This window comes from Alosa sapidissima, chromosome 4 (assembly GCF_018492685.1).
Source record: "Alosa sapidissima isolate fAloSap1 chromosome 4, fAloSap1.pri, whole genome shotgun sequence".
Classification (NCBI taxonomy): domain Eukaryota; kingdom Metazoa; phylum Chordata; class Actinopteri; order Clupeiformes; family Clupeidae; genus Alosa; species Alosa sapidissima.
This window is the reverse complement of record NC_055960.1, coordinates 527,808-1,681,240: the sequence shown is the minus strand read 5'-3', so window position 1 is coordinate 1,681,240 and position 1,153,433 is coordinate 527,808. Positions and strand designations below refer to the sequence as shown.

The following is a 1,153,433-nucleotide window of genomic DNA, read 5'->3' as shown; positions in this document are numbered from 1 at the left end:
AATGCTTTATTTCTTCCTTCCTGTTTTTGTTAACTTATCAACCTATCCTTGTGAAATAGTGGAATATTGGTAGCATATAATAAAAACTACAGGATAGTAAGAGCTGAAATGTTGCCTTATTTATCCAATTTCCACCACCACTAAAAAAGTGGGCCGGTCTTGGGCCTGAAACTCCCGGGCTGAAAAGTGGCCCCACTCCGGCTCTGGTGACAGGTGACAAGTCTGAGAATGCGTGCGCTACACAAGTGGTATGAAGGACGGAAGATGATGAATAAATGAATAAATAGCTTAAATGAATGAAGAGTAAGACAAAACAAAAAGCCTAGTAGCCATCTAGGTATCTAGTATCTTAGCAATTTTGTTGAAATTAATCTGTAGAGGAGAAACAATTTAATTTGATTTAGGCCTACAATAAAAATGTTACATTTAGTTTAGCCTACACATTGAAAATGAATGGTTTTGGTTGTTGTAGGTGGCGTTATTGCATGAGTTACAATGCAGAATTATTCCCTCGCGATTGAGAGCTCCTGTAGCTGCCTGTGCATTTCAAAACATTGCGACAGGAGGGCTCATTTGTTTCCTATGGAGCCAGGTGTGTTTGAACCTGCTGAAAAAACTAATGCAGACGTTTTAGAAAAAATTCCACTTACGCTTGCCACATTCCTGACTCCGGATGTACAGTGGCGATCCTAGACATCTGTGCTGAAAAAAACAGCTAGAAACCAGCTCATGCTGGTAGCTGGTTTTAGCTAGTCTTTGGTTTGGTTTTGCTGGTTTTCTTCCAGCTCTTGCTGGTCTTTGCTGGTGTAGCTGGTTGGGCCACCAGTTGGATATGCTGGCGTGACCATCTGAGGAAGCTGGTCATGCTGGTGTGACAAGCCTGTCTTGTGGGATACAGCTGGTGCAAGATGGTCATGCTGGTGACCAGTCTGTTAAGCTGGCCATGCTGGTTTGCTAGAATGACTAACATTAAGCTGGTGTGTCCAGTTAAACCAGCACTGTAGACCAGCAACACCAGCTAAAATGACCAGCTTGAGGTGGTACAACAAGCAAAACCAGCTGAATTACCATCATAAGCTGGGAAAACCAGCTGAATGTATGTTTTCGCAAGAGTTTTGCTGGTCTAGCAGGTCAACCATCATAGGGTGGTCAAACAAGCTGGTTAACAAGCTGGTCAACCAGCAAACCACCTTTAGCTGGTCAGGCTGTTTTTTTCAGCAGGGATTTTTAACAAGGGTGGCACTAGTGAGGCACTGATAAATTCAAGGGTGGCATGAAACAGGCTCAAGATGTGAAATTAGCATAAATACATTAGGGAAACCAGGCACCAAACACCATACTCAAATTGAAGGACAAAAAAAACACAAATACCTTACTCTCACATAAAATTTATTTGTATTTTAATAAAATGCAAATACATAAACAAACTTATTAAAGTTAATTATCTAAGTTGTCTGTCACTGGGCTATGCTGTGCTAAAACAAATTCCATCATGGGGATATTAAAGGTGCCCTGCCACACAAAACCGTTTTTACTTGTATTTTTTTAAACATGTTAGGTCCATATGTGTTTGTGCTATGTCGTGAATGTGAAAATGAACAGCTAACTCCTCTGTCAGCTCTAGCCACTGAAACGAAATAAGCAGAGAAATTAGGCCAATTGCAAAAGCTCTTCAGATTGACGTGGAATTGATGAGCTCATTACTATTCATGAGCTCACCCAGTTGAGACCTTGCCCACAAAATTCGTTTAGCTCTGTGACAGTTTTCATAGGCCTATGCAAGGATGGCTGAATGTCAACGGACTTGTGCGCTATGCACAAATAGAACTTCAACAATGCATTTTGCCCAAGAACCCAGACTTGAGGATCAAATGGCTTCAGTTTATTTTTTGGAACAATGCCACAGGCTTTGCAAAAAGGTTGCTGTTGAAGCCTGGAGCAGGCTACCATCGCAGTCTACGACCAGTGCCTGTAAGTAAAACGTAATTGTCAACTCAAGGAAGTGCTATGTAATACAGGTTTAATGAACTCGCTAGCCTAGCAGGTTTTATTTATGCACATTTGGACAATGCTAGCACTCGCTAGCCAAGCTAAGTTCATGCCATTAAGCTAAAATGAGTTGATAATGGCATGTTATGTTATGGACGAAACCTAGCTGTTAGCCAATCAGAGTCAAGCAGCTTAGCTCTTTGAATATTAATGAGAACTTGCGCAAATCGAGCTGAGTCTTCATGCAGGCTTTCAATACCACACTATAATGGCTTGAAACAAGGTAACCAAGGCATGGTTTCCACAAAAAATGTTAGAGTTCATGGTAGAACTTCAGACATTACCACAAAGTAATGAAATACGTGTGGCAGGGCATCTTTAAAATATATTCCATTCTATTAAATGAAGATATACAAATATACTCATCCAAGACATTTCCCCCCCACAATAACTTATGCTATCTATGGCCATCTATTTTTGTAGCTGTTAAAATAACTTGACCTGCTTTTTGTCTATTTGTTTATTTTTTTTATTATTATTGATATTTAATATTATTTTGATATTATTGTTATTATTACTATTTTGATTAATATTGAGGATCATATTGGCCTATGAGGCTCCAGGGGTGCTGTTAAACATACCATTTTAACGACGTTTGGTTTGGGAGGGACAGAAATCCCTTAACAGAGCAAGCAGGGCTCGCCTTCTGTCTAACTCAGCTACAGTAGATGACTTACAGTAAACATTGGCTACGTGCATATCACTTCACTACTTGACAGTACACTTCATCAGGGCCAGCCCTAGGTAGCCCTGCAGCCAACAGAGTGTAGCACTGTAGCTGCCTGGCTCATCTAGCTGTTGGCAGGGATGGGCAAAAATACATCAAAATGTATTTTAAAATAAAATATCAAATATACCCTAATTTTAAATGTATCAAAATAAACTATAAAATACATAGCCACACCATGTATCAAAATCAACTGTATTTTTCTATTTTGAAAATACCAAAAATACTCTTTAAAAGTATACTTTTATTATTTATTAAATAATTATTAAATAAAATGTTCAACGTTTTGCTTTAGGCAATACATGGGGCAACTTGTTGCAGGGCAACCACATAACCAGTTCCATGTGTTCGAATCGGTTGACTTTCCAATTTACGCTGCATATCATAGACAGAGAAAGCTCTGGGAACAGAATGCAGGCTGTTTTCTTGTCACGCGCTACTATGAACTTAAAGACCGGCTCGACCAAAAAAGAAAAAAGTATACCAGATGGCCAGTCCAGCTCTGCGTTCAGGAATTATTTAAGCAAAAATGGAATGTGCGCAATGTTTCATTATTCCCTCCTGATCGGGGCGAATAAAACAGGCTTGGGGGACAAAAGAAACATACAGTTTAGCCTAAGCTATGTAAACTTTCCATAATTTCAATATTTTACAACAAATGCTTGACTGTTTGAATGGTCATACATGTCATCAGAATATCGCTACCTGTAGCCTAGATGCGGCGAGTGTTTATGAGTAAGCTTGACGAACCATAAATTAAAAGTTTTCATAACATTAGATTAGGACATGATTGTCATTAAACGCTTTTACAAAAGTATATACAGTTAACACTTAATGACCTAGCAAATGTCGGCGACTTAGGTGTATGGTTAGATAAATAGGCACTGGCAGGTGCAATAGGTAAATAGATATCTTTGCCTGTTAGAACAAGCAACATTTCTAACGTCTGACACTTCAAACTGCTGCAAGTGCATGAAGAAAGGTCCCGCCTTAGATCATGTTAATGGCCAATCGTAGACTAGGATTTGGGGGTGCCACCTGGGGTGGCCAATCGAATCTCAAGGGTGGCCTGTGCCACCCGGAGCCACCCCTCTGGCTCCGCCCCTGAGGATGTATTAGAAGGCCCTTTTCTTAACCCAGCTGAGGTCGACCTTTCTCTGCTTTTACCTCATAGGCCTAAAAAAAGATAATGGCAAACTATTCTGGCAACGTCTTGTTTCATAACTTGATTGCATTTTTGTCTGCTTTTCATCACATTATTATGACCATTAAATGTAGGCTATGCTATTTTGCACGTTAAAATCTGATTCATCACAAATAAACACAATAAAGAATGGGAACGTAAGTTGGATTATGTATTCTAAGTTGTAATTACTCTGTATGTCCTGTTTGGGACCTCAGTGAGAAGTACTGTTAAGACGTTCTTAGCCGGTAACGAGAACTCTGGAGCACTCGTAGATCTACGAGTGTTTTCACGACGTTCTTAAGCTACGATGGTTTCGGGAAACAGTTGGCAAATCTTAAGACGTTCGTAAGACCCACTTCAAAGACAGCAGGAACGCACAAAGCCTATGGCAGGGCATTCAGGCCCTCACGGACTACAAGCCCGCGCCACAGAGCTGTGAGAGCAACATCCCTCTGCTCAACAACCTGAACCGCTTCTTTGCTCGCTTTGAAGCACAAAACAGCACCTGCCCACAGAAGACCCATCCCCCTCTACATGAGCAGCCCCTGTGCCTCTCTGCCGACAGCGTGAAGAGGACACTTGCTGCTATCAACACCCGTAAGGCAACAGGTCCAGACAACATCCCAGGTCGTGCGCTGAAGGACTGCGCAGGGGAGCTTAAGGATGTCTTCACAGACATCTTTAACACTTCCCTGAAGCAAGCCATCGTCCCATCATGTTTCAAAGCTGCCACCATCATACCTGTGCCGAAGAAAACTGCTCCATCCTGCTTCAATGACTACCGCCCTGTGGCACTGACACCCATCATCATGAAGTGCTTTGAGCGGCTTGTCATGTCACATATCAAAGCCATTCTCCCCCCCACCCTGGACCCCTTCCAGTTTGCATACCGAGCCAAGCGGTCTACAGAGGATGCAATCTGCTCTGCCCTCCACCCAGCCCTCACCCACCTGGAAAAAAGAGACTCATATGTGAGATTGCTGTTTATAGACTTCAGTTCTGCATTCAACACCATAATACCACAACAACTCATCTGCAAACTTGACAAACTGGGTCTCAGTACCTACCTCTGCAACTGGCTACTGGACTTCCTCTGTCAGAGGCCCCAAGTAGTACGTGTTGGCAACAATACCTCAAGCAGCATCACACTGAGCACAGGGGCCCCCCAAGGCTGCGTGCTCAGTCCGCTGCTCTTCACCCTGCTGACGCATGACTGCACTGCAACCTACAGCAACAATCATATAGTGAAATTTGCTGACGACACAACTCTGGTGGGTCTCATCACCAAGGGCGACGAGACTCAATACAGGTTGGAGGTCGACCATCTGACCACGTGGTGCAGGGACAACAACCTCCTGCTGAACGTCAGCAAGACCAAAGAGATTGTTGTTGACTTCCGGAGTGGTCACACCCAACACCTGCCACTGACCATCGACGGTGCTGTGGTGGAGAGAGCGAGCAGCACCAAATTCCTGGGGGTGCACATCAGTGAAGACCTCTCCTGGACCACCAACACTGCATCACTGGCGAAGAGAGCTCAGCGCCGCCTGTACTTCCTGCGGAAACTCAGGCGAGCAAGTGCTCCACCAGCCATCATGACCACATTCTACCGAGGCACCATTGAGAGCATCCTCTCCAGCTGTATCGCTGTGTGGGGCGGAAGCTGCACTGAATACAACAGGAAAGCCCTGCAGCGCATAGTGAACACAGCTGGAAGGATCATTGGTGCTTCACTCCCCTCCCTGAAGGACATTTACACCACCCACCTCACCCGCAAGGCGACCAAAATTGTGAGTGATGCAAGTCACCCCGCTCACAATCTGTTTGATCTACTGCCCTCTGGGAAGAGGTACAGAAGCCTGCGCTCCCGCACTACCAGACTCACCAATAGCTTCATACACCAAGCTGTAAGGATGCTGAACTCTCTCCCTCCTCTCCCCCCTCCACCCTCAGCTACATAACATCCTGGACATTGGACCCACAATGGCCGCCTGCACTACTCCACTTGCACACTTGCACACTTGCACACTTGTACACTTTACAACTTGGTGTTGTTGTCCTGAAAACACAACACTTCTGCTGCTCTTACATAACTTGCACCACTATGCCACTTTCTTTATTACTTAGGTCAAACAGAACTACCCAAGCCTTTTATTGGCCTGACTTTGCACTAGTATTTTATTGACTGTCTATGCACAATTTCAACAAAATTTTGCTGCTCTTATTTTTTCATTATTATATGTGCCCTCTTATTTACTTATTTACTTACTTTTTTGTTTACTTGAATGTTATGTTTGTCTGTGGACTTAAATTGGAAAAATATGTCTTGTCTTCACCGTGGGATAGTGAGAAACGTAATTTCGATCTCTTTGTATGTCTGGAACATGTGAAGAAATTGACAATAAAGCTGACTTTGACTTTGACTTTGAAGTAAGAGGGACTTTACGATGCTCTTAGGCTTAAGATGCTTTCGGGAAACTGGGCCCTACAGTAAACACATGGACTTATCAGCTTTTGTACTGTTTTCTTCACCAAATAGGCAATACTATACAGTACTTTCTCTAAATGTGCCTTAGATCAATACTTGCAAATAGCAACACAGAACAGACATATCTCTTATGGATAATGTATGATTGCTGAATGAAGAATTGTGCAAAAGAGATTCACACAGGCATATCAGAGATTCAGACTTACCGGTATGCAAGAAATATCTACCACCTGTGAATAGATGTTTTACTTTTGTTTAGCACAGGGAGACCAATAGTTTTAACTGTTTTGCAAAAGGGTGTGAGAAATGTGTGAACCCAATGAAAACGTGTGAGCACATTTGCAACATTCTGCTGTGCAAAGAAGGTTAATGAAGACCAAGTGGATCCCAGTTTCTTTAAGCAGGTCAAAGCAATCGAGCAAAACTGTTACTCCTATCCTGTAGGGGCCCAGTGGTTTATAATCTGTCCATGGTGGATACATTTGAGCTTTTTCCATGAGGTTAGAACTCCATGTTGTGAGAGACACTTTTTTCCACCCCTGCCCTTCAATAAGTCTGTGCACACCAGTGCTAATCAGTGTGATCAGAATGGCACATGAAAAGGTGATAAACACATTAAGCAGAGCTACATAACATTATTAGATATTATTGTAAAACCAAAAACACCCATGTGTCAATGAATGTAATAGAGTTAACTGACTGAACTGACATCATACAGGTTTGATGTAGATTCCATGCTAGATTATGACATGCCAGGAAATAAGCCATTCCTGACTAGCCTAATTAATTAGCCTACAAGTGGCTTAAGTTGCTGAATAACTGGGACTTTGATTGGATTTGTGTTTTATGATCAGATTAACTGAAAATTGATCTTTTTGGCAACACTCAAGGTGGGATTGGTAGGCTATGAAAAATTATAGGCTGTAACCAACCCCATGCCAAAGGATAAGCCTATGTTGGAGGGTTTTTGATGTTGTGGGAATCTCATAGCCTACATTTCATAGACTAGTGTAAGGATAATTACCAGGCTGATGATAATCCTCTCAATCATATATGGATTCTTGATCAACTACTGTGTGGGCCTATTGTGGGCCTACTGTCACATTTCCAAAGGAACAGTTAACTATAGGGACATGAAATGTAATGGAATGTATACCTTGTCATGTCTTGAGTGATTCACTCTCACTACAACAATGGTCTCAAGTCTCATCAAAGTACTCCTCATGTGATCTCAAATCAGCTGACCTCCAACCATGTGATCCCAAATCAGCTGACCTCCAATCATGTGATCCATATCAATGTAACCAACCACAAACTAGGTAGCCTATTTAAGTGAAGTTCACAGAGCATTCTGGGAGCTATTCTGTAGTCAGAATCTCCCGCACCACCTTGGTGTGTAGCCATCATCCTCTGAGCTGGTATGTTCATTCTCTGATTGTTTCATATGGTTTCCTAAATGTTACTTTAACCTGTTTTCGTAACTTTCACATTATTCATTTAGATGTACTTTCTAAAATGTATTGGATGAGTAACTTATACCTGACAAATAAATTTATGCTCTGATCCGCATAGCCTTTCCGAGTACTTAATGACCATAGTCGTAGTCTAAGGTAACGGTGTTGCCACAATTATGACTGGGATTAGTTATCGCCGCCGTAGAAGCTAATTTCTAACAGTTTGTCAGCGATGGTATAGACAAGACGGCGAAACCTTGGCTCAACCTGAACCCTCTGTAGCACAGGTGACTGCTAGCGCGCTGATGAGTTTAGCAGTCCGAGTCAGCACTGTAGCCTCTGTCCTCCTCCAGAAGCAGTGCATGTTTTTTGTGGGAACCGCCCGAATTAAACGGCCGAGGAGGAGTTAGACCAAAGATGTCTAGACCTACGTAACATTATTCCTAGAAGTAACGCGTATCATAAGAAAACAAGTTAGGCATTCTCCTTGACAGTCTATATTGTGGGTTTACCAACCTATATGGATATTGTTTTTACATTGAACTGAAACTTTCCATATTTAGCGGATTCAGATTTATTAGGTTAACAGGGGTTCTATAATCAATTGTTATTTCCAACAGCGCGCGGAAGCTTCACGATTTCCTTCGACCACTCCCAGTTCCCTCATTGGTCCTGACGAGTGACGTCTTATAGGTGCAGTGCCTGTTCAAACATGCTATTCCTGTAGCCCAATTACATGCCTGCAGGTAGGCCTGCTTTAAAAATAGGATGATGGGGAAAAACATAACTCCAGGTAAGCATTCAATAATGAATACAGATAATATAATAATATAATAAATGTGAAGTGAGCAGAATTTAAGCATGGCTGCATGTGACATTTTGTACAAATCAAAATGATATAATCCTAACAGCTGTTTTGAATCAAGGCTATATGCTTAGCCTATTGAATAACTTGATGATGGAGAAAACAAACCATTTTGTGAAATGATGCATCATATGAAATTTGCAACGGTGTGACTCAAAATCAGTCTCTGGTGGCCTATAAGTGACATCACACTCTGTCTGCCACTCGTTATGCTTTGCATGTGTGGCATTCTGAGACGTTCTTTAATTCGGGACCATTATCGCTCATTTCAATTTAGGACCTTGCAGTTGGAATTGTCGTTTGCTTATTCGAAGTCTAAAGACAGTCCAAAGTAGCCTAGGCTATTCATATAAGTGACATCACACTCTGTCTGCCACTCGTTGCTTGTCGCTGGTTATGCTTTGCATGTGTGGCATTCTGAGACGTTCTTTAATTCGGCACCATTATCGCTCGTTTGAATTTAGGACCTTGCAGTTGGAATTGCCGTTTGCTTATTCAAAGTTGAAGTCTAAAGACAGTCCAAAGTAGCCTGTAGCCAAAGCCTGCAGACAGTCCAAAGTAGCCTGTAGCCAAAGTAGACAGTCCAAAGTAGCCTGGGCTATTCAAAGTGTCCGTTTATTGCACATCATTTCTTACGTCATTTTGAAGAGCCACTGCATACCTGTGTGTGTTGGCGTGTTGTTGCAAAATCCGCGGAGTTCACTTTATTGTTGAGGTCAGACATGTTACGTTTTTACCCGTGTAACCTACACTGATCCAGTTCTGCCAAAGCCCTGCTTCTATCCTCACTGGTAGCTTACAGTACAGTGGTGTGTGGGAGGGGGAGTGGCTAGCCAATAGCGAAAGCCAATGTGCTTCTTTTACCGATATATTTGTACCGATATATTATTTTACCGATATATTATATATAACTTGAATTTCTCCTGGGGATCAATAAAGTATCTATTAGGGGTGTAACGGTTCATGTATTCATATTGAACCGAAACGGTACGGGCGTCACGGTTCGGTGCATGAATTTACACAGAGAATACACGGTATAAAAAAAACATAAAACTCGCGTGCGTATTAATTAATGTCATGCGCAATTACTGTTAAGTAGCGAGAGTTACGTGAGTTCTTTAGCGACACCTAACGCTAATCTGTAGCCTCGCCTTAGCTCTGATTTGCGCCTATGTTTTTTTTGTCAGGTCGTTGGTCGAGTCAGTCAGTCAGAGATAGTAGCACTAAGGTGGCGACTATGGCAAGCGATTTTAACATTTACCCGCTAAGTTTGACTATCTGGAATTAACATTGTAGATATCAACAACGTCTTTCTGACTAGTCGCAATTACATTTTGGATAGTTGGAATTGTCATTCAAGATATCTGTAACGTAATTGTGACTAGTCGAAACGTCAGATAGAGATATCTGTAATTTAGTTTTGACTAGGCAAAACTGAATTACAGATATCTGTCATCACGTCATTGAAAACAACATTCAACTCGTCACACATCTTAAATGGCAATTGCAGATATCTTTAATTCAGTTTTGACTAGGCAGAATGAAAGGTGAAGATATCTCAAACGTCATTATGACTAGTGCAAATTATTGTGCAAGACGTTGCTCTTCAGTTCAGAGCCCATCTACTTAGGCCTATTAGACATTCTCTGTCAGCTAATTTCCCCTCCCCAACATAATCGAAGAAAAAGTGGGTTTATTTCCTTATTTCTATGAATGGAAGAAGAATAAGCAGTCATGGCTGTAATGTCTTGTTGACATCTAAAATAACTAAAACTCAGGGACCCCGTGTGGTTTATTAGACTCTCACGTTATCAACTGGCTTGATCTCTGTTTCGTAGCCTACATAAATTAGTAGGCCTATACTACTAAATGCACCAGCACCATCTACAGGAAACTCCATTTATAATAGTGTTGGCTGTAATCGAAAAAATGAAAGCAACATTGAATCATACATTTTTGCTGCCAGCTCCTGTCTTGCATAGGCTGCAGCATTAAAAAGACGATTAAAAACTCCTTCGCCCTCTGGCTGCTCTGACATGGTGCTAATTAGTGCTAATTACAAAGTTAACAGTTAACAGGTGCTATGTGATTTGATGATTTGAACAACAACACGCTCTTCTCCGCCTAAAGTGGGATGCGGGCCTAATTTGCATTGCAATACAGATATCTCTAACGTCATTTCGCCTAGTCAAAACTCTAATTCAAGATATCTATAATTACATTTTGAATAGGCAGAATGAAAGTTATAGATATCTCCAATTTCAGATATCTCTAATCAAAACTCATTCAAGATATCTATAACTTGATAATAGATATCTACAATCAAATTATGACTATCCCTAACTCCAGTTTGAGATATCTACAACGTCATTTTGAATAGTCAAAATTCCATTTACAGATATCTACAATGTCATTTCGCCTAGTCAAAACTTAATTCAAGATATCTGAAAAGGAACATGTAGATATCTTGAATTGAGGTGAATTAAAGATATCTTCAACTGGAGTTATGACTAGTCAGAATCAAATTGTAGATATCTCTAACTGGAATTACAGATATCTACAATTCAATTGCAGATATCCGTAATTCACATAGTGGATATCTGCAACTGAATTGTAGATATCCGTAATGATAAACCCCATAGAAATGAATGACAAATGTGGCGTCATTTGTCCTAGGAAGAATGTCTTTGTGGATATCTGAAATGACAATTATGGATAGGAATAATTCAATTGCGGATATCTAAAATGTTCGTTTTGACTAGGCAAAACTGAATTACAGATATCTGCAATCCATATCCAGTCTAGCGAGAAAATGTTAAAATCGCTTGCCATAGGCGACACACATTAGAGGATCCGCTGGTCTCTTCGCAAGTTTGAGAACTTAAGTTACAGTAGTAGGCTACAGGCAAGAGAGTGGTGGATAAGAAACTGTGTGTTTATAGCTGATTGTCTTATTTTGTTTACAACTTACAGATGGAGTCTGGGTACTTATTGTACTGTTTAGCCTACATCTTACACACTTCAGGCTGTTGCAGATAGCTCAGGGAAGAGACTGTATGACACTAGGTGGTACAGCCTGATACATGCACAATAAAAAGAATTGCTTGCATTTTTGGTTTTGCTTTTCCCTCCATTGTACCGAACTCGTACCGAACCGTGATGTCCGAACCGAGGTATGAACCGAACCGTGACTTCTGTGTATCGTTACACCCCTAGTATCTATCTATCTATCTATCTATCTATCTATTTACCGATATCTTTTGAATTTCTTATTCAAACAACGTCAAATTTGGCACTGCACTTACTCATGCCCGTAGCAAGACACCTGCCAAGTTTGAAATCAGTCTGACAAACGGTCAGTGAGATATGCTTGCCACAGACACACACATGATTTGCATATCAATGAACAAAAACACAATCAACACAAAAATTGTGATAGGAGTGGTGTTGTGCACGTGTGCTAACCTGCCCCATGCATGGGGTTGGTTGGCACATGTAGTCGGGGTTGGTTGGAACACCTATGTTATAGTCCTTTGCAGTACTCCTTTTGCTTTTGTTTGAAGTGCTCACTGCCTGTAGGGCTTTGCTGATGTCTTTCCTGTGTGTTTTTCTTCAGTAGGGCCCACCGTCAAGACCAAATTGGTCCCTACCGATTTTTTTTTTTTACTTGAAATGTTTAAAAATGTCTGAAATGCTTCCAAATGTAAAACTATGGTCAGTAATTACAATAACAATGTTAAAATAAAGATTGATGATGTTTTTATGTGTAAAAGTTTATAGATTTGTCACAAAATAGCCATATGGAATGTATGTGCCAACCAACCCAAAAATCAGTGTGCCAACCTGCCCCGCCCACATTAGGTCAAACGTTTTTGCACAAATGCTGTTAGCCTGCTAATATCAGTCACCTCAGGTTTTCAAACTTCATTTTAAATTATAGATGAGTCCCCTAGCAATCAATTATAATGAATATTTTTTTTATATCCCTAACTATTACCCTTCTAGGATGTATTTAGTGGGAGGTGCATATTCTAAGTTTTGACACTACAAAATTAAAAAGTTGTTCTCACCTAAAGGGTTAATGACCTGGAGACCAGTTACATACATGAGTTTACTCTACTCAATAAGGCCGTCAGTTTAGTGTTGGAATGTTGCAGCTCCCACTAGTAACCTGGATATTAATAGTGTGCCAACCTGCCCCTGTTCCAACCAGCCCCGGTCTCCCCTACACCGGTAGGCCTATACTGTTTAGAAAGGTAGCCTATAGTCATAGGGGGTTTGGGGGGCAGGGGTCCAAAAATTAAAATTGAACCTATAATCTTCCAATAGACTACTGTTTTACCTCAAGCTTCATGCAGGGAAGTCTACATTACATGACATATGGGACCACACTAACATCTTAGTTATGAGATCAGTTTGCTTATTAGGCATAGGCTATAGCCCTAAGGTGTCTGGGTGGGAGGAAAGGACGCCCCCGACAGATACTCTGAATGTTGCCATGGAAATAAGAGTATACAAATAGGCCTTGTTTCGAAGTCTGTCGTTGTAGCTAAAGAAGAGTGATCACCCCAGGCCTATAGTGTACCATAAGTAGTTCATAATTATTAATTACCATCTATCGTCGTCACTGCGCAATCCACGAAATGTTTGCGTTGTGCATGCGACAAACCCTAAATTTTCGTATCAACTCTCACTTTGGGCAAAGCAGAGTCGACACGAGTTAGGCTACTCCGCTTGAACGTTTGGACGGATTCTGAAAGATGGCCAAAGTGAGCCAAGACGAACTTGTACAACACCTGTCAAAAGTGTTCGCCGTTATCTGTGTGGTGGTGACTCTCAAGCCTGCCAGCGCCATTGAGACAGGTAGGAGTGATATATGGGTTGTCTCCAAGATGTCTAGGAAATGTCCACAGCTTATCCTGTTGAGTAGCCTAGGCCTACGGTCACATATGTGATTAGAATGTTCGCTAACCGAGAATTCCGCACTATGATGCTGCGACAATACCCTCCCCACAGACTGTATCGATATAAAGAACACTGAAACTGTAGAACGCTATAGATCGTTTGCGTAGAATTCTAGAAGGAACCTGGAAAATAATTCACTCCTCAACAGGTTAACACATAGCGTTCCATTTAGATTAGTTGTATTTAGGCTTAGGCTTCATAAAAAAGAAAAAACAGACTGTCAGATATTTAAAGTCTAGTAATGAATTGTGAATCCTCCTTGTCGTGTGTGGGTAGTGGGGCACTTTCTAAACGAATGTTCGCTCAGGCGTCCAAAACGCGATGAAATGGACATTATGATTAAGCTATGTGCCAACCTTGATTGTTTAGCCTAGCCTATGGTATAGACCAGAGCCATATCTATCTATATGGCAGACGCCTTTGTCCAAAGCGACATACAAATAACAATAAAATAGTTAAATTGAACAGTAAACAATTTAAAAATGGGTAGGCCCAAAGACTACATTAAGGAGAATAGAAATAATAAACAACAATGTAAATTCAATCAATAGCCTAATGAAATTAACAAATAGGCCTACTATAATATACAAACCATAACGCACAAGAAGTAGGCCCTACTAATAAACTAAGTGCATATTGAACAGATATGCCTTTAGTCCCCTCTTGAAAGACCCAAAACACAGAACGGAGAGCACCACATGTGCACTGTAAGAATGCTGTAAAATTACAGGAACATACTGGCAACAATTTCGCCAATACCAGTGTTACCAGTGTTGGGAAAGTTCACTTTTTACATGAACTAGTTCAAAGTTCAGTTCACAAATTTTAAAATGAACTAGTTCAGCTAATTTAGCCTATTATTCATTTATTTATTAATTTATACTAGTTCATAATTAAAAATGTTGAACTAAGTTCACAGTTCCAAAATGATTGCCACAGCCCATATCGAACCACAGACAGCAATTATTTTATCTTAATTAAGTTTATGAAAGCTGGGCTTTCCACTTTACTCAAAGGCTGCAGGTCTCCGACAATATACTGCACCACTAGGTTGTCCAGCTGCGGCTGGGAGATGACAATGGAGCCGCTATACGCAGTTAATGGGATTTGGGTCGAGGATCTGTCTTGACTGTCTTTTGATTTTTTATTTGCTTGCATACCTTGAAAGGCTAGCCGCGTGCTTCAGTTCAATGTGCCGTTTCAGGTTTGCTGTGGATGTGACTAAGTGCGGATTTTCTTTTTGAAAGCCGGCAGGCAAAGTTTATACAGACAGTAGAAGATTTTTTCCATCCTTACCGACCTGGGCCCAGTTTCCCGAAAGCATCTTAAGCCTAAGAGCGTCGTAAAGTCCCTCTTACGAACGTCTTAAGATTTGCCGACTGTTTCCCGAAACCATAGCTTAAGAGCGTCGTGAAAACACTCGTAGAGTGCTCCAGAGTTCTCGTTACCGGCTAAGAGCGTCTTAACAGTAGGCCTACTTCTCACTGAGGTTACCAACAGGACAGAGGAATTACAATTTAGAATACATAATCCAATTTATGTTCCCATTCTTTATTGTGTTTACCTGATAAATCAGATTTTAGCGTGCAAAATAGTAGCCTATAGCCTACATTTAATGGTCATAATAATGTGATGAAAAGCGGACAAAAATGCAATCCAGTTATGAAACGAGACGTTGCCAGAATAGTTTGCCATTATCTTTGCTAAGTGAGGGATATATTTTATTAGGCCTATGAGGTAAAAGCAGAGAAAGGAACATGGTTGTAGGCCTAGTAGCCTACTGCATCAAAATCTAAGCCTATACATTTCCTCACTTTCTTACTCGACTTCTTTCTTCAAACATGTTCTTAAGTGACACAGCGAAAAATTATTGCATCTAATCTTAAACAATCTAATCTTAAATAATTACAATTATTTATGTCTGTGTATGGTAGGCCTATATAACCTACTTGGGATGCTTACATGCAGATGTCAAAGTGTTTCTATTTTCGTATTGATGTGAATTAATGTGTAGGCCTAGATCCGAAGTTTAAACGGTAGGCCAGACATACTCAACTGGCGGATCTCGGTCCGGGGACGGAACCCAAATACAATGTCGTCCGGACCGAGAGCAAAGCTGTATTTAAGATGCTTTCGCGGAACTAGGCCCTGGTCATAAACTCGTCTAACTGATCATAGGCTACGCCTCCTTGCATGCTGCTTTTTGTTTTGATGACACATGCAGCGGTGCGACACTGGTGGCTGATGTTGCCAGATTGTGTGTTTTTTCCGCTGTTTACGATGTGTTTTAGCCCGGTTTTCGCCTGGAAGACTCTATAGAAATCTGGCACCTTATTGAACGAAGTTAAACTGAGAGAGCGTGCTGTTCACAGACACCAATGAACAAGTTCACAGTAACGTTCATCAGTCAGTAACACACTACGTTCAGTTCACGTTCGCCAAAAATATGAATGAGTTCATGAACTATCGTTCAATGAACGCGTTCAGGCACAACGCTGATTATTACAGTATTTATACTGTACAATATAATTACAGTAAATAGCTGTGAGCTATATCCCAGTAGTTAGCTGTACAATTGCAGTATGGCTTTGTGAAATTATAGCATATCTTTTCCTGTAAAATATCAGCATGATACTGTCTTTTTATAGTACTGTTGCTGGAATCTAAATCACAGTACAACTCTGTTTCTGTAAATTACATCAGGTTATGTTTGTGCCATATACTAAAAGTATGTGTACCACATTTAAACAATTATAAAATTATGTAGGCCTATACAATTATTTATCAAAATAACAGTTGCAATGTGCAATTTTAACAAACAAACACTATACAAAATATACAACACTATACAAAATATTTGTATTAAAAAGTGCTAAACAACAACTGAAACAAGAAATGAATGTGTGCAATTTTAACAAACACTATACAAACTATACAACACTCAAGTGCAAAAGAAAGTGCAAAACAACAAGGGCCCTTTGGTAATTGCACTCTTTTACAAATGCGGACCATTTATGCTTATTTTCATGCAGGCTGTCAGACTGTTGGCCTGCAGCCTGTCCCGCAAGTCTGTCTTGATCTACTGTATACACGGAGAGTGAATGAAGTTTAAATTATTTCATACTTTTGTGTAAGATTTACAGTTTTGAATTAGAATGTTTGGCAAACGATGATAGATAAGACATGACATTCAACCACCAGATGCTGCTGTTCAGACGCATCACACAATTCGGCATATCCTACCCGTAAATCCTCAAATTATGGCCGGGATGATAATATAGCTGGTAAATCCCGCCCTTTCTGCTATCCCCGCTGGACCTCTAGATTGAAAAATCGTTAATGCAAGTGAATGTGAGAAAATAATTATTTTCTGGTCCCGTTTGAATTTTGCCATGAATGTGAACATATGTTGTCTGAGAATTTTTAATATAAATTTTCGTGTAAAGAATGCTACAATTGAGCGGGTAGAAGTTTGATGGGGTTAAACTTTGTGTGAGAGCACTTTGTGGACTACAACTTTCCGCTAGACGACAGATCACTAGTTTCCCATAACAACCATCAGTTGGTCGAGATGTAGAGGGTTATTAAGATCGACTTTGAACACAGTGAACCATACAACTTTACAATCACACTGTATCGTAGTGTTAATGTGTTGAGTGAAGCTAGACATGTTTCAAATATTTTTGTTACCATGTGTGTTTATTCCTGCCGTTACAAAAACTAGCATCTCAGCTAATGTTAGCGATTAGCTCACGTCACAGGCGACATGTAGTCTTTCTCGTTATGTCTTTTCCACAACTGATAGCCGAAGAATCATATAATATACTGTCAAACTCGTAACATGAAAAATTATATTAAAAATTCACAGACGACATATGTTCACATTCATGGCACAAATCAAACGGGACTAGAAAATAATTATTTTCTCACATTCACTTGCATTGACGATTTTTCAATCTAGAGGTCCACTGGGGGTTTAGCGGATGGGCGGGACTTACCAGCTCTATTGTCAGTAGCCTCCCAGATAGCAAGGACCACTGTCAGTCCATTGGGGGCATAGCTGGCGGTCTGCTGGCATTTTGCTCATCGGTTCTCTGGCGGTCTGCTGACAGATCGCAGACAAATTGCCCAATATTTTGCCACTATTGGTCTAAAATATTTGTTCATTTGTTCAGTTATACTCCATATATCATTTTATTAACTTTTCTTAATATTCATTACAAGTTAAATTTAAAGAGATGGTGATCCAACGGTGGACCACAAGTGGCACGCCACTGGCGGCATACCACCAGCGGTCTGCTATCTGCCAATCTGATTTTGCTATCTGGGTTATGGCTATCAGTCCACGAGCACTAAAAGACATTGTTTCGATTTAACTCAATGAAATTAAAGAGCTCTTCTTAATATTTTATATTGTTGGTTACTGTTGCCAATGAAAAGTCGTTGTCCTATGATTTATAAAGTCCACAGATGGTCCTTTCATGTGCAGAAAGAATTTTGAAAAAAGGAGGTTGCTCATCGGAGATACTCAGGTCTGAATATTGCTATTTTGGTATTTTTTGGGCAGGCATGTGACATAGTGGATATGTGCAGTCCTGGACTGACACCAGTCACACCTTACGCCTTGTAACTCCAGTTTAAAACTAACATTGGATGCATCTTTGATGGCATGGATTGTTACTTTGCTGTGGTTACATCTGACAGCAGAGGGGATGGCAACATTTTATGCAATTTTGGGCCTTTTTTTGAGGTTTTACTCCCCCTGGTGAGTTGCACAGTTTTGAAAACGAACGTTAAGGGTTGTTTTAGGACATGTTTGAGTATGCCTGTTGGCAGCCACTCTGAGTAGTCAAAGGCGATTCAAAACGAGTCAGAAAAGTCGAGACAGGACCAATCGTCAAAATTTCGGTGTCCACCACTCTAGTTCATCCAAAACAAACCAGAAAACGGACTCAAAGTGCTAAATACCGGAATTTTCCTTTAAATAGCATTGAATGTAGACATGTGGCATCATTTCTAGCTAATACATTGTTTTAAATGTAGGCTATAGCCATTTAAACATGAGAACACATAATAGAAAGAAACAAAATTCCAGTGGATATTTCACGGGTTCTCAAATACTGGCCTGATGAATTAACCCCGTTAGCCAAACTTGACACATGTACAGGATAAGAGACATAAAGACATGGATGGCAAACAATTTCCTGCTTTTTATCCACAAGTGTTAAAAACCTAGGAGTTATAATTGACCAGGACCTATCACTAAATAATCACATAAAACAGATCACCAAAACTTCATTTTACCATTTAAGAAACATTTCAAAGATAAGGAAGTCCTTATCCTTACCAGATGCCGAGAAATGAATCCATGCTTTTGTCACCTCAAGGATAGACTATTGCAATGCTCTATACGCTCGATGCAATAATACCTGTCTAAAGAGCTTAGGCTACAGTTTATACAAAATTCAGCTGCTCGCACACTCACTAGAACTAAACTATTAGAACTATTTCCCCCATCCTAGCATCTCTACACTGGCTACCTGTTAAAAGTCGCATTGACTTCAAAATATTACTTCTAACATACAAAGCCATAAATGGCCGGGCACCTGAATATATTAAAGATCTCCTAGTCCCATACAACCCATCTAGACCGCTTCGATCACAAAATACTGAACTTCTTGTAATCCCAAGAATCTCAAAAACTACAGTAGGAGGCAGAGCTTTCTGCACCGCGCACCCGTCCTCTGAAATAATCTCCCTCCCTTAATTCGATTAGCAGACACCCTCCCTATTTTTAAGTCTAGACTTAAAACATACCTCTTTAGTGCCTCCCATAGTTAGGTATGGTGCAGTGTGGAACTTCAACCACCTCAGGGTTTTTTGGAATGGACCACCCTGCTGTTTCCTCGTGTGACTGGCACCCCAGTCATGCGTGCAATGGTGGTCACTGACCATACCTGCGCTGGTGTCGACTACCCTTCACCATGCCTTAGTTATGCTGCTATAGCATAGTGCTGTCATGGACTTTTCATCTGTCACACCGTACAACCCCCGCTCTCTCCTCTCTCCCCTTCCCTCTCTTTCTCTCTCTCAACTCTCCCTCTCTTGCCTATTATTTCTATGGTATAACACTATATAGTACCATTCATATATTTATTGATATTAACCATTTTGATCTATAGTAATAATAACCCACTCTATATCTATCTCCCCCCCCCCCCCCCTTTACCTCACTTGTGAGGTATACCATTACCAGTCATCAGCCATCCTTGTGTTTGGCCCTCATCTCACTCATCTCACCTGAATCCCATCCCTACGACTGCCCTATCATCGCCTATTGCTGTCCTCCTGCCCGGATTCCTGGCCCGCGCAGCCTGGCGACCCACTACTTGCCCTATGATAACTCCTTATCCCCCTGGACAATTATATTTCCTACAGTGGACTATTTGAACTTTCTGGCACTAAATAGGATTACTGCATTATCATACAGGATATCTAACCATCCCACCTCTTGTAATATACACCTCAGGTGGCTTTAAACACCATGTTCTATTCTCTACATCTAACTAACTTTTGCATTTATCATGTACTGTTCTGTAGCTGACCCAAGGCAGATAGGTCAGGCCCTTGGGTTATGGATCTGCTCAAGGTTTCTTCCTATATGTATCTCCAATTCTAGGGAGTTTTTCCTCGCCCCTGTTACTCATGGGCCTTCTTTTCTTTTCTCTGATTGTCTAACATTCTGTAAAGCGCCATGAGACAAGTGTAATGTTTTGGTGCTCTATAAGTGAGATTAAATTGAAATTGAAAATTGTCGATGCAAAGCCTATTTTTTTTATAGACATTACTCAATAAAACCACCAACAACCACCAACAAGCACAATTTTGTTGCTTCATCTCTGGCATGGAAAATTAGTTTGTCTTTCAAGTTTATACATAATGATTGATTATGTATGGGCAGCCAGAAGGAAGCTCTACTGTGAGCTCCACAAATGCTCTGGAAAATGTAGCTTCTGTAAATGCTACTGCACTACATGGTCAAAAAAACAGCTAAGCTATTGAAAAGCTATCTGCTTCAGAAAAATAGCTACGCTACCACCAAGCTACTGAGAAATGTAGTTAAGCTACTGCCCATCACTGACTAAATGCATTCAAAAAGGTGTAAACTGTCAAAACCTGTCAGATTTTGGGAGATTCTGAAATGACTATAGCAAGAAGATAATACGCATATATTATCGCATTGTATCACTTAAAGGAAACGCTGACCATTCGCAATTGTGCTTTGTTGGACTTCGACAATTATTGCTTTTACATTGTTGCTTGCTATCTAGAGCATGTATGCTCAGCTTTGTTTGTTTGTTTACTGGTGCCGTCATCAATTGTCCTTAATTAAATGTCCTGCACTTCCATCCAGTTCTCCTCGCAATTAAATACACTGTGGAGCAGTGGCCTTCTACTTAAGCCTTGTTTTCTGCTGCTCTCGCCAAAATTTGCGCTTATGTCCAGGGCTGGACTGGCCATCTGGCATACTGGGCATTTTCCCGGTGGGCCTACACACTTCTGGGCCAAATCGCCAATGTAATTATAATTTAAGCTAGTCCGACCAATATATTTTTTTGTTTGTGTTTGATGACAGTGCTGGCCCTCAAAGGGCCGACAACAGTCCACTGGTTAATTTTCCATAGTGACACTGGCATAGCCTAATCAAATCTCTTAATTTTTTGGCTGCGGCGCTTTTAAAGAGCTGCAGCGACCCTTTGGTTCATTTTCCATACTCGCGCTAATACAACGCCGGCTGTGACAACAAAATCATACCTGCGTTCTGTTCCCAGAGTTTTCTCTGTCTATGATCTGCAGCGTTTCTCAAACTATGAGCCTCCTCAACGAGTAGGCCTAGATTGCGGAGCCACAAATTTAATTTACGCCCGGCTTCTTTCTGTTTGCAGCACAATTGAATTTTGGAACCGCGGAACGAAAGAAAGAAAAATAGCCTAACTAATAGTTTCCCCAATCAGGAAATACTTCTTAATTTGGTTTCATCAAATAATAGAGGCATAAAATTAGGTTGTATTGGTAGGAGTGCACATTCAACTAACCACTGTAACATGGGTAGGTTAGAAACAGCAATATATATATATTTATTTTATAAAAACAAATGAAGTGGACTCTTGTAACTGTCCATGAAAACACAGCATTAACATTGCAGCAACTGCGCGAAAATCAGAGGTAGCAGGAGTGAACGCAGAATGTGGGCTGTTGTTGCGCAAAGAAATGAATGAGGGAAATTATATGCATCTCTGTTATTAACATGAAATATGTCTGCATGCAGGGTAGTATCAAGCAGTGAAGTGATAACCATATGCAGGTAACCAATGTTCACGTCACCTAGCTTGACAGAAGACTAGCCTTGCTTGCTCTGTTAAGGTGCTGTCCCTCCCAAACTGCGTTAAAATGAAGAATTAAAAAAAATCCCGGGGGAACAACCCCCCAGACCACCACTTAGGCCTATATGATCCACAATATTAAGCAAAATAGTAACAATGTCAATCAAATATCAATAATAAAAAATAAACAAAAAACATAAATATACAAATCATAACTCTAGGAATTAATTAATTATTTAAGTGTAAGCTGATCCAAAACTATCACAGGAACACAGAACACTAGGCAACTCATGGCATGAAATGCATGCATATTTTAGGTGGACTGTCTGCAGGGAATGTGTCTGACCAATCATGGTACAGTAGGTGTGGGCCGCCTGGGCCAAAAATGCCAGGGCCGATGTTTTGTCCCAATCCAGCCCTGCCTACAGCTTCCACAGGTGACTTATACAGTATATATATATATATATATATATATATATATATATATATATAGTTTTTACAGTGCATGAAAATGCACTGTACTGTTCTTCCAAAGCTTTTTACAGTGCATGAAAATGCACTGTACTGTTATTCCAAGGCTTTTTCTTCTTCTTCTTCTGATTACAGTGCATGAAAATGCACTGTACTGTTCTTCCTAGGCTTCTTATTACAGTGCATGAAAATGCACTGTACTGTTCTTCCAAGGCTTTTTACAGTGCATGAAAATGCACTGTACTGTTCTTCCTAGGCTTCTTCTTATTACAGTGCATGAAAATGCACTGTACTGTTATTCCAAGGCTATACTGTTCTTCCAAATCTTTTTACAGTGCATGAAAATGCACTGTACTGTTCTTCCTAGGCAACTTCAACAACTTATTCTTCCGCTTACCACTTTTTCCGTACGCAATTTCTCTTGAACAGTTTAACTTATTTAGCATTGCAATAACCATGTATATCCAAGCAAAACCATTGTAACAATTTCTACATTATCTGTTTTAACACTGTATATTTTACATCATATATTTTGCATTTTTATGCACTGGTAATTCCTCGGAATTACATTTTCTAGTTATTATTCTTCTAACCAAAATTTCTGCTTCTAATTCAGCTTCAACTGTTTAACGTAGAAACTTCGTTCAAACTTTGTAACGTAGGTCTTGAAAAGGACACTTGAGCAATATATTTTTCACCTTTGTAAACTTTATACTTTTTGAGATATTAACAAAAAACAAGCTTATTTTTCCATCCGCTCCTCTCACTAGCTCTGATCTGTTGTTTACAATCGCTCATCCACTCGTCACTTTGTGTCAGAAATTAGCGGAGGATAAACTCGCCCTTACGCATCTGTCTGTCTCAAGGCATGTGGGCTATCTTATTACACACGGCATCTCGCCAGAATTTGAAAGAAATCTGTCCGACAAACTTAAGAATAACATGTTTAAACTAGATGTACCGCATAGCGGTACAAAATATGACCGCCGCTCAGTCCTGTACATCCGTTCCGCGAAAATAAATCACACTTCAATTTGTCTCCATATTTTACTCCATCCCCCACTCTTGAAACTTTTGTGTATGCTTGTTTGGCCTGCGTGAGTGTGTGTGTGTGTGCGGCTGCACAGAAAGTAGCCTACTGGTGCTGAAAAGGTGAATAGATTGTAGAATAGCCAAAGAAGATGTAGCATTGTTATAAAACCTTTAAAATCTCTAAACAATCACAAGTAGGGTAGTTCATCACAGTTCATCCATTGCAACTAGATTGATGAAAGGTCACTTACACCTGTAGGCTACATTGTATTTGGGAAAAGCAAAAGGTATCAGCTCTCTCCTGGTTTGAATCCTACCTCACAGGACGCTCGTTTAACGTATCATGGCTTGGTCAGCTATCCGCACCTCACCATCTCACCACAGGGGTCCCCCAGGGCTCAGTGCTGGGCCCCCTCCTCTTTGCTATCTACACCACCTCCTTGGGACAGATTATCCGTTCGCACGGCTTCTCATACCACTGCTATGCAGACGACACACAGCTCTATCTGTCCTTTCCACCTGACGACCCCCTGGTTTCAGCACGGATCTCGGATTGCCTTTCAGACATAGCTACATGGATGAAGGCACACCACCTCCAGCTGAACCTCTCAAAGACTGAACTGCTGGTCATCCCAGCTAAACCTACCATACACCACGACATCAACATCAAATTTGACTCCCTGTCTGTTTCACCGACCAGGACTGCAAGAAATCTAGGAGTTGTTCTTGACAACCAACTAAACTTCTCAGATCATGTTGCCTCAGTCGCCCGGTCATGCCGTTTTGCACTCTACAACATACGGAAAATCAGGACTTACTTGACTCAAGATGCTACCCAACTTCTGGTTCAGGCAATAGTCATCTCACGACTCGACTACTGCAATGCCCTCCTGACAGGTCTCCCAGCCTGCGCAGTGAAACCACTTCAGATGATCCAGAACGCGGCGGCGCGCCTGGTCTACAACCAACCCAAAAGGGCACATGTTACCCCGCTGCTCATCCAGCTACACTGGCTACCTATGGCGGCCCGCATCAAATTCAAGTCTCTAACGCTTGCCTACAAAGTAGTCTCCGGTTCTGCTCCCACCTACTTGAATGCCCTCATACAGACTTACACTACCTCCAGACCGCTGCGCTCCTCTGACGAACGACGTCTAGCTCTACCATCGGTACGCTCAAGCCAAACCAAACTTTTCTCATCTGTTGTTCCTCGTTGGTGGAACACACTGCCAGTTCCTACAAGGGCAGGGACATCCTTTTCCACTTTCAAAAAACTCCTGAAGACCCAGCTCTTTAGAGAACATCTACTCTCATAGCAACACTTACAACAAGTCTTACTGATCCTAGCACTCACCAGCCGTTTTAAACTGACAAGTAACTGTTAAAAACAGCACTCACCGACGCACTTATTCTTACTGTACTCTAATGTTTTTTTTTTAAACTGTCCTAAAATTGTGAGAATTGTTCTAAAAACTTACTGTTTACCATGTTGTTAGTCGCTTTGGTTAAAAAGCGTCAGCCAAATGTAATGTAATGTAATGTAATGTAATGTAATAATGTTATTTATTTATTTATTTATTTATAAACAAAAACATCTTTGTCAGTTCCATGCCGTTTTCAACAGCTATCAAAAACAAAGGTCATTTTTGGATGGATGGATTTTTTTTCGTGAATGTTTCTTCTTCTACATAAGATTTTAGTCATCTTTAGTTCATGTAATACTTTATTGTCAATGCACAAATTAAGTAACAGTAGTCTGAAACGTTATTGTTAATGCACAAATTAAGTAACAGTAGTCTGAAACGAAATGCTGTTTTACATCTAACCAGTGGTGCAAATAACTGACATGTCCAAATGGGCCTTGATGAAATGCGTCGCTAGACTGTTCATACACATTTTAACGGGCCAAAGTTGAAGAGCTGTTGTCCGTTATTGTTCGTGCAAATATAGGCTGATTCATGTTCCCTTGCATTGTGTAACTGAGGTCCATGGCTAGTCTGGCTTTCACCAGACCAAGCTCAATCTTTTAAGAAATAAAAAAATAAATAGGGGGCAGATTAGGCTGGGTTCACCCAGCCTAGTCCATAGGCACCCGATATTGTTTAATTTTCCGATTGAGATATCCACGCTCTGGCTATTCTAAATGCAAAAATGCATCAGGGAGTTATGACAAAACTGTAACTAACAAACTAGATCCTAATAGAAAGCTGTTAGTTTCCCTAAGCTACAGGTAGGCTTATAAGGTAGGCCTATTTACAACATAAATTGTCAATAGGCTATGCTGGCGACACAAATAAAATCTCCTTTGGAAACCAATGGCTTACGCCTTACAGTATCAAGCGAACTTAAACTGCCTTATCGTGGCGAAAAGTAGTAATAAAATTCACGCAGCTCCATGAGTCAAGGAAAGCGCGAATGAAGTAGCCACTTCTAAATGGGACCCACTACACAGTTAAGGTGTGTTGCTAAAGCAGCCATAATAAAAATGAAGGTGTCATTGTTTGGATACTTCACACACTTGCTTTTTAATTTCACAGACTACAACTACCAAGCTGGAATCAAAGCACATCGATTCCCCTCTCTCTCACACCCTGCACGCACTTAAAACAAAATAAACAGGCGTCTCAGTCTCACGCATGTATAGGCAAAACTGTATCAGACCGGTGTAACGTTGGTAAATCTTCCATTGCACAGAATGATTTTAGTAGCACGTGCAACAAATGACAGTCGAAAGATACAATTACAGTGCTGCTATCAATTTGCTTGGTATAACCGCATTTATAGTTTTCTACAAATGCAATCAATCAAATTGGCCTCCATCACTCAACCAACGCTAACGGTAACATTACCTAGGTCCTTATTGATATTATAAGATTAACGTACCTGCAGTAAAAACCAAGCATGTCCGATAAACATCCTCAGATTTATTTTGGCTTCAAGAAGAAATGGGAATTACATTTCATGTGAACATTGTACTATCCTTATTAGACGTTCTCTGCGGTAAACTAGCCTACAGTCCTTAGGAAGCGTCCATTGTTTTTCCAACCCACTTTTAACGTCCAACAAAATTACGTCTCACTGCAACGATGCGCCATCTAGTGGACAAACGACTACTTATCGCCAATACTGGAAATGCAGCCATGATGATGATGATGAATATTAGGCTTTCTTTTAATCCTACTGAATTTGTAATTATGTATCGGCCGTTCTAATACCGATAGTATGTGGGTGCCTGTGTGTGTGTGCATGTGTATATGTGTGCACCGCCATCTACAGGCCAATGAGTGTACAGTCACTAAATGTACACATAACCTAATTTTTTTAGACCCCCCCCATGGATGAAATTCTACGAAACTTGGCATACCGCCAGAGAATGCCAGGTCAAGCATACACATAAAATGTGGTGCAGTTCTGAACATCTTAACTGAAGATAGGGGCGATTTAAGCAGAATAATATTGCATTTTCATTTTTTACTGGGGGGGGTGCAAATCACAAATGAGTGATTATGGGCCAGGTTGATGTGGGCCCTTGAGACCAACATACCATAAAAGATTCTTCATCCTCAGTGCCACGGTTCAGGTAGTTATTTAGGAAAAACTGCTTTTTTTGCGGTTTGGGGGGCCCAGCACGGGGGGGGGGGGGGGGAGCCCCCGGGGACGAAACGAAATTTTTCCGTAAAAGTCTAGTGGGGCTACATACCCACCAAATTTCATGTGGCCCGGTGGTTCAGTGTCCTGGGTATCGTTGACCAAAAATTCAGGAAGTAGATGACGGGGAAAAAAAAAAAAAAAAAACTTTGACAATCCCTATATGACCGCTTTGCTAGCGGCGGTCATAATAAATGGTGCATATTTTGCAGAAAAATGAATGTCTCCTTGTTCATGCCCTTTAGTCAATGGTTAGGCTACTACTAATCAATTCCTACCCAGATAGCAAACATACACTGGGACGGAACTGGGCCACACCTACCACAACGTCCGGCACGGATCTGCATAATGGACCTGATCCGGCGTCCAAACGCACATCGGTCCAAAATTGGTCTGGATCCGTTTGACGGATCTGGTACCAATAAGGGCTAAGACTGGCCCAGTTCCGTATGGTAGTCTGTGTTACTGACGTGTTCCAGATCTGTTTATCATATGCAATACGGGTCCGCTTATTGTGTGTGGTACGGACCCGTTTATCAGACATCAGCCGGCTTTATTTGACATGTGAAATGTGATTGGTAATTAGGGCTAATTATCCTGAAAAATCTGTTTGCTACACATTTGCTAACAGGTTCGTTATAGGTTCACCCAGGCTAAAGTTCGTAACGTTTTCCCAACAGCTCAACTGATAAACATAAGCTAGGCTACAAACACAAGGGGGGTAAAAAAAACTTTACACATAAGTGTCTTATTATTTTTTTTTATTCAACAACCTGGCTGTAGAAGTGCAATCCCAGACAAAGTTTAAGTCGTGTTAATTCTACATTTATTCCTTTTTGCAAATAGGCTAAGTCACAATTACACTCGTTTTTTATCATCAGTGATCCTGTTAGCGTTATCACTGTTTTTTCCAAAATAGTTATTGTGATAGCTGTTTTGCTTAAGTTAAGCTAGTTGTTGTTGCTGGAAAATAATAGTAAAGTTATCAATCGCTCGGTTGCTTGTTGTTGTCTCTGAATAAACCAACAGAGATAAAAAGCAGATACTACCTTGAAAAGTTGGGCTGTCCTAGTCCAACCCCAGGCTGGCAAATCATGTCAAAAGATTGATAGTGAGCAAACCAAAGATCCTTGATTAACATTAGGCTACTGCTTGGACTTCTGCATGCGTGGCAAGAATATGGGGTTGTTTCATAGCACTGTTAGATCTGACACAAACAACAATTGACTACTTTTACCACTGCTAGGTAATAATAAAAATAATGAAATGAACATATGATCAATATTGAGCCAACTATATCTTCTTTTCCAGCCTTACTGTAGAAATGAAGTGGCCATGAGAACATAGTGCACCCCCATGGTTTCTAAATTTGTGCCATTCCAAAATACCTTTTTTTTTCTTTAGCAGCCAGTTGACAATTAAGTAGGGAAAGGACAGTCAATTTAGAATCAGCACCTTAATTAATATCATTACCACCTGGGTCTGCTGTGAAAAAATGGTCCTTCGGCTCATATCCGTATCACAGGTTTGGGCCAAATCAGTGTTTTGTATTTTAAACGCATCTCCTGACTTCCAGTTGAGTTGCGGAAATTGGACCTGGGACAAATCTGTAAACCGGTCATAAAACAGCATTGCTAGCAGAGCTGAAACCTGTATCGGGAGTAGACCTGGCCCACAGTCAGATACCGTATGTCCGCTACAGGCGGATCTAAAGGCTTTTATGCGGATCCGGCCCAAAGGAAATTGCTATCTGGGTAGTTTACTTTTGAGTATTATAATTGCCACCCACTGACCTTTCTTGGTATGGCTGTTGTATTTGTAGTCTCAGTATGCTATACAAGCAATAAGTATGCAGGTAAGTGACTAGTTAAAAGCAGGGATGGATTAATGAACAGACCTAACAGGCCCAGGGTCCTAGGAGCTCTGGTGCTCTACACAAATATGCTACTGTACTATAGGCTTGTATTGGGTTTGTTCATCTCATGACTGAATGATGTGCATTTATATCCACAAACGTCACCAGAATCTATCATCTAAGGCAGTGGTTTTCAAAGTGGGGGCCGCGAGGTGGTGCCAGAGAGGCCTCAGCAAGTTGAATGGAAAAATAAAAGCAACAAATAAATACATTTGAAAAATACAATGCCATTATAATAATTTGTCGCATATCTGAACATTATATTTTCCATGATAATACCTGGAAATAATAGTAGAGTGATAGCTCTCATATAGCAGAAAGCCCCAAATGCAATTTTTACACACTGTAGCCTATGCTCCATCGCGAAGTGCTTGTGTCTAAAATAATTATTAGGATTAGCTTAATGTATTTTTACATTTGCCGTAGTATTGTCGATGGGTTTAGTAACACATCAAGGGGGTCCTTGTCCAGAACATAGTGGTATTTGGGGGGCCTTGTTGTGGGAAAGTTTGGGATCCCCTGATCTAAGGGACTAAGGGACTATTTATCAAAATCATCTCCCGGGGGAGCACACCCCTTGACCCCGCTTGACAATTATGTTGATCAGGGCATATCTTGGTTTAGGGGATTTTTTTCTACTATCACCCCTGCATTATACTATCTACATGCAACTTTTAAACTATATATTCTGTCTCAGGCTTTAAGTATACAGTCTGTTTCTCTTAAGACTACAGATCCTGATCAACTAGTTCCTCTGCCCACAACTGTTTCAAAATAAATGTCCTCACTACAATAATTCACTATTAAATAATATAACTATTTAAACTAACTATTTAACTGTTCAGCCATTCCAACTGTCAGTTGCCATCAACTATGACTCCCACCAACTGTAGCTAGTTAGCACTGTTAGCATAGTTAACATTGATAACATAAATGCTAGCAAACATTAAGCTAAGTTAGCTAAGTAACATGGTTAGCATAGTTAACATTGGTAGCATAATTGCTAGTAGACATTAGTTAAGTAAGCTAAGTAACATGGTTAAAATAGCTAGCATTGTTAGCATTGCTACCATAGTTATTGTTGTTAACATAACTGCTAGCAACTATTAGCTAAGTTAGCTAAGTAACATGGTCAACATATTTAGCATTGCTAACATTGTTATCACAACAGCTAGCACACATTATCTAAGTTATCTCCTTTAACACTATTTTACATCATATGTTTTGCATTTTCATGCACTGGTAATTCCTTGGAATTGCATTTCTAGTTTTATTTTATTATTTTTATTAAAGAGGAGAGGTCTGTCTGCCTCTCCACCACTTCCACTACCTCCTACAACAATGTTTGTGTACTGACTGTCCACTGGCCCACTGTTTACTGCTTACACTCTTCACCCTGTTTACTGGGTATATTAGCCCATATGCACAACCCCTCCCTCCTTACCCCAGCCTGGACTGAGGCCAAACTTAATTTTTGACCAATGACTGTAACCTTACTTCAAACGTCTAATATTGACTGTTGGTTTGTGTCTCACTTTCTACTAAACTTTATCCTATATGCACTGCTATCCTTGCACTGCTAGTTTTTATACTACTATGTCTACGTTATTCTCTGATATTGTCCATATTTAATGCTAAGGTCTATAGACTTTATCTTTGCACTGTTGGACTTATTTACACTATCACCATGACACACACTCTCATAGAGCACCTTACATTCCCCATTCCCTATCAGTCCCTACCCTGTCACTGCAAGCGTCTCATGCTTAGCCCTTAGTACATTCATGTGGATTTTTGATTTAGTGTCTTTTAATGTCCATATTATTTATTTTGATTTGTTATTATATCATACTGTTTATGTTGTAAGTGTATGTTGAGTGTGATACCTTTAAGTTACTGGGACCTTGAATTTCCCCTTGGGGATCAATAAAGTATAATAAAGTATATTCTTTGGCTAATGCGCTATGTACAGCACTTTGGTCAATGCGAGCTGTGTTTAAATGTGCTCTAAAAATAAACTTTATTTACTTACTTAATTAACAAAGCCCTGAGGCAGAGAATTTGCCTCAATCATTTTTTTGTAATCAATTTATCCGAGTTACTCGAGTAATCATTTCAGCCCTAATACAATGTAATGTTTCTGTGTAACTAATGACTGTGTGAGATTACATATTAGAGTGGTTTATTAAGGCACTGTTTCTCTACAATATTTAGGATTTGATGAAGGCAGGATCAAGGGTCCAGTCAGACAGCATAGTTGCACATTGTACCCACCAAATACAATATTAAGTGATTAAATAAGCAAATAAACACCTTTTTTAACCTTTCCACTTCTCTTTCCATCAGTGAATGTTGTTGATTTATGTGGCCAAACTATCCATGGGGATGGGTTGATCATCAACTCCCACCAGGAATCTAAGAAATACTACTTTGTCACCATGGGAACAGACTGCCAATTGACCATACAAGCCAACATGCTGCAAGACAGGGTACTGTTCCATTTCCGCTTCTTCCTGGTTTACAGCCTTCTACGGGTGGCCCCCCTTAGCCCTTCACCCTTTTTCCCAGAGTCTGCCAGTAAACCCTCACTTTCTCGCCCTGCCTGGCCTGACCAGCATGTGGAGTCAACTTCTAAGGATGGCCAGGAGGACCCCTGCTATGCCGGCTCTTACATACAGTTCTATGATGGCCCTAATATGAACTCACCCCCCATAGGGCTCCCACTTTGTGGAAAAAGTCTACCACGACCTGTAATTTCCACAGGAAATTACCTGACTTTGAGACTGGTTACGAGGGGCACACAGCCCAGGGTTGATTTTGTTGGAGACTTCACTTCTTTCAGATTGGGTGAGCTATATGGCTGTATTTATTTTTAGGACATTTGAATCGTTAAATCACAATGTCTTTGCATTACAATATACTTATTACACCTTTACAACATTTTTGAAAATTATCTCACAAAAAATGTTTTAACTTTGCAGGTTCCAACCAATCAGAATGTGGTAATGTACTTTACTTTAGCTGTTGGAATGGGAAGTGCATTCCAATGAGTTTGGTTTGTGATGACGACAAAGACATTGACAACTGTGGAGACGGCAGTGATTTAAGAAGTCATCATGAGGCTAAATGCACAAGTCAGTAACAATTTTAATTTACAACAAAAAAGAGGGGTAGAGGAGCGCTTCCTGGACTCAAAAGTTTGGTTAAGTTAGAGGTGCTCTTTGGATAGGAAACTAAATGCCAAGAATCAAAAAAACTTGGCTTAACTCCCAGAAGAAGGCATGTAGCCGAAACACTTTGGAGTTTTTTAGAAGGTTTACTTGACCAAGCCATAATAATAACGGCTTTTTAACTTTTTCAATGGAGAGTGCCTTGGAATTTTAATTGACAATTGGCTCACTGCCAAAAAAAAGGTGGGCGCTGTGTAAAATGTAAATAAAAACAGAAGGCAACAATTTACATATCGTATTTACCCTATTAAGACAAAATCCCTGTGCACTGGCTGTTTTTGGATCCCAGGTGCTGGCGATACACAGGGATATCAGTTTACCCTATGTTTCATTGACAATAGGTCAAAACAGAAATGTTATTGTTTTATTTATTTATTTTTAAATAAATCTTATGAATTTGAATTTGAGACATGTTAACCATTGCTTCCCTCCTTCATTTAACAACATTCTGTAAATGTTTGGAAACTGGGGAGACCAGCAGCTGAGAATTAAATTATTTTTAAATAGCAAGGTTTATAATGAGCAGCCTTCAGGAAGGGATGGGGGGCCTGTCCCCTCTGGAATTTCAGCCTACAGTATGTATTTATTAGTATATATACCCAGAAGTGTAAAAATCTGGCTTCAGAAAGTAAAATTGATGTCACAATTAAGCTCTCTCACCACAGCGGCCTCCCTTGCAACGTGAACTGCATTTACTGTATATAGCGCTTTTTTCAACTTCTGCAAGCACCCAAAGCGCTTTACATTGTCATGCCTTACATTCACCTATTCACACACCCACTCACACACAAATGGTGGAGGCTGCCATGCAAGGCCCCAACCTGCTCACTGGGGTTAAGTGTCTTCCTCAAGGACACTTCCACAGGTTCAGGAGGAGTTGGGCTCCAACCAGCAACCTTCCAGTTGCTGGATGATGACTCTACCTCTTGAGCCACTGCCGCCCACAGTATTGTGACAAGTCCCATCTGCTACTGTAATTACTGAGCGAGTGTGTCTACAAACACACAAAAGGCGAATCTCACTTTTGTTACAAATAGGCAAGGTAATTTATCACTAAATTAAAACTATGCATAGAAACATTTGCATTTTCCTTCTTGCTCAACCATAGTAAGCAGTTCTAATAACCTATGTGTTTCTAAAACGCAATCCTGCTACTGGGGGATCCATATTTGTTTTCTGAGCTGATCTTATGAACACACTTTTTTGAAGGTTGGGATTTTTAAAATTGGTGCCTCTGAGCTTGTGATTATCATGAAGGCAGTATTAACATGTGGCAGGACCTTTACTTTCTGAAGCCGGACTAAAACACCTCTGTTTATACCTCATGCCCTCATACCCACTTCCTGCTCTGTTTCCAAGGTCATCAGTCTGTGAAACTGTCTCCACAGTTTACCCTTCCAACTTCAACTATCCTCACAAAGAATTGTGGCACACCTGAAATCCCCATGAACACCAACACAGTTGCAGGTGAGTGGCTCAGCTACTCTATTACAAATAAAAGCCTTTTAGGTAAACCCTATTTTTTGTTTATAGACACACATGTTCACTCAGTAATTACAGTAGCAGATGGGGCTTGCCACAATACTGTTCTCTCTCTCTAGCTGTTTTTTGTATCTTCTATGGAGTGCAACTTCTAGCAATTTGCACATGATTTTGATGTGACGTTTATGGTCCTAGTAGCCTGTATCATTGATGTATACAGTTTTGAAAATGCTCAACACGACATGCCAACAATAAATGTTGAATATATCCACAACCACAAGGACCATATACATAAAAAAGGTGTCAAATGAAAGCTAACACTCATGGGCTGTCTGCAGAAGTGTCGGAATGGACATTTATTGTACAGTGTAAGAGACAACAGAACTAGAACATGAAAAAAACAATATCCGCCTAAAGAGAACCAGTTGTCAAAGTGAATATCAGCTTGGAAACATAACATAGTATCCCAAAACCTCTTTCAACCAGTACCCCTATCTATGGGAATGAGTCAAGCCAAGTTTAAAGCTTGTAGGGAGAGACAGTGCAATGCTGCACATGTTATAATTCTTTAATGTCAAGGCGGAAATGTAGATGTTGGTCTATGGGGCTACTGTATTTGACTTCATTAACTCATTGAATGCCAAGCTTCGGGAGATTTGTCTTAGAGTGCCAGCAATCTAGACCATTGTTGATGATATTTGTACAGCCAAAGCATATTCTGTGTTATAGCTATGAACACATACAATGGCTCGTTTAAAAGGTGAGACTTTAAGCTCTCGGTGGGTGCAAACCGTGTATTTCTACACGCCTCTGTTCCTGAGAAATCCCAAGCTAAACAGTGGCTAGTTTTCATCAAAATCGCTGTTTTTTTCTAGAAATGGAGATATAACGTCTTTCATGAAATATAAAGTGTTGCCTGTTACTTCCTTGTGTAAACTTTCCGGGAAGTGATCAGCGAGACCTGGCGAGACTGCCACCTAGTGATAGACCCACGAAAATGGCCTGGTTTTGACCTGACGTGCATGAGTCACTGATTCGACCCAAAGCGGCAACCGAGTTATGATAAAATGTCCAGATAAAATGTCCAGATTGTGCGTTTTCATGAGTTTTTCATCGTCATATATTTCATTTCCATTCATCACAGAGTTCCCAAAATCACATATAAGGTGTGTTAGAGTGTTTAGTTTCGTAATTTAAAAAAAAAGCTAAAAACGTAATATTACGTTTTTGGCACTCAATGCATGGGAAGGAAAAACGTAACATTACATTTTTGGCACTCAATGAGTTAATGTACCAGGTTGTAACACAAATATTTTTAATTGACATATCACTATAGTTATTAATTCCATCCTAACATAATTGCTCTCTCACTTCTTTAGGGTTAGGGGTTAGTAACTAGTTAGTAGTAATAACTATAGTAATAGTCGTATGGCAAAGGTATGTTTTTCCTCATCCAAGCAGTGACACTCAGGTAGGCAGCCAACAGAAGGCACCCAGGGACCATGTCCATGTGCTCAGTCTGAGTCCTGGTCAGGGACACAAAAGAAGAGTTTACTGTTTTGATAATGAATACCTTCCCAATACAAGACATGCATGCATGCATCCAAGGGCACAATATAAATCTAATCCACAAAACAGGAAAAACAATACCATGCCAAATAATCTGAAACAATATAGTTGCATATAATGTGACAAAACTCAATAATAATGATATGAGTACCTGAGTATTCTTGCACCAAACTGTACAGGCACACCCACATGCCCCACTACAAAATAATCCACTTTTTCGACATCGACACTGCCTGGTACTGCACTGACTTCCACTTTCCTTGCATCCACATATCGTCAGCTCCAAGCACCTGGCCTGTACAGGTTCTTTGGTTAAAAGCTGGGAGACAAGCATTCCATCCTTCCAACCATAACTGGTTGGTGAGGGCAACTGTGGATGGGAGACTAGTGACTGTTTCCAAACCTTTGTTTGATAGTGGGCCCTTGTGAGGTGCAGAGACAAGGCATCCTTAGTTGGTGGTAAAGTATCAACATTGGCTTTCACTTTCCAAAACAGGACACAGCGAACATCATGGATTGAAGTGCTGGTCATTTTTGGATTATACAGTTTGCAGACAAACTGTTCTGCTGAGGATAGAATAGCTGGACTTAGTACTTCATCCTCACCAAAGTTGTGGAGAAGATGAAGGCACAATCTCATGATGCCACAACCAAAGGGTATGAGAGGCTCATCATTCAGTGCAGAGACACAGATGTACTGTTGTTGCATCTTGTGTTTGCAACCTGCTGAGCCCAGAAATTTGGATGAAAGCAGGAACTGCCAAGAAACCACGCTACATTAAAGTGTATGATATTAAAATGTCAAATGAGATTCTGGGTGGTCTGTTGGCATTTCATGCCATCACTGGATGTGACACTACCAGTCAGTTCACTGGAATAGGAAAAAGGACGGTGTGGAAATGTGGACGGTGTTCTATCTTTGAGGTGTAAAAGTGGAAAATGTTGTTTGACCTATTACTGTACATTTCCCAAAATTGGACTCTCAATCAAAACGAGTGATAAACATAGGAAAACAAGTGCCTGATCCTAAGGGACTATTTCATCATTCTTCAGACTGCAGACGGATTACGACTTTCCCTAATCAGAAGCCATGGATGAATAGTGAGGTCAGACTCCTGCTGAAGGCACGAGACATCGCATTCAGATCAGGTGATGCTCAAGCCTATAGCTCATCCAGGGACAATCTGAAAAGGGGCATCAAAAAGAACAACTCTGACCCCCGACGCATGTGGCAAGGCATCCAGGCCATCACAGATGACAAAACTCCACCACCCCCCCCCCCCGCCCGTCACGACACCTCCTTGCCTGATGAGCTGAACCACTTCTATGGCCGCTTTGATAGGGACAATAAGGAGGTGGCCATCAAGGCTGTGGTCTCTGCAGATCACCAGCCGCTCACACTCTCCACCACCGATGTGTGTGCGGCACTGAGCAGGACTAATGCACGTAAGGCTGCTGATCCTGATGGTATCCCTGGACGCGTACTCTTACGACTACTATAATGGTACTGCCATTACATTGCACATATCTGTACATGTTGTTCATATATTGTTCATACTACATCCATATGTATTCTGCTCTTATATGGTAACTGCTAATACACTGCACATACAGTATTTATATTTTATTTATACTACTCTAAACCACCTTCTGTAAACCAACTGTATACACCTTGTTCCAAATTATTATGCAAATTGGATTTAAGTGTCATAAACATTTATTTTTTTGTTTTTCAATTAAATTCATGGATGGTATTGTGTCTCAGGGCTCTTTTGATCATTGAAATCAATCTCAGTCTCAATAGGGTTGAGGTCAGGGGGAAGATGGGGGCTACACCATGAGTTTCTCTCCTTTTATGCCCATAGCAGCCAATGACCCAGAGGTATTCTTTGCAGCATGAGATGGTGCATTGTCATTCGTAATTAAGCAATAACCCTGGCTGCTATGGACATAAAAGGAGAGAAATTCATGGTGTGGCCCCCATCTTCTCCTGACCTCAACCCTATTAAGAACTTTTGGATCATCATCATGCAAAAGATCTATGAGGGTGGGAGGCAGGTCACATCCAAGCAGCAGCTCTGGGAGGCTATTCTGACATCCTGCAAAGACATTAAAGCAGAAACTCTCCAATAACTCACAAGTTCAATGGATGCAATAATTGTGAAGGTGATATCAATGAAGGGGTCCTATGTAACTTGGCCTGTTTTTGTTTTTGATTGAAATAACTTTTGATTTCATTTATATGACCTCCTAATGCTGCAAATTGGAAAAAAAAATCACATTGCACTTTTCTGTTTTTTTTGCACTTCTGGTTAGACACAAACTGCATTTTGTTGTCTTTGTACTTGTACTCTAGCCTATTAATCTAGACGCACCCTAGTGGCAGAAATTAGCAGAAATTAGATTTGCTGTGGCAGTGGCAGAAATTAGATTCTAGCAACTCTCCGTTGGCTTGTGAGCTCGAAAAATTAAACTTCTATCAGGCCAATCAAATCGTGTATAATATAAATCGAGTCGTTAGGCGGGCTTAACATAATGATTGATGGCAGAGTTGCAACGGTTTGGCTTGAATTCCCTGCTACTTGAAAACAAAGAAGATGGATGTTGCTGTTGGCGAACAGTGTGACATGAGTTAAGCTTTTATTAAGTTGGCAAAAGTTTGAACTAGCCAACTAGCTCCGCTGGTGGGAAACGCATGGGACTCGCGCTGTCCTATTGCGTGCAGAGGGAATTTGAAAGACAACCGATTATCCCACCCCTCGGACTGAGCAAACTTGGCAGGTGTCTTTCTACGGGCATGAGTAAGTGCAGTGCCAAATTTGACGTTGTTTGAATAACAAATGCAAAAGATATTGTCAAATATATTGGTAAAAGAAGCACATTGGATTTCGCCGCTAGCCACTTCCCCTCCCACACAGCACTGTACTGTAAGCTACCAGTGAGGATATAAGCAGGGCTTTGGCAGAACTGGATCAGTGTAGGTTACACGGGTAAAAAACTTAAGTGCAAGATAACCCGCGGATTTTGCAACAACACGCCAACATGCCAACACACACAGGTAGGCTATGCAGTGGCTCCTCAAAATGACGTAAAAAATGATGTGCAATAAACGGACACTTCGAATAGCCCAGGCTACTTTGGACTGTCTTTAGACTTTGAATAAGCAAACAACAATTCCAACTGCAAGGTCCTAAATTGAAACGAGCGATAATGGTCCCGAATTAAATAACGTCTCAGAATGCCACACATGCAAAGCATAACCAGCAACAAGCAACGAGTGGCAGGCAGAGTGTGATGTCACTTAGGCCTATATGAATAGCCCAGGCTACTTTGGACTGTCTTTAGACTTTGAATAAGCAAACGACAATTCCAACTGCAAGGTCCTAAATTGAAACGAGCGACAATGGTCCCGATTTAAAGAATGTCTCAGAATGCCACACATGCAAAGCATAACCAGCGACAAGCAACGAGTGGTAGACAGAGTCACCAGAGACTGTTTTTGAGTCACACCGTTGCAAATTCCATATGATGCATCATTCCACAAAATTGTTTGTTTTCTCTATCTTCAAGTTATTCAATAGGCTAAGCATATAGCCTTGACTCAAAACAGCTGTTAGGATTATGTCATTTTGATTTGTGAAAAATGTCACATGCAGCCATGCTTAAATTCTGCTCACTTCACATTTATTATATTATTATATTATCTGTAGGCCTATTCATTATTCAATGCTTACCTGGAATTATGTTTTTCCCTATCATCCTATTTTTAAAGCAGACCTACCTGCAGGCATGTAATTGGGCTACAGGAATAGCATTTTTGAACAGGCACTGCACTAGTAATTACAAATAAGTAAGACCATCCATTAGCTAATTTTCATTTTATGTTGAATGAGTGACGGTCGTGCACTGTTCGACTTCATCCAGTCAGAGCCTCTCCAAAATGTCAAAACTTTAATGTCATTGTCTGTTTAAGGTTTTCACACTAATTTAACAGTTACATGTAACAAAATAAACCCAAAGTCTGGTGCACACATAGGTCATTGAGTATGTTTCCAAGCACACCACATTCCGATTTAGGACCATATTCTGGTTATGGCAATATTCAGAATAAGATTTTTCCATGTGAATCAGAAACGGAATATTCTTGTTTACAGGTTAATCAGCATAATAAAGCAGTGACGTGCAGTAGTAGTGTCTGTGTCATGATGTCTCAACGGTCTCTGTCCCTGAATTTCATTTATGACCACAAAATAGGCCAGATTAGAGCCACTATTGTTTTGCATTTTAGCCTTATAATAGGCCGCTTTGATTGAGGGGTTTCTTCATGTCAGCAGTGCACGCAAAACCTACGTCTTGGAGCATTACGATACTTTCACCCATCAATAAATTCCATTTTGACATTTAAACTTTCAGGTTTTAATACATAAATTGACCTTGTCTTCACTTAAGAAGTGCAAACTTTTGCCACGCTTTTTTGCTATGTTTGCAAAGTGTCAGGGCATCAAAGCAAGCTACCAAAATTCCTTGCACAAACATGCACAGATGGAATTTAATATTCCGAAAGGGCCATTTGCCAATTAATGTGTTTCCATGCCACAATATTCCGGTTAAAAGAGGCATATGCTAAGGGTGTTATTCCGGTTTTTAGTATTCCGAACATCTGGAACAAGGTGTTTACATGACTCATGCACAGTCGGAATATTGCCATTATTCCAAATGAAACCGGAATATGGTGTGCATGGAAACGTAACCATTGTTCATGGTCTGGATTGAACACTCACATTTTAGTTATTCTTAAAGGAAAATTCCGGTATTTAGCACTTTGAGTCCCTTTTCTGGTTTGTTTTGGATGAACTAGAGTGGTGGACACCGAAATTTTGACGATTGGTCCTGTCTCGACTTTTCTGACTCGTTTTGAATCACCTTTACTGCTTCAGAGTGGCTGCAACAGGCATGCACAAACATGTCCTAAAACAACCCTTAACATTCGTTTTCAAAACTGTGCAACTCACCGAGTGGTTAGTGGTGTTCGTTGATTATTAAAATCAAATATATCAGCGCAATGTATGATTTCCAGCTGTCTTATTTGCTATTGTGGAACTATTTTTTCAGACACCTCACAACCGCGTATAAACTTCCGCTCAATATTTGAGCCTGAAGCATAGACGGTGGCGCAGTAATATCAACGTGCAATGAGTCTTCCAACAGAAATCAATGGGATTTTACAAAATGCCAAATAAAACACGACATAAACTGTATTTTGCTATGCTACTTGTTTTGGAACATCAACGAACACCACTAACCACTCGGTGAGTTGCACAGTTTTGAAAACGAACGTTAAGGGTTGTTTTAGGACATGTTTGTGCAGCCACTCTGAAGTAGTCAAAGGCGATAAAAAAACGTCAAAATTTCAGTGTCCACCACTCTAGTTCATCCAAAACAAACCAGAAAAGGGACTCAAAGTGCTAAATATCGGAATTTAAAGTCTTACTGACAACTGAATGCCGATGTGTCATACCAATCATAGAAATGTGCCCCTTTGTTTAATAATAAAAACATTCTGCTTGCATGCAGGACATTTACAGTATTGTGGACAGTATATGTATTGATGGATACATGTAGCAAATACTTCTCTGGCCTTCCTGGTTGTATTCATTGTTTATTTGATCTCCAGACTCCCCTGTGCCCCCTTTGGCTTTGTATGTGTTACTTGGGCTTATGGTGGGGATAGTGCTGCTTTGCTGGTGCTGCTGGTCCCCCGGTTGGTTCTTGTGGAGGGTGAGTGTTTGCCGCCTCCTGCCCTGCTGCAATTCCTTTTGTGCATCCTGCCAGCTCTGTGCCTGCAGCTGCTCTCCGAACAAGGATCACCGCCTGTCCACAGTCTCACCTCAGAGCTCCCTGACTAATGCTGCCACCAACAGCATTAGTACTACAACTGTAACTGTGTAGCTTTTACACTGACTCAAAGACCAAACACATTTATCTGAGTCATCTGCATGTATGTGCTTAGACCAGAAAAACCTGATATTATTACCTAGCTACTTTTTCTGTTACCTTTTACTGTCATCTCATCATGTTTTAATATTGCATTCTTTTAAACTTCTTATTATTTCTCTTAATATTAATAATTGTACAGTTTTGTGACTTTAAAGCATATTTCTAGTTTAGTCATAACTGTTTTGTAGAAGTTCAAGTACAAAGTGTGTTATTGTATAACTGGGGAAGAAATAAAATTAAGGGACTTTTCTGTTTATAGCAATACACTCGTCTTGCTTCCTGATGATTTATTTCTCCATCTCATCCAAAGTCTCCTTCAATGATAATAAGATGGGTACAACCTGCAGTATGGCAACCTGAAAGGTCGGTCATCTGTCAACCTAATCCTGTGGCAGAACTCATGCACACCATGGTTACAGTGATGCTAAGAAAATACACCTTCATATTACTATGTCGAATCAATTGACTTCTCTTCTCTCTGAGGTACAGTAAAGCGCTTCTTTTGACTTCGTCGGGCGGGGGAAAATAAGCTTTAGGCGGGCAAATAAAATGGTAACGCTTTAGAATAACATGTGCTTTTTAGGTATTAACAGTGCATAATAAGCAATTAACAATTCATTGTTAACAGTTAGTTAACTGTTGTTATCCTTTAATAACATTAACTAACTGTTAACATGCACATTTTTAGTTGAATGGTTCTCTATGACAAAATCGTTGTTGGGGCGGTTTTTTGCTATTGAGGGCGGGTTTTTGAGCGTGATTGGGCGGAAATCACTCAACCCAATCTGGCAACACTGTCAGCACCCCCTGAGGATGGTGTCCTAGGAGACCGCTAAGGTTGCTTATGCCTAAAAACACCCCAGATGGAATCCATACATCTCTATAACTGTCACATACACCCAGAGGACTAGTCTGCTTTCCCTCCAAAGCCTATCAAGCATGGGCATAGATTTAGGGTGGGACGCTAAGGACTAGTCCTAATCAGTATTTTAAGATGACAAAATTGTCCCCACCAACAGCATTAGTACTACAACTGTAACTGTGTAGCTTTTACACTGACTCAAAGACCAAACACATTTTAATATCACAACACAACACAATTTAAATATCAATATGATGTAATCAAATTACTAAATATGTTTAGCTATTAGTAATCATGCAGATCATAAAATACTATAAATAATGATCAATATACATTTATAGTTTATATGAATTCCAAAATATGAAAAAGAAACCTATGGCAACCATCACTTTCTATGTGTGTGTGTGTGTGTGGAGGGTCAATCAAATTCTATGATTGCCACTGATGTGAATGATCTCACAAATCACATAAACAAATCAAATATGAAAAAATTGCAATAGTATCGAAATCGAGATTCTTCACTTGCCGTTGTATTGAAACAATAATGTTGGTATCGTGACAACAGGAGTTATGGATGTGTCCCCACCAAAGCTGAGACCAAACCTACGCCCTTTGCTATCAAGCAGATCATCTGGCAACACCCCTACTTCCCTTAGACACATCACAAAGTTTGCATACACCACACCAAGCATGGCTTTCATTATCTCTCAAACCATTAGTCCGACTGATTTGAAACTTGGCAGGTGTTTCAGTAAGGGCACGAATGTGTGCAGTGGCAAATTTGAGGTTTGGATAAGAAACGCAAGTGTCTTTCATTTTCCAAAACGATCAAAATTGTTGGTGAAGGAAATTAGCTCACATCTTGGCAACACTTTCATGTATCAAAACCAAACTTGGTACATAGACTTTGGACCTCATTGTGAGGGCACAAAAGAAATGTGGTTCCCTTTGATCTCTAGATGGCGCTGCAGTTAGCAAAAATACTGTTGTAACTGTTGATGTGTTTGGATTTAAAACTTAATAGTGGCAGGGCTGCCAACTTTTCAAAAAACCTTGGAGTGAGATTTGTTTTGAGCCAAACAAAATTTTTGTTTGGCTCATTCAGCATTATACCGTACAGTAAAAAAAACGTACATCAGTGGTTCTCAGGTGTAGGGACCAGGCATGGACGGATTATGAACTTTCGGGCCCCTGGGCCCACATGTATTAAAGGCTCCCCACTAATTGTCGCATATGTGGAAGGGGGGTTTGGGGGTCCTACCCTGGATTTTTTTTCATTTGTTTGATGTGATTTCCTGTATTCTGGTGCATTTTGGTAGCTTAGAAATCTAGACACACCCTAGCAGCAGCAAATTACATTTGCTTCCAGGGCTAGTCTAGCAACTCTCCATTGGCTTGTGAGCTCGAAAAATTAAACTTCTATCAGGCCAATTAAATCATCTATAGAGTCGTTAGGGGGGCATAACATAATGATTGATGGCAGAGTTGCAACGGTTTGGCTTGAATTCCCTGCTACTTGAAAACAAAGAAGATGGATATTGCTGTTGGACAACAGTGTGACACAAGTTAAGCTTGTTTTGAGATAGCAAAAGTTTGAACTAGCCAACTAGCTCCGCTGGTGGGAAAACGCATGGGACTCAGTGCTGTCCTATTGCGTGCAGAGGGAATTTGAAAGACAACCGATTATCCCGCCCCTCGGACTGAGCACTGCGAACGGTGAGTGCCCAGACCCTACATTTTAATGTGGGTCTGGCTCGTCAGGCTAGCATTTTGGGGATGGCCAATACTAAATTCAATCAGATTCATAGCCTACATCCTGATGTGTTGATATTGAGGCAATGATTCCATGCAAAGGCTTGGGCTTCAGTGCCCCCTGACACCTTGGGCCCCTGGTTCTGGGCTCGGAAGGCCCGTGCAGTAATCCATCCCTGGGACCAGGGTCCCAGAGTTAAATGAACATTGGTATTAAAGGGATTTAGCCTACTACAAGGACCATGGGCGTCGGAGGCATTGTGAAAGTGGGTGGGACAATTCAGAGGGGGGGTATAATGGGGGTCCTCCCCCAGAAATTTTTTTTTTGGACGGACTAGATGCAATTTCTTGAATTCTGGTACATTTTAACAGGTTATTTAGATACTTCTATAAAACAAAATAAAGCCAGCCTACGAAATTAATAAAAAGTAAATCATGCATAATTTAAAAATAACTCAATAGGCTACTTGGCTACGCAATAAGGTTTCCATTACAGCACCACAGACGTTCAATGAACGCATGAAAGCGGATGGTTTGTTTGAAATCCCAACACGCTTTCAACTACATGGAACGTACTAGTGATCATCAAATACCTCCCCAGAGTTCAGAGCCCATCAGTTCAAACATTTAACAATATAATCAAACAGTCCAAAAGTAAATTAAATATCAAACTAAACTGAAAATGTCATGCTTTTGAAGGCCTACCAGTATGCCGCTCCAAGAAACGCATGTCTCAAAATAAAACGTGCATAAGAAATAAAGGGCTGTCTCGAATACAATCCTGCCCCTAAAGGCCTGTACTTTGTCTTAAGACCCCGGCCATAATTTGAGGATTTACAGTATCTAAGTAGACAAACTGGCTTCAGATAGCCAACAGAGTGAATAGAGATTGTGCAATCTTAGCTGTGGTTAGTGACGTGATGCTGTTAATGGGGAGTTTTACATAGCCTAGCGTAAACCTATAGGTTATTATTTATTTGGCGTACATATAAGGCTTTTTACCTTATCAAAAGTGAGGGGGATGACTGATCTCTCCAACACTGCGGGGGATTTGGCGCTTGTCACTGTGTGTGTGACAGAAGAGGAATGGGAGAATGCGTGTAACAAAAAAAAAAGTTTATGAGCGATTTACGCGCAAATGGGAGAATCTAATGAAAATGACAATGAAGCACTAAACAGATGCTGAAAACAGCACTGGTATTTCGCAAGGCAAAAGTGGGGGGGTCCAAACTAACAATTTTAAAAAGTGGGTGGGTGTTTTGTAAGAATTTAAGAAATGTTTGTATATTTTAACTTTTAAATGCATCAATCAGGTGCACTTTCAAAATAAATTCAGAGGTCAGACTTATTTTTATGGAAATATTTGTGCTGTAGCCTAAGCTATTTTGCACTTCAGAATTATAACCATGCACACACAGGTGGAATAGTTATGGTGATATTGCAATAAGTTCACAACCACAAAAACATACATTTCACAGTTCAGAAATGTTCAACAATGTGTGTACATTTCAGCACTCCATGAAATTATGCAGAAGTGGTCACCTGTGTTATTCAGCTAGTTTATTTAAGATAATATATTGGTCATTGTAATGTGTTGCAATTTCAAAACCGGATTACTCAGGAACCACTTATTGCACAGAGGCATGCTTTATATCCTCATATTCGGTACAGTTTGCTGTTTATTGTGATATTGGGTTTGCCACGTGTTGTGTGAAGGGTTAGTGAAATATTAAACCGAGAGTAATGGGTGCTGTGTGCAAAATGCAAATATGATTAGCCTAAATTGCACGTCGGTTCAATGTTAATTTTCTCGCGAACCATTCATCACAACAACTTGGCGCTAATATCACTGGAAAGCTTAGATTCCGCACGTTCACCTGATGTGTGATATCATATGTATAGGTTTAGTTTAGTTGAACCTCATCTGCCAGGTATTTGACCTACCAGGTTGACACTTCAGCGTGAAAAATACTCAAAGCACAATACAAAGCATACCTGAAGCCGGGGAAATGCGGGGGAATGCGCCTGGGACGGCTTCTGAAGTAGCATCACAAATGAGAGAAAATTTAGAAAATTCCACAGAGAGGGGGTGCTCTTGAACCCTCTCACCGTCTCTGAAAGCATAACCGTGGCTCAACAGGTAGATCTATAGATAGGCTAAACTCATTTTTCAGGCATCTGACCGACCGGGTTGACACTTCAGCGTGAGAAATCGGGGGTGTGGCGTGTGAGTGTGTGAAACTAATCAAATGCGTGTGTCTCACGGCCAATGCGTGAGAGTTGGCACCTATGGTACTATTGGTTGTATTTTGTATTTTCGAACAATGTGGCCTGTATCATACCTACATGTATGACCTTTGCAGCAAAAAAAACCGCGTGAAAATCTGTTCGGTATTCAGTGAGATATGATTAATTAAGTGTGCTGACAGCTCATTGCACCGGCCAAACAGATTACACTGAGTGGAGTGGATGACCGGTCCAAGATGGCGGCTCCAAATCTCGTCAGCGCTAGTAGGGAGCAGCGGTCGATGCGGCGTCTATGTATATTATGTCTATGGTGAAGCCCCTTTAAAAATCATAGGTTTACAGGCCACGGTGGCCTTGGTGCCCCCTTCTTTCAATATTCTGCTTTGTGTCCTACTAATAGCGATTTTTATTTAGCCTGCGGCCAGTCAAAATAATCTTAGCATTCACAACGCAAATTAATTTAGTCTTTTACGCAGTGGAGAAAGTGACATCGCAAGAAAGTGCGTCCAAATTCACCCATTCTTCTCAGTTGAACTACTCGCGAAGTAGCCTATTCATCACACAGACATCACAAGTGATGTCACATGAAAGAGCTTTTTCTCAGCTTTTAAACGATGTTAGCCGATAATTGCTGTGTTGAACGGTTCGCGAGAAAAGTAAATAATATAATTCAATTTAATCATACATTCTACTGAAGGTTTTGCGTCCATGATCTCCCTACCCATTCATCTCGGTGGAATACTTTACGAACCCTTCTTTTAACACATGACAAACCACATATCAGAATAAACAGCAGACCTTACCGAACATAAAGGTGTAAAGCAGTCCCCTGTACAGTTAGCCGTTCCAGAGTAATCCAGTTTTGAATTTGCAGTAAATTTCGACATGCATTGATGTCTCCAAATTTGGGCTTTAAGTTTTACAATGTGTTTAAATTGTTCCACATGATTTCATAACGGGCCAAATACAAAATAAATGTTACAAATATCGCCTAGATATTGGTAAATCAGAGGACAGCTGACTAAGAGTTTGTGAAAGTAGCCTGATCACAAAATGCTAAGCATGCATCTAGGCTTTTTGAGTTTCTTAAAGATGAGCTGTGCTTAAATTTAAATTGTTCAATACATGATTTCATAGCAGGCCAAATATAAAATAAATGTTATATATAGCCTAGATATCTGTTTTTATTAGATGATCAGATGATTTACAGTTATATGTAATATGTCATGTTTCATGTTTTTGTAATGTTTCATACAATGATACAGGTCTACTGCAGTGAATAGACTAAATACAACTTTGATAATTTTTATAGCCTACTACTGTATAGTTAACTTTGGCCTTGGTGCCCATGTGGCCTTTGTGCCCCCCACCAAATATGCCCAACTGAAGGCCAAGTGGCCTTGCCCCCAGAATGGTGAAATTCCAAGCCTGGTCACTGGCATGTTATATTTGGTGCTTGGTTAGATGTAGAAATTATAAGTAAAGGTAGAAAGTGATCCAATGGTATACACATTGTAGGAAATCCATGGATGTAACTTAGCTAACCTCACTTCACTAGTAACATTAGCAGCTGCTGTAAGGCACATACCGGAGTAAGCTACGTACTACAGTACATACAGCAAAATAATTTGTTTTTCGTAGGATTACGGTACATTCAATGAGCTAGGGAAAAGTGGGTTAAACATTTTTCCACCACGAAAGTCCAGAACGACACCTGGACCATTATTTCTTACTTTTGCTAACCGTTTCCCAGTTGTACACTACCTACCAGTAAGAAACCTGCATCATTATCATCACATCATTATTCCCAAACCCCCATAAAGACAAATGTGCTATGTCATGATGTAATACCATATAATACCATTATGATAATACATGAAATAGCAGGTACCAACAACAAGGCACATTTCTCTAAATAAGTTAAGATAACATCTCATATCAAATGAATTCAACAACGCTGCAGTTATTGTCCCCTGGGGATTACATTTCAAGTACCTGTCTATCTTTATGTCTGTCTATTATTATTGTGCAATGACAATGACAACTGCTAACGTTTTATAATGGTATTATATGGTATTACATCATGGCATAGCACATTTGTCTTTATTTAATACTTAATACTTTTCTGAGACCTGATTTTCTGAGACCTGACTCCACTTTTTCTGACAGCGTTTTTTCTGAGACCTGACTCCACTTTTTCTGACAGCGTTTTTTCTGAGACCTGACTCCTTAGAGATGTTTTTCTGAGGCAGATTGGTTTGAAGCAGTTTTATCTGAGGATGACAGAGGTTTTTCTTACGCCGAGGCAGTTTTGTCTGAAGATGACAGAAGTTTTTCTGAAGCTGAGGCAGTTTTGTCTGAAAATGACAGATGTTTTTCTGAGTCTGACACCTGAGTCTGGTTTTTCTGACGCTGAGGCAGTTTTGTCTGAAGATGACAGAGGTTTTTCTGACGCTGATGCAGTTTTGTCTGAAGATGACAGAGGTTTTTCTGACGCTGAGGCAGTTTTGTCTGAAGATGACCGATGTTTTTCTGAGTCTGACACCTGAGTCTGAGGATGTCCTAAAATGAACACCGTATACTATGCAGATAATCAGTGAAGGACAAGGAAACACCAGGGCTCTCTTTTCTACTGTTAATGGTCTCCTTAAGCCACCTGATAACATCACCCACCAGGAACTCTCTGATGAACGCTGCTCCGCCTTCCTGAACTTTTTCAATACCAAAATTGAGGCAATCCACCAACAATTAGAATGTTCCATTACTCAGTTGAAACAATCATACTCACTGAGCACTCTGGGCTCACCTTCCATCAATGAACTCCGTGAATTCAGTCTCCCTGCTGAAAGTACCATCTGTGGCCTCATCAAAAAGTGCAATTCCTCCACCTGTCAGCTGGACCCTCTTCCAACAAGCCTGGTTAAGAGCTGCCTGCCATCTATTGCTCTGATGATTACATCAATATTTCACACCTCTCTTCTCTCTGGCACTGTACCACCATCCTTTAAAACTGCTATTGTCAGACCAACACTGAAAAAACTTGGATTGGATTCTGACAACTTCAACAATTACAGGCCTATTTCCAACTTGCCTTTTCTCTCCAAAGTTCTTGAGAAGATAGTGGCAACTCAACTCCAGGATCACCTGAAGGACAATGACCTCTTCGAGCCATTCCAGTCTGGATTTCGTCCTATGCACAGTACTAAAACGGCCATAATTAAGATTACTAATGACCTCCTCTGTGCAGCTGATGATAGACTTACCTACTTACCCACCTACCTCACTGACCTCCTAGAAGTCTACACTCCTGCCCGCTCACTGAGATCCTCCTCAGCAGGCCTACTGCATGTCCCTAATGTGAACCTCAGCACCCAGGGAGAGAGGGCTTTCAGCTACATAGCCCCCAAGCTGTGGAATTCACTGCCAGACTACAAATCCCAGAGGATTTCCGGTTCCGGTCGGCGTGCTCCGTATGTAACTACCTAAACTTCCAAACTTCCAAACGTATCTATCTTAAATCTCCTTGTTACCATCTACTTTCTACGGATTTACTGGCTACCGATTATATCTCGTGAACAAACTGTTGCATAAACTGTTGTTGCTCGAGGCTTTGGATTATCGGACTAACCTTGATCGCCAAACTTTTCTGTCAAACGTTAACGTTAAACGTTAAGCCAGTATCAAGGGCTGCAAAAAATACCGGGCCAAGGAAACGCTATCTGGAAGAAGAAAGCATCAAATTCCTTCTAACGTCTCTCAAAACTAGTGACTCAATATAAAAGTGAGATCTTCTCAGATTACTTACCCGCTACCTGTGTTCGAGTTATCAAGGAACTGCATGATATCGCTGTTGTTAGCCAACTAGCAAACAAACGTTTAAAGCCTGTGGTGCAGGGTTTTTTTTTTTGTCTTTCCTGGCAATTTTCTAGTTGGTAATAAACATTTAAACAATTATCCATTGTATTTGATGTTGTAAAGTATCACAAAAAAGAAATATAATAAGGAAAAGTAGGTTATATTTTAGCGGTTAGCAACAGGTTTGCGATCATTCTTATTTCTCCCACAATGCATTCCATGACGTCACATGAGGTACTCGTTGTGGGACGACAGAGGAAAGGCCGCCTTGATACCATTGAGAGAGACGACGATTAACTTAGTGAGAGAGTAACAGTGTCAGATATATAAGTAAATATAAAGATAGAGATAGCCTAGATAGATAGATATATAGAGGTAGATAGAGATATAGATAGATAGATAGATAGATAGTGAGAGAGACAGAGATAGCATAGATAGATAGTAGTGAGAGATAGCATAGCATCATAACATAGATAGCTGATGGAGAGAGGGAGAGAGTAGATATATAAATAAATAGATAACATGGTTTACTACTGTGTTTGTGCCGGGTGCAAGAACTCCAGCAAAACTGGACTTAGGTTCCATTGCTTCCCCAAGGACAAAGGGATCTTCCGAAGCTAGGTGTAATTTGTCAAGGTTAGGTGGGCAGATTTTTCAGCTAGCGGCTAGCTCTGTCACCGCCTTCTCGAGAATATGCAGCGCGCATTTCAAGGAGGAGGATTACCACTCAGGGGATGTCAAGATGGTCTCACTTGGTTTAAAGAGTGAGAGGATGACGAAGTTCATTCCTACCGCTGTGCCGTCTGTGCATGCAAACCTCTCTGACTGCCCTGTCCCGAGGTCCAGAGACACCGTCTGCCGCAAGCGAGATATTGTCACGGTAAGCATCATGCTAATGTTCAAAAGCTGCGCGTTAGCTAGCGCTGTGTGTATTTTGCATACCGTGTTCCCTTTGACACAGCCTCCACTACAATCATGATCAGTCTGACATTAGAGGATATTTCGTGATTCACGAAAGTAAATGTCCATATCGTCATGAAAACATCATGGCTAGCGTTGGGATCAGTGATCATCAAGCAGCTTTCACAACTAAACAGTGTGTTTGCGTTTTGTGTTAGACTGCTACGGTTCTCTTTCACATATATTTGGCCATGACCGTGTCACCAGGGCTGTAGTGGAGGCTAACGCAAGTAAACACAGTTTACCCACCTCTGACATTTCAGAAATCAGAGTTTATCCACTTCTCACTTCAGAGTTTAGCTACCTCCCAATACAGTAAATGCACTACCTCATAGAGTTTATGCACCACATGCACTCTAGACATTTATTACCACTAGTATTGATGTAAACATTTAACAGTAACCTTCAACATCATCAAATATGTTCTGAATGTCTTTCATGTATTTTTTAAAACATCGAGTAGCGCATATCAGGGTCCACTGTACTGTAATCTTTTTTCTCTTGTATACCCTCTTTGCTGACCTTTTTTATATTTGTTTTCACAAGATGTTGACAGACGCCTCACAGCAGGAGACCATGGACAGTGTGATACTGGGGATCAGCCCTTGCCCACCTCCACTTCTGATGCTGGGACACAGGTGTACCAGGCTGGCTTTAGTCTGTTGGTTTGTGATGTCATCATATTTGAGTGTTATACTGTATTGGTCATGTGTGTTTCATTCAAGTTTCTTTTTTTACATATCTAGGTCTGTGTATCTTTCTTTCTGTCCCTTTCATCTCATTTGGTGGTGGTTCCCTGCATGTTGCATGTTTTGTTTTGTCTTTGTGTGCTGTTGCTTTGTTTTATACTTTGAACAAAATCATTACTTTTTCTCGTCTTTGTAAGTGGTAATAATTGTCGCTGTACCCCATTCAAGGGGTGCTGCATGTCTGCTCCTCTGTCTGTGTGCTTGGATTTTCTTTTTTGTTGTTATTTGCATGAAATTTCTTGTATGTAATTCAAAATAATTTACCAATCATTTTACCTGTGCCTTGTCAACCTCTGTGTGCGGTGTTATCTGGGCTCACTGTGTTTCTGCTTGATGTGCTTTTGCATGTATCACTGCATGTATGCATGCATGAAATATCATGGGTTTGTGTGTGAGAAAGAGAACCATCAGCTGACCCTCAGGTAAGACCACAATATTGCACACGTTTCGCGTCTAGCCCTTCATCAGTGTTCCTTGTATGTTTTGTGCCTAACCATTTTTTTTTATAGAGATTTGTTTACTTCCAACCTGTGTCTTTGTCCTTGTTCAGTAAATGTTTAAATGTTCAGTAACCATTACAAGCAATGCCAATAAACTGTTTTTTTTTTTTTAATCAAAATTCATGTGTTCTGTGTACTTTATAACATTTTAAGGGCAATGGAGCGATCACAACAGGATAAGCATAACAATTCTTTTTATTCATTTTCATCTAAACGAGGCCATTGAAAGCCCTGATAGGTCTGGTCACCACTTTGGAATTGTTGTCTGATGGTTGAAACCACACAAGAGGGTAGAGGCTTCCTTATACTCCTGCCTAAAACCCCATAAGCCCAGCGTATAGCCTGCCTGTACACAGTGTACCGGTATTGCATAGGGATAAGTAGGAAAGATTGTTCAGTTTAAAACTCTGTGAGTAGGTTGAAGACGTCATTTTAAGCCTGTGTCTTATGCATGTTTATTATGTATGCAACACATCTCCTCTCTCCTAAACTGTTGGTTCAAAGAACTCAGTGTAAAAAGATTGGTAAAGTAAACATAAACCATGAACATACTCGTGCGTGCTGGCTTGAAGGGGACCATGATCTTGCCTGAAGTGTGAGTATGCTATGTGTAGCACAAACGGATTCAGGCAGCATGCCTCAAATCCAGGACGCTATGTTAGGCACGTTATTTGCTGGCCGCGGGGTGAGCTCCTCGACCAGCGACCAAAACGCGCCCTCCCTACAACACAAGCTCTTCACCACAGTTTCCATGGGACGACACCGCCCACACAGACACCAATTTGCTAAACACAGCGACACAGACACGCTTATTACTCTCTCCCGGTAAGCGGTACCCAATCACGGGGAAAACGAGCACTATAATCACACTGAAGACACGACCAGCCTACTCGGCGTCGGCCACGTTTGCAAACAACATTTTCACCGGAGAAAGAGTAGCCTGAAAGCTTAGAAATAAACACTAGGGGTTCACAGGTGGGTCAAGCTACATCTAGCATAGCTTCTATTTCTAGATCTTCTGACTAAGTTTAGGGTACTTATCTGAGCCAACGACATAATCACTGTCACTAGATATAAAGAAAACATTGACTTTCACTCGACAGTAAAAAAAATTGTTATTGTAGGCCTACCCACTGCTATTCATAGACTAGCTCCAGCGCTCGTTGCTGCTAGCAACTCACCAGGACACTTCACCAACTGTGATTCTCCTCTGACCATGCATTAATTTCTCTTTGATGGCCATCAGCTCTCGGTATTTCCCCATTCGCCCTCTCACATCTAACAGGTTCCAAATTATATGGGCCATCATAAATGTTAACTGTGGGTCTTGCCTAATCTTCCTCATCCCAGTTAGACGCCAGTGCTAGTAGTAGCTGCTATAAGGCTGAGGCTACTTCCACCAAAGATCTTTTTTTTTTTAAGTATAGGCCTATTTTTTGGGCTTTTTGCCTTTATTTGTATAGGACAGTGAATAATGAGACAGTAAGTAAGTGGGAGAGAGAGATGGGGTGGGACAGGGATATGACCGCAGGTCGGATTCCTTCTTATCTCTGCTTCCACCCATAAAAAATAGCTTCCACCACGTCTACCTCATATGACGTCATCGCCGAATAAATAAAAAATAACCGTTACTAACCAAAAACTACAAAAACTGGACTTTAACACCATTTTGGAGACATATCTAACTTTATATACATATCTTGAGTGCTTAATGTACCCATTAATTGAAAGTGTTGTTTAACCTGCACCACAGCCTTTAAAAGACAGTTGACACCGACGAGCCCTCGCCGCGACACGATGCCTCCCCTCAGCTGTGCACCAGGCTGCGACTCATGCGTCCTTCTCAGCGAAAAGATAGTGGAACTCGAAGCCAGAATAGCGATCCTCCATCAGATTGAGAAGGATGAACAGTTCCTCGACACCATTCTCTCCATAAGTAACGTTACCTCTCTTACACACACAAATGCCAGATGCCCTGATTTCACTCTGTCCTCCAATACTTTAACCATGCCATGCACTAATGTAACTTCTGTCCCTGTTGCCTCTCCCCGGCCTCTGCTGAGAACCAAGCCTGCTCTGCTGGCCAGCTCCACTCCACACCAGCCTGAGCCATGGTGTAGAAGCAAGCATCACAAGCACGGCAGACGGTCCGGACGGCACTCAGGCCCAGCCCAACCTATACGACTGGAAAATCGCTATGCCATTCTGACCGAGGATGAGGAGCCCCTCCTGCCCCGAGACAACCATCCTGGTCCCTCCTCAAAGTCGGCGCCCCCCCGACCCCCTCCTCCCCGGACCTCATCAACCTCCACCCTGGTCATCGGCAGTTCCATGGTTAGGGACCTCTGCATTCCCCCATCATGTAGCGGTCCCTCCAAGGTCTACTGCTTCCCTGGTGCCAAGGTCCTTGACATCCAGCAGAAACTCCCAAGCATCCTGGCCTGCCACACCAAGGTCAACAACATCATCGTACACGTGGGCACGAACGACATCAGAGATAAGCAGTCAGTAGCACTGCAGGAAAACTACAAAACTCTCATCACCACTCTGATGGGCACAGAAAAACGCTTTGTCATCTCTGGGCCTCTCCCTACCTACAGAAAAGGTGCTGAGAGATGGTCCAGACTGTTCGATCTCCACACCTGGCTCAAACGCTACTGCGCTTCCCTAAGCATCCCCTATGTCAACAACTGGGGCTTGTTCTGGGAGAGGCCCAGTATGCTGAAGCGTGATGGTCTCCACCCAAACCAACATGGAGCCAGGCTACTCTCTGACAACATAGCGTCCACACTGAGGCATTGACTCTCTGTAGAAAATATTACAGATTCACGCCCCCCAGGTATTGATTCGAATGGCATTATACATGTGGATGGGTCTGAGAATGTTTTCTGCAGGGTAACATACAATACTACTACCATAGATCAAGCTGCGTCATGCAATAGCATGACTTATGCTTATAGTTCTATTCCAACGTTGATTTCCACCCAACGTATAGTAAAAAGAAAAGACAAATTTAAAACTAGAAACCTAACAAATATTCTTTCCATACCTCAGCATATTCCTCAAAAGCCAGAGGCATTTTCAGCTAACATGGGTTTACTAAATATAGGTGCACTTACTACCAAAACCTTTGCAATCAATGATTTTATTAGTGAAAAAAAAATGGATTTTCTGTTTCTTGTTGAAACCTGGCTGACTTCAGACAGCGAAGCTGTTCTTGTTGAGACTTGTCCCCCATATTATAATTTCTTCCACTCAATTAGACAAGGCAAACGAGGTGGTGGAATTGCCTCCATTCTCTCAAACAAATATAGTTGCACTAGAGTCAACTTTGGCGAATTCGCGAATGAGTATATTGCCCTCACTCTGAAGGCTGACCCAGCTGTACTTCTATTAACCTTATACCGCCCTCCTAAACTATGGACTGGCTTTCTCGACCAGTTTTCTGAACTTATGTCGCTCATCATCACTAGCTATGATCGGATAATTGTAAATGGCGACTTCAATATTCATGTCAATAAGACAACTGATGCTAAAGCCAGTAAGTTCCTTAATGTGTTGGACAGTTTAGAGCTAAAGCAGCATGTTACAGGACCCACCCACAACCTTGGCAACACCCTCGATCTAGTCATTTCTAGAGGGATAGAAGTCACAGACTTATCAGTAAATGATATAAATATGTCTGATCATCATTGTGTATCTTTTAATATAGTACTACATACTCCAAAAATTCATCCCGAAATTGCAATCAAATCGCGACTCTTGGACATTAGAGCAGAACAGCAGTTCATAGCTCTTATAGACTCCATAAATTTAGATATTTTACATCATCCCATTGATCAAATGGTAGAGGCTCTCAATCGTGAATTAGGCGCTCTGCTTGACAGAGTGGCACCCTTAAAGACTAAAAAAAGGCCCTGTAGCAAACTGACACCTTGGATGAACGAAAATATCCATGATCTAAAAAGATCATGTAGAAAAGCTGAGAGAACATGGAGAAAACAGGTTCAGGTTCACCGTGCCATTCTAAAAGAAAAAATAGCAAATTATAATAGAGCTATTCGGAATGAGAGGAGGAACCACTTCTCTAAGGTAATTGCCGAAAACAGTGGAAACTCTAGGGTGTTGTTCTCTACCATTGATAGGCTATTGCATCAAACACCTTTTGATACACTCAGTCAGGCATCCTCTCTAAGATGCGAAGAATTTGCAGACTTCTTCAAAAACAAAGTCATTTCTATAAGGGAGGCTATTGGTAACACAAGTAATATGTTTGATAGTACACCCAAAAACAGCCCCCCAAAATTAAGGTCCTTTAGCACTATTACTCAATCTGAGCTTGGTAAAATTATAACTCAAACCGGCTCCTCAACATGTGTTTTAGATCTAATTCCTACTACATTCCTCAAAAAAGTATATGATAGCTTAGCTCCCTTTTTTCTCAAGGTAATAAATACCTCATTAGAAACAGGTATATTTCCAACTGCTTTTAAAACCGCTGTTGTGAAACCTTTACTTAAAAAGTCAAATCTTGACCATACCAATCTGAGCAACTACAGGCCTATATCAAATCTATCGTTTTTGAGCAAAGTACTTGAAAAAGTTGTTTGTAATCAGTTAAATACCTTCCTCAACGAAAACAGTATCCTTGAAAAATTCCAATCAGGTTTTAGATCAAATCACAGCACAGAAACGGCTCTAGTAAAAATAGTCAATGATCTCAGACTAGCTACTGACTCAAACAAAGTCTCAATCCTTATTCTTCTGGATTTGAGTGCGGCATTTGACACCATTGATCATAGCATCCTAATTCACCGCCTTGCGAAGTGGGTGGGTCTCTCTGATAATGCTCTAAACTGGTTTCAAACCTATATTACTGGCAGAGATTTTTATATCAGTCTAGGAGATCATGTATCTGAAAAACATGACTTGCTTTTTGGTGTGGCCCAGGGGAGCTGCCTTAGTCCCCTGCTATTTTCTCTATATATGCTTCCATTGGGAAACGTCATAAGTCAGCATAATGTAAACTTCCACAGCTACGCAGATGATACCCAATTGTATATTTCTGTGGAGCCAACTAACCCAGATGGCCTTTGCTCCCTCACTGCATGCCTAACCTCCATTAATCAGTGGATGAGCAAAAACTTTTTGAAACTAAATGATGACAAAACAGAGGTACTTCTGGTTGGACCAAAACTAAAGTGAGATATTATTCTTAGTAATCTGGGGAACTTGGCACACCAGGTCAAACCAAAAGTAACAAGCCTCGGTGTCATCTTAGATGCAGAGTTAAGTTTTAAGCCCCATATCAGTAAAGTCTCAGTAAAGACAGCCTATTTCCACTTGAGAAACATTGCCAAAGTGCGGCCCTTTTTAACTCAACAAGATGCAGAAAAACTAATTCACGCCTTTATCACTAGCAGGTTAGACTACTGCAATGCACTTTTCACTGGTCTTCCCAAAAAACATCTAAAGAAATTGGCACTCATACAGAACTCTGCGGCTAGACTTTTAACTAAGACTAAGAAGAGAGAACACATCACCCCTGTGTTGGCTGAACTGCACTGGCTCCCTATTTCCTATAGAATTGATTTTAAGGTTATGTTAATTACTTACAAAGCTCTGAATGGCATAGCACCTTCATATATCTCTGAGCTTTTAATATCTTATCAACCACAAAGGAAACTTAGATCATCCAATTCTAATCTTTTAATCGTACCCAAAGTGCTCCACAAACAAAGTGGAGAAGCTGCGTTTATCCATTATGCCCCCAAACTATGGAACACCCTGCCTCTGTACATCAAGCAGGCGAGTTCAGTAAATATTTTTCAAAAAGATCTGAAAACATACCTGTACAGGATAGCTTTTAGTTAACTCATCTTATCCTGTAGACTACTTTTTCAGATTATTCTACATCTGCTACTATTGGAGGGCGCAGCCAGCCAGAAGCAGATGGGCTCCCCCTATTAAGTCAGGTTCTGCTCAAGGTTTCTTCCTGGAATATGGGAGTTTTTCCTTGCCACAGTTGCCATATGGCATGCTTGTTGTAAGAGGGTTAAGGCTGCCAGTCTTATGACGTCATTTTCTATATTTTTGATATGTTGCTGAGTAGATCATAAACAGCAAAGAAAAGTGATTGATAATGACTGACTGACTATTATTGTGTTACATGCTTCAAATGTAAAGCACTTTGAGCTGCATTCTGTGTATGAAAGGTGCTATACAAATAAAGCTTATTATTATTATTATTATTATTATTATTATGAGACATTGTGACTCAATTACTGACTTTAAAAGCACACTTAAAACATATCTCTTCAAGATGGCTTATGGACTGATTGACTGACTGATTTTTACTTTTTTATTTTTACTTTTACTTTTAATTTATTTTTTTGAGATGACTATAATTTTACAACCTTTTAGTTTTTGTTTATTTGTGAAGTGACCTTGGGTGACATGAAAGGCGCTCTAAATAAAATGTATTATTATTATTATTATTATTATTATTATTATGCTGGGTTGTAGGCTTGTATGATTACCAACCATGTGTGTGTGGTACCCTGGTGGTGAGTCGTATGCATGATGTGTTGTCCATCATGGCCAATGAAGCACTTGTTCATACCAGGCATACCTGTTCCCATTGGTTAACATCAAGTGAATGTAAGATAGTGTAATATAGCCTCGGTTTTCTGCAGGAGAACACAAGATGTTAACCCTTCCTGCAACATTGGCACTCTGGATCTGTATTTACTGAAAGCTCAAATCCTGCAAAAAAGAAAAAAAAAACCTAATCCATTGCCCCCAAAAATATCTCCAAGAAAGGGTTCAGGGTCAGGGTTCCCACTCTAAGTCAAATGTAAAATTCCATGACTTTTCCCTGACACAAAACTTATATTTCCATGACTTACTGTATACTGAATGGTACAATAATATGACCAATGATTTCAGAGCAGCCAGGTACATGTAGCGTTCAAGAGTCTTTTACTTTTTAAGAGCAGGAGATGAATAAATGGGCATTGAATAAACAAAGTTGGGTTACTCAAGCAAGCAGTAAAGCTAATAACCAGATATACACCAATTCTGTGTGGAAATATTTTATTAACGTATTTTGGCAAGAAAATTTCAACCTGCTACAACAAAATTCCACGATATTCCATGACTTACGTAGCCATACTCAATTCTAGTCAGAATATGAGTCTGATACCCCTCCATTGGGACATAATTATGGGGCGTGTTTCAACCGATACGGGGGGGAATGCCTCTGCACTCAATTGAATAGACCTAACCCATCAGAGCAACGAAATAACTTACCATGAGATGTAGGAAGAACACACAAACCATCCTTCTTCTCCACAAATGCCTTAACATTGTTTTCTGGTCTTTTGTAAAAGTTATTGGGCCGTCAATATCTCCTACAACACTCATTAGCGAAATCTAAGAGATAAGTAGTAGGGTAGGCTATTAGGAAAAAACTGATAGCCTATATCCCCTCCGTTTTTAAAAATAATTCTGTTGAACACTGATATGCTACAAACATGTTATAAACAGGTTGGAAAGGCTGTCACAAATCCCTCAAACAGGTGGTCAATCAGAGATTTCAAACGAACGAGGGAACAACATGTCACAATGCAACACACTGTTTTCCCTTGATGAAAGTGAAACCATGAGTTTTCCCACGTCTCAACTTTGGCCAAAGTTTTCAGAAATAATTGTTTTCAGTGATAAAACCTCATTGAAATAATATGTATTTTCCATATGGGGTCTTAAAAGCCATCTGTCTCCTTCTAGCCACAGCATTTTTGTTGCAAATATAATCAACCTAAGCATGCTCAGATGACGTGATAGACGCGGCGCTGTTGCTCACCTGTCCATCATCATAAAGCAGTAGCGGCTGGTGAATTTTATGTTAGGAGGGGCTGAAAGTGTGTAAAGCAAACCCCTGTAGGGGGTTCTGGGGGCATCCTCCCCCAGAAGATTTTTTTTTGTGATTTTCACAAACAAACGAAGCATTCTGGTGCATTCTGACAAAATAGCCAAAATTTCCTTACAAATACGAATGGGGCCAGTGAACTAAGTTTTAACTTAATTTATTTGCCTTGTAAAATTCAGCAAGATTAAAAGTGCAAATACATCAATAAAAATTTGGAATTATACACAAGTTAAGATTCCCTCTCTGTCTGTGTCTGTATGTGTGTTTGTGATAAAGTGAGTGAGAGAGATACTGTATAATGTGATTCTAAATTGGGTGAGTGTGTTACGGCCGATCTACTGTATTGTGATTGGTAACTTCACTCATAAATCTATCTATAGTCAAGCATGCATTTAGACAAATACGATAAAATATCAATATAATATGTGCAGCCTTTTATGTGGGGTTGTTCAAGACACACTGGAGGCATGATGCCACCATAGGTTTGCAGAGAACTATATACAATATGCACACTGAAGGCATGATGCCACAATAGGTTTGCAGAGAACTACAGTATATACAATACGTACACTTGAAAGGGGAAAACAAAAAAAGCATTACCTACTGTACATCCAGCTAGTCAATTCCGTGTAGCATAACGCGAATGCTTGCTGATGGACATGATTGATTCGATGAATTGTCCAATCACGCTAAGATTAAAAAAATACAAAACAATGCCATTGGTCTGGGCGCACAGAGGTACGAACTAGAATCAAATTTTCATGCGCCAATGAAAAGCTGTCCCTGCTTGTAAACAATAAAAAAGTTTGCTAGCTGTCATAGACTCCAGCATTACCGGCGCCCTTGACCAGAAGGAGGGCTTTATATCGAATGGAAAATCGCCTAGCCTAAAGTCAGATGCATTTAATGGTTGCTGGCAGTGTGGCGGGTACCACTACACCATTGCACAAGTAAAAACACAGTGTATTTTTGTTTATTTATTTCAGGTGTACTCTTTCAACAAATATCTTAATCTCATGATGAAATGTGTGCTTACAGAAAGGACAAATTATCAATAGACTTTTTGACCATGTGAATGTAACATTGCAAAAGGTAGGGAAGACAGTGGCTCAGTGCAATAATGCCTTGAACTTTTGAACCTTACTGTAGGTTATGGGTACAAATCCCAACCAAATCATGAACATCCTCCATGCTACTTTCAACAAACCATTTTCAAGATTTCATCCAATCTGATAGCCGAAAGCCAGTAACCGAAATCCGATAGCTGAAATCCGATAACCGAAATCCGGTAACCGAAATCAGATAACCGAAATCCGATCACATTTCTTTTCAACAATAGAAAGCTATGCTTGCTCATGTTCATTTTGCGAACCTCGGACCCCGTTAATCACCGCTTGCGGTTATATTTATTATTATTATTAGTAGTAGTAGTAGTATTATCATTATTTTAAAAACATTATTATTCCCAGTGTTCTAATGACAACATTAAAAATATTCTAGCCAATTAAATATTGTACTTAACTAGACCTTTGGCACCAGAGAACAGGTCCTAATTCATGCCATAGAAGTGTGAAGAACATAGCCTGGCAGAATAGGTGGGTCAATATGGGATGGTATGGGAACTCCAGAGTTAGAGATTGTAGTACTCTGCAGAGAGTAGTGCGCTCAGCTGAACGTACTATAAGAACTCAACTCCCTGCTCTACAAGATATCTCCATATATCATCGTCATCAACCGTTTTTTATTCAGGGAGAAATTGACTGAGCATCAAGCTCTTTTACAGCAATGCCCTGAGTTACAAAACAACAACAATAATCAAAACAATAAAACAAGAACAATAAAAGATACAAAAGGCAAATAATAATAATAGTAATAATAACAAAAATCAAATAAAAATAATAATAATAAATAGAAAGAAAAGAAGGGGAATGTATAAATAATAATAATGATATAAAAGGTCAGAAAATATCAAAATGTCAAAAATATCAGTCAAAGCAAGAACATTGTGCAACAGCCATATCATCAATCATACCCTTGAATTGGTCTAGTGACACAAACCTAATTTCAATAACTCTTGCAATTTGTTCCATTTATTTGATGCAAAAAATGTAAAAGCTAATTTACCAAATTCAGATTTAATTTGAGGAGTTTGAAGAGATATAAAACCCTGTGAGTGTGTATTGTGGCAGATTGATTTTATGTTCAGAAGAGAAGTTAGGTAAAAAGGTAACTTTCCCAGTAATGCCTTATAAACAAAAAGGAGGCAGTGCCTTTCCCTCCTATCATAGAGGGAAGACCATCCTACATTTTGGTATAATTTACAGTGATGAGTTTTAAACCCATCTCCAGTTATAAAACGTAGTGAACTGTGATAAACTGCATCAAGTGATTTCAGAGTGGAAGGGGCTGCATGCATATACACAATGTCACCATAATGAATACTTCATAATTCATAATTGAATAATGGTCATTCTGTTTTCTAAAGAGAAGCAAGACCTAATCCTGTAAAGTGCACCTAATTTAATTTTTACCTTTTTTGTGAGATCAAGCACATGTGTTCTAAATGTTAGTTTGTTATCTAGCCAAATGTCCAGATATTTGTATTGAGAAACTTGCTCAATTTGTGCCCCATTTAGGGAACAAATGTTATAGGCATCAAGGTCACACTTTCTCTGTCTAGTAAAGATCATATATTTTGTTTTTGCTTCATTTAGAACCAGTTTAAGATCTTTCAAGGATTTCTGCACACAATCAAATGCACATTGAAGATATGACACGGCTTGCTCTACAGATGGTGCATAGGCATAAAGGATTGTGTCATCTGCATATAAATGCACTTTACAATTTTCTATTGAAGCACAGATGTCATTGATATACAATGTAAACAACAGTGGTCCCAAAATTGAGCCCTGTGGAACACCATTATTTAGTCTCAATGGCTCTGAGGTTGATCCTGTCACTTCTACCCACTGTGTTCTATTAGAGAGGTAGTTTTTAAACCATTTAAAGGAAACTTCATCTAGACCAAAAGAGGTTAGTTTTTCAAGAAGTAACCTGTGATTTACAGTGTCAAAAGCCTTTGACAAGTCAATAAACAAAGCTGCACACTGTTTCTTATTGTCAACAACAGTAGCTATATCATTTACTACAGCAGTTGCTGCTGTAATTGTGCTGTGGCCAGCTCTGAAACCAGATTGATAAGGACTTAACATAGAATATGATGACAAAAAGGAACGAAACTGTTCATTTACAAAGGATTCTAACATCTTAGCTAAACATGGAAGCTTGGAGATTGGCCTATAGTTATTCAAATCACTTGGGTCTCCTCCTTTATGTAGAGGGGTCACTAGGGCTGATTTCCAGACTTCTGGAATAGAACCAGAGCAGAATGTTAAATTAAAAATGTGAGTTAAAGGTTCAGCAATGACAGGGGCTGCAATCTTTAAGAGATGTGGGTCTAACTGATCTGCACCCAGAGAGCTTTTCATACACTTGGAATTACACAGTCCATAGAGAACCTCAGATTGGTTTACTGGTCTAAATGAGAAGGAAGGGTCATTAGGCCTATTTGAAAATAAAAACGGAATATATATCCAGAAGAGTACTCCTAAGAGCCCAAAAGATCCTGAAGGACTCTTCTCATCCTAACAATGGATTATTCCTACCGCTGAAATAAAGAAGACGCCTATGTAGTCACAAAGCCAGAACTGAGAGACTCAGGAGAAGTTTTTATCCCCAGGCCATCCGAACTCACACTATACTGACTTTGTGACTTTGCACACATTCACTCCTCAGCACTCTCAAACATTTCCCAAGTCTGAACTCACACTATACTGACTTTGCACTCATTCACTCCTCAGCACTCATGACCCCCAGGTACAGGATACAGATATTGTCACTAAAAGATGCACTTGTAACCTGCACGACAGGGTACTGGCCTATACTTATGCAGGGACAGTCTATAGTCTAATATCTAAGTTCAGTGGAGATTGGTGTAGGTTTTTTCTAGACCAGATTCTAGTACTCACCCCAAAGACAACACACACTCGTGGATAAAGTTTATAATAAAAATATATCGTTTATTTCACTTATTTCAATATCAGTATTAAAAGAGATGTATTATGTGTATCTGTTTACTATTCTATTATGCTATTTGATATGTTTTGTATCTTTATTCTATTTAATATCTAATTGTATTTTTTCCTTAAAAATACTATTCATATATTATCTTAACCTTATATTATAGTTATATTATATAACCTAATATCCTAATATATAAATAATATCAATATTATTTTATACCATAATTTAAACAAAATAAAACCCAACCCAAAATAAACTGTGAGTGCACTCAAGAAAATAATAAAGAAAAGAAAATAAATGAAAAGGGGGAATGGTTCAGTCCAACTTGTCTCCAATGTCCAGATCCTGCCACAATCACAAGGGTAAGGGGATGATGATATGGACCAGGCAGTCCAAAAGGAAGGGCAAGTTGATGTAGATGGTGGTGGTAATGAATCCAAATCCAGGACGATGGGGGAAATCCAGAAGGTAAATCCAAGGGTTCCAGGGCGAAGTAATGGGGTTTGCTCGGGGTACCACAATAAACAGTCAGGAGTCCAGTACCATGTACAAAATGCAAGGAAAAAGTCTTCTTTCTTTTCAAAGGGTGATCATCAAAAAAGCTTCATGGGGGGAAAGAGGATCTTTATATTGTTTTCCAATGTTCGTGTTAAAGTATCCAAGTGTCCGTAGTTCCAAGTGTCTATTATAATTTCCAAGTTGTCCGTATTTTAATTCATCTTTTCTTTCCGTCTCTCATCAGACGTAGTGCTACTTCTCCTTATTTACCGGTTGACGGTTTTCTGTTGTTGTTTTTTAACATCATAATGGGAAGTGTCAATTCATTGGGTACACACTCAAATGAGCTCTTTCAATTGGGAAGGTGTGGAAAAGAATGGACTAATAGGGTGAAAATTAGAAGAATGAAAATCTCATTCTCTCTCCTTTGAGTAGAACAGGTGACTGAAAAGGCAGCATGGTTGGATACTTAAGGAAAATAATGGAGTGATAACAATTCAGCAGATAATATATTTGATTTCATAATCACTCACTGAATAAGGTCAATCACCCACAGCATCTTTTTAGGGTGAACATTTGTAGAATGTAGCCTATCTCTTTATGATTCTACAGTATGTGACTAAACTGACAGCGCAGTTGGAAAGTTGTGGGAAAAAATGATGGTTGAAAACTAGTAGAATGAAATTATGTCCATCACTCTCTATGCTTTAAGTAGACTGAATTGGAACAGTTAAATAGTTGAGTAGTTTAAATAGTTAAATTATTTAATAGTGAATTATTGTAGCCTAGTGAGGATTTTCATTTTGAAACAGTTGTGGGCAGAGGAAACAGCTGGCAGGAGTCATAGTTGATGACAACTGACAGTTCAAATGGCTGAACAGTTAAATAATTGGATAGTTTAAATAGTTAAATTATTTAATAGTGAATTATTGTAGTTAGGACCTTTATTTTGAATCAGATAGATAGATAGATAGATAGATAGAGATAGATACTTTATTGATCCCTAGGGGAAATTCAAGGTCACAGTTGCATACAGACATACACACACACATTCACTAACAGCAGAAAAAGTAATTGACCCCTTTAACTGGCACACCATGATAAAAGTGATGAAAATTTTATTTTTTTGTTTTATCTTGCTCTATTAGTAGTATGAAAAATCTGTGATTCTTTTTCAAATGACCCTCCCATTCAATTTCCATGAACCTCTACCAAACGGTTGAAGTGCCTGTTTATGGTAAAAGTCAGTTATCTGACTTTGGCATGAGATTATTGTGTTTTACTGAAAGAAAAAAAAATCCCCAAAAAAGTGGTATTATCTTGTAGCCCTGGTCCCAGAGTTTAAGAAATATCATGTTAACAAGAAATAAACTCATTCCCACTGTACCTGCAGACCACTTAGATTTAACAAGTAGATTTACCATTGAAATGAATGGGATTCTATGGATTTAGGTAAAGAACGTGTCCACATAATACATTTTGGTCAGTACCATGAAGAGAAAACTGATTCAACTATATAAACCATATATTTTCTGAAAGCTTAGACCCTCAGGATGTGATCTAAGCTGACATGAGACATGTCCCACCCTCCTCATTAGTATGCTGCCCATGCATTACACATTGGGTATTGGTAAATCGGGTATATGGCTGATACATTTAGGTCTGTGCCATTAAGGAAAAACTGGTTCAACCATATAAACCATATATTTTCTGAAAGCTTACACTCTCAGGATGTGATCTAACATGACATGGGACATGTCCCACCATCCTCATTAGTATGCTGCCCATGCATCACACATTGGGTATTGGTAAATTAAGCATATGGGCTGATACATTTTGGGCTGTACCATGGAGGAAAAACTAATTAAACCACCTAAACCATACATAGTCTGAAAGCATATACCCTCAAGATGTGAAATGGGTTTTGACATTTGTCACCCTCCTCATGACATGATAGCCCAAAACGGTATTAGCCATATACACTATTTACCAATACCCAATGTATTATGCTTGGACAGCATACTAATGAGGAGGGTGGGACATGTCTCATGTCATGTTAGATTACATATGGCCGAAATCGCGTAAATTAATTTTTTAAATCGCGTATGATGAGAAGGTGTGGCCTTCGACATTACAGAGGTACCAAATATTTTGTGCTTAACATGTATTACTGAAGTGGTAGATATGGCTCCATATGTTTAAATTTAAAACAGTTTGATGTTTTGGTAAGATATGGTGTCTTAAAGTGTGCTCTACCAAACGGTTGAGTCAGTTAGTATATAATATAAAAAAAACACAACTAAGCAATAAGGACTGTAGAAGATAAAGAATATACTAAATATACTAAAATACAAATTATACTAAATAAAACTTAATCTAAATCAATTATAAAAAAAACAGTATCCACATAGTGGGTGATTAATCCATAACTGATTATTATGCAATTTGTAGAGCCATAGATATTTAAGTTTAAAATGAAACCATCCAATATAGGCGGAAATTGCCCATTTTTGCCTACTGCACCAACAGGTTAAAGTAAATAGGACACCTGGGCCATCAACTTCAAACATATTCAGTATTTTATTAAGTTAATTCTGTGTTCAATTTTACAGCTGCAAAAGCAAAAAAATACAAAACGCCTACTGTTTTGTTTGTTTATTGTAGTGTGGAACTGGTTATGAGAGTCTTAGGAAATTAAAAACTGCACTTCATGATTCAACAACATCATGGTAGAATGTGTGAAAAATTTGAAGATTATAGTTAACGGTTTACAGGTGTTACAGAGCAGATTTCATATGGTATGTTTAGGCGTTTCCAAGTGTCTCATAGCTTATCCAAAATCACCAAATACAAAACAACACATCAATCACTGAATATCAAGTGTGTCTAGTTTTTCCATGCATTATATCCTACAGCAAACCATCCTGACTTAATTGCTGGGTAATATGATGCATTTTCTTATGGGAATCTAAATGATGGTCTTAATCAAGCAGGTGCGCTTGCAATGACTGAAGCAGGGACTGAGCCTGTGGTCCTCTGGGCATAAAGTAAGGTAAGGTGCTCTTTGTGAATGAGTGTCATGGTGATGGTGCAAATGAATAAGTCAAACAGTGCAAGAATAAAGTCTATATATCTATGTATAAATAACTATATTAAGAAAGGTATAAGTGTGGTCACAGTTCGGCTGTGGCATGGAGGGAGGGGTTGTGCATATGTGCTAATAAGGCATGCAAACAGTGAGGCAGAAGACAATGGTAAAGTGGCAGTTGTGGGCAGAGGAAACAGTTGGCGAGAGTCATAGTTAATGATAACTGACAGTTAGAATGGCTAAACAGTTAAATAGTTGGATAGTTTAAATAGTTAAATTATTTAATAGTGAATTATAGTAGTGAGGACTTTTATTTTTAAACAGTTGTGGGAAGAGGAAACAGCTGAAAAGGATCTATAGTCTTGAAGAGAGCCAGGTTTTATGCTTAAAGCCTGAGAGAGTAGATATGGAAAGTTGGATGGAATGTGCCTTATATCCTTATAAAATGGAGAGACACAGGGTCTGTTCGAAACAGGTACAACTGCTGGTTTTTAAGATATTTAACTGGGGAGCGGGGCAGCAAGTGCAGTTTGAAACCAAAAAAACGAATATCTTAGATTTCCCGAATAGGCCTAACGGTATATATATATATATAGCGCTCTGCTAGGCCCCCGCATTGCTGCTTGCAGCTATATTTTTGCTTAGATTTGTAGATTTGAGATATAAACAATTTACCATCTAATTATACCATTGTTGTAACCAATAATAGTGTCTGGTCTGATATATCTGCCGCCCGTAAAACTAATTTATACCGTTAGCCTGCTAGCTTACGTAGGCTAATTTAGTTTAACGCCCAGCTTTTGCTAACTTCATAACGTAGTAGTAGTAGTAGTAGCAAAGATGGTTGATTACGAAGATACTTCCTGAGAAGCCATTTCCTGCCCCCGGTAATGTATGCAAATAGGGTAGCAGTAGTACACACCCCGCGAGGGGGGGGGGGGCACTATCCCCCATTTATGCAGTGATCGGGCTCCCTTTTTAACATTGAGGTCTATGGCAGAATCCAAGAATTTCCCAGAATTTGTCAAAGCCTTATTTTTCTGAGCAATGGATGCACATTTTGGACACGGTATCATGATCTCCAAACCCTTCTCCCCATTTCAGGAGAATGTCGTGACAGTATGACCCTCCAGTCAGGAGAAAATCAACATTAATGAAGGTGTACACCAAGTTTGTTTTGTACTCCGGCTTCTGTCTGGCGTGGAACCGAGGCGTTCAAACGTCAGTCATACGTCAGTGACACGCCCCTGTGCAGGCGGGGACTGAACCAGAGCCCGTCTCTGACTGAACTCCACTTTGCCCTCATAGACATGAACTTAGGACGACCCATCTAGACGCATTAATTATCTTTGGTAGTAGTAGTAGTAGTAGAACTTTATTGCCCCCGTGGGGCAGTTGGGTTTGCGGCACAGTCGCAAGGCACTTCATGACAGGACATCAGACATATGACACCAAGCAAATAGTCCATACATCAGACACAGACAAAACATGAAGAACATACATCATACACAACACAATACAATACACTACACCCTTGGGTATGACCAGGCCAGCTGGACATGTCAAGTCAAGTCAAGTCAAGTTTATTTATATAGCACATTTCATACACAGAGGTCATTCAATGTGCTTTACATAAACAAAACCAAACAATAATAACAAATAAAAGCATAGAAGGGCAATATAGTCAAAGAATAGTTAAAAGGTAAAGATCATAATAAAAAGAAAACATAAAACACAAGGTAAAATCATTTAAAAATAAAGACTAATTAGTAAGCAAAAACAAAGGCAAAAGTAGTAAAAAAAAAAAAAGTAATAAAAGACAAAGTAGAATAATTATCAAGGCAGATTCAGAATTTGTAACTCGGCACAGTTAGCAGAAAGCATCTGAGAACAGTTTGGTCTTAAGTCTAGATTTAAAACTGGCTACAGTTGGGGCCTTTTTAATGTCATCCGAAAGTTGGTTCCACAGCTGAGCCGCATAGCAGCTAAAAGCTGCTTCACCATGTTTAGTTCTAACTGTAGGTTTTACTAGCAGGTTTTTCACCTGGGACCTGAGAGGACGAGAAGGTGTGTACTGCTGAAGCATGTCTGACAAGTATTTAGGTCCTGCTCCATTTACTGATTTATAAACAAGCAATAGTGCTTTAAAGTCAATTCTGTGACTTACTGGAAGCCAGTGCAAGGACTTAAGAATTGGAGTAATGTGGTCAGTTCTTTTAGTTTTTGTTAAGAGTCCTAGCTGCTGCATTTTGTATCACCTGAAGCTATTTAATAGTATTTTTAGGAAGGCCTGTGAACAGTCCATTGCAGTAATCAACCCTGCTGGAGATAAATGCATGAATGAGTTTTTTTAAGTCATGTTTTGACATCAGCCCTCTGAGTTTGGCAATATTTTTGAGGTGGTAAAAAGCTGATTTAGTTATCGCTTTCATGTGGCTGTTGAAATTTAGATCACGGTCAATTAATACACCAAGATTTTTAACAGTATCCTTTGCCTTCAACCCTTTTGTGTCAAGAAGAGTGGCAACCCTAAGTCTTTCCTCATTTTTACCAAATATAATTACTTCAGTTTTTTCTTTGTTCAGCTGCAGAAAATTTTGAGACATCCAGGTGTTGATTTGTTCTATACACTGACACATAGATTCAAGAGGACCATAGTCGTTTGGTGATAGAGCTAAGTATATTTGTGTGTCATCTGCATAGCTATGATATGAAATCAAATTATTTTGAATGATTTGTCCAAGTGGGAGCATATAGAGGTTGAATAATAGTGGCCCCAAGATCGACCCCTGGGGAACACCACAGGTCAAGGACGTTGGTGTTGAGGTACAGTTTCCGATGGCAACAAAGAAGCTCCTTTCTTGTAGATATGATTTTAGCCAGCTGATAACTATGCCTGTAAATCCAACCCAGTGTTCTAGTCTGTGTAGTAAAATATTGTGATCAAGTGTCAAATGCTGCACTAAGGTCCAGTAGCACTAGGACTGATGTTTTACCTGAATCTGTGTTGAGGCGTATGTCATTGGAAACTTTAATGAGAGCTGTTTCAGTGCTGTGATTTGCCCGAAAACCAGACTGAAAGTAATCAAAATACCCATTTGATGTTAGGAAGGTGGTTAATTGATTAAAGACTGCTTTTTCAATAATTTTGCCAATAAAAGGTAGATTGGATATGGGCCTGTAATTGTTTAGCATGGAGGCATCCAGGTTATTCTTCTTGAGAAGTGGCTTTACAACAGCTGTTTTCAGTGACTTAGGAAAAGTGCCAGACAGCAGTGATACATTTACAATTTGAAGGACATCCGCCGCTATGAGGTGAAAAACAGTTTTGAAGAAATTGGTAGGCAGAGTGTCTAAGACACATGTGGAAGAGCTGAGATTCTGTACCGTTTTTTCAAGTGTTTCGTAGTCTATCAAGCTGAACTCTGACATCAAGTTTAGTTTCCCTCTGTTTGTTGCTGGAAGTTCAGGTTGTTGAATTTGTAATTGAGCAGATATGTTTTGTCAATTTTACCTTTAAAAAAAGATGAAAACTCATTGCATTTATTAGTTGAGAGAAGTTCAGGCGCTAATTGTGAGGGGGGATTTGTTAACTCATCAACAGTTGAAAATAGAATACAAGTGTTATTTGAACTTCTATTGATAATGTTAGAAAAGAAAGACTGTCTTGCTTTGCATATTTCAGAGTTATATGTGCGGAGCATCTCTTTATGGATTTCATAGTGGATCTGAAGTTTGTATTTACGCCATTTTCTTTCAGTCTTCCTACACTCTCTTTTTAGAAGTTTAACTGCTGGATTTTGCCTCCATGGTGCTTTCTGTTTGTCCTTAACTTTCTTGAATTGTAATGGAGCAATGTCATCCATAATGTTTGCCATTTTTGCATTAAAGTGATCAAATAAGTCTTCAGAGTCTGACAGTTGACTTGACTTTAGTGAAAGTGCTTGCTCAAAGAGAGCACTTGTCTGATCATTTATGATTCTCCTTTTTACCATCATAGCTGTGTTTTGAGTGTGCGGGGACATAGACACATCAAAGAACACGCAGAAATGATCAGATAAGGCCAGGTCTTTAACAGCTGTAGAGACATCGAGACCCTTTGTGATAACAAGGTCGAGGGTATGTCCGAGAGAGTGTGTTGGCCCCTGTACATGCTGTGTTAGGGAGAAAGTATCGATTAGTGCAATTAATTCCTTGGTATAATTGTTTTCAGGATTATCCACATGCAAGTTTAGATCCCCTGATATAATAAGACAGTCAAACTCTATGCAAACAACTGATAGCAGTTCACCTAGCTCTTCAAGAAAAACTTTAGCTGAATGTTTTGGAGGCCTGTAAATTGCCAGTAATAAAATCTGAGGAGAAGACTTAATGCATGCACACAGATATTCAAATGAAGTAAAGTCACCGAATGACGATTGGGGGAGCTGATTCGATGAGAGTAGCAGCACTGTTTGCTTGATCTAACCATGTCTCAGTTAAAAGTAAAAAATCAAGGTTGTGTGTGCAAATTAGATCATAAATTAAGAATGATTTGTTTGAAAGAGATCTGATATTTAGGAGTGTTGGGGAAATATGATCCATGGGGGAAATCTGAGGTTGATGTGGTACGGGTAGGAGATTGGACTGGTTTACCCTATAAGCTCGATGCATTTGTGTTCTATTTCTTGTCAATACAGGAATAGAGAATGTCATGGGCTTACTGGGTCCCGGCATGTTCTCAAAACTACTGTCAGTACCATTTATATTGCAGGGACCCTGAGAATATCATGCAATACAGTAGCTTATTTTGACTGAATTAAAGCTTTTATGGCATATAGCTTTTATGTGGTATAAAAGAGAATTTGGATCTGTTCTTGGTCAGGAGGGGTGGACAGAAACGACGCTTAGATGGCAGTAGTTTAAAATGAGATGCCAGGGGTGTCACATACAATGTTATTGGCCTTTCTCACCAGTCTGTATTTGTAAATGTGTTCCATGCTCAGTAGTGTTATCCCAAGTAATTTTCTGGCAGTTGTAGCTGTTTTTCTAATTGTCTTTTTCTGAGACTCAGTGGCATTTCCGAACCAGCAAGTAATAGAGCAAGTTAAAACACTTTCAATAAAAGCAGTAGCATTTCAGGAGCATTTTGTTATTGACATTAAAAACAAGCAGTTTCTTTAAAATGTACATTCTTTGCTGTGTCTTAGAGTCCATGAGTCCAATTTAAGCTTATTGGCCAGTACAATGCCAAGGTATTTGTAGTTTGTAACAACCTGAATAGTCTCCCCATTGATAAAAGTGTCGGTGGATGTCTAAAATCTATGGACATTTCTTTGGTCTTATTGGTATTTAAAATTAAATGTGACTTATTGCACCATTCTAAAAAGGAGTCTAAAACTGGCCCATGATCTACCTCCCCATCCTGTAGCAGACTCACCCACTAGTGTTAACCAAAGATTCTAGAGTGATACACTCATTTTTAAAAGATGCATTTAATCCAATGTCTAGTGAGACAGCTCTCTATGTAGGGAGGGAGGCAGCAGGTAGTGTCTTCTGTTTTTGAACAGACCCACAGAGAGAGTTGGCCTAGTTGAGCACCTGGCAGTTGATACAGGTGCAAATCAGTTTAATTAGCCCTTTATGATGCCATAGTGCCAATACAAAGTCTATGGGGAAAAATAAGCTTGTTTTTTGTTAATATCTCAAAAAGTATAACATTTACAAAAACGAAAAATACATTGCTTAAGTGTCCTTTTCAAGACCTACTGTATGATACAAAGTTTAAACAACATTTCTACGTTAAAAGGTTGAAGCTGAATTACACGCAGAAATTTTGGTTAGAAGAATAATAATAAAAAGGAGAAGACGACTTCGGATAACAGAACAGTGCATTTTCATGAGGCCATCCTTAAAAATAATTTTGTTTGCCGTAACCCGACCGACCCTGTCAATTTAGAACCGACCCAAATATTTTTTTTTCCCTTTTAGTCCGACCGATTTGCCGGTTGTAAACTTAAACCTTGTGGCGTCATCTACACCATTGGTTTACGCCTATGGCCTATACACTTCGTTTCATTCACACAAACATCTCGCAACTACTCGATAACGTATGGTAGCAAAGCTCCGCTTCAACCTGTTGGAAGCCTATTTAATTATTTAACAACATTTAATAGAACGACATTGAACTTCCATAGAAACAGAGCAGAGACTGTATAATACACTGTATAGCATTGAGTATTGTATAGTTAAATTTGAATATAACGTGGCCAAAAGCTACTGTAGCCTAAGTCTTTATGTTAAAGATCTATAGATCAGTGATTTACACCTATCTGCTCGGCCTTTTACCTAACACAAAATGCTGGTATTGTGTTTCCTGAATCCTTACATTCAGGCATTCAAATTAAATTTCATTAAACAACATTTTCTCCATTTGCCTACCAGTGTATGATGCTTGCATGACGGAAACATCCCAAAACAATAGCACCCATATAATTGCTGTTGTTTTGAGAAGTATTTCTCATGCAAGCATCATGCAACCATGCAAAAGCAATGAAACCAATTATATCTTACAAGCAGTCCTCTGATGTGCATGTTTTCACAATGTTAGGACAAACATTGAAGTGTGCATGTATAACAACAATATAGGCATAATAATAATTGTGATAATGATTTATTTATGGGGGTTGGGTATGGGTAGGTGGGCCCTATGACCCCAAAGTCTGCCATGACTGTGTCTCAGGTTAAAGAAGTTTGAGAAAGGCTGGTCTATATAACCTGCAGTCTATATTACCTGTGTCAGAATGAGGTTTGCAATGGTGCGCCTGAAGGCACAGGTTGAAGACCCAGTCAGTCACGTCACGATACGCACATTTGTTTAAAACCTACATAATCACAATGACCAAAATTGTACTTTTTTCTTTACTTTAAATCTTGAAAAAAAATATTGACCTACCTACCGACCCATTTTTTTTAATTTTTTTGGCTGTTACTGCAAACAAGAATATTTTTAAGGATGGCCTAATGCATACCAAAGTGAGACACGAGATCCAGTCACATACTGTAGAAGTACAATCAAGATGCAGAGTTTAATTTGGCTGTATACAGGAGAGAGGCACACAAAAAGCACAATGTACTCCAGAATGTGTCTCTGACATGACACAGAATTATACAGGGTTTAAGTACACATCAGCAAAGGATAGATAATCATACAGTAACAGTGGCAAATTCAGAAGCCATCCAGTCTACCAGTCTCAATGACGCAAATGGCTGTTGATGCAAACATTATCCTGACGCCTTACATTATCCATGTTTAGAAGAACAGTACAGATATCATACAGGGTCATGACGTAGACGTAGAATCATACTTTTAGTGTCAAAGTGACCCACTAGTGAGAAATGCAGAACATTAAACCACATATTGGAATATTGGGCCTAATGCGGAACATATTGGAATATTGGACATAATGCTCTATTCCACTTTCTCTCAGTCCCCCTTTTGCAGCCTTTATGGCTGGACAATTCATCAAATACTGCCACAGGGAAATGCACAAAATATAAATGATTGTACAATTGTTTCATCATAGTTATTCAGATCCAAATAAGCAGAATATGACTAGATTGAACTGATTTCTTCATAAGTCGTGAAAAATAGTTACACATGATTGGTGTACAATAGCAACCACAGTAAAACAAAGAGCAAACCATCACGACAATCACAAGAACTAGTAAGCCAAAAATAATATATTTGGTCCATCCCCCTAAACTATCCAGAAACTCGTCTATATCATTTTGCCAAGATGTTGGGATAATCCCATTATTTTTATGGATCTCCACCTCAGATTGGGGTACCACCTTTTTCAGATTATCAATGCCCCATGATCAAAGATCCATGCCCATGTGATTTTCAAGTGATACTCCCCAAATCTGTGTGACCTCAACCTCTATATCCTGGATAGTTTTAAGAGTTTCATTTTCTGCTTTCTCATAGGTATCCCTTAGCCCCTTAACATCCTTCTGCAGGCCGTGTACACCTACTGTAGTGGAGCAAAGATGTTAACAAAGATGTTAACATATCGTGTTTACGCTTAGGTGAGAGTCTTCAGGAGCATCCTCCTTAGAGATGACTCGTGACGGAGGGACCAGGTGGGCTATGTTTGTCCTTCTTTACGCTTCTCTCATCCTCTCAAAGGAACTCTGGATCTCATTCATAGTGACCATTGGGTCCTTGGTTACCTGTCTGACCAAGGCCCTTCATCCCGGATTAGTCAGTTTGGCTGAGCGGCCAGTTCTAGGAAGACTGTTGTTGTTCCAAACTTTTCTATTTGAGACTGATGGAGGCTACCATGCTCTGTGGCACTTTCAAAGCTGCAGAAATTTTCTTGTATCCTTCCCCAGATCTGTGTCTTCACACAACCCTGTCGTCTCGCAGGCCTATGGACAATTCTCTCAACCCCGTGGCTTGGTTTTCACTCTGACATACACCATCAATTTGAGACCTTATATAAAGATGTGTGCTGCTCTTAATAATGTTCAATGAATTCATTTAGGCCATGGAGGTATTATATAACTGGAGAGAGTTACTAAGTCCCGCCCCCATTAATTTCAATGGCCCATGCTAGGCTAGCTACTTCAGCCAAAAAAGTTTGAAATTGACCGCAGCCATCTTTACGAAAATGGCGTTTCATGGGTGTTCGTTTCCGGCACCAGCTAGAATTAGCCTATTAGATTCCACATTACAAACGGAGACAACGTAAGGTACAACGGTATACTATGTCGTTGATGAAGATTGGACATTCCCTCAGAGGAAAAGAAGTTGTTCAGGAACGTCACCTCGTTATAAGCGCAAATTTATTTAATTGGTTGGGAATGGTGGTTGAAGTTTGCCCTGTCTCTGAAGTCATAGGTTATTTAATGTGATGTTAATATGTGATAATAAACAATGCGAATCAATATTGAGTCACTTTAGGCTACACAAATAATGATCCCTAAATGCTATATTTGGACAGGTTGCTTACGCAATAGGCTATCCAACGAAAATGACTATTAATTAAGTAGACATGGTATGTAAGAAACTTGTGGATAGCTGGAATTTTTGCTGCACACAGTGTGAATTTGCAGCTTGTTAAACCTAGGCTACATTTGCAGGCAGACGAAATGAAGCCAACGCAAGTTAAATGTACCGATAGAAGCGCACATCCCTCGGGTATTGTGGTTCGAGCAGGCATAGTCTGCAACTGTTGTTGGATATCTGGCTTTTGCCTCGACTGGCAGCCTCGCCATTTAAATGTATAGCCTAATCATGTCAATGTTGCAAGAAAGCAAACTAAATAAGTCATTGACATTTGTTTCGTTTTAAGTCACTTGGGGAGACATAGGTTACTTGATCCAGACGTTGCGTTGTCATGGACTGCAGGTAGGAACTAGCCTACAGCCTGTACGTTTTAAAATAGTTTTCATACACAACGCAATGAGTAAGCTAATAATTGGATATAGGTCATTGCTATACATCTGCTAAAATGTATGGTCGTAGTCAGTTACCTTGTCAAGCCTAATATGGCATTTACATTTTTCTTTTATTTACCACAAAGTCCGGTAATACAGCCAAAACCATGTAGGCATTAAGTCAAGTATCGGTAGCTTAATCCAAGTAGTTAGTTGTTTTATTTGTCGTCTTCAAGAAATGCAAACCAAGATGGATGCACGAGGACGCTCGTGCCCAACACCAAACTCGTGCATTAGCAGTCATCTACCAATCAGCAAATTGGTAGCGACAAACAACGATGTAAAAACTGGTGCCAGAAGTTGCAACCATGTAACGCCATGTTTTCAAAAATGTCGGCGGCCAAATGCCATGCTAAGTGGCTGAAGCTAACCCTTCAAATCCTGACCCCCTGATTTAGGCACAGGTGGCCCTCCAATCATGTTGTAGAAGCATCTCAAGGACCATTGATAGAAGTAGGATGCACCAGAGCTCAACTGCAAGTGTCATGACAAATACCGAATACTTTTGTAAACGGAATATTTCAGTCTTTTATTATTTATAAATTTACAAAATACTCCAAACACCTGCTTTTTTGTGGAGTGATGGGGTATTGTGTGTAGACGGATGAGGAAAAAAATGAATTGTATCCATTTTAAGATGAGTCTAAAAAACAAAACAAAATGTAGAAAACTTGAAAGGGTCTGAAAACTTTCCGGTTGCACTGTATAGTCCATTGTGCATAGTAAAGGGGCATCATATGGGCCCCTCTGGTCAGACTGGCTATCAGTCAAACCCCCAGGCAAGAGGTCAATTACTATAAATCTTGGAAAATATTGGACTGATACTTTAGTGGGATATATTCACCTCATTCTGCAAGCAAACATGGGGGGCACCATCTTTTTCTGCTTTGTCCTTGAACTTCCCATTGAGCAGTATATCCATTGCAATACATTGAGATAGTAGAGTTCTATTGAGATGACTAGCATCATATGTTATGGGTGATCCCAAAATTAGGAATGTTTATTTAGGATTTTGTTGACTTAATTAATTTCTGTAATACACCTTTCCTATCTGAAGTTAGGGGAACACTGACTTAGTAGCGACTGTCCTGTAATGACTTGCTAAACATACTTACCATGGTTGACAAACCGATCAGATAGGATCTGCAAGTTCGGAAGTTTCTGTAATACGGCCCTGAAGTAAGTGTTTTGGTTTTAACTTTTTGGACACTAAATAATCAGTTAATGCATTGGGTTTTGGGTAGAAATAAAGAAGGCACTTTATAAGAATATATTATGACAATTATGTATTAACATACTGTGCTGAGAATGGCCAGTCCATCTCTAAAATATATCTTCATACGATACGGGAGGCCACAGCCACATATCATCTACTCACTCCGTAGAGGTGAATAGCCTTGGGTGGTGAAGTACAATCAGACCTCCTGATGGCATTTTTTTGTTTCCTCCCAAGTTAGCCTCTCCATCCTCTTCTGCCATGTTTTCCCATTGAGGCTAATTAGCCGGAACTAGCCGACTAATAGATTAGACCAGGGGTCTCAAACTCAAATGAGCTGGGGGCCACTTCTGCCAATGTCATCTGATTGGAGGGCCACGTCAGTGTTAAAGGATAATACAACACAAAAAAACGGCTATTTCCTAAAATGCAATGTTTTTTTCAAATACTTTTCATACAAATAATTTTCAAACACAAAACTATAAACAGAAAGTGCAAGTCTTTTTATCTATTTTTAGACACCTGTGCTAGCAACCTTAGCTTATAAATAAAATAATGATAAAATAAATAAAAATGATAAAAACAAACAAAAAAGCATAAAAACAGGTAGGCCTATGTGTGTGTTTCACACCAAATAAAAATATTTTCCTCTCATAACTTTTTTAAACCTGGCAAACTAGGCGTCAGGGTTAAGAAAACAACACCATTGGATTTCTATATTAAAATTTCAAAAGGCCATGGCTTGAAAGTGGTCAGAGATAAAGTCCTACTGTAAATGTAAAAATCTTTAAGTATAAACAAAAGTTTATGAAGGGGGTAAATTTACCCATCTAATTTGCCACTGGATGGCAAGAACCTCAAATTATGCACCTTTCAGTAAACACTGGATGAACATATTTGAGCAGGTTTACTTTCTTTTTTTGTCATATTTCCCACATAACAGGAAAACACCTAAGATGTATACCAACAATAGTAAACTATTACTAGCCTATAACCACAAGGCCTACAATAAAGTATCCTGGTCAAATCAGTTCCTATCGCGGGTGACTTTGTAGTTCTTCAGAGCCCTATTTCTACTAGCCCTGCTGTCTGTACCACGTCCATTACGGACATTATCACCACGATTACCACTGCAACCTCCAAGCTATGTTGGGCAGAGGGTCGAAATAAGCATGGTAGCCTATGCTTACTGGACACCGTCGTATACACGCAAAGACGCACCTCCATTCACAGACGCACCGTGACTATCACTGTCAATACACGATCGATCATAATCTCCGAAAGGATATTCTCCTTCAGAATCAGAATAGGTGAATAACATAGCCTACCTAAGACTTCACACGTGAACGTTTTTCAAGATTTGGTGTAGGCCTATTTCTGCTTCAATTTGTAAGACTATGGCCTGCATGCTTCCGCGTCATTACAAATGCACGTCTTTGTGTTTCTCGCTTGTAATACAAGTATTTCCTGAAAACTTTGTGCAGCGATTTTGTTTGAATCAAGCTCTGGATGTCTAGCAAATAGTGGAGGAGAGTACAAATGAGATGTCACCGTACTTGGATCTATCGTCTATTTTAATCAGTATCGTTGTTTGTCGCAACTAAAAAAATACCCTCAAGGGCCGGACTACATTATTATTTTGACATACGTCGCGGGCCGGATTTGGCCTGCGGGCCGGGAGTTTGAGACCCCTGGATTAGACTAATAGAATAGTAGATTGAGCACAAGGCGGAAGAAAATAAATGTATAAAATGGGCATGACGGAATAAGGTGAATATGATTCAGAAACTAGGCTGAATAATGCAAAAATCTATACAGTAGATATAGCAAAAATTTGCTTCCGGCACTCATTTTCGATGACATTTTGAAAATGGGGTCAGATTTTACTAGATTTGTAATATGTTGTTAAAATCCTTTTATCAATTTTTTGAGGTTGTCCTGAGGAAAAAAGGATTTTATTTTGAAGTAGGCCAAATAACCCTCCCTTCTCATTCAGACCAGTAAACCAATCTGAGGTTCTCTATGGATTGTGTAATTCCAAGTGTATGAAAAGCTCTGGGTGCAGATCAGTTAGACCCACATCTCTTAAAGATTGAAAAGATTGCTGAACCTCTGACTCACATTTTTTATTTAACATTCTGCTCTGGTTCTATTCCAGGAGTCTGGAAATCAGCCCTAGTGACCCCCTTACATAAAGGAGGAGACTCAACTGATTTGAATAACTATAGGCCAATCTCCAAGCTCCCATGTTTAGCAAAGATAATAGAATCCTTTGTAAATGAACAGCTTTGTTCCTTTTTGTCATCATATTCTATATTAAGTCCTTATTTTTTGGGGTTTGGGTTCAGAGCTGGCCACAACACAATTACAGCAGCAACTGCTGTAGTAAATGATATAGCTACTGTTGTTGACAGTAAGAAACATTGTGCAGCTTTGGTTATTGATTTGTCAAAGGCTTGAGACACTGTTAATCACAGGTTACTTCTGGAAAAACGGACCACTTTTGAAGTTTCCTTTAAATAGTTTCAAGACTAGAACACAGTGGGTAGATGTGACAGGATCAACCTCAGAGCCATTGAGACTAAATAATGGTGTTCCACAGGGATACATTTTGGGGCCACTGCAATTCACATTGTATATCAATGATATCTGTGCTTCAGTAGAAAATTGTACAGTGCATTTCTATGCAGATGACACAATCCTTTATGCCTATGCCCCATCTGTAGAGCAAGCAGTGTCATATCTTCAATGTGCATTTGATTGTGTGCAGAAATCCTTGAAAGTTCTTAAACTGGTTCTGAATGAAGCAAAAACAAAATGTATGATCTTTACTAGATCGAGAAAATGCCTATAATATTTGTTCCCTGAATAGGACACAAATTGAGCAAGTTTCTTGATACAAACATCTGGGCATTTGGCCACATAACAAACTATCATTTAGAACACATGTGCTTGATCGCACAAAAAAGGTAAAAATTAAATGAGGTGCACTTTACAAGATTAGGTCCTGCTTCTCTTTAGAAAACAGAATGACCATTGTTTAAGCAACTATAATGTCAGTCCTAGACTATGGTGACATTGTGTACAATGCTTCCACACTGAAATCACTTGATGCAGTTAGCCACAGTTCACTACGTTTTATAACTGGGGATGGGTTTAGAACTCATCACTGTAAACTAAACCAAAATCTAGGATAGTCTTCCCTCTATGATAGGAGGGAAAAGCACTGCCTCCTGGGAAAGTTACCTTTTTACCTGACTTCTCTTCTGAACATGAAATCAATCTGCCACAATACACGTTCACAGGGATTTATATCTCTTCAAACTCCTCAAATTAAATCTGAATTTGGTAAATTAGCTTTTACATTTTTTGCATCTAATACATGGAACAAATTGCAAGAATTATTAAAATTAGAAAATTAGACCAATTCAAGGGTATGTTTGATGATATGGCTGTTGTACAATGTTCTTGCTTTGACTTATTCACCCCTTGCAGACACGTGACTTAAGTCACGTGACGGCTCCATGCTGGACGGCAAAAAGATGGGAGACGGACGGCAAATTACATTATGTCATAAAGATTATGATGAACTGAACACCATTACTATAACATCTTTGTAGTTCAATGTATTGCTGTTTGGGGTCTGATAGTCAAAGAAGATGCCAGTGGTGTTGTTAGATGAAATGGGTCATGATCGCAAATGTAAAGTTATTAAAACGGGTGGTAACAGCAAGGGGAGATAACGTTACATTAGGCTACTGTAATTAACATTATGGTAAATGAACACCCATAAGTATTTCTGGACTAAAATATTGCAAAGCGATTTGGTTACTTTATTTGTCTTGCTTTTATCAGTTGTAACATAGTCAAAACGTTAAGAATGTCATATCAGAACATGAAATAATAACTAGCTGCCACACTTAGAAGCTAGCTATTCTAGCTAACGTTTATCGTAGCACATAGTGCTAGGGCTAATGTAACTCGTCAGTTTGTACGTTGCCCAGCGAATAAACTTACTTCTTACATGTCTTAAGTTAAAGAATTGAAAGAAATAGGAAATAAAAAAAAAACTTGAACGGTATTATCTGTTTACATTCAGATCTTGCCAAAGACTTTGCCTAAGTGCTATCTGCCGTCCTGTTCAGAGTCTATGGTTGCTATAGCAACCGCTGCTGTGCTTCATACACTGAGGAGATAAGCATGCAATTGTGGTTGAAATACTCCCGAAACACAAAGAAAACAAACCAAAATATATCTATGCAAGAACATGGGATGTTGTTGTATTCCAAACAATAAGCCAACAGTCGTGGAAGGGCATTATTACGGTTAAATCTCACTATAATCTCCTAGCTGTGCGATATGTCCCATTACAACCCATTGATTTGATTCGTGTTCTTGCCGTCCACTAGGCTATTTTGCTGTGGCGCGAACAAAACGTGAGGTCACTTGCAAGGGGTGAATAATAAACCTTTTATATTATTATTATTATTTATATTATATCTTTTCATTGTTCTTGTTTTGTTATTTTGATTATTGTTGTTGTATGTTCTGTAAACTCGGGGCACTGCTGTAAAAGAGCTTGATGCTCAATCAATTTCTCCCTGAATAAAAACTGGTTGTTGATGATGATGATGATGATGAATGTACCAATTTAAGTTTAATTTCACTGCTGGTTACGTCCCTGGAAGTCATAGGTCAATGAAGCCTTTCTAGACCCACTCTCAATCTTAACTGTGATTTGAGAAGCAGTCTGTCTAGTGAAAACGTACAATGCTCAAAAAACAGGACATTTTTTAGGGAAGAATAATTTTATTGCTTATAAGAAAGATCATAAAGAAAGCTACACACCAACTTCTGCACTCTGTTCAAGATTGCAGGTAAATTGTTTCAAAAACACTTTTAACACCATTCAAGTTCTTACTCATAGTGCATGTAACTCCCACATCCATACACTGGTGAATCTTAGGCATACAAGGAAAGGTCATTTTCATTATTTAAGTTTCTCATGGATGCTTCAACATATCTCACTCATCAAGATGGAGAGAACATATGTGTCACCTTAAGAAGATAATTAGAAGACAACATGTAATTTCCCCACAAAACCCTTTCCTTCAAGTGAAAAGATAGGGATTGCTATTGTCAGATTTCACATATCACTCATGGAGACAATTGCATGTCTTTGCAAAACAACTTTAGTCTTACAAAAGCAAAACAAATTTCTCTGTTCACTCAATGAAAGACACATCTGTAGAACTGGCATTACAGTCAAAGTTCAATGACAATGATGAAAAATAATAAAAAACATAAAATCGAAATTCCCATCTTAGAAATTACCCTATCATCCAATCTTGGAAATATTCTAATTTTTATCAAGACATGAACATGAATCCAGAATCTGATGTTTTTTTTTCAGTGTCCCAGGAGCCCTGTGCCTGAAACAAACAAACAATCAAACAAAAGGGAAAAATAACTAATGTTCAGTAAGTGGAATTACCCAAACGTAGTCCTAATGTAAATCTAAATAGAGATGGTTCGTCCCAAAATGTTGATTCTGTCCTTATCCACTTGGCCTGTATTAAATGTTTTGGAGGAAAGGACATTTACCTAAAAGATACACTCCAGTCATTGATTAAACGCCACTACTACCTTATTTTAGTTGTTGAGTTTTTTCATGAAAACAATCCATTCATGGCCATGAAACAGTTTGTATGCATCTCTACTCCCTCTGCCTTATCTCCAATGTGGGGAGCTAATAGCGTGTCTGAATTGACGTCACAGAAATGAGCGACACTGTGGACTAGGGCTGTCACTTTACGTTCGAAAATCAATTGCACAATCGATTGGACCAAACAACACAAGTTTCGAAAACTAAAATAGGGAATCGATTTTAACCAAATATGTACACTATTAATTTTAAACAAATTAAACAAAAAGGATAGATGTAACAAAATTCACAAACAAAAATATAAGAATATAAAAGAATTGCGAAAGCTAAAAAGAAAATTCCCACCAATTTTACGCACCGGAAACAGCTGTTTCAATCAGCTACTGTGCTGCTCGTGTTTTGCCAAAAAATGGAGGACAACGCGATCAACCTGTGCGACATGAGAGAGACGAGTGATAGGCCCTAATAACTTGAGGAGTTCGATGTGGAAGTACTTCGGATTTTTGGTATATCAAACTATGGAGAAGAACAAAACGGTAGGCTATGCAAACTGTGCAATCGAGTTCTACGTAGGCGAAATTTGTTTGACATTTCTAATCGTAAACACAGACACAGCTACAAAGGTCAAAATCCCTGTGCACAGCTCTTCTTGCTCCAGGTGCTGTGCACCAGTTAAAAATACAAGACAATACACAAGACAATACATACATACATACACAGGAACATACAGAACATGAAAGACACATACAGAACATGAAAGACAATAACATAGACAAGTATTTGCAATTGTAACACAGTAGGCTACATTGAAGAGACTAAACTAAGTTAAGTTATGCAATCAAGCAGTATCTCAAAGCTAAGGTTAGAATACTGTCTGGATGTCGAATTTAGCATGATTAGCCTACTTACAGCTGCTTGTCAATTTCATTGAAGGGCTTATTTTATTGACTCTGACACTGAATGTTTGCAAAATCCCGATGAAAATGGAAAAGTGTTTTCCAAATTTCAAAAGTGCTTGTCCCAAGGACAAGTACGAACCTTTATTTAAACTATGTAGAAAACGTTATGAATTGCATCCACACATCAGCAGCCTTTTAACTGTGTTACAATTGCAAGGGTTCCCTCACGAACGTCTTAAAGTGACAGGCACTCAATTACTCAAAACTACTATACCAAGACGATCTTAATACACCCCCCCCCCCCCTCTTGTCCAAGTCAGCTACCACAACAAATTGAATACAATTCTGTGGGAAACACTGGAACCTGTGGCCTCGGCCTGTAGTCGCGATAGTCTGTCATTTTTAAAAAGTGGGTCCCCAGAAAAAAGGTTTGGGAAACACTCCTGTAATCTACAGAACGATACTAAAGATCACCTCGTTGAAGTCATACAATAGACTAGGCTAAATCAGAGCCTACTTTTTTTTTATCAAGATGGGGCCAGAAATGATGGCCTTTGGTGAACAGTTTAGGCCTACTCAAAATGAGTAAAACCAAAAAATTTTCCCTTTCCACAGTAATTTCATAAATTCCAATCGGAGGAAAGAAAGACACATGCAGTTTTCTTGTTTAATTAATTTGGTAGTCTTAGGCTATAAGCCTAATGCAAAACCATTTTCTGATATTTTGTATAGATAGACACCATTGTGTACAGTATATGCTTCCACACTGAAATCACTTGATGCAGTTAGCCACAGTTCACTACGTTTTATAACCGGGGATGGGTTTAGAACTCATCACTGTAAACTATACCAAAATCTAGGACAAAAAATATCTATAAAAAATATATAATAAAATGTCTTTTCTCCTCACACACATGCAGCTTTTAACCTACAGCTGTTGTGATAAGTAGTGAGTAGCGATGTCAAGTTGATTTGCTGACTTGCACCTCTCAAGTTTGTGTTGCTAACCTACCAAGGCTATGGAACCCATACTGTTGGGTTTAAGTACATTTCCGAAATAAGCTAGACAATCTAATGGCAAACCTTTACATCTTGAGAGTTCCGTCTAGGTAACTATCCCGTTAGCTCACGCGTTATGTCTATCATTAGTGTTTGCAGTGCTTTTGAACATCTATTTTACCTAATGACATAGAAAAACTAGTTCAATGACAGAGTAGCCTAGTCTCATTACTTGAAGGAGAATCACCAGCAAACATTCAGCGATGCCCGAGACAGGAAGTATCAAGTGCTATATGCTATGGAGGCCTACCCAGGTCAATCACAGCCAGTGACGATTTGTCAATCAAGAGAACAGAGAAATGCGTGGAGGCATGGCAGAGGAAAATGGATTTCGAAAAATATATTGAATTTTGGTGAAAACTCAAAAGTTTTCTCCGGTTGTTCTTCACAAACTTTGGATCAGACTTAACCTCACACAAGTTATCAATCAGATTTTGTTAGTTTCAAAAGCATTTCACCATCACATCTAATTGAAATGGGTGGTGAAGCCGCTAAATTAATCCTAATATCTGTATCTAATCAAATCTAATGTTGTTTGACATGAAATTCGCTGTTAGTGCCATGTGTCTGACGTAGCATCGAGCTGCCATGGCAACTCTGACTTCATTGCTGCTTGCCGCTATATTATCCATCTTTCTTCCACCATGGGAGTCTGTATAAGTAAGTATAAGTATATATACTCTTTTGATCCCGTGAGGGAAATTTGGTCTCTGCATTTATTCCAATCCGTGAATTAGTGAAACACACTCAGCACACAGTGAGGTGAAGCACACACTAATCCCGACGCAGTGAGCTGCCTGCATCAACAGATGCGCTCGGGGAGTCAATTTCTATCATATTGGATCTTATTGAAAACATGAAATATAGGGCTGTAACGATACAAACCGAATTGTGAGGTTGGTGTATCACGATTTTTGACCCACGGTTCCAAACAAATCTCTTTTTTTCTTTTTTTTTATGGGGGGGGGGGCTAGACATTTTATTAAATACAATTTTAATAGCCTCCCTTAGAACACCAGAGGATTACAATATATCTATTATTTTATATCCTGATATAAAAATATTTTTCTGAATGACTGATATTTATGACAGCACACTATGCAGATTAGCCTATAGCCTAGGCCTACTATTTTTTATTACTAACTCTACCTCTTTAATTCAGCCTGGACATAAACAAAAGTAGCATAGTTGGCTAGCTTAGCCCATCATAGTCTACTGATTGGACTGTTCAGTTTCCCCATGTGTGTTTAAGTTTCAAGGTAATACTTGTTCTCCTTGGGACAGGCCCTTTTGGGAAACGTTGGTATTGAGATGATCAGTCAACTTCAATGCAAGAGTTTTAAACAAATATGTGCAGCATGCTAATGATGCTAAGCGGATTTAATAGTAATTTAGCTAGTCGTCTTCTATGCGTCCTTGCTTTCACGATTGTGAATGTTTTATTGAAGTTGCGCGTGTTCATTGAGCAGGAGAGGGAGGGAGCGTGAGAGAGAGCGGGGCAAGGAGAGGGATATTACTTCTATACTGTTTGGTAAAGTTGCACACATAGTCTACAATGAAAGCAAGGAGAGGTATGAAATTATTATTTATTTATTGATTTGTTTTTGGACATCGTAGTCTACCGATAAGTAAAGCGGGAGAAGAGGGTTGCTTTTGCGGCCGCATAAGCTGCAAAGCACTGCGTGAAACACTAGAAAGGGTGTGTCGCGATTCTGCCTTTTCACACCGCGACACAGTATCGTGGATATGAATGTCGCGATTTCGGTTACGAAACGTATATCGTTACAGCCCTAATGAAATAGTTATCACAGGTCACACATTTTGTCCTCACAAAATTGGCCAGAGAACCTCACAGAGACCAATCCTCACATGCGCTACTAATTGGATTTATCATTTTCAAAATGGTTTGCACATCACAGCCAAACTAAATTTGTGTTAAAGCCACCAGACAGGAAGTTAGCTCATGCTGATGTGTTGGAATTTAAAACTTAAAGGGAAACTTGGCAGGATTTCCGCCTCTGCTGGAGAAATTGTGCATTATGCTATTTCAAACTGTGGAAAAAGGTAACGATAAAGCACATGGATTTGTTTACAAGCTAGCAAAACGGTTAGCATAAGTTTGGCAGACAATGTGGATGTTACAAGGTAAGAAACACGATTTAAAACAAGTTTCTTGTTTCTCACTTCTCTTTCCGGGACGGTAGTCGCAATGTTGCAAGGTTGGTTTTCCGCCTGGGGACGCGGGAAAAGTCACCATTTTCACCGGAACAGGTCATTTAACCATCCAAATGATTTCTAAACGGGTTTATTACGTTAAAATAGTTGCCAAGTTCCCTGGTAGTGAGATGCCAGGGCCAAGACTTGCCAACTCATGACATCAACCTAATCAATATGGCTACCATATTGGGTTTTACTAAAAAGCTACAAAATCATCCAGGCCACAATTTTTGTCCAATTCTTTTTATACTTGGTCTGAAAATGATCTTCAGACCAAGTATAAAACAAGCCATTAAGTGTATAGCCAAGTCTGATGTAACAACATTCCAATCAATTCCCATCACAACTCTGAGATGCTTGGCCCCCTTATCACCTGTTTGCCGCTTTATCTTTTAGGAGTTTATTTTGCTGTTTATCCATGGTCAGGCAGATTGTGTAAACACCAAAATACACCTCATTGGGGTGACGGTAATGCTCTTTTAGAGTCAACTGTTTGGCCACTTCCCTGGGACAAAACACACTGACATTATCCACTGCTATTGCAAGGAATGAATCTGAACATTATGTTGTAGGGCTTCATACTGCAAAACGTTTTTTCTATTGGTATAAGGGTGAGTGAATAATGACAGAATTTACACTTGGGAAGAACAGACCCATTATTTTCAACTAAAACATGATACAGTTATCAAATGCATAATCTTACCTTTAAATCCCTCCTCAGGCAAACACACTGTAAAGCAACCCATTTGTCAGACTGAGTTACAGGATACAAATCAATGTATAAAACATTTTCAGTAATATCACTGGAATTCTAATCTTACCTTGGTAAACATCATCTATCGCTGAATAATCTGCTAAGGGTTCATCAGCCTGTAAAGAGAGATTTCATTGTAATCAAACAGTTGAAATTAAACCACAAGTAATAAGTAGTGTTACTTCTTCAAACGTCCTCTAATGTAACATACAGACAGCAAATTAAGTTGTTCATTCAGTCATGCATCATATGATAAAACAACTGGTAAAAACAAATGACCAGAACTTCTTGGATTAGCCATGACTAAAGACTGATTTAACACATTTCTATGATATCCAAACAGACCAACTTGATTATCTCAGTTTTATGTACAATAGATGACTGATAAACACGTCAGAAAAAGAACACACATGTACTAATAAGCATGAGCTGAAAACAAATGTGTCAGGTTTGTGCTCACACTTCACATATTGACTTAATTTAGCCACTGAGAATCCTACAATCCAATCATGTCCTATGAAAATATATAGATATATGATTTTAAGCTTTTTTATTTATTCATTTACTATCAAAATGTTCTGTCTTTGCTTTATTCTGTCTATTCATTTAACTTCTACTATCAGTTTTCAATGTCTCTTTTTACTTCTACTTCTCGAGTAATGCTTCTGTGGGGCGCATTCTCCAATTACAGATATGCATACCTATCTTGCACTGCCTCTTAAATTATGATTTAAATAAGTGGGTATAGATGTATAGGCTAAAATCACAAGATCTCTATTTAATTCGCTTCATACTAATTCTAGGGCTTTTGTGAATGTTCTCTGTGATACTTTATCTTAACTGTATACCTTCAGGCAGATGATGCTGTCTGGTATCACCCCTAGGCTACCCAGAGTAGCAGAGTCATCAGTAAGGCTGCGGCCATCTATGGACAGGTTTTGGTCAAATGGAGCAACAGAAAAGGCATGCATGATCTGAAAAAGAGGAAATGGAGGTGTCAGACTGCAAGAAAGGCAAAGAATAACAATCTTACAGAGCAATTCCATGTTGTAGTGGGTGTGGAGCCTTCACCATGCCCGCCCGTTCTTAAAGCTTCTCACTATTTTTTCCCTTTCTGTGTAACAGACTAATGAAAGTATTTTTACTATTAGTCTTCCAGAGTAGACATGCTCCTTTTAGAATTTATTTCTTTGTCAACGTCTATACCTCAACCTTGCTATTTCTCTATTTAAAACCTGTTGTCTAAGATTTCCTGAATCTCTCTTCCTTTGCCTCCTCCTCACGTTTCCAGTGTGTCTGATTGAGGAAATGTCATTGGCTGCTGTTGTTTGACTGGGGCAGGCCTACATCCAATATAGCACACGTTACTTCCTGTTTTAGGGGAGAGCTGAATGTTTGGTGGATTCCTGGTGAAAGGTTCTCCCTCCGTGTTTGCTAAATTAGATGCGCAAAAGTGTGGGGTAGGCTCACTCAATTAAAAACGCTACCCATGGATTTACGAGTGGTAACTTCCAGTGCTGGCAACTTCCCTGTCTGGATACCTTGTGAATTATCCTCTGGCTGCTCAGGCATTCAACTGGCTATCAGGTGACTCGTTCACTCTGCACTCACTGTCGTTTTGTGCCTGCACGTTCGTGTACTATCCTTGTGCGGCTGTGGGACCTAACAAACATAGGTTACTTACAGTAGCGTAATTTGGGAATCCGACGCTAAATCGCTAAATAGGCCCTTCCTCTGCTGAACCCTCACATTTTGTCTGTGCTCTCCTCCACTCGTGACACTAGCATCGTTTGGGATTCCGACGCTATTGCTCGCTAAATAGTCCCTCCCTTTGCCGAACCCTAACATTTTGTCTGCTGTCCTTCACTTGTGACACTAGCGTTGTTTGGGATTCCGACGCTATTGCTCGTGTGTCTACCGCTTCTACTACTCGCACTCGTTTTTTCTCCTACTGAAACAAAGTATCTCTGTCCCTCTCTCTGCCATTGTAAAACCACATGTGCGCACTTGTACACTGCACCCATAACTCAATGGTCCATTGCTGCTATGTATGACTGGATTATCTTTATTTATTTTGGATGTCCATTGTCAATTGACTCTTGAACATTGTTTGCAATTGTTGTGGATGGACTGTTTGGACTTTGGTAAGAGTGGGGTGTTTGTGTGTTTGTATATGATGATTGGGGAAGTTTACTTAAAAGGAAAGATGTTGGAGTACTAAAAATTCTTGTGAACAGATGTTTTTCAGAGTTGTTTTTTTCTTTTCCTTTTCTTCTTTTTTTTTCTCGATATATGCCAAACTGCTGAACTGCACTTATATTACAAGTATATTTATATAGCACATTAGTAGTAAATCATTTTAAGTTTACTTTTAAGTGATAACAGTTGGGGCAAAAGCTGCTTCCCCATGTTTTAGGGCTGTCACTTTTTATTTGACATTCAACAATTTGTTTGAATGGAATTACTGACATAAACTAACTTTTTGATGATATGTGACCCTGCAAGCCGAAACCAGTCGCTTTGGTAAAATTCACAAAATTAAGTTATTGTACTCACACAAACAGCCATAAACTAAGCTTTCCAGCGGTAAATCGAGGGTATTGCAAAAAGTATCACTAAAATAACCGCATCCAAAATTGCCATGGTTCTCCTGTCACGATACGCCAGAAGAGGAGAAAATCACCTTTTTAAGTAAATTGTCACGTGCGATAGTGTGAGGGCACAGCTATGATTAGCCTTACGGTAGCGTGACTTTAAAGCGGATGACTGACTATGCAGTTTCAACCGTGCTGCATAGTCCGAGTCTTTTTCTGCCCCCTAGTTAATACCTGGGACGTTCATAAGGTGTCACTATAGAATATAATTAATGTATTTCGGGGGAATAAGGGGAGAGGAAGTTCTGTGTTGTGTATAGCCAGAGAATGTCTAATAGGAAGCCTAGCCTACTTTTAAAATGCGCTAGCCTACTTCAATGGAAAACTTCTCCTGGTCCCTAAAATGACGCCAGGATATGTAGTTGGAGTTGTAGCTCTGTAATTGGAAGTACACTTGAACCCCTAGAGTTAGTTGTTGAGAGAAGGATGTTGCAAAAGCTCCTTAACATTATGGACAACATCTCACATCCACTGAATGAACTACTGGTCAAACAACAGAGTGTTTTCAGCTGGAGGTTGCTCCAACTGCGCTGTAGCAAGGAGCGTTATAGAAAATCATTCCTGCCCACTGCCATAACTATTTACAACAACTCCCCTTTGTGCCGTGAGAGAAAATCTTATGCCGAGAGTCAATGCAGTTTACAACCTCTTTAACAGAGACTATATCCAATTGTATTTATTTTTTAACTTGTATGTATGTTTATGTGTGATCAGAGGTGGAAAAAGTACGAAAATATTGTACTCAAGTAAAAGTACCAATACCTTGATGAAATATTACTCAAGTACAAGTTAAAATACCGATCTGAAAATGTACTTAAGTAAAAGTAAAAAGTAGTTCATTTAAAATGTACTTTAAGTAAAAGTTACTTAGTTACTTTTTTTATAGGGGGGGGGGGGGCGGGGGGTACCAGAACAACCAGTTTTACCAGAGACTTTCTAATGAGGAGATACAGCACTCAAAAAATCCTCCATAGTAATGCATGGGGTTAGTCAGTTGTATACAAAATATCACAACCCTTCCGCAGCAAAACGTTGACATGTGAATACATTGAGCCAATCATGTGGTGTGTTGTAAAATACATTGAGTGCCATCGTGCCAATCATCTGTTGTGATCTCGCTGCTGGAGCAAGATTGGTGTCGTGAAGCCTTACGCACACGCATTTCTGCCGAAATAGATGCACGATAAGTGCCCAAAAAGTTTTGCAATATGGCCGCCGAGTGGAGTGGAGGTACTTGCCTGAAAAGGACTTTGGTCCTAGCTCGAGTTGCTGCAGCCAGCAGCTAAGGCAGCCATGTTCATGCTCCTAGTGTGTAGCGCTGTAGCTGCAGCAACTCGAGCTAGGTAAAACCGATTGTTTCAGTTTTGTTCATACCGACAGTACTCGGTGACGTTGAGAAATGGAGATCTATGTGAAAAATCACCGGAGTTCTCCTTTAAGTTTGAGCAGTAGTTGATTTTCAAAGTTAGTTGCACTCATCCTTGCGTCGCTTTGCAATGAACAGTAATCCAGCACAACTGAAAAGCCCCTCACAGGCAGCTGAGGCAGGCAGGCTAATGTTGAGTTGCAGAGAGTTTTTTTATATTTGGAAATGAGCAGAAGGTTCAGCAGATTAAAGGGGCGTCGAACTAGGGGGGAGAGTGGGAAGTATAGGGCCCCAATGGAGGAGAGGGCCCTTGAAAAGTGGAATACAGGGGGCACAACATTTTCACCAGGCATTAATAACTCAGGTAATCCACACATAAAAAATCCAAACAACTCCATAAGTAGTCATGTGTAATGAAGTGGAATAACACAGGGAAAAAGTATTGAACAAGCTAAGAAAAAGCACTAAGGCAAGGAAAGGGAAGGAACGAGCTGGAATCTGTAAGTAGTTAGAGTAGTTATCCTTTCTATCTGTGCAAATTAATATAAGCTTGGTTAGTAGCCTACATATTGATGGGCTATAAAAAGGTTTTTCATTACCAAGGTGTCACACAAGAAACATTTCATGATGGATAAAAGCAAAAAGCTCTCCCAAGACCTTTGCAACCTTATTGTTGCAAAACATATCAATGAAACTGGTTACAGATGCATTTCAAAACTTCAGAATCTTCAGTAAGCAGCATGGGAGCCATTATCTGCAAGTGGAAGAAACATCACTGCATCATCAACCGGCCACGCAATATTTCTGACCAGGGAGTCAGAAGGATAGTCAATTCCAAGAGCCAAGGACCACTCGGAGAAAGCTCCAGAAAGACTTGAAGGCAGCCAATTCAATTAAATTCAATTAAACAGTTCTGGAAGTAACTAAATATCAGGATTCACAAGAGGGACCCCTGGAATCTGTTTAGAACAATGGACCAAAATCACACCTGATACTGTGACTAATACCTTTTGTCATACAGGAAATGTCTTGAAGCTGTCTAAAGGCTTTTCCACAAAGTATTGAAGAAATTTCAGTAGGCACGTTCAATACTTTTTTCCTGTGTCATTCCACTTTAATACACATAACTCTTATGTTTTGGATTTTTTATATGTGTGTTAATATAATGTGTGGTGAAAATTTCGAATAGACTCACTGGAAGTTTAAGTTAATTACTGAAAATATATATGACTATATGTCCACCATATATTTATTTTACCTGAATATTTTAACTTCAAAATTAAATGTCAAAATGAATGTCAGACGAAATTTAAAGTTTGACTGACTGGATTCTGTATACAAAACAGTGAAAACTGTCTAAGGTCACTCTCACTCTCCCTTGCCAAAGAGCTAAATGGTTTAGTCCGCCTTCACGATTCATAAGGTAGTCTATCTTTTGTTTATTTAGTTGAGCATCGCTAGTAGTGGACCGCTAATTGTTGTGCTGCTGGTGCAATGTCTTTCTCCAAGAAAGCCAAGTCAGGTTATTAAAAAGAGAGACATCAAAACGAGGGGAAACAACTGCTAATAAACTTCTTTCCAAAGAAAGGTGAGCACAAACGTCAAAACACGAAATCCCATGGTGTTTGCTTGAATATCTCCGCTCTCATTAGTGCTAAAACGAACTGAGACAACCCATTGAAATAGCGGAAAATACACTTTCATAGGTTAGGCTACACATGTAATCTGATGCATTTTGTGATCCAGCTCCATCTCCCATCACTTTCAGAAAGACTGCATGGCGCCAGCTTGATTCATGTCCTGCTGTAGGCTACATGCTGATCATTATCACTAGGCTAGTGGTTTAGGGCGGGATTACTTTTCTCTCCCTTTCTGTTTTCGTTAGTCTTAACTTTTTTTGTTTACTCAAGTAACGGATGGGATTTTTGATGTAGCGAAGTACAATACTTCGCTCAAAATGTAATCAAGTAAAATTTAAAATACCGATTTTATAAACTACTTAAAAAATACAAAATACACAGAAAAACTACTCAATACAGTAACGTGAGTAAATGTATTTCGTTACTTTCCACCTCTGTGTGTGATATATGTTTATATTATTTATTGCTGCAAGAAACTCTGCTTCCCAGCTGAAATCGCAGCCACCAACATGCGACCAGACCTTGTTCTGTGGTCAGCCTCACTCAAGCTTGTATACAGTGGGTCCCAGTTAAAAATTGACACTTCATTCACGATCAAGGTGATTCACGAAGCTGGGTGAAATGTAAGTACAACTGCAGCCGCTTGGGGGCAGCATAGTCCGCTGTGGCGTTCCCCGGTCGAACCAGACGGCGCATTCGACAGCAAGGGCTGTGATTGGCCGAGTTTTCAGTGTGTTTCTCTGTGTTTTTAGCAGCCCCTGCAACATGCTAGTCCACTGTAGCCTACGCTTTGTACATAATGTTAAACATAGTTTTGGATTCAGTGGCAAGATTTCTTGATTGTACAGTGCCTGTCTCTCAGTAAGTTTAAAATGAGAGCTTCGTCAGCTGGCAGTAGGCTACTTTGTCGGTAGTCGTGAGAATTTCGCTTGCTAACGGAACATAAATATGCTGCCCAGAAACCTTGTGAATAGTTCTGATTTTTTTACTATACTTGAAAATATAGTTATAGGTTGAAATATAGACTTTGCCTACAGCATCTCCTTAACAGTAATGTTAACAAAATGACAGCATTCATATGACAAAGGAAAAACGAATTTGGTCACTCAAGACTGTGCCACAGCAACCAGTGTAGGCTACAGTCCTACCTAATAGGCCTACTCGAAGCAGATAGCGTTGTCTGACGGTAGAGTGGGTTAATGCACGTATTTCCAGAACAGGTCTGTAACTTTCAGGCAGTTCTGAGTTCGAATCTAGGCAGGAGCAGAGCCATATAAAGGCCTAGGCCTATTGTTATCATTTTTTGCAAGGTGTTGCTCCTGGCAATACTTGTTTATAAGACGTTTGGTGATTAATTGATAGCTGTTTTTAGGACACGTTAAACGTTCTTTATAATGAGCGAATAAAACGACTGTTACGCGCTGTTACAACTGTAGGCTACAATGATTGCAATACAAAAATATGCCTGTGTTAGTTTAGTTAGTTTTGTAAAGTTTTGCACTTTTGCCTCATGTGTTTTCAGGTTTGAGGGCTTTTTTGGAAAGATTGACCTTGGTTAGACTCGGCATATGTTATTTCTCCGTAGGCTATGGAAAATAAAGTAAATTTTCGACACACGTCTGTTATTAGTTCAATAACAAGTGTTGCTTGTTAAAACATGTGACTAGTGAAACTCAAATGATTTTAGAAATATTTAGCCAAAACCAAAAAGTGTTAGAGAGAAGGAGAGACGCCGGTGCAGCTCAGATGTCTTCTTAATTTTCTTTATTCTTTAGTAAAAGGTGCAGAACATTATTAAACTTTGACTAACGTTTCGATGTTCGTTAGTCAAAAACATCGACACATCGAAACGTTAGTCAAAGTTTAATAATGTTCTGCACCTTTTACTAAAGAATAAAGAAAATTAAGAAGACATCTGAGCTGCACCGGCGTCTCTCCTCTCTAAAACAGGGGTGTCAAACATACGGCCCGCGGGCCATGTACGGCCATATGCAGGCGATGATTTTGAACCGCCCGCACGTCAGTCCCTCAACAACGAGAGAAAACTTCCCTTGTGTGTGTGTAATGTGTATCACACCAAATTGGCTCACCATCCCTTCCCAACTATGCATAGTATCCCATTAGCTGCATGCCATCAGGCTATTTACAATTTTCTATCGCGTAAAGTTAGTGAACGTTATCAAAATTAACGCGAACACATTTTGTTTGAGCAGGAGACAGAATACGCACGCAGGCACAACTAGGCTACTTGTTGTTTTCTTTTACTCGGCTATCTATATATGGTTATCAGCACACAATGTTGGGCTAATTCACTAGTTATGGATATCACAAGTTTAAACAACGAAAACAGAAAGGATGGAGGCAGCAAAGCTAGAGGAGTTATTCCAGATGGGCAAGAACAAGGTAGGCAATTGGTGTGCTTGTCAGAACGTTAGATTACAGCTGTTTAAAGCCAGACGTCACGGTACGCTAGAACAAAACTAAAGGTAACTTTAGCTATAGGGCTGTATCAATTTGTCCAAATGAATAGGTCATCGTAGACGTTGTTGTTGTATTATTGCATGTGGATATTGTTATGCTATGTAGGCTACTTTTTTTGCAATGCACGGACCTAAAACCGGGAAACGGACAAATATTGTACACGCGTAAATTTGTTTTTGCGGGGGTGGGGGTGGGTGGGTGTACGTACCATAGCGCTCTCTCTCTCTCTCTCTCTCTCTCTCTCTCACACTGTGTTATGGACATTGTTATGCACATTATTGACTGCAGTTTATTCTCATCAATGTCAGTCCATGAATGCATATTGATCAGTTGTTAACTAATACTGTAGGCCTAGAAGTTGCATTTGAAAATGTTACTGTTGTAGGCTTTTTGTTTTTTATTTCAGCCACACTGTTTTAAAGTGGTTAGGACCATTATTTCACACCAATTTTGAATAAGCCATAGCCTACTGCAATACCGATTTCATGGTTGCACCATGCACATGTTCGCCGATTATGTGGCCCTCAGTAACCTATAAATTCAATGATGTGGCCCTCTATGAAAATGAGTTTGACACCCCTACTCTAAAATATCTGTCCTGGCCTGGTTGCATCGGATTGTGGCCAAATGACAGAAGCGCGGAGAACCCTCCTTTGTCTACCAAAAAATGTTACTTTGTGCCCCGCGCTCCCCCACTGCTTGTGAAAGAATGGGGTGGGGGAGGGGGGCTTAACGTGAAAAAGCTTAATGTTCCAAAACGGCAACAAGTCATAATGGTAGGCTACAGGAAGTGGGGGGAGGGTATGGGATGACCAGAGCCGTCTTCGCTGTGCTATTCAGAAAGCATCTTCTATTGTCTTTCCAGGCGCACACAGCTCATTATAGCCTATCGAGTGCCTTAACAGGTAGGCTCTGCTCTTGGGTTTGGCCTCACAGTGAACTCAACCCTCTTGTTGCTTGCAGTTTGTTAAATAAAGCGATGCAGATTACATTATTTATTTCTGATTAATTGCGTCTTTTGATGTCTTTTGCAACATCTGCTTGTTAGGCTGGGCTACTGTCAATGTCCTGTACAGGTAAATGTTCAACAATTGCTGGTGTAGGCCTACAGGCTATAATCAATTAGGGACTGTTCAGGGGCTACCGGAGGAGTTTTATAATAATAATAATAATAATAATAATAATAATAAGCTTTATTTGTATAGCACCTTTCATACACAGAATGCAGCTCAAAGTGCTTTACATTTGAAGCATGTAACACAATAGTCAGTCAGTCATTATCAATCACTTTTCTTCATTGCTGGGGCTGTTTATGATCCACTCAGCAACATATCAAAAATATAGAAAATGACGTCATAAGACTGGCAGCCTTAACCCTCTTACCCCCCACAAGCACGCCATATGGCAACTGTGGCAAGGAAAAACTCCCATATTCCAGGAAGAAACCTTGAGCAGAACCTGACTTAATAGGGGGAGCCCACCTGCTCCTGGCTGGCTGCGCCCTCCAATAGTAGCAGATGTAGAATAATCTGAAAAAGTAGTCTACAGGATAAGATGAGTTAACTAAAAGCTTTCCTGTACAGGTATGTTTTCAGATCTTTTTTAAAAATATTTACTGAACTCGCCTGCTTGATGTACAGAGGCAGGGTGTTCCATAGTTTGGGGGCATAATGGATAAAAGCAGCTTCTCCACTTTGTTTGTGGAGCACTTTGGGTATGATTAAAAGATTAGAATTGGATGATCTAAGTTTCCTTTGTGGTTGATAAGATATTAAAAGCTCAGAGATATATGAAGGGAGCGTTAGTCAAAAAGACCCTCCCTCGCCAGGAAGAAATTTTTCTATGACCCTCCAAGGTGATTGAGAAAAAAAACGCATGACCCTCCCCAGTCCCAACAATTTAGGCTATTGATGCCTTCTGTAGGCTACTGGGTCAATTTGGGAGCTTGCATGCTACGACTCCTTCCTTGAAATGCCTTGAAAAGGCTGTCGTTTGCATAATTTCACAATAATCACCGGGACCGAAACAAACCTGTTAACTTCTTCCGGGTTTATCGTGTATTTTAACTTTTTCCTCGCTGTCTTAGGAGGAGCTGCAGGGCCGTCGCAAGGGGGTGCGAGGCCCTGTGAGAACTTGACAGATGCATGAACTTACGTGCATGAAATCATGCGATAGCTTACTTTACACATAGCCAAGGCTACCGTCGGTGCATTTTAATAGTAGCCTAGTCTAATAAGCTACACCAGCTTGTCTGTAAGAGGGGAAATTGTATAGCCTATAACATTAGCTTAGAGTCACATATTTGGCCATATGGTGTTTATCATAGGCTACATCACGAAACCAAATAGTGTAACAAAGGCGAACACTTTAACAGGGGAAATTAATTGGGCATGAATCATTGTGCTGAACGGTATTTGTCAATGAGCAGAAACACACACGACATTCAAACTGTTGATAAGATGTGCACTATGGAAACTGGTCTGTAGGCTAACATTGGACAAATAAATGACACAGACTCGCAATATCTTGATTTGCCGCAAACTCAGCAATGAAATCATAGGCCAGTTTGCAGGTAGCATAACGTCTTTTTCAATTAATAGAAGGAAGAGCCCAGTCTCTCCTGTGACATTGAGGTGCGCAAATAGTTTTTAATAGCCTGTTCAACTTCGAAAAGCTTTGTTCACCCGATGCCAGTCACTGATCGCAATTTCAAATTTCGGGAAGCTTCGTTCAATCTTTTTAAGTTTTAAGTGCAGTAGGCCCCTATCTGCCCCCTTTGGTATTATATCTAGAGCCTATTATAAGGTCCAGTGCGTTATGTCCTGGGATTCGGACGTGCTCAAAAAGAAAAGAAAAAAAACACTTTTTTTATAGACAGTTATGAGGAGCAATATGAGTCGTGTCATTCAGACTCAACCCTCTTGTTGCTTTGATATCTTTTTCGCTGTCGTTTGAACGTCGGCAAGCAGGCGTGTTGCGGTTGCAATTTAAGTGAAATTTCTACAGTAGGCCTACAACATGCAACATGCTTGTTAGGCTGGGCTACTGTCAATGTACTTGTACAGGTAAATGTTCAACAATTGCTGGTGTACAGGCTATAATCAATTAGCTAAATCATTTGTCTAGCTGTTTTAAAAAAAAATCGTGCTACATTCAAACGCAAAAGGTGCTTTGATATCTTTTTCGTTTGAACGTCGGCAAGCAGGCATACTGCGGTTGCAATGAATGAGGATAATTGGTTTTATCTGCGGATTTATTTTTTGCATTATTTTGAATATGACTCGCTCCAGTCTCAACAGCACGTATACTTTTTCCACACACATATAAGTTCTAACACACATATCCCCTCTCGCTTTCTCTCTCTCCATCCCTGCGCACGATGCTTTCTTAAAGGAGCTGCACCATCTTACAACAATTGCATCTACATTTTCATATTAGAATGTTTTGTCAAGTGTAAGCTTAAACTACCGTGATCAATTTAAGTTCCCTTGCCCCCGCTGAAAGTCTCATGCGCTTATCGTTACACTATCAAATCTATAAGTAACCGTGACAAATAGGGTATAACATATATAAACTCATGCTATTGTATTATCATATATGTTTGGTAATGGCTCAGCTTTCTCTGATTGTTCTACTGACTTGGAAACTGCATCATGGAAGCAGTAAGTCAAGTCGCATCAAAAATAGTAGTGGCAGAACTCCAAAGTGACACCTTGTGGTTGTTTGTGTCAACTGCAGTTTGTGCCATTTCTGCTGAGAAAATGGGGTGCGTGATTCCTGAAGGAACCCGTCCAAACTTAACTGGGACCCACTGTACATCATCGAGCTCACCGTGGCCTGGGAGAGTGCAGTGGAGGAGCCTTATGAACGGAAAAGGCTGATGTACGCTGAACTTGCAGCCGATGCGCAACAACAAGGCTGGAATGTGAAGGTGTGCCCAGTGGAAGTAAGCTGCAGAGGGTTAGTAGCCACCTCAACATCCAGGCTACTCCGGGAGATGGGAGTGCGAGGGAAGGCCTACCAGCAGGCAGTCAAAGACCTCTCCGTGGCTGCTGAAAAGTGAAGCCATTGGCTGTGGATGAAGAGATAAGACTCCGCCTGGGCCTTCAAGTGAGTTGATGGCATCTAGGGAGTGAACCTGGGACGCTGGGATTCACTGCTGAACCCTCTGGAGGTGTTGTGGGCCTATCAGCGAAACACCCAAGGAGGGCGCCCACTTGACAACCCAAAGGGTGCCATCACTCAATTGACCATCCCACGGAGTCTCATCGGTGCCTCAAATATGCATTCATTAAGGTATATCAACATAAAGTCCTATACAACAGATTTTTAAGCTAATCAGTGTCTGTATTTTCAGTAGTAATCCATGACTATGAATGTATGAAAATAAAGTGACACAGAGGTCAAATCCCCTAGTTATTTTTCTAACATGGGAAAGACAGAAAATGTGTTAAATTCTCCTAATCGCAGTTAAGTGTTTTGACCTTTGCAAGTCAGCGAAGGGATATTAAAAAGTAGCTACTCTGTTGAAAATGCTCATATTTACAGTTAAAACAATAATTAAAAGGTTCCAATCAACTGGAAATGTTAAAACCGACTTGGACAAAGACCCATGTTTATCTTGTCCCCAAGCAGGAAAAAGTATAATTTTGAGGTCACCAAGTCACCCAAATAATCTTCAAAAGTGACTTATGTGCTAATAGAGTATTTAGAGAGCATGCCAGGTCAAAAGCCTTTCCTGTTATTTTCAGGTGCAGCAGCTGGTAGAGTTGTCCTGACCCTTAACATAAAAAAAAACTAAGGAGGTGGTCAGACTTCAGGAAGCACAAAGCTGACCCTGCTCCTCTCCACATGGAGCCTGCAAGTTCTAAATATATCCTCTTTAGCTCAGTTAAAATCAGCTGGTGCTGCAGATATAATAATAAATAAATACATAATGTGCCATTGTAAATTAAACACACATATTTCATACATATATTGGCATAGGCCAATATTTTACAGCATTGTACAATATAGTCAATGAAATACCAACATGCTGCATTAAATGGATCCATAATCCAGTCATACTGAGCACTGCTGTTTGGGAAATATTTTTTAAATAAACTTTGCAGGGATGTGATGTACAGTGGGCATCGCTTTCAAATGGCCACTTCAGTCGCGCATTACGAGGCGTGAAGCTGCGTGAAGCTTTAGTACCACTTTCAGCCACTGTGCGTCCCTCTGCCACTGTACATCGCTCTGCCTGCCGCCCCTTCTGAAAAAGCTTGATTTACCTCAATTTAGGCTACTTGGGTATTAGCTTAACCCTTAGAACTCGATTGACGCAAAGTGCGTCAAAAAACACACCCTTACTTCTCTGTTACATTGCTCCGCGACTGTTCATCGCAGCGAGATGAAACCTTTATTGCATGACAGAGAAGAAGTGGGGCTTTCCAAAGAGACTACGCACTTGTCTGTACGATCAAGTATGACAATTTAAAAAAATCATGAAATTAAATCAAATTGCATCATATTTACAGTCTATACTTCTCTGCGTTCACTCGCGCATCCATTACTTTCGTTTGAATTACTCGCGAACCCGTGATCGCATAGATATGGCAAGCATATCAGATGAAAGAGGGGACAGAGGGCTATCCATTGGTACCATGGATATCGATCCTTCTGGCTTATAAAAACAGACGAAGTGACTGCAAAATATTAACGTCATGTACACAAACCAACGCTGCACACCCATTACTCTCGTTTGAATTACTCGCGGACCTGTGATCGGATATATATGCCATGCATGTCAGATGAAAGAGGAGACATAGAGCTATCATTTGATACCAAGTACATCCTTCTGGGTTATAAAACAGACGAAGTGACATCAAAATAATAACTTCATATAGCTGGACTTTTTTGTCTGTTTTTGTGGCAAAGCATGTTTATAATCCAACGCTATTGTATGTTTCTCTATGGCAAAGCATGTTCATAATCCGGTTTTGAGATCCTAGCAAATTCCTGCATGGCATCCAATTCAAGGCTCACCATTGCATCCCAATTTGTTCAACAAAGAAACACCTTTTTTGCCTTTACTTTGTTCATGGCAATGCAGTAAAAAGTTGAGAATCATTATGAGTGCATACACCACACATGCTAACACGCAAACTTGGGTCAAATCAGGTCAGATCAGTTCGTGTCACAGATATGGAGCGCAGAAAGGTCATTTTTCATCACTAAATAAAAAAATGGCATTTATTTCCGTAAATCACACACATATTTCTGTAAATTGCTCAGCCCCAGAGTATCCCACCAACATGGTAATTATATTGCCCGATTCAGGACAGTCTGCCCTACACACACATGAAATGCATGTAGAGCTATGAGCTTGCTGTGGTGAGATACATATCGAAATATAATAATTTTTATAATACACTTTTTATATTTTAATTCTTTAAAAATCTAAATAAAATCAATGCTAGTACTAATACATGAAATAATGGTAGATCTGGATAGCCTAAAAAAACAATATATAATATGTGTGTGTGGCACTTACAATGACCAGAATAAATCCTTATGAATAAAGGTTGTGAAAATGCCCTAAAAACAGCTTAGGGTTCTAAGGGTTAAGGCTTGACTACACGGTGGTAACAAAAATCGAAATTTGCTGTCTACATTATTGTCAGTGTTGGGGTAACGCAACTACGCAAATCAAAACAATGGTGTGATAATTGAGCCAGTAGAGAAATAACTGTTCAGAATTAATCTGTAGCCTTGGGTAGGCTTCTGCAACGTTTTTAACAGGCTACGCTATAGAGGCTTAGACAACTGACCCACGTTTTGGTTTCGTAAATTAATTTGCCCTACTTCTTGACTGCAGTGTAGTCAATTGACTGCTTGACATGTCATTTTTATTTTTCTGTACAATAAACAAATACATCTGCTTTATGCCGCAGAATTACATTCATATTTGGAACTTACATAGTCCAATGCATCATTACACTACGTTAGTGTTTCCCAAAACCATAGTAGCAACGAACGTTCGCAACCACTATCGTAAAGTAGTTACAACTACACCTCTCGACCTGTGGTAGAATGCTAGTAGAAGCATAGTTCCAGGGATCTTCATGTCAAAGACGTCACTGACGCCAGTTATTTGTTTGCAAATGAATAATTATAAATATATTTAGGTTTCTAATTGATATTTACACGTCTAACCACCATACATCCATATTTTAAAATGCCCAAGGCAGAAAATACATAAATTAAAAGTCAATTTCCAGCCATGTGCACGTAAGTAAAAGTCACACACCTGCAGATAATATAATAAGGTGGTGCGCACTTTTTGACGAGTCAACTGAGATTATGTAGCCTTTGATTTTCATGGAGGGGGGGGGGGGGGGGGGGGGGGGGGGGTCCTTGTTAGTTTACGCAAACCAAGTCAAGAAGGCTGATTCTGATTTTGATAATATGATCTGCACAAAAGATAAACTTAGGTAAACAACGATGTCAATATTTTTGTCAAAATCTTAACCCAGATTCGAACTCTTGGACAGGGGACTGGTAACTGCTGTGCAACGGCGGCTGTCATCTGCCGGCCTTAACGCAATGCGCCACAGAAGTATGTGCAGGTGCCCGTTCACGTGCTACTAAACGTCATTAACCACCTTAGTCCAGACTACTGAAGTTTGGAAACTATCATGGTCCAAACTTACAGTACTATGTAAGTACGACAGTTTTGGGAAACGGTCGTAACTTACATGTTGGTTAGTTGAACGATGCATCCTGTTAGTAAAAAGCTAACCTCCGTAGTTGTACGGGAAACGCACCCCAGATCAGCTTGTAGGCCATTAGCAATCTGTTTATTTTATTTTATGAAGCCTACACAGTAGATCACATGCCACATTCTCACTTTCAATAGACAGATGCAATAGCCATTGGTCAAGTATTGAGTATAAAGCAATTAAGATACCCTATACAAAAAGTACTTCATACTATCATAAAAATTCGTTAAAACGAATAGCATTTTGGAACTTGACAAAACACTGGATTAAATATCGTAGGCACAGGAGAAAACTTGTACATCCATTGGTCCGGGGGGAGATCACATGCCAGTTGCCTCTCCCTTCAGTGCTATGACTCGTTCGGCTGTGAGCTTGTTTCACCAAAAAAAACTCTGACCCACGTTTTGGTTTCGTAATTTGCCCTACTTATTTACTGCAATGTAGTCAATTGGCTGCTTGACAGGTTATTTTTATTTTTCTGTACAATAAACAAATACATCTGCTTTATGCCGCAGAATTACGCACTTGGCCAGCCTATAGAACGGGCACATTTTGGAGAGAATAGAGAATGTACGCACGCAAGAATCTGTAGGCTATTTGTGGCTGGTTACCAGCAAACAATGTTTAATGCATTAACTCAAGACGTCATGCCACACTATCCACAGCTGTGGTAGCGGGGGGTAGGACGATTACTGTTAGCGCAGGATTTATATACAATTCTTCAACAGAAGGCCTTCTTCGAATGCAGGCTTGCCCAAAAAAAAGGCCTGTGGTTTTGCGCAGCCTACAGTAAGTAGGTCTTAGTGAGTTAGCAGTCCTCTAGACTTCTTTTAAGCTGTCTCAGAGGTGGAAAGTTGCGTTCGTTGGGGGCAGGACCGGATTAACAATTCATAGACCCTTGGGAACAAATGTCTGATGCCCGCCCGGGGGTCGCTATAATGCGTGTGAAATAGCACCATTGAGGGTACGTTCAGACTTAGCGTCTTTTTCTGGCACAAGAAGTTGTGCAGACCGCTTTTTCAGTTTGGAAAAAAAAGCTGCCATCGAATTGTTCCAAAAAGCAGCCGGAAGCGTCTTTTTCCGATAGACAAAGTGACTAACGTTACGTGTGGGTACAAAATGTCGCGGGAGAGAAAACTCGCGCTGGCTATTGCTTTTGGTATGTTATGGTAAAGTTGTGAAGTCATGTCAAACAATTCCCTATGCTCAGACACTAAAAGCAGCTCACTGCGCCGGGATTAGTGTGTGCTTCACCTCACTGTGTGTTCAATGTGTGCTGTTTGTGTTTCACTAATTCACTGATTGGGTTAAATGCAGAGACCAAATTTCCCTCACGGGATCAAAAAAGTATATATACTTATACTTAGTCTGAACGTACCCTAAGTAGCCTATGCGAAATAGCCTTAAAATCGTTCCGGTGTTGTGTGCCTTCTGGTTTCTCCACCTACTGGTTTCCTTGCGCGTGCATGTGCTGCAGCAGTTGTCAGACATTCACAAACAAGTTGTTTTAGGCGGTTTGAAGTCGCTTTTCATACGCCATGAGCGCTCGGCTACATTACAGCCACTCGGACAAAAGACAAAAAAATATATGTTTTGAAAGCTAGCATTAAACTGGATTTGATCCCGCAAAAGCAAAACACACGTGACTCTCCATCCTGATTCCCTACTCTTTGAGCCAACTAATATGTTACGCGAATCAATTAACTATTGTAGGCTACCATTAATTAATAACGTAGGCAACACCCAGGTAACATGTTGTCCAGGCTATCTGAAACAAGGGGTTGCCTCTCATTTACAACAACTGGTTACCTTGGGCTACAGTCGTCAGTGCACTGTGCACAGTAGGCCTATGCTACTCAACAACAACAATCATAAAGCACCTGTGCGCGCGCGCTCTCTCTCTCCCCTGCGCATTAAGCTGTCTGCGTGTTGTAGGCTAGATTTGCGTGAGTTCTTTCTATCTGCTTTACTTTTGTGAGTTGCAACCACCTAGGCTATGTTATAGACGTTCTATGAGGTATCAGTGTTTAGCTGTGTCACAAAACAATAAGCTTTGTCAGACTACTTTTAAAATGATATTCAGGGCTATATACATTTTAAACATTCGGGGCTGAAGACCGGACAAAGCCTTGCGTTAATTCTTCAGGTGGGAAGTGTCAGGAATTTTCATACGAGAGACACTCTCATTGGTGGTTAGTATATGGAGTAGGGAATTGACAGCAACATATCCAATCACATTATGAGAGATGCTGAATTTAACATAAACTGCGATGTTTGATTTTAAATTAATGTAAATTTAGGCGGGACTGTAAGCTGGCACACGTTTCAGCGATTTCACTCAGATTCTCAAAGGCATAATACTGTCGCGATCGAGGCGCCTGTCCCATACCTCAAGTTTTTTGGTGAATGCAGTAATCTTATCTGCTAGGTGAGGTAGGTGCTTGTCTTTGCCTTGTAACTGGAGATTTAACTCATTGAGCTTTCCAAATATATCGCTAAGATAGGCCAGCTTCGTCAAGAAATGTTCATTAGTGAACGTGCTTGCAGATTCAAACATGCGCTCTTCCTCTAAGAAGAGGCGACTCGGAGAAAGCCACCTTGCCTGTGAAACAGTACAGCCTTTTGGTCAGCTCCCATCTCCTTGCAAAGTGCGGAGAATAGACGCGCTTTTAAGGGCCGGGTCTTGATGAAATTCACCACTCTCACAACCTCGTTCAAAATCTCATTCAGGTCGGGACTAACTAAGCTGCCTTGACACGAGCGCTTCCCTATGAATAACACAGTGCGTCCATTGCACATCGGGTGCTACCTGGGCCTAGGCTACAGATAAAAAAATAAATAAAAAAAACTCCTGTTTTTAATGTCAGTTCGCGCCCCACCTGGCATGTATCCGTGACCCAGTAGTACCTCAGAACCTCATTAGGGTGTCTGGAATCATGAACTCAAAGAAAAAAGAAATGTATTTGAAGAAAATCAATCTCTGCCAAAACATCAAAAACATCAAGTCATGTTTGGATCATTCAGCAGGTCAATGAACCAAAACACATGTCCAGATTTAAAAATAAACGGTTTACTCAACACAAAATCAAGTTTCTTCCATTGCCATCCCAGTTCCCTGATCTAAACTCCATAGAAAAACAGTGGTGTGAGTCAAAGATGCACAAATGAGGACCTAGGAATCTGGATGATCTAGAGCAGGGGTCTTCAATTGGTGGCCCGCGGAGGTCATTTGTACTGGCCCCTCAAAAAAAAAATAAAATAAAATCTCTAGCAAGCACATGAGCTGTTCTCCACCCTTGCATCTCTCGCTCGCTTTAGTCCTGCAGCCACTGCACCTCAGCCCATTGAACAAGTTAGGCTACGTTACAATTCATTACATTTGTACATAAGCTGAACGTAAGTGCCATAGTTTAGTTTCAACCTAAATTGCCACGTTGGAATTTATGAACTACTAATATTTAACAGGTTGCACCACACAAATAGTTTCTGTCAACAATATTGCAAAAAAACATGGGCACAATTTCTGCAAAACTTGGTGGAAAGGTGGAGCAGATCCGACTCAAAGGGAATTTCAAAGTATTTCTATTAGGGCTGTCAAAATAACTGATTCATTTCGATTAATTAATTTGAGAAAAAATAACTGATTAAAAAAATTAGTGCAGATTAATCGATTCCGTATGACCTTTGACCCCAAGCCGTTCTAGTCAGTAAAAATTAGACTGTAAAATGAAGGAGAAGAAAACGTGCTGCCTGGATCATTGATTGGAACATTTACTTTAAAAAAATGGCCTGATGGTGTTGATAAAAAATAAAGTGTTGAAAATAAAGTCCTCTGCAATGTCTGCAGCAAGGAATTTGCATATCACCGGAGTTCATCAACTCTATAGTCGCACATCAACGCAAAGAAATAAGTGTTGACATATTAGCATATTAGGTCATATCATAGATTATTATGCCAATTATTTGAACAGTGAAAATAATAATAAAAGAGTTTTTGAACTTTAATGTCACTAATGCTGATTATTCAATGATTCATTTGAATTTAAATATTTAAAATAAGTAAGTAGCCTACTGGTGCTGAAAAGGTGAATAGATTGTAGAATAGCCAAAGAAGATGTAGCATTGTTATAAAACGTTTACAATCTCTAAACAATCACAAGTAGGGCAGTTCATCACAGTTCATCCATTGCAACTGGATTGATGAAAGGTCACTTACACCTGTAGGCTACACTGTATTTGGGAAAAGCAAAAGGTATCAGCATAATGTTATTTATTTATTTATTTATTTATTTTTATGTATTTATAAACAAAAACATCTCTCTCAGTTCCATGCCGTTTTCAACAGCTATCAAAAACAAAGGTCATTTTTGGATGGATGGATTTTTTGTGAATGTTTCTTCTTCTACATAAGATTTTAGTCATCTTTAGTTCATGTAATACTTTATTGTCAATGCACAAATTAAGTAACAGTAGTCTGAAACGTTATTGTTAATGCACAAATTAAGTAACAGTAGTCTGAAACGAAATGCTGTTTTACATCTAACCAGTGGTGCAAATAACTGACATGTCCAAATGGGCCTTGATGAATTGCGTCGCTAGACTGTTCATACACATTTTAACGGGCCAAAGTTGAAGAGCTTTTGTCCGTTATTGTTAGTGCAAATATAGGCTGATTCATGTTCCCTTGCATTGTGTAACTGAGGTCCATGGCTAGTCTGGCTTTCATCAGACCAAGCTCAATCTTTTAAGAAATCAAAAAATAAATAGCGGGCAGATCAGGCTGGGTTCACCCAGCCTAGTCCATAGGCACCCGATATTGTTTAATTTTCAGATTGAGATATACACGCTCTGGCTATTCTAAATGCAAAAATGCATTAGGGAGTTATGACAAAACTGTAACTAACAAACTAGATCCTAATAGAAAGCTGTTAGCTTCCCTAAATTACAGGTAGGATTATAAGGTAGGCCTATTTACAACATAAATTGTCAATAGGCTATGCTGGCGACACAAATAAAATCTCCTTTGGAAACCAATGGCTTACGACTTACAGTATCAAGCAGACTTAAACTGCCATATCGTGGCGAAAAGTTGTAATAACATTCACGCAGCTCCATGAGTCAAGGAAAGCGCGAATGAAGTAGCCACTTCTAAATGGGACCCACTACACAGTAGCTTAAGGTGTGTTGCTAAAAGCAGCCATAATGAAATGAAGGTGTCATTGTTTGGATACTTCACACACACGTGCTTTTTAATTTCACAGACTACAACTACCAAGCTGGAATCAAAGCACATCGATTCCCCTCTCACACCCTGCACGCACTTAAAACAAAATAAACAGGCGTCTCAGTCTCACGCATGTATAGGCAAAACTGTATCAGACCGGTGTAACGTTGGTAAATCTTCCATTGCACAGAATGATTTTGTAGCACGTGCAATAAATGATAGTCGAAAGATACAAACAGTGCTGCTATCAATTTGTTTGGTATAACCGCATTTATAGTTTTCTACAAATGCAATCAATCAAATGGGCCTCCATCACTCAACCAACGCTAACGGTAACATTACCTAGGTCCTTATTGATATTACAAGATTAACGTACCTGCAGTAAAAACCAAGCATGTCCGATAAACATCCTCAGATTTATTTGGGCTTCAAGAAGAAATGGGAATTACACTTCATGTGAACATCGTCCTGTCCTTATTAGATGTTCGCTGCGGTAAATTACAGTCCTTGTAGGAAGTGTCCATTGTTTTTCCCCAACCCACTTTTAACTTCCAACAAAATTACATCTCACTGCAACGATGCGCCATCTAGTGGACAAACGACTACTTATCGCCAATACTGAAAATGCAGCCATGATGATGGTGATGAATATTTATTTTGGCTTTCTTTTGATCCTACTGAATTTGTAATTATGTATCGGCCGTTCTAATACCGATAGTATGTGGGTGCCTGTGTGTGTGCATGTTTATATGTGTGCACCGCCATTTACAGGCCAATGAGTGTACAGTCACTAAATGTACACATAACCTAATTTTTTTAGACCCCCCCCATGGATGAAATTCTACGAAACTTGGCATACCCCCAGAGAATGCCAGGTCAATCATACACATAAAATTTGGTGCAGTTCTGAACATCTTAACTGAATATAGGGGCGATTAAAGCAGAATAATATTGCATTTTCATTTTTTACCGGGGGGGGTGCAAATCACAAATGAGTGATTATGAGCCAGGTTGATGTGGGCCCTTGAGACCAACATACCATAAAAGAGAACTGTGTCTGCCCACAGAGAACTGTGTCTGCCCTACCCTCCTTTCGGGGGGTCCAGTCCAGCGGGGGGGCTGCAGATCAAAACGAAAAATGACGATTCTATGCTATCCATGTGGGGGTACATGCCCACCAAATTTTGTGTACCCCGGTCTTTCAGTGTCCCGGGAATCCTTGTTGGTGTACGTCACTAAATGTACACATAAGTTATTTTATTGTAGGGCCCCCATTGACCGAAAGTACACAAAACTTGGCATGCATTCGGAGGGTGTCATAATGATCCTACACTTTTAATTTCGTGCAGTTTTGACCTTGTCAGCCAGAGATATTGTGATGAAAACACCTAATTTTTTGCTTTTTAATTTTTAACTAGGTGGCGCTATACATGAAATAAGTGGTAACGGGATGGGTTGACATGCCCCCTTAAGACCAACATACAAAAAAAAGGTGGACCTCCTAGGCCCTACGGTTCTCGAGATATTCACAGAAAACTGTCTCCGGCCACCTACAGGCCAGTTGGTGTATAGTAACATAAATTAATTTATTGTGTGGCCCCCCATGAACGGAATTCCACAAAACTTGCCGTGCATACAGAGGGTGTCATAATGATCCTACACTTCCAATTTCGTGCAGTTTTGACTATGTTAGGTCACAGATACCTTCAATTACACCACCTCATTTTTACTTTTTTGTGTTTAACTAGGTGGCGCTATACATGAAATGAGTGGTTATGGAATGGGTTGACATGGCCCCTTGAGATCAACATACAAAAAAACAATGGTCCTCCTAAACCCTACGGTTTTCGAGATATTCACAGAAAACTGTGTCTGCCCTACCCTCCTTTCGGGGGGTCCAATTCAGCGGGGGGGCTACAGATCAAAACGAAAAACGATGGTTCCATGCTATCCATGTGGGGTTACATGTCCACCAAGTTTCGTGTACCCCGGTCTTTCAGTGTCCCGGGAATCATTGACGGAAATTTGGGCATGCGAAAAAAAAAAAAAAAAAAAAACCTTGACTAGGCGCTTCGCTGCGCGGCGGTCATAATAATAGTCTAGTGAAGTCAGAAATGAGCCTGTTTAAAGACTTTTGGAAATCATGTGGCATGTTCAGTGTTGTGCGTGAACGAGTTCAAAAGAACGCGTTCATTGAACACGCTCATTTTTTCGTGAACGTTGAACTGAACGCAACACATTTTTTTAATAAAGAACTTGAACGTGAATTAGTTCACATTATGTGTCATCAGGCGCGCCTGCAGGTGTACGTCCGTACGCACTGTGCGTACCATCAGGCTACTCAACAAGAGAAAATTTCCTGTATGTGTGTGTGTTTGGCCCACCATACCTTCCCAACTATGGACAGTATCCCATTAGCTGCATGCCATCAGGCTACAATTTACAATTTTCTGTTGAAGTTAGTGAACAACGTTATCAAAATTAATGCGCACACATTTTGTTTGAGCAGGAGAGAGAGAATACGCACGCAGGCACGCAACTAGGCTACTTGTTTTCTTTTACTCGGCTATCTATATTATCAGCATACAATGTTGAGCTAATTTACTAACTCAATACTCATCATGGACATCACAAGTTTAAACAACGAAAACAGAAAGAATGGATGCAGCAAAGCTAGGAGTTATTCCAGATGGGCAAGAACAAGGTAGGCAATTGCGTGTCAGAACGTTAGACTGCATTAGACAGCTGTTTAAAGCCAGACGTCACGGTAAGCTAGAACAAAACTAAAGGTAACTTTAGCCTGTATAGGGCTGTAGTATCAAGTTGTTCAAATGAATAGGTCATTGAAGACGTTGTTGTTGTATTATTGCATGTGAATGTTGCTATGCTATGTAAACCGGGAAACGGACAAATATTGTCCACGCGTGAATTTTTTTTTGCCGGGGGGGGGGTGGGTGTGCGTACCATAGCATTAATTCCTGCAGGCGCCCCTGTGTGTCATGAACGGCAGACATCACTGTAAATGAACGCTGGAATTTGTTAACTGAGTGACATCTGTTTTCTCTTTTGAAATGCAACGAGAGAAAGTTCCTCCCTCCTGTATTCTCGCTGGTGCCGCTTAAATCATGTATTACCAGACAGAAATGGTTTTGACATTGTGTGCGCAATGCATTGCGGGCAACGTAGTGTCCGGCTGAGAATAGTTGAATAGCATACTGGCTTCCGCACAACGTTACCCGTGATGAATTGCAGCAGAGCGGGTTAGGCATAACAACGCCGCGTAGCAGGCAATGACGAGAGCACCGAGGGCTGGATTTCATTGCACTAAGTATAGAACTGGTCTAGCTTGTCTGTACTGCTGCAAGTTTCATCACCTGGTAAGAAACCCACAATTGCAGTGTCATGAGCAAATGTCTAATGAGCAGCTTCAAAGAACGTATAGTGATTTCTAGCTCGTAGTGTGAAAAAAAGTATTTATTTAAATATCTCACGAAAAAAGTAAAATGAACTGAACTTTGAACTAGTTCAGAATTAAAATTGTGAACTTTGAACATGAACTGTTCACTTTGAGCATGTATGAACTGAACTTGAACTAGTTCAGAAAAGCTGTGAACTGGCACAACAATGGGCATGTTACATTAAATGCACACTCAATTGCGATTCTGGCGTCGCAGAGGGGACGCCAGAGAGGGGACGCCAGAGTGTGGACATCTCACTCGCAAAATATGCATAATAATAATAATGCAAAACTCAGGGGACATGAATCAGCCTATATTTGCACAAACAATAACGATTTGAGTGATTTGCTGTTTACCTCGGAATTGACGTCCACGGTGTTAACTCATTGAGTGCCAAAAACGTAATATTACTAACGTAATTATTACTTTTTTTTAAATTACGAAACTAGGCACTCTAACACACCTTATATGTGATTTTGGGAACTCTGTGATCAAAGTCAAAGTCAAAGTCAAAGTCAGCTTTATTGTCAATTTCTTCACATGTTCCAGACATACAAAGAGATCGAAATTACGTTTCTCACTATCCCACGGTGAAGACAAGACATATTTTTCCAATTTAAGTCCACAGACAAACATAACATTCAAGTAAACAAAAAAGTAAGTAAATAAGTAAATAAGAGGGCACATATAATAATGAAAAAATAAGAGCAGCAAAATTTGGTTGAAATTGTGCGTAGACAGTCAATAAAATACTAGTGCAAAGTCAGGCCAATAAAAGGCTTGGGTAGTTCTGTTTGACCTAAGTAATAAAGAAAGTGGCATAGTGGTGCAAGTTATGTAAGAGCAGCAGAAGTGTTGTGTTTTCAGGACAACAACACCAAGTTGTAAAGTGTACAAGTGTGCAAGTGTGCAAGTGGAGTAGTGCAGGCGGCCATTGTGGGTCCAATGTCCAGGATGTTATGTAGCTGAGGGTGGAGGGGGGAGAGGAGGGAGAGAGTTCAGCATCCTTACAGCTTGGTGTATGAAGCTGTTGGTGAGTCTGGTAGTGCGGGAGCGCAGGCTTCTGTACCTCTTCCCAGAGGGCAGTAGATCAAACAGATTGTGAGCGGGGTGACTTGCATCACTCACAATTTTGGTCGCCTTGCGGGTGAGGTGGGTGGTGTAAATGTCCTTCAGGGAGGGGAGTGAAGCACCAATGATCCTTCCAGCTGTGTTCACTATGCGCTGCAGGGCTTTCCTGTTGTATTCAGTGCAGCTTCCGCCCCACACAGCGATACAGCTGGAGAGGATGCTCTCAATGGTGCCTCGGTAGAATGTGGTCATGATGGCTGGTGGAGCACTTGCTCGCCTGAGTTTCCGCAGGAAGTACAGGCGGCGCTGAGCTCTCTTCGCCAGTGATGCAGTGTTGGTGGTCCAGGAGAGGTCTTCACTGATGTGCACCCCCAGGAATTTGGTGCTGCTCGCTCTCTCCACCACAGCACCGTCGATGGTCAGTGGCAGGTGTTGGGTGTGACCTCTCCGGAAGTCAACAACAATCTCTTTGGTCTTGCTGACGTTCAGCAGGAGGTTGTTGTCCCTGCACCACGTGGTCAGATGGTCGACCTCCAACCTGTATTGAGTCTCGTCGCCCTTGGTGATGAGACCCACCAGAGTTGTGTCGTCAGCAAATTTCACTATGTGATTGTTGCTGTAGGTTGCAGTGCAGTCATGCGTCAGCAGGGTGAAGAGCAGCGGACTGAGCACGCAGCCTTGGGGGGCCCCTGTGCTCAGTGTGATGCTGCTTGAGGTATTGTTGCCAACACGTACTACTTGGGGCCTCTGACAGAGGAAGTCAAGTAGCCAGTTGCAGAGGTAGGTACTGAGTCCCAGTTTGTCAAGTTTGCAGATGAGTTGTTGTGGTATTATGGTGTTGAATGCAGAACTGAAGTCTATAAACAGCAATCTCACATATGAGTCTCTTTTTTCCAGGTGGGTGAGGGCTGGGTGGAGGGCAGAGCAGATTGCATCCTCTGTAGACCGCTTGGCTCGGTATGCAAACTGGAAGGGGTCCAGGGTGGGGGGGAGAATGGCTTTGATATGTGACATGACAAGCCGCTCAAAGCACTTCATGATGATGGGTGTCAGTGCCACAGGGCGGTAGTCATTGAAGCAGGATGGAGCAGTTTTCTTCGGCACAGGTATGATGGTGGCAGCTTTGAAACATGATGGGACGATGGCTTGCTTCAGGGAAGTGTTAAAGATGTCTGTGAAGACATCCTTAAGCTCCCCTGCGCAGTCCTTCAGCGCACGACCTGGGATGTTGTCTGGACCTGTTGCCTTACGGGTGTTGATAGCAGCAAGTGTCCTCTTCACGCTGTCGGCAGAGAGGCACAGGGGCTGCTCATGTAGAGGGGGATGGGTCTTCTGTGGGCAGGTGCTGTTTTGTGCTTCAAAGCGAGCAAAGAAGCGGTTCAGGTTGTTGAGCAGAGGGATGTTGCTCTCACAACTCTGTGGCGCGGGCTTGTAGTCCGTGAGGGCCTGAATGCCCTGCCATAGGCTTTGTGCGTTCCTGCTGTCTTTGAAGTGGGTGGTTGGAGTGGGTGATGAATGGAAATGAAATATATGACGATCGAAAACTCATGAAAACGCACAATCTGGACATTTTATCATAACTCGGTTGCCGCTTTGAGTCGAATCAGTGACGCATGCACGTCAGCTCAAAACCAGGCCATTTTCGTGGGTCTATCACTAGGTGGCAGTCTCGCCAGGGCTCGCTAGGTCACTTCCCGGAACCTTTACAGGCAACACTTCATATTTCATGAAAGACGTTATATCTCCAGATTAGAAAAAAAAAACAGCTATTTTGATGAAAACTAGCCACTGTTTAGCTTGGGATTTCTCAGGAACAGAGGCGTGTAGAAATACACGGTTTGCACCCACTGAGAGCTTTAAGTCTCACCTTTTAAACGAGCCATTGTATGTGTTCATAGCTATAACACAGAATATGCTGTGGCTATACAAAAATCATCAACAATGGTCTAGATTGCTGGAACTCTAGGACAAAGCTTCCGAAAACAGCCCTATGCAACAATTTTAGCAAAAATGACCTTAATTATGCAGGTTGAGAGTCGTTCTGATGGTTCTACAACACTTTTTGGGTCGTTTGGTGGGTGCTTCGTCTCCCCGTATCGCTTCTCCGCAGAAAAAACGAATATGCAACTTTCTTGACCCGGTCCTGGTAAATCCGGATGTGACTCAGCGGAAGTATCAAATTGCGCCTCGAAAATGTAGTCAGATTGTAGTTTCTAAGAAGACTGCAAAACGGACGCCGACTTTGCTTTGTTGCTGTTGAAATTGTAAGTAGCCTACCCTTGGGTGAACTTCGTCTTTGTAATGTGGTTTGATAATCTCTTGAACAATGTGTTTGCTCGACCGTTTTATTGTGAGCCCTGTATGTGTTTAGCTTGGTTTCTTAAATGGCTAGCTCGCTAGCTAGTGGGGGTTTAGCGTAGCAGTCACTTGCTACCGAAGCTGCAGGGGGAGCCATGTCATGAAAAAAGCGAGCCCAAATCCAGCAAAAACCCCAAAACAGCGAAGGAATAACCAGATCTGCATAGGGCTTCTTTAAGGATCCATTTGTCTGCAACACAACGTAGCCTACACAACATCTCTCTTTAGAAATACAGGAACAACAGCCTGCTATGCTGAAGAGTGATGACTGCGTAGTAGGGGTGTAACGGTTCATGTATTCGTATTGAACCGTAACGGTACGGGCGTCACGGTTCAAATTTACACGGAGAATACACGGTATAAAACTACATAAAACTCGTGTGCGGATTAATTAATGTCATGCGCAATTACTGTTAAGTAGCCTACCGTACGAGAGTTACGGGAGTTCTTTAGTGACACCTAATCTGTAGCCTCGCCTTAGCTCTGAAGCTCTGATTGGCGCCTATGTTTTTTTTTTTGTCAGGTAGTCGGTTGAGTCAGTCAGTCAGAGATAGCAGCACTAAGGTGGCGACCCACAAGAGTTAGAGGATCCGCTGGTCTCTTTAAGATCGCAAGTTTGAGAACTTCAGTTACAGTTACAGGCGAGCGTGAGAGTGGTGGATAAGATGAAACTGTGTGTCGGCGTTGTTCAGCAGTTGTTGGGTATGTGAGTGTAAATATAACATGCTATACATATTCAAAGCCAACACTCAGATGATTGGTAGCCTATCACTGAAACAAGAAAAAAAAACTTCCCCTGCGCTTCACAAGCCTTTGGATACACATACAAATATGGCCAAAACCTATGGCTTAAATTAAATGATTTCGTAATGACAGAAAGCTATGTAAATCGCTTGGTAATTACCTTTATGTTGGGGTAACTTGTAACTTCTCACATGAGGAGCTGGTAGTGTTAAGTGCATGGACAGTAACAGAAAGTTTCAACGCTAACCAGGCTAATAAACAAACCATGCTACGGTGAGTTAACGTCGAAGGGCAAAGTCACGTGACTTCTAGTTGTAGTCTGTTTATGAAATGAAAGGAGCAATTTCGTTTTTTAAAAGAAGGCAAAATATTGTGTGATATTTTCACAGTTAGTAGGCTAGATTATTACTGTACACACACTGAAGAATATTGAGGCAAATTGTAGACCCTTCCATATACAACTAAACACAGATGTTGAAGGTCTTGCTTAAGTGCATTTTTAAAAATTATTATTCTATTCTATCTAATTTGCACTTTCAGAAATAAGAGATACTGTAGGCCTATTTTCAGTTTTATAGCTGATTGTCTTATTTTGTTTACAAGTTACACGAGTCTGGGTACTTACAGTATTGTACTGTTTAGCCTGCATCTTACACACTTCAGGCTGTTGCAGATAGCTCAGGGAAAAGACTGTATGACACTAGGTGGTACAGCCTGAGACATGCACAATAAAAAAAAAATGCTTTCTGCATTTTTGTTTTGCTTTTCCCTCCATTGTACCAAACTCGTACCGAACCGTTATGTCCGAACCGAGGTATGAACTGAACCGTAACTTCTGTGTACCGTTACACCCCTACTGCGTAGCATGCAAGAATATCCCCAAAATGTTGAGAATTTAACAACTTTGAAAATATTTACCCTAACATTGTTTCATGAGTGTAATTGAGATTGTAGAATTGTGGGAAAAGTGAGGAGTCGTTGCATCACCCTATAATAGTAGTGGTAGTAGGCCAAAACTAGTAGGCGCTATTATCTATCCAATCACCTAGATATGGCACTGCAGAATGGTTTGGGGGGCCCGGCATAGACAAGTTTGAGAACCTGTGGCCTAAAATATCGGACAATATTGGTGGTTGCATGTTAGATCTGAAGTGAATTGGGTCGCGATGGTCTGTCATTTTTAAAAAGTGGGTCCCCAGAAAAAAAGTTTGGGAAACACTGATCTAGAGAGATTTAGTAAAGAGGAATGGTCTCAAACCCCTTGCTTTATATTCTCTCCAACCTTACGGTATGTCATAAGAGAAGATTATGAGCTGTTTTAATGGCAAAGGTTGGCTAAAGAAAAGATTAAATGCAGAGGTGTCAATAATTGTAGCGCTACATTGGGTCTTTTTGTTAAAAATATGTATTTCTTTATCAGGTATTTTCGTTCCTCTAAATAAGTTTGCTTCCCTTCAAGGTTAAATTTTTCCTCAGTGTTTCCATTGTGACACCAAGATAAATTGCCAAAAGATTATTTTTTTTTATACCTCCTTTTACTCAACTTTACCCAGGGTGCCAATAAATGTGGAGGGCACTATACAGTAGATAACAGACATAGGAATAACTAGATGCAACGCATAGCGGTACAAAATATGACCACTGCTCAGTCCTGTACATCCTGTATGTGTGACTGTATGTGTGTGTGCACATGTCTTCCTGTGTGTGTGTGTGGAACTATAATGTGGAACATAATGTGTGGTCCATAATGTGGAAGGGATTTAGTATGTACCGTAGATTATAGGATGGGACTGCCAGGGAGCATTGTAAATGGTGGGATTTAGGTGATTACTTGGAATTTCAGGTTTTTCAGTGATTTAAAAAAACGTTTTACACTGGGATCATACTTTACAGTCATGATGCTAACCAGGCTTACATTTCACTACTTGTTATACTGTATAGTTATAACTGTATGCGATGAATAAATCTTTGAATCTGAAGGATATGGTGACAAAAATAATTAGGCATGTTATTTGCATTTTATAGGCGCAGTCTCAGAGCTTTTTGATCACACCTGGTAATATACAGTGGCATAGGTGGGAGCATAACATGCATAATCTCTACTCGTTGCAGACATAGAGATGCACAGCAGTGCACAAACATGCAAAAGGATTAAAAATAAAAAACATTACAGTGTAAAGAGTTATTGTGTGAAACAAGATCATAAGGTTGCCAGGGGCTAAACATTCTCATTTTCTACCTAGCAAATTAGCTATGACAATAGCAATTCATCAGCACACCTAGTATATAAAGTATCTATCTATCTATCTATCTATCTATCTATCTAAAGGGATGTGAGATAACATAACATGATTGGTTTATTACATGTTATGCCTAAAACACACACATGATCAGTTACAACATTGGTTCATCAGGGATTGTACCCATACACCTGGTGCTTATAAATATTTATATTTATATTTACAAATATTTATTATGCTATTAAACTAGCCTTGGACACTCCTCAAATACATTTGTACCAAACACAAACTTCAGACTGTGCTGTCAAACCGTTAAAATTGGGTCCAAAATCAGTCAAGGGTACATAAATATTTGACCTGTAACAACAGTTATTGGATCCCACCAAAATCCACATTCATATTAGAAAAGACTGCTGGAAAGGTGGTAGAAAAGATTAGCATGAATTGTATTTGTTTTACCTGTATTTTGAGCTCCTTGAGTGTTTGGTTGGCAGAGACAATGAGGGCTTTCTCTCCTCGAAGCTTGTGATGACGCGTGCTCCTGCGGATGCCTTTGTCAGAGGGTGCCCTGGCTACTGAATGCACCGCAGAACCAATACCACTGCTGTCCATCTTTTTCCGCTTGGCACCATTTTCCAACTTGGGTTTGGGGGTAGGGGTGGAGAGACATCAAGGGGCAAGTGGGTAATATGGAAAGTTGTTCTGTAAATACACCGATGGATAGAAATTAAGTGAGCAACTCTCACCTGGCTAAAATCTGGGTCTTTCTCTCCGTCAACTTTGGCTTCCGTATCTTCTTCTGCTTCTGAACCACTGATATTAAGGGATGGGGCATCATCCTTCAATGCCTGGGGGGGAATGCCAAGATGGTATTCTCTGTACTGTAACTACTGCATAAAGACAGGTCTTTGTGACAATGGTATTGAATCTCTCTAGCAGTGATGGGACTGTTACCCTTTTGTTGTTGATGACTTTGCGCACATAGACTGTAGCCTGAGTGTACTCTCTCATGTCTCTCTGCTGTTGGAACATGAAGCCTTCTCGACACTCCTGACACAAATCTGGAGAGCATTAAGAAAGAAAGAACCAGACACAGGGTAAATAAACAGTACTGCAGTTAGGCTTCATTCACAACAGATTATTTACAACAGCCATATTTTCAGCTGGAAATACCACTAGACCTGAGTGGCTCTACTTCATCTATGTATTACACATTCTGTAAAGATCATTGTAACTGTAACTCGGAGTGGGAGGCACCTTTTTATAAAGGCATAGTGATGTCAGGCACTTATTGCTTTTAAGTGGTTAATCATTTGTAAGGGAAGGAGTTTTTCTTCCTCGAAATGGCAGCTTCTTCCGTAAGTCGGGGCTTCACTTCTCTGTTTTTCCTTTCACTCTCCCTCCAAGATGTTCCCGATTTTCCCTGTCCACCTGTTATTTTCTTAACTGTTTTTGTTTCATCTCGTCCTCACTTCTACCCACAATCTGCAAGCACTGTCCATGGAGTAGTCCTAACCAGTGCACCTGTGCAAGGGGGTGATTGCTGTAATGGTGGTTGCTATGGTAAATCATATGGCTGCTAGAGTGTTGCTAGGGTGCTTATGGTGGTTGCTATGCAAAATAAAGTAGTTGCTATGGTGGTTGCTAAGTTAATCATGTTGGTTGCTATGGTGGTTGCTAGGTTGTTGCTAGGATAAATCAGATGGTTGCTAGGTTGTTGCTTGGGAACATATTGTGGTTGCTATGCAAAATAAAGTGGTTGCTATGATGGTTGCTAGGTTGACATTATAGTGGTGGTTGCTAGGGTAATTAATATGGTTGCTAGGGTGTTGCTATGGCACCTATAGTGGTTGCTATGCAAAATAAAGCAGTTGCTATGCAGGTTGCTAGGGAAATCATGTTGGTTGCTAGGTTGTAATTGTGGAAGTGGTTGATAGGTTGTTCCTATGGTAATTGAGGTGGTTGGTATGCTGTCGCTAGGTTAGTTGTGGTGGTTGCTATGCTGGTTGCTTTGTAAGTTTCTTTCAGTTTAAAGATTATAAATGGCTCTTTCAAATGATATATGATCCATTAAGAATTATATATTATTATTATTATTATTATTATTATTATTATAGACTCAAGACGGCCATAGGCCTACTCACTTACACTCTCACTCACTCAAGTCTTTCACTAACAAAAAGTTAAATATGGTTCACATGGGTCTGAAGCTGGGAAACAAGATACTATATGAGTACTCATTTCATTGAAATAGACAGGCATATCTTGCACTTATTTTGGTTTTAGCTAGGCTACTGTTGGCCCTTACAGCTCAAGAATAATGAGGATATAACTAACGTTAGGGGAGAAGCATAGCGCATGAAACCGTGACTCATTTGACTAAGCATGCCACCAAGAACAGGGACTGTTAAACCTGACATGGATTTACGTTTTGTTTCACATGCACATCATGTTATATAATTCTAAACTTGATCAGTTGATGATAATGAACTTGTTGCACTCGTTCACTAACCTTCAACCTATCCTCGACTAACATTACCTCAGTGAAGGTAGCAAATTAGCAGGCTATTTTTTTGCACAAATGAGATGACAAGACATTAGCCTACTTTTATACAAATACATTTCCCTGACATTCATAAGCAGAAAACACTACGGTGGTTCCCGCTTTGGTTATTAGTCAACATAAAAACTCATTGAGAGACAACAGATACATAAGTAGTAGTTTGCAATAACAATCAGTAAGTGGGATATCGATAATGTAATGCTTTACTGAACATGCCAGAAAGGAGTAATGTTAATGTTATGTGTTAAGATAAACCTGGCATGGGTTTATCATAAACTTTATGGTTAATTAGGCTATGACCCATCACTGATTTATGTCTATATTTTGCTGGTGCTAGCTAAACCAAAACTGACTTTCACAGCCATACGAATATGCCAGAGAGAGGCAGCTTTGTTAGCCATGACAAACAGGAGGATGCTAACGTTAAATATATTACACTTTCATATTTTTATTTTGTCATTTTCTTACATCAATATGATCGTCACTGACATCAAAACATGGTGGATGCACATCAATAGTATCTCATCTAATGAGAACAGATGCCGACGCTTGTTAGAAGCCATAACTCCAGAGGCACCACAAGTCCTCAGCTGATCAGTCAACAGCGTGTGTAGGCTAAACTCAAAAATACCGGAGAAATGTCAATAGTGACCTAGCCATTTAAGAGTGTCAAAATAAAAGTCTGGTGTTCATGTATACACCAACGCTGTATTATTTCATGTATGAAGGTTATACTGTAGCAGATGTCTCTTTAAGAATTGCGGTTACAGGAGAATATAGAACGGCCGTCGACAGCCGCTATGGGGTATATAGAGGGTAAAAGCCTGAGACTGGCAGTTGCTGCAGGTGGCCTGGCCACCTGGCACAAGATTCTAATTGCTTAATGGCCGTATTGTAAGGTCATAATAGCCAATGTTAAGTATATGGGAAAATTTTAATAGTTTTTAATTCCTAGTTTAAAAAGTATAAAAGTTAGAAAGATGAAAAGTACATAGCAGCTGTGGTTCATGTTGGTTGCTAGGTTGTCATCATGGAAGTGGTTGATGCTGTTGTTGTTGCTAGGGTACTTGAGGTGGTTGCTAAGGTGTTACTAGGTTTGTTGTGGTGGTTGTTATGGTGGTTGCTAGGTAAATCTCATTGGTTGCTAGGTTGTAACTGTGGAAGTGGTTGCTAGGCGGTTGCTAGGGTATTTGACATGGTTGCTAGGCTGTTGCTAGGGTACTTGAGGTGGTTGCTAGGCTGTTGCTAGGGTAGTTATGGTGGTTGCTATGCTTGTTGCTAGGTTAATCATGTGGGTTACTATGTTGGTTGCTAGGTTTTAACTGTGAAAGTGGTTGCTAGGCTGTTGCTAGGGTACTTGGTCATTGCTAGTTTGTTGCTAGGATATCAGCCATAATTTGAGGATTCACGATGGTCTGTCTCCCAAACATCCCTCACCCCTTATCTAGACATGCATGAAAACATTTGAAAAGAAAACTCAGTCATGTAATATTTGATCCTGTTTTGCTACTAATTATCTTTCACGTAATGAATATGCACACTAAGTGAAAGTAGGCCTACTATGCGCTCCGTGTCTGTAGATGTCTGTTCACGTCCACAATCGGCCCTGGTTTTAAATGCACATCTTTTTTTCTCTCGCTCTTTCGGATGTGGCCAGCCAAGCATTTGTTCTGCTGCCAGCTTGTGCCAATATATTGCCCAAAATGCTTGATTGCATTGCATTCTCCTCATTTTTAGCTACATTTTCATATACCACATCAGCATTTTTGTTCAGTGAATCTTTTGTAAATTGCTTTACAATTAGTGTCAGGCCCTCGTTGGCAGCCTTTGGCTTGCCTCTTGCCACTATTCACTCCTTCGTCTTCATTAACATTCCCTGTAGAATTCTCAATATTTTTGGCCTCTGTGTTCAGTTACACAGTCTGTCTGTTCTTGGTCTTGGATTTTGGGAAATAAATGTCTAAATATCACCTGCTTGCTGCAGCTTCGGTCTGCATGTCCTTTTAAATCTTTTTTTTCTCTCATGAGCATATAATTTGCCGCTGGCTTGTCTCTCCACATCGCCCAAAATGCTTGATTGCATTGCATTCTCCACATTTTTAGCTAAATTTTCATGTACCACATCAGCATTTTTGTTCAGTGAATCTTTTGTAAATTGCTTTACAATTACTGTCGGGCCTATAGGCCTATCGCCTGGCTTGCCTCAGCTTCGGTCACATCCTTTTAAAACCATCTTTTTCTCTCTCTCGTCAGCATTTAATCTGCTGCCAGCTTGTGACTCCACATCGCCCAAAATGCTTGATTGCATTGCATTCTCTACATTTTTAGCTAAATTTTCATGTACCATATCAGCATTTTTGTTCAGTGAATCTTTTGTAAATTGCATTACAATTACTGTCGGGATTATAGGCCTATCGCCTGGCTTGCTTCGGTCATGTCCTTTTAAAACTGCATCTTTTTCTCTCTTGAGCGTTTAATCTGCTGCCAGCTTGTGACTCCACATCGCCCAAAATGCTTGATTGCATTGTATTCTCCACATTTTAGCTAAATTTTGGTGTACCACATGGCATTTTCTTTCAGTTAATCTTTTGCTTTACAATTACCTTCAGGCCCTCCTCTTACCTTCACTCCTTCGTCTTTATTAACATTAATCTTTTTGGCCTCAATAGTCCAGTTACATAGTCTCTGTTTTTGGTTTTGGATTTTGTGAAATACATTTCTAAATAAATGTGACTTATAGTCAGGTGCTACTTATATTCCGGAAAATACAGTACATGCAAGATAAATCTTTAAGTCTGCAATGGTGTGCTTGATAGTGTCTCTGCCTGCCATGCAGGTATGTTGTGTGTGGCATGGGTTCAAACTCTGATAGATTTAGTGATTTGTTTTCAGTACACATGTTTATTCTAATTTGAACTCTTTTTAACAACATACTCTAAATCAGCCATTCAAAATAATACGTATAGGCCTACCAAAGTGAGGATCTCGCCATCTCTCCAAGTTAACATGAGCTGCTTATCAGGCTACCCACTGGTTAACATGGGAATATGGATCTGAGCAGCACTTGGTTCCGTCTTCAATTAATCCTCGAAATACCTTGAATTCTTTATTGAATCAGTCACATCTGCAGTAAATAACGCAAACTACCTGCTTGTGATGACGTGCTACTTGTTTATCCCCAGTTAATATGCACCCCGATAAGATCTGTGACACCGGAATAATTTGCCCTCAATTTGTGCTGTTCTGTCTCGTTGATAAAAGCGGACATTGTGAATGTATCCTTCCATTGCATACTGAAGGCCTTTCTGTCGGCTTCTTCAAGCAATATTACATACCGCACAGAAATTATCCAGCACACACTGTTGCACTCGGCTAAATGGCACTGGTGTCCCCACGTTGAACAAGCGTTATCTTACACTTTCCCGACCAAACTTGTCCGTAATTTCACATGGTTTATCATTCATTACAATAATAAAAAGTGAATTTAATACCTGGTCGCGTGTGATATTCAACCGTGTCATTGATACCATGTTCTGGCTTTATCCTGCTTATAGAAATAGGCTGGTCCACAAGGAAATGGGTCCTGATCACCTCCCACTCATTCGGCCAGAGGAGAGCTATACTATGTAGGAATAAATCAAACTAATATGAGACAAGTCACCTATACAGGTGCTATACAGGATCATCAACACAGAGCAGATGCCTCAACACCACAAAGTGTCATCAATTGCTAACTTGTCAGTCATACTACTACATAATGTATAAAACTCTATTGAGATTGAGTATGGGCCTAGGGACCATTCATTCACTTCTGATTTCCAAGGGGCATCACCAGCAGTGAAATAAAATTCACTGTTCCCTCAAGTGCCCTCTAGAATTATTGACACCCCTGGTAAAGTTGACTGAAAACAGGTATAAAAAATAATCTTTGGGTGATTTGGGTGATCAAAATCTCACATTGAAAACAAGAGGAAATCCATTTTATAGCCAGTACAGACATATCAGTCAGTAGCTATTAGGGAAGGGGTAATGTATTGTCTGCTGGTCACTTCAATAAAGTCCCGGAAAATTCCTGACAGGCCGAAGTGGTGCTTTATCCTGAAGTGACTTATTTTCTCATAATAACCAGTAGACAACACATTATCCCCCTTATTCTATAGGTACTTGCCAACACAAGAAAATAAACTTCACACAATGTGTCTTCTGAAATTATATTGTTAGCGTTTTGTGGCTTTTGCCTAGAAACAAATAGTTCCCCACACAAATAGAACTTGAAAGTTTCAAATATTGCATAGCAAGATATTACCTTCACTTTCAATGAAGTTTCATTACGATTTCAAGAGTTAAATCAGAAGCACAAAACCTGTTGCCATTGGCAGCGGCAGACCTGCCAACCTTGAAGAATTTTTTTGAGTAGCACCTCGAGGAAAAACAAAACAAAAACAAGAACGGCTCGGGGTCAAAGGTCATACAGAATCGATTAATCTGCGCTATTTTTTTTAATCAGTTATTTTTTTCTCAAATTAATTAATCAAAATTAATCAGTTATTTTGTTATGTTGTCCATTTTCTTATATGTGGTCTCTATTCAATCATGTCTGGTCTATTCAATCCATTATTATTAGCCATTTCTTTTGTAAAGAAATACATCTATCCCTCATCAGTGTTTCCCATACATTGACTAATCTGTGGCGGGGCACCACGAAATCAAAACCGGCCTCCACTTTCTTTCAGATGGCGGTGCCTTTCTATTTTTATTTTGGCCTTTTTATTTCTTTTGATGATAGTGACAGTGGAGAGTGACAGGAAGCAAATGGGAGAGAGAGCAGGGGTGGGATCCGGAAAGGACCACGGGGCGGGAATCGAACCTGGGTCGCCGGCGTATGGTGCAGGTGCCCCAGCCAGTTGCGCCACAGCTGGGGCCATGATGGCGGTGCCTTTCTGCCGTGAGGTGCAATGATAACATTATCCCAACTAAAGCGATAGGTGCGCGATCTCCGTCTGGAAACCTATTATTTGTTCCCACTTGTTTTTGTGCTAATAAACCAGAACAACAATGCTCCAAAGAAAAAACAAATTGAACACTCATCAATGAGAAGCTCAAAATGTTTAGCCTAGGTCCACTTTGAGACTTGTTGTTAACCCTTACAAGCCCGACCGTTCTAATTTCGTTACAAAAGTAACGATGACCAATCGTCTAATATCTCAGCTGTCCAATGACTGATTTTATTTCTAAAATCTTCCCCCTAATGCTGACAACATAAGCTTCAATTTGATATGATTGGTTAAGGGGTTTATGGCGCGAAATGTTTTGGATACTTGAAGATGAGTCTTGAAAAAATATGTTCAGACGGTGCATTTGACGTGGACAGCCGGATGCCACCTGCACTTAAGTTGGAGTTTACCTCGACTGGAAACCACACAGCTGGATAAACTGAGCTAATATTGTTTTTATCAGTTCTAGTTATGGTTTATCTTAATTTGAAGTCCTTAAATCATGTTATTTAATAGTAATATGCTTTCTCATCAGGGTCAACATTATGGCATAGCGGGGGGCTAGTGCATCGTCACGTAACTTTAGCTAGCTGTATAATTCTGAATTGCTTGCATTATTCTCGTTTGCTTTTTATGTCAGTTATTTTCATTTGACAGTTTCATTTAAAAATCTGTTAGTATAACCTGTAGGTAAGTTTGTTTTCTAGTACCAATTTGCTTGTTAGGTAAGCATTATATTGGCAAGACAGTATAGCAAACCAAAGCTGAATAAATCAATGGGCGCGTCAAGTTGCGTTACGTTCTGACATGAAATAAGTAGAGCGATATTTTTACTCCTCTCAATATGTAGTTGTAGAAAATAAGATGTGAAATCACATATTCTGTCAGAAATGTAATTAACTTATTGCCTTTCCTCAGGTTGTTGCCTGTAGTGCAGTCTGTAGTGAACATCAGACGTGCTTGTCTCAACATTTTCTAAGATGGCATGACTTGAAATAGATGAATCACAACTTCTCTCAATATGTAGTTATATAAAACATGATGTGAAATCACATATTCTGTCAGAAATGTCATTATTGCATTTCAGCAGTTTGTTACTAGGTAAAATGTAATCTGTCTTTATCTTGATGCCAGCTAGGCAATCAGATTTAGGGTAGCTAAACCCATGTGTAATAAAATGACTTTTCATACTTAATATTCTGAGGATGCTTCAATAGTTTAGGCTACCTCTTCTTTTGTGTGCATACATACATACATACATACAAATCTGTAGTTTCTGTGTGTGATTTTATTTTTTACATTAATAAAGGTATTTGTATGATTTCGCTGTTGTTTCAGATGGAGGATGACAAGACCTACACAGACCTTCTCGCAAGCCTGAAGAGGTAGCTGACTGCTCATGAGCTTGCGCTCACAATGCTGAAGACCATGAGGAGATGGAGGAAGAAGGTATAGATTTATGTGCCATGCGTAGGATGGTGCAGACTTCCACTAAAACACAGTGTGAAATAGACTTATGTTCTTTTTTACTCACATTGTTGTCCCAGGCATATGTGGTTTTACCAACCGAGGAATGGGAGCTTGTGCTTAGTAGGCCGTCGTATGCAAACAGTGCAGGGGCAAGGTTTCTGGGATTAATCATTTACATGGGGTTCACTTCCCTCCCTGATATCCATTGCTACTGGGGAACCAAGTCTTGGCAGGGATCAGGGGACGTTGACCAAATTATAAATACATATTGTGTACTCCAAAAAACGCAGAATACCAGAAAGCACTTTTTCTCCATTGACATTGCCGTTGCCAGTAGCTTCTTGTTATTTCAATTTTGATTAATTGAGTTCAATGCAATGCAGAATCTGGTGTTGAACCTAGGTTTGGTAGCTACAGCCAGAAAGACTTTGGAGGAAATCTATCACAACAGCTGGCAGGCATTTCCGCTGAAATTTCAGCTCCAACTACTACTCTGTCGTCTTTCCATCAAGTACATATTCCTGTACAGCAGAAGCTTGTTATAAAAAACGTACATAATAAAACTAAAGTAGCTTGTATGGCCCTGGAGTGTAACGGTAGGCAAATTTGTTTTATTGATAAACAAATTGCTGTCAGATTTGGCATTCTGCAAAAGGGGATGTGTTTAGTAATGAGTCATGGCTCTTCTGTGTTCAACCTTCAGGTTCCTCACCCCACCTTTCCCTATCCTCCTCTGTAAGTGTGTGTGTGGGTATGAATTTGTGTGTATATGTGTTTATTCTCCACAGGCTTGTTCTAAGTATGTAATCCACTTTCAAATGTTTAGAACACATTGAGTTTTGAGTGATGTTGATTGTATTCCTAGCTTTTCATGAATAATAATACATTTTATATATAATTTTCATATTATACTGATTTATATAAGGAAGTTGTATTTGTTGAATCAAATGTATTTTATGTCTCTTTTCCGAAATGGTCTTCAATGAATACTTTTAATGTCATTCATTCAAAATAAATCTAAACCATTGTTTCTGACTTGATTATTAGTTTTTATGCATACTTTTATGTTGTTGGTGAGAAAGTGAATGTGAATTCTGTCAACATTCTAAATCCCGTTTTACATTTTTTTACACTGATCACTAAAATGATCATAACTTATGAAAGGTTAATGATATTTTGTTAAATAGCCCACAACTTAGCCCACAACAAGCTGAACATTTCATACACTCTATATTTTTCTCTATCTTGTAGAGAAATATGATGAAAATTAATTTTTATGTGAATTAAATTAAATTTTGACAAATTCCGGATATACATTTGGAGAGGATTTTCAAATACTGTTCATTACTATATTAACATTACCATATGTATTTTACATCATTTCATAGAACTGATCCGTCTGATTACAATGGTATGTATATCCCATTGATGGTATGTATTATACTCAAGAAATAAGTTTTTTTGTGTGAGAAGGTCATTCAGCACCAAAAATGGAATGTTCGGAACGGGCACGAAAGGGTTTATGACTGTATTTGGCCTTGGAAAGGTTTACGAGATTTGCGGGAAATTCTAATTCACGTGCTCCAGTGAGCTTTCCGGAGAAGTTGGATGTCTAGATAGATAGATAGATACTTTATTGATCCCCAGGGGAAATTGAAGGTCTCAGCAGCATACAGACAACACAAACACATTCTTTAACAGCAACAAGAGTAATTAAAGTGTATAATATAAAAACACAACTAAGAAATAAGGACAGTAGAAGATAAAGAATATGCTAAATATACTAAAATACAAATTATACTAACTAACACTTAATCTAAATCAATTCTAAAAACAGTATCCACATAGTGGTGATTAATCAATCAGAGGCGCTTGCAATGACTGAGGCAGGGACTGAGCCTGTGATTCTCTGTGCATAGTAAGGTATGGTAAGGTGCTCTAAGGTGCTCTGTGTGAATGAGTGTCATGGTGGTAGTGCAATGGTGATAGTGGTCATGGTGATAGTGCAAATGAGTAAGTCCAACAGTGCAGAAATAAAGTAAAGTAAAGTCTATATATCTATATTCCAAGAGTGAAAGATCAAAAATCACCGCACACTGATCACTGTAACTTAATATTTATTGTAGAACGAACAACGCGTTTCGCCTAGCGCTTCATCAGGTTCGCTCTGTACCATCCCCCCTTCCTTTCCACAGGTGAATAAATCAGGTAATGTCACATGACCTTGTTGGGAGATCAATTAGTTCATAATTTCATTAACAACATCAATATCCTTCTTAAACAACACAGAATTAATAAGTTCACATACAACATCAGTAGTTAATAAGTTCATAAAACACCTAAGAATTAGTTCATAGGTGACACCAGTAATTCATAAACACCTAATCATTTAGTACATAAGTTCATTAACAGCATCAATCAAATAACATCAGTAATTCAGTGATCAGTAATACATCAATTTATAAAATCCACCTAATAATTTTGTTCATAAATTCAACAGTTCATCATCAACAGTTCATCAGTTTATCAACACCTCTAACATTTAATTAATTCCACAACATCAAGATGTGCATAAGACAGTACCTTATTAGTCTGAATATACAAAATAATTTTTACAAGCCAGTTATTCTGTTCACAAAAAAAACACTCAAGTCTTGTTTTTCATTAAGTCCATATGGTTCGACTGTATTCAATTTGTGAATCCAGTAAGCCTCCCTTTTAAGCAATTGTTTTATCAAATCACCACCTCTTACATTAGGTTCAACCCTCTCAATGCCAATGAATCTCAATGTAGTGGCTGAACCATGATTTCTGTCCTTGTAATGTCTAGCGATAGCGTAATCCATATTGTTGTTTCTGAATAAAAGCTTTGTGTTCAGCAATTCTTAACTTCAAATTTCTTTGGATGAATTAAGGGAGAACACTGGTTTAATTGTGAAATCTGCTGATAAGGGTGGTGCCATTGTTGTACAAAATACTATTGACTATGTAGCTGAAGCGCTGAGACAACTGAGCAATGTTGAATTTTATAAACTGTTGTCAAAAAATCCTATGGATGACTACATTAAAGAAAGAGATGAATTGTTAAACAATGCAATGGAAAATAAGTGGTTATCAAAGAACCCATATGAATTTTTGAAAATAGCTCATCCTGTCACCCCAGTATTTTACTTGCTCCCAAAGATCCATAAACGGCTACAAAATCCTCCAGGCAGACCAATTGTTGCCAGCAAAAATTCCTTGACAGAACCCTTGAGTCAGTTTGTAGACATAGTGATAAAAGATATTGTAAAAACACTCCCAAGTTATATTGCTGACACTAGAGATGTTCTTAAACTGTTGGCTGATATTTCCATCCCAGATAATGCTTATCTTGTAACATTTGATGTGGAGAGTCTTTATACTAATATCCCTCATGAAGATGGCTTGGAGGCCATGAGCTTCTACCTTACAACTCAGAATGATTTATTTCAAAAGGAACTGTTAGTAATGATGACTAAGTTTATTCTCGTATTAACAAGTACTACTTACAAATTCAAAGGACGAGTATGGGATCCCCATTTGCAACCAACTACACAAATCTATTTATGGGCCTATGGGAGGATACACATATTTAACAACAATCCTTTTAGACAAAACATCCTGTTCTTTAAGCGGTTCATTGATGACATCCTTTTGATTTTCACTGGTTCTGAAGATGAATTGAGCCATTTTAATGAATACATAAATGGGACATATCCTACTTTGAGGTTCACTATGGAGTATAGCTCTAAAAGTGTCCATTTCCTATATCTAGAAATTACAGTCAATAACCATAAATTAGAGACCTCTATTTATAGGAAAGAAACAGATAGGAATACTATACTTCATTCATCAAGTTTTCACCCTGACCATCTAATCAAGAATATTCCTTATGGTCAGTTTGTAAGGCTTAGAAGAATCTGTAGCAATGATGAAGATTTTAAGGTTAAAGCCAAGGAAATGTCTCAAAGATTCATAGAACGAGGATATAACCAGGCAGTGATTAATCAGGCAATTGAAAAGGCAGGCCAGAAAAATAGGAATGAACTGTTGAATCCTACTCCTAAGAAATCAGAGAGTAGAGTAACTTTTGTAACCAAATACTCCACAAATTCCACACAGGTGAAAAGAATAATCAACAAACATTGGAAACTCCTTGAATGCGACACGAGTCTGAGCCACTTACCAACTAAACCACGATATTGCTTCAAACGGGGCAAGAATATCAAAGATTTAGTAGTCAGTTCTATGTACCAAGAACCTCCAGTTACAAATTGGCTGACTAAACAAGTTTATGGTAATTATAGGTGTGGCCAGTGTGCACACTGCTCAAATACTGTTGACACCAAAACATTCACCCATCCACACTCGGGTGAAAAGTATGGCATCAAACAGTTTATCAATTGTCTCTCTACACATGTAGTGTACATGTTAAAATGCCCTTGTGGCTTGATGTATATAGGCCAAACAAAACGAAATTTGAAGTTAAGAATTGCTGAACACAAAGCTTCTATTAGAAACAACAATATGGATTACGCTATCGCTAGACATTACAAGGACAGAAATCATGGTTCAGCCACTACATTGAGATTCATTGGCATTGAGAGGGTTGAACCTAATGTAAGAGGTGGTGATTTGATAAAACAATTGCTTAAAAGGGAGGCTTACTGGATTCACAAATTGAATACAGTCGAACCATATGGATTTAATGAAAAACAAGACTTGAGTGTTTTTTTGTGAACAGAATAACTGGCTTGTAAAAATTATTTTGTATATTCAAACTAATAAGGTACGGTCTTATGCACATCTTGATGTTGTGGAATTAATTAAATGTTAGAGGTGTTGATAAACTGATGAACTGTTGAATTTATGAACAAAATTATTAGGTGGATTTTATAAATTGATGAATTACTGATCACTGAATTACTGATGTTATTTGATTGATGCTGTTAATGAACTTATGTACTAAATGATTAGGTGTTTATGAATTACTGGTGTCACCTATGAACTAATTCTTAGGTGTTTTATGAACTTATTAACTACTGATGTTGTATGTGAACTTATTAATTCTGTGTTGTTTAAGAAGGATATTGATGTTGTTAATGAAATTATGAACTAATTGATCTCCCAACAAGGTCATGTGACATTACCTGATTTATTCACCTGTGGAAAGGAAGGGGGGATGGTACAGAGCGAACCTGATGAAGCGCTAGGCGAAACGCGTTGTTCGTTCTACAATAAATATTAAGTTACAGTGATCAGTGTGCGGTGATTTTTGATCTTTCACTCTTGGATTATACTTACCTGCCTCACCTGCACCTGTTCAACTGAAGGTTTGTGCACAGGGACACCTATGGACTTTGATTTCTATATATCTATATATTTAACTATTTAAAGAAAATGTATAAGTGTGGCCACAGTTCGGCTGTGGCATGGAGGGGGGTTTTGCATATGTGCTAATGTGCTAATATAGCACGCAAACAGTGAGGCATAAAGACAGTGGTAAAAGTGGCTAGTGGACAGACAGTATCCAAACATGGAGGGGGTGAAGAGGCAGACAGACTATGCAGAGAAGTCTCTCTCTCCTCTTCCCTTAAGTGAGGCATTGAACAGTTCAATGGCCCTGGGGACAAATGACTTTCTCAGTCTGTCAGTTGTGCAAGGCAGTGAGCAAAGTCTCCAGCTGATCAGGCTCTTCTGCTTAACAATAGTGCTGTGGAGTGGGTGACACTCATTGTCCAAGATGTTGATCAGTTTGTTCAGGGTCCTTTTGTCAGATAGTGAAGTGATGCACTCCAGTTCAGCTCCCACTACAGAGCCAGCTTTCCTTACCAGCCTGTCAATTCGCCCCGCATCCTTCTTCCTTGTGCTTCCTCCCCAACATACTACTGCATAGAAGAGGACGCTGGCAACAACAGGCTGGTAGAACATCCTGAGGAGCTTACTGCACACATTGAAGGACCGCAGCCTCCTCAGGAAGTACAGCCTGCTCTGCCCTTTCTTGTAGAGTGCATCAGTGTTGGCTGACCAGTCCAGTTTATTGTCCAGGTGGAGACCCAGATACTTGTAGGTGCTAACCACCTCCACATTGACCCCATCAATGTGGACTGGTAGCAGAGTGGGCTTAGACCTGCTGAAATCCACCACCATCTCCGTGGTCTTTGAAGTGTTAAATTGCAGATGATTGAGCTTGCACCATTGCACAAAGTCCTCCACCAGGCTCCTGTACTCCTCCTCCTGCCCGTTCCTGATATACCCCACAATTGCAGTATCATCAGAAAACTTCTGCATGTGGCATGACTCGGTGTTGTAGCACAAGTCAGATGTGTACAGGGTGAACAGGACTGGAGAGAGCACAGTTCCCTGTGGCGCTCCGGTGCTGCAGATCACAGTGTCAGAGAGACAGTTCTTCAGTCTGACGAACTGTGGTCGCTCGGTCAGGTAATCTGTAATCCAGGTTACCAGGTGAGCGTCCACACCCATCTGCAAGAGCTTGTCTCCCAATCTGAGGGGCTGAATGGTGTTAAAAGCACTTGAGAAATCAAAGAACATGTTTCTCATAGCACTTTTCCCCTTGTCTAGGTGGGAATGTGTCCTGTGTAGAAGATAAGTGATGGTCTGCTCGTTTTTGCGTAGTTTTAAGTTAACAAATCGTACCCGCGTACTTTGATGTGAAAATGCGTGGTTGTTACGCAAAACGCATACAGGTTGGCAGGTCTGCAGTTGTCATCCATTTTTTGCAGTGGTCATTACACAGAATTATCAGATTTCCGAACAGTGGGAAGGTATGTTAATGTTAATGGAACATTCTGCAGCATTCTGAAGAACCGCGTAATAATTTAAATTAATTTGCTACACAGCATATAAGACACTTACTGCTCAGCATCTCCTATTAGCAAGGACTCGTAGGTAAACATGAAGCCACCATGAGGACAGAGCAGGATGCTATTGCTCACACTTGACACAGGTGTGATTTTGGCAGGTCTCCTGGTACAATAATAATAAAAATAAAAAATAATAAAACACAAATACAGTCAGGTCAAAGCAAGTAATACAAACTTTGCCTAGCTTTACTCTATCACGTTAAACAGTGTCAGGAAGTGGTAACATCCCCTCACCTGATAAACTTCCTCCATTCATCCACAAAGAATGGTGGAACAATGTATAAAACATCCACGTCCTACAACAAAAGCAAACATAAATGAACATAAATTCCAACAAAATTATTAAGAGGAAGCAGTAGCTAGTACATGAACAGGTCCCAATATGTTGGTACAGTAGGTCTTGTCTGATGCTTTCAAGGTTTATGGATTTCTTTAACCCTTAGAACCCTAAACTGTTTTTTTTTAGGGCATTTTCACTACCTTTATTCATAAGGATTTATTCTGGTTAAGTGCCACACACACGTATTATATATTGTTTTTTTCAGCAGAGTCTAGGCTATCCAGATCTGCCATCATGTCATGTATTAGTACTAGCATTGATTTTATTTAGATTTTTAAAGAATTAAAATAAAAATTCTTATATTTCGACATGTATCTCACCACAGCAAGCTCATAGCACATGCATTTCATGTGTGTGTAGGGCAGACTGTCCTGAATCGGCCAATATAATTGCCATGTTGGAGGGATACTCTTGGGCTGAGCAATTTACAGAAATATGTGGTGTGTGATTTACAGAAATAAATGCCATTTTTTATTTAGTGATGAAAAATGACCTTTCTGCGCTCCATATCTGTGACACGAACTGATCTGACCTGACTTGACCCGAGGTTGCGTGTTAGCCTGCGTGCCTATGGTGTATGTACTCATAATGATTCTCAACTTTTTACTGCATTGCCATGGACAAAGTAAAGGCAAAAAAGGTGTTTCTTTGTTCCTTCCATCCTTGAATTGGATGGCATGCAGGAATTTGCTTGGATCTCAAAACCGGATTATGAACATGCTTTGCCATAGAGAAACACACGATAGCGTTGGATTATAAACATGCTTTGCCACAAGAACAGACAAAAACATGGGGTGAGTCCAGCTATATAAAGTTATTATTTTGCTGTCACTTCGTCTGTTTTATAACCAAGAAGGATGTACTTGGTATCAAATGATAGCTCTGAGTCTCCTCTTTCATCTGACATCATGCGTGGCATATCTATCCGATCACGGGTCTGCGAGTACTTCAAACGAGAGTAATGGGTGTGCAGCGTTGGTTTGTGTACATGACGTTATTATTTTGCAGTCACTTCGTCTGTTTTTATAAGCTAGAAAGACCGATAAACATGGTACCAATGGATAGCCCTGTGACCCCTCCTTTCATCTGATATGCGTGTCATATCTATGCGATCACGGGTTAGCCAGTAATTCAAACGAGAGTAATTGGGTGCACAGGTGAACGCAGAGAAGTATAGACTGTAAATATGATGCAATTTGATTTAATTTCATGATTTTTTTTTTATTTTCATACTTCATTGTATAGACAAGTGTGTAGTCTCTTTGGAAAGTAGTCTCTCTGTCATGCAATAAAGGTTTCATCTCGCTGCGATGAACAGTTCCGGAGCAATTTAACAGAGAAGAAAGGGTGTGTTTTTTGATGCACTTTGCGTCAATCGGGTTCTAAGGGTTAAAGACCATCTCCGGTGAAAATAAATGTTATAATATTGTTAACATGTCCTTATGAGGTCTGCTACGTTTTACAAGACACATCATGAGCGAAATAAGCAGTCAATGTCATGTCCGAGGACTTCAGCTTCTGTTTTGGATCTACACTGCGACAATTTATTTGCATTAATGAGCAGTTGAACTTGTGTACTTGTGGCCAGTGAGGGTATGGTCCTTCAAGCACTGCTAAAGCAAAATACTAAGGGAGCCTAAGATTTTTGCACAGTACTGTACATGCAGCAACTGACAGACACAAGTGGTACTTCAAATCAATCACAATAATGTGGATAATGTTGCTGTACTTCAGGCCATTTCTGCAGTGTTGGTCTATTTTTCTCCTGGAATAAGTTGAGTAGAGCACTCTTCTGCTCATTGGCCATCATTTTGTTCAGCTCCTCATTTTGTCTGTCCTCCCGCTCCAGCCTCTGAGTAAAACAGGTAACAGAAAAAAATAGCAACAGTTAAAAAAAAGATCATCAATGAGCAGTTATTCATTTCAACTTTACATGTTGTATTTTTCATACAGTGAACTTGAGAAAATGTACCGTAACTGTAACTGTAATGTAACTAATGCACATCATTCAGCAGTCAAGACATGGTTGGCTGGAGGAGAGGGAGGTCAAAAGGTTTCAACAAGTCAACAAGGGATATTTGCTGACTATCATTTATCAGTTTACTACAGCACATGAATGGATTCTTAATGGATTTATCCGGAGTAAAATGCACTTTAGATCAATTTACGGATGATTGGGAGTACATATGTTGAGTTGCAGCAGCAACATTTCCGGAAAGGTACTGGCTTGATGAAATTCATTCTGGACTCTCTATCCGACCACATAAAGACCTCGGGATACTTCGGTTTGGCTTTAGGGACCCTCTACTCACTACCACGTAAGTGTAATGTTGTTTGGAACTGTAGAAGAGGTATAAAAATAGCGTTTTGTAGCGGCGAAATGACATGCCCTGGTCACTTCCAGGCTAACGAGTTTTGACTAAAAACGGTAAAATCGAACTTTCTCAAAACACATCCGAATGACATGATTTTGATGTCAACTCAACTCCCAATCATCCGTAAATTGATCTAAAGTGCATTTTACTCCAGATAATTCCTTTAAGAAACCACAACACGTAGAACCAGCTATGAATGCACTCATAGCTCATCTCGGCTTGTCCCCTGCACTCAGAAATCTGGCGCCATAAGCGCCTGCAGAAAGTCATTCGTTTCTAACAGCGCTACTCGACCAGGGTTCGACCAAGGGGAAACAGGTTCTGGGAGGGTGTTTGGCTCGGGGTCATGGTGCAAAGGACCCTAGAGTGAAATTACTCCGAACCATCGCTTTAAGGGCTACATTTAAGACCCTTCGAAAACACTGTTTAAAGTCAATCCATTATCATTGACACATTTCAACATATCAACAATCTCTGTAACAGTCAGTAACAGCTGGACATCATACATTCCATGATTCTGATGCAGCATCTAGGAGAAGTGTGTTAAAGTTGATCATGTGTCATCAGCAGTGTTGTGTGTAACGCGTTACAAAGTAACGAATTACAGTAATGTAACTACTTTTTCGAGTAAAAAGTAGTATGATGCGCTACTACTGAAAATTTGGTAATGTAGTTCTTTTTTCATATCGGCACAACGTTACTTTTCCCAGGGACAGATTTGACAGCGACTCTCAGCTGCGCGCTTGCGCAATAGGCACAAGCTCCACACGGCAGCCTACGTGACAGAGGCTGGTAGCATGAAGTGCAATCATAGCTCCACACGGTACGTGACAGAGGCTGGTGGCAATGAAGAGCAATCATAGCAAGCGAGACACAGCCAACGCTAAAATCTGAGGGATGGAGGTATTCACATTACTTTGAACTCGTTGAAACTAAGGGGAGGAATGTGAGTGTTAGTTGTAGCCTACACTGTGCCCTGATTTTGTACACTGCTGTTAACTCGTATTGATACGATTTGCACTAGCTTTGCACCAAATTTCGGAGGAGCGCCTGTTTAATGAAAGAGTATAAGGCTATAAAATAACCCCTCATATATTTTGTGTTCACCTATATGCCTAAGATGTATTGAGGCTATGTTATATGATTGTTTCATAGGGCTTTAGTGGTGGTGTTGAAGCCTATAAGCCCAATGTTTTCTTGTCAAGTGCTCTGTTTGTGGCATTTTTTATAATAAAGAGCACAAAAGAAATACCTGTTATGTCCTCCATAGTAGAACTTTATGTAGGTCTACACATTTATTGGGTTCTGCCCAAAGTTGAGCAACATAAAAGTAACGTAAAAGTAACGGGTAACGTAAAAAGTTACTTTCCATAGAGGGTAACTAGGTAAAGTAACGGGTTACTTTTTTGAGAAGTAACGAATAATGAGCAAACACTACATTTTAAAAGTAACTTCCCCAACACTGGACATCAGTGAAATAGCCATTTTTTATGTTGCTAAATGGTGGTGCTATGCTACACATACATTTTGGGCATGTGAATATCATCATTACCAAAATAATCCATAACGTGTGAGGCTTGAGCTATTTAAATTTAAATTTAATTTAAAATCATTGCATCACCATTTCAGCATATCTAATGTTTCCCCTACTATGTATTCAGCAGCGGTGCAATGCCTCTCCTAGAATTTGAGCGCCGCCGTAAAAAAGTCACATGATCAGTAGCCATATTAAAAACAAATAAATAAAATAATAATTATCAAAAAACATGCAAGTGCACTGCGAGAACAATTGCGGTTCGTTCCTCTCCAGGTTTGAGGTCAACAAATAATAGTAGGCTAACTTTGAAGGTGCAGTCAAGGATTTCACAGGAAATTGTGTTTGTTTATGTTTATGTTTATTAGCAGACGCAATTTTGTGCAAAAAAAACGTAGCCTACATTATAACGAAGGAACCACATGAAACAAGCCAGCAAGGTAGCTTGCCCCTACCTTCAGTATTCCCAGACAAAAACCATGCAGGGTTTCGTTTTTTTTTGTTCTATAGGTTTTGTATGTGTATACCTATAGGTATATAGGTATATGAGCATTATCCGCCATGTTACTCTAGGCCTACTGTTTTCTCCCTTTCATTCCAAACCGTGACCAACGCCAGTCTCCCTTCTCTGCAGAACGCAAAAATAATAGAATAGAAAATAATAACTAAAAAATGTAATTCCGAGGAATTACCAGTGCATGAAAATGCATTTAACATTAAATGCAAAACAAACTTTCATTTGTAAACAGTTGTGAGCAGTTGGCGGAAGTCATAGTTGATGACAACTGACAGTTGGAAACAGTTAAATAGTTGGATAGTTTAAATTATTTAAAAGTGAATTAATGGATGTGCATAATAATAATAATAATAATAATAATAAGCTTTATTTGTTTATTTGCTTAGGTAGATAGTTTAATGGATGTTGATAGACAGTTTAATGGATGAAGTGATGAAAAAGAAGTGAAAGAAATTGGGGAAGAGAAAAGTGAGCTATCCAGTTCAATGGAGAGAGACACCGAGAAGAGGTTCCATTGAAGTTGCTGCAGTCAGTGAGAGAGCACAGGTGCAGTTGATTGCATTCTGAATCGTTAATAGTGCTTGGAATGTGCCTTATATCCTTGTAGAATGGAGAGACACAGATAGAGTTGGCTTAGTTGAGCAGAAAGCAGTTGATGCAGGTGCAATCAGTTTAATTGGCTCTGTGAGGGGCCTAGTTTAGCAGGGGCAGATCAGTTTGATTAGCCCATTGTGATGGCATAGTGCCAATGCTAAGTCTATGGGGAAAATAAGCTTGATTTATGTTAAAAGAAAATTCCGGTATTTAGCACTTTAGGTGTTTAAGACATGTTTGAGTAGCCTACTACAGTATGCCTGTTGGCAGCCACTCCGAGTAGTCAAAGGCGATTCAAAACGAGTCAGAAAAGTCAAGACGGGACCAATCGTCCGGTGTCAACCACTCTAGTTCATCCAAAACAAACCAGAAAAGGGACTCAAAGTGCTAAATACCGGAATTTTCCTTTAACCCTTTAGGCGCCAGGTTTAAAAAAAAAAAAAACATCATTAGATTTTTACATCAAAATTTCAAAAGGCCATGGCTTGAAAGTGGTCAGAGATAAAGTCCTACTGTAAATGTAAAAATCATTGAGTATGAACAAAAGTTTATGAAGGGGGTAAATTTACACATCTAATTTGCATATTATGACGTCACTGGATGACAACAACCTCGAATTATGCACATTTCAGTAAATACTGGATCATGAACATATATTTGAGCAGTTTTGCTTACTTTTTTGTCATTTGACCCACATAACACCTGAACAGGAAAGCAGTCACATGTAAACCAACAATAGTAAACTATTACTATAACCACAAACCCTATTCTACTATAAAATAAAGTAGCCTGGTCAAAACAGTTCCTATCGCGGGTGACTGTAGTTCTTCAGAGCCCTATTTTTACTACCCCTGCTGTCTTTACCACGTCCATTACGGACACTATCATCACCTTTACCACTGGCACCTTCAGCTACGTTGGGCAGAGGGTCAACATAAGCATGGTATGTGACATGTGAACTTTTTCTTCAACATTTGGTGTATTTCTGCTTCAATTTGTGCAAAACTGTGGCCTGCATTGCTTCCGTGTTATGGAGGAAATGCACGTCTTCTTATGTGTTTCTCGTGTGTAATTGTGTGTAATACACTATCATCACTATTACTACTGGCACCTACGGCTATGTTGGGCAGAGGGTTGAAATAAGCATGGTATGCTTAGTGAACACTGTTGCAAAGACGCACCTCCATTCAAACGCTCTGTGACTATCACTGCCAATAGACGACAGCGAAGGAGACTGTATGAAGGAGACTGTATGCTGTAAGGATGTGGAGTTACTAGCGGTCAGTCTACGACCATACTACATGCCGAGGGAGTTCTCGCACGCCATTGTCGTTTGTGTCTATGTTCCGCCTCAAGCCCTCCCGGACACAGCGTGTGATGTCATTCACTCTACAGTCGCTAGGCTCCAAACTCAGCACAGTGATGCCTTCTTTGCGATCTCTGGTGACTTCAACCACATTACACTGGATTCCACCCTCACAAACTTTTACCAGTTTGTTGATTGCCCAACTAGGGAAAACAGGACAATAGATCTCATGTATGCAAACGTGAGGGATGCTTACAGTGCCACCCCCCTTCCCCACTGGGGAAGTCGGACCATAACCTCATTCATCTTCAGCCAATGTACAAGCCAAAAGTTCAGAGGCTACCAGTTGCCACGCGCACCTTCAGGAAGTGGACACCGGAAGCGGATGAGGCTTTGAGAGACTGCTTTGAGTCCACTGACTGGAGTGTGCTACTGAATGGAGAGGACTTAGAGGAGGTCACACATTGCACTACTGACTATCTGAACTTCTGTATGGACATTGTTGTTCCGACAAGGACTGTACGCTGCTATCCAAATAACAAGCCTTGGATAACCAGTAATGTCAAGACCCTTCTCAATAGGAAAAAGATGGCGTTTAAGGAGGGGGACAAGGCAGAGTACAGGGGGAACTCAAGAATAAGCTGAAAGAGGCTAAGGAGGACTACAGAAGGAAGATGAAACAGAAGCTGCAAGATAACAACATGAAGGAGGTGTGGGACTGTATGAAATCTATCACTGGCCTTAAGAAGAGCAGCAGCTCTGTGGAGGGAGACCTGGACAGGGCGAACCAGCTGAACCACTTTTACAACAGGTTCAATTTCCCATCCCCCAGCCCACCTCATTACCAGTGCAACACTCACTCCCACCATCAATGGATATTGCACCCCTCCCACACATGGCGACCACGAACAGCGAGGTGACAACAACCTCAGTCAACAGCCATCAGACACACAGACCCCAGATGCTGCCCCCCCTCCCCTCCCCCCCTCCATCATCACTGCTGATCAGGCTATCGCACCTCTCCCCCACATGGTGACCACGAGTAGTGCGGCAACAATGGCTTCAGCCAACGGCCATCAGTCTCTAGCCACACGACAACCCTCTCAGAAGCACCACTCCTCCTCCTCACCCTCCACTCCCCTCATCCCCCCATCATTACAGCTGATCAAGTAAGTTATCTTTTAAAAAAACTTCATCCTCGGAAGGCAGCCGGGCCTGACAGACTGTGTCCAAGGCTGCTCAAGGCCTGTGCTGCTAAACTCGGGGGAGCCACTGAAGCACATCTTCAACTGGAGTCTACGTCTCGGACAAGTTCCAACACTGTGGAAGACATCATGTCTCACCCCCGTCCCCAAGAAACCACACCCCAGTGAGCTTAATGACTTCAGGCCTGTCGCTCTAACATCACATGTGATGAAAACAATGGAGCGACTGGTCTTAGGTATGCTCAGACCTCAGGTACGCCATGCACTAGACCCGTTACAGTTTGCATACCAGGAGAAAGTGGGCGTGGACGATGCCATCACTTATCTTTTACACATAGGACACATTCTCACCTAGACAAGGGGAAAAGTGCTGTGAGAATCAATCGTTCTTTGATTTCTCAAGTGATTTTAACACCATCCAACCCCTCAGACTGGGAGACAAGCTCTTGCAGATGATGGGTGTGGACGCTCAACTGGTAACCTGGATTACAGATTACCTGACCGAGCGACCACAGTTCGTCAGACTGAAGAACTGCCTCTCTGACACTATGATCAGCAGCACCGGAGCGCCACAGGGAACTGTGCTGTCTCCAGTCCTGTTCACCCTGTACACATCTGACTTGTGCTACAACACCGAGTCATGCCACAATTGTGGGGTGTATAAGGGACGAGCAAGAGGAGGAGTACAGGAGCCTGGTGGAGGACTTTGTGCAGTGGTGCAAACTCAATCACCTTCAACTCAACACTTCAAAGACCAAGGAGATGGTGGTGGATTTCCGCAGGTCTAAGCCCGCTCTGCTACCAGTCTCCATTGATGGGGTCAATGTGGAGGTGGTAAGCACCTACAAGTATCTGGGTCTCCACCTGGACAATAAACTGGACTGGTCAGCCAACACTGATGCACTCTACAAGAAAGGACAGAGCAGGCTGTACTTCCTGAGGAGGCTGTGGTCCTTCAATGTGTGCAGCAAGCTCCTCAGGATGTTCTACCAGTCTGTTGTGGCCAGCGCCCTCTTCTATGCAGTGGTATGCTGGGGAGGAAGCACAAGGAAGAAGGATGCGGGGCGAATTGACAGGCTGGTAAGGAAGGCTGGCTCTGTAGTGGGAGCTGAACTGGAGTGCATCACTTCATTATCTGACAAAAGGACCCTAAACAAACTGATCAACATCTTGGACAATGAATGTCATCCACTCTACAGCACTATCAAAAAGCAAAAGAGCTTGATCAGCTGGAGACTTCGCTCACTGCCATGCACAACTGAAAGGCTGAGGAAGTCATTTGTTCCTAGGGCCATTGAACTGTTCAATGCCTCACTAAAGGGAAGAGGAGAGATAGAGTTCTCTGCTTAGTCTGTCTGCCTCTCCACCCTCTCCATGTTTGAGTACTGACTGCCCACTACTGCTTTACTACTGTTTTACTACTGTACACAGCCTACTGTTTTCACTACTGTTTTACTGCTACACTGTTTTTCATGCTATAGATAGCACACATGATCAATGGCTGCGGTCAGGCTTCTGCTACAATAATGAATGAATGAATGAATGGCTATAACCCTATTATCTCAACCTGTTCTTGCACTGAAATAGTTTTTTATGTTACCTTGTCTACATTATACTTTACTCTCTTATTTGTCCATATTACTTATGCTGGTCTATAGACCTTACTCTTGCACTGTTGCACTAATGGTTGACTACCTTTTGCACCTTCACCATGACACTCACTCTCGAGCACCTTGCCATGCACACATAACTAAATGACTTTGGTTGGACTACTTTTTGCACCTTCACCATGACACTCACTCCCTTTAGCACCTTACCAGTCCCGGCCCTGTCACTACAAGCGTCTTATGCTTGATCACCCTCAAGCACATTGGACTTTCTACAAGTGTCTTATGCTTGATCAACCTCAAGCACATTGGACTTTCTTAATTTAATTTATATACAGTGGGCAGTGCTTCGACTTGGCCAGCTTCACTCGCGGTCCGCGCGTGGGATCACGCGGTATCACGCGACTTTAAAGGGAAACTTGGCAGGATTTCCCCCTCTGCTGGAGAAATTGTGCATTATGCTATTTCAAACTGTGGGAAAAGGTAACGATAAAGCACATGGATTTGTTTACAAGCTAGCGAACGGTTAGCATAAGTTTGGCAGAACTATGTGGATGTTACAAGGTAAGAAACACGATTTAAAACGAGTTTCTTGTTTCTCACTTCTCTTTCCGGGACGGTAAGTCTCAATGTTGCAAGGTTGGTTTTCCGCCTGGGGACGCTAGGCGCAGCGGGGAAAGTCACCATTTTCACCGGAACAGGTCATTTAACCATCTGAATGATTTCTAAACGGGTTTATTACGTTGAAATAGTTGCCAAGTATTTGATTTGTATTTTTCCAGTGAGACGCTGCAACAACCCAAACAACCGGTAGATGGCTCAAGTGAGCAGGGTGTCTCGTAAAAAGAAATGGACCCTGGAAAACCCTACACAGACTTCACTACAGACTTTAGCAGACTGGTTTAGAAATAATTTAATAGCCAGAAATATGCCTGCCCTGCCCTAATAAAGAAATATTTGGTTAACTGCGAGTGAATCCCGTTTGCAGCCGTAGAAAAAACGCAGGACAAATTAAACATTCTGGTTTTCTCCGAGTGCAACGATGATAGACAGACATCATTTGGACAAAATATAGAGCATATTAACCTCCGTTGCTCAGCCAAATGCCTTCCTGTTACGTCCTGTTATCACGGAGTTACAGGCGATAAACGATTTTTGATGGTCACAAGTTTACTTCATTAGCGTGATAACGTTAGTGTGATAACGTTCTTAAATCAATCTTTCCCGTGAGCTTGCATGCTACCAGTCCTTCCTTTTCAAATGTGTTGCGCCTGTTTGCACAATTTCACAAATAATCATATGTGATTAATAATATGACAAATAATCCCTGTGCACGGGGACCGAAACAATGCATGCCAACTTTTTCCGTGTTTATCACGTATTTTAACTTTCCCCGCTGTCTTGCCGTTTTAATGTTTTCCCGTAGAATATCCCATATTTTAATACTCTCATAACAGCCCTGCCATCGGGCCTGTCTCTGTGTTGCCCTGTTGCTACCCCTTGCCCTTCCAACGAAACAGATGTCTTCAAATCATCGTTTTCCTTGCTTGAAGGCAAACTTAGAGTGATGTTAAACTATTTAAGTTTAACGGCGTGATTGTCGTGAGAGCACGATTCATTGGCGCTTGCATGTTCGGCCTTATGTCTACGTGCGCACCTGAGGCTACTCAGCTACAAGAGAAAGAATTCCCCCTGTTTGTATGTTCACTAGCAAGTTGGCCTACCATAACTTACCAACTCTGCACTGTAGACCCTAACTGGCTATTTATATTTTTCTGTGAAATAAGCACATGTATTTGTTCAACTTTATGAAGCAGAATTACGCATAGGCTACTTGGAACATAATACATTTAACAAAGGACAGATGTATGTTGCTAGTGACAAAATATTAACTTTCAGTGTTTTACGATGTCTTTGTCATAGGGAAGTATTTTTCCCCATGCATTTATTCTAGGTTACTGTCAGTGACTGACGCGAGAGAAGCGGGGTCTGTGTTGTGTTGCGTTGCGTTAATTTATTTTCATTGGGCGTATATACCGTGCCTTGCGTCCACAGCTCTTGAGTTCTGACAAAGCCAAAATTACTCCTTTTGAAACAATGAGTGCAGGAAGCGCGTTTGTATGGTTATATTGCTTGACGGGGGGGATCCCAAGCAGCTTTCAGCCATCTACTTTGAGAACATTTCAATTCACCCGACACTAATATATAATAATATATATATATATATATATATATATATATATATATATATATATATATATATATATATATATATATATATATATATATATATATAAGGGGTGTAACGGTTCATGTATTCGTATTGAACCGAAACGGTACGGGCGTCACGGTTCGGTGCATGAATTTACACGGAGAATACACGGTATAAAAATACATAAAACTTGTGTGCGGATTAATTAATGTCATGCGCAATTACTGTTAAGTAGCGAGAGTTACAGGAGTTCTTTAGCGACACCTAACGCTAATCTGTAGCCTCGCCTTAGCTCTGAAGCTCTGATTGGCGCCTATGTTTTTTTTTGTCAGGTCGTCGGTCGAGTCCGTCAGTCATTAGCAGCACTAAGGTTAGACCCACAAGAGTTAGAGGATCCGCTGGTCTCTTTAAGATCGCAAGTTTGAGAGTACAGTAACGTTAGTACAGGCGAAAGAGTGGTGGATAAGATGAAACTGTGTGTCGGCGTTGTTTAGCAGTTGTTGGGTATGTGACTGGAAAAAATGCTACACATATTCGAAGCCATCACCCAGATGATGTAGGCTACCAATCACTGAAACGAGGGGAAAAAACTTCCCCTGCGCTTCAGCAGCCTTTGGATACACATACAAATAGGGCCGAAACCTATGGCTTAAATTCAATGATTTCGTAATGACAGAAAGCTCTGTAAATCGCGTGGTAATTACCTTTATGTTGGGGTAACTTGTAACTTCTCACATGAGGAGCTGGTAGTGTTAAGTGCAGACAGTAAAATAAAGTGACAACGCTAACCACAATAAAAAAAAATATTGAGGCAAATTGTAGACCCTTCCATATACAACTAAACACAGATGTTGAAGGTCTTGCTTAAGTGGATTTTTAAAAAAAAACATTTTTCTATGTAATTTGCACTTTCAGAAATAAGAGATGCTGTAGGACTATTTTCAGTTTTATAGCTGATTGTCTTATTTTGTTTACAAGTTACACGAGTCTGGGTACTTACAGTATTGTACTGTTTAGCCTACATCTTACACACTTCAGGCTGTTGCAGATAGCTCAGGGAAAAGACTGTATGACACTAGGTGGTACAGCCTGAGACATGTACAAAAAAAAATGCTCTCTGCATTTTTGTTTGGCTTTTCCCTCCATTGTACCGAACTCGTACCGAACCGTGATGTCCGAACCGAGGTATGAACCGAACCGTGACTTCTGTGTACCGTTACACCCCTATATATATATATATATATATATATATATATATATATATATATATATATATATATATATATATAAAATATTCAAAATGTTGAAAACTATTTCGGCATAGCCTATAAAGCAGTTTAATTAAATGGAATGTTAGTTGTAAACAAACAGGCTACTTGGTGAGGCTTGGCCTCACAGATGCGCTCGTGCCTTACTGTAGATGGCAGGAAAAATCTTCACGATAGGCCTATTAACTAACCACCCGATTCATGTTGGCTGGGGGGAAGGGGGGCCATCAGACATTTGTGCCCAGTTAAACCGGCCCTGCCCCCAACAAATCACACCTTCCCACCTCTGACAGCTTAAAAGAAGTCAAGAGGACTCCTTACTCACAGACCTATTCACAAACATGCGGCATTTTGCCGTGTTTTAAAATCCTATGCAGCTACAGGAGCTTCCAATCGTGAGGAAGCAATTTTGCATTGTAGGCATATCTAACATGCAATAACGCCGCCAACAACAACCAAAACTAGGCTAATCATTGTCAACATGTAAATTAAATGTAACATTATTGTGAATCAAATTAAAATGTTTTCTTTTGCAAACGTAGGCATAGTAACAGAATAATTTAATAATGTTACAAAGATACTACATCAATCCGTATGTTTCATTAGGCTACTAGGCTGTTTTGCCTTGATTCATTTAGGCTAGGCCTTTTTATTCAGGGCCGTATTCACAAAGAATTTTAAGGCTAAAAGTAGCCCCTAACTGGCGAATTTAGGAGCAACTCCTAGAAATAATGGGCGTGTCACTCCTAACTTTAGGACTCCTAATTTTTTCATAAAAAGTAATTCACGAAGCATTTTAGACCTAAAAGTAGCACCTAAGTCTGGGACAGCTTAAGTCGAGAGGACTCCTAACTCACTAACACCTATTCATAAACAGCTTTTTTGTGGCATTTTACGTTGCGATGTTTTGAAATGCGTAGCCTATGCGCAACAGGAGCTTCCAATCGCGAGGGAACAATTTTGCATTCATAAAAGGGATGCAATAACGCCACCAACAACAACCAAAACTACTCATTGTTAACATGTAAATGAAATGTAACGTTTCATTGTGAATCAAATTAAAATGTTCTTCTCTTTGCAAACGTAGCCTAGGCATATGGTGACAGATTAATTTAATAATGTTGCAAAGGTAGGCTACTGCATCAATCCATAGGCCTATGTTTCATTAGGCTACTAGGCTATTTGTTTTGCCTTACTCTTTATTCATTTAGGCTAGGCCTTTTTATTCAGTTATTAATCATCTTCCGTCCTTCGCACTACTTGTGTAGCGCACGCATTCTCCGGCCTGTCACCAGTCACTCATCATCGGAAGAGAGGTGTTTGGAATTCCCGCATTACAATCGTCAGCCAATCAAGGTGGTAACTTCAGTCAAGCTCGTGCATGAGTAATGACGTCATCCATAGCCACGAAGACTCACTCCTAGTTTAGGAGTTGTCTGAAAGGCAAGCTAAAATCTTTAAGTGCGATTTAGGAGTAGCCTACTCCTAGTAGTAAGATAAAAGCCTTTGTGAATAGCCTACGGCCCCAGTTATTCATCATCTTCCGTCCTTGTGTAGCACACGCATTCTGAGACCTGTCACCGGTCACTCATCATCGTAAGGGAGGTGTTTGGAATCATGCCCCCGTTACAATCATCAGCCAATCAAGGTGGTCACGCTTGCCCATTTACCCAAATTAATGGTTGAATATTACTGATGATCATTGTTATTTAAGAACATGCAGTGTGCGTAGGGTACCAAAAACATCTTGCTCGTAAAAAAGCATCATAACGCACATTCTGGCGGGTCTGTTATTTACTGTAGGCTGCGCAAACCACAGGCCTTTATTTTGGGCATTCATTCATTCAACCTTTATTTATTCTCGGAGGGTCATTGAGGGAAGCCCTCATTTTCAATGAAGCCGAGATTACAGAAGCGAAGCAAAGCGCTCCACAAACAAGACAACATTCGAGGCCTTCTGTTGAAGAATTTTATATAAAGCCTGCGCTAACAGTAATCCTCCTGCCCCTGATAGGCCTACCACAGCTGTGGATAGTGTGGAATGTTCAAGTAATAACACAATCCAATGTGTGGCTCAATTGTCCCCCGCTGACCACCTCACACATTTCTCTAGATTTTGCAACAAACTTACATGACACAATGCCATAAAATATGCCAGTTTTAGGACACAGAATAATGTTTGTAATGATACCAGGTAGGCCTACGTTTAACAGTAACAAGTGTAATGAGCTATTCATTGTCGAAGGTGCATGGTGAAGTGAAATTCTTACTTTGGAAAACAAACATTTGCCGATATCATCACCGATCATCAGAATATTGCAACAGATTCTGTGTTCTGGACTGCAGGTAAATTGTTAAGCCAGTGGTTCTCAAACTTTTATTTCATTTCCCACTTTGATCAATGACTGATGATAGTGGAGATAACGTGTTATCCCGAGGCTTTTGCAAGTCAGCATCTTCGACGGTAGTCTATTAAAAATATAAGTTTTCGATGTCCCAAACGGAGAGCCATACTTTATTGTTTTTAACGATCTCTATGCTACTCACAAAAATGTAGGCATGGGGACATGATGAAGTAGGTTATCCAACTGTCGTGTGTTAAATTATTGTGATTACGAGCCAGTGGTTTTCAAACATTATGCGTGACTCGGACATCTAACTAAATGCAACAGGCTCATACCGTCCTCGCATTCGCAAAATGAGGACCAGTGTTTTGTCAAATTGCAAATAGCTATTCGTTTTAACTATTTTTGTATGATAGTATGAAGTGCTTTTTGTATAGGCTACTATCTTAATCTTGGAATATGGGGAGGGGAAGTGGCGCATCTGCAGTCAGCCAAATATGAATGTAATTCTGCAGCATAAAGCAGATGTATTTGTTTATTGTACAGAAAAATAAAAATGACATGTCAAACAGTCAATTGACTACATTGCAGTCAAGAAGTATGGCAAATTAAGACACTGTTTTGATTTGCGTAGTTGCGTTACCCCCAACACTGACAATAACAGACAGCAAATTAAGATATTTTTTCATTTTGTGGAGCGGCACCGGTAGGCTATCAAAAGCAGATTTCGATTTTCGCTACCACCGTGTAGTCAAGCCTTAAGCCATACCCAAATAGCCTTAATCGAGGTAATGTTTAATTACGATTTATTTTGTTATTGAATTCGTAGGCTGGGATTCCTCTCGGTAACAATTACATTTAAAGGTAGCCTAGCCTCCTGCTTTTTCAGAAGGGGCGGCAGTCAGGCTACTGACAGAGCGATGTACAGTGGCAGAGCGACGCACAGTGGCTGAAAGTGGTACTAAAGCTTCACGCAGCTTCACGCCTCGTAATGTGCGACTGAAGTGGTCATTTGAAAGCGATGCCCACTGTAGTGTATTTAGTATTTGGGGTAACACTTTACTTGACGGGTGAGTTCATAACACATTCATAGCAGCTGTCATAAACTGCACATAAAGCATTCATGACTGTTTCATGAGACATGACAACATTCATACCAAACCTTTCATGAATGTGGAAAACAGAATGACGACAACTTGTCAAAATAAAAGTCCCAATCGCAAAGCAGCATTGCCGTTTTTGTTCCAACCCTCTTACCTGACCATGTCACATCTGAGTCAATGGGCTACTCCAGTGCCAAAAAGACAGAACATGGTCAAGCAGATAAGTTTTGTTTCATAAAAATGTATTTGTTTTATGATGTAACCTTTGCAGATAATTTCTCATCTTTTGCTACTGGGAATGTCCAACCAGTCCAGGTTACACAAATACAAGTCAGCTGAATGTAGGCTAGTTTACCTCCCAGTGTTAAACTCAATGATTACTTCACAACTTGTATAGTAAAGTGACATTCAATGTAATCTTCATAAGATATTCATGAAATATTTACAAAAACGGCCATGCTGCTTTGCAATTGATGAACTTTTATTTTGACAAATTGTCGTCGTTCTGTTTTCCACATTCATGAAAGGTTTGGTATGAATGTTAAGTCATGTCTCATGAAACAGTCATGAATGCTTTATGTGCAGTTTATGACAGCAGCTATGACTGTGTTATGAACTCACCCGTCAAGTAAAGTCTTACCGTATTTAGTTTTGTTAGTTTTCTTATCTTTCTTATCTTCTACTGTCTTTATTGTACAGTGGAGTTTAGTTATATGTTTATACTTATACTTATGTTTACCATTTCTGCTGTAAGTGCATGTTGTATGTGATGTCTGTGATGCTACTGAGACCCTTGAATTTCCCCATGGGGATCAATAAAGTATCTATCTATCTATCTATCTATCTATCTATCTATCTATCTATCGATCGATCACATCCTCCAAAATGCAGATTTTATCCTTTAGAATCAGAATAGGTGAATAAAAGACCCGAGACTTCATCACACATGAACTTTTTTTTCAACATTTGGTGTATTTCTGCTTCAATTTGTGCAAAACTATGGCCCGCATCGCTTCCGCGTTATGGAGGAAATGCACGCCTTCTTTGTGTGTTTCTCGCATGCTTCCTGAAAACTTAAAAAAAAAAAGGTTGAGCTTGAATCAAAGCTCTGGGTGTCTGCTAACTAGTGGTGGAGAGTACAAATGAGATTTGTCACCGTACATGGATCTATCGTCTGTTTTAATCAATGACGTTTGTCGCAATTTTGCGACTTTGGCGGGTAAAGGGTTAATATCAAAAAGTACAAAAACGAAAAATACATTCCTCAAGTGTCCTTTTCAAGACCTACGTTACAAAGTTTGAACAAAGTTTCTACGTTGAACGGTTGAAGCTGAATTAGACACAGAAATTTGGTGGGAAGAATAATAAGACGACGACTTCGGATAACAGAACAGCGCATTTTCATGCCTTCAAATCTAGCTTCCATGACCAAGATCAAATCAATAAAATAAAACAACAGCAGTGATTAGCTGCAAAAATAAACAATGTTGCACAACTTGCGCCTCTCACACTGGGCTGTCAGATAACCTACAGAGGAATTGACCAATAGCAGCAGTTAACGTTTCACTGTGTTTTTTTTTAACCAAATATGAAACATAGACCATTATTGTGAGGCGGCCGGTTTTGATTTCGTGGTGGCCTGCCACAGTTTAGTCAATGTATGGGAAACACTGATGTTATATATTCCATCCCCTAATACGGTTTTGTTTTGAGAGCCTATTGATGTATCTTAGAATAAAGGAATGTCCACCACATCCAGTGTTTTGAGTGTGTGTGTGAATATATTTCACTTAACTCATTAAATGTAGCTGGATAATCATGAACACATCTATAATAGCCACAATATGATGTGTGTGTGTGTGTGTGTGGTTTGAAATGAGAATAAACAAGAAATAATATTTCCATTAATTGCACATTATAAATAACATAACAATACACCTTACTAGCACCAATGCTTGTGTGAAGCTCACATTTCTTTACCATAATACAGTACAGGGGCCTTCAACCTTTTTCAGCTCAAGGGACCCTTGGCTGAGGCCATAAGGCCAAGGCCAAAATGTTACCAGCTTTTGTGAACATGAAACCGAATTCACAAATCCATTCAATGATTTGGATTAGCTTCAAAATGTAATGTCTTCTCCCAAACTACACGTAGCTGCTCCAATCTAAATTTTTCTTAAAGTTGTTTTGAGCGCGGGTTCACCGTCGGTCATTGCTTATGGTTAAATAGCCTATCACTTATATTGGTTTAGCTTACTATGTGTCAGTCATTTCCATTACAAATAGGCCTAATACAATTTTAGATATTTAATCCCTAAAATGTATCACATTGTACAGTGGAGTTTTTTTTTTTATGTATATAACTTTTTCTGCTGTAAGTGCATGTTGTGTGTGATGTCTGTATGCTACTGAGACCTTGAATTTCCCCTTGGGGATCAATAAAGTATCTATCTATCAAAACCGGTTGTCATTTTTATGTTGAGGCAGCGGGGGTGTTGTTGGCAGCTGCTGAAAGTAACTAATAAAGTAATTTGTAATCTAACTTAGTTACTTTTAAAATCAAGTAATCAGTAAAGTAACTAAGTTACTTTTTAAAGGAGTAATCAGTAATCAGATTACTTTTTCAAGGTAACTGGCAACACTGATTGCGACTGAAGTTAAATCTAATTAAGTACGGTCTCTGATAGGCCTACAGGCTACATTACAGCAGCCCTTGTTACTGTACAAACACAAAAACAAACGTCAACAGAATTTGCGTAGGCATATTGAAATAAAGTGAACGTCCTTAATGGATAAAACATCCACGAACAAACGCTAACCATTCTGATGACGTAGCGCCTGCATTTTTAAAACATGGCCGCGCCCTAGTGGCGAAAGTCGTTATTGATGTCAATTTCCAGTGAAACTACTTGAATTTCAGATTTAATGAAAATCCATGTATCTTCAAAAATGAAAAAGCAACCAAAAAATGGTCACAGTTCTCACTGCTTCCACTTCCACAATGGAATATGAGTAATAGGATACGGAACCATTTACATCTGGAGATAGTTCCTTGTCATGACCAAAATCATAGAAGTTGTCATTACAAGCTACTTATCTCCTATAATCCCGCGTGATCTTCACCTATTATATTTGATTGAATGGACATTATTGTTTATTTTCTCTTTAATCTAGTCTAACCAACATTTTATATAAATTGAAGTATTATATTGTTTTGTATTTGTATGTCGCTTTGGACAAAAACGTATGCCAAATCCCATAACCATATAAGACCATTCATGCTCAAGATGTCTTTTTCACAGATTGATTTCTTATTTAACATTTTTTTTGCTAGTTAGTCATTAGTCATTACCAGACAATGCTGACAGGGTTCTTGCTGATAGATGAACTCAGGTGCTTTGGGGAAGTACACCTTCAGTTTGTCCCACACCTCCACAGACACCAGCCTCCTCTCACTCGCCAGGATACTGAGGCCCCCTGGAGAACAGGGTGAAAACACAGAGAGTAGAGTGAGGGCCCAAGTAAAATTTCTGCATTGCAATTAAGTGTGTGCAGATATCTACCATGAGGACAGAGGATGTCTTCATTGATGGTCTTCATGCCCTCAGTATCCATGTCTTCTCTGTCTGTCGTCTTTGCACCTGTATTGTAAACACATACAATCCGTCAAAGAATAGATAGAATGGATGAACAGAGTATTTTACCCTTTTCTTTAATAACAGGTTATTGCCACTTTGGTCTGTCAAAAACATACTCGGATGCTATTTTATGGCAGTAAAATATCATGAAGACCTTGTGGTTATTTTTCCATACTCTCCCATTTTACTTTAGAATTAAGGCAGACTTCTACAATAGCTGTGGGTTATCTAAAATAGAATAGAAACCACCTTACTTTTGCTGTTGCAGAAAAGTGGAGCATGGACTTTCTCATAAACTTGATGAATGCCATTAAAATCTACTGAGAACACAATTGTGTCTGACTTTAATTGTGGGGGAAAAAAAGAGTTTGGAGAACTACAGTGGGTTCATTCGCGCTTTCCGTGATTCACGCAGCTGCGTGATATGTACAACATATTGCCACGAGGTGGCAGCTTAAGTCCGCTATAGCATTGCCGGTAAAAGTCCGCTATAGCATTGTCGGTAAACAGGGCATTGATTGATACTGTAAGCTACAGAACGATACTAAAGATCACCACGTTGAAGTCATACAGTAGACTAGGCTAAATCAGAGCCTACTTTTTTTTATCAAGCTGGGGCCAGAGATGATGACCTTTGACGAACAGTTTAGGCCTACTGAAAATGAGCGTTCAGTGAACACATAAAACCGCGAGTTTGTTAGCTAACAGAAATGTAGTGATTGTGACACTCAGGCCTATGAAGTATAAGTCTGTCTGCAAACGGGACATTCTAAAACGCTTAACGTGAAAAAGCTTAATGTGACTTAAGGTCAGAAAACAACGATCAATCACCAAATTTCTCATGGCCATATCTTGTCATGCCTGTCCATATCTTCAAACTAAACTGAAATCCAACGATTATAGAAAATATCTCACATTAACATTTTCTTCTTCATTGGCACCAATGGCGAGAAAAAGGCTTAACGTGGTTTAATGTACCTAAACAACAATCAATGATTGCCAAATTTATCTTTCATATTGCTCCTCATAAGGACATAAAACTGTCAAAATATCAAACCCAAAGTCCAATTATTATGGATGTTATCTGACATTAAACGTTTCAGCCTATATTAAAAGGAAAAAGCTTAACGTGATTCAATGTACCTAAACAACGCTCAGTGATCACCAAATTTCTCTCATATATTGCTCATCATAACCACTTAAAACTATAAAAATATCGAACCCAAAGTCCAATTATTATGGACATTACCTGACATTAAGCGTTTTATAAGACTATGACATGAAATGACATGCATGAAAATTCACTGTACTGTTCTTCCTAGGCTTCTTCTTCTTCTTTTTCTTCTTATTCTTTTTCTAACGCAGTTAATGCAGCTTTAACCGTTTAACGTAGAAACTTCATTCAAACTATGTTACGTAGGTCTTACTTAGGACATCTGGGCTTTGTATTTTTCCTCTTTGAAACTTTTTAAACTATTAATAAAAAACTATTCAAAATTTCCCCATAGACTTAACATTGGCCTGATGACATCACAATAGGCTAATTAACTTGATTTGCACCTGTATCAACTTCCAACTGCTCAACTAAGCCCCATCAAAGAGCCAGTTAAACTGATTGATTGATTAATTAAACTATTAATTAAAAACTATTAGGCCTTTATGACATCACAGCAATTAGAATCTTGTGCCAGGTGGCCAGGCCACCTGCATCAACTGTCAGTTTCTCAGGCTTTAAGCATAGTCTCCTTCTCTTAAGACTAGCCTACACATCCTGTTCAACTGTTCAGTCATTCCAACTATTTTAAACCTCATCTACCTAGCAAATAATTTAACCATTTAATATCCACCTATTTAACTGTTCAGTCATTCCAACTATATTAAACCTCATCTACCTAGCAAATAATTTAACCATTTAAACTATCCACCTATTTAACTGTTCAGTCATTCCAACTATATTAAACCTCATCTACCTAGCAACCAACATAGCAACCACCTCAAGTACCCTAGCAACAGCCTAGCAACCATGTCATATACCCCAGCAACAGCCTAGCAACCACTTCCACAGTTACAACCTAGCAACCAACATAGCAATCAATGAGTTTAACCTAGCAACCAGCATAGCAACCACCACAACTGAGCTAGCAACAGCCTAGCAACCACCTTAAGTACCCTAGCAACAGCCTACCAAACATGTCAAATACCCTAGCAACAGCCAAGCAACCACCACAATGTCAGCCTAGCAACCACCACAATGTCAACCTAGCAACCACCATAGCAACCAACAGGATTACCCAAGCAACCAGCATAGCATCCACTTAATTTGGCATAACAACCAACATATGTACCCTAGCAACACTATTGCAACTATATCGGCATTATTTGTTTTTTTCTCTGCATGATATTTTACATATTATTTTTTGCATTTTCATGCACTGTATTTCCTTCAGGAAATGCTTTTCTAGTTATGGATGTTATCTTGCATTAAGCGTTTCTGATTCAATGAGGCCTATATTAAAAGGAAAAAGCTTAACGTGATTCAATGTACCTAAACAACGCTCAGTGATCACCACATTTCGCTCATATATTGTTCATCATAACCACTTAAAACTATAAAAATATCGAACCCAAAGTCCAATTATTATGGACGTTATCTGACATTAAGTGTTTCTACTTCATTGAGGCCTATATTAAAAGGAAAAAGCTTAACGTGGTTCAATGTACCTAAACAACGCTCAGTGATCAGTCACCAAATTTATCTCATATATTGCTCCTCATAAGCACATAAAACTGTCAAAAAAATCGAACCCAAAGTCCAATTTTTATGGACGTTATCTGACATTAAGCGTTTCTGCTTCATTGAGGTCTATTGAAAGGAAAAAGCTTAACATGGTTTAATGTACCTAAACAACGATCAGTGATCACCAAATTTCTATATTGCTCATCATAAGCACTTAACACCATTACATTCCAAATGCACATTCTTAATAGACATTCTCTGTTACCATTTTAAATCCGCATTCTCTGCAAACATTCTAAATGGCTAAACGCCATTTCAAGTAACCATTCTCCATTAAATTCTAAATACACATTCTAAGTCAACATTCTTCATATTCTCTGACTAACTATTTAGCCACAGTGAAGAAGAGTGGCGTTTTGGACGTTAGCTACACAGGAATGCTATTAGATCCTGAGTTTTTATTCCTTTTAGACCTTTAGAATATGAAGAATGTTGATGATGATATATATTAGGGGTGTAACGGTACACAGAATTCACAGTTCGGTTCATAAAACTGAAAATAGGCCTACAGCATCTCTTATTTCTGAAAGTGCAAATTACATAGAATAATGATTTTTTTTTAAATCCACTTAAGCAAGACCGTCAACATCCGTGTTTAGTTGTATATGGAAGGGTCTACAATTTGCCTCAACATTTTTTAGTGTGTGTACAGTAATAATCTACTGTGAAAATAAACAGTAATAATAACTGAAAATATCACACTATTTTGCCTTCTTTTAAAAAACGAAATTGCTCCTTTCTTTTTAGAAACAGACTACAACTAGAAGTCACGTGACTTTACCCTTCGACGTTAACTCACCGTGGCATGGTTTGTTTATTAGCCTGGTTAGCGTTGACACTTTCTTTTACTGTCTACTGCACTTAACACTGCCAGCTCCTCATGTGAGAAGTTACAAGTTACCCTATCATAAAGGTAATTACCACGAGATTTACATAGCTTTCTGTCATTATGAAATCATTTTAAGCCATAGGTTTTGGCCCTATTTGTATGTGTATTAGGGCTAGGATAAACAATTATTTTTTAAACAATTAATCTAGCGATTATTTTTTCGATGCATCGATTAATCCAACGATTCATTTTTTCAGTCCGATTCGATTAACGGTTCGTACTACTTCTCCTTGGGACAAGCACTTTTGAGTCTTGCCCAGTTTATTTTGTGTTGTTTCAGTTGTCCTACTACAAACTGCACAGGGATCCGCCTCAGGAAAATAATTTTGGAGTCCCCAGTTCTACAACCCCAATTCCAAAAAAGTTGGGATGCTGTGTGAAATGTAAATAAAATCAGAATCTGCTAAAATCTTTGAAATAATTGCGTTGACTTTATGGCCACACTCCTATGGCCTATGATTAATGGGGATTAATAGGCAATACATCAATTCAACTGAACTTAATTGAATTGAAAAAGTAACTTTTGTGTAACTTGGTTATGTGTTGATTGGATATAAACATAACCATTGGCCAGTGGCACTCCAAATCCCCAAAAGCTTTACCTATGCCAGAAAACTCCCAAGAAGTACCTTTGCTCACAATGATGTTGGAGCGATCACCATTGGTCTTGTGGTCACCATGCTTAGTATGCTCCTCATCCTCTTCCATCTGCTCGAATGCCAGCTGCTTCCAGATGCGTAGAGACAGTTTGCCTACCCAAAACCCTTTACCACTGGGAAACAATAGAAGGATTGTATTACATTATTTTATTCAGCAAGTTACACATCACAACCCTCCAAAAGTTTGGAACCTGTCTTGGAAAACATAATTATAGTGGATGGAATCCACTATCTTGAAATCTCCTGGTTTCTTCTTCTTCTTCTTCTTCTTATTATTATAACCATTTTTTCTTTTTACCTTTTCAAAAATTAATGCGACTCTAACCGCTTAACGTACAGACATGTTGAAATAACCGTTTTGTAGATCTGGAGTTGGACAACAGAGTAACTTTTTCAGATTTTCTTAAAAGTTTATACTTTTTGAGAAATACGGAATTAAAAATGGTAAAAAGCTAATTTTTCCCCCATAGACTTGAATGGCTGTGATGTCATAATGGCCTAAAGCCAGCTGCGCTCGTTAAGCTCCCAGAGTAGTTCCCGGGCTAATTAGAACACTGGCACAGGTGTCACCTGTGAATCAAACTGTCTCAGCTTCTAATGCATACAATCTGGTGCTCTCTAAAACTACACATCCTGTTTAAGTGTTTCCCTTGTGTCAATAAAAGTCACAGCCATATCTCATGCTTTGCGCATTATATCTCCAGAACGGTTTGACGCATATGCTTCAAATTTGGTACAAGTGTTTGTATGGACTCAAAGATGAAGTGAGTTGATGTTGGAGGTCAAAGGTCAAGTCAATGAACACTCTAAGTGCAATATCCATGATCTAAAAAGATCATGTAGGAAAGCTGAGAGAACATGGAGAAAAACTAAGTTACAGGTTCACCGTGCCATTCTAAAAGAAAAAATTGCAAATTATAATAGAGCTATTCGGAATGAGAGGAGGAACCACTTCTCTAAGGTAATTGCTGAAAACAGTGGAAACTCTAGGGTGTTGTTCTCTACCATTGATAGGCTATTGCATCAAACACCTTTTGATACACTCAGTCAGGCATCCTCTCTAAGATGCGAAGAATTTGCAGACTTCTTCAAAAACAAAGTCATTTCTATAAGGGAGGCTATTGGTAACACAAGTAATATGTTTGATAGTACACCCAAAAACAGCCCCCCAAAATTAAGGTCCTTTAGCACTATTACTCAATCTGAGCTTGGTAAAATTATAACTCAAACCGGCTCCTCAACATGTGTTTTAGATCCAATCCCTACTACATTCCTCAAAAAAGTATATGATGGCTTAGCTCCCTTTTTTCTCAAGGTAATAAATACCTCATTAGAAACAGGTATACTGCTTTTAAAACCGCTGTTGTGAAACCTTTACTTAAAAAGTCAAATCTTGACCATACCAATCTGAGCAACTACAGGCCTATATCAAATCTATCGTTTTTGAGCAAAGTACTTGAAAAAGTTGTTTGTAATCAGTTAAATACCTTCCTCAATGAAAACAGTATCCTTGAAAAATTCCAATCAGGTTTTAGATCAAATCACAGCACAGAAACGGCTCTAGTAAAAATAGTCAATGATCTCAGACTAGCTACCGACTCAAACAAAGTCTCAATCCTTATTCTTCTGGATTTGAGTGCGGCATTTGACACAATTGATCATAGCATCCTAATTCACCGCCTTGCGAAGTGGGTGGGTCTCTCTGATAATGCTCTAAACTGGTTTCAAACCTACATTACTGGCAGAGATTTTTATATCAGTCTAGGAGATCATGTATCTGAAAAACATGACTTGCCTTTTGGTGTGGCCCAGGGGAGCTGCCTTGGTCCCCTGCTATTTTCTCTATATATGCTTCCATTGGGAAACGTCATAAGTCAGCATAATGTAAACTTCCACAGCTACGCAGATAATACCCAATTGTATCTTTCTGTGGAGCCAACTAACCCAGATGGCCTTTGCTCCCTCACTGCATGCCTAACCTCCATTAATCAGTGGATGAGCAAAAACTTTTTGAAACTAAATGATGACAAAACAGAGGTACTTCTGGTTGGACCAAAACTAAAGCGAGATATTATTCTTAGTAATCTGGGGAATTTGGCACACCAGGTCAAACCAAAAGTAACAAGCCTCGGTGTCATCTTAGATGCAGAGTTAAGTTTTAAGCCCCATATCAGTAAAGTTACTCAGACAGCCTATTTCCACTTGAGAAACATTGCCAAAGTGCGGCCCTTTTTAACTCAACAAGATGCAGAAAAACTAATTCACACCTTTATCACTAGCAGGTTAGACTACTGCAATGCACTTTTCACTGGTCTTCCCAAAAAACATCTAAAAGAAACTGGCACTCATACAGAACTCTGCGGCTAGACTTTTAACTAAGAAGAGAGAACACATCACCCCTGTGTTGGCTGAACTGCACTGGCTCCCTATTTCCTATAGAATTGATTTTAAGGTTATGTTAATTACTTACAAAGCTCTGAATGGCATAGCACCTTCATATATCTCTGAGCTTTTAATATCTTATCAACCACAAAGGAAACTTAGATCATCCAATTCTAATCTTTTAATCGTACCCAAAGTGCTCCACAAACAAAGTGGAGAAGCTGCGTTTATCCATTATGCCCCCAAACTATGGAACACCCTGCCTCTGTACATCAAGCAGGCGAGTTCAGTAAATATTTTTAAAAAAGATCTGAAAACATACCTGTACAGGAAAGCTTTTAGTTAACTCATCTTATCCTGTAGACTACATTTTCAGATTATTCTACATCTGCTACTATTGGAGGGCGCAGCCAGCCAGAAGTAGATGGGCTCCCCCTATTAAGTCAGGTTCTGCTCAAGGTTTCTTCCTGGAATATGGGAGTTTTTCCTTGCCACAGTTGCCATATGGCGTGCTTGTGGGGGGTAAGAGGGTTAAGGCTGCCAGTCTTAAGACGTCATTTTCTATATTTTTGATATGTTGCTGAGTATATCATAAACAGCAAAGAAAAATGATTGATAATGACTGACTGACTATTATTGTGTTACATGCTTCAAATGTAAAGCACTTTGAGCTGCATTCTGTGTATGAAAGGTGCTATACAAATAAAGCTTTATTTATTATTATATTATCTCAAGAATGCCTTGACATACATGCCTGAAATTTTTGTATGAGTATTTGTATGGATTCAAAGATGAAGTGAATTGATGTTGGAGGTCAAAGGTCAAGGTCAAAAACACCTTGAGTGTTATATCTCAAGAACGCCTTGACACACAAGGTCTTTTGGTACGAGGGTTTGTATGAACTCAAAGATTAAGTGATTTAATAATGTTTTTTTTTCCAGGAATTTCCCCACCAACATTAAGCCAGCAGCTTTCCATCCACTATTGTAATTCCTCTGGGATTACATTCTAGTTTCAACATAATATCAGCATGTTATGTAGGTTATTATCAGTGATTCCTCTCAATTTCCTTTAGCAGTGGGGGCATTGTGGAAACACAAAAACAGCCTTTGTTTGGTGAACAGAGTTGTAAATATCTGTCTCTATGGGCAATTTTGGCAATTCTCGGTCCTCTGCTTTTCAACATGCTCCCACTTCATTATTCAGCAGTACACTATTTCCCATCATTCATATGCCAATGACACACAATTATATATATATATATATATATATATATATATATATATATATATATATATATACATACATACATACATACACACACACACAGTTAAGAACAAAATTATTCATACCCCTGGCAAATATTGATGTAATATTGATTTTCTCTTGACCAATATGTTTGTTCTGACTGAAAATGACACTGCTACATGCCAAAAGGTTGCAATGTGACAATGTGGTAGAAACATGGAATCAAAAAAAAAAATCGTTTATCTTTTTTTTTTTTTTTTTACATTTTTATGAAAAATGGCATGTCCAAAATTATTCATACCTTTTTAAAATAATCAATGGAAACATCTTCATTTACCATCAAAGCTCTCGAAATGGTTCTTATAATACCTACCAAGCCTCTCCATGTCTCCACAATGATTTCAGACCCCACCTTTTTAGCAGCAATCTGGGTTTTGAGGCAGGAACGATTATTTGCCATCACTTTGGCCTTGTGCTAACTTTTTTGACTGATTGAGGTCTGGACTCTGGCTGGGCCACTCTAAAATGTTGACATTGTTCTTTGTTAACCATTTCTTGCCTTGTTTGGCTGTATGTTTTGGATCATTGTATGGTTTAATGGTCCAATGATGCCTATTGGGGCAGGTCTCTCTGAACACTGCCTGATCTTTTCCTCCAGAATCTCAGTGTAGCCTCTTGCTTTAGTTTTACCGTTTACTTTGAGAAGGTCACCAGAAGGTTTGAGAAGGTTGGCTGATCACTGTTATGCAGACGACACTCAACTTTACTTGTCTTTCCCACCTGATGACTCTAGCGTTTCCCACCCGATTTCTGCATGCCTTAAGGATATTTCAGCCTGGATGAAAGAACGGCACCTTCAGCTTAATCTCTCAAAAACTGAGTTTTTGGTGTTTCCAGCTAAAACAGTTATTCCCCAACAGATTAACATCCAGCTTGACTCAACTTCACTGACCCCAACTAGATCGGCACGTAACTTGGGCGTTGTAATTGATGACCGACTTAACTTCTCTGAGCATGTAGCTTCTATTGCAAAATCATGCCGGTTTATGCTTTACATTAGGAAGATCAGACCTTATCTGACACAAGATTCCACACAAGTTCTTGTTCAGACCATGGTCATCTCTAAACTGGACTATTGTAATTCACTATTAGCTGGCTTACCCGCTTGTGTAATAAGATCATTACAGCTGATTCAGAATGCTGGAGCACGCCTGGTCTTCAATCAGCCAAAGAGGACACATGCAACTCCTCTCCTAGTTAATCTCCATTGGCTCCCTATAGTATCCAGAATTAAATTTAAATCTATAGGACACTGACTGGATCTGCTCCTAGTTATTTTTTTAAATTTTTTTTTTTTATTTGTGGCCTTTTTTTTATGCCTTTAATGATAGTGACAGTGGAGAGTGACAGGAAGCGAATGGGCGAGAGAGCAGGGGTGGGATCCGGAAAGGACCACGGGGCGGGAATTGAACCCGGGTCGCTGGCGTACGGTGCAGGTGCCCCAGCCAGTTGCGCCACAGCTGGGGCCTGCTCCTAGTTATTTTAACTCAATAATCAAGCCTTACATCCCCAACCGCCCACTGCGGTCTTCTGATGAGCGTCTGTTATGTCGACCAGTCATAAAAACTAGGATTATTCAAGACTCTATTCCTCAGTGGTTCCATGTTGGTGGAATGAGTTGCCCAGTGCTCTCCGTTCCTGTGGTAGTTTTGGGTTGTTTAAGAGGGGTCTAAAGACATTCCTGTTCAACATGTACTTAGTTGTTTAAGCGCTTCTTATGTGTTATGGTTTGTATTGTTTTATTTTCATTAGGCTGTTGATTAATTTGACATTATTGTTTATTATTGATATTGTCCTTAATGTAGTCTTACCATGTCATTATTTATATATTACTGATTGAATGGACATTATTGTTTTATTATTGCTTTTCCCCTCATTTTCATTGCTTATTTTATTAGGCTATTGATTGAATTGATATTGCTGTTTATTAGTACTATTTTCCATATTATAGTTTGACCAACATTCTAATCTGTTCCCTGTTCAATTTTAAATATTATATTATTTTGTATTTGTGTGTTTGTCAATGTTTCAAATGAGCTTCTAATGCTAGACAAACACCTTTATTTTCAACGCGATCACCTTGTACCCAAACCATTTTGAAACTAAGGAGCCATTTGTCCTCCGTAGGGCTGGGATAAACTATTATTTTTTAAACGATTAATCTAGCGATTATTTTTCCGATGCATCGATTAATCTAACGATTCATTTTTTCAGTCCAATTCGATTTGATTATCTCCCCATTAATTGACTAATAAGAATTTATCCATGTTGTTTTACATATCTGAATGAAAAAACATGAATTCCTTAACATTGCAATGTATGTTTATTGCTCTTAAAATTCAAAAATAAAAGACTATACAAGTGCAAAGTAATGCATTCTTAGTCAGAGGTAGCATTCAATAAAGTTCAGTAGTGTATAGGTCTAATTGAGTGCCTGTCACTTTAAGACGTTAGTGAGGGAACCCTTGCAATTGTAATACTAACGCAATTAAAAGGCTGCTGATGTGTGGATGCAATTCATAACGTAGTTAGTTCAAATAACATGTTGTACTTCTCATTGGGACAAGCACTTTCGAGTATTGGAAAACACTTTTCCATTTGCATCAGGATTTTGCAAACATTCAGTGTCAGAGTCAATAAAATGCCCTGCGTCCTGATTGGCTCAACCATACAATCTCGTGCTGAAATCACTCTAAATGGAAGAGGTCCCAGATGGATGTGAGTGAAGCTAGGCGGAGCTAAGCGGAACGAAATTCATCTGGCGAGAGTCAGGTTAAATAAAATGAGCCCTGCATTAGTAACGAAATTGACAAGCAGCTGTAAGTAAGCATGCTAAATATGACATCCAAACAGTATTCTAACGTTAGCTTTGAGATACTGCTTGATTGCATAACTTAACTAAGTTTAGTCTCCTCAATGTACTATGTTGTGATAAGACCTTAGCAGATTTAACTTGACTGCAGCAGTTTTGAACAAATTTGCACAGCATGGTCATGATGCTAAGCGGATTTAATAGCAATTTAGCCAGCCGTGTTCTATGCAATGCTTCTATGTGGCAACAACAATCCTTCAACAGTTGTGAATATTTTGTGTTAAATGCACATGCAGAGGAGGGGCAGTGGGCTCGTTACAAGAGAGCACGGGCGGGGCAGGGTAAGGCTGTGTGCGTAAAAAGTGCAGCTCAATGAAAGGATTTTATCTTATCTTTAATTTAAATAGTACAACATAGAACATCAATGTGTGACGGCCGATTTTGATTTCGTGGCGCCCCACCACAGATTAGTCAACGTATTGGAAACACTGAAGGTGTAAAATTCAAAATATTTGGCAGCATGCGTTTTGGGTCTGACAAATCGATGCGCATATTTTGCGTCGACATATTTTTTGCGTCAACGTCATCGATTACGTCGATGCGTTGTCCCAGCCCTAGTCCTCCGATTACATACAAGCTCCTTGGCGCCGCGTTAGCAGGACTCAGGCTAATTAGGCTCGGTGGTCGGTCAAGAACATTTTTAGTTTTCGTCATCCCTAGTGTGTGAGCATGTGTACTGTGTATGTGTGTGCCTGTGTATGTATGTGTGTGTATTTCTGTGTGTGTGTGTGTGTGTGTGTGTGTGTGTACACGTGTGCATGTGTGCGTGTGTGCCTGTGTCTTTATGTGTGTGTGTGTGTGTGTGTTGTTGGTTGGGTGTATTTGTGCATGCCTGTACGTGTGTGTGCATTTATACTGTGTGTGTGTGTGTGTGTGTGTGTGTGTGTGTGTGTGTGTGTGTGTGCGCGCATGTTTTTATGTGTGTATGCGTGTGTGTGTGTGCCTGTACGTGTGTGTTCGTGTGTAGCTGATATTGCCCCCCATAAAAGGAATTCCACGAAACTTGGCATGCATTTAATTTCATTTCATGCAGTTCTGCATTTACAACGCATCATTTTTGCCTTTTCATTTTTAACTTGGTGGCGCTACACCTCAAATGAGTGGATACGGGATGTGTTGACATGGCCCCAGGAGACCAACATACCAAAATAATTTGGTCACCCTAGGCCCTACGGTTCTCAAGATATTCACAGAAAACTGTGTCCGGCCATCTACAAGCCGATTGGTGTAGTCACTAAATGTACACATATATTAATTTATTGTATAGACCCCATGAACGGAATTCCACAAACATAGCATGCATTCAGAGGGTGTCATAATGATCCTGCACTTCAAATTTCGTGCAAATTTTAACCTGTCAGCTAAAGATAGGCCCTACGGTTCTCGAGATATTCACAGAAAACTGTCCGGCTTACCCTCCTTTCAGGGGGCCCGGTGCGGCGGGTGGGCAACGGATCTAAACTAAATGCAATGGTTCCGTGTCACCCTTGTGGGGCAACATACCCACCAAGTTTCGTGCAGCCCGGTCTTTCAGTGTCCCGGGAATCGGGACAAATTTACTGAAGAAAAAAAAAAATCCGGAAGACAAAAAAACTGACTAAACCTTTATGCTACGCTAGCAGCGGTCATAATAAATATTCATACCATAACATTCATAGCAGTCATCTCATTTTCAATGATGCTTCACTTGATACCTTGGTGGTGGTGCTTTGATGAGGTTGGACATCTCCTTGTAGTCCTCTGTTAGCTGATTCTTCAACCGCAGAACTTGGCAGCGCTGCATGACACACTCTCTACACAGGGATGAACCTGCCAAAAAAGGTCAAAGGTCACTGAGAAGTCTTGGTCAATGAGCAATGTCACATGGCCTTATTAAACCAGTATGTTTGCACAAAAACAAACAAATATCATAAATACATAAACATTTGAAACCAAATTTCCCAATGATTAGTGTGGTAGCGCTTTACAGTTTGGTAATAAAAGTTTGGTACAAATCATAGTTACAACAAAACATAACTTACACAAACCCACAAATTACAACATAAAATACTAGCTTACTTTTACTTGAAGAAAAAAAAAAAGATTATCTAGAGGGCAGTTAACATTAATGCATTTTAAGTTAATTGAAACAGTTTATGGACATTCCTTAGTATTCTATTTGGGTCATTCCATGTCTAATCGGACAAAATCCAGGAAATGAGTTGCTGCACTGTCTCAGATTTTTCTCAAAATGTATTTAACTAATATTTAGGTACCAAAACGAAGACCTGTAAAATATGTTTTTTAAATTCCAATGTTTTCTTATTTTTCTTCACCCGTCATTTTGTACTGCATCATGTTTATACTCTCAGAAATGCCTTAGCTTGGAGGCCATATTTAGGCACACTGCAAAAACTGCTTATCTAATAAAAATCTAACCAAGTGTTATTAATGTAATATCAAGATTGGTTTTGATTGTTTTCAGTATAAAGAGACTAACCTAGCGCTTTCTCATAATATTATTTGACTTAAATTAAGAATAGTTTGACTTATTTCAAGACATTTTAACCTGAAAACAAGCAAATTTGGCTGCCAGTGCGTCCATCCGCTGGTTTGGTCTCTTCATACTTATAACAATACCAAATAGATGTGTATGATCTTAACATAAGATTAATGACATTTGGTTAGATTTTATTTTTTGCAGTGCATTAATATCCTAAAAAGTATTATTCATAACCTGTCCAGACTTTGTAGTATGGAAGACCTGTTCTCAGTATGATTGGACCTTTAAAAGTTTGCACTTGTAAACTTTTTGTTTGTATCCACATGGCATAAATCATTATTTTGTCTGCAAATACAACACTTTATTAATGTTGAGTCAATATTTGAGGTCTCCGCAACAAATGCACATGAAGAATTTAAGGATAAAAAAAGGTGTGATCACTCAGAGATGCCTGCTTGACACGCCCACTTGCCTAAATGCGTGCAAGGAGCATGGAGAGTGGGAGCAGTCCACACAGACACAAAACTTTATTATTTTAATAAAGTATCGATTCTAAAAACATCAGAAATCGTATCGTTTTTTTGCGTGAAGGCATTGTGATACCTTTCTAGTATCGATAAACCATGCAAAACTACTAAGCATCCAGTATTTACAGCATTCCTCAGTTGCAAAGTGGATGCTGTAAGTGTAAGGGGTAAGCCGTTCAGTGTTCATAGTGTTTTGCACAATACAGTCATGTAATGTAAACAATTATCTATGCTCAATACCATCATTTAATGTAAACAATTATCTCAACATAGCGTTATTGTCATTCGACAATAAGTGAAAACAATTTCAGAACTAATAATTGTACAACACAAATTCTGAAAAAGTTGGGACGCTTTGAAAAAAGGGAATAAAAAAGGATTACAAATCATGTCAACCCTATATTTAAATGAGAAAATAGTTCAAAGACAACATTAAAAAGGCCCCAACTGTAGCCATTTTAAAATCTAGACTTAACCCTTAGAACCCGATTGACGCAAAGTGCGTCAAAAAACACACCCTTTCTTCTCTTACATTGCTCCGCAACTGTTCATCGGAGCGAGATGAAACCTTTATTGCGTGACAAAGCAGAAGTGGGGCTTTCCAAAGAGACCAGGCACTTGTCTGTACATTAAAAGTATAAAAATTTAAACAAATCATGAAATTAAATCAAATTGCATCATATTTACAGTCTATACTTCTCTGCGTTCACCTGCGCACCCATTACTCTCGTTTAAATTACCCGCGAACCCGTGCACGCATAGATATGGCAAGCATATCAGATGAAAGAGGAGACACAGGGCTATCCATTGGTACCACGTATGTCGATCCTTCTGGCTTATGGAAACAGACAAAGTGACAGCAAAATAATAACGTCATGTACAAATACCAACGCTGCACACCCATTACTCTCGTTTAAATTACTCGCGGACCTGTGATCGGATAGATATGCCACGCATGTCAGATGAAAGAGGACACAGAGCTATCATTTGGTACCAAGTACATCCTTCTGGGTTATAAAACAGACAAAGTGACGGCAAAATAATAACTTCATATAGCTCGACTTACCTCACGTTTTTGTCTGTTTTTGTGGCAAAGCATGTTTATAATCCAACACTATTGTGTGTTTCTCTATGGCAAAGAATGTTCATAATCCAGTTTTGAGATCCTAGCAAATTCCTGCATGGCATCCAATTCAAGGCTCACATTGCATCCCAATTTGTTCGACAAAAAAAACAACCTTTTTTGCCTTTACTTTGTTCATGGCAATGCAGTAAAAAGTTGCAGAGAATCATGAGGCACACACAGGCTAACACTTAAACTCGGGTGAAGTCAGATCAGTTCGTGTCACAGATATGGAGCGCAGAAAGGTCATTTTTAATCACTAAATAAAAAAATGCCATTTATTTCTGTAAGGCGCACAACACATATGTCTGTAAATTGCTCAGCCCCAGAGAATCCCTCCACCATGGCAATGGTGTTGCCAGATTCAGGACAGTCTGCCCTACACTTGCTGTGGTGAGATACATGTCAAAATATAAGAATTTTTATAATACGCTTTTTATATTTTCATTCTTTCAATCAATGCTAGTACTAATACATTAAATTATTGTAGATCTGCTGAAAAAACAATATATAATACGTATGTGTGGCACTTACCATGACCAGAATAAATCTGTATGAATAAAGGTAGTGAAAATGCCCTAAAAACATCTTGGGGTTCTAAGGGTTAAGACCAAACTGTTCCCAGATGCTTTTTACTAACTGCACTAGTGTTGTCATTGTCACGATACCAAAACCAAAGTTTTGATACCGATACCAAGTCAAGAATTGTGATTTCGATACTTCTTCGATACTTTTTAAAAAATGTATTTGATTTGGGGGCCCCACCACCTTGACATCATCATCAGTAATATTGAATATACTGTAGTGTGATTATTCACACCAGTGGCCATCCCAGATTCTGCTTGATTCTCTCCACACAAACATACATGGAAAATGATGGCTTATGTCATATTTCATATATTCTGCATAATTACTAGTAAATATATTTAGCAATTTGAAAACTATTCTAAAACTATAACTATTTTTAAACTATTACACTTAGGCATATCTTTAATGTGGTGTTCTAGGTCTAATTGAGTGCACATTGGTGATGTGTAGGTGTAATTGAGTGCCTGTCACTTTAAGAGATACATGAGAGTAATTGACCTTGTCTCACGGTTTTAGTCTAGTGAATAAAAGTTGAACATAGCACATAAGGATATGTGGATGCAATTAATTAAGTTTTGTATGTCATTAGATAAAATAAATGTTCAAAAAATGTACAAGTCGAAGAAAATCTTTCTGGGATCATAGAAGAGATAAGTGTCTTGCAATGTTCATTAATGATTTTAGCGAGCACCATTGTCAAAGGTTACCTGAGCTAGCGGGATAGTTAGCAAGGATCTCTCTTCAGATGTAAAAGTTTGCGATGGTTGCTTAGCCTATTTCTAAATTACATTGAACCCAAATAGTAGGCCTAAATGACCAAAATCTAGCCTATTATTATGTGTTACCATAGCATCACTTGAACTAGCAGCCATGTCTCGCTGTTTATAGCACGACAGCTGCGCTTACGTACGTGTGAGGAGAAAAGACGCACAGTGACAGGTTAAGGGAGGAGGCGCTAGAAGCATGCCTTGTGCACACACGTTACTTCAAAAGAACACGGTCATTCTCAAAAGTATCGATACTAATAAAATTAGGCATCGTGACATTTTTAATTTCAGGGTATTGCAATACTTTTGTAGTATCGGAGCACCGTGCAACACTAAACTGCACTGAGTTATAATTTCTGAATATGTCTTGACAATTATTCTACCTTGTGTCTTTTATTTGGTCTTTTTAATAATAATAATAATAATAATAATAATAATAATAAGCTTTATTTGTATAGCACCTTTCATACACAGAATGCAGCTCAAAGTGCTTTACATTTGAAGCATGTAACACAATAATAGTCAGTCAGTCATCAATCACTTTTCTTCATTGCTGGGGCCGTTTATGATCCACTCAGCAACATATCAAAAATATAGAAAATAACATGTCATAAGACTGGCAGCCCCCCATAAGCACGCCATATGGCAACTGTGGCAAGGAAAAACTCCCATATTCCAGGAAGAAACGTTGAGCAGAACCTGACTTAATAAGGGGAGCCCATCTGCTTCTGGCTGGCTGCGCCCTCCAATGGCAGCAGATGTAGAATAATCTGAAAAGGTAGTCTACAGGATAAGATGAGTTAACTAAAAGCTTACCTGTACAGGTATGTTTTCAGATCTTTTTTAAAAATATTTACTGAACTCGCCTGCTTGATGTACAGAGGCAGGGTGTTCCATAGTTTGGGGGCATAATGGATAAAAGGAGCTTCTCCACTTTGCTTGTGGAGCACTTTGGGTACGATTAAAAGATTAGAATTTGATGATCTAAGTTTCCTTTGTGGTTGATAAGATACTAAAAGCTCAGAGATATATGAAGGTGCTATGCCATTCAGAGCTTTGTAAGTAATTAACATAACCTTAAATCAATTATATAGGAAATAGGGAGCCAGTGCAGTTCAGCCAACACAGGGTTAATGTGTTCTCTCTTCTTGGTCTTAGTTAAAAGTCTAGCCGCAGAGTTCTGTATGAGTGCCAATTTCTTTAGATGTTTTTTGGGAAGACCAGTGAAAAGTGCATTGCAGTAGTCTAACCTGCTAGTGATATAGGCATGAATTAGTTTTTCTGCATCTTGTTGAGTTAAAAAGGGCCGCACTTTGGCAATGTTTCTCTGGTGGAAATAGGCTGTCTGAGTAACTTTACTGATAGAGGGCTTAAAACTTAACTCTGCATCTAAGATGACACCGAGGCTTGTTACTTTTGGTTTGACCTGGTGCGCCAAGTTCCCCAGATTACTAAGAACAATGTCTCGCTTTAGTTTTGGTCAAACCAAAAGTACCTCTGTTTTGTCATCATTTATGTACCTCTGTTTTGTCATCGTTTCAAAATTGTTTTGCTCATCCACTGATTAATGGAGGTTAGGCATGCAGTGAGGGAGCAAAGGCCATCTGGGTTAGTTGGCTCCACAGAAATATACAATTTGGCATCATCTGCTTAGCTATGGAAGTTATTACATACAACATTATGCTGACTTATGACGTTTCCCAACGGAAGCATATATAGGGAAAATAGCAGGGGACCAAGGCAGCTCCCCTGGGCCACACCAAAAGGCAAGTCATGTTTTTCAGACACATGATCTCCTAGACTGATATAAAAATCTCTGCCAGTAATGTAGGTTTGAAACCAATTTAGAGCATTATCAGAGAGACCCACCCACTTCACAAGGCGGTGAATTACAGTGGGTCCCAGTTAAGAATTGACACTTCATTCACCATCAAGGTGATTGACGCAGCTGGGTGAAATGTAAGTACAACTGCAGCCGCTTGGGGGCAGCATAGTCCGATGTGGCGTTCTGCGGTCGAACCGGACCAACAAGGGCTGTGATTGGTCGAGTTTTCAGTTTGTTTCTCTGTGTTTTTAGCAGCCCCTGCAACATGCTAGTCCACTATAGCCTATAAGCTTTGTATATAATGTTAAACACAGTTTTGGATTCAGTGGCAAGATTTCTTGATTGTACAGTGCCTGCCTGTCTAATAATAAAGTTTAATAATGTTCTGCACCTTTTACTAAAGAATAAAGAAAATTAAGAAGACATCTAAGCTGCACCGGCGTCTCTCTTTCTCTCTAAAATATCTGTCCTGGCCTGGTTGCACCGGATTGTCGCCAAACGACAGAAGTGCGGAGAACCCTCCTTTGTCTACCAAAAAGTGTTAATTTGTGCCCGCGCTCCCCCACTGCTTGTGAAAAAAGGGGGTGGGGGAGGTGGGCTTAACGTGAAAAAGCTTAATGTCCCAAAACGGCAACAAGTCATAATGTTACAGGCTACAGGAAGTGGGGGGAGGTTATGGGATGACCAGAGCCGTCTTCGCTGTGCTATTTAGAAAGCATCTTCTATTGTCTTTCCAGGCGCACACAGCTCGTTACCATATAGCCTATTGAGTGCCTTAACAGATAGGCTCTGCTCTTGGGTTTGGCCTCACAGCGAACTCAACCCTCTTGTTGCTTGCAGTTTGTTAAATAAAGCAATGCAGATTACATTATTTAATTCTGATTAATTGCGTCTTTTGCAACATCTGCTTGTTAGGCTGGGCTACTGTCAATGTCCTGTACAGGTAAATGTTCAACAATTGCTGGTGTAGGCCTACAGGCTATAATCAATTAGGGACTGTTCGTTATTTATTTAAGGGGCTACCGGAGGAGTTTTGGGAGCGTTCGTCAAAAAAGACGTGACCCTCCCTCGCCAGCAAGAAATTTTTCTATGACCCTCCAAAGTGATTGAGAAAAAAACGCATGACCCTCCCCAGTCCTAACAATTTATTGATGACTTCTGTAGGCTACTGCAGCGGTCCCCAACCACCGGGCCCGTAGCGACAAGAGTTAAAAAAAATGCATGCAAACTAAATAAACTCAATTTAATTCGCAATAATGTCACATTCGCAATAATACCCACTGACGATGGTGAGCCAGATACCTCAAAGAAAAATAAGGGGTCATTCAATATGAAATATGACGAGTCATATTTAAAATATGGTTTCGCAGAGACCTGTGACTCGCATGCACCAAGTCCTTTATGTGTGGTATTTGGCGATAAGTTGTCAAACGAAGCAATGAAACCATCAAAGCTAATTTGACATCTAGAGTCCAAGCATCACACTTAAAGACAAACCCCTTGAGTTCTTTGAGCGTAAGAAACGCGAGCAAGAAGGACAAAAAACTAGTGCGTAAAGCAACCACATCGGTGAACGTGGCTGCGCTAAAAGCCTCATAGTGGCTAGTCGGATTGCTAAATCTAAGAAGCCCTTTACTATTGGGGAAGAGATCACAGTGGCCCCTATCTGCCCCCTTTGGAATTATATCTCAAGCCTATTATAAGGTCCAGTGCGATATGTCCTGGGATTCGGACGTGCTCAAAAAGAAAAGAAAAAACACTTTTTTATAGATGGTTATGAGGAGCAATATGAGAGAGAAAATTGATGATCATTGATCGTTGTTTTGGGACGTTAAGCCTTTTCCCATAGGCGTCAGTGAAGGATATTGAAGAATGACCATTTTTTATACGAAAATATTTCTTAACTTCAAAAACTCAGTGTCATTCAGACTCAACCCTCTTGTTGCTTTGATATCTTTTTCGTTGTCGTTTGAACGTTTGAACGTTGTTCAACAATTGCTGGTGTACAGGCTATAATCAATTAGCTAAATCATTTGTCCAGCTGTTTAAAAAAAATTGTGCTACATTCAAACGCAAAAGGTGCTTTGATATCTTTTTCGTATGAACATCGGCAAGCAGGCATGCTGAGGTTGCAATGAATGAGGATAATTGGTTTTATCTGCGGATTTATTTTTTGCATTATTTTGAATATGACTCGCTCCAGTCTCAACAGCACCTACTTTTTCCACACGCATCTAACACACATATCCCCTCTCGCTTTCTCTCTCTCCATCCCTGCGCACGGTGCTTTCTTAAAGGAGCTGCACCATTTTACAACAATTGCATCTACATTTTCATATTAGAATGTTCTGTCAAGTGTAAGCTTAAACTACCGTGATCAATTTAAGTTCCCGTGCCCCTGCTACGTCATTGAAGCAGTAAGTCAAGTTGCATCAAAAATAGTAGTGGCAGAACTCCCAAGTGACACCTTGTGGTTGTTTGTGTCAACTGCAGTTTTTGCCATTTCTGCTGAGAAAATGGGGTGCGTGATTCATGAAGGAACCCGTCCAAACTTAACTGGGACCCACTGTAGGATGCTATGATCAATGGTATCAAATGCCGCACTCAAATCCAGAAGAATAAGGATTGAGACTATGTTTGAGTCAGTAGCCAGTCTAAGATCATTGACTATTTTTACTAGAGCTGTTTCTGTGCTGTGATTTGATCTAAAACCTGATTGGAATTTTTCAAGGATACTGTTTTCGTTGAGTAAGGTATTTAACTGATTACAAACGTCTTTTTCAAGTACTTTGCTCAGGAACGGTAGATTTGATATAGGCCTGTAGTTGCTCAGATTGGTATGGTCAAGATTCGACTTTTTAAGTAGAGGTTTCACAACAGCGGTTTTAAAAGCAGTTGGAAATATACCTGTTTATACCAGAATAAAGGGAGCTAAGCTATCATATACATTTTTGAGGAATCTAGTAGGGATTGGATCCAAAACACATGTTGAGGAGCCGGTTTGAGTTATAATTTTACCAAGCTCAGATTGAGTAATAGTGCTAAAGAACCTTAATTTTGGGGGGGCTGTTTTTGGGTGTACTATCAAACATATTACTTGTGTTACCAATAGCCTCCCTAATAGAAATGACTTTGTTTTTGAAGAAGTCTGCAAATTCTTCGCATCTTAGAGAGGATGCCTGACTGAGTGTATCAAAAGGTGTTTGATGCAATAGCCTATCAATGGTGGAGAACACCACCCTAGAGTTTCCACTGTTTTCAGCAATTACCTTAGAGAAGTGGTTCCTTCTCTCATTCCGAATAGCTCTATTATAATTTGCTATTTTTTCTTTTAGAATGGCACGGTGAACCTGTAACTTCTCCATGTTCTCTCAGCTTTTCTACATGATCTTTTTAGATCATGGATATTTTCTTTCATCCAAGGTGTCAGTTTGCTACAGGGCCTTTTTTTAGTCTTTAAGGGTGCCACTCTGTCAAGCAGAGCGCCTAATTCATGATTGAGAGCCTCTAACATGGCATCAATGGGATGATGTAAAATATCTAAATTTATGGAGTCTATAGGAGCTATGAACTGCTGTTCTGCTCTAATGTCCAAGAGTCGCGATTTGATTGCAATTTCAGGATGAATTTTTGGAGTATGTATTACTATATTAAAAGATACACAATAATGATCAGACATATTTATATCATTTACTGATAAGTCTGTGACTTCTATCCCTCTAGAAATGACTAGATCGAGGGTGTTGCCAAGGTTGTGGGTGGGTCCTGTAACATGCTGCTTTAGCTCTAAACTGTCCAACACATTAAGGAACTTACTGGCTTTAGCATCAGTTGTCTTATTGACATGAATATTAAAGTCGCTATTTACAATTATCCGATCATAGCTAGTGATGATGAGCGACATAAGTTCAGAAAACTGGTCGAGAAAGCCAGTCCATAGTTTAGGAGGGCGGTATAAGGTTAATAGAAGTACAGCTGGGTCAGCCTTCAGAGTGAGGGCAATATACTCAAAGGAAGCGAATTCGCTAAAGTTGACTCTAGTGCAACTATATTTGTTTGAGAGAATGGAGGCAATTCCACCACCTCGTTTGCCTTGTCTAATTGAGTGGAAGAAATTATAATTTGGGGGACCGGTTTCAACAAGAACAGCTTCGCTGTCTGAAGTCAGCCAGGTTTCAACAAGAAACAGAAAATCCAATTTTTTTTCACTAATAAAATCATTGATTGCAAAGGTTTTGGTAGTAAGTGCACCTATATTTAGTAAGCCCATGTTAGCTGAAAATGCCTCTGGCTTTTGAGGAATATGCTGAGGTATGGAAAGAATATTTGTTAGGTTTCTAGTTTTAAATTTGTCTTTTCTTTTTACTATACGTTTGGTAGAAATCAACATTGGAATAGAACTATAAGCATAAGTCATGCTATTGCATGAAGCAGCTTGATCTATGGTAGTAGTATTGTATGTTACCCTGCAGAAAACATTCTCAGACACATCCACATGTATAATGCCATTCGAATCAATACCTTGGGGGCGTGAATCTGTAATGTTTTCTACAGAATGTCAATGCTGTAGAAATCATTCTCTATTTTTAAATGATTTTACCTTGTGTGTTTCATGTTTTCTTTTTATTATGATCTTTACCTTTTGAACTTCTTTGACTACATTGCCCTTCTATGCTTTTATTTGTTATTATTATTTGGTTTTGTTTATGTAAAGCACATTGAATGACCTCTGTGTATGAAATGCTATATAAATAAACTTGACTTGACTTGACTAACATATCAACTGGTGAAGGAGAGAAATTGTATCGTTTTTGGTAACATGTTAATTTTGAGTTTAATGCCAGCAAAAGCAAAAACCACTGTGTTGCTCCACCTCTTCATTTAACAACATTCTGTAAATGTTTAGGAACTGAGGAGACCAGTTGCTAGAATTTTGAGAATGAAATGTTGTCCCATTCCTGCCTGATCTAGGATTTCAGTTGCTTAACAGTCTGGACTGCAGCCAGGCCACTTTAGCACCTGCACTTTTCTTCTATGGAACCATACTGTTTAACCCTTTATCCGCCAAAGTCGCAAAATTGCGACAAACAACGTCACTGATTAAAACAGACGATAGATCCATGTACGGTGACAAATCTCATTTGTACTCCCCAGCACTAGTTGGCAGACACCCAGAGCTTCGATTCAAGCTCAACTTTTTTTTTTTTTTTTAAGTTTTCAGGAAGCACGCGAGAAACACACGAAGGCATGCATTTCCTTCATAACACGGAAGCGATGCAGGCCATAGTTTTGCACAAATTGAAGCAGAAATACACCAAATGTTGAAAAAAAGTTCATGTGTGATGAAGTCTCAGGTCTTTTATTCACCTATTCTGATTCTAAAGGATAAAATCTGCATTATGATCGATCATCTATTGGCAGTGATAGTCACGGAGCGTCTGTGAATGGAGGTGCACTTGGTGTCTTTGCGACAGTGTTCACTAAGCATACCATGCTTATTTCGACCCTCTGCCCAACGTAGCTGAAGGTGCCAGTGGTAAAGGTGATGATAGTGTCCATAATGGACGTGGTAAAGACAGCAGGGGTAGTAAAAATAGGGCTCTGAATAACTACAAAGTCACCCGCGATAGGAACTGATTTGACCAGGCTACTTTATTGTATAGTAGAATAGGGTTTGTGGTTATAGTAATAGTTTACTATTGTTGGTTTACATACTGCTTTCCTGTTCAGGTGTTATGTGGGTGAAATTACAACGTAATTTGACGTCATAATATGCAAATTAGATGTGTAAATTTACCCCCTTCATTAACTTTTGTCCATACTCAATGGTTTTTACATTTACAGTAGGACTTTATCTCTGACCACTTTCAAGCCATGGCCTTTTGAAAATGTTTTTTTTTTTTTTTTTAAAGCCTGGTGCCTAAAGGGTTAACCCTCTATTCCCTTAATAGAATTCTACAACAATGCTCCAGACTCCTGGGAATTGACCTTTCGCGAAGTCCCGTCCCCCTTAGTTACTGTTGCTAAGTCCGACAGCTAAGACCGGAGTTGACTAGAACTTCAATGGTAGCTGTAAGCCTGTCTGTAAAAGTTACAACCTAAGAGGCTCTTTTACAGAGCCATGGACTGATTTCATTTAGAATCTGTTGAACAACTCCAGTATGGAGACACATGTATAAAACATCACTGATATCACTGATAGTGGGACTCACTGATATTAATAGCTAGCTGTGCTAGATAGACTTGCATGCATATTGCTAGGGCACCAGGTCATGTCATGTAAGGAACATGGTACTGCAAATAAACAGAAACATAGTCTACATTGCAGAGCGACTTCAACTTTATTAATTTTTGGTGAATAAATGTTACACTACTGTGCACAGCCCCATGCTTTTATGACGAGGCGATGCTAGCACGTTAGCAGCGGTTAGCTAACTATGCTAACCTTAGTTGTTTACGAGTCTCCTCTATGTGACAATCATTTTATACATAATGCTGGCAGTGCTGAGAACAATAAACGATCTTTATCTTACTTACATTGAGTTAACTGTTTGGCTTAATCCATAGAGTGGTGGAGCACTGTTTCATTGTGGTTTGCTAAGGAGTAAGTTTAACTCTTTGCTTAAAATAGGGGAGAGCTGGGAGGAGATAATTTAATCTAATTTAACATAATAACAAAAAAGCATAATCAAGATTGAAAGCCATTATTCTGTGTATCAGTGTTGCGTTAATCCCACACATGTCGTTTGGTCGTCCCTTTTCCATTTATATCACTATACAATCCCATAAAACCGGAAAAAAATCACGGCTTCCAATGCATTTCTATGGAGCCATAAGGTGAAGCTGTCGGACTTTATCTACATGTGCGGAGCTACTGGACTGCCATTGGCTCATCCACGTTCGATGGGCGGGGCTTGCGATAGGTCAATTCCAAGACAAAAGGGCAATTTGAGAAACATTTCAAATAACCAAGAATAACTAAAAAGCTAATGACAATGTGCTAAGTGTCAATTACAAGTTTTTTTTTCAGTTTAAATATTAGAAATGGCTCTTTCAAATGATATTTGATCCATTAAGAATTATCTATTCATGTTTTCCATAGACAGCCATAGGCCTAGTCACTTACAGTGTCAAAGTCTTTCACTAACAAAAAGTTATAAATATGGTTCACATGGGTCTGTATTAGAAGCTGGGAAACGAGATACTATATGAGTACTGATTTCATTGAAATAGACAAGCATATCTTGCACTTATTTGGGTTTTAGCTAGGCTACAGTTGTCCCTTACAGCTCAAGAATGATGAGGATATAACTAACGTTAGGGGAGAAGCATAGCACATTAAAACCGTGACTCATTTGACTAAGCATGCCACCAACAACAGTGACTGTTAAACCTGACATGGAACCTTAAACTTTACGTTTTTTTTTACATGCACATCATGTTATATAATTTATCTGAACTTGATCAATTGATGATAATGAACCTACTGAAGGCACGCGACGAAACACGTCTGTGCAAATAAAAGTGTATATATGCATAGTGCGGCCTCTCTCCTACTTTACCTACTTGTATCAAATACATTTTCCTGACATCCATAAGAATGTCGCACAATGAAAACACAATGGTGGTTCCAGCTTTAATTATTAGTAAACATAAAAACTCATTGAGAAAGAACAGATAAGTAGTAGTTTGCAATAACTACAGTGGGCAGTGCTTCGACTTGGACAGCTTCACTCGCGGTCCGCGCGTGGGATCACGCGGTATCACGCGACTTTAATTTGTATTTTCCCAGTGTGACGCTGCAACAACCCAAACAACCGGTAGATGGCTCAAGTGAGCAGGGTGTGTCGTAAAAAGAAATGGAGCTGGAAAACCCTACACAGACTTCACTACAGACTTTAGCAGACTGGTTTAGAAATAATTTAATAGCCAGAAATATGCCTGCCCTGCCCTAATAAAGAAATATTTGGTTAACTGCGAGTGAATCCCGTTTGCAGCCGTGGAAGAAACGCAGGACAAATTAAACATTCTGGTTTTCTCCGAGTGCAACGATGATAGACAGACATCATTTGGACAAAATATAGAGCATATTAACCTCCGTTGCTCAGCCAAATGCCTTCCTGTTACGTCCTGTTATCACGGAGTTACAGGCGATAAACGATTTTTGATGGTCACAAGTTTACTTCATTAGTGGTTTATTTTTTTGATTATTAAAGAGTGTTTTTCATTTAAAGGTTTGACTTCGTGCTTATTCAGTAGAGCATTTAGTGCTCTTCCCAATCCCAGACGTTCACATTGCATGTTTGTTTGTAATGGATGCAACCGCGAGATACGCTTGTCATAGGCGCCGATACCGTGGATGCTCCGTCTCTCGGGCACCCACTGAAAACATCGAGCACCCACGTGTGACAGCTTACAATCCCGGCTAAATTTACATTCATTTAAAATCAAACATCACAGTTTATGTTAAATTCAGCATCTCTCATAATGTGATTGGATATGTTGCTGTCAATTCCCTACTTCCTATACTAACCACCAATGAGAGCGTCTCTCGTATGAAAATTCCTGACACTTCCCACCTGAAGAATTAACGCAAGGCTTTGTCGGGTCTTCAGCCCCGAATGTTTAAAATGTATATATCCCTGAATATCATTTTAAAAGTAGTCTGACAAAGCTTATTGTTTTGTGACACAGCTAAACACTGGTACCTCATAGAACGTCTATAACATAGCCTAGGTGGTCGCAACTCACAAAAGTAAGCAGATAGAAAGAACTCACGCAAATCTAGCCTACAACACGCAGACAGCTTCATGCGCAGGGGAGAGAGCGCGCGGCACTGTGCTTTATGATTGTTGCCTTCTGATGGTATCTTGCTAATTCACTGAACTGCATTAGGTGACACAAATGGTATTGCCTTTATCTTATAACTCCTTGTCTGAGCGACTACCAGGCCTATGGTTTTTAAAAGTCAGATGTTCCCTGACGAAGACATTCGAAAATTAAGAATGTTTATTGACTTGAAAAATACACTAATTTTTGCAAACTCCCTTCATTCAACCCTTGAAGACATCGCGGTCTGGTGCGCTATGTAGATCGTTTCTCGTACCATTTAATTTCTCGGAATTTAGGTCTACTAGGCCTACAATAACGTCATCACCAAATACATCTTTTATTTTTAGTTGATCAACCACAGAGAGTAGCATAGGCCTACTGTGCACATTGCACTGACGACTGTAGCAGCCCAACGTAACCAGTTGTTGTAGATGAGAGGCAACCCCTTGTTTCAGATAGCCTGGACAACATGTTACCTGGGTGTTGCCTACGTTATTAATTAATGGTAGCCTACAATAGTTAATTGATTCGCGTAACATATTAGTTGGCTCAAAGAGTAGGGAATCAGGATGGAGAGAGTCACGCGTGTGTTGCTTTTGCGGGATCGAATTCAGTTTCATGCTAGTTTTCAAAACATATATTTTTTACATGTCTTTTGTCCGAGTGGCTGTAATGTAGCCGAGCGCTCATGGCGTATGAAAAGCGACTTCAAACCGCCTAAAACAACTTGTTTGTGAATGTCTGACAACTGCTGCAGCGCATGCACGCGCAAGGAAACCAGTAGGTGGAGAAACCAGAAGGCACACAACACAGGAACGATTTTAAGGCTATTTCGCATAGGATACTCAATGGTGCTATTTCACACGCATTATAGCGACCCCCACTCACCGGGGTTAGTGGAAGGTGTTAATAGACGATTGGCGTAGCCTACAGTGGACTAGGGCTGTCAAAATTGCTCAAAAATGACATTCGAATATCCCCTCTAAAATAAACACATGTATTCGAATATATTGGAATATCTAGGCTATATTATTTGCGCATTATGTCAGTGATGTATATCATGTCATCTGTTTTTAACTTTTTGTATGGTTATTGCTTGACAGGGGGGATCCCAAGAAGCTTTCAGCCATAAGGCATTTCCTAATTCACCTGACACTGATATTCAAAATGTTGAAACTATTTCGGCATAGCCTACAGTGGGTCCCCGTTGTGTTTGGACGGGTTCCTTCATGAATCACGCACCCCATTTTCTCAGCAGAAATGGCACAAACTGCAGTTGACACAAACAACCACAAGGTGTCACTTGGGTGCCACTACTATTTTTGATGCGACTGACTTACTGCTTCCATGACGCAGCGGGGGCACGGGAACTTAAATTGATCACGGTAGTTTAAGCTTACACTTGACAAAACATTCTAATATGAAAATGTAGATGCAATTGTTGTAAAATGGTGCAGCTCCTTTAAGAAAGCACCGTGTGCAGGGATGGAGAGAGAGAAAGCAAGAGGGGATAGGCCTATGTGTGTTAGAACTTAGCGTGTGGAAAAAGTACGTGCTGTTGAGACTGGAGCGAGTCATATTCAAAATAATGCAAAAAAAAGCAATTATCCTCATTCATTGCAACCAAAGCATGCCTGCTTGCCGACGTTCAAACGAAAAATATATCAAAGCACCTTTTGCGTTTGAATGTAGCACGAAAAAATGTTTAAACAGCTGACAGCAAATGATTTAGCTAATTGATTATATAACCTGTACACCAGCAATTGTTGAACATTTACCTGTACAAGTACATTGACAGTAGCCCAGCCTAACAGCATGTTGTAGGCCTACTGTAGAAATTTCACTTAAATTGCAACCGCAACATTCCTGCTTGCCAACGTTCAAACGACAACGAAAAAGATAATAAAACAACAAGAGGGTTGAGTCTGAATGACACTGAGTTTTTAGACACTGAGTTTTTGTAGTTAAGAAATATTTTCGTACAAAACAATGGTCATTCTTCAATCTCCTTCACTGACGCCTATGGAAAAGGCTTAACGTCCCAAAACAACGATCAATGATCATCAAATTTCTCTCTCACATTGCTCCTCATAACCATCTATAAAAAAGTGTTTTTTCTTTTCTTTTTGAGCACATCCGAATCCCAGGACATAACGCACTGGACCTTATAATAGGCTCGAGATATAATTCCAAAGGGGGCAGATAGGGGCCACTGCACTTAAAACTTAAAAAGATGAAGCTTTCCGAACTTTGAAATTGCGATCAGTGACTGGCATCGGGTGAACGAAGCTTTTCGAAGTTGAACAGGCTATTAAAAACTATTTGCGCACCTCATGTCACAGGAGAGACTGGGCTCTCCATTCTATGAAAAAGACGTTAGGCTACCTGCAAACTGGCCTATGATTTCATTGCTGAGTTTGCGGCAAAGCAAGAAAATGTTTTTTTTTTCAGGATATGGCGAGTCAGTGTCATTTATTTATACATTTTATACATCTTATCAATAGTTTGAATGTCGTGTGTGTTTCTGCTCATTGACAAATACCGTTCAGCACAATGATTCATGCCCAATTAATTCCCCCTGTTAAAGTGTTCGCCTTTGTTACACTATTTGGTTTTGTGATGTAGCCTATGATAAACACCATATGGCCAAATATTTGACTCAGCTAATGTTATAGGCTATACAATTGAATTTCCCCTCTTAAAGGCAAGCTGGTGTAGCTTATTAGACTAGGCTACTATTAAAATACACCGACGGTAGCCTTGGCTATGTGTAAAGTAAGCTATCGCATGATTTCATGCACGTAAGTGAAAAGGGCCTTGCATCTGTCAAGTTCGCACAGGGCCTCGCATCCCCTTGCGACGGCCCTGCAGCTCCTCCTAAGACAGCGAGGAAAAAGTTAAAATACGCGATAAACCCGGGAAAAGTTGACAGGTTTGTTTCGGGCCCGGTGATTATTTGTGAAATTGTGCAAACGACAGCCTTTTCAAGGCATTTCAAGGAAGGAGTCGTAGCATGCAAGCTCCCAAATTGACCCAGTAGCCTAAGGCATCAATAAATTGTTGGGACTGGGGAGGGTCATGCGTTTTTTCTCAATCACTTTGGAGGGTCATAGAAAAAATTCTTGCTGGCGAGGGAGGGTCACGTCTTTTTTGATTAACACTCCCAAAACTCCTCCGGTAGCCCCTTAATTAAATAAATAACGAACAGTCCCTAATTGATTAATAGCCTAGGCCTACACCAGCAATTGTTGAACATTGACCTGTACAGGACATTGACAGTAGCCCAGCCTAACAAGCAAATGTTGCAAAATACATCAAAAGACGCAATTAATCAGAAATAAATAATGTAATCTGCATCGCTTTATTTAACTGCAAGCAACAAGAGCATTGAGTTCGCTGTAAGGCCAAACCCAAGAGCAAAGCCTATCTGTTAAGGCAGTCGATAGGCTATATAACGAGCTGTGTGCCTGGAAAGACGATAGATGACGGCTCTGGTCATCCCATACCCTCCCCCCACTTCCTGTAGCCTACCATTATGAAGGCCTGTAGCCTAAAACGACTCGTTGCCGTTTTGTGACATTAAGCTTTTTCACGTTAAGCCCCCCTCCCCCATCCCCTTCTTTCACAAGCAGTGGGGGAGCGCGGGGCACAAAGTAACACTTTTTGGTAGACAAAGGAGGGTTCTCCGCGCTTCTGTCGTTTGGCCACAATCCGTTGCAACCAGGCCAGGACAGATATTTTAGAGAGGAGAGACGCCGGTGCAGCTCAGATGTCTTCTTAACTTTCTTTATTCTTCAGTAAAAGGTGCAGAGCATTATTAAACTTTGACTAACATTTCGATGTGTCGATGTTTTTGACTAACGAACATCGAAACGTTAGTCAAAGTTTAATAATGTTCTGCACCTTTTACTAAAGAATAAAAGAAAATTAAGAAGACATCTGAGCTGCACCGGCGTCTCTCCTTCTCTCTAACACTTTTTGGCTTTGGCTAAATATTTCTAAAATCATTTGAGTTTCACTAGTCACATGTTTTAACAAGCAACACTTGTTATTGAACTAATAACAGACGTGTGTCGAAAATTGACTTTATTTTCCATACGGAGAAATAACATATGCAGAGTCTAACCAAGGTCAATCTTGCCAAAAAAGCCCTCAAACCTGAAAACACATGAGGCAAAAGTGCAAAACATCACAAAACTAACTAAACTAACACGCGCATATTTTTGTATTGCAATCATTGTAGCCTACAGTTGTAACAGCGCGTAACAGTCGTTTTACTCCCCGGATGCGCTCATTATAAAGAACGTTTAACGTGTCCCAAAAACAGCTATCAATTAATCACCAAACGTCTTATAAACAAGTATTGCCAGGAGCAACACCTTGCAAAAAATGATAACAATAGGCCTAGGCCTTTATATGGCTCTGCTCCTGCCTAGATTCAAACTCAGAACTACCTGAAAGTTGCAGACCTGTTCTGGAAACACGTGCATTAACCCACTCGACCATCAGACAACGCTATCTGCTTCGAGTAGGCCTATTGGGTAGGACTGTAGCCTACACTGGTTGCTGTGGCACAGTCTTGAGTGACCGAATTCGTTTTTCTTTGTCATATTAATGCTGTCATTTTGTTAACATTACTGTTAAGGAGATGCTGTAGGCAAAGTCTATATTTCAACCTCGTTAGTGTAGTAAAAGAAATCAGAACTATTCACAAGGTTTCTGGGCAGCATATTTATGTTCTGTTAGCAAGCGAACTTCTCATGACTACCAACAAAGTAGCCTACTGCCAGCTGACGAAGCTCTCATTTTAAAACATTACTGAGAGACAGACACTGTACAATCAAGAAATCTTGCCACTGAATCCAAAACTATGTTTAACATTATGTACAAGGCTTAGGCTACAGTGGACTAGCATGTTGCAGGGGCTGCTAAAAACACAGAGAAACGCACTGAAAACTCGGCCAATCACAGCCCTTGCTGTCGAATGCGCCGTCTGGTTCGACCGTGGAACTCCACAGCGGACTATGCTGCCCCCAAGCGGCTGCAGTTGTACTTACATTTCACCATTCACCATGATCGTGAATGAAGTGTCAATTTTTAACTGGGACCCACTGTATAAGCAGTTTAATTAAATGTTAGTTGTAAACAAACGGGCTACTTGGTGAGGCTTGGCCTCACAGATGCGCTCGTGCCTTAAATGGCAATACAAATCTTCACGATAGGCCTATTAACTGACCGCCCGATTCACGTTGGCTGGGGGGCAGGGGGGGGCCATCAGACATTTGTTCCCAAGGGTCTATGAATTGTTAACCCGGCCCTGCCCCCAACGAACGCAACTTTCCACCTCTGAGATAGCTGAAAAGAAGTCTAGAGGACTCCTAACTCACTAGACCTACTTACTGTAGGCTGCGCAAACCACAAGCCTGCATTCGAGGCAGGCCTTCTGTTGAAGAATTTTATATAAATCCTGCGCTAACAGTAATCCTCCTACCCCCGCTACCACAGCTGTGGATAGTGTGGCCTGCTCACGCTTTATGTCTCCTTCTTGCAAACTAGGCCTATAGCCCAACCATTTACGTCTTCAAAAATTAACAACTTGCCAGATATGCCTTCATAAATTTGGGCTTCATTCAGCATTTTGTTCTTCCACTGGAAATGACTCTTCTACATTTGCTGCCTGCTGCATCCTTTCTGTTTGTATTGTTTAGAAAATGTTTGACGTCTTGAGTTAATGCATTAAACATTGTTTGCTGGTAACCAGCCACAAATAGCCTACAGATTCTTGCGTGCGTTCTCTCCAAAATGTGCACGTTCTATAGGCTATCCAAGTGCATAATTCTGCGAAATAAAGCAGATGTATTTGTGTATTGTACAGAAAAATAAAAATAACCTGTCAAGCAGTCAATTGACTACATTGCAGTCAATAAGTAGTGCAAATTATGAAACCAAAACGTGGGTCATAGTTGTCTAAGCCTCTGCTGTGAGGCCAAACCCATGAACAAAGACGCATTGATATCTGCAATAGTTTTTTTTTTTTTTTTGGCGAAACAAGCTCACAGCCGAACAAGTCATACTGAAGGGTGAGGCAACTGGTATGTGATCTCCCCACGGGCCAATGGATGTACAAGTTTTCTCCTGTGCCTACGATATTTAATCCAGTGTTTTGTCAAGTTGCAAAATGCTATTCGTTTTAACGAATTTTTATGATAGTATGAAGTACTTTTTGTATAGGGTAGGCTATTGCTTTATACTCAATACTTGACCAATGGCTATTGCATCTGTCTATTGAAAGTGAGAATGTGGCATGTGATATACTGTGTAGGCTTCATAAAATAAAATAAACAGATTGCTAATGGCCTACAAGCTGATCTGGGGGGCGTTTCTCGTACAACTACGGAGGTTAGCTTTTTACTAACAGGATGCATCGTTCAACTAACCAACATGTAAGTTACGACTGTTTCCCAAAACTGCCGTACTTACATAGTACTGTAAGTTTGGACCATGATAGTTTCCAAACTTCAGTAGTCTGGACTAAGGTGGTTAATGACGTTTAGTAGCACGTGAACGGGCACCTGCACATACTTCTGTGGCGCATTGCGTTAAGGCCGGCAGATGACAGCCGCCGTTGCACAGCAGTTACCAGTCCCCTGTCCAAGAGTTTGAATCTGGGTTAAGACGTTGACAACAATATTGACATCGTTGTTTACCTAAGTTTATCTTTTGTGCAGATCATATTATCAAAATCAGAATCAGCCTTCTTGGCTTGGTTTGCGTAAACTAACAAGGCCCCCCCCCCCCATGAAAATCAAAGGCTACATATTCTCAGCTGACTCGTCAAAAAGTGCGCACCACCTTATTATTATCTGCAAGTGTGTGACTTTTACTTACGTGATTGACTTTTGACTTTTGAAATTGACTTTTAATTTATGTATTTTCTGCCTTGGGCATTTTAAAATATGGATGTATGGTGGTTAGAAGTGTAAATATCAATTAGAAACCTAAATATATTTATAATTATTAATTTGCAAACAAATAACTGGCGTCAGTGACGTCTTTGACATGAAGATCCCTGGAACTACGCTTCTAGCATTCTACCACAGGTCGAGAGGTGTAGTTGTAACTACACAACTTTACGAAAGTGGTTGCGAACGTTCGTTGCTACTATGGTTTTGGGAAACACTAACGTAGTGGAACGATGCATTGGACTATGTAAGTTCCAAATATGAATGTAATTTTGCGGCATAAAGCAGATGTATTTGTTTATTGTACAGAAAAATAAAAATGACATGTCAAGCAGTCAATTGACTACATTGCAGTCAAGAAGTAGGGCAAATTAATTTACGAAACCAAAACGTGGGTCATAGTTGTCTAAGCCTCTATTGCGTAGCCTGTTAAAAACGTCGCCAGATAGTATTAAATCGGCAACAACATTGTTTTCTGCAGAAGCCTACCCAAGGCTACAGATTAATTCTGAACAGTTATTTCTCTACTGGCTCAATTATCACACCACTGTTTTGCAGTGCGTTAACCCCAACACTGACAATAATGTAGACAGCAAATTTCGATTTCGATTTTCGTTACCACCGTGTAGTCAAGCCTTAAGCCATACCCAAGTAGCCTAAATCGAGGTAATGTTTAATTATGCATGATTTATTTTGTTATTGAATTCGTAGGCTGGGATTACTCTCGGCAACAATTATGTTTAATGGTAGATCCTGCTTCAGAATGGACGGCAGGCAGAGCGATGTAGAGTGGCAGAGCGACGCACAGTGGCTGAAAGTGGTACTAAAGCTTCACGCAGCTTCACGCCACGTAATGCGCGAATGAAGTGGTCATTTGAAAGCGATGCCCACTGTAAACAAGCTCAGGCCCAGATAAAACAGTGGTATTTCTGTATTTAGCTTTTGCATGGTAAAGTTTACACTAGCATTTCTGAATTGAGTACCAAACTGTGCTCATAGACAATGGTTATCGGAAGATTTGAGCCTATATAATGATTTCTTTACAGAAACAGGTTTTAATGCAGGGCCATCTGAGGTCCAAAACACCATGGCAATCCAATATTGTTTATCAGCTCCATCCCTTGTTTACAAAGATTTATCTGGATTCTCTGAATATTTTATTGATATTATGAACTGTATGCCACTGTACCGTATGATGAAATCCCCAAATACTCCACAATTTCATGTAGAGAAGCATTAATATTACATTGTTCCATCATTTGTCTGCATAGGTTTACAGAGTGATGAATACCCCTACATCTTTACTTCTAAGAGACTCTGCCTCTCCCATGAAATAGTCATAGATGTCATTTTTAACATTTGATATGTTTGTGTTCTTTTTGCAGCTAAATATGCGTTTACGAGATTTGCAGATTATCACATTCTGTTATTATTTGCATTTTACACAACGCCCAACTTTCTCTGATTTGGTGTTGTAATTCTTTGCTTACAAGCAGGATTATACATCTACCAGATAGATAGACAGATATAGATAGATAGATAGATAGATAGATAGATAGATAGATAGATACTTAATTGATCCCCAAGGGGAAATTCATTCCTATTATGAATAAAACAACATGAATATTCCATTACTATGGATTCTTACCGACATTTCAAGACCATATATGATGGGTCTGGATACTGCCATCCTTGTGTAACCCAGACTAAAAGATACAGAGGCACAGATTTACGAGGGGGTGGAGGGGGCATTTTATAGCATTTTGATATGATACATAGTGATATTAATTGAATGCAGTAATGCATAAAACACATTGTATCGATTCCTGATTCTCAGCTTTCAAACAGTGTATAGCATCACTATGGTGCTTCATGATATGTTGCATATAATTGATGTAGACTACAGGAGGAGGGGGGGGCTACTGTAGCGTAACCTATTAAAGACTGCATACAGTATAGTACACATCTGTATTGAACCTAACGTCCTGTACCTAAATGGTTCTGTACGAATATGTCTACCTTTACACCCCTAGAAAGTTAGAAAGTCTAATTTGTCAATAAATCTGGAATCTCGGGATAAAAAAAAAAATATAAAAAAAAATAAATAAATAAATAAATACAAAAAAAATATTGACATCTGTAATAAGTCAGAACTATGAAGCTTTTTGAGCAGAATAGAAGTTTCAGTAGGCCACCATGGAAAACAATTCAAAGGTGTGTGGAGCCCTTGCAGAGATTACTCCCTGGGTAAGTACCAGTGTTGATTTTGACAGCAATTTTAAGATTTAGTCTTAAGTCTTTTGAATAACACACCAGTCATATTTTAGTCATCTGAAATCTTTTAGTCTTAGTCTAGTATTAGTCGACTAAATATTAGCAGATTTTAGTTTAGCTTAGTAGAATTTCCGGTCATTGGAAGTATCCATCAGTCTGTTATGGAATGGTATTAAGGTTTTAATATGCAATACAGAGATAGATTTAATGGTTGTTATACAAAACATGTATTTTATTTTATTCTTAATGTCAAAAACACTGACCGTGGCTTTTTCACAAAAGAATCACCACATGACATAAGCATAAGGACTGCTCTCCCTGAAAAATAGACATGCTCCCTGAAAAAGATATGCATTCTCCCTGAATGGTATGCAATGGATATGACATTCTTTCAAGATGAAGTACAATATTATTGAAATTAGGGCCATCAATCGGTTAAAAAAAAATCTAATTAATTACATACTCTGTGATTAATTATTTTAAATTAATCGCATGCATCCATTTTTACTATTTAGCAACATTATAGACTAAAGTTCAAAGTCTCTCTTTTTTATTATAATTTTCCCTTTGGCTCAGGCATCAGCGTAGTGCATGATAAATGCAGCGTAGTTTTAGCATGATAAATGCAAATGACTGAAGTTACCACTCACTGTCAATGACATGTGCAGAATAGGCTACCCTAACACCAAGGTCATGTTTGGAATACCCCTTATGATACATCCTTTTTTTGGCCATTCAAACATGTTGTAGATTTTAATTCACACAATTACTAGGTTGTTGCCTTTTCTATCCAGTAGGTGGCAGTCCAGGATAAGAAATAGAGCAGTTCAAAACGGTAAACAAATGAGACAAGAAAAGCAGCATAAGTATAAGTATATATAATTTTTTGATCCCGTGAGGGAAATTTGGTCTCTGCATTTAACCCAATCGGTGAATTAGTGAAACACACTGCATACAGTGAACACACAGTGAGGTGAAGCACACACTAATCCCGGCGCAGTGAGCTGCCTGCTTCAACGGCGGCGCTCGGGGAGCAGTGAGGGGTTAGGTGCCTTGCTCAAGGGCACTTCAGCCGCGGCCCACTGGTCGGGGTTCGAACAGGCAACCCTCCGGTTACAAGTCCAGAGTGCTAACCAGCATAGCCTAACGGAAATGTTGTTTGTGAAGTTATTGGACTGTAAATAAATGTAACCACCTTCAACATAAGAAAATGTTTTGAAGACATTTGTTTTAAGTGTGCAACAAATGTAGTCAATTTATTAAGGGAGTTTGTCTGTTAGTTAGTGTAGGCTCTGCAAAACGTTAGCAAAGTTAACATTGACAAGGCTGGCGGCTAGCATTATTATCATCAAGAGGTGTGCTAACTCGTAGACCTACCCCCGGATTGTTTTGCATTGAGGTGCTACTTTAGATGTGAGAACTGCTAAGGTAGGCAACGGAAATTCCATAATGCAGAAATAGTAGATTGATGCTCCTTGTCAATAGTATTGGTCTGGACTTAAAACGTAGGCTAAATGTTTCATTTAAAGCAGTGCTTTCTTGTCTGCCTGCTTTAGTCACGATAGCCAGAGCGCACTGGGTGAAATGTCAGTATGAAATGCGATTAATGAGAGAAGTCATCTGAAATCAGCCACAGCTGTGTAATTAAAACTGTGCATATAATGTAAACAGCCTAACTGTTGTGAAAACATCCTCGAAACTGTGCGAAGTTCTGCAAACTCATCTTTGTTCCTCTTTTGTAACTGCTGCTGCGTTTGTTTAGGCTAGCTGTTGCGCCTGCATTTGCCGCGGCTTTTTAAAATGGCTCTGCTGCTTCTGCATAGATCAACCTTGTCCCACAAAAAAAGTAGTTCTGATTGGATCTCTTTTCTATTCGTCCCTCCCTAACATTTTCGTCTCATTTTTATTTGTTGACTAAAGTGTCAGTTATATTTCGTCACAGTCTTTGTCATCATGGCCCAGATGCAACTACAAGTTTGTTAAGTTGTTAGTAAGCTACCTAAAAGTCAATTTAAATAGGTTTAGATGAGCCAGCAAATTAACTTTTAGTTACCTTGTAATATCTTAAATAACCACAGATAAAGAAAGGCTGCAAATAATCCACAGTGTTTAATTATTTAAATGTTGCAGCATGAAGATGTATCCATGAAGCTAATAGAAATTCAGTGCAGTAATTGGTTTGAAATGGCTTCCAATGACCATTTTAAGCAGCAATACTGCCTAACTAGAACCTTTCATTGGATGAATCCTGCAATTCTGTCCAAAGTGATTCTTCCAGAAAACTGGGGCCATTGCAAATACATGTACACCAGCACTACACCAATCAGGGTGGATGTAATGTAAACTCTTGTAGCAGAAATGGCACCAAAAACAAGAGGGATGGAGAAAAAACTAAAGATGTTTTAGTGAAAAATAACTGTGGAATGGACAGTTCACTTACTGTCTAGTCTGGGGCCTCCTCCATATCGGCTAAAAAGGAGGCTGGCTGCTTTGAAGGAGATCCGTTTGGCCTCGCCGATTTTATCAGGGTGAAGCTTCCCATGAGAGCACAGGAATTGGCCATTTTCAATTGCCTTAGTGGTGACTGAGTCATCAAGCCATTTCTTCAACCAGTCCAATGGCACAAACTCATAGGGCTGGCCTGCAATTGACAGGGCACAAATATGAAATAGAATCAGCAAATCATTTTTACATGCAATTCAGAACACCCTCATTACACTCAAAAACATGGTACAGGGTTATACGTACTGTATTACATTTAGCAACATCATACTCTCTTATTTACACTATAAAGGATGCATATCAAATTAAAATCAGTCAACTTTGTTAAAGCTTTCATGTACCTTCCCTCCACCTCCACCAAGATTTATGATGGGGGCATGATAAAATGCGAAGACCTACTGCTAGTTCTATTTTTGTTAGGGATGCACGATATATCGGCGGCCGATATATTATTAGCCGATAAGTGAAAAAATTTAAATACTATTATCGGTCTGATAACAGAATTCTGGCCGATAATTTGCGCCGCTATTTTTTAAAGTCCTAATTTAGGCCTACGTAAGGTCCGTCTGGCTACACTGAGATACTTGAGTTTGGTTGGCTATACTTTTTCCTCAATATAATGTCAGCGGTATGAATGTATTTCACCACTCTAACAAAATCTGTGGATATGCGTTCATTTGGGAATCTGTGCATCTCAAAATCCTCTCGTGAATGATCCGCCATTTAACCTTACCAGAGCGGAGCTCAGCCCTATCTAGAGCCGTCTTGTGCTGATGTGTTTGCACTTTACCACGCTGGTCGGGGAAACAAATAAACAAACTCGTTAGTGGGACGAGTACATAAGTAGGCCTAGTTATAAGTTGTGTTTTAGTATTATATTTGCATTACTTTAGTTTGGGTTTTGTATTATTACCTAGAAATAGGCTAACCAAACAGGTCATCATAATATGTTATTAAAACCTTCAGGGCTAACGCCTTTCATTTCTGCTGCAGCAGGTTGTGCGCAACAGAGTAGACGGACATAAGATACAGTCTGAGGAGTTGCAGCTTTATTCAGTTACCTGCAGTTGAAACTAAACCTACGTTTCCCTCACAAACTCTGATTTGGTCGCTATACTGTAGCTTATTCCAAGCTGAGCAGTTTATGAGCGTTTAGTCCTAAATGAAAACGATTCAAACTCTCTAGCCACTCACTCGCAATTCACTGACGTCAGGTTCACTTAAAGGAGCCACACATACTGTAGGGCTAGGCTACTGTTATGTTGTTGACTGCCGTACTATTGAGGACTATTATGAGTTGGTAAACTATTATGGTAGGTAAAATTACTGCAATAAAATTATGCTTATTAAATGCTTTCCCCAAATCACTTTTCATATTTTTTTTTTCAAGAGTAATATTATCGGTTATCGTATCGGTATCGGCCACAACAAATCAATAAATATCGGTTATCGTTATTGGCCCTAAAATTCCTTATCAGTGCATCTCTAATTTTTGTAAAAGCAAAATCATCCATGGTCCATCATATTTCCATAACCTCAAGAGACAGAAGCCTATTCTATCTAGAAGAACATATTTTCACAGGAACAATCATGATGTGTTATAAAAAATTGACACTGAACTTTTGGCCCGCATTCATGTCACTTTCGTTCCATCCAGGAGGGGCAAAAGTAATTTTATTCCACTGTCCAGATCTGCATGCAACTGTAATTGATAACTGATAATTCAATAGATTTAAGTTGTTAAGACCAAAATACTGCCTGACTATTATCAGTCCATTTGGATTTGAAACATTTCTGCCCGATATAGGAGTTCAGCTGCTCAAAAGTCTAGGGTCTTTTTAATCATGTTTTGCTTTCCATGATGCACCCAATTTGACAGGTCTGGACTGGAGACAGACCATTTTTAGCACCTGAACTCTTCCTCTGGAGAAATACTGTTTAAGTTCACCAAACATGGTGAAGCAGCATTCAGCCACAAGGTGGTTCTGCTTTGGAATTAACTCCCTACTGAAATTAAATATGCCCCAACTGCCGCTATTTATTAGCCTAGAAATCTAGACGCGCCCCTAGCGGCAGCAAATTACATTTGCTGGCAGGGCTAGTCTAGCAACTCTCCGTTGGCTTGTGAGCTCCAGAAATCGAAACTCAATCAGGCCAATGAAATCGTGTATATAGTCGTTAGGTGGGCTTAACATAATGATTGATGGCAGAGTTGCAACGGTTTGGCTTGAATTCCCTGCTACTTGAAAACAAATAAGATGGATGTTGCTGTTGGCGAACAGTGTGACACGAGTTAAGCTTTTATTAAGTTGGCAAACGTTTGAACTAGCCAACTAGCTCCGCTGGTGGGAAACGCATGGGACTCATAGCGCTGCCGCTGTCCTATTGAGTGCAGAGGGAATTTGAAAGACAACTGATTATCCCGCCCCTCGGACTGAGAACTGCGAACGGTGAGTGCCCAGACCCTACATTTTAATGTGGGTCTGGCTCGTCAGGCTAACTATTTATACGCCTCACCTCAAAACCATTCACTGTTGCTTTCTCCTAAACCGAGTATTTATATATCTATTTATTTATTTTTGTTAATCATATTTTTATCTCATTCTACCTACCTGCATTGTATGTTAAGACTTTTTATTATGTTTTTTATGTACTCTTATGATTTTTAATGATCCTTTTTATTCTATTTTCTTTTCTTTTATTCAATTTTCTTTTTATTTAACTGTATTTGATTTATTTTAACCTATTTTACTTTTATTCATTTTATTATTGACTGGGAGATGTTCCATTCATCAACAGCAGACATCAGCGACTTTACAGAAGTAAGCATTGAGTTACATCAATCTGCTAACTAATAACATCTTTCCAACTGTGATGATTAAGACCTTCCTTCCCAAACCAGAGACCGTGGGTTGACGAAGTAGTGTGTAAAGCTTTATCATTGCGCACCACCACTTACAATGTAGGGCTTAACTCCGGTAACTACAAGACCGCTGCTTACAACCTGCGGAAGACCATCAAGGAGGCCAAGTGGAGTTATCAGGACAGAGTGAAGGCCGATTTCAATGAAGGAGCTAGCGTGTGAAAAGGACTCCGAACCATCAAAGGCTTTGAAAGCAAGTCCTCTTTGGTGATGAGGGTGAGTAACTCCCTTGCCGAATTGGGCTAGTCATCGAGTTATGCTACGCGCAGTGGGAAAGAAAACTCACAATCCACTGTTAGAAGTACAACTACAACTACTGTAATTATGTAGCCTGACGTTGTCATACTCAAATTCTAGTCAGAATATGAGTCTGATACTGGATATTGGATAGACCTAACCAATCAGAGCAACAAAATAGCTTACCGTCAGATGTAGGAAGAACGCACGGACCATTCCTCAAATGCCTTAATATTGTTTTTCTGGTCTTTTGTAAAAGTTATTGTGCCGTCAATATCTCCTACAACACTCGTTAGCGAAATCTAAGCAATACGTAGCAGGGTAGGCTATTAGGAAAAACTGATATTTCCGGTTCCCAAAATTGTTTTCCCGCGGACCACCTTCTAGATCCTGACTGGGCTCGCATACCCCCATCCGAAAAGTAAAACATTCTATTGACGCATTCAAGGTATCATGCTTAATTAGCCGCCCTACAATGTAACAAATAACAAAATCAAAATGTGCAAGTGGTCTATGCGCTCTCACGTTAAAAAAAACAGTGTGGAGAACATTAGACTGGTTAGATAGCATCTCACAGCAAACCACGCACTGTGGCATTGGGCAGTCTGTCTTCCAATCCATGTGAAGCCTAGGCCTATATGCCTCACCATCAGAGGCTACTTTTGTTTTCTTCGCACAGTCTTTTCCGTCTTGTCCTTCCTTTTATCCCCCTGCACTCCACCTCCATCATTCTGCCCCCCATCCCATCGTTACCCGTCTCCTGCTCTGTTTCACTCGCTTCTCCTCTTCGGTCGCTTTCACCCTTAGAACCCTAGGGCATTTTCACTACCTTTAGTTAGAAGCATTTATCCTGGTCATTGTAAGTGCCATACACACATGCTATATATTGTTTTTTTCAGCAGAGTAGGCTACCCAAATCTACCACAACATAATGTATTAATACTTGCATTGATTTAATTTTGATTTTTAAATAATAAAAATACAAAAAGCGTATTATAAAAATTCTTATATTTTGACATATATCTCACCACTGCAAGCTGGCAGCTCGACTTGCCTTTCATTTGTGTGTACAGCACACTGTCCTGAATCTGGCAATATCATTGCCATGGTGGGGTGGGTGCCTTCCAAGTATAAATGCCATTTTTTTTATTTAGTGATGAAAAATGACCTTCCTGCGCTCCATATCTGTGACACGAACTGATCTGATTTCACCTGAGTTTGCGTGTTTGCCTGTGTGTGCCTATGGTGTATGCACTCAATGATTCTCTACAACAACTTTTTACTGCATTGCCATGAACAAAGTAAAGGCAAAAAAGTGTTTCTTTGTTGAACGAATTGGGATGCAATGTGAGCCTTGAATTGGATGCCATGAAGGAATTTGCTTGGATCTCAAAACCAGATTATGAACATGCTTTGCCATAGAGAAACACACAATAGTGTTGGATTATAAACATGCTTTGCCACAAAAAGACAAAAACGTGGGGTAAGTCGAGCTATATGAAGTTATTATTTTGCTGTCACTTCGTCTGCTTTATAACCCAGAAGGATGTACTTGGTATCAAATGATAGCTCTATGTCTCCTCTTTCATCTGACATGCGCGGCTATCCGATCACGGGTCCATGAGTAATTCAAACGAGAGTCATGGGTGTGCAGCGCTGGTTTTTGTACATGATATAATTTTGCAGTTTCTTCATTTGGTTTTATAAGCCAGAAGGATTGATATACGTAGTACCAATGGATAGCCCTGTGTCTCCTCTTCTCTCGCTGCGATGAACAGTTTCTGAGCAATGTAACAGAGAGGAAAGGGTGTGTTTTTTGACGCACTTCAATCGAGTTCTAAGGGCTAATTAGAAACTAACGCACCAGATATTCTGGCTGCCCACAGGATATCACATGCATTGTGGGTAGCTTATTTTTTTTAATGAAAACATAGCCTGCTATAGAGTTTACAAATGATTTCCTTTAATTTCACGTTTCCATATCATTGTAACCCGATTCGAAATTATTTATGAATTAATTACATTATTAAGCAATTAATCATTTTCATCAATTAATACATTTTCATCCTGCGTACCCCCTAGTGCATACCTGCAAACCCAGAGGGGCTGAAAAAAGTGAGTTATTTCCCCCCAGAAGATTTGAAAAAGATTTTAAATTTTAACACGTAAATGAAGGGATATCGGGAATAACCGACTTTTCCATTACATGCACATAAGTAGACCTGCAATAATGAATATTGGATATTATCATATTATATTATAATAAACGTGCAGTAAGCAGAATTTAAGTATGGCTGCATTTGACACTTTTAAACATTAAAATGACATAGTCCTAACAGTAGGCCTACCAGCTGTTTTGAGTTAAGGCCATGTTTAGCCTAATTGAATAACTTGATGATGGAGAAGATATTTTCAGACCTGCCATCCTGAGTACTACCTCAAACCAGGGAAAAAACATTGCTCACGTTGGCCTTTATGTATTTAGCCAAAAACAGACCAAACAACATAAATGTTGACAATCTGTTTTAAAGCCTATCCTTATCTATAAAAATCACTGGTGTTGATAGAAAGGGACTGTGGATGTCCATTTTCTGGTCTCTATTCTAGCATGTCTGGTTTATTAGTACCTCTTTTCAATCCATTATAATTTGATATCTTTTTTTGTGAAGAAATATATCTATCCCTCATGTTATGTTGGTGTCTTTCTGCTCTTCTCGTGTCTACTGAGGGTGCAATGATCACATATTCCAACTAAAGGGGCCCGTCTCAGCAATAGGTGCGCTATGTCAGTCTAGAAGCCCAGGTCTCGCTTGTTTGCGTGCTAATTATCAAGAATTATGATCTATATGCTAGACAGAAAACAAACAAATTAAACACCTATCACTGAGCAAGTCAAAATATTTTGCTAGGTCCACTTTCAGATTTGTTGCAAATAACTACATTTGGCCTTGGAAAGGTCTGCGCTCCCTGAGAACTGGAGAAATGTCTAACCATCATCGACACATGGAAAACATGCTAAATGAAATAACTCGTGAACAAGCAATAACTTTCCAAGACAACATAATATTATTAAGCCAAGCTAAATTCGCAATCGCACTCAGTGCAGATTCGTTTTGTTTCGCAAAGCAATCAAAAACGGCCAGCTGCGGGAACGTGAATCAGAGATACACTTCCTTGGTCATATCGCTGCTGCAGGTAGGCTATGCGTAACAGAAAGTGAGAGAGATAAAGAAACAACTGATAGGTAGGTCTTCAAAAATAGCACAAAGAGAGGCCAATCACTTGCTTATCAATCTCGCATGAAACCGATGGTAGTCTCACTCCAGACTATGGGAAGTTGCGGCCCCCCCCCCCCCTCCCCCCGAAAAAAAAAAACTCCTCCTGACATATTTTGATTCAAAACGGCGATTTTCGCCGAAAAGCGACTAGTTTGCAGGTATGCTAGTGGCAGCTCATGTACCTGGGAATCCCTGATGTACAGTGGGCATCGCTTTCAAATGACCACTTCATTCGCGCATTACGCGGCGTGAAGCTGCGTGAAGCTTTAGTACCACTTTCAGCCACTGTGCGTCGCTCTGCCACTGTACATCGCTCTGCCTGCCGTCCCTTACATAATTGCCGAGAGTAATCCCAGCCTACGAATTCAATAACAAAATAAATCATGCATAATTAAACATTACCTCGATTTAGGCTACTTGGGTATGGCTTAAGGCTTGACTACACGAAAATCGAAATCGAAATTTGCTGTCTACATTATTGTCAGTGTTGGGGTTAACGCAACTACGCAAATCAAAACAGTGGTGTGATAATTGAGCCAGTAGAGAAATAACTGTTCAGAATTAATCTGTAGCCTTGGGTAGGCTTCTGCAGAAAACAATGTTGTTGCCGATTTAATACTATCTGGCGACGTCTTTAACAGGCTACGCAATAGAGGCTTATGACCCACGTTTTGGTTTCGTAAATTAATTTGCCCTACTTCTTGACTGCAATGTAGTCGATTGACTGCTTGACATGTCATTTTTATTTTTCTGTACAATAAACAATTACATCTGCTTTATGCCGCAGAATTACATTCATATTTGGCTGACTGCAGACGCGCCACTTCCCTCCCCATATTCCAAGATTAAGATAGTAGCCTATACAAAAAGCACTTCATACTATCATACAAAAATAGTTAAAACGAATAGCTATTTGCAATTTGACAAAACACTGGTCCTCATTTTGCGAATGCGAGGACGATATGAGCCTGTTGCATTTAGTTAGATGTCCGAGTCACGCATAATGTTTGAAAACCACTGGCTCGTAATCACAATAATTTAACACACGACAGTTGGATAACCTACTTCATCATGTCCCCATGCCTACATTTTTGTGAGTAGCATAGAGATCGTTAAAAACAATAAAGTATGGCTCTCCGTTTGGGACATCGAAAACTTATATTTTTAATAGACTACCGTCGAAGATGCTGACTTGCAAAAGCCTCGGGATAACACGTTATCTCCACTATCATCAGTCATGACCTTTGATCAAAGTGGGGAATGAAATAAAAGTTTGAGAACCACTGGCTTAACAAGTTACCTACAGTCCAGAACACAGAATCTGTTGCAATATTCTGATGATCGGCGATGATATCGGCAAATGTTTGTTTTCCAAAGTAAGAATTTCACTTCACCATGCACCTTCGACAATACCTGGCCTACCTGGTATCATTACAAACATTATTCTGTGTCCTAAAACTGGCATATTTTATGGCATTGTGTCATGTAAGTTCGTTGCAAAATCTAGAGAAATGTGTGAGGTGGTCAGCGGGGGACAATTGAGACACACATTGGATTGTGTTATTAATTGAACATTCCACACTATCCACAGCTGTGGTAGGCCTATCAGGGGCAGGATGATTACTGTCAGCGCAGGCTTTATATAAAATTCTTCAACAGAAGGCCTCGAATGTTGTCTTGTTTGTGGAGCGCTTTGCTTCGCTTCTGTAATTTCGGCTTCATTGAAAATGAGGGCTTCCCTCAATGACCCTCCGAGAATAAATAAAGGTTGAATGAATGAATGAATGCAGGCTTGCCCAAAATAAAGGCATGTGGTTTGCGCAGCCTACAGTAAATAACAGACCCGCCAGAATGTGCGTTATGATGCTTTTTTACGAGCAAGATGTTTTTGGTACCTACGCACACTGCATGTTCTTAAATAACAATGATCATCAGTAATATTCGACCATTAATTTGGGTAAATGGGCAAGCGTGACCACCTTGATTGGCTGATTGGCTGATGATTGTAACGCGGGCATGATTCCAAACACCTCCCTTACGATGATGAGTGACAGGTCTCAGAATGCGTGCGCTACACAAGGACGGAAGATGATGAATAACTGGGGCCGTAGGCTATTCACAAAGGCTTTTATCTTACTACTAGGAGTAGGCTACTCCTAAATCGCACTTAAAGATTTTAGATTGGAGTTTTCTCTTAAAAGTTATTCACAAAGCCTTTCAGACAACTCCTAAACTAGGAGTGAGTCTTCGTGGCTATGGATGACGTCATTACTCATGCACGAGCTTGACTGAAGTGACCACCTTGATTGGCTGACGATTGTAACGCGGGAATTCCAAACACCTCTCTTCCGATGATGACTGACAGGTGACAGGTCGGAGAATGCGTGCACTACACAAGTAGGGTATCCTATCCCCTAAGTAAATATCCCTAGGCTACGTTTGCAAAGAGGAGAACATTTTAATTTGATTCACAATGAAACGTTACATTTCATTTACATGTTAACAATGAGTAGTTTTGGTTGTTGTTGGTGGTGTTATTGCATCCCTTTTATGAATGCAAAATTGTTCCCTCGCGATTGGAAGCTCCTGTTGTGCATAGGCTATTTCAAAACATCGCAACGTAAAATGCCACAAAAAAGCTGTTTATGAATAGGTCTTAGTGAGTTAGGAGTCCTCTCGACTTAAGCTGTCCCAGACTTAGGTGCTACTTTTAGGTCTAAAATGCTTCGTGAATTACTTTTTGTGAAAAAATTAGGAGTCCTAAAGTTAGGAGTGGCACGCCCATTATTTTTAGGAGTTGCTCCTAAATTCGCCAGTTAGGAGCTACTTTTAGCCTTAAAATTCTTTGTGAATACGGCCCCTGAATAAAAAGGCCTAGCCTAAATGAATCAAGGCAAAACAAATAGCCTAGTAGCCCAATGAAACATACGGATTGATGTAGTATCTTTGTAACATTATTAAATTATTCTGTTACTATGCCTACGTTTGCAAAAGAGAACATTTTAATTTGATTCACAATAATGTTACATTTAATTTACATGTTGACAATGATTAGCCTAGTTTTGGTTGTTGTTGGCGGCGTTATTGCATGTTAGTTATGTCTACAATGCAAAATTGCTTCCTCGCGATTGGAAGCTCCTGTAGCTGCATAGGATTTCAAAACCGCAGGTTTGTGAATAGGTCTGTGAGTAAGGAGTCCTCTTGACTTCTTTTAAGCTGTCAGAGGTGGGAAGGTGTGATTTTTTTGGGGAAGGGCCGGATTAACTGGGCACAATTGTCTGATGGCCCCCCTTCCCCCCAGCCAACGTGAATCGGGTGGTTAGTTAATAGGCCTATTGTGAAGATTTTTCCTGCCATCTAAGGCACGAGCGCATCTGTGAGGCCAAGCCTCACCAAGTAGCTCGTTTGTTTACAACGTCTGGGATTGGTGAAAAACACTCTTTAATAATCCAAAAAAATAAACCGCTAATGAAGTAAACTTGTGACCATCAAAAATCGTTTATCGCTTGTAACTCCGTGATACCAGGACGTAACAGGAAGGCATTTGGCTGAGCAACGGAGGTTAATATGCTCCATGTTTTGTCCAAATGATGACTGTCTATCATCTTTGCACTCGGAGAAAACCGGAATGTTTCATTCGTCCCCGTTTCAATCGTCCCGGTTACCTAGCCTACTCAAAACGCAGATAGAACCTTATTATTCTAAGGTAGCGAAATAGCGTTCAGCATGATTCATGCCCAATTAATTCCCCCTGTTAAAGTGTTCGCCTTTGTAGTTTGGTTTCGTGATAGCCTATGATAAACGGCTTATGGCCAAATATGTGAAAACGATAAAATACAGTAGGCGATAAACCCGGAAAAAGTTGACAGTGATTTTTTCATAATCACTTTGGAGGGTCATAGAAAAATGTATTGCTGGCGAGGGAGGGTCACGTCTTTTTGGACTAATGCTCCCAAAACTCCTCCGGTAGCCCCTTAAATAAATAAAAAACGAACAGTCCCTAATGAAGTAAACTTGTGACCATCAAAAATCGTTTATCGCCTGTAACTCCGTGATAACAGGACGTAACAGGAAGGCATTTGGCTGAGCAACGGAGGTTAATACTCTATATTTTGTCCAAATGATGTCTGTCTATCATCGTTGCACTCGGAGAAAACCAGAATGTTTAATTTGTCCTGCGTCTCTATGGCTGCAAACGGGATTCACTCGCAGTTAACCAAATATTTCTTTATTAGGGCAGGGCAGGCATATTTCTGGCTATTACATTATTTCTAAACCAGTCTGCTAAAGTCTGTAGTGAAGTCTGTGTAGGGTTTTCCAGGCTCCATTTCTTTTTACGAGACACCCTGCTCACTTGAGCCATCTACCGGTTGTTTGGGTTGTTGCAGCGTCTCACTGGAAAAATACAAATTAAAGTCGCGTGATACCGTGTGATCCCACGCGCGGACCGCGAGTGAAGCTGGCCAAGTCGAAGCACTGCCCACTGTAGGCTATTCCATATGTAGGCTATTCTAGCACACCAGAGTTCACAGACCAGCTGCCAGCATTTTCACAAACACACACAAAGCTTGATGGAAAGAGTTATTTACGTTAAACACTAGAGGTCATATCACATATTTCAGACAGATTTACGGCCATCCTGGTGGAAATGACGCCTAAGGAATGCCAGTTGAATGCAATGAGGGATGATATACATAGTACTGTCAGTATCATCTGCAACGTTTTTAGGAATTTCTGAAGGCATTTTACGACATTGGCTAGAAGGATACCATGCAAGTAATGCCTCCAAATTGTTCTTCCTGTTTGCTATTTTAAAGTGTCTGAAATTTTTAAGCTGGCTTTATTAACAGTTGCTGAGTGAGATTTTGAAAAGAGTAAAAATGTTTTTTTAACACTGTCGTTATCATTGGCCAAGTTAGGCTAATTACCAAGACACCTGACCAACTCTCCACTGGTTCTCCTCACACCAAATATTTATGTTCCTTTGATGGGAATTATTTATATTTATATTTGGCCTCTCACCCATACCACGCATTGGAGGCTCAAAATTATATGGCTGTGGGCCGTCAAAGGCAGAGATGGGGACTTGAGTCTGAGACTCGGACTCGAGTCACACTTAAAGGATAAGTTCGGTGTGATATTGACCTGTGTTGAAACATGATACCGAGTGTGAACTTTTGTCTCATAGCCCATTTCAGCTTGTCCCCTTAATTCCGAAATCCGGCGCTAGTTAGCCGATACTACTAACATTTAAAACGAGACATTGAGAACTTGTAAATAAACTACCAGTGCTTTTTCAAAGACGAGTCACGGGAAGTTGATTAGCGAGAAAGAGCGAAACTACAGCTGATACGTGAAAACTCGCATTAGTAACAGTAATTAGTAATAGTTAACGGAAGACGTGGTGTACACGTGAATGAGTGACCGGTGCATATAGCCTACGGACGGCAGCTTCAGCTGACATAACAGAGGATAAGACGAAGACAAGAGAAGACAGGATGGTCCCTATCACGTATCATGTATCAGCTGTAATTTCGCTCTATCATCAATCAACTTCCCGTGACACGGGAGATTTTAAAAAAATGGCGGCGCCTGGAAAACAAAATTCCCTGATATTCCCTGACTTGAACCAAAAATTCTAAATTTCCCTGACTTTCCATGTTTGGAATAGACTTACAGGCATCCTTTGCAGTTTCAGGGTTTTTTGGCAATTCTAGAGCTCACCCTAGAGTCGCGATATATTTATATTTTACTTTGCCATTGTAAATAGCCTATTTTCATAACTTGTTCTCCCCGTAAACAATCAAAATGCTTTCGTTGTGGAGGCGAAGGACTAACAACAGGCAAAAACTATCTCCAAAGTGCTATAACTACTGACAAGGTAAAGTTTCACGATTCTCATGGGATGTATACGGGTTGGCAATTCTTAAAGTTGCATTGCTTGTTCTCTCTATGCTCTACAGCGATGCTAAGTGAACAATTCCCCTATTACAAGTTTGTTTACCATCAAATTGGCTTAGAAGGTCATATGAAGGTAATAATCTTGCATTTTGTACCTTAAAATAAACGGAAATTCCATGACCCTTGGGAACCCGGTTACTGACTAGGCCTACATCTTTCCAAATAGAGCTATTCAAGGATTCTGGTGAAAATTCAGGGTTTTTTTTCATATTGCAATATATGGCGCAGAAAAAAACTACGAGTATATTAACTTTTTCCAATATCATACTGCCCTAGGATATAATGCTACTGTATAAATTATTGTTACAGATTATGTTGTGTTTCACAATTATTTAAAGTGGCAACATTGTTGTTTTCACGGACATCAGTATTTGTTCAGTTTAACAATTCACAAAATCTACAAATTACAGAAAAACTCTGTGAGAAACTAATAACATGTCACATTTTAGTGCTGCTACTGCAGAATTAACTTCTGTACTTAGCATGTCAGCTTCTCTGATAATAAACAGTATTGTCGTCACTCCATAGTGCAGTTCCTAGACATGAATGCTGTGAGGTTGTGTTATGAAAATTAAATGTTTTTACCGACCGTCTTCTGCAGGCAACAACTTGTAGAGCTCCTTCACCTCCTCGTGTTTGGCTTTGCCCTTGTCTACACTCTGTTTTCTCATCTCAGCCATCTCATTGCACCATTCCTCAAACTTCCGATTGTCCTTTTCGACAAGTTTCTGAAGAAATCCTTAGGATAAAAACACAACCAACACCAGATAATGTTAAGGTCACGGGATAACATTATTTTATTGAAATCACAAACACTAATATGCATGTACAGTGGGCATTACTTCAAATTGGCCAGTTTCCCTCGCGGTCCGTGCGTAACATCACACGGGATCACGCGACTTTAATTTGTATTTTTCCAGTGACGCTGCAACAACCCAAACAACCGGCAGATGTCTCTTGTGAGAAGGGTGTCTCGTAAAAAGAAATGGAGCCCTACACAGACTTCACTACAGACTTTAGCAGAGCAGTTTAGAAATAATTTAATAGCCAGAAATATGCCTGCCCTGCCCTAATAAAGAAATATTTGGTTAACTGCGAGTGAATCCCGTTTGCAGCCGTAGAAGAAACGCAGGACGAATGAAACATTCTGGTTTTCTCCGAGTGCAACGATGATAGACAGACATCATTTGGACAAAATATAGAGCATATTAACCTCCGTTGCTCAGCCAAATGCTGTTACGTCCAGTTATCACAGAGTTACAGGCGATAAACGATTTTTGATGGTCACAAGTTTACTTCATTAGCGATTTATTTTTTGGATTATTAAAGAGTGTTTTTCATTTAAAGGTTTGACTTCATGCTTATTCAGTAGAGCATAGGTTCTCAAAGTGCAGTCCGGGGGCCAATGGCGGCCCGCAAAAACATTTCTGGCGGCCCGCGATAACATCTGATAACATCTGTAAAACTGTACAACTGTACTGTGTGCTTTGAAAATAATGAATCTCCGTTTAGTGGTGTTTCGTGGCCGTCAGGTTTTCCTGTGGTGCTTTGGTAGCTGGAATTGGCCCTGAATAAGGCCTATGCTGATAAGAAGCAAGGCACACTGAGACTGTTTGTTCTAAATAAGTTTGTACTTGAAATGGGCTGCAACCAGAACTCTTATATCCCAAATGTGTCTGTTGAGGGTAGAGAACCCCAGGGATTGTGTGTGCATTGCCATTTTTCTTAAGAAGTTTTGCCAGGTTTAGCCTCAGTTATGAATTAAATGTGTTTAATGCAATAAATATAAACTGTAGAGATGCAACCTGGTCATTAAAATGTTTACAATTTTTTTCCCAGGTTTTTTTTTTTTTTTCTCCCCCCGCCCCTTTGGCAGCCCTCAGTTCAATGTTGGGTTCCTGAATTGGCCCTCACCAATCAAAACTTTGAGAACCCCTGCAGTAGAGCATTTAGCGCTCTCCTCAATCCCAGACGTTCACATTGCATGTTTGTTTGTAATGGATGCAACAGCGAGATAGGCTACGCGCTTCACCATGACGGCAATGAATTGTTAACAGACATGAACCAAGACATATAGCCCACCAGCAATCTGTCTAAAATAACACATACTTGAAGTACCATTCATGATATGTTGTCAAATATTGAAGTTGTGGGAAGTTTACATAATTTAAGCTGTAGGATGTTTCATTCGTCCCCCATGGAGGGACGAATGAAACAAAACACACGTTCGACTTCTCCTTAAATAACTCTTGAACGGTTTTGTTCAGAGCTATACATGCAACTATATTTGACAAAGGACAGATGTATGTTGCTAGTGACAAAATATTATCTTTCAGTGTTTTACGATGTCGTTGTAAATTACGTTTAATTAAAAAGTGTTTCATTTGTCCTGGTTTCATTCTCCCCTATGCTCTGGCTCATAGACGCCGATAACATATCGAGCACCGTATCGTGTGCCAGCTTACAATCCAGGCTCAGGGTATATGCAGGAATCATAGAGTTGAATTTACTACTTTTTACTACCTTTTTTACTACCTCCACAATATTTTTTACTACCAACACGACATCAAGCAGCAGCCCTTTTTTTTTTTGGGGGGGGGGGGGGGGGATGCAAAGCACCACTTACTACTTGCTATAAGGTATAAATCATAAATATTAGGTACACTAATATTTTCTAAATTGTGAACATTAAGTATGGTCATTGTCAATGACAATGTTTTTTTGTAGTGTCGAGTTCAGTTTCAGTTGTCCTTACCTTAACCCTAGCCCTTGAGTTATCCTAACCAGCCCTTAGCCCTAATAAGGTGAATGATAACCTTGGCAAAAATGACGCTAAAACACCAAACATGTGTGGTGAAAAATGAAGAAACACCACCGACTACCCCCCCCCCCCCCCCAAAAAAAAAACCCAACAACAACAACTCCAGTTTAATGATAGGCCCAGAAATCTATTTATATGGATATATAAAGCCATTATTATTGGTATGGTCTTGTTGTTGCACATTTGACACTAAAGCAGTCCGTGAAAACATGCACATCAGTGGACTGCTTTACTAATGCAAAATTGAAAACTATGATTTCATTGCATTACTCAGCATGGATGCACGATGCTTGCATGATAAACACTTCCCAAAACAACAGTTAGGTAGGTAGGTAAGGATGCCATTTAGGAGTGTAAATCAAGTTTAATCACAATTTTATACAATATAGATTATTTAAGCCAATGATTTGATTCTTTTCAATACTTCAAAATGTGTAGCAATGCGATTCGATGCGTTACTGGGGTCTGTTGTCGATAGGAAATGATAGATTTTGGTTAGTTTTCATGGATTCAAATGCCAATATTATAGGCTAAATTATAGGCCAAATACTGAACATTGACTGTGGAATCAAGTAGGTTACAGAGTTTCTTTCCCCCCCTAAAACCTCTGGTCACTAGCTAGATGCTTTCAAATTTAACATGGTTTTAAACTCATATGTTGCAGTTTTCTGTCACTGCAATAAAACTAGCCTATTTGGAATATTTTGTAGGCCTGCTGTTCCTTTTATGAGAACAATTTAACTGATCAAGTTTTCATAGGCCATTGAATGATTTAAATGTGAATGCCATAAACTTAATTCGCCATTTACCCTTACGAGCCTGACCGTTCTAATTTCGTTACAAAAGTAATGATGGCCAATCGTCTAATATCTCAGCTGTCCAATGACTGATATTATTTCTGAAATCTTTCCCCACCGAAATGCTGACAACATAAGCTTCAATTTGATATGATTGGTTAAGGGGTTTATGGTGCGAAATGTTTTGGATACTTGAAGAAATGTCTTGAAAAAATATTTTCACTTGAGTCGGTGCATTTGACGTGGACAGCCGGATGCCACCTGCACTTAAGTTGGAGTTTACCTCCACTGGAAACCACACAGCTGGTCACATCACGTCACGTAACTTTAGCTAATAATCGTGAACTGCTTGCAATATTATCGTTTGCTTTTGATGTCAGTTATTTTCATTTAACAGTTTAATTTAAAAACCTGTTAGTATATAATCTGTAGGTAAGTTTGTTTTCTAGTACCAATTTGCTTGTTAGGTAAGCATTATATTGGCAAGACAGTATTATAGCAAACCAAAGCTGAATAAATCAATGGGCGCCGCGTTTCTAAGTTGCGTTCTCTTACATGAAATAAGTTGAGCGATATTTTTACTCCTCTCAATATGTAAAGTTAGTTGTAGAAAATAAGATGTGAAATCACATATTCTGTCAGAAATGTAATTAACTTATTGCCTTTCCTCCGGTTGTTATCTGTAGTGCAGTCTGTAGTGAACTATTTTAGCTTACTAACTTCTAAATGACAAACATCAGACGTGCTTGTCTCAACATTTTCTAAGATGGCATGACTTGAAATAGATGAAGCACAACTCCTCAATATTTAGTTATAGAAAACATGATGTGAAATCACATATTCTGTCAGAAATGTCATTATTACATTTCAGCAGTTTGTTACTAGGTTAAATGTAATCTGTCTTTATCTTGATGCCAGCCAGGCAATCAGATTTAGGGTAGCTAAACCCATGTGTAATACAATGACTTTTCATAGGCCTACTTAGAAATATTTCGAGTATATTCTGAGGATGCTTCAATAGTTTAGGCTACCTCTTCTTTTGTGTGCATACATGTACAAATCTGTAGTTTTGTGATTTTATTTTTTACATTAATAAAGGTATTTGTATGATTTCGCTCTTGTTTCAGATGGAGGATGACAAGACCTACACAGACCTTCTCGCAAGCCTGAAGAGGTAGCTGACTGCTCATGAGCTTGCGCTCACAATGCTGAAGACCATGAGGGGATGGAGGAAGAAGGTATAGATTTATGTGCCGTGCATAGGATGCAGATAGTGCAGACTAAAAACTGTGTGAAATAGACTTGTTATGTTCTTTTTTACTCACATTGTTGTCCCAGGCATATGTGGTTTTACCAACTGGAAGGAATGGGAGCTTGTGCTTAGTAGGCCATCGTATGCAAACAGTGCAGGGGCATGGGACAAAGACCCCAGAAGAGTTTCACAGGTTTCTGGGATTGATCATTTACATGGGGTTCACTTATCTCCCTAATATCCATTGCTACTGGGGAACCAAGTCTTGGCAGAGATCAGGGGACATTGACCAAATGATGAATACATATTGTGTACTCCAAAAAACACAGAATACCAGAAAGCACTTTTTCTCCATTGACATTGCCGTTGTCAGTAGCTTCTTGTGATTTCAAGTTTGACAATGCAATGCAGAATCTGGTGTTGAACCTAGGTTTGGTAGCTACAACCAGAAAGAATTTGGAGGAAATCTATCACAACAGCTGGTAGGCATTTCCGTTGAAATTTCAGCCTCACCTTCAGCTGCTCCAACTACTACTCTGTCGTCTTTCCATCAAGTACATATTCCTGTACAGCAGGAGCTTGTTATAAAAAACGTACATAATAAAACTGAAGTAGCTTGTATGGCCCTGGATGGTAGGCGAATTTGTTTTATTGATACACAAATTGCTGTCAGATTTGGCATTCTGCAAAAGGGGATGCGTTTAGTAATGAGTCATGGCTCTTCTGTGTTCAACCTTCAGGTTCCTCACCCCACCTTTCCCTATCCTCCTCTGTAAGTGTGTGTGTGTGTGTGTGTGGGTATGAGTTTGTGTGTATATATGTGTATGTGTTTATTCTCCACAGGCTTGTTCTAAGTATGTAATCCACTTCCAATGTTTAGAACACATTGAGTTTTGAGTGATGTTGATTGTATTCCTAGTTTTTCATGAATAATAATACATTTTATATATGTATATCATTTTCATATTATACTGATTTATATAAGGAAGTTGTATTTGTTGAATCAAATGTATTTTATGTCTCTTTTCCGAAATGGTCTTCAATGAATACAGTATACTTACTTCCTGTATTACTAGTAAGGTACAGTATGGTTTTTTTTTTTTTAAATGTCATTCTTATTGACTGTTGCATTTGCTTATATACAAATAAATGGTTTATTCTTTTCGACCAAATACATCTAAACCATTGTTTCTGACTTGATTATTAGTTTTTATGCATACTTTTATGTTGTTGGTGAGAAAGTGAATGTGAATTCTGTCAACATTCTAAATCCCGTTTCCTGCATTTTTTTACACTGATAACTAAAATTATCATAACTTTTGTAAGCTTAATGATATTCCAATACAGTCTTTTTTGTTAAATAGCCCACAACGTGCTTTCATTTCATACACTCTATATTTTTCTCTATCTTGTAGAGAAATATAATGAAAATTCATTTTTATGTGAATTAAATAAAATTGACAAATTCCGGATATACATTTGGAGAGGATTTTCAAATACTGTTCATTACTATATCAACATTACCATATGTATTTTACATCATTTCATAGAACTGATCCTTCTGATTACAATGGTATGAATATCATTGATGGTATGTATTATAATCAAGAAATAAGGTTTTTTGTGTGAGGAGGTCATCCAGCACCAAAAATGGAATGTTCGGCACGGGCACGAAAGGGTTAACTAGATTAGCGTGGTTCTTCACACAGTTGTCATCTAAATGCAGTGTTTTTTTAGGCTATTCAAAGAATTTCACGTTCATCACTCAGTTGTGGTGTAGGTCTGTCTTGAGTGATCGCTGTCCCTTTAAATGTCTGGGACTTTAAATGACGGGACTTTTAAACTGCATGCTTTTTTTGTTGATGGACAGTGCCGTCTTTGATTCAGTTTTCTACCGTTTTAATAAATGACACCGCTAACCACTTGCGTGGTTAAAAGTAAGGAATTGGTTTCACTCATTTTCTTGCAATTCCGTAACATTAGATACTAGGTCTAGGTTACGTTAAAAAAAAGTTGTCGGTTACTAAGTCAGTGACTAGTTCGAACTTTGTTACTGACGGGCTAGGTGGAATTTTATTGCACGGTTCTGGATGATCACAGTCAGATGGCAGCGCTACCGTCAGCTGAACGAAAGCTTACACTAGTCAAGTCCACAGTTGTTAAAACTTCCAGCTGAAGTAGCCTAGTGCAAACTGAGAGAGTTGCCTCCTAACGGAGTGAGTGTAGCCTATTCTTAGCTGCTATCAGAGTGATAGGCTAGCCTAGGCCTACATCTACCGCTCCTTTGATACATGAACAAATATTATCAGATGAGTGACAGAAGCACCGGACCAGCAGGCCCATATGATAAACGCTGCTCTGGTAGCCTGCGGTAGGGCCTAGATGACGTGAAAAACGCGAGAGCCGCCGAAAAGCATCCCTGCATCCCCGGCCCCTAAAAAACTCTTCGGATCGCCACGATTCTCCACGGAACTCTACACAGTTTACTTCTACGTCATTGCTATCGACTCCGACTCACTCAGGTCCTGTTGGCACGTATATATTTTTTAATTAGGCAAGATGAAGTTAAAACATGTAGACACAAATATTAAGCAAAAAATGTAAACTCATTATATATTAAGGTGGTGATGAAAAATTTACTACCAAGTCAAATTGCATTTATTACCTTTTACTACCTTTCAAGGGCCTTAATTTTGGTAGATTCTATTTACTACCTTTTACTACCGCGCGGACACCCTGAGGCTAAATTTACATTAATTTAAAATCAAACATTGCAGTTGATGTTAAATTCAGCATCACTCATAATGTGATGGGCTATGTTGCTGGCAATCTCCTACTCCATATCCTAACCACCAATGAGAGTGTCTCTCGTATGAAAATTCCTGACACTTCCCACTTGAAGAATTAACGCAAGGCCTTGTCGGGTCTTCAGCCCCAAATGTTTAAAATGTATATAGCCCTGAATATCATTTTAAAAGTAGTCTGACAAAGCTTATTGTTTTGTGACACAGCTAAACACAGCTTGTGACACAGCTTGTGACGTCGGGAGTCCTTTGCCTCCACCTCATCCATTAATTGTGAATAACGGGACACCTCGGCGGACGTTATCCCTTATATAGTAGACAAGTCCCAAGTTATGTGATAGATTTTTTGACTTTCGCTAGTTGCTCCTTTTTGAAAAGGCCCGTCAGAAAAGACTAGGCTACAGGCACCCAGGGCCAGCCGTAATTTCTCATCCTGGGCTGGCTATTAACGTGCCTTTTAGGCTCACAAAAGTGTAGCTTATAGCCAACATATGGACACAAATTGCATGCTTAACCCTTACAAGCCCGACCGTTCTAATTTCGTTAAAATTTTAATGATGACCAATCATTTAATATCTCAGCTGTCCAATGACTGATTTTATTTCTGAAATCTTCCCCGCAATGCTGACAACATCAGCTTCAATTTGATATGATTGGTTAAGGGATTTATGGCGCGAAATGTTTTGGATACTTGAAGATCAGTCGTGAAAAAAAACTTTTCACTTCAGTCGTATATATTGATATGGACAGCCAGATGCCACCTGCACTTCGTTGGAGTTTACCTCGACTGGAAACCACACAGCTGGATAAACTGAGGTAATATATGTTTTTACATTGGTCGTAGTTATGGTTAATCTTAATTTGTAGTCCTAAAATCATGTTATTTGACAGAAATATGCTTTCTCATCAACGTCAACATTATGGCATAGCGGGGGCTAAGTGCATCGTCATTTAACTTTAGCTAGCTGCATTACTCTGAACTGCTTGCAGTACTCTGGTTTGCTTTTGATGTCAGTTATTTTCATTTGACAATTTCATTTAAAAACCTGTTAGTATATAACCTGTAAGTAAGTTTGTTTTCTAGTACCAATTTGCTTGTTAGGTAAGCATTATTGGCAAGTCAGTATAACGTTAGCACATCAAAGCTGGATAAATCAATGGGCGCTGCGTTTGTTTGCGTCGGTTCTACATGAAATAAGTTGAGCGATATTTGTTCTCCTCTCAATATGTAGTTGTAGAAAACAATATGTGAAATTACATATTCTGTCAGAAATGTAGTGCTAATTAACTTATTGCCTGTCCTCAAGTTGTTACCTCGCTAGGCAGTTTGTAGTGAACTGATTTAGCTTGCTAACTTCTAAATGACAAACATCAGACGTGCTTGTCTCAACATTTTCTAAAATGACATGACTTGATAGCTTTTCTAGTCCTCTCAATATGTAGTTATAGAAAACATGATGTGAAATCACATATTATGTCAGAAATGTCATTATTCCATTTTCAGTAGTTAGTTACTAGGTGAAATGTAATCTGTCTTTATCTTGATGCCAGCCAGGCAATCAGATTTAGGGCAGCTATTAGAACCATGTGTAATAAAATGACTTTTCATACTTCTGAATATTTTTGAGTTACTCAGAATGCTTCAATAGTTTCAAGGCTACCTCTTCTGGTGTATGTATTTGCACACACACATACATCTGTAGTTTTGATTTTATTTTGTAAATTAATAAAGGTATTACATTTGTATGATTTTACTGTTGTTTCAGATGGAGGATAAAAAGACCTACACAGAGCTCGTTGCAGGCCTGAAGAGGTAGCTGACTGCTGATGAGCTGGCGCTCACAATGTTGAAGACCATGTGAGGATGGAGGAAGAAGGTATAGATTTAGGTGGCGTGCATAGGGTGGTGTACACTGCCACTAAAACACTGTGAAATAGACTTGTTATGTTGTTCTTTATATGTTGTTGTCCCAGGCATATGTGGTTTTATCAACCGGAACGGGTGGGAGGTTGTGCTTAGTAGGCCGTCATATGCAAACACACAGTGCAGGGGCATGGGACGAAGAGACTCCAGAAGACTTTCACAGTTTTCTAGGATTGATCATTGACATGGGGCTTCACTTCCCTCTCTAATATCCATTGCTACTGGGGAACCAAGTCTCTGAAGGGATCAGGGATCGTTTACCAAATGATAAATACATATTGTGTACACTTTCTCCATTGACATTGCCGTTGTCAGTAGTTTCTTATTATTTCAAGTTTGGCAATGCAGAATCTGGTGTTGAACCTAGGTTTGGTAGCTACAGGTAGGCTGACACCAGACATAATTTCACTGCATTTCTTACTTCCAGTAACTATATGCATGTGACAATAAACTTCCTTGTATCCTTGTACAGCCAGAAAGACTTCACAACAGCTGGCAGGCATTTCCGTCAAAATTTCAGCCTCGCCTTCAGCTGCTCCAACTTCTAATCTGTCGTCTTTTCATCAAGTACATATTCCTGTACAGCAGGAGCCAAAGAAAAATGGTTGGCTTTGTTATAAAAAATAATACATAATAACACTAGTAGCTTGTATGGCCCGGAGTTTAGCGGTATGTGACTTGGTTTTTTTGGTAAACAAAATTGCTGTCAGATTTGGCATTCTACAGGAGGGGATGCGTTTCGTTATGAGTCATAGGTCTTCTGTGTTCAACCTTTAGGATCCCCACCCCACCTTTCCCCATCCTCCTCTTTGTGTGTGTGTGTGTGTGTGTGTGTGTGTGTGTGTGTGTGTGTGTGTGTGTGTGTGTGAGTTTGTGTATAAATGTGTTTATTCTCAACAGGCTTGTTCTATGTAATCCACTTTCAAATGTTTAGAACACATTGATTTTTGAGTGATCTTGAAGTTGATTGTATTCCTAGCTTTTCATAAGTAATAATACATTTTATAGATGTATATAATTTTCATATTATACTGATTTATATAAGGAAGTTGTATCTGTTGAACCAAATGTATTTTATGTCTCTATTCGAAATGATCTTCAATAACTATACAGTATACTTACTTCCTGTATTACTGGTAAGGTACATGTTTTTTTTTTATATATCATTATTATTGACTGTAGCATTTGCTTATATACAAATAAATGGTTTATTCTTATGGACCAAATAAATCTAAACCATTGTGTCTGACTTCATTATTAGTTTTTATGCATACTTTTATGTTTTTGGTGAGAAAGAGAATGTGAATTCTTTCAACATTCTAAATCCCGTTTCCTGCATTTTTTTACACTGATCACTAAATTTATCATAACGTTTGAAAGGTTAATGATATTCCAATTCAGTCTTTTTTTGTTAAATAGCCCACAACTTGCTGAACATGTCATACACTCTATATTTTTCTCTATCTTGTATAGAAATATGATGAAAATTATTTTTTATGTGAATGAAATTAAATTTTAACGACTTTCGGTATACATCTGGAGAGGATTTTCAAAGACTGTTCATTACTATATCAACATTACCATAGGTATTTTACACCATTTGATAGAACTGATCCTTCTGATTATAATGGTATGTATATCCCATTGATGGTATGTAATATAGTCAAGAAACAAGGTTTTTTGTGTAAGGAGGTCATCCAGCACCAAAAATGGAAAAATAGCCTAAGAACTATTTTAAAACTGTTTTGTTAAACTATTCAACTGTAACACTTGCCATCACACATGCACTTCTTCCTCTCCCTCTCTCGTGCACTCACACACGCGATGGCAAAGCATCCTCTTTGTGACAGGTCCCTTAACAAGCATAGCCCATTGTGTAGGCCTAGTCTATGAAAACAATTGCTATCACTCAGCTCTTGGATTAACATGATACACAGGATTTACACTTGTGATGCAAGTTGATAGACAATTGTGTAAAAGAAGAAAGAAAAGTTTCCATAACTAAATGCTTTTGAAAGAAATTTTTGCAGCATAGCGCCTTAACTATCTACCCCTTTTTTTGACAACTGAAATACCGGTTTTACATATCGGTTATCGGCCTCCTGTTTTGGTAATAATTGATATCGATATCGGCCCTGAAAAAAACATATCGGTCGATCCCTAATTGACATGATTTTCTTTTAAAATTTATTTTCTTTTTTTTACTTTTTATTATTTGTTTGTTGTCCGTTTTGACTATACCGCTCCATCCAGCATCTTTTGTCTTGTGTGTCATTTGTTATTTTGTAAATTTGTTTGTCATATCTTGGTGTCACAGGTACGCTGGCGACTATGCCGCTCCCGGGATATTTTGTCCTGTGTGTCAATATGTGGAGCGCTTTGGGTTGCACTCTGTGGATACAAAAATGCGCTATATAAATAAAAGTCACTTGACTTGACTTATGAAAGGGTACATTTACTCATCTAATTTGCATATTATAACATCACTGATTGGTAACCACTTCAGATTAAGCACCTTTCAGTAAATACTGGATGTTGAACATATCTGAGATTTTCTTTCTTGTTTTGTCATTTCATTCAACAAATGAACAGGAAAACAGCCAAATGTAAATCAACATTAGTAAACTATTACTATAACCACAAAGCCTACTATAGCCTACCTTAAAGTAGGCTAATAAATAAAGGAGTCTCTCGGGTGACTTTGTAGCTCTTCAGAGCCCTATGTCTACTACCCCTGGGCAAGTGAATATGCGATGAACGTATGCCTAACAATAATCACCCATCATGTAAATTACCTGGCACCTCTACAATGGTCTCATTCCTGTCCTCTTGTTCTGCTTGCCGTTTGTATACTAGCATGTAGGCATTTCGAGAGCAGTGGTCTCCTCTGCCACATTTGGGTTTCCGGGTCTGGGATATTTTGACAGTTTCCGCTGTAATAAAAAAATTGAGTGGAGTCAGTTTAATTGAATGAGCAAACAATGCATTGAACAAAATGTCTCAATAATTTGGCAATAAGTAGGACCTCTTCACACTGGTCAAATATTCAAAATAACATGCATTACCAATGTCCTCTTCAAGTCCCAGCTGCAGTTTCTTGCCCTCCATTTTCTCAATCTCCTCATCATTGAACTTGTACCAGTCGTTGGAGAGAGCATCTTGTACATGAGCAATGTAGTGACCTGAATATGCACTGATGCCTCGATGGATAAGTACGGCACTCAGCTCAAAAACACACTTGTCCTCTAGAATAAAAATGTGTAATAGCATCCACATTTGAATAAACACACATACAACTGTTCTAAAGTCTAGAAAATATCAAAAACTTACACAAATTTGCTACATTTTCTACTCTACCTTAGGACAGGCAAACTAATGAATCCATAGAAAGAAAATTTTTAGAATAGAAAGGGAATTGACCTTTCACTATATCTCCCTTAGTTACTGTTAAGTCCGGCAAAGGTGGAATTGTGAAGATTAAATGAACGGTCACGTTGCATCATAGCTATAAAATAGCGATCTGACAAACTTTCAGAGCATAGCAACATTGTAGCATAGCTCAGTTACATGTAGGGTTGAGTATCGTTTGGGTTTTATCTGACACCCAATATCTGATACTAAATCGATACTTTTAAAATTATGCCGGTGCCAAAATGGTGCCTAAACCGGCCCTTAAAATGCCCAAACCAATGGTTGAAAGCATGAAATTGCTTTTTTGATTGATAAGACAAATTTGAACATCAAATTTAACTGTATATTATCCATAGCTGTAGGGCAAACGAAACGATTCATCGAGTTACTCGTATAACTCAATTACAAAAATTACGAGGCAAAAACTCGAAGCCTCGTTAAATTCCTATGACGCGCACTATACTCGCAGGGATCTGATTGTTCCACACGGACCGTTGTTCAGGAAGCACACCACTAACGCGTGATACATTCTGAATTTAGTTATTAAATTAGCTATTTCTTAAGAAGTGCATCAAGTCAGTCGGTTGAAGTTGAGCGACAGGAAGAAACCCACAGTTCGCAGGACATCAGCACTCCTGTTGTTGAGGAAAGTTCTAGCACTGAGGCAGAAAGAGAGGCCAGTCAGCCAAGGAGGGAGAAGATTAATGGTCATAGGCCTGTGGTTAGATGGCCAGGCGCAGCAGAATGTAGAATGTGGGAAGATGTTAATAGTGATTTGGTCAGCATCCTGGGTCAGCTCAAGGGGACGGCTGAAAGCAAATTAGCGAAAATGGGAGACATTATTTATAGCTATGGTAAGGAAAGATTTGGGACTATTGAGATAAGGACAAAACGGCAACATGAGGTAGTCAAATCTAGGCGCCAGCAGGAGATAGATAAACTTATCAAGGAGAGGAGGCAGCTTAAAAAGCAGTGGAGAAAAGCTACAGATGATGAGAAGGAAGGTATTGATTGTCTACAGGCAGATGTGAGGGAGCGGTTGGCAGTGCTAAGAAGAGCTGAAAATTTTAGGAAGTATTAGTAAGATTTCTATGGCAATTATTGAAGATAGTTTGGAAAAAGCAGAGTATTCCCAAGGCTTGGCGGAGGGCTGGGGGAATATTTATTACCAAAGAAAAGGATGCAGTGGAGATTAACTCATTGAATGCCAAGCTGTTTTCGGGAGCTGTGTCCTACAGTGCCAGCAATCTAGACCATTGTTGATGATATTTGTACAGCCACAGCATATTCTGTGTTATAGCTATGAACACATACAATGGCTCGATTAAAAGGTGAGACTTTAAGCTCTCGGTGGTTGCAAACCATGTATTTCTACACGCCTCTGTTCCTGAGAAATCCCAAGCTAAACAGTGGCTAGTTTTCATCAAAATCGCTGTTTTTTTCTAGAAATGGAGATATAACGTCTTTCATGAAATATGAAGTGTTGCCTGTTACTTACTTGTGTAAACTTTCCAGGAAGTGATCAGCAAGACCTGGCGAGACTGCCACCTAGTGATAGACCCACGAAAATGGCCTGGTTTTGACCTGACGTGCACGCATCACTGATTCGACCCAAAGCGGCAACCGAGTTATGATAAAATGTCCAGATTGTGCGTTTTCATGATTTTTCGATCGTCATATATTTTATTTCCATTCATCACAGAGTTCCCAAAATCACATATAAGGTGTGTTAGAGTGTCTAGTTTCGTAATTTAAAAAAAAAAAAAAAGCTAAAAACGTAATTTTACGTTTTTGGCACTTAACTCATGGGAAGGAAAAACGTAATATTACGTTTTTGGCACTCAATGAGTTAATCAATTTAGGCCAATTAGTCTACTGAATGTTGAAGGGAAGGTTTTCTTCAGTGTGGTGGCACGGAGACTGACAAATTACCTTGAAAGGAATAAACTAATTGATACCACGGTGCAAAAAGCTGGAATTCCTGGCTTCTCCGGGTGCTTAGAGCATACCAGCATGATTTGGCACCAAATTCAATTAGCAAAGCGTGAGAAGAGAGACCTGCACGTTGTGTTCTTGGATTTGGCTAATGCTTTTGGGTCTGTGCCGCATAGTCTGTTGTGGGAGCCCTTTGATCATTTCAGAATCCCATGTAGCATTAAAGGCCTAGTAAAAGCATACTTTCTGGATATTCAATTATGTTTTACTACAGCTGATTACACCACAGGGTGGCAACAACTCGAGATGGGAATCATGGCGGGATGTACCATCTCCCCACTTGCTTTTACAATGGCAATGGAGGTCATCATTAGGGCCTCAAAATGGGTAGTGGGTGGGGAGAGGTTGCAGGGAGGGCCACGCCTCCCCCCCGATTAGGGCTTTCATGGACGACATGACAACCTTGACGTCAACCGTTCCATGCACCAACAAGTTGCTGGATAAGTTAAATAGTAATCTGCAATGGGCCAGAATGAAGGTGAAGCCAAGTAAGTCTAGGAGTCTCTCAATTGTTAAAGGGAAGGTAATAGATAAGAAGTTTGCTATAAATTAAGAGGTGATTCCCACAGTTCTGGAGAAACCAGTGAAGAGTCTGGTAAGGTGGTATGATGCAAGCCTTGGTGATAAATCACAGGTTGAAGACTTGAGACAGGTCACTAGGCAAGGTATTGCAAAAATTGACAAGTCAGGGCTGTGGTGTTTGCAGTTTGGTTTATTGCCTCGGCTAATGAGGCCATTGACAGTTTATGAAGTTCCTCTGTCAAAGGTAGAGGAACTTCATAAGGCAGTGTAGCCTTGTGAGGGAAGGGCATTGTAGAGTTGCCAATATCTAGTCTGACAGAGGAATTTAAGTGTGCTAAGGCTAGATTGGAAATGACTCTTACTCAGTCCAAGGACCCAGTGGTGAGGAAAGTTGCACCCACAGTTAATGCAGGGAGGAAGTTGAACCCAGAGCAGGCAGTTAAGCAAGCTCAATCAGCATTGAAGCATAGGGATATAATGGGCCATGTGCAGCACGGGCGGGGGGGGGGGGGGGTCTAGGGGTGGGCGTAAGTAAACCCTTGTGGAGTAAGGCTTCTGCAGGAGAAAAGAGGAAAATGGTAGTGGAGGAAATGCATAGACAGGAGGAGGCTGTAAGATGTGCTAAGGCAGTGTCGCAGACAAAACAAGAGCAGTGGGTGAACTGGGAAGCGGTGGAAAAAAGACTGATTAAATGGAAAGATCTATGGGGCATGGAAGCTGGTAAGATCAGATTTATGTTAGGTGCTACATATGATGTGCGCCCATCTCCCAAGAATTTAAGTCAATGGTTTGGTGAGGATGATAAACGCATACTTTGCTTGTGTGTGGGCAGTCTCCACCATATCCTATCAGGGTGCAAGGTAAGTCTCACCCAGGGGCGGTATACGTGGCGTCTTAACCACGTATTGAAATGTGTGGCAGCGGCAATAGAGGATAAAAGGAGAGAAGTCAATTCATTAGTAGCTAGTAAAGGGGTAAGGCAAATTAACTTTGTACGTCAGGGGGATAAACCTTGTTCCGCGAAGGCCAGGTGTAAAACCGGCCAGTTGAAAAATGGGGCGGGCTGGGAAATGAAGGTTGATCTTGGCCAGCAGATGGCGGTACCTCCACATATAGTGAGTACTAAACTACGACCCGACGTAATTCTATGGTCGGATTCAGAAAAGATAGTTTACTTCATTGAACTCACTGTTCCTTGGGAAGACAGAGTGGAAGTGGCCAATGAGCTGAAGAGAGCTAAATACACTGAAATAGCAGAGGAGGCAGCCAAGCGAGGTTGGAGTGCACGATTAAGGCCTACTGAAATCGGTGCACGTGGGTTTGTGGCCAGATCTGCTATTGGCTTGCTGTCTGAATTGGGCATTTGTGGTCGAAGTCTAAGGCAGGTGGTTAGTAACATGTCTTTAGCAGCAGAACGGGCAAACGAATGGTTGTGGGTAAGGAGAAGTTACCCTTCCTGGGGCGCAAGCTAAGGTAAGCTAACTTAATCATTTGTTTTGTGTTTGTGATGGACTGTGCCTAGGTTGATGGTACTTGGCTAAGGTTTTTTATGGTTTATGGTTCAGTCCGCATCAACGGGACGGACCAACCTAGCCAACTTAGACCATGCCTAGGTTGGTTAAGGGTATTTGAATGTTTGTTGTGGTAATATGGTGGCAGCATGGGGCGTAAGCTAACTGGCTAATTTGTTTTGTGTTTGTGATGGGGCCTAAGCTAACTGGCTAATTTGTTTTGTGTTTGTGATAGGCTGTGCCTAGGTTGATGGTTGGTTGGCCAGGGTTTTTATGGCTATGGTTCAGTCCACATCAACGGGACGGACCAACCTAGCCAACCTTGACCATGCCTGGGCTGGTTAAGAGTATTTTGGGTATTGGATATTTCAATGTGGTAATATGGTGGCAGCATGAAGGGGAGTGTCTCCAGGTCCAAGTATCTATCTATCTATCTATCTATCTATCTATCTACGTAGCCTATACATTGATGTTCGCTGATTTTAATCGCATACTGTATTTGCAGCGATGTCGTGATATGATGTTTAGCTTTAATGTTTTTAAGTAGTAAACTTATTCACGTTCAATTGCAAGAGAGTAGGCTATGCCTAAAAAAAAAGAACCCCTTCTTCACATACAGTGGGCATCGCTTTCAAATGACCACTTCATTCGCGCATTACGGGGCGTGAAGCTGCATGAAGCTTTAGTACCACTTTCAGCCACTGTGCGTCGCTCTACCACTGTACATCGCTCTGCCTGCGGTCCCTTCTGAAAAAGCAGGATCTACCATTAAACATAATTGTTGACGAGAGTAATCCCAGCCTACGAATTCAATAACAAAATAAATCATGCATAATTAAACATTACCTCGATTTAGGCTACTTGGGTATGGCTTAAGGCTTGACTACACGGTGGTAACGAAAATCGAAATCGAAATTTGCTGTCCACATTATTGTCAGTGTTGGGGTTAACGCAACTACGCAAATCAAAACAGTGGTGTGATAATTGAGCCAGTAGAGAAATAACTGTTCAGAATTAATCTGTAGCCTTGGGTAGGCTTCTGCAGAAAACAATGTTGTTGCCGATTTAATACTATCTGGCGACGTTTTTAACAGGCTACGCAATAGAGGCTTAGACAACTATGACCCACTTCTTGACTGCAATGTAGTCAATTGACTGCTTGACGTGTCATTTTTATTTTTCTGTACAATAAACAAATACATCTGCTTTATGCCGCAGAATTACATTCATATTTGGAACTTACATAGTCCAATGAATCGTTCCACTACGTTAGTGTTTCCCAAAACCATAGTAGCAACGAACGTTCGCAACCACTATCGTGAAGTTGTGTAGTTACAACTACACCTCTCGACCTGTGGTAGAATGCTAGAAGCATAGTTCCAGGGATCTTCATGTCAAAGACGTCACTGACGCCAGTTATTTGTTTGCAAATTAATAATTATAAATATATTTAGGTTTCTAATTGATATTTACACTTCTAACCACCATACATCCATATTTTAAAATGCCCAAGGCAGAAAATACATAAATTAAAAGTCAATTTGCAGCCATGTGCACGTAAGTAAAAGTCACACACTTGCAGATAATAATAAGGTGGTGCGCACTTTTTGACGAGTCAGCTGAGAATATGTAGCCTTTGATTTTCATGGAGGGGGGGGGGGGGGGGGGGGGGGGGGGGGGGTCCTTGTTAGTTTACGCAAACCAAGCCAAGAAGGCTGATTCTGATTTTGATAATATGATCTGCACAAAAGATAAACTTAGGTAAACAACGATGTCAATATTGTTGTCCACGTCTTAACCCAGATTCAAACTCTTGGACAGGGGACTGGTAACTGCTGTGCAACGGCGGCTGTCATCTGCCGGCCTTAACGCAATGCACCACAGAAGTATGTGCAGGTGCCCGTTCACGTGCTACTAAACGTCATTAACCACCTTAGTCCAGACTACTGAAGTTTAGAAACTATCATGGTCCAAACTTACAGTACTATGTAAGTATGACAGTTTTGGGAAACAGTCGTAACTTACATGTTGGTTAGTTGAACGATGCATCCTGTTAGTAAAAAGCTAACCTCCGTAGTACGGGAAACGCCCCCCAGATCAGCTTGTAGGCCATTAGCAATCTGTTTATTTTATTTTATGAAGCCTACACAGTATATCACATGCCACATTCTCACTTTCAATAGACAGATGCAATAGCCATTGGTCAAGTATTGAGTATAAAGCAATTAAGATAGTACCCTATACAAAAAGTACTTCATACTATCATAAAAATTCGTTAAAACGAATAGCATTTTGCAACTTGACAAAACACTGGATTAAATATCGTAGGCACAGGAGAAAACTTGTACATCCATTGGCCCGTGGGGAGATCACATGCCAGTTGCCTCTCCCTTCAGTATGACTTGTTCGGCTGTGAGCTTGTTTCGCCAAAAAAAAAAAATGCTGAATGAAGCCAAAATTTATGAAGGCATATCTGGCAAGTTGTTATTTTTTGAAGACGTAAATGGTTGGGCTATAGGCCTAGTTTGCAAGAAGGAGACATAAAGCGTGAGCATGCCACACTATCCACAGCTGTGGTAGTGGGGGTAGGAGGATTACTGTTAGCGCAGGATTTATATAAAATTCTTCAACAGAAGGCCTGCCTCGAATGCAGGCTTGTGGTTTGCGCAGCCTACAGTAAGTAGGTGTAGTGAGTTAGGAGTCCTCTAGACTTCTTTTCAGCTATCTCAGAGGTGGAAAGTTGCGTTCGTTGGGGGCAGGGCCGGGTTAACAATTCATAGACCCTTGGGAACAAATGTCTGATGGCCCCCCCTGCCCCCCAGCCAACGTGAATCGGGCGGTCAGTTAATAGGCCTATCGTGAAGATTTGTATTGCCATTTAAGGCACGAGCGCATCTGTGAGGCCAAGCCTCACCAAGTAGCCCGTTTGTTTACAACTAACATTACATTTAATTAAACTGCTTATAGGCTATGCCGAAATAGTTTCAACATTTTGAATATCAGTGTCAGGTGAATTAGGAAATGCCTCATGGCTGAAAGCTGCTTGGGATCCCTCCTGTCAAGCAATAACCATACAAAAAGTTAAAAACAGATGACATGATGCGCATCACTGACATAATGCGCAAATAATATAGCCTAGATATTCCAATATATTTGAATACATGTGTTTATTTTAGAGGGGATATTCGAACGTCATTTTTGAGCAATTTTGACAGCCCTAGTCCACTGTAGGCTACGCCAATCGTCTATTAACACCTTCCACTAACCCCGGTGAATGGGGGTCGCTATAATGGGGGGCTGTTTACACTTGAATTTCCTTACATTGCTTGAATTTCCCCCCCTGGGGATCAATAAAGTATCTATCTATCTATCTATCTATCTATCTCTATCTATTTGGTTGTAGTCTTTTCGCTCGGTTGTCCATCTCTCAGAAGGCTAGCATGAGCAGAACAACTGTCTATGCCAGGGGTGGGAAAACTGCGGCCCGTTGCCGGATCCGGCCCGCCAAGCACTTTAATCCAGCCCGCCGAACATTGAATTATGTCATCAGGCTGCTCGCTATTTTTTTTCTGTGATAGAGACGATGTTGGTTAGCTTTGCTGCAAACTGCTTTTCACTCTTCTTAGAGAACGTTTAAAATGTCAATGTCAAAACATAATTTCGAGAAAGTGCTAAAGGCGATTCAAAACGAGTCCGAAAAGTCGAGACAGGACCAATCGTCAAAATGTCGGTGTCCACCACTCTAGTTCATCCAAAACAAACCAGAAACGGGACTCAAAGTGCTAAATGCCAGAATTTTCCTTTAAAAGGAAATTATGAAAACAATAGTAGTTTCCACTACTAACTATTTATAAACTGTGTGGGCACAGCCATAGGCACAGCACTAACCATAGCGGAGCCAGCAGATGATTGAGAACTAAACGTGAATTGTTCTTAAAGTGACAGTGCACCATTTATAAATTTGTTAGACTGTCATTGTAATCATTTAAATGGTAGGCTATAACTTTTTCTGTGTGTGTTTTGGTGAGGGGGGGTTCTGTACATCTTCCTTATACGGCAAAGTAGTTGTCGCCATCAAGTGGTCGGGAGTGTGCTAATGCTTCAAACTCAAACATCTAGCGGAAGTTTATACGCGGTTGTGAGGTATCTGAAAAAATAGTTCCACTATAGCAAATAACACGGATTGAAATCATACATTGCGCTAATATAGTTGTTTTTAATCATCAACAAACACCACTAACGAACGTTAAGGGTTGTTTTAAGGACATGTGCATGCCCGTAGCCAGCCACTCTGAAGCAGTCAAAGGTGATTCTAAACGAGTCAAAAAGTCGAGACCGGAGCCATTGTCAACATTTCTGTGTCCACCACTCTAGTTCCTCCAAAACAAACCAGAAAAGGGACTCAAAGTGCTAAATACCGGAATTATCATTTAAAATGACATAGTTCTAACAGTAGGCCTACCAGCTGTTTTGAGTTAAGGCCATGTTTAGCCTAATTGAATAACTTGATGATGGAGAAGATATTTTCAGACCTGCCATACTTGAAGAAATTTCTTGAGTACTACCTCAAACCAGGGAAAAAAACCTCAGAAACAACTGATAGGTACAGTGGGCATCGCTTTCAAATGACCACTTCATTCGCGCATTACGCGGCGTGAAGCTGCGTGAAGCTTTAGTACCACTTTCAGCCACTGTGCGTCGCTCTGCCACTGTACATCGCTCTGCCTGCCGTCCCTTACATAATTGTTGCCGAGAGGAATCCCAGCCTACGAATTCAATAACAAAATAAATCATGCATAATTAAACATTACCTCGATTTAGGCTACTTGGGTATGGCTTAAGGCTTGACTACACGAAAATCGAAATCGAAATTTGCTGTCTACATTACTGTCAGTGTTGGGGTTAACGCAACTACGCAAATCAAAACAGTGGTGTGATAATTGAGCCAGTAGAGAAATAACTGTTCAGAATTAATCTGTAGCCTTGGGTAGGCTTCTGCAGAAAACAATGTTGTTGCCGATTTAATACTATCTGGCGACGTTTTTAACAGGCTACGCAATAGAGGCTTAGACAACGATGACCCACGTTTTGGTTTCGTAAATTAATTTGCCCTACTTCTTGACTGCAATGTAGTCAATTGACTGCTTGACATGTCATTTTTATTTTTCTGTACGATAAACAATTACATCTGCTTTATGCCGCAGAATTACATTCATATTTGGCTGACTGCAGACGCGCCACTTCCCTCCCCATATTCCAATATTAAGATAGTATGAAGTGCTTTTTGTATAGGCTACTATCATAAAAAAAATAGTTAAAACGAATAGCTATTTGCAATTTGACAAAACACTGGTCCTCATTTTGCGAATGCGAGGACGATATGAGCCTGTTGCATTTAGTTAGATGTCCGAGTCACGCATAATGTTTGAAAACCACTGGCTCGTAATCACAATAATTTAACACACGACAGTTGGATAACCTACTTCATCATGTCCCCATGCCTACATTTTTGTGAGTAGCATAGAGATCGTTAAAAACAATAAAGTATGGCTCTCCGTTTGGGACATCGAAAACTTATATTTTTAATAGACTACCGTCGAAGATGCTGACTTGCAAAAGCCTCGGGATAACACGTTATCTCCACTATCATCAGTCATGCCCCTTGATCAAAGTGGGGAATGAAATAAAAGTTTGATAACCACTGGCTTAACAAGTTACCTACAGTCCAGAACACAGAATCTATTGCAATATTCTGATGATCGGCGATGATATCGGCAAATGTTTGTTTTCCAAAGTACGAATTTCACTTCACCATGCACCTTCGACAATACCTGGCCTACCTGGTATCATTACAAACATTATTCTGTGTCCTAAAACTGGCATATTTTATGGCATTGTGTCATGTAAGTTCGTTGCAAAATCTAGAGAAATGTGTGAGGTGGTCAGCGGGGGACAATTGAGACACACATTGGATTGTGTTATTACTTGAACATTCCACACTATCCACAGCTGTGGTAGGCCTATCAGGGGCAGGAGGATTACTGTCAGCGCAGGCTTTATATACAATTCTTCAACAGAAGGCCTCGAATGTTGTCTTGTTTGTGGAGCGCTTTGCTTCGCTTCTGTAATTTCGGCTTCATTGAAAACGAGGGCTTCCCTCAATGACCCTCCGAGAATAAATAAAGGTTGAATGAATGAATGAATGCAGGCTTGCCCAAAATAAAGGCATGTGGTTTGCGCAGCCTACAGTAAATAACAGACCCGCCAGAATGTGCGTTATGATGTTTTTTTACGAGCAAGATGTTTTTGGTACCATACGCACACTGCATGTTCTTAAATAACAATGATCATCAGTAATATTCGACCATTAATTTGGGTAAATGGGGAAGCGTGACCACCTTGATTGGCTGATTGGCTGATGATTGTAACGCGGGCATGATTCCAAACACCTCCCTTACGATGATGAGTGACAGGTCTCAGAATGCGTGCACTACACAAGGACGGAAGATGATGAATAACTGGGGCCGTAGGCTATTCACAAAGGCTTTTATCTTACTACTAGGAGTAGGCTACTCCTAAATCGCACTTAAAGATTTTAGATTGGAGTTTTCTCTTAAAAGTTATTCACAAAGCCTTTCAGACAACTCCTAAACTAGGAGTGAGTCTTCGTGGCTATGGATGACGTCATTACTCATGCACGAGCTTGACTGAAGTGACCACCTTGATTGGCTGACGATTGTAACGCGGGAATTCCAAACACCTCTCTTCCAATGATGACTGACAGGTGACAGGTCGGAGAATGCGTGCGCTACACAAGTAGTGCGAAGGACGGAAGATGATTAATAACTGAATAAAAAGGCCTAGCCTAAATGAATAAAGAGTAAGGCAAAACAAATAGCTTAGTAGCCTAATGAAACATAGGCCTATGGATTGATGCAGTAGCCTACCTTTGCAACATTATTAAATGAATCTGTCACCATATCCCTAGGCTACGTTTGCAAAGAGGAGAACATTTTAATTTGATTCACAATGAAACGTTACATTTCATTTACATGTTAACAATGAGTAGTTTGTGTTGTTGTTGGTGGCGTTATTGCATCCCTTTTATGAATGCAAAATTGTTCCCTCGTGATTGGAAGCTCCTGTTGCGCATAGGCTATTTCAAAACATCGCAACGTAAAATGCCACAAAAAAGCTGTTTATGAATAGGTCTTAGTGAGTTAGGAGTCCTCTCGACTTAAGCTGTCCCAGACTTAGGTGCTACTTTTAGGTCTAAAATGCTTCGTGAATTACTTTTTGTGAAAAAATTAGGAGTCCTAAAGTTAGGAGTGACACGCCCATTATTTTTAGGAGTTGCTCCTAAATTCGCCAGTTAGGAGCTACTTTTAGCCTTAAAATTCTTTGTGAATATGGCCCCTGAATAAAAAGGCCTAGCCTAAATGAATCAAGGCAAAACAAATAGCCTAGTAGCCCAATGAAACATACAGATTGATGTAGTATCTTGTAACATTATTAAATTATTCTGTTACTATGCCTACGTTTGCAAAAGAGAACATTTTAATTTGATTCACAATAATGTTACATTTAATTTACATGTTGACAATGATTAGCCTAGTTTTGGTTGTTGTTGGCGGCGTTATTGCATGTTAGTTATGCCTACAATGCAAAATTGCTTCCTCGCGATTGGAAGCTCCTGTAGCTGCATAGGATTTCAAAACCGCAGGTTTGTGAATAGGTCTGTGAGTAAGGAGTCCTCTTGACTTCTTTTAAACTGTCAGAGGTGGGAAGGTGTGATTTTTTGGGGGAAGGGCCGGATTAACTGGGCACAATTGTCTGATGGCCCCCCTTCCCCCCAGCCAACGTGAATCGGGTTAGTTAATAGGCCTATCGTGAAGATTTTTCCTGCCATCTAAGGCACGAGCGCATCTGTGAGGCCAAGCCTCACCAAGTAGCTCGTTTGTTTACAACTAACATTCTATTTAATTAAACTGCTTTATAGGCTATGCCGAAATAGTTTTCAACATTTTGAATATTAGTGTCGGGTGAATTGAAATGTTCTCAAAGTAGCCTTATGGCTGAAAGCTGCTTGGGACACCCCCCCCCCCCCCCCCGTCAAGCGATATAACCATACAAACGCGCTTCCTGCACTCATTGTTTCAAAAGGAGTAATTTTGGCTTTGTCAGAACTGAAGAGCTGTGGACGGCACGGCACGGTATGCCCAATGAAAATAAATTAACGCAACGCAACACAACACAACACAGACCCCGCTTCTCTCGCGTCAGTCACTGACATGAACGAAACACAGAACCCGCTTCTCTCACGGCAGTCACTGACAGTAACCTAGAATAAATGCATGGGGAAAAACACGTCCCCATGACAAAGACATCGTAAAACAATGAAAGTTAATATTTTGTCACTACCAACATTCATCTGTCCTTTGTCAAATGTATTATGTTCCAAGTACCCTATGCGTAATTCTGCTTCATAAAGTTGAACAAATACATTTGCTTATTTCACAGAAAAATATAAATAGCCAGTCTACAGTGCAGAGTTGGTAAGTTATGGTAGGCCAACTTGCAGTGAACATACAAAGAGGGGAAATTATTTTTCTTGCAGCTGAGTAGCCTCAGGTGCGCACGTAGACATAAGGCCGAACATGCAAGCGCCAATGAATCGTGCTCTCACGGCAATCGCGCCGTTAAACTTAGATAGGTTAACATCACTCTAAGTTCGCCTTCAAGCAAGGAAAACGATGATTTGAAGACATCTGTTTCGTTGGAAGGGCAAGGGGTAGCAACAGGGCAACACAGAGACAGGCCCGATGGCAGGGCTGTTATGAGAGTATTAAAATATGGGATATTCTACGGGAAAACATTAAAACGGCAAGACAGCGGGGAAAGTTAAAATACGTGATAAACACGGAAAAAGTTGGCATGCATTGTTTCGGTCCCCGTGCACAGGGATTATTTGTCATACTATTAATCACATATGATTATGTGTGAAATTGTGAAAACAGGCGCAACACATTTGAAAAGGAAGGACTGGTAGCATGCAAGCTCACGGGAAAGATTGATTTAAGAATGTTATCACAAAGTGTGTGGCTGTGGCGCGGGCGGAAGACAATTGGCAGGGGAGGGTCATGTCTTTTTTTAACAATTCTGTCGGAGGGTCATTGAACAATTTCTAGCAGGCAAGAGAGGGTCATGCAACTTCCAACTGAAGCACTCAAAATTCCTCCGGTGGCCCCTTCAATAAATAACGATCAGTCCCTAGATTGCTGCTGGGCTATATGTCTTGGTTCTGTTAACAACTTATTGTCAAACGCATAGCCTATCTCGCGGTTGCATCCATTACAAACAAACATGCAATGTGAACGTCTGGGATTGGGGAGAGCACTAAATGCTCTACTGAATAAGCACGAAGTCAAACCTTTAAATGAAAAACACTCTTTAATAATCCAAAAAAATAAACCGCTAATGAAGTAAACTTGTGACCATCAAAAATCGTTTATCGCTCGTAACTCCGTGATACCAGGACGTAACAGGAAGGCATTTGGCTGAGCAATGGAGGTTAATATGCTCCATGTTTTGTCCAAATGATGACTGTCTATCATCGTTGCACTCGGAGAAAACCGGAATGTTTCATTCGTCCCCGTTTCAATCGTCCCGGTTGTACCTACTCAAAACGCAGATAACCTTATTACTCTAAGGTAGCGAAATTGCGTTCAGCATGATTCATGCCCAATTAATTCCCCCTGTTAAAGTGTTCGCCTTTGTAGTTTGGTTTCGTGATAGCCTATGATAAACGGCTAATGGCCAAATATGTGAAAACGTTAAAATACAGTAGGCGATAAACCCGGAAAAAGTTGACAGTGATTTTTTCATAATCACTTTGGAGGGTCATAGAAAAATGTATTGCTGGCGAGGGAGGGTCACGTCTTTTTGGACTAATGCTCCCCAAACTCCTCCGGTAGCCCCTTAAATAAATAACGAACAGTCCCTAATGAAGTAAACTTGTGACCATCAAAAATCGTTTATCGCCTGTAGGCCTAACTCCATGATAACAGGACGTAACAGGAAGGCATTTGGCTGAGCAACGGAGGTTAATACTCTATATTTTGTCCAAATGATGTCTGTATATCATCGTTGCACTCGGAGAAAACCAGAATGTTTAATTTGTCCTCTCTACGGCTGCAAACGGGATTCACTCGCAGTTAACCAAATATTTCTTTATTAGGGCAGGCATATTTCTGGCTATTACATTATTTCTAAACCAGTCTGCTAAAGTCTGTAGTGAAGTCTGTGTAGGGTTTTCCAGGCTCCATTTCTTTTTACGAGACACCCTGCTCACTTGAGCCATCTACCGGTTGTTTGGGTTGTTGCAGCGTCTCACTGGAAAAATACAAATTAAAGTCGCGTGATACCGCGTGATCCCACGCGCGGACCGCGAGTGAAGCTGGCCAATTCGAAGCACTGCCCACTGTAGGTCTGCAAAAATAGCACAAAGAGAGGCCAATCACTTGTCTGTCATTCTCTCTCCGTCTTGTCACTTCCCCTCTCTCTATCAATCTCGCATGAAATAGTCTCACAATAGTCTCACTCCAGACTATGGGAAATTGGCACCACCGCCGCTATTTCCCCAATGTAATTTGCTCTGTAACAGACATAATGCAAAATGTATAATATAAGCTTTTCCACATATATTGCGGTCACAAACTCTGATCCAATCGATTTAGAGTTTCCTTGTGGATGAGGTAATTTCTGAAAACGATGCCGTGTGGACCCTAAACTTTTTAAAAATGGTAAGTAAAAATATCGCTTTCAAGACGTTCGTTCTTGTGTGAACAGGGCCATAAAATACTGTCTGATTAGCTGCTGACAGCCACTCGAAATGTTAGCAAATGTGCTCTATTGAATTCACACCAATGCCAACTTTTTGGTTGTATCAGTAATATCTATAATAATATCAATAACAATTATAATAATTATTATAATAAGTCACATTTAATAAATAGGAAATCAGATGAATAAGGACAGAAAGAGGCAGATTTCTGCTTGGACCCTTCATAAGCTTGTCAAGCTCTGAGATTCAAGCTAATTCTAGCCAAGAACACCACAATTCACTGCACTGAGGGAGAAAAGGTGAGCACCTTTACAGGACAATACCTTTCCTTTCCAGAAATGGTCCCATATCCAGGATCTCTGGGAAATTAATGAAGGTGTTCAGCTTCTTTTTATGACCCGTTTTCCTGTGGAGTAATCAAAAAGATGAACAACCAGAGATTCAATTAGTCCAATTAATCCATTCTTTATCAATCAGCTATGCAAAAGGAACTCTATGCAACACTTAACCACTTTTTGAGGTAAGCATCATCTTTACATTTATTTTCAAGGAATATGGTCATGTGAAGGACACAGTATTTCACATACAGTGCCCTCCAGAATTATTGGCACCTCTGCTAAAGTTGACTAAAAACTATAAAGACTATAAGACTAGGGGCAGCCGTGCCTACTGGTTAGCACTTTGGACCTGTTACCGGAGGGTTGCCGGTTCGAACCCCGACCAATAGGCACGACTGAAGTACCCTTGAGCAAGGCACCCAACCCCTCACTGCTCCCCGAGTGCCGCTGTTGATGCAGGCAGCTCACTGCGCCGGGATTAGTGTGTGCTTCACCTCACTGTGTGTACACTGTGTGCTGTGTGTGGTCACTGTAATCACGGATTGGGATAAATGCAGAGACCAAATTTCCCTCACGGGATCAAAAAAGTATATATACTATACTACTACTATAAAAAAATATCTGTTGGTGATTTATTGTAATCTCACAATGAAAAAAATGGGAAAAATCCAACCTCTCATAAATAAATAAATATTTTTAACAAAAACACGTCACTCACAATTACTGGCACCCCTGCTTGCAATACCTTCTTAAGCCTCCCTTTGCCAATAAAGCAGCTTAAAATATTATCATGACACCCCATAAAGTTGGAGAATACAAAGCAAGGGATTTAAGACCGTTAGTCTTTACAAAATCTCCCCAGATCGTCCAGATTCCTAGGTCCACACTTGTGCATCTCCTCTTTGACTCACTCCTCTTTGTGCATCACTCACCGTTTCCCTGAGTTTAGATCAGGGAACTGAGATGGCAATGTCCGAAGCATGATTTTGTATTCAGAAAACAATATTTGTTTTGGTTCATTGACCTGATGAATGATCCAATCATGACCAACGTTTAGTCTCTTGGCAGAGATTGACAGATTTCCTTTGAAAATGTTTAGGTTTTTCTTGGTGTTCATAATACCATGCACCTTAATTAGGTTCCCAAGGGGCCTTAATAACAGGGAAAATAACAGCCCCACAACAGCACAGCCCAGCCCCTCCACCATAATTCTCATTAGGTATGGGTTCTTTTCAGTATAGCCATTCTTCTATGTATGTCAAACACACCTAAAGTGTTTCTAGCCAAAGAGCGCAATTTTCTGACAATCTGACAATAGACTAGCCTGGCGAGCCAGACCCACATTAAAATGTAGGGTCTGGGCACTCACCGTTCGCAGTGCTCAGTCCGAGGGGCGGGATAATCAGCAATAGGACAGCGGCAGCGCTAATGAGTCCCATGCGTTTCCCACCAGCGGAGCTAGTTGGCTAGTTCAAACGTTTGCCAACATAATAAAAGCTTAACTCGTGGCACACTGTTCGCCAGCAGCAACATCCATCTTATTTGTTCTCAAGTAGCAGGGAATTCAAGCCAAACCGTTGCAACTCTGCCATCAATCATTATGTTAAGCCCACCTAACGACTCTATACACGATTTCAATGGCCTGATTAAGTTTCGATTTCTGGAGCTCACAAGCCAACGGAGAGTTGCTAGACTAGCCGTGGCAGCAAACGTATTTTGCTGCCGCTAGGGGCGCGTCTAGATTTCTAGGCTAACAATAGACCACACTTCCAGACAAAGTCACTGTACCATTCAGTAACTCCTGCCATTTACATTGGTAATTAAATGACTGGACAGGCTTTTACCTGGCATGCCCTCTAAATAATCTATTAGCAGTGAGGTCACTTTTGAAGATTTTTTAGGGGACTTGGTGACCCCAGGATGATACCTTTGTTTGTAACTCTCCAACAGTGGTTCTTATGGAATCTTTTGCTTATCTTACCATCCTCCATACTGTACATGGGGGCAAGATAACCATGGGTCCTTGTCCAAGCATGTTTGTCACATTTCCAGATGTGTGTGTCAGGGATGGAAATTAAATATTTTGTACACATGCCACTGTGACTGGTGGATTCCAAAATCTACCAGCCACTCAACCTTTTCACCAGCCACTAGAGATACGGTATACAAATGTGATATCATGATTATAGTAACCTAAATTATGATGGTTATCGGCATTATTGCGATACAACTGAATTTTTCTCTAAATCTACCACCAATGTTGGACAGAACTCAAAATTGGCCTGTCCTCCATGCACAGTAACAACACTAAAGGTCAACTGAACAGCATTCATATGCCATAGTGTCATAAAACTGGTGTGGCTCCTTTAAGACAATCCTTTGGCGTGAGTTCTGGAGCTATCCAACTTGATCTAACTATATCATCTGATTTTAATATTTGCTTTGGACAAAGGCGTCTGATTTTAATATTCCCTTGTGACGTCTGCCAAATCCCATAACCATAATATGAACCTCTCCCCGTTGTATACTACACACAGATGTAACATATGAACACATCAGAATACAGTGAGAATACCCCAGAATTCTACAACGGCTTGTAAAATGTATGCCCCCCCCTCCAAACTGTGTAAATCCCCCCTATATGAAGAAATGAAGGTGGGGAATCCCCCCCGCCATTTAGAAATTAATTTTAAGCCCCAAATAGAAAATAAATGTTAAATATAGCCTAGATATTTGTAAATATTATGGTTATGGGATTTGGCAGACGTCACAAGGGAATATTAAATGTACATAACTGTGCCTTAGGCCTGTGTACCAGCAGGAAGGTCATACAGCCTGATGTTTATGAACATCCGAGGAACATCAGTGATAACATGGGCCGAGGGAGACAGCATGTCTGCCTATTCGGGCTAGTATCTCCATCTGGCCAGGGCCGGGTTTTGTACACTGGTGGGCACCTGCCACGTTGGCATGATTGACGTTTGTATGTTTTAGTATAACAGGCTTTGTCTTAGGTTTTGACACGGAGACGGATCGAGGAAGCAACCCAAGGAGCATCTTCTGTCGGAAGGCTCAGCAGCCGCTTCTAATAACAACCACAACTGTTAGACTCTGCACAGTTTTACTGTTTGAGACTTAGCCTGTGTTCTGTTATTCATTGTTGTACCATCTACAATAAATCATCATCTAATCGCCGATCCTGATCCCGCCGTCAAGCTTTATTGACCATCTTCAATACAGACATTAGAACTAAAACACAACGCAACAACCAGAGAATCCAACACCGTAAATCGTATTTTCCCTTATTACAGGCGTCAATGACGCAACAACACTGTCTTACAACATAATCTTTACTTACATGATTTTCTAATAGGAGTGTCATGATCAATTTGAGAATGTTTGATCGCTGTTTTGGTATCTTTCACATAATGAATGCGCCCTCTACAAAGTCAAAGTAGGCCTACTATGCGCTCTGTGTCTGTGCACGTCCGCAATAGATTACGTTCCTCAAATGGAGAACACATTCATGTCCCCTCGCGTCTCATGGCGACTCTATGTAACCCAAAATTACTGACAGTTCCTGATCGCTAAACTTTTTGTTTTGTTTTCCTTTCCTCAGTTAGCAGTAGACATGGAAGCACCTAGCATAATTTGACTTCAGCGGTGACAAGTCCTGCTGTGCAGAGAGAGAGCACCTGCAAAGTCCTGTGCACGTGTGTGTGTCTCTGCATGGGGCTAAATTCGATTCAAGTCAGAAGTTGGTTCGTCCGGTCCCGCATTCACATTACAGCGCTGTAAAATGTGTGCAGGAATTTCTCGCATTATGATGGCTAGAGTTGCGGGACTTGAATAAATGATGCGCTATACCCGCAATTCTGCGCTGACATTTAGGCCCTGCTGATACATGGTTTGTCATGTGTTGCATGAAGAGTTACTGAGATACTCCACCAAGATGAATGGATGTGGAGATTTGAATCCATTGAAAATTTTAACTTTAACGCAAACCATTTTTCACAGCAAATAACAGCTAACTAGCACCGTTTAAAAGCGGAGAAATGGCTCGTTCATGTGATATCTGTGTGATGAGCACTTCTCAAGTAGTTCAACAGAAAAGAATGGGTGAATTTGGACGCACTTTGTGTGCCTATTGTAGTGTCAAAAAGTGAAGCGCTGTGCCATGCTACGGGGAGGCTCACTGGTAGTTATTATAGTTAACTTCAAATCAGCACGATTTATCATTATAGGCTACTGATAACATTACATGATCCGTACGAGACACTTTCTTATTTTTAACCATCAGGGTCTATGAAAATTCGCCTGTATCTGATTGTAAATTTGTGGTATGCTAGCTATATTACCCGCCACAGTGGCTGGTAAAGTGACTAAATTCACCCGCCAGTGCATAAATTCACCCGCATTTGGCTAGTGCTAATTTCCATCCCTGGTGCGTGTGTGTGTGTGTGTGTTTGTGTGCCTGCATGTGTGTGCATATCTTATGTGTGTGTTTGTGTGTGTTCATGAGTGCGTGTGTGTGCATGCGTAGTGTACAGCCACTAGATGTACACATATTAATTTATTGTATGGTCCCCCATGAACGGAATTCCACGAAACTTGGCATGCATTTAGAGTGTGTCATAATGATGAAATTTGTGCAGTTTTGAACCTGTCAGCCAGTTAACTGCCAAACTACAATGCCTTGGTTTTTTTTTTGTTTTTTTTTTAACTAGGTGGCCCTATACATCAAATGAAAGGTTGACATGGCCCCTTGAGACCAACATACAAAAAATGTGTCCACCTAGGCCCTACGGTTCTCGAGATATTCACAGAAAAACTGTGTCCGCCCTACCCTTCTTTCAGGGGGTCCAGTGTGGCGGGGGGGGGGATCCGGAAGAAAAAAAAACTCAAGAGTTTGACTGATTTAAAAACGGCTCCTCCTGAAAACAAGCAAATTTGACTGCCAGTGCATTGAGCAAATTTGTCTTGACTCCTTAAAGCATAGGTTCTCAAAGTGCGGCCCGGGGGCCAATGGCGGCCCGCAAAAACATTTCTGGCGGCCCGCGATAACATCTGATAACATCTGTAAAAAAACTGTACAACTGTACTGTGTGCTTTGAAAAGAATGAATCTCCGTTTAGTGGTGTTTCGTGGCCGTCAGGTTTTCCTGTGGTGCTTTGGTAGCTGGAATTGGCCCTGAATAAGGCCTATGCTGATAAGAAGCAAGGCACACTGAGACTGTTTGTTCTAAATAAATTTGTACTTGAAATGGACTGCAACCAGAACTGTTATATCCCAAATTTGTCTGTTGAGGGTAGAGAACCCCAGGGATTGTGTGTGCATTACCATTTTTCTTAAGAAGTTTTGCCAGGTTTAGCCTCAGTTATGAATTAAAATGTGTTTAATGCAATAAATAAAAACTGTAGAGCTGCAACCTGGTCATTAAAATGTTTACAATTTTTTTCCCAGGTTTTTTTCATTAAAATGTTTACAATTTTTTTCCCAGGCCCTCACCAATCAAAACTTTGAGAACCCCTGCCTTAAAGGAACACGCCACCCAATGTCAGTTGTAATATATGTTCTTACCTTAACTTTCACGAGTTGAGTCATACCTCTCCCGTGTCTGTACGTGCACTCAAACGCTCGTGCAACTCTATTTAAGTAGGGAAAACGTGGATGTTTTTGATTACTTCTATCTATGGCTACGTCTGAGCCTGCTAGCATAACAACATGCTAACACATTTGCGCCGTACCCCAGAGCGTTTGAGTGCACATACAGACACGGGAGAGGTATAACTGAACTCGTGAAAGTTAAGGTAAGAACATATATTACTACTGACATTGGGTGGCGTGTTCCTTTAAAATAACTCTTCTTAAATGTAGTCAAAATGATCTTTCTAGAGAGAATTAGGTAAGTCTCTTCATGCTAAAAACAATACCAAATAGATATTTTGATCTTAATATGAGATTAATAACACTTGGGTTGATTTCATTTTTTTGCAGTGTATATTTCTTGTTGTCTCTATAAAACCTTGCCAGGTGTACTATATGTAGCAACCATTTTAGAAAAGAATAGAAAAACTCATCACATCACTCTGCTCTCATGGTAAAACTACATCACATTGTGTGTAACATTTACATTATATTTACATTTATTCATTTACCAGACAATTTTCATCCGAAGCGTTCAAGTCATGTGTCAATTCTATTACAAGGGACTACATTGTCCCCAGAGCAACTTGGGGTTTAGTGTCATGCTCAAGGGCATAATGGTGGAAGCCGGGAATTGAACGCACAACTTTTCATGCTACTGCATGCTAGCACAGCTCCTTAACCACTACGCTACCACCGGCCCTTAGCATCCCATAGCTGTTTTAAAATCCCTGGAACCTATTGGTTAAAACTAGCAAGTGTTCCCCCAGAAAAAAAAATAAGCATAGTGGGCATCTGAGCGCATCGACGTCGATACAGTCTGAAATTGCATCCGTTTCTCACAAAATGATATAAACGAGTTTCGCACAAAAAGGACTTTGATATGAAAAATATGTAACAAGCAGCATTTAATTGCAGTCATTTAATCTAAGCCTATCACTAATGATGGACAGAACTCCATGATGGCCTGTCCTCCATGGTTCAGCAGCAACAATATTAAAGTCAACAAAATAGCATTCATACGCTACAGCATATTTCTTATAAGAAACTCGGTATGTGAGTGGTAAAGCGGGAGAGAGAGAAAGACAGATGAGCAGCTAGCAGTTGGAAAAAAGAAGCTGGCAACCGAAGCAGTTGTTGAAGCAGACTTATAAAGTATGACCACTGAATAAAGTTGCAACTCCTCAAAATAAAGCTGTATGTCGTACAGTGGGTACTAGTTAAAAATGGACACTTCACTCACGAAAAACGTGATTCACGCAGCTACGTGAAATGTAAGTACAACTGCAGCTGCTTGGGGGCACCATAAGTCCGCTGTGGCATTCCGCGGTCGAATCGGACGGAGCATTCGAACGCAAGGGCTGTGATTGGCAGAGTTTTCAGTGTGTTGTTTGTCTGTGTTTTTAGCAGCCCCTGCAACATGCTAGTCCACTGTAGCCTATAAGCTTTGTACATAATGTCAAACATAGTTTTGGATTCAGTGGCAGGATTTCTTGATTGTACAGTGCCTGTCTCTCAGTAATGTTTTAAAATGAGAGCTTCGTCAGCTGGCAGTAGGCTACTTTGTCGGCAGTCATGAGAAGTTCGCTTGCTAACAGAACATAAATATGCTGCCCAGAAACCTTGTGAATAGTTCCTAATTTCTTTTCTTACACTAACAAGGTTAAAATATAGCCTTTGCCTACAGCATCTCCTTAACAGTAATGTTAACAAAATTACAGCATTCATATGACAAAGGAAAACGAATTCGGTTACTCAAGGCTGTGACACAGCAACCAGTGTACAGTCCTACCCAGTACTCGATGCAGCTAGCGTTGTCTGACAGTCAAGTGGGTTAATGCACGTATTTCCAAAACAGGTCTGCAACTTTCAGGCAGTCCTAAGTTCGAATCCAGGCAGGAATGTTGATGCAACGTTTTTCTTTAGAACTCTTTTTATTACATCAAAGTTGTAGCCTACTACAGACAGTCGATGAGGTGTTCTGAAGTAGGCTTAGGCTAGGTGTAGGCTAGGCTACTTTGCAACTTCCGCGGGGTAACGGGAGCATTTGTTTTTTAAAACAACTTGCATCTTTCCATTCCAACCGTTATTAGGCCTATTTTTATCATTTTTTTCTTTTTTTGCAAGGTGTTGCTCCTGGCAAGGCTTGTTTATAAGACGTTTGGTGATTAATTGATAGCTCTTTTTGGGACACGCTAAACTTTCTTTATAATGAGCGCATACAGGGAGTAAAACGACTTTTTGGGACATTAAGCTACGTTAAGCTTTTTCATGTTAAGGATTTTATATCCTTAATTTATTTATATATTTAGGCTACTTGCACAAACCCTGAATACTTTTATTGCCACACTACAATATTGGTGGTATTTGTTGTTACATTAGCTTCAGAAAGCACCGCTTCAGAAAGCTGCACTGCTTGTGAAAGAATGGGGAGGGGGGCTTGCAGCCAAGTGTGGAAAAATGCATCCGAGCACAAACCGACAGAACAGTGAACGAGTGGCCGATCCTAGCCTGGCCATTGGCCATCCCCTTGGTATGCTTCTCTTCTACAAGGGTCTGGGATCTCGGCTATTGACGATCGTTTGCAAGCTGGATGCGTGGACTCTGTAGAAGTTTGAAATGATTGGATCTGATTTCACCCAATCGCTAACGTTTGGCCGTGATGCATGTTATGCGCCAGCTCGATCGTGAAGTAAGCTACACTACAACGCTCACCAGAAATTGCGTGCGCTGTATACAACAACCATTCCCCACCAGAGCGAACAAGATGGATGTAAATGACCGATGCCGGCTTTGCGATACAAATTTAAGAGTCAGTGGAAGAATAGCAAATAGCAGATTACTATTCGACAGTAAGGTTGAAGATAACATATTGTAATGCTGATGAGAAGTTAGGAGACGGGGAGGCTGATATATCGTTCCAAAACTCCGGTAATTTATTTCCTATAGATGTACAGGCTAGTGCACGGGCAACAGGTGTCCACTACAAAACAACAAACTGATCGCTGATAAATCACGGTCTCAATCACGTCATTCACACTCATTGGCCAACAAAACAATGCAAAACAACACAACTCACTCGCATGTAATCCACTTCTACTCTGACTAAACTTACTAGACTAGCCACTTTTTACCACTAATAATAATAATAATAATAAAGCTTTATTTGTATAGCACCTTTCATACACAGAATGCAGCTCAAAGTGCTTTACATTTGAAGCATGTAACACAATAGTAGTCAGTCAGTCATTATCAATCACTTTTCTTTGCTGTTTATGATATGCTCAGCAACATATCAAAAATATAGAAAATTACGTCATAAGACTGGCAGCCTTAACCCTCTTACCCCCCACAAGCACGCCATATGGCAACTGTGGCAAGGAAAAACTCCCATATTCCAGGAAGAAACCTTGAGCAGAACCTGACTTAATAGGGGGAGCCCATCTGCTTCTGGCTGGCTGCGCCCTCCAATAGTAGCAGATGTAGAATAATCTGAAAATGTAGTCTACAGGATAAGATGAGTTAACTAAAGGCTTTCCTGTACAGGTATGTTTTCAGATCTTTTTTAAAAATATTTACTGAACTCGCCTGCTTGATGTACAGAGGCAGGGTGTTCCATAGTTTGGGGGCATAATGGATAAACGCAGCTTCTCCACTTTGTTTGTGGAGCACTTTGGGTACGATTAAAAGATTAGAATTGGATGATCTAAGTTTCCTTTGTGGTTGATAAGATATTAAAAGCTCAGAGATATATGAAGGTGCTATGGCATTCAGAGCTTTGTAAGTAATTAACATAACCTTAAAATCAATTTGACTGTCTTTCTGCCTCACTGTTTGTGTGCTATATTAGCACATATGCATAACCCCTCCCTCCATGCCACAGCCGAATTGTGGCCAGACTTATACCTTTTCTTAATATAGTTTAGAATTGATTTAGATTAAGTGTTATTTAGTATAATTTGTATTTTAGTATATCTAGTATATGCTTTATCTTCTACTGTCCTTATTGCTTAGTTGTGTTTTTTAAATGATATACTTTTAATTACTTTTTTCTGCTGCTAGTGAATGTGTGTGTGATGTCTGTATGCTACTGAGACCTTGAATTTCCCTATCTATCTATCTATCTATCTATCTATCTATCTATCTATCTATCTATCTAGACATCTTAGAACCTAGCCCCTTAGCTAACCTATCTGAACCCCTAAATATTCCCTCCCGGACACCTCCCCCCAATGAAAACACATCAGAACTCATTGACACATTCTATGACACAGGAGGCAGAGAGAGACACAAACACTCTTGCGCTCGCACACACACACACACACACACACGCCGGGAAAAGAGAAGACACAGGGAAACACAGGGGAAAGCCCAACATCGGGACAGCTGGACCTGGGCTACTCTGCGGGAGATCTGCCGTGGCCGCCGAGCTGTTTCTGACCTGAGAGCTGCCATGCCAACTGCAGACTAACTGGGCCTCTGACATCCTTCCATCCATCCGTGAACGGTGCACTTCACTGTCTGGTCGAGGGGATCTCTCAGGACAGCTGGACCTAGGCTAGCTACTCTGCGAAAGATCTGCCGTGGCCGCCGAGCTGTTGCTGACCTGCGAGCTGCCATGCCAACTGCAGACTAACGTTAGCCTAGCGGTGAGGAGCTGCAGTCTCACGGAGTAACAGACGGTCGCTGTTAGAAGTCCACAGAGTTGCGGATCTACACGATCGCCCACTACTTCAGACTGTGCTTCCAGTGATCTCCAGACTGCAGTCTACAAGGCCTAACTAACGTTAACGTGATCTCCAGACTGCCAGTGAATTCACCGGGTTGATCATTTGCAAACGTTAAAGAACTTTGTTGGCATATCGGTTGTGAAGACACTCTGTGCAGTTTTCACGGATCATCATTGCCCTTGGACATTTTCAGCTGGTTTGGAAATTGGACTAATTTTAACATCACCTTTCCCCTTTTTAAATATATTTTCTTTTTTTTTTTCACTTTTTATTTGTTTATTTGTCTGTCTTGTATGTCTTGGTGTCACGGGTACACTGGCGACTACACCGCTCCATCCAGCATTTTTTGTATTTGTTATTTTTTTAAATGTATTCGTCATGTCTTGATGTCATGGGCACGCTGGCGACTATGCCGCTCCATCCGGCATCGTTTGTCTTGTTACGTGTCTTGTTTGTTGGAGCGCTTTGGGTTGCACTACGTGCATGTTAAATGCGCTTTAAAAATAAAACTGACTTCACTTGACTTAACATGGGGGCAAATAGCCTCGGCTCTACAATATCATCACAATTGTCAAAGCTAGATGTGATTATTGAAAACCCGCCTTGTTCATACCTGGTCTGCCGCACATGCTGTAATTTAATATCGAGGCTACTGCGCGATACAAATCAAACTTTTCCCAAATCCCGTAGGGAGTAGGGCCACGACATCTTTGCCCGAAAAAAAAATGTGTTTAACAGTCCTTTTGTTCGGACTTCAATTCCTGAATATTTGGAAGCGTAGCCAGCACGGACTGAATTGCTTCATTAACTTCCGCCATTGCCAACTCCTCGAAGACTACAATTCAAACACAGCCCAGAATCTCAACGACGTCTCTCACAACTCCCGCCTCCTGCTCGCTGATTGGCTCGGGGTCGAATTGTTCGTTGCGAGCGAGGCCAATGGAGGAGTCCTGCCCCCTTCACAGCAGTTCACCTTTTAACTTTTAACTTGCAGGTCTTCATAGCCTGAATGGTAGGCTAGAGGAAGTGGGGGGAGGGTAAGATGGGATGACCAGAGCCGTCTTCACTGGAGCTGGGCTATGTACTAAGCCTATGTGCAGAGTTCCTGACACAAGAAAAGGTGCGTGGTCCACCATGAAAGCCTTATCCCTCATCCGCGCATCCTAAATGGAAAACAGACTATACCGTTATGTCATTATAAGACTTAGTTTTGGGTCTTTGACTTAGCCTATTTTATGGAAATGATTGGGAACAACATTTGTGCTATTCAGAAAGCATATCTTCTCTTTCCAGGCGTACACAGCTCGTTACCATATATGGGACTGCCTAAACAGATTTTCTAGCACATCTCTCCAAAATGCCATGGAAACTGATTTAGAAGAATGAGTTGTCCAAAATGTCTAAATCAGTTTTCACTTGCGTTATTACAAGACCACCCGCAATCATCTTCGCGAACAAACGGAAACAATCAAATAAATAAAAAAAGGCTACACAGTACAAAGAGGGCTTAAACTACTAACGAGCGAGGATACAGTTTCATAGAGACATCAGGAACTCTAACATTCTATGCTTTACCTGCTCGCCTCATCTAGAACATCTAGCGATCGTCTGTCGACCCTTCTACCTGTCCTGTGAGTTTACTTCGGTAATATTCAACGCTGTCTACATTCCTCCACAAGCCAACACAGATGCTGCGGTTTCAGAATTGCAAGAAGTGTTAAATAGACAACAACACACGCACCCTGAAGCTGCGCTTATTGTGGCCGGTGATTTCAATCAAGTACATCTGAACCGGTCCATGCCTGAATTTATTCAACACATTCACTTCCCTACACGTGGTGACAACACACTGGATCACTGCTACACACAGTTCAAGAACAGTTACAAAGCGAAGTCTCTACCAGCTTTCGGAAAATCAGATCATGCCGCTGTTTTCCTACTGCCTATGTACAATCAGAGAAGTCGGACGGACCCCCCAGTGACGAAGGAGGTCAAGCGCTGGACTGACCAATCGGAAGCCAGGCTACAGGGCGCCCTTAGCAACGTTGACTGGGAGATGTTCAAGACGAACTCTGCTGACATCAATGAGTTTACGGAAGTATCATTGAGTTACATCAATATGCTAACTGATTCCATCATCCCAACTGTAAAGTTCCGAAGCTTCCTTAACCAGAAGCCATGGGAGGATAGAGAAGTGAGAACGGCATTAAAGACACGCACCATGACTTATAATGCTGGGCTTAATTCGGGGGATATGACTGATTACAAAGCAGCATCTTATAGTTTACGTAGAGCTATTAAAGATGCTAAGCGGCGCTATAGAGACAGAGTTGAAGCTGATTTCTTGGAGGGTGATCCAGCACGAGTGTGGAAAGGACTCCGAACCATCACTGGCTTTGAAAGAAAGTCCCCTCCTATGATGAATGTGAGTAAAGCCCTCCCTGATGAACTTAATGCTTTTTATGCTCGCTTTGACATGAAAAACACAGACTATCTTGCACTAGCTGCAGCATGTGAAGCAAATGAGGATGCACCTTTCTGTCTCTGAGGTCGATGTGAGCAATGCCTTTAGGAGGGTTAATTGTAGAAAAGCTGCTGGACCGGATGGAATTTCTAACAGGGTTTTGAAATCCTGCGCTGCTCAGTTAGCTCCTGTGTTCACTTATATCTTTAACACATCATTGGCTCAAGAGACAGTTCCTACTTGCCTCAAGCAGTCTGTTATTGTTCCAGTACCGAAAAACAAAAGTCCATCATGTCTGAATGACTACCGCCCAGTAGCCCTGACGTCTACAGTGATGAAGTGTTTTGAGAAGCTTGTGAAAAACATTATCTTCTCATCCCTCCCTGCCTCTTTCGACCCCCTCCAATTTGCTTACAGAGCCAACAGGTCTACAGAGGATGCCATCTCAAACCTCATGCACACCACCTTAACTCACCTGGAGGAGGTGAATGGGAATTATGTAATAAGGATGCTGTTCATTGACTTTAGTTCAGCATTCAACACGATAGTACCTCTCACCTTGGTCACAAAGATGAAGGCCTTAGGACTAAACACCACCCTGTGTCACTGAATATTTGACTTCCTCACCAACCATTCACAAGTGGTTAGAGTGGGGGGTCTGACATCTGACTCATTAACCATCAGCACTGGTGCTCCCCAAGGCTGTGTTTTGAGTCCACTGCTGTACAACATCTACACACATGACTGCAAAGCCAACAGTAGTCATACCTCAACCATCAAGTTTGCAGATGACACAGTGATCTTGGGCCTGATTAGTAACAACAATGAACAGCTCTACTTGGATCAGATTGATGAGGTGGCACAGTGGTGTCAATCTAACAGCTTGACACTGAATATCAATAAAACCAAGGAAATGGTAGTGGATTACAGAAGGCAGCAGCAGAACTACAGTTACACCCCACTAATGATCAGCGGGCAACCTGTAGAGAGAGTCACAAGTTTTAAATACCTTGGTGTCCACATTACTGAAGACCTAACATGAACTGTTAACACTCAATATGTTCTGAAGAAGTCCAGACAACGACTCTACTTCCTTCGTCAGCTAAGGAAATTCAAAGTTTCTACATCCATCATGAAGGCCTTCTACACTTCAGCGGTTGAGAGTGTTCTAACTGGTAGCATCATCACCTGGTATGGGAACTCCACAGTTAGAGATTGTAGTACTCTGCAGAGAGTAGTGCGCTCAGCTGAACGTACAATAAGAACTCAACTCCCTGCTCTACAAGATATCTATTCCAGAAGAGTACTCCTAAGAGCCCAAAAGATTCTGAAGGACTCTTCTCATCCTAACAATGGATTATTCCTACCGCTGAAATCAAGAAGACGCCTATGTAGTCACAAAGCCAGAACTGAGAGACTCAGGAGAAGTTTTTATCCCCAGGCCATCCGAACTCTGAACTCACACTATACTGACTTTGCACACATTCACTACTCAGCACTCATGACCCCCCCCCCCACACACACACACCTACAAGACTTTTAGCACTTTTACATCCCTCACCCTATGCTATAGACCTTTTATTTATTTTCTTAACACACACACATCTGACTTTCTCCAACTTTTGCACATCTCCATAGAACTTTTTATTTATTATTTTTGATTTCTCCTCCATCTACCCATGTCCTTGATTGCCTAGCCTTTCTGCCCCCCCCCACCACCCCCATCCCCAACACACACACAAAAAACACACACACTTACATCATCACTGTCATCACCTCACATACATACAGCACACTGCTTGCTACAGTAAGCCTCCTCTACTTGCTGCACACTGCCCCCCCCCCTCCCTACATACACAGCACATTGTCTTCAGGATCTTCTCTAGCACACATCCTCTACATACTTACAGCACACTGCCCCCACCTACCCACACTACACACAGTCATTGCTACACTCCCCTCCCGCCCACACACACATCTTTACTGTCATCACTCACATACATCATACATACAGTACTCTGCTTGCAATAGTCCCTTCACCATACTTGCAGTACACTGCCCCCCCCTCTCCCCTACATACACAGCACATTATTTCATCAGGAAGCTTCTCCAACACACATCCCCAACATACTTACAGCACACTGTGTCCCCCCCCCCCCCCACACACACACATATTGCACACTGCCCTCTCCCCACATACACAGCACACTATCCCATCTCCCCGGTCATCCTCCCAACACACAGACAGCTAGACAGCTAGGCTACATGCTGCAACACAGGTATGAAATATATTATGTCTTATTGCATTGCATGTAAATGCAATGGACTATTATCACTGTTCTTCTTATTACAGTGCATGAAAATGACCAATGTAATTTTACTTCAAGCTTACATTGGTTAGCATTCATTAGTGTATTCTGAGCATCATTCTGCTGTATTAAAACAAAGAATGTTGATCAATATTGAATTGACCATTTATTTTTACTGACTGTCATATACTCTAAGCTAACATCTAACCAAGTAAGTGGTTTTCAAGAATACTGTAAGACTGTGTAATCTGAAATCATACTGTAAGTAATATAATGTTATACACAGCAGCTTTTTTGCATTTACATGCAATGGTAATTCCCTGGAATTGCATTTTCTAGTTGACCTTGTTGTTTATAGGCAACATCAACTTAGTCGCGGCATAAAGACCCCTGGATATCTTCATTAAGTACTTAAACGTTTGAATTAGCTGATTAGCCTAATTAGCTCGCTTGCCACCACTGGCTAGACACTGCAGTCAAAAGGTTAGCGGTTTCGCCGTCACGCCCCCGAGGCGAAATTTCGCTGGCCGAAAATCGCGAGGTGTTTCGCTGTGTGGAAACCCACCATAACGCTATGCTCCGGTGGATCTAAGCAGTTAAGTTAACTGATAAAGATAACGTTATGCTCCAAAGTTATAAGTTGATGCGGCGGCAAAGCTGTGGGACATAAAGTTAACATTTAGACTTACAACATTGCTGTACCATACGTGTCCATTCGTGTTTACTTTCTTTAGCTTTAAAAATGTTTGAAGTATGAATCGCGGACTGGTATTTAACGTAGGTAACGTACTTCCTGGTTTGCCGCGGGGCATTTTGAGAGTTGTAGTTCCAGCGGTAGTTTCCTGCTCACAGAAAAGACTGCATGCGTTTTGAATAGGCATTTTGGGAGTTGTAGTTTCCAGCGGTAGTTTCCTGCTCATAGAAAAGACTGCATGCATTTTGAATAGGCTTATGGTAGGACTTAGGAATATAGTGCTTAATGTTTGAATGTAGTGCATAATGTTTGAATGTACATGCAAATTATGAAATGATGATGACGATGATGATGATTATGGATTATTATTATTGTTATTATAGTATATTAATAATATTATTATTTATTTGTATTTTGAATGTTATTTAATGTTATTGGGCTATTGAGGTAAAGAACTGGGGAGCTGTGTTGGTTGTAGTATGCACATGGAAATTGAAACATTGCATTTCTTATTATTCCAGGTTTATTACTTGGTTCCCTTTTGAACAAAAAATAAACAAACAAATGTGGAATACTGAGTAATATCCTATGTACGCTGGGTTGCCCTTTCTGTGGGGAGAACACGGAACAGTCAGTCTATATAAACCAATGAATTAACTTGATGACCCTGAATAAAGAAACACAGATGATTTCACGGATTAAACTAAGGTAGTCCATCATTAAGTCTCTTGTTATGTGCAGGTGTGCCCGTTCACACACTACTAAACGTCATTAACCACTTAAGTCCAGACTACTGAAGTTAGGAAACTATCATGGTCCAAACTTACAACCATGTTGTTTTCACTCTCAGGCTGTACAGTAGGCCTATTGAAAGTAGGCTAATGAGCTTAAAGGAGAATTCCGGTGTGATATTGACCTAAAGTGTATCGAAACATGATACCGAGTGTGAACGTATGTCTCATAGCCCATCTCGGCTTGTCCCCTGCACTCCAAAATCTGGCACTAGTTAGCCGATGCTACCAACATCTTTTTCAATAGTGGTGCTTCGGCATCGGGCTAGCCATGCAAATAAATCACTGTTTTACACCCATTTACGAGGCTCAATGTATCTCCACACTTCATTGGTAGACTTCCGAGGGCCCTGACATTTAAAACGAGACATTGAGAACTTTGAAAAAGCACTGGTAGTTTACTTACAAGACGATTTATACAGACAGTATCTTCACGAAGTTTAGCGTTTGCAGCCATCTTGAATTTAGTCACGATAAGTCGAGCAACGAGTAAGAATGAACAGCTATGATAAGGGATCAGATTCCAAAAATAATTCAGTGGAAATGCATGGATTCCAGTTGCTGCTACTGGAAGAAACTGGAATCCATGCATTTCCACTGAATTATTTTTGCATCCAGCTCCTAACGTTTTGACAAGCATTTCTACCAATTGACCTTGTTCCTGCCCATCTCTAGCTTTGCTGTCTCCATCCTTTCTGTTTTTGTTGTTTGCAAAAAAATATATAGTATTTATTGGTAACCAATAACAAGTGCAATTTGTTAATCGCGGTCATTCTCTCTCCTGCGCAAACAAAAATGTGTTACGTTCCAAGTAGCAGTGCGTTCTGCACACTGTTCAGGTGAATTAAATGTGTAATCAGTCGCATAATGTAGCTCTTCTGACTTATAGGCCTACTTGTTACATTTGACGTTCCCACCATTTAAATGAGATGAATGTGACATCTAGATTTGTTTTTATATAATAGCCTAATAATAATAATAATAATAATAATAATAATAATAATAATAATAATAACAACAACAATAACAATAACAACACGGGGGTCCGGGGGTGTCTCCCCCGGGATTTTTTTTTATTTTCTGGTTGCTAATCACGCTATTTTAACATGTGTTGAGGGACAAGCCCATCTTTTTTCTGACGCACCTCACGTTACCCCATGCATTAAACCATGTCACTGCTTGAATAAATGAAACACATAGCCTACTGAACATGGGCATCGTCATAGTCCACGATGACAATGAATATGTTTAGCCTACTTGGTTTCTGACAGAAATTACGTTTTGTGCCAACATATTGTAGAAACACAACCACGGCCTTTAATTGGTGAACGGAGGTGCAAATCATCTCCTTTACTTTCTTTGGTTATTCTAAAGTCTTCGATTCACTTTAACATTTTACCTTCGCTACATTAACAAATATGCAATTTACCTTCGTTAGGCTATCAGTGATACTTTTTGCTTCGAATCGCAATTGAGTGCGTATCATGCCACATGATTTCCAAGAGGCCTTTAGACAGGCTCATTTCTGACTTCACTAGAATATTATTGCATTTGTTTATGTTGTAAGACGTGAAGAAATGATGGACATCGGCAATAGCCAGGCTACTATATAGAAATACTTTGAAATTCCCTTTGAGTTGGATCTGCTCCACCAAGTTTTGCAGAAATTGTGCCCGCGTTTCTTTGCGATATTGTTGACAGAAACTATTTGTGTGGCGCAACCTGTTAAATATTAGTAGTTAATAAACTGCAACGTGCCAATTTAGGTTGAAACTAAACTATGGCACTTACGTTCAGCTTATAAATGTACAAATGTAATGAATTGTAATGTAGCCTAGCTTGTTCAATGGGCTGAGGTGCAGTGGCTGCAGGACTAAAGCAAGCGAGAGATGCAAGAGTGGACAACAGCTCATGCGCTTGCTAGAGATTACATTTTTTTAGGGCCAGTACAAATGACCTCCAATTGGGCCGCCAATTGTAAGTTATGGTAGGCCAACTTGGAGTGAATATACAAACAGGGGAAATTCTACTCTTAGCTGAGTAGCCTGATGGTAGGCAGGTGCGCACGTAGAAATACGGCCGAACACTGCAAGCACCAATGAATCGTGCTCTCACGACAACCACGTCGTTAACTTAAATAGGTTAACATCACTCTAAGTTCGCATTCAAGCAAGCAAAACGATGATTTGAATACATCTGTTTCACTGGAAGGGCAAGGGGGTAACAACAGGACAACACAGAGACAGGCCAGATGGCAGGACTAATGTTATGACAGTATTACAATAATATGGGATATTCTACGGGAAAATATTAAAACGGCAAGACAGCGGGGGAAAGTTAAAATATGTGATAAACCCGGAAAAGGATGGCACGTTAGGTATTTTTCGGTCCCTGTGATGATTTGTGAAATTGTGCAAACAGCCTTTTCAAGTCATTTGAGAAGGAAGGAGTGGTAGCATGCAAGCTCCCAAATTGACGCTCATCTGAGAAATGGAGTTTTGGATAAGGTTTGGATAATGTTCAGCTTCGGCAGCTTTACAATGACTGAGGAAGCCAAGAGACGAGTCCATAGCAACCAGTTCATGTGTTGAATTTGTTATTATCCAGTGTGCTTTGTTGAATGGTCTTAATGTTTTATTGTTTTATTTCATGTGAATACTTACTAGAGGAGTAACTTATTACAAGTAGGCTAATGCAGTTGCAGGAAGTGTGCATTTAGTTTCCATGCTTATTGTGTTTCCACAACAATGTTAGGGAGTAAATCTACTGAAATGGCCACCATCTTGATGAAGTGTGATGTGTAAGATCAGAAAGCAGAGGTTGATTTTAGAACGGTAGCCTAAGTCAATTTGTTTTCATAGCGCCTAAGAGCGTGGGCGGAAGACATCGACAATTGGCCGGGGAGGGTAATTTATTTTTTGAAAATTCTGCTAGAGAGTCGTTGCAAAATTTCTTGCAGGCAGGGGAGGGTCATGCAACTTTTGATTGAAGCACTCAAAATCCCTCTGATGGCCCCTTTTATAAATAACGAACAGTCCCTTAACTGCGTCTTTTGATGTCTTTTGCAACATCTGCTTGTTAGGCTGGGCTACTGTCAATGTCCTTGTGCAGGTAATTGTTTTACAATTGCTGGTGTACAGGCTATAATCAATTAGCTAAATAATTTGTCCAGCTGTTTAAAAAATGTTTTGTGTTACATTCAAATGAAAAAAAGTGCAATTGATATCTTTTTCGTTGTCGTTTGAACATCGGCAAGCAGGCATGTTGCAGTTGCAATTTAAGTGAAATTTCTACAATATCCTACCCTGGAAATCCAGAGTTCTCGCGAGAGCACAATTTGAATTGTGCCCGCAAGATACTCTGGCCACGAGCAATGATCCAAATTTCTTCTCTCTCGAGCGAGAGGGACCAATCAAATCGGTGTAGGCGGGACAAAGGCGAGCTACACTGATGACCGACACTGATGAATTGTTGTGATTGGTCGTAGCGTTATCCAACTGCGTGCAGTGAGAGTTTCAAATGCATGCTTGGTGCCGCCCCTCGAATTGGGCCATTTTCATTACTCGTGGCCAGACCCTTAATCTGAAAGATTCCAGGGTCTGGTTTACCAGGCTAACAATATCCCAACCTATTTAGAGTTGTTTCGTTAAGATAAAATTCTTATTTAAATTTTGGGTTCGGAAAGGACGTTTTTTTGCCTTTTTTATACATGGCAGGACTGTACAGTGCGACATATATGTCGCACATGCTACAAAAGAATTTGTTTGTGCGATGGATGAGCGTAAATCCATCATTGTGCGATGATGGATTTACCAACGTAGCACTGGTGCGATGCAGTTTTGCTTATGACAATACAATGCATGCGTATGAGACTGACAGGGAGGCTACAGCAATTACCTTCTACTGTGATCAGTGCAACTGGCTACGTTAAAAAAAATAGACCCGTCTTCTGTTTTGCGCGTTGCGAACGGAGCGTTCCAGTTGCGCGCCCGGTGAAGGCTCCCTGTGAAACGCTCGTTTGTTTGTTTGAAGTGCGTATGTAGGCTATAGGCTACTTCTGTGAGAGGGGAATCAATGTAGGCTACTTTATTTTCAACTTGGTAGTTGCAGTCTAAGCTATTAAAAAGCATGTCTACTTGTTTGTAGGCCTAGTATCCAAGCAATCCAACTCCAAATCAAACAACACCTTGCAAATTATCCTCGCGAATCGAACAAGTGATAGCTATATTTAGCCTAAAGCGAAAGTATCTTCCGACCAGGCTGAGGTGAATTCAGATTAGGCAAGCAGAGGTAGAAGTTTGTGGCAATCGCCTTGTTGCTCTGCACTTTTAGTTCAGTTTAAAACGAACAACTTAGTATCCAAACAACACTATTCAGATCTAAAACAAAAAATGTCACCGGGACGTTCACTTCTATCTGTCAAATATGAGCCCACTTCATGCTTCAACATTTTCTCCCTCTCCTTCCCAGTTTCAAGTAAGTAAATTCTGTATGTCTATCACATCCATGTCAACATAATTAACATAGGCCTATAATTAACATAGTCTAATTATATTGTGATGTTACTAACATTATTAAGGATGGTTGTTAACATTATTGTTGAAGGTCATCATTTGTAATGTTAACTTAGCTGTTAGTATTGGAATGGTAACTTGGCATGCACTAGTATTAATGATATTAACACGTTATAACCAATTCACATTTTCTTGAAGAACCCAAAACGATGAGAATGTAAAATAATGTCAATTGCTGAATAGTCATGGGTTAACTTTAGGTATAAGTTAGAAGCTAGGCTAATTAACGTTGCTCAACTGTTTGCCTAGCAAAAGCTAGCTAGCCATAGTTAAACCATAGGAAACATGGATGGGTGAGGTAACATTACAGTAGGTTCACTTGATGCTGAGGAAGAACTTTCCCATGTGTGTCAGGGTTAACTATGTTAACTATGTTTTCAGGCATGTCTGTAACGTTAACGTGGTGCAAAGGAATGTAACCTAGCATGATGCGGTAAGGATAAAACATGACTAATGTTTGTTTAATGGACAGGGAAGCACTGCAGGTATTGTGCATATTTAACCAATTCCCTTACAGCATAAATGTACAGTGTAGTGTACAGTAGTGTACAGCCAACGTTTGCACCGCTGTGGAACGAGTGGCCACCTGGAAAGACTGCAGCATCTTTTGGTTGATTCTGAACAGTGCTGGTCATAAATTCCCCATACCCTTTCGCAAACGTCCTCCACATCTATTCTATATCTATCTATTGGAATGGTGTTTTTTCCTACTATCATCCTATTTTTAAAGAAGGCCTGTGGGCATTGGACTATGGGTTTTCTACAGGAATAGGCAGGTTATGAATAGGAACTGCACTAGTTATAATACATTCACAATGTACAAACGAGGCTGCTTCATTTGTGAGTCTGTAAGATCAGCTACAGTTAACTAGTTTCTATCCTGTGTATGGAGTTTGAAAAATGTTCTGTTTTTCTGCAGGTAGATTTCGGTTTTGCATCCAGAGTCCTCCAGCAAGTTAGCAGAGAAATGGAACCTGTTCTTTCCTGAAAAATAAATTTGCATGGCCAGGAAGGAGAAGACTGCAGACCTTCTCATGTACATAAACAACCTCTCAGCAGGTATTTCATTTTAAAAAATGTATAACTGAAGCTGGCTGCAGAATTTGAACATAAAATTGACTACATGACGACTCAAAGGTCAGCAATAAGCAGGGTTTTTGATTCTTGGATGAGACCTTTAGGGGGAAATTCACATACAACACCTTACAAAAGTGTTGAATAGGTTATTGTTGTTATGTTTAAGTGTATTGAGATTAGATTTAGGTGTGCTTGAGCACCCCTAAAAAGAGTCCCTGCTATAAGCCACCTTGTTCTAACTTAATTCATGTTAGAGTATTTAACAATAGTTTGTTTTAAATATTTATGTTGCAGAGAAATGAGGAGATGTGGCTTTGCAGCTGCTGCCCATGCTGATCCCACCAAGAGAGTCAGGCCTACCACCATTGATGAGCCTGTGAGTTAAGACAATTGTTACAAATAGAACGAGCACCAACTATTGGCACTCCTGGTAAAAAGAGCTATCCCAAATCGTCCAGCCATATTTACTAGTATCAGTATCAGAGGCGAAAGAAAGTGGTGACTCCCTACCTTTGGTGGTCATAAAGTTTAAATATGTGGTTGAGTTCCGGAATTGAAGCAAATAAAAGCTTGGGCTATTAATCAAGTTTTTACAATGCTTTTTACTCACCTTTATCAAGGGTGCCAATAAATATGGATGGTGCTGTACATTGTAGTTTGCACTATTTCACTAATGACAGGAGATTATAATGCTTTTATGTACTATGTACTTTTACTTAATCATTTTGTGTGTGCGTGTGTGTGTTTTTTACCTCCACAGATTGGAACGAACATTGCTGAGTATCTCACATGAGCAACGGCGGAGTACCCATTTGTATTGTACGTTTTTTCCTCCATTTTTTTACTTGACTTCTTGGTCGTTTAAGTTAGAGGCCATATCTTGGAGAATCTAGTTTTACCATTTTATAATGACTTTACTTTTAAGAAATGATGTAAATGAAAATATCAATAAAAGAATGGTTGAAATCTGAATCTTTTGTTTATTTCTTAAGCAGTGTAACATTGGTAATAATGATTAAAATAAAAACCACCAATAATAATTGGTGATGGTGAATGAATAATGTTAACCCAATTTTTAACCCAGAATTTGGGTTGTAATTTTTAACCCACGTATTGGTAGCTTTAACCCAGCAATGTAGTCATTTTACCCAGCTGCTGGGCAGAAAACATAACCCAACATGCTGGGTTGGTTAAGGGCTGGGTTAAGATAACCCAATGTTGGGTAGGTCCTTATCTGACTCTGCCGCTGTGTTAAGATAACCCAATGTTGGGTTGGTCCTTATCTGACTCTGGGTTATTTTTGGGTTATTTCTAACCCAGCAGTTTTTAGAGTGTAAGAAAAACTCCATGGCATGACCGGTCTTTCTGATACCAGTTGAAAAGTCAACCAAACAATCAAATAACATACCATGCTGATCATGCTGTAGTCAGGTGAGATGTTTGCAACTACATGACCTTTTATCAATCCAGTTGTAGCAGGGTATATACAGAAATACCAACACGACTTCGAGCTGCAACTAGCGGCAACCTTTCGAAATTCAGTGTTGGAGGTAACTAATTATAAAGTAACGGATTACAGTCATTTTGTTACTTAACTTTCTGAGTAAGAAAGTGTAGCAATGCTTACAATTCAAATCAAGTATAAAGTTACTGGATACTTTGTTCCTTTTTTGCTTCAATAAAAACACTGGCCTATACACAATTATTTGTTATTTAATCCTAACCCAAGATAAAAAGTTATTTCATTGTTATGTGTAGGAAGAGCACACACCACTTCTCCAGCACTACACTCTTTATTTCACTATCATTCTCTCTCAATCAAGACAAAATGACAAATGAAAATCAGAAAAGGTTTACTGGACTTTCTTCCAAATAGGCCCACGACCATACGCAGTACACACACACACCCTTGCTGTCTCATATACTTTACCAGTCAAGGTATCACATTCAAAAATAGGTCACATTTTACAAAAATACTAATTATTGATTGGGTGCTGCTGGAGAATGTGGGCCCCATGATGAAAAATTTAAAAAAAATAACCCCTTAAATGATGACTTCTGGGGAATTTTGTGAAAACTAATTGATAAATTGACTTAAAATATATTATATTATAATATATTAATAGCATATTACAATACAACCTATAAAAACCTACACAGGTTGTTATATTCAACTAATTTTAAGCAAGACTATTGGGACTTTGATCTCATCACATACTACATCAAGGGAGTAAGCCTAGGGCCTATAGAGAGCCGAAGTCAAGCCCTTCTACTTCCGGTCCATGGGACCCATCTTTCAAAAAAATATGAACGGGAGTTAATAGAAATAACAATAATTTTTTGGTCCAGTTTGAATTGTGCCACGAATTTCACATATGATGTGTGTGAATTTAAAAGATAATTTTTCACGTCAAGAAAGTACTGTTGTTCGATAGACTTCAAAAGTTATGTTGGTTTTTTGAGAATCCGCTCAGTGGACTACATCTCTCATCTCGAACAATGTACGATCGAAAGATTAGCTGTTATGCTAGTTAACGGTTGCATCTTGCTGCCTGCTATGTCACTCTTATGTACAGTCTATGGACGAATACAACTTACCTGATGTGTTTAATTCTCTGACTCGTGGTATTTTCATCGGCAAGGAAAGCCTAATTAAGACCTGTTGCTGGTATGCTTGTACAATCTAGTGTGGCTGTGAATGAGCTAACGTCACTAGCGCGACTGATGGGTTTGTAGTCGTTGGAATTACGATCTATCACAATATTGTAATTCACCAATGACATAAAATTGACAAATATCATATGGGTAATTCAAGGCACAAGTCAACCGGGACCAGAAAATCATTTATTTTTCGCCATAGACTGCCGTTCAAATTTTTTTGAAAGATAGCCACCATGGGACCTAACGGAAGGGTTGTGACTTCGGCTCTCTATAGCTCCTGAGAAAGCTTTGAATAATGTAAAGGTCACACCTTTTAAACTAACCTTAACATGACATTTACTGAGGGTAGAACATTCTAAATCTTAGCCTATAGCCTAAACCTTATCTTATATCCTAAACAAAGCAACACTGTCAGGCCTATGTTTAACCTCTATTCTGTAGTCAAGGCAGGGGTAGCTCATTGCAAATAACCCCTTATAACATGTGCATAATGTTTACATGTTATATTCTTGTTTTTTTCCCCTTTCATTTAATTATATATTTGTTTGAATGAAAAGGCCTTCTGCCTTTATGGGGACTTTTAATTTGAAAAGGGGTTATTGTGATACTGTATGTAGGCCTAGTTTAGGCTATGTCTGCTGCTCTTACAGCCTATGTAATTGAAAACGCGATGGCGCAAATGATTACTTTTTTGGATGACAATGACAGCTGGTAGCGTAGACATGCTGATAGCTTCAATGACGCATATTTATGTGGAGAGACAGTAGCCCTACGTGGCCGATGAGCCACTGAGCCAGGCAGTCGACTCTTCCACCTCCGCACATTCTTGTTTGCTGGCTAGTATAGACATTTATTGTCTTTTTACAGACGTGGCAATAAGCCTCTTGGCTGTTGGCAACTAGCCTAAGCCAGTCTTTGAAACTCGAGTACTCTAACCAAATGTCCAAAAAAAATTTTTTCCATGACTGTCAATAGTAGCGAACTTTTAGCAACAAGTTTGGCAGCAAGTCAGCCGTATATCCAGTTTGAGGGGGCGCTAAAAGATTTTACCGCGAACGCACACTGACATATCCCTCAGGTCCTACTCGCACATAATTTGCGTGAATTTATTTATATTATATTACTTATATTTTAAGTAATATAATATAAATAAATTCACGCAAATTTTAGGAGATAGGCCTGCACTTAACACAAATGGAAAACCTCATAGTTAGTGGTTTGAAAATGTAATACCTCATCAGATGACGTTTAATACTTTTAAATGGCCTTAAATTTGGCTAATTTCATTTACTACCTTTTAATGCCTTTTACAACCCCGCGGACACCCTGTGTAGTAGGGCTAGATCCCAACCACAATTGATGAATTGTGATGAACTGCCTTTCCTATGATTGTTTTGAGATTTTAGAGGTTTTATATCGATGCTACAGAATTTGTGGCTGGTGCTACAAAACTTTTAACCTCTGTAGCACCAGTGCTACTTGCAAAAAAAGTTACCGTACAACTATGCTTATCCGTCCTGGCAAACTTCGTCCATTATGCATCAATCAGGAATCAAACCCTGCTCGCCCTCGTCGCAGTACTGTGCATTCTTATTAGTCTGTCAAGTCCATGTGAACGAAGTGACAAATGGCTCAACTGTCTCTGACTGTTCTACTGACTTGGGTTAAACAAAATGAAAAGGCATTTTTTTTTAGAATCTTCGGTGCGCCAGTTCATTGATTATAGCGGAAAATAGGGTGCGTCTTTGACTTAACGCTTGTCCAGTCTCCAAGTGTCTCATGCGCTATCGTTACACTATCAAATCTATAAGTAGCCGTGACATATAGGGTATAAGATATATAAACTCACACTATTGTATTATCATATGTTTGGTAATAGCTCAACTGTCTGATTGTTCTACTGACTTGGACTGACTTGGAAACTCGATGCGTCATGGAAGCAGTAAATCAAGTCGCATCAAAAATAGTAGTGGCAGAACTCCCAAGTGCCACCTGGAGGTTGTTTGGGTCAACTGCAGTTTGTGCCATTTCAGCCGAGAATATGGTATGCGATTCGTGCGTGGACACAGAAGTGTTGACGATGGGTCCTGTCGCAGTAATATCAACAAGCAATGAGTCTTCCAACAGAAATCAATGGGATTTTACAAAATGTCAAATAAAACATGACAGAAACTGTATTTCGACGAACATCACTAACCACTCGGTGAGTTGCACAGTTTTGAAAAGAACGTTAAGGGTTGTGTCGTGGAAAATGTCCACTTCCGAATCCAATTGTCCAATTAACAATACCACTTGACTATTTAGTAATTTAGCACGCTGAAACCAGGCGTCTGAAGGAGACAATATAGATAGAAGATTTTCTAGACTGTTGATCTTTATTCCCTGCATTGCAATGATAGTACAGCCCAACCAAAGTCCAGACCAACAGTCAAAGCAATAGGGAGAAGGTGAGATGTTACCAGCTGGTACCCCTCGGCGAGATCTCCCCTACGGATGGCTATACACTATATTTTATACTCCTCCGCCCTTGAGGCGTGCCACCCTCTCATGCCAACTCAAACAACACCCTTCACCAATCAGTACCACGCAGGGTCGCTTACATTACTGGAAACCATCTTCCCATCATGCATAAAACTATATGCAAACATAATGCATAGGTAACAGATGTAAAATAGTATAACCCTAAATTTTCTTGGTTCCTTCAAGTTTGGTGAGTAAAGGCCTTCTTATCTGATTCTCTTCCTAGCTGGACAGGCCCTAACTCATGAGGCACAATGGCCTCCTCATCCCGGTCCCGTCCATTCCTCGCCAGCTTGATAACACCCCCCTTCCCTTGACCATGTATGGAGGAGTTGCTTTTATTCTGGTACCCCCATTACTTTTCCCCTCACCCCACTCCTCTGACAGTTGGTCTGGCCTACACAGGATACAATGACCTCACCCTGATCACAGCAAATGCCGTGGCATTAAGACTTATGACACTCATGACTTCATTCTTCTAAAACATGAAAACCCATGCACTAGTATATGAAACCCATGATTACATCCCATTACATCCTGAAAAACCACCATAGTTGTTTTAAGGACATGTTTGTGCATTCTAAAAAGGTGAAAAAGTCGAGACAGGACCCATCGTCAACATTTCTGTGTCCCCCACTCTAGTTCATCCAAAACAAACCAGAAAAGGGACTCAAAGTGCTAAATACCAGAATTATCCTTTAAAGCAAAACTCCTACCTAGGATCTTTTTGTGAATGTACCCAAGTCAAACTTTGGTTTAAAAGCATAATTGCGACGTAAATGTCACTTTTAAGATTGACCGTATTTTTCGTTTTCTGGTCAAATGGCCTTTTGAATGGGATTGCTAGGGGCACTACTATAGTTTAGTATATATTTTAGTATATATTTTTAAAACACTAAGAAGGCTCGACACAACATGAAACTTTGCTCAAAATATCACCAGGGTCTCTACACATGAACTCGAGCTTTGAGAACATTGGTTGTGTACACCGAGTTTACTAAAAAGATTTTGAACAACTCACTAGCAGTTGTTTTTTCCGCTCGCCGCCATTTTGCCAGTCAAGAAGTGAGTTGTTCAAAACTTTTCTTTTTAGTAACATCAGGGCCTTTCTTGCGTTTACCGCTAAAACATGACCTGTCACATACACATTGTCTACAGTGGGCATCGCTTTCAAATGACCACTTCATTAGCGCATTACGCGGCGTGAAGCTGCGTGAAGCTTTAGTACCACTTTCAGCCACTGTGCGTCGCTCTGCCACTGTACATCGCTCTGCCTGCCGTCCCTTACATAATTGTTGCCGAGAGTAATCCCAGCCTACGAATTCAATAACAAAATAAATCAGGCATAATTAAACATTACCTCGATTTAGGCTACTTGGGTATGACTACACGAAAATCGAAATTTGCTGTCTACATTATTGTCAGTGTTGGGGTTAACGCAACTACGCAAATCAAAACAGTGGTGTGATAATTGAGCCAGTAGAGAAATAACTGTTCAGAATTAATCTGTAGCCTTGGGTAGGCTTCTGCAGAAAACAATGTTGTTGCCGATTTAATACTATCTGGCGACGTTTTTAACAGGCTACGCAATAGAGGCTTAGACAACTATGACCCACGTTTTGGTTTCGTAAATTAATTTGGCCTACTTCTTGACTGCAATGTAGTCAATTGACTGCTTGACATGTCATTTTTCTGTACAATAAACAATTACATCTGCTTTATGCCGCAGAATTACATTCATATTTGGCTGACTGCAGACGCGCCACTTCCCTCCCCATATTCCAAGATTAAGATAGTATGAAGTGCTTTTTGTAAAAAAAATAGTTAAAACGAATAGCTATTTGCAATTTGACAAAACACTGGTCCTCATTTTGCGAATGCGAGGACGATATGAGCCTGTTGCATTTAGTTAGATGTCCGAGTCACGCATAATGTTTGAAAACCACTGGCTCGTAATCACAATAATTTAACACACGACAGTTGGATAACCTACTTCATCATGTCCCCATGCCTACATTTTTGTGAGTAACATAGAGATCGTTAAAAACAATAAAGTATGGCTCTCCGTTTGGGACATCGAAAACTTATATTTTTAATAGACTACCGTCGAAGATGCTGACTTGCAAAAGCCTCGGGATAACACGTTATCTCCACTATCATCAGTCATGACCTTTGATCAAAGTGGGGAATGAAATAAAAGTTTGAGAACCACTGGCTTAACAAGTTACCTACAGTCCAGAACACAGAATCTGTTGCAATATCCTGATGATCGGCGATGATATCGGCAAATGTTTGTTTTCCAAAGTAAGAATTTCACTTCACCATGCACCTTCGACAATACCTGGCCTACCTGGTATCATTACAAACATTATTCTGTGTCCTAAAACTGGCATATTTTATGGCATTGTGTCATGTAAGTTCGTTGCAAAATCTAGAGAAATGTGTGAGGTGGTCAGCGGGGGACAATTGAGACATACATTGGATTGTGTTATTACTTGAACACTCCACACTATCCACAGCTGTGGTAGGCCTATCAGGGGCAGGAGGATTACGGTCAGCGCAGGCTTTATATGAAATTCTTCAACAGAAGGCCTCGAATGTTGTCTTGTTTGTGGAGCGCTTTGCTTCGCTTCTGTAATTTCGGCTTCATTGAAAATGAGGGCTTCCCTCAATGACCCTCCGAGAATAAATAAAGGTTGAATGAATGAATGAATGCAGGCTTGCCCAAAATAAAGGCATGTGGTTTGCGCAGCCTACAGTAAATAACAGACCCGCCAGAATATGCGTTATGATGCTTTTTTACGAGCAAGATGTTTTGGTACCCTACGCACACTGCATGTTCTTAAATAACAATGATCATCAGTAATATTTGACCATTAATTTGGGTAAATGGGCAAGCGTGACCACCTTGATTGGCTGCTTGGCTGATGATTGTAACGCGGGCATGATTCCAAACACCTCCCTTACGATGATGAGTGACAGGTCTCAGAATGCGTGCGCTACACAAGGACGGAAGATGATGAATAACTGGGGTCGTAGGCTATTCACAAAGGCTTTTATCATACTACTAGGAGTAGGCTACTCCTAAATCGCACTTAAAGATTTTAGATTGGAGTTTTCTCTTAAAAGTTATTCACAAAGCCTTTCAGACAACTCCTAAACTAGGAGTGAGTCTTCGTGGCTATGGGTGACGTCATTACTCATGCACGAGCTTGACTGAAGTGACCACCTTGATTGGCTGACGATTGTAACGCGGGAATTCCAAACACCTCTCTTCCGATGATGACTGACAGGTGACAGGTCGGAGAATGCGTGCGCTACACAAGTAGTGCGAAGGACGGAAGATGATTAATAACTGAATAAAAAGGCCTAGCCTAAATGAATAAAGAGTAAGGCAAAACAAATAGCTTAGTAGCCTAATGAAACATGGGCCTATGGATTGATGCAGTAGCCTACCTTTGCAACATTATTAAATGAATCTGTCACCATATCCCTAGGCTACGTTTGCAAAGAGGAGAACATTTTAATTTGATTCACAATGAAACGTTACATTTCATTTACATGTTAACAATGAGTAGTTTTGGTTGTTGTTGGTGGCGTTATTGCATCCCTTTTATGAATGCAAAATTGTTCCCTTGCGATTGGAAGCTCCTGTTGCGCATAGGCTATTTCAAAACATTGCAACGTAAAATGCCACAAAAAAGCTGCTTATGAATAGGTCTTAGTGAGTTAGGAGTCCTCTCGACTTAAGCTGTCCCAGACTTAGGTGCTACATTTAGGTCTAAAATGCTTCGTGAATTACTTTTTGTGAAAAAATTAGGAGTCCTGAAGTTAGGAGTTTGACACGCCCATTATTTTTAGGAGTTGCTCCTAAATTAGCCAGTTAGGAGCTACTTTTAGCCTGAAAATTCTTTGTGAATAGGGCCCCTGAATAAAAAGGCCTAGCCTAAATGAATCAAGGCAAAACAATTAGCCTAGTAGCCCAATGAAACATACGGATTGATGTAGTATCTTTGTAACATTATTAAATTATTCTGTTACTATGCCTACGTTTGCAAAAGAGAACATTTTAATTTGATTCACACTAATGTTACATTTAATTTACATGTTGACAATGATTAGCCTAGTTTTGGTTGTTGTTGGCGGCGTTATTGCATGTTAGTTATGCCTACAATGCAAAATTGCTTCCTCGCGATTGGAAGCTCCTGTAGCTGCATAGGATTTCAAAACCGCAGGTTTGTGAATAGGTCTGTGAGTAAGGAGTCATCTTGACTTCTTTTAAGCTGTCAGAGGTGGGAAGGTGTGATTTTTTGGGGGAAGGGCCGGATTAACTGGGCACAATTGTCTGATGGCCCCCCTTCCCCCCAGCCAACGTGAATCGGGTGGTTAGTTAATAGGCCTATCGTGAAGATTTTTCCTGCCATCTAAGGCACGAGCGCATCTGTGAGGCCAAGCCTCACCAAGTAGCTCGTTTGTTTACAACTAACATTCCATTTAATTAAACTGCTTTATAGGCTATGCCGAAATAGTTTTCAACATTTTGAATATTAGTGTCGGGTGAATTGAAATGTTCTCAAAGTAGCCTTATGGCTGAAAGCTGCTTGGGACCCCCCCCCCCCCCCCGTCAAGCAATATAACCATACAAACGCGCTTCCTGCACTCATTGTTTCAAAAGGAATCATTTTGGCTTTGTCAGAACTGAAGAGCTGTGGATGACACGGCACGGTATGCCCAATGAAAATAAATTAACGCAACGCAACACAACACAACACAGACCCCGCTCACGTGCGCACGTAGACATAAGGCCGAACATGCAAGAGTGATGTTAAACTTAAATAGGTTAACATCACTCTAAGTTCGCCTTCAAGCAAGGAAAACGATGATTTGAAGACATCTGTTTCGTTGGAAGGGCAAGGGGTAGCAACAGGGCAACACAGAGACAGGCCCGATGGCAGGGCTGTTATGAGAGTATTAAAATATGGGATATTCTACGGGAAAACATTAAAACGGCAAGACAGCGGGGAAAGTTAAAATACGTGATAAACACGGAAAAAGTTGGCATGCATTGTTTCGGTCCCCGTGCACAGGGATTATTTGTCATACTATTAATCACATATGATTATTTGTGAAATTGTGCAAACAGGCGCAACACATTTGAAAAGGAAGGCCTGGTAGAATGCAAGCTCACGGGAAAGATTGATTTAAGAACGTTATCACAAAGTGTGTGGCTGTGGCGCGGGCGGAAGACAATTGGCAGGGGAGGGTCATGTCTTTTTTAACAATTCTGTCGGAGGGTCATTGAACAATTTCTAGCAGACAAGAGAAGGTCATGCAACTTCCAACTGAAACACTCAAAATTCCTCCGGTGGCCCCTTCAATAAATAACGATCAGTCCCTAGATTGCTGCTGGGCTATATGTCTTGGTTCTGTTAACAACTCATTGTCAAACACATAGCCTATCTCGCGGTTGCATCCATTACAAACAAACATGCACTGTGAACGTCTGGGATTGGGGAGAGCACTAAATGCTCTACTGAATAAGCACGAAGTCAAACCTTTAAATGAAAAACACTCTTTAATAATCCAAAAAAATAAACCGCTAATGAAGTAAACTTGACCATCAAAAATCGTTTATCGCTTGTAACTCCGTGATACCAGGACGTAACAGGAAGGCATTTGGCTGAGCAACGGAGGTTAATATGCTCCATGTTTTGTCCAAACTGTCTATCATTGTTGCACTCGGAGAAAACCGGAATGTTTCATTCGTCCCCGTTTCAATCGTCCCGGTTGTACCTACTCAAAACGCAGATAGAACCTTATTATTCTAAGGTAGCGAAATAGCGTTCAGCATGATTCATGCCCAATTAATTCCCCCTGTTAAAGTGTTCGCCTTTGTAGTTTGGTTTCGCGATAGCCTATGATAAACGGCTTATGGCCAAATATGTGAAAACGTTAAAATACAGTAGGCGATAAACCCAGAAAAAGTTGACAGTGATTTTTTCATAATCACTTTGGAGGGTCATAGAAAAATGTATTGCTGGCGAGGGAGGGTCACGTCTTATTGGACTAATGCTCCCAAAACTCCTCCGGTAGCCCCTTAAATAAATAACGAACAGTCCCTAATGAAGTAAACTTGTGACCATCAAAAATCGTTTATCGCCTGTAACTCCGTGATAACAGGACGTAACAGGAAGGCATTTGGCTGAGCAACGGAGGTTAATACTCTATATTTTGTCTAAATTATGTCTGTCTATCATCGTTGCACTCGGAGAAAACCAGAATGTTTAATTTGTACTGCGTCTCTACGGCTGCAAACGGGATTCACTCGCAGTTAACCAAATATTTCTTTATTAGGGCAGGGCAGGCATATTTCTGGCTATTACATTATTTCTAAACCAGTCTGCTAAAGTCTGTAGTGAAGTCTGTGTAGGGTTTTCCAGGCTCCATTTCTTTTTACGAGACACCCTGCTCACTTGAGCCATCTACCGGTTGTTTGGGTTGTTGCAGCGTCTCACTGGAAAAATACAAATTAAAGTCGCGTGATACCGCGTGATCCCACGCGCGGACCGCGAGTGAAGCTGGCCAAATCGAAGCACTGCCCACTGTATGTGAATGATATGCATAAAGTCTATCAAATTAAATATCCATATCGGTTACACTTTACATAACAGTGACATGACACGGTCATGAACGTGTCATAATCAGGTCATAAATGTTTATGACATAACGCTTCTGTTAAGCTAACAAGGTAGGGTTAGGATTAGGAAATTAGAATTAAAATTTATTTTAGTGTGTAGTTGGTTTGACTATTGTGCACTGGCCAGTTGTTCTCGCCCCACTATTCCCATCTAAAAGTCAAAATAAAATTTAAAAAAAAATGAAATAAAAGTTAAAAAGAAGAGATAAAAGAGAGGAGCTATGAAAAAAGACACAGAGTGGTTTAAAACTTTAATTTAATTTTTCATTCAGACCTTGTGGGTGTAGTGTTTGAAGTTTTAAAATCCACAATCTCTCTGCTCTTTTCCTCTGTAAAATTGTCCAGCCTGGGTTCCCTTCAAGGCCACAGACCCTCAAATGTGTGATGTTGTGCATCTGGAATTGTGTGACGAGGTAAGTGTTGGGTTAGGGTTAGGATTAGGGTAAAAGGGTAAGGGTTCATGTGTCATGACAGGGTCATGTGTTCATGATGGTGTCATGTCACTCTTATGTCGATACTGTCAAGTAAAGTGTTACCTTGAGGGAGCTAAATGGTCAACTTTATCACCCTTTTGGAAGGACAACATGGGGTGCAAACCCATTTTTTCTGTGGCAACCCTGTAATGCTTAAAAACATTAGATCTACCTTTTCTGTTTTATCATCCTAATAGAACATGCCCAAAAGTTGGCACCTCAGATTTACAACTTTAAAAGAAAAAAGTCCACCAGGACCGTTCGCTTCTACCGGTGAAATTTGAACTCACTTAATGCTTTATTCGCATCATAACACTAGTTAGTAGTGATTTTAGACTTTACAAGAACATTATCAGTTCTGAAAAAGAACATTTTAATCAGAGCTGCTTTAGCCAAAATACTTCAAATATCTTCAGTAGGGTACATACTGAATGTATATGGAACGGTCTAGTGACACACTTCATGGATGCACACATTTGAGGAGTTTGGTTCCAAAACGTGATAAGCGAGTTCGCGCCAAAATCAGTGTGAAGTGTATTTTGTCACTATTGATAAACCCATATTACATTTTCCGCAAAATGCGATATCCGCCATGTTATACTATATAAAATACTGTAGAAAGATTTTGATATAGAGTGGAAAGAAACAAAACATGAATAATTTTGATGGCATCAAAGAGCCTGAAAAACAATCATATCCGTGAGAATATCAAGAACATGAGGCACTGAGGTGGAAAAATGCCGACTGTCTCTTGCACTCACACAAAAAGCTCCAACTTCTGTCACGCTGACACGTTAACCCCAGACGATCTTCAGAGAAACTTCCAATCCTTTTACTGTCATTCGACAAAGACCGAGCAGGACCAAGCCATTTTACAGCTTATCACCATCACAAAAGTTAAACGGAGACGTCCGAAAGTTGACAACACTGACAGGCAAAAGGAGAGGGATGTCACAACTGAATACCACTTGCTGACTGAAGACCATCCGACGAAGATTCCTTTTGCAGCGTATTGGGCGAGTTAAATGTTGTTTTACTAGCCAATATATAACAAGTACTTCATTGAAGATTCAGTGATGCCGGCCTGCTCGTATTACCTGTATGGTATTATCTGCATCATTGTATCATTATCATAGGTGCATCGGGAACGCCCCTTACTATCGCACGGGAGAACAGCGTTGCTCCCTAAGCTGCGAAAATGTGTTTTTATCCCATGTTTATAAACGTATGTCAAAATACTGGTCACATTGAAAATTGCCTATGCTGATGTGATATGCTGATATCACTGGCTTTTCAACATTGCCCGGCGTATAGGCATGCTATCAAAGTGCAAGTGAGGTACTACTACTTTTAGTGTGGTTTGACTAGCGTCAGCATAGTAACCTAGTCTGTCCCATCACATGGATATAATGAGCATTTGTCTCATAGGCATACAAATCCAATAGTAGAGATTTTAAATGTCTCTACAAGAGTTTAAATTGGTTATTTGGTAGCCTACTGGAGTTATTTCTCTGTGACTATTCTGTACGTTCATCTGCCTTGCTGTTTTATTTTGAATCTCCCCTGGTGGGGAAGACAATCAAATGATGCGGTGCATGTAAAGTGGATGAAGAAACAGCTTGTAAAGATTCACATCCAAACCTTCACGTGCAGGGCTAGCCATTATGGGAGAAGGGGAGCACCTGGCCGTAAGTACCTACCCAGTGACTTCAGTGCGAAAAAAATGCACAAGCTATTCGACCAGCAGAATCATGATCCAGTCAGCTACTCCCTTTTATTACACTGTTTTTCGGCACCAATTCAGAGTTCAGGACCCCAGCATCTCTGAAGATGAAAAACGTAGGGAATCACATTTACAATCACACTTACATTTTACATAGAAGAAGAGGGCAAGTGTTTTATGATCTGCTGGGTAAGGTAGACCATGATGCGGTGACTGTCTGCTTCGATATGATGTAAAATTTAGTGCTCCCTTGAACCCCCATCGGTCAGGCATACTATTCCCGACAGCTCTATATGTATATCTTTGGAGTCGTTGTCCACCATGGGAAGGGCAGTAGGTAAGCCATAAATGATGTCCATCTCTATACATGGATGGAGCACGAGAATAGGAAAGGGAGTAATATGACTGCTTCTGCCTTGGACCACTGTTTACATGAAGAGTTGACTGGTGCTGTTCACCGTGCTCAAAGGCTGCAATTGTTCAGTGTTGCTGTTTACCTTGATAGAGGAATTTCCAAGGATTGGTGCCGAGTATGTGTTTCCCATCAGGGGGTACAGTTTTCTGCCAGTGGATTGTGTGTTTGGAAGGAACGAGCAACAAGTTCGCAAGAAGGATACCATTCTAATGCCGGAGGAGTATTAACAGATCTTGCGAAATCATGGAAAGTTCACATCTACGGGCAACACTGGCAGGCTTATGATTTCAAGGAAGAAACACAGGCTTTTGTAAATGCACAGAGGTCATTTAACTTAAGTGAAGCGAGAATGCTGGAAGTGAAGAACGACAAAGTCGGGTTCAAGGCTGTGTACGGTGAATACTGCTTTCACTCAGTACTGAAGAGAGGGAAGACGTGGGCAAGCTTCAAGCCAAGTCAACTTCCCAATGAAAGCACAGTGAAGGAAGAAAAGGAAAAAAAGATGTGCTTAAAGCGTAACTTTCGCCAAAATGCATCCTAGGGTGTTTTTGTGAATGTACAAACTTTCGTTTAAAAGCATAATTACGGGCCCCAGCTGTGGCGCAACTGGCTGGGGCACCTGCACCGTACGCCGGCGACCCGGGTTCGATTACCGCCCCGTGGTCCTTTCCGGATCCCACCCCGACTCTCTCTCCCACTAACTTCCGGTCATTCTCCACTGTCCTATCAAATTAAAGGCATAAAAAAAGCCCAAAAAAAAATATATATAAAAAAAAAACATAATTACGTCTGAAGCGCCACTTTTAAGCTTGTCCGTGTTATCGTTTTCGGGTCAAATGGCCTTTAGAATGGGAATCGTAGAGGCAAGGGATGGAAATTAGCCACCCGCCCCCTGCCAAATTCGGGTAGTTTTGTGGGTGAATTTGGTCAACTTACCAGCCACTGTGGCGGGTAAATAGAGCTAGCATACCACAAATAGTCAGATCCGGTCTAATTTTCATACTTATTGTTTAAAATAAGGTTGGTTAAAAATAAGAAAGTGTCTGTAGAGATCATGTAACGTTACCTATAAGGGTAAATCACGCTGATTTGAAGTTCTACTACAACAACTGAGCCGCCACCCGCAGCATAGCCTATAGGCACTGGTGCAGGGCTTCACTTTTTGCCACCAGGCTACCATTAAGAAACTGTCACTATGCTTTCATGTGCCACTGCTAGCTTATTTCAGGATGACTGCATAAACATAAATCTAGCGAGATCTGTGGATCTGCGCTGTATCTTCACAGGCTAACATTCACGCACATAGGTCTCTTTTGAATTGGCCCGTATAGCTACAGTATTTTAATCCGGCCTGCGACACGCTGCTATTTAGACCTATGAGGCAGACAGACGGACATCTCCACACCCATTCGTCGTAGTGGAATATCTCACAAACTTTTCATTCAAGAAATTACAAACCATATATCAAAATAAACAGCAGAACTTACCGAACACATAGATGTAAAGCATTCCCTTATACAATTAGCCCTTCCAGAGTAATCCGGTTTTGAAATTGAAGCAAATGTCTACAAGGTCTCCAACTTTGGGCTTTTGTCATACACAGTGTTGGGGAAGTTACTTTTAAAAAGTAGTGTTTGTTCATTACTCGTTACTTCTCAAAAAAGTAACCCGTTACTTTACTTAGTTACCCTTTATGGAAAGTAACTTTTTACATTACCCGTTACTTTTACGTTACTTTTATGTTGCTCGACTTTGGGCAGAACCCAATAAATGTGTAGGCCTACATAAAAGTTTTACTATGGATGACATCATTTTTTTATTTCTTTTGTGCTCTTTATTATAAAAAATGCCACAGAGCACTTGACAAGAAAACATTGGGCTTATAGGCTTCAACACCACCACTAAAGCCCTATGAAACAATATCATATAACATAGCCTCGATACATCTTAGGCATATAGGTGAACACAAAATATATGAGGGGTTATTTTATAGCCTTATACTCTTTCATTAAACAGGCGCTCCTCCGAAATTTGGTTCAAGGCTAGTGCAAATCGTATCAATAAGAGTTAACAGCAGTGTACAAAATCAGGGCACAGTGTAGGCTAAAAACTAACACTCACATTCCTCCCCTTAGTTTCAACGAGTTCGAAGTAATGTGAATTACCTCCATTCCTCAGATTTTAGCGTTGGCTGCGTCTCGCTTGCTATGATTGCTCTTCATTGCCACCAGCCTCTGTCACGTACCGTGTGGAGCTATGATTGCACTTCATGCTACCAGCCTCTGTCACGTAGGCTGCCGTGTGGAGCTTGTGCCTATTGCGCAAGCGTGCAGCTGAGAGTCACTGTCAAATCTGTCCCTGGGAAAAGTAACGTTGCACCGATATAAAAAAGGAACTACGTTACGTTACCAAATTTTCAGTAGTAGTGCGTTACACTACTTTTTACTCGAAAAAGTTGTTACGTTACTGTAATTCGTTACTTTGTAACATGTTACACACGACACTGGTCATACATGATGAGGCCAAATACAAAATAAATGTTATCAATATCGCTTAGATAACTGTAAATATTAAAACCAAAGTTTTTCCAATGTAGTTTTAAAAAATGCTAAGCATGCATATTAAGTTTCTTAAAGTTGAGCTGTGATTAAATTGTTCAGTGCATGATTTCATAACAGGCCAAATAGAAAATAAATGCTGAATGTTAAATAGCCTTGATAACTGTAAATATTTAAATCAGATGATGTACAGTATAGTTAGATCAAGTTGGATTATAGGATGCTCCAGAAAACACACAAACGCAATGGGGTCATTCCCCGACAAAATGGGGTCATTCCACATCAATTCAACCAGGGCCCACGCAAGGTCTCAAAAAAATCTGAAAAAATTACCAGGTGTACCCATGTTATCCAGGAGACACACTGTAAAATGACTTTTATGTAAGATCAATACTTACAGGGGGAGGGGGGTGTCGATTTTGTTCGGCCTCTTTTTTTTGTCAAAGTTCACAAGCCCATAGCACAAGAACTAAACCATGTAGGAGGTAATTTTGCATGCTGGTACATAAATAGGAATAGTAGGTAGCAAAATCGTCACATTTGGTCTGGATGATCCTGCATGGTCATAGCTGTCCCTCAAAGTTGATCAAAATTTTATTGAGTTTTTGGCTGGGCTAAAGTTTGAATGAAGTTTCTAAGTTAAACTGTTCAAGAGAAATTGCGTACGGAAAAAGTGGTAAGCGGAATAATAAGAAGAAGAAGTTGCCTAGGAAGAACAGTACAGTGCATTTTCATGCACTGTAATGATTAGCTAAGTTAGCTAAGTCACATGGTTAGCATAGTTAGCTTGTTAGCATTTTTTCCAAAGCTGCTAGAAAACATGAGCTAAGTTAACTAAGTAACTTGGTCAAAATAATTACAGTGCATGAAAATTATTATTATTCCGCTTACCACTTTTTCCGCACGCAATTTCTCTTAACTTTAACTTAGAAACTTCATTCAAACTTTGTAACGTGGGTCTTCAAACAGATCGGGTTGCTATGTCTTTTCAACTTTGAAACTTTTATACTTTTTAAACTATTAAAGAAAAACTTTTTAAAAATCCCCATAGACTTAACATGGCCGATTATGACATCATAATACGGCCATTAAGCAATTAGAATCCTATGGCAGGTGTTCAGGCCACCTGCAGCCTCAGGCTTTAAGCATACAATCTGGGTCAATTAAGACTACACATCCTATTCAACTGTTTCCTCTGCCCAAAATTGTTTCAAAATAAAAGTCCTCACTACAATAATCCACTGTTAAACAATGTAACCCATTAAACTACTGAACTTTTTACATTCAACTTTTAAACGGTCTACTTTTAAACTATCATTAAACTATCTATCTATTAAACTAGCTGTCTATCAACAACGTTTAAACTATCTACATTCAACTTTTAAACTTTTAAACTATATACATTCAACTTTTAAACAGTCTACTTTTAAACTATTATGAAACAAATCTATTAAACTAGCTGTCTATCAACAACTTTTAACTTGTCATCAACTATGTCAACACTTGTCATCAACTATGACTCCTACCCACTGTAGCTAGTTAGCATGGTTAACATAGTTAGCATTGTTATCATGCTAGTTAGCATAACTACTAAAAATGATTAGCTAGGTTAGCTAAGTCACAAGGTTAACATAGTTAACATTGCTAGCATAGTTAGCATGTTTACCAAAACTGCTAGAAAACGTTAGTTAAGTTAGCTAAGTAGCATGGTTAACATAGTTAGCATTGCTAACATGTTTAACAAAACTGCTAGAAAACGTTAGCTAAGTAGCATGTTAGCATTGCTAGCACTGCTATAAAACATTAGCTAAGTAGTATGGTTAGCAACGTTAAAAATCTTAGCATAACTGCTAGCAAACATTAGAGCCATTCCAACTTTCAGTTATCGTCAAATATCTACCTATACACAGCCATTAAACTATTTAAATATCAACATACATTAAACTTCCATTCTGTCAACAACTTTTAAACTATTTACCTTCAACTTTTAAACGGTCTACTTTTAAACTATCATTAAACTATCTATTAAACTAGCTGTCTATCAACAACTTTTAAACTATCTACTGTCTATCAACAACTTTTAAACTATCTACATTCAGCTTTTAAACAGTCTACTTTTAAACTATCAACTTTTATTAAGCTATGCAACCACCATGTCTATCCTAGCATCACCGTAGTAACCATCTCTGTATTATCTATTTTAACTATACATGATATTTTACATCACAACTTTAGCATTTTCATGCACTGGTAATTCCTTGGAATTACATTTCTAGTTAGCTTTGTTAGCATAACTGCTAGCAAACATAAGAGCCATTCCAACTGTCAGTTATTGTCAACTCTACCTATATAGAGCCTTTAAACTATTTGTCTACCAACACACATTAAACTATCAGTATGTCAACAACCTTTAAACTATCTCCATATAACTTTTAAACTTTCAACATTCATTAAACTATCTGTCTATTAAACTATCTGTCTATTAACAACTGTTAAACTATCTACATTCAACTTTAAAACTGTCTACGTCTAAACTATCAACTTTTTATTTAGCTATGCCATGTCTGTCCTAGCTTCATTTTCATGCACTCGTAATTCCCTGGAATTACATTTTCTAGTTTTATATGGTTTCCTTCACTCTCCATGGTCCCTTCTTTTTAAAGACACCAATTTGACTTGTCTCATGCGAATCTTACTTTTTTATTTTCCACCCTGAACATGGGCAAAATGCACCATTGAGATCAATATGTTTTGTGTAGAGTTACCACAGTGGAAACATATTGATATTGAAAAGTGGGGTAGCCACTGGCCTCTTGACAGTGGCGTTGGAAGTGAGGGTGCGGCCCCGAAGCGCACTAACACACTTGTCATTTTCCTTGTACAAAGTTTCTCTGTCTATAATCTGCAGGCTTAAGGCCTCCTCCTAGAGGAGATTGCCGCGGATAATTCACGGCACAATTGAATGGTAGCCCATTATGGAACTGCGGACCGAAAGAAAAAGAACCTAAACATTTTCCTGATTAGAAAATATTTTTAATTTAGTGTTATCAAATAAAGAGACATGCAATTAGGGGGTAGTGGTGTCAGCGCTCATTCAATGTATGTGTGCGTCTGCGGAAGTAAAACTGAACCACTGGAGATGATGTGTGTAGAAGCAACAAACAATGTTACTTAAAGATGAACTGAACTGGAATTTGAAGTACAGTGGGTCCCCGTGAAGTTTGGACGGGTTCCTTCATGAATCACGCACCCCATTTTCTCAGCAGAAATGGCACAAACTGCAGTTGACACAAACAACCACAAGGTGTCACTTGGGTGCCACTACTATTTTTGATGCGACTGACTTACTGCTTCCATGACGCAGCGGGGGCACGGGAACTTAAATTGATCACGGTAGTTTAAGCTTACACTTGACAAAACATTCTAATATGAAAATGTAGATGCAATTGTTGTAAAATGGTGCAGCTCCTTTAAGAAAGCACCGTGTGCAGGGATGGAGAGAGAGAAAGCGAGAGGGGATAGGCCTATGTGTGTTAGAACTTAGCGTGTGGAAAAAGTACGTGCTGTTGAGACTGGAGCGAGTCATATTCAAAATAATGCAAAAAAAAGCAATTATCCTCATTCATTGCAACCAAAGCATGCCTGCTTGCCGACGTTCAAACGAAAAATATATCAAAGCACCTTTTGCGTTTGAATGTAGCATGAAAAAATGTTTAAACAGCTGACAGCAAATGATTTAGCTAATTGATTATATAACCTGTACACCAGCAATTGTTGAACATTTACCTGTACAAGTACAATGACAGTAGCCCAGCCTAACAGCATGTTGTAGGCCTACTGTAGAAATTTCACTTAAATTGCAACCGCAACAAGCCTGCTTGCCAACGTTCAAACGACAACGAAAAAGATAATAAAACAACAAGAGGGTTGAGTCTGAATGACACTGAGTTTTTGTAGTTAAGAAATATTTTCGTATAAAAAAATGGTCATTTTCTCCTTCACATCTCCTTCACTGACGCCTATGGAAAAGGCTTAACGTCCCAAAACAACGATCAATGATCATCAAATTTCTCTCTCACATTGCTCCTCATAACCATCTATAAAAAAGTGTTTTTTCTTTTCTTTTTGAGCACATCCGAATCCCAGGACATAACGCACTGGACCTTATAATAGGTTCGAAATATAATTCCAAAGGGGGCAGATAGGGGCCACTGCACTTAAAACTTAAAAAGATGAAGCTTTCCGAACTTTGAAATTGCGATCAGTGACTGGCATCGGGTGAACGAAGCTTTTCGAAGTTGAACAGGCTATTAAAAACTATTTGCGCACCTCCATGTCACAGGAGAGACTGGGCTCTCCCTTCTATGAAAAAGACTTTAGGCTACCTGCAAACTGGCCTATGATTTCATTGCTGAGTTTGCGGCAAAGCAAGAAAATGTTTTTTTTCCTGAGTCAGGATATGGCGAGTCAGTGTCATTTATTTGTCCAATGTTAGCCTATATATACAGACCAGTACATCTTATCAATAGTTTGAATGTCGTGTGTGTTTCTGCTCATTGACAAATACCATTCAGCACAATGATTCATGCCCAATTAATTCCCCCTGTTAAAGTGTTCGCCTTTGTTACACTATTTGGTTTCGTGATGTAGCCTATGATAAACACCATATGGCCAAATATGTGACTCAGCTAATGTTATTTGAATTAATGTAATTGAATTTCCCCTCTTAAAGGCAAGCTGGTGTCGCTTATTAGACTAGGCTACTATTAAAATACACCGACGGTAGCCTTGGCTATGTGTAAAGTAAGCTATCGCATGATTTCATGCACGTAAGTGAAAAGGGCCTTGCATCTGTCAAGTTCACTCAAGGGCCTCGCATCCCCTTGCGACGGCCCTGCAGCTCCTCCTAAGACAGCGAGGAAAAAGTTAAAATACGCGATAGCCTAAACCCGGGAAAAGTTGACAGGTTTGTTTCGGTCCCGGTGATTATTTGTGAAATTGTGCAAACGACAGCCTTTTCAAGGCATTTCAAGGAAGGAGTCGTAGCATGCAAGCTCCCAAATTGACCCAGTAGCCTAAGGCATCAATAAATTGTTGGGACTGGGGAGGGTCATGCGTTTTTTCTCAATCACTTTGGAGGGTCATAGAAAAAATTCTTGCTGGCGAGGGAGGGTCACGTCTTTTTTGACAAACGCTCCCAAAACTCCTCCGGTAGCCCCTTAATTAAATCAATAACGAACAGTCCCTAATTGATTAATAGCCTAGGCCTACACCAGCAATTGTTGAACATTGACCTGTACAGGACATTGACAGTAGCCCAGCCTAACAAGCAAATGTTGCAAAATACATCAAAAGACGCAATTAATCAGAAATAAATAATGTAATCTGCATCGCTTTATTTAACAAACTGCAAGCAACAAGAGCATTGAGTTCGCTGTAAGGCCAAACCCAAGAGCAAAGCCTATCTGTTAAGGCAGTCGATAGGCTATATAACGAGCTGTGTGCCTGGAAAGACGATAGATGACGGCTCTGGTCATCCCATACCCTCCCCCCACTTCCTGTAGCCTACCATTATGAAGGCCTGTAGCCTAAAACGACTCGTTGCCGTTTTGTGACATTAAGCTTTTTCACGTTAAGCCCCCCTCCCCCATCCCCTTCTTTCACAAGCAGTGGGGGAGCACAGGGCACAGGGCACAGGTTCTGTCGTTTGGCCACAATCCGTTGCAACCAGGCCAGGACAGATATTTTAGAGAGGAGAGACGCCGGTGCAGCTCAGATGTCTTCTTAATTTTCTTTATTCTTCAGTAAAAGGTGCAGAACATTATTAAACTTTGACTAACATTTCGATGTGTCGATGTTTTTGACTAACGAACATCAAAACGTTAATCAAAGTTTAATAATGTTCTGCACCTTTTACTAAAGAATAAAGAAAATTAAGAAGACATCTGAGCTGCACCAGCGTCTCTCCTTCTCTCTAACACTTTTTGGCTTTGGCTAAATATTTCTAAAATCATTTGAGTTTCACTAGTCACATGTTTTAACAAGCAACACTTGTTATTGAACTAATAACAGACGTGTGTCGAAAATTGACTTTATTTTCCATACGGAGAAATAACATATGCAGAGTCTAACCAAGGTCAATCTTGCCAAAAAAGCCCTCAAACCTGAAAACACATGAGGCAAAAGTGCAAAACATCACAAAACTAACTAAACTAACACGCGCATATTTTTGTATTGCAATCATTGTAGCCTACAGTTGTAACAGCGCGTAACAGTCGTTTTACTCCCCGGATGCGCTCATTATAAAGAACGTTTAACGTGTCCCAAAAACAGCTATCAATTAATCACCAAACGTCTTATAAACAAGTATTGCCAGGAGCAACACCTTGCAAAAAATGATAATAGGCCTAGGCCTTTATATGGCTCTGCTCCTGCCTAGATTCAAACTCAGAACTACCTGAAAGTTGCAGACCTGTTCTGGAAATACGTGCATTAACCCACTCGACCGTCAGACAACGCTATCTGCTTCGAGTAGGCCTATTGGGTAGGACTGTAGCCTACACTGGTTGCTGTGGCACAGTCTTGAGTGACCGAATTCGTTTTTCTTTGTCATATGAATGCTGTCATTTTGTTAACATTACTGTTAAGGAGATGCTGTAGGCAAAGTCTATATTTCAACCTCGTTAGTGTAGTAAAAAAAATCAGAACTATTCACAAGGTTTCTGGGCAGCATATTTATGTTCTGTTAGCAAGCAAACTTCTCATGACTACCGACAAAGTAGCCTACTGCCAGCTGACGAAGCTCTCATTTTAAAACATTACTGAGAGACAGACACTGTACAATCAAGAAATCTTGCCACTGAATCCAAAACTATGTTTAACATTATGTACAAGGCTTAGGCTACAGTGGACTAGCATGTTGCAGGGGCTGCTAAAAACACAGAGAAACGCACTGAAAACTCGGCCAATCACAGCCCTTGCTGTCGAATGCGCCGTCTGGTTCGACCGTGGAACTCCACAGCGGACTATGCTGCCCCCAAGCGGCTGCAGTTGTACTTACATTTCACCATTCACCATGATCGTGAATGAAGTGTCAATTTTTAACTGGGACCCACTGTAAAGGTGATATAACAGATGTATTTTATTTCTTCTCATTGGTAGAATGATTAAAATGGCTTAATTTATTAAAAGGGATAAAATTGTACGTTGAAAGTGTTGTTGTTGTTACACGGGCGCCGCCATGTTGGATTTCAACAATCGGCTACGTCACTGGCATGGTAAGCTACTCCGCACTAGCAGTATGTATGAATGGTATGTTATTGAATATACATGTTGAACAGTATATGAAGTGATGGTTTGCTATAACATGTAACGGGTATTTTTGCAATAAAAAAAAAATAAATAAAAAATAAAAAACTAGCACTAGCAGCCATAGCAGATAAGGAGTCTGAGGCTAGCTGACATGGCTGAGGAAACTAACATTAGGCCTAGCTGAGTTACATATTGACCATAAGCCGTTTATCATAGGCTAGCCTACATCACAAAATCTCATACAAAATGAAACCAAACTAGTGAAACAAAGGCGAACACTTTAACAGGGGAAATTAATTGGACATGAATCATACTGAACGCTATTTTGTCAATGAGCAGAAACACACACGACATTCAAACTATTGATAAGATGTGCACTATGGAAACTGGTCTGTAACTTTGGACGAATAAATGCCATTGACTCGCCATATCCTGACTTAAAAAACCCTTTTCTTGCTTACTTTATCGCAAACTCGGTGGGGCAGCTAGTCTTTTTCAATTCATAAAAGGGCGAGCCCACAGTCTATGTGCCATGGAGCCTAAGTTTCAACTTCGGCTTCATTCACCCAATGCAGTCACTGGTCGCAATTACAAAGTCCGGGAAGGTTCGTTCAATCGTTTAAAGTTTTAAGTGCAGTAGCCTATCTGTCCCCTTTGGAATAATATCTCGAAGTAGCCTCAGATGAGGTCCAGTGTTAGATAGGCAGTGTTAGATAGCACCTAGATAACACCTTGGAAACACTCTTATGTCAAAGTCCACAAGCTAGCACTCCGACCATAGAGAGTATGACTCCGACGAGATCACAGATCGATAATAATGCGTTTACTAGCTGGTAACCACAGCGGGTCTGTAAACAGAATCCAATGTCCCTTTCTACTCACCCTGAAGCCAGTTGTTCACCATCTCAGGGCAGATTGTTGATGCGAGGGAGTTTAACTCGCAAAGCTGCTATCCAAGAGACTTGTGCAATATCAACATCCACAAGGTAAAAATCTGCAAACTCTCCACTAACGTTAGCCTAAAATAAACGGCAAAACTCGTGTATCCTCCGTGTCTCTGGGGTCAACTTGGGGTAACGAAGTTTTTAACAGTTTCAAGGGAGGGAGAGAGAGAGCCTGTGTGAGTTGCTGTTACGAGTGCCAGTAGCCCAGACTGCGTTAGCCTACATTGAGTGTTATATAGCTTATTTGTACCGTAGCCTTCGCATAGGCCTAATGTAGTGGTGGTGAGTGAGTATGCAGTTGTGTGGAGGATGTACAGTAGGCAATGTGTGTGTGTGAGGGATGGAGGGAGACAGAGAGACAGCGTGCGTGTTGCTGTCTCAAGCGCCCCTCGTCCAGTTTTCTACATGACCTGTAGGCTAGGTCTACAGTAGCCTATGTTGTGCCGCTATACATTGCACAAAATGTATACCCCCCGAAATAAACACATATACATAAATAAACATATTTTCCCGTCACATTGGCTTCCTCGAACATTTTCCCTACGTTTCGCCACTGCTTTGCAACAGATAGATTCCAGTGTCCATGCTCCAGCAGCGCCCACAGTCATTTTCACCCAAATGATCCTACTGAAGGTTGAGCTGGAGCCTGAAACCGATCGTCCCCCATCTAGTGGTAGTCAAGACACTACAGGCCTGTCCTTCACAGGCTCAAATGTGTAACCCATGCCATTAAAATTACTAATTTTCGTGTATACATAATATGCTGCAGCTGTTGCCTATAGAACTTCTCAGGTCCTACCATGCCAGTGACGTCATTGAAACTGGCAGCGTTCTAATACTAACAAACGCAATTTTGGTGTTGCTTAAAAAAGGCTACGTATTGATTTTTTTTATTCAATTTTTTAGTGTCATTTATTTTTAATCGTCATAATCAACACATTATCAATGTTGATTCTTTCAGTTCAGTTAATCTTTAAAACAATGAACGAAGCGGATTTTCATGAGCTTAACCATTAATGAAAGTAAAACAAACAAACAAAACAGCCAGATGCCTCTTCATAAATTAACAAAGACACCTTTAAAAACAATAACAAGTTTTATCGTGAGACTGCATGTTGTTTGGAGCAGCGTATCGGTAGGCTATATTAAAAGCAGAAGATTTTCCGTTTGTTTCAGGATTTAGGCCTACCGGTAATTCACTTTTGGATTGTTTGATTATAGTCTTAACTGTTGGGACTGTCGCAGGAGACGTATTGTAGGCCTATCAGCCATCGAAATGAAAGTTAATCAGGGGGTAATATTGTGGAAACTGAAAAAATGTTGGGTAGGCTAAATATATGGTCCATACTGTACCATACTGGTGCGCATAGACTCAAAGCGGCAAAAGCCGATGTTCCTAACCCTGCTCACAAGTGCCACCTGGTGGTTGTTTGGGTCATTGCAGTTTCACTGGGGAAATATAAATAAAAGACGTGTGATTCACGCGTGAGGTCACGTGAGAATCACATGTGAAGCTGGACAATTTGAAGTAGTACCCACTGTAGATCACCTTATTAATGGCACACCACCAAACATTTAGTAGTAGTTTGAAGCAGAGCTTACCTGTCGAAGACAAAACGCATGAGTTGTAGGTTAAGGGTTCGAGGCAAACTTTGGAGTTTAATGTGACGTGTAGCACTCTGTTTACTCTGGCAGTTCTCACAGAAGTAGCAATTATCTCCATCAAGCTTCTCCTCCTAGGAAAGACCGGAGGACATCAGAGGCAAAGCCATACACCATCTCTGAAATAATCAAGCTTGAGAGAAAGGGACAGAAACTAAAAATTTCTGGTTTTCATATTTCACATTTTATTACTACAATTATGATACCAGCATCTGTGCTTATATACTCATACTCCTACTCATGAAAATGATGAGCCACTTAATTACAATTTCCCTTTAAACATAGAAGTGTAGCTGCTTACCCTTAAGAATTGCAGTGCCCTCTATATTTATTTAGATCCCTGGAAAGTTGAGTGAAGAGGAATATTGTTTTTTGGCAATATATCATAATGATAACAGTGAGACCATTGGGAATGGGAATTGAGACTATTCCTCCATGTTGAAAAATAATTATGTTATTTTACCTCTATCATTTTACATTCATACCTTAGTGAAAAAGGAAATCCTGGTTTACTAATAAAAGTTCACAAACACACTGATTAACATAAGTAGCTGAATATAAATCTGAAAAATATTTTCTAGGGATGCCAACAATTGTGGCACATGAGTCTTTGTTAAAAATGTGCAGCTAAACCCAAAATTATTCTGACCCCTAGCAAAAATCAATTTAATGTTGATTTTCTCTTGACCGATATGTTTGTTCTGGCTGTAAATGACACTACCACACTCAAATGCATTAGTTTGGGGTGTTTTTAGGGCCTCAAGTAAATGGCATCATGAGAAAAAAAGATTGTGAAGGAAAACCTCAGGCACTGATCAGGGAACCATGGCCTCAGCATCAGACCTTTAAAGCTGCAGTTGGCAAGTCTGACAGATTGAGGGGATTGAGCCAAAATGCTGAATGTTTACAACTCTCATGCCCCTGCCCCACTACCATCGAGCACCTTCTCACTGAGTTTGTGCTCGTCAGTGCGCACCAGACTGCACCAGACTGTGATTGATAGTCAGCTCTCACACAGCCCTGCTCTGATTGGACCAGAAGAACCGGGAGCTGTGGATTTTTGCAAAACAAATAACAGGCTCTAAGTGGAGATAGAAGTGCAGGTTTTTATCCGGCTGATTTATGTTGTTCTGTCGGAGCATAGTGTCGGTTTCAGTGAATAGGATCAAAAAAATCTTGCCAACTGCAGCTTTAAACAAGACAATGATCTGAAATATGCAGCCAAAGTGGAAAATAAATGGTGAAGAAACAATACCAACATTTTAGAGTGGCCCAGCCAGAACCCAAACCTGAATCAGTCAAAAAATCTGGAAGGAGCACAAGGCCCGAGTGATGGCAAAGAACCATTGCTGTCTCAAAATCTGATTGTTATTTAAAAGGTGTGGACATGAATAATAACAATAATAATAATAATAATAATAATAATAATAATAATAAGCTTTATTTGTATAGCACCTTTCATACACAGAATGCAGTTCAGAGTGCTTTACATTTGAAACATTTAACACAATAATAGAGAAGAAAATACTACTACTAATAATAATAATACATTTTGAGGCTAACGTAGCAAAACACAATTTAAGCAAAACACAATTTAAGCTTTTTTTTTTCAAATTAGTGATTTTTGTTTTTTTGCAGAATGTGCAAGTTGAAGTCATGAAGAAGCCACTCCATGTTTCAGATAACAGTATGGTTGCCTTAACAGTATACATTTTGTCGTTGAAACTGTATAGTTTTGGCAAAAAATCTGCCTCTCTCTTTGTGCTGGGGCGTGTTAGCTAATTTCCATACTGAACTGCAGTTGGCCATTGATGTGCTTTTGTTATTTTTTCGGCCAATCAGCTGCACGTTACAAGCGATACACATGGCTACTTAATATACAGCGACCCTGGTTCTACCTGGAAATGAAAATGGAGAAAATCAGTAACTTTGACTGCAAATGCTACGAAAGAAGAAAGGAGAACTCCCTCCTTGAGAGACATTCGTGTAGCGACAAAAACTTTCTCCAGAGCGTATGTACAAAATACGGAGTGATTCTATAGCTGCCGAAAGAGAGTGGCAGGACATGCGAATCATTGGCCATCTCGCCTGCTAGCATCACATTTAAAAGTGACTAAGATTGCGCCCATGGTGTTCCTTGATTATTACGCTGGAATGCGAGTATAGTTCCATGTCAAATCAGCCTAGAAAATCGCCAAGTATAATTTTCTGTTGGTCTTATTACAATTTCTAACTTGAGGAGACAAGTTTTAAATAGGAAAATTACCGGAAATCTTAGTCACTTTTAAACGTGATGTTAGCAGGCGTGATGCTAATGGTCTAATGCGATTCAATGATCAATGCTAAGCGCGAGCTAAAAGTGGTATCGCCAGACTCAGAGAACGGCTGGATGAACTTGAGAAAGGTAAAAATCAATTGTTTAACTCAAGGGGAGGTGGAAAATGAGTGTAATTCCCAAAATGGTGGAATACAGGGTTCCTACACATTTTCCATTTCAAAATTCCATACTTTTTCCATACTCAAATTGTTGGATACTTTTCATTGGGGAAGTGCCGTGTTGGAAGGTGCACTCACATTTTTAGCTCTCTGTCAGCATAGCCTACATATGTTGGAGACTAGTGCACTGCTGGTAGAGGCCTCAGAAATCACCGTAAACTGTATTATTTGTTTGCAATAACAGTTTGTCAGATAATGCAGTATCCATGTCTTGGTAACTTTTACAAAATCAAAAAAGTCTACCAGTGTTTTGCTACGCAAACATACCAGTGCACAATGGTATAGGGCACGTGCATAGAACAGGGGTTCTCGATTTGGTACCAGGGTCCCCTTGTGGGAGAGATTTTTTTCTGAGGACCCCCATTCGATTGTATCTTGATTAAGCTACACAACAGTAGGAATGGTTCATTATGACCTGAGTGAAGTGATTAGTACTGTAGATGCAATAGTCTGGAAACACAAATATTTCTCCATACCCTTGTTTCTTTTTTCCATACTTATCCAGACCTGGAAATTACTAAAATTAAATTCCATACTTTTCCAGGTTTTCCATACTCCGTAGGAACCCTCGGAATATCCCTTTAATGTAAAGGCTGAAAATTAACACAAAGGACCCTATCTAATCCTGTCTAAAATTATACCAAGGTTTTTGTGACCCGTTCATGTTCTGCAACAATTATAGTTTGTAATTGGCATCTTTTTGCCTCAAATGGTAAATGTCATATTTCTAAGTCTCAATCTGTCCATTTCTTTCCACATATTTCAGCTAAGATCATCTAAATGTTTTTAAGGGGCACCATGGCCCCAGGACCCCGTAGCTTAGCTGGGTTATCAACTTTCTGCAACTAACAGCACCACTGTTGAAAAATTGTCGGTGAAACACTGAAGTCATCCAAAACATTCAAAGTGGATGCAATTATCTATTTTCCAATGTTGCCCCCCCCCCCGCCCCCCACCCCCACCAACCCACACACGCATATATTTTTGCTTGATTCATTACCGCAGGATTCACGGGCACCTACTTATTTTAAACTAGATTGCACATTGCACTCTGCAAGGCCACATGACATGTGAAAGCAAGGACTCAACCCATAAACATTCTCCCAGAAACATTTTCATTTCTACATTCACGAAACATGTTTACCTTTAAGAACTCTGTGAGACACTCTGTGAGATTTTTGTGTCCTTGAATATTAAGTTCCAATTCGTAGAATCGGGAGGGTAGGGAAGATGACCGACCACACTGGTCACATCTGTGCCAAGACAGGAAAAAAAGTCAAGGAAGTTCTTGATACTTCAGATATATCGCACACAACACCCACAAGAAAAAAAGCACCAAAGTGAAACATCAAAACTGTGATTGTATAAGCATAAGGACATGTAGCCTAAAACATCCAAGTTAAATTTTATGTCTGAGACATTGAGAAAGCACAAGGCTGTAGCTTAAGGAAATCTGTTCAGTCAACAATGTTCTCAATATCATACACAATTAAACTGAATCAAAAAAACGTCTTCCATTTAGGTTGCATATTTGGACATGTTGCAAACTAATCTTGGACCCTTAAAAATCCCCCTCTAAAGAAGCATATGTCTTACACTGTGACATAGGAAATCATTCCACTGAACTGCTGCTGAATGACATTCTGGAGGCTTGGGTTCTTCTGTTTTGAGAGGATGTCTTCCAGGAGGGAGAGGAATAGCTTGGAGAATTCTTGTGCATCCTATATGAAAAAGAAGGGCAGAGGCTGGACAGAACTGTACGGTGTAAGGTAGACTATACGCTAGTCTCCTTGTTCTTGATGGGGCACAAATGTTTGTAGTCGAAAACTACTGATTTTGTACTTAGTTTGTGGATGTGTGAAGAATGTGTTTCCTAGATTTATCACCCAGAGAGATTTTTCAGAGACTTTTCTGATTGGCTGGAAGGGTGGCTATTAATTCTGTATAACGGGACACATATTAAATAGATCTGGCAAAAAAGAAGTTTAATCAACATTCCATATCAATTCTAATTGAATAGTAACAACCATACAGTTAAGCTAACTACAGTTAAGCCTGGAAGCAGGCTTAGCAACAATGGAATCATGTGTAAACAAAGTAACTGCCCACTATTATCACTGTCAGGACCAAAGGGAGTATTACAACAAACTGAACAAGTCAGCTTCTTTTTAAACTCAACCGCTTGTTTCCTTTGCGTTCTACAGTATAAAGGCATGCCTATTGCCTATAAAGTGGCAACTAGGGGATAAGCAGGCTAACGGCCTCGACTGCGCATCGTGAAGATCTTTGCAACTGCCTCGTTCATTAATTCTGTATATCGGGCAGGCGCGGCTCGTTCACTTGGGCAGGAGGGGCAGAGCACTACTAAAGAATTATCCACTAGAAAAGTAGATCCACAAAAAATTTTTTTTAAATAAAATGTTGTTTGTTTATTATTGTAATCAGTGGCAAAGTACTCAATCATGTTACATTTTTGTATGATTTGCAAAGAAATTTCGAAAAGATCGCAAACATCTCGTTGGTCATATCCGTAGTTGTTGTAGGCCTACTGTAACGTTACATTTAATTTCTTGTAGGGCAGTGACGTCACTGCCCTGAAGAAATTGAACAGCGCCTGCTGTTTGTCTATGTAAATCTGTCGACCGATAATGGAACTGCAACTAGAGCGCGGTTAGTAGAGGGTCGGGTGCGCAGATCATGCCACTGCCCACCCTATACGACGTCAGAACTTACTGTAATATGCCTACTGTATTAGTCCGCACAAAGTTTGTGAGGTCAGACAGACAGTTGAAAAATGCGAGTGAACAGCGTGTGTGCAATAGTGTGGAGTTTCTCTTAAAGAACTCATTCGAAAGACTTGAGTTTGTAGTTAAATTAGCTATCCAGACATAGGACCTGATCAGTCCGACATTAACATCGTATACCAACAAACAAAGGACAAGAGTCGGTCATTTAATCGGACATGTTCACGTTCGTGGTAGGCCTATGTCTGATAAGAAGCTCTGGTTGTCCTGAACGCAATAAAATGTTTTGTTTTCCATGCCTGCTTTTCCGATCTTCTGGGGGACAAGGGGATGTTTGGAGTAGGCTAGTGTAGGTGTGGGTGACATGAACACCACTGACATTTTCAGAGAAGGCAAAAAACATGAGGCTAGCATCTGAGTTGTGCAAATTAGCCATGCTGGGGAAAGCTAATATTGCAGCACAACTTGATAAGGGGCTACAGTGTAAGTGCGAAATCATGTTCAAATGTACTTCCAAGACCATTCAAAATGAGTTACTGGATTGCATGTTTGATGTAATGCAGGATCATATCATAACTGATTTGATCTGATCTGTGCAAGCAGAGGAGACTACAGACGTGTCCACCCACTGCCAATTAGTTGTAGTGTTTAGCCTACATCTGCGAACACTGTGCAAGAATGATTTTTCTGTTTTAAATCCATTGATGGGCAGACGAATGCATAATCGATCTCAACCGTGCTTTTGGGGCAGCTTGGTATAGTTTGTTCACCTGAGAGTGACACAGATAAAGTAAGGCTGACATTTGATTGGGCTAGTGTCATGAGAGGAGCATCTGGTGGAGTGCGTAAGAAAGTGCAAGATGTGTAGGCTACCCTAATTGCTATGCACATCAATTGAACCTGGTGATGGAAAAGACTGCGTCAGCAGCATCCTCAGTGGGTGTCTTCTTCTCGGATCTTAATGGTTTATGGTACGCTTTTTTCACAAGATCTCCGAAAAGATTTAAAAGCTTATTTTGGAGTGTTTCGAAATAATTGAAACATCTGGAGATGTTGATACAATCTCAGTTAGAGAGGCTAAAGGGTTTTCTCGAATGCTCTTAGATCTCTTAGCTATTAGAGTTTTTATTCCTTTTAGACCTGTTCTACAAGATCATGCCCTGTGTAGATGTGCTCTATGCACAGCTGCAGAAAAGAGCAATTGATGCAGTGGAGGCACACAGGGTTACAGACAAGTTTGTGGCCAACATGAGAAAGATAGGCCTACGTGATGTCCCGTGCCTTTGTGCAAAACATACCGGTGTCCAGGATAGGCGCAGGGCCGCTTCTAACTTTGCGCAAATTGCCTATGAAGTGTGTGACAATCATAGTTACCGCCACAGACAGATTTTCATTCACTGGCCATTTGTCTGCCGCCATCCTATTTGATAGTTCAAGCTTCCTCAAATTTTCCAAATCATTCCCCAAGGAGCTCTCTCGCAAATGTACTCTTTAAAGTTGATCTGGCTCTTTAACACAATAATTTTGTTATTTATAAATTATTTTATAAGCAGGCCTACATGACAATAAACAACTTGAACTTGACTATGAGAGCTGAGTGGTGTAAGGTGGCGTGAAGCCTACGCTTCACGATTCTTGATTTCGCAACGAATTCTCGGTTAATTTGTTTTCCTCTTGAGTTTTTCCCCCTAAGTAGTTCTCCACTGATCTGGGCTAATGAGCTGATTACCATTAGGCCTACCTACCTTGTAGCTTTTATTTGTCTCAAATATCTCAACATTTTTAACTTCACTGCGTATGAATAAAATAACATTAAGTAGGCTAACCATAGGTTAATAATGCATGAACAAATCGGTGTTTTGACCGCAAGTGGTAACATTATGGGATTCCATTCCCCAGATTTCGCTCATAGCCTAGCCATAGAAAGAAAGAGCCGTAAAAATTAACAAAATCTCCATGGACCGCCCTTAGTGTGCGTCCAGCTGCCGGGGACCTGGAACTATGGCAATATTTTTTCTTCTAAACTTGATCATCAGACTCTGCCCAGCCAGGAGCCGCTACTGATATCGGGACACATCAGCGGCTGTTATGCCTTACATGGCAACTTGGTTAATGTCAAGACCATTCTCTATTGTAACACCACAATCCTCTACTGCCTCCAAAAGCACTACATCAATACAATGCAAGTCAAAGGATGAGTGCCATCACCAACTTAATTGTGCGTTCAAGACAACTTGAATTCTACAGAATTAACATAGCCCCTTCAAAAGAACACTTGCTACATGTACACACATTTTCCTTTCCCTGAACATGTATGTGCTGATACAAAAATGCATAATGTTGTTTAAGGTATAGACTACTAAACACAGGGGAATTATTTACTCAATACAGTGGGGAGAATAAGTATTTGAACCCATGCTATTGGCATGGTGTGTTTTTCAGTTAGCCTATTAGCTGGTTTGATGCTCATTGAGTTCAATGCAAATCAAACCAGCTAATAGGCTAACTGAAAAACATACCATGCCAATCTCTAGGTATGGTGAAGGGTATGTGATGATGTGGGGCTATTTTAATTCCAAAGGCCAAGGGAACTTTATCAGGATGCATAGTATCCTGGATCCATGAAATAAGTGGCCTTTAAAAAATATAAAATCTGCCTGCCTCTATGGGAGTTTAACATAGGAGTCAAATACTTATTGCCCCTGTAATTTAAGGAAGAACATTTATTTATTTAGGATACATTCTTCATTCACTAAGAAAACTGGTGTCCTTAAAGGTTGGATTTTTTTTAATTAAGGCATTAAGATTCATTTCTAACAGATGATTTTAAATTCCTCTTTTTAGTCAACTTTAGCATGGGTTCAAATACTTATTCTCCCCCCTGTATATGACAGATAAGGAAAAAACAACAATGCCTCTGCAGTTTAAGAATATTTTGCTGTTATACCTGCTGTTGTCCCGTGTTAAGTCCTAAAGCTTTCACAAGCCCCGATGGATCGATGGATCTTCTGCTGCTGTTCTGCAGCAATGCAAACAAGTACTGGAGATGTTCACATATCGTCTCCGGCTCATCCTCTGCAAAGGGGTGTTGCAAATATTCTGTTAAACCATTTTCACTGATTGCTCATTCTAACTACACTAAAATCAGGCTTTACATACACAGCTCAGAGATAAAGTGGCTATGTCACAAAAAATATAACTTAAACCCAGGAAGAACAGTTGTCTGATTGATAGCCTTCCAATATAGGGTTCCTACTGAATATTCTGACTTTTTAAAATTCATGAAATTAACATGAAACAGCAAAGGCAAATATCAAATTCTAATGACCTTCCTGGCATCCTTCCTTCCCCCTCCAGTATCCAGATATAGCCTTAAGCTGTAGAAATATGTATCCGCCCTAATATCTATAATAGCAATTAAGATCTTGTAGAAGCCTAAAAAAGACCAAAACTGGGTTTAAGGCTGGTACCATAACCTCCATAATAGGGGTGTAACGGTACACAGAAGTCACGGTTCGACTGGTTGTTGTTCGGCCGTAGCCACGAGGCCGAAGTCCGAGTGGCGCAGGCAACAACAGCCGTGGGAATATCCATGACCAATCCCACGATCACGAGTGCTATATTGCTTTTATACAACAATTCTACCACAAACGAAATAATCTGAAAACACCCCATTATTGTTTAAAAATGTTCATTTCGACATCATTCTTACGCATCAAAAAATAGTTCCCTTTTCAATAGACAGCGTCTTGGTTGCTAGGTAACCAACATTCCAGATCCCTTGTTATGGGTCTTTGTGATTTACGTGTCTTCTTGAAAGAAATGTTGAAAGTCGGGCTGAAATCACATTCTAGGTTTGCTGCATGCATGTTACAAGGACACTGGGCCATGTCATGTAAGGGACATGGTACTGCAAAAAACGGAAACATAGCCTACATTGCAGACCACTAAACTTTATTAATTTATGGTGAATAAATGTTACACTACTGTGCACAGCCTGACGTGATGATGCTAGCACGTTAGCAGCAGTTAGCTAACTATGCTAACGTCAGTTATCTACAAGTCTCCTCCAAGTGACAATCATATTATACACAATGCTGGCAATGCTGAGAACAATTAGCATCCTCGTTTATCTTACTTACATTGAGTTGACTTCGCATTGTATCGCGGAGTGATTTATTATTAGCTCTGCAAAGTCTGAGTTGAAATGTCAAGGGATATTCTAACTCATGGAACGTCTCTCGGCCAATCAGAAACAAATAAATAGAGTTCCATGGAACCCAATTGTTGTATAATTGCAAGTATAAAAGTAGTCTAGTACAAAACGTTAGTTCTTTCTGTTTTTACCTGGGTAAGGCCACCGCACATCCAAATACATAGGCTTACTGACGATTCCTCAGCCGATTTCGCGAGAGGACCAAGACCAGTCCGCCCTAGCTCGAGCCGGTCCGGGCTCTCTACTAACTGACAGGCAGGTCTTGCTGCAGGCCTCCTGTCCCTGCAATATTGCGGCTTGTACAGGCAGCCATGGATATCGGATTCGTAGCTTAGCTTAAAAAAAAGATGGCAGCTCTTATCTTTTTAGTTTCTGAAAGTGACCCACTGATCTGTAATAGGTCTGTAGTGTGAGTGGGTCCCGCCCCCTGGAAAAATGAGTGTTTGTAGTCTTACCCCCTCCACAAAGATATGGGACTTCCTGCTTTCAATGACGCAAAATGATGATTTTTACATCAATGAAAGCAGGAACTGCAAAATTGAAATCCGTATTTCTCCCATGAGGGAATGATGCATGACCATTCAAAAACATGACTGGGTTTCTAATGATACAAAGCTTAATGCAAATGGGTGAAGTGTCCCTTTACGTTAATCAGTGTCTGTGAACTTTCAGAAGTAGTTCATGACTTTCAATTTCACTAAGGCATGAAAATAAAGTCATCTTGGGATCACAAAAAATCTTCAAGTGACCTCACTGCCAATAGATTATTTAGAGGGCATGCCAGGTAAAAGCTCTTCTACCGTCTAGTCATTTACTTACCAATGTAAACGGCAGGAGTTACTGAATGGTACATTGACTTTGTCTGGAAGTGTGGTCTATGGTATCATAAATCCCAAGAAAAACATTTTCAAAGGAAATCTGTCAATCTCTGCCAAGACACTAAAAGTAGGTCATGAGGGTGTCATTGGAGAAGCCGTTTTATTGGCAAAGGGAGGCTTAATTAAGAAGGTATTACAAGCAGGGGTGTCAATAATTGTGACACCCCTGCTTATTAAAAATATTTACTTCTTTATGAGATTTTTCTTTTTCTCAAAATAAATTTGCTTCCCTTCAAGGTTGGATCTTCCCTCGTTGTTTTCGTTGTGAAATTACAATAAATCACCAACAGATTATTTTTTATACCTGTTTTTAGTCAACTTTACCAAAGGTGGCAATCATTTTGGAGGGTACTGTATACAACTTCACACTTAACATAACATAGCATACCTGGGTCATTCCATGTCAAATCAGACAAAATCCAGAAAAATACTGTAGTTGCTGAACCGTCTCAGACTTTGCTCAAAGTTGGTCTAGCTAATATTTAGGTCCCAAATGTGGCTAACCTGAGTCTATGTTCTGTCCATCAACCCAGGAATTCTGGCAGAGATATAAGGTCCGACGGAGCTCCAAGTTGTGGAACCAAACTTGGAGGAAGGTGTTAACGTAGCAGGTGGCACCCAGGTTTGTTAAACCCACAAATGTATTCTGAGAAAAGATAACACCACATTATTTCAAAACATTATGCCTTTAACACCATGTTTAAACTACAATTTAACAACTCACCACAACTGAGAATATTGTATAACAGTAACATATATGACATATGATAATGGGGTGCAAAGGTTCTGAAATTGAGACCACACAAACATCCACAGTCTCGTGTCTGGTCTTCAGAGAGGATAGAGCAGGAGCCGTAAATGAAAGTGCCTAGCTTCAGTCAATGGGAGATTTGTGGGATTTCAACAAATTCTGTCCATTGCTTCTCTCTGGATTTTTTTCAATGTTATTTTTGGGGTTTTTTGCATGAACCATAACCATGTCTCAAAAATTGAGATGGGCATACTGTAGTAGGCTAATGGCAATGGCAATGGGCATACTGTAGTAGGCTACTCAAACATGTCCTAAAACAACCCTTAGCGTTCGTTTTCAAAACTGTGCAACTCACCGAGTGGTTAGTGGTGTTCGTTGATGTTCCAAAACAAGTAGCGTAGCGAAATACAGTTTCTGTCATCTTTTATTTGGCATTTTGTAAAATCCTATTGAAACGGAAAAAGGGGCTGTTTACGTTTGGTTGTAGTCTTTTCGCTCGTCTCAGAAGGCTAGCTAGCGTGAGCAGAGGATTTAAATCATACAATTGCGCCGTTATATTTGTTTTTAATAATCAACGAACACCACTAACCACTCGGTGAGTTGCAGAGTTTTGAAAACGAATGTTAAGAGTTGTTTTAGGACATGTTTGAGTAGCCTACTACATGATGCCCATTGCCAGCCACCCTGAGAAGTCAAAGGCGATTCAAAACGAGTCAGAAAAGTCGAGACAGGACCAATCGTCAAATGTCTGTGTCCACCACTCTAGTTCATCCAAAACAAACCAGAAAAGGGCCTTAAAGTGCTAAAAAACGGAATTTTCCTTTAAGGCTAAAAGTAGCTCCCAACTGGTGAATTTAGGAGCAACGCCTAAAAATAATGGGCGTGTCACTCCAAACTTTATGACTCCTAATTTTTTTCACTAAAAGTAATTCATGAAGCATTTTAGACCTAAAAGAAGCACCGAAGTCTGGGACAGCTTAAAAGAAGTCGAGAGGACTCCTAACTTACTAAGACCTATTCACAAACCGCTTTTTGTGGCATTTCACGTCGCAATGTTTTGAAATGCGTATGCGGCTACAGGAGATTGCAATCGCAAGGAAACAATTTTGCATTGTAGGCATAAAAGGGATGCAATAACGCCACCAACAACAACCAAAACTACCCATTGTCAACATATAAATTAAATGTAACGTTTCATTGTGAATCAAATTAAAATATTCTCCTCTTTGCAAACGTAGACATAGATATGGTGACAGATTAATTTAATAATGTTGCAAAGATCCTCCATCAATGTTTCATTAGGCTACTAGGCTATTGTTTTGCCTTACTCTTTATTCATTTAGACTATTTATTCAGTTATTCATCATCTTCCGTCCTTCACAATGCTTGTGTAGCGCACATATTCTCAGACCTGTCACCTGTCACTCATCATCGTAGGGGAGGTGTTTGGAATCATTCCCACATTACAATTACAATCATCAGCCAATTAAGGTGGTCACGTCAGTCAAGCTCGTGCATGAGTAATGACGTCATCCATAGCAACGAAGACTCACTCTTAGTTTAGGAGTTGTCATTTTTCCTTACCAAGAGTAGGTCTGAAAGGCTTTGTGAATAACTTTTAAGAGAAAACTCCTAGCTAAAATCTTTTAGTGCCATTTAGGAGTACTCCTAGTGGTAAGATAAAAGGCTTTGTGAATACGGCCCCAGATGTTTTACTTACTCTTATTATTAGCAAAATTATTGATATTTATAACAAAAATCTGAATGATATATTTAGGTTATTTTACTGAATTCATGCATATTGCTGTCCCAGAACCTAAAAACTAATTTTAAAAGCATTTATATAGGAAAATGCTACATATTTCTTAAGATCTTTTTATTATCTATTAAAAACGAAAACATTATTTGAGGTAGCAACTAGGGTTGGGCGATATGGTCTATTTTACAATATACGATATTTACTCTAAAAGAATTCATGATTTCTCATTTTCGTCCAGTGATGTTTTAAATCATACCAGTACGATGCAGTAGGCTAGGCTAAATCATACCAGTCCAATCCCTGCAAATAATATCTGCATTAAAACATTCTTGGTTATTCACAGATGGTTTCTATTTTATATTTGCATGACATTTTATATTTGCATGTAAAAGCAGAGGTGAAAGTAACTCACTTCTCTTTTTGCATGGCTTCATGGGTTTACAGTGGGCACTAGTTAAAAATGGACACTTCACTCACAAAAAAAAATGTGATTCACGCAGCTACGTGAAATGTAAGTACAACTGCAGCCGCTTTGGGGCAGCACGAGTCCGCTGTGGCGGTCCTACCCAATACTCGATGCAGCTAGCGTTGTCTGACGGTCGAGTGGGTTAATGCACGTATTTCCAGAACAGGTCTGCAACTTTCAGGCAGTCCTGAGTTCAAATCCAGGCAGGAGTAATGATGCGACGTTTTTCTTTAGAAATCTTTTTATTGAATCGAAGTTGTAGCCTCTACAGACAGTCGATGAGGTGTTCTGAAGTAGGCTTAGGCTGGGTGTAGGCTACTTTGAAACCCCTGCGGGGTAACGGGAGCATTTGTTTTTAAAACATAACTTGCATCTTTCCATTCCAACCATTATTAGGCCTAGGCCTATTTTTATCTTTTTTCTTTTTTTTTGCAAGGTGTTGCTCCTGGCAAGACTTGTTGATAAGACATTTGGAAATTAATTGCTAGCTGTTTTTGGGACATGTTAAACTTTCTTTATAATGAGCGCATACGGGAAGTAAAACAACTTGTAGTGCAGGGCGATATGTAGCAAAAAAAGGTGTTTGGAACATTTCATATAGATTTTTGCAAATTATGTTTTTTCACTTCTTCAGACTCTATAGTTAGCAAAACTACCTGTTTCCAATTTTTTCCCGGACTGCACAGGTCCAAAATCCAAGATGGCGGATATATCACCAAAAATTGCAAATAATCGCCTTTTTAAACATTTTAAATGGATATATGTTAGGTATTATCATTATATACATGCACTTTCTAATAAAATTGAATGACTTAGGTAATAAATATGACCATGGGTGACATGAGATGTCATGATTATCAACCAGTGATTGGTGTAACCACCATTATGCTATTTATTGGCATACCCGGAAAAACACATTGATTGATTAAAAGTTTCCTTCACATAACTTAATAATCATTTGAATTAAAGTAATGTTCTGCACTCACCACAATAGATTAGATTAGATTCAACTTCATTGTCATTGCAGAGTACAAGTATGAAGACAATTAAATGTGGTTTGCGTCTAACCAGAAGTGCAAAAAAGGAGAAATGTGCAATGTGATATACAATACAATATAAATATGTGCAGTGTATGTTAGCAGTTACTTTATAAGAGCAGAATAAATATGGCTATGTAATGTGAACAATGTATAAACAACATACATTGGGGGGGGGGGGGTTCTGCCTCCTTGTTGTCCCTGTCAAGATTGCTATGGTCGTGGACACCTCAACAGACACAGGCAAGGAGGCATCGGGCGGGGGTGGCTTTGTAGGTTGGTTGTCACCAGGATGCAGAGCTAGAGTTCAGCTGCAGGAAAGCTTCCTCTGAACCTGCTGTGCGCCTTATGCAAGCATCACTTGCCCTGGATGGCCTCAATGGAGGGGAGTGAGGAACCGGTGATGCGTTGGGCAGTTTTCACCACCCTCTGCAATGCTTTTCGGTCGTGGGCAGAGCAGTTGCCATACCAAACTGTGACACAGTTGGTAAGGATACGATTGATGGTGCAGGGATAGAAGTTCACCATGATCTGAGGAGGCGGTGGACCTTCTTTAGCCTCCTCAGATAGAAGAGACGCTGGTAAGCCTTCTTTATCAGGGTAGAGGTGTTGAGGGTCCAAGAGAGGTCCTCAGAGATGTGGACACCCAGAAATCTGAAGCTGGTGATACACTCCACTTCAGTCCCATTGATGAGAATGAGGGTGTGTGCTAGCTTTAGACTTCCTGAAGTCCACAATGAGCTCTTTGGTCTTCAATAATTCTGTTAACAGGACTTGCAGGAAATTGTGGGAACATATGAATTTGTTGATTATATGCAAGCCTAATGCTGCCCACTACAGCTAAGTCTGCCTTCATCCATGAATTGTGACTGCTTTCAGAAACAGCATCATCTGAACAATCTACAGAGAGTAGCTCAGTGCAATTAACACACACATTGGATAGCATCTTAATAGATGGCATGACTGTTGTGCAGGAGATGGTTGTCAGGAAAAGTGACATGAACTGTTGCTAAGATCTGGCAGAATGCTTCTTTGAAAATGTTGAAAGTGAGGCACGAGGCTACAATGACATATAGGCTACTTATTATTTAACAACTATACCATCACAAACTCCATGAAAGACAGGACGAGACAGGTCGATACAATGGGAAAAAGCACATGATAAGGGATACAAAATACAAGACTACACCAATCAAAGACTTTAAAGCTTTCTGGGATCGAAGGAAACCAAAGCCAACCTCGTCCTCTACCTTGCTCATAAAGCTGTTGAACTATGTAAACTGCCAGTCACAGTTCACACACACAAAGGTGGCAGTAGCAGTAAGTCATTTTGGCAAAACCCCACATATCTACACGTCACACAGATGTCTTGGTGCTTGCCCTTCGCAGGGTACCAGACATCAACAAAGACAGTCTCATTATCATGGGCACTGGAGAACGTCGACAAAAGATACATCTCAGCCTAGAAATCTTGACGCACCCTAGTGGCAGCAAATGTAATTTCTAGCCAGGGTCTAGCAACTCTCCGTTGGCTTGTGAGGTGGAAAAACCAAACTTTTGGTCCAGCCAATCACATCGTGCATAGAGTCGGTGGACCTATCAGGTATCCTATATCCTGTCAGGAAATTGAAAGACAACCGTTTGTCCCGCCATTTACTGTTTATCCCGTGGGAAAGGAAAGGTTTCTGTTTCAAGTCAATCAAGTCATGATGATGTCATTAACACACTTTGTAGGCTTGTAGTAGGTCCTCATCCATCTCCAGACGTGTTAGCTGGATGTGAGAAATGTGTGTGTCAGCTCCTCAAAACATGGTTTTCAAACAGCTAAAGCCCTTCAGTGGAACTCGGGAACTAGGGAAATCCCATCCCTATGATTGTCCTACCATCGCCTATTGCTGTCCCCATGCTCGGATTCCTGCCCGCGCAGCCTAGAGACCCACTACTTGCTCGATGACAACTCCTAATCCCTATGGACAATTCATCCCCTACACTGGACTATTTGAACTTAACACTAAATAGGATTCATGCATTATCATACTGGTTATGTAACCATCTAACCACTTTGTAACATATACCTCAGGTGGCTTTAAATACCATGTTCTATTCTCTGTATATAGACCTTACTGTCCTGTAACTGACCCCAGGCAGATGGGTCAGGCCCTTGAGTCGTGGATCTGCTTAGGGTTTCATCCGATATGTTTCTCCAATTCTTGCGAGTTTTTCCTCGCCCCTGTTACTCATTGGCTCTGTCTGAATGTTTAACACTCTGTAAAGCGCCATGAGACATGGGTAATGTTTTGACGCTCTATAAGTGAAATTAAGTTGAAATTGAAATTCTGAGAGCACACAGGCAAGCAAATGTTTGGGCACAAGATACAGTGCCTGCTCCAAAGATTCTTGACTCACTATCACTGGGATGGAGGCAAATTGTTGATGGGCAATGGGCTCCTGTTCTGTCAAAACTTCCACCAGCACCACAGGCTGTTGTGGAGCTTGTGAAGTGCTGTTGTCTTGCCAGCCAATGCAGTAGAAGTTGTTCTTGCAAGAGTAACAACTTACCATTCACACAACTTTGCAGGTGTGAAGGCTCTGAGGAGATGTGCACCAATATTAAAAAGACAGTGACAGTGGTAAGGATAAATACTTGAGTGACAATGTTTTGTTGAACTCTTCAATAATGAAACAAAATGCAGATTTTTTTAATGTTTTTTTATTTTTCCCATTTTTTCTCCAAATTTCTTGGCAAATGATGCAATACATCTTTTGTAAATAGTCTGTATCTCACTTGTCTACCTTATTATGTGTATATTTATCAAAAGAATTGACCACTTTAAGCCTTTATATTATTTTTCTGCATATATTGTCCACCATCTTGAATTTTGGCACTGAAAATGAAGAAAAAAATTGGAAACAGGTTGTTTTGCATTCAATGGGGTCCTAGCAAGTAAAAAATCACCAGTTGCAAAAATCTATATGAACCGTTCCTAAAATTGCACGATTCCCCATACTATTGTTGCCGTTTCAACCCTCTTGTTGCTTGCAGTTTGTTAAAAAAATAGCGCTGCAGTCTACAGATTACATTATTTATTTCTGATTAATTGCGTCTTTCGATGTCTTTTGCGACATCTGCTCGTTAGGCTGGGCAACTGTCAATGTCCTTGTACAAGTAAATGTTCAACAATTTGCTGGTGTACAGGCTATAATCAATTAGCTAAATAATTTGTCCAGCTGTTTAAAATATTTTTCATGCTACATTCAAACGCAAAAAGTGCTTTGATATCTTTTTCGTTGTCGTTTGAACGTCAGCAAGCAGGCATGTTGCGGTTGCAATTTAAGTGAAATTTCTACAATATCCCAACCTATCCCACTCTGATATTTAGAGTTGTTTCGTTAAGATAGAATTATTATTTACATTTTGGGTTCAGCAAAGGAAGTTTTTTGCCTTTTTTATTCATGCCCTTTACAACTATGCTTATCCGCCCTGGCAAACTTCGACCACTGCATGATGATACTGCTTTTATTACACAACTGAGAAATAGGCGATTGGGCTCGTCCTTTACAGCAACAGGACACAATATCCCTCCAACTCTAGCCTCGCCCGTCACTTGTTGCCTTCATATTTTTCCTTTCAAATTTGTGATATCACTCAAGTCTTGCTTTAATTAATTAGCAAGTTACTACCAGAAGCCAAAAATCTGACTCACTAGCTCAAAAATGCCGTCATGTAGGCTACTTTCTGAAAATTAAACAATCGGAAGCAGCTGCAATTGTAAAGGGACATTTTGAAAGAGACCTGCTGCGTCTAGTTTGATAAGCAGCGTCATGAACCGCACTCAAATAGTCTACGGTATGATTTGTTTAACTTCTAATAGCCTAGGCTCTACTTTTGAAATTACATGCGGGGCTGAAGCCCTGGCAAATGTGTGTGTGGTCCTATCTGAAATTATTAGCGTCTGTAGACATTTGCGCCTGCAGGTGTATGGCTACTCAGTGTTGGGGTCGTTTGTAATTAGTATTTAGTAATGTATAAGGCCTACACATTACTCGCTACTGTAAAAAAAATGTAATCTATTGCATTACATCTTTACTCTATGGGGATTAACACCTTAGGCTACTTTTGCGTTATTGCATTGAAATGTTTCTATGGACATCGTTATCAATATTGTCCCCTTTTATTTATTATTTAATTATTGACAGTTGGGAAACATTAGTCTAGTCCAAACCAGGTTGCGCTGTAGGCCTACCAGGCATTTCTTACAGATAGCTAATCAATGCTTTGTCTTAGGCTACTGAAAGCTGCCTTCAAAAGTTAATGAACACGGCACTTCCTACTGCTTTTAAAAATTGCTTCATGGAAGCGCTGCTGCCCAGCTTGCGCACCCTCCTTCACAATGTTGAATGATGACACGCACACAACTTGCAAAACATTGAACTGCTTTGAGTGAAGTGCGCTTGCGAGTTGTGTTCCTTCTGTTATTAATACTAGATGCTCTTCTTCACACTGAAAACAGTGGCAGTCCTAGCTTGTAGCCTATAGACTAACACCCTGATATTTTTTTGGGAATCAATTTGTGGTGTGATTGACATCAGACTAGTCATTAGCTAGTTAGTTGTGCACAGTTTCCCACTCAGTAGTAAGGTAACAAATAGCCTACTCTGTTGAATTTAATTTTTTTTTTGCCAATATTCTTGTCGCCCTCCCAGAATTCTGAATATCTTTGCTCGCACACTGTAGGAACTGTAACGTGATTACTGACACGTTACACCCAATTCTGCTCAGCTACGAGTAGCCTAGAGAAAGTCTCCCGTGTGTAAATTCACTCCAGGTTGGCCTACCCCATAAACTGCATGACAGTAGGCTATTTCTATTTATCTGTAAAATTACCACGTTTGTTCAACTTTATGAAGCAGAATTACGCAGGCTATTTGAAACGCACACATTTTGTTTGCGCAAGAAAGAGAAAATACAGCGCACACGACTTGGGGGGGGGGGGGGGGGGGGGGGGGGTCGTTATCTGGCCCCTGCACTTTGAAACTCGTTCCTGCGCCCCTGCCTTGTTGCCTTTATGATTTCCTTATAACTTTCTTATACTAAATAGGTAATGCAAACAATGCCATGCCTAACCCTGGAACTGACTGACTCTGTGTCTCTCTCTCATGCGTGCACACGCTCTAAGTAGCCTACGTTCCAAATTATGGGAAGGTAAAGTTAGATCTGCTGCATGAAGAAGAGTGAGAGGAAACCCTTGTCCTGCTTTTATATTTGATAAATAGGTCCATCTCATCTCACAGTTCCCATGCATGATCCGAATAATGGTTTCATATTTGATTTTGGTTTCAAAATCCATTGCTATTTCGTTTCCAAAACAAATTGGAACTGCTTCCATCTTCTATGAACCTAGTTCATTGTTGAACAACACTAGCACTAGCCTATGCTACCCATAGACAGTGACACTACCACCACTGTTGAACTGAAAGTTTACTTCTTCTCATATACACCTTGACATCACACCCTCTTCTGAATAAACTGTTCAGGATTGGTTAGCAAGTGTGTGACGCGTTGTTCACGTTGTTACTGAGAGAGAGGGAGCAAGGTTAAGTGTAGAGAGATAGGGACACGAAATGGCAAAGCAAGTGTTGCCGCTTAAAACAATGATGACGTGAAATATTTGCAATATAATACTTTAATGTATCTCACATACGGTAAACTGCGATATATCGAGTATATCCAGTTTATCGCCCAGCCTTAGAAGCAACAAGTTTAATATAAAATCATACTTTTAAGGTACTTTTACTTTGTTGTCACAATACCAAAATTGACTTTGATGCAATGCCTACTAGGGCTTTGACTTTTGCCCAAAAATCATATTCGAAGTTCGTTTGTTTATTAATATTAAAATTCAAATATATTCGAATATGTATTAATAATATTTTAACCATTAAATGTCTTCAGTAAGACCGATATTGGCATCAAACTTAAGTTCTATATGTTCTGTCCACCAGAGGGCAGTGTATCAGTCAATGTCAATAGACTATGTGCACGAAAGGCTGAGTATGCGTGTGTTAAAATTGTTATTATTGAGCATAGGGCTGGGCGATAAAACGATAGCAATATGTATCGCAATAGACATGTAATCGATATCAATAAAAAATACGTTCAATAGAACATTCATAATTAAAAGAAACACACACCTCCTGCCTTACGTTGTCCATAAATAAATATGCTAAATATATCTTGCATTGTAGTATGTCAAACTCTACCAGAGTAGGCGATAGAAGTAGGCCTACCTCAACACAGACTCTCCTTGCCCCGTGCACTCTCTCTCTCTCCCTCTCAACAGGCGCATCCCTCCTCAGCATGCACATGTAATCCAAACATTAATCGTGCAAGACGACTGGCTAAATTGCTATTAAATCCGGTTAGCATCATTAGCATGCTGCACGAATTTGTTCAAAACTGTTGCATTCAAATTGACTGCTAAGTTCTAATCATCTCAATCCAAATAGTTGTAGTGTTAATTTTGTCACCTATTTTTAATTTAGTCTTAGTCTTGTGACGAAATGTCCTTTTTAGTCTTTGTCATATTTAGTCATTCAAATATCATTTTTGTTAGTCAAGTTTTAGTCGACTAAAAGTCTCGTCATTTTAGTCTAGTTTTAGTCAAAAGAAAACTAAAGGTATCTTAGTCTTAGTCAGTTTTAGTCAACACATTTTAGTCTTTTTTATAACAAATTATTTCTGATTACCATTTGAGTCAAATAGTGTTTCACACATCTCAATTTTCCAACAATATTGTGTGTCGACAGGGCTACTCGTCTATTATAATTACTCATTCTGATTTTTTGTCAGTCAGTATGTTTACATGCACAGGTAAGTCGAGCTACAGTTATAGCTCGGCTGGGATTTGACCATAGACAGTAAAAGATTTGACTGGACCACTGTCATATTCGTAGACCAGTGTTTCTCAAAGTGTGGTCTGGGGATCACTGGTGGTCTGCAAGCTATCCCAAGTGGTCAGCGAGCAGACGTGGTAAAATATAATATAGATGAGTTGTTTGCAATATAACTTGTATGTAAATCCAAACAGTTCTGCAACACTGTCTATGTAAGATATGCCAGTTTAAATCATACAGTATGAATCCTCTGACACAATAAGCAAAGTGCAAAGACAATAAGCAAGGTCGTAGGCCAAACTATTAATGTTTTACTCGGCCTCGCTAGATGGCGATATGCGCCCAAACACAACACATTCCCCAAACAGACTCTCCATCTTAGCCATAGCTAACTTGCTAGCGAACTTTCCATATTAGCTTACTTGCTAGCAAACTTTGCATCATCAGTCTAACTAGATGAATAGTTGACATTACATGCTGAACATTTTCGTATGGACATTCTGGGGGATGTTAATTTGTATGAGAGAAGCTTCAACTTCTGGGTATGTAGCATTGTGGCATAAAGCTTAGGTAGTTAGCTTGCTAACTCTGGCAGAAATCTCCAGTGTTCTTGTTACATGTAGTTTCGTGTTGCAGCCACAGGGTTGCAGCAGCAGCACGTAGACTAGCCTACAGGAAAGCTGTTGCGTATGAACTCATTCGGAATATTTTGAAAACATAACAGCTAGATATTCTGTCTTCTCATTTTGTAGACGAACATGAAGGGAGATTTTATCTTAACAAAAACAATAATGCATCTTAAGATAGTCTTAGTCAGTGTTTCAGGACATTACTGCCGTCTCTTCATCGTCTTGTCTTAGTCATGAAAAAAAAGGTCGTTGACTAACATATTTCCTCTCGTCTCGTCTGACGAAATTAACACTATCCCGATGCAAATGGAAAAGTATTTTCCAAGACTCAAACGGGCCTGTCCCAAGGAGAAAAAGTATTTATTTGAAACTTAAACACACGTATGGAAACTGAACAGTCTAACCAGACTATGATAAACTAGCAAATTAAGCTAACGTTAGCCTACTTTGTTTACAATATTTCCAGGCTTCAACCAGTGCTGCTTTTCATTCAGACTTATCTGCACATTTATTTATTTGAGTGTTTTTCATGATTCTTTGATTGATAACTGAGGTGATTAAAATCAGAGGAAGGTTAAGTTTAAAATAAAAGTGTCTATTATGTCTATGTGTGAGCTCACTAAGCACGAACCAGCCAGGATGCTAACTTCACCTACAGGAGCCCAGCTGACCAATAATAGTCTTGCTAATGAGCTCGCGATTTTACTTCACCAGGCGTGAAAAAAACCTCGGAATCTGAATTGAAAAGAACGTTTACAACCAAATACATTTATAGAAATTATCTCCATAGGCTACAGGTTCGAATATTAAGAGATCCCTAAAATTCGTTCGAATATCTTTAATTTTTAAAATAATCGAATTATATTCGAATAACGAAGTTAACGAGTCAAAGCCCTAATGCCTACCATAAATATCACAATACTCGATACTGAAACGATACCACGGCGAAATCCTAAAATATCTAGAAAATGGAGGCACTCCTCCTCCAGGTGTCATTTGTGTTGAATTGGATGCACTTTTGTAGTGTGCAGGTAAATCCTGGGTTCATCATCATAAAGTACCTACATGTTTACTATTTTTATAATCAGTAAAATAGTACTTTGTGTGTGGTTAAGTGCTTTATTGTTTGTTACAGCTAATTTACATTCGGTGTTGTGTTTTGAAAATGAATTAGCCTACCTTTAAATAGGCACATTAGGCTAGATGAAGGTCAGTGTCAAAATTATTGCATGCAAATAATTAACAAATAATAAAAGAACCACAGTTCGGTTCGTATCACAGTTTTAAGTTCGGTCACGGTTTTCGGTTCTGTACAGTTTTTCTTGTTATGTTTTCTTTTAATCTTTAACACTTTAGAAATACCATACTTCAGCATATGATGTATAGCTTAATTATCCAACATTTCGACTGCAGTATTAGTATAGTTATATCATGTAATCATGCACAAACTGAAAGAATTTGACTTGACTTTAAGCACAATATTAAGACCACCTCTGAGGAAAGGTGATATTTTGATACAGCAAAAGTGAAGACGTTGATGATTTCAAATTACTTTTCATTTATTTGGCAAAGAAATGTGATGTTGCCAACTACAGGAACTTCTATGCCTTTGTAGCACACTAAGATTGACTGAAATATTACGGAATATTTTAATTACCTTACAGTAAAAATTATTTATTATTAGCCTACTACACGTCTCCCCTGCACACATGAGAGAAGGGGGCGCTCATATAGCCTCCTACTCCCCTTAATGATTGCAAATATAGACTTGATTGCGACTTCCAAACCGTTTTTGTGAGGGCTACTTTGTTAATATTTGGGAAACTGCAAGTAAGCTAACCCTGAATACCTAACTATTTTCAAACGAATGAAAAATAATAGTGTCTTTAATATAACATTTTACTTTACCATTTATATTCGCTTCTTCTTCTCCTTCCCGATCGTTCTTCACTAGGCTACTACCATATCCTACCGCTGTCCGCTATATTTGATTGACAGATTGTGTGAACAAACAGTGAGGGCGTGCGATACATTTTTATCCAATCGCATGTCTTCCCTTGTTAAGGCCCGCATCAGGCCTTCACAAGGAATCACTGCGTTTTCGGCACCTAAGCAACCATTAGAAATCATGTTTGGATTCGGGTTGATTGATGGCTACATCTGACTGATTAGCCAATCAAATCGACCTATTATGGCAAGGAAGGCAGGTCTGACTGCAGTTGGGCCTGCAATGTTGGAAAAGAATACCGGAACCGTTCATCACTAATTTTGACGCTATCTATTTGACTTGAGGAACTTCGTGAGCATCTTCTGTCAGTCAGACTGACATTCACTGGAAAAGTACATGATGTCACACTGACATGGCTATGGTTATAGCTATGGAAAGTATATTTACCATTTTTGTTTTAAATATATATATTGATAAGCCTTCATTAAGCAAAATTGTATCATGTAACGTTACAGTGTCAACTGGACTACATGTTAGCAAGATGCACATAATGTCAGCTAGCTCTGCACGTAGCTGGTCAGTAGCCTATGCAGGAATTGGTAAGTTTTGTTTCATGTTTATTTGATAACATAGACTTATAATACATGCTTGTAATCTGGTCCTTTGCTATATAAAAAAGTGTTTTTGTGCTGCTTGCAAACCACAGTGCTTGGTTACTAGATTGTATGCTAGCTTGAAGTTGTGTGTGAGTTGATGTGGCTTTGGTGAAGCTGTCTGGATCGGCATCTATGTGGAAATTGTCATTTGCCTTGGTTTCCTCCTGCCCTGCTAGTTAGTCTGACTTTTTATATATCTGTGTTTTGTGGACATTATTGGTGAAATCCATGGCGTGGCCATCAGACATTATGGAATAGGCAACAAGCAGTAGTAGCAGCATAGGGCAATACATTTTTTGATTTTTATGTTTAATATCATGGTGGTGTGCTAAGACACTTTCTCATAAATACATTTGGCAAACACTGTAGGATAGCCTACTGTAGTTCCACATTAGCTTTTGAGTAATCAGAGCAGCAGCACAACCTAAAACAGTTGCACTGTAACGTTAACGTTAAAGCTACAGCTAAGTGAGAGCCCTACAAACAGTCTAAAGCAAGTTTGCTGATATCAGATTAAACTATTAAATGATTTGGACACATCATTGTAGACCTGTGGCAGTGCCATATGTGCGTTCAAGTCATGAACATAAGTTAGGCAACCAATAGCCAAAATATTTCAAAATAGTCTGCACAAACCCATACTTGAGCGCACTTGGTATTCACTTTCAATATGACATGGACTAAATTGCACGTCTTCACCGGACAGTAGCAGGCAGCAGATTGTATAATGAACATGGGTGATAAATAAGTAGCCTAGGCTAGCAGCCTATTCACTTTGCTGCTGATAAGGATGATGGCCGGGTCATCGGCCATGTAAGGGATAACGGCCGCCGAGGTGTCCTGTTATACGGAATTAATGGACGAGGGCGAGTTGCCTCCGCCCGAGTATGGCTCTATGGCTCTGCCCTCACCGAAATGCTGGGAAATTACACATTTTAACGCTGAAATGCAAAAACGCCCCCCCATTATTATTTTTTGTCAAAAAATAGTCATCATTGAAGGCCTAACGACTGAACGCACGGTCCACCACTGGTATTGATACTAGGGCTGTCACTTTACGTTCGAAAATCGATTGCACAATCGATTGGACCAAACAACACAAGTTTTGAAAAACAAAATAGGCAATCAATTTTAACCAAATATGTACACTATTAATTTTAAACGAATTAAACAAATAATAATATCGATGCATCTCGTAATGTTTTTAACGTCACAAATATAGAATATTCTCATTTTAAATTAAAATTCATCCTGTTAGACAAAGTAAATGAGTTTGAGCAATGAGTCGATGAGCTTGACAGTTTTCTGTAATAGTTAAGCATGTCATCATTCTGATAGAATGTCAAAAATATGAAAAGCTAAAAGAAGCTAAAATGTTACCGCTGAATCTCCCCCGCTAGTCAACACATTAACCGGTCATCACAAAATAATCTCGAAGGCTTTCAAAATACTGTAAACACAGTCCAGACCTTGTCTCGTCGTTCTGAGCTGGGATCATCAATGTTATGGAAGGTGTTCTCGTCAATGTCCCCCAACCAGAGATGTTCTCCAATCCCAATTAAGCAATTTGGGTTCCCCTTGCAATTCCTCCTACACACAATGAGAACAGTTGTGCAGGCTAACGTTACTACTTTGCGTTTCAGTTTTACTAACGTTAGCATTCGTTACATCATTAATTCACACCAAAACATTTGCTATGTCATGTTTTTCTCGTTAGCCCAGCAAACTTAGACATAACAAGTAAGTTTCAATAACATAATTACCAAATAACGTAGAGCTACGTCTGATGTACCGTTAACGTTACATGCAATGACCAACATATTTACCTGCATGTTCCTCTTTTGCATGCTGAGAGAGCGATTCGATAAGCTTGTTCGATATGTTCGTTTTTAATATCTTCTGGTTTCACCGTCTCAACCCACTGCCAAGCGGCTTTCTCTAGCTGTACCCGAGGAGCCATCCTGCACTTACAATAAGAGAACCCAGACTGTTAAGATGGAGAGGTCGCGGATGCACGCGGCCTTCACGGCACCGCTAGCTAGGTAAACGTTAGCCAGCTACGTTTTACTAATCATACAATCATACAAATTGTGAAACACAAATATCAATGGCTAAGGTGAACCCCACCCTTCAAATATAGAGTCTGAAAAACTTAAGCGGTACTTTTGGTAACGTATCTCTGACTGTGATGCTAACTTTGTAGCTACTGAGTTAGCATGTACAGCTAACTAGCTGGCACTACTTTGTTAGCTTTAAACAGCGCTAACGTTAGCCAGATATTTTCTACCTAACTTAGCCTAATTGCAAAATAGCCTTCAAGTTCAAGCAAGGTCTATTTAATTAAACAGTTAGATTGAATCTTGAGATTCACCTCGATGTTACATTTCCGATAATACCGTTAACGTTAGATGTAATGCACTTGTGATGACATTTCATTCCAGTTCGTATTTAGCGCCCTTGCGTCAGTTGCGATATGAGTACTTTCCTCCCTTCAGAGAAGGAGCTTTGCTCCAGTTTCTGCAGTTGCGCGTGACGCAAAGCCTCTGATGTTCACGTGTTTGCTGAAGCAACCGTATGAAAAAAAAAAATCTGAGATGCTCTAAATAACTTATAACGTATTAGGCTGGCAAAAATTATTATTACAGTGCAAGCAAAGCTATGTTATTCAGCAAAGCTGTTTGTTATTCGGTGACTTCTTTATAGATGATTAGATAGAGATAGTGATGATTTAAATAATTACCCTCCAATCTCCAAATTACCAAAGATTTTTGAATCATTGTTTAATTCAACTCAAGTAATTTCTTTCCAGTTATCAAATATTACATCCACAACAATCCGGGTTAAGAATAGTCCAGGCAAAGTAACTTTTTTTTTTTTCAGATTAGGCTACCCAAAATATACCCGCATAGGCTTAATTTTTTCCTTTACTCCTACCACAATAAAACTTTACACAATGAAAGTCTACATGAAAAGTAAAACATTTTGTATTAGAAGTTTGTTTGAAAATTAGTTTGAATATGCAAATGAGCAATATACTAATCGCTCTTGGGTGCTCCTTGTTGGTGCCCCCCACCCAATCCCAATCCTCCCCCACCTTTTTTATGCAGCCCTTGCCACTTAATCTACTAAACCCCTCTTCTACTGCACTTTTTACCCCCCCCCCCCCATTAATGCACAAATAGGCTGACACCAGACATAATTTCACTGCATTTCTTACTTCCAGTAACTATATGCATGTGACAATAAACTTCCTTGTATCCTTGTATCCTTGTATCCTTGCATAGGCCTATGCCCAAAATACACCCTAATGGGCTTATTTTTTTCCTTTACTCCTATCACAATCAAACCTCGCACAGTGAAAGTATATGAAAAGTAAAAAATGTTAAGTTTCTTGGGAAAATTAATTTTAAATTAAGAAGCCATAAAGTCACAAGTAAAAAACAGGGACCAAACAACTAACATATTCTTGTCCATTCAGTAAGTTAACGTATGCACAAACGCAATAAATTTGAAGTCACTTGCCACACTTAGGCTACCACCTGGGTCCCTTGCCACAAAAAGACTTATTGACCTTAAAGGTTGTATCAGCGATAGCAGCAGGGGTGGTTCTAGGAGCGGGGCCACAGGGGCCCGGGCCCCATCTGAAATCTCATTGGCCCCTGACTGGCCCCTGTACCGTCAATCATCAATAATCTAAGTGTCAAACTTGTTGAGAACGACGATCAGAGATGCAATTCCATTCCCAAACGACTGGTGGCAGTAATGCACCTATGAAGCTTGAAAGCTAAAGCACACAGTGAACTGTAAAAGAAAGAATACATTTGGCTAACCAGAAATGTCTCTGCTAATGTGAAGAAACAATACATTTGGCTCACGGAAGTATCAGCTAACGTAAAGAACCGATACATTTGGCTAACGAAAGTATCAGCTAGAATTCTAACGTGAAGAACCGATGGCAGCGTTTCATCCTCCACAGAAGTTTCTTGGTGAGTCACAAATCTCTATGTTGGTTATCATCATTATGTGAAAGGGACATTTATTAGTTGCTGTCACAATATGTTAAGTTTGTCAATTAAATTACGAAGCAGCAGCAAGCTTGCAGTGAACTGTTAACTGACTTAGTCAGTTAACTGTTAACATTAACTTAACGTTAGGTTACTTGAGTTGAGGTTTGATTGTTTGTTAGCATGCTGATAGATTTTATGTATGGAAAGGTAATGTATGAAGCGTTTGAAATGGTGTTATATGAAATGCAGAGAAATGGACATCCTGTTTGTTTGGGGTCCGAAATTAATAATATTACATGCGCTAGTGCACCTTACCAAATGTAAGTAACGTACGATTTTTTTGCTTGAGGAAAACGTTTGGCAGCTGCTAACATGAACATGAGAATATGCCTAATAGCTAACGCTACGTTTTTGTAGTTAATGTGAGCTGTCATTGCAAAGTTATTAACCACTATTCTGAGTTTATTTGATTCATGGGCTTCGCATGAATTCTGTCTCAAAGTGTTAGGACAAGGAGAGTTTCATTGAGATAAACTCAAGCTTTATATGATTTAAAAAAAATAATAACTGGTTTTACAGTTGCCAGACAACATGCTGAATACAAGCATGGATTTTGTGAAACACGCATTTGTGTTTCACCTACAGACTGGGATGGTGCAGGAGCTGGTGACTTCAACCCACAGTCTTCAGAACCACCAGTCACCAAGCTAGCTGCTCCTAATGGTATGATGCTATTTCCTATTGCCACTACAGTGAGCATATTTTGTCATTCATTTTAGAAACGCCAGGTTGATAGTGGGTTATGAAAGTTAATAACAATTAAGTTACTCAAACTTGTTTCATTTTCTTCTCTCCAGACATTTCCCATTCTAGAGCAGATGGTTCTGTGCAACTTCTCCTAAACTGGTATTCCGCAAGATGCAGCACGGAAATAGGAAGAGGCCACTCAATGACTTCTGATACAAAGACTTCAAATGGTAGGAATATTCCATCTTTAGTGTTTTGCTACCCTTCCGTAATTTTCGCTTTCAAATGACCCATCGTCAGTCTTCAAATCAGAATCAGGCTTTTCTAACTGGAAGCAAGACGGTGGCTTCAAAGACCATTCCAAATAAGTTGTTGAAAAAATTGTGTAAATATGATGTAGTTGTTGCTCACATGCTGTGTGTGTGTGTGTGTGTGTGTGTGTGTGTGTGTGTGTGTGTGTGTGTGTGTGTGTGTGTTTGTTTTAATGTACGCAAACTGGCAGTGAAAGTGGTTTCTCTTATCAACAAAAGGGGAAACAGTTAAAGTAAAACTTGTTTAATTTAACGAAAAATGTGTGATGATGTATGATTTCTGTTTAAAATATCAATGTATTTCCACTGAAGTGTCTATTACAGTGGTCCCCAAACTACGGCCCGCCACCTCATTTTGGGTGGCCCCCCAAAACATGTCCGTGGTATATAGCAACCGGCCCGCACGGGAGTACGACATCGTTAAACTATAACCTCCGCAATTTCCCCCATTCATTCTCTATGGTGAGTCTTAAAGGTCTCATTCACCGAGAAACCGTTTAATACTTGTTCCTTTCGAAATACTATAGCTCACTCCAAGTTGCATATGCATGCTGCATGTGAAAATGATCTTCTACCTCCATTGCCCGCATTAGCCAATGAAAGAAAATACACGGAAAAACAAGCGAATCAGAAAAAGCCCTTCCCTGTGACGCCGCAGGGAAAACAATTATTCATGGCCTAGCCCACCTTGGCTTGTGACCGCCCACAGGAAGACAGGAAGATTTTGGCTAGGAGATTGTCTCTCTGCAGCTAGTAGGAGCTAACAGCAAGTTGTTAACATGGCGGAGCAAATTCGTGCCTGTGTTATTTGTGGCAATAACACATCAATGTTGCATGTCTTGCCTTAGAAAGAAGAGTTGAGGAAGAAATGGTTGGAATTTATCGTTGGAACACCACCACCGAAGTATAGTGCAACATTAGTTCTGTCTTCCAATAATTTTGACCACACTCACTGTGCCTGCCTACAGTTAGAAAGTGGTTTTGCATCGATGTTCTGAAAACCTGGACCTGTACGTCACGACGATCGACTATATCGATATTACTATATTACAGGAAGCTACACCAGGCACGTAACTGAAGTGTTCTGTTCGCGACGTGTAAAATCAGAGAATGTCTAATAGGAAGGGCTCTGGTAAAATCCATTAGAGCAATGGTCTATTTTTTGGAACGCAGCCTACTGGCCACGCGCCAGGTGTAGCTACTTCCATTGATTAGACCTATTGGAAGCTAATTGTTGCAGAAGACGCAACGCAAACGGAATGCTTCAGTTACGTGCCTGGTGTAGCTACACTCATAAGAAACTGTATGACCACACTACCCAGAGATTTAGCTTGTTGAACCTATAATCTTCTAACCTAAGCGTTAAACCACAAATAATAATATTGGCAACAATATCTTATGCTCAACTAAGGACTGGTATTGTTCTAGTCTAAACAGGGAAAATCATCAATACCCGTGCACTATTAGGCTAAGTTGCTATCACTAGAGCCCAGGTATTTACACTTCAGTCTAATTTATGTCTTCTTGCCATTATTACATTGACATACAATGATGTTTTGTTTGATTACTTGCTGTTTACTTAGTGTTTTATATGTCTTCCAGAGCACATCCTCATGTTGGGCTACACAGCTTTCTAGCCTACATTAGGTCATCACATTAGAAGCAAAGGTTTGTGATCTAACTTTTATTGTTGTGCTAGTTAGTTTCTAGAAGACTTTTTCTAGTAGGCTAATACAGGTTCTTATGTGCTCATCAATGTTGAAGTCAATTCATGGGTTTCATCAGATCACTTTCCACAGGTGTATAAAATCAGTACCTCGATTATGAATGCAGACTGCATGGTGCTTGATTAATACACCTGTGTAAATGGACCTGATGAAACCCATGAATTGCATAACAGATATAATTGATATTACTGAATGTCTTCTTGTGGGTGTGCTACTTAGTAAATCATACGCCTTACCACAGTCACTAAAATATTTTTGTTTCCATTGTGCCAGTGCAGTTTTGTGTGAGATAGTGAATGTCCTGTGTACTATCAGTATCTTGTAACTTGACAGTAATAACATTTATTTACTTTAGGTACCCAAACAGAATACTTCATGAAAAGTATGAGTATTTATACAAGCACTTCGGATACACCATGGACATGGGGGCCTTCTACCTCTACTCCCATCAAGCCTGTTCATCCAAGGCCAGCTAGAAGACCTCGGATTGATCAAGAGGAGGAGGATGAAAGTGACATCTCCACAATAACACCTGATGGCTCCACCTATGGCCCAGCGCAATCAATGAGCAATGTAATAGAATCATCACAGCCAACGAATGTGTTTTGTGTGTTGTCCCTTTGGATACCCAGGACAACACAAGCCGAAACAACAACTCAGACCTTTTTTCCTAAATAATCCCAGCACCATCTTACAAAGGATCTGTAGGCCAGATGTCTGCATCGTCTGGCAAAAAGAGGACATTGTTAATTCTGTGCATAATTTGGATGGTCTTGTTTTGTGTTTGCATTATTTTAATAGACTGAAATATTACTATTTGTCAGTGTTTCTCAAACTTTTTCAGACCAAGGACCACTTAAACAATAATAATTTAAACAAAAAAAAAAAGATCACTGACCGCCTAGCAAAAAACCAAAAAACAGTAGACCTACTTCAACAGTCTATTACAGAATAGGCCTTCTCACTAAACCACCTTGCTTATTGTCTTTGCACCATGCTTATGCTGTCAGAGGATTCATATGATTTAAACTGGCATACTGTAGGTTACATGAGTGTTGCAGAACTGTTTGGATTTACTGTACATACAAGTTGGCTCAATATTGCAAACAACTCATCTATTATATTTTACCACATCTACTTGTGGAAAACTTGAGAGAGCTTGCGGACCACACTTTGAGTACCACTGCTGTATGTAAATATAATAAAGCTATTTATTGAAAATTGACCTGTTTTGTATATTAGTTTTAGGAGTTGCATCAGTTTTTGTCCCTTTTAGGCTAAAGGTTTATCTTACCTTTCATATCTTCTGTCTCACAGGGGGCCATAGTAGTCATAGTCAAATGTTTAGTGCATTTTGAAGGGAGTACATTATGTTAAGGCAGACTGGTTCTAATCCTGGGTACAGGGTCATACAGACAACAGGGGTACTGGTGTTGCCCATTTTTCTAACCACATGAGCAATCCCCTTATGAAAAAGTAGTATAGGAATCTTATAGTATTTGGGACAAAATATTATAGTAATCTTATAGGAATATTTATTATAGGAATAATTGCCAGCCAGGCATAGTAAGCTGGCCCTCGGAAGAAAATGTTTGGGGACCACTGGTCTATTATATTTTAGTTTGATATTGTGTTTTCAATGCACATATTAAATAAATGGGAAAATTGATAAGAATTGTATTGGCTTTTTTGTTTTTTAGCATTTAGCATTCACGTATTTGAACAAGGTAAGACTGGTGAAATGTATGCACCTGTAAGAGCTATTAAAGATGCTAAGCGGCGCTATAGAGACAAAGTTGAAGCTGATTTCTTGGAGGGTGATCCAGCACGAGTGTGGAAAGGACTCCGAACCATCACTGGCTTTGAAAGAAAGTCCCCTCCTATGATGAATATGAGTAAAGCCCTCCCTGATGAACTTAATGCTTTTTATGCTCGCTTTGACATGAAAAACACAGACTATCTTGCACTAGCTGCAGCATGTGAAGCAAATGAGGATGCACCTTTCTGTGTCTCTGAGGTTGATGTGAGCAATGCCTTTAGGAGGGTTAATTGTAGAAAAGCTGCTGGACCGGATGGAATTTCTAACAGGGTTTTGAAATCCTGCGCTGCTCAGTTAGCTCCTGTGTTCACTTATATCTTTAACACATCATTGGCTCAAGAGACAGTTCCTACTTGCCTCAAGCAGTCTGTTATTATTCCAGTACCGAAAAACAAAAGTCCATCATGTCTGAATGACTACCGCCCAGTAGCCCTGACGTCTACAGTGATGAAATGTTTTGAGAAGCTTGTGAAAAACATTATCTGCTCATCCCTCCCTGCCTCCTTCGACCCCCTCCAATTTGCTTACAGAGCCAACAGGTCTACAGAGGATGCCATCTCAAACCTCATGCACACCACCTTAACTCACCTGGAGGAGGGAAATGGGAATTATGTGAGGATGCTGTTCATTGACTTTAGTTCAGCATTCAACACGATAGTACCTCTCACCTTGGTCACAAAGATGAAGGCCTTAGGACTGAACACCACCCTGTGTCACTGGATATTTGACTTCCTCACCAACCGGTGAGTGGTTAGAGTGGGGGGGTCTGACATCTGACTCATTAACCATCAGCACTGGTGCTCCCCAAGGCTGTGTTTTGAGTCCACTGCTGTACAACATCTACACACATGACTGCAAAGCCAACAGTAGTCATACCTCCATCATCAAGTTTGCAGATGACACAGTGATCTTGGGCCTGATTAGTAACAACAATGAACAGCTCTACTTGGATCAGGTTGATGAGGTGGCACAGTGGTGTCAATCTAACAGCTTGACACTGAATATCACTAAAACCAAGGAAATGGTAGTGGATTACAGAAGGCAGCAGCAGAACTACAGTTACACCCCACTAATGATCAGCGGGCAACCTGTAGAGAGAGTCACAAGTTTTAAATACCTTGGTGTCCACATTACTGAAGTCTTAACATGGACTGTTAACACTCAATATGTTCTGAAGAAGTCCAGACAACGACTCTACTTCCTTCGTCAGCTAAGGAAATTCAAAGTTTCTACATCCATCATGAAGGCCTTCTACACTTCAGCGGTTGAGAGTGTTCTAACTGGTAGCATCATCACCTGGTATGGGAACTCCACAGTTAGAGACTGTAGTACTCTGCAGAGAGTAGTGCGCTCAGCTGAACGTACTATAAGAACTCAACTCCCTGCTCTACAAGATATCTATTTCAGAAGAGTACTCCTAAGAGCCCAAAAGATTCTGAAGGACTCTTCTCATCCTAACAATGGATTATTCCTACCGCTGAAATCAAGAAGACGCCTTTGTAGTCACAAAGCCAGAACTGAGAGACTCAGGAGAAGTTTTTATCCCCAGGCCATCCGAACTCTGAACTCACACTATACTGACTTTGCACTCATTCACTCCTCAGCACTCATGACCCCCCCCCCCCCCCCCAACCACACACCTACATGACTTTTAGCACTTTTACATCCCTCTCCCTATGCTACAGACCTTTTATTTATTTTCTTATTTCATCACACGTCAAAACACATACAAACACACACACACACACACACAGACACACACACACACACACACACACATATCTGACTTTCTCCAACTTTTGCACATCTCCATAGAACTTTTTATTTATTATTTTTGATTTCTCCTCCATCTATCTACCCATGTCCTTGATTGCCTAGCCTTTCTGCCCCCACCCCCCACCCCACCCCCATCCCCAACACACACACAAAAAAAAAAACACACAACACACACACTTACATCATCACTGTCATCACCTCACATACATACAGCACACTGCTTGCTACAGTAAGCCTCCTCTACATACTTGCTGCACACTGCCCCCCCCCTCCCTACATACACAGCACACTGTCTTCAGGATCTTCTCCAACACACATCCTCTACATACTTACAGCACACTGCCCCCACCTACCCACACACACACTACACACACACAGTCACTGCTCCACCCCCCTTCAGCCCACACACACATCTTCACTGTCATCACTCACATACATCATACATACAGTACTCTGCAATAGTAAGTCCCTTCACCATACTTGCAGTACACTCCCCCCCCCCCCCTCTCCCCTACATACACAGCACATTATTTCATCAGGAAGCTTCTCCAACACACATCCCCAACATACTTACAGCACACTGACCCCACCCCCCCCAATACACAGCACATTGTCTCATGAGGAAGCTTCTCCAACACACATATTGCACACTGCCCTCTACCCACATACACAGCACACTATCCCATCTCTCCTGTCATCCCCCCAACACACACACCAAGACCCCTGGCAGTTGGGTTAGCCCCTTGAGCCGTGGATCTGCCCAAGGTTTCTTCCTTGGTAAGGGAGTTTTTCCTTGCCCCTGTTGCTCTTGGGTGCTCCTTGTTGGTGCCCCCCGCCCAATCCCAATCCTCCCCCACCTTTCTTATGCAGCCCTTGCCACTTAATCTGCTAAACCTCTTCTACTGCACTTTTTACCCCCCCACACTCAAAAAATCCTCCATATAAATGCATGGGGGTAGTTTGTAAGGCCAATATGGCCGTTGTCTATACATATCCCACCCCTTCCTCGGCAAAACATCAACATGTGAATACATTGAGCCAATCATATGGTGTGTTGTGAAGACATCATGCCAATCATGTGTTGTGAACTGGCCGCTGGAGCAAGATTGGTGTCGTGAAGCCTTGCGCACGCACATTTCTGCCGAATAGGATGCCCGATGAGTGCCCAAAAAGCGTTGCAATATGGCCGTCGAGTGGAGGGACTTGCCTAAAAGGACTTTGGGTATACTGCGTATAGTCCTGCATATCACATAGACAACGTGCCTCTGCCTTACTGAACAAGGGATTTTCTGTGTATGGATGTTGACCGGGTCTTGGCCCCTCAGTGTATGATGTGGCCCTTTATGGCCCCTGTCTCAGAAAAATCCTAGAACCGCCACTGGATAGCAGGGATTAAGATGGATCTGGGCCAGATCTGCAAAATGGGCCTGGGCCCAGTTTCCCGATAACGACGGAGAAACGCTCTTAAGAGGGTTTTCTACGATTAATCTTACAATCGTTCGTTTGGTTTTTTCCGACTGTTTCCCGAACATGCTCGTATCGTGATGCACTGCTCTTAAGATGCTCTTAAGGGGAGCTGTCCTCGTTAATAGTTCTGAAATATCCTCTGATTTGATGGTGATGTCAGGTGACTGCACGTCACAGCTATAGGCCTACCGTTTAAACTTCGGATCTACACATTAATTCACATCAATACGAAAATAGAAACACTTTGACATCTGCATGTAAGCATCCCAAGTAGGTTATATACCACACACAGACATAAATAATTGTAATTATTATGACCGCCGCTAGCAAAGCTAGCGAAGCGGTCATATACAGTAGGGATTGTCAAAGTTTTTTTTTTTTTTTTTTTTTTTCCGTCATCTACTTCCTGAATTTTTGGTCAACGATACCCGGGACACCGAACCATTGGGGCACATGAAATTTGGTGGGTATGTAGCCCCACTAGACTTTTATGGAAAATTTTCGTTTGGTCCCCGGGGGCCACTCCCCCCCTGCGATGGGCCCCCCGAAACCCAAAAAATGCAGTTTTTCCTAAATAACTACCTGAACCGTGGCACCGAGGATGAAGAAATTTTTATGGTATGTTGGTCTCAAGGGCCCACATCAACCTAGCCCATAATCACTCATTTGTGATTTGCCCCGGTAAAAAATGAAAATGCAATATCATTCTGCTTTAATCGCCCCTCTCTTCAGTTAAGATGTTCAAAACTGCACCAAATTGTATGTGTATGATTAACCTGACATTCTCTGGGGGTATGCCAAGTTTCATCCATGGGGGGGTCTAAAAAAATTAAGTTATGTGTACATTTAGTGACTGTACATTCATTGGCCTGTAGATGGTGATGCACACATATACACACGCACACACACACACAGGCACACACATACCATCAGTATCGGCAATTACAACGGCCGATACATAATTACAAATTCAGTAGGATTAAAGGAAAACCAAATATTCATCATAATAATTTGGCTGCATTTCTAGTACTGGCATCACATAATCGTTTGTCCACCAGATGGCGCATTGTTGCAGTGAGACGTAATTTTGTTGGAAGTTAATCTAAAGTGGGTTGGAAAGACACTACGCTTCCTACGATGACATGCTTGGTTTTTACTGCAGGTAGGCTACGTTAATCTTAAATTATATCAATAGCCTAGAGTAGGTAAAATAATGTTACCGTTAGCATTGGTTGAGTGATGGAGGCCAATTTGATTATTGATGTATTTGTAGAAAACCATAAATGTTGTTATAGGCTACAAAGAAAATTGATAACAGCACTCAATTGCATCTTTCGACTGTCATCTCATTTGCTTATGACTAGAAAACCATTACGTAGCGAATGTGATGGTTTTCTAATGGAAAATATATAGGCTACCTGAAAGATAACCTGTCTATAATGCATCCTAAACACCGGGCTGGGACATTTAGCTCAAAGTCTCAAAAAGCATCTTATCTGAGTCAACGTTCATTCCCAAACACCCATATAGGCTACTTCAATCCTCTATTTTCAAAGGTGATTCAAGTAAGGAAGAGCATGCTCAAAGTAAAGTAACTAGGACTGAAACTACATAAATTCGTCAAAGTGAATAATTTGTGTCAACTCGCCGCAATGTAGATTTATTAACGCACCCGTGATCTACACCTCCCTATAAACCAAATGTTTTAGAGCGCACGTTGAGAGATGTATCCAGGGCATTGCTGTACCTACACATATTTGTTGCACGTGCTACAAAAATCATTCTTTGCGATAGATGATTTAGTACCAATGTTACACCGGTCCATACAGTTTTGCCTATGGCTATACCGTGAGACTGAGACGTTTTTTGTTTGTTCGAAGTGAGTGTTTAGGGTGTGAGAGGGGAGTCGATGTGCTTTGATTCCAGCTTGGTAGTAGTAGTCTATGCGATTAAAAAACATGTGTGTGTGAAGTATCCAAACAATGATAACGCTTTCATTATGGCTGCTTTAGCCAAAGACCTTGAGCTACTGTACAGTGGGTTGGGTTCCATTTAGAAGTGTCGCTTTCCGTGATTCACACAGCTGAGTGAAATGTATTACTACTGATATGCAAAACTATTAACTTTTCGTGGCAGCTTAAGTCCGCTTGATACTGTAAGCCATTAGTTCCCAAAGGAGATTTTATTTGGGTCGCCAGCATAGCTAAGTGACAATTTATGTTGTGTAATAGGCCTAGCATAGGGCCTACCGTATATAGCTAGTTAACAGTCACAGGTTTGTCATAACTCCCTCTATGCATTTTTGAATTTAGAATAGCTCTGAAACTCTGAACACGTTGTGGGGGGGCGCCAGGTCGTGGATATCTCAATCGCAAAATTAAACAATATTTCTATCGGGCGCCTACCATTGACTAGGCTGGGTGAACTCAGCCTAATCTGCCAGCGATTCCTTTTCGATTTCTTAAAAGATTGAGCTTGGTCTGGCGAAAGCCAGACTAACCATGGACCTCATAGTTGCAAAATGCAAGGGAACATGAATCAGCATATTATTTGCACAAACAATAACGGACAGTTGCTCTTCAACTTGGCCCGTTAAAATGTGTATGAACAGTCTAGCAACGCATTTCATGAAGGCCCTTTTGGACATGTCAGTTATTTGCACCACTGGGTAAAACGGCATTTTGTTTTAGACTACTGGTATTTAATTTGTGCATTGACAATAAAGCTGAATATCATATGAACTAGATGACTAAACTTATGCATATGTACAAGAAGAAACATTCACAAAAATCCATGACATGACCTCTCTTCTTGATAGCTGTTTTGTTTAATAATAATAAATAAATACATACATTATGCTGCTAACTTCTGCTTTTCCCAAATACAATGTAGCCTCCAGGGGACTCCAGTGTGAGGGTGCATAAGCTAAAAAAAAAAAAAATATTCCAGAAGTTTCCGTCATTTGGCAAATTACCCACTGGTATATATTTGGCAACTCTCACCATTCACCTTCTATCACACTGCCTTCCAAGTATGCTCAATGTCTCCGGGCACCCTTGCCCAATCATGTAATCCTTGTTCTGCCATGGAATAGTATGGACTCACGAACTAGAACAGCAAGGAGAACAGTAGCTATATATAGCTTACATAATAGAGTTGTTTTCACATTGACGGTATTCAAAATTAGATTTTTTTCATTATTGTTAAATATCATGATGGGAGAGTATTATTAAAAATGTTACAAGTATGCAAATGCATATGTTTACGGGCATTTAGGTTTTACTGTGTTGTTTTATTGTAAAGACATGCAAGGCATTCTGGGCCGTAATGAACAGTGGTCGGCAGCACTCCATAGGCTACGTATTAATATGAATAGGTGTTTCTGTAAACCTAGGGATAATAAACAGCTATCTCTGTTACAAAAACGAGCTGGTAATCGCTCATTGAAGAGGGTACTATGATAAAAAGATTGTTTTCCTAAAAGCATGGAGTTGACGAAAGAATAAACAAGCAATGTCACGTTAATGTTAAATAGCCTAGAACTATCTGAACGCTAGGTGGCAACGTTGTATTACATTTCACTAGTGTAGCCTACTTGAAATACGGTGTGAGATTCACAAGTAAGGAAGGTGCAAATATTATGTAATTTATCATGGGAAATTATTGGAAATGTTATTTCTTGTTTATTCTAATTGCAAACCACACACATCCATTCGGAATCACACGTACACATTTAATAATGAAAGACTATCATTTCGTTTATTTGATGTTGCCTTAGCAACACAGCCTTCAGAGCAAAGATTCTAGAACAGGGCGTCAGAGAGACGCTTTGAGTTTGTGGCCAAGAACCTAAAATATCGGTTTCCATGTGCTGGATGGTGTGCGTCCTTTATGAAAGTAAGTGTTTTGTACAGTTAACGTTACAGACATAATGAGTCATGTTGTAGTGGTCAACATAAATGTGCCCCTTCTGTTATTAGAATGCTAAGCGGAGAAGCATGCTAAGCAGAGATTTAGTATCATTAATTTCTTGTGTGGCTAGCTATAGGGAGGAGGAGATGTAGTGCTATGTTGCTAATTGGGATTTATGTTGTTTAGCGTAATGCCATGGTCATTTGATATGAGATGCTTGCACTCGTAACTTCGTCACGTGTAACTTTAGGACTGCTATTTTTTTTTACTAACAGTAATTCACGAAGCACTTTAGCCCTAAAAGTAGCACCTACGTCTGTGACGGCTTAAAAGAAGTGGCAAGGACTCCTAACGCGATGTTTTGAAATGCGTCTACTATTGTCTACAGGAGCTTCCAATCGCGAGGAAACTTGCATTGTAGGCATAACTAAGGGATGCAATAACACCACCAACAACCAAAACTAGCCTACTCATTGTCAACATGTACATGAAATGTAACGTTTCATGTGAATCAAATTAAATTGTTTTCTTTGCAAACGTAGGCATAGGCGTATGGTGACCGATTAATTTAATACTGCTGCTGTGTGTATCACGGTAAGCGTGAATGAAGTGGCCACTTCTTAATGGGACCCACTGTATGGAAGTGGGCTAAGTAAAATAGAGATGTTCTAAGATAAGGTTAATCAGAATTCTACGATATGCCCGCTTGACAACGGCAGAGATAGAACTGGCCTTTGGCCATAGCAACCATCCATTTAGAACGACTGGCCTTCATAGCAACCAAAGATCTGAGCTGTGTTGCAATGTGAGGCAAAGTATAGAAAGGTGATGAAACATACAGAGACAGGTCAAGAAATATAGTGCAATGTAGACAGTAGTATACAGTTGATTTACAGACGGTGGTTTAGAGTAATATGAAGTATTCCTTTATTCTGAGATAGGCTACATCAATAGGCTCTCAAAACAACCCCAGGCTCACAAAACAATCCCAAACAGACATAAGGTCTTTATAGAGCAAATCTATATAGATTATTTGTAAAATAAACCAGTAAAACATAATTTGTGGAATGGAATATATAACATTCACACTCATAGCTCATATATTTTTTTAAAATAAATCAGTGAAAAAGTATCCTGACAAACAAGCAGCTTTTTAATGCCTTGGTCATATTTCATAATTTCAATTCCTCTGTAGGTTACAAGGATACAAGGATACAAGGAAGTTTATTGTCACATGCATATAGTTACTGGAAGTAAGAAATGCAGTGAAATTATGTCTGGTGTCAGCCTAGCCTAGGTTACCTGATAGCCCAGTTTGAGAGGCGCAAGACGCGTCATTTCACTGCTGTCTTTTCAATCACTGCTGTAATTTTATTTTATTGATTTGATCTCAGTCATAGAAGCTAAATTCGAAGGCAGGCCAAAGGTAAAATCCAACAAATCGCATTCAACCCGCAAGCCAATAGTTGAATAGCCCTCTCCTAGAGCTTTTGAGATATTGCCACTGCTCCAACATTGAAAGGCACTGTTACAATGCCTGGATCAAGCCAGGTTCAGCATTGCGTATGCCACTGTCCGCTCACGTTGCTGACCGGACCAGGGCAAGCACACTTTCGCAGTTCCCGCCGGAAATGCAGTCTAGTTTAAGTTGTAATTCCTCTAGTCTGAGCAAATTAGGGTTGAAGGTGGAAGTAAATACAGCAGAAGGATATTTGGTATCAATCGAACCGTAATTACATGTAGATTAAGATTTGTACCAGAAAAAAGATATACAGCTTTGAATGGACCATGGTATAATGATTATTGGGCCAAAATCGTATATTATCACATATAGATATTAGCTGATATCTCCCATACTGGTAAAATGATCTTTACCAAACTTGGTGTACTTAATCACCATAAGTTCTTGATGAAATTAGTAGGTGTTTAATGTCTTGGGGTCAAAGGTCAAGGTCACGTGAGGTCATACTTGACATGCAATGTTTGTTTTATACCTCTCAAGCAGATTGAAGGATCCTCATTAAACCCAACACAGTAAAGTAAGCCTAAATTAACTGAAAAGGCATTAAAGATCATGGGTTCACGGATAGAGGTTAAAGGTCATGAGGCTATAGCTGGCTGAGGCATAGAATCAACTATCTGAATTGACATTAAAAAAGATTAAGACATTTATTAAAGCAAAACAAACTTTAACAGTTGTTTCAACCGCCACATCTTATTTTAGTATTGTAGTAGTATCCTCTCTGAAACCAGGGGAAATCAAAATAATTTGCTGTTTTAAAAATGCAAACATCTGTGTGAATACCTGTTTTAAAATAACAGTTTCAGTTCATAAATTATATTGGAGTAAAAAACAAAGTACTAATACATAACATTCAGTACATCAATAACAACATTGTAGTTCATTTTGACAAGCTAAATGTCAAAATATCTGTCAAACATCTGATAAACATTGTCATCTTGAGCTATTTCCTTCAACTTAAATTATAACGCCAGACAAACGATGTAAATGTCTATGTTAATAGAATAGTTTTGGAAATAAAAACTACCCTTGCATCGCACTGCAATAGTTATACTTTGTTCCCTGAAGTTGGTAGTAGGCATATAAGCAACGGCAGCAGCGGACTGATAATACCTAGGATTCTACTAGGTATTATGGTGGGTTTTCAGGATGTGATCATGGGTTTCATAAGGGTTTATACGATTGCATGGGTTTTCATGTTTTAGAAGAATGTAGTCATGAGTGTCATAAGTCTTAATGCCACTGCATTTGCTGTGAGCAGTGTGAGGTCATAGTATCTTGTGTAGGCCAGACCAAGGAGTGGGATGAGTGGAAAAGTACTGGGGGTACCAGGATGAGAGGATCTCCTCCTTACATGGTTAAGGGAGAGGGGGCATTATCAAGCTGGTGAGGACTGGACAGGACTGGGATGAGGAGGCCACTGTGCCTTATGAGTTAGGGCCGGTCTAGCTAGGAAGATAAGATAAGGTGGCCTTATTTCACCAAACTGGAAGGAAACAAGAAAACGTAGGGTTACACTATTTTACTAGCCTGACGAGCCAGACCCACATTAAAATGTAGGGTCTGGGGTCAGGGTTGTGCAGGAGGACCCAAATGCAAGACTCCACCAGGCAGAATTACAGACAAAAACAATTTAATTCTTAACACAAACAGGACTTGGGCTAGACAAGGTGAAACAGAGAGACAATCCAACAAGGAACAGAGAAACAGGAGGGTAGAAATACACATACCAATTAACAGAAAGGCAGAGGACTGGACGAAACCAACGAGACAATAACAGGGAACAGGTGAGGAGGCAGAAATGGAGGGAAAACTAACAAGACAGGAAGCACAGACCAAATAAGGAGATGGGGCGGAGACAAAGACAGGTGACAGGCAGGTAACACAAAGTAGGGTTGAGCGAATGAAGCCCCACGAGGCTTTGGAAGGTTCTTCCTGATTGTATCGTAAGTGTTTCGAAGTGTCAAAGCATCGAATACAAAACAGTGACATCTGGTGGTTAGCAGACATAACGGCGGCTCTTATTAGCGATTAAACAATCACAGATGAAGCCACATGCCGACCAAATGGCCCTTCTCTGACACTGGTTAAACAGAGCGGAGAGACAACGTGTTCTGTTCCCTTGTGAGTAACAACTATTAGGCCTACAGTCATTGGAATAAACATAGTTTTGATATGCTTCTAATGATTCGAATTGAAAATGTAATGTACTTGGTTTTAAATAATGCTATGTTTCCATGAAAATCTCAAAATGGCCTTGGGAGGGTGGTAGCGTGTTCGTATACCGCGCGCGCGACCGGGGTTCAAATCCCGCCATGTTCATAATTGCCATGCGTTAGCATTATTTGATATTGCATGCTTCTCTATAGTGGTTGTGTTTAACACTTCATTTGATGTTTTGCAAAATAACGTAGGCTAATTGCTGCAGATGACCACAGCAGTGTCAGATAACAGAAAACATATAAAGGGCATTGTGAACAGTGGGGGTTGTGAAAACATGGGGCATTGTGTACAGTGGGGATTGTGAAGTGCTTGTGTAGGGCTACAATTTTAGAAGGGTGCTTGTGCAACAAAACATATGTGTTGACTCCGCAATTGCTCAAAGTGTCGACACTTTAAAGGTTTATCGAACCCGTAACGCTTTAGGGGTTTGATACAAGCACCGGTGCCCCTGTGTCAAATGTCCCATTTAAACTTTTCAGTGACGTCCGAAGCTTCGTACGTCATCAGTCACGTGACCTTACAACTTTTATACGCGTTCCGATACATTGTGCCAAAGCAGATTGCTTCGCGGAAGTGATACGAGCTTCGGTGCCTCGGTGACTTCCCATCCCTAACACAAAGCACATGGGGAACAGGCAAAAACAAACACAGGACAATACACAAAATGGCCACCAGGGTGGCACAAAATCAGCAGTCCAGGCTCACCCGTTCGCAGTACTCAGTCCGAGGGGCGGGATAATCGGTTATCTTTCAAATTCCCTCTGCACGCAATAGGACAGCGCTGAGTCCCATGCGTTTTCCCACTAGCGGAGCTAGTTGACACTAGTCGTGTCACACTGTTGGCCAACAGCAACATCCATCTTCTTTGTTTTCAAGTAGCAGGGAATTCAAGCCAAACCGTTGCAACTCTGCCATCAATCATTATGTTAAGCCCGCCTAATGACTCTATACACGATTTGATTGGCCTGATAGAAGTTTAATTTTTCGAGCTCACAAGCCAACGGAGAGTTGCTAGACTAGCCCTGGAAGCAAATGTAATTTGCTGCCGCTAGGGTGCGTCTAGATTTCTAGGCTACTATTTTACATATGTTACCTATGCATTACATAGATTTGCATATAGTTTTATGCATGATGGGAAGATGGTTTCCACCAATGTAAGCGACCCTGCTTGGTACTGATTGGTGAAGGGTGTTGATGCAGATGGCGTGAGAGGGCTGAGGAGTATAAAATATAGTGTATAGCCCTCTGTAGGGGAGACATTGTCAGGGGCCCCAGCTGATGACATCTCCTCCCTATTGCTTTGATGGTTGGTCTGGACTTTGGTTGGGCTGTACTATCATTGCAATACGGTGAATAAAGATCAACAGTCTTCGGAAAATCTTCTATCTACATTATCTCCCTCGGACGCCTTGTTCCAGAGTGCTAAATCACTAAATAGTCAAGTGGTATTTGTTAATTGGTCAATTGGATTTGGAAGTGGCCATTTTCTAGCCTGGAAAATCCAGACGTTGGTAATCTAGAAAGATTAAGGGTCTGGCCACGAACAATGTAATGGCCCAACTCGAGGGGCGGCACCAAGCATGCATTTGAAAATCTGACTGCACGCAATTGGATAACACTAGACCAATGTTTACTCTGAATGATTCCGGACTTCGACACAATTGGATAACACTATGACCAATGTTGCAGCGCTGTCGTCATCAGTTTAGCTCGCCTCTGGCCCGCATATATCAGATACGCCAATTCCATTGGTTCCATCGGTATGCAAGGGGTAAAAGTAACGTGCATCATTGCTCATTCCATTGTGCTCTCGCGAGAACTCTAGATTTTCAGAGTAGACATTTTCCACGACAGTATCCTGATTGGAGTGCACTTCTCTGTTTACTTTTTGGTGCAGTACTACTAACCGCTGCTAAGAAACTAGTCCCTCAAAATGTTATGCAATCATTGAAATGCAAGGATAGAATAATGTTAGAAATAAAACTATCAACACAGACATTTACATTGACAGTCTGCCGTTATAATTTATTTGTCTGCCGTTATATGTATGTATTTGCCTGGGTGTACTGTGGAGTGGGTAAGACTGTTTTTAGTGGCAGGCTGCGAAGTCTGCAATTAGACGGACTGGATAAAACGTGTTGAAAACAGTCTCCACTGATAAATATCACAAATGCTAACTTGGAAATGAGGTCCTATGTCCAAAATCCTGAACCACCCCTTTAAAAATGTGTTGTTGCCTATAGCAATGCTATAGTAAATCAGCTTTTGCAAGCCAGTGCTACAAGATGATAGCTCACCTCCACCTTGGCAGATAACGCAAAGATCTGCGCATATGCCAGGTTCCTCTTTAAGTGCTGTCTCATCCATTGCAGTGAAATGGAAAATAATGAATCAAGACAGTACTGAGCACAACTAAATACTGATATTCATCCCAGGGGAAAATATTGCCTCTTACAACAGTCTCATCTTTCAGAAACAAAATTTAGAAAATGAACTGCTATCCTAATAAATTGTGTCCTTTAATGTGCTTTGTAAGAAATTATAAGGTGGCTTGTAACTCATACAATTAAATCCCATTTTTTAAGAGATTGACAAATTTATATTTAATTATATTATTGATATCTACCATCAAAATCTTCCAAAATATTGCCACATTACTAACATCAAAACTGGAAGACAATGCTAGTCTTCAGGGTCACAGAAATTGCCAGGAGAAAGTGGACAACACCTTGAAAATAGCAAGGGCCACAGTTAGCAGTCATACTGTACTAACTCACAACAGCACAGAAAGCTATAATTTACAGTTGGAAGTAGCACTGCGTGTACTGTGGAAAGGACTGCATGGGCAATATTGAAAGAGATATTGGTCAGGTCATGACTATGCTAGTGGAAGTATTTCACTGTTATGTAAATGCTAAGCACATTTGCCTACAGTAATTGCAATCAGATTCTTGATTATTATATACAAAAGAGGGGTATTAAACTCATTGTGCTGTAGATTGGTACTCCCCATGTCAAAAACAACCAAGTCTATGTTGTGCAACAAAAAAAATCACTATATTTACAGTAATTGAATTGAACATGGCATGTTGATTAGCATGTCTCTCCACCATCTATAACCTTGTATGTCAGGGGATGAAACTGCTAACCTTTAACCCCATGGCCCTGAGTCCCTAAGTTCATCTAACTTGTATAGACAATAAATGTACTAGAGTTAATGAAGATCCATCAGTCTGCTTTGGAGATATGAACCAAATACTGCATGTGAGTTATTTGTGTGACCCCTTGTAAGCTTGACCTTTGACCTCAAGACCTAAATTGTCTTGCCAGCTCTTTGACAACGTATAGTGGGTAAGTAGACCAAGTTTGATGAATATCTTTCAATTGGCTTAAGAGATATCAGCTGAACAAACAAACAAAACAAACAAACAAAGTTTGAAGAGAAAATGTTCACTATTTTTTAACAGCATACTTTTCCTTTCTTTGCTTCCTGTAAAAAAATGACATGACCCGACATTATCAAAATAGTTAATGATTTGATTTGTGATGCATTGTGCAATGTACGATGGAGTATTAGGGCCACACATGAAGGAAAAAATATTTTTGCCATGATGAGATTAAACTCGACATGTCGACTTTAAAGTCAACATTTTGAGAATAAAGTTGACATATCATATTGACTTTAATCTCGACATTTCATCTTGACATGTCCATCAGAACTTTGGAGAGAGAATGACCGCTCCAAAGTAGGCTAGGGTAGGCTACAACCGGGACGACTGAAAAGGAGGATGAATGAAACATTCCAGTTTTCTTCGAGTGCAACAACGATAGACAGACATCATTTGGACAAAACATAGAACATCCCAGCTAACAATTTTTGGTTATTAGAACGTTATTAGAACGTTTTTTCTTGGTAATGGGAACGTTGCTTGAAAGTTGTGAATGTTGTCCTATGGTTTGCCAGGAAAGTTTTTCTGATGGAAATACTACGTTTTTTTTTTGGTTACTTGTTTTGGTTAGCAAAACGTTCTCCTAACGTTTTTCTAACATTCATTTTATGATAACCAAGGGGCAACCTTTAGAGAATGTTACTATTTAGTTGCAGTAACGTTCCCCTAACCATGTAAATAACAAACCTCGGGGCAACCTTCAGAGAACGTTACCATTTGGTTGTAGTAACGTTCCCCCAACCACTGAAATGAAATAACCTAGGGGCAACCTTTAAAGAATGTTACTATTTGGTTGCAGTAACATTCCCCTAACCATGTGGATTAAAAAACCTTGAGAAAACCTTAAGACAATGTTACATTTAGGTTGTGAAAACGTTATTGGAACGTTAAAATAACCATCACAGTAGGCTATGCCAAAAAATCTGTTTTTTGATTTATAATAAACATACAAACTCGGGTATCAAATTGTTTTGATTTATTAGATGAGTCCTTGAATGGAAAATGCATTTCTTTATTATGCACTGTATGCACAAACTTTTATTTCATTCCTCAGTTGCATTCAGTCCTCCACTGCGGTCCTCTTTCTGCCGATCTGCAAGTTAAATAAAAACAGACCTTATACTTCCATTGTGCCCCCAGAAAGTGCAACCCCCCTGCTGCAGCTAACACCACAAATACAATTAAATTATGTGGAGAACACTGGGTGCAAAATATCAAACAAACAAATAAATTGTATGTAAAAACAATGTGAATAACATTTTTGTCATCTTTTCCTAACAGTGGCCTAACAGCAGCTAATTTAAATATTAGCTTTTTTTTATCTCAACGTTAAACTCACTTATTTATCTTACAGTTAATGTGTTCTAGGCAATGTAAGGCACAGTAAGTCCATCAAGACATTCCAGCACAGTCTGGTCTCGCGTGCTTGCACTACTCCACTTGTACACTTGCACACTTTGCACACTTTGCAACTTGTTGTTGCTGTCCTGTTGTCCTGAAAACACAACACACTTCTGCTGCTCTTACATAACTTGCACCACTAGGGCTTTGACTCCAAACTTCGTTATTCGAATATAATTCGATTATTTTAAAAATGAAAGATATTCGAACGAATTTTAGGGATCTCTTAATATTCGAACCTGTAGCCTATGGAAATATTTTTTTGTAAATGTATTTGGTTGTAGCCTAAACGTTGTTTTCAATTCAGATTCCGAGGTTTTTTCACGCCTTCTGAAGTGAAATCGCGAGCTCATTAGCAAGGCTATTATTGGCCATCTGGGCTCCTGTAGGTTAGCATCCTGGCTGGTTCGCGCTTAGTGAGCTCAGCTCCCACATAGACATTTTTATTTTAAACTTAACCTTCCTCTGATTTTAATCACCTTAGTTATCAATCAAAGCAAACAGGGAAAAGAAATGGCAACACAATCATTAAAAACACTCAAATAAATAAATGTGCAGATAAGTCTGAATGAAAAGCAGCACTGGTTGAAGCCTGGAAATATTGTAAACAAAGTAACGTTAGCTTAATTTGCTAGTTTATCATAGTCTATGGTTAGACTGTTCAGTTTCCCCACGTGTGTTTAAGTTTCAATTGAATACTTTTTCTCCTTGGGACAGGCCCGTTTGAGTCTTGGAAAATACTTTTCCATTTGCATTGGGATTGAGATGATTAGAATTTAGCAGTCAATTTGAATGCAGTAGTTTTGAACAAATTCGTGCAGCGTGCTAATGATGCTAACCGGATTTAATAGCAATTTAGCCAGTCGTCTTGCACGATTAATGTTTGGATTACATGTGCATGCTGAGGAGGGATGCGCCTGTTGAGAGAGAGAGAGAGAGAGAGTGCACGGGGCAAGGAGAGTCTGTGTTGAGGTAACGTTAGGCCTACTTCTACCGCCTACTCTGGTAGAGTTTGACATACTACAATGCAAGATATATTTAGCCTATTTTATTTATGGACAACATAAGGCAGCAGGTGTGTGTTGCTTTTAATTATGAATGTTCTATCGAACGTATTTTTTATTGATATCGATTACATGTGCGATACATATCGCTATCGTTTTATTGCCCAGCCCTATGCTCAATAATAACAATTTTGACATACGCATAAATACTCAGCCTTTCGTGCACGTAGTCTATTGTCATTGACTGATACACTGCCCTCTGGTGGACAGAACAAATAGAACTTAAGTTTGATACCAATATCGGTCTTACTGAAGACATTTAATGGTTAAAATATTATTAATACATATTCGAATATATTCGAATTTTAATATTAATAAACAAACGAACTTCGAATAAGATTTTTGGGCAAAAGTCAAAGCCCTATGCACCACTATGCCACTTGCTTACTTAGGTCAAACAGAACTACCTCAGCCATTTATTGGCCTGCACTACTATATTGACTGTCTATGCACAATTGCACAATTTCAACCCAATTTTGCTGCTCTTATTTACTTTTTATTGTTTACTTGAATGTTCTGTTTGTCTGTGGACTTAATTGGTAAAATGATGTCTTGTCTCCACCGTGGGATAGTGAGAAACGTAATTTCGATGTCTTTGTATCTCTTGGCATGTGACGAAATTGACAATAAAGAAGACTTTGACTTTGACTTTGTGTAGGTATAGCAGGCCCAAAAGGGTTGTTTTTGTCTTCATCACATATACTCACAAATCTTTATTGGAATGAGTTGTGACATTCCCGATGTAGCAGTGGATAGAAAGAGACTGCCATGTTATCTTCCTTGCATTATCCTACTTGGTGTTGGCATATTGTTGTCAAGGGTCTCATTTGAACCTAAACAAAATGACCAATGTACACATACACACAATAAGCATTGTTACCAAACAGCAGGTTGCAGATAACGATTTTATTATGGGAAATCCGGTGTTAAATGGGTTTTACATATGTTAAGTATGACAATAAGCTAGAGTCATGGACGAGGGGTGACCCTATCCAGACCAGAAGCATTCCAAACTTAGCCAGTTTTTACCTATTCTTCCATAGTTAACCGTCTCTGCTCGATAAGTCTATCAACGGAGGGAGGACTGTGCGCACAAGCATTCAAAAAGGGCAGTGTGTCGCGCATGGGAAAAGAAGCTGGTTCAAACCATGAATTGTAGTAGTTTTTTTTTTAATGCTCACGCGCAGTCCTCCTTCCGTCAACAACACGAGGTTCACGTTTGTCGATAGACTTATCGAGTCTTAAATAGCACTAATAGTCTTATGGAAGAATTGGTAAAAATTGGCTAAGTTTGAATGCTTCGGGTCTGGATAAGGTCACCCCTCGTCCATGACTCCAGCTTATGGTCTTACTTAACTAAAACCCATTTAACACTGGATTTCCCCTTTAAATTGTTACCGAGAATACATGCGATGTTTACCTGGGCCACAGTTCAGTCAGTAGCTTGATGCTCATGATGGGGATGGTAATGAGGTAGTGGTGTTGCTGCTGCTGCTGGTAGAGGGATCATTTGACCTGTGCAATACCCGTGTGTAGAAGAACCAGACCCGTGTGTAGAAGATCCAGACCGTTTGTTGAAAAATAAAACAAAAGTTTACTAGAAATAATACTTCAGGCAGGTGACATGCATACAGATGTATCGTTAACCGATACATCATGTAATATGGTACCGGGCTTCTTGTAATATGTAACAGTACACAATGGCACACAGTCACACTATATACTGTATCACTGCCATAAAGCACTTTATAATGTTGTACACATTACACAACAAACATTACAATTAATATACACACAAGGAGTAAAATAGTCTGAGCTCTAATTTAAATGCAAAGTGCAAAATCAGTCTGTGGTCAGTCTAGTTGTCCTTCATGAACTAAAAGCATCATGTGATGAGGCAGCTTTTAACTAAACACTGTTGTTTGTGCTTAGGACATTTCTCATGGTATTAAATCTGCAAATAGATTTACCATATTAACCAAACTTTAGGCTGTGTCTAGCATTTAATTTAGGGCTATACCAAAGGTATTCTAGATTGTGAGAGAAACAGAGAGACAGACAGAACATGATGATGTTGTAGGTGGCATGTTATAGCCTATTTATAAGTATGTTATGGCATGTGGCAGGTGGCATCTTATAGCCTATTTATATATAAGTATAAGTATATATACTCTTTTGATCCTGGAAATTTGGTCTCTGCATTTATCCCAATCTGTGAATTAGTGAAACACACTCAGCACACAGTGAGGTGAAGCACACATTAATCCCGGCGCAGTGAGCTGCCTGCAACAAGGATTTCTGCACACAATCAAATGCACATTGAAGATATGGCACTGCTTGCTCTACAGATGGTGCATAGGCATAAAGGATTGTGTCATCTGCATAGAAATGCAATTTTCTATTGAAGCACAGATGTCATTGATATACAATGTAAACAACAGTGGTCCCAAAATTGAGCCCTGTGGAACACCATTATTTAGTCTCAATGGCTCTGAGTTTGATCCTGTCACATCTACCCACTGTGTTCTATTAGAGAGGTAGTTTTGAAACCATTTAAAGGAAACTTCATCTAGACCAAAAGAGTTTTTCAAGAAATAACCTGTGATTAACGGTGTCAAAAGCCTTTGACAAGTCAATAAACAAAGCTGCACAATGTTTCTTACTGTCAACAGTAGCTATATCATTTACTACAGCAGTTGCTGCTGTAATTGTGCTGTGGCCAGCTCTGAACCCAGATTGATAAGGACTTAATATAGAATATGATGACAAAAAGGAACAAAGCTGTTCATTTACAAAGGATTCTAACATCTTAGTTAAACATGGAAGCTTGGAGATTGGCATATAGTTATTCAAATCACTTGGGTCTCCTCCTTTATGTAAAGGGGTCACTAGGGCTGATTCCCAGAGAGCTTTTCATACACTTGGAATTACACAGTCCATAGAGAACCTCAGATTGGTTTACTGGTCTAAATGAGAAGGAAGGGTTATTAGGCCTATTCGAAAATAAAAACCTCTCTTCTTCAGGACTAGTGACACTGAAATGGACTTGTGTCTCTGCCATATCCGCATTGTTCAATTGATCAAATAGAGTACCACATTTGATAAAGTGATCATTAAAAGCATTACAAATCTCCACTTTCTCATTTACCACTTTAGAATCCAACATAATTTGTTGGGGAAGAGTGGTTGAAGAAACACCTTTAAGTGACTTAATCACTTTCCAGAATTTCGCTGGATTGCTACCACAGTCAGACAGATTGTTCACATAATAGGTAGATTAAGCCCTTTTCACAAAGTAAGTGCATGTATTTCTAAAATGTCTGAATGTTTGCCAATCTCCATCACTACCAGTGGATCTTGCCAATGCCCAAGCTTTGTTTCTTTGAGAAATAATCTCACCTAGATCATGACTAAACCAAGGGTTACATCTATTTTTTATCCTAAATCTCTTAAAAGGGGCATGTTTATCTGCTAAGGTGTTAAACTAGTCTGGAAGTATTCCAATGCAAGTTCAGCATCTGGAATAAGATTTAAAGAAGTAAGGTCACTGGCATGTAGATCACGTAAAAATGCCTGCTCATCAAATATTTTAAAAGATCTCTTATTTACATACTCCATCGACCATCGACGGTGCTGTGGTGGAGAGAGCGAACAGCACCAAATTCCTGGGGGTGCACATCAGTGAAGACCTCTCCTGGACCACCAACACTGCATCACTGGCGAAGAGAGCTCAGCGCCGCCTGTACTTCCTGCGGAAACTCAGGCGAGCAAGTGCTCCACCAGCCATCATGACCACATTCTACCGAGGCACCATCGAGAGCATCCTCTCCAGCTGTATCGCTGTGTGGGGCGGAAGCTGCACTGAATACAACAGGAAAGCCCTGCAGCGCATAGTGAACACAGCTGGAAGGATTATTGGTGCTTCACTCCCCTCCCTGAAGGACATTTACACCACCCACCTCACCCGCAAGGCGACCAAAATTGTGAGTGATGCAAGTCACCCCGCTCACAATCTGTTTGATCTACTGCCCTCTGGGAAGAGGTACAGAAGCCTGCGCTCCCGCACTACCAGACTCACCAACAGCTTCATACACCAAGCCGTAAGGATGCTGAACTCTCTCCCTCCTCTCCCCCCTCCACCCTCAGCTACATAACATCCTGGACATTGGACCCAAAATGGCCGCCTGCACTACTCCACTTGCACACTTGTACACTTTACAACTGGTGTTGTTGTCCTGAAAACACAACACTTCTGCTGCTCTTACATAACTTGCACCACTATGCCACTTTCTTCTTACTTAGGTCAAACAGAACTACCCAAGCCTTTTATTGGCCTGAATTTGCACTAGTATTTTTATTGACTGTCTATGCACAATTTCAACCACATTTTGCTGCTCTTATTTTTTCATTATTATATGTGCCCTCTTATTTACTTATTTACTTACTTTTTTGTTTACTTGAATGTTATGTTTGTCTGTGGACCTAAATTGGTAAAATATGTCTTGTCTTCACCGTGGGATAGTGAGAAACGTAATTTCGATCTCTTTGTATGTCTGGAACATGTGAAGAAATTGACAATAAAGCTGACTTTGACTTTGACTTTGATACTCTAATACAGCCCACAGGACAATGATCACTGAAATCCATAGCCAAGCTTTACCATATTTCACATCACATATTGACACAAACACAGGTGCCATTTCATGTTTTGCAGTGGATAATACATCCCTTTTCAGAGGTCCTTTTCCACAGGGTGGGCCATATTCTGGATGGAATCTGTATGTAGAGATAGGCAGATAGACATGGTGTGGAGATAGGGCAGAGAAAAAAGATTAATTTAACATTACTGAGGTGGGTGGCTACATATTTTGACTGAGACTGGAGAGGGTCATTATATGAGTGTTTTACTTTCTGGGACTTCACTTGGTAGAAACAGCAACGCTACAACATTAAGTTGCACAGAAGCTGTGTAGACTCGTCTTAATAAACCTACCGGTATTTTGAAAACATCAGATAACAGAAACATTAGGCTATGTTAACATGAACTTATTGACGGATAACATATTAATGTTATGTTCATAACAGCTAACAGATAACATTAGTAACACCAACTCAACCATTTCAATGAACACAATAACATTAAGCCTAGACAATAATGTTGGCAGCCACTGCCAGCCAGCCAGGTATACACTAAGTTAGCTGAGAAATGTCAACTGTTAGCGGCTGCTAAGTTAACGTCGACTTAGCTAGTTTTTACCACAGATTGAGTTAAGGTTGAACAACGGTGTACATTGCAGTAGTATTAACAGGTTAGGTTTCATACTGTGTTTTTCCAACAAGACAATGTTACTTAAACCCCCCACTAAGTTGTAAAAGAAGTAACAATACAACATTGCCGTGTGATAAAATGTACTTACTTTTAAGTTGCCGCGGCTGTGTATGTTGTTTGCGCCTTCCTCCTTCCACCACCTGTCAGTCACGTTTTGAATTGTTCATGCGCACCTAGATGTCATCATTGGCGCGCGCAACATCAACCGCATCTTCTCAAGCACATAAACACAGCATACCGTTCTAAAAACGTTACTACATGGTTATACAAATATAATATAAACAACTAATATAACGTTTCTTTTTTTAATAAGTTAATGTAGTTAATAATAAAGTGTGTTTGTCCGTAATTCTGCCTGGTGGAGTCTTGCGCTTGGGTCCTATCCGCCTTCCCTGATAATACGATCCGACCAAGATGGACCCAGCAGACCCCGAACCACCCTGGGAGGAACCTCAACAGATCGGCTACTTTTTTGAAAAATTAAACGCAGTCCTCCATAGCAGCACATCGTTGGAGAGGAAATTGGCGGCTGTGACTCTGATTGAGAGGAATCTCACCTCCAAGTCTTGGCTGGCGGCTCTTCCAGTGGCACCCAAGTTGCTGTCACAGACTACTGACTTTAGGAGAAGCCTGTAGGCCCTCCTTGCTCCCTCCAGTGAGGTTGCTCCTGTGCCCAGCCAAGAGGCGCCTGCTCCTGTGCCCAGCCCAGAGGCGTCTGCTCCTGTGCCCAGCCCAGAGGCGTCCGCTCCTGTGCCTGCAGCTGAGTCCGCTCCTGTGCCCAGTCGCCCGACGCCACACCTGCAGCCCAGTCGCCCAACGCCACGCCTGCAGCCCAGCCTCTGCCTGTCTGCCCGGCCCCGCCTCCCTCTGACTGTCCGGCCCCACCTTTGCCCGAGCCAGCTCCGCCTCCGCCCGAGCCCTTCTCTGTCCCTGTCTCTCCTGAGTTGTCTTTCCCAGTCACTGTCCCAGTCACCATCCCAGTCACTGTGCCCGTCTCTGTCCCTGTCTGTGTTCCCATCTGTGTCTCTGTTCTTAGTCCCATCCCTATGCCCATCATTATCCCTGATTTCCAGTCACCGTCCCTGTTACTCTAAGTATAAGTATAAGTATAAGTATAAGTATATATACTCTTTTGATCCCGTGAGGGAAATTTGGTCTCTGCATTTATCCCAATCCGTGAATTAGTGAAACACACACAGCGCACAGTGTACACACAGTGAGGTGAAGCACACACTAATCCCGGCGCAGTGAGCTGCCAAAGAGATCGTTCAACACTAAAAGCTAATATTTTGTCACTAACAACCTACATCTGTCCTCTGCCAAATAGCCTACAGTTGCATTTTCAGCTCAGTCTCCATAGGTTAACATGGCAAAACTCTACTACTTAACATGATCTGCAGGCGTGCTAGTCCGTGGATAATTTGCAGCACAATTGAATGATAGCCTATTATGGAACCGTGGACCGAAAGAAAAAGAAACTAAACATTTTCCTGATTAGAAAATATTGCTTAATTTAGTGTTATCAAATAAAAACACATGCAATTAAGGGGGTAGTGGTGTCAGCGTTCATTCAATATGTGCGCGTCTGTGCAAGTAAAACTGAACCACTGGAGATGACATGTGTAGAAGCAACAAACAATGTTATTTAAAACAACGAACGAAGCGGAAACTTGCTGTCCATGAAAACAGCATAGAGACCAGCTAGTCTAATCCAAAAATGGAAATAACAGGCCTTTGAATTGACACACATAATCAGACTGTTGTAGGCCTATAATAGCAGGGGTATTAACCTTCAGCGAGGTCCAGTTACGGAAAATTTCCTCAAGCAAAGGTCCGGAGCATCATACTGTTTAACGCGTGTATAGGCTATGTATGTATGTATGTGTGTGTGTATATATATATATATAATTATTTATTTATTATTTATTTATTTATTTATTAATTTTTTGAATGGATGGATGGATAAATGGAGCCTAGTTGTAGGCCTAGGCTTAATTTTTAATGAGTGAATGTGAATGTTTAATCAGTGATAAAACAAGTAGCCTAAAAGGCAACATTTGAAATGAGGAGAAATAAGGCAAGATAAGAGTAATTGGGGAGAAAAAATGAGTAGCCTTGGCTATTTTTAAGATCTTAACGTGTACTTAATATAACATTTGAACTGAGACAAGAATAGATATTCCACAGCTGGTTCTGAACCCATCAATCAGCAAGTTTAATTTTATTTTTTTAGTTTTTTTATGTTGACCCGAAATCCTGGAAACCCAGGAACATCACGTTGTTGGGCAGTGAATGGATGTAGCCCTAACTAGATTGTGGTGGATCAATCATACAGTGGGCATTACTTTGAAATGGCCACTTCAGTTGCACATTACGCGGCGTGAAGCTGCGTGAAACTTTAGTACCACTTTCAGCCACTGTGCGTCGCTCTGCCACTGTACATCGCTCTGTCAGTAGCCTGCCTGCCGCCCCTTCTGAAAAAGCAGGAGACTACCTTTAAACATAATTGTTGCCGAGAGGAATCCCAGCCTACGAACAGGGGCGCCTTAATACCACCCGAGGCCCCTGGGCTATATGTTTTTTTAAAGCCCCCCCCCCCCCCACATATTAATTATGATTAAATGATACCCGGCCCACGATCTGACCCGACACATAGCGTGCGCTTTTGGTTAATAACATGCAGTGTAGCCTATCATTATTCAGCCTATGTAAAACCTTTACATAAACAGGAACAGAAAGCCCTCAAATCTAGCCTGGCTAGCGCCACCACTTCTCAATGAGACGTGATCTGGGAACCAAACGTTAATTTTCTCGTATTTGAAAAAAAAGCCCAGATCCGTTTATTGGGTGCCACGGATGTCTTTCAAATGTGTCTGTGCATAGCTCATCATCGTCTTGCCCCCCCCCCCCGGAAACGAACATTGTGCCTAACACACCTGCCAAAGTTGGTGAGGTTGAATGTATAAGACACATGATGACATTGAACTGTCTGCAATGGCAAACAAAAGCTATGTTGTTTGATCAGTCAGAGAGCTCAGAGTAATTTGTTGAGAAATCAAGACCTGTTTACCACCATCTCAAAGTACAGGCCACAAATGGGGTGTAGTAGGCCTAAGACTGGACAAGACAGTAAACAAGGTTTATGTATTATTATTCAATGTTTCCCACAGAATTGGATTCAATTTGTGGCGGTAGCTGACTTTGTAGTAGTGTATAGGTCTAATTGAGTGCCTGTCACTTTTTAAGACGTTTGAGGGAACCCTTGCAATTGTAACACAGTTGAAAGGCTGCTGATGTGTGGATGCAATTCATAACGTTTTCTACATAGTTAAAATAAAGGTTCGTACTTCTCCTTGGGACAAGCACTTTTGAATTTTGGAAAACACTTTTCCATTTACATCGGGATTTTCCAAACATTCAGTGTCAGAGTCAATAAAATGACAATTTGTGAATATTTTGTTAAATGCACATGCAGAGGAGTGGCAGCGGGCTACGAGAGAGAGCGGGGCGGGGCAAGGAAAGGCTCCGTAACATAGAATATTCATCTGTGGGCGGCCGATTTTTATTTTGTGGCGCCCCGCCACAGATTAGTCAATGTATGGGAAACACTGATATTATTATTATTATAAGTTTGCATATTTTTGTTAGACATATTGCTTGCAAAGACTAGGCTATATATGGTCATGCCCCCAAAAAAGAGCATCTCCACTTTAGCACTAATTAGTGACTAGGTAAGTCTCTATATACTGAAAACAATACCAACTATCATAACACCAACTACCATAACATAGGCTAATGTTATATAACACATCAGTGAACTTACAGGATGGCTACGTGGAGAAGCTGCACTTTCTAATGCATAGCCTACTTGGAACAAGTTTAATCTTACCGTAGCACCCACGAACTGTGTTAAAGTGCCCATATTTTGACTATTTTTCAACAAGTTCAAATAGGTCTTTGAGTTCCAGAAAACATGTTTCTGAAGTTGTTTGGTGGAAATAGCGTGTAGGAAACGATTGTTACCTACCTCTATTACCCTCTGTTTCAGCCCCTTCCAGAGTGTGCTGTTTTCTGCTGCTCATTACATATTCATGATCTGCAGCTAATTTGGCCACGCCCAAAGCTTCTAGAATCTTTGCCCACGCCCCACTGACTCTTACCACTACTAGGACTAGGCTACTACGTTAACTTTCACATGGACATGGCGGCAGTAGTTCAACCATACATGTTCGAACCAGAATCTGATCCTGAAGGAGGGGAGTCTCCTGCACTACCCGAGACTCAGAGAATTCAGCAAGACGCTTCTGAATGGTTAGTGAAACTTTCTATTTTTTTGAAACTTAGATAGTCAGTGTTTGCCCGTGAAAGCTAACGTTAGGCTAGTCTAGCTATCGATAGCTAATGTTAGTGCCAGATCAGGCACTATTATGAATTATTATTCATTATTTATTAAACTTAATGAATTTGTATTCACACAGTAGTAAACTATATTGTGCTTCTTGTTCACTAAACGTGAAGTTATGTCTTGTAAACACCCCGCTGCTTCAAGCTTAGCTCAGTTGGCAGATCCTGTAACCTGCTCTAACTTATAACGTTAACGTTACAGTTTTTCACAGTAAAATTAAGGAGGGCTCCGACACCATTGCTCTACAGACTGAGTGTTCCTAAAGTACAGTAGTATTTTTCTGTCATACTTATGAGACTTGCATGTATGCGCTTGATATATTGGTGTATACTGGTGTGTTCGCATTGTAAACTTGAGAAAGTCTAGCCTAGCACTACTTACCATTCACCTACTTACGTCAGGCTGAGAAAAAGTACTAACGTTAGCTAGCTGGAGCACGCTCGTTCAAATGTAATCGTGGGTGCTATTATTGGGTAAAAAATACCAGGTTTATTATTTCTTTAGCTTTATTCATGCATGACTCCTTTTGTATTTGTTTGTTTGTTTAGGTGCACATGTGGAAATTGTGCAACAATGCCGTCAGAGCCTGAGAACTTATGTTGCTAGGAGGTACCACAGGTAACATGATCTTTCCTATACTTATGTCAGCAATATATGATTGCAGACAAGATGCCACTGCAGATACTTACCTTATGTTATGCACAATAGGTTACAAGACGGCTGCAGCAGCTGGATGAAAGGCCTCCATGTATGATAGGCAAACAGGTTCTAAACCTGGACGGTCTAAATGAGTTCTCACTGCAGAATGCATGCAACATTTACAGGGCTGACTACGGTCCTTCACAGTTATGGGGAATAGAGCAGTGAGTTATCTGTAATAACATACTTACATTCACTGTTCATACAACATAATAAAGCAAATATAGTCTGCCAAAGCCTCTATTTCAGATTTTTTTCTTGAACTTATAGCCAAGTATTTCCTTAGCAAACTGTATATTACACAAATTCACATGAAGCATTTTACACATGCAATAAACATTTATTTACCACTGTCATTGTACATAAAAATACAGTATTGAATGATTCACTGATTCCAAATTAGACATACATAAAACCTGTTGACTAGCAATGTTCATTTTTCTGTCGTTACAGGTATTAAGCCTACAGAAGTTTTGTGAGCTGGTGCTGGGGCTTCTTTGGTAGAAAGATACGGGTAGTGATCCCCTCATGTGTCGTGACGGGAGTTTCCTGATGCCCATGGAAGATATGTAGGCTTCAAACTCCCGCCCCTTGATTGAATCTTGAGACATAGCTGGCGATGACCTCCTCCTTGTCTGGATGCTCATATTGTGAAGACAGGTCCAGCGGGATGTTTATCTTCAGAATCTCGTCTCCATACGACGATGGGTCAACAAAGACTTTCTCCATGATCATGTCCATCAAATCATCAACATACCCTGTGCAATACACATACACACACAAAAAAGTGAATCACTAGTATAATTTACTACATTATTCAACAACTGTTCATTTTGCACGTGAAATTTTGTAGTTTCTCAGGTATTTAAGTAAGTTTGTTTGGTTTTATTTATTGTGTTGAAAGCACTGTTGCAGTACTTTGTCATGTACAATGTAAATGTTTGTTTTTGTGTAAAAAAAAAAACCTTACGGAATGTAGCGTCTGTCTTCAAAGCTCTGGCTTTCCAAAATCCACTCTCCCTTCCTGGATTTTGGAAAGCTCAGTTTGTAAAGAGGATCCCTTGAAGATGTGGTGGCTTGTCCTCGATTAGCATTCTCATTATAATGCAGTGCAGCCAGGTAGAGTATTGGACAGTAAATAGAAAATCAGACATGAAAACAATTTCAAGGAATGGGCAAATATTCTCAAAGAATAAACAGTTTCATTTACCTGCACAGCATTCCCAGATATGGATAGACCACGTTTTTGGGTGCGAACCGCAGAATGACACTATGGAACGCCTCCAAAGAGGACGTCTGGTAGTGGGGACTGAGTTTGGCAATATTCTTCAGGACAGTCTTCTTGGTCAGCTCCTTTTTCTAGATTGTAGAACGCAGGAGTTCCTGCAAGACAAAAAAAATATATATATATATATATATAGTACATATCATATTTTTGGTAATGACCATAATTGCAGAGTCCTAGAAGACCGTTGTGTGCCAACACTTTCTTTCAGGGGGCTCAGTCTGCCAACCAATACATTTTGTAGCTGGTCTTTCTTCTGTATGTAATGTTAATGATGTACTGGCCTATACAAAAAGAGAAATGACATCAACTTCATATTACATGTATGCCAACAGCTACATCAAGTAAAAAAAGGATCGCTAATAAATACTACACAAGAGAAGAAACTAATTACAAATAATGGTTGGCTTTGAGTGTAAATTGTCTGCTACAGTGATGTAGCAATTTCAACCATACACTCGTTCTACCCTGGACAACACTAACATATTCCAGTTCAGAAAACATTTCCAAACGCATTATTTTAGCAAATTCCCCGAAACCGCCGGGGATGTGTACTGCATGACCGATTTTGTCACAAGGTTTGAATGTCGAGACAATGCTGATTGCTAAGCTAGAGGTTAGCGTTACCTTGTACGGTGGCAAAACACTACCTACTTGGTTAGTTTAGCAAAACACTGCTTGGTTAGTTCGTGTAGAATTGCAAAATAAACACGTGCACACCTCTCCCTTATACATGAATTAGCTGCTAAAAAGATCATAAACATGTTTGGATTAGGGGCGAGCTAGGCCTAGGTACTGTATCTTCTGATGTGGTGGGCAAAAATCTACTGTAGCTTGACGACCAAACTTGTAATCTCGCCCACACACACTTTTTGTTGCGCAACCAATTACAGCATAGAAATCTTTTACAAATGCACAATTTTTGAAAGTTTCGCTGGACAATGGCGTTGCAGGAGAAACCAAGCAGACTTGTAAACTAACTAATGTTAGAAGCTAGCGCTAGCGGTTAGCCGCCTCAGTGTCAATGGCAAAACACTGCTACAACACACACGAGTTTACCCTAATTACAGTGCATGAAAATGCACTGTACTGTTCTTCCTAGGCAACAACTTCTTATTATTATTCCGCTTACCACTTTTTCCGTACGCTATTTCTCTTTAACAGTTTAACTTAGAAACTTCATTCAAACTTTGTAACGTAGGTATTCAAACGGACGAAGCTGCTATGTCTTTTCAACTTTGAAACTTTTTAAACTATTAAAGAAAAACTTTTTAAAAATCCCCATAGACTTAACATTGCCGATTGTGACATCATAATACGGCCGTTAAAGGTGCCATGTGTAAGAATTGAGGTAAAAATATCCAAAAAATGAGCTACACGCATCAAAAGAATGAGAGGAAATAAGGGCGATGATGTCATTAAACAAATGACAAGGTATAGTGCTGAAGAGATATCAACCTGAATTAGCATGCTAAATTACTAGCCACAGCCCGACAAGTGTCATAATACCAGTTTCGGCCATGGGAGGCAGTATCGGGTAACATAACCGCCAGCCAAACTGCAATACACGTGTCTCGGTTGTTACTCTAGGGTAGACAAACTCACTTTCTGGAGGTATACTGCCCCATCTTTTATGGAATGTGGAGTATGAATTGATTTTTTGGCAGACATTACACATGGCACCTTTAAGCAATAAGAATCCTATGGCAGGTGTTCAGGCCACCTGGATCAACTGCCAGTCTCAGGCTTTAAGCATACAAACTGGCCCTATTAAGACTACACATCCTGTTCAATTGCTTCCTCTGCCAAAAACTGTTTCAAAATAAAAGTCCTCACTACAACATTTCACTGTTAAACAATTTAACCCTTTGCAGACGGCCCATTCTAATTTTGGTACCCCAGTACTGATGACGTTAATCAGTCTAATAACTCCGCCATACCCCAACCAGAGAATGTCTAATAAGGGGAGAACTGCCACTCTCGGAAAACTTCCGGTTTCTGAACTGGTTGCAGTTCCTTCTGTGGTTCCACATGAGGGCGCTCGTCCACGAGTGCAGAATGCATGGAGGTCTATGGAGCTGTACCCCTCAAAATCCACTTTTCTCGGGATATAATTTTTTTTCAAGTCATTTGAATATTGTATTCGAAAGGGGAGGCAAAGAAAATACACTTGGTGGAGTATTATATTTTTTAAAGTCACTTAATTGTTCTAAAAAGCCTTTCAAACATGTCAATGATGTCACTCATTAGCACAATGCTAGCGTGTTATGGGCAACAACGACCCAAACTGTAAGAAATCAAAAGGACATAAGTACTCGTTCATTCAACTTTTTACCTATAACCCATGTTGAAGTTATACAAACTATAATCAAATCTAAGATTTGTCAACGACAATCAGGTGAAAGAGACAAATTTAGCCGTCTAGCTCCATTGACTCCCATTCATTCTGCATGGCGATCGCCCCCAGTGGAAATCTGGTGGAACTGCAACCAAAATTCGGTACAATGGGACCATAGACTGTATATATAGAACTGGACAGTGTGGCTGCATTCTACAGTGTTCTATGGAATTGAAGCCGCCGAGGAGACGCCATCTTGGAAAATTTGGAGCCAATTTGAAGTGCGGCTGCGCAGCAAAAGTTGAAGCATGCGCAGTGAAGAGGAGTCGCGGTCAGGCACGCCCACTCAGTTGCCACTCAGCGAGTTAAACACGCCCCTTGTCAAGTGAAACCCGCCCCCTTCTCCTTTCCACAACGCAGGTCGAGTCGGCGCAGAAGGCTAGCTGGCTGGATGAATTTTGCGGCTGTGAGTTAGCTAAACAGTACAAACAACAATCGGTTTGTTCTTGTCTGGTAAGTGTTGCGTATCAATTGAAAAGTTTTTTTTTTGTCTATTGGTGTTCTTAAATACGTCTAAGAGAGCTTATTATGTTGATTATAGACTGTGACAATTTAGTATGGTGAATACTAATGAGCTAACAACAGAAATACGGACAGCGAATTAGATGCTAACGTTAGCAGCTACATTAACGTTACCGTTAACGGGAGGCTAAGTTAGTCGTTGAAGTGAAGATTAGCACACAGCTCCCGTAACAGTCGATGCATAATATACTTGGTTTTATTAGTTGTTGCTGTTTTCAAATATCTCAATCTTAATGTATGCCATCTCAACATGGAGTAACCATTGACTGTACATGGGGATTAATAACACTAGACAGTCAGTACAGTATATGATGTGATAAAGCAACGGTATGATGTGATAAAGCAACGCAAGTTAACGTTAACGTAATGTGAAGCATGGACCTCATCAACCCGTCATGTTAATGTAACTACTAGCCAGTTTGCCAGCGTTGCATTTTTTCTAACGTTAACGACAGACACCTGTTAGAGCTACTTCTGTGATGGTAGGTCGGTAGCATAGACTGTAAAAAAAATAGATCGGTAGGTCGGTAGTTGTAGACCGCATAAGTGAATGATCGATAAATGAAACGCCTGCATTAAACACTACGCCAAGAACCAGTCACTTCCCAGGGATATCGGTGAACATTTGAGAAAGACCTTAGTTTGTCATCTAACGTCCATGATCAGTCATACTGATAACGTTATTTTTCAAGCTGACGCAAGTTAATAACATTCACACCGCATATTTAAATGTGTAGTTAACATTAGGTAGGCTGTAAAGTTTATTGCACACACATATTTAATTAATTGGTATTACTAGTGGTGTTGAGTGCCTGATTAGATGCTTTGTAATGTTGTTAAATTGTCTGACTAACTTTATTGTAACTTTCCTTTTTGCAGGTAAGATATGGGTGATGGCTGAATGTACTGGAGGTGGCGGCAAGGTGGTCTCCATGATCTACATTAGTCTGCAAGCAAGGGAATGCCTACGTGAAGTGGTTTGGCTGGAGTGGTCTGAGGTGGCATGTCCTCCCCCTTTCTCCAAGTCCCCTGACATCCATCTCCCTGACATCATCACCCACCGTCACTGGATCAACATGAAGCCCCTTATACATGGGACATGGCACAGCACCACTACGTTCTGAAAACACATGACTTTCAATAACTTGCGTGGCACCAAGAAAAGTCTGCCGCTGCTCTGAACCTTCTGTTAATGTGACATCATTCATACTTGAGTCTGTACACATCCCTTTGTTTCTATTTTCTTTATTGATGTCACCCAAACTTCAACTTTCTGTATGCCCCTGAACTCACACAAATTGTAAATTGCAATGCGCCATTTAACCAGTGGTGTAGTCTAGTTAGTTAGTTGTAGTGGTGGGTATACTGTGAGCAACCCCAAATGTTATTAAATACGTATCCTTGCCTATTTTAAATGGGTATACTGAGATGATGATGCTTTTTAAATGGGTTTACTGTGTAGTCCTGTGTATCACGTAGACTATACCATACCACGGTCATTTAACTGCCTTGGTATTTAAGTCAGAGGCCATTGCTTAGTATTTAACTGTAGCCTACACAAAGATGTAGACGTTACTAAAATAATAATTATTTGTTGATACTAAATCAATATTGTATGTTTTTTTTTATTTCTTTTGTGTGATCTATCATTCAGAATGCTGTAACATGACTGGTCTTCAATCAGCCAAAGAGGACACATCGTAACTCCTCTCCTAGTTACTCTCCATTGGCTCCCTACAGTAGCCAGAATTAAATTTAAATCTCTCACTTTGGCCTATAGGACACTGACTGGATCTGCTCCTTGTTATTTTAATTCAATGATCAAGATATACATCCCCAACCGCCCACTGCGGTCTTCTGATGAGCTTCAGTCTTAAACGCTAGGTCAAATTCAAGACTCTTTTCCTCAGTGGTTCCATGTTGGTGGAATGAGTTGCCCAGTGCTCTTCGTTCTTGTGATAGTTTTTGGTCTTTTAAGCACTTCTTATACATTATGGTTTGTATGCAGTAGTACTGTTTTATTTTCATTATAGGCTGTTGATTAATTTTACATTTTTTATTATTGATATTCTCTTTAATGTAGTCTTACCATGTTTTTGATATTATTGATTGAATGGGCATTATTATTTATTATTGCTTTCCCCCCTCATTGTTTATTTCATTAGGCTATTGATTGATCCCTGTTTTAAGTATTATATTGTTTTGTATTTGTTAAGGGTAACCATAACCATCATCATCATAATGTGGTATTTTCTTATGCACTTGAAATAAAGAATAAAAATGTTTCTTTAAACGTAGTACCACTTTAAACACATCACACACTGAACAGCAAAGTAGCTTCCTGATTATGTGTAAAATGTTTACAGAGTATCCTGATGTAGTAGGTCCATGTTCTCATATTTTTACAGCTGACATGAAGGCTGCAGCATTACATTTTTTATTTATAATGGAGCACCCTCTCTGGTGAAAGACTAGCAAGCCTGTGGTAGAGGCATACGATTACAGACATATTGAGAGAGCCTATCAATGAGTTGTCACAGTTTTCAATTTAGACGTATTATTTTGAAATGGGGTACGTCTATGGGAGGATTTACACATCACTGGGAATACCTGATCAAATCATACCAATGCAAAATGCTTCTCCAGCAGTGCAATCGCAGGTAACAACGATACCTTAACTCAGCATTTTCAGATACCGCTGTTATGAGCATACTAAGCAAATTGTCCATTTGTAACTTTGAATCCTACCTCACGTTAAGCTATGGTCCAATAATGTGTTCACTAAAACACAAGTAAAGTTATTTGTCGGGCTGATTCATAAATGGGCATACCGAGGTTGTCGACCTAGCAGGCTAGGTGGCGTTTATTGCCATTCGCAAAACTAAGCAAGAGTTAACGTTAATGAAACTTAACATCGCCTTCTCCAGTGACAAAGTGTATTCAAATGAAGTTGCAACGATGATGGCGGCAATCACTGGTTACGTTAAACCATTTGAAACAAGTAGGACTGTAAATTATGGGGACTATGGCTAACGTCACTTCGGATCAATATAGCAGAGCCCTTTTACTTTACCTATCAACTGGCTAATGCTAGCATGATGTAGCATGCTATGAGCTAATAGACTTAGCATCTACGAAAGAACAGCACATATCTTTTTTCACAAAGAATCTGTAACAACTAACAACGATGTCTCTTACAAACAACTACACAATGTATGACTATCAATATGTATTTAGTCAGACTGTGATAAGATATAGCCTAATGATAATGACAGCAACACTTATTTAGGTTAGATTATGTGTCGAAATCAGGTGTCGTTAAAATAAGTGAGCGATGGCGTGGTAGTGTCTGCAGCCTAGACGGTAAAACATAATGGACAAAGCGTCGTGTCTGCAGCCAGCCAGCTGTCAATCATAGGTGTAAACACGCCCTTTTTAGATTTGTTAATATAACATTAAAAAAAATAATTTCAGCGAGAAAAGAAAAATTGTGTGTATTGAAGCATCTTGACAACTATTTTTTCGAATAAAAAGTTGTTGATACAAAAATAGTTTTAGGTGAGAAAAGTGACACGGAAAGTTGGCTACTTGGCCATTGAAATACATGGGGATGGGCGGAGTTACACATTGTACTGCAGCCAGCCACCAGGGGGCTCTGGACTAACGCTCGCATCACTCTTAACAGACGGCACACTGTCCAGTTCTATATATACAATCTATGAATGGGACTTAATATTGAGTGGCCAGGCTCTCCGTAGACGGGCTCTGCCCCAACCAATTTTATCACTGAAAACTTCCTCAAAAACGTCACCTCATAGGCTTTCTGGCGATATGATTGGTTAAGGGATTTGTGGCGCGAATTTCTTTTACTACGTGAAGGAAAAATCAAGAGTTGACGTCTCCCTCCACTAGAGGAAAAACAGCAGGAAGCACTATGCATCGTTGATCTTGACGTCGTCTAAAGGAGAAACTACTGGATCATCTGAGGTAAAAACAAGTCTTTTTATGTTATTATTACTTGTTATCCATGTTATTACTTCAAAATCGTTTTTAAAAGTTATTTTTGCTGGTAATTACACCTTGTATGCATGGCCATAACATAATGCGTGTGTGTGTTCACTTCAGCTGATGACAGCTGGTATTTTAGCACACCGTAATCTTTAGTAAACTCATCATTTTCAGTCATTTTTGGGGGGTTACTATATGTCAACCAAGATTACAGACCTACTAAGACTGAAACTTTAACGATTTGTTCTATTTTGAACGATGTTGCTTGCTTGTCATCTGATAGAAAACTAGCTAAGTTAGGTAACGTTAGCATCAGGAGAGGCTGCAACATGTCCTTGACGCGTAGTCGCGATAAAGTTCACTCCCGTGCTTCATGACTGCCAACTTTATGTCAAGTAGACCTAATCGGTATTTTATTGTCAAATAAACCTTTCATTCCTTCGTAATATGTATAGCACAATTTACAGTTGTTTGTAGCCAAGTTGCTTAGCTTACATAGATAGAAACATCTGACATGAATGACAACGTTAATGTTATGTTACCGACGTGAAGACTGTTGATCACCGATGGTGTAACGTAAGGATTTTATTCATTGACTGCTGTTTTCATGAATACATGACTGAAGATTTGTTATAAATGTGTTTTAGTATTGTTTAGCTTTTAGGCTGTAAGGTTGGCTGCTACGATTATGAGGTTTTTGGGTGGCTAACTATGATGGCAGCTCATACACCCAAGCCTACTCGTCAACACATTATTTTCTAAGGGGGTGTTTTGTCTTTACGCAACTGCAGTAGCCTATGCACGGTGTGTATGTGTATGCATATGCTGTTTAGATGTTTTCTGTCATATCTCCTGACTCATGTTAATAAATCAATTTTTGCTTGTAAGCTGGTATGCTATGTATGGTTTAGCCAAGGCAATAACACTTACTGTAGTGAGCTCTGAGACTAATGTTACCTCTCCAAGCAATATTGGAGTCCTCCAGTGACAATAATACTTTTAGTGAAAAGAGTCATGGTTGGTGGTGATTAAGATTATGTGGAAGTAATGTAAAATAAAACTAAACAACCTATTCACTATCAGACCTGTGATTTGTTATTTTAGATGGATGGAGAGAAGTACGTGCAACTGGGTTGAAAGCAGCCGACTGCTGATGGCAAATATGACCCCAAGGACCACGATGGCATGGACATGGGACATGGATGGGTAGCTTCTGGATGAAGAAGACAATGATTTGCTACAGGAGGAGATAATCTTCCATCATCCTCAGCTGGGTAAGCATGTTTGTGTGTGTGTGTGCGTCCATCTGGGCGCAAGCACATTTCTGGTTGTGATAAGAGTGTTGCTTATAACAATAATGAGAGGGATTATAGTGATAATAGTTTGGTTAGATTTGTAATTCAATTTCTAGATTTCTTATCTGAGAATTTCTTTATTTTGAGTTTGGTCAAGTCCCATGTCAGGTAGAAAGCATACACTTTGCCTATCCTTCCAACACAGACAGAGACACCAACTCCAATAGCATTTACACCCCATCGTCTGCTAGGCTTAGATGGACACACACACGCATGCACACACACACACACACACACACACACACACACACACAACCATGCCACAGCTGTGACAATGCACACACCACGGATCTGGTGTGAATGTGGCGTTAGTGTATCACCTTATGTGTGGGGCAAATGATATGGATAATTATATATTGTATCGAATTATATGCTGTATGGTTGTTAAATGTATTGAATTTCTTCTAACGTTTTAATTGTTTATATATATGTGTGTGAATGTTAGTATGAATTGATGTTTTGTTCACCATGTAAGATTTGTTGATCTTTGTTATACTGTTGTCTTGTCATTCTTGTAGTTCTAATAGTTACTGCATGTTTGTAAACATATGTTTATGTTATTTACCTGAAGTTGTTGTTCCTGGTTATTTAATCACATTGTTTAAGACTTTTCTAAATAAAATGATTTATTTCCCCTTTCGTAAACCTAACACATGTGCCAGTGTCTCTATATTCTTGTTTTCATAGTAGAATGAAGCACACGGAGAATCAGTTACAATCAGCTAGTCTGTCTTTCAGCCTTTATCTGTCCTCCCCACAATTGATTTAGCCTCTTCAGAGTACAGTAAGACATCCCATATTGAGCTTGTTTTGATGGTAAAACAGCTTATTTTTTTACATGACCATTATATCTGTATTTTTAGGTCAGATGCCAAACCGGGAAATGAAAACATTCTACTCTTTAAAAATTCTACTTGTTACTGTTATGAGTAAATTAATCATAACTTTTGAACCAAAGGTGATAAATTGATTCTGTTTTTTTTTTCACTGAGGAGAACACAACACTGGCTATCCATTGCACACTATATCTACAACAGACATTAGGTGAAAAGAAAGATTCATCTTGACATTGATATTTTCACGTTTTTTTATGTTGAATTTTGAAGGTTTTGTTTAAAAACAATGTGTGTTACCCTCAAACTTATTAACTATGATATGTACCATTTCAAAGGGCTAGTTCTCCTGATTACAATGGTGGGTATATCCTATCTCTGTCATGTAGCATGGCCACACAATAAGCCTTTTTGTCTCACAAGGGCATCAAGTATGAAAAAACGGAATGTTTCGTGCCATCTGCAAAGGTCTAATAAATTTATCATAACTTTTGAACAAAAGGTGACACATTGATTCTGTTTTTATCACTGAGTAGAGGACAAAATTGTGAATCTCCCATACACTCTATGTTTTTCTCTATCTACAATAGAAATTGGGAGAAAAATTAGATTAATCTTGACAAACTGATATTTTCGTGTTTTTTGGGGTTGCATTTTAAAGATATTTTTTAAAAATTATGTATGTTCTCCTCAAACTTATTAATTATATTTTATACCATTTGAAAGGGCTATTTCTCCTGATTAGAGTGGTGGGTATATTGTATCTTTGTCATGTAGCATAATCATACAATAAGCCTTTTTGTGCCATAAGGCCATCGAGTATGAAAAAATGGAATGTTCGGCACAGTCTGCAAAGGGTTAAACTACTGAACTTTTTAACTGTTCAGCCATTGTAACTGTTACTTGTCATCAACTATGACTCCTACCCACTGTAGCTAGTTAGCATGTTAGCATTGCTAGCATTGTTATCATTTTTAGCAAAACTGTTAAAAATGATTAGCTAAGTTAGCTAAGTAACATGGTTAGCATAGTTAGCATGTTAGCATGCTAGTTAGCATAGTTATCATAACTACTAAAAATGATTAGCTAGGTTAGCTAAATCACATGGTTAGTATAGTTAGCATTGTTAGCATGCTAGTTAGCATCGTTAGCATAACTATTAAAATGATTAGCTAGGTTAGCTAAGTCACATGGTTAGTATAGTTAGCATGATAGTTAGCATAACTATTAAAAATGATAAGCTAGGTTAGCTAAGTCACATGGTTAACATAGTTAGCATTGTTAGCATAGTTAGCATGTTTAGCAAAACTGCTAGAAAATTTTAGCTAAGTTAACTAAGTAGCATGGTTAGCATAGTTAGCATTGCTAACACTGCTATAAAACATTAGCTAAGTAGCATGGTTAGCATAGTTAAAAATCTTAGCATAACTGCTAGCAAACATTAGAGCCATTCCAACTATCGTCAAATATCTACCTATACACATTCATTAAACTTCCAGTCTGTCAACAACTTTTAAACTATTTACCTTCAACTTTTAAACGGTCTACTTTTAAACTATCTATTCAACTAGCTGTCTATCAACAACCTTTAAACTATCTACTGGCTATCAACAACTTTTAAACTATCTACATTCAGCTTTTAAACAGTCTACTTTTAAACTATCAACTTTTATTAAGCTATGCAGCCACCATGTCTATCCTAGCATCACCGTAGTAACCATCTCTGTATTATCTATTTTAACTATGATACATGATATTTTGCATCATAACTTTAGCATTTTCATTCACTGGTAATTCCTTGGAATTGCATTTCTAGTTTACAAATGAAATTGTATAGAACTACTTACATGTTCCTCGTCTGCATGTATTTCGCGCAAAGTTGGAACTGCACCGTCGTTTAAGATGAGTTTCCCAGGCTAATCCTGCCTTGTACTGACCGTAGTTTGAGAAACAGTCAGTCTCGAAATGATTGTTGCCAGTTTCTTGCCAACTGTAGCATGGATATTGCCATCAAAAATAAATTCAATCCATGCCGCTCTTCTGTCCTCTTCGGCTGGGACACGATGAAGTGTTTTGTGCTCTTTTGTACAGCCAACAACAGAGCATTTTGCATGGTACTTCGACATGGTGTCTTCTAATCTGAACCAGTGCTTCCAAATCGGTAACAAAATGGCTGCTATCCGAGAAGTTACTGCTGTGCCTTGTGGGTGGAGACACTGTACTTATGCTCTGAGGGGGTGGGAATATTCAAATATTTCGGCTTGTGACGTGTGAACCCTTGGCGATTTTGAACAGCTCACCCAGAGGCTGAATGCTGTATCAATTCTGAAACCCGTATCTCACTCAAAACAGCATGGATGTTTTTTCTTCCAAGTTTGTATGCCTGTGGAAGCACCAGAGACACACAATAACACCCCAAATCCCAGAAAAAGTGATTTTTGCATAATATGGGCACTTTAATTAGTGAGGCCAATGCCTTTCCCTCTGGAGGATATTTGTCTTGGTTCTGTAATTGTTCACTTTGTGTGGAAATGGTATTGATCCGATCATCAGTGTTTTGAGCATTCTTGAATAGCCCTTTATGTGTGTGTCTGAGCGTCGGACTAGTGCACCGACGTGGACTACAGCAGTGAAGTAGCGATTGCTGAGGACGACAATAGCTTGTGTTGGGGGGGGCTGTGTAACGTCGGTGCTCCTGGACTAAGTGCTACAACTGTGTTACAGTGCATGCTGGGATGGGGGGGAGAACTGTGGGGTTGTGCCTTTATTTTACTGTTTTAATGTCCGGGTTTTAGTGTAGCGTGTTACCCTTTTAGTTCTTCCTCGTGTGTGATCCTTTTTTGTGTGGGTGGCTGCGTCCACCCCTGTATGTGTAGTGTGTGTTTGACCTGCCTAGTGTGCTGTATTCGGTGTCTGTGTCTCTGCCCTTGTTCTTAGGAATAAAGCTTGCCTTGAACGAAACTTTGGCTCCTGACTCATAAACGTTACAATACATATAAACAAAATATGTAAAACCTAAGCTACTAAATACTCTTACATGGACCCACTAATTACTATTCAGGTCACAGCTGTTCCTATGTATGGTTGACTAAGATGCTTTTGCATGTGTTTTTTGAAAGTAGTTTTTTTTTTTTATTTATCTTAGTTGAGTCACTTAAGGTATCAAAAGTGCACAATACTCCATTGTACTTCATTCAGTTCTAATAGTTCAACATAGCCGTGCAGCTGGGTTACCGTCAAGAACTTGACGTCCGTGCAACCCCCTAATTCTTTCACACAAACATACGGATATTAAGGGCGTTTTTGGGAGGTAACCAGGAGGTGCAAACAAACGCTGCATAGCCATTGAGATCACATAGTAAGGAGCTGGCTCAAGGGCTATTAAAGTTTTTTTCTCGTGTTTAGTTGTAACATGAAGGCACAGTTTCTATAGCCATACATGCGTGTTCACTTCTTGCTCCTTGGCTGTAACGATAACGAGCTATTTGATGTCTTTAGAACACTAAACATCACGGAGGTGTCAAATGTTGAGTTACTCCAGTCTAGATTTTTTGACATTAAATCACTCCTATGATGTATTGCTATTGACTATCCAAAGTAAAATGCCTGTTTTGAAGTTAACTGATGGTTAAATAACCAAATATCCGATTGTTTGCACCTCCAAGTGGTGTGTGGCGTAGGTCTGTGACGCGAGTTAGTGTGAAAAAATTGAGTTTACAGTCCAAAAATGGTCTTGAAGATTATCTGCAGGGCATGAAATAATGGTGGGATTCGAAAAGCAACTCGCTGACTTAAGTTTAATAGCCTCACATTCCACCAACGCTTTCTTATTTTATGTTATTATTGCGTTAACGGAGCAAATAGTCGAAAAACCTTTCAACATTTGTGGTCGGCTAAAACTCCGGTCTAGCAGCTAACGTTACTGTGTTCTGATACCACAGGTTTCCCGCCACTATATAGGCTACGCTTTGTTGTTTCACAGTTCGCTTTTAAAATGCGTTCATTCAGACAGCTTATATTAAGTAGCTCTTGGGGGCCTGGTCCTGAAATAATTCATAGATGATTGAAAGTAGTTTTTCGAGTAAAGCGCACCAAACTCTGAGCCGCGGAGAGGAAATGGCACAAATCCAAACTAGCTGACGACCTCAAAAACTACCAGACACTCCTGACCTCCTTCTCAGCCAGCATCACTGCTGCTAAGACTGCTTTCTACAATCACAAAATCAACAGCGCTACAGACACTCGAAAACTTTTCTCAATCTTCAAATCGCTACTCAACCCTCAGCTGCCTCCTCCTCCATCCAGCCTTACTGCAGATACCCTCGCCTCATTTTTTACAAACAAAGTGGCGGCAATCAGCAGTCAATTCTCTACATGCCCACTCAACGCATCTGACTCAGATACCGCACTCCTACAACCTCTAGGGACTGCTGGAACATCTTTTTCAGCATTCACGCCTCTCTCCGAGAGTGAAGTGTCCAGACTCCTGACATGCAGCCGTCCTACCACATGCTCGCTGGACCCTATACCTACGAGCCTACTTCAGTCCATCAGCCCGACCATCGCTCCAGCTATCACACATGTGATCAATGCCTCACTAACCTCCGGCACATTTCCAACAGCGTTCAAAATGGCCCGGGTAACACCGTTACTTAAGAAAGCTTCTCTCAACCCTGTTCAAGTCGAGAACTACCGCCCTGTCTCACTACTGCCTTTCCTATCCAAAGGCATTGAACGAGCAGTCTCCAAACAGGTCTCTGACTTCCTTTCACAGAACAACCTTCTGGATCCAAATCGGGTTCAAAAGCGGCCACTCTACCGAAACGGCTCTGCTGTCTGTAACAGAAGCCTTAAAAGAAGCCAGGGCGACCGCTCGATCATCAGTACTCATTCTGCTTGACTTATCGGCTGCCTTTGACACGGTTAATCACCGTATCCTTCTCTCTATACTCGCTGACATGGGAATCTCCGGAGCTGCTCTCTCCTGGTTTGAATCCTACCTCACAGGACGCTCGTTTAACGTATCATGGCTTGGTCAGCTATCTGCACCTCACCATCTCACCACAGGGGTCCCCCAGGGCTCAGTGCTGGGCCCCCTCCTCTTTGCTATCTACACCACCTCCTTGGGACAGATTATCCGTTCGCACGGCTTCTCATACCACTGCTATGCAGACGACACACAGCTCTATCTGTCCTTTCCACCTGACGACCCCCTGGTTTCAGCACGGATCTCAGATTGCCTTTCAGACATAGCTACATGGATGAAGGCACACCACCTCCAGCTGAACCTCTCAAAGACTGAACTGCTGGTCATCCCAGCTAAACCTACCATACACCACGACATCAACATCAAATTTGACTCCCTGTCTGTTTCACCGACCAGGACTGCAAGAAATCTAGGAGTTGTTCTCGACAACCAACTAAACTTCCCAGATCATGTTGCCTTAGTCGCCCGGTCATGCCGTTTCGCACTCTACAACATACGGAAAATCACCGGGACGAATGAAAGACTTTTTAATTACACGTAATTTACAAAGACATCGTAAAACACTGAAAGTTAATATTTTGTCACTAGCAACATACATCTGTCCTTTGTCAAATACAGTTGCATGTATAGCTCTGAACAAAACCGTTCAAGAGTTATTTAAGGAGAAGTCGAACATGTGTTTTGTTTCATTCGTCCCTCCTGGCTGGGACAAATGAAACAGCATGGGGGGGGCGAATGAAACATCCTTTAAATGAAAAACACTCTTCAATAATCAAAAAAATAAACCACTAATGAAGTAAACTTGTGACCATCAAAAATCGTTTATCGCCTGTAACTCCATGATAACAGGACGTAACAGGAAGGCATTTGGCTGAGCAACGGAGGTTAATATGCTCTATATTTTGTCCAAATGATGTCTGTCTATCGTTGCACTCGGAGAAAACCGGAATGTTTTATTCGTGCTGCGTTTCTTCTACGGCTGCAAACGGGATTCACTCACAGTTAACCAAATATTTCTTTATTAGGGCAGGGCAGGTATATTTCTGGCTATTCAATTATTTCTAAACCAGTCTGCTAAAGTCTGTAGTGAAGTCTGTGTAGGGTTTTCCAGGCTCCATTTCTTTTTACAAGACACCCTGCTCACAAGAGCCATCTGCCGGTTGTTTGGGTTGTTGCAGCGTCGTTGCAGCGTCCCTGGAGAAATACAAATTAAAGTCGCGTGATCCCGCGTGATGTCATGCGCGGACCTCGAGGGAAGCTTGCCAATTTAAAGTAATGCCTACTGTATTGCCCTCTTAAATCATAAAATATTCTGTGGTCTCAGTTCACTGTTGAATGGGTAGGCCTAGCCTACCCTATGCTTGCTCAAAATATATGCTTTGTCTAGTAGAGGTGCTTCAAATTGGAGCTTTTAAAAATCGCCTGTCTCAGAATATGTAGAAGAGTCGGTCCAGGGCGATTCCGTGCAAAACTGTCACATCCATAACGGCAACATAATGCCATGGTAGCCTATTTAGTTGTCGTTGCGGACATGACAGTTTTGCGTGGTATTGCCCCCGTATCGTTATATAAAGCTCTTTTCTCGCTGTCTAGATTTCTCCTCTTTGAGCATCGATGATTTGAAAATAACTTACTTATCGCTAACTTTTTACATTACTTTTAGATCCATCTGATTGTTTGTCGTCCCGTCTCCTCTCCTTATTTTGAATAAAGCAACTTGTATTTTTATACTAATATCTGTTGTGAGCTTCTGTGTCCTGGGCATTGGTAAAAGTTTATGGGGGGGGGAGTGTCTGAGCGAAAGCTACCGGTTGTACAGCTGTAAGGTGGACACTCCTTCTTTTTCTAGCATATTGGGCAGGATGCCCAGTGACACAGAAGATGACCACTCAGGGCCAAGTAGTTCAAGGGGGAGGGCTACCAATTTACTAAATATACCAGCTCAGGGAACTGATACCCCTGCTTCACCTTTACTCATGCCATGGTTTTACAGTGCCCCCTGGCTCCCAAAGTTCAGTGGGGAGCGGCAGCAATTTGGGCAATGGCGAGCTCAGGTGGTAGCTATGCTGTGTGCACAACCTCTCTCTGGCGAACAACAAGCCGACTTCTTGTTCAGCGCATTAGAAGGAAAAGCCAGACGTAAAGTGGCACTGCTGGACGACCAAAGATGTGACACAGGCGAAAAAACTTCTTGTGGCCTTACAGGAGTTGTATGGGGAGACCGCCAGCATAGCTCAAACATGTGCAGCATTCTTCAAGTGTCGCCAACGCCCTGAGGAGAAGGTGGGGAGTTTATCCTTCGACTACAAGAGTGCCATGCTAAGTGGCGACAATTAGACAGAGAAGCTGCAGGAGATGAAGATGAAGCACTGTTGGACTGTTTGTGCTTGGCTTGAAGTCTGGGTTTAGGTGCAAACCTGAGCAGTGGAACGAGGAGGATCAGACCAATGCCGTAAGAGCACCACCCAAACTGACTCTTCTTCGATTATCTCCATTCCAGGTGAGGGCCTGACTGCTGACCAACAACAGCGGGCAACAATCATCTGATCTTGTGTCATTCCTTACAGAGCAATCACATTCAACTTTGATCTCAGCTGCATGTTAAACTCCAAAACTTCCGTTTTAAGTAGTTTGGTTCTAAAGCGCAGCTCAGCTAGTGCAATGTTAACTGACAGAGCGATAGGCCCATGGAATTTAACACACACAATATGTGTGCATGTGATACACACATCGAATGTGAGCGCATTGTTGAATGACGAAATGTCACAGGGTGCGGAACCAAAGGTGCTTGGGCCCGTCATCGCCACCTGAGGGTATGTTTTCTTTGGCTCTCTATATGGAAAGGGTAACTTATTTATCGCACTGATGAAATTCACCTAATAATTAGTATATTAGATAGTATATTGATATGCAGCCTTGGAATTGCACTGATGATCTAGTAGTGATTTTTAGTTTCTTGCTTTTAGGAACACAATGTAATGAAAACTCCTGGAGAGCACCAATGTGTTGCTTTGGTAATAAAAACCCTTATCTGCTTTTGCAGATATGCAGCATATCATGTCCATACCTTGCTCTTGGGTGCTCCTTGTTGGTGCCCCATCCCCAATCCCAATCCTCCCCCACCTTTCTTATGCAGCCCCCCCCCCCATAAATGCACAAATAGGCTGACACCAGACATAATTTCTTAAGTTCCAGTAACTATATGCATGTGACAATAAATTTTCTTGTATCCTTAAGTTCAAAACAAAGAAAGGCCCAGCAGAGAGAGTAATAGAGGAAGTGTTGCAGTTTGCATATCAAAAATATATATAAAACTAGCAGCCCTGTTTTACACACTTTTTATTAGTGTGTTATATATTCTGTGGAAGAAAGGAAGAGTCAGGCACACTCAATTGTATACAATTCCATTTAGGTTACTGTTTCTATTTAGATTCTGTTCACCTTAAAGGAGAATTCCGGTGTGATATTGACCTAAAGTGTGTTGAAACATGATACCGAGTGTGAACGTATGTCTCATAGCCCATCTCGGCTTGTCCCCTGCACTCTAAAATCTGGCGCTAGTTAGCCGATGCTACCAGCAGCTTTTTCAATGGTGGTGCTTCAGCATCAGGCTAGCCATGCAAATAAATCACTGTTTTACACCATTTACGAGGCTCAATGTATCTCCACACTTCATTGGTAGACTTCCGAGGGCCCTGACATTTAAAACGAGACATTGAGAACTTTGAAAAAGCACTGGTAGTTTACTTACAAGACGATTTATGCAGACAGTATCTTCACGAAGTTTAGCGTTTGCAGCTATCTTGAATTTAGTCACGATAAGTCAAACGACAAGTAAGAATGAACAGGTAGGATAAGGGATCAGATTCCAAAAATAATTCAGTGGAAATGCATGGATTCCAGTTTCTTCCAGTAGCAGCAACACTTTCATCACACTTAATTTTCAATTTTAACAGTTTTTCTATTGTTTTTACATTTTTCTATCATTTTTCGTTTTTATTTGCTGGACCTCTCTTCCTGGCTGTTGTAACAAGTACATTTCCCCGGTGTGGCATTAAATTATGTCTTATCTGGAGATTTTATGTAAAATCAGCTGACATCAGCATTTGTTGAACCCCCAAAACAACTTCTCCAGCACACTTTTTCTAAAGCTCCCTGTAACAAAAGACCCTCTGAAGAAAATCAGCTCCTGTCAAGAGCAGTTATGTTAGATATTATGGCTATTCATGTAATTATCTTTATATGATAGTCTTGCCATTTTTCAATTTTGAAACAAAGAAAATGACAAAAACATACTATTTTCACTGAGAACAAATCTATGTGGGAGTAGCACTGAGCTGGGTTCCTCTGAAAAATTACACCTTTTGTTCTGGAAGATGAAAAAACACATTAATCCACCACACTCCACTTATGTGCTTGTGTGTATCAGTTAATATAAATATTCTTGTAGTTATGTGAGTGTGTTGTGAAAAGGAAGGTGATCTGATACATGTTGATATTTTTGCTTTCATGAAAAATATTTCTTTTAAATCAGAGTGAAATATGACAAATTGTATCAAGTTTGTCTAGGCATCCACTGTTTCTATTGAAAGACAAAAAGTCAAATATACTATCACCCTTAAGACCTCATTTGTAGAGCAACCATTAGAATGATTTAGGTGTATTTAGTCAAAAAATCAAAGTCTTGTGAAATGGAATTTGGTTGACACAACAGTTTTGCTGTTACATATCACTGTATCTATGGATGTTATGGTAGTCTGGCTAATACTCTACTCTGTATCAGAACTTTGACCTGTACATATGTGCCCAACAGGCGAGCCTCCAGCTTGCTGACCAATCACCGCAAGCATCCAGCAAGGGACACGTCATTCACACATGCTGGCGCAATTATTGTATCATCTTTTATGTGGGTCAAAGCTCAACTGCCCGCTCAGACCCCCTTCAATTCACTGAGTCAATGTACTATCAAGTATTTTCATTCTCTAAAGAACAGGGTGCTCAGTAGAATGATTAACTGCATCATCTACGTAGTTTCTCACAGCTTAATTATTTACATTTGTATCAAGCATGGATGTATGTGCATGGGTTTGTGCAAATAAGCAAAAAAGCTGTGTTCTTTCTTCACATATTACCTCATAAATGCACGTCATTTTCTACTCCTCCTCCATTGTCCAAAGTATAAAATCTGTGACTCTGAACATCATGATGACATTCTACAAGCAAACTCCAAGCAACAAAAACACTACCTCAACCTCCAACGACCTCAACCTTCAACACAGGCTCTGACAGTAAGTTTTCTCCCTATCACCGTCAATTCATTTAATTTCTCACAGTTGTGTAATTTGGTACACAATTCACTATGTTTTGATATTGCATACTTGTTTTTTTATCATCACCCTGCTATGTTGAATTGTAATATTAACCTTACCTGCAACTAGAATATAGACTTATGGCGTAGGCTATACTTATATTTCTAGAATATTTTGATATCTTATATCTTCACACCATCATATAGCTTTCTCATGACAACTGCTACAGTTAAATGTTGTTTTCTTGGTAATTGCATTAATATTCATGGTGTCTGGAACTTTAGAAATGAATATTAGTAAGATATTACACAGCCACCAGGGGATAAATAAAAAAGAAATGTCATAAAATGCCATATTTTTCCTAGCTCCATCTCCCTTTTATCTTCACAGAGGCATTCTTGTCCAGTAATTGGAAGCAGTAAACCAGTAATCCATTAACATGCCACCTCAACTGCAGTCTCAGAGCCAGCCTGGACCTCGCATTGTGCAGGGAGACTTAGGAGCCCTGGCCCCAGCTGTAAGGGAGTTCATTGAGACCAACATCGCACTGTGCCAGCCTGAGTCCTTGCATATTTGTGATGGCACGCTGGAAGAGAACTATGCTATTCTCACCCAGATGGAAGAGCAGGGCATGATCAAAAAGCTTCACAAGTATGATAACTGGTGAGTGGGCATTACTGTGTTAAAATAGCTGTTAGCGTGGTGGAATCAGTCTGACTAAAGTCTGAGGATAGTCATCCAAACCTATAGAAATTCAGTCTTAATGCAGCTTAATGCACGTTACATTTTATCACAACTGTATCTCGAACCTTAGCAGTCATTCATAAATGGGGGTTTCTTTAAAATGTTATGCTGGTTATGTTGTCAGCTGGCTCGTGCGAACAGATCCCCGGGATGTAGCACGTGTGGAGAGTAGGACAGTTATCGTCACACAGGAACAACGAAATGCTGTGCCTTGTCCTGTGGGTGGAGGAGTGTCTCAACTTGGTCGGTGGATGAGCCCCGAGGAGTTTGATAAAGCCAGCTCTCAAAGATTTCCTGGCTGCATGAAAGGTATTGTAGGCCTACTCTTCAGCTCATCTTAGAATTTCACAATAAAAGTGAATAGTAACACTTTAAATGAAACCTTTTTGTACCTAAATTTGTACCTTAAAATAATGTTTCCAAAATCGCAGTGGTTCATCAACTCATAACAGGGTGCACGGCACTTCTGCATTCGCTTTGCGACCCTCTATCGGCTATAACCGCACTATGCAAGTTTGCCAGATCGGGTAGCGGATCTGTAGTTCGATGGAATGAGATAAGAAACTACAAATTTGACATGCTTCTGATGTCGCAATACATCATACTTTCATAAAATCATGCAACATACTCTACCTTGTCTGTGGACATCGTTATTTCCAAAGCCGGTGCTGGATAAACAAATAGCGTGTGTGCGACAGAGGAAAAGTGCTTTGGTGTTGCTTTAAGACAACACTTGAAGAAAACGTGAAAATGTTTTTATCTGTTTGTTTGCTTGTTTGCTTTCTTTTTGGTTGTAGGTCGTACAATGTATGTGATACCATTCAGTATGGGCCCAGTGGGTTCTCCACTCTCAAAGATTGGAGTGGAACTGACAGACTCCCCTTATGTGGTGGCCAGTATGCGTGTGATGACTCGTATGGGGAAGGCTGTCCTGAATGAGCTTGGAAATGGAGAGTTTGTGCAATGCCTTCACTCCGTTGGCTGTCCCCTTCCACTCAAGAGTGAGTGTCTGTCACATCGCAGATTAGTCACTTCATTTTTACTAACTTTACTGACACTGCAATTACTTCATAAAATGTGCTATAAATCTCTATTACATCATTGATTATTGACATTAATGATATTGATAATAGTGTTAAGTAAGTGTCCTTAGAATTTATTTTTATGTCTTTCAGAGTCCCTTGTAAATAACTGGCCCTGTAACCCTGACCTGACATTGATAGCTCACATCCCAGATCAAAGACAGATTGTATCATTTGGGAGTGGCTACGGAGGGAACTCACTCCTGGGGAAGAAGTGTTTTGCACTCCGCATTGCCTCACGCATTGCTAAGGAAGAGGGCTGGTTAGCTGAACACATGCTGGTCAGTGTCAACACACGTTAGCATAATGCTCAATACCTAAAGACTCACCAATCCCAAGCCAGACCTTGCGCCAGCCTAACTTATATGTGCATTGTTTATAGATCCTTGGTATCACAAACCCAGCTGGGCAAAAAAAGTACATGGCAGCAGCATTCCCAAGTGCCTGTGGTAAAACTAACTTGGCTATGCTGAATCCCACACTACCTGGTTGGAAGGTGGAGTGTGTGGGGGATGACATTGCCTGGATGAAATTTGATTCAGAAGGTGAGCAGATTGTACTGTATATTCATGTATTATGTGTGCTGTGACTGAAAATTGTTTATACATGCACTCAAGGAGTCAGAGAATCACTATATTTAATGAATTAACTTGATGTTAAGATGAATGAAATGTGTAGTGCCTAGAAGATAAGCCAAGTAATTACCAGGATACTCACAAGCATTGCATGTGTTTGTTTTCCCTAAAGGAAACCTGCGAGCTATAAATCCAGAGAATGGTTTTTTTGGGGTTGCCCCAGGAACCTCTGGAAAGACCAATCCCAATGCCATGGCTACCATATGTAAGAACACCATTTTCACAAATGTAGCAGAGACAAGTGATGGGGGTGTGTACTGGGAGGGCATGGACCAGGTCCTAGATGAAGGAATATCTGTCACATCCTGGAAAAACAAACCCTGGACAGAGGAGGACAGTGAGTCATCTTTATCTATTTTCTCTCTTACTGGTATTCTCTCACTCTTTTACATAGTACTTTCCAAATGTCTTTCACACTATTTTGTAATGCCCATTTACACCTCCACCTCTACTATTCATTCTTAAAACACCCCCACATTGTCCTTTCTTTCAGCTCTTATTTATATGATTTCTCAGGTACAGTTGAGCCTAGTGCCCATCCAAACTCACGCTTCTGCACACCAGCAAAACAATGCCCTATCATTGACCCATTGTGGGAGTCCCCTGAGGGTGTTCCAATAGAGGCCATCATCTTTGGTGGAAGGAGACCTGAGGGTGAGCTTTTTTTATGGACACCCACCCACATATACCCACACAGCCTCACACACAGGGGCAGATGTACCAACACGTTAGTGTCTATTTCAGATAGGGATGTCCCGATACCATTTTTTATCAAACCGATACTAGTATGAGTATTTACATTTGTGTACTTGCCGATACCGATATTTCTACCACAAAATAACTAGCATGAAATTGCAATACATTTTCTTCTCTGCCCTGATTGTTACAATAAGCCTAAAATATAAATAATAATGAGTATCAAATAAAATGTATAATAGCAGGCTATTTCAAACAAAAATAAACAAACAATTCTGTTTAAAAGAAGCCTCCACACTGGCACTGTGTCCATATCTAAACACATTATTGGACTATTTGCACTCTCTCTCAGTAAAATCTGATAGGGCAACAAAACATGATCCCATGTGACTATGTAGTTCTAGAGACCTTTGTAAAATTGGTGTGGCTCATTTAAGAATTTAGAGCGAGCGGCCACCTAGCGAGAGAGGCAAAGAGAGAAGATGCTTCTGCAGTCTACTGATTGCAGCCAAAATAGAGTTAGCGAACAAGACTAATGCGTTGTCTAAACTATTAGCCATTGAATAAAGCGGTGATTTTTCGCACACACTGTCTTGCATCTGCCTGTTGCTCAAGACTTCAGCTACAGTAGAAGTGAATTGGGCGCTGAGTCTGACTTTGGTCTTGGAGCATATAATGATAACTAACGGGACGATCTGGACTGAAAAGGCAGGGAAGGTAACAGTTCTCAGTATAAATGACCAAAATGTGTGATAACAAAACACATTTATCTACAGAAACAGAAACCCCATGGAGTTTGTTTTGTATGCTAGGCTACTTATCCCCAACCAGCGCGAAGTACAGAGCTACACTACACCAGCGACGCACAACAACAACTAGGCTACACCAGAGCCCGTCTACGGAGAGCCTCCCCACTCCCTATTAATCCTATACCGAATTTGGCTGCAGTTCACCAGAGTTCACCTAGATGGCGATCGTGGGCGAGTCCAAAATACATGTAGTCCTATGGAGCTACATGGCTAAATTTATTGTTTTCACCTAGCCTGGCTAACGTCATACCCTCATCTCAAATGAGACGGGGTCTGGGAACTAGGCATTCATTTTCTCGTATTTGAAACGTGGTTTACGAATGCCCAGAGCCGTTTATTGGGCGCTACGAATGTCTATCAAATGCGTCTGTACGTGGCTCATAACGGCTATGGTGTGTCGTCATCGTCTTACTGCCCTCCCTCCGTTCTGTGATTGGTCCCCTAACTGAGGCGAAAATTTGCTCCATGGTATCCAGGCTGCCTAGCAGAATTAATTAAATTGCGCACGCAAGGCAAGATTTTCCCAGACCCAGGCTAGTTTTCACCTATTTAACGACTGAAACCCTCAGATTTTATTTTATTTTTCGCAAAATGGATATGGATTATCAATCAAAAGTAAAATAATCCGGGAGTCATGTCCTTTCCTTTTCTTACAGGTTTACTTACAGGTGCTAATTAATGACGTCATTGACACGTGTGAAAGGCTTTTTAGAACAATTAAGTGACTTTAAAAAATATAATACTCCACCAAGTGTATTTTCTTTGCCTCCCCTTTCGAATACAATATTCAAATTACTTGAAAAAAAATTATATCCCGAGAAAAGTGGATTTTGAGGGGTAAAGCTCCATAGACCTCCATTCATTCTGGACTCACCTGCGAGCGCCCTCATGTGGAACCACAGAAGGAACTGCAACTAGTTCAGAAACAGAAGTTCTCCCCTTATTAGACATTCTCTGGCTACACTCACGCATAGTTTAGTAGCCTGACGAGCCAGACCCACATCAAGATGTAGGGTCTGGGAACTTACCATTGGCACTGCTCAATCCGAAGGGCGGGATAAACGGTTGTCTTTCAAATTTCCTCTGCACGCAATAGGATAGGCTACAACTCATAGTCCCACGCATTTTCCCACCAGCGGAGCTAGTTGGCTAGTTGATCAAACTTTTGCCAATTTAAAAAAAGCAGCAGCATCCATCTTCTTTGTTTTCAAGTAGCAGGAAATTCACACGGAACCATCACCGACTCTATACACGATGTCTGATAGAAGTTTAATTTTGTTGTTCTTGTTAATGTCTGTCTGTTCATGCCATCCACCCACTTATAGATGCCTGCTATGCTATCAAATTTGTTATAACTGCACAAATACTTTGAGTATGTTGAGTATGTAAGTGGAGTAGAACTTCCCTGCATTATATCTCTGTTAGTTGATATCTTATTATATTATATTGTACTATTATGTTATTATATTATTTATATATATTTATTGACTATTTAATTATGCCTGTGATTGAATGATGCCGTTCAGTTGGGGGCACCACAAATTATGGTCAAAAGGCGGTGATGAGGGCTGTTTACCTGATAAAGTGAATGCTTAGTAAATTCCATGTGATGTGGTATGGCACAGTGTGCGCTTTCAGTGCATTGACCGAAATCGCTGTTTGTGTTGCCTAACTACATCTACCCCACAGTTTCTAGTCACTCAGTGCCCAACCATTGTTTACTTTTGCAGGTGTACCACTTGTATATGAGGCATTTAACTGGCAGCACGGTGTCTTTGTGGGTACTGCAATGAGATCTGAGGCTACAGCTGCAGCTGAGCACAGAGGTGAGCCATTCTTCTCAACACATCCTAATTTCATACACACTATGTAGATGTGGTGAAAAGATAAATGTTGAAACAAACATACACATATCCTCTCTGATGTAGTTATGCTTACCTATCACCAGGAAAGGTGATCATGCATGACCCCTTTGCCATGCGACCCTTTTTTGGTTACAACTTTGGCGATTACTTGGCCCACTGGCTGAGCATGGCTCAGCACCCAGATGTTAAGCTGCCCAAGATCTTCCATGTGAATTGGTTCAGAAAGAGCCCAAGTGGAGGTTTCCTTTGGCCAGGCTTTGGTGAAAATGTCCGCGTACTGGAATGGATGTTCCGCCGGCTCAGTGGAGAATCTGGGGCAATACCTTCTGCTGTAGGCTATCTCCCTGCACCTGGCTCTCTCAACCTGTCTGGCTTAAATGAACAATTGGATCTTGATGAGCTGTTCCATCTCTCCAGAGAGTTTTGGGAGAGGGAAGTTCTGGACATCAGATCTTATTTAGACAAAGAAGTGAATGATGACCTACCAAATGAGATAAAGATTGAGCTGGAACAACTGGCAAAAAGGGTACAAAGGTTGTGAGAGTAGTGAAAGAGACATCCTTGTATTGCTAATTCCCGAGTATCTTAAATGCTTTTAGAAATCATTTAATTTAGTATTTTAGTTATTTTTTGGGACTGAGCACTTGATCTGTGAAAGTGTTTGGATTCACCATATGCTAATTTTAAATAAGGCTAATCTTCTAACGTCTCTGTCCATCATGTTATTTGTTAATCTGAGATGTTTATTACATAAAAAGGTTCTCATGAAATGTGAAATTTTATGAAAGATTATTTAATGACATAACTTATTCATACTTTTGCAAGCTTGACATGTTATTTGCATAGTGATTGTATTATTGTTAGTTATAGTTATGTTGTAATACTGTCTAAGGTGCTTTGTATCACTTAACAAGAAAATTCTCATTTTTTGTACATGGTTGTTTCATAACTGTTTTTCAATGTCAGAAAGTGAGAGATCTTAATAAATATGACAATCTCAACTTAGAAGTGTTATTGACATTACTTTCAGTATGTATGTTTCAGAAAAGCCATAATATCAGAATTTTTACTTTGGATGGATGGATGTTCTGTTTGCGACCCTTACGGAAATTAACCGTGGTTTTACTATGACATAATAACCATGGTTTTTCAGTTTCATGTTTTTTTGGGTAACCATGACTATAGTTTGACCATGGTTTTTTGTAACCATGATAACCATGGTTTATCACTATAGTTGATAACTAAGCACCATGCCCGGCAAAGGGGTGCTGCTAGAAAAATTGGGCGCTCTGGGAGCTCCTTGGGAACTCCCTACTCCCAGCAGCACCCTTGCTGCCCTGTGTGAGGATCGAACTCACAACCTCCAAATTACAAGACTGATGTGCTATCTACTGCACTAACATGCCTTCCCAGAACCTCAGCAGGCAGATGGAGACTCTGGATCAATTTTCAACCCCAACCTCCTTGATTTCCCATCACCACCCACACCCAATCACGTCCCCACCCAATTAAACTCCCCAGGCCACAGAAACCCCCCTAATCTCCCATCACCATCCCCACCCCTTCATCCCACCACCCACTCAAACTCCACAGGATCCCCTGAATACCCATCACCATCCCCACCCAAGCACATGATGTTCCCTGCAAGAATAGAGACTGCTACCAGTAGCCATGCAGTTTTACTAGCCCAAGATCATTAGCACCAAAGAAGCGAAGGGCACCTCCACCCCCTCGTCCTCCCCCTCCTCGTTTAGAAGGATCTCTTAAGCAGCAGCAACCTCTTAGTTCATTTTCTCAGCCGGCATATAGCATGGAATGTGCAGTGGAAAATACAGATGGCAGCAGTTATATGATTATGTATAACAATTATATGATGACTGTATTGCATGATATTCTCAGGGTCCCTGCAATATAAATGGTACTGACAGTAGTTTTGAGTAATCTCCTACCCCTTTGAGTAATCTCCTACCCGTACCACATCAACCTCAGATTTCCCCCATGGATCATATTTCCCCAACACTTACAGCAAAACTAGCACTCCTAAATATCAGATCTCTTTCAAACAAATCTTCTTAATTTATGATCTAATTTGCACACACAACCTTGATTTTTTACTTTTAACTGAGACATGGTTAGATCAAGCAAACAGTGCTGCTACTCTCATCAAATCAGCTCCCCCAAACTTCAGTTTCTTGAGTGCTACCAGAGCAAATAAAAGAGGTGGGGGGATAGCCACAATTTTCAAGACGTCTTTTCAGTGCAATCAGTCGTCATTCGGTGACTTTACTTCATTTGAATATCTGTGTGCATGCATTAAGTCTTCTCCTCAGATTTTATTACTGACAATTTACAGGCCTCCAAAACATTCAGCTAAAGTTTTTCTTGAAGAGCTAGGTGAACTGCTATCAGTTGTTTGCATAGAGTTTGACTGTCTTATTATATCAGGGGATCTAAACTTGCATGTGGATAATCCTGAAAACAATTATGCCAAGGAATTCATTGCACTAATCGATACTTTCTCCCTAACACAGCATGTACAGGGGCCAACACACTCTCTCGGCCATACCCTCGACCTTGTTATCACAAAGGGTCTCGATGTCTCTACAGCTGTTAAAGACCTGGCCTTATCTGATCATTTCTGTGTGTTCTTTGATGTGTCTATGTCCCCGCACACTCAAAACACAGCTATGATGGTAAAAAGGAGAATCATAAATGATCAGACAAGTGCTCTCTTTGAGCAAGCACTTTCACTAAAGTCAAGTCAACTGTCAGACTCTGAAGACTTATTTGATCACTTTAATGCAAAAATGGCAAACATTATGGATGACATTGCTCCATTACAATTCAAGAAAGTTAAGGACAAACAGAAAGCACCATGGAGGCAAAATCCAGCAGTTAAACTTCTAAAAAGAGAGTGTAGGAAGACTGAAAGAAAATGGCATAAATACAAACTTCAGATCCACTATGAAATCCATAAAGAGATGCTCCACACATATAACTCTGAAATATGCAAAGCAAGACAGTCTTTCTTTTCTAACATTATCAATAGAAGTTCAAATAACACTCGTATTCTATTTTCAACTGTTGATAAGTTAACAAATCCCCCCTCACAATTAGCGCCTGAACTTCTCTCAACTAATAAATGCAATGAGTTCTCAACATATCTGCTCAATTACAAATTCAACAACCTGAACCTCCAGCAACAAACAGAGGGAAACTAAACTTGATGTCAGAGTTCAGCTTGATAGACTACAAAACACTTGAAACAACGGTACAGAATCTCAGCCCTTCCACATGTGTCTTAGACACTCTGCCTACCAATTTCTTCAAAACTGTTTTTCACCTCATAGCGGCGGATGTCCTTCAAATTGTAAATGTATCACTGCTGTCTGGCACTTTTCCTAAGTCACTGAAAACAGCTGTTGTAAAGCCACTTCTCAAGAAGAATAACCTGGATGCCTCCATGCTAAACAATTACAGGCCCATATCCAATCTACCTTTTATTGGCAAAATTATTGAAAAAGTAGTCTTTAATCAATTAACCACCTTCCTAACATCAAATGGGTATTTTGATTACTTTCAGTCTGGTTTTCGGGCAAATCACAGCACTGAAACAGCTCTCATTAAAGTTTCCAATGACATACGCCTCAACACAGATTCAGGTAAAACATCAGTCCTAGTGCTACTGGACCTTAGTGCAGCATTTGACACTGTTGATCACAATATTTTACTACACAGACTAGAACACTGGGTTGGATTTACAGGCATAGTTATCAGCTGGCTAAAATCATATCTACAAGAAAGGAGCTTCTTTGTTGCCATCGGAAACTGTACCTCAACACCAACGTCCTTGACCTGTGGTGTTCCCCAGGGGTCGATCTTGGGGCCACTATTATTCAACCTCTATATGCTCCCACTTGGACAAATCATTCAAAATAATTTGATTTCATATCATAGCTATGCAGATGACACACAAATTTACTTAGCTCTATCACCAAACAACTATGGTCCTCTTGAATCTATGTGTCAGTGTATAGAACAAATCAACACCTGGATGTCTCAACATTTTCTTCAGCTGAACAAAGAAAAAACTGAAGTAATTATATTTGGTAAAAATGAGGAAAGACTTAGGGTTGCCACTCTCCTTGACACAAAAGGGTTGAAGGCAAAGGATACTGTTAAAAATCTTGGTGTATTAATTGACAGTGATCTAAATTTCAACAGCCACATGAAAGCGATAACTAAATCAGCTTTTTACCACCTCAAAAATATTGTCAAACTCAGAGGGCTGATGTCAAAACATGACTTAGAAAAACTCATTCATGCATTTATCTCCAGCAGGGTTGATTACTGCAATGGACTGTTCACAGGCCTTCCTAAAAAGACTATTAAACAGCTTCAGGTGATACAAAATGCAGCAGCTAGGACTCTAACAAAAACTAAAAGAACTGACCACATTACTCCAATTCTTAAGTCCTTGCACTGGCTTCCAGTAAATCACAGAATTGACTTTAAAGCACTATTGCTTGTTTATAAATCAGTAAATGGAGCAGGACCTAAATACTTGTCAGACATGCTTCAGCAGTACACACCGTCTCGTCCTCTCAGGTCCCAGGTGAAAAACCTGCTAGTAAAACCTACAGTTAGAACTAAACATGGTGCTGTGGAACCAACTTTCGGATGACATTAAAAAGGCCCCAACTGTAGCCAGTTTTAAATCTAGACTTAAGACCAAACTGTTCTCAGACGCTTTCTGCTAACTGTGCCGAGTTACAAATTCTGAATCTGCCTCGATAATTATTCTACTTTGTCTTTTATTACTTTTTTTACTACTTTTGCCTTTGTTTTTGCTTACTAATTATTCTTTATTTTTAAATGATTTTACCTTGTGTTTTATGTTTTCTTTTTATTATGATCTTTACCTTTTAACTATTCTTTGACTATATTGCCCTTCTATGCTTTTATTTGTTATTATTGTTTGGTTTTGTTTATGTAAAGCACATTGAATGACCTCTGTGTATGAAATGTGCTATATAAATAAACTTGACTTGACTTGACTTGACTTCCGCTGCAGATGTCAGTACGGAGACCTCATGGTTTATCACTATTGTTTTATCATGGTTTCACTGCAGTTAACCCTTGTAAGGTGTTCAGGTCTGTGGGACCCGTTTTCAATGTTCATTCAGAAGTTATCAGGAAGGGTTAAGTCAGGGAATAGTCAAAAGGTCAGTCTGGGTCAGTCTTACAGTCCTACCACCAGGGACGGATTAAACAAATATGGTCCCCTGTGCACACTATCAAAAAAGCCCCCCCCTCCCCCTGACGGGCGCGTTTGCGTGTGCAAGTGACGTGCGCGTGCAGCCAGCGCTTCTCTCTTTGCTGTCGCTGTGCAGGCTGGTGCACAATTTCACACAATGAAAATGTAGTACATTATGTCATATATTATAACTCAGGCCCACACAGAAATGAATTCCAGTAGCTGTTTTTATTATTAGGCTGTAATCTCTCTTTGCTGTCCAAACAGTCTGCAACATTTTTCACTTAACGGACAACAGTTGTCATATTTCTGACAGACCGGTAGCAGGGACGTTGATAGCAGGGCTGCCAACTTTTCAAAAAACCTTGGAGTGAGATTTGGTGGGGCCAACCAAAAATTTTGTTTTGCTCATTCAGCATTATACCGTACAGTAAAAAAAACGTACATCAGTGGTTCTCAGGTGTAGGGACCAGGCATGGACGGATTATGAACTTTCGGGCCCCTGGGCCCACATGTATTAAAGGCTCCCCACTAATTGTCGCATATGTGGAAGGGGGGTTTGGGGGTCCTACCCTGGATTTTTTTTCATTTGTTTGATGTGATTTCCTGTATTCTGGTGCATTTTGGTAGCTTAGAAATCTAGACACACCCTAGCGGCAGCAAATTACATTTGCTTCCAGGGCTAGTCTAGCAACTCTCCGTTGGCTTGTGAGCTCGAAAAATTAAACTTCTATCAGGCCAATTAAATCATCTATAGAGTCGTTAGGGGGGCATAACATAATGATTGATGGCAGAGTTGCAACGGTTTGGCTTGAATTCCCTGCTACTTGAAAACAAAGAAGATGGATATTGCTGTTGGACAACAGTGTGACACAAGTTAAGCTTGTTTTGAGATAGCAAAAGTTTGAACTAGCCAACTAGCTCCGCTGGTGGGAAAACGCATGGGACTCAGTGCTGTCCTATTGCGTGCAGAGGGAATTTGAAAGACAACCGATTATCCCGCCCCTCGGACTGAGCACTGCGAACGGTGAGTGCCCAGACCCTACATTTTAATGTGGGTCTGGCTCGTCAGGCTAGCATTTTGGGGATGGCCAATACTAAATTCAATCAGATTCATAGCCTACATCCTGATGTGTTGATATTGAGGCAATGATTCCATGCAAAGGCTTGGGCTTCAGTGCCCCCTGACACCTTGGGCCCCTGGGTCTGGGCTCGGAAGGCCCGTGCAGTAATCCATCCCTGGGACCAGGGTCCCAGAGTTAAATGAACATTGGTATTAAAGGGATTTAGCCTACTACAAGGACCATGGGCGTCGGAGGCATTGTGAAAGTGGGTGGGACAATTCAGAGGGGGGGTATAATGGGGGTCCTCCCCCAGAAATTTTTTTTTTGGACGGACTAGATGCAATTTCTTGAATTCTGGTACATTTTAACAGGTTATTTAGATACTTCTATATAACAAAATAAAGCCAGCCTACGAAATTAATAAAAAGTAAATCATGCATAATTTAAAAATAACTCAATAGGCTACTTGGCTACGCAATAAGGTTTCCATTACAGCACCACAGACGTTCAATGAACGCATGAAAGCGGATGGTTTGTTTGAAATCCCAACACGCTTTCAACTACATGGAACGTACTAGTGATCATCAAATACCTCCCCAGAGTTCAGAGCCCATCAGTTCAAACATTTAACAATATAATCAAACAGTCCAAAAGTAAATTAAATATCAAACTAAACCGAAAATGTCATGCTTTTGAAGGCCTACCAGTATGCCGCTCCAAGAAACGCATGTCTCAAAATAAAACGTGCATAAGAAATAAAGGGCTGTCTCGAATACAATCCTGCCCCTAAAGGCCTGTACTTTGTCTTAAGACCCCGGCCATAATTTGAGGATTTACAGTATCTAAGTAGACAAACTGGCTTCAGATAGCCAACAGAGTGAATAGAGATTGTGCAATCTTAGCTGTGGTTAGTGACGTGATGCTGTTAATGGGGAGTTTTACATAGCCTAGCGTAAACCTATAGGTTATTATTTATTTGGCGTACATATAAGGCTTTTTACCTTATCAAAAGTGAGGGGGATGACTGATCTCTCCAACACTGCGGGGGATTTGGCGCTTGTCACTGTGTGTGTGACAGAAGAGGAATGGGAGAATGCGTGTAACAAAAAAAAAAGTTTATGAGCGATTTACGCGCAAATGGGAGAATCTAATGAAAATGACAATGAAGCACTAAACAGATGCTGAAAACAGCACTGGTATTTCGCAAGGCAAAAGTGGGGGGGTCCAAACTAACAATTTTAAAAAGTGGGTGGGTGTTTTGTAAGAATTTAAGAAATGTTTGTATATTTTAACTTTTAAATGCATCAATCAGGTGCACTTTCAAAATAAATTCAGAGGTCAGACTTATTTTTATGGAAATATTTGTGCTGTAGCCTAAGCTATTTTGCACTTCAGAATTATAACCATGCACACACAGGTGGAATAGTTATGGTGATATTGCAATAAGTTCACAACCACAAAAACATACATTTCACAGTTCAGAAATGTTCAACAATGTGTGTACATTTCAGCACTCCATGAAATTATGCAGAAGTGGTCACCTGTGTTATTCAGCTAGTTTATTTAAGATAATATATTGGTCATTGTAATGTGTTGCAATTTCAAAACCGGATTACTCAGGAACCACTTATTGCACAGAGGCATGCTTTATATCCTCATATTCGGTACAGTTTGCTGTTTATTGTGATATTGGGTTTGCCACGTGTTGTGTGAAGGGTTAGTGAAATATTAAACCGAGAGTAATGGGTGCTGTGTGCAAAATGCAAATATGATTAGCCTAAATTGCACGTCGGTTCAATGTTAATTTTCTCGCGAACCATTCATCACAACAACTTGGCGCTAATATCACTGGAAAGCTTAGATTCCGCACGTTCACCTGATGTGTGATATCATATGTATAGGTTTAGTTTAGTTGAACCTCATCTGCCAGGTATTTGACCTACCAGGTTGACACTTCAGCGTGAAAAATACTCAAAGCACAATACAAAGCATACCTGAAGCCGGGGAAATGCGGGGGAATGCGCCTGGGACGGCTTCTGAAGTAGCATCACAAATGAGAGAAAATTTAGAAAATTCCACAGAGAGGGGGTGCTCTTGAACCCTCTCACCGTCTCTGAAAGCATAACCGTGGCTCAACAGGTAGATCTATAGATAGGCTAAACTCATTTTTCAGGCATCTGACCGACCGGGTTGACACTTCAGCGTGAGAAATCGGGGGTGTGGCGTGTGAGTGTGTGAAACTAATCAAATGCGTGTGTCTCACGGCCAATGCGTGAGAGTTGGCACCTATGTGATAGTATTTTGTGAGAGGTGGTGCTGATCATATTACGGGGGGTTCGGGGGTGTCTCCCCCGGGAAAATTTCGAAATTCTGGCTGTTAAATATACTCTTTTAACGCAGTTTGGAAGGGGCATACAAACTTTAACAGAGCAAGCAGGGCCCGTTTTCTGTCTGACTCAGGTGACGTGAACATTGGCTACCTGCATGATAAGGTTTTCACTTCACTGCTGCTTGACACTACCTTGCATGGAGACATATTTTACGTTAACAGTGGAGATGTTAGCAAACTATAGCGTTTGGTAAATGGAGATGCAGATCATCTCCCTAATTAATTTCTTTGCGCAACAGCCCACATTATGCTCTCACTCCAGCGAGACGAGTGAAATAAGTGTAGGCCTATCTGTCATCGGCATCGCCATAGGCTATTTGCTATGATATAAGCTACTGTTAGGCCTACAACAAGTCGCGATGTATTAGGCTATCCAATCGCTATGCTGTTTTCATGAACATTGCAGGAATCCACTAGCCTGACGAGCCAGACCCACATTAAAATGTAGGGTCTGGACACTCACCGTTCGCAGTGCTCAGTCCGAGGGGCGGGATAATCAGTTGTCTTTCAAATTCCCTCTGCACGCAATAGGACAGCAGCAGCGCCATACTTACAACCGGACCCGCGTCACACAGAGCAGGTTGTTTGCGCCATGCCCCTTTTGAGGGGAAAACATTCCCTCAGAACAAGCCAGAGTGAACCGGTAGACATGTACCAACCACACATCTAAGAACCCCTCCCTGAGTTTCTTTTGCCTACCATGTCCTCAAAAAAAATCCTGACAGAAGAAAATTATGCAAGCCATAAGAAGAGAAGACCGTATGACACTTCTGGTCACTGAGTGGGGTTGTTGCACCACTTCGTAGCCTACTCGGGAGACTGAAGGGACATGTTTTTATATTAATTGAATTAAGCTTTTGTAGGTATCTTTCACGGTCAACGACCGGCAAAGTGGTTATGTATTGAGTGGTCATATTGATTTGTGGTATTTTTTGTTATTATTTACTCCTGCGATTTCTGTACGAATTACGTTTATTGACCCTAATTTGCGTTGGAGTTAATGAGAGGGGTTGTTTGTTTTCCCCCCGAAAGGGGCGGGAACGTTTGTCACGAGTCAAGTTCCCGGATGTGCCGGTCTAACGAATGAGTCCCATGCGTTTCCCACCAGCGGAGCTAGTTGGCTAGTTCAAACGTTTGCCTACTTAATAAAAGCTTAACTCGTGTCACACTGTTCGCCAGCAGCAACATCCATCTTATTTGTTTTCAAGTAGCAGGGAATTCAAGCCAAACCGTTGCAAGCCCACCTAACGACTCTATACACGATTTCATTGGCCTGATTAAGTTTCGATTTCTGGAGCTCACAAGCCAACGGAGAGTTGCTAGACTAGCCCTGGCAGCAAATGTCATTTGCGGTCGCTAGGGGCGCGTCTAGATTTCTAGGCTAGGACTCCACTTCATTCACCTACCCACGAGTGGGTCAGTTTCACTTTCGCAAACACGCATACACATTGAATGAGCACTCATAGCCTACCACTTCCACCTAATGTTATGCCTCTATATTTTATGAATTAAGAAGTATTTATTGATCAGGAAAACATTTAGTTTATTTTTCTTTCGGTCCGCGGTTCCATAACACCATTCAGTTGTGCCGCAAATTAACAGGCATAATCTAGCCTAAATTCATGGCAATTTTTTTTTTAAATCCGAGGGCCCCCATTGGCTGAGGGCCCCTGTGCACGTGCACACTTGGCACAAGCCATGATCCGTCTCTGCCTACCACAGTGGTGTGAAGGGAAATGAAAAGGTGAAGGGGTTCTGGGAGGCTCGCCATCAATTCATCTTTCTTTTATCCACTATAAAAAAAACCTGACCGAAGCCAGCATTCAATGCAGTTCGGGCAATTCATAAAGTTTGCAGTTCTGTTTGCAGTTTTGTCTTCTGGATGTCTTCAATCCATTCAATTTAGTCCTGTAAATTGTTTTCCCTCCAGTCAGGTTTATGTTCTCGTTCAGGTTTCTTTTCTTCTTTGTTTATAAGTTCTTATCGATAGATTATTCTCATTGGTTTGTGTTAGTTTGTGTTGGTTTGTGTCTTTCGTTTGATTTCATTTAAAGGTTTTTCTGCGGTTGCTGTGGAGACGCAGGGGTAGCGCTGTCATTGACCAGCTGGCTTTTAGAGGTTAACCCTTAATGCACTGGGCTACACTAGTCTCAACTGGACTATTGCAACGCTCTATACGCTGGCATTGACCATTCCCAGCGCCGCCGCCTGCAGTTGGTTGAGAATTCAGCTGCCCGACTCCTCACCTGTACTAAAAAGCGAGAACATATCACCCCGGTCCTCGCTTCGCTCCACTGGCTCCCCATCCGCTACCGCATTTATTTTAAACTGCTACTGACTGTCTACAAATCCCTCCATGGTCTGGCCCCCACGTACGTATCTGATCTTCTCCACCACCACATCCCCTCCAGAGCACTACGGTCAGCTGACCAATTGCTGTTGGAAGTGTCCAGTCTAAAACCCAAGGGGGACAGAGCCTTGCCCCGCAAGGGGTGCTGCTAGAAAAATTGGGCCCTCTAGGAGCTCCCTGTCAGTGCTGAGCCCTTATGGTGCGTTCCAGTGCCCATCCAAACCAGTGGGACGTTGGACTTATCCTGCCTCTAACTAAGTGCACTGGAATGAATGTCGAAGTGAAACCTCCTACCGGCGAACTCGGGGGAGCTCGATCTACCCCAACCTTATACATACAGTTAGTTAAGAACAAAACTATTCATACCCCTGGCAAATATTGATTCAATGTTGATTTTCTCTTTATCAATATGTTTGTTCTGACTGAAAATGACACTACCACGTGTCAAAAGGTTGTAAGACAATGTGGTAGAAACATGGGATCAAAACATAAGCCTTTTCATCTTTTTAATTTTTTTTTATGAAAAATGGTGTGTCCAAAATTATTCATACCCTTTTTAAATAATCAATGGCAACATCTTTATTTGCATTCACACCTCTCAAAATGGTTCTTATAATACCTACCAAGCCTATCCATGTCTCCACAATGATTCTAGACTGCACCTTTTTAACAGCAATCTGGGTTTTGAGCGATTATTTGCCATCCCTCTGGCCTTGTGCTCACTTTTTTTGATGGATTGAGGTCTGGACTATGGCTGGGCCACTCTAAAATGTTGGTATGGTTCTCGGTTAACCATTTCTTGCCTTGTTTAGCTGTATGTTTTGAATCATTGTGTGGTTTAATGGTCCAATGCTGCTATGAAGTGTTTTGGCTGGGGTGTGTTGATATTGAACCCATTGAGAATACAGTAGCCTTCACTTTATGTCTATTAATGGACTGTTACACCTACCCTTTACTTATGCCAAACCCATTTCTGTTCTTTAAATATCAGAAAGAAAACTTACTGTTGATGGCACTGAACTTGCACATGTTTATGGAACTTTTCTGTGAACTGTGAATTACATTAAGACTCATGCCAAACCAATTCTGCCTGTGCTCTCAAAAACATTTATAGAAATCGGTCAGCTTCAGTCAGTAGGTTGAATTGAAGACCCAGATGCAGAAGTAAAGGTGAATTTTTATTTGTATATCTTAAGCATTACAGGTAATCAGTGAATTTGTGAAACTAAAATAACAAAAACTAAAATGTACTAAGCTAGTACTAGTCAATACATATTAGATCACTTATATATTGATTTTTACAAATATACAGAGGTGGAAAAAGTACGAAAATATTGTACTCAAGTAAAAGTACCAATACCTTGATGAAATATTACTCAAGTACAAGTTAAAATACCGATCTGAAAATGTACTTAAGTAAAAGTAAAAAGTAGTTCATTTAAAATGTACTTTAAGTAAAAGTTACTTAGTTACTTTTTTTATAGGGGGGGGGGGGGGGTACCAGAACAACCAGTTTTACCAGAGACTTTCTAATGAGGAGATACAGCACTCAAAAAATCCTCCATAGTAATGCATGGGGTTAGTCAGTTGTATACAAAATATCACAACCCTTCCGCAGCAAAACGTTGACATGTGAATACATTGAGTCAATCATGTGGTGTGTTGTAAAATACATTGAGTGCCATCGTGCCAATCATCTGTTGTGATCTCGCTGCTGGAGCAAGATTGGTGTCGTGAAGCCTTACGCACACGCATTTCTGCCGAAATAGATGCACGATAAGTGCCCAAAAAGTTTTGCAATATGGCCGCCGAGTGGAGTGGAGGTACTTGCCTGAAAAGGACTTTGGTCCTAGCTCGAGTTGCTGCAGCCAGCAGCTAAGGCAGCCATGTTCATGCTCCTAGTGTGTAGCGCTGTAGCTGCAGCAACTCGAGCTAGGTAAAACCGATTGTTTCAGTTTTGTTCATACCGACAGTACTCGGTGACGTTGAGAAATGGAGATCTATGTGAAAAATCACCGGAGTTCTCCTTTAAGTTTGAGCAGTAGTTGATTTTCAAAGTTAGTTGCACTCATCCTTGCGTCGCTTTGCAATGAACAGTAATCCAGCACAACTGAAAAGCCCCTCACAGGCAGCTGAGGCAGGCAGGCTAATGTTGAGTTGCAGAGAGTTTTTTTATATTTGGAAATGAGCAGAAGGTTCAGCAGATTAAAGGGGCGTCGAACTAGGGGGGAGAGTGGGAAGTATAGGGCCCCAATGGAGGAGAGGGCCCTTGAAAAGTGGAATACAGGGGGCACAACATTTTCACCAGGCATTAATAACTCAGGTAATCCACACATAAAAAATCCAAACAACTCCATAAGTAGTCATGTGTAATGAAGTGGAATAACACAGGGAAAAAGTATTGAACAAGCTAAGAAAAAGCACTAAGGCAAGGAAAGGGAAGGAACGAGCTGGAATCTGTAAGTAGTTAGAGTAGTTATCCTTTCTATCTGTGCAAATTAATATAAGCTTGGTTAGTAGCCTACATATTGATGGGCTATAAAAAGGTTTTTCATTACCAAGGTGTCACACAAGAAACATTTCATGATGGATAAAAGCAAAAAGCTCTCCCAAGACCTTTGCAACCTTATTGTTGCAAAACATATCAATGAAACTGGTTACAGATGCATTTCAAAACTTCAGAATCTTCAGTAAGCAGCATGGGAGCCATTATCTGCAAGTGGAAGAAACATCACTGCATCATCAACCGGCCACGCAATATTTCTGACCAGGGAGTCAGAAGGATAGTCAATTCCAAGAGCCAAGGACCACTCGGAGAAAGCTCCAGAAAGACTTGAAGGCAGCCAATTCAATTAAATTCAATTAAACAGTTCTGGAAGTAACTAAATATCAGGATTCACAAGAGGGACCCCTGGAATCTGTTTAGAACAATGGACCAAAATCACACCTGATACTGTGACTAATACCTTTTGTCATACAGGAAATGTCTTGAAGCTGTCTAAAGGCTTTTCCACAAAGTATTGAAGAAATTTCAGTAGGCACGTTCAATACTTTTTTCCTGTGTCATTCCACTTTAATACACATAACTCTTATGTTTTGGATTTTTTATATGTGTGTTAATATAATGTGTGGTGAAAATTTCGAATAGACTCACTGGAAGTTTAAGTTAATTACTGAAAATATATATGACTATATGTCCACCATATATTTATTTTACCTGAATATTTTAACTTCAAAATTAAATGTCAAAATGAATGTCAGACGAAATTTAAAGTTTGACTGACTGGATTCTGTATACAAAACAGTGAAAACTGTCTAAGGTCACTCTCACTCTCCCTTGCCAAAGAGCTAAATGGTTTAGTCCGCCTTCACGATTCATAAGGTAGTCTATCTTTTGTTTATTTAGTTGAGCATCGCTAGTAGTGGACCGCTAATTGTTGTGCTGCTGGTGCAATGTCTTTCTCCAAGAAAGCCAAGTCAGGTTATTAAAAAGAGAGACATCAAAACGAGGGGAAACAACTGCTAATAAACTTCTTTCCAAAGAAAGGTGAGCACAAACGTCAAAACACGAAATCCCATGGTGTTTGCTTGAATATCTCCGCTCTCATTAGTGCTAAAACGAACTGAGACAACCCATTGAAATAGCGGAAAATACACTTTCATAGGTTAGGCTACACATGTAATCTGATGCATTTTGTGATCCAACTCCATCTCCCATCACTTTCAGAAAGACTGCATGGCGCCAGCTTGATTCATGTCCTGCTGTAGGCTACATGCTGATCATTATCACTAGGCTAGTGGTTTAGGGCGGGATTACTTTTCTCTCCCTTTCTGTTTTCGTTAGTCTTAACTTTTTTTGTTTACTCAAGTAACGGATGGGATTTTTGATGTAGCGAAGTACAATACTTCGCTCAAAATGTAATCAAGTAAAATTTAAAATACCGATTTTATAAACTACTTAAAAAATACAAAATACACAGAAAAACTACTCAATACAGTAACGTGAGTAAATGTATTTCGTTACTTTCCACCTCTGCAAATATAGATGTGTATTTGTAAATAAATGGCATTTGTAAAACTGAAAATTGCCTTTGCGAAATGTGATTCCGCATTTGTGGATCACCAGCACACGCATACACAGTTTTCCCGTTTACCAACAAAACTAGATGCGCGCGCACCCGTGGGGCAGAAGACGTTTGGTGGCCGTCCACAACGACAACGTTATAAACTTAACCTAAATAGTCGGCTGCTGTAAGCTACAATCTGATTTTATTGTATACCCCTGTCTCAATGATACTAACACCTCATTTCAGACTATATTTCAAAGTTTGCCATTCATTTGCATTATTAATATAACATCGTATTTTGTCATTTTTGGCAAAGTCATGCATTCCGTTAGGGATATTGAACATATTTAACATTCTCTAACCATCGTGATTTCGAATTGGTGCAGTTTTCAGCTAGCCTGCAAATCCAGACCCTGATAATCTAGAAAGATTAAGGGTCTGGCAAAGAACAATGTAATGGCCCAACTCGAGGGGCGGCAACAAGCATGCATTTAAAAATCTCACTGCACGCAATTGGATAACACTAGACCATGTTTACTCTGAATTATTTCGGACTTCGACGCAATCGGATAACACTACGAGTGTACTGTCCTCCAATGTTGCAACACTGTCTTCATCAGTTTAGTTGGCTTCCCGGAATGTTGGGGTAAAATTAATGTGCATCATTAGGCGTGTTCGACTTGAGGCAGATCTGTGCAGATCTGACTTGATGTGATGCATGCTGGGTTGAACACAATGCATACTGGGATGGACGCAATGCTTGCTGGTTAGAAATTCTGTCCGACTTCTTACAGCCGGGGAGGGACTTTCCACCGTGACACCATGTCACATGACCTTAAAATATCGCGGGAGTCTTAGCCTGCAGACAGATCTTGCAGTTGCCTTCCACGAGCTGCACGAGCTAAAACACGCCCTCATGACGTCAGTTCAAAGACGTGATAGGGCCATTTGGGAGGAATGTCCTTATGACGATTTTGACGGGAGTCTCATGGTGCTTCCTTATGTTGGAATATGCGAAAATAAACAGAAATCGAAGGGATACCTTCTTATACGTGATTTCGAAAACGAAAACGTTTGGATATTCTGTTATTTTCTGCTGTTGGCCAAATAGATAGACACACATATAGGGGAAACACTTGATATTGAATTTGTGTGCTACAATGCAGGCCTGTTAACTGTATGACAACAGTGGTTTATTTAAACTACATCATAAGAATTTATTTCGTCAGTCATCATGCTCATTTTAATGAGTAAGAATGAAAGTTCTGCTGTATTTATTGCTAACAAAATTCCGCGATATCTCCCGCGATGTCTCCCGCGAGTCACGTCAGGCAGACTGTAGCCTGTCCATCTCCAGTAGGGGTTAAGTCATTGAGAGACCTCAGACCCATTAGACCAGCCTCAGACGAGTCCAGGAAGTGACGTCAATTCCAGAAATAAATACATCATTTACTTTACTCTTTATGGAGAATACAGCTGGAAAAAACGTGTTTTCTTTTACAGTTCATGGAAAGAAGAAGCTTTTTATTATTATTCGTAATTCACATTTATTTATTAAATAATCGATCGCGACTGACTGTCCACGAGATCTGCCAGAGTCAGCTGTAACACTCTGCTGTAACAAAAAACATTGGGTTAAAAACAACCCAATTTCAACCCAACCACTGGGTAAATAGTGGTCGAGCCCAGCACTGAGTTATATTAGCCCCGAAAATTGGGTTGTTCGGTCAACCCAATGAGTTGGGTTGATAGTCTAACCCAAACATTTATCGTAACAAAACTGTTAGGTTAAACCTACATAATTGTTGGGTAGGCTATCTTATACAACCCAGCATTTATATTATTTTCACTGTCATTTCTGGGTTATGCCAAAGTCCTTTTAGGCAAGTCCCTCCACTCGGCGGCCATATACCAACGTTTTATGGGCACTCATCGGGCACAGTCTTTGGGTCGAACTGCGCGTGCGCAAGGCTTCACAACACCAATCTTGCTCCAGCGGCGAGATCACAACACATGATTGGCACGATGTCTTCACAACACACCATATGATTGGCTCAATGTATTCACATGTTGACGTTTTGCCGAGGAAGGGGTGGGATATGTGTAGACAACGGCCATATTGGCGTGACAAACTAGCCCCATGCATTTCTATGGAGTATTTTTTGAGTGCTGTGTCTCCACATTAGAAAGTCTCTGGTTATGCTGACCTAATTTGTGGGTTATTCTAAGTATCTTATTTTCCTCCTTAATCCAATCACTATTAATTGATAATAATTAAAACAAATGTTTGCAAATCATTAATGTTATAATATAATGTTTCAACAATAGCCATGCAATGAAATAAAACAGTTCGACATTTATTTATTTGGCAGTTTATTTTTTGAACAGATAGCTAGAAAAAGCTTGTGATACTTCCATGAAGGCAGGCAGATTCCACCGTCTGTTTTGGGGGTCACCCCTGTGAATCAAAGAAAAAAAAAAGAGTGCATTCATGTAGCAACCACACTCAGGGTTAAAGTACTTAATAATAATGTCTTTTATTCGACAACCCAACAGGTATGGGCTACATACAATGTGTTCTTCTTAGTCATTAAGTCTCGCGTGATCGCGATATTTCAAGTGTGAACTTAAAACACTACATCTTCCCTCTTTTTAATATTGAAATTTCTGTTAAAGTAAATCCATTAGAAAACAAGCGTATGTGTAAATCATTACATTCAGACAGCATTAAAATGTTCACTATCTAACAGTTACATAACACATCAACCTAGTTCGTCTGAACATCATTTAAAGATTGAACTTTAAATAACAGAAAATGTCTATTTCAAACATTACTTGGATATAATTTCCCTTTCCCTCTTTTTAAAGAAAAACTTCAGGCAAAGTTAACTGAATAAAGAGTTCATTAAGACATAATATAATCTTTCTGCCAGACTGGAGGGGATTTAACTCTGGTTGAACGTGTTGGTGCAGGAACCATTCCAACAGGTTTTGCGGGTATTGGGCCAGTGTTCATGGGGTCTGGAGAGGGTACACGAGTGGGGGTGGGAGGAGTGACTGGGATGGCGTCTGCAATGGGAAGGACTGGATCCGAAGTGGAATCAGACGCAGTAGGGACGCTGCGGTGGTCAGAATCACATGGCGCGGCACCATCAAACTTCTTCACGTGAGCAGCATTTCTCATCCTGGGTGGGCCATTTGGTTGTTGGACTATGACTGCGTTTCCATGCTTTCCAATCACTTCATAAGGTTGAATCTCAAAGTTTGGATCCAATTTGTTAGTCTTGTGCAGATTTTTACAGAACACTGTATCTCCTGTTTCTATCCCTTGATCTTTGGCTCCTCGTCTCTGATTGGCGGCTATGTTACGTTTCAGCTTGTAAAGAGCGTCTTTGTCATGAACTCCTTCAAACTCAGTAGACAATCCAGTGAAGTTAGGTAACTTGTCTCGAAGTTCTCGGTTCATGAGCAGCTTTGCGGGGGACACTCCTGTGGCTGTGTGTGGAGTGGTACGGTAGTGGAACAGAAAATTCTTCAATACCGTCTTCCAATCTTTCTTTTCAACTTTGGCTATTTTGACTGAATTGTTCTGTTGAACCGTTCCACTTCTCCGTTTGACTGAGGCCAATAAGGTATTCCTTTCAGCTGCTTAATTCCATGAGTGGTGAGATATTCATGGAACTCTCTTGATGCGAACGGTTGTCCGTTGTCGCTTCTCAAGTACTTTGGATATCCATGGATCTGGAACATCATTTCTAGAGCGTCAATGACATTTTTAGCACTTGTGACTTTCATGTATGCAACTTCAGGCCATCTGGAGAAGTAATCAATTACGGCAAGTAGTTCCCTTCAGAAATGCTTAGTAGATCGATAGTGAGGTAAATCCAGGGTTGATCCGGCAGTAATGTGCTCTCTAACTCTTCTGGTGGAGCGTTCTTTCCAACTACCTGACATGGATAACACTTCTTTACTCTTTTCTCTATCGTTCTGTCAATCTCGGGCCACCACACCTTGGAACGTAGACGATTTTTAGTGCGGACAATTCCTTGGTGTCCTTCATGTCCTAACTCAAATACCTGTTCTTGCAGCGCTTCGGGAATCACAATCCTACTGCCACGCATGACCATCTGTCCGGCAGTCCAGAGTTCATCCTTGACTGCTTGAAACACAGTAACTTTGAAATGGGTTCAGTCACTGGTGAGTATGGCATGGCGAAGTTTAGAGATTGTTGGGTCATCTTTTGAAGCCTGCTCGACTTCACGAGGAGTCAGTGCATGAGGTACGGAGTCTTTGATGATGCTGTAGATGTAATCTTCAGTTTCTTTTTCCTCCGCTTTATCAGAGTCACCAACGGGCTGACGGCTCAGGGGATCTGCCTTGTTGGTTTTGCCAGGAATATGAATGAGCTGGTAAGTGAACTGCTGCAGATACAACAGCCACCTTTCCACTCTCGCCGATGGAGGGTATGAGTTAGACGATAACACCTTGATTAATGCTTTGTGATCTGTCAGGATTCTGAATTCGCATGAGGTACAGACTGAACTTGCGGCATGCCCAGAATACTCCAAGAGCTTCTCTTTCAAACTGAGAGTAGCGGGACTCAGTGGGTGTGAGTTTCCTACTGGCATAGTACACAGGCTTCCAGACACCATCTAGCTGTCGTTGTTCCAGGATCGCACCTAGACCAACAGGGGAGGCATCACACGTGATTCTGGTTGGTCTGCCAATGGTGTAGTATGCCATGACTGGAGCTTTACTTAATGCTTTCTTGAGCAGGTCAAATGCCTGAACGACTATTCAACTGTCGGGAACATCCTCGTCGCCAGCTGTAGCAACCACACTCAGGGTTAAAGTACTTAATAATAATGTCTTTTATTCGACAACCGTACAACAGGTATGGGCTACATACAATGTGTTCTTCCTAGTCATTACACTACAATTCATCACTGTTATTTACAGAACATATTTACATACCTGTACAGGAAAGCTTTTAGTTAACTCATCTTATCCTGTAGACTACATTTTCAGATTATTCTACATCTGCTACTATTGGAGGGCGCAGCCAGCCAGAAGCAGATGGGCTCCCCCTATTAAGTCAGGTTCTGCTCAAGGTTTCTTCCTGGAATATGGGAGTTTTTCCTTGCCACAGTTGCCATATGGCGTGCTTGTGGGGGGTAAGAGGGTTAAGGCTGCCAGTCTTATGACGTCATTTTCTATATTTTTGATATGTTGCTGAGTATAACATAAACAGCAAAGAAAAGTGATTGATAATGACTGACTGACTATTATTGTGTTACATGCTTCAAATGTAAAGCACTTTGAGCTGCATTCTGTGTATGAAAGGTGCTATACAAATAAAGCTTTATTATTATTTATTATTATTATTATAGAACTTAGGTTTGGGTTGAGAAAATAACCCAGTATTTTTTAGAGTGAAGGAGCTTGTGACTCACGCATAGGGAATCACGGCAGATATTGCGCGAAATTGTGTTTATGGCTATGGTTTAGGAATTGTTTAGGTGTCCTTCCTATTCATTAACATGAACATGATGACTGACTAAATAAATTACTATGATGTTTAATAAACCATTGTAGGCATACAAGTTATCATTATATCACATCACATCAATTAAGTGTTTTCTGTAGGCTAGGCTACTGTGTGACATGCTTTACACTAGGCTACAGCATATAAATCAACAAGGCTATCAACACGTTTGCAGTCTCACCGTTGCAGACATCACATACAAGAAGTCATCCTCTTGATTGTTTGTACATTTTTGCCCATTCCAACATAAAGAAGCAGCATGAGGAAACTTGTCGTTTTTCTGCCTTATAGTTCTAACTACTTTTACGAGTCTGCAGTATCACTGAGTACAGCTGTTACAAGAGGGTCTGGTGTCCCTTTGTTATGATGCACTTCCTGCGACGCGGTGATTCGTCTCTAAATAGGCGAGTTCGACTTGGACTGAGTCTGACTTGGTCTGGCTTACTACGTAAATGTGATCTTCAGAGGCTAGCCGGGAGGAGCTACAACAGAGGGCAGCTCATCCCGGACAGAAAGGCTACAGTCTGCCTGACGTGACTCGCGGGAGATATCGCGTAATGTTGTTTGCAATAAACACAGCAGAACTTTCATTCTTACTCATTAAAATGAGCATGATGACTGACTAAATAAATTCTTATGATGTAGTTTAAATAAACCACTGTTGTCATACAGTTAACAGGCCTGCATTGTAGCACATAAATTCAATATCAAGTGTTTCCCCTATATGTGTGTCTATCTATTTAGCCAACAGCAGAAAATAACAGAATATCCAAACGTTTTCAGTAGGCTAGCCTACCATTGTTGCAGAAATCACGTATAAGAAGGTATCCCTTCGATTTCTGTTTATTTTCGCATATTCCAACATACGGAAGCAGCATGAGCCTCCCGTCATAATCGTCATGAGGACATTCCTCCCAAATGGCCCTATCACGTCTTTGAACTGACGTCATGAGGGCGTGTTTCAGCTCGTGCAGCTCGTGGAAGGCAACTGCAAGATCTGTCTGCAGGCTAAGACTCCCGCGATATTTTAAGGCCATGTGACATGGTGTCACGGTGGTAAGTCCCTCCCCGGCTGACAGAAGTCGGACAGAATTTCTAACCAGTAAGCATTGCGTCCATCCCAGTATGCATTGTGTTCAACCCAGCATGCATCACATCAAGTCAGATCTGCACAGATCTGCCGCAAGTCGAACTCGCCTATTGACTTAACTCCCTCTCAGCCTGTCTGTCCGGGATGAGCTTCCCTCTGTTGTAGCTCCTCCCGGCTAGCCCAGAGCCTGTCTACGGAGAGCCTTGCCACTCCGTATTAAGTCCCATTGTACCGAATTTTGGATGCAGTTCCACCAGAGTTCCACTGGGGGCGATCGCCATGAGTGCAGAATGAATGGGAGTCAATGGAGCTAGACAGCTAAATGTGTCTCTTTCACCTGATTGTCGTTGACAAATCTCAAATTTGATTGCAGTTTATATAACTTCAACATGGGTTATAGGTCAAAAGTTGAATGAACGAGTACTTATGTCCTTTTGATTTCTTACAGGTTGGGTCGTTGTTGCACACAGGACTCTCAAGTTTTGAAGTTTGCAAGGAGTGAGACTTTGTTTCTCAGGGGGGAGGTGGCGTGGCATTGGCACAGTGGCACGCCCCCTCCCCCCTGATCGAAGTACATGAAAGTCCTACATCTGCTTGAACTATTCATGGCGCCAAATGAGAAAAAGCACATTTAGCCCCAAAATGGTCTCTTGAACAGTGGTGGTTCTGTCCGTGTGTGTGTGTGTGTGTGTGTGTGTGTTTATGAGTGATGTTCTGTGTTGTAAGTGTTTGTGGCAGATTTTGATGCCTTGATGACTGATACTGGGGGCTCCCATTTAAAGCACTGTGGTTCAATGTCAGCCATTTTCATAGTCATGAGGCCATCCTTAAAAATATTCTTGTTTGCAGTAACAGCCAAAAAAATCTTTTTTAAAAATGGGTCGGTAGGTAGGTCAACATTTTTTTTTTTAAGATTCAAAGTAAAAAAAAAAGTACAATTTTGGTCATGGTGATTACGTAGGTATGAATTTAAACAAATGTGCATATTGTGACGTAACTGACTGGGTCCTCAACCTGTGCCTTCAGGCGCATCACTGCAAATCTCAATCTGATGCAGGTTATGTAGACCAGCCTTTCTCAAACTTCTTTTACCTGAGGCCCAGTCATGGCAGACTTTGGGGTCATAGGGCTCATCTACACGTACCCAACCCCACTCCCTCCAAATCAAATTGTCATTATCATCATCCCAATCATTATTATGCCTATATTGTTATACATGCACTTTCACTTAAATGTTTTGTGTGGTTGCATGATGCTTGCAATGATGCTTGCATAAGAAAAGAAATACTTCTCAAAACAGCAACAATTATATGGGTGCTATTGTTTTGGGATGTTTCCCTCATGCAAGCATCATACATTGGTAAGAAAATGGAGAAAAAAAATACATGTTTTTTAATAAAGTTTAATTTGAATGCCTGAATGTAAGGATTCAGGAAACACAATACCAGCTTTTTTGGCGAGCAGATATTGGTGTAAATCACTGATCTGTTGATCTTTAACAGATAGAAAGAAGGCTACAATAACTTTTGGCCACGTTATATTGAAATTTGACAATACAATACTCAGTGCTATACTTAAGCAATATAGCAAGAGTGAGAGTGGGGTTGGTCATGGATATTCCCACGGCTGTTGTTGCCTGCGCCACTCGGCCTCCGGCCTCGTGGCTACGGCCGAACAACACCCGTGGGAATATCCATGACCAATCCCACGATCACGAGTGCTATATTGCTTTTATACAACAATTCTACAACAAACTAAATAATCTGAAAACACCCCATTATTGTTTAAAAATGTTAATTTCGACATCATTCTTACGCATCAAAAAATAGTTCCCTTTTCAATAGACAGCATCTTGGTTGCTAGGTAACCAGCATTCCAGATCCCTCGTTACGGGTCTTGGTGGTTTACATGTCTTCTTGAAAGAAATGTTGAAAGTCGGGCTGAAATAACATTCATATCTAGGTTTGCTGAAGGCATGTTACAAGGACAATGAGCCATGTCATGTAAGGGACATGGTACTGCAAAAAAAACGGAAACATTGTCTACATTGCAGAACCACTCAACTTTATTAATTTATGGTGAATAAATGTTATATTACTGTGCACAGCCTGACGTGACGATGCTAGCACGTTAGCAGCGGTTAGCTAATTATGCTAACGTTAGTCTCCTCCAAGTGACAATCATATTATACACAATGCTGGCAATGCTAAGAACAATTAGCATCCTTGTTTATCTTACTTACATTGAGTTGACTGTGTGGCTTAATCCACAGATGTGGTGAAGCACTGTTTCATTATGGTTTGCTAAGGAGTAACCCATTGCTTGAAATAGTGGAGAGCTGGGATGAGAACATTGTGTCAAATCTTCGCATTGTATCGCGGAGTGATTTATTATTAGCTGTGCAAAGTCTGAGTTGAAATGTCCAGGGATATTCCAACTCATGGAACGTCTCTCGGCCAATCAGAAAGAAATAAATAGTTCCATAGAACCCAATTGTTGTATAAAGTGTATTAATAATAATAATAATACATTTTATTTAGAGCGCCTTTCATGTCACCGAAGGTCACTTCACAAATAAACAAAAACAAAAAGGTTGTAAAATTATAGTCATCTCAAAAAATAAATTAAAAGTAAAAGTAAAAATAAAAAAGTAAAAATCAGTCAGTCAGTCAGTCCATAAGCCATCTTGAAGAGATATGTTTTAAGTGTGCTTTTAAAGTCAGTAATTGAGTCACAATGTCTCATGTAGTCTGGCAGTGAATTCCACAGCTTGGGGGCTATGTAGCTGAAAGCCCTCTCTCCCTGGGTGCTGAGGTTCACATTAGGGACATGCAGTAGGCCTGCTGAGGAGGATCTCAGTGAGCGGGCAGGAGTGTAGACTTCTAGGAGGTCAGTGAGGTAGGTGGGGGTATAATTGTGTAGGGCCTTGTATGCCAGGAGTAGGACTTTGAAATGTATTCTGTAGGCAACTGGAAGCCAGTGCAGTTGCATCAGTAATGGTGTTACATGACTTGTGGATTTGGAGCCTATAATAATCCTTGCTGCAGAATTCTGAATTAGTTGGAGCCGATGGAGTAGCTTGTTAGGGATTCCGGACAAGATGGAATTACAGTAGTCAAGGCGCGATATCACATACGCATTTACAAGGACTTCTGCACTCTGCTGGGTGAGTGCTGGGCGAAGCCGTGCAATGTTCCTTAGATGGAAAAAAGCACTTCGAGACATACTGTTTATGTGTGCACTAAATGAAAGTGTGTTGTCCAGTATGACACCAAGGCTCTTGACCTGGTTGGAGCAAGGGATGGTGCTGCCATCTATACAAAGGGTGAAAGGTTCCATATTAGCAAGAGCTGATTTGGAGCCAACCACTAAGAGCTCAGTCTTACTGCTATTCAGCTTCAGGTAGTTTTGTGTCATCCACAAGTTTATGTCATGCAGGCAGGCAGTAATTGCAGCTGGAGGAAGAGTGGCAGTAGGTTTTGTAGATAAATAGAGCTGGGTGTCGTCAGCATAGCAGTGAAATTGAACACCATGTTGCCTGAGGATAGTGCCAAGTGGGAGGAGGTAGATAATAAACAACAGAGGGCCCAACACAGACCCCTGGGGTACCCCTCTTGTCACAACACTGCTCTCAGACTTGCAACTCTGTATTTGTACAAACTGTGTCCTTCCAGAGAGATAGGAGGTGAACCACTGGTGAACGCTGCCCAGCACTCCGATGTTGGCTAAACGTTCCAGGAGAAGATGGTGGGAGATGGTGTCAAAGGCTGCACTGAGATCAAGGAGAATCAGAATGGAAATAAGTCCATCATCAGCTGCACAGAGGTCATTAGTAATCTTTAATAATTAGTAAACAATTCCACTGTGCTCTCGCGAGAACTCTGGATTTCCAGGGTAGTTTTCAGCACAAAAACAAGAAATCTAGACGCGCCCCTAGCGGCAGCAAATTACATTTACAACTAGACTGCATTTCCGGCGGGAACTGCGAAAGTGTGCTTGCCCTGGTCCGGTCAGCAACGTGAGCAGACAGTGGCATACGCTATGCTGAACCTGGCTTGATCCAGGCATTGTAACGGTGCCTTTCAGTGTTGGAGCAGTGGCAATATCCCAAAAGCTCTAGGAGAGGGCTATTCAACTATTGGCTTGCGGGTTGAATGTGATTCGTTGGATTTTACCTTTGGCCTGCCTTCGAATTTAGCTTCTATGACTGAGATCAAATCAATAAAATAAAATGACAGCAGTGATTGGCTGCAAAAATAAATAATGTCACGTGTCTTGCACCTCTCAAACTGGGCTATCAGGTAACCTACAGAGGAATTGAAATTATGAAATATGACCAAGGCATTAAAAAGCTACTTGTTTGTCAGGATACTTTTTCACTGATTTATTTAAAAAAAAATATGAGCTATGAGTGTGAATGTTATATATTCCATCCCACAAAGTATGTTTTACTGGTTTATTTGACAAATAATCTATATGGATTTGCTCTATAAAGACCGTATGTCTGTTTGGGATTGTTTTGTGAGCCTGGGGTTGTTTTGAGAGCCTATTGATGTAGCCTATCTCAGAATAAAGGAATACTTCATATTACTCTAAACCACCGTCTGTAAATCAACTGTATACTACTGTCTACATTGCACTATATTTCTTGACCTGTCTCTGTATGTTTCATCACCTTTCTATACTTTGCCTCACATTGCAACACAGCTCAGATCTTTGGTTGCTATGAAGGCCAGTCGTTCTAAATGGATGGTTGCTATGGCCAAAGGCCAGTTCTATCTCTGCCGTTGTCAAGCGGGCATATCGTAGAATTCTGATTAACCTTATCTTATTTAAAACATCTCTATTTTACTTATCCCACTTCCATACAGTGGGTCCCATTAAGAAGTGGCCACTTCATTCGCGCTTACCGTGATTCACACAGCAGCATTAATAAATTAATCTGTCACCATATGCCTATGCTTACGTTTGCAAAGAAAACATTTTAATTTGATCCACATGAAACGTTACATTTCATGTACATGTTGACAATGAGTAGGCTAGTTTTGGTTGTTGGTGGTGTTATTGCATCCCTTAGTTATGCCTACAATGCAAGTTCCCTCGCGATTGGAAGCTCCTGTAGACAATAGTAGACGCATTTCAAAACATCGCGTTAGGAGTCCTTGCCACTTCTTTTAAGCCGTCACAGACGTAGGTGCTACTTTTAGGGCTAAAGTGCTTCGTGAATTACTGTTAGTAAAAAAAAAATAGCAGTCCTAAAGTTACACGTGACGAAGTTACGAGTGCAAGCATCTCATATCAAATGACCATGGCATTACGCTAAACAACATAAATCCCAATTAGCAACATAGCACTACATCTCCTCCTCCCTATAGCTAGCCACACAAGAAATTAATGATACTAAATCTCTGCTTAGCATGCTTCTCCGCTTAGCATTCTAATAACAGAAGGGGCACATTTATGTTGACCACTACAACATGACTCATTATGTCTGTAACGTTAACTGTATAAAACACTTACTTTCATAAAGGACGCACACCATCCAGCACATGGAAACCGATATTTTAGGTTCTTGGCCACAAACTCAAAGCGTCTCTCTGACGCCCTGTTCTAGAATCTTTGCTCTGAAGGCTGTGTTGCTAAGGCAACATCAAATAAACGAAATGATAGTCTTTCAGTAAGTATTAAATGTGTACGTGTGATTCCGAATGGATGTGTGTGGTTTGCAATTAGAATAAACAAGAAATAACATTTCCAATAATTTCCCATGATAAATTACATAATATTTGCACCTTCCTTACTTGTGAATCTCACACCGTATTTCAAGTAGGCTACACTAGTGAAATGTAATACAACGTTGCCACCTAGCGTTCAGATAGTTCTAGGCTATTTAACATTAACGTGACATTGCTTGTTTATTCTTTCGTCAACTCCATGCTTTTAGGAAAACAATCTTTTTATCATAGTACCCTCTTCAATGAGCGATTACCAGCTCGTTTTTGTAACAGAGATAGCTGTTTATTATCCCTAGGTTTACAGAAATACCTATTCATATTAATACGTAGCCTATGGAGTGCTGCCGACTACTGTTCATTACGGCCCAGAATGCCTTGCATGTCTTTACAACAAAACAACACAGTAAAACCTAAATGCCCGTAAACATATGCATTTGCATACTTGTAACATTTTTAATAATACTCTCCCATCATGATATTTAACAATAATGAAAAATTTAATTTGAATACCGTCAATGTGAAAACAACTCTATTATGTAAGCTATATATAGCTACTGTTCTCCTTGCTGTTCCAGTTCGTAAGTCCATACTATCCCATGGCAGAGCAAGGATTTCATGATTGGGCAAGGTTGCCCGGAGACATTGTGGCTGCCCAGAGACATTGAGCATACTTGGAAGGCATTGTGAAGGTGAATGGTGCAAAGGTGAATGGTTACCAAATACCTGTGGGTGGTTTGCCAAATGATGGAAACTTTTGGAATATTTCTTTTTTTTTTTTGCCTATTCACCCTCACACTGGAGTCCCCAGTTCATATACAAAATTTGGTATCGATATGTGACAGTGTTCCTGAGATATGGACGACTTCCTGTTTCGGAGCTTCACCGCCGATTTCGTTTGGCTGTGACGGGCAAACGCTTTCGAAAATCAAAAATCCTTCCGCTAACATTTGTGAGGCTTGGTCCAAGGATAATGTACGTCAAGTTTCGTGGCGTTCGGACCAAATTTGTGACCTGTGAAAATTTAGTTTCGCTTTCTGTTCAATCCAATATGGCGGACGAACGGCATGCCCACCTGACGTCATCTTCGCGACCAACTTACACCGGTACTGACCGGACGTTTTAAAGTTGGAACGGTGTCTCTGTCTCAAAGGGCCTAGGCGCTAGGGCTGGCAAAAAATTAGGGAGACGGGAAAAATAATAATAAAACTTAAGAAGAACAATAAGTGTGCTGCTTTGCAAGCACACTTAATTACAATTACATCTTGGTGTGGGTCTGGTTCGCCAGGCTAAGGGGATAGCCCATCTAGGTCCTAAATCTAACAAGTTATGATTTTTGGAACAAGCTTTGTGATGGAAAAGTGGTGTTTCATTCCCATAATCTTTTTCCATGTGGTTTATGGACATTGGCTCCCTTTTGGAACCAGCATTTTTTTTTTTTTGCAGGATAGTGCACTAAGGTTCCATAGATGGCAGCAATGGATTCCGGCTGCAGGAAAAGTTAGCTGGGTGGGGGTGGAGCTGAGATGGCAGGAAGTGACGCAGGAGTAGGAAGTGAGGTGGAGATGGGGGGAGAGGACCCGGGAGAAACGAACAGAGGAGACTGGTACACAGTTACGCGAAATTTCAAAAGGAAAAAGAAAAGAAGCCGTGATGGTGATAATGATAATCGTTATGAGTCGGATGTGGATAGTAGTTTCAGCGCATCTCAAAGTAGAAGAGATGAGTTTAAGGTAAAGCTCCAGTTTGATTCTCCCGGTTCTGTCAACCCATTGAAGCTGACGAAAGCTTTGCATGATACTGTAGGTACTGTGCATGGAAGGGAACTTTGGAAGGGAAGAAAGTCAAGTGTTTTGTTTGGGGTCGAAAGAAAACATTACAAGGGGTTATTACAGGGGTTTCAACAGATGTGCCCATTGAAGAGATCTTGGAAAATGTATCAGGAGCTAAAGTGATAAAAGCTAGACGACTGATGTATAATAATAATGGAACAAAACAGAAGAGCTTATCTATCTGGTTACAATTTCAGGAGGAAGTTTTACCAACAAGAATTAAAGTAGGGTTCATGAGTTTCCAGGTGCGACCGTATGTTCCCCCTCCCCTAAGATGTTTTAAATGCCAACGATTTGGCCATGTAGCAGCGGTTTGTAGAGGCAAACAACGGTGTGGTAAATGTGGGGGGGGAAGATCATGCAATGAAGGTACAAAAGTCAAATGCTGTAACTGTGGGGGTGAGCATAGTGCTGCATATAAAGGGTGTGAGGCGCACAAACGAGCGGCCGAAGTACAGAGAGTCAGAGTGGAAGAAAAGCTGACATATGCTGAAGCCATTAAAGAAGTGAATGCAAAGAGGAGTATGGTAGTATCACCAATAGCGAGAACGCTTGAGCAGAGTCAAGACCAGAGATACAACAAAGTCAGAAGAGATTTTGAGAGACCTACAGTAGTCAAGCCTAGTATTGGAGTGGATAGTGTTGTGTTTGTAGCATTCTTGGCAGAGGTAGTCAATTGTTCAGCCCAAACTCAAAGCAGAACAGAGAGGATTAAGATTACCATAAAGGCAGCACAAAAATACCTTAATATGGGGGAAGTAACAGTGGACGCAATAAATGAGACACTTATAGCAGGGACACAGGATATTCAGCCATCATGTGGAGAGTCTTAATGGTTTTAGCAATTCTGCAGTGGAATGCCAGGAGTCTCTGCTCTAATGGGCAGAATTTAAAAAGTTTATTGAGGAAAGGAATGAAAAACCTAGTGTTATCTGTGTGCAAGAAACATGGCTTAAGCCTCACTTAGATTTTATACTTCATGGGTATGTGGCTATACGCAGGGACAGGGAAAGTGGCACTGGAGGTGGTGTAGCTATGTTTATTCAACAGGGAATAGGCTATAGAGTTATAAATATCAGCAAAGACTCTGAGGCGTTGTAGTTGAAGTATGGATAGGAAATACAAGCATAAGGATAGTGAACTATTATAATCCATGTGGGAAGCTAAATAAAGAGGCACTTGAAAAGATAATTGGTGAAGAAACACACAAGGCAGTTTGGTGTGGGGATTTTAATGCTCATAGCACACTTTGGGGTGGTGCTCACACTGATAGTAATGGGAGTGTGGTGGAAGAATTTCTAGAGGATCAAGAGCTAATCTGTCTGAATGATGGAAGGGGAACCAGAGTAGATATAGCAAGAGGGTTGGAATCTCCAATTGATCTCACTTTGGTGTCTGAGCAAATAGCTAGAGTCAGTAAGTGGGATGTTATACAAGATAATACAGTAGGGAGCGACCATTACCCAATAATATGTGAAGTAGGAGTGGGTCCAGTTCAGTTGGAGGAAATAGGTTTTCCTAGATGGAAATTAAAAAACGCCAACTGGGCACTTTATAATATGTCAAGTCAAGTCAAGTCAAGTCGGCTTTTATTGTCAATTTCTTTACATGCACTGGTCATACAAAGAATTGAAATTTCGTTTCTTACTTTCCCATGCAGACATAGACATACTTTAAATACAGACATAGACACAGACATAGCCATAGACAATAAATAAACATTAAATTAAAGTGCAAGACTGAAATATAGAACATGTATGTATCAAAATAGAAATATAGGACATATATATAAAAAAAATAGAGGTAGTTGTGTTGTATATTTATATAGTCTTAACAGTTGCATGAAGTTTAAACTTGTGCTTGTGTGACCTGTATATTTACATTGATATGCAGTATGCAGTAATTTCAAGTATATCAGGCTTGATGTGAAGCAGCAACACGTTAGGCTGCGCAGTCACAGTGCAGTTTCACAGGGCGGTGTTGGGGGGGGGGGGGGGGGGGGAATAGGGTAGACAGGATCCTAGTTTCCTAGGTTCCTGGCTGGCTGGTGGGTGGGGGGGGCTGTCAGTGATGGGAGAGTGGGTAGAGTGTTCAGCATCCTGATTGCTTGGTGGATGAAGCTACTTGCCAGTCTGGTGGTGCGGGAGCGGAGGCTCCTGTACCGCTTTCCAGAGGGCAGGAGGCTGAACAGTTCGTGTGCAGGGTGGGTTGTATCCTTGACAATCATTAGTGCTTTGCGGGTGGTGTAAATGTCCTGCAGGGAGGGGAGTGGTGCTCCAATGATCCTCTTAGCTGTGTTAACATTGCGCTGTTGACATGTAGTATGAGGTTAGAAGGAATTAGTCAAAACAGGCATGATAGTATAGATGGTTTTAATGCAGAAGTAGTTGAAGTCATGCATACTACTGCAGAAGAAGTTATAGGTAAAGGAAGTGGATTAAAACAACACAAGGTAGTTCCCTGGTGGTCAGATGAATGCAATAATGCTATTAAGGCAAGAAACAGAGCTTTTAGAAAAGTTAAAAGATAATTTTCCTTTAATGACCTAATAGAATATAAAAAGTCACAAGCAGAAGTTAGACGAGCTATTAGAAAGGCTAAGCGGAGTTACTGGCAGCAGTTCTGCAATAACATTGGGAGAGAAACACATATTAGCCAAATCTGGGGTATGATAAGAAGGATGGGTGGTATTAGGAGGTAGTATACATTACCAGCTATCAAATATAATAATGAAATTATGATAACAAATAAGGATAAGGCGGAGGCTCTGGCAAAAACATTTGTTAAAGTCCATAGCTCTACAAATCTGACACCTGAAGCTAAGAAAGGTAGAGATGTGATAATGAGAGCACACTCTAATATTTTAATGGTAAAGGACAATTTTGATGGAACACTAAATGTTTCCTTTTCTTTTTTTGAACTAAAAAGAGCATTGGCAGGAGTCAGAGCAACGTCACCTGGTAAGGATGAGATATGTTACAAAATGGTTGAAAACTTAACTCATCAAGCGCAATTAGTGATTCTGCAATTATATAATAAGGTGTGGGAGTCAGGGGTATTGCCATCAGCTTGGAAACACGCTGTTGTTATTCCAATTGGGAAACCTGGAAAAGACAAAGGTGAAACAACTAGCTATAGACCTATCGCATTAACATCTAACTTATGTAAAATAATGGAGCGTATGGTCACTGACAGGTTAACTTAAATATTAGAGAGCAGGAACTTGCTTATACCTCAGCATAGTGGTTTCCGTAGAGGGAGGTCGACGATGGATCCTGTGCTATGTTTAGAGGATGAAATTAGGAAGGCTCAGGCTAAAAAGGAACTGGTAGCTGCTGTCTTCTTTGATGTGGAGAAGGCGTATGATATGTTATGGAAAGAGGGTCTTCTTATTAAATTAGAATCCATGGGTATTGGTGGAAGAATGTTCAACTGGATTATGAATTTTTTGAAGGACAGGACTATAGAGGTAAGAGTTGGGCTATCCCACTCCAGGATTTACTCTATAGAAAATGGGGTACCGCAAGGGAGTGTATGCAGTCCTATTTTATTTAATATCATGATTAACAAGGTTTTTTCAGAGGTTGATGCTAGACTTGGGAGGTCTTTATATGCAGATGATGGGGCATTGTGGGTGAGTGGGCGTAATGAAGTATTTGTTGGGAAAAAGCTACAGGCAGCAGTCAGCATTGTTGAGAAGTGGGGAAACAGGTGGGGTTTCCGGTTTTCTGTGGACAAGACACAGGTTATTTGTTTTTCTAAGAAGCGCAATAACCCTTATGGGCAATTAGTTAAGCAGGTTCAAAATATAAGGTTTTTAGGTGTGTGGATGGACCATAAACTAACATTTAGAGATCATATTCAGAAAACTGTCACCAAGTGCAAGAAGGCAGTCAATGTTATAAGATGCTTGGTAGGAAGTGGTTGGGGTGCTAGCATGAACTCTCTTAAACATATTTATACTGCCATAGTCAGATCTACATTGGATTATGCATGTATTGTATTTAGTTCAGCTGCAAAATCCCACTTGCAAAAGCTTGACTTGGTTCAGGCACAAGCCCTTCGTCTGTGTTGTGGTGCAGTCAAGACTTCTTCAATCCCAGCTCTCCAGGTGGAGGGTGGGGAGATGCCTTTATCTATGAGACGTCTACAGCTTGCCATGGTGTATTGGGTGAATCTGCAGGGGCATAAGCAGGATCATCCAACCAAACCTGTGTTGAACTCTAGCTGGGAACATGGAAGGAAACAATTTAGCAGTTTTGGATGGGTGGGAAACAGTCAAGCTGAGAAACTGGGTCTTTTAAAATTAAGTCACAGCTGTACAGTGGCATTACCCGTCATTCCCCCTTGGATATTTCCCTTGCCAGCAGTAGATTTTGAAATAGCAAAGATGTCAAAACACTGCAGGGAATATGGTGGGATGAACGATCTGGTGCAACAATACTTAGGTCTCAAGTATAATAGCAGTATTCAAATATTTACAGATGGTTCAAAAGATCCAGATACAGGAAAGACGGGAGCAGTGTATATACCACATTTTCAGAAATCAATATTTAAAAGAACATCAGACCATTTAGCGGTTTACACTGTGGAACTTTTAGCTATTTTACTAGCTCTTACGTGGATATAGGAGGTTGGGTCTAATCAATATACTGTATTATCTGCTCAGACTCAATGGCATCTTTAACAAGTATTACAAATTGCAAATCTGTTTGTAGGCCAGACTTGGTTTTTGAGATCTTTCATAGTCTGTAGACTCCAAAGTCGTAATATAACAGTGTGTTTTTTGTGGGTCCCATCTCATGTTGACATAGAAAGCAATGAAGTAGTTGACCGCTTGGCTAAAAGGGCTCTTAAGTCAGAGTTGCAATGGACAGTCCCATTGAGTAAAACAGAAATTAAAAGTGTCATTAAAACAGAGGTCAACAAACTATGGCAAGCACAGTGGGAAAAGGAGACCAAAGGTCGTTTTTTATATAAAGTACAGAAACAAGTAATTACAAGGAGGCAGGGTGGTTGGAAGCGAAGGGGAGAAGCAGTGGTCACAAGACTAAGAATTGGGCATACATATCTCAATCACAATCTCAGTCGTTTAGGGAAACACACAACAGGACTCTGCACTCACTGTGACAAGAACGAGACTGTAGAACATGTATTGCTAGAGTGTGAAGCATACAACACAGAGAGAACCACACTACTAGAAGACATCAAAGGATTAGGGTACACACATTTAACAGTAGAGGGTTTAACAGTAGAGTAGAGTAGAGTAGTGGGATTCTTTTTCTTCAGTTAAACCATCAGCATGGCCAGCTCTCATGCGGTATTTAAAGGAAACAGGTCTTTTCAATAGAATTTAAGATTACACCCCCATTCTTTTTTTTTTTGTTTACACGAATAAATACAGGCGTCTAACTCCGCATTGAAGCTCCACACCCCAAACAGTTGGTGGCGGTAATGCACCAAGTTGGTATGCCAACCGCCATTAAATTTAAGGAAGAAGAAGAAGAAGAAGAAGAAGAAGAAGATTCCGGCTGCAGTAAAACACCAGAGCCTGTCTACGGAGAGCCTGGCCACTCCGTATTAAGTCCCATTGTACCGAATTTTGGTTGCAGTTCCACCAGAATTCCACTGGGGGCGATTGCCATGAGTGCAGAATGAATGGGAGTCAATGGAGCTAGACGGCTAAATTTGTGTCTTTCACCTGATTGTCGTTGACAAATCTCAGATTTGATTGTAGTTTGTATAACTTCAACATGGGTTATAGGTCAAAAGTTGAATGAACGAGTACTTATGTCCTTTTGATTTCTTACAGTTTGGGTCATTGTTGCCCAAAACACGCTAGCATTGTGCTAATGAGCGATATCATTGACACGTTTGAAAGGCTTTTTAGAACAATTAAGTGACTTTAAAAATATAATACTCCACCAAGTGTATTTTCTTTGCCTCCCCTTTCGAATACAATATTCAAATTATTTGAAAAAAAATTATATCCCGAGAAAAGTGGATTTTGAGGGGTACAGCTCCATAGACCTCCATGCATTCTGCACTCGTGGACGAGCGCCCTCATGTGTAACCACAAAAGGAACTGCAACCAGTTCAGAAACCGGAAGTTTTCCGAGTGTGGCAGTTTCTCCCCTTATTAGACATTCTCTGAAAACACCAAACAAGAAGAAGAAGAAAAACGGAACAGAACGGAACTGACGTCTCATAAAACACCGGATGTTTTATTTGGCCTGTTGCAATTGCTACGGGTCACTGCAACAATTTTAGAAATAAGACATCTTCATATGCTGTCTAACATACTTCGTCTTGAAAAAATGGACGGCGGTGGTAATTGCGGGAATATCAGTGGCATTATGAATAATAGACAAAGGACGATGTTAACAAACAAAGGCCGTGTCGACTGCGTCCGCAACCAGAGAAAGGACTCGGAGGTAATTTTAAGTTTGGTTCAATCTAAGCTAGCATGGGGAGCTTTTAGCATAGCGAACGTATGATGGCATAGTTTACGCTAGTAACGTTATAAAGGACTATCCTGTCTATATTCCTTTGATAGCAAGTATTCCTCGATTATGTTAATGTACATTGTGGGGATAATCTGTCTATTTTATAAGGTGGATAACTAACGCCAGATTGATACCAATTTAGGGATGATCTCGTTAACGTTAGTGTCAACATTACTTAACTTGCATCCGTTAACCTCTTCTCACTGAAGAAGGTGCGTTAAAGGGTGTTTACATGGTCATCACATGAGAACTTTGATTAACGTTAACTTAAATGTTACGATGTCTGAACCTAATTACGATAACGTTATAAAGAAAATAATATCGGAAAGTTTGATTTTTAAACAGTGATGAACGTTACGTGACTTACTGGCGAATTCAGTGACATTAACTCGGGTTCTCAAACTTTCCAAACTCTCCTAGCCATGCCCCCCAGCGCACCTGCTGGAACCCTATTGTTTTTGCTTTGATTATTAGGGGTTTGCACGGCGTGTCATCAGATTTGGACGTTGCCATATTGGAGATACTCGCCTCATTAGAAAGCATTAGGCACTGAAGCAAATCCCTAACATCGTCAAGGAAAATAGGCCAGACTGAGTGTAGGTATCGACTTCCAAAAGTTATTAAAAAACCAGGGAGAAAGGAGAATAATGCCAGAAGTTATCAGAGGAAGGGGGGCGCTTGTGGTTGAACTTGGTACTTCGTCTCCCTCACCCAACTCGTATGGATCTTCGCTGCCAATAAACTGTAATTTATCGAAACATCGCACATTTTCTTGTGGTCCAAGTCCTGTCCTATATGCCTTTGCATCTTAGACGCATTTTGATGAGCTTTTCTGTTGTTTAGACACGGCTACAATCACGTAAGATATCCAAAGTGCATAATCAGAGAAGGTTGATAAAGCGAGACGATTCATAAGAGGGTAAATTCTGGCACGTGGGGTTCGAAGCTGTCACGCCCATTTAGGAGTCTAGCGGGAGGTCCACTGCCCTACAAAGCCAAAAGGCAGTAACTGCATTTTTGGTCGAAAATGAGTTAATGTCATTTTTGGGATATTAAATACTTCCTTTATCATGTGGATAAATATCTATACTCAATTTGACTTTTTTTTTTTTTTAAATAGAGGGTTGTGTTCACCGTAACTCCCAAAACCATACAAGCAACCATGGCAGAGAGCCACAACTGTAGTTACTGTTCTTTTACTTTGTTCTTTGACATACAAGTACAGTTATCATACTCTGCCTTTGGTAGCAAATATTGATTATATGTCAGTTACTGCCTTTTGCCTTTGTAGGGCAATCCAGTGTCTATGTATTCCTATGGGAGAAATGAACATTTTCACGGAATATGACCAATCCCTTAGCCCTACATTCAGCGATGTAAGTTTTGAACCCATTTTCTAGAAGCCACGTGTCTCCCTAACATTCCGACATTGAAATTGTATTTTCCAACGAAACAAATAAAGACAAAAATAGCTTTGTTCGTGATCTGTCACTGTATTCTCAAAGCTCTGGTGCACAGCCACCTGTTCTCAGAGGCTCTAAACTCAGAGATGGTTGATAAACTAACCTTTTTCTTGGCCAACACCGCGCTCTCCCGATTCTTCTTTTGTTTCTTTGTGGGTGCGTAATCCAGGGAACTCATAAAAAATAGCAAATGGTCGCACTCCAAAAATCTTTTTCTTTCTTTTAATCCATTTTAGCACAGGGGTTAATTGACAGCCAGGGGCCGCGTAACTAACCTAACATATTTTTTGCTAGAACTAGTAGACTACCACAAAGTTGCTGAACATATGTTACTTCAGGTTTGTTTGCAACAATATATAAGTTTAACCAAAGTTCTTAGCTGCTAGCTAGCTAGCGAACATTCCCATTCACTTTCCATTTACTGTGCTAACGTTAGCTAGCTAGCTAGCTCGGTTAACGGGGCAAAATTAAAATATTCATTCCGTGTCCGAAAGAGTGTTTCATTGGCATCACACACAAACAATGACTGTAAAATAGTATACAACATTATATGTATATATTATTATTATTATTATTATTATTGCTTATTCAGAGAAAAGTTTGTTTTGACACGCCTATTTAGGAGTCTGGAACTAGTGCCATTTCGTTCCATTGGTCAATCGTCTTATGATTCATCTTAGTTAACTATAGAATCTTTGGCATAATACTCCATTGTACTTCATTCACCCGAGTATCGCCAATATGGCTGCGCGTGCTGGGTTACCATGGTTACCGGCCAGAACGTGATGTCCGTGCAAACCCCTAATTAGGGGTCCAAGTAGAAGAGTGTAGTGAGTTTTTGTTTTAGGCAAGCAAAACTGACGACAACCACAATGTAATTTATTTGTCACATCAATACCCTCACAGATAGCCCTGCTGTGCATTACTTCCCAAAATAACCCAAATTAATAGATCTGCAAGATCTGTCACAAGAAATGTCAAACAAGTTGATTAAAGCGTACTACTCGACGTTCCCGATCGGTAGCGCGACAATGTGACGTCAAAATGACGTGTATCTCTCTGGCGCGCCAGGATTTTGGCCGGGTAGCGCACGGTAGCGCACCCAAAGATTGTTAAGGCGGAGCAAGATACTTTGTCGTAGTTCATGTCTATGGGCGCAAAATGGGGATCGAATCCTGTCGTATTGATGAGTGTACGTTGCAACCAGCCAACAGCAGCAGCATAAATAACTGGTGCACACCTGATATAAGGTCGATTTTCTCCAGACTGCAATGCTCTAAAAATTTACCTGAAAGGTTCAGAAGTGTTTGAGGATCATGAAAACGTGCCCAAAATTCACATTCCTAACTCTATAAAACCAAGATCTTCGCATATAGTGAAATTCTGAGCTATGGCCATAGACTTCAATGGAGGAGTTGCTGCCTCTGCTCTGCATAAAGGGGGATTTTGACCCCCCCCCTCGTGCGATCCGGGTTCCCGGAAGTGGCTCCTGATGAAATATCTTGCTCTGCCTTAACAATCTTTGGCGCACCACTCTATTTTTTTTCAGCTGAGCGCGACAAACCGTAAACCGGAAGATGGACTAGTTCGAGTTTGAGAGTTGCAGTTCGGAGGACCGTTTTGTTACAGGCGTGAATTTTTAATAGTTTGCTGGATAAGTTAACAAAGTTACCAGCGAGAGTCGCAACACATGGAATTAAGAGGAAAGAATAGAAAAGATTTATTTTCAACGAACGGATATCTACTAAGACCTGAACAAAATCTGGGCAGCCGTGGCATACTGGTTAGCGTTTCGGACTTGTAACCGGAGGGTTGCCGGTTCGAACCCCAACCAGTAGGAACGGCTGAAGTGCCCTTGAGCAAGGCACCTAACCCTTCACTGCTCCCCGAGCGCCGCTGTTGTAGCAGGTAGCTCACTGCGCTGGGATTAGTGTGTGCTTCACCTCACTGTGTGTTCACTGTGTGCTGAGTGTGTTTCACTAATTCACTGATTGGGATAAATGCAGAGACCAATTTTCCCTCAAGGGATCAAAAGAGGATACTTATAAATACTTATACTTTCCACTTAGGAAATAGGAAATTACACAAACTCAGCTAGCTGCTAGCTAGCTAGCCAGTTTACTAAAATGTTTAATTATTAAAATTTCCCTCGGGATGACTAAAGTATATCTATATATCCATCTATCTATCTATCTGCACACACCTTGGAAACTAGATGGTAATGATGGTAGTTGTGAATAGCAGTAACCAAAGTCTGAAGTACCATCACGGAGGCTAGCTAGTGTTTTTTACTGCCATTGACGCCAATGCTTCTGACAGCTTCGTCTACTGTGTATCGTAGGTAGCAATAGCCTTTTCACAACAGCGACACCTCTGTTCAGGAGAATATTGCAACTAGTGTCACGACCACCACGCGTGAGTATAAATGGTTACGGCGCTCCTGTGACGTCACATTGTCGCGCTACAGGTCGGGAACGGCGAGTATGTAGAAGCCTTAAGCCCACTCCTCCCTCAGCTGGTCTTTCAGCTCTAACCTAATGTTACTTCTTAGGCCTACTCATTTTGATGGCTCTCTATCTCCTTAAAGAGCATCTTGCAGGTTGGAAACTCCTGTAAAGCATAGTGTAGATAAACGATAAAGGAACTAGATTCTCAGACAGAAAAAAAATGACAACTACGCCAGAAACAACATATTGTGAGAAAATGCGCATCTAATGTAACACCGGTGTCTTCGCGGAGACATCACTCTCCAGTTTCATTTTTGCTGTTGTTGCGAGCGAGCTAATAGGCTACGATATGGGAAATACTTTCAATATGATCAGCTTCAGAAATGAATGGGTTTTCCTTAGCCTGTGCTACACCTTTCTACCAAGTTGTGTAAAAATTGTAGTTTTTGCGATGTTGACAAACATGCGTAGCACATGGAAGCTCTTGATGCCGCATGCCACTAACGTCTATAAAAAACAATATATTTATGGAATAAAACTAGACAGGTACCTCGGATTAGAATTGCTGTTTATTGTTTAACTGCAATTTTCAGCAGCCAGTGGAGGGCGTTTAGCCTACTATGCTTCCGGACAATATTTTGCGTCTCCCCTAATTCTGAAGCAGTGGCACCGCTAAATGAAGAGGAAACACTGAGAAGAAAGTTAATGTTTTAAATAGGCTACATCAATACAATATATAATACAATATATCCCTCACCCTATGCTATAGACCTTTTATTTATTTTCTTATTTCATCACACACACACACACACACACACACGCACATATATCTGACCTTCTCCAACTTTTGCACATCTCCATAGAACTTTTTATTTATTATTTTTGATTTCTCCTCCATCTACCCATGTCCTTGGTTGCCTAGCCTTTCGCCCCCCCTCCCCAACACACACACAAAAAAAAACACACACACACACTTACATCATCACTGTCATCACCTCACATACATACAGCACACTGCTTGTTACAGTAAGCCTCCTCTACTTGCTGCACACTGCCCCCCCCCCCTCCCTACATACACAGCACATTGTCTTGAGGATCTTCTCCAACACACATCCACTACATACTTACAGCACACTGCCCCCACCTACCTACACACACACACACACACAGTCACTGCTACACTCCCCTCCCGCCCACACACACATCTTCATCACTCACATACATCATACATACAGTACTCTGCTTGCAATAGTAAGTCCCTTCACCATACTTGCAGTACACTGCCCCCCCCCCCCCCCCCCCTCCCCTACCTACACAGCACATTATTTCATCAGGAAGCTTCTCCAACACACATCCCCAACATACTTACAGCACACTGTCCACCCCCCCCAATACACAGCACATTGTCTCATGAGGAAGCTTCTCCAACACACATATTGCACACTGCCCTCTCCCCACATACACAGCACACTATCCCATCTCCCCTGTCATCCCCCCCAACACACACACCAAGGCCACTGGCAGTTGGGTTAGCCCCTTGAGCCGTGGATCTGCCCAAGGTTTCTTCCTTGGTAAGGGAGTTTTTCCCTTGCCCCTGTTGCTCTTGGGTGCTCCTTGTTGGTGCCCCCCCCCCACCCCCCCAATTCCAATCCTCCCCCACCTTTCTTATGCAGCCCTTGCCACTTAATCTACTAAACCCCTCTTCTACTGCACTTTTTCCCCCCCCCCCACTTTGCACAAATAGGCTGACACCAGACATAATTTCACTGCATTTCTTACTTCCAGTAACTATATGCATGTGACAATAAACTTCTTTGTATCCTTGCAAGTGAAACTGGACGGGCCATAATAGCCTCTGACTAGAATAAGGCTACTTATTGTTAAATTGCAATGTGAGTGGCAGCCAGCAGGGGAGGATACTTCGGCAGGATTATTTAAAAAGCAACTGCAACTACATTGTGCGTCTGCCCTGATTCTGAAACCGTGGGGGTATTAATTAAACCGTGGCGGGCCGCCTTGCTGAAATAAACGTAGAGGAAACACTGAAGAAGAAGGTAGGCTACACTTTTGGGGCTAGGAAGAATGGAATGCATGTAAGACAGCATAGTCGCATACATAGTGGCAGTAGCCTATAGTTTAGGCAGCTGCTGCCACATTAACTGCTGCAAGTGTCAAACAATAGGCCATACTAACGATCTAGCAAATAACTGCAAGCCTAATAATAATTACAGGCACTTGTGGTCATTCCGCGGCCGGTAAAAATATACTCACATTCTAACAAGCATTTACATAATAAAATACCACTGGCAATGTCAACGCAAATATTTAACAAACACAATGTAACAAAAAAATATTTTTCTCTGTGGCCCTAATATTCCGTCATTGTATATATAGCCTTGTAGTCTATGGGAAACTGTAAATTATCTAATGATTGCAAAATCATCTAAAAATCATCATTTATCCAAAATTATTGAAATTAATTATCACAAACGTTTAAATAATGACAGTGGGTCTAGTTAAATGTGATAACAATGTGTAGTGGGCCGTGGAATAAGTTAACTATTGGTTTCCGTTTGTGGTGACTGCTGACTGAGATAAGGAATGAGATTAAATAGATCCTGGAATTTAGCCTGGTCTGGAGCAGGCTAGCTCCACAGAATAAATCTCCATGGTAACTTATACCACAGCATATCCTACTGCCCCCTATCCCGCTTTTGTGCAACCGGATCACAGATAAATTGAGCCAGGATAACCAAGATATCCTGGCTGAATCCCTTATCCTACTTTTGTGCAACGGGCTCCTACTGTGGAATGAACTCCCTACTGATATTAAATATGCCCCAACTGCCACCATTTTTAAGTCTGACTGACACGCCTTAAGGTGGAGTGACACGCCTCAAGACTAAATTATTCACTGTTGCCTTCTCCTAAACTGATCTTCAGTTACAGAAAAAATAACAAACACAGACAAAATAAGTCACAGACAGAGCGTTTACCATTGTAAGGCAAGGCAAGATTTATTTATATAGCACATTTTCGTACCAGGGCAATTCAAAGTGCTTCACAGGCAAAAATAGGAAAGTGCATTTATACTCTAAAAATGTACATAAAAAAAAAAATAGTACAAAAATAGAGTTTTAAATGTATATGTCAATAAAAGCTAAGGCGAGACAAACATGTTTAATAATTAGACCATAAAATCCATAAAAACCATATAATCCCTAAAACCAGAAAAGTGTTTGCATAGACGAGGGAGGGGAGAGCTCTAAGGAATGTTGGGATGGAAAGACCTAGGCATAGGCGAGGGAGAAGAGGTGCGTCTTTAGCCTACTTTTAAAACAGCTTGTTGTTGGAGCAGTTTTTGTGTTCTATTGTGATGGTATTGCTCCACAGACCCTCCAGAATTATTGGCACCTGTGCTAAAGTTGACTAAAGTTTTGACTAAAAAGTTGACAATAAAAAGATTTATTGTAATCTCACAATGAAAAAAATAGGAAACATCCAACCTTGAAGGGAAGCAAAATTATTTTGAGAAAAAGGAAAATCTCATAAAGAAATACATTTTTATAATGAAAACACGTTGCTCACAATTCTTGGCACCCCTGAAAAATCTTATATACAAAACAGAAGCATTTTTTTCTGTCTAATCTCAACTTATTTAAGTAAATCAGAGTGTCTGTGAACTTTCAGAAGTAGTTTTTGACTTTCTTTTTCAATAAAGAAATAAAGTCACACAGGCTAAATCCTCTAGTCATTTTTCAACAAGAGAATATAGTATAAATATACTCTTTTGATCCCGTGAGGGAAATTTGGTCTCTGCATTTATCCCAATCCGTGAATTAGTGAAACACACTCAGCACACAGTGAACACACAGTGAGGTGAAGCGCACACACTAATCCCGGCGCAGTGAGCTGCCTGCAACAACAGCGGCACTCGGGGAGCAGTGAGGGGTTAGGTGCCTTGCTCAAGGGCACTTCAGCCGTGCCTACTGGTCGGGGTTCGAACCGGCAACCCTCCGGTTACAAGTCCGAAGCGCTAACCAGTAGGCCACGGCTGCCCCCACTAAATATACTAAAAACACTCAATTTAAATAAAAAAAGTTTGTAGACATTTGTAAGTCAGAGAATGTCTATGAAAACTAGGTACTTTGTTGAAGTATCCCTTTATTTACAGTTAAAAAACAATGATTAATGATCTTGCCCCCAGGTACAGTATGGAGGATGGTAAGATAGGCAAAAAATTCCATAGGAACCACTGTTGGAGAGTTACAGACAAAGGTATCATCTTGGAGTCACCAAGTCCCCCAAAAAAAACTTCGAAAGTGACCTCACTGCTAATAGATTATTTAGAGGGCATGCCAGGTAAAAGCCTGTCCAGTCATTTAATTACCAATGTTAACAGCAGGAGTGACTGAATGGTACAGTGACTTTGTCTGGAAGTGTGGTCTATTGTCAAACGAAATGAAAATTGCGCTCTTTGGCTAGAAACACTTTAGGTGTGTTTGCACCTAACGTCTGCAGAAGTTATGTCTCATTTGTCTAAACAAAGGCTAACCAGAGATGGCTACAAAGGCAAACTAAACACCATCGTTTTGGTTGTTAGTTCGCTGTCGGCGGTATTTTCATGAAACACCCAGTACATGTGCATACTCACAAGGTCTGCCACCTCTCCGCCATTAGCTATTGAAAAAAGCTCTGTTCGAAATCAGAGACATTCCCCCCGCCCTACTTTTCCCTGAATCCAGTCGTATTCCTCTAGACTAGTCCCTATGTGGTGAACGGTATGGAAGGTATTAAAGCTTGAAAATGGATGAAAACCTAAAGCAAAAAAATTGTGATGGTGTTCTGCCTCATTTTTTGAAAATGTGGTATTTTTGTACCCAGCATTCAATGGCCTATGGAAGCATATTCAAATGCAAAAAAGTCTTAATAGATGACTTAATAATATTGTGGAGGTAGTAAATTCATCTCTATAATTCCTGCATATACCCTGCACACAAACAACAGCATAGCTGATAGGCACAGGTAGCACATTTGAAAAATACTGCGATAATACCAATGACTGACATAATCACGCAGACTGGCACAAATATTTTCTAGAGGAAATGCTGCTAAGTAACATTATTTCGCTACTTATCATTAATAGCCTTAGCAAGTGACATATATTGATTGTTCACATTACCTTTGGTGCACTTTCTTGAAAAAGAAGACCTTGATATAAAATTGTGCTAAGAAGTTTTCAAATTATAGTTCAGATAAGTCATTTTTTAACCATGTGCTAAAGAATATCCATGGATATGATAATGTTTTTCATCAGGGCTTCTCGGAGTCTCCGGATCTGGAATTTGAATATGCGGACACAGACAAGTGGGCATCTGAACTTTCCGGTGAGTTTTTTTTTTTTTTATTGTGTGTGGGTGTTGAATGCCTTCAGTTCATATTTGGTAAACTCATGATTGAACTGGTTAGTTATAATTTCACCTTTCTACACCTTATCTAAGTATGCTAATTTCTTTCAGAGATATATAGTTATACAGAGGGACCCGAGTTTATATTGAACAGAAAATGCTTTGAAGAAGACTTCAGAACTCATGGTAAAAATCTTTATGATAAATAGATAACATGTTATTGAATGTCTGTTTTAAAACACAGACCTTTGTGGAACATGGTAACCATGATTTTGTTCTGTCATCGTTTATTTTTGTTTTACGAATGTGATTCTTAATGTTTGTGTCACCCTATATCTGTCAGTAACAGATAAGTGCTGGACAGAGTTAGACTCTGCTCATCACCGAGCACATGCCATGCGCCTATTGGATGGACTAGAGGTCACAGCCCGTGAGAAAAGACTGAAAATTGCCAGAGCGATACTCTACATCGCACAGGGTATGTGCATATAGACACACACAGACAGACACACACACACAGACACTCCGCAGGCATGCAGACTACTCACCTTTCGGCGAAATTCGCCGTTTTGAATCCAAAATGACTGACTTGCGTGGTTTGTGCAGAACCGATGAGAAAATATTTTGGGGGGGGGGGGGTCAACGTGAGCTGAGTTTACTATTGTGCAGACGCAAACACATCTTGGTGTTGCCAGAGCGCAAATTTCAGCAACGAATGTTAGGCTATGTGCGTTTACTAAACATCAGTGGAAGCTTGTTGCTGCAGAGGCAACGTGAACAGAACGCTCGCGCAGGTATAGCCTCCTTTTGTGAGCGCAGATAGGCCTAGATGCGTCTGAAATGTCAGCTGGAATGTGAGCACGGCGAGGAGAGGTGCCTAGAGAGGTCACAGGTGGGCTAGTTGAAACTTTCAACTTCTGTTAGCAAAAGACGTTGAGATTAGCGGTTTTGGCGGTTTTGTTTTAATGTTGTTAAAGTTAGCGATATGAGACAGAAATATAGACACAACGAGTTAATTTGATGAATAGGTTACGTGCTGTACTTGGTCTAGATCGGCAAAAGGTGAAGCAAATACACAGACCTTATCTGAATGACCTAAAGACTTAAATGTCTCCTAAACTGGGCTGTGCAAAACGTTTAACTCTTTAATTATTCACATTTAACTCTTTAATTATTCACATTAGCCTTTGCTATACTGATCTTTGCTATACTGATCTTGCTCAGAGACATGTCTTTAAGAAACGTTCAGTGACCTGATCTGAAGTAGCCTGTGCCTATAGGGTAGGCTACAGTTTAACATGTAGTGTAAACACTATTCACACAACACAACTTTATTGGTTGGTTAAACAAACTAACTAGCACAATGCCACAATCTGTAAGTAACCTAGGCTGCAGGATAACACTTGTTATGAAACCGTGTGCCCTCCACAACACACCCACTCCCCTCTCCCCCAACATTATAAATCAATTGCACCATATTGCTATTTAGCATAGTAATGTTATACACCATTTGAAAGCTTGGACACTGGGAATCCATATATGACAACCTTTTTCATGTACAATCTGTATAGTGCTTTACATTGTCAGATTAATCTTACTATGTCTCAATTAAATTGTATCAAATTGCCCTCCTCCCCCTCCGGTGCTTCCCTACCTTCTAGCTGCAGTGTGTATCCTTATCAATAATATGGATGCAGCAAATTGGGTATTGAAATAGTCACAGGAATCCATATTTTTATCCATTGTTTTATCCAATATTTGTTGTGCAGATGTATAATCCATTTTATCCACACCCATTGAACCAACAAAAAAAATGCCAAGACATTTCTGTAATTATTCCATAGTGTAGTCATTCCATCAGAACCTCTGACAAACAATCCAAATAGTACAGAAACCACACAGTAAGGCTTTTATTGTCAGTATGCATTTTGGGTAACCAAAAGTCCTATGGGGAGTTTCCATTGGGCATTTTACAAAACGCATGGGCATACCTTAGCAAATAATGGTCTAAATTACTCATTTTTCATTTTATTTTGATCTACTTTTGCACACGGCTTCACAAGACCTGGTCTAGACACAAAAATGCCCATTCCATAGGAAGTTAAAACATTTCAAATCGAAATTATCCTACAGAGCTGGGGATGAAGCTGGCATGAAAACAGCGAGAGCCAACCTGTCCCGTGGCATCAAGGAAGCAAAAAAGGAATACACTCACAAGATAACCACCCACTTCAAAGACAGCAGGAACGCACAAAGCCTATGGCAGGGCATTCAGGCCCTCACGGACTACAAGCCCGCGCCACAGAGCTGTGAGAGCAACATCCCTCTGCTCAACAACCTGAACCGCTTCTTTGCTCGCTTTGAAGCACAAAACAGCACCTGCCCACAGAAGACCCATCCCCCTCTACATGAGCAGCCCCTGTGCCTCTCTGCCGACAGCGTGAAGAGGACACTTGCTGCTATCAACACCCGTAAGGCAACAGGTCCAGACAACATCCCAGGTCGTGCGCTGAAGGACTGCGCAGGGGAGCTTAAGGATGTCTTCACAGACATCTTTAACACTTCCCTGAAGCAAGCCATCGTCCCATCATGTTTCAAAGCTGCCACCATCATACCTGTGCCGAAGAAAACTGCTCCATCCTGCTTCAATGACTACCGCCCTGTGGCACTGACACCCATCATCATGAAGTGCTTTGAGCGGCTTGTCATGTCACATATCAAAGCCACTCTCCCCCCCACCCTGGACCCCTTCCAGTTTGCATACCGAGCCAAGCGGTCTACAGAGGATGCAATCTGCTCTGCCCTCCACCCAGCCCTCACCCACCTGGAAAAAAGAGACTCATATGTGAGATTGCTGTTTATAGACTTCAGTTCTGCATTCAACACCATAATACCACAACAACTCATCTGCAAACTGGACAAACTGGGACTCAGTACCTACCTCTGCAACTGGCTACTGGACTTCCTCTGTCAGAGGCCCCAAGTAGTACGTGTTGGCAACAATACCTCAAGCAGCATCACACTGAGCACAGGGGCCCCCCAAGGCTGCGTGCTCAGTCCGCTGCTCTTCACCCTGCTGACGCATGACTGCACTGCAACCTACAGCAACAATCACATAGTGAAATTTGCTGACGACACAACTCTGGTGGGTCTCATCACCAAGGGCGACGAGACTCAATACAGGTTGGAGGTCGACCATCTGACCACGTGGTGCAGGGACAACAACCTCCTGCTGAACGTCAGCAAGACCAAAGAGATTGTTGTTGACTTCCGGAGAGGTCACACCCAACACCTGCCACTGACCATCGACGGTGCTGTGGTGGAGAGAGCGAGCAGCACCAAATTCCTGGGGGTGCACATCAGTGAAGACCTCTCCTGGACCACCAACACTGCATCACTGGCGAAGAGAGCTCAGCGCCGCCTGTACTTCCTGCGGAAACTCAGGCGAGCAAGTGCTCCACCAGCCATCATGACCACATTCTACCGAGGCACCATTGAGAGCATCCTCTCCAGCTGTATCGCTGTGTGGGGCGGAAGCTGCACTGAATACAACAGGAAAGCCCTGCAGCGCATAGTAAACACAGCTGGAAGGATCATTGGTGCTTCACTCCCCTCCCTGAAGGACATTTACACCACCCACCTCACCCGCAAGGCGACCAAAATTGTGAGTGATTCAAGTCACCCCGCTCACAATCTGTTTGATCTACTGCCCTCTGGGAAGAGGTACAGAAGCCTGCGCTCCCGCACTACCAGACTCACCAACAGCTTCATACACCAAGCTGTAAGGATGCTGAACTCTCTCCCTCCTCTCCCCTCTCCACCCTCAGCTACATAACATCCTGGACATTGGACCCACAATGGCCGCCCGCACTACTCCACTTGCACACTTGGACTTAAATTGGTAAAATGTCTTGTCTTCACCGTGGGATAGTGAGAAACGTAATTTCGATCTCTTTGTATGTCTGGAACATGTGAAGAAATTGACAATAAAGCTGACTTTGACTTTGACTTTGAATTAGTCTAGTCTACCCTATTTTATATAATGTTTGTCTGAAATAGTGTGTGTCTCAAGCAAGTTTCACCTAGTTTGGTTCAACAAATATTCAAACTTATCATCTTTATTCTAATACTATGCCTACTATGTCTTCATGTCCAATAGGCCTGAAATCTTCAGAAATGTCTGAACTTCAGGCACAGAGAAAAAAGAAAGAAAGAAAACTCATGTAGATTGCTTAGGAGGAGAGGAGGGCCATGCTGAAGCATGCTGCCAAACAGTGCAACGGGCCCCTCACACTTAAGGAGAAATAGGAGAAGAAGACACTTTTCTTTTTTATATTCACTTATTTTTTATCATACATATGATATTTTTGGCCAAAACTAATTTTTTAGTGATTTTATAGTTTGTTTTCTTTATAAATCTCTGGTTTTGGGCCATTTCATACTCCGTGGAAGCTATGCACTATTGTCACTTCGCGTGCCCTTCTCACCAGAGACAGACACGCACAGAGACAGACACGCACAGAGACAGACACGCACAGAGACAGACACGCACAGAGACAGACACGCACAGAGACAGACACGCACAGAGACAGACACGCACAGAGACAGACACGCACAGAGACAGACACGCACAGAGACAGACACGCACAAAGGTTTTGGACATAGTACAACTGACAGGAATAAGAAATGTCAGTGATCTTTAGATATCCTCCTTAAGGCGAGACACGGCAGGTGAAAAAATCGTTTTTTCAAGCACTGGCCAATTTTGAGATTTTGGGCTAGTTTGCTACCTTAGCATATATTCTTTCACATTACTACAACAAAAAACTTAGATTTACACATTTAGGTGCTTATTTCATTACACTGTTTTTACTCGCGGCTGTATATTTCTCCTAAATTTACCAAATGTTAGCATTCTAACCTTGCATTCACTACCGCGACCGTGATCCGAAACATAGCATGTGTAGTACCGTTGTAAAGCTCTGTTTCTCCTGCATGACGATATGTGATCCAAATATGGACACTCCCTTTGTATCTGCAACCAATCGCAGAAGTTCAAAGGCGAGTCTAGGCTGAGAACAGAATTTTATTGGCTGTTTCAAGGCTGTTTTCTCAAAATGAGTTTCCTCTCTCACTCTGAGCATGAAATCTCCACTTCAGAAGCACTTACATACATCACATTTTCTAATCTTAAGCCTAACTATATTTAGAAGATTTTTATAGAGGGGTTTGTTGATGTATCATTCCTAGCCTGATTTATGACATTTTATGCCTAAAAACATGGCAAAACCCGATTTGTTTTTTTTGAGGCTATTGACAGCATATTCTGATTTACAGGATAACAAAAGTAGATATCCATAAATCCCTCTGTAATGTTTTTCCATCTAATATGTGAACACAATGAAAAAATCATTTTGAACTTGGCTGTATCTAATGCTCAGGTTTCGTGTTTTAAAATGTATGCAAATTAGCGCATATTTAATTAGATAATGCCTAATTTGTAAACATTAAATTACAGAAAACTTGTAATAAATTTTTTCTTATATTATTGTAAGTAATCAACTGGGGAAGTTTCATAGTGATATCTGCTAGTTAACATTTTTAACCTATTCACCTGTAGTGTCTCGCCTTAAGTGCCAGAACACACCAAGCCATTTAAGTATTAGCGGCAATGCCTCTTGAGTTGCAAGTTGATCTGCAGACTACTGCCCACAGCTACCCGACAATATGCATTATGCAGATACACAGAATCTGTCTATAAATTGCAGGAACGTGTTTTTTTTTTATTATTTTTTTTTTATTAAGCTTGTGGTGTTATGATTTGGCTTTTCATTTCTCTGTGCAGATGTGTGGAAATGCAAAGCTTAATGCAGTCAAGTAAGAATGTGTGTCCTAGTCTGGGGGTGGAGAAGTTGCATTTAAAGGTGCTCTAAGAGATGCTAGGTAATGTCACTTCTGTTGACGTTCAAACAAAAGAGAGCTAGCTCGCTACTCCCTCCCCCTCCTTCCCGTGTAATTTAAACTCTCCTAAACGCGCATCTCATGGTCCAGGCTGGAGCCGGTTATTTTTTTTACTGTTTTTGGAGCCTGGGTTGCCCACAGAGACCACGTTTTTTTTTTTGGTGTATTCAGGGCACAGGCAGCTAGCGGATGGTGGGTGATGTTTGCTGTATGTGACAAAAATGCTTTAGCTTAGAAACCGTGTGAAATTGCTTGGAGCACCTTTTTAAGAGCAACAACTCAAGGATGAAGTTATTTATTACTTTTGTGGTCATCAATGCTTTCCTTGCTTTTTATTTGCTCAGGCACTTTTGCAGAGTGCTCATCTGAAGCAGAAGTGCAACACTGGATGCGTTACAATGCATTCCTCTTGCTGGAGGTGGGCACGTTCTCGGCCCTGGTGGAGCTGCTGAACATGGAGATTGAGTAAGGAGAGGGTCTTGGTTAAGTGCAGTGCTGTAAATGATTTTCTGATGTAAAAATATTTTTTTATAAAGAATTTCGATGAATTGATTGAATGTTTTTCCTTGTATGAACACTATGAATCTTACTCATTGTTATCACTCCTTTGACAGTAACAGTGCTGCATGCAGCAGTGCAGTGAGAAAACCAGCAATCTCTCTGGCAGACAGCACAGACCTCAGGTGTGTGTGTGTGTGTGTGTGTGTGTGTGTGTGTGTGTGTGTGTGTGTGTGTGTACATAGTCAAACGTTTGGACACCTAGTTATTCATTCTTACTGTTTTTATATAGTTGATCAAAACTGAAAACTATGAAATAACACTCATGGTTTCATGTAGTAAACAGAAACATGTAAACAAAGCTTAATGTACATTTTTAGGCTCTTCAAAACAGTCAACATTTGATGTGATGACATAATTTCACACATCACACTCTCTCAACCATACTATATTAACTTAGACACTGGAAATGGTTTTCCAACAGTCTTGAACGAGTTTCTAAACATGTTGAGCACTTGTTGGCTGCCTTTCGTTCAGTTATATTAATCAAGAAGCATTCCAGGGCCCGTATTCACAGATTTTTTGTGATAAAAGAAGTACCTAAGTCTGGGAGAACTGGGAGTGAGTTAGGAGTCCTTTCGACTACTTCTAAGACCAATGCACAAAAGATCGGAACGCAAACGCTCTTGAATGTTTTGATTATGGGCTACAATACCCATCTTAAACACTAGTGGCCGTTCTTACATATTGCACCTTTAAAGGAGCCACAGCACTTTTATGACAAAACACCATGCTATATAAATGTTATTCTGTTTACTCTCAGTTTGCTGTTACTGTACATGGAGGACAGGCCAATTATGAGTTATGTCAACATCAACATCATTTGTTGGCTTTGAAACATTTTCAGCATATTTCAACAATTCCGCGATAATACCGATACTGTAATCGTGATGTTAAAGACTGTAGTAGACAGTCTTCAGATATATGGAGACAGTTTAGTACTTTGGCCACAGTCTTGAAGTGGGTAAAATTTGTAACATTTGCAACAAGTAATGTCAACTATTTAACTAGTTACACTGATGATGCAGAGTTCGCTAGCGAGCAAGCTAATCAAGCTAATATGGACTGTTTTGATGTGTATGAACAGGGAGGGGAGCATCTAGATGATCTACGCCAGTGTTTCCCAAACTTTTTTCTGGGGACCCACTTTTTAAAAAGGACACAAACTAGATCCTAATAGAAAGCTGTTAGCTTTCCTGGATAAATGGCATAAGTTAGGCCTTACACAACATAAATTGTCACTATGACGCGACCCAGTCTTTGGAAACCAATGATCTACTGTACCAATTCGAAATCACAATGGTTAGAGAATGTTCAATCTGTTCAATATCCCTAACGGAATGCATGTCTTGGCCAAAAACGCCAAAAGACGATGTTATATTAATATTGCAAATGAACGACAAACTCTGAAATTAGATGTTATTATTATTATTATTATTATTATTACAGCAGCAAAACTATTAGGTTAAGTTTATAACGTTGTGGCCGGCCACCAAGCGTCTTCTGCCCCACAGCTGCGCGCGCATCTAGTTTTGTTGGTAAATAGGAAACCCGTGTATAAGTGTAGCTTAGCTAAATTGTGCATGGTAACATACTGATTGTAAATGTGTTAGCTGTAAATCAGGGCAACTGCAGCTTGCCGGTGAAACTTAAACTGGTATCCTACTTTTTGTTGTTCTACAGGATCCTACTCAACATCATGTATCTCATGGTGGAAACCATCCACCAGGAGGACCCAATGGACAGTCCAGAGTGGAAAGCTGCTAGAGAGACTTTTAAAACTGAACTAGGTAGGGGCTGTTTTGCATGTGCTAAATCCTGTTCAAATTTGGCAACCTTAGATTAAGTGGTTGATTGCCAATGAAAGTAATCAGAAGGCTTTGCATGTGTGCACTCCCATGTTATAGGCTCAACTCTCTACAACAATGAACCAATGTCAGTAGTGCTCTTTGGCATGGTGACTAAGTTTTGCAGTGGTCATGCTCCACACTTCCCAATGAAGAAGGTGTTACTGCTGCTGTGGAAGAGCATACTGGTAAGTTACCTGCTCCCTTTCTTACATTGACATGTTTTCATACATGCCATATTTCTATTATCAGAATAATTACAATATTCTGATTCCATATGAGTCATGTAAACACCTTATTCCAGTTGCCATAAGCCGATTAAGATCATATTACGATTACAAAAAACTAGGGCTGTCAATCGATTAAATTTTTTTTATCTAATTAATTACATACTCTGTGATTAATTAATCTAAATTAATCGCATATATAATTTAAGTATTTTAAATATTTAAATTCAAATGAATCATTGAATAATCAGCATTAGTGACATTAAAGTTCAAAAACTCTTTTATTATTATTTTCACTGTTCAAATAATGGCCATAATAATCTATGATATGACCTAATATGCTGAGGAAATAAATTAAAAAGGTCTTTGGGAAGAAGTGTTTTTTTTTCACATACAAGGCATTTCAGGCCACAGATATATCCTAGGGGACACAATGAAAATAAATTAACACTCCCCTCAATGTCAACACTTATTTCTTTGCATTGATGTGCGACTATAGAGTTGATGAACTCCGGTGATATGCAAATTCCTTGCTGCAGACATGGCAAAGGACTTTATTTTCAACACTTTATTTTTACCAACACCATCAGGCCATTTTTTAAAAGTAAATGTTCCAATCAATGATCCAGGCAGCACGTTTTCTTCTCTCTCCTTCATTTTACAGTCTAATTTTTACTGACTAGAACGGCTCGGGGTCAAAGGTCATACGGAATCAATTAATCTGCACTCATTTTTTTTAATCAGTTATTTTGACAGCCCTACAAAAAACCCAAAGAAGACCCCTGGCATATCCAGAATATTGTAAATGGCCCCTTTCAGAATATTGCATTATAGTAGCTCGGATACGGATACCTTGTCTTGGCTGAATTACTGAAGCTAAGCAGGTGTGGGCCTGGTTAGTACTTGGATGGGAGACCTCCTTGGAAAACTAGGTTGCTGCTGGAAGTAGTGTTGGTGGGTGGTCAGTAGTTGGCACTCTTCCCTCTGACCAAAAAGATCGATCCCAATGCCCCAGTGCAGTGACGGGGACACTGTACTGTAGGAGATGCCGTCCTTCCGATGAGACGTTGAGATGAAAACCCAAGTCCTGAATCACTGTGGTCATTAAAGATCCCATGGCACTTATCGCAAAGAGTAGGTGGTTTCCCGGTGTCCTGGCTAAATTTCCAACCTAGCTCATTCCAGTGTAATTGGCTCATTCACTCCCTTTGTTGCTCAAACATAGCCAAAAGTGTGGCTAAAAGTTTGTACTTATGGAGTGAAGGTGAGATCCATTTATATTATATATAAATAATATTTATATTATAATATTCCGTATTTATATTATATTTAGTATTCAAATCTGAAAGTTTGAATGTCATGGAATTCATTGATGGGTGAAAGCAATATTCGTTAAAAGGCTGAGCGACAAACTCAAAGAAGCAGCTTTTGCGCGCACTGCTGACATGCTGAAACCCTTCAAAGCAGCTTAGGGACCGTTCGTTATTTATAAACGGGGTCACCGGAAGGATTTTGAGTGCTTCAATCAAAAGTTGCATGACCCTCCCCTGCCTGCAAAAAAAATTTCAACGTCCCTCCAGCAGTGTTTTCAAAAAAGACATGACCCTCCCCGGCCAATTGTCGATACCTTCCGCCCACGTTATAAAGCGCTATGAAAACACATCGACGTAAGCTATCTAAGAGAGTGAGTTCTAAACTCACCCTCTGCTTTCTGATCTTACACATCACACTTCACCAAGATGGTGGCCATTTCAGTAGATTTATTCACTAACATTGTTGTGGAAACACAATAAGCATGGAAACTAAATGCACACTTCCTGCAACTGCATTAGCCTAGGCTACTTGAAATAAGTTACTCCTCTAGTAAGTATTCACATGAAATAAAACAATAAAACATTGAGACCATTCAACAAAGCACACTGGGTAATAACAAATTCAACACATGAACTTTTTGCTATGGACTCGTCTCTAGACTTCCTCGGTCATTGCAAAGCTGCCGAAGCTGAACATTATCCAAAACTCAATTTCTCAGACGAGCGTCAATTTGGGAGCATGCTACACTCCTTCCTTCTCAAATGACTTGAAAAGGCCGTTTGCACAATTTCACAAATAATCACAGGGACCGAAAAATACCTAACATGACAACTTTTTCCGGGTTTAGGCCTATCATTTTAACTTTTCCCCGCTGTCTTGCCGTTTTAATAGTTTCCCGTAGAATATCCCATATTACTGTAATACTCTCATAACATTAGCATTCTGGCCTGTCTCTGTGTTGTCCTGTTGTTACCCCTTGCCCTTCCAGAGAAACTGATGTATTCAAATCATCATTTTGCTTGCTTGAATGCGAACTCAGAGTGATGTTAACCTACAGTAGGCCTATTTAAGTTAACGACGTGGGTGTCGTGAGAGCACGATTCATTGTCGCTTGCAGTGTTCGGCCGTAGGCTATGTCTACGTGCGCACCTGCCAGGCTAAGAGCCAAAGAAATCCTCTTGTATATTCACTCCAAGTTGGCCTACCATAACGTACCAACTCTACACTGTAGACCAAAAACTGGCTATTTATATGACCAATGTATTTGTTCAACTTTATGAAGCAGAATTACGCACTGCTACTTGGAACATAACACATTTTTGTTGGAGAGAGAATGACCGCGATTAACACATTGCACTTGTTGCTGGTTACTAATAAATAGGGCCTACTATTTTTTGCAAACAACAAAAACAGAAAGGATGGAGCTCAGCAAAGCTAGAGATGGGCAGGAACAAGGTCAATTGGTAGAAATGCTAGTCAAAACGTTAGGAGCTGGATGTGTGGATGAATGAAGCACAAGTATGCTTAATAAGCATGCACACTGTTTAAAGTTAGGCTAGGCTACACGGTAAACTACAGGTAAACCAAAGTTAAATTTAGCTTTTTTAGGGCTGGATAAAGTTGACCAAATGGATGTAGGCTGTTAGGCATGAATAAAGTAGGCTACTTTGTTGCTCCAACCTTCCAACGTTAATGGGGAGGGATGTTGACATTTTCCGTATTTTGCGTGAGAAACCCGGGAAATCTCCCTTATTTTCATTGTTCAATGTTGATAGAGCTATGGAATGAAAGGGAACGTTATATGGCGACAGAAATCAACAATCAAAAAAGCCACTTTGATTTTTTGCTGTTTTCATTAATACAAAAGATGGGTGACCCCCCCCCCCCCCCCCTCCTAGACAAAAAAAAGTTAGGTGACCCTCCCCTCAAGAAAGAATAAAAAGATATGACCCTCCCCTATTTTCCTCCGGTGGCCCCGTTTATAAATAACGAACGGTCCCTTAAGGCTTAAAAGCAAAATAGCTACTCTTATCTGGCCAAATTCACCCATTTGGCTGTCATGGAGGATCAAATAAGTCAAGCTAAGCAGCCTGAGTGTAGTTTCACAATCAGGGTGTGCTCTTGACATTTTTCACACACAGGCCTACAGTATGTACCCCAAATTATGTCATAATATTCCAACATTATATGTTATTAATGGCTAGATCTAGGAGCACTTAGGACAACTGGAAAAAAGAACAGTAAAACAATAATATAACAATAACAATTTATTGGCACAAAATGCACCTTTCATTAATTTTTATCCACAAATTGGTGTTTTCATTTAAAATCTTAACCATTTCCACAACTGATATAAGCAAAAGTATACTATGAACAGAAAATTTGACCACATCACAACGTGAAAAGGGTTTAGTGAACACATAATGTTAACAGACATGTGAAGGTAAAAATTACGTACAACAGAAATTTGTCTTAGAAAGAGCTTAAATGACTGACCCCATTTGGCATAGGGTATACCTTTGCTATACTTCATACCAAGCAACAACATGCCCAGAATCAATTTGAACATCAGAAGCAAAAATGCAATTAAAATAGCATAATTATGCACCTGTGAAAACATGCACAGTGATACCCTAAGTTTATCCAAAAAAGTGTTTAGGAAAAACAGTGTCAGGATTTTACCATTTTAGAGGTAACATCTTAATTATTTGTGTGTTTAGACAAAGAAATACTAAAATGTCCTCTCCAACTCAAATGTTTGACAGTCCACCAGTCACAGTTCAATCAAGACATATCCAAAAATGTTTTACAGTTGTCCAACATCAGAAGCTTTCAATGAGAGGCAAGCAATCATTTAAGTGTCATGGCTATTCAGTTTACACAAGAATATTTTTAGGAATTGGTGTATTTGCAACAAAAACCTTAATTATGCATATTATATCCCATATATACATACAAATCACTAATATGTTTTGCCGTATAGACTGTGTACTACCCATCAGTAGGATTTATAATGCTTCAGATGGGATATTTACTTGTGCTGTCAGTTAAATGCGTTATTAACAGCATTAACGCAAACCCATTTTAACGGCGTCAACTTTTTTTATTGCGAGATTAACGTTGTTTTTGGCCTAGAAAACTTTGGAGTTTTTTTGACATGCTGTTGCAACAACTAGTAACGTTAGAAAAACTCACCACACCGGATCTAGCTAGACACACACTTGTTTGGTGTTGCGAGCTGGCCAAAGGATAGTAGCCTAGGCTAACGCATTTATCGTGTGCCGCCAAAGTCTTATTTTACACCGTCCTTGTTCTGTTAGTCCTTCTTATTTTACACCGTACACTTGTTCTGTTAGGCCTATCAACAATCCTCTTTGGCCCTTTGATGCACCGTTTCTTGTCCTCAAACTGCCACAGACACTTCCTAGCAAAGATTCTAAGAACTTGGTAGGTTTCTGCCTAGTCCTCTTACTGTAGGCATGGAGATAATAAACACCACCGCTGAACTCCCGGTCTGTAGACACCGAATGCGACATGAGTGTGTTGCAATCTCCTTACGACATTCAATCATCATTGGATTCATTTTTCTCAATACAACTCCGCACACCAGCATCGCACTTTGCCTCCGTGTAAATCACAATTTAATTATATTTGGTTGACGCCGCCCCAATAAAATCCATTGTTCATCCAGTGTTTGCCAGTGAAAATGCTGGCGCTGATGCATGTGGCAAGTGACAGTGCACCATATAAAATAGCAGTGCACTCATGTCGGTGCTGGTGTTGGCTATGTCGACATGGAATTAAAATATCACCGAAGCACTTCAAGTTTAAGCTTTAATCTAGCCTACAAGCTAAACATTGTTTACACTCACACTGTTACACGTCAACTGAACATAGGCTATGACTAGGCTATTTCTGTTTGTTATGCACTTCATTGAAATGTGCTCTAGGCCTAGGCTACATTTCTCAATATGAAGTTCCTTATTTTCAACTGAACTCAAAGATAATGGCTATTTCGAGTATTTTCTGTTTATTATGCCCTTTATAATGTGTGTACATTTTGTGCATGCACTTCTGCTGTAGCATTTATAGCATCTGCTGGAGCTGTTTTTATCAGCTATATTTCTGAATAATACTGACTTCTGGAAATTTTAATCATGTGATAAAATATGCGATTAATCACGATTAACTATAGAAATACAGCGATTTAATCGCGATTAAACAACCCTAATACTTACCCATGTAGACAGATGATCTAATACTTTGATTTTTCATACGTGTTTCCCAATATCATCCCTTGGGTTATCCATGCGCTGATGTCTTGAAACAACTTTTCTATCCCTTCTACAGACCTATATTGACCGTGTCGTCTGAAATGTCAGCAAACAATGACATTTTTGTAATTGGAATGTAGATGTAGTTTTGACCCTTTTGAAACAAAGCGCACACCCTGATTGTAAAATTACCCCTGAGGGAAGTCTTTTTAGTTCAGTGGTCCCCAAACTTTTTCTTCAGAGGACCAGCTCACTATGCCTGGCTCTAAGAGAGGGCCAGCGATTCGGAGTATATCAGTAACCATAAATAGTTTAGTGCTGTGAACAGCAGTCTACCTTAGTTGAATATTCCATTACATTTAATCATAGGCTATTGCAATGTAATACCATTGTTAGCTGTGTTTATATTGCCATCATGCCTTATCAGTGTAAAATGTAGCTCAAATTAAATAATACTAATAAAAAGACTTTTGCATTCCCAAAAGTATTAGACGGGAATCCCAAAAGTATATTTTATTAAAAATGTGTGAACTCTGGACTCTGTGTCTTTGCATACACAGCTCAAGTTGTGAATATCCTACAAATAATTTAAAGTTTTCAAACTATGAGAATTTTATGAAGTGCTGAAGTGGTCTGAAATGACCACCATTCTAACTTTCACTCACCTTATGATAACTTTGTGAACTCTTTGTATGAACATTTGAACGAGTGACTTGAATAGAAGTTAGTTAGTTATTAACAATTAATGGATAAACTTTTAGAATACTTTGAGCACTCATTCAGTCAGCATAGGTCTCTTACATTGTTTGCAGGTACATTTCATTCTGTTTTCGATGGCAAACGCGAAACAACGCCAAAACAACCACCAGTGGACAAAAAGAGTATGACGTGTACTGTTAAGACTCGCCATAGAGAATGAATGGGGGAAATTACGGAGGTTATAGTTTGACGATGTCGTACTCCCATGCGGGCCGGACGCTATATACCACGGACATGTTTTGGGCGGGCAACCCAAAATCAGGTGGCGGGCCGTATCTGGCCCACAGGCCGTAGTTTGGGGACAACTGTTTTAGTTAAATGTTAATGTGGGTGGGAGCAAATAGACCTACAGTAGTTTGCTTGTTTTATTGGTGAAAATGGTCGTCTTTATCAGTATTCCAATTTTTGGAATGATAAACCACAACTTTATCATTTAAAGCAAATTATTTTGAGGGCTCCTTCGGGTCACTGATCTCAAAAGTGTGGGTTGTGCAGGTTCTATGGCTAACACCAGAGTGACATAGTGTTCAGTATGGGAAACCCCTATTAAAAATACTCAAGAAAAATATGATGACCGAAGTTCTTGCATTCATTATGAATTTTCTGTTTGTATGTTGGGACACGGAAATGATGTTAAAGCCATGGTGCCGTTCGAAATATGTTTGTGTCATTGTTAGTAGGGTTTTTTACATGGATGTGTATGTATGAGCATGTATTTTACATGGATGAGTAGGGGTGGCACGGTTCACAAAACCCACGGTTCAGTTCGTATCACGGTTTTAGGGTCACGGTTCCGTTCTGTACGGTATAGCTTAATTATCCACCATTTAGGCTACAGTAGGGGTGGCACGGTTCACAAAACCCACAGTTCGGTTCGTATCACGGTTTTAGAGTCACGCTCCGGTTCTGTACGGTATAGCCTAATTATCCACAATTTAGGCTACAGTATTAGTATAGTTATATCATGTAATCATGCAAAAAACTGAACGAATTTGACGACTTCAAGCACAATATTAAGACCACTTCTGAGGAAAGGTGTGATTTTGATACAGCAAGAGTGAAGACATTGATGATTTCAAATTGCTCTGTCATTTATTTGGCAAAAAAGTAGAATGTGTTATTGTCATCTACAGGAACGTTTGTGCCTTTTCAGCACACAAAAATTGACTGAAATATTACAGAATATTTTATTTCTACCCGATGCAAGATAGTTTGTAGGCTACCACATAGCATTGACAAGCCCTGTAAATGCGCACTTTCTCTCCTGTCTCTGCCAAATTTGAGCGATCCTCTAGAATGCTCCACTGAAACAGAACGTTAGATCTTTCATGTGAGGAGGACCCAACATGCATTGTAATTATATTTTATTTTCAAGGGCTTTTGAGATCTGGGGTTAATACCTTACAGTAAAATTAATTATTATTAGCCTACTACACGTCTCCCCTGTACACATGAGAGTTCATCAGAGCCGTGCCATTGGAGGAGGGGACGATCAAATAGCCTCCTACTCCCTTTAATTATTGCAAGTAGGGTTTTTGTGAGGGCTATGCTACTTTGTTAATAAAGTTATTTATGACTGGAGCTATGTGCAGCTTCAGAAAAGATGTCGGGAATGAAGAAGGTAGGATACACTTTTGGGACGAGGAAGAAACACATGTAAGACTGCATAGTAGTGACATAGTGGCAGTAGGCTAGGCTATAGCTGAGGTAGTGATAAGGTTAATATGGGAACATTCACGGAAGGAACATTTAGAACTTATTAGTCGTTATTAATGAGAATATACTGTGTGACGTATAAATGGGAATATGAATGGAATATTCTGTTAACAAGTCATGTAAACACCACAATATTGTCTTATTCCGAATAAGGTATGCTCGGAATATCCATGTGTGTCCATGTAAACGTGTAGCTGTTTGTTAGCTGTATAGGAGAGCAATCAGAGGAAGATGTCTTTACATTCATTTGCTCAGTCCAGTGTTTTTTTTGAGATCAGTGGGCATTAGGGTCGGTCACCGAAACAACACAGATCTCGGTGTCTCATTTCGGCCATTTTTTTTGTTTTAATATGAGGCATCACTGCATGCAATGCGCCATCTCTAACGCTCTGATAGCACCACTTCCTTTACAGCTAACATAAACACTTCAAGGTGTATTTCTTAAAGCAGATGGGTGCACCATATAGTATACCGTATTACAAAAAATGTATTTCTTGAATATAATTCCATCAATGTGATAAACATACCATTGTAATCAGAAGGATCAGTTCCATGAAATGATGTAAAATACATATGGTGATGTTGATATAGTAATGAACAGTCTTTGAAAATCCTCTCCAAATGTCAAAATTTGTCAATTTCATTTCATTCACATAAAAATTAATTTTAATCCTATATCTCTACAAGATAGAGAAGAATATAGAGTGTATGACATGTTCAGCAAGTTGTGGATTATTTAACAAAAGACTGAATTGGAATATCCTTAATATAACCTTTCAAAAGTTATGATAAATTTAGTGACCAGTGTAAAAAAATGCAAGAAACAGGATTTAGAATGGTGACAGAATTCACATGTTGTTTTTCTCACCAACAACATAAAAGTATGCATAAAAACTAATAAAATATTTTTGTTCAATTCTATTATTGATTGTTTACACTCTCTAAAAGGCCTTATCTTGGAGGCCATGTTTGGACATTCATATCTTAAAGGATAATTCCGGTATTTAGCACTTTGAGTCCCTTTTCTGGTTTGTTTTGGATGAACTAGAGTGGTGGACACCGAAATTTTGACGATTGGTCCTGTCTTTGACTTTCATTTTAAATCGCCTTTACTGCTTCAGAGTGGCTGCCTACAGGCATGCACAAACATGTCCTTAAAACAACCCTTAACGTTCGTTTTCAAAACTGTGCAACTCACAGAGTGGTTGTCCCATTACTCCCCAATACATGATTTCAGTTGCTCAACAGTGTGAGGTATTCTTAGTCATGTTTTTCATTCCATTATGCACCTAATTTGACAAATCTGGACTCAGACAGGCCATTTTAGCACATGGACTCTTGGATAAGGATAAATACTATTTAAATATGTGCAGAATTCATTTTGCCATCGTTTTCCTGAAATATTCAAGGTCTTCCCTGGAATAGCTATTGCCTGGATGGCAGTATATGTTGCTCAAAACCTGTATACATCTTTCAAAATTGATTGTGCTTTGCCAAATGTGCAAGATGCCCATGCTGTAGGCACTAATGCTCCTCCACACTGTCATAGATGTTGGGTTTGGAACTGAGCACTAAATCAAGTTGGATAGGTTGGATACTTGGATAGGCCCTCTCCTCTTTAGCCCAGATGAGTCCATGATTTCCAAAAATAATGGCAAATTTTGACTGGTCTACCCACAGAACCTTTTTCCATGTTAGTGTGGAAACAGGTCTGGTGTTGATGCAGTGCCATCTGAGGTCCAAAAGACCACAACCATCCAATGTGTTTTTCAGCTCCTTCCCTTGTTTGCAAAGATTTCTCTGGATTCTCTGAATGTTTTAATAATATTATGTCCAGGGGCCCATTGCACAAAACTAGGATAAGGGATTAAGCGGGGATATTTTGGTTATCCTGGCTCAATTTATCCGTGATGCGGTTGCACAAAAGCGGGATAGGGGGCAGCAGGATATGTTATGGTATAAGTCACCATTGCGATTTATTCTGTAGAGCTAGCCTGCTCCAGACCAGGCTAAGTTCCAGGATCTATTTAATCTCATCCCTTATCTCAGTCAGCAGTCACCACAAACAGAAACCAATAGTTATTCCACTGCCCACTGCACATTGTTATCACATATAACTAGACCCACTGTCATTATTTAAACGTTTGTGATCATTAATTAACTTTTACATATTCGCCATCCCCGACCTGTCATGCGACAATGTGATGTCACGGGAGCGCCGTAACCATTTTGCGCGTGGTGGTCACGACACTAGTTGATATATTCTCCTAAACAGAGGTGTTGCTGTTGTGAAAAGGCTACCTACTTTACACCGTAGAAGAAGCAATGAAGCCGCTCTAGTTGCCATGGTGAATCAGTGAATCTGTGATCGGTGGCGGGGTCTATTTGAGGGAGCGTGAGTGTCAGTCAGTCGTAACAGTCTGCATAATCTTTGCAGTCAACCTTACAGTGTATCTCTGTAAACATTGTTGCAATGCCTCTGCCTCGTTTTAACAGTTAGGACAATGCTGAAGAGAAAGTAATCATTCTCAAAATAAAAGCACGAACAAAAGCACAAACTTTTAGAAATATCCTAAAAGTTTTCCATTGACGTAGCAGTAGCACATTTTAAAAGTGGGCCTATAGGCTACACAATCTATATACATTAATTATATTCTATAGTGACACCTTATGACCGTCCCTGGTATTAACTAGGGGGCAGAAAAAGACACTCACTCGGTTGATAAAACTTGATATAGTCAGTCATCCGCTTCAAAGTCACGCTACCGTAAGGCTAATAATAGCTGTGTCCTCACACTATCGCACGTGACCATTTACTTAAAAAGGTGATTTTCTCCTCTTCTGGCGTATCGTGACAGGAGAACCATGCCAACTTTATATGCGGTTATTTTAGCGATACTTTTTGCAATACCCTCGATATACATATCGTTGGAAAGCTTAGTCAATGGCCGTTCATGTGAGCATTAACTTAATTTTGTAAATTTTACCAAAACGACTGGTTTCGCCTTGTAGGGTCACATATGAGTCAATATCACTATGAAGTGCCTTTGGTGTCCTCATTAGACTCACTCAGTCATCATGAAAATGTAGCAGAATAATGAAAGTGTGGGGTCTTATTATAAGTGGCCAAACACTTGCACACATATCAGTACAATGATAAGTCTCTTCATTGGATGTACGTGATTTTGGCATATCCCACACACTGCTCGGCTAACTACAGTGTGTGTAATAAGTGGTTAAATGATACTAAATCAAAAAAAAATGTACATGGTTTTATTGTCCACAATAAGTTATTTGATAAAACAAGTAATTTTGTATCATATATATTGTATTTTCATAATCATATTATTGAACATTTTGCATGTGTCCCTGAAATTGCGGTCCACCCTGTCATTATGGGGTAACTGTCCCTTTTAAGAAACCCACTGATGTTTTTAGTGACATCACTACGAGCATTTTTTCTTTCTTCAATGGAGGCTGAAGCAGTGGCGAGTTGCAGAGTAAGTATTTACACTTATGTTTCATAATTTTCATCATATTATGTGTGTAGTTGGATTAACATGTCCACTCTGTCATAGTGAAATATCAATTGATAGAAAAACCTATCAGAACTTTGAAATATATTTGTAAAACAGTACATAGTCAGCTTGCTGACTGTAGCATGTTGCTAAGTGAAGGTCCACCATGTGCTCATTAAATGATAACATTAGCCAAAAATGTCCACCCTGTCAGCAAGCCTTCCATGACAGGGTGGACATGGTTCATGACAGGAAGGACATGTGCATAGTTTAGGCCACATGCTTTATACACACATTTTATAACAGTACATGCTATACATAGTAAAATTGGACAATTTGGACAATTTTTTTGGCGATATCGGTATCAGCACGCCTAGTTTGATAAGGCAAGCCTAGTTTGTGCTAAAATGTGTAAGGGAACGTTTTGAATCGTCTTTTTCAAGGAATGAGATCAAAAGGAGCTGAGATCGCAAGGAGATATCGGGAACGTAGTGATGCTGACCCAGACAGAAGAAGAAAGTACCTTGAGAAAGAAAGGGTCAAATGGAAAAAAGACAGAGAGACTGGAAAGAAGAAGGGTGTCAATGAGCTCAGTGAGCGAGAGAAGAGGGCAAAAAGAAAGAAATGGAGAGAGGCAAAAAGTCAAGCCAGAGCCAGAATCAGGGCCAGTGCTTTGCTACAGTCAGAGACACCACCCAACTCCCCTGCTGAAACTCCTGAAAATCGGCGTGAGCCAGGGCCCTCCAGGTTAGATCATTGGAAATTTAGCTGATGAGACTTATTAGAAAGTTTAGATTTATTTGAAGGACAATTATCAACTGTTTATGTCCCCATAAAATGACATATAAAGGGTTCAGATGCAAAAGCCTCTAAATGCCACCTATGTCAAAAATGAGATAAAGATGGTGAATGGATGCTCTCCACACATAGTATACGTTAACCTTCTAACACTGTTCCGGTCAAAAATGACCGATTTAACCATTCCCTGTACCATAAATATGGCATTTTTCATCAGACTGCCTCAAGATCTTATGATATCCTTCACAAAAGGCTTTTGAACACAAAACACACAATTTATTTTGACTACTTTCTTTGAATTTTGAGTGATTTATTCAACGTAGAAACACTTTTTTTTTTTTGTTTACGGTCAAAAAAAAAAAGATAGCGATTTTCATCCAGGAGATAAGACATCTCCTTACACACACTCCTACAACTTACCACCAATGTTCCCACACACACACGCGCACACACACACACACACACACACACACATACAGTACACACACGTACACCCACTCACACACACACACACACACACACACACACTCAGTACATGTTGTCAGTTCATGTTGTCATGTTGCCACATGTACGTGTGAACCACCAATGTTCGCACACATAGGCATTCACACACATACAGAAACACACCCACCCACACACACACACACAAACAGACACACACACACACACACATTTACACCCACTCCAAAACTTCAAAACCCACTAAATACCACTCTTTCCAGGTCTGACATATTGATTTATAGGCAAAAACCTATAGGAGCCTGATTTTAAATGCTCATTTAAAAGAAAAGTGGTCAGATGGATTTAAAGGGTTTTTGCATCTGAACTCTTCATATTGATAACTAACTTAATAAAATCATATAAAAAAATCCTTACAAATATTTTGTGTTTCAGGCAACGGCGTCAAGGGGAAAGCATTCGAAGGAGTACGAAGAGAAAACTGAAAAAAACAGATTGAAATATTAGAGGCACAGCTCAAAAAAGAGAAAAGTAAAACTGAGAAATATAAGAAGAGGTACCATCGGGCCAAGAAAGAAAGTCCGTCCAAATCACCACGTACAAAAATCAATGCTTTGTTGGCACGTCAAAAAGTGAATTCACCCATCAAAAGAGCTCTTCTTTTCCATAAATCCCTGATTGAAAATATTAGAAGAAAATATGAACATGAACAACAAAAAAATATGAACATGAACAACAAAAACAAACAGAGGGAAGCAGCTGATAGCAAAAGTGGTCAGTGGAAACATTCTAAAGAAGTATAAGCTCCAAAAGCATGCCCAGACTGCGTTTGGCTACTCTAAGAAGATGGCAAAGTATCCTGTGGATCTGATCTACTGTGGGAGGAGGTGCTTCAGTCGAAATGACATTAGGAAGAAGGTTACATAATTTTTTCTTCGAGATGATGTTAGTCGAATGACAACTGTGACAATCTGTGCTTATGGTGAGTGCAGTGAATGCCTCTTAACTTGTCACCCGATGCTGAAAACCCCTGGGGAAGAGAACTTTAGTTTAATTCAGTGGATGACCGAGAAGATCAAGAAGGATGAGAAGGTGTCAACAATAACAGTGAAAAGGGAGATAACAAAAACAGAGCATGAGCTTAACACAGATTTCCAGGAGAGGCTTGTCCATTTTAGGAGCCATGTCTTCAACATTAAATGGCAATTTGATGCCTACAGGGAGCTCAGGAGGAGTCTGAAGCCCAATGAGTCCCTCTTGCATATAGATTTTAGCGAAAATTACTCATGTAAGTACAGCGAAGAAAAACAATCTGTGCATTTTGGAGGCTCACACAAGCAGGCCAGTCTGCACACTGGAGTGCTCTACACCACTGGTGAACAAGCGCCACACACCTTCTGCTCCATATCACCCTCCAGAAGACATGACCCTGTGTCCATCTGGGCCCACCTTGATCCAGTTCTGAAGGTAGTGAGAGAACGACACCCTCAAGTCAGCACACTTCATTTTTTCAGCGATGGGCCTGCAACACAGTATCGGCAAAAGGGAAATTTCTTCTACCTTTCAACGGAACCCTACAAGTATGGCTTCAAAGAAATAACACAGAATTTCTTTGAGGCTAATCATGGGAAGGGGGCACCAGACGGTGTAGGTGGGGCACTCAAGAGGTCAGCAGACCGGATTGTAGCCCATGGAGGAGACATTCCTGATGCCCAGAGCTTGTATAACAAGCTGAAAAGCCTGGACACATCTGTCGAGCTGTTCTTCATCCCAGAGAGGGATATTGAATCAAAGCCTGAGATACCTGCAATAGCTGCCGTAAAAGGCACTATGAGAATCCACCAAGCTATCAGTCTGACACCCGGCCAAATGAAATACAGAGACATTTCATGTCTATGTAAAAGGGAGAAAGGTGTTTTGGACTGCCCCTGCTTTAATCTTCAAGAGGTCACTCTAGCTAATGTTCCTGTTTCATCTGACAAGTCCCCAGCATGTGGAAAGACACCAGATAATCCTAGGAGACCAGAAATGATTGAGGTAAAGCACATTGGAGAGTGGTGCGTTGTTAATTATGACAATGAAGCATACCCAGGTATCATCATGGATGCAGAAGGGCATAGTGTGAAAGTTAAGTGTATGCAACGCCATGGCATAAACCAGTTCAAATGGCCAGGTCTTCGGGACGACATCTGTTGGTACCATGACTGGCAGGTACTTTGCCTAATACCAGAACCACAGGCTCTGAACAAGCGCTCTTTACAGATTGAAGCGTCTGCGTGGAAGTATGTGGAACAGCAACTGCAGATCTGAGCGAGCCATGTCTCTTCAGAAAGGGAGAGACTGTTTGGAGATGCGTCCAAGTGATCTTTCTGTAATATTCTGTTTTTTCAAATCAACTGTTCTCCACTTAAAAAAATGTTTTCTTCTTGTTCTACAGTTGAATGTTTGACTTTCACTGTGCAGAGTTTAATGCTAGAAGGCCACATTAATGTCTCATTTTGGGCATCTTTATTCAGTGGCTGCATGCAGGTAGAGTGGATCAAAACTAGTCTGTTCAACTGGTAATTTCCCCCTACATGGGAAAAGGCATTTTTTTACACAATTTTCTTGCATTGTTCCTTGCATTTATGGGGCCATTCAATGACATTCCACAACATGTCCACCCTGTCATGCCCAGGGTCCACCCTGTCATGTCTCTGTCCACCCTGTTATTTTCATGTTCTATGAAAATAAACAAATTATTTCCACAAGTTAGCAAAATCTTTTGTGTGATTCCTTTATAAGCAAATGAGGGCCAAATAGTATTGTTTGAAAATTTGACCAGATATCTTTGTTGTTAGATTTTATTTAGAAAAGAAAGTGCAACTCTCGCAGATTTTATAGAGAAACAAATAGTTTGCCATAATTTCATTATTATCCAAATACTTTTCCCATTAACTAAAATGTATTGTTGAGAAAGGGACAAAATAGTTTTCTGAAAATGTACATTTTATAATCACTATGTAATTACAATGTATTTACTCTGTTTTGAAATTGTCCATGACAGGGTGGACATATTTTGCTGTTTGCATGTAAATTGTCTGCTTGCAGTTAATTTATAAAAAGTGTGGGAGCTTGACCAATATGTATTTCTAACAGCATAACATATACTTAATACAATGAATATGAAGTTCAATGGAAAATCTCAGCTTTTTTGGGGGGAATTCGGAAGTCTCAAAGGCTCCTTATGGTGATAATGACTCATATACTCTTTTGATCCCGTGAGGGGAAATTTGGTCTCTGCATTTATCCCAATCCGTGAATTAGTGAAACACTCAGCACACAGTGAACACACAGTGAGGTGAAGCACACACTAATCCCAGCGCAGTGAGCTGCCTGCAACAACAGCGGCGCTCAGGGAGCAGTGAGGGGTTAGGTGCCTTGCTCAAGGTTACGGTTAAGTCCGAAGCGCTAACCAGTAGGCCACGGCTGCCCAATTGTCCCAATTTCATTGTGGTTTGTTTGCTCTCTCTCTCTAGTTCACGCTGGGTGGTTTTGAGCAGCTGCTGAGCATTAAGGTGCTTAAACGGGAGGAGCTTGGCCTACCCCCCCTACCAGAGGATAGCATCCGTGTGGTCAGGAGCATGAGGGCTGCCTCACCCCCTGCCTCCACCTCTGATCTTCTTGAACAGCAGCAAAAACGTGCTCGTCGAGAACATAAGGTACATTTACACACATTCACACCCTCGCACACATTCACACCAACATGTTTCCCATACCATTAGAATAAAGTGCTCCACAGAAGCTCCGACATGAATAATTCCTGAATGGGTTTGTTCAGAGCTGAAAAAGCAACTGTATTTTACAGAGGACAGAACAAAATAACAAAATATTAACTTTCAGTGTATCTCTCTCACCTAGCTTTTCAAATTCAAAGACGGATTTATGTTATTTGTGTATTGACCTTTAAATTCAAAAGGTTGATGAGAAAGTCCATATTCCTTTTTTTCAATCATAAGGTAAATGAGGGTCAGAATAGCCAAAGGTTGTGGATCAGTCTAGTTCTATTTGAAATGAATCACGCCATAAGGCTGCCTTTATTTTGCGCTGTGGATGTGTCTTAAGTGCGAATGGGAGAATGCACAGAACTCAAAAGTGCTTAATTGAAAGCACATAAAAAAGGATTTGCATGTGAATAGGAGAGTTTGGCCCAGGGTTTTTCTTGTTAAAAGGGTGATTTACATGGCCATCTTTGCCTTAGCGCTTGCCCTAGTCTGAGGTGTACAAGCTTTGAGTTCTGTATAGAGCCTTGAGACAGTTTTATTCAGGGTTCCTACGAAGTATGGAAAACCTGGAAAAGTATGGAATTTGACTTTAGTAATTTCCAGGTCTGGATAAGTATGGAAAAAAGAAACAGGGGTATGGAGAAAAATTTGTGTTTCCAGACTATTACATCTACAGTACTAATCACTTCACTCGGGTCATATCGAACCATTCCTATTGAGTAGGAACTAAGTATTGTGTAGCTTAACTGTCAGTCCACATCAAGATACAATTGAATGGGGGTCCTCAGAAAATAATCTCTCCCACAAGGGGACTCTGATACTAAAACCAAATCGAAAACCCCTGTTCTATGCACGTGCCCTATACCATTGTGCACTGGTATGTTTGTGTAGCTTTGCTATTTTCCGCTAAAAAACTGGTAGACTTTTTTGATTTTGTAAAAGTTACCAAGACCTGGATACTGCATTATCTGATAAACTGTTATTACAAACAAATAATACTGTTTACGGTGAGGCCTCTGCCAGCAGTGTGCTAGTCTCCAACATATGTAGGCTATGCTGTATCTACAAAAAACTAAAAATGTGAGTGCACCTTCCAACACAGCTCTTCCCCAATTAAAAGTATCCAACAATGGGCAAGTGTTTTCTGAGGGCTAACAAGTTAATAATAAACATTATTCTACAGCTCTTCAAATGCTAATAGAACGCTCCATTGACAATGTCTAGAATATGGTCAGAAAAATCTACCGAGAAGTTTGAAAATTTGAGTATGGAAAAAGTATGGAATTTTGAAATGGAAAATGTGTAGGAACCCTGTTTATTGGAGCCCCAGTCCAGTTTTAGAAAGTAAAAGTCCTACCATATATCTGTGCCAACCATTCACCTAAACCAGCTGATTCTAAATAGCACAACTCTCAGCAAGGTACATGGTTGGACTTTTACTTTCTGAAGCTGGACTTTTCCACCTCTGCTATATGAAGAAATACAATTGAAAAGATGAACTGTTACAATGCTTTCTTCCCCTCAGGCACTCATCAAGCAAGACAACCTTGATGCCTTTAATGAAAAGGACCCCTACAAAACAGATGATAACCGTGAGGATGAGGATGATAATGACGACAGTGAGAATGCCCTGGAGCCTGAGAGCTTTCCACTGGAGCGGGATGAAGTCATGCCCCTACCCCCACCACAGCCACCTTGTGAAAGATTATCCTTCCCCAAGGGTCTACCCTGGGCCCCTAAAGTCAGGTATGGGAGGAGATGATCTTCCATGAATGTCGACGAAACCTTTTGGTTTATAGTGTCTGTGTAGGGAAATGAGTGAGCAGGAACTCAAAAACCTGCGTATCTGAATTTATATTAATCCTTATAGTATAATGTGTAATACTAGGGCTGTAAACAATGCACAAATCACAACCAAAATAACTATACAAGCATCTACCTTCTGAGACATGTCAGAAAATGGTACCTGTTTCTACTGAGACAGCTTGGAACATGCCTGAAAATCACAAAAATCTGTATCTTTAATCTATATGATTGTATATGGGTTATTTCTTTTCATCTTGAATAAAACACACAAGAATGACAGGGGTGAATACGAGTCAGATACTGCCATTGTCTTTTCAATATTACTGTTTATGTTATCTGCCTCTTGCACTGCAGAATGAGTATTTCATTGTAATCTCGCACACTGGGCTCACACATGTTACAGTGCCACCATCAAGAACCTAGAAAGAAGTGCTTCCAATGTGTAAAACTCATGAAATTTAGCAAACACATCAGATGTGCGCATTTGACACACACATCACATATTGGTTCATTATTGGATGACGAAATGTCATGGGGTTGTGGAACTGAAGGTGCCCTGCCCCATCATCACCGCCCGTGGTAGTGTCCAAGTGTTTTCCCACAGCATCTTCATTTTTCAACAGGGAAAAAGATATAGAGACTTTTCTGGAATCGAGCAGAAGTAAATTTATCGGATATACTCTTGGAAAGTAAGTATGGAACCCATTCTTCACCTTTTGTCTTGTATCTTTTAGCCCTGAGCTAACATTTTATTTGTGTTTTATATATTTTTTTAGTGACATAGATACTGTAGTTGGTTTGCCAAGGCCCATCCATGAAAGCATCAAAACGTTGAAACAGGTAGTTATATCATGTCTGAATTGAATTCCATTGAATAATGGCAATAGTTTTCCAACACGCTTATTCACAGGACATTTTGACTGTTGAAATGTTGACTCACTGAATTCTGATCCCCCCCCCCCCCCCAATGTATTTCAAGTCAAGTCAACTTTATTTCTATAGCACATTTAAAAACAACTGAGTTGAACCAAGGTGCGGTACAACAACAATATAACATGGGGGGAAAATAAATAAATAATTGAAATAATAAACAAACTGGTCAAAAATAAAATAAAGAATAAAGAGTGTGTGTGTGTGTGTGTGTGTGTGTGGGGGGGGGGGGGGGGGGTGGGTGGGTGTATTAAGGTAGATTAAAAGTTTGGGAGAAATTGAAAGTCTTTAAGTTAGACTTAAAGCAGTCAATGGTTGGAGAGGACTTAATATGTACAGGTAGACTATTCCAGAGTTGGGGGGCAACAACAGAGAAGGCTCTATCACCCTTAGTCTTAAGGCGTGTTTTGGGGATATAGAGAAGATTCTGAGATGAAGACCTAAGTGATCTTGGAGTGCTGTAAGGAATTAGTAGGTCACCTATGTAACTAGGTGCCAAACCACTGAGGGCTTGGAAGACAAAAAGTAAAATTGTAAAATTAACTCTGTGCTCCACAGGTAACCAGTGCAGCTTAGCCAACACAGGAGTTATATGCTCACGTTTCTTAGAGCCACTTAATAATCTAGCTGCTGCATTTTGAACTAGTTGAAGTCTGTTGAGAGTGGAGAGGGTCAGGCCTGCATATAATGAATTACAATAATCTAGTCTAGATGTTATGAAAGCATGTATAAGAGTTTCAAGATCGGAGAAGGACAAAAAGGGCTTCAGTTTTGCAATGGTTCTTAACTGGAAAAAGCTGCCTTTGACCCCACTATTTTCTTGCTTATTAAAATTTAAAGAGGAGTCAAAGAAAACCCCAAGATTCTTTACTTCACTGTGGCAGTTTGCAGAGAGAGGTCCTAGTGCATTTTTCAAGATAGAAACATCACTTGGAGGGCCAAAAATAATTATATCAGTTTTACTTTCGTTCAGTTGAAGAACATTTCTTGCCATCCAGCATTTGATGTCACTGAGACAGTTAAAAATATTCTCCAAAGAACAAATGCCATTAGTGTTAACAGGCAGGTAAAACTGAGTGTCATCTGCATAGCAGTGATACTGAATGTTATACTTTTTAAAAATTGAGCCAAGGAAATAAATATTTAACCCAGTGTTTACTCCTGTCCGAACCCCCCGCCCCCACCGTCCCCCCGTCCCCCCGTCCCACGGAACTGACAACTGACACTTCGCTGCAACACAAACAGTTATATGTATTCACCTCTATTCACACACAATGAGGCATTATTTTCAGTTGTGATTGAGCTGTATATTTGAAGAATCTACAACAGGTCTGCACAATGAATTTTGAAAGGCAATTGCGACTATTGTGCGTCTGCCCCATTTCTGATACCGTGGGGGAAGAAAATTAAACCGTGGGGGGCCGCCACTATCAAATCAACATAGAGGAAACACTGTAACCTGTATGAAAATGTAAAGTTTGAGTTAAATGCTTTACCTGTTTTGCATCCACAGCATAAGTATGTCTCCATAGCAGAGATTCAGATGGCCAAAGAAGAGGAGTATCAGAAGACACCACTGTCTGGGGTATTTGAGTGAAATGGAAATGTGATTGCTCTGCTTTCAATATGCACTGCAAAAAATAAAATCTAACCAACTGTTATTAATCTTATATTAAGATCAAACAATCTATTTGGGATTGTTTTTAGTATGAAGAGACTTACCTAGCACTTTCTCGAAAGATCATTTTGACTTAATTTAGGAAGACTGACTGACTGATTTTAAGGAGTCGTATCAAGACAAATTTGCTTGTTTTCAGGATAAGACGTCTTAAAAGGAGTCAAACTCTTCTTAAATTAAGTCAAATGATTTTACGAGAGAGCTAGGTAAGTCTATTTATACTGAAAACAATATTAACTAGAATTTGATCTTAATATAAAATTAATAACACTTGGTTAGATTTTATTAGATAAGCAGTTTTTGCAGTGTCCCAATGCCACTTGTAGTAAAACTTTTTAGTAATTGACAACGACTGTATTAAGATGGACGATAGGGCTGTAACAATACATTAACCACGACCGAAATCACGATACAAACATACACGATCGCATGTCGCAGTTTGAGAAGACAGAATCATAACACACACTGCTGTCCAACCCCAGCAGCTGCGATCCTTACAGACACAGCCCTCCACTACACAAGCAGGTAGGTCGGCTAAAAATGAATGGCAGTAGTCCAGTTTGGAAAGAACCATGGCCTGCACAAGAAGTTGTGTGGCATAGTGTACCAGATAGATAGATAGATAGATAGATAGATAGATAGATAGATAGATAGATAGATAGATAGAAGGGCTGTCAAACGATAAAAAATAACTAATTCATCTCATATTGTATAATTAATTAATCTAGATTAATCGCAATTAAAAAGTATATTTTGTCTTTAAAGTCTAAAGCTTCTTAAAGGGCATATTAAATACAACATAAATCACTAAATCGAGCAACCACAAAGGTAAAAGCAAAACACTTTTATATTACTTAAATGATAATAATGACAGTATTTTGTTTTCAAATATTAATAATTGCTTGGCCTCCTTTTCTTAAGAAATACTACCAATTTGATGCTGTTTAACTCATTTATAAATGGGACACTGTCACTTTTAAGCACATTGTGTCCACACATTCTCACAATAAACTTATTTTACCAGCTCCATTCAAATATAGCCTATGGCTAGTCCACAAACTCTAGCATTGCTTGTGCAACATGTAGCACAATAACAATGATAAGCATGATATTAAGGTGGTATAAACAGCTTTCATTCATGAGCCTGGTAGTCCCCTAGCTAGCTGATTGGAATGCATTTGAATCGGCATTACATGTGCTTCATGTGAACAAATTATTGAAGAATTCAAGACAGCTCTTCCATTTCCATTTGCCAAATTGCAATGAGTCAAAGTGCCCTGGCTCTCACAGTTTATAACTGGTCAGTAGTGGGAACCGGATAACTCCGCAATCTTTGATCTCATCTTGGTTGCCTTCATTATTTCCTTTTATAAGTTTCTTATATTAAAAACGAGATATCAATTATCAACACTGACAAGCCAGATGGAACCTGCCTCATGTGCGCTCAGACGCGTTCCCAATTAAATGGAGAAGCATAACATTGGCTCATAATGGAGAGGATTATCTTTATTTAACATGCTATTGGTGTGAAAAGCAGTTTGCAGTAAAGCTACTATTTATTAGTTAAATGTTGGTCCCGCCTCTGTCGCTTGGTGCCCTACGCACAGTGCGTGATGCGTGTGGTGGTACTGGCAGCATTGATCACTTTTAACATCAGGCAACTTTTTAAACTGAACCTTTTCGCCTACAAGCTCCTCACGGTTCCTCTCCATCTTCAGTTAACTCATAGACAGTAAAATAAACTCTCAGGCTTACGGCTTCTGTTACGTGACATCAGCCCCCCACAAAGGAAGTATGTAAACAAAATGCGTTAATTGAGTTAATATTTTGTAACCATTATGTATTTCACAAATAATCGCAGCGATTAACACATTCATTTTGACAGCCCTAATAGATAGATATACTTTATTGCCACACAACATTGTTGGTGGTAAATGTTGTTACAAAAAGAGGTAGCTTCCAAGCCACATCAACTCACAAGAAAACTTCATAAATACAATCAACAGTAACCAAGCAGACACAATAATCTGCAAGCAGCACAAAAACACTTTTTAGAAAAGGGCCAAGTGTCTGTTACAAGTCTGTTATCACAAATATTAAATATGAAACAAAACTCGCTGCAAACAGGGAAACAATTCCTGCATAGGCTACTTACCACAGCTTTGTGTATGGTGCTAGATAACATTATGGGCTTCTGGCTAACATTTTCAGTAGTCCAGAAATAGTAATATTTTCAGTAGTTCAACTGACACTGGCAACATTGAGTTGAGAAGAGGTTTGTGAGCGGAACACCTGTCCACAAGTTTGTTTTTTTGCTGTCCAGCTCTATTCTTCCTATAGTGCAGACGCAATAGCTAACTTACACTGAAAGAGGTACTATATAGCCTTCAGCAGAGAGGGGCCCTATGAATGGGGTACTGAGATGGTTGCATAAACAACACCACAAACAGTCAATGGTGTCCCTGCTGATTCTTTCCTGACTGGAACGGCTACTGCAGATATGAATCGCGACTATGGCAACCCAAATAAAATGTCCTGGGTTGTATCCCAGTCTTTGGGAACCAGTGTGATAAAGAATGTCTGTACCAGAAAAACAGAAGATTAATTCGGCCACTGGAGGTATCTATATAACGCTTGACACATGGTGGTGGTGGTGTACACTGTACTAGTACATTTTTTTTTTATTATTGTCAATGAATGTAAAAATGCCAATTGAGATGTAGTGGTTGAGGTATAAACCAGTCATGGCAGGAAAGTTCAGAGCGGCGCCTGTCTTTTAACTGGAGTTTAAACCGCAAACCGGTAGGAAAAACTATATTGTCAAGACATTAGGCAATTAGGCTACATTACCCCGGAATACAAAAATAAACTTTGGAAAGACAAAGTTTTCATAGAGAGCCTCAATGACCGAATCGGTGGATTTACCTGTTGTCAGTTGAGTTCATTCATTGTAGCTCTACAAACATAGGCTAGGCTATTTTAGCCTAAATCAGCCATGAATTTGACAGAAGATGTTAGGAAGTTTGAATATTTGCACTGAAAGCACTTGCTGTAGTAGCCTAGAAGCTATGAAGCTATCTCCCTCGCAGGCCCTTCACGCAGCGTTATTGCTTTTCTCTGTCTGCGAAGATACACTTGATCTGTCAAGATACATTTGAGTCGGATTTTGTGACTCACGTGTATATTTATCTAAAATAATTTATTCTTCATACATTAGTATGTTTTGGTTGTGGGTTAAGTGGTGGGGGGAGGATCCACAGATATCAGGCTGCGAATGGATGGCATGCTACTGATCAGATTGCCGTTTTTCCTGCCAGTGGGTCAAAATTCTGTTGTGTGTTTGTGTCTGTTTTAGTGACATAACCACTCTATTGTAATATTTTGAACAACTAGAATAAATAAGCACAAACAAGGACATGTCACAATACAACTCTACGCAGAGGAGAATGAACAGGGCACTAGCATTTTCAAATACGCACATGTACTCCTTATTAATGGAAAATCCATCGCAAAACTAATTCTTGTTATTGACCATGTTCTTCATGTTTATATGCATCCATTTTTTCCAATAGGGTGAGGAGGAGGTTGACATGTGTGCCACTGAGTTGCTGTACCAAGGAATTCTTCCCAGTCTGCCTCAGTATATGGTAAAAGCTTATACTTGCACTGAGTTATGGACTCAAACCAACCTTAGTGTTGGTTTTTAAATAGCATATATCTTCAGCCAGTAGATTGGCCAATTAGTCAGATCACCCATGTTATGCTACCCATCAGAAGGCTGAAAAGATTTGGAAAAAGGTTTTGTAAGACTACAGTCTCACACCACCTCATATCTAAAGACAAGTCACAGATTATGTTTTGCACCGACCAGGAATCTTGCAGGGTCACTATTTACAAGACTGCTACTAGATTCCTTGAAATCTAGTGCACGTTGGGAAATAATTTAAACATGAACTGAACAAGGCTTGTACAGTATAAACGACCCATATAGCCTACTCATGTAGAAGTCCGCTCTAATTCATCCCAAAGGTGTTCTATAGGGTTGAGGTCAGGACTCTGCAGGCCAGTCAAGTTCATCTTAAATCTTGTGGAAAGCCTTCCCAGAAGGGTTGAAGCTGCTTTAGCTGCAAGGGGTGGACCAATGTCATATTAAACCCTATGGACTAAGAATGGGATGTCACTTAAGTTCATATGCGAGTCAAGGCACACTCTATATCAGGTTTTTATACAACATTTGTCATTGAACTCTTTGAGAGGACTGCTCTTAGGAAATTTGAGTTGAAAATTACCTGCTCTGCATTATGTGATTTTATCCTGCACTCTTCAATCTTTGAAGTTTTCTTGAATTACTAATGATGTCACTTTTCAATGTATGGTGTTTATTCTGTGATGTCCCACAGATTGCTCTGCTGAAAATTTTGCTTGCAGCAGCTCCCACTTCTAAAGCTAAAACAGACTCCATTAACATCCTGGCAGATGTGCTACCGGAGGAGATGCCGTGAGTGACTTCTTGACCAGAATGTACACAGTTTGGTTACGTATTGAATGCCTCAGCTACTTCTCGTATTCAAAAAAATATGTCTAAACATTATGAAAAACATCAGAATATGGACTAGTTTCAAAAGCAAATTTGGTCAGCTTTGGTCTATAGCTGTTGTCACAGTTTTGAACAATCACTTTTTTTCACCATCTTGCTTAGACCCCGTGTTTTATGTATGGGTTAGGGATGTCACTTTTCAACCAATATTCCAACATTTGTTCCAACATTAATGGGTACTTTATGGTTCGAATATGAAGTGCCAGTGTAGTGCACAGTTTCTTATAATTGTATTTCTTGCCGTCTGATCCAACAGTGGGTGCTCTGAAAGTTTTGTATACCCTCTTGACCCATCAGTAAATTAAGCTATTGATATGTTTTTATAGGAAAATAGAAGATAACGCCAAGCAGAGGAGCCCTGTGGATTTTGTGTTCTGCACTGTAGATGGTCAAAGATTTGTCAACTTCATAAAATTATTACACCTCTATGACAACTTATCTTTGAGTTCGACTGTTGACTTTGCACCCTAATGCTGAAAGCTTCAGCTGTAAACTAATTGCATGACTTTTGAAATTGGTTCAAACTTGCTTCTTGAGAAAAGTGACAGCCCTAGTATGGGTCACCACCATCTGTCCCATTTACACTTAAGGGATTTTCTCCTGCTTTGCACAAAATTTGATATACCATCTTCTTTTCACTGCAAAAGACTGCTTATCTAACCAAGTGTTCTTATATATTTGTAGTATAAAGAGACTTATCTAGCTCTTTCTCATAAGATCATTCAGACTTAGTTTAATAAGAGTTTGACTTATTTTAAGACGTCTTATCAAGACAATTTGCCTTACTGGCTTAATGCATAATAAGTAGTGCTGTCAGTTAAACATGTTATTAGCGGCGTTAACGCAAACGCATTTTAACGGCGCACATTTTTTAATCGCGAGATTAACAGTGTTTTTTGGCTTAGCAAACTTTGTAGTTTTTTTTCACATGCTGTTACAACAACTAGTAACGTTAGAAAAACTACAACACCACACCGGATTTAGCTAGACCGTAAACAAAACAAGGGGCATGCCGCACACACACTTGTTTGGGCTTGCGAGCCGGCCAAAGGGTAGTAGGCTAACACATTTATTGCGTGCTGCCAAAGATTTTTTTTTTTAGGTTACACAGTCACTTGTTTTGTTAGGCCTATCAACAATCCTCTTTGGCTGCTACTATTTTGACCCTTTGATGCACCGTTTCTTGTCCTCGAACACTTCCTAGCAAAGATTCTAAGAACTTTGCTTGCTAGTAGGCTTCTGCCCAAAGATTCTAGAGCGTAGCTCTAGATTCTCATGAGGAAGCTTCTCCGACACACATTGCACACGGCCCTCTCCCTACATACACAGCACACTATCCCATCTCCCTTGTCCCCCCAACACACACACCAAGACCCCTGGCAGTTGGGTTAGCCCCGTGAGCCGTGGATCTGCCCAAGGTTTCTTCCTTGGTAAGGGAGTTTTTCCTTGCCCCTGTTGCTCTTGGGTGCTCCTTGTTGGTGCCCCCCCCCCCCAAATCTCAATCCTCCCCCACCTTTCTTATGCAGCCCTTGCCACTTACTCTACTAAACCCCTCTTCTACTGCACTTTTTACCCCCCCCCATAAATGCACAAATAGGCTGACATCAGACATAATTTCACTGCATTTCTTACTTCCAGTAACTATATGCAAGTTACGATAAACTTCCTTGTATGGCATTGAAGTCTTGAGTTACTGAATTGGCTGGTACCATAAAGCCTATTAGACTCCGCTATTTTTTGACATAATGGCAGCGTTTAATATCTCTGACTCGAATGGGAAAGACGGCTAGTAGTCACACATTACTTCTAGTTATTAATTCACAGGACATTCAATCCTTTATAAACAGTTATGAAGAAATATGTATATGTAACTGACTCATGTCGAACCTATGTACATTACCAACCTAATTCGTTTCCAATACCCCAATGTTGAGGACAAATTTAGCCCGTAGCTAACGCTAATATCCAATGTAAAACTTTAGCTTGCTAGCTAGCTAACTGTGGAACTATAACATAACAATTATCTACCTAGTTGTAGGAAATACGGTCATATTTCAAGTGATAGAATTAAGGGTCGACATTATGACATAAAGTTAAGCTTGCCGAACTTAGTTATACAGTCAGCCATTTTGGTGAAGATCAGATAAAATGTGTGACCTGTGAAAATGTTTTCATGTTTCTGGCAAAACCCAAGATGTCGGCTAGATCCATTACGGTTTCGTCACAAGTTTAGGAACGCCAACAGTAATAAGACCTTACTAGTGCGTTTTAATTCCAAATTGATGTCAGCAACATGATTCAAAAAGTTGGGAAGGGGGCAGCAAAAGCTGAAAAAAGTTGTGTAATGATGAGAAATGCCTGCAGGAGCCTTTCATTTAATATTCAACTAATCAGGGTAATTGGCAACATGGTTGGGTAAAAAAAGAATCTCTGAGGTAAAAATGGGAAGATATTTGCATGTGCTGATATGTAATATCATAACTGATTACTGAAAGTGTTACAGGATAACTGGTTATGAATAGTGTATTCAGTATGTGTTTGTCTGATAACATTTGTCTTTTGTGTCTGCAGAACCACAGTCCTACAAAGCATGAAGCTTGGGGTTGATGTGAATCGGCACAAGGAGATCATTGTGAAAGCCATCTCTGCCATCCTTCTGCTACTTCTCAAACACTTCAAACTGAACCATGTGTATCAGGTAACTAGATGAATAAGCTTAGTCAACCACTTCAGATTATGTTACAAAGGTGCATTTTTTGCAGCTATTACTATTGTGTTTTAAAGGATTAGCTTATTGTGCCTAAAGGTGGCATGTTAAAAAAGATGAATGGTCATTCTTGCAGTTATCAAGTAGGCAGGCACACTTGTAGAAGTAAAACTTGTCACTTCAGAATTAATCTTCATTTTCTATTTGCATTTCAATCGCTAAGCTTGAAACTGAATGTAATATTTTAAAATGGAATTCTTTTGAATTAATTTGCTCTGATACGTAAATGATCCTCGTAAAAAATCCCAATGCCTAGGCACTAAAGCCCATTTAAAATAATTTGATGGCTCTCCTGGCTGTCAACCTATTTTCTTGCCTACCTGGATGCTCTCTACTTATGCACTCATTACAAGAGAGTGGCCCGAGCCCTCAGATACACAATGCAGTACTAAAAAGCCAGTTTGACATGGTTCATATATTTCTTTTTAATTAAAAGTTCAAATTCATGTTGGATGTGGTTTATTTTGTTATCTTTAGTGTCCATTAGAGTAGTCTATTATAGAAATAGTGATTCCTGGGAAAAAAGGTTGACGACATAATGTTTAATTCCTCCTCCCTCATGGACCTGATGAATGAAACGGGCATAGGGGACAAAATATGCATAGGCAACAGTTTAAGCTCAACATACATAGTTTAACCTATGTAAACTTCCTACAGCTTTGATTTCAGCTTTGAGCCTACAACATCCTAAATCAGGGGCGGTTTTTCATAGGGCAGTAGGCTATGGGCAGCCGCCGAGAATGGCACGAGCGCTCGCAAAAGAAGCAACAAAAAAAGTCGGAGTATTTTTTTTTTTTTTAGCTTTCATTTGCACTAATCAGTTTTCTATCGCTCATCAAATCAATCATATGTCACTGTGTGGGGAGTGGGGAGGCACCCTATATTTGCACGCGCCTGTGCTTATTGCTGAAAAGCTAGTCCTCACACATACAGAAGATGAGAAGGGGAAGGAGGTGGGGTGGCCGGGTATCACTTTCTCCCTGGAGCGGGGGAGCTAAATGTCGGATATGCTAGCCTCTGCTGTCAGTTCTGCGGGGCATCTGACATGGAAATGTGTAAAATGTGTGTGCAAACAGGCAATAATGATGTGCTGTCAAGTGTCAACCTACTTTCTTGCCTACCTGCATGCTCTCTACTCATGCACTCATTAGAAGAGAGTGGCCCGAGCCTTCATATACACAATGCAGTACTAGTGAGCCAGCTAAATGAGTCACCCTGTTATAAAAATAGATGAGGTAGAGCAGTTTGTTTTTTTGGCCAGTGATGTCACTCAGCCCCCCATACCTGTCTAAATCTCCCCACAAAAGTCTCAATTGTTTGTACTATGTTTTTGCTAATTTGTGCTGTTAAAAGCAAGGATTAAAGTTCTCCGTCGTACGACGGATTTCCGTCAATTTGATTTTAGAAATGTCATATTTGAGATCGATGCAGATCCGTAAAAAAAAAAAAATTGGAGGGGGGTGGGCTATATCACCTTTCTTTTCCTTTTTTTAAGGCAACTACAAATATTAGGTCCGATCACGGCCGGATTATGAACTTTCGGGCCCCTGGGCCCAGATGTATTAAGGGCTCCCCACTTATTGTCGTATATGTGGGAGGGGGGGTTTTGGGGGTCCTCCCCCAGAATATTTTAAATTTTTTTGATGTGATTTCCAAAATGCACCTGTATGGTGCATTTTGGGGATGGCCAATACTAAATTTAATCAGATTCATAGCCTTCATCCTGATTTGTTGATATTGAGGCAGTGATTCCATGCAAAGGCTTGGGCTTCAGGGCCCCCTGACCCCTTGGGCCCCTGTGCCTGGGCCCGGTAGGCCCGTGCAGTAATCCATCCCTGGGTCCGATGAATGAATGTGTGTGATGGTAAATGTTTAAAGACCTAATAGTGTTCTTGAGAACTTTCTGTGTCTCAATCAGTGACCGCTCAAGAAGATACGTCAGCCATGAGTTTCGCTTTGTTTATGTTGTAGCTACACGCTTGTCTCATTGGCCTGGGGCGTTTGCTTAAAAAAAAAAAAGAACACGTCTGGAGGACTAACGGTCTAAAAGTTGGATTATAGTGATAGTAATTACTATCGCGAACTCTTGTCAGGGGAGGTCATTCATTTTGGGTGTCATCTATGACTTGAACAGATAGCCTGCTATGCCACCCGATGTACTATTATTGTTACAGTTTTTAATCATGCAACTAACATTATGTAGCGACGCAATATAAAACGTAGCCTATGCAATTTATTATCCCGTCTGTTATAACATGTACAACAATGTTTTTCACAATTTGCGATGGAAGGTTTTGACTGAGCGTGTTCACATAAAATAATAATAATATTGTCATCATCGCAAACTGTTGAGTAAGGGGGTCAGTCGTGTTTGTGACGCACATACAGTACAGCCTTGTAGCCTATTTTGCTTAACGACAGGTTGTGAGTGTATGTTGACAAAAAATAACCATGCAATTAAAATAGTCAACTTAAAACTTCAGAATATTAATTTATAGCACAAAACCATAACTAGTAGGCCTACCAGAACCTCGCATATTAGCGTCATGATTTGTGTGCGTCTATTTGGCAAGGCCACTAGCTGTCATAGATGCGTTGTTGCTAAAGGAAGGCAGGTGTCAAAAGTTAAAAAAATAATGGAGATGGGCGGCTGTTGGAAACGGGGGAGAACTAAGCCATGGTGTAAAGAAATTAAAGTGCCAGGGGTTTGCTTTTGCGCGGTTTGCTGCAAGAAAATTTTTTATGGATGCAATAGGAAAACGTTTTAGCACGCCAACAATCAGAAGACCGCCATAAGGTTAACTTTCATGCACTTCAGGACATCTTCCCTACCTGGTGCAACTATAGCCACCACGACAGAGGTAGGCTACGTTTATCTTACGTTTACGACCATTTTTGCGCTCAGAAAGTAGGCTACGCAACACGACCCCTCACCATATCGCAACCAATTGTCAACCTTATACAATCTGTTGCTGACCTCTCCAGATTGTCGTTATCAAATGCGCAGACCTCCTGCATGAGCACACACAGTATTGCTGCTCATTGGAAAACTGAGTTGTCTGTAAAACTCAAAATTACCATGTTTTCATTAAATGCGGATGAGGCAACAAATGGAAATATGAACAATATCTAGAATCTTCTGATTCGTTACTTTGATGAGGAAATGGGAAGTCTTGCAAACTTGATTTTATAGATTTTACTTGGTGTTGAATTGCATATTAACAAGACGGCAATGTCTAATCAGCAATGGTCAGGGATGGTACTGAAATATTATTTTGTTCATCAGGAAAACTCAATCTCAATCAGGAACACTCAATTCGCCTTATTCACATGGCAGCCATTGGCGGCTAGAACGAGGCTACAGGGTACATGTTCTATGCATTCACCTGTAGGTGGCATTAATTATATAGTAAGTGTACCCTGTAGCCTCGTTTTGGTTTAAACAATGGCCGTCGTGTGAATAAGGCGAATACTCCCTTTACTTTGCGGTTTGCATCTTTTTGTACATTAAAAACCAATAGGCCGCGACCGCAAAAGGGGTGCTATCTCTATAGGTAGATATAAACAACGTATGACTTATGGCCTAAAAAAAGTTCAGTCAAACGATTTTTTTCCCACTTTAATCCCTGTAAAAGACACATTTCTTAATATAAAAATAATGTGGTAATCGTTATGGCTCAAACCAGCACAAAAGAATAGCAATGCTATAAATATGTTTTGGATGACATGGGGAGCCACCTTCACGGAGGTAGGTACTGCGCGGCACTACAGACAATGTTGGGGTAACTTTGCTAATTATACTTACTTGCAAAATAGGCGGGTCAATATATGAAAAAAAAAAAAACACCTAACCTCAAAAAAATTGATACAAAAAGTTTTTTCAACTGATTATGATACCTTTAGATGTACTTAATAACATATTAAAAATCTAGTAAAATCTGACCTCAGTAAAGGGGTCATTTTCAAGATGGCGTCCAAGATGGCCACCAGAAGCTAATTTGGGATATCTGAAGCATTATTCAGCCTAGGAAAGTGTTTTTCGTGTTTAATCAGATTTAGAGGTCACTGATTCATACATGTCACACTAAAGTATCAGATCATCATTTTCAAAGACTTAGAATTTTTAAGATGGCGTCCAAGATGGCCACCAGAAGCTAATTTTGGCTATATCTGACGCATTATTCAGCCTAGGAAAGTGTTTGTCGTGTTTTATCAGATTAAGAGGTCACTGATGACTCTTCATCTCCTTTTTTTAAGTGTTCATGGTTCATTGGTTCATTGGTACATGGTTCATTTTTTAGTGGGTCATGGTTCATTAAAGTCATAAAACAGCCACTTACTCGCAAACTCTACTCTACATATTGTAAAAGCATATACCCTGTACATGAAATATAACATTAATCAACAAAATAACATTTCCATCTTCCTCCACACCAAGCATAATACATACTCTATTCTGTATAGGCATATATAGTGTAAAGCAGATACATTTTGGCGTACAGTCCAGGGAAAACAAATCAAACACTCTAAACTACATATTTTCTGAAAGCATATAACCTGCAGATGAGGTATAACACCAGTTAAGACATGTCCCATCTTCGTCCATGCCATGAACAATGCATTGCCCTCTGTTCTGTATAGGCGAATCTAGTGTATAGGGGATACATTTTAGCCTATATTGTCCAGGCAAAACAGATTAAACACCCCAAACCATATATTTTCTAAAAGCATATAACCTCTAGATGAGATATAACACCAGTTAAGACATGTCTTATCTTCCTCCATGCCATGGAGATGGTTAATAATCCTGTATTGCATTTGCTCTGTATTAAAACACATTGATTTTAATTTATGGCTGAAAAAGGTAGAGCATTGAAACATTTTCAATTTTAACATTTAAAATCATATTCTTGTTTAATTTGACCATCATTTGATATCAATTTCACCCCTGTAGGCTGAATAGTAATTGAGATATAGCCATTCTAACCTGTTGACAGCCATTTTGGCTGCCATTTTGAAAATGACCCCTTTCCCAAGGTCAGATTTTACTAGATTTTTAGTATGTTATTTAGCATGTCCAACAGTACCAGAATCCATAACAATTTTTTTGATGTTGAACCCTATATTGACCCGCCTAAAATACAGTGTTGTATCTTTGACAAATATTCTCAATCTGAACTGTTATTCACCTGTGTGACCTTTTTTTTTTTTTTTATTGTGTGCTCCCCCCCCCCCCCCCCCCCCCCCCCCCAGTTTGAGTACATGGCTCAGCATTTGGTCTTTGCCAACTGTATTCCTCTAATCCTGAAGTTCTTCAATCAGAACATCATGTCTTACATCACTGCCAAGAACAGGTTGGGTCATTGGTCTTAGCTAAAAATAACTTCTATAGCTTAAATGGTCTCATAGCCTGAGATGTCAACTGAATAAAAGACCTTTTACATTGCCTGTGTTATTAAATCTGACTACCACCGCCATCTGTCTTTCAGTATATCAGTGTTAGACTTCCCCTACTGTGTGGTGCATGAACTTCCAGAGCTCACTGCTGAAAGTTTAGTAAGTTGCTTGTTTTGTTATTATCACAAACCCTGTCCCTTAGTCTGTCACTCCCTTGCACTTTCTCATAAATGTACAAACACATTTCCTGTCATTGTCTTTGACATCACACAAACACACACACACACACACCATTCATACATATTCAAGATTACTGGCATGCACAGACTTCTTGAAGGGCAGGGGTGAAATAAACAAAAAGGGCACCTATGTCACAACATGGGGCCCCAACCTCACACAAAAAGCTATGATGTATCAAGTATGAGCCACTGTGTCCCTGGACACATAAATGAAGAGGGCCCTCCTCAGAAAGTTTGTAATACAACTAAGCTATGTAAAATAATAAATGTAAAATGTGACCCTGCAAGGCGAAACCAGTCGTTTTGCGCACGGTGCTATTTTAAAAAAATCCATGATAAACAAACGCCGAATTAAAATGTCGAATTTCACGTTTTCGCATAATTCGACAGTATACAGTCTACACTTTCATATTGTGAACAAATTTGACGGATAAACATACGTTTTGACTGTTAAACCCTTACTTAATTTAGGTGAAGATTCAACACATTAGCAGTCATTCCCTTTGTCCACGCCACTATAAGGTTTTACGGTAGGGTATGGTAGAGCTAATTTACTCATTAGGCTACTCATTACTTGTTACTCAATGTGTCAGCTCTATCGTTCTTGGCAAATGTAACAAATATGAATATGAATACGAATATGAATATGAAAGACTTGCCTTTCAGGGCACGAACGGTCAAAAGCACCAAAGAAATATCCTGGCGTCATTTTAGGGACCAGGAGAAGTTTTCCATTGAAGTAGGCTAGCGCATTTTAAAAGTAGGCTAGGCTACACAATCAACAATGTGCACACAGAACTTCCTCTCCCCTTACTTCCCCCGAAATAAATTAAGTATATTCTATAGTGACACCTTATGACAGTCCCAGGTATTAACTAGGGCAGGGGTTTTCAACCAGTGGTCCATGAGGACATTGCTGGTGGTCCCTGACCATGGATTCAGTAATATAGTTGCAATGTGGGAATCAGCATTTTTATTCAGTGGTGGTCCTGGTGTTAATTAGTCAGAATGATGGATCCCTGGTTCCCAATCAGTTAAAAAACCCTGAACTAGGGGGCAGAAAAGGACTCATTGCACGGTTGAAACTGCATAGTCAGTCATCCGCTTCAAAGTCACACTACCGTAAGGCTAATAATAGCTGTGCCCTCACCCTATCGCACGTGACAATTTACTTAAAAAGGTGATTTTCTCCACTGGCGTATCGTGACCGGAGAACCATGCCAACTTTGGATGCGGTTATCTTAGCGATACTTTTTGCAATACCCTCGATAAACATATCGTTGGAAAGCTTAGTTTATGGCCGTTTGTGTGAGTGCAATAACTTAATTTAGTAAATTTTACCAAAGCGACTGGTTTTGCCTTGCAGGGTCACAAATAATCCCTTAAATGATGACTTCTGGTGGGTTTTGTTGGAAGAAATAGACAGATTGAAATGTACAAATATGACATAACCAACATATTTAAGGCATCTTGTTGTGAGAGGCCTCATTCAGATATCAGATACCACCCCCCCCCCCCCCAATGCATGCCAGTGTTAAAGATGCATTTAAACTAAGACATAATATCAAGTATTAGTGTTTTCATTCTACCATTACAGGAAGCTGGAGAAAACAATCAATTCTGCTGGAGGAACCTGTTCTCCTGTATCAACCTGTTGAGGATTCTCAACAAGCTCACAAAGTGGAAGCACTCCAGGACCATGGTATAAGAGCCACTTTACATTGTAGTCAGTGGTGGACTGTTGGTTTTGTGTCGGGGCCCTCAATAACGATAGCCCTTTTCAAGTCAAACGCAAGCTTTATACTCCCAGCAGTTCGTTTGCTTTGCCAATGCTATTTTTAGCTTCTAGACTCCGGCCATCTTTGGTAAAAGGGAGTTTGTATGGAGATGGAGCGAATATGAGAGTCTGCAAGCTCTTATTATGGGTTCATATCAATTGTATTTTTGTCTATCCTCCCTTCCTTCCTTCCCTCCTCTTTTCCTAACCCCTCCTAATTAATTTTGTGAAGGAAACGAGAAAGGAACGATAGGAAGATGGAGGAATGAAGGAGAGACGGATATGAGAAATGAGACGTCCTGCTCATTCATGCATTATTTTCAAGTGATGTCTCTTATTGATGATGCGGCGCATCACCTCTTAAGATATAATTGACAGACATGCAAATTGCAGAGAATATGAATTCACACCAAAGCCTAAAAATGTCATATGAACATGGGCTCTTCTCACTTATTGATCCTGATAATGAGGTAATGTTTGATAGTTCTCGAGACATGAATGAATACTTGGTATACAATGCGTGAACAAAACAGGCATGAACTCTTTTTTTATTTTATTTTTTTTAAAGAGTTCATGAACATTATCATGAACTACCATTTAGTTTGCAAATGCAAAATTAGATTTCACAAAGGCAATTTTCAGTTTTACAAATGCCATTTCATTTACAAATACACATCTACATTGTGAAAACCAATTTACAAGTTACAAATATGTTTTTTTTTACGTGTGGATTTTTGTGTGACTTTCATGCGAAGAATGTCTCAAAAACATGTAACTTTGGAAAGCGAAGAATGCGTGTGCTGGTGATCCACACATGCAGAATCACATTTCACAAATGAAATTTTCGGTTTTACAAATGGCATTTTATTTTCAAATGTACATCTATATTTGTAAAAATCAATATACGAGTTACAAATATGTTTTTTTTTTTTTTTTATCTGTAGATATCAAAACACATGCAAATCAAGAAATATTTGTGGATCCCCCTCTGCGCATATACAAATATTATTGAGACAAATTTAGCTCCATATATTAAACCAATATTAAACCTATTAAAACAACCAAAATATTAAGAAGAGCTATTTTCTTTCATTGAGTTAAATCGAAACAATGTCTTCTAGCGCTCGTGGACTGATAGCCCTACTTGTAGGCTATTATTACCCTGGCTTGTATTTGGGGGCTGGCCTTTATTTGTCTGAATCGAGCACGACCCGGCTATTAACTGAGGCCCGGCTATACATAGAATCCCGGCCATAATTTGAAGATTTACGGTACTCACGTTTGTGAGATACTGTGTGTGTATATAAAAAATATGTGGAATAGTGTAGTCTGAGGGGTTACTTGCTCACTGATAAATTAAGATTACCGTTTATCTCTAAATGTGCACTATTTTCTCTGAGCAGTTCTATGAGGTGAAATTGAACTATAGTGGTATCATTATAGTTGGGCAATAAATTTGGGTTTTTGGACAAGTAATAAAATCAATCCTTGATTTATGAATTGTTATGCTTGTTTCAGATGCTGGTGGTGTTTAAGTCTGCTCCCATTTTGAAGAGGGCTCTGAAAGTGAAGCAGGCCATGATGCAGCTGTATGTCCTCAAGCTTCTTAAAGTGCAAACTAAATACTTGGGTCGCCAGTGGAGGAAAAGCAACATGAAGACAATGTCAGCCATCTACCAGAAAGTTCGGCACAGGCTCAACGATGACTGGGCGTATGGCAACGGTGAGTTCTGTAAACTCATATGATTAAATGGGGACCCCCCCCCCCCCTTGTTCAATTGGGTTTTAGGTATATGCATCCTGATAAAGTTACCTTGGCCTAGTGCTGGGCGGTATGACCAAAAATGTATATCACAGTATTTTTTTCAAAATTCTTACGGTTTCTACGGAGCCCGGGAGAGCTCACTTTAAGTGATATTTTTTCTGGTCGTGATAATTTGTGAGCACGTTTTCCTTTAATTAAGCCCTCGTATTAATAAAACGTGAGCACGTTTTCCTTTAATTGAGCCCTCGAATTAATACAACGTGACCCCGTTGTAGGCCTAAATTGAGCTCTCGAAATATGTATTTTGTGCTCACATTTAGTAGCCTAATTCCCGACATTTTCTCACCGCTCGTTGTGGTGGCAACTTCGTGTTACCTTGACATGGACTAGGCCTACAGCTGTCTGTAACAGTTCATATTGGTAATGTGATGATAACCGTAAGCAGCTAATTAAAGACTTTAGGTGGTCATGTTTTATAGCGGACTTCTACTCTTTGTAGCAGGGGCACTGTGGTGTCAACCGCCAGCTATGGAGACCCATAATGGGGAAATTCTACTAGGCTACAAAGGCTACTCACGGGCTCTGTTGTAGCCTAATGACCGGTTTCCACTATCTCCTGGATTGTTGACTTAACTGTGAGGTCTAGAAGTCAATCGAAGCACATCACAGCGACAAGCTCCCAGACAATTACAACACGTAGACCAGGGGTCTCAAACTCAAATGAGCTGGGGGCCACTTCTGCCAACGTCATCTGATTGGAGGGCCGGCTATTTCTGAAAAAGCAATGTTCTTTTTTTCAAATACCGCACAAAACTGCAAACAGAAAGTGCAAGTGTTTTTATCTAGTTTTAGACACCTGTGCTAGCAACCTTAGCTTATAAATAAAATAATGATAAAATAAATATTAATACAAATTATAAAACAAACAAAAAGCATAAAAACAGGTATGTGTGTGTTTCACACCAAATAAAAATATTTTCCTCTCATAACTTTTTTAAACCTGGCAAACTAGGCGTCAGGGTTAAGAAAGCAACACCATTGGATTTTTATATCAAAATTTCAAAAGGTCATGGCTTGAAAGTGGTCAGAGATAAAGTCCTACTGTAAATATAAAAATCTTTGAGTATAAACAAAAGTTTATGAAGGGGGTAAATGTACCCATCACTGGATGGCAAGCACCTCAAATTATGCACCTTTCAGTAAATACTGGATGAACATATTTGAGCAGGTTTACTTTACTTTTTTTCATATTACCCACATAACAAATGAACAGGAAAACACCTAAGATGTATATGGTTTAGTGATGTATTACTAAACCACAAGGCCTACAATAAAGTATTCTGGTCAAATCAGTTCCTATCGCGGGTAAGCTGAGCAGAAGTTCGCATCATATTGCGGGTGACTTTGTAGTTCTTTAGAGCCCTGTTTTTACTAGCCCTGCTGTCTGTACCACGTCCATTACGGACACGATTAGCACTGCAACCTCCAAGCTATGTTGGGCAGAGGGTCGAAATAAGCATGGTATGCTTAGTGGACACCGTCGTATACACGCAAAGACGCACCTCCATTCACAGACGCACTGTGACTATCACTGTCAATAGACGATCGATCATAATCTACAAAAGGATATTCTCCTTCAGAATCAGAAGGAGGTGAATAACATAGCCTACCTAAGACTTCATCACACGTGAACGTTTTTCAACATTAGGTGTAGGCCTATTTCTGCTTCAATTTGTGCAAAACTATGGCCTGCATCGCTTCCGCGTCATTACAAATGCACGTCTTTGTGTTTCTCGCGTGTAATACAAGTATTTCTGGAAACTTTGCGCAGCGATTTTGGGTTTTAATCAAGCTCTGGATGTCTAGCACATAGTGGAGCAGAGTAGGCTACAATTGAGATGTCACCATACTTGGATCTATCGTCTACTTTAATCAGTATCGCAATTAAAAATAGCTTCAAGGGCCGGATTACATTATTATTTTGACATACGTCGCGGGCCGGAATTGGGCAGGACGCGGGCCGGATTTGGCCCGCGGGCCGGGTGTTTGAGACCCCTGACGTAGACCAACTGTTGGTACAAATAGGCTACTGCGTATTAGTAGTATAGCCTAATACCCACCCAATACAATAAGGTTCCCTCTAGCGCCCGATGGGCCTCACCATATAACCCACGCGCACACCAATGATGCACACAACGAGGTAAGCTTTGATACGGACTATGAAACGGGAGACATAAACAGTGTCGTTCACGATGCTCAGCTTCTCAGGCTATGTAGCCCAGCTCACACCGTTCGCGATAAACACCACAGCTCTGCATACACTTGGACCTCAACAAACACTCAAAACTTCGGCAAACATTCAGCTGGACGATGTTGGCAAGGGGCCTGTACAAACACACACAATCATCTGCTCTCCCACTTACAGCCTACCTAACGGGACTATATCCAGGTGCACTGCAATCAATGAGATTCCCTCTACGTCACTACAAGCGACACACCTCCCGACGTCATTCCCGGGGATACCCCTTACACCACACTATGTTTTTGTGCACACAATTTAATTTCTTCGAGCCCACGTTTTAATTATTCGTGGGTGCGTTTTAGTAGATCGAGATCTCGAATATACTATAACGTGCTCATGTTTACATGTGTCAAGACAATATTGAGTGCACGTTTTACAAATTGTGGCCACGTTTAAGTAGATCGTGCACACAATGTTCTATAACCATGTTCACAAATTGTGCTCTCGTTTTAATAAATCGTGCCCTCGTTTTAATAAATCGTGCCCTCGTTTTAGTAAATCGTGCGCTCGTTTTAGTAAATAGTGCACTCGTTTAATAAATTGTGCCCTCGTTTTACTATGCTTAAAATGAGAGCTCAATTTAGTAAAATGAGCTCACACTATAGTAAAACGAGAGCACAGTATAGTAAATTGTGCACACGATTTAGTAAACCGAGCGCACAATTTAGTAAAACGAGCGTACGATTTAGTAAAACGAGTGCACAATATAGTTAAACGAGGGCACAATTTAGTTAAACGAGCACAATTTAGTAAAACGAGCGCACATTCTCTCATTATGCAAAACATTTTGCGATGACCCCTCTAGGGCTCCGTAGGTTTCACTGTATATGACGGTATTTTTTTCATGCATAATCAGATGTTCAGAGCATTTTCTACAGGTTGAGAGAGGAATTGCTGCAGTACATTGACGGATGGTCTATTTTACTGTTATGATGTAGAATAACTCCACACTAGTGGTAATGCAGTTTTGCTGTTTACATGCTGTTTACAAAGAGCCACTCATAATTCTAATGAAGAATCTAATCAGAATGCAAAGACAATTGCAGTCAAAATATAGAACTTTTACTGTGCAAATTTGACAAACATCTTGTATAAAACCAATACAAAAAGTAGTGCAACTACTACTTTTTTGAAAAGTATACAATTTAAAATAAAACCTCTCTGCTAATATGCTTACTCTGTCAAATAGGACTATCAGAAACATGCCTTATTGTTATTGTGTGGTTTACATGACGTTAGTGGTAGGCTAACGTTAACTTGATGTGGATGTCTTGTTAGCCTGCCATGAGCTTCGGTTCGGTTTGCTAGGCAAAACATTAACAAAAAAGTTTGTTTTGGTGCACTGATGACAGTCAGGATCATTTCTAACTAGCCGGCTAGTATTGCTCAGTTCATGTCTATAACATGCTTTACTTGCTACCTGGATAATTTCAGCGAATTCTTAAGGTGAGATGAATGATAAGATCATTAAACTTCACTGTGTTCAGTGGGTTGCTAACTAACGACATAACCTACTAGCCAGCTAGTTACAGCTGTTGAACAATCTCAATAGAATTTTCGTGACGGTAAATCCCTTTCAATGCAGTATCCCTTAACGTTTTTCCTTAACTAAAGAAACAATTTAAAGTATTCTGTGCAACACCCTTAAATAAACCCCTTACCTAAGGAGAAATTAAACCTTCAGGGGAAAAACTTAAGGTGTTTTGTGTTTACCCTCACCATGCCTCGCAGTCGCACCATGCGTGCGTGTGAAAACGTTTCCCAAAAGGGCCTGTCCCAAGGAGAACAAGTATTACCTTGAAACTTAAACACACATGGGGAAACTGAACAGTCCAATCAGTAGACTGATAGGCTAAGCTAGCCAACTATGCTACTTTGTTAATAATATTTCCAGGCTTCAACCAGACAGCTGAATTAAAGAGTTGTAATAGGCCTAGGCTATAGGCTAATCTGCATAAAGTGTGCTGTCATAAATATCAATCATTCAGAAAAATATTTTTATATCAGGATATAAATAATAAATATATTAATATATTATATTGTAATCCTCTGGTGTTCTAATCTAAGGGAGGCTATTAAAATGTTATTTAATAAAATGTCTAGCCCCCCCCCCCCAAAAAAAAAGGAAAGAAAAAAAAAAATCGAGATTCGTATCGAACCGTGGGTCAAAAATCGTGATACACCAACCTTACGATTCGGTTTGTATCGTTACAGCCCTACTACCTTGGCCTTTGGAATTAAAATAGCCCCACATCTCACATCCTTCACCTTACTTAGAGATTGGCATTGGGTACTTTCTAGAAGATCATCTCTCAATGCAAATTAAACCAGCTATTAGTCTAACTGAAATAAATCCATGCCAATCTCTAGGTATGGAGAAGTGTATGTGATGTGGAGCTACTTTCATTCCAAAGGCCAAGGAAACTTTATCAGGATGCATAGTGTCCTGGATTTATGAAATAACTGGGCTTTAAAGCAACACCAAAGAACTTTCCCTCTGTCGCACGCACGCTATTTGTTTATCCAGCACCGGCTTTGCAAATAATGTCCACAGACAAGGTAGAATATGTTGCATGACTTATAAAAAGTACCATGTATTGCGACATCAGATGCAAGTCAAATTTGTAGTTTCTTATGTCTCATTCCATCGAACTACAGATCCGCTACCCGATCTGGCAAACTTGCATAGTGCGGTTATAGCCGATAGAGGGCCACTAAGCGAATGCAGAACTGCCGTTCACCCTGTTATGAGTTGATGAACCACTGAAACGATTTTGGAAACATTATTTTAAGGTACAAAAAACTCTTTGGTGTTGCTTTAAAAATAAAAATCTTCCTGCCTCAAATGGGAATTTAACATAGGGGTGCCCCTTGTATTTTAAGGAAGAAAATGTATTTATTTATGATACATTATTCATTCATACGGAACCCCTAAGGGGACATGAGCAAAATAAAATCTGAAGTTTAGTTTCATGTGCTCACGTGAAACTTTCATGTGAAAAGGTTTTGCGTGCGCCCACAAAACTTTCATGTGCTTACTAAATTAAAAGTATTAAAAAGGTATATATTGGAGGGAGGGGGGGGGGGGGTAATGGTGTGTGTGTGTGTGTGGGTGTTTGTGGGGTTGATGGTATGGCAGGGCTCTTCAATTGGCAGCCCTCGGGCTAAGTCCGCGAGGTAATTTGTACTGGCCCTTTAAAAAAACATGTAATCTCTAGCAAGCGCATGAACTGTTCTCCTTGACACTACGTTGGAGTTTATGAACTACTAATACTTAACAGGTTGCACCACATAAATAGTTTCTGTCAACAATATTGCAAAAACCATGGGCACAATTTCTGCAAAACTTGGTGGAAAGGTGGAGCAGATCCGACTCCAAGGGAATTTCAAAGTATTTCTATATAGTAGCCTGGCTTTTTTTCGCAATGATAGCGAAACAAAAACTCGAGAGTCTCTCTGTGTCCATTAAGTGAATTGTGAATTTGTGGCTATTGGCCAATATAGGCTATTGCCGATGTTATTCATTTCTTCACGTCTTACAACATAAATAAATGCAATAATAGTCAAAAATAATAAAAGTCAGAAATGAGCCTGTCTAAAGGCCTCTTGGAAATCATGTGGCATGTTACATTAAATGCGCACTCAATTGCGATTCGAAGCAAAAAGTATCACTGATACTGATAAATTCCATTATAGCATATTTAGCACTGTTATCACAGATTTCATTAGCCATATTAGCCACCAACAACTGGCTAATGATGTTGTTATGCATGTACAAAACACAACATTTGAACACCCATATTGCTGCTGTTGTACTTCATTGTATCTACAGCTGTTAATGTGATTAGCCTACTCATATTTCAAGCCGCATTTCTCCGGCCCCTCAATTGTGATACTGGCCCCCATTACAAACTAATTGAATAGCCCTGTGGTATGGTGTGTGTGTGTGTGTGTGTGTGTGTGTGTGTGTGTGTGTGTGGGGGGGGGGGGGTTGTTGGTGTGTTTTTATGTGTGTGGGGGGTTAATGGGGTGTGTGGGGGAGGGTGGTGTACCTGTGTGTGTGTGTGTGTGTGTGTTAGGGCTGTTGGAACGAATTTCGGAAGTTGAATATAAATCGAATATTTAAAAAAATCAATACTGAAATTAATATTTGAATGTGGTGTTTTGGGGAGTTTTTTTTTTATGTGTTTGCTAACTTAAAAGCATTTCGTTTTCACATATTTGTTTGTCACATGTAATGCACAATCTAAATATGGCAGAAGCGATGCACCCACTCCTAACGATTTAAGCGATGTGTGGAATATTTTTGGATTTCCATCAGAAAACGGAAAAATAACAAGTAGCCTAACAATGTTGTAATCTGCAGAATATATAGGCTAAGGCCCAAATGAAATATCACTCGACAAAGAGCAGCCTGAGCGCACAACTGATAACGCTACACCCTGACAAGCTAGGTAGGTAAACAATCCAAGGGCGAGGAACTGCACCTAAAACAGGCAAGAATTGGCCTACAGAATTTTTGCGTCCCTCCTCTATGTCCGGTGCTTTTGTCACTTCTCTGATAGTCATGATGGTTCATGGAATCGCAGGCTGATAGAAAAAAAGAAAGCAAACTTTTCCCCAATCAGGAAATACTAATTATAGGCAAAATTTGAGCATTAAATATTTGAATATAAATCGATTATTAAAAATAATAATGAATGAATTTCGAATGAGATTATGGAGGAAGATTGACAGCCCTAGTGTGTGTATGTCTGTGTGGGGAGGGGATATGTTGTGTGTTTGGGTGGGGGGGTGATGAAATGTGTGTGTTGGGGGGGGGGGGGGGGGGGGGGGGGGGGTGGTGTAGTGTACATGGGGTGTGTGGAAGAGAGTTCCACACCCCAAAGTTCTAGCGGTCATTATTTCCGAGGAAAGGACCTGAAAAAACGAATGACCGCTGGCAACGGAGTTTGTGCTTCTAATTCCGGTAGTTCATATCACTACGCAAGGACTGGAACTTCATTCAAAAGTGAAAGCTTAGGCTTTCGGTAGGTAAAAGCAACGACCGAAATGCAGTGTTGAAACACGTGTATGAAACATGTTAAATATGCAAACACTGATCCGGTACAAACACTGACACCCCCCCCCCCCCCCCCAAAAAAACAAATTAACTCCCGTTTTTGGAAAGCTAAATGTTGACAGGTATGTGTGTGTTTAAGTTTCAAAGGGATGCTTTTTCTCCTTGGGACAGGCCCTATTCGGTCTGTTTCCATTCCATTGGGATTAAGACGATAAGAACTTAGTAGTCAACTTGAATGCAACAGCTTTGAACAAATTTGTGCAGCGTGCTAATAATGCTGATCGGATTTAATAGCAATTTAGCAACAACAGTCCTTGCGATTATGAAGGTTTGGATTAAATGTGTGTGCTGAGGAGGTTTTTTTTTTTTTTATTACATCCTTAGTAATAGATTAATATCCCTTTCCTTGACAGCAGACCTGGATGCACGGCCATGGGACTTTCAAGCAGAGGAGTGTGCACTGCGTGCTAATATTGAACGATTTAACAGCCGCCGCTATGACAAGAACCAGGCCAACCCTGACTACTTGCCTGTGGACAACTGTCTACAAAGTGTGCTTGGACAGCGTGTGGACTTGCCAGAGGATTTTCAGATGAACTATGACCTCTGGCTTGAGCGAGAGGTGTTTTCTAAGCCTATTTCCTGGGAAGAGCTCCTTCAGTGAAGATGGGGCTGTGGGTGAGCGTCCTAAATACTCACAGTAGACAGAAAATGGAAACAATAGCAACAATTTGAAAATCAGTCTAAAAGCCAGCATGACTTGGCTACTTAAAAAAAAACAAAAAAAACTTGCTTGGGCATTTTAATTTAACATTGCTGTGTAACCGTATTGCTAACAGTAGTGTTTGTCAAATTATCTATTCTGATAATTAATCATTTTACTTGTCTTATTTTTAAGGGGCACACTACACTGTGTGCTCTGGTACATTCCCAAATACTGGTGAAGTGTGGGTGTGGTCTAGGATAAAGATCCTGGAACACAACCCACCATACTGGACCATGCCCACTAGTAGTTTTGTAGGAGCAGTCTTTCTTCTGATAGTCTCTTATCCTTCCAACTTCGCTTGTATCCTGGTCTAAAACGGCCTTTCTGTACTGTGTGCTTTTGTACTGGTTATGTGGAGGTGCTGCTAAAGACGAATTTACATGGACCTTTGTCATATACACACATATAGTGTCCTAACTTCCTGAAGATGGGGACTCATGTGTAACAAGTTTTGTTTTAGGTTGTTTTTGCGTGCTTGCTTTTTTGGGACAGGCTTTTGGTGTGTATTCCTGAATATATGTCCCTGGGTCTGGGTATTTGTCTGGTATTCTAAGTTGAAATGGTTTGAGAAAGATAGTTTGGGGTTAGATTACTACCTCAGAACTGTTGAACTGTTTTTTTTTTGTTGTTTTTTTTAACGCTAGTTTATAAAGAGGGTATACAGGTGAAAAGGGTATACAGGTGTCTCCTATTATTTGACAAGAACCCCAAAAAGTAAAGATAAAAATAGAAAAAACCTTAAACAAAAGGGATTTAGTATCCTCTTCCCTCACATCTGTGATTATATCATACATTGCATTGTAACCTGTTTTTATACATCTGGCCCGATTTTTAAAGGAATCTTTAAAAATATGTTACTAAAGAAATCAGTATTCTAATTGCTATTTATCATGGTTTGTGTCTTACTTCCATTGTTTCTCTTATAGTATAAACACCAAATAAACAAATGTTCTTGAACTAAATGCTGTACCATAAATAATGTCTCGTTGTATTGAGCAGAAGAAATACTCAATTTTATTTCTTAGAAAAGCATTCCTGGCAAATATTTTGTGGTGATATTGCCACCTTACAGTAAGTTGTTTTTACTAAAACCTTCAGTGGTTACATCTCACATCAGTTGCAGACGCACGTCTTGTAGAAGTTAATGTGGGACTCCTCTCCTTATGAAGGCTGTGATTGCCATGCCCAATTGCGCTGGTCTCATTTAGACGTCAAAATAGGCCTATTTTGTACACAAAGCAAGAAAAAAAAGTGTGTGTGTATATAAATATATGAATGTGTGTGTTTTTTTTTTTGTTTTTTTTTTTATATATATGAAGGGGGGTACATTTGCAATGTGATTTGACGCTACACTGTCACAAACTCACCTCATCCACAAGAGGGCATTGCTCCTGGGTTACTGGCTGGCTGGATGGCTTTATAGCCTTGAAGCAGAATTGATGGTGGAGAACTCCAGGTCAATTGGCAGTGGTCTTGGGGATACTATAAGGTGAACACCTGTGTTAATTTTGTTTTAACCAGTATAAGTTTTTTCTTTTTATTATTATTTGTTCGCCACTACATCATCTTTGATCTCCATATCTTTGGTGTCAAGAAATGTTCCTCCACAGCTTCCATGTCAAACCTGGGACTAAACAGAGACCATGTATTTGGTCCGCACCATTGGACACAATGACTTTTTCACCATTGTCCAAAGTCAGTGCAGAGTTTTACAGTGTACACAAAATTACACTGCAGACACGCAGACATGTTGACCGCACTGCCAGGTGTGAAATTAGTCATATTTATAAAGAAATCAGGCAATATTCACAGGGAGAAGATGCCGCATTTACCTGTCTGAAAGAGAGGTGAAAATTTGCTGCCCCAGTGCGTGTGTTTACATAGAAGCTTAATGTGACGTGCAGTTTTTTTTACAGTAAAACTTAATGTGACGTGACGTGTTTTTCGAAATGCAAACGACACCATGGAGTTGCATTGACATTTGGCAACAGACTGACTGCTATGGAGAGGTGTTGGTGTAGCTGAGGATTTTACACCTAATTTTGTCCCCACCACATTTTACACCTGAAAATGAAATGTGGTGTTGAAGCCTCTTAGATGTGTTAGTGTAGCGTTCTACCAGAAACGTACATTTTCTGTCCTGGAATAGATTCAATGAATGAATGTTAACTGACTAGGTCATTGATTTCTGCCAGTGATTCTGTAAAAGTATATGTAATTCATTAGGCTCTCAGATGGTTTTTTTCTTTATTAAAAACACTTGAAAATTACAAATTCTGATAAATGAGCTGCCCTCAACCAAACCTGAGGTACGTCTTTCACAGTTTTGTTGTGATAAAGACTGATGTTAAAAAAAAAAAAAAAAAAATACAAATGTAAATTGTTATCGTTCACATCAATATATTAAAAACATGAAATTAAACATAAATTCTTGAAATAAATGGGAATTAACAACTGTAAAGTTTTTGTCACGTTTACATAAAACGCTACATAAAATATAGCTGCAAGCAGCAATGAGGGGGCCAAGCAGTGAGATCAGCAGGCCAGATTAACCATGTAAATCAATGCCGTTGCATCAGACATATAGCCTTAAGCAGTCACAGCAAGTTCCATGCCATACAACCCAAGATTGGCTGAGTTACAAGGTCAAGTTTCACATCAAAACATAACTGATTTTGTGGGGCTGAACCAGGGCTGAGTGTCGCCGCCCCCTCCCCCAGCCAGCCCACCGCCGCAACCGCCCCTGCCCATCCCACCCCGTCCCACCCTTGCACGCACACATTAGAATGAACTAGATGGAACTTGCTGTCATCAGTTTCACAAAAATAAAAGATTGACTGAGATATGATCACACTTGCTGTGATTTAAACACAGAGGTCAAAAATTGACGTCATAGGGTGTGTGGGGGTGTGAACTCGGCTTGGCCCAAGGATTCCAATGCTACCTCATTTTGCCATTCGGGTCAACAGGTCAAAAGTTACGTCCGTAAACACAAGTCCAACTTTGGCCTGTTGGTGGCGCTAGAGCGCTTGAGGTGCCGGCATGAAACTTGGTGAAATGAATTATTGGACTGTCCCCAATTAGTGTGCAAAATTGTATAACTTTTTACCAGACGGTTCTATGGGCTGCCATTGACTTCCATTGCAAAATAATGCGCATCAGCAACTACTGGCCAAAATGCATTTTTGTCAATTACGGTGCCCCCTAGAGGTCAAATGTCACCAAATTTCTTGAGCGTCCTCCCGATGGGGTCTGAGGTACATGTACTAAATTTGGTTTTGATACATGAAAGCGTTGCTGAGATATGAAATCACTTCCTGTTTGGCGGCTTCGCCGCAAATTTCAATTGGCTGGTACAGGTCAATGCTTCTGTCAATTGTTCCAGAAAGCAATGCACTCATCAGGCATGGTCTGAAGATGGTCTCTACCAATTTTGGTGAAGAACAGATGAAATTTGTGACCTGCGAAAACTTGTACGTGTTTTTGATTAAATTCAATATGGCGGCCGAATCAATTACGATGACATCACAAGTTGGCTTGGGTCGGCCTAAGGACCTCCAACAGTATTACCAGACACCACTAGTGCGTTTTAATTCTAAGCACAACTGCAGCTACAGGCCAAAAAGCATGTTTCTTAATTACAGCGCCCCCTAGAGGTCAAAGGTCACCAGATTTCTTGAGCGTCCCCCTGATTGGGTCCTGAGTCCATGGACTAAGTTTGGTTATGACAGATCAATGGGTTGCTGAGATATGAGCTCACTTCCTGTTTGGCGGAAATTTCGATTGGCTGTTACGCGCGAACGGTTTTAGTTCCGAAGACGAAAAGGGATAACTTTTGTGCGGCTTGGTCTGAAGAGCATGTGTGTCAAGTTTGGTGACGATCAGACAAAATTTGTGACCTGTGAAGTTTTAGTTTCACTTTCACTAAAATCCATCATGGCGGAAAATGACGTCATAGGGTGCGTTGAACTCGGCTTCGTCCAAGGATTCCAACGATACCTGATTTATGACAATCGGGTCAACAGGTCAGAAGTTACGTGCGTGAACGCAAGTCCAAATTTGGCCTGTTGGTGGCGCTAGAGCGCTCAAGGTGCCGGTATGAAACTTGGTGAAATTAATTATGAGACTGTCCCCTATCAGTGTGCCAAATTTCACAACTTTTCACCAGACGGTTCTATGGGCTGCCATAGACTTCAATGGCAGAGGAATAATAATAATAAGAAAACCAACAAACACAATGGGTGCCTTCGCAGCTTCGCTGCTTGGCCCCCAAAAATGTGCAGTGCGCTTTTAAAGTTACGACCTAAAGGCTGTGACGACATTTGACCAAGGTGAAGCTAAAATTGATCAAGGGTAAGTAAAATTATTGGATTTGAAACTTTTTTTCAGGGTCTTAACGGTCCCGTCACACTAAAATATCCTAGAAAATAATGGAATTGTATATCTAAAAACTATGTCTGAAAAGGTCACTAAAATCCCTGCTTACAAGCGAATAGTTTTGATTGAGATTTTGACACATGAAGTCATAAAATCTACAGACATTATTGTCCCCCTATCCCACCCCATCTAATTCATTGGTGGGAGTATGGAAGTGCGGTTTAAGCTTTAAATGAATTTGTGCGTAGTACCAGTGTCATTCATTTCTTTCACATGTTTTACATCATAAATAAATGCATTTTTAGACCTATTTATTTTAGGCCTATAAATCAATTCTCTAACGTTTCCAACCCCAAAACATTCTGCAATGCATGAAGGCCCTCCTGACCTCGTTTTGCACCACCCTCACCATCTAGGTGGTTTGATAGATATGTACACTGCCTACTAGCTTTCTAGTAGTAGTAGCATGCATGGTAGTGCACTGACACTGAATTCTGCAATATAGTAATACGTTATTATTATTATTATTATTATTATTGCAATCCTTCTGTAGGCTATATGGAATGAGTTCAATGGGATGCAATGTGAAACAATACAAGGATACAAGGAAGTTTATTGTCACATGCATATAGTTACTGGAAGTAAGAAATGCAGTGATATTATGTCTGGTGTCAGCCTATTTGTGCATTTATGGGGGGGAGGGGGGGGGGGGAATGCTAAATAGCCTATTTTCAAAGTGGGATTGTCTGCTCATTTTTGCACACACACAACCTTGTCCTCATCCAGCAACTGAACACAGTTGTATAGCATTTTAAGCACCATCAATTTGGGAAAAGCCTGTGCTGTGACTGACCTACTGAAATAAGTTCTAATGCGCATCCAAGGGTTTGGGGATAATGTCGCGCACTATGCAGAAGGTTGTGGTGCTCAACCTGTTGTTACTCTTCAGCTAAATAGGGTGTTCCAGAGAGAAGTTGTATGTTCTGTTGCAGACAAATAAATCCATAAAACCGTGGACGTCAATTCCGATGTAAACATACTGTGCAAATAACTTAAAAATCCTCCCGCTCCAGTGAAATCGCTTCACGCTCGTGAGGGAGAAATAATCTACAAGCCGAATTGTCACCTTAAACAGAAAACTTAAATCCCAAAGAACTAAGAGCAACGGCAATATATTTCACTCATAGAACATTTATTTTAAAATATGCAACACCGATAATTGCAACACAACATCAATACACATAAGCCTAAAACTAAAGGGGTCAGTGGAATTAATTGCCTAAAGAATACAGGCTTAGCATCCCAGTTTTACTTTGGCCTTCTACTTGATATGAAGCATATTCAAATTGCTCACATTTTTTCTTTGCTCTCCATAGCACACACTCATGTTTTTCACGAAATGTGTCTCCTTAGATTCCAAAATGAATCTTTACTCACTGAAACCGTGTCACCACATGGTTGTTCTTGCTCTACATTGTTAGTATCTAGTTGTTTTGTAGGAATAGTACACTTGTATGACTTAACAGTTTCCTTTCTAAAATATTTAGCACTTACAATGGCCAATCTTTGAAATTTAACGGTCTCGGTTTTATTAGGAAGACATGAATTCTGAGTGGATTTGGACATGCTTCAGACTTGTGGTGTGAGCGGTATCGGAGCAAATTGGAGCGGAACAGAGAGGACGCTCCGACCTCTAAATTAAAAAGCGTTCCACGCTCCAACAAAATTCCATCTGCTCTGCTCCTCGCACGTTCGCTTGCCCTTCGCTCACTAACTCTGAGGCCTACACAAGTTCTAGCCTATTCCGTCGCCACATTTGTAATATTGCTATAATGCCATTTACCATTTTCAGTCAATACTTTTTGCCTGCATCAAATCGCACATTCGCATTTAGTGCGCATCTAGGCTTAACATGATTTCTAAGCAGTGTTGGGAGTAACGCGTTGCAAGGTAACGTGTTACTGTAATTCCACTACTTTTAGTGGTAACGAGCATATAACGAAGTATTTTTGTAAATCAAGTACCGCAATTACAATTACTGAAATTTAAATGAGTTTGTTACTTGCGTTACTCTGTTGATCTTGAAGGAACAACTGCAGACAGGATTACAGATGCACATTGCTGCTTCTGATCTAACGTCTCCCGACATCAGCATGTGTTTCCCCTCATGTTTCGATTGGGCATTTTTTACAGTTAATAGCAGCCTCCTCATATTCCTCCTTATTTTGGATTTAAAACACGCCAGAGTGCATTAGGCTACAATTTAAATTGACATCTTAAACGCCTTTTCCCTTTTGTTTCCATCTCGTATAAGCTCCACTACAGTAAAAGCATTGTTGTTTATCTCTGCTCTTTTTCGCAAAAAATAGATCCTATTGCGCAAAAGCCTTTTTATATCAATTTCACATTCTTACAACATAGCCACAACACAACACCAATAGGCCTACATAAATAGCCTTGGCACAGGCAAGTGTTTAATGGTCAAAGTGGAGGCAAGGAAACTCCCCGACATGTAGTGGAGCTTATCACCCGGTTGCCACTAGTTAATGCACCAGAGGCGCAAGGCCCTATTGTTTTTAGAAGAGTCATTATATTTTGTCTCCGTTCTGCCGTACTTTGCCTTATTTGAGGTGGTTCTCATGGGTGAAAACTCAAGAAATTTGACATGCCCAAAAAGTGTCATAGGCTATAATTCACTCGCGGGCAAAGGCAAACAACTTTTATATATTGCATTAGCTACACCCAACAGGAAGTGAGATATTTAGGATTTTGTGCATTGTGACACCTGATAAATTTTGACGCACTTCTCCTAGACGATTAATCTGATCCATGTCAAAGTTGGTATACATGATGTTGAGATGTTGGTGATTCTAAATTGAGAAGCTTTTTTGATCTGTTGTAATGTGCTGAAATAGCGATATGATAAATTTGCATACCTCACCACATAAACAGGAAATAAGTGATACATTGGCTACATTTGCCATGCATTGTTTGACATGGCTCAAACCTCATGATGATATTCACATGCCCACAATGCATATTTGGCATAGCGCCACCATCTGGCAACAGATAGAATGGCTTTTACAGTTGTGATACATGATCAGAGATGGCAAAAGTACTCACTTACCGTACTCAAGTAGAAGTACAAATACTTGTGTTAAAAAATACTCTGGTAAAAGTAGAAGTACTGATTTAAGTTCTTTACTCAAGTAAAAGTAACAAAGTACAGGCTTGGAAATTTACTTAAAGTATAAAAGTAAAAGTAGTCTTGTGAATGACAACATTTTTTTATGCAACGGTACCTGGACCACACAAATGTTACCAGAGTGCAAGAGTGCCAGTCTCTCTTTTTAAATCTTCCCATAACCTGTTGGGCCATTCCCCCCCCCAACATTGCACTGCCTACTTCAGAGGGTGTTCTTTTGGCCATCAAATGCTGGACATCTTTAGAAAGCTAAGATCCTGTAGTTTCTTAGGAAGCGCTGGCACAGAGTTACAGAGCCTAGAATATTGTTTTTTCTTTCTGCCGGATAACAAGCATCTCTGAATTGACCACATTTCAGCCCTCTAGGTCACTTGATATGATTTTAGAAACACAACTGAGCCCTAGCACCAGGTCTTGCGAAGCTGTGTGCAAAAGTAGATCAATGTAGAATGAAAAATAAGTACTTTAGATCATTATTTGCCAAGGTATGCGCATGCGTTTTGCAATGCCCTATGGAAACTCCCCATAGGACTTTTGGTTACCCAAAATGCATACTGACAATAAAAGTATGCATTTCTGAGGTTTCTTGTAGACTATTTGGATTGTAGCCTATACCAGGTTCTGATATAGAATGACTACACAAAATGGAATAATTACACCAAAGTCTTTATTTTTGCATTTTCTGGCTTCATTGGTATATAAGATGGACTATACATCTGTACAACTAATATTGGATAAAATAACATGAATATTTAATTCCTATGGATTCCTGTGAATATTTCAAGACCAGGAATGTAGTGGTAAAATCAGAGGTGGGTAAACTATGAATTCTGTGATCATGGTAAGGTGGACTGCGTCATGCGGTATCAGATTTTTAGAAAAGGCATTCAGAACATGTTCTCAGCATTCACGCCTCTCTCCGAGAGTGAAGTATCTAGACTCCTGACAATGCAGCCGTCCTACCACATGCTCGCTGGACCCTATACCTATGAGCCTACTTCAGTCCATCAGCCCGACCATCGCTCCAGCTATCACACATGTGATCAATGCCTCGCTAACCTCCGGCACATTTCCAACAGCCTTCAAAATGGCCCGGGTAACACCGTTACTTAAGAAAGCTTCTCTCAACCCTGCTCAAGTCGAGAACTACCGCCCTGTCTCACTCCTGCCTTTCCTATCCAAAGGCATTGAACAAGTCTCCAAACAGGTCTCTGACTTCCTTTCACAGAACAACCTTCTGGATCCAAATCAGTCTGGGTTCAAAAGCGGCCACTCTACCGAAACGGCTCTGCTGTCTGTAACAGAAGCCTTAAAAGAAGCCAGGGCGACCGCTCGGTCATCAGTACTCATCCTGCTTGACTTATCGGCTGCCTTTGACACGGTTAATCACCGCATCCTTCTCTCTATACTCGCTAACATGGGAATCTCTGGTTCTGCTCTCTCCTGGTTTGAATCCTACCTCACAGGACGCTCGTTTAACATATCATGGCTTGGTCAGCTATCTGCACCTCACCATCTCACCACAGGGGTCCCCCAGGGCTCAGTGCTGGGCCCCCTTCTCTTTGCTATCTACACTTCTTGGGACAGATTATCCGTTCGCATGGCTTCTCATACCACTGCTAGACGACACACAGCTCTATCTGTCCTTTCCACCTGACCCCTTGGTTTCAGCACGGATCTCGGATTGCCTCTCAGACATAGCTACATGGATGAATGCACACCACCTCCAGCTGAACCTCTCAAAGACTGAACTGCTGGTCCTCCCAGCTAAACCTACCATACACCACGACATCAACATCAAATTTGACTCCCTGTCTGTTTCACCTACCAGGACTGCAAGAAATCTAGGAGTTGTTCTCGACAACCAACTAAACTTCTCAGATCATGTTGCCTCAGTCGCCCGGTCATGCCGTTTCGCACTCTACAACATACGGAAAATCAGGACTTACTTGACTCAAGATGCTACCCAACTTCTGGTTCAGGCAATAGTCATCTCACGACTCGACTACTGCAATGCCCTCCTGACAGGTCTCCCAGCCTGCGCAGTGAAACCACTTCAGATGATCCAGAACGCGGCGGCGCGCCTGGTCTACAACCAACCCAAAAGGGCACATGTTACCCCGTTGCTCATCCAGCTACACTGGCTACCTATGGCGGCCCGCATCAAATTCAAGGCTCTAACGCTTGCCTACAAAGTAGTCTCCGGTTCTGCTCCCACCTACTTGAATGCCCTCATACAGACATACGCTACCTCCAGACCGCTGCGCTCCTCAGACGAACGACGTCTAGCTCTACCACCGGTACGCTCAAGCCAATCCAAACTTTTCTCATCTGTTGTTCCTCGTTGGTGGAACACACTGCCAGTTCCTACAAGGGCAGGGACATCCTTCTCCATTTTCAAAAAACTCCTGAAGACCCAGCTCTTTAGAGAACATCTCCTCTCATAGCAACACTTACAACAAGTCTTACTGATCCTAGCACTCACCAGCCGTCTTAAACTGACAAGTAACCGTTAAAAACAGCACTCACTGATGCACTTATTCTTACTGTACTCTAATGTTTTTAAATTGTCCTAAAATTGTTGAGAATTGCTCTAAAACTTAAACTGTTTACCATGTTGTTAGTCGCTTTGGCTAAAAAAGCGTCAGCCAAATGTAATGTAATGTAAAATGTTTGATGATGGTGGAGGTTATTGTCCAATGTTTATAATAGAGGGAGAGCAGCTTCACAGAAGAGAACTTCTGACGGCAAATTTGAGGAAAAGTTGGTAAACCACCCTTCTTACCTAATTTGAGCAACCCAGTCTCACGTCTGAACGTGTCACTGTCACGTTAATTAATCTATTGGGACGTGTTGTGTAACACGTTTCCTTGTTAAAAAACGTGTTGAGCAGGACGTAATTATCGTGTTACTATCACGTTGTATTTCGCATTCAATGAGCCAACAGAACCACGTCATCTGTCAAAAAAGCCCGACCCAAAATGGCGAGAATGTTATTTGATGCTTTTGACGTGCAGTTTCATACTCTTAAGCCTGCTTTGAGTTGTGGGTTAGAAGGAGCCACCTTCTAGCTAGCCGTTTTAAAAGGCTGAACCCCAGAATCCAGAAACAAGAACCGAGCAGGGACGGAGAAAAAAGAAGAATCCAAATGGGAAATGAGGTGAGCCTTGCTACTGCCGCTAGCATTATCATTTTGCTAGCAATTGAGCAAAACATTTTAAAGTTGATTTAACATGAAATAGTAGCCTATGCATGGGCAATACTGTGAATTCAGGCTTGCACAACTTATAATTTAGCTAACGTGCATGATGTAATGTTACATTAATCTGTAAAACAGCTGTTGTCTGTGTAAATTAACATTGTAGCCTAATATTGTTAGTGTGGGCTACAGCTAGGGTTGCCAACTTTCTGATATGAAAATAAGGAACGGGGTTAGTGGGGGGGGGGGGGGGTTTCGATAATACACTTCAGTACACCGGCATCCACTTCAGTTAGTGGGGGGGGGTTGAAATTATGTATGTATTATTGTACTAAATAGTGCATCATTTTACAAAATTGTGAGCTATTATTTACTAAAATGCGCACATAATGTACTACATTCTATAGCCACTAGCCTACTCATTTTCTATCTGGTGCAAAACAAGAATCATTTCGATGCAAAAACACTTGATAAAGAAATAACTGTTTGTAGCCTATTATACTCAAACCAAATAACTCTGAAAACTGCTGGTGGATATGCTGTCATAGAAAAAAATATATTGAACATAGCAAGCTGCTCCAAAAGCTCTGAATTTGGTGAAGCCTTATTTTATTTCTGGCTTTTTTCTGTCTCTGCAGCAAGTAGGCTAGCCTATTTGTTTATCTTGCACAGATGCACTGTAAAATTCATGACAAGACATGTCATCTCACGCTACGCTATCAGCGTAATATACGTGACTCGCAGTGGCTCAAATGAAAAGTGCATTCTCTGTTGGGATAGTGATGACAGACAAACTGAGAGGTATTTCATACAAATCGTGTATTTTTCGTTCATAGTTTAAATTATAATACTGATCTGTCATGGATTTGCACGAGTTGATTCTCAATAATACGGAACAAAATGCGTTCCGTATCAGTTCAATACGGAACACATATTTTTCCTTGCAAATACGGGACGATTCCGTATTTTACGGAACGGTTGGCAACCCTAGCTACAGCTAACAGCTGGGAGGTAGCCTATCAGCCAGGCATGTATAATCGATAATCATGATGAACGTGAATAGATTTCGTTGCGAAAACGCGCATTGTTTTAGGCCACATATCAGCTATAAAACAATTGTATTCTGATACAGCAGTTCTCAGATGTTAGATATTCACTTATATTATAATAGAATTTTGTATTTCTTTAACCTGATTAAGAGAGGGGTTTAATTCAATAGAGAATTGCAATGTGTGTAGCCCATAATATTAGAGATTAGATTAGGCTAGATTTAGATTAGATTCAACTTTATTGTAATTTAAAAGAGTAGGCTACAGGTACAGAGCCAATGAAATGCAGTTGACATCCAACCAGAAGTGCAAAGAAGCAGTTATGTAGACGATCAAGATTAATTATGTACAACAGTTAGATAAATAGGCAAGTTTTCCAGATGACATGTGTACAGTGACAGAAATAGCCTATACAGTGAATATGGAATGTGTGTCTAGCCTATAACAAAACAAATTGATAATAATACATAATAATGATAATAATACCAGTAATTACAGTAGGCCACTCGCACTGTTGTTGGTGACGTGTCTGTTTCCTATTATTCCATGCCACTCTCCTACTGTCTCCTTTACTGCCCTGCGCCACTTGCCTACTATCTTTTGCCTCTTGCCTACTGTCCAGCACCACTCGTCTACCGTCTCCTATGCTGACCCACGCCACTCACCTACTGTTTCCTAACACAAACTGTAACATTAAGCTGACACAATCTTGCTGCACGGTTACTTATCTGCATGCAATCACTATTGCCAGCTGTTATGAGTAAACATTATATTGGGACACCAATATATTTCTGATTCACGGGCAGTGTATTTGCTACTGAAGAAAAGGAGAACACATAGTAATTGTTCTTGGATGGGGATTTAGAGTAAGGTTTCTATTGATCTTTTTCAGATAAGGCCTCTTCATTTTCAACTGTGAAGGATCTACATGGACTTGGTCTGGATAGCCTTTCCTGTTTTGATGAGCCAGTCGGTATGTATTTGACATTCTTTAGGATAAAAGGAGCCATATGTTATCAAAAATTCTACACCCATATGTAGAAAAGCTTTATTGCTGTTTGTTATTGTTGTTGTTGAAAACTACGTTGAATGTAAAAATATGCATATGTCCCTTGGGAGGAGAGGGATGAGTGTGGATGATTGAATTGTCCAACAGACATAAAAATATGATTGTGTATGATTGTGTTTGTGTCTGTATATGATTTTTTGTACTTGTTGCATTTTAAGCATGCATACTTTACGCCATGGTGGTCTAAATTGTCTTTATTGCCACTTGCAGGGTCTAGAGGGAAAACCCTATATGAGCCCCAGGGTGAGTAGTGTATAATTACTTTATCCCAAGATTGATTTTCGTAGAAAGGTGTTCAAACCAAAATCTTCTAAAATAATAGATAGATAGATAGATAGATAGATAGATAGATAGATAGATTGATTTATTATTTGTCCTTTCGGAAAATTGTTCTGCGCCATACAGTAGACAGTTAGACAAGACTGAATACAAGACGGAATATAGACCAGAATTTCCCTCACCCCAACCGCCCCCACCCTACCACACTCCCACACATACACAACATCAGGGCAGAAGGCACAGACCCCACTACACATTTATAGAATGATAAAGTGCAGTTGTGCATACTGTGATAGTCCAGCTGGAAAGAAAGTGCATGGTCCTGCAGGTAACGTCTTGTTCATCAATGTAATGCTAGTTGGAATGAATTACTTACTGGCTCAATTTGTTTGGAAAGAAGGTAGCCTGAACCTCCCTGATGGCAACACCTCATATGCCTGGTGTATGGGATGTGACATATCTCTATTATTTGCATGACCTTTCTTCAACACCCTTCTTTCACAGGTCGTAGCAATACTGTCTGGTTTTTGCCCCTCAACCTTGCTGGCCATGTTAACTATCTTGCTCAGTTTGGGGGTTTTTTTGGTCACTGACAAAGAGAAATACCAGGTAACACAACAAAAAAGTAGCATGCTCTTCACAAATGAATGATAGAAAGGTAATATATCTCTATCCACTCTAAATTGTCTTAGTTTGCACATAAAATGCAGCCTCTGCAGCCCCTTTTTATAGATGGTGTTGGTATTACTGTCCCATTATAATGTCCTTATTATCTATTATTGTGCCCAGAGGCGATTCTAGAGTCTGTGGGGGCCCCAAGCAAAAATTCCAAGAGGGCCCTACCGACAAGTGTTATCACCATTATGTTATATCACCATTAGGTTATTATGTTAAATAATAAAAATACAAAAGCGTATTATAAAAATTCTTATATTTTGACATGTACTGCAAGCTGGCAGCTCGACTTGCCTTACAGTATGCGTGTGTAGATCAGACTGTCCTGAATCTGGCAAAATCATTGCCATGGTGGAGGGATTCTCTGGGGCTGAGCAATTTACAGACATATGTGGTGTGCGCCTTACAGAAATAAATGGCATTTTTTTTAATTTAGTGATGAAAAATGACCTCTCTGCGCTCTATATCTGTGACACGAACTGATCTGACCTGACTTGACCCTAGTTTGCGTGTTAGCCTGTGTGCCTATGTTGTATGCACTCATAATGGTTCTCTACAACAACTTTTTTAACTGCATTGCCATGAACAAAGTAGAGGCAAAAACGGGGTTTCTTTGTTGAACAAATTGGGATGCAATGTGAGCCTTGAATTGGATGCCACGCAGGAATTTGCTAGGATCTCAAAACCGGATTATGAACATGCCATAGAGAAACACACGATAAAGTTGCATCATAAACATGCTTTGTCATAAAAACAGACAAAAACGTGGGGTAAGTCCAGCGATATGAAGTTATTATTTTGCTATCACTTCGTCTGTTGTATAACCCAGAAGGATATACATGGTACCAATGGATAGCCCTGTGTCTCTTCTTTCATCTGATATGCTTGCCATATCTATGCGATCACGGGTTCGCGAGTAATTCAAACGAGAGTAATGGGTGCGCAGGTAAAAAGAACTGTAGACTGTAAATATGATGCAATTTGATTTAATTTCATGATTTTTTCCCCCCATACCCATACTTGATCGTACAGGCAAGTGTGTAGTCTCGTTGGAAAGCCCCACTTCTGCTCTTAAAGGTTTCATCTCGCTGCGATGAACAGTTCCGGAGCAATGTAACAAAGAAGAAATGTTGTGTTTTTGGAGCACTTTGCGTCAATCGGGTTCTAAAAAATTAACGCGTATGCTTGGTCCTTACTGCATCGTGATTAACATGTTATGGCTGACAGCCCTATTACAAACATAACGTTAACCGTCTCCTTGCTTAACTAGTTGTAACTGTTACTGTAACTAGCTAGCTGAAGTTTACTGGCGTATAGATGTAGCAAACCATGTTCAATCTTTCTGTCAATTAACATTAGCCTAACTTCATTGAGTAGGCTAAATGCCAAACTCCGATGTTGATCCGTCATCACTGCACCCTCGATTGACGTTTAGGCTACCACAGTAGCCTAAATATGTGCGGATTCTTTTAACTCTTTTGAACTCAGATCCGCTGTTTATAAGGCCATAGCATAGGGCCTACATATGTACAGATGTAGCCTACTGTTTGTACAACAGGACAGGAGCACGCAAAATAAATATATCATTCAATCTCTATGGACGAAATTCTCGCTCGACCCACCGGCAAACGCGCTGAGACCAGGTCGGGGGCCCCTTAGTGGCTTGGGGCTCCAAACAGTTGCCTGCCTTGCCTGTTGACAAGGTGCGCCTCTGATTGTGCCTAAGTACTTGTACTCGACTACAATCACAACATCCTCACCATTTTTAACCATACACTGGGGGGACTGGCTCCCAGTTCTGTACTGTAGTCTATTATTATTTGCTTTGTTTTCTGTATATTTAGAAGAAGACAGCTGGACCTACACCATTTCGCAAATTGATCCACCCAGGCCCTGTAGTTGGTCTCCTCACTATTCTGTATTAACCCCACTATTGCTGTGTCATCTGCAGATTTTATGAGTTATGTAAACGCTTTAAAAACACCGAAGAGCCCCGTATAAGAGCCCCAGTGTGATAGGCTGGTTGCTGTCATGTGACACATCATTGTTAAATCATGATTGACAATTAAATAAATCATTGTTCACGACACGTTATGGTTAAATTATCTAAATGAATGCGATGGTGATACAATCCTGCTTTTCAATTAGTTGACATGGTGTTTGACATTAAATTATAATGAGGTCAGTTTCATGTAATAAGCTATTTGTTTCTTTGGGTCTGGGTAATTGAAATTAGCAATATCTTAGTTCAATTCAATGTCTTATAATGGTAAAAGATGTGGACAAATACATGATAATTAGCCAAATAAATCGTTGTTCACGACACGTTATGGTTAAATTATCGGAATGAGTGTGATGGTGATACAATCCTGATTTTCAATTAGTTGAGATGTTGTTTGACATTAAATTATAAGCAGGTCAGTTTCACGTAATAAGCTATTTGTTTCTTTGGGTCTGGGTAATTCATGTGACAAAAAATTCTGTTATAGGCTACTACTGTTTTTCTGAAAAACAAAGCAGTACAACATTTCTATCTCCAAAATAATGCATTGTATGCATGTGTGTACTACGTAGTGCATGCAGATTTTAATGTTCAAAGTAGCCTATACTGATTTTCCTGCATAAGAACTACTAATACAAATTGACACTTGAAGTTGTGGAGTTATATTTTAGTAGCCTATTCTATAATAGCATAAATACCCACATCGGTTTTACCTTTGTCCCACCTGTATACAACATATGTCTATGAATTGCAGTAGTGATCAAATGAAAAAGGAAAGAAAGGTGTCCTGATGTGTTGTTTAGGGATGGTCCTGCAATGTTTTCTCGACATATCTTTATGTCTTTTTTTTCTCCCCTCTACTTATGTTTTCACAGATCCTTGCTCCTGATATCCTGATGTATGGGTTGCACTTCATTATATGACTCCAACAGAACACTCACAGAAAGGAGAGTGGTGCCAAACTACAAGACAGCCAGCATGTAAGCAAGGCCTTGTTTGTCCTTGTTTGGCTACTCATTTGTCTACTTCCTGAAGAGGCTGAAGCATGCTGGCCTTGACACCTCAGTCACACTAGTGTGCCCCGGCACAGTGGTTGAAAAACACTGACCTAAACCATATATTTTCTGAAAGCCTATAGCCTCTAGATGTCAATTAATATACATTAGGACATGTCCCACCTTTCTACTGACTTTGACAATATACAAAATAGTGCCATGTATACATTTATATCCTCCAAAGTTTGCAGGAAGGTGGGCCATGTGCTAGTGTATGTTAAGTCACATGTACAAGTGACAGGCTTTAAGAAAATATATGGTTTGCATGGCTGAAACTGCTTTGCCTTTGTGTTGGAGCTCAAAATGTTCTAAACATATCTTAAATTTCTCTCTTCTACTTATGTTTTCACAGATCCTCGCTCCTGATATCCTGATGTATGCATTGCAAGGCCTTGTTTGTCCACTTCCTGAAGGGGCTGAAGCATGATGGCCTTGACACCTCAGTCCTTGCTTCCATTTACAGCTGTGTTGTGGAGTGCATTCTCACATCCTATGGTCTGCAGCGGGTGGTGTCATCGTATTGTTTATCATCGTTTGTGTAAATCTTACACATCTTACACAAAAGTCTAAAATAATCAAAACTTCATTTACTCTCCATGTATAGATCAAGATAGACTTGCAGAACAGGCTGCAGGGCAACAGTCTGATAGCCTGCATGAAAGCATAAATGGTCCGCACTTGTTAAAGAGTGCAATTATCAAAGGGCCCTTGAATTGTGTTTTTTTAAACCAAGGAGGATGGCTGTAGCGATGCTGTCAGCTCTGCCATAAGCAGTGACTGTGATTACGTTTGCACATCTTCTTCACATGTCCACATTCTCCACATTCTTTTGCATTCTTTTCCACTTCATTGTTGTATAGTTTGTATATTGTTTGTTAAAGTTGCACACATTAATTTACTGTTCTTATTTGTAAAAAAATGTATAGTGTGGTATAGTTTGTATGGTGGAGTCTTTATTGTATCGTACAAACAAGAACACCCCACCCCACCATACCACTTTGACTAACCAATTTTCTGCGGGAAACCCTGGAGGCTTTCTACAGGTATTTTGTGAAACATAGGGGTTTCTATGGTAGTGGTTGCTAAGCTATTGCTAGGGTAACTGAGAAGGTTGCTATGGTGTTGCTACAGGATATATAGTGGTTGCTATGCAGGTTTATAGGGTAATCATGTTGGTTGCTAGGTTGGTGATAGAGTAACTGAGAAGGTTGCTAGGGTGTTGCTAGAGTAGATATGGTGGTGGCTATACTAAATTAAGTGGTTGCTATGCTGGTTGCTAGGGTAATTGAGATGGTTGCGAGGCTAGTCATGTTGGTTGACTATCAAAGTGGTTGCTAGGTTGGCATTGTACAGGTGGTTGCTAGGTTGTTGATAGGGTAACCAAGAAGGTTGCTAGGGTGTTGCTAGGGTAGATATGGTGGTTGCTATTCCAAATAAAGTGGTTGCTATGCTGGTTGCAAGGTTAATCATGTTGGTTGCAATGGTGGTTGCTCGGTTGACATTGTGGTGGTAGTTGTGAGGTTGTTGGTAGGGTAATTAATATGGTTGCTAGGTTGTTGCTATGGTTCTTATGTTGGTTGCTAGGTTGTTGCTAGGGTAACTTAGAAGAATTTTGTTCAGCTAATACATTTTGGCCTACACTATTAAGGGACAGCTGAATTGACCATCTAAACCATATATTTTCTTAAAGCCTATAGTCTGTAGATGTCAATTAATATGAATTAAGACATGTCCAACATTCCTACTTACTTTGGTGCATCATATAGGCTTAAGCAATACTGCTATTTTTGCTCTTAGACTATAAAAATCCATAATCACTTTAAAAACGCTAATTTTTTAGTTTTTGAAAGTCAATTTCTTTAAATCATGCTTGAAATTGTAACCATATTCTTTATTGAGTTATGTTAATTGACTATAATACTATTGTATTGTCATCCTTCTTTGGGACTTGAGTACTTCAATATCCCCTTCATGTATCAATGTACATTAAAGCATCTTTGATAGTAAAGGACTCTCCATGTAAATAATTACTTGAATTGTCTTTCACTTGTACTGGTTCTATATGTTTGGACCACTGATTGACTGCACTCTGGTTTTCATCAGCAAGGTCAAGGCTTAAATTAACCTCAGATAAGTCTGTTTTCATCACATGCATTATATGTGCTAATGTTGTGAAGTAATTGGTGTGACCCTACAAAGGCCTGTCTGACCTATGACCTAATAACCTAGGGTTAGTAAATATGGGATCGGATTGAAATTACTTCACACATTCAGAAACCTCAAAGTGAAATGACCTCACACATCCAGGAAGCTACAGCAATACAAACTCAGCTACAGGTCTCAAATACGGCAAACCAGTTGCCAATTTCTATGCCCTTTATATCAATTTGTGCCACATGTTGTTAGTTGAAAATTACTGGTGTAAGCTTATCTGACCTGTCTGACCTTTGCAATTCATGGACATGTACACATTGGTTTCACATTTCTAACAAGAATATGACTGATTAAATTTGACATGTAACATCCTTGGATGACACAAAATATAGTGAAATGGACTCAACCCTCACATATTCACAGACTCTGTAGCACCCCCTACAAATCCTTTTTTTTTTTTTTTTCAATCTTTGGCTCCGCCTCCTGGCAACACACAAGCAGCTATATTTGAGTATGTAGTTAAATCGCATCTCACATATTCACAGACTCTATAGCACCCCCTAGAAATCCAATATTTCCTATATTTGGCTCCGCCTCCTGGCAACACACAAGTCATTAGATGTCCCAAATTTGACAAACTAGTTTGTTATCATCCCGTGTATCAAAATATGTGCCACATGTTGGTACTATCTTGAATTAACTAGTGTAATCCTATCAAGGCCTGTCTGACCTATGCAAATTATGGCCATCTAAACCTAGGGTTAGCATTTCTAACTTGCATACCTCATAAACAGACTAAATTTAGCATGTGACATCTATCTATGACATAAAATATATGAGATACGTAAAATCACACCTCACACATTCATAGACTCTATAGCGCCCCCTAGAAATCTACATTTTCCAATCTTTGGCTCCGCCTCCTGACAACATACAAGCAGCTGGAGGTCTCAAATTTGACAAACAAGTTTGTTATCATTACCTGTATCAAAATATGTGCCACATGTTGGTACTATCTTGAATTAACTGGTGTAATCCTATCAAGGCCTGTCTGACCTATGCAAAATATGGCCATCTAAACCTAGGGTTAGCATTTCTAACTTGCATACCTCATAAACAGACTAAATTTGGCATGTGACATCTATCTATGACATAAAATATATGAGATACGTAAAATCACACCTCACACATTCATAGACTCTATAGCGCCCCCTAGAAATCTACATTTTCTAATCTTTGGCTCCGCCTCCTGACAACATACAAGCAGCTAGAGGTCTCAAATTTGACAAACACGTTTGTTATCATTCCCTGTATCAAAATATGTGCCACATGTTGACATTTCATGAAATAATGGGTGTGACACTTACCTAGGCCGGTCTGGCCATATGGGTGTCTCAATTGTAGTTTCTGAGTATGTCCGGTGCATCAAACTTGCCATGGCAGGTAAGATCAGTGAAATTGGGTTTATTTCAGCACAGCACACCTCTGTGTATCATATTCAATCAAAATATGGATGTTTTAATGGTTTGTTTATGATTTAATAACTTTTGTTGGTCAACATCTGTCAAAAAATGCTCTCTGAACGGCCATTTCTGAAGATTTCTTGTGCATCAAAATTCCCACAGCACCTTAGATTAGTGAAATTGGGTTTATTTCAGCACAGCACACCTCTGTGTATCATATTCAATCAAAATATGGATGTTTTAATGGTTTGTGTATGATTTAAGAACTTTTGTTGGTCAACATCTGTCAAAAAATGCTCTCTGAACGGCCATTTCTGAAGATTTCTTGTGCATCAAAATTCCCACCGCACCTAAGATAAGTGAAATTGGGTTTATTTCAGCACAACACACCTCTGTGTATCATATTCAATCAAAATATGGATGTTTTAATGGTTTGTGTATGATTTAAGAACTTTTGTTGATCAACATCTGTCAAAACAATGCTCTCTGAACGGCCATTTCTTAAGATTTCTTGTGCATCAAAAGTACCACAGCACCTAAGATAAGTGAAATTGGGTTTATTTCAGCACAACACACCTCTGTGTATCATATTCAATAAAAATATGGATGTTTTAATGGTTTGTGTATGATTTAAGAACTTTTGTTGGTCAACATCTGTCAAAACAATGCTCTCTGAACGGCCATTTCTTAAGATTTCGTGTGCATCAAAAGTCCCACAGCACCTAAGATAAGTGAAATTGGGTTTATTTCAGCACAACACACATCTGTGTATCAAGATCAATCAAAATATGTAAGTTTGTGATTGCTTTAAACAGGGGGTTGTCCAATACACATAAAACAAACAGCAAAGGTATATGCTAATACAAAGCAGCACTACAGGCACTAAATAATAATTTACATTTGATCAGATTCACTTTTATTGTCATTGTGCAGAGTAAAAGTACAAACAGACTCTAAGTCAAATGTAAAATTCTATGACTTTTCCCTGACAAAACACCTGAATTTCCATGACTTACAATATACCGACCAATGATTTCAGAGCACCCGCATCAAGAGTCTTTTACTTTTTTTAGAGCGGGAGATGAATAAATAGGCATTGAATTAACACAGTTGGGCTACTCAAGCAAGCTGTAAAGCTAATAACCAGATATACACCAATACTATGTGGAAATATGTTATGCATTTTGGCTAGTACATCATAAACTACTACGACAAAATCCCCTGATATTCCATGACTTTGCCCCCAAAATGATAAAAATTCCCTGACTTTCCATGTCTGGAATAGACTTCTATTACCCGTGGGAACCCTGTACAAAGCAAAAGTGCAATGTGATATACAAAGTATAGACAGATGGTGCATAGGCAGGACAAGAAATACTGTATAGTGTTGTGTAGACAGTAATATGCAGTTGGTTTACAGCAGGTGGTTTAGAGTAATATACATTAGATATAAATATGGGCAGTGTATTAACAGAACATATGAGAAAAACAGAATAAATATGGATATTCAGTATGAACCATATAGACAGATATGTGCAGTGTGGTAACAGTACCATTGTAGCACAGAAACAGTAACATTATAAGAGCATGAAGAGCAGTAGAATATGGTTATGTATAATTGTAATTACAGTATGTGCATTTGTAAATAAATAACACTATGGGTGGGATAGGGTATTTGGGGGCTTAGTTGATTGGTTGTCACCGGTGGGGTATACTACGAAGCACGTTAGACATATCTAGGTTATGTCTACATATCGAGGCTTGACAAAGCCTTGACTCAGGGGTATATGTTAAGTGATACTACGATAGCAGTTATGTGATATATTTGTCAAACTAGGCTTCCAGCTCAGATCTGTGTGCGTTCTCGGTGTTGGGATGACGTTGGCCAATCGTGAAACGTGGAGACGCACAAGACCGCCTCTATTTAAAAACAATTACTTCCGCATTCATGAGCGATAGCTTAATCTACACTGCGGTAATTTTTTGTGTCTAACCTATAACATCAAATAAATCAACTGTCATCAGTTGTTGTATGGTATGCACGTCCATAGTAGGATATTTGCACGCACAGCACTATTAAAGTGCATCCGAGATCCAAAATGTTAGTAGAGGTGGAGCTCCACCTGTACGATATATGACAGAATCCTACACGTGAGATAACTTCGTTTCTAAGACAATTGATTGGTCAGTGGGCGGTAGATTACACGATTTGAGCTATAACTTAGCACATAACCTCCTCCCGACCAGGTTTGGTTGACAGCATAAGATACCATGGTGATACAGCGACACTAAAACAGATCCACTTTCGTGTCACAGCATACCCTGGCTTTGAGCGCAACATACCTCGCTAACCGACTAATCGAGATTCGTAGTATACACCACGGGATACAGAGCTACAGTCCAGTCGGGTGACAGCCACAGAAAAGAAGCTTCCTCTGAACTTGCTGGTTCGGGTGCAGAGAGACCTGTAATAATAATAATAATAATAATAATAATAATAAAGACAGTAATATTTTTCAAGACCATAGAGAATGCTGTACTCCAGTCTTGAGGCGATGAGGGCATGGATGAGAATGATGCATTGTTGAGCCGTCTGGTCACAGTAACACAAGACCCATCCTGTCAGACTAGGCCAGAAGTCCCGTCACCGGAATGATGTAGAGGACTTTGAGACAGTCATGTGGCGCCTTTGACCAGTGGTCACAATACAGAGGACCCCTGGCCAGTCAATGAGCAGTGCTTGACAAACATCATGTGTAGAAGATCCATTTTGCAAAACGATGTAGACACCCATCTATTCTCAGGAGCAGTCCTTCTATAACGGGCAGGAACAGCTGCAGAAAAATCCCCGGGCTTTGCCTTGCTCCTTCCTGGCATGTCTTTCTGCTTTGGGGATAACCAAACAGCTGACAACCTGGAAATTAGAAATAGAGATAAAACAAGTGTACAAAGAAAGAAACCACAATCTCAGTGTATCTCTTGACATGTTCAAACATACTGATGACTATAAAGTCCACTTATAAAATGCAGGTCTATGCCTTTCATATAGTGTGCCAAAGTATTTAAGGAGGTGGGCCAAGTCCTAGTATGGTTTAGGTGGTTGAATCAGCTGTCCCTTAATAGTGTACGCCAAATTGTATCAACTGAACAATTTGTTTCTCGACCTACAATATGGGCCTATGTATGCTTTATCATATGCCAGAGTAAGTAGGAAGGTGGGAAATGTCTTAATTAATATTAATTGACATCTAGAGGCTATGGGTTTTCAGAAAATATGTGGTTTAGGTGGTCAATTCAGCTGTCCCTTAATACACTAGCACATGGCCCACCTTCCTGCAAACTTTGGAGGACATAAATGTATACATCGCACTATTTTGTAAATTGGCGAATGAATGGGGCATATGATAGGTTTTGAGCTCCAACATAAAGGCAAAGCAGTTTTAGCCATGCAAAGCATATATTTTCTTAAAGCTTGTCACTTATACATGTGAGTTAACATACATTAGCACATGGTCCACCTTCCTGCAAACGCCTTATGATGCACCAAAGTAAGTAGGAAGGTGGGACATTCAGAAAATATATGGTTTAGGTGGTCAATTCAGCTGTCCCTTAATATTATAGCCCAAGATGTATCAGCTGTACAATGCGTTTCTCGATCTACAATATAGGCCTATATACGCCTTATGATATGTCAAAGTCAGTAGGAAGGTGGGACAAGTCTTAATATATATTAATTGACATCTATAGGCTATAGGCTTTCAGAAAATATATGGTGTAGGTGGTCAATTCAGCTGTCCCTTAATATTATAGCCCAAGATGTATCAGCTGTACAATGCGTTTCTCGATCTACATTATGGGCCTATGTACGCCTTATGATGCACCAAAGTCAGTAGGAAGGTGGGGCATGTCTTAATGTATATTAATTGACATCTAGAGGCTATAGGCTTTCAGAAAATATATGGTTTAGGTTGTCAATTCAGCTGTCCCTTAATAGTATAGCCCAAGATGTATCCGCTGTACAATGCGTTTCTCAATCTACAAAATGGGCCTATGTACGCCTTATGATATGTCAAAGTCAGTAGGAAGGTGGGACATGTCTTAATGTATATTAATTGACATCTAGAGGTTATAGGCTTTCAGAAAATATATGGTTTAGGTGGTCAATTCAGCTGTCCCTTAATATTATAGCCCTAGATGTATCAGCTGTACAATGTGTTTCTTGATCTACATTATGGGCCTATGTACGCCTTATGATGCACCAAAGTCAGTAGGAAGGTGGGGCATGTCTTAATGTATATTAATTGACATCTAGAGGCTATAGGCTTTCAGAAAATATATGGTTTAGGTGGTCAATTCAGCTGTCCCTTAATAGTATAGCCCAAGATGTATCCGCTGTACAATGCGTTTCTCGATCTACAAAATGGGCCTATGTACGCCTTATGATATGTCAAAGTCAGTAGGAAGGTGGGACATGTCTTAATGTATATTAATTGACATCTAGAGGTTAAAGGCTTTCAGAAAATATATGGTTTAGGTGGTCAATTCAGCTGTCCCTTAATATTATAGCCCTAGATGTATCAGCTGTACAATGTGTTTCTTGATCTACATTATGGGCCTATGTACGCCTTATGATGCACCAAAGTCAGTAGGAAGGTGGGACATGTCTTAATGTATATTAATTGACATCTAGAGGCTATAGGCTTTCAGAAAATATATGATTTAGGTGGTCAATACAGCTGTCCCTTAATAGTATAGCCCAAGATGTATCAGCTGTACAATGCGTTTCTCGATCTACAATATGGGCCTATATTTAGCACAGCGACAACCATATCTAGCAAAATCACAGTAAAAGTAATGTAAAAGTGACGTAAAATACCTGCCAATTGTCCTCTGTATCCACCGCTGCAGTAGACCATGATGTGAGGATGCACTCCATAACACAGCTGTTAATGGAAGCAAGGAGGCCAGCATGCTTCAGCCTCTTCAGGAAGTAGACAAATGAGTAGCCAAACAAGGACAAACAAGGCCTTGCTTACATGCTGGCTGTCTTGTAGTTTGATACTACTCTCCTTTCTGTGAGTGTTCTGTTGGAGTCATATAATGAAGTGCAACCCATACATCGGGATATCAGGAGCAAGGATCTGTGAAAACATAAGTAGAGGGGAGAAAAAAAAGACATAAAGATATGTCGAGAAAACATTGCAGGACCATCCCTAAACAACACATCAGGACACCTTTCTTTCCTTTTTCATTTGATCACTACTGCAATTCATAGACATATGTTGTATACAGGTGGGACAAAGGTAAAACCGATGTGGGTATTTATGCTATTATAGAATAGGCTACTAAAATATAACTCCACAACTTCAAGTGTCAACACTGTAGTTTTGGAGGAGTATTTGTAGTTCTTATGCAGGAAAATCAGTATAGGCTACTTTGGACATTAAAAGCTGCATGCACTACGTAGTACACACAAGCGTACAATGCATTATTTTGGAGATAGAAATGTTGTACTGCTTTGTTTTTCAGAAAAACAGTAGTAGCGTATAACAGAATTTTTTGTCACATGAATTACCCAGACCCAAAGAAACAAATAGCTTATTACGTGAAACTGACCTGCTTATAATTTAATGTCAAACACCATCTCAACTAATTGAAAAGCAGGATTGTATCACCATCGCACTCATTCCAATAATTTAACCATAACGTGTCGTGAACAACGATTTATTTGGCTAATTATCATGTATTTGTCCACGTCTTTTACCATTATAAGACATTGAATTGTACTAAGAAATTGCTAATTTCAATTAACCAGACCCAAAGAAACAAATAGCTTATTACATAAAACTGACCTCATTATAATTTAATGTCAAACACCATGTCAACTAATTGAAAAGCAGGATTGTATCACCATCGCATTCATTTCAATAATTTAACCATTACGTGTAGTGAACAATGATTTATTTAGCTAATTATTACGTAGGCTATTTGTCCACGTCTTTTACACTTATAAGACATTGACTAAGAAATTGCACTGATTTCGCGTGATTCTAGCTGTTTTACAGCATGAAGGAGTTTTGGTCAGGATAAGTATCTCTATATTTTGTTCGAAACAACAAAAAACAACTATTTGTTATAATTATTATTATTACTTACTAAATTTACGTAGTTTAACTTACCTTACCCCACACGGCCAGCTCTCGCTCTACGATGCGTTTCCGCTTTCTTGTGGTGGCGTGTGTCACATGACAGCAACCAGCCTATCACACTGGGGCTCTTATACGGGGCTCTTCGGCGTTTTTCGAACGTTTACATACCACATAAAATCTGCAGATGACACAGCAATAGTGGGGTTAATACAGAATAGCGAGGAGACCAACTACAGGGCCTGGGTGGATCAATTCGCGAAATGGTGTAGGTCCAGCTGTCATCTTCTAAATATACAGAAAACAAAGCAAATAATAATAGACTACAGTACAGAACTGGGAGCCAGCCCCCCCAGTGTATGGTTAAAAATGGTGAGGATGTTGTGATTGTAGTCGAGTACAAGTACTTAGGCACAATAATAGATAATAAGTTGTAATGGGACAGTAATACCAACACCATCTATAAAAAGGGGCTGCAGAGGCTCCATTTTATGTGCAAACTAAGACAATTTAGAGTGGATAGAGATATATTACCTTTCTATCATTCATTTGTGAAGAGCATGCTACTTTTTTGTTGTGTTACCTGGTATTTCTCTTTGTCAGTGACCAAAAAAAACCAAACTGAGCAAGATAGTTAACATGGCCAGCAAGGTTGAGGTGCAAAAACCAGACAGTATTGCTACGACCTGTGAAAGAAGGGTGTTGAAGAAAGGTCATGCAAATAATAGAGATATGTCACATCCCATACACCAGGCATATGAGGTGTTGCCATCAGGGAGGTTCAGGCTACCTTCTTTCCAAACAAATTGAGCCAGTAGGTAATTCATTCCAACTAGCATTACATTGATGAACAAGACGTTACCTGCAGGACCATGCACTTTCTTTCCAGCTGGACTATCACAGTATGCACAACTGCACTTTATCATTCTATAAATGTGTAGTGGGGTCTGTGCCTTCTGCCCTGATGTTGTGTATGTGTGGGAGTGTGGTAGGGTGGGGGCGGTTGGGGTGAGGGAAATTCTGGTCTATATTCCGTCTTGTATTCAGTCTTGTCTAACTGTCTACTGTATGGCGCAGAACAATTTTCCGAAAGGACAAATAATAAATCTATCTATCTATCTATCTATCTATTATTTTAGAAGATTTTGGTTTGAACACCTTTCTACGAAAATCAATCTTGGGATAAAGTAATTATACACTACTCACCCTGGGGCTCATATAGGGTTTTTCCTCTAGACCCTGCAAGTGGCAATAAAGACAATTTAGACCACCATGGCGTAAAGTATATAAGCATGCTTAAAATGCAACAAGTACAAAAAAATCATATACAGACACAAACACAATCATACACAGTCATATTTTTATGTCTGTTGGACAATTCAATCATCCACACTCATCCCTCTCCTCCCAAGGGACATATGCATCTCTTTGCATTCAACGTAGTTTTCAACAACAACAATAACAAACAGCAACAAAGCTTTTCTACATATGGGTGTAGAATTTTTGATAACATATGGCTCCTTTTATCCTAAAGAATGTCAAATACATACCGACTGGCTCATCAAAACAGGAAAGGCTATCCAGACCAAGTCCATGTAGATCCTTCACAGTTGAAAATGAAGAGGCCTTATCTGAAAAAGATCAATAGAAACCTTACTCTAAATCTCAATCCAAGAACAATTACTATGTGTTCTCCTTTTCTTCAGTAGCAAATACACTGCCCGTGAATCAGAAATCAGAAATATATTGGTGTCCCAATATAATGTTTACTCATAACAGCTGGCAATAGTGATTGCATGCAGATAAGTAACCGTGCAGCAAGATTGTGTCAGCTTAATGTTACAGTTTGTGGCATTGGACAGTTAGGAAACAGTAGGTGAGTGGCGTGGGTCAGCATAGGAGATGGTAGACGAGTTGTGCTGGACAGTAGGCAAGAGGCAAAAGATAGTAGGCGCAGGGCAGTAAAGGAGACAGTAGGAGAGTGGCATGGAATAATAGGAAACAGACACGTCACCAACAACAGTGCGAGTGGCCTACTGTAATTACTGCTATTATTATCATTATTATGTATTATTTATGTATTATTATCAATTTGTTTTGTTATAGGCTAGACACACATTCCATATTCACTGTATAGGCTATTTCTGTCACTGTACACATGTCATCTGGAAAACTTGCCTATTTATCTAACTGTTGTACATAATTAATCTTGATCGTCTACATAACTGCTTCTTTGCACTTCTGGTTGGATGTCAACTGCATTTCATTGGCTCTGTACCTGTAGCCTACTCTTTTAAATTACAATAAAGTTGAATCTAATCTAAATCTAGCCTAATCTCTCTAATATTATGGGCTACACACATTGCAATTCTCTATTGAATTAAACCCCTCTCTTAATCAGGTTAAAGAAATACAATATTATATTATAATATAAGTGAATATCTAACATCTGGAGAACTGCTGTATCAGAATACAATTGTTTTATAGCTGATATGTGGCCTAAAACAATGCGCGTTTTCGCAACAAAATCTATTCACGTTCATCATGATTATCGATTATACATGCCTGGCTGATAGGCTACCTCCCAGCTGTTAGCTGTAGCCCACACTAACAATATTAGGCTACAATGTTAATTTACACAGACAACAGCTGTTTTACAGATTACTGTAACATTACATCATGCACGTTAGCTAAATTATAAGTTGTGCAAGCCTACTCTGAATTCACAGTATTGCCCATGCATAGGCTACTATTTCATGTTAAATCAACTTTAAAATGTTTTGCTCAATTGCTAGCAAAATGATCATGCTAGCGGCAGTAGCAAGGCTCACATCATTTCCCATTTGGATTCTTCTTTTTTCTCCGTCCCTGCTCGGTTCTTGTTTCTGGATTCTGGGGTTCAGCCTTCTAAAACTGCTAGCTAGAAGGTGGCTCCTTCTAACCCACAACTCAAAGCAGGCTTAAGAGTATGAAACTGCACGTCAAAAGCATCAAATAACATTCTAGCCATTTTGGGTCGGGCTTTTTTGACAGATGACGTGGTTCTGGCTGAAAGCGAAATACAACGTGATAGTAACACGATAATTACGTCCTGCTCAACACGTTTTTTAACAAGGAAACGTGTTACACAACACGTCCCAATAGATTAATTAACGTGACAGTGACACGTTCAGACGTGAGACTGGGTTGAATTTGAGGGTGCTGATTCTGAATAGTTTGTTTACCAAGCTCAATTCTGAATTCTAAGCCGCATAATCAGCATTTTAACATAAAATAGCGATTATTTTTGCTTATTTTTCCCTAAATTGGGTTGATTTCAAAAGTAATCACTAAAACCAAATAAAAGTGTTCTCTAATGTTTGAGCATTAAAGAAGCCATATAGTTTATTAACGTATTTAATGGGAACATGATTACAGTTAACATGTAATAAACTTGGAAATTCTAATCAAAACACAGCCATATTTTTATTGCTAACATAGTGAGTCACTCGTGGTGTTTAATGCATTTCATCACAATAACAAATTGCACAGATAACCTTCAACTCAGAGTATATCCTACAGTACATATGAACTTAGATAGCGGGAATAAGCCTAATGCAGAACTGCATCTACCGTCAGCAACAACCGACAAGTAAAAAACATTTTACTTCTAGTAACACTGGATTTGGTATGTGTGCTTGCCTCCGTACTAGAGCTTGATAATGTGCTATTCTAATATGCCATTGAGCAGCATCACTTGTTGGTGGTAGAGCCTCCGATCCTCGACATCTAGAAAACAGAGTGGCTCTGGCATAGTGTTGTCACAATACCAAAATTATGACTTTAATACAATACCTTCCATAAATATCTTGATACTCGATACTGAAGCGATATCCAAATCCTAAAATATCTGGAAAAGAAAGGATGCAGGCCTCCTCCAAGTGTATTGAGTCATTTGTGTTGAATTTGGTGCACTTTTGGTCAATTATGGGTTTCAAACTTTTAAATTTCCTACATAATTATTATTTTTGTAGTCAGTAAAATAGTAGTTTGTGTGTGATTAAGTCCTTTATTGTTTGTTATAGCTCATTTATGTTGTGTGATGTTTTGGCAATAAATTACCTTTAAATAGCCAAAGTAGATCAAGGTCAGTGTTCAAATTACTGCATGCAAATCACTTAATGCTATGCAGAAGAGCCTAATCTTAAGGCCATCTGATGTAGGCTACCCTAGGCATTCCTGTGTTTATGGGATTTCTTTGACAGTTGCAAAGGGAAAAAAGTGAAGATAGTCTTCTTTGCTCCCAGTGTAATTTAATAAGTACATTTCAACCACTCTTTGGGTCTTAATCAGATAGGCCTACACCATTATTACATTACATTTGGCTGACACATTTTTAATCAAAGCGACTAACAACATGGTAACAGTTAAGTTTTAAAGCAATTCTCTCAACAATTTTAGGACAATTTAAGAACGGTAGAGTACAGTAAGAATAAATGCATCAGTGAGTGCTGTTTTTAAACAGTTGAGTGTCAGTTCAAGACGGGTGGTAAGTGCTAGGATCAGCAAGACTTGTTGTAAGTGGTGCTATGAGAGGATATGTTCTCTAAAGAGCTGGGTCTTCAGGAGTTTTTTGAAAATGGAGAGGGATGACCCTGCCCTTGTAGGAACTGGCAGTGTGTTCCACCAACAAGGAACAAAAGTTTGGATTGGCCTGAGCGTATCTGTTGCAATATCTGTGTGCATTCCTACATTAGGTCTATTTCTTTAGTCAACATAATTTGCTACCACATAACAAATACCAAATAACAATACAAAAGTTTCTTACAAACTTTCCTGCATACTTCTTAAATGTGCTGCAGTCAGATGGGTGCCCTAAATACATAACTAGATCTTGAGCATCTATTACCAGTGTTGAATGAGCAGTTTTTGCAGTGATCACTACTGGACATTCCACATTGCTAGACAGCACTTGAGTGAGGATGACTCATTTCCACTTCACAAATAACCATCGCTATCTGCAATAGCTACAGTACAGGGACATTAATCAGTTCATAGCTGAGGATTTGTCCTAGGTCCACTTCCCTTTCAGCATCATATGCAGTAATGATGCACTGGAGAATGTTTCTTTTTGTTGCACTATAAAGGATATCTTGTCTAAATTTTTTGCAAATAATGCAATCTCCATAGCACTCTTCAGCAACCCTCAAACATGCACACTCTTCCATTTTTTTGCATGGCTGGGATTTGAATGATTGGAAAGAGCACCAGTGAAATGTTTTAACTAGGCAAGCACAGTCGCCTTTACAGTAAAAGAAAATACAGTGTAAATCCTCTGTAAAGACTGAAAACTGTTCATAATAACCCTAGTGACAAAGTACTTTCTACAGAAAAATGAGCAGTCACCTACTATTGTATCAATTTATTATCAAGGAATCTATTTTGCTTCTAAACGTCATATTGAATTTTAGCTATTTTTTTCAATTTATATTTTAATTTGATCTTATTTTCATTTGCTACTTGAGGGTCATTGGGGTAATTCCTGTCCTGTCCTACAACATATCTGATACATAAAGAGTATATTAATGCCTTATTTTTTCCAATTCCTATGATATCTGATGGCAAAACCAAAAAGTATGTGAATTATGCTAATTAGCAAGCTTAAAACTCAAAATTGAGCTTGGTAAACAAAATATTTGAATTCAGCACCCTCAAATTGTGTGAAATAGCCCCTTTACCGACTTTTCCTCAAATTTGCCAACAGGACTTTTTCTGAACGTTTGTTATCCATCTGCTCTCCCTCTATAACAATACAAGTGGCATTAGGCTAAGTGGTTCAGAGTGTTGATAAGTGTACATATTGTTATTGTGGATAATACGGTGAGATTTTTAAATGTTAACAGTTGTATTGGTGAATAAACTCTTTTGAGAGGTGGCTTAAACTCTAATAAGAGATGGATAAACTAGCTTCTATTTCTGAAATGTCAGAAGTGGAAACTGCGTTTACTTGCGTCCACTACATCCCTGTTCAAGACCTAATACTGCATCTACCTATTGCTAAGGATATAGGCTACACTGCAGCTAAAAGTTAGGGAAGCATCAAAGGCGAGGAGAGGAGGGCATTTTTGACTAAATTTAATTGAGACATACTACGTGCTAACGTTAACGTTACTGCCATCAAGCTCTAATGATTTGCCGCGAATGAATGCCGCCCAAATCTGTCGAGTCATCTTGTAGTGGTGCGTCAAGTGCAACGTATAGAGCTGCACCATAGACTGTATATATAGAACTGGACAGTGTGCCGTCTGTTAAGAGTGATGCGAGCGTTAGTCCAGAGCCCCCTGGTGGCTGGCTGCAGTACAATGTGTAACTCCGCCCATCCCCATGTATTTCAATGGCCAAGTAGCCAACTTTCCGTGTCACTTTTCTCATCTAAAACTATTTTTGTATCAACAACTTTTTATTCGAAAAAATAGTTTTCAAGATGCTTCAATACACACAATTTTTCTTTTCTCACTGAAATTATTTTTTTTAATGTTATATTAACAAATCTAAAAGGGCGTGTTTACACCTATGATTGACAGCTGGCTGCAGACACTACCGCGTCATCGCTCACTTATTTTAACACCTGATTTCGACCCTATGATTTCGACACATAATCTAACCTAAATAAGTGTTGCTGTTATTATCATTAGGCTATATCTTATCACAGTCTGACTAAATACATATTGATAGTCATACATTGTGTAGTTGCTGGTAAGAGACATCGTTGTTAGTTGTGACAGATTCTTTGTGAAAAAATATATGTTCTGTTCTTTCGTAGATGCTAAGTATATTAGCTCATAGCATGCTACATCATGCTAGCATTAGCCAATTGATAGGTAAAGTAAAAGGGCTCTGCTATATTGATCCGAAGTGACGTTAGCCAGTCACCATCATTTACAGTCCTACTTGTTTCAAATGGTTTAACGTAACCAGTGATTGCCGCCATCATCGTTGCAACTTCATTTGAATATACTTTGTCACTGGAGAAGGCGATGTAAAGTTTCATTAACGTTAACTCTTGCTTAGTTTTGCGAATGGCAAAAAACGCCACCTAGCCTGCTAGGTCGACAACCTCGGTATGCCCATTTATGAATCAGCCCGACAAATAACGTTACTTGTGTTTTAGTGAACACATTATTGGACCATAGTTTAACGTGAGGAGGGATTAAAAGTTACAAATGGCCAATTTGCTTAGTATGCTCAGAACAGCGGTATCTGAAAATGCGTTAAGGTATCGTTGTTACCTGCGATTGCACTGCTGGAGAAGCATTTTGCATTAGAAATCCTCCCGTAGCATTTTGCGGGGTAAATCCTCCCGTAGACGTACATCATTTCAAAATAATACGTCTAAATTGAAAACTGTGACAACTCATTGATAGGCCCTCTCAATATGTCTGTAATCGTATTCCTCTACCACAGGCTTGCTAGTCTTTCACCAGAGAGGGTGCTCCATTATAAATCAAAAATGTAATACTGCAGCCTTCATGTCAGCTGTAAAAATATGAGAACATGGACCTACTACATCAGGACAGGATACTCTAAACATTTTACACATAATCAGGAAGCTACTTTGCTGTTCAGTGTGTGATGTGTTTAAAGTGGTACTACGTTTAAAGAAACATTTTTATTCTTTGTTTCAAGTGCATAAGAAAATACCACATTATGATGGTTATGGTTACCCTTAACAAATACAAAACAATATAATACTTAAAACAGGGATCAATCAATAGCCTAATGAAATAAACAATGAGGGGGGAAAGCAATAATAAATAATAATGCCCATTCAATCAATAATATAATAACAATAACATGGTAAGACTACATTAAGGAGAATATCAATAATAAACAATGTCAAATTAATCAACAGCCTATAATGAAAATACAACAGTACTACTGCATACAAACCATAATGTATAAGAAGTGCTTAAAAGACCAAAAACTATCACAAGAACGAAGAGCACTGGGCAACTCATTCCACCAACATGGTACCACTGAGGAAAAGAGTCTTGAATTTGACCTAGCGTTTAAGACTGGTCGACACAACAGAAGTTCATCAGAAGACCACAGTGGGCGGTTGGGGATGTATATCTTGATCATTGAATTAAAATAACAAGGAGCAGATCCAGTCAATGTCCTATAGGCCAAAGTGAGAGATTTAAATTTAATTCTGTCTACTGTAGGGAGCCAATGGAGAGTAACTAGGAGAGGAGTTACGATGTGTCCTCTTTGGCTGATTGTGGCATGTTGCAGCATTCTGAATGATAGATCACACAAAAGAAATAAAAAACATTCAATATTGATTTAGTATCAACCAATAATTATTCTGATATTAACATTCTTGTAACATCTACATCTTTGTGTAGGCTACAGTTAAATACTAAGCAATGGCCTCTGACTTAAATACCAAGGCAGTTAAATGACCGTGGTATAGTCTACGTGATACACAGGACTACACAGTAAACCCATTTAAAATAGGCAAGGGTATGTATTTAATAACATTTGGGGTTGCTCACAGTATACCCACCACTACAACTAACTAACTCGACTACACCACTAGTTAAACGGCGCATTGCAATTTACAATTTGTGTGAGTTCAGGGGCATACAGAAAGTTGAAGTTTGGGTGACATCAATAAAGAAAATAGAAACAAAGGGATGTGTACAGCCTCAAGTATAAATGATGTCACATTAACAGAAGGTTCAGAGCAGAGGCAGACCTTTCTTGGTGCCATGCAAGTTATTGAAAGTCATGTGTTTTCAGAACGTAGTGGTGCTGTGCCATGTCCCATGTATAAGGGGCTTCAGGTTGATCCAGTGACGGTGGGTGATGATGTCAGGGAGATGGATGTCAGGGTACTTGGAGAAAGGGGGAGGACATGCCACCTAAGACCACCCCAGCCAAACATCTTCACGTAGGCATTCCCTTGCTTGCAGACTAATGTAGACCATGGAGACCACCTTGCCGCCACCTCCAGTACATTCAGTCATCACCCATATCTTACCTGCAAAAAGGAAAGTTACAATAAAGTTAGTCAGACAATTTTACAACATTACAAAGCATCTAATCAGGCACTCAACACCACTAGTAATACCAATTAATTAAATATATGTGTGCAATAAACTTCACAGCCTACCTATAATGTTAACTACACATTTACATATGCGGTGTGAATGTTATTAACTTGCGTCAGCTTGAAAAATAACGTTATCAGTATGACTGATCATGGACGTTAGATGACAAACTAAGGTCTTTCTCAAATGTTCACCGATATCCCTGGGAAGTGACTGGTTCTTGGCGTAGCAGCTAGTGTTTAATGCAGGCGTTTCATTTATCGATCATTCACTTATGCGGTCTACAACTACTGACCTACCGATCTATTTTTTACAGTCTATGCTACCGACCTACCATCACAGAAGTAGCTCTAACAGAGGTGTCGTTAACGTTAGAAAAAATGGCTAGTAGTTACATTAACACGAGGTTGATGAGGTCCATGCTTCACATTACGTTAATGTTAACTTGCGTTGCTTTAACACATCATACCGTTGCTTTATCACATCATATACTGTACTGACTGTCTAGTGTTATTAATCCCCATGTACAGTCAATGGTTACTCCATGTTGAGATAGCATACATGATATTTGAAAACAGCAACAACTAATAAAACCAAGTATATCATGCATTGACTGTTAAGGGAGCTGTGTGCTAATCTTCACTTCAATGACTAACTTAGCCTCCAGGTAACGTTAATGTAGCTGCTAACATTAGCATGTAATTCGCTGTCCGCATTTCTGTTGTTAGCTCATTAGTATTCACCATACTAAATTGTCACAGTCTATAATCAACATAATAAGCTCTCTTAGACGTATTTAAGAACACCAATAGACAAAAAAAAACGTTTCAGTTGATACGCAACACTTACCAGACAAGAACAAACCGATTGTTGTTTGTACTGTTTAGCTAACTCAGTCACAGCCGTAAAATTCATCCAGCCAGCTAGCCTTCGGCGCCGAGTCGACCTGCGTTGTGGAAAGGAGAAGGGGGCGGGTTTCACTTGACAAGGGGCGTGTTTAACTCGCTGAGTGGCAACTGAGTGGGCGTGCCTGACCGCGACTCCTCTTCACTGCGCATGCTTCAACTTTTGCTGCGCAGCCGCACTTCAAATTGGCTCCAAATTTTCCAAGATGGCGTCGCCTCGGCGGCTTCAATTCCATAGAACACTGTAGAATGCAGCCACACTGTCCAGTTCTATATATACAGTCTATGAGCTGCACAGTCCCGCCCACAGCCAAAATGTGGTTAGGTGCCGGATGTAAGATTCCCATTCATTTGTCCCATTGACGTTTGGAAAAATCCGTATCTAAAGAGTTTTACAGCATGTCTTAGGCTAACCAGCTACGGCATACTGTAACTCATAAGCATACAACATATCATTTCGAGTGAAAAAACGAAGAGAAAATCCAAAAAAAGTCAAAGGTACAAGACTGTGTCATATTTTCATTTCCTAGCGAAGGAACTACTCATCCCATAAACCACCGCGCCTCACTGAATAATATAGGCAAAATCGGCGCGATTTATTTTGCCATTTAAACCATTTCCAACCGGCGACAGCACGTGAACCCTTTCCTCCAAACAGTGATTTTTATATAGTGAATGTGCAGTTAATAGCAGTTATTTCAGGAGTAATCGTGTAAATAATAGTGTTTTGATATTGAATTTTATATTTATCATCCTGTATTTCTATATCGTGTGTGTGTGAAAGCGGTGAACGTTAACGTTAGCAACATGGTGTGCCGTACCTGACTGTCATCCTATGCTGTCACTGCTCAGTCGGGCTGATGCATGGACCAGTGCATGGTCTGCTCTTGGACCACCATATTCAGTTTATTAATTTGCCGTGAATTATTAAACAAAATGTTCATTAAATGCACGAAGAAGTATTCCTAGGTTAATGATTGATATGAATCATACAGTATGAAGGCTACAGTAGCCTAGCTACCTAGCTATGTTAACTAGCAGCATTAACGTTACCAACCTCCTGCTTAACTCACCACAACTTTGTAGGTCTTGTCCCTCATGCTGGCCCTTACAAAACCCACAAGCTGACTCTCGGACACACAACAGTCAATAATGTGACCCGATTTAAAGTGGCTTTCACCCCTTTGGACACTGACTAAAACATAATATATTTCATGTTGCAGCATGTAGGCTAATGTTAGCTGCATTATGTAATGACATACAATCTCGGAAATGCTAAAGCTACCAGCTACCTGAAAAGTTTGAGTGTTTGAACTAACATTTACAGTGGTCTATTTGATAGTGTACTGGCCCTGACTAAGTTCGTTTGATGTATAAACCACAATCCTTGTTGATACAAGTACCAATATTCGTCAAGAAAGTTTTTAATCATATTAAGATTTTCGCCATAGGCAGTAAAATACTCCGCCATCTTTTTCGCTGAGAGAGTTTCAAACTATGACCATAACGGCCTTTCCACCAATCAGAGGCATCACTGTGGGATTGTGGGATTGTTCAGGATTGTGGGTAATGAAGTACTTATCCAAGAGATTGCGAATAAAAGGCATTTATCTCAAAACAAGGTTAGTGCCCCATGAACTCTTGGCGTCTATATGAGCATATACAATCGCTTAGTACAGCCGTAGCTGGTTTTAAGTCTACCACGTGCAGTTACGTTTTTATGGCTTATAGCGCAATTGTCAATGGAGAAATTGCATTGAATTTTTACTTCCGGCATCGGCTGTGGGCGGGACTAGAGCTGCACAGTCCCGCCCACAGCCGATGCCGGATGTAAAAATTTCTTTCTTGACGAATATTGGTACTTGTATCAACAAGGATTGGGGTTTATACATCACACGAACTTAGTCAGGGCCAATACACTATAAAATAGACCACTGTAAATGTTAGTTTAAACACTGAAACTTTTCAGGTAGCCCACAGGCTAACCTTTAGCATTTCCGACATTGTATGTCATTACATAATGCAGCTAACATTAGCCTACATGCTGCAACACAGGTATGAAATATATTATGTTTTAGTGAGTGTCCAAAGGGGTGAAAGCCACTTTAAATCGGGTCACATTATTGACCCGTTTGTGGGTTTTGTAAGGGCCAGCATGAGGGACAAGACCTACAAAGTTGTGGTGAGTTAAGCAGGGAGGTTGGTAACGTTAATGCTGCTAGCAGTGCTAGTTAACATTAGCTAGGCTACTGTAGCCTTCATACTGTATGATTCATATCAATCATTAATCTAGGAATACTTCTTTGTGCATTTAATGGACATTTTGTGTAATAAAACTGAATATGGTGGTCCAAGAGCAGACCATGCACCAGTCCATGCATCAGCCCGACTGAGCAGTGATGACGGCATAGGATGATTCAGGTAATGTTACGAAGCACTGCCGTTAACGTTAACCGCTTAACGTCACACACACACGATATAAAATACACAATGATAAATATAAAATTCAATATCAAAACACTATTATTTACACGATTACTCCTGAAATAACTGCTATTAACTGCACATTCACTATATAAAAATCACTGTTTGGAGGAAAGGGTTCGAGTGCTGTCGCCGGTTGGAAATGGTTTAAATGGCAAAATAAATTGTGCCGATTTTGCCTATATTATTCAGTGAGGAGCGGTGGTTTATGGGATGAGTAGTTCCTTCGCTCGGCTTTGGATTTTCTCTTAGTTTTTTCACTCGAAATGATATGTTGTATGCTTATGAGTTATGCCGTAGCTGGTTAGCCTAAGACATGCTGTAAAACTCTTTAGATACGTATTTTTCCAAACGTCAATGGGACAAATGAATGGGAATCTTACATCCGGCACCTAACCGCATTTTGGCTGTGGGCAGGACTGTGCAGCTCTATTCCCATCCACTATTGATGACGCGAAAAATAATAACGGTAGGCTAACTCCACTGAAATTATTTTAAACTAAAGTAACGAGCCAGTTTTCTAAAATGTAAGGAGTAGAAAGTACCGATATTTGTGTTAAAATGTAAGAAGTAAAAGTAAAAAGTCGCCTCAAAAATAAATAGTAAAGTAAAAATAAAAATCTAAAAAATCTACTTGAGTAAGTATTTGTAGCCTACTTCGTTACTTCCCATCTCTGTACATGATCAATTTTGACACTTCTCCTATAGGTGGTTCATCAGAACCATATCAAAAGAGGACATTATGTCACATATTGTTGATGTTAAATAGAGAAGGGATTGTTGATATGTTGAAATGTGTTGAAATGGTGATCCAATTAGTTTAAATATTTTGCTGAATAAACACAAAATATCTAATAAAGTCACAAAGCCCCCCCAATGGCGACAAATCATGAAATTTGGCAACCATCCCTCACAGTCTCTACTCTGGGAGAGAGATTTGACCCCAAGCAGGGGCTCGAACTGGGGGTAAAACCACTACTGATTATAGGGGCCCAAGGGGAGAGAGGGCCCTTGAAAAGTCCGGAATATATTTTATTTTACTACTTATTTTATATTTTATTTTACTAGGATATTTTCATTTCCTAATTAAATTTCATAATGCATGTCAGATGAAATGTAAAGTTAGTGTATTTGCTGAATAACTTGATTGATTGACTGACTACATTTTGTACACAAAAAAGACTAAGGTGTCAGCCACCCCTTGCTATTGCGCCAAATGGTTTAGTCCATCTGCAGCATTTTGTTTAAATGTTGAGCATCTGGTGGAGCAAAAACTTCTGGTGAAGAAATGTCTTTCTCAAAGAAAGCCAATTAGGCTATCAAAAAGAAAGGAAAGACAGGAAAAGGAGAGAAAACAAAAAGAGGGGAAACAATTGGTAAACTGACTTCTTTTCAAAGAAAGGTGAGCACAAACTAGAAAAAACGAAATCCATGGTGCTAAATTGCATGAATATCAACCTCAACCATTAGTGCAAAAATGAACAGAGACATTGAAAGAGCTGAACATACTTTCAAATGATAATTTGGTTATACATGTAATCTGAGGTAAAGGCTAAATAAATAAACAACACTAACACACCATTATAATATCCTAATTTAAAACATGTTTAATTTGAAATGATAGGCTATAATGTCTATAGGCCTAGCAATAATAGGCTAATCAGTGTCATAGGTAGCTTGGTAGCTCATTGGTAGCTACATATCATGTCAACATCATAGCCTAGTTATGTCAGATGTAGTAGAAGCAGATCTTAACGTTGTGAAACACATGACTCTCAGTTTCAGAAACTGTCACACCAGGAAATAGAGTAGCAATAGTCCCCTCATCCTCCTCTTTGGATTTGAGACAAATTAAAATGAAATTGAATTAAAGCAAACCATATTTCCCTGCCTGTCTTACAAATAATGTTCTCTCAAGTAAAAATCATTTAGGCCTAAGTAAAGTGACTGTAGACCAGAGTATGTTAAGAAAGTTTGAAATGATGACTACATATGCCATTAATATTAGGCTACCTTCAGTGGCATATTTAGTTAGGGAAACCTCCAATGTCATGTATAGGCTATCTGTTCCTTTTGTATTTTTCATTCTGCAAATAAAACATGAACGAGTCAAGTTTGGTTATCTTTTATTATGCAGTAAGCAGTTTGTTCATGTAGGGATTAGAAAAGTAAACTGGTATTTTAAGCTGTTTTATAGCCTGCATTGGGCTGTAAATACAATAAACATATTGTAATATAATTTAGCTTAAACTTAGTAACCATAGTAAAGTAGGCTAGATCATGTTGGGAAAGGAGGTTTGAAATGTGTGTAGACAAATTATCAGGCTTCTCTAATTACCCTATTAAGATCTAGGCCTACAGATTATTAATATTATTATTATTATTATTTTTTTTTTTTTTGGTGGGGGGGGTGAGGAACATGGGGGCCCATCAGGACTGCCTATGTAGGGGCCCAGGATCTTGTGCTAAGCCCCTGACCCCAAGTGTGGTCCAGGGACTTACTGTATGCCCGGTGGGTTGGCTGAAATGAGTTTTAAGGATAACTTGTCAATTGTTGTACTGCATATCACAAAACCATCTCAACCATCATCCTACTACGGTTGCTAGTTATAAGCATAAGCATTGATATGGAACAGTGATTAAACTTTTTTTTAACAGATGTACTTCATAGGTGTCCCATTATTCAGAATTAATAGCCACCCACCAGCCAATCAGAAAAGGGTATTTCTTCTCTCTAGGTGATAAAATAAGAATAATACACTTTTTAAGTGAAAATGTACGTTTCTGGTACAGTGTCCCTTAAATTGTGTATTTATCTGCATAAGTTTAGCCTATGTTTCATGAATAATCAACTGCGTGTTGTCTTGGGCTACACTGACATCAGTAAGTCAGTAAAATATGTATTGAAAATGTCTTGAATTATGTTTTTTATTATTATTATTATTATTATTAAAAGTTTTGCTAGGCCTACACTACCAGTCAAAAGTTTGGAGACACTTTGAATTTTCCATTCCACTCCATTATAGACAGAACACCAGCTGAGATCATTTGCATTATTTTATTATTATTAATTGCAAAAGGGTTCTCCAAACGTTTTTTTCAGTTAGACTTTTAAAATGACATCAGATTAGTTAACAGAATGTGCCTTTGCAACATTGGATGAATGGTTGCTGATAATGGGCAATGTAGATTGCATTAAAGATCAGACGTTTCATTCTACAACAGTCGAGAACCCTTCTGCAATTAAGCACATAATGTAATCTGAAAACTGTTGCCAAAGGACAAAAATGAGGACAAAAATAATGCAAATGATCTCAGCTGGTATTCTGTCTATAATAGAGTGGAATGGAAATGTCTAAGTGTCTCCAAACTTTTGACTGCAGTGTAGGCTATATCTGAATCTTGAGGCCTTGTATTCAGTTACATTAACTGGCTAGAATGTATGTTTTAAGTCCATAAAATAACTTTATGGCTTGGTCCCATAAAGGTTGCTCTAATGTCATAATACGTTCTGCCAAACTACAAGCAAAGATTGTTAACTATCTTTGCTACAGGGATCGTATTAATGCTCCTCTATCATTCACTGGACGTCCCGAACGTTCCGGTTCCTTCCCTGAAAGTCTCCCTGTCTTTAAAGAACTCCACACCGTCCGAACATTCTGGGAACGTTACAAGCCCTTAACACCAGCGGGTATAGCCTTAGCCTCCTCCATGAATAAAACTTCCTGTTCTCAACATTCATTTATGCAAACGCCTGCTTAGCCTTATCTTCCTCTTAAATTTTTTTTTACCATTAGAGAATCATGTTAGCTGAGTTTAATGGTACATATCCACGAGACCACATTCATTTCAAATACGCATGGTTGTTTGTTGTGGAAAACAGTCAAGATTATTTTCTTCAATATTTTTTCCTATGAAGCACATATACGTAGCCTACGCGCTTCCATGCCTAACCATTGCCTACGCAAAAGTTACGATGGTGTGGGAAACTAAACTAGCGACCAGGCAACCATTTTGTCTTTCAGAAGAGGATATCGCGTCCGGTTGTGGATTTCCGATTCGTGTATTACGTAGGCAGTTCCCCGTATTGAATGGCGTATCATATCACCAATGGACAGCTTCGTCAGAGTTTCAGCCACTGCTCACACTGCAAACGCGGGCGGGGCTGAGAATAGTTTCAAAATGGCGTGCAGCTAGAAAGGCAGTAATGAAGCGATAAACAGTCGTTGCTCGTCAATTCAGTACGTAAACATAAATATAGCAGAGAGCACCATCATCACTGCAATATATTTTAAGTGGTATACAAAATGAAAGGTAAAGAACGTTCTCCAGTCAAAAAGCGGTCGCGTCTTCTGGATGAATCTCGAGACAGAGGAAGCCACCCATCATGTAAGAAAATGGGAACGCTTTCGGTGTCTGGCAGCAACAACGGTAATAATTCGATGAAAGGGAGTAGTTCTACAAGAAGGACTTTACTCGGCGACAAACGTGAAAGCCGGGAGATAGATGGGCACGTTTCAAGTCGTACTGGAACTAACCACAGCTATGCTAATATTACTGCGGCTGTTAGTAGCAGCAAGAACCACAGCGGCCTCGCTTTAGATGCCACTACACGGATCAACTCTCGCGGAGAGACCAGGGCTCTCCCGAGTAATGAAAGTGAGTACAAGACTTTGAAAATAAGCGACCTCGGTTCCCAGTTGAGTGACGAAGAAATAGAAGACGGCTTATTTCTCGAATTTAAAAAATTTGGTGACGTGAGCATTAAAATAAGTCGAGTAAACGACGAGCGTGTGGCGTTTGTCAATTTCAGAAGGCCCGATGACGCTAAGGCAGCAAAACACGCCCGCGGCAAATTGGTTCTGCATGACAGGCCACTGAAGATCGAAGCTGTATACATGAACAGACGACGGAGCCGATCGCCTATAGATAAAGACACATATTCAGCAGCTGCTGGCCATAGACATTTGCATACGCAGAGACCTCTGTCACCCACAGGACTGGGGTATAGAGACTACAGGCTACAGCAGCTTGCCCTGGGTCGTCTCCCACCTCCACCACCCCCACCTCTTCCCAGAGACTTAGAAAGGGAAAGGGAGTTTTCTTTATATGATGCCAGGACTAGACCTCCTTTTATCCCAGAGGTTGCTGCTTTTCGAGAGGAGGACATAGTTTCCCCAGAGGACGACCAGAGGGCCAACAGGACATTGTTTCTTGGTAACCTTGATATAACAGTGACTGAGAGTGACCTGAGACGGGCTTTTGACAGGTTTGGGGTTATCACTGAGGTGGACATCAAGCGCCCAACACGTGGACAGAGCAGTACTTATGGATTTCTCAAATTTGAGAACCTTGACATGGCTCACCGTGCCAAAATTAGTATGTCTGCCAAGGTGGTGGGTAGGAACCCTATTAAGATTGGCTATGGCAAGGCCACTCCTACTACCAGACTCTGGGTTGGGGGTTTAGGCCCTTGGGTACCCCTGGCTGCTCTGGCCAGGGAGTTTGACCGCTTTGGTACCATCAGGACCATAGACTATAGGAAAGGTGATGCTTGGGCCTATATTCAGTATGAGAGCCTGGACGCTGCCCAGGCTGCCTGTTCTCATATGCGTGGCTTCCCTCTTGGGGGCCCTGACCGTCGTCTAAGGGTGGACTTTGCTGATACAGAACATCGCTACCAGCAGCAGTATCTACAGCCACTGCCACTTCCACCACATTATGACCTGGTGGCAGAATCTTTTGTGCACCGTGCTGGTCCTGATGCTCTCCGGGTGAGGGAGAGGACTCCACCGCCTGCACTTCGTTTCCGTGAGACTCCATTGTACCCCGCTGCTGCTGAGTGGCCAGGGCCAGCAGTGCGTGACCGCGCTCGGGGTGCACCTTTTGAACCACTGGAGCACTTGGAACGGGAGCGGCGTTCTCGAGATGCATGGTCACTGGAGCGGGAGCTGCAAAACCGGGACCAGGCCAGGAAGCGGCGTCTTCTTGAGGATGGTCGTCATTTGGACCGTTCACCTGACAGCAGCGAGCGCCTCCGAGGTCGTCGTCATGGTGTGTCTGTGGAGCGCAGCCCAGGTGGCAGCAGTGGCAGGGATGGTGGACGCTACAGCGATTCAGAGAGGCTGTCACGCTCAGACCGGCCTTCTCCTGCAGGACGTGACAGGCGTGGAAGTTTGGAATGTGCGCATAGTGAGAAACGACTGCGGACACTAAGCCCTGTTGACACGTCTGCTACCGAAAGGGAGCGCAAGCGCAAAGCTAGTGACTCTACCAAGAGCCCCGGCAAACGAGAGGAGCGTACAGAGCACCCCTCTTCCACTTCCTCTTCTTCCTCCAGGGCCACAGCCCAGTCCAAGCAAGGATCTGGTGGCCACAAACTGTCACTAGCGTGGCAGGGCATGCTGCAGCTCAAGAACAGTAGCTTCCCCACAAGTATGCACCTTTTGGAGGGTGACCTGGGCGTCTCTAGCAGGCTGCTAGTGGATGGCAGTACTGGTGGTCAGGTGTGCCAGCTGAAGATCACTCAGCGCCTTCGTCTGGACCAGCCCAAACTGGATGAGGTGGCACGACGCATAAAGGTGGCAGGACCCAGTGGATATTCAGTACTACTTGCTGTGCCTGGAAGCTCAGAGGAGGGCCCCTGTGACACAGGCAGCTCAACAGAACGGCCATTGAAGAACCTGGTGTCCTACCTTAAGCAGAAACAGGCTGCTGGGGTCATCAGCCTCCCTGTTGGGGGCAGCAGAGACAAGGACAACGCAGGAGTTCTGCACGCCTTTCCCCCTTGTGAGTTCTCCCAGCAGTTTCTTGACACCGCAGCTAAAGCCCTCGCCAAAACCGATGAAGATTATCTGGTAATGATCATAGTCCGAGGAGCATCATAAAAAGTAACATTCAAGGAAAGTAAATGACCTGTAAATGGCCTGTAATGTATAGAGTGCCGCTGTGTTATAGAATATAGTCTTGAAAGTCAAAGGTTATTTTGCAGTGTCTGTCACTGGAGAAAAAACAACAACATTGTAACATTGTGTTTTCAGCAGTCTAATGCCTCAGAAATTATTCTGGTTGTCAATATGCATGGTAGTCTAAATTTTTGTAAGATTCACTCTTAAAGCAAATGGAATTGAAAGAATTGTAATAGTTTGATGATGATGGTACTTCAGAATAATGTAATACATCGTTTTCCCTGACACAGTGTAACACTATATGGCTATTACACAGTTAAGTTTAGATTTACCCTCAGACTAAACATCATTGTTGTCTACATCAGTCAATGCACACTCTACTAATTGATCTACCTGATATGCTCATAGTAATTGTTGATTGAAATGTGATTTCTGCTTTTACTGAGTTCTGTTGTCTTGTTTTGAAATACATTTTTTTTTTTTTTTTTTTCTGATTATTGCAGTCATTTGCAGACAGAATGTATGTTACCACATCATCACATTCAGAACCTGACATAGGTATAGATTACAGAGGACAGAAAGAGGGGGAAAAAGCTCAGTGGTTTATTGTTTTATAATACATTCTTAATTTTAAAACAATTTAATGAGATGGCATATGTAATTGACCCTCAGTCTTCAATCTTTGCAAATAGACATGTGACAGGAACTGGTATATTTATGAAAATGTTGGTTCATTAGTTTGTTTAAATTAAAAGAGTTAGGCTAAGATTTTATTTTTCAACACAAGGCCCTCTTTGACATCAGATATTGAATGGGAATTTATTATTGCGCTCTGGTCAGGTTTGAAAATGGCCTTTGTGTAATTAGTGAGAGAGAGAGAGAGAGAGAGATCTTAGAATACATCAGAAGCTTCCTTCAACTAACATGTTCAAAAAGATTGTCACTCCAGATGGTAGAAATAAAGTGGTGTTTATGACTAGGTTTTACTGGGTAAAGTAATTCAATTTGTAAAGATAAGATTAGATAATTGTAAATGGGTTACTTGGAAGAAAGTTGCCTGTGTAAGAAGAAATGGCATTGGTTTTCTGAAGATACTGTCTTTTCCCAAGTAGCTTCTTTGTAATGTGTTTCTGTTGTATTTCTTTTAAATGTCTGCTTGATACTTTTAAACAAATATTTCATCAAATAGGATCATGTGAAATTGACTAATATTTCAAGACAAAGTCAAAGCGGGGAGCACCAGTTTACATTACCATTTACAGATATACAGTCTTTTAGGCCTATTAAAGAAGGTCCCTTGATTTTATCAGATTCTCCTTTTGAAATGGAGAGTGAACAAATGATATACATGTGCTCTAGTTCAACTTTGATTACACTGGGGTCTTAATTGGGTTCATTTCAGTCTTTATTAAAGGTAAAAGACTTGGCCACCTATTTTTTTTTTCAATGCAGTCATTTCCTAGTTATGTAAACAGCTGTCATATGTCTTTTTGCTGATCTTTTGTTTCTTAAAAAAGTGTACTTGTATGGACAGTTAATATCTCTTCTGAGTGTATTGAAAAACCCTCAGCCATGGACACTCGTGTGCATAAAAGATAAAAAAAAAAACCCATGATTCAGATGATGAGCATTGCTTTGTGCATCTAACTGAACGGACTGCTCTTTAAGTTGTGTAATTGCTTTGTTATGACCTTGCCCATATTTTAAATGGAAGTTTGCATTGTGCTCTTTACTGTACAGCTGATATCTGGAGAAAAGTGGAAACCATCTTTGCACATGCAACTAAAGAAGTAGCTGTTCACAACAATCACACACAAAGAAAAACCGTGCATCTGGCACTTGCTTGATTTTGTCTCAGTGTCAATAAATTGTTTCTCTTTCGATGGAAAATCCGTTTGTTTCTGCCTTGGAAGTGAGTTGAAGACGGCCGTTTTGACCTTTTCTGTTTTGTTTTGCCAAGGCCCCTCATTTCTGTCGTGAGACAGAAAGGATATATACTCATACAGCACAGACAGAAAAGGAGAGGGGGGAAAACACCCCAAACTTATATGTTTTGACCCTTGTTGCATGACATTGCTGCTCTACTTGTTGCTTCTTCCAGGAAGAGGGAAGTCACTGTCTTCCTGTGGAGGGGTAGCAGGCTGTTCTGTTTGACCTGCACATTATGAAGGCATTGTGAGTTGTGAGTTGAACATGTTTGGCGCAGATGCATACAGTCAACATTGCAGATGTGTTGACTGCCCTCAGGTTTGTCTCCGGCTCTGGCCCAAGTCGTCGGAGTTCAGGATCTCCCTGGTGGCGCTTTGTTAACACAGCTACATTTCAGATCATTGTCCACTGCCCCCTCCGACACTGTCACAAAGCAACCTTCAGTGCCTTCACAGAACAAGAGAGTGACCTTTCAAGGTTACTCATTTCTGCACTCAGAAAACAAGGATCAGCTGTGATTTGTCAATTCATGAATTTATTAGCAGATTGGCTCATTGCATTGCAGCCTGGAGGAAGTTTTGTTAGGAAGGCTGAGCATAAAAGGAAAGGGGCATTTTTTCAGCCGATGCAGAGATTCCCACTGTTAATGATGTACATTAATTGTGGAAACTTCCAGTAGTATTTTGTACTCAGAACATCAACAGAGATCCTGCATTTGAAGGAGCCACACCAGCCTTTTGCAGCGTTCATATTTAAAAACGCATACACTGTGATTTCAGGAGAAGCAGGAACCTCAGCATTTGGGTCAGTCATGTTCAGGAGCCTATAGAAAATGTCCTTCACCTGAGCTTACTGGTTTCTCTTCCTGGATGCCCCCACTGACTCAAATCCAGTTGTCGTGAGTGTTTTGATCTCAAGCTTAATCTTGACCTCCAAACAAGAGGATGCTGATTGCTTCTATAACAGAACCAGTGATCCCCTTGATGCAGGTAAAGTGATCAATCTACATTGTTCTGCTGGCTTAGCAGAGGATGTGTGTAAATGTATGGAAAACACCCTAGCTCAAAACGCATTTATATTTTCAGGTAGAGGTGGTACTGTTAGCATGAAAAGTGAATGTAGATGTGCAGAGGACCACACACTGAACACATTTGTAATTTAGTTGTAATCTAGTAGGTTCCTTGCCAATTGACAAATTGTGATATGAATGCTTCTTTTAGTGTTCATAGTCTTTTTAATATTCATACTATTTTTGCAGAATAGACAGTCCACATGGATTGACTGCTATGTTATATTTTGAAAGCAGAAAGAGCTATCAACCCATTACCCTAAGATGATTGTATCTGTCTTTCTGGTTTGTACAGCTTGAAGGCAGTCTCAGAAACATGCACCTCTACTGAAATCAGTATCTAAAAATGTGAAAAGGTAAGACCGGAATGATACCTAGACATGCAGACAGTTTCACAGGGGTGTAAAAAAACTAGTAGTAGAGGTTATATATTAATTGATTGTCTATTTGTGCATATGTTTATGCCTCAACACATGTGGTCATACTTCAATGTCCCTGGGCTACTTGTTTATCATAGGTAAGCATATGCATTCACAAACATTTGTGTTTTTTTAAAGCAGAAAATTACGTTAATTTGCTACAGTGTCAATGTTCTTGATTCTACACATGGATTTTAAGATTGGATGAGTCACTGCTCCTGCACACAATAGTTCCCTTTGATGTTTTTTTCCTTTTTGAATTGTAACTACTAGTTATGAGCAGATAATTATGTAGACCAATACAACTTTTGGAGCACCTGCATAGGGCCCCACTCAACACATTTGCACACCGCAACCTTTTAACAGTTAATCCATAAAAACCTATGAACGGACCACATGACCAGACTCTAATATCCCTTCAACAAATATGAAACTACTTAAAGAACTACAACTATGGTGACTTATGGAATACTTATATTGTGACATATGCTTGTGGCATAAAGACCTTTCAATTAAAATTATGTTTGAAAACATCAGTTTAGCAATATATTGGCAGTGACTTCATGTGCTTGATTGATGACTTAACATCAGTATACTGTACCAAATAATTTATTAAATACCAAAAAGAATTACAACATTTTAAACAAATGTATGAAAAAAAGTACTAACGTTATTTTACTATTTTTCATTAAGGGCTTCTTACATGACAGCAAGCTGCCGAGACACAGTATGGTGTGTAATTCTGAGGAGCAGAATAAAACCAATAAAGTAGCCATGATTTCAATTACCAGTGCCCTCTAAGATTGTATTCTAGGAATAGCTGCCAGGCAACAGCTAGGAATAGGTAACAGGCACAGTGAAACTGGAAAATATTCAGACCCTTTCAAGTTTTCTACATTTTGTTATGTTTCAGGCTCATCTTTATAGATTCAGTTCATTTTTTTCTCTCATCAATCTACACACAATACTCCAACACTGTTTTGTGTTTTGTAAATTTATAAAAATAAAAGTCTGAAATATTCAATTTACATAAGTATTCAGACCCTTTGTTATGACACTTGCAATTGAGCTCTGGTGCATCCTACTTCTATCAATGGTCTTTGAGATGCTTCTACAACTTGATTAGAGTCCACCTGTGCCTAAATTAATTAGTTGCCCATTATTAGGAGAGGTAGACATCTCTATATACGGTCTCACAGTTGATGGTGTATGGACACCTGATTTTTTGCAGAGTGTTGTGTGTAGATTGATGAGAAAAAAAAACGAATTGAATCCATTTCAAGACGAGTCTGAAATATAACAAAATGTGGAAAACTTGAATGGGTCTGAATACTTTGCGGTTGCACTGTAGCTGTTTAACGATGTGATGCGTCTCTCACCATGCATTTTATTTTGGAAACCATGACCATAACCAAAATGGGCCAGTATAAATCAAATCCATTTTGTGTGTCCGACATATTAATATTCCATGGGCCTGACTTGGCACGTACCCCTTGAATTTGATATGATAGCACATTAAAATATGAACTAATTTAATGGTGAATAGCGCTGTATTGTACAATTAAAACAATGAATTACTCATTGTGTAATGATAAGAGATGAATCTAAGAATCCAAAATAAACAACATATAGCTGAAACTAGAATTGCACTCAATAGAGTGCATATACCGTAAAACCTTGATTAATAGTATCAATCGCCAAATACTATCAAATTGATTGTTTAAAAAAGTATGAATATTTGCCGCCTTGTGTGAAAATTAGGCTGCAATAACATTAAACTATTCATCAACAACTCATTCATTTGATCTAGCTCTGAAAGCCAGTGTTATCTAGCCGAATCTCATGCGCACAGAGAGAGGGAGAGAGACCTATATTAAAATACTGCTAAACCGCCTCTGAAAAGGAAACTTTCTAAAAGCTCCGGCCAGAGTGGAGATTTTGAAAAACTTTGTTTGCACATTTGCATGTAAACTGAGAAAAACTGAGTTTAGGCAGCCGACGTCACAGTATGCCCCAGAACTTGCACCTGCGCCAAAAGTGCTGTTTACATTTTGTTCAGGAGAGACAGAGGAAGTGATTTGTTGCTGTTGTTGCTATTTTTGGGATTCTGATTGGCAAACGTGGGCTTGAGCTTCTCGTTACACTGCCACCTACAGGTTTGGCATGCTCTACACGGGTTAGTGTAAACGAAAACCTTTCTGAAAACTGACAGGTGTGCAAGATGTTATTTTTGAAAATGAAGAGGGTGAAATGTCCGTTTATGAAAATAGCCAGCCATGTGTAAACGTAGCCTATGAATCTCGGATCTGTAACTGATCCCTCGCCAAAGAGTGAATGCATTTTTTCATTTTCAAATAAAAGTCTTGTTCTGTTTAGACTGAAAATTATAGTATGTGAAGTATAGTAAGTAGTACGTGAAAGTATAAACATTTAGTCGTGCAATGAGTTGGACCTGCCCTAAAATGTCATCCTGAACCCATGTAACGGTATCCAGCTGGTACGTAGCTGTGCAGTATGTACATTGTGTTAATATCCCTCCCGACGCCTTAAGGGATGTACTAGTGAGGGTGCTAGCAGCCTGGGCTTGTTAACTTGATTGCTAGCGCGCTCAACTCATGATCCGAGGTGCTGTGTGTTTGCGGCTGTGTGTAGCGCGGCTGCCAGACCAGTTACTATGTTTAAGTCCCTTGCTTAACGTCACTAGGGATGTCACGAGTCTCCAAACCCTCGACAAGTCCCGATTCGATTTGTTTTTTAATTATATTACTATAAATGCATTTCTTACGTTTTTTACTTTTTTGCCTTATTTCTTTGTTTTGGGGGACTTTATTTTGAAACCGTGCCTACCGCGAACAGAACATCAGCTTCAGCATACACCGAAGAAAGACAAGGTGTTCTCCATACAAGGTATGGAATATTGCACTTATTAATGTGCACTTTATGCCTTAAAGTATAACCCAATTTTGGACTGTAACTAGAACTTCTTTTCACTTGCTAAGTTGAGTAAGTTAGCGTTAACTGACGCTGGGTGCACGATAGGGCCCAATGCCATCTTTGAGATTGGCTTGTTTTACAGCGGTCATTTCAAATTATGGGATTTTAACAAGTTCCCCTTAGTGTGAAGTAAATGTCACAAAAGCACAAATGTTTTTTAGTTGTTTTTATTTCCTCCAGGGACAAGAAAAGTACCATAGTAGGAGAATTACCCTAAAGGGAAACTCAGTAGCCAAGACAGTATTTTTTCATAATCCTGCACACAGACAGATGGACAGACAAACCACACCGAAAACATATGGGGAAAAATGAATGTATAAGACACTGAAGCTAATTTTACACCATGGGCAACACCGCAAATATCAATGAGTCAATGCTCCCACATGCCACACTATAACTATAGTTCATACATGAGAACTTGTTGATAGACCTTTGCCCACAATTTAAATTAGGGCCCGGTGTCAGCATGTCTTCTTCTACAGTAGCGTGGTCGACTATCTAGATTACATTGCATGTCACTCTCTCTTCCACACAACCACTGTCTCTTCTGTGTCATTTATTCAAATTGTGGGGAATTCTCCCATTCATGCGTAAATCAGTGAGGTACATCCTTACCTGTTGCTCTCTAAAGGAGCTTCAGAACATGTTGTGGGCCGCTGTGGCCCACTGGTTAGCACTCTAGACTTGTAACCGGAGGGTTGCCGGTTCGAGCCCCGACCAGTAGGCACGGCTGAAGTGCCCTTCAGCAAGGCACCTAACCCCTCACTGCTCCCCGAGCGCCGCCGTTGTAGCAGGCAGCTCACTGTGCCGGGATTAGTGTGTGCTTCACCTCACTGTGTGTACACTGTGTGCTGTTTGTGTTTCACTAATTTACCGATTGGGTTAAATGCAGAGACCAAATTTCCCTCACGGGATCAAAAAAGTATATATACTTATACTTATACTTAAATCGTGCGTAAGCTTTTTTTTATGCGATTCAGTTACACTTCTATGTTACACACATTCTCCCATTCCCGCTTCTGTTAGACCCACAACGCACAAGTTTGAAATCAAGGCGGCCTTATGAAAGAGGCATGATTTATTCAAAATAGAACCAAACTGATCCACCACCTTGTTAATTCAGGTTGATATGAAAACGTGGAACGTGGACTTTCTCATTGACTTTCTTAATGCCATTTAAATCCAGAAAGAACACAAACCAGTCTTTGATTTTGAAAATGTAAGCATGGTGAACTGAATAGCGAACAGCCTACAGTAAAATGGTGTGTCATCGCATAGCCTAACAAAGAACTGACTTAACAAAATTTCACTTTTGCTCTGGAGTTTGCTTTTAAAGAGACAAGACATGATTGAGGTGTGTAGATTCATAATTTAAAAACTCACTGTTGAGAACGAATGTTTCAATGGCAGCTGCTTCTAATAATATTAATTTATCTATGCTAACGAAGCTGTAGACTGACCTGTGGTTGCAGTTTCGAATACACTAGAGAGACTGGCATAACAATACCAGCCTCCATTGCAATCAGAGACAGGAGAATATAAACGATGCTGCTCGACAATAGTGCCAGCGTCTGTGCAAATGTATTGGAGGACTTTGGTCAAGTTGGAAAGAAATGGACAGATTTTAACGAAATCGGATTATGACTTCACGTCAAGTTAAAACTGAAGATGCACGGTCGGTAAGCTCCAATTTCCAAAGGGGGTGATTATAACAGGGTTTTCCCGATTTAATAATGTAGCCTCATGGATAAGGTAATGTCGGAAAATATGCCACCATGTGATACTGTAATGGGAAAAACCTTAAAGCCGTATCACCATATTAAGCACCAAATTTGATACTGTAATGTTAATTTTTAACGTTCTGTGTAACCTACATGTATTTAGAACTAGACCTACTGCTGTCATCGAGCAATATGCTGTTTCACCTTGTAGTGGTGCTTGACCTTAACACTTTGAATGCTGCGCTGTTTTCGGAAGCTTTGGCCCAGAGTGCCAGCAATCTTTATAATTGTTGACGATTTTTGTAGAGCCACAGTGTATTCTATGTTGTAGCTATGGACACATAGAAAGGTGAGACTTTAAGCTCTCAGTGAGTACAAACCGTTTATTTCTACATGCCTCTGTTCCTGAGAAATCCCAAGCTAAACAGTGGCTAGTGGCTTTTTCTAGAAATGGAGATGGAGATTTTTATGAAATATGCGCTGTTTGAGCCTGTTACTCTTCTGACACTTACATTTCTGGGTCAAAGGACTTTAAGATAAGTAAGATAAATATAGTTTTTTCGGTAACATTTTATTTTAAGGTTCACATGTTAGCCACTAATACATACCTAATTAATGCCTGTATTAGTGACTTGTAAGGCATGTGCTAGGCAACATTAATAATTTGTTAGGCGGGTATTCACAAATTTCTTGTTTTTGACGAATTAGGCCTTCATTCTTGATATAATCTTAATAATGACCTAGTAAGCCTTGATCTCTACTTACTAATTAGTAGTAAGTACCAAAAGAGAATATGTATAACCCACTAGTATACTGTCTGAATAAATTCCAAATAGTGCAAGAACAATTGTAGAATAAGCAAGTATATGGCTCAACCTCGCTGCACTTCACTGCCCAGGTTGGTGTGTCAAACAGCACTTAACAACTGGGAGATTGGTTCACATTGTAAAGTGGAAACTAGTTCCTTAGCAGCAAGCACATTATCATCAGTAATATCTATGCTGTATGTACTTACTAGTCATGAATTGGTTCCATATTCTAAAGTCAAGCATTACTCTCCCTCTGATAAAAATGACATGGTGGGAACAGTGTAGAGACTATAACCCCTGGTCAATACAGACATTCTTTCAAGACCTGCGAGACCTGCCACCTAGTGATAAACCCACGAAAATAAATGGCCTGGTTTTGACCTGACATGCATGCGTCACTGATTCGACCCTAAGCGGCAACCATCAAAAGCCGAGTTATGATAAAATGTCCAGATAAAATGTCCAGATCGTGCGTTTTCATGAGTTTTCGATCGTCATCTATTTCAGTTCTATTCAACATAGAGTTCCCAAAATCGCACATAAGGTGTGTTGGAGTGTCTATTTTCGTAATTAAAAAAAGCTAAAAACGCAATATTGCGTTTTTGGCACTCAACCTATGAGAACAAAAAACGCAATGTTATGTTTTTGGCACTCAAAGTGTTAATACAGCCCTCAGGAGCGCGTAGCTGAAAAGGTGCTTAAGCCAGTGGCAGAATGTGAGCAAGAGTTGTATACATAAGAAACGCCCAGATTTTTGGGTTGCTCCTCCCAAAATGTGCAACTCCCTCTATCGTGCGTAAATGAGGGGAGAATTCGCACAGGTTGAAAAGCACTTAGTTACGCACCTTTTTTGACTTACGCACCTTTACACATTTTTCACTGACTCACATTTACACTGGCAGTTCACTGACAGTTCTTTTACAGCAATGCCCTGAATTTACAAGCATACAACAACAAGTCAATAACAAACAAGAACAATAAAGGATATGTACTAGGGATCGACCGATATGTGTTTTTCAGGCCCGATACCGATATCAATTATTACCAAAACAGGAGGCCGATAACCGATATGTAAAACCGATATGTCAGTTGTCAAAAAGGGGGGTAGATAGTAAAGGCTATATGCTGCAAAAAAATAATTCAAAATCATTTAATTATGCAAACTTTTCTTTCTTCTTTTGATACACAATTGTCTATCAACTTGCATCACTTTGCAATTGTAAATCCTGTGTATCATGTTAATCCAAGAGCTGAGTGATAGCAATTATTTTCATAGAGTAGGCCTGCACAATGGGCTATGTGCTTGTTAAGGGACCTGTCACAAAGAGGATGCTTTGCCATCGTGTGTGTGAGTGCACGAGAGGGAGAGGGAGAGGAAGAGGTGCATGCGTGATGGCAAGTGTTACGGTTGAATAGTTCTCAGGCTATTTAAGCATGCAATTTGTGTCCATGTGTAGGCTTTAAGCTACACTTTTGAGAGCCTAAAAGGCACATTAATAGCCAGCTCAGGACGCGATTTTGTTCAGGTCAGATTAAATTACGGTTGGCCCTGGGTCACTGGCGCCTTAATGCAGGGGCTTACCTGGGCTTCAACCCAGGGGCCTCGACCAATGAGGGGCCTCCTAATAATAATAATGATAATCAATAAAAATAAACCGTATTCGCAGTGTCATTAGCCTACTCTGGAGCTAGCCTAAATAATTGAGCACATCGTAGGCTACTGCTCTACAATTACATCCATGCAGAGGCCCCCTTTGTCTTCTCCAATTTTAAAGTGTAACAAAATCCCACAACAAAACGTAGCCTAATAAATCCCAACGGGTGTAGAGGAGCTAGAGGAGAGGCTGAAACTGACTGACAAACTTATCATACAAACTCTGGAGATAACGTGGGTAGGATTGAAGCAACGATAAACGAATGACGTGGATTCCTGTAACTGTTCATGAAAACAGAAGGCATAGCAGGTAAATATAGTAGCAAATAGCCTGGAAATGAAATGGCTTTAAAACATGTATTTCAGTTGTCTCATTGGAGTGAACGCAGAACATGGGCTGTGGCGCAAAGAAATGAATTAGTGATCTGCATCTCCGCTCACCAACAGCTAAATTTGTGCTAACCCATTCGCACATATAATAGTCTATGTTATGTTTTCTCCATTGTTAACGTGAGATATGTCTCCATGTAGTGTAGTGATAATGCATAAGGTAACCATGTTCACGTCACATGAGCCAGCTTGTTCTGTAGGCTATTTCTGTCCCTCCCAAACCGCGTTAAACTGGTGTGTTAAGTAGACAGAATTTCAAAAAATTCCTAGGGAACCCCCCGACACGACAAACACATGCACTTTTGAAAAGCTTTTAAACGTCCATATGTGTACCCATCTTTTAACTTAGCCTACAGCCAGTGCTGTAAAAGTTCAACGCTTGGTGTTTGTTCACTGATATGGAATGTTAGGGCCGATAATGAAAACCAATATTTATATGTTGGTTGTGGCCGATAACAATACAATAACCGATAACATTACTCTTGAATTTGCGAAAAGTGATGGGGACAACAATTAATACCTTTACAAAAATTAAATGTTTACAGCAGATTTGCAGCAAACTTGTAGGTGATTTGCGGGAATCAAATGAGTTCACTAGAAAATATTGTCAGAAGTTTGCCAGTGTTGGCCAATGAGAAGCTAGCATTCTTGTGGGTTTCCTATTGGGTTTAATAGCATGCCAAGATAACCTTGAGAGCTACGTGTTTCCAAAGAGTTACCTAGATGTTGAACATTCACCTAGTAAAATATTACACTCAAACCCAACACTCCACCATACACTCCGGAAGTGAACATGTGTGTAATATTAATTAAAATGTTGTCTAAGAATATGTACTGTACATAACATAGACCTAATGTTGGCAAGAATATTTGCCTCGCTAACGTAAATGTTAGCCGTCCGACATACGGTTCGAAATTCCCTAATCTTTCATTACTTTACAGATTTCATGCACGGTTATTTTCTTCATTGTCTATACCTGTGTAGTGCATTGTTTAAGTATCTGAAATAACAAGGTTTAATGCCTGAATTATTAATGGTTACCGCAGGAACACCTGACTAACCACGCTGCAGCAAGTGGGAAATGACAGCAGCAATCAGTTATTCACTGACCAAGTAGCAGAATGCTAGCGTGTCAGGGGCAAAAACTGCTCACAAAATGAGAAATGTAAAGCAGTGTTTTTCAATCTTTTTTGTGCCACGGCACACTTTTGACACTTAAAATGTCCCACGGCACACTAACATCCTGTGTGAAGAACATACCATAGCCTAAAATTTCAAATAATACACAGATATGGCCTTATTATGGCTTCTATGCAAGACCTGCTCAATAAAACAAGCGCCCTCTGTTTCATTTCTAGGTGACTATGTCTAATTTAATTGTTGTTATGAACTGGATATGTGATGATTCTGTGAATACTGGATATGGGGCCCCCGTTGTACAATGCCTGCATACCACAAATAGTGCAATAATACAATCAATGAGAGCATGTGGTTATAAATTATTTGATGCAACAGTTGCTTTTCTGGACCAGTGAGTGACATTTGGGTAATTTTCTGCGGCACACCTGATGATCTCTCACGGCACACTAGTGTGCCCCGGCACAGTGGTTGAAAAACACTGACGTAAAGGACATGAGTATTCGTAAATTTCACTTTTCAGCCATAATCCATGTCCAAGTTCCTAAAAACAAAAATGCAATCTGTGATCAATAAATATGTGAAAACTATAAATTTAGCCATTGCTACATTGTTTTTGCACTTGCTCGCGATCGCCCCTAGTGGGACTTTAACAGATTGCAGGTACAATGGAGTTAATAGGGGGTGAACCGGCTCTCCATAAATGCATGTACCCCTGGCTGCAGCTTGCAGATCGGGGCTGGCCTCAATGTGGGGCGGAGCGCAACGTTGAGCTCAGCCCAAATTCAGCTCGTCATTCCCCGTCCTCTCTGTGTCCGTCTATTTACCCGGACTCGGAGTTCAATTTTTCTCAAGGAAGAATGCTTCACTAAAGCGTATCCTCCTTGAACTACTGCCCACGTTAATCATGTCCCTTCCCCCCTAGCCTTCTAGAATCTGTACACCATCGGTGTTTCTTGGGTAATCTAAGTAGGCTACGCTATAAAGATCATAACATCCAGTCTGCATATACATAGGCCTATATGGCAATTATCATTATTAATGCATTTTATCTCTAGCATATCGGTATTTTCTTTAATAGTTTAGTAGCCTGTGCGAGTCCCAAAGGGAACATACAACAGTAATATAATATAATAACATAATATTGGCCTCTATATAGCCTTGTTTATGTGCATGTTTTTAATTGGCATACCTTTGTTACAACCTTGACACAGCCATAAAAAAGTGTAGTACAGTCGTAACAGTAGCGTCATGAAAAATTAGTTCATTTTTCCATAGAGACGGGTTTCAACTGACCCGCACAGGTCATATGTTTTTATTTTCATTTAATTGCATTTGATATGACTATATAAATGGCACTCAATTTTGCACAAAAAGAATGCTGCACCTTTTTATCTCTGGTCGTATTAAGTAGACCATTCATGTTTGGATGGCTGTAAGATTATACATAATTACATGCTATGATCTTTCCATACACCATATCTTGATAATAAAACATTGTTACATTTGTACCGCTGTTACAATTGTAGGCTACCAGTTCTCCCCTACGCAGCTACCCTACCCAGTAGGCTACTGTTAGCCTAAGAAGCATCTAACCTCCTTGTTATTTTCTCTTGAAGTTGAGAAAATGCCTTTATAGATTTAAGCATTCTTCTTAGAGATTATGTTATATAACTTGTAGGAAACCAGGTAGGCCCTATGGACATGGTCAACGTGAGAAGACGTGCTGAAGGTGGGCTGAGCTCAACGTTGCGCTCCGCCCCACATTGAGCCAAGCCCCGATCTGCAAGCTGCAGCCATAAATGGGCTCTGCTATGGCCAAATTACAGCCGTGGGGATGTCGTTTACCAACACCGCTCCCACTCGTGTTATATTAGGCAGTCGTGGCCTACTGGTTAGGGCTTCGGGCTTGGAACCGAAGGGGGAACGGCTGAAGTGCCCTTGAGCAAGGCACCTAAGCCCTCACTGCTCCCCGAGTGCCGCTGTAGCAAGGCAGCTCACTGTTCCGGGTTAGTATGTGCTTCACCTCACTGTGTGTTCACTGTGCTCTGTGTGTTCACTTATTCACGGATGGGATAAATGCAGAGACCAAATTCCTTGTATACGCAAGTATACTTGGCCTAGAAACCTGATTTATATATTGATATTACATATTAAACTATATGGTTCTGGGGTAGTAATATTCAAATTTCCTTTATTGTGACATCTCAATAAGGGAGATTTCTGACAGCTCACAAAAACGCATAGTTTCTGACATCAACCTCTCTCAACTAACCCACAAAAACTCAATGCACGGTTTTGTTTCACATCTGGAGTGTTTGTAGAAACATCAGAGACCCAAATGGAAGTACAAAAGCACAGAAAAAGTGAGTTTTGCATGATATGGCCCCTTTAATACACTTCACATATCCTTACTGTAAACGATGCCTCTTGCTTAACTGTATACTCGTGTCTGCACTGCACTGTAATAGTTACAGTGGTTACAATAGTTACAGTGCACTACCTGTCTATACTGTTCACATTGTACTTTTCTGCTTTTTTGCACTTCTGGTTAGACGTTAACTGCATTTCGTTGTCTCTGTACTTGTACTCTGTACAATGACAAAGTTGAATCTAATCTAATCCATCTGACCTCCTAATCATCCACCAAGTGTAACTGGCTGATTCCCTCACTCAAGCTGGTGTGTGGTGAGTGTTCTGGCATTCTGTTGTTAGTTAAATATTTTATCCTTGATGAAACAATTTAGAATAAACTTAAAGGATTTTTCCTCATTATTTTTTTTATTTATTTTTTAGTTTACTTTACCAGGGAAGCCAATAATAGTGGATGGTGTTGTATATTATTTCCCAACATTTATATAGAACCTCTGCTGTAATATTTTCTTTTCTTGTTTCCTCTGATCCTTAAGTACCTCGATTTAGCAGATTTGGGTGGTGAGAATATCAGAGATGACATGAGGACCCTCTGGTGAGTAGTGGCAGATTGAATGGCCATTTGAATTTTGCAACACAAAGAGCGTGGCAAAGTGCAATGCAATCACGGGGGGCACTATTTCTTTTCCATTTGAATAAAATGCCTCAAAACGATGGCAAAACGTTTTGCCCAAAATAATCCAAAATGTTTTCAGGCTGGCATTGTCAGTTTTGCCAAATATGTTTTCAAAATGCAATCCTACATTGCACTTTGAATATTAAATTGCAAAACGAATTGACAGTTAAATGATGAAACTGAATATTGAAAATTGAAATGCAAAATGAATTGCCATTTGAATTTTGAGACTGAAGTACCATGGCAAAATGTTTATTCTTATTCATGTTTATTATTATTAGGGCAGCCGTGGCCTACTGGTTAGCACTTCGGACTTGTAACCGGAGGGTCACCGGTTCGAACCCCGACCAGCAGGCCACGGCTGAAGTGCCCTTGAGCAGGCAGCTCACTGCGCCGGGATTAGTGCGTGCTTCATCTCACTGTGTGTTCACTGTGTGCAGTGTGTTTCACTAATTCACGGATTGGGATAAATGCAGAGACCAAATTTCCCTCACGGGATCAAAAGAGTACAGTGTATATATACTTATACTTATACTTATACTTATATACTTTTTCTATTTTTTTAACCCAAATTATTCAAATTGATTTTAGGATTGCATTGTCACTTTGCAGATTAAAATACAATTTGTTGGAAATTACTGCAAATTGCAATATTAAATTGCATAATGAATTGGCAATTGCATAATGTAATGTCTTTTAGAATTGCATATTGCAGATTGCATTCTCATTTGAATTAAGCTACACATATGCTTCCATAAATCACAATCAAGGACCGGAACTATCAGTTTTAGAAGAGTAGTTCTAGTGCATGGAATCTGTAAAGACCCTAATGATTATGACACTTCGACATTATATAATTAAATGACTAAAAACCTGTTTCTGGTTGAAATGTTTGTGAAAATAGGTGGAAAGGTGTCGCATGGACCAGAAACTAACCCATTCAATTTTGCAGTGGCTCACTTGGGGGCAGCTTGACAAATTCACTTTCATTAATGTTGAGGAAGAGAGGGCATTTGGTCTTTTCTCTCCAAATGCCTGTCTAGTTAAATCTGTGAACTTAATTATTCTAACATGATGATCTGAGTAAGTAATATTCATTAGTCAATGTTTATTTGAGCAAACTTGGTAAAGATATTTGGTTGGAACAAAAATGTGGCAGGACTTTTACTTTTTGAAGCCAGACTCATTTTTGGTGAGCCTTCCTCCTTACTGTTGGTTGACTTATTTGAGTGAGCTCTTGAAACTAATCTGTCTGTCACCTCTAGTAGTGAATAATAGTGTGTTTTTACCTGTTGCTTTCTTTTTTACAGTTATATGTTCCTTTCTTTTCTCTTCTACAGTCGATAAGTGAATTCAATAAATGATTCTATTTTTGGACATGTCTCTGATTTTCCTTTGTTGTATAACCAACCTGTGTAGCCTACTGAGCTGAGTTAATAATGAGTGTTCTTTGGGTTAAATTATTGGGGTGGTGCAGTTGATCTAGTTACACTGCTCTGCTCTTCTGTGTGAACCCAGAGGAACCTGTTAGCAAATGAAAGTTTGTATGGCATGTGGCGGGCCTTATATGATGACATACAGTACATTCATTCATTGAACCTTTATTTATCCTTCAATGAGGGTAATCCTCATTTTCAGTGAAGCCGAGATTACAGTAACAATTAAATAAATTGGTTGCTATATTGGTTGCTAGGTTGTAATTGTGGAAGTGGTTGCTAAGATGTTGCTAGGGTCATTAAGATGGTTGCTAGAGTAGTTGTGGTGGTTGCTATAGTAACTCAAGTTACTAGGTTGGTTGCTAAGGTAATCATGTTGGTTGCTATGTTGGTTGCTAGGTTGTCATTGCTTGCTTGCTAGGTTGTTGCTAGGGTATTTGACATGGTTGCTAGGCTGTTGCTAGGATAGTTATGGTGGTTGCTATGTTGGTTGCTTGGGTAATTATGTTGGTTGCTATGTTGGTTGCTAGGTTGTCATTGTGGAAGTGGTTGATAGGTTGTTGCTAGGATACTTGAGGTTGTTGCTATGCTGTTGTTAGGTTAGTTGCTGTGGTTGCTATGCTGGTTGCTAGGTTGGTTGTTAGGTTTTAACTGTGAAAATGGTTGCCAGGCTAATGTTAGGGTACTTGAGGTTGTTGCTAGGTTGTTGCTAGGGTGTCCATGGTGGCTACTATCAGAAATAAATGAGTTACTATAGAGTGTCCCAGTGACTTCCGTTTTACTTCCGCTACAAGGGACCTATCTTTCAAAAAAATATGAACGGGAGTTAATGGAGAGATAACAATTATTTTTTGGTCCAGTTTGAATTGTGCCACGAATTTCACATATGATGTGTGTGAATTTAAAAGATAATTTTTCACGTCAAGAAAGTACTGTTGTTCGATAGACTTCAAAAGTTATCTTGGTTTTGTGCAAATCCGCTCAATGGACTACATCTCTCGTCTCGAACGATGTACGTCACCAACATAATTAACGATAAGATTAGCTGTTATGCTAGTTAACGGTTGCATCTTGCTGCCTGCTATGTCACTTATCAGTGTACAGTCTATGGACGAATACAACTTACCTGATGTGTTTAATCCTCTGACTCATGGTATTTTCATCGGCAAGGAAAGCCCAATTAAGACCTGTTGCTGGTATGCTTGTACAATCTAGTGTGTCTGTGAATGAGCTAACGTCACTAGCGCGACTAATGGGTTTGTAGTCGTTGGAATTACGATCTTTCACAATGTTGTAATTCAATAGTTACGAAACAAACTGCAAATGTCTTTACATGAAAATTTGTCTTCAAAATTGACAAACATCATATGGGTGATTCAAGGCACAAGTCAACCGGGACCAGAAAATAATTTCTTTTTCGCCTTAGACTGGCGTTCAAACTTTTTTGAAAGATAGGTCCCATGAAGGCAAATGGAAGTGGCGTCACTGGGACAGTCTATAGTGGTATGCTAGTATAATTATGTTGGTTGCTATGAAAACTGATATAGATGCGTAATTGCAATGGTTGCTAGGTAGGTGGTGGTTTAATATAGTAGGCTGGAGGCATAGTCAATGATAACTGACAGTTAATGGAACAATTAAAAAGTTGAGTAGTTTAAATTGTTAAATTATTTAATGGTCAATTATTGTAGTGAGGACTTTTATTTTGAAACAGTGGTGGGCAGAGGAAGCAGTGGAACAGGAATAAATCCTGAGAAACTGACAGTTGGTGCAGGTGGCCTGGCCACCTGGCCTAGGATTCTAATTGCTTAATGGCCCAATTGTGATGTCATCAGCCCAATGTTAAGTCTATGGGGATATTTGGGGGCCAAGCAGCGAAGCTGCGAAGCCCCATTGTGTTTCTATGATTTCTTACTATTATTATTGGGGGCCAAGCAGCGAAGCTGCGAAGGCACCCATTGTGTTTCTATTTGGGGGCCAAGCAGCGAAGCTGCGAAGGCACCCATTGTTTTTCTATTTGTTCTTATTATTATTGGGGGCCAAGCAGCGAAGCTGCGAAGGCACCCATTGTGTTTCTAGCTTTTCCTATTATTATTACACATCTTTCCTCTGCCATTGAAGTCTATGGCAGCCCATAGAACCGTCTGGTGAAAAGTTGTGAAATTTGGCACACTAATTAGGCTGCGGCCCAGAATTAATTTCACCAAGTTTCGAGTCCGCACCACGAGCGCTCTAGCGCCACCAACAGGGCAAATTTGGACATGCGTTCATGCATGTAACTTCTGACCCGTTGGCCCGATTTTGAAAAATGAGGTACCATTGGAATCCTTGGACCAGGCCGAGTTCAACGCACCCTATGACGTCATTTTCCGCCATGATGGATTTTCCGCCATATTGGATTTTAGTGAAAGTGAAACTAATTTTTCACAGGTCACAAATTTTGTCCGATCGTCACCAAACTTGACATACATGATCTTCAGACCAAGCCTAACAAAAGTTGTGGTGTTTTGTCTTCGGAACTTAAACCGTTCACCCGTAATATCCAATTGAAACTTGCGGCGAAGCCGCCAAACAGGAAGTGAGCTCATATCTCAGCAACCCATTCATCTATCATAACCAAACTAAGTACATGGACTCAGGACCCAATCAGGGGGACGCTCAAGAAATTTGGTGACCTTTGACCTCTAGGGGGCGCTGTAATTAAGAAACATGCCTTTTGGCCTGTAGCAGCAGTTGTGCTTAGAATTAAAACACACTAGTGGTGTCTGGTACTACTGTTGAAGGTCCTTAGGTCAACCCAAGCCAACTTGTGATGTCATCGTAATTGATTCGGCCGCCATATTGAATTTAATCAAAAACACGTACAAGTTTTCGCAGGTCACAAATTTCATCTGTTCTTCACCAAAATTGGTAGAGACCATCTTCAGACCATGCCTGATGAGTGCATTGCTTTCTGGAACAATTGACAGAAGCATTGACCTGTACCAGCCAATCGAAATTTGCGGCGAAGCCGCCAAACAGGAAGTGATTTCATATCTCAGCAACGCTTTCATGTATCAAAACCAAATTTAGTACATGTACCTCAGACCCCATCGGGAGGACGCTCAAGAAATTTGGTGACATTTGACCACTAGGGGGCACCGTAATTGACAAAAATGCATTTTGGCCAGTAGTTGCTGATGCCCATTATTTTGCAATGGAAGTCAATGGCAGCCCATAGAACCGTCTGGTAAAAAGTTATACAATTTTGCACACTAATTGGGGACAGTCCAATAATTCATTTCACCAAGTTTCATGCCGGCACCTCAAGCGCTCTAGCGCCACCAACAGGCCAATGTTGGACTTGTGTTTACGGACGTAACTTTTGACCTGTTGACTCGAATGGCAAAATGAGGTATCATTGGAATCCTTGGGCCAAGCCGAGTTCAACACACCCTATGACGTCAATTGTTGACCTCTATGTTTAAATCACAGCAAGTGTGATCATCTCTCAGTCAATCTTTTATTTTTTATGTGAAACTGATGACAGCAAGTTCCATCTAGTTCATTCTAATGCGTGCGTGCAAGGGTGGGACGGGGTGGGCTGGCTGGGGGAGGGGGCGGCGACACTCAGCCCTGGTTCAGCCCCACAAAATCAGTTATGTTTTGATGTGAAACTTGACCTGGTAACTCAGCCAATCTTGGGTTGTATGGCATGGAACTTGCTGTGACTGCTTAAGGCTATATGTCTGATGCAACGGCATTGACTTACATGGCAAATCTGGCCTGCTGATCTCTCTGCTTGGCCCCCTCATTGCTGCTTGCAGCTATATTTATTATTATTATTATTATTATTATTATTATTCCGCCATTAAAGTCAATGGCAGCCCATAGAACCGTCTGGTGAAAAGTTGTGAAATTTGGCACACTGATTAGGGACAGTCCCATGATTAATGTCACCAAGTTTCATGATGGCACCTCAAGCACTCTAGCGCCACCAACAGGCCAAAGTTGGACTTGCGTTCACGCACGTAACTTTTGACCCGTATGGCCGATTGTCAAAAATGAGGCATCGTTGGAATCCTTGGACCAAGCCGAGTTCAACGCAGCCTATGACGTCAATTTCCGCCATGATGGATTTTCCGCCATATTGGATTTCATCAAAAACACTAATAAGTCTTCACAGGTCACAAATTTGGTCCAATCGACACCAAACTTCACAGATATCATCTACAGTCCATGCCCCATTAATGTATTGCTTTTTGTATTCAGAACTAAAACCGCTCGCGCGTTACAGCCAATCGAAGTTTGCGGCGAAGCCGCCAAACAGGAAGTGAGCTCATATCTCAGCAACCCATTCATCTATCATAACCAAACTTAGTACATGGACTCAGGACCCAATCAGGGGGACGCTCAAGAAATATGGTGACCTTTGACCTCTAGGGGGCGCTGTAATTGAGAAACAGGCCTTTTGGCCTGTAGCTGCTGTTGTGCTTAGAATTAAAACGCACTACTGGTGTCTGGTAATACTGTTGGAGGTCCTTAGGCCGTCCCAAGCCAATTTGTGATGTCATCGTAATTGATTCGGCCGCCATATTGGATTTAATCAAAAACACGTAAAAATTTTCGCAGGTCACAAATTTCAGTGGATCCTCACCAAAATTGGCAGAGATCATCTTCAGACCATGCCTTATCAGTGCATTGCTTTCTGGAACAATTGACAGAAGCATTCGGCTGTAACAGCCAATCGAAATTTGCGGCGAAGCCGCCAAACAGGAAGTGAGCTCATATCTCAGCAACCCTTGCATGTATCAAAGCCAAACTGGGTGCATAGACTCAGGACCCAATCAGGGGGACACTCAATAAATCTGGTGACCTTTGACCTCTAGGGGGCGCTGTAATTAAGAAACATGCCTTTTGGCCTGTAGCTGCTGTTGTGTTTGGAATTAAAATGCACTAGTGGTGTCTGGTAATACTGTTGGAGGTCCTTAGGCCGACCCAAGCGAATTTGTGATGTCATAGTAATTGATTCGGCCGCCATATTGGATTTAATCAAAAACACGTACAAGTTTTCACAGGTCACAAATTTCAGCGGATTCTCACCAAAATTGGCAGAGACCATCTTCAGACCATTCCTTATCAGTGCATTGCTTTCTGGAACAATTGGCAAAAGCATTCGCTTGTAACAGTCAATCAAAATTGGTGGCGAAGCCGCCAAACAGGAAGTGAGCTCATATCTCAACAACCCTGCCATGTATCATAACCAAACTTACTATATGGATTCATGACCCCATTAGGAGGACACTCAAAAATTTTGGTGACCTTTGACCTGTAGGAGGTGCTGCAATTAGCAATATTGCATTTTCATGTGTAGTTGCTGATGTGTTTTATCAATCTTTTATTTTTTGATGTGAAACTGATGACATCATGTTCCATCCAGTTAATTCTAATGCGTGCGTGCAAGGGCATGGCAGGACGGGGTGGGACGGGCTGGGGTGATTAGGTGGGGGGGCTGGCTGGCGGAGGCGTGGCAATACTCAGCCCTGTTTCAGCCCTGTTGATCGCGGGTGTCTGCTGAGTTCTATCTTGTCGCCGTAGCTACTCCGGCCTATTCTGCTTGGCCCCCTCATTGCTGCTTGCAGCTCTATTTGTTCTTATTATTATTATTATTCCGCCATTGAAGTCAATGGCAGCCCATAGAACCGTCTGGTGAAAAGTTGTGAAATTTGGCACACTGATTAGGGACAGTCCCATGTTTAATGTCACCAAGTTTCATGATGGCACCTCAAGCGCTCTAGCGCCACCAACAGGCCAAAGTTGGACGTGCGTTCACGCACGTAACTTTTGACCCGTATGGCCGATTGTCAAAAATGAGGTATCGTTGGAATGCTTGGACCAAGCAGAGTTCAACGCACCCTATGACGTCATTTTCCGCCATGATGGATTTTCCGCCATATTGGATTTTAGTGAAAATGAAACTAATTCTTCACAGGTCACAAATTTTGTCCGATCGAGACCAAACTTCACAGATATCATCTACAGACCATGCCTCATTAATGCATTGCTTTTTGTCTTCGGAACTAAAACCGTTCGCGCGTAACAGCCAATCGAAATTTGCGGTGAAGCCGCCAAACAGGAAGTGAGCTCATATCTCAGCAACCCATTGATCTATCATAACCAAACTTATTCCATGGACTCAGGACCCAATCAGGGGGACGCTCAAGAAATCTGGTGACCTTTGACCTCTAGGGGGCGCTGTAATTAAGAAACATGCCTTTTGGCCTGTAGCAGCAGTTGTGCTTAGAATTGAAACCCACTAGTGGTGTCTGGTACTACTGTTGAAGGTCCTTAGGCCGACCCAAGCAAACTTGTGATGTCATCGAAATTGATTCGGCCGCCATATTGGATTAAATCAAAAACACATAAAAGTTTTGGCAGGTCACAAATTTCATCTGTTCCTCACCAAAATTGGCAGAGACCATCTTCAGACCATGCCTGATGAGTGCATTGCTTTCTGGAACAATTGACAGAAGCTTTGGCCTGTACCAGCCAATCAAAATTTGCGGCGAAGCCGCCAAACAGGAAGTGATTTCATATCTCAGCAACGCTTTCATGTATCAAAACCAAACTTAGTACATGTACCTCAGACCACATCGGGAGGACGCTCAAGAAATTTGGTGACATTTGACCTCTAGGGGGCTCCGTAATTGACAAAAATGCATTTTGGCCAGTAGTTGCTGATGCACATTATTTTGCAATGGAAGTCAATGGCAGCCCATAGAACCGTCTGGTGAAAAGTTGTGAAGTTTGGCACACTGATTAGGGACAGTCCCATGATTAATGTCACCAAGTTTCATGATGGCACCTAGAGCACTCTAGCGCCACCAACAGGCCAAAGTTGGACGTGCGTACACGCACGTAACTTTTGACCCGTATGGCCGATTGTCAAAAATGAGGTATCGTTGGAATCCTTGGACCAAGCCGAGTTCAAAGCACCCTATGACGTTATTTTCCGCCATGATGGATTTTCCGCCATTTTGGATTTAATCAAAAACACTAAAAAGTTTTCACAGGTCACAAATTTTGTCTAATCGACACCAAACCTGACACACATGATCTTCAGAACAAGCCTCACAAAAGATACTCCTTTTCATCTTCAGAACTAAAACCGTTTGCCCGTAACAGCCAATCAAATTTGTGGCGAAGCCGCCAAACAGGAAGTGAGCTCATATCTCAGCAACCAATTAATCTATCATAACCAAACTTTGTACGTGGACTCAGGACCCAATCAGGGGGACGCTCAAGAAATCTGGTGACCTTTGACCTCTAGGGGGCGCTGTAATTTAGAAACATGCCTTTTGGCCTGTAGCTGCTGTCGTGCTTAGAATTAAAACACACTAGTGGTGTCTGGTAATACTGTTGGAGGTCCTTAGGCCGACCCAAGCCAACTTGTGATGTCATCATAATTGATTCGGCAGCAATATTGGATTTAATCAAAAACACGTACAAGTTTTTGCAAGTCACAAATTTTAGCGGATCCTCACCAAAATTGACAGAGACCATCTTCAGCCCATGCCTTATCAGGGCATTGCTTTCTGGAACAATTGACCGAAGCATTCGGCTGTAACATCTAATCGAAATTTGCGGCGAAGCCGCCAAACAGGAAGTGAGCTCATATCTCAGCAACCCTGCCATGTATCATAACCAAACTTACTACAAAGGTTCATGACCCCATTAGGAGGACGCTCAAAAAATGTGTTGACCTTTGACCTGTTTTGGGTGCTGCAATTAGCAATATTGCATTTTGATCTGTAGTTGCGATGTGTTTTATCGATCATTTATTTTTGGATGTGAAACAGATGACAACATATTCCATCCAGTTCATTCTAATGCGTGCGTGGTAGGGCGGGGCGGGACGGGACGGGGTGGGACGGGTAGGGGTGAATAGGTGGGGGGGCTGGCTGGCGGAGGCGGTGGCAATACTCAGCCCTGTTTCAGCCCTACAAAATCAGTTATGTTTGATGTGACACTTGTTGAAAGTGTTGATAGCGACTGTCTGCTGAGTTCTATCTTGTCGCCGTGGCTACTCCGGCCTATACTGCTTGGCCCCCTCATTGCTGCTTGCAGCTATATTTGGGGGCCAAGCAGCGAAGCTGCGAAGGCACCCATTGTGTTTCTATTTGTTCTTATTATTATTGGGGGCCAAGCAGCGAAGCTGCGAGGCAACCATTGTGTTTCTATTTGTTCTTATTGGGGGCCAAGCAGCGAAGCTGCGAAGGCACCCATTGTGTTTCTATGATTTCTTATTATTATTATTTAACATCTTTCCTCTGCCATTGAAGTCTATGGCAGCCCATAGAACCGTCTGGTAAAAAGTTGTGAAATTTGGCACACTGATTGGGGATAGTACATTGATTAATTTCACCAAGTTTCATGTCGGCACCTCGAGGGCTCTAGCGCCACCAACAGGCCAAAGTTTGACGTGCGTTCACGCACGTAACTTTTGACCTGTTGACCCGATTTTGAAAAATGAGGTATCGTTGGAATCCTTGGACCAAGCCGAGTTCAACGCACCCTATGACGTCATTTTCCGCCATGATGGATTTTCCGCCATATTGGATTTTAGTGAAAGTGAAACTAAAACTTCACAGGTCACAAATTTTGTCCGATCGTCACCAAACTTGACACACATGCTCTTCAGACCAAGCCGCACAAAAGTTATCACTTTTCGTCTTCGGAACTCAAACCGTTTGACCGTAACAGCCAATCGAAATATGCGGCGAAGCCGCCAAACAGGAAGTGAGCTCATATCTCAGCAACCCATTCATCTATCATAACCAAACTTAGTACATGGACTCAGGACCCAATCAGGGGGACGCTCAAAAAATCTGGTGACCTTTGACCTCTAGGGGGCGCTGTAATTAAGAAACATGCCTTTTGACCTGTAGCTGCTGTTTTGCTTAGAATTAAAATGCACTAGTGGTGTCTGGTAATACTGTTGGAGGTCCTTAGGCCGACCCAAGCCGACTTGTGATGTCATCGTAATTGATTCGGCCGCCATATTGGATTTAATCAAAAACACGTACACGTTTTTGCAGGTCACAAATTTCAGCGGATCCTCAGCAAAATTGGCAGAGACCATCAACAGACCATGCCTGATGAGTGTATTGCTTTCTGGAACAATTGACAGAAGCATTGACCTGTACCAGCCAATCGAAATTTGCGGCGAAGCCACCAAACAGGAAGTGATTTCATATCTCAGCAACGCTTTCATGTATCAAAACCAAATTTAGTACATGTACCTCAGACCCCATCGGGAGGACGCTCAAGAAATTTGGTGACATTTGACCTCTAGGGGGCACCGTGATTGACAAAAATGCATTTTGGCCAGTAGTTGCTGATGCGCATTATTTTGCAATGGAAGTCAATGGCAGCCCATAGAACCGTCTGGTAAAAAGTTATAAAATTTTGCACACTAATTGGGGACAGTCCAATAATTCATTTCACCAAGTTTCATACCGGCACCTTGAGCGCTCTAGCGCCACCAACAGGCCAAAGTTGGACTTGCGTTCACGCACTTAACTTTTGACCCGTTGATCCGATTGTCAAAAATTAGGTATTGTTAGAATCCTTGGACCAAGCCGAGTTCAACGCATCCTATGACGTCAATTTCCGCCATGATGGATTTTCCGCCATTTTGGATTTCATCAAAAACACTAAAAAGTCTTCAAAGGTCACAAATTTTGTCCGATCGACACCAAATCTGACACACTTGATCTTCAGACCAAGCCTCACAAAAGTTATTCATTTTCGTCTTCGGAACTCAAACCGTTCGCCCGTAACAGCCAATCGAAATATGCGGCGAAGCAGCCAAACAGGAAGTGAGCTCATATCTCAGTAACCCTTGCATGTATCAAAGCCAATCTTGGTGCATGGACTCAGGACTCAATCAGGGGGACGCTCAAGAAATCTGGTGACCTTTGACCTCTAGGGGGCGCTGTAATTAAGAAACATGCCTTTTGGCCTGTAGCTGCTGTTGTGCTTAGAATTAAAACACACTAGTGGTGTCTGGTAATACTGTTGGAGGTCCTTAGGCCGACCCAGGCCAACTTGTGATGTCATCGTAATTGATTCGGCCGCCATATTAGATTTAATCAAAAACACGTACGAATTTTCGCAGGTCACAAATTTCAGTGGATCCTCACCAAAATTGGCACAGAACATCTTCAGACCATGCCTTATCAGTGCATCGCTTTTTGGAACGATTGACAGTAGCATTCGGCTGTAACAGCCAATCGAAACTTGCGGCGAAGCCGCCAAACAGGAAGTGAGCTCATATCTCAGCAACCCTGCCATGTATCATCACCAAACTTACTACATATATTCATGACCCCATTAGGAGGACGCTCAAGAAATTTGGTGACCTTTGACCTGTAGGGGGTGCTGCAATTAGCAATGTTGCATTTTGATCTGTAGTTGCGATGTGTTTTATCGATCTTTTATTTTTGGATGTGAAACAGATGACAACATTTTCCATCCAGTCATTCTAATGCGTGCGTGGTAGGGCGGGGCGGGACGGGGTGGGATGGGCAGGGGTGATTAGGTGGAGGGGCTGGCTGGCGGAGGCGGTGGCAGTACTCAGCCCTGTTTCAGCCCTACAAAATCAGTTATGTTTGATGTGACACTTGTTGAAAGTGTTGATCGCGAGTGTCTGCTGAGTTCTATCTTGTCGCCGTGGCTACTCCGGCCTATACTGCTTGGCCCCCTCATTGCTGCTTGCAGCTATCTTTATTATTATTATTCCTCTGCCATTGAAGTCAATGGCAGCCCATAGAACCGTCTGGCAAAAAGTTCTGAAATTTGGCACAGTGATTGGAGACAGTCCAATGATTAATTTCACCAAGTTTCATGTCGGCACCTCTAGCGCTCTAGCGCCACCAACAGGCCAAAGTTGGACTTGCGTTCATGCACGTAACTTCTGACCCGTTGACCCGATTGTCAAAAATGAGGTATCGCTGGAATCCTTGGACCAAGCTGAGTTCAACGCACCCTATGACGTCAATTTCCGCCATGATGGATTTTCCGCCATTTTGGATTTCATCAAAAACACTAAAAAGTCTTCACAGGTCACAAATTTTGTCCGATCGACACCAAACCTGACACACTTCATCTTCAGACCAAGCCTCACAAAAGTTATTCCTTTTCGTCTTCGGAACTCAAACCGTTCGCCCGTAACAGCCAATCGAAATATGCGGCGAAGCCGCCAAACAGGAAGTGAGCTCATATCTCAGCAACCCAATCATCTATCATAACCAAACTTAGTACATGGACTCAGGACCCAATCAGGGGGACGCTCAAGAAATCTGGTGACCTTTGACCTCTAGGGGGCGCTATAATTAAGAAACATGCCTTTTGGCCTGTAGCTGCTGTTGTGCTTAGAATTAAAACGCACTACTGGTGTCTGTTAATACTGTTGGAGGTCCTTAGGCCGACCCAAGCCAATTTGTGATGTCATCATAACTGATTCGGCCGCCATATTGGATTTAATCAAAAACACATAAAAATTTTCGCAGGTCACAAATTTCAGCGGATCCTCGCCAACATTGGCAGAGATCATCTTCAGACCATGCCTTATCAGTGCTTTGCTTTCTGCAACAATTGCCAGAAGCATTCGGCTGTAACAGCCAATCGAAACTTGCGGCGAAGCCGCCAAACAGGAAGTGAGCTCATATCTCAGCAACCCTTGCATGTATCAAAGCCAAACTTGGTGCATGGACTCAGGACCCAATCAGGGGGACGCTCAAGAAATCTGGTGACCTTTGACCTCAAGGGGGCGCTGTAATTAAGAAACATGCCTTTTGGCCTGTAGCTGCTGTTGTGCTTAGAATTAAAATGCAATAGTGGTGTCTGTTAATACTGTTGGAGGTCCTTAGGCCGATCCAGGCCAACTTGTGATGTCATCTTAATTGATTCGGCCGCCCTATTGGATTTAATCAAAAACATCAAAAAGTTTTCACAGGTCGCAAATTTCATCTAATTTTCACCACCATTGGCACAGATCATCTTCAGACCATAACCTATGAATATCTTGCTCTCTTGAACAATTGACAAAAGCATTCGCCCGTAACCGCCAATCGAAATTGGTGGCGAAGCCGCCAAACAGGAAGTGAGCTCATATCTCAGCAACCCTGCCATGTATCATAACCAAACTTACTACATATATTCATGACCCCATTAGGAGGACGCTCAAAAACTTTGGTGACCTTTGACCTGTAGGGGGTGCTGCAATTAGCAATGTTGCATTTTGATCTGTAGTTGCGATGTGTTTTATCGATCTTTTATTTTTGGATGTGAAACAGATGACAACATATTCCATCCAGTCATTCTAATGCGTGCGTGGTAGGGCGGGGCGGGACGGGGTGGGACGGGCAGGGGTGATTAGGTGGGGGGGCTGGCTGGCGGAGGCGGTGGCAGTACTCAGCCCTGTTTCAGCCCTACAAAATAAGTTATGTTTGATGTGACACTTGTTGAAAGTGTTGATCGCGACTGTCTGCTGAGTTCTATCTTGTCGCCGTGGCTACTCCGGCCTATACTGCTTGGCCCCCTCATTGCTGCTTGCAGCTATATTTGGGGGCCAAGCAGCGAAGCTGCGAAGGCACCCATTGTTATTGTTAGTTTTCTTATTATTATTATTCCTCTGCCATTGAAGTCTATGGCAGCCCATAGAACCGTCTGGTGAAAAGTTGTGAAATTTGGCACACTAATTAGGCTGCGTCCCAGAATTAATTTCACCAAGTTTCGAGTCCGCACCACGAGCGCTCTAGCGCCACCAACAGGCCAAAGTTGGACGTGCGTTCACGCACGTAACTTTTGAACTGTTGATCCGATTTTGAAAAATCAGGTACCGTTGGAATCCTTGGACCAAGCCGAGTTCAACGCACCCTATGACGTCATTTTCCGCCATGATGGATTTTCCGCCATATTGGATTTTAGTGAAAGTGAAACTAATTTTTCACAGGTCACAAATTTTGTCCGATCGTCACCAATCTTGACATACATGATCTTCAGACCAAGCCTAACAAAAGTTGTGGTGTTTTGTCTTCGGAACTAAAACCGTTCGTGCGTAACAGCCAATCGAAATTTGCGGCGAAGCCACCAAACAGGAAGTGAGCTCATATCTCAGCAACCCATTGATCTATCATAACCAAACTTAGTCCATGGACTCGGGACCCAATCAGGGGGACGCTCAACAAATTTGGTGACCTTTGACCTCTAGGGGGCGCTGTAATTAAGAAACATGCCTTTTGGCCTGTAGCAGTAGTTGTGCTTAGAATTGAAACCCACTAGTGGTGTCTGCTACTACTGTTGAAGGTCCTTAGGCCGACCCAAGCCAACTTGTGATGTCATCGTAATTGATTCGGCCGCCATATTGAATTTAATCAAAAACACGTACAAGTTTTCGCAGGTCACAAATTTCATCTGTTCTTCACCAAAATTGGTAGAGACCATCTTCAGACCATGCCTGATGAGTGCATTGCTTTCTGGAACAATTGACAGAAGCTTTGGCCTGTACCAGCCAATCAAAATTTGCGGCGAAGCCGCCAAACAGGAAGTGATTTCATATCTCAGCAACGCTTTCATGTATCAAAACCAAACTTAGTACATGTACCTCAGACCACATCGGGAGGACGCTCAAGAAATTTGGTGACATTTGACCTCTAGGGGGCTCCGTAATTGACAAAAATGCATTTTGGCCAGTAGTTGCTGATGCGCATTATTTTGCAATGGAAGTCAATGGCAGCCCATAGAACCGTCTGGTGAAAAGTTGTGAAATTTGGCACACTGATAAGGGACAGTCCCATGATTAATGTCACCAAGTTTCATGCCGGCACCTCAAGCGCTCTAGCGCCACCAACAGGCCAAAGTTGGACTTGTGTTCACGGACGTAACTTTTGACCTGTTGACCCGAATGGCAAAATGAGGTATCATTGGAATCCTTGGGCCAAGCCGAGTTCACACCCCCACACACCCTATGACGTCAATTTTTGACCTCTGTGTTTAAATCACAGCAAGTGTGATCATATCTCAGTCAATCTTTTATTTTTGATGTGAAACTGATGACAGCAAGTTCCATCTAGTTCATTCTAATGTGTGCGTGCAAGGGTGGGACGGGGTGGGATGGGCAGGGGCGGTTGCGGCGGTGGGCTGGCTGGGGGAGGGGGCGGCGACACTCAGCCCTGGTTCAGCCCCACAAAATCAGTTATGTTTTGATGTGAAACTTGACCTTGTAACTCAGCCAATCTTGGGTTGTATGGCATGGAACTTGCTGTGACTGCTTAAGGCTATATGTCTGATGCAACGGCATTGATTTACATGGTTAATCTGGCCTGCTGATCTCACTGCTTGGCCCCCTCATTGCTGCTTGCAGCTATATTTGGGGGCCAAGCAGCGAAGCTGCGAAGGCACCCATTGTGTTTCTAGCTTTTCCTATTATTATTACACATCTTTCCTCTGCCATTGAAGTCTATGGCAGCCCATAGAACCGTCTGGTGAAAAGTTGTGAAATTTGGCACACTAATTAGGCTGCGGCCCAGAATTAATTTCACCAAGTTTCGAGTCCGCACCACGAGCGCTCTAGCGCCACCAACAGGCCAAATTTTGACATGCGTTCATGCATGTAACTTCTGACTCGTTGGCCCGATTTTGAAAAATGAGGTACCATTGGAATCCTTGGACCAGGCCGAGTTCAACGCACCCTATGACGTCATTTTCCGCCATGATGGATTTTCCGCCATATTGGATTTTAGTGAAAGTGAAACTAATTTTTCACAGGTCACAAATTTTGTCCGATCGTCACCAAACTTGACATACATGATCTTCAGACCAAGCCTCACAAAAGTTGTGGTGTTTTGTCTTCGGAACTATGACCGTTCACCCGTAATATCCAATCGAAATTTGCGGCGAAGCCGCCAAACAGGAAGTGAACTCATATCTCAGCAACCCATTGATCTATCATAACCAAACTTATTCCATGGAGTCAGGACCCAATCAGGGGGAAGCTCAAGAAATTTGGTGACCTTTGACCTCTAGGGGGCGCTGTAATTAAGAAACATGCCTTTTGGCCTGTAGCAGCAGTTGTGCTTAGAATTGAAACCCACTAATGGTGTCTGGTACTACTGTTGAAGATCCTTAGGCCGACCCAAGCCAACTTGTGATGTCATCGTAATTGATTCGGCCGCCATATTGGATTAAATCAAAAACACGAAAAAGTTTTGGCAGGTCCTAAATTTCATCTGTTCCTCACCAAAATTGGCAGAGACCATCTTCAGACCATGCCTGATGAGTGCCTTGCTTTCTGGAACAATTGACAGAAGCTTTGGCCTGTACCAGCCAATCAAAATTTGCGGCGAAGCCGCCAAACAGGAAGTGATTTCATATCTCAGCAACGCTTTCATGTATCAAAACCAAACTTAGTACATGTACCTAAGACCACATCGGAAGGACGCTCAAGAAATTTGGTGACATTTGACCTCTAGGGGGCTCCGTAATTGACAAAAATGCATTTTGGCCAGTAGTTGCTGATGCGCATTATTTTGCAATGGAAGTCAATGGCAGCCCATAGAACCGTCTGGTAAAAAGTTATAAAATTTTGCACACTAATTGGGGACAGTCCAATAATTCATTTCACCAAGTTTCATGCCGGCACCTCAAGCGCTCTAGCGCCACCAACAGGCCAAAGTTGGACTTTTGTTCACGGACGTAAATTTTGACCTGTTGACCCGAATGGCAAAATGAGGTACCATTGGAATCCTTGGACCAGGCCGAGTTCAACGCACCCTATGACGTCATTTTCCGCCATGATGGATTTTCCGCCATATTGGATTTTAGTGAAAGTGAAACTAATTTTTCACAGGTCACAAATTTTGTCCGATCGTCACCAAACTTGACATACATGATCTTCAGACCAAGCCTCACAAAAGTTGTGGTGTTTTGTCTTCGGAACTATGACCGTTCACCCGTAATATCCAATCGAAATTTGCGGCAAAGCCGCCAAACAGGAAGTGAGCTCATATCTCAGCAACCCATTGATCTATCATAACCAAACTTATTCCATGGAGTCAGGACCCAATCAGGGGGAAGCTCAAGAAATTTGGTGACCTTTGACCTCTAGGGGGCGCTGTAATTAAGAAACATGCCTTTTGGCCTGTAGCAGCAGTTGTGCTTAGAATTGAAACCCACTAATGGTGTCTGGTACTACTGTTGAAGATCCTTAGGCCGACCCAAGCCAACTTGTGATGTCATCGTAATTGATTCGGCCGCCATATTGGATTAAATCAAAAACACGAAAAAGTTTTGGCAGGTCCTAAATTTCATCTGTTCCTCACCAAAATTGGCAGAGACCATCTTCAGACCATGCCTGATGAGTGCCTTGCTTTCTGGAACAATTGACAGAAGCTTTGGCCTGTACCAGCCAATCAAAATTTGCGGCGAAGCCGCCAAACAGGAAGTGATTTCATATCTCAGCAACGCTTTCATGTATCAAAACCAAACTTAGTACATGTACCTAAGACCACATCGGAAGGACGCTCAAGAAATTTGGTGACATTTGACCTCTAGGGGGCTCCGTAATTGACAAAAATGCATTTTGGCCAGTAGTTGCTGATGCGCATTATTTTGCAATGGAAGTCAATGGCAGCCCATAGAACCGTCTGGTAAAAAGTTATAAAATTTTGCACACTAATTGGGGACAGTCCAATAATTCATTTCACCAAGTTTCATGCCGGCACCTCAAGCGCTCTAGCGCCACCAACAGGCCAAAGTTGGACTTTTGTTCACGGACGTAAATTTTGACCTGTTGACCCGAATGGCAAAATGAGGTATCATTGGAATCCTTGGGCCAAGCCGAGTTCACACCCCCACACACCCTATGACGTCAATTTTTGACCTCTGTGTTTAAATCACAGCAAGTGTGATCATATCTCAGTCGATCTTTTATTTTTGATGTGAAACTGATGACAGCAAGTTCCATCTAGTTCATTCTAATGTGTGCGTGCAAGGGTGGGACGGGGTGGGATGGGCAGGTGCGGTTGCGGAGGTGGGCTGGCTGGGGGAGGGGGCGGCGACACTCAGCCCTGGTTCAGCCCCACAAAATCAGTTATGTTTTGATGTGAAACATGACCTTGTAACTCAGCCAATCTTGGGTTGTATGGCATGGAACTTGCTGTGACTGCTTAAGGCTATATGTCTGATGCAACGGCATTGACTTACATGGCAAATCTGGCCTGCTGATCTCACTGCTTGGCCCCCTCATTGCTGCTTGCAGCTATATTTATTATTATTATTATTACGCTTCCGTCATTGAAGTCAATGGCAGCCCATAGAACCGTCTGGTGAAAAGTTCTGAAATTTGGCACACTGATTGGGGACAGTCTCATGATTAATTTCACCAAGTTTCATACCGGCACCTTGAGCGCTCTAGCGCCACCAACAGGCCAAAGTTGGATGTGTGTTCACGCACGTAACTTTTGACCCGTTGATCCGATTTTCAAAAATTAGGTATTGTTAGAATCCTTGGACCAAGCCGAGTTCAACGCACCCTATGACGTCAATTTCCGCCATGATGGATTTTCCGCCATTTTGGATTTCATCAAAAACACTAAAAAGTCTTCAAAGGTCACAAATTTTGTCCGATCGACACCAAATCTGACACACTTGATCTTCAGACCAAGCCTCACAAAAGTTATTCATTTTCGTCTTCGGAACTCAAACCGTTCGCCCGTAACAGCCAATCGAAATATGTGGCGAAGCCGCCAAACAGGAAGTGAGCTCATATCTCAGCAACCCTTGCATGTATCAAAGCCAAACTTGGTGCATGGACTCAGGACCCAATCAGGGGGACGCTCAATAAATCTGGTGACCTTTGACCTCTAGGGGGCGCTGTAATTAAAAAACATGCCTTTTGCCCTGTAGCTGCTGTTGTGCTTAGAATTAAAACGCACTAGTGGTGTCTGGTAATACTGTTGGAGGTCCTTAGGCCGACCCAGGCCAACTTGTGATGTCATCGTAATTGATTCGGCCGCCATATTGGATTTAATCAAAAACACGTACGAATTTTCGCAGGTCACAAATTTCAGCGGATCCTCACCAAAATTGGCAGAGAACATCTTCAGACCATGCCTTATCAGTGCATTGCTTTTTGGAACGATTGACAGTAGCATTCGGCTGTAACAGCCAATCGAAACTTGCGGCGAAGCCGCCAAACAGGAAGTGAGCTCATATCTCAGCAACCCTGCCATGTATCATCACCAAACTTACTACATATATTCATGACCCCATTAGGAGGACGCTCAAGAAATTTGGTGACCTTTGACCTGTAGGGGGTGCTGCAATTAGCAATGTTGCATTTTGATCTGTAGTTGCGATGTGTTTTATCGATCTTTTATTTTTGGATGTGAAACAGATGACAACATATTCCATCCAGTCATTCTAATGCGTGCGTGGTAGGGCGGGGCGGGACGGGGTGGGACGGGCAGGGGTGATTAGGTGGGGGGGCTGGCTGGCGGAGGCGGTGGCAGTACTCAGCCCTGTTTCAGCCCTACAAAATCAGTTATGTTTGATGTGACACTTGTTGAAAGTGTTGATCGCGAGTGTCTGCGGAGTTCTATCTTGTCGCCGTGGCTACTCCGGCCTATACTGCTTGGCCCCCTCATTGCTGCTTGCAGCTATATTTGGGGGCCAAGCAGCGAAGCTGCGAAGGCACCCATTGTGTTTCTATTTTTTCTTATTATTATTATTATTATTATTATTCCTCTGCCATTGAAGTCAATGGCAGCCCATAGAACCGTCTGGTGAAAAGTTCTGAAATTTGGCAAACTGACTGGAGACAGTCCAATGATTCATGTCAACAAGTTTCATGTCAGCACCTTGAGCACTCTAGCGCCACCAATAGGCCAAAGTTGGACGTGCGTTCACGCACGTAACTTTTGACCCGTATGGCCGATTGTCAAAAATTAGGTATCGTTGGAATCCTTGGACCAAGCCGAGTTCAACGCACCCTATGACGTCAATTTCCGCCATGATGGATTTTCCGCCATTTTGGATTTCATCAAAAACACTAAAAAGTCTTCAAAGGTCACAAATTTTGTCCGATCGACACCAAATCTGACACACTTGATCTTCAGACCAAGCCTCACAAAAGTTATTCGTTTTCTCTACGGAACTCAAACCGTTCGCCCGTAACAGCCAATCGAAATTTACGGCGAAGCCGCCAAACAGGAAGTGAGCTCATATCTCAGCAACCCATTCATCTATCATAACCAAACTTAGTCCATGGTCTCAGGACCCAATCAGGGGAACGCTCAAGAAATCTGGTGACCTTTGACCTCTAGGGGGCGCTGTAATTAAGAAACATGCCTTTTGGCCTGTAGCTGCTGTTGTGTTTGGAATTAAAATGCACTAGTGGTGTCTGGTAACACTGTTGGAGGTCCTTAGGCCGACCCAAGCGAACTTGTGATGTCATCGTAATTGATTCGGCCGCCATATTGGATTTAATCAAAAACACGTACAAGTTTTCACAGGTCACAAATTTCAGCGGATTCTCACCAAAATTGGCAGAGACCATCTTCAGACCATAATCTATCAATATCTTGCTTTCTGGAACAATTGGCAAAAGCATTCGCTTGTAACAGTCAATCAAAATTGGTGGCGAAGCCGCCAAACAGGAAGTGAGCTCATATCTCAACAACCCTGCCATGTATCATAACCAAACTTACTATATGGATTCATGACCCCATTAGGAGGACGCTCAAAAAATTTGGTGACCTTTGACCTGTAGGAGGTGCTGCAATTAGCAATATTGCATTTTGATGTGTAGTTGCTGATGTGTTTTATCAATCTTTTATTTTTTGATGTGAAACTGATGACAACATGTTCCATCCAGTTAATTCTAATGCGTGCGTGCAAGGGCATGGCAGGACGGGGTGGGACGGGCTGGGGTGATTAGGTGGGGGGGCTGGCTGGCGGAGGCGGTGGCAATACTCAGCCCTGTTTCAGCCCTACAAAATCAGCTATGTTTTGATGTGACACTTGTTGCAAGTGTTGATCGCGGGTGTCTGCTGAGTTCTATCTTGTCGCCGTGGCTACTCCGGCCTATACTGCTTGGCCCCCTCATTGCTGCTTGCAGCTATATTTGTTATTATTATTATTATTCCGCCATTGAAGTCAATGGCAGCCCATAGAACCGTCTGGTGAAAAGTTGTGAAATTTGGCACACTGATTAGGGACAGTCCCATGATTAATGTCACCAAGTTTCATGATGGCACCTAGAGCACTCTAGCGCCACCAACAGGCCAAAGTTGGACGTGCGTTCACGCACGTAACTTTTGACCCGTATGGCCGATTGTCAAAAATGAGGTATCGTTGGAATCCTTGGACCAAGCCGAGTTCAACGCACCCTATGACGTCAATTTCCGCCATGATGGATTTTCCGCCATATTGGATTTTAGTGAAAGTGAAACTAAAACTTCACAGGTCACAAATTTTGTCCGATCAACACCAAACTTGACACACATGCTCTTCAGACCAAGCCGCACAAAAGTTATTCCTTTTCGTCTTCGGAACTAAAACCGTTCGCGCGTAACAGCCAATCGAAATTTGCGGCGAAGCCGCCAAACAGGAAGTGAGCTCATATCTCAGCAACCCTTGCATGTATCAAAGCCAAACTTGGTGCATGGACTCAGGACCCAATCAGGGGGACGCGCAAGAAATCTGGTGACCTTTGACCTCTAGGGGGCGCTGTAATTAAGAAACATGCCTTTTGGCCTGTAGCTGCTGTTGTGCTTAGAATTAAAACGCACTAGTGGTGTCTGGTAATACTGTTGGAGGTCCTTAGGCCGACCCAGGCCAATTTGTGATGTCATCGTAATTGATTCGGCCGCCATATTGGATTTAATCAAAAACACGTACGAATTTTCGCAGGTCACAAATTTCAGCAGATCCTCACCAAAATTGGCAGAGAACATCTTCAGACCATGCCTTATCAGTGCATTGCTTTTTGGAACGATTGACAGTAGCATTCGGCTGTAACAGCCAATCGAAACTTGCAGCGAAGCGGCCAAACAGGAAGTGAGCTCATATCTCAGCAACCCTGCCATGTATCATCACCAAACTTACTACACATGTTCATGACCCCATTAGGAGGACGCTCAAGAAATTTGGTGACATTTGACCTCTAGGGGGCACCGTAATTGACAAAAATGCATTTTGGCCAGTAGTTGCTGATGCACATTATTTTGCAATGGAAGTCAATGGCAGCCCATAGAACCGTCTGGTAAAAAGTTATAAAATTTTGCACACTAATTGGGGACAGTGCAATAATTCATTTCACCAAGTTTCATGCCGGCACCTCAAGCGCTCTAGCGCCACCAACAGGCCAAAGTTGGACTTGCGTTCACGCACGTAACTTCTGACCTGTTGACCCGAAGGGCAAAATGAGGTATCATTGGAATCATTGGGCCAAGCCGAGTTCACACCCCCACTCACCCTATGACGTCAATTTTTGACCTCTGTGTTTAAATCACAGCAAGTGTGATCATATCTCAGTCAATCTTTTATTTTTGATGTGAAACTGATGACAGCGAGTTCCATCTAGTTCATTTTAATGTGTGCGTGCAAGGGTGGGACGGGGTGGGATGGGCAGGGGCGGTTGCGGCGGTGGGCTGGCTGGGGGAGGGGGCGGCGACACTCAGCCCTGGTTCAGCCCCACAAAATCAGTTATGTTTTGATGTGAAACTTGACCTTGTAACTCAGCCAATCTTGGGTTGTATGGCATGGAACTTGCTGTGACTGCTTAAGGCTATATGTCTGATGCAACGGCATTGATTTACATGGTTAATCTGGCCTGCTGATCTCACTGCTTGGCCCCCTCATTGCTGCTTGCAGCTATATTTATTATTATTATTATTATTATTATTATTATTATTCCGCCATTAAAGTCAATGGCAGCCCATAGAACCGTCTGGTGAAAAGTTGTGAAATTTGGCACACTGATTAGGGACAGTCCCATGATTAATGTCACCAAGTTTCATGATGGCACCTCAAGCACTCTAGCGCCACCAACAGGCCAAAGTTGGACTTGCGTTCACGCACGTAACTTTTTACCCGTATGGCCGATTGACAAAAATGAGGTATCGTTGGAATCCTTGGACCAAGCCGAGTTCAACGCAGCCTATGACGTCAATTTCCGCCATGATGGATTTTCCGCCATATTGGATTTCATCAAAAACACTAATAAGTCTTCACAGGTCACAAATTTGGTCCAATCGACACCAAACTTCACAGATATCATCTACAGTCCATGCCCCATTAATGTATTGCTTTTTGTATTCAGAACTAAAACCGCTCGCGCGTTACAGCCAATCGAAGTTTGCGGCGAAGCCGCCAAACAGGAAGTGAGCTCATATCTCAGCAACCCATTCATCTATCATAACCAAACGTAGTACATGGACTCAGGACCCAATCAGGGGGACGCTCAAGAAATCTGGTGACCTTTGACCTCTAGGGGGCGCTGTAATTGAGAAACAGGCCTTTTGGCCTGTAGCTGCTGTTGTGCTTAGAATTAAAACGCACTACTGGTGTCTGGTAATACTGTTGGAGGTCCTTAGGCCGTCCCAAGCCAATTTGTGATGTCATCGTAATTGATTCGGCCGCCATATTGGATTTAATCAAAAACACGTAAAAATTTTCGCAGGTCACAAATTTCAGTGGATCCTCACCAAAATTGGCAGAGATCATCTTCAGACCATGCCTTATCAGTGCATTGCTTACTGGAACAATTGACAGAAGCATTCGGCTGTAACAGCCAATCGAAATTTGCGGCGAAGCCGCCAAACAGGAAGTGAGCTCATATCTCAGCAACCCTTGCATGTATCAAAGCCAAACTGGGTGCATAGACTCAGGACCCAATCAGGGGGACACTCAATAAATCTGGTGACCTTTGACCTCAAGGGGGCGCTGTAATTAAGAAACATGCCTTTTGGCCTGTAGCTGCTGTTGTGTTTGGAATTAAAATGCACTAGTGGTGTCTGTTAATACTGTTGGAGGTCCTTAGGCCGACCCAAGCGAATTTGTGATGTCATAGTAATTGATTCGGCCGCCATATTTGATTTAATCAAAAACACGTACAAGTTTTCACAGGTCACAAATTTCAGCGGATTCTCACCAAAATTGGCAGAGACCATCTTCAGACCATAATCTATCAATATATTCCTTTTTGGAACAATTGGCAAAAGCATTCGCTTGTAACAGTCAATCAAAATTGGTGGCGAAGCCGCCAAACAGGAAGTGAGCTCATATCTCAACAACCCTGCCATGTATCATAACCAAACTTACTATATGGATTCATGACCCCATTAGGAGGACGCTCAAAACATTTGGTGACCTTTGACCTGTAGGAGGTGCTGCAATTAGCAATATTGCATTTTGATGTGTAGTTGCTGATGTGTTTTATCAATCTTTTATTTTTTGATGTGAAACTGATGACATCATGTTCCATCCAGTTAATTCTAGTGCGTGCGTGCAAGGGCATGGCAGGACGGGGTGGGACGGGCTGGGGTGATTAGGTGGGGGGGGGCTGGTTGGCGGAGGCGTGGCAATACTCAGCCCTGTTTCAGCCCTGTTGATCGCGGGTGTCTGCTGAGTTCTATCTTGTCGCCGTAGCTACTCCGGCCTATTCTGCTTGGCCCCCTCATTGCTGCTTGCAGCTATATTTATTGGGGGCCAAGCAGCGAAGCTGCGAGGACCTCATTGTGTTTCTATGTTTTCTTCCCTATTATTATTATTATTCCGCCATGGAATTCTATGGCAGCCCATAGAACCGTCTGGTGAAAAGTTTTGAAATTTGGCACACTGATTAGGGACAGTCCCATGATTAATGTCACCAAGTTTCATGATGGCACCTAGAGCACTCTAGCGCCACCAACAGGCCAAAGTTGGACGTGCGTTCATGCACGTAACTTTTGACCCGTATGGCCGATTGTCAAAAATGAGGTATCGATGGAATCCTTGGACCAAGCCGAGTTCAATGCACCCTATGACGTCATCTTCCGCCATGATGGATTTTCCGCCATATTGGATTTTAGTGAAAGTGAAACTAAAACTTCACAGGTCACAAATTTTGTCCGATCGTCACCAAACTTGACACACATGCTCTTCAGACCAAGCCGCACAGAAGTTATTCCTTTTCGTTTTCAGAACTAAAACCGTTCGCGCGTAACAGCCAATCGAAATTTGCGGCGAAGCCGCCAAACAGGAAGTGAGCTCATATCTCAGCAACCCATTCATCTATCATAACCAAACTTAGTCCATGGACTCAGGACCCAATCAGGGGGATGCTCAAGAAATCTGGTGACCTTTGACCTCTAGGGGGCGCTGTAATTAAGAAACATGCCTTTTGGCCTGTAGCAGCAGTTGTGCTTAGAATTAAAACCCATTAGTGGTGTCTGGTACTACTGTTGAAGGTCCTTAGGCCGACCCAAGCCAACTTGTGATGTCATCGTAATTGATTCGGCCGCCATATTGGATTAAATCAAAAACACAAAAAAGTTTTGGCAGGTCACAAATTTCATCTGTTCCTCACCAAAATTGGCAGAGACCATCTTCAGACCATGCCTGATGAGTGCATTGCTTTCTGGAACAATTGACAGAAGCTTTGGCCTGTACCAGCCAATCAAAATTTGCGGCGAAGCCGCCAAACAGGAAGTGATTTCATATCTCAGGAACGCTTTCATGTATCAAAACCAAATTTAGTACATGTACCTCAGACCCCATCGGGAGGACGCTCAAGAAATTTGGTGACATTTGACCTCTAGGGGGCACCGTAATTGACAAAAATGCATTTTGGCCAGTAGTTGCTGATGCACATTATTTTGCAATGGAAGTCAATGGCAGCCCATAGAACCGTCTGGTAAAAAGTTATACAATTTTGCACACTAATTGGGGACAGTCCAATAATTCATTTCACCAAGTGTCATGCCGGCACCTCAAGCGCTCTAGCGCCACCAACAGGCCAAAGTTGGACTTGTGTTTACGGACGTAACTTTTGACCTGTTGACCCGAATGGCAAAATGAGGTATCCTTGGAATCCTTGGGCCAAGCCGAGTTCAACACACCCTATGACGTCAAGTGTTGACCTCTATGTTTAAATCACAGCAAGTGTGATCATATCTCAGTCAATCTTTTATTTTTGATGTGAAACTGATGACAGCAAGTTCCATCTAGTTCATTCTAATGTGTGCGTGCAAGGGTGGGACGGGGTGGGATGGGCAGAGGCGGTTGCGGCGGTGGGCTGGCTGGGGGAGGGGGCGGCGACGTTCAGCCCCACAAAATCAGTTATGTTTTGATGTGAAACTTGACCTTGTAACTCAGCCAATCTTGGGTTGCATGGCATGGAACTTGCTGTGACTGCTTAACCCTTAAGAACGTACCGTCACACTGGTGTGACAGCCGTTAACTATCCGTAAAAGCGTACCGTCACACTTTTGTGTTTGGAATGTTGCTACATAAGTATTCTAATTGCTGCTTAACAATGGGCTACCACTGGTTGGCTAACATGGGCTGACATTGTACATTCTCAAAGTCAAAGATGGTCTCTCGCAAATCACTTTGCCACTACCATTTTGTTATGTCCACATTTTGCAGATCTAGTTTATATTATGATTGTGTGGTCGGGCTATACATGACAAAATCCACGGAAGTGGCAAGTATTGGGAAGACGTTTATTTACAGGAGGCTACAAATGTTGCTAACTTCACTGCCATTTATTGCCATATTTCTGAATGTCAGTCATTACACCAAGCACAATAAAACAAGCAAAATTAGTGATTTTTCTAAATTAAATGATGATGTTATTCAGTGTTTAGTCAAATCTCATGGCCACTGATAAGATGAAAATCAAAATGACCGCGAAATGTACGGAATGCTGGAAACAAACATCGTTCATTCACAAGCTATGTAGCTTTCAGTAACGCACGGGTCAGGAAACATAGTTTGCTACATTCATGACATTAAAACTCGCACAAGAAATGCGCATATATCTTTATCTTGTCCCATTATAATCACAGCTTTATTTGCGCAATAGCAGTGCATTCATCAAGTCCGTCAATGCAAAACATTACAGCAACCGGCATCTCGATGTTCATTCATTGTTCATCGTTCATTCATCGTAGTATTTACAGACGCTATACAATTTCATCGATAATATTAGTCATGGCACATTTGAAAAGGCGTCAGCTTACTGATGAAGAGATCAGGGTTATTTTTACATCTAATGACGACTCTGATGTGGACATTGAACATCCGTCTGAGGTAAGAGTAGAGATATTCGCGTGTCCTGTTATCCTCGTGACAATTGTAACACGTTGTCAGCGCGACTTAATTTGCGTAATCAGGTGCATGCATGCAACACATCTGATCACATGATGAAAGCATGTGTGTGTGTGGTACTTTGCAATATTCACGTGAAATAAAACAGACCAGGGGCCTCATGTACAAAGCTTGCATACGCACAAAAATGCTGCGTACGTCACTTCTCACGCTCACGTCCGGATGTACGAAGGCTGACTTGAACGTGAGAATGTGAGGTCCTCCACGCAAACTTCATGTCTGGCGTAGGCCTACGCACATTTCCAATGTGTATCGTCAGTTGGCGACACTTAGAGGCAATGCAGCGCAACAACATTAGTTGATCGCGAGTCTAGGCCTTTATTTGCACAGTATATTGTGAAACGTGGGTTATTAAAAATGATAACACTTCGAAAGTAGGCCTTTGTGTCTATATTTAAATGGACATACAACATGCGCAAATTCTACTAAGTTATGCAACAACCTATCTAATGACAACTGTAGACTTATTAGCGGATCAGAATTAAAAGGGAATGTGAAACCTAGCCTACACAGAGGCGATATTTGGTTACACGATTGTTGATGACTGGCTTATCAAACATTTCAGATTTTGAAGAGCTTTCCACAAAACAAATGGGGTCGGCTTCACGCATTTGCCCATGCCTTAAAATGTGCCGAGTGTTTTCCCTTCATATATCCGATAGTTTTCATTTGAAAGAAATACATATGGGACAGGATCATGCATGTGAATAGATAGCTTATATTCACGCTTATTATAGTCAGCCTATTTCCCTTAGTGTGATTGACTGCATAGGATACTTTGACTTTCCTCGAGTAAGCATTCGCATTATTGTTGTCACACTTGTGTGCAAATATAGGGATATGATCCAGAAATCGTAATGTTGTAGCGATGTGGCCTGGATCGACTTCGTTTATTCCACCTCGAGTGCGCGATGCGTGGTAGCCTACTTGGACATGATTAATTTAATGTTTTTTTTAATTAATGCAGTTGTGTTGTAATGGTTCAAATACTTCACCTACTTGCAGACAGACCAATAATTCTGCCACAGTCTCTGACCCTATAGCTGCCACTGCTCGTGCTACGCTCTGCCAGTACTGTTTTTTTGTTTGTTATTAATTACAGATGATAAAGACGTAAGAGTCTTGCCATTTCATCGGATAAACACTTCTATCTCGCATCCGCACTTTTTTTTTTTTATTATTAATTTGATGATTTTAATTATTAAACTTTGGAGCAGGTTCGAGTATGGATCCACAAATTAGTTTTCATTGTTATTAATATTGCGGGATAGGCCATTTTGTCTTTGCGGAGGTCTGCGCTCTCGAGTGGCTTTCTAGTTAGCATATTAAAATGAGTGTGATTGAGGGAGGAGAGAGGGCGGAGTGTAATGCTCGTGCATGTACGCTTAATTTCACGTTAATTGGGATGTACAAAGAAAAGCTGCGTGGAATGCTGCGTATGCACAGTTTCATACATCAGGATTTTGTTGTGCGTACGCTACTTTTCAGGTTTGCACGTACGCAATGTTTTAGTATGAAATCCACACAAGTCTTTGTACATTAGGCCCCAGGCCATGCTAACACTGCATAGATTGTAGGCCACCTAATAATGACTATAGAATGTCAGTGTAGAACGCTAGTGACGCAGCCCAAAAAACTCACCCAGTGGAGTACGTTGGTTTAAATAAAACCTACGTTCTTAAGGGTTAAGGCTATATGTCTGATGCAACGGCATTGACTTACATGGCAAATCTGGCCTGCTGAACCTACTGCTTGGCCCCCTCATTGCTGCTTGCAGTTATATTTATTTAACATCTTTCTTCCGCCATGGGAGTCTATGGCAGCCCATAGAACCGTCTGGTAAAAAGTTGTGAAATTTGGCACACCGATTGGGGACAGTCCCATGATTAATTTCACCAAGTTTCATGTCGGCTCCTCGAGGGCTCTAGCGCCACCAACAGGCCAAAGTTGGACGTGCGTTCACGCACGTAACTTTTGACCTGTTGATCCGATTTTGAAAGATGAGGTACCGTTGGAATCCTTGGACCAAGCCGAGTTCAACGCACTCTATGACGTCATTTTCCGCCATGATGGATTTTCCGCCATTTTGGATTTCATCAAAATCACTTAAAACGTATCAGAGGTCACAAATTTTGTCCGATCGACACAAAACTTGACAGATATCATCTACAGACCATGCCTCATTAATGCATTGCTTTTTGTCTTCGGAACTAAAACCGATCGCGCGTAACAGCCAATCGAAATTCGCGGCGAAGCCGCCAAACAGGAAGTGAGCTCATATCTCAGCAACCCATTGATCTATCATAACCAAACTTATTCCATGGACTCAAGACCCAATCAGGGGGACGCTCAAGAAATTTGGTGACCTTTGACCTCTAGGGGGCGCTGTAATTAAGAAACATGCCTTTTGGCCTGTAGCAGCAGTTGTGCTTAGAATTGAAACCCACTAGTGGTGTCTGGTACTACTGTTGAAGGTCCTTAGGCCGACCCAAGCCAACTTGTGATGTCATCGTAATTGATTCGGCCGCCATATTGGATTAAATCAAAAACACATAAAAGTTTTGGCAGGTCACAAATTTCATCTGTTCCTCACCAAAATTGGCAGAGACCATCTACAGACCATGCCTGATGAGTGCATTGCTTTCTGGAACAATTGACAGAAGCTTTGGCCTGTACCAGCCAATCAAAATTTGCGGCAAAGCCGCCAAACAGGAAGTGATTTCATATCTCAGCAACGCTTTCATGTATCAAAACCAAACTTAGTACATGTACCTCAGACCACATCGGGAGGACGCTCAAGAAATTTGGTGACATTTGACCTCTAGGGGGCTCCGTAATTGACAAAAATGCATTTTGGCCAGTAGTTGCTGATGCGCATTATTTTGCAATGGAAGTCAATGGCAGCCCATAGAACCGTCTGGTAAAAAGTTATACAATTTTGCACACTAATTGGGGACAGTCCAATAATTCATTTCACCAAGTTTCATGCCGGCACCTCAAGCGCTCTAGCGCCACCAACAGGCCAAAGTTGGACTTGTGTTCACGGACGTAACTTTTGACCTGTTGACCCGAATGGCAAAATGAGGTATCATTGGAATCCTTGGGCCAAGCCGAGTTCAACACACCCTATGACGTCAATTTTTGACCTCTGTGTTTAAATCACAGCAAGTGTGATCATATCTCAGTCAGTCTTTTATTTTTGATGTGAAACTGATGACAGCAAGTTCCATCTAGTTCATTCTAATGTGTGCGTGCAAGGGTGGGACGGGGTGGGATGGGCAGGGGCGGTTGCGGCGGTGGGCTGGCTGGGGGAGGGGGCGGCGACACTCAGCCCTGGTTCAGCCCCACAAAATCAGTTATGTTTTGATGTGAAACTTGACCTTGTAACTCAGCCAATCTTGGGTTGTATGGCATGGAACTTGCTGTGACTGCTTAAGGCTATATGTCTGATGCAACGGCATTGATTTACATGGTTAATCTGGCCTGCTGATCTCACTGCTTGGCCCCCTCATTGCTGCTTGCAGCTATATTTTGAATCGTTTTTAATTAATAGTTAATGAAAGTTACAAAGATGAAAAATACAAAGCATACAGTACATGTCCTAAGTAAGACCTACGCAATGCCGTTTAAATGAAGTTTCTACGTTAAGCGGTTGAAGCTGCATTAAACGCGTTAGAAGAAGAAGAATAAAAAACCCAGGAGAAGAATAAAAAACCCAGGAAGAACAGTACAGTGCATTTTCATTTTCATGCACTGTAATAACATTTACTTAAAACAGGTACAATTTGACATAGGAAGGTTTGTGATTACAGATTTAAACTTGATTATAGGCAAGTAGAGAGATAATGTTTATATTAGGGCCTACATTGAAGATTATTCCAGTAAGTAGGGGCACCATAACAAAAAGGCGACTTTCCCAACTCAGAATGGATACGAGGAACCTTGAGCATCAAACAGTCATTTGATATGGTCTGATAGGGACCAGAATTCCAAACAAGCATGATTGAAATATAATCTGGTCATTTCCCAACAATACCTTTGTATTGATCAAAGGTGACCAACCACTTTACCATAGAGGACACAATGATGAGTGCCAGGGACATCGTTAGGCCTATTTTGGGGGGGCTGAAGCCACCCTAAGATGATCAAAAGCCCCCCTAAAAATATATAGTAATAATATGCATCCAAATTCACATCCATTATTCTCTGTTGAATTGCTCACAGAGTACTTATCTCACATAAATGTCACAGGAAAGAGCGGAACTGGAGCTTGGTTGCCACACGTGGGGCCCCTATAGGCTGCAGCCATATCTGCCGATGCATTGATCCGCGCCTGCCTGCAGCGGATTGTAAGGACGGCTGAAAAAATCACTGGGGCCTCTCTTCTCTCCCTCTCTGACATCTACAACACCCACTGTCTGCGCAAAGCCATAAGCATTGAAACGGACACAACACACCTGTCCCATGCACTCTTCTCCTTACTGCCACCATGTAGAAGGTACCGCAGTATAACTGCCCGCACCTCCAGAATGGGGAAGAGCTTCTTCCCTCAAGCAGTCAGACTGTTGAACAACAAAACATGATGCAATAATGATGCATTATTAGTAACAAATGTGGTACCTGTGATAGTGCTGTGGTTAGTTCTATATGAGCAGACAATTTAAGTAAAAAGGGATCTAAATGGTCATCTCCAGTAGCACTCCTAGTGTCAATAGCGTGTAATGCCTCAAACACTTCATTTTGAGAGAAAGGTTGAAAAGTAAACTTAGAAACATGGTTTGTATAATGCACACAACTGTCAACTAGCTGAGGAGTCCCTTTAAACTCTTTATCAAATAAATGCCCAGTTACAACAAAATGTCTATTGAAAGCAAGGATAATCCCATTCTGTTCAAATATGAAATATCATCATATTTGTTATGAATGGGCAGAGAATTAGTGGTTGTGTTTACTGCTTTCCAAAATTGTGCAGGGCTTGAGTTGGAGTTTGCTATCAAGTCTAAGTAATAAATAGATTTACAGTAGCTTTCTGCACAGATGATTTGTTTCTATTTCTGCACAGCGCATTTATTTCTAAATTATTTAAAAGTGTTAATGTGATGGCTTTCCAGTCTTCCTAGCTAATGATATTATACTTCTTTTTCTTCAACAAGTCAAAATAGACCTTTGGGTTGCACAAAACATGTACCTGAAGCTGTTTGCAAACAATTCCCCTCAGATTACACAAATTGAATTTCACTTATAGAGCGCCAAAACATTACACATGTCTCATGGTGCTTTACAGAGTTTTAGACAATCAGAGAAAAGAAAAGAAGGCCCATGGGTAACAGGGGCGAGGAAAAACTCCCTAGAATTGGAGATACATATAGGAAGCAGATCCATGACTCAAGGGCCTGACCCATCTGCCTAGGGTCAGTTACAGAACAGTACGGTCTGTATACATGATAAATGCATAAGTTAGTTAGATGTAGGGAATAGAACATGGTGTTTAAAGCCACCTGAGGTGTGTGCTGAGGTGGGATGGTTACATATCCGGTATGATAATGCATTAATCCTATTTAGTGTCAGAAAGTTCAAATAGTCCAGTGTAGGACATGTAATTGTATATCAAATGTAATTGTATATCAATGGTACTATGTAGTGTTATACCATAGTGAGAATAGACAAGAGAGGGAGAGTTGAGAGAGGGGGGTTGTACGGCGTGACACATGAAAAGTCCATGACAACACTATGCTATAGCAGCATAACTAAGGCATGGTGAAGGGTAGTCGACACCAGCGCAGGTATGGTCAGTGACCACCATTGCACGCATGACTGGGGTGCCAGTCACACAAGGAAACAGCAGGGTGGTCCATTCCAAAAATTCCTGAGGTGGGTGAAGTTCCACACTGCACCATACCTAACTAAAGAGGTATGTTTTAAGTCTAGACTTAAAAATAGGGAGGGTATCGAATTGAGGGAGGGAGATTATTCCAGAAAAGGGGTGCACGGTAACAGAAAGGGGCAGCCGTGGCCTACTGGTTAGCGCTTCGGTCTTGGAACCAGAGGGTTGCCGGTTCGAACCCCACTGCTCACTGCTCCCCAAGCGCCACTGTTGTTGCAGGCAGCTCACTGCGCCGGGATTAGTGTGTGCTTCACCTCACTGTGTGTTCACTATGTGCTGAGTGTGTTTCACTAATTCACGGATTGAGATAAATGCAGAGACCAAATTTCCCTCACAGGATCAAAAGAGTATAGCCTACTTATAAATCATTTAGGCCTAAGTGACTGTAGAGTATGTTAAGAAAGTTTCAAATGATGACTTAAGCACATATGGCATTAATATTAGGCTACCTTCAGTGGCACAGTATCTGTTCCTTTTGTCTTTTTCATTCTGCAAATAAAACATGAACAAGTCAAGTTTGGTTATCTTTAATTATGCAGTAAGCAGTTTGTTCATGTAGGGATTAGAAAAGTAAACTGGTATTTTAAGCTGTTTTATAGCCTGCATTGGGCTGTAAATACAATAAACATATTGTAATATAATTTAGCTTACTTAGTAACCACAGTAAAGTAGGCTAGATCATGTTGGGAAAGGTTTGAAAGGTGTGTAGACAAATGATCAGGCTTCTCTAATTACCCTATTTAGATCTAGGCCTACAGATAGCCTACATACATTTTTTTTTTGGGGGGGGGGGGGGGTGGGCAGTGGACCATCAATGGCAACACCACCAACGACAAATCTGATTCTGCTATCTGGGAACCTTCAATAAACATTCCCGTAAACAAACAAGTGGTCACTGGGTAGTGAATTTATTATAGCCTAAGCAGCTTTTAATTAATGTAGGACAGGGGTATCAAACACCCGGCCCGCGTCCTGCCCAATTCCGGCCCGCGACGTATGTCAAAATAATAATGTAATCCGGCCCTTGAAGCTATTTTTAATTGCGACAAACAACGATACTGATTAAAGTACACGATAGATCCAAGTATGGTGACATCTCAATTGTAGCCTACTCTGCTCCACTATGTGCTAGACATCCAGAGCTTGATTAAAACCCAAAATCGCTGCGCAAAGTTTCCAGAAATACTTGTATTACACGCGAGAAACACAAAGACGTGCATTTGTAATGACGCGGAAGCGATGCAGGCCATAGTTTTGCACAAATTGAAGCAGAAATAGGCCTACACCTAATGTTGAAAAACGTTCACGTGTGATGAAGTCTTAGGTAGGCTATGTTATTCACCTATTCTGATTCTGAAGGAGAATATCCTTTTGTAGATTATGATCGATCGTCTATTGACAGTGATAGTCACAGTGCGTCTGTGAATGGAGGTGCGTCTTTGCGTGTATACGACGGTGTCCACTAAGCATACCATGCTTATTTCGACCCTCTGCCCAACATAGCTTGGAGGTTGCAGTGCTAATCGTGTCCGTAATGGACGTGGTACAGACAGCAGGGCTAGTAAAAACAGGGCTCTAAAGAACTACAAAGTCACCCGCAATATGATGCGAACTTCTGCTCAGATTACCCGCGATAGGAACTGATTTGACCAGAATACTTTATTGTAGGCCTTGTGGTTTAGTAATACATCACTAAACCATATACATCTTAGGTGTTTTCCTGTTCATTTGTTATGTGGGTAATATAAAAAAAAGGAAAGTAAACCTGCTCAAATATGTTCATCCAGTATTTACTGAAAGGTGCATAATTTGAGGTGCTTGCCATCCAGTGATGGGTACATTTACCCCCTTCATAAACTTTTGTTTATACTCAAAGATTTTTATATTTACAGTAGGACTTTATCTCTGACCACTTTCAAGCCATGACCTTTTGAAATTTTGATATAAAAATCCAATGGTGTTGCTTTCTTAACCCTGACGCCTAGTTTGCCAGGTTTAAAAAAGTTATGAGAGGAAAATATTTTTATTTGGTGTGAAACACACACATACCCGTTTTTATGCTTTTTGTTTGTTTTATAATTTGTATTAATATTTATTTTATCATTATTTTATTTATAAGCTAAGGTTGCTAGCACAGGTGTCTAAAACTAGATAAAAACACTTGCACTTTCTGTTTGCAGTTTTGTGTGGTATTTGAAAAAAAGAACATTGCTTTTTCAGAAATAGCCGGCCCTCCAATCAGATGACGTTGGCAGAAGTGGCCCCCAGCTCATTTGAGTTTGAGACCCCTGATGTAGGATAATTCGGTCACTCTCCGTGAAGGCTATATACTGTAGGCTACATTTAGTTGGCTATTTTAGACTCTTTGCAGTATTTTTTTGGAAATTAATTAATTAACACAGAAATATATTAATATGATTATTTTACCTCCCAAACCATTGTCCAGTCCTCTATCATTGGGTAGCCTGTCTAAATATTTTGTTTGCAGCGCACTCTGTGACAGTAGCCTAAGCTATGCACCATGGTGACTGTAAGATGGCGCAATAGTCCGCATTGTCATGTCAAACGTAGGCTAGAAGTAAGGACCATGAACCTATACGTTATGCACAACCGTGTAATCCGGTTTTTGTTTCGAAGGGGTATATGCGGTCATTACTTGATTTGTGAAGCCAGAGAAACTGAAGAGCACATATAGCCTATTGCGAACAAAACAATGAAATTGTCGAAGGTCCGTTTCCTGATTGTCAGATGCGGGACGGTTGTCAAGGCTAAACAGTTTTAAACTCTAACGTTAGTCTAGATGCATAGGCGTTGTAGGCTGATAGGCTATCACTGGAGAGGTGGCACCTGTATCGCAAATAGCGTGTCGAAAATAGCCTATCGAGAACGTTTCCTCAGATTGTGTAGCCTATGGCTCTATGATTTTACCCGACCTCTAATAGAAACGTTTGTGGATTGGGACGTTTTTACCCAGCCTAATGAAAATGGTCCATGAAAACAAATGAAATACGACTGGCTAATCGGGAATAACATAATGTGGGCAACAACAGAGGAAGAGAAAATAGGAGTGGGTAAGTTATTTCCATTTCTTATCGATAGCCTGTTACTCTTTATGAAAAAAAAAAAAAAAAAAAATGTGGAAACTGTCCTCATTGGACGAAATGGTGAAATGTAGCCTAAGTTAGCCTATAGCCTGTACCAGGGCTGCAGGGCTGTAGTGGATGCTAAACGAAAGTAAACGCAGTTTATCCACCCTTGAAATGTCAGATATGGAGTTTATCCACCTGTCAAGAGTTTATCCACCAATTGCAACTTTTAACATTCAAAAATCACACTCTATGATCCACATTCACAATATGAAGTGACACATCAACACTCTAAGAACCATTGTTATAAACATGAATAATAGGCTAACCCCCACTATCATTTTCTGAACATTCTGAATGCTTTAAAAAAAAAAAAAAAAAGGCCGCATGGCGCAGTCCACCTTACCGTAATCACAGAATTCAGGTGGGGCTATAGGGTATAGGCTATACCCACCTCTTATTTTACTACACCGCTGACCTGTAGGCCTACCACAAAGTATTGGCTACAATAAGTCTAGCCTAATAATTTTTTTAAATAAAGTTGTCGACTGTGAAGAGTACAAATTCTGTAGAAATATTGTTTAGGGAACTTCAGTGGCCTAGGCTACAACTTATGGTTTGGCCTGTAAAACGTTGAAGTGGGCAAGGTAGGGGAGGCTACCCTGACTGCGAGCATTGCGTGTCCAAAATTTTTTGGGGCCTCTGCCGTGCCATGAATTCAAAAACTTAACGTAGGCTATAGGCTACGTCAATAACTGCAATACTAAAGTTAAGAAAATACCTTAGCCTATTTGTTGAATCTGTTAAAAAATCCTGACTGGCTACTGTAGGCTAAGATAACATTTCTGATAGAGGTCGTTAACATGTAGGCTTGGCCTACTTTTACCAAGAAGTCAGTTCTGAGCAGCTCCCTCAAGAAAAAGAACTAGTCCTATAGGCTTAATTACAGTGCATGCAAACAGTGCACTGTAGCCTACTGTTACTACTGCTTTTCTTCTTCTTCTAACCAAGTATACACGCATCTAATCAGCTTGAACCATGTAATGTAACTTCATTCAAACACGTTGCGTACTGTAGGTCTTCTAAAAGGACACTTGAGCTATGTATTTTTAAAATGTTGTGCAATTTATACTTTTTCAGATAAAAAATATAACAGACTTAATTTTTTCCAACTGCTCAACTTCAAAGCCCTTTCTCTCGGTCTCTCTCCATTCAGCTAGGAATATTAATACAAGGCACCTTCCATTAAACTTTCTCTTCATCCATCTACTTCAAACTATTCATCCACCCATTAAACTATCTACCTACCTATCTATCTATCTATCTATTTATCTATCTATCTATCTATCAACTCCCATTAAACTATCTGTCTATCAACATCCATTATGTCTAATTTATCACCCGGAGAGAAGAAATAGTCTTTTCTGATTGGCTGGTGGGGTGGCTATTACTGTAATTCTGATAATGGGACACCTAAGTAGAGCTTATTAATGGTAAGTATAACAACCAAAGTAGGACGACGATTTAGCCTGGAAGCAGGCTTCACAACAATGGAATCAACTGTAAACAAGCTAACTGTCCATGCTATCGCTGATAGGGCCAAAGAAATATGTAAAATGAACAATTCGGCTTCTTTTACAGTTTTTCTCGATTGCTTTTACCTGCTTAAGTAAACTGGAATCCACTTGGTCTTCATGACTACTTTCTTTGCACAGCAAAAGTTATCTCTTGCGAATGTGTTCACACATTTTCATTGGGTTCACACATTTCTCACATCCTTTTGCAAAACAGTTAACACAGGTGTCATTCAAAAGCCCCAAACTCTATTGGTTTTCCCATGCTAAACAAAAGGAAAACATCTTTTCACAGGTGGTATAGATTCCTTGCACAAGTCTGAATCTCCGATACACCTGTGTGAAACTCCTTTGCACAATTCTTCAATCAGCAATCATTCATTATAAGAGATGTCTGTTCTGTGTTGCTATTTGCAAGTATGGATCTAATGCACATTTAGACAAAGTACTGTATTGCCTATTTGGTGGAGAAAACAGTACAAAAGGTGTTTACTGTAGGTCTATTTCGATGAAAGTTGTAGTTCAATGAAATTTACAGTATCTTACTAGGTGTTTGCTGTATGTCTTACAATGACAGTTACATCTTGGGAGGAATTAATAAATTATTTTTTTATTCAGCACATTTTGTCTTTTCACAGTTTTTTTCTGATACCAGAAAAATGAGAAAGAACAGACATAGCAAAAATGCTCATTTTGAGAACTAGATTTTGCATTTTGTTGTCCAGTGTGTAATGATTGATTAAAGAGTGTTTTTGAATTAGCAACAAGTTGTAGTGTTTGAAGGCAAGATTTGCTTTTGCTGCATGTTTTAAGTGTTTTGAGAGAGTAACTGCCTTTTGCAAGCAAAATGTGTCATTTTGTCCAGAGTGCTTTTGTTCAGACATGGGTGTTAACTGTTTTGAGAATGTGATGTCAGAGTTGACACAGGTATCAAAACGATTGAGAAAAACTGTAAAATGGAACCGCTTGTTTCCTTTGCGTGCAACCGGGTGATAAGCGTGATAACGGCCTTCGAGGTGTCCTGTTATACTGCGCGTCGGGGAGTTCTTTGCCTCCCCCCTCGTCCATTAATTCCGTATAACAGTATAACAGGCGGCCGTTATCCCTTACATAATTACTACCTAGCAACCTACATAGCAACCAACATAACACTTTATATACCATAGTAACCACTATGATTTCCATAGCAACAGCCTAACAACCATCTCAATTAACTTAGCAACAACCTAGCAACCCCTACCATAATGTCAACGTAGCAACAGCCATAGTAATCAACATCATTACCCTAGCAACCAGCATAGCAACCACTTTATATAGCACAGTAACCACTATGTTTATCCTAGCAATACCCTAGCATCTATCTCAATTACCCTAGCAACACCCTAGTAACCACTACCATAATGTCAACCTAGCAACCGCCATAATAACCAACATGATTATCCTAGCAACCAGTATAGTGATCACTTTATTTAGCACAACAACCACAATATATTCCCCAGCAACACCATAGCAACCATCTCAAGTACCCTAGCAACAATCTAGCAATATTAGGACTGTAATGATATGCGTACCGAAATCGCGACACTCATATCCACAAACTAGTTTCGCAGTGTGAGAAGACAAAATTGCGACACACCCCTTCTAGTGTTTCCCGCAGTGCTTTGCATCTTAACATGCGTCCTTCAGCTTAACTACCGGTAGGTTGTCCAAAAATAAATACATTTGTAGGTCAGCTCAGCCGTTTGGTAGAGCACATTTTGATCCATCATATTTAGTTAAAAACCAAACTTTAATCTAACCTCATGCAGCCATTAAAGTGCTCTTAAAGTGACCGGCACTAATTAGCCTCACGGTCTTAAAGTGACAGGCACTCAATTAGATGTACAATTAGATGTACACACCACCAATACAATGTAGCCTAATGACATTAAAGATAAGTGAAATAATTTAGGCAGAATGTGGTTGTGGAAATAATTCACAGGCAGAATGGTTAAAATGAAAAAAAAAAATATATATATATTAATATATTGTAAAAAAATATTTTCTGTCTTGTGCCATTTATTTTTAAAATTTGTTTCATATCAATTACTACCAATAATGTAAATGAAAAAGGTGAACAGAAAAAAAAAGAATAATTCTGTCTATAATGTGACCAGTTCACATGCTGCAATTATCATGCTTTGTAAATGGCATTTTTTCACAGTTTTTGGTGATATTTATGCATGCAACACAGACATGACCGGGATTTGGTATTCGGTTCGGTATTCGGCCGAATCTTAAAGAAGGTATTCGGTATTCGGCAGAACCTTAAAAATCAGGATTCGGTGCATCCCTAATCCAAATAAAGCCGAACAATATTCAGTATGAAAATTCCAAATAATATTCAGTATGATAATATTAATAATATTCAGGAAAAATAACAATATTCAGTATGAACCGTATAGACAGATAGTATGTATAGATATGTAGTAACAGTAATATTATAGGAGTAGTAAAAAATGTATGTGCAGTAAAAACAGTATAAAGAGCAGTAGAATATGGCAATGTACTGTACAGTATATGTGTAATTACAGTACATTTTGTAAAAATATTCTGTTGGGCAGAATGTCCGCCTCCTTGTTGTCCCTGTCAAGGTTGCCATGGTCGTGGATACCTCAACAGTCACATGCAAGGAGGCATCTGGGGGGGGGGGGGGGACTTAGTTGGTTGGTTTGTCACTGGGATGCAAGGCTAGAGTTCAGTAGGGTGACAGCCACAGGGAAGAAGCTTCCTCTGAACTTGCTGGTTCGGGTGTGGAGTAAAAGCCTCCCGGAGGGGAGTGGGGTGAACAGTCTGTGGTTGGGGTAAGAACAGTCTTTGATGATGCTGCGCGCCCTGGATGACCTTGATGGAGGGGAGTGAGGAACCGATGATGCATTGGGCAGTTTTCATCACCCTCTGCAGTAGGGCTGGGCGATTAAGCGATAGAAATATGTATCGCAATAGACATGTAATCGATATCAATGAAAAATACGTTCGATAGAACATTCGATAATTAAAAGCAACACACACCTTCCGCCTTACGTTGTCCATAAATAAACAGGCTATATCTTGCATTGTAGCTAGTATGTGCAACTCCACCAGAGTAGGCGATAGAAAGTAGGCCTACCTCAACACAGACTCTCAATGAGTCCTTGCCCGGTGTACTCTCTCTCTCTCTCTCTCTCCCTCTCAACAGACGCATCCCTCCTCAGCATGCACAAATCCAAACATTCACAATCGTGCAAGACGACTGGCTAAATTGCTATTAAATCTGGTTAGCATCACGGATCGCTGCACGGATTTGTTCAAAACTGTTGCATTCAAATTGACTGCTAAGTTCTAATCATCTCAATCCCGACGCAAATGGAAAAATATTTTCCAAGACTCAAACGGGCCTGTCCCAAGGAGAAAAAGTATTCATTTGAAACTTAAACACACGAGGGGAAATTGAACAGTCTAACCAGTAGACTATGGTAAACTAGCACAGTGTTTTTCAACCACTGTGCTGGGGCACACTAGTGTGCCGTGAGAGATCATCAGGTGTGCCGCAGAAAATTACCCAAATGTCACTCACTGGTCCAGAAAAGCAACTGTTGCATCAAAGAATTTATAACCACATGCTCTCATTGATTGTATGATTGCACTATTTGTGGTATGCAGGCATTGTTACAATAACAATTAAATTAGATATAGTTAACAATTAAATTAGATATAGTCACCTAGAAATGAAACAGAGGGTGCTTGTTTTATTGAGCAGGTCTTGCATAGAAGCCATAATAAGGCCATATCTGTGTATTATTTGAAATTTTAGGCTATGGTATGTTATTTTTTCTTCACACAGGATGTTAGTGTGCCGTGGGACATTTTAAGTGTCAAAAGTGTGCCGTGGCACAAAAAAGTTTGAAAAACACTGAACTAACAAATTAAGCTACTTTGTTTACAATATTTCCAGGCTTCAACCAGTGCTGCTTTTCATTCAGACTTATGTGCACATTTATTTATTTGAGTGTTTTTCATGATTGTGTTGCTATGTTTGCTTTGATTGATAACTGAGGTGATTAAGGAAGGTTAAGTTTAAAATAAAAGTGTTTAAATTGAACTTTTTTTTCTTCTGGTCCTTATCTGAAATAGATTTTTAAATCAATAATTATCGATATCGACTGATATGAAATACTTATATCGTGATACAGTTTTCAGCCATATCGTCCAGCCCTACTCTGCAGTGCTTTCAGGTCTGAGTCAGAGCAGTTGTCATACTGTGATACAGTTTGTGAGGATGCTCTCTATGGTACAGCGATTCACCAGCATCTGAGAAGACAGGTGGACCTTCTTTAGTCTTCTCAGGAAGAAGAGACACTGGCGAGCCTTCTTGATCAGGGTAGAGGTGTTGAGGGTCCAAGAGAGGTCCTCAGAGATGTGGACACCCAGAAACTTGAAGCTGGTCACACGCTCCACCTCAGTCCTGTTGATGAGGATGGGGATGTGTGTGCTAGCTTTTGACTTCCTGAAGTCCACAATGAGCTTGTTGGTCTTCTTGGTGTTGAAAGACAGGTTGTTGTTGGTGCACCACAATAGGTGCTGGACCTCCTTCCTGTAGGCTGTTTTATCGTAGTTGTTGATGAGACCAATCACCGTAGTGTCGTCTGCAAACTTGACAATGGTGTTAGAGCCTTATATGTGCAGTCGTAGGTGAAGAGGGAGTAAAGTTGAGGGCTCAGCACACATCCCTGTGGTACACCGGTGTTCAGGTTGAGGGATGAGGAGGTGTAGTTATCTAACCTAACAGGCCTGTTGGTTAGGAAGGAGGTTAGGAGGGGATGATGGCGTTGAATATGGTGTTGAATACTGGCGTGTCTTGCAGGTCTTGAGGTGGGCCGGGACCAGCCTCTCGAAGCACTTCATGATGTAAGTCATTAAGGCTTGTTGCAGTGGAGTGTTTTGGCACTGGCACGATGGAAATGGTTTTAAAGCACACGGGGGCAGCTGCTAACATCATGACTAACATCATAGTTAGCAAGCAATTTCATAATATTAATAGACAATAGAGCCCGACTGATATGGGATTTTGAAGGCCGAAACCAATAACGATATCTCAGTATTTCAAAAGCCGATAACCGATACATCGGTCGATAGTCATTTTGAGGTCCTGAATGTGAGGTCAGGATATTCGGTCTGGGGGTCGTTTTAGAAAAGTTAGCAACGGCGTTGCTGAACCACTGTGGTACGACGCAACTTGCGACCAAACAACTACATTGTTACACCTGTTTCCAGAAAGCATCGTACCTGTGTCGCAATTTGCTACCTCCGGCGTTCGAACACCGTAGTTCCAACAACGTTGTTGATGATGCAGCGATACATATCATTGGTGGAAACAGTGGCAACGTGTAATTTTCTGCCACGGCCTATGTCGACATTTTTTTCTAATTTAAAACGATTAATGCTGGCATTGTCATTGCCATCAGAAAAAAACTAAACCTATTGCAAGCATATAAAACAGTTAACTTAAGCCAACCAATATGAGTCATTATTTGTGTTAAATATCTATGTTGGAAAAGAAATATATAGCCTGGACGAATTTCTGGGTATCACAAATTTTATCAACTGTCTTGTGGCTTAATGGCAGCGCGTCGGTGCTCTGCACGCTCGGCCGGAGTTCGCATCCTATCTCTTCTTTTTACCTCTGTGTAAGAGTAGGCATACGAGACACAACAATATGTTTTGACCATACATATTTATGTATAGCTACTCTACATTGAGAGACCAATAGATACAAGACATCAGTCAAAAACAATTGAATCTATGTGTCACACTAGTTCACCTGCAGGTAGCGAGACGTAAGAGGACAATCTCACATCATAAGAAAATCGAACCTACAACGCTGGGATAACAAGTCACCTGCTTTAGCCACTACACCATTTATCACTGTGCTGATTTTAAGAGTCTGTGAAGAATGAGCCAAGTAGGGGAGTCAGTCTCTAAATTAAAATAAAGCTACAGGATAGATCAATCATTGAGTCATGAGATAAACATCAACTTTGCAATTTTTGGTTAGGCGCTCAGAACACCAATTGGAACTACCAAGGAACGACACAAGTGCGACTGCCCAGGGGCAAACGACCAAACTTTGCGTCCTTGTTTGCGATTGAGAGTTCAAACTTCCTTTTCTAGAAACACCAAATCTAAAAGCGACGGAGCGAACTACCAAGGTTGCGACGCAAGTTAGCAAGAAACGAGCCACTGGACGTCATCTATTGACATCTCTTTGAAAACTTGAGAATTGTGCGTACCAATTTATGCGGCTTTATACAATGATGGACAGATGAGCAACTTTGCCTATTCAATGTGACGTTTGATATGACGTTTTGAGGAAGTTTTTATTAATAAAATCGGTTGGGGCATGGCAGAGTTATTAGACTGAACGTCATCGGTACTGGATTACCCAAATTAGAATGGGCCGTCTGCAAAGGGTTAAGTACAGGGCTCCAGACTGTCCAATGACTGTGACCAAATGCTTGCATTTTCCAATATTTTTTGACATAGTGAGCGTTTTTTTTACGTTTTATTATTTTTTCTATTTCATTTCATTTTGGAAAACGAGGAAGCCGGTCTTTGTTGGCCAATATGTTCTGGAGAGATTTGTCCAGCGTTTCTCAACTGGAGTGCCCTATAGTTTAGTAGCATAACGCTTATCTGCCACTGGCTTTTTAAAGTTCAAGTTCAAGTTCAAGTGCTTTTATTTGTCATATACATTTTACATGTAGTGAAATGTAAAAGGGTCCTTTGCTCTGCATTTGAATAAAAGAACATAATGCAAAAAATATGTACACAGTAAATAAAAGCAATATATAAACAAATAAATAAATGCAAGTTAAAAACATATCTGTCTTTGGGAGAAGAAAAACGTATTTAAAATGCGCAGAGTTGAGCAGTCTCACTGCCCGTGGATAAAAACTCAATCTCAGTCTCTCAGTCCTTGTGTTGAGACAACGCAGCCGCCTGCCCGATTTAAGCAGGGAAAAGAGACTGGAGTTGGGGTGAGAGGAGTCTTGCATGATCTTCTTCGCCCTTGCCCCCACCCTCATGGTATATATGTCTCTCAGGCTTGTGAGGGGGGCTTTTATGGTCCGCTCCGCAGAGCGCACCACTTTCTGCAGGACCTCCCCGTCTTGTGCTGTGCAGTTACCGTACACTTAAGGTACACTATGCAAGATGTTTACCTTAATATAACCTTTCCGAAACGAACTTGTAAAAGGGGAATCGTTCACCTATCAGCCTAGCCATACATCATAGCCGTAGAGAGTTGCTAACGAGAGAATCAACCATGCAACTTCAAGAATAGTCGACCCAAAGACATCTTACGAGAATCGTGAAACCTTGTCTTACCTTGTCAGTAGATAGTTTTTGCCTGTTGTTAATCCTTTGACTCTACAACAAAAGCATTTTGTTGATTTTGTTGTTGTGTACAGGGGGAACAAGCCACTAGAAGTAGACTATTTACAACTATAGTAAATATAAATATATTGCGACTCTAGGAGGAGCTCTACAGTCGCTAAAAATACCTGAAACGGCATAGTTACCTTTAAGGTGCCACCAGCGCTATGCTTATTTCAGTCTAGCATCGCAGACAGCAAAAATCGAAACCTATTGAGATTTGTAGATCAGTGCTGAATGTATGCAGTCTAATAGTCTCAGTTTAATCTTACCTAATGCATTCAAGTGACAGAGAGTACATAAACTCTGTGCAGAAATGCTGAGGGAGTTTACGTGGCTTACTGTAGATATAGCAACAACTTAAGAACTTATTAAATAACTTAAGAAGAATAAAATAGCACATTGTAATTTCTGTATACCAAAGCATCTATCAGTAATACAGTTGAAAAATGTGAATAATGGCATTATAGATCGATTTAAGGTGTGCACCCGTACATTTTGTGCTTGCGCTCCTAAAGTTTTCAGTTAGGGGAGTGCTCTTAGTTAGTCTGGAGCCATGAAGTAAACATAATTCCTTGAAACTATTGTGTTCAGAAACTGAACTAAAGCTGAACCAAGCTGTGTAAACTTTGTGTTACTGTTAGCGATTTCTCTCATTGACTCAATGGTGTGCTGTTAGCATGCCTTCCCCCTTGTGGGGGCAGTAACCTACATGTTGAATGGATCTATGCTGCTGACAGTTCTGTTATTATACCATAACGACACATACCAACCATAATGACAACATTCTTAAAACGTGAGGTCCTCAGTCCTCACTAAAGATTGCTAAGTCGACAGCCAATCAAATCACTTCTCTCTCTCCCCTCACTTCTGTGACACTAAAGCAACTTTGGAGCATGAGTACCTCTTGTTGTATTTGTTGGAAGGGATTCAGGGCTCTACAGTGCGCCCATTTCACTCGCACATGCGAGTAAAAAATGATGCCGTGCGAGTGCAAAAAAAGATTTAGGCGCACTGATGCGAATGACTTCTAACCATGTCAATGTTTGTCTACAAAATACACCGCAACATCGAGAAACATTACTGGTGCAAACCATAGAATCACGTCGCGAATGCAGCATAAAAACTACACCTCCCATCAACGTTAGCAGTTTCGCGTTGTGACTTGCTAGTAGTCGCTTCTATCAAATCCAAGAGCACGCAGAAAAAGCGGAAAATTAGACTAGCCAGCCAAGATGCAAAGATTGAAGAAATTAGTTCTTCTATCCACCGAATTCATTGGATATAGGAGGAACAGGATGAGATTCTGAGAATGCAGTGAGAGAAGGAAAGGTAACCTAACATGCCTTTCAGCCCAGTTAACCTATTGGCTGCAATATGCAAAATATAGCTGTAGCGAACCGGCACAAAAGTAGCCTCCCGTAATACTCCCATTTTATTCAAAGGTAGAACGCTACTGACAACTCCAGGCTTCCACGCATGCTTGTTTGTTTACATCGAATACAAGCTGAAGTGCAAAACGAAAGTAGACGCTCACGTTTGCCTACTGCCCCTATCAATGCAGATATTTCAAATAAAAACTAAAAGTTTGAAACATATATACTTGATTAGCCTATGTTGGTAGCCCTGACAGCAAATGTAATTTGCTTCCGCTAGGGGCGCGTCTAGATTTCTACTATGTTGGGTTTTGTGGAAGAGAAAATGGACTGTTTTAGTTGTAATATTAGGCAGTATGCAGTCAGATAGGTCACCATGGGCATATTTGGTTTAGCTATAGATGGATTCACAAATAAATAAATGAGCCTACATTTGGCAGGATACTTGATATACAGGCTAAATGCAAATATGGCAATGTATTATATTATTTTACATTAACAAAATGTAGGAAAATAGAACAGACTGAATAAAGTAAAGTAGGCACTGATCTTTAAAATCCTGTTTCCTGTAGCCTAAATGTTGTCAGTCATTCTTAATGTGACTTAACTGACTGTGCGCCCAAATTTTTGTCTGTGCTCCTAAATTTTTTAACTTGGGCGCACAAGTGCTCCTGAATTTTTTTTGTAGTGTAGAGCCCTGGGGATGCTTGTGTGTTTATATTATGATGCTTACAATATGTCGATATTGTCAATTTGATGGAGCCTATTGTATTCAAGAAACTTTTTCATGTAGCCTTGTTTTCAATACAGTTTAGTAGCCTTAGGCCATCCTTAAAAATATTTTCGTTTGCCGTAACCCGACCGACCCTGTCAATTTAGAACCGACCCAAATATTTATTTTTTTCCCCTTTTAGTCCGACCGACTTGCCGGTTGTAAACTTGCGTTAATACCGACCGATTGTTGTTTTTTTACTCTAAACAACCAATACAAATGCAATAAAATAATATTTCTTTTAGTAGGCCCAAGTATTGTGAATATAAATTGCCTACATGCAAACGTGGCTCACGTGTGGCGTCATCTCTACACCATTGGTTTTACACATGTCACACTATGGCCTACGCTTCGTTTCATTCACACAAACTGATAACGCTTTTACTTGGCACGAAGTTCTGGAAGAACTGTGGCCAGATCTTTTCTCATCCCTCCTCCCCCTAGTCTAACGGTGACCGTGTCGGAGTATTGAAATTGGTTGTGGTCTATTCAGCATTTCTCAAAATATGGGTCCGCAACATGGAGACTGCTGGTCCGCGGAGTCGTGGAGTGAAATTAGGCCCGGTGCTTCATCTGATAATTTGCTGCGCAGTTGATCAAGAAACCGCGGATCGACGAAAAAAGAAAACAAACGTTTCTGCTATCGATGTCATTAAACATGGAGCCCTACAATTAAGTGGTGGTATGAGCATTCATTCAGTGCGCGTCTGCGCGAGAGAAACTGAAACTAATCGATAACGTTGGTATCAAAGCTCCGCTTCAACCTGTTGGAAGGCTATTTATTTATTTAACGAAACTTAATAGAACAACGTTGTTTTTTGGAACTTCCTTAGAAACAGAGCAGAGACTGTATAATACACTGTATAGCATTGAGTATTGTATAGTCAAATTTCAATATAACGTGGCTAAGAGCTATTGTAGCCTTCTTTCTGGGTACATGTAGATGAGCCCTATGACCCAAAAGTCTGCCATGACCGGGCCTCAGGTCAAAGAAGTTTGAGAAAGGCTGGTCTATATAACCTGCATCAGAATGAGGTTTGCAATGGTGCGCCTGAAGGCACGGGTTGAAGACCCAGTCAGTTACGTCACGATATGCACATTTGTGTAAATTCATTCCTACGTAATCACCATGACCAAAATTGTACTTTTTTTTTTTTTACTTTGAATCTTGAAAAAAAAAAATATTGACCTACCTACCGACCCATTTTTATTTTTTTTTGGCTGTTACTGCAAACAAAAATATTTTTAAGGATGGCCTTATATTTAAGACTAATTCATTTAGTTTTCATTGTCAGATGACTTGGCTTTATCTGAAGCAAAATGCCGCCACTGGTCAGCCTGGGTTCGAATCTCAAACCCAATGTTGCGAGACCCTGTGGCTTTGGATCACTTTGAATGATTTGATGTACACCAAATTATACTTAAATTCACAAAGCTAGAAACATGAAAACAGACCTATGAACAAGTTGATCACTCATGGGTAGTACTGTCATTCCAATGCTAGGGAGAGAAGTAGGTCTACTTGAAGCTAGACCCCCCACAGACTGTGAAATAAGAGAGAAAACAAAAAACAAACAAAACAAATTCATTCATCTTGACCATGAATGGGCCTTTGTGATGCAGTTGGGCAAGCTCAAAACAACTGCATGAACCCTCAGGGCTATTTTGGGTTTCCTTTTTTTAAATAATTCTGGCAATGATTTTGTGACCACCATCTTCTTTAAAACATTCTTAAACCTATGGGGCAGAGGGACTCAAAGTGTGTCAAGATTCACACCATTCTCTATTGAATTGCTCATGGAGTACTCATAACACAAATATCACATGCATGTAAAGTGAAACCATATGACTTCAGCTTTTAAATGGAGCTAGTTGCTGTGATAAATGGTTTGTGAGAAAATTAACTTTGAAACATTACATTTAATCATACATTCTGCATACAGCTCTGTGTCCATCTCCACACCCATTCTTCTTGGAATATCTCATGTCATTTCATATCACATTTCTTTTCCCTGTTTGCCTTGATTGATAACTAAGGTGATTAAAATCATTGGAAGGTTAAGTTTAAAATAAAAGTATTTAAATTGATTTTTTTTCTCCTGGTCCTTATTTCAAATAGGTAAAAAAATATTGATATTGATATTGACTGATATGAAACTTCTATCGTGATACAGTTTTCAGCCATATCGCCCAGCCCTGAAATGTGGTAAAATTACATTGAAAATGGCCCAGATGGTTAAGCACAATAATAACCTAGGTGTTGCATGTTTGCCTATGTACTATGTGCGTGCACCATTTGTTTCATTATCATGTGCACCATCCAGTATTTGTAAACTTTACAATTTATAATGTGTCTAGAATTAGATTACTATTACAGAAATAGACTAACAATGTACGCAAACTAACCTGAGATGATTGAGGGCACCTGCAATGCAATTGCGCACCTGCAATGCGCAGAGAAGCGGCGGTCATATAGGTTTAGTTTTTTTTTTTTTCTCTTTTTCGCATGTGTAATTTTCCGTCAAGGATTCCCGGGACACTGAAAGACCAGGGTGCGCGAAACTTGGTGGGCATGTAGCACCACAAGGATAGCATGTAATTATTGTTTTTCATTTTGATCTGTCCCCCCCCCGCCCCGCCGGACTGGACCCCCCAAAAGGAGGTTAGGGCGGACACAGTTTTTATATATCTATGAATATCTCGAGAATTGTAGGGCCTAGGAGGACCACCTTTTTTGTTATAAGGGGCCATGTCAACCCATCCCATAACCACTCATTTCATGTATAGCGCCACCTAGATAAACATTGGGGCAGCCGTGGCCCACTGGTTAGCACTCTGGACTTGTAACCGGAGGGTTGCCGGTTCAAGCCCCGACCAGTGGGCCACGGCTAAAGTGCCCTTGAGCAAGGCACCTAACCCCTCACTGCTCCCCGAGCGCCGCTGTGGTTGCAGGCAGCTCACTGCGCCGGGATTAGTGTGTGCTTCACCTCACTGTGTGCTGTGTTTCACTAATTCACGGATTCGGTTAAATGCAAAGACCAAATTTCCCTCACGGGATCAAAAGAGTATATATACTTATATATACTATATGAAAAAGCTAAAATAAGATGTTGTAATCGCAGGTATCTCTGACCTGACATGGTCAAAACTGCACAAAATTGGAAGTGTAGGATCATTATGATACCCTCTGAATACACACCAAGTTTTTTGGAATTCCGTTCAATGGGGGGAGGGGGAGGGGGAGGGGCATACAATAAATTAATTTATGTTACTGTACACCAACAGACTTTTTTGTGAATATCTTGAGAACCGTAGGGCCTAGGATGACACATTTTTTGCGTATGTTTGCCTCCAGGGGCCATGTTAACCCATTCCATATGCACACAGGTGCATAAACAGATACACACGCACACACATTCACAGTAATCATACGTATGACACATACACACACAGTAGACAATACTCTCTCCCGACTCTGGCTGGATCAGCAGGTTGCAGGATGTGTGGTGCGTTATACACGAGTGCTGCAGGGACGGTGTAGAGTGCCCTCTGGTGGACAAACTATACAACGCCAACACTCATGACATGGTTGAAGGGTGTTTCGTCCGTTTTTATTTTATTTTTAAAATATTCATTTATCGGCTGTTATAAATACCGATACCGATAGTTTGGAAAATGCCTAATATCGGCCGATAATATCGGCCCGCCGATAAATCGGTCGGGCTCTAGTCTCCATGTCATACTGCAGTCTTTCAATGGATTGTAAATGATTGTGAATGTCCGTGGCTCTCTATAAGACCCTATTGTGCTGTAACTTTTACAGACAGTCTTAACAGCTACCATTGAATTTCTAGACAACTCCGGTCTGAGTTTGACGGGTGTAGTAACAATAACTAGGGGGCGGCTTTTGCGAACGGTCAATTGGTTCATTCACTCCTCTCTCCACCTGAAACTAGTGTGAGGTGATCATTCTGGCACATAATGGCTGTTGTGCATCACTCAGATGGGTGCTACACATTGGTGGTGCTTAGTGAGATTCCGCCTCTCCTGTGAAGCACTTTGAGTTAGGGGTCGACAAATTATCGGCCGGGCCGATATTTAGCATTTTTATAATAATTGGTATCGGTCATTTTTTCCACCGATAAGCTGATATTGAAATGGATAAAGAATGAAACGCGCTACTTTGTCTGTAAAGCATCTCTCACTCCCTGCATTTGCTACTCTGTGGTTGAGAGCATTGTCCAGCCCACTACACCGTCTGATTTGTTAGTTAGCATGAATGCAGCCAATCAGAATCGAAGACTGAACACAGAAAGTTTAGAATTCTCACTGAGGCAGACTGTACACTGGGCTTCAGCGGTACGGGGCTATTTTTCGAAGGTTGCTGAAGTTCCAATGAATCACAATCCTCTACACTGAAGTTGCAAAAACACCACTTCGTAAACTATTGTTTCTTTGATCTGGATCAATAAGTAAAGCACCCACTTCCTCCATTTAGCTAATTACAGTGCATGAAAATGCACTGTTCTGTTATCTGTAGTCTTCTTCTTCTTCTTCTTCCCACCAAATTTCTGCGTCTAATTCAACTTTAACCGTTTAACGTAGAAACTTCGTTTAAACTGTAACGTAGGTCTTGAAAAGGACACTTGAGGAATGTATTTTTCATTTTTGTAAACTTTATACTTTTGAGATATTAACATAAATCAAGCTTATTTTCCCCCATAGACTTTGCATTGGCACTATGACATCACAATGGGCTAATTAAACTGATTTGCACCTGTATCAACTGCTTTCTGCTCAACTAGGCCAACTCTCTTTGTGTCTCCATTCTGCAAGGATATAAGGCATATTCCATCCAACTTTCTATCATACTCATCCTCTTCAACCATTCACTCATCCACCCATTAAACTATCTATCAACATCCATTAAACAATCTGCCTATCAACATCCATTCAACTCTGGTCTATCAACATCCATTACACTATCTACATTCAACTTTTAAACTATATACTCTGGCTCAGGCTTTAAGCATACAATCTGGCTCTCTTAAGACTACAGGTCCTGTTCAACTATTTCCTCTGCCCACAACTTTTTTTAAATAAATGTCCTCACTACAATAATTCACTATTAAATAATTTAACTATTTAAACTACTCAACTATTTAACTGTTCAGCCATTTCAACTATCAGTTGTCATCAACTATGACTCCCGCCAATTGTTTCCTCTGCCCACAACTGTTTCCAAATAAAAGTTTGTTTTGGATTTTCATGCACTGGTCATTTTCTCAAAATTACATTTTCTAGTTCCTGATTGATGCATGTTAGTGATATGCCGTTTACTAGTTAGCCTACAAACTCGGGTGCTGCACGTCGGAAGTTCTTTGCCTCCACCTTGTCCATTAATTATGAATAACGGGACACCTCGGCGGACGTTAACCCTTACATAGTAGACAAGTCCCAAATTATGCAATAGCGAACGTCAAAAAGTCTAGTCTAGTCAGAAAAGTCTAGTCTAGTCAGAAAAGACTACAGGCACCCAGGGCCAGCCGTAATTTAATCCGACCTGATCTAAATCTCGTCCTGAGCTGGCTATTAACTTGCCTTTTAGGCTTACAAAAGTGTAACTTATAGCCTACATATAGACACAAATTGCATGCTTAAATAGCCTAAGAACTATTTTAAAACTGTTTTGTTAAACTATTCAATCATAACACTTGCCATCACGCATGCACCTCTTCCTCTCCCTCTCTCGTGCACTCACACACACGATGGCAAAGCAACTTCTTGGTGACAGGTCCCTTAACAAGCACATAGCCCACTGTGTAGCCCTAGTCTATGAAAATAATTGCGATCACTCAGATCTTGGACTAACATGATACACAAGATTTACACTTGTGATTCAAGTTGATAGACAATTTTGTATCAAAAGAAGAAAGAAAAGTTTGCATAATTAAATGCTTTTGAATTACATTTTTGCAGCATATCGCCGTTACCATCTACCCCCCTTTGACAACTGACATATCAGTTTTACATCGGTTATCGGCCTCCTGTTTTAGTAATTGATATCGGTATTGGTCCTGAAAAAAACATATCGGTCGATCCCTACTTTGAGTGTCAAGAAAAGTGCTATAACTGTAATATGTTGTTGTTACAATAACCCTTCTCACCCCACCCTACCCCTTTTTACTCCTGTTATACTGTAGACTCCATAAATTTAGATATTTTACATCATCCCATTGATCAAATGGTAGAGCCTCTCAATCATGAATTAGGCGCTCTGCTTGACAGAGTGGCACGCTTAAAGACTAAAAAAAGGCCCTGTAGCAAACTGACACCTTGGATGAACGAAAATATCCATGATCTAAAAAGATCATGTAGAAAAGCTGAGAGAACATGGAGAAAAACTAAGTTACAGGTTCACCCTGCCATTCTAAAAGAAAAAATAGCAAATTATAATAGAGCTATTCGGAATGAGAGAAGGAACCACTTCTCTAAGGTAATTGCTGAAAACAGTGGAAACTCTAGGGTGTTGTTCTCCACCATTGATAGGCTATTGCATCAAACACCTTTTGATACACTCAGTCAGGCATCCTCTCTAAGATGCGAAGAATTTGCAGACTTCTTCAAAAACAAAGTCATTTCTATTAGGGAGGCTATTGGTAACACAAGTAATATGTTTGATAGTACACCCAAAAACAGCCCCCCAAAATCAAGGTTCTTTAGCACTATTACTCAATCTGAGCTTGGTAAAATTATAACTCAAACCGGCTCCTCAACATGTGTTTTGGATCCAATCCCTACTAGATTCCTCAAAAATGTATATGATAGCTTAGCTCCCTTTATTCTCAAGGTAATAAATACATCATTAGAAACAGGTATATTTCCAACTGCTTTTAAAACCGCTGTTGTGAAACCTCTACTTAAAAAGTCGAATCTTGACCATACCAATCTGAGCAACTACAGGCCTATATCAAATCTACCGTTCCTGAGCAAAGTACTTGAAAAAGTCGTTTGTAATCAGTTAAATACCTTCCTCAACGAAAACAGTGTCCTTGAAAAATTCCAATCAGGTTTTAGATCAAATCACAGCACAGAAACAGCTCTAGTAAAAATAGTCAATGATCTTAGACTGGCTACTGACTCAAACAAAGTCTCAATCCTTATTCTTCTGGATTTGAGTGCGGCATTTGACACCATTGATCATAGCATCCTAATTCATCGCCTTGCGAAGTGGGTGGGTCTCTCTGATAATGCTCTAAACTGGTTTCAAACCTACATTACTGGCAGAGATTTTTATATCAGTCTAGGAGATCATGTGTCTGAAAAACATGACTTGCCTTTTGGTGTGGCCCAGGGGAGCTGCCTTGGTCCCCTGCTATTTTCCCTATAAATGCTTCCTTTGGGAAACGTCATAAGTCAGCATAATATTAACTTCCATAGCTACGCAGATGATACCCAATTGTATATTTCTGTGGAGCCAACTAACCCAGATGGCCTTTGCTCCCTCACTGCATGCCTAACCTCCATTAATCAGTGGATGAGCAAAAATGAATGAATTTATAGAGGAAAGGAACATTTGCCAGGAACATGTTTATGCAAAGAAAGACCTTTATTAAAACAAACACACAACTATGTACAAAGCAAGGATCTGCCCAAACAACATATGGGTAGCTCACGAGCAGCCCAAAAGGTACAACTCCGTGAACAGGCTGTTTTCCGCCTCGGGGCTGTAAGTAACTGGCGGTTCTTTCTGAGGCAGGCCCGTTTTGCAGACGTCTATGGCACGTGGCTCTGTACTTCGGAGTCGCCTCTAACCAGGACTGCAGCGTGGCACAGAGTTCAGAGAGCTCTGGGCTACGAAAGGACGGCGATCATACAATCCATCCAGACACCCAGCCAACAACGCAGTCTTCATCTCCAAAGTTCCACCTCGTCCTCTGCTAGCACACTCTGTCTCGATTCCAGCAGCTGTAAAAAACAAATAATAAAGACAATCAGTACTGTGCGATGCACTGCGTATGGACACAACACATCTATCAATGCACCTGAAAAATAGTCACCAAAAAAAGTCTTACCCTCTTTCTTCTCGATCGACTCAAAAAATACACTTTAATAAAGCAACTTACACTGGTTCTGCTCACTTGTTCTTTTGCAAGGCTACTAGGCTACTCTTAGCTTTGGTTTTAGGCTAGGCTACTTTTAGCTTAGCCAGCAGTCATCGAACATATTCTTACCGCTTGGGATTGTGCACTCGTCTTCTCTTCTTAGAGTTAGTCTCTCCCGCACAGTTTTTCGACTCCAGAGCAGCCAACCTGTCCTCTATGGACAGCAAGCTGGAGTTTACCGAATTGCTTGAATAACTTACAGACAGCTCCGAGCAGAGGAGGTCACGGCCTCATTAAGAGGCAATTTAGTTTGTGAAAACAAAATGTACAGTTAAGATCGGTATCTATTATCTATCAACTGTTTTAAGTCAGGTTACATTATTGGAGCTTGCAGGGAACAGACATGTCATACTCAGCATCATTTCTGCCTGTTGAGCGTATTGCTGGGAGTTGTGTGGTTAACACATCCACTGTTTAAGCAAGACCAAAGGCCACAGTCATGCCACCATGCACAGTTCACTCCCCCTGCTACCCTGATTTGCATTTGTATAGCTCACAGCGAGGGGGGGGGGGGGGGGGATCATGGGGGAATGACTGCCAAGCAAGGCCCACGTCAATTTCTGACAATTCATGGCTTGGTTGCCTGCAAATTGCCGTGAACAGCCATTAACCTGAACTTCCACGGCAATCTACAATGCCTCATACTGACGAAAATCTTACTTTTCATGCAGTGTATACTCAAAAACAACCACACACTCTGCACACACTCAATTACAAACACAGAAAAAGGAACAAAGTAGGAAATGAACACAATTTGACAAACGTGACTTATTTTTGTGGAAAAAAATGTGCTGGACTGGGCGGCGGTCATATTTTGTACCGTTCTGCGGTACATCTAGTTACATAAGGGATAACAGCCACAGAGGTGTGCCGATATTCATAACAGCAACGTCATGCCACTCTAATGGACATGTCCCTTTTCAGGGTAAATGAATGGCTTCGATTCAATATGAACTAACTGTGCCAGACCTACTTAGGCAGAGTGAAAGACTATAAAATGTAGGAGTTTGACAGCGTATTTTGCTGACAGTGCATGTGCACTGTGGCCAGAGCAAAGTCAGACACACAAAGTGGGCTGAGTCAGGCCGACGTTAATTAATAAAAGACAGATAGATCAGAATTTAACACTGGTTGCATCTGATTATTAAATATTATATATATTAAATATTATATATATATTAAATTTTACTTCACCGGAGAGGCCCCCGCCTTGACATATCTTCCCGCTACCTACAGTATATTTCTGCCAAAGTTATCTTTAGCCTACATCAAGAATACAAAGTAAATACAATGCAAAAAATCCTAAAATTCAAAATCTAAGTGAGATAAATAAGCTTTAATCAAGGGAATAGATACTTATTTTTCTAATATTTGCTTATAACAAGACATTTTGCACTTTTTTATTTGCACCGTTTTGACCTTGTTATAAGTGAAAATGATGTCAGCAAATAATAATAGGCTGTGAAATTAAGGCCTACAGTAAGCTCACATCATGCCTGCTTGTTATTTGTTATGGTTATGATTATGGTTATGGTTATGGGATTTTGCAGACGCCTTTGTCCAAAGCGACACACAAATACAAAAACAACATAATATTTAAAATATAACAGGGAACAGATTAGAATGTTGGTCAAACTATAATAAGGAGAATAGCAATAATAAACAACAATGTCAATTCAATCAATAGCCTCCATAAAATAAGCAATGAAAATGAGGGAAAAAGCAATAATAAACAATAATGTCCATTCAATCAATAATATAAAATACAATGACATGGTAAAACTATATTAAGGAGAATATCAATAATAAACAATAATGTCAAATTAATCAACAGCCTAATGGAAATAAAACAATATTATACAAACCATAAGCATTAAAGAACTAAGTGCATGTTGAACAGGAGTTTGTGTAGTGCTCACCAAAATCACAAAAGTCCAAGATAGATTTTCTTTGAGTTGTTAGGTTTTTTAACCTTTAACTAATGACATAGAAAACATTGAATTGCATCCACATATCAGTAGCCCAAAACTAAGATTCAAGCAAGCCTTCCTCGGAAATCCAATTACTTTGTCACATATTTAAAGTGACAGGCACACTGACACACGACCAATAAAATGTGACATTAGATAGATAAGTGTAAAAGTTTAGCTCACAGGTTGAATGTGGCCTATGTCATTAAAGGTGCAGTCAGCAATTGTACTCGATTTCAAGCCCATAAAATGTTTTGTCACATTCAGCAATCATCTCCTCACGACCGCTAGCTGCCCATTCCGTGATTACAGTATAAAAAAAAATGGTCTCTGTAGGCAGCCCAGGCTCCAGAAACTGGAAACAAACAAACTGGGGGCACCCTGTCCCCCTAACAAAAATGAAACCTTGTGTGGAGTTTCTCTGAGAATACTGAAGGTAGCGGTGAGCTACCTCTCTGTCATGTTTCGTTTGGTCCTTGGTTCCAGTGGCGCAAAAAGTGGGTATGCGCTATATGCGGCGCATAGGGGCGCAACACCACGGGGGCGCCAAAGCGATGGTAAAAAAAAAAAATAATAATATATATATTTATTTGCTATTTTCTATATGTAGCTACTGTTGTACCATTTCAACATTTTGTCAATGTTATATAACATTTTAGAGAACTAACAGGCTAGAGTAGGCGCCCTATCTCATAAGATTCCATCATAGAATTTTGACATAGAAGAGGGAGTGGGGGCGCCGTGAGCACTGAGCGAGCAGGTAGGCCTACAAGTAGTGAGTTGCTGTCTATGGAAAAAGATACAGCAAAAAAGCTATCGGTGGCTTAAAATAGAAAATGACAGAGAGAAAAGGAGATGGCATGTCAAGGGATGCGACAGCAGTTAAATAAGTGGATGGTGAAAGACAACAGGTAGGATTTAAAGTGTGACGTCTGTGCTTGGAGGCTTGCAAATATTTATGTTAACAGACTAGCGTTTGCTAAGCATATGCCGATTGAAACATAGCTTATTCCATTCAGATAGCTAGGTGGCTACCATGCTCATACTGCACTTTTAACGGCAAACAAATGATTGGCCTTTTGTTTACTTGTTGTCTAGTTGTTTGTGTTTGTGTTTTTTTTTTTGGGGGGGGGGGGGGCGCAAAATATTGTTGTTGCATACCCCTCAAAAAATGGGTAACTGCGCCCCTGCTTGGTTCAAATATAATGTAGGCCTACATTGTTTTTAGGGCTGTCAAAATAATGTGTTAATTTCGATAAATTAATTACAGAAAAAAAATGTGTTAAAAAATAAATCACATTTCATAGTGACCTTTAACCCAGTGCAGGTCTGGCTACAGTGACTGAAGGAGGCAGACGAGAAAGCACTGCATTTAGCCTACGTTTAAAAAAAACGCCCAGATGGAACTGTCGACAGGAGCATGTTCTCTGTGATTTCTGCAGAAAGGAATTTCCGTACCATAGGAGTTTGTCAAGTCTGAAGTATCACCCTAATGCAAGCAAACCGGAAAGTACAAATTAGCACACCCCTTGATGATAATAAATAGCGCTAGCCGGCAGCCTTGTCAACGTTAACTTTGCAAACTTACTGTTCTTATCTGCCAAAATTTTAATTGAAATATTTTTGAAATACATTCATAGCAAAAATGGATCTATGTAATTAATCAAAAACAGAGTATGTAATTAATTAGTTAATTTTTTTGTATTCAGCTGACAGCCCTAGTTGTAATGACAATCTCAGAATCATGGTTAACTCCCAGTATTCCTGATTCTTTTCTTTCCATTGAAAATGATGAACTGTATTGAAAAGCAGCACTGTTAAGACCGGCGGTGGAGTGGCCTTCCATATTAGTCAGAAATATGTGCGCATTCAATATCAAAATTTGAAACTGAAATTGAAACATTAATAAAGCAACACCAAAGAGTTTTTTGTACCTTAAAATAATGTTTCCAAAATCGTTTCAGTGATTCATCAACTTGTAACAGGGTGAACGGCACTTCTGCATTTGCTTCGCAGCCCTCTATCGGCTATAACCGCACTATGTAAGTTTGCCAGATCGGGTAGTGGATCTGTAGTTCAATGGAATGAGACATAAGAAACTACAAATTTGACTTGCGTTTGATGTCGCAATACATCGTACTTTCATAAATCATGCAACATATTCTACCTTGTCTGTGGGCATTGTTATTTGCAATGCCGGTGCTGGATAAACAAATAGCGTGAATGCGACAGAGGGAAAGTGCTTTGGTGTTGCTTTAAAACTGGTAGTACATTTTATACCCCAACACGCAATTATCATTATTGTCTCCTACAAGCCTCCTAATGTCAGTGTAAGTGCCTATCTATCTCAGATCTCTGACATAATTAAATCATAATTAAATCTTACATCAAAGGAGCTTGTAATTTTGGGTGATATCAACCTTGACTGGAATGATGGCTCATCAAAATCTTTGAAAACCACTGCAATGAAATTCTGACTCTATCAATAAATCAAGGATCCGACATGAATTAGCAAAACACGCAGCTCAATTCTGGATATTATCTTCACAAATCAGCCCTCAAAATATTTTGTTATAGAGAACCATTCAACTCAAAATTTTATTTGCCCGCCTAAAGCTTATTTTGCCCCGCCTGACGAAGTCAAAAGAAGCCAAATCTGGCAACACTGACCAACACACTCTAAAGTTGGCAGTTTATATTTGTACTAGAATGTTCAGAAAACAAATCTAGTTCCAGACAAAACAGAATTTAGGCCTAATAGTTATGCAAGATCTACATCTACATGCATTCTCTTTAGAATTGAATTATCATGGCATGTCCGATAATTATAGTTCTGGTATCATTAAGGAAAACAGATTAATTACCCTAAAATATATTTTTCTGAGAAGTCTATGTTCTAGATGTGATATAATGTGCATTGAGACATCTCCCAACTTCCTCCGTACCACTATATATTATACAAACACTGTTCCTTTTTGTCTTATTCTTGTGTATTTTTTTTTATTATATGTCAGTTACTACATTCAATGTAAAAAATGTCTCAGATATGTTCAAGATGTACTGTCCAAACTGTACTGAAATAAAAAGAATGTTAAAAAAATCTATAAAATGGAAAAAGGGTGGAATGTCCGCACATTTGCTCCCATCAGGATTTTTTAACGACTATTTACCAGTGTTACATTTCAAGCTTACGCTCTTCATCAGACTTGAATATCAGACAGACTGTCGCCATATTTAAACAAGTACAAAAGCCAGATAACAGTTCACACAGTCAAGTCATGACACACCATCACACAGTCAGGTCAGTTACAGAAAGGGCCTAATACTGAAGTCTTCATTTAACCCTTTAGGTCAGGGGTCTCAAACTCAAATGAGCTGGGGGCCACTTCTGCCAACGTCATCTGATTGGAGGGCCGGCTATTTCTGAAAATGCAATGTTCTTTTTTTCAAATACCACACAAAACTGGAAACAGAAAGTGCAAGTGTTTTTATCTGCTGTGCTAGCAACCTTAGCTTATAAATAAAATATTGATAAAATAAATATTAATACAAATTATAAAACAAACAAAAAGCATAAAAACGGGTATGTGTGTGTGTTTCACACCAAATAAAAATATTTTCCTCTCATAACTTTTTTAAACCTGGCAAACTAGGCGTCAGGGTTAAGAAAGCAACACCATTGGATTTTTATATAAAAATTTCAAAAGGCCATGGCTTGAAAGTGGTCAGAGATAAAGTCCTACTGTAAATATAAAAATCTTTGAGTATAAACAAAAGTTTATGAAGGGGGTAAATGTACCCATCACTGGATGGCAAGCACCTCAAATTATGCACCTTTCAGTAAATACTGGATGAACATATTTGAGCAGGTTTACTTTCCTTTTTTTCATATTACCCACATAACAAATGAACAGGAAAACACCTAAGATGTATATGGTTTAGTGATGTATTACTAAACCACAAGGCCTACAATAAAGTATTCTGGTCAAATCAGTTCCTATCGCGGGTAATCTGAGCAGAAGTTCGCATCATATTGCGGGTGACTTTGTAGTTCTTTAGAGCCCTGTTTTTACTAGCCCTGCTGTCTGTACCACTTCCATTACGGACACGATTACCACTGCAACCTCCAAGCTATGTTGGGCAGAGGGTCGAAATAAGCATGGTATGCTTAGTGGACACCGTCGTATACACGCAAAGACGCACCTCCACTCACAGACGCACTGTGACTATCACTGTCAATAGACGATCGATCATAATCTACAAAAGGATATTCTCCTTCAGAATCAGAATAGGTGAATAACATAGCCTACCTAAGACTTCATCACATTTCTGCTTCAATTTGTGCAAAACTATGGCCTGCATCGCTTCCGCGTCATTACAAATGCACGTCTTTGTGTTTCTCGCGTGTAATACAAGTATTTCTGGAAACTTTGCGCAGCGATTTTGGGTTTTAATCAAGCTCTGGATGTCTAGCACATAGTGGAGCAGATCGAGTAGGCTACAATTGAGATGTCACCATACTTGGATCTATCGTCTACTTTAATCAGTATCGTTGTTTGTCGCAATTAAAAATAGCCTCAAGGGCCGGATTACATTATTATTTTGACATACGTCGCGGGCCGGAATTGGGCAGGACACGGGCCGGATTTGGCCCGCGGGCCGGGTGTTTGAGACCCCTGCTTTAGGTGACATCGTGTCCAGTGTATAAATCCAGTACAGTTCACGTTTAAGAAGTAGAGAGAGTCAATATGCCCCCCCCCTCCGGGGACTTTAATAGATTCTATTCCGATGTATTTTAGAGCAGCCACATTATGTCGAGCCTCTTTAAAGTGGACTGCCACTGAACTTTTCATATCCTGATTACGAATTGCGGATCTATGTTCTGTTATCCTGGTTTTGCTTCTACCCACATAGGCCAATCCACAGGGGCATAACAGCATATATACTACATTTTTTGTTTGACACGAAATTATGCCCTTAATTTTGTACTTCTTTCCTGTGGGTGGGTGATTGAATGTGTGTGTCTTGTATGTGAAGTTACATTGCTGACAATTTCCACATTCCACAGACACATATGCTATATGCTATGCGGACATTCCACCCTTTTTCCATTTTATAGCCTAGCACTTTTTGTCCAGCACCTTGGATGTGCGCACCAACAAACAACTTAAAAAAAAAAAAAAAATCTACCCATCATTCTCTTGCTGTCATTATCAACTGAACAACCTCCTTTTTATGAGAGGTTGCAGCAGTATGGCAGTACCATCAGGTTGTACAGAAGGTCATTATAATGCTGTGGATAATGCCTAAGTCTGTATATCTAAGAAAACATTTACTGATCAATTTATGACCCACTGCAGCCTCTTCATGATGGTGCTCTGCCCCAACAGTATATTGTGGTTTTGAGTCTTTGTCTAAATCACTTGTTGGGATTAGTGTAGGAATAAGTAGCACACTTGCATTTCAGATATGGCATCCACCATCTGACCATGTGGTACATATGATGGTGAGAGTCAGATGGTCTAGCTTCAGCAAGTCATTAAACACAAATAGTCTCTGATGTAAAATGTTGTGCTATGAAATGCTAGTTGCTAAATTATATATATTGTCAATGTCTGCTCAATACTCACAGCTTCAAGTACATTTGTCTTTCCATTTAGAATGTCCTTAAAAGAACAACATCCTTATGAAGTGAATTGGTTTTAATGAAGAAAAGGGTTTAACCACTGTATACCTAGACACTACTTAGGCATATTGTACAAACACAGGGCACATTTTCTACACTCTGCGTTAGATGGTGAGTGTATAGTGAATTTCAGTTGGCTTTGTCATTTCCCATTTCCCAGTGGAGTAGACATCTATTTGGTTGAAAAGAAAATAAATAGTACAAATATGGAGTTCCAAAGTTGTACTTAAAATGTTAAGCTAAATATATGAAGATGGAATACAGATTAAGTTATCAAACCATTTTTTTCCCCATCATTGGGTAAAGCTTAGCATACAATATATTCTATGTGTTTTCATTTGTTAGCATTCATCATTGCTGAGAAAAATACTAATTCTATACAGAGCAACTTGTACATTTTTATCAATGCATATAATGAAGAACAATATTAATTATGGCAGTAAACCATTATAGAACCTATAACTTAATACAACAACAGTAAATTGCAACTACAAATATTATTATAGAACTGTTTTATTATTTGAACTCTGAAATACATTATGAAATGTGTTTGTCCTTACACCATATTGATAGCCCTGGCAATCTGTGTGCACTGATTCCTGCCATGCATTTTTACCCCTGAAAGAGAAGCGATTACAGTGACTAATCTTGTGTAATGGTGGCTTAGCCTACTGGTCCAGTTTCAGCAAGCAGTCACCATCTGGATACTAATACTGTGGGCCTCATTTGTATGATTGTCTGCCTTGAAAGAGACAAAAGACAAATGCACACTTCTCTCTTCAAGATAAATGTGTTGTGAAAATGTGTTTTCTTGGTGGGTTTAAAGAAATGGATCAGATACAAATACCCATAATATTGCTTAGTAGGAGACATGCAGATTTATGAAGTGAATATGATGTATAGGGCTAAATCAATTGTTTACCAACTACTTCAGGAATTACTGTTCTACTGGTAAATCAATGGAAAGAATACTTGCTTACATAATGTGATAGTATTAGAAACAAGGATTTCAATTACAGTTTTTCTCGATTGTTTACACACATTTTATGAAAGTATGCCTCATACTCTCAGAACTCTACACACATCAAACAACACACACACACACAATGGGCAAAACCCCTCAATTCTCCTGCAAAATGAAACTTTACATTCAAAACAATGTTATTTCTTCTCAAAATGGTATTTTGTTTTCAAATGACACACACAAACCATCATATGAATAGACATTTATAAGAACCAGTTGAACACTGACATGCTCAATGTAACACACTATGATGAATGGAAAACACTTCTTCTCCATTCATCATAATTACTTAGGCCTTTTTTTGTTCTGTGTTACACTTACTACAGACAGTACATACAAGCGTGTTGTAAAATATTTGACAAATTGTTTTTATACTCGGAGCACACAAATACACTGTAACAAATATATTTTATTTTACCCCACAAACAATGTACACAGTGTACATCCCAACCAACATGTACATCCCAAAAATAAAAAATGTGCTGCATCCTCTCTTCTGTTCGGTCTGGCCACAGCACCTCATCCACATCACAAGCATTATGCTAAAGCTCTGATTGTTAATTGTAAAACTGTGTGACAGGTGTTTGCCCATGTGAGTCAGTGTGCATAGTAGGGCAATTAACTTGAATGGCAATGTGTTCCTTGTGAAAACAAGAGATTTTCTTTATGAAAATTGTGCCAAATGCAGATAATTGTGTGTAGTGTTGTGAAAAAAGTGTTTTAGAACTGCAATTTCAGTGTAAAGCAGGAATTGTGCTTGTAGTTTAGCAAAATTGGTTCAGAGGGTTGGTGCATGAGTTACATGTTGCGGTCATTGTGTCTCAAGTACCAATTTTTGTGTGTAAACTATTGAGAAAAACTGAAATGTGGACGTGAACATAAAAAGACGTAGAGTGGCTACATAATACAGTGCACGTTTTGTGGTGAAAATGTTCAGCCTTTTAAAATCAGGTGTAGCCTAATCCGAATCGCAGTTAAAACCATCAATTAGACAATAGAATCAGTAGGGTACCAGTTTTGTTTCATTGTACCAGGCCTACTGTATGTCAAAAGCAGGCTCGGATGAAGCTGGGAAGGATTTCACACGGTTTCCACACCGTAGTAATCAACCATGATAATTATGATATTTGAAAAGAAAACGGTAATTGTTTCGTCAACATTTTTATCACGGTTTACCATTATACCGGTAATCGCTACATCCCTACATTATATTAAACAACAGTAGCAACAGTATCAGAAAGGTACATGTGTGTGCGCATGCATGCGTTTATGTGTATGACAAATGTTATCTTTTGAGTAAACTATTTTCCCTCAGAAAATGTATTTTGCTGCTATTGTGCTGTATGGAGGGCCCTCCAAGAAGTATGGACAAAATTTGGGATATTGTTCTAACATTTAGAGAAAAAGATAATACCAACTGATTATCAACCAATATAAATAGAATAGAATAGCATAGAAGAATTACTAATTACTTGTTTTTTTCACTCAGAAAGAGAAAAAAGTAAGAGAAAGTGTTTTTCTACTTCAACCTTCTCTGCCTGACAGTGACCAAATATCTTTTGTTCTCTTGGCAACCTGGTATTTCTATTTCTGCCATTTTCCACTGCTAGATTGCGGTCACTGATGTCACTTTCTACTTTGTTAGTAATGCACATAATGTATCATTTAAGAGATCATTTTGTTAATCTTCAAACCTGTTGTTTCTGGTGATTATACTTACAGCATATCCCTTTAAAGAAATCGAAACCATATGTGGCTGGGACAGGTTAAAGATGGGACAGGACACAAATATTTCCCGACTGAATCACATGGAACACAGTGTTACATCCATGTTTAGAATTGGTGATTGTAAAAATAAAAAAGTATCTGTATTTATTTGGTAAACACTATAAAAATGATCAATTATAAACTTTCCCTAAATCAGCTTTAGTTATCGGTACTTATTTTGTAAACCAGCCTTGCTATTAAAGCTTTAACCTCTGCGTGAAATAACTAATGAGGTACACAAACTCAAGACAGTAATGGCTCCAAGAGACTGAAATATAATAGAAGGCAATAGAATTAAATGCAGCATTTTTGAGAAAATGCTAATTGTGGTTGACACATGTATCAGTTTTCAAGTCCTGTGTATCTTGGTTACTGTTGCTTTCAAATATTTTAGAATGGCTGATGTTTGTCCAAAGTTTGACACCCCCCCCTTGTGACTGTAATAACTTCCACTCTTTTGGTATGGATTTCTACGCTTTTCAAGATTTTAGAGTGTAATAATGTTAAAAATCACCCAACTACCTGACTGAAATATCCAGTCAAAATTGAGCATTTTAACTCAAATCTAAATAGCCATCACATTTATAACATTTATAACATTATATGGTAACACGTATCCATGTATCAAGTTTGGACTTCATACAACGAAGAGTTGCTGAGATATGAGCCCACTTCCTGTATTACAGCGCCCCCTATAGAGGCCAAATGATGCCAATTTCCTACTGTGTCCTCAAAATCAGATACCAAGTCCCTGTACCAAGTTTGGACTTCATACATTAAAGCGTAGCCGAGATGTTAGCCCACTTCCTGTTAGGCGGCATCGTCGCCATGTGTGATTGGCTGTCACGGGCAAACAAACTTGAAAATAAAAAATCTGACAAGTATCGTTTGTGCGGCTCGGTCTGAAGATAATCTCCGCCAAGTTCTGTGAAAATCGGATGAAATTTGTAACCGCTGAAACTTTTCGTAGAGTTTGGACTAAATCCAATATGGCGGAGGTCCAATATGGCGAAAAGTGACGTAATAGGGGTCATTGAACTTATGTCGGTCTAAGGATTCCAACGGTGCCTGATATGTGAAAATCAGACGCACCATTCAATGGTCACATGCGTGAATGCAATCCAGGTTCGACCCATTGGTGGCGCTAGAGTGTTGGGCATAGAGTTCTGGAAATTGGTGAGAGTGATCATGGGACAGTGCTGAATCAGTGTGCCAAATTTCATAACTTTAGACCCAGCGGTTCAATTTTCGGCCAGATTTTGACCTGTTGGTGGCGCTAGATGGCTGGGTTTAGAGGTCTGTAAATGAGTGTGTGGTCAGTGGAGTGTCCCGAAACTTTCTGCCAAAAAATCTGCACTTTTCAGCCAGGCGTTCTATGGGCTGCCATAGACTCCAATGACGGAAGTATAATAATAAATATAGCTGCAAGCAGCAATGAGGGGGCCAAGCAGAATAGGCCGGAGTAGCTACGGCGACAAGATAGAACTCAGCAGACACCCGTGATCAACAGGGCTGAAACAGGGCTGAGTATTGCCACGCCTCCGCCAGCCAGCCCCCCCACCTAATCACCCCAGCCCGTCCCACCCCATCCTGCCATGCCCTTGCACGCACGCATTAGAATTAACTGGATGGAACATGTTGTCATCAGTTTCACATCAAAAAATAAAAGATTGATAAAACACATCAGCAACTACACATCAAAATGCAATATTGCTAATTGCAGCACCTCCTACAGGTCAAAGGTCACCAAATTTTTTGAGCGTCCTCCTAATGGGGTCATGAATCCATATAGTAAGTTTGGTTATGATACATGGCAGGGTTGTTGAGATATGAGCTCACTTCCTGTTTGGCGGCTTCGCCACCAATTTTGATTGACTGTTACAAGCGAATGCTTTTGCCAATTGTTCCAGAAAGCAATATATTGATAGATTATGGTCTGAAGATGGTCTCTGCCAATTTTGGTGAGAATCCGCTGAAATTTGTGACCTGTGAAAACTTGTACGTGTTTTTGATTAAATCCAATATGGCGGCCGAATCAATTACGATGACATCACAAGTTCACTTGGGTCGGCCTAAGGACCTCCAACAGTGTTACCAGACACCACTAGTGCATTTTAATTCCAAACACAACAGCAGCTACAGGCCAAAAGGCATGTTTCTTAATTACAGCGCCCCCTAGAGGTCAAAGGTCACCAGATTTATTGAGTGTCCCCCTGATTGGGTCCTGAGTCTATGCACCCAGTTTGGCTTTGATACATGCAAGGGTTGCTGAGATATGAGCTCACTTCCTGTTTGGCGGCTTTGCCGCAAATTTCGATTGGCTGTTACAGCCGAATGCTTCTGTCAATTGTTCCAGAAAGCAATGCACTGATAAGGCATGGTCTGAAGATGATCTCTGCCAATTTTGTTGAGGATCCACTGAAATTTGTGACCTGCGAAAATTCGTACGTGTTTTTGATTAAATCCAATATGGCGGCCGAATCAATTACGATGACATCACAAGTTGGCTTGGGTTGGCCTAAGGACCTCCAACAGTATTACCAGACACCACTAGTGCGTTTTAATTCTAAGCACAACTGCTGCTACAGGCCAAAAGGCATGTTTCTTAATTACAGCGCCCCCTAGAGGTCAAAGGTCACCAAATTTCTTGAGCGTCTCCCAGATTGGGTCCTGAGTCCATGGACTAAGTTTGGTTATGATAGGTCAATGGGTTGCTGAGATATGAGCTCACTTCCTGTTTGGCGGCTTCGCCGCATATTTCGATTGGCTGTTACGGGCGAACGGTTTGAGTTCCGAAGACGAAAAGGAGTATCTTTTGTGAGGCTTGGGCTGAAGATCATGTGTGTCAAGTTTGGTGACGATCGGACAAAATTTGTGACCTGTGAAGTTTTAGTTTCACTTTCACTAAAATCCAATATGGCGGAAAATCCATCATGGCGGAAAATGACGTCATAGGGTGCGTTGAACTCGGCTTGGTCCAAGGATTCCAACGATACCTCATTTTTGACAATCGGGTCAACAGGTCAGAAGTTACGTGCGTGAACGCAAGTCCAACTTTGGCCTGTTGGTGGCGCTAGAGTGCTTGAGGTGCCATCATGAAACTTGGTGACATTAATCATGGGACTGTCCCTAATCAGTGTGCCAAATTTCACAACTTTTCACCAGACGGTTCTATGGGCTGCCATTGACTTTAATGGCGGAATAATAATAATAATAATAATAATAAATATAGCTGCAAGCAGCAATGAGGGGGCCAAGCAGTATAGGCCGGAGTAGCCACGGCGACAAGATAGAACTCAGCTGACACTCGCGATCAACACTTTCAACAAGTGTCACATCAAACATAACTGATTTTGTAGGGCTGAAACAGGGCTGAGTACTGCCACCGCCTCCGCCAGCCAGCCCCCCCACCTAATCACCCCTGCCCATCCCACCCCGTCCCGCCCCGCCCTACCACGCACGCATTAGAATGACTGGATGGAATATGTTGTCATCTGTTTCACATCCAAAAATAAAAGATCGATAAAACACATCGCAACTACAGATCAAAATGCAACATTGCTAATTGCAGCACCCCCTACAGGTCAAAGGTCACCAAATTTCTTGAGCGTCCTCCTAATGGGGTCATGAATATATGTAGTAAGTTTGGTGATGATACATGACAGGGTTGCTGAGATATGAGCTCACTTCCTGTTTGGCGGCTTCGCCGCAAGTTTCGATTGGCTGTTACAGCCGAATGCTACTGTCAATCGTTCCAAAAAGTGATGCACTGATAAGGCATGGTCTGAAGATGTTCTCTGCCAATTTTGGTGAGGATCCGCTGAAATTTGTGACCTGCGAAAATTCGTACGTGTTTTTGATTAAATCCAATATGGCGGCCGAATCAATTACGATGACATCACAAGTTGGCTTGGGTCGGCCTAAGGACCTTCAACAGTAGTACCAGACACCACTAATGGGTTTTAATTCTAAGCACAACTGCTGCAACAGGCCAAAAGGCATGTTTCTTAATTACAGCGCCCCCTAGAGGTCAAAGGTCACCAGATTTCTTGAGTGTCCCCCGGATTCGGTCCTGAGTCCATGGACTAAGTTTGGTTATGATAGATGAATGGGTTGCTGAGATATGAGCTCACTTCCTGTTTGGCGGCTTCGCCGCAAATTTCGATTGGCTGTTACGCGCGAACGGTTTTAGTTCCGAAGACGAAAAGGAATAACTTTTGTGCGGCTTGGTCTGAAGAGCATGTGTGTCAAGTTTGGTGACGATCGGACAAAATTTGTGACCTGTGAAGTTTTAGTTTCACTTTCACTAAAATACAATATGGCGGAAAATCCATCATGGCGGAAAATGACGTCATAGGGTGCGTTGAACTCGGCTTGGTCCAAGGATTCCAACGATACCTCATTTTTGACAATCGGGTCAACAGGTCAGAAGTTACGTGCGTGAACGCAAGTCCAAATTTGGCCTGTTGGTGGCGCTAGAGCGCTCAAGGTGCCGGTATGAAACTTGGTGAAATGAATTATTGGACTGTCCCCAATTAGTGTGCAACATTTTATAACTTTTTACCAGACGGTTCTATGGGCTGCCATTGACTTCTATTTCAAAATAATGCGCATCAGCAACTACTGGCCAAAATGCATTTTTGTCAATTACGGTGCCCCCTAGAGGTCAAATGTCACCAAATTTCTTGAGCGTCCTCCCGATGGGGTCTGAGGTACATGTACTAAATTTGGTTTTGATACATGAAAGCGTTGCTGAGATATGAAATCACTTCCTGTTTGGTGGCTTCGCCGCAAATTTCGATTGGCTGGTACAGGTCAATGCTTCTGTCAATTGTTCCAGAAAGCAATGCACTCATCAGGCATGGTCTGTTGATGGTCTCTGCCAATTTTGGTGAGGATCCGCTGAAATTTGTGACCTGCAAAAACGTGTACGTGTTTTTGATTAAATCCAATATGGCGGCCGAATCAATTACGATGACATCACAAGTCGGCTTGGGTCGGCCTAAGGACCTCCAACAGTATTACCAGACACCACTAGTGCATTTTAATTCTAAGCAAAACAGCAGCTACAGGCCAAAAGGCATGTTTCTTAATTACAGCGCCCCCTAGAGGTCAAAGGTCACCAGATTTTTTGAGCGTCCCCCTGATTGGGTCCTGAGTCCATGTACTAAGTTTGGTTATGATAGATGAATGGGTTGCTGAGATATGAGCTCACTTCCTGTTTGGCGGCTTCGCCGCATATTTCGATTGGCTGTTACGGTCAAACGGTTTGAGTTCCGAAGACGAAAAGTGATAACTTTTGTGCGGCTTGGTCTGAAGAGCATGTGTGTCAAGTTTGGTGACGATCGGACAAAATTTGTGACCTGTGAAGTTTTAGTTTCACTTTCACTAAAATCCAATATGGCGGAAAATCCATCATGGCGGAAAATGACGTCATAGGGTGCGTTGAACTCGGCTTGGTCCAAGGATTCCAACGATACCTCATTTTTCAAAATCGGGTCAACAGGTCAAAAGTTACGTGCATGAACGCACGTCAAAATTTGGCCTGTTGGTGGCGCTAGAGCCCTCGAGGTGCCGACATGAAACTTGGTGAAATTAATCAATGTACTATCCCCAATCAGTGTGCCAAATTTCACAACTTTTTACCAGACGGTTCTATGGGCTGCCATAGACTTCAATGGCAGAGGAAAGATGTTAAATAATAATAATAAGAAATCATAGAAACACAATGGGTGCCTTCGCAGCTTCGCTGCTTGGCCCCCAATAATAATAATAAGAACAAATAGAAAAACAATGGGTGCCTTCGCAGCTTCGCTGCTTGGCCCCCAATAATAGGAAAAGCTAGTAACTCAATGGGTGCCTTTGCAGCTTCGCTGCTTGGCCCCCAACTATAATGACAACAAATACCATACTCAGTCATGACTTTAGAGTTTATTTCAGCAATACATTTTGCAAAACCATAATACATGGACATGTTACCATGCCAGCTAACCTAACTGCATGTGGAACATGCATTCAACTATTCACATACTAGTCTTTAAGCACCATTTCATTGCCATCATTTCTGCAGCTTTTTCAAATCATGCACGAGTCTACCCAACACACCATTATGATGACGGATTCTTAACCAGTAGTATCATTCAAATCATTTTAAGGTGTGTTTTGAGGGACTGAGGGGTTTGATTCCCCCTGAGACGCCATATTTGTCTGTGTAAGGGGCACTTATTTTAATGTAGAGTGAAGTGCTGCCTTTCTAAGGAACTTTTCACAAGAGGAGTAGACAAATGAAAGTACCAAAATAGTTTACCCAGAACATATAGCCGGCATTTATTAAACATCAAATATCAAACAGTATGACCTTGTTTCTCTTTTCTTTTCCCTTTTAGTTGTAAAAATAAAAAAACAACCTGCATAGCAGGGCAACAATTCAATTCAATTACTCTCTCAATACATTTTAGCAGATCTGGAAATATAACTCATATTCATGAACTGTAGTAGCTTATTCTTATTTTTAATCTATACATTCACTACATAGCCTACATGAAACTTCAGCACTAGCATATCACGTTGTTAACATGGCTTCAACATAGCATGAAATAGCACTTCAAATCATTAAACTCATGTTCAACTCCGATTGGTTTTTAGCTTATGCAGTACCATCAATACATTTCCACACAATGCATTAAACAACTGAGTTACAGCAAAATAAAACTTTTACGTGCTTAACTCATTAAACACATCCATCACGCCATGTCTGCTACTAACATAAATGACGAACACGTGTAAAACACTCACTGGAAAAAAACTCATACAACTAAGTAAACTCCTTGTCGTAATTTCGACCCTTTGCTGTTATTCCTTCCTTAGAAGTAGGTTTGGTGGGAAAACCTCTTTTAACTAGCTCTTTAATGTTAAATCTAAATATGGCTTCAGCTCACTATCGTTCTGCTGTCCTTCTGCTGTTTGGGATTTCTGTCTTCTCTAAGAATCAGTGTAGCTGTTTCCCCTCTATGCAGCGCCACCACTGCCACCTACTGGACAAATACGGTGTGCAGGGAAAACATAACTAAAAGTAATCAAGAAATTAGATATTAAACTAGAATAATGTAATCCTATTAGTAGGCTATTTTCGAGTGGGTTACATCTGCAATGCACCTTCAATATGTTGAGTATATCTAATTTATAATGGTGTCATGACAGCCAATTGTTCAGGCTCATCACTTCATAAACCTAGAAGATAAGTCAGGCCAAACACAGTTATATGTCAGTTGTCATGACAATATCATGCCAAGGAAAGTATTCATGACACAATTATAATGGTGTCGTGTCAATCAATTATTCCGGCCCACCACTTCACGAACCTAGAAGATGAGTCAGGCCAAACACATATGTCAATTTTGCATTTCTTTCTTGGCTAATGTCAAGTTGTCATGACAACGGTTTACATTTTCTTGGCTAATGTCAAGTTGTCATGACAGAGACACCCTCAAATAATGTCATCTTGCCTAATGTCAAGTTGTTATAATGATGACACCCAAACAATGTCAACTTGACATTCCAAAAACCGAATGACACTTAATGACAACAGTCATAAACATCAATACTATGTCATTAATGTGCATGACATGCGTCATGACATTCTTATGACGGTTACATGTCACCCTTGTGTAGACCCCTTCAAATAAAGTGTTACCCATTATATTAATGTTAGCTAATGTTAGCTAAAGTTAGCTTGTGGCCCTGATCCACTCTTTTGACCTCAAACTGGTTCAAAGCCCACCTACTCACAAAGCTGGCAAAGAGCTTGACTTGATCCTCACTCGGAATTACAGCACAGACACCCTCATGGTGATGCCTCTCCATCTTTCTGACCACTTCTTCATCCAGTTTAACGTCAGCCTGACAGAACAGCCTCCGGCTCCTCAGCCGATGATCACGTTCCGCCGCAACATCCGGAACCTGTCTCCAACCCACTTTTTCTCGGTGGTTGCCTCCGGTCTACAGTACCTCCACTCAACACCTTTTCTTCTCTGGAGGTTAATGAGGCCACAGACTCGCTCTGCTCCACACTGAGCTCGTGTCTAGACGAGCTGTGCCCTCTTACCACAAGGCCAGCTCGATCCAAACGCTCTCATCCATGGCTAAATGATACCCTCCGATCGCAGCGCATCAAACTCAGAGCCGCGGAGAGGAAAAGCAAACTAACTGATATCCTCAAAAACTACCAGACACTCCTAACCTCCTTCTCAGCCAGCATCACTGCTGCTAAGACGGCTTTCTACAATGACAAAATCAACAGCGCTACAGACACTCGAAAACTTTTCTCCACCTTCAAATCGCTACTCAACCCTCAGCTGCCTCCTCCTCCATCCAGCCTTACTGCGGATACCCTTGCCTCATTTTTTACAAACAAAGTGGCGGCAATCAGCAGTCAATTCTCTACATGCCCCCACACAATGCATCAAATTCAGATACCACACTCCTACAACCTCTAGGGGCTGCTGGAACATGTTTTTCAGCATTCGCGCCCAGGTAACACCGTTACTTAAGAAAACTTCTCTCAACCCTGCTCAAGTCAAGAACTACCGCCCTGTCTCACTCCTGCCTTTTCATTTCCAAAGGCATTGAACGAGCAGTCTCCAAACAGGTCTCTGACTTCCTTTCACAGAACAACCTTCTGGATCCAAATCAGTCTGGGTTCAAAAGCGGCCACTCTACCGAAACGGCTCTGCTGTCTGTAACAGAAGCCTTAAAAGAAGCCAGGGCGACCGCTCAGTCATCAGTACTCATTCTGCTTGACTTATCGGCTGCCTTTGACACGGTTAATCACTGCATCCTCTCTATACTCTCTAACATGGGAATCTCCGGTTCTGCTCTCTCCTGGTTTGAATCCTACCTCACAGGACGCTCGTTTAACGCATCATGGCTTGGTCAGCTATCTGCACCTCACTATCTCACCACAGGGGTCCCCCAGGGCTCAGTGCTGGCCCCCATTCTCTTTGCTATCTACACCACCTCCTTGGGACAGATTATCCGTTCGCATGGCTTCTCATACCACTGCTATGCAGATGACACACAGCTCTATCTGTCCTTTCCACCTGATGACCCCTTGGTTTCAGCACGGATCTCGGATTGCCTCTCAGACAAAGCTACATGGATGAAGGCACACCACCTCCAGCTGAACCTCTCAAAGACTGAACTGCTGGTCCTCCCAGCTAAACCTACCATACACCACGACATCAACATCAAATTTGACTTCCTATCTGTTTCACCTACCAGGATTGCAAGAAATCTAAGAGTTGTTCTCGACAACAAACTAACCTTCTCAGATCATGTGGCCTCAGTCGCCCGGTCATGCCGTTTCACACTCTACAACATACGGAAAATCAGGACTTACTTGACTCAAGATGCTACTCAACTTCTGGTTCAGGCAATAGTCATCTCACGACTTGACTACTGCAACGCCCTCCGGACAGGTCTCCCAGCCTGCGCAGTGAAACCCCTTCAGATTATCCAGAACGCGGCGGCGCGCCTGGTCTACAACCAACCCAAAAGGGCCCATGTTACCCCGCTGCTCATCCAGCTACACTGGCTACCTATGGCGGCCCGCATCAAATTCAAGGCTCTAACGTTTGCCTACAAAGTAGTCTCCTGTTCTGCTCCCACCTACTTGAATGCCCTCATACAGACATACGCTACCTCCAGACCACTGCGCTCCTCAGACGAACGACGTCTAGCTCTACCACCGGCACGCTCAGGCCAATCCAAACTTTTCTCATCTGTTGTTCCTCGTTGGTGGAACACACTGCCAGTTCCTACAAGGGCAGGGACATCCCTCTCCATTTTCAAAAAACTCCTGAAGACCCAGCTCTTTAGAGAACATCTCCTCTCATAGCACCACTTACAACAAGTCTTGCTGATGCTAGCACTTACCAGCCATCTTGAACTGACACTCAACTGTTCAAAAACAGCACTCACTGATGCACTTATTCTTACTGTACTCTACCGTTTTTAAATCGTCCTAAAATTGTTGAGTGAATTGCTTTAAAACTTAACTGTTACCATGTTGTTAGTCGCTTTGGTTAAAAACGAGTCAGCCAAATGTAATGTAATGTAATAAGCACACATGTATCAGCACACTAAACCATTAACAAGCAATTAATAGCTAGGCCTTCTCGCCCAACATCAGTGTGTGACCTCACAAATGCGCTTCTGGAAGAATGGTCAAAAATTCCCATAAACATACTTGAACTGGAAAGCCTTCTCAGAAGAGTTGAAGCTGCTATAGCTGCAAAGGGTGGACCGACATCATATTAAACCCTATGGATTAAGAATGGGATGTCACTTAAGTTCATATACGAGTCAAGGCTGGTGACCGAATACTTTTGGCAAAATATTGTATCTTATAAAACTTTAAAAGTAATAAACACTACAAACAGACGTCCAGACAGTGAGGCTAAGTAGTTGCCACTATATGTAGGTTAGCCTGCAATCGCAGCTTTAACCAGTGTGGATAGGATAAAATTAGCAGGTAAATGGACTACGTACACTACCGTTCAAAAGTTTGTGGTCACATAGAAATGTCCTTGTTTTCATCATTAATGTTGTAAATGACCGTTGTAGAAAGAAAAGGCTGATATTTAATGCAATATCTACATTGCCATTCATCCAATGTTCCAAAGGCACATTCTGTTTACTAATCTGGTATCAGTGGGTCCCAGTTAAAAATTGACACTTCATTCACGATCAAGGTGATTCACGCAGCTGGGTGAAATGTAAGTACAACTGCAGCCGCTTGGGGGCAGCATAGTCCGCTGTGGCGTTCCACGGTCGAACCAGACGGCGCATTCGACAGCAAGGGCTGTGATTGGCCGAGTTTTCAGTGCGTTTCTCTGTGTTTTTAGCAGCCCCTGCAACATGCTAGTCCACTGTAGCCTACGCTTTGTACATAATGTTAAACAGAGTTTTGGATTCAGTGGCAAGATTTCTTGATTGTACAGTGCCTGTCTCTCAGTAATGTTTTAAAATGAGAGCTTCGTCAGCTGGCAGTAGGCTACTTTGTCGGTAGTCATGAGAAGTTCGCTTGCTAACAGAACATAAATATGCTGCCCAGAAACCTTGTGAATAGTTCTGGGGCCGGTTCCGCGATAATGCTCACTCTTAGCGCGCTAAGAAGACTCAAAAGATATATCTTACCAAAGTTGTTTATGTTCTTAAGTGTGTTCCCCGAAGTGTCCCTTACGGCTCCCACACACAGCTGCGTTCCGTCAACGCATTCCAATGGGTGTTCCCGACGGTAGCTATGCAAATGGCTTGAAGTAAAACCGTAATGTGATTGGTTGGTGCCGTCCGTAGATTGGCTTGATTGGCCGGTGCCGTCTGTCGGTGCAGCAACAGCTGAACTCAACGCGAGCAGCGGGAGAAACGAGACGCGACGGACCCACAATTCAGTTCGGCAACGGATCACGTGAGCCCATTTAAAGTGAATGGGATGCGTCTCCAGCAACGCGATGCACGCAGCTGTGTGTGGGAGCCGTTAGGAAGCTTCTTAACACGCTGCCTCTTACGTTCGACGTTACAAAGGCGCGGTCCCAAGTGAAGGTGCTGAATTAGTTGGTATCGATTGCTCAGGAATCGATTTTCCACTTCACGCGAAGGTGCATGACGGCGTTAAGAAAGACAACACGTTCTATGCAAATGAAACATTCCTCAAATTATTCTAGTAACTTTTATTTTAACAGAGTTTAAGTTATCAGTAAAATATAGACTATTAATTAAATGATCAAATTGTCAGTAGGCCTATATGTTCACACGATATGTTGTGACGGGTAGACTAACCGGGTAGGCCTATCCCTCGCTAATCATCCACCCTCCTTATCCCGTTGTGCCACTTGTGCCGCTTCTTGACATGGGTTTAACAACTTCTAAAAATGATGTACACTTTTATATTAATGGTAAGGTACCCTACAATTAGAATTGATTGGCAAGCAGCTGCAGTTACTTCTGTTTAATGCGGTATTGATTGCCATTGGTTAATGTTTTCAATCAAAAGTAACCTGGCTATCTACAATGAACAGAGAGAACAGCTTTCGGAATAACTTGTGCAACAGCAACAAAAAAGAGCTATGGAGCGACATGGACTAAACGGCCCCGCGGCCGGCGTCTTTGATTCAATACGAGGACACGTTGGATCGCTGCCATAGTTGGTCGCTTACTGGACACCACCATGCTTACCCATAGATCATAGCCATTGTTACGAGACCATCAAATGATATGAAATGGTGCAACATAACATACAAAGGCCATAGAGAAGCGGTGACGGTGCATAACAACTTAATTTAATGAATGATAATGGTTTGACATAAAAGGAGCATGGTGGTACTAAAGCAACCAAAACAGAACAGAAAGGAAACCCTGACCAGACATATCTTAAGGGGAAATATGGATCTTGCCTGACTCCCGACCAGAAACAAAAAACATGGTTTGTTGTGAGTCTTCCGGGTCCGCTTACTGCTGTGCTGAACTAAACCTAAACTAAATAACGTGAAAACCCATCACCAAATACCACCTAAATATGAATTAACTAAAGACAACAAAGATCAATCCCATATGGGGAACGTGCTTGGGGAACAAAATAACTAAATCTACACAAAAGGCTAAACAAAGAACGTGACGTGCCAGCGAGGTACCTAAAGCTGCCCTGCGTCTGCCGACGGGAGCGGATGGGAAGTGAATGCGAGAGAGCGCCCAGACGTCAAACAGGGCGTCCTTATAGACGTTGCCCAACCCACAATCAGCACTTGGCGGGTAGCGCAGCAGCGCAAACACGGTTCAGTTTTCCCTTAATAGCGTAACAGCCATTTAGAGGCAAATTCTTTGGCAGCTTTTAATTATCAAAAGTGATTGCCAATTTGAACGCTTTAATGACATTACGAAATAGCCTAGGCTAATTACCACAACATTAGTTCTGATAGCAAATAAAGTAAACATAGGCCTGTATCCATTGCGAACATATTTTATTATTAGTCTTAAAATGTCCATAACATAAAATCATCATTGAGCCACAACATTGTCAACATACTGTACCATAGTTTGACTTACTGCGCTGCGCTGATTTCTAAAGTCTGCTGCACAGTGGCGGCGACTATTGTCTTGAGCTCAAACAACGCTAAGAAAGAGCTTACGAATGGTCTAGACCAACCTTACAAACGTGTGACTTACAGAAGATATACTTAGCGTATGAACGTGTCGGGAATCGTGCCATAACATTAAGAGAGAGGTTAAGGAATTGGTTAAGAACTACTTAGCGATAAGAACGTTTTGGGGAACCGGCCCCTGATTTTTTTTACTATACTAACGAGGTTGAAATATAGACTTTGCCTACAGCATCTCCTAAACAGTAATGTTAACAAAATGACAGCATTCATATGACAAAGGAAAACGAATTCGGTCACTCAAGACTGTGCCACAGCAACCAGTGTAGGCTACATTCCTACCCAATAGGCCTACTGAAGCAGATAGCGTTGTCTGACGGTCGAGTTGGGTTAATGCACGTATTTCCAGAACAGGTCTGCAACTTTCAGGCAGTTCTGAGTTTGAATCTAAGCAGGAGCAGAGCCATATAAAGGCATAGGCCTATTGTTATAATTTTTTGCAAGGTGTTGCTCCTGGCGTTTATAAGACGTTTGGTGATTAATTGATAGCTGTTTTTAGGACACGTTAAACGTTCTTTATAATGAGCGCATAAAACGACTGTTACGCGCTGTTACAACTGTAGGCTACAATGATTGCAATACAAAAATATGCGCGTGTTAGTTTAGTTAGTTTTGTGATTTTTTGCACTTTTGCCTCATGTGTTTTCAGGTTTGAGGGCTTTTTTGGCAAGATTGACCTGGGTTAGACTCTGCATATGTTATTTCTCCGTAGGCTATGGAAAATAAAGTCAATTTTCGACACACGTCTGTTATTAGTTCAATAACAAGTGTTGCTTGTTAAAACATGTGACTAGTGAAACTCAAATGATTTTAGAAATATTTATCCAAAGCCAAAAAGTGTTAGAGAGAACGCCGGTGCAGCTCAAAAACATCGACACATCGAAACGTTAGTCAAAGTTTAATAATGTTCTGCACCTTTTACTAAAGAATAAAGAAAATTAAGAAGACATCTGAGCTGCACCGGTGTCTCTCCTCTCTAAAACAGGGGTGTGAAACATACGGCCCGCGGACCATGTACGGCCATATGCGGGCGATGATTTTGAACGGCCCGCACGTCAGTCCCTCAACAACGAGAGAAAACTTCCCTTGTGTGTGTGTAATGTGTATCACACCAAATTGTCTAAACATACCTTCCCAACTATGCACAGTATCCCATTAGCTGCATGCCATCAGGCTATTAACAATTTTCTATCGCGTAAAGTTGGTGAACGTTATCAAAATTGACGCGAACACATTTTGTTTGAGCAGGAGACAGAATACGCACGCAGGCAAGGCTACTTGTTGTTTTCTTTTACTCGGCTATCTATATATGGTTATCAGCACACAATGTTGGGCTAGTTCACTAGTTATGGATATCACAAGTTTAAACAACGAAAACAGAAAGGATGGAGGCACTAAAGCTAGAGGAGTTATTCCAGATGGGCAAGAACAAGGTAGGCAATTGGTGTGCTTGTCAGAAGGTTATATTACAGCTGTTTAAAGCCAGACGTCACGGTACGCTAGAACAAAACTAACTTTCTAACTAGGTAACTTTAGCTATAGGGCTGTATCAATTTGTCCAAATGAATAGGTCATCGTAGACGTTGTTGTTGTATTATTGCATGTGGATATTGTTATGCTATGTAGGCTACTTTTTTTGCAATGCACGGACCTAAAACCGGGAAACGGACAAATATTGTACACGCGTAAATTTGTTTTTGCGGGGGTGGGGGTGGGTGGGTGTACGTACCATAGCGCTCTCTCTCTCTCTCTCTCTCTCTCACACACACACACACACACACACACAGTACCTTTCTTAGCCACAGTTAATTTTAGTGGTGATATGTGTTATGGACATTGTTATGCACATTATTGACTGCAGTTTATTCTCATCAATGTCAGTCCATGAATGCATATTGATCAGTTGTTAACTAATACTGTAGGCCTAGAAGTTGCATTTGAAAATGTTACTGTTGTAGGCTTTTTGTTTTTTATTTCAGCCACACTGTTTTAAAGTGCGGACCATTATTTCACACCAATTTTGAATAAGCCATAGCCTACTGCAATACCGATTTCATGGTTGCACCATGCACATGTTCACCGATTATGTGGCCCTCAGTAACCTATAAATTCAATGATGTGGCCCTCTATGAAAATGAGTTTGACACCCCTGCTCTAAAATATCTGTCCTGGCCTGGTTGCACCGGATTGTGGCCAAACGACAGAAGCGCGGAGAACCCTCCTTTGTCTACCAAAAAGTGTTACTTTGTGCCCCGCGCTCCCCCACTGCTTGTGAAAGAACGGGGTGGGGGAGGGGGGCTTAACGTGAAAAAGCTTAATGTCCCAAAACGGCAACAAGTCATAATGGTAGGCTACAGGAAGTGGGGGGAGGGTATGGGATGACCAGAGCCGTCTTCGCTGTGCTATTCAGAAAGCATCTTCTATTGTCTTTCCAGGCGCACACAGCTCGTTATAGCCTATCGAGTGCCTTAACAGATAGGCTCTGCTCTTGGGTTTGGCCTCACAGCGAACTCAACCCTCTTGTTGCTTGCAGTTTGTTAAATAAAGCGATGCAGATTACATTATTTATTTCTGATTAATTGCGTCTTTTGATGTCTTTTGCAACATCTGCTTGTTAGGCTGGGCTACTGTCAATGTCCTTTACAGTAGAGTGTGGCTACCCGACCCAAGCCCAACGGGTCCCGACGGGTCGGGTTCGGACAAATATTTAGAAATTGTAGTCGGGTTCGGACACATGTAGGCGATATGCATTGGAAGCTTTACATTTAAATTCCTTATTATGTTGGGTAACCAACAGGTCTGCTTTACATGATGCAAACGTTTGTTTTTTGAGAATAAAGTAAAACGTAAAAAAGACCTAAAAGCTTTCTTCCTGTGTGCAAGATTTGTTTATCGTGACAACGCACTTCAGGCATGCCGCCTGAAATGCACACGCGTTGTCACGACTACATAAACAAATGGTTATGCACATTACGCATGCACATAAGCACAGTCTTGGGTGACGTTAAAAAAAGTTGTTAGCGATTTTAAGGAGATTTTAAGATTATTTGCGTTGCATACTGACATAGGCTACCGGTAGGCTATAAGGTCGTCTCGTTCAACTGGATGAGGATTTCCTCGAGTTGCCCCAATTAACGTCGATGCTGCATATGGATCAGTGACAGAGGCACTGTAGTTTCAACGACTGTTGCAGTTCATTTTTAAGACTTTCCGTCAATGGTAAGACAAGAATTCTATTTCAATAGGCTATGCTTGCTTGGGCCTCTTGTGTTAATGTGCGCTGTGTGTGACCTGCGTGCATGCACGCTCATCTGATTCTGTAGACAATTTGTAGTGTGTTCCGTTTAATGGGCTAAAAAGACAGGCTATCCACAAACGGGAACGTTTAATCACTAGCATGGGAATAACTAAGGGCATCATCTGCGTCGGGCTCGGGTCGGGTTCGGACATAAAAATGAAAATGCCTGTCGGGTTCGGGTCGGGTTCGGACGCAACTCTGTCGGACGCGGGCCGGGTTCGGACAGAAATTTGCGGCCCGATCCGCACTCTACTGTACAGGTAAATGTTCAACAATTGCTGGTGTAGGCCTACAGGCTATAATCAATTAGGGACTGTTCAGGGGCTACCGGAGGAGTTTTGGGAGCGTTAGTCAAAAAGACCCTCCCTCGCCAGCAAGAAATTTTTTATGACATTCCAAAGTGATTGAGAAAAAACGCATGACCCTCCCCAGTCCCAACAATTTAGGCTATTGATGCCTTCTGTAGGCTACTGGGTCAATTTGGGAGCTTGCATGCTACGACTCCTTCCTTGAAATGCCTTGAAAAGGCTGTTTGCACAATTTCACAATAATCACCGGGACCGAAACAAACCTGTCAACTTTTCCCGGGTTTATCGCGTATTTTAACTTTTTCCTCGCTGTCTTAGGAGGAGCTGCAGGGCCGTCGCAAGGGGGTGCGAGGCCCTGTACGAACTTGACAGATGCATGAACTTACGTGCATGAAATCATGTGATAGCTTACTTTACACATAGCCATGGCTACCGTCGGTGCATTTTAATAGTAGCCTAGTCTAATAAGCTACACCAGCTTGTCTGTAAGAGGGGAAATTGTATAGCCTATAACATTAGCTGAGTCACATATTTGGCCATATGGTGTTTATCATAGGCTACATCACGAAACCAAATAGTGTAACAAAGGCGAACACATTGTGCTGAACGGTATTTGTCAATGAGCAGAAACACACACGACATTCAAACTGTTGGTAAGTGCACTATGGAAACTGGTCTGTAGGCTAACATTGGACAAATAAATGACACTGACTCGCCATATCTTGCTGCAAACTCAGCAATGAAATCATAGGCCAGTTTGCAGGTAGCATAACGTCTTTTTCAATTAATAGAAGGGAGAGCCCAGTCTCTCCTGTGACATTGAGGTGCGCAAATAGTTTTTAATAGCCTGTTCAACTTCGAAAAGCTTCGTTCACCCGATGCCAGTCACTGATCGCAATTTCAAATTTCGGGAAGCTTCGTTCAATCTTTTTAAGTTTTAAGTGCAGTAGGCCCCTATCTGCCCCCTTTGGAATTATATCTAGAGCCTATTATAAGGTCCAGTGCGTTATGTCCTGGGATTCGGACATGCTCAAAAAGAAAAGAAAAAAACACTTTTTTATAGATGGTTATGAGGAGCAATATGAGTCGTGTCATTCAGACTCAACCCTCTTGTTGCTTTGATATCTTTTTCGTTGTCGTTTGAACGTCGGCAAGCAGGCATGTTGTGGTTGCAATTTAAGTGAAATTTCTACAGTAGGCCTACAACATGCAACATGCTTGTTAGGCTGGGCTACTATCAATGTACTTGTACAGGTAAATGTTCAACAATTGCTGGTGTACAGACTATAATCAAATTAGCTAAATCATTTGTCTAGCTGTTTAAAAAATAATCGTGCTACATTCAAACGCAAAGGGTGCTTTGATATCTTTTTCGTTTGAACGTCGGCAAGCAGGCATGCTGCGGTTGCAATGAATGAGGATAATTGGTTTTATCTGCGGATTTATTTTTTGCATTATTTTGAATATGACTGCTCTAGTCTCAACAGCACACATATCCCCTCTCGCTTTCTCTTTCTCCATCCCTGCACACGATGCTTTCTTAAAGGAGCTGCACCATCTTACAACAATTGCATCTACATTTTCATATTAGAATGTTTTGTCAAGTGTAAGCTTAAACTACCGTGATCAATTTAACCCTTTAGGCGCCAGAGGTTTTTTTCCGAAACGATCAATTTTGACATCTTCATTTCAAAAGGCTATATCTTAAAAGTGATAAGAGATAGAGACTTTCTGTAAAATAGAGAAATATTAAGGATGACCCAAAGTTTATGTAGAGATTAAATGTTTATATCTAATTTGCATATTATGACGTCATATGGTGGCGGCCATCTTGGATTATAGAATTTTCATGAAAAGTCGCATGTTTGAATGATAAAATGCACCACTTCTTCCCCCTCAAAATGTCCCTCACCTTCTGTATGCTATATTGCACAATACTGAATGCTCAGGTAAATAGTAAGTAGTGAACAAACTGTGTAAATCATTACTAATAAATGGCAGAAACAAACCAAATGCATGTAGCGGTAGACTGGCCTTTTGCTGTAGAGATTTTCCATTTACTACATACAGTAGGCACTCTGATTCCATGTATGGGGCACATATATATTATTCAGACACACAAACACAAGTAGATAAGACCTGTTTAGTTCAAAAGCTCATTTGCCACGGCAATTGGCACAGATCAGGAGTGAGATGACAAGACAAGAGACAATGTTAGTATTTTTTTTCTTTTTGTTGTTTTTGTTGATGTTTTTTTGTTTTTTTTTCCTTAGCTGACAAAGACACACACATCACAAGGACATGAACACACAAAAAGGAACACATAGTGTATGTCCTAAATGATCAGGGAAATAGATAGCAAATCAACAGTGTAAATCATTACTAATAAATGGCTGACATTTTTTTTTTTTTATGTAGCAGGCCTTTTGCTGTAGAGATAATGACTCCCTATCCCTATCCATACAAACTATGGAGTAAACTCTCACTTTGTCCAGCTGCATCATTACAAGGCAGGGATGCATCTGAAGCCTCACTAAACGAATCACCGTCATTTTCTGAAGGCAGATATTCCCCTTCAGAATCAGGGTCCGCGAATAGAAGACCCAACACTTCATTTCAGGTAAACTTTTTTGATGCCATTAGACGATAATCTAATGCAAATACTCGCTGACGTTGACAATATCGCTCTGATAAAGTAGCTCACACGCACACTAGCTCCGGTATTGCACGCACTGATTCACTGCAGCTGTAGCGCGAAAGTTTTGTTTAAAGCATAACTTTTTTTCGACTCAGGGATGACGTATGACTTGTCTGCCATCTAGTGGAGTGGAGGTCGAACGAAATATGACACCCTATTTGACTAAATCGGCCGTTTTATTCAGTACCGCATCTTGTCGACTAAAGTCGACTGTGGCGCCTAGAGGGTTAAGTTCCCGTGCCCCCGCTGAAAGTCTCATGCGCTTATCGTTACACTATCAAATCTATAAGTAACCGTGACAAATAGGGTATAAGATATATAAACTCATGCTATTGTATTATCATATATGTTTGGTAATGGCTCAGCTTTCTCTGATTGTTCTACTGACTTGGAAACTGCATCATGGAAGCAGTAAGTCAAGTCGCATCAGAAATAGTAGTGGCAGAACTCCAAAGTGACACCTTGTGGTTGCTTGTGTCAACTGCAGTTTGTGCCATTTCTGCTGAGAAAATGGGGTGCGTGATTCCTGAAGGAACCCGTCCAAACTTAACTGGGACCCACTGTATATAGTACATCTACATGCAATATCTTCACAACAACAACGCCTAATTACGACCCATTAATTTGGACAACTTTATACAGCCCTATAAAGGCTGAAGTTACCTTTAGTTTTGTTCCAATTTACCATTGTCTATGGCTTTAAACATCATGTGCGCTTTAACATCAGCCTATAAGCATTATTCCAGCTGCGCTAAGGTTTTGACAAGCACCGCAATTTTGCCTACCTTGTTGTAGCCCATCTGAAATAACTCCAAGCTTTGCCATGTTCCCTCCATCCTTTCGTTGTTTTCAAAAAATGTTTTATATCCATGATGGTCTTGAAGTCTTGAGTTTGTGAATTAGCTTAAATCAGCATATTATGTGCTGTTAACCAGCAACCATAGATAGTAAAAGAAAGCAGCAAATAGCCTTGGCCATTCATTGTTATTCTCTGTCCTGCTCAAACAAAAGTTGTACGTGCATGAAGTTGATGATAACGTGTTTACAAACTCTACTTTACATAAAATATTGTAAATAGCCTACTGTTATGCAGTTAATGGGATACTGTGCAGAGTTGGAAAGTTAGGTCAACTTGGAAACTGTTTCTCGTTGTTGAGTTGCCTGATGGTAAGGTACAGCCGTAGCTTACACCTGCAGGAGCGCTTGCTTGGGCGCCTGTGTTGCGCAATGCACTTTGCTCCTCTTATCTATACGACGCAGTTCTCATTTCTCCAAACCATACATAATTACAAGGACAAATATTGCTACATGAGGGAAATCAGTGTGGTGTCCGATGTGAAAAAAATAGGTATAAATCTAGCATACACATTTCCATGAATCACGGATGTGTTGATGACATAAATTAGGAAATATTAGAGGACTTAATGAGACGTGATGTTGAACTGCATGCCGATGCCATTTAACCCAAATGCCCCAGCAGCAGCATGGGATAGGAGAGCTTATCTGACAGAAGATCTGCATTGTCTGTTGTTAAAGGGAATGTGAGATGACGCCCTGATTGGTTTATTGCACGTTACGCCCAAACCACACCCATGAGTAATGTAGCTACTACAGACCACCCCATTTTAGATTTGTGTCGGGCGCAACAGTCATTATCCGCCGGTAAAATTGCAACAGCGCCCAAGATCCGCCCACAAAGCGACTTGCACAAAGCCAATTGCGTTGGAGTGCAAGATAGAGCCCTAAAGCAGATAGACCTGTTAACACAGCAATTCACACGTTTGTGGCATAAGTCACATCACACATGTTCATGCTATTGTGAGAAGGGCAACATAACCATAATTCTTAAAGTGACAACTAAAGTACTGGGTGACACAGCACAACAGGTCAAACCAAGAGTGACACACAACTAATATGCAGGATGCTAGGCTACTACATTAAGGCACTGTTTGCACAAAGGATTGTGTTTCACCAAACCCACCGTTATAAAATGATAGAATCTAACGAGCAGCCCGACTTAATAATCTAGCCACAGGCCGACCCTGCCTAGTGAAATACCCAGTCGCCCACACAGGGGAGGAATTAACAGTCCAACACCACTCAAGGCCCAGCCGCTGCTGCACGTCAGTTGCTCAGTATCCTCGGCCCTCACTGACCCTACAGTCACATTAGCTACAAAAGCCAGCGACAACTCCACCAACTTGCCGTTGAGTGGGCTGTAAACAAGGCTGTGTTTCGTGGGTGATTTATGGCTACCGATTTCTATGTGCTAGGTGGCTGATAGCTTGCACATGATTTTGTGACAGATGTATTTTTTGGTTACAAAACCTGACTTTTTAGATTTAAAAAGTTCATATTTCTGAATATATTCATATTGCAAAATATAAGGCCACAAACCCTGAACTTGTTAGAACTTGTAGAAATACTGCCTTTTATGTGTTAGCTCTGCCATCTTGGATAAAGCTTTCAAGTTAACTTTCAAGCAACGAATGTCACGTCACTCCGATTGGCAGTCGCTTTGTCGCATCGCTCAGCATTTGCATAAAATAGACTTCTTGTCTATTTTGGCCCCGGGGTAAAACCCACTCACTCTCAAAGTAATGGTGGGATTACTTTCCTTAGCTGTGATGACTCGAGTGCGTTGATTAAATCGTTCATGGTCCCGTTGTGTCTAGGAGGATGGTCGGCTGACTTCTGAGGTAGGCAGTCAGAGACGATGTAGTTCCGAAGTTTCGGCTTTCTTGAGCACACAGCAGCGTGTGGACTCGTGTCGGGCGCCTGTTGGGAATGCACAAGTTGAAGGAACCCATCAGCTTTTATCCACTCCAGCCACCAATCTATAGTATGCTGCTGATCGTTCCCCATTATTAGCAGCACCTGTGGAGGAACGTCTCAGGCTACATTTACATGTGGCCAGCTATTTTCATAAACGGACATTTCACCCTCTCTTTCATTTCACCCCCTCTTTCAAAAATAACATCGTGCACACCTGTCGGTTTCAGAAAAGTTTTCGTTTACTCTAACCCGTGTCTATATGCCATCAAGAGCATGCCAACCCTGTAGGTGGCAGTGTAACGAGAAGCTCAAGCCCACGGCCAATCAGAATCCCGAAAATAGCAACAACAGCTATGAATCACTTCCTCTGTCTCTTTTGAACTGTATTTACAAATGCAAACAGACGAAAAGGGTTTGCATCAACAGACTGTTACTCTGAATGCTTCCATGATCAACTTAGCCAAATGAAAATGTAATCATAGGTCGCACTTTTGGCGCAGTTGCAAGTTCTGGCACATACTGTGACGTCAGCTGCCTAAAGCTCAGTTTTTCTCAGTTTACATGCAAACTAGCAAACAAAGTTTTCCAAAATCTCAACTCTGGCCAGAGTTTTTAGAAAGAATCGTTTTCAGAGGTATATTCTCCGTTTGCGTATAAATGAAGGGCACAAACGAAGGGAAAACAGCCCCACCCCCAACAGTTTATTCAATGTTTTGAATACATGTATCCCCACTACATTAGCTTTGCCGAAACAAGTCTGACAGTCTAGCAGAATGGCTAACTTTAGGGCGAGTCTGCCCCTGAATCTTTTGAATCCGTTGGTTGTTGTTGAAATGGCTAACTTTAGGGCGAGTCTGCCCCTGAATCTTTTGAATCCGTTGGTTGTTGTTGAAATAGCTAACTTTAGGGCGAGTCTGCCCCTGAATCTTTTGAATCTGTTGGTTGTTAGTTGATGTGTTGTTCATGTATGAGGTCACAAATGACAGAATATGAACTCATGTAAATATCTGATGATTCATGAGATATTAAGGAATTAAGTAATACATAAATTATGAATTAATGATAATTCATGTACCCGTACCGTAAATTCAAATTATTCTTTTGAATTATTCCTTTCTATAATTATCATTACAAAGTATTCAAACCAGTGTCATTCAGGAACTGGTATCAAAGTCAATGTATTGGTATCGTGTGGGCATGTTTTAAAAGAATAGCTATGTGAAATTAAAGGCTTTTTAAACAGATAATGACCATGAAGTGCCTCAGATTTTCTTTAAAACATTTTTCAGCAGTTTTGATTGTCTTTTAGTCCCAATCCTTTATGGTATGATGTCTTCACAGAAAGATGTTCAAATTCAGAATTGGCTCTTGGTGATCTATGAGTCTATGATTTAGAGATGAATGCTGTTTGCAGTCTCTGCATTTCTTTGTCTGATGCTGTCTTAATGTCTTTGTCCAGTGATATGCAGCTTCCGGGGATGTGTTTCACATGGCCTGACACTTGAGATTGGTGAAACTGTGCAGATTCTAGAGAAGTGTGAAGGTAAGTTTTGCCCAAACATCTCTGTTTGTATCTAAATCACAAATTCTCTGGCTGTTTACAGGGGTAGAGTATGAAAATGCTTTGCGATTAAAGGTGCTCTAAGTGATGTTATGCTTTTTCTAAGCTAACATATTTTTTGTCACATACAGCAAACATCTCCTCACGATCCGCTAGCTGCCGGTCTCCTGAATACTCTGTAAAATAGCGGGGTCTCTGTTGACAGCCCAGGCTCTAAAAATGGTAAAAAAATTAAAAATAAAACAGCCTGGGGGGTATTCCATCAACCTCGCTAAAGGCCAAACCTGGCTTATTTCGATAAGTCTCGCTAATTTTAGTGAGAATTCCGTTCCATTAATGAGGTTAACGTGAATCCCAGCTTGGTAACCATGGGAATTATACCACAGAACTAACCTGCACAGTAGCAGGTTAACTTTCAAGCTAAATTAAGCTGTGTTGCAAAAAAAAAACAATCAGTCGGAAAACGAGTCCAAAATAGAAGTAGGCCTATAGAAATGTTTTTTCCGACAGTGCACCAAGCATGGCTTTACACATTCACTAGCTCCAAAGAATGTATGAAGATTATACGATTAAAAATGTTTTAACTTCACATGCATGTGGTTCTAGGAATCATGCTACTCTGCGTCACTTACGTTCGATGGTGGTGTAACGTGCAACGAGACGGCATAGGAAAGGAATTATAGGCTACATTCTTGCGTGTTCGTAGGTTCGCTTCCCATACGAAGTATTAAGGCTACAATGTTTATCACCTTGATAATGGCATTTTTAGTTATAATCTTTGATGAAAGACATATGTCCACTGCTGATAAAGGGTCATGCACATTTGGTAGGCTGTCCAGTGACAGCTTTGCCAGTGGGCTATATTATATCTGATGCAAGCCAAAGGATAATTATTCTGTAGCCTAGGCAGCTAATAATTAAAACTGCTTCATGTGTCGACGATTGTTCATGAATGTCAAATCAACTGTGTGCTACACAGATTAAATACTAGGCATAAATTGAATAGAAAGCCATTGCATTTCAGATAATTTTATTTCAAACACTTTGGGACTTATGGGAGACAATAGGCTATTATGTTGATAATAATTTATTTTATGACCACCTACACCTAGACAATAATTTGGAGTGAACTCTTTTAATATAAGAACATAGGCTATAGATAGTTTTGAATATATGCCAAAGTTGTTTTTGAGTTTATACTATTTATTCATTCACTCGTTTTGTTCAAGCATAGACTGTATGACTGTATAGAGTGAAGCTAATCAAACCATTAGCATTGTTGTTTTAAATGTAGGCCTATGCTTTCATTATTCTCCCATTTTTGTAGGCAACTATCTTTTTTTTTCTCTCAACATTAAATTTGATGACTTTCGATGAAAATCCTGTAGATGGCGCTTGCCAAATCGAACAGAAATCATCTAGTATTGTCTTAATTTTACGACATATATCCTCTTTTCGTCAATCTACTGTTTTGGTCTACTATTCTACCTCGTGCACGAGCAGAGATGAAGCTGAACTAAACCTTGCTTGAATAAACGAGGCCAAGATACCGCTAACTTGAGTTAATGGAACGGCTTCAGCCCCAAGTGAAAGTCTACGCTAGTTCAAGCCAGGCTATTTCTGTTAAGCACCGCCTTCATTAGCGAGGTTGATGGAATACCTCCCTGGTCCAGCCTGGACCATGAAACATAACAATACACACACTGTTCCAGCCAATCACCAACGAGATGCGCGTTCATGTCAGTTTCAATTGCATGGGAGGGAGGGGTGAGCTAGCTTGCTGTTTTGTTTGAGATGTCAACAGAAGTGACGTTACCCAACTGTATCATAAAATTCAAGTAGTGATTTTGTTGATTGACATTTTGTACTGTAATGACGTCACTCGTCAGGACCAATGAGGGAACTGGGAGTGGTCGAAGGAAATCGTGAAGCTGTCCGCGCGCTGTTGGAAATAACAATTGATTATAGAACCCCTGTTAACCTAATGATTCTGACCCCGCTAGATATGGAGAAGTTTCGGTCAAAGTCATATTACTATCCATAGTAGGCCGATGTGGGCCTACCCACAATGCTGTTACAAGAATGCCTTCTAGCTATTTAATTAGACGCATCTTCCCCAAGAATAGTGTGCGAGGCCCTCCTCGGCCGATTAATTCGGGAGGCGCCTTCACTTGAGTAATGATCCTAGTGTGAAAGTCGGTCAGAGGCTATAGTGCTGGCCTGGACCACTATGCTCATCTGGACAGAACATCTTACCGAAGCTACAGAGGGTTCAGGGTGTGCTAAGGTTAGCTGTCTAATTCCAGACTACTAATAAAATCAGTGACCCACCACAGTACAATACGATGGCCAGTTCTCCTGGTAGCATGCCTACACTTTCACTGATTTAGCCCCCACGGCCCTGGAGACTAATCCTAGCCGTTCCTCCTTGCCCATCTTAAACTTGAGGGATATCTAAAGAAACTCTAGAAAACTATGCGGGTCAAAGCATAACAATTTATTTGTCAGACACAAGCTATTCATCCAATACATTATAGCAGGTACATCTAAATGAATAATGTGAAAGTTACGAAAACAGGTTAAAGGAACATTTAGGAAACCATATGAAGCAATCAGAGAATGAACATACCAGCTCAGAGGATGATGACTACACACCTTAGTGGTGCGGGAGATTCTGACTACAGAATGGCTCCTAGAATGCTCTGTAAACTTCACTTAAATAGGCTACCTAGTTTGTGGTTGGTTACATTGATATGGATCACATGATTGGAGGTCAGCTGATTTGGGATCACATGGTTGGAGGTCATCTGATTTGAGAGTACTTTGATGAGACTTGAGACCATTGTTGTAGTGAGAGTGAATCAATCAAGACATGACAAGGTATACATTTGATTACATTTCCTGTCCCTATAGTTAACTGCTCCTGTGGGCATGTGACAGTAGGCCCACAATAGGCCCACACTTAGTAGTTGATCAAGAGTCAATATATGACTGAAAAGATTATCATCAGCCTGGTAATTAGGATCCTTACAGTACTATTGACCCTTTCATGGAATTTTCATGTGTTTTATTATTGACATCAGCTGTTCCTAGAAGGTTTCCGGTTAACAAATGCTGATAAATTGTAACAACACATCGAATTGTCTAATGATAAATGATTGTCAACATTAAAATGAGGACTGTGTTGTTCTGTTGTTGGGTGTTCCCTTAGACCAGGAACAAATTGACTATCTAAAAAGAATCTTCCACAAGAAAAAACATTAATGCAATGCTTGGATTGCTGCTGTCAAGTGAGATGGTTGTCATTGCCTACACAGAAAAGCTGTGCAGTCCTCATATTGTAATCAAATGAAAAATGCTGTCAGTTTCACTAAACACATGATGGTAGGCTAAATTAGCCTACTCTTGCGATGTAATCACGACAACATAGATAACGCTGTTTGGCCATGCTTAGTAGGCTAACTTAGGTTTATGTGACATATGCCTGCCGGAGTTATACATACCGCAGCCTATACATGCAATCTATACATTGATTTGGCATATATTAATTAAGTTAGTTTCACTTAGACACATGACAGTAAATCATTTTAGACATGCAACTGTGACATTGATGGATAATGCTATGTTTGGCTATGTTTTGCTTATTAACTTTATGCAACTGCTATGCCTGCCGGGGTCCGGCTGGCATTTTTTTGGCGCACCTAGTGAAAACTAAATGCTGTCTAGGCCCTAATACACTGACTTATTTTCATGAAGTTAGTGTTCATAAATGCCAGACAATAACTTGCGTCGTTTGCCAGTTGGCACCATCTTGAAACAACACAGATCTGTGTTGTAGTGACTTAATTTCAAGATTGTACCGACCGGCAAACCACTCAAGGTATTGTCTGTATACAGTCTTTTTTATTAAACTATCTGTAAATTTACAAAGTTGTCAATGCCTTGTTTTTATGCCTTGTTTATGTTAGGACCCTCATTATACTACCAAAGAAGTGTCGGCTACTTTGAACCTCGTAAATGGTTTAAAATTAGCAATCTTTTTACCATGAGAAATGCCCTATCGCTACCAGTGTTAACATTTTTGAAGCATCAGCTAAAAACAGGCTAGTTTAGAATGCATCGGATTAGCATTTTTTTGCTCCCCAACAAACGTTCGAACTTGTTATCATGAGGCATATCCAAAATTTACACCAGATTTCCCCTTTAAAAACACTACTACTTAATTATTTATTTATCTGAGTCCTGATCATGCTCTAATCATTCTATCTCAGAACCAAAAGCAGTCATAGTAACATGTATACAAATTGGTGAGATACCAGAGGTCTGTTAGAAGAGTCCGCTGCTCAGACTCAGGAGAGAAATAGAGAATTTAAAAAGGGAAAATGCTGAATTGATAATCAGAGCAAAGATTCTTGAAACACAGTTGCAGGTGCTCCTCAATGAGAATCCAGAAACATTATGCCTACTAGATTTAAAAATAACAAAATAATTCTTTTCCACACTGGACTGCCATGGTCAAAGGTGTTTTTTGCTTTGCTTACATACCTTACCACTGCCTGGATCCCATATACAACATCACTCACACAACGCTTACAACATCACTCCCATCAGTTTTACCTGGTGCTCATGAAATTGTGACTTGGGTTAACGCACATGCATAGATCTTTCTTATATATTCTGTTATAGTGTTGGAACAGTCTCTGCAGTTGTTCAAGATTGGCTGAATGTAATGGTTCACCGTTTCAAATGTTTAATTCACTGGCCCACAAAACTGAAAGAACAGAAGTGCACCGTCTTGCTGCAAGAAACACATGTGTTACTAGACTTGTTACTCACTTAGATTCCAAAAATAATTCAGTGGAAATGTATGGATTCCAGTTGCTTCCAGTAGCATCAACTGGAATCCATGCATTGCCACGGAATTATTTTTGGAATCCGATCCCTTATCATACCTGTTCATTCGTATTCGTCGCTCGACTTATCGTGACTAAATTCAAGATGGCGCGAACGGTAAACTTCTTGAAGGTACTGTCTGTATAAATCGTCTTGTAAATAAACTACCAGTGCGTTCTCAATGTCTCGTTTTAAATGTCAAGGCCCTCGGAAGACTACCAATGAAGTATGGAGCTACTTTGAGCCTCGTAAATGGTGTAAAACACTGATTTATTTGCATGGCTACTATGCCGATGCCCGAGGCCCCCCCATCGAAAAACTGTTGGTAGCATCGGCTAACTAGCGCCAGATTTCTGAGTGCAGGGGACAAGGCGAGATGAGCTATGAGACATACGTTCACACTCAGTATCATGTTTCAACACACTTTAGGTCAATATCACACCGGAATTCTCCTTTAATTCTAAAAAAATAATTATATAGCTGCCAATAAATCAGGCAAACGTCTGACCTGTTTAATAAAGAAAGTTTTAAAAAGGCAGCCTATAGCTCTAAGAGATGAAACCTCAAACAAAGCCCACACAGATCATTTTATGAAAAAATATATACTTCAGAAGTAAAAGACCAGGACCCTTTTTTAAATTCAATAAACCTCAAATGTCTTTCTCCTGAGCAAATTGAAGATCTTAACAAGGATATAAGCAACATAGAAATACAATCTGCTTTAAAAAACTATCCACTTAATAAAAAAGCTACGGGAATGGACGGCCTTCCCATAGAATTCTAGATAGATAGATAGATAGATAGATAGATAGATCTAGGGGGAAATTCAAGGAGCACAGTAGCATACAGACATCACACACAACATGCACTTACAGCAGAAATGGTAAACATAAGTATAAGTATAAACATATAACTAAACTCCAATGTACAATAAAGACAGTAGAAGATAAGAAAGATAAGAAAACTAACAAAACTAAATACTAAATACACTATATTTTATTCATAAAGTCCAATGTGCTTGAGGGTGATCAAGCATAAGACGCTTGTAGTGACAGGGCCGGGACTGGTAAGGTGCTAAAGGGAGTGAGTGTCATGGTGAAGGTGCAAAAAGTAGTCCAGCCATAGTCCTTTAGTTATGTGTGGATGGCAAGGTGCTCAAGAGAGTGAGTGTCATGGTGAAGGTGCAAAAAGTAGTCCAACATTAGTCCAACAGTGCAAGAGTAAGGTCTAGAGACCAGCATAAATAATATGGACAAATAGGAGAGTAAAGTATAATGTAGACAAGGTAAAATAAAAAAACTATTTCAGTGCAAGAACAGGTTGAGGTAATAGGGTTATAGCCATTCATTCATTCAGTATTGTAGCAGAAGCCTGACCGCAGCCATTGATCATGTGTGCTAATATAGCATGAAAAACTGTAGCAGTAAAACAGTAGTGAAAACATTAGGCTGTGTACATTAGTAAAACAGTATTAAAACAGTAGTAAAGCAGTAGTGGGCAGTCAGTACTCAAACACGGAGAGGGTGGAGAGGCAGACAGACTAAGCAGAGAAGTCTATCTCTCCTCTTCCCTTTAGTGAGGCATTGAACAGTTCAATGGCCCTAGGAACAAATGACTTCCTCAGCCTTTCAGTTGTGCATGGCAGTGAGCGAAGTCTCCAGCTGATCAAGCTCTTTTCTTTTTGATAGTGCTGTAGAGGGGATGACATTCATTGTCCAAGATGTTGATCAGTTTGTCTAGGGTCCTTTTGTCAGATATTGAAGTGATGCACTCCAGTTCAGCTCCCACTACAGAGCCAGCCTTCCTTACCAGCCTGTCAAGTCGCCCAGCATCCTTCTTCTTTGTGCTTCCTCCCCAGCATACCACTGCATAGAAGAGGGCGCTGGCCACAACAGACTGGTAGAACATCCTGAGGAGCTTGCTGCACACATTGAAGGACCGCAGCCTCCTCAGGAAGTACAGAAGCCTGCTCTGTCATTTCTTGTAGAGAGCTGGCAAAATCTTATGAATGTGTAGTAGACAATGAGTCACAGTGCACCATTTATAAATAAGTTAAACAGTATTTCTTAAGAAAATTATATTTAAAAACAAAATTACGTCATTTGGGGCTGAGTGTCCCTTATTTGGGGTTGAGAAAGTTGCTAACCCTAGTTAGCCTATTAGCTAGGTATGGTGTGGGGTATGTGATGATGTGGGGCTATTTTAATTCCAAATGCCAAGGGAACTTTATCAGGATGCATAGTATCCTGGATCCATGAAATAACTGGCCTTTAAAAATAAAACTCTGGCTGTCTCTATGGGAATTTAACATAGGGGTGCCAATACGTATGACCCCTGTATTTTAAGGAAGAACATGTATTTATTTATGATACATTATTCATTCACAAAGAATACTAGAAATGTCATGCCAGAGGAATTACAATAGTGGATGGAAAGCTGCTGGCTTATTGTTGGTGGGGAGATTCCTGAAAAAAACAACAACATTGAATCGCTTAATCTTTGAGTTCATACAATTGTATGCAATGCAATAGGCTACCTGCAAAACAGGGCTTTCAGTTGGTGTTGATGACTGCTTATTCTGCACCCAATAACAATTAGTCATTGAATCTATGTTAAATCAACATTAGGCTACTTTGTCAACGTTAAAATCATTGAATCAACGTCGCACTGCAACATTGATACTGCATCACTTTTGCACCCTTCATTAAAGCAAAGTTAAAATTCTAACTACATATCAACGGGATTTCAATGGTATTTCCACTCAAATTAATATTGAAACAATGTTGAAAGTACAACCAAACTAAAGATCAATGTGATTTCAATTGATATTAAACCTCAGTAAACCACTATTAGCCTAATCTGGCAAAATATTGGGAAATTCATATCCTGCTTTATCTACTGCCAGGATAAATTTGGCTAGGCCTAGGTATGTCTGGTTTATCCTACACAAGCTTGCATAAATAGCCATTGACAACTTGTTATCAGTTAAGCAAGTGTATTTATTCACTCTTCATCTAGAAATTCACGTGTGTTGTGCTTTCCTGCCATCCATTCAGTATAGCATCCATAGCAGCCAGTTGCAGTCAGCCTGTTCCTCCAGTAGCAGAGTGAAGCGGCACCTAACAGAAATAGAAGGGGGAAAAAAGAGACGGTTGATAAATAAATGTTAAACTGAACAACAAACTAACAGCTAAGCCTACAATCAAGTCATTTTACGCCACAACCTACCACTCATATAAACGTAGTTCAAAACGAAGACCAAGTTTCAGCCAGTGACTGTTTGCCATAGAAGGTAATTTCCCTTGTCAGGCCAGCTATCAGAAAGGTGGCTGACAATTTGAGTGTGAAGGCTTAGCACTGCACACAACAGCAAACCTAGAAACGTTACCGAGGTCTAGCTAACGTAATATAACTTACCTACTGCATCCTCGATAATCGCTTAATGAAGTTATTAACTTACCTGATGTAATACCAATATTACCGAACTAGCTAGAGTTAAACTTAGCGTCCTCTCTAGACGTAGCATCTACGAGTATGTTGCTAAGCTGTTTGAGTTTGAAGCTAACGCCAGCTTGCTTGCTTACTTGATTAGCCGAGTCGTTTTAAACAGACTTCACACACTCCATTCGAATAAAAAACACAAATTAATTGTAACTTACATTTGGTGTGATAGGAAAACGTCCGTTTCGTCGTCGTTTGTTGGACGAACCAGACAACAAGAACTTAAACTTTCTTCAAGAGGATGGTTGAAAGCGTGAAGTGGCCTATAGGAATCAATGACGCAAGGAGAACGCTACTGCGCATGCGCACAAGTTAATTACGGGATGTGTAGTTTTAGGGAGCGCCAGATTGTATGCATTAGAAGCAGAGACAGTTGGATTCACAGGTGACACCTGTGCCAGTGTTCTGATTAGCCCGGGAACTACTCTGGGAGCTTAACGAGCGCAGCTGGCTTTAGGCCATTATGACATCACAGCCATTCAAGTCTATGGGGGGAAAATGAGCTTTTTAACATTTTTAATCCCCTATTTCTCAAAAAGTATAAACTTTAAAATAAATCTGAAATAATAACTCTCTTGCCCCACTCCAGACCTTCAGAACGGTTATTTCAACATGTCTGTACGTTAAGAGGATAGAGTCGCATTCGTTCTTGAAAAGGTTATAAGAAGAAGAAGAAGCCAGGAGATTTCAAGATAGTGGATTCCATCCACTATAATTGGTGTCCTTAAAGGTTGGATAGACTTCCAGTTATGGCTAGCAGCTGAACGGTCGCGTGGGCTTGAGCTCCGGCGAATTTGAAATAACTTTTAATATAATAACGTATATATCAAGCGGGTTTTGGCCAAAAACATTTAGAAAGTCTATATGTCGTCCAGAAATCGTGGAAAAGGCAGACAACCTAATGATAAAAAGGCAGACTTTGCAATGCCACACGAGGAACACGAGGAGTCCATGGATCCAGAAGAGATTCTAAGCCATGGCGAAACTAGCAGTGATGAAAACCAACTTTTATCAGCCATACATTCGCTTAGGAATGACTTTTCCACACAATTGAGCGAAGTAATCTCATCTAACCGAGAGATAAAAGAAGCTATAGTGGCCTTTTCTGAAAGGCTTACAACAGCTGAAACTCATATTAGCACAGCTGAGGACCAGATCACTTCGCTAACGAGGATGTCTGATACCACACAGAAAAAGGTCCAAAAGCTTACCATACAGATGGAAGAGCTTGAAAATCGACAACGGCGCTCCAATTTGAGACTGCTTGGAATACCCGAGGGGGCAGAGAAGGGAAATGCGCGTACATTCCTAATGGCATGGTTACCAAAGGCTCTTGGTTTGTCCATAGAGCAGCCCTTCACCATCAAGCAAGCCTACTGGCTGGGTACCAGCCCGCAAAACCAGGCCCGGACGGGTGAGACACGGCCACGTATCCTTTTAGTGAAATTCCTGACGTACCGAGACAAAGACCGAGTGATGAAAACAGCACGCTTGAAAGAGAAAGTTCTTTTCGAGAACAGTCATGTTATGATCTTCCCGGATCTGTCCGCAGAGGTCCAAAAGCAGTGGAAACTTTTTGACGGAGTGAAACAAAGACTACGACATTTGCGTAAGGAGTATGGATTTATGTTCCCGGCGAGATTGCGAATTCAACACAAAGGCACCTGGCACGATTTCAGTTCCCCCGTAAAGGCTGAGGAATTCATTCGACAGATGGAGAGCTCCAGCCCCGAAGATAGCAGTCAGGATCACCAGGAAAATGGCGAGTAATCTGTAGCCTAAACAGGTTTGAATGAAAGATCCTTTATCTAAGCCATTTGAGTTAACGACTGATACATAACGAAACGTAGCTTAGGTTGCTGTTTAAATTAGCTGGCTATGGCCATTGAGCTAGGCTACTGTGGACTGTTTATATTGAAGTTTGTAGACTTCATGGATCTAGTCTTGAACAAATATTTCTTTCTTTTTTATATCTGAATTATTTCTGTTTACATATGCCGGAAATTATGCCCACTAATGTTTTTTTCGTGCTTGAGTATTTGTCTTTTTATTTTTGGTGGATTTTCAGTAGCTCACTGCTCCTTTTAGAGGATCAGACTGGAGCCTAACCTTGATCCGACTCTTGATAAATCCTCAGGAATTACAATAGTGGATGGAAAGCTGCTGGCTTAATGTTGGTGGGGAGATTCCTGGAAAAAAAACATTGAATCACTTAATCTTTGAGTTCATACAAACCCTCGTACCAAAAGACCTTGTGTGTCAAGGTGTTCTTGAGATATAACACTCAAGGTGTTTTTTACCTTGACATTTGACCTTTGACCTCCAACATCAATTCACTTCATCTCTGAGTCCATACAAACACTCATACCAAATTTCAGGCATGTATGTCAAGGCATTCTTGAGATATCGCGCTCAGAGTATTCATGGACTTGACCTTTGACCTCCAACATCAACTCACTTCATCTTTGAGTCCATAGAAACACTTGTACCAAATTTGAAGCATATGCGTCAAGCTGTTCTGGAGATATAATGCACAAAGCATGAGATATGGCTGTGACTTTTATTTTGACACACGAGAAACACCTAAACAGGATGTGTAGTTTTAGGGAGCGGCAGATTTTTTGTTGTTTTATTTGGAACAGTAGACGCTCCAGACTTCGCCTTACTTTGCTATACTTACCATATGACAGAGGAGGATTGGGACTGCCTTTCCTGCAGGGATACTACAGGGAAATCAGTTCATAGACCAAGTAAACAGAGTTGGGTTGAGGGGATATTGCAATGTCTTGCTATGGAAAAACTGACTTACATAGTTAAGGGGAAATATAAGACTTTTGTGAAGATGTGGGGTTCATTTATGGAATTTCTGGAAGGCAATGATTTTACTATAGTCCTGTAGCTTGCCGTCTCTGTGCATACACACTAGGCATAAAAAAAAAAGGTTTGGTTCCTGTTGCAGTTGAGGCCATGGGTCGGTAGGGAATTTTGTTTTTCCCAGTGGCAGTAAGGGATAGGTAGGAAATCAGTCCCTCCAGGATTTCGCGAGGATTTTTTAAATTTGTTGCGACCTAAAATGCCTGATTTCGCTTTTCTAAAAAATTGTGATGGAAGTTGCTGTGTTTTTAGCTGTTTCTTGCGGAGAAATTGGGGGAGGAAGTGAAAATTGCAAAAATAGTTTAGGGCAATTAAGGTTAGTAAGACCAAAATCATCATCTTGATGCTTATTAAAAAGGATAAGTAAAGGTAAACAGTAAGGATGACAGAAAAGGCCTACTTTATTTGTGTAAATGCTTTGACTGGGGTAATTCACAAAGCAGTATAACCTTTCAAAAAAGACAGTCACCTAAAGAGATGGCATCATGTCATATGTTTCAATACATTCATATATGTTGTAATTCATATGAAGTTCATATCTTTTTAATAATTCATAGTCTGTGGCCTGCATAATTACTAATAGCAAAGTAAGTATCTAGTAATTAAATATTGATTTAAACTATTTGACTACACTTCTCTTTAATGTCATTACATTGGTGGTGTACGTCTAATTGACTGCTTTCCCCTTTAAGGACGTAATTACATTTCTGAGTGGATTGGAAGGCTTGCATCTCACTGTTTTCGGCTACGAGTGTAAATCACTTTTTGCATAGTGCATTACGATATGTAGATCCAATTGGGAATGTCTTTTATGTCATTAGTTAAAATAAATGTAAAAAAAAACAACTCGAATGAAATCATTCTTGGATCATAGAAGAGGTAAATGTCTTGCAATTTTATTAATTTCTATGATTTTGGTAGCACTACTCAAACTAAGCCCACAAGCTAGCAAACATGACATAAGCTAAAAGGACATCTCCAGGTAAATGTTTGCCAATGGGTTGCATAGCCTACTCAAATGTCAGTAAACCAAGTAGGCCTTAATTAACTTACTTTCATAGCCTAGGCAGGTTAGCAACACCAGGTTGAGAGATGCAAGTAAGCAGATCATTAACGTTAGCCATCTATTTATTGTCATCAAAACTGCAGAGGAACGAACACGTTAGGGCAGTCTTTGATGTCATATGCAGAAGGTGCAGAAGTAAGTGTGGCATCTGGATCAATATTCTGCGCGAGGGACGGCTGTGGTAGGTGAAATTTCACGGGCAAACTACGATGATTGGTCAAATTTGCGAAAAAGTTGCGGTGTTTGGACAAAATTGCGAGTGCCTTGGTAAGTGACGAAAACAATCGTCTTCGTGAACAGCTGTGCACTAGGCTACTTTGTTAGCTTTTTTAAAAGAGAAAATACGCTCATCCCTATACATAATGCAAGGGGTAATTAATGTAATTATAGTTTGGCTTTTATTTGTGGATTTATTTAATGTAGCCTAGACTATTTAGTGTTATTTGTTCCCCAAGCTCAAAAAATAAATTTGGGTCGCAGATAAATTGACAGGGTCGGTCGAAAACCGGAACCCAAGACATTTTATTTTTATGCCCTACATGCCTGTCTGCTGTTTTTTTTTTCTGATTGATTTTCTTTTTGTGATAAGCATCTGCTAAAACTCACCCATGTTTCCTTTCCAATTTGTAATATTGTGTGCTTTAGAGTAATAATGAATGTGTTGTTGTTGTTCTATGTTATGTGTTGTTTCTGTATGTCTTTTTCGTAGTAATAGTAAGTTAAATATTTCCTATTTTTTTTTAATTAAGGCATTACGATCAATTTCCAAAAAGATGATTTTATATTCCTCTTTTTAGTCAACTTGAGCAGAGGTGCCAGTAATTCTGGAGGGTACTGTAAGTGCACTTTGTGTGCGAAACCGAAAGATCTCTCTATACCTTGGGAAATAGCACAAGTAATTTAATGAAACTAGATGCCACACAGATGCGGTGCCACACTCATCTTTTTGATTCTTGATAAAGCCAATAATGTCAATATCAAATAAAATCACCGATTTCCCTCCATTTCAACGAGAACACTTTAATTGTTATTGTTGATGTGTGCGCTTGCTGTAGGCTAGATAAGGAAAATGTCAAAAAGGAAACGTCAGCGACCACAGCTTGCGAGCGCGAACACAAGGCTGAAATGGGAAAGTTTCCATCCGAAGACTGATTCTGAAAATGCGAAATGAACTGCCCGTTATATATCGCACACTGCAACAAGTTACTATTGCTGTGTTAACCCTGTTCGGTTCCACTTGCATGTGAGAAATCTTTCTCACATATGAAAAATATAAAGACAAACCTGCATTCACGTTTAAGGGCAATTGTTAAAAAGTAGTTTGTCGAGGGTCTTAGGGTTTGGCACAAATGGCAGAAGTCAGGCAGAAATGGCGTGAATATTGATATTTATTTTTCCGTCACCTAAAGTATGAGTCATCCAGTGCAAAAATATAGGAAAAAATAGTGCAACGAAAATAAAAAATAAAATAGAAACAAAAATACTTGATAAACGAAACAAAAAGGCTATGGCTATATTCAGCCAGAAATAACAGCACTAGATTCAACAACACTAGGCTTTTAGGCTTAGTAAGGTTTTACACAATACCTTGAGCTATAAGCAACAGCAAGCAGTTCTGTTCCTTGAGAGGCCTCTTTCCAAATGACACGCACACATTTTTATGCATTGGCAAAACCCACACCTAATTGGTAACTACCATTAGTCTATACACAGGCAGGGGTGTTTACTCATAATATCATAAATTCACATCAAACACAGTTAAAAGAATACCGGTACACAATAAGAACACATAAGGCCTACTTAATAACATCAATGCATGGACTCATGCCATTACATACAAAGTACAGAGTCGACTAACAATAATGGATTTGGCAACGCAATTTGGCAATTTGGACGCAAGTGTGTCGTTCGCGAACGCACCCTTCCATATAGTCATCCTGTATCGGGAGCGCGCTTCCTAGAAGCCCCAGGAACTCACCTGCCATAGCGATAGTAAGAAGTTGCACTTTTGAAACCTCAAATACACAAACACCGTACAACACTTACATATTTTCTCATTACAGAAAATTTATACAGGCTTTACAGTTTCTAAATCGATGCTTATTTTCCCTTAACAAAACTGAGTTTTGCCGCGAGTGAATGAACTAGAAATGAATGAAATGAGCGTGAATGCGTGGGAAGATGTTTGGTGTGATTCAACCTCATGTATGCATCCATTGGCTAAACACACACAAACTCAACCTAACGCAACACAATCCATGGCAATGAATATTAATAGTTTGACCACATGTACATTATGAACACAAGTCCATTGTTTAAAAGTACTACATGTTTTAAGTTTGGTGCGGCCATATATGGTCGCGTGAGGACGCGCAGATAGCCGCGGCGTCACAAACCCCCTTACTCAAGCTTGACCCTCCTCGTAGAGGCGGGACAAGAAATCAGCAGTCACATTGTCCTTTCCAGCCTTGTACTGGACAGTGAACTTATAAGGCTGTAACGACAGATACCACCGTGTAATCCGAGCATTATTGTCTCTCATGCGATGCATCCTTTGCAATGCCCGGTGGTCAGTCTCTAATACAAACTCTTTCCCCATCAAATAGTACTTCAGAGTGTCCAGTGCCCACTTGATGGCCAAACACTCCTTCTCAACCGTGGAATACCTAGTCTCTCCAGGGAAGAGTTTACGGCTAATGTACTGGATCGGCCTGCACTCCTCCCTCTCCCCCTGCAACAAGACGGCTCCCAGCCCCAGTCCTGAAGCATCCGTCTGGACAGTGAAGGGTAGGTCAAAGTTGGGGCTCTGTAACACTGGACTGTGACACAGGCTGTTTTTGAGGTCCTGAAAAGCCTGTTCACACTCCTCTGTCCAAGCCAACTTGTTGGCACTTGACTTGCGGGTGAGGTCGGTCAGCACAGCGGCCCTGGTGGAGAAGTTGGGTATGAACCGCCGGTACCACCCCACCAGGCCTAGGAAGGAACGCACTCATTCTTGGTTGTGGGCGGCAGGCAGTTTCGCACAGCATCAACCTTGCTCACCTGCGGCTTAATGTCCCCACCTCCAAGAACGTACCCCAGGTAGAAACCTCAGGTCTGGCCAGCTGACACTTGCTGGCATTACCACCAGCCCGGCAGCCTTAATCCTTTGGAACACATGAGCTATGGACCACCACATCATCGATGTAGGCGGCGGCGTAGCTTTCAGCCCCCCTCAGCACCTGGTCCATCATGCGCTGAAAAGTTGCGGCAGCGCCATGTAATTCGAAGGGCATAGTGGTGAAGTGGAACAGCCCGGTCGGGGCCTTGAAGGCGGTCAGCGTCTGAGACTCCGGCGTGAGCGGCACCTGCCAGTATCCTTTGCACAAGTCAAGTGTGCTAAGATACCGTGCTTTGCCGAGCCGTTCCACCAACTCGTCCACCCTCGGCATAGGGTAAGGGTCAAAGGCAGAGATGGCGTTGAGCTTGGAGAAATCCACGCAGAAGCGCAGCCCTCCGTCCTTCTTTGGGACGAGCACCACGGGGCTGCACCATTCGCTGCGCGAGGGCACAATAACGCCTGTCTCCAACATTGACTGAACTTCCTGCTTCAATGCAGGAATCAGCCTTGCCGGGACCCTCAGTGAAGTCTGGCGGATCGGCCCTGGAGACGTCAGCTTGATGCTGTGGTGGATCACCGTTGTCCGTCCGGGCTCCTCCCGGAATAGCCCCCCAGGAACGATCTGCAGGAGCTCCTCCTGCTGACGACTGGAAAGGTGCTCCACAGAGGGATGTGAGGCCTCGCCTCTGGCGGTGGGGAAATACTGCTCCCTCAGCTCCTCCTCCTCGGCCCACATCAGGTCGCTGGTGGCCCCTGGTCTGGATATCCACTCCTTGAGCAGGTTAATGTGGAACACCTGCTTTGGCTTTCGTCGGTCGGGCATGGCAACCTCATAGGTCACCGGGCCCATCTTGCGCAGCACCTCAAAGGGACCCTGCCACTTGTCAAGCAGGCTACTTTCTGAAGAAGGGGGGGAGTAGGAGCACCTTTTGGCCCGGGTTGAAGGTACGACTGCGGGCGGTCCTGTCGTACCAGGTCTTTTGGGTCGACTGGGCCTGCGCCAGGTTGTCGTGGGCCAGACTGCTCAGCTCCTCCAGCTTGTCTCTCATCTTAAGTACGTAGTCCACAATGTTGGTCGGTGGCTGAGGAACCTCTCCTATCCAGGCCTCTCGCAGGACATCCAGGGGACCCCTCACTTGACGTCCGTAGAGAAGCTCGAAGGGAGAGTAGCCGGTGGACGCTTGTGGGACTTCCCTGTAAGCAAAGAGGAGATAGGGAAGCCACTGGTCCCAGTTAGCTTCAGAGTCACTCACAAACTTCCGCAACATTGCCTTGAGAGTTTGGTTGAAGCGCTCAACCATTCCGTCAGTCTGTGGGTGGTAAGGCGTAGTTCTTAAGCCCCGGATCCCTAACAGGGAGTACACTTGCTTCATAAACCTAGAGTTAAAGTTTGTACCCTGATCTGTTATGATCTCTCTAGGGATCCCCACCCGTGAAAATAGCTGTATTAGGCTATTCGCTACCTGCCTAGACTTGGTGTTTCTCAAGGGGAAAGCCTCAGGATAGCGAGTAGCGTAGTCACATATTACTAAGATGTACCGGTGGCCAGCCCTACTCTTCTCAGGGGGGCCTACAACATCCATAGCAATCCTAGTAAAGGGAACGTCAATGATGGGGAGGTTAACTAGGGGTGCCTTCATACCTCTTTTGGAACGGGAGGTGCGCTGGCAAGTTGGGCAGGATTTACAGAAAGCTACCACTTCCTGGTACACACCAGGCCAATGGTAACCGGTAGCAATCCTGTCTAGGGTTTTCTGTTGCCCCAAGTGGCCTGACCAGGGGATGCTGTGAGCTAGGTTCAATACTTTAGCACGCAGGGGCTTAGGGACTACCAGTTGCTCTCCCTCAGCACTCATACGCACCAGTCTTCCCTCTCTCAACACAAAGCATTCTTTCCCACATAATGCAGCCCTAGAAACATCCTCCTCACTCTTCACCTTGCTGAAACAGGAACTCAATGTAGCATCATCTTTCTGAGCCTGTCCAAAGTCAGTAATATCTACCTCACTAACATCTAGTGGTGGTAGGGGTAGCTGCTCTGGTACTGGAGTTCCTAAAACTTTGTCCCTCCTCTTGACAGACTTGGGTTTCTTATCTTTTCCCCCTGCAGAAGCTACAGGAAAGGGTAACTCCTGCCACCTGTCTGCATCATTGGGGTCATCCTTAGCTTGAGCTCTAGTTAACACATAGCTCTTCACATGGGGTAAGTGCTGTTGTAATAACTCAGCTAATACAGGTACATCCTGACCTAGCACCACTGGCAGTTAACCATTATGCCAACATTTAGTAAGTAGGTCTGTCCTTCGATCTCCACCTGTACGTCAGCTGTCCGGTGTTCGCTCTCGTCACCATGTATGCAACGCACTTTGACACTACCCCCTCCCATTAACCCCTCTGGACCCAGACATGCTCCTTGGATAAATGTCTGGCTACTGCCTGAATCTATTAGGGCTTTCCACACTTTCCCTCGGATTCTGACGGGCACTAAAGCAACCATGGAGCTAGGGGTTGTCTTGTCTGAACCGATACATGGGGTGTAGCATAATCTGCCCTCACTAGTGGGCGCTAAAGGGCACTCCGGTTTAATATGGCCCGGCTGTCCACAGTTATGGCAGATTATCTTGGGTTTAGGCTTACTGGGCTGATTGGGCTTGCTATTGGGGCTACTAGATCTCCTGAACTCACGACCACCACCCACAGGCTTACCGGAAGGCTTTCTGTCAAAGTCCCGCTGGGCGCCTTGGGTGCGACGGTTGGTTGGGTCTTGGTTCCCGGACTGGTAGCCTTTCCGATGACGGCGGGCAGCAATGAAGGCCTCAGCCAGGTCAGCAGCTTGCTTGGAGGACTGTGGGTTATGTTCCTTAACCCACACCCTTAGATCTGGATTCAGCATACGGAGAAACTGCTCCAGAACGATGGCATCTCCGATCTGTTCTTTAGTCTTCTCCGCGGGGCAAATCCACTTTTGGTAGAGGTCGGTGAGTCTTGATTGAAGCTCTTTCGCCGTTTCACCCGCCAGGAAATCCATGGAGCGAAATCTGTGGCGGTATGTCTCTGGGTCAATCTCGTATTTAGTCAAGATGGCTTGCTTTACCTTGTCATAGTCTCTGGTATCAAGTATGTCCATTGCCACATAGGCTGCACGGGCCTTCCCTGCCAAAGCCCAACTTTCCCTTGGCCACTGGTTTGCAAAAGCAATCCTCTCGAACGTGGTCAAGTAGTGATCGATGTCCTCATCTTCAGAGTATGGGGTCATCTTGGGTGCGCTCCATCTGAACGGCGCTGTAGGGAGGAACAGCCTTGCGGTATCCGACAGCGGGCTGGATATGTCCGTTCCGGGCATCTCCGACATGGCACTGTCGGGACGAAGGGCCGTGTCTGGTCTGGACACGTTGCTGGCGGGACGTGACTTCTGCGGTGAGCCTGGACGCGGGTTTGGCGATGGAGCAACGGGTGCACGACGTGCATCTTCCTCTTCCTCCGGGGACCGATTCAGGATTTCAGTGCTCACCAGGGTCTGAAGTTGCTGGAACTGATGCTGAAGTGACCGCCATCTTTGGTTTTGCAGCTGCGTCTCCCGCTCCTGATGCTCGTCCCTGGCTTGTTGGGCCTGGATGAAGGACGAAACTGCAGCCTCGAGCCTATAGATGCGGTCCTCCGGTGGCGCTGACTGTGGCCTGGGCTGGGTTCCGCCAACTGGAACTGAAGAGGGTGCTGAATCCAGCAGTTAAACTTCTAAAAAGAGAGTGTAGGAAGACTGAAAGAAAATGGCGTAAATACAAACTTCAGATCCACTATGAAATCCATAAAGAGATGCTCCGCACATATAACTCTGAAATATGCAAAGCAAGACAGTCTAACATTATCAATAGAAGTTCAAATAACACTCGTATTCTATTTTCAACTGTTGATAAGTTAACAAATCCCCCCTCACAATTAGCGCCTGAACTTCTCTCAACTAATAAATGCAATGAGTTTTCATCTTTTTTTAAAGGTAAAATTGACAAAATCAGACTCAACATATCTGCTCAATTACAAATTCAACAACCTGAACTTCCAGCAACAAACAGAGGGAAACTAAACTTGATGTCAGAGTTCAGCTTGATAGACTACGAAACACTTGAAAAAACGGTACAGAATCTCAGCCCTTCCACATGTGTCTTAGACACTCTGCCTACCAATTTCTTCAAAACTGTTTTTCACCTCATAGCGGCGGATGTCCTTCAAATTGTAAATGTATCATTGCTGTCTGGCACTTTTCCTAAGTCACTGAAAACAGCTGTTGTAAAGCCACTTCTCAAGAAGAATAACCTGGATGCCTCCATGCTAAACAATTACAGGCCCATATCCAATCTACCTTTTATTGGCAAAATTATTGAAAAAGTAGTCTTTAATCAATTAACCACCTTCCTAACATCAAATGGATATTTTGATTACTTTCAGTCTGGTTTTCGGGCAAATCACAGCACTGAAACAGCTCTCATTAAAGTTTCCAATGACATACGCCTCAACACAGATTCAGGTAAAACATCAGTCCTAGTGCTACTGGACCTTAGTGCAGCATTTGACACTGTTGATCACAATATTTTACTACACAGACTAGAACACTGGGTTGGATTTACAGGCATAGTTATCAGCTGGCTAAAATCATATCTACAAGAAAGGAGCTTCTTTGTTGCCATCGGAAACTGTACCTCAACACCAACGTCCTTGACCTGTGGTGTTCCCCAGGGGTCGATCTTGGGGCCACTATTATTCAACCTCTATATGCTCCCACTTGGACAAATCATTCAAAATAATTTGATTTCATATCATAGCTATGCAGATGACACACAAATTTACTTAGCTCTATCACCAAACAACTATGGTCCTCTTGAATCTATGTGCCAGTGTATAGAATAAATCAACACCTGGATGTCTCAATTTTCTTCAGCTGAACAAAGAAAAAACTGAAGTAATTATATTTGGTAAAAATGAGGAAAGACTTAGGGTTGCCACTCTCCTTGACACAAAAGGGTTGAAGGCAAAGGATACGGTTAAAAACCTTGGTGTATTAATTGACAGTGATCTAAATTTCAACAGCCACATGAAAGCGATAACTAAATCAGCTTTTTACCACCTCAAAAATATTGTCAAACTCAGAGGGCTGATGTCAAAACATGACTTAGAAAAACTCATTCATGCATTTATCTCCAGCAGGGTTGATTACTGCAATGGACTGTTCACAGGCCTTCCTAAAAAGACTATTAAACAGCTTCAGGTGATACAAAATGCAGCAGCTAGGACTCTAACAAAAACTAAAAGAACTGACCACATTACTCCAATTCTTAAGTCCTTGCACTGGCTTCCAGTAAGTCACAGAATTGACTTTAAAGCACTATTGCTTGTTTATAAATCAGTAAATGGAGCAGGACCTCGTCCTCTCAGGTCCCAGGTGAAAAACCTGCTAGTAAAACCCACAGTTAGAACTAAACATGGTGAAGCAGCTTTTAGCTGCTATGCGGCTCAGCTGTGGAACCAACTTTCGGATGACATTAAAAAGGCCCCAACTGTAGCCAGTTTTAAATCTAGACTTAAGACCAAACTGTTCTCAGACGCTTTCTGCTAACTGTGCCGAGTTACAAATTCTGAATCTGCCTCGATAATTATTCTACTTTGTCTTTTATTACTTTTTTTACTACTTTTGCCTTTGTTTTTGCTTACTAATTATTCTTTATTTTTAAATGATTTTACCTTGTGTTTTATGTTTTCTTTTTATTATGATCTTTACCTTTTAACTATTCTTTGACTATATTGCCCTTCTATGCTTTTATTTGTTATTATCGTTTGGTTTTGTTTATGTAAAGCACATTGAATGACCTCTGTGTATGAAATGTGCTATATAAATAAACTTGACTTGACTTGACTTGACTTGAAGAGGGCACTGACGGGGCCTTTGACATTGCATTGCCGCTGGGTGCTCTCTGCGCCGCAGTAGTGCCTTGTCGTGTCCGTACTGACATTGTTAGCCTTGAGTGCCGACCCTTGTGGACCACTGGGATCCCGTTCACTGCCACCAAATAGTTAAAAAGTAGTTTGTCGAGGATCTTAGGGTTTGGCACAAATGGCAGAAGTCAGGCAGAAATGGCGTGAATATTGATATTTATTTTTCCGTCACCTAAAGTATGAGTCATCCAGTGCAAAATTATAGGAAAAAATAATGCAACGAAAATAGAAATAAAATAGAAACAAAAATACTTGATAAACGAAACAAAAAGGCTATGGCTATATTCAGCCAGAAATAACAGCACTAGATTCAACAACACTAGGCTTTTAGGCTTAGTAAGGTTTTGAGCTATAAGCAACAGCAAGCAGTTCTGTTCCTTGAGAGGCCTCTTTCCAAATGACACGCACACATTTTTATGCATTGGCAAAACCCACACCTAATTGGTAACTACCATTAGTCTATACACAGGCAGGGGTGTTTACTCATAATATCATAAATTCACATCAAACACAGTTAAAAGAATACCGGTACACAATAAGAACACATAAGGCCTACTTAATAACATCAAGGCATGGACTCATGCCATTACATACAAAGTACAGAGTCGACTAACAATAATGGATTTGGCAAGGACGCAAGTGTGTCGTTCGCGAACGCACCCTTCCATATAGTCATCCTGTATCGGGAGCGCGCTTCCTAGAAGCCCCAGGAACTCACCTGCCATAGCGATAGTAAGAAGTTGCACTTTTGAAACCTCAAATACACAAACACCGTACAACACTTACATATTTTCTCATTACAGAAAATGTATACAGGCTTTACAGTTTCTAAATCGATGCTTATTTTCCCTTAACAAAACTGAGTTTTGCCGCGAGTGCATGACATAGAAATTAATGAAATGAGCGTGAATGCGTGGGAAGATGTTTGGTGTGATTCAACCTCATGTATGCATCCATCGGCTAAAGACACACAAACTCAACCTAACGCAACACAATCCATGGCAATGAATATTAATAGTTTGACCACATGTACATTATGAACACAAGTCCATTGTTTAAAAGTACTACATGTTTTAAGTTTGGTGCGGCCATATATGGTCGCGTGAGGACGCGCAGATAGCCGCGGCGTCATAGCAATTCCGTGCAAAACTGTCACATCCATAATGCCAACACAATGCCATGGTATTTAGTTGCCGTTAGGGATATGACAGTTTTGCGTGGAGTTGCCCTTAAATGGTGACAGCCTCAATTCTTGCATGAAACTTCACCTCACTGAATATGAGCCAACCAGACTCCAAGGCCATCACCAAATCTAATCTCTGGTAGGCCTAATTAATGTTCAATTTCGCCAACGAAAATTGAGTGTTGTGTTGTTAACTATGATGTTACTTTGCATACCAAAGGACACTGGAAAAAAAGGGGGTGGTGTTTAGCCTACATGGGAAGCCTAAGGCCTATACTTCTGTCATTCCACTTTACATTTCAAGTTAGCCTACTTGCACATTAAAACTAGTAGAAAATGTATTTAAAAATACTGTGTTGAATGAAAGTAACTATGTTAAATATCCAAACTTTTTCTTGTAACCGTCTTTATGTGGCTCTTCTGAGATTAAAAAAATAACACATTTGGTAAAAGTGGCTCTCCAGGCAAAAAAAGTTGCCGACCCCTGCTATAGCCTAATGGAAATGCAGATACTTAGATTGTTGCTTAAATTGCTTAGATGCTTAGATTGTTATTCCGGTTTTGAACAGTTTACTTGAGCTTCCAACAAAAGTAGTATGCTTTATGCAGGAATTTATGCATGGAATTTCTGGAATATCATGGAATTTTTTGGAAAATCTATTCCAAACATGGAAAGTCAGAGAATTTTATCATTTTACTTAGAGTGTGAACCCTGTTTATGTTTTGGCCCTACAGTTGAGTTCATAATAAAATGGACACAACGAAATAACAAACACTTTTTTTTTAATTAGTCGTTTAGATTAGTCGACTACCGTATTTTCCGGACTATAAGTCGCACTTTTTTCATAGTTTGGCTGGTCCTGCGACTTATAGTCTTGCGGTGTTCCCCAAGGTTCAATTTTAGGACCAATATTGTTTTCCCTGTATATGTTACCTCTAGGCCACATAATTCACCGCCATAACATATCATTTCACTGCTATGCTGATGACACACAGCTGTACCTCTCAGTCAAACCAAACATGCTTAACAAGCTAACTGTACTGGAGGATTGCAAAGCTGATGTGAAAGACTGGATGTCACAGAATTTCCTACAGCTTAACTCAAAACAGAAGTCCTTTTCATTGGCCCTGACAAAGTCTATAATCGAGCTAAGACTTTTCTTGAAAATGTAGCCTCAAATAACAAGACTACTTCTAGAAACGTACGGGTTTTATTTGATACAGATTTAAAATTTGACCAACATGTAAAACTCCTTGTCCAGTCCTGTTATTATCAACTGAGAAACATTTCCAAAATCAGATCAATGCTTTCTTTAAAGGACACAAAGATTATACATGCATTTGTCTCATCTAGACTTGATTACTGCAACACCTTATTCACCTGTTTAAATCGTCATTCCATCTCTCGTTTACAGACTGTTCAGAATTCAGCAGCCAGACTTTTGACAAAGTCTAACTTAAATTTAGGGAACACATCACCCCAGTTCTGGCCAATCTTCACTGGTTGCCAGTGAGTTTTAGGATTGATTTTAAAATCCTCCTTATAACCTATAAATTGAATTTCTTTATTGAGGATCAATAAAGTATCTATCTATCTATCTATCTATCTATCTATCTATCTATCTATCTATCTAAAGCATTACATCAGGGGTCTCAAACTCAAATGAGCTGAGGGCCACTTCTGCCAATGTCATCTGATTGGAGGGCCACGTCAGTGTTAAAGAATAATACAAAAAAAAGAACGGCTATTTCATTTCCTAAAATGCAATGTTTTTTTTTTTTCAAATACTGTATTTTGAAACACAAGACTACAAACAGAAAGTGCAAGTCTTTTTATCTATTTTTAGACACCTGTGCTAGCAACCTTAGCTTATAAATAAAATAATGATAAAATAAATATTAATACAAATTATAAAAACAAACATAAAAACATGTAGGCCTATGTGTGTGTTTCACACCAAATAAAAATATTTTCTTTTCCTAACGTTTTTAAACCTGGCAAACTAGGCGTCAGGGTTAAGAAAGCAACACCATTGGATTTTTATATCAAAATGTTCATGGCTTGAAAGTGGTCAGAGATAAAGTCCTACTGTAAATGTAAAAATCTTTGAGTATAAACAAAAGTTTTTTAAGGGTGTAAATGTACCCATCTAATTTGCCACTGGATGGCAAGCACCTCAAATTATGCACCTTTCAGTAGATACTGGATGTTGAGCATATTTGAGCAGGTTTACTTTCTTTGTTGTCATATTACCAACATAAAAAATTAGGAAAACAGTAGGCCTAAGATGTATACCAACAATAGTAAACTATTACTAGCCTATAACCACAAGGTCTACAATAAAGTATCCTGGTCAAATCAGTTCCTATCGCGGGTGACTTTGTAGTTCTTCAGAGCCCTATTTCTACTACCCCTGCTGTCTGTGCCACATCCATTTCGGACACTATCATCACAATTACCACTGAAACCTCCAAGCTATGTTGGACAGAGGGTCGAAATAAATAATATAATATAATTACGACTGTATTATAAATAAAATAAGCATGGTATGCTTAGTAAACACCGTCATATACACGCAAAGACGCACCCCCATTCACAGACGCACCGTCCGTGACTTATCACTGTCAATAGAAGGTCGATCATAATCTCCAAAAGGCAGATATTCTCCTTCAGAATCAGAATAGGTGAATAACATAGCCTACCCAAGACTTCATCACACGTGAACGTTTTTCAGCATTTGGTGTAGGCCTATTTCTGCTTTAATTTGTGCAAAACTATGCATCGCTTCCTCGTCATTTCGATAAAAAATGCACGTCTTCGTGTTTCTCGCATGTAAGTATTTCCTGAAAGCTTTGCGCAGTGATTTTGGGTTTGAATCAAGCTCTGGATGTCTAGCAAATAGTGTAAATAGTGTAATAGAGAAGAGTACAAATGAGATTTGTCACCGTACTTGGATCTATCGTCTATTTTAATTAGTATTGTTGTCTGCCGCAATTAAAAATACCCTCAAGGGCCGGATTACATTAGTATTTTGACATAGGTCGTGGGCCGGAATTGGGCTGGACGCGGGCCGGATTTGGCCCGTGGCCAGGAGTTTGAGACCCCTGCATTACATGGTTTGGCACCTGACTATTAAAATATTTATTAACCCCCTACTGTCCGGCTTGGCCCCTCAGATCCTCCAGCCTGGGACTTTTAGTTGTTCCAGAAAGTAAACTGTCAACTAGGGGTGACCGATCATTTGCAGTTAGAGCACCCAAGCTTTAGAACAGCCTCCCTTATCATATCAAATCTGCACCATCAGTGGCTGTTTTCAAATTTAGTCTAAAGACCCACTTATATAAAATTGATTTCCTTAAATAGTGAATGATTCCACTCATGTCTCTGCTAATTTATTATCATTTCTGTTTGTTTATTTTGTCTTGGGTACTATACTTTTCCTTTTTAATTTTCTTTTTTTTTACATATATATTTAGTTAAGTTTGTGTTTGATAGTTTGGTAGTTTACTATTTTATTATTATTATTATTACTATTATTGTTATTGTTATTATAACTATTGTTTTGTTTTTTGCTTTGTTTTGTTTGTTTGTCTGTAGAGCACTTTGTGCTTTGTGCTTGAAAAGTGCTATATAAATACATTTTATTATTATTATTTATTATTATAGTCAGGTGCGACCTACCGTACAACTTCAAATAATAGCTGAGACCCAAATAGACGCCTGTGTCAGAACCCAGATTGGGAATCAAGTGCAGGGCCCAGTTTCCCGATAACGACGGAGACACACTCTTTTCTACAATTCATCTTACGATCGTTCGTTTGGTTTTTCCGACTGTTTCCCGAACATGCTCATGGCGTGAACGCGCGTGCACTGCTCTTAAGATGCTCTTAAGGGGAGCTGTCCAGTTCTGAAATATCCTCTAATTTGATGGTGATGTCAGGTGACTGCACGTCACAAGGCCTACCGTTTAAACTTCGGATCTACATATTAATTCACATCAATACGAAAATAGAAACACTTTGACATCTGCATGTAAGCATCCCAAGTAGGTTATATAGCCTACTACACACAGACATAAATAATTGTAATTATTTAAGATTAGATTGTTGCACCATGCAATAATTTTTCGCGGTGTTTGAAGATAAGAAAGAAGTCGAGAAAGTGAGGAAATGTGTAGGCTAGTCTTAGATTTTGATGCAGTAGCCTACAGACTAAACCACATGTTCCTTTCTCTGCTTTTACCTCATAGGCCTAATACATTAGAGCCTTCACTTAGCAAAGATAATTGCAAACTATTCTGGCAACGTCTCGTTTCATAACTGGATTGCATTTTTGTCCGCTTTTCATCACATTATTATGACCATTAAATGTAGGCTATTTTGCACGCTAAAATCTGATTCATCAGGTAAACACAATAAAGAATGGGAGGGTGAGTTGGATTATGTATTCTCTAAATTGTAATTCCTCTGTATGTCCTGTTGGTGACCTCAGTGAGAAGTACTGTTAAGACGCTCGGTAACACTTTACTTGACGGGTGAGTTCATAACACATTCATAGCAGCTGTCATAAACTGCACATAAAGCATTCATGACTGTTTCATGAGACATGACTCAACATTCATAACAAACCTTTCATGAATGTGGAAGACAGAACGACGACAACTTGTCAAAATAAAAGTCCAACAATCGCAAAGCAGCATTGCCGTTTTTGTTCCAGACCTCTTACCTGATCACGTCACATCTGAGTCAATGGGCTACTCCAGTGCCAAAAAGACAGAACATGGTCAAGCAAATAATTTTTGTTTCATAAAAAATATATTTGTTTTATGATGTAACCTTTGCAGATAATTTCTCATCATTTGCTACTAGGAATGTCCATTGTCCAACCGTTCCAGGTTAACAAATAAGGGTCAGCTGAATGTAGGCTAGTTTAGGCTACCTCCCAGTGTTAAACTCAGTGATTACGAATACTTCACAACTTGTATAGTAAAGTGACATTCGATGTAGACTTCATAAGATATTCATGAAATATTTACAAAGGCTGAAGAGAAAAACGGCAATTCTGCTTTGCGACTTGTTGGACTTTTATTTTGACAAGTTGTCGTCATTCTGTCTTCCACATTCATGAAAGGTTTGTTATGAATGTTGAGTCATGTCTCATGAAACAGTCATGAATGCTTTATGTGCAGTTTATGACAGCTGCTATGAATGTGTTATGAACTCACCCGTCAAGTAAAGTGTTACCGAGCGTCTTAACAGTATGCAGTATAAAGTGTTACCAGACGCTCTTAGTCGGTAACGAGAACTCTGGAGCACTCGTAGATTTACGACTGTTTTCACAACGTTCTTAAGCTACGATGGTTTCGGGAAACAGTCGGCAAATCTTAAGACGTTCGTAAGAGGGACTTTACGACGCTCTTAGGCTTAAGATGCTTTCGGGAAACTGGGCCCAGATCTAATAGACGCCTGTGTCTCTCAAATCTCAAAACTTTTTACCAGAGTTCTCTGGGCTGCCATAGACTCCTATAGCAGAAGAAAGATGCAAAATCATCATCATCATCAACATCATAAAAATAATAATGACGATAATAATAATAATAATAATATAAAGAAAATGTAGACACTATGCCTTCGCTGCTTGGCCTCCAATAAGGTGATTATTACATTATCGGCTGCAGTTATTACATTTACATTTATTATATATATAAATAAATGTAAATGTAATAACTGCAGCCGATAATGTAATAATCACCTTATTGGAGGCCAAGCAGCGAAGGCATAGTGTCTACATTTTCTTTATATTATATGTTATTGGTTGGGTTAAAATATATATATATATATATATATATATATATATATATATATATATTTTAACCCAACCAATAACATAATAATCAGACAATAATGTAATAACTTATACATTGTTGACAAAAATGTATTATGTTATTGGTTCAGAAATGTTGTTACATTATTGGTAAGTTCTTACATTATTGGCTTTATATAACATTAAAATTATTATGTTATTGGCCATTATTATGGCTGCTTGGCTGCTACAACCATGCATAGCATTTCCACCAAACAAAAAATAGTTTAGCCACTCCGTCCTCAGTGTCCCACCAGCGGTATCTATCTATCTATCTATCTGTCTATCTATCTATCTATCTATCTATCTATCTATCTATCTATCTATCTATCTATCTATCTATCTATCATTTTACAGCTGGCAGTATCTAGCATTACACAGCTATTGTTTATCGTTTTTACGGGACCACTGTCATATCATTATCTCCTGTTTATCTTTAACTCTTGTTTATGCTTGCAACTGCTGGAAATGTATCCTGGTTCACTAGATAGCACCAAGGTTCAAAGAATTTTGAACAGAACCGGTTCAAGTATGCGTTCTCTGTTGGTCGAAAAACCCTTAGAGAGCTGTTTTCTCTTTCTTTCAGGATGGTATCGAGGGTTTACTACCAAGAAGCCCACAGTGAAGGTAAAAAATAATTTTAGGAATTATTCTAACTCTAAGGACCAGTTGACACTGTTTTGAATGATTGAGCATATGTACAGACTACACACTTATATAAAAAACTTATATTAAATCCTAAATTATTCCTGTTTAAAAAGGGTTGGATGAATGTTTTAATGTTTATTAATTTAAGATATGTGTAGCAGCAGTTTGCAGGTGTTTTTTTGCAACAACTTTAAATTTGTTTTGATTATGACCATAACCTGCAGTTCAATCCAAAACATGTCTAGATCAACATAAAAATGGTTTATTGAACACAAGATCAAGCCTCTGCCATGGTCATCACAATGTCTTGATCTGAACTCCATATAAATATACATTGGAGAAGCTAAATAAGAGAATGCACAAAAGAGGATCTAGGAATGTGGACTATATGGAGAGATTCATTCATCAACACTTTATTTAGCATAGCAACCACCATGTCTACCCTAGCAACCATGGCTGTGTCTCAGCTGGCATAGTTTTGCACTTACAATACCTAATTTGAGTGCATGAGTGCATTCACACTGAAAATGTTGTCAAGAAGTGCCCTGCTAGTACCCACTACCCCCTAATTGTATTCCTCTATATTTGATGATCCCAATTAAGAAGTATTTCTTGATCGGGGAAACGTTTTGTTTTTGTTTAGGCATAATATAGCCTAAATTAATGGCTCTGTGAACCAGTAATTTACTCATCGAGGAGGCTCATGGTTTGAGAAACGCTGTAGATAATATATGTATTAGGGCTGTCAACCGATTTAAAAAATAATCTTATTAATTACATACCTTGGATTGCACTCTGTGCACTCTAGAAAAATGCGCTATATAAATAAAAGTGACTTAAAACAACGAATGAAGTGGATTCCTGTAACTGTCCATGAAAACAGCAGTGTGATTGGATAGCCTAATTCACTGCAGGAAAAAAATGTAAGTCACGATTTGTTGTAGGCCTAACAGAGGTAAATATTTTAGCAAATCGCCTATGGCGATGACCGCTTTAAAAAACATATTTGAGATGAATTAGAAAAGAACTGAATTAGAGAGATGCATCTCCGTTAACCAAAAAGCTATATAATTGAACATCTCTATTGTTAACTTTAAATATGTCTCCATGCAGGAAAGTGTCAAGCAGAGTCAGACAAAAGGCTTCGCTGCTTGGACCCCTAATAATAATAGGGAAGAATAATCAGAAAAAAAATAAAAGGGTTCCTGCAGCTTCGTTGCTTGGACCCCTAATAATAATAATAGGGATGAATAATCCGAAAATAAACAATAGGGTTCCGGCAGCTTCGCTGCTTTGACTCCTAATAATAATAATAGGGATGAATAATCAGAAAAGAAACAATAGGGAATTCTTATTCTTCCCTAATAATAATAATAGGGAAGAATAATCAGAACAAAAACAAAAGGGTTCCGCTTCGCTGCTTGGACCCCTAATAAATTCTGCATAACATTACACAAGTAGCTAATAACCATTCCTCACTAATGATCTAGGCAGCACTCATTCACTAGTAACATTACACTCCTGACATCTAGGCTAGTGTTATAATTTTAGCAACATGACTTTAGTTGATTTGAATGTTTTTCATTCACCATGGTTTAGTTAAACAAACAATAAAACATTTTGACTGTAGACTGTTATGTTGACTTACCTGTCGAGAAGTCGGCGTCTCTTTAAAAATCTTTGTCCCAATCATTAACACTTACCATATTTTGGTCCACTAGCATACCCTCGTTTTCTGGTGTCGCTGGTCACATTGTCCTTTTGATTCCCGTTTAATTCCCTTCCTTGGCAATGAGGATTTATTCTCATATAATGAAGAATAAATATAATCTTCCATCCGGGCATCAGTGCAATGCAGTTTTTTCTGCCGCAAGCACAACATGGCTGCCGCTATTAGGGTGACTCTGCCGTATGTATTCAGAAAGGCAGATTCTACGCTTACGAGAATATTTCGATTTGTTGGTGGAAGTAATAACCAGAGGCGGACAGAGTACACAGCTTCATTACTTGAGTAAAAGTACAGATACCCTTTGCTAAATTTTACTCAAGTACAAGTAAAAGTACAACAGTCAGATGTCTACTTAAAGGAACCGTATGTAAGAAATGTATTTCAATTAATCATAAAATGGCCCGGATATGTCACTAGACATTAAGAAATCATGTTCATTTCAAATACTTATATCACTGACAACAGTAGTCCGGCCAGGATATTGTCATTTAAAAAGTGAAGTTGCAGCCCTCAACTGATGTTGATGTTGTTTTTTGTCGTCATGTTGTGTTTTGGTCTGATGCGCCACCCTCTACCTATTTTTTAATCACAAAGTCAGTAGCGTTTCGGCATCCGGGTTGGCAACCTCGAGTCAGAGGGGAGGGGGAGGGCATACACCGCTCTACAGTAATTTGAAAGTGACTGCAGTACCAGTTTTGGCCACAATCTTACATATGGTTCCTTTAAGTAAAAGTACTGAAGTACTTGTTTTTAAAAGTACTTGAGTATCAAGAGTACAAGAGTAGCCTACATTTTCTAAATATTGCATTACTACTGCCACAGTGCTTACATTTATGTACCGAAATGTCCTACATGGAGTTATGAAAAATGTTAATTACCTTGGAGAATGTAAAAGGAATTGAAAGTAAAATCAAGTCATTTTCATCTTTTTACCATGTTGCCAGGGATGGGCCGTATTTCTAATACATGTATTTAAAATACGTATTTCAAATACAAAATACTATTTTGTAATTCAAACACTTGAAGCGAAAACTATCATAAAATTGTTCAGAAAATTTAAATAGTCTGGCAAGGTGGGGCCACAGGTTGGCACATTCCCGGGATGGACCTGCGGGGTGATTGCTGATAGGCTGTCCCAATCAGTGGTGCCTGCACAATCCAATCATGTTTGAGAGGGAAACAACAAATTGAGGGTTTCCGAGATTTTTCTTTTTTCCTTTTTTTTTTAGAAGAAGTAACGGGTACTCAAGGTTATGGATAGAAATGTAGTGGAGTAAAGAGAACAATATTTGCCTCTCAAATGTACAGTACTTGAGTAAAGTCATGAGTACTAAAATAAATGTATTTTAAAAGTACTGTAAAAAAGTACTGTAAAAAAAGTACTGTACTCAAGTAAATGTATTCCGTTACTGTCCGGCTCTGGTAATAATACATGAATAAGCACATATTTTTTGCTAAGAATCAACCCAAGAAATTGCACAATGTAGCTTTAAAGCCAGCTAGTGTGTTTTATATACAATCCAGTTGCTTAATAAAAATGTGTGGAACTTGAACAAGTGTATCTCTATGTTTCTGTTCACAGGGTATCTTCCCTACCAACTATGTTTACCTGAAGAGGGCTGTAGTCACTAACAGAGGGTAAATGATCTTTTTGTTGAATTTATTTTTAATGGTTGTATGGTATGTGTATGATGACATGTTGAACTTCACATGTTGACAACAGCCTCATTGGCTATTCCATTATAATAATAATAATAATAATAATAATAAGCTTTATTTGTATAGCACCTTTCATACACAAACGGGCCTGCGTTGTGAACTAGCAACGCAGCAATCTCTGGAAATGGTGGAATGTTACTGCAGTAATATTGCGTTCAATGCTGTAAATCCCTCTGTTCCAGAATATTTGGTTCATATCATCAATCTTTGGTTCAGGTGTCTGTGCAACAGGGCCCTGAAGGTCTAACAAAAGTTTAAGTATTTAGGCCTACGTAGGAATTAGGAAAGGAGGCTCAGCGCGAGAAAAAAATGCATTGCTTCTTCTGTACGGAAAACGTGCAATTTTAATTGGTCATCAATTGGAGTCCTGTGTATCGTAGCAACGAGAACAAGACTGTGCTGTGATGAATCCAGTGGGAAATTGATTTCATTTATCGTTTATTTTTTGTGTGTGTATGTCTCTACGTATGTGATAGAATTATTATTTGATACTAGCCTGGTCTTCTTTTTTCTTGGATGAATAATTTACTATCATTAATTAAACAACTCACTATTTTGTCATCCAAAATAAATATATCACTACAATGTTTTTTGCTCTTATAATTTATGTTGCCACACAAAATAGCTTCAAGTGGTATATCAATATTACTAAATATTTGAATAAATGACATGCTAAATACCAAATATTAAATACTTCAGGATAGATTTCAGCACTATGCCTACAATTCGGCCTATCTTCTCCATAGAATGCCATGCTCCAAAGTTGCACATTTGTTCCCATTAAACAAAATAACAGCCGAAATGATGTGAAACATTATTTAAAACAGGTCTAAAAAGCTAAAACCATATGTTTGTGAATTGAATTGTTCGGAACAGCATAAGAAATGCTATATATTATTCTTTGTCATGCAGCAATATTGACAAAAAAAAACCTAGATTAATATAGGCTACAAATTAAAAATACTATATGGTGAAGGTGGTGGAATTTCTAATATTGGAGTACAGAATATGTATTTCTTTGTTCCAGAGTTTCTATGGAGATATTTATCATGTATTGTATAGTGGATTTTTATTTCATTGGTTTCTCTTCTCTTCTTGAATCTCAAACTTGTTTTCAAGTATTCATTTCCAAATTTTACTTCATATGTTTTGTTTATTTGTTGTGATTATTTCTTCACTTATTTCTTATTTATTTTGCTGTGTATTATTTTGTGAGTTCTTATACAAAAGTTTACAGAAACATTAAAGAAATATACATTGCTTAAACCAGTGTTTCTCAAACTTTTTTGTGACAGACTAATGACAGACTATCGCGACCCAACTCGTGACTGTGGTAGTTAACAAACTTAAACAATGACCTCATACATTGCTTAAACAGTCTCTTCCATATTATGACTCCTCTTTCTGACTCTTTCTCTCTTATATTGGTTGTATAGGCAGTATGAGACAGTGGTACCCCTGGAGGACCCTGTTGTGGCAGAGGTGACATCCACATTGCAGGATTGGGCAGTTCTGTGGAAGCAGTTGTATGTGGTGAGCATATCTTTTTTACACTCTCATGCTATGTCATAACAACTGTCATAACAACAATAGCAATCTACCAATGACATTTTAATGCATTTTGCAAACTGTTTATTAAACCTGTAATGACAAAACGTTGAATTTTCCTATTAAAATACCTTCCACTTTTTGGCTTAAAAAACCTAGGTGCGAGCACTAAGGTTTCAGTGACCCATTGACAGATGTTACAGGTACTAGAGCTGAACCTTTCAGATGATCCATACTCTACGCATAACTGAATCTTATCAATCTAAACCCGAACTGCGATGTTCCAAACAGAGTGACTGTAGCAATGCCTAATGTCACTGCCTTCAGCACAGCGCTTTTTACTGTTAAACACCTGAAAAATATTAGGCTGCTGTTTTCTCTTCAGGACGAGCACTATGCTTGAATGATTTATGACTGAATGGAACATTTTTAAGCGCCAGAACTGCTTACCATGACAAAGTTTACACTAATCATCATCTTCTAATGTATCCTTATGTTGAGATGTCCATACTCTTTACCCTAAACTTATCAGAACTAACAGCAGACCTTACCGAACACAAAGGTGTAAAGCAGTCCCCTGTACAGTTAGCCATTCCAGAGTAATCCAATTTTGAATTTGCAGTAAATTTCGACATGCATGGATGTCTCCAAATTTGGGCTTTAAGTTTTACAATGTGTTTAAATTGTTCTACATGATTTCATAACGGGCCAAATACAAAATAAATGTTACAAATATCGCCTAGATATCGGTAAATCAGAGGACAGCTGACTAAGAGTTTGTGAAAGTAGCCTTAATGATCACAAAATGCTAAGCATGCATCTAGGCTATTTGAGTTTCTCAGTTTAAAGCTGAGCTGTGCTTATTTTGTTCAATACATGATTTCATAACAGGCCAAATATAAAATAAATGTTAAATATAGCATAGATATCTGTAAATATTAGATGATCAGATTATTTACAGTTCTATGTAATATGTCAGGTTTCATGTTTTTGTAATGTTTCATACAGTGATGCAGGTCTACTGCAGTGAATAGGCTAAATACAACTTTGATCATTTTTATAGCCGGGCAATTCCATGGAAAATTACGTTTTTTGTAACATCCATAACGCCAATAAAATGTGATGGTATGGTATGATGTGAATAATTACATGACATTTTAGCATTTGCTATTTATGGCTGAAGAATGTACATGAGAAAAAATGCACAAAAAAGGAATGGTATCATTCATATCATACAAATGCCAAGGCATTTCACTGGCGTTATGGATGTGACAAGAAGTCCATTTTCCGTGGAATTGCCCATCCTACTACTGTATAGTTAACTTTGGTGCCCTGACATGTGGCCTTTGTGCCCCCCACCAAATATGCCCAACTGAAGGCCAAGTGGCCTTGCCCCCAGAATGGTGAAATTCCAAGCCTGCTTGGATCCAAATAACAGTAATAGCAACCTTCAAGTCATGGTAGGGTAAGTTAAGCTATAAGCACATAGCCAATTAAACATGAAAAAGTGAACGGGACACTTTTTGAAACTATTTTAGCTTGTGTAGGCCTATCAGTGCTTTCTGAACATATTGAACACACTTTTAAAAATACCGTGATAATACCAAAAACCGTGATAATTTTGGTCACTATAAACGTGAGGTTAAATTTTCATACCGTTACATCCCTATATACATGTAGTTCGGTAGAGAGCCATTTGATTAAATTACGTAGTGTTTTGTGATTGACAACATGATTCAGACTGCATACTCTCCCTGGGCATATCTCTACAATGAAACAATAATACAGCATATCTAGGCTAATTCTATATTTATTATATATATATATATATATATATATATATATATATATATATATATATATATATATATATATATATATATATATTTAAATATATATATCTCTTGACCAGTATGTTTGTTTTGACTGAAAATGACACTGCCACATGCCATGTAGAAGCATGGAATCAGAAAAAGAAGCATTTTCATATTTTCATAACATTTTTATGAGAAATGGCGTGTCCAAAATTATTCATACCTGTTTTAAATAATCAATGGAAACCTCTTTATTTGTCACTACAGCTTTCAAAATGCTTTTTGTAATAACTACTAAGCTTCTCCATGTCTCCATAATGATTGTAGAACCCACATTTTTAGCAGTAATCTAGGTTTTTGAGGCAGGAACGATTCTTTGTCATCACTCTGGCTCTTTGCTCACTTTTTATGGATTGAGGTCTCGACTAGGCCACTCTAAAATGTTGATTTGGACGTTGGATATGGATATTAACTCTATTACTATTACAATGCACTCTCCCACCCTCACCCTGAACACTACAAAGTGATAAGCAATATCACAGTATACCCACTACAGCAAACTTAGTGTTGGTTGGTAGATAGTTGGTAGATAATGACTAAAATGTCATTTGTAAGGCATTCTGCTAGATTATGCTCCCCCACACTGCAAAAACTGCTTATTTAACAAAATCTAACCAAGTGTTATTAATCTTATATCAAGATAAGAAAAACTAGTTGGTATAGTTTTCAGTATAAAGAGACTTACCTAGCGCTTTCTTGTGAAATCATTTGACTTAATTTAAAAAATAATTCACTTATTTTAAGACATCTTATCTTGAAAACAAGCAAATTTGTCTGCCAGTGCGTTAAGCAAATTTGTCCTAAAAACAAGCAAATTTGTCTGCCAGTGCGTTGAGCTTATTTGTCTTGATAAGACTCCTTAAAATAAGTTAAAGTCTTCTGAAATTAAGTCAAAATGATCTTTTGAGAGGGCTCTAGGTAAGTCTTTTCATACTAAAAACTAGATTTTAGATTTAAAATTAGATTTTTTAATCTTAATATAAGATCAATAACACTTGGTTAGAATTCATTTTTTGCAGTGCATAAGAAAATGGTGTATATTTTAACATTTAAATGCATCAATTTGGTGCATTTAAAGGTTAGACTTGCTTATTTTTTTTATCTATGGATGGAAATATTTGTGCTGTAGCCTAAACTGTTTTGCACTTCAGATTTTTGAACATGCACACACAGGTGGAATAGTTATGATGATGATAGCCTACTGCAATAAGTTCACAACTACAAAGCATATTTGCTGAGGTTCATAGTTCAGAAATGGTCAAACATAGTTTACATTTCAGCACCCCATTAAATTATGCAGAAGTGGTCACTTGTGTTGTTCAGATGGTTAATGTAAGATAAGATAGTTATCTTGGTCATTGTAATGGCCATCTATAGGCTATATGCAACAGCTTCCTTTTTCATTCTGGGCTACCCATCTGGGAAAGTATGATTTGTTTTCCCTATATATAATTTTTAAATTAATGTCACTAGGAAGCATGCCAAAAATACATTTTCATATCTGTTTAGGATTGTCTGTAATCTGGCAATATATGAACCATGATGGTGGGATACTCTATGGCTAAACAAATGTTTGTAGGCGGCTACTGACTATAAACAGTATAGTTAACAATTCGGCCCAAAGTTGGAGACTATGTAGAAATTTGTTGCAATTTCAAAACCGGATTACTCGGGAACCGATTATTGTACAGAGGCATGCTTTATATCCTCATTCATGCTGTTTATTGTGATACAGTTCCGATTAGATTTCATGCAAATTTCATGAGAGCTTAGATTCCGCTCGTTCATTCCAATTTGTATACTTCACCTTCGACTGAATCTGTACGCTCCCACTTGAGCCTATCATTCAGCAGTACAATATTTCTTATCATTCATATGCCGATGACACACAATTATATATGTCTATATCTTCCAATAATCCTAGTCCAGTGAATGACCTCATCCAATGCATTTCTGCTATTAAAATTTGGATGGCCCTAAACTTGAAACTTCTTTTAATGATAATAAAACAGAGATTCTTTTAGTAGGTCCTAAGGTCTTGAGATATCAATTTCATTCATTGTTAACTCCCCTGTCTATAAAATCATGTGAGAATGTCAGAAATGTAGGTGTGATCTTAGAGGCTGATCTTAACTTTCAGAAGCACATATCTCATATTTCCAAGACTGTGTTTTATCATCTTAGAAATATATCTAAGGTTAGGTGCTTTTTAACTCAAGTAGACTCTGAAAAGCTGGTTCATGCCTTTATATCTAGTCGATTAGACTATTGTAACACAAGTTTTGCTGGAATGACAAAACAGACCCTAAACAAACTCCAGCTTATACAAAATGCCGCAGCCAGAGTATTAACAGAGAATGTCTGATAAGGGGAGAGCTGCCACTCTCGGAAAACTTCTGTTTTCTGAACTGGTTGCAGTTCCTTCTGTGGTTCCACATGAGGGCGCTCGTCCACGAGTGCAGAATGAATGGAGGTCTATGGAGCTGTACCCCTCAAAATCCACTTTTCTCAGGATATAATTTATTTTCAAGTAATTCGAATATTGTATTTCGAAAGGGGAGGCAAAGAAAATACACTTGATTGAGTATTATATTTTTTAAAGTCACTTAATTGTTCTAAAAAGCCTTTCAAACGTGTCTATGACTTCATTCATTAGCACAATGCTAGCGTGGTATGGGCAACAACGACCAAACCTGTAAGAAATCAAAAGGACATAAGTACTCGTTCAGTCAACTTTTGACCTATAACCCATGTTGAAGTTATACAAACTACAATCAAATCTGAGATTTGTCAACGACAACGACAAAAAAGAGACTTACCTAGCACTTTCTTGTGAAAACATTTGACTTAATTTAAAAAAAGTTTGACTTATTTTAAGACATCTCATCCTGAAAACAAGCAAATTTGTCTGCCAGTGCGTTAAGCAAATTTGGCCTAAAAACAAGCAAATTTGTCTGCCAGTGCGTTGAGCAAATTTGTCTTGATAAGAGTCCTTAAAATAAGTCAAAGTCTTCTTAAATTAAGTCAAAATGTTCTTTTGAGAGGGCGCTAGGTAAGTCTTTTAATACTAAAAACAATACCAAATAGATTTTTTAATCTTAATATAAGATTAATAACACTTGGTTAGAATTTATTTTTTGCAGTGTAGTACGGAGTGGCCAGGCTCTCCATAGACGGGCTCTGGTACAAACCAGAACACAAAGATCTCATCACATCAATCCAGTATTAAAATCACTCCATTGGCTCTCAGTAAAGCAAAGAATTGATTTTAAAATACTAATGATTATTTTTAGGAGTAGCTCCCTCATTGCATATATACCAGCCATTCATTCACTTATTATATGCATTTTAATCTCCATCTTTTTATGTCAATCTAGTCTTTATTGTTTGGTCATTTATTGTGTCCCTTTCTTTTGGAGCACATTGGGTCTGTGCTTGTCACATGAAATGTTTTATATAAGTAAAGTTGATTTGAAACTGACTATTCAAATTTCATTTATTTAAATGACTCAGTTTATTTAATATGTGGGCTAGGCAATATGAAATACCTGAATGTGGTTAATGTGTGTTGAGGCACACCTGCTCCCTGATCTTGACTTCAAGCTCATCCTGCTTGTCGCGCAAAAATTCTCCTCTGCAGGAGCTGCCTGTGCGAGGCGATTTCTCGCGCGACAGAGGAAATTACATCATTTTGACGTCACACTATGTTGGGAACAATTTGCGAATTCTTGGAAGTTGAAACACCAATGGAGGCTGGAGGGCCCAACTCTTCGCTAACCCCCATAGCAGCCCATTCATTTAGGATTTTTTTGAAATCCCATAACTTCATACAACATATATCCTGTGCTGATGTTGTAGTTTCTGTATTATCTACATAAACAATACAAGGCAAAACAGGCTCAACTACCTCATACGTAACATTGGGTTCCCGGAAGAAGAATATTTAGCATGTCCGGTTGTAGGGAAGCTAACTCTTTTTATCGCAAAGTAGGGAGATAACCGTGTTTGGATAAGAAGCTCAGTCCAGCCAGCTCCGTGCTCATAAGCAAAACCAATGGGAAAACTATGTAGCCTACAAGACTATTGTATGTTAAGATAAAGCATTACATAGAGGCAGTTAAACCTAATAAAAAAACGCCACTTCATTTCAGAGGTTTTCGATGGATTGACAGTAGGCTAGATCGGAAAGGGGGAAAGGAGATTATAACTTTTTTTTTGCTTTGCCATTGACTGTGCTTGAAGATGATTATGTCTTGTAGTTTCAACATGAACACAACTTGATCATGTGTGATGATGATGTTAATAAAATTAATAATAATAACTAAATAAATGCTTAATTTTGATGACTTTGAAGGCGAAGGAAGTGTGAGGAGAATTTCTGTGTGAACCATCTATCAGACGAGTTACAAGATTGAATTTGATGGCTATCACAAAGTTAGAGTCTGAGCAGTACGATGGGAGGCCAATTGAAAAACCATTCAAATTTGTGTCAGTGCCCTCCCATTTCTTTTACAGTCTATGGTCGGGAATGGTGACTGTAAATAGGCCTTGATCTTGGCTTCAAGCTCGTCCTGCTTGTCGCGCAACACTGAAAAAAAATCTCCTATGCAGGAGTTGCCTGCGCAAGGCTGAAATTTCTCATGTGACAGAGGAAATTATGTAATTTTGATGTCACACTGTCGTGCGACAGGTCAGGAATGGTGACTGTAAATAGGCCTTAACACCTTTTAACACAGTTTAGTTTGAAATGTGACACTCTACTATTTACAAAGATTTATAACACGATGTGCCAGCATTTTAAGTGTCAGTTACTCTGTAGCTAATACCCACAGAGTAACATGTAGCGTTACAGAATATGACCGCCGCTTAGTCCTCCACGATTTGTCTCCATCTCCTACTCTTGCAAATCATGTGCATGTAAATGTGTATGTGTGTGCATGTGTGAATTTGCTTTTAGTGTGTGTGTTTGTTTGTGAGTGTGTGTGTGTGTGTGTGTGTGTGTGTGTACATGCATGTATGCATGCCTGTGTATGTGTTTGTGTGTACATTCGTGTGGGTGTGTGTTTATGTGTGTGTGTGTTAGGGGGCTAATGGTGTGTGTGTGTGCATGCGCACGTGCGTATGCATGCCTGTGTGTGTTTGTGTGTGCATTCATGCGGGTGTGTGTATGTTTATGTGTGTCTGTTTGTGTGTGTGCATGCATGTGTGCAAATCACAAATAAGTGGATATGGGCTAGGTTGATGCGGGCTCTTGAGATTACCATACATAAACATTTTGTCATCCTGGGTGCAATGGTTCAGGTAGTTATCTAGCAAAAAACTGCATTTTTCAGGTTCTGCCTGGCGCTGTGGGGGGTGCATGTATGTAAATGTGTTTTATGTAGTTTGTGGAGGACTGGTTCAGAAATGTCACATCCATAACACCAGTTTTCCCTACCAAAATGACGCATAGTTTCAAAAACACACTTTTTGTGTTCATTCAAGTCTCCTTCATGCTACATACAATGGTTTCGGCAGTTTCCTTAAAAAATCAGAGTTTGTAGAAAACCTGTAATTTATCATAAAGGTAATATTTTGTGAACTTGATGTTGGGTAAAATTCTTTGATCTTAGAATATTTTAACATTATTTTTAAGTTATTTTGTATGAATATAATCCCTTTTGCCATGTCTCAGTTTCTTTTACTAACCACCCCATTCCTCTCTCTCCCAGCAAAAACACAAAGTAGACCTCTTCTACAAGCTGTGTCATGTTATGAATGAGCTGATTGACCTGCGGAGGCAACTGATATCTGGTCATCTAACTCAAGATCAGACCTGTGATGTGAAGCGCCACATAACAGTACGTCTGGACTGGGGCAATGAGTAAGTGCCTTTTAAAAATTCCATACACCTAGCACAGAATGTATTTGAAGTATGAATTAGTCAAAAGAACTACAATGAAGAAGAGTCTTGCATCCTGAATGATCTTTAATGAGAAATGTAAACAGCAAGAATTTGGATTTTGTGAAAAATACAGTGAATATTAAGCAAATGAACTAAAAGCAGGCGACTTAGACATCCATTGTTACATCTATTATGGGTTAATCAAGAAATAAATCTCAGGACGCAACAATCTACATTGGTGGTTACATTGAGCCCAATGAAGTTCACTGACTTGACAAGCACAGTGAAATGTTCATGGAGGCATCTTGTATCAGTGTTGTTAGGTATCAGTGTGGTGGTTTTGATGTACCCTGATGTGTTACAATAGGTTGTTGGTTATGATTACTGTTTTTTCTGGACTATAAGGCACTTTTTTCATAGTTTGGCCGGTCCTGCGACTTATAGTCAGGTGCGACTTATATGTAAGGGATAACAGACGCCGAGGTGTCCTGTTATACGGAATTAATGGACGAGGGCGAGAGGCAAAGAACAGGCTCAACCGTCGTCCTACTATGGTTGTTATAGTTACCATTCATAAGCACTGATATGGAACGGTGATTAAACTTTTTTTACCAGATCTACTTCATAGGTGTCCCGTTATTCAGAATTAAAAGCCACCCCACCAGCCAATCAGAAAAGAGTATTTCTTCTCTCCGGGTGATAAATCAAAATATATATAATTTAACATGTTGTTAAATGTTCATTCCTGCTGATTGACATGAATCTCTGCATAATCCAAGGTAACATTACCGTCTACAGCCACTAGAGGGCGCTCTAGGCTTGTGACTCGCTGGCTTGTTAAGTTAATTTAGCCTATTCAGCCTCCCTGGCACTTCCCATGTTCAACACAGCCAACATAGCATTTCGCTAATCGTTAGCATCTAGCTAACAAATTGCACAGCAAAGGACAACGGCAGTTCAAACGAGGGTAAGCAAACAAACGTCTAGTCATTGTTAATATTCCACATCTGGCAGAAAGGAGACATCATCACAACAAACTGTGCAATCAGGAACTGACATTTTAATTTCCTTGTCACCAAGCTACATAGCTGCCAACTCTCACGCATTGGCCGTGAGACACACGCCTTTGATTAGTTTCACACACTCACACGCCACACCCCCGATTTCTCATGCTGAAGTGTCAACCCGGTTGGTCAGATGCCTGAAAAATGAGTTTAGCCTATCTATAGATCTACCTGTTGAGCCACGATTATGCTTTCAGAGACGGTGAGAGGGTTCAAGAGCACCCCGTCTGTGGAATTTTCTAAATTTTCCTCATTTGCAATGCTACTTCAGAAGCCGTCCCAGGCGCATTCCCCCCGCATTTCCCCGGCTTTAGGTATGCTTTGAGTATTATTGAGTATTTTTCACGCTGAAGTGTCAACCTGGTAGGTCAAATACCTGGCAGATGAGGTTCAACTAAACTAAACCTATACATATGATATCACACATCAGGTCACACATGCAGAATCTAAGCTTTCCAATGATATTAGCGCCAAGTTGCTGTGATAAATGGTTCATGAGAAAATTAACATTGAACCGACGTGCAATTTAGGCTAATCATATTTGCATTTTGCACACAGTGCACACCCATTACTCTCGGTTTAATATTTCACTAACCCTTCACACAACACGTGGCAAACCCAATATCACAATAAACATCAAACGTACCGAATACGAGGATCTAAAGCATGCCTCTGTGCAATAAGTGGTTCCTGAGTAATCCGGTTTTGAAATTGCAACACATTTCTACATAGCCTCATTGGGGTGAAATTATAATGTATTCTAATGTAAACTATTTGTCAGTAGGCCTACATAAATTTTTGTAAATTGCTCAGCCATAGATTATCCCACTATCATGGTTCTTATATTGTCAGGTTCCAGCCAATCCCATTACAGATAAATAAATATATTTATATTGGCATGCTTCCTAGTGACATTAATGCAAAAATATGAAGAATCAAATAATGAGACACAAATATTGATATAAAGCCTGACATAAGCCATATGCAAACATTCGCATCATGCAGATATGGGTACATCCTGAAAAAGGAATAGCATGTAGGCTATAGGCTATGGCTATTACAATGACCAATATATTATCATAAATAAACTAGCTGAATAACACAGGTGACCACTTCTGCATAATTTCATGGAGTGCTGAAATGTACAGACATTTTTGAACATTTCTGAACTGTGAAATGTAGCATATGTTTTTGTGGTTGTGAACTTATTGCAATATCACCTATCAACTATTCCACCTGTGTGTGCATGGTTATAATTCTGAAGTGCAAAATAGCTTAGGCTATAGCACAAATATTTCCATAAAAATAAGCCTAAGTCTGAGCTTAGTCTGACCTTTGATTTTATTTTGAAAGTGCACCTGATTGATGCATTTAAAAGTTAAAATATACAAACATCTCTTAAATTCTTACAAAACACCCACCCACTTTTTAAAATTGTTAGTTTGGACACCCCCACTTTTGCCGTGTGAAATACCAGTGCTGTTTTCAGCATCTGTTTAGTGCTTCATTGTCATTGGATTCTCCCATTTGCGCGTAAATCGCTCATAAACTTTTTTTTTTGTTACACGCATTCTCCCATTCCTCTTCTGTCACACACACAGTGACAAGCGCCAAATCCCCCGCAGTGTTGAAGAGATCAGTCATCCCCTCACTTTTGATAAGGTAAAAAGCCTTATAGGTATGCCAAATAAATAATAACCTATAGGTTTACGCTAGGCTATGTAAAACTCCCCATTAACAGCATCACGTCACTAACCACACAATCTCTATTCACTCTGTTGGCTATCTGAAGCCAGTTTGTCTACTTAGATAGTGTAAATCCTCAAATTATGGCCGGGGTCTTAAGACAAAGTACAGGCCTTTAGGGGCAGGATTGTATTCGAGACAGCCCTTTATTTCTTATGCGAGTTTTATTTTGAGCCATGCGTTTCTTGGAGCGGCATACTGGTAGGCCTTCAAAAGCATGACATTTTCGGTTTAGTTTGATATTTAATTTACTTTTGGACTGTTTGATTATATTTTTAAATGTTGGGACTGATGGGCACTGAAATCTGGGGAGGTATTTGATGATCACTATTACGTATGTAGTTGAAAGAGTGTTGGGATTTCAAACAAACCTTTCATGCGTTCATTGAAGGTCCGCGGTGCTATAATGGAAACCTTATTGCGTAGCCAAGTAGCCTATATATTGAGTTATTTTTAAATTATGCATGATTTCCTCTTTATTAATTTCGTAGGCTGGCTTCATTTTGTTATATAGAAATATCTAAATAACCTGTTAAATGTACCAGAATTCAGGAAATTGCATCTAGTCCAAAAAAATATTTCTGGGGGAGGACCCCCATACCCCCTGCTAAAATGTCCCACCCACTTTCAGAATGCCTCCGACGCCCATGGTCCTACTACAGTGGGTCCCAGTTAAAAATTGACACTTCATTCACGATCATGGTGAATGGTGAAATGTAAGTACAACTGCAGCCGCTTGGGGGCAGCATAGTCCGCTGTGGAGTTCCACGGTCGAACCAGACGGCGCATTCGACAGCAAGGGCTGTGATTGGCCGAGTTTTCAGTGCGTTTCTCTGTGTTTTTAGCAGCCCCTGCAACATGCTAGTCCACTGTAGCCTAAGCCTTGTACATAATGTTAAACATAGTTTTGGATTCAGTGGCAAGATTTCTTGATTGTACAGTGTCTGTCTCTCAGTAATGTTTTAAAATGAGAGCTTCGTCAGCTGGCAGTAGGCTACTTTGTCGGTAGTCATGAGAAGTTTGCTTGCTAACAGAACATAAATATGCTGCCCAGAAACCTTGTGAATAGTTCTGATTTTTTTTACTACACTAACGAGGTTGAAATATAGACTTTGCCTACAGCATCTCCTTAACAGTAATGTTAACAAAATGACAGCATTCATATGACAAAGAAAAACGAATTCGGTCACTCAAGACTGTGCCACAGCAACCAGTGTAGGCTACAGTCCTACCCAATAGGCCTACTCAAAGTAGATAGCGTTGTCTGACGGTCGAGTGGGTTAATGCACGTATTTCCAGAACAGGTCTGCAACTTTCAGGTAGTTCTGAGTTCGAATCTAGGCAGGAGCAGAGCCATATAAAGGCCTAGGCCTATTGTTATCATTTTTTGCAAGGTGTTGCTCCTTGCAATACTTGTTTATAAGACGTTTGGTGATTAATTGATAGCTGTTTTTGGGACACGTTAAATGTTCTTTATAATGAGCGCATCCGGGGAGTAAAACGACTGTTACGGGCTGTTACAACTGTAGGCTACAATGATTGCAATACAAAAATATGCCCGTGTTAGTTTAGTTAGTTTTGCACTTTTGCCTCATGTGTTTTCAGGTTTGAGGGCTTTTTTGGCAAGATTGACCTTGGTTAGACTCTGCATATGTTATTTCTCCGTATGGAAAATAAAGTCAATTTTCGACACACGTCTGTTATTAGTTCAATAACAAGTGTTGCTTGTTAAAACATGTGACTAGTGAAACTCAAATGATTTTAGAAATATTTAGCCAAAGCCAAAAAGTGTTAGAGAGAAGGAGAGACGCCGGTGCAGCTCAGATGTCTTCTTAATTTTCTTTATTCTTTAGTAAAAGGTGCAGAACATTATTAAACTTTGACTAACGTTTCGATGTTCGTTAGTCAAAAACATCGACACATCGAAATGTTAGTCAAAGTTTAATAATGTTCTGCACCTTTTACTAAAGAATAAAGAAAATTAAGAAGACATCTGAGCTGCACCGGCGTCTCTCCTCTCTAAAATATCTGTCCTGGCCTGGTTGCAACGGATTGTGGCCAAACGACAGAAGCGCGGAGAACCCTCCTTTGTCTACCAAAAAGTGTTACTTTGTGCCCCGCGCTCCCCCACTGCTTGTGAAAGAAGGGGAGGGGGGCTTAACGTGAAAAAGCTTAGGCCTAATGTCACAAAACGGCAACGAGTCGTTTTAGGCTACAGGCCTTCATAATGGTAGGCTACAGGAAGTGGGGGTAGGGTATGGGATGACCAGAGCTGTTGCTTGCAGTTTGTTAAATAAAGCGATGCAGATTACATTATTTATTACTTTACACATAGCCAAGGCTACCGTCGGTGTATTTTAATAGTAGCCTAGTCTAATAAGCTACACCAGCTTGCCTTTAAGAGGGGAAATTCAATTGTATAGCCTATAACATTAGCTGAGTCACATATTTGGCCATATGGTGTTTATCATAGGCTACATCACGAAACCAAATAGTGTAACAAAGGCGAACACTTTAACAGGGGGAATTAATTGGGCATGAATCATTGTGCTGAACGGTATTTGTCAATGAGCAGAAACACACGACATTCAAACTATTGATAAGATGTACTGGTCTGTATCTATAGGCTAACATTGGACAAATAAATGACACTGACTCGCCATATCCTGACTCAGGAAAAAAAACATTTTCTTGCTTTGCCGCAAACTCAGCAATGAAATCATAGGCCAGTTTGCAGGTAGCCTAACGTCTTTTTCATAGAAGGGAGAGCCCAGTCTCTCCTGTGACATGGAGGTGCGCAAATAGTTTTTAATAGCCTGTTCAACTTCGAAAAGCTTCGTTCACCCGATGCCAGTCACTGATCGCAATTTCAAAGTTCGGAAAGCTTCATCTTTTTAAGTTTTAAGTGCAGTAGGCCCCTATCTGCCCCCTTTGGAATTATATCTCGAGCCTATTATAAGGTCCAGTGCGTTATGTCCTGGGATTCGGATGTGCTCAAAAAGAAAAGAAAAAACACTTTTTTATAGATGGTTATGAGGAGCAATGTGAGAGAGAAATTTGATGATCATTGATCGTTGTTTTGGGACGTTAAGCCTTTTCCATAGGCGTCAGTGAAGGAGATTGAAGAATGACCATTTTTTTATACGAAAATATTTCTTAACTACAAAAACTCCGTGTCTAAAAACTCAGTGTCATTCAGACTCAACCCTCTTGTTGTTTTATTATCTTTTTCGTTGTCATTTGAACGTTGGCAAGCAGGCATGTTGCGGTTGCAATTTAAGTGAAATTTCTACAGTAGGCCTACAACATGCTTGTTAGGCTGGGCTACTATCAATGTACTTGTACAGGTAAATGTTCAACAATTGCTGGTGTACAGGTTATATAATCAATTAGCTAAATCATCTGTCCAGCTGTTTAAACATATTTTCGTGCTACATTCAAACGCAAAAGGTGCTTTGATATATTTTTCGTTTGAACGTCGGCAAGCAGGCATGCTTTGGTTGCAATGAATGAGGATAATTGCTTTTTTTTGCATTATTTTGAATATGACTCGCTCCAGTCTCAACAGCACGTATTTTTTCCACACTCTAAGTTCTAACACACATAGGCCTATCCCCTCTCGCTTTCTCTCTCTCCATCCCTGCACACGGTGCTTTCTTAAAGGAGCTGCACCATTTTACAACAATTGCATCTACATTTTCATATTAGAATGTTTTGTCAAGTGTAAGCTTAAACTACCGTGATCAATTTAAGTTCCCGTGCCCCCGCTGCGTCATGGAAGCAGTAAGTCAGTCGCATCAAAAATAGTAGTGGCACCCAAGTGACACCTTGTGGTTGTTTGTGTCTGCAGTTTGTGCCATTTCTGCTGAGAAAATGGGGTGCGTGATTCATGAAGGAACCCGTCCAAACTTAACGGGGACCCACTGTAGTAGGCTATATCCCTTAGATACCAATGTTAATTTAACTCTGGGACCCTGGTCCCAGGGATGGATTACTGTACGGGCCTTCCGGGCCCAGACCCAGGGGCCCAAGGTGTCAGGGGGCCCTGAAGCCCAAGCCTTTGCATGGAATCATTGCCTCAATATCAACACATCAGGATGTAGGCTATGAATCTGATTGAATTTACTATTGGCATATGCGACAATTAGTGGGGAGCCCTTAATACATGTGGGGCCTGGGGCACGAAAGTTCATAATCCGTCCATGCCTGGTCCCTACACCTGAGAACCACTGATGTATGTTTTTTTTACTGTACGGTATAATGCTGAATGAGCCAAACAAAAATTTCCGCAGCAAAATTTGGGTTGGCCCCACCAAATCTCACTCCAAGGTTTTTTGAAAAGTTGGCAGCCCTGAAGCTAACCAACTTCAAGCTGGCAAATTGTGTAGCCTAGCTGAATAACTGTGTTACGTTAACATACCTATCGGATACCTATTCAGTCCCGTCTTAAGAACCTTTAACACTTAAGAACGACCGTTAACTATCCGTAAAAGCGTACCGTCACACTTTTGTGTTTGTCTTCATTAACATGAATCTTTTTGGCCTCTGTGTCCAGTTACATAGTCTCTGTCTGTGTTTGGTTTTGGATTTTGTGAAATAACTTACATTTTTAAATAAATGTGACTTCTAGTCCGGTGCGACTTATATATGGTTTTTCCTCTTCATGATGCATTTTTTGACTGATTTTTTGGCGATTTATACTCCGGAGCGACTTATAGTCCAGAAAATACAGTACTTGTATGGTTGGCTGCTGTGAGAAATTACTAACAAATATCACAAGGAATGTACAATGTCTGAGTATGAATATCTAGCATAATGCATTGAAAATCCAATTAAGTGCATTTCTGACATTAATCATTTTCATTCTTTCAAGGGCCTCTAAATGTTGATTTATTGCAAAAAAGTAGGCTAAAGATATTGTAAATGCTTAATAAGCCATTCACAAGTTATTAATAGATGGTTAGTTATGTATTAATTAGCCATTAGATCAAAGAATAATGCTGCTCCTGAAATGTCAGACTCTTGCAAGCGCTCTCCCTGTCAAAAACCTGCAGAGCTTTTCAACCTGTGCGAATTCTCCCCTCTGTCATTTATGCGTGATAGAGGGAGTTACGCATTTTGGGAGGAGCAACCCCAAAATCTAGGCACATTCTGCCACTGGCTTAAGCACCTTTTCAGCTACGCGCTCCTGAGGGCTGTATTAAGGTTGAGTGCCACTACAAGGTGAAACAGCATATTGCTCGATGTCGGCAGTAGGCCTAGTTCTAAATATATGTAGGTTACATAGAACGTTACAAATGAATATTACAGTATCACATTTGGTGCTTTAATATGCTGATGCGCTGTTATGTTTTTCCCCATTACAGTGTCACACGGTGGCATATTTCCCAACATTTCTTTATGCATGAGGCTACAGTGTGCAGTGCTTCGACTTGGCCAGCTTCACTCGCGGTCCGCACGCGGTATCACGCGACTTTAATTTGTATTTTTCCAGTGACGCTGCAACAACGCTGCAACAACCCAAACAACCGGTAGATGTCTCTTGTGAGCAGGGTGTCTCGTAAAAAGAAATGGAGCCTGGAAAACCCTACAAAGACTTCACTACAGACTTTAGCAGACTGGTTTAGAAATAATTTAATAGCCAGAAATATGCCTGCCCTGCCCTAATAAAGAAATATTTGGTTAACTGCAAGTGAATCCCGTTTGCAGCCGTACAAGAAACGCAGGACAAATTAAACATTCTGGTTTTCTCCAAATGCAACGATGATAGACAAACATCATTTGGACAAAATATAGAGCATATTAACCTCCATTGCTCAGCCAAATGCCTTCCTGTTACGTCCTGTTATCACAGAGTTACAGGCGATAAACGATTTTTGATGGTCACAAGTTTACTAAATTAGCGGTTTATTTTTTTGATTATTAAAGAGTGTTTTTCATTTAAAGGTTTAACTTCGTGCTTATTCAGTAGAGCATTTAGTGCTCTTCCCAATCCCAGACGTTCACATTGCATGTTTGTTTGTAATGGATGCAACCGTAAGAGAGGCTACGCGTTTGACGGCAATGAGTTGTTAACAGACATGAACCAAGACATAGGCTATAGCCCCGCAGCAATCTAGGGACTGTTCGTTATTTATTGAAGGGGCCACCGGAGGAATTTTGAGTGCTTCAGTCAAAAGTTGCATGACCCTCCCTTGCCTGCTAGAAATTGTTCAATGACCCTCCGACAGAATTGTTAAAAAAGACATGACTCTCCCCTGCCAATTGTCGCTGTCTTCCGCCCGCGCTGCTTTGCGCCACAGCCACACACTGTGACGTTCTTAAATCAATCTTTCCCGTGAGCTTGCATGCTACCAGTCCTTCCTTTTCAAATGTGTTGCGCCTGTTTGCACAATTTCACAAATAATCATATGTGATTAATAATATGACAAATAATCCCTGTGCACGGGGACCGAAACAATGCATGCCAACTTTTTCCGTGTTTATCACGTATTTTAACTTTCCCCCGCTGTCTTGCCGTTTTAATGTTTTCCCGTAGAATATCCCATATTTTAATACTCTCATAACAGCCCTGCCATCGGGCCTGTCTCTGTGTTGCCCTGTTGCTACCCCTTGCCCTTCCAAAGAAACAGATGTCTTCAAATCATCGTTTTCCTTGCTTGAAGGCGAACTTAGAGTGATGTTAACCTATTTAAAGGAAAATTCCGGTTTTTAGCACTTTAAGGCCCTTTTCTGGTTTGTTTTGGATGAACTAGAGTGGTGGACCGAAATTTTGACGATTGGTCCTGTCTCGACTTTCTCTCTGACTCGTTTTGAATCGCCTTTGACTTCTCAGGGTGGCTGGCAATGGGCATACTGTAGTAAGCTACTCAAACATGTCCTAAAACAACCCTTAACGTTCGTTTTCAAAACTGTGCAACTCACCGAGTGGTTAGTGGTGTTCGTTTATGTTCCAAAACAAGTAGCGTAGCGAAATACAGTTTCTGTCGTCTTTTATTTGGCATTTTGTAAAATCCCATTGATTTCTGTCATTGCACGTTGATATTACTGCGCCACCGTCTATGCTTCAGGTTCAAATACGAATCACACATTGCGCCGATATATTTGCTTTTAATAGTCAACGAACTCCACTAACCACTCGGTGAGTTGAACAGTTTTGAAAACGAACGTTAAGGGTTGTTTTAGGACATGTCTACGTGCGCACCTGAGGCTACTCCGCTACTAGAGAAAGAATTTCCCCTGTTTGTATGTTTACTCCAAGTTGGCCAACCATAACTTACCAACTCTGCACTGTAGACCCTAACTGGCTATTTATATTTTTCTGTGAAATAAGCAAATGTATTTGTTCAACTTTATGAAGCAGAATTACGCACTAGGCTACTTGGAACATAACACATTTGACAAAGGACAGATGTATGTTATAGTGATAAAATATACTTTCAGTGTTTTACGATGTCTTTGTCATGGGGAAGTTTTTTTCCCCATGCATTTATTCTAGGCTACTGTCAGTGACTGCCGTGAGAGAAGCGGGTTCTGTGTTTCGTTCATGTCAGTGACTGACGCGAGAGAAGGTGTCGTCCACAGCTCTTCAGTTCTGACAAAGCTGAAATTACTCCTTTTGAAACAATGAGTGCGCGCGTTTGTATGGTTATATTGCTTGACAGGGGGGGATCCCAAGCAGCTTTCAGCCATAAGGCTACTTTGAGAACATTTCCTAATTCACCCGACACTAATATTCAAAATGTTGAAAACTATTTCGGCATAGCCTATAAGCAGTTTAATTAAATGTAATGTTAGTTGTAAACAAACGGGCTACTTGGTGAGGCTTGGCCTCACAGATGCGCTTGTGCCTTAGATTAGCCTAACTGCTCACCCGATTCACGTTGACTGGGGGGCAGGGGGGGCCATCAGTTAATCCGGCCCTGCCCCCAACAAATCACACCTTCCCACCAGCTGTGACCGCTTAAAACAAGTCGAGAGGACTCCTAACTCACAGACCTATTCACAAACCGGTTTTGTGGCATTTCGCCTGTTTTGAAATCCTATGCGGCTACAGGAGCTTCCAATCGTGAGGAAGCAATTTTGCATTGTAGGCATAACTAACATGCAATAACGCCACCAACAACAACCAAAACTAGGCTACTCATTGTCAACATGTAAATTAAATGTAACATTATTGTGAATCAAATTAAAATGTTCTCTTTTGCAAACGTAGGCATAGTAACAGATTAATTTAATAATGTTACAAAGATACTACATCAATCCGTATGTTTCATTAGGCTACTAGGCTATTTGTTTAGCCTTACTCTTGATTAATTTAGGCTAGGCCTTTTTATTCAGTTATTCATCATCTTCCGTCCTTGTGTAGTGCACGCATTCTCAGACCTGTCACCTGCACCTCATCGTAAGGGAGGTGTTTGGAATCATTCCCTCATTACAATCATCAGCCAATCAAGGTGGTCACTTCAGTCAAGACTCACTCACTCTTAGTCAAAGATTCTAGAGCGCTCAGCTCCAGAATCTGTTCAGGAGTTGTCATTTTCCCTTACTAAGAGTAGGTCTGAAAGGCTTTGTGAATAACTTAATGAGAGAAACTCCTAGCTAAAATCTTTTATTGCTATTTAGGAGTAGCCTACTCCTAGTGGTAAGATAAAAGGCTTTGTGAATATGGCCCCTGGTGTCTAACCCAATGCATAGCCCATTTACACAAAATAATGGTGGAATATTAGGCTACTGATGATCATTGTTATTTAAGAACATGCAGTGCGCGTAGGGCACCAAAAACATCTTGCTCGTAAAAAATCATCATACCGCACATTATGGCGGGTCTGCTATTTAACCTACTTACTGTAGGCTGCGCAAACCACAGGCCTTTATTTTGGGCAAGCCTGCATTCGAGGCAGGCCTTCTGTTGAAGAATTTTATATAAAGCCTGCGCTAACAGTAATCCTCCTGCCCCCGATACCACAGCTGTGGATAGTGTGGAATGTTCAAGTAATAAAACAATCCAATGTGTGTTCAGTTTTTAGGACACAGAATAATGTTTGTAATGATACCAGTTAGGCCTACGTTCAACAGTAACATAAGTGTAATGAGCTATTCATTGTCGAAGGTGCATGGTGAAGTGAAATTCTTACTTTGGAAAACAAACATTTGCCGATATCATTGGATAGGGGATAGGCCTACTTGTTTATTTTTTACGTAGCCTACAATGGCCAGTTCAGACAAAGCCGAAATTACTAATTTTGAAACATTTGTATGGTTATATTGCTTGACTTAAATCCCAGAGAGTAGGCTACCGCACCCCACAGTGATGGGCCTAGCGGTCTTACGAGTTCAGTGTGGGGTATAAACAAGCTGAGAATTTAGCGGTGTCACGTCTGCCTGTCACAGACGTGGGGAGCTGAAGCTTGGGATACAGTTACTACAGTAACAGTATTTCATTTTACTTCTTATGGAATATTTTTTTTTTCACTTTTATAAAGGCTTTGTTTGAATGCTGTTGGAACACATAGTAGTTGATTATAAAGGCATTATAAGGTATGTTCTGGACTGCAGTAACTTGTTAAGCCAGTGGTTCTCAAACTTTTTCTTTCATTCCCCACTTTGATCAAGGGGGCATTGACTGATGATAGTGGAGATAACGTGTTATCACGAGGCCTTTGCAAGTCAGCATCTCCGACGGTAGTCTACCCTATTAAAAATATACGTTTTCGATGTCCCAAATGGAGAGCCATACTTTATTGTTTTAACGATCTCTATGCTACTCACCAAAATGTAGGCATGGGAACATGATGAAGTAGCCTATCCAACTGTCGTGTGTTAAATTATTGTGATTACGAGCCAGTGGTTTTCAAACATTATGCGTGACTCGGACATCTAACGAAATGCAACAGACTCATATCGTCCTCGCATTCGCAAAATGAGGACAGACTGCTCAGATAACGGGTGTACCTCCAGTTATGCACGTAGTTATGACTTTAGTCAAGTCATTTAAATGTGCTGGTGAAACAGTTGTGTACTCTATTGTTATTTATCCCTATTCTTGGCACTTGGCACACCAGGTCAAACCAAAAGTAACAAGCCTCGGTGTCATCTTAGATGCAGAGTTAAGTTTTAAGCCCCATATCAGTAAAGTTACTCAGACAGCCTATTTCCACTTGAGAAACATTGCCAAAGTGCGGCCCTTTTTAACTCCACAAGATGCAGAAAAACTAATTCACGCCTTTATCACTAGCAGGTTAGACTACTGCAATGCACTTTTCACTGGTCTTCCCAAAAAACATCTAAAGAAATTGGCACTCATACAGAACTCTGCGGCTAGACTTTTAACTAAGACTAAGAAGAGAGAACACATCACCCCTGTGTTGGCTGAACTGCACTGGCTCCCTATTTCCTATAGAATTGATTTTAAGGTTATGTTAATTACTTACAAAGCTCTGAATGGCATAGCACCTTCATATATCTCTGAGCTTTTAATATCTTATCAACCATAAAGGAAACTTAGATCATCCAATTCTAATCTTTTAATCGTACCCAAAGTGCTCCACAAACAAAGTGGAGAAGCTGCGTTTATCCATTATGCCCCCAAACTATGGAACACCCTGCCTCTGTACATCAAGCAGGCGAGTTCAGTAAATATTTTTAAAAAAGATCTGAAAACATACCTGTACAGGAAAGCTTTTAGTTAACTCATCTTATCCTGTAGACTACATTTTCAGATTATTCTACATCTGCTACTATTGGAGGGCGCAGCCAGCCAGAAGCAGATGGGCTCCCCCTATTAAGTCAGGTTCTGCTCAAGGTTTCTTCCTGGAATATGGGAGTTTTTCCTTGCCACAGTTGCCATATGGCGTGCTTGTGGGGGGTAAGAGGGTTAAGGCTGCCAGTCTTATGACGTCATTTTCTATATTTTTGATATGTTGCTGAGTAGATCATAAACAGCAAAGAAAGGTGATTGATAATGACTGACTGACTATTATTGTGTTACATGCTTCAAATGTAAAGCACTTTGAGCTGCATTCTGTGTATGAAAGGTGCTATACAAATAAAGCTTATTATTATTATTATTCACCCACGCCGTCAATTCTGTGGCGCAGTGCGTTAAGGCCGGCTGATGACAGTTATTTTATTATTAGTTATCAGTCCCCAGTCCAAGAGTTCGAATCTGTGTTAAGCCCATATTTTGAGAAATGCTGAATAGACCACAACCAATTTCAATTCTTCAACACGGTCACCGTTAGACTAGAGGGGAGAAAGAATAGGAAAAGATCTGGGCACAGTTCTTCCAGAGCTTCGTGCTAAGTAATAAGCGTTGAGTCTAGATGTTTGTGTGAATGAAACGAAGCGTATAGGCCATAGTGTGACATGCGTAAACCAATGGTGTAGAGATGACGCCACAGGGTTTTATTTAAGAGAGCCTACGTTTGTATGTAGGCAGTTTATATTCACAATACTTAGGCCTACTAAAATAAATAGTATTTTATTTGTATTGGTTGTTTAGAGTAAAAAAAAATCGGTCGGTCTTAACGCAAGTTTACAACCGGCAAGTCGGTCGGACTAAAAGGGGAAAAAAATAAATATTTGGGTCGGTTCTAAATTGACAGGGTCGGTCAGGTTACGGCAAACGAAAATATTTTTAAGGATGGCCTGGCAGTGTTTTTTTGCGCGTCTGCAGAAGTCAGCCAAATATGAATGTAATTCTGCGGCATAAAGCATATGTATTTGTTTATTGTACAGAAAAATAAAAATGACATGTCAAGCAGTCAATTGACTACATTGCAGTCAAGAAGTAGGGCAAATTAATTTAAGTAACCAAAACGTGGGTCATAGTTGTTAAGCCTCTATTGCGTAGCCTGTTAAAAACGTCGCCAGATTAAATCGGCAACAACATTGTTTTCTGCAGAAGCCTGCCCAAGGCTACAGATTCATTCTGAACAGTTATTTCTCTACTGGCTCAATTATCACACAAGACACTGTTTTGATTTGCGTAGTTGCATTACCCCCAACACTGACAATAATGTAGACAGCAAATTTCGATTTCGATTTTCGTTACCACCGTGTAGTCAAGCCTTAAGCCATACCCAAGTAGCCTAAATCGAGGTGCATGATTTATTTTGTTATTGAATTCGTAGGCTGGGATTACTCTCGGCAACAATTATGTTTAATGGTAGATCCTGCTTTTTTCAGAAGGGGTGGCAGGCAGAGCGATGTACAGTGGCAGAGAGACGCACAGTGGCTGCGCGAATGAAGTGGTCATTTGAAAGCGATGCCCACTGTACATTGTTAAATAGGGAAAACCCTGTTATAATCACCCACTTTAGATATTGGAGCTTACAGACTGTGCATCTTCAGTTTTAACTTGACGTGAAGTTATAATACTATGACTTAGTTTGAATCTTTCCAACTTCATCGAAGTCATCCATACATTTGCACAGGCGTCTGCACTATTGTCGAGCAGCATAGTTTATATTCTGTCACTTGGTTTGTTTGTAATGGAGGCTGGTATTGTTATGCCTGTCTCTCTAATGTATTGGAAACTGCAGGTGTCAGTCTACAGTTTTATTAGCATAGATAAATTGATATTATGAGAAGCAGCTGCCGTTGAAACTTTTTTTGTCAACAGCGAGTTTTTAAATTATGAATCTACACACCTACAACACAATTTATTTTCTCTTGCCCAAAATGGAGTCAAATTCTGGGTAATGTTACTTTGCATCTAGTGATTGAACGATGCAGAAATGTTTTTTTATTGCAGTTGAATATACATGATTGATATGCAAATCATTGCAAGCTATTATTTTTGGCCACAGCTTTGTGAAGAGTAGAGACATTGTTAATCTTATAACCTGACCATCAGACTGTACTCTTTCACTGCTTTTTCTGATATACCTCCATTCAATGCCTGGCCTTCCCTATCCTTTGTTCCTATCTGTCTTATCTCTGTAGACACTTGGGCCTGGATCTTGTCCCCAGGAAAGAGTTTGAGATGGTTGATGCAGACCAGATCAGTGTCTCAGACCTCTACAAAATGGTAGGTGGACATGCATTTTTTCCCAACGACAATCCATTAGGTGTGTGTGTGTGTGTGTGTGTGTGTGTGTGTGTGTGTGTGTGTCCTCTGCAAGCTTGGGGTGGTATTCTTCTATTTGTGCTTGGGGTGTCAAATTAGGTACTGTTCACTTGTAGCATTCTGGAGCATCTCATCCCCCTTCCCTCACACAGCACGTCATATATCCAGGCCAGTGAATCTTCTCTACCACCTCTTTACACTTTGCAGGGTAAAGCTATAGAACTTGTCTCCTCCTACAAATACCTAGGCTCTGTATTGGAGGAAGACTTATCGGTAACACTTTACTTGACGGGTGAGTTCATAGCACATTCATAGCAGCTGTCAGAACCTGATAGCATTCATGACTGTTTCATGAGACATGACTCAACATTCATACCAAACCTTTCATGAATGTGGAAGACAGAACGACGAGAGCTTGTCAAAATAAAAGTCCAAAGTCGCAAAGCAGCATTGCTGTTTGGTCCCAACCTCTTACCTGATCATGTCACATCTAAGTCAATGGGCTACTCCAGTGCCAAAAAGACAGAACATGGTCAAGCAAATAATTTTTGTTTCATAAAAAATATATTTGTTTTATGATGTAACCTTTGCAGATGATTTCTCATCTTTTGCTACTGGGAATGTCCAACTGTTCCAGGTTACACAAATACGGGTCAGCTGAATGTAGGCTAGTTTACCTATTTACTCAGTCATTACAAATACTTCACAACTTGTATAGTAAAGTGACATTCCACTTCATAAGATATTCATGAAATATTTACAAAGATACACAAATATAGACTTTTATTTTGACAAGTTGTCGTTGTTCTGTCTTCCACATTCATGAAAGGTTTTATATGAATGTTGAGTCATGTCTCATGAAACAGTCATGAATGCTTTATGTGCAGTTTATGACAGCTGCTATGAATGTGCTATGAACTCACCCGTCAAGTAAAGTGTTACCGACTTATCATTCAAGTTACATGTTAAACAATTGCTATCTAAGTTAAGGCTAAAGCTGGGGTTTTATTTTCGGAATAGTGCCTGTTTTTCACAGTCAGCCAAGAGAAAGTTGGTGGAAGCTACCTTCTTACCTATCTTAGATTATGGAGATATTTTTTTTACAGAAATACCACTAAGGGCTCTATCTTGCGTCCCAGCGCAAATGACTTTGTATTCTCGCGCTTTTTTCTTTCCTATTTTGCAGTCAGCGCATATTGGAATTTTCCCTCCACAGGTACACGCCTGTAAATTAGGGAATTTGATTGCGCCCACGGGGGCGGTTCAGCGAAAAGACGGGCCGTGTTCCGGCGCAAACGTTTACTGTTGATATTTTGCAGTTTCAGAAAACAATTCCGCCACAGACCAGGAACTGAATTTCTTGAATTTCCCCTGGGGATCAATAAAGTATCTATCTATCTATCTATCTATCTATCTATCTAACTCCCTGGTCTAAAGTCTGTGGCGCAAATGCAGATGCTATTTTAAGGGCGCATGCATGACCAAAGGCCTGCATGAATGAATGCGTTGCACACCAATCTACAGACACCCCCGTGCACAGACGGAAACATTCAAAGCCTTGATAATATTTGTCCATTTCCCTGTTTTGTTCGTGCATTGGTGACCTAAAAATTTAGTAGCATATATAGTACAACATCTACATGCAATATCTTTACTACAACAACGCCTAATTATGACCTATTAATTTGGACAACTTTATACAGCCCTATAAAGGCTAAAGTTACCATTGTGTATGGCTTTAAACATCGCGTTAACATCAGCCTAAGCATTATTCCAGCTGCGCTAAGGTTTTAAGCACCATAATTTTGCATACCTTGTTGTAGCCCATCTGAAATAACTCCAAGCTTTGTTATATTCCCTCCATCCTTTCGTTATTTTCAAAAAACGTTTTATATCCATGATGGCCTTGAAGTCTTGAGTTAGTGAATTAGCTTAAATCAGCTTCTATGTGCTGTTAACCAGCAACCATAGATAGTACAAGAAAGCAGCAAGTATGGCTACAATTTATGTAGTTGCTGCATCCATTCATTGTTATTCTCTCTCCTGCTCAAACAAATGTTGTGCGTGCATTAAGTTGATGATAACGTGTTTACAAACTCTACTTAACAGAAAATATTGTAAATAGCCTACTGTCATGCAGTTAATGGGATACTGTGCAGAGTTGAAAGTTAGGTCAACTTGGAAACTGTTTCTTGTTGTTGAGTTTGCTGAGGGTAAGGAGCCCTTGCTTGGCCGCCTGTGCTGCGCAACGCACACTTCGCTCTTCTTATCTATACATCATAGTTCCCATTTCTGTAAACCATACATAATTTCAAAGAAAAATATCACTCGAGGGAAAAGTGTGGTGTCCATTAAGATGTGAAAAAATAGGCATAAATCTAGCGTACACATTTTCACGATTCACGGATGTGTTGATGACATAAATTAGGAAATATTAGAGGACTTAAGGAGACGTGATGTTGAATTGCATGCCGATGCCATTTAACCCAAATGCCCCAGCGGCAGCACGGGAGAATATGTTAGATTACATTGTACATTGCAAAAATATCACCATGCATTCATAACCTCGTGATTCAGTGAGAGTGATCCCAAAACATCGGAAAGTATGTCTTTGTGACAATTCTGTATTACATTTTGTCAAGAGGAAAAATCAATAGCTAACTGTTCCCAACTGAACAGTGATTATGGGCTGTATTTTGGGCTCCAGTGCATGGCGTAAAGCTCGTTATTCACCCGCGCAAAGCTTAATTTGGTATTTTGCACGTTTATTTTTTAAACATTGCGACCAGGGGTGTGGCAATTAACAACCTAGGGAGGGGCCTGGCGCGTTGTCTAAAAATCGCTATCATACACCACCTAAACCTGGTCAGAAGTCAATGGCGAGTTGTTCATATGCTATTTTAAGAGCGCATGTCAACAGTCATATTGGCAGGTGCACGCACCATCCTTCTATCATTCATGAACGCACACCAGCGCACGTCCATGCAAAGCATTACAAGTTGTACGATTACAATGGGAAACGTAATTAGAATAAAGATATTAGAAATACTGTACATCTCATGATGAGTAGTTATTCACCATCATTTGCAAATAGGTAATGACGGTTAAAAGTGATCAGGGGAGAGGCGAGAGACACGTATGGAGCACAGCTGAAGACGCACTGTCACGAGATACAGTGGTGGAATGTAACGAAGTACATGTACTGTACATTTTCCACGTATTTGTACTTTACTTAAGTAGAATTTATAGTGCATACTTTTGACTTTTACTTCGTTACATTTTACAGCAATTATCTGTACTTTTACTCCGCTACATTTCTACAACACCATCGTTCCTTTTTACGATACATTTTATGATCAGATTTTTTTTCTCTCTGACAAACACGTTTGTTTTACCAGGGGGCGGGGGTGCTACCAAAGATTCTGGAGCGCTACGTGCCCACAATTGCATTAGCTTAAAACTATCTAGTCGAGTAACCTAAAACTAGCTTAATTAAAATGCCACAGCCCATACTAGTTTTTCTTTTAGAATATAGATATTAAGATAATACATTATGCAAATACTTTTACTTTTAATACTTAAAGTACATTTAAAAGCAGGTACTTTTTACTTTTACTTAAGTAGGGTTGTCATTGTGGTACCTTTACTAAAGTAAATATTTCTCTGTGTATTTGTACTTTTGAAATGAATGGGGTTTTATGGATTTAGGTGAAGAGAGTGTACACATAATACATTTTGGTTTGTACCATGAAGGATAAACTGATTCAACTATATAAACCATATATTTTCTGAAAGCTTGTGGATGTGATCTAACATGACATGTGACATGTCCCACCCTTCTCATTAGTATGCTGCCCAAGCATAATACATTGGGTATTGGTAAATAGTGTATATTAGGGTGCATCATCCGCCTTGACATATGCAAATTAATCTGTCCCTATGCTTATTATGTTCCAATAAGCGAAAAAAAAACATTCCTGGTAAATTTTAAAGTAAATTGGATAATATTTAGGTGGCCCACCATCAACCTTTATGAATGGTCGAAATTGTTGCCAAATTTAGGAAATCACCTTGCAATATAGGGGACTATGGGGGTATATTTCACATTATTTCACTATTATAAATTTTTTAGCCAGTAGTTATTTAAACAATAACTGTATTAAGGGCATAAAGCACACAGCTCATTGGATAAACATTGGGTTTCTTTATGTTGTCATACATATTTTGGTGATTTTTCTAAAAAAAAAAAACATTTTTTTTTCTATTTTGAATATGTTATTTGACGAAAAACACCTTAATGTGTATTGTAACACTTGTCATTAATCATTTAATTTAACTGTTGTTGCTATGGTGTTATAAAAATATCATAATTCCAAATCAGATATAGGCTACATGCGTGGGACTATTTTGTTTAGTGTAGAGTAGTAGTTGTATCACACAGGATTACATGAACTATCTTGCAACATGGCTTCTAGTGGAGAGTGTATTAGTAATGTCAATCCACAGTCTTCAAAATGTACTCTGTCTATAAGACCATTGTCTTGGATAATTGGTTTGGGCAGTGGCCTTGTTCAGGATGACTCGATCACTGGATCCCGTCTTCCAAACTGTCGCCAAGTTCTCAGTTGCTTTGTGTGGTATCTTTCGGATGGTTCATCAGAAAACAGGACAAAGTGGGAATCAGCAAATGTTGTACTGTCCCAGGTGTCCAGCTTTTATAAAAAGGCCAACATTCCTTTGATATCAGAAAGGAAAGCCTGTGAAAAAATCATCAAACTTTTAAGTAGAAGTATACTTTACTCTTTTGATCCCGTGAGGGAAATTTGGTCTCTGCATTTATCCCAATCCGTGAATTAGTGAAACACACTCCGCACACAGTGAACACACAGTGAGGTGAAGCACACACTACTCCCGACGCAGTGAGCTGCCTGCTACAGCGGCGCTTGGGGAGCAGTGAGGGGTTAGGTGCCTTGCTCAAGGGCACTTCAGCCGTGGATGTGGGCACCCTTCGGTTACAAGCCCAAAGCCCTAACCAGTAGGCCACGGCTGCCCCCAAATGGCATGAATGGCAATGATTTGGATGAAAATGCCAAACTCTGAGCTATCCCACTGAAACGATGGACCAGCCCATCTACACTGGAGAAACTTCAGAAGATGGAGAAAAACTGACAAGACTTTTGCTCTGTGGCCAGAGAACGCTGAAAGCTTGGTGAAGAACAAGGAGGACTTGTTATTTCTGGAGTCTATGAAAAATGATCGCCAGGCCTCATTTGGTTCATTCGATAAGGCATTAGCTGACCACAAATATTGTTTTCCAGCCTTCAAATTTGGTACTGGCAAAACCCATGACGGCAAGCTTTTATTGATAGTTTACTTTCATGTTGTTTATTGAAAATGCCTGGCAAAGGCAATTTTTATTGCATCTTCCCTGAAAATGTACACTATTGCCATATCTCAGGAAGTAATAAAGATAGAGACACACAACTCTATGATGCGAAAAGTCCATATTTATATTCAACTTCCATTGACATTATAGGGCTAGACCCATTATTTTTGGCGTTATTTAAGAAAAAAGGATATTTACAGCCTAGCTTTATGGACGTCTTTAGTTGGAAACTTCAGAGGCTCGGTGGGCTACCTAAACATCAATAGAATTCAATAAAATTTCTCATGGAAGTTTTATTTGGTTAATGGAACAAAATTATTCTAGGGACAGATTGATTTTCAAGAAATGATCTAAGCTGCAAAAATTTATTTTCCAATTAGTCTGTCGTAAAACGCTACTTTGCCTGGACTAATAGGCTACTCCTCCATGGGAGTGGCCCGAGGTCACCAAAGTAGTCACAAAATGCAACACTACATTAGCTGGTGGCGGTAGCAACTCAGGCTAGGTAAAGATTGTTTTTTTTTAAAAAGTGAGGTTTTTTTTTTATACCAACAGTACTCGGTGACCTTGAGAAACAGAAATCTATGTGAAAACTCACCAGATTTCTCTTTTTAAACTGTCATGTCAGATAAGCCTGATTTAATATGCATCTTCAATCTATTTGTCTATCTGCATGCTTCCTCCCGGAAATCATTTTAAAGGAGAATTTTGGCGATTTTTCACATAGATCTCTTTTTCTTGAGTCTTGAGGTCACCGAGTAGTGTCGGTACAAGAAAAAAACAACAATACAGTGCTACACTCGGGGGTATGAACATTGGGGCTCATGAACATGTCCCCAGAGTGTAGCATTGTAGCTGCCTGGCAGCTCTAGCCACTATCTGCAGCAACTCAAGCTAGGTAGAACTGATTGTTTTCTGGGTTTTTTCATACCGACAGTACTCGTGACCTCGAGAAACGGAGAACTATATGAACAATCTCTGGAATTCTTCTTTAAATGTGATGTCATGAAGGATGTGTTATTTGTTTAATTGCTGCCAGATGAAATAACTCCCTTATGCTACTAGCCTCCATTGAGGGTACTCAGGACCTACAAGTACCTGGGGCTGCATTTGGACAATGAACTGGACTGGTCCATAAACACAGATACACTTAACAAAAAAGGATAACAGCTAGCTGTATTTTCTGGGGTGGGCTGGATGTTCTAAAGGTCAGATGTCGCCAGGATTCTTGTCTATACCGTGGTGTGCTGGGAAGGCAGCATTAAGAAAAGGGGTGCTATGTGATTGGACAGACTGATGAGGAAAGCTGGCTCTATTGTCAGTGCAGGAGAGGAGAAAGGGACCTTGAACCTTAACAAGGCAAAGAAGTATGTTCAGTGGCAGTTTGTTTGTTGTTTGTTGTTTGGGGGCAGTTCATCGTATGGACAGGCCTCAACTGCTGTAGAATAACAATGCTATTTTATTGTGTAATGTCAAGTATTGTATTGTCACATCTCTTTTGTTCTATTAATGACAAATCAACTTTAATTAATTTGATAGGAGGCACTTTTCCATTTTAAGCATCATTGTTTATCTTTCTTGTAAAGATAATAATTATGTTTGTATGTGACATTTGTAGTGTATGTAATGTTATCATTTTTGCCTTTAACCCTGTAAAGCATCTCTCTAGCAGACACAGCGTCCAACAGAGCACAACCCAGGTAGGACAACATTCTGTTGCATATTGTACAAATATTTTTGATTAATAGAGAGAAATTACTTTAATTGGTGGAGTTTTGAGCATGGCCTACAATGGAAGTCTGTGCGGCAAGGTAGCACGTCAAATAACAAACGCTATTCTATACCATTGACAATGTTCAAAGTATAAAGTAACACAACTAAATAATGAAAAGCTAACAAAACCAATAACAGTACAAGAGGTATATAAGCAAATACAGGAGTTGAAAACTGGAAAATCTCCAGGTGATGATGGTTTTCTAAATGAATTCTACAAAGTTTTTAAAGATCAGGTAAGTCCCCTACTGGTTAGAGCATACAGGTATGCATTGGATACAAGACAATAGGCGCAAACATGGGCATCACCTACAGCATGGGCGGACTGGCCATCTGGCATACCGGGCATTTTCCCGGTGGGCCGACGCACCTTTTGGGCCGATAGAATAGGCTATAGGCCTATATATAATTTAATCATTTTGACCAAACATCGGCCCAAATGAAGGACAATCAGCGGCCCATTGGTTACATTTCCATATTGACACTCGACTGATCCATAACAGCTCACGTCAGGCCCCACCCCTCGCATTTTGGCTCAGAGCCAGGATTCTGTGAGCTTCAGGAGTTAAAGTTGCCTACACGAAATTGCAGCGGGTGCCGGTAGTGACAATAGTGCAAAAGTAACACCATGTAGAAGCTTAAAAAATACAGTATTGCAAGTAGGCTAGCATATGTCAGCAACATGTTGAAGTTCGTTGAGTTTAAATGAGGATGTAAGCAAGCATACAGAGCAGAGGGACAGTGAGCAGGTGGTGGAGCCTACAGTAGTTGAGGCTACATGATAAGAACTCAGTGGTGGAGCAGGTAGGCTAAGTGTGACATGCCATGCTGACGATGATGATTATGATGACGTATTAATTGCGATAATGTAATGATATGGTAATGATAACATAGTAAGGCCGTGCTGTGATTAGGCTTATAATAACAAATAGCGTGACTTAAATGTTCTAAATGAATGATTTGCAAACCTGGGGCCTGTTGCACAAAAGCAGAATTAAGACATCCGGGATAAGTTACTGAGCTGCGCTCAATGAATCCAAAACAAGAGCGTACAGGCTTAATTGGTTGCACAACGAGCAAGCCAGGATGAGCAGACACGGATTCATCAAGCCAGGTGAAACCTATCCTAGATAAGTGCGCGCTCACGGCTCCCTCAAATAGATCCCCGCCACCGATCACAGATTCACTGATTCACCATGGCAACTAGAGCGGCTTCATTGCTTCTTCTACGGTGTGAAGTAGGTAGATAGCCTTCTCACAACAGCAACAAACAGCAACACCTCTGTTAAGGAGAATATTGCAACTAGTTCCGCGACCACCACGCGTGAAATGGTTAGGCACTCCCGTGACGTCACATTGTCGCATGACAGGTCGGGAATGGCGAGTATGTAAAAGTTAATTAATGATTACAAACGTTTAAATAATGACAGTGGGTCTAGGTATATGTGATAACAATGTGTAGTGGGCAGTGGAATAACTATTGGTTTCCGTTTGTGGTGACTGCTGACTGAGATAAGGGATGAGATTAAATAGATCCTGGAACTTAGCCTGGTCTGGAGCAGGCTAGCTCCACAGAATAAATCGCCATGGATATCCTGCTGCCCCCTTTCCCACTTTTGTGCAACTGGATCACAAATAAATTGAGCCAGGATATCCAAGATATCCCGGCTTAATCCCTTATCCTAGTTTTGTGCGATAGGCCCCAGGACAGCAAAAGAGTGTCAAATCGATGTTGTTGGTCAGATTGATCAGTTTCCGTCAGACGCCCAAAATTCAACATCGATGGCATGAGTGGTTAGCCTGACGAGCCAGACCCACATTAAAATGTAGGGTCTGGGCACTCACCGTTCGCAGTGCTCAGTCCGAGGGGCGGGATAATCGCTTGTCTTTCAAATTCCATCTGCACGCAATATGACAGCGCTGAGTCCCATGCGTTTTCCCACCAGCGGAGCTAGTTGGCTAGTTCAAACTTTTGCTAACTTAAAACAAGCTTAACTCGTGTCACACTGTTGGCCAACAGTAACATCCATCTTCTTTGTTTTCAAGTAGCAGGGAATTCAAGCCAAACCGTTGCAACTCTGCCATCAATCATTATGTTAAGCCCGCCTAACGACTCTATACACGATTTGATTGGCCTGATAGAAGTTTTTAATTTTTCGAGCTCACAAGCCAAGAGTTGCTAGACTAGCCCTGGAAATAAATCGGAAATAAAATCATAATAGAAAAGCATGTTTGGCGAAGTCTCTGGCCAGGGTCCTGAAGTGATTTGCGGGATCGTGGAAGACTCAACTGCGCAGGCAGGAGTCGTGCAGGATTCCGCAATACACCCCAAAAAATGCGTTAAAGATGAGGGACCCTATAGCCAGGACCACGCGAACAAATTCGACGGGAGAGCGCGAGGTGCGCTAATTCCCTCAGATCAGAGAGACTTGATCTGATATAACAGTGATAGGTGTCGGAGGACCACGGGCGAGAGTTTTGAGCGCTTGATCGGCAGGCCGTTATTTGCCACGTTGGTGGCTGCACCATAAAATATGTAACGGCCTGCTGGGATTACGATTTGCGTTAGAACAGCGTTGAGCTGCGTTTGAAACCAGAAGCGAGTAACGGAGCGTCCGTAGTCTGGAGGGGGGATCTTTCCATGCGATGGAAAAATAATTAGCCAAATTGTATAGAGGGCTGCAGGAGAGAGTAGATGTTGAAAATGACAGCCCAAAAACACGCGGTTGTGAAGTTCAACATCTAATGCACCCCGATGTTATAGGCTACAACTGTACAACTGTAATGTAAAGTGAAAGAAAGTGAAAGAAATTTTAAACTGAATGGTATATTTGCTATCTTAGCTAGTCAATTACAGTGCTAGCTGCAGTCATTCAGAGGTGAAATTTACCACCCCGTAACATACCACCCCATAACACTTTGTATCGTTATGGGGTGGTAAGGGGAATGTAGAGGGGGTGATAAGGGGAATGTAGAGTGGTTGTCATTGCCATTTAGATTCATTCATAAAAATTATATTTATATATAGTTTTACATACTGTGATGACTGGGGGAAACCTCTGTTCTTTCTGCAGTGAGCCCTTAGCAATGAGTCCATAGCAACCAGCTAATCTGTTGAATGCTGGTTCATCAGTATGCATTGGTCACTGTTAATATTTTATGACTATATTGTATGCACATTGAATTCACAGTTTGAAGATTAGAATCTAAATTCTGCCAATCTCCAATTAAAAAACAAACCTATAACTTTTAATATCAAATTAAGGACATTTTTATGGCAGGAAAACATGAAATGTTCTGAATTCAATTTATGCATTATGTCTAAATGGAACGCATCTTGTCCGTTACGGGGTGGTAAAAAAAAAAGACACCTGGGCTACAATAAAAAGGAAAATATTAATAGGGATTTAAGCCTGAGGTGGGAAAATGTTTTTTTATGCAGGTCATATATGTCTTATATCATGTGGATGTCTTAAAATATGGCTTGTCCTACATGATTTTTAAAAAAAATGTCAAAGTGAAAAGGCACCGGTTTCGTAGAATGACCCAATTGTCTTACACAAACATCTATTACACACACACACACACACATTCATAAACACATATCAATGCCATTTCTATTTTTTTTTTTTAATAATATTTATTTTATTATTTTTATGTATTTTTTTATTGTGTTTCACAGTGTTATTAAATAATATTAAACTGTAACAGAAAAAACATGTGACTGGATATGAAAGCACTACAATAAAGTATATATATATATATATATATATATATATATATATATATATATATATATATATATATATATATATATATATATATTATACAATAATACAATTATATTATAATTTATATAGTATATAAATATATATATATATACATAATTGCACTTCTGTGGTAGTGTGGTGAATGTCCTTATAGAAAAAAACAAAGTATTATAAACTTTGAAAGTGTACAGAGAGGTTATAACAAGACCTGTTTCTGGAGGAAGGGAATCTTCGCGTTCCGTAGCGTCAAATCAGTGGGCGCGTTAGACTTTCAGCATTGTGTAGATCTGACTGAACACGAGGCATGTTTGTATTGTAAGATTCAGCCAGATCTGTGCAGCGCTATAAGATTGAAGGCACCCACTGATTTGATGCTACAGTACACAAAGTCAGAAGATTCTCTTCCTCCCTAAACAGGTCTTGTTAACTTCTCTGTACTTTTTTCAAAGTTTGCAATACTACGTGTAATTGTATTTTGTACAGAAAAGTACAGAAGTGTAATTGTATTTTGAGCATTGTCAATAAAATGGTGTTTGTTTTCTGATGTGCTAGCCTGCCCCGCAGACTTCCATTGCAGACCATTTCATTCCTAATGCAAACAAAGGTCTTACTCAAAACTCCACCAATTAACATCATTTTGCTCTCAAACAAAAGGCTTCACTTGGTATCTAATGTAAATATAGCCTAGGTTGTTTTTACTCCAGAGTATTCCTTTAAGTAGGAAATCATATTCTGGAATTAAGTGCAATGTGATTTTAAATTTGCCACTGCATAACAGGAATTCAGAAACAACAACATATGTAAAGGAAATTTTTGTATGTCAATTGAAAAGTGAGACTGCCAAATAATAGTGAGGGCAAAATAAATACTTATTTGAGCAGTATCTGGAGGCTAAAACAATGGTTTTCTTGCACAGGGAGACAGCTTGGGCCACCGGCATGGAGAGGCCTTTCGCATTCCTGTACCTCACCACCTTTTCATGAACCTAAAGAGCTTCACTTACAACACCATTGGCGAGGACACTGACATCCTCTTCTCACTCTACGACCTAAGAGAGGGCAAGCATATTAGGTGAGGGGAATTATGATGAGAGCAAAGGTATACGGTCAAGTAACAACACATTTGAATACATTTGTAAGTCACCTCGCATAAGGGTACTGATACATGCTAGCAAAGCATTGTGTGTTTCATTCATTTCAGTTGAGAGCAGGCGACATTGACAGTGTATAGCAGATTGGGCGAAGCAATAAAAGTTGAATCCTATCAAAGGAAAAGTGTAATATTTTGCAAATGAGGAGCGAATTTCACACGTGGTGGCCAGATTGTTTGTTGCTGCCTTTGATTTTTGGAAAATTGCAGGACTTTGATGTTTTGTTCATTTGATTAAAGATCTGCATGGAAGGGCTTTTTAGGACCTGAGCACCGAAGGGCATAAGGCCTATTGTTTTTGGAAAGATTATTGTTATGGTTATTCCGATTTGTGTTTTTTCTCAGAGTGTTTTCCTTTTTTGAGGTAGTTAACGTGGGCGAAACATCTTGAAATTTGGCACACACATCAGGTATTACACAAAGCAGTTAGGTACCAAAGCTTGATCCCGGGCGTGGCCCAGGGACTCGCTAGTGCCCCCTTATGCGACTGATCCCGTGGTTGGCATATACTTTCAGCTACACACACCAAATTTGACACACACCCAAACTGAACAACATTCACATGTACAATGCATTAGCCATACCCAAAAGGAAGTGAGGTAATTGGGATTTTATGCGCACTAAAATATGATGGAATTGTGATGTCAAAAGAGGTGCTTCCCATAGGTAAAAACTCATGAAATTTGGCACACACATCAATTGGTACAGTACTCAAACTTGTTACTGTATGTTATTGATTATTACGATAATAATAATATATGCATGCCCACAATACATATTTGGCATAGGACCACCATGTGCTTTGTAAAAAAAGTGCAATTTATTTTGTTCAAAAAATAATTATAATATTTTTATTCAAAATTATCATAAATTATTAAATGTATAGTTGTCATTTAAATTCCATTACTACAGTACTCAAATGTGCGCAAGAGTGCTGTAATTTTACTCTTACTCAAGTAAATATTTGAACTAGTATTCTACTCTTTACTCAATTACATTTTCCATTGGGCCTTCATTAAAATGAGTATTGCAATAGAAGTACACATATCTTTGTTGACTGGAATAGCTTACAAGCGTACACGTTAGTGACGCACCCTCTCTAGGTTGCAACATTGTTGCGATTACACAGCCGAGGACACAAGCCAACCGTTACGTTGGGACTGAGGACTAGAATCGCCGAGATGAACGCTAGTAGCCTACTACTGAAGCAGCCCCCACTCCCGTGGTTAACCCCTGGCCACATCTGACACTGTTCCATCCCATGCAAAGGAAGGGAGACAATCGTATAATGAAATGCTTAATCTGTCACAAACTTACAACAGTATCAGCCTTTAAAACCTCTACATCTAACCTTCGCACGTTGAGGTAAATTGCATTGTTTTCCAACAGTTCTACCTAGTGAGCTAGTCCTAGCTGCATTGATTGACAGTATAACTCAGGGGTCTCCAAAATTTGTGCCCCTGGGCACTAGGTAGCCCACGGGATGAGGTAAATATCATAACTAAATATCAGATCTCTTTCAAAAAAGTCATTCTTTGATTTAATAAGCACACACAACCTAATTTTTTTACATTTAACTGAGAAATGGTTAGATTAAACAAACAGTGCTACTACTCTCATTGAATCAGCTCCCCCAAATTTCAGTTTTTTGAGTGATACCAGAGCAAATAATTAAAAGAGGTGGGGGGATAGCCACAATTTTCAAGACGTCTTTTCAGTGCAATCAGTCGTCATTCGGTGACTTTACTTCATTTGAATATCTGTCAGTGTGCACGCGTTAAGTCTTCTCCTCAGATTTTATTACTGACAATTTACAGGCCTCCAAAACATTCAGCTAAAGTTTTTCTTGAAGAGCTAGGTGAACTGCTATCATTCATTTGCATAGAGTTTGCCGGTCTTATTATATCAGGGGATCTAAACTTGCATGTGGATAATCCTGAAAACAATTATGCCAAGGAATTCATTGCACTAATCGATACTTTATCCCTAACACAGTATGTACAGGGGCCAACACACTCTCTCGGCCATACCCTCGACCTTGTTATCACAAAGGGTCTCAATGTCTCTACAGCTGTTAAAGACCTGGCCTTATCCGATCATTTCTGCGTGTTCTTTGATGTGTCTATGTCCCCACACACTCAAAACAGAGTTATGATGGTAAAAAGGAAAATCATAAATGATCAGACAAGTGCTCTCTTTGAGCAAGCACTTTCACAGACGTCAAGTCAACAGTCAGACCCGGTAGAAGACTTATTTGACCACTTTAATGCAAAAATGGCAAACATTATGGATGACATTGCTCCATCAAGAAAGTTATGGACAAACAGAAAGCACCATGGATAAAAAATCCAGCAATTAAACTTCTAAAAAGAGAGTGTAGGAAGACAAATGGCGTAAATACAAACTTCCGATTCACTATGAAATACATAGAGATGCTCCGCATATAACTCTGAAATATGCAAAGCAAGACAATCTTTCTTTTCTAACATTATCAATAGAAGTTCAAATAACACTCGAATTCTATTTTCAACTGTTAATAAGTTAACACACTCACAATTAGTGCCTGAACTTCTCTCAACTAATAAATGCAATGAGTTTTCATCTTTTTTAAAGGTAAAAATTGACAAAATCAGACTCAACATACTGCTCAATTACTAATTCAACAACCTGAACTTCAAGCAACAAACAGAGGGAAACTTAACTTGATAAGAGTCAGAGTTCAATTTAACTCTTGTCAGAGTTCAACTTGATAGACTACGAAAAACTTGGAAAAAACGGTACAGAATCTCAGCTCTTCCACATGTGTCTTAGACACTCTGCCTACCAATTTCTTCAAAACTGTTTTTCACCTTATAGCGGCAGACAAACAGCTGTTGTAAAGCCACTTCTCAAGAAGAATAACCTGGATGCCTCCATGCTAAACAATTACAGGCCCATATCCAATCTACCTTTTATTGGCAAAATTATTGAAAAAGTAGTCTTTAACACAAACTAAGTCTCAATCCTTATTCTTCTAGGTTTGAGTGCGGCATTTGACACCATTGATCATAGCATCCTAATTCACCGCCTTGCAAAGTGGGTGGGTCTCTCTGATAATGTTCTAAACTGGTTTCAAACCTACATTACTGGCAGAGATTTTTATATCAGTCTAGGAGATCATGTGTCTGTAAAACATGACTTGCCTTTTGGTGTGGCCCAGGGGAGCTGCCTTGGTCCCCTGCTCTTTTCCCTATATATGCTTCCATTGGGAAACATCATAAGTCAGCATAATGTAAACTTCCACAGCTACGCAGATGATACCCAATTGTATATTTCTGTGGAGCCAACTAACCCAGATGGCCTTTGCTCCCTCACTGCATGCCTAACCTCCATTAATCAGTGGATGAGCAAAAATATTTTGAAACTAAATGATGACAAAACAGAGGTACTTTTGGTTGGACCAAAACCAAAGCGAGACATTGTTCTTAGTAATCTGGGGAACTTGGCGCACCAGGTCAAACCAAAAGTAACAAGCCTCGGGGTCATCTTAGATTCAGAGTCAAGTTTTAAGCCCCATATCAGTAAAGTTACTCAGACTTAAGGCTGCCAGTCTTGAATGTCTGTGTATAAAGTAAAATAATTGCGACATATGCTAAGAACAAGCTAAGGCTGGCTGCTTGGAGTCCGCATCAACGGGGCCTAAGCATTTGTTAGCCTAGGCATTTGTCAGCAAAGCCTTTATACATCCATAGTAGTATAATAGTATTTCTGATATGTTGCTGATTGGATCATAAACGGCCACAGCAACAAAGGGGAATGACTGACTCTTCTCTAATAACTGTGTTACATGTTATTTTCTATATTTCTGATATGTTGCTGATTGGATTATAAACGGCCACAGCAACGAAGAAAAGTGAAAGTGATTGATAATGACTGACTGACTATTATTGTGTTACATGCTCCAAATGTAAAGCACTTTGAGCTGCATTCTGTGTATGAAAGGTGCTATACAAATAAAGCTTATTATTGCATTGCATGTAAATGCAATGGACTATTATCACTGTTCTTATTACAGTGCATGAAAATGCACTGTACTGTTCTTCCTAGGCTTCTTCTTATTACAGTGCATGAAAATGCACTGTACTGTTCTTCCTAGTCATCTTCTTATTAGAGTGCACTGTTATCCGATTTATTATAGTGCATGAAAATGCACTATACTGTTCTTCCAAGTCTTCTTATTAGAGTGCATGAAAATGCACTCTACTGTTATCCGATTTCTTCTTATTAGAGTGCATGAAAATGCACTCTACTGTTATCCGATTTATTACAGTGCATGAAAATGCACTGTACTGTTCTATCTAGGCTTCTTCTTATTACAGTGCATGAAAATGCACTGTACTGTTCTTCCTAGGCTTCTTCTTATTCTTCCTTCTAACGCGTTTAATGCAGCTTCAACCGTTTAACGTAGAAACTTTATTCAAACTATGTTACGTAGGTCTTACTTAGGACATGGGTGCTATGTATTTTTTCAGCTTTGTAACTTTTATACTTTTTAAACTATTAATTAAAAACTAATGAAAATTTCCCGATTGACTTAACATTGCCCTTTATGACATCACAGCAATTAGAATCTTCTGCCAGGTGGCCAGGCCACCTGGATCAACTGCCAGTCTCAGGCTTTAAGCATACAAACTGCCTCTATTAGCATGTTAGCATGTTAGTTAGCATAGTTAACATAACTTCTGCTAAGTCACATGGTTAACATAGTTAGCATCGTTACCATGATAGTTAGCATAGTTAGCATAACTACTAAAAATGATTAGCTAAGTCACATGGTTAACATAGTTAGCATTTTAATATTGTTAGCATGCTAGTTAACATTGTTAGCATAGTTATCATTTTTGACAAAACTATTAGAAAACATTAGCTAAGTTAGCTAAGTAACATGGTTAGCATAGCTAACATAACTGCTAAAAATCAATAGCTAAGTTAGCTAAGTCACATGGTTAGCATGTTAATATTCTTAGTATTTTAGCATAACTGCTATACATTTTTAGCTAAGTTAGCTAAGTCACATAGTTAGAATTTTCATGCACTATATTTCCTTCAGGAAATGCTTTTCTAGTTCTTATTATTTTTCTTCTTCTAACGCAGCTAATGCAGTTTCAACCGTTTAACGTAGAAACTTTATTCAAACTATGTTACGTAGGTCTTACTTAGGACATGGGCGCTTTGTATGTTTCATCTTTGTAACTTTTTAAACTACTAATTAAAAACTAATCAAAATTTCCCAATAGACTTAACATGGGCTGATGACATCACAATAGGGCCGTTAAGCAATTAGAATCCTATGCCAGGTGGTCAGGCCACCTGGCTCAACTGCCAGTCTCTGGCTTTAAGCATACAAACTGGCTCTATAGGGCTTATTCGCAAACACCGCCACGGCCATATTGTTGATATGACATTCCAGTTCTATACTAGGCTATTCTATGTGACAATCGCCTGTAGCGCATAGATTTGAGTTGAGCAGAGCACAGTAATGGCTTAATCTCGTCAATATAAGTAGATAAACGTATGGACCCATATCTAATAGACTCAATAGCATTAAGTAAAGATCCGTCATTATTGTCAGCTGTAGCAATTACCCCGGTATTTATTTATAGCCTAACTGTCTTGTTCATACATCGGCACACGTCGCCGCTGAAGGGGACAAGGCTTTCAAGTCGCCTGAGTCAAAGTCGGCGAACTTATATTTGTTCCACCAACGACATCGTCTAACATTGCCATGATCGCAGAGAATAAAGTTGCATCTCATTGGACTGCAATTGTATCTTGCGTTTGCCTGTTGCTCACAACCTGCAGCCAAGGACTTTGCTAAAGTAGTTTAAAGTGGGTTAGCCAGTGATCGTTTTTGTCTGATAACTTCTACAGGAGGATCTATGATGCAACTTTATGATCTGGATGCAGAAAGGGCTAACATATTTCTCTGTAACATTTCCAAAATCCAAGTGAACAAAACACTATACAAATCATAAGTAGGCCTATCTACTGGTATCTTTCTCCGCTGAGTTTGTTCCTACTATTTGCCACTTGCCGTGCCACTAAGACGAGCTGAGAAGGGCGCATCATGAATAAATATATTAGCCTATAGGCTACTGTAAACGTTGGCTAACATTGCCTACCTAGCAATGCTATCTATGCAAATGCAATATGTCCAAAGGTAATCTACGGTAGACGACTACATCAGGCTACTGCTGATGTCTCCGCATTGCATAGGGGCAGCTGTCTGCACTGTCTAAAACGTATTTAACTTAAGCCTACAGAGGACAATATAGTTTTAATAATACAAATATAATAATGGCGATGGATGTGAGGAGTTGGCTGTAAGTTTAGTCTAGGCTATTTATCCTATGTAGCCACAAGTCTCTCCTGCACTGACTACTTCTCAGTAGTCTCATTCCCTTCTCGTTTTCTGACCATAGCTTTCAACATTGAGCAACAAAAATAAGGAAGATTTTCCAGGTTACTCACCCAAAATACAGGAAAATGTCAACATTCGTCTTTCTATTGCTATCCCCCTGCTGAGAGCAAGAATTCATAGGCCTACTACAAAACTGCTGCACTAATCAAACGAGGTGTGAAGCTAGGTCTAATGAGACTTTGCTTGAAAGATTGGCGTCAAATCGTGCTCTCTCCCACACTGTTCAGATCACTCTAAGGTCGCCTTCAGGCAAGAAAAACGATGCTTTAAAAACATATTTTCGCTGGAAGGGCAGGGGTACAGGACAACAGTACAGAAACGGCCAAGTCCGATGGGACTAATGTTATGAAAGTAATAAAATATGGGATATTTTACGGGAAAATATTAAAACAGGAAGACAGCTGGAAAAAAGTTGACAGGTATGTTTCTGACAGTGGGTGACTCTAGGGCTCTTTGCTGTTGTTAGAACGGCCTGTATTGCTGTTGTTAGAACGGCCTGTAGGCCTATTGTACCATCACGTTAAATTTTGTACAAATAAATAAATAGCCTACAGCGATAATACCGGCGCTGTCGCGCTTGTCAATCGACAGCTGCATTAAATAGACCTACCTATGCATTTTCTATATCAACAAAATGGCCGCTGCGAACGTTATTACCTGATTATTACGTAGATCGAATATGCCTAATTAAGACTACACACCCTGTTCAACTGCTTCCTCTGCCAAAAACTGTTTCAAAATAAAAGTCCTCACTACAATATTTCACTGTTAAACAATTTAACCCTTTAAACTACTGAACTTTTTAACTGTTCAGCCATTGTAACTGTTACTTGTCATCAACTATGACTCCTACCCACTGTAGTTAGTTAGCATGTTATCGAAGTACATGAAAGTCCTATGTCTGCTTGAACTACTCGTGGCGCCACGCCCCTTCCCCCCGATCAACAGACCCACCCTCCCCATGTCCCATCGACCCAGCTTCATGAGAGAGCACAAATTATTCTAGAACCCTATAGTAAATAATAATAAATAATAATAACATAAATTATAATAATAATTTCACCCAAATGGGCCCTTTGAACAGCAGTGGCTCATTCTGCTCTAAACAAACAGAAAACAACCAAATGAGAAAAAGCACATTTAGCCCCAAAATGGTCTCTTGAACAGTGGTGGTTCTGACAGTGTGTGTGTGTGTGTGTGTTTATGAGTGATGTGTGTTGTAAGTGTTTGTGGCAGATTTTGATGCCTTGATGACTGATACTGGGGGCTCCCATTTAAAGCACTTTGGTTCAATGTCAGCCATTTTCACAGTCATGAGGCCATCCTTAAAAATATTCTTGTTTGCAGTAACAGCCAAAAAAATAAAAAAAATGGGTCGGTAGGTACAGTAGGTCAATATTTTCAAGATTCAAAGTAAAAAAAAAGTACAATTTTGGTCATGGTGATTACGTAGGTATGAATTTAAACAAATGTGCATATTGTGACGTAACTGACTGGGTCCTCAAGCTGTGTCTTCAGGCGCATCACTGCAAACCTCTGCAGGTTATGTAGACCAGCCTTTCTCAAACTTCTTTGACCTGAGGCCAAGTCATGGCAGACTTTGGAGTCATAGGGCTCATCTACACGTACCCAACCCCACTCCCTCCAAATCAAATTGTCATTATCATTATCACAATCATTATTATGCCTATATTGTTATACATGCACTTTCACTTAAATGTTTTGTGACATGCACATCAGAGGACTGCTTTACTAATGTAGGGGAGACCGGGGACAGTTGCAAAACTTTTTGCATTTGGCTCTGTTACTCAGAGACGGTTTGGATTAGACAAACCAATTTTTTATACAATACACTTACATATGTCTGTTAATAGTCTAAACCATTTAAAGATAATTACAGAATCTACATTTTTTACAATTTGCATTTGAATGTAAGGAGTCAGATGTTGCAACTGACCCCGGGCCCGGGGACAGTTGTAACATTGTTTGGGGATGGTTGCAACATGTTAAAAATACAATATATTACAATATATGTCAGTGCAGCAAAATGATTATTTTTGTATGTAAATACAAGTTATGTAAGTTATAATAATATTACAGTGTTATTTATTCACCAGCTTTGATTAGATGACAATTATAGATTTGTCTAGATGAGTAGGCCTTATGTGCAATATATTCAAATTGATATAAAATACAATAGAACTTTAGTGACATAGGAAGAATGGAACAATTTGGGAGGCAATTCACTTTTATTTAGACTATTGTCATGTAAAACATGTTTTTAAAAATATATATTTTATATTATCATATTTATGCATTGTACGGGACTGTACGGGGACAGTTGCAACTGTCCCCTTTCCTGTCAGCCATGATAAAACCTCATGTGCTAGCTAAACAAGGGGACCTTGACACACATACTTCTCAAAACAGCAACAATTGTATGGGTGCTATTGTTTTGGGATGTTTCCCTCATGCAAGCATCATATATTGGTAGGAAAGGGAGAAAAAAATACATGTTTTTTAATGAAGTTTAATTTGAATGCCTGAATGTAAGGATTCAGAAAACACAATACCAGCTTTTTTGGCGAGCAGATAGGCGTAAATCACCGATCTGTTGATCTTTAACAGATAGAAAGAAGGCTACAATAGCTTTTGGCCATGTTATATTCAAATTTGACTATACAATACTCAGTGCTATACAGTGTATACAGTCTCTGCTCTGTTTCTATGGAAGTTCCAAAAATCAACGTTGTTCTATTAAGTGCCATTAAACAATTAAATAGCATTCAACAGGTTGAAGCGGAGCTTTGATACCAACGTTATCGATTAGTTTCAGTTTCTCTCGCGCAGACGCCTGCATTGAATGAAGGCTCATACCACCACTTTATTGTATGGCTCCATGTTTAATGACATCGATAGCAGAAACGTTTGTTTTCTTTTTTTGTCGGTCCACGGTATCTTGATCAACTGCGCAGCAAATTATCAGACGAAGCACCGGGCCTAATTTCACTCGACGACTCCGCGGACCAGCAGTCTCCACGTCGCGAGTCCATATCAAAACAAAACTATTTCCTGATTGGTTGAGAAATCCTATTTTCTGATTGGCCGATAGGTTAGTAACTGAACAGCAGCTTTCTGAGCTGAATGAGCGCACAGACAGCAACGTTGTGTGACACGTTTGTAAAATATAGCCCTTAGAAATTTCTGTGCGGGCAAGTTAATAATTTCTCGGAGTGAGAAATGCCATGTGTGGCGTGTGAGCGTGTGAAGTCATTGAAATGCGTGTGTCTCACGCTCAATGCGTGAGACTTGAGAGGTCTGTGGATATGTGATGATTATGTGAATACTGGATATGGGGGCCCCGTTGTACAATGCCTGCATACCACAAATAGTGCAATCATACAATCAATGAGAGCATGTGGTTATAAATTCTTTGATGCAACAGTTGCTTTTTTGGACCAGTGAGTGACATTTCAGTAATTTTCTGCGGCACACCTGATGATCTCTCACGGCACACTAGTGTGCCCCGGCACAGTGGTCGAAAAACACTGATTTAAACTATCCACCTATTTAAATGTTTAGTCATTCCAACTATTAAACCTCATCTACCTAGCAACCAATATAGCAACCATGTCAAATACCCTAGTAACAGCCTAGCAACCACTTCCACAGTTACAACCTAGCAACCAATGAGTTTAACCTAGCAACCAGCATAGCAACCACCCCAACTAACCTAGCAACAGCCTAGAAACCACTTCAAGTACCCTAGCAACAGACTAGCAACCATGTCAAATACCCTACCAACAGCCTAGCAATCACTTATACAGTTGCAACCAACATAGCAGTTTAACCTAGCAACCAGCATAGCAACCACCACAACTGACCTAGCAACAGCCTAGCAACCACCTCAAGTACCCTAGCAACAGCATAGCAACCATGCCAAATACCCTAGCAACAGCCTAGCAACCATGTCAAATACCCAGGCAAAAGCCTAGCAACCACTTCCACAGTTACAACCAAGCAACCGATATAGCAACCAATGCCTTTAACCTAGCAACCAGCCTAGCAACCACCACAACTAACCTAGCAACAGCCTAGCAACAACCTCAAGTACCATAGCAACAGCCTAGTAACCATGTCAAATACCCTAGCAACAGCCTAGCAACCACTTCCACAGTTAAAACCTAGCAACCAATATAGCAACCAATGAGTTTAACCTAGCAACCAGCATAGCAACCACCACAAGTACCCTAGCAACAGCCTAGTAACCATGTCAAAAACCCTAGCAACAGCCTAGCAACCATGTCAAATATCCTAGCAACAGCCTAGCAACCATGTCAAATACCCTAGCAACAACCTAGCAACCACCACAACTTCAACCTAGCAACCACCATAGCAACCAACAGGATTACCTAAGCAACCAGCATAGCAACCACTTAATTTGGCATAACAACCAACATATGTACCCTAGCAATACTATTGCAACTATATCTGCATTATTTGTTTTTACTCTGTATGATATTTTACATCATATTTTTGGCATTTTCATGCACTGTATTTCCTTCAGGAAATGCTTTTCTAGTTATTATTCTTCTTCTGACCAAATTTGACGTTCAAAGGCTCTAAAACCACTGAACCGTTTGACGTCATTCAAACACTCTTACAAAGATCTTGTAACGGACAATTGTACATTGTCTTTTTACATTTGTAAACGTTATACTTTTTAACATATTTACAATAAAAGAGCAATAAATTCCCATAGAGTTAACATTGACCACCGTGGCTGCAACTTTTAGCATTATGACGTGACCTGCAGCTGCAATCAGCAGCTGAGTGTGAGCTACCACTGGAGCTGTGAATCTTCTGAACGTCTTCGCCTGCTGTGACGTGGTCACTTTATTTGGTCGTAAAACTCTCCTTCAGAGGCACATTTCTCTAATTACAGACAAGGTAAGTGTTCCGGTTTTTGGTATTTGAGCCATTTATGTCGTCAAACATTATGTAACGTTAGCATTGTATGAAATGATGGGTCACAAATAAGCTAAACTATAACGTTAGGTAACATTTTAACGTTAGTGAAATAGTTGACGTTAGCACCTTGCTACGTTGATATTTATTATGTAAGGAAACCCACTGTTAATCAACGTTAATATGTCGTCAACTTTACAGTGACCGGTTAGCTCAGGGTTCGTACGGGTGCTTGAAATCCTTGAAAATGCTTGAATTTTAATGTTGCGTTTTCAAGGTTTGAAAAGTGCTTGCATTTCGGATAAAGTGCTTGAAAATGCTTAAAATTGTAAGTGTATTTCTTTTGACACAAATAGCTATCTGACGGAATAGTTAGCTTATTAGATGCAGAAAGTCGGAGAGTTTAAAATTAAAACTTCTCCGCCATGGTCCTCGGTTGCGCACCGATCTGCGTAGGCTATGTGACTGATCTGCCAGTCTGTTTTCATGCGTGACAACGCCCCCCCTGCACACAGTCGGAGATGACCATCAACATGAAGTGAGGTTGCCGTTTCAATGAGCGTTGGTTAGAAAACAGCTATTTCGGACTGCTGAACAGAAATCATGTAGGCCTAGGGTCTTACAGATGCATTGCTAGCTAGGTCGCCATTAAAGCTAACATATTATTGAATAGGCTACTTAGCTCCAATCATTGGAAGACAAGCAAAAAGTTAGGTTGAAGAGGGAGACGAAACTTTATGGCATGTGAATGCAAAACCGCACCAGTCATGTCTATAGCCGTATCTACCATAGAGGTCACCTTTCTTTCTTCAAATTTTGTTTTATTCATTAACTAAAAATAGCCGACAAGACAATTATCCTTGCATCAACGCAGCGTCACGCAACACGTAGTTGTAGATATACCTCTGACATGTCAAAACGAAAGTAAAGTTGACTGCTATCGCGGAGCTATGTCTTAACTAACGACGCAACACAGTGTCTCACGCAGCTCAAATAAACTTCAATACCCACAAATCCATTGTCCAAAATAAATAATCGTCAGACCTGAACAAAGGCTGACTTCAAGGCCTACGCAAAATGTTATGCTGAAATTCAGTGGAGTTGCAGCTAGCTAACCTGCACTGATAGTAGCCTAGATAGTAGATAATAGTAGATATTTATATGGATATTATCTAAGCATGATATTGATTATCGGTCAGTTATTTACACAGGAGACGGGAGAAGGGAAATCAGGCAGAAAGGTGGAAATGAGGAGAAAGAGTTAGGAGAAGGGAGGGAAATAATAGGCAAAGGGCCCTCACAAGTGAGTGAGAGACAAGATGTGACACTCACTGTGTCAGAAGGTACAAGCTCCGCAGCCTATGACCCTGCAATTTATAAATGCAACATTCACTACTCTGATGAGGAGAAGCAGAGCATTCTTAAATAAAGATGGAGCAGAGATCAGTATAAATATCCTCAAAACCAATTGGAGAAAATGCTCTTGAAATATACAGGTGCATCTAAAAAAGTAGAATATTGTGGAAAAGTGTGTTGGTTTAAGTTATAAACAAAACATGTTATAAACTGAACAAATGTTTCTACGTCATACGGCAAAATGATCATGATAGCCTTTACATTACAGCCCTCTATGGTTAAGTCTTTCATAGGCATATATAGGCTACTTTGCTCTTTTATAAATGTACCATATGCCTAATAGGCTGTATTTCTAAGTGTGATTTATGCTATAATGTATAAATTATATTTATGTAAATGTATCTATTAGTTTCCGCAATATTCACCATAAGTCATCATTTAAGGGGTTATTTTTTAATTTTTTCTTCCTTGGGGGCATGCCCCCGGACCCCCATAGTATTTTGCGGGGGGCAACATTTCTATCAACACCCATGACCTCGGTATTAGAATCTTGGCTTGGTCATGTCAAACTTCAGCTCAGTTTTGTGGTTTAATGCTTATAGGCCCTACAAGTGGAAAGACATTAAAACACCATGCATATTTGCATATCGTGCCTTTTGGCAAGAAGTTAAATTTATCCAATTATATGACAACTCAGTCATCTTTACGTCACCCAACGTCACATCTCCGCATTGCTAGCCTACTGGTTGGTAGCTCATGATAACAAATGTAGGCCTGTCTGCATGCCGTTGTAGGCAAGAAAGAGACATAATCAGTCTTGACTGTCATGAAAGAGCAGCCTTAACATTAGTTTGAGTTCACATATTCAGCAAAGAATAGTTATTTGTTGGGTGATTTATTTTCTTTTCTTATTTTATTTATTTATTTATTTTTGGTATATTGACTCAGCCAGTTAGATAGCAAGCAAAGTCTACTTCCAGACAGGTGACACATTTTTAAGTTTTCCTTTAATTTCTTTTCCTGCTATTAAGAAACACAATTTTGTCTGTTAAAAGATAAAAAAGTGAAAATCATTTTGAGTTAGTATATTCGTATAATGTCATTTGCCACCGCTGTAAAGTGCTGGAAAAGCTTGAAAATTGACCTTGAAAGTGCTTGAAAAGTGCTTGAATTTGATCTTGGAATAGGTGTACGAACCCTGTAGCTGTAGGTTTCGATAGCTAACGACAATCAAACGTAATGCACTAACGTTACATTTGTTAATTAGGCCTACTAACCAGCAGCGTTTTAACTAGAACGTTAACGTAAACCAGAGAAGTAGCTAGCAGCTAGGCCTACAGATACTATAGCTCTGGTTCTATTCATCAGGTCACTTTCCATGGGTGTATAGAATCAAGCACCTAGAATAGATTATGAATGCAAACTGGTGCTTGATTATACTGTGTGAAGGAACCTGATAAAACCCATCATGGTTGTTACCTACACCGCTTGTTTGTGTATCAAATAGGCCATGGCTACGTTTTCATTCTATGCTCCTGATTCTTACGTAGCCTAAGTAAACACTATCACGGTATGTTATCATAGTTCATCTATTGATGGGTTTCATCAGGTCCCTTTCCACAGGCGTCAAGCACCTAGATTATGAATGCATTGGTGCTTGATTAATACTCCTGTGGAAAGGGACCTTATGAAAGCCATGAATAGGCTACTGTTCTGGACAATTGCAGACATTCCTTGTATTGTTTTGGTATAACTGTTAAACTTGTTTTCTTTTGCCTTTTAGGTTCCAGACCAGACCAGACCAGTGGTGATGACCGTGTATGACATTACGTGTGTGCCTGTCTGTGTGCACACCTGTCAACCATACATCTCTGGCAATGTTGCTAGCAACATACCTACTGACATACATTCTTACAAACATGTGACCATATCTCAACATATCTGTGCACATAACATTTAACCATACTGAGACTTATCCGAGATCTACACTGAGACATTCTGAGAACTATATTGTTGTGTGAGGACTATACTATATGGAACTTGTATACTTGTGAATCATATTTGTCGACCATTCATACCTTTGAATCATACCTGTGCTGTAACATCTGTGAAACTTAGCTGTGCTGTTAGACCTCTGTTTTTAGACCTGAGCTGTGCTGTGTGAAAATTAAGATTCTAACCTAATGTTAGGGGCAGTCGGACACCACCCTTAACATGAAGGGGAGACGCACACTGATCAGCTCGTATCAAAAATAGGCGTATGTTTATTTAACAGAATGGGTATCAAAATAATAGGTAGGTTAACAATAACTAGCAACTACGGTAGCGGAACGCTTTCTACAGCCGGGTGGACGGCTAGACGGAAGTCAATGAGACAGCAGGCACGGCTGTAACTCGGATGTCATTCTCTGTGTGCGCCCCTTCAGGAGCGGTCCCAGAGTCCTTTTATAGCGCAGGTAGGCCTCACTCAGGTGTGGCTCACCTGCAATTAAGTAAAGGAGAAGACACTGCACCCAACAGGGTTCGCCAAACACATGTAGGAGCAAACACCAGAGCTGGGGGACGTAACACCTAAGTTCTGTCTAAAACTGATCATGTGAAGGGCTTACTCTTTTATTCTTCAGTATATATCACCATCAAATTTGACCTATTTTCATTAACTGAGGCCTCTAGCTGTTGCTGCCAGTTCAGAATTAAAACTGATAAATAGATCTGTCTTAAGATAATATGATTGGCATCATCAAGTTCTGTAAGAATGTAAATTCAGTAGACATCTTGTTTCTCCCTTATCATTATTGGTTAACTTTAAAATTGGTATCAACAACTTAGATTTTTTGGTAACACTTTATAATAACTACACACAATTCATCATTTATTAAGTCTTTGTTACTTATTAGTTAATGGTTTGTTCATCATCAGTAATTTCTAATTTATCATCAGTAAAGCATTTGTTCACACAGTTATAAATAGTTTATTCATAGTAAATAAGCCTATATCTTAAATATGTTTATACATTATTGTTAATACTTAATAAATGATGCAATAATATGTTTTTGATTAAGTAATATTTCCATTATTTAACAGTTGTTACATACACATGCACTAATGACTAGTTACTGTAGGTTGAGGATACATATTTTATAAACCACTTCCTAATACTATAATTAATAATTATCTCAGGAGTTACAAATGGTTAGTTAATGATATTTTGTGAGCTCATCTAAAGTGAGAACATTTTATGCCTTGCAACACATTTACAAATGAGTTATAAAGTTTACACTTGCATTTATTCATTTAGCCGACACTGTAAGCGACTTACACATGTCAGTGAAATTAAAGTGCAAGGCCACATTGGTGGACACCGGGGTTTGAACCCCCAACTTTATGGGTAACTGCATGTTAACCCGGCTCCCTAGCCACTACACTACCTCTGCCAAGTGGTATTACAACAGTCAATTCAAAAATATAATATAGATATGCGTGTTTACTATGAACAAACCATTTTTAACTGTGTGTAAACATGATTTACAGATGAGAATTAATGTAGGAATAATGCTTTATAATAATAGTTTACAGATGTTTAATAACAGTGTGTAGTAAAAGAAAACAGAAACTCTTGCATAGGGGTTTCTATCTGGGCCAAGGTAGTGTAGTGGATAAGGAGCTAGACTAGCATGCAGTAGCCTGAAAAGTTGGGGGTTCGATTCCCGGCTTTCACAGTTATGTCAATGGCCTTCAATTTAATTGACATGTGTACGTCGCTTGTCTGCTAAATGAATGAATGTGAATGTAATCTTTACAACTCATTTGAAAATGTGTTGCAAGGCATAGAAAGTCCTCACTTTAGATAAGCTCACAAAATATCATTAACTAACCACTTGTAATCCCTGAGTTAATCATGAATTGTAGTATTAGGAAGTGGTTTATAAAATATGTATCCTCACCCTAACTAATCATTAGTGCATGTGTATATTGCATAATTTATTAAGTATTAATAATAATTCATAAACATATTTTAGATATAGGCTTATTTACTATGAACAAACCATTTATAACTGTGTGTACAAATACTTTATTTATGAGAATTAACATAGGAACAATGCTTTACAAATGATGAACAAAGCATTTTGTAATAGTTTGCAACTGGTTTATAATAATAAAATGATTTCATTATAAGTGGTTGTTTCATTACTTATTAAGTATAAATCATGTACTTACAAACATATTTTTTGGATAGGCTTATTTACTATGAACAAACCATTTATAATTGTGTGAACAAATGCTTTACTGATGATAAATTATGTATGAACAAGAAATTACTAATGATGAACAAACCATTAACTAATAAGTAACAAAGGCTTAATAAATGATGAATTGTGTGTAATTATTATAAAGTGTTACCGTTTTTTTTACTTCAAGCTTGCATTGGTTGTTAAGTGTTCATTAGTGTGTTCTGAGTATCATTCTGCAGTCTCTGAGTATCATTCTACTGTATTAAAACAATGAATGTTGATCAATATTGAATTGACAATGTATTTGTACTGACTGTCATATACTCTAAGCTAACATCTAACCAAGTAAGTGGTTTTCAAGAATACTGTAAGTCTATGTAATCTGAATAATCATACTGTAAGTAATGTTATACACAGCAGTTTTTTGCATTTACATGCAATGGTAATTCCCTGGAATTACATCTTCTAGTTATTATTATTATTATTATTATTATTATTATTATTATTATAAGTAATACGAGATAGCTTCACTTACTTAGGTGTTACAGTGACGAGTAACTTTAGAGATCTGTATAAAAAAAACTTTAGGGCCCTGTTAGATAGCACAAAGAGCGATCCAGCTGGGCCTTCTTGCCTTTATCATTGGCATTATCATTAACTCTGTTAAAATGTTCAAAATTTTTGTTTTTGTTTCAGACACTACCTGTGTTTATTCCCAAGGCATACTTTAAAGATTTAGATCAGCTTATATCTTCCTTTATTTGGAACAAAACAGTTCCACGAATCAGGAAAGTTTTTGCGATGACATAAGAACGAATGAGGTTTGGGTCTCCCAAACTTTATTAATTACTACTGGGTCGCCAATGTACATAAAATCCAATTCTGGATGTCACCTACTCAGAGTCAACCAGTATGGGCATTGATGGAGCAAAGTGCATGTCATCTTGGCAGTTTAGCAGCATTGGTGTGCGCTCCTAACCTGACCCTAGCCAGATGAATGTCGTTCCGCTTAGCTCCGCCTAGCTTCACTCACATCCATCTGGGACCTCTTCCATTGAGAGTGATTTCTCCAACCAACTTTATGGTTTAGCCAATCAGGACGCAGGGCGGGAGTTTCATAGATGTGACATAGCGTAGAAGCGACTGTGAGTCTGTTATTAGCGTCACGGGTTGGCTTCGATGTGAGTGGTTGAAGTAGCACGTCAATAGATGACGGACAAGTGGCTTATTCAATCATATGCAAGCATTTTTTGATTAGGCCCAGCCTTCTGAAGCAACACTTCAATGGATCGGTTCCAGATGGATGAGTGGAGCTAGGCGGAGCGAAATTCATCTGGCTATTGCCAGGTTAGTGCGCTCCAGCGCCTCTTAAGTATTTAACCAATAATCCAGTAGTGAGTGCAACACTTAAAATATGGTCTCAGTTTAGATTACATTTCAAACATGAAGCTACAGTACCTTGTCATCCAGTCCAATAGCAGCAAATCATTTTTTCCCGCCATCTATGATGGACCCAGCCTTCCTTCTATAGAGTGGGAAGGTATATATATACTCTTTTGATCCTGTGAGGGAAATTTGGTCTCTGCATTTATCCCAATCTGTGAATTAGTGAAACATGCTCAGCACACAGTGAACACACAGTGAGGTGAAGCACACACTAATCCCAGCGCAGTGAGCTGCCTGCAACAACAGCAGGCGTTCGGGGAGCAGTGAGGGGTTAGGTGCCTTGCTCAAGGGCACTTCAGCCGTGCCTACTGGTCGGGGTTCGAATCGGCAACCCTCCGGTTACAAGTCTGAAGCGCTAACCAGTAGGCCACGGCTGCCCAATAGGGTTTGACCTATGTTAAAGGTTTGTTTGTTAATGGTTCTTTTTTACCTTTCCAACTGGCAGTTCAACAGTATGCAATCCCACAGGCATATTTATTTAGGTATTTGCAGGTGAGAGATTACATTAGTAGACCCTGACCCTTTGATTGGGATTTTTGGGATTGCACCTTTGGGGTCTGAATTTACAACTTCACAATCAGTTGTCATTGCATTTACAAGTATGTTGACGAGACAAATCATTTTACTGAACTGGAAGTCTGATATCCCTCCATCATATGGCCGTTGGGTGGTAGATATTATGGCCCATCTTAAGTTAGAGAATAAGGATTGCCTTTAGGGCTGAAACGATTCATCGAGTCACTCGAATAACTCGATTACAAAAATTACTCGAGGCAAAAATCCTGCCTCGAAGCCTCGTTAAATTCCTATGACGCGCACTATACGCGCAGGGATCTGATTGTTCCACACGGACCGTTGTTCAGGAAGCACACCACTAGCGCGTGAATCGTACGTTCTGAATTTAGCTGGCGCGATGGCGGAGTCAAGATATCCATAAATGGCAGAGAATGTTTAAAGTTTTCAAGTAAAGTTTTGGGATCATTACATACTCAAAAAGTAAAAGAACAAGCATCTGAACCTAAATATCCACTCCATGCTGTTTCACCAAGCGTTAATAAAGTAGGCTAGGCTATTTATCAATCTATCTAGCCTATCTATCATCTATCTACGTAGCCTATAGCCTACATTGATGTTGGCTGATTTTAATCACATACTGTATTTGTAGCGATGTCATGATAGCTTGTTTAGCTTTGATGTTTTTAAGTAAGTAAACTTATTCACGTTCAATTGCAAGACAGTATGCCTAAAAAAGAACCCCTCACACACATGCATGCACCCTCATCTTTCCTCACGCACCGCACGCGTGCACACACACACACACACACACACACAGGTTGCTAGGTTACCATAGGCTCACCCCAGAAATGATTTTTTAGTAGCCTAATGGTAAAATTATTTGTTAGTAGCCTAATGGTAGGCCATTTTTTAGTAGCCTAATGGTAAAATGATTTGTTAGTAATGGTAATGGTAATGGTAAATGCTGCAGGTGTAGAAATCTACATAAAACAGATATTTATGTTGATGTCAGGTCTAGATTACAGCATGAAACTTGTTGTAGGCTACACGTTAATACATTAAATTGCTTTCCCTCTTCTCCCTCCCAGCACTTCACAACATAGTATGGGCAGCTTTGTTCGCTCAGCTAAGTCATGCACAAGAGGCTGCAATTTTACAGAGAGCATTTTGAACATTATTTAATTGATGGCACTGACACTTAAAAACACTAAATGGGTAAATTGCAATAAATGGGTTTAGTTTTGTAGCCTAATGTTGGAGTTAGAATAAATACCTCTGTGCCAATTGCTTGATCATTTTACAGCCATGTCATTTTCGTTCTGCATTATGTGTTTTGGTTGTTTAAAAATGCAAAAAAAAAAAAAAAAATATCCAAATAATCGATCGATAAAGTGCTAGATTAATCGATTACAAAAAGAATCGATAGCTGCAGCCCTAATTGCCTTAGGAGGCTCAGAAAGGAAATTCTGGAAAGTATGGCAACCATTTATAGGTCATATAGAAAACAATTTCAGACCTTGTGTATGATCATTGGTTGGAATCACTGCACCCCCCCCCCCCCCTCCTCCTTTTTTTGTATGTGTGTGTGCATGCGTGTTTATTTGTGAGTGTTTATCTTATATCTCTGTGATGTACTTCGGTTTTGTTTAATTTAAGTGATGTTCTGAATGTTACATTGTTACTGTTGAATTGTTGGTATGTTCATTGTGGTATATGTGTCTTCATTGGCCTCTCCAGAATGTATACATTGTAAGTCAAATTTGAACGCATGTGGAGACCAGAGAAAACTCACTAAAAATAATTGAATATATAAAAACGACTGTATGGAAAATCCTACTAATTTTGCTTAGCATTAGGAACAAAACCAGTAAGGGGCGACTAAATTATTTTTCCTCCCTAATAATAATTTGCCTGGTGTCAACTTGTTCCTGTTGTTGTTTTTTTTATTTTTTATTTATTTTATATCGAAAAACAAATCAACAAACGAGACATGAATTCCAATGCAACAAATATAAAGCCAGCTTTATTGGTTTTATTGTCCCTTCCTATGAACTGTCTGCAGAATAATTTTGAAATTAACCAGATGGCATAGATCTTTACTGGAAAGGTTGTTGATAACAGTTGTTTTACTGTGTCAAATCTGCTTTTGAAGAACTAAACCATCATTTGCCCTCATGGTACAGTATCCTCTGCATCAGACATTACATGTTGGTTATATTCTGTTTGCTCTCCAAAAAACTGTCATGAAGAGCACATCATCCACAGCCTTGTTATTTTCATGCACAGTGAGAAGTTTATGGTGCGACTCAGCAAAAATGGTGGCCCCAAGAACCCAGAGAAAATGGATCGACTGTGTGCTTTATTCACGGTAAACTCTTTAATGTGTCCAACTTGCCACTCCATTTACAGTTGTTTCAAAATTAGAATGAAATCCCATGGTTCGTACCTAATACTGTTTTTTTAACCTCTGCAGGATTTGAGCAACAAGGACATGAAGAGGGACCTCTACATCATTTCACAATTCATAAGAACAGGTGAACTACTATCCCTTGAATTCTGTCTAAGTGAAACACAACCCACACATTTGGCTTCACACACTGTTGAAGGGTAGTATATTGAGGGTCTTAAGGGTTGGCACAAAGAGGCAATATGCAGTCAAAAATTCCGTTTTGCAGTTTGTTAAACCCCCACCAGGGTGTTTGAGGTATCCCAGTGCAAAGAAAAATAGGGTTCATCAAAATTGGGAAAAATAAAATATTTACAAAAAATATGGCTATGGGCAACCACTACAAAATAAAGACATAAGTCGCAAACAAAATGGCTAACGAATACCTCACACAACTGAGGGCAAATCACGTCAGGAGCATTGGGATTAGCATCTCTCCAATTCAAAAGGTATACAAATGAAACCTCCCCTCCTTTAAAGGGTGACTGAATTTCCCCCAGCCCATATCAACCATAAACACAGGGGTGTTCTGTCATTGCAAGACTAAATATGAGATTATATAAATTAATACGGTACCAAACATCAGGCCTTCACAACAGCATTACTTAACAATTATAACACAACAATCACTTACAACCGCTTAAGAAAGTTAATTGATTTTCCACGGGTGAAACCGTGACACTCGTGAACACACCCAAAGCTTATAGCTGTCCCGGGACAGGAGCGCGCTTCCCTAAGAACCACCAGGGAGAGCTACCTTACTGGTAAGGAGTGAACTTCTTTTAACAGTTGACTCTCTTCAAAGAACTTGTTAGCATTTACAACAGACATTGTCCATGAACCACCATTGTAACAAAGTCGGCAAGCATGTTATGGTTACATTAACATTTTTAAATAAACAGGGACTTACATTGGACGAATGAATGAAATGCGAGTGAAACGCTTGGTGCGATTTCAACAGTATATGTGCACCTATCTGTTAATACACACACAAAATAGACAGAGCATCAGGAATGTACAATAAATACATGTAATATAACTGGAGGGCATGAGTGAAATATGAGCATGAATAAGTTCAAACAGTGACATGCTTATGAAAGAGTTTGTGACGGCATATGAAAGAGTTTGTTGTGGCCGCCATTAGGACGCTGTGAGGACTATTGATCTATTATTTTGCTCATTTTATATTTAAGAAACATTGAGCAAATGTCAGTAGTCTTTCAATTAGAGAAAATGTATTTCCGGGACAAGGAAAAGACAATTGGAATTCAATTGAAAACCCTAATGGCAATTACAAGATGTGACTTATTGAAAGGCACTTCACCATCTTTGTATATGCATTTTGAGCAGTTATACCTAATAGATAGCTGACAGTCACTGTGAATTTTAAAGTGTATGATTAGAATCACACACTGTATCTTTTATCTTACTGAGAGACTAATGTGCAACATAAATTATTATCTAATATTATTTAGTATGTTGTATTGGAAAGGAAAATTCCAGCCATGATTTTAAAAATTACCCCGGAGTGTAGCACCATAGCTGCCTAGCTGCTCTACCTTTTTTTCCGACAGTACTTGGTGACCTTGACATGAGAAACAGAGATCTATGTGATCTATTGCCAGAGTCTCCTGTAAGTGTTCCTTTTTCAACAGCTGGCAAATGTGGTGCTTTATTTCCATAGCTACTGTCCCATGTAAGATTCGGAAATTGAAATGGTAACGCTTTAGAATAACATGTGCTTATTAGGTATTAAGGACAGCCGTGGCCTACTGGTTAGCACATCGGAGGGTTGCCGGTTCGAACCCCGACCAGTAGGCACAGCTGAAGTGCCCTTGAGCAAGGCACCTAACCCCTCACTGCTCCCCGAGCGCCGCTGTTGATGCAGGCAGCTCACTGTGCCGGGATTAGTGTGTGCTTCACCTCACCCTGTGTACACTGTGTGCTGTGTGTGTTTCACTAATTCACGGATTGGGATAAATGCAGAGACCAAATTTCCCTCACGGGATCAAAAGAGTATATATACTTATATATACTTATATACTTAACAGTGCATAATAAGCAGTTAACAATTCACTACTAACAGTTAGTTAACTGTTGTTATCCTTTAATAACATTAACTAACTGTTAACATGCAGCTTGTAAGTGTTGATAAGCAGCCTTTTAAAGAAGCCCTATGCAGGTCTGGTTATTCCTTCGCTGTTTCTGGGTTTTTGCCTGATTTGGGCTCGCATTTTTCACGACATAGCTCCCCCTGCAACATCGGTAGCAGGTGACTGCTACGCTAAACCCCCATTAGCTAGCGAGCTAGCCATCAAGAAACCAAGCTAAACACATACAGGGCTCACAATAAAACGGTCGAACAAACACATTGTAACGATTTGATAGCGACACACACAGTTGTCCATTCAAAAGGTTTATTTGCTGAGAACGAGTGCAGGGACACAGACACAGAACACAATACACACGGAGCAGGTCAAGTACACACACACCCTACACATACAGGGGAGGACACAGCCCCCCACACAAAAAGGATCACACACAAGGGAGAACTAAAAGGGAAACATGTTACAATAAAGACGCTAACATTACACTTAAATGTTCTGTTCGCTCCCATATCCCAGCATGCCCTGTGTGGGAGAACGCTAACAATGTCTTGTGCGCCGACGTTACACAGCTCCCCCAACAAGCCATTGCCATCCTCGGCAATGACCACGAGGCCACTCAGTCCAGTGGGACAGTACCGTCAACTCACGTGGGGTGAACGCCGCAGGAGCTCACTCAACGGGGAGCCACGCTGCTAGCAATTCAGTGCGGGCGTGATAGCAACCACGTGGCCACCCCCGCTCGTCACCAGCTCCCTCTCAGCAGCCGCCCTCAGGCTGCACTTTCCGCGGCGTGTCACCGCGGCACTCCTCCTCTCCTGGCGGGGCCCTAGGTGGCCTTTTCAACCGTTGACACTGTACTAAGCACCGGGGTTCGAGGGGGGTCAGATGAAGCTGCACCAACGCCAGTCCGCTCCTTCGATTCACCGACCAGGACAAACTGGCACCGACTCCGCAGGACCACGCTGAGCTCTCCCGCTGCAGCTACCGTCTTCGGCGTCCCTCCTCGTGTTGCCTCCTCGCAGAGCCGTCCTGCTCTGCTCCTGGCCCGTTCCACTCCCTCGCGGCCTCAGCGAAGGCACGACCCCCGAGATGGCCATGCTATCGAAATCCACACAACAAACTTTTTTTATTTATTTATTTTGTAAAGGCGCCGGCCAACAGGCTAACTTGAACGGGCGCCCACACAGCACGGTGCCTCTCACACGCACCCAAAAGTTTTAAAGTTCAGAGTTCAGAGGGCCTTTCCGTCGAAGCTGCCCCACCGTTGTGAGTTCGCTGCCCCCAGCGTCTCTGCCAACCGTCCGTCGTCCAGGAACCTCTTCCTCGCCGCTCTCCCTCGGCTCTGCTCACGCATCGCGGCCACCGCCAGCTCCAGCCTCGAACCGCCCGGCGCGGAGTCACTGCCCAGCGTCGTCTTCTCCGCGAACGCTTCTTCAGGCCCCTCTTCCGGCAAGATCTCCTCCCAAGGCAGCAGGCAGGTCCAGACGACAGCACCTCTCCTCCGTCGGCATTAGCGATAGAAGGCCCCGAGCTTTTTAGCAGCCCTCACAAGGGCTCTCTCTGGATCCTCTTGCGTGGGCCTCCACCCAGTGGTATGGTTTTCCATTCCCAGCTTCTCTCGCTGGGCGGAGGCCATGTTCGAAAGTCGCTTCTGACACCAATGTAACGATTTGATAGCGACACACACAGTTGTCCAATCAAAAGGTTTATTTGCTGAGAACGAGAGCAGGGACACAGACACAGAACACAATACACACGGAGCAGGTCAAGTACACACACACCCTACACATACAGGGGAGGACGCAGCCCCCACACAAAAAGGATCACACACGAGGGAGAACTAAAAGGGAAACATGTTACAATAAAGACTAACATTACACTCAAAACTAAGGAGAAATACAGACATAAACCCCAAATGTTCGCTCCCGTATCCCAGCATGCCCTGCATGGGAGAACGCTAACAATGTCTTGTGCGCCGACGTTACAACATTATTCAAGAGACTATCAAACCACATTACAAAAACGAAGTTCACCCAAGGGTAGGCTACTTACAATTTCAACAGCAACAAAGCCAAGGCGGAATCCGTTTTGCAGTCTTCTTAGAAACTACAATCTGACTACATTTTCGAGACACGATTGGATACTTCCGCTGAGTCACATCCGGATTTGTTCGGGACGGAACCAGAAAGTTGCATATTCGGGTTTTTTTCGCGGAGAAGCACTAGGGGGAGACGAAGCACCAAACGACCCAAAAAGTGTTGTAGAACCATCAGAACGACTCTCAACCTGCATAATTAAGGTCATTTTTGCTAAAATTGTTGCATAGGGCTTCTTTAAGTTACTTACAAGCATATTTGTTAACAGTTAATGTGCAGCTGTCACAGAATAAATACATGTAGTTACAGGTGTTTTGGGAACACCAAAATAAACATTTACAATAAAAAAAAAATAGATTTTAGCACCCCCAACATAGCATTTTGCTCCTTTCATAAGGCATTAACTCCTTTGGGATGAAGAAGAACTTATTATTTACACTATGCTCACCAGTTGAAGAGATGAATAGCTGAGAGGATCTGGCCATCCTCTGGACTCTGGAGGCTAGCCCTGGCAGCTACATGTAGACGCTTAACAGTGCCACCAATGCCAACACATGTACTCTTACCATGGCTTGTATCAAAAGAAAATGCAGACTGCAGCTTTTAGCACTTAGATGATGCAGCACAGGTGTGGTTGGTAACAACATTGGTAAGTGTTGCAGTCAGCCTGTATACCTAAATATTGTTGAGTCGGAGTCTGTTATTGTATGAAGGAAAAGAGTGCCAGTCCCAGCCACTACCACGACAGGACATCAATATTCCCTGTATAAGAAGACACATGAAGATATTCAAATGGCCTTTGAGAACTTCATAGCAACCAATGAATGAATAATGGAACATGAAAGGGTATCCCCAGCTAAGGGCTATTGAGGTCAATGGTTAAAATATAATTTCTAGTACATAATTTGATATATATTTGGCATCCTTCTCATTTTCTAGATATTAGGAATGTCTTATTCTTATACATATGTGAAGTAAAATATTGCCATTCCGTTCCAGTCAAGTATCAGAGTTAATGCCTTGTAAAAGGAGTAAAATGCTATGTTGTGTTTCACCTGAGGGGGCGCTAACATCTATTTTTTATTGTAAATGTTTATTTTGGTGTTCCCAAAACACCTGTAACTACATGCATTTATTCTGTGAATGGGACTTGGCACATAAAGGAGACCCTTGAGACCCTTAATATCACTTTTTTGCATGTTTTATCTAAAACTAGGGACTTCTTTAAAACCAATGAGACTGTGGTACAAACTTTTAATTATTAAATCATATTGAGAACATGTTTGTCTTCCATTCTACAAAGTTTGGTAAGGCTAGGCATAATACTTTTTAAGATATGAATGTCCAAACATGGCCTCCAAGATAAGGCCTTTTAGAGAGTGCAAACGATCAAGGGCAAAAAGTCTATGAAAACAATAGAATTGAACAAATATATTTTACAGGTTTTAGTTATGGAACCTAAATATTGTGTAGACAAACTTTGAGAGAAATCGGAGTCGGTGCAGCAGCCATTTTCCTGGATTTTGTCTGATTTGACACAGAATTACCCATATGCCTAATCTCTAAATGCAATACAGTGAAATTTTTATAAAGCTTTTCTCTAGTTTTTGATGCAATTAGTAGATATGCATTTGAGATATATGTCTCTATATTTGTGTGTCTGTATGTGTGTGCATGCAGGCCGGATGCTTCTGAATGACTCAAAGAAGGGCCCACCTCATGTACAGTATAGACGACCATATGGATGTGCTGTGCTGGCCATGAGTGATGTACTACAAACCATCTCAGAGATGAAGGAGGAGAAGGACTTTGTGCTGAAAGTTTATACGTATGTGCCAACACATGTAAACCTATGTATATACAGTCAAGTAAAAGAACATGCAAGGATGTAGCTTATACAAATTACCTAATGGCTATTTTGTTCCATTGCTTTTGAAAAAGTTAAGTAGAGACAGTCTTAGCTTCACAAGACATGTCATGGTTTGCTATCTTATATTAGCATAACATTGTTAGCTGCTTGATAATGTTGTCAGATTAGCCATTATCTATTATTATACTAAGGTTGTGCAAAGCAGTAGACAGCAAATAAATTAACATTTCATCAACTTTTAGGCAACCTTGGCTGAATTATTCCAATATTAGAACTTACCATCCTGCAGCGTTGCATGAAACAAAGCTTACATATGGGAGCTTCATGCTGTGAACAGGTGGAGTTATGAACAGTCCTGGGACAGAGTCAATTAGCTCCCCACATCAGTGATGAGGCAGAGGGTGTAAAGATGTTCCAGGGCCACAAAGGGATTTTTACTTATGAATATGTACTTATGAGTTTCCATGCATAGAGACATTTTGTGTCTAACATTTTGTTTGTTTTCCTTACCCCAGACAAGGACATGATTAAATGCTTTAATATAGAAATAACCCTTTGGGACTTTTTACAATTATAACTCATAATACTTATAATAGACTTAATAATTATAACTAATTAAGCTAAAAAAAATCTATTTGGTATTGTTTTAAGTATGAAGACACTTACCTAGTGCTCTCTCGAAAGATCATTTTGACTTAATTGAAGATGCTTTGACTAATTTAAGGAGTTATCAAGACAAATTTGCTCAATGCACTGGCAGCCAGATTTGCTTGTTTTTAGAACAAATTTGCTGAACGCTCTGACAGACAAATGTGCTTGTTTTCAGGATGAAACATTTTAAAATAACTCAAACTCTTCTTAAATTAAGTCAAATTATTTTACGAGTAAGCACTAGGTAAGTCTCTCGGTAACACTTTACGGTAAGGGTACATGAATTATCATGAATTCATGCATGAATTAATTCATGATTTATGCATTACTTCATTCCTTTATTTCTCATGAATCATCAGGAATTGACATGAGTTCATAGTCTCTCATTCATGACCTCATGCATGAACAACATATCAACTAAGACATTAGGTAAGATAGGTACTCTGCAAAAACTGCTTACCTAATTAAATCTAACCAAGATTATTAATCTTATATCAAGATAAAATAGTTTGTATTGTTTTCAGTATAAAGAGACTTACTAAGCGCTTTCTCGTGAAATCATTTGACTTAATTTAAGAAAAGTTTGACTTATTTTAACCTGTTGAAGAGTAAATTCTTCTCTAAGTTCCCCAGAGAGTGAATTATTTTCCTGGCTCCTTCTAGAATTCTACGCAAACGTTCTATAATTTCAGTGTTATTAAAAATCACTTAATGGCAGAAAAGTCCCTGAGGGCAATTGTTGCGTCATGTTATAGAACCTTTTTCGAAAACGTTCTAATCACATATTTGTGATCGTACTCCCAGGGGCCCAGCTGCATCTGATCACATATTTGTGACCGTACTCCTCAACAGGTTAAGACATCTCATCCTGAAAACAAGCAAATTTTTCTGCCAGTGCATTAAGCAAATTTGTCTGCCAGTGCGTGAAGTGAGTCTGAGAGACAAGCTCTTGCAGAAGGGTGTGGACGCTCACCTGGTATCCTGGATTCTGGATTACAGATTACCTGACCGAGCAGCCACAGTTTGTGAGACTGAAGAACTGTCTCTCTGACACTGTGATCAGCAGCACCGGAGCTCCACAGGAAACTGTGCTCTCGCCTGTCCTGTTTACCCTGTACACATCTGACTTCTGTTACAACACTGAGTCATGCCACATGCAGAAGTTCTCTGATGATACTGCAATTGTGGGGTGTATCAGGGACGAACAAGAGGAGGAGCCTGGTGGAGGACTGTGCAATGGTGCAAACTCAACCACCTTCAACTCAACACTGCAAAGACCAGGGAGATGGTGGTGGATTTCCGCAGGTCAAAGCCCGCTCTGCTACCAGTCTCCATTGATGGGGTCAATGTGGAGGTGGTAAACACCTACAAGTATCTGGGCTTACAACTGGACAATAAACTGGACTGGTCAGCCAATACTGAAGCACTCTACAAGAAAGGGCAGAGCAGGCTGCACTTGAGGAGGCTGCGGTCCTTCAATGTCTGCAGTAATCTCCTCAGGATGTTTTACCAGCGTCCTCTTCTATGCTGTGGTATGCTGGGGAGGAAGCACAAAGAAGAAGGATGCTGGGCGACTAGATAGGCTGGTAAGGAAAGCTGGCTCTGTCGTGGGAGCCGAACTGGAGTGCATCACTTCAATATCAGACAAAAAGAATGTCATCCACTCCATAGCACTATTGTAAAGCAGAAGAGCCTGATCAGCTTGAGACTTCGCTCACTGTCATGCACAACTGACAGACTGAGGAAGCAATTTTTCCCCAGGGCCATTGAACTGTTTCGCTTCACTTAAGGGTAGAGGAGAGATTTCTCTGCATAGTCTGTTTACATGCTATATTAGCACATTTGCACAACCCCTCCTTCCCTCCTGGACTGTGGCCGTACTTGATGCTTAATACTTTATACTCAATACTTGACCAATGGCTGTAACCCTTTTACCTCAACCTATTCTTGCACTGACATAGTTTTGTTATATTATCTTGTCTACATTATACATTATTCTCTTATATGTCCATATTATTATCCCCACCCTTTCAACTGTATATTGCATCTTGCTTGTGTCTGTTGAGGGGTCCACGACCATGGCACCCTTGACAGGGACAACACTCTGAATTACAGTCCCTGCTCTGTCATGCTTGATCATCCTTAAGCACACTATGTTGATATTTGATATTTGATTTAGTTTATATAGTATATTTAGTATTTAGTATCATGTTTATCTTCTACTGTCTCTATTGTACAGTGGAGTTTTTTATATGTATATTACTTTTTCTGCTGTAAGTGCATGTTGTGTGTGATGTATGTATGCTACTGAGAGCTTAAATTTCCCCTTGGGGATCAATAAAGTATCGATCTATCTATCTATCTTAAAATAAGTCAAAGTCTTGTTAAATTCAGTCAAAATTATCTTTCGAGAGAGCGCTAGGTAAGTCTTTTCATACTAAAAACAATACCAAATCGATTTTTTTTTTACCTTATTATGAGATTAATAACACTTGGTTAGATCTCATTTTTTGCCGTGTACATCATTATGATTTATGATTTCTTAAGCATGATCATCATGATTACATACATTTAAGGTTAATTGCTCATGAGCTCATGTCTGTGGACCCTCAACTAAAGTGTTGAATAATAACGTGTTTAGAGAACTGAGAAGTTGTATTGAAATCAGAATGATCATGCATAATAAATCATAATTCATAATGATGTGCCCACCGTACCTAATGCTTTAGGTGATGTGCTGTTCATGTATGAGGTCACGAATGAAATACTATAAACTCTGTGAATTCCTGATGATTCATGAGATATTAAAGAATATAGTAATACATAAATTAAGCAATAAGCCCAGAGAGGCTGTAGGTTACACTGATTTTACAACAGCTAAGGGGAGTTGTTAGGCACAATGCGCTAGCGGAGTCCCCCTTAGCTGTTGTAAAATCAATGTAACCTACGGACTCGAGTGGCTTATTGCTTTTCTAAAACTGTTACTATAAATACCTGGCAAAGTTTCATAAAGTAAAGGCACAGCAACGGGAAATGTAACGATTTATTCATAGATTTCACCATTTTTCTGCTAAGAAATATATTTGCTCTATCTGAATGGTTACCAAGCAACGTCGAGACACAGCTACTTTAACTTAATAGAGCAGTCAGCAGGGCTTACCTTGGACCTGGGCCTGGTCTACAGTGGGCATTACTTTGAAATGGCCACTTCAGTCACGCATTACGCGGCGTGAAGCTGCGTGAAACTTTAGTACCACTTTCAGCCACTGTGCGTCGCTCTGTCAGTAGCCTATGTGACGCCCCTTCTGAAAAAGCAGGAGGCTACCTTTAAACAGAATTGTTGCCAAGAGGAATCCCAGCCTATGAATTCAATAACAAAATAAATTATGCATAATTAAACATTACCTCGATTTAGGCTACTTGGGTATGGCTTAAGGCTTGGCTACACAGTGGTAACGAAAATCGAAATCTGCTTTTGATAGCCTACCGGTGCCGCTCCACAAAACGAACAAATATCTTAATTTGCTGTCTACGTTATTGTCAGTGTTGGGGGTAACGCAACTACGCAAATCAAAACAGTGTCTTGTGCGCAAGAACTGTTCATGCAGACTATAACTGGCGCGGTGTAGCCTACACAACTTTGTTCAAAATTAATGCATTCAAGTTAACTTTGCAAAGTTAGTGTTATAGCCTACTTATCACAACGCTGTCAATCGCAAACGCTAATTTATTCTAACGTCTCTATACGGAACTACCTGTTTCATTTGCAGAGGACGAAGAGAAAGCACCTTTTTGATAATTGAGCCAGTATTCAGAATTAATCTGTAGCCTTGGGTAGGCTTCTGCAGAAAACAATGTTGTTGGCGATTTACTACTATCTAGCGACGTTTTTAACAGACTACGCAATAGAGGCTTAGACAACTATGACCCACGTTTTGGTTTCGTAAATTAATTTGCCCTACTTCTTGACTGCAATGTAGTCAATTGACTGCTTGACATGTCATTTTTATGTTTCTGTACAATAAACAAATACATCTGCTTTATGCCGCAGAATTACATTCATATTTGGCTGACTCACTGCTACTTCCTTCCCCATATTCCACTGATCACACATCAGGGGTGCGTTTCCCAAAAGCTAACTACGCTTAATAGAGGGAGAGCAGATAGCTAACAAACGTTCAGAAAAAGTCCTGTTGGCAAATTTGATAATTAGCATAATTAGCATAATTCACATACTTTTTGGTTTTGCCATCAGATATCATAGGAATTGCAAACAATAAGGCATTCATATACTCTTTATGTATCAGATATGTTGTAGGATAGGACAGGAATTACCCCAATGACCCTCAAGTAGCAAATGAAAATAAGCTGAAATTAAAATATGAATTGAAATAATAGCTAAAATTCAGTATGACGTTTAGAAACAAAATAGATTCCTTGATAATAAATTGATAGAATAGTAGATGACTGCTCATTTTTCAGTAGAAAGTCCTTTGTTACTAACTATTATGAACAGTCTTTAGGGCAAGGACAGTCAGTCTTTACAGAGGATTTACACTGTATTTTTTGTTTTTACTGTAAAGGCGACTGTGCTTGCCTAGTTAAAACATCTCACTGGTGCTCTTTCCTATCATTCAAATTCCAGCCATGCAGAAAAATGGAAGAGTGTGCATGTTTGAGGAGTGCTGAAGAGTGCATTGTTTGCAAAAAAATTAGACAAGATATCCTTTATAGTGCAACAAAAAGAAACATTCTCCAGTGCATCATCACTGCATATGATGCTGAAAGGGAAGTGGACCTAGGACAAATTCTCAGCTATGAACTGATTAATGTCCCTGTACTGTAGCTATTGCAGATAGCGATGGTTATTTGTGAAGTGGAAATAAGTCTATCCTCACTCAAGGGCTGTCTAGCAATGTGGAATGTCCAGTAGTGATCACTGCAAAAACTGCTCAGTCAACACTGGTAATAGATGCTCAAGATCTAGCTATGTCTTTAGGACACCCATCTGACTGCCGCACATTTAAGAAGTATGCAGGAAAGTTTGAAAGAAACTTTTGTATTGTTATTTGGTATTTGTTATGTGGTAGCAAAGGATGTTAACTATCAAATAAAGATAGATAGATAGATAGATAGATAGATAGATAGATAGATAGATACTTTATTGATCCCCAAGGGGAAATTCAGGAAATAAATAGACCTAATGTAGAAATGCACACAGCTATTGCAACAGATAATGGTGTAGGCCTATCTGATTAAGACCTGAGTGGTTGAAACATACTTATTAATACACTGGGAGCAAAGACTATCTTCACTTATTACCCTTTGCAACTGTCAAAGAAATCCCAGAAACACGGGAAGGCCTAGGGTAGCCTACATCAGATGGCCTTAAGATTAGGCTCTTCTGCATAGCATTAAGTGATTTGCATGCAGTAATTTGAACACTGACCTTGATCTACTGTAGCCTACTTTGGCTATTTAATGGTAATTTATTGCCAAAACACCACACAATATAAATGAGCTATAACAAACAATAAAGGACTTAATCACACACAAACTACTATTTTACTGACTACAAAAAATAATTAAGTAGGAAGTTTAGAAGTTTAAAAGCCAGAATTGACCCAAAGTGCACCAAATTCAACACAAATGACTCAATACAATTGGAGGAGGCCTGCATCCTTTCTTTTCCAGATATTTTGGATTTGGATATCGTTTCAGTATCGAGTATCAAGATATTTATGGCAGGTATTGTATCAAAGTCATAATTTTGGCACTATGCCAGAGCCACTCTGTTTTCTAGATGTCGAGGATTGGAGGCATACCACCAACAAGTGATGCTGCTCAATGGCATATTAGAAGAGCACATTATCAAGCTCTAGTATGGAGGCAAGCACACATACTAAATCCAGTATTACTAGAAGTAAAATGTTTTTTACTTGTCGGTTGTTGCTAACGGTAGATGCAGTTCTGCATTAGGCTTATTCACGCTATCTAAGTTCATATGTACTGTAGGAGTTGAAGGTTATCTGTACAACTTGTTATTGTGATGAAATGCATTAAACACCACATGAGTGACTCACTATGTTAGCAATAAAAATATGGTTGTGTTTTGATTAGAATTTCGGAGTTTATTACATGTTAACTGTAATCATGTTCCCATTAAATACATTAATAAACTATAGTATGGGTTCTTTAATGCTCAAACATGTATTTAGAGAACACTTTTATTTGGTTTTAGTGATTACTTTTGAAATCAACCCAATTTAGGGAAAAATAAGCAAAAAAAATTGCTATTTTATGTTAAAATGCTGATTATGCGGCTTAGAACTCAGAATTGAGCTTGGTAAAAAACATATTCAGAATCAGCACCCTCAAATTAGGTAAGAAAGGTGGTATACCAACTTTTCCTCAAATTTCCTGTCAGAAGTTCTCTTCTGTAAAGTGGCTCACCCAGATTCGAACTCTTGGACAGGGGACTGATAACTGCTGCGCAACGGCGGCTGTCATCAGCCGGCCTTAATGCACTGCGCCACAGAATTGACGGCGTGTATGGGTGAATAGGGGATAAATAACATTATCAATAGAGTACACAACTGTTTCACCAGCACATTTAAATGACACATGTTAAACGTTAATTCAAAGCAGTGGTTAATTTACAAGGTCAGACCCTGAGAAAAACAGATTTCACGGATTAAACTAAGGTAGTCCATCATTAAGTCTCTGTTATGTGCAGGTGTGCCCGTTCACGTGCTACTAAACATCATTAACCACCTTAGTCCAGACTACTGAAGTTTGGAAACTATCATGGTCATGGTCCAAACTTACAAAGTACTATGTAAGTACCACAGTTTTGGGAAACAGTCGTAACTTACATGTTGGTTAGTTGAACGATGCATCGTACCACGTTAGTAGATCATATGCCATTGTAGGCTACATAAAAATAAACAAGTATCCCCCATCCACTGATATCGGCAAATGTTTGTTTTCCAAAGTAAGAATTTCACTTCACCATGCACCTTTGACAATGAATAGCTCATTACACTTATGTTACTGTTAAACGTAACTGGTATCATTACAAACATTATTCTGTGTCCTAAAAACTGGCATATTTTATGGCATTGTGTCATGTTAGGTCGTTGCAAAATCTAGAGAAATGTGTGAGGTGGTCAGCGGGGGACAATTGAGACCACATTAGATTGTGTTATTACTTGAACAGTGAGTGGGGGTCGCTATAGGGTGTGAAATGCGTAATGCGTGTGAAATCATGGTTCGAATTACGGGGGGTATTGGGGGGGGGGGGTCCGACCCCCCTAGATGAGACTTGGACCTTCCCAAAAGGGATGAAAATAATAGTTTGGGGGGTACACTTTACTTGACGGGTGAGTTCATAACACATTCATAACAGTTGTCATAAAGTGCACATAAAGCATTCATGACTGTTTCATGAGACATGACAACTTGTCAAAATAAAAGTCTAACATCGTATTTGTGTAACCTGGATACCATTAATTTAATCTCTCCAGCCTTTGTAAATATTTCATGAATATCTTATGAAGTCTACATCAAATGTCACTTTACTATACAAGTTGTGAAGTATTTGTAATCACTGAGTTTAACACTGGGAGGTAAACTAGCCTACATTCAGCTGACCCATGTTTGTGTCACCTGGAACAGTTGGACATTCCCAGTAGCAAAAGATGAGAAATCATCTGCAGGTTACATCATAAAACAAATACATTTTTATGAAACAAAAATTATTTGCTTGACCATGTTCTGTCTTTTTGGCACTGGAGTATAGCCCATTGACTACCATGTGACGTGATCAGGTAAGAGGTTTGGAACAAAAATGGCAATGCTGCTTTGCGACTTTGGACTTTTACTTTGACAAGTTCTCGTCGTTCTGTCTTCCACATTCATTAAAGGTTTGGTATGAATGTTGAGTCATGTCTCATGAAACAGTCATGAATGCTTTATGTGCAGTTTATGACAGCTGCTATGAATGTGTTATGAACTCACCCATCAAGTAAAATGTTACCAAATGTAATGTTATCCAATATTGCATGTAATTAAATGCAGTATTACCACCACATACCAACAATTCAGGATATAATTTAATGAATTACGATTTTCAAACCCTCACCCCCATTGGGCTGTACCATTTCTCTGGTACGTTCAGACTGTGTTCTTTGCCATAATATAATACTGACGAATTAAAACAAATGCACAGTGTAGGCTGCTAAAGCCTGATATACGAATGGGTTAACAAGCGGTGGCCAACTGGCCATTTGTCTAATATTTCACTGCCTTTGTAACATAGTGATAGCCAACCTTAGAAAAACATTGAGTAGCAAGATCGCTATGGTTTAACCGGAGGTCTCCCTTCCACTCAGCGGCCACGACCATCGCTGCTGCTTAGCTTAAAAATCAGGCAATCACACGCCATAGGAGGAGTTCCATAGATATACTGACACAGGGAGAGGTTTAATGAGGCGATTTATCATGTTGTGCATTAATGTCTTAAAAAGAGGGAATCTTCAGGGATTTTTTTTGTATGTAGATTAGTGGTTCTCAACCTTTTTTAAAGGGACACCAGGCAAGCCTGATGCTTTTTCTCTACGAAACTCCCCCTCGCTCGGTCTGAAGCTCTTTTCCTTTTCTTTGCGAAAACGTTGCCTGGTGTCCCTTTTCAGCAAATGCCCATACACCCATAATTGCAACGTTACCTGCAGTTTGTTTGAAACGCTATGTGAACATATAATAATCAATTGGACCTGAAATGTCTTTCCTCGTTGGATTATTAGAGTTCAGCCTTTCTTAAAAGCGTGTTGCTGCACAAACGTTTTGTGATATAACACCAGGCACATTATATGAATTGCCTACTAGGCTACATTATATGAATTGCCTAGGCTAATCAACGTGACGATTTTTGTTTTCCAACCGTGAACAAGTCATTTTTTTATTTGCTTGATGTTTGGTAGGCTTAGGCTATCCAAGATAAACAAATCAAATGAACCAAAGGCAGGCCTTGTTTTAGGCTAGGTGAACTTGGCTATTAAACGGGAGACTTTATGTGGCCCATCTGTAAACAATTCTGCGTCTTAAATTTAAGTTGTATGTTTGCTATTTCCGTGTTATTGGTCTGTATGCATTTCCATGTTTGCATTTTACTGCTATACCAAAAAATAGGTTTTGACTGTGGCGTGCAATTTTACGCACGGGGCGCACCTTGAAACCCAAATTCAACCCTTCCCTGTATATTGTGCTTGCTAGTATGACTAGCTTCTTTTAACGTGTCGGCCAGCCAGCCACCATCATATGACCTATATTTTGAAGGAAAATTGACTGTGAACTAAATCATTTTTATACATCAGATTGTTATGTAGCATATATATTATACATCATTTAAAAGCTTGGACTCTCGGGAATCAATACATGACAATCTTTGTCATGTAAAGTATGTGTAGTGCTTTGATAATCTAACTATGTCTCACTTAAATTGAATCAAAAATGTCCTCCTCCGCCTTTGGTGCTTCCCTATCTTCTAGCTGCAGTGTATATATTTAGCAATATGCTAGATATAGCATATTGGGTCTTGAAATATTTACAGGAATCCATAGAAATTGAATAATCATGTTATATTATCCAATATTAGTTGTGGAGATGTATAGTCCATCTTGTACACACCAATTAAATTGAAATAGAAATTGCAAAGATTTATATTTTTGTGTAATTATTCCATATTTAGTGTAGTCATTCCATATCAGAACCCCTGAAGTACAATTCAAATGCAATCATGAAACTTCAAAGTGTTCCCTTTCATTTGAGACCAAGATTATGCTTCTATACATAGGGCTTCATAGACAGTAAGCATTTGATTGTTAGTATGCATTTTGGATAGCCAAAAGTCCTATGGGGAGTTTCCATAGGGCATTTTACAAAATGTATGAGTATACCTTGGCAAATAATGGTCTAAAGTACTCATATTTTCATTCTATATTGATTTACTTTTGAACACAACTTCATAAGACCTTGTGCTAGGTCTGAGTGTTTCTAAGTCATATCAAGTGACCTAGAGGGCTGAAATATGTTGAGTTCAGAGATGCTTGTTATCCGGCAGAAAGAAAAAAACAATATTCTAGCCTCTAACTCTGTGTCAGTACATCACACATTTGATTATAGGCCAAACTAGGTGGGAACAGTGGCCTCTGAAGCAGGCGCTGTGCAATTTCAGGCAAAACTTGGACATTGGTATTGAGAATGAAGCCAAAATTTTGGGACTTAGAATTCCAAAATAATTAGAATTCCAAGTAACATTTCTATGCTGCATTTGGTACTAATCTGCATTGTTGTCTTTTCTTCCCTCTCCTTCCCTTCTCTTTCTGGGTCTCAATCATAGATGCAATAATGAAAATGAGTGGTGCCAAATCCATGAGAACATCATCCGAAAGTCCAGCACTAAGTACACTACACCCAGCACAAATTATGGTATTGAAACTTTATATAGTCTTTTGTCAAATGATAATACAGAAGGAATTCTTAATTCTAAAGTCATTTTCATTGTAGATATTTAAAACTACAGATTCACAATTTTTAAGGTGTAAATGAAAAAAGTAATATCAGGAAAACTGGCTTAAAGTTGCCAACTGATGGAAAGAAAGGAATTATTCTAAGTAAGTAGGTAAGGCTGTATTATTATTACACAGAGTGCAACACAAGTGCTCTACACATAGATATCAATAAATAACAAACAAATGAGCAATCCATAAGTGAAACTAGATCATTATAAAGTGTGTAAAGGAATGCCATCATACATGCTAGGAAAATGTGTGTGAATGTGTGTTGGTGTATTAAGCTGAGGTAAACAAGACTGTTGGTGTACAGTACAGTACATAAAAAAGGTACTTTACTGTTATCCATAGGCTTCTTCTTCTTCTTCTTCTTCTTCTTCTTTTTCTAACCAAATGTGTGGGTCTGATTTAGCTTCAATCATTTAACATACAAAAATATTTAGTAGGTCTTCCATAGGACATTTGAGCAATGTTTATTTATTTATTTTACTCTATTTTTGTTAACTTTCTACTTTTTAGATAAGGTATATACAACGGAGTATTAGGGCCACACATGAAGAAAAAAAAAAATTGCCATGACGAGATTAAACTCGACATGTCGATTTTAAAGTCGCCATGTCGACATTGGACTCGACTTTTCGAGAAAAAAATTGAAATGTAAGATCGACTTTAATCTGTAAATTATTTATTTATTGTAGGCCCATTATTAAAGTGTTGTTTTTCATCTAAAGGTTCAACTGCATACTAGGCGCTCTCCCCAATCCTAGACTTTCACGTTGCTTGTTTGTAATGGATGCAAAACAGCCTATTGCTGAATGTCTATGGAGGGACGAATGAAGCTGTCCTCCCGACCACCCCATGTAGGCTAGTAGCATGCACACATATGCACACATAGCTTAGTGCATAAATAAAGTGCATGCACACATATTCTCTCCCGGGATCAAAATAGTATATATGCTTAGGCTATACCTGTGTTTCTAGCCTCCTATAGGCTACGTATTGCAGGTGAGACATGGAAAAGCAGTTTTAGAAAAATGAGTTTTGCCATGTTATCCTATGGAGAGTGACGGCCTGTGCGTCATGAAGGGCAGTTATTTGGATGTGCAGTGGCCTTACCTACGTAAAACAGAGTGAAATAACATTTTGTATAGAAACATTATATCATTTGATACATATTTTTCTAGCTATTTAGCTTAAATGGCATACAGTGGGCATCGCTTTCAAATGACCACTTCATTCGCGCATTACGCGGCGTGAAGCTGCGTGAAGCTTTAGTACCACTTTCAGCCACTGTGCGTCGCTCTACCACTGTACATCGCTCTGCCTGCGGTCCCTTCTGAAAAAGCAGGATCAGGATATAATTGTTGCCGAGAGTAATCCCAGCCTAGGAATTCAATAACAAAATAAATCATGCATAATTAAACATTACCTCGATTTAGGCTACTTGGGTATGGCTTAAGGCTTGACTACACGGTGGTAACGAAAATCGAATAGAAATTTGCTGTCTACATTATTGTCAGTGTTGGGGTTAACGCAACTACGCAAATCAAAACAGTGGTGTGATAATTGAGCCAGTAGAGAAATAACTGTTCAGAATTAATCTGTAGCCTTGGGTAGGCTTCTGCAGAAAACAATGTTGTTGCCGATTTAATACTATCTGGCGACGTTTTTAACAGGCTACGCAATAGAGGCTTAGACAACTATGACCCACGTTTTGGTTTCAGAAATTAATTTGCCCTACTTCTTGACTGCAATGTAGTCAATTGACTGCTTGACATGTCATTTTTATTTTTCTGTACAATAAACAAATACATCTGCTTTATGCTGCAGAATTACATTCATATTTGGAACTTAAATTGTCCAATGCATCGTTCCACTACGTTAGTGTTTCCCAAAACCATAGTAGCAACAAACGTTCGCAACCACTATCGTAAAGTTGTGTAGTTACAACTACACCTCTCGACCTGTGGTAGAATGCTAGAAGCATAGTTCCAGGGATCTTCATGTCAAAGACGGCACTGACGCCAGTTATTTGTTTGCAAATTAATAATTATAAATATATTTAGGTTTCTAATTGATATTTACACTTCTAACCACCATACATCCATATTTTAAAATGCCCAAGGCAGAAAATACATAAATTAAGTCAATTTGCAGCCATGTGCACGTAAGTAAAAGTCACACACTTGCAGATAATAATAAGGTGGTGCGCTCTTTTTGAGGAGTCAGCTGAGAATATGTAGCCTTTGATTTTCATGGGGGGGGGGGGGGGTCCTTGTTAGTTTACGCAAACCAAGCCAAGAAGGCTGATTCTGATTTTGATAATATGATCTGCACAAAAGATAAACTTAGGTAAACAACGATGTCAATATTGTTGTCAACGTCTTAACCCAGATTCGAACTCTTGGACAGGGGACTGGTAACTGCTGTGCAACGGCGGCTGTCATCTGCCGGCCTTAACGCAATGCACCACAGAAGTATGTGCAGGTGCCCGTTCACGTGCTACTAAACGTCATTAACCACCTTAGTCCAGACTACTGAAGTTTGGAAACTATCATGGTCCAAACTTACAGTACTATGTAAGTACGACAGTTTTGGGAAACAGTCGTAACTTACATGTTGGTTAGTTGAACGATGCATCCTGTTAGTAAAAAGCTAACCTCCGTAGTTGTACGGGAAACGCCCCCCAGATCAGCTTGTAGGCCATTAGCAATCTGTTTATTTTATTTTATGAAGCCTACACAGTATATCACATGCCACATTCTCACTTTCAATAGACAGATGCAATAGCCATTGGTCAAGTATTGAGTATAAAGCAATTAAGATAGTACCCTATACAAAAAGTACTTCATACTATCATAAAAATTCGTTAAAACGAATAGCATTTTGCAACTTGACAAAACACTGGATTAAATATCGTAGGCACAGGAGAAAACTTGTACATCCATTGGCCCGTGGGGAGATCACATGCCAGTTGCCTCTCCCTTCAGTATGACTTGTTCGGCTGTGAGCTTGTTTCACCAAAAAAAACTATTGCAGATATCAATGCGTCTTTGTTCATGGGTTTGGCCTCACAGCAGAGGCTTAGACAACTATGACCCACGTTTTGGTTTCATAATTTGCACTACTTATTGACTGCAATGTAGTCAATTGACTGCTTGACAGGTTATTTTTATTTTTCTGTACAATACACAAATACATCTGCTTTATGCCGCAGAATTATGCACTCGGATAGCCTATAGAACGGGCACATTTTGGAGAGAACGCACGCAAGAATCTGTAGGCTATTTGTGGCTGGTTACCAGCAAACAATGTTTCATGCATTAACTCAAGACGTCAAACATTTTCTAAACAATACAAACAGAAAGGATGCAGCAGGCAGCAAATGTAGAAGAGTCATTTCCAGTGGAAGAACAAAATGCTGAATGAAGCCCAAATTTATGAAGGCATATCTGGCAAGTTGTTATTTTTTGAAGACGTAAATTGTTGGGCTATAGGCCTAGTTTGCAAGAAGGAGACATAAAGCGTGAGCATGCCACACTATCCACAGCTGTGGTAGCGGGGGTAGGAGGATTACTGTTAGCGCAGGATTTATATAAAATTATTCAACAGAAGGCCTGCCTCGAATGCAGGCTTGTGGTTTGCGCAGCCTACAGTAAGTAGGTCTAGTGAGTTAGGAGTCCTCTAGACTTCTTTTCAGCTATCTCAGAGGTGGAAAGTTGCGTTCGTTGGGGGCAGGACCGGGTTAACAATTCATATACCCTTGGGAACAAATGTCTGATGGCCCCCCCTGCCCCCCAGCCGACGTGAATCGGGCGGTCAGTTAATAGGCCTATCGTGAAGATTTGTATTGCCATTTAAGGCACGAGCGCATCTGTGAGGCCAAGCCTCACCAAGTAGCCTGTTTGTTTACAACTAACATTACATTTAATTAAACTGCGTATAGGCTATGCCGAAATAGTTTCAACATTTTGAATATCAGTGTCAGGTGAATTAGGAAATGCCTTATGGCTGAAAGCTGCCTGGGATCCCCCCTGTCAAGCAATAACCATACAAAAAGTTAAAAACAGATGACATGATGCGCATCACTGATATAATGCACAAATAATATAGCCTAGATATTCCAATATATTCGAATACATGTGTTTATTTTAGAGGGGATATTCGAACGTCATTTTTGAGCAATTTTGACAGCCCTAGTCCACTGTAGGCTACGCCAATCGTCTATTAAAACCTTAAATGGTACGAGAAACGATCTACATAGCGCACCAGACCGCGATGTCTTCAAGGGTTGAATGAAGGGAGTTTGCAAAAATTAGTGTATTTTTCAAGTCAATAAACATTCTTAATTTTCGAATGTCTTTGTCAGGGAACATCTGACTTTTAAAAACCATAGGCCTGGTAGTCGCTCAGACAAGGAGTTATAAGATAAAGGCAATACCATTTGTGTCACCTAATGCAGTTCAGTGAATTAGCAAGATACCATCAGAAGGCAACAATCATAAAGCACAGTGTGCGCGCGCGCGCTCTCTCCCCTGCGCATAAAGCTGTCTGTTATAGACGTTCTATGAGGTACCAGTGTTTAGCTGTGTCACAAAACAATAAGCTTTGTCAGACTACTTTTAAAATGATATTCAGGGCTATATACATTTTAAACATTCGGGGCTGAAGACCCGACAAAGCCTTGCGTTAATTCTTCAGGTGGGAAGTGTCAGGAATTTTCATACGAGAGACGCTCTCATTGGTGGTTAGTATATGAAGTAGGGAATTGACAGTAACATATCCAATCACATTATGAGAGATGCTGAATTTAACATAAACTGCGATGTTTGATTTTAAATTATAAATTAATGTAAATTTAGCCGGGACTGTAAGCTGTCACACGTGGGTGCTCGATGTTTTCAGTGGGTGCCCGAGAGACGGAGCATCCACGGTATCGGCGCCTATGACGAGCGTATCTCGCGGTTGCATCCATTACAAACAAACATGCAATGTGAACGTCTGGGATTGGGAAGAGCACTAAATGCTCTACTGAATAAGCACGAAGTCAAACCTTTAAATGAAAAACACTCTTTAATAATCAAATAAATAAACCGCTAATGAAGTAAACTTGTGACCATCAAAAATCGTTTATCGCCTGTAACTCCGTGATAACAGGACGTACAGTAACAGGAAGGCATTTGGCTGAGCAACGGAGGTTAATATGCTCTATATTTTGTCCAAATGATGTCTGTCTATCATCGTTGCACTCGGAGAAAACCAGAATGTTTAATTTGTCCTGCGTTTCTTCTACGGCTGCAAACGGGACTCACTCGCAGTTAACCAAATATTTCTTTATTAGGGCAGGGCAGGCATATTTCTGGCTATTAAATTATTTCTAAACCAGTCTGCTAAAGTTTGTAGTGAAGTCTGTGTAGGGTTTTCCAGGCTCCATTTCTTTTTACGAGACACCCTGCTCACTTGAGCCATCTACCGATTGTTTGGGTTGTTGCAGCGTCACACTGGGAAAATACAAATTAAAGTCGCGTGATACCGCGTGATCCCACACGCGGTCCGCGAGTGAAGCTGGCTAAGTCGAAGTACTGTCCACTGTAGTGCATGGTATTTCCATAACCGCAAGACAGCACTTCACGATGACGGCAATGAGTAGTTAAAAGACAAGACGCAATCTATCTGAATATCTGCAATCTATCTGAAATAACACCTATTTGAAGCCCATTTTTCATGTAACATATTGTGTATTAGTGTAGGCTACATAGATACTGTAGATGGATAGATATACAGTGCAACCGGAAAGTTTTCAGACCCTTTCAAGTTTTCCACATTTTGTTATTTTTCAATCTTAAAATGGAATCAATTTTTTTGTCATCGATCTACACACAATACTCCAACACTCCACAAAAAACTGGTGTTTGGAGTGTTTCATAAATTTATAAAAAATAAAAGACTAAAATATTCAATTTACATAAGTATTCAGACGCTTTGTTATGATGCTTGCAATTGAGCTCTGATGCATCCTACTTCTATCAATGGTCCTTGAGATGCTTCTACAACTTGATTGGAGTCCACTTGTGCCTAAATTCAGGGGCACAGGAGATATTTTGAAAGTGAGGGGGACCAAATTGTGAACACAAACCCATAGTGAGATCAGATTTCCAGATATCGGATCGCCACCTCTGGCCCACTTTCGACCATCATATTTTAAACTTGCCAGAATATTAAGATAATACCATTGATTGTTTTCAAAATATTTCTGATAAAAATGGTTAAAACTGTGAGATGAGCACAACACCAGATCTGCCCTCAGACCAGCTTCTTGCTATGTGCAATTCTACTTTTATTTATTTTTTTTAGATTTATTTCACACTATTTGGGCCAATGGTACAATACTCTAAAAGCAACATGGGATGTTGATATTTTATGAAGCCATGAATGAATCATCATGCCTATGATCCAAACATAGACTACATGATCAAATAGCCTAGTTAGGCCTACTTAAATTGTCTGGTATAAACCAAATCAACTCTCCACTATGTGTTTGCAGTTAATATTTATGCAACGTTAAAACATGTTGGCTTAACAAGTTATCAGTCCAGAACACCCAGAAAATTGCAACAGAAAGTTGCCTTTATAATCAACTGCTATTTGTTCAAACAGCATTTAAACAAAGCATTTATAAAATTGAAAATACTGTTACTGTAGTAACTGTACTACATTATCCCAAGCTTCAAAGAGCTCCCCACGTCTGTGATAGGCACACGTGACACACCGCTAAATTCTCAGCTTGTTTATACCCCACACTGAACGCGTAAGAACACTAGGCCCATCACTCTGGGGTGTGGTAGCCTACTCACTGGGATTTATGCACCAAGGTAACTGAAGTATCCAATTTGTGTCTGGAAATTATGTTTGAAATAAATGTCTTAGAACAAAAACGTTGGGTATAGACTTGTATTTTACAGTTAGGCTAGTGAAAACTAGTTGATCAGATTGAAGGCCAGTTGAGTTTGTTATCAATAAACATAACAGCTAATGTCATGTTGAGCAGGAGACTAGGCTACCATAAATCCTCAAATTATGCCCGGAATTGATTGATTGATGTATAGCCGGACAAATAAAGGCAGGTTCCCATACAAGACGGGGTAACAATTGCCTACCATACCAACAATTGCCATCAGTCCACCAGCACTAGAAGACATTGTTTTGATTTAAGTCAATGAAATAGCACCTCTTCTTAAGATTTTATTATATTGTTGGTTAATAGCCTACGGTTGGCAAAGAAAAAAAATTGTTTTCCTACCATGGGTCTCCAACACACATTCTCAAGCTCATTCTCTTGCCGCCCCTTTCAGCTAATTGCCAGAGGCTGAAGCCTACACAATTGTTGCGTGACTCAAGGCATTCCAGCCTACAAATTTAATAAAAAGTACTAAATCATAGGTTAAATCAATAAGTTTCTATTACAGCACAACCCCTATTCAAATAACGGCTGCCTTGTCTCACAATAAACAGTGGTGGAAATCCCGACACTTTTTCAACTGCATGAAACATAACAGTGAACCATCAAATATCTCCCAGATTTCAGTGCCCATCAGTCCCAACATTAAGCAGTATATTAATCAAACAGTCCAAAAGTAAATTAAATCCCAAACCAAACCGAAAATGTTATGCTTTTGATAGGCTACCAAACGAAACACATGTCTAAATGCAGGTTAGAAATAAAAAAAAAGCCTGCCTCGAATACCAGCCTGCCTCAAATAAAGATGCTGTGCTTTGCAAAAGACCCCAGCCATAATTTGAGGATTTACGCTAAGCAAGTAGCCTGGATTATTTTATGATGGTTGTTAGTAGACAAACTGGCTTCAGATATCCAACAGAGTGAATATGAGATTGTGCAGTCTTACAGTACTGTAGATGGCTGTGGTTAGTGATGTGAAGCTGTTAATGGGGAGTTTTACATAGTTAGCGCAAACTCTATAGGTTATTATTTATTTAGCGTACCTATAAAGCTTTTTTGCTTATCAAAAGTGAGGGGGACGACGGCCGTCTCTTCAGCACTGCGGGGGACATATCCCCCACGTCCCCCGTGCCTCCTGCGCGCCTGGACTTTTACATCCCCGCGAGAGTTTAACAGGTGCGATAATTAAAAATCCACATGTTATTTTCCCCATAGAAAAAACTGGCAAATACCGGATCTCAAAGATTGCAGCTTTTTTTGTAGGCGAACTTCAGAGGTCTATTCTCCATTCATTTCAATGGGGCCAAAAAATGACAAAAGACGGGAATAACGCGAAAAAGACAAGGGACAGCCACACGAAAAATATAAGCAGGATACACCGGTTCGGGCCTGAATTTTTAGAGTTGGAACCGTGTCAATAGCTCAAACGCTGTAGGAGCAGTTGTCCGTACAAAAAGTGGGTGAACGGGAAAATAAATAAATAAATAAAGTAAACTTAAGAAGAACAATAGTGGGCTTGCTAGATCAAACCCACTAATAATATGAAGAACAATAGTGGGCTTGCTGGATCTAACCCACTAATAAATAAAGAAAACTTAGGAAGAACAATAGTGGGCTTGCTGGATCAAACCCACTAAATATCACCTAGATATCTGTAATATTAAAATCAGAGGATATTCCGCTAACTAAGAGTTTGTCGATGTAGCCTTAATGATCACAAAATGCTTGTATGTAGGCTATTTGAGTTTCTTAAAGCTGAGCTGTGCTTAAATTGCACAATCAATGCCAATCAATTTCAATGTCAATCCATGTGTATACAAGTCATGTAATAAATAAATATTTTTTGAAGCCAATCCATGTCAAACAAATCTTTGTAGATCTGCTGTAGACCATGTACATGACTTGTACACACATGGATGGGCTTGGATTGCCTTAAAAAAATGATTACCCTAGCAACCAGCATATCAACCACGACGCACAGCGGAGGGGTCTTGTTCCGCCCTGAAGGGACTTATTTTCCCAATAATGACCGGCGTTCTATACATTATCCCGCTTATTACACAGCTACTTGCCAAAACGAAATAATAAACTCCCCACGATATGACTTTAGCCTAAATAGCCTAGCCTATTTGTTACCGTTCATCGTGGCATTTGCTGAGAAACATAGTTCGCAACAACACACGCTGAACTTGAATCAAACATTCTTTAGAACACAGCTGATCAACCGTCTGCTTTCACTTTTGAATGAAGTTCCAGTCCTTGCGTAGTGATAAGAAATACCTAAATTAGAAGCACAAACTCTGTTGCCATTGACAGCAGTCATTATTTTCCATTATTATCCTCAGAAATAATGACCGCTAGAACTGGGAAATCCCATTCAAGTCAATGGAACATTCTACTTGCCTTGTGAAGAGCCGTGTAATAATTGGATGTTAATGCAGATAACTTTTGATCCGTGTGCCCGATTTTCAAAAAAAGGGTACTGTTGTGATCCTTTTGGCAAACTGCACCTGATCAAGCCCACTCTTGCAGGTCCTTAGAAATGCAATTCTAGTTACTATGATTGTTATTTTTACCGTCTGTGTTTGTGTCTTTCTATAATTGTGATTTATATCTTTCCTCTCTTAGGACTGGTCATCTCTCTGCAGCTGTTGAGAGGAGAGATTGAGCAGGTCCAAAAAGACAACCCTATGGTTTTCAACAGAGGTGTAGCCATCACTCGGAAGGTGGGCTTCCCTGATGTCATCATGCCAGGTGACACTATGACAATATCTGCTGCAGTTAGTTACAATATTTAGCTACAATTTTCAATGCATCGTTTCAGTACAAACAGGCATCATTTGGTGATTTTGTGTGTTCTAAGTTCAAAATATAGCAGTGTGGATCCCTACAAAAAGCAGACTTCATCACTCATATACTCAAATCCTTGCACTGCTTGAATATAAGATTTTAAATGGATTTGGACCAAAATACCTTTTAGATATGCTCCAACAACACCTTCCAGACCTCTCAGATCACAGGAGAAGCACTTACCAATAAAACCCTATGTCAGAACAAAACAACAGGTGAAACAGCATTTAGCTACTATGTAGTCCATGTGGAATATATTTCCCAAGGACATGAAATATACTCCAACTACTACCAGTTTTAAATCAAAACTTAAGACCAAACTATTCACAGCTCATGTACTGTATCCTCTTTTTATTCTTCATTTTATTTATTTACTTTAAAAAAAACAGACTCCACTCTGTGTTTTATGGATTGTAATTATGTGCTTTGTGACTTTTATGATGATTTATGTTATTATTATTATTATTATTATTATTATTATTATTATTTCATTTCCTCCATGCTTTCACTTACCACTGCTTGTTATTCTCTGTTCTCTGATGGTGTAAAGCACATTGAGTTGCCTTCATGTACAAAAGGTTCACATAACCAGAATTTGCTTGCTTGCCACAGTTACGTCTGTCCAGCTCTCTACAGTGACTTTTTTTAAATGCCAGGTTATTTTGTAGTGATACTCAGTGCAACATTTAAGAAATAATCAGTCATGCCTTATTTTGTTCGCAAAGTGCAACTGATCACTCACAGCCTGGAGCTCTGAATATATTTGTAATGGCCTCTTTATATCAGCACCTTATTTATTCTAGGTGAGGAAACACAAAATGTTTTTTCAACCATGCCATTTGAAACTGATCCTGAAGAACCTTTGGGCATCTGCATATCTGTGACCTAGGTGACATCCGGAATGACCTGTACTTGACATTAGAGAGAGGAGACTTTGAGAGGGGCGGCAAAAGTGTTCAGAAAAACATTGAGGTGACGATGTATGTGCTGTATGCTGATGGGGAGGTCCTGAAAGTATGTCATCCTTTTTGTTGTTATATCACAGAAACCATTTTACCTTGTCATACAAATACACAACAAATAATTGTATAGTTTGTTTTTATTTGTTATTAAAGTTCAAATAATAGTATAGTTTGTTTTTGCAGTTTTGAAGATAAAACACCTACATGTAAGTAATGTTTAACCCAGTATTTATTTAACAATATTAAAATGCTGTTTCTCTTTCTGTGTTTTTGTGTACTTGTTCTTTTTGCTGTGTATTTTGTCTCAGGACTGCATCAGCTTGGGGACAGGTGAAGTTTGTATCACTGAATACCGTTCCTTTGTGCTGTACCACAACAACAGTCCCCGTTGGAGTGAGATCCTCAAGCTTCCCATCCCTATTGACCGCTTCAGGGACTCGCATTTGCGCTTCGAGTTCAGACATTGCTCCAGTGAGGCCTCTCTTCCTACTATGGCGTTATTGTCTCACGCATAGACATATATACATAGATACCACATTGTCTGTTGAGGAATATGTCAACACGGCCGCCATATTGGTAGGGGCAACACTTTCCCGTAAATGAATGGAGGCTTATGATGAGCTGAAGGAGTTTTGGGCTATGAAGTCCTCAAACTCATACATATTTCAATCGATGGGCATAAATTATACTTCATTGTTAAAGGAAGCTAAACTACATGAAGAAAATAAAAAAATAACACTATTTAGGTGGAGAAAAATAAATATTTTTTGAGAACGATTAAAAAAAACACCCAGAATCATTACAATATAGTTTTGGATTTATTTAAATATTTGGCATATACCAGTTTCGTTCGTACTGTATACACTTGCCATTACACCTTAGTCCAGCAGATGGTGGTGGTAATGCACTCCGTTTGCAAACTGCAAAAAAAAAAACTCACTGAAGGAAGCAATGCCCCCCTCTTCCCCCTACTATCATTAATGGTCAACCAGTTGAGATAGTACAAGAGTACAAGTACCTTGGCATAATTATTGACAGTAAGCTATGTTTTGATTCATACACTGATGCTGTTTGTGCCAAAGCCCATCAGCGCATGTACTTTTATCGCAAACCGAGGAATTTTAACATTGACCCTACTTTTATGAGAATGTTTTATTCCTGTTTTTTTTAGTCTGTTTTAACCTTCTGTTTTATTTGCTGGTTTGGTTCTTTGTCCATAAAAAACAAAAATAGACTGGAGAGTATCGTCAGGACATGTAGCAAGATTGCAGGCATCAACTTCCCCACTCTCTCTCACACCTACACTAAAAGAGTGGCAAAGAAGGCCCAATCTATTGCAGCTCACCCCAGCCATCCCTTGTCCTGCCAGTTTAAGCTACTCCCCTCAGGCCGTAGGTACTCATGCCCAGATACAGGTCCAATAGACTCAGAAACTCTTTTATCCCGACTTCCATTTCCATTTTAAACAATCTGCCAAAACTGTTTTAACTATATTTATTTTTATTCATTACTGTGTTAGATCCTGTGGGTATTTCAGTTTTTATGTATTGTTGTGTGTCTTGTCCTTATGTCTGTCTGCTGGCTGTGCAATTAATTGCCCCTCGGGGACAATAAAGTTACCTTGACCTTGAAGAAGAAAAACAGGCCAGTGAACCCTTCTTCTTTTTCGGTGAGCTTTTTTTTGGCAGTTTGCAAACGGAGTGCATTACCACCATCATCTGCTGGACTGAGGTGTAATGAATGGCAAGTGTACCCCTCAGTCTCGTAATGGCCGCCGGGTGAATAAGGCGAATATGGCGTGCAGTCTTTTTCAGTGTCTTTTTCTGCCCCCTAGTTAATACCTGGGACGGTCATAAGGTCACTATAGAATATAATTAATGTACTTCGGGGGAAGTAAGGGGAGATGAAGTTCTGTGTACACACAGATTGTGTATAACTTATCCTGGTCCCTAAAATGACGCCAGGATATTTCTAAAAGTTCGTGCTTTTGACCGTTCGTGCCCTGAAAGGCAAGTCTTTCATATTCATATTCGGTTACATCTGCCAAGCAGGATATAAGTAAGTATAAGTATATATACTCTTTTGATTCCGTGAGAGAAAATTTGGTCTCTGCATTTATCCCAATCCGTGAATTAGTGAAACACACTGCACACAGTGAACACACAGTGAGGTGAAGCACACACTAATCACGGTGCAGTGATCTGCCTGCAACAACAGCGGCGCTCGGGGAGCAGTGAGGGGTTAGGTGCCTTGCTCAAGGGCACTTCAGCCGTGGCCTACTGGTCAGGGTTCGAACCGGCAACCCTCCGGTTCCAATTCCGAAGCGCTAACCGGTAGGCCATGGCTGCCCAATATAGAGCTGATACATTGAGTAACAAGTAATGAGTAGCCTAATGAGTAAATTTTAGCTCTAGCCTACAGTAAAACCTTATAGCGGCGTGGACAAAAGGAATGACTGCTAATGTGTTGAATCTTCACCTAAATAAAGTCAGGGTTTAACAGTCAAAACGTATGTTTATCTGTAAAATTTGTTCACAATATGAAAGTGTAGACTGTATACTGTCGAATTATGCGAAAATGTGAAATTCGTCATTTTAACCCGTACGTTTGTTTATCGTGGATTTTCTCAAAATAGCACCGCGCGCAAAGCGACTGGTTTCGCCTTGCAGGGTCACATATGATCTGAATCTAATTAAGACGTATTCCACTCTGCTAGGTGGCTAGTTATATAGTTTGTTTTTAATAGCAAACAGAAACATCAAGGTAGCAACAGGTCATTATCGAAACTCCCCCTATTACCGTCGGGCCCGTATTTCCGCCATCTTGTGTGTATGTGTCACTTAATATCCATTTCTATACAAACCAAGACGGCGGATTCCTAAAGAAACGCAAGCACCCACACCATAGGTGTATCTAAATTAGCTATGTACCAAAAATTACATTTTACCGTGACTCGAAGAGCTGTAAACATTGTTGGCTGCGTGTACACATCCGCTTGGAGCTCCAGTGGAATTTCAATTTCATGACGAGAATTCTCAGTCTAACCGTTCATGTGCCGTTGAAACGGCGTAAATAGGCGACCCATCAGGCCAGCACTATAACTCAGAGCGTGGTAAACAAAATCGGATATTTCAGGTAGTAAATGCTCCCGTTAAGAACCAAACCAGATTTTGTTCAAATCTACACACCTATGGCTACTGAAAAATGTAAGGTTCATTTAGCAAATGTTATTTTGAAGTGTTAAAAAACATTGTTGTTTTAGAATTTCCGAACAAAAGTGGTGATAATTGGGGGTGTTACGATACATCCTTTCATTGTCAAAGCAATGACGACTGCTTATAATAACTTAATGTATGCTTATTGTCAAATTGTGCAAATGAGTCTAGAGTCTAGATCGATCCCAGTGCCCCAGTGCAGTGACGGGGACACTGTACTGTAGGAGATGCCGTCCTTCGGATGAAACGTTAAACCGAGGTCCTGACTCACTGTGGTCATTAAAGATCCCATGGCACTTATCGCAAAGAGTGGGGGATTCCCCAGTAGCCTGGCTAAATTTCCAGCTTGGCTCATCAATCTGGCCACTGTAATTGGCTCATTCACTCCCTCACTCACCACCTCAAGCTGATGTGTGGTAAGCATTCTGGCGCATAATGGCTGCCGTGCATCACCCAGGTGGGTGCTACACATTGGTGGTGGTTAGTGAGGTCCCCCTTTCCATGTGAAGTGCTTTGAGTTTTGAGAAAAGCGCTATATAAATGTAACGTGACGCACAGACCACACATAGCCTACTGATGTTGCTGATATCATGTGTTATTAGTCATTTGAGGTTGTATCTACCTTATGTTAAGACCTGTTAAGACCATATGATTTTTAATAATGTTCTGACCATAGATTTCAAAGAGGGTTTCTTTTTCACATGACTGTAAATACCAGTGTCTAATGATGACTTTGGCCATTCCTACCATCACAGCTAAAGATAAGGGAGAAAAGAAGCTCTTTGGCTTTGCCTTCACGCCACTCATGAGGGAGGATGGAACTACGTTGACTGATGAAAGTCATGAACTCTACGTTTACAAGGTCAGCAGGCTCTCTCTTATTATAGCTATAGACTATCAGATACTATTAAGTTTTAGATTAGATTGTCATTTTCATTGATTGTCAGAGTTATGCACACATCCAAAGATATAGTGAATATTGAAACAAGTAATTAATTAAAGCATTAGAGCAGTTGGTAATAACAGATACAATTATTCTTCTTCACTTGTACAAGCAGCAAGTTTCTCAGGCTGAATGATTCTTGCAGAACTGCTAAAAAATAGGCTTTAGTTCAGTGTGTATACCTGTTGCCTTTCTCTTATAACATGGAACAACAAAAACCTATTTTCTCCAAAAAGAAACCTTGTGTGTAATTATGTTGCATAGATATATTTAAAGGTACATTATGCAAGATTTCCCCCTTAATATAACCTTAACTAAGCCAATTTGATAGTAAATGAACTTGTTATAGGTGAATCGTTCACCTAGCATAGCAATACAGCATAGACATAGCGAGTTGCTACCGAGAACCAGACATGCAACTTCAAGAACGGCGGCCCGACCAAATCTCGCGAGAATCATGAAACATTACCTTGTCAGTAGATATACCTTGTAGATAGTTTTTGCCTGTTGTTAATCCTTCACCTCCACAACAAAAGCTTTTTCATTGTGTACCGGGGGGACAAGTTGCAAGAAGTTTGCTATTTACAACAGCAGAGTAAAATATAAATACATCCCGACAAGAGAGGGAGCTCTGCAGTAGGCAAAAATACCTGAACCGGCATAGTGTACATTTAACAGGGTTCCCACACATGTTCTGGAAAATGTGTTGTCCTTTTTCCTTAAGCTGACACTGAGCTACAAGTTTATTCATCAGAGCTCCGCCAACAGATAACAGACCATCTGAAAGGGGCAAGGCAGTAGATTACAGTGATTTTAGAACACATCACGTCGGGATTCACTGTAACTTACTACCTCTTGGGACTTTTTGTATAAATAAAGGTAGTCGAGAGCATTTCATGTCATACCCAGGGGAAAAAAAACCCATTTATAGCGCTTTTAACCTGATTATGCAGTCACAGTCAAATGCCATCATTCTAATCTGACTGCATATCTCTATGATAGTTCATGCTAGAAATTAAACAAACACACAGGCACAGAAGAAAACAAGCTTTTAGATGACACCTTTGTTATGCAAGTTCTCTGAAACAAAGAGTTGTAACTGTTGTTGATAATTGTATATAACATTCTACTACTATTGTTGTATTTGATGAACTCAAACTTTGAGTTGGCCTATTAGTCTTGTGGATAAAAGCACCATATTTTACATGGAGCTTCTTTAGGAGCTACTGATTGATTTTAGCCTAAGAGCCCAACAAAGAATTTGAAAATGTCCACATAAAGCACAAAAACACATTTGATCAAAAGGCAATCACCACAGGTTAACAGGGTAAACAATTTAACTAATAGATATCACCATGAAACTTGTCCAGTTGTTAATCACAAGACAAATATTTTTTTGTATTGCAAGTTTTCAGAAATCAATCATATGTTTAGATATGGAAATTAGGCATTATTTTATAAACATTCTGAGAAAATATATTTTGAGTCATAGTCTGGTAAAAACCAAACTCATTCACTTTGTAAATAAAGTCTGGACACTCACGATTGGTAAACCTTTCCAACACTACCATATTGATGGGCATAGACATAGTGTTTGAAATCATTGTTCCAGCCTAATCAGCCCCCCACAAAGGAAATAGGTAAACACAATGCGTTAATTGCGTTAATATTTCGTAATGTGTTCTGTTCTGTGTAATGTATTTGTGTTATGTACATGCGCTATGTACTTTTTACTTCACTTTACAGGCTAACTCTCTAACTATCTTTTTCAGTCTATGCTCCCTGCTCTGTCTCTGTTCGTTCTAATTCCTTGTGTTTTCTGGTAGACGCTCCATTCGTTTCCATGGTCTCTCGCGCTCATCAAAGATCCTTGATTACTACTCCGCTGTAACCCTCTCTGGTTTTACTGTAAACTGCGCGCAGCCAATGGGCGTATGAAACGTCATCACGTAGCATTACGGCACAGTGGTCATGGGAAAGTAGGAAGTACTGCCAGGGGGATATATGACCGAGAACAGAGCCTTATGTATCATGCATGTAATGCCTCATGCATCACCGGCCTAACTGGCTAGTAAGTTTTTATTAACACCTGCCAAAATGAATTTAAACCCGCATTTGGCGGGTTGGCGGTGTTAATTTAGAACCCTGGTGAGAGCCATGAAAAAAATCACCGTCAGATTTTGACAAGGTAAATGATAAAGTTCTAGGGTATTTAATTGGACTTTATCAATGTGGCAAACACCTTTATTCAAATGCAGCATACTTATTTGAACTATCTTTTAATTTGAACAACCAGTGAATTCCAGCTGATTGTAATGGTGCCCTTTTGATAGCAGTTATGTGCGTGTGTAAAAGTCAAGCAAGCTAAAAATTGAATAAAATAAACATCTAATTTTGCCAATACGAGTAAATGTGATAACATTCCATGGTTAAATAACTTGTGATCTAACACTAGCATGGTAACAAGCGCAGAATCTTAGAAAGCTAAAGGATTTCGGTATAGCAACAATGGTATCCACTGTGACCTAGCAAACTATTCAACAGTATCCAATCTAAAATCTTTATTAATCTCATCTCTGAACACTGTATGACACAGTCCTTTTTTATGAGTTGTTCTCACATCCACTCTTACATTTACATACATTTACAAAATATTTTCAGATTTTTAAAATGTTAAGTTCCATGTTGGTCATTCCTGTACTTTTGCTGATGTTTTTGTTTTTCCTATACTAGAATCACCATCAACTGTTTTTCATCAACCGTTTTTTATTCAGAGAGAAACTGATCTAGATAATTTGGGCAGCAATGATTTGGGCACAATATTGTTAATTTGCTTTCAGAGGTGCAGTAAATTAAAATGTTTTTGGTCAGACTCAGATATAGAAATTTGCATGAGTGTTAGGATGATTATTTTTCATTTTTTAAATGTTTGTGGGTGTGTCTGTATTTAATCCTGGATGCTTTGGCCGTTGGTTTGGCATGCTTGACATAATTTGCCCCTTGGGCCAAACTATTTGGGGACCCCTGCCGTAGTGTCTCGACACTGTTGAAGGCCTTCTCATAATCAATGAAATTGATATAGAGAGGCGAAGCGAATTCCACTCTAGTAACTGTTCCAAAATGATGCACAATATTGTGATATGGTCGGTGCAAGATCTGTCGTTGCGGAAACCAGCCTGCTGGTCTCGGAGTTGGGGGTCGACAATGTCTTGTATCCTGTTCAACAGCACATGGTTGAACACCTTACCAGGAATGGACAGTAGAGTTATTCCTCTGTAGTTGGAGCAAATGCTCAAGTCCCCTTTATTTGGGAGCTTGATAAGGTAGCGCTCCTTCCATTCAGATGGTATTTACTCCCTTTCCTAGATTTTCTTGAAGAGGGAGTAAAGCATCTCCCGCCCACACACACATCTTCACTGTCATCACTCACATACATCATACATACAGTACTCTGCTTGCAATAGTAAGTCCCTTCACCATACTTGCAGTACACTGCCCCCCCCCCCCCCCCCTCTCCCCTACATACACAGCACATTATTTCATCAGGAAGCTTCTCCAACACACATCCCCAACATACTTACAGCACACTGCCCCCCCTTCCTCTCATGAGGAAGCTTCTCCAACACACATATTGCACACTGCCCTCTCCCCACATGCACAGCACACTATCCCGTCTCCCCTGTCATCCCCCCAACACACACACCAAGACCCCTGGCAGTTGGGTTAGCCCCTTGAGCCGTGGATCTGCCCAAGGTTTCTTCCTTGGTAAGGGAGTTTTTCCTTGCCCCTGTTACTCTTGGGTGCTCCTTGTTGGTGCACCCCCCCCAATCCCAATCCTCCCCCACCTTTCTTATGCAGCCCTTGTCACTTAATCTACTAAACCCCTCTTCTACTGCACTTTTTACCCCCCCCCCCCCCCCCCCCCCCCCATTAATGCACAAATAGGCTGATACCAGACATAATTTCACTGCATTTCTTACTTCCAGTAACTATATGCATGTGACAATAAACTTCCTTGTATCCTTGTATCTCCACACCGCTCTCGATGTTGGCTTTCAGCACCTCTGCTGGTTTTATTACAGAAGACTGTTAAGAACACTTACTAACTGTCCCCCTACCAGCTCCTCCAACCCAGTATCGCAAGGATTTGTTGTACTGTCACGTTTGTTCAATCTATCATTCGTGCATCCGCTTCGTTCGTTTGTTGCTACACACGTCATCTCCAGGGGTTCAGTTTTACTTGCGCAGATGCGCCTACATTGAATGAGCGCTGGGAGTTACAGGGAGTTAGAAGAAAGTTTCTCATAACTGCTTCCTTGTTGGAATGTGCAACAATGTACAAAATGTAAGGGATACCTATGTGATTCTGCAACAGTGGTAGACTACTGAAAACAGTTTTCTATTGTGTTTATTTATAGGCCTACAGTAGCTGGACACGTAGCCTACAGAAAACACATTTTTGAATTGATGTGTTATGCTGACTTGTTAAATGTAAACCAACAATGGTTTATTAAAACATCACAGTAATTTGTTTCATCAGTCATCATGTTAATATATCTGGTCATCTGGTCATCTTCTTTATCTTTAAGGCTACACCGTTTCAAGCAGAAACTCAAAAAATGAAATAGGCCTGGGCTAGCCTAAACACATTGCAACATCGAGAGATTTTATGGAAAGAAAATGATTTACGGACCACTAGCTGCATTAAGCTACACTTCAGTGTTTGCCTTGAAACAATTCCGGCATAATTGCTTTGAACGTTTCAGTCTTCCGTCCCCCATGCCTGCTTTATCCCAGTCAACACACCCATGTGGGGCCCATATGGGTTGGACATGGGCTGGTGAGTGGGGCCCATGTGGGCTGCCCAGCTGGGCCCCTGTTCATTTTGTCCGGGGGTTCCATGGTGTCCCCATGTGGGCAAGCCCAGATGGGCTGAAGGTGGGCTTCACATGGGTCCTAGCTAAAAATCCACATGGCCAACCCAGGTTTCTGGGCTGATTATGGGTTCCTGCTATTCTGGGTAAAATTCATTTTGGGGGCTTATTTTAGTCAGCTCATACAGTTCTTTAACCGTTAGGTGTAAGGTGTTCATATGTTTGTTACACAGTCAATCCGGGTCTGTTGAACCCACCACATTATAAGGCTTTTTCAATACAGGCATAACAATGTATGTAAAAATACTTGACAGATGTTCACTTTAGTTCAGTTACCAATGATAGACTTCATTTATGGTTATTTGCTATTTAACTCATCACATTTATGATCACCATTTTGTGAGAAAACAAGTAAATTCAATTATAAAAAGGTAAATAGAAACAAGTTTTTTTTAATCATTATTGGTGCTTATTTCTTAGAACTTAATCAGAACAGGTGAAAGTGCTTGAAATGTAAGTTTTGTAACTTTGTGTGGGGATAGCAGATGCAGAAAGCCAATGAGTTTGAGTGAGAAGAAATAATAAATAGCATAATTTTCTTTTTAGATTTACATTGAAAGTGGGTCCCACAGACCCAAACACCTTACAAGTGTTAAAAAAGCTATAATAACAAAGAGACTAGTAATATAATTCAATACCTTTTTATTTATGTAAAATTAAGAAAACATGCCCCCCCCCCCCCCCCCCCCCCCAGCACCAATGAGCCACTTGGAGACCGTTCCCGGCATCTTTACGGGTGATTTGGCTGGTCATGCCATTTTTCTTTAAACCTCCTGCAAGAAACAAATATAACGGTCACATACTTCATACTGTATTGTCTAACACAACTCTCAGCCTGGACTGCAACTATGTTAAGAAAAGCGCTATATAAATGAAGATTATTATTAGAACTACACACATACTCTTGAACACACAAGTTAGGCAACTGAGAGACGTGCAAACACACTGCCCAGCCAGGACAACAAAAATGGACCTGTTTATAACATTAGGGTATTGTGACATCTTTGTAGTATCATTACATAGGGCTGGGACACCCTATGTACTGATACTAGACAAAAAAAATAAAAATAATAAAAAATAATAAAAATAAATAAATAAAAACAGCCAGTTAAGCTTTAAACAGCCGCAGGAACTTCAAAGATCACTAGACCAAATACAAGACATGAAAGCAGTTTATCAACAAGGCTATCCCGATTTTAGAACTGTTACATTCATGGCGTTTACAACTGTTACAACAGTAGGGTACCGCACATTTTAATGGTTGCGTCAGGTTGTAACAAAGGTAGGTCTTAGGCTAGCCTAGGCCTATATGTCGCTGTTAAGTTTAATTCTGAAATTCTGATGCAAATGTCATAGTTGAAAACGTATCAGAAGTTCAGAAATAATCACGTTATGCAGTCAGCTTAAGACCTCTGCAGAAAGCTACATGAAGTTGAATCCCCCAAACGTTTCACATTTTTTCTTTTCCTTTTTTTATTTTGCAGGCGTCACGTGACCGCGGTATTGCAGTAATGCGGTTACCTTCCCAGCCCTATCAGTATAACTTAAAACATTATCCACATGCACACCTACCATATATTACTTCATACAGTTGTAAGGCCTTGAACTCTCTCTTCCCGTTTTGGCCCACAAAGTTGTACTGCCTGGGTAGGCCATGGTCTAGGAGGATGGTCATCATCCTTCTTGTGGCCTCGTCAACAGTTGTCCCCCCTATGTCAGTTACAGCTGCAACCTGAGGGGGAACGTTATTCGAAGCAAAGTTATCTATATTCAGGGCTTAAATTTCACTGCGGGATTGCGGGTATTGCGCATAATTTGTTCAAGTCCCGCAACTCTAGACATCATAATGCGAGAAATTCCCGCATACACTTTTACAGCCTGTCTGATGACGTTAACATAATCATGAAGTGGCGTGAATGCGGTGCTATTGACCGGACGGATCAACTACCGAGTTGAATTGAACATAGCCTCATGCAGCGACACACACACGGAGAGAGAGAAAGAACCACTTTGCGCTTACGCAAATAGGCTACGCAACCATGGCAAACTTTTACATGTGGAAAGAGCTCCTTGGTAACTATCCTGCTAGCTCAGGTCACGTCAACACTTGATCCCAGAAAAATTGTCTTCGACTTGTTAGTTTTTTGAACATTTATTTTATCTAATGACATAGAAAACATAATGAATTGCATTGCATGAATTGAATTGCATGAGTTCATAACACATTCATAGCAGCTGTCATGAACTGCACATAAAGCATTCATGACTGTTTCATGAGACATGACTCAACATTCATACCAAACCTTTCATGAATGTGGAAGACAGAATGACGACAGCTTGTCAAAATAAAAGTCACAAAGCAGCATTGTCGTTTTTGGTCCAAACCTCTTACCTGATCACAGCACATCTGAGTCAATGGGCTACTCCAGTACCAAAAAGACAGAACATGGTCAAGCAAATCATTTTTGTTTCATAAAAATGTATTTGTTTTATGATGTAACCTTTGCAGATGATTTCTCATCTTTTGCTTCTGGGAATGTTCAACCGTTCCAGGTTACACAAATACGGGTCAGCTGAATGTAGTTAGTTAGCTAGTTTACCTCCCAGTGTTAAACTCAGTGATTACGAATACTTCACAACTTGTATAGTAAAGTGACATTCGATGTAGACTTCATAAGATATTCATGAAATATTTACAAAGGCTGGAGAGATTAAATTAATGGTATCCGGGTTACACAAATACGATGTTGGACTTTTATATTAGTTTTCGTTGTTCTGTCTTCCACATACATGAAAGGTTTGGTATGAATGTTCAGTCATGTCTCATGAAACAGTCATGAATGCTTTATGTGCAGTTTATGACAGCTGCTATGAATGTGTTATGAACTCACCCGTCAAGTAAAGTGTTACCAAGATATAAGTGTTATAGTTTAAACGTCAATATGAAGCATTCAAATTACTAAATATGTTTAGCTACTAGTAATTACTAGTAAAATGCTATACATTAAAAAATACATTATTAACTAAATACACTCTATATGAATTTAAAAATATATGAAATAGAAACATATCACGTAAGCCATCATTTTCAGTGTGTGTTTGTGTGTGTGGAGAGAGTCAAGCAGAATCTAGGATGTCCACTGTTGTGAATGATCCCACTACAGTATATATTACTGATGACGTCAGGGTGGTGGGGGCCCCAAAATTAAACACATTTTTAAAAAAGTATCGAAGAAGTATCGAAATCGCAATTCTTCACTTGGTATCAGAATCGACCCCCCCCCCCCTCCTCCCCCCCAAATTGTGTAAATCCCCCCTTCTTGAATAACCTAAGGGGGGAATTCCCCCCCATTTTGAAAAATGAATTTTAAGCCCTGTATATTGCTCACTGGAGTAAACCACCCAACATGAACATCAACAGAACTGCCAGAAGCATGGGTGTGAGCACACTGAGGAAGTTCACTGCCCAATAAAATTGAGTTGCACCACCCTAGACTTAACATACATACCAGTTTGGACATGAAGTTTGGATTTGCCAGTTTTCCTTCCATGACTTCCACATCCCTAACGGTCTTTAGGGGGAAACCTTCTGGGTTAGAAGAGACGGTGGCGCCAATGTTGCCACGCTTTCAGCCCTACATTAAATTAAGCAAAGTTGCTCATTTATTGCAAAAGCAATATATCTTCAATTCATTTATCGTACTTCAAACCGTGTGTGTGCTATGATAATAGCCTTGAACTGACCATGAAAATCTGAAATAATTCTCACAATTTATTTATGTGACACTAAATGAAGATCAGATCACATTTTGTGACCAATTTATGCAGAAAACCAAATAATTCCAAGGGGTTCACAAACTTCTACATTTTGGCTGTATGCATTCTCTCTACAATTAAAGGCCTATTCACACCAAGAACGATAACGATAACTATAAACAAATATCTTTCTCATTAATATGAATGACGACGTTCACACATAAACTATAACGAAAACGACATGAAGAACGATATCATTCGGGATCACTTTCAGAGCGATTTTGAGAACAATAAAAAGCTAATAGCCAATCAGAAGAACCCATCGGCGTCACATTCATTAACACAAGGAGAGACTTTGGCTATCGTTGTTTAGTGTAAACGCTTTTATCATTAACGTTATGGTTATAGTTATCGTTAATGGTGTGAATGTAATTGAAGTATGCAGCTCTCCATTTTGAAAACCATCTGCCAAAAACACCTCATAACTGTGTTGAGGTGAATTGCTCTCCACTGTATTTAAATATCTAGAACTATTTATTCTGACGTCGTGAAAACGTTGTCAGCAATAAACAAGCCATTAAGTAGCCTAGTGATACCTAGGTTAACATTACGGTCCAATACAATCGCTAACGTCACCGAACGCAGAATAACACCAGGACAAGGATGAGGGCAGCATCACAGCAGCAACGATCATAGAAAGGCATTTGTAAAAAAAGAGACACATTTACGCTTGCCATAACGTTAACGCTTGCCATGGTTTGATATTACATCTGACAGGATGCTATCTTGCAATCAAATCTAATTCTTTAAATGACATGGACGAAATTACATGTTTAAATCATTCATTTTTTGGGCTGGCATGGGTCGACATAATCGATTAACTTTATTAACGTTAGGACTAGGCTAGATTCTACCTGCGTCGGAATCATTACGGAATACTAACACATTACCCTAATAGATTTTTAAATATATATTAATTTTATATAACTGCAGTAACCAGCATGTCATATCAACATACTTTATCGTTGTTTTTTTTAATATATTTTTTTATTGTGGCCCAGTTGGGACCCATGTAGTGCCCATGTTTAGTTTTAGCACGGTGTATTTTATCAGGGTTGCCCATGTGGGCCCCAACATCAAAGCCCACTCTAAGCCCATGCCCAGCTGAAGCCCAACTAACCCAAGTAAGGCCCATGTGGGCCCCACATAGACGTGTTTGCTGGGATATGTCCCGGACGGCCAGAAAGGACGAATGAAACAAAATGTTTGTTTGAACGTGAACGGTTTTGTTCAGAGTTGAAAATGCAATTGTGTTTGACAGAGGGCAGATGTAGGTTGCTAGTGACAAAATATTAGCTTTCAGTGTGGTAGCCTATGATGCCTTTGTAAAATAGCCTATGTTTAATTAAAACGTGTTTAATTCTTCCTGGTTCCTACAACCAGACAGCAAACTGTATGTTACCGTCACTCTGTCTCTTTCGTTGCTCGTTGGTTTTTGGCCTCTCCTATTGCGTCTGGAGGCATTTTGATCGGCGTCCGTTTGGGAACGCCCTTTGGAAATGGGCTGTGAATCTTCCCCAGACCAGACTAGGCTGTTCACAATTTGACTTACATATCCGGTATGATAATGCATTAATCCTAATTTAGTGTCAGAAAGTTCAAATAGTCCAGCGTTGGAAATGGAATTGTCCAGGGGATTAGGAGGGGATTGTCATAGGGCAAGATTTTACACATTCTTGCTGTCTGCAGCTTTAGATAACAGTTGATCAACTCTCAACATAGTGAAGTACAGTATGTTTCCTTAATGATGTAATAGGTTTATTTAATCTCTCTTGCTGTCTCTCTCTCTCTTTGTGTGTGTGTGTGGGGGTGTATGTGTTGGTGTGTCTGTTTGTATATTTTTGCTTGTCTTTGTGGATCTTTGGTGGTATTTTTCAGTGTGATGACAACACTACCTTCAGTAACCATGCCCTTTACTTGGGCTTACCTTGCTGTAAAGATGACTTCAATGGCTGCCCCAACATCCCTTCCAGCATCATATTCCAGCGTAGCATCAAAGAGACATTATGGATCTCAACGCAACTCTCCTCCACCAAGTTGACACAGAATGGTATAGCCACTAAATCCTTAATTATTACACATTGGTGTGTGCTTTTTGTGTAGTTCTCAGATGCAGTGGAGCATATGGGACCTTTATTAAACGTGGGATAACATGTATCTTATATTGCCACATCCTTCATTGCCAACATGCATTGTACAACCATTTAATTATCTCCCAACATGATACCTGTATGTTGAATTGCCTTATAGTACAATATCTCAATATATATTCAAGAGGATATTTAGTTTTTTGTGCTATATTTGTTTGAGTGAATGTTCAATGAATGATTTTGAACATTCATGATTTAACGTAATTCTGGCATTCTTGAAAAAAGTTAAATAAGAATTGTAGATTAGGTAGGAGTTGGGCATTACTAATGCTTTGTTTAATGTCTGCATTTTTGGTTGTGGTCAGGTGGAATTAAAGCATTCACTGATGTTGTGTTGCGAGTGAACCCTTACATCACTGTTATGTGCACTCTCATGCTGAACAAAATGAACCAGATTGATTGTGATTGGCTAAGGCTATGTTTATACATGGCCGGCTATTTTCATAAACGGACATTTCACCCTCTCCATTTTCAAAAATAACATTGTGCACACCTGTCAGTTTTCAGAGAAGTTTCCCTGTGTATATATGCCGCCAAGAGCATGCCAAACCTGTCGGTGGCAGTGTAAGGAGAAGCTCAATCCCACGTTAGCCAATCAGAATCCCAAAAATAGCAACAACAGCAACAAATCACTTCCTACTTCTCTTTAGAACTGTATTTGCAAATGCAAACAGGCCAAAAGCGTTTGCACAAACATAAAAATGAGTACCACCTTAATAACATCCATGATCAGTAGCCAAACAAACTGTAAACATAGGGCTCTCACATGACATTAGCATTTTCTGGTGCATAATGTGACGTTTGAGAACCTAAAACCCAGTTTCTCCCAGTTGACACAACAACACATAACCATCCATGCTTTGCAACCAAACATTGTAAAAAGCAACGGGCATCAATAAAAATGTGACAAGGACACTAAAGTCTTCTTTATTGTTTGTATTAAAGTTTTATTATACTGAGATAACAACCCAAGGGTTCTCCTCAACACTGTTTCTAACATTCAAACAGCTGGACATTCTGGCTCAATAATATATAGCATATAATGATAATAATGATTTTTGGATATATTTCAGTAATACAGTTTGAGAATATGAGTAAAAATTCACAGTCTCTATGACCATGTTGACTTCAGGATGCACAAGTGACTACCGCTGTAACACTCCCACAATCGGGTGTAATAGACTCGTATTGGCCTTCCTCCAATCAATTATACAATAAATATATTGAAAGATTATAATCCTGAATAGGATATACAATTAATATAAGAAGCATGAAATGAATAACAATCTAAATATTGAAACAGTCTTTGGCGTAGGCCCCAGTCCATAAATCGGCAAACAGTGCAGAGATCTCAGATCCTGCCAGTGGGGTATACTACGAAGCACGTTAGACATATCTAGGCTATGTAGACATATTGAAGCTTCACAAAGCCTTGACTCAGGGGTATACATTAAGTGATACACTAGCAGTTATGTGATATATTTGTCAAACTAGGCTTTCAGCTCAGATTTGTACGCGTTCTCGGTGTTGGGATGATGTTGGCCAATCGTGAAACGTGGAGACGCACAAGACCGCCTATATTAAAAAACAATTACTTCCGCATTTATGAGCGATAGTGTGATCTACACTGCGGTCATTTTTAGTGTCTAGCCTATAACATCAAATAAATCAATTGTCATCAGATATTGTATGGTATGCACGTCCATAGTGGCATATTTGTACACACAACACTATTAAAGCGCATTCGAGATCCAAAATGTTTGTAGAGGCGGAGCTCCACCTGTAAGATATATGACAGAATCCTACACGTGAGAACTTCATTTTTCAAGACAATTGATTGGCCAGTGGGCAGTAGATTACACGATTTGAGCTATAACTTAGCATATAACCTCCTCCCGACCAGGTTTAGTTGCGAGCATAAGATACCATGGTGATATAGCAACGCTAAAACAGATCCACTTTCGTGTCACAGCATACCCTGGCTTTGAGCGCAACATACCTCGCTAACCCACTAATCGAGATTCATAGTCAACCCCACTAGTGAGGAAGGCAGGGGCGAGGAGCCTAACCTCAGCATAAGCTTAAGAGATGGACCAACTGGTTGTGGTGAAGTGGAGGCGTCAAAGTATTGGAATCAAATCAAAATATCAAATCTGACGTCTGACGTCTCACATCAGATTTGAGACCTGTCGACAATTCTCTCGACCCTTGTGGCTTGGTTTTCACTCTGACATACACCGACAACTGTGAGACCTTATAAAAAGAGATGTGTGCCTCTCCTACTAATGTCCAGTGAATTCATTTAGGCACAGGTAGACTCCAATCAAGTTGTAGAAGCATCTCACGGACCATTGATAAAAGTAGGATGCACCGGAGCTCAATTGCAAGCGTCATAACAATGGGTCTGAATACTTATGTAAATGGAATATTTCAGTCTTTTATTTTGTACAAATTCACGAAACACTCCAAACACCTGCTTTTTTGTGGAGTGTTGGAGTATTGTGTGTAGATTGATGAGAAAAAAAATGAATTGAATCCATTTTAAGATCAGTCTGAAAAATACACAAAATGTGGAAAACTTGAAAGGGTCTGAAAACTTTCCGGTTGCACTGTATATACATTGTTTTTTGTGTATCATGTCAGTCTTAATTTGCAATATTAGATATTGACTGATCATTGCACATCTATATTTGGTTGTTTCAATCATTGATCAATGACTTTTCATGGCAAGTGGACCTGCTGGCCTTGTTGAAGTGGAAGGCTCACACTGACCATGTGATGGACATCCTTGGCAGACTGCGCCATGTGAATGGAGAAGAAATTGTGAAGGTGAGCTAACTAAGTCTTTGATTTTTTAAAGGTTTTGCATGATATGTGCACCATCACAGAATACTATAAAAGTCTGCATCTGACAAAAATAGAATATCGTGGAAAAGTAATTTTTTCCCATAACTTATTTCAAAATGTGAAACTTCATCCAGATTCATTACACATAAAGTTAAATATTTCAAGTTTTTTTGTTTCAATCTAGATTATTTTAATCTTGATGATAACGGTTTACAGCTCAAATCCAGAATCTCAAAATATTAGAACAAAGATTTCATGATACGGAAATGTCAACCTGAAATGACCAGTAATTAGCTTCTTTTTTTTTTACTCAAAAGAACCATTTATATACTGTATATATTCAGGGTGTCTGTGCGGTAGTAAAAGGTAGTAAAAAGAATCTACCAAAATTAAGGCCCTTGAAAGGTAGTAAAAGGTAACAAACACAATTTGACTTGGTAGTAAATTTTTCATCACCACCTTAATATATGAGTTTCCATTTTTTGCTTATTATTTGTGTCTACATGTTTTAACAATCTAGCCTAATTCAAAAATATTTACGGTACTAACAGGACCTGAGTGAGTCGGAGTTGCTCGCAATGACGTAGAAGTAAACTTTGTAGAGTTCCATGGTTGATAGCCTATCAGCGGCGCAAACAACATATGATTGATGATATTACAGGGATGCAAACAGCGCGCTTTTCAGCGCCTCCCGCTTTTGTCAGTTTGGGCGACTTAAGCCCTCCTTACACTAACAGACTTTGGAAAGATTTGCAAAGATTTGGAAAATATTTTTGAAAGACTACAGTCTCAGACCCTCTCACATATAAAGACAAGTAGTACAGTTTTAGGTCACAGACTATGATTTTGCAATGACTAGGGATCTTGCAGGGTCACTATTTACAAGACTGCAAGATTCCTTTAAATTATTACCCATCGTGTAATAGATAAACAGGAACTGAAATGATAGCCTACTAAACTCAAAGTCATATTTTCGTGTTTCTGCAGCATTGTTTCATGCGTGACATCCCTAACCAATATAGAGTTGTTCTGTCACGTGAAAGAGCCAACTAAATATGTATAAGAAATGACAAATATTATAAGAATAACAAATAATCATATAGGCTACAGCTGTCGCCTACTTTGCCCCTTCCTGTTTGGTGTTGGAGAGAGGTCACTATTGGTTTTTATAGTTCACGTCACTATTTGCATGAGCCACGACTAGAAAGACTTGCGATAATATCAAACATGTTTGATATTGTCGTAACAGCAAAACTAGAAAAGGACCGACTTCGACTGACTTAAAACCGCTGAGATTGGCACCTTACACTTAATGATCTAGTTGACGGGAGCGCGAGCACGCCATGATTTCTGTCCGACTTTGGAAATTTTGTCGCCGACTGTGAAAACAGACCAAAATCGTACAATGTAAGGCCGCCATTAGAGCAGCGCAGAGCAGCATTTCGTATATGGGCTTGCTGGTCAAATGTCCGGTGGTTCTGTCACTCATCTGATAATATTTCATCATGTAGCAAAGGAGCGGTAGATGTAGGCTAGCCCATCGTTCTGATAGCAACTAAGAAAATGTAGGCTACACTCATTCCGTTAGGAGGCAACACTCTCAGTTCGCTCTAGGCTACTTAAGCTGGAAGTTTGAACACGCAACTGTGGACTTGATTAGTGTGTAAGCTTTTGTTCAGCTGACGCTGGTGCTGCCATCTGACTGATCATCCAGAACCGTACAATAATGACATTATTCCACCTATGAGCCTATCAGTAATGAAGTTCGAACTAGTCATAGTAACTGACAACATTTTTGTAATGTAACCTAGGCCTAGCATCTAATGTTATGTGGGAATATCAAGAAAACGATTGAAAACAATTCCTTACTTTAACCACACAAGTGCGTGTGTCATTTAGTAAAACGGTAGGAAAACTGAATCAAAGATGGCACTGACCATCAACAAAAACAGCATGGAGTTTAAAGTCTCAGACATTTAAAGGGACAGCGATCACTCAAGACATAGGCCTACACCACAACTGAGTGATGAACGTGAAATGCTTTGAATAGCCTACAAAACACTGCATTTAGATGACAACAGAGTAGGACCACGCTAATCTAGTTAAATTTGAAAGCAAAGACAGGAGGTTTTAGGGGGGACAAGAGAACAAACTCTGTGTAACCTACCTGATTCCACAGTCAATTTTCTGTATTTGGCCTATAATATTATTTGGCCTTTTAGAATCCATGAAAATGAACCAAAATCTATAATTTCCTATCGACAACAGACCCTAGCAACGCATTGGATCACATCGCTACAAATGTTGAACTATTAAAAAGAATCAAATCGTTGGCTTAAAGAATCAAACTTTTTTAAGAAATTGCATCCTTATAATTACTGTTGTTTTGGGAAGTATTTCTCATGCAAGTATCGCAACCATGCTGAGTAATGCAATGAAATCATAGTTTCAATTTTGCATTAGTAAAGCAGTCCACTCATGTTTTCAATGACTGCTTTAGTGTCATGTGCAACAACAATACCATAACAATAATAATGGTTTTATATAATAATATATAGATTTCTGGGCCTATCCTTAGACTGGAGGGTTTTTTGTTTGTCTTTGCATCCCTGGATTAAATAAATTGCTCCTTTGGACAGTAGTTCTCTGCTTAAGTCTGTGTGTGTGAAAATGTGTGTTTGTGGGTAAGAGTGTGTGATGTGACACACTTTGGGCCCTATCATGACATTCTAAAGTGCATCGTCACTCGTCAAAAGTCTATTCAAATTTAGTAGGATGTCCAGTTCACATTGGGAGGGGTTTCGTTATTAAAAGTGGAGCGCATGGCGTAACAAGGCGTTCCTAGGTCTTTTAATCAGTCATATGGGTGTGTTTGGGACGTAACATCATTTTAAACCAATGAGAATAACATCGGTCATTCCCAAATGCATCGGTATTTTGACATTCAACGGCACATTTGAAGGAGGCTGCTTGCGAGACTGTATGAAATAGTCATTCTTAAACCATGCTTTACTAAAACCTAGCATAGCCTTCACGCATTTGCACTCGTCTATTATTTGAACTCATTGGCAAAGTGAAACTAACTTCACCAAGGAGTCAGTCAACGACAAGACAGTTATATGCAGTTACTTTCCCTATTGACTGACAATGGGTTACCACCGAAAACATAGGCTGGAAAAAGCAACACTTACCCTAATGTTGCTCAAATGACTGAATAAAACAACATTTATCCTGCAGAGGAGTTGCTTATATCTCGTGACCGTGCGTCATCAGCTGTGCTCCATACGTGTCTCTCGCCTCTCCCCTAATCACTTTTAACCGCCATTACCAATTTGCAAATGATCGTGAATAACTTACTCATCATGAGATGTACAGTATTTCGTAATATCTTTATTCTAATTATGTTTCCCATTGTAATCGTGCAATTTGTAATGCTTTGCATGGACGTGCGCTGGTGTGCGTTCATGAATGATAGAAGGATGGTGCCTTAAACCATAAGTGTCGAACGAGCTGGGCAACCAGTGAAAAGGGAAACATGCCCATGGCTGAGACTAAATCACCACAAGCTACCGGCATGCTGGGCCCCAATATGTTTCAGCGATTAGTGCAAGGCGAATGCCAGAATTTAACCACCGCCACCAGGATTTGTGAAGGTAAAATGAGGTACCTGAGTTAACGTGGGAGAGCAACTCTGAGCATCGAAAATGTCAAGAGGAGTTAGTTTGATGCATCCTGATGGATGACGTGGATAGCCCTTTTTGGGCGGCAGTCTTGGCTGCGCCGATGCGGAATGAGTGAGAAGTGAACCTCTTTGGAGAGAGGTTACATTTAAGCAGCACGTTAGCTAGATGGCTGCTGAAAATCAGGTAAAGTGTGAGCCGTAGTTTAAGGTAGTGAACGGGGACCAGGGAAGCAAAACATGGTTAGGGTTTAAAGGTTAAACATGCTTTACTCTGGATCAATGCAGGGGAATAGAGCTTGTGAAGCCAGATGTGTGTTCTGGTTCGATAGCTCACCTGCAGCAGCTAGAGTGAGATGAATGCATTGAGCTGCAGACCCAAGGCCAAGATGGATGCGTGAGAGCTACACCTTAGCACCTGCTCTTGGAAAGCCCCCCAAAATAACATGAGCAGCATCAGTAATGCGAGGGAAGCATAACCTTGCGACGTAGACAAAGGACTTCTCAGGACAATTCATGCCTGTATGTGACAGGAGGAAGAAACATATGTAACTGAAATATGACAAGACAACGAACAGATGAGTGCTGGGGTACCATTGGTGCTTATGCATCTCAGAGTGCAGAGGAGCTCTGAGTGACGTAACGAGAGCTCGCTATACCAGCTGCACCAACTGTGGCAGGATAGTACAGTTTAGAACTGGCTGCTGGAGAGACAATGAGTAAAGGTAGCACTGAGGAGAGAATAAGCAATACATATCGCCCAACTGGATGCAGAAATTATATCAGTCATGCGCCAAGCACTGGACCCTGAGTGATGAGTGGAGGGGTGTGCATACACGTGACATTACATGTGGCCGGCACATTTTAATTAAAGCGACTGACAATGTACCCTGGGAATCTGGAGTTCTCACGGAAGCGTTTGCTCAGGGAGAGACTCGAGTCTGGCAAGGAGTATGATGCACGTAACTTTTGCCCCTTGCATCGCGGGGAACCAATCATATCTGTGTAGCTGATATAGCGGGCCAGAGGCGATCTAAACAGATGACTGACGTAGTGTCATCCCATTGCGTCGAAGTTAACATTGACCGTATAGCGTTATCCGATTGCCCTTAATTGCCCTTGATCCCTTAGTCAGATTGGGTCAGGTCCTCCAGGCTACTGACAATGCGGTAAACAGGTTAAAGCTAAAACAATTCTCCCACAATGCCAGTGCAATTAAAAACAATTTAGAAGGTAGAGCACAATAACAAAAAGTGCATCAGTGAGTTTTACACAGACAAGAGTTAGTTCTAGACAGGTGATAAGTGATGGGATTAGTAAGGCTAGTTTTAAGTTGTGCCACAAGAGGAGATATCCTCGAAAGTGCTGGCCTTCGGGAGAATTGTGAAGACGGAAGGATGACCCCACTCCAGTATGAACTGGAAACATGATCCACGCGATTGCGTGATTCCGTGAACCGGCACTGCACTAACGGTAGATGTTAGTGTGATATGTGGAACTGCTTCTCCATTGACTAACTGCATCCCCTCAACGGAAGAGGGGAGGCATGATGCACCTGCAGGGGTTAGCAAATTAAAGATTGGGAGGAGAATGTAAAAGGAACTTGCACGTCCTCCCTGGTGCGATCACTTTGGGTGAGCATATCTGCCAAAAACAGAACAGCCAAGGCAAAATAGGAGAATGGAAATTAGAGTATACATTATTTGCAGAGGATCCTGCTAAAACGGCAATTCGAGTCAACAATTAGATGATAGATAGATAGATAGATACTTTATTGATCCTCAAGGGGAAATTCAAGATTTGATAATGTGACGGATGGCGTGACTAGATGGGCTGAAATCACATGGACACGCAGAGACCCGTTGTGTTTAAAGAGAGTGCATGAAGGGCGCAGCATTGGCCTGAAGGAGACTTGAGTCTGTCAGTGATGATGGACCGCTCCGTTTTACCTGCGAGAAGGAAGGAGTGGTTAGACAGGTGACATGTAGCATCGTCATCGGTAAAACAGTCAGCCAACGGCTACGTTGGTAGTCGTGATCAACGAACTTCCAGCATAGGCCACCACTTAAACCACAACTAGCAAAATGTAAAATTGCTGACATAATCATGAAAAGCCGGTAACCATTAACACCAATATATGGAGTGCTGAAGCGACCCACTGGTGGGCAGTGAGCAAAGTGAGGCCTGCCATAGAATTCCTAGGAACCCAATACAAAATACGGAATCAGAAAAGACATTTCAAACATACAAAAGACGCTAGAAGGATATGTTAAATACACAAATGACACAGCTTCATAATTAAAAGCTCAACCAACACCACGTGGGCATGAGCCCATCACTGTGGTGTCAGCTCATGAACACAGACATAGTAGCCTATGAGCATTGAAAAGAAAACACCTATTATTGCCTACATAATAGATTGTGTGACATACTGGCAATTGATGAACATGGGCCGGCGTGCCGTCATTTTGGTTCAAGCTTTGGTGTAAGACCCCAAAACTGAGAACCCAGATAGCCGAGAACGTCGGGGACGTCACTGCATACCTGGGACATGACAGATCAGCGGTAGCTGAGAGTAGTTTGATCAACGACAACTAGCGATCAACAGCCCGTGCCACGTGAGCAAGCTGAAGTGCAAACTCGCATACAAGACCGACTGAGGAGGACTTGAGCAGTGCATGCAGAGAATCACCCGAGGAAGGCCGTGTAGACTTTCCACCAGAAGGTATGGGACGCAATCCCAGATGATTAAACAAATGCAACGAATGAACTAGCTTCCCGCAGCCATGCACAAGGAGTGATACCTGAACCGTTCCAGCAGCCGAGTAGCCTAACCTAAAGCCTATGCAGCCCAATTTGCGAGGCAAATTAAGAGGCTACACAAAAAGACAACTGGTTTGACGACGCTCAACCAAGGTAGACATTGAGATAACCACAGTGAGTGTAGAACATCAATTAAGCAGGTCTTAATACAGGGCCGGGTTCAACGGCAGCGTGATGCAGGCTAGCAATTAACAGCACAAATTGCAGGGATTATGAAATCAGCAGGAATTATTGTAAGGAGGCCTAAGTGAAAGTTAACCGTGTCAGTCAAGTCAGTTTGTTTGCTGCCCGCCGAATAGCGCTGGCAAGCAGGTTGCATGACTGTGGGTAGAGTGTAGCCCAGCCCGAGGAGCTTGGGAAGAGAGAGCACAATAACCTTACCAACCAGACGCTGAAGCTTGAGAAATCGTTGTCGAAACGACATGGGCCTGCAACAGAGTTGCGCGAGGACGGCGACCCGGCAGTAGGTTACCGTGAAGTGAAGGCTGCAACAGCGTGAGCGTGACTGGCTCCGATATGCAGAGATTAGCGATGAAGTGGCATGCAGTGGCCCTGACCGAAGGACGCACATGTCTGAACAGCGCAGCGAACGAGCGCGGTTGGATTGTAACAAGTAACGCCACTGAGGGCAGAAGGGGCGAAGGTAAAAATGCAGAGAGCCCAGGTCCACGCGGAAGCCTGAGCTAGGAAGTCGGCGTACTGAGAAGCAAAAGCAGTGTTAGGTGGAACATATTTAAAGAGCCCACTGAATTCCTATAGGCTAGCGCTGATTGAATGAGTGAATGATCAGATTGCAGGGCTTTCCCGAAAAGTAGGCAAAGCTAAGATTGGCTCCATGTAAGCATGGGAGGAGTAAAGGCTACATTACGAGTCTTCCTAGTAGAACTTTCGCTGAAGCTATCATGGCTAGGGTTAAGGTAAGGACAACTGAAACTAAACTCGACACTACAAAAAACTATAATTGACAATGACAATACTTAATGATCACAATTAGACATTGGTGTACCTAATGTTTATGATGGGTGTGACAGTGTCCACAAAATTAAATAAATTTGACCACAATTAAATAAATTTTACCACAAAATTAAATAAATTAGTTTGCTTCATAATTTTAGCTTTAGCTAGCTAAGACCATGGCTACAAACCAACTACCTCACTTGATTGTATTGTGGGAGGGTTCTCACAGCAATGTTGGGGAGGGGAGTGCTGACTTGTGTGCCTTATTTAGATGGTGAACGTAAACAAAGGAAAGCCCTCTAATTAGACGGGCAATACTGACTGACTGCCCACCCATGGCTACACGTATGGTACATAGTCTATGATAAACGGCTTATGGCCAAATATGTATGTGACTCCCCTAATGTTACACAAGATGGTGTAGCCTATTACTCTACTATTAAAAATGCACCAACAGTAGGCTATGTGTAAAGTAGGCTATCGCATTTCATGCACGTACATGAAAAGGGCCTCACACCTGTCAAGTTCACACGGGGCCTTGCGACGGCCCTGCTCCCGTTGGTCTATCGGTTTGGCAGGTACTGTAGCCTGAAAAGTGAACATTGATGGAATGGCCTCAGGTTTCAGTCTGTTGTGTCGAAAGTACAGCGCTCTAAATAGTCTGTCGCTAACAAGTGCTCGCTACAGACTAGGAATCCAGGGGATGTCGGAGGGCTTGCCAGTTTTAAGTTGAGGGCTGGTTTCCTTGTCAAAGGTAGCCTGTGGAAATGTGTCTTAACCCCAGCTGCCTTAGCCCTATACAATTCATTACTGTAGCCAGGGGGAATACAGTATGAACCCCCCTAGACCTTGGTTTCTGTTTACTCAGCCGTGTCAGCTAGCCTCAGACTCATTACCTGCTATGCTGCCCTCCAAAGCCAAAGAGCAGTATCTGCAAAAATGCCAAACTGAGAAAAACAGCTTTTTGTGTTTTTCTTACACCAAGTATAAGCATCAAATTATATTCAACAACAAGTGGTATAATTAGATAGATCAAAGTGAGGTGAATATTAAACGTTTTGTTTTGTTGTTATCTAGGAAAAATTTGGTGCGCTTTGCCTTTGCATTACTGCTTATACTTACGTGGCCATACAATAACATTTTGCAGTAAGTGTAGCAAGTGATCATAATCACTCAGTTTTTATATTAATTGAGGAGGTACTACATTTTTAGTGAAGATATGCTGCTTGATGCCTTAACAATGGCAACTCTGTCATTTATAAACATTTATGTTAAAATGGAACAAAATCAATCGCATATTAGGGCTGCAGCTATCGATTCTTTTTGTAATCGATTAATCTAGCACTTTATCGATCGATTAATTGGATATTTTTTATTTTTTTTGCATTTTTAAACAACCAAAACACATAATGCATAACGAAAATGACATGGCTGTAAAATGATCAAGCAATTGGCACAGAGGTATTTATTCTAACTCCAACATTAGGCTACAAAACTAAGCCCATTTATTGCAATTTACCCATTTAGTGTTTTTAAGTGTCAGTGCCATCAATTAAATAATGTTCAAAATGCTCTCTGTAAAATTGCAGCCTCTTGTGCATGACTTAGCTGGGCGAACAAAGCTGCCCATACTATGTTGTGAAGTGCTGGGAGGGAGAAGAGGGAAAGCAATTTAATGTATTAACGTGTAGCCTACAACAAGTTTCATGCTGTAATCTAGACCTGACATCAACATAAATATCTGTTTTATGTAGATTTCTACACCTGCAGCATTTACCATTACCATTACTAACAAATCATTTTACCATTAGGCTACTAAAAAATGGCCTACCATTAGGCTACTAACAAATAATTTTACCATTAGGCTACTAAAAAATCATTTCTGGGGTGAGCCTATTTGCTATGGTAACCTAGCAACCTGTGTGTGTGTGTGTGTGTGCACGCGTGCGGTGCGTGAGGAAAGATGAGGGTGCATGCATGTGTGTGAGGGGTTCTTTTTTAGGCATACTGTCTTGCAATTGAACGTGAATAAGTTTACTTACTTAAAAACATCAAAGCTAAACAAGCTATCATGACATCGCTACAAATACAGTATGTGATTAAAATCAGCCAACATCAATGTAGGCTATAGGCTACGTAGACAGATGCTAGATAGATTGATAAATAGCCTAGCCTACTTTATTGATGCTTGGTGAAACAGCATGGAGTGGATATTTAGGTTCAGATGCTTGTTCTTTTCCTTTTTGAGTATGTAATGATCCCAAAACTTTACTTGAAAACTTTAGACATTCTCTGCCATTTATGGATATCTTGACTCCGCCATCGCGCCAGCTAAATTCAGAATGTACGATTCACGCGCTAGTGGTGTGCTTCCTGAACAACGGTCCGTGTGGAACAATCAGATCCCTGCGCGTATAGTGCGCGTCATAGGAATTTAACGAGGCTTCGAGGCAGGGTTTTTGCCTCGAGTAATTTTTGTAATCGAGTTATTCGAGTGACTCGATGAATCGTTTCAGCCCTATCACATATTCTTGTAGACTTTCATGTCAAGCAATATTGCATTACTGCACACCAAAACCTAACCTTTGACACCTTTGCACACTGCTGCTTATATTTATTAAAGTATATGTTAATTACTTTTTGTAAAATCTGACTATTTTGAATATGATACTTCACTGGCATTTAATATTGTGAGACTGTATCATGATAGACACCTAATGTGTGTGTGAGTCTGAATGGTAGTGTGCCTTTTTAGAAGAAAGTCCAGGGCTTTTCTTTAGTCCCAGTCTGTCCCTGCACACACACACACACACACACACACACACACACACACACACACACACATTTAACTTCTTTATTTGGATTAGAAGATAAGCATGGTCAAAGTCCATTATGCACATTAGAGGTAAAGGTGACACCTACGCCTCCATATGTAGAGGCTACCAATTACTGCTGATACAGAGCAATATCTTGGCTTATATTTCTTGGCTTTGCTCTTATGCAGTCCACAGATCTGCAGGCCTCGTACACACATCTTGTGCACATAGCCTAAACTACCAAAAATGAGGGCAATGATTTTACAGGAGTAGCCAGAGTTATTGAAAACATTGTCCCATGGTTGATATTTGAACAGTTTTGAGGCATAGCAGATGTCCATGTAAGCATCGAAAGAGCAACCAATTTCTATTATTGTAACGGCTTTGGTGTGTTCATTAATTACAACTATGTCAGGTGTATTTGGTAAGTTATTTATGGCAGTTTCCAGTGTAGCGCACTGTTCGTGTGGGGGGGAGAACCAGTCTGTCTTGATCTTTTCGTTGTGATGAATTGCAGTGAAGTTGGCATTGTCGCGGAGCTCCTTCACTGACAGTGCAACTATACGGTCGTGACACGCGATGTACAGTCCTTTGTATGCGCAGCCATTAAGGATGTGCGCGATCGTCTCCCTTTGCCGGCTGTGATGTTGTAGACAAAACGGCTCATGTGCGGATGAAAACCATTTTGCTAAGTTGGACTTTGTTGGTAGTACCTGAAGACGAGCTTTTATTGTAAATCTGTGGATGTCATCTTGTAGGGCTGTGTTTTTCAGAACTGTGTGTGATACGTTATGGTCAGCACAGGGCAGGCAGGCCAGTTGTCCTTGTAGGCGTAGGCCTTACCAGTGCTGAATCATGCGCAAGTGGAAGTGATTGATTATTGTCCTTCTGGTGTTTTGCGCGTCGAGGAGTTGAATGTTGTCGCCAGTTGTGATGGTTGCCTCTGCCGTGACACACGCACGCACACACACACACACACACACACACACACACACACACACACACACACCCTATTAGAGTAAAGGCAAGTGAAACAAAGGCAGAATGCAGTAATGGCAATTGAAATCAAGGCAGTAAGGGCAGATACTACACTGCCTTGGTTTCACTCTACTTTTCTATACAAACTGCAAACTAAAAATGTAAATTTAGCTAAGAAATTTATTAGGTAGCCATATGAAATATTAACAGATTTAAGAGCAGATCATGCACTTCTTTGTGCAATTTTTTTTTTTTAAAGTGCAGATACTGCTCTTAGCCTTAGTAGTATGGCTGCTAGTGCTAGTGCAGAGTAACTTATCATGCCAGTGATGTAGCTCATTGTTGAAATCCAACATGGCGGTGCCCATGTAACAACACTTCTACCGTACCATTTTATCCCTTAAAATTCAGCCATTTTAATCATTGTACCAATGAGAAGAAATAAAATACATCAGTTATATCACCTTTACTTACACCTTTACAAACTCCAGTTCAGTTCATCTAACTTGCTTGGACAATGCTTATTCCTCCCCTATGCATAGTGAGGAGGATGGTAAGGGAAGCAAATATTTGCAAGAATCACTGTTACAGAAACAGAAAATGATGTACAGAAAAGTTGTGTCTTGCGTTCACCAAGTTTCCAAATAATTATTTTCTTTATCAGTGGGTCTCCCATAGTTTTGTCCTCAGATAAAACATACTAGGCCTAGACATAGGAGGCCTACAGCAACCAGTCCCTGATGGTGTGACACCCTCCTGTCTCAGGGCCTGTGCGGTCCAGCTAGCACCAATTTTCACACAAATATTCAACAGAGTCCCCTCATGTCCCCTCATGCTTCAAAAGCTCCACCATGATCCCAGCCCCCAAGAAACCTTCCATCACTGGACTGAATGACTATAGACCTGTCCTTGACTTTAGTAATCATGAAGTCCTTCGAATGCCAGGTACTGACCCACCTCAAAAACATCACAGGTCACCAACTGGATCCCCTGCAGTTTGCCTACAGGGCAAACAGGTCAGTAGATGATGCAGTGAACATGGGGCTACACTTCATTCTGCAACACCTTGACCAGCCAGGGACCTATGTCAGGATCCTGTTTGTAGACTTCAGCTCAGCGTTCAACACTATCATACCTGAAATCCTCACCGCCAAACTCTCTCAGCTCACTGTATCTCCTGATGGACAGTCAGCATGTGCCTGAGAGATGTCACATCTGGAACACGGACAACCAACACTGGTGCACCACAGGGGTGTGTCCTTTCACCACTGCTCTTCTCCCTCTACATAAATGACTGTACCTCCAAAGACCCAGCTGTCAAACTCTTAAAATTTGCAGATGACACCACTGTTATTGGGCTCATCCAGGATGGTGATGAGTCTGCATATCGGCAAGAGGTTGATAAGTTGGTGCTCTGGTGCAGTCAGCACAACTTAGAGCTAAACAATCTAAAGACTGTGGAGATGGTGGTGGACATTAGGACACACCCCACAGTGCTGACCCCCCCACAATATCCAACAGCCCAGTGTCAAATGTGGACTCATTCAAGTTCCTGGGCTCCATCATTTCCCAGGATCTGAAGTGGGAGTCCAACATCAACGCCATCCTCAGCAGAAGATGTACTTCCTGTGGCAGCCGCGGAAGCATGGCCTACCACAAGCGCTGCTGGCCATCTTCTAAAATGCTACCATTGAATTCATCCTCTGCAGATCCATCACTGTTTAATCAGGACATCTGAAAAAATCATTGGTGCCCCCCTGCCCTCCCTCCAGGACTTGTACACTGCTAGGACCAGGAAGCGGGCTGAGAACATCATCAAAAACCCCACACACATCCATCCTCTTTAACCTCCTCCCCTCTGGCAGGTGCTACAGATCCCTGCGCACAAAACTGAACTGTACTGAACTGCAGTTAAGTGGGGTCATCCCCTCTTTGGCCATTCTCCACTTATTTCTTCATCTGCTTTAGTCTAATTTGACTGCACTACATGTATAGAAACAACACTGTTTTAATGGGATTAACATTTAACATAAATGTTCAAAGAGTTGCATCATGCATTTTATTAACTGGACATACTCCCTAATGATGCAGTTACAGGAGTAGGGGATGGGGGCATTTGGAAGGTGTGTTTTATTTTCTTTGCATACTGGGTAGCAACACCATGCATGCAGTGGTCATAATATGTACATTACTGCTGTGTGATACATCTAGGTAGTTGTTAATATAATATCAATTGTTATCCTGTTTTGTCCAATTTTCAGTTTCTTCAAGACATCTTAGACACTTTGTTCTCAATCCTGGATGACAACACTGAAAAATATGGACCTCTCGTCTTCCAGTCATTGGTGAGAATCATTTTCTTCCCATCTACGTTACTCTTTGAGTCCCCCTAACTTTTCATTTACATGCATTGTATGAAATCTAAGGTACACATTTCTAGTATTTGGACATTTTATGCCACTACTGAAACACAAAAACACTTAATAACATATGGGGCCCCATTTTGGCAATGAGAAACGGATGGTTAGAATTGCAAAATGTATAGACATTAAAGGCGGGGCCAGTCACTAATTTAATGGCGTGATTTTGTGATCAAACGCTGGGCTCTGGTTTCTTAATCAGTCATGGGTGTGTTTGTCATTCCCTTTAACAGCAAGCAGTGCAACTTCAAACTAGAATATGTAATGCCGAGGAATTACCAGTGCATGAAAATGCCAAACGTACGATGTAAAATATACAGTGTTAAAACAGATAATGTAGAGATAGTTACAGTGGTTTTGCTTAGGTAGACATGGTTGTTGCAATGCTAAATAAAGCTGTTTATATGATGGTTGCTAGGGTAATCATGTTGGTTGCTAATCAGAGCTAGTGAGCGGAGCTGAGCGGTGCAAATATCCTGCTCCTCACTCAGGTGGCTGTTCACTCGGCTGCTCCTCCTCTCAAATTCACGTCTGGACGCTTCGCTCAATTTAGCTCCCCGCTCCACTTAAAACTCCTCCCACTCCAGTGAAATCGCTCCACGATCGCTCCAATTTAAAAGAGGGAGAAATAATCTACAAGCTGAATTGTCACCTTAGAAAACTTAAATCCCAAAGAGCTAAAAGCAACAGCAATGTCACTCATTTATTGTAAAAGATAACATTTATTGTAAAAGATAACAACGAACAAGCTTGCAACGTCAATTCACTAGGTGTACAACAATGGAAATCGAATTTCCGGGTTTTCTGCGGTAAGCTGGACCAATAGCGGCAATAGCGCTCTCTAGTTTACATCACGACCGTCCAGCGTATTGACATGAGTCTTTTTGGTGTTAAAGCCGGTAAGCGTTTGAAACTTCAGCACCAAGTTAAGAAGACTTCTCTTCACTGTTGTGTACCACAGTGTACCAATTCATCACGGTATAATTCCATCCTAAGTTTCCATCGTTTCCCTGTGGATGAAGAGGTGAAATCTGTGTGGACAGCAAAGATTCGGCGGAAGAACTTTTCTTCCAACGGTCTTGCACCAAATTCTGTGACCTTTCGAATTTTGTGACTCTAGAGGGTGCTGTTTTATTGGAGTCTATGAATGTACTGAGCTGTACTGGCTATCTGAAATGCTACTGCCAAACAACTGCCCGATCAACAGGTGAACTTGGGAAGGTTAGGTTAGGACACAACATATGACAACATATGACTCCAAACAAGTCTCATTACTCCAGTAAACAAGTGGACTCACTTAGTACACAGTTATCCTACACACTGTTAGCCTACTTCAGCCAGATCGGTCACATATTTTGATAGGCCTACTGTCAAATTATGTTACCCCACTATAACTCTGCAGAAATGGACTGATATTGTACATTGCCTTTTATATCAGCAAACACTTTACTTACATTATTGACAAACTCTTTGCCATTGTCTGTTAATATCCTTTTTGGCACCTCAAACTGATAGGCTATAGGCCTAGAAAAAAAGTGACATAATTTGACAGTAGTCTATCAAAATATGTGACCTGTCCTGCTGAAGTCAACCTGTTCACAGGAGTGGTGAGGGATAGACTTTAGCTCTACTATAGAGATAGCCTAGTACACAGCAAAGTAAAGATACACAGGCAGGCCTGTGGAGTAATATACCCACACCCGGTCAATGTTCCATGTTTCAAAGATTTACCAAATTTATTAGAAGAATTACACACATAACAGAATTGCCTCATCAGTGCCAGTACAGCTCAGTACATTCATAGACTCCAATAAAACAGTGCCCTCTAGAGTCACAAAATTCGACAGGTCATAGAACATGGCCGGCAGGCCGGCAGACATGTCTGAAGAAGAGGACAACGTTCAGCCTATGAAAGTCACCGTTACCGACCACGACTACTGTGTCACTCCCAACACCTCCGTGGTAGTTTATGAGCTGACGAGGGAAAACGAAAAACTCAGGAAGAAGGTTGAGGAGCTCCAACACCAGCTAGAGTCTCTGCAGCTGCGGTCTACTTTTGGAATCCAACGCATCACCGGGTCCGACGAGGATATTCGCTTTTATACAAGGTATGTTTATTATTTTGAGTGTCCCCCTCTCCCTCTGTGTGTGTGTGTGTGTGTGTGTGTGTGTGTGTGTGTGTGTGTGTGTGTGTGTGTGTGTGTGTGTTGAATTGCCATGGCCCTTTTCAAGTTTTTGGGCCCAACGACAGCCTATCCAACAACAACCCTGTCAAATCTCCACAGAAAGTTAATGAATTTCTGTTTATTATCTTTGTTTAGGCTATTATAATTATAATAATATCGTATATGGGCATTACTTCAAATTGGCCGGCTACACGCGTGATTCGCACGTGACCTCACGCGGGATCACACGACTTTAATTTGTATTTCCCCAGTAACGCTGCAACAACCCAAACAACCACCAGATGGTGAGCAGGGTGTCTCGTAAAAAGAAATGGAGCCGTGTCCTTCCCAATAGAGCTACAGTATCAGTCCATGAGTAGGCCTACTAGAAGGCATTGTTTCAATTTAATTTAGGCTATTTGGCTACGGCACAAGGCTTAGCTACGCATTAAGACTTTAGCAGACTGGTTTAGAAATAATTTAATAGCCAGAAATATGCCTGCCCTGCCCTAATAAAGAAATATTTGGTTAACTGCGAGTGAATCCTACGGAGCCCGGGAGAGCTCACTTTAAGTGATATTTTTTCTGGTCGTGATAATTTGTGAGCACGTTTTCCTTTAATTGAGCCCTCGAATTAATAAAACGTGAGCACGTTTTCCTTTAATTGAGCCCTCGAATTAATACGTGACCCCGTTGTGGGCCTAAATTGAGCTCTCGAAATATGTATTTCGTGCTCACATGTAGTAATTCCCGACATTTTCTCACCACTCGCTGTGCTTTGGTGGCAACTTCGTGTTACCTTGGCATGGACTAGGCCTACAGCTGTCTGCAACAGTTCATATTGGTAATGTGATGATAACCGTAGGCAGCTAATTAAAGCCTTTAAGTGGTCAGGATGGTTTATAGCGGACTTCTACTCTTTGTAGCAGGGGCACCTGTGGTGTCAACCGCCAGCTATGGAGACCCATAATGGGGAAATTCTACTAGGCTACATAGGCTACTCGGGCTCTGTTGTAATGACCGGTTTCCACTACCTCCTGGATTGTTGATTAAAGCCTACAGTAACTGTGAGGTCTAAAAGGCAATCGAAGCACATCACAGCGACAAGCTCCCGAACAATTACAACACGTAGACCTACTGTTGGTACAAATAGGCTACTAACAGTATAGGAGACATAAACAGTGGCGTTCACGATGCTCAGCTTCTCAGGCTATGTAGCCCAGCTCACATTGTTCGCGATAAACACCACAGCTCTGCATACACTTGGACCTCAACAAACACTCAAAACTTCGGCAAACATTCAGCTGGACGATGATGGCAAGGGGCCTGTGCAAACACACACAATCATCTGCTCTCCCACCTACAGCCTACCTAATACCTAACGGGGCTATATCCAGGTGCACTGCAATCAATGAGATTCCCTCTACGTCACTACAAGCGACACACCTCCCGACGTCATTCCCGGGGATACCCCTTGACACCACACTACGTTTTTGTGCACACAATTTAATTTCTTCGAGCTCACGTTTTAATTATTCGTGGGTGCGTTTTAGTAGATCGAGATCTCGAATATACTATAACGTGCTCATGTTTACATGTGTCAAGACAATATTGAGTGCACGTTTTACAAATTGTGGCCACGTTTAAGTAGATCGTGCACACAATGTTCTATAACCATGTTCACAAATTGTGCTCTCGTTTTAATAAATCGTGCCCTCGTTTTTAGTAAATCATGCGCTCGTTTTAGTAAATAGTGCACTCATTTAATACAACATTTTGCGATGACACCTCTAGGGCTCCGTAGAATCCCATTTGCAGCCGTAGAAGAAATGTATACGCCCTGGCTGTCAGTAGGCCGAGGAGGAGCGCAGTCTACAAACATGCGAAGCTGCAGCTCAACGACTTGACATTAAAACTGTGTTAAGTTTTAATGACTCTGTAGTGTTTTATGTAAGGAATGACGGCGTAGGCAGAGTATAACGGACGATACTTTACTCAGTCACGAAGCATGGCATCAGTAGAACATGGCAGCATGTCCGGAAGCATAACTACATCATTTGTAAACATCCTGTATACCTACTTCCTGTAGTTTTAATTAAGCAGTGAACACAACATTTTCCCCCTTCTAAGAAAAGGCTCAGTTTCCTTACACAAACATACATGTATAACTGTATACACATGGAATATAAGATCATGTAATCCGTTGGCATGAACAGTCTTCAATACTGCTTATCGATCACTAAACTGGTATGCAACCTCAGTTTCATCAACCACAGATAAGAACTCATGTACATTTTCTCACATCAGATTAATCAGATTCCATCAGCTTATTTTGAACACAGAAATAAAATAATACATCTGTCTGAAGTAATACACATGGGAATGCAGAATGAACTAGCCCTTCTGACTGAAACATTACTGTGCAACACAGTTAACTCAAGTATGACCAACTACATCAATTTAAACGTTCAAGACCATATAAGTGCAATTATGTACATCATAAGTATGACAGTGTAACAGCGTTTTCAAGTAACATAGTCCTTCAGCCAGGTAGGCTGGCGAGAATCTCGCATGGGCCTGGACGTGGGTGTAATGTCTGGTGGTTTAGTACCCACATCAGTGTGTGTAGGTGTATCTGCGGTGTTTGGGAATGCAGTAAGGTGTGAGGCATTCCAGGTGTTACCATTACTCAGTATGTATGTGCCCTCACCAACCTTCTCACTAATTGTTAGAGGATCACTGAACTTCCTATGTCCCTTGGGAACATGAAGAGGGTTTTTCACGCACACTCTGTCCCCTTTTTGGAAGGAAGGAGGACAAGCACCTCATTTTGCATCAGTGTACGCCTTCATTTTGTGTTGGCATTGGCTGACTCTGTGGCGTATGTCCATGTCAGTCTGTGTGGATATAGGAGCAGGAGGTAACAGTGTCAGCCTTGTGCGCATTGGTCGTCCATGGAGTAGCTCAAAGGGTGAAGTACCAGTTGTTGCGTGCGGTGTGGCACGGTATACATGCAAAAAGTCAGTTACAGCTGGTTTCCATGGCTGGTGTTGCTGAATAGCCAACTGGATGGTCTGTTTGAGCACTCTGTTAAATCTCTCTATGGCTCCATTGGCCGCCGGATAGAGAGAGGATCTGTGATGGCGAATTTGTCTTTCTTCTAAGAAAGCAGCAGAGGCAGCAGAGGTGAACTGAACACCATTATCTGTCACAATGCTCAGCGGGTTGCCGTGCTGACTGAACACGGATGACAGGAATGTAATCACTGCGTCAGTAGTAATGCTCCAAGTAAAGGCAACCTCCGGCCATTTACTGTAGTAGTCAGTTAATGTAATTGCATACCTGCAGTCTGGAGTGGCTGAATCAAAGGGCCCAACGATGTCCATGGCAACCTTCTGCCATGGACCATCTGGCAAAGGAACTGGTTGTAGTGGAACTGGGCGTGGTTTGGCGGTTTTATCATTCAACTGGCACCAAAGACAGGAACGGATGGCACTGGTAGGCAAAGGTATGAATTTTGCGTCCATCTTCGGCCACCAGTAGAGGTCACGAAGTCGTTGCTTTGTCCGAACCACCCCTTGATGAGACTCGTGTGCAATTGATATCAAGTCAGGACGTAAAGCTATGGGTACAATCAGCCGTGAGCCACGAAAGATGAAGAGGTCTTTAACAGACAGTTCAAGGCGGAGTTTGTAGTACGGCAGCAGCTCGGGTTCCAGGCCTTTAGGTGAAGGAGGCCACCCGCGTGTGATCTGTGTACGGAGTTTTGTGAGCTCAGGACATGTAGCGCAAGCGCCGTCAAGGTCAGCAGCGGACAGAATCTTATGAGCAGTAGAGAGGAGGGCAACAAATTCAGGGTCACTGTCATCAGCAGGAGCAAGGGATCCATTAGCAGCTGGAGCAGCAGGTAAAGGCAAGCGAGACATACAATCAGCAGGGGCATTTTCGGAGCCTGGACGGTAGATGTCATAGTTGAAGGACATGAGACGAGCAGACCATCTTGCAACACGTAGACCAGCACGCCCGACGCCCTTTGTGGCCAGCAAAGTCGTCAGCGCCTGGTGGTCTGTCCGTAGGGTAAAGCGGCGCCCCCACAGGTATGTACGCCACCGTTCAACAGCCCACACGCAAGCTAAGGCTTCCTTTTCCACTGTAGCATATTTACGCTCAGCGGCAGATAGAGTTCGAGATGCAAACGCCACAGTCCTTTCAACCTTGTCTGAGCCCACCTGTGACAGTACGCCACCTAATCCGTAATCTGATGCATCTGTGGACACTATGGTATGCAGTGTGGGATCAAACAATGCTAGGGCCTGGCTATCCAGTAACATTTGTTTAACAGTCGAGAAACTAGTCTGTGCTTCGTCAGACCACTGAAACGCACTGTCAGTAGTTCTAAGACATGCGCGCATCGGTTCCACCACAGTAGCGTGGTTTGGCAAGAATTTTGAGTACCATGAAAGTAGTCCAAGGAAGGACTAGAAGGACGGAGAGTTGAGGCATCAGAAGGCGCAGGAGCATTGGCAATAGCCTGTATACGCTCTGAGTTAGGTTGAAGGCCATCGGCTGAGACGATATGCCCTAAGAAAGGCAGGCTGTGCTGGCGGAAACGGCACTTCTCTTCATTAAGCTGCAGGCCAGCAGATTTCAGCCGGTGTAGAACAGCTTCCAGGGCCTTGTCGTGGGCAGGCATGTCGCATCCATGTATTATGATGTCGTCCAGGTAGTTTTGTACCCCTGCGAGGCCAGCAAGGACGATGCTCATCATTTTCTGAAATGCAGCAGGTGCTGAAGTTAGTCCGTATGGTACACGACAGAAACGAAACAACCCATCGTGGGTAATGAATGCTGTAAGATCACGACTGTTTTCATGCAGAGGCATTTGGTAGTAAGCACTTGTCAGGTCAATTGTAGAAAATACGGTGGCACCCTTCAAGTTGGACAGCAGTTCATCCATATGGGGCAATGGAAAAGCATCCACAATGACCGCTTTGTTGGGTTCGCGCAGGTCAACACACATGCGAATTTTGCCTGACTTTTTTCTGTGTGACCACAATTGGTGACACCCATGATGATGCATCAATCCGCTCAATTACACCTGCGGTTTGCAGATGGTTCAGTTCCTCCGTCACTGCATTTCGAACTGACAATGGCAGGCGACGGAGCTTTTGGCGAACTGGTGTAACTGCATCATCAATTTTCACCAAATGGACAAAGTTCTTAGCACAGCCGAAAAGAGGTGTAGAGGTAGTGGTACACTCCAATACTGGTGCAGGATGAGTAGAGGAATCAGGAGGCAGGACCTTGTTGTGCGCTATGCGCACCTGTAGTGCAGTCATGAGGTCTCTCCCTAGCAGTGGAGTCCCATTGTTCACAATGAAGAAGGTACACTGGGCTGTGCGGCCATGTAGAGAAACGTTCGCAGACAAGCAGCCAAGGACAGGGATGTAGGTCTTAGAGTAATTCACCAGCCTGACCTTGGGTGCTGTCAACTGGATGTGGTTGAAATGGCGTGCATAGAGGCTTTGGGGCAGGATGGAAACAGAAGAGCCAGTGTCGACGACTAGGTCCACCATGCAGGGCTGTGAGTGATGTGCAGTAATCTCCACAGTACATGTAATTTTAGTTGTTGCACACGCAGCATGCTCTGTGTATAGCACTAAAACTTCCGGAAGTTCAACTTGACGTACTTCACGTGTGTGAGGCTGTGTGGAGCGACAAACTTTTGAAAAGTGTCCAGTCTTTTTGCATTGCCTACATGTTGCTGTTGCTGCTGGGCAGTTTGTTGCATTAGCTAAGTGGGCATCAGATCCACAGCGATAACATTTTCTTTTACCTTGGTTAACAGGTGCATTGGAACTAGCAGCATTCACATGTTTCCCTCTCCCCTTTCGTTTGAATGTATGTAACACGTGTGTCTGTTATTGCCTTGGCTTGGTCTGCAGCAGACTCAATTTGAGTAGCCAAAGTCACAGCTCTCTGTAGTGTAAGCTCAGGGTCAAACAACAGTCTTTCACGTATCCTTGGGGTGCACACATTTTCTATCAGCTGATCACGAATCATTTCGTCTGCACGATCGCCAAAATCACAAGTTGACACTAATTCACGCAGAGCTGCAACATATTGGAGTATTGACTCGTGGGGAGCCTGAGAACGTTTACGAAAAGCATGGCGCTCCGCCACTGTATTAGTCTTCGGGTTAAAGTACTCCTTAAGCACATTCACAGCTGTGTCATAATTGGTACCTGTGTTGGGAAGTGAGTAGAAAAGTCTTTGTCCCTCTGTACCGAGGCAGTGTAGTAGGACAGCTCTTTTCCTGGCAACTGGCCAATCTTCTCCAGTCGCGTTGATAACTAGCAAGTAGTTTTCGAAGATTTGTAGCCATGTTTTAAACGGCACAGCAGGCTCACCGGGGCATGGAAGAAAAAAACTCGGAAAAGGCACGTTTGCAGCCGTCATCTCCGGAGAAGTAGAAGATGAATCTCGTCGCCAATTTTGTAGTGTTTTATATAAGTATAAGTATATATACTCTTTTGATCCCGTGAGGGAAATTTGGTCTCTGCATTTATCCCAATCCGTGAATTAGTGAAACACACTCAGCACAGTGAACACACAGTGAGGTGAAGCACACACTAATCCCGGCGCAGTGAGCTGCCTGCAACAACAGCGGCGCTCGGGGAGCAGTGAGGGGTTAGGTGCCTTGCTCAAGGGCACTTCAGCCGTTGTCTGCTGAATGAAAAACACGTCAGGTTCATTAAAAAGTATTTTCTATGTGTCACGAAAGGCTTCAGAGGGTGGGTTACAGTTAACACGATAGTACCCAAATTTCAATAGCCACAGAATGGACTTTGTTTGGTATGTTTTAGGAATCACTAGCCTACATGCTTAGGCTACTTCAGGACATGACCGCCGTCACTAGTATTGCCAGTATTGCCACGGCAATACAAGTTTTCATACATGAGGTTACACTAATAAACAACGTCACAAACTGCTGTTGCGCTGCGCTTATCATCGAAGTGTTTTTCCCCATGCATTTATTCTACTGTCAGTGACTGACGCGAGAGAAGCGGGCTCTGTGTTGCGTTCATTTCAGTGACTGATGCGAGAGAAGCGGGGTCTGTGTTGCATTGCGTTCATTTATTTTCATTAGGCGTACCCTGCCGTGCCGTCCACATCTCTTCAGCACAGCAGCAGCAATGGAAACTCTTCGTTGAAGTTTTAAGTGGTGTTCAATGGTTTTGCTAAGTAGGCCAAGTTAGGCCTACAGGCCTAAATCCACATTGAATTAGTTATTGGATGATATTAAAAAGAATCGGAATTATTTGTGGTTGACCTGGACATTTCAACTTGGTAATCAAAAAGTTTTGGATTTCATGTTCACCGTGAATACAGAGCATTAAGTTACGTTGTGTCAGTGTAAAGTTAGCTAGCCTAGTCTAACCAAATATTTGTCTTACTGCCATACAAATCTAAACCACAGTAGGCTCATGTTAATCTAATGGGCTTTGAGACATCTGTTTTGTCTTGTGACAAAGTCTCTTGGTTCAATTGTTTCCAGTTTCATAGAAACAAGGGTGTTACATTTGCAGTAGCCTAACTACCAAGGCATTGCGTTGATGTTTCTCAAATTCTTGTTCTCTTCACCTATCAGGCAGCCAGTGACGTTGGAAGTGGGGGTGCGGCCACCCCCGAAGCGCACTAAGACATTTTCCTTGTAGACATACCTATGGTTACACTAGACAGGCAACTGTGCTCTGTTAGAGCACGAGGAGATTGCTAGCCCGTGGATAATATGCGGCATTTGAATGGTAGCCTATGGAACCGCGGACCGAAAGAAAAATAAACTAAACGTTTTCCTGGTTAGAAAATATTTCTTAATTTAGTGTTCTCAAATGAAGAGACATGCAATTAGGGGGTAATGGTGTCAGCGCTCATCCAATCTGCGCGTCTGCTGCGCAAGTAAAAGTGAACCACTGGAGATGGCATGTGTAAGCAACAAACAACGTTATTTAAAACAATGAAAGCGGGTCTTGCTGTCCATGAAAACAGCATAGAGACTGGCTACTCTAATCCAAAAATGGAAATAACAGGTCTTTGAATTGACACGCGAAATTAGACTGTTGTAGGCTATAGCCTAAGTTAAAAGTTGAATGGGCATAAGTCACAATTTGTAACAGAGGTAAATAGCAATGAACGGGCTGCTGCGCAAACAAATGAATTAGGGTGATCTGCATCTCCGTTCACCAAACGCTATGGTTTTGCTATCCCATTTGCACAATAAATAATTTCTGAAAGGTTCATTGATAACGTGCGACATTTCTCCATGTGGGGTAGTGTCAAGCAGTGAAGTGATAGCCTATTGCAGGTAGGTAGGTATGTTCAGACAGATGACGGGCACTGCTTTCTCTGTTGGTATTTCTGTCCCTCAGAAAACTGCGTTAAAATGGTGTTTTTAGCCGTCAAAATGTAATTCCCCCCTCTCAGAAAATACTTCCCACGTCCCTGAATCCCGGCCATAATTTGAGGATTTATGATACCTACTCTAGGCTATTCAGCCTCTATTGATGTTCATGCAAACCTGCACAGTCGACCCTCCCCCCCCCCCCCCCCCCCAATTGGGCTTGGCAAAAAAACAGACAAGTGACAGCACCTCTTCAGCAGATTTCGTTTTATTTGGAGCTCCTTATAGGCCAATTGTTTTTCATAAGGGTAGGTTTTCAGAACAGACAAGTCAAAAAAATAAATATTTTTCGTTAGTTTTGGAAGTTTATTTTTACATAGCCTACAATGGCTGGTTCTGACGAGCCGAAATTACTCCTTTTGAAACAATCACTGAGCAGGCCGAGCATTTGTATGATTACATTGCTTGACAGGGGGGGATCCTAAGTAGCTTTCAGCCATAGGGCTACTTTGAGAACATTTCCTAATTCACCCGGCACTGATATTCAAAATGTTGAAAACTATTTCGGCATACAAGCAGTTTAATTAAATGTAATTTTTGTTGTAAACAAACGGGCTACTTGGTGAGGCTTGGCCTCACAGATTCGCTCGTGCCTTAGATGGCAAGAAAAATCTTCATGTTATAGGCCTATTAACTGACCACCCGATTCACGTTGGCAGGGGGGCCCATCAGACATTTGTTCCCAGTGGTCTATGAATTGTTAACCCGGCCCTGCCCCCAACAAATCGCACCTTTCCACCTCTGGGCCGTATTCACAAAGAATTTTAAGGCTAAAAGTAGCTCCTAACTGGCGAATTTAGGAGCAACTCCTAAAAATAATGGGCGTGTCACTCCTAACTTTAGGACTCCTAATTTTGTTCACTAAATGTAATTCACAAAGCATTTTAGACCTAAAAGTAGCACCTAAGTCTGGGACAGCTTAAAAGAAGTCGAGAGGACTCCTAACTCACTAAGACCTATTCACAAACCGCTTTTTGTGGCATTTCACGTCGCAATGTTTTGAAATCCTATGCGGCTACAGGAGCTCCCAATTGCGAGGAAACAATTTTGCATTGTAGGCATAACGAACTGATGCAATAACGCCACCAACAACAAACAAAACTAGGCTACTCATTGTCAATATGTAAAAAATTAAATGTAATGTTTCATTGTGAATCAAATTAAAACGTTCTCCTCTTTGCAAACGTAGGCATAGGCATAGGCTATGGTGACAGATTAATTTAATAATATTACAAAGATACTGCATCAATCCGTATGTTTCATTAGGCTACTAGGCTATTTGTTTGGCCTTACTCTTGATTAATTTAGGCTAGGCCTTTTTATTCAGTTATTCATCATCTTCCGTCCTTGTGTAGCGCACGCATTCTCAGACCTGTCACCTGTCACTCATCATCATAAGGGAGGTGTTTGGAATCATTCCCGCTATACAATCATCAGCCAATCAAGGTGGTCACTTCAGTCAAACTCGTGCATGAGTCATCCATAGCAACGAAGACTCACTCTTAGTTTAGGAGTTGTCATTTTTCCTTACTAAGTGTAGGTCTGAAAGGCTTTGTGAATAACTTTTAAGAGAAAAGTCCTAGCTAAAATCTTTTAGTGCGATTTAGGAGTAGTCCTAGTGGTAAGATAAAAGGCTCCTGCAGAGGGGGACATGATATTTGATATTTCATTGTTATTTAAGAACATGCACCAAAATCATCTTGCTCGTAAAAAATCATCATACCGCATATTGTGGCGGGTCTGTTATTTAGCCTACTTACTGTAGGCTGCGCAAACCACAGGCCTTTATTTTGGGCAAGCATGGATTCGAGGCAGGCCTTTATTTCATTATTCCTGTGTGTGCGCGTCCCTGGATAGTGTGGCATGCTCACGCGTTATGTCTCCTTGCAAACTATAGCGAAACCATTAATGAAAGCAAAGCAACCATTTACGTCTTCATAAAATAACAACTTGCCAGATATGCCTTCATGGACAATAACGTAGACAGCAAATTAAGATGTTTTTTTGTTTTGTGGAGCGGCACCAGTATCAAAAGCAGATTTCGTTAACCACTGTGTAGCCAAGCCTTATGCCATTCCCAAGTAGCCTAAATCAAGGTCATTTTTAATTAAGCATGATTTATTTTGTTATTGAATTCATAGGCTGGGATTCTTCTTGGCAACGATTAAGTTTAAAGGTAGCCTCCTGCTTTTTCAGAAGGGGCTGCAGGCAGGCTACTGACAGAGCGACGTACAGTGGCAGAGTGACGCACAGTGGCTGAAAGTGGTACTAAAGTTTCATGCAGCTTCACGTCACGTAATGCGTGAATGAAGTGGCCATTTCAAAGTAATGCCCACTGTAATAGTGTAATTATATACTGTAATTACACTTATACATAGCCATATTCTATTGCTCTTCATCCTGCACATACACTTATTTTTAATACTAATGTTACTGTTTCTGCACTATAATGGTACTGTTACCACACTGCACATAGCTGCACATACTGTACATATCTGTTTATATGGTTCATACTAAATATCCATATTTATTCAGTTTTTCTGTAATATATTCTGTTAATACACTGCATATATCTATTTTGTTCTTACTGCTACTATAATGGTACTGCCACTACATTGCACATATCTGTACATGTTGTTCATACATTGTTCATATTACATAGCCATATTTATTCTGCGCTTATGGGGTTACTGCTAATACACTGCACATAATTATATTTAATTTATAATACTCTAAACCACCTTCTGAAAACAACTTTACACTACTGTCTACACTGCACTATATCTTTTGTCTGTCTATGCACCTACTTTGTGTATCACATTGCACTTTTCTGCTTTTTTGCACTTCTGGTTATACACAAACTGCATTTTGTTGTCTCTGTACTTGTACATTATTGCACAATGACAATAATGTTGAATCTAATCTAATCTAATCTATTATAACCCAAATGTGTTAAGGTCTTGTTATTTCATTTTATTTCAGATTTGCATCGTACAAATCTTTCCTGGCCTTTTGGAAACAAGTGGAGCCAGCTGCAAACACAACATTTGTCAGAATCTCCTCCCCCCCATTCTGCATAGCAAGGTTTATTCTTTCTATAAATCTCATACTACCTTCAAAGCTATGATTGGCAGCGCACCCCATGGTCCCATCACCTTTGTTCTCCCGCTGCATGCAGGCTCAATGAGTGACAGGGAAATCTTTAAATTGTCTGGAATAACCAAATGCCTCACACCAGAAATGGCCATTATGGTGGACAAAGGCTTTCTAGTGGACAACCTTGTCACTGGAAAGGTTTACCGACCTGCCTTCCTGGTAAAGAACACCCAGATGACCAAAGAGGATGTCCAGTGCACTCAGTCCATTGCCTGCCTCAGAGTCCACGTTGAAAGGTGCATCAGGAGGGTCAAGGAGAACAAACTGTTTGAAAAGGTTATACCTCTGTCCATGTCTGGGTCTATTGTCCAGCTGTTTTCAGTTGCTTGCCTCTTGGTAAATTACCAGTATGGTCCCCTTGTCAAGGCATGGGCAACCCAACAGTGATAAGTCCCTATTCAATTGTACTGTTTTGTAACCTGTGATTTATCTTTCATTAAATTATCAGACATTTATTTACTTGGTATTTACTTTGGTATTTATGTACTTTTATTGCCTCTTATACAGTGGCTGGGCCTCAAATACATCACACATTTTTATAAAGAATTGCATTTGTAAATGAGCTAAACACCCAACAGTAACATAAAAGCACCATCTATTGGTTTGTAGTGAAAACTAGGCACCTTGTATAGGTTTGTAATGACAACTGTATACATTACATAAGTGTTCTTTGCTTTAGAGCAGGGGTGTCCAAACTTTTTGACTCAAGGGCCGCATTGGGTTTTGAAAATTGGCCGGCGGGCCACACAACAAAAAATAATGTGTATATATATATATACACCGTATATAATGTTTTGTATAATTTAAATGGCAAAGTAATTTTGTTGTAGAAAATTAATTTCTTAAGAAATACTGTTCATTTGATGTTGTTTAATTAATTTATTAATGGTGCACTGTCACTTTAAGACTCTTTTGCCAGCTCCTATAGCCTATGGCTCAGGGTCAGTAGTGGGAACTACTGTTGCCATCGCGATTTCCTTTTAAAAGTTTCTTATAAAAAGGAGATATCAATTATCAACAATAACAAGCCAGCTGGAACCTGTCGCAATCTCTACCTCTTGTGCACGCTCAAATGCGTTCCCAATTAAATGGAGTAGCATAACGTAGTTGGATCTGCTGCAATGGAGATACTATGTATCTTGATGTAACAAACTGTTGACATTGACATGGTAAACGCTCTCTAAGAAGAGCGTAAAGTTTGCAGTAGCCTAAAGTTAATCACAACGTTGTATGCTGGAAAAAAATAGCGAGCGGCCTATGATAACCTAATTAATTAAATGCACGGCAGGCCGGATTAAAGTGCGTGACGGGCCGGATCTATGATAAACTAATAAATGCTCGGCGGGCCGGATTAAAGTGTGTGGCGGGCCGCAGTTGGCCCGCGGGCCGTAGTTTGGACACCCCTGTTTTAGAGTATTCCTTTATATAGCGTGGCTCCAATGCCAGACCTCTTTTCATGAATGATGTTTGGGCCACACCCCTGAACAGTCTTTCAGCGAGATGTTCTGCTGATGTCTGACCACCTCAAACCTCCCTAAAGTGAGAAAATGTTAATCTCATCTTTCTGACCCGATGCCATTCCACAGACATACTCTGGTCCTTGTTGCCACTTCTGTTCCCCTTGCCATTTCCCAGTTGGTTTGTAGAGATTGTAGATGCAGTTGCTGGTGGAGACTGCACACAAACTGGCAACAAGTGGGCTGCAATCTGTAGCCGTCCAAGGGCAGAGGTGGGGGTGTAGGAGCTCCAGTGTGGAGTAACATGATGCGGCTGACTGGCACTGGCTGCTGGTAAGAGATCAGGCTGCCCTCCTGAACTTTGCCCAAATCTGACTCGACCAGCGGGACATCAGCACTGTGCTATGTCAGGTGAAAAGCCTCCATATGCTTCGGTCACTTTCAAAACATCAGGATCAGGCATATCCCCCCGCATTGCCTTGTCGAGAGTGCTCCTATGTAGAACTGTATATCATAATTAAAATTAGTAAACATGTACCTATACATATCTGTGTGACACCGCATTTTCATGATTATTTTTTAATTAACAAGACATAACCTACCTAACACCACTGGCAGCTATCCTTTGTTTGGGCTTGGCAGACAGAACAACCATATCACTGACCCGGCCTGATTTTACACCCTATCAATCAATGATAAAAGTAAAAAGAAATGGCATCTCAGAGGTGGATAAATGTAACGTGTGGAAAAGATTGTCTTCTATGCACAGACAAACTACACCCAGGACATGTGGCTACTGATAACAAAAATGCTCTGAAAATTACCAGTCCTTGGCTTGTGCCAGCATTGCTCGGTCTCTGTGCAGTTTAAGACTGGGGGCACAGCAAGGAGGCGGAGCTGAGAGTAGGTCGCCATCTGAAAAAGGACAGCCACAGTATGGTTGCAAAGTGCCTTGCCAGCAGCACACGAGCACACCGTCTCATACAACTGCACCGGGGAGGAGTCTCCGAGGACAATCTAGGAAAAAAACAGAAGAAAAAGTTACTACGCATAACAAACCATAATGCAGTATAATGTAATGTGAACTATTTCCTGCTCTCAAGTTGTGAGTTTTCTCCTTTTCCTCAGGGACCTGTGGCACATAGCTCACACACTGACTCTTCCTGAACCTGGCACTTTGTTTGACACTGAGTTAAGAATATAACCGTGGCCCACTGGTTAGCACTCTGGACTTGTAACCGGAGGGTTGCCGGTTCGAGCCCCGACCAGTGGGCCGCAGCTGAAGTGCCCTTGAGCAAGGCACCTAACCCCTCACTGCTCCCCGAGCGCCGCCGTTGTAGCAGGCAGCTCACTGCGCCAGGATTAGTGTGTGCTTTCCCCTCACTGTGTGTTCACTGTTTGCTGTTTGTGTTTCACTAATTCACTGATTGGGTTAAATGGTTATGCCGATTTCAGTTATGCCGATTTCAGTCGTCCCTTTATCTTAGAGACGGATGCAAGCCATGCAGGATTGGGGGCAGTTCTGTCACAGGAGAAGGATGGGTTATAGGGCTGAAACGATTCATCGAGTCACTCGAATAACTCGATTACAAAAATTACTCGAGGCAAAAACCCTGCCTCGAAGCCTCGTTAAATTCCTATGACGCGCACTATATGTGCAGGGATCTGATTGTTCCACACGGACCGTTGTTCAGGAAGCACACCACTAGCGCGTGAATCGTACATTCTGAATTTAGCTGGCGCGATGGCGGAGTCAAGATATCCATAAATGGCAGAGAATGTCTAAAGTTTTCAAGTAAAGTTTTGGGATCATTACATACTCAAAAAGGAAAAGAACAAGCATCTGAACCTAAATATCCACTCCATGCTGTTTCACCAAGCATCAATAAAGTAGGCTAGGCTATTTATCAATCTATCTAGCCTATCTATCATCTATCTACGTAGCCTATAGCCTACATTGATGTTGGCTGATTTTAATCACATACTGTATTTGTAGCGATGTCATGATGGCTTGTTTAGCTTTGATGTTTTTAAGTAAGTAAACTTATTCACGTTCAATTGCAAGACAGTATGCCTAAAAAAGAACCCCTCACACACATGCATGCACCCTCATCTTTCCTCACGCACCGCACGCGTGCACACACACACACACACACACACACAGGTTGCTAGGTTACCATAGCAAATAGGCTCACCCCAGAAATTATTTGTTAGTAGCCTAATGGTAAAATGATTTGTTAGTCATGAAACCCATAAATGCTGCAGGTGTAGAAATCTACATAAAACAGATATTTATGTTGATGTCAGGTCTAGATTACAGCATGAAACTTGTTGTAGGCTACACGTTAATACATTAAATTGCTTTCCCTCTTCTCCCTCCCAGCACTTCACAACATAGCTGGGCGAACAAAGCTGCCCATACTAAGTCATGCACAAGAGGCTGCAATTTTACAGAGAGCATTTTGAACATTATTTAATTGATGGCACTGACACTTAAAAACACTAAATGGGTAAATTGCAATAAATGGGTTTAGTTTTGTAGCCTAATGTTGGAGTTAGAATAAATACCTCTGTGCCAATTGCTTGATCATTTTACAGCCATGTCATTTTCGTTATGCATTATGTGTTTTGGTTGTTTAAAAATGCAAAAAAAAAAAAATATCCGATTAATCGATCGATAAAGTGCTAGATTAATCGATTACAAAAAGAATCGATAGCTGCAGCCCTAATGGGTTACAGCGACCAATAGCCTTTGCTAGCCGGGGCTTGCGGCCAAGTGAGAGGAACATGTCAAATTATAGTGCCATGAAACTCAAACTCCTTGCAGACAAGTGGGAAATCACGGAAAAAAATGGCAGGTATCTCCTGGGCAACACGTTCACCGTGTACACTGACAACAATCCCCTCCAATACCTGCAGTCAGCGAAACTGGGCACTCTGGAACATTGCTGGGTTTCTCAGCTTGCCCTATATATTACAACATCTCGAGCTGATCTGATGCCAACATCCAAGACTCTTGGATGACAGAATCTTGTATGGTGGACACCATCCCTGGTCGAACCAAAAGAGACCTGAAAGTCCTGCAAGGGACTGTTCCCTGTATTTCCAGATACCTGTGGTTTTGATGACAGGGATGACCACATACCCATTAAGACAAGTGGAGTGAACCAAGGGAAGTCCACAGTTTCCCTTGCAGTGGTAAGCAGTGGTAGCAGATAAAGGTAGTGGATGGGACCTTGCACCGAGCAATCCAGGCTCCTCCTTCCAGGGATCCAGTGCTGCAGCTTTTACATCCAAAGGTGTTGCGAGTCAAAGTGCTCACTAGCCTACACAACAACCACGGCCATCTGGGGGTGGACAGGACCACAGATTTGATATGACAGAGGTGCTACTGGCCCCAGATGTGGCATGAGGTGCAATTGTGGTGATCTGAGTGTGAGCACTGTGTGGTTGCTAAAGCAAGACAACCCAAGCCAGAACCTTTTTGGGAAATATGTTCGCCACTAAGCCTTTGTAGATAATCTCCATTGACTTGACTCTCTTGGATTGGGCTAGCACAGGACAAGCGAATTTTCTGGTAGTCACAAATGTTTTCTCAAAGTTTACCCAGGCCTTTCTCACCCCTGATCAGAGAGCTTCCACCGTAGCTAAGATTCTAACTGAGAGATGATTCTATTTGTATGGCGTGCCAAGGAGAATCCACTCTGATCAGGGGCGCAGCTTTGAGGGGGAGCTGTTGAAGCACCTGTGTGACACCTACATCATAACAAAGACTAGAACCACCACTTATCCTCCAGAGGGGAATGGTCAATGTGAACGTTTCAACAGGACACTTCATGACTTGCTCAGGACCTTACCCCCTGAAAAGAAGCGTAAATGGCCCCAGTTTCTCCCTCAGCTCCTGTTCGCCTATAATATCACTGTGTACCAGTCCACACAGCACTCCCGATACGAGCTGATGTTCGGTCAGAAGCCACAGTTACCAGTCGACCACCTACTTGGAAATACTGGAGGTGACCACAGGGACAGTCCACCGACTGATTGGGTGGTGCAACATCAAGAGTACCTGACTTCTGTCTATGCTAGTGCTAGGAGACACTTAGAAGAGGCTGCGGCATATCGTAGGCATGGTGGTCCTAACACTGTAGTCCTCTTCAAAGTGGTTGTATGCACATCCAACCTCACTGAGGCCAGGTGCAGGACAAAAAAGCTTATCAAGGAAAGAAGAGTAGTTGTCCGCACACTGCAATCATAACACATAACACAACGTTTCGCCTCATCAGGCCTGATGAAGACCCTGGAGGGTCGAAACGTTGCGTTATGTTTTTAACTCAATAAATTTAGTTCTTCTAGGAGATTGCAGTGTGCAGTCCTGACACTGTACCCATATTACCACCTGGCACTCTAGTCTTTTTCTAGTGGGCAGTGGTAGTGTAGTGGTTAAGGAGCTGGGCTAGTGTGCAGTAGCCTGAAAGTTGTCGGTTCAATTCCCGGCTTTCACTGTTATGCCCTTGAGTAAGGCACTTGACCCCAAGTTGCTCCGGGGAAAATGTGATCCCTTGTAATATAGCTGATATACAGTATGTAAGATTCTTTGGTCAAGAAGTGTCTGCTAAATATAATGTACATGTAAGCTGTTTTGCAACAACCAGGGGCGTAGCCAGGATTATTTTATAGGGGGGGCCAGCTGGGTCCAGACTTTTTATTGGGGTGGCACTTGGGAATCAAAACTACAATATGAAAACTACTCAAAAAGTTTTGAAGATTAGGATATCCTGTTTTAATAATGGCAATAAATTGTGTAAAGTCAACACTGATACACAGGTCCATTCACAGACAACCTGAACAGTTTGTTGTCCACTCCAACACATTTTCCATAAATAGGCCAATGCTATAAAAAGTACATTATGATAATGCACCTTACTTAATCAGTCATATTCAAATGATGTTAACTCAAAGAACAATAATAAATACTACAAATATGGTATGCAGATATTTGATCTTATACTGATGGCAAAACTATATTTCTTTCTGATATCCAGTCCAAGTACTTGGCTGTAAGTAACATGGCTCTGAATTACGACATTAACCCTTAGAACCCTAGACTGTTTTAAGGGCTTTTTCACTACCTTTAGTTAGAAGCATTTATCCTGGTCATTGTAAGTGCCATACACAAACAAGAACAATGAGCCATGAACAAAGTGAAGGGGAAAAAGGTGTTTCTTTGTCGAATAAATTGGGATGCAATGTGAGTCTTGAATTGGATGCCATGTAGGAATTTGCTAGGATCTCAAAACCGGATTATGAACATGCTATGCCATAGAGAAACACATTATGGCATTGGATTATGAACATGCTTTGCCACCACAACAACACACAAAAACGTGGGGTAAGTAAGTCGAGCTATATGAAGTTATTATTTTGATGTCACTTCGTCTGTTTTATAACCCAGAAGGATGTACTTGGTATCAAATGGCTCTGCGTCTCCTCTTTCATCTGACATGCTTGGCATATCTATGCGATCACGGGTTCGCGAGTAGCCTAATTCAAACGAGAGTATGGGTGCGCAGGTGAACTAAATATGATGCAATTTGATTTAATTTCATGATTTTTTTGTATTTTCATACTTGATCGCACAGACAAGTGTTTAGTCTCGTTGGAAAGCCCCACTTCTGCTCTGTCACGCAGTTAAGGTTTCATCTCGTTGCAATTATCAGTTCCGGAGCAATGTAACAAAGAACTCAGGCAACGCAGCAGCCTGCCTCTGCCTGACCAGCTATGGCAAGAACCACACGCAGTCAGCAAATTATCTTTTTATAAAGTATCCTAGGCTAGACACTATTAGCCTACTTGTATTGGAGCCATCCGGAGATATGTGCCTAATATGCTTGCATTTCACCCGAATATTATCAAAATATTTTTGTAACAGCGTTACCGCAGGCATCCGCTTATTTTTGATCAGCCTCACACGTCAATGTCAGAGCCTACCTAACAAGAACAGCCCAACACAGCTCACTTTGCTATGATTCGTGTCACATTCTAACATCTTATTAACATTAATGTTCCAAGTCATCATCAACTCACCTGTTGTCACTGAGGTTAAGTAAGTAGTAGTCTACTGTGTAAGTGTTTTTAACAGATGACTTGAATTGTCCCGCTGCTGCTGCTGCACTAGGCCTACAGTACTCACGATTTGATTAGAACCGCTACACTTCCTTTCAAAGTACCGTTGAAAAATGGCAGCAATCTTTTTTTTTTTTACTTTTCACTGAACGGAGCTGGGGGGGCCAGCAGGGTGGCCAAGCTTAGATCAGTGGTGGCCGTGGCCCCCCCTGGCCACCACGTAGCTCCGCCCCTGGCAAGAACCATTTTCACGGTCGCCACAAAATCGAGGATGGGTGTCTACCAAGTGTGAAATTGTAGAGTGTCTTGATGGAATTGACACACACTATAAGATCAGGCTGTATGGGGAAGAGGGCCCCCTTAAGACGTTCCACTCTTAATACTGCCAGACAGCATTCAAACCCCTTCCAACTCCCACAGTCTGTTTCACATGAGTTCTCTGCCAGTGTAGCAGAAGTAAATATTCTCCCCATCCCCTTCAGGCCTTGGCAGTAGATAGGTATGCTACCAGGACAGTGAACTTTAAAGCAGGTGTGTATGTGGAAAAGCTGACCTGCAGCGCTGGCGCACACGCCCACCCGTGGGTGGTGATCATATACGTAGCTTCCTCTCTGGGAGAACAATGCCGGTCATTTGAAATTTATTGGCGCATGGGTGTTTGTGGTTGTTGTTGTTGGAAGAACATGGCTTTATTCTTAATTCTAAGACTACATTGCTTCTCGCACGCCCGGCCTGTTGGCTGTGGATAACCCGTTGCTTTTAAAGAGAGCAAATGCACATGGTTTAGTGTTTGAGCAATGTTTTTCCTTGAGTTATTTGTTTTTTGTATTAGTTCAGGCTGTGAGAGGGTCATCCGTGGTTTGTCTGTTTGTTTGTACCTTATATTCTTTTGTTTGTTAATTTTGCCTACTGTTACTCAACTGCCCATGCCTATGACACCTAGTGGTGTACTGTGTTGCCTGTACTATTATAAGATTATTTCCAAGACAAATTTCTCTTAAGGTACACAATAGAATGACATGGCAGGTCAAGGAAAGCATCAAGAAAAGCAAAGATTAAGAAATCGTTTTTTTGACATAGGCAACAAGGGTGGAGATGTTTTTACACTTTTCAGACACTCAAAGTTTGAAAACTATGGATATTGTTTTAGAACCAACAACCTTACTACATTATCTGGGGGTTTTGTGTGCAAAAAGTGGAATTAATTGTCAAAAAATTAGAAGAAAATATGAAAATCACTTTTCAGACTAGATATAATCGCTTATTTTAAAACATACAGAAAAAAACACTAAAGATGGATCGTGAAAATTTGAAGACAAAAAAAATCTTGTTCCTTAGACTCTATATTAGCAAAATATGCAAAATCATTTAAGTGACACATCAAGATCGTTCAGGAACAATTACATGGTGCAATCACTCAAAAGTGACGAGGTTTGCTCCAACTGGCTGTTTAAGTACAGCCACTTACAGCAACACACATCATAGGCAAAATGGCTTTTTAATGCAGACCATAGGTAGCGTTTCTTTTTTAACAGAATAGCGTTTACATTACACCTTTTCACTTTTAACCCAATTATTTTGGGGTCCAATAAAACATCAATTTCTTTACCCGATTGATGTGTATATTATACATCTATTTGATATGGCGTTTTACAAACGGAAGTTCGGGAGGAGCGTGACGGAATTTGCCACGCCTCCTTCTTCAATCAGTCAGGTTATTTATTTGCAGTCTACCTGCCGAAGTTGCAGCATCGGTGTTACTCTCGCAGTGACTACCGGTCAAGCAGAACTTGCTGCCCATGATTGCTTGTTACAGACCTTCATGGTCTAGGTTACGTGGGGAAACTACTGGAGGGATGTTTCTTATCTTGTTGCTTTGTATTAGAGCTGTTTGTATAGCCCACTCGTTCCTGCTGAATGTCGAGATGCATGTCACAAACATGTATGGCCTACTAGATAAAGGCACTTGTTTTGCTATTTGTCTGTTTAGCTAACAACTTTTTGGTCGCATTGGGTGTGTTAATGGTTACAGGCTCACGGAGTAGCCACTACTGCTTGTCTGGAGGCATATGGTGAACTGAGGTCAGTGTAATGTTAGGCTAAATATCCCGTGAATCACACTTGAACATTGCAAGCAGCCATGTTACATTGACGTGACATTTCTGATAAATCAGGCTTCCAGTCTGTCCTTCGTGGTTTTTTGGTGAAGTTGCTTGGAATTTTGTTAACCAACGTGTTGTCTATTCTTAGTTGTTTGTCATTCAAATTTGTTTCAGTAGCCAGTGTGCCTGTATTCCGTTATTTGCGTGGCAGCTTGTAACTTCTAACACGTTACATCCTTGCCACTTCGTTTGTTTTAGCAGTTCACTAGTTCTCCCTCATTACAGATGGCTAAAGGTTAGCCTACACATGAAATTGGTGAACTACTAGGCTACAAACTACTGCCGTTTGTCAAGGGTAATTAGATACGACGAGAGACTGAGATTTATCAGGGTCATGATAGATGGCCTGATGGAAGATTCCGAAACATATGATTTGACGGTATCTAGAAGATACCTGATGACGAGTGATGAAGTTCATAAGAGATATGATGACTCGATATGAGAACACTGAATATAGGATAATAGTTTGAAGTTGTATAGGCCGACGACTAGGCCTACTTGATTTTAACTAAACTTATGCAGCAGTGCGAGGTGCAAGAATATACGAGTGAGAATACAAGGTGCTGACTGTGCGTTGTTTATGGGAAAATTAATTTACTCTAGTGTCGGTTAAAGGAACATAGACTATAATAGCCTATTGCAACGAAAGTAACCACCACCAGATTTGTAAGTATACCTTAGTTGATTCTTGATAGGGCCAACTGAGCATCTGGAATGAGATGATCCTCCTCAGGTCTTATATAGGACTCGAAAGCAGATGAGGACCATCTTCCGAGCAACTTGATGGATGAAGTCGGTAATCCTAGTTCAGCCGCTGAGGTAGCAGCGCCAATACAAATGGAGTGCCCGATATAGTGTGAAGGCGAGAGGCCACAACTCCACACCACCATTGTTAGGTAGATTATAAACCAGTGCTTAGACAAAGGCCGCCCAGTAGGAAGAATGAATAGTGGTGAATTAGCTAGAGAATGTGGGCAAAGTTTTAAGAACTTAATCATAGAGAAATAAGGGCAGAACGTAGTAAGCACTTTACATATTTTAATAGAGGTACCTGAGCCTGATGTATCTGTTTTAGAATGTTTCAGAAAGATAGTATAGTAGTGCAGAGAAAAACAGAGGTCAGAAAATGTGAGGTCTCGAGAAGGGTTAAAAGTCTGAGCGTCAGAACAGAATTCACCAGAACGCATAAAAAGCCATGAGAAAAACAGCTTCTAGAAGTATATCAATATAGGGCGTGAATAACCCCTGCCGTAGTTTAGACACCAAAGTGCGAAGAATGGAAGGGGTGATAGGAAATCGTTGATCCAGGACTGATACAGTGGTTTTAGCTATACCTTTAAGTAGCAACCGTATGGAAGGTACGGAAAACAGGCTTAGAAAATTAGGGTCATTTAGCCTTGCGTGAAATTGGATGCCCGCTAACATCCTTCTAATTGATGAGACTTTGATTTTACGTGATTCGAAATTGTGAACGATACAGGCGCACATGGTTGGAACGAGTATTGGATAGACGGGCAATTGTAGAGATAGGCAAAATAAAGTAAAGCAGGTCCAAGCGGACTTATAAACTTTGAGAGTGCTTGGGGCTATTCCCTTAACCATGTAGTCTCTCACTCTGTCTAACAGTGAGGCCATTGGTGATTCTAATCCAATATTAGATCTGGGAAAGGTGGGCACGCAATCGGCTCCAGGTCGGCAGCTGGGCAGCGCCGTCTGAACTCCTGAAATCGAAAACGAGAGAGAGCATCAGCGATTACATTTTGGTAGCCGGGGATATGTTCTGCACTAATGATAAAATTATGCATGACGGACTGCCAAGTTAACCGTCTAAGTAGGGACATAAATTTGTTGCATGGGGATCGTCCTTTATTAAGAATGCATACTACTGCTTCGTTGTCGCAAAAGATGTTGATCCGTTTGCGAGACCAAGTGGCGCCCCATAAGACACTGGCTACGACGATTGGAAGCAACTCGTGCAATGCTGAAGAGGCAGACCCGAGGGCAAAGTGGGAGAAATCAGGAGACCATTTCTCAGCAAACCATTGCCCTTGGTAGAAACCCCCAAAACCGACAGAGGGAGCTGCGTCTGTGTACAATGCCAGTGACTGATGATTCGGGCACGTCATTGTAAAAGAACGAGATGCCGTTCCAGTTATTCAGAAGATGAGACCAGAATCTTAGATCGGATCTGCAGCCCTCGTCGAGACAGACCAGATCACTTAATTTGATGACTGAGTGCGCTAACCACGTCGGAAGACTGAAATGACTCAGCGATGGACCTGATCCTGACTAGTTTCTCATTTGGGAGAGAGGCTTGCATTTCCACTGAATCCAGCAGGATTCCGAGAAAGAGAAGAGACTTACAAGGACCTACTGTTTTCTCAATGGAGAGGGGTACGCCTACATCGTGGAACACTTGCTTAAGGCAGTCGAGCACTGACGTCTCGGGAGACAGAAAATCAATTAGCAGAAAATCATCTAAAAGGTGTAAAACGAATGGCAGTTTGCTCACATTTAGCAGAATCCAACACAAGGCTTCTGACAGGCAGTTAAATATGTAGGGGCTGCTTGTACAGCCAAATGTCAATCTAACAGCGAAGTAAAATTTCGACTCCCATTTGACCCCGAAGAGATGCCAGTCTGCGGGATGGATGGGCATGACTTTAAAGGCGTCTGTGATGTCTGCTTTTGCTAACCACGCTCCGTGGCCTGCTATTTTAATCAGATGAATCGTGTTGTCGACGGATGCGTAGTATAGCGAGAATGGCTGCTGGGGAATACACTCATTAACGCTGGCTATAGTATCGGAGTGAGGAGACAAAATGAGTCGCTTCTTGCCTGAGTACTTGCGGGTCGCTACTCCTAGAGAGTTGATCCTGAAGGTAGAGAAGGGAGGAGTACTAAAGGGGCCAATGACATCATTTTTATTCACTTCTTTAGCCAGTAAGTTTGAAACAGCATCGGGTTCAGTGAGAGCAGACTGAAGGTCCCTGGCAATAAATGATTTGCGAAGTGTGGACATAGCACCCACCCGAAATCCCTGGGAAAGGCCCGTGATCAAATAATTAGCAAATGAGGGGTCTGGATGAGAGGACAGAAGGTGTGAGAGGACTGGTACATTAATGGGGGTCGATGGATGTCTGCTTAGAATTTCTTTGGTGGAGCCTTTCCTCGCACGGGAGGCCTCGTGCGTCGGGGGCAGACTGATTTCGGGTGGGGTTCTTTGCAGAAACTACAAACATGCAAAAAACGACAATCACGAAAAGAACACACAGCTTCGTTGAAGTTATTACACAGAGTTCCCCTATTAAAGTGTATGAAGGGGCGACCTTGCCTGTCGCGCCCACTGCTTACAGGATCGGAGCTGGAGACAGCAGACGATGGCTTTTGGTCGTATGTCTTGGGGCAGAATGCAGCGGTGTGGTTATGGGCACTACATATGAGGCAGGTTATCGTGCGGTGCCCGCCGAAATGACGCACCAAAAGTTCAAAGTCTGTCACGGCCCAATTCAACCTGCTGTTATGCAGAAATAGGAAAGTGGCGGACTTGGCAGAAAAGGCTAGGTGGTATTCGTAAAAGAGAGTCCCTCCATACCGCTGGCTAAAATCGGCCATCATAGCTAAATATGTGTCCAACTCCTCTCTTCTATCAGGATAGACGTTGCATAGAATATCCCTGTAAGCGCCAAAAGTGATAACGAATTCGCCGAATGAAAGATTGCGATGCAATCTGGGGTCAGTGGATTTAAGCAGGACTGAGACGTCTCCGCATTCTACGAATTGACGATCACGGGCTGGTGACGACAAGAGTAGGGAAGCCAAATTCACATCTTTACCTTGGATAATCTTTGATCGCAATGAAGAAGAAACAGCCGCCGCAGCGGGGGGAATGAACGTCCTACCGAGGGCCTGGGCTGGAGTGGCTGTAGCCAGGCTGGAGAGTTGTACGCTCGTAGCAGCGGAGGGCGTTACAGCCGCAGATGAACCTTGGAGGGGCGGTAGCGCGGTTGAGGGAGTAGACTGATTTTGAACGGTAGGATCCGTTGGGAAATGCTGAGAAGCCGGCGCCGAGGAAGAAGTCGAAGGACCAAAGGCTATATATGCTTCCATTGGGAAACGTCATAAGTCAACATAATGTAAACTTCCACAGCTACGCAGATGATACCCAATTGTATCTTTCTGTTGAGCCAACTAACCCAGATGGCCTTTGCTCCCTCACTGCATGCCTAACCTCCATTAATCAGTGGATGAGCAAAAACTTTTTGAAACTAAATGATGGCAAAACAGAGGTACTTCTGGTTGGACCAAAACTAAAGCGAGATATTATTCTTAGTAATCTGGGGAACTTGGCACACCAGGTCAAACCAAAAGTAACAAGCCTCGGTGTCATCTTAGATGCAGAGTTAAGTTTTAAGCCCCATATCAGTAAAGTTACTCAGACAGCCTATTTCCACTTGAGAAACATTGCCAAAGTGCGGCCCTTTTTAACTCAACAAGATGCAGAAAAACTAATTCACGCCTTTATCACTAGCAGGTTAGACTACTGCAATGCACTTTTCACTGGTCTTCCCAAAAACATCTAAAGAAACTGGCACTCATACAGAACTCTGCGGCTAGACTTTTAACTAAGACTAAGAAGAGAGAACACATCACCCCTGTGTTGGCTGAACTGCACTGGCTCCCTATTTCCTATAGAATTGATTTTAAGGTTATGTTAATTACTTACAAAGCTCTGAATGGCATAGCACCTTCATATATCTCTGAGCTTTTAATATCTTATCAACCACAAAGGAAACTTAGATCATCCAATTCTAATCTTTTAATCGTACCCAAAGTGCTCCACAAACAAAGTGGAGAAGCTGCGTTTATCCATTATGCCCCCAAACTATGGAACACCCTGCCTCTGTACATCAAGCAGGCGAGTTCAGTAAATATTTTTAAAAAAGATCTGAAAACATACCTGTACAGGAAAGCTTTTAGTTAACTCATCTTATCCTGTAGACTACATTTTCAGATTATTCTACATCTGCTACTATTGGAGGGCGCAGCCAGCCAGAAGCAGATGGGCTCCCCCTATTAAGTCAGGTTCTGCTCAAGGTTTCTTCCTGGAATATGGGAGTTTTTCCTTGCCACAGTCGCCATATGGCGTGCTTGTGGGGGGTAAGAGGGTTAAGGCTGCCAGTCTTATGACGTCATTTTCTATATTTTTGATATGTTGCTGAGCATATCATAAACAGCAAAGAAAAGTGATTGATAATGACTGACTGACTACTATTGTGTTACATGCTTCAAATGTAAAGCACTTTGAGCTGCATTCTGTGTATGAAAGGTGCTATACAAATAAAGCTTTATTATTATTATTTATTATAAGGCGATGGTCATCCTGGTCTCCAGACCTTTGACGGACTGAGACAGGACGTGGATGGCTTGGAGGATCTGGTCAGACACTGGCTCGCCGAGAGTCCCGTCCTAGGAGGTAGAAGCCGTAGGTCCAGTTGCGACTCTGTTTGTTTTCTTCGCTGGTCGAGGTATAGGTGATTTTACGTTGATGGTTAGGTGATAGACATTTCTTGCTTGCCTTTGCAGGCTGAGGTTGGACGTCGGGGCCTGGTGATGTTGGTTTGTCTGGGTGATTGCCCGGCGCGGGGTTACCCAGTATTTGAGAGGCCATAATGAGGCGGTCTTCCCTTGAAGTCCCGCTTTGGATAGGAATCCCCCAACCTTCTAGCAAATTGATCATTTGCACGGAGGGCCGGCCGGCCCAGGGGGATTCTCTTGCCAGAACGCGAGTGCTCCTGCGCTTCGGGGAAGGAGATGGAGGGATCATAATAATAATAATACAAATCTTTATTTATATAGCACTTTTCAAAACAAAGTTACAAAGTGCTGTACAATATTAACATAAATGAAACTGCAAATAAGACATAATAATATAACAATCAAATAATATATACTAATTCAATTAGAACTTAACATAAATTTGAAAAAGGAAAATAAACTTACACTGAAATAAAACTTACTGAAATAAAACTTGACACTGAAATAAAACTTAGGATACTGAAATAAAACTTGACATCATATCATCATCGTCGGAATCAGAGATGGGCAATGAGGCGATCTCTTTGAGCGACATAGCTACTACGGAAACAAGAGACAATTGTCGTAAAAGAACGTCAAAGTCTGTATCTGAAAGCAGCAAGACAGGTACGTGACCCGGTTCATTATAAAGACAGTTGGGACGGCCGATTGGTTAGAGGTAATGAATGAATAAGTGACGTATTGGAGTCTTCCCAGCAGAACTACGCTGGCGCTTGCATTTACGAGCTGAGGCATATGCACTTCCATCTTTGTAAGATGACTCTTCAAGTCCAGTGATATACAGTATTTCTACTCAATGAACCACTATGTCAACCTGAGACCGCAAGACCAATACAATGAGACCAAGACAAGACTGAGGGATCCGAGACCAAGACCAAGACCAAAGACGGTCGTAAAAGTGGTCTGAATCGTCTCGAGACCAAGACCGGTCTCGAGACATCCAACTCTACTAAGAGGGCAAGGAAGGAATTTTTTCTCCTTTAAAGTGTTTGGGAGTTTTTTCGCCTTCCTCTGTGTTGAGAGTGCAGTGATATGCAGACGACATGGCTTTGATTGGTCTATTAAGAAGGGGAGACTTGGAGAGAGAACAAGCCTATATCCACCATGCAAAATCTCTTCAACATTGGTGTCAAAGTAGCTTTTTAGAAATAAATGTCACAAAGACAAAAGAACTTATTCTGCAAAATGATAAGGACCAGCCACTTCCAGTTATCATTAAGGAGCAAGCAGTTGAATTTGTGTCTTATTTTACATATCTGGGGACTTTTATAGATAGCAAATTGAGGTTTAGGGAAAACACTGAGTTTATTTTTAAAAAGTGCTCCCAGCGCCTTTACCTAATTCAGAGGCTTAATAACTTTGGTATCAATTAGGACATCCTCCTAATAGTGTATAAAAACCTAGTTGAGAGCATTTTGTCCTTTAATATGATTATGTGGTATGGTAACCTAAATGCCAAGTGGAGAAGCAAACTTCAGAAAATAGTGAACATGGCCTCAAAGATTATAGGGAAGCCACAAAAGCAACTGAGCATAATCTACAAAGAGAACACCTTAAGTAAAGTCAGAAAAATCATCAGTGACCCCTCCCATCCATTATACAGTGAATTTGAGCTTCTCCCCTCAGGCAGGCGCTATAGGGTGCCTAACACCAGTAAGAATATTTTTAGAAATTCTTTTGTCCCCAATGGTATCAGGGCAATAAACAGTGCAGGGACTCTTACTGGAAGTACTTCAGTTATTTTTAAGTCATTTATTTATTATATTTATTAGCTAGCCTAGCATGCATGGGTTGCTTAGGCCTACTTATTTATTGACTGGTATTTATTGACTAGCCAGGCTTATCTGTATTTTATATGACATGCAGTGCTTATGAAACTGAATGTGTGGTGCTTGTCTGTCCTGTGTGCTGTATGGTGAAACTAAAGACAAATTTCCACTTTGTGGATAATAAAGTTTTTCGTATTCGTATAAAACAGCGCCATCTTCATGGGCGATTGGAATCTTTAGAAATGAAGTGAACGGAAGTGGCCTTGCTTACCGGAATCAACCCGGATATCGGCAACATTCTATTTATGCAACTAGCGAATACACATACGTCTAAAACTAAAGGAATCAGTGGGATTAATTGCCTAAATAATACAGGCTTAGCATCCAAGGCTTAGTATTCAGCTTTACTTGTTATGAAGTATATTCAAATTGCTCACATTTTTCTTTGCTCTCCGTAGCACACTCATGTTTCCATAAAATGTGTCTTCTTAAATTCCAAAATTAATCTTTACTCCCTGGAACAGTGTCACCACATGGCTGTTCTTGCTCTACATTGTTAGTAACAAAATTCCATCCGCTCCGTTCCTCGCTCGCTCTGGTTGCTATGGAATCTGACATAGATGCTTTGTTTCAATGGTTGCTATGTTGGTTGCTAGGAAGGTGGTGGTTTATTATAGTTGGCTGGAGGCATAGTTGATGATAACTGACAGTTGGAATGACTGAACAGTTAAATAGTTGAGTAGTTTAAATATTTAAATTATTTAATAGTGAATCATCATCTTGAGGACTTTTATTTTGAAACAGTTGTGTGCAGAGGAAACAGTTGGCGGGAGTAATACTTGATGACAACTGACAGTTGGAATGGCTGAACAGTTAAATAGTTGAGTACACTGCAAAAAATGAATTCTAACCAAGTGTTATTGATCTTATATTAAGATTAAAAATATTTCTATTCTAAAAGATTAGAATCTACTATTGTTTTTAGTATGCAAAGACTTACCTAGCGCCCTCTCAAAAGATCATTTTGACTTAATTTAAGAAGACTAACTTATTTTAAGGAGTCTTATAGAGACAAATTTGCTCAACGCACTGGCAGACAAATTTGCTTGTTTTTAGGACAAATTTGCTTAACGCACTGTTTTCAAGATGAGATGTCTTAAAATAAGTCAATTTTTTTTTAATTAAGTCAAATGATTTCACAAGAAAGCGCTAGGTAAGTCTCTTTATACTGAAAACAATACCAACTATTTTTCTTTATCTGGATATAAGATTAATAACACTTGGTTAGATTTTGTTTGAAACTTGGGTCTGACAGCGTTCGCAATCTGCGGTTTGTCCATGACGCTGATAACGCTACGTTCGCAAATGTACGTACATCTGGCCCTGAGTGTTAACTATTTGGGTGCTTGGGGGACTATCGAACCCTGTGGTTGGCCATTTTGGCCCTGTGCGCGCACAGTTTGGAACTACTTCAAGAATCTTCATAGAGTGCTGCTGTACACTGGGTTCTTGACTAGTATAATCATTCTATGTTGTTTTTTATGTTTTAATTATTACTTTTTAAACACTTTTAAATTACTATTACTAATGTACTATTACCTTGTGTGTTTTATTGTGTCTATTTTTTATTATTATTCTTTACTTTTTAAACTATTCTTTGACTATTGGCCTTCTATGCTTTTTATCAGCTATTCCTGTTTGCTTTTGTTTACGTAAAGCACATTGAATGATCTCTGTGTATGAAATGCACTATATAAATAAAGTTGACTTGACTTGACTATACCCCAATAGAATTCTACAACAATGCTCCAGATTCCAGATAAAGCTAGCTAACATGTGTACTTAAGTAAAAGCTAGATGTTTTAACAGAAACAACCAAAAAAGCTTGATTACTTGAAAAACTCAAAGAAGTGTCGGCCTTACTTTGAGCCTAGTAAATGGTTTAAAATTAGCGATCTTTTTACAATGAGAAATGCCCTATCGCTACCAGTGTTAGCATTTTGGATGCATCGGCTAAAAACAGGCTAGTTTAGAATGCATCGGATTAGCGTTTTTTTGCTCCCCAACAAATGTTCGAACTCGTTATCATGCTAAGCATATCCAAAATCCATTTTACACCGGATTTCCCCTTTAACTCCGGATCTTCCTTTAATTTGATACGCGGATATATATTTGTAAATGGGCAGTATAAAGGTCAAATCAGAGAATTGTTAATATAGGACGGGCTATGGTAACATATTTATCTTCATTAAGCTGTGCTGGATCAGATGGCAAGCAAAGTGATGTAGATCTTGGTATAGATGTTAGGTGTATTTAACACATGCTGTAAGTTAGTTGGTTTAAGCCAATTTCATTACTACGCTTCCAAAGTATTCCACCTAGTTTAGCTGTTCATAACATTATCCGTATAAAGGTGTATGACAACTTAAAATTTACAACAATATCAGAATGTTGCAACTGCATTTTGTTATTGTGTTCTTGAGATCCTGTAAAAAAGAGTGATTGCTTTTAACAGTAAAGATGCCGCATGCCTGTGTGCAGCCGTGGCCTACTGCACTGCAAAAAATGAAATTTAACCAAGTGTTATTAATCTTATATTAAGATTAAAAAATCTATTTGGTATTGTTTTTAGTATGAAAAGACTTACCTAGCGCCCTCTCAAAAGAACATTTTGACTTAATTTAAGAAGACTTTGACTTATTTTAAGGAGTCTTATCAAGACAAATTTGCTCAACGCACTGGCAGACAAATTTGCTTGTTTTTAGGACACATTTGCTTAACGCACTGGCAGACAAATTTGCTTGTTTTCAGGATGAGATGTCTTAAGATAAGTCAAACTTTTTTAAAATTAAGTCAAATGTTTTCACAAGAAAGCGCTAGGTAAGTCTCTTTATACTGAAAATAATACCAACTAGTTTTTTTTATCTTGATATAAGATTAATAACACTTGGTGAGATTTTGTTAGATAAGCAGTTTTTGCAATGTGGTTAGCACTTCGGACTTGTGACCGGATGGTTACCGGTTCGAACCCCGACCAGTAGGAACGGCTGAAGTGCCCTTGAGCAAGGCACCACACCACTCACTGCTCCCCGAGCGCCGCTGTAGCAGGCAGCTCACTGCGTCGGGATTAGTGTGTGCTTCACCTCACTGTGTGCTGAGTGTGTTTCACTAATTCATGGATTGGGATAAATGCAGAGACCAAAATAGAGAGATCAAAAGAGTATCTATACTTATACTTACTTGACGTTGCTCTTTTCCTCCAAACACCAGTTTATTGTTCAACTGCCTGACCCTCGTAATGAAATTTATCAATCTTGTTGCAGGTGTTCATAATCAATCTGCTGCGTGATAGCAAATACTACCACTTTCGGCCTGTTATGGACACTTACATCCAAAAGCACTTTGCTGGAGCCCTGGCCTATAAGTAAGTGATGAACAGTAGCACAGGGAATTTTCTCTCATCTCATCTTAATATATTTTAATTCTGGATTTTAAGAATGGCATCATCTTCATTATTATGTAAACATTTTAATTCTAAATTGTTGAGCATAGTTTATGTTTGTGTATGCAGGGAGCTGATTCGCTGCCTGAAATGTTACATGGATCGCTCTGCAGAGGTGGTCAGACAGGACCACATTCAAGATGCAATGAAGGTAAAATACATGATGGCAAAGTGTACAAGAAATTCTGTTCAAGCTGATTTACATTTGTTCATTTTGCAGAGCCTTTGATTCAAAATAACTTCAATAATTGCAGCGGTCAGCAATAGGTGATGATAGGGCAGTCGTAGGGATGAGACTTCAGGTGAGATGAGTGAGATGAGGGCCAAACACAAGGATGGCTGATGACTGGTAATTGTATACCTCACAAATGAGGTAAGGGGGAAGAGAGAGAGAGAGATAGAGTGGGTTAGTATTAATATAAATCAAAATGGTTAATAGTGTTATACCATAGTGGGAATAGGCAGAGTGAGAGTTGAGAGAGAGAGAGGGAAGGGGAGAGGAGAGGTTGTACGGCATGACAAGTCCAAGACAGCACTATGCTATAGCAGCATAACTAAGGCATGGTAAAGGGCAGTCAACACCAGCGCAGGTATGGTCAGTTTCAAGTACACTGTCCAACTATAAAGGAGACGGTAAAATTAATCAGAAGACATAGAACGCAAAATGTGGACTCAATGGGCTCAAGTTCCAGGTATCTGAAATGAGATGAATGTACATTGTGTTGACAGTGCGGTTCAGCCCTGCACTTGCCTGGAGTCAAAATCAACTTGCAACACCATGTATTGTGGGCCTTAAGGGCTAGAGAGTGAGCTAAAAGCCCAGGCTGCTAGTATCACCTAGTCTCTTAAGGCATGGGAAGGGAGGTTTTCCTATAAGGCACAGTTACGTACCAACTGGTTACCAAACCTCCCTCCCGTCCAGCTCAAGGATGTTCCCGCTATACGTGTTCATGTTTTTTTGCCAGGAAAAGGATTGTTCTCCTCAAGGCCATAGGCATTCTTTTTAAAAAGCAAGGTTGAAATTGGCTGCATGTGACCAATCATGTTAGCCTTTCGTAGGTTGTGGACACTAGGAGAAGGTCGAGGCCTGCGCTAATTTCACTCATTCACTCCTGTTCAGCCTAGGGTCAATTTTCCTCTTACCACATCCATGAAGGTTGGGTACAGTCCCATGGACCATAAACTTCTAAATAATGTAGCTGTTGCAACTGTAGACACTGGAGCACGGTGGTGCTTGGAGATGATAGCCTTTATCTTTATCATGCTTGTTTATGCACTTCTCTTTGATCTCCTTTGCATTTTCTGGTGTGGTACACACAATGATGCCAATCATGCCAAAGAATGCAGAATGACTTTTTTCTCCATTTAAATTGACTGCATGACTATTTAAAATACAAAATATCAGTAACTATTAAAATACAGTTACAAATCAAATGAGTGGTATAGGGTATTTAAGTATGTTAAGGAATTACATTTTAAATTCTTAACATGCTCAAATTAAAATATTTTTAACCAAACCATGTAGGTGGCTCCTTTCTCTTGTCTTTTCCCTTTCTGTTTTTTTCTAGGCTATATTGATAGTCTAAATGGAAAACCTCTCATGGAATGTAGAATGTAATATTAGTTTTGTTGCATAGGCCAATAAAGCCTATACCCAGTGTCGTATAAAAAATAAAAATTTTGGTGATGCTTGAAATTCAACAGACAGCTTTATTACAGTACCATAGACCATCAGGTAGCCACACCCTCAAGATTTGAAGACAAAGGAAGCTCAGACCCTTTTATACCATCTCCCCCGAATCTTCAGCCACACAAGCGGGACATAAAGGGATACACCACCATTTGGGGAAATACAATTCCAAAGTATCCCACCTAGTTCTCATTTTCCACCTCCCCTTGTTTTTTTGTTTTTTGTTTTTTTTTGGGGGGGGGGCTTTTTATGCCTTTAATTTGACAGGATAGTGGAGAATGACAGGAAGCGAGTGGGAGAGAGAGTCGGGGTGGGATCCAGAAAGGACCACGGGGCGGGAATCGAACCCGGGTCGCCGGCGTACGGTGCAGGTGCCCCAGCCAGTTGCGCTACAGCTGGGGCCCACCTCCCCTTGAGTTAAAGAATTAAGTTTTACCTTTCTTCAGTTAACCCAGCCGTTCTCTGAGTCGATACCACTTTTAGCTCCAGCTTTTCTCACCCGCTAGCATCACGCTTAAAAATGACCACGATTTCCGGTAGTTTTCCTATTTAAAACTTCTCTCTTCTCAAGTTAGAAAGTGTAATAAGACTGGAGAAGGAAACGTTGCGAGTTATAGCCGGGGACTATTTTCAGGTGCTGCGTGATATTGTGCTGTACGTTCGCAACATTCCTTGATTATTACGCCAGAATGACCGTATAGTTCCATGTCAAATCAGCCTAGAAAATTGCCATGTTTCATTTTCCGTTAGTCTTATTACACTTTCTAACACATTGTTGGGTTTGAAAATAGGGCCAGTGTGTTGCAAATGCCAGGGCCGTTTTTCTGATCACAGTCCATCACTGGGCATTTTACTTTTAACAGACTTACGTTTGTTAGCTAGCTTGTTAATCACCAACTACAGCCAGATCTTACCTCCCTCACCTACCTTGATTTAGTCGCGTCATGTTACCACCAAGTGCTTACCTCCTCAATTTTAAACTGCCTTCAGTTTTGCACACCTATGGAACCCCAGAGGTGTCATTGCCTGCTGCTGCTGCGCGTTTGAATTCTATTGGGGTTAAAACAATCTTATACAACAGTTAGTTATGGTCGAGCTATTTATTAATTTTTGATTGGACAAGAGGCATTCTATGAGTCATCAAGACTTTTTACTGCTAGTCATCACTCCACGTACTGTATTGAATTACCAACACGAACATTCTATTCATTCATAGTGTAGAATAGAGTATGGAAGCCATGACGTAGCGTTGTCAAGGCAGCGATATCACTGGATCTAAACAAATCAGTCTAATCATAGTTATCACCATAGCGGTGGCTTTCTATTTCAATAATTTTACAACGTTTCTAAGACGTTAGTATATTTTTTTACACTGTAGGAATCACATACTACAACATATATACTAACACGATCAAATTCGTGACTATAGAGTTTTTTTTTTCCCCCCAATATATATATTCCCCCCCCACACACACACACATACACACACACCTAGGCTAAACTTGCAAATTCCACATTATGTACAACTTAACAGCTTAGAAATATATACATTTGAAATCAAGTACTCCAATGTAATAAGGATCCCACTTAAAAATATAATAATAAATAAAACATAAAAAGATACAGAACAACTTAGGATAAATAAACATTACATCTCAGACTCCATAATGCTCATATATGGTTCCCAGAGATGATGAAACTCTTTCTGTTTTCCCTTAGCAATATATGTTAGTCTTTCCAGACCAAGGCACTCGGAAAGCTCCTTTACCCAATGTTTCATTGAAGGAGCCTCTACACTTTTCCAATTAAGTGCAATCACCCTCCAGGCTTGTAGAAGTCCAAAGTCCACCAGTCTAGTCTTTCTTTGCATTTGTATAAAGTTCAATGGATAGATTCCAAGTACACATAGCTTAGCATTCAGTGATACGTTGAGATGAAAGGTCTCTGACAGAGAATTTATAACATCTTTCCAAAACTTCTGAATCAATGGACATTCCCACAAACAATGAAAAAGGGTTCCCTTGTTATCTTTACATTTACTTCAAGTGTCTGGAATGTTGCCAGACATATGATGAAGTTTGACAGGGGTCATATATGTTCTCATTAACCATTTATATTGGAGGAGTTTAGACCTTGTATTTATTGTCTGTACTTGTGCCTTTAAACAGGCCGCCTTCCAATCCACTTCAGTTATGTCTTCTTGTATGTCATCTTTCCAGGCGTTTAACCTGTCCACTGCAGATTCTTTAGAAGTAGATATATGCAAGTTATAATAGATAGAAAGTAGGCGTTTCCTTCCCATACGGAGGGAAACTAGACTATTTTTGAGGGAGACTATTTTTGATAATGGTGGGACGTGTGTAATCGCTTTGTATCTGGATGAGATTAAATGTTTTAACTGCAGATATTTATAGAAATGCTTTGAAGGGATTTGATATTTTTCACACAATTGTCTGAAGGTTAGCAACACTCCATATATAAATCTATCACTCTCTGTTTACCTTTTGCATGCCATAATTTAAACCCCCCATCTTTTTTACCAGGAGTGAACTGTTCATTACCCCAGATTGGGGTGAATTGAGAGATTACTGGAGAGTCCCCCATGTGTTTGTGTGCAGCATGCCACACTAAAATTGTGTTTTTCAGGAAGGGATTTTTTGTTTGTTTTTTCAGTCTTTTTTCATCTGAGGAATATATATAGCTATGTAAGGACAATGGAACGGATTCTCTTTCAATGCTTACCCAAGATGGAGGTGATGCACAAAAATAATGTGTAGCTGATGTTAACTGGGCAACCATATAGTACCACCTGAGATTTGGAAACTGCAGTCCCCCTCTCTCATATGGCTGATATAGCAGTTTTAGGCAAAGTCTCACTTTCCTGTTGTTCCAGATAAACTGATTAAACAACTTAGCTAAATTATCATAAAATAATGTTGGTAATGGTAGAAGAAGTGTTTGGAAAAGATACAGAAATTTAGGTAAAATTGACATTTTTATAACATTAATTCGCCCCATCATAGTAAAGGCAAACCAAGGATACAAGGAAGTTTGTCACATGCATATACAGGGTTCGTACACCTATTCCAAGATCAAATTCAAGCACTTTTCAAGCACTTTCAAGGTCAATTTTCAAGCTTTTCCAGCACTTTACAGCGGTGGCAAATGACATTATACGAATATACTAACTCAAAATGATTTTCATGACTTTTTTATCTTTTAACAGACAAAATTGTGTTTCTTAATAGCAGGAAAAGAAATTAAAGGAAAACTTAAAAATGTGTCACCTGTCTGGAAGTAGACTTTGCTTGCTATCTAACTGGCTGAGTCAATATACCAAAAATAAATAAATAAATAAAATAAGAAAAGAAAATAATCACCCAACAAATAACTATTCTTTGCTGAATATGTGAACTCAAACTAATGTTAAGGCTGCTCTTTCATGACAGTCAAGACTGATTATGTCTCTTTCTTGCCTACAACGGCATGCAGACAGGCCTACATTTGTTATCATGAGCTACCAACCAGTAGGCTAGCAATGCGGAGATGTGACGTTGGGTGACGTAAAGATGACTGAGTTGTCATATAATTGGATAAATTTAACTTCTTGCCAAAAGGCACGATATGCAAATATGCATGGTGTTTTAATGTCTTTCCACTTGTAGGGCCTATAAGCATTAAACCACAAAACTGAGCTGAAGTTTGACATGACCAAGCCAGGATTCTAATACCGAGGTCATGGGTGTTGATAGAAATGTTGCACCCCGCAAAATACTACGGGGGCCCGGGGGCATGCCCCCAAGGAAGAAAAAATTAAAAAATAACCCCTTAAATGATGACTTATGGTGAATATTGCGGAAACTAATAGATACATTTACATAAATATAATTTATACATTATAGCATAAATCACACTTAGAAATACAGCCTATTAGGCATATGGTACATTTATAAAAGAGCAAAGTAGCCTATATATGCCTATGAAAGACTTAGAGGGCTGTAATGTAAAGGCTATCATGATCATTTTGCCGTATAACGTAGAAACATTTGTTCAGTTTATAACATGTTTTGTTTATAACTTAAACCAACACACTTTTCCACAATATTCTACTTTTTTAGATGCACCTGTATATTTCAAGAGCATTTTCTCCAATTGGTTTTGAGGATATTTATACTGATCTCTGCTCCATCTTTATTTAAGAATGCTCTGCTTCTCCTCATCAGAGTAGTGAATGTTGCATTTATAAATTGCAGGGTCATAGGCTGCGGAGCTTGTACCTTCTGACACAGTGAGTGTCACATCTTGTCTCTCACTCACTTGTGAGGGCCCTTTGCCTATTATTTCCCTTCCTTCTCCTAACTCTTTCTCCTCATTTCCACCTTTCTGCCTGATTTCCCTTCTCCCGTCTCCTGTGTAAATAACTGACCGATAATCTGAGCTGCCGATTATTTGAGCTGCGTGAGACACTGTGTTGCGTCGTTAGTTAAGACATAGCTCCGCGATAGCAGTCAACTTTACTTTCGTTTTGACATGTCAGAGGTATATCTACAACTATGTGTTGCGTGACGCTGCGTTGATGCAAGGATAATTGTCTTGTCGGCTATTTTTAGTTAATGAATAAAACGAAATTTGAAGAAAGAAAGGTGACCTCTATGGTAGATACGGCCATAGACATGACTGGTGCGGTTTTGCATTCACATGCCATAAAGTTTCGTCTCCCTCTTCAACCTAACTTTTTCCTTGTCTTCCAATGATTGGAGCTAAGTAGCCTATTCAATAATATGTTAGCTTTAATGGCGACCTAGCTAGCAATGCATCTGTAAGACCCTAGGCCTACATGATTTCTGTTCAGCAGTCCGAAATAGCTATTTTCTAACCAACGCTCATTGAAAAGGCAACCTCACTTCATGTTGATGGTCATCTCCGTACGACGGAGTATTAGGGCCACACATGAAGGAAAAAAATATTTTTGCCATGACGAGATTAAACTCGACATGTCGACTTTAAAGTCGCCATGTCAACATTAAACTCGACATTTCGAGAATAAAGTTGAAATGTAATATCGACTTTAATCTTGACGTATCAACTTTAATGTCGCCATGTCGACATTAAACTCAACATTTCGAGAATAAAGTTGAAATATCATGTCGACTTTAATCTCGACGTGTCGACATTAAACTCAACATTTTGAGAATAAAGTTAGTTTGGAGAGAGAACGACCGCTCGGGACGATTGAAAGGGAGGACGAATGAAACAATGCAACAAGTGCAACAATGATTCAGAGTGTTCGAGTGCAACAATGATTAGACATAGGCCTATATCATGTGGACAAAACATAGAACATATTAACCTACGTTGCTCAGCCAAATACTTTGCTGTTAGGTCCTTATCACGGAGTTACAGGCGATAAATGCGATGGTCAAAAGTAGCCTAAACGTCATAGCGGTTTATTTATTTATTGTAGGCCTATTATTAAAGTATTGTTCTAAACATTTAGTTGTTGCATCTAAATGTTCAACTTCATGCTTATGCACTAGAGGCATACTAGGCGCTCTCCCCAATCCTAGACTTTCACGTTGCTTGTTTGTAATGGATGCAAAACAGCCCATTGCTGAATGTCTATGGAGGGACAAATTAAGCTGTCCTCCCGACCACCCCATGTAGGCTAGTAGCCTACTTGCACACATATGCACACAAAGTGCATAAATAAAGTGCATGCACACATATTCCCTCACGGGATTAAAATAGTATATATGCTTAGGCTATACCTGTGTTTCTAGCCTCCTATAGGCTATTGCAGGTGAGACATGGAAAAGCAGTTTTAGAAAAATGAGTTTTGCCATGATATCCTATGGAGAGTGACGCCCGTGGGTCATGAAGGGCAGTTATTTGGATGTGCAGTAGCCTTAACCACGTAAAACAGAGTGAAATAACATTTTGTATAGAAACATTATATCATTGGATACATATATTTTTCTAGCTATTTAGCCTAAACGGCATAGTACCATAAACCCGAGACAGCACTTCACGATGACGGCAATGATAGTTAACAGACAAGACGCAATCTATCTAAATATCTGCAATCTATCTGAAATAACACCTATTTGAAGCCCATTTTTCATGTAATATATTGTGTATTAGTGTAGGCTACATAGCTTAAACTGTGTAGGCTATGTTTAAACAGTAGGACCTATTGCGAGTTTAATGTCAGCATGTCGACTTTAAAGTCGACACGTCCAGATTAAAGTAGATATGATATTTCAACTTTATTCTCGAAATGTCGAGTTTAATGCAACATTAAAATTCAAGCATTTTCAAGGATTTCAAGCACCTGTACGAACCCTGATATAGTTACTAAGTAAGCCTCCTCTAGTAAGAAAGTAAGAAATGCAGTGAAATTATGTCTGGTGTCAGCCTATTTGTGCATTTATGGGGGGGGGGTAAAAAGTGCAGTAGAAGAGGGGTTTAGTAGATTAAGTGGCAAGGGCTGCATAAGAAAGGTGGGGGAGGATTGGGATTGGGGCACCAACAAGGAGCACCCAAGAGCAACAGGGGCAAGGAAAAACTCCCTTACCAAGGAAGAAACCTTGGGCAGATCCATGGCTCAAGGGGCTAACCCAACTGCCAGGGGTCTTGGTGTGTGTGTTGGGGACAAAGGGAGAGGGATAGTGTGCTGGGTATGTGGGGAGAGGGCAGTGTGCAATATGGTGTTGGAGAAGCTTCCTCATGAGACAATGTGCTGTGTATTGGGGGGGGGGGGGGGGTCAGTGTGCTGTAAGTATGTTGGGGATGTGTGTTGGAGAAGCTCCCTGATGAAATAATGTGCTGTGTATGTAGGGGAGAGAGGGGGGGGGGGCAGTGTACTGCAAGTATGGTGAAGGGACTTACTATTGCAAGCAGAGTACTGTATGTATGATGTATGTGAGTGATGACAGTAAAGATGTGTGTGTGGGCGGGAGGGGAGTGGAGCAGTGACTGTGTGTGTGTGTGTGTGTGTGTGTGTGTGTGTGCAGTGTGTGTGTGGGTAGGTGGGGGCAGTGTGCTGTAAGTATGTAGAGGATGTGTGTTGGAGAAGATCCTGAAGACAATGTGCTGTGTATGTAGGCAGGGGGGGGCAATGTGCAGCAAGTATGTAGAGGAGGCTTACTGTAGCAACCAGTGTGCTGTATGTACAGTATGTGTGGTGATGACAGTGATGATGTAAGTGTGTGTGTGTGTTTTTTTTGTGTGTGTTGGGGATGGGGGGGGGGGGCAGAAAGGCTAGGCAATCAAGGACATGGGTAGATAAATGGAGGAGAAATCAAAAATAATAAATAAAAAGTTCTGTGGAGATGTGCAAAAGTTGGAGAAAGTCAGATGTGTGTGTGTGTGTTTTGACGTGTGATGAAATAAGAAAATAAATAAAAAGTCTGTAGCATAGGGAGAGGGATGTAAAAGTGCTAAAAGTCATGTAGGTGTGTGTGTGTGTGTGGGGGGGGGGTCATGAGTGCTGAGGAGTGAATCGTGCAAAGTCAGTATAGTGTGAGTTCAGAGTTCGGATGGCCTGGGGATAAAAACTTCTCCTGAGTCTCTCAGTTCTGGCTTTGTGACTACATAGGCGTCTTCTTGATTTCAACGGTAGGAATAATCCATTGTTAGGATGAGAAGAGTCCTTCAGGATCTTTTGGGCTCTTAGGAGTACTCTTCTGGAATATATCTTGTAGACCAGGGAGTTGAGTTCTTATAGTACGTTCAGCTGAGCACTACCATTTCCTTGGTTTTATTGACATTCAGTGTCAAGCTGTTAGATTGACACCACTGTGCCACCTCATCAACCTGATCCAAGTAGAGCTGTTCATTGTTGTTACTAATCAGGCCCAAGATCACTGTGTCATCTGCAAACTTGATGATGGAGGTATGACTACTGTTGGCTTTGCAGTCATGTGTGTAGATGTTGTACAGCAGTGGACTCAAAACACAACCTTGGGGAGCACCAGTGCTGATGGTCAATGTGTCAGATGTCAGACCCCCCACTCTAACCACTTGTGAACGGTGAGAAAGTCAAATATCCAGTGACACAGGGTGGTGTTCAGTCCTAAGGCCTTCATCTTTGCGACCAAGGTGAGAGGTACTATCGTATTGAATGCTGAACTAAAGTCAATGAACAGCATCCTCACATAATTCCCATTCCCCTCCTCGAGGTGAGTTAAGGTGGTGTGCATGAGGTTTGAGATGGCATCCTCTGTAGACCTGTTGGCTCTGTAAGCAAATTGGAGGGGGTCGAAGGAGGCAGGGAGGGATGAGCAGATAATGTTTTTCACAAGCTTCTCAAAACACTTCATCACTGTAGACGTCAGGGCTACTGGGCGGTAGTCATTCAGACATGATGGACTTTTGTTTTTCGGTACTGGAACAATAACAGACTGCTTGAGGCAAGTAGGAACTGTCTCTTGAGCCAATGCTGTGTTAAAGATATAAGTGAACACAGGAGCTAACTGAGCAGCGCAGGATTTCAAAACCCTGTTAGAAATTCCATCCGGTCCAGCAGCTTTTCTACAATTAACCCTCCTAAAGGCATTGCTCGACTCACATCCAGACCATCGGTTTAATAATTGGGTGACCTGATCTATCAAGGGGTCGTAGTTTGATGAGATTATTTTATTGAGATCTGGAGTAATTTTAACACCCAGATATTTGAAACCTTCACTAGTTGTTGTAAAAGGTGTTGTTACTGTGGGGTTCTTCCTCTCTTCCTCATTAAGAAACATTATACAGATTTAGAATTATTAATTTCATAACCAGAAAATTTTCCAAAGTCTTCTAATAATCTTGTCAGGTTTTGGATGCTCTTGTTTAAATCTGTCAAAAATGTCATCTGCAAATAAAGAAATAAGGTGTTCTCTTCCTCCAATTCTTATGCCTGATATACCTTCATGTGTTCTCGCCGCTACAGCCAGAGCTTCTATTACTAATGTAAAAAGTAGTGGTGATAAAGGGCATCCCTGTCTGGTTGATTGCTGTAGGTTAAATGGTTTTGAAACATTGTCATTAGTTAGAATTTGTGCTGTAGGATTTGTATATAGTAGTCGAATCCATTGGAGGAATGACTCACCGGACCCATATCTTGGAAGTAATTCTAGGAGATAGTTCCATTCTATTCTATCAAATGCTTGTTGTGCATCTAGAGATAACATTGCAGTGTCTTTAGTGTTATGTTTTTCATATAATATATTCAGGACCCGCCTGATATTGTGATATCCCTGTCCATTTCTAACAAAACCTTGTTGATCATTAGTTATTAATTTAGGTAAATATTTGTCTAGTCTCCTGGCAAGAGCCTTACATAATATCTTAGTGTCACATTCCATGAGACTTACAGTATTCCCCTGTAGGAGGAACATTCAGTTGGGGGTTTGTTAGGTTTTAATATAAGAGTTACAGTAGCTATTCTCAATGAGTCTGGCAACATTCCCAATTCATATGACTCATCATATGACATGTCTAGAAGAGGCTGGACCAATTTACTTTTAAATTCTTTATAAAAGAATCTGGCCCAGGTGCTTTACCACTAATCATGTCACCTATAGCCTCTAAAAGTTCCTCTATTGTTAGTGGACTATCCAGCATTGTTTTATCCTCCTCTGATAATGTCTGCAATTGTAATTGGTCAAGAAAAGTGTTTTGAGCTTCTTCATTTCCATTATATTCTGATTTGTACAGAAGCTTGTAAAATTCTCTAAAATTATCATTTATCTCTGTGGGGTCAATTGTTAAGTTGCCGTTTTGCCATCTTGATACTATGAATAGTTCTGTCAGCCTGTATTTTCTTAAATTGTCAGACCAGTAATTTGCCATCTTTTTCTCCTTGATCATAATATGCTTGTTTAGTCCACATTAAATTCCTAGCCACTCTCTCAGCTGTCAGTTTATCATATTTAGCGGTCATGGCATTTAGGTTTTGTAATTTTTTAGGATCTTTGTCATGATAGAATTCACTCTCTATTTTTTTTATTTGTTTTTCTAATGACTGTATTTCTTGTCTGTATTGTTTATTTTTGTTACTAGAGTAGCTTATAATTTATCCCCTTATGTAGACCTTGAAAGCTTCCCATCTAATACTAGCTGTAGTTTCATCCCTATTTAATTCAAAATACATGTGTATAGAATTTTCCATAAATTTGACAGTCTGGATCCTTCAACAAAAATTATTGTAGTCTCCATCTTTTTGGACAATACCCAATCTTTCCCAAAAGGACTTCCATAGACACTGCTGCATGATCACTAATTACAATGCTATTATACCAGCATTTTTTAACCTGAGGTTGTAATTCTATAGATATAAAAAAATAATCAATTTGTGAGTGAGTTTTATATGAGCTAGAGTAACATGAATATTCACGGTTGTTAGGATTACTAACCCTCCAGATGTCATATAATCTAAGGTCTTGTATATAATTATGTAATATATTTCTGGTTCTTGAATGTGTGCTGTCAGTTTGAGTAGATCTATCTAAAACTGGGTCTAGGGTACAGTTAAAGTCTCCTATGATGTACTGTATAGGCCCTCCAGAGTAGACACAGTTAAGAATATATTTTCAAAAAAGGACTGGTCATCATCATTGGGACCATATATATTAATACGGTTTAGTTTTTGTGACATGATACTGACTTGTACTATAATGTATCTCCCATTTGGATCTCTGATGAGTTTTGTTGTCTGGAATGGTATCGATTTGTGTATAAGAGTAATAACCCCTCTAGCCTGACTACTAAGTGAAGCATGAAATACCTGACCAGGCCATCTTTTGGTTAACCTTTGCATATCTGTTGCGGTCAGATGTGATTCTTGTATGAAAACAATCTTAGATTTTAGGTCTTTTATCCTGTTTAATACCCGTTTTAATTTATTTATTTTCCTCAATCCCCTAACATTCCAACGTGTTATGTTAGCTATTAAACTATTTTCCTGTTTAGTCTTTTCCATTTAAATATGTCTCCGACTGGGACACTAGTAATTTAAATAAAAAGAAATAAAATAAAATAAGAAAAAAGGGAAACCCTATTAGAAAGATGCAAGTTTACACACACACTCAAACACTCACACACACCAAACACTAAACCCGAAATAAACAACCCCTCACTGAACATTGGCATTTCCATTGTGAAATGCCTACCACTCCCACAGATTCAAAGTGGATTTGGAGAACGCTGATCTACAGTTTGAAGATCAACTATCAGCGTGAACACACAGCCCTCCAACCATATATCCAAAAACCGTGTTACGTTTGCATAATGAACCCTTATAAAAATGTCACTTATTTTAAAGACTTGCTTTCAACATGTAGTTTTATACTAAAAAGTTGAAATGAAATGAAATTAATTGTAGCCTTTGAACAACTGTAATCGGGTGAAACCCCCGTCGGATGCGTATCGTCTCTGCGGAGAGGTCTTGAGCAAATGTAATCTTGGCCCCATTGTGCTTGACTTCTTGTTTTCTTGTCATCCGGTATACAAGTTCCTTGTCTTGGAAGCTTGGAAGCGCTCTGTTTTGGTTTGGCTTCCTTGAGGCCAATGTGCGATGAACCCGCTCCAGTACAAATGTCTTTTCAGGTGGCAATTCCAACCATTTTGGCAGCATGTCCGTCATAAAGTTGAGGAGTGTTTGGTCTCCCTCTCCTCCTTCTTTTAAACCAAATATGCGCAGATTCTTTCTCCTTCCCCGGTTCTCTAGGTCATCAGTTTCTGCCTCAAGGAAAGTGATTCGCTTGGTAGCTGCTTCCAAAGCTGTCTCGACTTTTTCCCTCACGGTCTGGTCAATGCGAGTTTCGGCTTCTTCGACACGTGCTGTTTTTAGTCAAAACGTCTTGTTTCATCTCTGTCACTTTCCCCTCCAGAGCAGTCAAAGCATTTGACATTCCGGCCAGTTTTGTGTCAATATTATCCAACTTTGTCCTAAAGTCCGACCGTTATGATTTTAGCTCACTTAGCACCCCCATACTAGCATCTGTTTCTGGCCCACTGGATGAACTCGGTTGAGAAATTTTACTTTGTCTGCGTCCACGGCCAAAAATATCACACTGCTTAACTGCCGTCGACTTTGACATACCTCACTGCGTCTTTATGAAGGGTTGTTGAAAGCTTGTAAGGGTATTTTTTAAAGAAATATAGTTCACGGTTTCGGAGCTTCTCAACTAAGCTGCCATCTTGGTCACGTGACCTCCGGAAAACCACCGTGACTACAAAGTTTTATTTTAGCATGGGTTTCCTCCGTAAAAGAGACCTGCATGTAACTTCACAGCATGCGGTTAAAATCCTTAAATTCACGGACGTGTTTTGGCTTTATATTTTTGGCAAAAAACGTCGCTCTTAACAGCCGCCAGTCTTTGAGAAGACGTGCAATATCCACTGGAATATTCTTTCTTTCTATTACACCTGCCAGGGAATCCGTGTTATCGTAACACCCCCAATTATCACCACTTTTGTTCAGAAATTCTAAAACAACAATGTTTTTTAACACTTCAAAATAACATTTGCTAAATGAACCTTACATTTTTCAGTAGCCATAGGTGTGTAGATTTGAACAAAATCTGGTTTGGTTCTTAACGGGAGCATTTACTGCCTGAAATATCCAATTTTGTTTACCACGCTTGGAGTTATAGTGCTGGGCCCAGTTCCCCGAAAGCATCTTAAGCCTAAGAGCGTCGTAAAGTCCCTCTTACGAACGTCTTAAGATTTGCCGACTGTTTCCCGAAACCATCGTAGCTTAAGAGCGTCGTGAAAACACTCGTAGATCTACGAGTGCTCCAGAGTACTCGTTACCGGCTAAGAGCGTCTCACTGAGGTCACCAACAGGACATACAGAGGAATTACAACTTAAAATACATAATACATCTTACGTTCCCATTCTTTATTGTGTTTACCTGTGATGAATCAGATTTTAGCGTGCAAAATAGCCTACATTTAATGGTCATAATAATGTGATGAAAAGCGGACAAAAATGCAATCAAGTTATGAAACGAGACGTTGCCAGAATAGTTTGACATTATCTTTGCTAAGTGAATATTTTATTAGGCCTATGAGGTAAAAAGCAGAGAAAGCAAAATGTGGTGTAGTCTGTAGCCTACTGCATCAAAATCTAAGCCTACACATTTCCTCTCTTTCTTACTCGACTTCTTTCTTATCTTCAAACGTGTTCTTAAGTGACACCGCGAAAAAATATTGCATGGTGCAACAATCTAATCTTAAAATAATTACAATTATTTATGTCTCTGTGTGGTATATAACCTACTTGGGATGCTTATATGCAAAAAAGTGTTTCTATTTTCGTATTGATGTGAATTAATGTGTAGATCCGAAGTTTAAATGGTAGACCTATAGCTGTGACGTGCAGTCACCTGACATCACCGTCAAATCAGAGGATATTTCAGAACTATTAACGTGGACAGCTCCCCTTAAGAGCGTCTTAAGAGCAGTGCACGCGCGTTCACGCTACGAGCATGTTCGGGAAACAGTCGGAAAAACCAAACGAACGATCGTAAGATGAATCGTAGAAAACCCTCGTAAGAGCGTGTCTCCGTCGTTATCGGGAAACTGGGCCCTGGCCTGATGGGTTGCCTATTTACGCCGTTTTAACGGCACATGAACGGTTAGACCGGGAATTCTCGTCATGAAATAAAAATTCCACTGGAGCTCCAAGCGGTTGTGTACCAGCCTTACAACACTGTTTACAGCTCTTCGAGGCAAGGTAAAATGTCATTTTTGGTACATAGCTAATTTAGATACACCTATGGGTGGGTGGTTGCGTTTCTTTAGGAGTCCGATGGATATTAAGTGACACATACACGCAAGACGGCGGAAATACGGGACCGACGGTATAGGGGGAGTTCCGATATGTGGCTAAGCTGCTGTCTAGCAGGTAAAACACGTTTAAATGGCTATATTTATTTTTACATTGTACATGACGTTGTCTTAGGTCTGTGCCTAAGCCCTACGCTCAGGAACATCTTAGGAACATCAGTGATAACATGGGCCGAGGGAGATAGCATGACGTTGTCTTAGGCCTGTGCCTAAGCCCTGAGCTCAGGAACATCTTAGGAACATCAGTGATAACATGGGCCGAGGGAGATAGCATGTTGTTCTGTTCGGGCTAGTATTTCCATCTGGTCAGAGCCGATTTTGTACACTGGTTGGCACCTGCCACATTGGCATGATTGACATTTGTATGTTTTAGTATAACAGGCTTGGTCTTAGGTTTGGACTCTGAGACAGATCGAGGAAGCAACTCGAGGAGCATCTTCTGTCGTAAAGCTCAAGTAGCCCACTTCTAATAACAACCACAACTGTTAGACTGTGCACAGTTTTAATGTTGGAGACTTAGCCTGTGTTCTGTTATTCATTGTTTTACCATCTACAATAAATCATCATCTAATCACCGAACCTGATCCAGCCATCAAGCTTTATTGACCATCTTCAATACAGACATTAGAACTAAAACACAACGCAACACCAGAGAATCCAACATTTGGTACCGTGACCCAAACGCTAGAGGAGAAGAAAAACGAGAACCCAACAATAGCCAGAGAGCAACGATTTCATAATGTCACCTCACATTACATTTGTCAGTAACGAGTAGTGTAACTCAGTAATCTAAATTCAGTAATCACACTACAGTTACTAAAAGTGTGTGAGCAAGAATTACTTTATTCTCCTATTTGAGATTCTCCTATTAGGAAATAGGAAGGGGTCATCCCTATGTTCCCCAGGTCCTACTGTATGTTCCCCGGGTCCTATGTTCCCCGCTCGGGGTTAGGGTTAGGGTTATGGTTAGGGTTTTAAAAAAGGGTCCTATGTTCCCCGGTCCCATACAAAGCTGGGAACATAGGACACTGGGAACATATGTATATGCGCACATCTTCTGGGAAGGCGACAATAACATTTGCAAAAAACAAAACCCATCGGAGTATTTGTTAGCTTAATACTGAGCGGGAAACAGTGCACAACTAACTAATGCCTAGTCTGAATTCACATCACGAATTGCCTCCAAAAAATGTCAGGGTGTTATACAAGCTAGGACCACCACTGTTTTCAATGTGAACAAGAGCATCTTAAAGACAGAAAGTATGCAACTCGTGAGCGCACTTCAATTAATTTTTTTTGCAAGTTGCGTGTGTGTCACCATTCAACATTGCGAGGGAGGGTGCGCAAGCATGGCAGCAGTGCTTCCATAAAGCAATTTGAATTTTTAAAAGCAGCACTGTGGTGACGTGTTTGTGAACTTGAAGGCAGCTTTCAGTAAGACAAAACAATTATTAGCTATCTGTAAGAAATATCTGGTAGGCCTACAGCGTAACCTGGGTTGTAGAGTGTACCGGTAGTAGACTAGATTATGCTACCTAATGTTTCATACGTCATAAATTAAATAATAAATAAAAGGGGGCATATCAATAACAGTGTCCATAGAAACATTTCAATGCAGTAACACAAAAGTAATGTAACATGTTACTTTCCATTGAGAGTAAAGAAGTAATGTAAGGGATTACATTTTTTTACAGTAGCGAGTAATGTGTAATACATTACTTTTTTTGAGTAGCGACCCCAACACTGCTGTGGACATGTAATTAGGTTATGGGCTTTCTACAGGAATATGCCAAGTTTGATATGGAATTGGGTACTAGTTACTTTTTATTTCAGTACTTTTCTGGAAGAAAATAGGCGTTATTTTCAATGACTGTTGTGATGCAGATGTAAAGCTGTCCAGTGGCAGTACGAGTGCAGTAAATTAAAAGTCAAATGAATTAGTATTCTTCAGTTGTATAGGGAACTGTTCTGATGTTCTAGGAATGATTTCTCTAAGAATGCTATTGAAACCTTTCATTTCCACTAGGCTTTGGAATACCTCTTCAAATTCATTGTGCGGTCACGCATTCTATACTCTCGTGCAACCTGTGGAATGGAGGAGGACCAGTTCCGTGCCAGTATTCAAGAACTTTTTCAGTCTATTCGCTTTGTGCTCAGCCTGGACAGCCGCAGCTCAGAGACTCTAATTTTCACTCAGGTGAGACCCAAACCTTGTGTCAAAATGTTATAGAATATCTGATGCATTGCTTTATAGTTGGTAAAAAACCTAGAGAATTTCTTAGCATGATCCTTATTTTGCTCATGGTCAATTTCATGTGTGTGTATCAACATCCCTTACTACTGATGTTTATCATCACATAGGAAATTAATTTTGTGTTTTTTTCAGCTTGTGGCCCTTACACCAAGCACTTAAGTAATAAATGCCATGAACAACATAGATTACAATAATATTATTGAGTGTTGCACAATTATGCATAGATATTCATACATTCCTTGTCATGCAGCAATGAGATGACAACTAGTGAATTTCTGAATTTTAGAGGTTGGTGACAGTACATTTACATTTAGGGCCCTATCGTGCACCCGGCACAAAGTGCGACATAAGTCTTATTCATATCGCCATGCGCTCCACTTTTATGAGACCTTGCGCCCAGTGGCGTAATGATTTTAGAGGGTGTAAGATAGCGATTTTTGGATCATGATCAGACCACACCTTATGTTGTTAATTGGCACTGGGCGCAATTTTTAATAATGACGCTAATGAAGCTATATAACTTTCCTTTGTTTCTGTTTATTATTATTTAGTATTATTTGGAAGGTCAGCTTTACTAATTGGAGTTTGGATGTGCATTAAATAAGGTTATTTTTATTTATTTTTTTTTGTAAAAAAAAGGGTAAGGCTATTTGCACCCCTGGTACAATTAGCAGTGTATGCTATTCGTACCCTGGTGCAATTAGAAGTGAATTCTATTCGTACCCCGGTGAACACAGCAATGTGTCCTATTAGAACCCCGTCTGGTACAAATATCATTGGATGCTATTCGTACCCCGGTGCACACAGCAATGTGTTCTATTAATACCCCGTCTGGTACAAATATCAGTGTATGCTATTTGCACCCCTGTGCATTTATTCTGGCATATTGATCACACAATGTAATAATAATTTTTAAAAAAAACAAGCAACATGTTTTTTTGTTGTTACGTAACAGGGTGTGAATTGCTCAGCTGTGTAATAGACACTCTGAATAAGGTCTCATGCTGTTTGCATCAATGTATAGTTAGAAGTGGATGATATTCGTACCCTGGTGTATATAGTACTGTATGCTATTTTGAGTGTTTTGAGTCCACTGCTGTACAACATCTACACACATGACTGCAAAGCCAACAGTACCTCCATCATCAAGTTTGCAGATGACACAGTGATCTTGGGCCTGATTAGTAACAACAATGAACAGCTCTACTTGGATCAGGTTGATGAGGTGGCACAGTGGTGTCAATCTAACAGCTTGACACTGAATATCACTAAAACCAAGGAAATGGTAGTGGATTACAGAAGGCAGCAGCAGAGCTACAGTTACACCCCACTAATGATCAGCGGGCAACCTGTAGAGAGAGTCACAAGTTTTAAATACCTTGGTGTCCACATTACTGAAGACTTAACATGGACTGTTAACACTCAATATGTTCTGAAGAAGTCCAGACAACGACTCTACTTCCTTCGTCAGCTAAGGAAATTCAAAGTTTCTACATCCATCATGAAGGCCTTCTACACTTCAGCGGTTGAGAGTGTTCTAACTGGTAGCATCATCACCTGGTATGGGAACTCCACAGTTAGAGATTGTAGTACTCTGCAGAGAGTAGTGCGCTCAGCTGAACGTACTATAAGAACTCAACTCCCTGCTCTACAAGATATCTATTCCAGAAGAGTACTCCTAAGAGCCCAAAAGATTCTGAAGGACTCTTCTCATCCTAACAATGGATTATTCCTACCGCTGAAATCAAGAAGACGCCTATGTAGTCACAAAGCCAGAACTGAGAGACTCAGGAGAAGTTTTTATCCGAACTCTGAACTCACACTATACTGACTTTGCACACATTCACTCCTCAGCACTCTCAAACATTTCCCAACTCTGAACTCACACTATACTGACTCTGCACTCATTCACTCCTCAGCACTCATGACCCCCCCCCCCCCCCCACACACACACACCTACATGACTTTTAGCACTTTTACATCCCTCTCCCTATGCTACAGACCTTTTATTTATTTTCTTATTTCATCACACGTCAAAACACACACACACATACACACACACACACACATATCTGACTTTCTCCAACTTTTGCACATCTCCATAGAACTTTTTTATTTTTGATTTCTCCTCCATCTATCTACCCATGTCCTTGATTGCCTAGCCTTTCTGCCCCCACCCCCCACCCCCATCCCCAACACACACACACTTACATCATCACTGTCATCACCTCACATACATACAGCACACTGCTTGCTACAGTAAGCCTCCTCTACATACTTGCTGCACACTGTCCCCCCCCTCCCTACAGCCACAGCACATTGTCTTCAGGATCTTCTCCAACACACATCCTCTACATACTTACAGCACACTGCCCCCACCTACCCACACACACACTACACACACACAGTCACTGCTCCACTCCCCTTCCGCCCACACACACATCTTCACTGTCATCACTCACATATATCATACATACAGTACTCTGCAATAGTAAGTCCCCCCCCCCCCCCAATACACAGCACATTGTCTCATGAGGAAGCTTCTCCAACACACATATTGCACACGGCCCTCTCCCCACATACACAGCACACTATCCCATCTCCCCTGTCATCCCCCCAACACACACACCAAGACCCCTGGCAGTTGGGTTAGCCCCTTGAGCCGTGGATCTGCCCAAGGTTTCTTCCTTGGTAAGGGAGTTTTTCCTTGCCCCTGTTGCTCTTGGGTGCTCCTTGTTGGTGCCCCCCACCCAATCCCAATTCTCCCCCACCTTTCTTATGCAGCCCTTGCCACTTAATCTACTAAACCCCTTCAACTGCACTTTTTACTTGTTTCTTGTTCAAATTGCGCGCCTTCTCTCCAGAGACGTTGGTACACATGCACACTCACTCTGCCAAAACACATCAGACAGGAATCGAACCCCGGTCTCCCACGTGTTAACCAATGTCTGTGACCACTGCACTATCTTCTTCCACAAGCAGATGGCGTTTGCAGGTAAACTTATAGTTTATAGGCCTGAACGTCATATTCACGAAATTTCTGTTAACTAACAAACTGACGGTTGTATGTGTTCACTGAACCAAGATTATGAAAATAAAACACAAAGTTTCAATCTAAAACTTAATCTGAACAGATATTAGTGTCGAAACCTTTCAGAATTCTTCACTTTCTGCTGACGAAAAAACAAATGTCCGCCATGTTTTTTGTGCACGTGAGCAACGTCTTTTTGTTGTTATGTCACAGGGTGTGAATAGCTCAGCTGTGTGGCCAAGGCTATTCGTACCAGGGGTGTAAATAGACACTGAACTGACCATGTCCGAGAGTTCACAAACTTTCAAGCAGCACACATACATTGTTATACATTGTTTTTCAAGACGGCCAGCCATGCTGAATTGTTTTTCTCAGTTGAGAGTTATATCAGGACATATACATACCGGTGATCAAATTAGCTGACGCATGCATTGGCCCATGAAAAATAGAGCTTAAAGATTTTTTGACCTTAAAATAACATTTCTAGTATATTTTTGATGGCATATAAACTCTTAATAGGGTGAACAACACTTCTGCCGCTCTCTGAGCAGGTCTTATCGCTTGTAAATCAGCCATACTGTAGGAACTGGGAGTTGAATGTGCGGGTAGGGAAACTGCCCCCGGAATCGAAATGGAAAAGTGCTGCTATGCTACATGAATTCGGATCAGATCTCTTTCTACAGACTGCTGTCAGTGCATTCCCTCTATATTTTATCAGAGTTATGTTTACTTTGTTGCAAAAGACACATATTAGTTTGTTTATTATTGTGCTTTTCAACTGTAGGGGTACCCCGAGAGCAAATCTTCTGTAGTGCTGCTTTAAATAACCTGAGCTTTCTCAAGAAATAGATTCTGATCTGCCCCTTCTTGTATACAGCCTCAGTGTTGTACTTCCAATCCAGTTTATTGTCACTGTGAACACTCAAGTATATGTAGTTCTCTACAACCTCTACCTCTTCACCCAGGATTGAGATGGTATTTAGCTCAGGTTTGCCCTCCTTAAGTCCACCACCATTTACCTTGTCTGATCCACATTCAATTAATTTGACAATTGAAAAGACATTACTCCTGTACCATGTCACAAAGCGGTCCTGTACTCCGTCTCCTCACCATCACTGACACACTCCACAACTGCAGAATCATCTGAAAACCTCTGCTGGTGACATGAGTTGTAGTGGAAGTCTGAAGTGTACAGTGTGAAGAGAAAAGTCGACAGCACAGGAGACCTGCTCAGACACACACCTTTTCAGTCGCACAACATGTGGTCTGTCAGTCAGGTAATCAATAATCCATGAAGTTGTGGAGGTGTTTACCTGCATCCTTTGCAGCTTCACATGTAGCACCATAGACTGTATGGTGAAGCACTTCAAATCAAAGTCAAAGAACATGATCCTCACAGTACTGCCAGTACTGTCCAGGTGAGAGTGCATTCTATGGAGCAGGTAGATTATGGCATTCTCAACACCCACCTCTGGGCGGTATAAAAACTGTAATGGGTCCAGGTATGTAGACACCCTCCCCTGGCTGCCACTAGTGGATGGCACTGAGTGTTCCTTTTGTGTTTGTCTTCTCGTGGAGTTTGCTTCTCTGTGTATCCTCTGTGCTTTTGTATTTGTAAATTGTAAAGTTTAATTCCTTTTCAAGTAAAGACTTTGACTTAAACCTGCCTTTGCTACTGGTTTCTATTTTCTGCACTGCGGCAGCAAATATGAAAAACCAGTTTGAAATGAGATTAGTCACAGCAGGAATTTGAGGGTGAGCACAGTCTCAAGATTCACAAGACAAGACATAATTGTATAAGATGTGTTCTTTCCTACTGTCTATACCCACGTTCTTTTTTTTATATATATATTTTTTTTTGGGGGGGGGGGGGGGGTGGGGGGGGGCTTTGCCTTCAATGTGACAGGATAGTGGAGAGTGACAGGAAGCGAGTGGGAGAAAGAGCCGGGGCGAGGTCCAGAAAGGACCAGGGGTTGGGAATCAACCCGGGTCGCCGGCGTACGGTGCAGGTGCCCCAGCCAGCCGCACCACGGCCAGGGCTATACCCACGTGCTTGAGTTGGGTATTTGAATGTAATGAGAAAAATAAGTGTGCAGACACAGCTGATTATTAACAGTTAGCTAAAATATGAATGCATTATTATTTCTTCATTTTGAAAAATGTGAGGCCATCAGAGAAGGCTTAGCAGCCCCTAATAATCCGCCACTGTATTTCAGGAATTATGCTCATAACCCAGGCCATCTAAATGATGATATGGTACTATGATATTCGGTGAGAGCTTGGGGTTATGTCACTTTCAGTTGTCTCAAGTTTAGTCCTGCATAGTCAGATACATTACATATGTACATTGATAGAAATCACTGAAATTGCTGGTCTTCTTGTATCTATGCACATTCATTTTCTACAAACCCACACACCCAATGCACAAGATGAAATAGCATCTGTCTTTCTTTTGGCTGGTGTAGAGTAACCTGCCAACTGTCCCCCCCCCCCCAGGCCCCTCAGCCTGCCCATGGACCACCAGCAGGCTCGCTCAGTTGTTCTCAAGCGTGGGCCTCAGCATCCCCACGTCCCACTTCTCTTTCTGTAAGTATAGATACCCCCCCCCTTAAATCACTAGATCCTCTTTTTTGTGCCCTACTCTCCCCGTCAAGCTTGTGCCTCCTACAGCTCCTGGTTTCTTCAAGTTTTATTCCAGATGTCAGAATAAATTTCCTAATAAACAAGTCGTCGGTTTAAAGTGGAAATGAAGCAGTCAAATAAAACAGATGTCTATAGCACTAGTTAAATATTTAAATATACCATAAATACAAATAAAGTCAGAAATATGACCCGTTATTCAGAATAAAGCACAAACAAGTTGCATTAATTTCAGTTGTGCGCCGCCATCTTTGTTTTCAGAAAATGATGACGTCACAAGAATGGTTGGTACAACATTCTATGCTGTTTACACAGCTGCTGTCATAGCCTCACAGTTAGATACTGCCTCAACAAAATGGATATGGACGAATGGGATAGACCCACCAATGAGGACAGGCATCCAATTGCCTATGCTTTTGAGCCAGTAAGAGCAGTGGGAGTTTTAGTGCCCCCCACAGAGCCTGACTATGGAGGAGAAATAGATGATCGAGAGAGAGGTGTATCTGAGCGCACAGAAAACCATCGGTGGTGCTTATGTGGGGGTTGTGTCCCTATGTTCACTGACATGGCACACATGGAGAGTGTCTGCTGCTAGGAAATGGACCTGGGACATCTCATCCAAAATAACAGATATATCACGTCCAATCCTACGTGCCATATGCTATCATTAAAGCGAGACGTTGGAGGTCGCAATGCGGTCGCTGAGGGACATCCGAGCCGAAACACTGGAACGCCCAAAAAACAGCAGTTAACCAACTAACACACTCTTGATAGGTTGTGCGGAGGGGGTAGGCTAGGGGACTACACTGATCACCTGAGACTACACTCATTTTTACACCCATACTCAGTTGTTCTGCAATGTATTATCATGGTAGAAGCTGCGATACAGTACTAGCATAGCATACATATAATAACAAGCACATACTGTAACTAGCATAGCATGAACCCTAAAATCTATGGTTGCTACAAGCGGCACATCCGTGCATTTATTTACTTAAAGTGAACAGCTTGTTATTTTATGTCAGCTTACATAAACAAATAAAAACTCAGACGCCTAGCCTACAGTCCATAAACTACGTCTACCCACAAAACCATGCCTGTCACAATCACAGACCTAGGCTACTACAGAGTAGCCTACACAAGTCAGACGTAGGCTAGCGTACCCACAACAGGTTCTTACCAGGTTCTAGTTCAAGTCTGTGCAAATAGTTTCCACTACTACTTGAGCGAAACAAATGCAATCATCGATAGGCCTACTATTCAATCACAAAAAGAAACATCTTACTCACAAATGAGAAGTTCGCTCCCCCGAGTTTATTCACCAATTCATCAACGATGCAACTGCATTTTCAGGTCGCGGTAATCCACAAGTTGTGCGAGAACATCCAAACACATTATTGCAACTGAAGTTAAATCTAATTAAGTACTGTCTCTGATAGGCCTACAGGCTACATTACAGCAGCCCTTGTTCTTGTACAAAAAACAAAAACAAACATCAACATAATTTGCGTAGGCATATTGAAATAAAGTGAACGTCCGCTAATGGATAAAACATCCACGAACAAACGCTAACCATTCTGATGACGTAGCGTCTGCATTTTTAAAACATGGCCTCTCCCTAGTGGCGAAAGTCATTATTGACATGTCATTTTACAGTGAAACTACTTGAATATCTGGTTTAATGAAAATCCATGTATCTTCAAAAATGAAAAAGCATCCAAAAATGGTCACAGTTCTCACTGCTTCATTTCCACTTTAAATTTGTACTAAATATGAAGTTTGAAGGAGAGGGAATCTCAAGGAGGTGGAGTGATGCATCCCTTAACAGCATATATGTGAACAGAGACTTGTAAAAAATACCAACCCCACCCCAATACCACTATCAGCAAGTGTAACCCACCTTACCAACCAACCAGTCCATCAATAGTAAAGCCTTACCTCTTCTTTCCTCTGTTTGTATTGATGTGTTTCTCACAGACTTCTCCTTCACTCTGGTCTCCTTCACTTGTTTGGTCATGGCTCGCCTCCTTGTTTGTTGCTCACAAATATATGGACTACTGAAATGGAATGGCCTTTTTTTACAGCCCAATTTTTTTACAGCTGTTCTTATATTGGGAACATTAGCAAGTAAGACTTGTCACAACTGGGTTTGACAGGTTTGTAGTACCTAGTAACAGGCCTGCACATAAATCTAATGACTATCATTATGGCCACCTTAACATTAAAATATACCACAAACTTAAAGGTATACTATGCAGGTTCAGGTATTTTTGGCGACTGTAGAGCTCCCCCTAGAGTTGCAATATATTTATAATTTACTCTGCCGTTGTAAATAGCCTACTTCTTGTGGCTTGTTCCCCATGTACACAATGAAAATGCTATTGTTGTGGAGGTGAAGGATTAACAACAGGCAAAAACTATCTCCAAAGAGCTATATCTACTGACAAGGTAATGTTTTACAATTGTCGCGAGATATCTTCAGGCCACTGTTCTTGAAGTTGCATGGCTGGTTCTCTCGTTAGCGACTCACTATGTCTATGCTGTATGGCTATGCTAAGTGAACGATTCCCCTATTACAATTTGTTTACCATCAAACTGGCTTCGTAAAGGTTATATTAAGGTGAAAATATTGCATAGAATTTAATAAATGTGTACATTTTTGTACAACAGCTATAGGCTATACCCTTTGTTTTTAATGTCCTCCTAATACTGTTATCATATTCAATTCTTAATGTCCATTCTTGCATCGACCCTTACTAAACCCTTCTCAACTCTAGGACCAAAGTAACCCCATATAATCAGTGACTGTGGAAGCTTTCTTGTTTTCTTCAGGCATCTTTACATTTTTCATTGGAACAGCACTAAACAAAAGTTCCAGCATTATCTCTTTGCAAACAGTCTGGATCTTAATCCTATTGAAAATTCATGGTAAAACTGAAGAAAAAGCACCATCCTGTAAAGCTGATCTGTCAACCGCTGTTTGACAAAGTTGAAACCTGATGAAGAATGCTGTTCTACATTAGTGAAGTCTATGCTTCAGATAATACAAGCAGTCATAAAAGTCAGAAGAGGTGCAACAAAGTACTAATTATTAGTGGTGTCAACAATAATCGATTCGGCGATGCATTGCAATGCGGAGCATGCACGATTCAGCATCTGACATTTCGGAATCCAACAAAGCACCGACGAGGTGCGTTTGTGAAATGTACATATTTCATGCGTGTGCTTATTTGTTTATGTATTTTATTTTCTGGTATATTTACTTGCTTGGCCAGGTGGGGGCGCAATGAAAGGCAGGCCCATTGGGTGTCGTCATAATCATAATATATATTAACCTGAGAAATTTCAGACCATTCATTTTAAGCAAAGAACATTTCTGATACACTTTTTGGTTGGCCAAATGGTGGCGCTATGTTAGGCCTGTGAATTATGCATGTGAATATCATCACAATAATGATATCCAATATTTTATAAAGTTTCAGATCAATCACTTAAGGCATTTTCCATTTCTGGCACATTTCTTGCTTGGCCAGGTGGTGGCGCTATGCCAGGCAGGCCCATTGGGTGTCTGGATATCATCATAATCATGATATCTATTAACCTGAGAAGTTTCAGACTATTCATTCAATGCACTGTGATTTATGGCACATTTCCTGTTTATGTGGTGAGATATTAAAATCATATCAAATATATTACAACATTCAAAAATCCATTCACAATTTAACATCAGCGACATCTTGGCATAATGTTTGCCAAATTTCAAATGAATCTGACAAACCGTCTAGGAGGAGTGTGTTCAAATTCATCATGTGGCATCAGTATAATTGTCATTCTTTCTGTTGCAAGTTGGTGGCGCTATGCCAAACATGCATTATGGGCATGTGAATATTATCATTAAAGGTCCAGTATGTAGGAAATAATGGAAAATAAACTGTAACCATTCCAAAAATGATCACCATATGTTGTCAGAGAGTAAGGAAACACCACTAATTGAAGTAATGGCTTATTTGACAACATTACTCTAACCCGTAAAACCCCGTAAAACCCATGAAAAAAATGAGTTACAGGGCGGAATCTCTTGGAATTTTCGTTTATGTTTTGAACGATTAATTCTAGAATAGCGTATTAATAATGGGCTAGCGCGTCCTCCTATTTGGGTTGCCAAATTAGCAAAGGCCAACTGTCAACAGCTGTCAGTTGTAGTCATGAACGCCTACGAGAGGCAGGACAATTTCCAAAATTAAAACAAGAAACAAATTAGGCCTAAGTGGACATCGGAGGAGCTTCCTGAGATGGTGACGTCTTCGTCAAACGAAGAATATCAAGTCTGACGCAGAGCTGGCCATATTTCTCCACAACAGGTAGCCTAGGCTAAACTTAATCTGCATCGCTAACTTCAGCTAAATATGTTACGTTGGTTAGAGAGGTATTTTTTGTTTTCACTGTTTCCGTAATGTGTAGCTGGGTCATAGTTGGAGAAACGTTAAAGCAGCTGCAGGTCAACTAACGTTATTAGCTAAGTCTTCATTACATCTGGCAACCCAGAAGAGGCTCGCGTCTGGTAGTCTTGAGAACGTTCACCAGTGTTTTGATTTTGGCCTACAGAACATTCGGTAACAATCCTACAAATCACACCTTTAACCCTTAGAACCCTAAGCTGTTTTTAGGGCATTTTCACTACCTTTATTCATAAGGATTTATTGGTCATTGTAAGAGCCACACACACATATTATATGTTGTTTTTTTCAGCAGAGTCTAGGCTATCCAGATTTGCCATCATTTTATGTATTAGTACTAGCATTGATTTTATTTTGATTTTTAAAGAATTAAAATATAAAAAGCCTAATATAAAATGTTGACATGTATCTCACCACAGCAAGCTCATGGCTCTACATGCATTCCATGTGTGTGTAGGGCAGACTGTCCTGAATCTGGCAATATAATTGCCATGTTGGAGGGATACTCTGGGGCTGAGCAATTTACAGAAATATGTGGTGTGTGATTTACGGAAATAAATGCCATTTTTTATTTAGTGATGAAAAATGACCTTTCTGGGCTCCATATCAGTGACACGAACTGATCTGACCTGACTTGACCCGAGTTTGCGTGTTAGCTTGTGTGTTCCTATGGTGAATGCACTTATAACAATGAACCCATGAACAAAGGAAAGGGAAAAAAGTTGTTTCTTTGTTGAACTAATTGGGATGCAATGTGAGCCTTGAATTGGATGCCATGCAGCAATTTGCTAGGATCTCAAAACCGGATTATGAACATGCTTTGCCGTTGAGAAACACACGATAGCGTTGGATTATAAACATGCTTTGCCACAAAAACAGACAAACACGTGGGGTAAGTCAAGCTATATGAAGTTATTATTTTGCTGTCACTTCGTCTCAAATGATAGCTATGTGTCTCCTCTTTCATCTGACATACGTGGCATATCTATCCGATCACGGGTCCGTGAGTAATTCAAACGAGAGTAATGGGTGTGTTGGTTTGTGTACGTGCGTTATTATTTTGCAGTCACTTCGTCTGTCTTTATAAGCCAGAAGGATCGATATACATGGTACCAATGGATAGCCCTGTGTCTCCTCTTTCATAATATGCTTGCCATATCTATGCGATCACGGGTTCGCGAGTAATTCAAATGAGAGTGGGTGCGCAGGTGAACGCAGAGATGTATAGACTGTAATAATGATGCAATTTGATTTAATTTCATAATATTTTTTTTTTATTTTCATACTTGATCCTACAGACAAGTGTGTAGTCTCGTTGGAAAGCCCCACTTCTGCTCTGTCATGCAATAAAGGTTTCATCTCGCTGCAATGAAAAGCTCCGGAGCAATCTAACAGAGAAGAAAGGGTGTGTTTTTTGACGCACTTTGCATCAATCGGGTTCTAAGGGTTAACATGGTCTTCAATGACCTGTGAAATTTAAAACATTTCAAGCCATGCATGGTGATTTATGACACATTTATTGTTTATGTGGAAGGGTATTAAAATGAATAATTTCGCCATCTCGTCAAATTACAAGATATAAAAAAAAGCTTCACAATTTAGAATCAGAAGCATATTGGCATCATGTATGCCAACTTTCACATGAATCTGATCAACCGTCTAGGAGGAGTATGTTAAAATTGATCATGTCCACAATGCACAAAATCCCAATTACCTCACTTCCTGTGGGCGTGGCTAATGGCATGTTAATACAAAAGTTGATTGTTTTTGGGAGTTACACACACCCACCAAATTTGGTGTGTGTATCTAAAACTATATGCCAACCACAAGTCACAGTGACATAAGGGGGTGCTATGGAGTTCCTGGGCCAAGCCCAGCGCCAAGGCTTTTCCCCTGTGTATTCATGGTACCTCTTGACGTGTGTGCCAAATTTCATGCGTTTTCACCGATGGGAAGAACTTCTTTTGGCATCACGAATCATCACATTTTAGTCCGCACAAAATCCCAAATACCTCACTTCCTGTTGGGCGTGGCTAATGCATTGTACATACGAAAGTTGTTCATCTTGGGGAGATATACACACCTACCAAATTTGATGCGTCTAGCTGAAAAGTATGTGCCAACCACTGCCTCAATCACCTAAGGGGGCGCTACTGAGTACCTGTGGCCGGTTGCACAAAGCACCTTAAGTTTTTTCCCTTAAGTATGACCCTTAAGACTTAATTTCTCCTCAGGTAAGGGATTTACTTAAGGGTGTTGCACAGAATACCTTAAAATGTTTCCTTAGTTAAGGAGAAACGTCAAGGGATTTACTGCACTGAAAGGGATTTTCCGGCATGAAAATTCTATAGTTTCCACAGCTGTAGCCTAGCTAACTGCCTTTGCTGCGATGCCGTTAGTTAACCCACCGAACACAGTGCTTATATCTTATCATTCATCTTACCTTAATAATATTAGCGGAAATTATCCAGGTAAAACATGTTATATACATGAACTGAACAATACTAGTTGGCAAGTTAGAAATGATCCTGACTGTCATCAGTGCACCAACGTTTTGCCTAGCGAACCGAACCGAAGCTCATAGGCTAACAAGACATCCACATGAATTGTTAATGTTAGCCTACGTAAACCAAACAATAATAATACGGCATGTTTCTGATAGGCCTATCTATTTGACAGAGGAAGCATATTTTTATATTGTTTTGAATGGTCAAAAGTAGTTAATAAACTTCATTTATCAGCATCAATTCAGTTAATAATATGGTTAAGGTAGAGTCAGATGTCCCTTAGGATTTTCCCCTTAGTTAGACTACTAAGGTCTTTTGTGCAACAGTTTAAGGGATTTCTTACAAGATAAGGACAAACCCTTAAATACTAAGGGAAAATGTTAAGGAACCCTTAAGGAGAAAACTTAAGGGTGTTTGTGCAACCGTTTTTATTTTAAGGGACCCTTAAATCAGATTTTAAGGGAAAAACTTAACTTAAGGTGCTTTGTGCAACCGCCCACTGGGCCACGCCCGGGGCCAAGCTCTTGTACCTATCTGCGTTGCATGACACCTGACGTGTGTGCCAAATTTCAAGAGTTTTCGCCCATGTTAACCACCTCAAAAAAGGAAAGCAAAAAAGTAGAATAACAATAATAGGAATCCTTACAAAAACAATAGCGCCTTGCGCCCATCGGGTGCTCGGGCCCTAATAATAATCCTTACAAAAACAATAGGGCCTTGCGCCCTTCGGTGCTCGAGCCCTAATAATTCAATTTAATCATAAATTCTACTGAAGGTTCTGCGCCCATCTCCCTACCCATTCATATCGGTGGGATACTTCACGAACCCTTCGTTCAACACACAACAAACCATATATTAGAATAAACAGCTGACCTCACCGAACAGAAAGGTGTAAAGCAGTCCCCTGTACAGTTAGCCGTTCCAGAGTAATCCAGTTTTGAATTTGCAGCAGATTTCGACATGCATGGATGTCCCCAAATTTGGGCTTTAGGTTTTACAATGTGTTTAAATTATTAAACTTATTAAAATGCCATGTCCAATACCCTGTACCATTCAATTTTATTTTATTTAATGATATTTATGTCAAAGATACAGGAGAGTGATAATACACACATAGCAGCCAATAAAATCTGTTGTTCAATATCTGACTGCTTGTATTGCCTCATGACCTCAAAATTTGCCTTGTTGTGTGCAGTAGAATTTTGATGCATCGCAATGCATCGTAGAATCGAATTGAATCGAATGCACACCCCTTCTAATTATGATGTTTTATGTTTGTGAATCCAAGGGAATTACCAGTGCATGAAAATGCAAAACATATGGTGTAAAATATAGTGTTAAAACAGATCATGTAGAGATAGTTAAATGGTTTTGCTTAGGTAGACATGGTTGTTGCAATGCCAAATAAAGCTGTTTCTATGATGGTTGCTAGGTTAATCATGTTGGTTGCTATGGAAACTGACATAGATGCTTTATTTCAATGGTTGGCCCGGCAGGACACTGAAGATTATGTGTAGGGCAACGTATCCCAGGAGATACAACTCATAAAATCCAAAATATCCAAAATATTTCAAAAATGAGTGTGGAAATGTTTTCCTTAGGTGCAAATGAGACAGAATGTAACATAAAATGATTTTTTACTACTATTTTTTCACTCTTGCCTGTTTAAGGGTTAAAGCACAGCACACGTTCAATGCCTTGTCTCGCAATAAGCGGGTGGAAATCGAACACTCTTTCCACAAAATAACGTGAATGGAATTTTGTTTGTTTAAATCTGAGGTTTTATGTGGCTGAAATCATAAAAAAATGTGATGAAAATATGTGAATCTGTTCGATCTGATAACATGCATTCAATGCAGTTGACTGTTAAATGTTATGTGTTTCGTGAACAAACAGCGTTGTTGTTCATTGATCTGTCCATTGTGCTGATTTTGTTCGAGACGATGTTTATCTCCTTCAAATGTGCGCTTATAAGGCCCAGACACACCACGCCGATTTCAGCTGTCGGGTGTCGTCAGTTGTATTGTTGGCACCGATTACATATGTTAAGCATGTTTTGTTGATTTATGGATAGGCCTACTGGTATTCAGTGATTTTAAGCCTCAATTAGGCCAGTATGAAGTTGGAAATTATTTGCTGGCAAAGAATCATTTATGAATGCACTTTTAAAAAGGTTGTGGAAATAAAATGTCTTTAATATATATATGATATGATATAATATATACATGATATTTAATCAGTTATTGAAAGTCATCATTGCCTGGAACACACAAAAGATGGCATTTACTGCAGAGGCGTGTGTGGGTTAGGGCCAGCGGACGGGATTTTGGGGGGGAGGCTTAGCTGTCCTTACTTACTTTAAGGGAAGGCTCACATTCACCCAATTTGAAAACCCCTGAACTAGAGTGGTTAGTGGTGTTCGTTGGCACATGATTCTAATTGCTATTGTGATCTTATAATTGCCAATGTAAAGTCTATGGGGAATTTTTAAATAGTTTTTAATTCATAGTTTAAAAAGTATAAAAGTTACACATGTGAAAAGTCATAGCCACCTGGTCCATTTGAAAACCTACGTTACGAAGTTTGAATGAAGTTTCTATGTTAATGGGTTCAAGAGAAATTGCTTACGGAAAAAGTGATATATAATAATAAAAAGGAAGGACTAGGAAGAACAGTACAGTGCATTTCCATGCACTGTAATAAGAAGAAACCAAGCCACCGGATTCCAATAGAGGGGATGCATCTATTCTGTCACTTATACTGTAACTTACTATTATTGGTCTCTTACATCTATCCTACAGGCTGCCTTATTAAACTCATTCCCAGCCATATTTGATGAGCTGCTCCAGATGTTTACTGTGCAGGAGGTGGCAGAGTTTGTGCGGGGCACCCTGGGGAGTATGGCAAGCACAATTCACATTGGACAGTCCATGGATGTGGTGAAACTGCAGTCCATTTCACATACTGTGGACAGTAGACTCTTCTTCTTCCCAGGTGAGAATTTGACCCTGGCTGTCATTGAAATGAGCACTTGTTTGAAAGAATAGAAACTGTTTTTGTTTTTTTTCGAATATGAAATAAATCTATCTATTCATAGGACTTAGGACATAGGATTTGTTGTGGCACGCCCCATATACTCTATATTAAAAAACATCTATAGACAGCAACATAGCTAATTTGTTGAATGTCAGCTGAAAATGTCACAGATCCTCAGTGTTTCCCAAACTTTTTGCTCTTGCATCACGCAGCACTATTTACTATGACAAAGCACACACCAACATGATATTAAGCATACAAAAGCCATGGCATAGGGTTGTTGCTGTTTTTTGCCCACCTCTGTTAAAATACTAATTTTGTCGCATGTCGGGAAGCTATGTACGAACCAATGACTTGAGCATTATTGTAACCTAACGTCTGTCTACCCCAGTTTTATTTTTTTTCCTGTTCAGTGCGCCAAAAGTGGTGAGTCAGGTTCATGGTTAAGCATCCTTTTTAAGTATTCATACAGTTTTTGTCAATGCCTTTCAGCTGTACAACATGACATGGCGGACAACGTTTTTATCCATCAAGTCATGTTGTGCCGGGTTTGAGGTTTGATTGGCTGTTTGTTGCACGCAAGTGGAACATTCCTTGACCAATATAGTGTGGGGAAGGAATCCGGAAGTTTGTCATTTTTAACGTTAGCATTTTAACATTTCCTGATTCATAAGAAAAAATCTCTGTGCAAATATAAATTGTTTTTTTGAAAATAGGGTTTGAGGGTATAGGGTTTGGTTTAAAATTTATTTAACATTCGGTCTTTTGTCTAGAACTGTTGTCTCTTAAAACTAAAGATTAAGCAAAAAATAAAATGAACTACTGCATGTTGCTTGTGTGGTGCAGCAAGCAGAAATGTTTAAAGGTATCAGTGGTTACAGATAACTCCTCACTCACTCCCCTATTACTGTAGTCCAACCAGTGTTAAATTGGAATCTCTAGAATTCTAAGAATAATACCACAGAAGTAGGTAACATTTGAAAATATAAAAATATAGTTTATTTTACATGTATTTCATGAAGGAATGTTTGAGGGCACATGCAACACTTAGAGTTTATCCACCTCTTATTAGAGTTTATAGATAGATATATTCATAGATAGATAGATAGATAGATATACTACATTCATCCCCAAAGGGAAATTACATTGTTCCAGCAGCAGGGAGATTGGCTAAAGGGTCAAGACAAGTCTCTCCAGTACCTTCATGATGTGTGATGTTAAGGCAACCTGTCTGTAGTCATTTAGGGCAGATGGAGAAGGTTTTTTGGGACCGGAACCAGGCAGGATGTCTTCCACAGCAAAAGCACCCTCCCCTGGCTAAGGCAGAGGTTAAAAAGGTGCTGCAGAATACCGCAGAGCTGTTCCGAACAGACCTTCAGCACCCTTAGGCCAGAGGTGGGCAAACTACGGCCTGCAGGCCGGATTCAGCCCGCCAAGCACTTTAATCCTGCCCACCGAGCATTTAATTAGGTTATCAGGCTGCTCGCTATTTTTTTCCTGTGATGGAGACGACATTGGTTAGCTTTACTCCAAACTGCTTTTCACTCTTCTTAGAGAACGTTTACAAAGTCAGTCTCAAAACATCATGTTACATAGAGATGACACTCTTTGTTATCTCCTTTGCAGCAGATCTAACTTGAACGTTATGCTACTCCATTTAATTGGGAATAGTTTGAGCGCGCACAAGAGGGAGAGAGAGCAGCAGGTTCCATCTGGCTTATCATTGTTGATAATTGATATCTCTTTCTTATAAGAAACTTTTAAAAGGAAATCATGAAGGCAACAGTAGTTCCCACTACTGACCATTTAGAAACTGTGAGAGGGCACAGCCATAGGCATAGAACTAGCCATAGTGGAGTTGGAAGAAGATTATTGAGAGCGAAACGTGAATTATTCTTAAAGTGACAGTGCACCATTTATACATGTGTTAAACAACATCAAATTAGCAGTATTTTTTTAAGCAATTAATATAACAAAATTACTAATTGTAATCATTTAACCCTTAGAACCAGATTGACACAAAGTATGTCAAAAATCACACCCTTTCTTCTCTGTTACATTGCTCCAGAACAGTTCATAGCAGCGAGATGAAACCTATAGCGTGACAGAGCAGAAGTGGGGCTGTCCAACGAGACTATGCACTTGTCTGTACGATCAAGTATGAAAAAAATAAATAAATAATGAAGTGTCCTGAAATCGTCATGAAGGCTTCTGGATGTTGTGTGACCTAGCGTTCATGGGCTTCGGAAAAACCTTTCTCCGAGTGAAAACATCATCATTCCGCGTCATTCACGTCACTTAATGTGTGAGTCAGAGGTCGGAAACTGGGGCTAGATTTTGCTAACAGAGTTGCCCAGTTAGGGGCTCGTCATCACTTTTGTCGTCACGTTGTAGTTCGTTTGTAGTCCATGTGGCCTTTCATGTCCAACAGTTTTAATGTGAACTTGGGAATTTGCGTTTTTGTCACTTGAAAGCTGCATATCTTTCTTTCACGAGCATCTTACACTACATTTTAAGCAAATACAGTTGATTGTTTAGGATTAGTGAGTGTATGTTTAAACCTTTATTGTGGCATCCGTGTTTGTCACACATTCCGATGGCAAAGCACATGAACACTTGCTGTCCGAAAAACAAAGTAGCCATGGGGGTGGTCCTTGTCATTCCGAGGTGCTCTGAATGCACCATTAGTAACTTAGCGGTGACTATATTGATGACGTCACACGCAGCGTTGGCATCAGCTGATGGCGGGATGTAAACAGCAACAGCAATGGCACAGAGGGGTATTCCAGAAAGGAGGTTTAACAAACACTTAGATAAAACTTAACCTCTGGGTTGTCTGAACCTGTGGCGACTAAACCCGAGCTGTCGGTTCCTAAACACCGGTTACCAGTTAGTTCAATCAACCCTGTGTTAGATAACCTAGAGTTGTGCGCGTTCACGGCAAACTTATAAAGGCATCATCTATTGAGAGTCGAAACCATGAGTGAAACCGGCGAAACGAAGAGCACCGTATTTTTCAGAGGCAGAGTAGTCGAGGCTTACAAGGAGAGAACTGTGATAACAAAAAAGAGAGCAATACTTAAGCATCTGCGTCCGAGACCTTGCTTGGCAGAGAATAGCCTAACTGACCGTGTAAATGCGTACGTTTAGGATAGCCTATTTAATGTCAAAAGCACAATGAAATAATTCAGTGGACATCACATATTGTAGCCTATTGACTGCTTTAAATGATGCTATCTTAAACTAGCCTACCTTGTCACAGATTGAGTGGGCCATAGAATTCTTTGAGAATTCCAATGTAATTTTCTATTTTAACGCGGGTTCTGCAGCTGTGGGCCAATTTAAACTTTTGCGCCTCCATCATCGGAAGGGTGAAGAATGTCGGAAGGCATGGGTAGCCTATTGAACACATTTCGGTGCATATTTGGAAAATTTAATAAGTGATGCTAATCTGCCAGTTGGTGAAACTACAATTTAATGATCCTCGTGGGTTTGTGTCCAGGAAACGAATGAAGTTGCGCATGAACTGCTTTAGCGCAAGGCAAACTTTACGCACTGACCGATAGCTTGCCGATATGTTCTGCGTCTCCAATACTAACATTACAAAAACTCGCAGTCGGAGAGCGATCATCGATGCACATAATTTGGAGAGAGGCAAAAAGTGTAGCCTATTGAAAAACTATTTTATCCCAAATGACATCGGCATTCTTAACCAAACTAGTGACAACACACATACCTGGCTGAGCTGTTATGTAGCCTAGTCTTAAACTTATTTATTCATTTTCTATATGTTTTCCCTTTTTTGTAGCCTACTGCACTGTAATTATATCTTCAGTGTGTCTGAGATGTTTTTTGTCCATCCGATGTCTGGTGAGCCAAAGGCAAATGTCCACTATGGTGTTGGCTAGATAAGATTTATTCTATTCTAATCCATGCGTAGCCTAATGTAGGGATGGAGTCGAGAATGCTTTTCAAGTAGCCACATTTAGGATTCAGCGGAAAAACTATAGTGCTCTTGTAAAACTCGTTTGGAAAAGAAAGGATGGGCTATCATGTGATGTCGTGGTCTTATCGCCCTCTCACGGCTTATTCCACGGATAAATATTAGGCCTACATGATTTTATGCTTCTTTGTCAATCGGACCTTCTTCAAAATGAAACGTCATTGCGTGACAAGTGTAACTAGAAAAGCATTTCCTGAAGGAAATACAGTGCATGCAAAGTTGTTGCTGGGTTTGTTGCTAGGGTAATTATAGTGGTTGCTATGCTATAAAGTGGTTGCTAGGCTGTCGCTAGGGTAATTATAGTGGTTGCTATGCTATAAAAGTGGTTGCTAGGTGGTTGCTAGGTTGTTGCTAGGGTACTTAAGGTGGTTGCTAGGCTGTTGCTAGGGTAATTATAGTGGTTGCTATACTATAAAATTGGTTGCTAGGTTGTTGCTAGGGTACTTAAGGCGGTTGCTAGGTTGTTGCTAGGGTACCTAAGTGGTTGCTATGCTGTTACTAGGGTAATTATAGTGGTTGCTATGCTATTAAAGTGGTTGCTAGGTTGTTGCTAGGGTATTTAAGGTGGTTGCTAGGCTGTTGCTAGGATAATGATAGTGGTTGCTATGCTATAAAAGTGGTTGCTAGGTTGTTGCTAGGGTACTTAAGGTGGTTGCTAGGCTGTTGCTAGGGTAATTTTGGTGGTTGCTATGCTATAAAAGTGGTTGCTAGGTTGTTGCTAGGATATTTAAGGTGGTTGCTAGGCTGTTGCTAGGATAATGATAGTGGTTACTATGCTCTAAAAGTAGGCTATGCTAGGTTGTTGCTAGGGTCATTATAGTGGTTACCATGCTTTAAAATGTGTAAATAGTAAAACAAAGTAAGAATAGTTAAAAGTTATTGAAATTGGGAGAAATAGAGAGAGGGATAGAGAAAATGAGGGAAAGTAAAGAAAAGGAAGTGAAAGAAAGTTGGGATGAGAAGTGAGCTATTCAGTTGAATGGAGAGGGACACAGAGAAGAGGTTCCATAGGGAGGGAAAGTAATCTCATCGCCATCTAGTGGTTGCGTTCCTAGAGTTTAGCGGATGGGATGGGATTTTTTTTTAGAAAAAATATATCTCGGTGCACATTGGGATCTTAATTTAATGCCTTCCATATGTTAGGCACTGGGGTCACCTCTATTGCTTCAAGTGGTCATACCTTATTTTTAGGATCAATTGAATTGTTTTGAGTTTTTGTCGTAACATGGTGATAACAAACTACAGTTGCATGTGACGTCACAGGTTTGGGCGCTTAATCTCTAACTGATCAATAAGGCAATTTGCTTAACTGGCTTACATATTTTTGTAATAACGTAAGGTGATGTAACCATGTGGTGATAACCTTTATGTCTGGATAACAGGTGTTGTGCTTCTACTCACATGAAGAGCTGGCAGTAAGTGTTAAGTGGCAATGCTAACCAGGCTAATAAACAAACCATGCTACCGTGAGTAACGTCGAAGGGTAAAGTCACGTGGCTTTTTTGTAGTTCGTTTATGAAACAAAAGGAGCCATTTCGATTTTTTTAAATAAGGCAAAATAGGGTCTGACATTTTCACAGTTAGAAGATTATTACTGTATAGACACTGAAAAATATTTTTGGTGGATAACATCGCTGATTTGGCTTCACAATATTTTTTTTAGAAATAGGTCTATGGGACTTAACATTGGAGCTGCTCTTCGATAGGAACGCAACCACTTGGGGTGCTGGTTTTCACTTTCCCTCCCTATTGAAGTTGCTGCAGGCAGTCAGTGAGAGAGCACAGGTGCAGTTGATTGCATTCTAATTCCTTAATAGCCTATTATGATGTCATAAAGCTAATGTTAAGTCTATGGAGATTTTAAGTTTAGTTTTTATTTAATATCTAAAAAAGTAAAAGTCGTAGAAATATGAAAAGTCATAGAACGAAAATTTGGTTCAACAGCTACGCGTCAAAGTTTCTACGATAAGCGGTTCGAGTCAAATTAGGGCCTGGAATAATAATAATAATAATAATAAAAACTAGAAATGCAATTCCAAGGAATTACCAGTGCATGAAAATGCTAAAGTTGTGATGTAAAATATCATGTATAGTTAAAACAGATAATACAGAGATGGTTACTACGGTGTTGCTAGGATAGACATGGTGGTTGCATAGCTTAATAAAAGTTGATAGTTTAAAAGTAGACTGTTTAAAAGCTGAATGTAGTTTAAAAGTTGTTGATAGACAGTAGATAGTTTAAAAGTTGTTGATAGACAGCTAGTTTAATAGATAGTTTAATGATAGTTTAAAAGTAGACCGTTTAAAAGTTGAAGGTAAATAGTTTAAAAGTTGTTGACAGACTGGAAGTTTAATGAATGTTGATATTCAAATAGTTTAATGGCTGTGTATAAGTAGATATTTGACGATAACTGAAAGTTGGAATGGCTCTAATGTTTGCTAGCAGTTATGCTAAGATTTTTAACTATGCTAACCATGCTACTTAGCTAATGTTTTATAGTAGTGCTAGCAATGCTAACATGCTAACCATGTTACTTAGCTAACGTTTTCTAGCAGTTTAATGAATGTTGATATTCAAATAGTTTAATGGCTGTGTATAAGTAGATATTTGACGATAACTGAAAGTTGGAATGGCTCTGATGTTTGCTAGCAGTTATGCTAAGATTTTTAACTATGCTAACCATGCTACTTAGCTAATGTTTTATAGCAGTGCTAACAATGTTAACATGCTAACCATGCTACTTAGCTAACGTTTTCTTGCAGTTTTGATAAACATACTTACTATGCTAGCAATGCTAACTATGCTAACCATGCTACTTAGCTAACTTAACTAACGTTTTCTAGCAGTTTTGCTAAACATGCTAACTATGTTAACCATGTGACTTAGCTAACCTAGCTTATCATTTTTAGTAGTTATGCTAACTAGCATGCTAACAATGCTAACATGTTAACTATGCTAATTATGTGACTTAGCTAACCTATAACTTATAGTGACTTAGCTAATCTATATTGATATAGACTAACAATGAAGTAAAGTTGTCCTTTTTGGAATGGGGAATAATGGCTATTTCTGTAAAACAGCGGGAGTAGGCGTGGTAGACCAACTGAATGCAAATTTACGTATGCAACCACGTCTGAGTGCTTTCTTGTCTCGGCACGCAACGTCATTAAGAAAGCGCTTGCCTCTGCAAAGATGCACATAGTATGATATACCTTAATATTATAGTTGAAAATACCTCCGAGAACTTGCCGCTCCACTTCCAATCAACTACAGTAGGCTATTCATCAAACGCCTATCAATAAAATAAGCAAACAAAGAGTACCTAGGCCTTTGTTAATAATTATAAGGCTATCACAATTAAAATAATAACTATATGGTAGTAGGCAGACAATCTGTTTTGTTTTGCGAGCAAATACATTTAGCAAATAGTTTATAAATGGAATAAAGCTCCTTAAAAATTACCACGGAGGTCTGATGTGAATGACAGCTAGCTAAACCAATAAGACCATACCAATAGAATTAACTTAGCTTGGCTGTTAGCCTGGTCGGGACCAGGCTAGGTGCAGAGAATAAATCCCCATGGTAACTTATGTGCCATCTCTTTTGTGAAACCAAGTCAAGGCTAAATTCATCCAGGATAACCTAAAAATCCCAGCTTAATCCCTTATCTAGGTTTTGTGATATACCCCTCAGGAACTGAAATCCCAGGTTTACCGCTAACTCTGGGTTAACATACCCAGTTAAGCCAGTAAACCTGCTTTCTGGAATACCCCCCAGGTAAATTCCCTTGGCATATAGAACGGGCGCAAGCTCACAGAAACTTCACAGTAAACATGCCCTGGATTGCACCCTCTGTTATTCACAAGCACAGCAAGCCCCCATCTTTCTTCTTACCACTCAGCCTGTGATCTCTATCAGCCTGCACAGTCAGAAATCTAGTGATGTTTGAGTCCGGAATATGCTACTGCATCCATGTCTCAGTGAAACACATTATACTGCATTCACTATATTCCCGCTGCAAGCGCTCCAAGCTCATCCATCTTGTTTGCCAATGACCTCACATTCCCCATGACGATCGATGGAATATAAGGTTTGAATATCCTTCTCCTTGCTTTCCTTAAGACACCAGTCCCTCGGCGCCTCAACTCAACTCCTCAGGGATTTGTTGCTTCGTTACTGATCGCGAAGATAAACAATGCGGCCAGCAGCATTGCTATTGCGAGCCAACATAATAAATAAAAATACAAAAATGATATATACGAAATATACGCTATTTAGGCACTTGGTATCCAACCCGATTTAAAAAATGTTGTTTTCATATACATATAATATTGAGACATATCTCTCAGAAGCAATTGCCAAAAATCCCCAGTAGTCTCTACAACAGATAAAAGCAACATCACCAACATATCCTTTAGTTTAGCATACAGTTTACGTTTAAACAGAAGAAATTACCATTACCTGTGGTAATTGCAATTACCCATATTGATACCCCTGGACAAAGTACATCTGCTTATGTTATGAGGATAGAAAGGTGAAACAGCTTTTATAAAAACAATTCACAAACTCTCCTCAACAGAGAACAAAAGAGGCCTTGTACCTCCAGGCAAGGAGAAAACTAGCAACTTCCTTCGGTTGGCTACAAAACTGGTCTGAGGAGCAGTAGCACACAGGTTCTGAAAATCAGTAGCACTAATCACCCCCCCCCCCCCCCCCCATATAAGGAAGAACCATTTTAGGGAGAGCATACACCCCTCTAGTGGCCATAATTAGTGACCAAGGGCCAGATGTATGTAGATTTGGCCAAGTTACATGTTAACATAGAACCCCATTCATTGATAACACCTTCACAATTCTTGCATCCATTGAAATTGTGAGTTATTGGAGAGTTTCTGCTTTAATGTCTTCGCAGGATGTCATAATAGCCTCTCAGAGCTGCTGCTTGGATGCTTCCACCCTCATACTTCTTTTGCTTGATGATGCTCCAAAGGTTCTCAATAGGATTGAGGTCAGGGGAAGATGGGGGCCACACCATGAGTTTCTCTCCTTTTATGCCCATAGCAGCCAATGACCCAGAGTTATTCTTTGCAGCATGAGATGGTGCATTGTCATGCATAAAGATGATTTTGCTACGGAAGGCACGGTTCTTCTTTTTGTACCACAGAAGAAAGTGATCAGTCAGAAACTCTACATACTTTGCCGATGTCATTTTCACACCGTCAGGGACCCTAAAGGGGCCTACCAGCTCTTTAACATCAACAACATGCACATCAGAGGACTGCTTTACTAATGTAAAATATAATTAGGCTACAATAGTTGCATTATATGCTTTTGCATGGTTGTGTGATGCTTGCATGAGAAATACATCCCAAAACAATACCAATTATATTGGTGCCATTGTTTTGGAATGTTTCCCTAATGCACTGGTAGGCAAATGGAAACAAATATTGACATGCTTTTTAATGAAATTACATTCGAATGCCTGAATGTAAGGATTCAGGAAAAACAATACCAGCTTTGGTGTCCCTTTAACTTCGCAGTAGATATCACGCAACTGTAGACTTAATCAGTGTCTACTAAGCTTTTGTTCAGCTGCTGCTGGTACTGCCATCTGACCGTGATCATACAGAACCGTACAATAATAAAATTATTCCACCCAAATATAGACTATAGAGCAGGGGTCGGCAAGAGGCGGCCCGTGGGCCAAAACTGGCCCGCCAGCAATATTTCTTGGCCCGCTAAATTATTTTGGAAGTTTTTTTTTTTCAAAAAAGTATTTTGTTTTTATTTAACAAAAACGGTTTACAAATAGGCCCATATCCCCCAATCATACTGGGGGCGCGAACAGACAAAGAAACAACCATTCTTCTTGAAATGTTTAAATTCGTCTTTCGTCTTTAAGTCGGAAATAAAAAAACAATGTTGCTTGACTGACAAAAGATCAGATAACCTTACCTATATAACCTATATTAGGGCAATTTAAAAGAGGGGGTAGACCTGGAAGAACTAAGACATGAAAGTGATGCAACAGCAACCTTAGCCTATATTTTGGCCATGGCGAGACACATAAACAACAAAACTAATTCAGACAAAAGCGGCTTAAAAAACAGAACATTAGCCATATCACGGACACACAACTGGAGGTGGTGGTGCAGAGGTCTATCCTCCTGAACAATTTTAGTGACATTCAAAACACAATCGAACTATTGGTAGCGTTACTATTCAATGTGAGAACTGGCATCTGTCATTTGCCACAATGCTTCGGATGTCAGGTGTTACAGTTCTCACTGAAATCCGCAGGCAGTTCTCAAGATTTTTGTGGGTCAATCGATTCCTCTCGTGAGTTTTTATTGCCTTAATGGATGAGAAGGCAGACTCACAAGTATAAGTGAAAGGGAACATTGTCAACACATAAAACGCAAGGTTCTTAATTGTGCTGTACTCCTGTGAGCATGCCACCCAAAAGGCACTCACGGACTCCGCAGATCTGAACGCATCTTTGACCAGAGAGGTTGTTTGGAAATCAATTCTCAAATTTAGCCTTATCCAACGAGGGGACGATTGTTTTGGCCAGGGAGGACAGTTCTCCGCTAGGTCAGGTTGTGAGAGGGTCACGCACAAAATTACTTCATTCGGGGCAGAAAAGTCGGATTAGCTTGACGAAGTCTACCATTAGTCCCGTCACTTGTCTTGCCTGCGTTTTAAGAGTACTGAAATGAAAGAGCCTGCCAGTTGATATGTCGGACTCTAACAACCCTAGCTTGATGGTGAATGATTGGAGCTTTTCAACCATGTCCACGATGGTTTTGCCTTTTCCCTGTAGCTGCTGGTTAAGATTGTTTAAATGGCCAAATCAGCTAAAAATGCAACATTGGACTTTTTTTTGCAACATTAAACTTTTCGTCCTCTTTAAAGACGAGGTGATCTGCTGCTGCCTTACTCTTGCTAGACATAAGGAACGCCTTCACCTCACCCAGTAGCACACAGAAGCGGTCCAAGGCTTTACCTTTGCTTAGCCAGTGCACGCCGTTGTGCAGCAGCAGGTCATCATGGGTGGCGTCCTCTGAATCTGCCACAAGCTGTCAGAAAAGTCGATGCCGGGTGCTTGATGTACCCCTGACAAAATTGATGATACGCATCACTCTATCCATAACCCCCTTCAGCACTGAGCTTTGTGCAAAGGAAACTCTGGCCTGCCATGCTTTGTCTCGTGGTGCCGTCTGATATATTCTTTGCAAACAGCGACAGCTTCTTTGCAAATCAGACACACCGGTTTCACATTTTTGAAGCCAGGTAAAATGAACGGAAAACTCTCTTTCCTTGACCTTTGGACAGACATTTTATCCCAGCAAAATCTTAGCTAACTTCATTCTGCACGCTAATTAGCCTACTTGACATTGTAACATTGTATCCATCATTTGCGATGAGGTGTTACATGGAACTAAAGGCCCCGTGTTGAAAAGAAGCTGATCACTGCCAAAAACATTGTAAGCTGCACATTTATTATTCACAACATTGAAATGGGAGGTGAGACAGAGTTCATTAAGAGTATTTAATTCGTAGCCTATCCATAGGCCTTCTACGTGTAGCTGCGTTAGGATTCCACCCACCGGAGCGGCATTTAATTAGCTTTTGGCCCGCCATCTACTGGTAAAAAAAAAGGCCCGCGGCCTAAGCTACTTGCCGACCCCTGCTATAGAGTTTTGTTAGCATGGGTTTCCTCCGTAGAAGAGACTAGCATTTAACTTCACAGCCTGCGATTAAAATCCTTAAATTCATGGACTTGTCTTGGCTTTATTTTTGAGACAAAGAAACTCTTGCCGCATTGTTTTCAGAAGCTTTGGCCCAGAGTGCCAGCAATCTAGATCATTGTTGATGATTTTTGTAGAGCCACAGCGTATTCTGTTATACATGTAGCTATGGACACATACTGTAGCTCGTTTTAAAGGTGAGACTTTAAGCTCTCTGTGGGTACAAACCATTTATTTTTTATATGCCTGTTTCTGAGAAATCCCAAGCTAAACAGTGGCTAGTTTTCATCAAAATCCCTGTTTTTTTTTTCTAGAAATGGAGATATAGCGTCTTTCATGAAATTTGAAGTGTTGCCTGTAAAGTTTCCGGGAAGTGACCTAGCGAGACCTGGCGAGACTGCGACCTAGTGATAAACCCACGAAAATAAATGGCCTGGTTTTGACCTGATGTGCATGCGTCACTGATTCGACCCAAAGCGGCAACCATCAAAAGCCGAGTTATGATAAAATGTCCAGATAAAATGTCCAGATCATGCATTTTCATGAGTTTTCGATCGTCATGTATTTCAGTTCTATTCATCATAAAGTTCCCAAAATCACACATAAGGTGTGTTAGTGTCTATTTTCGTAATAAAAAAAAAGCTAAAAATGCAATTTTGCGTTTTTGACACTCATAGTGTTAACAGCTGCCAGTCTTTGATAAGACGTGAAATATCCACTATAATTTTGTTTCTTTCTATTACACCTGCTAGGGAATCTGTATTATGTGGCTAACATGCTGCCTAGCAGGCAGAGCCGGACAGTAACGGAGTACATTTACTTGAGTACAGTACTTGAGTACAATTTTGAGGGATCTGATTTACATCGAGTATCATTTTTGGGGAGTACTCATGACTTTACTCAAGTACATTTGAGAGGCAAATATTGTACTCTTTACTCCGCTACATTTCTATCCATAACCGTGAGTACCCGTACTACTTCTAAAAAAAAAAGGAAAAAAGAAAAATCTTGGAAACCCTCAATTTGTTGTTTCCCTCTCAAACGTGATTGGATTGTGCAGGCACCATTGATTGGGACAGCCTATCAGCAATCACCTTTAGCTTTCCGCCAAAGTCAACTCCATGGTCAGATTTAGATAAGAGACGAAACCATGGACGAAACAATGGATGAAGACGCATCAGGTCCATCCCGGGAATGTGCCAACCCGTGGACCCACTTTCGCTTCAAGTGTTTCAATTAAAAAATAGTATTTTGTATTTGAAATACGTATTTTAAATACATGTACAGTATTAGAAATACTGCCCATCCCTGGCAACATGGTAAAAAGATGAAAATGACTTGATTTTACTTTCAATTCCTTTTACATTCTCCAAGGTATTAACATTAACATTTTTCATAACTCCATGTAGGACATTTCTGTACATAAATGTAAGCACTGTGGCAGTAGTAATGCAATATTTAGAAAATGTACTCTTGATACTCAAGTACTTTTAAAAACAAGTACTTCAGTACTTTTACTAGTAGACATCTGACTACTTTTACTTGTACTTGAGTAAAATTTAGCAAAGGGTATCTGTACTTTTACTCAAGTAATGAAGCTGTGTACTCTGTCCGCCTCTGCTAGCAGGTAAAACATGTTTAAATTAGTGCTGTCAAACGATTAAAATAATTAATCATGATTAATAACATTAATGTCATAGTTAACTTGCAATTAATCCCACATTTTATCTATTCTAAATGTCCCTTGATTTCTTTTTGTCCCATTATTTTTTATCATTTTAATGCTCTTATCAATATGGAAAAGTGGATCGGCTTGCTTTGTGCAAATGTTTTTTTATTGAAAACAACATTGGCATACTGTAGTGTTCAATTTCACACTAACATTTTCACTTGGAGCAGTATAATCTCTCACACAATGTCCTTCAATAAAAGGGTGAAAAAAATACTTTGTCACAGAAACAGCCCTTTCTAAGGGATCAAAACAGAGCGATACAAAATAAAATTACAAAGTGCACATGTAAGGTAAACTAGGACTCTATTACTCTACTAGCCTATAGTACAGTTAAACCATGGCTTAATACTTTTCTCAAGTTTGCTTTGAACATAGCAGTCAGGCTACTATTCTTTATTCACCAGAACCCAGCCTCTTATTTCAGAAAGAATGAACAGTAACGGTTACCAATAAAAGGTAAGGCTACTACTACTTTGCTTTGAGCCATTTACTCAAACAGACAAGCCTGTTGACATTTTCAGACAACCAGGAAGCTCGCTTCTTTTGCACAACATACCCAGACAGTGAAAACAACCTTTCAGAGGGTACTGGTGTGGCCGGTGTTGCCAAGTACTTGCGGGGCATTTCACTGTGTGCCCCTTCATGTGTAGACCACCATTTCTGGGGACAGTCATCCATGCCAATAAGAGGCTCTGCCTTGTAGCGCTCCAGATATTGCTCAATACTGTCCTCCTCTTCATCAGACGAAGACTCGTGTGCAAGCATGAGAGTTCGAGGTCCCACTCTCTAGTAACTTGCATAAAGTGCTCTGCAACCGCGTCAGCGAAGTCCCTCAGTCAAAGCATGCGACTGAAGTGTCCACTGTGGATCAAAGTAATGGGCTGTGACCCCGAGATAGTTGTGATTACTAATGGACGTCCAGTAATCACCAGTGAGCGCGACTACTTTTGTTTTCTCAAATGCCTGCTGTAACTTAGCCTTCTCCGTTTCGTGCAATTTCTGTATGTGGCTTGTAATGGTGGCTCTCGAAGGCAATTCGTAGGTCCAGTCGTTGGCTGCAATGCAAATAATATTAGCGAGACCCTCGTCCTCCACAACGTTAACAGTTCACAACAACAAAACACACAGATCACTTTGGTCTTGTCAATGGAACCATTTGGCAACTACATTCAGAATACTATTGGCATGCATTTCGACGTTTCATGCTAGCCATACACTCAAAACGTAACGTCAACTCTTTTAATGGCCCAAGTGTGTGTGCAGCGTGCCTGATGTTTTGTTTCCGGTCTAGCTAGATCTGGAGTGGTGTTGAAGTTTTTCTAACGTTACTAGTTGTTGCAACAGCATGTGAAAAAAACTACAAAGTGTGCTAGGCCAAAAAAAAACCGTTAATCACGCGATACAAAAATTGATGCCGTTAAAATGGGTTTACGTTAACGTCGTTAATAACACATTTAACTGACAGCACTAATTTAAATGGCTATAGCCTACATTTAAAACAATTTATTAGCTAGAAATGATGCCACATGTCTACATGCAATGCTATTGCAACCACTTTGAAAGTTTGTTTAAATCCAGTGACAATGCTGTCCTGGAAATGGAAAAACACACTATTGGGCCCTAGTAATAGTTCCACTTTTCCGATCTGCTGAACTCCTTCTCAAATATTAAAAAAAACCTCTCTGAAACTCGATATGGGCTTGCCTGCCTGTGAGTAGCTTTTCAGTTGTGCTGGATTACTGTTCACTGCAAAGCAAGCAAGGATGAGCGCAATTAACTTAAAATAATCTACTGCTCAAATTTAGGGCCACTCCAGCGATTTTTCACATTGATCTCCATTTCTCGAGGTCACTGATACTGTCTGTACGAGAACAACCGGTTTTACCTATCTTGAGTTGCTGCAGCCAAGAGCCAAGGCAGTCAGTACAACACTCTAGGGCAGGGGTGTCCAAACTACGGCCTATGGGCCAACTGCGGCCCGCCACGCACTTTAATCCGGCCTGCCTAGCATTTAATTCATTAGGTTATCATAGGCCGCTCACTATTTTTTTCCAGCATAGACGATGTTGTGATTAACTTTAGGCTACTGCAAACTGCTTTACACTGTTCTTAGAGAGTGTTTACCATGTCAATGTCAAAACAGCTTGTTACATCGAAATACATAGTATCTCCATTGCAGCAGATCTAACTACGTTATGCTACTCCATTTAATTGGGAACGCATTTGAGCATGCACAAGAGGGAGAGAGTGCGACAGGTTCCAGCTGGCTTGTTATTGTTGATAATTGATATCTCCTTTTTATAAGAAACTTTTAAAAGGAAATCGCGATGGCAACAGTAGTTCCCACTGACCATTTATAAACTGTGAGCCATAGGCACAGCACTAGCCATAGGCTAGTGGAGCTGGCAAAAGAGTCTTAAAGGAACACGCCACCCAATGTCAGTAGTAATATATGTTCTTACCTTAACTTTCACGAGTTGAGTCATACCTCTACCGTGTCTGTACGTGCACTCAAACGCTCTGGTGCGCAGCGCGAATGTGTTAGCATGTTGCTATGCTAGCGGGCTCAGGCGTAGCCATAGAGGGAGGAAAATATCAGTAATCAAAAACATCCATGTTTTCCCTACTTAAATACAGTTGCACGAGTAGTTGATAAAAATGTGTAAGGTCACACAACATGAAATGTGGCGATTTTCCAAACGAATAAACAGGAGAACTACAATGTGTGGCGCAATAGCACTTGGGAGTACTTCGACCTAGCGTAGTAATATTATTTAACACCTAATTGTAGATCCCAGCCATGCTTTCCGCCGTTTGCAGCAAAGCGGAATTCTATGAAACATGAAATCACTATAATACTTCTGCTTGTTATCACAACCTTTCACAATGCATGTTATAACTATGATTGTTTACAATCTACTTTACCACTACCTGCTACTTCAGGGCAGGTTGTCTCTATTTACGGAAATGACTGTGTGTGTGCCTCGGAGGGGGAGGGGGAGGCTGAGGGGTCGGCTGAACTCTGTGGTGGATCTACAATTAGGTGTTAATTCATATTACTACGCTAGGTCGAAGTACTCCCATTTGCTATTGCACTTGGGAGTACTTCGACCTAGCGTAGTAATATGCTAGTTGCTAGTAGTTGTCAACGTCTACCAAAACCTTAATATCTAAGCCTCTGTAGCACCTAGAAACATGAAATAAAAAGCATGCTGCGCTACGCAGCAACCAGTGGGAGATTCAATGTTGCGCTATGCAGCCTATATTACACGCTATAATTTAGCCTGTAATATTCAACATTTTTGAATCCATAAAAATTAACTAACAGACCCTAGTATCGCATCGAATTTCATTGCTACAAATTATCGAATAGCTACAAAAGTATCGAAAATAATGAAATTGTTGGCTTAAAGAATCAATATTGTATCGAATTGTGATATAACTTGTGATATACACCCCTAAATGGCATCCTTATAATTACTGTTGTTTTGGGAAGTATTTCTCATGCAAGCATCATGCAACCATACTGAGTAATGCAATGAAATCATTGTAATAATTTGCAATTTTACGTTAGTAAAGTAGTCCACGAGTTTGCATCCCTGATACGAGACGGCTTGTAGTCCAGTGTCTTTTGCTGGTGGCAGAAGTGTATCAACAGTTATATTTTACAGATGTAACGGGTATAACGTCCACACAGAGACACATTCACGCTGAAGAATGCTATTAAAAATCGTCTTATTAATTCCAAATGGAGACACCAGGGCAATTTGTTTGGTACACTATTTGACAATCTGTCTGCTTACAATAAACATTCCGTCTCAGTCGTTTCTGTGGCTTAGATAAAGAGTTTTTTAAGGGGGGGGGGGGACTTCAACATGGGTTTTTGTTCCCTGCGGCACACAGCAAACAGTTTGGGAAACACTGCCCTAAAAGATCAAAAATAAATTAATGGAGTTTTGTATTTAACAGCGTTGATGTCTTTCATATTTTGCTCTCTGAAATGTTGAAACCATGTCTGCTATCAACTCCCCCAGAATCACGGAGAATCTTACTTCCTGTGGTTCTACACCATATCCACCTGCATCTTAGACAGCAGAAAGAGCTACTCATCTGTTCCGGCATTCTCAGTAGAATTTTCTCCATCATCAAGACCAGCTCACTGGTAAATCCTCAAAAAGGACACACACACACACACACACACACACACACACACACACACACACACACACGTAGGGCTGTTACTCTATAAGGGAATAATAATAAATTAAGAGGTTGCAATCTTTACATTGACTAAATTATGCATTGCATAAAATCCATTGTCTTTATTGAATGAATGCATCATTGAATTTCAAATAGTTCAAATAGTTAATCTGCTATACACAGGTTAAAGAGTCAAAGTGACATTTGTACGAGCAGTGCAGCCAGAAATATGCAGGTGCGGGAGAGTGTGTCTTTCTCTTAAAGCCCCCCTGTGTAAGAAATTCTCCCATCTAGTGGTTAGGATCAACTTCTCAAGCGCTGCCTCGTTTAGAACTATGGGAGCCGTCTCACATCAAAACTGATACTAGTTCTGGACTCCTAGCACGTCGAAGCATAAACTTCTCTCTGAAAGCGTAACTTTTGCCAAAATACACCCTTAGGGTGTTTTTGTGAATGTACACGAGTCAAACTTTCGTTTAAAAGCATAATTACATCTGAAGTGCCACTTAAGCTTGTTCGTGTTGTCGTTTTTGGGTCAAATGGAGTTTTGAATGGGAACTACTTTTTGATACATGATCACGTCAAAATCGCTATTTTTAAAACACTAAGAAGGCTCGACACAACATGAAACTTTGATTAAAGTATCATTAGTGTCTCTACACTGATGATACTGTACTCTACACACATGAACTTGAGCATTGAGAACGTGTTCGTGTACACAGTTTTCACTAAAAGAAAGGTTTTGAACAACTCACTTGGGTTTTCTGCTCGCTGCCATCATGCCAGTCAAGGAGTGAGTTGCCAGGACTTTTACGGGCTTTTCCCAAATCACGGAAATAACGTTGATGCAGCGGTAGATAGTAGCAGATAGTAGCATCCATCAGGCAAGTGTTATTTAAATAAACTCCTGGTGTACTTACAAACTTTTCAATGCCTCGTTTTATGAGTAAAGAACATAGTTGTACTACTGTAGAAGTTTCGTGCCATTCAGGGCATTATTAGTGGGGTAATTTACAAGATACTAAGTTGGTTCCATTACGCCTGCAGAAACTCATTTGTTTCTGACAGCGCCACTCGCCCAGGGTTCGACCAAAGGAAAACAGGTTCTGGGAGGGTGTCATGGTGCAAAGGACCCTAGGGTGAAATTACTCCGAACCATCGCTTTAAATAAATATACAGTATATTTACTTCCTGTATTACTGGTAATGTATGTTTTTTTAATGTCATTCTTATTGACTGTAGCATTTGTTTATATATATTTTGACAAATTTTGGATATACATTTAGAGAGGATTTTCAAAGACTGTTCACTACTATATAATCTATATTACTATACTATATCACTATATTTTACATCATTTCATAGAACTGATCCTTTTTCAACAAAAATGGAATGTTTGGCATGGGCACAAAAGGGTTAACCAATCATATCAAATTGAAGCTTATGTTGTCAGCATTACGGGGAAGATTTCTGAAATAAAATCAGTCATTGGACAGCTGAGATATTAGACGATTGGTCATCGTTACAATTGTAAAGTAATTAGAACGGTCGGGAGAGACTTTTTTTTAACATAGAGCCCTGTTGAGCAAGGTCAAGGTCACCAATGCGTGAAGGCATCTTCTCACAAAGTCTGGTTATATCCAGGGTACTGAGCTAAAATGCATTAGCCAATTGGAATGCACCCCTAAAAAACTCAGCCATGTGTGGGTTTTGTGCCAGAATTGCAAGCAAAAAGTCAGGCAGCAAAGCGCTGTAACTGCAAAGCTATCAGTAAAGACAAAAGTTTCATAGCTGACAAAGAAGCAGAGGCATTTGTAAACAAAGGGAGACATTATCCAAAAGTAAAATATATATATATATATATATATATATATATACATATATATATATATATATATATATATATATATATATATTGTACACAATTAAAAAAAAAAAATCTGTTTGCAAGTTTTAACTTAAATTTGATAACTTCAATTTCACATTATCCAATCTTGATGTTTTATCCATAAATTCTCAGATTATCTCTCTCTTTTTGTCAGGAGTGTTCAGTATTGGAGGATGTGGAGATGATGGTAGAGAGCCTGCTGGACATACTCTTGCAGACACTACTGTCTATCATGAGCAAGTCTCAGTCTCAGGAGGCGGTAAGAGGCCAACGCTGTCCCCAGTGCACGGCTGAGATCACTGTTAGTAACTAACAATATGTTTTTTCCTCTTCAAACTCTACTCTCAATGTATCTCTTTATCTCTGTCTGTGTGTGTATGTCAGTTTCTCGTTTGATTGAAGTGTTCTTGACAGCCTTCAACAGCTGTTTTTGCGTATCCATGTAGATGGAATTATTTTGCAATACGAAGGAGGATTTTTTTTTTTTAAATACCATACTACGTATAGACATGGTCTGCGGTTACCAATTAGGGCTGAAGGCAAGGCAAGTTTATTTATATAACACAGTTTGTTCAAAGAGGCTTTTCAAATTGCTTTACATATGAGAGCAAAACATAGTGATAAATAGTAAATAAGGCCCAAATTCGCCCATTCACACACAAATCCTTTTTTACACGTTTCCAGTGAAGCGCTTTTGAATTACATGCATTCTGCCATTACCACTTCTGTCACCCACTGTGTGTAAGTTTGAAATCAAGGTGGCCTTATGAAAAAGGTGTGATTTATTTAAAATAAAACCAGACTGATCCACAATCTCTCAATTTATGAAAACATAACACTTTCTTATTAACCATATGAATGCAATTTAAATCCACAAAGAACATAAATCAGTCTTTGATTTTGAAATCATAAGCACGGTGAACTGTTTACTGTAGCTCACTTCCGCTTCACTTTTACTCAGAGGTTTGTTTATAAATATGTGCATGAGGTGTTTAGATTCATGATCTAAAACTCACTGTTGAGAAAGAATGTTTCAATGTCTTAACTAAGATCACTGTGTAACCTATTATTCATGTTTCGATAATTGCAAACACATGGCCTTTGAGGACTGAAAATGGCATCAGCTATGAGCATCATTTCTGTCTTCAGATGTCAGATTAACTGGAAATATGAAAGCAGCTCATAATATACATTTACAAATTGATGAAGTTTGAGGAAAACACCAAGTTTTCCTCTGAGCCTCCCATAAATGCATACCGGTATGTATGAAACGGAAAAGTGCAACTTGCCATTCCCGCTCCTGTGACAGGCAGTCTGTGGTTTTACCAAAGTGTGGCCTGTTTTTACACTGCAAAAACTGGTTATCTAATAACATCTAACCAAGTGTTATTAATCTTATATCAAAATATTGTTTTCATTGTTTTATTAAAGGAGAATTCCGGTGTGATATTGACCTAAAGTGTATTGAAACATGATACCGAGTGTGAACGTATGTCTCATAGCCCATCTCGACTTGTCCCCTGCACTCCAAAATCTGGCGCTAGTTAGCCGATGCTACCAACAACTTTTTCAGTAGTGGTGCTTCGGCATCGGGCTAGCCATGCAAATAAATCACTGTTTTACACCCATTTACGAGGCTCAATGTATCTCCACACTTCATTGGTAGACTTCCTAGGGCCCTGACATTTAAAACGAGACATTGAGAACTTTGAAAAAGCACTGGTAGTTTACTTACAAGACGATTTATACAGACAGTATCTTCACGAAGTTTAACGTTTGCAGCCATCTTGAATTTAGTCACGATAAGTCGAGCAACGAGTAAGAATGAACAGGTATGATAAGGGATCAGATTCCAAAAATAATTCAGTGGAAATGCATGGATTCCAGTTTCTTCCAGGAGCAGCAACTGGAATCCATGCATTTCCACTGAATTATTTTTGGAATCTGATCCCTTATCATAGCTGTTCATTCTTACTCGTTGCTCGACTTATCGTGACTAAATTCAAGATGGCTGCAAACGCTAAACTTCATGAAGATACTGTCTGTATAAATCGTCTTGTAAGTAAACTACCAGTGCTTTTTCAAAGTTCTCAATGTCTCGTTTTAAATGTCAGGGCCCTCGGAAGTCTACCAATGAAGTGTGGAGATACATTGAGCCTCGTAAATGGGTGTAAAACAGTGATTTATTTGCATGGCTAGCCCGATGCCGAAGCACCACTATTGAAAAAGATGTTGGTAGCATCGGCTAACTAGCGCCAGATTTTGGAGTGCAGGGGACAAGCCGAGATGGGCTATGAGACATACGTTCACACTCGGTATCATGTTTCGATACACTTTAGGTCAATATCACACCGGAATTCTCCTTTAAGAGACCTAGCGCTTTCAAGTAAAACTCATTTGACTTGATTTAAGAAAAGTTTGCTAGGTAAGTCTTTTCATACTTAAAATAATGCAAAATCGATTTTTTGATCTTAATATAAGATTATAAAGATAATAACGATTGGTTTGGTTTTAATTTTAGCACTGTACATACCACACCATGTTTTTACGCACACGTTGCGAGGAAATTACGTCTCAAGTCGTGTTAAGTACATCTAGCCCTCTGAGTTGGCATGAAATGGTGTACATATCTTTCTGAGATGAATTTCAGCTGTTTCAATGTCACTATTGTAATTGGGTATTTTGCATCTGTTAACCACTGTAGTAGTTTTTATATTACATTTAGCAGACACTTCTTGACCAAAGTAGTAGTTGTATGATGACAGAGAAAAATAATCTGATCTAGCACACAATAATCTGACCACTTTTCCATTGGCAGGGTGAATATGTGTCTTGTCTCCTTTCGCTGCTTAGACAGATGTCAAATATCCACTTCCAGCAAATACTGGAGAACTTCCAGAGCAGGGAGGAGTTGAAGGTGAGATGGCACTGTTGAGTTGAGTTTTTGTCAGGTCCTTCAGTGAGTCCAAATGCAAAACACAGCCATCATTGATCAAATAATGTAGTAGGCTATCCAAATTATGGAAATGCTTTTTAAAGTGCTTTGCCACAATTATTTTTGTTTAGTTTTGTGTTAAGTTTTTGTAAGTTCTCTAAGTTTATCCAACATAGCAGAAACAGTATAAATGTATTTCCTTTCATCATTTTGTTATAGGTGACCCAATTTTGTCAGTAAGTAGTGCGTCTCTTAACCCTTTGCAGACTGCGCTAAACATTCATTTTTTTCATACTCGATGCCTTATGGCACGAAAAGGCTTATTGTATGATTACGCTACATGACAGAGATACAATTTACCCACCATTGTAATCAGGAGAACTAGCCCTTTAAAATGGTATACATCATAGTTAGTAAGTTTGAGTATAACACACATTGTTTTTAAACAATACCTTCAAAATTCAACCTCAAAAACATGAAAATATCAACGTGTCAAGATGAATCTTACTTTTCACCTAATATCTATTGTAGATATAGTGTATGAAAGATATACAATGTTGTGTTCTCCTCAGTGAAAAAAAAAACAGAATCAATTTATCGCTTTTGGTTCAGAAGTTATGATCAATTTACTCATAAATGCAAGTCGCAGTAACAAGTAGAACTTTTAAAGAGTAAAATGTTTTCATTCCCCGGTTTGACATCTGACCCAAAACTCCACAGATATAATGGTCATGTAACAAAAATAAGATGTTTTACCATCAAATCAAAATGCATAGCTAAATATGGGATGTCTTACTATACTCTGAAGAGGCTAAATCAATTGTGGGGAGGAAAGAGAAAAGCTGTACAAACTAGCTGATTGTGACTACTTCTCCGTGTGTTTCATTCTACTATGAAAACAAGAATAGAGACACTGGCACATGCGTTAAAACATTTTTTTCATTTTAGTTAGAAATGTCTTAAACAATTTCATTAAATAACCAGGAACAACAACTTCAGGTAAATAACATAAACAAACGTTTACAAACCATCAGTAACAGTTAGATCTACAAGAATGACTGGCATCAGTATAATAAAGATCAACAAAATACTTGAACATGGTTAACAAAACATCAATTCATATTAACATACACACACATACACACACACACACACACACACACACACACACACACACACACACACACACACACATATATATATACTGTATATATATATATATATATATATATATATACAATTAAAAATCAATTAAATAATCTAATTAATTACATACTCTGTGATTAATTAATCTAAATGAAGCATATGCATCCATTTTTGCTATTAACTTCTTAAAAACAAGTTTGGCAGATGAGTGAATCAATGAAGAGCCAAACCAACATTATAGACTTTAAAGTTCAACGTCTCTCTCTTTTATTATAATTTTTCCCTTTGGCTCAGGCATCAGCATAGTGCCTGGTGTCAGATTTTTAGCATGATTAATGCAAATGACTGAAGTTACCACTCACTGTCAATGACATGTGTTGAGTAGGCTACCCTAACACCAAGCTAATGTGTGGAATACCCCCTATGATTTAGCCTTTTTTTTGGCCATTCACACATGTTGTAGATTTTAATTCACATAATTACTAGGTTGTTGCCTTTTCTATCCAGTAGGTGGCAGTCCAGGATAAGAAATAGAGCAGTTCAATAAATTAAACTAAACAGTAGGAAAACGAGACATAGCTTACATGTGTGAACGTAAATGTAGTTTGTGAAGTTATTGGAATGGAAGTAAATGTAAGCACCTTCAACATACTTTTCAGTGTGCAACAAATGTAATAAATTTATTAAGGGTGTTTGTCGGTTAGTTAATGAAGGCTCAGCAAAATGTTAGCAAAGTTAACTTTGACAAGGCTGGCGGCTAGCATTATTATCATCAAGGGGTGTGCTTACTCGTAGGACTACCTCCGGATTGTTTTGCATTGAGGTGCTACTTCAGACTTGAGAACTGCTATGGTAGGCAACGGAAATTCCTTACTGCAGAAATAGTAGATTGATGCTCCTGTCTGGGTATTCTTTTTAAAACGTAGGCTAAATGTTTCATTCAAAGCAGTGCTTTCTCGTCTGCCTCCTTCAGTCATGATAGCCAGACTGTACTGGGTCAAATGTCACTTTGAAATGCAATTAATCAGCGTTACATTTTTTAACATGTTATTATTTCTGTAATTAATTAATCGAAATTAATTAATGTGGCCAAAACTGAATTCATAGTGTTTGGCTCTAAGCCAAAACTGCACAAGAAAGAGTTGTCCAGTATCGGCCTTGGTGGGCAGCTCTTCCCTGCCAAGCCCTCAGTGACATATTTAAGATGCTGTTTAGACAGCAACCTAGATGGGGGGAGCATGGCTTCAAAGGTTATGAGCAAGGTTAATGGCCGATCCAGATTCCTAGTTAGGAAAGCTCCATTCCTTGATTCAGTGAGCTTCAGACTGCTAGCTAATTCACTGGCTTTATGCTGCTTTGATTATGGCCTTATCTCATGGTATGGTGGTCTTACTAAGGCCCTAAAAGACAAACTACAGGTTTCTCAGAATAGGATAGTCAGTGCTGGAGCTCACATCAAGGGATCATGTGGGTAAGCTCCAGTTCCAACAGCTGGGCTGATTCCCACTCGAGGCTAGGGCAGTTCAGCTCCAGCTCAGGGTGGTCCATAATGTTTGCAATCATAAGTCACGAGCATACCTTAAAAATCACTTCACAAGGAGTAGGGATGCCCTGGCTTACCACACCAGAGCTAGTAATGCAGACTTGTACTTGCCTTCAAAACAAACATTAGTAAGTGTACTCTCAAATATACTGTAACGGTGTGGTGATCTGGAATAAATTACTTTTGGAAATTAAGAACTATCATTGTTTCAGGAAAAAGATAAAATCCTGGCTCATGGAGAATTTAAATCCATATTGACACTAACATGTCTTCCTCCATGTGAGTTGTTGTCTGTTGGTGTTGTCTATGTATGCACATTGCACTTTAATCCTGAAAGGAAGGGTTTAGGGTTCTGCCGATGGACAATATCATCGTCCATCTTGATGGTTGACAGACACCACTATGGGAAGCAACCATCATGATGTCACGCCCCCACATGCCAGGCACTTATTCCTGCTGTAGGCTAAAACATAAAAAAAACTTTCCTTGGAAATGAAATTGAGCTTAGAACTGATGCATATGTAGGGTAGCCTATTTTAGAGGCTGTCAGCCAAACAGTGCAAAAATAAAATACTAATTAGTCTATGTGAGACTACATTGAACGTAAAATATGTAGCCTAATGTTTTAGCCTAGCAGAAAATAGTTATTGTTGTAGAATGTCTGGTCCACATTGGGAGTGTTTTTTGTTATTAAACCTCAGCCGGATGGTGCAGCAAGGCATTCCTAGGTTTCTTAATCAGTGTTAATGGGTGTGTTTTGGGGCGTAACATCATTTAAACCAATGAGAATGACATCTGCCATTCCCTTTAACAGCGAGCAGCACAACTTCAAACAGCGCATCTGTATTTTGATAGTCAGCGGCACATTTGAAGGAATCTGCTTGCACGCGAGACTGTATGGAACAGTTATTCCACTAAAACATGCTTTACTAAAACCTAGCAGAGTATAACCTACACGTATTTGCACTCGTCTATTATTTAAACTCATTGCCAAAGTGAAACTAACTTTTTTGCAAAGTGAAACTAACTTCACAAAACAGTAACTAACTAACACTAACTTATACACAGTTACTTACACTATTGACTGACAATAGGTTACCATCGAAAACATAGCCTGAAAAGCAACATTTACCCCAATAATGTTTGAAAGACTGAATAAAAAACCTAATTACATTTATAGTGCAGAGGAGTTGCTTCCTAAATCTCATGACAGGGCGTCTTCATATGTGCCTCTCGCCTCTCACCTAATCACTTTTATCCGTCATTACCAATTTGCAAATGATGGTGAATAACTACTCATTGTGAGATGTATTTCGTAATATCTTTATTCTAATTATGTTTCCCATTGTAATCATGTAATTTGTAATGTTTTGCATGGATGTGCACTGTGCGCGTTCATGGATGAGAGAAGCAGGGTGTGTTGTGCACCAGCCCATATCACTGTTGATAATGCGTTCTTAAAATAACATAAACAACTCGCCATGGATTTCTGACCAGGTATAACGATTTTTGTGTCCTTAGGTTGTTAATTGCCACACCCTTTGGCACGTTGCTCAAACAAAGAGATAAGAAAAAGATAAGATAAGAATAAACTTGCGCTGGGATTATAATCCGCTTTCCGCCAGGCGCCAGGTTGCGAAAATATGTCCCTTTAGAATGCAATCAACTGCACCTATGCGCTCTCACTGACTGCAGCAACTTCAGTGGAACCTCTACTCTGTCTTACTCCATCAAACTGTATAGCTCACTTTTCTCTTCCCCACTTTCTTTCACTTCTTTTTTTTCATGTTTTCTCACTGCCTTTTTCTCTCTATTTCAACCAATTTCAATTACTTTTTAAACTATTATTAAAATAATATGTTTATTGCATATAAACCACTATGATTGCCCTGGCAAGACCATAGCAACCATATCAAGTACCCTAGCAACAGCCTAGCAACCACTTCCAAAATGTCAACCTAGCAACAACCTTAGCAACTAACATGATTACCCTAGCAACCAACATAGCAGCAACTTTTTATATCATAATAACCACTATAATTACCCTAGCAACCATTTCAAGCACCTTAGCAACAACCAAGCAACCACTTCCATAATGTCAACCTAGCAATCACCTTAGCAACCAGCATGATTACCCTAGCAACCAACATAGCAAACACTTTTTATGGCATAGTTACCACTCTGATCATCCTAGCAACACCCTGCCAACCATGTCAAGTACCCAAGCAACCAACATAGTAATCACATAATACATTTTAGGAACCACTACGTTTACACTAGAAACACCTTAGCAACCACTTGAAGTACCCTGCCAACATCCTAGCACCGACTTTGTATGCACTGGTATTTCCTATTCTAGTTTTTTCTATTATTATTCTTATTATTCTTATAATACATACCTCTTCAATCAATTTGTGTGCTTATGCCTTTTCATTGTTGTGTGATTTATGCTTTTTAAGATATTAAATATAAACTCATACATTTCTGCTATAGACTTAGTATTGGCCTTTGTGATATCATAGTGGCAACTAGAATCACCAATGCATGCAAAGCAGTTGCTAGGATGTTGCTGGGGTAATTGGAGTGGTTGCTAAGGTGTTGCTAGGGTAGGGATAATGATAATAATAATAATTATTATTATTCTAATTCATGTATTAATTTATTTATAATTAATTATTATTCTGTGTTAATCTGTGTTTCACTTTTTTTCTTCCTTAACTGTGCCTCTCTTAGGAGTTCTTGCTTAGGATCTTCTGTGTGTTTCGTAATCTGATGAAACTGAGTATCTTCCCACGAGATTGGAATGTAATGAGGCTGCTTACCAGCAAGTAAGATTTTACACTTCTGCACAAATGGTCATGGAACACACACAGACATTCACACTAACAACTCCAGCCTTGGAACTATGAAAAACTGAATTTAAAAAAAATTTAGACTTTTCCATCAACTAGTTAACTAGTGAACCATATTTTTCTGCCCTAGTTAACTAGTGAGAGGCAAAATGCTTCTACTAGTTAACTAGTGAGGGTCAAAATGTGCACTAGTTAACTAGTGAACACATATTTGGCCTAAGTAGTCAGAGCCATAAATGCTTACTAGTTAACTACTAGATGCCAAAATGCACACTAGTTAATTAGTTAAAGGCTTTTTGCCATACTAGTTAACTAGTGTGAGCCAGAAATACTTTAGTTACAGTGGGTCCCAGTTAAGAATTGACACTTCATTCACCATCAAGGTGATTCACTCAGCTGGGTGAAATGTAAATGGGGGCAGCATAGTCCGCTGTGGCGTTCCACGGTCGAACCGGACGGAGCATTCGACAGCAAGGCCTGTGATGTGGCCGAGTTTTCAGTGCATTTCTCTGTGTTTTTAGCAGCCCCTGCAACATGCTAGTCCACTTTAGCCTATAAGCTTTGTACATAATGTTAAACATAGTTTTGGATTCAGTGGCAAGATGTCTTGATTGTACAGTGCCTGTCTCTCAGTAATGTTTTAAAATGAGAGCTTCGTCAGCTGGCAGTAGGCTACTTTGTCGGCAGTCATGAGAGGTTCGCTTGCTAACAGAACATAAATATGCTGCCCAGAAACCTTGTGAATAGTTCTGATTTGTTTTACTACACTAACGAGGTTAAATATAGCCTTTGCCTACAGCATCTCCTTAACAGTAATGTTAACAAAATGACAGCATTCATATGACAAAGGAAAACGAATTCGGTCACTCAAGACTGTGCCACAGCAACCATTGTGGGCTACAGTCCTACCCAATAGGCCTACTCGAGATAGCGTTGTCTGACAGTCGAGTGGGTTAATGCGCGTATTTCCAGAACAGGTCTGCAACTTTCAGGCAGTTCTGAGTTCGAATCTAGGCAGGAGCAGAGCCATATAAAGGCCTAGGCCTATTGTTATAATTTTTTGCAAGGTGTTGCTCCTGGCAATACTTGTTTATAAGACGTTTGGTGATTAGTTGATAGCTGTTTTTGGGACACGTTAAACGTTCTTTATAATGAGCGCATACGGGGAGTAAAACGACTGTTACACGCTGTTACAACTGTAGGCTACAATGATTACAATACAAAAATATGCGCGTGTTAGTTTAGTTAGTTTTGTGATGTTTTGCACTTTTGCCTCATGTGTTTTCAGGTTTGGGCTTTTTTGGCAACATTGACCTTGGTTAGACTCTGCATATGTTATTTCTCCGTATGGAAAATAAAGTAAATTTTCGACACACGTCTGTTATTAGTTCAATAACAAGTGTTCCTTGTTAAAACATGTGACTAGTAAAACTCAAATGATTTTAGAAATATTTAGCCAAAGCCAAAAAGTGTTAGAGAGAAGGAGAGACGCCGGTGCAGATGCCTTCTTAATTTTCTTTATTCTTTAGTAAAAGGTGCAGAACATTATTAAACTTTGACTAACGTTTCGATGTTCGTTAGTCAAAAACATCGACACATAGAAACGTTAGTCAAAGTTTAATAATGTTCTGCACCTTTTAAGAAGACATCTGAGCTGCACCGGCGTCTCTCCTCTCTAAAATATCTGTCCCCTGGTTGCACTGGATTGTCGCCAAACGACAGAAGCGCGGAGAACCCTCCTTTGTCTACCAAAAAGTGTTACTTTGTGCCCCGCGCTCCCCCACTGCTTGTGAAAGAAGGGGGTGGGGGAGGGGGGCTTAACGTGAAAAAGCTTAATGTCCCAAAACGGCAACAAGTCATAATGGTAGACTACAGGAAGTGGGGGGAGGGTATGGGATGACCAGAGCCGTCTTCGCTGTGCTATTCAGAAAGCATCTTCTATTGTCTTTCCAGGCGCACACAGCTCGTTACCATATAGCCTATCGAGTGCCTTAACAGATAGGCTAGGCTCTGCTCTTGGGTTTGGCCTCACAGCGAACTCAACCCTCTTGTTGCTTGCAGTTTGTTAAATAAAGCGATGCAGATTACATTATTTATTTCTGATTAATAGCGTCTTTTGATGTCTTTTGCAACATCTGCTTGTTAGGCTGGGTTACTGTCAATGTCCTGTACAGGTAAATGTTCAACAATTGCTGGTGTAGGCCTACAGGCTATAATCAATTAGGGACTGTTCGTTATTTATTTAATTTGTTTATATTAATTTTTCTATGACCCTCCAAAGTGATTGAGAAAAAATGCATGACCCTCCCCAGTCCCAACAATTTATTGATGCCTTCTGTAGGCTACTGGGCCAATTTGGGAGCTTGCATGCTACGACACCTTCCTTGAAATGCCTTGAAAAGGCTGTCATTTGCACAATTTTACAAATAATCACCGGGACCAAAACAAACCTGTCAACTTTTCCCGGGTTTATTGCGTATTTTAACTTTTTCCTCGCTGTCTTAGGAGCTGCAGGGCCGTCACAAGGGTGTGCGAGGCCCTGTGCGAACTTGACAGATGGTGCGAGGCCCTGTGCGAACTTGACAGATGCATGAACTTACTTGCATGAAATCATGCGATAGCTTACTTTACACATAGCCAAGGCTACCGTCGGTGCATTTTAGTAGCCTAGTCTAATAAGCTACACCAGCTTGTCTTTAAGAGGGAAAATTGTATAGCCTATAATTAGCTAAGTCACATTTGGCCATATGGTGTTTATCATAGGCGACATCACGAAACTAAATAGTATAACAAATGCGCTTTGTTTTACAGGGGAAATTAATTGGGCATGAATCATTGTGCTGAACGGTATTTGTCAATGAGCAGAAACACACACGACATTCAAACTGTTGATAAGATGTGCACTATGGAAACTGGTCTGTAGGCTAACATTGGACAAATAAATGGCACTGACTCGCCATATCCTGACTCTGAAAAAACATTGTCTTGCTTTGCCGCAAACTCAGCAATGAAATCATAGGCCAGTTTGCAGGTAGCATAACGTCTTTTTCAATTCATAGAAGGGAGAGCCCAGTCTCTCCTTTTTTTAATAGCCTGTTCAACTTCGAAAAGCTTCACCCGATGCCAGTCACTGATCGCAATTTCAAATTTTGGGAAGCTTCGTTCAATCTTTTTAAGTTTTAAGTGCAGTAGGCCCCTATCTGCCCCCTTTGAATTATATCTTGAGCCTATTATAAGGTCCAGTGCGTTATGTCCTTGGATTCGGACGTGCTCAAAAAGAAAAGAAAAAACACTTTTTTTATAGATGGTTATGAGGAGCAATATGAGTCTGAACTCCGTGTCATTCAGACTCAACCTCTTGTTGCTTTGATATATTTTTTGTTGTCGTTTGAACGTCGGCAAGCAGGCATGTTGCGGTTGCAATTTAAGTGAAATTTCTACAGTAGGCCTACAACATGCAACATGCTTGTTAGGCTGGGCTACTGTCTTGTACAGGTAAATGTTCAACAATTGCTGGTGTGCAGGCTATAATCAATTAGCTAAATCATTTGTCCAACTGTTTAAAAAAAAAACCGTGCTACATTCAAACGCAAAAGGTGCTTTGATATCTTTTTAGTTTGAAAGTCGGCAAGCAGGCATGCTGCAGTTGCAATGAATGAGGATAATTGGTTTTATCTGCGGATTTATTTTTTGTATTATTTTGAATATGACTCGCTCCAGTCTCAACAGCACGTCTACTTTTTCCACACGCATCTAAGTTCTAACACACATCCCCTCTCGCTTTCTCTCTTTCCATCCCTGCGCACAGGGCTTTCTTAAAGGAGCTGCACCATTTTACAACATTTGCATCTACATTTTCATATTAGAATGTTTTGTCTGTTTAAGTGTAAGCTTAAACTAACTTGATCAATTTAAGTTCCCTTGCCCCCGCTGAAAGTCTCATGCGCTTATCGTTACACTATCAAATCTATAAGTAACCGTGACAAATAGGGTATAAGATATATAAACTCACGCTATATTGTATTATCATATATGTTTGGTAATGGCTCACTGTGTCATGGAAGCAGTTAAGTCAAGTCGCATCAAAATAGTAGTGGCAGAACTCCCAAGTGACACCTTGTGGTTGTTTGTGTCAACTGCAGTTTGCCATTTCTGCTGAGAAAATGGGGTGCGTGATTCATGAAGGAACCCGTCCAAACTTAACTGGGATCCACTGTAACTAGTAAATGGCAAAATTCTCACTAATTTTCTATGTGGAGTAGTTTGATAGTTTACTAGTGAGACATAAATTGTATACTAGTTAACTAGTTCAAGCCAGAATGCTCACCAGTTAACTAGTTGAAGTCTATTTTTTCCACACTAGTGAACCAGTGAAAACATACACTATGTATTCTAGTATACTAGTTCACTAGTTCAAGCCAGAATTGACACGAGTTAACTAGTTGCACAGAATGCTAGTGAGGAGGTGGGGGTGCACTTCACACTGTGGCTTCCTATTGGCTCATCAGTTCAAAACATACCAACTAATCAAGACAGAAATTCCTTAGGCTCTTCTCAGTGTAAAATACTGTTTTTTCACAAAGTTGTCTCGGGAGAAAGCTTTATTTTATTTCCATAACATTTGTTCGGTGAGTGTATACAATCTGTTGTTTGTTAGATATTAGGTCAAAATTATGGTTGAGAAAAGGACCAGTTGAGCCCATGGGTGCCTAGCAACAACAAATAAATATTAACCTAGATATTATGCTATTAACTAGTTAACTAGTTGATAAAAAGGGCTCATATGGCACTGAAGCTTGATATCAAGCTATCGGAATAAATGCTCATTCGGCCTGCCATATGCCATAGCCTGTCATAACCCAAGCTGTAATAAATTGACCATGAAATTAGTTCTCTTTCAGTTGAATTCACTCAACATTAATCAATGGGAAATCATTCCTGCATGATGTCATCGATCGGAACCTGAATCTCCAATCACATGTCTCAGCGATTTTTCCACAAACTGCTATGAACAAAGCCTCAACCCAAGCCGTGAGTTCAAGCTCATAAAACACCAGACTCACAAGTTCCCCTCACAAGCTGCACTGACTTTCCTGTATTAGAAGAAAACGGCCAGGAGCCTTCTTCAAGTGGCAAAATTCCATGGTGATGGCGGCAGACTAATAATGTCAGTGTCCAGCTCAGATTGAGATTGAGGCCCAGACACTGCACTTCTTCACCCTGGTATGCGAGTCCGTGTCAGTGAGTCCCATCCTCTCTCACAGCAGTCACTGCCAAGGCACTCTCACTCCCTGGTATTTGCTGGTGGAGACCTCCTGGGACCCTTATCGGTGCAGTACCTTTTCAAGTGTACTCAGCCTTATCGTTGTTGTGTGATACAGACCAACTGGGCTATTCTTCCCTGCCCACATGGAGGAGGCAGTAGCTGCATACCTCACCCCACACAGCCTGCCAAGTGGTGGTAAGCCAGCTTTGCCAACTCAGCCCTGCCACATCACGGCTTACAGGATGCACTCAAGACTCAAGATGCCCTGTCCAGAAGGCGCCCACCTTGACGGTCCTGGGGCCGTATTACAGAAACTTCCTAACTCGCAAATCCTATTTTATCTGTTTAGTACCCATGGTAACTATGTTTAGGCTCAGATAAAAAAAAAGTAATTACAGAACCAAAATCCTAAATAAACGTTCATAATTTTAGGAGGACCCATAAGCTCTCCTTAGTGTCAAGAATTAGCCATAGTTAGCCATGGGACTTGACAGCCACATTCCAGATCTACTGCAAAGATCTCTGCAGAACCTCAGTCTTGACCTCCCTGGTCAGTTGTAGCCAAGGCGCCTCCTACTCCCATACTCCCATATTCCCATGCCCTACCCAGTACTAGCCTACACAGCTACTCACCTCTACGGTGACTTTGGAGTTACATGGAGTACCCCACCACCACCACCACCACCACCACCAACATGCTGGCTCCTGTGGCCACCTCAACGCCTCTTTTGGCTGCTTGAGGAGCCCCAAGCCATGACCATTTTTTACGTGTGTGGATGCAGCTCTTGCTTCCATGGGACCCCTACGTAAGACAGAAGAGCTGTTCATCTGCTATGGGGCCCAAGCAAATCACCATGTGCTATCAAAACAGAGGCTCTCCCACTAACTAGCCATCACTCTTGCGTACAAAGACTCAAGGGCTCAGTGTACTCGACACAGTGGTCACCGCGCACTTGAGTTGTGACATCATGCATGTCAGAGCCATTCATTTTTTGCGTTTGCAGTCTTCAAGGTGATGCTGCTGTAGAGAGGCTATTGCTACCAACTCCACACACCGTTCTTGAATTTCCCCTGGGGATCAATAAAGTATCTATCTATCTATCTATCTATCTATCTATCTGAAGAAGCAGAAACAAAAACAAGAGGACCAGCTGACAGTGATAAGAAACTTTGCCTTTGTTAAGGACTGGAACGGTCTGAGGAGTAGCACAACTTTGGTTGAAAATAAATGTCTTCATTGCCATGTCCCTAGTTCCTTCCTTTAACTTTCCACTTTGCAGGAAATCTCGCTGGTAGCTTTGTTAATTTCTCCAGCTGACTATTGAACACTTACCCTTTGATCCCCATTTTTAAATTTCATTTTCAAAATAACTATAGTGCATGAAAATGCATTGTACTGTTCTTCCTAGGTTTCTTATTACAGTGCATGAAAATGCACTGTACTGTTCTTCCTAGGCTTCTTATTATTATTCCGCTGACCAATTCAGCTATTCAGCTTGAACCGTTTAACTTAGAAACTTTATTCAAACTATGTAATGTAGGTCTTCTAAAGGACATGGCTGCTATGCATTTGTCATCGTTTTCAACTTTTAGACTTTTTAAACTATTAATTAAAAACTATTAAAACATTTCCCCATAAACATTGGCAATTATGACATCCCAATAGGGCAATTAAGCAATTAAAATCATGTGTCAGGTGTTCAAGCCACCTGCAGCAAATGCACCATCAGCAAGCCTGATGCTTTTCCTCTACCAAACTCCCCCTAGCGTCTGTACGTGTCGATACGTGTGCGAGCCCTCGCTCGGTCTGAAGCTCTTTTCCTTTTCTTTGCATCTTCCGTCAAGGGTTTTCGCTGCTTCTTCACCGGCTCTGCCATTATACACACGTTTTCAACAATCGCTAGTGTTTCGTTAGCCTGCCTCTGTGCTGTGGATTCAGGATGTAAACTGATCCTGCTTCTCGCAATGTCATGAGACTTTGTGAGACTGAAGGTCGGCGGGTACGATACACTGAACTTGAAAGCGGAATATTCTTTCTTACAGGCAGTAGGGGCGGGCGAGAGAGCCTTCATTCGCCCTGTAATCATTTAACCATAAACCGACTTAAGAAAATGATTAATTAACACGAAAATGTTGCCTGGTGTCCCTACAGATCCTGTTCATCATTACCCTAGCAACCAGCATGACAACCAATTTATTTGCCAATACAACCACCATACCTGGCAACTCTGTAGCAACCATCTTAATTACCCTAACAACAACATAGCAACCACCAATATAATCTCAACCTAGCAACCACCACAGCAAACAACATGATTACCCTGGCTAGCAACCAGCATAGCAACCACTTTATTTGGCATAGCAACCACAGCAAACAACATGATTACCCTGGCTAGCAACCAGCATAGCAACCACTTTATTTGGCATAGCAACCACCATACGTTCCCTATCAACACCCTAGCAGCAATCTTAATTACCCTAGCAACAACCTAGCAACCACCACTATAATGTCAACCTATTAACCACCATAGCAACCAACAGTATTACCCTAGTAACCAGCATAACAACTGCTTTATTTTGCATCGCAACCACCACATATTCAATAGCAACCATCTTTATTTCCCTAGCAACCATCATAGAAACAGCTTTATTTAGCAACAACCATGTCTACCTAAGCAAAACCATTGTAACTATACATTATCTGTTTTAAAACTGTATTTTACATCATATGTTTTGCACTTCCATGCACTGGGAATTCCTTGGAATTCTAGTTTATCTTTATTATTTTACTACTTTCATTCACATTGTGTGAGTTAATTAGCCTATTAAGTTTATTTAGGATGTGGGCTGTATAGAATACTGACATGTTGGGCTACTATTGTTTGTTGTCCTTTGTTTGGTACCTTGGCCTGTAGAGGCAAGCCTGCTCACTGAGCCTAGCTTATAGCTCATCCATCCTGTTTCACCAAACGTGCAAGTTAGAAAAACAGAGAGGTGCAAGGCATCGAACGCTGCGTGCCAAGCGCTGCTTGAGAGATCACTTCAGCAGGCGTGTGGAAAAGCGTCTCCATGGATCAGATCTGTTTCAGCATAAACTGGGCCTCAGGTGCCTTCTGCTCTGTGCTTTCATCCCTGTTCTTATGAGTAACCATCCAGTGCCATTAAACTTCCCTGCTCTCCAAAGCCATACTCCACCATGCAGATGCGCATGGTAACCAATAACTGCGTATGCAGCTTATCTGCCCTCAATCATGTGCAACTAGCAAGAGTGTGCCACAACCCCCGGCAGCAAGCACTATGTGTAAGTATGACATCCCCAGCCTTATGCCCGTGAGTTACTCTCCAATGCCAGGGAGCTACCGCTGTTCAGTCTCTTTTCATTTCTTCTCCTGACCTCACACCTGTGAGCACCACTCTGGTGCCTGCGAGTCACTTATTTGACCATTTGTGCACAGCACTCCGATGGCGTGTTCTCTGTGAATGCTCCTCCACTGTCGCAATGAGGTGCTGTGGTATATGTGTTCCCCTTAGGTAGAAAGTAGGCTTATGAATATAACCTCAGTTCTCTTAAAGGAACACGCCACCCAATGTCAGTAGTAATATATGTTCTTACCTTAACTTTCACGAGTTGAGTCATACCTCTCCCGTGTCGGTACGTGCCCTCAAACGCTCTGGTGCGCGGCTGGACTGTGTTAGCATGTTGCTATGCTAGCGGGCTTTGCCGTAACTAGCCGTAGAAGTAATCAAAAACATCCACGTTTTCCCGACTTAAGTACAGTTGCACGAGTAGTTGATAGAAATGTCTACGGCCACACAACATGAAACGTGGCGATTTTCCAAGCGAATAAACAGGAGAACTACAATGTGTGGCGCAATAGCACTTGGGAGTACTTCGACCTAGCGTAGTAGTATTGTTAACACCTAATTGTAGATCCTATCCACCACAGAGTTTAGAATTCATGCTGGATCGACCCTCAGCCTCTCCCTCCCCTCTGAGCGAGAGAGAGGCACACACACTAGAGATGCGCTGATGGGCTATTATTTCAACCATAACTGCATAGCAAAACTTATCATCCATCAGCCCCAAAGTTTTTTGACCAATTTTCAAAACCGCACCCGCCCACCATCAAAGCCCGCTAGCATAGCAACATGCTAACACAGTCCAGCCGTGCACCAGAGCGTTTGAGTGCACGTACCGACACGGGAGAGGTATGACTCAACTCGTGAAAGTTAAGGTAAGAACATATATTACTACTGACATTGGGTGGCGTGTTCCTTTAAGCAAAACAAGTTCATCCCTATAGAATATGACCTGTGAAAAAATCCCTTAGATGAGTAATTGGAGACAGGGTCAGATCAATGATGCCATGCGGGGATGATTTCCTATTGGTTAATGCCTTGTGTTCTCCTCAGCCTTGTGTCCTCCTCATAACCCTATGTTTTCTTTTGATGGTAATTTTGATATCACAGATGAATGAAGACCCAGTCAGGCAATGGTAGGGAAAATCAGGAACAGAGTTTTATTTACAATGAAGTGCATCAAGGGAGAGAGAGATGACATTATTCACCCCATTTTAAATGGACCACACTGAATCAGATTAGTGCCTGATTAGTGCCACCCTGGCAATCCAGAGTAGATAACTACTGACAATGGGGATGCACCCATGAACTGTGACACAAGGCAAAAACATAGTTTAACTCGAAAGACACAGTCACACAAAGATATTCTCAGGACCGGTACAGGAACAGAATGAAACAATAACAGCCATATCATATGTGGACATACAACCCCAAAAATGCAAAAAATAATAGAATGTGATGATATACAAATCTCACAAGCCCATATTTAGCTGCAAAAATGACAATGTAACACACGTTGAAAATATTTTTATAATATTTTTTATTTTTTATTTTTCATGGAAAATATATGTTCATTTTGAATTTGATGCAGAACATACTGTATATTTTCCATGAAATAGTCATACTGTATATGTCAATTTCAACATTTGATATGTTGGCTGCGCCCTTTTTGCAACTAAATATTTAAATTTAAATTTCAATCTTATATCACTTATAGAGCACCAAAACATTGCACGTCTCATAGCGCTTTACAGAGTGTTAAACAATCAGAGAAGGCCCATGAGTAACAGGGGCGAGGAAAAACTCCCTAGATTTGGAGATACATGTAGGAAGAAACCTCGAGCAGATCCACGACTCAAGGGCCTGACCCATCTGCCTAGGTCAGTACAGAATAGTAAGGTCTGTTTACATGATAAACTAGATGTACCGCAGAGCGGTACAAAATATGACCGCCGCCCAGTCCAGCACATGTTTTCCACAAAAATAAGTCACGCTGAAAGGCATATATGATTCTAACTGTCTCACTGAATTGCATTATGCACACTCAATTCTCAGTGGTATCTGCTAGACAACAAGTACCAAAACATGATTAGTTCATAGATTTTACATGTAAAATACATTTTATACAACCCCACCCCCATCTTGCCTGTTCATAATTCTGAGAAATTCTTGAATTGTGTGCATGTGTGCGTGTACATGTTTATGTTTATGTGTGTGGGGGTGGGTGTGTGTGCGTGCATGGGCATGTGCTTGTGTGTTTGCCTGTTTATGTGCCTGTGTGTGTGCATGTGCATGCATGCGTATATATGTCTACTGTGTGAGTATGTGTCATACGTAGGATTACTGTGAATGTATGTGTGTGCGTGTGTATCTGTTTATGCACATGTGTGCATATGGAATGGGTTTACATGACCCCTGGAGGCAAACATACGCAAAAAATTGGTCATCCTAGGCCCTACGGTTCTCAAGATATTCACAGAAAACTGTGTCTGCCCTACCATCCTTTCAGGGGGTCCAGTCCAGCGGGGGGGCTACAGATCAAAACGAAAAACGATGGTTCCATGCTATCCATGTGGGGTTACATGCCCACCAAGTTTCGTGTACCCCGGTCTTTCAGTGTCACAGGAATCCTTGTTGGTGTACAGTAACTAAATGTACACATAAATTATTTTATTGTAAGGCCCCCCATGAACGAAAGTCCATAAAACTTGGCATGCATTCAGAGGGTGTCATAATGATCCTACACTTTCAATTTTGTGCAGTTTTGACCATGTCAGCCAGAGATATTGTGATGAAAACACCTAATGTTTTGCTTTTTAATTTTTAACTAGGTGGCGCTATACATGAAATAAGTGGTAATGGGATAGGTTGACATGCCCCCTTAAGACCAACATACAAAAAAAAGGTGGACCTCCTAGGCCCTACGGTTTCTCGAGATATTCACAGAAAACTGTCTCTGGCCACCTACTGGCCAGTTGGTGTATAGTAACATAAATGAATTTATTGTGTGGCCCCCCATGAACGGAATTCCACGAAACTTGGCGTGCATTCAGAGGGTGTCATAATGATCCTACACTTCCAATTTCGTGCAGTTTTGTTAGGTCACAGATACCTGCGATTACAACACCTCATTTTTACTTTTTTGTGTTTAACTAGGTGGCGCTATACATGAAATGAGTGGTTATGGAATGGGTTGACATGGCCCTTTGAGATCAACATACAAAAAAAAATGGTGCTCCTAAACCCTACGGTTCTCGAGATTTTCACAGAAAACTGTGTCTGCCCTACCCTCCTTTCGGGGGGTCCAGTCCAGCGGGGGGGCTACAGATCAAAACGAAAAACGATGGTTCCATGCTATCCATGTGGGGTTACATGCCCACCAAGTTTCGTGTACCCCGGTCTTACAGTGTCCCGGGAATCCTTGGCGGAAATTTGGACATGCGAAAAAAAAATAAATAAATAAAAAAATCTGACTAAACCTATATGACCGCCGCTTCGCTGCGCGGCGGTCATAATGAATAAGTTAGTTAGGTGTAGAGAAAAGAACATGATGTTTAAAGCCACCTGAGGTGCATGTTACAAAGAGGTGGGATGGTTACATATCCAGTATGATAATGCATGAATCTTATTTAGTGTCAGAAAGTTCAAATAGTCCAGTGTAAGAAATGAATTGTCCAAGGGGATTAGGAGTTGTCATAGGGCAAGTAGTGGGTCGTTAGGCTGCGCGGGCCAGGAATCCGGGCAGGAGGACAGCAATAGGCGATGATAGGGCAGTCGTAGGGATGGGATTCAGGTGAGATGAGTGAGATGAGGGCCAAACACAAGGATGGCTGGTAATGGTATACCTCACAAGTGAGGTAAGGGGGAAGAGAGAGAGGGAGTTTACAATATTTACAGATTATCACATTCTGTTTTTTATTTGCATTTTACACAACATCCCAACTTTTTCTGATTTGGGGCTGTATAACAGCTAATCATAACTCTGACTGAAAACCCAAAAAATCTTCAAAAGTGACCTCACTGCTGATAGATTATTTAGAGGGCATGCCAGGTAAAAGCCTGTCCAGTCATTTAATTACCAATGTAAACGGCAAGAGTTACTGAATGGTACAGTGACTGGAAGTGTCAGATGAAATGAAAATTGCGCTCTTTGGCTAGAAACACTTAAGGTGTGTTTGGCATACAGTACATAGAAGAATGGCTATACTGAAAATAACCCCATGCCTAATGAGAATTATGGTGGAGGGGCTGTGAGGCTGTTTTTATTCCCAAAGCTCTTGGGAACCTAATTAAGGTGCATGGTATCATGAACACCAAGAAAAACCAGAGCATTTTCAAAGGAAATCTGTCAATCTCTGCCAAGACACGAAAAGTTGGTCATGATTGGATCATTCATCAGGTCAATGAACCAAAACAAACGTCCAGATCAAAACAAATATGGTTTGCTGAACACAATATCAAGCTTCAGACATTGCCATCTCAGTCCCCTGATCTAAACTCCATAGAAAAACAGTGGGGTCAGTCAAAGAGGAGAATGCACAAGTGTGGACCTAGGAATCTGGATGATCTGGGTAGATTTTGTAAAGACGAATCGTCTTAAATCCCTTGCTTTGTATTTTCCAACTTTATGGGGTGTCATAGGAGAATATTACAAGCTGTTTTAATGGCAAAGGGAGGATTAAGAAGGTATTACAAACAGGGGTGCCAATAATAAATAAAGATACTGCCCAAATACTTCCAGCACATAGATGTAAACACACGTGGAAATCACACACTAGACCACTGCTATACTCCCTTCCGCGATGGAAACAGAGCCCACCCACTGTCAAAACCATTTGCTGCTGGTCTGAGGAATCAGACAGTGCACTGCAAGGCTGCTTTGAATGCACTGATTGGGACATGTTCCGTGATGCATCAAATGTGGATACAGTATATATGAATACACAGAGACAGTCACAGGATTCATACAGAAGTGTGTAGAAGATATTGTTCCAACAAAAACAGTCAAAATGTATCCAAATCAAAAACCATGGATAAATAGCCAAGTAAAATCTGCTCTCAGAGGCCAGGATTGTGTGTTTGCCTCTGGAAACAAAGAGCTGGAGAAAAAAGCCAGATATGACCTGCGGAAAACAATCAAAGCAACAAAAAGAGAATATAGGCACAATATTGAGGAACAGCTGGAAGGGAATGATTCAAGGAATATGTGGCAGGGACTGCACATGATTTCAGATCTGAAGGGGAAGAAATCCAACATCCAAGTCTCTCACCCCTCACTTGCAGACGAGCTGAACCAGTTCTATACAAGTTTTGAGGTTAACATCAAACCTCCAGTAAGAGCCCCCTCCATTTCTCACCTCTCTGACCCAGGCCTAATGCTCACAGTGGCTGATGTGCAGAAATCTTCCAAGCAAGTCAACATTCGGAAAACAGCAGGACCTGATGGGATTCCAGGCCGTGTAATCAAAGTGTGTTCAGAGCAACTGGCTGGTGTGTTTACAGACATCTTCAACTTCTCCCTGTCCACGTGTGTTGTACCAAGCAGCTTTAAGTCATCTGTTATTGTTCCAGTGCCTAAGAAAAACCAAATCACCAGCTTGAATGACTGGCGACCTGTGGCCCTCACCCCCATCGTGAGTAAATGTTTTGAAAGGCTTGTGAAGAACATCATCTGCAAAATGATTCCACCTACGCTTGACCGTCACCAGTTTGCCTAGAAGACAGAACTGATGATGCCATCACCAGCGCACTGCATACCTCCCTGACACACCTGGAGAAAAAAGACACTTATGTAAGGATGCTGTTTGTAGACTACAGCTCGGCCTTTAACACCATTGTCCCCAATATACTCGACGGCAAGCTCAGGAGTCTAGGAATGCACAGCGGCCTATGTAGCTGGATACTGGACTTCCTCTCTGGATGAAAACAGGTGGTGAGAATGGGCTCCATCACATCCTCCTCCTTTACCATTAGCACGGGAGCTCCGCAAGGTTGTGTTCTGAGCCCTCTCCTCTACTCGGGCAGCCGTGGCCTACTGGTTAGCACTCTGGACTTGTAACCGGAGGGTTGCCGGTTCGAGCCCCGACCAGTGGGCCACGGCTGAAGTGCCCTTGAGCAAGGCACCTAACCCCTCACTGCTCCCCGAGCGCCGCTGTTGATGCAGGCAGCTCACTGCGCCGGGATTAGTGTGTGCTTCACCTCACTGTGTGTACACTGTGTGCTGTGTGTGTTTCACTAATTCACGGATTGGGTTAAATGCAGAGACCAAATTTCCCTCACGGGATCAAAAGAGTATATATACTTATACTTATACTTACTCTTTGTATACGCATGTGTGGCTATACACAACACCAACACCATCATCAAGTTTGCAGATGACACCACTGTAATCGATATGAAACCACTGTAATCACAAACAATGACGAAACAGCCTACAGAAAAGAAATCAACAACCTCATGAATTGGTGTAAAGGAAACAATAATAAGCTTTATTTGTATAGCACCTTTCATACACAGAATGCAGCTCAAAGTGCTTTACATTTGAAGCATGTAACACAATAATAGTCAGTCAGTCATTAATCAATCACTTTTCTTCATTGCTAGGGCCGTTTATGATCCACTCAGCAACATATCAAAAATATAGAAAATGACATGTTATAAGACTGGCAGCCTTAACCCTCTTACCCCCCACAAGCATGCCATATGGCAACTGTGGCAAGGAAAAACTCCTATATTCCAGGAAGAAACCTTGAGCAGAACCTGACTTAATAGGGGAAGCCCATCTGCTTCTGGCTGGCTGCACCCTCCAATAGCAGCAGATGTAGAATAATCTGAAAAAGTAGTCTACAGGATAAGATGAGTTAACTAAAAGCTTTCCTGTACAGGTATGTTTTCAGATCTTTTTACAAAATATTTACTGAACTCACCTGCTTGATGTACAGAGGCAGGGTGTTCCATAGTTTGGGGGCATAATGGATAAAAGCAGCTTCTCCACTTTGTTTGTGGAGCACTTTGGGTACGATTAAAAGATTAGAATTGGATGATCTAAGTTTCCTTTGTGGTTGATAAGATATTAAAAGCTCAGAGATATATGAAGGTGCTATGCCATTCAGAGCTTTGAAAGTAATTAACATAACCTTAAAATCAATTCTATAGGAAATAGGGAGCCAGTGCAGTTCAGCCAACACAGGGGTGATGTGTTCTCTCTTCTTAGTCTTAGTTAAAAGTCTAGCCGCAGAGTTCTGTATGAGTGCCAATGTCAATTCAGAGTGTCTCTGAATGTGTCCAGGACAAAGAAATTGATAGTTAACTACAGGCGGAAAGAACAACAGTTTGAAGCCATTAACATCAATGGTGAGACAGTGGAGAGGGTGAGAGACTTTAAGTTCCTGGGCGTTACCATCTCAGACCTCACCTGGGACAGTCACACTCAGCACACTGTAAAAAAAGGCCAACAACGTCTGTACCAGCTCAGACGATTGAGAAAGTTTGGTATGCGACCCAAGATCCTGAGGTCTTTTTACAGAGGCACCATTGAGAGCATCTTGACTGGGACCATAATCGCATGGTATGGGAACTGCTGGTATGGAATACAATAGAAAAGCCCATCAGAGAGTTGTGCGTACAGCACAGACCATATGCGGCTGTGACCTACCCCCCATACTGGAGTTATTTGAGGGAAGATGCATTAGGAAGGCAAAACAAATCTTGAATGATCCTAGTCATCCCAACCATGAACTATTTGAGCTATTACCATCTGGCAAACGATATAGAAGCTTGAAAGCTCGTACCACCAGACTCCAAAGTAGTTTCTTTCACCAAGCAATTAGATTGCTAAACTCATGCTGAAGACAACAAGGCACTTTTTTTTCTTTCCCCCCCTCTTTTTTTTTTTTCCTACACACACACACACCCTTTCATTTATTTATTTTTTGAGGAGAAAAAAACACAACGAATTTTACTCTATTATAAACCTAAAATGAATTGTAATAAAAGAAATCTTGAATCTTGAATTGTGAGAAACGTGTTTTTGTTAAAAAAATATTTATTTCTTTATGAGATTTTCCTTTTTCTCAAAATAAATTCGCTTCCCTTTAAGGTTGGATTTTTTTTTTCATTGTGAGATTACAATAAATCACCAACAGATTACTGGTTTTTAGTCAACTTTAGCAGAGGTGCCAATAATTCTGGAGGGTACTGTAGATAGGAAATATAAAACAGTGTATTATACTCACTGAACCATGTTTTTGTTTATCTTCACTGTGCCTTTTTCTGTCCTTTAGCATTATTGTAACAACAACTCAGCATCTCTCCCCGGCTCTGCACAAGAACTTTACAGATTCTGACTTCGATTTTAAGGTGAGTGAGGCTGACATGTTGGAGACAAGGCAATATTGCTCATTGGGTTGAATAGCTTTCTTGGTTTTGTGGATGAAGTCAATGAAAGCTGATGAGTTTTATTTACAATAATATGCATCAAAGGAGAGACAGCATGACTTCACCTGAAGATCCACCAGCTTCTCTAACTACAGTAGACAAGGAAATAGTTAGGGTTTAAGTATCCTTCCAGGCTGACAGAAGATGGCGTTGGTCATCCCATCTCACGTGGACTACACTGAATCAGTCTCTGATTAGTGGCAACCTGGCAATCCGGAGCAGATAGCTACTGACCCAGCCATGCAGGACAGTGAAACACTGCAAAGTAACTTGAGACCATTTGGGGAAGATTTGGACATTGATGGGGGGCTGATTAACATTACGCTTGTCAGTCCCTCTAGGATTTCGCGAGGATTTTTTAAGATTGTTGCGATCTAAAATGCCTGATTTCGCGATAACTTTTCTAAAAAATTGCGATGGAAGTTGCAGTGTTTTTTAGCTGTTTGTTGCAAAGAAATTGCGGGAGGAAGTGAAAATTGTATTTTTCTAAATTATTTTTTAATTGAGGGCAATTAAGGTTAGTAAGACCAAAATCCCACTATAACTGGAAAGTTAGATCCAATGCTTTTAAGCTGTCTACATGGTGACATACAGTTGCCACAAACAGAAAAATGTTGTCCTTCCAGAATGATAATAAATTTGATAATTTTGGCTCCCTTAGTTATTTTTTTCTTCTTTTTTTTCCAAGTTCAGACATGTCCTGATGGAATGGTAAAAGAAAAAAGTTGGATTTAACATTTTTCATACTGTCCTTCCAACACAGTAATAAAACTATTGTTTTGACAAGAAAATCACAATTTAGGGCAACTGTAAGAGCTTATATGTTTTGAATAACACAACTAACCATCAAAACTGGTTTAGCAAATATTGTACCTTCTCTCATGGACTTCTGCAAAGTTTTGAGATTGTGAGTGCTCTGCATTCAAAATCCCCTGAGAAAATCACTTAAGAACCGGGTTCTACCAGACATCAATGGTGGGTAGGACAGTAATTGCAATATGAGGTTAGAAATCTACACATGTTACTACCCCAGTGTGCACATCTTTCATTGAGAAAGGAGAGGGATATTTGGATAAAATACTGACATATCTACTCAGAGTCTATCCATAATTGAAATACTGGCATATCTCAGCGTAAGAACAAAAGAAGACATCAGTCTGACATTTTCATATTATTCTTATAAAATATGGGGGGCTGTTTTGACAAAAAATACCCTGATCTGAGACCCTGTTGTCAAACCCAATGTGTATGTGTTGAATTGATATGGAATAGTCCTACAAATAAACAGGGTGCGATTTGTAGGGGGGGATGGGGGGGATTTCCCCCCCTCTGGTCTTGATATCCTCCCCTCTGCTTAATTATTTTTATCACCGGGGGGGGGGGGGGGGGGGACAACATTTATCCCCCTCTGCCCCTCATATTGATTAATGCTACTTCATATAAGTAAAGTGCTGCAATGTGAGAACAGTCTAGTAGGCTAGCCTACATAATAATCTGACATTAGAAACGCACTGTCACCGTCAGCACTCATGCTGCTGACACAGTGGCTGCGTGATAACTTAATTTGGCCTTGATTGTGCAGGACATTTCAGAATGTCGACTGTGTAATCCATCATAAATGGCTAGTTTCAATGGAAAAGTTAGCTGGACAAATGAAAGAAAACGAGAAGGATTCAGTGAAGCATATCGTCATATTTTAGAACCTTCAAAATTAGAAAACTAATGCAACTGAGATGGAGGACATTGTCTATTGTCCAAAGGAACTTACATTAAATGAGGAGATATTTGCTGAATGTCACAAAAAGTGTTACTGAAATTGCTTGGCATCGCTTATTCAATGGCTCTCTACCGAAACACCTGTAGTTTGCGGAGGACAAATGAGAAAGCACTCGTTTGATAAATCAGATAGGCCTAGTAGACAAATAACTTTCATAAATAATCTGTAGCCTACTGCAAAAACGAATGTTGGTGGGTATTTAAACTATCTAGCGGGTATTTTAACAGCTGCAAGAAATAGAAGCTTCATGGTCTTTATGTTCTGGTTCGTAAATTATTTTCATAAAACTTTTTTTCATAAAAAAGTTGCCCTATAACTTTACTCTCCAATCTCTTCACTGCACTGTAGCCAATTAACTGACAGTATGATAGTAGGCTATTTATTTTCTGTAGGCTACAATAAACACATTTATTTTTTCAACTAACTTTTCAACAAGCAATATTACGCACTTGGCTACTGAACGCAAATCAGCAGGAGAGAGAATGCATGTAGCCTACACTGCGTGTGCGCAATGTGTGCTATTTTACTGGGATTTAACTTACTTGGCCACGATAAACTGAACTTCAGAATAGTTTTTGAAGCTAGTGACTCACCTAATTAGAAATATTTTTGGGGGAAGCTAACTGTTTGAAAGAAAATTGTAACAACAGTCTCAATTGATTGATTGATTGATTGTCATAACCATCTTGCACATGCTCGGCTATCAGGGAACTGCCAGTACATTCAAATCAGTTAGGGGTTGTCTACAAAATCATGTTTGTTTGCTGACCATTAAACTATACACTCTTTATTGTGTATATTGTGTATCTTATGTATGTATGTATATATGTGTGTGTGTGTGTGTGTGTGTGTGTGTGTGCATGTTATCAGGTGTGGAACTCATACTTCAGCTTGTCAGTGCTCTACATTAATCAGCCCAGTCTACAACTTGAAAATTTGAGCTCTGCCAAAAGGAAGAAAGTCCTGGACAAGTAAGATTTCATCTAAACATACCAATCAATGCAGTCAGTAGGGGAGAACGGGGTAAGATGAGCATAGGGGTAAGATGAGACACCCCTTTTTCTAGAAAACCGTAAAGAGTTTTCTTCATGTGACAGCATATTAAGGAAGAGGGGATCATTCTTTAAAATATGTGGAAAGGTACAGCACATGGCAAATGTGGTAAAAAATATATTTGTAAAAATATGATTGTTTGCTCTCCAAGTAGATTTCATTCCTGTCCAGGGTTAGGATGATTTAGAGAAAACGTGAATGTTACCTTACCTTGTTGTGAGAATCATTTTCTTTCAATATGGTGATTGTGAGGTAAGATGAGCCACCAGAGCTGGGGTAAGTTGAGCCAGCTGCAGCCAGCATGACTGCATGAGACTGACGAAATTAGCATAGAAGATGCCCCCTGCCACTTTTACATTTTCGGTGTAGCAGCACCCCGATTATTCATACATTAATAGGTACAGTATCTAGTTATCATTGTGGTTACCATTAGAATTACATTTATCCAGCTGCCTCATGTTTGTCATCAACTAAGTTCATCCCCAATATCCCAATGTTGAGGACAGATTCGTCAGGTAGCTAACATTTGACATTAGCAAAGACATTAACTTTACATAGTCAGTGTGTCATTCAAAGAAATGTACATTATTGTGTGGGTAAATTAAGGTGCATCTTAAAAGTATATGTGCTGTGATTAGGGGTGTCACGATTTCGATTTTATATGATTTCAAAATTACATCTCAATCTCGAACTTCGAACTCAAAAGTAGAATCGACGATGCAGCCACACCCCCAATGTCATGTCCAGCATGTATGCCAAGACGCACAAATGCACACGCACGTGCTGAACTGCGGTGTCAACACTCCTCTAATTTTAGGTTGCAGCCAGTTAAAATATACACATCAAACTACTGAAATCGAAGGCCCTCTTATCTGAAATCACCGGTGTGGAAGTATTTTGTCGTTCATTCACATCAATTAACACTAACTTAGCCTACTCAACTTAGCAAGTGAAAAGATGATCTAGTTACAGTCCAAAATTACTTTAAGGCTTAAAATGCACATTGATAAGTACATATTCCATGAACACTAACCTTGGGTCTCTTCGGTGTGTGCTGAAACAATGAAATTAACATTCTGTGTTGTTTCATTTCACTATGTTCACGTCTCTGTTTAATGTTAGTTCTGTTTATATAGGGAGGGAAAGTGAAAACCAGCGCCCCAAGTGGTTGCGTTCCTATCGAAGAGCAGCTCCAATGTTAAGTCCCATAGACCTACTTTTAAAAAAATATTGTGAAGCCAAATCAGCGAAGTTATCCACCAACAATATTTTTCAGTGTGTATAAAGTAATAATGTCAGGCCCTATTTTGCCTTATTTTAAAAAATCAAAATTGCTCCTTTTGTTTCATAAACGGACTACAAAAGACATCACGTGACTTTACCCTTCGACGTTACTCACGGTAGCATGGTTTGTTTATTAGCCTGGTTAGCATTGACACTTAACACTTACTGCCAGCTCTTCATGTGAGTAGAAGCACAACACCAGTTATCCAGACATAAAGGTAATCGCCACGTTGTTTACATCACGCTCCGTTATTACAAAAATATGTTAAGCCAGTTAAGCAAATTGCTGTATTGATCAGTTAGAGATTAAGCGCCACATGCAACTGTAGTTCGTTATCACCATGTTAAGACAAAAACTCAAAACAATTCAACTAATCCTAAAAATAAGGTATGACCACTAGAAGCAATAGAGGTGACCCCAGTGCCTAACATTTCCCATCCCATCCACTCCGCTAAACTCTAGGAACGCAACCAGTAGGTGGCGATGAGATTACTTTCCCTCCCTATTACAACCTCGCGGTTGGAACGGTTTCAAAATAAAAAAGCGGTTTCAAAATGAAAGTCCCCAAAAATAGAAAAGGAAAAGGCCAAACAAGAGTAAATAACATATAAGGAATGCATTATATAGTATATTATATAGTAATATTAAAAAAAGATTGAAAATCAAATTGAATCGAGGATTTGGAGAATCGTGTCACCCCTAGCTGTGATGGTATAAGGCTATAATAGCTTGCTAAACAAAGACAAACAGTCTGGTCATTGAAGATAGTAATATGAGTCCATTCACAATACTTCTGATAGTGTTACTGGGATTAAGAACACTTGGGAATTTAGTGTTAGTCTTAACCCACAGTTAGTTCTGTTCAAACTTCTGTGTGTTTTATTCATGTTTGCAGGTGCACCACCATTATATTACATTCAATCAGAGCTATTTGTGATGGCATTATGAAGGCAAAGTTACTGGATGTCTGTCTGTATCTTAGGTTTGCTTCAATTGTCTTGCAGGTATGGAGACATGAGGGTTATGATGGCCTATGAGCTCTTCAGCATGTGGCAGAGCCTCGGTAAGACTTTCTAGCACACCTACGGATTATCAGTCTGTGTTTCTGCCTCACTATCTCATACAATCAGTTTTTCCCCTTGGGTCACATCTACTTCTTTTAAAAGATCCTCTTGAAGGGTCACAATATACCTTCCGTAGCAGTGGTAGCATTAGGTCAGAAATAGCCCTGGAAAAAGTGTGGTAGTCATTGTTGAGAATAAGTATAAGGATAAGTACTTCTTGGGTTGTTTCTATAAGATGTTTAGGTGCTGAATCCATTTCTGCTGTATAGCAAGCTATAAATGTCACTGTTTAGTCATAAATAATAACAAAAGAAATGGCTGCCGAAAAAAAAAAATTTTGATCCATTTATTAAGTCCAAGTCAAGAAAGAAACAAGCAAAAAGTGTGTGGTACAGTTAAAAGTGTTGATTACAAAATGTTGTACATTTACAGGTTTTTTAAACATGTAAATGATTGAAAATGCAATGGTTATGAATATATCCTCTATTCGTTAAAGGAGAACATGAGACTATATCCGATCACGTGATGAACTGAACTATTCATAACAGTATGTTGTCTTTCAGGTGAGTTCACTCAATGTTAACTGATCAAATCAAATAAACTTTATTTATATAGTACATTTCATGTGACAAGCACAGACCCAATGTGCTCCAAAAGAAAGGGACACAACAAACAAAACATACAAGGATACAAGGAAGTTTATTGTCACATGCATATAGTTACTGGAAGTAAGAAATGCAGAGAAATTATGTCTGGTGTAGCCTATTTGTGCATTTATGGTGGGGGGGGCGGGGGGTAAAAAGTGCAGTAGAAGAGGGGTTTACAGGGTTCCTACGCAGTATGGAAAACCTGGAAAAGTATGGAATTTGACTTTAGTAATTTCCAGGTCTGGATAAGTATGGAAAAAAGAAACAAGGATATGGAGAAATATTTGTGTTACCAGACTATTGCATCTACAGTACTAATCACTTCACTCAGGTCATAATGAACCATTCCTATTGAGTAGGAACTAAGTATTGTGTAGCTTAACTGTCAGTCCACATCAAGATACAATTGAATGGGGGTCCTCAGAAAAAAAATCTCTCCCACAAGGGGACTCTGGTACTAAAACCAAATCGAAAACCCCTGTTCTATGCACGTGCCGGTAACACTTTATTTTAATGTGTCGCTGTTACAGTGTACTTACCTAATTAGGTACAGTGGTACAACCTGTGTAACAACATGTACTATCAGGTACTATCATTGTACTTGCATAATGTATTTGTGAGTACCTACATATAGTTGTTACATTGTAATACTGAGTGCTTTTACAAAACTTTGCCAATTTGCCTAAATTTTCATCAGAGGCAAAGAGCTGACCTGAGACCTGCTGGATGGGGTAAATCGGGTCATGATAGATTTGATATACAAAGCATGCTTAGCTCCAGTCAAGGCCTCATTGTCTTCAGTGTACATATAACAGCTGTGCTGCTACAACCTTGTTACTCTTTGATACAGTGGAATAAACTGGAACAGGTCTTGTCTTGGAACAGGTCTACTAATTCACATGTACTGTGTGGTGTAACAGCAGACACGTTTCAACACATCAATTACAGGATGCATAACATCATTGACAGGATGTATATATGTAGATGTAAGTACTTAACTGGTACACTTTATTTTAATGGGTTTATTCCACTGTATCAAAAGAGTAATAAATGTGTACCAACACAGTTGATACATGTACTACAGTATGTAGGGTAATGGCAGACATGTTCCAAGACACCAATGACACAACGTACATGTAATATGTCATTGTAAGTACTTAACTGGTACACTTCATTTTAATGGGTTTATGCCACTGTATCAAAGAGCAATAAGTGTGTACCAACACAGTTGATATATGTACTATGTAGTGAATTAGTAGACCTGTTCCAAGACATCGAAGACATAACATACATGTCATATGTGCATGTAAGTAATTAACTGGTACACTTAATAGGTTTATTCCACTGTATCAAAGAGTAACAAGGTTGTAGCAGCACAGCTGTTACATGTACTGAAGACAATGAGGCCTTGACTGGAGCTAAGAATGCTTTGTATATCAAATCTATCATGACCAGATTTACCCCATCCAGCAGGTCTCAGGTCAGCTCTTTGCCTCTGATGAAAATGTAGGCAAATTGGCAACGTTTTGTAAAAGCACTAAGTATTACAATGTAACAACTATATGTAGGTACCCACAAATACATAATGCAAGTACAATGATAGTACCTGATAGTACATGTTGTTACACAGGTTGTACCACTGTACCTAATTAGGTAGGTACACTGTAACAGCGACACATTAAAATAAAGTGTTACCCACGTGCCCTATACCATTGTGCACTGGTATGTTTGCGTAGCTTTGCTATTTTCGGCTAAAAAACTGGTAGACTTTTTTGATTTTATAAAAGTTACCAAGACATGGATACTGCATTATCTGATAAACTGTTATTGCAAACAAATAATACTGTTTACGGTGAGGCCTCTGCCAGCAGTGTGCTAGTCTCCAACATATGTAGGCTATGCTGTATCTACAAAGAACTAAAAATGTGAGTGCATCTTCCAACACAGCTCTTCCCCAACGAAAAGTATCCAACAATGGGCAAGTGTTTTCTGAGGGCTAGCAAGTTAATAATAAACATTATTATACAGCTCTTCAAATGCTAATAGAACGCTCCATTGACAATGTCTAGAATATGGTCAGAAAAATCTACCGAGAAGTTTGAAAATTTGGAAAAAGTATGGAATTTTGAAATGGAAAATGTGTAGGAACCCTGGGTTTAGTAGATTAAGTGGCAAGGGCTGCATAAGAAAGGTGGGGGAGGATTGGGATGGGGGGGGGGGCACCAACAAGGAGCACCCAAGAGCAACAGGGGCAAGGAAAAACTCCCTTACCAAGGAAGAAACCTTGGGCAGATCCACGGCTCAAGGGGCTAACCCAACTGCCAGGGGTCTTGGTGTGTGTGTTGGGGGGATGACAAGGGAGATGGGATAGTGTGCTGTATATGTGGGGAGAGGGCAGTGTGCAACATGTGTGTTGGAGAAGCTTCCTCAAAAGACAATGTGCTGTGTATGTAGGGGAGAGGGGGGGGGGGGGGGGGGGGCAGTGTACTGCAAGTATGGTGAAGGGACTTACTATTGCAAGCAGAGTACTGTATGTATGATGTATGTGAGTGATCACAGTGAAGATGTGTGTGTGGGCGGGAGGGGAGTGGAGCAGTGACTGTGTGTGTGTGTGTGTAGTGTGTGTGTGGGTAGGTGGGGGCAGTGTGCTGTAAGTATGTAGAGGATGTGTGTTGGAGAAGATCCTGAAGACAATGTATTGTGTATGTAGGGAGGGGGGGGGGGGCAGTGTGCAGCAAGTATGTAGAGGAGGCTTACTGTAGCAAGCAGTGTGCTGTATGTATGTGAGGTGATGACAGTGATGATGTAAGTGTGTGTGTTTTTGTGTGTGTGTTGGGGATGGGGGTAGGTGGTGGGGGAGGGGGCAGAAAGGCTAGGCAATCAAGGACATGGGTAGATAGATGGAGGAGAAATCAAAAATAATAAATAAAAAGTTCTATGGAGATGTGCAAAAGTTGGAGAAAGTCAGATATGTGTGTGTGTGTGTGTGTGCGTGTGTGGGTGTGTTTTGACGTGTGATGAAATAAGAAAATAAATAAAAGGTCTGTAGCATAGGGAGAGGGATGTAAAAGTGCTAAAAGTCATGTAGGTGTGTGTGTGTGTGGGGGGGGGGGGGGTCATGAGTGCTGAGGAGTGAATGAGTGCAAAGTCAGTCTAGTGTGAGTTCAGAGTTGGGAAATGTTTGAGAGTGCTGAGGAGTGAATGTGTGCAAAGTCAGTATAGTGTGAGTTCAGAGTTCGGATGGCCTGGGGATAAAAACTTCTCCTGAGTCTCTCAGTTCTGGCTTTGTGACTACATAGGCGTCTTCTTGATTTCAGCGGTAGGAATAATCCATTGTTGTCAGGATGAGAAGAGTCCCTCAGAATCTTTTGGGCTCTTAGGAGTACTCTTCTGGAATAGATATCTTGTAGAGCAGGGAGTTGAGTTCTTATAGTACGTTCAGCTGAGCGCACTACTCTCTGCAGAGTACTACAATCTCTAACTGTGGAGTTCCCATACCAGGTGATGATTCTACCAGTTAGAACACTCTCAACCACTGAAGTGTAGAAGGCCTTCATGATGGATGTAGAAACTTTGAATTTCCTTAGCTGACGAAGGAAGTAGAGCCGTTGTCTGGACTTCTTCAGAACATATTGAGTGTTAACAGTCCATGTTAAGTCTTCAGTAATGTGGACACCAAGGTATTTAAAGCCTGTGTTGCAGGTTAACCACCACTGTTGATTAATGGGTACATAAAGCACTCAATATATGTATATCATTTTTAAAAATGTCTCCAAATGGTGTTAAATGCCAGTTTTTGTCGTTTTTAGTATTAGCAGGGTTTCTTTTACGCAATTCGATGATGACGTCACTTTGGGGGCTACATGATCTGCACTTCATTAATTTCAATGCATTCCAATGGACATCGCGGTTACACTTTCAACATAAAGTTTGTATATTTACACTTCGAATTTCGTCACAGCATTTCTATCACAGCTACACTATGATCTACCAATGGTAATAACGTTGCCTGATATCAATTTAGTATTTTTTTCTGAATTTCGGGAGGTCTCGTTTTGGAGGGTATGTTTTACATTCATTCCTATGGGAAATGGTCGCGGTTACATTTTAAACATAAAGTTTGTATATTTACACTTCTTTTTCGTTACAGCATTTATATGACAACTACCCTATATGTCTAACAAAGATAACAATGTCTTCCGATTTTAGTTTAATGCAATTTTCTGAATTTGAGAAGTCTCGTTATGAGGCTACATAATGCGCCTATTCAGTTCAATGCATTATGCTTATAACATTACGACACTTTTTTTGTTTAGCCTAAGTTACTGTCAGTGAACAGCACCGAGTGAAAGTCAACATTTTCTTTATATCTAGTGATGGTGATCATGTCGTTAGTTCAGATAAGTATGCTACCGGGTAAACTTAGTCAGAAGATCAGAATATAAAGCATCATGATAGCTATGGGCTAACTTTCCAGTCCCACCTGTGAGCCACCCCTGTTGTTGCAAACTTAGCCGCCGCCGATTAGGCTGGTCGTGTCTTCAGCATGAATATTTTCGATAACTACTCCTCGTGATTGATTGTCATTGACATCGTCAGGGTACTGCTTACCAAAGAGGGAGATAATAAGGGCAAGTCGGCGCCGCAGTTTGGCAGGTGCTTGTGTGGGCTGTGCTGTCCCAATGGAAACTGCGGTGGAGAGCTGCTGTAACGCTAGGGAAGCGAGTGCGTTTTGGCCGCTGGTTGAGGAGCTCACCCCGTGACCAGCAGATGACATGATCTATCTATCTACCTGTCTATATATCTATCTAGGCTATCTATATCTATTTATCTATAATCCGCGCTATCTACTGCTGAACACTCCCTTACTCGTCTCTCTTTACTCCTCTCTCGTTACTCTCAAGGGTCTCAAGGTGGGCTTTGGTCTGTAGCCTCCCCAAGGTGACGTAATGCAATGCATTGTGGGGGAAAGGAGAATCACTTCAAACTGCTGTGAAATAGTACCTGCTTTTTCGTATTATATTCCGTTTTGTGATACCCAACAACATCAAATACAATGGATAACAGTTTAAATGTTTATTACCAACAAGCAAATTGTGCAAATTCGTTGGAAAATAAACCCTGCAACACGGCCTTTAAAACTTGTGACTCTCTCTACAGGTTGCCCACTGATCATTATTGGGGTGTAACTGTAGTTCTGCTGCTGCCTTCTGTAATCCACTACCATTTCCTTGGTTTTATTGACATTCAGTGTCAAGCTGTTAGATTGACACCACTGTGCCACCTCATCAACCTGATCCAAGTAGAGCTGTTCATTGTTGTTACTAATCAGGCCCAAGATCACTGTGTCATCTGCAAACTTGATGATGGAGGTATGACTACTGTTGGCTTTGCAGTCATGTGTGTAGATGTTGTACAGCAATGGACTCAAAACACAGCCTTGGGGAGCACCAGTGCTGATGGTTAATGTGTCAGATGTCAGACCCCCCACTCTAACCACTTGTGAACGGTTGGTGAGAAAGTCAAATATCCAGTGACACAGGGTGGTGTTCAGTCCTAAGGCCTTCATCTTTGTGACCAAGGTGAGAGGTACTATCGTGTTGAATGCTGAACTAAAGTCATTGAAAAGCATCCTCACATAATTCCCATTCCTCTCCTCCAGGTGAGTTAAGGTGGTGTGCATGAGGTTTGAGATGGCATCCTCTGTAGACCTGTTGGCTCTGTAAGCAAATTGGAGGGGGTCGAAGGAGGCAGGGAGGGATGAGCAGATAATGTTTTTCACAAGCTTCTCAAAACACTTCATCACTGTAGACGTCAGGGCTACTGGGCGGTAGTCATTCAGACATGATGGACTTTTGTTTTTCGGTACTGGAACAATAACAGACTGCTTGAGGCAAGTAGGAACTGTCTCTTGAGCCAATGATGTGTTAAAGATATAAGTGAACACAGGAGCTAACTGAGCAGCGCAGGATTTCAAAACCCTGTTAGAAATTCCATCCGGTCCAGCAGCTTTTCTGCAATTAACCCTCCTAAAGGCATTGCTCACATCGACCTCAGAGACACAGAAAGGTGCATCCTCATTTGCTTCACATTCTGCAGCTAGTGTAAGAAAGTCTGTGTTTTTCATGTCAAAGCGAGCATAAAACTTATATGACATATACTTGAATTTCCCCTGGGGATCAATAAAGTATCTATCTATCTATCTATCTATCTATCTATCTATCTATCTATCTATCTATCTATCTGTCTATCTGTCTATCTGTCTATCTGTCTATCTATCTAAAAAGCATTAAGTTCATCAGGGAGGGCTTTACTCACATTCATCATAGGAGGGGACTTTCTTTCAAAGCCAGTGATGGTTCAGAGTCCTTTCCACACTCATGCTGGATCACCTTCCAAGAAATCAGCTTCAACTTTGTCTCTATAGCGCCTCTTAGCATCTTTAATAGCTCTACGTAAACTAAAAGATGCTGCTTTGTAATCCGTCATATCCCCTGAAATAAGCCCAGCATTATAAGTCATGGTGCGTGTCTTTAATGCCATTCTTACTTGTCTATCCACCCATGGCTTCTGGTTAGGGAAGCTTCGGATCTTTACAGTTGGGATGATGGAATCAGTTAGCATATTGATGTAACTCAATGATACTTCTGTAAACTCATTGATGTCAGCAGAGTTCGTCTTGAACATCTCCCAGTCAACGTTGCTAAGGGCGTCCTGTAGCCTGGCTTCCGATTGGTCAGTCCAGCGCTTGACCTCCTTCGTCACTGGGGGATCCCTCTGACTTCTCTGTTTGTACATAGGCAGTAGGAAAACAGCGGCATGATCTGATTTTCCGAAAGCTGGTAGAGACTTAGCTTTGTAACTGTTGAACTGTGTGTAGCAGTGATCCAGTGTGTTGTCACCACGTGTAGGGAAGTGAATGTGTTGAATAAATTCAGGCATGGACCGGTTCAGATGTACTTGATTGAAATCACCGGCCACAATAAGCGCAGCTTCAGGGTGCGTGTGTTGTTGTCTATTTAACACTTCTTGCAATTCTGAAACCGCAGCATCTGTGTTGGCTCAATCTGTTACGGGTCCCGACTCTTTTTTCCCGGTGTTTTTTCCTTCTGCGCCGAGATGCGTCTCCATGGTTCCATGATCTCGGAGAATCTCAGTCGGCCAGGTAGAATCGTCGATTAAAACATCCCGAAACAAAAAAGGCAATTCATTTCCGATGTTTCTGAGTGTAACGCCATCATACGTAATCAGTGCAGTGGAAAAGTGCAAAAAACAATTGACCAAACAATTAAGATTAGATTGACATTAAAATATTGGAGATTAAAATACATACAGTATAATAACCAGTGAATAAAATTAAAAAAAATTAAAAAATATAATAATAAATTTATATATATATATATATATATATATATATATATTTTATTATTATTGATCATTATTTTTAATATATATATATATATATTCATGTTCATCTTCATTAACATTTCTAAATATGCGACTTATAGTCCGGTGCGACTTATATACTGTATGTTTTTTCCTTGTTCCATGATGCATTTGACTAATGCGACTTATATATATATATATATAAGCTTTTAAGGCTTAAGTCATTTAATTGTTAAACAATTAAATTACTTAAGCCTTAAAAGCCTAATTAAAAGCTTGTGAGAATAAATATAGGCTCGTTTCCATAGATAGATAGATAGATAGATAGATAAATAGATGCCCTCACTCGATCCTCTCAGTCCTTGCGTTTCCATTAGAAGTCAAGGACCCTGGTCAAAATCACCAGCCTCTGGAAGTTTGTTGCAGGACATATATTCAGCCCATATCCAGCTTTTGCTTCACACCGCGACACTAATTAGATTAACTAAAATTCCATAGCAGCTGCAGCAAATACTCTGCCCACACCAACATACCTGGGGGCAGCCGTGGCCTACTGGCTAGCGCTTCGGACTTGTAACCGGAGGGTTTCCAGTTCGAACCCCGACCACCTAACCCCTCACTGCTCCCCGAGCGCCGCTGTTGTTGCAGGCAGCTCACTGCGCCGGGATTAGTGTGTGCTTCACCTCCATGTGTGTTCACTGTGTGCTGAGTGTGTTTCACTAATTAACGGATTGGGATAAATGCAGAGAGTTTAAGAGTTTATACTTATACTTATATACTTATATATACCTTTGCCTTTATTATCATTTACTTACGCAGAGACAGTAACCTAAACATTCTTACTACATACAGTGGGCATCGCTTTCAAATGGCCACTTCAGTCGCGCATTACGAGGCGTGAAGCTTTAGTACCACTTTCAGCCACTGTGCGTCGCTCTGCCACTGTACATCGCTCTGCCTGCCGCCCCTTCTGAAAAAGCTCGATTTACCTCGATTTAGGCTACTTGGGTATGGCTTAAGGCTTCACGGCTAAGACTAAGGCTAAGACTACACGGTGGTAACGAAAATTGCTGTCTACATTATTGTCAGTGTTGGGGTAACGCAACTACGCAAATCAAAACAATGGTGTGATAATTGAGCCAGTAGAGAAATAACTGTTCAGAATTAATCTGTAGCCTTGGGTAGGCTTCTGCAACGTTTTTAACAGGCTACGCTATAGAGGCTTAGACAACTACAGTATGACCCACGTTTTGGTTTCGTAAATTAATTTGCCCTACTTCTTGACTGCAATGTAGTCAATTGACTGTTTGACATGTCATTTTTATTTTTCTGTACAATATGCCACAGAATTACATTCATATTTGGAACTTACATAGTCCAATGCATCGTTACACTATGTTAGTGTTTCCCAAAACCATAGTAGCAACGAACGTTCGCAACCACTATTGTAAAGTTGTGTAGTTACAACTACACCTCTCGACCTATGGTAGAATGCTAGAAGAAGCATAGTTCCAGGGATCTGAAGACGTCACTGACGCCAGTTATTTGTTTGCAAATTAATAATTATAAATATATTTAGGTTTCTGATTGATATTTACACTTCTAACCACCATACATCCATATTTTAAAATGGCCAAGGCAGAAAATACATAAATTAAAAGTCAATTTGCAGCCATGTGCACATAAGTAAAAGTCACACACCTCCAGATAATAATAAGGTGGTGTGCACTTTTTGACGAGTCAGCTGAGAATATGTAGCCTTTGATTTTCATGGAGGGGGGGGGGGGGGGGGGCTTGTTAGTTTATGCAAACCAAGCCAAGAAGGCTGATCTGCACAAAAGATAAACTTAGGTAAACAACAATGTCAATATTGTTGTCAAAATCTTAACCCAGATTCGAACTCTTGGACTCTTGGACAGACTGGTAACTGCTGTGCAACGGCGGCTGTCATCTGTCGGCCTCAACGCAATGCGCCACAGAAGTACAGTGGGTCCCAGTTAAAAATTGACACTTCATTCACGATCATGGTGAATGGTGAAATGTAAGTACAACTGCAGCCGCTTGGGGGCAGCATAGTCCGCTGTGGAGTTCCACGGTCGAACCAGACGGCGCATTCGACAGCAAGGGCTGTGATTGGCCGAGTTTTCAGTGCGTTTCTCTGTGTTTTTAGCAGCCCCTGCAACATGCTAGTCCACTGTAGCCTAAGCCTTGTACATAATGTTAAACATAGTTTTGGATTCAGTGGCAAGATTTCTTGATTGTACAGTGTCTGTCTCTCAGTAATGTTTTAAAATGAGAGCTTTGTCAGCTGGCAGTAGGCTACTTTGTCGGTAGTCATGAGAAGTTTGCTTGCTAACAGAACATAAATATGCTGCCCAGAAACCTTGTGAATAGTTCTGATTTTTTTTACTACACTAACGAGGTTGAAATATAGACTTTGCCTACAGCATCTCCTTAACAGTAATGTTAACAAAATGACAGCATTCATATGACAAAGAAAAACGAATTCGGTCACTCAAGACTGTGCCACAGCAACCAGTGTAGGCTACAGTCCTACCCAATAGGCCTACTCAAAGTAGATAGCGTTGTCTGACGGTCGAGTGGGTTAATGCACGTATTTCCAGAACAGGTCTGCAACTTTCAGGTAGTTCTGAGTTCGAATCTAGGCAGGAGCAGAGCCATATAAAGGCCTATTGTTATCATTTTTTGCAAGGTGTTGCTCCTGGCAATACTTGTTTATAAGACGTTTGGTGATTAATTGATAGCTGTTTTTGGGACACGTTAAACGTTCTTTATAATGAGCGCATCCGGGGAGTAAAATGACTGTTACGCGGTGTTACAACTGTAGGCTACAATGATTGCAATACAAAAATATGCCCGTGTTAGTTTAGTTAGTTTTGTGATGTTTTGCACTTTTGCCTCATGTGTTTTCAGGTTTGAGGGCTTTTTTGGCAAGATTGACCTGGGTTAGACTCTGCATATGTTATTTCTCCGTATGGAAAATAAAGTCAATTTTCGACACACGTCTGTTATTAGTTCAATAACAAGTGTTGCTTGTTAAAACATGTGACTAGTGAAACTCAAATGATTTTAGAAATATTTAGCCAAAGCCAAAAAGTGTTAGAGAGAAGGAGAGATGCCGGTGCAGCTCAGATGTCTTCTTAATTTTCTTTATTCTTTAGTAAAAGGTGCAGAACATTATTAAACTTTGACTAACGTTTCGATGTTCGTTAGTCAAAAACATCGACACATCGAAATGTTAGTCAAAGTTTAATAATGTTCTGCACCTTTTACTGAAGAATAAAGAAAATTAAGAAGACATCTGAGCTGCACCGGCGTCTCTCCTCTCTAAAATATCTGTCCTGGCCTGGTTGCAACGGATTGTGGCCAAACGACAGAAGCGCGGAGAACCCTCCTTTGTCTACCAAAAAGTGTTACTTTGTGCCCCGCGCTCCCCCACTGCTTGTGAAAGAAGGGGATGGGGGAGGGGGGCTTAACGTGAAAAAGCTTAATGTCACAAAACGGCAACGAGTCGTTTTAGGCTACAGGCCTTCATAATGGTAGGCTACAGGAAGTGGGGGGAGGGTATGGGATGACCAGAGCCGTCATCTATCGTCTGTCCAGGCACACAGCTCGTTATTCACCCCTTGCAGACACGTGACTTAAGTCACGTGACGGCTCCATGCTGGACGGCAAAAAGATGGGAGACGGACGGCAAATTACATTATGTCATAAAGATTATGATGAACTGAACACCATTACTATAACATCTTTGTAGTTCAATGTATTGCAGTTTGGGGTCTGATAGTCAAAGAAGATGCCAGTGGTGTTGTTAGATGAAATGGGTCATGATCGCAAATGTAAAGTTATTAAAACTGGTGGTAACAGCAAGGGGAGATAACGTTACGTTAGGCTACTGTAATTAACATTATGGTAAATGAACACCCATAAGTATTTCTGAACTAAAATATTGCAAAGCGATTTGGTTACTTTATTTGTCTTGCTTTTATCAGTTGTAACATAGTCAAAATGTTAAGAATGTCATATCAGAACATTAAATAATAACTAGCTGCCACACTTAGAAGCTAGCTATTCTAGCTAACGTTTATCGTAGCTCATAGTGCTAGGGCTAATGTAACTCGTCAGTTTGTACGTTGCCCAGCGAATAAACTTACTTCTTACATGTCTTAAGTTAAAGAATTGAAAGAAATAGGAAATTTAAAAAAAACTTGAACGGTATTATCTGTTTACATTCAGATCTTGCCAAAGACTTTGCCTAAGTGCTATCTGCCGTCCTGTTCAGAGTCTATGGTTGCTATAGCAACCGCTGCTGTGCTTTATACACTGAGGAGATAAGCATGCAATTGTGGTTGAAATACTCCCGAAACACAAAGAAAACAAACCAAAATATATCTATGCAAGAACATGGGATGTTGTTGTATTCCAAACAATAAGCCAACAGTCGTGGAAGGGCATTACTACGGTTAAATCTCACTATAATCTCCTAGCTGTGCGATATGTCCCATTACAACCCATTGATTTGAATGGTGTTCTTGCCGTCCACTAGGCTATTTTGCTGTGGCGTGAACAAAACGTGACGTCACTTGCAAGGGGTGAATATAGCCTATCGACTACCTTAACAGATAGGCCTTACAGCGAACTCAATGCGCTTGTTGCTTGCAGTTTGTTAAATAAAGCGATGCAGATTACATTATTTATTTCTGATTAATTGCGTCTTTTGATGTATTTTGCAACATTTGCTTGTTAGGCTGGGCTACTGTCAATGTCCTGTACAGGTCAATGTTCAACAATTGCTGGTGTAGGCCTAGGCTATTAATCAATTAGGGAATGTTCGTTATTTATTTAATTAAGGGGCTACCGGAGGAGTTTTGGGAGCGTTTGTCAAAAAAAGACGTGACCCTCCCTCGCCAGCAAGAATTTTTTCTATGACCCTCCAAAGTGATTGAGAAAAAACGCATGACCCTCCCCAGTCCCAACAATTTATTGATGCCTTAGGCTACTGGGTCAATTTGGGAGCTTGCATGCTACGACTCCTTCCTGGAAATGCCTTGAAAAGGCTGTCGTTTGCACAATTTCACAAATAATCACCGGGACCGAAACAAACCTGTCAACTTCTCCCGGGTTTATCACGTATTTTAACTTTTTCCTCGCTGTCTTAGGAGGAGCTGCAGGGCCGTCGCAAGGGGATGCGAGGCCCTGTGCGAACTTGACAGATGCAAGGCCCTTTTCACTTACGTGCATGAAATCATGCGATAGCTTACTTTACACATAGCCAAGGCTACCGTCGGTGTATTTTAATAGTAGCCTAGTCTAATAAGCTACACCAGCTTGCCTTTAAGAGGGGGAATTCAATTGTATAGCCTATAACATTAGCGGAGTCACATATTTTGTCATATGGTGTTGTCACGAACTTTGTTGGGTGGTGGATCTTGGACAGACATGCAGAGAAGCAATGAGTTATGATAAGTCTTTACTTTCAAAAACACAGGATACAACAAATGCAGTTCTTCCGTTCAGTTCAGTTCAGTGGAAGCTCCCAGAGTCCCGAAAACAAAAGTTCACAGCCAGCAGTCCAATGACAACAAAAAGTCTTCAGTCAAAAATCAAAGTTCCAACAAAAGGTATTTCAGCACAAAAAATAGGCTTCTCAAATTCTCAAAAATGCAGGCAGAAGTCAAAATCAAAACAAGAGCTCAAGAATTAGTAGCACAGACAAAGAACGGGTACTCACACTGTGTCTCTCAGGAAAACTCAGCAAAGACTAAGAAAAACCAGGATCTTAAATAGGCTGGTACATCAACCCCAATTATCCAATCCTCCAATCACAGAAGGGTTTCCATTAACCAAAGAAAGGGGAGCGAGTAAACAAAACACACAAAGGCAGAATGGCGACATCTTGTGGGCAGGTAAATACATGGCAGGCACAAAAGTCTGTAGGACTTCACAGGTGTTTATCATAGGCTACATCACGAAACCAAATAGTGTAACAAAGGCGAACACTTTAACAGGGGGAATTAATTGGGCATGAATCATTGTGCTGAACGGTATTTGTCAATGAGCAGAAACACACACAGCATTCAAACTATTGATAAGATGTACTGGTCTGTATCTATAGGCTAACATTGGACAAATAAATGACACTGACTCGCCATATCCTGACTCAGGAAAAAAAAAATTTTCTTGCTTTGCCGCAAACTCAGCAATGAAATCATAGGCCAGTTTGCAGGTAGCCTAACGAAGGGAGAGCCCAGTCTCTCCTGTGACATGGAGGTGCGCAAATAGTTTTTAATAGCCTGTTCAACTTCGGAAAGCTTCGTTCACCCGATGCCAGTCACTGATCGCAATTTCAAAGTTCGGAAAGCTTCATCTTTTTAAGTTTTAAGTGCAGTGGCCCCTATCTGCCCCCTTTGGAATTATATCTCGAGCCTATTATAAGGTCCAGTGCGTTATGTCCTGGGATTCGGATGTGCTCAAAAAGAAAAGAAAAAACACTTTTTTATAGATGGTTATGAGGAGCAATGTGAGAGAGAAATTTGATGATCATTGATCGTTGTTTTGGGACGTTAAGCCTTTTCCATAGGCGTCAGTGAAGGAGATTGAAGAATGACCATTTTTTTATACGAAAATATTTCTTAACTACAAAAACTCAGTGTCTAAAAACTCAGTGTCATTCAGACTCAACCCTCTTGTTTTATTATCTTTTTCGTTGTCGTTTGAACGTTGGCAAGCAGGCATGTTGCGGTTGCAATTTAAGTGAAATTTCTACAGTAGGCCTACAACATGCTGTTAGGCTGGGCTACTGTCAATGTACATGTACAGGTAAATGTTCAACAATTGCTGGTGTTCAGGTTATATAATCAATTAGCTAAATCATTTGTCCAGCTGTTTAAACATTTTTTTGTGCTACATTCAAACGCAAAAGGTGCTTTGATATATTTTTCGTTTGAACGTCGGCAAGCAGGCATGCTTTGGTTGCAATGAATGAGGATAATTGCTTTTTTTGCATTATTTTGAATGTGACTCGCTCCAGTCTCAACAGCACGTACTTTTTCCACACGCTAAGTTCTAACACACATACTGTAGGCCTATCCCCTCTCGCTTTCTCTCTCTCCATCCCTGCACACGGTGCTTTCTTAAAGGAGCTGCACCATTTTACAACAATTGCATCTACATTTTCATATTAGAATGTTTTGTCAAGTGTAAGCTTAAACTACCGTGATCAATTTAAGTTCCCGTGCCCCCGCTGCGTCATGGAAGCAGTTAGTCAGTCACATCAAAAATAGTAGTGGCACCCAAGTGACACCTTGTGGTTGTTTGTGTCAACTGCAGTTTGTGCCATTTCTGCTGAGAAAATGGGGTGCGTGATTCATGAAGGAACCCGTCCAAACTTAACGGGGACCCACTGTAAGGTAAAAGATGCCGAGCAGCATAGTCGACACCATACCTGTGACGCCAAGATATAAACAAATATATTCACACTAAGTTCTCCATTTGGAAAATAAGTAGGCTAATGGAATCTAGTGTATGGATATGTATGCCACCATATATGGAGACTACAAATATGTCTGCCACATATTCACACATAAAGTTATCCATATATTTAGAAAATAAGTAGTGGAATCTAGTGTATGGATATGTATGCCACCATATATGGAGACTACATATAAGTCTGTCACATATTCACACATAAACTTCTCCATATATTTGGAAAACAAATAATTGAATCTAGTATATGAAGATATATAGCATCTTATATGGGAAATTAAAATATTTTGTATGCATGTATGGACATATAGATTTGACATAAATATTTGAATCGCATATATGTCCATATAAGTACAATTATAAGTCCCTGTTATTTTACATATATGTTCATATATTGCCATATATCACATTTTTGTATGGGACGTTAACGTTCTAGCAGAGAAGACAGACGGGCTCTGGTTATAGTTAAAACGCTGCTGGTTAGCCTAATAACAAATGTAACGTTAGTGCGTTACGTTTGATTGTCGTTAGCTATCGAAACCTACAGCTAACCGGTCACTGTAAAGTTGACGACATATTTACGTTGATTAACAGTGGGTTTCCTTAAATAACATCAACGTAGCAAGGTGCTAACGTTAACTATTTCACTAACGTTAACGTTACCTAACGTTATAACGTTAGTTTAGCTATTTGTGACCCATCATTTCATACAACTTAACGTTACATAACATAATATTTGACGATATAAATGACTCCAATACCAAAAACCGGAACACTTACCTTGTCTGTAATTAGAGAAATGTGCCTCTGAATTTGAGTTTTACGAGCAAATAAAGTGACCACGGCACAGCAGGCGAAGACGTTCAGAAGATTCATAGCTCCAGTGGTAGTAGGCCTAGTAGCTCGTGTTCAGCTGTTGATTGTTTTCAGCTGCAGGTCACGTCATAATGCTAAAAGTTGCCGCCACGGCGGTCAATGTTAAAGGAACCGTATGTAAGAAAAATATGTCAATTAATCATAAAATGGCCCTGATATGTCACTAGACATTAAGAAATCATGTTCATTTCAAATACTTATATCACTGACAACAGTAGTCCAGCCAGGATATTGTCATTTAAAAAGTGAAGTTGCAGCCCTCAACTGTTGTTGATGTTGTGTTTTGTCATGTCATATTGTGTTTTGAACTGATGCGCCACCCTCCATCTATCTACTAATCACGAAGTCAGTAGTGTTTCGCCATCCGTGTGTGCAACCTCGAGTCATGGGGAGGGGGAGGGGATACACCGCTCTTCAGTATTTTGAAAGTGATTGCAGTACCAGTTTTGGCCACAATCTTACATATGGTTCCTTTAACTCTATGAGAATTTCTTGCTCTTTTATCATAAATATCTAAAAAAGTATAAAGTTCACAAATGTGAAAAAACATACAACAAATCTCCTTTGTAGGAGTGGTTGAATGACGTTGAACGGTTCAGTGGTTTTAGAGCCTTTGAACGTCAAATTTGGTTGGAAGAATGACAATAATAAAAGAAGAACAGCGATAATAGTCCATTGCATTTACATGCAATGCAATAATATAGATATATGCAGTGTATTAACAGAATATAATAAAACAGAATAAATATGGATATTCAATATGACAAATATTTAACAGATATGTACATAACATACAGCTATGTGCAGTCTGGAAACAGTGTCATTGTAGTGCAGAAACAACATTATAAGAGTAGTAAGAATAAGTCTATGTGCAGGATGAATAGTATGAAGATCAGTAGAATAACTATGTATAAATGTAAGTACAGTAGGGCTATGTACATTTGTAAATAAATAGAAAACTATGGGTGAGAGGGATAAATTAATTTTATTTAATCGTAAAAGTAAATTGCATTCAATTAAATTGCAATTAAAAATCTTTCCAGTAGGCTTTAATGTCACGCAAAAAGTACAACCAAACCTGAGCTTGATCAACTAGAACGTCTAAAGAACCACAACTTGAGTGTAGTTTTTTGCTGGGTCCCAGGCCATGTTGGTCTGAGGGGAAATGAGAAAGCGGACAGTGCTGCCAAGCAAGCCCTCAATGAAGAAGTCACAGAATGTCAAATCCCTGCCCCAGACCTTAAACCTATACTGAACTCTTACATCACAGATAAGTGGCAATCTGAATGGGATTAAAATGTACCAACAACAAGCAAGGAATGTGATTTTTTTAGCACGTTTTCATGATCCACTAGGTCGTTATGGGCCACACAAAATACGGTGTTGCTAAAATTACTCCTATTGTGGCTATTAGAGACATGCGTTCATGAGTATCCAGCTACATTCAATGAGTTAAGTAAAATACATTCACACACACACAAAAAACATCACTAATGTTGTGGACATTCCTTTATTCTGAGATACATCAATAGGCTCTCAAAACAATCCCAAACAGGTCTTTATAGAGCAAATCCATATAGATTATTTGTCAAATAAACCAGTAAAACAGAATTAGGGGATGGAATATATTAAAATAAATCAGTGAAAAAGTATCCTGACAAACAAGCAGCATTTTAATGCCTTAGTCATATTTCATAATTAAATTTTTTTCTCTAGGTTACCTGATAGCCCAGTTTGAGAGGTGCAAGATGCGTGACATTATTTATTTTTGCAGCCAATCACTGCTGTTGTTTTATTTTATTGATTTGATTTTAGTCATAGAAGCTAAATTCGAAGGCAGGCCACAGGTAAAATCCAACGAACCGCATTCACCCCGCAAGCCAATAGTTGAATAGCCCTCAGAGCTTTTGCGGTATTGCCACTGAAAGGCACTGTTAGAATGCTTGGATCAAGCCAGGTTCAGCATAGCGTATGTCACTGTCTGCTCACATTGGTGACCGGACCAGGGCAAGCACACTTTCGCAGTTCCCGCCGGAAATGCAGTCTAGCTTAGTTTGCTTTCTTGCAACATTGACATGATTAGGCTATGCATTTGATTTAAATGGCCAGGCTGCCAGTCGAGGCAAAAGCCAAATATCCAATAACAGTTGCAGACTCTTTTCCTGCTCGAACCACAATACCCGAGGGATGTGCACTTCTATCGGTAAGTTTAGTGCCTTGGCTTCATTTTGTCTGCTTGCAAATGTAGCCTAGGTTTAACAAGCTGCAAATTCACACTGGGTGCAGCAAAAATCCCAGCTATCCACAAGTTTCTTACATCCTATGTCTACTTAATTATAGTCATTTTCGTTGGATAGCCTATTGCGTAATACGTACAACCTGTGTCCAAATATAGCATTTAGGGATCATTATTTGTGTAGCCTAAAATGACTCAATATTGATTTGCATTGTTTATTATCACATATGAACATCACATTAAATAACCTAGGACTTCAGAGACAGGGCAACCAATTAAATAAATTTGCGCTTATAACAAGGTGAAGCACGTTCCTGAACAACTTATTTTCCTCTGAGGGAATGTCCAATCTTCATCAACGACATACCGTTGTACCTTACGTTGTCAACGTTGAATCTAATAGGGAGGGAAAGTTCCTATCGAAGAGCAGCTCCAATGTTAAGTCCCATAGACCTATTTTAAAAAAAATATTGTGAAGCCAAATCAACAAAGTTATCCACCAAAAATATTTTTCAGTGTCTATACAGTAATAATCTTCTAACTGTGAAAATGTCAGGCCCTATTTTGCCTTATTTTAAAAAATTGAAATTGCTCCTTTTGTTTCATAAACAGACTACAAAAGAAGTCATGTGACTTTACCCTTCTACGTTACTCACGGTAGCATGGTTTGTTTATTAGCCTGGTTAGCATTGACACTTAACACTTACTGCCAGCTCTTCATGTGAGTAGAAACACAACACCAGTTATCCAGACATAAAGGTAATCACCACACGGTTTACATCACGTTCTGTTATTACAAAAATATGTTAAGCCAGTTAAGCAAATTGCCGTATTGATCAGTTAGAGATTAAGCGCCCAAACCTGTGACGTCACATGCAACTGTAGTTCGTTATCACCATGTTACGACAAAAACTCAAAACAATTCCACAGATCCTAAAAATAAGGTATGACCACTAGAAGCAATATAGGTGACCCCAGTGCCTAGCATATGGAAGGCATTAAATTAAGATTAATTTTTCTAAAAAAAAATCCCATCCACTCGGCTAAACTCTAGGAACGCAACCACTAGGTGGCGATGAGATTACTTTCCCTCCCTATAGGCTAATTCTAGCTGGTGCCGGAAACGAACATAATTTTCGTAAAGATGGCTGTGGTCAATTTCAAACATTTTTGGCTGAAGTAGCTAGCCTAGCATGGGCCATTGAAATTAATTGAAATTGAATTGAAATTATGCTTTTTACTCAGAGAAAGTCATGGAAAAGCCAGGGAATTTTAAGGTTGACTTACAGTGGGAACTACGTCTACAACGAAACAAGATCAATACAATTTTCTTTATTTGTCATATAATGCATAAATAACCATGATATAAACGTCTTCTCATAGGGTCCTCAAGAAATACGCACTGAGTAACATTTGGTTGTAGCCGCCAGATAGGTACCCGCCCACCAACATGTATGAAAGCTCATGCCCAACACGGACTTTTGTGCATGGAGCTGATTCCAAATGATACATGCAGCTCCATACTTGAAAATGGCGTATGCTAACATGCCGAAGCTAATCTGAACGCTTTTGACTCCCTGACTGAACCCTTCTTCTTTTTCGGTGAGCTTTATTTTTTGGCAGTTTGCAAACTGTAATATCCCAATGTTTTCTTGTCAAGTGCTCTGTTTGTGGCATTTTTTATAATAAAAAGCACAAAGGAAATACCTGTTATGTCCTCCATAGTAGAACTTTATGTAGGCCTACATATTTAGGAACAGAAATTTGGTTCTGTCGAACGTAAAAGTAACGAGTAACGTAAAAAGTTACTTTCCATAGAGGGTAACTAAGTAAAATAACAGGTTACTTTTTTAAGAAGTTACGAGTAACGAGCAAACACTACTTTTTAAAAGTAACTTCCCCAACACTGGTTATGAGACACTTTTCAAGTAGAGGCAAAGCTAAAGATGAAGAAATATGCTGGATCAGCAGGTAAGACAACACAACAACAACAACACGTTACATTTATATAGCACTTTTCTGAACACTCAAAGCACTTCAGATGGAAAGGGGGACCTCACTAACCACCACCAATGTATAGCACCCACCTGGGTGATGCACGGCAGCCATTATGCGCCAGAACACTCACCACACACCAGCTTGAGGTGGAGAGTGAGGGAGTGAATGAGCCAATTACAGTGGGGGATGATTAGGGGGCCAGATTCAATGAGCCAAGTTGGAAATTTAGCCAGGACACCGGGAAAATCCCCTACTCTTTGCAAGTGCCATGGGATCTTTAATGACCACAGTGAGTCAGGACCTCGGTTTAACGCAGGGGCGATTCTAGACATAGAGCTTTGCTGGGGCACAGGCCCCCAACTCCCAATACATTAAATAATAATAATAATAATGAGCGCACAAATAATAATAATAATAATGAGCGTACGGGTACAAGCTTCAAAATCATTATTGTCAATATCACTCTCTCTCTCAATTGTTGTAGCAGCCACTATCCAGCAACATCCAAACACATAGGCATAAGTAGGCCTATACTCTCTGCATGAATTTAATAGGCTTTCCTACTAACACAAGGGAAGCTTATTTTTAGTCAAAATTGAGATATACTTCCCTCCCAGGCAAGGGTCCTATAGTCATCCTGGCAGTACTGCAGTTCTTTGTATTTTAAATAACCTACTAAAGCCTTCATACTGACTTTTGGTGATCATTTGCAAATGAAGCCTATAATAATCTACACAGAATCAGAGTAGCCTATATTATATGTCCATCTCTGAATAGTTTATCAGAAGGCTATGTTTAGTTTTACAGTAGGAAAGCTTCACAAACCGTATAGACTACTTTTACAGGACTCTTTCTACAGTATACGTATAAATCATTATTAATTGTCCGCATGTGTGCATGCAGCCTAAGCATGGTGTGAGTGTGTGTGTGTAAGAGAGAGAGCACAAGCTGGTAAACTGTTGCTAAATTTAGGCTACAATGACGCTAAGCATTGAAAAACGGATGCTAATTACAGTATGTGGGCAACATTCTCTAACAGCGATCAACTTGTCATTTTTTCTGTCAAACAAGTTGTGAATTTGTTGTAACATTAAAACAGGGGACGACTTACTCTGTGCTCAAAGTGATGTGATGAGCTCCAGCAGTTTCCACTGTGTATGTGTGTGTGTACAATGAAACACTCAGAAGAATCATGTGAACGATTTTCATTGGTTGTTGCGTTCAATCTTACCCAGCTACAGCTATTTCCTGATTGGCTATTATGGCCCCTTTCTTTTTTCCTTGTTTTTTTTTATTGGCTGGTAAGTGACAGGCTCGAGTCATGACTAAAACAGGCACGGAGATGCGCTAATGAGTCCGACAATGGGTAGCTTGCCTGTCTTCAGCTTAAAATTAAGTGTCTCAACTGAACAAGCTAACAGCCTAACTTGTAATCAATTTAGCTGTAAGTGATGTCTGGGTTTAAAAAAATGTGCTTGTCGTCTTTCAACCTCCACACCTCGTTCACACCTCGTTTACATCTTGAGTTCTTTCAGTGCCGCACAGAAGTACCCACTTCATGACAGGTAGTCCGTTCGGCCCTGTAGAAGTTCCCAGAATGTCGCGTTACCGGGCTGTTTGTCTATAGGAAACACGCACAAAACGTCCCCGTTCCCGTAAAAATCAAGTTCCAGGTGCGACATTGGAAATGGGTCTTATGTTTTTAATCTGATTTTAAAAGGATACACTGTCGGAGCAGTCCATAGTTCAGGAGGCAGGGAATTCCAGAGAGTGGGGGAATAGTGACTAAAGGTACCATGTGCAGAATTTGAGTTAATTCTTGGTATTGCAAGGAGCCCTATGCTTGAGGATCTTTGGAATGAGCATGTCAGAAATGAGGGAGCTACACCCATCAATGATTTAAAAATAATAATTATATCATATATATATATCATCATAATGATGGCCTACAGCACCTCATTGGTGAGGATGGACCACCATGTCTTGTACTAAACTACCAAAGTGTGCCTGGGCTAGCATGGAGTAGCCTGAAAAGTTATTGGCTAATTTCCCGCCTTCTACCGTTGTGCCCTTGAGCAAGACATCTAACCCCAAGTTGCACCTGATACCTTGTATGCTGAATGGCTCCACCAATCAGTGTAAAAGTCTCTGCTTTGACAGTACATGGCCCTCTGTTTGAGTCTCAAAGCAGACAGTTTACACTAGGCATAAAGTGAGTAGCCACAGCTGCTCCTGTGGGACACTTGGGTGGAAGGCAGGCAGCTCAGTTACTACTCCTAAGGGGTGAGGTTAACACTTTAGGTTGGTAGAAAGGATGTGGGTGCTGGAGCATGATATCCCACAGGGGAGCACAGAGACTTTATTATTTGATGCCGCCATGCTCTGCCACAATAAAGTATCTGCTGTAAAACACCCTGGGTGGATGCCGTGTTTCATTGCTAATTTGCTTATTTCCTATTTCAGAATAGGAGCACAATAAGGAGGCACTCTGTTGGGTAGAATTCTTGTGAAATGAAGGGGAGGGTGAATGAACTGTTGTATGTAACCTTTGACGATCATTTGGAAAACCTACGAGGAGTTTGTGCATGTTTGCCAAGTGTTGAAGCAAAAAACACTGTGCAAACCAAACCTTCCTTTATATCTGATACTACTGTCTAGCACCTGTGGATTGCTTTTTTGGATGTGCGCACCACACCTCTCTCTCTAATGCGTCCTACATACTCGACGTTCCCGACCGGTAGAGCGACAATGTGACGTCAAAATGATGTAGATCTCTCTGGCGCGCCAGGTTATGGCCAGGTAGCACACCACTCTATTTTTTTCAGCTGAGCGCGACAAACCGGAAACCGGAATATGGACTAGTTTGAGGGCAAGCGAGAGTTGCAGTTCGGAGGACCGTTTTGTTACAGTCGTGCATTTTTAATGGTTTGCTGGATAAGTTAACAAAGTTACCAGCGAGAGTCGAAACACATGAAATTAAGAGGAAAGAATAGAAAATATTTATTTTTAACCAAAGGATATCTACTAAGACCTGAACACAATCTCTTTCCACTTCAGGAAATTACACAAACGCAGCCAGCTGCTAGCTAGCTAGCCAGCTAACTAAAATGTTCAAATTATTAAAATTTCCCTCGGGATGACTAAAGTATCTATCTATATATCCATCTATCTATCCATCTATCTATCTACCTGCACACACCTTGGAAACTAGATGATGATGATGGTAGTTGTGAATAGCAGCAACCAAAGTCTAAAGTACCATCACAGAGGCTAGCTAGTGGTTTTTACTGCCATTGACGTCAATCAAAGATTGTTAAGGCGGAGCATGTCTATGGGCGCGAAATGGGGATCTAATCCTGTCTGCATGAAGAGGCGTGTCGATGACGTATTGACGAGCGTACGTTGCAACCGACCAACAGAAGCTGCATAAATAACCGGATACCTGGACACCTGATATAAGGTTGATTTTCTCCAGAATGGAATGCTCAAAAATGCTAAAAATGTACCTGAAATGTTCAGAAGGGTTTGAGGATCATGGAAATGTGCCCGAAATTCACATTCCTAACTCTATAGAACCAACATCTTAGCATATGTGGTGAAATTCTGAGCTATGCCCATAGACTTCAATGGAGCAGTCGCTGCCTCTGCTCTGCATAAAGGGGGATTTTGACCCCCCCCTCGTGCGATCCGGGTTCCCGGAAGTGGCTCCTGATGAAATATCTTGCTCCGCCTTAACAATCTTTGCGTCAATGCTTCTGACACCTCCTTTCAGGAGAATATTGCAACTAGTGTCACGACCACCACGCGCGAGTATAAATGCTTACGGTGCTCTCGTGACGTCACATTGTCGCGCTACAGGTCGGGAATGGCGAGTATGTAGAAGCCTTAACACTGAGGCTGGGGGGGCACAGTCTGCTTAGAGACTGACCTATGCCTGAGAAGCATATCCACGGACAGCTATGTAGGGGGCTACCTTGTTGCATTCATCATAGCACTCAGGGAGAGAGAATATGCTCGGTACAAAAAGGCCCTCTGGGCACGCCAGAGGATCCTGCAGGGGAAATATCTCTTCCGATTCAGATTCAGGGTACAGGGTCAAGTCGTAGTTCTCTTGCTGACTGAATCCGATTGTCCTCCAGGATTTCAATATATTTTGCTGAATTACTTTTACTTTTACAGACCTTCCAGGGCCTGTTGGTGAGTCTCCCCACAGCATGATGCTACTGTACCACCACCATGCTTAAAATTAGGGATGGTGTGTTTTTGGTGATGTGCAGTGTTTGGTCTCTGCCAAACATACTGTAGCAGACGTCTAGTCTGATGGACAAAAAGCTCTAAGGGTATAAAAAGGACTGCTTGTGCTATCAGTGCAAATAATAATACGTTTGGAAAAGGTCTGGAAAAATTTTTCAGATAAGGGCAAGCAACCTGAAGATGAAATTGTGCACATATTTCTGCAATAATACTGTATATAGTGGTATATTAATGGTATGGTGCTGTGGTATATGTTTTGAAGGTGAAAATAAGATCCACTTCATCCCTGGAATGATCGGCCCCTTCTTGGGAGTGACACTGGTACCTCAGGAGGAAGTAAGGAACATCATGATCCCCATCTTCCATGACATGATGGACTGGGAACAATGCAAGAATGGCAACTTCAAACAGGTCCAATTTGTTATTTTCTTTGTCTCTTTATTATGTCTGTTGAGTCTCCGGACAATTTATCTGTTAACCTGAGTACCATTGTTCAAAGTTGATGTGTTTTTTGTATGTGCGTCATTCTACATCAGTTAAAAAATTCCTGACAAAGTCGTCTCTGAGTGTTCTGTGCTTTGTTGTACACCTACATGTAAAATACTGGCTTTTGGTTTTCTAGGATGTTTCTATCCATAATTGAAAAAGCTTATCTCGACAACAAAATAAGATATCAGGCTGAAATATTTGTGTTATAATCAGAAGACTTAAGAGACTGTTGTTTTGGTTTTGAATCCATTATTTTGTGTTGAATTTATATGGAGTGACCCAGAAATGTTTCTGTGTTCGTGCAGGTAGAAGCTGAACTGATCGATAAACTGGACAGTTTGGTGTCAGAAGGGAAAGGAGATGAGAATTACAGGGAGCTATTCAGTCTGCTGTGAGTAAACATCAATTTATTGACGTTTTGCACACCGATTTACATATGGCTATAACAAAGTTCACAGCACAAGCCATTGCCTTTAGTGTTTGATAACTGTTCTATCAGACATATCATGTGGTCACTGTGTGCACAAGGTGTGACATCACCAGAGTGCTATAAGGCTTTACAGTGGGCAGTGCTTCGAATTGGCCAGCTTCACTCGCGGTCCGCGCGTGGGATCACGCAGTATCACGCGACTTTAATTTGTATTTTTCCAGTGAGACGCTGCAACAACCCAAACAACCGGTAGATGGCTCAAGTGAGCAGGGTGTCTCGTAAAAAGAAATGGAGCCTGGAAAACCCTACACAGACTTCACTACAGACTTTAGCAGACTGGTTTAGAAATAATGTAATAGCCAGAAATATGCCTGCCCTAATAAAGAAATATTTGGTTAACTGCGAGTGAATCCCGTTTGCAGCCGTAGAGACGCAGGACAAATTAAACATTCTGGTTTTCTCCGAGTGCAACGATGATAGACAGACATCATTTGGACAAAATATAGAGTATTAACCTCCGTTGCTCAGCCAAATGCCTTCCTGTTACGTCCTGTTATCACGGAGTTAGGCCTACAGGCGATAAACGATTTTTGATGGTCACAAGTTTACTTCATTAGGGACTGTTCGTTATTTATTTAAGGGGCTACCGGAGGAGTTTGGGGAGCATTAGTCCAAAAAGACGTGACCCTCCCTTGCCAGCAATACATTTTTCTAGGACCCTCCAAAGTGATTATGCAAAAATCACTGTCAACTTTTTCCGGGTTTATCGCCTACTGTATTTTAACGTTTTCACATATTTGGCCATAAGCCGTTTATCATAGGCTATCACGAAACCAAACTACAAAGGCGAACACTTTAACAGGGGGAATTAATTGGGCATGAATCATGCTGAACGCTATTTCGCTACCTTAGAATAATAAGGTTCTATCTGCGTTTTGAGTAGGTACAACCGGGACGATTGAAACGGGGACGAATGAAACATTCCGGTTTTCTCCGAGTGCAACGATGATAGACAGTCATCATTTGGACAAAACATGGAGCATATTAACCTCCGTTGCTCAGCCAAATGCCTTCCTGTTACGTCCTGGTATCACGGAGTTACGAGCGATAAACGATTTTTGATGGTCACAAGTTTACTTCATTAGCGGTTTATTTTTTTGGATTATTAAAGAGTGTTTTTCATTTAAAGGTTTGACTTCGTGCTTATTCAGTAGAGCATTTAGTGCTCTCCCCAATCCCAGACGTTCACATTGCATGTTTGTTTGTAATGGATGCAACCGCGAGATAGGCTATGCGTTTGACAATAAGTTGTTAACAGAACCAAGCCCAGGAGCAATCTAGGGACTGATCGTTATTTATTGAAGGGGCCACCGGAGGAATTTTGAGTGCTTCAGTTGGAAGTTGCATGACCCTCTCTTGCCTGCTAGAAATTGTTCAATGACCCTCCGACAGAATTGTTAAAAAAAGACATGACCCTCCCCTGCCAATTGTCTTCCGCCCGCGCCACAGCCACACACTTTGTGATAACATTCTTAAATCAATCTTTCCCGTGAGCTTGCATGCTACCAGTCTTTACTTTTCAAATGTGTTGCGCCTGTTTGCACAATTTCACAAATAATCATATGTGATTAATAGTATGACAAATAATCCCTGTGCACGGGGACCGAAACAATGCATGCCAACTTTTTCCGTGTTTATCACGTATTTTAACTTTCCCCGCTGTCTTGCCGTTTTAATGTTTTCCCGTAGAATATCCCATATTTTAATACTCTCATAACAGCCCTGCCATCGGGCCTGTCTCTGTGTTGCCCTGTTGCTACCCCTTGCCCTTCCAACGAAACAGATGTCTTCAAATCATCGTTTTCCTTGCTTGAAGGCGAACTTAGAGTGATGTTAACCTATTTAAGTTTAACGGCGCGATTGCCGTGAGAGCACGATTCATTGGCGCTTGCATGTTCGGCCTTATGTCTACGTGCGCACCTGAGGCTACTCAGCTGCAAGATAAATAATTCCCCTCTTTGTATGTTCACTGCAAGTTGGCCTACCATAACTTACCAACTCTGCACTGTAGACTGGCTATTTATATTTTTCTGTGAAATAAGCAAATGTATTTGTTCAACTTTATGAAGCAGAATTACGCATAGGGTACTTGGAACATAATACATTTGACAAAGGACAGATAAATGTTGCTAGTGACAAAATATTAACTTTCAGTGTTTTACGATGTCTTTGTCATGGGGAAGTGTTTTTCCCCATGCATTTATTCTAGGTTACTGTCAGTGACTGCCGTGAGAGAAGCGGGTTCTGTGTTTCGTTCATGTCAGTGACTGACGCGAGAGAAGCGGGGTCTGTGTTGTGTTGCGTTGCGTTAATTTATTTTCATTGGGCATACCGTGCCGTGCCGTCCACAGCTCTTCAGTTCTGACAAAGCCAAAATTACTCCTTTTGAAACAATGAGTGCAGGAAGCGCGTTTGTATGGTTATATTGCTTGACCTGGGGGGGGGGGTCCCAAGCAGCTTTCAGCCATAAGGCTACTTTGAGAACATTTCAATTCACCCGACACTAATATTCAAAATGTTGAAAACTATTTCGGCATAGCCTATAAAGCAGTTTAATTAAATGGAATGTTAGTTGTAAACAAACGAGCTACTTGGTGAGGCTTGGCCTCACAGATGCGCTCGTGCCTTAGATGGCAGGAAAAATCTTCACGATAGGCCTATTAACTAACCACCCGATTCACGTTGGCTGGGGGGAAGGGGGGCCATCAGACAATTGTGCCCAGTTAATCCGGCCCTTCCCCCAAAAAATCACACCTTCCCACCTCTGACAGCTTAAAAGAAGTCAAGAGGACTCCTTACTCACAGACCTATTCACAAACCTGCGGTTTTGAAATCCTATGCAGCTACAGGAGCTTCCAATCGCGAGGAAGCAATTTTGCATTGTAGGCATAACTAACATGCAATAACGCCGCCAACAACAACCAAAACTAGGCTAATCATTGTCAACATGTAAATTAAATGTAACATTATTGTGAATCAAATTAAAATGTTCTCTTTTGCAAACGTAGGCATAGTAACAGAATAATTTAATAATGTTACAAGATACTACATCAATCCGTATGTTTCATTGGGCTACTAGGCTATTTGTTTTGCCTTGATTCATTTAGGCTAGGCCTTTTTATTCAGGGGCCATATTCACAAAGAATTTTAAGGCTAAAAGTAGCTCCTAACTGGCGAATTTAGGAGCAACTCCTAAAAATAATGGGCGTGTCACTCCTAACTTTAGGACTCCTAATTTTTTCACAAAAAGTAATTCACGAAGCATTTTAGACCTAAAAGTAGCACCTAAGTCTGGGACAGCTTAAGTCGAGAGGACTCCTAACTCACTAAGACCTATTCATAAACAGCTTTTTTGTGGCATTTTACGTTGCGATGTTTTGAAATAGCCTATGCGCAACAGGAGCTTCCAATCGCGAGGGAACAATTTTGCATTCATAAAAGGGATGCAATAACGCCACCAACAACAACACAAACTACTCATTGTTAACATGTAAATGAAATGTAACGTTTCATTGTGAATCAAATTAAAATGTTCTCCTCTTTGCAAAAGTAGCCTAGGGATATGGTGACAGATTCATTTAATAATGTTGCAAAGGTAGGCTACTGCATCAATCCATAGGCCTATGTTTCATTAGGCTACTAAGCTATTTGTTTTGCCTTACTCTTTATTCATTTAGGCTAGGCCTTTTTATTCAGTTATTAATCATCTTCCGTCCTTCGCACTACTTGTGTAGCGCACGCATTCTCCGACCTGTCACCTGTCAGTCATCATCGGAAGAGAGGTGTTTGGAATTCCCGCGTTATAATCGTCAGCCAATCAAGGTGGTCACTTCAGTCAAGCTCGTGCATGAGTAATGACGTCATCCATAGCCACGAAGACTCACTCCTAGTTTAGGAGTTGTCTGAAAGGCTTTGTGAATAACTTTTAAGAGAAAACTCCAATCTAAAATCTTTAAGTGCGATTTAGGAGTAGCCTACTCCTAGTAGTAAGATAAAAGCCTTTGTGAATAGCCTACGGCCCCAGTTATTCATCATCTTCCGTCCTTGTGTAGCGCACGCATTCTGAGACCTGTCACTCATCATCGTAAGGGAGGTGTTTGGAATCATGCCCGCGTTACAATCATCAGCCAATCAGCCAATCAAGGTGGTCACGCTTGCCCATTTACCCAAATTAATGGTCGAATATTACTGATGATCATTGTTATTTAAGAACATGCAGTGTGCGTAGGGTACCAAAAACATCTTGCTCGTAAAAAAGCATCATAACGCACATTCTGGCGGGTCTGTTATTCACTGTAGGCTGCGCAAACCACATGCCTTTATTTTGGGCAAGCCTGCATTCATTCATTCATTCATTCAACCTTTATTTATTCTCGGAGGGTCATTGAGGGAAGCCCTCATTTTCAATGAAGCCGAAATTACAGAAGCGAAGCAAAGCGCTCCACAAACAAGACAACATTCGAGGCCTTCTGTTGAAGAATTTTATATAAAGCCTGCGCTGACAGTAATCCTCCTGCCCCTGATAGGCCTACCACAGCTGTGGATAGTGTGGAATGTTCAAGTAATAACACAATCCAATGTGTGTCTCAATTGTCCCCCGCTGACCACCTCACACATTTCTCTAGATTTTGCAACGAACTTACATGACACAATGCCATAAAATATGCCAGTTTTAGGACACAGAATAATGTTTGTAATGATACCAGGTAGGCCAGGTATTGTCGAAGGTGCATGGTGAAGTGAAATTCTTACTTTGGAAAACAAACATTTGCCGATATCATCGCCGATCATCAGAATATTGCAATAGATTCTGTGTTCTGGACTGCAGGTAACTTGTTAAGCCAGTGGTTATCAAACTTTTATTTCATTCCCCACTTTGATCAAGGGGCATGACTGATGATAGTGGAGATAATGTGTTATCCCGAGGCTTTTGCAAGTCAGCATCTTCGACGGTAGTCTATTAAAAATATAAATTTTCGATGTCCCAAACGGAGAGCCATACTTTATTGTTTTTAACGATCTCTATGCTACTCACAAAAATGTAGGCATGGGGACATGATAAAGTAGGTTATCCAACTGTCGTGTGTTAAATTATTGTGATTACGAGCCAGTGGTTTTCAAACATTATGCGTGACTCGGACATCTAACTAAATGCAACAGGCTCATATCGTCCTCGCATTCGCAAAATGAGGACCAGTGTTTTGTCAAATTGCAAATAGCTATTCGTTTTAACTATTTTTTTTATGATAGTAGCCTATACAAAAAGCACTTCATACTATCTTAATATTGGAATATGGGGAGGGAAGTGGCGCGTCTGCAGTCAGCCAAATATGAATGTAATTCTGCGGCATAAAGCAGATGTAATTGTTTATCGTACATAAAAATAAAAATGACATGTCAAGCAGTCAATTGACTACATTGCAGTCAAGAAGTAGGGCAAATTAATTTACGAAACCAAAACGTGGGTCATCGTTGTTTAAGCCTCTATTGCGTAGCCTGTTAAAAACGTCGCCAGATAGTATTAAATCGGCAACAACATTGTTTTCTGCAGAAGCCTACCCAAGGCTACAGATTAATTCTGAACAGTTATTTCTCTACTGGCTCAATTATCACACCACTGTTTTGATTTGCATAGTTGCGTTAACCCCAACACTGACAATAATGTAGACAGCAAATTTCGATTTCGATTTTCGTGTAGTCAAGCCTTAAGCCATACCCATGTAGCCTAAATCGAGGTAATGTTTAATTATGCATGATTTATTTTGTTATTGAATTCGTAGGCTGGGATTACTCTCGGCAACAATTATGTAAGGGACGGCAGGCAGAGCAATGCACAGTGGCAGAGCGATGTACAGTGGCAGAGCGACGCACAGTGGCTGAAAGTGGTACTAAAGCTTCACGCAGCTTCACGCCGCGTAATGCGCGAATGAAGTGGTCATTTGAAAGCGATGCCCACTGTATACTTGTGCTTGCTAGTGTGACACTAGTTGATTTCTTTGAGGTGTAGAGAGGCTATCGCCACTGCCTCTGCACACCCTCAAAGAAGCAAAAAATGTAAACAAGAGGACCAGCTGTTTCAGTGTCAAGAAATGTTATGTTTTTTTCACAGCTGAGCAGTAGAGCTACTTTGGTTGCAAATAAATTTCTTCATAACCTTTTGCTGGATTATTACCATGTCCCCCCCTGGTTTCTAGTTCCTTTCTCTTGCCCTGTGCTGCAACTCTCGCTGGTAACTTTGTTAACTTCTTCAGCTGACTATTCAAACTTCAGAATCTACAGTAAGTGTAAACATCTAGTTTACAAATCAATTCTGAAGATATCGATGCTACCAAGTATTATTATGTCATCGCGGTCCTGTGCTCACAGGCTTTTGGTGGATGTGAAAAATCAACATCTCATTAACGCTGAGACTTTCAGTTCATTTCCGTGCTCGCTCAGCACGACCAGCTCATCATGATTGTCCAGCATTGATGATTGATGCGGCAACTACCGTCATGTGAATGTGGCTAAAGCGCTAGACCGCTACCCCGCTCCACACAACCAGGACTTTTCTGCCCAGTTGGCTGGTAAAGTCATCTTTTTAAAAGCTACCACCAGGTCCCAGAATTACAGTAAAACTATAAATAATAGCCAAGTCCCAAATAGACGCCTGTCTCTTAAACGCCCGGCGTGGCTACAGGTTTGGGTTAAAGGCCGGTCTCAAATAGAGGCCTGGTCTGTTTTTTAGTTTTGGGTTGTATTTAATCTTCTAAAACCTGTCAGATCGTCTGTTTAAAGCCCAATTCACATCAAAGATTCGCAATGAGACGAAACCGTTGCAGAAAGAGTTGCAGCGGTGTGAATTAGATGTTGCACGTCATTGCAAGCCGTCGCAAAGCATTTACCATGTCTAGTCACAGTTGCAAGGTTTTAGAATGTTGCATCAAGTTGCTGGTTTATAGAATGTTGCAGCTCATCTCGTCGCAAATCTTTGGTGTGAATTGGGCTTAAGCCAGTATGGAGCAGAAGCTAACATTATGATGAGATGGCATTAAAAGACTATGGTCGGGAAAAGCTAGAGTTCCAAATTGTATAACTTTTTTCAATATTAACTATGCCTATATGTCCGACTTTGGTCATCGTTCAATTCATCCCTTTTGTTTAAAATTTGTGGATAGGCCGATGGTAAGCTTGTTTTTTTGCTGGCAACAAAACAAAAGGGTTCGCGAACGTTATTCTTTATTCTAAATGCGTACCGCCATGGCGATAAAGAAAAAGAAGTAGGCTATGATTTGAAATGTAAGCTGACTGTTGTCAAATTTGCAAAATAAAATACAGGAGAAACGATATGGTTCATGCTCTCTCATGCTGTTTCATTCGTGCCGAAAAGGAGGGCTGATAATACAACTGTGTTTGACAAAGGGCCAATATAAGCTAGGTTGCTAGTGACAAAATATGAGCTTTCAGTGTGATACAATCTCTTTGTAGCTTAAATTACGTTTGATTAAAACGTGTTTCATCTGTTCTGGCTATCCCCGCTATTTGGACCTTATCTCACTCAATGAACAACATCTCAACACTAAATGAATGATGATCCGTAATTGTCATCAGATAGCCTAGTCATATGGGTAGACATTCAGAGTGTTTGAAATAATTATTTCGATAATATTTTCCATCTTTGCAGAGTTTTGTGTAAAGGGAATTAAAGGCCTGTCTCATATAAACGCCTGTCCCTAATACTAGCCGGTGCAGTTTGCCGATTTGGGAAAATACAAGCCCAGGCTATTATTTGGAGTTTTACGGTACTGCCATCTTTGGTAAAGTTGACTAAAAATAGGTAATAAAATAATCTTTTGGTGATTTATTGTAATCTCACAATGAAAGCAATAAGGAAATATCCAAACTTGAAGGGAAGCAAATTTAAATCAAGTTTGGATTTTTCCTCATTGTGACATTACAAGAAATCACCAAAAAATATTTTGGTAACACTTTATAATAACTACACACAATTCATAATTTATTAAGCCTTTGTTACTTATTAGTTAAAGGAGAATTCTGGTGTGATATTGACCTAAAGTGTGTTGAAACATGATGATGAGTGTGAACGTATGTCTCATAGCTCATCTCGGCTTATCCCCTGCACTCAGAAATCTTGCGCTAGTTAGCCGATGCTGTCAACAGTTTTTCGATGGGGGTGCCTCGGGCATCGGCCTAGCCATGCAAATAAATCACTGTTTTACACCTTTTACGAGGCTCAAAGTAGCTCCATACTTCATTGGTTGATTTCCAAGGGCCTTGACATTTAAAACGAGACATTGAGAACTTTGAAAAAGCACTGGTAGTTTCAACAAAGAATGGGGGTAGAGGACCCAGTAAACAAAATAAAGTCCTGGCGACATCCCCTAAAGGTCCCCTGGCGAACGTCACCTCCTCGACATTGTGTAGGGTTCCCTTGACGTCCCGCGGACCTCTGTTCGGGAGGTCTAAAAGACGTCCACGAGACTTTGAGAGGACGTCCTGTAATGGTCACCGCGACGTTATGCGCGCAACGTTTATATTTCCGCGATGGTAAAAAAAAAAAAAACATGAAACGTGGTATGGTATTACATCCTGTAAGCTTTAGCGCTGCTAGGAGAGAGGTCGACGGAACATGAACACGCATTTATGACTTGCTCTACAATTACACAATCAACTTAATTTACCTCATACTTCCACGCATGTATGAAATCATGTCCTCCGAATGCATTACACTAATGATGAGTAGACATGGACCTTTATACCGGGCAAGGATGTGCTGCTTTCACATCTACGGTGTCATTTTCTTAATAAACTCATACAACGTTTTAATGGCCATATCCCGTTGCCGTTGCATATTGTTCAAAACATCATCAGAGTAGGCCTAGGCTAGCCTAAGCTAAATTGTTCAAACCATATTGTTTCAAAATATTAAAAACTAATAATAGCCAAAAATACTAAATGAATCATAATGCATGCTGGGAAGCAAAACTCAACATGAAATAAAGTACATGAAATATAACTAGAATGCATTGACGTTATATCCACTCTAAGGCGTTTTCTGGGACCTGTGATCAAACAGGGACAGCCTATAAATAGCCTATGTAAGCCTATCTTCCTGGAACATTGCAGATAAAGAAAAATGTATCATTTTCTCTAGGCTATGAATGCTCTTTGTAGCCAACTTTAAGCTGAAATAAATAGATTCCAGATGTTTCTATTCTATATCATTTTTTTTATTAATAAACAGTAAGGCTCTGGTGAGGCAGAGATCTTCTGCTCCTCGTCAGAAATCTCATCGGATACTCTTTGCTGTTTCCACAAGGAGCTTCTGTAACATCGGGGACAGCTAAGTCATGAAGAAGCAGTATCCTTAATTCTTCTGCAATGTAGAGCTAGATCGTTTTGCTTTACAAATTAAGTAGTCACTTCTGTTGCTAGGCAACCCTAAACAAATGCTACGTGGTCTGTTTTTAACATTTCTCTAGTTTTATTGCATCGTATTCAGCTCCAAAAGTCGGTTCAGTCTCAATCGTGTGTGTGTTTCTGAAAATAAAACAGATAACAAGTACGTGACTAGGTTAAATAAACTCAAAATGTACGTGTAGCACATACATTTTGAGTTTAACGTTAACAACCTTTTTCCCAGTTTATGAAAGTTGTGCGTCTATGAGCAAAGTAGAAACATATGGTTCTACTTTGCTCATAGACGCACAACTTCATAAACTGTATGATATGTTGCCTTAGACTATGGTAGGCTAATGCAGCTACTGCTAGTGACTAGATAGATAGATACTTTATTCATCCCCAGACGTGTAACGTGAAGTCGTGCATGGATGTGATGTCTCCGTCCTGCAGGCGGTAGCCAGAGCGCTCTCAACTCCGCTGCCATGTGTGAATAAACAAACGTCCCCTCCATGTCCCCGGTATAATGTTATTGTCGGGTCCTTAGGACGTCTTTGAAGTGACCAAATGCAAATGTCATCCGAGGGACCTGGCGTTGACGTCCCCAGAAAGTCCTGCACCGGACATCGCGCAATAACCAAAGGATAACTTGCTCCGGACGTCAATAAGGTCACCGGAACGTCCGCTAGAGAACACGACCAATCGGGGACGTCGTCCGCATAAGGTCCGGGGGACGTCCCGTGTTTGTCGGGGAGCGCTTCTTGGACTCTAAAGTTTGGTTAAGTCAGAGGTGCTCTTTGGATGGGAAACTAAATGCCAAGAATCAAGAAACTCCAAGGCACTCTCTATTGAAAAAGTTAAAAAGCCTTTATTATCATGGCTTGGTCAAGTTAACCTTCTAAAAAACTCCAACGCGTTCTGGATACATGCCTTCTTCTGGAAGTTAACTGTTAAATGTGTTTATTTGGCCCCAGCTGTGGCACAACTGGCTGGGGCAACTGCACCGTACACCGACAAGCCGGGTTCGATTCCCGCCCCGTGGTCCTTTCCGGATCTCATCCCTGCTCTCTCTCCCATTCGCTTCCTGTCACTCTCCACTGTCATTATCATTAAAGGCATAAAAAAGCCAAAAAAATATACCGTATTTTCCGGACTATAAGTCGCTCCTGAGTATAAGTCGCATTAGTCAAAAAATGCATCATGAACAGGAAAAAAACATATATAAGTCGCACCGGACTATAAGTCGCATTTATTTAGAAATGTATTTCACAAAATCCAAAACCAAAAACAGAGACTATGTAACTGGATTATTGAGGCCAAAAAGATTAATGTTAATGAAGACGAAGGAGTGAAGGCAGAGAGGGCAGGAAGGTAATTGCAAAGCAAAAGATTCACTGAAAGAAAATACCATGTGGTACACCAAAATGTATCTAAAATATAGAGAATTCAATGTAATCAAGCGTTTTGGGCGATGTGGAGTCACAAGCTGGCAGCAGATTAAATGCTCACAAGAGAGAAAAAGATGCAGTTTTAGACTTGACTGAAGCAAGCCAGGCGATAGGCCTATAGGCCCGACGGTAATTGTAAAGCAATTTACAAAAGATTCACTGAACAAAAATGCTTATATGGTACATGAAATTTAGCTAAAAATGTGGAGAATGCAATGCAATCAAGCATTTTGGACGATGTGGAGAGACAAGCCGGCAGCAGATTAAATGCTTGAGAGAAAAAAATATGCGGTTTTGAAAGGACGTGCAGACCGAAGCTGCAGCAAGCAGGTGATAGCCTATTTAGACATTTATTTCACAAAATCCAAGACTAAGAACAGACAGGCTATGTAACTGGACACATTGAGGCCAAAAATATTGAGAATACAACAGGGAATGTTGAAGACGAAGGAGTGAATAGTGACAAGTGCCCGACGCTATTGTAAAGCAATTTACAAAAGATTCACTGAACAAAAATGCTGATGTGGTACATGAAATTTTAGCTAAAAATTTGGAGAATGCAATGCAATCAAGCATTTTGGACGATATAGGCTATTGGCACAAGCTGTCAGCAGAACAAATGCTCGCCGAGAGAGCGAGAGAAAAAAAGATGCGCATTTAAAACCAGGGCCTAAATTTCAGCGCGGGATTGCGCATAAATTATTACTAAGTATTGAGCATACTAATAAAAGTCCCGCAACGCTAGCCATCATAATGCGAGAAATTCCCACACATTTTACAGCGCTGCCTGACCTTAATCTAATAATGGAGCGGCCTGAATGCGGACCAACTCTGACTTCAATTGAACCCCATGCAGAGACACACACACGCGCGCGCGCATGCAGGACTACTTTGGGGGTGCCTCTCTCTCTTTGGTCTCTCTCTCTCTCTCAGCAGGATTTGTCACGCTAAAGTCAAATTATTATAGCCTATATTACGTGCTTCTACATCAACCGCTATCGACAGGAAAGGAAAACAAACCTTTAGCGATCAGGAACCGCAAACACAGAAGCATGACAGCCTATAATATAACGCGAGAGAACATGGATGTGTTCTCCATTTGAGGAACGTTATAATCGATTGCGGACGTGAACAGACAGCTACAGACACGGAGCGCATAGTAGGCCTATTTTCACTTTCTGTGCGTATTCACGTGAAAGATAATTAGTAGCAAAACAGCGATCAAATATTACATGGCAGTGAGTTATGTTTTCAAATGTTTTCATGCATGTCTAGATAACGGGTGAGGAATGTTTAGGGGACAGACTATCGAATTCTGAATTTATGGCTGGGCACAGCACCTTTATTTGGACCATGGCTTGTAGCCTATTCGAGTCAGCTAGGCTTTTATTTCTTGCGTTTTACTGTGAGACATAGGCCTATACTTTTCACCATCACAGGCTTTGAAATCAAGTCTCCTTCAGTGATGAGAGTGAGTAACTCTCTTGTTAACGAGTTAAATGTTTTTTTATTCACGATTTGAAGACTCATGCACCCTTACTATAGAAGCGGATGAGAACGATAGTGAGGAAGCTCCATTCACTGTTTCCGAGTATGACGTGAGAAATGTGTTTAAGAAGGCAAAGTGCAGGAAGGCTGCAGGACCAGATGGCATTTCTGGGAGGGTAGCCTACTGAAATCCTGCGCTAACCAGCTAGCCCCTGTGTTTACACACATTGTCAACACGTAATTGACGTCATTGACTCAAGCTATCGTTCCAACATGCTTTAAGAAGTCCACTATTGTACCTGTGCCAAAAAACAAAAGCCCATCATGCCTAAATGACTACCGTCCAGTGGCCCTGACATCAACAGTGATGAAGTGCTTTGAAAAATTAAGAATTTAATTTGCTCATCTTTACCAAGCTCATTCGACCCCCTCCGGTTTGCCTATAGAACCAACAGGTCCAGAGATGATGCCATCTCCAACCTCCTGCACACCACCCTAAACCACCTGGAGGGAGGAAAGGGGAAGTATGTGAGAATGTTGTTTATTGACTATAGTTCAGCATTCAATACCATAGTCCCCTAGCCCGACGAGCCAGACCCACATTAAATGTAGGGTCTGGGCACTCACCATTCGCACTGCTCAGTCCGAGGGGCGGGATAATCGGTTGTCTTTTAAATTCCCTCTGCACGCAATAGGACAGCGCTATGAGTCCCATGCGTTTTCCCATCAGCGGAGCTAGTTGGCTAGTTCAAACTTTTGCCAACTTAAAAAAAGCTTAACTTGTGTCACACTGTTCGCCAACAGCAACATCCATCTTTGTTTTCAAGTAGCAGGGAATTCAAGCCAAACCGTTGCAACTCTGCCATCAATCATTATGTTAAGCCCGCCTAACAACTCTATACATGATTTGATTGACCTGATAGAAGTTTAATTTTTCGAGCTCACAAGCCAACGGAGAGTTGCTAGACTAGTGTCTAGATTTCTAGGCTAGTAGTCCCCCACACTCTGGTTACAAAGATGAAGGCTCTTGGATTAAACAACACCATTTGCAAATGGATTCACAGCTTCCTCACTGACCGATCACAAGTGGTCAGGGTGGGTGGTCTGACATCTGACACGTTAACCATCAGCACAGGTGCCCCCCAGGGCTGTGTTTTGAGTCCTCTGCTGTATAACATCTACACCCATGACTGCAGAGCCAGTAGCAGTCACACCTCCATCATTACATTTGCAGATGACACAGTGGTGGTGGGCCTGATCAGCAACAACAATGAACAGGCCTATCTGAACCAGGTGAATGAGGTAGCACAGTTGTGCCAGTCCAACAACCTCACTTTGAATGTCCGCAAAACAAAGGAAATGGTGGTGGACTACAGGAAACAACAGAACAGAGCTTACACTCCACTTAAGATCAGTGGGCTGCCAGTGGAGAGAGTCACAAGCTTCAAATACCTGGGAGTACACCTCACTGATGATCTCACATGGACTGTTAACACCCAGCACACACTGAGGAAATCTAGGCAAAGACTGTACTTCCTACAGTACGTCAGCTGAGGAAGTTCAAAGTATCAGCACCCATCTTTAAGGCCTTTTACTCCTCAGCTGTGGAGAGTGTCCTGACAATCACTTGGTATGGGAACTGTACAGCCCGTGACTGCAGTGCCCTACAGAGAGTGGTGCGATCTGCCGAACGTACCATCAGGGCACCTCTCCCTACCCTGCAGGAGACCTACAAGAAAATACTATGTACCAGGGCCCAAAGTATTTTAAAGGACTCCTCACATCCTGATCATGGACTTTTCAAAAGACTGAGGTCAGGCAAACGACTCTGCTGCTACAAGACCAGAATAGAGTGACTGAGGAGGAGCTTCTATCCTCAAGCAATCCGTATCCTGAACACACACAAGACTATATAAACTTTTTTATTTTTTACACACTTGCACATGGACTGTACACACACTACACTTTTTATTCTCTCTTGTTATTTATTAAAATATTTCTTGATCTTTCTTTCTTCACACTTGCACAGAAAATCTGAACACCAAATTAAATTTCACTACATGCTTTACGTTAGTATTGCGATGTATGTGACAAATAAACCTCCTTGTATCCTTGTAATGAAAACAACTGTCTAGGTCAAAACTCATCCGACTAACGTCATTTTGCTCCCAAATGAAAATTTGAACTCATTATCATCCATAAATCGACCCTAGGTTGTGTATACACCGAACCATCCATTTAAGATTCCAAACATTATGGTAAGAAATAAGAAGGATCAACTGTGCTATAATGTAATCTTTGTTAGATGCTGGGATTGTGTTAATGTCTTAGTGGAACTGTTTTCAGGGCACAAATTTGTTTTAAAACTTTTAATGTCAATGTTCTCTTTTTCAGTGTCAAACCTAACATATCTGTTTTATCCCTATACAAACTATTCAACCAAATTGTGCCTGTTTGTATCTGTAATATCATCATACTTAAGGATCACTTAATTAGCTAGTCTACACTGAATAACAGTGTTATGCCTGTTTTCTTTATGCTGCGGGAAATAGCACCCAGCTCTTTGGGCCATACCCCAGGTAAGATTCACAGACTACACTGTCTGTAGTCACTGTGTGTTTATCAGTGTTCAACCAGTAATTACTGTGTTTTACCTAGTAAAAGTTCTAACTGTCTGGCTGAAATATCTGGTAAAAATGTTCATACAAAACATAAACTTAAACAGGACACATTTAAACAGTTTGGATGAACAGTTTTAACCAAAACAAATGAATCAATAATGCAATAATTCTGCTTGGATGTTTTCCTGCCAGCCCATTTTACGTTCTAAGTTCTAAACTTATTGGTTATCTTACAATATCATATTACAAACACAAACATAATATACACTTAGATTGTGTGTATGTTTGTTTGTTTTGTACAGTACATGAGAATGTTTGAGAGGTTTCAGATATAATTCCTCTCTTTGATATGTCTGTGTATGTAGTCTCCTAGAGAAGATTGAACAGGAAACATGGAGAGAGACTGGCATTTCATTTGTCACATCTGTGACACGTCTGATGGAGCGGCTGTTGGATTACAGGTACTGTAGTCGATGTTCGCTAATTTGTGACTACTTCATCCAGTGCCTCTCTTGTAGTGTAGTGTGGAAATCTGACTCTTGCTCTGGTGAGTTTTTGTCACAGGAAGTAAATAAGTAAGCAAGTACATGTGTGAAATGTCATTTAGCAAATACATCTGAAAAGAAACAACTGTTTAATGGTTTCAAAGCACAGTGGCACACGCTGAGTTGCCATTACAGCTTTGCCCAAATAAAAACGACATTTGCCGAAATTCGACAAAGCACAATTGAGAATGGTCTGTGATGCAATTCGATAAAATATAGCCGCAAGCGGCAATGGCGGGCCCGAGCACCTCCGGTCCGCAACCCGTGAGATTTTGGAATCCAACAAAGCGCCGACGCGGTGCGTTTGTGTAATGTACATATTTGATGCGTGTGCTATTTGTTGTTGCATGTTATTTTCTGGTACATTTTCTTGCTTGGCCAGATGGGGGCGCTATGCCAGGCAGGCCCATTGGGTGTCTGGATGTCATCATAATCATAATATTTATTAACCTGAGAAGTTTCAGACCATTCATTCAAAGCATAGAACATTTCTGACACACTTTCTGCTTGTCCAGATGGTGGCGCAATGCTCGGCATGGGAATTACACATGTGAATATCATCAGAATATTGATATCCAATATTTTATAAAGTTTGAGATCAAACAGTTAAGGCATTGCCCATTTCTGGCACATTTCTCACTTGGCCAGGTGGTGGCGCTATGCCAGGCAGGCCCATTAGGTGTCTGGATATCATCATAATCATAATATCTATTAACCTGTTAAGTTTCAGACCATTCATTGAAAGTATAGAACATTTCTGGCACATTTCATGCTTGGCCAGATGGTGGCGCTATGCTAAGCATCTGAATTACACATGTGAATATCATCACAATAATGATTTCCAATATTTTATACCTACCAAGCTTCATATTAATAAGTTGAGGCATTAACAATTTCTGGCACATGTCCTGCTTGGCCAGGTGGTGGCACTATGCCAGGCAGGCCCATTCGGTGTCTGGATATCATCATAATCATAATATCTATTAACCTGTTAAGTTTCAGACCATTCATTCAAAGCATAGAACATTTCTGGCACATTTCATGTTTGGCCAGATGGTGGCGCTATGCTAGCCATTTGAATGACATATGTGCACATCATCACAATAATGATTTCCAATATTGTATACCTACTAGGTTTCAAATAAATCAGTTAAGGCATTGCCCATTCTGACACATTTCCTGTTTGGCCAGGTGGTGGCGCTATGCCAGGCAGGCCAATAGGGTTTCTGATTATTCTCATAATCATAATATCTATGAACCTGAGAAGTTTCAGACTGTTCATTCAATGCGCTTTGACTTTATGACACATTTCCTGTTTATGTGCAAGATATTATAATCATAACATATTACAACATATCAAAAATCCCTTCACAATTTAACATCAGCGTCATCTTGCCATCATATTTGCCAAATTTCACATGAATCTGACAAACCGTCTAGGAGGAGTACAGTCAAATCTATCATGTGGCATCAGTGTTCTTGTCATTCTTTTTGTTGCCAGTGGGTGGCGCTATGCGAAATATGGATTATGGGCTTGTGAATATTGTCATTACCATGGTATTCAATAACCTGTAAAATATCAAACATTTCAAGCCATGCATGGTGAATTAAGACACATTTATTGTTTATGTGGAAGGGTATTAAAATTCATAGTTTCGCCATTTCGTGAAATTACAACATATCAAAAAAAGCTTCACAATTTAGAATCAGAAGCATATTGGCATGATTGTTTTGGGGAGTTACATGCACCCACCAAATTTGGTGTGTGTATCTAAAACTATATGCCAACCACAAGTCACAGTGACCTAAGGGGGCGCTATGGAGTTCCTGGGCCACGCCCGGTGCCAAGGCTTTTCCCCTGTGTATTCACGGTACCTCTTGACGTGTGTGCCAAATTTCATGCGTTTTTACCAATGCGAAGCACCTCTTTTGGCATCACAATTAATCACATTTTAGTCCGCACAAAATCCCAAATACCTCACTTCCTGTTGGGCGTGGCTAATGCATTGTACATACGAAAGTTGTTCATCTTGGGGAGATACACACACCTACCAAATTTGGTGTGTCTAGCTGAAAGTATGTGCCAACCACTGGATCAATCACCTAAGGGGGCGCTACTGAGTCCCTGGGCCACGCCCGGGGCCAAGCCTTTATGCCTGTGTAGCCATTGTGATACCAGATGTGTGTGCCAAATTCCAAGACTTTTCATCCATGGTAACCACCTCAAACATAGCAAAAAGGTGAACAAATAATAATAATAAATATAGCCGCAAGCGGCAATGACGGGCCCGAGCACCTGCGGGCCGCGGCCGGAGACATGTCGGAATCCAACAAAGCACCGACGTGGTGCGTTTGTGAAATGTACATATTTGATGCATGTGCTATTTGCTTTTGTATTTTATTTTCTGCCACATTTACTTGCTTGGCCAGGTGGGGGCGTAATGCAAGGCAGGCCCATTTGGTGTCATCATAATCATAATATAATAACCTGAGACATTTCAGACCATTCATTTTCAGCAAAGAACATTTCTGATACACTTTTTGGCCAGATGGTGGTGCTATGTTAGGCATTGAAATTACACATGTGAATATCATCACAATAATGATATCCAAAATGTTTGTAAACTTTCAGATCAATCACTTAAGGCATTGTCAATTTCTGGCACATTTCCTGCTTGACCAGGTGGTGGCGCTATGCCAGGCAGGCCCATTGGGTGTCTGGATATCATCATAATCATAATATCTATTAACCTGAAAAGTTTCAGACCATTTATTCAAAGCATAGAGCATTTCTGGCACATTTCCTGCTTGGCCAGATGGTGGCGCTATGCTAGGCCTGTGAATTACGCATGTGAATATGCTCACAATAATGATATCCAATATTTTATAAAGTTTCAGATCAATCACTTAAGGCATTTTCCATTTCTGGCACATTTCCTGCTTGGCCATGTGGTGGCGCTATGCCAGGCAGGCCCATTGGGTGTCTGGATATCATCATAATCATGATATCTATTAACCTGAGAAGTTTCAGACCATATATTCAAAGCATAGAGCATTTCTGGCACATTTCCTGCTTGGCCAGATGGTGGCGCTATGCTAGGCCTGTGAATTACGAATGTGAATATCATCACAATAATGAATCTGATATCAGGCCCATTGGGTGTCTGGATATCATCATAATCATGATATCTATTAACCTGAGAAGTTTCAGACCATTCAATCAATGCACTTTGACTTTATGACACATTTCCTGTTTATGTGCAAGATATTATAATCATAACATATTACAACATTCACAAATCCCTTCACAATTTAACATCAGCGACATCTTGGCATAATGTTTGCCAAATTTCAAATGAATCTGACAAACCGTCTAGGAGGAGTATGTTCAAATTGATCATGTGACATCAGTATAATTGTCATTCTTTCTGTTGCCAGTTGGTGGCGCTATGACAGACATGCATTATGGGCATGTGAATATTATCATTAACATGGTCTTTAATGACCTGTGAAATTTAAAACATTTCAAGCCATGCATGGTGAATTATGACACATTTATTGTTTGTGTGGAACGGTATTAAAATTAACAATTTCGCCATTTTGTCAAATTACAACATATCAAAAAAAGGCTTCACAATTTAGAATCAGGAACATCTCGGCGTCATGTATACCAACTTTGACATGAATCGGATCAACCGTCTAGGAGGAGTACGTTAACATTGATCATGTCCACAACGCACAAATTCTCAATTACCTCACTTCCTGTGGGAGTGGCTAATGGCATGTTAATACAAAAGTTGTTTGTTTTTGGGAGTTACATACACCCCCCAAATTTGGTGTGTGTATCTAAAACTATATGCCAACCACAAGTCACAGTGACATAAGGGGGCGCTAGCGAGTCTCTGGGCCATACCCGGGGCATAGTTCCCTTTTCAATAGACAGCGTCTTGGTTGCTAGGTAACCAACATTCCAGATCCCTCGTTACGGGTCTTTGTGGTTTAAATGTCTTCTTGAAAGAAATTTTAAAAGTCGGGCTGAAATCACATTCATATCTAGGTTTGCTGCATGCATGTTACAAGGACACTGGGCCATGTCATGTAAGGGACATGGTACTGCAAAAAAACGGAAACATAGTCTACATTGCAGAACCACTCAACTTTATTAATTTATGGTGAATAAATGTTACACTACTGTGCACAGCCTGACGTGACGATGCTAGCACGTTAGCAGCGGTTAGCTAATTATGCTAACGTTAGTTATCTACAAGTCTCCTCCAAGTGACAATTATATTATACACAATGCTGGCAATGCTGAGAGCATCCTCGTTTATCTTACTTACATTGAGTTGACTGTGTGGCTTAATCCACAGATGTGGTGAAGCACTGTTTCGTTATGGTTTGCTAAGGAGTAACCCATTGCTTGAAATAGTGGAGAGCTGGGATGAGAACATTGTGTCAAATCTTCGCATTGTATCGCGGAGTGATTTATTATTAGCTGTGCAAAGTCTGAGTTGAAATGTCCAGGGATATTCCAACTCATGGAACGTCTCTCGGCCAATCAGAAACAAATAAATAGTTCCATAGAACCCAATTGTTGTATAAATCATGCATAATTAAAAACTAACTCAATTTAGGTTACTTGGCTACGCAATAGACCGGTTTCAGGTCCCTAACAACCGTAGTCAAGAACGAACTCGGAGGACAAGCACTAGCTTCTAGTTGTTTACACTGACAGCGCATAGAAAACAAGCTGGCTGAACTTGATATAAGATGAAGAACAAAAACATATTGCCGAAATATTTCGGTGTAGCCGAGTCTGGATTGTTTTCATCTAGAGGTGTAGCGGATTTACCTATGAAAAAGCAACGGATTTTACGGAAGGTAAACATGTGGCCAGTCACTGTAAAGTTAGGTTAGGCTTAAAGGGGTGGTTCAGGATTTTGGACATAGGACCTCATTTCCAAGTAAGCAAGTGTGATATTTATCAGTGGAGACCGTTTTCATCCAGTCCTTCTAATTGCAGAGTTCGCAGGTGCTAGGCTAACGCAAGTCAACGGTATGTGCTAGCCTGCCACTAAAGACAGTCTTACCCACTTCAAAGTACACCCGAGGCAAATAAATTATAACGCCAGACTATCGATGTAAATGTCTGTATTGACAGTGCTATTTCTAACGTTATTCTATCCTTGCATTTCAACGATCGCATTACATTTTGAGGGACTAGTTTCTTAGCAGCGGCGGAATTATACTTGCTCCGGTTAGTAGTACTGCGCCGAAAAGTAAACAGTAAAGCGCACTCCAATGGGGATACCTAGTAGTAGCCTTGGTAATATCAGTCCGCCGCTGAGTTGCAAAATGACTACTAACAACTTTAGGGACCAAAGTATAACTATTGCAACGCGATGCAAGGCTAGTTGTATTTCTTACACTATTCTATCAACACAGACATTTACATTGATTGTCTGGAATTTGCCTCAGGTGTACTTTGGAGTGGGTAAGACTGTCTTTAGTGGCAGGCTAGCACATACCGTTGACTTGCGCTAGCCTAGCACCTGCGAACTCTGCAATTAGAAGGACTGGATGAAACGTGCTGAAAACGGTCTCCACTGATAAATATCACACTTGCTTACTTGGAAATAAGGTCTTATGTCCAAAATCCTGAACCACCCCTTTAAGCTAATGTTAGCGGGGCTTCGACTGCACAAGCAATTAGGCTAGTTTAGATTTAGTGAGAACATTACCTACTCAAAGGGTACATAATGACAGGGGTGGACAATCATTTCCCCCTGAGGTCAGATAACGATAATGTTTTATTGTAAACGTGTAGGCCTACTACATTAAATTCGGTCATGTTTACAGTCTATGTACATCGTACTGTCTGACTTACAAACTCATTCAAATGCTAGTGTTAGGTTTCCATTACTGCACAGCGCACGTTCAGTGAATGAATGAAAGCGGCTGCCTTGTCTCGCAATAAACACCGGGTGGAAATCCCGACACTCTTTCAACTACATGAAACTTAATCAGGGGTGTGATTTTTCCATTTTTAAACGGAATTCCGTTTTTTTCCGACCAATTTGTATAGATCCGCTGAGTTGGGGGGGGGGGGGGGGGGTCTGTTGGTCAGAGGTAAGCTATATTTATGTATAACACAGACTATATTTCTGTATAACACAGACCATTGTTATGTAGGCTATAACAGGCCGCTGACAATAGTCAGAAAGTAGACGGGTTGATCAGCTGCGTTCTGAAGAATGCTTGATTCAAGTTAAGTGTGTGTGGCGAACTAGTTTCTCAGCAGAAGCCATGAAACGGTAAAGGTCAACAAATTGATTTAAAAAGACATCATGTATGATTTTTTTTTTCTCGTTTTGGCTTTGCATTGGGTTCGCTGTCAGGATTTTCCGATAATGAATCTTGTGATGCTGATACTGAATTCAAATGTTTGCGCATGTAAGCTGTGCTTGAAGTAGCTGTGACAGACTAGCCTAACGGTATTGGTTTTCATAGTTTTAACCACAAAGCCTGTCTACCTTAGGCCTACTAAATTATTTAGTTAACACCTTGTCATTTCGTGTTTGTCCAGCCGTTCACCCCCATGAACCTTGCGCCCCATGTCATCTAAAACATATTTCGGGATGCCATCTCACCATGAGAAAACGTAACGTTATCAGTGCTAAGAGATCAAAGCTTTGGCATGATTAGTAAACATTAGTCTTGCACATAATATTGAGCTGAATATTTAGTGGAAATAGCCTACTGTAGCATTGTGCTGATAGATAAAAAGTCGCCTATTTAAAGGCGCAGTCTGCATTTTAACCCTAGCTCTCCATTTAGTGTGTGCGCTTGTAAAACTAGTGTTGTAGCATACACAATCCTGGCGCAGTAGCATAAAACAGTTAGAGCCTACCATTTATTTTAGGAGGAGAGGTGTAGGACCTACAGTGTTACTTTGGGAGGAGAGGAATCGATGTAATTTTATTCTCTTTGGAACTGAAATATCAACAACCTTCAAGTTGCAACCTCTTCAAGCATCAATATCAGTAGGCCTATCACATGATTCACTATGTTCTATGTAGGCCCAGAGGACTGTTATGGGGCAGGCTATATATTATCGTCAAGTAGGCCTATAGTAAATAATTTAGTCAACATTTTAACTCAATGTTGGTTTAAGTTATAAACAAAACATAAATGGAAAAAATCCATGGTTCTGCGTCACTGTTGGCAAAATGATCATGATGGCCTAGGCTATTTCAGCCATATTTCGTTAAGTCTTGTGTAGGCCTAGGCTACTTTGCTCTATTATAAATTTGTTTTCTTTAGACCTTATAGGCTTTATTGTAATATGCTATAATGTTTGAAATATATGTATCAATGTATCATTACTTCCCATAAAAGTCATCAGATGTCATCATTTAAGGGGTTATTTTTCAACATTTTCTGGTCACAATTTGAGGATTTACGGTAGTTAAACTTAGGGGGTCAGAAGATAAAGGGAGGAAAAATATCAAAAGTGAAATCGTTACTTGTGACGTGACAATTCTGGGAGGGCATAGCCCATATTTTTTTTTAATTGTTTATTTAGATAGGGACAGTGCATATTAATGGACATCAGTACAAGTACACAATGTAAATATGCTAGAGTTAGCACCATAGCTAATTTTCATCTATTGTCCCTAGGCAGATACATCAAAAAAGAACATAAAAACAAGCATAAAACACCCTCATAGTTTGAGAGGCAAGACAAACAACAACAGTCAAGACAAAACAATGAAGACAATATTTAACATTATACATGCTTGCATTTTGTTATTGCTTAGAGTAGACTTGCACTGATGTCCTCACCTCGAACCAAATCCTGTGTCATTAGACTGCATGAAACGCGCCATGCGAAATGCGTTTAGTGTCATGCACCTAAATGCAAAAAAGTATTTCCATTGCTTTCCATTTTTTCTCGTGACTTGCAATATATTTGATGTTTTTGATTGTTTGTGTATGTGTGCGTGTGTGTGTGTGTGTGTGTGTATGTGTGTGCGTGCGCACAGGGACTGCATGAAGGGTGATGAAACAGAAAATAAGAAGATAGGTTGCACAGTCAACCTACTGGTAAGTTAAACTCTTTCAAGCATCTTGCTATGAATTCAGTTAAGGAATTACAAATATATGTAAGGGATACAGTATTCAGGTTTGGGAAAAAAGTTTCAGACCTGCCAACCAATACACTTTGTGCGTACCAGGCACGTATTTTCACATCAAATCACACCAGAACGATTGTATATGAAAACAAGCACACATCCCACTTCTTCGGAAAGCTCCCTGGCGTGTGTGAATTAGAGCATATTGATCATTCTTCTTGATTTTTAGCGCAAACACAAACAAGACCTAGGAGACTTTAACTTTCAGACGGAGAGAACGCACCTATTACTGACACACGCCCCTTAAGTTTGTTGGTTGGTTGTCATCGGGATGCAGAGCTAGAGTTCAGTAGGGTGACAGCCACAGGAAAGAAGCTTCCTCTGAACTTGCTGGTTCGGGTGCGGAGAGACCTGTAACGTCTCCTGGAGGGGATTGGGGTGAACAGTCTGTGGTTGGGGTGAGAACAGTCTTTGATGATGCTCCACACCTTACGCAAGCATCGCTTGCCCTGGATGGCCTCAATGGCGGGGAGTGAGGAACAGGTGATGCGTTGGGCAGTTTTCAGTTGCCATACCAAACTGTGATACAGTTGGTTAGGATGCTCTCGTTGCAGCAGTAGAAGTTCACCAGGATCTGAGGAGACAGATGGATCCTCTTTAGTCTCCTCAGAAAAAAGAGACGCTGGGTCCATAGCGAGTAGGCTACAGGATAGGAGAAAAAAAAGAAAAAAAATCATGAAAAAACAAATCAACCACAACTAGTGCCAAAATTAGTGCCAAAAAGACATTTAAGACAACTATTAATACAATATTAGTTAATAGCTTGTATTCTATTTGTTAAAACATTAACATAAAGATTTTATGTAAACAACTAATATTTTTATTAACTTGTGCCAAATAGATATTTTAGTAACAATTAGCAAATATTAACAAAGGGTTAGGTAATGACTAGTTGTAATGACTGTAATAATATAAAAAAGTATCTCAGTTGATCCACCAGTTTCTCTTTCAGACGACCTGAAGATGAACAATGTATAGTGCCTCCCACTGCTTCTCCACCAGCTGAAGAAATTTGCGCCTCAAATCCCTAAACTAATTGTTTCCAATCGTTTTCGCCAAAAAGCCTATGATGTGACGTTTATGAGTGAGTTTTTATTAATAAAATCAGTTGGCGCATGGCGTTATTAAACTGAACGTTATCGTTACTGGAGTACCAAAATAAGAATGGGCTGTCTGCAAAGGGTTAAACTGTGTAGTTTCTAGTGATATTCTGTATCATCCACACATTTGCATGCACTGCCTCAAATGGTAGAATCCATAAATTCCGGAATATTGGTACGAGTAGTAATTAACTTTCTAACAGTTACCTAAATGATACATTTTTGGGTTTTGCAGAACTTCTACAAGTCTGAGATCAATAAGGAAGAGATGTACATCCGATATATCCATAAGTTGTGTGACATGCATCTACAGGCAGAGAACTATTCTGGTGAGTAGTGATGAATGTTTACATATACATGAATCCACAAATCACTGTGATGACAAGCTAACCAAGCACATAAAATGCAACATGCCGACTTTTTGTGACTCTAGGTTATTCACCATATTCCCCAGAGTTAGCTAAATTGATACATACCCTTCTCATCTCCGTGCGTGTAGTTAGTCAGTCTGACGCACCCACCACTAGCAGCAAAGGTTTCTCAAAGTGGCCGGTTCCAAAAGCCTACACCTTCTAAAAGTGACAAAAGAACTCCTATTTTCCTATTTACATGCTGTGGTTTGTATACTTATAAAGTATACAAATAACAATGTGAAATAAGACAGAGCCATTTTGTAAAAATATACAGGCCAAGCACTGCTACTTGGGTGGAGTGATTTGCAAAGCACTACTCCTTGGGGTTTGAAGAAGTAACACCGGAGCTTTTCAGGTGCTGCCTGCAAATCACTCCACCCAAGTAGCAGTGCTTCACCTGAACGTAAGCATAGTCCCAAATATGTATATGTAAAAGGTAACGCTTTATTTTAAAGATCCCATGCCACACCTATTTCATTAATTTTGTTATAATCCTTGATGTCCTTTGTTCGAGTTTGTAACATTATGTGGGTTGGAAATGCCTTTTATGGCTTATTTCAAGCTATTCTAGCATTGTCTGAAAAGCCTGGTAGAGGAGACGACTGCTTTTCTTATGAATATTTAATATGTAAATAAGCTTTGTTCTGATTGGTAGTCTGCAAAAACGTAGGCGGTAACAGCACGTCGCCTACCTGCAGCAACAAGCAGGACAGTTGAGAGGCATCCATGGTTACAGATAATTCTTCACTCACTCCCCTCGACTTCTCATGTCACTTACATTACATAAAACATCTGATTTATAGGCTTACTATCCAAACCATTGTGACAGCCAAACCCTTCTGTAATTGACATTTAACTATATTTAACTGTAGTCCCCGAAGTTGACGATGTCATCGTCTTCAAAATGCGCCGAATGCAGCACTAATTTGGTACCAAAGTGTTCGGGTATTTCTCCAAAAATAAATTGTAACCATTTCTCCCTCAACTCATCTTTCTTTGATCATAAAGATACATTTATTTGCTTCATGCCCTGTTTTAGGGGAAAACAAGCTAACATTAGCATTATATCATTGATTCCAATGATATAACACGTTATCTACTGTAGTTATTAGTTCACAGGACATTCAATCATTTTACTCACACAGCGGTTATGAAGAAATATATGTAACTGACTGATGTCAAAACTATGTACATTACCAACCTAATTCGCTTCCAATACCCCAATGTTGACAAATGTAGCTTGTAGCACTTACCATAATCTCCAATGTAAAATGGTTAGCTTGCTAGCTAGCTAACTATGTAACTTCAGTAGGCTATAACATAGCCCGTTATCTCACCTAGTTGTAGGAAATACATTCGTATTACAAGTGATAGAATTAAGGTGTGACTTATGCTTAGTTGATGCTATGACATGTAAAGTTAAGCTTGCCAAACTCATACAGTCAGCCACGGGCAGCTTAGCTGTGACTAGCCTACATTCGTGACACTCCATAATGGTCACCTAAATCCCATGAACACACAGGTAACTCTTACACCAACCTTATTTTCTGCCTTTTATTCACGTTTGTTTAAAGATTTAGTAAGTATAAGCCCTTTTCATTCCCCACTTTGATGCGGCTCCATAGGTTTCCATTATATCCAACATATAGTTACACTTCTGGCGTAGTGTGGGGAGGATCCCTACAGACAAACCAAAGTATTGTAAACTTTGAAAGTATACAGAGAGATTATAACAAGACCTGTATATGAAGGAAGCAAATTGCCTGGCTTCATGCTCCGGTAGCATCAAATCAACATGAGTGCGCTTGTGCAGATCTGGCTGAATCTTACAAAAAAAACATGCCTTATGTTCAGCCAGATCTACACAACACTGGAAGAAGTCAAAGTCGATTTGACTCAATTTGATTGCTTTATAATGAGGTGTGTTAACAAACCATCAACCATTTGGGGCAGCCGTGGCCTACTGGTTAGCGCTTTGGACTTGTAACCGGAGGGCTGCCGGTTCAAACCCCGACCAGAAGGAACGGCTGAAGTGCCCTTGAGCAAGGCACCTAACCCCTCACTGCTCCCCAAGCGCCGCTGTTGTTGCAGGCAGCTCACTGCGCCGGGATTAGTGTGTGCTTCACCTCACTGTGTGTTCACTGTGTGTTTCACTAATTCACGGATTGGGATAAACACAGAGACCAAATTTCCCTCACGGGATCAAAAGAGTATATATACTTATACGGTAACACTTTATTTTAAGGTTCACATGTTAGCCACCAATACATACCTAATTAATACCTGTATTAGTGACTTGTAAGGCATGTGTTAGGCAACATTAACCATTTGTTCGGTGTGTATTCACAAATTTCTTGTTCATGATGAATTAGGCCTTTATTATTGATATAATCTTAATAATGACCTTGTAAGCCTTGATCTCTACATACTAATTAGTAGTAAGTACCAAAATAGAATATGCATAACCTACTTGTATACTGTCTGAATAAATCCCAAATAGTAGGAGAACAGTTGTAGAATAAGCAAGTGTATGGCTCAACCTCATTGCTGCATTTCACTGCCCAGGTTGCTGTGTGAAATAGCACTTAATAACTGGAAGATTGGCTCCCATTCTAAAGTGGAAACTGGTTCCTTGGTAGCAAGCACATTATCATCAGTAATACCTCTGCAAAATGTACTTATTAGTCATGAATTGGTTCCATATTCTAAAGTCAGGCATTATTATTATTAAAAATTATATGATGGGAACAGTCTAGACTATAACTCCTGGTCAATACAGACATTCTTTACCCTTAATACATTGCTAGTGCATACATTGTTCATTCAAAATATGGTCCCTGTTCTAAAGTAGAGGCTGGGACAATGTTTATTGAACAAGTTCTGTAAACATGTTACATTGTACTCTCAATGAGCTCACAAAGCACAAAAAGACTAGCAATACCTTCTCCCAATACTGATAAAATACTAGTCCACTCTGGCAAGTAAATAGCAAATGTTCTTTTGTGTGATTTCTTTACTGCTACTGTAGTTTTCAGGCAAATAGGCCTGCTGTGTACAAGTTTTTGAAATGTGGTAGGTGGGTCCCGTTTCAAAGAAGACCACCACAGATGTGTTGAATGACAATTCTTTTGCCCTTTTTATTTGTTTAAAAGACGTGTTTTTATCCTGTCAGTTCTAGTTAAAACTAGCTTTTGGTAGTCTTTTTGTGCTTTGTGAGCTCATTGAGTGTACAATGTAACATGTTTACAGAACTTGTTAAATAAACATTGTCAGTGCTGTCACTTTTCTCATCTTCTTTTCTATTGTTAACACCCTCCCAGCCTCTACTTTAGAACAGGGACCATATTTTGACATATCATGACTAATAAGTACATACTGCAGAGGTATTACTGATGATAATGTGCTTGCTGCCAAGGAACCAGTTTCCACTTTAGAATGGGAGTTAGAATGGCAATCTCCCAGTTATTAAGTGCTATTTCACACAGCAACCTGGGCAGTGAAATGCAGCAATGAGGTTGTACTAAGGAGTTACTACTAATTAGTATGTAGAGATCAAGGCTTACAAGGTCATTATTAAGATTATATCAATAATAAAGGCCTAATTCGTCATGAACAAGAAATTTGTGAATACACACCTAACAAATGGTTAATGTTGCCTAACACATGCCTTACAAGTCACTAATACAGGTATTAGGTATGTATTGGTGGCTAACATGTTAACCTTAAAATAAAGTGTTACCACTTATACTTATATTATACAACACGGGTATTCAATTAAACTTCAGGTATGAAAAATGTCCTCAAGCCAATCACTGTGATGGCAAGCTGATGACACACAGCTCTATGTGTCCACCAATCTCACTACCACTCTCCCTCCCAGTGCCCTCATTGCTTGACTCCATGACATACAGACATGGATGACAAGCAATTATGTGAAATTCAACAGTATGAAAACTGAGCTGTTACTCATTGACACCACATCTACACTTGCAAAAAACAGTATCTCCTCAATCTCCTTTGGTGAGACCACCATACCTGTCTGAGAGTCTGAGAGGTGAAGAGCCTTGATGTTATCTTGGACAGTACCCTTTAATTTTCCATTGTATGCTTGTTGTAACTTACAACTGTTAACAAATATGCTTGTAAGTAACTTAAAAGTCTGCTTATTAACACTTACAAGCTGCATGTTAACAGTTAGTTAATGTTATTAAAGGATAACAACAGTTAACTAACTGTTAGTAATAAATCATTAACTGCTTATAATGCACTGTTAATACCTAATAAGCACATGTTATTCTAAAGCGTTACCAGTTTTTGCCTGTTGTTAATCCTTCACCTCCACAACAAAAGCATTTGCATTGTGTACAGGGGGCTAAGTCGCGAGAAGTTTGCTATTTACAATAGCAGAGTGACATATAAATACATCGCGACTCTAGAGGGAGCTCTACACTCGCCAAAAATACCTAACCTGCAAAGTATACCTTTAAGACACCCCGCGAGGAGATGGTACCACCCATAACCAGAACCCCGTGTGATGCCAATGAACTATTTACAAGCCAACCGGGTCGATGCCCCACAAGATACAAATGCCAAGCCCGAAAGGCAGAAGGGCTGCTCAGTTGGGTCTGCAAGATGCAAGACCCAACGCTGGAACACAGGGAAGGCCCCGCCAGGCACAAAGGCCAGCCCTGTGTGGAAAGGTCCCCCACAGGTCAGCCCGCAAGATGCAAAGCTAATAAAGGCAGAGCAGGGCTCAGAGTTATTGCCAAGCCACACCAAGCACCATGAAGGAGGGGCTAGCTGCCACATTAAGACGGTAAAATCTGGTGAATGTGGAGTGAGAGGACCAAGTGGCTGCTGTGCATATGGTGGAGAGAGAGGCTCCCCGCCATAAAGCCCAGGAAGTAGCGATGCTTGGAAAGGGTTTAAGCAGTTTCTAGAAGTGGATGCTCATCAAAAGTATGACCAAGATGCACCAGAGAGATAATAAATTGGATAAAACTCAACCCAAACATCACCTCTAGAGAGTTACCGACCTTGATGGCAGCATCTGAAATAAATCTACATGCGTCTACAAACAGATGAATCATTCATGGGAGGGTTGCTAGAAGGAAGCCTCTGCTCTCAAGAAAGAACAACCCTACCCAATTCAACTTTCAGAGGCTTTCTAGAAGTCCATTCTCTGGTCCAAAAATTAGATAGAGTCCAAAATAGAATGATCTGTTCACAATCCAAATTATCATGTTTGGAGGAAAGCCAGCACTGTATACTAAGAAAAGACCCCCTCTCAACAGTGAAGCATGGTGGTGGAAATGTGGAGGTGTGGGGCTGTTTTTCTGCTTCCGGACCTGGACGACTCCATATCATCCAGAGAACCATAAATTCTCAGGCCTATCAACACATTCTTGATCAGAACCTCATGTCAGTCAGGGAGATGAAGCTAGGGAGGAAATATTTTACAACAGGACAATGACCCTATAAGCATCCAAGCAAAATGACTAAGGAATGGCTTAAGATAAAGAGAATTCATACTCTGGATTGGCCTATTCCAGACCTAAAATTAATAGAAATGTTTTGACTAGATCTGAAGTGGGCAGTACATGCCATTTGCCCCTCCAACCTCTCTCAACTGGCTGAGCTCTGCAAGTGGGAGTAGGCTAAAATATGCAGAACCAGATGTGAGACACTGGTTAATGGGTACAGAAAATGCTTGGCTGCAAAAGGAGGTGCTACAAGTAATTAACTACATGGGTTTGCATACTTTTGCAAATGTCATTATGAGTTTTTGTGAAGTCAACCGGTTTTGTTGAACATATTGTTTAATGAAACTATATAACTTTCTTTTGTTTCTGTCTATTATTTGTAAGGTCAACTTTACAAATTGGGGTTTGGATGTGCATTATATAAGGTTATTTTGATTTTTGTTGTAAAAAAGACTGACCATGTTTGAGGGATCACAAACTTTCAAGCAGCACTGTATGCAACTGAGTGGAGAGATGGTATCAAGATGATGTGAGAACTACTGCAGGCCGAGTGGACAGACAAGTTTGCCATTATGGGGAGAGCTAAGTCTGTTAGCCACATAAAATGAATGTTACAACTATGTTTACAAAGAGCTCCAGCGGAATGATGCCACTCAACAGCAACTCTGTGCATGGGACAGTCCTTGTCTTAGACGTTATTCAGATCAGGTCATTGTAATTGACAGGTATACAGGAGAGGTATGCTGCAGGTGACAGTTGGTGTGTGGTGTGTGTGTGTGTGTTTGTAGTCTGTGTGTGTGTGTGTTTGTGTGTGTGTGTGTGTGTGTGTGTGTGTGTGTGTGTGTGTGCGTGCTACAGTGTGAGTATGATTATCTGTGTGTCTGTGTGTGTGTGCATGTGTTCGCTCGTTCACTCCAATAGTCTACCCAGCCATATAGATCATGCATTCTGGATCAAATGACAAATATTAACTACTGTAACCAAGAATACTGAATTCTTGTTTGTGTGTAGAGGCGGCATTCACCCTGCTTCTGTACTGCGAACTACTTCAATGGGAAGAACGTCCCTTGAGAGAATTCCTACATTATCCAACTCAGAGTGAGTGGCACCGCAAAGAAGGCCTTTGCCGCAAGGTCATCCATTACTTCAACAAGGGCAAGGTAAGACTGTCATATAGCTTGATGGCCAATTTTAGGCAAGAGCGACAGAATAGCTGCAATTGTGACAAAATCATACAATATTTATTTTGGACAAGTGAATCGAAAGATGTTATTTTATTTTCTGTCAGTTTTGATTATTTCACAGTGTTGACTATTTGATATGATGAGTGTCTTTTAACCATGCCATTATGTCCTGAGCACCAGATGGTGCATTGCAATTGCTTTGATACATGAAAGGGTTGCTGAGATATGAGTTCACTTCCTGTTTGGCGGCTTTGCCGCCAATTTTGATTGGTTGTTAAGGGTGAACTCTTTGGACAATTGCTCCAGAAAGTAATGCTGTAACACTTTACTTGACAGTATTGACATAAGAGTGACATGACACTGTCATGAACACATGACACTGTCATGACACATGCAACCTAACCCTAATCCTATAACCCCAACCCTAACCCTAACTGTAAACCTAACCCTAATTTGTTATGACAAAAAACTAATGTCACTTAATAACAGAAGCGTTTATTACATGTTCATGAAAGTGTCATGTCACTCTTATGTCGACACTGTCAAGTAAAGTGTAACCAGTAATGCATGTATAAGGCATGGGCTGTGTCAAATTTGGTGAAAATCAGACAAAATTTGTGACCTGTGAAAGCTTTTTAAGTGTTTTTGATAAAATCCAATATGGCGTAAAATCCATCGTGGCGGAAATTTACGTCATGGAGATTTAGCGGTTACGCCACAAAAACAGAATTTTGACCCAATGGCAGGAAAAACAACATTCTGATCAGTAGCCTGGCAGCCATTCATAGCTTAATGTCAGTGGACCCCCTCCCCCACCACTACTTAACCCACAACCAAAACATACTAATGTATGAAGACTCAATTATTTTAGAGAAATATACGAGTCACACAATCTGACTTCAACTCATCCACGGACAGAAAAATGCTAAAACATGCGTAAAGGGACAGCGAGGGGAGAAAATGCATTAGCCTACATTAGGCCACTGTGCTGTGATAACCCTGATTGGGTGATACCTTGTCCCGGTGCATTTAGCTGTCAAATATTGCATAGTATAGACATTAAACAATATATGGTAACACTTTAGAATAACTACACACAATTCATCATTTATTAAGCCTTTGTTACTTATTAGTTAATGGTTTGTTCATCATTACTAATTTCTAATTTATCATCAGTAAAGCAAGTTCATAGTAAATAAGCCTATATCTTAAATATGTTTATACATTATTGTTAATACTTAATAAATGATCCTATAATATGTTTTTGATTAAGTAATATTTCCATTATTTAACATGCACTAATGATTAGTTAGGGTGAGGATACATATTTTATAAACCACTTCCTAATACTATAATTAATAATTAACTCAGGAGTTACAAGTGGTTAGATAATGATATTTTGTGAGCTCATCTAAAGTGAGGACGTTTTATGCCTTGCAACACATTTACAAATGAGTTATAAAGTTTACACTTGCATTTATTCATTTAGCCGACACTTTCACCCAAAGCGACTTACACATGTCAATGAAATTAAAGGGCAAGGCCACATTGGTGGACGCCGGGGTTTGAACCCCCAACTTTATGGGTTACTGCATGTTAACCCGGCTCCCTATCCACTACACTACCTCTGCCCAGTGGTATTACAACAGTCAGTTCAAAAATATAATATAGATATGCGTGTTTACTATGAACAAACTAGGGATCGACCGATATATCGGGCCGATATTTGCGTTTTTTTACGTCTCCCTCCCTGAATGCCTCTTCCATAAAACTGCTTGCCATTTTATTTAGGGAGCTGCAAATAGCTAAGTTGTAGGCTATCCGTATAGTATAAGTAAGTATATATATACTTTTTTGATCCCGTGAGGAAAATTTGGTCTCTGCATTTAACCCAATCGGTGAATTAGTGAAACACAAACAGCACACAGTGAACACACAGTGAGGTGAAGCACACACTAATCCCGGCGCAGTGAGCTGCCTGCTACAACGGCGGCGCTCGGGGAGCAGTGAGGGGTTAGGTGCCTTGCTCAAGGGCACTTCAGCCGCGGCCCACTGGTCGGGGCTCGAACCGGCAACCCTCCGGTTACAAGTCCAGAGTGCTAACCAGTGGGCCACGGCTGCCCCCTATGTATGCATGCTTTGCGAACACTGGTCAATCATATGATTAAGTAATGACGACGTTGTTCCGAGATATTTGTGGGAGTTTTATTCAGCGACCACCTGGCTGAGTTTTGGACGCGTGTGGTGTGTGCGTCTCTACCCCTCTCCCTTCGAGCGGGGCCGAGTTGCTATCGCAGTGATATCAGAGCTTTAATAATGAGAGACGTGTTATATGTAGTTGAATATTAATTTGTGTTAACGTTTATCATGTACCATACATACCGTGTATGCCTTACTTGTTTAGAGCCGTTTGCTAACGTTATCATTATCAATCCAGTTCAATGGTGGTTCGTCAGCTACCAAACAGAAGTTTGTGTGTGCGTCTGGTCTGTCTCACTCAGTGGGACACACGCATCACAGCGATATGAGAGTGCTGCGCTACCTGAAGGAGAGATTTTAAAACTTTGAGAGATATGTTTTTATACCTTTTGACGTTGATGCCGTTTGGAGCAGAAACATCTGACACCACGTTATTTTCCTCTGCTGATTTATGTTCTGTGGTTGACAAATCTGGCAGCTTTTTTTAGAAAAATATAGACATAGAAAAATTGAAACCATGCAAATTACAAATCAAGCACTTTATTTCAACAGCTACTTTTCAGGCTTATTGTTTTCTTATATTATTTAAATGTGTTGACAAAGGACATTTTGTGATGACCTGAATTATGTCTTATAATATGTCAGCAAGCAATGCATCATCAAGGCTGTGTTGTAAGATGTTGATGAAATCATTTTGCACAGTTAACCATATTCAGTGCACCCATCCATAAGTTCAATAAATGTTCCTTTTTTAAATTGAGACTTATAACATTTGTTATCATCATTTGTGTAATTATGTGTCATTTGTATGATGTAAATTGAGGGAGCAAAATAAAAGCAGTATTGGCTCAAGAAAATTGGCAGGCTGTATCGGTCATCGGCTAAGGCTGATGGAAAAAAATCGGTATCGGTATCGGCACTAAAAAATCCATATCGGTCGATCCCTAGAACAAACCATTTTTAATTGTGTGTAAACATGATTTACAGATCAGAATTAATCTAGGAATAACGCTTTACAAATGAAGAATACAGCATTTAAATATAGCCACAAGCAGCAATGGCGGGCCTGAGCACCTGCGGGACGCAACCCGTGACATTTCATTATACAACAAAGCACGGACGTGGTGCATGTGTAAAATGTACATATTTGATGTGTGTGCTATATTGATGTGTGTGTGTTATTTTCTGGCACATTTACTTGCTTGGCCAGGTGGGGGCGCAATGCAAGGCCCATTTTGTGTCATCATAATCATAATATATATTAACCTGAGAATTTTCAGATTTCATTTTAAGCAAAGAACATTTCTGATACACTTTTTGGCCAGATGGTGGCGCTATATTAGGCATGTGAATTACACATGTGAATATCATCACAATAATGATGTCCAATATTTTGCAGATCAACCAATAAAGGCATTACCAATTTCTGGCACATTTTCCTGCTTGGCCAGGTGGTGGCACTATGCCAGGCAGGCCCATTGGGTGTCTGGATATCATCATAATCATAATATCTATTAACCTGAGAAGTTTCAGACCATTCATTCAAAGCATAGAACATTTCTGGCATATTTCCTGTTTGGCCAGATGGTGGCGCTATGCTAGGCATGTGAATTATATGTGTGAATATCATCACAATAATGATATCCAATATTTTATAAAGTTTCAGATCAATCACTTAAGGCGAGACACTACAGGTGAATAGGGTAATTTTTTTAAAAAGCAGATATCACTATGAAACTTCCCCAATTGATTACTTACATTAATATGAGAAAAAAATGTATTACAAGTTTGCTGTAATTTAATGTTTACATATGCAAATTAGGCATTATCTAATTAAATATGCGCTAATTTGCATACATTTTAAGGCACGAAACCTGAGCATTGGATACAGCCAAGTTCAAAATTATGTTTTCATTGTGTTCAGATATTAGATGGGAAAACATTTACAGAGGGATTTATGAATATCTACTTTTGTTATCCTGTAAATCAGAAAATGATGTCACTAGCCCTAAAAAATCGCTTTTTTCCATGTTTTTAGGCACAAAATGTCATCTAAGTCAGGCTAGGAATAATATATCAACAAACCCCTCTGTAGAAATCTTCGACATATAGTTAGGCATAAATCCAGAAAGTTTGGTGTATGTACGTGCTTCTGAAGTGGAGTTTTTGAGCTCAGAGTGTGAGCGGAAACTCATTTTGAGAAAACAGCCTTGAAAGACAGCTAATGAGATTCCGTTCTCAGCCTAGACTCGCCTTTGAACTTTTGCGATTGGTTGCTGATACAAAGGAAGTGTCCATATATGGATCACATAGCGTGATACAGGAAAAACAGAGCTTTCCAACGGTAGTACACATGTTATGTTTTGGACCACGGTCGCGGGAATGCATGCAAGGTTAGAATGCTAACTTTTGCTGAATTTAGGAGAAATATACAGGCGCGAGTAGACACAATATAATGAAATAAACACCTAAATGTGTAAATCGGACTTTTTTGTTGTAGTAGTGTGATAGAATACATGCTAAGGTAACATACTAGCTCAAAATCTCGAAATTGACCAGTGCATGAAAAAACTATGTTTTCACCTGCCGTGTCTCGCCTTAAGGCATTGTCCATTTCTGGCACATTTCCTACTTGGCCAGGTGGTGGCGCTATGCCAGGCAGGCCCATTGGGTGTCTGGATATCATCATAATCATAATATCTATTAACCTGAGAAGTTTCAGACCATTCATTCAATGCACTGTGACTTTATGACACATTTCCTGTTTATATGGTGAGATATTATAATCATGACATATTACAACATATCAAAAATCCCTTCACAATTTAAAATCAGCAACATCTTGGCAGCATATTTGCCAAATTTCACATGAATCTGACAAACCGTCTAGGAGGAGTATGTTAAAATTGATCATGTGACATCAGTGTAATTGCCATTCTTTCTGTTGCTAGGTGGTGGCGCTATGCCAAATATGCATTATATGCATGCGAATATCATCACTACCATGGTATTCAAAGACCTGTGAAATTGAAAACATTTCAAGCCATGCATTGTGAATTAAGACACATTTATGTTTATGTGGAAGGGTATTAAAATGCATAGTTTCGCCGTTTCGTCAAATTACAACATATCAAAAAAAGCTTCACAATTTAGAATCAGAAGCATATTGGCATCATGTATACCAACTTTCACATGAATCGGATCAACCGTCTAGAAGGAGCACGTTAAAATTGATCATGTCCACAATGCACAAAATCTCAATTACCTCACTTCCTGTGGGCATGGCTAATGGCATGTTAATACAAAAGTTGATTGTTTTTGGGAGTTACATACACCCACCAAATCTGATGTGTGTATCTAAAACTATATGCCAACCACAAGTCACAGTGACATAAGGGGGCGCTATGAAGTTCCTGGGCCAAGCCCAGTGGCAAGGCTTTTCCCCTGTGTATTCACGGTACCTCTTGACGTGTTTGCCAAATTTCATGCGTTTTCACCCATGGGAAGCACCTCTTTTGGCATCACAATTTATCACATTTTAGTCCGCACAAAATCCCAAATACCTCACTTCCTGTTGGCCGTGGCTAATGCATTGTACATATGAAAGTTGTTCATCTTGGGGAGATACACACACCTACCAAATTTGATGTGTCTAGCTGAAAGTATGTGCCAACCACAGCATCAATCACCTAAGGGGGCGCTACTGAGTCCCTGGGCCACGCCCGGGGCCAAGCTCTTGTACCTAACTGCTTTGCGTGACACCTGATGTGTGTGCCAAATTTCAAGACTTTTCACCCATCTTAACCACCTCAAAAAAGGAAAACGCTCTGAGACAAAGTTAAAATCGGAATACGTAATAATAATAATAATAAATATAGCCGCAAGCGGCAATGGCGGGCCCGAGCACCTGCCGGCCGCAACCCGTGACATGTCGGAATCCAACAAAGCACCGACGAGGTGCATTTGTGAAATGTACATATTTGATGCGTGTGCTATTTGTTTTTGTATTTTATGTTCTGCCACATGTACTTGCTTGGCCAGGTGGGGACGCAATGCAAGGCAGGCCCATTGGGTGTCATCATAATCATAATATATATTAACCTGAGAAATTTCAGACCATTGATTTTAAGAAGCAAAGAACATTTCTGATACACTTTTTGGTTGGCCAGATGGTGGCGCTATGTTAGGCATGGAAATTACACATGTGAATATCATCACAGTAATGATATCCAACATTTTTGTAAACTTTCAGATCAATCACTTAAGGCATTGTCCATTTTCTGGCCCATTTCCTGCTAACCAGGTGGTGGCGCTATGCCAGGCAGGCCCATTGGGTGTCTGGATATCATCATAATTATAATATCTATTAACCTGAGAAGTTTCAGACCATTTATTCAAAGCATAGAGCATTTCTGGCACATTTCCTGCTTGGCCAGATGGTGGCGCTATGCTAGGCCTGTGAATTACAAATGTGAAAACGCAATAGCTAATAACTAGAAACGCAATTCCCAAGGAATTACCAGTGCATGAAAATGCAAAAGTTGTGATGTAAAATATCATGTATAGTTAAAATAGATAATACAGAGCTGGTTACTGCGGTGATGCTAGGACAGACATGGTGGTTGCATAGCTTAATAAAAGTTGATAGTTTAAAAGTAGACCAGTTTAAAAGTTGAATGTAGATAGGTTTAAAGTTTAAAAGTTGAATGTAGATAGTTTAAAAGTTGTTGATCTACAGCTAGTTTAATAGATAGTTTAATGATAGTTTAAAAGTAGACCGTTGCTAGCAATGCTAACATGCTAACCATGCTACTCAGCTAACTTAACTAGTTTTCTAGCAGTTTTGCTAAACATGCTAACTATGCTAGCAATGCTAACTATGTTAACCATGTGACTTAGCTAACCTAGCTAATCATTTTTAGTAGTTATGCTAACTATGCTAACTAGCATGCTAACAATGCTAACATGCTAACTATGCCAACCATGTAACTTAGCTAATCATTTTTAGCAGTTTTGCTAAAAATGCTAACTAGCATGCTAACTATGCTAACCATGTTACTTAGCTAACTTAGCTAATCATTTTTAGCAGTTTTGCTAAAAATGCTAACAATGTTAGCAATGCTAACCATGCTAACTAGCTACAGTGGGTAGGAGTCATAGTTGATGACAAGTAACAGTTACAATGGCTGAACAGTTAAAAAGTTTAGTAGTTTAAAGGGTTAAATTGTTTAATTGTGAAATATTGTAGTGAGGACTTTTATTTTGAAACAGTTTTTGGCAGAGGAAGCAGTTGAACAGGATGTGTAGTCTTAATAGGGCCAGTTTGTATGCTTAAAGCCTGAGACTGGCAGTTGATCCAGGTGGCCTGAACACCTGCCATAGGATTCTAATTGCTTAACGGCCGTATTATGATGTCATAATCGGCAATGTTAAGTCTATGGGGATTTTTAAAAAGTTTTTCTTTAATAGTTTAAAAGGTATAAAAGTTTCAAAGTTGAAAAGTCATACCAACCCAATCTGTTTGAAGACATACGTTACAAAGTTTGAATGAAGTTTCTAAGTTAAACTGTTCAAGAGAAATTGCGTACGGAAAAAGTGGTAAGCGGAATAATAATAAGAAGAAGAAGTTGCCTAGGAAGAACAGTACAGTGCATCAAACCTACATTACTGGCAGAGATTTTTATATCAGTCTAGGAGATCATGTATCTGAAAAACATGACTTGCCTTTTGGTGTGGCCCAGGGGAGCTGCCTTGGTCCCCTGCTATTTTCTCTATATATGCTTCCATTGGGAAACGTCATAAGTCAGCATAATGTAAACTTCCACAGCTACGCAGATGATACCCAATTGTATCTTTCTGTGGAGCCAACTAACCCAGATGGCCTTTGCTCCCTCACTGCATGCCTAACCTCCATTAATCAGTGGATGAGCAAAAATGTTTTGAAACTAAATGAAGACAAAACAGAGGTACTTCTGGTTGGACCAAAACTAAAGCGAGATATTATTCTTAGTAATCTGGGGAATTTGGCACACCAGGTCAAACCAAAAGTAACAAGCCTCGGTGTCATCTTAGATGCAGAGTTAAGTTTTAAGCCCCATATCAGTAAAGTTACTCAGACAGCCTATTTCCACTTGAGAAACATTGCCAAAGTGCGGCCCTTTTTAACTCAACAAGATGCAGAAAAACTAATTCACGCCTTTATCACTAGCAGGTTAGACTACTGCAATGCACTTTTCACTGGTCTTCCCAAAAACATCTAAAGAAACTGGCACTCATACAGAACTCTGCGGCTAGACTTTTAACTAAGACTAAGAAGAGAGAACACATCACCCCTGTGTTGGCTGAACTGCACTGGCTCCCTATTTCCTATAGAATTGATTTTAAGGTTATGTTAATTACTTACAAAGCTCTGAATGGCATAGCACCTTCATATATCTCTGAGCTTTTAATATCTTATCAACCACAAAGGAAACTTAGATCATCCAATTCTAATCTTTTAATCGTACCCAAAGTGCTCCACAAACAAAGTGAAGAGAAGCTGCGTTTATCCATTATGCCCCCAAACTATGGAACACCCTGCCTCTGTACATCAAGCAGGCGAGTTCAGTAAATATTTTTTAAAAAAGATCTGAAAACATACCTGTACAGGAAAGCTTTTAGTTAACTCATCTTATCCTGTAGACTACATTTTCAGATTATTCTACATCTGCTACTATTGGAGGGCGCAGCCAGCCAGAAGCAGATGGGCTCCCCCTATTAAGTCAGGTTCTGCTCAAGGTTTCTTCCTGGAATATGGGAGTTTTTCCTTGCCACAGTTGCCATATGGCGTGCTTGTGGGGGGTAAGAGGGTTAAGGCTGCCAGTCTTAAGACGTCATTTTCTATATTTTTGATATGTTGCTGAGTATATCATAAACAGCAAAGAAAAGTGATTGATAATGACTGACTGACTATTATTGTGTTACATGCTTCAAATGTAAAGCACTTTGAGCTGCATTCTGTGTATGAAAGGTGCTATACAAATAAAGCTTTATTATTATTATTATTTATTATTTTCATGCACTGTAATAAGAAGCCTAGGAAGAACAGTACAGTGCATTTTCATGCACTGTAATAATAATAAGAAGAAGTTGCCTAGGAAGAACAGTACATTACATTTGGGTCTCTACAGCTCCTAATAACACTCCAAGCGCGAAAAAAAGCCATCCATCCGTTTTCTGTGAGTCAGTTGAACAATTTTGGTGTCAGGAATCATAGGCTTCTATGAGCCATTTGAATGGCTCCCTTATACTGACGTCAAAATAAGGAAATTTGCATAGAACCACCCTGGCGCCACCCCTTACCTCTCAACCCCCACATAGCCCCACCCACTCGATTAGTTGAAGATCCGCCATTAGTTTGCTGGTTTAACAAGCACGGACACCGAGCGCAATGGCTACAAGCAAGAGCAAGTCACACATGAAGTGTTGTGTTGTTGGCTGCACAGAACAACACAAATCCTTGCACTTTCTCCCAGCCAAAGAGAACAGAAGAACCGAGTGGCTCCATTTCATTTTCGATGGCCATGTTCCAGCAGCAGTCGGCAAAAATCTTGTGTGTGCCAACCACTTCAAGGCAGACTGCTTTGAAAACCTAGGACAGTACACTGAGGGATTAGCCATCAAACTTCGTTTGACAGAGGGATCTGTACCTACTGTCCGTGGCAAGTCACAAGATGAGAGACATGTAAGTACTTTCAAATAATGACTTTTGTGTTTCTATCGCAGTTACGCATGAACTAACGTTAGGTTGTTCGTGTTTTGCCATTTAGCACAAGCTAACGCAAACATTACGGCTAACATTAGCCCTGCATCTGCTTGGAGTGAGCATTTTCTCCATTCCAAATTGCAAATGCAGCACACAGCCGATCGAGTCATATTTGACAATCCCAGTCAATAATATCTGAAAGTAATGATTGTTAAAATGTTGTCTAGACGCTGGACCTCCATTAAATATTGTCATGTTATCCACAATTGAGGCGACCAACAGCTAAAAGCCATTAGTATAAGCTAATGTTAGCTTGTAGCCTCACTTTATAACGTTATCCAGTGTTTGCACATTTCCCCTATAGCTCTATTTCATTTAAGCTGCAAGGGTTTGTCACAATTTGTAGTCGTTTTGTCCTTACTGATGAGGAGTTAGATATGGTCATGTTCTCTACAATGAAGGTGGCCAGTAAGCTCTTAGTCTAGGCTAATGTTTGCTGTTGTAAATAAAGAGAGATATAGTACTGAGGGCCAGATGTACGTACATTTGCGAACGTAACGTTATCAGCGCCATGGACAAACCGCAGACTGAGAACGCTGACAGACCCAAGTTTCCGTCGTATTTATCAATCGTTCAATCCTTGGTGTAAACTGCGCCTTTCTCTGCCTCTCTCCGCCCATAAACGCAATTTACGAACGTCCACAACTGAATGGCAGAGCCTACAAGCGCAGTTGAATGAAGTTAACTGATGACAACATTAAAAAGAATCAAATGTTTAGCGATCATGAAATAATACCATAGATGATAAGATGTCAACGAGCAGGGAGATAATGAAGATCAGTAGTTCTACTCAAACTACTTGTGAACGTAGGCTATGGAAAATTGGTCAAATCTAGCAAGTAGGAAAGTTTAAGTGAATGACGTGAAAGTGAAAGTAAGACATTCGAAAGGCCAACGAAAGTTAATGTTGCTTTTGATAGTAGCCTACAAAGACTTGCAAAACTGGTGCTCTAAATAGCGATTCTGTTGTCTTTGAAAGGTTCTCTTATTGAAGCATTGAACTTCAATTTGCATTAACACCTGCTTTTACAAGGCGCAAGTATTTAAGCGCAGAATAGACGTGCGCTTTCAGGAGCAGTCTTTGTACGTACCGCGGAATACATAATTAGGCGCTCTTTACTCTTCCCCTCCCATCTTTTTACGCTAAACTCCCACTTTCCCCTGGATCCTCCCATGAATGCATATGCATGACATGACAATCGCAATCAACCACTTTCAGCTCTCGCGACAGGCAGTTTGCGCTTTTACATCATTGCGGCCTGTTTGTACATACCTCGCAATGATTTTACATGCACGTTGCGAAACAAATACGCCTGAAGTGGGCGCAAAAGTGTTAGTACATCTGGCCCTGACAGTGCAAGAAGTTGTAGCCTCAGTTTTTAGCTCAAAGTAAACGTGCATATTATGTGCATGCCATTATTTTCATATTTGGTTTTCTCTTTACTGCGCAAGACTCTACCTGGCTGCTCTGCATTACAATGAGGATGCTGCACGAGACCAGGCCACCTTATCCTCTGGGGACCCTCTCTACAGGATGCATTTCCCAAAGTACAGGAAGGGAGAGTGCAGGGTGAAACCCATCAAAACCGAGACAACATTCCGTAAGTTACATAATTTTTTATTTATCAACAATAAAAGATCTGTTCATTTTGCATGCTATTGCACTATGGTGTCTTTACAATGAACAAAACAATAAATAAATGTACAATGAAATACTTTACAAACTATGTACATAGTTATGAAGTGTGAAATATTGCACAGGGTATGTGGAAGACTTGATGGGCTTCATCATGGGTGAGGTCTTTGTGGACCAAGAAGCATACAGGGAGGAACTCCTGAAAATAAGCATTCCTCCGGACCTGTCCTCAGAGTTTGAGCACCCAGAGAAGGAGGAGGTGATCGCCAACTATGTGTCTCGCTTCAATCCAGGGGAGGCAGTTTAAAGCCCACGTATTGTCCTTGGCTGTCAGGAAACTCCCGAACGAAACACGCTGGACGGGATGACGACCCTTATTCTGCATCCAAGGAATCCCCAACACCAACTGACAAAGCTCCTGTAGGCAAGCTATCTGTAACGGCTAAAAAAACAACAAAAAACATTGCAGTAGTTAGCAGGTTACATAATCTGTCAGTTCTGTCAAAAGTGCAAAGTGCACAAAGTGCAGTTGTCATATTGCATATGTCATGTTTTGTTTCTGTTTTGTGTAATAAATATATTGTAATGTCTTAAATGTGTCACGAGTGTATGTTTGATACCTGCTGAATTTGCAGACAATAGCCATACATAAAAAGAAAGAAAGCAACAATTGGGGCATGTGTTGGTGTGTAAGGCCATTAGTGACATCTAGCCTGACGAGCCAGACCCACATTAAAATGTAGGGTCTGGGCACTCACCGTTCGCAGTGCTCAGTCCGAGGGGCGGGATAATCAGTTGTCTTTCAAATTCCCTCTGCACGCAATAGGACAGAGGCAGCGCTATGAGTCCCATGCGTTTCCCACCAGCGGAGCTAGTTGGCTAGTTTAAACGTTTGCCAACTTAATAAAAGCTTAACTCGTGTCACACTGTTCGCCAGCAGCAACATCCATCTTATTTGTTTTCAAGTAGCAGGGAATTCAAGCCAAACCGTTGCAACTCTGCAACGTTAACCCTCTAGGCGCCACAGGCGACTATAGTCGACAAGATGCGGTACTGAATAAAACGGCCGATTTAGTCAAATAGGGTGTCATATTTCGTTCGACTTCCACTCCACTAGATGGCAGACATGTCATACGTCATCCCCGAGTCGAAAAAAGGACACGCTTTAAACAAAAGTTTCTAGCTACAGCGCATTGAATCAGTGCATGAAATACCGGAGCTAGTGTGCGTGTGAGCCACTTTGTCAGAGCGATATTGTCAACGTCAGCGAGTATTTGCATTAGATTATCGTCTAATGGCATCAAAAAAGTTTACCTGAAATGAAGTGTTGGGTCTTCTATTCGCGGACCCTGATTCTGAAGGGGAATATCTGCCTTCAGAAAATGACGGTGATTCGTTTAGTGAGGCTTCAGATGCGTCCCTGCCTTGCAATGATGCAGCTGGACAAAGTGAGAGTTTACTCCATAGTTTAGCTTACACCAAGCACAAACGTTGAATCGTTTGCCCAATGTCACTGGTGGGAATAATGTTTCACGGGTTCGGAGTGTTCATCGGGAAGTTAGCAGGGTGTTAGTGGTGTGGCGAATGAGGCTGGAGGTAGCCTAATATCCATAGCGCTAGCTTCTGTCTTCTGAACGTGTGCCTCTCCACAATCGCGGCGACAGTAACGTGGTGGAGCCTTTGTCTAATGCCACTGGGTATGTTAGACGAGGTCGAAGTGCTCATAGGACAGTTAGGGGGGAACGTAGTGGCAGTGTGGGGAGTCGCAATGAGAATGACAGTAGGCCTAGTCCGAGCTGCGCAAATTCTCTCCACTCGGCGCGCGCGAGGCAGATCTGGCCATGCTGCTCGCATGGTGGAGGTGGTGACACGCTCTCTCCCTCTCCCACACACACACACACACACACACATTAGGTCATGCATAGTCTATCACAAGATGATGGGAATGCCGGCCCTGTATGGATAGGGATAGGGAGTCATTATCTCTACAGCAAAAGGCCTGCTACATAAAAAAAAAAAAAAGTCAGCCATTTAGTAATGATTTACACTGTTGATTTGCTATCTACTTCCCTGATCATTTAGGACATACAGTACACTATGTGTTCCTTTTTGTGTGTTCATGTCCTTGTGATGTGTGTGTCTTTGTCAGCTAAGAAAAAAAACAAAAAAACATCAACAAAAACAACAAAAAGAAAAAAAATACTAACATTGTCTCTTGTCTTGTCTCGTCATCTCACTCCTGATCTGTGCCTTGCCGTGGCAAATGAGCTTTTGAACTAAACAGGTCTTGTCTACTTGTGTTTGTGTGTCATCTGAATAATATATATGTGCCCCATACATGGAATCAGAGTGCCTACTGTATGTAGTAAATGGAAAATCTCTACAGCAAAAGGCCAGTCTACCGCTACATGCATTTGGTTTGTGTCTGCCATTTATTAGTAATGATTTACACAGTTTGTTCACTACTTACTATTTACCTGAGCATTCAGTATTGTGCAATATAGCATACAGAAGGTGAGGGACATTTTGGGGGAAAAGAAGTGGTGCATTTTATCATTCAAACATGCAACTTTTCATGAAAATTCTATAATCCAAGATGGCCGCCACCATATGACGTCATAATATGCAAATTAGATATAAACATTTAATCTCTACATACACTTTGGGTCATCCTTAATATTTCTCTAATTTACAGAAAGTCTCTATCTCTTATCACTTTTAAGATATAGCCTTTTGAAATGAAGATGTCAAAATTGATCGTTTCGGAAAAAAACCTCTGGCGCCTAAAGGGTTAAGCCCACCTAACGACTCTATACACGATTTCATTGGCCTGATTAAGTTTCGATTTCTGGAGCTCACAAGCCAACGGAGAGTTGCTAGACTAGCCCTGGCAGCGTCTAGATTTCTAGGCTAACTAACATCTGCTTTTGCTGATAAAAACGGTAGCCTGTCACTTCTCATAAACACTGGGAAAAACTAATAAGTAGCTTAATAAATAACACATACTGCTCTATTCCCCGTAGACGTAAGGCCCCATGGTCAGCTCTGTATATGTTTAGTGCATTCTGAAGAGAATAAACATTCAGGCACACCGGGTATAAACCCGTCTGCTGCAGACGTTTTGTGATCTATAAGGGTAAGGTAAGGTGAGTGCTATGCTAGCACAGTCCCTAGCATTATTCGTAAATGAGTGAGTATATGGCAGCATACTCGCTAGCTCATTTGTAAATAAGTTAGTAACACAGTAACATATTTGCAGCCTTTTCTGTAGCTTAGAAAAGTTACCTGTGTAATCTCCTGGCAGCATATACTCTGCCTCAGTTGGCATTGCCCAACAATTTCCACAAGCACAAGCAATAATAATACAAGCTAATCAAGTGCTGTGAATCTGGTGAAGTTTCAAATACAAGCAAATGTTAAATATTGTAAAAAGACTGGCTTTGTGACGTAAAAATTACATTACGTTTACTTCGTAACAGGCTGAACAGGGTAAAGGCTAATAGCCAAGACTAATTTGGCACATAGGAGAGATAGCAAATACATTGATTTAAAAAGTTAACAAACCATTTAGAAACTGCTTGCAGCATTCGTGAAGGTGTTTCTGCAGGTGGCTCCTCTTCATCTTGATCTGGGTCCGACTCTGGGTCGAAAATGTTGGGCTAGAGTGCGCCTCTGTATTCCGTCATTTTCACCCAAGCAGTGGAGGTTTTCACGTGAAGAAAACGAACAGCGTAAACTTCTGACAGGTGGGGCGTGGCCAGCAGTAGCTTATTTGCATAAAAGTGACAGAGTCCTTAAATGGCTCATTCTGAAAGGGACTGAAGCTGGCAAGAATAGAGGCTGCAGAGATCTCCTTATGTGAGATTGATTTTGTGCAAAAAACTTTATGAACATGTTTTGTATAGCCCATAGACCTATTCTAACTTGTTTAAAAAGAGGTATAATATGTCTCCTTTAATAACAGTGTGTAGTAGAAGAAAACAGAAACTCTTGCATAGTTGTAGGGGTTTCTATCTGGGCCAAGGTAGTGTAGTGGATAAGGAGCTGGACTAGCATGCAGTAGCCTGAAAAGTTGGGGGTTCGATTCCTGACTTTCATTGTTATGTCAATGGCCTTTAATTTAATTGACATGTGTATGTCTTGTCTGCTAAATGAATGAATGTGAATGTAATCTTTACAACTCATTTGAAAATGTGTTGCAAGGCATAGAAAGTCCTCACTTTAGATAAGCTCACAAAATATCATTAACTAACCACTTGTAACCCCTGAGTTAATCATGAATTAAGCTTATAGTATAGGATGGTTATAATCTCTAGAATCTTCGTCAAACAATTAATGTTCCGAGCTGAATTCCGCATTGCTTAGACCTTTATTAGGCAAATAGCACCCGGCCATCATCCTTATCAGCAGATTGTTTGTAGGGCTCTCCTACTTAGCTGTAGCTTTAACGTTAACGTTACAGTGCAACTATTGTAGGTTGTGCTGCTGCTCTGATTACTCAAAAGTGAATGTGGAACTACAGTAGGCTATCCTACAGTGTTTGCCAAACGTATGTATGAGAAAGTGTCTCAACAGAAAATGATAAGAAAATGTCTCAGCACACCACCATGATATTAAACATAAGAGTCAGAAAATGTATTGCCCTGTGCTGCTACTACTGCTTGTTGCCTATTTCATAATGTCTGATGGCCACACCATTGATTTCACCAATAATGTCCACAAAACACAGATATATAAATAGTCAGACTAACTAGCAGGGCAGGAAACCAAGGCAAATGATAATTTTCACATAGATGCCGATCCAGACAGCTTCGCCAAAGCCACATCAACTCACACACAACTTCAAGCTAGCATACAATCTAGTAGTAACCAAGCACTGCGGTTTGCAAGCAGCACAAAAAGGCCAGATTACAAGCATGTATTACAAGTCTATGTTATCAAATAAACATGAAACAAAACTTACCAATTCCTGCATAGGCTACTGACCAGCTACGTTTAAAGCTAGCTGACATTATGTGCATCTTGCTCATGTAGTCCAGTTGACACTGTAACGTTACATGATATAATTTTGCTTAATGAAGGCTTATCAATATATATTTTTTAAACAAAAACGGTCAATATACTGTCCATAGCTATAACCATAGCCATGTCAGTGTGACATGTACTTTTCCAGTGAATGTCAGTCTGACTGACAGAAGATGCTCACGAAGTTCCTCAAGTCAAATAGATAGCGTCAAAATCCGTGATGAACGGACCTGCCTTCCTCGCCATAATAGGTTGATTTGATTGGTTAATCAGTCAGATGTAGCCATCAATCAACCCGAATCCAATTTTTTGACCCTGAAGAGATGCCAGGATGGATGGGCATGACTTTAAAGGCGTCTGTGATGTCTGCTTTTGCTAATCACGCTCCTTGGGCTGCTATTTTAATCACATGAATCGTGTTATCGATGGATGCGTAGTAGGCTATAGCGAGAATGGCTGCTGGGGAATGCACTCATTAACGCTGGCTATGGTATCGGAGTGATGAGAGGACATATCGAAAATGCAAGTCGCTTCTTGCCTGAGTACTTGCAGGTCGCTACTCCTAGAGAGTTGATCCTGAAGGTAGAGAAGGGAGGAGAACTAAAGGGGCCAATGGCATAATTTTTATTCACTTCTTTAGCCAGTAAGTTTAAAACAGCATCGGGTTCAGTGAGAGCAGACTGAAGGTTCTTGGCAATAAATGATTTGCGAAATGTGGACATAGCACTCACCCGAAATCCCTGGGAAAGGCCTGTGATCAAATAATTAGCAAATGAGGGGTCTGGATGAGAGGACAGAAGGTGTGAGAGGACTGGTACGTTAATGGGGGTTGATGGATGTCTGCTTAGAATTTCTTAGGTAGACTGATTTCGGGTGGGGTTCTTTGCAGAAACTACAAACATGCAAAAAACGACAATCACGAAAAGAACACACAGCTTTGTTGAAGTTATTACACAGACTTCCCCCATTAAATTGTATGAAGGGGCGACCTTGCCTGTTGCGCCCACTGCTTACAGGATCGGAGCTGGGGAGAGCAGACGATGGCTTTTGGTCGTATGTATTGCGGCAGAATGCAGCGGTGTGGCTATGGGCACTACATATGAGGCAGGTTATCGTGCGGTGCCCACCGAAATGACGCACCAAAAGTTCAAAGTCTGTCACGGCCCAATTCAACCTGCTGTTATTGCTTAGGTACCGAAAACGCAGTGATTCCTTGTGAATCTGCGTGAATCCGCCTGATGTGGTCCTTAACAAGGGAAGACATGCGATTGGATAAAAATGTATCGCACGCCCTCACTGTTTCTTTACACAATCTGTCAATCAAATATAGCGGACAGCGGTAGGATATGGTAGTAGCCTAGTCAAGAACGATCGGGAAGGAGAAGAAGAAGCGAATAATAAATGGTAAAGTAAAATGTTATATTAAAGACACTATTATTTTTCATTCGTTTGAAAATAGTTAGGCCTTCAGAGAAGACCTTGAAGGCCCTGACGGTCCGCCAATGATGTATCCTCACCCTAACTAATCATTAGTGCATGTGTATATTATTGCATCATTTATTAAGTATTAACAATAATTCATAAACATATTTTAGATATAGGCTTATTTATTATGAACAAACCATTTATAACGGTGTGTACAAATACTTTATTTATGAGAATTAACATAGGAACAATGCTTTACAAATGATGAACAAAGCATTTTGTAATAGTTTGCAACTGGTTTATAATAAGAAAATAATTTAATTATAAGTACTTGTTTCATTACTTATTAAGTATAAATCATCTACTTACAAACATATTTTTTGGATAGGCTTATTCACTATGAACAAACATTTATAATTGTGTGAACAAATGCTTTACTGATGATAAATTATGTATGAACAAGAAATTACTAATGATGAACAAACCATTAACTTATTAATAAGTAACAAAGGCTTAATAAATTATGAATTGTGTGTAGTTATTATAAAGTGTTACCACACTTTTTGTGCTTTACAATGTGTTTCTATGATGTCATTGTTAGTATAAGTATATACTCTTTTGATCCCGTGAGGGAAATTTGGTCTCTAAAATTGGCATTTATCCCAATCCGTGAATTAATGAAACACACTCAGCACATAGTGAACACACAGTGAGGTGAAGCACACACTAATCCCGACGCAGTGAGCTGCCCGCTACAGCGGTGCTCCGGGAGCAGTGAGGGGTTAGGTGCCTTGCTCAAGGGCACTTCAGCCGTTCCTACTGGTCGGGGTTCGAACCAGCCCTCCGGTTACAAGTCCGAAGCGCTAACCAGTAGGCCAAAATGAAGCACACAGAGAAGCTGTTACCATCAGTTAGTCTGTATTTCAACCTTTATCTCCCTACAATTGATTTAGCCTCTTCAGAGTACAGTAAGACATCCCATATTGAGCTATGCATCTTGTTTTAATGGTAAAACATCTTATTTTTGTTACATGACCATTATATCTGTGTACTTTTGGGTCAGATGTCAAACCGGGAAATTAAAACATCCTACTCTTTAAAAATTCTACTTATTACTGCAACTTGCAACTACAACTTCAGCAAATGCAACAAGGTGACAAGGTGATAAATAGATTTTTTTTGTTTTTTTTTTCACTGAGGAGAACACAACACTGTCTATCTTCCACACACTATATCTACAATAGACATTAGGTGAAAAGTAATATTCATCTTGACACATTTATATTTTGTGTTTTTTGATGTTGAATTTTGAAGGTATTGTTGAAAAACAATGTGTGTTACACTCAAACATATTAACTATGATGTGTACCATTTTAAAGGGCTAGTTCTCCTGATTACAATGGTGGGTTTATCTTATTCATGCCATGTAGCATGGCCACACATATATGAGTATGAAAAAATGGACTATTTGGCGCGGTCTGCAAAGGGTTAACTGGTAAAAGTCCGGTAATTACCGAACTAACTAGTGATTAGCAGTTACAACTTCTTAGAAGTTTCACCTTCAATTTGCCTATTGCGCAGAGAGAGGTGTTGAGAATGTGTTGCTAATCCTTGATTATTAACATCTATGAGCACTTTGAGCCTGTAAGAGCATGTAGATTGTGTTCATTGATTTCAGCAGTGCTTTCAATACAATCAAACCCCATCTAATGGTGAAAAAATCGGTGCATCTTTGAGTAAATCCCCAACTGATTTTATGAATTTATGACTTCTTGACTGACCGCAGTCAGCAAGTCAGATTTAACTCATGTATATCATCCTTTAAAAAACAAACACAGGGGTACCACAAAGGTGTGTTCTGTCCCCCATCCTATACACATTATACACTAACAACTGTCAAGCGTCCTCCTCACCTCACACTTCATTTTAAGTCTTATATTTCATCTGTGGATGATTTTGAGAGGGAGTTACAAGATGGAATAATAGTTCCCTCCTCTAAGACTGATAGTGAATGAGTAGAGCGGGTCTCATCCTACAAATGCCTGGGAGTTGAAATTGAAATTGAAATGTTCAATCAATGCGCCCTGAACAAAACTAAGAAAATGCAGCAGCGGATATTTTACCTAAGAAAACAAAATTATTTTAAATTAGACAGACACATTCTTGTAATGTTTTATAAAAGTCTTCTTCAGAGTTTTCTGTGCTTTGGCCTTATCTGTATGTTTGGTAGCATGCATGTTAAGGATAAAAAAGACTGCAGCACATGATCAAGATGACCAGCAAGATCATTGGAGTTGACTAGGTGTCGGAAGCTCAGCTATTTGATTTGTCTGTGGTGTCTATGTCTGTAGAGATAATACTGTGACAAGATGTGCAATGACCACATGAATTTCCCCTTGTGGGAAAATAAAGTTCACCTTGACCTTGAGGTGGTTGAGGGACTAAGCTTAAACTTAAAGATTTTATCAGCGATTTCACTCACTAAGCACATCACCATTTAGTGACAAATTATTTTCATTGATCACTGGTAACATGGGTGTGGCGGTGGTAGTGTAGTGGTTAAGGAGCTGGGCTAGCATGCAGTAGCCTGAAAGTTGTCGGTTCAATTCCTGGCTTCCACCGCTCCGGGGACAATGTGATCCCTTGTAATATAGCTGACATATGTAAGTCACTTTGGTCAAGAAGTGTCTGCTAAATGTAATGTAATGTAATGTAATGTAATGTAATATCACAACACCTCTTATTATGTGACTCTAGACATGTTGAACATAAGTCACTTGTGCACATTTGTGTGTATGTGTTTTTATACCTACAGTGTTGGGAGTATGGTATTCCTCTGTGCAGAGAGTTGGGCTTCCAATACGAATTACTGTATGACTATCAGAGCCTTAGCTGGATACGGGTGAGCAATTTGCACATTTGCACACATCTAAAAAGAATAAAGACTTTTTGAGCACAAACCACACAAACAACTATCCAAAAGTATATGTACAATTTTGAAACAAAATAATTAGTTAGTATTGGATGTATTTTATGATTTTTTTAAGCTACTGTTAAAAAAGGTGGTGTATGTAGAATTTACCCATTGTTATATATTGCACTTGATGAACAATATGCTATGGTAAATTTGAAATGATTTGCAGGGGTTGTATAAACCAACTCCGAACTGTTTATTATGTAGCGGGTAATGGATGATACAGCATTTAGAAAGCAGAAGTTAATGCATGTTCAAGGTGGTGATGCAAGTCAAGGCATTAACCTGCTACCCGAATGATGTGAAGTCCATTTTACCTCTGTTGCCACATTTTTGTTATGTTAATGTGCTGATGTAATTCCCACATTTCCATCTCTTGTTTGTAGAACTACTTCTTTTCGCAACACATAGACTAATTTCTCAACAAATGGATTTTTGCTATAACCCTAGCTGATAGTCCCATAACTCTCCTTGCCAAGCTAGCATTTCTGTTTCTGTTGAGCTTTAGTTTGTGTCATTTTAGTCCTTAATTTGTCTTCATTTAGTCTTAAATGTCATGTTCCTAAATGAAGGCCTTAAAAAGTCTTAAATTCTATTGCCCAAGTCTTAATTTTTTAAACAGTCTTACATTTCATTATACTAGCCTGCAATGCAAGGTGAAATGGGGGGAAAAAACAACAATGTGAAAATTCAACAGGGGATTTGCGTAACATTGGTATAAAAGAAAAATAAATTGTTATTACTTAGAGTACATCTATCAACTACCTGTCATCATCTATCAAACCTATTAAGTGTTTCTGAAGAATTTGTACCTCAGTATCAACTATGCCACCTTTGTAAAGCAATGATGTGTTCCACTCAGAAAATGGAAGCTGCATTCTATGACAACATCATCGAACAGCAAAGGCTGGAACCTGAGTTCTTCAGGGTTGGTTTTTATGGACGCAAGTTCCCTTTTTTCCTCAGAGTAAGCCTGTTTCGTATTTGATTAAAGTAGTTTTTTAATTGAATCCATTGTCATTTGTTATGGATAGTTAATTGGCTGTTATTAGTATTGTGTTACCCTACACTTTATGCATATTTTGAATGAGGCCATGTTTAGCGTTGATCTATGTTCCTAATATTCCCTGTCCTTTTCCAGAACAAGGAGTTTGTTTGTAGGGGTCATGATTATGAAAGACTAGAGGCCTTTCAGCAAAGGATGCTGGGAGAGTTTCCACAAGCTATTGCTATGCAGCACCCAAATCTACCTGAAGAGGCTATTCTACAGTGTGATGCTCAGTGTATCCTTTTAAGGTTTGATCAGTTTGGTGGAAATGTAGTTTATGCTACAAGGAAGAAAGTGCTAGAAATGTATATACAAAAACTGTGGAGAAACTATGACCTTAGATGGCAGAAAGTTGAAATGTGAATTGTAACATAACCTAATTGAGGATAGCACATTTACATACAAATAGAGATATCCCTGTTTGCAAAATAACCCTTCAAGTATGTTTTGTAATTAAGACTTTGCAACCATTTTTATCCATGGCAAAGTGATGTTCCTTTTCCGTGTTAAAGAGTTGAAACTAGGCTGACTGTATTCAGTGCAACAATGCTAGCCACTGCACCATTAGGCAATGCTTTTCAGAAGCAGAAGGTTCATTTTTGGATGCCCATTTATTTAAAATATAATACTTTTAAAACTCTCTCAAACAAAAAGATGCGTCAGTCGGACTGATACAAGTGCACAGCATAAAATATTGGGCCCTAATTTGAATAATGGGCAAAGTAGTGTTAATTTTGTCACCTATTTTTAATTTAGTCTTAGTCTTAGTCTTGTGATGAAATTTCCTTTTTAGTCTTTGTCATATTTAGTCATTCAAATATAATTTTTGTTAGTCAAGTTTTAGTCGACTAGAGGTCTCGTCATTTTAGTCTAGTTTTAGTCAAAAGAAAACTAAAGGTATCTTAGTCTTAGTCAGTTTTAGTCAACAAATTTTAGTCTTTTTTTTATAACAAATTATTTCTGATTACCATTTGAGTCAAATAGTGTTTCACACATCTCAATTTTCCAACAATATTGTGTGTCCACAGGGCTACTCGTCTGTTATAATTACTCATTCTGATTTTTTGTCAGTCAGTATGTTTACATGCACAGGTAAGTCGAGCTACAGTTATAGCTCGGCTGGGATTTGACCATAGACAGTAAAAGATTTGACTGGACCACTGTCATATTCGTAGACCAGTGTTTCTCAAAGTGTGGTCCAGGGATCACTGGTGGTCCGCAAGCTAGCCCAAGTGGTCCGTGAGCAGACGTGGTAAAATATAATATAGATGAGTTGTTTGCAATATTGAACCAACTTGTATGTAAAAACAGTTCTGCAACACTGTCTATGTAAGATATGCCAGTTTAAATCATACAATATGAATCCACACAATAAGCAAAGTGCAAAGACAATAAGCAAGGTGGTTCAGTGAGTAGGCCTATTGTGTAGACTAATTATAGGCTACTGTTGAAGTAGGTCTAATCTTTTTTTTTTTTTAGCTAGGGTTAGTTATGTGGTCCTGAAACTGAAAAAGTTTGAGGAACACTGTCGTAGGCCAAAGTATTAATGTTTTACTCCGCCTCGCTAGATGGCGATATGCGCCCAAACACAACACATTCCCCAAACAGACTCTCCATCTTAGCCATAGCTAACTTGCTAGCGAACTTTCCATATTAGCTTACTTGCTAGCAAACTTTGCATCATCAGTCTAACTAGTTAAATTGTTGACATTACATGATGAACATTTTCGTATGGACATTCTGGGGGATGTTAATTTGTATGAGAGACGCTTCAACTTCTGGGTATGTAGCTTTGTGGCATAAAGCTTAGGTAGTTAGCTTGCTAACTCTGGCAGAAATCTCCAGTGTTCTTGTTCCATGTAGTTTCGTGTTGCAGCCACAGGGTTGCAGCAACAGCATGTAGACTAGCCTACAGGAAAGCTGTTGCGTATGAACTCATTCGGAATATTTTGAAAACGTAACAGCTAGATATTCTGTCTTTTCATTTTGTAGACGAAAATGAAGAGAGATTTTATCTTAGTTTTTATTTCATGCAAAACATTTTAGTCTCGTCTTTTTTCGTCAACAATAATGCATCTTAAGATAGTCTTAGTCAGTGTTTCAGGACATTACTGCCGTCTCGTCATCGTCTTGTCTTAGTCGTGAAAAAAAGGTCGTTGACGAACATATTTCCTCTCGTCTCGTCTGACAAAATTAACACTAGGGCAAAGTGCAAAGGATTAAGTGTAAAAATAAACAATTTCAGTTTACTGATTTAACACCAGCAAGACCTCAACTGCAAATATTAATGAGTCAGCTCAATCTGCCCACATGCCACACAATAGTAGTGTCAGGTAGCTTAGCAACATGCTGGACAAAAGTGTAAAATATTTTGGGGTATCTCAATGGATCCTAAATATTCAAACTGACTGTCCCACTGTATTTCAGCATTATTTTAACAGTTTAGGGTCATTTTAGGTGAGCAGTTAGTTAACCCATAGAACCCTAAGCTGTTTTTAGGGCATTTTCACTACCTTTATTCATAAGGATTTATTCTGGTCATTGTAAGTGCCACACACACATATTCAGCAGAGTCTAGGCTATTCAGATGTGCCATAATTTCATGTATTAGTAATAGCATTGATTTTATTTTGATTTTTAAAGAATTAAAATATAAAAAGCGTATTATAGAAATTCTTATATTTCGACATGTATCTCACCACAGCAAGCTCATAGCTCTACGTGCATTTCATGTGTGTGTAGGGCAGACTGTCCTGAATCAGGCAATATAATTGCCATGTTGGAGGGATACTCTGGGGCTGAGCAATTTAAGAAATATGTGGTGTGTGATTTACGAAAATAAATGCCATTTTTTATTTAGTGATGAAAAATTACCTTTCTGCGATCCATATCTGTGATACGAACTGATCTGACCTGACTTGACCCGAGTTTGCGTGTTAACCAGCGTGTGGCTATGGTGTAGGCACTCATAATGATTCTCAACTTATTACTGCATTGCCACGAACAAGGTAAAGGCAAAAAGGTGTTTTTTTGTTGAACAAATTGGGATGCAATGTGAGCCTTGAATTGGATGCCATGCAGGAATTTGCTAGGATCTCAAAACCGGATTATGAACATGCTTTGCCATAGAGAAACACACGATAGCGTTGGATTGTAAACATGCTTTGCCACAAAAACAGACAAAAACGTGGGCTAAGTCCAGCTATATGAAGTTATTATTTTGCTGTTACTTCGTCTGTTTTATAACCCAGAAGGATGTACTTGGTATCAAATGATAGCTCTGTGTCTCCTCTCTCATCTGACATGCGTGGCATATCTATCCGATCACGGGTCCGCGAGTAATTCAAACGAGAGTAATTGGTGTGCAGCATTGGCTTGTGTACATGACGTTATTATTTTGCAGTCATATCGTCTGTTTTTATAAGCCAGAATGATCGATATTCATGGTACCAATGGATAGCCCTGTGTCTCCTCTTTCATTTGATATGCTTGCCATATCTATGCGATCACGGGTTCGCGAGTAATTCAAACAAGAGTAATGGGTGCGCAGGTGAATGCAGAGAAGAAGAGCAATTTGATTTAATTTCATTATTTTTTTTAAATTTTCATACTTGATCGTACAGACGTGTAGTCTCGTTGGAAAGCCCCACTTCTGCTCTGTCACGCAATAAAGGTTTCATCTCGCTGCGATGAACGGTTCCGGAGCAATGTAACAGAGAAGAAAGGGTGTGTTTTTTGACGCACTTTGCGTCAATCGGGTTCTAAGGGTTAAAGGAGCTATGTGTACTGTAGTGCTCGTTCAAGCGCCAGTCCTAGGTTATGCCGATTTCAGTCCTCCCTTTATCTTGCAAGCCATGCAGGATTGGGGGCAGTTCTGTGACAGGAGAAGGATGGGTTACGGCGAACTATAGCCTTTGCTAGCCGGGCCAAGTGAGAGGAACATGTCAAATTATAGTGCCATTAAACTCAAACTCCTTGCAGTCAAGTGGGCAATCACAAAAAAAAAAATGCAAGTATTTACTGGGCAACAAGTTCACCGTGTACACTGACAACAATCCCCTCCAATACCTGCAGTCAGCGAAACTGGGCGCTCTGGAACAGTGTTGAGTTTCTCATCTTGCCCTCTTTGATTACATCAAATATCGTCCTGGGACAGCTAATTGCAATGCCGATGCCCTTTCTAGGCTTCCCACAAGCCCCACTAACACTTTGCGATCTGTGTCACACGGCCTGGATGTCCCCCTGCCGATTGCCATAGCCAACATGTAAGCCTCGAGTTCACCTATCCAAGACTCTTGGATGACAGAATCTTGTATGGTGGACACCATCCCTGGTCGAACCAAAAGAGACCTGAAAGTCCTGCAAGGGACTGATCCCTGTATATCCAGATACCTGTGGTTTTGGCGACAGGGACGGCCATTACCCGTTAAGACAAGTGGAGTGAACCAAGGGAAGTCCAGCAGCTGATAAAGAAGTGGTCCCAGATACAGGAAGTGGATGGGACCTTGTACCGAGCGATCAAGGCTCCTCCTTCCAGGGATCCAGTGCTGCAGCTTTTACTGCCCAAGGTGTTGCAAGTCGTAGTGCTCACTAGCCTACACAACAACCATGGCCATCTGGGGGTGGACAGGACTACAGATTTGATATGCCAGAGGTGCTACTGGCCCCAGATGTGGCATGAGGTGCAAAAGTGATGTTCTGAGTGTGAGCACTGTGTGGTTGCTAAAGCAAGACAACCCAAGCCAGGACCGTCTTGGGAAATCTGTTAGCCACTAAGCCTTTGTAGATTATCTCCATTGACTTTACTCTCTTGGATTGGACCAGTCCACACAGCACTCCCCAAACGAACTGATGTTTGGTCAGAAGCCACAGTTACCAGTTGACCACCTGTCTATGCTAGTGCTAGAAGACACTTAGAAGAGGCTGCGGCATATCGTAGGCATGGTGGTCCTGACACCGTACCCATATTACCACCTGGCACTCTAGTCTTTTTCTAGTGGGCGGTAGTAGTATAGTGATTAAGGAGCTGGGCTAGCGTGCAGTAGCCTGAAAGTTGTCGGTTCAATTCTTGGCTTCCACTGTTATGCCCTTCAGCAAGGCACTTAACCCCAAGTTGCACCGGGGACAATGTGATCCCTTGTAATATAGCTGAAGGCAAACCTGAACCTGACTACATTCATGTTAACTATCCAATATTCAGATGTCTCTTTTTTTGTAATTGAAATGTGTGCAAATGAGTGCATAATTAATGAGATATTGTTAAATTACATCCATAAACATATATTTTCCGAAAACTTGTAATGCAAAAAAATATTGTCTTTACATAAATAATCAACTAGTAAAGTTTCATAAGAATATCAAGGAGTTACATTTTTTACCCTATTCACCCATTCTATGTTGCATATGGAGGGCAGTTTTAGGCCGCAAATGCTAATTAGCAGGTTTAAAACTAAGAAAATCAGCTAAGTAAATATGATATTCAGAATCAGCACCCAAAAATTAGGCAAAATACCCTCTTTACAAGTGTTTTCTCAAATTTGATCCCCCAAGTGATAGTAGTCCCAGTCTTAATTATGCATTATATAAATGATGATGTCATCTAAGTGTCAAAATGGATCGTGAAAATTTGAAGACAAAAAAAAACTTTTTTCTTAGACTCTATACTAGCAAAATATGCAAAAAAAAACAAAACAATTTTTACAAGAAAATCCAGCGGGATTACACAAGACACGTGCTATTTTGTTTTTCGCCAGGAAATACACAGTCCTGGCATGCATGCCACAAGATTTTCAGAGCTATTGCTACACCAGTAGGCTACAGAGGAGAAAGGGCCCGTGACCTAAAGCAATTGTTTTTCAGTCTTTCAACAATCATGCACGAACCGTATGGGACACGGAATAGCCACAGAATTTTTGCAAAGATATGCTTCCATTGGCTACACCAGAGGAGCAAGTAAATATAGCCAATATAAAGTTAATGTTACAGATGTACGGTCTACAATTAAATATTTTCAAATTTCCACAATGGAGGATGTTTTATAGCGTGATCTGCAGTCGATTTGTTGGCTATTTTTAGAAAATGCATTGCAAGCTACCTGGTGCCTGCTGGAACCATTTTTGGATACCCCTGAGTTACAGTATACTGTCAAGCAATAGCCTACTGCTCGGTTTGTTCTAGGTGGAATGCAACTAGGACTAGCTCACTATAGCATTACGAGAACCACTGAAAAAACAATGCAATTTTCCTCAACCTGTTTTCAAAGGTTAGATGTACAGGTTTTGAAGACTGATATTGTGAAGCTTAGGGTAACACATTAAGCATTTCATTATACAGTTGCCCCCTCTTCCTTCGCATGGGATGGAATAGTGTGGCAGATGTGGCCAGGGGTTGACCATGGGATTGGGGGCTGCTTAGTAGGCTACTAGCATTCATCTCTGCTTCCATGGCGTTTCTAGTCCTCAGTCCCAACGTAATGGTCGACTCGTCTCCTCGGCTGTGTAATCGCAACCTACAGTGGCCATCGCTTTCAAATGACCACTTCAGTCGTGCATTACGAGGCGTGAAGCTGCGTGAAGCTTTAGTACCACTTTCAGCCACTGTGCGTCGCTCTGCCACTGTACATCGCTCTGCCTGCCGCCCCTACTGAAAAAGCAGGAGACTTGCCGAGAGTAATCCCAGCCTACGAATTCAATACCAAAATAAATCATGCATAATTAAACATTACCTCGATTTAGGCTACTTGGGTATGTCTTAAGGCTTGACTACACGGTGGTAACGAAAATCGAAATCAAAATTTGCTGTCTACATTATTGTCAGTGTTGGGGGTAACGCAGCTATGCAAATCAAAACAGTGGTGTGATAATTGAGCCAGTAGAGAAATAACTGTTCAGAATGAATCTGTAGCCTTGGGTAGGCTTCTGCAGAAAACAATGTTGTTGCCGATTTAATACTATCTGGCGACGTTTTTAACAGGCTACGCAATAGAGGCTTAGACAACTATGACCCACGTTTTGGTTTCGTAAATTAATTTGCCCTACTTCTTGACTGCAATGTAGTCAATTGACTGCTTGACATGTCATTTTTATGTTTCTGTACAATAAACAAATACATCTGCTTTATGCCGCAGAATTACATTCATATTTGGCTGACTTCTGCAGACGCGCAAAAAAACACTGCCAGGCCATCCTTAAAAATATTTTCGTTTGCCGTAACCCGACCGACCCTGTCAATTTAGAACCGACCCAAATATTTATTTTTTTCACCTTTTAGTCCGACCGACTTGCCGGTTGTAAACTTGCGTTAAGACCGACCGATTTTTTTTACTCTAAACAACCAATACAAATAAAATACTATATATTTTAGTAGGCCTAAGTATTGTGAATATAAATTGCCTACATACAAACGTAGGCTCTCTTAAATAAAACCCTGTGGCGTCATCTCTACACCATTGGTTTACGCATGTCACACTATGACCTATACGCTTTGTTTCATTCACACAAACATCTCGACAGCTCTGGAAGAACTGTGCCCAGTACTGTGCCCAGAGTACACAACTGTTTCACCAGCACAGTTAAATGACTTGACTAAAACCGTGCATAACTGGAGGTACTCCTGTTATCTGTTACCTGTCCTCATTTTGCGAATGCGAGGACGATATGAGTCTGTTGCATAGATGTCCGAGTCACACATAATGTTTGAAAACCACTGGCTCGTAATCACAATAATTTAACACACGACAGTTGGATACTTCATCATGTTCCCATGCCTACATTTTGGTGAGTAGCATAGAGATCGTTAAAACAATAAAGTATGGCTCTCCGTTTGGGACATCGAAAACGTAAATTTTTAATAGGGTAGACTACCGTCGGAGATGCTGACTTGCAAAGGCCTCGGGATAACACGCTATCTCCACTATCATCAGTCAATGCCTCCTTGATCAAAGTGGGGAATGAAAGAAAAAGTTTGAGAACCACTGGCTTAACAAGTTACCTGCAGTCCAGAACACACAGAATATTGCAACAGAAAGTTGCCTTTATAATCAACTACTATTTGTCCCAACAGCATTCAAACAAAGCCTTTATAAAAGTGAAAAAAAAAAAATATTCCATGAGAAGTAAAATAAAATACTATTACTGTAGTAACTGTATCCCAAGCTTCAGCTCCCCACGTCTGTGACAGGCAGACGTGACACCGCTAAATTCTCAGCTTGTTTATACCCCACACTGAACGCGTAAGACCGCTAGGCCCATCACTGTGGGGTGCGGTAGCCTAGCCTACTCTCTGGGATTTAAGTCAAGCAATATAACCATACAAATGTTTCAAAATGAGTAATTTTGGCTTTGTCTGAACTGGCCATTGTAGGCTACATAAAAAATAAACAAGTAGGTCTATTCCCTATCCAATGATATCGGTAAATGTTTGTTTTCCAAAGTAAGAATTTCACTTCACCATGCACCTTCGACAATGAATAGCTCATTACACTTATGTTACTGTTGAACGTAGGCCTAACTGGTATCATTACAAACATTATTCGGTGTCCTAAACACTGGCATTTTATGGCATTGTGTCATGTAAGGTCGTTGCAAAATCTAGAGAAATGTGTGAGGTGGTCAGCGGGGGACAATTGAGACACACATTGGATTGTGTTATTACTTGCATTCCACACTATCCACAGCTGTGGTATCGGGGGCAGGAGGATTACTGTTAGTGCAGGCTTTATATAAAATTCTTCAACAGAAGGCCTGCCTCGAATGCAGGCTTGCCCAAAATAAAGGGCTGTGGTTTGCGCAGCCTACAGTAAGTAGGTTAAATAACAGACCCGCCACAATGTGCGGTATGATGATTTTTTACGAGCAAGATGTTTTTGGTGCTCTGCATGTTCTTAAATAACAATGATCATCAGTAGCCTAATATTCGACCATTATTTTGTGTAAATGGGATATGCATTGGGTTAGACACCAGGGGCCATATTCACAAATCCTTTTATCTTACCACTAGGAGTAGGCTACTCCTAAATAGCAATAAAAGATTTTAGCTATATGAGTTTCTCTTATTAAGTTATTCACAAAGCCTTTCAGACCTAGGCTACTCTTAGTAAGGGAAAATGACAACTCCTGAACAGATTCTGGAGCTGAGCGCTCTAGAATCTTTGACTAACAGTCTAAGAGTGAGTGAGTCTTCGTTGCTATGGATGACGTTATTACTCATGCACGAGCTTGACTGAAGTGACCACCTTGATTGGCTGATGATTGTAACGCGGGAATGATTCCAAACACCTCCCTTACGATGAGTGGCAGGTGACAGGTCTGAGAATGCGTGCGCTACACAAGGACAGAAGATGATGAATAACTGAATAAAAAGGCCTAGCCTAAATGAATCAAGAGTAAGGCAAAACAAATAGCCTAGTAGCCTAATGAAACATACAGATTGATGTAGTATCTTTGTAACATTATTAAATTAATCTGTTACTATGCCTATGCCTACGTTTGCAAAAGAGAACATTTTAATTTGATTCACAATAATGTTACATTTAATTTACATGTTGACAATGAGTAGTCTTGTTTTGGTTGTTGTTGGTGGCGTTAGTGCACGTTAGTTATGCCTACAATGCAAAATTGCTTCCTCACGATTGGAAGCTCCTGTAGTCGCATAGGATTTCAAAACAGGCAAAATGCCACAAAACTGGTTTGTGAATAGGTCTTTGAGTTAGGAGTCCTCTTGACTTCTTTTAAGCTGTCACAGCTGGTGGGAAGGTGTGATTTGTTGGGGGCAGGGCCGGATTAACTGGGCACAAATGTCTGATGACCCCCCCTGCCCCCCAGTCAACGTGAATCGGGTGGTCAGTTAATAGGCTATGCCGAAATAGTTTTCAAAAATTTTTAATATTAGTGTCGGGTGAATTAGGAAATGTTCTCAAAGTAGCCTTATGGCTGAAAGCTGCTTGGGATCCCCCCTGTCAAGCAATATAGCCATACAAATGCGCACACTCATCGTTTCAAAAGGAGTAAATTCGGCTTTGTCAGAACTGAGCTGTGGACGACACGGCACGGCATGCCCAATTGAAAATAAATTAACGCAACGCAACACAGACCCCGCTTCTCTCGCGTCAGTCACTGACATGAACGAAACACAGAACCCGCTTCTCTCATGGCAGTCACTGACATTAGCCTAGAATAAATGCATGGGGAAAAAAACTTCCCCATGACAAAGACATCGTAAAACACTGAAAGTTAATATTTTGTCACTATAACATACATCTGTCCTTTGTCAAATGTGTTATGTTCCAAGTAGCCTAGTGCGTAATTCTGCTTCATAAAGTTGAACAAATACATTTGCTTATTTCACAGAAAAATATAAATAGCCAGTTATTAATTAGAGTATTAAAATATGGGATATTCTACGGGAAAACATTAAAACGGCAAGACAGCGAGGGGAAGTTAAAATACGTGAGAAACACGGAAAAAGTTGGCATGCATTGTTTCGGTCCCCGTGCACAGGGATTATTTGTCATATTATTAATCACATATGATTATTTGTGAAATTGTGCAAACAGGCGCAACACAACCTATCACTCTGGAAAGAGGAGTGAAACAAGGATGTCCCCTATCTCCGTATTTATTCATCATAGCTATTGAAATATTGGCAGAAAGAATAAGATCTAATGAAAACATCAGAGGTTTGCAATTAAATGGCATAAAAACTATTAATGTATGCAGATGATACAACCTTCATGATCAGACCAGATATAACATCCTTGCAAAACCTCATAAATGATATGGATCACTTTACAAAAATATCTGGATTAAAGCCTAATTATGGAAAATGTCAAATAATGAGATTAGGTTCACTAAAATATACAAATTTCAAACTACCATGTGAAATGCCAGTGAAATGGACAGATGGAGACATTGATGTATTAGGTATCCATATACCAGAGAATATGAAAGAAATAGCCACTCTTAACTTTAACATCAAATTAAAAAAGCTCTCAAAAATTTTACAGCCCTGACATGGAAATAAACTGACCATCTTTGGTAAAACAACGCTTGTAAATACACTGAATGTGTCACAGTTTACTTACCTGATCCTGGCTCTACCAACACCGGCAGAAACGTTTTATAAGGAATATGAACAACAAATATTTAAATTCATATGGAATGGAAAGAAAGATAAAATCAAACGCACATATCTATATAATGACTATAATGTAGGTGGTACAAAATTGCTGAACTTGAAGGCTATGAACCTATCATTAAAGGCCTCCCTCATTCCCAAATTATATTTCAATAAGGAGTGGTTTTCTAGTAGACTCTTAGGAAAGGCTCATTTTATGTTTGAAAACTATTTCCATTTAATACAAATACAACCCTCACAGTTTTTTTTAATGAAGGATATTTTTTCTGAACTGTATCGTCCTTTTTGACAGAGGCACTGCAAAGTTGGCTGCACTTTCAGTACCATCCTCCAGAAAACAATGACCAAATTTTACAACAGATGCTATGGATTAACTCTAAACTGAGTGGAGGTGCTACAATGTTCTTGAAGCAAATGTTTGAAAAAGGTATAATGTTTGTAAAAGATATTATAAAGGAAGAAGGGGGATTTATGTCATACTCATTACATGTATAAAACAGACCAGGTGGCTAAAAAAAGCAAAGGTTAATAAAGAACTGTATAATTTTTATCTACAAGCTAAAAATCTGGTGGCAATACCCTATAATATTTTTGACAGTTGGGAAAGATTGCTAGACATACCAATATCATGGAAGCAAGTCTTCACAACTTTGTATGGAACAACAATAGATACAAGAGCAAGATATTTTCAATATAAATTAATCTATAAATATTTAGCTACGAAAAAAATGTTATGGATTTGGGGGAAGGAGTTAACACCAAGTTGTCGATTCTGTAAGGAGGAGGAGGAGACAACAGATCGTTTATTCTGGTATTGCTCACCAGTTGCTTTGTTTTGGATTGAAGTGGAAAGGTGATTATTGGGTTATGATGTAATATTGCGATTGGATCTTCTCACAGTGCTTCTGGGTGATCTTTCAGCAGAAGCTCACGCTCTTCAGAACATCATTATTTTGTTAGGGAAAATCTTAATCTTCAAAACAACCGACATACATGAATTGAGTATACAGTGGGCATCGCTTTCAAATGGCCACTTCAGTCGCGCATTACGAGGCGTGAAGCTGCGTGAAGCTTTAGTACCACTTTCAGCCACTGTGCGTCGCTCTGCCACTGTACATCGCTCTGTTTGCCGCCCCTTCTGAAAAAGCTCGATTTACCTCGATTTAGGCTACTTGGGTATGGCTTAAGGCTTGACTACACGGTGGTAACGGAAATCGAAATTTGCTGTCTACATTATTGTCAGTGTTGGGTTAACGCAACTACGCAAATCAAAACAGTGGTGTGATAATTGAGCCAGTAGAGAAATAACTGTTCAGAATTAATCTGTAGCCATGGGTAGGCTTCTGCGACGTTTTTAACAGGCTAGGCCTACGCTATAGAGGCTTAGACAACTATGACCCATGTTTTGGTTTCGTAAATTAATTTGCCCTACTTCTTGCAAATGGGATTCACTTGCTGTTAACCAAATATTTCTTTATTAGGGCAGGGCAGGCATATTTCTGGCTATTAAATTATTTCTAAACCAGTCTGCTAAAGTCTGTAGTGAAAAGTCTCTTTAGGGTTTTCCAGCTCCATTTCTTTTTACGAGACACCCTGCTCACTTGAGACCTCTGCCGGTTGTTGCAGCGTCATTGCAGCGTCACTGGAAAAATACAAATTAAAGTCGCGTGATGCCGCGTGATCCCACGCGCGGACCGCGAGTGAAGCTGGCCAAGTCGAAGCACTGCCCACTGTAGGGAGGGTGCGTCACTAACGTGTATGCTTGTATTCCAGTCAACGAAGATATGTGTACTTTACGTGGAAAGTACTTGTTACCAGGGCTCCGAACCGGTTCAAGGAACGAAAACCGAAAACGAACAGACTGTTACGGAATTTTACGAGGAGCGGAAACGGAAACGAAAACAAAATGGTCTTCAACTGTTCCGGAACAGAAACGTTATTCTGAAATCCACAAAACCGGTTAATAATAATATTTTATAAAATTTCACAAAAGCATATCCTAAGTGTTCTACTCGTTTGATTGTAGGCGAACAGCCTAATAATTTGATTTTTGCAGTTTGAAAAAAAAAAACGAATAAATGGACCTTTGGTCCAAATGTGTATATTTTGTCTTGCTGTTGTAATGTAACCTATCCGTCTGCCACTTCGGATCTTAGGCCAGCTCATAGCGTAGGCTACTGAAACTGATTTGGAAATTGTTTGTAGCCTATGCGTAATAGCCTATTTTGCCTGTCCACGCCTTGTCATTTTAAAGTCGGGATTTGAAATGTTTGCGCAATTATAGCCTATTCTATGTAGAAGAGTTAAACGGGAAATTTGAGATAGGCCTTGTCAGCAACAGACAGGTTCGTTTATAAACAGGGTTGGAATTATAGCGCAAGCCTTTGAAGATCTCCATATGGATAAAACTTAGGCTACAACCAGGTAAGGAGTTTAGCACGTATCCAGAAATATTTTTGATAAGAAATTATTTATAGGCATAGGTTAGGCCATAGGATGGATAGCCCATCTAAATATTTTTGGATGCCGCCTGTGATTTATTATTTTTGGGCATAGCTACGGTATAGGCTAAATCAAGGGGAAATAATGAGTACGTCTATTCTAAGGTAAAGTCCACAAAAATAGACTTGATAGGCCCGCCAAACACTGCCGGAACTTTAAGAACGAACGATATTTTGCGTTCCAAACCGGTTCAGGACCGATATGTTGGTGGCGGAACACATGCAAGAACGAAAATGTTAAACATAGGCCTACCTGAACCGTTCGGAACGGAACGTTTGAAAAATAATTTCTTTTTTACTCATTTGCGTTACTTGTAAACCATTACTACCCACCACTGGTCACCGTGGACCAAGGAAAGAAGGGCCGGAAACCAATGTCTCCCTGGCTACTGCGGTGCCACTAACAGAACTCTTTAGCCCTCTTGAGAGACTGTTCAACATATGAGGGATCAAGGATAGAGGGGGGAAAGGGATATAGCAATTCTTCCGGCTTCTCTTGAGACAACACATCTAGGCCCAACGGGCCTCTCGGATAACTTAGGGAAAGCCACATCTGGCAATTGGTCATCTCACTCGATGCAAAGAGGGCTATACCAAAGCGAGCCCACAAATTCGCCACCACCTCTGGGTGCAGTCTCCATTCTCCTGAGAGAGGCCCTTTCAGCCACTACTGCAGGGGGTGGGCTCTGAGGAGACTGAATAGTACCACCATCACCACTGCAAAGATCAGCCAGAGCATTTTCTGGAAGCAAATCAGATCTAGCTCAGGCAAAATGCATATGCAACCACCAGAATTCTTGCCACTCACTGAGAAGTGAGAGTGACCCTCATTGCGAGGGTATTCAGGTGGAACCTGAATCTGTAAACTACCTGACCTATAACCAAAAGACGTCTTTTAAGTCGATGGTGGATTGGGATTAAATTCGCACTGGCTTCCAGATTAAGGTTGTTCACCTCAAGCTCGAAAATGTATGAATAATACTGTACCAAGATGAGACTATAGATATAATATCTAACAACCAAGACATATTGGTGCTTGCTCCACATCAAACACACATACAGTAAAAGGAGACATAGCCTACTAAATATCACTGCAACACAGACAAACTATTTGATGTAGCTGATGCTGGGCAGATATGGGGGTTAAATGTGATTAATCTGTTTTTTACATGTTTTTCTGACATGTCATTTGTAAAACAACAAATATGGCCTTATATGGACACAGGACCTACTGAAGTGCACCAGTCTCAATTGTTATTTGTTCATAAACACCTCAGAAAATGTCATGTTTTGTCCAGACTGCCCCTATTTTTAATTGTCGGTGAAGACTTGAGTAGCCTACAGCGAAATTTATCAAACCAGAGTCTGTCTAAACATTGTCTGGTCAAACTACCGTGTACTTTGGTTAAATGTTTTGCATAGTCAACAAGTTGGCAGGTCTGCAAATTGCTCTGTGAGCTTCATTCAACCACCCAAACACTCCCTTACATTGAGCTAACCGTAATAGACATCACACAAAAATGCACTATAAAAGCTCTATTGTAGAATTTACAGCAAATTATTGGTGGAAAGGTCTATATTATAATGTTATAGCAGTAAACTACTGTTAACAATGGTAATGTTGCAATCTCACAAAGTCAGGTGTATCTACAGTATGGCTTCATTTCCATTTATCGAAAACCAGCATTCAGATACATGATTTCATGTCCATTAAAATAGAAATATTTATAGAGGGTCCCAGATATCAAAGGCTTCATTTTGATTGTTTGGTAGATTTTATATAATTGTTATTAGTTCACTGAACTGCTATACCTTTGCTGGAATAATTTTCTTGACAAAAGTCCACAGATTTGCAAATCTATGCAGTCAATCCCATTCCTGAGAGTTTGGACGTCCTGCAGTTGGACCGTGTGCCTGACCGCATTAAGAGTTTCTATCGTGTGAACAATGTAAGGCGGTTCCGCTATGACAGGCCCTTCCACAAAGGCCCTAAAGACCATGAGAATGAATTCAAGGTAAGTCTGATACATATGAGCTGCTGTATTTGTAATTTTTCAAAGCCTTATGTAACACTGTATTGTACTATCCAGAAGTACTCCAACGCCAAATCAGAAAAAGCTCGGACGTTGTGTAAAATACAAATAAAAACACAATGTAATAATCTGCAAATCTCATAAACTCCGACAAAAAGGACACCGACAACATATCAAAGGAGGAATGTTTCACAACTAATTAGGGTGACTGGCAACATGATTGGGTATGAAAAAGAGCATCCCATAGAAGCAGAGTCTCTTAGAAGTAAAGATGAAAGGATCTTTGTCACTCTGTGCAAATCTGCAACAATGTACATGAAATTGTGACGTATTTGGGGAGTTCATCATCTAAAGTACATAATATCATTAAAATATTCAGAGTATCCAGAGAAATCTTGGCAAACCAGGGACAGAGCTGAAAAACAACATTGGATGGCCGTGGTCTTTTGGACCTCTGATGGCACTGCATTAAAACCAGACCTGTTTCTGTAATTCATTGTATGAGCTCAGGGTCTGAGCTTGTTTAAAATGGACTGAGGTAATGTGGGAAAAATGTACTGTGGTTAGACCAATCAAAATGTGCAATCTTTTTAGAAATGATGGACTCATCTGGGCTAAAGATGAGAGGGCCTATCCAAGTATCAAAGCTATCCATCTTGTGTCAGTGCTCAGTTCGAGCATTAGTGTCTACAGCATGGGCATCTTGCACATCTGGCAAGGCACAATCAATTCTGAATAATGTATACATGTTTTGAGCAACATATACTGCTATCCAGCCAATGTCTTTTCCAGGTAAGACCTAGCATGGCTAACGCCAAACCTCATCTCATTGAGATGGGGTCTGGGAACTACATGTACATTTTTTTGTATTTGAAACGTGGTTTACGAATGCCCAGAGGGCGGCGCTACGAATGTCTATCGAATGCGTCTGTACGTAGCTCATAACCGCTTCGGTGTGTCGTCATCGTCTTGCTGTCCCCCCTCCATTCTGTGATTGGTTCCTTCGTTGAGGTGAAAACGAAGTCCATGGAATCCAGGCTGCCTAGCAGCGTGAATAAAATCGCAAACGTAAGGCAGCATGGGAAAACCTAGGCTAGGGAAGACCTTGAACATTTCAGGAGAACAATGCCAAAATGAATTCTGCACATATTTAAACAGTATTCCACCATAGAGGAAGAGTCCAGGTGCTAAAATGGCCTGTCTTCAGTCCAAACCTGTCAAATTCGGTGCATCATGTGGTGGTCATGTCATCATGTCAGGTCAGCGCAGCGCATTACAAGGACTGAGTTACTAACTATTCAGGACCTTTACAGCCAGCACTGCAAGAGAAAGACCAAGCGGATCCTTGCTGACCCCAGTTATCCCAGCCAGTCTCTTCACCCTCCTACCATCTGGTAGAAGGTACAAGAGCATGCGGACCTGTACTAGCAGATACAAAGACGGTTTCTATCCACAAGCCACCAGGATGCTGAACTGTCATTCTCTTCCTCATACCTAATAAACCTCAAACCTCCTCAGGCTTTTTTTTTTATTTTTACAGTGCATGAAAATTATCCAAAGTCGTCTTCTTATTATTACAGTGCATAAAAATGCACTGTACTGTTCTTCCTAGGCTTCTTCTTATTATTCCGATTACCACTTTTTCCGTACGCAATTTCTCTTGAACCCGTTAACATAGAAACTTCATTCAAATTCGTAAAGTAGGTCTTCAAATGGACCAGATTGCTATGACTTTTCATATTTGTAACTTTTATACTTTTTAAACTGTGAATTAAAACTATTTCAAAACCCCCCATAGACTTAACATTGGCCATTATGACATCACGATAGCAATTATAATCCTGTGTCAGGTGTTCGGGCCACCTGCAGCAACTGTCGCTCTTTCAGGCTTTAAGCATACAATAGACCAATTTCACAGTGTCCAGGTGTCCGGCCTCATTGATGTTAATGATACCTTAATTAGCAGGGTAAAACGTCTTCCTGTTTCTGTCTTTCCTGTGGAATTTTCTTTTGCTGTCTATGGGACAGTGCTCTTCCACAGGAAGTTGATTTACACAGCGGCCCCATCTTGTGAAATAGGCTAATCTGGCTCTCTTAAGACTACAGATCCTGTTCAACTGTTTCCTCTGCCCGAAACTGTTTCAAAATAAAAGTCCTCACTACAATAATTCACTGTTAAACAATTTAACCATTTAAACTACTCAACTATTTAACTGTTCAGTCATTCCAACTCAGTTATCCTCAACTAATCCTCCAGCCAACTACATTAAACCACCACCTACCTAGCAACCAATATAGCAACCATTGGAATTGAGCATCTATGTCAGTTTCCATAGAAAGCAACATGATTATATTAGCAGACCACTGTAGTAACTCCTTTATTTCTGATAGTAGCCATCATGGACACCCTAGCAACAACCTAGCAATGACCTCAAGTACCCTAGCAACAACCTAGCAACCACTTTCACAGTTAAAATCTAGCAACCAACATAGCAACCAACATGATTAACCTAGCAACCAGCATAGCAACCACCACAACTAACCTTGCAACAGCCTAGAAACCACCTTTAGTACCCTAGCAACAACCTATCAACCAATCCCACGATGACAACCTAGCAACTAACATAGCAACCAACATGATTACCCTAGTAACCAGAATAGCAACTACTATAACTACCCTAGCAACAGCCTAGCAACCACTATAACTACCCTAGCAACCACCTCAAGTACCCTAGCAACAGCCTACCAACCATGAGAACCACCCTAGCAACAGCCTAGCAACCACTTCCACAGTTACAACCAATATAGCAACCAATGAGATTAACTTAGCAACCAGCATAACAATCACCACAACTAAACTAAATGTTCCACACAACTTCTTGTTCAGACCATGGTCATCTCTAAGATGGACTATTGTAATTCAGTATTAGCTGCCTTATCTGCTTGTGTAATAAGATCATTACAGCTGATTTAGAATGCTGGAGCACGCCTGGTCTTCAATCAGCCAAAGAGGACACATGTAACTCCTCTCCTAGTTACTCTCCATTGGCTCCCTATAATAGCCAGAATTAAATTTAAATCTCTTACTTTGGCCTATAGGACACTGACTGGATCTGCTCCTAGTTATTTTAACTTAATAATCAAGCCTTACATCCCCAACCGCCCACTGTGGTCTTCTGATGAGCGTCTGTTATGTCGACCAGTCATAAAAACTAGGTCTAATTCAAGACTCTATTTCTCAGTGGTTCCATGTTGGTGGAATGAGTTGCCCAGTGCTCTCCGTTCCTGTGGTAGTTTTGGGTCGTTTAAGAGGGGTCTAAAGACATTCCTGTTTGTATAATATTTTTTTTTTTTATTAGGCTGTTGATTAATTTGACATTAATTCGACTTATTGTTTATTATTGATATTCTCCTTAATGTAGTCTTACCATGTCATTGGACATTATTGTTTTATAATTGCTTTTCCCCTCATTTTCATTTCTTATTTTATTAGGCTAAAAACAACCATAAACCATAGCAACCATGACAAATACCCTTGCAATAGCCTAGCAACCACTTCCACAGTTACAGGTTACAGTTACTAGCAGCCAATTAAATTAACCTAGCAACCAGCATAGCAACCACCACAACTAACATAGCAACAGCCTAGCAAAAACCTCAAGTACCCTAGCAACAGCCTAGCAACCATGTAAAATACCCTAGCAACAGCATAACAACTACTTCCACAGTTTCAACCTAGCAACCCATATAGCAACCAATGAAATTAACCTAGCAATCAGCATAGCAATCACCATAACTACCCTAGCAACAGCCTAGCAACCACCTCAAGTACCCTAGCAACCGCCTAGCAAGCATGAAAAATACCCTAGCAACAGCCTAGCAACCACTTCCACAGTCACAACCTAGCAACCAATATAGCAACCATTGAGAATAACCTAGCAACCAGCATAGCAACCACCACAACAATAGCAATCAACATGATTACCCTAGCAACCAACCTAGTAACCACTTGAGTTATTATAGCAACCACCACAACTACCCTAGCAACCATCTTAATGACCCTAGTCAATGGAAGAACAACCATAGCAACCATCATAGCAACCACTTTATTTTGCATAGCAACCACCTGATGTTCCCTAGCAACAACCTAGCAATCTGAATTATCATAGCAACACCTTAGCAATCACCACTATGTCAACCTTGCAATGACAACATGATTACCCTAGCAACCAGCATTGCAAACAATTTATTTGGAATAGCAACCATCATATGTACCCTAGCAACACTATTGTAACTATCTTAGTGTTAATTTTGTCACCTATTTTTAATTTAGTCTTAGTCTTAGTCTTGTGACGAAATGTCCTTTTTAGTCTTTGTCATATTTAGTCATTCAAGTATCATTTTTGTTAGTCAAGTTTTAGTCAACTAAAAGTCTCGTCATTTTAGTCTAGTTTTAGTCAAAAGAAAACTAAAGCTATCTTAGTCTTAGTCAGTTTTAGTCAAAACATTTTAGTCTTTTTTTATAACAAATTATTTCTGATTACCATTTCAGTCAAATAGTGTTTCACACATCTCAATTTTCTAACAATATTGTGTGTCCACAGGGCTACTCGTCTGTTATAATTACTCATTCTGATTTTTTTTCAGTCAATGTTTACATGCATACAGTTATAGCTCGGCTGGGATTTGACCATAGACAGTAAAAGATTTGACTGGACTACTGTCATGATCTTCGTAGACCAGTGTTTCACATAGTGTGGTCCGGGGACCACTGGTGGTCCGCAAGCTATCCCAAGTGGTCCACGAGCAGACGTGGTAAAATATAATATAGATGGGTTGTTTGCAATATTGAACCAACTTGTATGTAAATTCAAACAGTTCTACAACACTGTCTATGTCAGATATGCCAGTTTAAATCATATGAATCCTCTGACACAATTAAGCAAAGTGCAAAGACAATAAGCAAGGTGGTTCAGTGAGTATTGTGTAGGCTAATATACTGCTAGGTGGTCCGTTTTAGCTAGGTGGTCCGTTCGTTTCTTTTTTATTGATTAGTTAAGTGGTCCTTCATCTGAAAAAGTTTGAGAAACACTGTCTTAGACCCAAGTATGAATGTTTTACTCCGCCACGCTAGATGGCGATATGCGCCCAAACGCAACACAAACTCTCCATCTTAGCTAACTTGCTAGCGAACTTTCCATATTAGCTTACTTGCTAGCAAACTTTGCATCATCAGTGTAACTAGTTAAATAGTTGACATTACTTGCTGAAAAATTTCGTATGGACATTCTGGGGGATGTTAATTTGTATATGTATGAGAGAAGCTTCAACTTCTGGGTATGTAGCATTGTGGCATAAAGCTTAGGTAGTTAGCTTGCTAACTCTGGCAGAAATCTCCAGTGTTCTTGTTCCATGTAGTTTTGTGCTGCAGCCACAGGGTTGCAGCAACAGCACGTAGACTAGCCTACAGGAAAGCTGCTGCGCATGAACCAACTCATTCGGAATATTTTGAAAACGTAACAGCTAATCTGTCTTCTCATTTTGTAGATGAAAATGAAGAGAGATTTTATCTTAGTTTTTATTTCATGCAAAACATTTTAGTCCGTCTTTTTTCGTCAACAATAATGCATCTTAAGATAGTCTTAGTCAGTGTTTCAGGACATTAGTGCAGTCTCGTCATCGTCTCGTCTTAGTCATGAAAAAAAAGGTTGTTGACGAACATTTTTCCTCTCGTCTCGTCTGACGAAATTAACACTAAACTATCTCTGCATTATTTGTCTTTACTCTGTATGATATTTTACATTATATTTTTTGCATTTTCATGCACTGGTAATTCCTTGGGAACTTTTTCCATATGCAATTTCTCTTGAACCGTTTAACTTAAGGGCATTTAAGCGGCATTTAACTTAACCGTTTAAAAAAAAAGTATATATACTTATACTTAACTTAGAAACTTCATTCAGGCTTTGTAACGTAGATCTTCAAATGGACCAGGTTGCTATGACTTTTCATATGTGTTACTTTTATACTTTTTAAACTATGAATTCAAAACTATTAAAAATGTCCCCATAAACTTCAAAATAAAAGTCCTCACTATAGTTCACTGTTTAACCATTTAAACTACTCAACTGTTTAACTGTTCAGCCATTCCAACAAACTATCTGTCTGTGAAAATGCGGATTTCACTCACCAAATAAAGAAATCTCCACAAATAGCCTACTGTACATACTACAGCGAGTTATTTGCACTGGTATGTTAACATCGGAATTGACGTCCATGGTGTTATGGATTCATTTGTCTGCAGCGGAACATACAACTTCTCTCTGGAACACCTTATTAGCTGAAGAGTAACAACAGGTTGAGCACCTTCTGCATAGTGTGCGTCAATATCCCCAAACCCTCGGATGCGCATTAGAACTTATTTCGGTAGGTCAGTCACTTGTGCAGCACAGGCTTTTCCCAAACTGGTGGTGCTTAAAAGGCAATACAACTGTGTTCAAAGCAGGATGAGGATAACCTAAGGTATACTACTAGTAGAAGGCTAGTAGTAGGCAGTGTACATATCTATCAAACCACCTAGATGGTGAGGGTGGCACAAAATGAGCTCAGGGAGGCCTTCATGCATTGTAGAATGTTTTAAGCTTGTAAAAGTTTGAGAACTCATGATTTGAAGGCCCGTTGAAACTACAATAAATAGGTCTAAAAATTAGGTTTATTGTGTGTGTGACTGTTCAGTACTGTTCATATTGACATTTTTAAAAGCAGACTTAAAAGTAACTCAAAAGTTACTTTCTCTAGTAACTAATTACTTTTGATATACAGTAATTGGTAAGGTAATTCAATTACTTTTGAAAGAAGTAACTAGTAACTGTAACTAATTACTAATTTTCTACTAACTTGCCCAACACTGGCAACAACCTGCTATCAACCACTTCCATGATGACAACCAACATAGCAACAAATATGATTAACCTAGCAACCACCGTAACTACCCTAGCAACAGCCTAGCAACCACCTTAAATACCCTAGCAACAGCCTAGCAACCATGTAAAATACCCTAGCAACAGCCTAGCAACAACTTCCTCAATGACAGTCTAGCAACTAACATAGCAACCAACATGATTACCCTAGCACTCCCATTAGCCACCCCTCACACAGCTACACCCCCCTCCCCTCGCAACCCATTAATCCCCCCAACACACATACACCCCAACACACATACATTACCCACCTTCCACCAACACACACCATTACACCCCACCCCCTCACACACACACATTACATTATATTACATTACATTTAGCAGACACTTCTTGACCAAAGTGACTTTAATATGTCAGCTATATTACAAGGGATCACATTGTCCCCGGAGCAACTTGGGGTTAAGTGCCTTGCTCAAGGGCACAACGGTGGAAGCTGGGAATTGAACCGACTACTTTCACGCTACTGCACGCTAGCCCAGCTCCTTAACCACTACACTACCACCGCCCCACACATAAAGGGGCAGCCGTGGCCTACTGGTTAGCGCTTCAGACTTGTAACCGGAGGGTTGCCGGTTCGAACCCCAACCAGTAGGCACGGCTGAAGTGCCCTTGAGCAAGGCACCTAACCCTTCACTGCTCGCTGAGCGCCGCTGTTGTTGCAGGCAGCTCACTGCGCCGGGATTAGTGTGTGCTTCATCTCACTGTGTGTTCACTGTGTGCTGAGTGTGTTTCACTAATTCACGGATTGGGATAAATGAGACCAACCAGAGACCAAATATCAAAAGAATATATACAGTCGTATGCAAAAGTTTGGGCACCCCTGTGAGATTTCATGACAATTTGCTCTTCCTTTATAATAGAAGATCACAGCAACAAGATTTGTTTTCCTACAAAGATGTAGACGTTTGAGTGTTTTCCAGACCAAAATTCTTAGAGTAGCATTACATAGTTTTATTATAATAAAATAAAATGCAAAAAATGGGATGTGCAAAAGTTTGGGCACCCTTTTAATAGCATTCATTTCAAGACCTGTACGGATTTATAGCTGACAGGTTGCAGCACAAAACTGCTTTGATTAGCTTGTTAGACCTTCAATTACAAAGACAGGTGGAACTAATCATGAAAAAGGCTATTTAACATAGGTAATAGCTGGCTGTGCTTGTCCTAGGTTCTTTCTTAGAGAGTGGCAACATGGGGACCTCAAAACAACTCTCCACTGACCTGAAAGCTAAAGATAATCCAGCATTATGAATTAGGAGAAGGGTACAAAAAATTATCTGACAGGTTTAGACTGTAAACAGACAGAAATGTAGTTGTGAAATGGAAGGCCACAGGAACAGTCCGTGTGAAGGAAAGATGTGGTAGGCCGAGAAAAATAGGGGAAAGGCACAGGCGAAGGATGGTTAAAATAGTCACAGAGAAGCCACAGACCACCTCCAGAGAGCTACAACATCTGGCTGCTGATGGTGTAGTTGTTGACCGTTCCACAATCCAGCATACTTTGCACCAGGAAGAGCTAATTGGAAGGGTGGGGGAAGGGCGCAAAAAGCCTTTCCTGAGTGTTCGTCACAAGAAGAGTCGCATGAGGTATGCAAAAGCACATCTGGACGAGCCAGAAGCATTTTGGAACAAAATACTGTGGTCAGATGAGACCAAGATTGAGTTATTTGGTCATAACACGAACAGGTATGCATGGCGGAAAAAACACACTGCATTCCATGAAAAGAACTTGTTGCCCACTGTAAAGTTTGGTGGAGGATCCATCATGTTATGGGGCTGTGTGGCTAGCACAGGTACTGGAAAACTTGTTAAAGTTGAGGGCCACATGAATTCCTTACAGTATCAGGAGATTCTTGACAAGAATGTTCAAGAGTCAGTCACAAAGTTGAAGCTACGCCGGGGTTGGATCTTTCAGCAGGACAATGATCCTAAGCACCGTTCAAAATCCACCAAGGAATTCATGCAGAAGCACAAGTTCAATGTTCTGGAATGGCCATCCCAGTCCCCAGACCTTAACATCATTAAAAATGTATGGATGTATTTGAAGAAGGCTGTCCACGCACGGAGGCCAAGAAACCTGACTGAACTAGAGGCGTTTTGTGTGGAGGAATGGGCCAAAATACCACATGCCAGACCCGCTACAGGAGGCGTCTACAGGCCGTTATTGCAGCAAAAGGAGGCAATACTAAATATTAATGGAATTATTTCTTAGGGGTGCCCAAATTTATGCACATGCCTATTTTTCTTTAAATGCACATAAATATGTTTCTGTTGGACCAATAAAAGTTATTTCACTACTGAGATGTTTCTGTTACCATAAGGTATAACATATGTTAAAATGAAATTGCTGCTTCAAAAGCTCAGCAAGTGACAAACTGATGCAGTGGTTTTCGTAAGGGGTGCCCAAACTTTTGCATACGACTGTATACTTATACTTACTTATACATACAGTACACTTACACACCATTACACCATACCCCCCAAACACACACACCACCCTCCCCCCATACACACACACCATTTCATCATCCCCCAAACCAAACACAACATACCCTATCCCCACACACACACAGGTACACCCCCCTCCGCCACACACCCCATTACAAAAGCAAAAGAATTCCATTACTTAGAATTCCTTTTATGAGTACGTGACAATAAACTACTTAAATTACTTGAACTTGAACCAGGGGCTGACTGGCTATCCATACGTTCGGGAAAAGTCCAGATCGCCCGTCCATCCGACAGCCATCAGCTGCCTGGCTAAGTGCCTCATCAGCCAAGTAGGGCTACTGTCTAGTTCTCCACATAAATATATGTCTATGCTATCAGTTGTAATTGTCATCCATAAAAGTACACATTTGCACCATCGTGTTTTCAATGATATAGGATAGGCAAGATGATGCAGCATTTATATTTTACCCATCTCTATGGTTCAGTCTTGCTCATAATAGCCTACTTGTGCTTTTAAAGCGCACTAGACTAGAGGTAAAACATAGGCCTGACAGTGTTACTTTGTTTAGGCTATAAGATAAGGTTTATAAGATTTCATTTTTTCTACCCTCAGTAAATGTCATGTTGAGATTAGTTTAACAACTGTAACCTTTACATTATTCAAAGCTGCTAGTTGCTCAGGAGCTAGGCCTATTCTATTGATGTAGTCTATGTGATGAGATCAAGATGTAAGTGGTGTTGAGAATTAGTTTATTCAGCCTTGACTCTGTCTCTCTTATTGTGGACTCGGTCTTGACTTGGACTTGACTAATCCTGGTCTTGGACTCGACAAAGACGGTCTTGACAGCCATGGCGAGAAGGCCTCCAAGTGGTGGCCGTCCAACACTCGACAACCCAGTCCGTCTCACTGCTCGCCACTTCCCATCACTGGTGGCACAGACATCTCAGCAGGGTATTCGAACAAGGAGGCATTGCATAGTCTGCCAGACAACAACCAGGCATCCACAACTGCAGAAGGCCGCTAAGTACATTTGTGTGTGTGTGTGTGTGTGTGTGTGTGTGTGTGGGTGTGGTTGTTTGCGATGCGATGCGAAAAAAGTGAACAAGAAACACTGCATAGATTGCAGGCCGCCTAATAATGACTATAGAATATCAGCGTAGAACGCTAGTGACGCAAAAAAACTCACCCAGTGGAGTATGTTAAATAAAACCTATGTTCTTCAGGGTTAAATCAACGGAGGAGAGAGCTCAAAGAAAGGTAAACATCAGCTGAAAAGCAGAAGCTCAAAAGGATTACAACAGATGCCACAAAGTGCAAAAAAAAACATCAGGAGGTACAAGAGATCACAGGTGGAGAGACTAGCCAAGGAAACAGAGCTTGCAGGGACTCAAAGGAACATAAAGCTGACTTTGACTTTGATAATGCTCTCCATTCCCAGCAAGATCCAAGTCATTCTCAATTGTCTGCAGGAAGCCGTAGACAAGAGGCTCCGGGACCAGAAAGCAGGATTCAGAAAAGTTCGCTCGTGCACAGACCACATAGTAACTTTACGCATCATCATTGAACAACAAATCCATCGAATGGAATGCGTCACTATACATCAACTTCATCAACTTTGAGAACGCATTTCACAGTGTAGACAACACTATAGCACTATGACTAAGAATTCATATGAAGAAACATCATGCAAAGTCATCCATGCAAGCCAACTCTTCCAGAGCTTCAATGTCAGGACGGGCATCAAACAGGGATGTCTACTACTTTCATTCCTGTACCCTTTGGCAATCAACTGGATCATGAGGGAAACAACGGAGGGGAGAAAAAATGGGATCCAACCCAGATAGCAGACGGGCATTGAAACTGTAAAATCAACATTGCATTGTCAACGTTAAATCATTGAATCAATGTCGGATTTCGATGTTGATTTAACATCAGTTTGCACCCTCAGTTAATATTGAAACAATGTTGATTTATTAACTATAGACCAGCTGAATTTAAATTGTATTTCAATTAAAATGAATATTGAAACAATGTTGAAATTACAACCAAACTAAAGATCAATGCGATTTCAATGGCATTTCAATTCATATTAAACCGCAGTAAACCACTATTAATTACATTACATTACATTACATTACATTACATTTGGCTGACGCTTTTTAACCAAAGCGACTAACAACATGGTAAACAGTAAGTTTTTTAGAACAATTCTCACAATTTTAGGACAGTTTAAAAAAAAACATTAGAGTACAGTAAGAATAAGTGCGTCGGTGAGTGCTGTTTTTAACAGTTACTTGTCAGTTTAAAACGGCTGGTGAGTGCTAGGATCAGTAAGACTTGTAAGTGTTGCTATGAGAGTAGATGTTCTCTAAAGAGCTGGGTCTTCAGGAGTTTTTTGAAAGTGGAAAAGGATGTCCCTACCCTTGTAGGAACTGGCAGTGTGTTCCACCAACGAGGAACAACAGATGAGAAAAGTTTGGATTGGCTTGAGCGTACCGGTGGTAGAGCTAGACGTCGTTCGTCAGAGGAGCGCAGCGGTCTGGAGGTAGTGTAAGTCTGTATGAGGGCATTCAAGTAGGTGGGAGCAGAACCGGAGACTACTTTGTAGGCAAGCGTTAGAGACTTGAATTTGATGCGGGCCGCCATAGGTAGCCAGTGTAGCTGGATGAGCAGCGGGGTAACATGTGCCCTTTTGGGTTGGTTGTAGACCAGGCGCGCCGCCGCGTTCTGGATCATCTGAAGTGGTTTCACTGCGCAGGCTGGGAGACCTGTCAGGAGGGCATTGCAGTAGTCGAGTCGTGAGATGACTATTGCCTGAACCAGAAGTTGGGTAGCATCTTGAGTCAAGTAAGTCCTGATTTTCCGTATGTTGTAGAGTGCAAAACGGCATGACCGGGCGACTGAGGCAACATGATCTGAGAAGTTTAGTTGGTTGTCAAGAACAACTCCTAGATTTCTGGCAGTCCTGGTCGGTGAAACAGACAGGGAGTCAAATTTGATGTTGATGTCGTGGTGTATGGTAGGTTTAGCTGGGATGACCAGCAGTTCAGTCTTTGAGAGGTTCAGCTGGAGGTGGTGTGCCTTCATCCATGTAGCTATGTCTGAAAGGCAATCCGAGATCCGTGCTGAAACCAGGGGGTCGTCAGGTGGAAAGGACAGATAGAGCTGTGTGTCGTCTGCATAGCAGTGGTATGAGAAGCCGTGCGAACGGATAATCTGTCCCAAGGAGGTGGTGTAGATAGCAAAGAGGAGGGGGCCCAGCACTGAGCCCTGGGGGACCCCTGTGGTGAGATGGTGAGGTGCGGATAGCTGACCAAGCCATGATACGTTAAACGAGCGTCCTGTGAGGTAGGATTCAAACCAGGAGAGAGCAGAACCGGAGATTCCCATGTCAGCGAGTATAGAGAGAAGGATACGGTGATTAACCGTGTCAAAGGCAGCCGATAAGTCAAGCAGAATGAGTACTGATGACCGAGCGGTCGCCCTGGCTTCTTTTAAGGCTTCTGTTACAGACAGCAGAGCCGTTTCGGTAGAGTGGCCGCTTTTGAACCCAGACTGATTTGGATCCAGAAGGTTGTTCTGTGAAAGGAAGTCAGAGACCTGTTTGGAGACTGCTCGTTCAATGCCTTTGGATAGGAAAGGCAGTAGTGAGACAGGGCGGTAGTTCTCGACTTGAGCAGGGTTGAGAGAAGCTTTCTTAAGTAACGGTGTTACCCGGGCCATTTTGAACGCTGTTGGAAATGTGCCGGAGGTTAGCGAGGCATTGATCACATGTGTGATAGCTGGAGCGATGGTCGGGCTGATGGACTGAAGTAGGCTCGTAGGTATAGGGTCCAGCGAGCATGTGGTAGGACGGCTGCATGTCAGGAGTCTGGACACTTCACTCTCGGAGAGAGGCATGAATGCTGAAAAAGATGTTCCAGCAGTCCCTAGAGGTTGTAGGAGTGCGGTATCTGAGTCAGATGCGTTGAGTGGGCATGTAGAGAATTGACTGCTGATTGCCGCCACTTTGTTTGTAAAAAATGAGGCGAGGGTATCTGCAGTAAGGCTGGATGGAGGAGGAGGCAGCTGAGGGTTGAGTAGCGATTTGAAGGTTGAGAAAAGTTTTCGAGTGTCTGTAGCGCTGTTGATTTTGTCATTGTAGAAAGCAGTCTTAGCAGCAGTGATGCTGGCTGAGAAGGAGGTCAGGAGTGTCTGGTAGTTTTTGAGGTCGTCAGCTAGTTTGGATTTGTGCCATTTCCTCTCCGCGGCTCTGAGTTTGGTGCGCTGCGATCGGAGGGTATCATTTAGCCATGGATGAGAATGTTTAGATCGAGCTGGCCTTGTGGTAAGAGGGCACAGCTCGTCTAGACACGAGGTCAGTGTGGAGCAGAGCGAGTCAGTGGCTTCATTAACCTCCAGAGAGGAGAAGGTGTTGAGTGGAGGTAGACCGGAGGCAACCACAGAGGAGAAGTGCATTGGAGACAGGTTCCGGATGTTGCGGCGGAACGTGACCATCGGTTGAGGAGCCGGAGGCTGTTCTGACAGGCTGACGTTGAACTGGATGAAGAAGTGGTCAGAAAGATGGAGAGGCGTCACCATGAGGGTGTCTGTGCTGCAGTTCCGAGTGAAGATCAAGTCAAGCTCTTTGCCAGCTTTGTGAGTCGGTGGGCTTTGAACCAGTTCGAGGTCAAAGGAGTGGACCAGGGCCAAAAAGTCCGCTGAGCCTGGGGCATCTAAGTGGATGTTCATATCACCGAGAACAAGAAGCGGACAGTCATGCTCAGGGATGGAGGATAGCAGAGTGTCAAGTTCGTCAATAAAGTCGCGTAGTTGGCCTGGAGGGCGGTAGATGACCAGCACGTAGAGTTTTGCTGGGGCGATCACTGTGATGGCATGGAATTCGAATGAGACATATTTGTTTGAAGGCAGTAGCGGGGTGAATTTCCATTTGTTGGAGATCAGCAGGCCCGTCCCGCCCCCTCGTCCAGATAGGCGAGGGGTGTGGGATAGTGTAAGGTTAGTGGAGAGTGCAGCCGGGGTGGCAGTGTTCTCTGGTTTGATCCAAGTCTCAGTGAGAGCAAGGAGTTCCAATGAAAGGTGGTTGGCATAGCCAGCTATGAAGTGGGTTTTGTTGACTGCGGATTGACAGTTCCACAAGCCCATGGAGAAGGAGGTTTCTGTAGGTGAGGACCGTTTAAGTTCCTGGAGGTTAAGGCGATTTCTGCCCCTTTTGGCATGATGCCGTTTTCTGCGATGGCCGGTGATAACAGATATGGTGGAACGGCACATTTTTGCCTTTGTCGGTGCCTGTGCTCGGTGAACTTGCACAGGTAAACTTGCTTGTCTTGACCGTGTCCGTCTTAACCGTGGCTGGCTAAAACGAGGGCTGCCGCTTATGCTGCCGCTTCAGCAGACGCCACTATTTTTATTCTGCTAGGAATTGCATGCAGCTGTCCTCCTGTCTCACTGATGATGCATCAGCGTAGACCGCCCTCTGACGTTCGCACAGCTTAGATTGTTCAAAAGGGTGTTAATTACTGTCAACTGAAAGTCCGCTCGCTCACACCGACCGAAACTCACAGTTTCAAGTAGCCTCCTCCCTCAGCTGTTCCCAAACGCCCAGAGTCCAATTCTAACAATTGGAGAGGATTTGGCCAGTAGTAGCCTATGTGTTCTTGCTTTCTCTCTCCCAACTCACTGCAGTTGTTGTCTGATTACCTGAGAGGTGCTCCGATATTATAAGGAGCTAGTCACGTCTGATCCCGCCCTCTGACGTTCGCACAGCTTAGATTGGCAAAATATTGGGAAATTCATACCCTGCTTTATCTACAGCCAGGATACATTTGGCTAGGCCTAGGTATGTCTGGTTTAGGCTACACAAGCTTGCATAAATAACCATTGACAACTTGTTATCAGCAAGTGCATTTATTCACTCTTCTTCATTTATAAATTCCTGTGTGCTGTGCTTCCCTGCCATCCATTCAGTACAGTTGCAGTCAGCCTGATCCTCCACCATCCAGTAGAGTGAAGCGGCACCTAACATAAAAAGAAGAAAACAAGATAGACAGTGTTAGATAAATATGTTCAACTGAAGGCTACTTACAAGTGAAACTTTAGAATAATCATAGAATATATATGATATTGAGTTTATATTGAGTTGAGTTTACTGTCAAAATGCTAGGCTGAAGATGGTGTTTGAGAATAGAATAGCAGCTAACGTTAATTCAGTTTTGCAAGCATTAACGTTAGCTGGGTGAGCTCATTGAACCATGCCACTGTTCGTCCAAACAATTTTGCTGCCCAATGAACGGTTAATGATAGTCCGATATGACTTAAAGTTAACTTATATCAGTATTGCTAAAGTTAATCTATTAAACTCACAAAACCATACATGATCACGGGGAGTTACATAAATGTTAACGTTAGCTGGTAACAGTTAGAAGCTAAAACCTTCACGTTAGCCAGCAGCACATCATCTTCAGCCTATCATTTTGACAGTAAACTCAACAAACATTTTATGTATATCATATAAATATAATAAACTCTAATTGACTGACAACTAACATTAAGGAAGGCCTAATTATAAATCAGACTGCCGAGTAACGTTAACGTTAACATAACATTATAATGAACTGCCATAACGTAACGTAAAACATTAATTTGACAACAGCAACGATAGCTAGCCTAAGTTGACTCAAGCATGAATGAGTTTGTAAGTTAGACAGTAGGCTACGATGTACATAGACTGTAAACATGCCCGAATTTAATGTAGATTTAGTACAATTTCACAATGAAACATTATCGTTAGATAAATAAATGCTTGCTTACCATTAAGGTGGAGCGGTGAACTTGACAGAGAGCTGAACACGGTTGGTCTGACTGAACTGTTGCTCAAAATGATCTCCCGCCGGACAGTTCAAAGGTCGTCGCGCGGTCAACTAAAAATCCACGTCAAATTGACTTTTCAATATCTTTTAGTGAACTATGTACCGATGCTCTATCGGTTATGGCAATATAAACTATAAACCAATGTTGTTTCGATGTCTCTCTCTCTATGCTCATGCACTGTCGGGTTTTTGTCAGGATTGTAATGTTGATTCAATGTCTATTTACCATTGAGATTTCAATCTCAACCAAAATGATGATTTGGATGGAAAATCCACATCATATTAATGTCACCTTGCTATCTGGGAATGAACATTGTGGGGGCAGCTAGATTACCTTTGATTTTGCAAACAACATAGCTATCCTTTCACACACACACAAACAGATGCAAGAAAAGAAATACTCCAAACTCAAAACTTGGTCTGACACCCAATACAACAGGACATGAAGATCCACTCCAAATCCAGAAACACCCCATCCACATGCACAACAATGCCCTCAGGGACGTGGAGGCATTCAAATACTTAGGCAGTGTTGTGGACACCAATGGAGGGACAGAGGCTGACATAAAAAAAAGCTTGATCAATAAGGCAAGGGTGGTGTTTAACATGCAGAGTAAGACCTGGAGCTCAATAAACATCTCAATCAACACCAAACTACACATCTTCAACTCTAACGTGAAGCAGGTATTGCAGTATGGAGAACAACTAAACAAACAATAAACAAGCTGCAAACATTCATTAACACCTGCCTCAGTAGAATAATGAACATCTGATGGAGAGAAATGGGGGACCTGTGGAAAAGAACAAGCCAGGAACATCCCATTGAATTGCAAGTTCTAAGAAAGTGGAGTTGGATTGGGCACAAACTGAGAAAACCTGCTACAAACATCACACGACAAGCCCTGAAGTGAAACCCCCAAGGAATAAGGAAAAGAGATCTAGAAAGAACCGCCAGCAACCGAGTGAGATGGAGGACCTTTGTCAATGGCCTATGCACCTTGGAGCAGCAAAGGGCTTAACCCTCCTGTTGTGTTCGCGGTCAAATGTGACCGATTGACAATTCTTTTCTCTCAAAAATATTGTTAACTTATTCTGACTACCATGAGGCTCCTTGACTTTGTTAACACAGGGCATCTGAACACACAAAAACAAATGTTGATCATTTTTATTACAATTTGAGTGTTTTGTTCAACTTTAGAACACCCATGTGTATTTCCGGTCAAAAATGACCAGCCATTAGGAATGAATGAATGAGAAAATGGTCAGTATATAAAATTAAGTCCAGGCACATACTTATTGATCAGATGGACTGCATATGTGCTTCTGTACAATAAAAAACACACACAAACACACCCTCACTCCCCCTCTTTGCTTCTATGCCAGCCCCCACTGGAACCTTTCCCGAATAGAATCTTCCCCTTTCTGACTTGCATGAGCTCAGGTCAGTGAGGCCTGCAGGCCATAAATAGCAAATGGAAGTTCAAAACTGATTATATCCAATAGAACACAAGTTGATACAAAGGTCTATCACAAGATTAGATGATAATATGTGTGTTACTATGGATTTATAACAAGTTATAATGCAACGGTCATTTTTTACTGGGAACACAAAACTAGTAAACATAAAACGAACACAACAGGAGGGTCAAGTCAAGTCAACAAGACTACAGCGTTCTGGGTCATCTGTAGCTGTTTTACTGCACAATTTGGAAGGCCTGTGAGAAGGGAGTTGCCTTAGTCAAGGCGTGAGATAACATGGTCTGTACAAGGAGCTGAGTGGCGTGTTGGGTTAGGTACGGTCTGATTGTCCTTATCTTGAATAGTGCAAAGCGGCACGATCGGGGCGACGGTGGCAATATGGTCAGAGAAGGTTAACTGATCATCAATCATGACACCTAAGTTTCTTGCAACCTTCGTAGGTGCAAGAGTGAAGGTGTCAGTTTTGATGTTGATGTTGTGAAGTGCAGCGGGGAAAATAAGTATTGAACGTGAAGTATTTTTCAGTAAGTGTATATTTCCAATGAGGTTATTTGGTTGCTAGATAACAGGTACACAGGCGAGACACGTCGCTTCATCTGACATCATGTTTTTGTTTGTTTTTATGTAATGTTCGTAATTTTATGTAATGTTCTTTTATTTTTTGTATTTATTTGTCTAGTTAAATGCACTCTTTATTTACAATATTTTCGATAGTTTTTGTGTTATTTGTAGTCCTTTTTTCTGCTTACAAGTTGGTTGATGCCGTGACGTTGAAAGTTAAAGTTTAGTCCATTGGGCTGAAGAGCTTGCCATGGCTAGTTTTTGCTCTGGGCCTCTGACATCCATCCGTGAATGGCGCTACACTTCACTGTCTAGTAATCTGGTTGGAAAGATTTCTCAGGACAGCTGTGGACCTACTCTGCGTGAGATCTGCCGCTGCCGTGACCACTGAATTGCTGTTGACCTGAGAGCTGCCATGCTAATTGCCTGCCCTGGAGTCTGGATTTAGTAGAAGCTAATGTCGAAGAATCTCTGATGACTGCGATCATACGAAACAACAAACTGTCACTGTCAAAGTCCACCGAGCTGCTGATCTGCAGGATCGCCCACAACTGTTCTGTGCTTCCAGTGCTCTCCAGACTGCCAGTAATGTTACATCCTCCGGGTTGGTCTGTTATAGGTCTAAAGACAAAGCTTATTATCATCATCATCAATGCCCTTGGACATCACATCAGCTGGTTAGATGCAACCAATTTGTATATGTAAACATGGACTTTTCTTTTTATTTATTTATTTTATTTGTTCATTTTGTTTGTTGTCTGTCTTGGTGTCATGGGTATGCTGGCAATTACGTCGCTCTGTACGGCATCTTTTGTCTTGTGTATCATTTGTTATTTTGTAAATTTGTTTGTTTATGTCTTTGTCACAGGTATGCTGGTGACTACGCCACTCTGTCCGGCATCTTTTGTCTTATGTGTCCATGTCTTTTGTGTAGAGAGCTTTGGGTTGCACTCTGTGCATGTTAAATGCGCTATACAAATAAAATTGACTTGACTTGACTATTCACAAGTAATTTTCAGCAGATATTAGTATTAACTGAGGAAATCCACACATATTAAAATAATCCAAACATCACATAAGTCAATAGATAAAGTAATAAAGTGGAAGGAGAGAGGAAAAAGTTTTGAACATGATAAGAAAAAGCAGCACGTCAAGGCTAGGAAATGCAAGGAACCAGCTGAAATCTGTTAGTAGTTAGAAAGTAAGGTAACGCTTTAGAATAACATGTGCTTATTAGGTATTAACAGTGCATAATAAGCAGTTAACAATTCATTACTAACAGTTATCCTTTATAACATTAACTAACTGTTAACATGCAGCTTGTAAGTGTTAATAAGCAGCCTTTTAAGTTACTTACAAGCATATTTGTTAACAGTTAATGTGCAGCTTGTAAGTGTTAACAAGCAGCCTTTAATGGTGTATAAGACAAAGAGGTGGATAACTAATACGCTTATAAGACCTTTCTTACCTATTTGTAGTAAATTTTGCAGCCCCCCAATCTAAAGCGAGGACCATGTAGCCTATTGTTCCACAAGCCCAACGTTCTATCTCTATATATCTACTGTATCTATCTATCTAGCTTGGTTTAGCTGTGAGAAATGCACCTTCAAAATTGCTGCAGCGAGCAGGAATCGAACCTCGGTCTCCTGCATCATAGAGTGACTTGACAAAAGTGAGTGACAAAAGGCAACCCTGCTTTATCTTGAAACATATCTGAATATGCAAGACCCTCCCAACTTGCCAGTAGATCATTGGATAGCTGGTGAAAAGGTGACTCACACCTACAGACTACAGTGTAGTTCTTGGTCTACAACTATGCACATACATTAGATTATAATTAAACCATGATCAGACTGTTGCCCACATTACAAGTATTAATTCAAGACCAAACATAAAGGTGTTATATTCACAACATACATTTACAGAGATTTTAGAAGTGACCATCAAACCAGTTACTCATACAGAGTTTTCACTGTATGATAATTAGTTGAGCCTGGTACCCTGTGTAGTGAAGAATGTCCTTTGTTTGAGATGGGGTTGGCCATTTGGCTGTTTCACTGCAAATATCCTAGCCTTACAGTTTTAACTGGCATTTGTGGATGGAGCATCAACCTTTGTTTATAGAGAATCGGAAGCTTTCCTGAGCCCATACAATGTGATTTTCTTTACATGAACAGGTCTTGTACCATCTGAGGCCCCAAAGTTCACAGCCAATATTGCTTTTTTCAGCCCTTTCCCTTGTCTCCAAAGATTTGTCTGGATTCTCTGAATTTTAATGATATTATGTACTATAGGTTATGGAATTTCCAAATTCTTTTCAATTTCTTATTGATCGCTGTATCTTTACTTCTGACTCATCTTTTTATACTCAATCATTGTTGTAGTTAGCTTTATTCGTTGTGAAATGTTACTCCTTGTGTTTACACAAGCATAGTAGCATTGCACAACTTTTTTTTGCCCCTGCCCCAACTTTTCAAATTCAAAATGAGCTCATATTAAGTTTTATAGGTTGTCTATGTCATTTTATGGGTTAACCTAAATATGGGTTTATCACATTCTGCTTTTATTCACTTTATCCAACTTTTTTGGAAATGGAGTTGCAAGCTGTGCTCTGTATTTAAATGTGATAGTTAATCTCTGTTTCTGCAATCATAGCCACACACTAACTGGTTCCATGTGTTCTTAGAGCCTTTGGATTGAGAGGACGACACTGACCCTAACCCATCCCCTGCCAGGCATTTCTCGCTGGTTTGAGGTGGAAACGAGAGATCTTGTAAGTAAAGCCTTGCCAATTTTGTTTTAAATATCTTAAAGAAGCTGAAGCTACTTGAAAGTTATTTGAGCTTTTCAACATAACAAAAAACACAACGCATGTTACATTGGTGCCATGACCCAGATTGGGAGTGTGATTTAGGGGGATAAGTATAATGGTATCCAGCTGGTACGTAGCTGTGCAGTATGTACGTTGTGTAAACCTCCCTCCTGCCGCCTTAAGAGTCATGCTGGTGAGAGAATTAGCAGCCTGGGCTTTTAGCCAAATTGGTGTTATAGTATACTCTTTTGATCCCGTGAGGTCTCTGCATTTATCCCAATCCGTGAATTAGTGAAACACACTCAGCACACAGTGAACACACAGTGAGGTGAAGCACACAATAATTCTGACGCAGTGAGCTGCCTGCTACAGTGGCGCTTGGGGAGCAGTGAGGGGTTAGGTGCCTTGCTCAAGGGCACTTCAGCCGTTCCTACTGGTCGGGGTTCGAAGCGGCAACCCTCCAGTGAAGCGCTAGCCAGTAGGCCACGGCTGCCCCCTGTTGCAGTTTGCAGGTTCCTTGAATTTCCCCTGGGGATCAATAAAGTATCTATCTATCTATCTATCTATCTATCTAGGTTCGAGTCCAGGCGAGTGCAGGGTTACAAGGATACAAGGATACAAGGAAGTTTATTGTCACATGCATATAGTTACTGGAAGTAAGAAATGCAGTGAAATTATGTCTGGTGTCAGCCTATTTGTGCATTAATGGGGGGGGTAAAAAGTGCAGTAGAAGAGGGGTTTAGTTGAGCTGTGCAGTTCAAAACAGAAGACAGAAGACAGAAAAATGCAATGTCTCAGACACACTGTTTATTGTGACTGCAAAATTCTAACTTAATCAAAAGTGAGATGGTAGCAAAACTTCTACCATGGTATCATAATGCCTATGATATGCTATGCTACCTTGGTAGCACAATTTCTTTAATGATTCTATCCATTATAGAATAGCTGAATAGAGATATTATTGTGTAGTATATCTCGAATGGCTAATTGATTATTCTACCATATTTGTGTTAGAGCGCCACCTAGTGAATACCATCAATGTAATTCACTAGCAGTAAATGCTTCCAATGTATAAAACTTTCCAAGAAAAACACAGCACGTGTGAGTGCATTATTGGATTGCGAAATATCATGGGTTGCAGAACCGTAGGAGCTCGGGCCCGTCATCCCCACTTGCAGCTGTTTGGTATTGTTATTGATGTTGATATTACAAGTACTATTGGGGCAATTGCTCTAGATATTAAAAGGACTATTGGGGCAACTTTTTAGAGTTGAATACAGTTTTAAACTTGTGTTAGACGAATATGTCACGTGACTTCTTACTCCCCATTGCTGTGTCATCAGCACCTCTGGTTTAATCTGCTACAACGTTTTACCCTGATCTCAATTTCTGTGTCTTCAAAAGTTTCCTATCAGCCACTAGAGGGCACCTGTATGTTTATATTAGCTTAGTCTTGACATAGATGAAGTTTAAGGAAAGATCTGAGCGGCTTTATCCCTGAAATAGACCAATATTATCCCTTCTACACAATTCGCAACCTTGAATACTATTACATTTCCTAAGATTTAATTGAATGTGTGAATTAAATGCTGAAATTATGTTATGTACAAGATGGACAACTGCATGAACTGTGGAAGCTAATGTAGGCTAAAGTGTCTATTTTCATGTTGTCATAAAAAAGACACGCAGGTTGCAATATCCCCACTATAGGCTATAGAGCTGTCATGTAGACAGGTAATCTATCATGCAGCTCAGGCGCATAATGCAACTGTAGCCTACGTCTGTACACACTGTGAGTAGCATACCATCAGGATACTCAACAACGAGAGAGAATTTCCCCAGTGTGTATTCACACCAACTTGGCTTACTATAATTCCCAACTCTGCACAGTATCCCATTAACTGTATGACTGTAGGTTATTTACATTTTTCTGTAAAGTAGGCTAAACACATTATCAAAATATTCTTAATGCAGAACTATGGCACACACACCTTTTGTTTGAGCAGGAAAGAGAATAATACATAATACTTGTTGCTGGTTACCAGCACACAATTTTAAGATAATCCGTTTTGTTGACTACGGATTGGCAGTTCCACAAGGCCATGGAGAAGGAAGTTTCTGTAGATGAGGACCGTTTAAGTTGCTGGAGGTTAGCCAGATTTCTGCCGCTTTTGGCATGATGCCGTTTTCTGTGATGGCCTGTGGTAACTGATAGATAGATAGGTAGATAGATACTTTATTGATCCCCAAGGGGAAATTCAAGATATGGATGAATGGCACATTTTTGCCTTTGTCAATGCGAGTGGAGTTTGTTGGACTTGAGATTTCGGTAAAAGTGGACTCACTTTAAACCAACAACTTTTTTCCTTCTGCGTCACATCATGTGGAATGCGTATGGACTGCACTTGGTTGCTAGCAAATGTTTGCACTTGTTGAAAAGAAACTGATTAATGTTTAACTGTATGTTAAATTTAATTCACCATAGCTTTTCATTCTGTTGAATTATTTAACTGTGAATATTATATTTGACTTTACATTTCTTGTGTTATTTTTCATGTAGCCTATGTTGCACCGATCTGGCTAATGGGCTTGATATTGCAAACGTTTTTTTACATTTACATTTACTTAAAAGTTTACTGGCATAGCATGTTAATGGGAAAGTAAGAAAGATTCTAAAATAGCCTTAAGTTGAAATAAGAACTTTCTCTCTAGTTTCTAGACTCACGAAAGTACACCAATTGAGACAGACTCCCAGAGACAGTTGACAACCTCATAGTTTTGCTAGGACTTGTAGAATACCACAAAGTTGCTGAACGTGTTATTTCAGGTTAGTTTGCAACAATATACAAGTTTAACCAAAGTCCTTAGCTGCTACCTACACTGTAGCTATCGAACATAACTTGCAGTTCCCATTCACTTTCCGTTTACTGTGCTAACGTTAGCTAGCTAGCTTGGTCCGAAAGAGTTTCATTGGCTTCACACACAAGCAATGGCAATAAAATAGTAGGCTATACAAAATTGTATTAATATGTTGTTATTGCTTATTCAAGCGTAACTCTCACAAAAATGCATCCTAGGATGTTTTTGTGAATGTACCCAGAGTCAGACTTTCGTGAATGGGAGTAGGGGCACTATTTTGAACCTTTCTTTTAGTAAACGCTGTGTACACGAACAATGTTCTCAATGCTCGAGTTCATGTGTCGAGACATAGGCTTTTTATTTCAAACTATTATTTATAACAAGTGTAGTGCTCATATAGAGTAAGTCGCTTTGGACAAAAGCATCTGCCAAATACCATAACCATATATTATCTGTGGACTGGCTCACATACAACTTTCTGTCTGTTATGTGCTTCTGTTCCAGGTAGAGGTCAGCCCACTGGAGAATGCCATCTCTGTGTTAGAGAATAAAAATCATGAATTACGCACACTAATTAGCCAGTACCAGCACAAACGGTTGCCTGGCAATATCAATCTTCTCAGTATGTGTCTTAATGGAGTAATTGATGCTGCTGTCAATGGAGGCATTGCCCGCTACCAGGAGGTAGGTATGGTACCAGAATAACACCTTAGTGGCTGCAAAATGTACAAACTGAAAGTTAGGTTACATGGTTTGTCACCAGTTCTTCTTTTGATTACCGAGGTACAACTTCAGTGCTGGTTCACTGAATCTAATGGCAAAATGAACATTGCCGTAAAAGATCAGGAGAGCATTGTGCTCTGGCTTAGAGCTTAGCACACAGAAATAAATGGGAGTAGCATAGCATGTGGCTGTGATTCATGCCTAGTCTCTCTCCCCCACATCAGTAATGGGAAAAGTCCACATTGTAAAGAGAATGAATTAATATGTCTAGTGCAAAAACCAAATGTCCTGAAAGTTGGAGCCTTATCAATTTAACTTTAAGTCAAGTCAAACACTCAATTATGTTATGTCTGGCTTGGCCAAGTTTTGAAATGGATATAGACCAACTTTACTTTCAATGTTAATTAATGCAATTGACCTGTCGCTAAGCGCCACCCTTAGAACGCTGATGAGCCAATGACAGTCCAGCCTCAACGGGACTCGGACATCAGCTCGGACAACTCCATAGGAAACAACAGGGAGCAGGCATAAAATGACAAATTAATGGTTATTTATAGAGTTTATTAACTCAAAAAACCCTGACGGATAACCATGGTCAAATGTTTTGCATGGAGGACGTGTGTGGTCAAAAATATCCAGGCAACACTTAGGTGTGAGGAACCACTGCAGGTTTATTCACAATACCGGAGTACAATGGTCTTTTCCAAAAATCCTCATACATGCAGAAATACAATAATACATATACACTTCTTGGACATAGCATGTGATCCATGCGCCATACGCAAGTCATGTGGCTACTCCAAGTAAGTAGATAATTGCTCAATACAATACATATACATCTTTCAGCATTCTCTTGCCATAGTCTAGTTCCTGTCGGGATATTCCTAATATTACTGCCTCAGGCAGAATACCCTTAACTCGTGACAAAGGGGGTCGCACATGACCTTTATTAGAAAATCATGACATGGAGAGAGCAAAGTCCAGTTTTATTTATACAAACAGAATCCATTCATGTTAACATAATATTCAAGGACAAACCACCTATACATTGTTCTATCCCTGTCACACCTACTATGTTAAGGCAATCTTTACTAGTACATAGTCGAGATGCACAGCATGCAGAATCATCAGAAGTCCTGTAGGGAAAAACACGCATTTGAAAAGACTTTTCTTGGCACACCCAGCAGGTCTCATTCGTCCCTGCTACAGTTGTTCTAACTTGGAAAGCCACTTCACAGGCTTTATTAGAACCACAGATCTCCTCCTCTGGAGAAGTGGGCATAATCAGTAAGAACACACAGAATAGCAACACTAGCCGGTAACGCTTTAGAATAACATGTGCTTATTAGGTATTAACAGTTAGTTAACTGTTGCTATCCTTTAATAACATTAACTAACGGTTAACATGCCGCTTGTAAGTGTTAATAAGCAGCCTTTTAAGTGACTTACAAGCATATTTGTTAACAGCTAACATGCAGCTTGTAAGTGTTAACAAGCAGCTTGTTAATGCTTGTTAATGTTGTATAAGACAAAGAGGTGGATAACTAATACGCTTATAAGACCTTTCTTATTTATTTGTAGTAAATTTTGCAGCCCCCCAATCTAAAGCGAGGACCATGTAGCCTATAGCTCCACAAGCCCAACCTTCTATCTCTACTGCATCTATCTGTCTAGCTTGGTTTAGCTGTGCGAAATGCACCTTCAAAATTGCTGCAGTGAGCAGGAATTAAACCCTGGTCTCCTGAGTCATAGAGTGATTTGCTACTAACTGAGCTAAACTAGGCTACTTTGCTGTAACAGTATTGATGAAATTGTTCATTTTGTTCACAGCTATGCGCTGACAAGTGACTAGCAGTTGAGGAGCTTTGCTTAAACTTAATATACTGTTGCAAGTTCACTTGAGTATAAACTATCCACTTTAACTAATGTCAGTAATGTTATTCATCTAGTTGTCATTTTAAAGAAATTACACTTCTCCATTTAAAATGTTACCTTAGATAGGCGGCTAGCTAACTCGCTAGCAACTGGACAGTAACTGACAGTAGCATGGTCTGATATTAAGTTATTTTGTTTACAAATGTTCCCCAAAAACCCTCAACAAATCCAGAGAGACATAATGACCAATTTTTGGTAAAATTCCACAAGTCTCCCATTGACATTGATGCAGCAACAGACCACAAATGTTCGCCTCTGTTCAAGGCAAAGGTTTCAAATCGATCGCGAACATTCGCCTATGTTTGCGACATTGAACGCACCCACTTGTCGTCTTTAACTCTCGGTTGCTATGTAACCAAACTATAAACAAAGCTGGCATAATATCAAAGATCCTTGATTAACCCCCTCTGATAATATCTTTAGACTGCTGACAAACTGACACTGAACAAAGATTATGGAAATTAAACGCCATTTTTTTCAGAAACATATTTGTAAAAGGCATAACTGGTATGATATAGAACATTAACAGAATATAGAATCAAGATGATCATTACATTCAAAGACAGGAACGTGGCTCAGTCAGTAGCACTTCACTCTTTGCCACAGGAGACCGGGGTTCAATTCCTGCTCGTTGCAGCAATTTTGAAGGTGCATTTCTCACAGCTTAAACAAACTAGATAGATGCAGTAGATATATAGAGATAGAAGGTTGGGCTTGTAGAATAGGCTACATGGTCCTCGCTTTAGATTGGGGGGCTGCAAAATGTACTACAAATAGGTAAGAAAGGTCTTATAAGCGTATTAGTTATCCACCTCTTTGTCTTATACAGCATTAACAAGCTGCTTGTTAACACTTACAAGCTGCATGTTAACTGTTAACAAATATGCTTGTAAGTAACTTAAAAAGCTGCATGTTAACTGTTAGTTAATGTTATTAAAGGATAACAACAGTTAACTAACTGTTAGTAATGAATTGTTAACTGCTTATTATGCACTGTTAATACATAATAAGCACATGTTATTCTAAAGCGTTACCCACTAGCCCCACTCTACTCCCAGTTACAAAACAACAAAAGCTCTATTCTATCTTCAACAGCAAAGCTGGCTTGGGTTTTTTAGGCCCTCCCCAGGTCACTGTCCAGCGATGATTAAATATCAAGCTAAACTGGAAATAAAACAGTGCTAGTTTAGTGTATACTGATTAGTGTATACTGATTCATTAGTGTATACTGATTAGTGTATACTGACTTCATTTGCAGTCCAATACTTTCTAGTTGTAATGCAGGTTAAAACAGCAGGATCTTGCAACACTTCCCTTATCCCCGATGGAACATATATCCAAAGGCCTACTGGCGAAGTTTGCCAAAACCTCCACTGGTCAACCTCAAGCATAAAGTCACAATCCGTTGAGATAATGTTCCGGTTCTTTCACCACTCTGCAGTGTGACAGATGAATCCAAGAGTCTCTTTCCGCAATTCTCACTGCGGTGGGTGTAGACAACAGAACTTGATACGCGCCACCGTTCTTCATTCCAGCGTTTTCTTCGAAAGTCCTAAACAAGCACCCAAGAGCCTGGTTCCACTGGGTATGTATCCAGAAAGTATCCAGAAAACTTTGAGGCAAAGTCAACTGCACCTGTTAAGAAACAAAAGATAGAAGTCCCTTCGCGGCACTTTAAGCAGCAATCAGTTCTCGCATGTAACCAGACAAAGTACCAACTACATTAGGTTAGGATTAGGTAAACCTGGAATTGGCATGGGACGGGCAGTCAAAATCTCAAATGGGCTTAAACCTTTTGATCTTGATGCACAGCCTCTGAGGTAGAGGAGAGCCAAAGGTAGAGCAGTCAACCAATTCCATCCCATTGTTTTAGTCAATTTATCTTTCAACATTCCATTAACATTCTGGCCATTTTGAAAACATATCTACAATTACAAGGCAATATTCATAACTTTTGCATTTTGTTAATTGATCAATTGAATAAAATCCATTATAATATATTCAAACGGGTCTAATGGTGGTGGGTGATGCCCTCCTTGGGTTCTCACTGTGGGTGCGGTGTTATGTTTAAGACAGGTAATGCACCTATCACAGTAAGCAGCTGCCGCGGTGGTGAATCCTGGTGCAAAATAAAGTTGTTCTATTGTTTTTACCATAGCTGTTGCACTCGCATGATCTAAACCATGAGTGACTTTAGCAACTATATGAAAACATGATTTTGGTAGAACAGGCTTGCCTGTTGGAGTATGTAGCCACAAATCATCATTATTCTTTTTACAATTTTTCCATTTTCTTTTTTCTTTTGTATCTGCCGATTTTTATGCTTCCTTTAAAGCTTGACCTGATGTCACTATATCTGGTATTTGCAAATTCAAATTCAAAAACAATTGTGTTTTGTTCGAAAGTCTTAAAAAAACTCTGGTGGTATCCTCCTCTCAACTCCCCCCTTCGTGGCACTTTAAGCAGCCGAGTCAGACCTCTCATTACGAAGGCTGACCTCATCAGCGCCTCTAATATGCACTGCACACTTAACCACTGCTAAAGCAGAAGGAAGCTGAATTGCCTCCAGCAACAATACAATGAACTCTTTATGTTGTACAGGTTTACCAGTAGCCATAAGAAAGCCTCTTTCCTTCCATATTGCTCCATGGTCATGAACAATTCCCCAGCAATAACGACTATCAGTGTATATGCAAACAGATTTTCCAGCTGTTCCATATTCTTACTACATTAAATATGAACGTAACCTAACATACTGTATCTTAGTATCAATCTTCCACTAGCTAGCTAGCTAGCATTAACGTCAGTGGTTTTTGCACGGTGATTTGCACGTCTACTCGCCACAACTGCTTGTTAACTTGTATGTATTCTAAAGTTTTGAATACACCACTCCATAGCATAATTAAGTCCCTTTTGATAGCTTCTGGAGGAAAGTAAATCCTCTTATCGATCAAAACGTCCTCAAAGCCTGCTTATATACTGTCCGCTGCCATTGTCCACAATGTATTTCTAATCAAGTCTGGTTTGTTTGTCCGAGTTTTCACACGGTAACAATGGGGGGCGGGGCTTAGCGACAGGTCAATTCAATTCAGTGTGGTTTTATTTATATAATATATACAGTACCCTCCCGAATTATTGGCACCTCTGCTAAAGTTGACTAAAAACTGGTATAAAAAAAGTGTAACGGAGGCGAACTGAGCTAGCGTGCTAGTTGCCCGTGTAAATCCTCACACCCCTAACCTTAAGAACACTTCTAACTGCTGAGTTGGAAGCCTGGGCTTTTAGCTCAGTGGTTAGAGCCTTCGACTCCCATGCCGGTGTGTGTGGAGGTGTGCGGGTTCGAGGGCCGTGAGAGGCGGATGAATTACGACCTCGGTTACACATAGGAGAATATTACAAGCTGTTTTATTGGCAAAGGGCGGCTTAAGAAGGTATTACAAGCAGGGGTGCCAATAATTGTGAGCGAAGTGTTTTTGTTAAAAATATTTATTTCTATATGAGATTTTCCTTTTTCTCAAAATAAATGTGCTTCCCTTCAAGGTTGTATTTTTCCTATTTTTTTTTTTCAAATAAATCACCAACAGATTATGTTTTATACTGGTTTTTAGTCAACTTTAGCAGAGGTGTCAATATTTCTGGAGGGTACTGTATGAATATATCTCAAGGCACATCATGGATGTAAATTTCAAATTTAAGCTTGTGTTTGAGCTCTGCAAATAACTTTTGGCAAGAGAAATGGTCTGGTTTCCCTAACTTCCACATGTAACAATTCCCAGGCCTTTTTTGATATGGAATACATTGCCAGCCATCCAGATGACTCTGAGAAAATTACCCAACTGAAAGATCTCATGGAGGAGCAGGTAAATATGATGTGTAAAAAAGCCTTGAACCTCTGTGTATTGTGTATTTGTGCATTTTATGACTAAAGCATGAAGGTTTCACTATATAATCTTCACCCCCTAAGGTATGATTTCAGATGTGGAGCCACTTCAGATCTGACCTCTGGGGCTAGATATTTGCTGTATAATATACACATCTTTGAGGAGTAAAATATTTTTACAAGTCATTCCAGAATTCTACTGTGAAGATCTAGAACTTACATTAACTGCCATTCAAAACTGGTTGCTTGAGTTCATTATGACAGTTTCAAATGGAACCTAACTGGCAACATTCTAATCACATACAAAATGTGATTTCTTTTTTCACCACAGATTCAAGTTCAAGTTCAAGTAATTTTATTGTCATGTACTTATAAAATTAATTATAAGTAATGAAATTCTTAAACTCATGAGCCAGCTCAACTTAAAAGAGTAAATTAAAAGCAGTAATTAAAGCAACACCAAAGCACTTTTCCTCTGTCGCATGCACGCTATTTGTTTATCCAGCACTGGCTTTGCAAATAACATGTCCACAGACAAGGTAGAGTATGTTGCATGATTTTATGAAAGTATGATGTATTGAGACATCAGAAGCACGTCAAATTTGTAGTTTCTTATGTCTCATTCCCAGTGATGTAGTACTCGAGTCCGGTCTCGGACTCAAGACCGGTCTCGAGACCGATTTCTGCTTTCTCGGACTCGACTCGGACTTGTTCCTTCAAAGACTCGGTCTTGACTCGGTCTCGGACCACAGTGGGAGGAGAAGGACTCGTAATTTCAGACCGAGTCCTCGAGACCAACGCATTTTTTTATGTTCATATAAAAAAAAATTCAAAATGAAATTTCACAGCGGCCACGTCTTTGCCCCTTGCGTTGGCCTTGGTGCCCCCTTCTTTCAATATTCTGCTTTGCGTCCGTTTAATAGCGATTTTTATTTAGCCTATAGCCTGTCAAAATAATCTTAGCATCACAGCGCAAACTAATTCAGTCTTACACAGTGGAGAAAATGACAGCGCATGGCAAGACAGAAAGTGCGTCCAAATTCACCCATTCTTCTCAGTTGAAATAGGCTACTCGCAATCGCTAAGCCTACTCAATACACAGACACATGTATCACATCACATGAAAGAGCTTTTTCTCAGCTTTTAAACGATGTTAGCCGCTAATTGCTGTGGTGAACGGTTCGCGAGAAAAGTAAATAATATCATTAAATTTAATCATAACGTCTACATAAGGTGCTACATCCATCTCCCTACCCATTCATCTAGGTGGAATACTTCACGAACCCTTCGTTCAACACATGACAAACCATATATCAGAATAAACAGCAGACCTTACCGAACACAAAGGTGTAAAGCAGTCCCCTGTACAGTAAGCCGTTCCAGAGTAGGCTATTCCGGTTAAATTAAAAATGTAATCTGCAGCAAGGTCTACATTCATGTCTCCAACTTTGGTCTTTAGGTTTCAAAATGTGTTTAAATCGTTCTTAATGATTTCATAACAGGCCAAATACTAAATAAATGTTACAAATATTGCCTAGATATAGGTAAATATTAAAATCAGAGGATATACAGCTGAGTAAGAGTTTGTGAAAGGAGTCTTAATAATCAAAAAATGCTAAGCACGCATCTAGGCTATTTGAGTTTCTTAAAGCTGAGCTGTGCTTAAATTGTTCAATACATGATTCCATAACAGGCCAAATATAAAATAAATATAAATATTAAATATATCAGATGATTTACAGTTCTATGTAATATGTCATGTTTCATGTTTTTGTAATGTTTCATACAGTGATGCAGGTCTACTGCTGTGAATAGGCTAAATACAACTTTGATTATTTTTATAGCCTACTACTGTATAGTTAACTTTGGCCTTGGTGCCCTGACATGTGGCCTTTGTGCCCCCCACCAAATATGCCCAACTGAAGGCCAAGTGGCCTTGCCCCTAAAATGGTGAAATTCCAAGCCTGGGCCTAACTGTTGATTATTAATTGGGGTGATATTAAATCATGAATATGAAAACTGACATGTTTTTATGGTCTTGGTCTCGACTCGGTCTCGACTCTTAAAGGACTCGGTCTCGACTCGGACTTGCTTCCTCAAAGACTCGGTCTTGACTCGGACTCGTCTGTATTTGAAAACCAACGGACTCGGTCTCGACTCGGTCTCGACCCTTCAAAGACTCGGTCTTGTCTCGGACTCGGCATAGGCAGTCTCGTCCCCATCACTACTCATTCCATTGAACTACATATCCGCTACCCGATCTGGCAAACTTACATAGTGCGGTTATAGCCGATAGAGGGCCGCAAAGCGAATGCAGAAGTGCCGTTCACCCTGTTACGAGTTCATGAACCACTGAAACTATTTTGGAAACATTATTATAAGGTACAAAAAACTCTTTGGTGTTGCTTTAAGAAGGTGTATTTTGTGTTTGTGTGTGTGTGTGGGGGGTGATGAAAAGGGGAATTATGAAATGGTGTGTATATGTGTGGGGACGGGGTATGTTGTTGTGTTTGGGTGGGGGTTCTGAGGTTTTAGGTTGATTAGGGGAAGATAATTACAGTTCAGCATCATGGTGGCTTGTGGATAGAAGCGGTCTCTGTATCTGCTGGTACACGTCTGCATACTCTTGTACCTTTTACCAGATGGTAGGAGGGTGAAGACACTGTGGCTGGGATGACTGGGGTCAGCGAGGATTCGCTTGGTCTTTCTCCTGCAGCGCTGGCTGTAAAGGTCCTGGATAGTTGGTAACTCAGTCCTTGTGATGCCTTGCGCTGACCTGACCACCCTTTGCAGAGCTTTGCGATCATGAGTGGTGCTGTTACCATACCATGTTGTAATGTTGCCGGACAGGATGCTCTCAATGGTACAGCGGTAGAAGTTGGTCAGTATTTCACCGTCCATACCAAACTTCCTCAGCCGCCGAAGAAAGAAGAGTTGTTGTCTTGCTGACTTTGTGACCATACCTATATGGTGTGACCAGCTCAGATCCTCACTGATGTTAATTCCAAGTAATCTGAAGCAGCTGACTCTCTCTACTGCTGTGCCTCCAATATAGATGGGTGTGTGCTCTTCCTGCAGTCTCCTGTAGTCCACAATCAACTCCTTGGTTTTGCTGACGTTGAGCAGCAGATTGGTGTTATCTAATTGCGTCGAAGTCCGGAATAATTCAGAGTAAACATTGGTCTAGTGTTATCCAATTGCGTGCAGTGAGATTTTCAAATGCATGCTTGGTGCCGCCCCTCGAGTTGGGCCAGTTTAATTATTTGTGGCCAGACCCTTAATCTTTCTAGATTATCAGGGTCTGGATTTTCCAGGCTAAGGAAAAGACCATTAAGGAGAAGACCATTATATTAAAATATATAGAATATTTTAGAGAGTAGACATATCTCCTTTCTGGGTTCAATGCAAAATTGATTACTTTCTCAATTAGCTTTGGCCTGCCCACTCGGAGGTGTCACAAAGTTGGGCACTCAATGCTTACTTGCATTATGTGTCTGTGTACTTTCTCCTGGGATGGATTTGATCTTCACCTTATATGGTAGTGGTTCTTGGACCTTATATGTTTACTATGCATGTAATGCAGGGGTTCTCAAAGTTTTGATTGGTGAGGGCCAATTCAGGAACCCAACATTGAACTGAGGGCTGCCAAAGGGGTGGGGGGAGAAAAAGAAAAACAAAACATGGGAAAAAAATCCCATTTGTAATCATTTTAATGACCAGGTTGCATCTCTACAGTTTATATTTATTGCATTAAACACATTTTAATTCATAACTGAGGCTAAACCTGGCAAAACTTACAATACAACAAAAACGTACAATAAACAAATACATCTGCTTTATGGCGCAGAATTACATTCATATTTGGAACTTACATAGTCCAATGCATCGTTACACTACGTTAGTGTTTCCCAAAACCATAGTAGCAACGAACGTTCGCAACCACTATCGTTGTGTAGTTACAACTACACCTCTCGACCTGTGGTAGAATGCTAGTAGAAGCATAGTTCCAGGGATCTTCATGTCAAAGACGTCACTGACGCCAGTTATTTGTTTGCAAATTAATAATTATAAATATATTTAGGTTTCTAATTGATATTTACACTTCTAACCACCATACATCCATATTTTAAAATGCCCAAGGCAGAAAATACATAAATTAAAAGTCAATTTGCAGCCATGTGCACGTAAGTAAAAGTCACACACCTGCAGATAATAATAAGGTGGTGCGCACTTTTTGACGAGTCAGCTGAGAATATGTAGCCTTTGATTTTCATGGAGGGCGGGGTCCTTGTTAGTTTACGCAAACCAAGCCAAGAAGGCTGATTCTGATTTTGATAATATGATCTGCACAAAAGATAAACTTAGGTAAACAACGATGTCAATATTGTTGTCAAAATCTTAACCCAGATTCAAACTCTTGGACAGGGGACTGGTAGCTGCTGTGCAACGGCGGCTGTCATCTGCCGGCCTTAACGCAATGCGCCACAGAAGTATGTGTAGATGCCCGTTCACGTGCTACTAAACGTCATTAACCACCTTAGTCCAGACTACCGAAGTTTGGAAACTATCATGGTCCAAACTTACAGTACTATGTAAGTACGACAGTTTTGGGAAACAGTCGTAACTTACATGTTGGTTAGTTGAACGAGGCATCCTGTTAGTAAAAAGCTAACCTCCGTAGTTGTACGGGAAACGCACCCCAGATCAGCTTGTAGGCCATTAGCAATCTGTTTATTTTATTTTATGAAGCCTACACATTAGATCACATGCCACATTTTCACTTTTAATAGACAGATGCAATAGCCATTGGTCAAGTATTGAGTATAAAGCAATTAAAATAGTACCCTATACAAAAAGTACTTCATACTATCGTTAAAACGAATAGCATTTTGCAACTTGACAAAACACTGGATTAAATATCGTAGGCACAGGAGAAAACTTGTACATCCATTGGCCCGTGGGGAGATCACATGCCAGTTGCCTCTCCCTTCAGTGCTATGACTCGTTCGGCTGTGAGCTTGTTTCGCCAAAAAACAAACTATTGCAGATATCAATGCGTCTTTGTTCATGGGTTTGGCCTCACAGCAGAGGCTTAGACAACTATGACCCACGTTTTGGTTTCGTAATTTGCCCTACTTATTGACTGCAATGTAGTCAATTGACAGCTTGACAGGTTATTTTTATTTTTCTGTACAATAAACAAATACATCTGCTTTATGCCGCAGAATTACGCATTTGGCCAGCCTAGAACGGGCACATTTTGGAGAGAATAGAGAATGTACGCACACAAGAATCTGTAGGCTATTTGTGGCTGGTTACCAGCAAATAATGTTTAATGCATTAACTCAAGACGTCAAACATTTTCTAAACAATACAAACAGAAAGGATGCAGCAGGCAGCAAATGTAGAAGAGTATTTCCAGTGGAAGAACAAAATGCTGAATGAAGCCCAAAGATATGAAGGCATATCTCGCAAGTTGTTATTTTTTGAAGACGTAAATGGTTGGGCTATAGTTTGCAAGAACTCCTTCATACATAAAGCGTGAGCATGCCACACTATCCACAACTGTGGTAGCGGGGGGGTAGGAGGATTACTGTTAGCGCAGGATTTATATAAAATTCTTCAACAGAAGGCCTGCCGCGAATGCAGGCTTGCCCAAAAAAAGGCCTGTGGTTTGCGCAGCCTACAGTAAGTAGGTCTTAGTGAGTTAGGAGTCCTCTAGACTTCGTTTCAGCTGTCTCAGAGGTGGAAAGTTGCGTTCGTTGGGGGCAGGGCCGGATTAACAATTCATAGACCCTTGGGAACAAATGTCTGATGGCCCCCCCTGCCCCCCAGCCAACGTGAATCGGCCGGTCAGTTAATAGGCCTATCGTGAAGATTTGTATTGCCATTTAAGGCACGAGCGCATCTGTGAGGCCAAGCCTCACCAAGTAGCCCGTTTGTTTACAACTAACATTACATTTAATTAAACTGCTTATAGGCTATGCCGAAATAGTTTCAACATTTTGAATATCAGTGTCGGGTGAATTAGGAAATGCCTTATGGCTGAAAGCTACTTGGGATCCCCCCTGTCAAGCAATAACCATACAAAAAGTTAAAAACAGATGACATGATGCGCATCACTGACATAATGCGCAAATCATATAGCCTAGATATTCCAATATATTCGAATACATGTGTTTATTTAAGAGGGGATATTCGATTCGATTCGGTCATTTTTGAGCAATTTTGACAGCCCTAGTCCACTGTAGGCTACGCCAATAGTCTATTAACACCTTCCACCTAACCCCGGTGAGTGGGGGTCGCTATAATGCGTGTGAAATAGCACCATTGAGTAGCCTATGCGAAATAGCCTTAAAATCGTTCCGGTGTTGTGTGCCTTCTGGTTTCTCCACCTACTGGTTTCCTTGCGCGTGCATGCGCTGCAGCAGTTGTCAGACATTCACAAACAAGTTGTTTTAGGCGGTTTGAAGTCGCTTTTCATACGCCATGAGCGCTCGGCTACATTACAGCCACTCGGTCAAAAGACATGTAAAAAATATATGTTTTGAAAACTAGCATTAAACTGGATTCGATCCCGCAAAAGCAACACACGCGTGACTGATTCCCTACTCTTTGAGCCAACTAATATGTTACGCAAATCAATTAACTATTGTAGGCTACCATTAATTAATAACGTAGGCAACACCCAGGTAACATGTTGTCCAGGCTATCTGAAACAAGGGGTTGCCTCTCATCTACAACAACTGGTTACCTTGGGCTGCTACAGTCGTCAGTGCACTGTGCACAGTAGGCCTATGCTACTCTTTGTGGTTGATCAACTAAAAATAAAAGATGTATTTGGTGATGAAGTTATTGTAGGCCTAGTAGACCTATAATTCTGAGAAATTAAATGGTACGAGAAACGATCTACATAGCGCACCAGACCGCGATGTCTTCAAGGGTTGAATGAAGGGAGTTTGCAAAAATTAATGTATTTTTCAAGTCAATAAACATTCTTAATTTTCGAATGTCTTTGTCAGGGAACATCTGACTTTTAAAAACCATAGGTCTGGTAGTCGCTCAGACAAGGAGTTATAAGATAAAGGCAATACCATTTGTGTCAACTAATGCAGTTCAGTGAATTAGCAAGATACCATCAGAAGGCAACAATCATAAAGCACAGTGCGTGCACGCTCTCTCCCCTTCGCATAAAGCTGTCTGCGTGTTGTAGGCTAGATTTGCGTGAGTTCTTTCTATCTGCTTTACTTTTGTGAGTTGCGACCACCTAGGCTATGTTACAGACGTTCTATGAGGTACCAGTGTTTAGCTGTGTCACAAAACAATAAGCTTTGTCAGACTACTTTTAAAATTATATTCAGGGCTATATACATTTTAAACATTCGGGGCTGAAGACCCGACAAAGCCTTGCGTTAATTCTTCAGGTGGGAAGTGTCAGGAATTTTCATACGAGAGACGCTCTCATTGGTGGTTAGTATATGAAGTAGGGAATTGACAGCAACATATCCAATCACATTATGAGAGATGCTGAATTTAACATAAACTGCGATGTTTGATTTTAAATGAATGTAAATTTAGCCGGGACTGTAAGCTGGCACACGTGAGTGCTCAATGTTTTCAGTGGGTGCCCGAGAGACGGAGCTCCCACGGTATCGGCGCCTATGACAAGCATATCTTGCGGTTGCATCCATTACAAACAAACATGCAATGTGAACGTCTGGGATTGGGGAGAGCACTAAATGCTCTTCTGAATAAGCACAAAGTCAAGCCTTTAAATGAAAAACACTCTTTAATAATCAAAGAAATAAACGCTAATGAAGTAAACTTGTGACCATCAAAAAAACAGGACGTAACAGGAAGGCATTTGGCTGAGCAACGGAGGTTAATATGCTCTTTATTTTGTCCAAATGATGTCTGTCTATCATCGTTGCACTCGGAGAAAAACAGAATGTTTAATTTGTCCTGCGTTTCTTCTACGGCTGCAAACGGGATTCACTCACAGTTAACCAAATATTTCTTTATTAGGGCAGGGCAGGCATATTTCTGGCTATTAAATTATTTCTAAACCAGTCTGCTAAAGTCTGTAGTGAAGTCTGTGTAGGGTTTTCCAGCTCCATTTCTTTTTACGAGACACCCTGCTCACTTGAAACCTCTGCCGGTTGTTGCAGCGTCGTTGCAGCGTCACTGGAAAAATACAAATTAAAGTCGCGTGATGCCGTGTGATCCCGCTCGCGGACCGCGAGGGAAGCTGGCCAAGTCGAAGCACTGCCCACTGTACATATTGCCTACTGTAGATCTATATCTGTTAGAACTTTATAAATTAGGCAAATGTCCAATATTAATGAAGGAACAGTGCTTAATACATTAATAAAATGTGCAATAGTACTGCCTCGTGGGCTATTACAACTATGTCTTACTATAGGCAACCTTGCATTTATTTATTTATGTATTATTATTTGCCATTCTAACTTACAAATAGTTTTTTTATATAGTTATTGATCAGAAAAAAATCACTTCATTTAGTTTGCCAAACTATAGGCCTAAAGGTGAAAAAAGAAATCACATTTGTATGTGATTAGAATGTTGCCAGTTAAAGGTTCCATTTGAAACAGTCATAATGAACTCAATCAACCAGTTTGAATGGCAGTTAATGTAAGTTCTACATCTTCACAGTAGCTTTATTCATAACATGCACAATACTTCTCATTATATGAGCTTAACCACTCCACTATCGGAACTTCCTACAACTGAATTGAAATAAAACAGAAATAACTATGTTGGGGCCTCCTAGCTCTGTTTCAGACCTAAGCAGTGACTTGGTCCACTTTCTACAAATTATCAATTCAATTTATTGTTAGTTATAGTGAATTATCACCATGGACCATGGCCTCAGAACACTTCACAACAACAATTTACCCCATGTAATAGGCAAAGTTAAATATTAAATATAAAATCAACAACACAAAAAGGAATATAATTGGAACAACACGAAATAGAATAGAATAGAAACTTTAATTGCCACACAACAATGTTGGTGGTATTTTTTGTAGCTCAGTCCATTTGGGGGGGGGGGGGGGGGGGGGGTTAATAGCGGGAGGGGATAAATTAAGTAAATATAAATAAATAAGTAGAGTTGCAAATCTTCAGGAGTTCAGGAGTCTAATTGCTGAAGGGTAGAAGCTGTTGTTGAAGCGCGTCGTTCCTGTCTTGAGAGATCTATAGCGTCTTCCAGAGGGCAGAAGTTGGAAGAGATCATGGCTCGGATGTGAGGCATCCCTGATGACCAGCTGATCTTTTTTTTATATTTGGGATGTTCAGGAGACCAGCATCCATAGAACAAAGGGAGCGTGCTGGGATATATGGTGTAATTAGAGTAGTAGAAATAATGCTTGGCCATCATCACATAAAAGTAAATGGTAATTTGTAACTCTTGTCAGGGCTGTTTCCGTGGAATGACCAGACTGGAAACCAGGGGGGGAGGGTTCAGGGATCACGCTAAACTAATTGGTTTTCTGATTCATTAAAGGATAAGTCCAGTATTTAGCACTTTGAGTCCCTTTTCTGGTTTGATGGGTCCTGCCTTGACTTTCTGACTCGTTTTGAATCGCCTTTGACTGTTTCAGAGTGGCTGGCTATGGGCATGCACAAACATGTCCTTAAAACAACTATAGAGTAAAATATGGATTTTTCACAAATGAATTTGTGTTGAAATACCTATGCGTTTAGCTCAGTATCACTTTTAGAAAACAGCCACAGTAGCAGATTCATGTGCAAAAGTACAGTAGATAAAACTATCATCTCCAGAATGTTAGCTTTCATTTGACACCAAGATTATGCTTCTACTCAAAGGGGTCTTTGTGTAGTAAGACTTACTATTATCAGTAGGCATTAGTGCATTTCCCATTAAAATGTAGCTACGAAACCATTTTCCTCATTGCATGACGTTTGAGGGGTGTGTGAGGGGCACGGTAAGCGAGGTCGGTGCCGGTGGAGTTTGGTTGTTTTAAGGACATGTTTTTGCATGCCCATAGCCAGCCACTGAAACAGTCAAATGTCGCCTATGCCGAGTCCGAGACAAGACCGAGTCTTTGAAGAGTCGAGACCGAGTCGAGACCAAGACCATAAAAACCATGTCAGTTTTCATATTCATGATTTAAAATCACCCCAGTTAATAATCAACAGTCCAGGCCCTGGCTTGGAATTTCACCATTTTAGGGGCAAGGCCACTTGGCCTTCAGTTGGGCATATTTGGTGGGGGGCACAAAGGCCACATGTCAGGGCACCAAGGCCAAAGTTAACTATACAGTAGTAGGCTATAAAAATAATCAAAGTTGTATTTAGCCTATTCACAGCAGTAGACCTGCATCACTGTATGAAACATTACAAAAACATGAAACATGACATATTACATAGAACTGTAAATCATCTGATCATCTAATATTTAGATGTCTAGGCTATATTTAATATTCATATTTATTTTATATTTGGCTTGTTATGGAATCATGTATTGAACAATTTAAGCACAGCGCTCAGCTTTAAGAAACTCAAATAGCCTAGATGCATGCTTAGCATTTTTTGATCATTAAGACTCCTTTCACAAACTCTTAATCAGCTATATATCCTCTGATTTTAATATTTACCTATATCTAGGCAATATTTGTAACATTTATTTTGTATTTGGCCTGTTATGAAATCATGTAGAAAGATTTAAACACATTTTGAAACCTAAAGACCAAAGTTGGAGACATGAATGTAGACCTTGCTGCAAATTACATTTTTAATTTAACCAGAATACTCTGGAACGGCTTACTGTACAGGGGACTGCTTTACACCTTTGTGTTCGGTAAGGTCTGCTGTTTATTCTGATATATGGTTTGTCATGTGTTGAACAAAGGGTTTGCGAAGTATGCCACCAAGATGAATGGGTAGGGAGATGGGCATAGCACCTTATGTAGACGTTATGATTAAATTTAATCATATTGTTTACTTTTCTCGCGAACTGTTCACCACAGCAATTAGCGGCTAACATCGTTTAAAAGCTGAGAAAAGCTCTTTCATGTGATGTGATACATGTGTCTGTGTGATGAGTAGGCATAGCGATCACGAGTATTTCAGAAGAATGGGTGAATTTGGATGCACTTTCTGTCTTGCTATGCGCTGTCATTTAGTTTGCGCTGTGATGCTAAGATTATTTTGACAGGCCATAGGCTAAATAAAAATCGCTATTAAACGGACGCAAAGCAGAATATTGAAAGAAGGGGGCACCAAGGCCAACGCAAGGGGCAAAGACGTGGCCGCAGTGAAATTCCTACCCTACAGACGGCAGTATCTTTGCGGATGTCATTTTCAAATAATGCCCGTCAACATTGCATTTTATTATTATTGTTGTGTGTGTTTTTATATGAACATAAAAAAAATGCGTTGGTCTCGAGGACTCAGTCTGAAATTACGACCCCTTCTCCTCCCACTGTGGTCCGAGACCCGAGTCAAGACCGAGTCTTTGAAGGAACAAGTCCGAGTCGAGTCCGAGAAAGCAGAAATCGGTCTAAACCAGTACTACATCACTGGGACCCATCGTCACAATTTCGGTATCCACCACTCAAGTTCATCCAAAACAAACCAGAAAAGGGACTCAAAGTGCTAAATACCGGAATTATCATTTAAGTAGAACCAAAGTTATCGTCATTTTAAAATCATGTAATTATTTTTACAGTGACCAGAATGTGTCAAAGATGATGCGAAAATATAATAGCAGGGGGAAAACTCAAAATATCGTTTTATCATTATTTTGACCATCAAACTAACCAGGAAGCAAACTGAAATGACCATTTGACGTTTGTATGAAATTAATTTCCTGTCCAGTGATGGGTAGATTAACTAGATTGGCAACAGCGTCATCTATCCATAGACCGTAATCCACCCATTGACTTGCATTATAGAAAGTAGTGTCAACATAACTTTGCGGAGGGATATCTCTCTGACTATAAAACATTTCATTGGTATTTATTTCAAAATAAATGTGTGTATGATTTCAATTAGTAAAAAAAAATGTTTAATCTATGTATTTGTGCTCTTTGCCAATCATTTCTTTAAAAATAAATACACATTTTTATGTTTTTTTGCTCATGTTTGTGTATATAGTTGGTTAAATTGAAATGACAAATATTTAATCATATTGCTTAGATTGTGCTGAAAAAAATAAAAGATACTCAGTATTGCACTTTCCTGAAACCTATAAAGTCATTAAAACATAGTAATGCAAAAACCTGCAGAAAATGGGTTCATAACACTTGGTTAGAATTTTTTGCGGTGTGTATAACACTGTCATAAGTCATGTTAACATTGGTTTTTAATTTGGCATAGTTGGGAGAAAGTAACATTTGTTTGGGACAGGTACATATCTTAGGTGTGGGGCTGGCTGTACATGAGAAGTTGGTACATCCAGAAATGCGTCCCCTGCACAAGAAGCTGACTGACCAATTCCAGATGTTGCGGAGCAGCTTGTGTCATGTGAGCCTCACAACATGCACAACCACATTTTTGTACACCAAATTCCATTTACAGTGTAATTATTTGACCAGAGCCACATATAGATAATAATTTTTATCTGTGGGCCATCTTTTTATACTGTGGGCCATCAGCCCAGGAACTTAAGCCCAGGCACTTTGGCATAGGCTACAAGCACCAGGGCTAGAGTTCCTGTTGGGTTTACACTTAACATGGGCCATATTACTAATGTTTAGTGGCCCTGGCAGTTAAGCAGGGCTTGTTACTATGGCATTAGTTTCACGTTTGGCCACGTTTAAGCCTAGCCCAGGACGGTATAAACCCCTCTTGGCCCAGGAACTGAGTTCAAGCACCATGTTTGGCCCTCAGTATAAACGGGGCTAAAAGGGGCTAGACCTAGACTTTTTATAGTGATGGAGTAGATTGATTTAGAATCAGATGGAATGTTTAGATACAGTATAATGTTATAATGTTTAGTGTTACAGTGAAGTCATCATTCTGTGTGAACTTGCAGGGCCTGGCTGGTCTTGATAAGCTCAGTTCAGCTGGTTTAGGAGCCAGCACCCCTCGAGGCCTCTTTACTGCTCACACTCCAATGAGTTCAGAATCTATCAAACTTATTCACAGACACAGGTAAGTGTCTTTCTATGCCTCTTTATGAGTTGTGGTAAAAGGAGTGATAAAGGGTGGTTGATAAAGTGTTCCCTTTAATGCCTAACATTGCTTTTAAATGTGATAGTTTTTTGATGATCAATGATTGGCTACAAATTGTAAGTTTAGTTTGTAAAACAATGAAAAGTTTAGTTGGCAAAAAGTTAACAAAACACCATTGGAGTTACATGGATCGCGTCACTCTACAAAAGGGCTATTCAACTTCAGTACCAAGTGGGCCAACCCCTAGTTTCCTACCATTAGGCTAGTCAAGACACTTGTGTTCATGTGTATCCAGCTCAGTTGTGTATCCAAGTTCAATGAAAGATATCCACAAACACCAGATGTGGTGGATATTCCTTTATTCTGAGATGCATCAAAAAGAATTTCAAGGTAGGTGTAAAAGTGAAAGTGAATAATAATAATAACTAGAAAATGTAATTCCGAGGAATTACCAGTGCATGAAAATGCAAAACATATGATGTAAAACGTACAGTGTTAAAACAGATAATGTAGAGATAGTTACAATGGTTTTGCTTAGGTAGACATGGTTGTTCCAATGCTAAATAAAGCTTTTTATACCATGGTCTAGGTAGAAAAGGGTGCCGTTTAAAAAGTGATATACTACACTTATAAAATTATTATGACGTTGCTTGACAACGCCTGAGTTAGTCCGCTCAGCTGTGACTTATCAACATTCCACAGCGTTGCGAACTAACGATTTTAGCTCTAACTCATTTAGTATTTATATCATATTTATTTATTTTGTAAGTGACCATGGTATAAACGGGATAATGCCCTTCGATGCGTCCATTATCAGAAATAAAGTAAAATCAGAAATCCTCCGCTTTGCGTCGGACGGTTCACGCCTCCGCGTCGTCCATTTATTTCTGATAATGGCATTATCCCTTACTTATATGATGGTTGCTAGGGTAATCATGTTGGCTGCTATGGAAACTCACATAGATGTTTTATTTCAATGCTTGCTAGGTAGGTGGTGGTTTAATATAGTTGGCTGGAGGTTGATGATAACTGACAGTTGAAATGGCTGAACAGTTAAATAGTTGAGTAGTTTAAATTGTTAAATTATTTAATAGTGAATTATTATAGTGAGGATTTTCATTTTGAAACAGTTGTGGGAAGAGGAAGCAGTTGGTGGGAGTCATAGGTGATGACAACTGACAGTTGGAATAGCTGAACAGTTAAATAGTTGGATAGTTTAAATAGTTATATTATTTAATAGTGAATCATAATAGTGAAGACTTTTGAAACAGTTCTGGACAGAGAAAACAGTTGAAAAGGATCTGTAGTCTTAAGAGAGCCAGATTTTATGCTTAAAGCCTGAGACAGATTAGATAGTTTAAAAGTTTAATGTAGATAGTGTAATGGATGTTGATAGATAGTTTAATGGGTGGATGAGTGAATGGTTTATAGAAGATGGGGGATATGAACAATTGCTCTTTGTCTAAAACACTTAGAGACTTCCATCAATATGTTACATGCCCCACTAGACAAAATAAAACATTGGACCTATGTTATTGTTCAGTGAAAAATGCATTCAAGTCCATCCCCCTCCCACCTTTAGGCTCATCTGATCACAACTGTGTACACCTCATCCCCTCATATCAAACTGCTCTTAAGAGAGGCAAGCGACAGACTGTGTACTTTAAGGACTGGTCGGAGGATGCTTGTCTTTCTCTTCAGGGGTGCCTGGATTGCACAGACTGGGATATGTTTAAGGACTCATGCTCTGATATTGATGAATTAACGGATGTTATCAGTTGTTGGGTGGCTTACTGTGAGGATACTGTCATTCCAACTAAGGCCTTAAAAGTTTACCCCAACAGTAAACCATGGGTTAATAAGTCTCTTAGAGGTCTTTTGCGTGACAAGAATAGAGCCTTTAAGGAGGGAAACTTGCTGGCGCTGCACAAACTTAAAAAAGAGATAAAACGAGAAATCAGGGTGGGCAAACTAAAGTATAAAGATAAACTAGAAACACAACTCAAAATTAACAACCTGGATACAGCCTGGGATAGTATGAAGACTATAGGAAAGGGGGAAGAGGAAGTTAGAATTTAACAGCATACCTGACCCAGTACTGGCAGAGGATCCTAAAATGTTCTATGTCAGATTCGACACACACGACTTCAGTAACAGACATTCTGAACTCAAGAAGAGTCTTCTGGCATCCCCCATTTATCCCTTGTTTTAATGAGCATAGTGTTGTTAGGTGTTTCAAATACTGCAATCCAAAGAAAAGCCCTGGTCCAGATAACATCAGTGGCCGCACGCTAAACGTGTGTGCTGAACAGTTAGGCCCCATCTTCCAACACATATTCAGTTTGTCACTCTCCTTGCAGAGGGTGCCATCTCTATGGAAGCAGTCTGTAGTGGTGCCTGTTGCTAAGGTCAGTCGGCCCCAAATCCTAAACGATTTCAGGTCGGTTGCACTCACATCTCTTATTGCAAAATCCTTAGAGAAGCTGATTAAAGCTGAGCTCCTAATCAGGGTAGAACCTCTCTTAGATCCTTCCCAGTTTGCCTATAGGGCCAAGAGGGGGGTGCAGGATGCTACCATCACTCTACTAAATCTTTTCTATAAACACCTGGAGGAAAGCGGGAATCATGCAAGGTTGCTCTTTGTAGATTTCTCCTCGGCATTTAACACCATCCAACCCGACCTACTAATTGAGAAATTACTGAACAACTTTAGCTTTGATCCAAGCCTGACTGGTTGGCTACTTGATTTCCTTACGCAGAGAGTTCAGAGAGTGAGGGTAAATAAAGTGCTGTCCGGTGGCCTAACATCATCCATAGGCTCACCTCAGGGGTGTGTCCTCTCCCCTCCGTTGTACTGTACACCAATGACTCCCGTAGCCAGCATGACAAAAGGCATATTCTAAAATGTGCAGATGACTCTGTAATTGTCAGTCTCCCACGAGAATGAGCATGGCCCTGTTATTAATGAATTTGTGTCTTGGTGTGAAGATGTTTTTTTGCATCTGAACATCAGCAAAACCAAGGACATGTCCATAGATTTCAGATGCCTTCCCCCTGCTCCAAAGCACAGTATCATCAACGGCCAAGGTGTTGAAATTGAATCACCTTACAAGTACCTAGGCACCTTGATTGATGACCAGCTTAAATTCGACCTGAACCCCACCTCGGTGTGCAAGAGAGGGCAACAAAGATGCTCACGAAATAAGCTAGAGGGGTAGTTTTAAATGCATCAGCTGGTATAGCTTTTTAATTAAAAAAACAGTTTTTGGTTGTCAGAGATATACTTCTTCTTCTCGTCTACTGCTCTTTAGGTTACCATAACTGTTACTCAGTTTGATTTTATGATGTGCAGCTGAGATCTGTCACACGCAAGCTTGCCAAAGTGTACAGTTGTTAGGATATGTTGTAATTGCTATCTAGATTTAGCCACTTTTTCAACTTTTGCTTCCTTCTCCTTCCCTTCCAGGGTTATTCTTCCCCTTCTCCCCTTCCATCTTCTCTTCTCCTCATCTGTGATTGGCTTTGTCTATCTTCAGTTTCGAAACAATGGTGAGTTTCACATTCTAATCCTTTACCTCTATTCTCTCCTACCTCCAGTGAGATGGGGAATCTGCTAATCTTGACTGATGGCCTGCTTGTGGAGCACCCTGAAGATGTCTACCACATACAGGTCTGTCTCCATTCCAGTGGCGTCTGGTGCTAGAATATTTTAGTGGGGCATTTTCTGTACATACAACCACAGTCCTGACATCTGACATAGGCATATACAACCCCAAATAAAAAGTTGAGACATTGTGTGAAATGCAAATAAAAACAGAATGTGATAATATACAAGTCTTGTAAACCCTTTTTTAGCAGCAAAAAGGACATAGACAACATATGAAATGTTGAAAGTGAAAATTTGGAGTATTTCATGGAAAATATATGTTAATTTTGAATTTGATGCAACATGTTTAAAAAAAGTTGGGATATGGAATGTTCACTGTGCTGTTTCATCTCTTCATTTCTGTAAATGTTTAGGAACTGAGGAGACCAGTTGCTAGAGTTTTGAGAGTGAAATGTTGTCCCATTACTGCCCGATATAGGATTTCAGTTGCTCAACAATATGGGGTAATCTTAGTCATGTTTTTCATTCCATGATGCACCTAATTTGACAGGTCTGGACAGCAGACAGGCCATTTTAGCACCCCATTTTGGCATTGTTTTCCTGAAATATTCAAGGTCTTCCCTGTAAAAGACATTGCCTGGATGGCAGTATATGTTGCTCAAAACTTGTATATATCATTCAGAATTGATTGTGCTTTGCCAGATGTGCTAGATGCCCAGGCACTAATGCACCTTCACACCATCTTAGATGTTGGGTTTCGAACTGAACACTAAAACAAGTTAGATAGGTTGGATATTTAGATAGGCCCTCTCCTCTTTAGCCCAGATGAGTCCATGATTTCCAAAAATAATAGCAAATTTTGACTGGTCTAACCACAGGAACTTTTTCCACATTACCTCAGTCCATTTTAAACAAGCTCAGGCCCAGATAACACGGTGGTATTTTCTGTATCATGTCTTAATACCAGAGGTGCGGGAAGATGTTTTCAGCAGGGGGGGGTTGTCCATGGTCCACGTAGAGTTTATAGAATTCTAAAGATACTACAGTGGACATCACTTTCAAATGACCACTTCATTCGTGCATTACGCGGCGTGAAGCTGCGTGAAGCTTTGGTACCACTTTCAGCCACTGTGCGTCGCTCTACCACTGTACATCGCTCTGCCTGCGGTCCCTTCTGAAAAAGCAGGATCAGGATATAATTGTTGCCGAGAGTAATCCCAGCCTACTAATTCAATAACAAAATAAATCATGCATAATTAAACATTACCTCGATTTAGGCTACTTGGGTATGACTTAAGGCTTGACTACACGGTGGTAACGAAAATCGAAATCAAAATTTGCTGTCTACATTATTGTCAGTGTTGGGGTTAACGCTACGCAAATCAAAACAGTGGTGTGATAATTGAGCCAGTAGAGAAATAACTGTTCAGAATTAATCTGTAGCCTTGGGTAGGCTTCTGCAGAAAACAATGTTGTTGCCGATTTAATACTATCTGGCGACGTTTTTAACAGGCTACGCAATAGAGGCTTAGACAACTATGACCCACGTTTTGGTTTCGTAAATTAATTTGCCCTACTTCTTGACTGCAATGTAGTCAATTGACTGCTTGACATGTCATTTTTATTTTTCTGTACAATAAACAAATACATCTGCTTTATGCCGCAGAATTACATTCATATTTGGAACTTACATAGTCCAATGCATTGTTCCACTACGTTAGTGTTTCCCAAAACCATAGTAGCAACGAACGTTCGCAACCACTATCATAAAGTTGTGTAGTTACAACTACACCTCTCGACCTGTGGTAGAATGCTAGAAGCATAGTTCCAAGGATCTTCATGTCAAAGACGTCACTGACGCCAGTAATTTGTTTGCAAATTAATAATTATGAATATATTTAGGTTTCTAATTGATATTTACATTTCTAACCACCATACATCCATATTTTAAAATGCCCAAGGCAGAAAATACATAAATTAAAAGTCAATTTGCAGCCATGTGCACGTAAGTCAAAGTCAAACACTTGCAGATAATAATAAGGTGGTGCGCACTTTTTGACGAGTCAGCTGAGAATATGTAGCCTTTGATTTTCATGGAGGGGGGGGTGTCCTTGTTAGTTTACGCAAACCAAGCCAAGAAGGCTGATTCTGATTTTGATAATATGATCTGCACAAAAGATAACCTTAGGTAAACAACGATGTCAATATTGTTGTCAACGTCTTAACCCAGATTCGAACTCTTGGACAGGGGACTGGTAACTGCTGTGCAACGGCCTTAACGCAATGCGCCACAGAAGTATGTGCAGGTGCCCGTTCACATGCTACTAAACGTCATTAACCACCTTAGTCCAGACTACTGAAGTTTGGAAACTATCATGGTCCAAACTTACAGTACTATGTAAGTACGACAGTTTTGGGAAACAGTCGTAACTTACATGTTGGTTAGTTGAACGATGCATCCTGTTAGTAAAAAGCTAACCTCCGTAGTTGTACGGGAAACGCCCCCCAGATCAGCGTGTAGGCCATTAGCAATCTGTTTATTTTATTTTATGAAGCCTACACAGTATATCACATGCCACATTCTCACTTTCAATAGACAGATGCAATAGCCATTGGTCAAGTATTGAGTATAAAGCAATTAAGATAGTACCCTATACAAAAAGTACTTCATACTATCATAAAAATTCATTAAAACGAATAGCATTTTGCAACTTGACAAAACACTGGATTAAATATCGTAGGCACAGGAGAAAACTTGTACATCCATTGGCCCGTGGGGAGATCACATGCCAGTTGCCTCTCCCTTCAGTATGACTTGTTCGGCTGTGAGCTTGTTTCGCCAAAAAAAAAAACTATTGCAGATATCAATGCGTCTTTGTTCATGGGTTTGGCCTCACAGCAGAGGCTTAGACAACTATGACCCACGTTTTGGTTTCATAATTTGCACTACTTATTGACTGCAATGTAGTCAATTGACTGCTTGACAGGTTATTTTTATTTTTCTGTACAATACACAAATACATCTGCTTTATGCCGCAGAATTATGCACTTGGATAGCCTATAGAACGGGCAAATTTTGGAGAGAACGCACAAAAGAATCTGTAGGCTATTTGTGGCTGGTTACCAGCAAACAATGTTTAATGCATTAACTCAAGACGTCAAACATTTTCTAAACAATACAAACAGAAAGGATGCAGCAGGCAGCAAATGTAGAAGAGTCATTTCCAGTGGAAGAACAAAATGCTGAATGAAGCCCAAATTTATGAAGGCATATCTGGCAAGTTGTTATTTTTTGAAGACGTAAATGGTTGGGCTATAGGCCTAGTTTGCAAGAAGGAGACATAAAGCGTGAGCATGCCACACTATCCACAGCTGTGGTAGCGGGGGTAGGAGGATTACTGTTAGCGCAGGATTTATATAAAATTCTTCAACAGAAGGCCTGCCTCGAATGCAGGCTTGTGGTTTGCGCAGCCTACAGTAAGTAGGTCTAGTGAGTTAGGAGTCCTCTAGACTTCTTTTCAGCTATCTCAGAGGTGGAAAGTTGCGTTCGTTGGGGGCAGGGCCGGGTTAACAATTCATAGACCCTTGGGAACAAATGTCTGATGGCCCCCCCTGCCCCCTAGCCAACGTGAATCGGGCGGTCAGTTAATAGGCCTATCGTGAAGATTTGTATTGCCATTTAAGGCACGAGCGCATCTGTGAGGCCAAGCCTCACCAAGTAGCCCGTTTGTTTACAACTAACATTACATTTAATTAAACTGCTTATAGGCTATGCCGAAATAGTTTCAACATTTTGAATATCAGTGTCAGGTGAATTAGGAAATGCCTTATGACTGAAAGCTGCTTGGGATCCCCCCTGTCAAGCAATAACCATACAAAAAGTTAAAAACAGATGACATGATGCGCATCACTGACATAATGCGCAAATAATATAGCCTAGATATTCCAATATATTCGAATACATGTGTTTATTTTAGAGGGGATATTCGAACGTCATTTTTGAGCAATTTTGACAGCCCTAGTCCACTGTAGGCTACGCCAATAGTCTATTAACACCTTCCACTAACCCAGGTGAGTGGGGGTTGCTACTGTATAATGCGTGTGAAATAGCACCATTGAGTAACCTATGCGAAATAGCCTTAAAATCGTTCCGGTGTTGTGTGCCAGGGCTGTAGTACTCGAGTCCGGTCTTGGACTCGAGTCCGGACTCGAGACCGTTTTTCTATGGTCTCGGACTTGTCTCGGACTCGCCAGTATTTGGACTTGGTCTTGTCTCGGTCTCGGCCACTGGTCTTGCCAAATATGGCTTTTGGTCTCGACCGAGTCCAGGTGTCTTTAGGGCCATCAAAATTAACGTGTTAATCGCCGCGATTCATTTTGAAATACATAATGCGTTACAAAATATTAACTCAATAGTGTTTACCTTTGTGGGGGGCTGATGTCACGTAACGGAAGCCGCAAAACCTAAAACCGCAAGCCTGAGAGTTTATTTTACTGTCTGTGGAGTTAGCTGAAGATAAAGAGGAACCAACATTTAGCCAAATAGTAGCTTTACTGCAAACTGCTTTTCACTCTTGTTAGATAACGTTTACAATGTCAAAATGCACCAACTGCAACAGTTACATAAAGATGATACTTTTCGGCTCCTCTCCATTAAGATCCAACTTGAACGTATGCTACTCCATTTAATTAAGAGCGCGTCTGAACGCACACGAGAAGGAGAGAAAACGATTGGCAGGCTCCAGCTGGCTTGTCGTTGTTGATGATAATTGATATCTCCTTTTTAATATAAGAAACTTATAAAAGGAAGGCAACAAAGACGAGGTTAGAGGAGATTGCGGATTTATCCGATTTCCACTACTGACCAGTTATAAACATGTATGTAGGCTGCACTCACTGTGATTTGAAAAATGGACAAAAATATGAAGAGTTGTCTTTGCCTTTGTGTAATGGAACTGGTGAGTCTTGAAGTCTTCAATAATTTGTTGCACATATTGCACATGAAGCACATATTATGCCGATTGAAACACATTCCATTCAGATAGCTAGGTGACTGGCTCAGGCTCATCATTCACTTTTAATTGCAAACAGAAAATGTCTAGCTAGCATCATGTCATTACATGCTTCTATTTCCAAAGGAATGAAAACTGTTTATACCAACTTAATATCATGCTTATCATTGTTAATATTGTACAATACATGTGGTACAAACAATATTAGAGCTTGTGGACTAGCTATAGGCTATATTTCAATGGAGCTGGTAAAAAAAAGATCATTATGAGAACGTGGCCACAATGGGCTTAAAGTAACAGTGCACCATTTACAAATGAGTTAAACAGCATCATATGTGTAGTATTTCTTAAGAAATTAATACTTTAAAACACAATTACTGTGTCAGTATTATCATTTAAATAATATAAAAGTGTTTTACTTTTACCTTTGTGGTTACTCATTAATTTTGTGATTTATGTTGAAGCTTTAGTCTTTAGGAACTTTTTAATTGCGGTTAATCGAGATGAATTCATTTCAAAATATATATTTTGAATCGTTTGACAGCCCTATAATAATATTGGAGAAGGGGAATGGCTACACTTACAAATCCTGGGTGTGTTCACACTGTTTTTGCTTTTAGATAATAATAATAATAACCCAAAATGATTGTCTTGATACTGTCATGCACAAGACTTTTTTTCCTATCCTGGACTCGGTCTTGACTCGGACTCGAACCTTTTTGGACTCGGTCTTGTCTTGGACTCGAACCTCTTTGGACTCGGTCTTGACTTGGTCTCGACTAGTCCTGGTCTTGGACTTGTCTTGGACTCGACAAAGGTGGTCTTGACTACAGCCCTGTTGTGTGCCTTCTGGTTTCTCCACCTACTGGTTTCCTTGCGCGTGCATGCGCTGCAGCAGTTGTCAGACATTCACAAACAAGTTGTTTTAGGCGGTTTGAAGTCGCTTTTCATACGCCATGAGCGCTCGGCTACATTACAGCCACTCAGACAAAAGACATGTAAAAAATATATGTTTTGAAAACTAGTATTAAACTGGATTCGATCCCGCAAAAGCAACACACGCGTGACTCTCTCCATCCTGATTCCCTACTCTTTGAGCCAACTAATATGTTACGCGAATCAATTAACTATTGTAGGCTACCATTAATTAATAACGTAGGCAACACCCAGGTAACATGTTGTCCAGGCTATCTGAAACAAGGGGTTGCCTCTCATCTACAACAACTGGTTACCTTGGGCTGCTACAGTCGTCAGTGCACTGTGCACAGTAGGCCTATGCTACTCTTTGTGGTTGATCAACTAAAAATAAAATATGTATTTGGTGATGATGTTATTGTAGGCCTAGTAGACCTAAATTCTGAGAAATTAAATGGTACGAGAAACGATCTACATAGCGCACCAGACCGCGATGTCTTCAAGGGTTGAATGAAGGGAGTTTGCAAAAATGAGTGTATTTTTCAAGTCAATAAACATTCTTAATTTTCGAATGTCTTTGTCAGGGAACATCTGACTTTTAAAAACCATAGGTCTGGTAGTCGCTCAGACAAGGAGTTATAAGATAAAGGCAATACAATTTGTGTCACCTAATGCAGTTCAGTGAATTAGCAAGATACCATCAGAAGGCAACAATCATAAAGCACAGTGCGCACGCACGCGCTCTCTCCCCTGCGCATAAAGCTGTCTGTTATAGACGTTCTATGAGGTACCAGTGTTTAGCTGTGTCACAAAACAATAAGCTTTGTCAGACTACTTTTAAAATGATATTCAGGGCTATATACATTTTAAACATTCGGGGCTGAAGACCCGACAAAGCCTTGCGTTAATTCTTCAGGTGGGAAGTGTCAGGAATTTTCATACGAGAGACGCTCTCATTGGTGGTTAGTATATGAAGTAGGGAATTGACAGCAACATATCCAATCACATTATGAGAGATGCTGAATTTAACATAAACTGCGATGTTTGATTTTAAATTAATGTAAATTTATCCGAGACTGTAAGCTGTCACACGTGGGTGCTCGATGTTTTCAGTGGGTGCCCGAGAGACGGAGCATCCACGGTATCGGCGCCTATGACAAGCGTATCTCGCGGTTGCATCCATTACAAACAAACATGCAATGTGAACGTCTGGGATTGGGAAGAGCACTAAATGCTCTACTGAATAAGCACGAAGTCAAACCTTTAAAAATGAAAAACACTCTTTAATAATCAAAAAAATAAACCGTTAATGAAGTAAACTTGTGACCATCAAAAATCGTTTATCGCCTGTAACTCTGTGATAACAGGACGTAACAGGAAGGCATTTGGCTGAGCAACGGAGGTTAATATGCTCTATATTTTGTACAAATGATGTCTGTCTATCATCGTTGCACTCGGAGAAAACCAGAATGTTTAATTTGTCCTGCGTTTCTTCTACGGCTGCAAACGGGATTCACTCGCAGTTAACCAAATATTTCTTTATTAGGGCAGGGCAGGCATATTTCTGGCTATTAAATTATTTCTAAACCAGTCTGCTAAAGTTTGTAGTGAAGTCTGTGTAGGGTTTTCCAGGCTCCATTTCTTTTTACGAGACACCCTGCTCATTTGAGCCATCTACCGGTTGTTTGGGTTGTTGCAGCGTCACACTGGGAAAATACAAATTAAAGTCGCGTGATACCGCGTGATCCCACGCGCGGACCGCGAGTGAAGCTGGCCAAGTCGAAGCACTGCCCACTGTATGTTACACAGGCTCTGTATTCTGCAGACCACTCTAACTCTGTCTCCTTTTAAAAACTCACTCACCCCTCCCCTCCATGAAGTACAGCTAATGGCGGCCTTACATTGTACGATTTTGGTCTGTTTTCACAGTCGGCGACTAAATTTCCAAAGTCGGACAGAAATCCCCAAGAAATCATGGGAGTTGTACTGGAATCGTGGCGCGCTCCCGTCAACTAGATTGTTAAGTGTAAGGTGCCAATCTTAGCGGTTTTAAGTCAGTCGGAGTCAGTCCTTTTCTAGTTTTGCCGTTACGACAATATCAAACATGTTTGATATTATCGCAAGTCTTTCTAGTCGTGGCTCATGCAAATAGTGACGTGAACTATAAAAAACAATAGTGACCTCTCCAAACAGGAAGGGGCAAAGTAGGCGACAGCTGTAGCCTATATGATTATGTGTTATTCTTATAATATTTGTGGTTTCTTATATATATATTTAGTCGGCGCTCTTCCACGTGACAGAACGACTCTATATCGGTTAGGGATGTCACGCATGAAACAATGCTGCAGAAACACGAAAATACAACTTTGAGTTTAGTAGGCTATCATTTCAGTTCCTGTTTATATATTGCACGATGGGTAATAATTTAAAGGAATCTAGTTGCAGTCTTCTAAATAGTGACCCTGCAAGATCCCTAGTCATTGCAAAATCATAGTCTGTGACTTAAAACTCTACTACTTGTCTTTAGATGTGAGAGGGTCTGAGACTGTAGTCTTTCAAAAATCTTTTCCAAATCTTTGCAAATCTTTCCAAAGTCTGTTAGTGTAAGGAGGGCTTAAGCTGATGGTGCGTACAAACTATATCACAACATAGGGCCTACTGCACAGCGAACTACAAAAACCAGCGATTAAATAAGTAGGCCTATAAAATGTTATTTATATAGTGCAACCAATGTAAATTATATATTATTAGCAATACATTTATTTGAAAACAACCACGAGTAGCCTAGGCTATCTGCCCAACAATTCATAGGCAAAATCAGGTTCAATCACATAACAGAATGACCTAATTGCACTAACATAAACCAGCGTGTAGGCCTACAGTAGGCAGTGCTTCGACTTGGCCAGCTTCACTCGCGGTCCGCGCGTGGGATCACGCGGTATCACGCGACTTTAATTTGTATTTTCCCAGTTGCAGCGTCCCAGAGGCGCTGCAACAACCCAAACAACCGGTAGATGGCTCAGGTGAGCAGATTGTCTCGTAAAAAGAAATGGAGCCTGGAAAACCCTACACAGACTTCACTACAGACTTTAGCAGACTGGTTTAGAATTTAATAGCCAGAAATATGCCTGCCCTGCCCTAATAAAGAAATATTTGGTTAACTGCGAGTGAATCCCGTTTGCAGCCGTAGAAGAAACGCAGGACAAATTAAACATTCTGGTTTTCTCCGAGTGCAACGATGATAGACAGACATCATTTGGACAAAATATAGAGCATATTAACCTCCGTTGCTCAGCCAAATGCCTTCCTGTTACGTCCTGTTATCACGGAGTTATAGGTGATAAGCGATTTTTGATGGTCACAAGTTTACTTCATTAGCGGTTTATTTTTTTGATTATTAAAGAGTGTTTTTCATTTAAAGGTTTGACTTCGTGCTTATTCAGTACAGCATTTAGTGCTCTTCCCAATCCCAGACGTTCACATTGCATGTTTGTTTGTAATGGATGCAACCGCGAGATAGGCTACGCGTTTGACCAGTTGTTAACAGACATGAACCAAGACATATAGCCCAGCAGCAATCTAGTTCTACCAGAAAGACTCAGTAGACAGAATAGAATCAGTTGACAATTTAATTAGTAAAGGAACGGCTTGGATACAAGCATGATAAGAGTAGTGTTGCACGGTGTATCGATACTAAAAAGGTATCACGATGCCTTCATGCAAAAAACGATACGTTTTTAGAATCGATACTTTATTAAAATAATAACGTTCTGTGTTTGTGTGAACTGCTGCTCTCACTGCTCCTTGCACGCATCTAGGCAAGTGGGCGTGTCAAGCAGGCAGCTCTGAGTGAGTGAGTGCGCAGCCAACGTCAACATAGTTCTTTGCCGACAGTCCTCAACAGAGTTCAAAAAACGAGAAATAGGTTAACGAATATGCTATAGAAAACACGACTACATAGTTAGTGCCAAGTTCTTCTCTTCTGTTTTAGTCTAGCCTAAGTGAAATGAGTATATGGTTCTCTGGGATAAAGCGAACCTTCCTTCATCAATGCATTTTGACGAGACATAACGAGCTGTAATCATAGGGTGCTAACGTGATGAAAGTGCAATGTTCACGCCAGAATAACATTACCATAACTTGTAAACAATCTATTTCATGTTCGGTCAGTACTACTGGTAATATTTGTCATGGCATGTAGACTGCAATTTGTTTAAGAATTATTGGCCAGATGTAGGATAGGATACCCGAAATGCGCTAATTAAAGCCCACAGCATATAATACCACCAAAGCGTGTTGAGTCCTAATAATAATAGCGGCTTATTGTTACGTGGTAGCAAATCATGTTATCAAAGAAATAGACGTAATGTAGGAATGCACACAGATATATTGCAACAGGTAGGCTAATGGTGTAGGCCTATCTGACGAAGACCTGAGTGGTTGGAATGTCGTACTTGTACACTGGGTGCAAATAAGACTATCCTCACATTTTTACCTTTGCAACTGTCAAAGAAATCCCATGAACACGGGAAGGCCTAGGGTAGCCTATACTGTATATCAGATGGCCTAAAGATTAGGCCCCTCTGCATAGCATTCAGTGATTTGCATGCAGTAATTTCAACACTGACCTTGATCTAGTCTAGTTTGGCTAAGCTACTTTATTGCCAAAACAACACAATGTAAATGAACTATAACAAACAATAAAGGACTTAATCACACAAAGTAGGCCTACTATTTTACTGACTATAAAAAATGATAATTATGTAGGAAGTTTAGAACCCAGAGTTGACCTGCACACTACAAAAGTGCACCGAATTCAACACAAATGATTCAATACACTTGGAGGAGGTATGAGTCCTTTCTTTTCCAGATATCTTAGGATTTCGCCGTAGTCTCGTTTCAGTATCGAGCATCGTGATATTTATGGCAGGTATCGTTTTGGTATTGTGACAACACTAGATAAGGGTCCTGAATAGGTAACAGTCTTTGGCGTAGGCCCCGTCTCGGATCCGTCCAGCGATGAGCGGATCTCGTCTCCTGCCAATGGATGAAGGCAGGGACGGGGAGCCTACCCCCCCCCACGACGAGACGGGGACCAACTGCTGGCGGTGTGTGTTGCCCCCTGCAGGTAACCCCCAGAACCTAGTCAACGTCAGCCGTTTCTCAGACGTAACCCCAGGCCTAGGCAGTTAAGACCCACGATACCCCCTTGAGGTTATTGTAGAGAGCAGGGACCTACTGTCGAGCGAAGTCGCACGTCTTCCCTCTGCGGCGCAGATAACCTATTACTCCTATTTTAAATATCCCCCTTGGAAGTTGATCAGGCTTCCATGGTGGATTTATTGAGATGTTTATGAAATAAGGAGCGACTACGCCTAGGTCTCGAACAGTTGGCTAACGTGCGAAGATGTTTGACCCTTGAATTTATCTAGAGACACAGGTTATAGGCTACTTCTTGCTCAGGTTTTATAAGGATGGAGATTTTATTAGTCCAACTAACCCAAGTCTTAGACAGAGCAGATGAATAACCACAGAAGAAACCAGTTATCTTACCCTCCTGCTGGAATTCGTAGAAAAACCAAGAAAAGACAAAAATACTGCTTGAAGAATTGGATGCCAAGGTTAAATGAGCTCTTTACTTTTCAGCACTTTGGTGATGTTACAAAATGCGGCGTAATATCCACTTGCAGGTTACAATGTTGTAGAAAATATAAAAAGAGTAAATCCACAAAATAGGAAAATAGTAAATCCACACATGGAGAAGAGATTACAATAAAAATGGTAAATCCACACATGGAGAAAAAGAGAATAGAAGGAAAAAAGTAAGTCCTCAAAAAAGGGAAAAAGTCAGCTGATTGTCTTCTGCAGTTACTCTCTGTCGGAGTAGCAGGTCTGATATCTGCAACAGGTTCCACGGAGTTCCGGTCCGCGACTCAGCCTGGCACGACGTCCAACACTTTGCTTCTCAACGAATTTCGGAGGACGAATTCTAACAACCGCACGCGACATCATAAAGCAAAAACCCAACGAGTTGAAGGAAGGAAAAAAGAAGAAGCAACCCCGATCATTTGGTTCGACCCCTATTTATACTAGGTGGACTTAACCTCCCCCACACATTCCTGAGACAAATCAATCCTATTTTCCCATGACAGTTTAGAACCTTCTAGAAGTTCCCACGATGGCTGGGAATATTCTCACGTTAGCTGGGAAAATTCTCACGATAGCATTCTAGAAGTCACTGATCTTAACCAACAATTTAAGATGACATGCATTAACATACTTCTCCGGGTTACATTTCGGAGATGATACATTACATTCAGGTTTACAGATAGTTTCCAGAGGTTACACAAACAGTTTACATTCAATGGCAATTATAACCATGTGACACATTACATTTAGCAACATACACTTTTACAGTCATCAAGAGAGATCGGTTACATTCTTACAGGTTACAAACACTTATGGCATTAACTCTTCACACAATGCAATCTGAATACATTCATTTAAACAGTTTAAGGCACTTTACCCATTTCACAGTTTGAGACATACAATTCTTTACATGCGTAATTCCCTAGACTTTACAAGGTCAGGCTACTAAAATACTTGTAATGATACATTTCATTCATCGCACTTTATTATTTATTATGAGGTCATTGTTTGCAGTTATGGTTCATTTTCCATCCTTTTATTCACATTCAATAATCATCAACTATTTCTGAGGTCAGGGTAATCTGGTTTAGTAATCCTGCACATTGTTCAACATCTGCTTCAACACATTCATTCACTTCCACGCTTTCAGGTGAACTTAATTCAAGAGTAGGTTGCAAGGTCATTGGTTTAACATTACGATTCAATTCCTGGTCAGTTTCTTTCCTAATTTGTCTAATCATATTTTCTAGATCAGAGAGATTACGTTGATAGCTAGCGCTGAATCTAGCCTTTCTGCGTTTTCGCCTTGTAAGACGTATTGATTTTGTGCTATCGCTCTGGGGTCCATACGGTTGGTGTTCTGGCAACACGTCAGGTGGCTGAAGGAAGATGATGTGGTAGGCAGACCATGCCCGATGGACGTGGACTGCTGGCAGAGGTGGCTGGACGGGAGGTGGAGGGGATGTCAAAGTCGGCGTACTGAGAAGCAAAAGCAGTGTTAGGTGGAACATATTTAAAGAGCTCACTGAATTCCTATAGGCTAGCGCTGATTGAAATGAGTGAATGATCAGATTGCAGGGCTTTCCCGAAAAGTAGGCAAAGCTATGATTAGCTCCATGTAAGCATGGGAAGAGTAAAGCTACACTACGAGTCTTCCTAGTAGAACTTTCGCTGAAGCTATCATTTCTACCAGAAAGACTCAGTAGACAGAATAGAATCAGTTGACAATTTAATTAGTAAAGGAACGGCTTGGATACAAGCATGATAAGAGTCCTGAATAGGTAACAGTCTTTGGCGTAGGCCCCGTCTCGGATCCGTCCAGCGATGAGCGGATCTCGTCTCCTGCCGATAGATGAATGCAGGGGCGGGGAGCCTACCCCCAAAAGGATGAGTGCTGCCCGCCAGGGTGGTGACTCAGTAACCTGGTTCTGAGAGGAACAAAGACAGTATACATACAAGATAGTATACATACAAGATAATTTAAACAGCATGTCTGGGCAGGGGTGATGAGGCTGTGCCAGGACGCCGACAGAATTTTTAAAGTGGCTAGGTGTTAACCTAGGGTTGCAATGGGGCCCGCTGCATGCTTTCGCTATAATGGGATTTAGAAGCTTGACGAGCTGGGCAACCAGCGTCTAGGGCAGGGGTGGGCAAACGTTTTGGATCAAGGGCCACACTGGGGTTTTGAAAATTGGCCGGCGGGCCCATTTTTTATAGCCTATAGTTTAGTATGACAAAATATTTCTTTTAAAATATTAATTGCTTAAAAATACTGCTAATTTTATGCTGTTTAACAAATGTATAAATTGTCGCTTTAATTCACGTTTATTTCTCAATGATCTTCTGCCTGCTACGGTATGGCCCTCTCACACTTTTTAAATGGTCAGTAGTGGGAACTACTGCTGCCTTCATGATTTCCTTTTAAAAGTTTCTTATAAGAAGGAGATATCAATTATCAACAATGACAAGCCAGCTGGAACCTGCGGCTCTCTCTCCCTCTCGTAAGTGCAGACGCGTTCCCAATTAAATGGATCGCATGTTCATGTTAGATCTGCTGCAAAGGAGATAACTAAGAGTTAACTTAGTTTAACATGATGTTATCTCTATTTAACATGATGTTTTGACATTGACATTGTAAACGTTCTCTAAGGAGAGTGAAAAGCAGTTTGCAGTAATGCTAACCAACGTCGTCTCTATCGCAGGAAAAAAATAGCGAGCAGCCTGATAACCAATTGAAATGCTCAGCGGGCCGGATGAAAGTGCTTGGCGACCGGCATCCAGGGCAACATGGACCGAACTGGGCAACCAGCGTCTAGGGCAACCTAGACGAGCGTCACGAGCCGGGCAACCGGCGTCCAAGGCAACCTGGACAGTGAGCTGGGCAACCTAGACCAACGTGACGGCCGGGCGACCAGCATCCAGGGCAACCTGGACCGAACTGGGCAACCAGCGTCTAGGGCAACCTAGACGAGCGTCACGAGCCGGGCAACCGGCATACGGTGCAACCTGAACCATGAGCTGGGCAACCAGCGTTTAGGGCAACCTAGACCGATGTGATGGCCGGGCGACCGGCATCCGGGGCAACCTGGACCAAACTGGGCAACCAGTGTCTAGGGCGACCTAGACGTGAATCACGAGCCGGGCAACCGGCGAGAAGTGACCTGAACCATAAGCGTCGAACGATCCCCCCAAAATAAGATGAGCAGCATCAGTAATGCGAGGGAAGCATGACGTTGTGACGTAGACAAAGGACTTCTCAGGACAATTCATGCCTGTATGTGACAGGAGGAAGAAACATATGTAACATGAAATAAGACAAGACAACGAACAGATGAGTGCTGGGGTACCATTGGTGCTTATGCATCTCAGAGTGCAGAGGAGCTCTGAGTGACGTAACGAGAGCTCGCTATACTGGCCGCACCAACTGTGGCAGGATAGTACAGTTTAGAACTGGCTGCTGGAGAGACAATGAGTAAAGGTAGCAATGAGAGAGAATAAGCAATACACATCGCCCAACTTGATGTAGAAATTATATCAGTCATGCGCCAAGCGCTGGCCCCTGAGTGATGAGTGGAGGGGTGTGCATACACGTGACATTACATGTGGCCGGCACATTTTTAATCAAAGCGACTGACAATGTACCCTGGGAATCCGGAGTTCTCACGGAAGCATTTGCTCAGGGAGAGACTCGAGTCTGGCAAGGAGTATGATGCACGTAACTTTTGCCCCTTGCATCGCGGGGAACCAATCATATCTGTGTAGCTGATATAGCGGGCCAGAGGCGATCTAAACAGATGACAGACGTAGTGTCATCCCTGTAAGAAAGTAGATGTTAGTGTGATATGTGGAACTGCTTCTCCATTGACGAACTGCATCCCCTCAACGGAAGAGGGGAGGCATGATGCACCTGCAGGGGTTAGCAAATTAAAGATTGGGAGGAGAATGTAAAAGGAACTTGCACATCCTCCCTGGTGCGATCACTTTGGGTGAGCATATCTGCCAAAAACAAAACAGCCAAGGCAAAATAGGAGAATGGAAATTAGAGTATACATTATGCAGAGGATCCTGCTAAAACGGCAATTCGAGTCAACAATCAATGTGACGGATGGCGTGACTAGATGAGCTGAAATCACATGGACACGCAGAGACCCGTTGTGGTTGAAGAGAGTGCATGAAGGGCGCAGCATTGGCCTGAAGGAGACTTGAATCTGCCAGTGATGATGGACCGCTCCGTCTGACCTGCGAGAAGGAAGGAGTGGTTAGACAGGTGACATGTAGTATAGTCATCGGTAAAACAACCAACCAACGGCTACGTTGGTAGTCGTGATCAACGAACTTCCAGCATAGGCCACCACATAAACCACAACTAGCGAAATGCAAAATTGCCGACATAATCATGAACAGCCGGTAACCATTAACACCAATATATGGAGTGCTGAAGTGACCCACTGGTGGGCAGTGAGCAAAGTGAGGCCTGCCATAGAATTCCTAGGAACCCAATACACAATACGGAATCAGAAAAGACATTTCAAACATACAAAAGACGCTAGAAGGATATGTTAAATACACAAATGACACAGCTTCTTAATTAAAAGCTCAACCAACACCATGTGGGCGTGAGCCCATCACTGTGACATCAGCTCATGAACACTGACATAGTACGGGCATTGAAAAGAAAACACCTATAATTGCCTAGATAATAGCTTGTGTGACATACTGGCAATTGACGGGGACGTCACAGCATACCTGGGACATGACAGATCAGCGGTAGCTGAGAGTAGTTTGAGCAACACTAGTGATCAACAGCCCGTGCCACATTGAGCAAGCTGAAGCGCAACTCGCATACAAGACCGACTGAGGAGGACTTGAGCAGTGCATGCAAAGAATCACCCGAGGAAGGCCGTGTAGACTTCCCACCAGAAGGTATGGGACGCAATCCCAGATGATTAAACAAAAGCAACGAATGAACTGGCTTCCCGCAGCCATGCACAAGGAGTGATACCTGAACCGAAGTCCAGCAGACGAGTAGCCTAGCCCAAAGCCTATGCAGCCCAACGAGCCGCGAGGCAAATTAAGAGGCTACACAAAAAAACAACTGGTTTGACGACGCTCAACCAAGGTAGACATCGAGATAAACACAGTGAGTGTAGAACATCAATTAAACAAGTCTTGGGTTGGGTTCAACGGCAGCGTGGTGCAGGCTAGCATATAACAGCACAAATTGCAGGGATTATGAAATCAGCAGGAATTATTGTAAGGAGGCCTAAGTGAAAGTTATACCGTGTCAGACGAGTCAGTTTGTTTGCTGCCCGCCGAATATCGTTGGCAAGCAGGTTGCATGGCTGTGGGTAGAGTGTAGCCCAGCTCGAGGAGCTTGAGAAGAGAGCACAATAACCTTACCAACCAGACACTGAAGCTTGAGAAATCGTTGCCGAACGACATGGGCCTGCAACAGAGTTGCGCGAGGACGGCAACCTGGCAGGAGGTTACCGTGAACTGAAGGCTGCAACAGCGTGAGTGTGACTGGCTCCGATATGCAGAGATTAGCGATGAAGCGATATGCAGTGGCCCTGACCGAAGGACGCACAGGTCTTAACAGCGCAGCGAACGAGCGTGGTTGGATTGTAACAAGTAACGCCACTGAGGGCAGAAGGGGCGAAGGTAAAAATGCAGAGAGCCCAGGTCCACGCGGAAGCCTGAGCTAGGACGTCAAAGTCGGCGTACTGAGAAGCAAAAGCAGTGTTAGGTGGAACATATTTAAAGAGCCCACTGAATTCCTATAGGCTAGCGCTGATTGAAATGAGTGAATGATCAGATTGCAGGGCTTTCCCGAAAAGTAGGCAAAGCTATGATTGGCTCCATGTAGGCATGGGAGGAATAAAGCTACACTACGAGTCTTCCTAGTAGAACTTTCGCTGAAGCTATCATGGACTGTTCGTTATTTATTGAAGGGGCCACCGGAGGAATTTTGAGTGCTTCAGTCAAAAGTTGCATGACCCTCCCTTGCCTGCTAGAAATTGTTCAATGACCCTCCGACAGAATTGTTAAAAAAGACATGACCCTCCCCTGCCAATTGTCGCTGTCTTCCGCCCGCGCTGCTTTGCGCCACAGCCACACACTGTGATAACGTTCTTAAATCAATCTTTCCCGTGAGCTTGCATGCTACCAGTCCTTCCTTTCAAATGTGTTGCACCTGTTTGCACAATTTCACAAATAATCATATGTGATTAATAATATGACAAATAATCCCTGTGCACGGGGACCGAAACAATGCATGCCAACTTTTTCCGTGTTTCTCACGTATTTTAACTTCCCCCCCGCTGTCTTGCCGTTTTAATGTTTTCCCGTAGAGTATCCCATATTTGAATACTCTCATAACAGCCCTGCCATCGGGCCTGTCTCTGTGTTGCCCTGTTGCTACCCCTTGCCCTTCCAACGAAACAGATGTCTTCAAATCATCGTTTTCCTTGCTTGAAGACGAACTTAGAGTGATGTTAACCTATTTAAGTTTAACGGCGTGATTGTCGTGAGAGCACGATTGATTGGCGCTTGCATGTTCGGCCTTATGTCTACGTGCGCACCTGAGGCTACTCAGCTACTAGAGAAAGAATTTCCCCTGTTTGTATGTTCACTCCAAGTTGGCCTACCATAATTTACCAACTCTGCACTGTAGCCCCTAACTGGCTATTTATATTTTTCTGTGAAATAAGCAAATGTATTTGTTCAACTTTCTGAAGCAGAATTACGCACTAGGCTACTTGGAACATAACACATTTGACAAAGGACAGATGTATGTTATAGTGACAAAATATTAACTTTCAGTGTTTTACGATGTCTTTGTCATGGGGAAGTTTTTTTCCCCCATGCATTTATTCTAGGCTACTGTCAGTGACTGCCGTGAGAGAAGCGGGTTCTGTGTTTCGTTCATGTCAGTGACTGACGCGAGAGAAGCGGGGTCTGCGTTGCGTTAATTTATTTTCAATTGGGCATGCCGTGCGCAGTGGCGTCATGCCCATTGAAATAAAGGGGGCACGTGCCCCCTCGGATTTTTCCTCCCTGATAATTTTTTTGATCATAACTTTGTTCCTATTATGCTCCATAATAAGCCAGAGCCTAAAAAGACTCAAATGTATTCTTCTGGATGTGTAATAAACCGTAGCAAAATAGCTGAAGACCGTATGTTCCCGTAACAACTTATACGCGAATTGAGCACGCAATGTTTTGCTTGTGTTGAACTGTTACAGTTAACTTTAGGCTACAGTTTGAACAGTTGAACTGTTACAGTTACAGTTTAAACAGATAGGCTACAGTCAGGTTGAAGTGGCAAGTAGTCTAGCTATACAATAAAAAGTAGTGGAATTATTTGTAGTTGATCAGGACATTTTGACTTGGTGATCAAATAGTTAGAACTATGGATTTGATGTTGGCCGAGAATTCAGAGCATTACGTTAACGTTAGCCTACATGGTGTCAGTGTAATGCCTACAATATTACAAATATTTGGCAAAGTCTCCTGGTTCAATTGTTTCCAGTTTCATAGAAACGAGGGTGTTACATTTGCAGTGACTACAAAATCCAACCTAATAACATTAGGCCTACCAGGCATTGCGTTGAATGTTTCTCTTGTTCTCTTCATGTATCTGGCAGCTAATCCATGTAGTGAAAATGGATAGGCTATTCGTTCAAAAGGAGGCTTAAAGTTGTTTTATTTAAATAGGATCGCTATGACCGTGATGTAGAGGGTAAGAAAGTATAATAGTCGTTCTCGTGCTCATAACTTTTATTTTTATTATCAGGTCACTTGCTCATGATTTGCAGGTAGCAACTTACAAATGAGGTAGCCTATTGCTTGCTATAATGGTAATGAAAAATATATTACTAGTAGGGTCTAGTAAAATATTTAGTGTTAACCTTACTCAGCACTGAAAACTTCTCTCAAAGTCCTTCATGACATGAATTAAGATTAAAATAATTTAATTTCTGAGCACCACAAAGTCAGACCTCAGCAACTTTTTTAATGTAAGATTGTTCTTAGGTCACATATCAATCAAATCATAACAACTACAATGGTACTGTTTTTTAAATCATGTGTAGTAGGCCTAGTGTAATTGTGTGTGTCTAAACATGCTTTAATGAGCTTACACTTTAATGAGCTGAATTTGAGCTTACAGTTCTTTCACCAACCGATGTGTTTTACATTAACTCACAAAATAGATACTTTAGCTTAGTCCTCAGATAGAGGAGGGTTGCTGCTTGCTCTGTTAAGGTAAATTTCAAAATGTCCAGGGGGAGAAATCATTTTGAAACATTTGTATGGTTATATTGCTTGACTTAAATCCCAGAGAGTAGGCTAGGCTACCGCACCCCACAGTGATGGGCCTAGCGGTCTTACGCGTTCAGTGTGGGGTATAAACAAGCTGAGAATTTAGCGGTGTCACCTCTGCCTGTCACAGACGTGGGGAGCTGAAGCTTGGGATACAGTTACCACAGTAACAGTATTTTATTCTACTTCTTATGGAATATATTTTTTTTCACTTTTATAAAGGCTTTGTTTGAATGCTGTTGGAACAAATAGTAGTTGATTATAAAGGCAACTTTCTGTTGCAATATTCTGTGTGTTCTGGACTGCAGGTAACTTATTAAGCCAGTGGTTCTCAAACTTTTTCTTTAATTCCCCACTTTGATCAAGGAGGCATTGACTGATGATAGTGGAGATAACGTGTTATCCCGAGGCCTTTGCAAGTCAGCATCTCCGACGGTAGTCTACCCTATTAAAAATATTATATAAGTATATATATAAGTATATATAAGTTTTCGATGTCCCAAATGGAGAGCCATACTATTGTTTTAACGATCTCTATGCTACCCACCAAAATGTAGGCATGGGAACATAATGAAGTATCCAACTTTAAATTATTGTGATTACGAGCCAGTGGTTTTCAAACATTATGCGTGACTCGGACATCTATGCAACAGACTCATATCGTCCTCGCATTCGCAAAATGAGGACATACAGACTGCTCAGATAACAGGTGTACCTCCAGTTATGCACGGTTTTAATTAAGTCATTTAAATGTGCTGGTGAAACAGTTGTGTACTCTGGGCACAGTTCTGGACACAGTTCTTCCACAGCTTCGTGCCAAGTAATGCGTTGAGTCGACATGTTTGTGTGAATGAAACGAAGCGTATAGGCCATAGTGTGACATGCGTAAACCAATGGTGTAGAGATGACGCCACAGGGTTTTATTTAAGAGAGCCTACGTTTGTATGTAGGCAATTTATATTCACAATACTTAGGCCTACTAAAATAAATAGTATTTTATTTGTATTGGTTGTTTAGAGTAAAACAAATCGGTCGGTCTTAACGCAAGTTTACAACCGGCAAGTCGGTTGGACTAAAAGGGGAAAAAAATAAATATTTGGGTCGGTTCTAAATTGACAGGCTCAGTCGGGTTACGGCAAACAAAATTTTTTTTAAGGATGGCCTAGCAGTGTTTCTTTGCGCGTCTGAAGAAGTCAGCCAAATAGGAATGTAATTCTGCGGCATAAAGCAAATGTATTTGTTTATTGTACAGAAAAATAAAAATGACATGTCAAGCAGTCAATTGACTACATTGCAGTCAAGAAGTAGGGCAAATTAATTTACGAAACCAAAACGTGGGTTGTCTAAGCCTCTATTGCGTAGCCTGTTAAAAACGTCGCCAGATAGTATTACATCGGCAACAACATTGTTTTCTGCAGAAGCCTACCCAAGGCTACAGATTAATTCTGAACAGTTATTTCTCTACTGGCTCAATTATCACACCACTGTTTTGATTTGCGTAGCTGCGTTACCCCCAACACTGACAATAATGTAGACAGAAAATTTCGATTTTCGTTACCACCGTGTAGTCAAGCCTTAAGACATACCCAAGTAGCCTAAATCGAGGTAATGTTTAATTATGCATGATTTATTTTGTTATTGAATTCGTAGGCTGGGATTACTCTCTGCAAGTCTCCTGCTTTTTGAGTAGAGGCGGCAGGCAGAGCGATGTACAGTGGCAGAGCGACAAAGGCATCAGTCCAGGCCAGATCCTGACAGTACCCCGCCCCCCTCTACGGACGCCTCCTGTCCTACAGACTGTGACCACGGGGCAGACTCAGACTCAGACGGGGCAGACTCAGACTCAGGGCCCTATCATGACATTCTAAAGCGCATTGTCACTCGTCAAAAGCTTATTCAAATTTAGTAGGATGTCCAGTCCACATTGGGAGGGGTTTCGTTATCAAACGTCGAGCGCATGGCGCAACAAGGTGTTCCTAGGTTTTTTAATCAGTCATATGGGTGTGTTTGGGGCGTAACATCATTTAAACCAATGAGAATGACATCTGTCATTACCTTTAACGGCGCAAAGCGCGATGTCAAATAAATGCATCGGTATTTTGACATTTTACGGCGCATTTGAAGGAGGCTGCTTGTGAGACCGTATGGAATAGTCATTCCACTAAACCATGCTTTACTAAAACCTAGCATAGCCTTCACACATTTGTACTCGTCTATTATTTGAACTCATTGGCAAAATGTAACTACAGTGGGTCCCAGTTAAGAATTGACACTTCATTCACCATCAAGGTGATTCACGCAGCTGGGTGAAATGTAAGTACAACTGCAGCCGTTTGGGGGCAGCATAGTCCGCTGTGGCGTTCCACGGTCGAACCGGGCGGAGCATTCGACAGCAAAGGCTGTGATTGGCCGAGTTTTCAGTGCGTTTCTCTGTGTTTTTAGCAGCCCCTGCAACATGCTAGTCCACTGTAGCCTATAAGCTTTGTACATAATGTTAAACATAGTTTTGGATTCAGTGGCAAGATGTCTTGATTGTACAGTGTCTGTCTCTTAGTAATGTTTTAAAATGAGAGTTTCGTCAGCTGGCAGTAGGCTACTTTGTCGGCAGTAATGAGAAGTTCGCTTGCTAACAGAACATAAATATGCTGCCCAGAAACCTTGTGAATAGTTCTGATTTGTTTTACTACACTAACAATGTTAAATATAGCCTTTGCCTACAGCATCTCCTTAACAGTAATGTTAACAACATGACAGCATTCATATGACAAAGGAAAACGAATTCGGTCACTCAAGACTGTGCCAAAGGCCTAGGCCTACTGTTATCATTTTTTGCAAGGTGTTGCTCCTGGCAATACTTGTTTATAAGACGTTTAGTGATTAGTTGATAGCTGTTTTTGGGACACGTTAAACTTTCTTTATAATGAGCGCATACAGGGAGTAAAACGACTGTTACGCGCTGTTACAACTGTAGGCTACAATGATTGCAATACAAAAATATGCGCGTGTTAGTTTAGTTAGTTTTGTGATGTTTTGCACTTTTGCCTCTGAGGGCTTTTTTGGCAAGATTGACCTTGGTTAGACTCTGCATATGTTATTTCTCCGTATGGAAAATAAAGTAAATTTTCGACACACGTCTGTTATTAGTTCAATAACAAGTGTTCCTTGTTAAAACATGTGACTAGTGAAACTGAAATGATTTTAGAAATATTTAGCCAAAGCCAAAAAGTGTTAGAGAGAAGGAGAGACGCCGGTGCAGCTCAGATGTCTTCTTAATTTTCTTTATTCTTTAGTAAAAGGTGCAGAACATTATTAAACTTTGATTATCGTTTTGATGTTCGTTAGTCAAAAACATCGACACATCGAAACGTTAGTCGCGTATTAATAGCGTATTTTAACTTTTTCCTCGCTGTCTTAGGAGGAGCTGCAGGGCCGTCGCAAGGGGGTGCGAGGCCCTGTGCGAACTTGACAGATAGTGCGATGCCGTGTGCGAACTTGACAGATGCATGAACTTACGTGCATGAAATCATGCGATAGCTTACTTTACACATAGCCAAGGCTACCGTCGGTGCATTTTAGTAGCCTAGTCTAATAAGCTACACCAGCTTGTCTTTAAGAGGGGAAATTGAATAGCCTATAACATTAGCTGAGTCACATATTTGGCCATATGCTGTTTATCATAGGCTACATCACGAAACCAAATAGTGTAACAAAGGCGAACACTTTAACAGGGGAAATTGATTGGGCATGAATCATTGTGCTGAACGGTATTTGTCAATGAGCAGAAACACACACGACATTCAAACTGTTGATAAGATGGAAACTGGTCTGTAGGCTAACATTGGACGGTAACACTCCAAAATAAGGTGCCATAATAAATAGCAAACTAGTAATTACCTAACCCTTTGTTAATATTTGTTAATTGTTACTAAAATATCTATTTGGCACAAGTTAATAGTTTTTTCATCATTAATTAAATATTAGTTGTTTGCATAAAATCTGTATGTTAATGTTTTAACAAATCTATTAACTAATATTGTATTAATATGTTAATAGTTAACTAAATATATTTTTGGCACTAATTAACAGTTATTTCTTACATCATTTAAATGTTAAATGTTTATTTACAAACTATATGCTAATATAAAAGTTAATGACATATTATTATTTATCTAGCTTTTCTGATTAGCTTTGTGGATAATTTATGGAATTTATGGTTTATGGCTTTATGGTCTTGTGGGGTGTATAAGGCACCCTACTGCCAGTGGTTGGTTGTGTGAGAGTTTTGTGCTCCTCTTCTTCCACTTCATCCTTATTGGATACCTCTGTGGTTGGCTGTCCTGTAATTGGTGACTCTCTGTCTAGTGTTTGAAAGTAGTGTACTCTTTGCCTTTGGAAGTACTATTTGGTTGCTGCTTGAATTTGGTGAAATTCAGGGGAGGGGGTGTAACAGAGTTAGAAATGTAGTTTAGTGTTTGTATGTGATTTTCGCCGTAATTAAGCAGCTTTATTGAGATTGGTGTTTTGGAGCCCCCTTTGGAGAAACGCTATACTGCAGCTCTGCTGCGTTTTGTCCTTGTATTGTTGCCATAGCCGATCAGAAGTAGGCCTGTCAAACTCGATTCCTTTTAACCCTTTAGGCGCCAGAGGTTTTTTTCTGAAACGATCAATTTTGACATCTTCATTTCAAAAGGCTATATCTTAAAAGTGATAAGAGATAGAGACTTTCTGTAAATTAGAAAATATTAAGGATGACCCAAAGTTTATGTAGAGATTAAATGTTTATATCTAATTTGCATATTATGACGTCATATGGTGGCGGCCATCTTGGATTATAGAATTTTCATGAAAAGTCGCATGTTTGAATGATAAAATGCACCACTTCTTTCCCCCCAAAATGTCCCTCACCTTCTGTATGCTATATTGCACAATACTGAATGCTCAGGTAAATAGTAAGTAGTGAACAAACTGTGTAAATCATTACTAATAAATGGCAGAAACAAACCAAATGCATGTAGCGGTAGACTGGCCTTTTGCTGTAGAGATTTTCCATTTACTACATACAGTAGGCACTCTGATTCCATGTATGGGGCACATATATATTATTCAGATGACACACAAACACAAGTAGACAAGACCTGTTTAGTTCAAAAGCTCATTTGCCACGGCAAGGCACAGATCAGGAGTGAGATGACGAGACAAGACAAGAGACAATGTTAGTATTTTTTTCTTTTTGTTGTTTTTGTTGATGTTTTTTTGTTTTTTTTCTTAGCTGACAAAGACACACACATCACAAGGACATGAACACACAAAAAGGAACACATAGTGTACTGTATGTCCTAAATGATCAGGGAAGTAGATAGCAAATCAACAGTGTAAATCATTACTAAATGGCTGACATTTTTTTTTTTATGTAGCAGGCCTTTTGCTGTAGAGATAATGACTCCCTATCCCTATCCATACAGGGCCGGCATTCCCATCATCTTGTGATAGACTATGCATGACCTAATGTGTGTGTGTGTGTGTGTGTGTGTGTGGGAGAGGGAGAGAGCGTGTCACCACCTCCACCATGCGAGAGCAGCATGGCCAGATCTGCATCGCGCGCGCCGAGTGGAGAGAATTTGCGCAGCTCGGACTAGGCCTACTGTCATTCTCATTGCGACTCCCCACACTGCCACTACGTTCCCCCCCAACTGTCCTATGAGCACTTCGACCTCGTCTAACATACCCAGTGGCATTAGACAAAGGCTCCACCACGTTACTGTCGCCGCGATTGTGGAGAGGCACACGTTCAGAAGACAGAAGCTAGCGTTATCGATATTAGGCTACCTCCAGCCTCGTTCGCCACACCACTAACACCCTGCTAACTTCCCGATGAACACTCCGAACCCGTGAAACATTATTCCCACCAGTGACATTGGGCAAACGATTCAACGTTTGTGCTTGGTGTAAGCTAAACTATGGAGTAAACTCTCACTTTGTCCAGCTGCATCATTGCAAGGCAGGGATGCATCTGAAGCCTCACTAAACGAATCACCGTCATTTTCTGAAGGCAGATATTCCCCTTCAGAATCAGGGTCCGCGAATAGAAGACCCAACACTTCATTTCAGGTAAACTTTTTTGATGCCATTAGACGATAATCTAATGCAAATACTCGCTGACGTTGACAATATCGCTCTGACAAAGTGGCTCACACGCACACTAGCTCCGGTATTTCATGCACTGATTCAATGCGCTGTAGCTAGAAAGTTTTGTTTAAAGCGTGTCCTTTTTTCGACTCGGGGATGACGTATGACATGTCTGCCATCTAGTGGAGTGGAAGTCGAACGAAATATGACACCCTATTTGACTAAATCGGCCGTTTTATTCAGTACCGCATCTTGTCGACTATAGTCGACTGTGGCGCATAGCTGTGGCGCCTAGAGGGTTAAGGATCCGGGTTATTCTGAGTCACTCACTAAACTGATCCGGGTTGTACGAGTCACTTGAGTCAGTATTGCTAAATCACCAAGGAAATTCAGTCCTACTTCAAGCAGTGCAGTGGAGTGCTTCATTTTTAAGTGCCTTCTCATGTTGGATGTGGATCATCCATGATTTGAAACCAGGTTTTTGCAGTACTTGCATTTAGCCTTTAGAGTTTTGCTGGTGCATGAAATCATGCGATAGCTTACTTTACACATAGCCAAGGCTACCGTCGGTGCATTTTAGTAGCCTAATCTAATAAGCTACCTGGTCGAAGTGCATCCACACATTGTTCATCTTTCTGGTGCTCATGTTCAGAAACTTCTTGAAATTAACCTCCAAATTGTCTTGACACCACTCTCACTTTTCTTGTCACTTCTCTCTGAGGTGTTTTTGGACTTGGGGTTTGGGGACAATAGGTGGGGGATGGGGACAACCCCCTTGCCTCCTAATCAGATAAGCCTGTTACTGTGGTAAGGGGTCAAGGGGGCCGGTCAAGTACATTACCGCGGCAACTTCACTCAGTAGCTTTCCGTGTAGCCACAGGGCAGAGGGTCAAACAGATTACAAAAGAGAAGGGGGGAAAGGCTTTATGACACTACCTGAAAATATGTTGTCAAGTAAGTCTAAACCTATTTGAATTAATTGATCTGTGTGGAAAGAGAGGGTAACCTATATTATGATAATTAATTATTTGTTGTTTTGTTAACAGTATAAAAGTTTGCCTAGGTCTAATGCTACTCTGCTACAATGTTTATTACCACTACTATATACTAATAGTATAGGCTACTTGGAATCTATTCTAATAACGTATTAATAGGCTGCTAATACTAGGCAACTAATATTATTATTAATAATAGCTATAGGTGGCATAATATAATATAATATAATATATATAATAGCATCAAAACCTCCACCTACTCACGGGAAAGAAATCAGTTTGAGCCACTTAACCTAGTGTAGCCTAAGCAATTGGCTTTCAATGTAGAGAAACAGGAACGTAGAAATGCCCTGCAGAGAATAAATTATTATTGTTATTATTATTATTATTATTATTATTATTATTATTATTATTAATACTACTACTATTATTCTCATTATTAGGCCTATTATTATTATCACCTTGACACGAGTAGAAACTAGGCTACTCGCTCGTCTACAGTTCCACTCATGACAACGTAGCCGGCTGATTCGACTGACTCGCACTCGATTCGACTGACTCGCACTCATAACGACTAACCCGGGTAGATAGCCTACTCAAGCAGCTCCATGAGCGTGCAATGTTTCGGACTGTCTGCGCAACCGAATTGCATTTTAATAAGCTAAATCTATACACCAAATCTAAAGTATGCCTAGGCTACATGCAGAACATTGAATGTTATTTCAGAAGTGAAAGAATGGCTTTTGTTGTGGAATTGCTTTTCACCTTGAGGAGGAGCTACTCGCTACTCGCTCGTCTACAGATCCACTCATGACAACGTAGCCGGCTGATTCGACTGACTCGTAGGCTACTCAATGTAGCCTAACCGGCCGGCTGATCCGACTAACCCGGATTGCTACTCAGCAGCTCCTGAGTCCCATGGTCTGCAAGTCTGCAATGTTTCCGGCTCTGCGGGAAGTTAACCAGTTATCTCGGACTGCCTGCTCACTCAGTCGCTTGAGTTGATTTGTGGAGTTGTGGTTGCCTACGAAATTGTTACATGTTTGGCAGCTACGATGGCTAGTAGGCTAGCTAATGTTGCAAGAGGTTTGTGTGTGGCGCTGTTTATCGTTTTAGATTGAATTGTAGTAGGACTCAACTGATCCGAGTTAATGATACTAGAGACTCGCGACTCATGGGTTAATTTAAAGATACGGGTGAAAGATCCGAGTGAATCACAACTCAAACAGGCTTAATCAGAAGCGGTATGCTTTGCATTACGTAGGTTGACTGTATAAAGCTCTCCCCACTTTGTTTTAATTTTGTAACTGTAAAATGTTGTTTAAGTTGAACACTTTGATATACCACCTGTATTATGTTACTTTACATGTATTGTTAAGATTTGGGTGCAATTCTAGCAACTTGGAGAACGTTTATTAATGTTTTCATTATGACCACGAGTTCATACACACTGAGTCTAACGTGACTAGCTGTAAACTCCGCTAGCAACTTTCCATGCATTCAGTGTAGTTTAGCTTAGTGTGCATGGAAAGTGCAATTCAGTCTAGCAGGAAATGAATGTACATTTAGTTTAGCATTATGTTTATGCATTACCTCCGTATGGTCTACGTCTGTGAGTGTTTAGTAAATATCAGAATATTAATAAACTGTCGTTCTGTGCACCTGAACATTCCATGTCTCATGTCTCCCTTGCTAGTAGGGCTGACAGTGATGGTATAGGAATGATGCATGTAATATAGCCCATTCAACTACTTGTTGTTTTGTTTTAACTTTTCCTAAAGGAATAAATGTGATAAGCCAGTTTTGGTCCCTTCACCGTCTGACTAGTTATATATTACTAATATATTAATAAAGCTTAACCAACTTTATTATAAGGGTCCTCCATAATGATAGTTATATATTACTAATATATTAATTAAGCTTAACCAACTTTATTATAAGGGGCTCCACACTGATAGCTATATACTACTAATATATTAATTAAGCTTAACCAACTTTATTATAAGGGTCCCCCACGCTTATAGCTATATACTACTAATATATTAATTAAGCTTAACCAACTTTATTGCAAGCGGTTCCGGCGCCGACAACAGTGGCAGCATGTCAAGGTAGCTCCGTGTTTTTTTCTTGAATTTCCCCTTGGGGATAAATAAAGTATCTATCTATCTATCTATCTATTGTAAGGGTCCTATGGAGAGCGGTTCATATTGGGATAGGCAGAAGCACAGTTTAATAATAATTAGTTAAATAATAATAAGTCATTAACTTTTCTATTAACATATAGTTTGCAAATAAACATTTAACATTTAAATGATGCAAGAAATAACTGTTAATTAGTGCCAAAAAGACATTTAGTTAACTATTAACATATATTAATACAATATTAGTTAATAGATTTGCTAAAACATTAACATACAGATTGTATGCAAACAACTAATATTTAATTAATGATTAAAAAACTATTAACTTGTGCCAAATAGATATGTTAGTAACAATTAACAAATATTAACAAAGGGTTAGGTAATTACTAGTTTACTATTTATTATGGCACCTTATTATGGAGTGTTACCCATTGGACAAATAAATGACACTGACTCGCCATATCCTTACTCTGAATAAACATTGTCTTGCTTTGCCGCAAACTCAGCAATGAAATCATAGGCCAGTTTGCAGGTAGCATAACGTCTTTTTCAATTCATAGAAGGGAGAGCCCAGTCTCTCCTGTGACATTGAGGTGCGCAAATAGTTTTTAATAGCCTGTTCAACTTCGAAAAGCTTCACCCGACACCAGTCACTGATCGCAATTTCAAATTTCGGGAAGCTTCGTTCAATCTTTTTAAGTTTTAAGTGCAGTAGGCCCCTATCTGCCCCCTTTGGAATTATATCTCGAACCTATTATAAGGTCCAGTGCGTTATGTCCTGGGATTCGGACGTGCTCAAAAAGAAAAGAAAAAAACACTTTTTTTTATAGATGGTTATGAGGAGCAACATGAGTCTGAACTCTGTGTCATTCAGACTCAACCCTCTTGTTGCTTTGATATCTTTTTCGTTGTCGTTTGAACGTTAGCAAGCAGGCATGTTGCGGTTGCAATTTAAGTGAAATTTCTATAGGCCTACAACATGCAACATGCTTGTTAGGCTGGGCTACTGTCTTTTGCTTTTTGTCTTTAACAATTGCTGGTGTGCAGGCTATAATCAATTAGCTTAATCATTTGTCCAGCTGTTTTAAAAAAAAATCGTGCTACATTCAAACGCAAAAGGTGCTTTGATATCTTTTTCGATTGAACGTCGGCAAGCAGGCATGCTGCTGTTGCAATGAATGAGGATAATTGGTTTTATCTGCGGATTTATTTTTTGCATTATTTTGAATATGACTCGCTCCAGTCTCAACAGCACGTCTACTTTTTCCACACGCATCAAAGTTCTAACACACATCCCCTCTCGCTTTCTCTCTTTCCATCCCTGCGCACAGGGCTTTCTTAAAGGAGCTGCACCATTTTACGACAATTGCATCTACATTTTCATATTAGAATGTTTAAGTGTAAGCTTAAACTACCGTGATCAATTTAAGTTCCCGTGCCCCCGCTGAAAGTCTCATGCGATTATCGTTACACTATCACATCTATAAGTAACCCTGACAAATAGGGTATAAGATATATAAACTCACGCTATTGTATTATCATATATGTTTGGTAATGGCTCACTGCGTCATGGAAGCAGTTAAGTCAAGTCGCATCAAAAATAGTAGTGGCAGAACTCCCAAGTGACACCTTGTGGTTGTTTGTGTCAACTGCAGTTTGTGCCATTTCTGCTGAGAAAATGGGGTGCGTGATTCATGAAGGAACCCGTCCAAACTTAACTGAGACCCACTGTAACTTCACCAAGGTGTCAGTCAACAAGAAGACAGTTATATGCAGTTAATTTCACTATTGACTGACAATGGGTTACCATTGAAAGCATAGGCTGAAAAAAGCAACACTTATCCAAATATTGCTCAAATGACTGAACAAAACAACATTTATCCTGTAGAGGAGTTGCTTATATCTCGAGACAGTGCGTCTCGGACCGTCATTACCAATTTGCAAATGAATGGTGAATAAACTCATTATGAGAGGTACAGTATTTCGTAATATTTTAGTTTAGTTTATTTGACAAGCCATTGAAATACATGTCGGTACAAATCATGCATTAAAACAGTGTCAAGGATAGCACAAAAAGTCATAGACTTATTTCCATTGTGGTCCTTGATCTTAACGTACATATACAACACTTAAAACACATATCCCAAACTCATAAAACTACATGACACATTACTCAAACTCTAGGAAATATCTTTATTCTAATTATGTTTCCCATTGTAATCGTGCAATTTGTAATGTTTTGCATGGACGTGCGCTGGTGTGCATTCATAAATGATAGAAGGATGGTGCGTGCACCTGCTAATATGACTGTTGACAATGCGCTCTTAAAATAACATGTAAACAACTCGCCATAGACTTCTGACCAGGTGTACAATAGCGATTTTTAGACAATGCACCAGGCCACTCCCTAAGTTGTTAATTGCCACACCCCTGGGCGTATTGTTTAAAAAATAAATGTGCAAAATAAGGAATTAAACTTTGCGCGGGGGGGGGGGACGAGTTTTACGCTATGCGCCAGGGTGCAAAATACAGCCCTCAGACACACCAGGGGAAGAGACAGGAACAAAGACGGTGACAGGGATGGTAACAGGGACGGTGACAGGGACTGTAACAGGGATGGTAACTAGGATGGTGAGAGGGACAGAGACACAGACAGGGACAGAGACGGGCACGTGACGGGAACAGAGACAGGCACGGTGACGGGAACAAACAATACAGGGGAAACAGGGACAGAGAAGGGCTCGGGCGGAGGCGGGGCTGGCTCGGGCTCGAGCAGAGGCGGGGCCGGACAGTCAGAGAGAGGCAGGGCAGGACAGACAGGCAGAGGCGGGGCCGGACAGACAGGCAGAGGCTGGGCTGCAGGCGTGGCGTCGGGTGACTGGGCTGCAGGCGCGGTGTCGACTGCTGGCACAGGAGCGGACTCGGTTGCAGGCACAGGAGCAGGCGCCTCTGGGCTGGGCACAGGAGCAGGCACCTCTGGGCTGGGCACAGGAGGTGCTGAAACGTTTGGCAACTGAAGGCTTCGCCGTGTCCTTGAACTTCGCCTTCTTCTGGCTGGCCGGATGGCCAACCGTGTTCCCAAGAAGGGAGATTCCTCAGGGACCTGGATTCTGGTTTGGTCAGGGGACTGGAACTCAGCAGACTGGGGGTCTTGACTTGAAGCGGCTGGCTGGAGGCAAAGCCGACCCAGCCTAGGCCCCTGGCACTCAGATCCAGGGTCAGGATCAGGCTGGAGGCTAGCAGCCTCACAAACAGGGTCACCGGAGGAAACCAGGAGGGACTGAAGACTTCTTTCCAGACCTGAAAGCTGGTCGGCCAGGGTAGCCATCCCCTGAACCTCCTGCAGCCAGGGCTTGGAGGAAATTGTCCTTTTCATCAGCAAACGAATAGTTCGCCGACGCTCCAAATCTGCAGACTTCCCAAACTCCCAAACAAAGAGTTGAGTCTGCTGAGGGTGTCCTCCACCCTTTTGAGCTCCTCCATGCTGGAGTCTGCTGGGTCCATGTTTGTTCGGATCGTACTGTCAGGATTCTGAAGATTGGACCCACGTGCAAGACTCTTACAAGTCTTTATTCACACTTTATTCTTAACTACAAACTTGACATTTACAGACTTACTTACATACAGAACTTTGACTAGACAAAACAGAGAGATGATCCGACAAAGAACGGAGAAACAGGAAGGTAGAAATACACAGACTAATTAACAGAAAGGACTGGATGAAACCAACAAGACCAAAACAGGGAACAGGTGTGAGCAGAAACGGAGGAAAACTAACGAGACAGGAAGTGCAGACCATATAAGGGAATGGGTGGAGACAAAGACACATGACCAGAAAGGTAAATACAGAGCACAAGACAGAAAACAATACACAGAATGGCCACCAGGGTCGCACAAAGTCTCTAGTCCAGGCCAGATCCTGACACCCCCGTCTAAACTTTTTTTTAAACATGTTGCTGGTATCAAATTCAAAATGAACATAGATTTTCCATGAAATAGTCAATTTTGTCATTTTCAACATTTGATATGTTGTCTGTGTCCTTTTTGCAACTAAATATGCAGATTATTACATTCTTATTTTATTTATATATTACACAACGTCACAACTTTTTCTGATTTGGGGTTGTATATGAATGCGACTCACATTCTTCCACTTGTCCCAAGTATCATTATTTCCATCATGAATGGCATCAATGAAGACTACATGCAAACCATTACAGAATGTGTCTAAGAACTGGTTTCACACATCCACCAAATAAAAAGGCCAGCCTAATAATGTATGTTGCATGCACAATTAAATAATACAGAAAGACCCAACCAAAAATCCTGACTAGAGATAACATGTAAGGATTAAAAAAGGTTCAAAGAACGAAAACTAAAACCGGAAACGAACACAATTTTAGGATGAACGTAACTGAAAACGGGAACAAAATCAATTTCACTTAGTCTAGAGTGAAAATGCTATTTTCTATTTTAGTTAACCGGTTCAGAAACAGCCCCCACCCTTACACTGAACAAAGTCAATCAACACTGTTCTGCTCATCTACCTCATGTGTACTTCAACCTTACAGTTACAATATTGTTATTAATACATCATCATTGCACTGAACTGCCTTGCACTATATTTATATTTAATCTTAAACCTCAGTTTATAATGATATTGCACTACCCCCGCCCTCTTTTCAACTATATATTGCATCATATGTGCCTGTTGAGGTGTCATTGACTTGGCAACCTTGACAGGGACAACAAGGAGGCGGATATCCCCAGCCACCCCCCCCCCCCCACCCCCGGGAAATTGCATTACCCTAACACCCATAGTGTCTATTTATTTATTTGCAAATGTACATACTGTATTTATTCGTATACATAGCCATATTCTACTGCCCTTCATTCTGTTCTTACTGTTCTGTTTTTATTCTTTTACTCTTTTTATGTTTTTTATTTTTTTATTGTTATATGTTAAATGAGTGTTGTACTTTGAGAGCAAAGATTAACCGGAGTCAAATTCCTTGTTTGTTTACGCAAACCTGGCCAATAAAGCTGATTCTGATTAATAACGGTATTTTTGTTCCGATCATTATTGCCTGATATTCATTCAAAATAGCTTGATCAGAGCACTCTCTGAAGGCCGATCAGAACAGCCGATCAGATGACGCAAAATTCCGAACACAAAAAGGGTTCTACAGTGTGCCCATTTCACTCTCTAAAAATAATGGCTTGCGAGTGAAAAAAATATATTTAGGCGCACTGGTGTGAAATATATGTATGCCCTAAATATATTTAGGCACCGCGCTTTTGATCGTCATATTGGAGCCCATAGTATTTAGGGGTGTCACTGAAGAAGACATTTGAATATGAGGAAGAGGTTGAGTAAGAAAGTGAGGAAATGTGTAGGCTTAAATAACATACAGTGGGTCCCCATTAAGTTTGGACGGGTTCCTTCAGGAATCACGCACCCCATTTTCTCAGCAGAAATGGCACAAACTGCAGTTGACACAAACAACCACAAGGTGTCACTTTGGAGTTCTGCCACTACTATTTTTGATACGACTTGACTTACTGCTTCCATGATGCATTTTCCAAGTCAGTAGAACAATCAGAGAAAGCTGAGCCATTACCAAACATATATGATAATACAATAGCGTGAGTTTATATATCTTATACCCTATTTGTCATGGTTACTTATAGATTTGATAGTGTAGCGATAAGCACATGAGACTTTCAGCGGGGGCACGGGAACTTAAATTGATCACGGTAGTTTAAGCTTACACTTGACAAAACATTCTAATATGAAAATGTAGATGCAATTGTTGTAAGATGGTGTAGCTCCTTTAAGAAAGCACCGTGTGCAGGGATGGAGAGAGAGAAAGCGAGAGGGGATATGTGTTAGAACTTAGATGCGTGTGGAAAGTGCTGTTGAGACTGGAGCGAGTCATATTCAAAATAATGCAAAAAATAAATCCGCAGATAAAACCAATTATCCTCATTCATTGCAACCGCAGCATGCCTGCTTGCCGACGTTCAAACGAAAAATATATCAAAGCACCTTTTGCGTTTGAATGTAGCACGAATTTAAACAGCTTGACAAATGATTTAGCTAATTGATTATAGCCTGTACAGCAATTGTTGAACATTTACCTGTACAAGTACATTGTTAGCCTACAGACCAATTTCCATAGTGCACATCTTATCAACAGTTTGAATGTCGTGTGTTTCTGCATTGACAAATACCGTTCAGCACAATGATTCATGCCCAATTAATTTCCCCTGTTAAAGTGTTCGCCTTTGTTACACTATTTGGTTTCATGATGTAGCCTATGATAGACACCATATGGCCAAATACTCAGCTAATGTTATAGGCTATACAATTTCCCCTCTTAAAGACAAGCTGGTGTAGCTTATTAGACTAGGCTACTATTAAAATGCACCGACGGTAGCCTTGGCTATGTGTAAAGTAAGCTATCGCATGATTTCATGCACGTAAGTTCATGCATCTGTCAAGTTCGTACAGGGCCTCGCACCCCCTTGCGACGGCCCTGCAGCTCCTCCTAAGACAGGGAGGAAAAAGTTAAAATACGCGATAAACCCAGGAAAAGTTGACAGGTTTGTTTCGGTCCCAGTGATTATTTGTGAAATTGTGCAAACGACAGCCTTTTCAAGGCATTTCAAGGAAGGAGTCGTAGCATGCAAGCTCCCAAATTGACCCAGTAGACAGAAGGCATCAATAGCCTAAATTGTTGGGACTGGGGAGGGTCATGCGTTTTTTCTCAATCACTTTGGAGTGTCATAGAAAAATGTCTTGCTGGCGAGGGAGGGTCACGTCTTTTTTGACTAACGCTCCCAAAACTCCTCCGGTAGCCCCTTAAATAAATAACGAACAGTCCCTAATTCATTATAGCCTGTAGGCCTACACCAGCAATTGTTGAACATATACCTGTACAGGACATTGACAGTAGCCCAGCCTAACAAGCATATGTTGCAAAAAAGACGCAATTAATCAGAAATAAATAATGTAATCTGCATCGCTTTATTTAACAAACTGCAAGCAACAAGGGGGTTGAGTTCGCTGTAAGCGAAGAGCAGAGCCTATCTGCTAAGGCACTCGATAGGCTATAACGAGCTGTGTGCGCCTGGAAAGACAATAAGATGCTTTCTGAATAGCACAGCGAAGACGGCTCTGGTCATCCCATACCCTCCCCCCACTTCCTGTAGCCTACCATTATGACTTTGCCGTTTTGGGACATTAAGCTTTTTCACGTTAAGCCCCCCTCCCCCACCCCCTTCTTTCACAAGCAGTGGGGGAGCGCGGGGCACAAAGTAACACTTTTTGGTAGACAAAGGAGGGTTCTCCGCGCTTCTGTCGTTTGGCCACAATCCGGTGCAACCAGGCCAGGCCAGGACAGCAGGGGTGTCAAACTCATTTTCATAGAGCGCCACATCATTGAATTTATAGGTTACTGAGGGCCACATAATCGGCGAACATGTGCATGGTGCAACCATGAAATCGGTATTGCAGTATGGCTTATTCAAAATTGGTGTGTAATGGTCCTAACCACTTTAAAACAGTGTGGCTGAAATAAAAAAACAAACAGCCTACAACAGTAACATTTTCAAATGCAACTTCTAGGCCTACAGTATTAGTTAACAACTGATCAATATGCATTCATGGACTGACATTGATGAGAATAAACTGCAGTCAATAATGTGCATAACAATGTCCATAACACATATCACCACTAAAATTAACTGTGGCTAAGAAAGGTACTGTGTGTGTGTGTGTGAGAGAGAGAGAGAGAGAGCTATGGTACGTACACCCACCCACCCCCACCCCCGCAAAAACAAATTCACGCGTGTACAATATTTGTCCGTTTCCCGGTTTTAGGTCCGTGCATTGCAAAAAAAGTAGCCTACATAGCATAACAATATCCACATGCAATAATACAACAACAACGTCTACGATGACCTATTAATTTGGACAAATTGATACAGCCCTATAGCTAAAGTTACCTTTAGTTTTGTTCTAGCGTACCGTGACGTCTGGCTTTAAACAGCTGTAATCTAACGTTCGGACAAGCACACCAATTGCCTACCTTGTTCTTGCCCATCTGGAATAACTCCTCTAGCTTTGCTGTCTCCATCCTTTCTGTTTTCGTTGTTTAAACTTGTGATATCCATAACTAGTGAATTAGCCCAACATATGTGCTGATAACCATATATAGATAGCCGAGTAAAAGAAAACAACAAGTAGCCTAGTTGTGCCTGCCTCCTTTAAAGTTTAATAATGTTCTGCACCTTTTACTAAAGAATAAAGAAAATTAAGAAGACATCTGAGCTGCACCGGCGTCTCTCCTTCTCTCTAACACTTTTTGGCTTTGGCTAAATATTTCTAAAATCATTTGAGTTTCACTAGTCACATGTTTTAACAAGCAACACTTCTTATTGAACTAATAACAGACGTGTGTCGAAAATTGACTTTATTTTCCATACGGAGAAATAACATATGCAGAGTCTACCAAGGTCAATCTTGCCAAAAAAGCCCTCAAACCTGAAAACACATGAGGCAAAAGTGCAAAAAATCACAAAACTAACTAAACTAACACGCGCATATTTTTGTATTGCAATCATTGTAGCCTACAGTTGTAACAGCGCGTAACAGTCATTTTACTCCCCGTATGCACTCATTATAAAGGCGCATACGGGGCATTATAAACGTTTAACGTGTCCCAAAAACAGCTATCAATTAATCACCAAACGTCTTATAAACAAGTATTGCCAGGAGCAACACCTTGCAAAAAATGATAACAATAGGCCTAGGCCTTTATATGGCTCTGCTCCTGCCTAGATTCGAACTCAGAACTGCCTGAAAGTTGCAGACCTGTTCTGGATATACGTGCATTAACCCACTCGACCGTCAGACAACGCTATCTGCTTTGAGTAGCCTATTGGGTAGGAATGTAGCCTACACTGGTTGCTGTGGCACAGTCTTGAGTAACCGAATTCGTTTTCCTTTGTCATATGAATGCTGTCATTTTGTTAACATTACTGTTAAGGAGATGCTGTAGGCAAAGGCTATATTTCAACCTCGTTAGTGTAGTAAAAAAAATCAGAACTATTCACAAGGTTTCTGGGCAGCATATTTATGTTCTGTTAGCAAGCGAACTTCTCATGACTACCAACAAAGTAGCCTACTGCCAGCTGACGAAGCTCTCATTTTAAAACATTACTGAGAGACAGGCACTGTACAATCAAGAAATCTTGCCACTGAATCCAAAACTATGTTAAACATTATGTGCAAAGCTTAGGCTACAGTGGACTAGCATGTTGCAGGGGCTGCTAAAAACACAGAGAAACGCTGAAAACTCGGCCAAACACAGCCCTTGCTGTCGAATGCGCCGTCCGGTTCGACCGTGGAACGCCACAGCAGACTATGCTGCCCCCAAGCGGCTGCAGTTGTACTTACATTTCACCCAGCTGCGTGAATCACCTTGATCGTGAATGAAGTGTCAATTTTTAACTGGGACCCACTGTATGTTTACATTTTGACGCAGCACAGGTTAAACCACATGTACCTTACTCTGTTCTTACCTTATAGGCCAAATAAAAGATAGCATGATATGCATGAAAAAACGATGTTCTCTAAAGTTGGGTCTTTGTTCACATTTAATTCACAATTAATTTGGCACTTATTAACCCCCATGTGTTCAACTAAAGTTGCCTCCTAGTCACACTTTTTAAGTGTATTACAGCGCACACAAGAAGCAGACAGCCAAGATAGCACAAATACAAAAATCGATTTTAGACCCAACTTTAGAATAGGGAACATATTCTGCAGTACAAAAATTTAATTATGAGTTATTTGTACACTATAAGCACTTGTGGTTTAGTGTCTAGTTCCATTTGAAAAGAGCATCTTTGATAAGTATTATTAGGGGTGAATAACTGTTCTTGTGGTACTACCACCAGCCCCATACTGAGCCATGCATATTTAGATCATAATTCATATGCAACAACTTATTTAATAACTATGAATAAGGGGTAATTAGGAGCTTACATACAGGAAATTCTAAGGGTCTAGTAAGGGTAGAATAAGATCTTGCAGAATAAGGTATTAGTTAGTGACTTATAATGACTAACAAATGGCTAGTATGCTACTAATATACATGTTAGTAAGCAGCTAATTAATGGGGAATATGTGTGTCTTAAAATAAAGTGTTACCGAAGTAATGATACTCTATGTAATGAAAGTTGCCATTGTGATTAAGATTTCACTTTTTTGAAATGTGTTGCTGGCATCAAATTCAAAATATAGAGTATTTCTCATTTCTGTTTCAACAATTGATATATTGTTTTTGCACTATTCCCAATGTCATATATATAGTTTACATGGTTTGCAAAACATAACATTCTATTTTAACATTTTATACAGTGTCCCAATTTTTTTTCAAAACAGGGTTGTAATTTGTATGAATGCCTTAAGGATATTTCAGCCCAAGGGTGCGGGAAGGGGGGTGCTGACGGTGCTGCAGCACCCCCTGCTGGCAGGAGATATATATATTTTTAAATAATTACTAATTCGCTGTCTGACATTATTTATATTTTTGTATGTGAAATGATGAGTCAAATAGCAAAAAAGGGTTATGGATAGGTTCGAATATAGGCTACTAAAAATTAACAGTTATAGAGATCAACGTGAACGTGAGCGTGGTTTCATCTAGGTGATAGCGATCAAGTGTGTAGGCCTACGGTTGATATAGGCCTACATATTCTATGCGATTTACACGTTCAAAAAAACCATGGATAAGCTGAAAGAAACTTTAATTGTGTTTTACAGTTTTGCAAAAATAATAAATGCATAGCTAGTGAAATCATTCACTATCCTAGTCGCTAAGATAGAAATTATTAGGACACATACTTGCTGTGGATATGACACACTTTAGGCTATTCAGAAATTATTTGTGAGATCATTGCAGCCTGATTATTAGCCTATATTTAAAGCCTAACATCTCTGGTGTGGTTTTGACGATCAGAAAAGTAATTTTCCTTAGCTATACTGAAATAGGCTAACGATGTCAAGTGCGCTTCTGTGGGGTTAGGGTGGCAGTGGACTCGGAGTGCTGTCGCGGAACATTGGAATTTGTGGCTGCCCAGGAATTTTCTAAAACTTCTCGCTATCACCCGCACACTGCACTAAAATGACGTATTTAGCAGTCAAAATCCTAAACATGTCCGGGGGGGGGGGGGGCTGGGGAGAAATCATCGGACATCCATTATTTTTGTTATTCAGCACCCCTGGTCAAAAATAGGTTCCCGCGCGCCTGTTTCAGCCTGGATGAAAGATCGGCACCTTCAGCTTAATCTCTCAAAAACTGAGTTTTGGGTGTTTCCAGCTAAAACAGCTATTCCCCAACCGAATAACATCCAGCTGATTCAGAATGCTGGAGCAGGCCTGGTCTTCAATCAGCCAAAGAGGACACATGTAACTCCTCTCGTAGTTACTCTCCATTGGCCTATAGGGCACTGACTGGATCTGCTCCTAGTTATTTTAATTCAATAATCGTAATAAAAGACGTACAGTACATCTCCAACCGCCCACTGCGGTCTTCTGATGAGCGTCTATTGTGTCGACCAGTCATAAACACTAGGTCTAATTCAAGACTCTTTTCCTCAGTGGTGGTGGAATGAGTTGCCCAGTGCTCTCCGTTCCTGTGATAGTTTTGGGTCTTGACATTCCTGTTCAACATGCACTTAGTTCTTTAAGCGCTTCTTATGCGTTATGGTTTGTATAATATTGTTTTATTTCCATTAGGCTGTTGATTATTTTTACATTATTGTTTATTATTGATGTTCTCCTTAATATAGTCTTACCATGTTATTGTTTTTATATTATTGATTGAATGGACATTATTGTTTATTATTGCTTTTTTCCCTCATTTTCATTGCTTATTTTATGATTTATTTTATGACCAACATTGTAATCTGTTCCCTGTTAAATTTGAATATTGTTTTTGTCGCTTTGGAGAAAGGCGTCTGCCAAATCCCATAACCATAACCAGAATTTAATATGAGGTGGATCTGTATATATAGTGTACGACTTGTATGAAGGTTTGTGTTTAAAACTTGGCCATGGTGGTTCTGTACTTCATTGCAGCCCAGCCCCTCCTCTTCCAGCCTCAGGTCCACTCACTCTGCCCCCTCACAGATGATAAATCCAACAGGCAGCAAAGGTATGTTCCATCATCAAAAGAAAACACTGTAGTGAAAGTAATCTGAAAACTGGGTATCACTTTATCAATGACACAGCCACATGCCAAAGGTTGTAAGACAATGTGGCAGAAACATGGAATCAAAAAAATAAGCGTATCTTTTTTAACATTTTTATGAAAAATGGCATGTCCACAATTATTTACACCCTTTTAAAATAATCACTGGAAACATCTTTATTTGCAATCAAAGCACTCAAAATGGTTCTTATAATACGTACCAAGCCACTCCATGTCTCCAAAATTATTGTAGACCGCACCTTTTTAGCTGCAATCCGGGTATTGAGGCAGGAACGATTATTTGCCATCACTCTGGCCTTGTACTCACTTTTTTGATGGATTGAGGTCTGGGCCCAGTTTCCCGATAACGACGGAGACACGCTCTTAAAAGGGTTTTCTACGATTCATCTTAAGATCGTTCGTTTGTTTTTTCCAACTGTTTCCCGAACATGCTCGTAGCGTGAACGCGCATGCACTTCTCTTAAGGGGAGCTGTCCACGTTAATAGTTCTGAAATATCCTCTAATTTGACGGTGATGTCAGGTGACTGCATGTCACAGCTATAGGCCTACCATTTAAACTTCGGATCTACACATTAATTCACATCAATACGAAAATAGAAACACTTTGACATCTGCATGTAAGCATCCCAAGTATAGGTTATATACCACACAGACATAAATAATTGTAATTATTTTAAGATTAGATTGTTGCACCATGCAATAATTTTTCGCGGTGTCACTTAAGAACACGTTTGAAGATAAGAAAGAAGTCAAGTAAGAAAGTGAGGAAATGTGTAGGCTTAGATTTTGATGCAGTACAGACTAAACCACATGTTGCTTTCTCTGCTTTTTACCTCAAAGGCCTAATAAAATATAGCATTCACTTAGCAAAGATAATGGCAAACTATTCTGGCAACGTCTCGTTTCATAACTTGATTGCATTTTTGTCCGCTTTTCATCACATTATTATGACCATTAAATGTAGGCTATGCTATTTAATTTGCACGCTAAAATCTGATTCATCACAGGTAAACACAATAAAGAATGAACGTACGTTGGATTATGTATTCTAAGTTGTAATTCCTCTGTATGTCCTGTTGGTGACCTCAGAGAGAAGTATTGTTAAGACGCTCTTAGCCGGTAATGACGAGAACTCTGGAGCACTCGTAGATCTACGAGTGTTTTCACGACGCTCTTAAGCTACGATGGTTTCGGGAAACAGTTGGCAAATCTTAAGACGTTCGTAAGAGGGAATTTACGACGCTCTTAGGCTTGAGATGCTTTCGAGGAACTGGGCCCTGGACACTGGCTGGGCCACTCTAAAATATAACATTGTTGTCTGTTAACCATTTCTTGACTTGTTTGGCTGTATGTTTTGGATCATTGTATGGTTTAATGGTCCAATGATGCCTATTGGGGCAGGTCTCTTGGCACACTGCCTGATCTTTTCCTCCAGAATCTCAGTGTAGCCTCTTGCTTTAGTGTTACCGTTTACTTTGAGAAGGTCACCAGGGGCCTATTGCACAAAACTAGGATAAGGGATTAAGCCGGGATATCTTGGTTATCCTGGCTCAATTGATCCGTGATCCAGTTGCACAAAAGCGGGTTCACTAGTTCACATTCCTGAATTTGCATAAAGACATAAAAGCATAATACATAAAAGCATGATAGAAAAGCATGTTTTCCGAGGTCTCTGGCCATGGTCCTGAAGGGCTTCACGGAATCGTGCCGGAGTCGACTGCGCAGGCAGGAGTCGGGCAGGATTCCGTCATACACCCCCTTATCCTTTAAACATGGAAGACGGGAGGCGTAAGGGGAGGTGGTGGGTTGCGAGCAGAGTAACACCGATGCTGTAACTTCGGCAGGTAGACTGCAAAGAAATAACCTGACTGATTGAAGGAGGCGTGGCAAATTCCGTCACGCTCCTCCCGAAATGTGATGACGGCACACAAACTAGGGCAAAAACGTTTAGTAGGCTACAGTGGGCAGTGCTTCGAATTGGCCAGCTTCACTCGCGGTCCGTGCGTGGGATCACGCGGTATCACGCGACTTTAATTTGTATTTTTCCAGTGAGACGCTGCAACAACCCAAACAACCGGTAGATGGCTCAAGTGAGCAGGGTGTGTCGTAAAAAGAAATGGAGCCTGGAAAACCCTACACAGACTTCACTACAGACTTTAGCAGACTGGTTTAGAAATAATGTAATAGCCAGAAATATGCCTGCCCTAATAAATATTTGGTTAACTGCGAGTGAATCCCGTTTGCAGCCGTAGAGACGCAGGACAAATTAAACATTCTGGTTTTCTCCAAGTGCAACGATGATAGACAAACATCATTTGGACAAAATATAGAGTATTAACCTCCGTTGCTCAGCCAAATGCCTTCCTGTTACGTCCTGTTATCACGGAGTTAGGCCTACAGGCGATAAACGATTTTTGATGGTCACAAGTTTACTTCATTAGGGACTGTTCGTTATTTATTTAAGGGGCTACCGGAGGAGTTTGGGGAGCATTAGTCCAAAAAGACGTGACCCTCCCTCGCCTGCAATACATTTTTCTATGACCCTCCAAAGTGATTATGAAAAAATCACTGTCAACTTTTTCCGGGTTTATCGCCTACTGTATTTTAACGTTTTCACATATTTGGCCATAAGCCGTTTATCATAGGCTATCACGAAACCAAACTACAAAGGCGAACACTTTAACAGGGGGAATTAATTGGGCATGAATCATGCTGAACGCTATTTCGCTACCTTAGAATAATAAGGTTCTATCTGCGTTTTGAGTAGGTACAACCGGGACGATTGAAACGGGGACGAATGAAACATTCCGGTTTTCTCCGAGTGCAACGATGATAGACAGTCATCATTTGGATAAAAAAAAATATTAATATTAACATGGAACATATTAACCTCCGTTGCTCAGCCAAATGCCTTCCTGTTACGTCCTGGTATCACGGAGTTACGAGCGATAAACGATTTTTGATGGTCACAAGTTTACTTCATTAGCGGTTTATTTTTTTGGATTATTAAAGAGTGTTTTTCATTTAAAGGTTTGACTTCGTGCTTATTCAGAAGAGCATTTAGTGCTCTCCCCAATCCCAGACGTTCACATTGCATGTTTGTTTGTAATGGATGCAACCGCGAGATAGGCTATGCGTTTGACAATAAGTTGTTAACAGAACCAAGACATATAGCCCAGCAGCAATCTAGGGACTGATCGTTATTTATTGAAGGGGCCACCGGAGGAATTTTGAGTGCTTCAATTGGAAGTTGCATGACCCTCTCTTGCCTGCTAGAAATTGTTCAATGACCCTCCGACAGAATTGTTAAAAAAAGACATGACCCTCCCCTGCCAATTGTCTTCCGCCCGCGCCACAACCACACACTTTGTGATAACATTCTTAAATCAATCTTTCCCGTGAGCTTGCATGCTACCAGTCCTTCCTTTTCAAATGTGTTGCGCCTGTTTGCACAATTTCACAAATAATCATATGTGATTAATAGTATGACAAATAATCCCTGTGCACGGGGACCGAAACAATGCATGCCAACTTTTTCTGTGTTTATCACGTATTTTAACTTTCCCCGCTGTCTTGCCGTTTTAATGTTTTCCCGAGAATATCCTATATTTTAATACTCTCATAACAGCCCTGCCATCGGGCCTGTCTCTGTGTTGCCCTGTTGCTACCCCTTGCCCTTCCAACGAAACAGATGTCTTCAAATCATCGTTTTCCTTGCTTGAAGGCGAACTTAGAGTGATGTTAACCTATTTAAGTTTAACGGCGCGATTGCCGTGAGAGCACGATTCATTGGCGCTTGCATGTTCGGCCTTATGTCTACGTGCGCACCTGAGGCTACTCAGCTGCAAGAGAAATAATTTCCCCTCTTTGTATGTTCACTGCAAGTTGGCCTACCATAACTTACCAACTCTGCACTGTAGACCGGCTATTTATATTTTTCTGTGAAATAAGCAAATGTATTTGTTCAACTTTATGAAGCAGAATTACGCATAGGGTACTTGGAACATAATACATTTGACAAAGGACAGATGAATGTTGCTAGTGACAAAATATTAACTTTCAGTGTTTTAAGATGTCTTTCTCATGGGGAAGTGTTTTTCCCCATGCATTTATTCTAGGTTACTGTCAGTGACTGCCGTGAGAGAAGCGGGTTCTGTGTTTCGTTCATGTCAGTGACTGACGCGAGAGAAGCGGGGTCTGTGTTGTGTTGTGTTGCGTTGCGTTAATTTATTTTCATTGGGCATACCGTGCCGTGCCGTCCACAGCTCTTCAGTTCTGACAAAGCCAAAATTACTCCTTTTGAAACAATGAGTGCAGGAAGGGGGGGGGGGGGGGGGGGTGTCCCAAGCAGCTTTCAGCCATAAGGCTACTTTGAGAACATTTCAATTCACCCGACACTAATATTCAAAATGTTGAAAACTATTTCGGCATAGCCTATAAAGCAGTTTAATTAAATGGAATGTTAGTTGTAAACAAACGAGCTACTTGGTGAGGCTTGGCCTCACAGATGCGCTCGTGCCTTACTGTAGATGGCAGGAAAAATCTTCACGATAGGCCTATTAACTAACCACCCGATTCACGTTGGCTGGGGGGAAGGGGGGCCATCAGACAATTGTGCCCAATTAATCCGGCCCTTCCCCCAAAAAATCACACCTTCCCACCCCTGACAGCTTAAAAGAAGTCAAGAGGACTCCTTACTCACAGACCTAGTCACAAACCTGCGGTTTTGAAATCCTATGCAGCTACAGGAGCTTCCAATCGCGAGGAAGCAATTTTGCATTGTAGGCATAACTAACATGCAATAACGCCGCCAACAACAACCAAAACTAGGCTAATCATTGTCAACATGTAAATTAAATGTAACATTATTGTCAATCAAATTAAAATGTTCTCTTTTGCAAACGTAGGCATAGTAACAGAATAATTTAATAATGTTACAAGATACTACATCAATCCGTATGTTTCATTGGGCTACTAGGCTATCTGTTTTGCCTTGATTCATTTAGGCTAGGCCTTTTTATTCAGGGGCCATATTCACAAAGAATTTTAAGGCTAAAAGTAGCTCCTAACTGGCGAATTTAGGAGCAACTCCTAAAAATAATGGGCGTGTCACTCCTAACTTTAGGACTCCTAATTTTTTCACAAAAAGTAATTCACGAAGCGTTTTAGACCTAAAAGTAGCACCTAAGTCTGGGACAGCTTAATTCGAGAGGACTCCTAACTCACTAAGACCTATTTATAAACAGCTTTTTTGTGGCATTTTACGTTGCGATGTTTTGAAATAGCCTATGCGCAACAGGAGCTTCCAATTGCGAGGGAACAATTTTGCATTCATAAAAGGGATGCAATAACGCCACCAACAACAACACAAACTACTCATTGTTAACATGGAAATGAAATGTAACGTTTCATTGTGAATCAAATTAAAATGTTCTCCTCTTTGCAAACGTAGCCTAGGGATATGGTGACAAATTAATTTAATAAATGTTGCAAAGGTAGGCTACTGCATCAATCCATAGGCCTATGTTTCATTAGGCTACTAAGCTATTTGTTTTGCCTTACTCTTTATTCATTTCACTAGTTCGCCCTTCTATATGATTGCTTCAGCTAGACTAGAATGTATGGGAGAAGTGCGTGTTTGGCAAGGTAGCTGTCCGTGGTCCTGGAGTGCCTGGAGCGGATATCGCGATAGAGCGATGACCGCTTGCACCCCCCTGTGTAAGGAGGATGAGTAACAGGGCAATTGGTGAAATGGAGGAGTAGGGGGAGGAGGGGGGATGATTTCGCGAACGTCGGAGCGTGTGACGTATGGAAAAGGAGGTCGGCTTAAATAGGCCTACCCTGCGGCGGCAGTGGGTGAGTTAATTGCTGTCAATCATCCCGAAGGCTCCACCCGAACTTTGTTTATAAAACATAATTTAGGCTAGGCCTTTTTATTCAGTTATTAATCATCTTCCGTCCTTCACATTACTTGTGTAGCGCACGCATTCTCCGACCTGTCACCTGTCAGTCATCATCGGAAGAGAGGTGTTTGGAATTCCCGTGTTACAATCGTCAATCAAGGTGGTCACTTCAGTCAAGCTCGTGCATGAGTAATGACGTCATCCATAGCCACGAAGACTCACTCCTAGCATTCATTCATTCATTCATTCAACCTTTATTTATTCTCGGAGGGTCATTGAGGGAAGCCCTCATTTTCAATGAAGCCGAAATTACAGAAGCGAAGCAAAGCGCTCCACAAACAAGACAACATTCGAGGCCTTCTGTTGAAGAATTTTATATAAAGCCTGCGCTGACAGTAATCCTCCTGCCCCTGATAGGCCTACCACAGCTGTGGATAGTGTGGAATGTTCAAGTAATAACACAATCCAATGTGTGTCTCAATTGTCCCCTGCTGACCACCTCACACATTTCTCTAGATTTTGCAACGAACTTACATGACACAATGCCATAAAATATGCCAGTTTTAGGACACAGAATAGTGTTTGTAATGATACCAGGTAGGCCAGGTATTGTCGAAGGTGCATGGTGAAGTGAAATTCTTACTTTGGAAAACAAACATTTGCCGATATCATCGCCGATCATCAGAATATTGCAATAGATTCTGTGTTCTGGACTGCAGGTAACTTGTTAAGCCAGTGGTTATCAAACTTTTATTTCATTCCCCACTTTGATCAAGGGGCATGACTGATGATAGTGGAGATAACGTGTTATCCCGAGGCTTTTGCAAGTCAGCATCTTCGACGGTAGTCTATTAAAAATTAAAAAAAGTTTTCGATGTCCCAAACGGAGAGCCATACTTTATTGTTTTTAACGATCTCTATGCTACTCACAAAAATGTAGGCATGGGGACATGATGAAGTAGGTTATCCAACTGTCGTGTGTTAAATTATTGTGATTACGAGCCAGTGACTCGGACATCTAACTAAATGCAACAGGCTCATATCGTCCTCGCATTCGTAAAATGAGGACCAGTGTTTTGTCAAATTGCAAATAGCTATTCGTTTTAACTATTTTTTTTTTATGATAGTAGCCTATACAAAAAGCACTTTATACTATCTTAATATTGGAATATGGGGAGGGAAGTGGCGCGTCTGCAGTCAGCCAAATATGAATGTAATTCTGCGGCATAAAGCAGATGTAATTGTTTATCGTACAGAAAAATAAAAATGACATGTCAAGCAGTCAATTGACTACATTTCAGTCAAGAAGTAGGGCAAATTAATTTACGAAACCAAAACGTGGGTCATAGTTGTCTAAGCCTCTATTGCGTAGCCTGTTAAAAACGTCGCCAGATAGTATTAAATCGGCAACAACATTGTTTTCTGCAGAAGCCTACCCAAGGCTACAGATTAATTCTGAACAGTTATTTCTCTACTGGCTCAATTATCACACCACTGTTTTGATTTGCGTAGTTGCGTTAACCCCAACACTGACAATAATGTAGACAGCAAATTTCGATTTCGATTTTCGTGTAGTCAAGCCTTAAGCCATACCCAAGTAGCCTAAATCGAGGTAATGTTTAATTATGCATGATTTATTTTGTTATTGAATTCGTAGGCTGGGATTACTCTCGGCAACAATTATGTAAGGGACGGCAGGCAGAGCGATGTACAGTGGCAGAGCGACGCACAGTGGCTGAAAGTGGTACTAAAGCTTCTCGCAGCTTCGCGCCGCGTAATGCGCGAATGAAGTGGTCATTTGAAAGCGATGCCCACTGTATGTGGTGATAGCCTACAGTTAATGTGAATCGCAGACTATAACCAAACTTAGGAGAAGATTTGCACCAAATAAAGGCTGTGTTTGTGTTTCTAGCCTACAACATGTTGGCACAAAACGTAATTTCTGTCAACTATGACGATGTCCATGTTCAGTAGCCTATATTTTTTATTTAGTCAAGCAGTGACATGTGGTTTAATGCATGGGGTAACATGACGTGAGACAGACTAGGGTGACCACCTGCTAATAAGACCAAGGGGGGACAAGGGGTATGTTTCTGAGGGACAATGTGGGTCACTGCCTGGCGCGGCGGTGCCCCCACCTCACGGGCAGACTCACTGATAGTGGTTTACCCATTTCTAGCACATACCACCTTACATGGTATATTAATAATGCCCTTCCCCTAAACATGTGTAATTGCTGATGTATCATGACCAACCAATGTGTATTTTTTTTCTAAATAAAGATTCATAATACTTTGAACATTCAATGAATTGACAGATCCACTTCCACTTACGATTTACTTTAGCTATTTCATTTGATTTATTTTTCATTATTTATTCACTTTAAATAAATTATAATGTAAAATTGTAGGATTAACAGGAAAGTCTTAACTCACAACGCCAGAGGTTCACGAAACGAGAAGGGGGAGGAAGGATGGTGGACTTGCATGTTAGTAAAGGCAGGCGCAGGGGAAAAAAAACTGTTCAGTGTTCTGGGTAGCCTAATGTTCACTAATGTTGTATGATAAAGCCACATCTAGGTTTGACCTCCTCCGCAATTACTTTGTTGTATGGAATAAAATAACACTGTATTTGTAAATAACAGACTTTATTTTATTGTATATGTGCTTTGGGAATATTTCCACTTGGCCTAACGTAGGCTACTGCAGTGGATAACGTTAACGTTATTGAAGGTAACGGTAACGTTAACACTCTTTCAAGTAGCTATGGCTAATGAAATCTCTGATAACAGATCAATCCACAGCAATGAAATGTATGCTTTGTGTGGTAATAATAGGTAGATGTTTGGTAGCCTATTTGTAGGCTACTGTTAGGTCCATATGATTTCCAGTGAATAGCCTACAAACATCATTCAAGCACTGCTCAAGTAGCTAAATTAAATGTGTGTAATCGGTCGCATATGTAACTCTTCTCCACTTATACTTTGTTAAATTTAACATCCCCACAATTTAAATGAGAAAACCATGTTAACAATTCACCTACGACGGACCTTACACCTAGGGAGAGGGGGGTGTAATTTAAGTCATAACTTGTGTTACCAGAGCCCGTCTACCGATCTCTGGTGTTACATTGAAACTATTCAGTTTGGTGCAACCCGATACATTTTAGTAGCTCGTAAACTTCAACGTAGTTTACGTTAGAACTAAGCTAAAATGGAACTTACGTTCAACTGGTGCAACCGGCTGCAGGATATAGAGCGACCAACTTTTTTTTGAGCAAGCATTGAGTGACACAGTCTCAATTTGCGGGACACATGAATTGGGCTTCAAACGCTGTGCGCGCACGCGGGACGGGTGGTCACCCTAAGACAGACAGATGATGAGCCTGTCTTTAGTAGCCTATCCCTGAATCCTGTACCTGTGATTAGCAACCAGATTTTTTTTTTAAAATCCCGGAGAGACACCCCCGGACCCCTGTGTTATTGTGATTAGGCTATAGGTCCAAATCTAAATGTTTGGGTTCAGTTTATGAAGTGTTGCTACAGCATAATACTGTGTGTTTGTAATACATGTTTGTAGTGGGCCGGTCCTGGAGAAAATTGCCAGGGCCGAATTTTGCTCCCAGTCCGGGAGGGGGAGGAGGTTGCACAGAGTAGCCTATCTGCTCAACACTCTGAGGAGAAGTTTCAGGAGAAAATCGGGAAAGTGTTGGCCTTGATTTGAAATTGTTTAAGAATGTAGGTTTTATTTTAGCCAACACCTATCAAGCAATTCAAAATGAGCGAATTACATTTAGCCACAAAGTACAATGGAGACGATAGTAGTCTAGTAGTTGTTAGGCTGTTGCTTACAACATGCTTTGATGATACAGGCCTAACACCCCAGGATAGAGCATATAATTACATAGAGTTGTGATAATTGAGTTTGAGTAATCCAGGGACAGCAATAGCGCCAATTTAGCAATATGAGGTGCTATGGAAACCAGGAAGTAATTAAAATACTGTAGCTATAGCAAGAGAAGTGGTGAGCAGCACATTATTAGAAAGGATTCCAAGGAACAGCAGAGCTACACGCTGGTGTAGGTGCTTGCATGGTCAGCTAGGAGTGTAACAGAGCAAAGCTACACGCAGGTGTAGGTGCTCCCTTGGTCAGCTAGGGAAGACTTTAATATGCTGGCACTCTCAACACAGAGGAAGGCGAAAAAACTCCCAAACACTTTAAAGGAGAAAAAATTCCTTCCTTGCCCTCTTAGCAATGAGCGACAGAGCAACAGCTCCTGTGTATCAGCTGCCTTACGGCCAAAGCTGGCATTGAGGTGGGGGTAAAAGCGGCAAAACTGACCTCAACTCCGCATCTCTCACAAACACGCTCACACACAGGGCCTCCATATGTGCGCATGTCTGGATCAGAATGATACAGATTGTTGCGGCACAGAATCTGGCCAAATGACAGTTCATCTAGGTGTTCATTAAGGTTAGCATCATGAACACCGCAGCGAAATACTCATGCATATTAAACTTAAAACTTCTTATCACGAATCAAACGCCGAGATAAGACTCTTTAAACAGGCAAAGTGGTAGCAGTCAGCAACATGTGGCTGCGTTAGCTGTAAAGCGCAGCTGGGTTGGTTAGCTGTTTGTCATGTAGGTCTACTTGTTAACTTTAATGAGCTAGAACCCTCAGTCACAGCAATTGAGACTTTAAAGTTATTATTGAAATCATGTAGCAGGAAATAGCCTACAAGGTAAGCTAGAACCCACTGCATAGCCCACAGTGACACACACTGACTATAGCAGGAGTAGGCTAGTCAGTAGCCTACTAAAATCAAACACAGTAGGCTAGGTAATTTTAGCTATATACTGTAATTACCCTTGACAAACGGCAGTAGTTTGTAGCATAGTAGGTCAACACAATTTCATGTGTAGGCTAACTTTTAGCCATCTGTAATGAGGGAGAGCTAGTTGCCTGCTAAAACAAACGAAGTGGAAAGGATGTAACGTGTTAGAAGTTACAAGCTGGGACCCACGCAAAAAGGCTTCTATAAGACTACAGGTGAAGCAGTGCTTCACCAAAAAAAAAGTAAAGAACAAAACACACAAAAAAATCCCAATTTTTCTCCTTTGAAACAGAAATACTGTCACTAACACAAGCTGTTTTCCTGAAATCAATTCTGTGAGTGACAACAGCGCCATCTCTCCCGCGGTGGAACACCGAATTACAGTGAATCAGACTGCTTTACCAACTTTTCGTTTTGCTTCACTACCATAGATATCTTTCCCCATTGACTTCAGTGTAAATCGAGTGAAACCCCAGGCGGCTCGTGGATTTTTTCTGTGTCAATTGATCCTTATGGCAGATAAGTCCCACCCGTGAAGCAGTGACCGATTGGGCAGAATTTCACACTTCCTGCCGTTGAATATGATTGACGCAACACTCTGGCCAATCACTTTCTCAATTAGTGAGCTTGCTTGCCATAACTTTTCAGTTGCCTTCAGTGACCTTACTAGAGTTTCATTATAAATTGTGTAACTCATTCACAAGAGACTTCATGTGAAATTAACACGGTTCGTGGGTGCTACGGTAAGGATAAACTTGTTACAGTAGGCTATGCATTAGAAAGTACAGCTTCTCAACGTAGCCGTCCTGCAAGTTCACTGATGTGTTATGATAACATTAGCCTATGCTATTGATGTGTTATAACGTCTTGGCTTCCCATTTTAAATCCTCAACTTTGTCAAAGATAATTCAGAACAATCTGCTTGAAGCTAAATTTCAACTACCATTTATAAACGAAAGACACAGCACCGTTTTTCGTGTGGCATATTGATAAGACCACTTGACATTTCATGTAAAGTACAATTGTCCACTATCAACATTATGTTGATGTGGCTGGAGTGATTGATTCAGAAAGAAATTCTAGGATTCTTCAGTGTATCAGGAGGCAGATGCCAAGTGGATTTTTAGCTTTGTAGAGAAGGAAGGCAGTGACAGAAACAAACTGGTTGGTCAAACATATGCCAGAGCAGCAGTCATGGTATACATTACATTACATTACATTACATTACATTTGGCTGACGCTTTTTAACCAAAGCGACTAACAACATGGTAAACAGTAAGTTTTAGAACAATTCTCACAATTTTAGGACAGTTTAAAAAAAAAACACATTAGAGTACAGTAAGAATAAGTGCGTCGGTGAGTGCTGTATTTTAACAGTTACTTGTCAGTTTAAAACGGCTGGTGAGTGCTAGGATCAGTAAGACTTGTTGTAAGTGTTGCTATGAGAGTAGATGTTCTCTAAAGAGCTGGGTCTTCAGGAGTTTTTTGAACGTGGAAAAGGATGTCCCTGCCCTTGTAGGAACTGGCAGTGTGTTCCACCAACGAGGAACAACAGATGAGAAAAGTTTGGATTGGCTTGAGCGTACCGGTGGTAGAGCTAGACGTCGTTCGTCAGAGGAGCGCAGCGGTCTGGAGGTAGTGTAAGTCTGTATGAGGGCATTCAAGTAGGTGGGAGCAGAACCGGAGACTACTTTGTAGGCAAGCGTTAGAGACTTGAATTTAATGCGGGCCGCCATAGGTAGCCAGTGTAGCTGGATGAGCAGCGGGGTAACATGTGCCCTTTTGGGTTGGTTGTAGACCAGGCGCGCCGCTGCGTTCTGGATCATCTGAAGTGGTTTCACTGCGCAGGCTGGGAGACCTGTCAGGAGGGCATTGCAGTAGTCGAGTCGTGAGATGACTATTGCCTGAACCAGAAGTTGGGTAGCATCTTGAGTCAAGTAAGTCCTGATTTTCCGTATGTTGTAGAGTGCGAAACGGCATGACCGGGCGACTGAGGCAACATGATCTGAGAAGTTTAGTTGGTTGTCGAGAACAACTCCTAGATTTCTTGCAGTCCTGGTCGGTGAAACAGACAGGGAGTCAAATTTGATGTTGATGTCGTGGTGTATGGTAGGTTTAGCTGGGATGACCAGCAGTTCAGTCTTTGAGAGGTTCAGCTGGAGGTGGTGTGCCTTCATCCATGTAGCTATGTCTGAAAGGCAATCCGAGATCCGTGCTGAAACCAGGGGGTCGTCAGGTGGAAAGGACAGATAGAGCTGTGTGTCGTCTGCATAGCAGTGGTATGAGAAGCCGTGCGAACGGATAATCTGTCCCAAGGAGGTGGTGTAGATAGCAAAGAGGAGGGGGCCCAGCACTGAGCCCTGGGGGACCCCTGTGGTGAGATGGTGAGGTGCAGATAGCTGACCAAGCCATGATACGTTAAACGAGCGTCCTGTGAGGTAGGATTCAAACCAGGAGAGAGCAGCTCCGGAGATTCCCATGTCAGCGAGTATAGAGAGAAGGATACGGTGATTAACCGTGTCAAAGGCAGCCGATAAGTCAAGCAGAATGAGTACTGATGACCGAGCGGTCGCCCTGGCTTCTTTTAAGGCTTCTGTTACAGACAGCAGAGCCGTTTCGGTAGAGTGGCCGCTTTTGAACCCAGACTGATTTGGATCCAGAAGGTTGTTCTGTGAAAGGAAGTCAGAGACCTGTTTGGAGACTGCTCGTTCAATGCCTTTGGATAGGAAAGGCAGTAGTGAGACAGGGCGGTAGTTCTCGACTTGAGCAGGGTTGAGAGAAGCTTTCTTAAGTAACGGTGTTACCCGGGCCATTTTGAACGCTGTTGGAAATGTGCCGGAGGTTAGCGAGGCATTGATCACATGTGTGATAGCTGGAGCGATGGTCGGGCTGATGGACTGAAGTAGGCTCGTAGGTATAGGGTCCAGCGAGCATGTGGTAGGACGGCTGCATGTCAGGAGTCTGGACGCTTCACTCTCGGAGAGAGGCGTGAATGCTGAAAAAGATGTTCCAGCAGTCCCTAGAGGTTGTAGGAGTGCGGTATGTGAGTCAGATGCGTTGAGTGGGCATGTAGAGAATTGACTGCTGATTGCCGCCACTTTGTTTGTAAAAAATGAGGCGAGGGTATCTGCAGTAAGGCTGGATGGAGGAGGAGGCAGCTGAGGGTTGAGTAGCGATTTGAAGGTTGAGAAAAGTTTTCGAGTGTCTGTAGCGCTGTTGATTTTGTCATTGTAGAAAGCAGTCTTAGCAGCAGTGATGCTGGCTGAGAAGGAGGTCAGGAGTGTCTGGTAGTTTTTGAGGTCGTCAGCTAGTTTGGATTTGTGCCATTTCCTCTCCGCGGCTCTGAGTTTGGTGCGCTGCGATCGGAGGGTATCATTTAGCCATGGATGAGAATGTTTGGATCGAGCTGGCCTTGTGGTAAGAGGGCACAGCTCGTCTAGACACGAGGTCAGTGTGGAGCAGAGCGAGTCAGTGGCTTCATTGACCTCCAGAGAGGAGAAGGTGTTGAGTGGAGGTAGACCGGAGGCAACCACAGAGGAGAAGTGCGTTGGAGACAGGTTCCGGATGTTGCGGCGGAACGTGACCATCGGCTGAGGAGCCGGAGGCTGTTCTGTCAGGCTGACGTTGAACTGGATGAAGAAGTGGTCAGAAAGATGGAGAGGTGTCACCGTGAGGGTGTCTGTGCTGCAGTTCCGAGTGAAAATCAAGTCAAGCTCTTTGCCAGCTTTGTGAGTCGGTGGGCTTTGAACCAGTTCGAGGTCAAAGGAGTGGACCAGGGCCAAAAAGTCCGCTGAGCCTGGGGCATCTAAGTGGATGTTCATATCACCGAGAACAAGAAGCGGACAGTCATGCTCAGGGATGGAGGATAGCAGAGTGTCAAGTTCGTCAATAAAGTCGCCTAGTTGGCCTGGAGGGCGGTAGATGACCAGCACGTACAGTTTTGCTGGGGCGATCACTGTGATGGCATGGAATTCGAATGAGACATATTTGTTTGAAGGCAGTAGCGGGGTGAATTTCCATTTGTTGGAGATCAGCAGGCCCGTCCCGCCTCCTCGTCCAGATGGGCGAGGGGTGTGGGATAGTGTAAGGTTAGTGGAGAGTGCAGCCGGGGTGGCAGTGTTCTCTGGTTTGATCCAAGTCTCAGTGAGAGCAAGGAGTTCCAATGAAAGGTGGTTGGCATAGCCAGCTATGAAGTCCGTTTTGTTGACTGCGGATTGACAGTTCCACAAGCCCATGGAGAAGGAGGTTTCTGTCGGTGAGGATCGTTTAAGTTGCTGGAGGTTAAGGCGATTTCTGCCCCTTTTGGCATGATGCCGTTTTCTGCAATGGCCGGTGATAACAGATATGGTGGAACGGCACATTTTGCCTTTGTCGGTGCCTGTGCTCGGTGAACTTGCACAGGTCAACTTGCACAGGTCAACTTGCACAGGTCAACTTGCACAGGTCAACTTGCTCGTCTTGACCGCGTCCGTCTTACACGAGGCTGGCTGAAACGAGGGCTGCCGCTTATGCTGACGCTTCAGCAGCCGCCACTAATTTTATGCTGCTAGGAATTGCATGCAGCTGTCCTCCTATCTCGCTAATGATGCATCAGCGTAGACCGCCCTCTGACGTTCGCACAGCTTAGATTGTTCAAAAGGGTGTTAATTACTGTCAACTGAAAGTCCGCTCGCTCACACCGACCGAAACTCACAGTTTCAAGTAGCCTCCTCCCTCAGCTGTTCCCAAACGCCCAGAGTCCAATTCTAACAATTGGAGAGGATTTGGCCAGTAGTAGCCTATGTGTTCTTGCTTTCTCTCTCCCAACTCACTGCAGTTGTTGTCATAATTTCTTAATGTGAATTTCTTAAGTGAACACTGCATATGCGCAGTTTATTCTTTGTTATATGCATAACGGTTCAAACTAGTGTCAAGGAGCTGGTATCCCAGAGGCAAGAATGTGTCTCTTAAAGGGACACCAGGCAAGCCTGATGCTTTTTCTCTACAAAACTCCCCCTCGCTCGGTCTGAAGCTCTTTTCCTTTTCTTTGCATCTTCCGTCAAGGGTTTTCGCTGCTTCTTCGCTGGCTCTGCCATTATACATATGTTTGCAACAATAACATAGCGTTTCGTTAGCCTCCCTCTGTGCTGTGGATGCAGGATGCAAACTGATCCTGCTTCGGTCGGCGGGTACAATACACTGAACTTGCAAGCGGGATATTCTTCCTACAGGCAGTAGGGGCGGGCGAGAGAGTCTTCATGTAATGAAGTCTGTAATGAGTCATTTAACCATATACCGACTTACGAAGATGAGTAATTAACACGAAAACGTTGCCTGGTGTCCCTTTAATAGGCTATTGACATTGCTTAGAGCCTGCACTATGCCTTATGGGGCATAATTAGTAGCTTAGAATATTGGAAGGTTGTTGTTTCAAGATGTTGTGGACATCAACAACTTGGCATTAATACACTGCAAAAACTGCTTATCTAACCAAGTGTTATTCATCTTATATCAAGATCAGAAAAATATAGTTGGTATTGTTTTCAGTATATAGAGACTTACCTAGGTCACTAATTAGTGCTAAAGTGGAGATGCTCTTTTTGGGGGGCATGACCATAGATAGCCTAGTCTTTGCAAGCAAAATGTCTAACAAAAAATGCAAACTTATAATAATAATAATAATAATAATAATAATAATACATAAACCTTGTTTACTGTCTTGTCCAATCTTAGGCCTACTACTACACTCCATTTGTGGCCTGTACTTTGAGATGGTAAACAGGTCTTGATTTCTCAACAAATTACTCTGTCTAGCTCTCTGACTGATCAAACAACATAGCTTTTGTTTATGCCATTGTAGACAGTTCAATGTCATCATGTGTCTAATACATTCAACCTCACCAACTTTGTGTTAGGCGCAATGTTCGTTTGGGGGGGGGGGGGGGGGGGGTCATAATTTCATAACTGCTTCACTAGAAAAAAATACCACCAGCCGCCACTGGAATACAGGCACACTGGCTACTGAAACAAATTTGAATGACAAACAACTAAGAATAGACAACACGTTGGTTAACAAAATTCCAAGCAACTTCAAAGAACCCCGAAGGACAGACTGGAAGCCTGATTTATCAGAAATGTCACGTCAATATAACATGACTGCTTGCAATGTTCAAGTGTGGTTCACGGGATATTTAGCCTAACGTTACACTGACCTCAGTTCACCATATGCCTCCAGACAAGCAGTAGTGGCTACTCCGTGAGCCTGTAACCATTAACACACCAAATGCAACCGAAAAGTTGTTAGCTAAACACAGACAAATAGCAAAACAAGTGCCTTCATCTAGTAGGCTATACGTGTTTGTGACACGCATCTCGACATTCAGCAGGAACGAGTGGGCTATACAAACAGCTCTAATACAAAGCAACAAGATAATAACTACCTCCCTCCAGTAGTTTCCCCACGCAACCTAGACCATGAAGGTCTGAAACAGATAATGGGCAGCAAGTTCTGCTTGAGACAAGAGAGCAAACCGGTAGTCACTGCGAGCGGAGTAACACCGATGCTGTAACTTCGGCAGGTAGACTGCAAATAAATAACCTGACTGATTGAAGGAGGCGTGGCAAATTCCGTCACGCACCTCCATAACTTCCGTTTGTAAAACGCCATATAGGGGGCAGCAGGATATGTTATGGTATAAGTTACCATGGCGATTTATTCTGTGGGGCTAGCCTGCTCCAGACCAGGCTAAATTCCAGTCAAGTCAAGTCAATTTTATTTCTATAGCACATTTAAAAACAACTGAGTTGAACCAAAGTGCTTACAAACAAACATAAAACAATGACAATGGTACAACAACAATAATAACATAACATGGGGGAAAATAAATAAATAATTGAAATAATAAACAAATTGGTCAAAAATAAAATAAAGAATAAAGAGTGTGTGTGTGTGTGTGGGGGGGGGGGGGGTATTAAGGTAGATTAAAAGCTTGGGAGAAAATGAAAGTCTTTAAGTTAGACTTAAAGCACTCAATGGTTGGAGAGGACTTAATATGTACAGACTATTCCAGAGTTGGGGGGCAACAACAGAGAAGGCTTTATCACCCTTAGTTTTAAGGCGTGTTTTGGGGATATAGAGAAGATTCTGAGATGAAGACCTAAGTCAGGGGTCGGCAATTACATTTGGACCCGGGCCAATTTTTTTTCAGACAATGGCATCGCGGGCCATAGCTTTTGTAATGGGGGGGGGGGGGGGTGTTATAGGCCTACTATTTAAATGATTAATTATTATATTATATTAAAATAAACATCATCTAACTTTTAAAATGCATTTAATTTAATTCCATTAAAAACGTTTATTTGCTTATGTGCGCTGTTTTTATGCAGCCTGCTGCATCTCCTGTCGTCTCTCATGAAACAGGCGACTTGCCTAGCAACCTGCCGTAACTAATGTATACAAATATTATTCTTTTAGATGACGTGTAAATGATTAGCTGAACATTGCTATATGCTAGTTATCGATGCAAAATGTCGTTGTCGAAAGCCTCGAAAAGAAAAATTGATTCAGAATGCAGGACCTACAAAGAAGAATGAAAGCAGAGGTATGCGTTTATCCTGCCTGCATTTATTAATGCCAAGCCTACGTGTCTCATTTGCAACGAGGCGGTTGTCGTTTGCAAAGAATACAACATCAGAAGACACCATGAGACAAAACATGGCCAGTTCAAAAACGCGTATCCTCCTGGGACAGAGGTGCAAACGCATAAAATTAAAGCATTGGAGGCTGGATATGCACACAGCACCAAAATACTAGTTCAATCACTCACCGAGCAGCAAAGGGCTATGAGTGCGTCCATTAAAGCAGCATGGGTTCTTACCCGTCACAATAAACCATTTACGGACGCAGAGGTTTTTAAGGAAGTGAGATTACGCGCACTCGCGTGCCAATACCGTTCCGAAATTAACGTCATCTCGCGGGCCAGATAGAATAGATGGCGGGCCAAAATTGGCCCGTGGGCCACTATTTGCCGACCACTGACCTAAGTGATCTTGGAGTGCTGTAATGAATTAGTAGGTCACCTATGTAACTAAGTGCCAAACCACTGAGGGCTTGGAAGACAAAAAGTAAAATTGTAAAATTAACTCTGTGCTCCACAGGTAACCAGTGCAGCTTAGCCAACACAGGAGTTATATGCTCACGTTTCTTAGAGCCACTTAATAATCTAGCTGCTGCATTTTGAACTAGCTGAAGTCTGTTGAGAGTGGAGAGGGTCAGGCCTGCATATAATGAATTACAATAATCTAGTCTAGATGGTATGAAAGCATGTATAAGAGTTTCAAGATCGGAGAAGGACAAAAAGGGCTTCAGTTTTGCAATGGTTCTTAACTGGAAAAAGCTGCCTTTGACCCCACTATTTTCTTGCTTATTAAAATTTAAAGAGGAGTCAAAGAAAACCCCAAGATTCTTTACTTCACTGTGGCAGTTTGCAGAGAGAGGTCCTAGTGCATTTTTCAAGATAGAAACATCACTTGGAGGGCCAAAAATAATTATATCAGTTTTACTTTCGTTCAGTTGAAGAAAATTTCTTGCCATCCAGCATTTGACGTCACTGAGACAGTTAAAAATATTCTCCAAAGAACAAATGCTATTAGTGTTAACAGGCAGGTAAAACTGAGTGTCATCTGCATAGCAGTGATACTGAATGTTATACTTTTTAAAAATTGAGCCAAGGGGTAGCATATAAAGAGAGAATAAAAGAGGGCCCAAAATGGAACCCTGAGGAACACCGCAGAGGAAGAGGAGAAATTGCCTAAACTAATTGAAAATGATCTATCACTAAGATAAGAAGAGAACCAATGCAAAACAGAACCCTGGAGACCAACTTCATCCTCCAAGCGTTTTAATAGGATATTGTGGTCAATTGTGTCAAATGCTGCACTCAGATCAAGAAGCATCAAAAGGGCGCAAGATCCAGAATCAACTGCTAAGACAATGTCGTTTTGGACTTTAAGCAAGGCCGATTCAGTGCTGTTCAGAGATCTAAAACCTGATTGGAATTTATCACATATATTGAACTCACTCAGATAAGAAGAAACCTGAGAGAGGACAACCTTTTCTAGTATCTTTGACAGAAAAGGTAATTTAGAAATAGGCCTATAATTCTTCAGGTCACTGGGCTCAAGGTTAGGTTTCTTCAGTAAAGGTTGCACAATTGCACGTTTAAAACCTGAGGGCACCACTCCATTGGTTAGTGAGTGATTAATTATGGCCAATACAAGAGGGCAGATGATGGTAAAAGCTTATTTTTAAAAGGCGTGCAGGTAAAACATCTAAATGGCAGGATGTAGATTTCATATGGGAGACCACCTCAGAAAGCTGGGAGGAAGATATAGCCTGAAACTGTTGGAGGCAGCTAGGTGAAAGTTCTATCACTGAGGGATCCGAATCCGGAGGTGAGATTTGAGATTTTATTTTGTCAATTTTATCGATGAAGAAGTTGAGGAACTTCTCACAGATTTCTGTTGAAGGGGCAAGAGTAGATGACGCAGAGGCAGGATTTATAATAGAATTAATGGTATTAAATAAAACTTTTGGCCTATGATAAGCTGAGCATAATACTCAACCTTTGCTGCCTTAACAGAGTTTTGGTAGGTCTTTAGAGAATCTCTGAAAAGGTCATAGAAGACCTGAAGCTTCTCTTTTTTCCATTTGCGCTCTGCTTTCCTGCAAGATTTTCTGACAGAACGGGTTGCGGCATTTAACCATGGAGTGGTGATAGTTTTGACACGCTTTTGTTTTAGTGGGGCAGCACAGTCTAAGGTCTCAAGACAGGATGCATTAAAGAGAGTGACTAATTCTTCAATGTCAGAGCAGGTGGAAATAGCAACAGAGATAGTAGGTGAGTGAGAGAGGATGAAAGTATTAGAGAATGTTGTGGCTGTGGTGGAATTAATAGAACGGCCAAAGGAATAGGACTTAGGGGGAGATACAGGGGGACAAAACAAAATAGATTCAAATAAAATCAAAAAATGATCAGAGACCCCAACATCCATAATTTCTAAGTTGGAAACATTGAAACCATAAGACAATACTAGGTCTAATGTGTGGCCTTTCTGATGCATAGGGGCCATAACAGATTGCACAAGGTTGAAAGAGTCCACAAGGCATAAAAACTCATTAACCAAAGGTTTTGATGGGCAACAGATGTGAATATTAAAATCCCCTAAAATCATGAAATTGTCAGAGTGAGAGGCCATAAAAGATAGATCAGAAAATTCTTGAATGTAATTACAATTAAGCTTAATTTTTGGTGGTCGGTAAACTAATGCACAGAGGGTGGCATTTATCTTTACAAGCTGTACCTCAAAAGTGGAGAACATATCAATTTGTACAATTCTACATTTAAAGTTGTTATTATAAACAGTGACCAGACCACCTCCATGACCAGTAGCCCTAGGGGAATTCATGAAGCTGCAGTGAGGAGGGCAGAGTTCACCAAGTGGAATGACGTCATTACCGCTGAGCCAAGACTCCGTTATAAACAAAAAGTCCAGGATCTATTTAATCTCATTCCTTATCTCAGTCAGCAGTCACCACAAACAGAAACAAATAGTTATTCCACTGCCCACTACACATTGTTATCACATATACCTAGACCCACTGTCATTATTGAAACATTTGTGATCATTAATTAACTTTTACATACTCGCCATTCCCGACCTGTCATACGACAATGTGATGTCACCGGAGTGCCTAACCATTTTGCGCGTGGTGGTTGCGGCACTAGTTGCAATACTCTCCTAAACAGAGGTGTTGCTGTTTGTTGCTGTTGTGAAAAGGCTATCGCTAACTACTTCACACCGTAGAAGAAGCAATGAAGCCGCTCTAGTTGTCATGGTGAATCAGTGAATCTGTGATCGGTGGCGGGGTCTATTTAAGGGAGCCGTGAGCGCGCACTTATCCAGGATAGGTTTCACCTGGCTTGATGAATTCGTGTCTGCTCATCCTGGCTTGCTCGTTGTGCAACCAATTAAGCCTGTGCGCTGTTGTTTTGGATTCATTGAGCGCAGCTCAGTAGCTTATCCAGGATGTCTTAATTCTGCTTTTGTGCAATAGGCCCCAGGTCCCCCTGGTTGAAAAACATCCCAAAAGAATACTTTTCTAACCCCCACAATTGAAATGGACATGGTGTCATTGGAATTTTATGCTTCTTTTTTAATGCCAATCTCAGGCCATGTCCCTGGGTCAAAATTCAGCGAAAGCTAAATTCTTTGTCCAGGTGTGCCCTTATAAAGGTTTAGCTGAGTTGTGCATGTTTGGAGAAGAGTGATCCATGATCAGCATCCAAGTGATCCATTTTGAGATGGAGTGAACATTTCAACCACCAAAACACCATCCACAATCTGGAGAATAGCTATAGAAATGTATTAGTTTTGGGTGTTTTTCAGACAATGGGACTTGGTGAACTTCTCAAAGTAAACGGTAACACTAAAACAAGGGGCAAATTGAGAATTTTGGAGGAGAAGATCAGGCTGTCTGCCGAGAGACCTGCCCCAATAGGCGGTATTGGACCATTAAACCAATTGGGTAGCCCTAAACTCCGGTACATGGGTAAATGGATGAAAAGGGGAATTCATACATTGTGATAAATAGGTCTTTCATTACAATACTCTATTTGTGTATTATTTTACAGTGGGTTCCCCATCATTGTTGGATAAATACAAACACAACAGAGAGATGTTGATGCTGCTGCCTTCTCAAAGAGACCATGCAATGTACCCCAACATTATTGGCAATGGACAGGTACCTGAACTTACCTGAACAAATCTTGAATGTGATGTCCTGTATTTGATTATATACAATGCAAAAACAATGAAAATTACCAGGTGATGATCATGTTTAGATTATTTATGGTGATATATGGAATTACTGTGTATAATAAATGCATTATCCATTGTTTCATAGCCCATATTAATAACCTTCTAGACCCAATAGAATTCTACAAAAATGCTCAGATTCATTCGTTAATAAAGGAAATATTAGCTATATATAAAGCTAATATTTTAAAAACCAAAGAATAGCTCAAAATGTATTAATAATTAGGTAACATTTTATAACAACTACACACAATTCATCATCACATTCACATCACATTGTTTGTAAAGTATTGCTCATACAATGTTTATCATCAGTAAAGCATTTATAGACACAGTTATACATTGTTTGTTTATAATGAATATGCCTATCTATTATATTAATGAATTGATTGTTTTAATAACATTGGGCAGAGGTAGTGGATAAGGAGCTTGGTTAGCATGCAGTAACCTAAAAAGTTGGAGGTTCAATCTCCGGCCTCCATCATTGTGCCCTTGGCCTTTAATTTAATTAATATGTGTAGCTTTGGATAAAAGTGTCTGCTAAATAAATAGTGCAGTCATTATAAAATGTTACCAAAAATGGTCAATTATAAGATAAAGTTTATAAGCTTCAAGATAATATATAAATCTTCCAAATTATGTGTGGCCCATTAAGATCTGGCATTGATATTTTCCATAGTCCAACACAAACATAAGGGGTTTCATTACCGCTCATGTTAACCTCAGTCAGAAGTGTAATAAAATTATAATCCATGGAGGAGTCTGTAAAACTGTGCAAAGGGAGTCCAAAAAGAAGTGAAGCATCAATTCTTAGTTCTTCTTATTGACGGAGATATTGAAGTGAGTAGTATTTGCTTCCTGAATGTATCTGGCAGTGTTGGCTATATAGCAAAGGTCATGATAGACTAAAGCTATGCATTTTAAGTTTTCAGATAATCAAGAGAATTAATCCTCAATTAATGCTGGTGAATTTATGTTTCTTCCTAAGACTCTAGCCTAGAAATGGTCTTGGGAAAATTGTACCTTATATCTTGATTTTTCTTGTGCATGAGTTACAGATTACTGTACTGGAAGTAAATAGGCCAGCTATCCAGTGATGGAGGGGACTACATAATTTAGCAGAGATTTTTCTCTCATAGTTAACACTGGTGAAGCCAAAAATATGAATTAATTCCCTTATGACATAACACAGTCTTATAATTAAGAATAGGAGAAATATTGCCATCAACAAGAAATTATGCATGGTGCAAGGAGATGATGTCTTGGTAAGTAACGATAGCCAATGCTTGCAAACGCTAATGGTGTTGCTTGGCATATCACATCACAAATTAAAATAAGAAGGCAACTGAATAGTCTGTGTTGTAGTCTAGCAGAGACTGCAGTAACCTAACCTAAAATTGCTAAAACATAAGACATGGCCAAGGTCATAAGGTGTTATCATTGTGTGTGCGGACAAGTCGTCCATCTTCATGAACTGCAGGGACCACAGGATAATTTCCGTCTTATACCGGCAGACGGTTTTGCCCAGGAAGGGGGACCATCTAGGGGATCCAGATATTGTGCAAGCTAAGCTTTCTGTGCAGATTTTCTATCTGGGTGCATCCACATCTACCAGTGAAGACACTGAAGACAACATTTCGCAGTATCCATGTAACCGTAGCAACATTCATTGTGATGTGTAACCACCCGTTGCTTGATCTGTGGCCGTAAAGTTGATCGTAAATTTGGGTTTAAGTTGTGTCTTAAACCTCACGTTCGGAGTGCTTTCGTCCTCCGCAAATTAAACAGGTAGTTCCGTAGAGAGACGTTAGAATAAATTAGCGTTTGCGATTGACAACGTTGTGATAAGTAGCCTATAACACTAACTTTGCAAAGTTAACTTGAATTCATCAATTTTGAACAAAGTTGTGTAAGCTACACCGCGCCTGTTGTAGTCTGCATGAACAGTTCTTGGGGAGGTGCGGGCTGAAGCCAACCTGTTTGAGGGAGAGTGGTGCAAGGAGAGAATGCGTGCTCTGTCCTGTGCATATCTCTACCATAAGATAATGTGTCTAGGCTAATCTATATTTTCAATAAGCAAGCACTGCATGCCTATGGAAACAATAAGTCAATATATTAGAGATATCAAGAGTAACGCAGGAATGGACGTTACAGTTATTCAGTAACTGTTCAGTGCACTTAACTTCTAACTTATGGGAGTTGATCAAAACAGTTCTTTTTTGGATATATGGTAACAATGAGATATTCTGTAGCCTACTGATTATCAGTTTGTCGCATGTTTAGACCTTGTATGTGTGTTGCACATGTTGCACTTGCCGATCACGGTGGGAATTGATATGGTAGTGGACCATGATGGTCATAGAAGAAGTGAAGGAGCAGTACCCCCCAATTATGGTGGGGTAATTCGCACTCTGAGACATGTCATACATCATCCCCGATTCAGAAAATTGTCATGCTTTAAACAAAGTCTTCGAACTAGAGCGCATTGAATCAGTGCGAGCAATAGCGGAGCTAATGTACTTGTGAGCCATTTTATCAGAGCGATATTATCAACGTCAGCAAGTATTTGCATTAGATTATCATCTAATGGCATCAAAAAAGTTTACCCGAAATGAAGTGTTGGGTCTTCTATTTGCGGACCCTGATTCTGAAGGGGAATATCTGCCTTCAGAAAATGACGATGTGAAATGTGATTCGTTTAGTGACCAGGCTTCAGATGCGTCCCTGCCTTGCAATGGTGCAGCTGGACAAAGTAAGAGTTTAGCCCTACACCAAGCACAAATGTTGAATCCTTTCCCCAATGTAGATGGTCCTTTGCCCAATGTCAGAGGTGGGAACAATGTTTCACGGGGTCGGAGTGTTCATTAGGAAGTTAGCAGGCGTGTTAGTGGTGTGGCGAACGAGGCTGGAGGTAATGTCCATGTAGCGCTAGCTGCTTTGTCTTCTGACCGCGTGGCTCTCCGCAATCGCGGCGACAGTAACATGGTGGAGCCTTTGTCTAATGCCACTGGGTATGTTAGACGAGGTCGAAGTGTTCATAGGACAGTTAGGGGCAACGTAGATGCAGGGTGGGGAGTCACAATGAGAATGACAGTAGGCCTAGTCTGAGCTGTGCAAATTCTCTCCACTCGGCGCGTGCGCGAGGCAGATCTGGCCGTGCTGCTCACAGCAGGAGCAGAGGCGGTGTGACACGGGGCAGGGGAGCCATTAGGCTATGCATAGTCTATCGCAATATGATGGGAATGCCGGCCCTATGGATAGGGAGTCATTATCTCTACAGCAAAAGGCACTCTAGTTTGGAGACTTTGTTTAGAAGGGCAGACGTGGCATACTGGTTAGCGTTTCGGACTTGTAACCGGAAGGTTGCCGGTTCGAACCCCGACCAGTAGGCACGGCTGAAGTGCCCTTTAGCAAGGCACCTAACCCCTCACTGCTCCCCGAGCACCACTGTTGTTGCAGGCAGCTCACTGCGCCGGGATTAGTGTGTGCTTCATCTCACTGTGTGCTGAGTGTGTTTCACTAATTCACGGATTGGGATAAATGCAGAGAGCAAATTTCCCTCACAGGATCAAAAGACTTATACATAAATTCTTTTTTTTTCAGCCATTTATTAGTAATGATTTACACTGTTGATTTACTATCTATTTCCCTGACCATTTAGTAGTGTACAATAGTATGTGTTTTTTTGTGTGTGTTCATGTCCTTGTGATGTGTATGTCAGCTAAAAAAAACAACCAAAAAAACATCAACAAAAAGAAAAAAAATACTAACATTGTCTCTCGTCTTGTATGGTCATCTCACTCCTGATCTGTGCCTTGAGTGGCAAGTGAGCTTTTGAACTAAACAGGTCTTGACTACTTGTGTTTGTGTGTCATATGAATAATATGTGCCCCATACTGTACATGGAATCAGAGTGCCTACTGTATGTAGTAAATGGAAAATCTCTACAGCAAAAGGCCTGCCTACCGCTACATGCATTCAGTTTGTTTCTGCTATTTATTAGTAATGATTTATACAGTTTGTTTACTACTTACTATTTACCCGAGCATTCAGTATTGGGTAACACTCCATAATAAGGTGCCATAACAAATAGCAAACTAGTAATTACCTAACCCTTTGTTAATATTTGTTAATTGTTAATAGTTTTTTCATCATTAATTAAATATTAGTTGTTTGCATAAAATCTGTTGTTAATGTTTTAGCAAATCTATTAACTAATATTTTATTAATATGTGTTAATAGTTGCAGTATACTATACTGTAGTATTTTTGGCACTAATTAACAGTTATTTCTTACATCATTTAAATGTTAAATGTTTATTTGCAAATTATATGTTAATAGAAAAGTTAATGACATATTATTATTTAACTAATTGTTATTAAACTGTGCTTCTGCCTATCCCAATATGAACCACTCTCCATAGGACCCTTACAACAGATAGATAGATAGATAGATAGATAGATAGATAGATCTTAGATAGATACTTTATTGATCCCCAATGGGAAATTCAAGAAAAAAACACGGAGCTACCTTGACATGCTGCCACTGTTGTCGGCGCCGGAACCAATTGCAATAAAGTTGGTTAAGCTTAATTAATATATTAGTAGTATATAGCTATAAGCGTGGGGTCCCCTATAATAAAGTTGGTTAAGCTTAACCCTTAGAACCCAATTGACGCAAAGTGCGTCAAAAAACACACCCTTTCTTCTCTGTTATATTGCTCCGGAACTGTTCATCGCAGCGAGATGAAACCTTTATTGCATGACAGAGCAGAAGTGGGGCTTTCCAAAGAGACTACACACTTGTCTGTATGATCAAGTATGAAAATGAAAAAAAAAATCATGAAATTAAATCAAATTGCATCATATTTACAGTCTATACTTCTCTGCGTTCACCTGCGCACCCATTACTCTCGTTTGAATTACTCGCGAACCCGTGATCGCATTGATATGGCAAGCAAATCAGATGAAAGAGGGGACACAGGGCTATCCATTGGTACCATGTTTATCGATCCTTCTGGCTTATAAAAACAGACGAAGTGACAGCATGTCAGATGAAACAGGAGACTCAGAGCTATAATTTGATACCAAGTACATCCTTCTGGGTTATAAAACAGATGAAGTGACAGCAAAATAATAACTTCATATAGCTGGACGTTTTTGTCTGTTCTTGTGGCAAAGCATGTTTATAATCCAACGCTATTGTGTGTTTCTCTAGTGAAAAGCATGTTCATATTCCGGTTTTGAGATCCTAGCAAATTCCTGCATGGCATCCAATTCAAGGCTCACATTGCATCCCAATTTGTTTAACAAATAAACACCTTTTTTGCCTTTACTTTGTTCATGGCAATGCAGTAAAAAGTTAAGAATTATTATGACTGCATACACATAGGCACGCAGGCTAACACGCAACCTTGGGTCAAGTCAGGTCAGATCAGTTCGTGTCACAGATATGGAGCGCAGAAAAGTCATTTTTCATCACTAAATAAAAAATGGCATTTATTTCCGTAAATCACACAGCACATATTTCTGTAAATTGCTCAGCCCCAGAGTATCCCTGCAACATGGCAATTATATTGCCCGATTCAGGACAGTCTGCCCTACACACACATGAAGTGCATGTAGAGCTGTGACCTTGCTGTGGTGAGATACATGTCGAAATATAAGAATTTTATAATACACTTTTTATATTTGAATTCTTTAAAAATCAAAATAAAGTCAATGCCAATGCAACCAATGCAAGGACAAAACGCAGCAGAGCTGCAGTATAGCGTTTCTCCAAAGGGGGCTCCAAAACACCAATATCAATAAAGCTGCTGAATTACGGCAAAAATCTAGCCTGGGTTTTCCCATGCTGCCTTTCGCGCGCGATTTTATTCACGCTGCTAGGCAGCCTGGATACCATGGAACAAATTTTCGCCTTAGTTAGGGGACCAATCACAGAACGGAGGGAGGGCAGGAAGACGATGACGACACAACGAAGCCGTTATGAGCTACGTACAGACCAGGGTTTCCGTTGTCCGGTAATTACCGGACATTGGCCGGATAAAAAATGAAATGTCCGACAAAATTAGATCTCTCCGGTCAAATTGTCCGATTGAAATTGGCTAATAATCCCGCCCACTAACGCAATCTGAATTTGAGAATAAGCCTTAATATGTAAACCTATATTATACGTCCTCTGGCTATGCTTTTAAATGAACAGGCTCGTTTGAAAAGTAAGCTATTAAACAACACGAATAGTGGATAATTTCTGGCACAATTAAACGGTATATTGAACCGCGGTCGAAAGAAAAAGAAACTAAACATTTCCCAGAATAGGAAACATTTCTTAATTTATTGTTTTCAAATAAAGAGGCATAGCATTAGGGGGTAGTGGTGTGAGCGCTCATTCTTGTGTGTGCGCATCTGTGTAAGTTAAACAGTCACCACTGGAGATAACGTGGGTAGCAGCAACTAGGGTTGCAAAATTCCGGGAATTTTCAAAGTTGGAAATTTTCCATGGGAATTAACGGGAATATATGGGAATTAACAGGAATAAACGGGAATTAATGGGAATAAACTGGGAATTTTTAATATGGCATGTTAGTCTATAACAGGGAACTTAAATGTAGTGGACAAAACCCCATCTTGCAGCATAATATTAGTTAAAACAACCTGATTTAATGCAATTTCAGTCAAATTTCTACCCTGCACATATGTCAATCACATGCACACAGCAATCGGCATAGGCTGCTAGACATAAAGGAAACCTATGGTGCGTTCATATGCATGGGGAAAATTTTTTTCCAACCAATCGGATTTTGTTGTTGAGTGGTGTAGTGTATCTTGGGCAGTTCAGTGTTGCTAGTTTAGCACACTAGTAAACCATAGGCAGAGAATGGGATCCCCGCTAGCATGCTAGCTAGCTTTGTATGCTAAGCTAAGCAAAAATCCGAACATACAAACATATTGCTTATTACGAAACAAAATGTTAATGTTTGTATATGAAACAGTTTGTATGAATTACCCAAAATTCCATGTTAATTTCCGTAAATTCCCATTAATTCCCATAATTTCCTTTAATTCCATGAAAATTTCCAATTTGGAATATTTCCAAAATTCCCCAGCTTAACTTCCCATGGTAAGTTTCCGGAAAGTTTCCAGAAATTTACCGGAAATTTTCCGCCCCTTTGCAACCCTAGCAGCAACAAACCTTTGTAAAACAACGAACGAAGCGGACTCTTGCTGTCCATGAAAATATACTGGCTAGATCTTGTTAGGCATGTTTAAGTTAGGCTAATGAACATGTTGCATTCTATACAGCCTGATTATGTCATTCTTTAAGCTACATAGCCTGTCTCCAGTTTTCCTCAATTTGACTAATTAAGAAGGGATAATAGGGTATTTGACCGGCATATCATCAAAATGTCCGGAAAACGAAACCTCTGACAGTCACTTTGACCGGCACCATTTTTTTCTAGCGGAAACTCTGGTACAGACGCATTTGATAGACATTCGTAGCGCCCAATAAACGGCTCTGGGCATTCGTAAACCACGTTTCAAATACGAGAAAATGAACGCCTAGTTCCCAGACCCCATCTCAATGAGATGAGGTCTGACGTTAGCCAGGCTAGCAAAAATCACATACAAAAACTAAACTACATTTTTAACTCTGTTACACGCCCCTCCTCTGAATTTCACCAAATTCAAGCAGCAACCAAATAGTACTTCCAAAGGCAAAGAGTACACTACTTTCAAAGACTAGACAGTCACCAATTACAGGACAGCCAACCACAAAGGTATCCAATAAAGAGGAAGGGCTGTATTTTGGGCACCAGCGCATGGCGTAAAGTTCGTTATTCACCCGCGCAAAGTTGAATTCGGTATTTTGCACATTTATTTTTTAAGCATTGCGCCCGCCTGGCGCGTTGTCTAAAAATCGCTATCATACACCACCTAAACCTGGTCAGAAGTCAATGGCGAGTTGTTCATATGCTATTTTAAGAGCGCATGTCAGCATGTCATAATGGCAGGTGCACGCACCATCCTTCTATCATTCATTAACGCACACCAGCGCACATCCATGCAAAGCATTACAAATTGCACGATTACAATGGGAAACATAATTAGAATAAAGATATTACGAAATACTGTACATCTCATGATGAGTAGTTATTCACCATCATTTGCAAATTGGTAATGACGGTTAAAAGTGATTAGGGGAGAGGCGAGAGACACGTATGGAGCACAGCTGAAGACGCACTGTCATGAGATATAAGCAACTCCTCTGCAGGATAAATGTTGTTTTATTCAGTCATTTGAGCAACATTAGGGTAAGTGTTGCTTTTTCCAGCCTATGTTTTCGGTGGTAACCCGTTGTCAGTCAATAGTGAAAGTAACTGCATATAACTATCTTGTCGTTGACTGACTCCTTGGTGAAGTTAGTTTCACTTTGCCAATGAGTTCAAATAATAGACGAGTGCAAATGTGTGAAGGCTGTGCTAGGTTTTAGTAAAGCATGGTTTAAGAATGACTATTCCATACAGTCTCGCAAGCAGCCTCCTTCAAATGCGCCGTTGAATGCCAAAATACCGATGCATTTATTTGACATATCGCGCGTTGCGCCGTTAAAGGGAATGACAGATGTCATTCTCATTGGTTTAAAATGATGTTACGCCCCAAACACACCCATATGACTGATTAAAAAACCTAGGAACACCTTGTTGCACCATGCGCTCCACGTTTGATACGGAAACCCCTCCCAATGTGAACTGGACATCCTACTAAATTTGAATAGACTTTTGACGAGTGACGATGCACTTTAGAATGTCATGGTAGGGCCCGAAGTGGAAGAAGAGCACAAACTCTCACACAACCAACCACTGGCAGTAGGGTGCCTTATACACCCCACAAGACCATAAAGCCATAAAGCCATAAACCATAAATTCCATAAATTCTCCACAAAGCTAATCAGAAAAGCTAGATAAATAATAATATGTCATTAACTTTTATATTAGCATATAGTTTGTAAATAAACATTTAACATTTAAATGATATAAGAAATAACTGTTAATTAGTGCCAAAAATATATTTAGTTAACTATTAACATATATTAATACAGTATTAGTTAATAGATTTGTTAAAACATTAACATACAGATTTTATGCAAACAACTAATATTTAATTAATGATGAAAAATCTATTAACTTGTGCCAAATAGATATTTTAGTAACAATAAACAAATATTAACAAAGGGTTAGGTAATTACTAGTTTGCTATTCATTATGGCACCTTATTATGGAGTGTTACCCAGTATGGTGCAATATAGCATACAGAAGGTGAGGGACATTTTGGGGGGAAAGAAGTGCTGCATTTTATCATTCAAACATGTGAAAATGTAATCCCTACATAAACTTTGGGTCATCCTTAATATTTCTCTCATTTACAGAAAGTCTTTATTTCTTATCACTTTTAAGATATAGCCTTTTGAAATTAAGATGTCAAAATCGAACGTTTCGAAAGGGTTAAAACGCCTAAAGGGTTAAAACACCTTGATTGGAGCTGGCACTTTCATTATATGGTATAGACGTAAATATAATGTATAATAAAGTATAATGTACAATATAGTGTCTTAAAGAACCTGTTTTGTTTGATTAGTATGCAATATATGCCATGTGATGAAACTTTTACAGCCAACCAACCTCCAACGGGCATTGTTCCATCAGGTGATCGGTCCATGCAAGCCTTGCAGTGATCCCAATCTCTCTGTAGCAGAAAAAGGTAAACTTCCATTTTTATTACAATATGCTTTGCTGAATTCAAAAATATTATTGGTTGACAAGCTCTCTATAATCATGTATTGCTTTCTGAAGTTCTGCACATGCATGAAGCACCTTTATGTTTTTGACAGCTTTGAGGCATGTCAATCAATTTGTTAATATTAATGCAGTAGTAAGGTATTTTGTTCCTAAGTAGTGAGGTAACTACTCTACCTCTAGTCACTCTCTTAAAAAGTCTCTATGCTTGGACCAGAGGTGTTCGGGCCAATCAAATCATTTGGGCAGGCATTATAAGAGTATGGACAGATGAGCAACACTGCCTAGTCATTCACATAACCTGAGTGCTAGAGGTGATTTTGTTTACAACAAAATGGCTGTTTTAAAAAAAATATATATATTTTTTATTTTATTATTATTGCATCTATTGTACAACATATTGTCAGTGCAATAATAATAAAGAGAAAAACAGCAATGCAGGCATTTGTTGAGAATAATGATGTTTTGGCTGTTCTCCCTACAGAATAATTGTGTTGCTCTTATTGGTTAGGTCTATCCAATGGACCAATCAGATTGTCCGATTTTCTGAAGCTCTGTCTGTCTGCTCCCACGTTTGTTCCACAAACAAATCAAGTTATGATATACTATTAGCATGTGTGTACAGATATCAATCACTTTAATTATAACTAACAACATGCAGCAGAATAAGTTAATAAAAGGATTAATGGAAACTGAAGTGGCCATCATATGTGCCTGTAAGCAGCCTATCTTACTGCTGGTGATGGAATCTCCTGTTCCTAGATTGACACTTTGTACTGAAAGTTAACAGTTGTAGCTATTGTATTGTACCCTTCTGAGTGGTATACACATTTCAATTGCCAAATCAGATGCATATCATAGGCTATGTTTTTGGAGAAAGGAATGGCTTGGAAACCCACTTTATGTTGCTTAGCCTATTTTCTACAGTAACATCACAGTGAGTGTAAAGAGCTCTATATCACAAAAAAGGCAGTAGTGTGTAAAAAGCAGTGGGTCGTTCTCAATAACGCTTGACATGGGAAAATTACATTTCAATAATAAGAGAGACATTCATGTCAAACTATGCAGCGAAATTCATCGGCTAAAACTTTTTCTTGAGTAGTTTAACCGAGATGATAACCAAATTCACATTTTTAAAGCAAAATCCTGAAATATATTGGGTGGGACAAACACCACTGTTTTGAATATTGGATGGGACATATCCGACCCATCCCAACCATAAATAATAAGGCCTATGTCCAAATCAGAGGTTCAGGATTTGGAGGGTTAGCCTCAGCCAATTAGCATCACAATTGGCCGCCAACATTTTTAAAAACATAGTGTTGGGCCCACTTCCGGCACCAAATTTTAAGTGCTGATTGGTGGATACTCTCTTACGGAGTTTTGACCTACTGCCTGGTTTAGGATGTATTTATATTAGTATATGTAAATAAAAACTGATTAAATGTCATCATATTATTAATGTTTACATTGTTAACCCTTAGAACCCGATTGACGCAAAGTGCGTCAAAAAACACACCCTTTTCTCTGTTACATTGCTCCGGAATTGTTCATCACAGCTTTATTGCGTGGGGCTTTCCAACGAGACTATGCACTTGTCTGTACCATCATGAAAAATCATGAAATCAACTTGCATCATATTTGCATCATATTTACAGTCTATACTTCTCTGCGTTCACCTGCGCATCCATTACTCTCGTTTGAATTACTCGCGAACTTGTGATCGCATAAATTTGGCAAGCATATCAGATGAAAGAGGAGACACAGGGCTATCCATTGGAATCAAGTATATCGACCCTTCTGGGTTCTAAAAACAGACAAAGTGACTGCAAAATAATAACGTCATGTACAAAAACCAACGCTGCACACCCATTACTCTCGTTTGAATTACTCGCGAATTTTGATTGCATGTGTGTTGAAATGTAACGGAGTACAAATACTTCATTACTGTACTTAAGTAGAAATTTCACGTATCTGTACTTTACTTCGCTATTCTATTTATGTCACTTTTACTCCACTACATTTCCTAGATAAAATGTATACTCTTACTCCGTTATATTTCCACTAACCATATTCGTTACTCGTTACTAAAACATAAAATTAGAAGAAATGTGTGCAACTGCAATAAGGGAGGTTTGGTGGCGGCTTCACTTTTGGGCCGGTCAAGGAAAAAAAATTATTGACATTTGTCACGTTAGTCTATCTTTTCTTAAAGTAGGCTATACACGTTCCGCATTCTGTGCATGACACCAATGCCTCTGTATGGGTTGTAGCCTACGTGAGGCAGTTCTCCCCTCCCAAAAAGAGTTGGTTGGTTGGGTCCGTCTTTTCCAAAAAGTTTTCTCAGATACAGATAGCCGAGCCGGTCCTACAGTAGTCATAAGCATCAGGAAGGATGGACGGTAGAAAGAGACCTGGGCCCAGTTTCCCGATAACGACGGAGACACGCTGTTAAGAGGGTTTTCTACGATTCATCTTACGATCATTCGTTTGGTTTTTCCGACTGTTTCCCGAACATGCTCGTAGCGTGAACACGCATGCACTGCTCTTAACTCATTGAATGCCAAGCTGTTTTCGGAAGCTTTGTCCTAGAGTGCCAGCAATCTAGACCATTGTTGATGATTTTTGCACAGCCACAGCATATTCTGTGTTATAGCTATGAACACATACAATGGCTCGTTTGAAAGGCGAGACTTTAAGCTCTCAGTGGGTGCAAACCGTGTATTTCTACACGCCTCTGTTCCTGAGAAATCCAAAGCTAAACAGTGGCTAGTTTTTATCAAAATCCCTGTTTTTTTTCTAGAAATGGAGATATTGCGTCTTTTATGAGTCACCATCACCGACATATTCGGCACTCTGGCAAGGGCGTGCCCTCTTGCAAGCGCGACTCGGCCTACCACCCACTCCGCTAGGCCCGGCTCGTGGTGGAGATGGAACTCCCTCCTCAGCACGGTGTTCAGTCACTCCTTGTAATGTTTTTGACCTGTCGTGGTCAGAGTCATCTTGTCTTAGTAGAAAGGTGGACTCATCCAGCGTTGTCTGGCGAAAACGCACCTGCTGCAATATCTTTTTCTTCGACTTTTTTCATTTCTCCCTTCAGCACCTGAGAAGTGTTGCCTGCAAAGTTTCTGGGAAGAGATCTAACGAGACCTGCCACCTAGTGATAAACCCACGAAAATAAATGATCTGATTTTGACCTGGCGTGCATGTCACTGATAGGCGAATCAGTGACTGATTCGAAACAAAGCGGCAACCATCAAAAGCCGAGTTAAGACCAAACGTCCAGATAAAATGTCCAGATCTTGCGTTTTCATGAATTTTCGATCGTCATATATTTCATTTCCATTCATCACAGAGTTCCCAATCACATCAAAATCACATATAAGGTGTGTTAGAGTGTCTAGTTTCGTAATTTAAAAAAAAAGCTAAAAACGTAATATTACGTTTTTGGCACTCAACGCATGGGAAGGAAAAACGTAATATTACGTTTTTGGCACTCAATGAGTTAAGATGCTCTTAAAGAGACACCAGGCAAGCCTGATGCTTTTTCTCTACAGCTCGGTCTGAAGCTCTTTTCCTTTTCTTTGCATCTTCTGTCAAGGGTTTTCGCTGCTTCTTTGTCGGCTCAGCCATTATACACACGTTTGCAACAATTGCTAGCGTTGTTAGCCTGCCTCTGTGCTGTGGATGCAGGATGTAAACTGATCCTGCTTCGGTCGGCGGGTACGATACACTGAACTTGCAAGCGGGATATTCTTCCTACAGGCAGTAGGGGCGGGCAAGAGAGTCTTCATTCGCCCTGTAATGAGTCATTTAACCATATACCGACTTACGAAGATGAGTAATTCATACGAAAACGTTGCCTGGTGTCCCTTTAAGGGGAGCTGAAATATCCTCTGATTTGATGGTGATGTCAGGTGACTGCACGTCACAGCTATAGGCCTACCGTTTAAACTTAGGATCTACACATTAATTTGACATCTGCATTTAAGCATCCCAAGTAGGTTATATACCACACACAGACATAAATAATTGTAATTATTTAAGATTAGATTGTTGCACCATGCAAGAATTTTTCGTGTGTCACTTAAGAACACGTTTGAAGATAAGAAAGAAGTCGAGTAAGAAAGTGAGGAAATGTGTAGATTTTGATGCAGTAGCCTACAGACTAAACCACATGTTGCTTTCTCTGCTTTTTACCTCATAGGCCTAATAATAGCCTTCACTTAGCAAAGATAATGGCAAACTATTCTGGCAACGTCTCGTTTCATAACTTGATTGCGTTTTTGTCCGCTTTTCATCACATTATTATGACCATTAAATGTAAGCTATGCTATTTAATTTGCACGCTAAAATCTGATTCATCACAGGGAAACACAATAAAGAATGGGAACGGACGTTGGATTATGTATTCTAAGTTGTAATTCCTCTGTATCTCCTGTTGGTGACCTCAGTGAGAAGTACTGTTAAGACGCTCTTAGCCGGTAACGAGAACTCTGGAGCACTCGTAGATCTACGAGTGTTTTCACGACGTTCTTAAGCTACGATGGTTTGGGAAACAGTTGGCAAATCTTAAGATGTTCGTAAGAGGGAATTTACCACGCTCTTAGGCTTAAGATACTTTTGGGGAACTGGGCCCAGGAGGGACTAAAACGGCCAGGTAGAATGCTGCTAAATGTGTCAAGCTTTCAGATTACAGACAAAAGTGGCAACTGGTTAAGAGAGAGCCTAGGCAATGATTATTAGCAATGTAATTATTGGGCTAATATTGGACGTTGTAGCATTGTCAAGCAAGAAGATATGGGAACCCTGAATATGCTTTATGCTTTACTATAAGAAATCCAAAATAAAGTTCACAATAAAAGTTCAAAATAAAACTGTTTGCTTTTAAAAAAAAATACTTTTACTTCAAATACTTAAGTACATTAAATATCAGAAAATTACTTTTGATACTTAAGTTCAGTATATATCAGATACTTTAAGACTTTTACTTAAGTAATATTCTGAAAGGTAACTTTCACTTCTACCAAAGTCTTTTTCTAGTACGATACTTGTACTTTTACTCAAGTATTGCTTTCTAGTACTTTATACAACACTGATTACATGTCAGATGAAAGTGGAGACATAGAGCTATCATTTACATACATTGTTACATACATTGTTCTGGGTTATAAAACAGACGAAGTGACAGCAAAATAATAACTTCATATAGCTCGACTTACCCCACGTTTTTGTGTGTTTTTGTGGCAAAGCATAATCCAACGCTATCATGTGTGGCAAAGCAAGTTCATAATCCGGTTTTGAGATCCTAGCAAATTCCTGCATGGCATCCAATTCAAGCTCACATTGCACCCCAATTTGTTCGACAAAGAAACACCTTTTTTGCCTTTACTTTGTTCATGGCAATGCAGTAAAAAGTTGTTGTAGACCAGTGTTTCTCAAAGTGTGGTCCGGGGACCACTAGTGGTTTGCAAGCTATCCCAAGTGGTCCGCAAGCAGACGTGGTAAAATATAATATAGATGAGTTGTTTGCAATATTGAACCAACTTGTATGTAAATTCAAACAGTTCTGCAACATGCCTATGTATGCTACGCCAGTTTAAATCATATGAATCCTCTGACACAATAAGCAAGGTGAGGCCTATTGTGTAATATACTGTTGAAGTACGTCTACTCTTCTTTTTTTTTTAGCTAGGTGGTCCGTGAGGTTTTTTTTCATTGGTTAAGTGGTCCTTGGTCTGAAAAAGTTTGAGAAACACTGTTGTAGACAATCATCATGAGTGCACACACAGGCTTACAAGTCAAGTCAGGTCAGATCAGTTCTTGTCACAGATATGGAGCGTAGAAAGGTAATTTTTCATCACTAAATAAAAAAATGGCATTTATTTCTGTAAGGCGCAAATCAAAATCAAATCAATGCAAGTATTGATAAATTAAATGGTGGCAGATCTGGGTAGCCTAGACTCTGCTGGAAAAAAACAATATATAGCATGTGTGTATGGCACTTACCATGACCAGGATAAATGCTTCTAACTAAAGGTAATGAAAATGCCCTTAACAACCCGAAGCGCACTAAAACATTTTCCTTGTAGACATACCCATGGTTACACTAGGCAGGCAACTGTGCTCTGTTCCCAGACCATGCTTTCTCTGTCTATGATCTGCAGGCTTATAGGGCCTCCGCGACAAGGTGATTGCTTGTCAGTCCGCGGATAATGTGCAGCAATTGAATAGTAGCCTATGGAACCGCGGACCAAAAGAAAAATAAACAAAACATTTTCCTGATTACAAAATATTTCTTAATTTTCTCTCAAATAAAGAGACATGCAATTTGGGGGTAGTGGTGTCAGCGCTCATCCGGAGATGGCGTGTGTAAGCAACAAACAACGTTATTTAAAACAATGAATGAAGCGGGTCTTGCTGTCCATGAAAACAACATAGAGACTTCCAAAAAGGGAAATAACAGGTCTTTGAATTCACACAAAAAATTAGAATGTTGTAGGCTATAGCCTAAGTTAAAAGTTGAATGGGCATAAGTCATGACTTGTTGAAACAGAGATAAATATCGTAGCAAATAGCCTATGGTGATGACACAGTAAACATTTAGCCTACCGGTAATTCACTCTCGCTGAAGTGAAGGCAGAACGGGCTGTTGTAGGAAGCAAAAAAAATAAATTAAACCCTACAGCAAGTAGCCTGCCTTGGTAGGGACGTTTGAACCATGTAAATCTGACATCAAATCAACTGAAACACTTCAAAATAAACGTTCAAATAAATCCCAGAGTTCGGTTTCATTAAGGTTGCATTATTTACCTAATTTACATCTGCATGGGATGACTTTTTTTTTACTGGAAGGGACCGAAATCCTATTTTTAATCTATTTCCTTACGTTTCAGGCCTACCCGCGCGCGCCCTTTTCCTCCTCTCTCAGGTTTAACTATTTTAAGGCTATTTCGCATAGGCTAGGCTACTCAATGGTGCTATTTCACACGCATTATAGCAACCCCCACTCACCGGGGCTAGGTGGAAGGTGTTAATAGCCGATTGGCGTAGCCTACAGTGGACTAGGGCTGTCAAAATTGCTCAAAAATGACGTTCCAATTTTCCCTCTAAAATGTATTTATTTTTATTTATTTGTTTACGTTTATTTGACAGGGACAATGCTCATATCTATATACAGTAATTGGGCCAGATTATAGCCACAAGGCTAATTTACATCTGTTGTCCCTGGATAGGAGTTGATGTTAATCAAATTAAAAGACAAAGTGTATGAGTGGGGCCAATGACCCAACACACACATCACAGTGATATGTACAGAGTAATAACATTGAGTAATGAGATGGAAAATAAAAACATGAAATAAGATGAACATAAACACAAAGACAAGAATCAATGACTAGAAATGTTCACAACGTTGGTTTGCTTTCAACCATTTCTTAAGGCCTAATTAATGACATGGTGGTTGCATTTGCTTGAGACCAGGTGGTCAAGCAATATGAGATGTGTGTTAAAATCATAGAATGGAAATAAAGTATAGCTGCCTCTGTAGTCATCTGATTTCTAATCAGCTTAAAATTGAAGAGATTCCTTTTAACTCTTCCATTTACTTTTTTGATATGTTTTTTTTTAAAGTCAGATTTGAGTCAACAACGACCCCTAAGTATTTAAAATCATCTACTACTTGGAGTTTTTGACCCTTAACAACTATGTCAGGCTGTTGCGTAGTGCTTTTTCGTGATGAAAAGTACATGCAAACTGTTTTTGAAGTGTTTAATGTTAAACAAGAGTAATCCAGCCAGTTGACTATTTTGTTCATTGCTCCTGTGAGTTTGTATGCCGCTTGTTGTTTTGTCTTTGCATGAACATAGATAACTGTGTCATCAGCATACATTTGGATGTTAATGCCTGGGCATACTGAAGGAAGATCATTAATATATATACTGAACAATAGTGGACCTAGGATTGAACCCTGAGGCACTCCTACTGAACATATATTCTCTTTGGAAAATGTGCCATTAATTTTAGTGCAATTCTTCCTTCTCATCAAGTATGATGTAAACCATTTGATTGTGTCAGCTGAGATGTTATGAGTGGACAGTTTAGAAACTAAAACATTGTGGTTTACGGTGTCAAAGGCTTTCTTCAGATCCAGAAATATTGCTCCAACTACTCCCCCATTGTCTAAATTGGATTTCAGTTCTTTTACAAAGTAGCATAAAGCACAAATCTGTGGAGTGATTTGACCTGAACCCAAATTACATGGCATGCAATGGAATATGACATGAATTGAGATGGGCAGTGAGTTGGTTTGCTACAACCCTCTCAACTACCTTAGAGATAATTGGGAGTATACTTATGGGCCTGTAATTTGCCACATCAGTAGGGTCCCCAGCCTTGAATATAGGTGTCATCACAGCTGTTTTCCAAACATTAGGAAACAGACACTCATTAATTGACATATTGACTAGGTGTGTGATGGGTGTACATACATTACACTTGAAGAGGGAGGAATCTAGTCCATAAACATCCTGAGCCTTAGAGCCTTTGAGATTGGTCAAAATTTTGGTTATCTCTTCTTCATTTGTCTCTTTAAAACTAAAAACTGGGTATTCGTAGTTAGGTGGAGTGATGAGCATGGTTCTATCACCAAAAGTTGTTAACTGCTCAACTCTAGAAATGCTTCCATTAATGCTTAACTCTAAAGGCTGGTTTCCTTTCCTTACTTTCTTTGACATTGTATTTAGTTGTTTCCATATTTGTTGGCCATTACCTCTGGCCTGATTGATGAGATCAATAAAAAAGTTTGCTTTGGCTTTACGGAGCATATTTACTACCTTATTTCTCAGTCCTTTAAATATTGAAATAAACACATTCAAATATATTTAAATATTTAGTCTATATTATTTGCGCATTATGTCAATGACGCGCATCACATCATCTGTTTTTAACTTTTTGGAAACTTTTGAATTAACTGAAAGAAGCTAAATATTTTTCATTAGTTTTGGAAGTTTATTTTTACGTAGCCTACAATACGTAGCCTACAATTAGCCTACTCCTTTTGAAACAATGAGTGAGCAGGCCACGCATTTGTATGGTTATATTGCTTGACAGGGGAAGGATCCCAAGCAGCTTTCAGCCATAAGGCTACTTTGAGAACATTTCCTAATTCACCCGGCACTGAAATGTTGAAAACGATTTCGGCATACAAGCAGTTTAAGTAAATGTAATTTTCGTTGTAAACAAATGGGCTACTTGGTGAGGCTTGGCCTCACAGATGCGCTCGTGCCTTCGATGGCAAGAAAAATCTTCATGTTATAGGCCTATTAACTGACTGCCCGATTCACGTTGGCTGGGGGGCAGGGGGGCCCACCAGACATTTGTGCCCAGGGGTCTATGAATTGTTAATCCGGCCCTGCCCCCAACAAATCGCACCTTTCCACCACTGGGACAGCTTAAAAGAAGTCGAGAGGACTCCTAACTCACTAAGACCTATTCACAAACCGCTTTTTGTGGCATTTCACGTTGCGATGTTTTGGAAATCCTCTGGGGCTACATGAGCGAGGAAACAATTTTGCATTGGCATAACTAACTGATGCAATAACGCCACCAACAACAACCAAAACTAGGCTACTCATTGTCAACATGTAAATTAAATGTAACGTTATTGTGAATCAAATTAATATGTTCTCCTCTTTGCAAACATAGGCATAGGCTATGGTGAAAGATTCATTTAATAATGTTACAAAGATACGGCATCAATCCGTATGTTTCATTAGGCTACTAGGCTATTTGTTTTGCCTTACTCTTGATTCATTTAGGCTAGGCCTTTTTAATCAGTTATTCATCATCTTCTGTCCTTGTGTAGCGCACGCATTCTCAGACCTGTCACCTGTCCCTCATCATTGTAAGGGAGGTGTTTGGAATCATTCCCGCGTTACAATCATCAGCCAATTAAGGTGGTCACTTCAGTCAAGCTCGAGTAATGACATCATCCATAGCAACGAAGACTCACTCTTAGTTTAGGAGTTGTGTTTTTCCTTACTAAGAGTAGGTCTGAGAGGCTTTGTGAATAACTTTTAAGAGAAAACTCCTAGCTAAAATCTTTTAGTGCGATTTAGGAGTACTCCTAGTGGTAAGATAAAAGGCTTTGTGAATATGGCTCCTGGTGTCTAACCCAATGCATAGCCCATTTACAGTTTACACAAAATAATGGTCGAATATTACTGATGATATTTCATTGCTATTTAAGAACATGCAGTGCGCGTAGAGCACCAAAAACATCTTACTCGTAAAAAATCATCATACGGGTCTGTTATTTAGCCTACTTACTGTAGGCTGCGCAAACCACAGGCCTTTATTTTGGGCAAGCATGCATTCGAGGCAGGCCTTATTTCATAAGGCTTCTGTTGAAGAATTTGATATAAAGCCTGCGCTAACAGTTGTCCTCCTGCCCCCGCTACCACAGCTGTGTGAGCGTGTCCCTGGATAGTGTGGCATGCTCACACGTTATGTCTCCTTCTTGCAAACTTGACTGTAGCGAAACCATTAATGAAAGCAAAGCAACTATTTACGTCTTCATAAAATAACAACTTGCCAGATATGCCTTAATGGACAATAACGTAGACAGCAAATTAAGATATTTTTTCGTTTTATGGAGCGACACCGATATCAAAAACAGATTTCGATTTTCGTTAACCACTGTGTAGCTAAGCCTTATGCCATACCCAAGTAGCCTAAATCAAGGTCATTTTTAATCATTCATGATTTATTTTGTTATTGAATTCATAGGCTGGGATTCCTCTCTGCAACAATTATGTTTAAAGGTAGCCTCCTGTTTTTTCAGAAGGGGCGGCAGGCAGGCTACTGACAGAGCGACGTACAGTGGCAGAGCGACGCACAGGGGCTGAAAGTGGTACTAAAGTTTCATGCAACTTCATGTCACGTAATGCGCGAATGAAGTGGCCATTTCAAAGTAATGCCCACTGTACATGCAATATCTTTACATCAACACCTAATTACGACCTATTCATTTGGACAACTTTATACAGCCCTAAGGGGCTAAAGTTAACTTTAGTTTTGTTCCAATTTACCGTTGTGGCTTTAAACATTGTGTGCGCTTTAACATCAGCCTAAGCATTATTCCAGCTGTGCTAAGGTTTTGACAAGCACCACAATTTTGCCTTCCTTGTTGTAGCCCATCTGAAATAACTCCAAGCTTTGCTATGTTCCCTCCATCCTTTCGTTGTTTTCAAAAAACGTTTTATATCCATGATGGCCTTGAAGTCTTCAGTAAGTGAAATAGCTTAAATCAGCTTATTATGTGCTGTTAACCAGCAACCATAGATAGTAAAAGAAAGCAGCAAGTAGCCTTGGCTACAATTTCTGTACTTGCTGCATCCATTCATTGTTATTCTCTCTCCTGCTCAGCAATGTAGCTACTTCAGACCACCCCATTTTAAATTTGCGTCAGGCGCAACAGTAATTTATCCCGCCGGTAAAATAGCAACAGCGCCCAAGATCCGCCCACAAAGCCACTTGCGTGTTGCGTTTTCATACTTCCATTTTAGATCGTTAAGATAGCGCACTTGAAATGTTTGGCTGCTCCAAAATTAATTGTTCAAACCACAATACACCTGAGGGGTACGTACGGAGCCTGTGAGGTGACATAAAAAAAAAAACGAAGGTAAAAAAAAAAAACTGAGAAAAGGTTGGGACAAACACTGACTAGGTTTGCGAGCTCTTTTGCGAGATATTGCTCTTTTGCGAGTTCTTTTGCGAGATATTGAGTTTGTTTTGCGAGATCTCGAGTTTCTTTTGCGAGATATTGACTTTCTTTTGCGAGGTCTCGAGTTTCTTTCTTTAGCGAGATATTGAGTTTGTTTTGCGAGATCTCGCAAATCCATATGAGAACCACAAACATTCCAGAGAGCTTCTGCCACTGAAATTAGCCTAGTTGCAGTGCCTTATCTTGCCAGCATGAGGCGAACAAGAGCAAAACTAACGGGCTGCGCGCATAATGCAGGCCAGGCTGCAGTGTCATTGTCGGCGAAATCACTGCAAGAGACCTCAGAAGTTTGTTAGCAATGGATCGGCAAATACAGCTTTATTTTGAGATGGGGCTGAAATATAGGGACATTCAGTCGGCCATGGAAATGAGGCAAGGTTACCGGATCAGCCTCAGACAAGAGGCGGATCCCCGAACTGGGGCTCAGCCGCAGGACAGGCTACAGCGATTTGGGTGTCTTGGTGGATTTCATCCATGACCAAACATTCGGACCAGCTTCATGGCTACCGGTGGATGTACGAGAAATGTCGCCAACACGGTCTACGGGTGAGGAAGGAGGACGGACGGTTGATCCTGAGGGAGCTGGATCCGAGGGGTATCAGCCAAAGGCAGGCGGGACGTCTCCGGCGTCGCCAGTACTTCGCGAAAGGCCCAAATTTCATTTGGCATTTGGACAGTTATGATAAACTGAAGCCATATGGCATATGTATCAATGGCTGCATTGATGGCTTCTCCAGGAAGATGATCTGGCTGAACGCTTACACCACCAGCAGCGATCCTAGGTTGATTGGGGGATACTACCTAGAGGCTGTAGCTCGACTACAGGGCTGTCCCAGGGTTGTCCGAGGTGACCTGGGAACTGAGAACGGCTGCGTGGGTGCTTTTCAGCGTGTCCTCGTCCCCACCCAGCCGGACGACACCCTGGACAGCTACTTGGAAGGTGCAAGCACCGCCAATCAACGGATAGAATACTGGTGGGGGTTTCTTCGTCGGCAGTGCGCGGAGTTCTGGATCGCGTTATTTGGAGAGCTGAAGGACAATGGGTTCTTTGATGGGGGATTCTTGGACAAAAGTCTCATCCAGTTCTGCTGCATGGGACTTATTCAGGTGAGTCAGTCGGAGATGAGATGTAGGCATGTAGCATAGTTGTGTGTGGTGTGATGTGCATGCATTGATCGCTTAGTCCATCTGCCTTTGCATCCAAACCATGTTATAGTTGTGATGGTACACAACAGAAGCGCCTGATGAATGCCGGAAGGGCTTTAGCTAGTGGCCGAGCTGGTTAAGAACTGTCAAAGTGTTTACGACCTCTGCACACTCTACAGGACCTCTGCACACTAAACTGGATGGTTATGCAACATTATCCTACCACTGCTTGATACTTGCAAATTTCCTATTGTGATGCGCTATTTCAATGTGCATTTTTAGATAACCGCACACCTACAGTAGTAGTTCCACTTTTCTCCCCGTGACGCTGGCACCCTAGGGTTTTAGCTCACTCGCTAGCGCTGCGCTCCTAGTCCATGGTGCTGCTGAGTCAAAGGTGAGAGCCCGGGCGTGTGCAGGGCTAGACCGTGCAGAACAACGCAGGTTACACTATCACCACCTTGAACGTTCAAAATTTCCGGTATACGCACGCCATGTCGTTCATTTCCCCTTGCATCTGTTTTTAACGTTTTGCAACGCTAAACGCTATATGCCAAAGCCGACACAGCTTTTATTTGGGCAGAGTTAGTGCTTGACAGAAGAGGCCACCAGCACCAGTGTTGTACAAGTTTCTTCCAAATTCTACATTAAAGTAATCAGTTGCTTTACACGTATTTTACTTAGTCTGAACTATGCTGCATCTTTCCTAATCGTCACCTTTTGTCTCATCAGGATGAATTAGATGACAGCACAGACCTGGAACGCCCATACCATCGGGCCATCAAGAAATCCCAATGTCCCTAGTGGCCGGCCTGTTATCATGTATAACGTGCCACAGCTTTATAATGTTAGAGACCACCTTTGTCCTGTTCAGAGGGAACATCTTGATGTATGCAAGACTGAGTGCATCTTTCGGGAGCCCATTCCCTGTGATTGAGATGTTTATTCACTATGCCTTGATTTCATGGTCGAATTAGATCTGCATCTACCTGGGGACCCGTATCAGGCTGTTAACTTGTATGTGCGCCTAAGAGAGGCCATTACAACTGCTCTGCAAATGTGACCTACAGTACTCACATCGTCCCTCCCCTACCATTGGACACTGACCTGTAGTGCACTCCTCCTCCATTCACACTACCTCTCTCCTACTTCAGTGGACACTCACCTGCAGTGGACTCACACTCCACCTACTGTAATGGACACAGTATGTTGAAACTTAGTGTGCCACAGCACATGACCCATGGCCCATCAGGGTTTCATATTAAACTACTTTTTGGTCTTGTTAGTTTCTTGTTTTGTTTTTGTTTTAAGTAAACAACTGAACATAATTAGAACATAGAGTGGTAGAAATTCAGCAGACAGATTCACACTAAAAGCAGGATCTGAAAAATGCTTTAATGTTCAGGTCTTCCACAAATGCAACAAAAGAAAACAATAGTGTGGATGACTTTACAACCTCTGGAGAAACAAGTACTTCAGAATAAATCTACACTGTTTCAAATTACTATGCATACTGTCTTAGACTATTTTGGTAAACCATTTTTACCATTTTTATTTTGTGCCTGTGATTTTTGCAGGCACTCCGCAGCAGCGCAGTACCATAGAGCATGCCTACTTCCACAGGTCTGTCACTAACCAACCAAATCACGGATGTAAATGCAAGCAGGCTCGAGCATGAGACCATAGCAACGGAGCTTTTATCTTATCTTAAGAGTTGTAGCTAAAAGTAGGTCTCAGCAGCTTTGTGAATAATTTTTAAGAGACAACTCTTTTAGTTAGCAAATTTTAGCGCGATTTAGAGATCTCTTAGCGCCAAGATAACATTCTTAATGAATATGGACCCTGGCCCGCCATCTATAACATGCTAATTAGCAGCTAATTTAGCAGCTGAAAATGCACTCAAGTTTGGAATCATGGCTATTCGGAAGCGCCCCAGCCATTGGTAAAATGGTTGGATTACCTGCTTCCCCTCAAATTTGCCACTTTTTCTGAAGGGTTTCATGGACGTAGAACTTACCTGTATGTTCAACTCAACTCTAATTTTAGGCTGCAGCCAGTTAAAATACACAACAACCTACCAAAATCGAAGCCCTCTTGCTACTCTGAAATCACTGGTGTGGAAGTATTTTGTCGTTCATTCACGTCAATTAACGCTAATTTAGCCTACTCAATTTAGCAAGTGAAAAGATGATCTAGTTACAAATTATTTAAGGCTTAAAATGCACATTAATAAGTACATATTCCATGAACACTAACATTGGGTCTCTTCTAGGGGTGTTACAAAACAATCAAATTATCATTCTGTGTTGTTTCATTTCACTATGTTCACATCTCTGTTTAGCCTAATGTTAGTTCTGTTTACATTACAACCTTGCGGTCGAAAAGCGGTTTCAAAATAAAAGCCCCCAAAACAGAAAAGGAAAAGGCCAAATAAAGTAAGTAACATAAGGAATGCATTAATAGTAATAATAAAAAAAGATTGAAAATTGAATCGGGGATTTGGAGAATCGTGACACCCCTAGTATACATTGTTCACTGAACTGTTAACAAACACCAAAAATACATTGAGGGGAATTCAATGTTATCTGACCAATAGCTCCATTGTTTGTGGTCATTATTTGCTGTCCATAGTGACAAGAATGAACAGTAACAAACCCCTGTGTCTCGATCTTCTGCATCTTCAGTCGAGGAGTCACTCGAGAATTTGTCCTTCGAGCAGATGTAAAAACGGAGAAGCTTCAACTTTGTTGACTCATACAATTTGCCCACAGTCTCTTCCAACGGAATGGAATTCCTTTTGAAGTCACGCATCTCAAAATCAAAATTCTCTTGTGGCCCTTTGGTCGACAATCTATCTGGAAAAAACAGTTGTTTTCCGGTTTCCAACAACTGCTTGATAAAGGTGGATTTTGTCGTTCATTCTCATGACACAGTTCGCGTCGTTCAGTTCGCCAAGATGATTCGTTCTGAATCGCTCGTTCTTTCGTTCAGTCGCATTTCCGGTAGCCTACAACGTAGTTCAGCGGTGAATCATGGAATGCAGGTTCTCAGCTCCTCGTTTGTGAAAACGGTCAACACAACACTGTAATTGTAGCGGCAAATATACCTGCAACTTCATGATTATGTGTACTTTTAGACAAAACAGCAGTAGCTAATGTGTTCATTCACCTTGACATTACATTGACATATTGAAGGTAAATAGAGTAGTTCTAGACTACGGCTAGATCAGCTAATTTCTTTTTTAAAAATGTGTTCATTCATAAACGAACAAAAGACCCAGTATGCTATGCCGACAAACATGTTTAAAGGCTTGGCAGAAAGATTATATTGATGAAAAGGTTTCAAGTCCCCATTTTGCCTAGGCTACAGAGCCATAATCACTCTGCTTCTTCTGCTTTACTCTGCCAAGAACGAGTGACTGACTTAACAAGAACGACAGACCGAAGTGAAACAGGTGGGGGGTCTTGGCGTGAGAACGAACGAACGAGACAGATTGAAAAGACATTTATTAACCTGGCATGACACAGAAAATACAAAGACAGCATGCATTTACCATTAGACAGATATTTAAATGTAAATGCCAGTATTGAAATGCAAAATGGAATTGTTAATGTAATTCATTATCGTTATTTTTTTATCGTATGCTCTCCCACTAGTCTCACTAGCCCATTTGGGGTTTTTTTTTTTCATGGAAACGGTTGCTATGCTTTCATGCCCCTCATTGGCTAATTCGATGAGAATGTTTTAGAAACAATACAGACAACAGCATACGATTGGTTTGGCTCTCGCCTTAGGAAGCTGGGCCATAGGCATTCACAGCAGCAGGTCAGTGTGATTCAGCGACGAACGAAAGAACGAACAAGAACTGGAAAGGCGAACCAGTTCAGGTCGTTCATTTTAAAGACCCGTTGAAAGGAACTAGTTCGTTCGCGACCGACCCACCTCTACTGCTTGACAGTAGTTCCTTTATCAACTGTTGTGTATCTTGTCCCACCACCATGCCTCGTTCTCACCTGGGTGTAGTGAGGTTTTGAGTAGTGAAGCCACCCAATTTCTATCTTTCGTACCTGCTTTTCTGCATTTTTGTTGCTTTTTCTTGACAATCCATGCAATTCAGATGGCATGCGGCAATCCTTTTTCGACATCTTCCTATCCCCTATCTTCTCTTTTATCCTCTCTAGGAGAGTCTCTCTGTTAGTTCTATGGCGCTGCTGATGACAAAAAGAGACAACAGCTAGTCGATCGCCGTAGGTTGGTATATATTGTGCAAGCTGTGCATCGGTCATGAGTGCCAGTACTGCCTTGTCAATCTGCAAGCAACAGATGTTGGAGAAAAGCAGTTAAAAATGGCTTGGAACATTACCTCATATACAACAACATGGGGTGTACAACCAACAAACATGAGTAGCCATGAATCATTAGCCTAGTTAATTATTGTGAACAGGTGCCATTTCCGAAAATGACTACTACATACTGATGTATGGAGAAAGCAGCAAATGGTATGCAGTATATGGACAAATAGCACAGGTAGGGATGTGACGGTATGAAGATTTAACCCTCTAGGCGCCACAGGCGACTATAGTCGACAAGATGCGGCACTGAGTAAAACGGCCGATTTAGTCAAATAGGGTGTCATATTTCGTTCGACTTCCACTCCACTAGATGGCAGACATGTCATACGTCATCCCCGAGTCGAAAAAAGGACACGCTTTAAACAAAACTTTCTAGCTACAGCTAATTGAATCAGTGCATGAAATACCGGAGCTAGTGTGCGTGTGAGCCACTTTGTCAGAGCGATATTGTCAACGTCAGCGAGTATTTGCATTAGATTATCGTCTAATGGCATCAAAAAAGTTTACCTGAAATGAAGTGTTGGGTCTTCTATTCGCGGACCCTGATTCTGAAGGGGAATATCTGCCTTCAGAAAATGACGGTGATTCGTTTAGTGAGGCTTCAGATGCGTCCCTGCCTTGCAATGATGCAGCTGGACAAAGTGAGAGTTTACTCCATAGTTTAGGTTACACCAAGCACAAACGTTGAATCGTTTGCCCAATGTCACTGGTGGGAATAATGTTTCACAGGTTCGGAGTGTTCATCGGGAAGTTAGCAGGGTGTTAGTGGTGTGGCGAACGAGGCTGGAGGTAGCCTAATATCCATAGCGCTAGCTTCTGTCTTCTGAACGTGTGCCTCTCCACAATCGCGGCGACAGTAACGTGGTGGAGCCTTTGTCTAATGCCACTGGGTATGTTAGACGAGGTCGAAGTGCTCATAGGACAGTTAGGGGGGAACGTAGTGGCAGTGTGGGGAGTCGCAATGAGAATGACAGTAGGCCTAGTCCGAGCTGCGCAAATTCTCTCCACTCGGCGCGCGCGAGGCAGATCTGGCCATGCTGCTCGCATGGTGGAGGTGGTGACACGCTCTCTCCCTCTCCCACACACACACACACACATTAGGTCATGCATAGTCTATCACAAGATGATGGGAATGCCGGCCCTGTATGGATAGGGATAGGGAGTCATTATCTCTACAGCAAAAGGCCTGCTACATAAAAAAAAAAATGTCAGCCATTTAGTAATGATTTACACTGTTGATTTGCTATCTACTTCCCTGATCATTTAGGACATACAGTACACTATGTGTTCCTTTTTGTGTGTTCATGTCCTTGTGATGTGTGTGTCTTTGTCAGCTAAGAAAAAAACAACAAAAAAACATCAACAAAAAGAAAAAAAATACTAACATTGTCTCTTGTCTTGTCTCGTCATCTCACTCCTGATCTGTGCCTTGCCGTGGCAAATGAGCTTTTGAACTAAACAGGTCTTGTCTACTTGTGTTTGTGTGTCATCTGAATAATATATATGTGGCCCATACATGGAATCAGAGTGCCTACTGTATGTCTGTATGTAGTAAATGGAAAATCTCTACAGCAAAAGGCCAGTCTACCGCTACATGCATTTGGTTTGTTTCTGCCATTTATTAGTAATGATTTACACAGTTTGTTCACTACTTACTATTTACCTGAGCATTCAGTATTGTGCAATATAGCATACAGAAGGTGAGGGACATTTTGGGGGGAAAGAAGTGGTGCATTTTATCATTCAAACATGCGACTTTTCATGAAAATTCTATAATCCAAGATGGCCGCCACCATATGACGTCATAATATGCAAATTAGATATAAACATTTAATCTCTACATAAACTTTGGGTCATCCTTAATATTTCTCTAATTTACAGAAAGTCTCTATCTCTTATCACTTTTAAGATATAGCCTTTTGAAATGAAGATGTCAAAATTGATCGTTTCGGAAAAAAACCTCTGGCGCCTAAAGGGTTAACCTCACGTTATAGTGACCAAAATTATCACGGTTTTCGGTACTATCACAGTATTTTTAAAAGTGTGTTCAATATGTTCAGAAAGCACTGATAGGCTACTTAACTACCATTAGGCTACTTGAAGTTTGCTATTTCTGTTATTTGGATCCAATGAGTGAGACCAAAGTAAGTGTTCGAAATAAAACTTTAGGCTACTGTATTCTCCTGATAACGTGAGTGGAATGGATTTAATGTGGACGCGAACATAAAAAGACGCAGAGTGGCTACATGATACAGTGCACGTTTTGCGGTGAAAATTTTACACCTTTTAAAATCAGGTGTAGCCTAATCTGAATCGCCGTTAAAATCATCAATTAAACAACAGAATCAGTAGGGTACCAGTTATGTTTCATTGTACCAGGCCTACTGTATGTCAAAAGCAGGCTCGGATGAAGCTGAGAAGGATTAAACACACGGTTTCCACACCGTGGTAATCAACCGTGATAATTATGATATTTGAAAAGAAAACGGTAATTGTTATCGTCAACATTTTTATCACGGTTTACCATTATACCGGTAATCGTTACATCCCTAAGCACAGGAGTAGTGTGTGGGGCTCAATAAACAGCACCTGCAGTCCATTAATTGATGAGGTTCTGGCCATTTGGTTGGTAGGGCTCTGCTGCTTGCATACCATGCTGCATACTGGGGACTAGTGTATGGGTAGGGCATCTGCAGTTAATCAACCCTAGGTACTGGTCATGACATTGTAGTAGGCGTAATGCATGTTGCACCGTGTACGACAGCAGTAGTAATAGCCATATTCGGAAACAGCAAGTGTTTCGCTTGAAGAGGAACTGAAATTAAATTGAGAGTAAAGGTGACATGGCAGATGTGTTGTGTCTTTTTAGCGGCAAGATACTTAAAGGGGGGGGATCAGGATTTTGGACATAGGACCTTATTTCCAAGTTATCAAGTGTGATATTTATCAGTGGAGACCGTTTTGAACACCGGTAATTATACTTGCTCTGGTTAGTAGTACTGCACCGAGAGAAGCGCACTCCAATCGGGATACATGGTAGAATCCTAGGTAATATCAGTCCGACGCTGCCGTTGCTTATATGCCTACTACCAACTTCAGGGAACAAAGTATAACCAGAGAGGGTTAAAGCGGAGCTAGTAATCAAGGATCTTTGGTATAACTATTGCAAAGTGATGCAAGGGTAGTTTTATTTCTAACACTATTCTGTCAACACAGACATTTACATCGATTGTCTGGCGTTATAATTTATTTGCCTCGGGTGTACTTTGAAGTGGGTAGGACTGTGTTTAGTGGCAGGCTAACACATACTGATGACTTGCGCTAGCCTAGCAACTGTGAACTCTGCAACTCCGCTTTAACCCTCTCTAGAAGGACTGGATGAAACGTGCTTGAACTTTGACATCACATTCGTTTCACATGAGAACAGACTGGGGGGTTGCGTTCCACACTGAGAACTCAATTTACATGTAGGCCCTAGCCTGATGTTATATTTGAGCCCCATCTCAAAATAAGTTGCTATTTGTCGATCCATCACAAACATAACGTTGTAATAATGTTACTTGCCATGTGCACTTTCTTAAAACAATCAACTCAAATGAAGTCAACTAAACTTTAGGCTCTACCCTTCATCTTGTCATTTGTGTGAAATGTAGGCTAATGTTACAGTGGGTCCCAGTTAAGAATTGACACTTCATTCACCATCAAGGTGATTCACGCAGCTGGGTGAAATGTAAGTACAACTACAGCCGCTTGGGGGCAGCATAGTCCGCTGTGGCGTTCCACGGTCGAACCGGGCGGAGCATTCGACAGCAAGGGCTGTGATTGGCCGAGTTTTCAGTGCGTTTCTCTGTGTTTTTAGCAGCCCCTGCAACATGCTAGTCCACTGTAGCCTATAAGCTTTGTACATAATGTTAAACATTTTTGGATTCAGTGGCAAGATGTCTTGATTGTACAGTGCCTGTCTCTCAGTAATGTTTTAAAATGAGAGCTTCGTCAGCTGGCAGTAGGCTACTTTGTCGGCAGTCATGAGAAGTTCGCTTGCTAACAGAACATAAATATGCTGCCCAGAAACCTCGTGAATAGTTCTGATTTGTTTTACTACACTAACGAGGTTAAATATAGCCTTTGCCTACAGCATCTCCTTAACAGTAATGTTAACAAAATGACAGCATTCATATGACAAAGGAAAACGAATTCGGTCACTCAAGACTGTGCCACAGCAACCAGTGTAGGCTACAGTCCTACCTAGTGATGGGCAAATTAAGCTTTGGTGAACCACTGAACCACAGCAGTGTGAACCTAGCGACACTAGCTGAAAAGCAAAAAGATGGCCGCCACACATACATTTTTCAACATAATTTTTTCATTAGTGTTGCTAGCTTCACACTGCTGTGGTTTAGTGGTTCACTAAAGCCAGAGACTTTCTAATGTGGAGACACAGCACTCAAAAAATTCTCCATAGAAATGCATGGGGCTAGTTTGTCACGCCAATATGGCCGTTGTCTACACATATCCCACCCCATCCTCGGCAAAACGTCGACATGTAAATACATTGAGCCAATCATGTGGTGTGATGTGAATACATTGAGCCAATCATATGGTGTGTTGTGAAGACATCGTGCCAATCATGTGTTGTGGTCTCGCCGCTGGAGCAAGATTGGTGTCGTGAAGCCTTGCGCACGCGCAGTTCGACCCAAAGACTGTGCCCGATGAGTGCCCATAAAACGTTGGTATATGGCCGCCGAGTGGAGGGACTTGCCTAAAAGGACTTTGCTAAAGCTTCATTTGCCCATCACTAGTCTTACCCAATAGGCCTACACGAAGCAGATAGCGTTGTCTGACGGTCGAGTGGGTTAATGCGCGTATTTCCAGAACAGGTCTGCAACTTTCAGGCAGTTCTGAGTTCGACTCTAGGCAGGAGCAGAGCCATATAAAGGCCTAGGCCTATTGTTATCATTTTTTGCAAGGTGTTGCTCCTGGCAATACTTGTTTATAAGACGTTTGGTGATTAGTTGATAGCTGTTTTGGGGAACACGTTAAACATTGTTTATAATGAGCGCATACGGGGAGTAAAACGACTGTTACGCGCTGTTACAACTGTGGGCTACAATGATTGCAGTACAAAAATATGCGCGTGTTAGTTTAGTTAGTTTTGTGATGTTTTGCACTTTTGCCTCATGTGTTTCCAGGTTTGAGGGCTTTTTTGGCAAGATTGACCTTGGTTAGACTCTGCATATGTTATTTCTCCGTATGGAAAATAAAGTCAATTTTCGACACACAAGTTCAATAACAAGTGTTCCTTGTTAAAACATGTGACTAGTGAAACTCAAAAGATTTTAGAAATATTTAGCCAAAGCCAAAAAGTGTTAGAGACACCGGTGCAGCTCAGATGTCTTCTTAATTTTCTTAATTCTTTAGTAAAAGGTGCAGAACATTATTAAACTTTGACTAACTTTTCGATGTTAGTTAGTCAAAAACATCGACACATCGAAACGTTAGTCAAAGTTTAATAATGTTCTGCACCTTTTACTAAAGAATAAAGAAAATTAAGAAGACATCTGAGCTGCACCGGCGTCTCTCCTCCTCTCTAAAATATCTGTCTTGGCCTGGTTGCACCAGATTGTCGCCAAACGACAGAAGCGCGGAGAACCCTCCTTCGTCTACCAAAAAGTGTTACTTTGTGCCCGCGCTCCCCCACTGCTTGTGAAAGAAGGGGGTGGGAGAGGGGGGCTTAACGTGAAAAAGCTTAATGTCCCAAAACGGCAACAAGTCATAATGATAGGCTACAGGAAGTGGGGGGAGGGTATGGGATGACCAGAGCCGTCTTCGCTGTGCTATTCAGAAAGCATCTTCTATTGTCTTTCCAGAAGCACACAGCTCGTTACCATATAGCCTATCGAGTGCCTTAACAGATAGGCTCTGCTCTTCGCTTACAGCGAACTCAACCCCCTTGTTGCTTGCAGTTTGTTAAATAAAGCGATGCAGATTACATTATTTATTTCTGATTAATTGCGTCTTTTGCAACATCTGCTTGTTAGGCTGGGCTACTGTCAATGTCCTGTACAGGTAAATGTTCAACAATTGCTGGTGTAGGCCTACAGCTATAATCAATTAGGGATTGTTCGTTATTTATTTAAGGGGCTACCGGAGGAGTTTTGGGAGCGTTAGTCAAAAAAGACGTGACCCTCGCCAGTAAGAAATTTTTTTATGACCCTCCAAAGTGATTGAGAAAAAACGCACGACCCTCCCCAGTCCCAACAATTTATTGATGCCTTCTGTAGGCTACTGGGTCAATTTGGGAGCTTGCATGCTACGACACCTTCCTTGAAATGCATTGAAAAGGCTGTCGTTTGCACAATTTCACAAATAATCACCGGGACCGAAACAAACCTGTCAACTTTTCCCGGGTTTATCGCGTATTTTAACTTTTTCCTCGCTGTCTTAGGAGGAGCTGCAGGGCCGTCGCAAGGGGGTGCGAGGCCCTGTGCGAACCCGACAGATGGTGCAAGGCCCTCTGCGAACTTGACAGATGCATGAACTTACGTGCATGAAATCATGCGATAGCTTACTTTACACATAGCCAAGGCTACCGTCGGTGCATTTTAGTAGCCTAGTCTAATAAGCTACACCAGCTTGTCTTGTCTGTGGGGAAATTGTATAGCCTATAACATTAGCTGAGTCACATATTTGGCCATATGGTGTTTATCATAGGCTACATCACGAAACCAAATAGTGTAACAAAGGCGAACACTATTCCTCCTAACGGGAAATTAATTGGGCATGAATCATTGTGCTTAACGGTATTTGTCAATGAGCAGAAACACACACGACATTCAAACTGTTGATAAGATGTGCACTATGGAAACTGGTCTGTAGGCATTGGACAAATAAATGACACTGACTCGCCATATCCTGACTCAGAAAAAACATTGTCTTGCTTTGCCGCAAACTTAGCAATGAAAGTTTGCAGGTAGCATAACGTCTTTTTCAATTCATAGAAGGGAGAGCCCAGTCTCTCCTTTTTTTAATAGCCTGTTCAACTTCGAAAAGCTTCACCCGATGCCAGTCACTTATCGCAATTTCAAATTTCGGGAAGCTTCGTTCAATCTTTTTAAGTTTTAAGTGCAGTAGGCCCCTATCTGCCCCCTTTGGAATTATATCTCGAGCCTATTATAAGGTCCAGTGCGTTATGTCCTGGGATTCGGACGTGCTCAAAAAGAAAAGAAAAAACACTTTTTTTTATAGATGGTTATGAGGAGCAATATGAGTCTGAACTCTGTGTCATTCAGACTCAACCCTCTTGCTTTGATATCTTTTTCGTTGTCGCTTGAACGTCGGCAAGCAGGCATGTTGCGGTTGCAATTTAAGTGAAATTTCTACAGTAGGCCTACAACATGCAACATGCTTGTTAGGCTGGGCTACTGTCTTGTACAGGTAAATGTTCAACAATTGCTGGTGTGCAGGCTATAATCAATTAGCTAAATCATTTGTCCAGCTGTTTAAAAAAAAATCGTGCTACATTCAAATGCAAAAGGTGCTTTGATATATTTTTTGGGGCATTCTTAAAGGAGCTGCACCATTTTACAACAATTGCATCTACATTTTCATATTAGAATGTTTTGTCTGTTTAAGTGTAAGCTTAAACTACCGTGATCAATTTAAGTTCCCGTGCCCCCGCTGAAAGTCTCATGCGCTTATCAGTTACACTATCAAATCTATAAGTAACCGTGACAAATAGGGTATAATATATATAAACTCACGCTATTGTATTATCATATGTTTGGTACTGTAATCACTCACTGCGTCATGAGAGCAGTTAAGTCAAGTCGCATCAAAAATAGTAGTGGCAGAACTCCCAAGTGACACCTTGTGGTTGTTTGTGTCAACTGCAGTTTGTGCCATTTCTGCTGACAAAATGGGGTGCGTGATTCATGAAGGAACCCGTCCAAACTTAACTGGGACCCACTGTAGCCTCCGTTCTCACTTAGCATAGAAACGGAACATAGAAACTATATGCTGAGGAATATGTTGATAAAACACATTGCTAATGTAGCCTATGTTACTTAATACTACATAAAACTATATAATTTCAGTTTTTCCTCTTGCACATGAAGATAACATTTGTGGCATAACTTTGTAACTTCATAATGCATGCTTTGTATCCAAATGTCTTTAGGCTTATATGAAGATAGAACAATAGCCTACTTTATTGGCATTTTAAACATTTTTAGCTTTGAACTGACACATCACAACAAAACCTTGCGTCTTTGTTTTAATGTCTTACTATATGGCTCTGGGTTTGCTTGTCCTCTGAGTTCGTCTTTAACAGCGGTTGTTAGGGACTTGCAACTGGTCTATTGATTTTAGCCTAAAAGCCCAACAAAAAATTAGCAAATTTTCACATAAAGCACAAAAACATATTTGATCAAAAGGCAATCACCACAGGTGAATAGGGTCAAAATTGTAACTAATAGATATCACCATGAAACTTGTCCAGTTGTTTACATACTGTACATAAAGACAAATATGTTTTGTATTGCAATTTTTCAAAAATGGTATGTATAAATATGCAAATTAGGCATTATTTGTATTAACATTCTGAGAAATCATACAGTTAAGAACAAAATTATTCATACCCCTGGCAAATATTGATTTACTGTTGAGTTTCTAGTCTTGACCAATGTTTGTTCTGTCTGAAAATGACACTGCCACATGCCAAAAGGTTGTAAGACAATGTGGTAGAAACATGGAATCAAAAAAAGTGTTTTTTATCTTTTTGTAACTAATAGATATCACCATGAAACCTGTCCAGTTGTTTACATACATAAAGACAAATATTTTTTGTATTGCAATTTTTCAGAAATTGTATGTATAAATATGCAAATTAGCCATTATTTGTATTAACATTCTGAGAAATCATACAGTTAAGAACAAAATTATTTATACCCCTGGCAAATATTGATTTACTGTTGAGTTTCTCTTGACCAATGTTTGTTCTGTCTGAAAATGGCACTGCCACGTGCCAAAAGGTTGTAGGACAATGTGGTAGAAACATGGAATCAAAAAAAGTGTTTTTATCTTTTTTAACATTTTTATGAAAATGGCATGTCCAAAATTATTCATACCCTTTTTAAATAATCAATAGAAACATCTTCATTTGCATCCACAACTCTCAAAATGGTTCTTATAGTCATAGTCATATAGTCAAGTTTATTTTTATAGCACAATTTAAAACAGCCTGTGGTTGCCCAAAGTGCTCAAGTAGATAAGTAGAAAAGTAGATAATAGAAGACAAAATGAATAAAGATAAAAAAAAAACACAATAGGAAAATAAAACAAAAATAATATTTACATATAGCCTATATAATTACATTCTACACTTCATTTAAAAGCCATTGATAGCATATGTCTTTTAACTTGGCTTTAAAAGCACCAATAGTTGGTGTGGATCTAATGTGAAAAGGCAGGTTGTTCCACAACTTGGGCCCAGCTACTGAAAAAGCATGGTCACCTTTATTTTTTAGATGACTCTGAGGTACTGAGAGCAGTAGTTTATCTGAGGACCTCAGAGTTCTGGGAGGGCAGTGAAAGTGTACAAGCTCACTTAGGTATTGGGGAGCTTGTCCATTTAAAGCTTTAAAGACAAAAAGAAGAATTTTGTAATCTACTCTAATCTACTATTTCACTGGTAACCATTGCAGGGATTTCAAAACTGGAGAAATATGTTGTGTCTTTTTAGACTTGGTGAGCAGCCTTGCAGCTGCATTTTGCACCATCTGAAGTCGGGATAGAGTGGACTGAGTGACACCAAAATAAAGAGAGTTACAGTAGTCCAGGCAGGATGAAATAAAGGCATGAATCAATATCTCAAAGTCTTTGAAAGAAAAAATAGTTTTGGCTTTACTTAAGATTCTAAAGTGGTAAAAAGATGACTTGATAGCAGCATTAATCTGTTTCTCCAATTTAAAATCAGGGTCAAGTAGAAAGCCAAGATTTCTTGCATAAGGTTTTACATATCTGGCAAAAGACCCTAGTTCACTAATTGCATTATTTGCAGCTTCATGTGAACCAAAAAATAGAATGTCTGTTTTGGATTCATTCAGTTTTAAAAAATTGGTGGACATCTATAGTTTAATCTCTTTTAGGCAATCACGCAATGGGTTTAGAGCACCAGAGGAACCACATTTAAGTGGGAGATACAGTTGTGTATCATCCGCATAGCAATGATAGGATATACCATGCTTTTTCATAATTTGACTGAGTGGCAACATGTACAGTGAGAATAAAATACAACTAAGCACTGATCCCTGTGGAACACCATAAGATAAGGGGGCAGATGAAGTATCATTGAAAGAAACTGAAAAGGGTCTTCCCGCTAAGAAGGAAGCAAACCATTTCAGTGCAGTACCTGAAATTCCAACCCAGTGCTCAAGGCGCTCTAAAAGAATGCAGTAATAATACCTTATAATACCTACCAAGCCTCTCCATGTCTCCACAATGATTGTAGACCCCACCTTTTTAATAGCAATCTGGGTTTTGAGTCAGGACAATCATTTGCCTTCACTCTGGCCTTGTGCTCATTTTTTTTGACAGATCTGGACTCTGGCTCTGCCACTTTAAAATGTTGATATTGTTCACGGTTAACCATTTCTTGCCTTGTTTGGCTGTATGTTTTGGATCATTGTGTGGTTTAATGGTCCAATGCCGCCTATTGGGGCAGGTCTCTCGGCAGACTGCCTGATCTTTTCCACCAAAAATCTCAATTTAGCCCCTTGTTTTAGTGTTACTGTTTACTTTGGGAAATTCACCAGGTCACATTGTCTAAAAAACACCCAAAACTAACACTTTTTGTTCTCCACATTGGGGATGGTGTTTTGGTGGTTGAAATTTTCACTCCATCCCAAAATGGATCACTTGGTCATCTTGGATGCTGATCATGGATCACTCTTCTTCAAACATGCACAACTCAGCTAAACCTTATATGGGCACACCAAGACAAAGGATTTAGCTTTTGCTTTTTTGATCCAGGGACATGGCCTGAGATTAGCATAAAAAAGAAGCATTAAAACCCAATGATACCATACCATGTCCATTTCAATTGTGGGGGTAAGAAAATTATTCTTTTGGGATGTTTTTCAACCAGGGGGACCTGGAGACCGAGAGACCTGCCCCAATAGGCGTCATTGGACCATTAAACCATACAATGACCCAAAACATACAGCCAAACAAGGCAAGAATTTGTTAACAGAGGACAATGTCAACATTTTAGAGTGGCCCAGCCAGAGTCCAGACCTCATAGGGATAGGATGTACAGAAAAATGTATATAGTGAATATAGCTTACAGTGGTGCACAGCCCTCCCCAAAGTGTGTTTCCTATGTTTTACTTTTGTATTTTTTCCTTTGCACAATACTGTAAAAGCCTTTTTAAACTGTAACAATGTCTATCTCCTAAATACATCTTGTGATGCACACCTTCAGTGATGTTTCACATGTTCAGTGAGTAATTGGGTGTTTCGGGTCTCAAAACATCATACACCCTTATCTGGCGACCCAGCTGGGGCCGATCAGACTCCGACTTGTGTCTGAGCAGCACAATTCCAAAATTCGCTCCTCTTTAGCCATATCCATCTTGATACCTTTTTGGCTGCCTCAGTGCTGCGACTGATGCCCTGCTGTTTGTAGGCACCTACAAGGCCTAAGAGATGGTATGCCCTGCAGAGGGTTTGCCCTGCAAATCCTCTGTAGGCACCACATCCTCCACACCTTGTCTGCGACACTTGTCTGCGAGGTTGGTGTACCTGCCTTGCTTCCTCTCTGTTATGTCCTCTATCCAGTCCTCCCAGGGGAAAGTAAGCTCCATAATTACCACCTGTCTTGTTGACATTGACAGGATGACCATGTCTGGCCTAGTGTAGTCATTGTGATGGCCTCTGGGAACCTGAGCCACCTCTCCAGGTCAACCCTCAGCTGCAAGTCATGGGCAGTTGCTAGGAGACCTGACAAAGCCCTTTGCTGTGGCCTGGGCTTCTCCAGCCTTAATAAAGGAGATGGTCTGCCTTGTTAGTTTCTGGTGCCGAGAGCAGGCATCAGAGCTGAGCTGAACTGAGTTTAGCTGAGCTTACCTGATGGACTCAGCCACTGTCATCAGCACCTGAGATATTGATATGTGGTGGCTGTAGCGCCCCCTATGGAATTTCACAAAATTACCATTACGCTTGGTACCCCAAAGGAAGGGTGCCACAAAATGGTACAGTACGGGTCAGTTGTTTTGGTAACATTTAAAAATTCTGACAATGGAAACGCAAGTAATTGCATACCAAACAGTACCGCTCGGTGGAAACATACCATTAGACTCCATTTCATTTGAGTCTCAAATCAACATCTACACTCCTCTCCCACTCTGATACTGAGCCCTCATTTCCTCCCATGCCCTCATTTCCTCCCAGCTGGATTATTGCAATGCTCTCTTCAGTGGTCTCCCCTCTCACCTGCTCAACAGATGACAACACGTTCAAAATTCAGCTGCTCTATTGTTCACATCCACCCCTTCCCACCATTACATTACCCCAGTGTTACAAGACCTCCACTGGCTCCCTGTCCCACAGAGGATCTACTTCAAAGTCCTTCTCCTTACCTTCAAAACCCTACATGGCTCTTCCCCCTCTTTCTTGACTAAACTTGACTGATTTTTTTTATCCTACATTGCACTTTGAGTATGTGATAAAGCACTCTACAAGGCATATATTATTATTATTATTATTATTATTATTATTAATGCCACACTGAAAGTCTGCTTTAACTCTGTATATTTCCACTATGCTTGTCATTAAGAATCTCTTTCTTCATTAGTCCTCACTGCGCCTAGCAGCTGGAGTTTGGACAGCGGAACTCGAGAGACACTGCCATTTCTGTTCACCCATGTGGGAAATGTGATGGCACCCCCAGTACCCCCTCGCAACCTTCCTCCTGGTCAGTGCATACACATATACACAAAAGTTGCAAGTTGAAAGTTAATATATTCAAGTGACAAACAATAAAAGGGCAAGTGAAGAATTTGATCCAACACATCATCCAATATTAAAGGTAAATTACATACTGTATTTACAAATTTCATATTTATTTGGACATTATTGATATGAAAACCCAAGACCTGTCTTTTCCTTTATCTGTATGCTTACATCAGCACTGACTTCTTTATACCATAACATTCAGCTGTGCATCACATTTCAAATGTAAACATGAAAGGCAGATGCAACTTTCCAACTCAAACATTCAGCGAGAGAAACAAGTATTGAATGCGTCATTCATTTTTTTCAGTTTGTAAGTATATTTCCAATGAGGCTATTCACATGAAATTTTCACTAGACATTAGTATTGACTCAAAAAACCCACACATATAAAGAAATCCAAACATTAAAGTCCATAAGTAAAGTTGTGTAATAAAGTGAAATGAGGCAGGAAAAAAAAGAAAAAACAGTACATCAAGGCAAAGGAAGAAAAGGAACCAGCTGAAATATGTAAGTTAGAAAGTTAGAAAATAAATATACCTCCAGTCATATCAGCTGGTTTAGTAAATATTGATGAGCTATAAAAAAAACATTTTTCATTACCAAGGTGTCACACAAGAAACATCTCATGAAAGAGCTCTTCAAAGACCTTCGTAAAACAGCCATAGGACAGGCGTACACTCATTTCCACGCAAAGCATGGCATTTAGCAATTTGAACGTGGGTGGTGGCTACGCTCAAATCTCACATCTCAAGTCTCAACTCGTGCACACAAGTTTTTGAAGTGGCATAGAACGGTGCAGCAGTAAATCGGCGGAGGATTGGAAAGTTGAGGAGTTAAAACCATGGAATATCTTGGACCTAAGACTTTTCCTGCACATTTGTAGCCTACTTTCCTTAATGTAGCCTGTTAAAGCCAATTCATACCAGATTCGCGACGAGACGAAACCGTTGCAGCAGTGTGAATTAGATGTTGCACGTCGTTGCCAGCTGTTCCAAACCTTCGCAAAGCATTCATGTCTGGTCGCGGTTGTGAGGTTTTAGAATACTTTTACTTCATAGCTATTCTGACACCTGGTGTCGAGATGAGCTACCTTGTCGAGATGAGTTACCGTAGCGCGAATCAATAGCATTTTTGATGAATATGGCACTGTTCTGCAAGCTAAAATGCTTCTACCATCAACACACTATTAAATGTTTGATAGAATTCAAGGTGGTACATGACAGCAATACGGAACACATATTTCAAAACGGAGAGGTGAAATAAACAAACATTTTATCTGGACATTTTATCATAACTCGGTTGCCGCTTTGGGTCGAATCAGTGACGCATGCACGTCAGGTCAAAACCAGGCCATTTTCGTGAGTCTATCACTAAGTGGCAGTCTCGCCAGGTCTCGCTGATCACTTCCCGGAAGGTTTACACAAGTAAGTAACAGGCAACACTTCATATTTCATGAAGACGTTATATCTCCATTTCTAGAAAAAAACAGCGATTTTGATGAAAACTAGCCACTGTTTAACTTAGGATTTCTGAGGAACAGAGGCGTGTAGAAATACACGGTTTGCACCCACCGAGAGCTTAAAGTCTCACCTTTTAAACGAGCCTTTGTATGTGTTCATAGCTATAACACAGAATATGCTGTGGCTGTACAAAAATCATCAACAATGGTCTAGGTTGCTGGCACTCTAGGACAAAGCTCCCGAAAACAGCTTGGCATTCAATGAGTTAATTAGCAGTTATCACTCGTTAATTAATAATTTACAAGGCATGACCATATTCCACCCTTAACAGACCAATAACTAAGATTTAAGCAGATATTACTTCCTAACTACTGATTGTTACTGGTAAATTAGGAGGCAGTAGGACACAAATTCTGATCATAACAGGCAATGCATAGTTCTGGCCTTATTATGTAGCAGTTCCAAAAGCAGTTCTCCATTAACAACACCCAAATAGCATGGTCTGTTCTTGTAGAATGAAATGCAAAGCTACGACTGTTAATACTGCCTAAATACATATGAATTAATCCATTATAAGTGAGAATATGCTCCCTGTTCTAAAGTGGAGTGCTTTTCATATTCAATTAATGAGTAGTTTACTAACTAGTATTAGTAACAAGTATTAACAATCCAATTGAACCTCTACACAATGAGTGAAACAATAAAACAACAATAAAATATAGTCCAAAGCAGTTCTTTATTTTATTCTAAAACAATGTCTAAACAGAGCTACCCCTACAGCTTATATTTTATGACACTTCTCGCTCAATGGTTTACATGCTTTCTGCTACTTTTCCCTGGCTCTGCCATGACTAGCCAGTGCCTGGCGTATAATAATAATAATACAGGGCAGTTCCAGCGTGACAATTGGATTCATATTGGTAAACAAAATGCCTTAGAGTGGGGGCAAAATTAGTATCAGTGAATTAATTTGCATAACTTTTAATGTAACCTCTGTCCTCTGAATACTGAGAAATCCTCAAATTTCATATAATCAATTTCATCCTAAGAATACAAGGCATTTTATCAGCGTTATGGATGTGACATGAAATGGACACACTTTTGTGAGAGATTACAGGTTTCCTACAAACTCTGTGAATTTTGAAGGAAACTGCCGAAACTATGATATATGTAGCATGAAGGAGACTTGAATGAACACAAAAAGTGTGTTTTTGAAACTATGCTTCATTTTCGTAATGCATTATGTAGGAAAAACTGGCGTTATGGATGTGACGGTTTCACGTTATGGATGTGACGTGTCTGAGCCAGTCCTCGACAAACTACATAAAACACATAATTAAGTAGTGAATTTTGATATGAAACAATTGAAATAGTAATCATGAAAAATTAAACAAGGAGCACCCAAGAGCAACAGGGGCAAGGAAAAACTCCCTTACCAAGGAAGAAACCTTGGGCAGATCCACGGCTCAAGGGGCTAACCCAACTGCCAGGGGTCTTGGTGTGTGTGTTGGGGGGATGACAAGGGAGATGGGATAGTGTGCTGTGTATGTGGGGAGAGGGCAGTGTGCAATATGTGTGTTGGAGAAGCTTCCTCATGAGACAATGTGCTGTGTATTGGGGGGGGGGGGGGGGGGGGGGGACAGTGTGCTGTAAGTATGTTGGGGATGTGTGTTGGAGAAGCTTCCTGATGAAATAATGTGCTGTGTATGTAGGGGAGAGGGGGGGGGGCAGTGTACTGCAAGTATGGTGAAGGGACTTACTATTGCAAGCAGATTACTGTATGTATGATGTATGTGAGTGATTATGATGTGTGTGTGGGCGGGAGGGGAGTGTAGCAGTGACTGTGTGTGTGTGTGTGTAGTGTGTGTGTGGGTAGGTTGGGGCAGTGTGCTGTAAGTATGTAGAGGATGTGTGTTGAAGAAGATCAATGTACTGTGTATGTAGGGAGGGGGGGGGGGCAGTGTGCAGCAAGTAGAGGATGTGTGTTGAAGAAGACAATGTGCTGTGTATGTAGGGAGGGGGGGGGGGGGGGCAGTGTGCAGCAAGTAGAGGAGGCTTACTGTAGCAAGCAGTGTGCTGTATGTATGTGAGGTGATGACAGTGATGATGTAAGTGTGTGTGATTTGTGTGTGTGTGTTGGGGATGGGGGGGGGGGGCAGAAAGGCTAGGCAATCAAGGACATGGGTAGATGGAGGAGAAATCAAAAATAATAAATAAAAAGTTCTATGGAGATGTGCAAAAGTTGGAGAAAGTCAGATATGTGTGTGTGTGTGTGTGTGTGTGTGTGTGTGTGTGTGTGTGTGTGTGTGTGTTTTGACGTGTGATGAAATAAGAAAATAAATAAAAGGTCTGTAGCATAGGGTGAGGGATGTAAAAGTGCTAAAAGTCTTCACTTCACACTTCACTTCAGTTGAAATGCGTTGAAACTGACATGCCACCAGAACAGACGTTTTATCGGCTTTGAGGTATAATAAAGTTCCCAATCTTGTAAATTCACATTATGTAACATCCATAACGTCACATCCATAACGCACCATTAAAGGTTTTAAAAGTAAGAAAGGGGCACAATTTGGTCATCACACTTTACATTGATATAAATCAGCTTTGCACAGACACTATGGACATTGTCGCATCAACACTGTATGTGTAGCATAAACTTTTCCTATAAAACGTTATGGATGTGACATGGCCATGGAACTTGCTGACTTAAAAACAAAAGCCTTACAAATGTAAGGAGCTGTGCTCTTAAAGGCAAGCTGAGCATAGACATTGCTCTACCATTCCCTTGTCAATCTGGAATTTGTCAAATGACACAATTTGTTTGAACCTTGGGTCCATTTATCCACTTTTTAAATATGTATAATATTACCATGTGAAAAATGTTGTTTCTGTATGGTTGCACATCATATTTATGATGTAAAAAGAGTGTCATTCTCCATCAAATTCAATCAGATCAGTTACAAACAATAAAATATAGATCTAAATGAAGATTTTAACAACAGTTCTATTTGCATATGCACAACTTTTTTTTCCATGGTAAGGATGACCTTTGCATGGAATTGCCCTACATTTTATTTAAAGCGCCTTTCATGACACCCAAGGTCACTTCACAAACAAAAAGGTTGTTAAAATTATAGTCATCTCATAACATGAAAAATAAAAAATAAAATAAAAGTAAAAGTCAGTCAGTCAGTCCAGTCCATAAGCCATCTTGAAGAGGTTTTAAGTCTGTTTTTAAAGTCAGTAATTGAGGGCGATGTAGTTGAAAGCCTCTCAGGGTGCTGAGGTTCACACTAGGTACATGCAGTAGGCCTGCTGAGGAGGATCTCAGTGAGCGGGCAGGGGTGCAAACTTCCAGGAGATCAGTGAGGTACAGTAGGTGGGGGTATAATTGTGTAGGGCCTTGTATGCCAGGAGCAGGACTTATTCTGTAGGCAGCTGGAAGCCAGTGCAGTTGCATAAGCAATGGTGTTATATGACTAGTGGATTTGGAGCCTATTATAATCCTAGCTGCAGAATTCAGTTGGAGCCGATGGAGTAGCTTATTAGGGATTCCAGACAAGATAGAATTACAGTAGTCAAGGCGGGAGATCACATACGCATTTACAAGGACTTCTGCACTCTGCTGAGTGAGCACTGGGAATGTTCCTTAGATGGAAAAAGGCACTTTGAGACATTCTGTTTATGTGCGCACTAAATTAAATTGTATTGTCCAGTATGACACCAAGGCTCTTGACCTGGTTGGAGCAAGGGATGGTGCTGCCATTCTAATCTTAATCAGCCGTTTCAGTACTGTGCATAGGATGAAATCCAGACTGGAATGGCTCAAAGAAGTCATTGTCCTTCAGGTGATCCTGGAGTTGAGTTGCCACTATCTTCTCAAGAACTTTGGAGAGAAAAGGCAAGTTGGAAATAGGCCTGTAGTTGTTGAAGTTGTCAGAATCCAATCCAGGTTTTTTCAGCGTTGGTCTGACAATAGCAGTTTTAAAGGATGGAGATACAGTGCTAGAGAGAAGAGAGGTGTGAAATATTGATGTAATTATCGGAGCAATAGATGGCAGGCTGCCAGCGCTGGAACGAGTTTGAAAGTGGAGGTGCAAAAAAAAAAAAAAGCTGGTTTCGGGCTGGGTTCCCCGAGACAATTTTGAAAATTCCAGAGGCCAACTATTCACGGACGTTTTCACGTGGGATATTACGATATAAGATTGTCTAATAATAATAAAAAAAAGTCTAAAAAAAAGTCATTATGTTGCGTGGTTAGGTGCTGTGTAGTGATTTCCTAGGGTTGATGAAAGCAAGGGTTACTGAATGTAGAAATGACATGACGGTATGACATCACATGATGGTATTTACCCTCATGTTACCTGTGGTAATTACCTAATAATGTACCAAAACTTACCACGTACTTACTAGGTAAATACCTAGTAATTAGGGGACTGTAAAAGGAAGGGTTACTGAATGTAGAAATGTTCAAGCCAGGAAAAGTGGATACTTTGTTCATACACCATTATGGTCTCACTTCATTTTTTCTCTTTTTCCCTTGTAGTCACTCCTGCACCCTATACCTGCATTGCACACCAGTACTCAATCAGGCCTGGATGGCAGTAATTCCACATTATCAGGCAGTTCTAGCAGTGGGGTGTCCACCCTGAATGACAGCAACTTTGGCCAGAGCTGACCACACATTCAGATATGTTGGATTCCTCTACCACCAAGCTCTGGACCAGTGGCACTGAAGAAGCTGAGACCTACCTGCCTGTGCATTACAGCGTGTCTGAGCCAGACAACTTGGATTTAGGCAAGCCCCTACCCTACTGCAGCCAGTCAGCCCCTTTTGCAGTGTCCCCCACAAAAACAAACAAAATGTTATTATTTTTCACAGTACCTTTTAACATTGCAACACTGTGACACTAAAACAACAGGGCAAATAGCCTCTTTAAAGAAATTTGAAGACATTTTGGGACATAGCTTATTCACCATATCTCCCAGAGTTAAATAAGTACCATAGATACAAAAGAACTCCCAACATTTTCCTATTTACATGCTGTGTGCCAAATAACAATGTAAAATGAGACACGGCCATTTTGTAAGCATATACATACTATGTTCACATTCAAGCAATGCTACTTGGGCGGAGTGATTTGCATGCAGCACCTGAAAAGCTCCAGTGTTACTTTTGCAAATCCCAAGGAGCAGTGCTTTTTTGGAGTTCTTTTGTCACTATTGGGAGCTGTAAGCTAATTGGAGCCGGCCACTTTGAGGCACCTGTGCTAAGCTAGTCTAGCGGTGGGTGTGTCAGACCAAGTAACTGTGCGCACAGAGACGAGAAGGGTATGTATCTACTTATCTAACTCTGGGAGATACAGTGAATAAGCTATGTCCCAAAATGTCATGTTCCTTTAAAGGGACACCAGGCAAGCTTGATGCTTTTTCTCTACGAAACCCCCCTTGCTCGGTCTGAAGCTCTTTTCCTTTTCTTTGCATCTTTCGTCAAGGGTTTTTGCTGCTTCTTCGCTGGCTCTGCCATTATACACACGTTTGCAACAATCGCTAGCATCTTGTTAGCCTGCCTCTGTGCTGTATGCAGGATGTAAACTGATCCTGCTTCGGTCGGCGGGTACGATACACTGAACTTGCAAGCGGGATATTCTTCCTACAGGCAGTAGGGGCGGGCGAGAGAGTCTTCATTCGCCCTGTAATGAGTCATTTAACCATATACCGACTTACGAAGATAAGTAATTAACATGAAAACGTTGCCTGGTGTTCCTTTAAGGTAACTGAATGAATGATTTTTTTGTTTTTTCTCAGACCTGGAGTGATTGAAAATTGTGAAATAGCACTAATGGTGTGAAACATTTTTATGTTACATTACACTCCTTCAATAATGAGAAATCAGTCAAAATTATTTCTATTAGCTGTTGTCCATGCTATTGGCCCTGTGGTAACTGATACACAATCATAAGGAAGGTCTGTTCTGGTACTTCTACATAGGTGGTAGTACGTGGTAATACTCCATAATTCATAATTTCCTGGACCACTAATTCTCCCTTGACCACTGAACTGCTTCACTGGGGGCAAAGAATGCAGGCAGACAGGATGGAAAGGAAATTTGACAAAGAAATGTGTAACACCTCAAAAGAAAAGATTTTAGTTGGAGCTTTCTATTGTATTTTTTTAGATATAACAATAACATTGTATTGTATAAGTAACTTAACTTAAAGTGTATAAATATAAAGTGTATAAATTGTAAAAACTTACAATGTGGTCTTAATGGTTTGTACACATGGCATTTTGTAAAGGAAAAATAATATTTCTGGCTTCTTAACAATTGAAGTGATATACCATGGGTATTGTATTTACAAGCACTGAGATATGACTGCTACTTTTTTATGGGTTGGATACTCAGACAGTTATTTTAAGTTTACATCTTGTACAAGCTATAGTTTCTCCTGTTCAGGATATTCTATGACTCACATCAGTTATGTATAACTGTCATATATAAATCTTCTGAGCAAAGGATATGTCAGAGCAAAGGAAGAGTCTCATGCTATTGCATGACAAACCACCTTCCCTGCTTGTTGTGTGGAGAAATCAAAGCTTTACTGGTTTGCTATGGTATACAGCACAAGGCTTCGTGGAACATAATGGTTCACAATTGAAATTAAGCCATACCAAGCTAATGAGAACTCAATTCCTAGTTATGTGATTATACCACTGGAGGTTTGTGCTTTTAAAAACATGGGAGGCACAGATCAGACAATATTCTAACAAAAATATGTTAACTAATGTTATAATACCCAATTTTACAAAATTAGCATGCTGCTCTAAAATTAAGCACAGCTTGTTTGAGTTAGCTAGTTAGCATCACATTATCATAATATAAGATAGTAAGGATGCACAGAGTCACTATTATCTGTATTTGTAACTTTATCTGTTCAACCCACAAAATTATCTGTATCTGTATTTGTATTTGGATATGAAACCGGAGGTGGGCGTGTCTTATCCTGGAAATCATAGAATTTTTCGCCTCAATCACTATCATGACTATTGCTTTACCAATGGTATGGCTATGCTGGCCATTCACCTATGTGTGTGTGGTGTGGAATTCCTCCCATGATTTGTCCTTTTTTTGATTATTCCAAGATGCTGTAGCATTCAGGGAAACTCATGTTGTTGTATTTTTCAAACCAGTAGGTGGCAGTGTTGGATAAGGAATAGTGCAGTTCAATTAGGCTACTTGGGTAGAGGGAAATGACAGGTGTATTCGGATTCAGGTACATCCCAATTAGATAGCTAGCTCTTTAGATAAATACTAGCGCACTAACATAGCTCATCAAATTTAGTCTGCTATAAAAGTTATGACGTGCACTCTAAATGATTAAATGGGGCACACTGTTACTGTACATGCATCCCTTTTTACGTATAATTGTTACCTAAACTGCCATGCTTTCTCCATACTCCAACTATTTGATAAGTATGTCACGGTACTCCAGTAGTCCAGTCTCTTTGTCAAATCTTCCAGTCGTCCTTATAAGATATGTCACACGTCTCTTTAATTTCTGACTGCCATCCATTCTGAAAGACTTCCGTTGCTCTTTTCTGCATTTAAATGAAGTATACTCCGAGCAATCATAGGATCCCATTGAGATCCCGCCTTTCACAGAATATCATATGTGATCCTCCAGGGCAAACCAGTCAGAAGTCACAAGGTCACAAGTTACGGTATTTAAATAGATAAATACAATGTGTGTGTATGTCAGTATGGTTTTAGTAAATCAGCATAGTAAATTAGCTGAGGTTTAGGAACGTAGAGAGTAATACTCATTGAACATAGTCTATTGGACCAAAGATGTTTCCTTTTTGTAGCCTGGGCTAGTTTCTGTAATGTAGTCTGTTATGTTGACTTAAAGGGACACCAGGCAAGCCTGATGCTTTTTCTCTACGAAACTCCCCCTCGCTCGGTCTGAAGCTCTTTTCCTTTTCTTTGCATCTTCCGTCAAGGGTTTTCGCTGCTTCTTCGCCGGCTCTGCCATACATATGTTTGCAACAATAACATAGCGTTTTGTTAGCCTCCCTCTATGCTGTGGATGCAGGATGTAAACTGATCCTGCTTCGGTCGGCGGGTCTATACACTGAACTTGCAAGCGGGATCTTCTACCTACAGGCAGTAGGGGCGGGCGAGAGAGTCTTCATTCGCCCTGTAATGAGTCATTTAACCATATACCGACTTACGAAGATGAGTAATTAACACGAAAACGTTGCCTGGTGTCCCTTTAACATTCAATGGCTTAGGATACCCATCATGTAGACAGAATTACTTTCGTTGAAAAAAGTTTACTTTGGAAAGTGCCACAATCATGGCATGAATAAATCATGAGTTCTGTTTGGCAGCAGGCCTATAGAATATGCTATCCTTCAATGAACATATGATTTTTTTCAGTAACAACTGGGATGAATTGTGTGGTTTTTGTAGTAAATGCATTTGGTAGTAGCACATAATGTGTTCTGTTTGCAAAATAAAGTCTGTTACGCATAATCCCCATTGTACTTTTCCGATTTCCTTTTCTGACTGCCAAAATGAACTGGATCAGTTGGACTTGCAATGTTAATGTGGATATCTCAAGGTCGGAAAAAATGTCGTTTGGAGGAATTATGTATTATGCTCAGTGTCATGAGTTCTAGGGGTGAAGCCTCTAAAATGAGAACACATAGTGGTGTTACGCTTGTCACCACAACACATCCACCACAATTATCAAAACCCATTCATCCTTACTTAATTGGAGTGATTGATACGCACATTTCATAAATCATATGTGAGCCCTGTCATAAGATGATTCCTGCAATTAGATCTGCGCTGGTTTCTAAAGTTCATTGATAAATGAGGGCCACATTCTGCAGTGTCAGGGCGAGAAGCTGTTTTTTGAAAATTTCAACAAATGTCACAACTTACCCAAATTCTGTACATATACAATGCATATATGCGGTAAAAAACTTTGACAAAGAATTGTTACTTTTTACAGTTTCTCATTTTTCACAACAGGTCCATGCAAAATGCAGCAACTACGCAAACACTTAAACTGAGAAAAGGGCCTTTGAAGTTTTCACAGTGGCCAGCCAAACATGTTGTGGGTAGATTAGTGGTAATAGATTTATATGATACTCTCTTAGAAAGCATTTTGTTGTAGATAAAAACCATGGCCACTGATGTGACCTTTGAACCACATATGATGAGGGGTCTGTTGCTACTCCACTCATTAATGTGACGCTTCTACCCCAAACTGATTTGATGCTTCAAAGCTTTTGACACACTACTCCACAACGCCATCTGGTGGTCAATAAAAATCCCTACACCAACATTGCAGACATCCATGAATTGCAGAAATGCACGAATACACATGTTTTTATTTCAAAATATGAGAGTCTGATCTTTTAAAATTTCGAAAACATAGATAGATAGATAGATAGATAGATACTTTATTCATCCCGCAGGAAATGTTAGGCATCCAGTAGCTTATACAACCATTACACAACAAACATACATACACACATATATCTCACATACATAAAAATCACTCAGAGAAATGTAAAAATGTAAAGCGCATGTGAAGTGATTACAAAGGTCTAGTATGGACTGACCATGTGATGCATTGACCATGATAAGATGCTATGGTAGAGTGTGTGCAATGGTGGTAGTGCAAAAGTGAACAGATCAGGGATTTATGTAGTAGAGTAGAATGCTCTATTGACTTGAATGAGATTTTCGAAAGTTCTAGCGGTCATTATTTCTTGGGAAAGGACCTCTGAAAACAAGAATGACCGCTGTCAATGGCAACGGAGTTTGTGCTTGGAACTTCATTCAAAAGTGAAACCAGACGGTTGATCAGCTGTGTTCTAAAGAATGTTTTATTCAAGTTCAGCGTGTGTTGCGAACTATTTGTTTCTCAGCAAAAGCCACGACGAAATGGTAACAAATAAGTGTAAAGAGACATATCATGGAGTTAATTTTTTCGTTTTGGCAAGTAGCCGTATAATAAGCGGGATAATGTATAGAACGCCGGTCATCATGGGAAAATAAGTCCCTTCAGGGCGAAACAAGACCCCTCCGCTGGGTCCGGTTCGCCCTGTCGGGACTTATTTTTCCCATAATGACCGGCGTTCTATACATTATCCCTTACATATTGACTATTGTATATAGAATGTGAACATAACAGAATTGCTTAACAAACAAGAAAAATAATATACTTTAAGAACAATATACAGCGGAGAAAATAAAGTATTGAACAACATTTTTTTCAGTAAGTATACTTCCAATGAGGCTATTTTCACCAGACATTAGTATTAAAGGAACCGTATGTAAGAAATGTATTTCAATTAATCATGAAATGGCCCTGATATGTTAGCCTGGAAAATCCAGACCCTGGTAATCTAGAAAGATTAAGGGTCTGGCCACAAACAATGTAATGGCCCAACTCGAGGGGCGGCAACAAGCATGCATTTAAAGTATGCATTTAAAAATCTCACTGCACTGCACTGTCCTCCAACGTTGCAGCGCTGTCTTCATCAGTTTAGCTGGTTCCCAGGAATGTGGGGTAAAAGTAACGTGCATCATTGCTCATTGCCAGAGTGTCTCGCAGAGACAATTCCATTGTTCTCTCCCGAGAACTCTGGATTTCCAGGGTATGTCTAGTGATATGTCACTATCATGTTCATTTCAAATACTTATATCACTGACAACAGTAGTCCGGCCAGGATATTGTCATTTAAAAAGTGAAGTTGCAGCCCTCAACTGATGATGATGTTGTCATGTTGTGTTTTGGCCTGATGCGCCACCCTCCACCTACTGTATCTACTAAGTAATCACAAAGTCAGTAGTGTTTTGGCATCCGGGTTGCCAGCTCTGCCAGTCAGGGGGGAGGGGGAGGGGATTCACCGCTCTACAGTAATTTGAAAGTGATTGCAGTACCAGTTTTGGCCACAATCTTACATACGGTTCCTTTAACTTAGGTAATCCATATTAAAAAATCCAAACATTAATGTCTATAAGTAGAGTTATGAGTAAAAAAGTGGAATGACAAAGGGAAAAAGTATTGAACATGCTAAAAAAGCAGTACAGAAAGGCAAGGAATGGCAAGAAACGAGTATCTGTGCAAATAAATATAAGCTGGGTTAGTAAATATTGATGGGCTATGAAAAGGTATTTTTATATAAAAAATATAGCCGCAAGTGGCAATAGCGGGCCCGATCACCTGTGGTCCAATCTCGCACACAATTACATACTGTAGGCTACGAAGATGCATCTGAAAAGTGACCAATTTACCACAAACATTTTGTGATCTATCGTCCAACGGTTGAGAAGTGATCCTAAAAGTTGTTTTCATGTTACCAGATGTGGGGTGGTGGGCATTATCCCCTTCATGTTTGCCTTAAGGCTGTTTCATGCTTCTTCGTCGACTCCATGTGATGACTACGCCATTGCCTTGACTGCTGTGTTGAAATATTAATCTTATTTGTTTGGCCTTTTCTTACTTAGATTTTGTAAAATATACAGTAGCCTAATATATCAATATCATTGGTATTTTCTTTGCACTAATGTGTGTATGTGTGTCTGTGTGTTTTTGTGTTGTGTGTGTGTCTCTCACAGTGTGTGTCTCTCACAGTGTGTGTGTGTGTGTGTACAAAACAATGTCTCGAGGAGTTACATACACCTACCAAATTTTGTGTGTGTAGTTTAAACTATATGCCAAGCACGACACTCCGTGACATAAAGGGGCACTAGTGAGTCCCTGGGCCACACCCCTGGTCAAGCCTTCGTCTCTGAATATTTACTGATAGTCTTGATGTGTGTGCCAAATTTCATGAGTTTTCAGCCATGGGAACTGCCTCAAAAAACGCTAAATCCAACAGAGGCAACAACTTTAATTCCTTCACAATTTACATCTTAGCATCATATTTGCCAAATTTCACATGAATCTAACAAAACGTCTAAGAGGAGTATATCAAAATGTATCATGTGACATCAGTGTATTGTTTATGTGGAAGGGTATTAAAATGAAACATTTTGCCATTTTGTCAAAGTAAAACATAAAAAAAAGCTTCACAATTTAGAATCAGGAGCATCTTGGCATCATGTACACCAACTTTGACATGAATTGATGGTTGTCTAGGAGGAGTATGTTAAAATTGATCATATCCACAATGCACAAAATCCCAATTACCTCACTTCCTGTGGGTGTGGCTAATGGCATGTTAAATGCACGATTGCAGATATTCAAGCAGTTAAGCATCATGGATTTCATGTTCTAGCTTGTGCTCACCTTTCTTTGAAAAGAAGTCTGTTAACAATTGTTTCCCCTCATTTTGTCTTCTTCTTCTTCTCCTGTCTTTTTCTTTCTTTCTTATGGCTTAGCTGTTTTAGCTTTCTTGGAGAAAGACACAGCAGCATAATTTTCAATTTCAATTTCAATTTAATTTCACTCATAAACATTACACATGTCTCATGGCGCTTTACAGAGTGTTAAACATTCAGATACGGTCCAGATTAACTCATTGAGTGCCAAAAACGTAATATTACGTTTTTCCTTCTCATGCGTTGAGTGCCAAAAACGTAATATTACGTTTTTAGCTTTTTTTTTAAATTACGAAACTAGACACTCTAACACACCTTATAAGTGATTTTGGGAACTCTGTGATTAATGGAAATGAAATATGATGATCGAAAACTCATGAAAACGCACAATCTGGACATTTTATCTGGACATTTTATCATAACTCGGTTGCCGCTTTGGGTCGAATCAGTGACGCATGCACGTCAGGTCAAAACCAGGCCATTTTCGTGGGTCTATCACTAGGTGGCAGTCTCGCCAGGTCTCGCTGATCACTTCCCGGAAAGTTTACACTAGTAAGTAACAGGCAACACTTTCATGAAAGTGTTGCCATATTTCATGAAAGACGTTATATCTCCATTTCTAGAAAAAAACAGCCATTTTGATGAAAACTAGCCACTGTTTAGCTTGGGATTTCTCAGGAACAGAGGCGTGTAGAAATACACGGTTTG

The 1,153,433-nt window shown here is 40.4% G+C and overlaps 6 protein-coding genes, 14 long non-coding RNA genes and 1 pseudogene across 33 annotated transcripts; 13 read left to right on the top strand and 8 right to left on the bottom strand.

Annotated features, from left to right (window-relative positions):
- Nucleotides 1-13,305: 13,305 nt before the first annotated feature.
- Nucleotides 13,306-41,547, top strand: ldlrad2 (low density lipoprotein receptor class A domain containing 2). 3 transcript variants are annotated; one of them, XM_042088905.1, is made up of 6 exons: nucleotides 13,306-13,632; nucleotides 31,531-31,673; nucleotides 31,800-32,031; nucleotides 32,166-32,318; nucleotides 33,774-33,881; nucleotides 41,140-41,547. In XM_042088905.1, the coding sequence occupies exons 1-6, from the start codon at nucleotides 13,530-13,532 to the stop codon at nucleotides 41,412-41,414; spliced, it is 1,014 nt and encodes a 337-aa protein (XP_041944839.1). In that variant the 5' UTR covers nucleotides 13,306-13,529; the 3' UTR covers nucleotides 41,415-41,547. The 3 variants fall into 3 exon arrangements, with proteins under 3 accessions (XP_041944839.1, XP_041944838.1, XP_041944840.1); XM_042088904.1 differs by having other exon boundaries at nucleotides 31,531-32,031; XM_042088906.1 differs by lacking the exon at nucleotides 41,140-41,547 and adding an exon at nucleotides 35,962-36,485 and having other exon boundaries at nucleotides 31,531-32,031.
- Nucleotides 41,548-50,924: 9,377 nt separating this feature from the next.
- On the top strand, nucleotides 50,925-52,493 carry LOC121706846. The gene is made up of 2 exons (XR_006031180.1): nucleotides 50,925-51,058; nucleotides 51,685-52,493. It is a non-coding gene; the product is annotated as an uncharacterized LOC121706846 (long non-coding RNA).
- A 4,877-nt stretch (nucleotides 52,494-57,370) lies between these two features.
- LOC121706842 lies at nucleotides 57,371-58,261 on the top strand (annotated as a pseudogene).
- Nucleotides 58,262-83,480: 25,219 nt separating this feature from the next.
- Nucleotides 83,481-311,908, bottom strand: usp48 (ubiquitin specific peptidase 48). Of its 7 annotated transcripts, none has more exons than XM_042088884.1 (29): nucleotides 311,755-311,908; nucleotides 311,210-311,344; nucleotides 310,853-310,973; nucleotides 295,748-295,889; nucleotides 293,097-293,224; nucleotides 289,002-289,126; nucleotides 288,550-288,658; nucleotides 284,850-284,983; nucleotides 235,646-235,728; nucleotides 220,106-220,285; nucleotides 219,836-219,973; nucleotides 208,032-208,181; nucleotides 194,982-195,182; nucleotides 168,856-168,970; nucleotides 160,570-160,712; nucleotides 156,509-156,571; nucleotides 156,180-156,257; nucleotides 155,969-156,093; nucleotides 138,280-138,402; nucleotides 136,445-136,506; nucleotides 136,203-136,313; nucleotides 126,333-126,463; nucleotides 121,233-121,339; nucleotides 121,025-121,126; nucleotides 120,738-120,917; nucleotides 90,128-90,253; nucleotides 89,347-89,395; nucleotides 89,229-89,255; nucleotides 83,481-84,117 (listed from the first exon to the last, which is right to left on the bottom strand). In XM_042088884.1, the coding sequence occupies exons 1-29, from the start codon at nucleotides 311,817-311,819 to the stop codon at nucleotides 84,095-84,097; spliced, it is 3,276 nt and encodes a 1,091-aa protein (XP_041944818.1). In that variant the 5' UTR covers nucleotides 311,820-311,908; the 3' UTR covers nucleotides 83,481-84,094. The 7 variants fall into 7 exon arrangements, 6 of the variants coding, with proteins under 6 accessions (XP_041944818.1, XP_041944820.1, XP_041944819.1 ...); XM_042088886.1 differs by having other exon boundaries at nucleotides 311,210-311,349; nucleotides 311,755-311,897; XM_042088885.1 differs by lacking the exon at nucleotides 156,509-156,571.
- LOC121706858 lies at nucleotides 117,891-148,455 on the top strand. Its single transcript, XR_006031192.1, has 3 exons — nucleotides 117,891-117,922; nucleotides 134,047-134,054; nucleotides 148,329-148,455. It is a non-coding gene; the product is annotated as an uncharacterized LOC121706858 (long non-coding RNA).
- Nucleotides 257,685-258,796, top strand: LOC121706852. Its single transcript, XR_006031186.1, has 3 exons — nucleotides 257,685-257,927; nucleotides 258,240-258,321; nucleotides 258,706-258,796. It is a non-coding gene; the product is annotated as an uncharacterized LOC121706852 (long non-coding RNA).
- Nucleotides 311,909-333,365: 21,457 nt separating the features above from the next.
- LOC121706854 lies at nucleotides 333,366-336,372 on the bottom strand. Its single transcript, XR_006031188.1, has 3 exons — nucleotides 336,229-336,372; nucleotides 335,516-335,641; nucleotides 333,366-333,436 (listed from the first exon to the last, which is right to left on the bottom strand). It is a non-coding gene; the product is annotated as an uncharacterized LOC121706854 (long non-coding RNA).
- Nucleotides 336,373-345,859: 9,487 nt separating this feature from the next.
- LOC121706850 lies at nucleotides 345,860-357,812 on the bottom strand. Its single transcript, XR_006031184.1, has 4 exons — nucleotides 357,490-357,812; nucleotides 346,452-346,624; nucleotides 346,212-346,336; nucleotides 345,860-345,999 (listed from the first exon to the last, which is right to left on the bottom strand). It is a non-coding gene; the product is annotated as an uncharacterized LOC121706850 (long non-coding RNA).
- On the top strand, nucleotides 345,923-363,805 carry LOC121706844. Its single transcript, XR_006031176.1, has 4 exons — nucleotides 345,923-346,001; nucleotides 352,848-352,853; nucleotides 354,119-354,126; nucleotides 363,793-363,805. It is a non-coding gene; the product is annotated as an uncharacterized LOC121706844 (long non-coding RNA).
- A 2,001-nt stretch (nucleotides 363,806-365,806) lies between these two features.
- pck1 (phosphoenolpyruvate carboxykinase 1 (soluble)) lies at nucleotides 365,807-372,770 on the top strand. The gene is made up of 10 exons (XM_042088898.1): nucleotides 365,807-365,917; nucleotides 366,329-366,601; nucleotides 366,807-366,991; nucleotides 367,480-367,683; nucleotides 367,858-368,045; nucleotides 368,147-368,309; nucleotides 368,512-368,736; nucleotides 368,916-369,053; nucleotides 371,635-371,730; nucleotides 371,853-372,770. Exons 2-10 carry the CDS (start codon nucleotides 366,378-366,380, stop codon nucleotides 372,308-372,310), a joined length of 1,881 nt encoding a protein of 626 aa, XP_041944832.1. The 5' UTR covers nucleotides 365,807-365,917; nucleotides 366,329-366,377; the 3' UTR covers nucleotides 372,311-372,770.
- Nucleotides 372,771-407,281: 34,511 nt separating this feature from the next.
- On the top strand, nucleotides 407,282-473,548 carry strip1 (striatin interacting protein 1). Of its 3 annotated transcripts, XM_042088894.1 has the most exons (22): nucleotides 407,282-407,529; nucleotides 416,829-416,898; nucleotides 417,031-417,105; nucleotides 417,263-417,397; nucleotides 423,225-423,345; nucleotides 423,495-423,563; nucleotides 425,122-425,228; nucleotides 425,346-425,473; nucleotides 441,869-442,051; nucleotides 443,640-443,860; nucleotides 444,544-444,609; nucleotides 444,697-444,760; nucleotides 446,364-446,435; nucleotides 450,101-450,175; nucleotides 450,929-451,026; nucleotides 453,697-453,823; nucleotides 459,146-459,246; nucleotides 459,382-459,448; nucleotides 461,126-461,230; nucleotides 462,824-463,028; nucleotides 470,848-471,112; nucleotides 471,333-473,548. In XM_042088894.1, exons 1-21 carry the CDS (start codon nucleotides 407,383-407,385, stop codon nucleotides 471,096-471,098), a joined length of 2,487 nt encoding a protein of 828 aa, XP_041944828.1. In that variant the 5' UTR covers nucleotides 407,282-407,382; the 3' UTR covers nucleotides 471,099-471,112; nucleotides 471,333-473,548. The 3 variants fall into 3 exon arrangements, with proteins under 3 accessions (XP_041944828.1, XP_041944830.1, XP_041944829.1); XM_042088896.1 differs by having other exon boundaries at nucleotides 417,269-417,397; nucleotides 470,848-473,548; XM_042088895.1 differs by having other exon boundaries at nucleotides 407,286-407,529; nucleotides 470,851-473,548.
- An 8,035-nt stretch (nucleotides 473,549-481,583) lies between these two features.
- On the top strand, nucleotides 481,584-487,990 carry LOC121706849. The gene is made up of 4 exons (XR_006031183.1): nucleotides 481,584-481,942; nucleotides 483,923-484,003; nucleotides 484,310-484,342; nucleotides 487,931-487,990. It is a non-coding gene; the product is annotated as an uncharacterized LOC121706849 (long non-coding RNA).
- Nucleotides 487,991-489,035: 1,045 nt separating this feature from the next.
- On the top strand, nucleotides 489,036-490,137 carry LOC121706847. The gene is made up of 2 exons (XR_006031181.1): nucleotides 489,036-489,466; nucleotides 489,499-490,137. It is a non-coding gene; the product is annotated as an uncharacterized LOC121706847 (long non-coding RNA).
- A 4,089-nt stretch (nucleotides 490,138-494,226) lies between these two features.
- LOC121706845 lies at nucleotides 494,227-499,778 on the bottom strand. 3 transcript variants are annotated; one of them, XR_006031177.1, is made up of 5 exons: nucleotides 499,424-499,778; nucleotides 499,080-499,112; nucleotides 497,907-498,054; nucleotides 496,604-496,868; nucleotides 494,227-494,641 (listed from the first exon to the last, which is right to left on the bottom strand). It is a non-coding gene; the product is annotated as an uncharacterized LOC121706845 (long non-coding RNA). The 3 variants fall into 3 exon arrangements; XR_006031179.1 differs by having other exon boundaries at nucleotides 497,912-498,054; XR_006031178.1 differs by lacking the exon at nucleotides 497,907-498,054.
- A 14,721-nt stretch (nucleotides 499,779-514,499) lies between these two features.
- rbm15 (RNA binding motif protein 15) lies at nucleotides 514,500-533,814 on the top strand. 2 transcript variants are annotated; one of them, XM_042088893.1, is made up of 5 exons: nucleotides 514,500-520,183; nucleotides 520,559-520,619; nucleotides 531,619-531,754; nucleotides 532,311-532,356; nucleotides 533,342-533,814. In XM_042088893.1, exon 1 carries the CDS (start codon nucleotides 514,665-514,667, stop codon nucleotides 517,242-517,244), a length of 2,580 nt encoding a protein of 859 aa, XP_041944827.1. In that variant the 5' UTR covers nucleotides 514,500-514,664; the 3' UTR covers nucleotides 517,245-520,183; nucleotides 520,559-520,619; nucleotides 531,619-531,754; nucleotides 532,311-532,356; nucleotides 533,342-533,814. The 2 variants fall into 2 exon arrangements, with proteins under 2 accessions (XP_041944827.1, XP_041944826.1); XM_042088892.1 differs by having other exon boundaries at nucleotides 531,619-532,076; nucleotides 532,298-532,356.
- Nucleotides 533,815-568,763: 34,949 nt separating this feature from the next.
- On the top strand, nucleotides 568,764-1,145,147 carry dock3 (dedicator of cytokinesis 3). Its single transcript, XM_042088883.1, has 55 exons — nucleotides 568,764-569,246; nucleotides 622,800-622,883; nucleotides 651,953-651,993; nucleotides 655,326-655,381; nucleotides 656,899-656,995; nucleotides 664,596-664,747; nucleotides 680,527-680,611; nucleotides 687,695-687,736; nucleotides 692,496-692,650; nucleotides 713,993-714,074; nucleotides 714,180-714,240; nucleotides 720,037-720,184; nucleotides 731,277-731,365; nucleotides 741,035-741,160; nucleotides 742,146-742,270; nucleotides 742,527-742,689; nucleotides 746,189-746,295; nucleotides 757,005-757,176; nucleotides 760,008-760,105; nucleotides 773,638-773,721; nucleotides 808,011-808,111; nucleotides 808,259-808,340; nucleotides 808,444-808,491; nucleotides 825,742-825,912; nucleotides 831,497-831,586; nucleotides 841,406-841,598; nucleotides 859,162-859,289; nucleotides 861,370-861,516; nucleotides 864,034-864,132; nucleotides 869,573-869,667; nucleotides 886,600-886,675; nucleotides 889,401-889,501; nucleotides 891,873-891,931; nucleotides 917,098-917,246; nucleotides 917,630-917,715; nucleotides 932,702-932,728; nucleotides 933,136-933,231; nucleotides 941,361-941,421; nucleotides 942,846-942,939; nucleotides 949,518-949,666; nucleotides 970,595-970,681; nucleotides 971,616-971,720; nucleotides 971,895-972,036; nucleotides 987,284-987,450; nucleotides 1,008,499-1,008,585; nucleotides 1,011,988-1,012,167; nucleotides 1,017,918-1,018,001; nucleotides 1,030,415-1,030,531; nucleotides 1,031,043-1,031,161; nucleotides 1,034,780-1,034,852; nucleotides 1,076,101-1,076,176; nucleotides 1,098,646-1,098,755; nucleotides 1,108,536-1,108,590; nucleotides 1,138,759-1,138,878; nucleotides 1,144,926-1,145,147. Exons 1-55 carry the CDS (start codon nucleotides 569,177-569,179, stop codon nucleotides 1,144,985-1,144,987), a joined length of 5,673 nt encoding a protein of 1,890 aa, XP_041944817.1. The 5' UTR covers nucleotides 568,764-569,176; the 3' UTR covers nucleotides 1,144,988-1,145,147.
- On the bottom strand, nucleotides 597,749-611,601 carry LOC121706856. The gene is made up of 3 exons (XR_006031190.1): nucleotides 611,519-611,601; nucleotides 609,034-609,038; nucleotides 597,749-597,762 (listed from the first exon to the last, which is right to left on the bottom strand). It is a non-coding gene; the product is annotated as an uncharacterized LOC121706856 (long non-coding RNA).
- Nucleotides 745,698-750,206, bottom strand: LOC121706853. The gene is made up of 3 exons (XR_006031187.1): nucleotides 750,196-750,206; nucleotides 749,827-749,830; nucleotides 745,698-745,783 (listed from the first exon to the last, which is right to left on the bottom strand). It is a non-coding gene; the product is annotated as an uncharacterized LOC121706853 (long non-coding RNA).
- LOC121706857 lies at nucleotides 788,971-789,999 on the bottom strand. Its single transcript, XR_006031191.1, has 3 exons — nucleotides 789,860-789,999; nucleotides 789,638-789,717; nucleotides 788,971-789,539 (listed from the first exon to the last, which is right to left on the bottom strand). It is a non-coding gene; the product is annotated as an uncharacterized LOC121706857 (long non-coding RNA).
- On the bottom strand, nucleotides 961,296-965,083 carry LOC121706843. The gene is made up of 2 exons (XR_006031175.1): nucleotides 964,894-965,083; nucleotides 961,296-961,771 (listed from the first exon to the last, which is right to left on the bottom strand). It is a non-coding gene; the product is annotated as an uncharacterized LOC121706843 (long non-coding RNA).
- LOC121706851 lies at nucleotides 1,045,702-1,048,225 on the top strand. Its single transcript, XR_006031185.1, has 3 exons — nucleotides 1,045,702-1,045,824; nucleotides 1,047,741-1,047,786; nucleotides 1,047,819-1,048,225. It is a non-coding gene; the product is annotated as an uncharacterized LOC121706851 (long non-coding RNA).
- Nucleotides 1,145,148-1,153,433: the final 8,286 nt, after the last annotated feature.

Excerpts from the sequence above, each read along its gene's own strand:
- strip1 (XM_042088894.1), top strand. The coding sequence starts at position 407,383 with ATGCTGTCTAACATACTTCGTCTTGAAAAAATGGACGGCGGTGGTAAT. Across the intron at positions 416,899-417,030 it reads GTGGGCATCTGAACTTTCCG|AGATATATAGTTATACAGAG; the intron begins GTGAGTTTTTTT and ends AATTTCTTTCAG. Across the intron at positions 417,398-423,224 it reads GATACTCTACATCGCACAGG|GCACTTTTGCAGAGTGCTCA; the intron begins GTATGTGCATAT and ends TTATTTGCTCAG.
- pck1 (XM_042088898.1), top strand. The coding sequence starts at position 366,378 with ATGCCACCTCAACTGCAGTCTCAGAGCCAGCCTGGACCTCGCATTGTG. Across the intron at positions 366,992-367,479 it reads ATTTCCTGGCTGCATGAAAG|GTCGTACAATGTATGTGATA; the intron begins GTATTGTAGGCC and ends TTTTGGTTGTAG. Across the intron at positions 368,737-368,915 it reads ACCCTGGACAGAGGAGGACA|GTACAGTTGAGCCTAGTGCC; the intron begins GTGAGTCATCTT and ends ATGATTTCTCAG.
- rbm15 (XM_042088893.1), top strand. The coding sequence starts at position 514,665 with ATGAAAGGTAAAGAACGTTCTCCAGTCAAAAAGCGGTCGCGTCTTCTG.
- ldlrad2 (XM_042088904.1), top strand. The coding sequence starts at position 13,530 with ATGGCCAAAGTGAGCCAAGACGAACTTGTACAACACCTGTCAAAAGTG. Across the intron at positions 13,633-31,530 it reads TGCCAGCGCCATTGAGACAG|TGAATGTTGTTGATTTATGT; the intron begins GTAGGAGTGATA and ends TCTTTCCATCAG. Across the intron at positions 32,032-32,165 it reads CTTCACTTCTTTCAGATTGG|GTTCCAACCAATCAGAATGT; the intron begins GTGAGCTATATG and ends TTAACTTTGCAG.
- dock3 (XM_042088883.1), top strand. The coding sequence starts at position 569,177 with ATGAAATACGACTGGCTAATCGGGAATAACATAATGTGGGCAACAACA. Across the intron at positions 859,290-861,369 it reads TCATCAAGACCAGCTCACTG|GAGTGTTCAGTATTGGAGGA; the intron begins GTAAATCCTCAA and ends TCTTTTTGTCAG. Across the intron at positions 861,517-864,033 it reads AGTGCACGGCTGAGATCACT|GGTGAATATGTGTCTTGTCT; the intron begins GTTAGTAACTAA and ends TTCCATTGGCAG.
- usp48 (XM_042088884.1), bottom strand. The coding sequence starts at position 311,819 with ATGAAATGTCATCACAAGTGCATTACATCTAACGTTAACGGTATTATC. Across the intron at positions 168,971-194,981 it reads AGGAGGCCCCAGACTAGACA|GTTCATCCCTGTGTAGAGAG; the intron begins GTAAGTGAACTG and ends CTTTTTTGGCAG. Across the intron at positions 136,314-136,444 it reads GAATGGAGGAAGTTTATCAG|GAGACCTGCCAAAATCACAC; the intron begins GTGAGGGGATGT and ends TTATTGTACCAG.